At 38.5% G+C, this 1,153,433-nt stretch overlaps 4 protein-coding genes, 1 long non-coding RNA gene and 1 other non-coding gene across 10 annotated transcripts; 5 read left to right on the forward strand and 1 right to left on the reverse strand.

The window, feature by feature from the left end:
• Positions 1-7,198: 7,198 nt before the first annotated feature.
• On the forward strand, positions 7,199-235,347 carry RSPO2 (R-spondin 2). 4 transcript variants are annotated; one of them, XM_061439140.1, is made up of 6 exons: positions 7,199-7,410; positions 7,864-7,990; positions 150,492-150,680; positions 177,041-177,184; positions 179,194-179,382; positions 233,437-235,347. In XM_061439140.1, the coding sequence occupies exons 3-6, from the start codon at positions 150,599-150,601 to the stop codon at positions 233,550-233,552; spliced, it is 531 nt and encodes a 176-aa protein (XP_061295124.1). In that variant the 5' UTR covers positions 7,199-7,410; positions 7,864-7,990; positions 150,492-150,598; the 3' UTR covers positions 233,553-235,347. The 4 variants fall into 4 exon arrangements, 3 of the variants coding, with proteins under 3 accessions (XP_061295124.1, XP_061295123.1, XP_061295122.1); XR_009740899.1 differs by lacking the exons at positions 7,199-7,410; positions 7,864-7,990 and adding exons at positions 61,645-62,793; positions 181,492-181,591 and having other exon boundaries at positions 233,437-233,521; XM_061439139.1 differs by lacking the exons at positions 7,199-7,410; positions 7,864-7,990 and adding exons at positions 61,668-62,326; positions 62,538-62,793.
• On the forward strand, positions 203,635-203,706 carry TRNAC-ACA (transfer RNA cysteine (anticodon ACA)). The gene has a single exon. It is a non-coding gene; the product is annotated as a tRNA-Cys (tRNA).
• A 142,622-nt stretch (positions 235,348-377,969) lies between the features above and the next one.
• Positions 377,970-379,074, forward strand: LOC133260627 (intraflagellar transport protein 27 homolog). The gene has a single exon (XM_061439142.1). The coding sequence runs from the start codon at positions 378,360-378,362 to the stop codon at positions 378,918-378,920; it is 561 nt and encodes a 186-aa protein (XP_061295126.1). The 5' UTR covers positions 377,970-378,359; the 3' UTR covers positions 378,921-379,074.
• Positions 379,075-495,297: 116,223 nt separating this feature from the next.
• ANGPT1 (angiopoietin 1) lies at positions 495,298-964,864 on the forward strand. Of its 2 annotated transcripts, XM_061439144.1 has the most exons (11): positions 495,298-495,753; positions 661,777-662,021; positions 845,900-846,055; positions 864,075-864,196; positions 880,995-881,224; positions 901,423-901,550; positions 905,326-905,403; positions 911,225-911,326; positions 921,666-921,832; positions 949,637-949,767; positions 962,483-964,864. In XM_061439144.1, the coding sequence occupies exons 1-11, from the start codon at positions 495,591-495,593 to the stop codon at positions 962,641-962,643; spliced, it is 1,683 nt and encodes a 560-aa protein (XP_061295128.1). In that variant the 5' UTR covers positions 495,298-495,590; the 3' UTR covers positions 962,644-964,864. The 2 variants fall into 2 exon arrangements, with proteins under 2 accessions (XP_061295128.1, XP_061295129.1); XM_061439145.1 differs by lacking the exon at positions 905,326-905,403.
• LOC133260628 (developmentally-regulated GTP-binding protein 1-like) lies at positions 625,539-626,974 on the forward strand. The gene has a single exon (XM_061439143.1). It carries the CDS (start codon positions 625,660-625,662, stop codon positions 626,758-626,760), a length of 1,101 nt encoding a protein of 366 aa, XP_061295127.1. The 5' UTR covers positions 625,539-625,659; the 3' UTR covers positions 626,761-626,974.
• A 90,600-nt stretch (positions 964,865-1,055,464) lies between the features above and the next one.
• LOC133260231 (uncharacterized) lies at positions 1,055,465-1,127,882 on the reverse strand. The gene is made up of 3 exons (XR_009740695.1): positions 1,127,803-1,127,882; positions 1,108,808-1,109,086; positions 1,055,465-1,055,765 (listed from the first exon to the last, which is right to left on the reverse strand). It is a non-coding gene; the product is annotated as an uncharacterized LOC133260231 (long non-coding RNA).
• Between the last annotated feature and the right edge of the window lie 25,551 nt (positions 1,127,883-1,153,433).

The raw sequence follows: 1,153,433 nt of genomic DNA on the forward strand, positions 1-1,153,433 counted from the left end.
AACAGGCATGCATAGATCAATGGAACAGAGTGGCTTGCTCAGAAATAAACCCACACTTACATGGTCAATTAATCTATGACAAATAAGACAAGAATATACAATGGGGAAAACTGGACTACTCTGCCAGAACATATACAAAAATAAACTCAGAATGGATTAAAGACAAATGTTAAGATTTGAAACTATAAAACTCCTAGAAAAAATGTAGTCAGTACAATAGTTGACATGAGTTTTAGCAGTATTTTTGGGGCTATGTCTCCTCAAATGATAGAAACAAAAGCAAAAATAAACAAATTGGACTACGTCAAACTACAAAGTTGTACACATTGAAAGTAATTGTCAACAAAATGAAATGCACTTAGTGAGAGAAGATATTGGCAAACATTATATCCAATAAGGGGTTAATATCCAGAATATACAAAAATTCATAAAACTTAAAATCCACCAAACAACTGAATTAAAAATTGGGCAGAGGATCTGAATAGACATTTTCCCGAAGACATACCGATGGCCAACAGACCCATGAAAAGATGTTCAACATCACTAACCATCAGGGAAATGCAAATCAAAGCCGCAGTGAGATACCATCTCACACATGACAGAATGGCGTTCACCGAAAGGACAAGAAATAGCAGATGTTAGCAGGATATGACAGAGAAGGCAATGGCACCCCACTCCAGTACTTTTGCCTAGAAAATCCCATGGATGGAGGAGCCTGGTAGGCTGCAGTCCATGGGGTCGCTAGAGTCGGACACGACTTGAGCGACTTCACTTTCACTTTTCACTTTCATGCATTGGAGAAGGAAATGGCAACCCACTCCAGTGTTCTTGCCTGCAGAATCCCAGGGACGGGAAGCCTGGTGGGCTGCAGTATATGGGTCACACAGAGTCCAACACAACTGAAGCGACTTAGCAGCAGTAGCAGCAGGATATGAGGAAAAGGGAAACTTGTACACTGTTCATGGGAATGTAAACTGGTGCAACTACTATGGAAAACAACATGGAGGTTCCTCAAAGAATTAGAACTGCCATATGATCCAACAGTTTCACTTCTGGGTATCTACTTAAAGAAAACAATAGCACCAATTCAATAAGATATATGGAGTCCAAAGTTCATGCAGCATTATTTACAATAGTCAAGATGTGGATGCAATCTAAATGTCTCAGTTCAGTTCAGTCGCTCAGTCATGTCTGACTCCTTGCAACCCCATGGACTGTGGCATGCCAGGCTTCCCCGTCCATCACCAACTCCTGGAGCTTACTCAAACTCATGTCCATTGAGTCGGTGATGCCATCCAGCCATCTCATCCTCTGTCGTCCCCTTCTCCTCCCGCCTTCAATGTTTCCCAGCATTAGGGTCTTTTCAAATGAGTCAGTTCTTTGTATCAGGTGACCAAAGTATTGGAGTGTCAGCTTCAGCGTCAGTCCTATTCAGGACTGATTTCCTTTAGGGTTGACTAGTTGGATCTCCTTGCAGCCAAAGGACTCTCAAGAGTCTTCTCCAACACCACAGTTCAAAAGCATCTAATTGTCTATTGATATACAAATGGATAAAGAATATGTGGCGTATATATACTACATATGTATATGTACATACACACAGGGGAATGTTACTCAGCCATTTTTAAAAATGAAATTTTTTCCACTTGCAACAACATGGGTGGATCTAGAGGGTATGATATTAAGTGAAATAAATCAGATAAAGACAAATATCACATGATCTCACTTATATGTGGAATGTAGAAAACAAAACAAAAACAGACTCATAGATATAGAGAAAAAACTCGTGGTTGCCAGAAGGAAGGGAGGTTGGGGGTCAAAAATAGGTGAAGAGGAGTAAGGGGTACAAACCTGCAGTTATATAGTGAGTCAGAAGGATATTAAGGAGTATGACCAATAATATTGTAATAACTTTGGATGAGGACAGATGGTTACTAGGCTTATCGTGGTGATCATTTCATAATTATGCGAATGTCAATGCATTATGTAGTACACCTGAAACTAGCAATATTTTATATCAATAATATTTCAATTAATAAAAACTTTTGAAGTTTTAAATTAGGTGTTAAAAATTATTCTCTTAATTTACTGAGTGCTACAATACAAGATGCTGTTTGACATAAGTCCAAGTAGTCATCTGTTTCCTTTTTCTATTATAAAACTGAGTATCTTAAAATCAGAAAATTTTAAGAAGTCACGATTTGTGTATAAAAAAGGACTTAAGTTTCAGAGTTGGACCATATTCAGCTGAAAATCTGTGATGGTGACTTATGTATAAAAAAGAAAAAAATAGACTATTTCCAATGTGATTTCATTTATATGATGCTCTCAGGAAGGTAAAACTATAGAGATAGAATACATATCAATGGTAGCCAGGCACTGAGGGTAGGGGGAAAGACTAATTCCCAAAGTGCAAACCAGGAGATCTGGGGGAGGCTGATGGAACTGTTATATATTTTGTTTGTGGTAATGGTTGTACAACTATGTTCATTTGTCAAAACTCATAGAACTGTATACCAAAAAGTTTTACCATTTGTAAACTGATATAAAAACCCATCTACAGCTATGATTTTTTTCACTTTATCATCTCTCAGTCATTTCTCTACATACTAGTTTTTTAAATTCCTCCTCCTCAGTTAATTAAAACAGGAGTTTTGCAAGGCGCATCTCTACACTTAATCAGTTTAAAAATTACTTTGCAGTTATATAAACAAAAAGATAAGCAAATGTCATGTCGGGGCCCAAGATTTAACTACATGTGGTTATTCATATGAAAAGTATAAAGTTTTAGCTATTATTTAAATGACATGATTAACTATAAAGTAATACTTATCTATTGTCATACTGTACTTTTTCCATGATGGTTCTAAAAGCACTGTGTGGTGTTTTCACTGGTTAGAGCAATAGATGCAGCAGAGAATTCAGAGAGGGATCCAACTGGTAACTTCTACTCTGAGGAAACAAGGAAGTGAATAATCTTAGGGACTGATGGGAGAAAAGAAAATGTCTTGATATTCCCCAAAGTCCTACTGAGCAGGGTTGATGGTCGCACTCACTTTTTCTTCCCGTGCAACACCCAATCACTTACGGTGATGTACATAGAGAGCAGTACGATAAGAAATTTCTTTGGAGCATATGCAATACTGTCAGTCCAACCAGTGATGACCTCTGTTAATTCGGTATCATTGCATATTGGAAGGTTGAAGTTGATAGATTTTATTTCTCATTGCATTCTGTTGAAAGGCAGTGAAAAGAAGGAGGAGAAGGAAGACAGGGAGCGGAGTGAGAGAAAAAAAAGTAGAATAAGGAAAAGCATCAATCCCAAAGGGCTGGTGAAATCTACAGGGAGGTAGGAGAGTGTTATGGCAGAACATAAATGTTGGGGTCAGACATATTTAGGTTCAAACCTCAGCCTGTCACTTATAGCTTACTTAGGAAAGTTACTTAATCTCTATGAGCCTCAGTTTCCCTGATTTTAAAGCGGAAATTTAACAAAATATTAAAAATTATTGTGAGAATTAACAAAATCTTGTAAGGGGGCTGAATTTAACGTTTGGTCCAATGAGGATACTTAAGTAATAATTGTTACTATTAATGTTATAATTTACCTTTGTAAATCAGCATGGAATAACTAAATTGACTGTATGCAAGTTGCTATTATTCCTTCTATTCTAACATTCACTTTGGGCACAGTGATATAATTTCTCTGATCTTAGTTTTCCCATCTATAAGATGAGTCTAAGAATAATAGTACTGATTTCATAGTATCGTTGTGAGGACCAAATAAGTTATACTTTTAATGCTCTTAGAACAGTGGTTTGCACATAGTAACTACACAATAAGGGTTAGCTATCACAATAAACTGTGGAAAATTCTTCAAGAGATGGGAATACCAGACCACCTGATCTGCCTCTTGAGAAATCTGTATGCAGGTCAGGAAGCAACAGTTAGAACTGGACATGGAACAACAGACTGGTTCCAAATAGGAAAAGGAGTACGTCAAGGCTGTATATTGTCACCCTGCTTATTTAACTTATATGCAGAGTACATCATGAGAAATGCTGGGCTGGAAGAAGCACAAGCTGGAATCAAGATTGCCAGGAGAAATATCGATAACCTCAGATATGCAGATGACATCACCCTAATGGCAGAAAGTGAAGAGGAACTAAAAAGCCTCTTGATGAAGGTGAAAGTGGAGAGTGAAAAAGTTGGCCTAAAGCTCAACATTCAGAAAATGAAGATCATGGCATCCGGTCCCACCACTTCATGGGAAATAGATGGGGAAACAGTGGAAACAGTGTCAGACTTTATTTTTCTGGGCCCTAAAATCACTGCAGATGGTGACTGCAGCCATGAAATTAAAAGACGCTTACTCCTTGGAAGGAAAGTTATGACCAACCTAGATAGCATATTCAAAAGCAGAGACATTACTTTGCCAACAAAGGTCCGTCTAGTCAAGGCTATGGTTTTTCCTGTGGTCATGTATGGATGTGAGAGTTGGACTGTGAAGAAGGCTGAGTGCCGAAGAATTGATGCTTTTGAACTGTGGTGTGGGAGAAGACTCTTGAGAGTCCCTTGGACTGCAAGGAGATCCAACCAGTCCATTCTGAAGGAGATCAGCCCTGGGATTTCTTTGGAAGGAATGATGCTAAAGCTGAAGCTCCAGTACTTTGGCCACCTCATGTGAAGAGTTGACTCATTGGAAAAGACTCTGATAGCTGGGAGGGATTGGGAGCAAGAGGAGAAGGGGACGACAGAGGATGAGATGGCTGGATGGCATCACTGACTCGATGGACATGAGTCTGAGTGGGCTCCGGGTGTTGGTGATGGACAGGGAGGCCTGGCGTGCTGCGATTCATGGAGTCGCAAAGAGTTGGACACAACTGAGCGACTGATCTGATCTGATCACTACTACTATGATTACTATTGTTATTGCTGTTATTATTCTCAACCAAGAATTAACATGTACTAATTGAGCACTGTTATGAGTCCAACTGTGTTGATAAAAGATTTGTGAGATATGCTGAGTATTAAACCGTGAAGTATTGAGTCTAAGTTCTTACCACTAAGAACTAATTAGTATTTGATTAATTAATTAGTATTTGATTAATTAATGAAGGTATGCATTAGTAACCCAGAGAACAGTCAGTGAATTGGTGAGGAAGAATGAGGAAAAACAATATTCATATTCTGAGAGAACTGAATACATGAGAAGGAAAAAAGGAGACTCTATTAGGCTGGGATAAAGGCATTAAAGCATAAGCGGAGCAAAGTATAGATGGAGAAGCAAATGTCAACTGGCATGGATACAGGAAACTGCAATATAGTAAAGTAATGCAATGAATTGCTATACAGCAGGGAAAATTAACTAATTATACCTATATACCAGTGTGGACAAATATAACAAACAGAATATGGAGTAAAACAAGCAGTCACAAAATAAAAGCTATTATTATCTATTTATATAAAATTCTAAGATAGGCAAAACTAAATCACATTGTTACAGGATAACAAACATAAATGATAAACTTATAACAGTGATTATTTCAAAAGTTAAAATAGTGATTACATCTGGGGAAAGGAAGAGAAGGTCTCATGAAAAATTAATGTTCTATCATTTCATAATAAAGGTATGTATGAGAACATGGGTATTTTCTTTACAATTTTTTAAAAAATATACGTGTATGCTTTATATATTCTTTTTTATGGATGACGTATTTCATAATAAAAAGTAAAATAGATTAAAAGTAAGAGTGAGTGGAGTCCAGGAAGTTAGCATGCTCAACTAGAGGATATTGTATGCTGTGGACATTGTATACAGGAATTAAAACAAATAAGGTGATATTCAATCCATTTCTAAGTGCTAAATGGAGTCCAAGTGGTTGCTTTCCTCCCCCTGTAAGCTTAAAAATCTCACCTTCCTCAGTATATAAAAACAAATAATGGACGTCATCAAGCAGAGTCAAGGGGTCATGATGGAGGGTATTGAAACCTCAGAGAGGAATGTTACCTCTGACACCTAGCTAGCTGGGCTAGGGTATCAGACGCAAGGCAAGAGTTAGGCGTTGATAGCCAGCAGTTGTCTGTCAATATTCAGGGCTTCCTCATTACAATTGAGGCCCTTATTCCAGTTGACAAATGACACCCCACCGTAAGAGACGATGAAATTCATTCTGCTATCGAGGGTATGGTTAAAGCAGAATCTGGTCAGTCCTCAGTGGGAAAATGGAAGAGATCAAGCAGGGATAAACCAAAGGAATGTACTTCTACCAGGAAGATCAGAAAGAGATATAGGCTGATACATGTGCAAGTTTAGACACTTGGAGTTTATCTCTTGTGTCCAAAATCTGCCCCAGACATTCCATTACTCATTGCTCTTTTTCTTTTAATTCTGCTGTCGAGGAAATAAGATGCAAGCTGAGCAGGTGGGAACTAAATTCAATAAGTTTCACGTTCTATTTGAATGCTTCTAGAGTTTAGCCAGCAATGAAAAGGTTTAGTCTGAGCTCCTTATTATTATTTTTTTTTAATATCCAGCCAGCTAAGAGATAGATAGCTGGATATTCGAAAGTATTATTTGGGTTGTTTTTTATTATTTGTTATTGGGTTATTTGTTATTATTATCTGTGTTATTTGGGTTCAATTAAAATTGCTGTCTCTATCCCTCACTCTCAGAAAGTCTTCTGGGAACAAGGTAAATGTCCAGGGGTAAATAGAACACTAGAGTACAGAAGAAGCTTGCCTTTTTATGACCTTTATTTTACTGTTGTTATTGTATGTAAAGTAGTAGACACTTTACATAATCCCTCAACAACCTTGCAAAATTGCTCTTTTTCTCAATAAGAAAACGGAGATGCTGAGAGGTTAAATAATTTGACCATAAACGTATAGTGCAGCTCGGGTGCCAACTTGGTTCTGTCTGAAAACAACTCAAAGGCAGTAGTCAGGTAATCTCTAGTCTCTTAAAAAGCAGGCTGCTGCTGCTGCTAAGTCACTTCAGTCATGTCCGACTCTGTGCGACCCCATAGACGGCAGCCCACCAGGCTCCTATGTCCCTGGGATTCTCCAGGCAAGAGTACTGGAGTGTGTTGCCATTTCGTTCTCCAATGCACGCATACATGCTAAATCGCTTCCATTGTGTCCGACTCCTTGTGACCTCATAAACGGCAGCCCATCAGGCTCCTCTGTCCACAGGATTCTCTAGGCAAGAATACTGGAGTGGGTTGCCATTTCCTCCTCCAAAAAGCAAGAATACTGGAGCGGGTTGCCATTTCCTTCTCCAAAAAGCAAAAAGAAGGAGAAGACTTGAAAAGGAATCTTATCAGAGCTGGTCACAGAGGTGGGAAGATCGTTCCCTGAAAGACTGGTGTATCTAGGGGAAGTCTTTCTGAACTAATCAAAGACTGGAAGGTAAGGGGACCATGTGAACTGGAAAAGGTGTAAGTCATCTAAAGTGGGCAGTGGCTCCTCATGCACCATTGTTGTAATGTGGGATTTAGGCCTAATTTTCTTACTTTTCAAGAGGCCAGAAATCCAGACATTAGGTTAAAAAAAAAAAATCTCCTGAGTTTTTACAAAAGACACTATAATGACCAAACAAAGTCTGCCATCAGTCTGAATTTGCCCTGTAGGCAACTAGTTTGCAACCGTGAACTTATTCCAATATTGCCAGCTTGGGCTTGCAGATGGTTTTCTTCTTAGCCTCCAGAGAATTAACTAGCTGTCCCTTTTTCAGGGAAGGCCAGATTTGTTCTTCCAGTTGGACTTTCTCTAGTTCTCTATGGATCCCTATCCTGTCTCTCCCTCCACAGACCTATTTTTTTTTGTTTAATTAACATGTTTAATGTTTTTCTTTCCTGCTAGGCTGTAAGTTCATGAAGGAAGGAGACATTTCTGTGTTGGTCATTGTCACTGGGCTCCCCAGAATCAGATTGGCTGATGGAGAGTTATGTGAAGAACATTTACTGAAGAGCGTGCTCAGGAGCACCAGGTGGGTGAGGGAACAGGACTGGTCTGGGAGATATTAGGGTGAATGACTTAGTAGAGCTCCTACCTGGGAGACAGCCATGTATAGTATATAATTTGTGTGTTATTACTTTAAAATAAAGATATGAAAAAATGGGTTTTATTTGAAATTATATTAAATTCTATATTATTTACTTTTCTGTTATGTAAATGCTATTTTTTTTCCAACCAAAGCAATGAAACTAGTTAACAGTGGCAATTAGTAGTAATTAATAGTAGGACTAATGAATTATATGTGTGAGGAAGATTTAATAATATTTTGATAATATTTCTTTCCTCTGATGTAATGATTTATTTTAACTCTTCTTCTTAATGGGGTACTAAATAATTGCAGGCTATACTTGTATGTATTTTTAAGATTCATATTATTTAAACAGATACTGCCCATATCTGTTTAATCAAAAAAGTAACAATGAGATGTTTCTTATTGTCTTATGATAGCAGTAGAATATTTGTACTCTTTCAGTTTGCTTTTTCTTTTTGTTGAAGATTTATTTACTTCTTTATATTTGGCTGTGCCGAGTCTTCGTTCCTGCACGTGGGCTTTCTCTAGTTGCGGCAAGCGGGGGCCATTCTGTGCAGCGTGCGGGTTTCTCATTGTGGCGGCTTCTTTTGTTGTGGAGCAAGGGCTCAGAACGTGGGCTCAGCAGTTGTGGTGCAGGGGCTTCGTTGCCACATGGCATGTGGAGTCTTATTGGCAGGCAGATTCTTTACCACTGGACCGTGAAGGAAGCCCCTCAGTTTCCTTTTTCAGTGACACCTCTCTGAATGCCGGAAGCCTTTGCCTTAGGACATATTTTTTCCTTTTATGTAGTGGTGGAAGTAAACGTAGTTAGTTGAATGTAAAATTCATTTTGACTTGCAGGTCTGCTCTTTTTTCTTCCAATTTTATTGAGATATAATTGATATACAGCACTGTATAAATTTAAGGTGTACAGCATAGTGGTTCAGCTTACATATGTTGTCAAATGATTACCATGTTTAGTGAGCATCCGTTTTATCATGCAAATACAAAATTAAGGAAATAGAAATTTTTTTCCTTGTGGTGAGAACTCATGAGGATTTACTGTCTTAAAAACTTTCACTTATACAGAAGTGGTAATTATGTTTATCATGTTGTACATTATGTCTTTTGTAAGTAAGTTATAAGTGCTTACTTATAACTGGAAGTTTGACCTTTTGACTGCCTTCATTGAATCTCCCCTTTCACAATCTCAATAAGTACAAATCTGACCTCTTTTTCTATGAGTTTATTTGTTGGTTTGTCTGTTTCTGAAGTATAATTAATCTACAACACTGTGTTAGAGCCTGTTACACACCACAGTGATTTGATATTTCTATATATTTCAAAATGATCCCCATGATAAGTCTAGTTACCAAAGATAGTACATAGGTATAAGCCCACTTATTTCTGATGTCAATCCAATCTGATATTGATCCAGATATCATCTCAACAATTTGGGCATTGAATATTTGGGATTTTACTTGGTAATAACAGCATGTTTTTAGATGTATAAGAATTAATTTCAAGGTCTTCCAAAAGTCCATTCATTTTATATCTACACACCAGCTGTTATCAATCAGATCCTGTGCATGTAGAAGTTAATCAGGTATGTTGCTGCTGCTGCTAAGTCGCTCAGTCGTGTCCGACTCTGTGCAACCCCATAGACGGCAGCCCACCAGGCTCCCCCGTCCCTGGGATTCTCCAGGCAAGAACACTGGAGTGGCTTGCCATTTCCTTCTCCAATGCAGGAAAGTGAAAAGTGAAAGTGAAGTCGCTCAGTCATGTCCGACTTTTAGCGACCCCATGGACTTCAGCCTACCAGGCTCCTCCATCCATGGGATTTTCCAGGCAAGAGTACTGGAGTGGGGTGCCATGGCCTTCTCTGTCAAGTAGGTTATCCGTATCTAAATCATTCATCATTTTTAAACATTCTTAAGCACATAGGACATCACCGTATTAAATACTCTTTCTCAGCGTCGAAGGCAGAGGTAATCTGAACTTGTGAAATTGAAAAGTTGGATTTCAAATAGGGTAATTTAGTAAAGGAATGAGAAAGTCCTGTTTAACTTGGCTGCCATTTTCTGAGTTTTAAATCAGTCTTATTTCTCAAAAAAAAAGAGTCATTTTTTTTTCACTGTATGAATTTTGCTGAAATCTACACATAACATCAAACAATTCACGTGCAGTCAATCCACCCTTTTCCAGGTTCCTTATGGCCTCTTTAAAGATCATTGAAGTTTCAGAGAAACAGCATATACACTTCTGTTTTACTGTAATCTTTTTTCCATTCTCCTTCTGGATGCATTTTCATATTAGAGAAGGACATTATTCTTGTCTCACACTTTAAAAATATGATTTTACAGTAAGCTAATGTTTTAACATCTTTTCTGTGCCAGTAACAATGGCCAGACCAATCCTGTGGTCACACATCTAAGGACACAATCTCCTTCCATTTCTATAAAGCCAATAATCTTATGAAGTGCTTCTGTACATTTTATGGAAACTGAAAAGTGACCAATATTTTTATTATAAAAACCTCAATATTATGGGCAAGCAATTAAGTCTTTTTCCCCCAAAATAACTGTTGTGTACAGGTGTGTAGAACATAGCAGGTAAGACCTTTTTATTTTCTTTAGTAAGAAGTTTCTAGATAAGAATTTTACAAAATTTAACTTTGAATAGTACATCTGTTGAATATAGAGATAGATGAGCAAAATCTACTTCTGTTTGAACAAGATAGTAACCATATTTTATATTTTCTGTAGTTTGATTAAAATCTTTATAGAAATCAACAAGATGATTTAAAACTCCATTTGTTTTTCAAATCAAAATACCTACGAACCAAGGGGAGCCTTTTTTCTTGCCATGATTAAATTTATCACTTATACTATAGAAAGTATGGTCATTGGTAATATCTGACTTAATTCTAAGGGATCAATACATCTGTTATCAAAATTCTCCATTTTTTGGGGGGGGGCACAAATAATTTTTATTGGACCACAATATTTTAGTTGGGACCTCTGAATCAGAAGATACAGGTTTACCCAGCATCATGGAGCAATGAAGGGACTGATAATGTGCTGTATATGGTATACCTAGATTAATTTGTGGCCAGTATTTTCAACTGGTATCTTTTGGATAAGATGGGATAAAAAAACGTTGATTGCTTTAAAGTACTTGTGTGTTTCATTCCTAACTTGAGAGATTTAATCTTCTTAGGTGATTTTACCTCTCTTTCTCCACCATGCCCGACCAGTTCTTTTTTGTATATCACACCCATATGGTACCAACAGTAGTTCCTCTTTTAGTTTGGTCATGTGTTCAGAATTTAATCAAGTGCTTCTAACAGTATGAAAGACCAAGCCTTGAGCTGTATATTTTACGGGGGCACTCTGACTCAACACTTCATCTTCAACTCTTTACTGGAGTTAATCCTAATTTTTAGAAAATTGTTTAATTTTCCTACATGCTACAGGCATAGGAAGCTGTACTAAAAGGAAGAGGCTCTGATAGGAAACTGCAGTGAGTCCTGATGTCACTTAGTTCAGCACAATGGAAATAGAAGCCACCTCCCTTCTGTTGTTCCATTTCCCCTTTTGGATGAGCAAGAGAGAATCATCTTTAGGGCATTATGTATTCATCGAGGGGCAGTGACCTTAATCCATAAAGCCCTATAGAGTTTATGCTTTGATTACCTTAAAGCCCGCCTCCCCTTATACAGTGTACCAGACAATCAAAATTGCCCCACAATGTGCCTGCTAATGTTCCCAATTTCAGTAGACCCAAGACTGAGCCATCTGGTAAATAAGGCTTGGCACAGAGATTCCCCTTAAAGTGATCTGACCATGCCACATAGTTTGCCTAGAAATCTCTTCCTGAATTGCCATGAGGCTAGGCCAGTTTTAGAACTCTCTTTGGATCATTGGAGAATAGAGTAACTAAAATAAACTATAATTGTAGATTTACTACAACAACACTTCTTTTTTCTAAATAATGGTATTTAGAGATTTCTTGTGATTAAAAGGGGATGAATGAAGGATACATTCAATATGGGGAAAAATATTTTTTGGAGGACCTACAGTTTGGCAGGAAATTGGTATGTTTTCTCATTTGACTCTCACAACTCTATGACATAGATGTTATTATTCTTATTTTACAAATGAGGAAACTGGCTTAGAAATGTTAAGTAACATTTCCAAAAGTGATGGGCTTGTCATTCAAATTCAAGTGCGTGGGCTCCAGATTCCGGGTCTTTACACTCTGTTACCCAAACAATAACTCTTTCTGAACTCCTTATTTCTCACTCTGGCTCTAATTAATTTTTTCTTTATCCTCTTTACTTTTATTATATTGTCCACCAGCCTGTATATATTTTCCTCATTTCTCCTTTTGGTAGTCTCTTAATATCTTCTTTTAATGACTCTATTTTTAGTTTCATTTCTCATCTCCTACAGCTTTAGCCATTGTTATCTTTCCTGGACCAATGTATTAATTTACTAACCGATCTCATATTTATTCTCTCTCCTTTGGATCTCTTCTTCATACGTGATTATCTTAAAAGAAATAACTAAATTATGCTACTGCTTTGTTCAAAATCCTGAGATGGGCTCACATCACAGTTTAGAGTAAAATCCTCTCTTCTGATGGCCGAGACAGCTCTGTGGAATCTGGCCTCCACCTTTCTCTCTCATTGTGTCTCCTGCTACTGCTCCCCAGGCTCCCCTAACTCCAGCCACACTGGTTTACCCACAGGAGCTTGCATCCAAGTTCATTCCTGCTTTTGTCCCTGGTGCTCCTTTGCCTTCCTCTGACTTTTCTTGGCTCATTCTCTTCATTTAGGTCTCTGATCAAACTTATATCCTTGAAAACTTGAGAGAGGTCTTCCTTGACAATTCTAAAATAACTACCAACTAGTCCTACTTTGGGGTTTCCCTGGTGGCTCAGATGGTAAAGAATCTGCCTGCAATGCAGGAGACTCAGGTTCAGTCCCTGGGTCTGGAAGATTCTCTGGAGAAGGGAAAGGCAACCCACTTCAATATTCTTGCCTGAAGAGTTCCATGGACAGAGGAGCCTGGTGGGTACAGTCCATAAGGTCACAGAGTTGGACACAACCGAGTGACTAATGCACACAGTCCTACGTTAATGCATTACCCTAGAATTTACCACTCACTACCTGGAATTATATTAGTCATGAACACAAAGTTATTCTCTTTGTCTTTCTCCTGCTGTGAGAATATAGGCTCCATGGTAACAGGAACCTTTTCCGTCTTGTTTATCACTGCATCCCAGAGCCTAGTAGAGTCCCTGCTTATACTCAGGGACTCAAGAAATATTTGTTGAGTGAATAAAGATATACTTATACAAGTGCCTCAGGAATTTTCAGGGTGATCTTAGCAAACTGCTTTTCTGAACTCTAAATTATTTCTTCATTTCCCTTATTTATTTTTAAATCAAGCTCTTACTTTAGCACTTGATCTCATACTGCCTTATGACATATATTATATTATTACTTAAATAATGTCCATACAATATTATTATAGTTTGTTTTTCAATAGTAGCTTAAGGTACTACTCTTAGTATTATCCAGATGCTTTGTTATTTATTGACTGAATTAATGACATGTTATTAAATCCCAAAACAATATTCTAATGCTTTTAAAATATTATTTCTTTTATCCTTATAAAGATTTATAGAAATATATTTCTTTTCTCCTTTATCTCCTTTATTACTAAAAGTAGAAAATTCTTATTCTCTTGCAAATAAAACCATGGTTCAGAAAGGAGAAATGAAATGCTTCATTAAGGTTGTACATCTAAGAAAAGATGAAGTGGGTCTTAAACATAGATACTGACTTGAAAACAAATGATCCTTCCACTAGAGGCTATAGCTTTGCAGTAAATCTCTATGAATGTAATTTCATTCATATGGCATAATGACTCCCAAATCCTACTGAGCTGACTTGTCTATTGTGGGTGAAGAGGAAGAGGAGAATGTGTTGCTCTTGATTACCAACTTTATGCCATGTACTTATGGTGTTGTGTGAAGAAAGACTAGAAAGGCAACTGAGTCTACTCAAAAGAAAGGCGTTTAAAAACATAAAACACATGGGCACAGAGGGTAAAGCACAGTCTTGACCCAGTCCTCCATATTATAATACTGAGCCCCAAGACACACTGTGTTACTTCCCCTTTTCCCTCCCATGACCATTATTCCAAACTGGCCTGAGACACGCAAGATAGTGTAGCTCTACTTAAAACTGGGACACTTAAAGTATCAGTTCAGTTCAGTTCAGTCGCTCAGTCATGTCCAACTCTTTGCGACCCCATGAATCACAGCACGCCAGGCCTCCCTGTCCATCACCATCTCCCGGAGTTCACTCAGACTCACATCCATCGAGTCAGTGATGCCATCCAGCCATGTATAGCCTAAGGGAAAAAGTTTCAGTCACTAGCTGACCATATTTCAGTTCTCCATAGTTGTCCAAAGCTATATCCTTGGCATTTTTGCAAGCATGACATGGTGCAAGATGCCTGGCAAAACCCAAAATTCCTGCCTGAAGAGCACACGAGAGGGAAGCAGCACACCTTAGGGGTTTGGTGATTTGAGAAGTTTGACATTTCATGTCGTGATCTTTACATTTACTGCACTTTCTCATTCAAGCTGAATTTCATGAATATTATCATGAATCAGTGGCAAGGTTTCAAACACAAGAACCACCATGGCATCCTATATGACAAAGCAAATTCCAGGGTCCTTGTTGCTAGAGATTCTCATTTAGTTGACCTTGAGTGAACCTGAGAACCCGTCTAAACAAGTAGTTCCAGGTGATTCTGATAACACATTATCTGCAGAGATATATCCGTGTAGGAAAACCTTTCTCCCCACTCAGATATTTTAACTCTGCAATTGTATTTTATGTCTCTGAATAATTTATTATTCTCCATATGAACATGAAGGACAAGTGAATATTGTTAAGTATATTAATATTAGAGACTGAAATCCAAAATGATAATCAGCCAAGAGATTGTTCTTATAATGATTTATTCAAGTCTTTTTTTTTTTTTTTTGGTCTTGTAGGGCTTTTAATGCACAGTCAATCTTTTAAATTACATATTGGCCAAGTGTTAGCTCACAATCTATATTACTAAGTACTAAAAGCTGGCCCAGAATTCTGGCAAGAAGGATGAACTGTGAACAGTGAGGCCTGACAACCAAAATGGTATGAAGTGCTTAGATCACCTTGTGGGGAAATCTTGGCACTAATACTAATCCGTATTTCCCAGAAGATTCCTCTAAGTGTCACACAGTGAGGAAACCATTAGCAGACACACTGTGAGAGGATTTTGATTGCTTTGATACGTACGTGCTGCATCTTCTGGGTATTTTTTTACTGCTTTCATTACATTAACTTCTCTAAATAGTTATTGAAAACTTAGACTCTATAAAGTTATATAGTCATATTCCTTGCTCTATTTACCCCATAAGATATGGATAGAAGCAGCCCTGGATGTTATTAATTGCGAGAGACTATGAAAAGCACTACACAAAGGGTATGAACAGTGCTCAGAGTTTGGAGGCTGTGAAGAAGGTGGAGAGATGATATTTGAGCTAGACCATCAAGTGTAAGTAGCCTTTCAGTTGGAAGAGAAGGGAACAAAAGCCTTTCCAAAGAGAAGGGCTGCTTTAGGATAGAATAATAGCAACTAATATTTATGGAGAACTTATTATTTGCTAGACACTGTTATGAGCACTTTGTGTTTTATCTCATTTAATTCTCAAAAAACTATGCAATGGGTGCTGTTAGTATCTTCCGTGTGTAAATAAGGAGACCCATCTGTGTGCATAGGTTTGCAATGTTCTTGGGTAGCATGATTGGTTAGGCAGTGGCAAATGGCATGGTGTGACCTGAGCCAACAGAGGACTCAAGGTAGGCCGGGGCCAGGCGATGAAGTGCGTCTGTTAGATTCTTTCATTACACAGAGGATTTTGGTTTTACTTTTTTAAATTAGTGTTTCTAATTACAAAGGTGATGTCTACATATGATTTTAAAATGTACAAGGAGCACACAATAAAAAGAATCTTTGGCACCCTTGATCTTCAGTTCCACTGCCTTCCTCCTGGGAAGCAACCATGATCACCAACGACTTGTGTATCTTTGTGGACACAGTGTGTGTAACGTCTCTTGTCTTTGCCCTTTGTTGCACACTCTAGTACACACTATACAGACCTTGCTTTGTATCTTGAGATTGTTCTGTATCAGCACATTTGGCACATTTGGCTCTATCTCATTCTTTTCCACAGCTTCGTGTTTCCCAATTATGTGGTTGAACCATGGTTTATTTAACCAGTCCACTAATGATAGACGTTAAATATGTTGCTAGTCAATACACAACGCTGATTTGAATATTTTTGTCTTTGAAAACATTCACGTTTTACTTACAGGAGATGCTCCTCAAGGTGAAATTTCTGTGCCCCAGGAATAACTGTAAACAGGGGAGTGGCATGAACAAGTTGGCCTTTTAGAGCAGTCCATCTGGCCCTTGTGTGGTGGATACAGTGGTGGGAGGAGCAACTAGAAGCAAGGAGGTTGCGAGGCTTGCGTTTCTTCAAGAGTGAGACAGTGAGAGTTGTGGAAAGCCCTGGCAAGGAGTCCTGGGAGTGGAGGACAGATTGGAGGAACAGTTTCTGGATACAGTCATTGAGAGAGTTTGCACCGACCATCTGACTTTTCCTCTCCTTTACTCCTTTCTGTTTTCCACTGAGTTCTTTTCAGCAGGTATCCAGAGCCCGTGATCAGAAAGTATTTGTGCCAACATCACCACCTCTATCTTTGGGGGTAAAGTATTTTGAATTTAGTAACCACAGATAATTTAAGGAGCCAACAAGCAGTGGGAGGAAACTGTTCTTAAAAATGAATTCCCAAAGGGACCGTCCAGTTACCTTCCTGGGCAGTGAATGCTCCCAACTCTGCCAAAGGATTGCAGATGGAGCTGTGTATCTGTGTATCTTTTCTTGCCATCTTTCCTTTCAGTGCAGTTCAGTTCAGTCGCTCAGTTATGTCTGACTCTTTGTGACCCCATGGATTGCAGCATGCCAGATTTCCCTGTTCATCTTTCTTTAAAAAATTTTTTTCTCCTACACATAAAAGCAAACTTGTTATCTTTTTCATTTGCGGGTAACTACCATACCCTCATTAAGCCCCATGATTTCTTCATTTGTTGTCTAGTCATAATCTTAATTACCCCCGCTTAAAAAAGCTTAACCTACTTAAAGGAGAAATAACAAACTAATCCTAGTTTGACAACACATGTACCTTGCATCTGGCATTGGAAGCAACAAGGTTTACCCAGCATCTATCACTGTGCAGCTTCCAAGGGGAAAATGCAAAGAAGCGAAGGCTCGCGGTTATCATCATCTTTTCTCTCTGTCTCTTGCATGGAGTCAGCTTTGGAAATGGACTCACTCACTCCAAGCCTGAGCACCAGAGACCTCCACAGCCCTTGTGCCCTAGGGCTATCCAGCTTTTTGTAACAGAGAAATGGAGCAGAACTCCTCCTGGTGTGGTTGCAAATCAATTAGAATTTGAGAAACATGACACTGAAAGCCAGAGAGGACTGGCTGCCAGTCACACAGCATGCCTTTCTGCCAGGGCATTCCTGCGCCCGGTGACTTGGTGTGGCTCACCGTTTTGGCTAGGAAGGAACCCAGCACCCTCACAGGCCCATGCTGCTCATCTGTCAGGCAGGTTTTGATGATGGACATCGTAGGACAGTAGTTGTTGTTCGTGGGGTGGGGGGAAGTGGAATCGGCAGCTTTGTCTTCCAGGCAAAGGGCATTCACAGTGAGCTCGGGGCTTCCTAATGCTTCCGTTTTAATTACTATTGTTCGGTTTCCCTGGAGGAAGAAGAAAGGAAAAGGAAAGTTGTAACTGGGATTTTTCAGGTGGTGGGGCCTATTTATTTGTTTTTAGTGGTGAACCTGACTTTATTCAGCACATTTCTCTCCCTATATATATATTTTTGGCTGTTCGTTGCTGTGTGTGGGCTTTCTCTAGCTGCGGTGCGTGGGCTTCTCATTGCAGTGGCCTCTCGTTGCAGAGCAGGGCTCTAGGGCAGGAGGGCTCGGTAGTTGTGATGCATGGGCTTAGTCGCTCTGAGGTGTGTGGAATCTTCGAGGACCAGAGATCGAACCTGTGTTCCCTATACTGGCAGGTAGATTCTTAACCACTGTACCACCAGGGAAGTCTAGCACATTTCTTTTTATTCCTGAAGACACTGAAGTTCAGAGTAGGTGGAGAAACGGAAACAGTAGAGATGAGGAGGAGGAAACATGGGGTAAGTTTTCAATTCACTTCCTGCTTACGTGCCTGGAACATTTCTCTAAGGCAGAACTTCTCAAATAGAACTTCTCAAACTTCTCACAATTTCAGGATTCCAAAATATTGATCCTTTCAGCTCACAAGTGGCAGAACAAGGCCTTAAAAGGGACTTCAGCAGCCTTCTCTATGTATCTCAAGTCATTTTCAAATATGGTCCTTTTGTGCACATGTGACATATTTAGAGGCACTAAGAAAAGCTGTCTTGGAACCTAACAGTCCTAAATTCTTGGAGAGAAACACAAGATGGCTATTTGACCCCATCAAAGCTCTGGTTTGCTAGGCTGTGTGGGTGTGGATGTGTGTTTACATATGTATGCATTATGTACATATGTGTGTCTGTACATATATCTATATCAATAGAGAGAATTAGAGAGTTAATCAATCAAGTTAATCAAGAATTAGAGAGTTAATCAAGCATACGTTCCAACAGCATATGCTTTGGAGTCTGGAAGATTTGGTTTAAAATTTCACTTCACCATTTTCTCATTGTGTGTGAACTTGAGCAGGTTACTAAACTCTTTTGAACCTTGGTTTCCTGGGAAGTAAATACCTACCTCTCAGGGTCATGATCTTGAGCAAGTCAAATTCTTTGTTCTTCAGTTTCCTCATGTGTAAAATGGGATAATAATAGTATCTATCTCAAACTTCTGTAAGGATTAATATGTTAACTCATGTCTTAGTATATGAGTTAATATGTATATAAATTGGTTAGAACATTGCCTGGTATGTGATTCACTGTGAAGTTGTGAGTCTTCATTATTACCAACCACCATCATCAAGTAAAATGATGGGTCTCATAGACAGGATAGCTATCATCGTCATAACTGTAGTTAGCTTTGGGGAAGAAAATGGTTTTTGTTCCCAACATAGAAAATAAAAATGTGTGGAGCTCTGACAATGTGGAAAAAACTGCTGAGAATATAGGAGATAAGGCTGTTTTCTGAGTGAGTGTAACGTAGACATCATCTTCGCAGCCTAGAAGATGAGCTCAACGCTGGCCTCTTATCTTGTCAAAGGTCTCTTTATTCATTCCTTCCCAGCTTCCCTCTGTCCTATTCCCATCTTTGTTAAAGCACTTATCCATTAATCCTGCCAAAAAGAAAAATGGGAATATTTGTGTTCTTTGGAATCCCTGCCTGTTCTTGCCAAATCAAAAACCCGGCTGCCAAGGAAGCCTTGCCCGGGGGCTCCCTGGCTTCCCTTTGGCGTTCCCATTCTGCTGATCTCCACATTGGCAGCTGAAGGAAACAATGCTCATGGGAAAGAGTGTGAAGAGTCAGCAAAAGCTGAGCTGAGCTAAAGTATTATTAGAAACAGAAGAATAATCAACAAACTGAGCTTTCAGACAGGAAAATGGAGACAACAGAGAACAAGTCCAGTGGGTACCTCACAGGGCCAGGAGTCGTGGGTCACATATATTGCGGAGGCGTGTGGCATGGCAAAGTGAGCCCCGTGTGTGCACTTCTTGTTGCTCCCTGTCATTCCATCTTAATCCACCCCATCTCTAAGAATCTGAGCAGAGAGCAGCCCCTAGGAGAGGGAGAAAGCAGTAGTCGCCTCCCTGATTCATTCTGCCCACCCCTGCCTTTTCCCTGTGCCTGCTGGATTGTCAGGGAGCTGGAAGAAGGAGGGCATGAGTCAGAACTGGAATAGTCCAACTAGAGTTCAGTCCAAAGCTCCCAGGATGGCAGTCCGGCCCAGGGGTTAGGACAGCCACATGGGAGTCACAGGGACCTGAGTTCAAATCATAGCTCTTCTCTGCAACTGAATGAGCATGCTCAGGTTATTCATTTCTCTAAGCCTTGGGACCCGCATCTGAGAGACAGAATTAAAGGCAGTTGCACATATTACATTGTGACTGAACAAGCTAAAGTATGGAGAGAATTGCCACAGTGGGCATCACAGGTGCTTAAGAAATGCTGCTGCTGCCGCTAAGTCACGTCAGTCGTGTCCGACTCTGTGCGACCCCATAGACGGCAGCCCACCAGGCTCCCCCATAAGAAATGCTAGCTATCATTATTATCATTAACATTAAAGTCGCATATTAACTGCTCTTCAATGAGTCTGTCCACTGCCACCCCTGAGACAAAATCTTTTTCCTTTTTTTGCTCACATCTGCTGACAGCTTCCTGTTTCCCTTCTTGACTCCATTTCCTCTTTGAATACTGCCACTGATGTTGCTTTAATCTGGTTTTACTTGCATGTATGCATTCACTCTTTGAGATAGTCCCAGGACTCTGAGCTCTCCTTGAGCCACCCTGATGGGGAGTTAAGGTTGGAGAGGGCTCAAGTCTCAGATCTCATCTCCTGCTCTGATCCCACCGAAATCTTTCCCTGCCACATCCAATCTGACTGAGGAGTCTTACAAACTGCAGATGCATTCATGCGGCACTTGCTAGGGGCAGGAGAAGGGAAACGATCCCTCCCAGTGGAATGATCTTTGGGAGGGAAGGTGGAACGGAGACTGGGTTACACAAAAGGGAAATATCTTGCTGTCAGTAGGTTCTTACTGGCAGTTATTTTGGTTTCTGGGTTTCAAACTGCTGTGCAAAGTCAGCTACTGACAGTTTGGGTCGCTGCTTGTTGATGCAAGAAGATCATAAGCCAATCCAAGGTTCCCCCAAGCCTCCTCCATGGGATTGTTTCAAGGAAAAATAAAGAGAAAAAGTGCCATTGGTATCTTGTCTCTCTGAAGCTTTGATAGTCTCTCCAGTTATCATTCTGAAAAGCACTCTGATCCAGTATTTCACAAGAAAACCTAAAGAAGCATGTAAAAATAATCTTCTGCGGACTCCCAGGGGGGATGGCATTAGATGCTACAGATGGAAATGTTGGCTCAAAGGAACTGAGCTTCAGAACGAACAGGGCCTGTTGGATGGTTGTAGACATGGGGTGTCCCCACATGTCGGAATGGGGGGAAGGTGGTTCATCCCCTTAATTGGCATGCAAAGAGGGCATCAAGATACTTACTTACTTACAAGATACTTACAAGAGTGACTCTTCAGTCCCAGGGTTCTAAGCCTTACAAATCTAACTGATGTCTTTGGTAGAGAATTTGGTCGGCTTTGAAAAGCAGCAGAGGAAGAGTTTTCACTCAGTGTGAGGACTCAGTATTTGAAGGCTTATGAAACGAATACCTGGGTGATACTGGGTGTTTGAGACACTTTCTTTGTTTCTGAATCCATTTTCAAGCAATGCTATCTGAGAACTTATTGAAATGGCTCAGGATATAATTATTTCTGTCTTCTTGGCCTGACCTGAGGGATTTGTTCTTTTCCATCTCCTATGTCTAACGAATTCTTGTCACTAAGTTCAATTTCTGGAATAATCTAGTTGACAATCATCTATAAAGTTTAGTGTGTCCTGGACATATCTAGTTAAAGAATCATACCTGAATTCTTATTTGCTGTGTTGCACAGCAGAGCTGAGATCTGTATGCCCACACTAGAGGGGGTAAAGCAATGCAGTGCAATGAAACAAGGTATTCTATCCTTTTAAAGACAATTTCTTGTCCAACTTAGGCACCTTAACTTTGGTGAGCTAAGGACCATCTACTTTTTTCTTGTCCCTCCCCTAACAAGGAGGACTAATTCATCCATCCAGTCACTCAACAAACATTTATTGAACATCTGCTGTTGATAGGAACTCTTCCGGATACTGGGGATGGAGTAGAGAATAAAACCAAGTTAATGCTCTCATGGAATTATACTTTACTAGAAGATGAAAGACCAATAACCCAATGACTATGTTATTAATGCTGGTGGAGACAAGTGCTACGATGAAAAACAGATCAGGCTATCTAGCAGAAGACGTGTTTGGAAAGCAAACTACTTGACTAGAGAGAAAGTAAAGCTTTAACACTTTAGATATCATTCATTCTGTACAGTTTACCCACTTGAAAGCCTCAGGACTCTCAAATGATGTCCGTGACACTCAGCAAAAAATACACATCTTTGTGCAGACATAGAGATATATGTACTTGCCATAAAGAGGGAACCATGTATCAAGGTCAGGTTTCACTGTCCCATGGACACCAGCACTTACCTCAGAGATGAACTGGGCATAAATAGGCCTGTGGTGCTGAACTTGACACATTCACTTTATTTCCTCTTCTTTTTTTTGGCTTTAATTCTGCATTTTAAAAATCATTAACTATGCATATTATCTACAGCAGCTCTCTAGAATTATTTCATCTTGCATCACTAAAACTCTATATCCATCAACAGCAGTTCCCTGTTTCCCCCTCCCAACAGTCCCTGGCAACCAACCACCATTCTACTTTCTGTTCCTATGAGTTTATGTTGGATACTTCATAGAAGTAGAATTATACAACATTTGTCCTTTTGTGACTGGCTTATTTCACTTAGCATAATGTTCTCAAATTTCACCCATGTTGTAGCATGTGGCAGGATTTCCTTTTCTAAGGCTGAATAACATTCAGCAAATTCACATACACATACAAATATATTTTATTTTCACTGTACATATAATATACATATTTTTACTGTATATATGTCTATATAATATATATACACCACATTTTCTTCCTCCATTCATTCGTCAGTGGACATTTAGGTTATTTCTATATTCTCATGGTGGATCCAAATTTGGATTTGTGGATTGTGCTGCAGTGAGCACGAGTAACCAAATATCTCTTTGGCATCTTTTTGCAACTTTTTGGGGGACCAATTTAGCCATTCTTGAGCCTCTATATGATGTGTTGTCCCTGAATAAAATGCATGGATCACTTTCCTTCAGCCCGCATGCATCAAGCACCAGCTATCTCCCAGGCTCTGGAGTCACAGAGGAGAACAGTAATACAAGATGGCACTTCTGTGATGCTGTGCGCCCTTTTAAGAACCTTGGGAGGCAGGTAATATTATTGTCACTCAGAGAGAATACAGAGGCACACAGTTAACTAGCAGAAAGAGAAATGGGTTTAGTCTCAGGCAGTTTGGCCCCAGAGACTGTGCTTGTAACCCTCACACTGAAAAATCTCCTCTTTGCCTTTCAAGTGTTCAGAGTATGGCAGGACTGGGCTGACAGACAAGGAAATGACTATATTCAACCATGCAGGAACTGCAGTTGTGTAGATGCTCAAACAATTTGCTTTGGAAATAAGGAGCAAAAAGCACTGAACTCTTTGAAGTTAGGCAGGATTTTCTCGGGGCAGAGAGGTTTAGGTTAAATCCTGACAGGTGAGCAGGAGGAACAAATCAACACAGGCACCGTTAAGGCCCCTTCCAGGTAAAATAAAATCTAGGTGTGTTTTTTCACATCTGTTTTGTGCATACACCTGTATTCAATCCGTGCTGTTCAAGTTGTGTGTTAGACTTGACTGTAAGTATTCTATGTATTATCTTATTAATCCCAAACCCTTGTCACTGAAGGGCAAGTATAATAATCATCTTACAGGTGAGGAAACAAGTTCAGAGAGGTGACGTATGGTGCCCAAGAATATCCAGCCAAAGTCAAGTTCCGTGTGTTGGACTCAAGCTGGTTCTCCTGACACTGCAAAATAAAAAGGACAGATGAGGTGGAAGTCAAGCTCTTCACCCTGGGAGACCCCTGAGGGTGCAATTGCCCAAGCAAAGGTATGGTGTGAGCTGACCCAACTTGGTCCACTGACTGATACACCTGCCTGGAGTACACAGCAGAAAAGGAGAGGCTAAGAGCAAGGGCAAGATAGCGAGCTCTTTCTTTAGAGAGAAGAAAGGCCGGCCGGCCCCTCCCCCAGCCTGGCACTTGGGCCGGTGGTTGCAGCGGGTGTTTGGTTGCCTCGCAGCCTCTGTTCTCCCGGGTCTAAGGTTGCAGCGCAAGGCTCCGTTCACCCGACACTATTGAAAAGTGGGGCGAGAGAAACAGTGGCTTATCACGAGGAGCGGAGGCCTCTGTCCTGCTGCGTTCTGCCGTGCACTTGGCATTCTGAAAGCACTTGTAGACGGACTGCCAAAATGCCAGCTTTTTTTTTTTTTTTAATCCAAGGTAGGGTCAGATTTTCTCTCCATCCACCCTCCTCCCCTTCTTCCAAGGTGGTAATCGCATCACAGGGAAACCTGAGCTCGCGGGTTTTTTTTTTTTTTTTTTGCCGCTTGTTCCTATTTGCCTGGAAAATACATTTGCTGGAGAAGAGTACAGGAGGAACTGCCTCCTGATTTATTGCTCTTTCCCTGTGAAGTTTTCTCTTCTGAGAATCCTATTGTGTCAGAACTGGGGTGGGATTGAGTCTTGGTAATGAGATTAATAAAGGGTATATTCTGGTCTTTCAAGCGCTGTGATGTGGCAACTTACTAAGGAGAACAGAGAAGGGATGGTTTGTTAAATTGCTTTGCTGTTCCTGCAGAACTTTAAATACTACCCCGATGGGCAGACCCAGGTTGGAGGCTGTCTCACAGGTCCTCCTCGGAACTCTGTAGCACAGTCTCTTAATTTCCTCATTTCCTCCCACACATCAAGGCAAAATGCCTTTGACAAGGGGATGGGAAGAGGAATGAGTGTGGTTTGCCTTCAGTTCAAAGCATCCTTAGTGATACAGGTTCTCCGTGAATGTGTGTTAAATGAGTGAGTTAGGTTTTAGAAAAGAGTGGGTCATGGTGGAAATGGGGGCAATGGTTGCAGAGAGTGAGGAAGAGAATGGTGGGCCACGGTGGGGAGACAGAGCTGCTGTTCTAACCTCCTATGCTTTCTCTACCATCAGAATGCTTCACAGTCCTGGCATGAGAAATCCAAATATGCTCAATGTGTTCACAAAGAAGAGAACTTATCTCTGTGAAAACAATAGTTGGGGAGTATTTTTAATAGAACTTATATCTGTTTTTACTTTGGGTTCGAAGAGCGACTCACACCCAATGACATTTTCTCTTTTGTGAAACAATCATGTAGTTAAGCACTAGGCACCAATGGCCCCGGGATGGGTTTCTTTTTTGTAATTACCCCAAAGGGTTTGAAGGGAAAAGGTTTTCTTGTTTCTTTTTAAAAATCATTTATCAAGTCCAGAAACCATATTTTGGTAGACATGGAAGAAAGGATATTTTTGATAAATATACAGGAAGATGAAGCAAAGATTACCTTGATTTTAATTCTTAAAATAATGCAATTGCTTTGTGTGTGATTTTTAAAACCACTTTACTGATACATAATTTACAGTCCATAAACTTCAGTATATAAACAATTCAGCGGACTTCAGTTTACCGACAGAGTGGCTACTATCACCATACTCGAAGTTTTTAGCATCTTCATCCCCTAAATAGAAACGCTGTACCCAGAAGCACTCTTCACTCCTTTCAGCCCCCAGCCCTAGGCAACCACTGTCCTATCGATTTGTCTCTCTGGTTTTATCACCTTTGGACTTTTCATAAAAGTGGAATTATCTAATATGTGGTCTTTCATGTGACTTCCTCCACTTTGCATAAGGTTTTCAAGGTTCATCTGAACCATGTTGTGGCTGGTGTCAGTACTTCATTCCTTTCTATGGCTGAATAATGTTATGTTGTGTGGCTATACCACATTAATTAATGTGTTTTTACTTTTAAAAATGATTTATTAAAAATATTTATATTGGAATGTAGTTGATTTACAATATTGTATGAGTTTCAAGTGTATAGTAAAGTGATTTAGTTATACATATACAGGTATCTGGGCTTCCCAGGTAGCTCACTGGTAAAAGAATCTGCCTGCCAATGCAGGAGACACAGGAGACATGCGTTCAATCCCTGGGTCAGAAAGATCCATTGGAGGAGGAAATGGTAACCGAGTCTAGTATTCTTGCCTGGGAAATCTGATAGACAGAGGAGCTTGGCTGGCTACAGTCTATGGGGTAGCAAAAAGTCAGACACGACTAAGCATGCTTGCACATACAGGTATCTCTTCTTTTTCAGATTCTTTCCCCATGTAGGTTATTACAGAGTACTGAGTACAGTTCCCTGTGCTATACGTAGTCCTGTTGATTGTCTGAAAATAATCCAATTTCTTTTAAATGACAAAATACAAAGTTATAAGCAGTTGGGATCATAATTTCTGAATGTGTGAGGTAATTATGTACATTTTAAGTGGAGTTGGACTTAACTCCTGAATTCTAATTTACTTGTGGTAGAGTATTATTTTGCAACCTTTTACTAAGCTGGGGATGAGAATAAGTTGAAACACAGTTGTACCTAAATAGTTCCATGGGGGTGGGGGGGAGAGATTAAAATGCTGCCAATTCACTGTGTGACATCACTTATATATGGAATCTACAAAATACAACAAACTAGTGAATATAACAAAAAGAAACAGATTCACAGGTACAGAGAACAATCTAGTGGTTGCCAGCGGGGAGGCACTATAAGGGCAGGGGATTAAGAGGTACAAACTATTATGCATAAATAAGCTACAAGGATATATTGTACAGCACAGGGAATGTAACCAGTATTTTATAATAACTATAAGAGGAATATGACCTTTTAAAATTGTGAATCACTATATTCTACACTTGTAACTTCTATAATATTGTATATCAACAATAATATCAAAAAAAACAAAGAGAGAGAAGAATCTGAAAAAGACAAAATCAATGATGAGACCTTGCTCCACATTGCTTATAATGACTCTTGAGGCTAAAGAAGATGGGTTCTACTTGAATAGGTTGAGGCCTAGAGGAGCAAAAATTGGATTCAGAATCCTAGTGACTTCACTGGATAGCAATGCATGCTTAGATTTCTTGGTGAGACCCTGGGACCCTAAAAGAGCTCCATTGGTCAAGGGCAATGTCTTTCCTGTTCATAAGTCTATTCAGAACATCTAATAAAGACTTGTTCTCCAAGCCAGGCTTCAGCAATACATGAACTGTGAACTTCCAGATGTTCAAGCTGGTTTTAAAAAAGGCAGAGGAACCAGAAATCAAATTGCCAACATCCTCTGGATCATCGAAAAAGCGACAGTTCCAGAAAAACAGCTATTTTTGCTTTATTGACTATGCCAAAGCCTTTGACTGTGTGGATCACAATAAACTGTGGAAAATTCTGAAAGAGGTGGGCATACCAGACCACCTGACCTGCCTCTTGAGAAACCTGTATGCAGGTCTGGAAGCAATGGTTAGAGCTGGACATGGAACAACAGACTGATTCCAAATAGGAAAAGGAGTATGTTAAGGCTGTATTTTGTCACCCTGTTTATTTAACTTATATGCAGAGTACATCATGAGAAATGCTGGGCTGGAAGAAGCACAAGCTGAAATCAAGATTGCCAGGAGAAATATCAATCACCTCAGATATGCAGATGACACCACCCTTATGGCAGAAAGTAAAGAACTAAAGAGAAGAAGAACTCTTGATGAAAGTGAAAGAGGAGAGTGAAAAAGTTGGCTTAAAGCTCAACATTCATTTTGATATTTGGCAAAACTAATACAATTATGTAAAGTTTAAAAATAAAATAAAATTAAAAAAAAAAAAAAAAAAAAAAGCTCAACATTCAAAAAACTAAGATCATGGCATCCGGTCCCATCACTTCATTGCAAATAGACGGGGAAACAGTGGAAACAGTGGCTGACTTTATTTTTCTGGGCTCCAAAATCACTGCAGATGGTGATTGCAGCCATGAAATTAAAAGACACTTACTCCTTGGAAGGAAAGTTATGACCAACCTAGACAGCATATTAAAAAGCAGAGACATTACTTTGCCAACAAAGGTCCTTTTAGTCAAGGCTATGGTTTTTCCAGTGGTCATGTATGGATGTAAGAGTTGGACTATAAATAAAGCTGAGTGCCAGAGAATTGATGCTTTCGAACTGTGGTGTTGGAGAAGACTCTTTGAGAGTCCCTTGGACTGCAAGGAGATCCAACCAGTCCATCCTAAAGGAGATCAGTCCTGGGTGTTCATTGGAAGGACTGATGCTGAAGCTAGAAACTCCAATACTTTGGCCACCTGATATGAAGAGCTGACTCATTTGAAAAAGACCCTGATGCTGGGAAAGATTAAGGGCAGGAGGAGAGGGGGACAACAGAAGATGAGATGGTTGGATGGCATCACCGAGTTGATGGACATGGGTTTGGGTGGACTCCGGGAGTTGGTGATGGACAGGGAGGCCTGGCGTGCTGTGGTTCATGGGGTTGCAAAGAGTCAGACACGACTGAGTGACTGAACTGAACTGAACTGAAATAATTACCAAGTTGGCTGAATGAAATTAAATGGAAATGAAAATCTGAGACTTTATTGGGTTAAGTGCTGATGATTCAGCAGTGGATAAGACAAAGTTCCTACCCCTATGGTGCTTCTGTTCTCACACAACAGTAATCATTCCACAGGAAATATATATTTTTATTGAGAAACTATTTTTCCAGAGTAACTTGTACCAAGTCAGTTTCATTCCTTGTTGATTCCTATAGCATACAGTTAAACATTTCTAATATTTCCATTTCATTCTTATTTAATTAACTTGTTTTATTATTTTTACAGAGACTTTTTTTTTCCTGTGAGAACTTTGCAGTGAAATTTGATTCCTTGGATAGTTTTTTTGCCCATATAGAGTATACCAATTATGACTTAGTCTATTTGTAATTTTTGGACTTCCTTTTGATTCCTGTTTTTTAGTAAGTCTAACTGTCCCAGGTCAAATTGAAGTCCTCACAATGTGGCTGTTGCCAATCTTACTTTATGTTGATTGGTTCTACCATTTGTTATAAATGAGATAAGAGATCACTAGTTTGTATTTATGTCCCTACTAACTCTTGACATACTGCAGGATGAGTCTACTGTCTGGAATTAGTCTCCCACATTGTAAACACATTTCCTCTGATCACTTTGCATATTCTGTTCTCTCTGTCAGCAGAACAGAGTGTCACCATGTCCTGTTTCATCTCTAACTTTATCTCCTCCAGTGACACTTGAGGCATTGTGAGTTTCAGCCAAATGGACTTCCCACTGAATGTTGCTTTAACTTCTTTGTTCTTTCCAACTTGAGAGGTTTTGCTTATGTCAATTTTACCAAACTCTTTAGGTCTGTGAAGGATGTTTCCGAATCTTCCAATCAAAGGTAAATTTTTTTACTTCTTTGATGGCACAGATATTATGTTCTTAGGCTATGTTACATTATATATTAAGATATGTATAGTACATATACACCATGACAAATAACAACCTTGTCTTATTTTCCATAGTTATCTTGAAATTCCTTGAAGGCAGTGTTTGTGCCTTATTTATAGCTATGTTATCTAGGATTACTTAGAATACCAAACTGAATCCCTCTTTGAACCCCTATCACAGTAGGCTGGAGGGATAATCAGTCTCATTCTTGTTGCTTCCCCTCCCGTTGTAGGTCCACACTGCTACTATTGAGACAGCTTCATCCAAGCTGGGAGGGTCCTTCCATTTTTTGTAGCTGTGTACCTTCTGTACTGTATGTGGGGGTGGGAAACAGGCATGGAGGTTCCTGGGCCTAGGTTCCTTGGTAACTCATACAGACAAATCTCTGAGGCCTTGTCAGCCCCAGGAGTACTCCCCTGAGATGGTCCTGTGTCCTCATCCTTTTTTTTCTGTAGAATACACATTTAGAGAAATGTGTATTCTACCCATTTAATATAAGCTCTTCAGTAAGTTTTTCCCAAAGGGCTTCCCTGGTGGCTCAGTGGTAAAGAATCCGCTTGCCAATTCAGGAGATGCAGGTGCGCTCCCTGGCTGGTAAGATCCCCTGGAGAAAGAAATGCAACCCACTCCAGTATTCTTGCCTGGGAAATCCCATGGACAGAGGAGCCTAGAGGGCTACAGTCCATGGGGTTGCACGAATCAGACATGACCTAGCTAGCAACTAAACAACAACAAGTTTTTTCTAATAGCCAAAAAAAAAAAAAAAAAAGCAAAAAGCCATCTTCTTTAAGTGGCTTCTGCCTTCTTAGCAAAATTCTCTGCATCACAGAATTACTAAGGGCCTGGTTACTTGCTTGGAATGGAAGGGGAAGGGAAAAACATAAAGAATAAAAATGTATTAATATTTTAGGGAAAAATCCTTCCACATTAAAAAGCTGAAAGACTGGCTCAGAGATGTGAACCTGAATAAAAATAAAGGACTAATCTGAATCAGGGTCTTAGTCAGTTGTTCAACAAACTTGACTCAGGAGACCAGTCAAATCTCAGCCATAGGAAACAGGAGAAAATAAGTATTGGCAGGTGAGCTGCTGGGGATTTGGTTATGAGAAAGAGTTAGAAATGTCAACAGGAAGAGAAGAAGCATCAGAAAGGTTTAGCAAAGAGAGAGGAGGGCATTGAGACTCAGGGTTAGGACACTGGCCTTAAGGAGGACCCACGGGAGCCAGGCAGAACCCTAGCTCTGGAGAGGTGGGCATTGGGTCAGGCAGTCACAACAGGGTGTTCAATAAGGAAAAACAAAACTAGAACCCAATCACCAGAAAGGGATTCAAAGGTTAATCAGAAACAAGGCTGACTTCATGCTGGGTTGCTGAGTCATTGAGCTAGGTGATTATGGTTCCAGAATTTACCCTCTAAAAGGAGAGAGGAAGATAGAGGGTGGGCTAAGTTTCAGCCTGCTGTAGAAATATGAGTTGCCCAAGGGATGGAGAATGAGGGATGGGAAAGGAATGGAGAGTGAGTCAGGCAGGCCATTAAACCAGGGTTTCATGCACAGAGTTTGAAAAAGACACTGGCATAAAAATTAGTCTTCACACACTTCTCTACACATGATGCTGTCAACACGTCTAAACATGTTGACCAAAATAAAAATGGCCTTCTTTTAAAAGATTACCACTTGCATTTCCTTCTCAAAAATTTCCCATTGCCACAATTCCAAGGTAGAGAATGTCTCATATGTTGAAAAATATAGTGACAATATTGTTCTGATAGTGACTGGTTAGTGAAGACTCCAGTACAAATAGCACATTTTCTGGGAGGATCAGAGAACATGTCATGGTTGGTTGCCAGTTTGTGAACCATTAGTCAGGAAACACTTGTGTCAAGGTAACTCCAAGACCTTCAGTTGGGCAACCACTATAATTGACGCAGTGAAGGCAGTTGAATGTTATTCAGTGACTTCATAAGCAAATATGTCCAATCTCTTTCCACTTTAATCTGTACCACATTCTGCAACCACAAAAAGTTTTCTCAAACTATTAGTTAAACACATTCTTTCTCTTGCTTCAAAACTTTCCATAGATCCTTAATACATGTGCATACTAAGTTACTTCAGTCATGTCCAACTCTTTGCCACCCCATGGCCTGTAGCCCACCAGGCTCCTCTCTCCATGGGATTCTCCAGACAAGAAAACTGGAGTGGGTTGCTGTGCCCCACTCCAGGGGATCTTCCCAAACCAGAGATCAAACCCATGTCTCCTGCGGCTCCTGCATTGCAGGTAGATTCTTTACCACTGAGTCACCAGGGGATGCCCAGTCCTTAATCTGTTCCATGTCAATTCCAAAGCCTTCACAAAGATCTCCACAACTTGAATGCACTCCATCTATTCAGTGTTCTCTCATTGTTCCCAGGCATAGTCTTTCCTTAGTCTCTTCTCTGAATATGTCAGGCTCATCAGGCAAATCTGCCCTCCACTTCTGGTCATGCTGCTCCTGCCACTGGAGTAAATTTCTGTTTTCTTTGGGATAACCAGATCCTGACATCTTTCAAGATCAAGGAGTTGTTTCACTTCCTCCATGAAGCCATTTCCAAGAATTTTCTCTGTTCTTTCAATTCTCAATATTGCAGAAACAAATAGTCATCTACTTACATCAACCCTACTTTTCCTTTTCTTTTATAGAATCCCAGTTTTGTTCTGTGGAGAAGGGAGTGGCAGCCCACTCCAGTACTCTTGCCTGGAAAATCCCATGGCCAGATAAGCATGGGGGGGGGGCTACAGTCTATAGCGTCACAGTCAGACATGACTGAATGACAGCATGCAAGCAATTTTGTTCTGGACAGCGCTTTTGTGGCAAGGAGTGATAATATTCTGGCTAGTGAGACAGAAATGAATTTCCAGGAATTGCTTTCCCAATTTAGACATGGTATCGCCTTTTCCTCCTGGTGCTTCTTTCATGTTTTTTCCAGCTTTATTGGGAAAAAATTGACATATAACATTTTGTAAGTAAGATATACATATACATATAAGTGATTCTACTATTGAAAGTGAAAGTGAAGTCACTCAGTCATGTCCGACTGTTTGTGACCCCATGGACTATAGCCTACCAGGCTCCTCCCTCTATGGGATTCTCCAAGCAAGAGTACTGGAGTGGGTTGCCATTTCCTTCTCCAGGGGATCTTCCCAACCCAGGGATTGAACCCAGGTCTCCCACATTCCAGGCAAACACTTTAACCTCTGAGCCAGTAGGGAAGCCCTTAATGTTACTTATATCTTTTACCTCATATAGTTACCTTTTGTGTGTCTTTTTGTGTGGTAAGAACAATTAAGATTTACTCTCTTAGCAATTTTCAAGTATACAGTTATATAACATAGTCAACTATAATCATCATTCTGAATATAATTTCCATAACCAATTCATTTTATATTTGGAAATTTATTCCTTTGACCAGCATCTCTTTTCCTCAACCTTCCAGGCCCTGGAACCACCAATCAACTCTCAGTTACTCTAAGTTCAGCATCTTTAGATTCCATATGTGTGATACCGGTATATGTCCTTCTCTGACTTATCTGACTTAGCATAATGCCCTCAAGTTTTATATATGTTGTTGCAAATGGCAAGACTTCCTTCTTTCTCATGGCTGAATAATATTCCATTGTTTATATACATCACATTTTCTTTATGCATTCACATGAAGGTTGTTTTTATCTCTTGGATATTGTGAATAAGACTGCAATGTGCATGGGAGTGCAGTATCTCTTCCAGATGGTGATTTCATCTCCTTTAACTTATACTTATAGCCAATCTTACTTTTATACTTAGGAATAGGATTGCTGTATCAAATGGTAGTTCTAGTTTTAATTGTTTTCCCTAGTGGCCATACCAATTTACGGTTCTATCAATAATGCACCAGACTTCCCTTTTTTCCACACCCTTGCCAGCACTTGTCATTTCTTGTCTTTTGATACTAACCATTCTGAGGTATGAGGTATGAGGTTTATCATTTATCACAAATATCATCATGATTTGCATTATCCTGATGATTAGTGATGTTGAACACCTTTCTATGGCCATTTTTATGTCTTTCTTGGGAAAATGTCTATTCAGGTTCTTTGCCCACTTTTTAATCAAATTATGTTTTTGTCTTTGAGTTGTATGTGTTTCCCTCTCTGTTTTAAATATTAACCACTTAGCTATTTGGTTTGCAATATTTTCTCTCATTCTATAGGTTGCCTTTTCATTTTGCTGATTGTTTCTTTTGCTGTGCAGAAATTTTTTAGTTTAGTATAGTCCTACTTGTTTATTTTTGCTTTTGTTGCTTGTGTTTTTGGTGGCATATAAAAAGAATCATTACCAAGACTGATGTCAAAGAGGTTTTCCCTATGTTTTATTCTAGGAGTTTTGTGGCTTCACATCTTCCATTTAGGCCTTTAATCTATTTTGAGTTAATTTATGTGATTGGTGTTAGATAGGGGTCTATTTTCATTATTTTGTATGGTGACTATCCAGTTTTCCTAGCACCATTTATTGACGAGACTATTCTTCTCTGAAAATATTCTTGGATCCTTGGTCAAATACTAGTTCCCTGTATATGCATAGGTTTATTTGGGGCTCTTCATTCTGTTTCATTGATCTATATTTGTTTTTATGCCAATACCATACTGTTTTGGTTACTATAGCTTTGTAGCACAGTATAGTTTGAAATCAGGAAGTACAATGCTCACAGCTTTGCTCTTTTTTCTCAAGATTGTTTAGACTATTGAGAGTCTTTTGTGGTTACACACAAATTATAGGAAAATGACATTGAATTTTGATAGAGGATACATTGAATCTACAGATGGTTTGGGCTGGCATGGACATTTTAACAATATTAATGCTTTTAATCCATAAGCAAAAAATCTTTGTGTCTTTTTCAACTTCTTTCATCAGTGTTTTATAGTTTTCAGTATATAAATCTTTCACCTCCTTGGTTAAATTTATTCTTAAGTATTTTATTGATTTTGATGCTATTGTAAATGGGGTTTTTAAAAAAAATTTTTTTCAGATAGTTCAATGTCAGTGTATAGAAACATGATTGATTTTTGTATCCAGCAGGTTTACTGAATTTATTTATTAGTTCTAACAGTTTTTCAGCTTTATTGAAATATAATTGACAAATAATAAGATATTTAAAGTGTACCTTGTGGTGATTAGATATGTGTATATATTGTGAAAAGATTCCTCCAATCTAGTTAAACACATCATCACCTCACATGTTATTAAGACCATTTAAATTCTACTCTCTTAACAAATTTCAATTGTATAATACAGTTTTATCAACTAGAGTTGTCATGTTATACAGTATACATGTGTGCATACTTAGTCATTCAGTTGCATCTTACTCTTTGCTACCCCATGGACTGTAGCCTGCCAGGCTCCTCTGTTCATGGGATTCTCCAGCCAAGAACACTGGAATGGGTAGCCATTCCCTATTCCAGGGGATCTTCCGGACCCAGGAATTGAATCTCCTGCATTGCAGGTGGACTCTTTACTGTCTGAACCTTATAAGGGGAAACGCTTATTCTTCTTATAATTGAAACTTTGTAGTCTTTTGCCAATCCCTCCCTATTTTCCTTATGTCCAAGCCCCTGGGACCATTTTTCTACTCTCTCCAACAGTTTTTTTTTTTTGGAGAGGGATAAAGTCTTCAGGATTTTCCCTATCATCTGCAAACAGAGGTGATGTGATCTTATCATCTTATCTTTCTCACTGGTTTGGATGTTTTCTATTTATTTTTCTTACCTACTTGCTCTGGCTGAAACTTCCAGTACCATGTTGAATAGCAATGATGAGAGGGGGCACCCTTGTCTTATTTCTGATCTTAGGGAAAAAGCCTTCAACCTTTCAACTATTGAGTATGGTGTTAGCTGTGCTTGTCATAAATGACCTTTATTACATTCCTTTTATACCTAAATGTTGAGAATTCTTATCATGAAAGAATGTTGAATTTTGTCAAATGCTTTTTCTGTATCTACTGATAAATTGTATGATTTTTTTTTCTCTTTCATCTTCTCTCTAGAACTTGAACTATAAGTTGCAAGTGTAGCAGTCATCTCCTGGTTACAAAATAACCAAATTAATAAAAAAAAAAGCTAAAGATGGCACAGTATAAAGAGGGAAGTAGACTGGGATGTTGGTAATATCATGGAACTATTGCAGTAGCAGCTCTACACTGCCTATCTATAGCCATATTTTTTTCTTGCGTGACAATGTAATCCCCCATTTGGATAATTCAGAATAGGTTAGTGGATGATATGTATAACTTACTAGAACACCTATCTAATATCCTCATGTACTTAGAGTCATTGTCATAACATAAATCAATTATTTATTCCCTTTATCTCTTTATCTTTTCTAATTTTCTCTCTTCAATAATTTTATCTCTTCAATAATTAGAAGAGATAATTATCTCTTAATAATAATTAGAAGAGATAATTTATCTCTTCAATAATTAGATAATTATTTCCTTGTGGATGGGTATGGTTTTATATTATTTATCAGTAGTTTATCACTATTCTTAGATACTATTAGTGGCATCTAGTAAATAAGTGCAAATAACATTCAATGTTGACTGTATAAATCAGCCAATAACTATATAATAATATAAACTATGCATCCAGCATAATAGAGATCATGCAAGCTGGGGGAGTTTGCATTTTGAAGTAGTTTTATTGTGATACTAGAAGTCAGATTTTTGCATATGGGTTTTTAATGTGCCTGCTTAAAAATGGTCATTAAGAGTCTTTCACATATTAGATTATTACATTTAAGTATTTAATTTCATTATATTTCATTATTAAAGGAATGCTTATAATTTCAATAAGCAGTGTTAAAAATAGAATAATTAGATGACAGAGTCAGGCAACCTTATATAACCTAAACTATATCTTAATATAGTACTTATTATGCGATGAATGATATAATACTATGAGAATATTTTTTTGCATTTCCATGCGAATTAGAAATTCTTACATTTCCAATGCTAATAGGATAGAAATATTCTTTCATTAGCTGTGTAAGAAGCCATCCCTGCAATTCAAGAAGTCAAGAAACTGAAAGACCTAGGTGTTGATGAATTATCTATTTAAAGTTAAGTTCACCAAGATGATTAGAAGAAAAGAGTGGGATGGGAGATGGGAGGGAGGTCTAAGAGAGAGGGGATATATGTATCCATATAGCTGACTTACTTTATTGTACAGCAGAAACCAACACAATATTATAAAGCAATTGTGAAAGTTTTGGTCACTCAGTCGTGTATGACTCTGTGACCCCAAGGACTGTAGTCCAACAAGCTCCTCTGTCCATGGAATTCTCCAGGCAAGAATACTGGAGTGGGTTGGCATTTCCTTCTCCAGATGATCTTCCCAACCCAGGGATTGAACCTGGCTCTCCCTCATTGCAGGCAGACTCTTTATCAACTGAGACTCCAAAAATAAAATTTTAAAAAGATGATAGGAATAAGTAAGATGATAAATAAGATGATAGGAGAGAGAAACAGTGAGCCAGGTACTAAAGTGATGATGAATAAAGAAGACTGATCAAGAAGTAAATGACAGCACAAAGGAAAGTCAGTAAGGGATAGTCTCAAATGATTATGTGTTGGTATCAAGTATTATTAAAATAATTGGCCCTGGAATGGTTCAGGGGACTCTTTCATTTAGAGTCTCTGTTACCATACAGATGAACAGAGTTTGGGAGCAGAATGGGTACACTAGGCAGGAAGCTGATTCTCTGTCCCTGTGAGCTCTTACAGGAAGGAGACCAGACAAGGGTTCATCACATGGCTGAACTTGCTTCCAAGTAGTGAAAACCAGTGGACAATATTAGAGGGACAGAGTGATGTAAAACCTCGAATGGAAGGGTTTTGGATCTGAAAAAAGAGCGTGAGTTGAGGATTGGCTCAGAATCATAGGGAAAGAGCCAAGCTCTGCTCTTGCTCTGACTTTTTTTCCTGTTGATTGTATCCACACTAAATATCAAGGCCTAATATTTACTCCTCAACCTCCTCCTGTGCTTGCATTAGAGATGTCCAGCTCCTATCTATTCGATAATTAGAGTTCTAGAATATGAACTTGTGGAATTGGGAAGTATATGGGTGGGAACTTGGTCCACACCAGACCCTCTTCAACCTTCTGGTTCACTCTAGAATCTATGCTTTTCAATCTGAGAACCTGAGAAAGTGGTGTGTGATTGACTTCTTTGCATAATTTGATAGAGTAATGAACCTTACTGGGTGTAAAGCATGCAGCAGACACATAACTACTTCAGTATATGCACTAATTAATGCATATGATATCTATAGTCTGTGGGAGTAGGTAGGCAGCTGAGCCAAGGGAGATTGTGAGGAGGCTGAACAGCATTAGCTCACTGGTAATTGATGTTAATAGCAACCAGTGACAATTTGTCTCTTTGTACTATGAAAAGTATATATGTCAGTTCTTCCATCCTCAGTCTTAGTGATGCCAGTTTACTCCTGCTATAAGTTCCAAGAGAATAACCAATATCACCTTATGAATGTAATTATTACCAAATCCTACTTATTACCAGAGAAAGTGATTCATTGGCATTATACCCCATGTCTTTGCCAGGACCATGGCTGAAAGCAGACTGTAGTCTTATTATTAAGAATTGGTCATATATAACTGTATTTGAAATTTTCAATTGTCCTCTGGCTCTTTTCTTCTTTGGCTAAAAGATCAGGTGTCAGCTAAGTGATATATATTTGTAAACTCTCACCTGACTAGGTAAGAAATGATCTACTCGGTGTCTGCTTTAAAGTAACAGTGGTTTAGTAGGAGGAGCAAAGGTCCAGGGGCAGAAAAACTTCATTTACACTCTGGCTTTGCTACTAACTAGTGGGTAATTTTAGTGGCTCAGACGGTAAAGAATCTGACTGCAATTTGGGAGACCTGGGTTCAGTCCCTGGGTTGGGAAGATCCCCTGGAGGAGGGCATGGCAACCTACTCCAATATTCTTGCCTGGAGAATCACCATGGACAGAGGACCCTGGTGGGCTACAGGCCATGGGGTTGCAAAGAGTCGGACATGACTGAGCGACTAAGCACGTTAAGTTTTCCCAAATCTGTTTCCTCATCTGGAAATGTGGTAACATTAATGAGTAATAGTAAGAATTAAATTATTAAATTAGCAAAAATTCTCTAACATAGTACCTGAAACATAAAAGATGCTCAATAAACACCAGTTATTCCAGGGGATGTCAATAACTTGTCTTGACTTGTTGATTTTCGTCTGTGTAGAGACCCCCAAAATCCAGCTATAAATTATACAGAAAAAAAATAATCCCCAAACATCAGAAAACCCTTCTATTCTAATGCCATTCCTCAATCCTGGGTATTTGGATGTCTATTTACATTTTAGGGTGAGATGTCTCTAAGGGCAAATGATGTACTTTTTAAAGAGAGATTAAGCTTTATTACTTTATTTTCTAGTGGCTGAAACTCTTGCCAGGCATTTTGCTATATTCTATCTTTTTTTATTATATTCTATCTTTATATGCGAAATGGATATTAGAGTAAAGGGATTGGGGGTGTAAAAATAAGAGAGAAGTCAGAAGGAGAAAAGTGAGAGCAACAAGAAATACCCTTTCTCTCTTAAGTTATATTTGTCCATTTGCATATGCAAGGTATCTAAGAGGGTGGTTGGTAACTGATTTCTTGGTATGCACAATTTGGTAGAGTTATGGAGTTTAATGAGTGTGAAGCAGCCAGCAAACACACCCAACTCCTTCAGCATATGCAGTAATTAGTATATATGAGAGAAGAGTGGATGAAGTGGGATAAGCTTGGTGTGGAAGATTGGGGGAAGACAGAGTGGCACTGTATTTTAAGAACTGATTTAAAAAAACACTGTGATAGTTTATCTCTTTGCAGTCAACAAACTCCTATTATAGGATGTTAATAGCCGTATTACTTTAGTTTATATGTCAGACCCCCTAGGTAGTTTGTAAGCTCCTTGAAGGCAGGTACTATGTCTTATTTCTCTATACAGCCACCCCCTAGCATAGGTATTCCATAAATGCTTGATGGGTAAATGAATAAATGAATGAATGATCACAAAGTTAAATAGACTGAAGTTATTGAGGTGAATGTCCTAAGGAGGACACTGTCCTGCTGTCCCGAAAAGCTGAGACTAGAACTTCAGTGAATTATTTTAAGAGGCTAACTCTGTCCATTTACTTGTCTAGAGAAATACTGTCACTCACTATCACAAACTGGAGGCCCACAGACTTAATTTGGTAAGTTATGCATGTATGCATGTATGTATATTTAAAATTGAAGTTTGTTAGCTATAGGTAGAAGTTGGGATATAACATAGCATAAAAATTTGGATTTGTGTGGTTTTCTTCATTGGCTGTACAGAGTCCATCAAGACTTGTATATTGTCACCCTGCTTATTTAACTTATATGCAGAGTATACCATGAGAAATGCTGGGCTGGATGAAGCACTAGCTGGAATCAAGATTGCTGGGAGAATATCAATAATGTTAGATATGCAGATGACACCATCCTTATGGCAGAAAGTGAAGAGGAACTAAAGAACCTCTTAGAAATAAAGAAAGATAGCACTAAGTTGTATCTAACTCTTGTGATCCCATGAACCGTAGCCTGCCAGACTCCTCTGTCCATGGGATTCTCCAGGCAAGAATACTGGAGTGGGTAGCCATTCCTTCTCCAGGGTATCTTCCCAGCCTAGGATGTGAAACCAGGTCTCCTGCATTGCAGGCAGATTCTTTACCAATTGAGCCACAAGGGAAGCCCTTAATGGAAACAATGACAGACTTTATTTTCCTGGGCCCCCAAATCACTGCAAGTGGTGACTGCAACCACAAAATTAAATGATGGTTGCTCCTTGGAAGAAATGCTAAGACAAACCTAGACAGCATATTAAAAAGCAAAGACATTACTTCGCCCATGAAGGTCCTTACAGTCAAAGCTATGGTTTTTCCAGTAGTCATGTATGGATGTGAGAGTTGGACACCATGAAGAAAGCTGAACACTGAAGAACTGATGCTTTTGAACTGTGGTGTTGGAAAAGACTCTTGAGAGTCCCTTGTGCTGAAAGGACTGGGACCTTGTCAATCCTAATTGGGAAATCAATCCTGAATATTCATTGGAAGAACTGATGCTGAAGCACCAATACTTTGTCCACCTGATTCGAAGAGCCAACTCATTAGAAAAGACCCTGATGCTGGGAAAGATTGAAGGCAGGAGGAGAAAGGGACAGCAGAAGATGAGATAGTTGGATGGCATCACCGACTCAATGGACATGAGTTTGAGCAAGCTCTGGGAGTTGATGAAGGACAGGGAAGCCTGGCGTGCTCTAGTCCATGGGGTCCCAAAGAGTTGGACATGACTGAGTGACTGAACAACAACAAAAAATTCGATTTGTGTGGTTTTCTTGATTGGCTGTAGACTGATAAACCATTTCTCTTGGAAAAAGGAAAGACTTGGCTTTGATAAGTCAAATGCTTATGTGAAAAAATTTGGCCAGAACTAAGTAGTGACTCTGGATAGGACATGGAACCTGTAATTCACCATAGTCCCTGTCCACTCACTTTATTCATTTATGTTACCTATTTGATCTAGAATAACTGCTTGAGTTTGTGATTTTGGCAACATGTGATTGCCTGGTTAAAAGGCAGGGGGCATCCAAGGAAGAAGGGGTTACCTCATTGTCTTCCAAAAATACCATGAGAAGTGTGATTGGACCTGATGAGGAGATGCCTGGTTAGGGTTGGAAGGAATGAACACCTGCAGAGCAGTTGCATGTGGGGGCAAAGCTGATACAGCTATTTGTACACTGAGAAATGGAGGGGAAAGAAAAGAAAGATTCCTAATTCCATTTCACTAGGCTGCATAAAGATCTTTCATGATCAACAAGACCAGCCTTTCAGCAGGCAGGGGATTGCAGTTAAAGAATTTGTTTCTGAAGGGGGAGGAGCAGAGGTGGGCTGAGATTGTGCTCAGTCTAAAGCACTACATACAACTCTCTGGTTCTTAGAAGTCAGCCAATTCAATTTACTTACATTTGGCTTCCCCTTTCAAAAACCCATACGTTGGATGACACAATCTGTTATATTAGATTTACTAATATTTTACAGTGATGCAGCAAAGAGCAGGCCAAGTCCCTTAAACACATGAGATTTATGGCCAGTGATTAATCTTGTAAAAATAATGAATTGCCACCAAAAAGGGGGAAAGAACAGATTCTTCCCCAAACAGGAAAGGAAATCTAACCCCTTTGTTTGATGGATGAGTATTTCTTAAAAAAAAAAAAAACAAAAAACAAAAAACTAACAAATAGGAAACGTTAGAATCTAAAAAATCTCTTTCTGAACACCCAACCATCAGCATCTTCCAAAACCGACTTGGTGTACAGTTGGCAGACTGAATTTGCCCTCTCACCTTAAGAATATTAGCAAATTGCAATGGGTCCCCTCCAGAAGAAATATAATATTCTCATGCTAGGACTTTCCAGCAGGAATACAGCTTCTACAGTTGGCAGGCTCTAACTGACACTCACAAATAGGTCCAGTTTGAAAGATGAGGATTCAGATGCAGTGAACAGCATATTTTTCTTATTATTTTTTATGCATATCTAGCTTTTCAGAAAAAAAAAAATTTAAAAAGTCCCTGAAACTGAAACTCAAAAGGCTTATAAAAGCCATTCCTTTAGTTTTTTTCCTCTAATTGTTATTTTCTTTTTTCCTGTGACTTGGAAAGAAACTGGGTGTGTGGGGGGGAGATAAAATGTATTATGTTTTATATTTAAAGGAAAAGGAATTTTGATTTTTTTGAAGAGGAGGACTGTGTAAGCAGGTTGGCTAAATCTATACATACTCACATATATACTGTATTCCTGGTAGTACTCTTGCTCTTTATTATCACATTTTTAAATGAAAAGCTCACCTTTTCTGAAGTGGTATTACACAGTTCATTACCCTTTTTTTGAGCTTTATATAAAAATTCAGGGTAGTCTTGCTTCACTGGTTTTTCACGAAAGAAAACATTTCCTTTGCAGCTTGGAATTTTAAAATGCAACTATTGGAGTTGTTTTCCTTTTCCTTCCTCTAAAACCAAGAAACATATTTTTCTTTCTGCACTGAGACGATTACTGAACTATCAGATGACCAGTGGGTCCTGAAACCAAGATATTTATAGTCTGTAAATATTTTTATGGTGGTAGTGGTGAAGAAAGAGGTGGTCTTCTCTATACACACAGACTGCCTTATAATTTTTTTTTCTAACATTTATAAGTAATCTATTTTTCCTGCAATGAGGAAAGAAACCTAGGAAAATATGTGATTATTCTCTTTTATTCCATTCTCAGACATTGTAGATCTGTGAATTTTACAGATTATGGATTGATTTTTGTGGTTCTCTTTCATGTACAATATAGATATTGAGAAATAAAAAAGGTTTATAAACATATACACATTTATATTTCAAACATTGCCTTTTTTTTCTGAATCAGTTTTGTCTCAGAGCATATGTACTTCTGGAAACAAAGTAACTCAGGCATTTGTTTTTTTAAAAAAAAAAAAAAACTTTAGTTTGCACATCAAAGACAATGATGTATAAGTCAGCTCTGCTTTGGTAACAAACTGTCCCTCAATCCCAGTTAATTAGAACAACAGAGGTATCTGAAGATCAGCTATGGCTCTGCTGCCCCTATCCTCTTATTCTAGGATTCAGGATAAGGGAGCAGCTCTTATTTGAAACATAATTTTCTTTCTTTTCTTTTTAAACTTTTTGCTTTGGATTGTTGTATAGCCGATTAATGATATTGTGATAGTTTCAGGTGGACAGCAAAGGGACTCAGCCATACATTCATGTGTATTCATTCTCCCCCAGGAAATGTCTCCCAGGTGGCGCTAGTGGTTTCAGAACCCGCCTGCTAATTTGGGAGGCAAAAGAGACACAGGTCCGTTCCCTGGGTCGGGAAGATCCCCTGGAGTGGGCATGACAACCCACTCCAGTATTCATCCCTGGAGAATTCCATGGACAGGGGAGCCTGGCAGGCTATAGTCCATGGCTGAAGAGTCAGACACGACCGAAGCAACTCAGCATGCATGAAATGTCATTTTCACATCTAAAGAAAAAGAACAAGACAAACCATGGTTCTTAAAGCTTCTGCTTGGATGTGGCATGGGTCATACATCATGTTGGCAAAATCAAATTCTATGGCCAAGACGAGTATCAGTGGGCCAGGGAGGAGTGTTTCTCCCACGAGAAGTCACTGCAGACTCCATGGCAATGGGTGAGATAATTATCCTAAAGGAAAGGGAAAGCAAATCATTGAAAACCACAGTCTCATCTAACAGGATAATCCAGAGGAACTTACATATACTCATCATCAGTCAGGCCAGGGTGCTTCTACTTTCCATGCTACTTCCACGATTTAAATGAGGGCTCCCCCTGCCATGAAGAATGCATCCACAGTTCCTTCCTTTTGTCATTTAATGTGCACTCAGGATATTAAGAAATAAATTTTATTATTTGTGAAAGCAGAGGAAACTCAGAAGGGTCAAGATTCTAAAAGAAGGCACAATAATGTAGCTAACAACTGGAGATGCCCATAAGTATTGCTTAATGATTCTAATTTCTTGTGTCTTCTCTTATTCTTTTTCTCTTTATTCTGTGTCTTCCAACCTCTCTTCTCCTTTTTCCAAAGTACAGAGGTAGGTTTAGTTGCTAAGTCGTGTCTGACTCTTGTGACCCCATGGACTGTGTAGCCCGCCAGGCTCCTCTGTCTGTGGAATCATTCTCCAGGGGATCTTCCTGATCCAGGGATTGAACATGGATCTTCTTCACTGCAGGCAAACTCTTTACCAACTGAGCCACCAAGGAAGACCTCCAAAGTACATAAATTTCATTCAGTATGTCTCTTTTTTTCCCCTTAATTTCTCTTCTATATTATTGCCTTCCCTTTTTTCATTTCAACTCATTCTTTCAATTATTATTACTTCCTAAATCTATCTAAGATACCGAGATAAAATATAGTTCCTACCTCAAGTTTTATTTATTTTTGGCTGCATGTTACTGCCCACCAGCTTTCTCTAGTTATGGCAGCTGGGGGCTACTCTTTATTACTGTGTGTGAGCTTCTTATTGCAGTGGCTTTGCTTGTTGCTGAACACAAGCTCTAGGTGTGCGGGCTTCAGGAGTTATAGCACTGGGGCTCAGTTGCAGCTCACAGGCTCTAAAGCAGCTGGCTAAGAAGTCATGGCTCATGGACTTAGATGTTCTGCGGCATGTTGAATCTTCCTGGACCAGGGAGGGAACTTGTGTCCCCTGCACTGGCAGGAGGGTTCTTATCCACTGCACCACCTGGGAAGTCCTCCCTACTTCAATTTATGAAATGAGAAGGTTCTTCTAAGGCTGTCCAAGGCACTTTCTTTCTCTGAAATTCTATGTGATTGTTTCCTCCACAGGTATGCAGATTTATAGAAGAGATCAGAACAGTCACTCAGTCGTGTCTGACTCTTTGCGACCCCATGAATCGCAGCATGCCAGGCCTCCCTGTCCATCACCAACTCCTGGAGTTCACTCAGACTCACGTCCAACGAGTCGGTGATGCCATCCAGCCATCTCATCCTCTGTCGTCCCCTTCTCCTCTTGCCCCCAATCCCTCCCAGCATCAGACTCTTTTCCAATGAGTCAACTCTTCGCATGAGGTGGCCAAAGTACTGGAGTTTCAGCTTTAGCATCATTCCTTCCAAAGAAATCCCAGGGCTGATCTCCTTCAGAATGGTTGAATCTCCTTGCAGTCCAAGGGACTCTCAAGAGTCTTCTCCAACACCACAGTTAAAAAGCATCAATTCTTTGGCGCTCAGCCTTCTTCACAGTCCAACTCTCACATCCATACATGACCACAGGAAAAACCATAGCCTTGACTAGATGAAACTTTGTTGGCAAAGTAATGTCTCTGCTTTTGAATAGGCTATCTAGGTTGGTCATAACTTTCCTTCCAAGGAGCAAGCGTCTTTTAATTTCATGGCTGCAGTCACCATCTGCAGTGATTTTGGAGCCCAGAAAAATAAAGTCTGAACTTTATTTTTAAATTTAAACTCTCATATAGAAGAGATAAAGATATACAAATTTTGCTACAATACCAAGTAAAATGTTTTGAGTGCTGGGATCGGGTAATTGATAAAATGCTATGAAAATCAGTAGAAAGAGATTATTTTAGGATGCATTGGCAATAGATAAGTCTCATTACCTGAATTTTTAAACCATATTCTCTTTTAAAAATTTCCGTTCCAAGACCAACTCTCCCTCTTTCAGATATTTCATCCTTGGTGACCAGTCCAAGGCTCTGAATACTGTTCTTATATACCAGGACTCTAATTTGCAAGTTATAGAAGCACAACTCTAACTGACTTAAGCATAAAAAGGGAATGTACTACCTGGTATAAGAAATGGAGATGTTTCTGGCCTATAGGCATAGAATCCATATGTTTAAAGGCTATCATCAGGAATCTATTTCTCTTTCTTCACTTCTCTTTTCTTGGTGTTGGCTCTGTCTACAGGCACACTGTCTCCTCAAGGTCCTAAGACAGCCCTCAGACTTCCAGACTACCAGGTTAGCAACCTCAGCAGTTCCAGCTAACCCAGGAGTTCCAGCAAAAGTCCTATGTTCATTGGTCTTTCTTGGAAAACAGTCCCACTCCTGAATCAGTTACAGTCACCAGGTGAAGGGAGTGGTTCAGTTGGTCAGTCTGCGGTCTCACTGCCACTCTTGGAGCCTGAAAGAAGGCGAGTCTTTCTTGTGGTATGTGTGTTTCCTTATTAAGGAAAATAAGATTGCTACTTGAGAGGAAGGGAGTGGAAAAGACAAGCAAAAACCACAGAGATCGGCTACATCAGTTCAGTTCAGTCCCTCAGTCGTGTCCGACTCTTTCCAACCCCATGAATCACAGCACACCAGGCCTCCCTGTCCATCACCAACTCCCGGAGTTCACTCAGACTCACGTCCAACGAGTCGGTGATGCCATCCAGCCATCTCATCCTCTGTCGTCCCCTTCTCCTCCTGCCCCCAATCCCTCCCAGCATCAGACTCTTTTCCAATGAGTCAACTCTTCGCATGAGGTGGCCAAAGTACTGGAGTTTCAGCTTCAGCATCATTCCTTCCAAAGAAATCCCAGGGCTGATCTCCCTCAGAATGGACTGGTTGGATCTCCTTGCAGTCCAAGGGACTCTCAAGAGTCTTCTCCAACACCACAGTTCAAAAGCATCAATTCTTCAGTGCTCAGCTTTCTTCACAGTCCAACTCTCACATCCATACATGACTACTGGAAAAACCATAGCCTTGACTAGACAGACCTTTGTTGGCAAAGTAATGTCTCTGCTTTTGAATATGCTATCTAGGTTGGTCATAACTTTTCTTCCAAGGAGTAAGCGTCTTTTAATTTCATGGCTGCAGTCACCATCTGCAGTGATTTTGGAGCCCAGAAAAATAAAGTCTGCCACTGTTTCCACTGTTCCTCCATCTATTTCCCATGAAGTGATGGGACCAGATGCCATGATCTTCGTTTTCTGAATGTTGAGCTTTAAGCCAACTTTTTCACTCTCCTCTTTCACTTTCATCAAGAGGCTTTTGAGTTCCTCTTCACGTTCTGCCATTAGGGTGGTTCATCTGCATATCTGAGGTTATTGATATTTTTTCCAATCTTGATTCCAGCTTGTGCTTCTTCCAGCCCAGCATTTCTCATGATGTACTTTGCATAGAAGTTAAATAAGCAGGGTGACAATATACAGCCTTGATGTACTCCTTTTCCTATTTGGAACCAGTCTGTTGTTCCATGTCCAGTTCTAACTGTTGCTTCCTGACCTGCATACAGGTTTCTCAAGAGGCAGGTCAGGTGGTCTGGTATTCCCATCTCTTTCAGAATTTTCCACAGTTTATTGTGATCCACACAGTCAAAGGCTTTGGCATAGTCAATAAAGCAGAAATAGATGTTTTTCTAGAACTCTATCTGCTACATAGTGGGGGCTTAATAGCACTTTGATGAAAGTGATGGTATTGTTATTGATTTTCTTCATTAGATTAGTATGAAACATAATCTTCCACGTTTTCTCCCCAAAGCTTTGTTGTCCTTAGCCTTGTCTCCCTACCTCATTCACAGTCAGTTCTATTCCCTGCAGATACTATCAAGCTTGTTTTTAGTATTTCTTTAAATACACTAAAGCATAATTGCTTTATAGTTTGCTTGATTGATTGTACCAATATTTATAATCTTTGTTGCTCTGTTGTCCATTGTTTCTTGTCCATAGTGACTTTTTTGTGTGTATACACTTGGTTCTCTTGTATTTTGTTTTTCTATTCGAAAAATTATTCATAGAAATAATGTGAATTCAGGATGAATGTATTTTATTTTATTCCCTGGGCAGGTTATTTACTTATTTATGTAGTTTTTCGGTTGTGCTGGGTCTTCACTGTTGTGTGCGAACTTTCTCTAGTTGCGGCAAGCAGAAGCTACTCTTTGTAGAGGATAGGTGTCTTGTTGCAGTGGCTTCTGCTGTTGCAGAGCACAGGCTCTTGGTGCACAAGCTTCAGCAGTTGCAGCACGTGGGCTCAGTAGCTGTGGCTCGTAGGGCTTAGTTGCTCCGTGGCATGTGGGGTCATCCTGGACCAGGGATTGAACTCATGTTCCCTGCATGGCCAGGCAGATTCCTATCCACTACCACCAGGGAGGTCCCCTGGGTAGGTTTAGAATTTGCTTCTGCCAGCAGCCACAGACACTCTCAGTCCAGGGTCATCTTAATGCAAATTAAATTCTGAGGGTCTGTAGACTGCTCAGGTAATGTAAATCTGAGATGCAAGAAGTGGTGGGGGCTGGGTTGCTACTGAGTCACCCTGACTCCAAGGGTGTAGCTAGAGTACCAACTTATTGAGAGGAGGGTCTCCTATTTAATTTCTCAACTAATATGTACCTTGCTTTGAATTTTCTATTTCCCTTCCTACAAGACACACTCTCCATCCTGAGAAAACGAAAACTCACATTTTCATGTTGGGCAAATGTTTTCAGGTTGAAAGTAGCTTTTGTGTTCACTTATCATCCTGGGTTCTTGTTTGGCTTGTTATTTCTTAATATCTTCTTAGTTCTTTGTACCTATTAGAAACATGTTTATTATACCTGGCATTTTTAGTTGGTTTCAGCAGGAGAGTTGTTCAAATAACCCAGCCTGCCATTCCCAGGAAATGGAAGTCTTCTCTCTGAAAACTCTGGTTAATGCTTCAATATTCCTCGTTTTTTCTTTCTGAAGTCTGCTCTCCTGGTTTTTCTGCTCCTGTTCTTTCCTTATAGATAAGCCTTACTGCAATGGGATAGAAAAACCTGTTTCTTGACATGACATCATGGATCAGCTTTTCATTATTTTTGGTTCATATACTTTCTCTGTCGTGACATTGATGGTACAAGTTGTTTCCAATTTTTCCAAAAAACTATCATCTTGGTCCATTTGGACTCTGGTGTATTTGTGGGATATCTACCTTTCTCCAATCTTATATCATTTCTAACATCTGAAAACATGATAAAAATTAGAGTGTGACACAGGCAAGGGGCACCAAATATACAAAGAATGTTGCATATTTAGAATTGTATAACATACATGTTTAGACATGTATTTCCTTTACTTCCTGTTCTGCTTGGGGATCATTTACTAGCCTTTTTAGTTGTTTTTGTTCTTTTAATCCCCTTGGTTTAGTTGCTAAGTCGTGTCTGACTTGTGCGACCCCATGGACTGTAGCCTGCCAGGTTCCTCTGTCCATGGGATTCTCCAGGCAAGAATACTGGAATGGGTTGCTATTTCCTTCTCCAGGGGATTTTCCTGACCCAGGAATCGAACCCAGGTCTCCTGCATTGCAGGCAGATTCTTTACCAACTGAGTTACAAGGAAAACGTATGTAATCCCCTTAGATTTGAGTTTTTCCCCCACAGTCTTCTTGGCTCTTTCATTGGTTCTCTTCCTCTAGACACCTTAATTTTTTAGTACATTTTTCAAGGTTCTATCATGGATTTTTTTGCTTCTTACCTAAGTAATCTCTTGTAGTCCTAACACTTCAATTGTATTCTATGTGTAACCAATAATCAAATTTTATGTCTAGCTATGGCCTCTGGTGCTTCAGTTTCGTATCATCACAATTACTATCTATCTCTGCCAGGATGTTATCCTTGTTCTAAAATTCTATATTTCCAAAATTTTATTATCTTTCTCCTCCAGTCTCTTTTTCAGGATTATATTTTTTTGGTAATAGCATTAATATTTACCCAGTCTTTCAAAATAGAAACTTCAGCATCATCTTTGCCTTCTATCTCTCCCCATACCCACATTTAGTTGATCAAATCCTTCATTTTTGTCTCCACTAACATTGCACTGGTTTACTTTTATACATATGTAGGTATGTTGGAGAAGACTCTTGAGAGTCCCTTGGACTGCAAGGAGATCCAACCAGTGCATTCTAAAGGAGATCAGCCCTGGGTGTTCTTGAAAGGACTGATGCTAAAGCTGAAACTCCAGTACTCTGGCCACCTGATGTGAAGAGTTGACTCATTGGAAAAGACTCTGATGCTGGGAGGGATTGGAGGCAGGAGGAGAAGGGGATGTCAGAGGATGAGATGGCTGGAAAGCAACACCAATTCGATGGACGTGAGTTTGAGTGAACCCCAGGAGTTGGTGATGGACAGGGAGGCCTGGCATGCTGCGATTCATGGGGTTGCAAAGAGTCGGACACGACTGAGTGACTGAACTGAACTGAACTGAGGTATGTAGTCGATACTCATTATCCACAGATTCTGCTTTTGCAAATTTGCCTATTCATTAAAATTTATTTGTAGCCTCAAAATCAATATTCCTGGTGCTTTCATGGTCACTCATGGACATGTACAGAGTGGCAAAAATTTGAGTCACATGACATTTATATTCCCAGCTGAGGTTGAATGAGGTGGCATTCGCCTTCTTTCAGATCTCATACTGTAAACAAATATCATTTTTGTGATCTATTTAGGGCCAGATTTTTCACATTTTGGATTGTTGTTGGTAATTTCAGTTATAAAGGTCCCCAAGTGTAGTGCTGAAATGTTGTCTAGTGTCCCCCAGCTGTGATGTGCCTTTCAGGAAAAAATATGTTAAATCAACTGCATTCAGATGTGAATTTATAGTGCTGTTGCTGTGATTAGGATGTTAGTGAATTAATAATATATATTAAGTAAGGTGTCTTTAAACAGAAACATATATAAAACAAGGTTATGTATTGATGGGTTGATGGAAAGAGACCAGAGGCTTACAGGAATCTTACCCTGTATTTCTCTAAGGAGCAATGGGTCAGTATTTGCTAATTCATTGTTGACTTTGTAGAATACAACTACCATGGAAATGAGAATCAACTGTATGCATGTGTATGTGTGTATATATATATAATTATATATCATATATAATATATAATATAGTCATAGTAATTAACCTCTGAACTGGTTTCCCTTCAATGCATTTTCAGTGCTACCAAAGTAATTATCTTCCTAAGGTAGAACTGCGTGGCTTAGTGGTAAAGACTCTGCCTGCCAATGTAGGAGACACGACAGACGTGGGTTCAATTTTTTGGAGTGCAGAACCCAGCTTAATATTCTCCACAGGCCAAATCTGAGAAAACTGAGATGGAAAATAAGTGTAATAACACAGTATAACACATTGAGCAAAATAAGAATCTATGGGTCCGTATGCTTTCCATCTACTGATCAGGGAAAAGAGAAAACTTTTCCCTACAGTTTTCCCTACAAAATAACAACTAATAAATGTGGAAGAAATAATGTAGTTAGAAAAATCACCATTTCACAACCATCAGAGTTAATTATCTGATAGTTAACTATATCAGAGTTATAATTAATTATCAGTTAATAAACCATTAATATATGACAAAATTAGGGTGAAAGTTTGATGAGAAAGAGGGTATTTTCATAATCTCAAAGTGTTTCCTATAAGTTCAGTTCAGTTTAGTGGCTCAGTCGTGTCCGACTCTTTGCAACCCCATGGACCGCAGCATGCCAGGCCTCCCTGTCCATCACCAACTCCTGGAGTTTACCCAAATTCATGTCCATTGAGTTGGTGATACTATCCAACCATCTCAGACTCTGTCGTCCCCTTCTCCCATCTTCAATCTTTCCGAGCATCAGGGTCTTTTCAAATGAGTTAGTTCTTCACATCAGGTGGCCAAAGTATTGGAGTTCAGCTTCAGCATCAGTCCTTTCAATGAATATTCAGGACTGATCTCCTTCAGAATGGACTGGTTGGATCTCTTTGCAGTCCAAGGGACTCTCAAGAGTCTTCTTCAACACCACAGTTCAAAAGCATCAATTCTTTGGCGCTCAGCTTCCTCTATAGTCCAACTCTCACATCCATACATGACTACTGGAAAAACTATAGCCTTGACTAGATGGACCTTTGTTGGCAAAGTAATGTCTCTGCTTTTCAATATGCTATCTAGGTTGGTCATAACTTTTCTTCCAAGGAGTAAGCGTCTTTTAATTTCATGGCTGCAGTCACCATCTGTAGTGATTATGGAGCCCAAAAGTCTCTCACCATTTCCATTGTTTCCCTATTTTCTATGAAGTGATGGGACCAGATGCCATGACCTCAGTTTTCTGAATGTTGAGCCTCAAGCCAATTTTTTAATTCTCCTCTTTCACCTTCATCAAGAGGCTCTTTATTTCCTTTTCACTTTCTGCCATAAGGGTGATGTCATCTGCTATTGATAGTTCTCCCAGCAATCTCGATTCCAGTTTGTGCTTCATCCAGCCTGGCATTTCGCATGATGTATTCTGCATATAAGTTAAATAAGCAGGGTGACAATATACAGCCTTGACATACTCCTTTCCCGATTTGGAACCAGTATGTTGTTCCATGTCCAGTTCTAACTGTTGCTTCTTAACCTGCAAACAGATTTCTTAGGAGGCAAAATAGAATGTGTTCTTCAAAAATATCAAGGCCATCATTGAGAAAGAAAAACTGAGAAAGAGTTCCAGGCTAAAGGGGACAATGACACATGACAGGTAAATGTAATGTGTGATCCTGGATTCAAGCCCATGCTGGGGAATCAGCAGCTATAAAGGGCACATTGGATAACTGAGAAAATCTGAATACTGAGTATGAATTAAGTAACAATATATTATCAATGTTAAACTTCTTAATTTTGATAATGTTGAGGTTACATAAGTGGATGCTCTTGTTCTCAGGGAGTATACATTGAGGTATTTAGGACTAACAGACCATGTTTAAAACTTACACATCAGTGGTTCAGAAAAATATACATAGCTGTAGAGGTAAAGTGAAAAGTGAATGATAAAGTCAATGCAGCAAAATTTAAATTATTAGTTGTGTTTGGGAAAGGCTATGTGTAAGGTTTTTGAATTTGCATCAAGATAAATGTACAAAAATAAACACTTTTTATTTATTAAGACAATCCCCATGTATTTAGTTTTTATCATTTAACTCTCTTCCCACTTAAGATATAGTCTCTATAAGGATCTCATCTTTCTTTCTCATGGCTGTATTCTCAGCATCCATAACTGTGTCAATATACAGGACTTCAATTATTATTTGTTGAGTGAATAAAGGAAAAACATACAAAGGCAAGTAATAATAGAATGGATTTCCATGCCTTTCATTTTTCTCTCTTCTGAAGTCTTATGAAATCTTAAGTAAAATAACTTTTTCATAAGGGGAGAAAATCACAGAGAAAGGAAGAATTAAAGACAAGACAACAACTGCCTCCCCTCAACCTTCCATCTTTGCAGAATATTGGAAAACTTTTCTCTGAGAAATCTGACCAACCCTAGTGAAAATATTTAAATAAATTGTATTTTGATTCCTTCCAATAAATTCCTCGTTCAGGTTACTTATGTTCTGTTTTTACCACACAGGAAAGTTCAAGTTGGCAAGCATCACCAAAGTGGTAAGAATTTTTTTTAAAAAAGATTGGCTTGTTAATCTCTCACTTTTAAATATAAACAAATAGCCAAGAATTATAAAATATCAAGAAAAGTCTCTAAGATGAAAGATAAAGACCAAAACAAACCACAACTTGAAAATAATAAGACTATGCACAGTAAAGACAACCTTAAAATGAAAGAGAGCTCCTGAAATTAAAAAAAAAAAAATAATAAAGTGAGAAGAGCAATGAAACCTAACCAGAAGACAAGAAGGATGAAGTTGAGGGAATATTCCAGAAGGTAGAGAAAAAATGCAAAGACATGAAAAGTAGGAGAGAAAATATGGGAAAATTAGAGGGCCACTCTAGGATTCTCAAAAAAAAAAAAAAAAAAAAAAGGAGGAAAGAAAAATGTGTGTATGGGCTTGAGAGGAATCATATACCAAGTAATTAAAGAACAGTTATAGAACTAAAAAACATACATTTTCAGGGTTAAAAGGGCCATCAAACTTCTAACAAAATCAATAAAAAAATATCCATGACAAAGTAGTATCAGTGAAATTTCAGCCCTTCAATCTTCTGGGAGTGGGCTACAGAGAGGAACATGAGAAAGAATCAGTGATTAGAAAGGTTTGACCTTCTCAAAGCATTACGGCAAAGTAAAAAGCAATGGAGTCCTGTTTTCAAACTACTAAAGAAAAATGATTTCAACACGAAATTTTATACCTTATCCAAATAGTTGTGAGAGTAAAATGAGGACACTCTGGACATAGAAAAGTCTCGAAAAATGTTCACCCTTATACAAAAATTTTCAGGAAACTCCTGGAGCATATCCTCCACCACAGTGAAAATTAACTTGGAAAAAGGAAGACATGGGTCATAGGAAACAAAAAACCCACTAGAGGTGAAGAGAAAAGAATTCCCAGGCACTTAGTGAAGGGACATAATGGCAATCGTGTATCAGGCACAAAGGGGAACCAGTTGAGCAAAAGTGCTCCAGAGCCTTCAGGAGAAACTTGAAGAAGATGAAGCTGATGGTCTACGTGGGATGAAGGAACATATTAAGAGGTGATTAAGATAAATGTTTGGGTTCAGTTTCTGGTAAGCTACAGAAAACTCTGCAGAGGAGACAAGGTAATGATAGTTTTAGAGAAAACAGAGTTGCCCAGGAAAGCAACAGTAGTCCAGTTTACACATGACTGAGCTCTGGAAAACATAGTCAGACACAGCGACATAGCCATGCGATATTGATCTGGCCGTACTTGAAGGACGAGGCTGAGGCAGGCAGAGGATGGTGTTTAGGGGAGAAGCAGGAAGAAAAGGGAATAAGTTCTCATATTTAACAGTGGAAAAATCAACAGATAATACTTACGTCAGCCATGGTTCAGGCAGGAGAGTAAAGTCACTTGGTGTTACAGATGGAACTATTAGAAGAATTAGACTTTATGTCACTGGGAGAGGACCTGAAGAAGGGAAGTTCTGGAAGGGGGATTGGAGGGCTGGAGGGGCAGAGGAGTCACTAATATGTTTGGGAAGCCAAGTGTACCCCACCACCAGAGTGTGATGGCAAAGGGGGAATTTGTGGGTGGCTTCTGGAAATACACTGCCTCTGCAGCTGGTCATCTAGTAGTAGGACTAGGGGTTCTGGGTAAGCAGGGTCAGAATTCAGAAGAAAAGCAGGACGTAGAGTAGAGTGAGTTTCAAGCTCGTACCCACTGCATACCTTCTGTCCATCACTGGATCTTGCTGATAAAAGACCTCTGGGAAGTCGTGACCACTGTTTAATATCTGTCCTCCAAATCCCATGTAAATTCCTCTTTTGTTGTTGAATCACAAAATCAATTTTTGTGACCCCCTGGACTGCAGCCTGCCAGGCTCCTCTGTCCATGGGATTTCACAGGTAAGAACACTGGAACTGGTTGTCATTTCCTTCTCCAGGGGATCTTCCTGATCCAGGAATTGAACTAGAGTCTCCTGCATTGACTGGCAGATTCTTTATGACTGAGTTACCCTAGAAGCTCAAATTCCTCTTTAAACCAGCTGCAATTCAGTATCATTGCATAGCAGAGGATTTGAGAAATACAGTTCCCAACTTAACGCAAGTGATAGCATAAACTACAACAATCCAGCTGTTGACAATCTGGCACCCACTACACATGTCTTTTGACCACATTTAACTTACAAATAATGATAAACACAAATTTATGTTTCCACAGTACTTGGCACAGCTATCCACACAAAAACATATAGACCTGCTTCCCAAAAGAGGATACTCAAAGTCTCATGTGTCCCTTTATTCATCTTGGGGTGACAGTCATTCTTTTAGCTGAGTCATACTCACAATTCTGTACTCTGTAGCTTAAATACTGAGATATAAGGTTGCTGCTAAGTCGCTTCAGTTGTGTCTGACTGTGTGCAACCCCATAGACAGCAGCCCACCAGGCTTCCCCGTCCCTGGGATTCTCCAGGCAAGAACACTGGAGTGGGTTGCCATTTCCTTCTCCAATGCATGAAAGTGAAAAGTGAAAGTGAAGTCGCTCAGACCTCTCTGACTCTAGCAACCCCATGGACTGCAGCCTACCAGGCTGCTCTGTCCATGGGATTTTCTAGGCAAAGGTACTGGAGTGGGGTGCCATTGCCTTCTCCAGATATAAGGTTAGCTGCAATTTATACATTTTATGTTAAATAGTAGAGGAATGAAATTGAAAGTGAAAGTCACTCAGTCGTGTCTGACTCTTTGCAACCCTATGGACTGTCCATGGAATTCTCCAGGCCAGAATACTGGAGTGGGTAGCCTTTCCCTTCTCCAGGGGATCTTCTCAACCCAGGGATTGAACCCAGGTCTCCGACATTGCAGGCGGATTCTTTACCAGCTGTAAATAGGAATAGGAGATGACAAAATATTGATATTTGACATTTATATCAAATCAAGAAAGAAGTACTTATTGCTGCAGTATGTTTCTGCAGCTAGTTATGTGATTGTAGTTGGTATTTATAACTTACTTTTTTCTAGGACTGAGGTAGACAGGACAGACTACTAAAGTGTTATATACGAGAAAAACCTTAGTTTTGGCTTATAGAAGTATAATCTGAGTCACCACAATAGTCACAGCCTCTTCTTTTATTTAAAATAATTTTTTTATTTTTTTTGGCTTTGCTGGGTCTTCACTGCTGCGAGGACTTCTCTAGTTGCAGTGCACACGGGCCTCTCATTGCGGTGGCTTCTCTTGTTGCAAAGTTCGGGCTCTAGGGCTTCAGTAGTTGCGGCTCTTTGGCTCTAGAGCACAGGATCAGTAGTTGTGGTCCAGGGTTTAGCTGCTCTGAGGCATGTGGATCTTCCTGGATCAGGGATAGAACCCGTGTCTTCTGCATTGGCAGGTGGATTCTTTACCACTGAGCCATCAGGGAAGCCCCAGCCTCTTATCCAACCAAGACTTGAGCCAGTTGAGAACCATAAAATGAAGAGAACTCCTTGAATGAAGAGAAGGTAAGGTCTCTTGAGGAAGGACTCTCACCATAAATCTTTTTCCCGGTCTTCCCCCACAGGACCTGGAGCCATTTACTCAGATGACTATGTTTTGGGGAAGGAGAAGTAAGTAGACTTTGGTTAATTTTTTGACACCCAAAATGTCAAGAGAAGTGTCTTATGAAGACTGGGTAATTAATAGAGTTTGGGTTTGGGTTCACCTCTCAATGGGCCTAGTGGATCCCATGATTCATGCCACGGTTATTTCCTCAGTTCTAGAGTGAACAATTGGAATAGACATAGTCGGCAGCTAGAACCCCTGTGTTGAATTAGAACCCCTATGGTCTTCAACCTACATATATATATTATATATATACAACATAAATATAAAATTATCTGGCGTGCTGCGATTCATGGGGTCGCAAAGAGTCAGACACGACTGAGTGACTGAACTGAACTGAATCATGTGTATAAGGTATGTATTATTAAGTTTTCTGTATTGTTCCAAAGTTAAAGCAGCTTATAAGGATGCAAATAATACTGAAAAATACAACACTAAAAATAGGTGCAAAAAACACAGCAAAGGGAAAATAAGAGTAGAAATATAAAATGGACCAAGAAATGAGACTAGTACATAAAGTGTCTGACCACAAATTTGCTCCTGAGAAGTAACAGAGCTCATTATAACCATAAGTTAAAGACAGGCCAAATGCTTAGGAGAGGCAAGTCTATTTGTGACATGGGTAGTGAAAAAAGTTCTAAGAAGCATATTTCCTGCTCTTAGGGATTACTTGTTCTATTGTTCATCTCAATTAGCATAACTAATTGCATGTCCACAAAGAGCAAAAAGAGACATTTTCTTCTATTAATGAAAACTGTCTCATTCTTAAAATAGCTGAGAATCTTTATCTCTTGTTATTAACCAAGTGTAGTAACACTTCCTTCCAGCAACCACATTCATACAAAAAAGAATGGAAATGACACTATTTTAGTTCAAAAGAGTTCAGAGTGCACAAGATTAAATAAAGGGAATAATTTTAAAACTTCAGGTCAAATCTCATGTTTTTTTCTTTATGAGCTGGTCTGAGTTAGACTTCCTTTGAAGAGAGCCTCCTGGATCTCTTCCATGAGGATGGAGAACAAAATGAGAAATGGGCCTTATCACATCAGTCTACAGAAGAGTTCTCAAGTGGCAGGACATAGTATTAATATTTGGAGGAGTCAAATATTTACACATTTTTCAAATGTTAAATAAGTGATTATGATGTGGCTTTTAAAAACAACAAATTAGCCTGGATAAGAACTGGTCAGTGACCTAGTTGAAGATCTTTTGTATTAATTAATTTAATTATCTCATACAAAATATAATAAATGGACATAGGCTATCACATGTAACTAGCAAAATGGACATTCAGCTTGTATTTAACAGAAAAAAAATATACTATCAATATTAATACAATGGCAAAAATGCCATAATTTGTTCCAAAGTAAATAATGGATAAATTCTAGAGTGGAAGAGTAAGTATGACACCAACTAATTTCAACAATCAATAAGAAGACTGTGGGAAACTTTAACTCTGAGAATATGAATATCTGATAACAGAAAAGATAAGAAGACTCTAAATCAATTAGATGATGAAAATGAGAGTCAGAGCCAAAATCAACCAAATCTGTGAACATAAATACTTAGCAAAAATTTAGAAAATGTAAACTCTATTCTAATGTAGCCACATCATACAGTCGTGAAACCACTAACATCGTACAGTTTTTAACATTGAAAAAAGTGTCTTAGAAAACTCCCAAATAAAAACTAAAAAGAATGGCATGAAGAAGAGCTTTTTACAAGTGTAACACAAAGAAATTATAAAGATAAGACTGACAAATTTTAAATAAAATTATTTTTAAAATTTAAGTAAAGAGACAAATGATAAACCTGGAAAAAGCATTTGCAACCCAAATAGCAAAAGATAATATATTCATATATATATCTATAGTATATTGTACAAAATAAAATTAAGTGAGTAAGAGCAGAAAAAAAGGTAAATGATATCTTTGAAAAGTTGATAAAAAAGGAAATATAAATTGCCTAAGCATATTAAAGGTGCATAATTTCATTTAAAAGAAATAAAAATTAAAACCATTGATATATCATATTTTGCCTAGGAGTGCTAAAGGTCAAAACACATTGGCTGGTTTATAGGGAGATGGGCACTTTCATACACTGTAATTGGATAGAATCTCTGTGGAAGGCATTCCCTCACACTCGGTTAACCTTCTCTATCACCAGTGAGTGGGATGATGTCAACCTCCTCAGTATGGTTCTCTGTAAACATACACCAGACACATGTCTGTTTATAAAGCGAGTTTAATGAAACCACCATCTAAACTCAGTTTAAAGAAAAAGTCCATTGAGTCTCTATGATGGAGAAACTCTGAGCACTGAGCCTCATCAACAACACTTTCACAGTTTAGAAATGAAAGGATGCAGAAATATGGGATTAAAGTTAATGATAGTTTAGGATCTGCTAGGGGTGTATTTTTTAGTAGCAAAAACATTCCTGGGTTCTTGAAATCAGGAAAAATATTCAGTGAATGGCAAAAAAGGAAAAAAAAAAATTCTGCTTTATCAACAAACTAGTCCAAAGAGATTAAGTGTGAGATCCTAAGTACCCTAAGAACAAAGTGTGAAAGATTTTTGAAGTTCCTTGGTGTCCTTTAGAGACAGACCAGGAGAGAGCACAAGGAGAAAGGAATTAGGAATCTTCTTGGCTTCCAGGGTCCGTTCTTATCTTAACAGCATTAACCAATATTCAGCAGAAGTGATACTATTAACATTCTTTTTTATGTGTGAAATGGATTTAGGAGTTCACTAAGCTGAAAAGTATCTCTGGTTTTAAAAATGCCAACAGTGCAATCCAAATGATTACAATTTTGGAAAGTAACCTTTGAAGACAGAAGATTGAAAGTGGTCTGTAAATTTAAGGATGACAGTGGCTAATTCTCATCTTTCTACAATGAAAACTCATCAACGATGAGTTTGTCCTCACACTGTTGGACTCACTTCTTGACAGAAATAGAAAATTGACTGTAAATCAGAACATGGTAGGGGTAAAAGAGTTCGTGTTCTAATGTCCTAAAAGTACCGACAAGGAAAAGATCCAGAGATGTGTCTAAAACAACCCACATGGAGCTAGATCTACTTGGTCTTGTACTTACTTTTGTCTTTAAATATTTTAAAAGACACTGATGATCTCTAATCTTGAATGGATCCCAAGGCTATAAAGGCAGAGGGTTTATTTAGAGAGGAGTTTGTTGTGTCATGGATTGAATTTCTTTGCAAGTGCAATGAATTTGGTGTGTGTATTTGTGAGTCTGTGGAAGAAATGTTATTTATGATGCTTAGGGGGTAGTCACTGTAATATCATGCCAAATATCGGGCCACTCCCTAAACTGAAATGTTTCCAATTACTTCCAAATTCTGTGACAAAAATCAAAGGTTCTGAAAGCTAAGAAACAAATCCACTCTAGCCATTATGTCCTTAACTCTGTTTGTGCCCTATGGGCCAATCTCAGGGGCTGAATTTTCTTATCTGGGAAATGGGACCAGGGACTTCAACTCAGATGACTTGGATGTTCTCAGATATACATAAAATGAATAACACTAAAATTCTTAGTCACGTAAATGCTGCTATATAAATAGTAATGTCTATAAAAAGTTACGGATAGGTATTAATGGGACAGTTAATAATTGTGCTATTTTAATAGCCTTATTGTTTTATATGATTGTTTCAAATCTCCAAACTTCTGAACATCTTAAACTGAAGGCATAGAGAAATTTAAATGGTACAAAATGCTAGCATAATAATATGGTACTTGTGGTCATATTTGCAAACATTCCTAAACCCCTGGTTAGCAGTATAAATTCTTATCTTTTGCCTAGGCAGTAAATTCATTCCTACAGTAATGACTTCAGAACCTAAGATTTCACCAGAATGAAATCTAATAGCATCAAGAGTATGTAGCACTTCGTTAAACAGAGTATTCCCTAAACTCAAGGCACCTAAAAGTTCAATTAAGGAGACTGCGAGGGTGGGGGAGGGAGGAGGATTATGAATAAGAAGTGTTTCAGTAAGAACTGAACTTCTCTTCGAAGAAGCAAGGCCCTAATTTCTAGAATACTGCAAGCAAGGGATCAAAGGTTTTTGGAAGTTTTTCTGGAGGAGACACAAAGTCAAGAAAGACTTCTAAGGATAAGCAAAGGATTGGAACACCCCTTTCCCTCCCTAAACCGAGGACGCGTTTTAGATTCAGCTGTACTAAGACGTCTTCCTATAAAACAAAGCCAAGACGTAAATGTAAGAGTATCAGAGGTGCGGCATCTTTCGGGCTGAGGCTCAGGTTTAAACTCCGCTTTAGAAACAGCAGTCCCGGCTCAGAGCTCGGAAAGGAAGGTCTAGGAGAAGCCATCAGTCAGGTCTTCCCGCAGGAAGGTCGGCGCTGAGGTTGGAACCGGCCCTGGAGCACCAGAGCAGACGCCCTGGGGGTGAGGACAGCTGGGCTGTAGGGCTGGCACAGTCTAGGGGTACGCGTCCATCTCAGCCACTCTTCAGTTTAGCTCCCTACTCCAGGAAAGCGCAGAGGGGTCTCGCCTGGGGGTAGGCTCTCTGGAGGCTGTAAGCGCTCTTTAGGACCTCAGGGAAACCCGAGAGATTCTGGCTTTAGGACCCAGGAACTCCAAGGCAGCCCTGACTTAGTTGCCTTGGACCACAGCACCACCTACTTATAGAAGCATCCCAAGCCTGGGCCCTGCTGCATCTCCATCGGAAAGTGCGCTCGCCATCCCTTCGCCCTCCCAGGAGCGTTCTGTCTCCCACAGCTTGAAAGAGAGAAACCTTAGCTGAAAAGTGGCTGTGGAGAGAGCTCTGGAAACCGCACAATTGGATACGGATCCAGAGAGTGAGAGCGGGCGTGCCCCTCGCCTGAGGATCGCACTCACCGGCCGGGACGCAGCATCCCAGAGGCTGCGGTCCCGCCCGCCCAGCCGCGCTCCTGCTAGGCGCGGTCAGTCCGGAGGAACCTCCGCGCGCTTCGAACCCACCGCGGCCGCCCGTACCCCAGAGCTGCCACGCGCTCCCTGCGGGCCTCGGCAAACTTTTCCCCAGCCCACGTGCTAGCGAGGTGTCTCGCTTAGCGATCCCGGGATGGAGCGCCGCGCCTAGGCACGCCGCGCAGCCTGAGACGTGAGTGCTCACGGTAGGCGACCCGCGCCCGCCACCGTGGCCACAGCGCCTGGGTACCCCACTGCTGGGCCAGAGGACCTAAGAGCGAGCCTTTAACCTGCACCCTCGGGGACCGTGGAGGTCTTTTCTTTTCCCGAAGCGCCCGCGCAACGTCCCTTCCCCGGGGTCGGAGCCTGTAAGTCCGCAGAGGTTGCTAATTCACTGATTGTAATCACCTTGCTCTCCAAGTTGCCTGCAGCTGTGCGCTCCGGGTTAAGCCGCTCCGCGGCTCGCGCAAGGCAGTGAGTTCGCTTTCCCCCTCCCTTCCCTTCTTAAATTGGGACGCGTGAAAAGGCAGCTGCCTCCCTGGGCCTCTCTCCACCCGGCTTTTCCTCCTCGTCTCTCAGGTTCAAGGCGGAGAGATGCCGAACTGACCCGCGCAGCCCCCCTGGCTAGTGGAGGCTCCCCCCTCGGCGTCTTCCCCAGCAGCGCGGTCTGCGCCGGCTCCTCGGATGAGCCCTCCAGTTTCCCTACTTTGAGAGGCGTCTCTCCCCAGCCCGACCGCCCAGATGCAGTTTCGTCTTTTCTCCTTTGCCCTCATCATCCTGAACTGTATGGATTACAGCCACTGCCAAGGCAATCGATGGAGACGCAGCAAGAGAGGTGGGTTCTACTCTGCCGGAGCCGCGTGGGGTCGGGGGCGCCGGCGGCGGCACTCGCCCCCGGGCTCAGGTGGGCAGGGCCGTGCCCTCCACCCGGCCTTTGGGCTCCTCACTTTCCGGGCCCCGGGGCGCTGCCGAGAGCTCGGTCTTTTCTGTCCTCAGGAGGCGCGGCGAGCCGGGTGAGCCCGGCTTCCTGCGGGCGCTCCGGGCTGAGAGGTGCGGTCCGCACCCACGTTAGCTGTCGAGCTTCTACTTCTGAACTCTTCTCTATAGGTCTCTCTCTCTCTTTTTTTTTAAATCTGGCATCCTTTTTTTTCTTGTTATTTTTTGTCTTTTTCTCTTTTTAGTCCTCTCAACTATCTCCCCTGCTCCTCATTTTTCTCTACCTTCGCCACCCACGTGCGCCCCAAACCCTGTCCCCAGATGGTTTTCGACCGGCCTACCTACAACTGTGTGTATGTGTATCTGTGCTGTGTCTGTGTCTGCGCGCGCGCGTGGGCCAGAAAGCACGAGCGAGAGGGCTGGGGAGGGGTACCAAGTCGTTGTGGAGGATCTGCATTTCCAGGAAAAGAGCAATACTGTCTTCCTCTGGACCTTAAGACGAGGTGGAAGGACTCTCTGAACTTGGTACACTGAACAGCAGCTCGTGCGCAGGTTGTTTTGGGGGGAACGCTCGCTGGCAGAATGATACTTTGGGGACAGGCCCGAGTTTGCCCTCTGCGTTTACTTCCCTCACAAGCAGCTATTTCTGAGGTTCCTGGCCTCGGTGACACTCACTTGTGGCTTTTTAGCCGCCCCTCCCTCTCCATCACACATGTGCGCTGCCGGAAGGCCAGTGGAAACCTCCAGAACGGTTTCAGAGAGCTAGCTTCCCGGAAGATTTAGTGCGCCCGTGTTTGAGTCCTGCTGCGGCTGCAGCTAATCTAACTTCATTTTAGGGGAAGGGCCGCTAAACACAATGAAGTCTCCTGAAGGATTTAAATACAAACCACAACACTCCCACCGCCAACACACACGCTCACCTTGCACTACTGCCTCGCGGAAGGTGGACAGCAGCTCCCCAGAGTTTATCCATCTTGGTCCAGCAATTTGGACTTCTGCGCAGTTAGAATTTGTCCTGAGGTTGACAGATTTGGATTTTTCTGGGATGTGAACGTCTCGCTCGACCTGTGATGTGGGTTGTTTCTGACTCGTTTTATGGAATCTCCAGTCCTGCATCCAGATTTTGGAGAGAGCTTTTTGCGCCTTTATTTTTTCAAAGCTTTTTAGGACGTCGTTAAGCTGTTCTCACCTAAATGCGGGGCTGAAGGTTGGCCGGCCTGAGGGCAGAGCCCAGGACAGCTGGTCGTGTGCGATTTCCGCCACCTCCGCTTTGCAATTGACACCATGGAGCTGTGCTTTAAAAGGACACCCCTTTCTCCAACCCCCGGTTCTCTTAACTCTTGGTCTCTCATTTCTGACATTTCGAAAATGCTTATCTTCACAAGTTTTTCTGAATAAATACATTAGGGAGGAATTTCTTCCCAGAGGCTGTGAAAGTTTAATATTGTTATGTCTTGCAAAAGCCCCTTTCCATCTCCTTCACCTCCCTTTTCCTTTCTCCACCCCAGTATTTTCTTACCAGGTATCACTTGGTAGAGCTGGCAGGTTTTGATGACACTGTGGTCAAAGTGTTTGGAGAGGTTCCCCCCCACCCTCCTCCTTATAAACAGAGGTTACAGTCTATTTGATTGAAAAGACTAACATTCAACATACAGAAAGAGCTAAAACCCCTTGCCAAATTCTTGTTTATTAAATGACTTGCTAATTCAGCGATGTCTTTCTGATCCACACTGCTTGTTGCATTGTGGTTGAATGGGGAGGAATCGAGCTTGTTGCTCTAGTAGAATTTAACACATAGATGCTCTTTGGTGGAGCATGGCTTTACAGCACCCCTGCGGCCAGAAGCGATACTGCATGCTTTTATTTGCAGTGCCATCTCCAAAGTTCTGCCTATGCCTCCTTAAGGGTCTGATGCAAAACCTATTTGTTTCAAAGCTGTTTTAGCAAAATCTCAAGGCAATTACTGCTACATCCCCAAGTGCTGACCTTCAGAAACCCGATTCTAAAGTGTGCAGCTTTTGCCACGGTAGTAACTTGTGCCAGACAAACCTTTCAATTTAATAAATTTCAAATGCTTTCAAACTACATATAAACTAGTAAGGTTGTAAAGGAAAAAAAAATCAAAGTGTGTGTGTTTCCCTTAACAGATGTCCCTTCCCAAACCTCAAGCTGCTGGCTAAAATAACTTCGGTCCTTAAAAGTGACCACACTATCTGTGCCAACAAAAGGCATACTGTGTTTTTAATTAAAAGTGGAACTACTTAAAGGGCTGGCTAGTCAGTGTAGGGTGATAGTAGCTTTTCTGCTTTGCAAGAAAGCTTAAGGATTGCATTGTGAGAGTATTGAAATGAATAGAGATCTAACTCAGGTTGTGTGAATTGTCCCTCTTCACAGGCTTAAGCTGGTTTTAATTGATCTCATGTCCGCTGATTGATCATACACCAATTGTTGCGCATACCAAACAATTGGCTTCCCAAAGGAGATTGATTTAAATTAGTTCCTTGGTGAATGCTTGAGTACTAGCCAAATCATGTCAGTAGTGACAGTTGACATGCTAGAGCCTATTGTGGTACCAACATTTCCCCTTTTCCCTTTGTTTTGGATGGTGGCAGCTAAGTATTACTTTCTAGGAAGAAAAGTGATTAGTACTGTAAAAAAAAGGTGCTCTGGCTTAGAAGACCAGTTATTTTCTTGACTTTGTGCTGTGATGTCGGCAGCAGTGATATCAGGATTGGTTAGGCTAATGCCTGGGATCTGATTCTTTTCCTTTTTTTCATATTCCATCTGCAAATAATCAAACCTTCACTGTGGAGCATTCTCAGAACTCCTTTGGCATTATGTTTAGTCTGCTCTATGATCTCAGATGCTCTATAATATCATTTTCTTAATGAAATAAAATTCTTGGCAGAGATCAGATAATTTAGTCAGTTAAAATCAATTGCATCCAGTTTAGAATAGAGAGCAAATATATCATTTAACTCTATGCTTTATTTCAAAATATGGCCAGAGGATTAGAGACTAGAATATCAGATAAAACTTAAGGGGAGACCATCATAAACAACACTAGCCACCTACGAGTCTTTTGTCTGCTTATTTAGAAAACAAAACCAGACAATAGAAATGCATTTGATAGTGACTGCTGGGGCCTAGCAGCAATATATTCGAAAGTAAGGCACAAACACAATAGTGTGGATGGATTTCTTATAGAGGGGAGACACATGCCAATGTTTTGAAAAGCTGATTGACAACTCGTGTTTTGTCTACGTGGTAACAGTCATAACTCATTGGCCCCCTCACTCTCCAGTCCCTTTTGAAAATATAGTCATTATTAGCTACTGTTAACCCCTATAACCTGAATCTGTCTTGGGCCTCTTATGATTTATTTGCATGGTAAACTGGGTTATTCAATTTGTTTTATTTGGGGGGTTGGTTGTAAGTCACATTTCAGGCTGAATTACTGAAAGGTGGATAGATATCATGACTTTATTATGGTATTTCTAGGACTTCTTGAGTTTAGTATGTAGTGATTTCGTTTTATATATCTTTTGTCCCAGTGATTTTTACCGGTCACAGATTTACCAGGGATTTATGAAGACTGCTTCATGAAACTCTTAAAAGCAGCAAGGTTCCCAGACATGTAATTGTGTTTCTGGTGGTCTGATGGTAGGGGGCGCGATATGACAAGTGTTTCCTGCCATAGGCTTTTCCCTACTGAAGCTTCAGCTTCTCCCTCCATAACTGCGCATTTTCCTATGATTAGACTTGGCTTCTTCCATGAAACAAATGTTTATCACAAATAGTGTGGTATGTTTCTGGCAACTTTGGTTAAAAAATAAAAAGACTCATGCTTTCTCTTAAAACTTGTAGCGCTGAATTAATTTGTATTTTTAAAAATTGAATGAAAAGATGTGGAGATATTTGCAAGTTTCACAAGTACTTTTAATGATAGCTTATTTCTCACAGTATTCTTTGAAAATAAAAATGGCACATGGAACATATTAACCTACTCTTAAAAGCTTCAAAATACATTTTGTATGCTTACTTTTCTAAGTTCCAGAGTGTTTCAGAAAAGCTCGGTGTGATGTTTAACTTTGTAGCATAAATACATTCTTTCTTTTCTTCTGTTGTTAATGGGCTTTTCTTTCAACATAATTCTGAGTTTTTCTGGCTAGTATCTTACCAATGCACAGAGGTTAGAAAGTTGCCATGTCCCAACCAACATCTTACTCTGCTCCTGAAATTTGGAAGTGATTAAGAATAGGTGACATTTGGTCAGGCCTCCACTTAATTCTGGCTTTGTTAACTGTTTATAAATTCAGCCTGGGTAGAATCCAATGTTTGCAGAAATCACAAGTTGGAAATGACACTTCTAATTTCTTAATGAACAGCCGCCTCTTGATGTATTCGGAGACTAACTGGCCAGTTTATAGATTGTCCCGGCCACTTTTTATTCCTTTTCTCCCAACTGACTGCCGTTTGAACCTTTTTTTTTTTTTTTTTTTCTGGAAATAAGCACTCTTACACCTCGCAAGTTCAGGAAATAGATGACTGACAAATCATTTGACATAATACTTCAGAACCACCCTGCTAAAAGGAGGTAGTAAGCTCAAAACATTCTTTTTTCAAAATGTTGTGATGTTCGTTCCCCTCCCCCTCCATAATCTGCCACAGTCAAGGGTTGACCATTAGATAAAGAGTGTTGCATGTCATATTGGTAAGTTTTCACATTTTGAGCTGGAATGCATATGGAAGGCACTAATTAATAAAGTACATAAATAATATATAATCATATATGATAGGAAGGCATATCTATTACATGCTTATATGTGTGTGTATATGTAGGTGTGTGTGGAGTGGGGACAGTGTGACCATGGATGGTTGGCTTTTTGCAACTAAAAAGGGCTTTTGCTCATCTTTCCCGTTTTTCATCTTGTTCTCAGGAGCAGGACAGGGGTCCCGAGGAAAGCTGTAGGTGATGGGTTGAGGACTAGGAGAGGGAATGGGTAAGGACACAGTGTTCTTACTCTTTCCAAGGCCCACCCCTCCCTTGTCTTTCTCGCCTCTAGGACCTTTCTGTATGAGTAGCCCTCTTTTCAAGCATGCTGCTATCCCTCTTGCCCTGAAATTTCCTTCTTTCTCATATTTCTTTCCAGTCTTTTGCTTCACTTCAGCCCTTCTCTTGTTTTGCCTTATGATCCTCTTTCATTCACTCACTCTGCAATCTGTCACAACCTGGCTTCTACCTCTGTTTTATGGGAAGGATTTTCTTAGTGGTCATCCATGCTCAATACTCACCTCAATGCCAACCCCGCCTATGTCGTTCTGGTCCTCCCGTCACTAGGATGATCACTCCTTTCCAAGGTTGTTTTTTTCTTAGTGACACGGCACTCAGTTTTGCCTCCCATATTCTGTGCATTTTCCTTCTTTGGTCTCCTTATTCACAGTTGGAATATGCGGGTATTTCCTTACTTTTCTTCTTTCCCTTGGAGGATTTTATCCATCCCTGTATGCTCAACTGCTTTTTCCATGTAAAGTCCTTTAGCTCTATCCCCCATTTTTTTTGAGCTTCAGGTTATATTACTTTCTGATTTCCCAGCTACTGCCGCATGGATAGATACTTCACACACCCTCATATGTGGATAGATTCCATTCCATGCACACTAAACTTGACAACACATTCTATGTGCTCTCCCAAATATGTTCCTCTGCTTGTGTTCCCTTTTCCTGTTCATGGGTTTCTGTGTGTTGAGGCTGGAAGCCTCGCTACAGTCTTTGGCTTGCCTGTTGTCTCTATTATTGGTTTGTTCAGTCTTGGTAGGAGGCATCAGAAATGTTGCTTGTATCTACCCCACACTTTCCATCCCCAAAGGTATTTCCTAGATCAGATTCTCACTCACTCCTCATCTCTCATCATCCACTTCCTCCTCACTCCATCCTTTACAATGCTGCCACACTGAATTCTTCTCAATGTGATCCACAGATCTGAGCATGTTACTTCTTTGCTAATAAACCTCAAACCTCCCAGGTCTCCATATTGACCTAAGAATAAGTCCCAGCTTCTTTCACTTTACATTCAAGGGCGCTCCACCATCTGATCACAGCCTTTTTCTAATCTTCCACCGCCATGAAAGTACTGTACGCTCAAGCTATACTAAATTATTTCATTTTCAACCATACCATTGTGTGTTCATGCTTTTGTGTTGTTGAGCATGCGGTGGTGCCCAGCTAAATAAAATGTCACTGCCTCTGTGAAGCCTTCCTGGAATTTTCCCTAAAAGCTTGCTTAGCTTTTCATGCTACTCCTATGGGACTCTCATTTTACCTTTATTCTGATTATTTTGCCGTATGTGCCATCTTTTCTATATATTGAGCTCCTCTAGGGCAGAACATTCATCTTCAGTTCAGTTCAATCATTCAGTCATGTCCGACTCTTTGCGACCCCATGAATCGCAGCACGCCCAGGCCTCCCTGTCCATCACCAACTCCCGGAGTTCACTCAAACTCACATCCATCGAGTTGGTGATGCCATCCAGTCATCTCATCCTCTGTTGTCCCCTTCTCCTCCTGCCCCCAATCCCTCCCAGCATCAGTCTTTTCCAATGAGTCAGCTCTTCACATGAGGTGATTTTGGAGCCCAAAAAAATAAAGTCTGACACTGTTCCCACTGTTTTCCCATCTATTTGCCATGAAGTGATGGGACCAGATGCCATGATCTTAGTTTTCTGAATGTTGAGCTTTAAGCCAACTTTTTCACTCTCCTCTTTCACTTTCATCAAGAGGCTCTTTAGTTCCTCTTCACTTTCTGCCATAAGGGTGGTGTCATACTTCTCAAACCAGGCCAAATAGAGTGCTTCCTCCACAAGTTGTGCCTGAACAAAAAAGTCATTGAGACTTTGTTGTTTGCTCTTAAAGTAATGCTAAAGACTTAATGAGAAATGTTTTTCTTTTTTGGGGGGTCAGCTTTCACCTTTTTATTTTGTCTTGGGTATAGCTGATTAACAGTGTTGTGATAGTTTCCGGTGAACAGTGAAGGGACTCAGCCGTACATATTCACATGTCCATTCTCCCCCAACTCCCCACCATCCAGGCTGCCACATGACATTGAGCAGAGTTCCCTGTGCTTTACAGTAGGTCCTTGTTGGTTATCCATTGAAAGTATAGCAGTGTGTACGTGTCCATCCCAGACTCCCTAACTGTCCCTTCCCCGAAGAAACTGTACCTTCGTTCTCTAAGTCTGTGAATCTTTTTGTTTTATAAGTTAATTTGTGTCATTTCTTCTTAGATTCCACATATCAGGGGTTTCATGCAATGTATCTCCTTCTCTGTCTGACTTTTTCACTCAGTATGACAATCTCTAGGTCCATCCATGTTGCTGCAAACAGCATTAGAAATGATTTTTCTTTTAAATTCAAAGTTCTTTGCACATAGTTGAAGTTTGAATGAATAATTAGATAATAGATATAATTTCATTATTTACTGTTCTTTAGAGTTTAAAGATAAGCGATGCTGACATATGAAAGCGTCCCCAGTCTAGCCTTATTCTGAAGCCTCTGATGGTCCTCAGCATTTCACAGAATACACGAGTGCCCTTGTGTGTTCTCCTATAACTGTTTATTATGTGGATGATAGAGGATGAGTTGGGGCAGGGGAGGGGAAACTGGGAGTAACCTGTATCTCAAGGTACTTCTAGAAAAACAAACAAAAAATAAAAACAAAAAAATTAGAAATAAATAAAAATACTTCTAAGGAAAGGGCCAAAAGGGATTTTCATTTCCAAACTCTTGGTCTGTATGAATAATTATTTAGACCAAAAAGAAAGTAATTTTTATCTTCTTAAAAGGCAATTATATTAATAGCATAAATTAGTGCAGGCAGACATTCAATCTTATATTTATGACTTTAGAGTAACATAGCTATGTAGACATACCTATGAGAGACAGATGTGTGTGTGTGCATGTGTGTGCGTGTGTGTATTACAACAAGTTTTGGTGTAGCTGTGAACAGACTACACAGTTTTTGTCCAGTGCCTACCAGGAGAACACAGACATTTTGCTGCCGTTTGAAGGAAGTGAGACTGGCTTGACTGATGAAGAAGCTGAGGTGCTTACTGAAATGTGTTATTTAAAAAACCAATAGTTAAGTGGAAGAGAGCTAGAACTAGAACCCAGCCCTCCTGAACTCATTGACTTTTCCTGAACAAAGTACACTTTAAACATAAGCATTCATTTTAAAAAAAGAAATCACCTTTGAAGTCATTCAGATATTCTTTGGACCCAGAGTCTCATTGAGCCTCTAAACTTGCCGCAACTCAATAATGCTAACATAACTGGCATTAAGGAACTTAAGGCTGAGGGGTGAAATAACTGAGGTTTAGGACCGTAACAGACCCTGATGCTGGGAAAGATTGAAAGCAGGAGGAGAAGGGGACAACAGAGGATGAGAGGGTTGGATGGCATCACCTATTCAATGGACATGAGTTTGAGCAAGCTCCAGGAGATAGTGAAGGTCAGGGAGGCCTGGTGTGCTGCAGTCCATGGGGTCAGAAAGAGTCGGAAATGACTGAACTGACTGACTGAAGATTATAGTGTGATCTGGTAAAAGCTTGCATGCTTGTGTTGCTAATTTTTTAAATCCTCATTCTTGAATATGAATTATAGGAACTTTAATTTCGGGTACTCTAGTAGCCAGAACAGGAGAAGGCAATGGCACCTCACTCCAGTACTCTTGCATGGAAAATCCCGTGGGCGGAGGAGCCTGGTAGGCTGCAGTCCATGGGGTCACTAACAGTTGGACACAACTGAGCGACTTCACTTTCACTTTTCACTGTCATGCATTGGAGAAGGAAATGGCAACCCACTCTAGTGTTCTTGCCTGGAGAATCCCAGGGACGGGGGAGCCTGGTGGGCTGCTGTCTATGGGGTTGCACAGAGTCGGACACGACTGAAGCGACTTAGCAGCAGCAGCAGTAGCCAGAACAATTATGTATGTGTCTCTGAGGGTGTGCTTGTGCATTTGTATGTAAATATGTGTGTTGTAGGTGTGTGTGTATGTGTATATATATAATATATACATATACTTTACATATACACATTTATATCATGAAACCATCATATGATCAGAATAGCCAATCAAGGTCAGAGGAAAGCTAGTAAGTATTATTTTTACTCTTAAGAAACTATAATTCTAGGTAGTTCTTCACCTTATCTAGTCATTTTGGGGAAAACCTTTACAATTAAAGCCATTTGATTTTTTCATTACCTGCTGAAAGATACTAAAAGCACTTATAAAACAACTGGCTCTGCACATTTCTTTTGAGCAAAGCTTCTTGGGGTCCAGAGATGGGGCCAGGGATTTTGTGAGTCTCCAAATATTTTCTTTCTTTCTTTTTTTTTTTTTTTGAGTGTAAAGAGAGATTCTAGAGCTTTCACTGCAGCCTTAAAGTGGCCATGGTTATCTTTCCTTAAAGAAGTTAAGAAGCATTGGTTAAAGAGATAGAAGTAGACCGTATTAATGAGCATGATGCCCGTTGGCTGCTTCAGATTCACATAGACATTTGTTTCCTAAAAGTTTATTTTCAGTGTGTGGGTTTCCAGCCATTTGCCATGTGTGTACTTCATAATATGAGGACACATTGGAAACACTACCTCAAGACTTATTGCAGTAAGTAATTACTTGGCTAATAATCCCTTTCTCAAAGGCAATAGTTGTTATATTGTCTCTATTCCCTAAAAAGTTTATAAAAGTACAAAATAAACAAAATAAGGGGGCTCTGTTAAAACTTCTCGTATGGTCTAATTTTTATCTCGTTAACTAAACAGTAATATAAAGTTTTAGAAATCAGTGTTGCAATTTTCCAGCTGACGATGTGCAGTGCTGGCATTGATGGGATTTGTATGTATCACGCTGCCAGTTCACAGACCGGTCAGAACCAGGCAGAGCACTCTTGACTTCTGACCAAGCATGCTTTTACTAGATTTTTGCTGCTGGGTCACCCCACTTAGAATTTTCCTACTCTGATGGCCTTGGTCTCTTAACCTATCTATGGATTCAGCGATCCAACCAGCCACCAGCTTTTAAAATAGACCGATAGAGGGCGCACTTTGCATTCTTTTCCTCGTGCTTTGTTCTAGGTTTTGTGCTTGCCTTGCTCTCTCTGTCCAGTAGGTTCAGGTGGCAAACCTGTTCTACAATTTCCAGTAAGACTGATGCTGTGAATAACTTGACTTCCTCATGGAGAGGAAGGGAAAAAGAATCATAAAGAGAGCTTTCAGTTTTACTGAAATGTCTGGTTTTGGTCCCTAGACTCCTTATGACAAGACCTTCTCACCAAAAGGCAAACTTAACCAACCTCACAATTTTAATGACTGTGAGGCAGATATTAAGCCTAGATAGAGATTGTGTTAACCTGGAAGTGCATTACAGCTTTTGTAACTACTTTGGAAAACATTAGTTTTTATTTTTTTAAAAAGAAGGTTTACCATAATCTACAAGCCTAAAAGTGTAAGCAGCTGGTAAAATTTGGAGTTGACCAAACGACTTCAAATTAATACTTCTCAACTGTTTGTCAAATTCTGTAGTCTTTATGTAGAGACCCATTTCATTCAACAGATCTCTCACGTTGTAACCCTTTGAAAATGGTAAAAATTGTCGGACCTTCTCTTGAAAATCCAAAGTTTAATTTTTTTTCAGTTCTCTTTCTCCTTCATGTAATAAAGTCTGATAGAGAACTTAATTCTGTCCCCTTGTTGCTGATCACCTTCCATTTGTATTTTTTCTTTTTGTAATCTGTTTCATTTTGTAATGCCTTTTTCTTGTAGCCAAAAGCTAGCTTTTGAAATTCCTTGGCAGTCCAGTTGTTAGGGCTAGGAGACTAATTTGAAAAACCAAATGTTGTTTGATAGTGGACAGCGGTGGTTCCCAGAATCGTGATTAGTGGGTTGAGGTTAGTTTGGCTGCGGAGCGTGGGCAGCTATTCACACCACTCCCGGTGGTCAGTAAGTCATGTAGTGACTGATGTGATTCTTGACCGAATCTGTCAGTGATGAAAGATTTCTCTGTCCCCTCTTTAAATAATACTATCCTGAAAATTGATCTAGGGCTGGGCAATTGTCCCTTGAAAATTGATTGTTTAAAGTTATGAATTTTGTGCGATTTAATTGTTCTTATGTAGAAGTGAAAGTAACTAGTTCTTCGCAGCTGCTATGGGTGATCTCAGTGTGATTTTGACTCAAAAGTGACTCAATGTAAATAACTGTTCTAAAGACTTTGGCAAGCTTGGAGTCGTCATCTTTTTTGTTGTTGTTGCTGAATTCTGAGGGAGTTCTGAAGAAATGGGAGAGCCTGGACCTAGAGAGAGGAGGAAAGAGCAGAAATAGGATCAGTTCTTTCCAGGACTTGGGGCGTGTCATGTAGAGGCTATACCAGAGCCTTCCTGCAAAGTGTGTTTCAATCCATTATCACTCTGTCAAATGTAATTTAAATAAAAGGATGTGATTCATTCTTTTGGGACTCAGGCAAAATGAAGGAGGCTCACAGGGAGGAAGAGTATGGGTTATATTTAAGAAACTATCCATTCATGTAAAAGACCCCTTCTTGATGCCCTGAATCATTGGAAATGGCCCTTCTCCAACAGTAGAGCATATCTTTTAAGGGTGTTGTCAAAACAGAGGCTGTACTGAGCATAGAGAAATGTTGGAGGGCCACTCACACTGTAAGAGCCATGATGAGCACACTTGTAATGCATGTGATGTCTAAGAGGTGTGTAAATAGAAATTCGTGCTGGCAATTATTTGGATTCAAATTATTATAAGACCTAACTCTGTCCTTCCCAAATAGAGGACACTAAACAAAATTCTTTAGATTCTGCATCTCATTCCTCTGAGTTATGATTCTAAGTTTCAATGATAAATATCATCCATGTTGAAGTTTAATCTGAATTCTCAAAAAGCAAAAGATATTTCTCAATTGGTACGTGACCATGATGTCAGTTTTGAGAACATTTCATTGTAAGACAGTCAGATTTCAATGCAGCTATAACCAGCATGGGTTTTACCATACCAATACTTTGCTTTCTTTAATGGGGTGACTAGACTGGAAGATAAAGAAGCATTTGACAAAAAATTTATTAATCATACTACTTTGCACTTATGAAAGCATACTAGGCTTAAAAATTATTTTGGAACACAGAAATGCATGCATATTATGCAATATTAAGATTATGTTACTTGAATTACATTTGACAGAGTGGTGAGTAATGGACTGATACACACTCTGTTACAATAAAGGACCTCTCTTCAGTCTTGTTTGGAACAATATTTTCTTAATGATTTGGTTGAATACAGATAACATGTCAACCACAGTTTTGCATAATATGAAGTTGAAGAGGACATTAAATGTTGGTTGGTTACAAAAAGATCCTGATGGCTGGGAATAATAGCAGGAGGAACTTAGGAATAAAATCTTTTTTAAAAAAGTCAGTGAATCTGACTCCATCAGGTCTCAGTTGTGGTACTCGAGATCTTCAGCTTTTAGCTGTGGCATGCAGGATCTCAACTTAGGTTCAGCAGGTGGGATCTAGTTCTCTGAGAAGGGGATCAAATCTGGGCCCCCTGCATTGGGAACGCAGAGTCTTAGCCACTGGACCACCAAGGGAGTCCCTGAATGAAATCTTAACAAGAAAAATACAGAGTTTAGATCTTAAGTTGAAGAAATCGACTATGGAAGAAAAGGATGTGGGAGAGAAGGGGTTATCGTTCATTTTTGACTGATCCTGAGGTGACAGTGGCATATAGTAATGATATAGTTGCAAAAACGAGTTGGTTGCATTAAGAGAAATGTTTACCTACATTAAAGAACGAGGTAGGTGAAGGTCCTCAGCGCACACCAGTGTCCTCTAGATGTCACTACTTTCAGAGTTGGCAGCACACGTTATAATACTGCATTGATTTCCTAGGGCTCCTGTAGCAAAGTACCACAAACTAGGTAACTTAAAAAGCAAAAATTAATTTTCTTACAGTTCTAGAAGCTAGAAGCACGGTATTAAGGTGTCAGCAGGTCTATGCCCACTTTGAGACAACAGAGGAGGACACTTCCTTGCCTCTTCTGGCTTCTAGGAGCCTTAGATATTCCTTAGTTTGCGGCGGCCTAACTCTAATCACTTCCTTCATCTTCACAAGGCTGTCATCCCTCTGTGTTTGGTTTCTCATCTCTTCTTACAACAATACCAGTTATGTTGGAGGATACCCCATATTCTCTTAATTACAGCCGCAAAGATAATATTTCAAAATAAACTCACATTCACGGGTACTGAGGTATATGGCTTCAGCATATATTTTAGCGAGTACCGCACAACCAATAGGTCCTAAACTATGTCAGACCTTTTAGGTTCTTTAAATCCTCATTTTCAAAACTCTGAAATAAGTATTATTAATTATACCATAACAAGAGTATTAAAAGATAAAGTATTGGCAATAGAGGTATAATATTAATAACTAGAGTTGAGACCACTGTATGTAGACTGTGTACTACATGTAAAGCGTGATATTAATGACACCTCTGGACTTGTGCACACAGTGGCCCTGGGCATGGGGATGCTTTACACATGGTTTATAAGTGTATAGGTTTTGAAATGGGACCCGCAAATTCCTTTTTGCCACTAAAATTCCATAAATCCATCTGAGTGTGTTGATTTACATTTTCAAATAAATACATGAATCAAATTGACTTCTTGTTCAGCTAAAACTGAGAAAGAACGTGAAAGGTCGCTCAGTTGTGTCTGAGTCTTTGTGACCCCTTGGACTGTAGCCCACCAGGCTCCTCCATCCATGGGATTCTCCAGGCAAGAATACTAGAGTGGGTTGTCATTTCCTTCTCCAGGGGGTCTTCCTGACCGAAGGATTGAACCCAGGTCTCCTGCATTGCACAGAGATGCTTTTCCCTCTGAGCCACCAGGGAAGCCAAAAAAACCCTGAGAATTCTCTTCAACTGCCTTCTTTTTGAAATTTACAGAACTCCAGGAGCTGTTAGCCTCCTTTATGAAGTAATGTTTTCAATTACTCAAATACCAACATGGTCAACATGCTTCTGGTATTAGAGGTATCTTAAATTAGTTCCCTCTGATTTTGAGTAGTATCTAGGAGTACTGGAGTACTAGGAGTACTTTGAGTAGGAGCTTCCCAGGTGGTGCTAGTGGTAAAGAACCTGCCTGCCAGTGCAGGAGACACAAGACATGAGGGTTCAGTCCCTGGGTCGGGAAGATCCCCTGGAACAGGAAGTGGCAACCACTCCAGTATTCTTGGCTGAGAAGTCCCGTGGATCGAGGAGCCTGGTAGGTTACAGTCCATGGAGCTGCAAAGAGTGGAACATGACTAAGCAACTGAGCACACACACGGGAGCTGGATCTGTTCATACTTGTGTGCTCTAGATAAAGGGCTAGGAGGAACATACTTAAATGTTCTCACATTTTGAATGTGATAAGTTTTAAACATACACAAAAGCAGAGAGGGTGGCATAATGACTGCCTGTCACCCAGGTTGAACAAACATTGAGATTTCATCACACTGGTTTCATCTATTCTTCATATCCTTAAGTTTTTATTGTATGTTATAAAGCAAATCTTAGATATTACACCGTTTTACCTTATTTCTGTATGCATTTCTTACAAATACGAACATTTTCTTAGCAAACCATGATGTTATTAACGTACTTGACTAAATTTCTTATTCCTTGGTAACACCTCATAATCAGAATGTCATCAAGCTTCATCAGTTGCCCTGGCAATGTCTTTATACAGCTGATATGCATGAATCGGCATTGACATAACACCCACTCACTGTACTTGGTATGTTCCTCAAGTTCCTTTGATTCTAGAGCAGTACTTTCTTCCCACTTAGTTTTCCATGTCACTGACTTACCAAAAAGATCAGGTCTGTTTTCTACAGAACATCTGACATTTCAAATTTTTCCTTTCGCTCCCTTGTGGGGGTAATTTGACATCCTCTATCTGCCATGTTTTTGTAATCTAGAAGTTCTCCTTGAAGGTTTAATTACAGTCAGGCTCAACTCTTTTGACTAGAATGCTTACAGCTGCTGCTGTGGACCTCATATTATAATATGTCAGAAGCACACAACATCCCATGCTTAGTGATGCTAAGGTTAACCAGTAGCTTCATGTGGTAACAGCCCGATTCTTCCATAATGAGGTTCCTATTAACTTTTCATGTAATAGTTTCTCCCATTGATCTTTGTGTGAATTATCAATTACTTTAGGGGTTGTAAAATGGCTTTTTTGTTTGTTTTCTACTTTTATTCCTTCCACAATTATTGCGTGAAATTCAATAGAAAGAACTGTTCCTTTTCAACCATAGTTATTTTGTTAACTATGAAACAGTTCTTAGAGCAGGCAGTACTTAATTCTTCCTCTTTAATTGCAGAGTAATGTTCAGAGTAAGGAGTCGATGCCTGTTTGACTGGCCAGTGGGTCAGCTTTGATTTGTGTCGAGCCATGGCCTGTCGGATGGGGGAGGTGAAGTCTTCCAGTAGTTTCTGCTTACTTGAAACATTAGGGCTGGATGACATTAAAAAAAAAAAAAAAAGCACCTCTTTTTTGGCTTCTGCTAACAGAAATGAAATGCAAGCCTTCTGCAAACCTGAATTCTATTAGACATCTCCTGATAATGTTCTCTGTTAACAGCTTTCAGAGAAGGTAGTGAGTGAACATACAGTAGCATCAGCCTAGTGTAATCTGACACTCATTGGGTAGAAAAACAGTACTTTGTGCTACTTAAACATTCGCTGGAAGGCTTAGGGAGGGGAGGAAGGAAAGTATTTGAGGAGATCAACTGGATATTGTAGAATAGAAGTAATGTCACCTGAGAAGGATTAAAGTTTGCTCAAAGGTTGCCCTGAATGGCTGCATGCCGCTTAGAATGGGCGCCCCACGCCCATCGGCGGCTAAGTTTTAGCTGTGCAGTCTTTAACTTGAAGGTATGTGAAGGAAGGATCTAGAGATTGTCTTCAGCACTTAAGTGGCAGTAAAAGTTGTAGGAAAACAATTCCTCCTACTTATTAGCTGCAGCTATTTCTCGATAATTACAGAAGTCTTTCCTTTATCCATTTAAAAACCTACCTCGTTGCTACGAATTAAGTTACCATTGGTATCATTTTTGTATTACCTGTTGAAAAATACTATAGTATCTACATTTCCTAATTTTATTTAGTGAAATTGAAGATTTACTCCCACAAATGTCTATTGGGAAGAGTAGATACAAGCATGCTAAAAAGTTTTTTGAATATAAATATAAACACATTTAGAGCGTGGCTAGCAAGACAACTTGGTAGGTATGTGGTTTTCTTAGAAGTAAAGTGCCTTCACAGTGTTAAGAGAACAGAAAGTGTTATGAGCTGAAGAAACTGGTTATATTGACAGTCAGGGAAACAGAACTGGCAAGGTGCTTCACTTCAATCTGTGTAAAGCAGGAAAAAATGAGCTATATCCACTAATTAGGGCCAGTAGTTCATGTCCCATTTTCTTCACTTGATTTGCAATTTATTTTGGTACGAAATCCCCATCTTGTTGAGATATTTAGGTGTTTTGTCTTGGAAGCAAGTGGTAAAGACTTTATACTATGTTCATGTAAGTCATTCATTTAAAAACCACTAACTGCAGAGTTTATTATGGATATAGTTCCAACATTAATTTTTTGATGGAAATACGGAAAATAGAGAATAAAACAACAAGGAAAACAAAGCTACCAGTCATCTTTCCACTTAGCAGTAATCACTGTTTAACATTTTGATTTTTCTCCTTCAAGATATTTCCTCACCTTGTACATAAATAAAAGGTTTTCAAATTTAATACATCAAGTACACAATTGTAATTATTTTAATGATATGTTTATTTCATAAGTCATTGTTCATCATGACATTTTATTTATTTTTAAATTAATTAACTTTAATTGGAGGGTAATTGCTTTACAATATTATGGTGGTTTTGCCTTGTATTGACATGAATCAGCCACAGGTGTACACGTGTCCCCCATCCTGAACCTCCCTCCTGCCTTCCTCCCCACGCCATCCCTCTGGGTTGTCCCAGAGAACCGGCTTTGGGTGCCCTGCTTCATGCACTGAACTTGCATTGGTCATCTGTTTTACATATGGTAACATACATGTTTCAATGCTATTCCATCATGACATTTTAAAATACATTTCCTTATAATTAGACAGTTAAACAACTTAAGTTTTCTGTGTTAGTAATGCTACTGTGAACATCTTTGTTCGTCTTTTTCCGCATCTTTTTTCCTTGGGAGTCATTCACAGAATAAGATATAACAATTCTTTAACCATGGCATTTATCGAGCACGTACTATGTGCCAGTCACAGATCTTCATGCTGCATGTCATCTTATTTAATCCTCAAATGACCTTGTGAGGTAGGCTCTATTTTTCTCTCCATTTTACAAAGGAAGAGTTGGAGGAACAGGGGAGGAAATAATTTGCCCAAAGTTGCAGCACTCACTAATAGAGCTGGCATCAGTCTAGGGATTTTGACTCAGCCATGCCCTTAACCACAAGATGGAAAGGTGAAGCTTGTGATCTTATTGCCAGTTGTTCTCCAGGATATGATACTGATTCTTATTCTGTAGACGGGAGATGGTGTGCACCCTGCCTTGAGCCTTCTATACTCTATTTTTAAAAAACGTCTTGTTGGCAATACTATAAAGCAATTATCCTTCAATTAAAAAATAATTTTAAAAAATCTTGTTGGATTATTCCTACAACTGAGAATAGAAAGAAACATCTCCCTTACTCTCAAGAAGCTCACTATTTAGAATAGACAAAACATTTTCTTTCATTCCCCCTGGCTTCATATAACATTAATATCCACTTAGTTGCATAAACTTTTATTTTCTTCTCAGCAATGCTTATGATTTCTTTACTCCACTCCAGTATATTTTGAATCCTTCTTCTGTATCTTTTGCCGCTTGTTAGACTGTAATCTTGGTATGCCACTTGCTATCACCATCTCTCTCCCGAACCACACGTGTGTCCTTCCAGTTCCTCTCCCAGTGATCCATTTGCCACAGGCAGTCGGAGCAATTGCTTGTAAAACAAAAGTCGGAGCATCTGATTCTGCCATAGAAATGCTTCAGTGCATTTCCGTTGTATTTGAAATAAAACCCAAATTCGACTTAGCCGGAAAGTCTATGTGTGAGCTGGTCACTTTTTATTTCTCCAGCTCTCTGTTTGTTATCTCAGTCTGGTCGGACTCTTCCTGTTTCTCAGACACCATCAACTGGTTCCTGACTTGGGACCTTGCATTTGCTAGGTCTGACTAACAAGTTCTTTTCTCATCCTCTTCGTGACAAATTCCTTTCTAGTAACTGTTTCTAAAACAGCGTGGTTATCTATTTTCTGCAGTTAAACCATCAGGGCCAGGATACAGTGAGGCAAGAGGGGTGCCCACACATGGATCCAAAGAGTGTACTGAGACTGAGAGAGAGAGACTTTCAGCGTCTCCTGTCAGAGCCTTGCTCACCTCACTTGAGTCCCAGCCCTCTCTGTTATATCAGCTATTTATTTCTTAAACACAGTAGAATTTTCTTTGCTCCTGTGGCAGTGAACACTCCACATTCATAATTTCTGTTTCTTTTGCCTCTTGGGCGTCCGTAGCTAGACTATATTTTCCAGCTTCCTTTGGAGTTGGGTGTGGCCGTGGCCTCAGTTTGTCCTGGAAAGTGCGCAGAAGAGATGTTCTTCCTGCCTCTGGACTTGTTTCCCAAGCCTCCTGCCAGAAGGGTGCTCTTTCTCATCTTGAGTTGGCCAACTTGGTGCAGAGGACCCAGCCCCCTTCTCTGAGCCCGCAGGGGTGGCGGAACTACCAGGTGCATGGAGCTTAGGTCCTTGAGTGACCCCCTGTGAATCTCTCTACTGCACATCTGCACCCGACCCCGTGTCAGCAAGAAACAAACTCCTTTTGTGTTAAAGCCACCAAGACTCTGACATTTGACACAATGTGGATGAATCTGGAGGGTATTATGCTAAGTGAAATAATCAGCCAGAGACAAAGACTGCCTGGTAGCAGTTATATGTGGAATCAAAAGAAAAATTCAGGTTCATAGGAACAGAGTACAAAAGTGGATGCCAGGGGCTGAGGGGTGTGGGAAATAGGGAGAGGTTGGTAAAGGGTTCAAACTTTCGGCTAGAAGATGAATAAGACGCAGAGGGCTGGGATAGGGGAGGGGAGGGAGGCTCACAAGGAAGGGGATATATGCCTAGTTATGGATGATTTGAGTTGTACTGCAGAAACCAACACAGCATTGTAAAAATTTTTTTTAAAGAACTAAATATGAAAAAAAAAAATGAAGATGTTCTAAGGGGATAATGTATAATGTGACTATAGTTGGTAACACTATACTGAGATTTCCTAGAACTTAAATAGTCTCACCAAAAAAAAAAGTAAATGTGAGATGTGTAAATATGTTAATTAACTTGATTGGGGGAATCCTTTCACACTGTATACATATATCAAAACATCACATTGTATACTTTATATTACAAATTTGTCAATTATACTTTAAGCTGGAAAAAACCAAACCAAGAAAAAGGGAGGGGCTAGCTTCTTGCCTTAACTGATACAAGCTCCCTTACTCACACAGGAGCTTTTGAAGCATGCTCCAAATTATGGTGACCTTATTCACATTGTATCAGTAGTACCCAGTACAGTGCTTAGGCTGTGGGTATCAAAGAAATGTTTTTTGAACAAATAAATGCAGACTATCAATAGCAGTATACAAGAAATTCAGGACAGAATGCTGAAAGGAGAATACAGATGGGAAACATCTTCTGGGTTCACAGGGGGAGGAATGGATGATGCTCTAGGAAAAGATCTCATGGAATCTTAAACATAAGAGTCACAATTTATAAAGTGGTCCTTATATTTCTTAGTCATAGGGATTTTGGAAACTTAAATGTACAGCACAGTGCGCTCACATAAAAAGTATAAAATTTAACAACAGCTTACTATATCTAATCATTTTTACATAAACAATTTAATATTACATAATTTATGTAATTTTTATATGTTTCATTTAGTATAACTGGAAAATATTGAAAATTTCTTGTCTTTATTTCTTACTGATTATACCTGATGGCTCAGATGGTAAAGAATCTGCCTGCAATGCAGGAGACCTGGGTTTGATCCCTGGGTCAGGATGATCCCTGGAGAAGGGATTAGCTAGGCACTCCAATATTCATGCCTGGAAAATCCCATGGACAGAGAAGCCTGGTGGGATACAGTCCATGGGGTCGCAAAGAGTTAGGCATGACTGAGGAGCTAACATTTTCACTTTTCGTGCCCAATATATATTTGAACTTTTGGGAATTTAAAATGCAACTGAGAAGGAATGTCTGCTTTTATTATGGATACAGGGAAATTCCTTAATGTTAAAGGTTCAGTAGATTATTTTGCTTGCCTTGTGATAAACATCAGTTTAGGGTTAGGATCTGGTGGCATTCCTTGCAGAAATATCTATAGACTCTGGGGAAGGGCATTGTGTTGCATTGTACTGTTGATAATGGGAAGGATTTTTGGTCAAGATTAAGGGTTTCTTTAAACCCTTTTAAGAAGAGAATGTGTTTTTATTTTCTGGGAAGTCTTGAGATTGTGGATGTGAAGGAGGGCAGGTAAGAGGAGAGTGATGATTGCTGCTAATGAAGTTTCCAGGCAGGCAGTGGGGATGGAAGGAGTTTTGTACCACTTGCTGTGGACACCTTACCACCAAGAAGCCCACCCTGCGAGCCCCTGAGAACAGGATAAACTGATGGCAGTAAACGGCTTAGGATTTATGATCCATTAGAAGATTCTGGTATAAGGCTCTGTACCAGAGTTAAGACCATTGTTTCATTGCTAAGAAGTCATGTCTGACTCTTGTGACCCCATGGACTGTAGCCTGCCAGGCTTCTTTGTCCATGGGATTCTCCAGGCAAGAATACTGAAGTGGGTTACCATTTCCTTCTCCAGGGGATCTTCCCAGCCTAGGGATTGAACCTGTCTGCATTGCAGGCAAATCCTTTACTGCTGAGCCACTAGGGAAGCCCCTAATTAAGACTAGGATATATAAAATCTGAGGCTTTTATTCCTACTTTTATTCTAAAGTCACTGGTAAGTCACACTCTCTGGTGGGAATGGCTGTGAAGGGCTCTCTGCCCTACCTGAATTAGCCCTGGCAAGTAACTCTTCACTGCTGCTGCTGCTGCTGCTAAGTTGCTTCAGTCATGTCCGACTCTGTGCGACCCCATAGACGGCAGCCCACCAGGTTCCCCCGTCCCTGGGATTCTCCAGGCAAGAATACTGGAGTGGGTTGCCATTTCCTTCCCCAATGCATTAAAGTGAAAAGTGAAAGTGAAGTCGCTCAGTCGTGTCCAACTCTTAGGGACCTCATGGACTGCAGCCTACCAGGCTCCTCCGTCCATGGGATTTTCCAGGCAAGAGTACTGGAGTGGGGTGCCATTGCCTTCTCCTAGCTCTGCCACAAACTGTGTGTGTAAGAGACAGACCTTAAATTTACCTTTTGACCAGACATCTTGCCTATTTAAAATATAAGATTTAGACTAAATAGTCCCCAGAATCTTTTCAACAATAAAATTCATTTTTCTTTTCTTCCTTTGGTCCAAATTTTTGCACTTGCAGTTCTTCCATTTCTTAATTACCTTGTAACATCAATCATATTTCATGTGTCTCTACCTCAGTATTGCTGTTTGTAAAGAGGAGGAAATGGGAGTTACCTAGCTGATGATTTTGTTGTAAGAATTAGAGGGTCCCTTTCGACCCCTTGGAGAAGAGCCTGGCAGCAAGCAGTGACCCCTTGCTGCTGCTGGTTATGTTTCCTCCTTGCTTACTCGATGCGTCTTTGCTCATATTTGCTCCCATCCTAGGTCTCTAACAAATTCTCCATTCATGGTTTTGAAAAACTCCCTGAAATGATGTCTTTTAAAAATTCATTCTAGATACTAAGAAAGAATTAATAAAACACCTTTGGCTAGCTATGACCAAAAAATAAAATAATAAAAATTCATTCTAATGAATTTTTAAGGAATACATTCCTGTTGGAAGTTTGTTCAGAATCATAAGTTTAAATTTCTCAAAGGAAGGAGCTTTTTCTTTTAAACTGACAGATTTTGGTGACGAACAGAAAATGTACATGGCTTAGAGATACCAAATGTGAGCTAAAGTACAAAGGTCACCTGTCAAAATGTAACGAGTTCAGAGAAACTCCTTAATCTAGAACCCTAAGTCAGCATGTGGTTTATTTGCTGGCTTTCTGTATGATCTCGATACTGCTTGATCCAGTTTATATAAATAGTTTTTTCAATTTGAAAATGAGTCACATTTGAAATACTTCCCCAGCTGAAAAAGCTAAAAATTTCCTTCTTTATATTAACAGAACTTTTACTTTTTAAAAGGTATACATAAGCATGCACATTTTAACATGTACATTTTTTTAATTTTTTAACATTTTTTTTTAATTTTATGTACATTTCTTTAGTTTGATAAAGGTTACCAAAGAACATGGAAATGCCCAGGAAAATACTTACAGAAAAAAAATTTAATCGACTGACTTAACCTTGGGTGTGTATGTAATTTTTAAAAAAGCTTTTTGTTGAGACGTAATTGACATGTGAGGAGTTGTACTTGGGGAGAAGTATGTTGTGAAACCATCAAGGCCATAAAGATACACATCATCTCCCAAAGTTCCCTCCCATCTGTATCATTATTATTATTTTGTGATAAGAGCACTTAGCATAAGCTCTATCCTCTTAGTGAACTGTTAAGCATAGGATGCAGGGCTGTTAGATATAACTACTGTGCTAACGATAGGTTTCCGGAGCTTGCTGATGTGCCTGTGATTTGAATTCTTTGGAGATAGTTTAGTAGAAAACCACTGGCTTAAGAGTCAGGAGTCCTGGGTTAGAGTTCCAGTGCAGTGTCAGCTCTCACCACGACTATAGTCCTTGAATCTTTTTGGGCCTTGTGTTCAAAGACTGAATTTGAGTTCGTAAATGTTCTTCCACCTTTTGTCTCTAAAGACTTAACTCCCTATTAAGACTTAACTCCCTGTCTGTCTTCATTTACTGGGATAATATTCAAATTTACTTAGTTCATCTGTTCCACTTGTCCTTTCAAAAGTTCTAATAAGGGACTTCCCAAGCACTGGGGCGGGGGGGTTGGGGGGGAGGTTGTGCAGTGGTTAAGACGTTGCTTTTCCAATGCAAGGGGTACAGGTTTGACCCTGGTCAGGGAGCTAAGATCACACGTGCCTCATGGCCCAAAAAACAAAACATAAAACAGAAGCAATACTGTAACAAATTCAATAAAGACTTTAAACATGATCCACATAAAAAAATCTTGGAAATAAAAACAAAATTTAAAAACATATCAGACATATTAAAAACAAGTCCTGATGAGATCAGGACTCTTCTGTACCAGTCTTGAAACATTCATGCGTTTTCTCTGTGCTTTGCCATCTAAATTGACAAGGTGTTCAGGCAACAGCTAGTAAGTATTTAAAATTTTTGTTTTAAATCATTTGACATCTCTTAGTACTCATACTTTCTGTCCAGTGAAAGAAGCCACTTCAAAAGAAAACTTGTTTCTTTGCAGGTTTTTTTTTTTTTTCCTGCTGATGGAGCCCTTCAACCCAAATCTCAACTGGGCAGAATTTGGAGTCCTGATTTTTGCTCCCACACCCAAAAACTGCTTTTGCAGTGCTCACTCTCAACTTGTTGACTGCCAGTGAGACAAGTCACAGCATCTATTTTAGTATTTAGATGAGCTTAAAAAAATCAACTACCAGTTTTGATTCTCTCCTTTCACATTTCAATGAGTTTTCTTTTTCTTCACCAAGCTTATTCTTGGCGGCATAGTGGTGCAGTGGGACTGGTGATGCTTGCTCGTTGCTGAAAGCCCCGAGGCCTTCTTCAGCTCTTGCACACATCCCTCCATGTGGTTTTGATTTTATGGTGTAAGAGGGTACTTCACTTCTGATTCATTTGTGGTATGTTGCTGTAGCTGTTACTGTAATTAATCTCCCAGCAAGAAATCTGAAGGTTCAAGTCAGTAAAAAGGAACACTGGACAAAGCAGCAGAGCATCAGTTTGTTGTTTTTTTTTTTAGGTGATTCTTCCATTCTTGGGGATGTAGATAACGTACTCTCCTCCCTGATCTCATAGACTGTATGTGCTGCTGGCCCCCTCTCCAGCCGCAGAGGGTGATGAGATGGGAGCTGGTGATCAGCCCAGCCAGGTTTCAGGTCCTGTTTAACACAGACCAGGGAGTGGCAGCATTTTCCCCTGGAGCTTGTTTTATTCATGCTTGCAATTTATTTCTTTGTTTTGTTCATTCCAAATGAGATGTTATTAATTCTGCCTTATAGCTTTTGTTACTTGAAAAATATATTTTTCACTTTTAATTTTGATAAACTGGAAATAATCAGAAACATAGGAGTAGTAAAATAAACATCTCCATACCCACAGACGAAAATAAAGTTACCGTTTTGTTATCTCTGCTTCATTATTTCTGTATATACATATTTTTGTTACTAATTTTTAATAGATAAATGGAGCTGTTTAGTTCCATGCTCTGAAAGAAGTGACGAATTACCCAAAAGGATGGATCTTACTCTTGCATAAACTCTTCTTAAATTTAAGCATTTTTCTGATTAACTGATCTATACCTTAAGTCCAAAATCTTAAGAAAGCAAACATTCTAGCACTTAAATATGTATAAGTAAAAGGCAATTTGTTTTCATTGGAAAGCCTTTTTTTCTGGCCTGTGGAAATTGTTTGAAAATGCAATAGATTTAAAACAAATATATCCTGGAAACACAAGTGGTTTGGAGGGTTCTGAAGGTTTCCCAATGCTGACTAACTGTAGTAGAAAAAGAGCAGTGAGTGGTCTAGTGTTTTCTTTTTTATTCTGAGATTATGGAATTATGTACCAGATAGATGTTTAAAAAAACTTTATAATTACCAGCTTGGGGTAAAAAAATGTGAATAGGATGAGTTTTATGGTTCTTTCTAAACATTAGGATTTTAAAGGTACAGCAGAGAATAAGTCAGTCTAGAAAGCCAAGGTTCCAAGTAAATGAAAATGATTAAGTGTTGGAACTTAGAAAAATCGACGTCCTTCTTTCTATTTTCCTGACTCTAGTAGATTTTCTGTAATTTCACGGTTTGTTTGTGGCTGTTATTTCTAAGTTTAACTATTGGGTTATCATGAAGCCTAGTGTGGGATATTAATGTGAATAAATGTTGACGAGTCAATCCCAATCCCTTTCCCAGTGGCCCTGGAATTTACTTTCTTAAAGTTCCTTAGGAATTTGCTTTTTAAAAATTTTCTTTCTCATAATTTGTCATGAGGCATTTAAAGAGAGGCAGGGTACTTAATGGGTAGCACCCTAGGGTCTAAGCTGTGTGTCTTCTTCAAGTTGTTCAACCTCTTGGGCCTCAGTTTTTCTATCTGTTAAATGGACATTAAGAGTACCTGCCTCCTTAGGGTAATTGTAAAGACTGGATAGCGATACTTAAATAGTGCTTAACATAGTATCCAGCACATAGTAAGGACAAAAAAATGTTCTGGCTATCATTAATTTTAAACATAAATATTTAGCAACTACGCAGAAGCAGTTCCCTTGTATATAGAAATTTTCTTTTTACAATAAAGAAATCTTTAGGGTGTCAGTCCCTTATCTATCCCACTACTTTGGGTGAATGGTATAAACACAATGAATTACAGGCTTCCTCTCTAATTGCAGGCACTTTTTTATTTTACCAAGTTATTCACTGAGTTAGAAGAACCTACCTTTGAAGAATTTTCCTGAAGTGTTTTGAAGAGCATGTTGCAGTAAAATGTTCAGATTTTTCATTGGCATTGGAATATAACGCTTCTGCTGACAAGACATGAGGTCATGAATTCCCCAAATTTCCCCTAAATGTGCTTGGCCTGGCCTCTGTCATGCACGGTATTATAGACTACAATTCAGATACTTATAATATGGGAAAGCTTCAGATGATGTTTTCTGGTATATGATTAAATTTCACATTCATTAGTAATATTTCATGTCCTAGATAATGCCTATAGTTTATATTAAGTAGTACTGGAGAACAGGAAGGTGGTTAAAGCTATTCCCAGTTGCTTGCCCTGCTTCTGCGGGTGACCACTGGAAAAGAAATGGCTTTCTGGCTGTGGGTGGAGTCCTGCTGAACACTCAGTCTCTACATCCTACTCTGTGACCCTGACTCATGCAGTTTCCAGTCTCCATCTTTGCTATTTTCCTTTTTTCCTCTCTTTTTTTTTTAACCTTTCTTGATTTTGTTTTTTTTTTGTCCCTTAGTATTTTGTCTGCACACCCAAATGGTTTATCTTATTTTTAGAAAGGTTAATGAGTATTTCCCTTGACAATTGTATTGGGAGAGGGGATTGATAGGATGAATATTAAAGTTTTTGTCCATTTCATGTATAAGTTGGCAGAATTGCATTAACACACTGGGCCAGGCTTGAATTATGGGCTGGAAGAACACAGTGTTTCAGGTCACTGACAAACCATGAAGCTAAAGAGATGTATTTTGCAAATGATGTTTTTGGTCCCTAGGTGCCAATTTTGACCTAAGAGAAAAGTTTGCATGGCTGAATATGACTGTTCCTTCCCTAAAGGTAAAAAAAATGACCAATGATCTTTTTCGCTGCTAGTCTCGGTTCTCTTTGTTTTTCTTCTGTACATCATATTGTATTGCCATCTTACTGGTTTTGACTGCCACTGAATAGACAATTTTCTTTCTAATCTTTTGAGTAGTCTAAAAGAAGTATTTGTTAAATGTTTCATGGTGAATGTGGTGTGAGAAAAATCTATAATGGTTCTTGATTTGGACTTCTCTCAAGGCAGTCAAACCCCAGATAGTTTAATCCAAGATAAATGATAGCACATTTTATCTTTGCATTTGTGAGATCTCATTATGCTGTTCTGCAAATGTATAAACGTTTTCTTTTCATAAGGCCTTAGGCCTAAATTATGGCTTCTCATTAACAAATGGTTTCCATATTCTGTGCAGTGTGTGCAGGGAGGCCTTCTTTAAGCAGCCACTGGCATCATTTACACTGTCTGGAAAAAGCAGGCATTTAGCATTTAACTCTACCTGCACTGGCTTTTTGCTTCTCCAAGATAAGAAGCATTTCATGTTTTATTGAATATTGACTTATGTGAACCTGAGATGCAGGGACTCTTCACTTTAGTGACTAAAGATGGTGAGGTAGGAGGACAGATTAAAAACATAGCTGTGTTTTATATTACACAGCTTAATTCCAACCATATCTATGTATCCTGGAGTGCCGACTCTATGGCGGTCTGAGTGGAGTAAGCAGTTAGCAAATTGTTCACGTTTCCCCCTGAAACTTCACTTAAGTAGATGTAGTTTGAAAAGGTCTTTTACTGTTTAAGATGTATATATCAGTGTAACATACATGGACAAGATGGCTATCTTCTAATCTCTAGAAAAGACGACTGTGATTCAGCAAGCTTGTGTTGTAGCCGCATGTGAAACTGACATTGCTTGCCACTACCCAGTGCCCCCGCCCACCAAAAAATGTTAGTGCTTGGGAGTTTTGGTATTTTTGTGAATAGTGAATGAAAGTTACTTTATAATATTGAATGTGTCATGTTATATAATAAAGGGAGAAGGGAATTAATGTTCTGAGTGTTTGGATTTTGAATCCAGGTGTCTAACACGTAGGCTTTGTGATCAAGAGAAATGTTTGTGTTTAAAATTAACTTTTATTAGCTTTTTGAGGAATTAGAGGTGTAGATACTGGTGATACTTCTTGACCTCTAAAATCAGAGTTTTTCCTTTCTTGAGCACATTGTAAATATCCAGAGTGTTTTTTTCTGGACTGCAGAATTAGTGACATTTGTGACAGTATGTAAGCCCATTTTAGAAGTGCGGTATAATCATTGGATGGATCCACTCTTCCACGGGACGTGGAATCACTGAGAAAAGGTATTTTGAGTTCCTGCTGGGTGGCAGGTGTTGTGCTAGAAATGATTTTTTGTCAGTCAGTAAAAACATGGCTTTTATATTAAAAAATTTTAGTGGAAATCTAAGCATTATTTTCCCTCTAAAAGCTCCTATTGGTAACAATTCAAATATAGTTCTATCCCTGTAACATTCCTTAAAATTCCTGGTTGTCAAAGCAATGATCTGCACAGTGACTCTCATTTCACTTGTCTCTGGAGCATCCGTGCCCATCAGAGACTCCCTTCCTGTCCTTACCTCTGTTGGGATAACCCTGGCTGGCTGCAGAGCTTTCGGATGCCTGTGCTTCTTGATTGGCTTTCACAGTTATAAATTCAGCCACGATGTCATGGGTATATCTGTAATTTTCTTTTGAATTAAATGTGGGATGAGAGAATGTTGGCATGCTTCAGGGTGTGAGGTGCTGACACTATTTTTTTTTTTCCAAGATGCTACTCCCCACCCCCACCAAAGTATCTTGGTAAAAAGTATAACCAAATAAAAATAGCTATTCTCCTATAGTAATTTAGCAAAAAGAGTAGCATAGTGTTTTAGACACAACTTAAATACTTTCTTTCATTCCTTAATAGGAATGAAATATTATTACTTATTTGGCACCATTAGAGACTCAGAGTGGATGAAACATAATCCTTACCTTGCTGAAATGAGAAGAGACATCAGTGGCAGTCTTACCACCCACTGCCTAGATCTCTCTAAGACTTAGACAAGAAGGATTTTAGAGTGCAAAATCTTCAAGTGATGAAGCATTAACATTACCTGTAAACAGAGCAAGGGTTTTCATCAAAACGAACTCCCCTTTGCAAATTGAGTGCACTCACCATTAAGGTTTAAAAGCTCTCCTTATCAAGGCACTTGCTGTCATGCATTCACGCTCATCTTCTTCTGTCCTTCATCCACAGTCTGCCCGAGGCTGTTTTCACTTTTCACAGCCTCTGTATGAGACTCTTCAGTGCCTCTTTCCTTCTCATAACAATAGTTGTCATTTATTTTTACTGCTTTTGTGTACGGAGTTTGTTTCAGCTGTGTACTTAACAAGTTCTCATTATTTCATTTATGGCTTGCAACTGCCACATGAGGTTGGAATGGATTTTGGAAACTCAGAGACTAGGAGTTTAAGGGAGCAAAGAGGTAAGAGAAGTTCTTAAAGCTTACATGTCATGGAACCAGGATCTGAGGCTGGGCCTGACTCCAAAGTGTTTGACCCCCCCACCCCATTTCCAAGTTTGTGCTGCCCCCTGGTCTGCTGCGTTCATACTTCCTTCATCTGTTATCCATCACTGTTGCCCTGGACACGAAGTTTATCTTGCATCCACCGCTGTGCTAGTCATCATCTTCAAGAACCCAGAATCTTCTTCTTCCATGCTCCCCATTTTGTCACTGTGGTTCTCCAGGTGTCAGGAGAAAGCTATGTTAATAGGGAAGTTGCTTCTGTTTCTTTACAATGACTCCTTCCATCTTCTTGCCATTCATGAGCTCAACATTTAATGAGCTGTAAGGAAATCTGGGTAAAGCATACTGCCTCTTTTCTGGAGTCTGCCTCCTGTGAAGGACCCACCCTCCTCCCCCTTTCTAGATTTCCTTGGAAAAGGAAGGCCTGCTTCTCATTTCTGTGCTTCATCTTCACCACTGTTTCTGACCATGGTTGTTTAACAGTCTCCTTCCTTGTAGTCTACTACATTCATTGCTTTCTGCACATTGTCACCATGCCTGTAGCTTCAGGATCTTCCTTCACCATCTTTCATTAGCTGTTTCAAACTGGGATCATATGCTGCTAAGCTGCTAAGTTGCTTCAGTTGTGTCCGACTCTGTGTGACCCCATAGACGGCAGCCCACCAGGCTCCCCCGTACCTGGGATTCTCCAGGCAAGAATACTGGAGTGGGTTGCCATTTCCTTCTCCAATGCAGGAAAGTGAAAAGTGAAACGGAAGTCGCTCAGTCGTGTCCGACTCTTCGAGACCCCATGGACTACAGCCCACCAGGCTCCTCCGTCCATGGGATTTTCCAGGCAAGAGTGCTGGAGTGAGGTGCCATTGCCTTCTCCAGGGATCACATGAGGTTCCTCTAAATTCAGCACCAGTAGGTATCATGTTGGTAACCCATGAGAGCTTGTCCTTGATCTCATTTTCTCCTCAATTACCTGTTGAAGTGACTGCATCTCAAAACCCTTCTAACTCCTAGTTCTCAAATTTGTGTCTTCTCTTGCTTACAACTTATATAGCTTAACCTTTCCTTACCATAAAGTAATTGAGCCTGTTCTTTGACCTTTGGTAACCACAGGTCTAAAAACTGCTAATAGTCCAAAATTTCATTTTTCTTGGACTATCAACATATTGGTAAACTCAGAATTCTGACTGGATTTATGGGCATTGTCTTAGTCCGTTTGGGCTGCCGTAACAGAATACCATAGAGAAGGTGGCTTATAAGCAACTGAAATTTATTTCTCACAGTTCTGGAGGCTGGAGGTCTGAGATCAGGGTGACAGCATGATTGGGTTTGGCAAGGATCTTCTTCCAGTGTTTCTTGTTGTATCCTCACATGATGGAGAGAAGGCTAGCCAAGTCTATGCTTCTTTTAAGGGCACCAGTCCTATTCCTGAGGGCTGCACTCTAATGATCTTATATCCACCACTCCCCACCCCACCCCCGCCCCCACAAAGCTCTACCTTCAAATACAGTCACACTGGGATTACAGTTTCAACAGGAATTTTGAGAGGACATAAACATTCAATCCCTCCAAAATGCTGTCTTTATTGTCTTAATGCTTTTCCCCTTTGCCTTTTTGTGGTGTAAATCTCATGCAGCCACGGGGTATTTGGGATGCTCTTTGCCCACAGGTGTGATTTCCTACTCCATGGAAATGCTCTTCATTACTCCTTTGGGACTCTTCATCGCAGTCCTTTTAATAGTAACTCTTTCAAATGTTTTTCTGCAATCCTGGTCTTTTTGTCCATGCGTTGGAGGAAGGAGGGCCTTTTTCGGGGCCTGAAACTGGGCTCTTGTCTAACACTCAGAAATGAACTGTCCAAGGAGATGCATGTGCTAACAAAGCAGGAGACTTTATTAGGAAGGGGCGCCTGGGCGGAGAGCAGTAGGGTAAGGGAACCCAGGAGAACTGCTCTACCATGTGCTTGCAGTCTTGGATTTTATGGTGATGGGATTAGTTTCTGGGCTGTCTCTGGCCAATCGTTCTGACTCAGGGTCCTTCCTGGGGGTGCGCACATTGCTCAGCCAAGATGGATTCCAGTGAGAAGGATTCTGGGAGGTTGGTAGGATGCATGGAGTCTCTTTTTGACCTTTCTTGAACTCTTCCAGTTGGTGGCAGTTTATTAGTTCCGTGTTCTTTACCAGGACGTCCTGTTGTAAAATAGTTCATGCAAATGGTTCCTATGGTGCCTGGCCAGATCAGTCAGTGTTTCCCCTAACACGTGCAGTCTCTTATCAATCAGATAACAACCTCACCACTTAATTTACTGAGGAAAATCAAAGTTGTCCAATGAGAGCTCACTAATCTTTTCTCTCATTCTCACCATATTGTACCTTTCTGTTACCATACCCTACTGTGCTTAAAACCTTCTTTTAAAAATGTCACACTTTCTTTCATATATATATATTTTCCTCCTATCTCAGATGAGTAGCTTTTGGCACTTCTACTTGTACTTTAGGGCTTCCCTTAAGCTCAGTTGGTAAAGGATCTGCCTGCAATGCAGGAGACGTGAGTTCGATTCCTGGGTCAGGAAGATCCCCTGGAGAAGGAAATGGCAACCCACTCCAGTATTCTTGCATGGAGAATCCATGGACAGAGGAGCCTGGCAGGCTATAGTCCATAGGGTCGCAAGAGCTGGACACGACTGAGTGGCTCTCACTACTTGTACTTTTGGCCCTATGTCCTCTTTTTGGAGCTTTTCTCCGATAGGATCTCTTTCATTTGACCTTCCATCTGTCTCTCACTCCTCCTTGACACTGACTCCTTTTACTTATCAAAAGTCTTTCAATATCCTCCATATTACATATAAAATAAAAATACCTTTGATTCTACAATCCTTAAAGTGGCCCCCTTTGCCACTTCATTTTGCATTCTTTTCATTGTTCAACCTTTGGGGAAAAAAATCTTTTGCAGTCCCTGTCAGATTCTTCTTTCTTGTCACACGTTCAGGGTTTATCTGGTTCTAAAATGTTGCACCTTCCCAGGTGGCTCAAATGGTAAAGAATACTCGTGCAATGTGGGAGACCCAGGTTCAGTCCCTGGGTTGGGAAGATCCCCTGGAGCAGGGAATGGCAACCAACTCCAGTATTCTTGTCTGGAGAATTCTATGGACAGAGGAGCCTGGTGGGCTATAGTTCAGGGGTCACAAAGAATAGGACACGACTGAGTGAAAAAGACCTGAATTTAGTTCATGCTTTGGGGTTCCCCTCCTAAATTGCTCCATAACTTTAAAATCTCTCTGTAGACAAGCCCCGTGTTTTCATTTGCATCCTGGGGAGCGTCATTTTCATGGTCAACTTAACTTCTCCTAAAAGGTGAAGTCTCTGTACCTCCTCCCCTGGTCACAATTAAACCAATGAAATCCACACTGCACTCACCTAGCATGTCACTGACTTTGCTGCTGTTTTTAGTGATACCTCCATTCACTTCCCCAGGTTGACAATTTTGACTACATCTTCAAATATTCTGTCTCCTTCTGTCTCCTTCCACACTCATCTGTTATCTTTGTTAGTTTTAGTTCATAACAAATCAAGTCCAAAATTCAGCTCACCAGTGCTCTGGCCCAAATCAGTGTTTTAGTCGTGATTGTTGCAAAAGTCTCTTAACTGATCCTTGTCTCCATTCATCACCCATGTCTGTCTGTTAAGGTTTAGACATCAAATTGGATTAGTCCTTCTATTACTTCCCTTTGATCATATCATTTTCCTGCTCAGATTTTTAAGGACTTATTAGTGTCTGGACACTAATTTTCTTACCCAGTGTGATATTCCATGTCTGTTTGGTCGGGACTCAACCTACCTTTTCAGCTGTCTTCTGAGACCATTTGTGCTTCCGCTGAATTACAGGATGGATTGTTTCCATGCATTTGCATACATTTTTTTTTTTTCTGTTTAAAATACCTTAATTTCCCTTTACCTTCCTTCTGTTTGAAGTCTAGCCCACCAGACCCAGTTCAGATGCATTCAGTGATCATCCCAGTTGAGGAGTTAGTGGATTAAAGCAAGAAATTTCTGTTACAACACTTACCGCCTGTTAGTACGGTAGACAATCTAATGCCTGTTCATACAGCCCTTTAGACTGGATGCTTTTCAAGGATTTCAGTTATGTCTTCTATTCTCCTATTCCTCAGAGTCTTCTTGCAACAGGTGCTCAGTATTAGTTTCTTGATTAATCCCTTGTTTATACTATTTATTATTTGGCCAGCAGTGAGAAAGGGTAAATGTGCTTGGCAGCTCAGTAGTTACTGGGGCTCTTGAGATTGAGGGAGGTGAGAGGAGCTGGGCTGGCCCAGTGTGGGGCTGCATGGATGATCTCAGACCTCTTCATTACCAGCTCATTCTTTTCTTTTGGAAAGGAACCTTATGAGAAATGCTCATTTTATTCATTTGTTTTTAAATATACAAGAAAACACACTTGAAGCACTGAAGCCAGGCTGCCTGGGTTTGAATCCTGGCTTCATCTCTTAGTGACTGAATGATCTTGGGCAAGATATTGGGCTGGCCAAAAAGTTTGTTTGGATTTTTCTGTCACATCTTGCCAAAAACCTCTAACAAACTTTTTGGCTAACCCAATAGATAACCTTTTCTGTGCTTTACTTTAACTCTGTATAATTGGAATAATAATATATTCATAATGTGCTTAAAAACAGTAATGAGTTAATACATGCAGAGCATATTAAATATGGCAAATAGAATATTCTCAAATGGTGGCAATTAATATTACTACTATTAAGCAATGAGGGAATTGGTACAAGCAATAGATATGTTAGAATTCATTTCTGTGTACTTTCTTTTTGAAAATGAGTGGAATTTTCTCTTTGCTGCCAGTGTTCAGAAAATGCAAGATAATAGACATTGCTGCTGCTAAGTTGCTTCAGTTGTGTCCGACTCTTTGCAACCCCATGGACTTCAGCCTACCAGGCTCCTCTGTCCATGGGATTTTCCAGGCAAGAGTACTGGAGTGGGTTACCTAATAGACATTAGTATGGACCTATTTTTTTCCAGTGTGCTAAGGCATTATACAGTGCTTCCCTGGTGGCTCAGATGGTAAAGAATCTGCCTGCCAATGCAGGAGACAGGGTTTCCATCCCTGGGTCAGGAAGATCCCCTGGAGAAGGAAGTGGCAACCTACTCTAGTATTCTTGCCTGGGAAATCCCATGGACAGAGGAGCCTGACAAGGCTACAGTCTATGAGGTCACAAAAGTGTCAGACATGACTTGGCGACTAAACAGCAACAAGATGATTTTAACATATGAGGATAAGAACCCTTAAGATCTAAAATCTCTTAAGATATAGAGCATAGTGAAGGAGCAGATGAATGGAAATATCAGAGAAAATTAAGGAATCCAGCCTCATATTGGTTTGTCATATATACCAAGGGACTGAGTACAGTGAAAGTTGCTCAGTTGTGTCCAACTCTTTGCAACCCCATGGCCTATACAGTCCACGGACTTCTCCAGGCCACAATACTGGAGTGGATAGCCTATCCCTTCTCCAGGGGATCTTCTCAGCCCAGGGATTGAGTCTAGGTCTCCCGCATTGCAGGCGGATTCTCTACCAGCTGAGCCACCAGGGAGACTGTTATATACACCAAGGGACCAAGCAACTGAGTTAATTACTTAAATCATTCTAGAACATGGATGATTATTTATGTACCACCTAGTAGACACTGAACAAAGCATTGACGCAGTACTTCCTAGATACTGGTAGTGTGAAGATGAGCAACACATTGCTTTTATTTTGTGGATGCTCAGCTTTTTAGGATAAACTGTTAAATAACCACAGTTCAATGTTAAGTGCTGTGGACACAGATATATAGGATGTGCCATAGGCTTCTATGGTGTCGGAGGAGGTGTCAGAGGAGCTGAGTCTTCAAAGTGGTCAGACTTTTATGGGGACAGAGTGCATCTTTTGCTATAGACCTCAGTGATGTCAGGTGGGATTTTTTGTTTTGTTTGCTTTACCAAGATCTGTGAGGACAGCAAAATGCCAGTTGTGCTTGATTTGATATGAAGGGAATGCTAATTGTACCACATATTCTGGGATTTTGTTGTTGTTGTTACATAAAATATCTTTGGTTTTAGTACAAACTTTTAAAAAATTGCTTTTTAATACTTGGAGGACAGTATGCACATATTCACAGGATGCCCTTGTATCTCTGTCTTTTTAATATATTTAACAAAATCAAGAAAAAGTTTTCCATATTAGGCAATCCATGCAAAGATTTTTGTCTGTGGTTCCTAAACTTGATAATGGTGGGAATCATCTGGGGAACATTTAATGATGGGGGAGCCTGGGCCTCCTTCCAGATAAACTGAAGCAGACTCTCTGAGGAAAAACTCGGACTCTGCATCCAGGAATCACAGGTGCTGAAGAATTGTGGGGGAAGCCAGTGGTCGCTGTGAGCTTGTGCTGTTGACATGGAAACTACTCACTGTGTCTGTGATACTAAGGAATACTCAGAAGTGAAATGAAACACAGGAAGAAGACAGAGTTGGAACTCAGTCGGAAGTATCATGAAGTCTTTGACTTGTACTTACCTGGCGTGTGCATGCATGCTAAGTCACTTCAGCCATGTCTGACTCTTTGCAACCCTATGGACCACTCCTCTGTCCATGGGATTCTCCAGGCAAGAATACTGGAGTGGGTTGCCCTGCCCTTCTCCAGGGATCTTTCCAACCCAGGTATTGAATCCCTCATCTCTTATGTCTCCTGCATTGGCAGGTAGATTCTTTACCTCTAGTGCTACCTGGGAAACCCACTTATCTGGTGCCTTTTCCTAGGAAGCAGCTTCAAGAGGCAGTGACTTGCAGATTCATTCCGAAAAGAGACTGAGATTTCTAAAGTTCTCTTGCTAATGCCAGATCCTCAGGTAATCATTTGGTCTTTTGTGTCCACCTTATAATTTTCTCGGAAAAGGATCTAATCTTGTCCCTTCCCATCACCTCCTTTTTTCCCCTCCCTACTGAGCAGTGGTCAAAACTTGGAAGGTGTGTTTACCTGGAGGCACTTTTCAGTAGGTTTCAATTATTTAATGTAAAACACATGCATGATGGTTGGGGGGAAACCAAAGCAAATGCTTGGAGGAAAGTTAGTAATTTCATTCAAAACATGAAAATAGCTCTTCACGTCGGTGTAGGAGTCTGCTTGGTGATGTGAGGCCATCGCAAAATTGTTACGTGTTCTATGTACACGTGCGCATCTCTCCTAGACTTTCTGTTTAGGACACTTCCTGCACTGATCTTCACATGACTTTAGCCACAGCCTGGTAACCCCAAATCTTCTCTGCTTTGATGCTGCTGTGGCCTAACACCTTCTCCACTGGGTCACTGCAGTCATTCCTCTGAGTTCTATACAAAATGGAAAGATGACTTTATAAACTTTTTTATTATGTACATTACAAACATTTTTATTATGAATTTTTCCTACTGCTACTGCTAAGTCGCTTCAGTCGTGTCCAATTCTGTGCGACCCCATAGACGGTAGCCCACCAGGCTCCCCCGTCCCTGGGATTCTCCAGGCAAGAACACTGGAGTGGGTTGCCATTTCCTTCTCCGATGCATGAAAGTGAAAAGTGAAAGGGAAGTCGCTCAGTCGTGTCCGACTCTTACCGACCCCGTGGACTACAGCCTACCAGGCTCCTCCATCCATGGGATTTTCCAGGCAAGAGTACTGGAGTGGGGTGCCATTGCCTTCTCCAGTGAATTTTTCCTATCAAACCGGAAATGGCACTGTGATTATAAAATAACCTCATTCTATTAAATGATGAGGTATGTTAAGGTAACATACATGTGATCAAATTTTATTTAAAATACTTTATCAGATAAAAAAGAAAAAGAATATATATATTAATGTTGAGTCTGAGCAATGACTATAGGGGGTGTTCCCTATTTATGAATTTTTCCTATCAAACCATAAATAGGCAATACCCCCTATAGTCATTGCTCAGACTCAACATTAATTAATATATATATATTCTTTTTCTTTTTTATCTGATAAAGTATTTTAAATAAAATTTGACCACATGTATGTTACCTTAACATACCTCATCATTTAATAAAATGAGGTTATTTTATAATCACAGTGCGATTTCCAGAGTTAGCAAAATTAACAATTCGTCAGCATCATTTATTACTTACTGCAATCAAATTTCTCAGATTATTTCAAAAATGGCTTTTTACAGTTTGCTTATTTGAATTGGGAACCTAGTTTGGGAACAGGACACTTTTAGGAGTAGTACTAAGGACATGCATGAAGAACGTTTTACTCCTGATGTAATTAGAACAAGTCGGGGGAAAATCCAGAACCTCATGGGATTTCTTAAGTATTTTGTGGCAGGAACTAATACTTTCTTTAAATTTTCTGTCCTTAAGGAGCACTATGATCTATCCCCTGAGAATGAGCGACCCAAGGCACTTTTTAAACACTGTAAACCACAGTTTCTGGTTTAATGAGAGATTACTTTTCACATTGCATTCCATGTTGGTGCAGAAACAGTGATTTCATATTCTAAAGTTAGTTCTGCAATTACCATTTTGATTGCTCTTAGAAAAATGCACACACAAAATACTGTGACTCAGCGAAGGGTGTTGCCAGTGGGTTGTCATTTTTAGCTCTCCAGTTATGATGGAATTGCATAAGGAATGTTCAACTTGGTGCTGCATTTCTCTGCTCCCATGCCTTTCTTTCCACACCAGCACCAAGCACATCCAGCCTCCTTTTCTTCATCTTGTTCATTTATTTTTGTGACTTAACAAGAGTCTGAGAAGCACAGTACACAGGTGAGTAGTAACACAGGTGAATATAGATAATCTATAGCAAGAGCTGCTTCCTAATAAGTAAATGATCTCTTCCCTTGCAATTACAAAGATTCATAAGACTCTACATAAAATAATGAGTTCAAAGAAGTTTAATTTTAAATATACATTGATGTTCATGTGGTACCTTGGTCCATGAGGCACTGGAAAGTTTTTATTGCAAACATGTGAAAGGGGCACTAAGTTGGTAAGACACGGCACCTGCCTTCCAGGCATGACTGTCTTCCAGGAGGGATGGAAGTGGGGCATGGGGAAAACTGGTGGTTTGGAGGGGAGGAAGCTGAATCAGGGAGGTTACCTGAAAGTTCTTGCTGTAAGTGCAGCACAAGTTAATTAGCAGCTGGATGAGAGTCCTAGCATTGGGCCATGAGAACAGATGCTAGAAGGATTTAGAAGTATCCTTACACCTTGGTGGGCTTCCTTGGTGGTTCCGATGGTAAAGAATCTGCCTGCTATGTGAGAGACCCAGGTTTGAACCCTGGATTAGGAAGATCCTCTGGAAAAGGGAATGGCTACCCACTCCAGTATTCTTGCCTGGCGAATCCCATGGATAGAGGAGCCTGGCGGGCTACAGTCTGTGGGGTTGCAAAGAGTGGCATACAACTGAGAAACCACCACTTTCACTTTTGCCTTGGTAACTTACTGGATCTGAGGAATGGAAGAACAGGGTGACCAAGAATTTGTGTTGTAGTATATTTACTATATATTTTGAGAAGAAACATGAAACTTGATGCAGGAGCTTGATTTTTTTTTTTTTTTTCTTTAATGTTGACGCCCTCACTTTGAAACCAGAGTCAGCCAAGAAGAAATGTTCTGTATATATCTAGGAAGTGTGACCGGGACACATGATAGATCAACTGATTATCTGATCAACCCTCGTGTAATACAGACTTTATTAAGGTGTCAGTGACACAAATTTAAGAGTGTCTGTCCCCAAGAAGTTCATACTTGATCAGGAATTAAGATGAATGAGTAGGGAGAGGGATAGACTACATGTGAATTATGTAATTGTTAAATGTTTATGATTATAATTAGGCCTAGATATGGTAAAACCAGTTTTGTTCTATAATATCCTGTCTACCTTTCTCTCTTATTTTTGTTTTCCTTTAGAAAACATCTTAACTTTAGAGTTAGAACAGTAGTGTGCAAGATATTCTACTAAAGTTGTTGAAGAGCCAGGATTGGGGTCCGCACTTCTATTTGTACTCTATGCCTGTGGCCTAGTCATAGTTCCTGGGCTGGGGCAGCCTCCTGTACAAGCTGGGTGCTGGTGCTGGGTGACAACTTTCCCTCTGTCCCCTCCCGCTCACTGGTCTCTGCCAGTCTAAGCCACCATCATGGTGGCTGGGCCAACTGGGTTATGAGTGAGGTGTGGGGCACCAATCATTTTTTCATTCTATCACCTCTCTTTTCTTAGTGCCCCAAATTGGAGACACTAGTTGCTGTCTACAAAAGATTGCCAACAACCTTGGCAGCTTAATGGATCTCTTGGTTTAAGGTCAAGGTCACTTTTTTTCCCTTTTCCATTTACAGAGCAAGAGAAAAAATGCAGAAACAAAAGTCTAACCAAAGGTTCAGTCTTTAGCATTCCTAGCATCAGTAAATATGTTTACATTTTCACTCATGGTTGATCTTGAATTTTTCTGTATAAAATTATGGTCTTTTATTCTCCAATTTTAGTTATTTCTTCTTCTCATCCAGGTGACACTTAATACTTGTATTCCATTTATTCTGAAAAGGTGCTTGCAAACATTAAAGATTAGGATTGACTGTCTACTCTCTATTTTTCAAAATGCATGGTGTTTTTAATAATCAGTAATTAACATGACAATTTATTTTTTCAACTTGGTAGCATAATAAGGCCCTTCAGTTACACCACGAGAAAGGAAAGCTTATAATGGACCCCATCTGTTGACACTTACAACTTCCTGAGTCACGTTTTCTGCACCATGTAATGGTGATCCATTAGTGATGCAAGGTCTTTCAGATCTTTTAAGTACCCTCTCTACAGCCATCATTTGAAGAAAGATGAATCTGGTGGTAGGTTTAATCCTATAATACCATGATTTATTAAGAGGCTAGTTCAAGTTATACTTGTTCCAGTTTGAAAATATAACTTAGATGCATATCCTGTGAGACACAAGAATAATTTAACAATGGAATAGGTCGTGTCTGAAAGAACTCAATAAATGGGAAACACTAAGTCTCTCTGAGAGCATTAAGAGTCATCTTGAGCCTCAAAAGTACTAACACAGGTGTATAATCATCAGTGGCGAAATGCTTGCCAATTCTTTAGGGACCTCATGCAAGGATTTCAATGGAAGATACACTTGGTGAAATATATCCCATTGCCACACTGTTCTCTTTGGAAGAAAGGAAACTGAATAGCTGACAGAAGTGTGGAAAGAGAACCATTTCACAGTAAGCAATGGCTCTCCTTATTACATTTTTAAGAACACAACTGATCTTCCTCAGAGTTCTTTTTGACTCACCTCCACTGGTTGAATTTTCAGCCCCTCCTCTGGATTCCCCAGGAGCTTGTGCAGACGTCTATCATAGCACTTAGTGCAATGTGCTAATTTTATTTTCATTTGTATCCTAAATGAGTGGGTACATTTAAGCCAGCAGGGGAGTGACTAAAGGATTGTGGGTTTCACTCCCTATCAATTTGTCCAGTTATTTCTGGGCATCGTTGGTCATCACCATATAGCATCCTATATTAGGGCTTTCTTCCCTTAGAGAGGATTAGTCAATGTCTGTGGTTTATGAAGTCATTTGAAGGAGCCTCACTACGGTCCCTGCTTAGGACAGTACAGGTACCAGGCAGGACCAAAGACTTGCTTCTGAAACATCTCAAGTTGCCAACCTGTGGAGTTCTGGAGCCATGCTGGTTTCCATGCATAGCCAGAGAGACTGGCACTCTCCCAAACCCTAAGTTGCACTTTGATCGTGTAAATGAATACTGTCTCTCCACAGTCTTCTCTGCCAGCCCATCTGGCTAGGATTTCTCTCTCCTACTTCAGGAACTAAAATCCAGTCCAAGGGGCTGGCCAGCATCACAAGCTTAGCTGTCTTGTCTTTTTACCTGTCCTAGGACCCTTCCTTGCAAAACTCTTCCCTTTCATCCCTGATGCCAAACAAAACCAATACAGAGTTGAGAACGTGCTTTCTTAGCTTAGCACTGAACTCCAGCTTGGAGAGTTTAGATAACTTTGTTAAATGCACGTTTGTGTTCCTCACTGGACTTTGAATTCTGCAATGGCCAGGACTATCTATCCATGGCACTTCACACAAAGTTAAAGAAGTCAAAGTTAATTGGACCAAGAATTATTGCAGTGTCTTGGTCAGACTTAATAGCTTTCACAACTTATTCTAAGCTGGAATAACTCTCATCAGTACTCTTTGCTTCTCATCCACTAAAGAATACTAAATATGTAAATATTCTTGTTGCTCAAATTCTATTCCAAGATTCCCTTTTAGTGGAAAAAATGTTTAGTGTATCTTTTATTTCTCTTGAGTCATCATCGTTCTTGGGAACACAGTGATAAATGTTTTAGATGCTTTGCAGTGTAAGAGTTTTGTGGTCAGTAATGCTTCCTGAGCCCCATAATTTGTAGCAAATTAAAAATGATGATTCTTATGGTCTGTTTTCCCCTCTTTTAGGTGTGGACTCTCTGAGTATAGCATGTTTGAGCTGTTAATATTGTATGTCCATAGAAATTTTCTTTTAAAAATATTACTTTAAATATTACCATGGCATTTAAATTGGTAACAGCCAAAAATATGCTAGGCACTACCAGTAAATAACATCTGGTCTGTAATCCTCACATCATTTCTTAGAAGAGGATTGGCTAACTTTATCTGTACACAGCCAAAGAGTAAATATTTTAGGCTTTATGGCTCATAAGTTTCTATAACAACTCCTTAATTGGGGAGAAAATGGGACTCTGATGACGAGATTTACCCAAGACCACCTTGCTAAGAAGAACCAATCCTGTTGATTTTTTTAATTGAAGGATAGTTGCTGTACAATATTATAAAATTTACTAGTACACAATATAGTGGTTCATAATTTTTCAAAGGTCATATTCCATTATAGTTATTTTAAATATTGACCATATTTCTCATGTTTTTACAATGTATCCTTATAGCTCATTGTATATCTAATAGTTTGAAACTTTTAATCCTCTTTCCCTAAACTGACCCTACTTCCCTCTTGGAACTAGTAACTACTACTTTGTTCTCCATATACGTGAGTCTGCTTTTCTGTTGTTGTTTTCACTAGTCCGTTGTACTTTTTGGATTCCACATATAATGATATACAGTATTTGTCTTTCTCTATTTCACTTAGCATAAACTGACTTCACTCTGTCAGTAGTGAAGAACTTCAATAATGAGAGGTTATTATCTACCCATTTGGTTAGGAGTGTCTACTACATGCAAGGCACTGTCCAGCATGCTATGGAGACGATACAGGCCCAGTTACAGGAACCTACAAATTCGAGGAGGTGGAAGTTGATGAATAACATTCCTTTTACCTGCCTAAGTTGTGAATAATAACAAGAGAGACTGGGGTTTTCAGTTGACAAATTAAGTATCATTTTGTTAATGGTAAAGCTTACTGGAGAGCATGGCTTTGATGTTCAGCAAAAATGAACTTCCCAATCCCATACCTTGGATTTGAATGAGTCTGTCTGGCTAGATGCAGGCAGTGTATGCAACCACAGGACTCCACAAAGAGGCCTGCTGCTGGAACACTTTGGCAACGCAAGACAATTCCAAAGAGGAAAGATGGACAGGGGTGCATGGTTTCTTGTCCCAAATTCCCCATCCAGAGGACTTCCTCTTCATTTCTTGGTAAAGAATTAGTGAAAAGGTGGAGAACGTGCACGGTATTATATATAAAGATATTCTGCCCCCTACCCTGTGAAAAAGGGATCACCAGATGTAGGGAGTAAGCGACTCAACTCTTCCTCCCCCAACAGAGTACAAGCTCCACAAGGGTCTAAACAGTTGAGATACTTTGAAATTTATAGTGAAGAGAAATTACCTCCAGGATAGGAGAGAAGGAAACGTTTGACCGACAAGGTGGCATTTAGACAAGTATGTGAATAATTTTCACTTTGATATGTGGAAATGACAGGGAAGGATGAGCCAGAGAAAGGGAATATAAGAAGCGGGGGGCACGTGGGATATATGGAGGTCAGTTGCTAGGTCATAGAGCTAGCATCACCTAACACCTTGATTTGTCTGAGACACCTTGAAGTCTAGAATCCCAGGAAACCCCTCAGTTCTATACAAACAGGATGGCTGTTCTCTTGAGTGTCTGGCTAGGCACTTAAGTTTGTCAGATGGTACGATATATAGGAAATGGCAGCAGTATTCTTGCCTAGAGAATCCCACGGACAGGGAAGCCGGGTGGGCTACAGTCCATAGGGTTGCAAAGAGTCAGACACGACTTAAGCGACTTACCACGCACACATGCACAGTATATGGAATGGCTACGTGTTTGGCAGGTCGTACAGTTGCTTCCTTAAGGGACTCGCTAGGCTGAAAATGAAAGGTGAGAGGCCAAAGGCTATCAGTAGATGTTAGGAACCACTGAAGAATTTTGGAAGGATATGGGGGTTACATTGAATCTTAGAGTATGGCAAATATGTAGAAAGGAGTTTGCAAACTATTGGATATAAACTAGATGAGAATATTTTAGAGAGTAAACTGAAACATCAAGGATTCTGTTTTTGAGAAGGATGAAATTCTAAGAGCTGTATGATCCATTTGTATTGTTCATGTTCAGAGCTACTTAGAATTCACTTCCCAAAACTACATCCATCCTGATCTATCCGTTCTAATGAATAGAGGTTTATGTGATGTCATGGTGGTGTTAGCTAACACAGTGGTGGTAATTACATTGCAATATATAAATGTATAAAATCAATGCATTGGACACCTTAAACTTGCACAATGTTTTATGTCAGTTACATCACAATTAAAAAATCGAATGAATTGTGATTAGGAATGAATTGTATATAATGAATTGTTGTATATAATTGTTGTATATAATGGATGGTTTGTTGTTGTTGTTTTTAAATGCAAGCTCTCTACTGTTGTATTCTCCTGGATAAAAATGCATTGAAAGATGCATTTCTAGTAACTTCCTTGAAATTATTATTCAAGAATAGCTTTATTATCATGACTGTATTGAATGTTCTGCTGGCATGTGGTAGTCCTACCAGATTCACCAGACTGATGATTCATTTGGCAAAGACAGCGGGGTAACACGTGTATGGTTGTTTGTTGTTGGCACAGAACTGGATGAACCAGATGTAGATGTTATCTGCTTAAGCATCTAGAAAGTGTCTCTCATTCAATAACTATTTGTTAATCAGGTACATAACTCCCGCCACTGAAAAATCTAAGATGAAACTGCAATGTTAGAGTATTCTAGTCTTTTTAAGTAATAAGCTTTATTATCTAAGAAATATCAGAGATGGTTTTTATGAGTTACTCAAGAACTCCAGGAAATATAGACGTGAAATAGAGATCTGGTTTCTTGGAAAACTGGAAGTAGTTTCATAAAACTTCTTTGTATTAATTGCTATAGTTTTTTAATAGGTAATTATTATGTTAATTATTTTGAAATGAATTGGTAATTGCTATTTCTGCCTAACTTTGAATCTTTATATTGTTTAACTTATTTTGAAATAATTTCAGTTATAGAAAAGATTAAAAATTGTACAAAGAAATCTTATATACCTTTACCCAGCTTCCTTAAGTGCGATCTTACCACACTTTATAATTGCTATATCATATTATCTATTTTTTCTGAAACTGAGTAAACTAGAGACATGAAGCTCCTTAAAAGACATCCACAAAACCTCGAATAGCCAAAGCAATCTTGAGAAAGAAGAATGGAACTGGAGGAATCAACCTGCCTGACTTCAGGCTCTACTACAAAGCTACAGTCATCAAGAGAATATGGTACTGGCACAAAGACAGAAATATAGATCAATGGAACAAAATAGAAAGCCCAGAGATAAATCCACGCACCTATGGACACTTTATCTTTGACAAAGGAGGCAAGAATATACAATGGATTAAAGACAATCTTTTTAACAAGTGGTGCTGGGAAAACTGGTCAACCACTTGTAAAAGAATGAAACCAGAACACTTTCTAACACCATTCACAAAAATAAACTCAAAATGGATTAAAGATCTAAACCTAAGACCAGAAACTATAAAACTCCTAGAGGAGAACATAGGCAAAACTCTCCGACATACATCACAGCAGGATCCTCTATGACCCACCTCCCAGAATATTGGAAATAAAAGCAAAAATAAACAATGGGACCTAATTAAGCTTAAAAGCTTCTGCACAACAAAGGAAACTATAAGCAAGGTGAAAAGACAGCCTTCAGAATGGGAGAAAATAATAGCAAATGAAGCAACTGACAAACAACTAATCTCAAAGATATACAAGCAACTCCTACAGCTCAACTCCAGAAAAATAAATGACCCAATCAAAAAATGGGCCAAAGAACTAAATAGACATTTCTCCAAAGAAGACATACAGATGGCTAACAAACACATGAAAAGATGCTCAACATCACTCATTGTCAGAGAAATACAAATCAAAACCACTATGAGGTACCATTTCACGCCAGTCAGAATGGCTGCGGTCCAAAAGTCTACAAGCAATAAATGCTGGAGAGGGTGTGGAGAAAAGGGAACCCTCTTACACTGTTGGTGGGAATGCAAACTAGTACAGCCACTATGGAGAACAGTGTGGAGATTCCTTAAAAAACTGGAAATAGAACTGCCTTATGATCCAGCAATCCCACTGCTGGGCATACACACCGAGGAAACCAGAATTGAAAGAGATGTGTACCCCAATGTTCATCGCAGCACTGTTTATAATAGCCAGGACATGGAAGCAACCTAGATGTCCATCAGCAGTTGAATGGATAAGGAAGGTGTGGTACATATACACAATGGAATATTACTCAGCTATTAAAAAGAATACATTTGAATCAGTTCTAATGAGGTGGATGAAACTGGAGCCTATTATACAGAGTGAAGTAAGCCAGAAAGAAAAACACCAATACAGTATACTAACGCATATATATGGAATTTAGAAAGATGGTAGCAATAACCCTGTACATGAGACAGCAAAAGAGACACTGATGTATAGAACAGTCTTTTTTTTTTTTTAAACTTTACAAATTGTATTAGTTTTGCCAAATATCAAAATGAATCCGCCACAGGGGGAGAGGGTGGGATGATTTGGGAGAATGGCATTGAAACATGTATAATATCATGTATGAAACGAGTCGCCAGTCCAGGTTCGATGGATTATACTGGATGCTTGGGGCTGGTGCACTGGGACAACCCAGAGGGATGGTACGAGGAGGGAGGAGGGTTCAGGATGGGGAATATGTGTATACCTGTGGCAGATTCATGTTGATATATGGCAAAACCAATACAATATTGTAAAATTAAAAAATAAATTGCATTAAAAAAAATGGGGGGGGGAAGACATCATTTCATTCTTAAAAATGAAAACCCAATTTATAACAACAGTGCACTTATTAAAATAAAATAGCACTGAAATACACTGTTACCTAGTTTATAGGGCTTATTCAAACTTTCCCAATTGTCCCACTATTGTGTTACGTAGTAAAAGAAGAGAAGTCTGTTTCAGATCCAATCTTCGATCACACATTACTTTATGTTTATTTGCTTTTTAATCTGGACCAACTCTTCAGCCTTTTCACAACATGACCTTGACATTTTTGAAGAGTATTGGTTGGTTATTCTATATAAAACTCCTAATATTGATAGTCTGATGTGGTCTCATGAATACATTGAAGTTCTGTGTTTTTGCCAGGGCTATGACAGAAATGATGTATTTTTTTTTTCAGTGCATCATATCAAGAAGCACTCGGTACTGATTTGTCCCATTATTGGTGATACTAGTTTTGATCACTAAGGTGTCTTGTCTGTAAAGTTACAATATCTCTCTCTGAAATAAGTGTCTTGTTGGAAATGCTTTGATGCTATAAAATCTTTTACTCATCAATTATGTACTTGATATCTTTAGTGCCTGAAAAAACGAAGATCATGGCATCCGGGCCCATCACTTCACGGGAAATAGATGGGGAAACAGTGTCAGACTTTATTTTTCTGGGCTCCAAAATCACTGCAGATGGTGACTGCAGCCATAAAATTAAAAGATTCTTACTCCTTGGAAGAAAAGTTATGACCAACCTAGGCAGCATATTAAAAAGCAGAGACATTACTTTACCAACAAAGGTAAGAGTTGACTCATTGGAAAAGACTGATGCTGGGAGGGATTGGGGGCAGGAGGAGAAGGGGACGACAGAGGATGAGATGGCTGGATGGCATCACTGACTCGATGGACGTGAGTCTGAGTGAACTCCGGGAGTTGGTGATGGACAAGAGGCCTGGCGTACTGTGATTCATGGGGTTGCAAAGAGTTGGACACGACTGAGCAACTGATCTGATCTAAAATGATTATTACTATGGTGATTTCCAAGTAGGGGAAATCTAATTCCTTACGTGTTTTATTTTAGTTAGAATTCTACAAAGAAGAGCTTCTCTTCTCCCTCATTCATTCATTCATTCTTAGCAGTGTAGATTCATGGTTTGTTGTTTTCTTCTATGGATTATAATCCATTAACTACAATTTTGTTGCTCAAATTGTCGTAGATTGGGCCACTGGGAGCTCTTTTAATCTATATTTCTGACATGTTTCCAACATTCCTTGAAGACTTCTCTGCTTTCTGGCACAAGGTGTCTCAGGCTGGTTTTGTACTTTTTTTTTGCCTGACCTCACCTTTGAATCAACCATTTCTCCAGGAGGCTACAGCTTCTTTTAGTTGAGAATGTGCTGTGTGCTTAGTCACTCAGTTGCGTCTAACTCTTTGTGACTCCATGCACTGTAGCTTGCCAGGCTCCTCTCTCCATGGGGATTCTCCAGGCAAGAATACTAGAGTGGGTTGCCATGCCCTCCTCCAGGGGATCTTCCCAACCGAGGGATCGAACCGAGGTCTCCTGCATTGCAGGCAGATTCTTTACCAACTGAGTCACTAGGGAATCCCAATAATACTGGAGTAGGTAGCCTATCCCTTCTCCAGGGGAACTTCCCAGCCCAGGAATTGAACCGGAGTCTCCTGCATTGCAGGCGGATTCTTTACCAGCTGAGCTACCCGGCAAGTTTAATTGAGAATAGAATTTGGAAAACAGAATCTGGACACTTGGTATGTTCATTGCTATTGGGAATGGCATTAACCCTAGAATTTCTCAGTAAACAAAGCTATAAAACACGTGCATGTATTTCTGTGCCTGTGTGTATACCTGTTTATACATATATAATCTATCTCTATGAACATATTAAAAATGACTTTGTAATTTTCTGGTGGAGTCTTTAGGGTTTTCTATGTAGAGGATCATGTCATCTGCAAATAGTGAGAGTTTTACTTCTTCTTTTCCAACTAATCAATGATTATAGTAAAGTTGCAGGATATAAAATCAACACACAGAAATCCCTTGCATTCCTATACACTAATAATGAGAAAACAGAAAGAGAAATTAAGGAAACAATTCCATTCACCATTGCAACAAAAAGAATAAAATACTTAGGAATATATCTACCTAAAGAAACTAAAGACCTATATATAGAAAACTATAAAACACTGGTGAAAGAAATCAAAGAGGACACTAATAGATGGAGAAATATACCATGTTCATGGATTGGAAGAATCAATATAGTGAAAATGAGTATACTACCCAAAGTAATTTATAGATTCAATGCAATCCCTATCAAGCTACCAACAGTATTCTTCACAGAGCTAGAACAAATAATTTCACAATTTGTATGGAAATACAGAAAACCTCGAATAGCCAAAGCGATCTTGAGAAAGAAAAATGGAACTGGAGGAATCAACCTACCTGACTTCAGGCTCTACTACAAAGCCACAGTTATCAAGACAGTATGGTACTGGCACAAAGACAGAAATATAGATCAATGGAACAAAATAGAAAGCCCAGAGATAAATCCACGCACATATGGACACCTTATCTTTGACAAAGGAGGCAAGAATATACAATGGATTAAAGACAATCTCTTTAACAAGTGGTGCTGGGAAATCTGGTCAACCACTTGTAAAAGAATGAAACTAGAACACTTTCTAACACCATATACAAAAATAAACTCAAAATGGATTAAAGATCTCAACATAAGACCAGAAACTATAAAACTCCTAGAGGAGAACATAGGCAAAACACTCTCTGACATACATCACAGCAGGATCCTCTATGACCCACCTCCCAGAATATTGGAAATAAAAGCAAAAATAAACAAATGGGACCTAATTAAACTTAAAAGCTTCTGCACATCAAAGGAAACTATTAGCAAGGTGAAAAGACAGCCTTCAGAATGGGAGAAAATAATAGCAAATGAAGCAACCGACAAACAACTAATCTCAAAAATATACCAGCAACTCCTACAGCTCAACTCCAGAAAAATAAATGACCCAATCAAAAAGTGGGCCAAAGATCTAAATAGACATTTCTCCAAAGAAGACATACAGATGGCTAACAAACACTTGAAAAGATGCTCAACATCACTCTTTATCAGAGAAATGCAAATCAAAACCACTATGAGGTACCATTTTACACCAGTCAGAATGGCTGCGATCCAAAAGTCTACAAATAATAAATGCTGGAGAGGGTGTGGAGAAAAGGGAACCCTCTTACACTGTTGGTGGGAATGCAGACTGGTACAGCCACTATGGAGAACAGTGTGGAGATTCCTTAAAAAACTGGAAATAGAACTGCCTTATGATCCAGCAATCCCACTGCTGGGCATACACACTGAGGAAATCAGAAGGGAAAGAGACACGTGTACCCCAATATTCATCGCAGCACTGTTTATAATAGCCAGGACATGGAAGCAACCTAGATGTCCATCAGCAGATGAATGGATAAAGAAAGCAGTGGTACATATACACAATGGAGTATTACTCAGCCATTAAAAAGAATACATTTGAATCAGTTCTAATGAGGTGGATGAAACTGGAGCCTATTATAGAGAGTGAAGTAAGCCAGAAGGAAAAACATAAATACAGTATACTAACGCATATATATGGAATTTAGAAAGATGGTAACGATAACCCTGTATACGAGACAGCAAAAGTGACACTGATGTATAGAACAGTCTTATGGACTCTGTGGGAGAGGGTGGGAAGATTTGGGAGAATGGCATTGAAACATGTGAAATGTCATGTATGAAACGAGATGCCAGTCCAGGTTCAGTGCACGATGCTGGATGCTTGGGGCTGGTGCGCTGGGAAGGCCCAGGGGGATGGTATGGGGAGGTTGGGAGGGAGGAGGGTTCAGGATGGGGAGCATGTGTATATCTGAAATTATTAAAGATTAAAAAAAAAAAAAAAAGAATATAGGGGAACTTAACAGATATTATGGAAGCATTGCCAATCAGTAGCTAAAGAATAGATTGTTCAGGAAATGGTACTGAGACAACTGGCTCTCCATCTGGACTCATAACATACACAAAAATAAATTCCAGATGGAATGAAACTCTAAACAGAAAAATCAAATCTATACAAGTATTGGAAAGAATTATGAATGAATCTATTTAAAAAATATTCTTAGGTGAGAAGGTCTCTGTAAATAAGATGGGAAATCCAGAGGCTGTTAAGGAAGAGCTAACAGAGTTGATTTTATTTAAAAAAGAATCATAAAGTTAAAAGAGAAATGGCAGAATGGGACAAAATAATTGACTTATACATTACCGAAAAAAGAGTTACTATCCATCAAATTAATAAGAAAAATATAAATAACTCACTTAAAATGGGCTAAAGATATAAAATAATCCTCAGCAGAAAATGCAGATGGCTAAGAAATATTTGGAAAATATGCTCAACCTCATTAGTGGTAAAAAAAAAAACTGTACAATAAGGGAACATGAGTTGCCATTTTCTATGTATCAGATTGGCAAAAAGTAAGGGATTTGATTGGATGTATCAGTTAAAATGAATGAATATCTAGACTGCCAAGGATGGATGTCAGTAATATGCTGTTAGGTGAAAGAAGCAAGTTGCAGAATATACATTGTATTATGTCATTTTGGTAAGCCTTTTAAAAACATGTATATACATGTATTTTAATAATTATTAAAAATGATTTATGCATCACCAAAAAAAAAAAAAAATGACTTTGTGATGCAGTAGCCTCTAGTTCCAACCCAACATTACAGGGTTCATTTTAGTGTGATCTTTTCCCATATTTCGAACTCATTTCTAGCAATGAAAAACCTCTCATCTGCAATATATTTACTCATCTGTTCAATTTGAGAATCCGCATAGAAGGCTTTTAGAGATGCTAACCCGTACGGCTGTGAAACACAACCTGCTCAGAGTCAGTGTTTGTTTACAGTTTTCTTTGTCTTTTGCTTAACGATATGGAGTCAAAATATTATGTTCAAAAGTTACTTAGGTTAGATCTCTCATTTCAGTGTGGTTCTGTTCATCTGAAATTCAGTTAGATTGGGCTTTTTTGATGGGAGGAGTCCCTCTTCCCCCTCCTTACTGTTGGCATTTATTTTTTGAGTATGTCAAATATTAACATGATTATTAAATTCAGAACAGTATAAAAGAGGTGTCTGCCTTTCTCATACCCTACCCCTTCTAACCTACTTACATTCCCCTATCTTTTTAACTCCATTTCACCTGTCTAATTCAGTGACCTGTTCCACTAGCTTCTAGTTTATCTTATGTATATGTTGCACAAGTGAGTGGACATTTAAAAATTTTCTTATCTAGTTCCTTTTCCCTGAAATAAAAGGTAACATGCATTAGTTACCCTGTTGCACTTTGATTTCTTTCTTTCTTCTTCTTCTTTTTTTTTTTTTTTTACTTAACAGTACATTCTGGAAATCATTCCATTTAAGTTTAGAGTTCTTCCTCCCTCTTTTTATGGATGTGCTCTATCCTGTCCTGTGGCTGTGTCCTCATTTATCCACTTACTCTTCTGTGTGTAGACAATTAAGTTGTTTCCAGTATTTTGCAGGGAAAAACAAGGCTACAGAGAATAACCTTGTGCAAATATATTTTCAGATTGATATAATTTTTATTTCATTGAAGCAATTTAATCCAAGTATTGCCAAAGTTTTCTGTGATGAAGAGAATTTTGGAGTTACGTATTTGTTTTTTTTTCCCTTTGGAAGCATCTTCAGTATATAAAATTGTTAAATTCTCCTACTTTTAAACACAGAAACACACCATATTGGGACTACTCACCATGAAATTTCAGTAATTTAATTCATGTTTAATGTGTGGTCAAAAGAGCCCTTATGCTTCCTGGCTTTTTATTATCTTAGGTAATCTGAGTACCTTCTAACGAGAGGTTCTAAAAGAATTTGGGGAGCTGGTTTTATAGCTGTAATTGAGACACAGCTCTGCATAACTCCTTCCATCCACCACTTCCTCCTCCTCGTACAGGATACAGGCCTTAAAGACCACAAGCAGGGCCATGTGCTTTTCCGAATTAATAGTTGTTCTTTTATTATCAGTAGTCTCCCAAAGAGTGTACTTTCTAAACACTTGGTTATCTAATGTCTCTTATCTGTGACCATAATACAGTGTCTTAAGTAGAACTCTCTACACTGTGGATTTACAAGTAAAGGTGTTTTTAGGGCTGCTCTGTAGCACTTTTTACTGTTACCATTTTCCTGTTCAACTGTCACCCTCTAAGAGGAAGCCAGTCTTAATTTTATTTGTGCATCCTTTCTCTTAAGGGTTCACATTCTGCTGATTTCTTAATGTCTAATCTAAAATCAAAGCATAGCATTTTAGCTCAGACGCCATGTGTTGCGTTTTATGTGATCCTCACGCACTTGAACTCGGGTTTCCTTGACAAAGACGCTGTTGTTTCTGAGTTGATTGACTTTAACCAGAAGCTGGTGCTTCCTAAGCTTTGTGTTTGAATGGGCTCTAGAGGTAATGTGGCGTACTCCTCAGGGATGTTCAAATCCTATGAAGTTTTCCTTAATTCTGAATTTGTCGTATTTGATTAAGATGATGTAATTTTATTTGTTTGCAGTAACCACAAAGAAGAATTGTTCTCACTATTTCTGAAGAGTAAATTAATAAATAGCAATGTGAACACAAAAAGAGTTTAACTCAAAAATTTGATCATTGAGTCATTTCATTATAAGGAAGCAATCAATCTATCTCCTTAATTTCCTCTCTTCCTCTTTCTCTCCTTTCATCCTCATTTAGTTACACTTGTATACAGATACATCTTTATTATTAAAGAAAAAAGAAAATGAAGAAAGAAAACAAAGTAAAAAGCTTGTTTCCAGTGTTGTTACCCTTCTGTACATGCAACTATTATTTTATGTCAATTTCTTATATTTTCTATACATTTGTACCCTCACAATATAAACTCTTACAGTTGGCAAGCTTGAGGATGAAGATCCCGTGGAGAAGGGGATGGCAACCCACTCCAGTATCCTTGCCTGGAGAATTCCATGGACAGATAAGCCTGGTGGGCTACAGTCTATGGGGCCTTAAAGAGCTGGACATGGCTGAGTCACTAACGCAGACAACAACATATAAACTCTTAAAGTTTGGGAGCTCGAGGATGAAGGGGCAGTGACTCCCCAAAGATAAGGGTGGGGGCTTTTAGAAAATCGTTCCTAAATTTTGTTGCTACTGTCAGAAAGGGGAGAATGACTTTTCCCTCCTTTGCTGGAAGCTGTTTGGACATTTCACTATTGCTGTCTTTCTGTCTGAAGAAGAGAAAGGAGACTGGGAGATGGGAACACTAAAGATGCAGCCTGCATGTTTAGTTACAGAGTGGATGGGACTAGGATTATGGTCTTGATGGGACCTTTGCAGCGTGGTTGGGAGGGGGCCAGGTAAAGCTTGTATTGAGGGGACACAGTGTGGACAGTGTCAGCCGGAAGGCCCAGTGAAATTTGTAAAGGAACACCTAGGGACATTGCTCTGGGCATGAGGCCCTCCCTGACAAGGTTGCTGTTGATGAAGGTGGTCTCATCACTCTTCCATCAGGAGCCTATCGGCAATGAGACAACTAAGGCCAGCTGATGAGAGGGATGAAACCCTATCCTTTAAGTGAAAGACAGGTCTTTTTCCTCTGTAGCTCAATGGGGAGTTCATGAAACCAGTCCCTGTGTACCCCAAGATGCTGGGGAATTAGACTTTTCCTGCCTGTTTGTGTGGAATGGAGGAAAGGCTTTGGTTTAATATCCAATTTAAACTGATTTTTAAAATAAAAAGGAACACGTCTTAAAAATTCAAGAACTGCCATAATAAATTTATTTTGCTTTCATTTATGGACTCTGTTCAGCATGCCTAGGGAACTGATGGGGCTTCCCTGGTGGCTCAAAAGTTAAAGCGTCTGCCTGCAATGCGTGTGACCTGGGTTCGATCCCTGGGTTGGGAAGATCCCCTGGAGAAGAAAATGGCAACCCACTCCAGTGCTCTTGCCTGGAAAATCCCATGGACGGAGGAGCCTGGTGGGCTGCAGTCCATGGGGTCACTAAGAGTCGGACATGACTGAGTGACTTCACTTTGACTTTTCACTTTCACGCATTGGAGAAGGAAATGGCAACCCACTCCAGTGTTCTTGCCTGGAGAATCTCAGGGACAGGGGAGCCTGGTGGGCTGCCATCTAAGGGGTCGCACAGAGTCGGACACAACTGAGGTGACTTAGCAGCAGACTGTCTTAGGAAGTGGGTTAATATTTTGTTTGGAAAAGAGATACAGCTGATGTGTTTTTCAAATCTGTGATCTATCAAACACTGTTGTAAGATTGTTCAAAATGATTGAGACCAAACCTTAGAGATTTTTCTCTTTATTATTTCAGTTCAGTTGCTCACTTGTGTCCGACTCTTTGTGACCCCAGGAACTGCAGCACGCCAGGCTCCCTGTCACCAACTCCTGGAGTTCACCCAAACTCATGTCCATTGAGTCAGTGATGCCATCTAGCCATCTCATCCTCTGTTGTCCCCTTCTCCTCCTGCCCCCAATCCCTCCCAGCATCAGAGTCTTTTCCAATGAGTCAACTCTTCGCATGAGGTGGCCAAAGTACTGGAGTTTCAGCGTTAGCATCATTCCTTCCAAAGAACACCCAGGACTGATCTCCTTCAGAATGGACTGGTTGGATCTCCTTGCAGTCCAAGGGACTCTCAAGAGTCTTCTCCAATACCACAGTTCAAAAGCATCAATTCTTCAGCACTCAGCCTTTTTTATTGTCCAGCTTTCACGTCTGTACATGACAACTAGAAAAACCATAACTTTGACTATATAGACCTTTGTTGGCAAAGTAATGTCTCTGCTTTCTAATATGCTATCTGCCTTTGTCATTGCTTTTCTTTCAAGGAACAAGTGTCTTTTAATTTCATGGCTGCAGTCACCATCTGCAGTGATTTTGGAGCCCAAGAAAATAGTCTGTCACTGTTTCCATTTTTTCCCGTCTATTTCCCATGAAGTGATGGGACCATATATGCCATGATCTTAGTTTTTTGAATGTTGAGTTTTAAACCAGATTTTTGTCTCTCCTCTTTCACCTTCATCAAGAAGCTCTTTAGTTCCTCTTCACTTTCTGCCATAGCAGTGGTGTCAACTGCATATCTGAGGTTGTTGATATTTCTTCTCGCATCTTGATTCCAGCTTGTGCTTCATCCAGCCTGGCATTTCACATAGTGAACCCTGCATATAAGTTAAATAAGCAGGGTGACAGTATACAGCCTTGTTGTACTCTTCCAATTTTGAACCAGTCGATTGTTCCATGTCCGGTTCTAACTGTTGCTTCTTGACCTGCATGCAGGTTTTCTCAGGAGGCAGGTAAGGTGGTCTGACATTCTCATCCCTTTAAGAATTTTCCATAGTTTGTTGTGATCTATACAGTCAAAGACTGTAGTGTAGTCAATGAAGCAGAAGTAGATGTTTTTCTGGAATTCTCTAACTTTTTCTATTATCCAACAGATGTCAGCAATTTGATCTCTGGTTCTGCTGCCTTTTCTAAATCCAGTTTGTACATCTGGAGGTTTTCAGTTCATGTACTTTTGAAGCCTAGCTTGAAGGGTTTTTTGGGTTTTACTTTGCTAGCATGTGAAATGAGTGCAATTGTGTGGTCGTTGGAACTCTCTTTGGCATTGCCCTTCTTTGGGAATGGCATGAAAACTGACCTTTTCCAGTCCTGTGGCTACTGCTTTGTTTTCCAAATTTGCTGACATATAGAGTACAGCACTTTAACAACATCATCTTTTAGGACTTGAAATAGCTCAGCTGGAATTCCATCACCTCCACTAGCTTTGTTTGTAGTGATGCTTCCTAAGATCCACTTGACTTATCACTCCAGCATGTCTGGCTCTAGGTGAGTGATCACATCATTGAGGTTGTCTGGGTCATTAACATCTAGTTCTTCTGTGTATTCTTGCCACCTCTTCTTAATATCTTCTGCTTCTGTTAGGTCCCTACCGTTTCTGTCCTATATTGTGCTGATCTTTGCATGAAATGTTCCCTTGGCATTTCTGATTTTCTTGAAGAAATCTCTAGTCTTTCCCATTCTATTGTTTTCCTCTCTTTCTTTGCATTGTTCACTTAAAAAGGCTTTCTTATCCCTCCTTGCTATTCTCAGGAATCTGCATTCAGATGGATATATCATTTCTTTTCTCCTTTGCCTTTCACTTCTCTTCTTTTCTTAGCTGTTTTTAAGGCATCCTCAGACAACCATTTTCCCTTTTTGCATTTACTCTTCTGGGGGATGGTTTTGATCACTGCCTCCTGTACAATGTTACCAACCTCTGTCCATAATTCTTCAGGCACTCTATCAGATCTAAACCCTTGAATTATTTGTCACTTCCACTGTATAATTATAAGGGATTTAATTTAGGTCATACCTCAATGGCCTAGTGGTTTTCGCTACATTCTTCAATTTAAATCTGAATTTTGCAATAAGGAATTCATGATCTGAGCCACAGTCAGCTCCCAGTCTTGTTTTTGCTGACAATGTAGAGCTTCTCCATCTTCAGCTACAAAGAATATAATCAATCTGATTTCAATATTGATCATCTGGTGAAGTTCAAGTGTAGAGTCATCTCTTGTGTTATTGGTAGAGGGTTTTTGCTATGCCCAGCGCACTCTCTTGGCAGAACTCTATTAGCCTTTGTCCTGCTTCATTTTGTACTCCAAGGCCAAACTTGCCTGTTACTCCAGGTATCTCTTCAGGCTTCCCAGGTGGCATTAGTGGTAAAGAACCTGCCTGCTAATTTAGGAGACATAAGAGACTTGGGTTCGATCCCTGGGTTGGGAAGATCCCCTGGAGGAGTTCATGGCAACCCACTCCAGTATTCTTGCCTGGAGAATCCTCATGGACAGAGGACCCTGGCAGGCTGCAGTCCATAGTGTTACAAAGAGTTGGACACGACTGAAGCAATTGAGCATGCACATGCATACCAGGTATCTCTCGACTTCCTACTTTTGCATTCTAGTCCCCTATAATGAAAAGGAATTATTTTTTGAGTGTTAGTTCTAGAAGGTCTTGTAGGTCTTCATAGAACCGTTCAACTTCAGCTTCTTCAGCGTTAGTGGTTGGCGCATAGACTTGGATTACTGTGATACTGAATGGTTTACCTTGAAAACAAACCGGGATCTTTGTTATTTTTGAGATCGCACCCAAGTACTTCATTTTGGACTCTTTCATTGACTGTGAGGACTACTCCATTTCTTCCAAGGGATTTTTGCCCGCAGTGGTAGATATAATGGTCATCGGTATTAAATTTGACCATTCCTGTCCATTTTAGTTCACTGATTCCTCAAGCTCTCAATGTTCACTCTTGCTATCTCCTGTCTGATCACTTCCAATATCTTGATTCATGGACCTAACATTCCAGGTTCCTATGCAATAATGTTCTTTACAGCATTGGACTTTACTTTCACCACCAGACACATCCACAACTAGGCATTGTTTCCACTTTGGCTCAGCCTCTTCATTCCTTCTGGAACTATTTCTCCACTCTTTTCCAGTAGTATATTAGACACCTACCAACCTAAGGGTTCATCTGTCACTGTTATATCTTTTTGCCTTTTCATACTGTTCATGATGTTCTCAAGGCAAGAATGCTGATGTGGTCCATTGGAGAAGGGAATGGCAAACCACGTTTTGTCAGAACTCTCCACCATGACTCATCTGTCCTGGGTGGCCCCACACGCCGTGGCTCATAGTTTCATTGAGTTAGGCAAGATTGTGGTCCATGTGTTCACAGCTTGGTTAGTTTTCTGTGACTGTGGTTTCATTCTGTCTGCCCTCTGATGGAAGAGGATAAGAGACTTGTGCAAGATTCCTGATGGAAGGGACTGGCTCTGGGGAAAACTGGGTCTTGTTCTGGTGGGCAAGGGCATGCTCAGTAAGTCTTTAATCCAATTTTCTGCTGATGGGTGGGGCTGTGTTTCCTCCCTGCAGTTTGGCCTGAGGCCAAACCATGGTGGGGGTAATGGTCATCTTCTTCAGAAAAAAGGACTTATGCCAGCATGCTGGGCCTCCCAGGACTGTTGTAGTCAGTGTCCCTGACCCCGTGACAGGCTGCTGTCAACCCATGCCTCCGTCAGAGACTCCCAAGCACACACAGGCAAGCCTGGCTCAGTCTCTTGTGGGCTCACAGCTCCTTTCTCCTGGGTCCTGGTGTGCACATGATTTTGTTTGTGTCCTCCAAGAGTCTCTGTTTCCCCAGTCCTGTGGAGGTTCTGTAGTCAAATCTGCTGACCTTCCGAGTCAGGTTCCCTGGAGATTCTTGGTCCCTTTGGGAAGTCTGTTATGGGGCCTAGAATTTTCACAGCAGTGTGAGAACTTCTTTGGTATAATTGTTTTCCAGTTTGTGACTTGCCTGCCCAGCAGCTCTATAGTGGGGCTAATGGCGACCTCCTTCAAGAGGACTCCTGTCACACACTGTGCCTCCCAGGACTGCTGTTGCCATAGCCTCTGTCCCCGCACCAGACCACCGCTCACTCATGCCTCTGCAGGAGACTCTCAGATGCTCACGGGCAGGTCTGTTCCAGTCTCTTGTGGGGGTCACTGCTCCTTTCTTTTGGTCTTGGTATACACAAGGTTTTGTTTGTGCCCTCCAAGCGTCTCTGGTATGATTGCACCCCTCCCACCATCTTGTTGTGGCTTCTCCTTTGCCCTTGATCATGGGATATCTTTTTTTGGTGGTTCCAACATTCTCCTGTCAATGGTTGTTCAGCAGTTCCTTGCAATTTTGTTGTTCTCGCAGGAGACGGTGACCACATGTCCTTCTACTCCACATCTTATGGGGGGAGTTTATTGTCAATTTTGTTGAATTAATGAAAAAAATAGAACCTGATATAAGACTTGAATAACAAATATAAAGTAACTAGAAAAATAAGGGCAGATGGTGGGGTAAAGGTATTCTGGGGGTGGATGGTGAACAGTGGAAACAGAAACTCAAGAGTTTGGGACTGGAGCTTTGTGGAGGGCTGAGGCATAGCTCAGAGATGCAACTGGACTTGTTCTTTGGGTAGTAGAGACCATAGTGGATTTTTAAACAGGTGGAGTGACAGGATTTTAATTTAATTTTTAAAAGTCCCTCTGAAAGTTTCATGGAGAAGGGATTAGATGGAGGGGGGTGAGAAGTGGAAGCTTGAAAGTTTGTAGGCTGTTGGAATGGCCCAAGTGGTGCAGTTAGAAATATGGTAATAGACATGTTAAAGAGGGATTGGAGTGCAGGATGTACTGGAAAGTAAAGATTGGGCTTCCCAGGTGGTGCTAGTGGTAAAGAACCTGCTTGCCAATGCAGGAGACATAAAAGACGCACATTCAATCCCTGGGTTGGGACGATTCCCCTGGAAGAAGGCATGGCAACCCACTCCGGTATTCTTGCCTGGAGAATCCCATGGACAGAGGAGCTTGGCAGGCTACAGTCCAAAGGGTTACAAAGAGTCAGACCTGACTGAAGTGACTTAGCATGCATGTGTGGTAAGTGAAAATTAGGAATTGGTAACTGACTGTGGTGAGGGGATGGGCGTCTAGGATGGATAAAGGTTTTGGTCTCTGAGATATAAGCAGAAATCTCCTGAATAGGGCTTCTGGGAAAAGCTGTTGTTTTCCTGTTAAAAATAAGAGAGACTCGAATGGCATATACCTTTGTCCCTGCCTAGATGTGGCGCTGGTGATAAAGAACCTGCCTGCCAATGCATGAGACAAAAGAGATGTGGGTTCGATTCCTAGGTGGGGAAGATCCCCTGGAAGAGGGCATGGAAACCCACTCCAGTATTCTTGCCTGGAGAATCCCATGGACAGAGAAGCTTGGCAGGCTACAGTCCATAGGGTTGCAAAGAGTTGGACATGACTGAAGTGACTTAGCATGCACCCATGCATAATGTGCCATGTAACAAATGCCTCCTAACTACCAGAAGGTCTGGGAAGTAATTTTTTTTTTACCAAGTATATTGCCTTCCTAAAGAAAACTGGGATCCTGAAACAAGGGTAGGTAGCTAATTAATAATGTCTGACAGGTGGTGATTGACCTGTTCGTTTTCCTAATGTCAGTATTAAACAAAGAAGCACCAAGTCTATTCTTTTAAAGAACATTTTGAGAAAAACATCCTGTACCAGTGGGGGATTACTATATTAGCAAGAAAAATATGACTGTCATATTTTTAACATGCACTCAATCAACAGAGACTTTCACCCTTCCTAAGACAGAAAAACAAAAAAGAAAGGAGGAGATTATGGTCTTTGTCACCCAGCTTGCTTTGAATGAAAAGTAAAAAACAAAAAACCCCCGAGAAAACAAACTTCCAAATGAATGTTAAAAGTAGCATGTAAATATATGATTATTATGTGGCTCAGACCAAAAGGCTGAGGGAAGCCCACCAAAAGGGAGAGGCTACCGTGGAGCTTGGGTCAGCTTTGTAGAAAATGTAATAAAGATATAAAATGGAAAGGTTTGTATGGGTTATATATATATATTTTTAATAACAAGAGTCAGTGTTGGGTAGTTCACAGTAACATTTTGAATTGAATTCATTTTGTTAGGCTTGAAAATATTAGAGACTATGAGGTCCATAGACTGGGAATAAAATAATAAATCTTCCATCAAGTTTGCTTTTATATACACCTCTCTTGTATTTATAATTTATACTGTATTGGCTACACTTAACTCTACCACCATATGTCAGTTTTCAAAACTATTTCAAACGTATATGCGATAGCATATGTGCACTTCTTGGGCTGGCATAAAGTTTGTTTTCTTAAAGAAGGAATTGTTAATTTGAAAACCAAATTCACTAAAAGATCATAAAGCATGAAATTCAGAGTACTGGCACTTTGAGATTCTTCATGTTTTACAGAAAAGAAACTTCACATTTGGTGATACATGCATTTACTTTTAATGCTTTATCTGGATTTTCTATCACATCTTTACCCCCTTTCCATTTCTATTTAAGACTTTGAGACATCTTGGCAAAGAGGAACAAAGACGCTTAATTCTTACTGAATATGAAACTCCTTAGGCCTGGATAATGTCTGTATTTTTGCTAAGTCTGGAAAGATGTAAGTTTTAGCCAACACTGGAACAGCTTGAGAAACTATTGAAATCATACATGTATTGTTTTGTCTCTTATGTAGGAAAGTACTCCTGTGTGGCCTGGTTTTACTTGATGTGGTCCTAGTTAATCTGGTTGGCTGTTTGAGGTCTCTTGTGTTGACCTAAGGGAGTTTTGGGAAATACTGGTTAATATACCACAGTGTGAGAGGGATTTATTACAAATGCCATGTGTCATTAGTACAGGCATTCTTTCCTTGTAAACACAATATTTTATATAAGAACACACACAATAACTCGGATTCATTCCCTCTGAGTAAAATAGGAGACACCCCCTCTAAAATGGTTCATCACAGAATGAGATGAGCTTTGTATCCATCTTGAGATTTGCTTTCTGCCAAGATTTCTCTTTTAGTAGGGAAATATAAATGTGAATTAAGGGTATAATTTATCCATAATTAAATAAAAACATTATGGCAAATAATACTTTTCTCTACTTCAAATAAGTTGTTCAATTGCTGAATGAAGGAAGACGCTGTACAACGAGACTTGAGATGCTGAAGTCTTTTTGTTACTTGCTAGCAGTTAGAACAAATCTGGGAATTTGAATATTGTGGTATTAACTGCTGACAACCCACAAAATATTACCATTCAGCTATATATTTATTTCTCTTTGACTTTGTAAGTGCTATGTAATTAAATCTTTAGCTTGTAATTTCTTCTAATTTAATTGCATACATTTAAAAAATTCCTAAGTAGAGATAAATTACTCATTACTAATATCACAAGGAAATACCATGTCTTTTATGTTTTACCAAAGTTAAACACACATATGGTTTAGAGTCAGATAGTTCTACCAAGGTTGTCATGAAAAACTACTGTCCTTGTCCCAGTTCCCTCCTCCTAACTCTCTCTTGACTAATTTCAGTGCCTTTAGAATCTCTGGGTGTTTATGGTACTAACTGTCCACCACATGCTCCTATTGCTCCTGCTATACACTTTAGTTTGGGGCACTGTCTGGGGCATAATTCCACTACGGGAGATAAGGATTTACCCGCTTTCCTTACTGCCCTTCCTCACTATGAACAAGCTCGCTTCTCCTCCCTATCCTCCCATATGGTTATAGTATAATTTTAGAAGGATGAGTAACCGGTGTCTATATTATTATAACCATGCAAACACAGCTGACTCACATAATATGTGTGTATATATATATATATATATATATATATATATATATATATTTATTACATCTTGTTTCCTGCAGAACTTGTTTTTTTCTGGAGATGGTTTTTCCTTTATATATGCATCCCTAATTCAACTCTTCTCTTCAGCTTGCCTGAATCTCTTCCTAGGATGTTAGAATATATTAACTATTTTCTTAATTGTATCCTTTGAAGAAACTTCGGAGTCTCTGATATGGTACAGTCTAAACTGATTGCTATATATGCTGCTTCACAGGTAATTGTTCTGGCGATTCCTTCTGCCTCGCGTTAGTGTGATTCCATCTTTTCCTTTCTTTATCCTTTTTTAACTTACTCCCCTGTTTTTGTGGTTTCCCTGGTGGCTCAAACGGTAAAGAATCTGCCTGCAATGCAGGAGACTGGGGTTCTATCTCTGGGTCAGGAAGATCCCCTGAGGGAGGAAATGGCAACCCACTCCAGTATTCTTGCCTGGAAAATTCCATGGACAGAGGAGCCTGGCAGGCTACAGTTCATGGGGTCACAATGAGTCAGACACGACTGAGTGACTAACACTTTCACTTTTTCCCATTTTTGTAGAGCATGTCCTTCAATAACTTACTGAGAAAAGGTACACGCAATATATATTTTGGGGACCTTACATGCCAGAAAATGTTTTTATTCTTCTTCAAAGTTGATTGCTTTGGGTGATTCTGGATACTTTCTGAAGACTTTCTATAGCCATCTCCTCACGCCCATATTTGAACCTCAGGCTAGGCTCTGTGGTAGCACTCACTGTATTTCCTCTTAAGCACTCTCTTAATTTCCTCTCTAGTTCTTCTCTAGCACCCAGGTGGATGGTGGAAGTTACGAGAATGTGCTTCTACCCTTGGAGAAGGGTATCTTTTCTTTATCTGCACCCTCACCTTCAAAAGTTACCATGGTTTAGTTGCTAAGTTATGTCTGACTCTTGCAATCCCATAGACTGTAGCCCGCCAGGCTCCTCTGTCCATGGGATTTTCCAGGCAAGATACTGGGATGAGTTGTCATTTCCTTCTCCAGGGGATCTTTCCAAGCCAGGGATTGAACCTGATCTCCTGCACTGCGGATAGATTATTTATGGACTGAGCCCACCAGAGAAGCCCTTAAAAGTTACCATAGCTGCCTGTTCTTGGCATCTTTATCTTTTCTTTGTGGTTGTCAAAGAAAACTAGAACTGGACAGTAAAGTGGTAAAAGCAGATTTTATTTAGGAACCTTTGCTATGCGACAACAGAGACCTCAGTTTAGAACTAGGCTCAATTTTAAAGTCTGTGCCAAGCTGGGTATCTTAAAAATTGATGGTCAATGTAACTTACTATTTTTAAAGGGTATGTAGGTTGTACTTTTTGCTGCCAGTGCTCATCTCTGCCAGATACTATGAGGTTGAGCCATACAAGAAGAGAAATTTTTGCACATTAACTCATTTCTCAAGAGGTTACCTGAGAAACAGAAACGGGTGGATGAATTTATGTTCACAATGGTGAGCAAATATAAGAGAGAAGCTCCCCAATGCCACCGGGAAAAACCAACAAACAAAAAAATTAACAAAGAAGGAAAATTGTCAGTATGGGAAGTTAAGTTTCTAGTTTGTTTGCTTCTAATTTTCATGACAGGTTACAGCATCTCTAAGAATTTGAGTTTGGTCATAAGTTGTCAGGAAATAAATTTTGAAATCAAGTGGAGAGTACTCTCTTGTCTGTGAAATTAGCAGTATACTGGTTCCTTGTAATAGACTGATACTCTCTTCAAAAGATCTATAATGAAATTGGAGAAGATACAAGGAGTCTAAAATGGTCACAATAGAAAATGCCTGCCCATGGAGAGGAAAGAAAACAATAGGAATCAATGGACACAATTGCTGTGAGGACACGTGGCCATTTTCCATTTACATCATGGAAGATGTGAATAATGTTGATAGTATGGACACTGCCTTATTCTGTTTTGTTGAGCAGTAGGACTAGAAAACACCACCTTACCCATCTAGTTACAAACTTACGGAACTGATTTCTCTAAGAGGAAGTAGGGTTAAAAAATATAAATAACCTCAAAAATGATTTAACTAACTTTGTGGATGACAGCTTCATAATGGGTTATTACAGGGAGTTAGGATGTTTTGGGTACACTCCTAACCTTTGAGGCTGACATCAAAGAACAGCCATTCTTCCCACAGCATGTCCCTTGGTGCCATCACCAGAATCCTGGACAGGAAGAAGCGTGAGTCTGATCCAATGTGGCAAGACCCAGCAGACTCTGTGCCAGGTTTGTGTGGGTTGTAAATTTAGGGTAAATTCCAATATGAGGGTTGTAAATTTCAATGAATGAAAACTTGAAAATCTTAACTTCTATATTTCCTAATCGTTGTTACTTCTTCTTTATATAATGTACTCTTAAACCTCATCTTTCAGCTGTTTGAGAGATCTCTTATTATGTAGCTTTTATTGGACGAGGATGGTACCTGGTAACCAAGTAGTTTCCTATCCTGAGGGTTAAATAGAGTCAACAAATAACCTTGGAAAATAAATCTTACACCCACGTTTCTTTTGAACATTAACCCATTTTTAATTTGCAGTTTAAGACTGAAAAACTACAATGGAAAGATTTTAATTATGATTTTTGATTTTTCTGATAGATAAAATTCCCCTTTGAATTGATTATAATCTATGTATAGGCAAGCACAAAAAGCAGGTTTAGGGTTAGGGTTAATTAATCTCTCTGAGATTAATTTTCCTTATTATAACTTTTATTTTGGAGGGAGGTGCTACATTCAAAACTTGGATCTGAATGCATTAAAGTAATGTGTAGGAGTCAAGGGGGGATCTTGTTTTGAAATGGATTTGCATTCAGTAGGTGTAGGGGGAGGCCTGAGATTCTGCTTCCAGAGGGTGCTGCTGCCTGGAGTCTAGGGACCACATTTTGCAGAGCAGGACTTGAAAGGACTACTTGCTAATATAGCACTGTAGTTTGAAAAACCAATCTTGGTTTCAGCTTTCCCACTAAATGTTTTTGGAAAGTTTAGGGAATAATTAAAACAAATAACTTATATGAGCATGATCCAAATACTACATTTATTTGGATGTTGAACTAATCTAGAAAGTCCTTTTCCACCTCGTCTGAATTCTTCCCATCTCTCTTCCCTTTCCTTCTTGAATATTTCAGTTCAGTATTGAAAAGTGGGGGCTAAATGATACAAATATTTCTTGATTCTATTAAATTAAACACACACAAACACATGCACACACTTCTTAGTTCTGTGTACTTTGCCTAATTACTAGCAATAAAACTCAGTAGAGAGATTTAAGGCTTATGAATGTTCTACTTGGAGGAAATTTTAATTATGGTTATTAAGGCCTTTGGGTTTCTGTGTATTTTAAGCAAATTAAAATTTTTATTTTTTATAAAGAGACAGTAACACTTCCCTGAAAAATTATGACCTTTGCTGGGGTACGCACGTGCGTTCAGTGCCTATGATGCAAACGGCACACGGGCAACTTTGTTCTTGTAGATGAATCACAGGCATTAAGGACTGTTTTTCTCTCCACTCCACATGTGAAAGTAGGATAATGAAAAGTAGAAACTAAGAAGTGGAGAAAAGTAGTCCATTGTATTTTGCTACCAAAATTATTTTTAAAATGGAATTATTACTTTCAATTCTTTAAAACATTTTAAGGCAGAATAATTGTCACTTAACTTTTATTTCCAAAGTAATTTTGTTTTCTCTTAAGGTAACATGGGTTTATTGTAAGACTTGATGAAATGCCAAAGAGTGTACAGAAAAATGATGGATTCATTCTCCTTCCTTGCATTAACCACTGTTAATGTTGTTGCATCTGTATTTCTAAGATATTTTTTGTGTGTATTTAGAATAAAGACATTTCCTAAGACACATGCCCAGGGGTGCAGCAAAGTTGCTTTATTTTCTACACTTGAGTTTAGTGTCTGTCTTGAAGCCTTGTTCTTCTTAGTAGTGGAAAATTAATCCTGGTAAATTCGAGTACTCTGTCAATTAAGTGTTTTTCCATTTTCATCCCCAGATGAGCTCTGCCCTTTCCTCCTCCTCACCACTGGCTCCTCAGCAAGGTTTGCATCAGGCTTGTCTGGGGAGAAGAAGCAGTGGGGGGCCTCCGTCATCCCGGCGCCACTCTGCGCTGTTGTGCATGGTCAGCGCTGGTCTTGACTCGTCCACGGCTAGCCCTGCACACTACTGCCAGGACCTCAGTTCATGCCCTCAAGGCCTCTGCCCTCTGGCCCTAACCTGTGGACTCTATCAGCCCCATCTGAGCTCTTCTTGGCATGTGAAGTAATTTCGGATGGTCTCCTAGACTGCTTTGGGCATGAGAGGCCTTCGTAGGCTCTCCATACCTCACTCCCACGTCTCCATCTCGTGGCTCTTAAGTGTCCAGCTTGGAAGCACACAGCTAGATGTGCCTGTATTCCTGGGTTTCACATATATCTTCTGGTCTGACTCTCTAGCTTATCTGGACAAGATATGAATATTAAGGTTAGGGCATACAACCCTTGGTAGAGACACACTCCGCCTAAACTGAGAGTTCTCTTCTTCCTCCCCCACCTGGCGATTCATCGGGTCTTTATCCTGTCTAAGCAGGTAATTGGCTCTGATAATCTTTCATGCTTATTTAGGAAAGAAACTTTTGTTCTCTGTGAATTTTGCCTCTGTTTTTGAAAGTCAAAACTCAGTGTCTCATAACATGGTGAAATGAAAGGAATGGGAAGGTTTTGTTTCTTTTAAGGGTTTTAAAATCTCATTTGGAAACTTAAAATTTGAGTATTTGTACTTCTTTCTTTGAGAAACTCTTCCCTGAGCCAGTGAATTCCACTTGTTTATTTGAATAAAGAAAAACCTAAGGACTAAGAATGAACTTAAAAGAAAAAAAATCAGTTATACTCCAGAATATAATGCCATTATACACATGTATGTGTTTTTAAATGAATCCTGTATCATTTTTATAATTTGCCTTCTCACATTTTTCTATATCAACAGAGCCTTCTTTGCATGATAACATTGCTATATATAACAAATGATCTTTAAAGTCCGTATTTTAGATCTAATATAAATTATTCAGTATTCTATTGCTGGACATTTTGGCAGTTTACTACTTTTTCACTATAAAAACAAATGCTGTGATGTGAATTTTATACCTTTATGTATTTGTCCATTTCTTTCTGTAGTATTCCTGAAAGTTACATTGCTGGGTCAAAGGAAAACTACAGTATTGCTAAATTATACTCCAGAAGATCTGTACTAATTTATGTTACTACCAGGAGTATATGAGGTCATCATTTTCTAAATGCTTACTGATAGTTTTTAATCAGCCAACTCCTAAACTTTAATATATGATGAGGTTGACTTCTTGTTTTAATTTGCATATTTTTTGTCACTAGTGAGGTTGAACATATTTTCATGTACATTTTTCCATTTCTTTGATCAATGTTTAGCAGTTTAAGTTCCCTGCTTCCTCTTCTAAGAAAACCATTCTCCATGTTAATCTACAAGTATTCAATACACACAAAAAATGTACTCTTTTTGTGTGTTGCTATAATTTTTCCAATTTGTTTCTTTGTTTAATAAGAATTTCTTTGCAATTTCTGACTTTATCACACAGCCTTTCAGGAGATTCTTTTGCTCTGTGAACATAGATTTTAAAATATGTAAGCCATTTTACCTTTCACTTTTCACTTTCATGCATTGGAAAAGGAAATGGCAACCCACTCCAGTGTTCTTGCCTGGAGAATCCCAGGGACAGGGGTCACACAGAGTCGGACACGACTAAAGTGACTTAGCAGCAGCAGCAGCAAGCCATTTTACAAAGTGATTTTTTTTTTTTTATCACATATGTGTGAAATTTAGGTACATTTAAATATTTATAGTAGTTTAATACTTGAATCTAATTTTGTTTTTCACCGATATTTCTTATCTAATAATACTATTTTTCTTTATGCCAACTGTTCTCTACTAGGCTACAGTGAAAAAGTTGTTATTTCATGATTATTAACTCACAGAGAGGAAGTTACAGTGGTTTGTGAGATGCTGTACCTCTCCCAGGCAGTAAGTGAATTGAATGTTACGAAAATGTCGTCAATGAGAGCATGAACTTGAGTGTCTTATCTCTTTTATGGAAGGTGATCCTTGAGGCCAGTTGGCTGCTCTGTGTGTGAAGCTGGTCACATGCTAGACCATGGAGAGTGATGAGCTGAAGTGGACAGGGCATGTCTGTTTGATGGAGGCAACTGCCATATACCTCAGTTGATGGTTATTAAGCAGGAATGATGGTATGATGCCCATACCATCTGATTATTCAAGAAAAAACAAGAAAGCTGAATTTCCAGAAAAAAAAATTTAGGGGGAAAACAAAGTACTTCTATAGTCTGCCTAGGGCTCGTGGCCATCAGGTGGGACTCTCTGCTTCATATTCTTTCGAGGCAGAACTGCTATATGTAAATAGTGTCCCCTAGAGCTTTGTAGTGTACGACTTCATGTGATGGCCTTAGAAATGCTTCTATTCCACAATGATAGACTGATTTTCCCAAAAAGTACCTAATGTCACCCCAGCCCACTTGCTTGGGGTGTATGGGCATGTATATATGTGTCTGTGCTTGCACAAGTGCCTGTGTGTATGGGCCTGATTAATTGCTTCTTTATTTTATTTATTTTTTTACTTTACAATATTGTATTGGTTTTGCCATACATCAACATGCATCCGCCACGGGTGTACACGTGTTTCCCATCCTGAACCCCCCTCCCACATCCCTCCCCATACCATCCCTCTGGGTCATCCCAGTGCACCAGCCCCAAGCTTCCTGTACAATGGAGTATTACTCAGCCATTAAAAAGAATACACTTGAATCAGTTCTAATGAGGTGGATGAAACTGGAGCCTATTATACAGAGTGAAGTAAGCCAGAAAGAAAAACACCAATACCGTATGCTATGCTATGCTATGCTAAGTCACTTCAGTCGTGTCGGACTCTGTGCGACCCCATAGACTGCAGCCCACCAGGCTCCCCTGTCCCTGGGATTCTCCAGGCAAGAACACTGGAGTGGGTTGCCATTTCCTTCTCCAATGCATGAAAGTGAAAAGTGAAAATGAAGTCGCTCAGTTGTGTCCGACTCTTAGCGACCCCATGGATTGCAGCTTAACAGGCTCCTCCGTCCATGGGATTTTATACTAAGGCATGTATATGGAATTTAGAAAGATGGTAATGACAACCCTGTATGCGAGACAGCAAAAGAGACAGATGTATAGAACAGTCTTTTGGACTCTGTGGGAGAGGGAGAGGGGATGATTTGGGAGAATGGCATTAAAACATGTATAATATCATATAAGAAACGAATCACCAGTCCAGGTTCGATGCAGGATACAGGAAGCTTGGGGCTGGTGCACTGATAATTGCTTCTTAATGAGAGCAGACAATCCTTCATCATCTGTCTACTAGCTCCTTATCTTCCTCTTTGGCTCCACTTCTTTTTGAAATATGTTGCTGTCAGAGTACTATGAGTAACAATGAAAAGAATAAAGAGGAAGAAACATGCCTCTGCAATATTAAGTTGAGCATCCCTGAAAATGAAATGGAGACTTAGTGATTACAAAGTGATTAGAAGAAGTATCTGTTGACAAAAATTCTTGACAAATATGACTCCCCATTTCACCACATCAGGAAGCACATAAGGCAACTTGTTCTGTTTTTGGTGGTGATACTCAGTTTGATCCCTTGGTTAATGTGGATTCGACCAAATCTCCTCACTATAAAGGCAACTTCCCCCTTTGGAATTAGTAAGTAATCTCCTGGGGGATATTTTTTTCCCAATAAACTTTTACCTAATGGTATTAGTTGATGATGGTCCCTGCCTGAATTAAATGATTGTATCAATGATGGAAAAATGGCATGTCTAATTGTATAGCCTGCCAGGCTCCTCTGTCCATGGAATTTTCCAGGCAAGAATACTGGAGTGGGTTGCCTCCCGGGGATCGTCCAGGCCCAGAGATTGAACCTACATTTCCTGTGTCTCCTGCACTGCAGGCAGATTCTTTACCCTCTGAGCCATTGAGGAGGAAGCCCAAATTATATGGCCATAGTCATTCAAATGCAGATTAAAGGATATTCCATAAGAAAACTGGCTTTGATTCTAAAAATCTCAATGTCAAGAAAGACAAAAAATAGTGGGGAAGGTGTTCCAAATTAAAAGGACTAAAGAAACAACCAAATGCAACCCACAGTTCTTAATTAGTTTCTGGATAGATGGAAAAACAAAACATTGGGGATGGCTGACATCCCCAGTGGATGGATGGATATAGACAAAGGATGGATATAGATATTGTATTAATAATAATGTTTTGTCCATGCTAAATTTCTGAGGTCTGACAATGATATTGTGAATATGTAAGATAATGTTCTTATTCTCCGAAGGTATACGCAGGATAATTGCATGTGAGGTATTGTGGTGTCTGCAACTTACTTGTAAAATAATTTACCAAATATGATTGTATTATTTCTGTATCTTTCTATCTGTAGATCTCTGTGTATATAGAAAGAGACAATGATGCATAGGTAGGGAGAGAAAGCAAGGGATATTATGATGTTTTTAAATAATTAGGTTAATTTTAAAATAACTTGTTCTTAGTGACTTATAAATACCAAAATAGGTGTTTATATTAATTATTTTAAGAGTGCTTACAATGCTAGTGTCCTAAAGCATTTTCTAGAATCTGGAGTTCTTGAAATTCAGTTTTCCCAACTTATTGAAAATGAGACATTTATTCATGTCCCATCTTTAAAGCCCTCCATTTTTTTCAGGAATCAATTTCTTAATACTAAAAAAAGATATATTTACTAGGATCTTCTTGTCTATCCCATATTCACTATTTTTTATTAATCTGTGATATTTTCTCTTTTCATGTCTTTATTTTTAATAAATATAAAATGGAAGCAGAAAATAAGTTTTCTGTCTCTTTCATCTATTGTTACATTATATTTAAAAGTTGAGCTTAACAATGTCATCTTGTTAATTTTGCTCTTAAAAATATTTCCCATAAACCTTAGGAAACTTTAGCCTTCTTCATATTTCTTTGTGATTTTTCTGTTTTTCTCATGAATATATCCTTTTGTACATGTTGCTTAAATGTTTAAATTCATCAGAGGACTTCCTATGAAACCTTACTGAATTCTATAGAATATCATATCATTCATTTTTTTTCCTCATTGAGATTATGTAAGTAGAGTATTATTTTGAAAATATCCTCTTAATTACTTTTCTAACTTAGAAATGTTGGCTGCAAAGCCAATCCTGTATCCTTCCAAACTTAAAAAGGAAATACATTCTTAAAGTCTTAGATTTTACTTCTACTGTTGCAGTTTCTATATATTCTATACTTATAAACCCCTGAACTGTGAACTTCCAGATGTTCAAGCTGGTTTTAGAAAAGGCAGAGGAACCAGAGATCAAATTGCCAACATCCGCTGGATTGTGGAAAAAACAAAAGAGTTCCAGGAAAACATCTATTTCTGCTTTATTGACTATGCCAAAGCCTTTGACTGTGTGGATCACAATAAACTGTGGAAAATTCTGAAAGAGATGGGAATACCAGACCACCTGACCTGCCTCTTGAGAAACCTATATGCAGGTCAGGAAGCAACAGTTAAAACTGGACATGGAACAACAGACTGGTTCCAAATAGGCAAAGGAGTACGTCAAGGCTGTATATTGTCACCCTGTTTATTCAACTTATATGCAGAGTACATCATGCGAAATGCTGGGCTGGAGGAAGCACAAGCTGGAATCAAGATTTCCAGGAGAAATATCAATAACCTCAGATATGCAGATGACACCACCCTTATGACAAAAAGTGAAGAGGAACTAAAGAGCCTCTTGATGAAAGTGAAAGAGGAGAGTGAAAAAGTTGGCTTAAAGCTCAACATTCAGAAAACTAAGATCATGGCATCTGGTCCCACCACTTCATGGAAAATAGATGGGGAAACAGTATCAGACTTTATTTTTTTGGGCTCCAAAATCACTGCAGATGGTGATTGCAGCCATGAAATTAAAAGACACTTACTCCTTGGAAGGAAAGTTATGACCAACCTAGATAGCATATTCAAAAGCAGAGACATTACTTTGCCAACAAAGTTCCGTCTAGTCAAGGCTATGATTTTTTCAGTGGTCATGTATGGATGTGAGAGTTGGACTGTAAAGAAAGCTGAGCGCTGAAGAATTAATGCTTTTGAACTGTGGTGTTGGAGAAGACTCTTGAGAGTCCCTTGGACTGCAAGGAGATCCAACCAGTCCATTCTAAAGGAGATCAGTCCTGGGTGTTCATTGGAGGGACTGATGCTAAAGCTGAAACTCCAGTACTTTGGCCACCTGATGTGAAGAGTTGACTCATTGGAAAAGGCCCTGATGCTGGGAGGGATTGGAGGCAGGAGGAGAAGGGGATGACAGAGGATGAGATGGCTGAATGGCATCACCGACTCAATGGACATGAGTTTGGGTGAACTCCGGGAGTTGGTGATGGGCAGGGAGGCCTGGCGTGCTGCAGTTCATGGGGTTGCAAAGAGTCGGACATGACTGAACGACTAACTGAACTGAATATTATAATTCTCAGCAAATGCTTCCTTGTATTCCACTTAAGTATTGAGTGTCTCCTTTTGCTGTTTCTGCTGTTGTCTGAAAGGTAGATTGTCAGTAAGATAGGCCAAGGTTTATCTGGCATACAAGGACAAAGAGTTCAGCCTCCTCCAACCGTGTACAGATATCTGCACGTGTCCTGTTTCTCTCCTTCGGATATTCTCCTCCAGCTCACAAACTCCTGGTCTCTCTTCAAGACCCAGGTCATCTTACCACCTGTATCTTAGCTCTCTAGAATGAATCTCTTTCTTCTCTATCCCTAAGCACTTGGCAGTGTGCACAGAAAATACAACTTAAAATCCACAGCACCTTAGTGAATGAACAATAACACCTTTAAAGGCTCTCAGTGAACAAATCTAGGATAAGTTGAGCACAAACATAACATATGATAGTACAATGAACAAAGTCTGTGATTCCCCACGGATATAAACAAGCAAGCAGACCAACAAATGGGGGGGAAGGGAAAGCTCATTCCAACGCCAGAATGCCCCCTGATAAATGGAGAAGAATGACGGAGTTAGAGAATCACCTTTGAGAGTCATCCAAAGAATAGTTGATTCAGGCAAGAATCACTGGGCTACACAGGTGGCTCAGTGGCAAAGAATCCACCTGCAATGCACGAGACACGAGTTCAGTCCCTGGGTCAAGAAGATCCCCTGGAGGAGGAAATGGCAACCCACTCCAGTATTTTTGCTTGGAGAATTCCATGGACAGAGGGGCCTGGTGGGCTACAGTGCATGGGGTCATAAAGAGCTGGACACGACTTAGTGACTGCACAGGCACACACATCAAGCTAGTTCAGTTCAGTCACTCAGTCGTGTCTGACTTTTTGGCACCCCATGGACTTCAGCACACCAGGCCTCCCTGTCCATCACCAACACCCGGAGTTTACTCAAACTCATTTCCATTGAATCGATGATGCCATCCAACCATCTCATCCTCTGTCGTCCCCTTCTCCTCCCACCTTCAGTCTTTCCCAGCATCAGGGTCTTTCCCATCATCAGAGCTGATGAGTCAGCTCTTCTCATCAGGTGGCCACATTGGAGTTTCAGCTTCAACATCAGTCCTTCCAGTGAATATTCAGGACTGAATTCCTTTAGCATGGACTGGTTGGATCTCCTGGCAGTCCAAGGGATTCTCAAGAGTCTTCTCCAACACCACAGTTCAAAAGCATCAATTCTTTGGTGCTCAGCTTTCTTCACAGTCCAACTCTCACATCCATACATGGCTATTGGAAAAACTGGTCTTGACTAAATGGACCTTTGTTGGCAAAGTAATGTCTCTGCTTTTAAATATGCTTCTAGGTTGGTCATAACTTTCCTTCCAAGGAGTAAGCGTCTTTTAATTTCATGGCTCCTCATCAAGGAATACTAAAACCAGTGTGGAAGTTTGAAGAACAGGATGGGTACTTAGTCTTACTATATCTCCTCAAAAAATATGTCTTCTGGAGCATCAGTTCCAAACCTTTTTGGCACCAGGGACCAGTTTCGTGGAAGACAGTTTGTCCAGCGGGGGGAGGTGGGATGGTTCAGGCAGTAATGCCAGCAGTGTGGAGGGGGATGGTGCAGGTAACATGACTGATGTTTCAGGCAATGTGAGCGATAAAGTGAAAGTGAAGCTGTTAGCCTGCTCAGCTGTGTCCTACTGTTTGTAACCCCATAGACTGTAGCCTGCCAGGCTCCTCTACATGGAATTCTCCAGACAAGAATACTGGAACGGGTTGTCATTTCCTTCTCCAGGGGAACTTCCTGATCCAACCCAGGGATCGAACCCGGGTCTCCTTCCTGTATTACAGGTAGATTCTGTACCACCAGGGAGCTGCAGATGAAGCTTTGATCATTTCCTAACAGGTCTGGAGCCAGTATCAGCCCTGGGGTTTGGGGCCCCTGTTACAGAGGGTAAAATAGTGACCTTATAATATAGAAACCTGGCAGGTATAACTTTAGCCAAGGGATCAAAATTAGTGTCACCAGTATTGCAACCAGATTCATCAAGTGCTTCTTGATCTACACAAAAAAGGCCATACCATCAGTTCCTACGTTATTCCCCAAATGTGAGATCAGTCACTCAAATAGATATCCTGTAAATAACTGACCTGTTCTCTTCCAAAATATCAAACTCACAAAAGAGGAACTGTTCCAGAATAAGGGAGACTGATAGGTATGACAGCCTATTGTAATGCATAATCTTGGATGGGATTCTAGTCTAGGAAAAAAGTAGATTAAAAGGAACAGTATTGGGATAACTGAATATGGACTGCAGTTAGAACATAGTATTGGATTATATCAATATGGAAGGTATTGTAAGACAATGTCTTGTTTTAGAAATATATACTGAACATGAAATTTCAGTGTAGAGTGTTATTTCAGTGTAGAATGTAACGTTCACAACTTGTACTCAAATGGTTCAGAAAACAGTATATGAATATATTTATATATACAGGCATAAATGTGGGACTCTATATACAAATCTATATCTGCAAACGGGCTTCCCAGTTGGCGCTAGTAGTAAAGAATCTGCCTGTCGATGCAGGAGATGCCAGAGACACAGGTTCGATCCCTGGGTCAGGAAGATATCCTGGAGAAGGAAAGGGCAGCCCACCCTAGTATTTTTGCCTGGAAAATTCCATGGACAGAGGAGCCTGGTGGGCTACAGTCTATGTGGTCTCAAGGAGTTGGACACGACTGAGCGAGCACATGTCTGTAAACGTGCACACATCCGGTTTCGCCACTTTTTCAGAGTGACCAACTAGTATTGACACTTTTCCAGCACTGCAGGTGCAGTTTGCTTGGAGGAGGAAAGGAGAATTGTGGCTGGGAGCAGAGGCAACCGGCTCTTGAACCCTGTCGGTGTGTCAGTCCGTACCGCTTCACTGCAGTGCATCTTGAAAGTCTAGTTGGACTCATTTGGATGGCGTACAGAGCCTTTCTAATTACATAGGTACACTTGCTGTGTTACATCAAAGGCTCCTTGTCCAGGGCGGGATTTGTCTTCAAAGACAGTGAGGGGAGTGGCCCATTTGCAGGAAATTGCATGGTTTGGGGGTGATGTGTTTTTGAACTTGTCAATTGGAGATTCCAGTTTTTAAAATGCTGGCCTTTTGCTGTATGCCCAAACCGTTAAAAGACTTTCCATTTATAATTTTGAGGATTTCTCTTTAACTTCTGCCAGAAGAAACCTGTAACTCAGTTTCCCCTATTATCCTTCTTGCTATATCAGCAGTTTGACTCTGAAGTGTTCTTGGGGATGACATCCTAATTTTGTTGATTTATGGGACTTAGTATAGTCCTAGTTATGTTAGGAAAGAATTAGCTTAGTACTCTTAGTGACTAATCATCAAAAGGATGCTTGATTATTTCCTTGTAGCTAAAAACAGAGCATGGGGCAGTGAGCAAATTACAAGGGCACAGCCTAATTTGAAAGAAACTTCTCACGGTTTTAATCTTGGTGCAATGCATTTTATCCCTAGGTGCTGTACATATATCTTTTAATGAGGAAATTAAAAGCCTGGCTTTTGAAATCATAGGTCAGAGCTGGATTTAAATTTGTCACTAACAAAGTGTATGACTTTGGAAAGGTTTCTTAAACTCTCTAATCTGTTTATTCACTTCTGATAAACAGAAATTATGAGTAATAAGCACTGCTTTCAAAAATGATGAAAGCATATAGCCTGCAATTTGTCGCATAGTGTGTTCCTCTGTGTTCATTTTCTTCTCCTCCCATATTGATTTTCCTCATTTTCATTTCTTCTTGTTCTGAATACACATAACTTCTTAGAACAAGAACGATTAAGTAGCGCGATTTCAAACTAAGGTATTGATTGCTATAAACTTAGCAAACTGACAAAGCATGTTAAAATGAACTTTGATAAATGTTAAATGCAGGTGATTGGTTTAAAAATTATTGAGAACTAGGAAATGGCAACCCACTCCAGTGTTCTTGCCTGGAGAACCCCAGGGACGGGAGAGCCTGGTGGGCTGCCGTCTATAGGGTCGCACAGAGTCGGACACGACTGATGTGACTTAGCAGCAGCAGCAAACCCTGTGTAGGTCTGAAGATTTAATAGTGAATCTTTCTAATTTTAATTAAGTCTGTGTGGTATTTTACCCACAGTGACCTGCTGCTGCTGCTGCTAAGTCGCTTCAGTCATGTCCGACCCTGTGCGACCCCATAGACGGCAGCCCACCAGGCTCCCCCGTCCCTGGGATTCTGCAGGCAAGAACATTGAAGTGGGTTGCCATTTCCTTCTCCAATGCATGAAAGTGAAAAGTGAAAGTGAAGTCGCTCAGTCGTGTCCGACTCTTCGTGACCCCATGGACTGCAGCCCACCAGGCTCCTCCGTCCATGGGACTCCAGGCAAGAGCACTGGAGTGGGGCGCCATCGCCTTCTCCACACAGTGACCTAGATTGAGTGTAATAAAGCTTTCACTTGTTATTTTTGCATAATTGTGTATTCCTGAATAATTGTTAGACAATAATGCTTGTCAGCCCTAAGGGTTTGCTAGTGTGTTTTTCATTAAGACAATTAAAAAATTTTTTTTATTATCTTAATTTGAAGAGACCTGTCTCTAGGACAGTGTAGCTAACAGTATTCATTCTCTATTTTAAAATACAGTGGTATAACCCACATCTAAAACACATGGATCCTTTAATCTGGTTAGTTATGACACTGGTGGTTCTTGAGGGCTGTGTTTATGACACCAAATAAGCTATCCAGTTGACTTTCCATTTATTGTCTTAAAATTAAAACACTGAAATAAGCAGGAGTCAATTTCTATTCTAAGACCCACGTGGTCCATGAGAGACAGTTGACTAACTTGTACGCAGTGAGAATTCCATCATACCCTGTTTCCCCTTTTAAAAAACCAATTTAATCTTTGGATAGAGGGGGCGTTTTTTCCTATAGGCAGTTGGGTAGGTCAGGCACCGTGGCACTTAGCTTATAGTACTTAGGAAGTATGCAGAACTTATTTTGAAATACTGTTAGTATAAGAAGTATTTAAATACTTTATGGAATAGAAGTCCAGCTCTGTTTATGAGCAGTTTGCTTTTTTCTATTTAAATAATTGGATTATCTCCTTGTGTAAACTTGGACTCGTGTGAAAGTGGTGGTTTCACAATCTTCATAAATGTATATATTTAGATCTGCTCATGTTTGAGTTACCATTAGCACCAACACTCTGTCAACATTTCCACAGGGTCTTTTAAGTATGTTGAGAAAGTCCCAGCCAACCCTTGACGTGAGTAATCTATACTACACAGCAGTTTCTAGGCACGGCTCAGAGGATCCCACACATTCTAACTTTAAACTTACATATCTTCTGGCATTAGAACAGTTTGATGGAGTGATTTTTTTTCCCTCCGTCCCAGATTCAAGCTGGTGGCTCATTTTATACAATGTAAAATATATGTCTTCCTTTGTTTCAGAACATCATATAACTTTGGGCAAATGAGCAATCTCAAAGCATCTTACATTGTTCTCTGACTTCATCACCTAATGAATGTTAATGGCCATAGCTGTTGTAGAAACTGAAGAGCTTATGCCTTTGACCATGTTAATAGTTTAGTTTTGGGATGAGCATGTTAAGATCCTTAATTGTACATTTTCCCCTGTTACCTGTCAGAGTTAACATTTAGCCTGGGAATATGCATTAAGATTTTTGTGTCAGAGTTGGTGGTGGGAGTGAGGGGAAGAGGAATAATTAATTCTTAAAGGGCTTGACTTTGACAGTGAGTGTTCATTCTGAGAAATACTTCACTCTTTGGGGAATTGTATATGCTTACTTGAGGGCTAATGATTTTAATTTTTCGTTAGCATCTATACATAGCTACTTTCATATTTGCTTGGGTCTTTTTACTTGATGTTGGGTGTTAATGACTGTTTTTGGAAAAATGTTTCTCTCAATTAATTCATTCAAGTTCTTACTTTCTACTTGATGGTTAGTTGATGAGTGCATAGAACTGGCACATCAGAGTGCCAACCTTCCTTGAGCTTCTAGAACTCAGTGCTGCCAAACTCTCAGGATCAGGACCTGATGGGTACTGATTAAAAACAAACAAACAAAAACACTTAGGTACCTTGCATTGCAAAGTAACATGTGCATTCAGAAGCTCTTTTGGGAAATCTGTGGCTCACAGCACCAGATGTATAACCTGCATCTGCTTCAGGGGCTTACATGTAGGGTGAACTATGTTGAAAGGATACTGCTTTGTCTCAAAGTAAAATGTGTTCAACCAAAGTAATTTTTCCTGATTATTGCAGTGACTGCTTTGGTGCAACCTTTCAATTTCCTCCAGTTTTGGCAGGCTGCCTTGAATATTAATGAGGATTTGTTAAATTAGAAGGGGAATGTGTTTATTGTTTTCTGAATAGGTCCGTTGTGCCCTCAAACAAACCCATGTAAGATTCCATCCACATTTATTTTGCAACCATATCTTAGTTCATCATCTTTGTTTGACCTGCCTTTTGAGTATTCTGGGCTTCCCTGGGACATCTCAGTTAATTCAGACTTGAAGCACTCATGACACATGCCTCATACACGCTTTCTGCTTCCTTGTAATGTGTTTTAAAAAAAATATCCCATCTGGTTAACCACACAACAGCCATGCCTAATCTTGGTTGTAAATGTATTGCTGAGGTGCCAGTCTATGAGGATTATGACTCGTGTGGTGCGAGCACTCGAGAGGAATTAGCAGCTTACAGTTGTGGTCCTTTTCCTCATTTTTTTGTGATGATATTAGCACTTCATGTGTTAAAATAAACCTGTAACTCTACTTAAATTCCTCCCTCCATATTTTAAAATCTTCTAGTAGAGTTGAGCTTTTGTACAGTAAGATACATACTTTGGTAGGAGCAGAAACATCATCTAATTAAATTCCTTTAATCCTGATGTCATTAAGAATATTACCTGGTATCTCAGTTGGTAAAGAATCTGCCTGCAATGTAGGAGACCTTGATTCAATTCCTGGGTCAGGAAGATTCCCTGAAGAAGGGATAGGCTACCCACTCCAGGATTCTTGGGCTTCTCTGGGTGGCTCAGATGGTAAAGAATCCGCCTGCAATGTGGGAGACCTGGGTTGGGAAGATCCTCTGGAGAAAGGAATGGCTACCCACTCCAGTGTTCTGGCCCAGAGAATTCCATGGACAGAGGAGCCTGGCAGGCTACAGTCCATGAGATCACAAAGAGTCAGACATGACTTTCTTTCAGAAGGTGAAAGTATAAAGTGAAAGTGAAGTTGCTCAGTCATGTCGGACTCTGCAACCCCATGAACTGTAGCCTACCAGCCTTCTCTGTCCATGGGATTTTTCAAGCAAGAATACTGGAATGGGTTGCCATTTCCTTCTCCAGAAGCTCTTCCTGACCCAGGGATTGAACCCGGCTCTCCCGCATTATAGGTAGACACTTTATTGTCTGAGTCACCAGGGAAGTCCTTAGGGAAGTCATCACTTTCAGAGATGATTTCAATATTTTGGGAGGCTTAGAAAATTTTAGAAGTATTGTTTTCCTAAGGAATACTTCTGAAGTTAGGGATATATCCAGTCTTTCATTCTTAAAAGACATGTTTTAGGTGGATAAACAATGATATTATTAATTATCAACTAATAACATTTTCAGACACCCAATGGACATGGGTTTCCCAAAGCTAATACTTCTTGGAGAAGCTAAAAGTTTCATAAGTCTTTTTCCTAAAAATATTGGTATCTATTGAAGCACTCATAACAAAAGATAAAAAATGATTCTGAGAAGGTGTGTTTCAATTCTACAGGTTATGAAACTTTTGAATTCTTGGCACAAGTTTGCCCTTCTCATTTTTTTTTCCCTAGACTAAACTCATGTTATTTTAGCTCCTCTAAAACTTCAGTGGACATTTAGAAACTTACCTGTGTCAGAGCTTTATTAAAATTGTTCATTTTAACATCTGTTTTCTAAGGCATGATTATAATGGTGAATATCTAGCATGTTAAAATCTGTTGTCTTTGCATCAAAGATCAGATTACATATTTCATTTTTATCAATATTTAAAATTTAATGTAAAATAAAGTACTCTTAAAGATAGGTATTTCTCATTTGGGTCAAATTTTGCATGGCTTGATCATTCATAATCTTGATGGCTTAGTCAGGTTTGAGCTTGGTATTATACATGATTACAGGATTTTTTATTCCAGTGATGCCAAGTTCTAGTGGAAGGATCTATGCCCAACTTGATTTGTATAGGATCTGACAGGCAAGTTCTCTATTATTGGTGCCAGAGATAGGGTTTTTGTTTCCAAATATGTATCTTGAATTTGGAATTGGGTGGAGATAAATATTAGCAATTTTGTGATAGGATGGATCAATGAAGTTAATAATAAATGTTCATTTTTTTGAAAAGCTGTTGGACTTGTAACATTATTTAACTTGAAAATATGGAATGAGGCTAAGATGCTATGCTAACAGGATATTATTCAGTCTCATTATTTTCAGAATTAGAAATCTGTACTCTTTGTCAGGAATGGATGCCTTCAGCTAGTAAGAATTTAGATTTCTTCTTGTTTGGCAGGGCTTACAACAGAAACAGGGGAACACTTTTAAGAAGTATTAGGAGTATATTAGAAACAGATGGGCATTCAGCACCTACATAAAATGTTCTATGGGATAAAATGTGCATAACTGGGTTTGATTTAACAAAGCATCAAACTTAAAAATATCAGGATTCGTAAAAAACCAAACTTACTTTGCAATTTAAGAGGAATATAAATTACGTGACTAGAATTAAGAGTAAAGAGTTTTACTTAAGCTGTTTTTTTTCTCCTTGTGTACTTATTAGTGATATAAGGAATTGTTACCTGGTTTCTGCCTCGTGATTTTTTGTTTTCTATACCCGTATATTCCTTTTCCCATCAAGGAGATATGTGTGGATTTGTGTTAATACCACTGTCTAACACCTTTTAGAGGATTTTTAATGTTTTATGTGATATATTTCATCTTTAGAATTTTGGGTGGGTCCAGATTTAGAAAACTGTTTTGGTTGGAATGATGAGGCCCTGGATCTCAGCAGGCTTCAGGGTTGGAAAAGTTGAAGCTTACGGGGGAGAGCAAATAAACACGGTCTTCAAAGCTGGGAATTAAGATCTGTTTATTCACCTGCACACTTGAATTAAATCTCATAGAAATACGCTGAGCCATTTGACTTATTAAGATCCTGACAAAATAAATTACTCTAGTCATGTTTAAAGGTCTAATTTTTGCTTGGCTTTAGATATATAGAGATTGGGGTGTGTGTGTGTTAGTCGCTCAGTCATGTCTGACTTTTTGCGACCCTGTGGACTATAGCCTGCCAGTCTCCTCTGTCCATGGAATTCTCCAGGCAAGAGTACTGGAGTGGCTTGCCATGTCCTCCTCCAGGGGATCTTACCGACCCAGGGATTGAACCCAGGCCTCCTGCATTGCAGGCAGATGCTTTACCATCTGAGCTACTAGGGAAGCCCAGAGATTGGTATGCTGCTGCTGCTGCTGCTAAGTCACTTCAGTCATGTCCGACTCTGTGCAACCCCAGCCCACCAGGCTCCCCCATCCCTGGGATTCTCCAGACAAGAACACTGGAGTGGGTTGCCGTTTCCTACTCCAATGCATGAAAGTGAAAAATGAAAGTGAAGTTGCTCAGTCGTGTCTGACTCTTAGCGACCCCATGGACTGCAGCCTACCAGGCTCCTCTGTCCATGGGATTCTTCAGGCAAGAGTACTGGAGTGGGGTGCCATTGCCTTCTCCAAGAGATTGGTATAGTCACCATATAATGGATGAAGAAGTTCTTGTTGAATTTAGCTTCTGATTTACAACATAGAGGAGACCAGGATAGTTGACACTGGACAGTGGTTAATTAAACTGAAAAATTTGTTTGAGGTTTGGGCCGTGAAGCTTCAAACTGCAAAAATTACACATGTTCTTATCCTTCAGCTTTGAGGAGCACTGCTGAAGGTTGGGGCAAGTGAAGAGACAGCACTCACGGCTGGGTGTGGCTCACATCACTTTTGTTTTAAGAGGATTCCTCTTATGTAGGGTTATAAAGATATCTAAGATATGGACTCAGGTAAGTATTCCTTACTTCATTTTCATTGTCAGTTAAAGTTCAAGTAAATAAAGCAATGCATTTACTGATTTTAAGAAAACCTTTTTAAAAATGTGGAGTACACTTTGTTGACTCTGAAATCTTTGTGGTCAAGATGAAAGTTGACTTCTGATACATAAAAACAAAACAAAACAAAAAGCCTTTAATTTATAATGAGTCTCTTAGCTCTGTAATTCTCTTCTCTCCATCCTCCTTACTGTGCAGTGTGATTTATAGTGATAGCTCTGGGTTTAACTTTTGAACTTTAAGTATAGCTTCACTTAACTTTGTGATGACTGTGGTCCAGAGAACCTTCTCCTTAAACTATTTTGCTACATATGTAAATCTTCCAAGTTCTCTTTTTACTTATGAAGCTAAGTCTGGGATATGGATAACCTTGATATTACGAGTTCATATTTGTAGTTAAGTTGCAGAGCAAAAGGCAGCAGTGAACCACTGCAGAGCGCTCTGCGGTGTGCGGCTGCCTTTTGCTGAGCTCCAGCCAGCAGCTCCTGTCTTTGCCTTAGTCTCCCGGTTGTTCCTACTTAAAGGCTTTCCCCCCCCCCCCCCCCCACAAAAGAGTCATAAGAGTCATAAATTACATCTCCAAATATCATGCCATAAGGGTCTTTCTGCTTAAGGTGGGTTATGTTCTTAGACAGCCCTGAAAATTAAATGAGTTGGGTTCTCCCCAGTCACCACTTCCTCTGCCAAAGCCATTTCATCCATCATAGAGCTGCTGAGTCTTTCTGATTCTGTTCCCTTCACTCACGTTCTACACCCCACCCACCCTACTCTGTCTTTATCTCCTCCTTGCATGGAAGTTAGTCTGTGTCTCAGTTTTTGAAACTTATATACTGATTCCTTACACCCTGCTCTGAACAATAATAACAAAATTTTATAATAAAACCTCTTCAGAGGCATCTGGGAAAATTGTAAATAATCTAGGCTTATTTCCAGGGGCTTCACTGATGGCTCAGATGGTAAAGAATCCATTTGCAATATAGGAGATCTGGGTTTGATCCCTGGATCGGGAAGATTCCCTGGAGAAGGGAAAGGCTACCCACTCCAGTATTCTTGCCTGGAGAATTCCATGGATAGAAGAGCCTGGCGGGCTACAGTCCATGGGGTGTCAAAGAGTCAGACACGACTGAGCAACTAATACATTCACTTTCACTTTGTATTTCCAGTCAGCTATGTGAAAACATTTTATAAATTGTAATTATTTCATGAGAGTAAGGCATAATAGAAATCTTATGATGAGAATAAAAGCAGAAAAACTGACCCTACAGTAGAATGGAGAGAGAAGTAGAGAAAGATAGGTAGGGCAGAGGGTAGGGTGGTTAGGGTGTCTAAGCTAGAGGTAGAAAGGGCCTCTGATAAGATTAGTGGAAATCACAAGAGTAAGGGTTCAGATTACATCTTCAGAAGATATTATCACGGGAGCTACAAGAGGAAGAAAACTTTTAGTAATGGCCTAGACACAGGAGTTGGGAGGACCAGAGACTGAGAATGAGGTCTTGAATCGAGGCTCTAAAAACTGGTTGTGGTCTTCATAAAAACAGTGTTGGGCATAATTGAATGAATGGTGTTGGTGGGTAGAGGCTACAGATAAAACTGACATTTCCAAGAAACATGAGTGATATTGGTCTGGTTCATTGGTAGGAGAGGATGCTCACGACCTGATGAAATTTGAGCAAGTTATCATACTTCATGTAAAGTCTGATCACAGTTATGAAAAATCCCAGTTACATATTTTAACTGTCGTATAAGTGTACATATATGAAGGGGTATCTGGAAAGTTTGTTATGATTTTATTAGGAACTCTATATGAGGAGGTGATTTTCCATTTGATTTGATTCTTTTTTGCTCCACAGTTGCAGGTTAAAGAAAATAAGTGGTAAATAAGAAATTAGTTGGGAAGCATAGATAGGCTTGCAAGCAAGAAAAAGTCCATAAAATAGATTCACTATGTAGATAAAAGCAGTTGAACAGTTGATAGGACGAAGTCCTAGAATAGGTGGGAAGAAGCAGACCTCAATGGCCAATGCAAAGGGTTATCTTGGCCTTGGTTTCTGATCCTGAGTACCTTAGCTCTTTTTTGGCTCCTTCTCTGAAATGTTAGGTTAAGACCTTGTTTTGGGGATCTCTCTGGAGGAGAGACTGTAAGAACAATCAGGGAACCCAGGAGAAGTGGGGGGAGAGTGTTTGTGGAACTGAAACCTAGGAAGAACTGCTCCGAGTAGAGGTACATATATTGGATACTGAAACATTTTAAGTAAAGGACGGGTGTGGTATATAGCATACTTCGGAGTATTGCTGCTAGTCTGAATACTGAATGTTTATTTCTTATGCAATAAAGATTATATGTAGGGCAAATAGGATTGTAGTCTCAAAGTGAAGTTTCAATAATTGAGGAATTTTCTATTCCTTCTTAAGACTTTCGTGGGCTAACTCAGGAAAATGAAGTCAGTGTGGCCTTATATATCTTGTATTTATGACCTTGCTTGGTGTAAGGATAACTAAAAGTTAACATGACTTTTTCATATTTTAGAAATTGTACTGGGATTTCAGGTTGTATCATTTTTAAATTTTATACCAGGACTAGAAACAGAATGTTTTCTTTTAATCATCCTTTTTGTCACTAACTGTAGTGAACTTCATGAGGTTTATATATTTCAGATGCTATTTTTTTTCTTACGTATTTCTTACCTTTTGTGGTACAGCTCTTTAAAACTATTTTCTAGCTAAGTCCCTCTCCCAGTCTACCATTCAACTTGTCCATAAAATTTTTTTCAGCTTTAGAGTTTTAATTTCTTTCTCATTTGCATATTTTATGATACTGTTTCTTCCTGCATGTGATTTCTAGTCATTCCATCCCTTCCAATGTGCTAAAGATACTCACTTTAAGGTTATTTTCATATTGTTCTTTCTTATTCTTTAGGTATGAAATCTCTTACTCAGACTGATTGTTCCTCACGGGGGTTTGCTTGCGCATGTGATTTGTTCATTTTGATGTTAAGGTGGTTTTCCTTAAGTCCCAGGTGTCAGGGTTGTAGAAAATTTCTGTAGGGTCATTTCATACTTTTTTTTTTTTTCTTTGTGGATATTCCTGGATCTAACCTCTTGACTTAGAAACCCCGTACTACATTGATGATTTGAACTTGGATCCCACACTCGGATGTCTCGTAGATTTGGTGTAGTTATTTCTCATGGGTTATATTTTTCTCTCCTCCTGTATGCCCCCTAATCCAGGGTTGGAAATGTTTTCTCTGGCCAGTTGGAGTTGGGGCTTCTAATACTTGTTTCGTGGAAAAACAGCCTTCATGACTCCACTCTCAGTTCAGTTCAGTCGCTCAGTCGTGTCCGACTCTTTGCGACCCCATGAATCGCAGCACGCCAGGCATCCCTGTCTATCACCAACTCCCGGAGTTCACTCAGACTCACGTCCATCAAGTCAGTGATGCCATCCAGCCATCTCATCCTCTGTCGTCCCCTTCTCCTCACAGAGACAAATGTTAACTCTTTATGTGCACACTTCTTTACTCATTTATATTCAAGTGTAGTTACTCGCAGTACTGTGGGCTTCACGTTTACAGTGATGTGGTTTGCCATGCACGTTTCCTTGGTTTGGACTCAGGACCCTGCCATGAGGTCTGCCTCTGTCTGCTTCAACATCTCCAGCCATTTAGTTTGAGCTTTCAGCCTCAAGTCTGCCTCTAGGTTTCTTCTTTGTTGCTAAGTTTAGTTGTGTTTTAACCTTTTTGTTTTTTTTCTAAATGGCAAAGGTTATTTTGTTTAGCATTTCTATATGATTAGAGCAGAAGGAAAAGAGATACTTGTCTTTTTAGCATGTTGTGCTCACCAGAAGTCTGACCATATGCATATTTAAGCATGTATTCTTTTTTCTTTTACAGCTAGTTATGTATCAAATCCCATTTGCAAGGGTTGCTTGTCTTGTTCAAAGGACAATGGGTGCAGCCGATGTCAACAGAAGTTGTTCTTCTTTCTTCGAAGAGAAGGCATGCGCCAGTATGGAGAATGTCTGCATTCCTGCCCATCCGGGTACTATGGACATCGAGCCCCAGATATGAACAGATGTGCAAGTAAGCAGTTGACTTTTGTCCACCCTATTTTACTGCTTATGCAACTTAGGGGGAGTTAAAAGTTTAAAATTTAGATTAAGTATGTTTTCAATGTACTACAGAAATAGTTTAAGCTTAAACTTAAAAAAAAAAATGAGTGGGGTGGGATAAGAACACTTTTACTTTATCTTTTGTATAGAAATGTATTGTTCATGGGGCCTCCCTGGTGGCTCAGTGGTAGAGAATCCACCTGGCAAAGCAGGAGACATGAGTTAGATCCCTGGGTTGGGAAGATTCCCTGGAGAAGGAAATGGCAACCCACTCCAGTATTCTTGCCTGGAAAATTCCATGGACAGAGGAACCTGGCGGGCTATACAGTTCATGGGGTCGCAAAAGACTTGGACACAACTCAGCGACTAAACAACAGCGAATATTGTACCTACACTTTTAAGAGTACGTAAGTACTTTTTCATAACATGTATTTTGGACACAAACATGGTAGGCAGATTTTTGTAAGACATACTTGCTTAGCACTTATAAAAAATAAAGGACTTTAAATACCTTTATACTGGGAATAGCCTCTTGGGTTTTACCACAGTGTCTGAAGTTTCTTTTTCCTCTTATACTTAAGTTTGTAATACCTGAATTAGTCTAATCTTTAATACATTAATTTAAAGCACCATTACTGATAAAAGATATAATGAAAATACTTAGTTTACTTCAAAGTATTCTAAGTTTAGCAACTACAAAAAGGTCATTAGGGAATGTCATTCTATGGAAAGGAATGCAAGTACAATTTTTTAATCCAAAAATCATTTATCATTATAGCATGATTCTCAACTTCTAGTGTAGAAATTGGAGTTAAAAAAATGCAATAACAAAGGAACATCCCCTTTTTTAAAGAGCTCAAATTTTAGAGGATAGAATGGGTAAGGAGAAGGGGCACATGGAGTGAAACGACAGATGGGTAAGAAGTTTAATCATAATTCAATGTACTAAGCACTAGATCAGCAGGCAACTAGTGTGTTACGGGAGTGACTTAATTCCCTCTAACACATTGTGCATGACTATTAAATCAGCTGAGGTCTTTAGGTAGGAAGAGTGTTGGAGTTTTATCATCCAGGGACAATGTTATTTTGGAAGGAGGCACAACTAATAGAGGAAGATTAAATAGAATCTGGGAGGAAGAAACAACACGTTTGAAAAAATAATGTGTTTGGGCAATGAGAAGTCTCATTTATGGTGCTGTTGGCATCTTGACAAGGCACAAGTCCTGCACTGCTGGTCACTGAGCATTCTTAGTCCTTGCTCCTTAAATAATCTTCATTGCCCCAAATCACGATGGCAATAAAAATTATCCCCAGACATTTCCCAACACCTCCTAGGGGAGCACTACCATCCCTGGAGGAGAACCACTGAGTAGTATGTGCTTTGTGTGAGGTATGGTTGGAATTGAGGATGAAAAGGGAGGCTTAAGTGCAAATAATAAAGGTCTTGAGTGCCATGTTAAGAAGTCTGGATGTTTTCTGAGGGTTTTGAGCAGGTTGTAAACTAGAGAAATTGCTTTATTTAATTCTTGCAGAAGTGCAGGAGATGAGTTGGAGAAGCCTACTGTAACAATTGCAGATGTGAAATCTTGTTCTGATGAGAAGTTTGTGGGCAGTGAATTTCAGAGATTTAAAATCAATGAGACTTAGTAACTAACTAATTTCACAGAGTGCAGACAAAATCAAATTTGGTCATAGGGTTTCTGGCTAAGGTGGTTGGGTGAATAGTTTTGCCATTAGCACAGATAGAAATATACAGTCTTACAGGAAATTTGCATGTATTGATACTTCCATTGTATATAATTATTTGGATTAAAAACTAGACAGACACAGCTCCCCCAAAGTATCAATACATTGATCAAATTTTTCAAATATGCACTTTATCCTTAAAGTGTATGATTCGAGGTAGCTAATAATGTGCATTCTCATAGTTTTTGAGCCACCCATAGCAAAATGGGGCCAACTTGAACTGGATTCCTGTTCAGATTGCTTTAGACCGTCTATGTGGTGGCGGTGGGGGCTTGAGCACATGGATGGTCTGTGTGGGTGCTTATTCTAGACTAACAGTACAGGGAAGATGAGACAAGAGTTCAGATGGCTCGGCATTTATTCCACGTGCTATGCTTAGCATTCCTGTGTATGTACAGGAGGCTGGCCATTAATGTTTTGCTCTATCTGGGACATTGGGGACTGAAAGTGGCTGCTCTTAACAACTATGCAGGGACATGGGGCATAAACCAGGACTGTCTTGGGCAAACTGGAATGGGTAGTCATTCAGCAATATCCCAGGCTATCAACAGGGTCTTCCTTAGACACTCTGAGACAGGGCTTAACACTTACATTTTGGCTAAGGTGATCCCTTTTCTCAGAAACGGAGAGGAGAGCAGTGACTGTAAATCAGCCTTAGAAAGAGAATCTCCATGTGAAAATGGGTTTGCCATGGTTATACTTATTGTAAGTGAATGCAATCAATGTTGCAATTTACTGACCTAGAAATCATTACTTATTTGGTACAAGCGGGAAGTGCTTATTAACAAGGCTCCTGTGAAGCAAAGTGAAAGTGGAAGATTATTTCTTAATTCTCAGTATATGACTGAGGATGACCATGGTTCATTCTTAGTAATATTGGCTCTTTTTCATGGGTACTTGGCATATGTTGCATGTTATTTATATTTTATATAGACGATGATACACTCCACTCTTTTTTATTAGATTATTTTGCCATATATAGGCCATTACAGTTTTGAGAAGAGTGTTCTGTGCTATAAATAGGTTCTTATTAAATAGGTTCTTAATAGTTATCTATTTTATATATAGTAGTGTGTATATGTCCATCCTAATCTCCCAATTTATTCCTCCCCCTACCTATCCCCTGGTAACCATAAACTTGTTCTCCACATCTGTGACTCTACTTCTGGTTTACAACTAACTTCATTTGTACCCTTTTCTAAGTTTCCACATATAAGCCATATCATATGATATTTGTCTTTCTGAGTCTGACTTCAGTCAGTATGACAATCTCTAGGTCCATATACTGCAAGTGGCATTATTTTGTTCTTTTCTATGGCTGACTAATATTCTGGCTTCTTTTCTTGACATTTTGTTTCTGTGCATATTTATGTCTTTCTTTCCTTACACATGTTTCATCCTGTCTTGTAATTTGTTTTTACGTGATGTGCTATGAACATTTTTCCTTGTCATTAAATATGAGTGCATGTTTTCTACTGAATAGATAACCGTAATACATCTAGCTAATTATCTATTGAAAATTTGCTTTCAGTTTTTACCATCATAAGCAGTTATATGAAGAATTTCCTTGTATATAAATTATTTTGCTTATATACACATATGTAGTTGTATGCATTTTTCTGATTTATTTTCATAAGATAAACTTTCAAACATAGCACATACTCCCAGCTTTATTGAGATATAATTGAGATACAAGCATAATGCAAATTTCAAAGATTTTTTCGTATATATTGCCAAATGGTCTTCTGGGAATGTTGTGCCTGTTTACATATTTACTGATAGCAGACATTTTCCCTTGCTTCTCACCAACAATGGGTACTAGTGACAAAAAGTATAAAACATCCTTTTTTTAAATATGCTTTTCTATGATACAAATGCTTAGAAAACTAATATCATGGCATCCGGTCCCATCACTTCATGGCAAATAGATGGGGAAACAGTGGAAACAGTGGCAGACTATTTTTCTGGGCTCCAAAATCACTGCAGCTGGTGATTGCAGCCATGAAATTAAAAGACACTTACTCCTTGGAAGGAAAGTTATGACCAACCTAGATAGCATATTAAAAAAGCAGAGACATTACTTTGCCAACAAAGGTCCGTCTAGTTAAGGCTATGGTTTTTCCAGTGGTCATGTATGGATGTGAGAGTTGGACTGTGAAGAAAGCTGAGGACCAAAGAATTGATGCTTTTGAACTGTGGTGTTGGAGAAGACTCTTGAGAGTCTCTTGGACTGCAGGGAGATCCAACCAGTCCATCCTAAAGGAGATCAGTCCTGGGTGTTCATTGGAGGGACTGATGCTAAAGCTGAAACTCCAGTACTTTGGCCACCTCATGCAAAGAGTTGATTCATTGGAAAAGACTCTGATGCTGGGAGGGATTGGGGGCAGGAGGAAAAGGGGACGACAGAGGATGAGATGGCTGGATGGCATCACCGATTCGATGGATATGAGTTTGAGTGAACTCCAGGAGTTGGTGATGGACAGGGAGGCTTGGCGTGCTGCAATTCATGGGGTCACAAAGAGTCGGACACGACTGAGCGACTGAACTGAACTGATGACACAAATGAAGGTAAACATTTATTTTTCACATGAATATTGGCATTGTAGAATATTCGCCAGAATCTTTGGCCTTCTTTTTCCATCTATGTACACAACTGTTTCCTTAGTAATATAAATAAAAACTTCAAATGAAGTGTAAAAGAGAATGATATATTCACCGATCATAAATGGAGCATTCAATGAATTACCACAAAGTGGACACACATATGGTACCACTACTCGAGAATAAATGTTAACAGCACCCCCAGGAATCCTCAGTGTATCCTTACCAATTACTCCCCTTTCTCCTCCTTCAACAAAACTGGTATCCTGACTTGTAACCAAAACCATGCAAAAGGTTATTCATGACAACACTAATTATACTAGCTACAAATTGGAAACAACTCAAGTGTCCAAACGATAGTGTCTAAAAGAGTATATGGAGAACTCGAGATGAACTGCAACATGAAGCATCATGAAGACATCCCATAATCTGACAGTGAATGAAAGAGGCTATAAAATAATATATACATTTACATGCTTTTCAAAAAATAGGTAAAATTAATCTATGGTGCTAGAGATATGCATTTATTGAATACTTACTGTATGCTGACTTCAATCCTAGATACCTAGAGACAAAATAACGAGTAATAATTAGTTTCTGTCCTTCGAGTTGCTTATGGTGTAGTGCAGTGATTCTCTACCAGGGATGATTTTTGCCCACTAGAGAATATTTTAGTAGTGTTTGGAGACATTTTGGCTTTTACAGTACTCCTGGCATCTAGTGGACACAGGCCATGGGTACCACTCAATGCTGTGCAGTGCACAGGGCAGCCTCCTGCAACAAAGAATTACCTGGCCCAAAATGTCAGTACTTGTGAGGTTGAGAAAGCCTAGTCTAGTGGAAAGACAGGTAGTTAATAAAGTGTATTATGTGGTAGAGGCTGCTAACTATTTAGCTTCCATCCTGTGCCAACTATGCTATTAGATGTACTTTTTCTCATTTTATCTTTCAAATAAATGTGGAAAGTAGGCTATGGGGTTTCTATTTTATGGATGAAGTTACCAACTGAGTAAAATACACTTTCTAATGTTTGTGGTGGATTTCAGCAATGAAGGAGATGCCACTTATAAAGACTGTGTGTGTTTTCAGAATTATTAGGATTAAGTATTATAGGAAGAAAAAAAGGGGAAAAAACACATGGAAAGGTATGGAGTTGCACCAAAAAAATCATTCATTTTGAAGTAAGATGCAGGTGGTTGAGTACATTTCTACTGTAAAACCAGAAATGGTGCTAGTTAGGTTGCTGGGGGCTCGGTCAGTGCAGACCTTATGTGCTAAATTTAGGTAATAGAAATATCCTGAAAGCCACAAGCTGTTAATGAAGCATGACAAGTAAGGGAACGATAAGCTTATGATTTGGGGAAATATTTTTCTTTCAGTTGGAAAATGGGCTAGAAGAGAGTCTGCAATGAAGGTAGCAAGATCAAGCATCTGGGTTAAACAAACAAACGAACAAAAAAAATCAGCTGCATCCTTGTTAGACTCTCCCTGGCCAATCTATATAAAATTTAACCTTCCCTATTGCAATATTTCCATTTCTTTATCCCTTCCACTCTTCTTTGCTCCCTCTCTCAGTCATTCTTTCCCTCCCTTCTTTGCTTAGCACTTATGGGTAACTAACACACTGTGTATTTTACTTATCTGTTCTATTCACCTCTCCTGCTAGTATGTAAGTTCCAAGAAGGAAGGGATTTTTAGTCTGTATTGTTCAGGCTCATGTTATGTATAATTGTGTCTGACATATTGTGGGTGTTTAGTAAATAGATTGAATGAATAAATGACCTAAGTTAATTATAGTGGAAGTGGAGGAGTGGAGAGAGATATTGAGGAAGAATCAATAGGACTTCTTAATCAATTGGAGGGTGTTGGCCAAAGGTGAAGGGAGAAATTAAGATTACTCTTATGACTCTGACTTGAGAGCTGGAGAGTAAAATTCATTGAGGTACACAATATAGGAAGAGGAGTATATTTGCTCGAGAGAAGGATGGTGGTAGAGAATGGTTGATTTGAGGCACGTTGAGCTTGGAGAAGGAAATGTTCTTGTCTGGAGAATCCCAGGGACAGGGGAGCCTGGTGGGCTGCCGTCTATGGGGTTGCACAGAGTCAGACATGACTGAAGTGACTTAGCAGCAGCAGGAGCTTGAGAGGACATCCTGGGGAGGATGTCCAATAAGCATTTAGATGTCAGGGGCTGGAGCTGTCAAAGGAGACAGAACTGAATTATTGACAAGAAGAAAAGAATATCAACAGAGGGAAAGAGTTCTGAGGATTGAAGCCTGAAGAATGTGGACCTCTTACAGCAAGCAAAGCAAAGCCTGTAGTAGAGGCTCTGACAGAAATACCAGGAAAATGGGAAATTAGAGAATGATGTCCCAGAAGCAGGTAGGGAGACTTGAAGTATCAAGGGGTCAGTGCCAAAACCGTGCTGTTTAAACAACAGGCGTTGACCCTGGTGGAGGCTGTTTCTGCTGTTGTTGGAGTGCTAGCCTAATTACTGTGGTTTCAGGGAGAACATGGAGCCTTAGGGAGGAGCCACGATTATAGGACACTTTCTCTTTCCCCTCACCGCTAATCTTGTTGAAAAAGACTCTCTGATGATAGGTAGGAGGTTTACAAATTAGGAAATCGTGTGTGTCTGGGAGGGGGAAGGTGGAGGGAGGTTTGAACAGAATATAGCCAGTTGAGATGGAGAAAGGGATGATTAAGGAAAACAAGATCATTTAAGAGACAGAAGAACTTAGGATCTAAAACCTAAGTGAGGAAATTAGCCTTGAACAGAACAGTTGTTTAATAAGCAGTCTATAAAGAATCTATCTACCTCATATCAGTCAAGATTTTATTAATGTGCGAGGAAGGGGATCTAAAATGCACCAAAGTGAAAGAAAATGGACTAGTAATTTTTTTATGTATAAGAAAATAATATACATGCTTGTATTGCCAGGGACTGTATGTTTTAACAAAATCATTTGCAAACAAAAAATTACAGAATTGAGATTTCATACTTTTGTATCCAGTAAACTGGCTACTTTTTTTTCACACTATATTATGATTCCGTCCTTGTCTTGACACTGTGAAAAATGTGTTATGGGCTGGGAGAATGTTATAGTTTGTTTCTAAAATGAAAAGACATAAGTTTAAAAAACAGGTAATTTTGAACGTATAAGCATCCCTTAATTGATTAACCCTAAGGTCAACATTTCAGTTAGTTCAGTTGGGTCCAACTCTCTGAGACCCCTGGACTGCAGCATGCCAGGCTTCCCTGTCCACCACCAACTCCTGGAGCTTGCTCAAACTCATGTCCACCGAGTCAATGATGCCATCCAACCACCTTATCCTCTGTTGTCCCCTTCTCCCCCTGCCTTAAATTTTCCCCAGCATCAGGGTCTTTTCCAAAGACTCAGTTCTTTGCATCAGGTGGCCAAAGTACTGGAGTTTCAGCTTCAGCATCAGTCCTTCCAATGAATATTCAGGGTTGATTTCCTTTAGGATGGACTGGTTGGATCTCCTTGCAGTCCAAGGGACTCTCAAGAGTCTTCTCCAACACTACAGTTCAAAAGCATCAATTCTTTGGTGCTCAGCTTTCTTTATAGTCCAACTCTCACATCCATACATGACCACAGGAAAAACCATAGCTTTGACAGTTTAGACCTTTGTTGGCAAAGTAATGTCTCTGTTTTTTAATATGCTGTCTAGGTTGGTCATAACTTTTCTTCCAAGAAGCAACCATCTTTTAATTTCATGGCTTCAGTCACCATTTACAGTGATTTTGGAGCCCAAGAAAATAAAATCTGTCACTGTTTCCTTATCTGTTTGCTATGAAGTGATAGGACCAGATGCCATGGTGTTAGCTTTCTGAATGTTGAGTTTTAAGCCAACATTTTCACTCTCCTCTTTCACTTTCATCAAGAGGCTCTTTCATTCTTCTTCACTTTCTGCCATAAGGGTGGTATCATCTGCATATCTGAGGTTATTGATAGTTCTTCTGGCAATCTTGATTCCAGCTTGTGCTTTGTCCAGCCCAGCATTTTGCATGATGTACTCTGCATATAAGTTAAATAGGCAGGGTGACAATATACAGCCTTGACGTACACCTTTCCCAATTTGGAACTAGTCTGTTGTTCCATGTCCAGTTCTAACTGTTGCTTCTTGACCTGAATACAGATTTCTCAGGAGACAGGTAAGGTGGTCTCGTATTCCCATCTCTTTAAGCATTTCCCACAGTTTGTTGTGATCTGCACAGTATAAGGCTTTGGAATAATCAATAAAGCAGAAGTAAGTGACTTTTTTGGAATTTTCTTGCTTTTTCGATGAGCCAATGGATGTTGGCAATTTGATCTCTGGTTCCTCTGCCTTTTCTAAATCCAACTTAAACATCTGGAATTTTATGGTTCACGTACTGTTGAAGCATGGCTTGGAGAATTTTGAGCATTACTTTGCTAGTGTGTGAGATGAGTGCAATTGTGCGGTAGTTTGAACATTCTTTGGCATTGCCTTTCTTTGGGACTGGAATGAATGCTGACCTTTTCCAGTCCTGTAGCCACTGCTGAGTTTTCCAAATTTGCTGGCATATTGAGTGCAGCACTTTCACAGCATCATCTTTCAGGATTTGAAATAGCTCCACTGGAATTCCATCACCTCCACTAGCTTTGTTCGTAGTGATGCTTTCTAAGGCCCACTTGACTTCACATTCCAGGATGTCTGGCTCTAGGTGAGTGATCACACCATCATGATTATCTGGGTCATGAAGATCTTTTTTGTATAGTTCTGTGTATTCTTGCCACCTCTTCTTAATATCTTCTGCTTCTGTTAGGTCCATACCATTTCTGTCCTTTATTGTGCCCATCTTGCATGAAATGTTCCCTTGTATCTCTAATTTTCCTGAAGAGATCTCTAGCCTTTCCCATTCTGTTGTTTTCCTCTATTTCTTTGCATTGATCACTGAGGAAGGCTTTCTTATCTCTCCTTGCTATTCTTTGGAACTCTGCATTCAAATGGGTATCTCTTTCCTTTTCTCCTTTGCATTTCCAGTCTTTTCTTTTCTCAGCTATTTTTAAGGCCTACTCAGACAACCGTTTTGCCTTTTTGCATTTCTTTTTCTTGGGGATAGTCTTGATCACTGCTCCTGTACGGTGTCATGAACTTCCGCCCATACTTCTTCAGGTACTCTATCAGATCAATCCCTTGAATCTGTTTGTCACTTCCAGTGTATAATCGTAAGGGATTTGATTGAGGTCATACCTGAATGGTCTAGTGGTTTTCCCTACTTTCTTCAATTTAAGTCTGAATTTGGCAATAAGAAGTTCATGATCTGAGCCACAGGCTACTCAGCATTTAGGTATTTTTAAAAAATTACTACATTGTCAAGTTTCAGTCGTTTTGGAAACTCCTGCCATTCTTGAATCATACAGTGTAATGATGCATTTGAAAAAAAAAGTCAAGGTATTAGAAAAATGGTTAGAATGTTTTTAAAAAAAATCTGGATAACAACTATAAATAAGGGGATATAGATATTACTGAGTACCATAAAGGCTTTATAATTGTTCAATGATCTGTGAAGATGCAGACCTCTAGCAGATGTGTTGGTGTAACCTCAGTGTTTGTGGGATTACAGGAGAAATAAAATAAAGTTAAAGTCTTTATTTGGAAAATACTTACAAATTGACTGAATATACAGTTGGGCTGCACATGTGAAACTGATACAGAATTAGACAGTAGTAATATACAGCAGCATTACCTAAAGTGCTGCTGAAACACACAGACAAGTAGGGTTGGTGTGTCATGTAACAGAGGATAGAGAAAGGAAGTCTTCCCAGGTGAAAAGTGAAAGTGAAGTCTCTCAGTTGTGTTCGACTCTTTGCAACCCCGTGGACTGTGTAGCTCCTCCATCCATGGGATTCTCCAAGCAAGAATCCTGGAGTGGGTTGGCATTTCCTTCTCTAGGGGAATCTTCCTGACCCAGGGATTGAACCCAGGTCTCCCACATTGCAGGCAGACGCTTTAACCTCTGAGCCAGCAGGGAAGCCCCTCCCAGGTGGGACAGTGGTAAAGAATCCACCTGCAATGCAGGCAACCCGAGTTCAATCACTAAATGTGGAAAATCTCCTGGAATAGGTAATGGCAATCCTCTCCAGTATTCTTGCTTGGAAACTCCCAGAGAGCCTGGTGGAATATAGTCCATGGGGTTGCAAACTTAGCAACAGAAAAGGGAGAAGTCAGTGGTTAGGTGAGAACAGTCATGAAAAGCTCTGGAAATTGTGACTTAGGTATATTCTCTCCTTCTGTCACCATCTAGCCTGGGTGGCTAGATCAGTAGTGAAGAGCTAGGAGGAATTCAGAGGACATGCATGAGCATGAAGTATGAAAGGGCCAGTAATGAGACTACTTGATGTGAAATCTGGAGATGATTTTTAGCTCCAACTAAAAATAATATTCAAATTTAGGGACTGAAATTCTGATTATATACTTAAATGAAACCAGAAATGTCCTACAACAACTATTGTATTAGAGTTGTTTTACTTTGGGTTTGATCTTCAGCAAACTAGCAAGTGGATTAGGGATACACTGAAGGAGTCTCTCATAGTCTTTATTTTGGAGTAGAGGCTGTGCTAGAGTCAAGGAAGCGTAATAATAAAGGAAGGACTTGAGTAATTTTCCTAGTACTAATAGTATGTATTTATCTGGTGAGGAAAGAGGGCACACTGTAATTTGGGAGTTGGTTTAGGCTGCGTAAAAAAGTGTGCAAATGTAGCAAACACTTGATGCTTACCTTATATACACTATACAAGGGCAATGTGTGTCTTTAGGAAAAAAGTGCAAGGGAATACGATGTGGTAAGAACCTCGATAGTGATGCCCTGGGTGCTCAGGGAACCCATGGACATCAGCTAACATGCACTTGGATGTGGGTAAGTCTCAAGATTTTGTAGAGAGTGTGTCATCTGAAATGATCCCAAAGGAGGAGTAGGGCGAGTAAGAGCAAGAGGAAAAAGGGCATTCACAGCGGGAGTCCGCTGAGAGTCGGAGAAAGTTTGAGAATGGAATCCTGGAAGATGAGGATGGAGGATCCATAAGTTGGGCAGGCAGTCTACTTGTTTGAATTTTCTCTAGCGACAGCAAGGAGTTAAGTGAGGTGATTCTTAAACTGCAATGTACATCAGAATCATCTATAAAAACAGGGGTTGCAGGGTCCTCCCCTAGAGTTTCTGCTTAGGTAGATTGCACGTGGTGCCCTAGAACTTGCCTTTTCAATGAGGTTCCAGGTCATACTGCCATGGCTGGCTTCGGGAATCACTGCTACATGTAATAATTATGTTGTCTCTGTCGCTGATTATGGAAGAGAAGGCTTTGCATTTAGTAAAAGACATTTTAATATGCATAAACACATAAGGATATTGTGATGAGTATTCTTCCCCACATCCCTCATTAATCATCAGTGTATTAAAATCAATGATCATATATCTGATTGTGGATTCTACTAAGTTGACCGTGGTGGAATACACTGACTTTTGGATAAGGCTTCCAATGCTCCTGACTCTATGCTGGCTCCCTTCTCTGCCTCCTCCACTTTGTCATAATTCCCTCTTCCTAATTCTCTACGATTCCAATAGTGTATGTATTCTGGCACATATGGTATTTGAATTTATAATTGTGTTTTACTATCTAGGAATCTGATTCCCATATGCTTTGATTTTGTGGACAGAGTTTCTGACAAAAGATTCTGATTTAAAGTAGCTTTTCTTTAAAAAAAAAAAAAAGACTGTCTGAGTTCCTAGCTTTTCTAGGGACTCAGACAGTAAAGAATCTGCCTGTAATGCGGGAGACCCAGGTTTGATCCCTGGGTCAGGAAGATCCCCTGGAAAAGGAAATGGTAACCCACTCCAGTACTCTTGCCTGAAGAATTCCATGTATAGAGGAGACCGGCATGGGCTCGCAAAGAGTGGGACATGACAGCAACTAACACCTTGACTTTTACTGCACTAGGAGAAGCATTATAAACTTTTATTTTGACCAGACTTTAAAGGGAAGAGCAGGGGAGTGTTAACTGGCAGAAAAGCAGGATCATGGTGACTACCCATAGGGAGGGGCCTTCTGTGGGCCTTGTCTACAGCTGGCTCAAGAATGGAGATGGATCAGGTATTACAACTTTACTCTTTGACAATGGATGACCCTCATATTGTGAGCTCCAGTGTCCTTATCTATAAAAACCAGGGGAGTCTATGAAAAGTTTACTCTAACATGCTGGGATTCTGAATGCCTTCATAAATCCCTTTTGTTAGTTTATAGACATTCAACAGATTCTGTGTATTCATTTTGTATCCTGTGACTTTACCAAATTCATTGATGAGCTTTAGTAGTTTTCTGGTAGCGTCTTTAGGAATTTTCTATGTATAGTATCATGTCATCTACTCAATAATGACAGTTTTACTTCTTTTCCAATTTAGATTTCTTTTTTTTCTTCTCTGATTGTTGTGGTTAGGGTTTATAAAACTATGTTGAATAAAAATGGCAAGAATAGATACCTTTGTCTTCTTTCTGATCTTGAGAAGAAATTCTTTTATCTTGTCACCACTGAATATGTTGTTAGCTGTGAGTTCTTTTCTATTCATTTAAACTGGGTATACTGTGAAGACATTTCCTATCTTTTCATTCTGTAAACAAAGTTCAGATAAAGATAAGCAATAGCTTATTGTGCTGTGCTGAGGAAAGCAGGTAATAACAGCATATTTCTAATAGTTCTTAAAGGAGAGGATGTTTTATTCAATTAATAAACACTTTCACTGATTAATCTGTGTGTGTTCACAACCCTACAAGGCCTCTGGCAAGCATGTAGAAGTTCCTTTAAACTAATTAAAAACTACACATAGATCTGGAAGAAACCTAATTGATTCTGTTCCCTCTCCCCCTTCTCCCCCTAACCCCAACAAATGTGCATATTGAGGCTTATGAAAGAAGTGTTTCCCTAAAGTCACATGATTTGTCAGTAGCAGAGTGGCCTCAGTGTCTGAGATACAGACTCCAATGGAATATTCTTTCCATTATACTATTCCTTAAAAATAAACCATGTAATATAGATAAAACTATTATGTATAGTTACAAGCCTGAGCATTATAGAAAGATATCAAAGTTTATTTGACTAGTTTTTTAAATGAATGGTTAGTTTAAATGTTTTAAATCCCATTAACAATTGCAAGGCATTTGGTTTTTCTAAAAGAAATTAATTTGTGGAAAATCACTTTAAAAGAACACTGTATTACAAGGAACTCCTGGGCTCTGATTGGGCTTTTGCAGTAAGTTTGTAGCTTTGCAAGCTTAGACAAATTATGTAACACACTCTGAAATAATAACCTTTTAGTTCATAGTAACCTTCTAATTTGTAATTCTAATAACAAACTTCTAATTCATAATAATTCTTATATCTATAAACAACTTGGTAATGGAGTGCTACCTGGTATTGGCCATTCACTTCTCTAATATTGATTTCTCTGTGACCTTATATGTACTTTAAGTCTATTTTCTGCTGTGTTCAGTCTCTCCTTCCAAACCTCATCTTTACTTGGTTTACATGAATATGTATACATTTATTTCTTAAAGACAAAAAATGAAACATAGGCGCTTCAGTGTAGTTTGTAATAAATTGATGCCTAATCTGGAAAAGGAGCTCTTTATTATTTAAGTATTTTTGTTTGTAACAAAATCGTGTTATTGCATTAACATTCATGAGGTGGATTCTGCTTCAGTGTCTATTCTAACCTGAAAGAGATTCAGTTACATTTGTTAGTCATTCAGCAGATACGTCTGTCGTCATCTGTTGTGTCAAGCACCTGTATCCTGTGAATACTGAATAGAATAAGACATGCTCTGTCTTCTTCAGGGCTCTCCATTTAATTGGGTGATTATAGTGAAGAGTCGGACACGATTGAGTGACTTCACTTTCACTTTTCACTTGCATGCATTGGAGAAGGAAATGGCAACCCACTCCAGTGTCCTTGCCTGGAGAATCCCAGGGACGGGGGAGCCTGGTGGGCTGCCGTCTATGGGGTCGCACAGAGTCGGACATGACTGAAGCGACTTAGCAGCAGCAGCAGCATAGTGAACATAGTTATTAACAATTATGAGAAGAATTACCATCATGGGTATCTTGGTGCTGGGAGACTTGAGGGGTTTTGAGGAAACTTCATGGCTTGGGTGAAAGGTACACAGGGTGACGAATGAAAGTAGTATTAATAGATGGGTATGTCTAGCAAGAAGGATCTTGTGTTTGAAAACTGAAGGTTTGAACTGATTCCAGAAGTGAAGGAGAGCCATTGAAAAATTTTAAAGCAAGAAAATGACATGACTAACTCGTGTTTTTGAAAGATCACAGATGTCCTCATGTAGCTGCAGTCAAACAATCTTAGTTTGATCATTGAGATCTGAAACACCAGTATGGTTACACCATCAAGGATTTAAGATGTAGGCCAGACTGGAGACACTATTACCAACTCCAGTTATGGTTATTCAGCTTCACGCTGCAGTTGTTTACTATGCGGACCTAGGGTAGCCATGCTGTGACTACTTGTAGCAAGAAAGAGTCTGCTTTAGTGGTATCAGATAACCTGTAGAGAAAACTCAAAGGGTGCTCTTTCTTGCTATTTGATCTGGAAGACAGATTACATCAAATAGATATTCTAAGAGCTTCCTCTCTGCGGCAAACACGGCTATGTGATTTTCAATACTACTTATAAAATATTAAAAATTTTTAAAGTATGGTAGCAAGGTTTGGAGTCTGTCCTGATATTTAACAGGAGAGCTCTTTTTCAAGCTTACATTTAATTTTCTTGTGGGTTTTGCAGCTGTCTTGAATGAGCCTATTATTTCAGGATACACCCAAGTCCGACAATACCATTCTCTGTTAAAGACAGATGCTACCTTGCACTATTTCCCTTTGTCTATGGCACCTCTTTTGCACTTTCATTTTTAAAGTGCTTTCCAGTACATTCTTTCATTTGTTCTCAACAATCCATGATGGTGGTAGTATTATTCCTACTTACAGAGCAAGGTTAGTCCACTGACAAGCCTAAGGTTGGCTGCCACCGCATGGCACAGCAAAGACCATATCTACTTTTATCATCAAACGAGGAAGCAGACATGACAAAGCTACTTTCACAAACAGAGCTGGGTAAATGTATCAGATCACTATATACAAACACAATGCAGGTTTTAGCCAAAATCTTGTTTCGTAAAAGTATTCTTTTTTTTCCTCTTCAGTCAACCCCTTCACTGACAAGTGAATTCCGCACATAATTGAGAAAGTAAAAGCTTATTAAAATAGGGTGGAATTTTGACCTGCAAACTGATTGCAAACGTTGCAAACTGATAAGTAGTCGTCCTTTTAAATTTATCAATATAGTGTGTTGAACATTGAAGTAATGTTGCCCCATGCCGAAATAACTAAACTGTAGCATCCTTATGTTTGTTTGATACTGTATTTGTGTTACACAGCCAGAGTGTATAAGACATCTCTGTGTCTCTCTAAGCTTAAGTGCTTTCATTTGGTGTTTTAAAAATGAAATTCTTTTATTTTTTTCCCTTTTCTAATGTGCCCATGAATTTCCATCATTTTCTAGCTTTCATAGTCAGCATCATATGACCAGCAGCAAAATCAGGCCTGTCACCTTTTTGGTAGGACCCTTCAGGTGAGAATAATTTTCAGATTTTTTTATTGGTTGGAGAAAGTCAGAAAAATGGTATTTTATGACACATAAAAATGATACTGTAAGGTTTGGGGTTCATGAATAAAGTTTTATTGGAAAACAGTCATGTGTAATCATCTAATCTAATCATGTTTAGACAGAGACTGTAGGGCCCACAACACCTGGAATACCTACTGTCTGGCCTTTCACAGGAAAAGGTGAAAGGCTTTTACCTCTTTGGAGTGTGAAGGAATTGAGAGATTCTTCCTATTTTCCTTGGATGGAGGTTGAGTGGAGTACAAGGCAGATATTAGCTTACATATGCTTTTCCATTTAGTTGGGTGGAGAGATCTGCATTTTCCAACATTTGGAAAAGTTCAACTAAGTCTCAGGTCTGAAATTTATTAAACTGCTTTGGTTCCACCTTAATATAAAAGGGTAACAAGCTACCAAAAAAAGGAAAGCACAAGGAGTAACCTACATGAGAGGTTGGCTACTGGCAGGAATTTAAAATCTGAAAAGAGAGATTCATTTGGTTTATAATTTTTGAAACTTCGTTCACTGTTATCACATTCCTTTTCTAATTTATTTTGAGATAGTGTCCTTTTCTTTCATATTCTTTAAATGGGAAAAAAAGCCCTTTAAACATCTAGCTATGTATTCCCATTTTTTTCCCCATTGTTTTAAGAGTTATTTCAAGTATCCATCACTTGAACATATGAGAAATGAAGCCAACACTTTTATAGTTCCTTATTATTTTACCACATGATTTTACACAAGGCTCAATGTTTCTTCAGATTTCTTTGTGTGGGTGGGCAAGATATAATTTTTAAATAGTCAGATGTTGCAGTGAAGGTACCAGCAACATATTTTACAAATTTGAGAGTTTTTCAAAAGAAGTGTTGTAACACTTTAAATCAGGAGAAAACAATTTTTGACAACATATATATACTCTGAAGTTGAAATAAGGCTTCAATTCTGATATTGGGCTTCACTTGTGGCTCAGCTGGTAAAGAATCTGCCTGCAATGCAGGAGACTTGGGTTGGGAAGATCCCCTGGAGGAGGAAATGGCAACCCACTCCACTATTCTTACCTGGAGAATTCCATGGACAGAGAAGCCTAGCAGGCTACAGTTCATGGGGTTGCAAAGAGTCGGACACAACTGAGTAACTAACAACACACTTTGTTAAAAAGCATATGAAACAGAATTCTGTAGTTATCTGAAAAAACAGTGTATACATTTTTGGACTGAATACATTCATTCTACCAAATTGCAATTTGAGGATTAAAATTGCTGTCAGGGCAAGATTTTTCCCATCCTTGTCACTGCTCCAAAGGCCATGCCATCTTTAATGCACTTCATAAACTGAACATCTTTATAGTGCTTAGAAAGGGATGCTGAGTATTTGAAGCAATCTGCTGAAGGTTAGGTTTATTTGGCTCTAGAATGTAATGCAGATTTCATGTGGCATCTTTTAACCTTTTGTGTTCTGATCTTTAACTTGATACTCTGATATAGGTAAGTCAGATATTTTCTCCTCGTATTTGACAGTGAAGGGACCAGGGCACAAAGAGGATGTAACTTCCCCCACCAAATTCAAAATTACATTTAGATCTCAACTTCCCTAAATCCTGGCTCTGAATGTTTGAAGTAGATGACTTTCCATGTCGATACTCAGCAAATGATCACATTCAGTGTGTTTAGCTGTGTGACCTAAACAAGAGTAAGGATATACTATGTTTATTATAGACAGTGGTCTTTGGATAATGCCTTTCATTTGAGTAGTACATATGTATGGAGAAGGCAATGGCACCCACTCCAGTACTCTTGCTTGGAAAATCCCATGGATGGAGGAGCCTGGTGGGCTGCAGTCCATGGGGTCGCTAAGAGTCGGACACGACTGAGTGACTTCCCTTTCACTTTTCACTTTCATGCATTGGAGAAGGAAATGGCAAGCCACTTCAGTGTTCTTGCCTGGAGAATCCTAGGGACGGCGGAGCCTGGTGGGCTGCCGTCTCTGGGGTCGCACAGAGTCGGACAGGACTGAGCGACTTAGCAGCAGCAGCAGCAGAAGTACATATATATACATATATACTCACAGGTATATAGTTAAAATTTATATGAATGTATAGGATATATAAATATATACACATATACCCATACACACAGTATGCTGATACCTTATTTGAGCTTCCTTCCACATGACATCTTAAACTATCCTTGTTGGCAAGTTTTTACACTTATAATAGTTCGCATTCTTTTCTTAGATATTATGCTGAGATCTTTGCCTCTGTTAAACCTCTGACTCTTCTCAGCTCTGAGATAGGGCCTGATGTTACCTGCTTTTTAAAGGTGAGGATACTGAGGCAAAGAGAGCTTTACTGACTTATTGACAGTCACACAACGGTAAGGGAGCCAAGATTGTAAGCTCAGCTCTGCTAACCACTGTACTATTTGCAAGAACACTATATTCTCAGCATAGTTCTCATTTTCTGCCTTTGGTTCTTGTTCAAAGTGTCCTCTTCTGCACTTGACACAGTTGAATTTCACTCTGTTTTAACTCTCCTAAATAGTAAATACACTCTTGACTTAAATCCATTCTGGTGGGCTTTACACAGACTTCTATCCTGGATCTTCTCTTAATTTAGTGAAATTAATGCTGGGTTTCTGCATCATCATTCAAATAGCACAGTGGTAAGTATGAAACACCGAGTCCTGAAGCCTCTGAATCTGTCCTTTTTTTCCTTTAGGTTGAACTATAATGAAGTTTCTGATGAGCTATGTGTAACTAGACCTTACCAGAAAAAATGTAATTTTAGATTTTAAGTCATAAGTTTTCATCAGCCCTACTCTAATGGGATTACTGCAATAGTACACATTGCAGAGGAATGACTTGGGTAACATAAAGCTGAAGAACTTTATTTAGGGATATTTATAAACCATTGCATGTTTTGAGAAGGAATGTTAAACAGCAGTATTTGAAGTTGTTAGAGAAGCCTAAAAATATTTAAACAATTTTAAGAAACCTCATATGAAGTCGCACAGTCTAGTACTTTCCATGTGAAACAACTGCTTAAAGTCTAATTTCAAATGTCTTTTGGAGCAACCTGTTCCTTTAATTTCTGTTCAAAGTTGAGCGAAAACTGAGCCGAGAAACCTCTAATTTTCCAGGGGTTGACTTGATGTTCTTTGATCCTTGCAACTGCAACCTGAAGACTGAATGCCCTTACCCCCTGCGCCCTGTTTCTGTGTGGGTGTGTCTGCCAGGTTCTGAATCGAGGTGCCAACACTAAAGGATGATTAGAGAACCATACGCGATCAGATATTCACGACGTACTGAGGAGCCTGAGGCCCACAGCCCTGGTGACCAAGAAATAACAGGTTCCTCAATGTGTGTCTAAGGTCCTCTCTACCTCACTGATTCCTTCCTTTCTCCAATAACTGATTGTAACCTATAGAATTACGAATTACATTTTCCACAGTTGAGTTGAGCAAAGGTTGATTTTTTTGTTTTTCATTTAAGGTTTTCATTTTTCTGTTTATATTGTTAGCCACACAGTGATATTCAAATAAGAGATGGTTTTTGTCATCTAGATTTTGCTGGGGAGATAATAAAACCCTCTCGGGGTGTCAAGGCCCTGAGTAGTGGGCACCAAAGGAAGAGGAGAGGGATGGAGGGGAGCACCTTCTCCTCCACCCAGTTGGTTGGTTCTGTTGATTCACTGTAACTCCTTTTCCCGTGCCTGTTAGCTCTTAGAGTATGAACCTCTCAGTGGTTATTCCTTACCTCCACACTCTTCCTGCTTTCAAGAAGCTTGTATGCACGCATGCTAAGTTGCTTCAGTCATGTTTGACTTCTCGCGACCCTATGGACCATAGCCTGCCAGGCTCCTCTGTCCATGGGATTTTCCAGGCAAGAATACTGGAATGGGTTGCCATGCCCTCCTCCAGGGGATCTTTCCGACCCAGGAACCAAACCTGCATCTCTTATGTCTCCTGCATTGGCAGGCAAGTTCTTTAATTCTAGCACCGCCTGGTTAGCTGAAAATAAGCTCTCCCCAGCTCACCCTGTATAAACTTAAGCATAGTTACATTATTTCCTTGTTGCCTGTCTGGGTACCTTTTCTATTAGTAGACAGAAGATCCTGAAGTGCAGGAACTTTGCTTTTTTATCTATGCCTCTAGGTTGCAAAGAGTTGGACACAACTGGAGCAATTTAGCACGCATGCACTAGCTACCATCCTGATGTCTGGCCCTGAGGGGCTCTTATCTGTTGAAGTGAGGGAATAAAACAGCCATGCGCAGTCTATGGGGACCTCTTACATCTAGTTAGATGAAGACCTAATCTTGAACTTCATTTTTCTTCATTTGTTACTCAAATACTTAAAACCACACAAAGTAGAGGTAGTTTACAATTTTACCTCCTTTTCTGAAACTAAACAAAATAAGAGGTGAAATCCCCCACCCACATCCATCTAAACTCAAGTAACCCCCTCCATCTAACCTGCAGTTCATTCTCGCCTCCCTTCAGGGACCATCACACACCATGGGAACCATCTCCAATATGTTTTATAGATGGAGTTGCCCTCTTTGGATTCTTCTCTCCCCTCTATCTCACACCTGCTCAGCAGAGGTTCCAACTTCCATAGCTCCTATGACCTGCCACACTTCCATATTTACGTTCTCATTATAATTGTTTTCAGATGTTGGACTACTTGTTCCTCCAATACGACTTGTAGTCTTTTACTAGCAGCATGGTTTTTATTTTATATTAAAGGTATTTACAGTGCATGTGCAAGCCATCTCATATTAAACATTCAAATGAGTTTTTAATATAAAGGAATTGGGTTTTTAAATGGCATTCTCTTGGCAAGCACTAAAACTCAACCATGTGTCCGGCACTGTATTAGAAACAAGGAATTCAGAGACTGAAAAAAAAAAAAAATCAACTTTGTAATAGCAGAAGAGAAATGGATCTTTCTTCTCTGCCTCTAATGTACCCAGCACATGCTTCTAATATCTCAGGCTATGTTGCAATGCCCTGAAAGTGCCACATGGCCCCTTCTCTTTAGCTTTTGCACCTTCAGGACAGGGAATGAGTATTATAATTTTATGTTCTCATAAAATGGCACAATGCCTGGCACATACTCCCATTTTTTGAGAATGTATGGAATGAACTATTGAACTGAACTAGAGTATAATTTGGGAACTGTTATAATGGAGCCAGGATGGATACTGTGGGGGGACAGAAGGGATGCCCGGGCTATTTTTCTGTTTCTTGGCTGGAGCGAGCCTCCCTTGCCAAATGACAGCCCTATCAGTTAGCATTTGGACACAGTTTTACTTGGACAGTATTTTACTTAAACCGACACTGGCAGTTCTCATTTGGTGGATTACATTTTTGAGGAGGCACTGTAATTTAGAAACGTGTACGTTGGATAAAGCAGGGTCTTGTATTTCTGAACAGGGACTTAAAGCCCAGATTTTTATAGACAAGACCCATGTTTAGTCAAGTTTGATAAACCTATTTTCTTAGGCAGTATGAAGTTTTATAAAGCTTACCAGTGTATTGAATGATCCCATTGGTATTTTGAAACTCACTTGTTTATAAAATGGACATAAAGATTTTCCTGAAGTTTTAATACAGAGGCTATTTCTGGGGAGTAGACATGGTGTGTCATTCAGGTAAGAAAGAATATTTCTGTATTTTCTGTTAAAGCTTCTGTATTGTTTTGAATTTTTATTTGTAATGAGGATGTTTTACTTTTATATAAAAATATACTTTTGCATAAAAGTGAATTAATAGAGTTGATGTGAATATGAGCGGTTTAAAGCTTAAGAATTTTGGGGAGAGGCTTCTGGCTGGAGGGGAAAGGACAGATCTATGAGGTTGCACAAATGGTGGTTTTCTAGAACTCTCTTCAGTTTCAAGACAAGTGGCTGAACTGGGCAAGGGGTTGTGGATGGACCTTAAGCCAGGGAGCAAAGGCTTTCAGGGCTGAAGTGTGTTATGCAGTTGTTAGCCTTAAAAATCTTTTGATTCCAAGGTGTTCATGATTAAATCACTTGTGTCAGTTCAGGTTGCTCAATGTGTAGCTGGCCTGCTTTGGTTTTATGTTATGGCAAAGAGTGACTGAGACCAGGAAGGTATGAAGGTCAGAGGAGCTTTGGATCACATTACAACTTCAGTTCAGTTCAGCTCAGTCATGTCTGACTCTTTGCAATCCCATGGACTGCACTACACCAGGCAGGGGTGATGCATCCAGCCATCTCATCCTCTGTCATCCCCTTCTCCTCCTGACCCCAATCCCTCCAAGCATCAGGGTCTTTTCCAATGAGTTGACTCTTCACATGAGGTGGCCAAAGTATTGGAGTTTCAGCCTCAGCATCAGTCCTTCCAATGAACACTCAGGACTGATTTCCTTTAGAATGGACTGGTTGGATCTCCTTGCAGTCCAAGGGACTCTAAAGAGTCTTCTCCAACACAACAGTTCAAAAGCATCAATTCTTTGGCACTCAGCTTTCCTCACAGTCCAACTCTCACATCCATACATGACCACTGGAAAAACCATAGCCTTGACTAGACGGACCTTTATTGGCAAAGTGATGTCTCTGCTTTTGAATATGCTATCTAGGTTGGTCATAATTTTCCTTCCAAGGCATAAGCGTCTTTTAATTTCATGGCTGCAGTCACCATCTGCAGTGACTTTGGAGCCCCCCAAAAATAAAGTCAGCCACTGTTTCCACTATTTCCCCATCTATTTCCCATGAAGTGATGGGACCAGATGCCATGATCTTCGTTTTCTGAATGTTGAGCTTTAAGCCAACTTTTTCACTCTCCTCTTTTACTTTTTTTTTTACTTTACAATATTGTATTGGTTTTGCCATACATCAACATGAATCCACAATGGAATATTACTCAGCCATTAAAAAGAGTATATTTGAATCAGTTCTAATGAGGTGGATGAAATTGGAGCCAATTATACAGAGTGAAGTAAGCCAGAAAGAAAAACACCAATGCAGTATACTAATGCATATATATGGTATTTAGAAAGATGGTAACGATAACCCTGTATGGGAGACAGCAAAAGAGACATAGATGTATAGAACAGTCCTCTTTCACTTTTATCAAGAGGATTTTTAGTTCCTCTTCACTTTCTGCCATAAGGGTGGATTCTTTACCACCAATCAAAGCTATTATTTAAATGCTTCAATGAATAAACAAATATTTAGCTTTTTTCCTAATGATTTGGAAAGCACTGCTGAACATGTGAAAACAAAGGATACTGGCAGGAGATGGTCAAATGATTATTTGGAAGGCTAAGGCAGGTTTACCATTATCATATACAAGATCCTTTCCTGATGGTTACTGTTACCTGTAGGTCCCTATCATATATAGCTTCCCTTGTGGCTCAGATGGTAAAAGCATCTGTTTGCAATGCGGGAGACCTGAGTTCGATCCCTGGGTGGGGAGGATCCTCTGGAGAAGGAAATGGCAACCCACTCCAGTACTCTTGCCTGGAAAACTCCATGGATGGAGGAGCCTGGTGGGCTACAGTCCATTGGGTCACAAAGAGTCGAACACGACTGAGTGACTTCACTTTCACTTTATAAGGGGTATAATTTCATGCTCCCAAATCTGAAAAAAAAAAATTGGCACTGAATAATTTTTTATTCAGTCTTGCCTGGTAAAAATCAAAAGAATTTCACTTGGAATGTTAATATAGTGGTATTTTCTGTATATTTAAGTAGGTCACAAGTATGTATTGAAATATCATTTTTGTTTTACTTTTAGTACATAAATATATTACAATTAAAAAATTCATAGCTCAGAAATATAACTTTTAACATTTCAAAATTCCACTATTCCCAGTCCCAAATTAACTTCTCTAGCTACTCCATACAGACACACATAGTCTCGTGTCGTGGTTTTATTGCATCGTATTCTATATACCCTGCACTTGCCTTTTTAATTTAATGATGTGGCTTAGAGCTTATTCTCAGTCATTGCTTATGATTCACCTTGTGCTTTTTCATGGTTGAAGTGTTTTACAATTTGAATGCATCAATATTTTATTGTACTTAAATTTGAGAACAAATAATTAAACTTTCTTTTAGCCAGATTTACACCTGAAAAAGGGACTTTAGAGAGAATGTGGAATTTCTGGAACACCTATCATTCTATGGACTGGTATTAGGAGCATGGGATGAAATGAGGAAAGGGACCTACACATAACAGTAATGATTAGGAAAGGATCTTGTAAAATTATTTCCAAATGCATACTGTTATAACTTTTTGGCCAAAAGGCTTGTTGGTGCAGACCACATTAGAATCAGATCTTATAGATAACAGCTGATTTATGAAGTGTACAGTCTTCTCTTTTTTAAAATATAATGCGTTGTTCTCTTCACCCTTTAGTTCTCTTTTATACTTTGGAATGTTTATCATTACTTCTTGGAAAATAATACTGCTAACAAGAAAGGTGGCTTGCTTTAAAAAAAATGTAGCAAGAAAGCCAACAATTTGTGGACAGGATGGTCATGTATTTTGACCATGGTTAAGAAGCTACTGACCAGCAATAGATCACTGTTCTATTAAAATATAGGTTACAGCATTTAAGACTACAAATGAACATTTTATACGGTGATAAACTGTTCTTCTATGCCCACCATCCTCCCCAAAAAGAGCAATAGTATAATTTGACTATGGACTTTCACCCACACATAGTTGGTTTTCCAATTGTAAATTTGTGTAACATTTTAGAAGTTGAATTAGCTGCTTCAGGGTGGTCATTTAATACATAAAGTCCTGTTTAGACTCAAAATTAAAAGGGGATGAGTTGCCACTGTCTTTTTATAAGTCTAGAAACTGTCATTATTTATATTGTAATTGTTTTAACAGAAACTTTTTTTAGTGTTTATAGTCCACATTCTGGCTTTGCCGTCTTAATTTTTAAAATTTTGGAATTCAATGATTTCATGTTTTGGTTACATTTTTTATTCAATTGTATCTTTGGTTGCAGAAACTAGATTTGAAAGCTTTTCTGAATCATTAAATCACCAAATACAGTTACTCAGAGGCTTGTTAAAAGAGTAAAAGGGTTGCCAGGGAGTTTTCATAGAGCTTTATGTGCTGTTAATTGCCAGCAATTAAATCTGTTACAAGTAATAATGTACTGTAATCTGTTGAAAACCTCACCTTTCAATTAACCAATTCTCCAACCTTTCCTTCCTTCTCCTTGAAGAATAGTTTAGAGTCTATTTATTTTCACCTCTACATGCCAATTACCTCTGGCCCAGATGTTACTGGCATACCAGGGAATCTGATCTTGAGTACAAGTCTAAATTATTGCTTCTCTTTATACCTTGTTGTAATGTGATGGTTTGATGGAAAAATACATGTTTCTAATCCACTGGAGCAGACCACCTATTATAAGCTAGTCAATTTACATGTGTTATTTCAAATCCTCACAACAGCCTTACAAAGTTAGTGACACCCCTGTTTTATACAGAGGAAATAGAGACTCAGAGAGGCATGTATAAATAGCTGTTCAAAGTCAAGAACTGGGAAGGTCAGAACTGGGAGTCAAGGTCAAAACCATACCTGGCAGACGTGAAAGCACTTCTCTTTCATCAACTGTTTCCAACGAAATGCAGCTAATGTGTTATAGAGAAGAGATTTAGAAGGCAGTCTGTGTAGGGCTCTCAGCACCGACTCAGCCACTACCAACTTCTTGACTTCGTCTCAGGCTTCTTATTTGCAAAATAGGGGTACTACCGCTCACCCTGACAGACTGTTGTGAAGTGGAAATGTATGGCACATTGTGGGTCTTCCACAAAATGACCTACAGTCCCCCTCCTGGTTGACACCCACTGATGAAAGCAAATTCATTACAGAATTTTAATTAACTGTCTTGGACCAGAAGAGACTGATTAGATTGTTTCCATTGCATTTTTCATAGTACGTCTTTGGAAGAGCAGAACAGACTACAATCCCAGCAGCAGTGTCATTTGTAGTGGGGGTGTTTTTCTTTTTAACCTTTATTTTAATCCCATTTAGAGTTGCAAAAATTTCTGCAGGATCTCATGCTGCCTAGGGCCCTGGGCTGCAATTTTTTCTCAGCCTATTGATGTGGTGAGCTGTTGGAAGAGGTAGGAGTGATGTAGAAGGAGATGGCATCAGGAAACTAATGAGCTAAACACGTATTTCTCTGACCACTAGAATTCCAATGGTGAGTTTATGAAAGTTTTACTTGCAAAACCAGTAAATTGTTTGACTGAAATTTTCTTTCTCTTTAAAATTGTTTTTAGGATGCAGAATAGAAAACTGTGATTCTTGCTTTAGCAAAGACTTTTGTACCAAGTGCAAAGTAGGCTTTTATTTGCATAGAGGCCGTTGCTTTGAGGAATGTCCAGATGGTTTTGCAGCATTAGATGAAACCATGGAATGTGTGGGTGAGTAGTGTTTCATGTAACTTTCAAATTTCCACTTTTATTTTAACACCTGTTTCTTGGGGGAAAAAATGCATGCTGGATGTATCCATCCTAAAAACGAATTGGTTCTCATGTTATTAATTAGAACTGAAAATTATTGAAGTTCTATGCTATTGAGTTCTTTAGTCATTCTGCCATTGGGTAGTATCATAAATTACATTTTGCTACAAAATTTGCGGGTAGAACATTAGGTTAAACTACTGAAATGTTTAGAATAATGTTTTTATGATCTATGTAATATATCCATTTCTTTATCTTTTTAGTAACTGTTAGAGAAGAACATTTTGTTTTGAAGGAACTTTTTAAGCAGGGTCATGTGGTTAGTCTATCATTTTCATTATGTGTATTAATTTTGTATCTTCTTGCTTAGCCACACATTCATATTAAAAAAATCAATTAGGAAGAGATTTTTTTTTGTGCCACATAAACTTTGTTGATGATTAACTGCATCTTGCAAAGTGCATTAAAACAATTTTACTAAATTTAGGTATGTAGAATGCATAATTTAATCTGCACGTATATGCTGTTTGTAAATAACAATTAGGAATACATATTTTTACAAATTTTGGGGGGTTTTTTGTGTTTAAAAAACCTTTTGGCACTTTTTAATGCCACTGATTAAAATGTAAAGCTCTGTCAAATGGCTGAATCTAATCAAGTGTAATGGCATCTTCACCACCCCCACCCCCAACATGCCTGAATTTTATTTGCCATGTTTTATATCTGGTATGGTGTACAACAGAGCAATGTATTATGAATGAGACTTTCCATCTTTTTAAAATGGAGACTTCAGTTGAGAACTTTTTTCCTGCATAAATACCAAAGTAGTCTATAACTATATTTGAAAGCTTGCAGAGAACACATTTAAATGAGAGATTTTTGAAGAAATGTGTGCTTATGTTCTCAAATATGTGTGAATTAATACATGCATATAAGCAACACTCTATTGAAAAATATAGAAAAGTCACCAAAAGAGCACATTCAAAATGTTGGGTTTGTTTTTGAGAGGCAAGACCCATACCAATTATAGAAGTCCAGAGGAAATTCTTATGAAACTTTTAAGCATTAACAAATTAACAGTAGTCCTAACAAATTAACAGCAGTCCTATGCATTCCCCTGGATAAAAATCTTAAATAGCTTTGAAAAACCTAAGAGTCACCATGATGCCTTATGAGATCTGGATGAAGAAATATTCATTGTGTGTGGATTCTGTGCCTGCGTCCTCTTCTGCTATTACACTAGGGGCTTTTAATGGTGAATTTGATGAGGTTTAACTCTGTATATTTTTATTCTTTTATCCCAGGGGAGTTGCAGAGTAGCCTACTTTTTCATTATATGAAGTTAAAAAAGGAGGATGCTAAAAGTTTTTACATACCTGGGAAAAAATACATTTTCAAATATCTGATATTTGTTTACTTTTTAAACTATGGCACCAATTTAGGGAATAAGAAATACGTACTGTGGTTTCCAGACACCTATTAAAGGAAATGAGATAATCAGAAAATGCAAAAACATTCCCTATCCTTTTCATAAAGTATTAATATTTACTTCTAACTAAAACTAACACACTTGTGAATTTCAGTGGGGGCATGGAGAATTTACCTGTAAAATTTTGTCTCCTCTTCATGGTATGAAAACAGTATATTTTACTGTAGGTTTTAGCTGTTGAATCTTTTAAAGATAATATACTCAGTGTCTTTAGAGTGGACCAGTTAGCATCCCATCAAAAAATGAACCAGGACAAAAAGAAAGTAATAGTTTTTAAATTACTTATGTGGCAGTTTTTTACTTCTATCTGTAACTCCATAATGCCAACATTTCCCAAAAGGTATATATAGGTCTTGTGGGCTATACAGCTTAATTTTTGGTATCTGAAAGTGAAGGAGTAGAGAAATACTGCTATATAAACTTTGTAACAATGGAGAAATGTATACCAAATTGTTAGCTGTGTTTGTTTTTTCTCTCTTAGAAGGATGTGAGGTTGGCCACTGGAGTGAATGGGGAACCTGTAGCAGAAATAATCGCACATGTGGATTTAAGTGGGGTCTGGAAACCAGAACACGGCAAATTGTTAAAAAGCCAGCAAAAGACACGATACCCTGTCCAACCATTGCAGAATCCAGGAGATGTAAGATGGCCATGAGGCATTGTCCAGGAGGTGAGTTCAGATAATCCCTATTGTGGACTATGTGCTTTCTGGATTTTCCTCGTCCCTAATCACCCTTGCTCCCAATAAAGAGTATTTATCCAAGAAGGAAACCTGATAATAACATTGGCAAGAGGGTAAAATTCCACATCGAACTTCCTTAGAGACAAATGCTTAAATTGTGAAGAATGTAAAATGACTGTTTAATTTCATGATACCTTGAAAGTAATTTAGAAGACAACTTTACAAATCAACTTTTAAAACGAGATTTCCAAAAGTGTGTGTATGTGTGTGCCAGTGTTTTTCTTTTTCTTTTTTTCACTAATGTACCATAAGAGCCAGTTCTTATGAAATCAGGCCTTTGCAGATGTTGCTCTAAGAGAAGCAGCCAACTTTCAGTTGAGAAGAGTTTAGATTAGAAAAGTTTATGGAATCCGTAAAATCATCTGTATCACTACTAGTTGAAGATGACAACTTAAAATAAACTTGCCCAAACACTGGGAGGAATAAACATTGTCTTAATGTTGCCACAATGAGCCAGTTCTCTGTTTTGGTAATAATTTGTGGAAAACAGCTACTAGTATGTGTGTGTTTATTTGTGTCTTTGTAGTAATTGTGCTGATTTGCAGTAATTATTCTGTAATAACAGGATTAGGCCCACTTACAAATTGGGAGAAGTGTACATAGCTCAGGTGCTGGCTGGAGCCGAGTCAGTATGTTGAAATGCAGTTCTTAGCGCTGATGCTGTGCTTCTGAAAGCATAATCTCGTTACTGTTTATTTTATCACTAGCGGATGCCGCATTGCCAAAAATGAAGTTAGGATTTTTCTAGTGCACAAAATAGAAGAGCAAAAAAAGAAAGCTGCATGTAGAAAATTGCCCTATGAAACAATCAAAACTTTCGTTTGCCTTCATTCTTGCTGTTGGGGCATAGCTTTCAGCTTTGTGGCTGTAGCCCAGAGAAGAATATATATCTGCTTAGAATGGATTTATATCCATATTCTGCTGCCTCCTAGAGAATGTCTGTGATCCATGGAGGAAGACAAAACTTTTAAGACTTGAAGACTCCAGTCGGCCTTTTGAGAACTATTAGATTCAGATTCAGAAGCTACTATTAGGAAGGCAGCTTTTCCTCTTGAATTAGTTTTGCTTTTCTTTGCTGAGTCTTTGAAACAAAGTTTTTTTGGGTCTGCTTTGCACTAACAAGGATGGTTTTGTTCGGTTACACTGGGTATTTTTCAGTCAAAATATAAGAAAATATTTTCTTACAAAACTAATAAGCCACTTCTTGGATAGCTGAGAGCATTTAACCTGCAACCTTGTGCCTAAAAACAAACCCGATGTATTCAGGTATTGGGAATAAAGGCTTTCTTTGTTGTATATTGTTTATATAACTACCCCCCACTCCTCTTCCAGCAACATGGTCCCCCAATTGTGGTTTACGTTAATAGCAAAAATTAACCTGAAAATGCTCCTATAACAAACATGCTTATGTGTAACAAGAACCAGCATGCCCCCCTCCCCTCAGAAACTATTTTGACTTAGCCCTGGTCTTGCTGAGAATTTTGTAGATAACAGCTAGATTTTTAACCTATAATGCTTATTGCATTTTTTTTATGCTTCCGAAAGCAGTGTACTGTCTTAAGAGATATAACCTGACACTGTCAGCAATTAAAATCATGTCAAAACAAAAGTTTATGTATCATCTGTTAATATTTTCTTTGACAAGTGAACCAGTCATGAACTCTTATTTAATTTACATTTAGATTTTGCCAAATATTATTTATTAGGACAGACATTTGCAGAGATAAGCTATTGTCTAATCCCTGTATCAACATATCCAGCTTAATAAATTCAATTTTTAAGTAATCTTTACAGTTAGTAGGTTTAAAAGTTATACTGGAATTTGTTTTCTGTTTTATAAAAAAGAAACTAACATAAAATTGATAGAAATGGAAAATGACTCTGCAATAAAATAACTTCTATTTACAAATGTAGAAAATGAAAACTAGAAAATTAATTTTGGAACTTGAGCACCAATTGATAAAAATTGGCATAACTTTCAGTGGAGTATCCCACCTTGCCTCAGGTGAGAGAGGAAAAGGTTCCTTTCTTCTGTAGGTCACGGTGATTAATGGAAGAATGGAGAAGAAAACCACTTTATCCCGTTTTACATCTTGACTTGATTTCAGTGATCTGCTTTGACAAACCATGCAAAAATGTAAGTCGTAATCAGGTTGGGAATACAGGCATTTTTCAGATCTTTTCAACATATGTATGGATTTTCCTCCTGTTGGAGCCAGTCTTAACCTGATTGCACACAAACGCAGCCTTAACCTCCTTCACACTAGAGCACGGGCACATTAAAATCAGCTGCTTTTCATTACTGGAAGGCATAAGTTAGAGGTCAGCAAAATGGAGTAGTCCTAAGTAAATATATAAGATATTACACTAAAAACTATTACAAATGAAACAATAAATGGCTGTAAGATTTAAAAACAACAATGTAATGCTTTAGCCTATTTTTTCTTAACTATCAGTGCTTATTTGCTTTAAAACAATGAAAGGATATTTGAAAATATCTTAAGTCATGGACTGATATATGACATGAAGTAAGCGTCCATTTCCAAACTTTTCTTGATCAGTTATCTTCTCTTTCATTTCTGATGATGTAATCTGTAGAGTTCCTTGGGCTTTTCTGACACTCATTCTTCAGGATTCTGGTCAGGTGATCAGACGATCTGGGTCTCTGCACCCTGTCAGCTCATTAATTCTATGATCCTTGGCAAGTCACTTGACCTCTCCTGGCTTCTATTTCCTATTTTAAATTGAGGGTATTGGGGTAGGCAATCTTGAAGATCCAGTCCAGTTCTAAAATCCAATGATTCTAAGACTAATTGCCAAAAATGACATGGATATATTTTGTGGTTGTCATGTGAAGGGTGAGGAAGAGAATCGTGAGCCCAGGAATATTGTTTTATGACCGAGAACTGAACACTTTTCCAGTAGCTACAGCTGTGCATTCACGCAGCCTTTTCCATCTGGCAGTTCACACTCTTCCTCTTTCCTCCTTCCTTTTCTAAGACTCTCAAAGACTGAGCAAGATTCTTGTAAAATCTTCAAATGACTTATAGTTTAGTTAGTGGGAGATACGGAGAAAGAGGGCAGGAGGATGGAGAAGGAAAGAGGAGGGGATCATAAAAAGATAATGGGAAAGGGTGACAATGAGTTAGAGGGAAAAAACTGAACAATGAGGGTAGGAAGCAAGGGATAAAAGAACAGACTACTAAAAATGAAGACTTGGCCCCTAGCAGATGTAACTGTCTTCACTTCTCTCCCTCTCACCCTGAGCTCACTAATAGAATTAATCATGTTGGGACCAAGTTATCCTATTCATATATAATCTGCAGCTTAAATGGAATAAATTTAAAGTCTGCACTATGTTGTACATTAGGCAATATATTAATAGAAAAATATGCAATTATCATATTTAAGTGATAAATGGAAGAACAAAATCATGGCTACTCAGCTACAAAGTTGGGAGATGTTCATGTATGGTGGGGGGAAATGTCATTTGGAGGGGACAGTAGTCTTTCACAGGATTGACCAATGCCACCCCAACCTGAAATAGTCTGTCCTATCTGTAAAGTCCCATGACAACTAATTTTAATGTATTCATCAGGTGTTTATTGAGCAGTGCTGTGTACCAATCATGAGTACACAGTCCTAACAGTGTTTTTCCTAGAGGGTATCATGGCCTTAGAGAAGTGGATGAGTGCCTTATTTCATGTGGAGGTGGGAGCCGTGTGAAGAAAAGCAAAGCAGGATAAGGAGCAAGTGAAAGATTGGATTGAGTGTGTATTATGTCGGGTGTTCAGGGAAATTGAGGGAGTAACATTTGATCACAAATCTGAATGCAGGAGATCTTTTGAAGACCTAAGGAAAATTTTCTTCTTCTTTTTTTTTGTTTTTTTAGCTCTTGACTCAATGGCTATGTTTTTTGAACATCATTGATTCTCCCATTACCTATTAGAGAAGAGCAAGGAACTGAGATCTAGGATTCTTTTCCTGGGCCACAGAGATGTAGCAAGTTATTAATGGTAAAGCCAAGAGTGGGAAGCTCATGTTTACTTGTACCTTTCCCTTGTTCCTTATTATAAAATGCAAAGATAAACCCATAGTTGTCTGACATCAAAGTAGCTGACTTTATTTCTCCCTCCACCTCAGTGCATCATTTTATTTTTGTTTTACTAAATGTTTCTTAAAAACATGACACTCTGCCATCACTATCACCTCCCAACATCTTCCCACTTGAGATAGCTAATGAAACATACCTCAAAGGTCATTTTATAAATGCGAAGTGTCGAGTCACTGGCTTTGTTTCGATTCTGCCGTTCCTACTTACAGCCATTCCTACCTTACAGGAGAAGGCCATCTTCTTCCGTAATTTTAGTATCATTGACCCTCAGTTTGTTGGGGGGAAAAGTGCAAGTGCAAGATTGTTCTTTCCATCCTTAGTCTTTCAAGGTCGCCCTCCCATTGAGGCTGTCCCCACAGAACCACACCGAGCACTCTTCTCTGCCCCTTTGCTCCCTGGCCTGCCCAGGAGCCCTGGGATCTGAACCCAACCCCATTTCTAGTAGCTCGGTGCCTGGAATGGCTTCTCTCTTTCTGACACATCTAAGCAATCAGGTGGTTGAAGTAATTTAGGTAATGCTTGGACAGATGCACGGATGGCCTTCTGTCTTTTGCTCACGGCAGCCTCAGCATACCATACTGCAGCTGTTAGTAACAATATGGAGCAATTCTTTAAGCCCTTGGTCATATTTTCTCAGGACTGTGCTAAAATTTAAATATAAAAACTGCTACTACTTAGGATTTCAACTTGAAAATAACTCACTCCTCCTCTTATGTGACATTATTTGACCAGCATCTACTTTGTGTTTTTAAGTGGCTTTTAACTTTGTTGTTCTTTAGTCACTAAGTGGTGTCTGACTCTTTTGCAACCCCATGGACGGTAGCCCACCAGGCTCCTCTGTCCATTGGATTTCCCAGGCAAGAACACTGGACTGAGTTGCCATTTCCTTGTCTAGGGCATCTTCCCACGTCAGGGATCAAACCCACATCTCCTGAATTACAGGCAGATTCTTTACTGCTGAGCCACTGGGGAAGCCCTGGCTTTTAACTTGATAGGGTTTAAAAGAAAATACTATTTAGCAAGCTAGAACTAGAATCTCATGCAAACATCTACTTTTTAAAGGCAATATTAATAAGACCTCTTTAGTTTTTGTTTTCTGTGTGTAAACTGACAGCAACATGTGGATTAGGTATTAGATACTATAACTAAAGATGATTGTAGATTGTGATGGATTAAACCAAGAGCAGGAAATAAGCACATTTTCAGTAGATGGGGTCAAGAAAATATGCTTTAGACATATGTTCTTTATTTCTGTACATTTTGTTTACATTTGAGTTGCAATTTATGTGGTCTGTTTTATACATGCCAACCTCAAAAGTAGTTTGGAGGAGAGAGGATAAGAGAAAAACCTCTTTTCTTTTGAAACTTTCAGAGTTGTCAAGAATGTAGATATTGACATTTTTATATGAAGAAGAGAGCATCTAGAAAAGGAATTCTTTCTGCCTCTTTGTTTGCTATGCTAAATTGTTTCTTTTAAAATCAGTGATTTGCGTTAGTTGCCTTAGGAAAATTGTACTGTTTCCCGGGTACTCTGGACATGTGGCAGCAAATGGTAATGTTTATTTTGATTATAAGTTGGTGGTCACTCATAAGCAGCCACATCTTAAATGTAAATGTATGCTTATCATATAAAATTGACATTTAACAAAGATCCACCTGCTTCCCAAACATTTCTCTCAGTAAAGTATCTGTAAGTCCTGCTTCATTTGTCTTAACAATAAGCCTTCAGGCTGTGTCTTGGGGTGCATCCCCTCTTGCTGCTGTCCCCACGCTCACACACTATTTTTACATTTTTTAACTTATTTCTGGAAAAGTGGGTAGGGGATAACCAATGCACCTGGTGGTGGGTGGTGGTGGTGGTTTTTGTTCTTCCTTGTCTGGGCTTTTTTCTGGGTGTGGGGGGCAATGATTTTTTTTTTTTCTTCAGATTTTTCAGTTCTCACATTTCAGAAGGTAAGGGTCTGAGGAATGAGGGAGCAGAAAAGTGGGGCCTGGTGTGCTGTGCACGGGAGCTCATGCAAAGTCCAGAGAGGGTGAGATGCAGTGCAGCCTTGGACTCAGACACAGAAATTCAGGGGCATGGCCAGTGCCCCTCACATGGAGTGAATGAGGGGATTTAGGACAGCCTCTTCTCCCAGCTGCATTTTGAGCCTGCCCTGGGGCCAGGCTTGCTTGCCCGAGGGGTCAGGGAGCGAGTTTGAGTGAACCCACACCTCTGTGCCATTCTCTGCAGCTTCCCGCCGGGAATCTCTATGAGCCCCATGTAATTAGAGTCTGGAGCAACATGTACTAGTCTCTTTTATGAGTGCTCGTAAAAAGGATTTCTCAACTACGTATGCCACTGAAGGTCTATGTGTCACAAGGCAAGGATAGGAACGTTTTGGAGGAGGCTTTCTTTTATGAATTCTACCCAGCAGTAAGCTACTCTGATCTTAATGTAAAATATATAAAACAATTTTTACAACACTCTAAAATAAAAACAACTTTAATAGGACACACATGGTGTCAGTGGTAGATTTTCTTTTTTTCCCCTTCTTACAGGGGACTTTTTTTTTTTTCCCTTATGAGATAAGGGAGTCTTGAGTATAAATCCTCTAATGGTTTCTTGGAACAACTTATTTTCCTCAGCAGACACCTCTCTGGGCTCTTTAAACGGTGTTGACAAAAAGAGCACAGGCGGGTCGCTCGGTGAGATTTCCTGTAAATGCTCCAGCTACTGGATTGACCTCCAGTTGGACTCATGGATCTCCTCCAGGATTAGGACGCAGAAAGAAAACATTTTCGTGGAAATGATGACAGAGTTCTACTCAAATCCCAGCGTGGTTCATGTTGTCACTGTACAGAAGTGGTTAAGACGACAAAATTACTTTGTGCAGCAGAGAGGGGCAAAGTTCAGGTGGAAAACTTGATTGCAGTTTAAACTCAAAATGTTAAGGGCAGTAGATTCTGCTTTACAGTTGACTTGTTTGTGTAATATTTGGACCTAATATCCTGTGTAGCAGCCTTATTTTCTTGTTTTTAAGGACTTTGGAAATGAGTAAAATTGTTTGAACTGGTGTCGTGCAGAGACGTTAATAACTGGTGTCATACCCTACAGCCTGCCCATTACGCAAAGGATTTAATGATAACTTAATGTAAAAAGTATTGATAACATCCTAAAACAAGACAAATTTTTAAAGATCAGAACTAGGAAAAACTTAGAATAAGAGCTCAGGACTGGCAAGGAGAATGGACCATATGAATGTGTTGGGTGAAATAATTAGGCCAAAAATTTGACCTTGGGTTTCCTACCAGGTAGTGGGAAAATGTGGCTATGATTCTATCTTAATTAAAAATAAATGGTTACTTATAAAATATAGTGTCAATTTAATAGCAGCTTTTGGAGAGAAAATCACATGTACACATATGTATATACATACAGCACATATATACCTATACATATACACAAACACATGAATATATACACATGCCCACATACTGCTGCTCCTAAGTCACTTCAGTTGTGTCAGACTCTGTGCGACCCCAGAGACGGCAGCCCATCAGGCTCCCCCGTCCCTGGGATTCTCCAGGCAAGAACACTGGAGTGGGTTGCCATTTCCTTCTCCAGTGCATGAAAGTGAAAAGTGAAAGTGAAGTCGCTCAGTCATGTCTGACTCTTCACGAGCCCGTGGACTGCAGCCCACCAGGCTCCTCCGTCCATGGGATTTTCCAGGCAAGAGTACTGGAGTGGGTTGCCATTGCCTTCTCCGTTCATGTATATATGAATGTATATGCATATTCACACATTTATGCATGACACACACACATGTATGTATACTCACCTTCAGACACATTAAGGTGTGCACAGGGGGTGAGACTTACATTGTAGAATTAAGGAAACTGATAATTCTCACAGTAAGGGGAATATTCTAGTTCCATGAGAAGGTAAACACTAAACAGATTTGTCAAGTGGGAAATCATACCGAGAGCAAGGAGTAGTACGGCAGACAGTGTCTTCAACAACACACATGTCGAACATATGTATGTTTCTGGAGGTGGAGGGCAACTTGGACGTGTTTATCCCTCAGTGAAGGGAGAAGGTTTAATGGTGAAATATGAGTCTACAGAGAAACAGGCATCATGGAATCAGGACTTTCTGACTTAGCAGTTACATTTGAATACAGTCACCCAGTAGGATCTTTTAGTGAATATTGAATCCACTGAGAACTTCATGGTATCCAGAGAATCTAGAAAGTGTGCATTTCTACTGAGGGCCAACTATGCTTTGAGCTTGTTCAATGAGCCAAGTGTCTTTTCTACCTGGTAAGATGTTCTTAACTAAGTTCAGAAGTCGTGTATTTAGATGCTGAGTTACTTCTGGTGATTACCTCAGGCCCCACACTAACATTTTAAATACCTTTTTTGTGATATTTGTTCTCTAAGCCTGGCCTTCAATTTTTAAACGTGGTTTGACATGAGAGAACCACGTGGATTTTGAGTAAATTCTTACTGAGTTGACTTTATTTTTAAAGATTTTTTAAAATATATTTATTTGACTGTGTTGGGCCCTAATTGTGGCGTGCGGGATCTTCTTCCTTGCATCATGCGATGCATGGACTCTAGTTTGTTTGCTGTTTATCTCTCTATGGAACTATACAATCAATCAAGATTTAGCCGTCCCATGGCATGTGGGATCTGAGTTCCCAACCAGCGATTGAACCCATGTCTCCTGCATTGCAAGGCAGATTCTTAACCACTAGACCACTAGGGAAATTCTGAATTGACTTTATTAAAATATGTTACGAGCTACCTTCTAATGCTTCTTTCAGGTTTACTTCCCTTATATAATTCAGGTATTAAGTGGTGGAGCTGAGTTTCGAACGCTGTGATTTTCCCCTAGCTATGTCTATAGGTTCATCAAATCAATTATTTAAATCTTATGTTTTAAAGAAATGGGCAAATGGGAGTGGGAGGTGATAGAAACAAACGCTTATAGTCTAGTTGCGGATGAAGAAAATGCACATTACAAAGTGATATAAAGAAACATGTAACCAAAGAAATAAAATTGAATTTGTAAATATAAGTATTATTATAGGCCCTGAAATAATAGGAAACATGTCCTGTTTTAGCTGTTGTGCAAGGGAATGCTTCCTGAGGAGCAAAACATATAGGAGAGGTGGGGGAAAATCATGTTTGAATAGGGAGATCGTTTGAGACAGAACATTGTAGGAAAAAGATACAGATGCCAACAAGTACCTCTTGTGTCCAAGGGAGGCTGAGCAGAAGAGCCTGGCTGGAGTTCAGATATTGAGGATGGCAGTCGTAGGCAACTCACAGCAAAAATACAAGTTGTAAACTGAGTCTGTGAGGCACCTCTTTGGAAAGAACAGGATTTTTAATTTTATCTTGAACAAAGGGGAGTCCTAGGGGACTTCTGAGTGTGGGAGTGTTTGGCACGAACGCTGATTGAACGTGGGGGTGGCTGAGGGTGTGTTGGTACAGTGCGGTGGGCTTCCAGGTGGTGCTAGTGGTAAAGAATCTGCCTGCCAATGCAGGAGACCCAAGAGATGCGGGTTTGATTCCTGGGTGGGGAAGATCCCCTGGAGGAGGGCACGGCAACCCAATCCAGTATTCTTGCCTGGAAAATCCCATGGACAGAGAAGCCTGGTGGGCTACAGTCCATGGGGTGCAAAGAGTCAGACACACGGAGCACATACACACAGAAGAAGGTAAACCACATGTCTAGACTTGGGGCGGGGCATCATGCAGAGTCTGAGTTTGGGAGAATTGCCAGAGAATACTTCTGGGTTCTGATGTTTATGCATGTTTCTGTAATGCTTGCTTCTCTAAAGAGCACAGGCTTTTGCCTTGACTCGCCGTCCACTGTGACCCTTAAATCTTTTTCTGCCAACTTTCTAAGCCAAGCCATTCCCCAGTTTGTATTAGTGCGGTTTATTTTTTTAAGATCTAGACACATTTTGCATTCGCCTTAACTGAACTATGGGCTTCCCTGGTGGCTCAGATGGTAAAGATTCCACCTGCAAAGCAAGGAGACCGCAGTTTGATCCCTTAGTTGGGAAAATCCCCTGGAGAAAGGAATGGCTACCCACTCCAATAGTCTTGCCTGGAGAATTCCATGGACAGAGGAACCTGGCAGGCTATAGTCCATGGGAACGCAACTTTAACTGAACTAGATTTGCTTCCTAACTGCCACTTCCATTTGCCACTTACCAAGACCCTTGGATGTATTTTTCCCTATTTTCTAATTTATGATGTTAGTCTTTGAATGGATGTCCCTTACCAGCCATCTTGGAGTATTCTGAGAGTTTAAAGTATGCAAATCAAATATTACTCAGGGCAAGGATGAAATTATTCTGCCGGATCCTATTTCAATTGTATAATCTAAGATGGTTTTATCCAGCATGTTTACTAGCAGCTGCCTGGAATGCTGGGTTGAGAAGGAATCTGAGTTAAATGCTGTTTAGGAGAAAAGTGTATAGTTATCAATTTGCACTGTTTGTGGTGTGGGATGGAAAATAATGTTGTATTTGTTCCCACTAATTCTTTAACCCTCCAAGTCCCCAACACAAACTTGGCTATCTTTGATAAATAGTCATCAACCTTCTATCTTATACCTTTAATGGTAGTGAATGAGTGTATATTGGAAAAAAGCAGTATGAAAAACTAGTGGAAAGAGTTGTAAATTTGGTTTATACTGGTCTTGGTCCCATATTGGTTGAATGCCATTAGTCAAATTACTTAATTTCCTAAAACTTAGTCATTTATAAACTGGGGATATTATGTCAAGGGATTGTTGTAGGAGTAAATGAGCATATATGCAAGTTGATGAATTCTTATTATTCTCTACATTTTGTTGTAATTTCCTTGTTAATTCTGCTGTATTTTCCATTCTTCCCAGGATTTACTCTTACCTAGTCATGCTCTCATTCAACGTGAATCATCCATCTCCTGTTTGAGCCCCAAACCCCCAGATCTGGCCATTGATGCTTCCTTAGATATCCTGCCAGCATGTCAAACTAAGTGCAGCTGAAACCTACCTTACTATCCTTGCAAAACCTTGTTTTTCTGGGAATGGCTAACATTTCTAAAGGCATCACTAGCTTCCCACTTACCTAGGACCTCAGCCCTGCCTTTAAATCTCTTCCTCATATTCACACAAATAAAGCTCAGATCTTTGCTCAGCCACCTAAAAAGTTTGAAAACTTGAAAAGTTTAATCTTTCTACGCTTCAGCATGTATTACATTTGGAACATAATAATAGATGCCTGCTGCATAGGATTTCTAAGAGGATTAAACATCATTTGTACCTGCTTTGCATGGGATCAAGGATCAGAAAATATGGGTTGTTATTATTTCATCTTTTTAAAATAACTGCTTATCCAGTTCTGTTTCTCCACTGTTCCTTTTTATTTCTGTCATCTGTACTCAACTTAAAGCCTTTTTATTCTCTTTACCTAGAAGATTGTAATATCCTTTAGTAGTCTGAGAGAATGTAGGTTAATTTGTATTTCAGTTAACAGTGGTTTCAGCATATTCAACATTAAACTCTCTTAACCTCATTTTGGCAACCCACTCCAGTATTCTTTCCAGGATAATCCCGTGGACAGAGGAGCCTGGTGGGCTACAGTCCACGGCGTCACAAAGAGTCGGACATGACTGAGCAACTGAGCATCCGAGCACACACAGTGTAATCTAGGTGGTGAAACTGAAACAGTTCCAGAAGTGGCTGGGACAGCCACTGAGAGTCCTGATTAGCACAGGCCTAGGACAGAGCAAGCCTCAAATGTTGAAAAGGATTAAGGTTGGAGTATAACTAGGAAAGGTTAACAGTGGCTGAAAGGGTGATACATTCAGAATATAGATCTGGAGTCATGGGGGGATTTGAGTAAGTAAAATTGAGTACAGGGAGAAGATCAAATGAGCAAAAAACATAAAAAATGGATGTGTATAGCTACCATATAAGTAGACATGGGGCATCTACTTGATATAAAGTATGTGTCAGGAAGCAAAAAAGGAAAAATTGGGGCAAAATGAATAGAAAGTGAACTCAGTAAATTCTTCAAAATTAATGTTACCAAATTAAGCCTCATGGATTGACTGGTGCCAGAAAAAAATTGAGACTAACTGAAGAATTAACACAAGGAAGAGAGTTTCTGCTGATTTATGATAATTCATTTGGAAACCTCAAAGCTCATCCTCAGAAAGAAGGATGGGTACAGGATGCGGATATATAACAGACACGGTAATGTGTGTCGCTTCACTGACCTAAAGACATTTTGCTATGGGAATTCAATTTCTTCAACCCATTATGTATCAGTCATTTACTCTTGAGAGAGTAAGATCCATAGGTTGAGGGGAGGATGTGATCCATAGAAGGGAAGAAGTCTCTAGACATAGATCCAGGAGTAGCCAAACTAGATTCTCTGCAGGATTTCACAGGACGTGGGTTGCTTCATGGCTTGTGAGGAGGAGGCCCGGCAAGGAAGTATCTGGTCTCTCACCCTGGCTAAGAGAGAATAGCTTTACTTTTTCCCTTTTTATGTTTTGGTTTTTTTTTTTTTTTTTTAATGAGCTTTCCTTTGGTGGTGGGGTAGTGGGTGGGAACTTGTCTCTCTAAAACAAGTTTAAGTTGCATTCATTCACATCCCTTCCTTTACATGGCAGAAGCTAAGGTGCAGAGAGGATGAGTGAACTCCCCAGGGTAATAGAGGATAAGGGCAAAGCTTGGTTCTGGCTTAGACACCAAACCTAGAGCTCTTGCTTCCATACAGCCTCCTTTTTTTTTAAAAAAAAAAAAAGTAGAGTCGAGTTTCTTTACAATGTTAAGTTTCTGCAGTACAACAGAGTGAATCAGCTGTAAGTACATATATATCCCCTCCCGCTTGAACCTCCCTCCCATCCCACCCCTCTAGGTCATCACAGACCCCCACACAGCCTCTTTTCTGTTCAGCATATAATTATCTCTGGGAATTCCTCAGAGGTGCTGTGACTAGGGTTTTCATGTTCTTGCATACATACATCTCCTGTATTGATTGGCACTTTATTTTTGCAGTGTTTTCTCTCCAAATAGTGGTATAAAACTCAGCTCGGGCTGATTCAATAAAATACGTGCTTTTCATTAAGGTGGACTGTGCAAGATTCTGTGATGGACCAATAAGACAGTCCCAATCCTGCCTTTAGCTAGTTTACAGTTTTTCAATTGGGTATGCAAATTACATAGAGTTAAATATGGTATTAGATGGACAAGCACATGATAGGCTCCAAACACAACTTTATTTCATCTTTAGCTGCCTCTCTAACATTTTTACTCAGTAGGTATTATCTTCCCTTGTTCCTAGGGGAAAATCCTGGTAGGTCTTACATCTTTTCTGCTCACTTTTTGGTGAAAAACTCCTATGATCATTTTGTCATTGATATAGCCTTGATTTAATTATTAGATAATAACCAAAAACTAGAAACTTGAATTCATAATAAGCCTTTGATTATTATCTTGGAGAAAATGTACAACAGACTTTGGCTGATACAAAGAGCCTATTTTAAAAAATATCTACGTATATTAAAAAAATCTACTTTCCAAACTATCCCTTTCTTGAAAACTCTAAAGGAAATAAACCTCTGATGAAAATGAAATGGTAAAAAGTAACTAATGCTAATTCCTGTAAGATGTATACCGTGTAGACTCCTGTTCCTTTCGTCTCTTTTCATTTTACATCAAAACCATAGGAGGAAACCACACGCATGTTTAACATGTGTGCAAAGATTTCTTGTAGTATTCTTGTATTTTCATGTTGAGAGTGGTATTGATGACCTTAGTAATTTAAAGTAATTTCTGCTTCAAATGTCAAGTGTCAGTAGCATTTCAGATCTTCCTCTATTTGGTGTAATTGTCAGCTCTAAGCTCACAGACTGACCTAATACAGTCATCAGATATGCTTTGAATTAAGAGTTATTTGGCTAACTTCTGTAGCCCTGTTTGAAGCTGTGCAGTGTGTTGCCGTTACCAGTTTGCTTCTGCTTTATCAGAAACATAAGACCTGTATATCCCAAGAACCACTATGTGAAATTTTCCACCAGGTGGATGACATGTGAGCATATCTGGTTGCAAAACTATAATATCGGTAGTAGCCTAATTCGAACCATGCCTTTTATAATAGCTTACATTTATTAAGAACTTGCTTAAAGGAGTTCAAACAAGGGTGGTGACCTCTTGGACACCCATATTTTAAAACCCTTTTTTTTCAATCGGACAGTCCTTAAGTTGTTCATCTCTTATGCAACTTTTAGTATTTGGTAACCAATGATTCCACAATCAGTGTTATGCAATGAATGCCCAATGAAAGATAGATTGAAAATTCAAAACTTTTGGTCATTTATTCTTGTACACACACTTACGTGTGTGTGTGTGCGCGTGTGTGTGTGCGTGTGGCGGGGATGAGAGCTAGTGCTTTCTGTGCTGCATTCAGGGAAATGTTCAATGTTGCACTCGGCATTTTGTTTGACAGTTGTCACGTTGTTTTCATTGTCTCTCTATTTTGTTTATTTCCCTGCTTCTTAAGCAGCCTGATGAAATTGCATCAGCTAACTGGGATTGAATTTTGATGAGTGCCAAGTTGCTTTGATGAAATCTAGTGTGCTTATCTTAAACTCGACTTTATTTGGCTTTAATGCTGGTATTTTCCATATTGAGAAGATTAGAGCTTTTGTCTGCTACTGGAGATAGAAGCCCTGTAGGAAACAAAGATAGCTCAAACACAAAAAGGAACGACAGGAGAAGTTCATTTTATACTTTTGCTCCAGAACTACTGTCCACACATTCAGACTTCTTTTAAAAGAAGTGTTAGCATCCATTCCTTTTAATAGTGATAAAATCAGAATTAGCTCTTAGCCAAAACTACCCTCACCCGTGAACTTAGAGAAATAGTTTTCTTGTTGACCAAGAAAAAAGCTTTCGTGTCCCATTATCTGGATTTTCCCGAGGGGGACAAAAATATTTTGTATATTAAATACAAGATGATATTCCCTTTTGTCAACCAAGGAAACAATGGAGCTTTTAAATTGTACCTCCTAGTGATATTTTAGGCTACAAAGCCAGTACTATAAAGGAATTAAAGAATTTTGGAGTCAAAAGACTCCTAAATTTAAATCTTAATTTCTGTCTTATCACATAGAGGAAATTAAACTTGCTGAACTTTTGTGTGATTAAATTAGGTGATACCATTGTTACCAATGTCTCTCTTTGGAGTCTACGGCCATACCACTCTGAATGGTGCCCAACCTCATCTGATCTCAGAAGCTAAGCAGGGTTGGGCCTGGTTAGTACTTGAATGGGAGACCAGTGTATCTCTGGAGATCATTATAATGCCAGAATTTCAAGAGGTTTAGGCCACGATTGTACAATAGGATCTTCAGAATGTTCACAGAGTCTGAAATAGGACATTTAGCTCTTCAGCTAATATATCTTTCCCTTTTACATAGGATGCCAGCAGCTTCTGGTATCCCCAAGGCTTCTAAATCTAATGTGTATTGGTTGTAGAATTGGAAGAGATAGCCTACTTTTATTCCGTAACCATGGACAATGCAGCCACCCTCATCAATTCTTAAAAAGACTGGGGCTGCTCTTTGGACACTTGGAGATACTTATCTCAGTTTTCTGATTTGAGTCGATTTCCTAAAGTGATTTTAGAATTTCGACTTGCAAAATCTGGCACAGAACATGCCCACTCAAAAATGCTTATAGATCGTGGCAGTTTAATGGAAGACAGATAATTGGTGGTAGATAATTCAAGGCAGTTCTATAGCCCTGAAAGAAAGTTACGTATGTTACATTTCTTCAAAATCATCTGTTTCTGTACCTTCGCATAACCTAATTCAAATTATTTCCTTTTTCATGTTTTTTCTCTGGGTCAGTTTTCAGTGGGTATAACCTACCTGATCTATTAAACACTAACTATAAAGAGTTCACTTCTTAGTTTTACTGCATTGTATATAGAGTGTTCAATCAAGGACTACTTCAGAGTTACAGAATTACTGGGTTCTGCCAACTGTGAAACCAGGCTGCTTTTCTATTTAAAAACAGAATGTGTGTGTTAGTTGCTCAGTCACGTCTGACTCTTTGAGACCCCATGGACTGTAGCCCATCAGACTCCTCTGTCCATGGAATTCTCCAGGCAAGAATACTGGAGTGGGTTGCCATTTCCTTCTCCAGGGGATCTTCCCAACCCAGGGATCAAACCCAGGTCTCCTGCATTGCAGGTGGATGCTTGACCATTTGACTACTACTGCTAAGTCGCTTCAGTCGTGTCTGACTCTGTGGTACCCCATAGACAGCAGCTCACCAGGCTCCTCTGTCCCTGGGATTCTCCAGGCAAGAATACTGGAGTGGGTTGCCATTTCCTAGCCACTAAAAACAGGATAGAATCACCTAAATGTCAACTCCTCACTTGTTAAGTTCACTCATGGTCTGACTGATTTCCATTCTGATGGAAATAAGCCTTTATCAGAGTGGTATCTTATGGTGGAGTAAATTTCATTGCATTTAATATTTTAAGTAATTTATGAATTATCTGGCAAGGATTATCTTAGTGGATTTTACAGATGTAGCCCCAAAACACGAAATAAAAATGTTCCATATTTATTTATGTACCACGTACAGAAATTACCTCTGTATAAATGATTTCAATGTACTCTTTATTTATACTGATTTTTTTTTTTTTACTCACTTATTTAGCTGTTGTAGGCTTTCCTGGTGGCTCAGATGATAAAGAATCCTCCTGCAGTACAAGAGATCGGAGTTTGATCCCTGGGTCAGGAAGATCCCCTGGAGAAGGGAATCGCTACCCACTCCAGTGTTCTTGCCTGGAGAATCCCATGGATAGAGGAGCCTGGCAGGCTACAGTCCATGGGATTGCAAAGAGTCGGACATGACCGAGTAACTAACACATTTAGTTGTTGCAGATGTTACTATTATCACCATAATCTAGACCAAAGATCTGGTGGAGCTTCTGTATACCCAAGTCCTAGACTTCCATGCAGTTTGATTTAGAGAAAGCCACCACAGAAGATAATTTCTAGATGAAGAATATAAGAGAGTGAATTGTAGCAGCTCTGTTCTCAGGCTCTTTAATGGGTTTTCTGACTGTGGTCTACGCCACAGCTCCAGATGAGTTGAAAATAGTTACTCTGGAGTCTGAATACAATTGCTGTCTTCTCAGTGTAAGGGTTTGTTGATCAACAGGCTTGAAAGAAATTAACAAAATATGCATTTTTTTGTAAGATGCATGGTTTCTCATTATAATAGATATTCTACAAACCATGAGCCATGTTAACAATGTGATTCAAGATTTGAAAAGTTTGAAAGCTGCTACAGCTGAAATTATAAAGCAAGAACCAAATGCTGAAAGAAGGGAACAGGCACCGTAGAAAAATGTTGATGGCAATTTGCTTGAGGTTCATAAAGGAGGTATATTATACCTTTTTTTTTAATTGAAGGATAATTGCTTTCCAGTGTTGTGTTAGTTTCTGCTGTACAGCAACATGAATCAGCTGTAAGTAAACATATATCCCCTCCCTTTTAAACCTCCCCCCCCCAACAATGGTGCTCTTTCAATTCACTCCCTCTAACCCTAAAAAAAAAAAAAATTATCATAAGGGACATATAATTGGTGTTTTTATCAATAGCTAAAACAGTTCAGTGTATTTGATTCTTTTTCATCTGTTAAAATTTTTCAAGTTGCTTTTTCTATATAATGACTTTCCTTTCAAAACTGTGCTTATGTTCTTCAGATCTCCAAGTTCTTTTAAAATATATTTTTTAAATTATGATAAAACAGTACATATTTCAGGTATACAAATCTTTGTTGATATCCTGACTCTCCATTTGAGAGACCCAACTTCAGGAAGGGGCTTGTTGAGGCAGATCATAAATGGCTTTGGGCCAAGAGGCCATGAGCAAAACACCCACAGGCACATACTGGAAACTGAAGCTTTTCTCAGAGAAACAGACCATCTGACTTTTTAATTAGAAAACCATCTAAGTCTACACCTCAGTGTCATCTCTTGGGACTTCTAAACCAGAAACTAGGGTATCTTTACTAGTGTTTTTCTTTTATAAAACATGCCATAAAAATGTAGAACCATAGCCAGGGGAGAGATCAGGGGTAAGGGGGTGTGTCTCAAGGGATTGATAACAGGATTAAAACTTTACAGAAATCCTTTGCATTTCTGGCTAGCATCTGTTATAAAGCACACATACTTAACTTGGCTGGAGCTGTGAAACCTGGTGTTTCACATTTCAGGTTCCTTTTAGGCAAAATTCAACACTTGACCTTCTAAGCAGAAACGACCACCTCTGTGAAAATTTAAGAACTAGCCCTGAGCTCAGGAAAGGGTAGACCAAAGTGAGGGGAAACCCCCCTGGGACAAAGTGGTTTCTTTAGCCAGGTCAGTGGCAAAAGGCAGGATGCCTTTCAAACTGGTTGAAATCAAATATGATGTTATGATAGCAAAATGAAAAGGGTTTGGGGGTTACAAGCTATGAGGTTGAGGAAGCTGTGTTCTGCTGTGTTGACTTCTGAGAGGTCAGTTTGGATCTGTTGGTATCAGAGATTTCCTTAAAGTTATCTCTAGTTCAAAGATGATATTAAGCGTTGTAGTTTGTTTTGTTTTGTTTTGGGGAGAGATGATGTTTAGAGAAAAACACCCCAAATAGGCACTTTATTTTTAAAACAGCTGCAGAAAAATCAAGGATTTTTTTTTTTTTTTTTTTTTACCAAGGTTGTAGCCCACACTGAAGCAACTTAGCAGCAGCAGCAGCAGATGCTGCTCATCTCCTCATCACCTTTCCACACTGGCCTTTGAGATTCTAGATAGTTTGTTTTTTCTTATTATGTTCATGGGACATAATACTTGGCATTTAACTTACTTGGCATCTTTTACTTCATGTTTCTGTACAGATGAGCAGGTGCTTCATGGAGGTCAGTAACGTGGGGAAGATTACAACAAATTTATTTTACTTCTTTATGTTCAGTGTTCCAGGCTGTGCTCTTGCAAATGTTCTCTGTTTTGTGTGACTGAACAGCAAAACAGAGGCTAAAGCACAACAGAGACAGTTTTAATGCTCATAATTAAACTGCTGTTCCATGTAGCTGTCCCAGAATAACTTTTAAATCATTGTGCCCTTTGGTCTAGTAACTTTCTAGGTACCTTCTCTGCCGCCTCATTCTCCCTACTAAACATTATGTGAGGGATCAGCTGTACTACCAGGCCATCAAATGTATTCAATTTTGGAAGCAAACACTTCATGGTTGTTTAAAAATCCAAAGTATTCACATGGGGGAAAGTGTGGGAGGTTTCAAGTTTCTGAAACATTCTGCAGAAAATGAAGTGATAACAGTTCCTGCCGGTGGCCATATGACTCAATAATAACTGGAAGAAAAAAAAATGTTTGTTTAGGCTTGGCCAGAGTTAATGACAAGAGTTGTAATCTTATTTTTGCTCACAAACATGTTTCCTTTCTCCACAACACCTTTCCCCATCTTCTGTAGACACATCGGTCTTTGCTGAGACCTGGCTTCCCTCTTTGAGAGATGTGTTCAGCATGTATTCTGTGCTGATTCAAAGCTTTGTTTTGATTCCCACCATTCATTAAAAACATAATAACAGCAGAACCTCAAATCTCTTGCCACAGTACAATGTTAGCCTGTGTTATGGCAAAATGCGGGGAGCATTTGTGGCCGGCAGGCAGGGGTAGGTGCTTAGAAGGTTTTCATTTCAAGTCCATGACTTACAGCCTCAGTTCATCAAAATGCTTTACTCACAAAGATTTCAGAATACATTTGGCACCAACATGTGCTAACGTGAGTTTTTGTTGTGTTTAAATTCCTTCTCAGCTTGGTCAGCCAGATCTTTATTTTATTTTGGTGCATAGGCACATCTGTCATGGGTCTCCTCAGAGACTATATGCCTCTTGGGAGGGGCTCCTTTTTCCTGAACCCATGCTTTGTGTTTAGCTTCCAAATACATTTAACATTTCTAGAGCCACAATCAGGTGAGTTCCCCAATTTTTAATCCATTTGGTTGATAGGCTGGGGTGTTATGGTCTGTTTTATTGTATTTATTTATTTTCACTAAGTGGGTGGGATATTACAGCTTTAATAAATGACCTTTTGTGCTGATAGTGTTGTGGGCAAAGAGACTGTATATTTTGAAAAGAAAACCTTTAACTTAAATACATTAAGTAATTCTGCAGGAATTCATAACTGGAAGGTTTAAGATAATGTATTTTAAAGAGGGCTCCAAGAGCATTGCCTCGGAAAATGGTGGGTAGTTGTGAACTGTCACAAGAATGAAATTACTTGGACCTTTCTGGGTTAATCTTAATTTCTTAATATATTCAAGCTCTGAATTCATATACACTTGACAACAGAAGTCAAATATTTGATTCAATAAACATGCCAAGAAATGCAGCAAAGCTAACATTTTTATTTGTAACAATAAAACTGCTGAGTCTATTAAATGTCTTAATCTCTTCTAACTTGACATTTAAACTCTAAAGGACACTAAATTTTTATGTTACGAGAATGTTGCCTGAAAAAGCCCTATTAGGTTGCAATTTCAAGAATCCTATTGTGGACAGGTTCAGGATTTTAAGCAAACATACAAGAAATATCAGTATTTATATACCTCATTCATTCATATTCCCTCTGTATGTATATATGCGACCAAGATGTATATTTTCTTAAGTGGTCTGCTGAAAACATGGAGGGGGAACTCTCCCTGTAATATGGAACAAATCCATTTGGTGAAATACTCAGTTACTAAAAGGCTTGGTGATAAAACTATCCAGAAAAGTCATAATGTAGAATTGCAGGTTACATATCCAGTGGTAAATATTCCACCTCTGAACCATCTTGCTTCTTGATGTCCTGGCATCTCCAGTTGGTGTCAACCTCTTTCAGCCTTGATGCCACCACCACCTGGGCTTCCACTGTGGGGCCACCTGCTATTTCTGTTTCTATGTTTTGCAGCCCTCAAATGATGAGAGGCAGAAAGAGCAAAGGAGTAAAGAGAGCAAAGGCTTTGCAGTTGCACATCCGGAGACTGTCTCACCAGGGCTACCACTCATTAACTATTTGCCCTGGGACCCATGTCTGAAACTCTTGTTCTTTTCCGTGAAGTGGGACCTTTCAGGCTTTAGGGGGAGAGAGCACATAGCGTCTGTGTATAGCTCGTGTTTCCCGATGCTTACTGTTTCTTAGTGTGGGTCTGTCAACTCCTCCAGCTGACCCTGCATGACTTGCTAGGATGCTAGAGAGCTTCAGCTTCTAGAAAGCAGTCATACTATTCCAGATTCCTAGCTCCTTCTCTCAGACACATAAACCTAGGTCATTTATTCATGAGGCTCAGGGCACCTTCTGCCACTAAGTATTCAGTACTATTTTGTGGCCCTGATGCAGCATTCCTACGCCTTTATGTCTTCCTATTCTGCCCACTTAGTCGGGCAATTGTCTTTAATTCAGACCTGGTCACGGTTTCCTCCAATCTTGACTATCTTCCCACAGGTGTAAGGACTTCCCACAAATCCAGGACTCAGCAGGAAGCCATGAGATGGCAAAATTCAAAGATGAATATTAGATTATATCCACTTTGAGCCTTATCTCATGATAGGTATCTTTTGTACTACTACTATGTTTTCTGAAACAAGTTTTAAAATTACTAGCTTATAGATTTGCAGTAGTACATAATTTATGTGTATCTGGACATTTTTATCCATATTAAAGTCTGACTATTGTGTAAAATATATATTAAATTATATATATAATTACTTTATACATATTACATATAAGTATCATAGGAAGATATGATATAATCATAAGAATAAGAAGACACCTTGCAGGTAAAATCCTATTTTTTTTTTACTATATCTAAATATAAATTTGAGCACTTAAGATTTTCCTGCTTTGGGCGAGAGTTCTTTTTTTTTTTGGTCAACAAGGCTCCTAAACAAAAAAAGAGTTGTCATGAAAAAAATCAATAGCATCCCTAGTTACAAGTATTAGTCAATCAACCATAAGCCAACATGGTTTATGCTTCTGATGGAAAGGATTGTCACACCCGCTTCTCAGTCCTCAGTGTTTAGTTAAAGTGAAAGTCACTCAGTCGCATCCAACTCTTTGTGACCCCATGGACCATACAGTCCATGGAATTCTCCAGGTCAGAATACTGGAGTGGGTAGCCTTTCCCTTCTCCAGGGGATCTTCCCAACCCAGGGGTCAAATCCAGGTCTCTCACATTGCAGATGGATTTTTTTTTTTTACCAGCTGAGCCACCAGGGAAGCCCAAGTATACTGGGGTGCATAGCCTATCCCTTCTCCAGTGGATCTTCCTGACCCAGGAATCAACCCAGGGTCTCCTGCATTGCAGGCAGATTCTTTATCAACTGAGCTATCAGGAAAGCCCTATATAAGTAGGAGTCAGTAAATATCTGAATGAATGTAGCTATGTAAAATGTTCCTCCTTTGTACTTTTTTGAAGTTTTTAAATTTTGTATGAATAACATTATCTTAGTATTATAATCAGGAAAAAATACCCTAAAGTTATTTTACAAGAAAATATTTTTGTGATTATTATTATAAATGTACTAATATTTTGAACTATTTTCTTAGTTCGAGTAGTAGAATTACTATATCAAAGAATGTTTTTTTAGCCAAAATTCATATTGCCAAATGTCTTTCCAAAGGACTTATGTGTATTATTGTGCTACTGGCAAAATAGTATTAGCCTTGTGGTACAACTTGCCAGAACTACGTGTTCTATTTTAAAACAATTATGTTTTGAAAAATATTTCATCTGTTTTCAGTTATATTCATTTATTAACGAGGGGGCTCCCTCTTCTACTCCTTTGTTTACCAGCTGCGCTTTGTCTTTTGTGAATTGTCTTTGGAACCTTTGCCCATGATAGGCAACGAGCATGTGTATTTATTAAGAAGCTTAGGAAAAAAGAGATATAAAGAATTATGTGGTCATTTTATTTTTTAAGATGAAGGTCTAAAACCTTCACAATGGAAAAGAGTTTTGAAATGATCACAGCTGGTTATTTATGACTAGATTGTTCAGTCTAAGTATAAAGTTTTTAACTTTTAGATGGATTGAAATGAGTACAAAGTTGCATAAAAATGTTGAATTTCTAATCTTTTGTGTTGTACAATGATAGTTTTAGCTTCTGCTCTTGTCTTCTAAGCTTTCTAAGCCTTGAGTAGTGCCGATTAAAACAAACAGAATTAAGGGGCTAAATTAAGCGGCTAAAACAAAAAGAATTAAGCTTTTCTTTTGAAAAATTGTTCTAAGAAAATGAATTTTAAAATATTCCTTTGAGGTAAAATTTGGCATATGTGTTCCCCCAGAAATCTGTTCACAGGTTTCAACATTTTTTAGAATTGTTCATGTGATGGTACTTACAATTTTTTTTTTAACACCAATTTGTATTATTTATATGGGTGATAAATTGGAGATCAGCATTTCTTTTAGGAGCACTGATGTAAAGGAAAGAGATTGGATCATTTCAATAAATGTATATTTCATATGTATTTGAAATATACATGGCAGAGGATGAGATGGTTAGATAGCATCAATTCAATGGACATGATTTTGAGCAAACTCCGGGAGATAGTGGAGGATAGGGAAGCCTGGAGAGCTGCAGTCCATGGGGTTGCAAAGAGTCAGACATGACTTAGAGACTGAACAACAACAATATTTCATATGAACAAATATGCAGTTTCTTTGGCCAGTTTCTTTTCAAAAGTTGACTGTTTTATGTGAGCTTAAGTTTACTTTTACAGCAGACTTAACATGTATGTGGTTTTGGTTGTAATACTGGAAAAATTATGCCATCTTTTTCATGTTGATAGTAACAATGTTCACTTAAACTCAGCATCAGATCAGAGAGGCGTATGTATATATAAGTGGAAACTCCATGAGGCAGTGTTCTGAGGAGGTTGCATAACGGCTGTTAGTCTTTCTGTGAACGACAGGCTCAGTAGGATAGCTGGAACTTAGCCTCATCTAATGCTTCCCTGGTAGCTCAGCTGGTAAAGCGTCTGCCTACAATGCAGGAGACCTGGGTTCGATCCCTGGGTAGGGAAGATCCCCTGGAGAAGGAAATGGCAACCCACTCCAGGATTCTTGCCTGGAGAACCTCATGGATGGAGGAGCCTGGTGGGCTACAGTCCATGGGGTCGCAAAGAGTTGGACACAACTGAGCGACTTCACTTCACTTCACGTCTAATGCTTCAGAATCCTCCAAACCTGATTCAGTCTAAGGTTGAGGAAGTCACAAGCCATGTGGACAGAAGACCTCACAATCCTAGTGAATTCCTCAGCCCAGCTGGAAGACTCTATTACCTCTTAGTCTCTAAGCTCTTTCTCATTTTTTACAGAAGTTATTCTTAATCTTGACTCTTCAGATGACAATATCTTCCCTTTAGGACAGACAATTAAACTTCCTTACCTTTCTTTCCATGTGTATATTTTCAAATACTGTACCTACTCAACTTGCATTTTCTCATGAAAAAGACAAACCTTTTTCTTTCCAGGCTACCCCAGTATTCCTGAGTCTTGGCCCTTCTCCTCAAGGTGTTATTTGTCTGTTATGACCTTTTCTTTATTATATCTTCCCTCTCAGTGACTTCATTACCCTAACCCCTGACCCAACATTTCTACATGTATTGATATACTTCAAATTTTAAAACATTTAAAATGACTTCTAATTCTTCTTTCAATAAGCTCTGCCACCTACTATGTCCTATTTTAGAGACTGGAATCACCTCTGACTCATTTTGGCCTGGAAATCATCTGACTCCTCTGTTATCCTTATTTTCCATATTCATTTGGTCACTGATTCTACTTGATTTGAGCTTCCTTTGTGGCTCAGTTGGTAAAGAATCTGCCTGCAATGCAGGGGACCTGAGTTCAATTCCTGGGTTGGGAAGATCCCCTGGAGAACGGAACGGCTGGGTACCCACTCCAGTATTCTGGCCTGGAGAATTTCATGGACGGTAGTCCACGGGGTCACAAAGAGTTGGACACGACTGAGTGATTTTCACTTTCTACTTGATTCTAGCACCTCAACAACTTATTGAGCACTCCTTGTCTTTGTTCAGTCCCACTCTTCCTTCGTTTTTCCTACCTTGACTTCTTTAGTAGTTTCTTGACTGGTCTTTCCCCCCTCTAACTTTAGAAGAGTACCTATTTAGTATGTGAAATTAGAATCTAATTTCATCCAGGTATTACCTTGAAACAAATATACAGATTTAAAAATGTTGCTGACATTTTTAGATTATTTAGTGATAGTCTTTTTAAAAAAATACATGTTGCATTTATTCTATTAGTATCACCTCACTTTAAATTTTAGCCAACATCTTGTTTCATATTCATTGTTAGTTCCTAGTTTTATGTAACTGGACTTTTGTAAGGTTTATGTTGCTTTTCTATTTTTGGTATCATATTTGTTTCTGTAACTTGACACCAAAAATGATTCAATTCGTTTTGGGAGCACCAGGCATCCAAACATAAGTAATGTGGAGTGATAACATTCATGTGTTTTGACAGCATTTAAAGGGAAAATAAAGGAGGCTGTGTCAAAAGTGTACTGCAGATCTCAAATTACCAAGGGCATTACAGGACTTTGGCTATCTTGGAGCTACAAGTGTTGCAAAGCTATGATTTGGAGGGTATGTGAAGAATAAAGACCTACTTTATATTAACATTTCTTTTTACTATAAAGGAAGTAGCATTAATTTAAAGAGAGTTAGTTTACACAAAGTAACTCTTGTCTATTGTTAGCTTCAATTTTCAGTGTAAGATTAATAAGAATTATTAAGTAGTTTAAACCTTAAGTTTGCATCTCGTAATTAGCTTAATTTTGTGTCACAGGTTTTAATGGGAGCCGTCTCAGCTTTTTTATCCCCTGGCAAAGTGCTATCATGTTTCTAGCCTGGGTAGAGGAATGCTAGATTTTATGTATGTCCTGAAACAAGTTAGCACAGTTTGGTTAAAACAGCTGCCTGAATGATGAGCAGCAAATTGGATTATAAAATCCTACTTGGTGGTTTAGCATGTCAGTTAGTTAAGTTAGGATTTGAACCATATCGTAGTCACACGGTGGTCAGGACCAGTCTGGTAACAGCTCAACCTCAGTGCATGGCTCCGCTATTGACGTAGGGGATGGTGTTTGGGCCCCTGACAGGAAGCAGTTTCTCCAAGTGCAAGATCAGAGTTGTGTGTTTTCAATAAGGCTTTGTTGAGTGCCTGCCATGAGTTAGATGACTTATTTAGAGATGAAGCAACATTCTTCAAAATCATTACAAAACCAAGACTACATAATTTTTGGTGTTTTTCTTCATCGTGGTTCAGACTGCTTCTGTCATTCACAAGAAATCCTGGTGGCAACACGGTGTCATGAAGGACATTTATTAGGTCAGATGTCTGAGGGACTCACCATGTTCATCAGCTGAGCAGTTGAAAGACTCATGGTCCTTCAGAACTGGAGACAGTGGGACAGTACAGCAATTAGAGTGACAGAGATTGGGCTAGCAGAGCCTGGGAAGTTGAAACCCTCTTCTTTTATCTTTGTTATTCTTTCAAATCTGGTTTCCTATTCTCCACTCCTACTGTATTTCGAACTCTTGAAACTTTCACTTAACCAGGCATGATGACATATTGTTGAAGCTTTGGAATTTAGGTCCTGGTTCCTTTACTAGTAGCTGCTTAACTTCAAGTCCTTCGTTTACTCATTTGTAAAATGATAACACCCACTTCCAAAGTTGTAATGAAAACTAAGTGGATCAATACATGTGAAATGCCTGGCGTAGTATAATACCTCACATGGATGTTAACTAATAAGGATATTGGTAATATCAGTCCAATTAAAGAAGACAGATAAAAACAATTTTAATGGCACTCATCTAGAGAGAGGATCCAGTATAAGGAGAGCACAGCAGAATCAACCAGATGACTTAAAATAGGTAGCAAAATAGACACGTAGATTTTTTTCTATGAATACTCTAGCTGAAAAGAGATCGCATAATCTCCACTGGCAAAATTTTCCTCACTGGTAGATACTCTGCCTTACAGCTTCTTAAAAAAAATCAGAGTTAATAGTATAGACAGAATGGCTTCACATTTCCCTTCATAGTGGGAAAACTATTTGGGTGGGTAGAAAAAAGTAGAAGAAAAAGCAGCTGTTTAAAATACTAAATTTATCTAAATTTCCTACAACCCACCTTAGCTAGTTGTGAGATGGGAGAGACAAAGCAAGAGAAGAGAGTTTTAAGGCATCCTTTAGAGATTTTGAAAACTTAATTGAACGTTTCTACCTTGGCAAAACTGAACCCATTTATCTGTATAATCTCTTCAAGCTTGGAGTTATTGAAAAACTTGTCTTTTCTCTCTATTCTTAGCCGAAAGCAGTTTGCATGTTATTTGCTTCCTTGGGTGCAGTTCTGCAAGTCCGCGTATTTAAAGTTTGTGAGGGAGCCAAGCCGCAGGACCTGGCTGCCTTTCAGCTGCTAGACAGGGGGTGCATAGCTTACCATCGGCCCCAGCTGCGGGAACTGTGCATGTATCTCTGGTCGTCCATCCTGAAGTGAGTTTATCTCCTCTACACTTCTGTTTTCCTTTGGGTGTTTGCCTTTTGTTGCGTGATCCTCACTTTGTTGAACCCAAGTACTTCTGTAGGGTTACTTATCCTCTCAAAACAAGGAAAAATTACTTTTGCAAAGCTGTTTAAGTCAGAGGATGTAATGTAAATCCCATCCAAAGCAGCAGTTCCCATCCATCCAGAGGTGGGAGGAAGAGCAACTTCTAATACAAGTCAGAAAGCTAACAGTCCATCCGAGCTGGAAGAGAAGGGCTCTGACGGGCTTATGGTAGTGTTGGGCATGGGATCAAACCTCCCCTGTGGTTTGGCTGTGAGTCAGCTTGTCTCACGTGGCTGGTTTAAGGGATGCTAAGGAGATTTCTTCCTATCTGTCTCATGAATAGTCTTTTTGTTATTATCATCATCATCACCATCACCACCACCACTACTAACATACATTCAGCGCTTACTATTTGCATGGCAAAGAGTTTGTTCTGGTTCCGCCCCCCGCCTCCCCCCATAATATCTTATGAAAAAACCCGAATAAACTTTCTGGGCAGCCCAGTACTTGCCATGAACTGGGCTAAAACTTTATTTCCTTGTTTAATCATAACCCCAACTTTATCTGGTAGGAACAACTATTTCTTACATTTTAAAAATGAGAAACTGAGGCTTAGAAGACACCAGCTATGAGGCTGTGGATGAATGAATGTGGCAGAGTGAAGATTTACGTTGGGTTTCTCAGTCTCTAAGGAGCATGTTCTTAACCTCCTAGGCAATGTTGCTTTCCTGAACTCAGATGACTGTTGAAAAGTATCCACTTTACGAACTTACCACTTTTAAATGCTGTATACATAAAACTTTGGAATGGCATTTCTCCCAGTTCCCTTACTTTTATATAATGTAAGTACCTCCAGTAAAAGGAATCAAAAGGTGAGGCTAGAAACAGCGTTGGAGAAATCTTTACATAATTTGGCAAGACTAAACTTTTAGTTTTTTGTTACAATAAATAAGAGATTTCCAAAGAAGAATGGGTGGTGTTTACATAAGCCTAATTATTTCTGCAAACGTTCTCAGTTAAGCAGTGCCTCTGTTAACTATCTGGAGAAGGAAATGGCAACCCATTCCAGTATTCTTGCCTGGAAAATCCCTTGGATGGAGGAGCCTGGGTGGCTACTGTCCATGGGGTCGCAAAGAGCTGGACATGACTGAGCGACTTCACTTTAAGTGACTGTTAACTATATACTTGAGAAAAAGGGCAGTAAAGAATGATAAGGTTTAAAGAACATAAAGATTACACAGAACCTGGTGGCCAAGTATTTTTCTTTCTGAAAAACAGTACTTTTATAACCACAGGAGAAGGCTTAGAGTTCACATAATCAAGAGCTCCTTGGTACTTAAGGTTTTTAAGAATACTTAAGTATTCCTTTGGGTCTCCAATATGCTTTTTTCCAGGTTAAATGGATACAGACACATTTTAAGGCAGATTGATGGAGTAGATGCGTTCTCCATGTCCTGGCCAGCACTGTGATATTTTTAGGGTCCACATTTAATAATTCTAAATAGTGAGAGGTGGTTTTTAGAATTTGACATCTGCCATTGGTGTAAACATAAGACAGTTGGACTTGAGAGCTGCCCTTAGTTATGTAAACTTGAGGTTTTAGCATTTGAACATATTTAGGATTAATGATCAATGGCCTCTGGTTTAGAATGGTATCTAGATGGATTTGCCTTTGTGACCCTCCTGACTTCTCCCTAAAACCCTGATAAGGATGAAATGGATGACACTGTAAACTAAAACCAACCACAGCTTGTCATCAGAATCCAGAGGGAAGTTTCAGTAAGAACCGAAAGGATTATATTTAAAAACACAAGCAGAGGGTCATTTACATTATGCTGCTGATGACTGTGTCTCCCTGAAAGCTAGAAATACTTCCTGCACTTGCAACCCACTGGCTCCTGGGTCAGAAATGAAAGTTTTGTATCAGTTAGAAAACTGGAGGGATGTCCTTTTGTTCTGTGGCCTCAGCTTGATAACAACAAAATGATAATTGGAACTAATAGTGATATACCTAATAGTGAATACTTACAATAGTCCATTAAATACATTAGCTTGTTTAATTACTATAATAATTGTGCGAGTTAGATTCTGTTGTTGTTCTTGATTTCCAGATGAGGAAATAGAGGCACAGAGATGATCAGCATTAACTGTGTGGTTTGAGCAAGTTGACTAATGGGGCCACAATTTGAATCTGCACTGTCTGGTTTCAGGGCCTCTGCTCCTAGTGTCAAGGATAAACTGCCTATGAAGCCAGATTCCTCTTCCCTACATCTTTCTCTCTAAAGTCTATAGGTATTGCTCTTCTTACAAATACCAGTTCCCAGAAAATAAGCATTTACATAAGCATGCACATTGTGTCCTGGAAAATGTGGTTCCTTTAACTTCGGTAAGTCAGAGGGTGCCGGGAACCTGATGGGAGTGATTGTTAAAGATCATAATTTAATGTGTTTCTCTTTATTGTGACTGAAATCTAGACAGTCATTTAGAGAAGGTTCCATTTTAGTTCAGCATAGTCATAGCAGAGAACAAATGCCTAAGCATTGGATTAGGTTGTGTGTGTGTGCTCAGTCATGTCTGATGACTCTTCGTGGACCTATGGACTGTAGCCCGCCAGTCTCCTCTGTCCATGGAATTTTCCAGGCAAGAGTACTGGAATGGGTTGCCATTTCCTTTTACAGGGGATCTTCCCAACCTAGGGATCAAACCTGTGTCTTCTGCATCTCCTGCATTGGCAGGCAGATTCTTCACCACTAGCACCACCTGGGAAGCACAGATTAGGTTGTTGTTGTTCAGTCGCTCAGTCGTGTCCAACTCTTTGTGACCCCCTGGACAGCAGCGCACCAGGCTTCCCTGTCCTTCACCATCTCCTTGAGCTTGCTCAAACTCATGTCCATTGAGTCAGTGATGCCATCCAGCCATCTCATCCTCTGTCGTCCCCTTCTCCTCCTGCCCTCAATCTTTACCAGCATCAGGGTCTTTTCCAACGAGTCAGCTCTTTGCAACAGGTGACCAAAGGATTAGGAGCTTCAGCTTCAGCATCAGTCCTTCCAATGAATATTCAAAACTGATCTCTTTTAGGATTGACTGGTTTGATTTCCTTGCTATCCAAGGGACTCTCAGGAGTCTTCTCCAGCAGCACAGTTTGAAGGCATAAATTGTTTGGTGCACAGCCTTTTTAGGTTGATTAGGTTGGGAGCTGGCTAAATCAAGTGCTGTTTAAGAGTTGAGATGAATATGGAATTTAATCAACACCAAGATGGGCAAAGAGAGGCTCTAAAGGCAGTCCGACCAATTCATCCCTTAAATCTGAGTAGACTATACTTTTTTGGAGGAAAATGTGAATTTATGGAATAATTACTGTAAAATAAGAGGGAAATCATTCTAAAACTTAGCAAAGTTCAGATTCCTGATATTGTATTATAAGACAGAGGAAAAAATTAGGGGGAAAGTTTGTCCTCAAAAAGATAAAGGGAAAACATAATATTCATAAAATAGGTTAGAAAGTAATAGCAAATAGACTGAGATAAACAGAGGTCAGGCAAGATAAAAAGTTGAAGCAAACTAAACACAAAATGGTCATATTAACATGTTCATTGGAGAGTGTCAGGTACTGAATCGATCATTTGGGAAATAGAATAATTATATAGGGGAGAAACTTGGGAAGTGAATAGAATTTTAGCAGATAAGGACAAATTGCTAAAAATGGTGATGGAAAAGATGATAGATATTAACAGTAAAAAATCTGAGTTGAAAAGTGGCCTGGTTTTATAGAGACAAATAACTTAGTCTGTTAAAGAGAGATCTACCTATAGTCATAGCCTGGCAAAAACATGACTGATTCATGTTGAGGTTTGACAGAAAACAACAAAATTCTGTAAAGCCATTATCCTTCAATAAAAAATAATTTTAAAAAAAGGATAAAAAGAAAATTCTAAAGAAAGTACTTTACATCCAAAGGACAAAAATCAAAGTCAAGCTGTCCTCAAGCTTCCAGTTTTGGTGTTTTGTTTTGTTTTTTTAAGTAGTAGAAATAGCATTTAAATTTTGAAAGATGAAGAATCTAACCCTATAATCTTGTAACCCAGCTAAGTTATCTTTGCTGACATATTGTGTTAACTTAGTGACAATCATGAATTGTCACTAAGGGGATATTTCTGTAACTTGCAAAAGTTTTACTCCAAATTTATGAGTCAAACTCTGTCATAATGGATTCACATGCACTTGCCAGCCAAAAGGTTTCAATGATGTGACTCCAAGCAAGGAGGAGTGCCTTCCAATCCTACCTCAGTTAGTCTTCTCAATAGGATAGTGCATTGCTGCATGACAAACATTCCAAAATTTAGTAGCTAACAATCAAGAAGTTTATTATAATTTTGCATGGATCTAAGCATAGACAGGTTGCAGCAAGGAGGCTCTCATTTGGGGGGTGCTTATTCTGTTGTATCAAGTCACTCCTGAAGGTGCATCCATCTGAAGGCTTCTTACTCTCATGTTTGAGTCCTAGGCTGGTGTGGTCAGAACAGTTGGTATTAACTGATGTCTCTCTATCCACATAGTCTCTCCACATGATTAGCTTGGGTTTCCTTACAGGATGGCAGACCTAGAATGGAGCTGTAATGATTCTAGTGAAAGAAGTTCCAGAGTACCGTGTCTGTCATGCAAGTCCAGATTCAAAGGGAGTGGAGGATCAGACTCCTGTGGGTGAGAGGATGGCATATGGGTACAAGAAAGGAAGAAAATGCCGGCAGCTATCTTGGGGTCACACCACTATCCTGTTTCTCACTGCTCACTTTATGTCCCAATGTAGAAGGCTTTCAGCACTGCACCTGATAGACATGAGTTTGAGTAAGCTACAGGAGTTGGTGATGCCCAGGGAAGCCTGGTGTGCCACAGTCCATGGGGCCACAAAGAGTTGGACACAACTGAGCAACTGAACTGAACTGAACTCAGCACTATATAGCATCATTGCTTGGGTAACACAAACACATTAAAGAGTTTGTTGAATTTTATTAAACAAGTCGTTAGGTTATTTTTTTTTAATTCAGAAAACCTTGGCTGGATTGTTACATAGATATTTTCAAGGATTTTAGAGATATTCTGGGAAAGTATTTGGGATACTTTCATAAACTGGAAATAAATTACTTTATCCATTTCAAAAATGGAAGACTGGCCTCCACTATCCAAAAATTTGCCATCCAGCCTGTTTTTCAGAAATGAATTTGATTCAGATAGTGAGGATTATTGTAGTGACAGGACAGCGATATACTTAAATGTACGACAATTACAAAGTATAATGCCAGTGTATTCATTTCTTGAAAAAACATTGCAAAACACTGTAAGAAACCAAGTGGTTGATTAGCATTTATGAATGGTAACACTTTTGTTTACAGAATGTGTGTATGTATATATAGATACATACACTTTTGGTTAACGGTTATTTCTGAGGGTTGTTTTTCTATTTTGGGGGCATATTTTATGGTGATTTTGTATTTTTTTAGAGAAATATTATACCTACTGAAAAGTGCACGTAACCTCTATGTACAATTTAAAGAACAATGATAAAGTTATCCTTGAGCTCTAGAATTCTGTTTATAAAGTTGAGAGTTATCAGCGATTTCACTAAGATGGCAGAGTAGGAGATTCCCAGCCTCCATCCCTCCACAAAAATCAATCAAGTAGAGAGCTAGCCACAAACAAAAACAGCACTGGGAGAGCTCTGGAATCAGAGAAACTTCAGCAACTCAGTTGACTAAAACAACTTGAGAACAACCCCACAAAAAGGCAAGGAAGACCGTTTCTTTTCTGCCTTCATCATCCTGGCCCCCAAGGCCACATTCTTGGCACCAAAGGAGACTCCCCAGCTGGAAAGAGTTCCCCCCACAGGGAGAGGAAGAGTGGGCTGAGTGACCAGCTCCCCTGCCCTTCAGAGATACTACTCGAAGGACCCACTTCAGTCACCTCCACCAGAGACCAGCAGAGCTGGGGCATGACCTGTAAAGACGGCTGCCAGTGTTCCAGTGTCAGATCCACAAAGGAAGAAAGCACAGCTCCCAGTGGCCTGTCCTGCAGATGAGAACAGCAGCTTTTGCTACCGAAGAAACCAGGGGCCCGCACAGTCACCACTGATTTCACTGGGCTCTCACCCCCAGGTATTCGTGTTTGCTGACACCAGCCACCTGAGTCCCTCCTCACTCCCCTGGCCCCTCCCACCCCAGCAAAAGCCAGGGACCCTCTGTGGCTGTGTGCCTGGCTGACGCCAGCCTGGAGCCCCCCAGCTGACCTCTCTGCTCTGTGTGCTCTCTGGGCTAGCCCCTCCTGCTGTGCACTTGCACACTGCTTTTCTCACGCCCATCATCAGCCTCCATGGCCATGTGTGCATGTGACGAGGTCTTACAGCCATCACGTGCACGCTGATAGCCAAGACCTCCAGGGCTGCTTGTGGTCCTGGATCTGGCCCGGTCACTGGCCTGAACCACTTGAGTGGGCTCATCTGCAGGTAGCCCCTCCAGCCGCACAGCTGCATACCTCTGGCCCAGCCTCCATCACTGGCCTCTACTGCTGTGTGCACGCCCACGGAGAGACCACGCAGTCAGGGAGGATGAGCTGATAGCACGGCTCCTACAGCTGCTTGTGGATCTGGATCTAGCCCTGTCTGCAATCACTGGGCTGCACCACTGCGCACCTGCAGCTAGTCACTCCAGCTGTACGTCACATGCTGCCAGCCTGACTCCTGACACCAGGCTCCACTGCTGTGCCCTAGAGACCAGAGTCAGTAGCTGGGACGGTCACACTGACAGCCAGAGCCCTCACAGCTGCTGGTGCACCTGCAGCTGCGACCACAGCCCCTCCGCCTGCCCTGGCTCCACCACTGTGTGTGTTTGCAGCTGGCCCCGCCACAGCCGAGTGTGTGTTCACAACAGGCTCCAGCCACTACTGCTGCCTGCCTTGGTCCCTAGCCTCTGAACTGGGGCTCACCTCTGAGAACCCCAACTGCCCTTGTGGCCACTGAAGATATTCTTCCTGAAGCATCACCAAAGACCATGCGGTTGAGAGGGTGCTTCCTTGCCCCACCCCTGTTCAACATATTACTGGAATTCCTAGCCAGAGCAATCCATTAGACAAGGAAAAGAAATAAAAGGCATTCAAATTGGGAACGAAGAAGTAAAATTGGCTGTTTGCTGATTGTATGATCTTGCTCCTAGAAAAAATTTAAAACTCCACCGAAAATTTTTTTATACCTTATAAATGAATTTAGTAAACTTTCAGGCTACAAAATCAACATACAAACATACCCTTCTGTACACTAAGAATTAACTACTGGGAAAAGAAATAAAATAAGTCCCTTTACAATAGCATCAAAAACAGTAAAAGGGAATACCGTTGAAATAAATTTAACCATGGGAGTGAACGATCTACACACCAAAAATTATAGTAGTGAAAGGAAGTGAAGAAGACACAAATGGAAAGATATCCTATTGCTAAAATGTTGATACTACCCAAAGCCATCTGTAGATTCAGAGTAATCTCTTATCAAAATTCCAACACTGTTTTTCACAGAAATAGAAAACACAATCCTAATTTTCATATGGAACCATAGAAAACCCCAAAGAGCCAGAGCAATCTTGAGAAAAGACAAAGCTGGAGGCCTCATACTTCCTGGTACAAAGCAATCCGAACAGTTTAGTACTGGCATGAGAGCAGACACAGAGAAGTAAACCCAAACATATCAGGTCAGCTAATATTTGACAGAGAAGGCAAGAATGCTCAATGGGGAGAGGAGAGTCTCTTCAGCAAATGGCTGGAGGAAATCTAAATATCCATATGCAAAAGAATGAATTTGGGCCCCCATTTTACATCACCAGAAATGAACTCAAAATGGATTAAAGATCAAAATGTAGGACGTGAAGACATAAAATTCCTAGAAGAAAACAGGTGAAAGTCTCTTTTCAGAAGGACTGTATTACTTTACACTTAAGCCAGCATATATGTAAAAACTTCATTATTTTTTAAATCTACTTCATACTTATTGCGCTTACTTTTGAATGTATACATGTTATGCGTGCATACCAGTTGTAGTTGATGGTATATAAAATTCCCATGGAGTAACACTTAGGGAAAAAGCACTTTACCTGCATAACATTATACATTCAGATAACCCTTAATTGGAAGTGGTCTGACTCCTACCTATAAAATAGAACTTTGCTGGCATTAGGGAGTACTTATTACTCAATGGAAAAGCCACAGTCTTTCATCAGTGTACTCAACATGTGTAATGCGCAATTTGTGGAGTTACGTGAAATGAATTTGGAAAAGGATTTAAGCTCAAATATTACTTTTCTTTTTCCTTTATTTATTTACTTTTTATTATCACAGTTTGGCACAGAGAATACATTAATTCAATTTTTTCCTGCTGGAAAGACCATTAATTTTTTGGCTTTCTCTTTTAAAAAGATCTAAGAATGATGGTATGAGGAAGGGATCAGGAACCAAAGAAAGTTATTAAACATGTCCATGGTCTCTGGATTTCCCTGCACTCCAGATACAGAGTGAATTACACAGGAATTAAATAGTTTCCTTTGCTTAAGTCTAATATTACCAGATAAGGTGCTAATGCGGTTTTGCCTGGAGAGAGACTCCCTTCTCTGCTTTTTTTTTTTTATCCCTTTGATCATGTGAATGTGGCCAGACACATCATAGCCATAGAAAGCATCTCCAATCTGCTGTTTGCTTCTCTTCCTCAGGTGTCAGTAACCTCGGATTTCCCCATTCTGAAGAATCCCTTGGTCGCTCCTTCCATCTCTTTCTTGGAACAGCGCTTTCTAGTGGAGCCTTTATGCTCTCTGCTTCACTCCTTCATTTCTGACTTAATACAGCCAGCCTGGTTTCTGCATTCAGCATCTCTGAACTCCTGCTTTAAAGGTCATTGATGGTGTCCCAGGGACCAAATCAAATGGCCATTTTCTCTTCTTTAGTTTTTAAATAAGAATTGTGTATCTTTAGCAGGGGAGCCTGGTGGGCTGCCATCTATGGGGTCGCACAGAGTCGGACACGACTGAAGCAACTTAGCAGCAGCAGCGTGTACATGATAATTTGATTTACATATACAAAATGATTAGTACAGTTTAGCTAATTAACATATCTTCTCACATACCTACTGTTTCGTGTGTTGGATGAGAGCACATGAAATCTACTCTTAGCAAATTTTCCCCAGTGGTTCAGCAGTAAAGAATCCGCCTGCAATGCAGGAGATATGGGAGACATGGGTTTGATCCCTGGATTGGGAAGATCCCCTCGGATGAGGAAATAGCAACCCACTCCAGTGTTCTTGCCAGGAAAATCCCATGGACAGAGGAGCCTGGCAGGCTACAGTCCATAGGGTTGCAAAGAATAAGACATGACTATGCACACACACACATACACACACTATAGTAACTATAGTCATCATACTGCCTTTTTACTTTAATGCTTAGAACAAAATGCATAGGACCCAAATGTTGCCATTTTGTTTCTGTAACATCTTCCTTGCACACTTCCCTAGCAGATCATGTGTTCAGAACCTCCTTATGATCTAGTTTCATTGGTGTTTCTATAATGGAAATCCTTAGGATAGGACCTATGACAAAGCAATCTTTATATAAGCTTATAAGCTCTAACAAGTAGTAGTTTAGTAAGACTTCAAAAATCATATCCTATCATGATGAAAATGTCTCCTTGTCTTTGAGTTACATCAGTGATTGATTTCTAAATGAGGAAATATTTCTAAAATGGTCCCCTAGACCAATTTGCATTTGAGTTGAATGGTAGCCATAATGATCAATCATTTTCCTCTCCCTCCTTTTCTTTACTTCCTCCCTCTCTTCTTCCCTGTCACCACACAACTTCCTCTTGTCCATATTTTTGGTTATTTCCATATTTTATTTATGAGCACAGGAACTGGAAGAGAGATCTGAAGTTGTGCTCTGTCCTAAGTTAATAGGAATCATTTTCCTGTATTTTATGGATGAAAACTGGCCCCTTAAAGAAACTTTGCTGTTCAGTGCAGAATATTCTTTGTCAGAGCCAGAAAATAGCATTGATTATTGATGACTCCAAGTCATAAACTTTTACCATCGGAATTTTGCAAGCCTTCTTCAGTTTACCATTTTTAAATTCCCCAGAATTTTTTAGTCTTATTTTAAAAGAAACTTATAATTTGCTGGTCATAATACAAAAATATATAATTGTATGCTGTAAGACAAACACACATATTTACATGAAAGTAAGCTGGCCTCTTAACTAATATGCCTAGTCTATGGAGGAGGATATATTTTGGATACACATACACTTAGGAATACACACACACCCCTCAGAGAAATTGTCCCTGGTAATTTTGGTTGCATACCTCATTGCTACTGAGACTTTTGGTGAACCAGAATTTAAGATATTTCAATGGCATTATTTGGTAGAATTTTAAATTCTTCTGCAAGAAGACTTGGAAACACATTGTTGTTGTTCAGCTGCTCAGTCGTGTCCTATATTTGCAATCCCATGGATTCCAGCACGCCAGGCTTCCCTGTCCTTCACTGTCTCCCAGAACTTACTCAGACTCATGTCCATTGAGTTGGTGATGCCATCCAACCATCTCATCCTCTGTCATCCCCTTCTGCCCCTGCCTTCAATCTTTCCCAGCATCAGGGTCTTTTCCAGTGAGTCAGCTCTTCTCATCAGTTGACCAAGTGGAAACACATTAGGGTAATTTAATATTACTTCTAAAAAGGATCAAAGTATAAGTAACAATCTTACATTTATCACCCACACATTTATTTCTGTTTTGTATTAGAATCAAACTGACTGGAAGTGATTTCCAGAAGTTTTCTTAATTCATCCCTTGTCTTCCAACTGAGTTCTAATTAAGCTACTGTCAGAAAAATGGTTACCTAATTTTTGAAAAATGGTAACCTAATTTTTGAAAAGTGGTAAAGCAGAAAGCTTTTCACATCTGTTCTCAGTAACTTTTTCTCTAACTTCTCCAAAAGACAAAGAAATTATTTTGGTTGTATTCCCTGATAGCTCAGTTGGTAAAGAATCTGCCTGCAATGCAGGAGACCCTGGTTCGATTCCTGGGTCAGGAAGATACCCTGGAGAGGGGATAGGCTACTCACTCCAGTATTCTTGGGCTTCCCTTGTGACTCAGTTGGTAAAGAATCCGCCTGCAATGAGGGAGACCTGGGTTTGATCCCTGAGTTGGGAAGATCCCCTGGGAGAAGGGAAAGGCTACGCACTCCAGTATTCTGGCCTGGAGAATTCTATGGACTGTATAGAAGGGGTCACAAAGGGTCGGACATGACTGAGCGACTTTCACTTCACATGATTGTAATGATAGCTTTGTATCTATAATTGTATTAATATCTATTTTTGATTAGCAACAAAGTAGAAAGGTTGAGAACAGTTCTATTTTAAAAGATAATTGTTAACATATCCTATGACTATTGACATCTTTTTTGATTCTCTGTATATTTCCCAAAAGTCCTTTTTAAAATAACCATTTTCATATTGAAGCTTTAGGTCAAGTTTCAGCACAGGACCTTGAAATGTAGTTTTTATCAAATTTCAGGTGATGTCTTTACTGAAATTATAGTAGTTTGGAATGCAAGTCTCCTCTTGGATATATCTTGTTCAGTGATGATTTATTTTAAATCATTTACATTAGTTTTTTTCATGTTATATGTAAACTTTTCATTTCTCATGTTTTTCTTTAACACATAAGTCAAAACTGACTAGAACATAGTGATACAAGCATGAACATGAGCAGTGCTTGGGAAATACTACAGATATTTATGTGTATATGTGTGTGTACATATGTGAAGTAGTTTATTTTGATTTTAGCTTATATATTTAACAGTCTAAGTATACTTTCTGGAGAGTGAAATGCCATTTTCAGTTGTGGGGAAGTAAACTCATTTTATTAAACAGTAGGATACTTGTGGAAAATATAATTAGCTATGTTCTGCTCTTTTGATATCTGGTAATCAAATTAGAGATACCAAGGGAACATTTCATGCAAAGATGGGCACAACAAAGGACAGAAATGGTATGTACCTAACAGAAGTAGTAGATATTAAGAAGAGGTGGCAAGAATACACAGAAGAACTGCACAAAAAAGATCTTCACGACCCAGGTAATCACAATCGTGTGATCACTCACCTACAGCCAGACATCTTGGAATGTGAAGTCAAGTGGGCCTTAGAAAGTATCACTATGAACAAAGCTAGTGGAGCTGATGGAATTCCAGTTGAGCTATTTCAAATCCTGAAAGAAGATGCTGTCAAAGTGCTGCACTCAAGATGCCAGCAAATTTGGAAAACTCAGCAGTGGCCACAGGACTGGAAAAGGTCAGTTTGCATTCCAATCCCAAAGAAAGGCAATGCCAAAGAATGCTCAAACTACCACATAATTGCAGTCATCTCACATGCTAGTAAAATAATGCTCAAAATTCTCCAAGCCAGGCTTCAGCAATACATGAACCGTGAACTTCCAGATGTTCAAGCTGGTTTTAGAAAAGGCAAAGGAACCAGAGATCAAATTGCCAACATCTGCTGGATCATTGAAAAAGCAAGAGAGTTCCAGAAAAACATCTATTTCTGCTTTATTGACTATGCCAAAGCCTTTGACTGTGTGGATCACAATAAATGGTGGAAAATTCTGAAAGAGATGGGAATACCAGACCACCTGACCTGCCTCTTGAGAAACCTATATGCAGGTCAGGAAGCAAAAGTTAGAACTGGACATGGACCAACAGACTGGTTCCAAATAGGCAAAGAGTATGTCAAGGCTGTATATTGTCACCCTGCTTATTTAACTTATATGCAGAGTACATCATGAGAAACGCTGAGCTGGAAGAAGCACAAGCGAATCAAGATTGCCGGGAGAAATATCAATAACCTCAGATATGCAGATGACACCACCCTTATGGCAGAAAGTGGAGAGGAACTAAAAAGCCTCTTGATGAAAGTGAAAGAGGAGAGTGGAAAAAGTTGGCTTAAAGCTCAACATTCAGAAAACGAAGATCATGGCATCTGGTCCCATCACCTCATGGGAAATAGATGGGGAAACAGTGGAAACAGTGTCAGACTTTATTTTTCTGGGCTCCAAAATCACTGCAGATGGTGATTGCAGCCATGAAACTAAAAGACACTTACTCCTTGGAAGGAAAGTTATGACCAACCTAGAATAGACATTACTTTGCCAACAAAGGTCCGTCTAGTCAAGGCTATGGTTTTTCCTGTGGTCCTGTATGGATGTGAGAGCTGGACTGTGAAGAAAGCTGAGTGCCGAAGAATTGATGGTTTTGAGCTGTGGTGTTGGAGAAGACTCTTGAGAGTCCCTTGGACTGCAAGGAGATCCAGCCAGTCCATCCTAAAGGAGATCAGCCCTGGGCGTTCATTGGAGGGACTGATGCTAAAGCTGAGACTCCAATACTTTAGCCACCTCATGCGAAGAGTTGACTCATTGGAAAAAACTCTGATGCTGGGATGGATTGGGGGCAGGAGGAGAAGGGGATGGCAGAGGATGAGATGGCTGGATGGCATCACTGACTTGATGGACATGAGTTTGAGTGAACTCTGGGAGCTGGTTATGGACAGGGAGGCCTGGAATGCTGCAATTCATGGGGTCGCAAAGAGTCGGACATGACTGAGCAACTGAACTGAACTGAATCACGAAGATACCAGGGTTCAAGATAACCCAGGAAAAGGTACAGACTTTTTACAACCTTAGAAATGTGATGTCTCTAATCATTAATTGTGTGGAACATGCTATTTAGATTTAATTAATCATCATTAATTGTGTGAAATGTTATTTAGAGTACCTTGAAAAGTATTTTTCTTCTAATTGAAATCCATTGCTGCTACTCTGGTGGTTGACATAGATTCACAGTGACCAAAACATTTGTCTGATCTTTACTTGTAGAGACTATATATTTTGGCAAGTGTTTTTTTACTTTCCTTATCTTGTAAGAATAACAAAGAAAATATGCCCTTGATCATCTTGGTCTTGTAACAAACCAGTGATAGTCCCCGCCCTCATCTTAGGAATTTAATGGTTCAACTGTTTAATCGAATGACCTAATCGTAGGATTTGTGGGAGTTTATGATTAAAGGGAGGAGTGTAATACTGACTCCATCTTATTTGCTTCCCCCTAAGGGGATCACAGTTATTATACCACAAAGGTGATGAGAGAAAGTATAGCATAAGGGATAATAAGAGGGTAAGCTTTGGGACCAGACTGAGTTCAAATCCAAACTCTCCTACTTACTGGCTGTGTCACCTGAGGTCACCTTACCTCTCTGACCCTCTGGATCTCCTTCTGCAAAGTCAGACCAAAGAGAATATCTATTTCATAGGAATATTTTTAGTATGAAATGAGATAACGTATATAAAACACTTTGTCCTGGCACACAGCTAACAGAGCATCGTGGTGATGATTTAATAACATGAAGGAAACTCATAGTATCTTTCTGAAAGAAGGAAAAAGATTTGTAATATGTCTCCTCCTTTCTGTGATACAGGCAGTAACATTTTAAGACCCCTAGTCTTTGCGTCACCAGGTATGAGGGGTACTTCTCTTGTTTTTTCCAATGTTTAAAGTGCCAAATCTGTACCCAAGTAAGGCAGAAGCTCCAAAGTTGATCATAGGTTTAATTTTTTTCAACTATAATTTTTTTCTTTTTTTGGTCCAACTCTAGAATTTTGGCAAAGCAAATAGATTGTCTTTCAAAACAGAATATATTGAGTGAATTGATAGATTCTATAGAGTGAAGCAAGTTTGTGGGATATAATCACAGGAGAAATGAACCTGCTGTAACCCGAGTGACCTACAGCATGAATAACTCAGCTTGAATGAAAAGATACGGTGTGCGCATGCCTTCCAACATGGGTAGCCTGATCTCTGCTGCTTTCTTTGGGCATCACCACAAGCAGAACCTTGGGAGGGGAGTCCAGGCACAAAGAGGTTTGCCTCATTTCATAACTTGGAAGTGACGTCTCAGCTGAGTTGGAAGGAGGATGCCATTTATTTTAAAGGGATGTTTAGCGCTCCTTGGGCCTTTCCTGGTGGCTCAGTGGTAAAGAATTCACCTGCAGAATAGGGGTTTGATTTCTGGGTCAGGAAGATCCCCTGGAGGAGGAAAGGGCAACCCATTCTAGGATTCTTGCCTGGAGAATCCCATGAACAGAGGACCCTGGTGGGCTACAGTACATGGGGTCGCAGAGTCGGACATGACTGATGCAACTGAGCACCCACACACTAGCTCTCCTTTCTCTCTGCTGTTCCAAAGCTCTTTCTCTCTACTGCCCACACCCTTTTCAGCATAGCTTTATGTTCTAGACTTGTATATAATCTTGATTTTGCACTGAATCATGTCTGAAGCTTAGCCAAAAATTCTGGATTTTCCCTCCTGAATGTTTCATTCAGAAGTGAGTGTATGGTTAGGGAACCTACACTAAAAAAAAAAAAAAAACACCTCCCTGGAGGATTCTACTGTCTCTGGCTCATGATCTAGCTTTTGGAACTCTCAGCTGAAAAAGAAACATCCCTGTGTCGTCTTCCCTTGAGTTTTACCACGGGCGCAATGTTGATACTGAGTTCAAAATGCTAAATGTGTTGCTTGACCCCAGGAAACTTTGAAGGCCTTTAACCCCAGAGAATAATTAATATGAGAAATGGAGGTTGTAGGCCAGGTCCACTGGGGAGCTAATACAGCCCACAAGCACCCTGATGTGTGGGGGGACTGGGTGGGGAGGTTGATGCCTTTCTTCAGTCTAGTATTTACTGATTAATTTGTTTGTTCAGCAGCCATTTAAATGATTATGAGATCAAAGACATTTTGCTGGGCACAAGGGATCCAAAGAGTATAATGGAGAGAGTACAGGTTTTAGAATCTGCCAGATGTTGGTTTGACTCACTCCCGAGCTGTGTGATTCTGAGCTATTTACTTAACTTCTCTAAACCTATTTCCTCATCAGTTCAGTTAAGTCGCTCAGTCATGTCTGACTCTGCAATCCCATGAATTGCAGCACGCCAGGCCTCCCTGTCCATCACCAACTCCTGGAGTTCACTCAAAATCACGTCCATCAAGTCGGTGATGCCATCCAGCCATCTCATCCTCTGTCATCCCCTTTTCCTCCTACCCCCAATCCCTCCCAGCATCAGAGTCTTTTCCAATGAGTCAACTCTTCGCATGAGGTGGCCAAAGTACTGGAGTCTCATATCTGAGTGTCATCTGCATATCTGCATATCTGTTATTGACATTCCTCATCTGCAAAGTGAAAATAATGCCTACCTTGCAGGCTGTCATAAGGATTAGAAAATACACGTGAGGCACCTCATCTGGTGCTAGAAGTGATTTATCATGTACTACCAGGTAGAGTATCTGAAACTTGACATTTTCTTTACCCCTACAGCAATGTCAAGGTGGATATGATTGATATTATCAGTTTAGAAAAGAGAAAACTAAGCCTTAGAAAAAGTTGATCAGTTGATCCAAGATCACTAGCTTTGGAGAGGCAGAGCTCTGGTTTGAATCTATGACTACCTGACCCCCAAACCCATGTCCTTAACCATGTGTCCTAGACGCCTGGCCCATCCAGTGTCATGGGACTCCCCTGCCACTCCAGGCTGGACCTGGCAATGACCTATCTGTGGACTGGCCAGGCATCCATGACTGTGTGTTTTAGCTCAGCGGGGAGCAAGGCACACTGAATTCTTCCCTTGGGAGTATGCAATTCAGGCAAAAGAGATTGAGGCTGTTGTAAGGGGGAGGTGAGCTAAAAGGTCATGGGATTTTTTTCAGGGCCAGAGGGCTCTTCATAGTTCATGTGTAAGCTGTAGTTGAGGGCAAAAGCCCCGTGGAGCCCAGGAAAAGCAAGAGAGTTCACTTGATGATGGACGACAGAGACCCTATGGTTTTGGCTCCTGACCATATTCGGTGTTAAAATCTTTGCTCTAACTTACCATATCAGTTGAGATCTCTTTGAGTGAATATCTGTAACTTGATTTTTAGAAAGTCTCTAACCAGTACTCTGTGACACATATTGGCATTAAATTGTGGCTATTTGTACTTATTCACAAACTAGTAGCCATGAAATACAAGCACACATAAAATTGCAACAAAAGGTGGCAAATATTTTAGGGAGGGACATTGAAAGTTCTACAAGGGCACAGGGGAGGGGGCACATTTATGGAGGCTGGAGCGCCCATCCCCTCATGTCACCCCATGTTGACTGTCCTCATGTCGGGCCTGACACCTAGGTGTGCCATAGGCTAGACGGATAACCCACGCTCTGATGTGGCTACCATACAGAAACCATTACTTACGTTCTTTTTACTTGTAGGTATGTCTTCAAGTTCCAAATTGTGTTGAATCCAAATTAAATAAATGCTTGCCATATGATGATAGTCCTAAATATCATTTCTTGGACTTCTTTTTTCATTTACTTAATGGCTATCGATTCAAGATCAAGACAAAGGGATTAAATCATCTTATTCAAATAGAATTATCTTAAAAGGTACCTTCCCTTACAGTATGAAGTCAGCTTTGGAGCAACTTGAAATTCTTCTCTGCTTATCCCATTACTCCTAATCAAGTGAAATCAGTATCATTTTCTCTGCAGAAGTTGATGTTTTTCTGACTTAATTTAAGAGTGGCAAATGAGCATGATGGTTTTCTGCAAATTTTACTTATTTTGAGTAAACTTAGGGTGCGTGGTTGTACATCCTAGCAGAATGGTTTGGTTCTTACATTTTTTGATGATGGTCAATGACATGAGAATGTGCATGAAGTGCTTAAAGTGGTAGTCTAGAGCAGGAATGTTCACCAATCCACTTACCCCCTCAAGAAATTTCATAGGTTGCATCTTGATAAAAGGTATGGAAAAGAATAAGCAATGAATCTATGCAGTGTATATTTACAGAAAGTCTAGGTTACAGATAAGCTATCATGTACGCTGTACTTAACAGTTCATAAAGGGTTTTCAGTTATGATGAGGTCATGGACTTTCCTCCTAGAAGTCTGTCAGAGCAATATTAGTTGTTGTCTAACGCTTTTCTGTCTTTTGAAAAGTAACTATTGCTGTGTCCTTATCCAGGGACTTTTAAAGCTGTAGAATTGAGAGAGAAATACTGAAAGCTGGTTCCAAATCCAGTTCTGCTGCTGATTAGCTGTAGGAACTTGGATAGGTCACTTGAGTTTTTGTGTGCCTGGCCTGCTTCATTTCTAAAGCATTTAGCAGAGCTGGACTAGAGCAGAGGGTAGTGATGTCAGGCATACTTGCTGTCTCTCCACTGTTTTGAACACAGCCCACTGACTGAGGCTGGGAAGCCAACGCCAGCAGAAGCCTTGGTTAGGAATCATCACCTAGTGATCAGCTCTTGTACTTGACATTAAATCTCCGTGCATTTCCTGGACCAGAAGTTAATGAAGATCATTTTTAGATTTACAGTTCCATTCTCATAGATAAAGAGATGTGAGAGGAAAAGACCTGGTGTTTGTAGGTAGTTTATGGTAACTTTCCTCATAAGAAAATGGAAACCTGAGTTTATGAATAATACTTTTTCCTCCTAAATACATGCTTGCATAATTTCAGCAGATTTCATCTTGTTTTCTTATTTCTTCGCCTCCTTACCTTCAAACATCTTTTTAATAGAAATGTAATTACTATATTTTTCCTCACCCTACATTTGGATCTTGCTATGTATTCTTTAGTCCACTACAGAGCTTACCATTGCCAGCCAAAAAAAAAGAAAAGAAAAGAAAAGACCTTCAGTTGCGGTTAAAAGAAAGTATTTAAGAAGTGAGAGCCTAAAAACTCCCCTGTATATATATTTTAAACCAGAGATACTCTTACAGTAAAAGTGAATTATTGCCCCCTTGTGGTAGAGTTATATATTTGTTTTTTCACACAAATGAAATTCTGGACAGGATATTTCAGGCTTCACTACCCCGAAACTCTTTGTCCTTACAGTGAATCTAAAGTAGTTATGAAAACAACTTGAGATATTTTTGAAGCCACCTCTCTGTTTATTCTCACTCATCTTAAACTCTGTGGAACTTGGTCTAAATTGATTTTCCTTTTCTGTTTGAGGTACCAGATATCAAAGAACTTAAATCAACTGGAGTGATCAATATTATATGGAACAAACTCAGATATTATTCAAGTTACTTTTCTGTAATCTTGATTGCTTCACATGAGTTGATAAGGACTCAGGCATAGAAGTTGTGTCCTATACCTGAAGCACAATAATTTTATCCAGAGCTACTCACTGAGGAAATTTTGAAACACCACGTGCAGGACATCGTAGTGGTAATACACTTAATTCATAAAGGTTTAGGTCATCCTCAGGATTACTTTTTCTCTTCTACGCTCATCAGTTTGAACAATGAAATAAGACTTTTAAACTAAATGGGACTTCCCTTTCAGCGAAATAGGCAGCAGACCTCATGCCTACTAAATTGTCTCTGAGAAGAGTAGAGAGGCCTCAAAGAGAAAGGAAGCCATTTTGTAATTGTCTTTTTGCAACAAAGAACAGTAAAATTCTACACATACACAGAATTGGTTTATTGAATTAGTGCTTACAAGTTAGTATAAATCTGCATAGGTAGTACGTATTCTGAATTCTGAATCATTTTCATGTTATATGTTCAGAGAAACCCATTTTCTTGGTTATTCTTTACTTTGGATGGTTGTCACTCTCCACCAATGGCCTTATAATATGAACAAGATAACTAGTAAGTTATCTCCAGATTGTGTGTATATTTTTAAAAGCACATGCTCTTTTTTTTTTTTTTTTTACGTAAAGATGAAAAGACTAACTGACTACTTGGAAGTTTCAAATTATGACTTGAAATTCAAGATGTCTAGTGAAGTTTCCTTAGTAGGTGGCTGGTTATTTTTCAACACCATGACGTTTATTGGATTGTCCCTAAAATTTTCTCAAAATTTGATCACAGTCATCAAACAACTATTGAACAATTTGCCAGTCCTGTAAAAAGACAACAGTCTCTCTGTGAAATGTTTATTTTTTTTTCTTTAGTGAATTCACTGAATTTTATTTATTTTTTAAAATTTTATTTTATTTAACTATATTTTTGAAAAACCAGATAAAGATACAATTAATGAACTTTGTACTACTGTTATCAAGGAGCCAAATAGACTCATCTCCTTTACTCATTCTAGCTCACTCTCTCTGGCTTTCCAGATGATGTAAATACATAACCATCACTATGTTGTTCTGAACCATTGTGAACAGTGGTAAGATTTTTATCTTGGGCTGTGTAGAATATAGAGGGGTAGGTCCCGGTCATGTTCATCATATTTGCCTCTTTGGACTCCTTTCTAGATAAAAGCAGCTTTGTGAGCTTAATGTCTAAAATATTTAGGTAGTAGTTCTTAAGGTTTCACAGCTTAGATACTTTTGTGACTGATGCCCCTACTGAGGAACATGCTTACCACCACAGTATGAATGCTTTTGAATGACAGCTTTTCCTTATACTCATTATGATAAGTTTTAGGGACAAGTTATAGTAGTACTCCTAGGAATAAATTTGTCATGGCCTTAAAATACAAAAAACTTCAATTCATAGCTGAAAACAAACTATTATTTCTGTAATCATAAAAAAGTCATGAAAAATTATAGTAGGACATTTAGGTAATTTGCAATTTTTCTAGAATAATAGTAAACATCTCTTACGTGTAAATATCTGTCCAACTTTAGGTCACTTTCCTAAGATAGATTTCTAGATCTAAGTCAAAAGTTAAGAATATTTTTAATGCTTTTGACACATTGCCAGATGGCTTTTCAAAAAGGCTGTATCAATTTTATATTCTCATAATGCATCCTGATGCCTATCTTATCACAGTCTCACTAGCTTTTACGTATTTTAAGAATTTTTGCAGTGACAACTCATCCTAGTTGGAGGTTTTAATTATGAGATTTGATTCTTGAAATATACTTAATAGCTATTTTACTTCCTTTATGAATTATATTTGTCTTTTGTCTGTTTATTTTTAGCTTTCAAAGTATTTCAGGAAGCAGCTGGCACTTTTCCAGAGAATTATCAATCACTCTTAAATAAATAAATCTCAGTTTCTTTAGTTTGCTATTGGGCAAACTAAAGTTGCTCATACAAAAAAAGAGAAATAACCCAGTTTCTGTTTGTTGTCTATATCTCAGTCCTTGTGGCTTTAGATGTTGAAGCAATCTTATGTTATGCATCCAGCACCCCATCTGAAGTCTAAGATTCATTGAGTCAGTAGTTACAGACTTCTAGTCCTCAGTTTCAGCTGCTTTGAAGGATCACTGGAGGTGACTCCCAAGTCCCCATAGTGAATTTCATAAATACAGTGAAGCCCAGGTTCCAGTCAACATCACAGACTTATCATTAAAATTTAGTAAAAATTGGTACTGGTTTCAGGTGATTAGCCTCTTCATCATAGTTGTGGCTATAACAATGGTAATTATGGTCAATTTCATTTGCATGATGTGGCTTACTTTGCCCTGTTGTGTGTGTACATGTGTGTCTACAGAGAGAAGCTTTTATCTTTTTCCATAGTCACAGCTACTGAATTTATTTTTCAATTTTTTTGTATTGTATTTACCATAAGGAAATCTTTCTCAAAGCACTTAGTAATCAAGATGCAAACCCTAGACAGCCTTTGTATGTTATGATGTATGTACAAGAACCATTGTTCCAATGATGAAAAGACTCTTAACTAAATCTAGTAAGAGGAAAAATCATTTGAAGACCTTCCTTGAATTAGGGAGCTTATGAAAGAATGAAATTCATGTTTGATTGGCAGTGGAGCTGGTATTTTCACAGCTTCATGTAATTTGTGATTCTGACTGATACCTTGGTTCAAAATAATCTATCCTATTTCTGATTCTAATAGCAGCAATCTACAGCTAGATGTTACGAGTATTTCCATAAGGGACTGTTCACTTTTTTCTGTAGAAGAGTTGATAGGTTATCCTGTTGGACCATTTCCACATGTGTGCAAGTCAGTGTCATTATGTTGGTTAGTGTAGCTTTGATAGCATCATTCTAACTTTGTTCATTTTGATGATAATCATGTCTCGCTCGTGATATTTTACACATCTTTTCATCCTAGGAACACCTTTTTACATAATGCCTCATAAGCTTCGAGGGGAAAGATGATTGTAGTATCTTCATTTTATAAATGTAGAAACTGAAAGTCACAGCCATAATGTGTTACTAGACAACTCAGTTACAAGACTGCCTACCTACTGGGTTTCTTTCCTCTCAGAGGGGCCTTTCTCTATGAAATGCAATGTTTTCCTTAAAAATTGTAATATCCGGGCCAGTCATCTTCTTGCATTTATATAACAGGGCTGTTAATATTTGCTCTGTAGATCAAATTCTGCCTGATCTTGAAGAGATTCTTCTAATAGTGACTTAAGGCCAGTCTCAAGTACCCAGGATATGTAGAATTTTTCACTGGAGTTGAACATACCTGAAGGCTCACAATCTCCTCATAAAACTCAAACCTTTTCTGCTCATCTTGGGCAGAACATTTTCTCTTGTGAACTAAGAAAGTTAGGTTCATGAGTTGAGTTACTCTTTGGGTGACTGGCATCATATTTGCCCTTAAATGCTCAGGGTGAAAGCGCTTGGTAATGTGAAATAATCTGAAGGTACAGAAGTCATTCTCTGAGTCTAATTTCATAGTCACAGATGTTGACTGTGAACTTAAGTGGAAATGAATTAACAAGCTCACGTGTCCAATATAACTTACCTTCAAATATATATATTTTATTAGGTCTAATCTTCCCAATTCTTTATATCTGAAAATCTTAGTAGAGTTCAGAAAATGTGTGCAAGACCCCTTTCATACTTTATGGTAGGTTATGTTTTAATAGTTTATTACTCAGAGTTGGCTTAAAGTCAAAACAACCTACTATGGACCACAAAATGTTTTCAGTTCATTTAGTACTGTCCATGGTCAAATCTGGAGAAGGCAATGGCACCCCACTCCAGTACTCTTGCCTGGAAAATCCCATGGATGGAGGAGTCTGGTGGGCTGCAGTCCACGGGGTCACTAAGAGTCGGACATGACTGAGCAACTTCACTTTCACTTTTCACTTTCACTTTCATGCACTGGAGAAGGAAATGGCAACCCACTCCAGTGTTCTTGCCTGGAGAATCCCAGGGACAGGGGAGCCTGGTAGGCTGCTGTCTATGGGGGTCGCACAGAGTCGGACACGACTGAAGCGACTTAACAGCAGCAGCATGGTCAAATCTTGGTAACCAGCTTTAAGCCTTTGGCGTTTGCAATATATCCTACATGAGAAATGATGCTACTGCTAAGTTACTTCATTTGTGTCCGACTCTGTGCAACCCCATAGACGGTAGCCACCAGGCTCTCCCGTCCCTGGGATTCTCCAGGCAAGAACACTGGAGTGGGTTGCCATTTCCTTCTCCAGTGCGTGAAAGTGAAGTTGCTCAGTCATGTCTGACTTTAGCGACCCCATGGACTGCAGCCCACCAGGCTCCTCCATCCATGGGATTTTCCAGGCAAGAGTACTGGAGTTGGGTGCCATTGCCTTCTCTGACATGAGAAATAGGGCTGACCAAAAACAAAACCAAGCAATGAACCAATAGCACAGAGATGTCATTTAAGAGAGAGATCTAAGGCAAATTTTAGGGTTGTAATAAAATCTCCCAAAACATCTCTAGTTGGAACCAGTACCATATAACTTATTACCAGTGGGATAATCATACAATCATAAAAACTAAGTGTTCAGAAGCATTTCTGAATTTTCTGCCACAATATGAACTGCCTTATGCAGATACTGAATAACTTCCCTACCACACAGCGTTCCATCAGCCAGCAAACACAAAAACCACTTGGCACTTACAGTTACATCACAATAATACATTAGGTAAGTGACATGAAACTAACCTTCTCTTTTCAGTCATTAAGCGTGGATTCGCTGTTAGTGAAAGTAGGGAACATTTATCATTCAACTACATAATTTATATGAAGAATTGAAATGGTGATTGTGAAGTTTTCTTTAATGTATATTCAGCATATATCTTAACAAATTTTAAAATCTAGGAATGTTTGCATAAATATTTTTTCATTTAATTTTGTTTTGATTCTAAAAGAAATTCCAGCCTTTAAATAAATGAAACAGAAATGGACTGAATTTTTAAATGGTAGTCAGCAGTGAATTTTTTTTAACAAAATATTTTAGAGAGAGAACATAGAACTAAGAAAACCTTCATAAAACTTTATAAGTGGAGCGTCTTTTAAAATATGCTATTTTATGTTAAGTATTTCTCTGCCCTCATTAGGTGTGTCTCTTCATTAGATACAGTGTTACTAAATAGTTGTAACTTTACAGTTTCTTTGATTAATGAAGCCTTCCACTAAAGTTTCATTGGGTAGGATTAACTACATTTAAAGATGACAAAATGCCATTATAACATTAATGCCAGAATTTAATGAGAACCAGAAGTTAACTTCAAGGACATTTATAATTTAATACGAGGGTACCCGTATACTCTTACTATTTTACCATAGCATCCTATCTTTGTTCTCGTGATAAAAAGTTTAACTCAGCAAAGTTGTACTTATTGAATACCAACTATGTGCCTACCAGGTGCCAGCATCTCATGAGTGAGACTATTTTTCATTCTCAAACAAAACAGACCATTTCTGATCAGAAAGAGGAGAAATGAGAACCACCTTCCTCACTTAAAAGTCCCATGACCTCCTTTAATCTTGGAGGACTCTAGTTTCCTACAGCACGTATCTATCATCCTAACCTCTGGTCTGTTTATTTTCCATGTCATGTCATCAGCCACCTTCTCCACTGTCTGGATTGAAAAGCTGACCAGCTATGTCTATGTAATAAAAGGATCTCAGGAATATTGGATTTCTTAGATGTAGGAAGGATGGAGATCATGGATTAGAATGGAATGTTCTATTTGTGGTACCGAATAGCTATACCTCACAGGAAGAGAAGCTTATGTTTTGTGCAACTACATGATAAAATCGGAAGTAGGGACAGGTAGAAGAGGAAAAAGAGCTGACAGGAGGATTCTTTTCACTCTGTGAGGAAGAACCTTCCTGTACTGAAGGTGTACTGTACCAAACTACAAGTGCAGATGAACTTTCAAGCTCTTTCCTGTTCTAAAAGTCCCATGATTCCTATGTGCTTAGAACCCAAAGAGGGCAAACGACCTAAAGCAAACATCTATGTTCCTTATTCTTTTTTCTCACAGTTCTATGTAGACATACTTGCAAAGAAATGTTGAGACCTTATAAAGACTGGAAATGGTAACCACAAAGTGGAAGAAGTCAAATACAGTAGAGACCAAGGGAAAACTGCATCCTCAAACTCCTGATGGAGGAAAACTTCAACTATTTAGCTGTGGTCTGGGCTTCCTAGTGGCTAAGGTGAAGAGGAGAAACAGGAATAACGGGGTGTGATTGTTTTTTGGTAGTAAGACACACCCCTGCTAGTTCCTCAGAAACAAGCATTTTTCTTGCTCTCAGTAAGAATACCTTGGTTAGGAGGATTTATATAAAAAGCCATAAACCACATAATAAATGATGTCCTCATGAATTTTTATAGAAAATAAAGAGGTATTCCACATATGTCATTTCAAATATTGGCCTTTGGAGAACACTGAGGGAATAATGTTAAAAGCTAGACATTTTTTTCTCCCTTGGGGCAGGGAGAGGGGCGTTTGAAACTTCTGGTATATTTACTGTAGATAAATGCTTATTTTCTTTTGACCCACTGACATGTGGAGCAGTAGAAATATGTAAAGATGTCTAGTACAGGGCAGCATTGTTAAAAGGAGGAGGGGATAAATGGAATTTTTGTGGCAGAATGATATTTGCAAGACTGATCAGGCCGCTGGGAGGTTTTTAAATATGCCAGTTCCCTGTAACAGGAAGATCAGTCTCTGAGACAGCATATCCAATTTAGTAAATTATTATTATTCCGTCAAAATTAATGTGAACAATTTTCTCTTTGAGGCTGCTTTTTCCATAGGTGATGTTTTCCAGATGGGCTTTGTGTAAAACTCTTAATGTTTTGTGTTTTCTTTCCGAGAGCAAGAGCCTTTTCTGACATGTCTTCATTTCTTTCTCTTCCGGTTATTGTAGGGAAGAGAACTCCAAAAGCAAAGGAGAAAAAAAACAAGAAAAAGAAGAGGAAGCTGATAGAAAGAGCCCAGGAGCAACACAGCGTCTTCCTAGCTACAGACAGAGCTAACCAGTAAAATAAAAGACACGGAGGGTGGAGGTTTTGTTTTGTTTTGGGTGGAGGGCAGGGGGTGGTGTTTTTTGCAAAAGTGCACACAGCTACTCTCCACTCCCGGACATGGTGGCGGCATTTGTGCTGCTCTGACCAGTAGCTGTTCCCAGTAACCTTGTGAAAGGAGGAGCCACAAGCGTGGGCTCTGTGTTATTTATGCTTTGATTTGCATCGGGAGACTGTGAAGGTGGGCAATTGCGACCTGCAGCCAAGGCAGCAGGAGTGAGTGCAGAGCATGTGACTGGGTTCACTGGGTGCCCCGAGGCGGAGGGGCTGCCCGCCCGGAGGTGCAAGGCTGCGACCCCCCACCCCCCAACTGGAGAACTGACTTGTGCATATTTATGGAAGGACGACCCTTGGCTGGCAAAGTGCTGTTTCACTTGTGACCTGTGTTTCCCACGCTGTGTATTTTCAAGGATCAGTGTATGTGGATATCTGCCTAGTGTTACCACACGTTGTTCTCGGCATCTGTTACCTTCCAACTGTTGTGTCCAGAGACTGTTCTTAGCGGCAGGAATTCCTGCTCAGTTTCACAGCAGCTCGGATGTGTACATACCCTGCTGGGGCTGCATATAAACCTCTTATTTACTGTATATTTATGCTTTTTTCTGTGTAACAAGTCATACCCAATTAATGTTATGTCTCCCGTTTCTAGTGGTTCCTAACCATTGTCCCGTAAATGACTGTTCTAGTTTTGCGAATTGATGAATGTTTTGCTGCCCCTTGAAACTTCTCTTTGTGGGCTTATTTCTCATTGTAAAGATAGGATAAGCTAGTTTGTACATAGGATCAAATGACCCTTGTCAGAGAATTTGAATATCAATAGACCTTCCCCACTCCTCACCATAGCTAAAGCATGAGGCATCTGGAGGTCAGAAGCCAAAAACTGCCTTTGAGTCTAAGATGTGATGACTTTATGAAACACAACTCCATGAGCAATTACATGCAGTACTTATACTACTACTTATGCAGTTTCACAGGCCAGCTAGAGAATTTTTCAAATTTTTACTTTCAGACTTCAATATGTATAGTTTTTATTTAAAGCAGTTCCTGACTTGCAATGACAGAGCACCTACCAATATTCTTGGGTCCGTGTAGAAGTGACCACCTCATGAGACCATGCATGGAATTGGAGGAGAAAACACGATGAATTCCTACAATTACTGGTCAGATCTTAACAGGGCCCCTTTAAGCCAGAATTTCTGATTCAAGACTGAGAGAGGAACCCTGTGGAGACTTCCCAGGTGACTTTCAGAGTAGTGGTTTCCAAAAACACCATTGTCCACTAGGGGGTATCAGTTCTTAGAGGGTTTTGATAATGATGCTTCGTCCAGAAGCATTATTACCTTCTTGGATGATCCAGAAGAAAATTAGAACCAAAAGGAATGGTGGAAGATTTTTTTGAGGGAAAAAACAAAGCAAGGTAAAAGCCTTTTTTTCTCACCTTGCATTGGCTAAACTACCTCTTTGCATTTTTGTTTAACTTTTGAGTCAAAAGCATCTTACCAATAAGTATAAATGTCATGTACATCATTATGAAAATAATATTGCTATGAGATAAGCCATATATGAATGTTGTATACAACTTTAGGGTTTGCATTTAATCCTAAAGTGTTCACCTCCTTTCACATCTATTTAGACTATATTCCTATTTACTAAGTGGGGAGGGGGCTTCTTTATATAGTGCTTCATTGTTAATAAATCAATACTTGTTCTGTTTCTGGGATGTTCTTTTTGTGCATTAAAAAAATTCAAAATTATTTTTGTGGAGATATTCTTTTCTTTAGAGATACATTTAGGGGGAAAAGCAATATTTTAGCAACTGTAGCCCCAAATAGTGGTCTTTAAAAAGAAGCAACTTTTTAAAACCTGTGTTTGTAAGTATATCAAGGAGATTAGTTTAGCTATAAATTGCATTGCAGCAACGGAGTTGGACATGACTGAAGAGACTTGGCATGCATGCAGAGTGATTAAGAGTGGGCATTTTAAAGCCACACTGCCTGAGGTCTCATTTGGACTCTGAAGTAACCTGGAGCAAACTGTCCTCCTAGGTCTCAGTTTTGTCGTCTGTAAAAAGGAGGTAATGGTATTACCTACTGTGTAAGGTTGTGTCTTAAGGTAAACTGTGTAAGGTAGGGTCAGTACAGCATGGTGCAGACTGAGCAATACACAATTTACCTACTACTCTTATTACCTGTGTCCTTGGCTATTTATTCCCCAAATTATCTTCCTTATCAACAAAATAGAATATATTTATGAAAACATCCATTCCCTTCAAACTATTTTTGATGTCTGGATATTCTTTGCTCAAACTTTTATAGGAATTGATTAAAGCTACTTGATTTTTAAACCTCTAGTTATAAGCAAACTGCGTGCATGCACTCATGAGAGAGAGAGAGAGACTGACTGACTACAGGGTAGTGCACAGCTTCAGGGTAATTATACAAAGAACATCTGGTGGTTTTCCACAAGTGGCTGTACCATTCCTATACTTCATACAGTGTATATAAATAGAACATGTGAAACTGCTTTTCTTAGTATTTTCAGGTATCTTAGCATCTGTAGAAGTAAAATACGGAACTACAACTTTCTCAGTTAAGAAGCTTAAGTGGTATTTTGATAGGGATTGCACTGCATTGTAGGCTGCCTTCAGTAGTATGGCCATTTTTCTTTCAATCCAAGAAAACTACCTTTCCATCGGCTTATGTTGTCTTCAGTGTCTTATAATTTTCTGATTATGGGTCTTTGCCTCCTTGGGTAGGTTTATTCCTTTATATTTTATTCTTTTTGATGTGATGGTAAATGAGATTGTTCACTTAAATTCTGTTTTGTTTTGTGTTTTTTAATTTACTTTAAATTGGAGGTTAACTTCTCTTTCTGGTAGTTCATTGTTAGTGTATAAAATGCAGTATATTTCTGTACATTAATTTTGGATCCTGCAACTTTATTGAATTCTTTGGGCTCTAATAGTTTTTTGGTGGCATCTTTGGGAATTTTCTATGTATACTCTTATGTCATCTGCAAAGAGTAACAGTTTACTTCTTCCTTTCCAATCCCTATCAAAATAGCAATGGTATTTTTTTTACAAAAACTAGGACGATTTTTAAGATTTTTCATGGCACACAAGAGACTGTAAATAGGCAAAAAAATCCTGAGAAAAAAGAACAGAGCTGGAGGAATCCCATTCTGACTTCAGACTATATACGACAAAGCTACTAATTAAATCCAGTACAGTACTGGCACAAAAACAGACACATGGATCATTATAAATATATATGCACCCAACATAGCACCACAATATGTAAGGAAAATGCTAACAAGTATGAAAGGGGAAATTAACAATAATGCAATAACAGTGGGAGACTTTAATACCCCACTCATACCTATGGATAGATCAACTAAACAGAAAATTAACAAGGAAACACAAATTTTAAATGACATAATGGACCAGCTAGACCTAATTGATATCTATAGGACATTTCACCCCAAAACAATGAATTTCACCTTTTCTCAAGTGCACACGGAACCTTCTCCAGGGTAGGTCACATCCTGGGCCATAAATATAGCCTTGGTAAATTCAAAAAAATTGAAATCATTCCAATCATCTTTTCTGACCACAATGCAGTAAGATTAGATCTCAATTACAGGAAAAAAACTTAAAAATTCCAACATATGGAGGCTAAACAACACGCTTCTGAATAACCAAGAAATCATAGAAGAAATCAAAAAAGAAATCGGAATATGCATAGAAACAAATGAAAATGAAAACACAACAACCCAAAACCTACGGGACACTATAAAAGCAGTGCTAAGGGGAAGGTTCATAGCAATACAGGCTTACCTCAAGAAACAAGAAAAAAGTCAAATAAATAACCTAACTCTACACCTAAAGCAACTAGAAAAGGAAGAAATGAAGAACCCCAGGGAAAGTAGAAGGAAAAAAATCTTTAAAATTAGGGCAGAAATAAATGCAAAAGAAACAAAAGAGACCATAGCAAAAATCAACAAAGCTAAAAGCTGGTTCTTTGAGAAAAATAAAATTGACAAAGCATTAGCCAGACTCATTTAAAAAAAAAGGGGGGGGGGAGAAGAATCAAATCAACAAAATTAGAAATGAAAATGGAGAAATCACAACAGACAACACAGAAATACAAAGGATCATAAGAGACTACTATCAGCAACTATATGCCCAAAAAATGGACAACTTGGAAGAAATGAACAAATTCTTAGAAAAGTATAACTTTCCAAAACTGAACCAGGAAGAAATAGAAGATCTTAACAGACCCATCACAAGCACGGACATTGAAATTGTAATCAGAAATCTTTCAGCAAACAAAAGCCCAGGACCAGACGGCTTCACAGCTGAATTCTACCAAAAATTTAGAGAAGAGCTAACACTTATCTTACTCAAACTCTTCCAGAAAATTGCATAAGAAGGTAAACTTCCACACTCATTCTATGAGGCCACCATCACCCTAATACCAAAACCAGACAAAGATGCCACCAAAAAAGAAAACTACAGGCCAATATCACTGATGAACATAGATGCAAAAATCCTTAACAAAATTCTAGTAAACAGAATCCAACAACATATTAAAAAGATTATACATCATGACCAAGTGGGCTTTATCCCAGGAATGCAAGGATTCTTTAATATCCACAAATCAACCAGTGTAATATACCACATTAACAAATTGAAAAATAAAAACCATATGATTATCTCAATAGATGCAGAAAAAGCCTTTGACAAAATTTAACTTCCATTTATGATAAAAACTCTCCAGAAAGCATGAATAGAAGGAACATACCTCAACATAATAAAAGCTATATATGACAAACCCACAGCAAACATTACCCTCAATGGTGAAAAATTGAAAGCATTTAGAAAGATGATAACAATAACCCTGTGATCGAGACAGCAAAAGAGACACTGATGTATAGAACAGTCTTATGGACTCTGTGGGAGAGGGAGAGGGTGGGAAGATTCAATGCCATTGGGAGAATGGCATTGAAACATGTAAAATATCATGTATGAAACGAGATGCCAGTCCAGGTTCGATGCACGATACTGGATGCTTGGGGCTAGTGCACTGGGACGACCCAGAGGGATGGTATGGGGAGGGAGGAGGGAGGAGGGCTCAGGATGGGGAACACATGCATACCTGTGGTGGATTCATTTAGATATTTGGCAAAACTAATACAATTATGTAAAGTTTAAAAATAAAATAAAATAATAATAAAAAAATGAAAGCATTTCTCCAAAAGTCAGGAACAAGACAAGGGTGCCCACTCTCACCACAACTATTCAACATAGTTTTGGAAGTTTTGACCACAGCAATCAGAGCAGAAAAAGAAATAAAAGGAATCCAGATTGGAAAAGAAGAAGTAAAACTCTCACTGTTTGCAGATGACATGATCCTCTACATAGAAAACCCTAAAGACTCTACCAGAAAATTACTAGAGCTAATCAATGAATATAGTAAAGTTGCTGGATATAAAATTAACACACAGAAAACCTGTGCATTCCTATACACTAACAATGAGAAAACAGAGAAATTAAGGAAACAATTCCATTCACCATTGCAATGAAAAGAATAAAATACTTAAGAATATATCGACCTAAAGAAACAAAAGACATATATAGAAAACTATAAAACACTGATGAAAGAAATCAAAGAAGACACAAATAGATGGAGAAATATGCCATGTTCATGGATTGGAAGAATCAATATAGTGAAAATGAGTATACTACCCAAAGCAATCTATAGATTCAATGCAATCCCTATCAAGCTACCAATGGTATTTTTCATAGAACTAGAACAAATAATTTCACAATTTGTATGGAAATACAAAAAATCTCGAATAGCCAAAGCGATCTTGAGAAAGAAGAATGGAACAGGAGGAATCAACCTACCTGACTTCAGGCTCTACTACAAAGCTACAGTCATCATGACAGTATGGTACTGGCACTAAGACAGCAATATAGATCAATGGAACAAAATAGAAAGTCCAGCGATAAATCTATGCACCTATGGACACCTGATCTTTGACAAAGGAGGCAAGAATATATGATGGAGAAAAGACCATCTCTTTAACAAGTGGTGCTGGGAAAACTGGTCAACCACTTGTAAATGAATGAAACTAGAACACTTTCTAACACCATACACCAAAATAAACTCAAAATGGATTAAAGATCTAAACATAAGACCAGAAACTATAAAACTCCTAGAGGAAAACATAGGCAAAACACTCTCAGACATAAATCATAGCAGGATCCTCTATGACCCACCTCCCAGAGTAAAGGAAATAAAAGCAAAAATACACAAATGGGACCTAATTAAACTTAAAAGCTTTTGCACAATGAGGGAAACTATAAGCAAAGTGAAAAGACAGCCTTCAGAATGGGAGAAAACAATAGCAAACAAAGCAACTGACAAAAATTAATCTCAAAAATATACAGTTATTTTTATAATATAAATATACAATATAAAAATATACAATTCCTAAAGCTTGATTCCAGGAAAATAAATGACCCAATCAAAATATGGGCCAAAGAACTAAATAGACATTTCTCCAAAGAAGACATACAGATGGCTAACAAACACATGAGAAGATGCTCAACATCACTCATTATCAGAGAAATGCAAATAAAAACCACAATGAGGTACCACAGGTCAGAATGGCTGCTATCCAAAAATCTATGAACAATAAATGCCAGAGAGCGTGTGGAGAAAAGGGAACCCTCTTACACTGTTGGTGGGAATGCAAACTAGTACAGCCACTATGGAGAACAGTGTGGAGATTCCTTGAAAAACTGGGAATAGAACTGCCATATGACCCAGCAATCCCACTGCTGGGCATACACACCGAGGAAACTGAAATTGAAAGAGACACGTGTACCCCACTGTTCATCACAGCACTGTTTATAATAGCCAGGACATGGAAGCAACCTAGATGCCCATCAGCAGATGAATGGATAAAGAAAGCTGTGGTACATATACACAATGGAGTATTACTCAGCCATTAAAAAGAATACGTTTGAATCAGTTCTAATGCGATGGATGAAACTGGAGCCTATTATACAGAGTGAAGTAAGCCAGAAAGAAAAACACCAATACAGTATACTAACGCATATATATGGAATTTAGAAAGATGGTAACGATAACCCTATGTGTGAGACAGCAAAACAGACACAGATGTATAGAACAGTCTTTTGGATTCTGTGGGAGAAGGTGAGGGTGGGATGATCTGAGAGAATAGCATTGAAACATGTATATTATCATACATGAAACAGATCACCAGTCCAGGTTCGATGCATGAGACAGGGTGCTCAGGCCTGGTGCACTGGGATGACCCAGAGGGATGGGATGGGGAGGGAGGTGGGAGGGGGGTTCAGGATGGAGAACACATGTAAACCCATGGCTAATTCATATCAATGTATGGCAAAAACCACTACAATATTGTAAAGTAATTAGCCTCCAACTAAAATAAATTAAAAAAATAAAAATTTAAAAAAAACGAAAAAAATGGAATAGAATAGAGAGCCTAGAAATAAACCCACAGACTTCTGGCCAATTTGGGACAAGGCAGGCAAGAATATACATGGTGGAAAGACAGTATCTTCAAGTGGTGCTGGGAAAGATGGACAGCTACATGTAGCAGAATGGAATTAGAACATGCTCTAATACCATATACAAAAAATAAGCACAGAATGAATTAAAGACCTAAATTTAAGACCAGAAACCATAAAACCTTTAGAGAAAAACACAGGCAAAACACTATTTGACATAAATCGTAGCAATATGTTTTTGTATCTGATTCCTAAAGCTTCAGGATAATTTCCTAAAGGAAATAAAAGCAAAAATAAACAAATGGGACCTTCAGTTCAGTTCAGTTCAGTCGCTCAGTTATGTCGAACTCTTTGCGACCCCATGAACCACAGCATGCCAGGCCTCCCTATCCAACACCAACTCCTGGAGTTCACTCAAACTCATGTCCATCGAGTCCGTGATGCCATCCAGCCATCTCATCCTCTGTCATCCCCTTCTCCTCCTGCCCCCAATCCCTCCCAGCATCAGGGTCTTTTCCAATGAGTCAACTTTTTGCATGAGGTGGCCAAAGTACTGGAGTTTCAGCTTTAGCATCATTCCTTCCAAAGAACACCCAGGGCTGATCTCCTTTAGAATGGACTGGTTGGATCTCCTTGCAGTCCAAGGCCTAATTAAACTTAAAAACTTTTGTACAGCAAAGGAAATTATTGATAAAATGAAAAGACAACCTACCAAAAGGGAGAAACTATTTGCAAATTAAGTGACCAATAAAGGGTTTATAGCCAAAATATATAAATAGCTCATACAACACATCATAAAAAAATCTCAAGATGTAAAATGCGCAGAAGACCTGAATAGACATTTTTTTTTAAAAGAAGAAATGCAGATAGCTAACAAGCACATGATGATTAACGTCACTAATCATCAAGGAAAAGCAAATCAAAAGCATGAGTTATCACTTCACACCTGTCAAAATGGCTGGCATCTAAAAGAACACAATGGTGGTGAGGATGTGGAGAAAAGGGAACCCTCATGCATTATTGGTGGGAATGTAAATTGGTGCAGCTACTGTGAAAAAGAGTATAGATGTTCCTCAACAAACTAAAAATAGAACTACCATATGACCCACCAGCTCCACTCCTGGGTATATATTTGAAAACTATCATTTGAAAAGATACATCCACCCCAATGTTCATCAGTTCAGTTCAGTTGCTCAGTCGTGTCTGACTCTGTGACCCCATGGACTGCAGCATGCTAGGCCTCCCTGTCTATCACCACCTCCCAGAGTTTACTCAAACTCATGTCCATTGAGTCGGTGAAGCCAGCCAAACATTTCATCCTCTGTCATCCCCTTCTCCTCCTGCCTTCAGTCTTTCCCAGCATCAGGGTCTTTTCAAATGAGTTGGTTCTTTGCATCAGGTGGCCAAAGTATTGGAGTTTCAACTTCAGCATCAGTCATATTCAGCATCAGTGAACATTCAGGACTGATTTCCTTTAGGATGGACTGGCTGGATCTCCCTGCAGTCCATGGGATTCTCAAGAATCTTCTCCTGTTGGGGGCCAGAGTGAGGTACTCCGCCCATGGCAAAGGTCACGAGGAAGGAGGCTCGACATACGCAAAGGCGGGATCGAGCCTCAGGAGTCCCCCTGGAAATCCTCGAGCGTCTACCCCCATAACCAGAGCCTGCCTACTTTACTACTTTGTGCTCTTACCTACACCTCTGACTGTACGGGGGGCTGTCCCCCACCACCTCTTTCGGAGAAGGAGTTAACCTAGAGCTCCAGTCAATAAAAACTCTTGGGTGTGACAAGAGTGTTTTAACCTACAAACTCCTCTGAAGGTTCTCTAGCCTGCCTGACAGGCTCATCGGGCCACATGTGATTGCTCACAGCCTCCCAACCGTGAGAGGCACAAGATGCTTTAAACCCTCTAAAAACAGGTTCTTTAGAGAAGTTAGAAAACTATAAGTATAGTGGGCTAATTAGAAATTGTGTTGGTGAAGGGTTTTTCATTTGTTGAGCCAATGTTTGTTGCTAAGTCTCCATATCCCCTGCCCTTACACACATTAATGAATATATAGAAGGAATAAGTATTAACCTTTGATATTAATCACGTTAGACCTTAGGCTAAGTAAATTCTTTCCTTAACTAAAACCCACTACACCCTCACCCTGTAGGAATGTAACTTTATTTGGGTGGCGTCTGTTTTGAGAATAATCAGCCCTGGAGAAATAAGTGTCCTGATTGACTGACCGCTGTCACAAGGAGAGGGTCGTAAATTGTCAGCAGGCCCCCTGGCCAGAAGATGATGTAACACCCCTAAGACCTCTGTATACATTTGTGTGAAGCACTTGACTTTAATAAAAGTCAGGACTGCTGTCCCCACGTGACTTTTGTATAACATCTCAGTGTATAAAAACAGACTCTGGAAAATAAAGAATTGGGATCAGTTTCTCGAAATACTGGTCTCCCCATGTCGCTCTCTCTCCCACTCTGGCTGAGTCTCCATCTGGAGCGCGGAACCCACCATGCTTACTAATTATGCCTGGGCTTCTAAGATCCGACCGGGGAGGCCTCAGTGTCTCCTCTCCTTCGGGAGAACGGAAGGACGCCTGTGGCCTACGTAAGTGGTGCAAACTTCTTGTCTTGAAGTTTTATTGGTCTCCCGCGTAAACCAAGCCACTCAGCCTCTTTTCTCCACTGAATTTTCCTACTGAGCTATCCTTATTCTATTACTCTTTATATCTTTAATTAATATCTAATTGAAGCTATTGTATCCTGATCCTCGCCTATGCCGTCTCTCCTTCGAATACCCTGGATCAGCTGGGGCTGGTCCCCGGCATTCTCCAACACCACAGTTCAAAAGCATCAATTCTTTGGTGCTCAGCTTTCTTTATAGTCCAACTCTCATGTCTGTATATGACTACTGGAAAAAAACATAGCTTTGACTAGACGGACCTTTGTTGGCAAAGTAATGTCTCTGCTTTTTAATATTTTGTCTAGGTTGGTCATAACTTTTTTTTCCCAAGGAATAAGCATCTTTTAATTTCACGGATGCAGTCACCATCTGCAGTGATTTTGAAGCCCCCCAAAAATAAAGTCTGACACTGTGTTTCCAATGTTTCCCCATCTATTTGCCATGAAGTGATGGGACTGGATGCCATGATCTTAGTTTTCTGAACGTTGAGTTTTAAGCCAACATTTTCACTCTCCTCTTTCACTTTCATCAAGAGGCTCTTTAGTTCTTCTTCACTTTCTGCCATAAGGATGGTGTCATTGCACATCTGAGGTTATTGATGTTTCTCTCAGCAATCTTGATTCCAGCTTGTGCTTCATCCAGTCCAGCATTTTCATGAGGTACTCTGCATGTAAGTTAAATAAGCAGGGTGAGAATATACAGCCTTGACGTACTCCTTTCCGTGTTTGGAACCAGTCTGTTGTTCCATGTCTGGTTCTAACTGTTGCTTCCTGACCTGCATACAGATTTCTCAAGAGGCCGGTCAGGTGGTCTGGTATTCCTATCTCTTGAAGAAGTTTCCAGCTTGTTGTGATCTACACAGTCAAAGGCTTTGGCATAGTCAATAAAGCAGAAGTTTTTCTGGACCTCTCTTGCTTTTTCAATGATCCAGCAGATGTTGGCAATTTGATCTTTGGTTCCTCTGCCTTTGCTAAATCCAGCTTGAACATCTGAAAGTTCACAGTTCACATACTGTTGAAGCCTGGCTTGGACAAGTTAGAGCATTACTTTGCTAGCGTGTGAGAAGAGTGCAATTGTGCAGTAGTTTGAGCATTCTTTGGCATTGCTATTCTTTGGGATTGGAATGAAAACTCACCTTTTGCAGCCCTGAGGCCACTGCTGATTTTCCCTAATTTGCTAAATCTAAAAAATACAACTAGTGAACATAAAGAAGCGACTCACAGATATAGAGAACAAATCATTGGGTACAGTTGGGAGAGTGAAGAGGGGAGAGGCATAATAGGGTAGGAGATTAAGAGGTAAAAACTATTATGTGTAAAATAATCTATAAGAATAGATTGCACAACATAGGACATATAGCCAATATTTGATAAATATAAATGAGTATAAATTTTAAAATGTGAATTACTATATTGTATACCTGTAACTAAAGTGGTTTGCCAACCACTTCAGTATTCTTGCCTTGAGAACCCCATGAACAGTAAGCAACCTAGATATCCATCGGCAGATGAATGGATAATAAAGCTATGGTACATATACACAATGGAGTATTACTCAGCCATTAAAAAGAATACATTTGAATCAGTTCTAATGAGGTGGATGAAACTGGAGCCTATTATACAGAGTGAAGTAGTATACTAACACACATATATGGAATTTAGAAAGATGGTAACAATAACCCTGTGTACGAGACAGCGAAAGAGACACTGATGTATAGAACAGTCTTATGGACTCTGTTGGAGAGGGAGAGGGTGGGAAGATTTGGGAGAATGGCATTGAAACATGTATAATATCATGTATGAAACGAATTGCCAGTCCAGGTTTGATGCACGATACTGGATGCTTGGGGCTAGTGCACTGGGACGAGCCAGAGGGATGGTATGGGGAGGGAGGAGGGAGGAGGGTTCAGGATGGGGAACACAGGTACACCTGTGGCAGATTCATTTAGATATTTGGCAAAACTAATACAATTTTGTAAAGTTTAAAAAAATTAATAAATAAAATTTAAAATGAAAAACTGAAAAAAAAAATAAAGAACAACAACAAAAAATGTTAAACCTAGATATCAGGCTTTTAAAACTTCAGTTATTCAAATTGCAGTTATAATTTACTTTCAGATCTATCAATAAGAATTAGAATATTTAGTACAGCTTGAGTTTGAGGTTCTTTGCTTAGTAATTATATAACACTGTCTTTTTACAGGCCATTTAAAAAGTTCATCTTCATTTCCCAGCCCTCTTATCCTATTAACTGGAAGCAGCCAAGACTAAAGCAGTTCTTTAACTGAATAAACTCTCTTAATCTGTAGTTTGGAAAAAAAAAAAAGGCAAAATAATAGGATACTGAAAGAGAAACTCCCCAGGTCAGTAGGTGCCCAATATGCTACTGGAGATCAGTGGAGAAATAACTCCAGAAAGAATGAAGGGATGGAGCCAAAGCAAAAACAATACCCAGCTGTGGATGTGACTGGTGGTAGAAGCAAGGTCCGATGCTGTAAAGAGCAATATTGCATAGGAACCTGGAATGTCAGGTCCATGAATCAAGGCAAATTGGAAGTGGTCAAACAAGAGATGGCAAGAGTGAATGTTGACATTCTAAGAATCAGCAAACTGAAATGGACTAGAATGTAATTTAACTCAGATGACCATTATATCTACTACTGTGGGCAGGAATCCCTCAGAAGAAATGGAGTAGCCATCATGGTCAACAAAAGAGTCTGAAATGCAGTACTTGGATGCGATCTCAAAAACGACAGAATGATCTCTGTTCGTTTCCAAGGCAAACCATTCAATATCACAGTAATCCAAGTCTATGCCCCAACCAGTAATGCTGAAGAAGCTGAAGTTGAATGGTTCTATGAAGACCTACAAGACCTTTTAGAACTAACACCCAAAAAAAGATGTCCTTTTCATTATAGGAGACTGGAATGCAAAAGTAGGAAGTCAAGAAACACCTGGAGTAACAGGAAAATTTGGCCTTGGAATACAGAATGAAGCAGGGCAAAGACTAATAGAGTTTTGCCAAGAAAATGCACTGGTCATAACAAACACCCTTTTCCAACAACACAAGAGAAGACTCTATACATGGACATCACCAGATGGTCAACACCGAAATCAGATTGATTGTATTCTTTGCAGCCAAAGATGGAGAAGCTCTATACAGTCAGCAAAACCAAGACCAGGAGCTGACTATGGCTCAGACCATGAACTCCTTATTGCCAAATTCAGACTTAAATTGAAGAAAGTAGGGAAAACCACTAGACCATTCAGGTATGACCTAAATCAAATCGCTTATGATTATACAGTGGGAGTGAGAAATAGATTTGAGGGCCTAGATCTGATAGAGTGCCTGATGAACTATGGAATGAGGTTAGTGACATTGTACAGGAGACAGGGATCAAGACCATCCCCATGGAAAAGAAATGTAAAAAAGCAAAACGGCTGTCTGGGGAGGCCTTACAAATAGCTGTGAAAAGAAGAGAAGTGAAAAGCAAAGGAGAAAAGGAAAGATATAAACATCTGAATGCAGAGTTCCAAAGAATAGCAAGAAGAGATAAGAAAGCCTTCTTCAGTGATCAATGCAAAGAAATAGAGGAAAACAACACAATGGGAAAGACTAGAGATCTCTTCAAGAAAATCAGAGATACCAAAGGAATATTTCGTGCAAAGATGGGCTCTATAAAGGACAGAAATGGTATGGACCTAACAGAAGCAGAAGATATTAAGAAGAGATGGCAAGAATACACAGAAGAACTGTACAAAAAAGATCTTCATGACCCAGATAATCACGACGGTGTGATCAATAACCTAGAGCCAGACATCCTGGAATGTGAAGTCAAGTGGGCCTTAGGAAGCATCACTACGAACAAAGCTAGTGGAGGTGATGGAATTCCAGTTGAGCTATTCCAAATCCTGAAAGGTGATGCTGTGAAAGTACTGCACTCAATATGCCAGCAAATTTGGAAAACTCAGCAGTGGCCACAGGACTGGAAAAGGTCAGTTTTCATTCCAATCCCAAAGAAAGGCAATGCCAAAGAATGCTCAAACTACTGCACAATTGCACTCATCTCACACGCTAGTAAAGTAATGCTCAAAATTCTCCAAGCCAGGCTTCAGCAATATGTGAACTGTGAACTTCCTGATGTTCAAGCTGGTTTTAGAAAAGGCAGAGGAACCAGAGATCAAATTGCCAACATCTGCTGGATCATGGAAAAAGCAAGAGAGTTCCAGAAAAGCATCTATTTCTGCTTTATTGGCTATTCCAAAGGCTTTGACTGTGTGGATCACAATAAACTGTGGAAAATTCTGAAAGAGATGGGAATACCAGACCACCTGATCTGCCGCTTGAGAAATTTGTATGCAGGTTAGGAAGCAACAGTTAGAACTGGACATGGAACAACAGACTGGTTCCAAATAGGAAAAGGAGTACGTCAAGGCTGTATATTGTCACCCTGCTTATTTAACTTATATGCAGAGTACATCATGAGAAACACTGGACTGGAAGAAACACAAGCTGGAATCAAGATTGCCGGGAGAAATATCAATAACCTCAGATATGCAGATGACACCACCCTTATGGCAGAAAGTGAAGAGGAACTAAAAAGCCTCTTGATGAAAGTGAAAGAGGAGAGTGAAAAAGTTGGCTTAAAGCTCAACATTCAGAAAACGAAGATCATGGCATCCGGTCCCATCACTTCATGGGAGATAGATGGGGAAACAGTGGAAACAGTGTCAGACTTTATTTTTCTGGGCTCCAAAATCACTGCAGATGGTGACTGTAGCCATGACATTAAAAGACGCTTACTCCTTGAAAGGAAAGTTATGACCAATCTAGATAGCATATTCAAAAGCAGAGACATTACTTTGCCAACAAAGGTTCATCTAGTTAAGGCTATGGTTTTTCCTGTGGTCCTGTATGGATGTGAGAGTTGGACTGTGAAGAAGGCTGAGCACCAAAGAATTGATACTTTTGAACTATGGTGTTGGAGAAGACTCTTGAGAGTCCCTTGGACTGCAAGGAGATCCAACCAGTCCATTCTGAAGGAGATCAGCCCTGGGATCTTTGGAAGGAATGATGCTGAAGCTGAAACTCCAGTACTTTGATCACCTCATGTGAAGAGTTGGAAAAGACTCTGATGCTGGGAGGGATTGGGGGCAAGAGGAGAAGGGGACGACAGAGGATGAGATGGCTGGATGGCATCACTGACTCGATGGATGCGAGTCTCAGTGAACTCCGGGAGTTGGTGATGGACAGGGAGGCCTGGCGTGCTGGGATTTATGGGGTCGCAAAGAGTCGGACACGACTGAGCGACTGTTCTGATCTGATACCTGTAACTTGCATAATTTTACATCAACTATACTTCAATTAAAAAAAAAAACAAATGTGAGTGGGGGGTGGGTGAAATGGTTGAAGGAAGTCAAAAGCAACAGATTTCCATTTATAAAATAAGTCATGGGATGTAATGTATAGCATGGTGATTGTAGTTAATAAATTTGTATCGCAGAAAAATATTGCATATTTGAAAGTTGCTAAGAGAGTAAATCTTAAATGACCTCATCACAAGAGAAAAAAGTTTGACAGATTAGCACTTAGGGAAGCCAATTTTATGAATATATCTTTGTTCTTTCTCATGATGCTCATATCATCCATTTTAAATGTGGAATTTTCATGTCTTGGTGGAAACATTTGGAGAACAGTTAACACTCAGCCTTAAGGGTGTGATTTATATATAAAAATGATCATGATTCTTTCATCGGACATTTTTGTTGTTGATTTAGAGGGGAGCTATGAGTAGGAGAGCAAACGTGAATGGTACTTCTGTTCATTTTAGAGAAATCTGTGCATGATGGATACTGCTTGATAATACCATGTTAGAAAAAGCAGGCTTAGTAGCCTTGAACATGTTGACCACCCATATTATCCTCCTTATTTCAAAAGGATAACCATTCTACTTCTACTCTTGACCCATCTCCTCTTCAGTTAGACCTTCAGTATCCACTCCTTTCATAGCTGCAGGCCTTCCTCTCCCTCCAACTTAAGGTATTCTTTCTTTCAAGGTCTTCATCATTCAGGATCCCGAAAAAGTAGCCTACATTCCTTGACATGTTCAACCTCTTCCTATTTTCATTTGTGTCTTAACTCATAATCTTGTTTCTTTCCGCCACTGTATTATAATTGTTCTGACAGATGTAGCGATACAGGCCCTTTGCTAGCCACAAAGGAAAATATTTGCTTTATTTGCCTCAATCTTTTAATGTGTTCTATCTGCTATTTTCACCAATTTTGACTCAACTGGGCCCTTTCCTTGAGGACTTTTGTTTCTCATTTGGCTTCTGTGACATTCCTAACCTGGGTTTCTACTTCTCTGGTTACTCCTTTTCAGTCTTCAGTTCTTTCCTGATTTAAATGAAAAAATATTGACTTTTCAGGGGTTAGCCCACTGCTTAATCCTTTTGGTTTAATCTTTCCACCTCCTCATTCCACCTGGGAAATCAAACCTTATGGCTTTAACTACCACCTGCAGTTGTTGGCTTGTAGGTCTGTTATCTCTGTCTCCAGGGCTTTGTTAACTATTTCCAAGCCTCCACTAAATATCTTTACCAGGGGGCCCCATACTTATCTGAAGCTCAATATTTCTAGAACTGAATTTATTACTTTATCATTTAGGTTTCAGTTAGGGGAAAAAAAACAGTCTAGGTATTTCAAACAGGAAATTTAATATTGGGAATTGCTTATACCAGTGATGAAGGAGATGAGAAACTAAAATTGGGATGATAAGATAAGCAGATTAGCAACAGCAGAAAGCCACTGTCAAGAGGGGTAACAGGATGAGGTAGAGTTTCCAAAATCCAGAAGGCAAGGCCACCCAGCTAGAGCTAGAGTTGTAGCTCAGGCTAGAGCTATGGCCACTAGGGAAGCTGGAACCAGACAGAGCTTGTCTAATAGGAAGTGAAATCTCGGAAAAGATTCCAGTCACCAAGAGAAATGCTGCCTGAAGCAAAGTGAGAGACTAAGAAATACCCTAGCTTCTCCCTACAGTCACTTCCAGTCTTCCAACAGCACCTGTCTTAACTTGCTTGGACACCAGGGACCCTGGATAATGTAGTTCTTTGTGATGGTATGGCATAATCACTGGTTTACCCACCTCCCCAATCAATTCCTCTTCCTGCTTTCCCCATTTAATAATTAATGTTTTTACATACCTAGTTGGTTAAGCTAAGACTCTTGTATTCACCATTTACTATCATTGTTCTATACATCAAATCTGCTACTAGATTCTAATGAGTCCACATCAGAAACATCTCTTGAATTTCTCCCTACCTCTTCACTTAAGCCTGTTTGATCCTCTTTGTCTCTCTTCTAAACTTTCCCATTTTTATCCTAAATATTCTTGCCCCAACTTCACTCAACTTTTCATTTATTTTTGTATTAATACATTTATTCTGCTAGCCTCTCAAATGCTATCCTATCCTTGTATAATAAAATATTTAAAATTTTCACATGGAATATAGTGTCTTTTTAATTTTCTTATGTATTTTGTGGGGATTAAGAATGGAGTCGGATGATAGTTACTGTAAAATTTTCAAGGGTTCTTTTATGGTAAACTTGGATAAGCTTGTCATGTTTGTTGATACCCCTGAATCATGAAGGCAGAGACATAAGGGCAAATCTGGCTTTGAAAGTAGATGCTTAATGTAGTTCTGATTAAGCAGTAAAACAGTATGAAAAGTGTGTCAAAGATAATAGATTCTCATATTAATCTATGGTGAATCATTGAAGCAAACTGCCATGGATCACCTCCCCCAGCATTGGAACGCATTGCTAATCTAAACACTGCTGAACTAAACACAAGTCTCAGAATCCCTCCCAGCAAACCTCTCCCAAGGAAACACTACCAATAGATTGGAGTTGACAGAGGAGTCATAACCTTTCAGAGGTATATTATTTTTGATTTCCAGGTCAACTTAAAGCCTTAGATGGTGGCACCTGTTGTCTCTCAGAAATACCCTCTGGAGTATTCCATGTCCTGTTTTTCAAACCTTCCCATGAAAGTACCCTTAAAGACAGAGAAAAGTGAATTTACAATTCCAGGATTCTAACATGGAGACGACTTATTTAAAATTTGAAGTGTTTCAGCATCCTGATTTAAATATACAAATTATTTATGCAACATAAAAATTTTAATATAAAACATCATACAAATTTTGCATTCTACTCAGTAAAATGTTTATATATAAAACCACTCCCCCAGCCTTTAGCATCCCCCAACAAACCTGGAGTGAAATCATGTTCCAAAATGTTTTATGCTTATTGGGTCCTATGGCTTCATATACTCCTTGGCACATAGTCACTTATACTTGAAGAAATGCATATCCCCCTTTAAGTAACTCAGCAGTGGCCCCTTTTTGGTGTTCTGAAGTTCTCTAGTGTCTTAACCAGCTCGCTCCTCCATGGGTTTTATAACCTTAGCTTCCATGGCAGCATGCTGTCTGGGTGCACATCCAACTCTAATTCTTTACTATCGGTTCCCTTTCTCCCTCCTACTTTATTTATCAATATAACATTTGACCACAACCCTTCCTCCCTATGTCTGTTTTGGAGAAGAGAGGTTATCAGATTTTTTTCTGTAAAGGGCCAGAGATTTAATATTTTAGATTTTACAAGCCACATGTCTCAGTCACAACTATTCAATCCTATGCTCTTGTAGCACAAATCAAGCCTTAAGACAATATATAAACAAATGGCTATGGCTATAGTGCAATAAAATTTTATGTACAAATACATATGAATTTCAGTTTTCACATGTCCTGATATATTAATCTTCCTCCGATTTTTTTCCACCCATTTAAAAAATGTAAAATTGTTAGCTCACCAGTTATATAAAAATAAGTGGGAGACTGGATTTAGCCGTAGGCTGGGTTTGTTGACCCTTGTTGGTCCAGGACTATCCTGAATCCTTGATACAGAAGATAACTTGTTGGCTCATGGACACCCTTTGCAAACTCTTTGAGAGGCTGCCTCTAACTCTGCCTCAGCTCTTCACACTCTGCCTCTGGAGGCATCCAATAAATGCATTGAATGCATATGCCATTTTAAAACCACCCCGTGTATGGCAATAAGTACAGAATTGATATTTCCACTCTTGATATCTCACTCCAATTCCAGTTTTATTTCTTACTGGCCATAGACTCTTAGTATATTTCTGGCCCAAACCTGAAGTGAAATAGTAAAAACTCAAAAAGCAAAATTATTTGTTCTAAGTTCTCTCCTTTATAACTTCATTGTGGCAACTATTTTGTAGCATAGCGGAGCCCTTGTGTTCTGTTTAGAGAATCATATCTATACTTTATCTTCTGTCCCTTCAACATCAAGACCTCCCCATCTTTTTTCTGTAACAGGTGTCAGTGGTGTACTCTTTGTTCTTATAAAAGTGGACTCATTTTAGACACAGCAAAAGACACTTTTCAAAATGATTATTTGATTACACATGTAATCAAATAATCATTTATACTTATAGGGTCTATATTTATACTTCTAGGGTCTATAATTCCTTAATTGTATTCCCCCATTATCTTAGTGCCTTAGTTTGGCTTCATTTACCGTATTAGCCTGTGAAAACAGAATATGCCATGTCTTTTTAAAACTGAAACTTTATAGACTGGTTGTAGTGCCCCTGTTTTCCGGCTTATTCATTTTGGCTGCTCAGTGTTTTTTGTTTTTTAATTTTATTTTATTTTTAAACTTTACATAATTGTATTAATTTTGCCAAATATCAAAATGAATCCACTACAGGTATACATGTGCTCCCCATCCTGAGCCCTCCTCCCTCCTCCCTCCCCCTACCATCCCTCTGGGTCATCCCAGTGCACTAGCCCCAAGCATCCAGTATCGTGCATCGAACTTGGATTGGCAACTCGTTTCTTACATGATATTTTACATGTTTCAATGCCATTCTCCCAAATCTTTCCACCGTCTCCCTCTCCCACAGAGTCCATAAGACTATTCTATACATCAGTGTCTCTTTTGCTGTCTCGTACACTGGGTTATTGTTACCATCTTTCTAAATTCCATATATATGCATTAGTATACTGTATTGGTGTTTTTCCTTCTGGCTTACTTCACTCTGTATAATAGGCTCCAGTTTCATCCACCTCATTAGAACTGATTCAAATGTATTCACCCTCTTACACTGTTGGTGGGAATGCAAACTAGTACAGCCACTATGGAGAACAGTGTGGAGATTCCTTAAAAAACTGGAAATAGAACTGCCTTATGATCCAGCAATCCCACTGCTGGGCATACACACTGAGGAAACCAGAAGGGAAAGAGACACGTGTACCCCACTGTTCATCACAGCACTGTTTATAATAGCCAGGACATGGAAGCAACCTAGATGCTCAGTGGTTTTTAGACTGTGTCATCCTGTGCTCTTCTACTATGGACAACAGAACAGATTATGTGATAATGGCAGAAGTGTCAAGGAAGATCTCTCTCAAGAGGTGGACTCTGGCATGAAGCCTGGACCCTGGGTGTATGCCCATCTGGGAAAGAAGTAGCCCAGACACTGGAAACAACCAGTGTCTTGAGGTGCAAAGGTCTTGACGTGCGAAAGGGTCAGCATGATCAAAGTATAGAGCAAAGGGAGAAGTTGCTAGAGGGTAGTCAGGAGGAACATGGGATAAAAGAACAGAATATGTCCCCTAGGTTTCTTGCCCTATGCAACAGGATATATAGAGAAGTAAGGAAAACTGGAGCATAAATAAATCCATTTTTCACATAGTGTGAAATGCTTGCTAAATAGCTAAATGGAGATACCACATAGGCAGCTGGATATAAATATGGAGTTTAGGGAAAAGGTCAGGGCTAGAGATATAATTGTGAGCTGTATCAGTGTACAGATGGCACTTGGCACCAAGGAACTTTGTGGGCTGATGCAGAGAATGAATGGACAAAGAGGAGCAAAGAAACATAGACTTACTCAACCTTCAGACACCAACCAAAAAAGGAAGTACCAGTAAAGAGACAGTGAGAAAGTGTCCAGGGAGGAAAACCAGGATCTGTCACTAAGAGAGACCACAAGAGCTGGGATTCAAGGCTTACATTGTTCCTTTCCCCTTCATTTTAGGAAAAGTCACCAGAAGAAGTGAAGGACAATTAGGAAAATTTTGTAATAATCAAGGAGTTTGATCTTTTCCATTTTTTCCCCCTCATTTTACACTCCAGAAGTGAAACTTACCAATAATTTTATTTCTCCTTGAAAACAGTATTGATATAGAATGAACTCAAGTAAATTCTTAAAAACTATAGAAATTCTTTACATAAATGTGATGATACTTAATTTCAGGTTACCATATTTTATGATACCAATTTCATCTACATTTATGATGAAATAATTATTTCAATGACCCAACTAAGAATTTTCTAATTTCTTTAAAATTTAATGAAATATATCAAGTGAATAGCAGGAAACAGACTTCTGAGAATTATAGGTCCTTAGGCTTGTAATTTTCAACAGTGAGGATTTTTTAAACTTGTAATTATTGAGCCACTTTTGTAACAGCTTTCTGACCATACATGTCTGAACAGAGTTAGGTATTGCACACACATACATAATCATGGTACTTGACTGGAAAACAAGACAAGTGTTATAGTACATTTTTCAGTGTTAATTGTATAAAATAGGATGGCTAAAGTTTTAAGTACTTCTATTACATTTGTAAATTAAAGTAAATATGTTTCTAATTTTTTTGTTGTTTTTCTTTTTCTTTTCTAATCTTTTTTTCCATCACGCATGCTTCTCCTAAGTTTAGTCTTTCCTACATATTACTATTATCTGGAAAAACTAAACGTGATAGAGAACCTAGTGCTTACTTATATCCAGTTCTCTCCTTTCTGACCTTCAAGGAATATTCTATTTCTCAATCCTCTTAGTTAGGTGGGGTCTTGTGATTGACTTTAATCAATAAAATTTGGCTGGAAACTATATGTGTCATTTCAGGGCTGGGGCCCTTAAAAGCAGATATATGCTCTTCATGATTTCTTTTCTTCTTTGGCTGTGACTAAAAAGGCAGAATCACAAGATGAAATAAGCCTGGATTTCTGAGTCAGTGCACAGAAAACAGTTGCCTTGGGTAGTTGGTCAACCTAATTCTGCTTTTGCACAAGCAAGGAATAAACCTTTATTGTATTAATCCATTGAGATTCTGAAGTCATCAGTTACCTTGCGTGGTCTGGCATTACTCTGTATAATGCAGTGTTTCAGGGTTCAGTTCATTTCAGTCACTCAGTTGTGTCCGACTCTGCGACCCCATGAACTGCAGCATACCGGGCCTCCTTGTCCATCACCAACTCCTGGGATTTACTCAAACTCATGTCCATTGAGTCGGTGATGCCATCTGACCATCTCATCTTCTGTCATTCCCTTCTCCTCCCACCTTCAATCTTTCCCAGCAACAGGGTCTTTTCCAATGAGTTAGTTCTTTGCATCAGGTGGCCAAAGTATTTGAGTTTCAGCTTCAGCATCAGTCCTTCCAATGAATATTCAGGACTGATTTCCTTTAGGACTGAATGGTTGGATCTTTTCGCAGTCCAAGGGACTCTCAAGGGTCTTCTCCAACACCACAGTTCAAAAGCATCAATTCTTTGGTTTCAGAGTAATGTTTCACTTTTTATTAGGATCAAGAAACTCTTACTTATTAGTTGAAACCTAAACAGTAGATCGGAGAAGGCGATGGCACCCCACTCCAGTACTCTTGCCTGGAAAATCCCATGGACGGAGGAGCCTGGTGGGCTGCAGTCCATGGGGTCACTAGGAGTCGGACACGACTGAGCGACTTTATTTTCACTTTCACTTTCATGCATTGGTGAAGGAAATGGCAACCCACTCCAGTGTTCTTGCCTGGAGAATCCCAGGGATGGGGGAGCCTGGTGGGCTGCCGTCTATGGGGTCGCACAGAGTCGGACACAACTGAAGTGACTTAGCAGCAGCAAACAGTAGATACACCAAAGCACAAAAATCAAAAGGATATTTAACCAAAATAATCAGCTTGTGCACATTTAGAATTAGAACAATAACATCTACTTTTAGTGAATTGTCTCATTTTGATGTAAGAGATTGACATTCTGATAATCATGGTGCAATAATTTGTTGTCATACTTTCTCAAAGGCTCATAAAATATTCTTAGATATTCAAGGCAACACATGATTGCCATAGTTTGTCTCCACACACCTACCCTATGCAACAAGTGTAAGCAGCCTATAAAACACCAATAGTGGGGGTTGATCAAGAGTTTCAGTCCTCCTCCTTCCACAGACACACTGAATGTACAGCTACAGAGTAAAACCTCTAAAAGAGACCCATAAACTAGAGGAATGACTCCTCCACATCGGGCAAATGAGAAAATACCCACTGTGAAATGGATAGGAAAGGCTAAGACATACGTTTACCATAAACCCTACTCCCAGAACAGCACCATACAATTGAGAGGGTGCTTCAAACTCCCAGCTTCTTCCTGAAGATGGAAGAATTTTTGACCCTATAATTTAGTACCTCAGCTTTTAAGACTCCCACCAGAGGGTCAGGCACCCAAAACACCTAGCTCTGAAAGCCAATGAAGCTTGTGTCCATGAGACCCACAAGACTATAGCGAACAAAGAAGAGGTTGTTAACTGGTACAAATGCTCACTATGGCTATCTACCCAAGGCTCAGTGCCGAGGGAGCAGAAGAAGCAAACTGCTCATCTCCCAGTTTTTACCTGAGAGAGGTCCATCTGCATAGTTTGAAAGCTGCTACCTGAGGCCTCCTTGGTGGCTCAGATGGTAAAGAATCTGCCTGCAGTGCAGGAGACCTGGTTAAATCCTGGGGTCGTGAAGACCCCCAGAGAAAGGGATGGCAACCTATCCCATATTCTTGCCTGGGGAATCCCATGGACAGAGGAGACTGGTGGGCTACAGTCCATGGGGTTGCAAAGAGTCAGACTCAACTGAGGGACTAACACACACACCTGAGGGTTACGTTCCTAACTTATCACACATCCAGGGGCTGTCTGTGATCACCCCTGAAGACCACAGACACCAGTGGACACCTCCCTGTCTTCCTGCAGCTGCCTACAAATCACTAGTATCTCCCCGGAAGGAGCTTCTAGACATACCTGCACCCCTGCTGTTGTGCTGCCACTTGAGGAACGGATCCCTGGACTGGCTGGCTCTGACAGCCAATAGAGCTTCCACCCATGAAACCCATGAAAACTGTTATTAAATGGCTATCCCCCAAGGTTCAGTGCAAAGGGAAAAGGCAAAAATGCCCATTTCCTAGTCTCCCAGAAAGGAATAAATCTGCTTACTTTAAAAGCTTCTGCCTGACGGCCAGGCATTTAACTTAACATGCACTTAGGGGCTGACAACTATTGTTCCTGGAGGCCAGGGAAGCTGATGGACACTTCCTCCATTTTCTCCCCATAGGCCACTCCAGGTCACAGGTATCTCCATGAGGGGAGCCATACTCACATCGGACACCCCAGCTTTCATGGCTGCTGCCTGAGGGACAGGCCTCTGATCTCCTGGTTCTGAGAGCCAATGGGGATGGCACTCATGATCCCTCACTAATGCAGCAAAGAAGTGATTCTTAATGGGTATAGAAGCACATCTCCTTCCCCTCCCCATGATGGCTAAAACCCCAAGCCCAGACTGAGGGAACAGGTGAAAATGACTATTCCCCAAGTTCTCCCAGGAAAGGGCTTACCTACATAATTCCCCATATATATATATATATATATATATATATATATATATATATGTGTGTGTGTGTGTGTGTGTATATGTGTATATGTATATATATATACACACACACACACACATATATATATATATATGGCTGATTTATTTTGTTGTACAGTACAAACTAAAACAACATTATAAAGCAACTATACTCCAATAAAAATTAATTTAAAAAAGTTCATGTCAAGGCAAACATCACTATGAACAGAGCTAGTGAAAGTGATGGAATTCCAGCTGAGCTATTTCAAATCCCAAAAGATGATGCTTGAAAGTGCTGCACTCAATGTGCCGGCAAATTTGGAAAGCTCAGCAGTGGCCCCATGACTGGAAAGGGTCAGTTTTCATTCCAATACCAAAGAAGGCCAATGCCAAAGAATGTAAAAAGCACCACACAATTGCACTCAATTCACATGCTAGCAAAATAATGCTCAAAATTCTCCAAGTTAGGCTTCAACAGTATGCGAACTGAGAACTCCCAGATATTCAAGCTGGATTTCGAAAAGGTAAAGGTACCAGAGATGAAACTGCCAACATCTGTTGGATCATACAGAAAGCATGAGAATCCCAGAAAAAATATCTACTTCTGCTTCATTGACTACACTAAAGCCTTTGACTGTGTGGACCACAACAAACCTTGGAAAATTCTTCAAGAGATGGGAGCACAAGGCCACCTTACCTGCCTCCTGAAAAACCTGTATGCAGGTCAAAAAGCAACAGTTAAAACCGGATATGGAACAACTGACAGGTTCAAAATTGGGAAAGGAGTACATCAAAGCTGTATATTGTCACCCTGCTTATTTAACTTATATTCATTCAGTGTATACCATGAGAAATGCTGGGCTGGATGAAGCACAAGCTGGAATCAAGATCACAGGGAGACATATCAATAACCTCAGATATGCAGATGACACTACTCTAAAGTAAAGAGGAACTAAAGAGCCTCTAGATGAAGGTGAAAGAGGAGAGAGAAAAAGCTGGCTTAAAACTCAACATTCAGAAAACTAAGATCATGGCATCTGGTCCCATCACTTCATGGCAAATAGATAAGGAAACAATGGAAACAGTGACAGACTTTATTTTCTTGGGCTCCAAAATCACTGCATATGGTAAGGGCAGCCATGAAATTAAAAGACAATTGCTCCACAGAAGAAAAGCTATGATGTAGAAGAAAACCTATAGAGTGTGTTAAAAACCAGAGACATTACTTTTCCAACAAAAGTCTGAAAAGTCAAAGCTATGGTTTTTTCCAGTAGTCATGTATGGATATGAGTGTTGGACCATAACGAAGGCTGAGTCTAAGGAGTGATGCTTTTGAACTGTGGTGTTGGAGGAGACTCTTGAGAGTCCCTTGGACTGCAAGGAGATCCAACCAGTCAATCCTAAAGAAAATCAGTACTAAATATTCATTGGAAGGATTGATGCCGAAACTGAAGATCCAGTACTTTGGCCACTTGATACAAAGAGCTAACTTATTGGAAAAGACCCTGATGCTGGGAAAGATTGAAGGCAGGAGGAGAAGGGGACGAGAGAGGACGCGTTGGTTAGAGGACATCACCAACTCAATGGACATGAGTTTAAGCAAGGTTCAGGAGATGGTGAAGGACAGGGAAGCCTGGAGCGCTGCAGTACATGGTTCGCAAAAAGTCAGACACAACTGAGTGACTGAATTACAAAAAGACAAGTACACAAAAATTTTCTCATCAAATAATAAACGACCCTGGCATATCAGGAACTTAATTTATTGCGACTATTCTTTAAAATTTAGTGAGTTTTATATTGCACCTGAAATGCAAAAAGGCAAAATGGTTACCTGTGGAGGCCTTGCAAATAGCTGACAAAATAAGAGAAGTGAAAGGCAAAGAAGAAAAGGAAAGATATATACAATCCAAATGCAGAGTTTCAAAGAATAGCAAGGAGAGATAAGAAAGACTTCAGTTATCAGTGCAAAGAAATAGAGGAAAACAATAGAATGGGAAAGACTAGATAATCTCTTAAGAAAATCAGAGATACCAAGGGGATATTTCATGCAAAGATGAGCACAATAAAGGACAGAAATGGTATGAACCTAACAGAAGCAAAGGAGATTAAGAATTGGCAAAAATACACAGAAGAACTATACAAAAAAGGTCTTAAAGATCCGGATAACCACAATGGTGTGATCACTCATCTAGAGCCAGACATCCTGGAGCATGAAGTCAAGTGGGCTTAAGAAAGCATGACTACAAACAAGGCTAGTGGAGGTGATGGAATTCCAGCTGGGCTATTTCAAACCCTAAAAGATGATGCTGTGAAAGTGCTGCACTCAAGATGCCAGCAAATTTGGAAAACTCAGCAGTGGCCACAGGACTGGAAAAGGTGAGTTTTCATTCCAATCCCAAAGAAAGGCAATGCCAAAGAATGTTCAAACTACCACACAATTGTACTCATTTCACGTACTAGCAAGGTAATGCTCAATATCCTACAAGCTAGGCTTCAGTAGTAATGTGAACCAAGAGCTTCCAGATGTACAAGATGGATTTAGAAAAGGGAAAGGAACCAGAGATCAAATTGCCAACATCTGTTTAATCATAGAAAAAGCAAAAGAATTCCAGAAAAACATCTACTTCTGTTTCATTGACTACACTAAAGCCTCTGTGTAGATCACAACAATTTGTGGGAAATTCTTAACAAGATGAAAATACCAGACCATCTTACCTGCCTCTTGAGAAACCTGTATGCAGGTCAAGAAGCAATGGTTAGAACCAGACTTGGAACAACAAAGTGGTTCAAAATTGGGAAGGGAGTACATCAGGCTGTACATTGTCACCCTGCTTATTTAACTTCTTTGCAAAGTTCATTGTGTTAAATGCCAGGCTGGATGAAACACAAGCTGGAATCAAGATTTCTGGGAGAAATATCAATAACTTCAGATATGCAGATGACACCACCCTTATGACAGAAAATGAAGAAATAAAAAGGCTCTTGATGAAAGTGAATGACGAGAGTGAAAAAGCTGGTTTAGAACTCAACATTCAAAAAACTAAGATCATGGCATCTGGTCCCATCACTTCATGGCAAACAGATGGGAAGAAATGGAAACAGTGACAGACTATTTTCTTGGACTCCAAAATCACTGCAGATGGTGAAATTAAAAGACGCTTGCTCCATGGAAGAAAAGCTATGACAAACCCAGCAGGGACATCACTTTGCCAACAAAGGTCCATATAGTCAAAGCTATGCTTTTTTCCAGTAGTCATGTATGGATGTGAGAGTTGGATCATAAAGAAGGCTGAGCACTGTGGGGCTAGAGAAGATTCTTGAAAAAGTTGGCTTAAAACTCAACATTTAGGAGACGAAGATCATGGCATCTGGTCCCATCACTTCATGGCAAATAGATGGGGAAACACTGGAAAAGTGAGAGACTTTATTTTAGGGGCTTTAAAATCACTGCAGATGGTGACTGCAGCCATGAAATTAAAAGATGCTTGCTCCTTGGAAGAAAAGTTATGACAAACCTAGAGAGCATATTAAAAAGCAGAAACATTACTTTGCCAACAAAGGTCCATCTAGTCAAAGCTATGGCTTCTCCAGTAGTCATGTATGGATGTGAAAGTTGAACTATAAAGAAAGCTGAGCACCAAAGAATTGATGCTTTTGAACTGCGGCACTGGAGAAGACTCTTGAGACTCCCTTGGACAGCAAGGAGATCAAACCAGTCAATCCTAAAAGAAATCAACCCTGAATATTCATTGGAAGGACTGATGCTGAAGCTGAAGATCCAATACTGTAGCCACCTGATGGGAAGAGCTGACTCATTGGAAAAGACTCTGATTCTGGGAAAGATTGAAGGCAAGAGGAGAAGGGGGCTACATAGGATAAGATGGTTTGATGGCCTCATCAACTCAATGGACATGAGTTTGAGCAAACTCTGGGAGATAGTGAAGGGCAGGGAAGTTTGGCGTACTGCAGTCCATGGGGTCACAAAGATTTGGACATGACTGAGCAACTGAACAATAGCAACACTCCTAAAGTTTTAAATAAAAACTATGAGATTTCTGCCTGTGTCTATTTTTATCTATGTGTGTGTGTGTGTGTGTGTATATATATAAAATACTGATTTGACAATTAAATATAAATTCTAAAAATATAATAAAGCTAAGCAAAATATTTTTGAATTTCATATCATCTAGGATTGTTTTTGGTAAATAAAAGCTAGTTTAACTCTGTTGGTGAAATTAATATAGACATGTCTTTAAAGGTATCAGTATTATGCATATTATGCATGTGTATTGTACCTGTGTCAAGTAAAATCAAATAGGCTCATTTTTATCTGTTACAAAATTTGTCAGCAAAATGAAAAAAAGATCTTTAAAATAATGACTTATTTAATGTCTCATACAACTTTCATGAATAATCTATGTATGATAGTTAAGAACAAATAAATTATGTGGATGCAAATTATATCAATTTTTAAGGAAATTTTTTAACTATAGTTTTTTTCAAAACCATATTTCTACTCAAATAGCTTCTTACATCTCTTGGTAATGTGCAGCCACATAGTCTTGCCAAGGTAAATTAGGGAGAGTCATAATGTCTTAGTACTCACTTTGTTGTGCTTACCTTGACAATATATTTTGATGAACGTTATGTAAAATATTAGTATATCATTTTGATAAATCTTTTGTCTCAAAAACATATACAACTGGAACTTTGACTTCTAACAGGCAGAACAATTCTCAGAGCTTTCTGAGAGTCTGTCTCCTAGGTTATAAGCCTCAATTTGGCTCAGAATAAAAATCCCTTCATTTTAACTGTTAAAAAAACAAATAAGTAATGATATAAAGATGCTCACTGAGGAGATGAGAGCAATTAACAAACAAAATAAGAATTTTGACAAAGAGAAAATATAGAAACATACGAAAGTCACAGAGCTGAAAAATACAACAACTGAACCTAAAAATATAGAACCTTCTATGGAACAAGTGATTGGTTCAAGATTGATAAAGGAGTAGGACAGGGCTGTCTGCTGTCACCCTGTTTGTTTAACCTGTATGCTGAGCACATCATGAGAAATGCTGGGCTGGATGTGTTATATGCTGGAATCAAGATAGGCGGGAGAAACATCAACCTCAGATATGCGGATGATATCACTCTAAGGGCAAAAAGCAAAGAGGAACTAAAGAACCTCTTGATGAGGGTGAAGGAGGTGAATGAAAGAACTGGCTTAAAACTAAATATTAAAAAAACTAAGATCATGGCATTTAGCCTACTACTAGCCTACTACTTCATGGCAAATAGAGGGGGAAAAGGTGGAAGCAGTGACAGATTTCCTCTTCTTGGGCTCTAAAATCACTGTGGATGGTGACTGCAGCCATGAAATCATAAGACATTTGCTTCTTAGCAGGAAAGCTATGACAAATCTAGACAGTGTGCTGAAAAGCAGAGATATCACTCTGCCAACAAAGGTCTGTATAGTCAAGGCTATGGTTTTCCCAGTGGTCATGTAGAGTTGTGAGAGCTGGACTGTAAAGGTGGCGCACCAAAGAAGTAATGCCTTCGAGTTACGGTGCTGGAGAAGACGCCTGACAGTTACTTGGACAGCAATGAGATCAAAGCAGTCAGCCTTAAGGGAAATCAACTGTGAATCGTTGAAAGGATGGATGCTGAAGTTGAAACTTCAGTATTTTGGTAACCTGATGCAAACAGCTGACTCATTGGGAAAGTTCCTGATGCTGGGAAAGATTGAAGGCAGAAGGAGAAGAGGGCATTAGAGGATGAGATGGCTGGATGGCTTCGCCAATGCAATGGACAAGAACTTGGGCAAACTTTGGCAGATGGTGAGGGACAGAGAGGCCTGGTGTGCTGCATCCTACGGGGTTGCAGAGTCAGACACGACTGCACAACTGAACAACAACAAAAAATCAATAGAGGGGTTCAATAGCAGACTAGGTAAAACAGAATAAAGGATCAGTGCACTCAAAGACAGGGCAGTCATCCAATTAGAGGAGCCAAAAAAAAAGAGAGAGAGAGAATAATGAAGACAGCTTAAGGGACTTATGGAACACTATCAAGTGGACCAATGTATATACATTATAGAGAGTGTCAGAAGGAGAAGTAAGAGAGAGCAAAAAACTTATTCAAAAAATTAATGACTGAAAAATTGCATAACCTGGGGAAAGAAACAGATATCCAGATCTAGAAAGCCCAGAGAGAACCAAATAAGATAAATTTAAATAGACACACACCAAGAAACATAATGATATTGTCAAAAGTTACAGAGAAGAGAATTTTAAAAGCAGTAAGAGAAAAGCAACATGTTATACATAAGGGAACCCCCATAAGACTATGAAAGTTTTCAGCAGAAACTTTGTAGGCCAGAAGGGAGTGGAATGACATAATCAAAATGCTAAAAGAAAAAAAAAAAGCTGTTAACCTATAATTCTCTACCTGGCAAAGTTGTCCTTCAGAATAAAAGGAAAAATAAAGAATTTCCCAGCCAAAGAAAAGCTGAAGGAGTTCATCACAATTACACTGGCCTTACAGGAAATGTTAAAAGGAATTCTTCAAGCTGGGACAAAAGGATGTTGTTTAGTAACAAGAAAATATATGACAGTATAAAACTCACTGGTAAATATATAGTTAAATTCAAAATACTATCATATAATGTGTGTGGGTAAATCACTTATAACTCTTGAATAAAGATTAAAAATAACTATAAAGAGAGGTCCAGGCCAAGATGGCAGAGTGGGAAAACCATGAGTTCACTTCCTGTCATGGGCACACCAAAATTTTAACTATTGATGAGAAAGACCAGAATCTAGCAAAAAAAATCTTCTATAACTAAAGATATAAACAACTTGTGGTATCGTCCAGTATGGTACCCCAGGATGAGTGGCCCACAAATGGGAGGATAATTAAACTTGCAGAGGTTCCTCAAGGAGCAATGGGTCTGAGCCCCACACTGAGCTTCCAAATTCAGGATCCTACACTGCAAAGCTGATTCTCCAAAATGTCTGACTTTGAAAGCCAGTGGAGCTTACTTTGGGGAGACCCAGAGGGCTATGGGAAATAGAGCCTCCACTCTTAAAGAGCACACACAAAATTTCACACATTCCGAGACCCAGGGAAGAAGCAATAATTTGAAAGAAGCAAGGGTCAGATCCATTTGCTGCTCTTGTAAAGTCTCCTGAAGAGAAAGGAAAAACTACAGTTCATGTTGTGGACACAGACCCTGGTGGCAGGCATTATAGAGAGCTCACTCTATCAAATGGACACTGGTGCTGGCAAGCATCATTTTGGAAATCTCCCTCCAGCTTATTAGCACCTGGTCCCAGCCCCACCCACCAGCCTGTTGGCACCAGCACTGGGACACCTCAGGCTAAGCAACTAGCTGGGCAACAGCACAGCCCCACCTACCAGCAGGCAGGCTGCCTTAAGACCTCCTAAGCCCACAGTCACGCTGGGATACAATCCTGATCACTAAAGCACCCAGGACCTGGCCCCACATACCAGTGTGTAGGCAGTGGCCTGGGACACCCAGGATCCTACAGCCAGAGACACTGGGACTCAGGTCTGACTGCCAGTGATCCAGCTCCAGTCTCAGAACCAGTCTCACCTACCAGAGTGTGAATACCAACTTCAGGAAATCCTAGGCCCCAGCCCCACCACCAGGAGGCTGACACAAACTCCAGGACACGCAGGGCCCTGTAGCCAGAGAACTTGAGACCTGGCTGCATCTACCAGTGAGCTAGCATGAGCCCTGCAACCTCTTGGGCCTTGGCCCTACCCACCAAAGCCTCACCCTGGGATCAGCCACACCCACCAGCAGGCAAACAGTAGTTCTGATATACCTTGCACCCCTCAGTCAGGAACCCTGGGTCTATTCCCAGCAACCACCCACTGAGACAAGCTCTTGGACACCCCAGAACCCCCAGAAAGCTGTCAGGAACCAGCAGGCCTATACTAGCTCCTGGCTCTAAGGGCTGTGCAGACAGAAATCCCAGGACTCAGCTTTAACAGTCAGTTTGAACTACACCCAGAAACCCCTGGGCGTTGGACCTACCCACCAATAGTTTTAAGCCAGCTCAGAGACACCTAAGCCCTGCACAAGAGACCCCAGGATTTGGCTCTACTTGCAAGTGGGCCAGCACTAGCTCCAGGACCCAGCTTTTCTCACCAGTGGGTGGACACCAGCCCCATGATCACCTGAGCCTCTGCAGCCTGCCTTACTGGGACACAGTCAACACAGCAGCAGAATGGCATCAGACTTGGGACCCCTCAGATCCCAACCTTGCCTACCAGCAGGCCTACAAGAGCTCTCAGACAACTTGAGTCTCTCAACCAGCAACTCTAGGATCCAGCCCCACACACCAATGGGCTGACACCAGCTCTGAGACCTCCAGGACTCTACAGCCAGAGGCCCTGGGACTTAGATCTATCTACCAACAAACAGCTCTGAGACACCTTGATCTCCTTCAAGGAGACGAGCCACACTAAAATTTAGCCACACTCACTGGTAGACCAGCATCAGCTCTGAGATATCTCAGAACTCAAAGCCAACCATGTCTGCAACTAACCCCACCAACTAGCAGGCTGACACTAGATCTGTGAATCCAGACCCTGAAAACAACCACCCCAGGAGTCAGCTCTACCACCAGTGAACCAACAGTAGCCCTGGGTATCCCTGGGTTTCTGTAGCCAGCTGCCTCATGACCTAGCCCTGCCAACTAGATATGGCAGCCTCTGTACAAGGAAGGGTCTGACAACCAATTGGACTGGGGGCAAGCCATGTCTACCAGATAATCCATAGCAGCCAGTCTACCACAATAGAAGTACCCACACACCCCACAGGGGGCTACCCCTGGAGAACATATCTCTGGTGATCAGAGTAGAATGTGCTACTGGGATACATAGGACAGTTCTACATAAGGCCATTACTCCAAGTCAGAAAACATAACCAACCTACCAGATACATAGGAAAAAAACAGCAAATTAGGCAAAATGAGATGACAGAGGAACATTTTCCAAAGTCCATGACCAGAGAGTAAATTCTATGAAACATTTAGAGAAGAGTTAACACCTGTCCTCACAAACTATTACCAAAAACTTCAGAGGAAGGAACACTTCCAAACTCATTCTACAAGGTCAGCATCACCCTGATATCAACTCCAAAGATATCACAAAAAAGAAAATTACAAGCCAATAAAAAAGAACAAAGATGCAAAAATCATCAGCAAAATATTAGCAAACCAAATTTAACAATACATTAAAAAGATCATGAATCATGAGCAAGTGGGATTTACCCAGGGATGCAAAGTTGGTTCAATATCTGCTAATCAATGAAGAATAGAAATCCTATGATCATCTCAACAGGTGCAGAGAAAGCTTTTGGACAAAATTCAGCATCCATTTATGATAAAAATTCTCTATAAAGTTGGTATAATAGAATTTTTCTCAACATAAAAATGGCTGTACATGATAGGCCCATAGCCAATCTTATGCTAAACAGTAAAAAGTTGCAAGCTTTAGGATCATGAACAAGACAAGAATGCCCATTTTCACCACTTTTATTCAACATAGGGGCAGAAGTCCCAGTTAGACCAATGAGCAAAAAAAGAAAAAGAAAAAAAAAGGATAATAAGATGTCCAAATTGTTTGCAGATGACATGATACTATATACAGAAAATCCCAAAGACATTACCAAAAAATTACTAGAGCTCAATGTATTTGATAAAGTTGCTACCTAAATTTCAGGTATACACGTGCTCCCCATCCTGAACCCTCCTCCCTCCCCCCTCCCCATACCATACCTGAAATTTAAAAAAAAAAAAAAAAGAAAAAATGAAAAAAATTAAAAAAATAAATGAAAAAAAAATAAAGTTGCTACCTAGAAAATTAATATACAGAAATGTTTCATTTCTGTACGCTAACAATGAACTGTCAGAAACAGAAACCAAAAAAAAAAATTCCATTTACCATTGCACCAAAACAGAATAAAATACCTAGGAATAAATCTATCTAAGGAGGTAAAAGGAAATTATAAAACAGTGCTGAAGGAAACTGAAGAGGATCCAAACAGATGGAAAGATATACTTTGTTCATGGACTGGAAGCATTAATATTATTAAAATGATGATATTACTCAAGACAATACACAGATAAGATTTAATGCAATCCTATTAAATGTATTTTTCACAGAACTAAGAATAATTCTAAAATTTTATAGAAATATAAAAGACACTGAGTAGCCAAAGCAATCTTGTGAAAGAAGAACAGAGCTGTATGTATCATTTTCCCTGACTTCAGACTAAACTACAAAGCTACATTAAGTAAAACAAAATGGCACATATACAAAAATAAGCACATAGCTCTCTGCAACAGAATAGAGAACCCAGAAATAAAGGCATGTATGTATGGTCAATTAGTCTATGAGAAAGAAGTCAAGAATATATGACACAAAAGGGTTGTCATTTCAATAAATGTGTCGGAACTTGTCACATGAAAAAGAATGAAACCAGATCCCTAAATTATACCATACATCAAAATAAACCTAAAATAAATTGAAGACTTTAAGATTTGAACTGTAAAATCCCTAGAAGAGAACATATGGGGTAAACTCCTTAACATTGGTTTTGGCAGTGGTTGTTTTTTTTTTTTTCTGATTTAACTGAAAGCAAAGGCAACAAAGGAGAAATAAACAAATGGGATTACATCAAACCAAAGTTTCTGCTCAGTAAAGGAAACCATTAATCAAATGAAAATACAACCTGTGGAATAGGAGAAAATATTTGCAAAACACACACCTAATAAGGCGTTAATATCCAAAATACATAAGAAACACATAAAAACCAATAGCAAAAAAATAACCAAATTAAAAAATGAATAATGGACCCAAATAAACACTTTTCCAAAGAAGACATAGAGATGACCAGGAGATATATGAAAAAATACTCAAGATCACTAATCATTAGGAAAATGCAAATCAAAAGCAAAATGTGATATAATCTTACATCTGTTAAAATGGCAGTCATAAAAAACCAGTAACGGATAACAAATACTAGTGAAGACACAAAAGAGAACCCCTGTTCACTGCTGTACTGAAAACATGTGTGACATCACTTCAAAAAATCAAATAAAGAACTATGTGATCCATCAATGCCACTTCTGGATATTCAACTAAAGGAAAATTACTACTCAAAGAGATATCTCCACATCCATGTGTCTCCATGTTCACTGCAGTATTACTTAAAATAGCTAAGACATGGGAACAACCTAAGTGTTTATCTAGAGATGAATGGATAAAGAAAATGTGATATATGTATACACACAATGAAATAATTTTCAGTTATAAAAAAGATGGAATTCTGTCATTTGTGACTATATTGATGGAAATTGAAAGCATTCTGCTAAGTGAGGTAAATAAGACAGAGAAACACAAATACTGTACGATCTCACTTAATTGTGGAATTTGGTAAAATCTGAACTCATAGAAACAGATAACAGATTAGTGGTTGCCAGAGGCAGGGGGTTTACAGTAGGGGAAATGGATGAAGGTAGTCAAAAGGTATAAACTTCTAGTTATAAAATAAAAAATTAAGGGGATATAGTCTATAGCATAATTACTATAGTTAACAACACTGTACTATAAAGTTACAAGTTGCTCAGTTCAGTTCAGTCAGTTCAGTCGCTCAGTCGTGTCCGACTCTTTGCGACTCCATGAATTGCAGCACGCCAGGCCTCCCTGTCCATCACCAACTCCCTGAGTTCACTCAGACTCACATCCATCGAGTCAGTGATGCCATCCAGCCATCTCATCCTCTGCCATCCCCTTCTCCTCCTGCCCCCAATCCCTCCCTGCATCAGAGTCTTTTCCAATGAGTCAACTCTTCGCATGAGGTGGCCAAAGTACTGGAGATTCAGCTTTAGCATCATTCCTTCCAAAGAAATCCCAGGGCTGATCTCCTTCAGAATGGACTGATTGGATCTCCTTGCAGTCCAAGGGACTCTCAAGAATCTTCTCCAACACCACAGTTCAAAAGCATCAATTCTTTGGCACTCAGCCTTCTTCACAGTCCAACTCTCACATCCATACATAACCACAGGAAAAACCATAGCCTTGACTAGATGGACCTTTGTTGGCAAAGTAATGTGTCTGCTTTTCAATATGCTATCTAGGTTGTCATAACTTTTCTTCCAAGGAGTAAGCATCTTTTAATTTCATGGGTGCAGTCACCATCTGCAGTGATTTTGGAGCACAAGTTGCTAGGAGAGTATAATTGTAACTGTGAGGTGATGAATATTAACTACACTTATTGAGATAATCCTTTCACAATGTAGATATATCTAATCATTATGTTATATATCTTAAACTAATGCAATGTCACATGTCAATTATAATGCAGTAAAACTGGAAAAAATATTGAATAATGAAAATGATAATCCCGAGTGAATTAAAAAGACAACACTTCACACTCACTCTTTACTAATATTAACTTATTCCAGAATCCAATCTCTTCACTGTCTCCATTAAAATGATTCTTGTTACCAAAACTAAACTAAACTAAAAGGCCAACAATAAGATAGCATCTCACACCTATTAGGATGGCTCTTATCAAAAAATCAAGATGATAAGCTGAGAAAGGAATGCTTATATGATGTTGGTGATAAAGTGAACTGGTATAGCCATTATGGAAAACAGCATGGAGACTTCTCAAGAAAATAAAAATAGAACTATCATATAATCCAGCAATCACACTTCTGGTTATACATTCGAAGGAAATGACATCATTATCTTGAAGAAATAATTAAACTCCCATGGTGTTTAGAGGTAAAGAACAGGCTTATAGGTAGAGAACACGCTTAGAGGTAAAGAACCCGCCTGCCAATGCAGGAGAAATAAGTAGACCCGGGATCAAACCCAGAGTTGGGAAGATCCCCTGGAGGAGGACATAGCAACCCATTCCAGTATTCTTGCCTGGAGAATGGACAGAAGAGCCTGGCAGGCTAGAGTCCACAGGGTCAAAAAAAGAGTTAGACATGACTGAAGCAACTTAGCATGCATACACATTGACTGCAGCATTATTCATAACAGCCAAGGTATGAAAGTAACCTAAGGGGCCCTCAACAGATGAATGGATAATGAAAAAATGCATATATATGTGTGTGTATATATATATAATGAAATATTATTCAGCCTTAAAAAAGAAGAAAATTGTGGGGCTTCCCTGGTGGCTCAGTGGTATAGAATTCACCTGCTAATGCAGGAGATACAGGTCCGATCTCTGGTCTGGGAAGATTCCACTTGCTGCAAAGCAACTAAACCCATGCACCACAACTGTTGAGCCTGTGCTCTAGAGCCCAGGAACCACAACTATTGAAGCCCACGTGCCCTAGAGCCCATGCTCAGCAATAAGGGAAGCCACTGTATCGAGAAGCCATTGCAACTGGAGAGTAGCCCCCACTTGCTGCAACTAGAGAAAAGCCAGTGCAGCAATGAAGACCCAGCACAGCCAGAAAAACAAATTTTTTAAAAATATATTTTATTTTTAAACTTTACAATATTGTATTGGTTTTGCCATATATCAAAATGAATCCACCACAGGTATACATGTGTTCCCTATCCTGAACCCTCTTCCCTCCTCCCTCCCCATACCATCCCTCTGGGTCGTCCCAGTGCACCAGCCCCAAGCATCCAGTATCATGCATCGAACCTGCACTGGCGACTCGATTTTTTAAAAAAGAAGAAGAAAATTCTGTAATTTGTAACAACATGGATGCATCTGAAGAGCATTATGCTAAGCAAAATAAGCCAGACAGATGAAGATAAATACTGCATGGCATCATATGTGGAATCAAAAAAATAAAATAAACTCCTAGAAACTGAGAGTAGAAAAGTGGTTGCCAGGGGTGGGGGAAAAGAAATGGTTGGTAAAAAGGTACAAATTTTTAGTTACATGATGCATAATATCCAAATATATTCCTTGACTTACATAGTTAGGTCCCCAAAAACCCATCATGAGTTGAAAATATTGTCAAAATACATTTAATACATTTAACCCACCAAACATAGTTTAACCTGAGAAAGAGTGAAAGTGGTAGTTGCTGAGTAGTGTCTAACTCTTTGCAACCCCACCAGGCTTCTTTGTCCATGGAATTTGCCCGGTAAGGTTACTGGAGTGAGTAGACATTCCCTTCTCCAGGGGATCTTCCAGACCCTGGGACTGAACCTGGGTCTATCTCATTGAAGGCAAATTCTTTACTGTCTGACCTTCAGGGAAGCCTAGTCTAACCTAAATGTGCTCAGAACACTTGTGGTAGCTTATAGTTGGGCAAAATTATCTAACACAAATCCTATTTTATAATAAAGTATTAAATACTTTATTAATATAAAGTTGATGTAATTTACTGAATGCTATACTGAAAGTGAAAAACAGAATGGTTGTTTGGGTGCAGAGTAGTTCTTTACCCTCAAGACTGCATGGTTTACTGAAAGCTGTGGCTAGCTACTGTGGCCCAGCATCATGAGAGAGAAAAACAGAGAGAGAATTGTACTGAATATCAGTAGCTAGGGAAAAAATCAAAATTCAAAACATGGTTTCTACTGAATGCATATAACTTTTATACCACTGTAAAGTTGAAAAATCACAAGGACCATCTGTATTTAATGGTGATTTTCAGTTGATAACACTGTATTGTATAGTTGGATTTTGCTGAGTGTAGAACTTAAATGTTCTTTCACACAAAAAAATGATAAATATGTGAGGTGATGTATGGGGGGAATTCTTTCATAATATATACCATAATATATATCAAATAATGCACAATTATACTTCAATAAAGCCAAAGAGGAAAATGACTGAAACTAATAACCTGCAATTATTCTACGTTAAGAGGCTGATCTTTGACTGCCTTATCATATCATGTATCACATCACTGACCACTCATCCCACAAAATATCCCCATCCAAACCCCACCTATTACACACGGAATTATGCACCATCAAAATCCATACTTTGAAGCTCTAACCCTCAGTGTGACTGTGTTTGGAGATAAGGCCGTCAAGAAGGTGATAAAGTTATAAGAGGGCACACAGTTGGGGTCTAAATCCAGTAAGACTGGTGCTCTTATAAGAGGAGAAACACCAAAGGCATGTACGCACAGAGGAAAAGCCCTATGAGTTCACAATGAGAAGATAGCTACCCGTGGGCCAAGGTGAGAGGGCTAAAGGAAAATCAAACCTTCCAATACCTGATCTTAGGCGTTTGGTCTTTGAACTAAGAGAAATAAATTTCTGTTATTTAACCACCAAGTCTATGGTATTTGGTTACAGTAACTTTAGAAGACTTTTCACCAGCCTTCACAAGATTCTTATCACCTCCTCCATGTAACCTTACTTTCCTGACTTACAATACCTTCCTTCTCTGAATTTCTACTGTAAAAATTATTTGAGATTTAATATAACTTTTTTCAAATGAATAATCTCATCAATCGATTGTAAATCCTTGAGATGAGAGTCCATGCTATATATTCCATCCTTCTATTTCTCAAAATTGCATACATAGTAGGCTTTCACTAAAGGATTTGGTTAATGGTACATCTTTGATTTTTTGATTATTAAAATCTGACTTCTCAGAACCACAAGAAAGACTTTATGAGATTCACAGGTTATAATTTTTATATTAATTGTAAGATTTTTCAATTATATTAAATTTCTATACTATAAATTATTTTCTATCATATTTATAAGACAACCGGGTTTCCGTGATTTTGCTCAATGTTTAAAGGAGGTAGAAAAAAGGAAACAGGGTGATTTATCTGTATTAATTGACTTCATAATTTATCATATTATTTCTCCATTCACTGCAGTTTGCAACATGATATTTGGTCAGTTAAAGCTTTAATTAGGGATGTAAAACATCTGTTTTAAATATAACATCTTTATTTTGTGATGAACTAAGTGATTTGGGATGAATAGCTATGGGTTTCTATTACAACAAAGAAAAAACATGGACTCACCCATTTTCAATCATAAACCATACTCAGAATTATACTGAAATAGTCTGAACTCTTTCATATACATATGCATTAAAATAAAAGGGACAAGGCCCTGTGTATGCTTCTCTGTTCCCGTTTGTGTGTCTTTGTGTGTCTCTCACCGCCTTTCTACTCTCTCTCTCTCTGACTCTACCCCTGCTTGTTTTGTCAATCTGTATTTGTCCCTGAAAACACTAATTATTTTCTCCTAGATGTGTAGGACTCCTGAAAAGCTCTTGGATCTTAGTTTGTTCTGAAATTACACTATTAAGAGCTTACTGAGCAAAACTCAACATTGATCAAATGGAAAAAGGAAGCACCACGAAGCTATAGCTCCAAGCAAAACCACTTTATGAGTGTGTGGCTGGACTGCCCATTAATGACACCAGTGCCCAGGTGGCCAAATTTATGTCCACCCTCTTGATCTGATCACACAGAGCAGGGGATGAATTGGTAATGAACCAGGCAGAAAACAGATGGTGATGCCACGTGTGTTTGCTGCTGAAAAGCCTACAAAGGGGAAACATTAAATATGTGTCTTTAAATTTAAATTAGTGCATTTCAAAAACACAGGCAATTGAGCTTTTGAAAATAGGCTGGCTGAATGTGTTTCATCTTATAGTTTTGAACTCTGATGTGTTTTGCGGAATAGCAACAGGCAAAATGGATGGTATGTCAGTTACCCTTTCTTTAGCTTTTCAATATCAGTGGTGCTCCACTATAATTAGGTGCTTGTGTGCAGTTCTTTGTCATTAAATTTGCTACACCCTAATTAGGAAATTTAGAAAATTCAAAAGACCACCATCTAAAAATTGGCACCAATTATTAAATATATTTTCTCAGATTATATGATTTTTTTTAACTTCACAGTACTGATTAAGTGCTGACATGATTTGTTTTTAAAACTTTTTTTTTTTGATGTACAAACAGTATTTTATAAAAATAAATTAAAATAAATAACATTCTACTGACCGTATGTATACTTCAGCTGTGTTGGAGATATTTGGATCTGGCTCTACCCAGAAATGATTATTTCTTTGATTTACACTCGGAGACAAATAAAACTGGTGCTCAAATGCCAATCCAAACACATTCCAGAATAATTTGGGGGAAAAGCTACCACAAACTCACCCTATGATTCTGTGAGGGCCTTGGATGATTTAATATAAAACTACATAAAAATGAGTATAGTTGAAGGTTGGGTAAAGTTTATAGTGAGTCCAGAAACTGGTCTGGACTCCCTAGACAATGGAGTTACAGGAAATTGGGGCCCAGATAAAAGAAGGATAGGAGTGGTTTTTTCCCCACTACCTCACATCCCACATCTGCTCTGCATAAATCTCTGGGCTATTATTACCTGAGCAATTCCTTCTGTGTTCTTCCAGGTAAAACTCAAACTGTCCCAGTTCAAGGCAGATTCAATTCATATCTTAGACATGCTCAAGTTTACTTAAAGTGACAGAATTTCTTAGTGGTGCCAATTCTATACTACTGTATAGGCTTATTCCTTAAATATAACCTCTCCCTTCCTCTGGTAGCAATGATGATAATGATTTTGAGAAAACTTATTATAACTTAAAAAAATCTTTTATACGAAGATATTAAATATTTACCAAGTGTCCTCATCCAGGAAATATGGTAAATTTTTCACAAGCCTAGGAGATAAGAGGATGAATATAAGATCTAATGCAACCTTCGAAGACGGTCCTGATTCTACTCTATCAGCTTCCCACCCTCCCTTTCTGCCCCTCATATTCCCTTTCTCTCTTTCTTCCTCTCTCTGTTTCTTTCTTTCCCACTCCGCCAGCCCCTCTGTTTTCCCATAATCTGTCTCAATTTGAGAAAAACAATTCAGGAAAAGTTATGGTCCATGATTTTTGTTGGAAATTATATGTTATTCAAAGCAGAAAAAACTCAAAAAGAACAATAAGAATCTTTGCCTGTCATTGTTTCAAATGTGCAAAATTACAAAAATTAAGGTTCCAAACTGTCTGAAAGTCTGAGCAGCTAAAAAGCACAGGTTCACAAAGTCTATAGTAGAAATAGGTGGCTTTGATGGATTGACTTATCATGGAGGTACTTCTGCTCTGTGATCCAAAAAAACAAACAAACTGTCCCCCCATTGTTAACCACTCCCCCACCATTGTTAGACTGAACAATTCAAACTTGTAATTTGATTATAAATTCCCTGAAGATAGGACTTTGGGGTTTAAAGCATTGCTTTCCCAGAGCATTTGACATGGGACTTATGATAAGTAATGTTTCTGCAGAGCTTTGTTATTTTTTAAAGTTGGCCTCTACAAGACTGTGAGGTACAACAAGCAAATAGTGGTATTCCCATTTGACACAACAGGAAACAGACTGAGTGAGTAATTTATCTACATCTATGGTTCTTTTTATACCAGGCTATCAACTAATATTTGTTCAGTAATGAATCTGAAATTGGCAGCCAAATGTTCTGTGAAACTGTAGAGGTGTTTCCTCTAGGACTAAACAGCTATTATAACTAAATTTAAGGCCGATTTCCATCATCTTATTCAAAATTTTGACACCAAAACTTGGTTCTGTTTAATTTAAATGTAAAAAGCACTTATACAGCTTTATTGAACACCAAAGGTCAAGCAATATGACCCACATTAGGATAAATAAGTCTTGCCTTTGCACATTCCTCACTCATTCTCAAAACATACATAGTGTCGTCTTATCTGCCAGTGCCTGTGCTGTGCATTAGGAAGAGTGGTATGTGAAAAATACGTGGTGCATGCCCTCAAGCAGCATGAAGTTTAGCAATGAAAACAGACCTGCAAAGTGATACTTGAACACTTCGAATATGAAGTGTTAAAAGTGAGCTGTGAATAAATTACTCTGTTAAAACAAAGGTTCTGCCACCATTTGCAAAGAGACCAGTTCAATAGACCCAGTCTTACATATTTACTTAGGGATCTGTCATTATAAAGTTCTTTCCCAAGTCCAGGGAATGTCTGTTGCTTTCCTACAGTGTTAAGGTGACTTGCAAAGTTGGACAGTTGGTGTTTGCCCACAATGCTGATTCTCAGGCAATGTTTTCTGAAAGAATGGAATAAGGGAACCCTTTCCAAGTTCAACATCATTGCATTTAAGGATTCATTGGGGTTTACATTCATTCCTGAAAAATTCATATAGAACTTAAGAGTTTTTGTAGTTTAAATACAATCTTTGATACACAGGCATATAATTTTAGATTAACATCTTTAACAAAGAAGGAGGCAACCTCAAATGTGGAAAACTAATTTTTAAAAACAAGTAACAATCATTTTAATATAGAAATTAAAAAGAAAACAAAAATTATCTATAATCCCTTCTTCCAAAAGAGCATTTCTTTTAGTATTTTAGTATGTTTATTTCTACTTCTTAATGTGCTGACTCATTTGAAAAGACCCTGATGCTGGGAAAGATTGAGGGCAGGAGGAGAGGGGGACGGCAGAGGATGAGACGGTTGGATGGCATCACCAACTCAATGGACATGGGTTTGGTGAACTCCGTGAGTTGGTGATGGACAGGGAGGCCTGGAGTGCTGTGGTTCATGGGATCACGAAGAGTCAGACATGACTGAGCAACTGAACTGAACTGAATGCATTTATCCATTGAAAAATAAAATTGGAATCATAAAAATTTAAGCATGGCTTTACAACTTTTATAATTTATATTTATTTATAATTATTCTGTAACTGTCCTCAATCATTAATATAATATATATTATTTTAAAATAAACTATTTATTCCTATATTTTACTGTTATAGATGTAATGCATTTTAGGAGAAAATCCTGGAATTAAAATGTTGGTCAGTTGAGAGTTTGTATATTTTAAGATTTTTATTATTATTGCATATTACATTATAGAAAGTTTATCATAATTTTTATTCCCACCAATAGTGCATGAAAATTCCCTATTTTGAGATCTAATTGAAAGGAAAAAAAGTAACGAATACAAGTATGTTTTATATGCAGAGCACAAAGAAGAGAATGATGATAGCTAATAGCCACTGTTTAAGAGCAGCTATGTTATTAAATCCGCAAGTTTTAATAATGAGATTTTAAAACCCTAATAATAAGATGCTTTCTCCTCTCAGGTAGAAAGCTATGCTATCATATTTAATTCTAAACTTCCTCTTGAGAAAAACTGTCTTTTATCCTTAATTTTTCATGCCTTGGTACCCAAAGCATTTTAGGACCCTAACTGAGATACTTAAAATACACTGATTGCATCATTTAGGTATAAACTTCAACTTGAAAAAAGAAGTTTCTGTTCAAAACTTAAAATAAATAATGTATTATCAGGTTGTACTGAAGTGAAGTGAAGTCGCTCAGTCGTGTCTGACTCTTTATGGCACCATGGACTGTAGCCTACCAGGCTCCTCCACCCATGGGATTTTCCAGGCAAGAGTACTGGAGTGGGTTGCCTTTCCTTCTCCAGGGGATCTTCCTGACCCGGGGATTGAACCCCAGTCTCCTGCATTGTAGGCAGACTCTTTACTGTCTGAGTAATCAAAACTTTCTGCTCTCCATGAAACAATAGATCCATGAAACATGGGTTAGCTGGCCAACCTCTTCCCTCCAATAGCTCAAATCCAGTAAGAAGACAGACATGTAAGCAGGATTAGCTACATAACATGTGGAGATCTGTACAAAACAAAAAATGTTGAATGTCTTCTTCAAAACATATGAATTTCAAGATAGCCATGTGCAGCATTAAATTCACATGCTGCAGTGGAAATGGAGTTCTCATTCTACACAGTTCTAGTAGCCCCACCAGTTAGTATATGGTAATCAACATAAACCTGATTGTTTTCAGGAAAAAAAAAATTGCAGACACTGAATCAAACCTGCAGAAAAAGGCATATTTGGACCTGCTGGATTACCAGCTAGATATTACATAATATGTATTGCTTAAAGACTGAATCCAACATTTGGAGGACAGAAGAAAATCATTTTCATTTATGCAGAATAGTGAGGTGGACATATGAGATGAACACCGAATATGTTTGTGATTTTGTTCTCTCATCTATGGGAACCAAGGAAATTTATATTTTACTCCTTTTTTTCCCTAACCCAGTCAATACAATATAATTCTAAGAAAGCAAATGAAAAATATTTTAGCACAGGACATCGATCGTTTTTTTACAGTAAGAGTGAAGAGACCAACAGACCTTTTGGCTTTTAGTGCTTGGATTAACTTCAATGTCTAAAAGTTGCTAAGTAACACTTTTAATAATAAGAGATTGCAAGGCCAGGCAGGGAATTAATGATCCATGACCCTATTTAAGAGAAATATTAGTGCTTCGTAAAGCGAGATGGCTGAATACAGTAATGGGAATTTTGCGTAATACGCTTAACCACTTTTATGTGCTACTTTTTCATTGCTGCTCAGGGTCAATTTGGCATGACACTTTTTATTAGACAATTTACTGAGATTATTTCATCATTATTTCAAGTTAGGTAAGAATTTCATGGGGAAAGAATGATATATAGAGAATAACCATTGTATAGTCCTTACCATTTGGAAACAAAGTTATTTCGATCTGTTAAACATAAATGTTTAGAACACACTAAGCACACAATTAAACTTTTCAATACATATCTCCTGGGTTCACTCCAGTAAAACCAAACCAGTGCGCACACACACGCACACACACACAAACACCCACACACCCACCCACACCACACACCCACACACACCACACACACCACACCACACACACCACACCACACACACACCACACCACACACACACACACCATACCACACACACCACACACACCACACCACACCCACACACACCACACCACACCCACACACACCACACACACCCCTCACACACACACACCCCTCACACACACACCACACACACCCCTCACACACACACCACACATACACACCATACCACACATACCACACACACATACCACACCACACACATATACCACACCACACATACCACACACACACACATACACCACACCACACCACACACACACACCACACCACACACACACACCACACCACACACACCACACACACACACCCCACACCACACACACCACACCACACACCACCCCACACATACACACACACCACACACACACACCCCACATACCACACACACATACCACACCACACACATACACCACACCACACACACACACCACACCACACACACACACCATACCACACACACCACACACACACACCCCACACCACACACACACCACACCACACACACCACACACACCACACCACACACCACCCCACACCACACCACACACATACACACACACCACACATACCACACACACATACGACACCACACACATATACCACACACACACACCACACACACACACACACATACCACACACACACACCACACCACATACACACACCACACCATACCACACCACACACACACACACACACAAAAACCCTGTCATCTCAGAGTGAAAGGAAACTTCAAAGGAGTAAAACATCTTCTATGGATTAGCGGTCAACTGAGTTTTAAAGATGAACACCCACCGCTACCCCCCACCACCAAATTGGCTTGATTTATTCTGCTGAAAAGCACAAAGGGTTTCAGAGAGAACAAATTACCTTTTAAAACACATGTTTAATATTTTTTTATAAAAGACACTGAATTTTCATCTGAGAAACTTCTTTTAGTAGTAATTAACCTGGCACTGGCAGTTAGGGCTTCCCTGGAGGTTCAGTGGTAAAGAATCCGCTTGCCAATGCAGGAGACGTGGGTTCAGTTACTGAGTCAGGAAGATCCCTTGGAGAAGGAAATGGCAACCCATTCCAGTATTTTTGCCTGGGAAATCCCATGGACAGAGGAGCCTGCCAGGCTCCCACTGGACAAGAGCTATACAGCCCATGGGGTTGCAAAAGAGTTGGACACGACTTAGGGACTAAATAACAACAACTGGCAGTAAGACCCTCAAGTTCACACTCAAGTACTTCTTGGAGAAAGGAGACCTTGGGAGAGTGGGGAATGTTTTAGGGAACCCTGAAAGAAAATCCTGGAGGAGTTCATTTTGGCTAGCATATGCAAGTGTGGGATCTTAGAGCTAGGTTGTTAAAAATTCCTTGCAGAACTGAAAATTGCCAAAATCTGAGGTTTCATCATTTTTATGATAAATCCAGAAAGCTGTGATGTAAGAGTAACTTTTCCCTATACATGATTGAGGATGATAGCACTAAGGAAGAAGTGCTATATGTTTAGAAATGTTCAACTGTTTGGGCTTCCAGTCAGATCTTTCTCAGTGGTGACCTGGCATCCACTTTTCTGAGATTTATATACTCTGTACATATGATACCTTCATTGTAAAGAAATGCTATGAGAGGTGTGGTGTGAAATAACCCAGCCATTTCCCAATAAACTGGTCATTCTCACTTGCAGGTGAATGAGTCAACAACTTTAACTTGAGACTAACTAAACTCTCCTTCCCAGTGAATTTTAAATGAATCTAGACTTCATCACAAGGCAAGCTGTAACATGCCGGTTATGACTACGGGTAAACTATTCCCTAGTATGAACCTCAGGTTTTTCATCTGTGAAATGGTTCAATAATCTGTTAGAAGTATTGATAAATCCAATGAGTTAGTGTCCAAAGTATTTCCTATATAACAAATGATAAATAAAAGCCATATGCATATTATTCATTATAATGTCAGAGAACCTTGAAGCAACATCCATCATGTTGCATGATTCAACAGGCTTTGTAAAGAAATTCTGGATACCAGGTATGGACTCCCTCATCTCTGTACAACCCAGTGTTCTTTACATTGTATACAGACAGACAGGTTCATACCCAAGCTGATGGGTCCTAGGACTGCTGTACTCAAGGACAGTTCCAGCCTAAGCTCTCCAGTGGGATGAGACCTTCCATTCTCAATTTTCTCTGTGACTTTCAACCATCAATGACCATTCTCTCTCCTTTATTTTCACCCTGTCTCTCTGCACAAGGATAATAAATGCCTTTTGACTGACTCTGGTCTCTCTAGTCCTTGAAAAATTGCCACAGCACCCTAAGTTTCACTCTACTTACTATATTCCCCCTCACTGCACAGATGGAAAAATCACCAGGTAAAAACAATAATCCCATGTATTGCTTACAGATTTCAGATTTGAAAACAAGTTAATTACAAAGAGGAAAACTGGGTGGTTGGGGATAAAGGTGGTAGGAAAATCTCATTATGTTTTGTTTTGTTTTGTTTTTTATGGTAGCAAGCAAATAGGATTTATTAGAGAGAAGGAAAGTACAGAATTCTCAGCACAGACACTGACACCGGGTAGAGAGTCCCCCCAAAGGCAGGACTTACAGAATGACAGAGTTGAGAGTGAGTGTCTGTGCTTGAGTTGGCACTGAGGAATCCCAGATGAGCTTCCAAAAGATGAAACAGGAATCTGAGTTCTTATTCACGCAGCCAAAGAACGGAATCCACAAACATGCAAACATTCAAGGTAGCAAGTGAATAGGATTTATTAGAGAGGAGGAAAGTACAAAGCTCTCAGCATAGACACTGAGAGGGCAGAAAGAATCCCCCTCATTTATGTTTTTAAAAATATATATTCCAAAAGATTCAATTGCATCCTATTCTGCTATGAAGACACATGGAAGAAACTGGCAAAAATTATTCATACAAGAAGAAACCCAAATGACAACTAAGCCCATGAAAAGATGCTCAGCTCCACTGGTAGAAAGGAAAATGTCAGTTGAAACCATATTGAATTACCATTTCACACTCTTTCATTTGAAAACGTTTTTTTCCACACTGTACATTTCATAATCCTGACTCATTTATTTTGAAATTGAAAGTTTGTATCTATTAACTTCCCTCATCTATTTCTCTCATCACCCACCCTCCTCCGCTCTGGCAACTACCTGTTTGTTCTCTGTCTGTATCTATGACTCTGTTTCCATTTTGTTGTAAATGTTCATTTGTTTTGATCTTTAGATTCTACGCATAAGTGAAAGCATATGGTATTTGTCTTCTCTGTCTGATTTATCTCACATAGCTTTATACCCTTTAGGTCCATTCATGTTGTTTTCAATGGCAAGATTTCACTCACTTTTTTTTTTAACCACTGAAGTCACCTCATTTAAAATCTGTTTGGAGACACAAAAGACACAAAATAGCCAAAGTAAATGTGAGAAAGAAAAACAGAACTGGAGGAATCAGGCTCCCTGATTTAACACTATACTACAAAGCTCTAGTCATCAAAAATAATATGGTATTGGCACAAAAACAGAAATATAAATCAATGGGACAGGATAGAACATCCCAAAAGAAACCTACACACTTACAGTCAATTATTCTATGACAAAAGGGGCAAGACCATACAATGGAGAAAAAACATTCTATTTATTTTTTTTTAATTTTATTTTTAAACTTTACAAAATTGTATTAGTTTTGCCAAATGTCAAAATGAATCTGCCACAGGTATACGTGTGTTCCCCATCTCTTTAATAAATAGTTCTGGGAAGATTGGACAGCTACATGTAAAAGATATGAAACCAACATTCAATACCATACACAAAAATAAATGAAAATGGATTAAAGCCCTAAATGTAAGGCTGGATACTGTAATACTCTTAGAGGAAAACATAGGCAAAACACTCTGACATAAATCATAGCAGTATCTTTTCAGTCTGTCTACCAGAGTAATAGAAATAAAAAGAAAAATAAACAAATGGGATCTAATTAAACTTAAAAGTTTTTAACAGCAAAGAAAACCACAAACAAAACAAAAAGACAACCCACAGAATGGGGGGAAATATTTGCAAATGATGTGACTGACAAAGTATTAGTCTCCAAAATTTATAAAAATTTTGTGGCTTAATATCCAAAAAGCAAACAATGCAATTAAAAATGGGCAGAAGACTTAGACATCTCACCAAAGAAGACAGAGAGATGGTTAAGAAACACATGAAAAGATGCTCAAAATTGCTAATTATTAGAGGAATGCAAATCAAAACTACAATGAGATATCACCTCACACCAGTCAGAATGGCCACCATCAAAAAATCTACAAACAATAAATGCTGGGAAGCGTGTGGAGAAAAGGAAACCTTCCTACACTGTGGGTGGGATTGGAAAGGGAGAATCCCAGGGACAGAGGAGCCTGGGGGCTGCTGTCTATGGGGTCGCACAGAGTCAGACACGACTGAAGCGACTTGGCAGCAGCAGCAGCCCTATGGAGAACAGTATGGAGCTTCCTCAGAAAATAAAAATAGAGCTACCATATGATACAGCAATTCTACTCCTGGGCATACACCAGAGGAAAACATGGTTTGAAACAGTACATGCATCCTAGTGTTCATTATAGCACTGTTTACAACAGTCAAGACATGGAAGCAACCTAAAGGTCCATTGACAGACAAAAGGATAAAGACGAGTTGGTACATGTATACAATGGAATATTACTCAGCCACTAAAAAGAATGAAATAATGTCATTTGCAGCACGGATGGACCTGGAGATTATAATACTAGTAGAGTAAGTCAGAGAAAGACAAATATTATATGATTTTTCTTATAAGAGGAATCTAAAAATGAACTTACTTACAAGATAGAAACAGACCCACTGACTTTTTTTGCTTTTGTATATTCTATTGTGTATTTGTGTGTGTATCATAACATATCTTCTTTATTCATGTATTGATGGGCCCTTGGGTTGTTGCTTACAACAACATTTTCAGGGCAATTTGGTAACATCTATACAATGGAAGCTGCATATATTCAATAATCCAACAATTTCACTTCCAAGGACAATGCTAAGAAACACATACATTTGCATATGACATCTTATATAGGAACATTTATAGGTAGCAGTGTTGGAGTAGCTTTTGTTAAAAGTCTACCAAGCATAGCAGAAATAAAGAAATCATGGAATGTTCACAAAGAAGAGCTCAGAGAAGTGATTGAACCAGTTCTCTATATATAAACAAGGATGCATCTTACAGACAAGTTTGCAGGAAAATCTTGAATTTCAGAATACCTAAAGTATGAAGCCATTTATGTAGAGTTTTACAAACATACAAAGCAACACTGTACACACATGCAGTATATATGTATACATAAGTAGTAAAAATATAAAGAAATGCATAGGTTGAAGACTGCAAATTTTGGATAGAAATTACTTTTGGAAGGGGTTACTATTAGGAGAGGAGCAACCCCACGTCCAAAGTGCAGTGGCTGCATGGGCGCAGGAGGGCCGAGAGGAGCTACTCCACGTTCAAGGTCAGGAGGGGTGGCGGTGAGGAGATACCCCTCATCCAAGGTAAGGAGAAGCGGCTGCGCTTTGTTGGAACAGCCGTGAAGAGATACTCCACGTCCAAGGTAAGAGAAACCCAAGTAAGATGGTAGGTGTTGCAAGAGGGTATCAGAGGGCAAACACACTGAAACCATAGTCACAGAAAACTAGTCAATCTAGTTACACAAACCACAGCCTTGTCTAACTCAATGAAACTAAGCCATGCCATGTGGGGCCACCCAAGACGGGAGGGTCATGGTGGAAAGGTCTGACAGAATGTGGTCCACTGGAGAAGGGAATGGCAAACCACTTCAGTATTCTTGCCTTGAGAACCCCATGAACAGTATGAAAAAGGCAAAAAGGTAGGACACTGAAAGATGAACTTCCCAGGTCGGTAGGTGCCCAATATGCTACTGCAGATCAGTGGAGAAATAACTCCATAAAGAATGAAGGGATGGAACCAAAGCAAAAACAACACCCAGTTGTGGATGGGACTGGTAATAGAAGCAAGGTTCCATGCTGTAAATAGCAATATTGCATAGGAACCTGGAATGTTAGGTCCATGAATCAAGGCAAATTGGAAGTGGTCAAACAGGAGATGGCAAGAGTGAACGTCGACATTCTAGGAATCAGCAAACTAAAATGGACTGGAATGGGTGAATTTAACTCAGATGACCATTATATCTACTACTGCAGGCAGGAATCCCTTAGAAGAAATGGAGTAGCCATCATGGTCAACAAAAGAGTCTGAAATGCAGTACTTGGATGCAATCTCAAAAATGACAGAATGATCTCTGTTTGTTTCCAAGGCAAACCATTCAATATCACAGTAATCCAAGCCTAGCCCTAACCAGTAACGCTGAAGAAGCTGAAGTTGAACGGTTCTATGAAGACCTACAAGATCTTTTAGAACTAGCACTCAAAAAAGATGTCCTTTTCATCATAGGGGACTGCAATGCAAAAGTAGGAACTCAAGAAACATCTGGAGTAACAGGCAAATTTGGCCTTGGAATATGGAATGAAGCAGGGCAAAGGCTAACAGAATTTTGCCAAGAATGCACTGGTCATAGCCAACACCCTCTTCTAACAACACAAGAGAAGACTCTACACATGGACATCACCAGATGGTCAACACCGAAATCAGATTGATTATATTCTTTGCAACCAAAGATGGAGAAGCTCTATACAGTCAGCAAAACCAAGACCAGGAGCTGACTGTGGCTCAGATCATGAATTCCTTATTGCCAAATTCAGATTTAAATTGAAGAAAGTGGGGAAAACTACTAGATCATTCAGATATGACCTAAATCAAATCCCTTATGATTATACAGTGGAAGTGAGAAATAAATTTAAGGGACTAGATCTGATAGATAGAGTGCCTGATGTCCTAACTGTTGCTTTCTGACCTGAATATAGGTTTCTCAAGAGGCAGGTTTGTGACATTTTACAGGAGACAGGGATCAAGACCATCCCCATGGAAAAGAAATGCAAAAAGCAAAATGGCTGTCTGAGGAAGCCTTACAAATAGCTGTGAAAAGAAGAGAAGTGAAAAGCAAAGGAGAAAAGGAAAGATATCAGCATCTGAATGCAGAGTTCCAAAGAATAGCAAGGAGAGATAAGAAAGTCTTCCTCAGCGATCAATGCAAAGAAATAGAGGAAAACAACAGAATGGGAAAGACTAGATATCTCTTCAAGAAAATTAGAGATACCAAAGGAACATTTCATGCAAAGATGGGCTCAATAAAAGACAGAAATGGTATGGACCTAACAGAAGTAGAAGATATTACGAAAAGGTGGCAAGAATACACAGAAGAACTGTACAAAAAAGAGCTTCACGACCCAGATAATCACGATGGTGTGATCACTGACCTAGAGCCAGACATCCTGGAATGTGAAGTCAAGTGGGCCTTAGAAAGCATCACTACAAACAAAGCTAGTGGAGGTGATGAAATTCCAGTTGAATATTTCAAACCCTGAAAGATGATGCTGTGAAAGTGCTGCACTCAATATGCCAGCAAATTTGGAAAACTCAGCAGTGGCCACAAGACTGGAAAAGGTCAGTTTTCATTCCAATCCCAAAGAAAGGCAATGCCAAAGAATGCTCAAACTACCACACAATTGCGCTCATCTCACTAGAATTTTGAGCTAGTAAAGTAATGCTCAAAATTCTCCAAGCCAGGCTTCAGCAATATGTGAACCGTGAACTTCCTGATGTTCAAGCTGGTTTTAGAAAAGGCAGAGGAACCAGAGATCAAATTGCCAACATCCGCTGGATGATGGAAAAAGGAAGAGAGTTCCAGAAAAACATCTATTTCTGCTTTCTTGACTATGCCAAAGGCTTTGAGTGTGTGGATCACAATAAACTGTGGAAAATTCTTCAAGAGATAGGAATACCAGACCACCTGACCTGCCTCTTGAGACACCTATGTGCAGGTCAGGAAGCAACAGTTAGAACTGGACATGGAACAACAGACTGGTTCCAAATAGGAAAAGGAGTACATCAAGGCTGTATATTGTCACCTTGCTTATTTAACTTATATGCAGAGTACATCATGAGAAACACAGGGCTGGAAGAAGCACGAGCTGGAATCAAGATTGCCTGGAGAAATATCAGTAACCTCAGATATGCAGACACCACCCTTATGGCAGAAAGTGAAGAGGAACTAAAAAGCTTCTTGATGAAAGTAAAAGAGGAGAGTGAAAAAGTTGGCTTAAAGCTCAACATTCAGAAAATGAAGATCATGGCATCTGGTCCCATCACTTCATGGGAAATAGATGGGGAAACAGTGGAAACAGTGTCATACTTCATTTTTTGGGGCTCCAAAATCACTGCATGGTGATTGCAGCCATGAAATTAAAAGACGCTTATTCCTTGGAAGGAAAGTTATGACCAACCTAGATAGCATATTGAAAAGCAGAGACATTACTTTGCCAACAAAGGTGCATCTAGTCAAGGCTATGGTTTTTCCAGTGGTCATGTATGGATGTGAGAGTTGGACTGTGAAGAAAGCTGAGCACTGAAGAATTGATGCTTTTGAACTGTGGTTTTGGAGAAGACTCTTGAGAGTTCCTTGGACTGCAAGGAGATCCAACCAGTCCATCCTAAAGGAGATCAGTCCTGGGTGTTCATTGGAAGGACTGATGCTGAAGCTGAAATTCCAGTACTTTGGCCACCTCATGCGAAAAGTTGACTCATTGGAAAAGACTCTGATGCTGGGAGGGATTGGGGGAAGGAGGAGAAGGGGATGACAGAGGATGAGATGGCTGGATGTCATCACTGACTCGATGGTCGTGAGTCTGAGTGAGCTCCTGGAGTTGATGATGGACAGGGAGGCCTGGTGTGCTGTGATTCATGGGGTCACAAAGAGTCGGACACGACTGAGAGACTGAACTGACTGACTATTAGGAGAAAGATGCAAGAGTCAGATACATAGATGTCAACTATATTGATATTGTTTTGTTTCTGAGGCTAAGTTTACTGATTTATTCCTTAAGCTCTTTTGTATCTGAAACATTTCATAATTTTGTAGACTCTCTGAAATGTAAAATAAGACTTGATTTTTAGGATGAGTAAAACATGGGGGAAAGTAACATCGGTTGTACATTTAATCTGTCAGACATTTTATATTTGTTGTATATTTTAATTCTATTGCTACCTATTTCCAACTTTATAGGTAAACAGCTAGAAGACATTTAAAGATATTTAAAGATATAACAGATTTGTTGGCTCCAAAGAGCTAAAGACATGGTACACAGCGAGGGGGGAAAGAACTCCACTCACAAAAAGGTCACCAAGGACACCCATAATAGTGGGCATGACAAGCCACCTTTCTCCTTCATCTTGTAAGTCAACATCTCCCACAATTTCATGTCTCACTTATTTACAAGTATCTACTAAAAATACATGTAAATGTATTTACATTTACATTTAAATATATGTAGAAGACATATATTTACAGGAGACAATATTAGCCATTCAAGTTCAAGGTCTATGTTTGATTCATTTCCATAGCCTCATGCACAGAGCACAGTAGGGGCTTAGTACATGCTGGCTGGATGGTAAATGGTAGACAATAACCCAGGGGGGCCAATATGCTCAGACAGAAATGATCTCATCATTCACTGATATGAATGTGTTGATTTCATCACATAAAAGTCAGTACAGACAAGAAAAGGTAAATACAAAACAGAATGCTTAGGCTCAGCTGCAAAATGAAAGGGAGCTACATGTTCTATTATGGGGAGCAAGGTAATTCCTTTCCAAGTTGTAATTAAAGAGATGATTCTAATTTGAAACTAGCTCCCTAATTGGTGTCTGGCTTTTAGAATTCTCACAGGCCTTTAATTTATATACATTTTAACTTTTGTTTAACTTTCTGTAGCTCACTCCCCTACCACCAAACCCCCCAAATTCTTACTTAAGATAGAGGAAGTGAGTCACATAAAGGATCAAGGAATTATAAGTTGCTCTCCAGAACATTATTTCCCTATCCAAAATCTCAAAAAATGAAATTATGAAAATTTGTGAATTAAAAGCATTGATGTATGAAAAAGGTTTTATGCTCAAACGTTACCTGTCAGATCTTCCCTGACCATCCAAATTAAAATAGAAACCTCTCCCTGCAACCCTGCATCGTTCCTGTCTATCTGCTTCCCCTGCTGTACTCTTTCTGACAAAAACAGGGAATCAGTTTGTCTATGCAATAAGTATTTCATCTCCTCTATCCCTACAGTTTAATCTCTGAGAAAGTGGGAACTTTGCCTTCATCATTCAAGGATATATTTCTGGTGCCTAGAACAGCACCTAGAAGATAATAAGTCCTAAATAAGTAGATACTAAGTGCATGAATGAATAGGTTCCCTGGTGGCTCAGACAGTAAAGAATCCGCCTGCAATGAAGGAGACCTGAGTATGATCCCCAGGTCAGGAAGATCCCCTAGAGAAGGGAATGGCCCCTCTAGTATTCTTGCCTGGAGAATCCCATGGACAGAGGAGCCTGGCAGGCTACCGTCCATGGAGTCACAAGAGTTGGACATGACTGAGAAACTAAGCACAGCACAAGTGAATGAATGAGTCAATCTTACATTTGCAGCAATAGTCGTTAATCCGATTTTCATTAAAAAAAAATGCAAGTCTCCCTCTGTAACTTATATTTATCCCTATGATTTGTATCTTCAAATACAGTGAAAGTAAGAGTTTTCCTTTTTTTTTCTCTTTTTCTCAGGTTTATGAAGGAATAATTGACATACAAACAACTGCATATATTTAAAGTGTACAACTTGGTAACATTTGACGTATGTAAACATCCATGAAATCATTACTACAATGAAGATAATGAACATATTCATCACCCCTGAAAGCTTACTTATACCCCTTGGCAATACTCTGTCCTCAAGCAACCAATGACCTGATTTTTGCCACTATATATTACTTAAAGTTTCTAGAATTCTATATAACTGGAATAATACAGTATGTATTCTTTTATGCCTGGTTTCTTTCACTCAGCATTATTATTTTAAGATTTAATATATGTTGTTATACTAGTCCATTTTTTTTTTTTGCTGAGTAATATTTCACTGCAAATACAATGGAAACAGTGACAGACTTTATTTTCTTGGGCTCCAAAATCACTGTGGATGGTGACTGCAGCCATGAAATTAAAAGATGCTTGCTCCTTGGAAGAAAAGTTATTAACAAACCTGGACAGCATATTAAAAAGCAGAGATATCACTTTGCTGACAAAGGTCCATATAGTCAAAACTATGGTTTTCCAGCAGCCATGTATGGATGTGAGAGCTGGACCATAAAGAAGACTGAGCACTGAAGAACTGATGCTTTTGAACTGTGGTATTGGAGAAGACTCTTGAGAGTCCCTTGGAAAGCAAGGAGATCAAACTAGTAAATCAAAATCAACCCTGAATATTCATTGGAAGGACTGATGCTGAAAGTGAAGCTCCAATACTTTGGCCACCTGATGTGACAAGCCGATTCACTGGAAAACCTGATGCTGGAAAAGATTGGAAGCAGGAGGAGAAGGGGACGACAGAGGATGAGATGGTTGGATGGCATCACTGACTCAATGGACATGAGTTTGAGAAAATTCTGAGAGATAGTGAAGGACAGGGAAGCCTGGCAAGCTGCAGTCCACAGGGTTGCAAAGAGTTGGACATTACTGAGCAACTGAACAACAAATTTCATTGCAAGAATATACCATAATTTGTCCATTTACCAGCTGATGGATATTTGGGTCCTTTACAGCTTTTGGCTATTCCCAAAAATGTTACCATGAAACATCTGTGTGCAAGTCTTTGTGAGAATATACGCTTTTTTACCCCTTAGTGAAACTTGCTCTGTCGTGTCCAGCTCTTTGCAATCCCATGGACTATACAGTCCATGGAATTCTCCAGGCCAGAATACTGGAGTGGGTACCCTTTCCCTTCTCCAGGGGATCTTCCAGGGATCAAACCCAGGTCTCCCCACACTACAGGTGGATTCTTTGCCAGCTGAGTCACAAGGGAAACCCTCTTCCCCTTAAATAGATTCCTAAGGGTAGAATGGCTGGGTCTTATGGTAGGTTTATGTTTAAGATTTTAAAAACTGACCAGTTATTTTCTAAAGTGATCTTACTATTTTACATTCTCAGTAGTGTATGAGATCCAGTTGGTCTACATCCTTACCAACACTTGATATGGTCAGGTTTTTTTTTTTTTTCATTTTAGAAATTCTAATAGGTGTATAGTAGTATATCATTGGATTTAGTTAGTATGCTGTTGGCATATTTTCCTGTGCTTATTTGTTACCTTTATATCTTCTTCGGTGAAGTGTCTGCTTGACTCTTTTGCACATTTAAAACATTGGATTGTTTGTTTTCTTATTAATGAGTTTTGAGCAGTTCTTTGTATTTTCTGAATGTGTGTCTTGTGTCAGTTGCTCAGTCATGTCCAACTCTTTGCGACCCTATGGACTGTTTCATGAGGTCTGAATACAATTGCTTAACAACTCATTTGCCACTATTTTCCCCAAGTCTGCGGTTTGTCTTAGTCAGGGTTTCTTTATTGGACAAATTTACTACATGCAATGCTCTTTGCTAGGATCTAAGAATCCAGATACTTGAAAACAAGGTCCCACCCTTCGGGGTTCTTATAGGCTAGTCTAATGAAGAGTTATCATCAATCAATGCAAGAAAATGGGATTACTACTAGCCACATGTCAATCTTCTGCTAATCCTGGAGATGGAGATTATACATCCAGGTAAGGTCCAGTCTTTCAGAGTCAGAGTTATAAAGAAAATCCCATGGAGACAATAATGTTGTAAAGAGTGGTCTAATTTAACTTGTATGTATAAAAATAAGCAACAATGAAACAGTTTTTCTGAATTGCAAATGACTTATGTATTTTAGGGGTATACTTCCATTTTTCTATTTTATTAGCTATTTACTGAAATGGAGAGAAATGAATTTCCCTCTCAGTAGCTATAGACAAATATGGTCAAAACTAATTTACATTGTGATAAAGACTATAATTAATAGGCAACAAAACTTTAAAATAAAAAGTGTGGATGTGCTTATATGAAGAAATAGAAAGACAGAGATTGAGGGATACTGTACCCTACTCTTTAACTGTACCCTACTCTTTAGTCCTCAGGAATAGAGTCAACAGCTAGGAAGGGTGGGTAGAACATTTCTTTAAGTGGATCAGAGAACATTAGAAATAATGAACCAACATGATCAATGATTAATAATTTCTCAGGCTTGAGACACAGTACATTAGTGGTGACTACCAGATTTTGTGACAAAATCACTAAAAGAATAAAATGGTGCTATTGATAGGAATATAAAATTCAGAAACAGTAGTTAGTTTTGAGTTAAGGATAAATTTTATTAAATAACTTTGGAAAGACAGCAAGACAACCAACTGGACATGTCCAGCAGGCAGCATGATGAGTGCTTAGAGGGGTAATCAGGACTAGAAGAAACCACTGAAGAGTCATCATCAAACAGGTGACTCTGAGAACAGGTCCATTTTCAAAGCAATGGGAAAATAAAAACAGTGCTGGGTATAAAATGAACACTGGATAAAGGACCTAGAATTGTCATTTCATACAAATATTGAGTTAAAAACAACTCAATTATTTTTATCTCTTACAGTAGGGTGAAAAAAGAAACCCACTAATTTTTACTATATCTGATGTGGTCAGTAGATATCTAGTTGACTAATGGAGTAGTCATAGGTTTTTCAAGAGAGACTAGATGATTGTTAGAGAATTCAAACTGGAAAAAGCCTTTCTTGTGTGGAGCCCCATGGGACCGAACCATTATCTTCAATCTTGGTTACAGTTCCTGGCAGATTAGGAACTCAAGCTATGTTTGTTAGACGACCAGGTGATTCCTCTTGTGTTTCTCAGCCAATTCTGTAAGTCTACTCTCTTCCATGTATAAGCCAGATGGCTGAGCAGTTACATGAACTTTTAGCTATATATAGAAGCAGTCTATCATTGTAATTGTCTATTGTGTACCTTGTGTTCTCACTTTCTGTATTTACAAAGACAGTCCAATCATGGTATGATATCAAGACACATTTCAGAGAAGAGAATTGAGGAAATATGTCATATGGCTTCCTTCTCAATACAAGTAGGTGGAGTTATTTAATCTGAGTGGAAATATCTGGGGGCCTTTAGTATAGTGGCTGTGGAGGAAGGTATTTAAGAGCCAATAAAATAAGTATAAAAATATTATAGAACATCAGCTAAGCTATATGTATCATGGATTTTCAGTGAATCAGAATGGTTCTATAATTTTTTCCAGAAAAAAAAATTATAGGAATTATAGAAAAGGGAGACTTTGAAAATACTGCCTAGTTTAGCAGAGTGAACAAGTTGGGTTTAGAAAAGGCAGAGGAATCAGAGATCAAATTGACAGTGTTCATTGGATCAGAGAGAAAGCAAGGGGACTCCAGAAAAAACCCTCCTCCTGTTTCATGGACTACTCTAAAGCCTTTGAATGTGTGGATCACAACAAACTGTGGAAATTCTTCAAGACATGGGAATACCAGAACATCTTACCTGTCTCCTGAAAATCTGTATACAGGTCAAGAAGCAAGAGTTAGAACCAGATGTGAAACAACGGACTGGTTCAAAATTGGGAAAGGAATACATCAAGACTGCATATTGTTATCCTGTTTATTTAACTTATATGCAGAGTACATCATGTGAAATTCTGGGCTGAATGAGTTACAAGCTGGAATCAAGATTGCTGGGAGAAATATCAACAACCTCAGATATGCAGATGATATCACTGTAATGGCTGAAAGCTAAGAGGAACTAAAGAGACTCTTGATGAAAGTGAAAGAGGAGAGTGAAAAAAGCTGACTTAAAACCCAACGTTCAAAAACTAAGAACGTTTTGGCATCTGGTTCCATCATTTCATGGCAAATAGATGGGGAAACAATGGAAACAGAGACAGACTTTTTTTCTTGGGCTCCAAAATCACTGCAAATGGTAACTGCAGCCATGAAATTAAAATATGTTTGCTCCTTGGAAGAAAAGCTATGACAAACTCAGACAGTGTATTAAAAAGTAAATCACATTGCCGACAAAGGTCCATCTAGTCAAAGCTCTGGTTTTCCCAGTAGTCATGTATGGATATGAGAGTTGGACCATAAAGAAGGCTGAGTGCCGAAGAATCGATGCTTTCAAATATCATGCTGAAGAAGACTCTTGCGAGTCTCTTTGACAGTAAGGAGATCCAACCATTCAAACCTAGAGAAATCAGTTCTGAAGAGTCATTGGAAGGACTGATGCTGAAGTGAAACTCCAGTGCTTTGGCCACTTGATGTGAAGAGCCGACTCAATGGAAAAGGCTCTGATGCTGGGAAGAACTGAAGGCAAAAGAAGAGGGTGGCAGAGGATGCGATGCTTGGATAGCATCACCGACATGATGGACATAAACTTGGGCAAACTCCAGGAAACAGTGAGGGACAGGGAAGACTGCTGTGCTATAATCCATCGGGTCACAAGAAATCAGACACAACTTAGCAACTGAACAACACCAACAACCAAAGCAGAAAGAGTGGAGACAGTATAAAATGTGACACTCATGAGTTGGACCATGAAAGGTCTCCCTCACTGGATTTCTTCATAGCAGAATCCTACGTGTTGTTCTTTTATTCTGTCAGTTTATCAATGGGTTGTGTTCATCCTGTATAAGTCAGGAACTGAAACTCTGCTGAAAAGTCGTGAATTAGGATATGCCCAAGTTCAGATTTCTATAAATAGGAAGATATTTGATTAATGGAACGCTCAACTTCAGTTAGGAATGGCCACAGATGAACTACCAGTCTTTCTTGAGTAGTTTCTGCTACTCAGAATTATCTCTGTTTTGGAAGGGTTGGCGGCCAAATGATCGTGGCTAATTGTTTTAGCTTCCCATCCACTAATCACTGATATGGCACAGTGCTTAAGAGTACACATTTGAGAGTCAAAGAAACCTGTGTTTAAATTCTGGTTGTGTGGCTTACTAGTTTGTATACATGGGGCTTCCCAGGGGGCACAGTGATAAAGAATCTGCCTGCCAATGCAGGAGACACAACAGATGCAGGTCTGATCCCTGGATCAGGAAGATCCCTTGAAGTAGGAAATGGCAACCTATCCCAGTATTCTTACCTGGAAAATCCCAAGGACACAGGAGCCTGGAGGGCTACAGTCCATGGGGTCGCAAAAACTGAGCAGGCACACATGCAGTTTGCATAGGTTATATTAAGTTACTTTACATTTCTGGTTAAGTAGTGAGGTGTTGAAATTCTCATCTGAAGTGAGGATATGCTATTTAGGTTGTTTTAAGTTTTAAATGGTTAAAGAATTAAATGAGGTAATATATCTAAAGTGCCTAAAGCAATAGCTAGAACTTTTTTTTTTTTTTTTTAATAAATTGTTGTTGGGTTCCTGGCCTTCCAAAATCCCTAACCTTCTTTTTACCTGGGGAGTTTATATTCTCCCATCTTCATTCTAAGGGATGCTCATGGGGATCATTATCAATATAAACACTCATGGTTCACAATAGCAAGACACTTTCAGTATTATAGAAACTGTCACTTGAGGAAAAGTCTTAAATTTGTTTTTGGTTACCCTGGAATAGAGGAGAGGTTTAGGGGAGGGGAATCAATGAATAAAACAGTGAGCCTTACACAAGGACTGAGGTAATTAAAGAAGAAGTTAAGTTTATCCACTACTGCTGCTGCTGTTGCTGCTAAGTCACTTCAGTCGTGTCCGACTCTGTGCAACCCCATAGGCTGCAGCCCACCAGGCTCCCCCGTTCCTGGGATTCTCCAGGAAAGAACACTGGAGTGAGCTGCCATTTTTTTCTCCAATGCATGAAAGTGAAGAGTGAAAGTGAAGTTGCTCAGTTGTGTCTGACTCTTTGGGACCCCATGGACTGCAGCCTACCAGGCTCCTCTGTCCATGGGATTTTCCAGGCAAGAGTACTGGAGCGGGGTGCCATTGCCTTCTCCAAGTTTATCTACTAGGTACAGGCAAAAGCAGTTGCAAAACTGCAGAAAACAGACCTACTTTCTCTTGCAGGGTCTGACCTTCGCCCACTAACCTTACTATAGAGAAGCAATCAGAGAAGTAAAGACTATATGTGGAAAAATACATGGATATTTGAAACTTCCCCCAAAAGGCAAAGCCCAGAGGAAGCTGAGCTATACATGTATAATGCTCAGTTACTCCTCAAGTCTTGAGAAAGATATGAATGTAAGATCGATTAAAAATTTCTTTCCAATACTTCTCAGATAGTAGGAATTCCCATTTTACTGGCCCTGTCAGGAACATGGAGAATTTGAAAGGATAATTGATACTTCTGTGTTTCAAATAGGGATGACTTAGGGGAAAGAAGAGACCCTTTCATCTTTTGGTTCTGTGTCTTGTTCGTATTTGGTAAGGATATGGCCATGGCCATTTATTTAAGTACTGACTCATGTATGGATGTGAGAGTTGGACTGTGAAGAAGACTGAGCACCAAAGAATTGATGCTTTTCAACTGTGGTGTTGGAGAAGACTCTTGAGAGTCCCTTGGATTGCAAGGAGATCCAACCAGTCCATTCTGAAGGAGATCAGCCCTGGGATTTCTTTGGAAGGAATGATGCTAAAGCTGAAACTCCAGTATTTTGGCCACTTCATGCGAAGAGTTGACTCACTGGAAAAGACTCTGATGCTGGGAGGGACTGGGGGCAGGAGGAGAAGGGGATAACAGAGGATGAGATGGCTGGATGGCATCACCGACTGGATGGATATGAGTTTGGGTGAACTCCGGGAGTTGGTGATGGACAGGGAGGCCTGGCGTGCTGCGGTTCATGGGGTCACAGAGAGTCAGACACGACTGAGCGCCTGATCTGATCTGATCTGATGACTACTTTCATACCACAGTTGAGTTGAGTAATGTGACAGAGAACGTATGCCCCACAAAACCAGAAAAACTACCTGTTCCTTTATGGAAAAAGTAAAGACCCCTCATCTGAACCAATTACCTAGGCAGAACAGGGGTAGCCTGTTCCTTCCTGTTTGTCAAATACCATGAAAATCCCCAATGGCAATGGTCAGTCACAGTTCCCAGTTCAATGCAGCAGTTGCTATGCCCCACTGTGGAAATATTTCTCTCTTGGGGTGCTAAATTCTCCAAACAGCAAAGCTCAGAGTTTTTTTTTTTTTTTGCAAGTGAGTAATAAGGTATAATAATGGGAGGTATAATGTTCACATCCAACCCTGGGTTTCCAGAGCCAAGTGTTCTAACTCTGAGGGTAACAGCACCTCATGTCAGTCACTGGTTCAGAGTATATGCCATGTCCCAATCTTGCAAGGTGTTGATTGCCAACTGATGCTGTACTGAATCTTTGATAAATTTTATTTCATATGTGTAATGAGATACACAGTAAGACTCATGAGCTCCATGATGATTAGTGACTACAGGCTCACTTCTTTTGCTGAAAAAATGAGTTTCTTGATCAAGATATTTGTGGAGAAGAAAACTCTAACAGAGGAGAAGTTTAGATGTAATTTTTAGCCTAAGTATGGTGGGTAGGGGAGGTGAACCCAAATGTAGAAATATCATAAACACAAAGCACTTTTTCTTCCATGACTGCTGTGGTCTTAATGGAAGTCTTGCCTCAAAATTCATATGGTGAAATCCTGATTCTCAAGGTGATTACATCAGGAGGTGGGGCTCTGGGGAGGTGGTTAGCTCTCTTATAAAAGAGACCTCACGGGGCCCCCTAACCCCTTCCACTATACATGTAAGGACACAGCAAGAAGTCTGTGACCTGGAAGAGGGCCCTCTCTTGAACATAAATTAACCTCAGACCTGCAGCTTCCGGAACTGTGAGAAATAAATTTCTGTTGTTTATATGCTACCTAGTCTGGGGATATATATATATTTTGTTTTGTTTTGTTTTTAGAGCAGTGCAAACAGACTAACACAATGATGACAGGGTTGAAATATCATTTCACTGAATTACTGGCTGGTTCTCCAGGGACTCAGTTTTGGTTGTTTTTAGAATATGGCATACCCAGGAGTGGGGGTAATCTGACTAGGCTTGATGAGAGCAGTCTATGTTGTTGACCTTGCATACAATACATTCCTGCCATCATGGCACTTTTCAGATCAGATCAGTCACTCAGTCGTGTCCAACTCTTTGCGACCCCATGAATCACAGCACACCAGGTCTCCCTGTCCATCACCAACTCCCGGAGTTCACCCAGACTCACGTCCATCAAGTCAGTGATGCCATCCAGCCATCTCACCCTCTGTCGTCCCCTTCTCCTCTTGCCCCCAATTCCTCACAGCATCAGAGTCTTTTCCAATGAGTCAACACTTTGCATGAAGTGGCCAAAGTACTGGAGTTTAAGCTTTAGCATCATTCCTTCCAAAGAAATCCCAGGGCTGATCTCCTTTAGAATGGACCAGTTGGATCTCCTTTCAGTCCAAGGGACTCTCAAGAGTCTTCTCCAACACCACAGTTCAAAAGCATCAATTCTTCAGTACTCAGCCTTCTTCACAGTCCAACTTTCATATCCATACATGGCCACAGGAAAAACCATAGCCTTGACTAGACAGACCTTTGTTGGCAAAGTAATGTCTCTGCTTTTCAATATGCTATCTAGGTTGGTCATAACTTTCCTTCTAAGGAGTAAGCGTGTTTTAATTTCATGGCTGCAGTCACCATCTGCAGTGATTTTGGAGCCCAGAAAAATAAAGTCTGACACTGTTTCCACTGTTTCCCCATCTATCTCCCATGAAGTGATGGGACCGGATGCCATGATCTTCGTTTTCTGAATGTTGAGCTTTAAGCTAACTTTTTCACTCTCCACTTTCACTTTCATCAAGAGGCTTTTGAGTTCCTCTTCACTTTCTGCCATAAGGGTGGTGTCATCTGCATATCTGAGGTTATTGATATTTCTCCCAGCAATCTTGATTCCAGCTTGTGTTTCTTCCAGCCCAGTGTTTCTCATGATGTACTCTGCATACAAGTTAAATAAACAGGGTGACAATATACAGCCTTGACGTACTCCTTTTCCTATTTGGAACCAGTCTGTTGTTCCATGTCCAGTTTTAACTGTTGCTTCCTGACCTGCATACAAATTTCTCAAGAGGCAGATCAGGTGGTCTGGTATTCCCATCTCTTTCAGAATTTTCCACAGTTTATTGTGATCCACACAGTCAAAGGCTTTGGCATAGTCAATAAAGCAGAGGAATCCATTAATCAAACATTAGTGGGATTGGGAGTGGCTGACTTGATGAACATGGGGTATATCATTTTGTTCATGTTATTACCGAAAGCTTCTTTCACAAAGGGGACCTTCAGTGAACACGTATGATGCAATTATTCTCTCATTCTGCGCCCATTCTGAGAGGACCACCATGTGATCCTTTCCAAAACATCTTTGTCACTTCAGTTCAGTTCAGTCACTCAGTCGTGTCCAACTCTTTGCGACCCCATGAATTGCAGCACGCCAGGCCTCCCTGTCCATCACCAACTCCCGGAGTTCATCCAAACTCATGTCCATCAAGTCAGTGATGCCATCCAGCCATCTCATTCTCTGTCGTCCCCTTCTCCTCCTGCCCCCAATCCCTCCCAGCATCAGAGTCTTTTCCAATGAGTCAACTCTTTGCATGAGGTGGCCAAAGCACTGGAGCTTCAGCTTTAGCATCATTCCTTCCAAAGAAATCCCAGGGCTGATCTTCTTCAGAATGGACTGGTTGGATCTCCTTGCAGTCCAAGGGACTCTCAAGAGTCTTCTCAAATACCACAGTTCAAAAGCATCAATTTTCGGTGCTCACTAATCGGCTAAAATTTCTCGCTTTTGACTAAATGGTCAAACCATGCCTAAAGATCAGTATAGGCTCTTACCTTTGACCATGTATCCTTCAAGGCAAACAAAAAAAGTATCAGTGGTCCTCCTGTGGCATATAACTATGCAGACCCTAACTTACATGCACAAATTTCAGTTATCTCAGTTTAACAACAATCCCCCAATAACACAGTTCAAATTTCAGTTACCATGGTCTATTGCCCCTGAGAGACTGCATAAAGTACACACTTCACTGCCAGCTCTTGGTCCACAGATCACTAAGGAAACAACAGACACACCTAATAATCAGTGACTGATCATGTCACTTCTTTCAACGTCTATCAATGGTCATTTCTCATCTGCTATTCAGTTCACACAAACAACACAGCATGTCATTTGTTGCCTCCTCGTCTCCCGGTGATAAACCTGTGTGACTTACAAAATTGGATAATACTAAAAGGAAATTGGCCCACAAAAATGGATGTGCAGCAAAGAAACAAAAACTGATAACTCTGGGAGTGAAATTCAAATAAAATGTAATTGGAGCTATGGGAAAAAATGGCTAACCTTAGGAATTTTGAGATTTTTACCATTTGAGAGACTCTAAATATGTAGTCAGAGGAAGTTATTGAAGGCAAACTAATGGACATAAGTGAGGAAAGTGGTTATGACAAGAGGTAGAGTCCCTTGGACTGCAAGGAGATCCAACCAGTCCATTCTGAAGGAGATCAGCCCTGGGATTTCTTTGGAAGGAATGATGCTAAAGCTGAAACTCCAGTGCTTTGGCCACCTTATGCAAAGAGTTGACTCATTGGAAAAGACTCTGATGCTGGGAGGGATTGGGGGCAGGAGGAAAAGGGGACAACAGAGGATGAGATGGCTGGATGGCATCACTGACTCGATGGGCGTGAGTCTGAGTGAACTCCGGGAGTTGGTGATGGACAGGGAGGCCTGGCGTGCTGCGATTCTTGGGGTTGCAAAGAGTGGGACACGACTGAGCAACTGAACTGAACTGAAAGACAATTTCAGAGGAAGTGGTGCTGACAAAATACACATCACAGAGATAACACTCAGATATATTTCATGACAGTGTAGGTTCAAAGAATAAAATGTTAGAAGGATAAAAAGGAGTTTGGCAATTCACCAAGGCATAGAAAGACACTCTTTCCATATTGCAAGTTATACAAAAAGAAGGAAATCACTGCTCAAATTACTCTCGATAAGCTTTTTTTTTAAACAAAGAATAAAACACTCTAATTCTCAATGTTTCTAATACTTTAAATTACATAATATTACATAAATATTAGTGTCACTTTTTATTGGCCTATGCGTTTATAATTGACAGAGTTTTTAATGTTTGACAAAAAATTTTAAAGGTCACAGAACTTTTTCCCCTTGATCATTAAGATCGCTTTTCACAGTTACAGCTTGCAGAGTCATTTTTTCAGCCCTAAGGTGCTGTACAAAGAGGATATTAGGAAGATTCTGCCCACTAGGAGGGTATCCTTTCCTATATCTCATCCAAAGTATTTCACTTTGGAGAGAAAATCCATTCAGACTCCAGGCCATGGATGCCCAGAAACTTAATCAAGGTAGAAAATTCCTTTATTTGGGGGGGATTTACTTCCTACCTTTTGTCCTACAAAACAACAATAATACTTGCTACTTCCTGTTTTCTAGATCCTATCAAAGTGGTGTTGTAAATGTACAGGATCAATGGGATATCCTGAAGGATTCAATTATGGCTCAGAAATACAGAGGTGACCTAACTCAAGGCCCAGTAGAAATGGTTACTGCCATTCCTCATGAGTGCTCTTTTCTTCCCTGGAGCTCAGTGCAGTTCAGTTCAGTCACTCAGTCATGTCCGACTCTTTGTAACCCCATGGACTGCAGCACGCCAGGCCTCCCTGTCCATCACCAACTCTCGGAGTCTACTTAAACTCATGTCCATTGAGTCGGTGATGCCATCCAATCATCTCATCTTCTGTCGTCCCCTTCTCCTCCCATCTTCAATGTTTCCCAGCATCAGGGTCTTTTCAAATGAGTCAGTTCTTTGCATCAGGTGGCCAAAATGTTGAAGTTTCAGCTTCAACTTTCTTCAATTTAGGTCTGAATTTTTATTTGGCAATAAGGAGTTCATGATCCGAGCCACAGTCAGCTCAGTTACAGTATTTTTCAACTCTAGGAGTTCTGTTTGTTTTAGATGATTGCTATTTCCTTTCCTCTAATTTTGTTTAGTTGTCTGTGTTTTCTTGTAGTTCACTAAGCTTCTTTAAGAAGTTATTCAGAACTCATTGTCTGACAGCTCATAGATCTTTATTTCTTTAGAGTCACTTATTTGATCTTAATTAGTTTCCTTTGGTGGTGTCATATTTACCTTATTTTTCATGATTCCTGCCCACTTGAGTAATGGGGCTTCTCTTCCAGAATGTGTGTATTTGTTTTGGCAGATGCAGTTCTTCACTAGTCACATCAGTTTGAGTTTCTGACTGTGTTTGTTAGGTGGGTGGGACCTGCTATTATGGTCCATTTGGGGGCAAGGCAACTCCTTGAGTTCTGAGGTTAGGGACTGGGGGGTGTGCCACTGGCTGAGAAGAACTGGATAGGACTATTAGACGGTTCTCTACCCAAAAGGCTGTAGAATGGGCTCCACAGTTGCCTGAATTCTCTTGTCAGACTTATTAGATGGTTGGGACTGTGTACTATATTCAGTAGTAGATAGGGCTATGAATTAGTTCCCTATGCCCTGGAAGGGCAGTAGGCCAGGGTCCACAGCCTATACAGCTTATTATTTAGGGGCCCAAATCAGGCCTCAGTGTACACTGAATTACCCGGTCAGGTGACACCACCAGTTTTGCTAGACAGATGGGGAAGCCCTGGGCTATGTTCTTAGTTCAAGAGCCACTGTACAAAGAGCTGTTCATTGGACTAGGCAGCCTCTCATGTGCTCTAGTTAGGTTCTCTGATCAGACAGGCTGAAAGCTATATTCAGTGATGAGCAGGACAATGATTCAATTCCCTGCCCAGGCACAGTTGGAGAAGCAGCTCTGAAACCAGTAAAGCCCTTTCTTTGTTGTCTCAACTCAAGCCAAGAACCCACTCCCCAAGTTCTTTGGCTGAATAGAACCACTGTATTTGCTCTATAAACTATTGGCTCTGTCTGCCCTTCTCTCTGCTTGACTCCCAGTGAATGGTACAGCTCCCAGGAGTTGTCACAATTCAGGTCAATCCTTCAGGTCTGATGGGACTGGAAGACTCCACAGCAGGTGGAACTATCTTAGGTTATTTTTTGCAGGGGAGAGAGGAGGAGCTGCTACTCTAGGCTATGGGTTCACTTTCTTTTTAAAATTGAGTTAGAATTAACTTACAATAATATATTAGTTTCAGGTACACAGCATAGTATGTGATATTTTATACATTATGAAATGATAAGCACAATATGAAATGATCATTGCAATAAAACCAGTTAATTATTGACTATAATCCCTAGACAGACATCATATCCCCATGACTTATTCATTGTATATCTCTTTATCATCTTCATCTATTTCTCTCACCACCTGAAACTACCATCAATCTCTCAAACAGGCTCTCTGGTTGGGAGAGGCCAGGAGGTAAATTATTCCTACCTGTACGTAGCATGAGATGCCTTCAGGCCCAATACTGGCTTTGCTCTGAGGACAACAGCCTTGACCGCCTGCCTCTCTGCTCTGCTCAAGTGCACCTTGTCCACACACCTTCCAGGAGTTGTCACCAGCCCTCCTGGTCAGATCAAGCTTAAAGGCACTCTCCATAGCAGGTAGGGCTGTGACTCAGCACCCCACCCAGGTGTGGGCAAACTGGGCTCTAAGGTCAGCAAAACTCCTTATTTGAGAATTCAAATCAGTAAGAAGTGTATGCCCACCAAGTTTCCTGTTCAGAGTATACCCGACTTGGGTCTGCAGATGAACAAAGCTGTTGGCTTGGGATTATTACTTGGGCATTTGCCAAACCCCATGTGCTGATGGTTGCAAACCCCACCCCTCTTCTCTGTCACGGTCATATTCCCAGTGACTGGGCCTCTTGGATTCCCCTGTAATCTCCATGGTGTGAGATCATAGTAAAAGTTGCTATAAAGAGACTCACAAAGCTAGAGAAGGCTGGTTGGCCCCCCTTGGTCTCTTTCCCCACTGGGGGAGTCAGAGGCTCAGGGGAGACCTTCCTAACATGGTGCTGCATTGTCCTGGGGGAGGCACAATGCAATCAACATGTAGCCACTTCTCTTACCTTCAAATGCAATCTGCCTTGGTCTCTGTGCTGCAGAGCATTGCTTCAGCTGCATCTGTGTTCTAGGATTCTCTCAGTTGTGTCTTGTTCTTGAATAGATGTTATTTGTTCTTCTCCTGAGGGGAATTAAAGTCAGGAATGACCTATCTTGATAATGCCACTGTCATTGATTTATTTATTTTTAATGCGAATCCTACCTAAAGTCCCAGAAATACAATTCCTTTGGTCATGATGTATTATTCTTTTAAATATTGCTGAGTCTGATTTGCTTATATATTCTTTGCGTTTATATTCATGAGGGATATTGGTCTGTAATCCTCATTTCTTGTAATGTCCCTACCTGAGAGCACTCTGCAAATATTTGTTGAATAAATAGATTCAGCAAAAATTGTAGAACACAAAGATACAGTGTATCCCCATAGTTACACGCTAAAACACACACAAGATACATGCACATTTGAGGGGAAGACTCAGAAAGACCTTCCTACTTCCAGACGTGTCCAAATACAGTTCCTATTGCATAATCTAGACAACATCTTTCTACATTTTACTTTGTTAATCTCATCTTAAAAATATATCACTGGCTTCACATCACCCTCAAAGCAATGTTCAAACTCCTCAACTTTTTACCTTCCCGATCTTTTACATCTCCAGAGTAGCAGCAGACAGAATCAGTAATGAGCGCTGTGCTTTGTTGTTCCTTTTGCACTTACTGTTCCCTCTGTTGGGAACTCTCTATCTCCTTTCTCCACTGCCAACATGGATACGTAGACCAGCACCTGTCATGGGCGAACTCCTAGGTACTCTTTTGGTCTCTTCTCAAATATAATTTCCATTCTTCCCACTAGAAAGATCTCCCTAGGCCCCAAGACTAAATATCTCTCATTTTGTGCCCATGGTGGGGTGGGAAAGGGGATAAGGTGTAGCAGGCTTTGCTGGTCGATCTGGATTCAAATCTCAGCCCTGTCACTTATTATCTGAGGACATTATACAAGATCCTTAATCTCTGTGCCTCATATACCTCAAAACGAACCTAAAACAGTTTGTTATGAGGAAAAAATAAAAGAAGGTGTATATTGTATAAATGCACAGCTTGGCACAATGCGTAAACTCTCGATAAATGGCTGCTCTTATTCTTTTGCTATATGAATTTTACTATGTCAGAACTCCCCAGGAGAAGTGGGGGGTGACAGAAGGATGAGATGGCTGGATGGCATCATTGACTCAATGGACAGGAGCCTGAGCAAGTGATGGTGACGGTGAAGGACAGGGAAGCCTGGCATACTGCAGTCGATGGGAATGCAAAGAGTTGGACACGACTGAGCGACTGAACAAATGTCAGAACTTAGCACCATATTTTACAGTTCTTTATATATTTTTCTATTTTTTAATTAGGGAAGGTCTTTTTTATTGGAGGATAATTGCTTTACAATGTTGTGTTGGTTTTTGCCATACATTGTGAATCAGCCATAAGTATATACATATCCCCTCCCACTTGAACCTTCCTCCCACCCCTCCAGGTTGTCACAGAATACCAGGTTGAGCTCCCTGTGTTATACAGTAGCATCCCAACTAGCTATCTATTCTACCCATGGTAATATATATGTTCCAATGCTGAGGAACAGACTTGTGGACAGAGAAGAGGGGAGGAGAGGGTGGGATGAATCAAGAGAGTAGGTAAGTTCTTTAATACCACATAAGCTGTTATAATTTTAGCTTTTACCATAGTTCTGGAAATATAAAAAAGTTCACTAAATGTCAACTATTGCTGATGCTATTATTATAAGATCTTAGAGCTAAATTTTTCTAGATCAGGTGTTCTTGAGGACTGACTAGAAGAATGGAACATTCATTGAAGGGTGAGTGAAATTGCTTGACACTTGGAGCTACGAGACACATGGGACCCTGGAGGTGACAAGAATTCAGATAAGGTGACCATGTGAGTATTAGGGAACTTGTATTAAGAACTATGCGAGAATTAGTATGAGTTCCATGGCTGTGGGAGCCTGGTCAAAGGCCATGGAGGCCAGATTTGCTGTAGGAAAATACTTTCCAGGGAGCCACAAGGGTCTGGTTAATCAGAAATGACAGAACAGAGTCCATAAGCTTGGAGCCTTATCATCAGGAAGTGCCAAGATTCTTATACAACCATAGGAAGATAAGGAGACCTATAAAGGATAAGTGCAACTGGGTTTCCCATGAGTTGTGCAGGGCTGACTTTGATCGAACTGATTTAGAAAAATAAAGAAATTATCAACATAAATAATAAATCATTTATTATAGATTCTAATATCATACACTGTGTGTGTGTATACTCAGTCATGTTTGACTCTCTGCAACCCCATGGACTGTAGTCTGTTAGGCCTCTTTGTCCATGGAATTTTCCAGGCAAAGATACTAGAGTGGGTTGCCTTTTCCTCCTCCAGGGGATCTTCCTGGCCTAAGGATTGAACCTGTGTCTCTCACATAGCCTGCATTGGCAGGTAGATTCTTTACCACTGTGCCACCTGGGAAGCCCAATGTCATACACTAGTAGGCCTGATAATTTGCACAAGAGCATTCTGCAATGGAGGTGGAAGGCAAGAGGTGATCAGTTACTGGTGAGCCACATCACACTGGACAGGAAGGATCTGGGCCAGGCAAAGAACCTGTGGTTCTTCTTTGGCCAGACCACCTTGGACTCCTAATCCTTCCTCCTGCTTTCTCATCTGTGGTCTAGCGGGTTAGGTGGAAGGAGGTAGGAAGCTCTATAGCTGCCATTCCTGTACCTTGAAAGTCATGGAAAAAGCTTGTCCTGATTCAGTAGTGTATTAAATTTTTTCTGGTACTATTTTTATTTACTATTAATAAATAGTAATTACTACTATCAAAGATAATAATTTATTATTACTATCAAAGATCCCCTAGTTATTTTGGGAGAACCTTCAGAGTTCACAAATAAAGTCCTTCAAACTTCTGTTAACCGTCCACACTTCTCGTGGCTACCAGTGATTTATTAACATTTACCCCTACTGCTGTACCCCCGTATCCTGGAAGCTGCTGGCCCACTCATGAAGTTACAGCTTCCTCCATCAGGTTAAGTTGGCACTTGCACTGGCTTTGGCACCTTTGGAATGAGTACTGACACTGCTGAAGACCACAAAGTCAAGAATTATCCACAAAAAACTATGCCGAGGCCATTATGTTAAAGCAAGGAGGATCCTTTCTCTCATTTTTGTGATCCCTTCTTTTTCTTTCATTCCAGAGAAACCCTGTGGTCCCAGTGGGTCCTGGGGCTTTAATATTCCTACACCCACCAGTCATTGGCTAAAAGCCTCTGGGGGAAAACACAGAAAATAGCAGGGTACTTCTGGGGAGCACCAAAACTGTCCACATTATCATCATCTCAGCGCTAACAATTTTTCAGCACCATGTACTAGGTTCAACACTAACTTTGTATGCATTCTTCTATTTAATGTTCAAAGCTACCCCCATTTTACAGATGGGGAAATGAAGACTGCTTTAATTAAACCCTTGTCACTCAGTCAGAGTTTAGCGTATTCTGAGAGTCCAGAGGTCTTCATTGCAACAGCACTGAATGACAGACAGAGTGAGTAGAGGCAAATGAGATGTCCCTAAGGACTGGGTCAGAATTAGCTGTCTGGCTACTTGCAATTAACAATTCCTAGTAAGACTGGAGAAAAACAAACAGATGAAAAGTCTCCCATTTGACCTCTGGGTAGTCCTACATGTCTAGATCCTGTCCGTAGATGTCTAACTGTGAGCAGGGCTGCGAGTGTAATCAGCTATGAGGGTCAGGGAGGAGCTGAACTGTGAGAAACCAGGCAGCACGATGGTTGGCAGCTGCATGTATTTAGCTCAAGTCTAACACAGCCTCTCGTCATTAGAGAAAGGGGCTCTTCCAACTGCAGTTGCGTATCATCAGGGATGGGACAGTTTAAGTATTTTCAGCAATATTTCAACAAAAGAGCTCACTGGGAATGAGGAAACAAATGATTTAATGAGAAAGGAAATACCTCTGTACCTACGATTTTACTCTGAAATGGATAGGAAGGGATTTCATAGCAATTCGCAAACCATGCAGCCCACCCAGGCATGCCACTTAGTCAGAGAGTTAATGGGCAGTTGGGAGCTGAGACCTAGAGGTCATGATAGGATTAATTCCTTTTCCTTGAGAAAGAGCCAAGGGACCTTCCCCCATTCCCCGAGAAGCACAGAGTTGTGCCACAGAGGCCAGTAGACAATTGAGCATCTGTGTGGTGGTCAAGCTGTAATTGGAGCCTTTAAGACCGTGGCTTGTTGACCCTTGAAATTCTACCCATTGACCTGGCATGATGGGCTATTATATTTGTCTCTTGGAGTTTGAGGAGTCTTGTCCATAAGAATAGTGGAATGTCCCCGTGTGCGGGAGGGGCATGTTTGAGGGACACTTTTCCTTTTGATTTCCTCTTACATATTCCACCGGGCCTCACGTTTTCTTCGAGGGGAGTTGGGGGCATGGATACTGGACTAAACTTAAGGTAGTCTGTAGCACGGATCATGGCTACTCGGAGAGTTCTGATATTCCTTAAGTAGGGAAGAAACCCAGGTTGAGCCAAATTGGTTACAGAACTGCCCCAACTCATCATAATTCTCCCAGAAGGATCTTACCTGTGTTTGCCGTGAGGGCTGTCAGGCGGCTCCATCTTGGTGCCCCACTGCTGTCCATGGGAGGTCATCCTTTTTCTCCCTGGAAACTAACAGAATGCTGCTGGCGAGGCTTCTGGTCATGCACGCCAGGACGCTACCTATCACTGAAGGCCGAAGGTTTCTGTAGACCCGTGATTGCACAAAACCCAACCTGCATTGTAATCACCTGGCCTGCGTAGGCCCCACCTCTAAGCTTTTGATACAGTCAGGATGGAATACAGCCTAAGGATCTGCATTTCCAACAAGTTCCCATATAATGCTGATATTGCTAGCTTAAGGACAAAACTTTGGAAACCCCCAAAAAGAGAAAAGTTTAGGCAAATGTACCAGGATAGAAGGCAGCTTGCTGAAATTGCATAACACAGATTGCAGGGGAAGGATAATTAACTGTTAGCTAAGCGCTGGGTATGACCAACCTACATAGCATATTCAAAACAGAGATATTACTTTGCCAACAAAGGTTCGTCTAGTCAAGGCTATGGTTTTTCCAGTGGTCATGTATGGATGTGAGAGTTGGACTGTGAAGAAGGCCGAGTGCCAAAGAATTGATGCTTTTGAACTGTGGTGTTGGAGAAGACTCTTGAGAGTCCCTTGGACTGCAAGGAGATCCAACCAGTCCATTCTGAAGGAGATCAGCCCTGGGATTTCTTTGGAAGGAATGATGCTGAAGCTGAAACTCCAGTACTTTGGCCACCTCATGCTGACTCATTGGAAAAGACTCTGATGCTGGGAGGGATTGGGGGCAGGAGGAGAAGGGGACGACAGAGGATGAGATGGCTGGATGGCATCACTGACTCAATGGATGTGAGTCTGAGTGAACTCTGGGAGTTGGTGACGGACAGGGAGGCCTGGCGTGCTGCGATTCATGGGGTCACAAAGAGTCGGACACAACTGAGCGACTGAACTGAACTGAACTGAAGCGCTGGGTGAATCAGGTGAGGAAAATGAGAATGGGAAAATGATGGTGATTCTATTTTGCTTTTTTCAAAGAACACTTTATTGAGGTACGATTGACATACAAAAAGCTGTATATGTTTAAATGTATACAACTTGAATTTGGAGATAAGTATACAGTCATGAAATCACTGCCACAATTTATGACCCATAACTTGATGAGGGAGTTACAGATAATACACAGGGGGCTGTTAAAGTTATCCAACTTATTCCAGCCTACTGCTGAAGCTTCCCATGTGATATATGCTCAACCAGGTCAACTGATGTGAGTAGTGAGAAGCCTCTAGACTATGCACAGAATTATGACTCTCTGGTGTTCATCACTGGGAGAGGTCAGAGCTTTGATTCAGATGATGCCTGAATGGAGAAATCTGGAGGTAACTCAGGTGTCTCCTGCGGAGATGCCTGCTTCCATGAACTTAAAACATCTTTTGCTTTCTTTTCACATGATGGTAATTCTAGCTCTACCTCTGGCATTCCAGGTTCTGGAGAATGACATCAGTAGTAAACATTCTTAAATTAGAAATGTAAGCATCATCCCAGACTTGCAGCTGAGGCATGACATCCAAATCCAGTCAATTCTACTAAATATCTCACAAATCTATCTAGCTTTCTGTCTTCCACTGCTAACCCCTAGCTCACCCTCTCTCCTCACCTCTCCCTGTAACAGTCTCTTAACCAATCTGCTGCCTCTACTGACGATCAATTCTCCATGCAGCTCTGGAAACCATGATCTCAAATGAAACCTTGGTCACCTGTTTATATCATTTTCCAATCAATACTTTATTATCAAATTTATTATTAAGTTCAAAAGTGTACTTCTCATACTTATCCTGTGCATTCCCATTCTCAGAGGACTGCTTGCATATTAACTAAATGTTAAGCATCTCAAGAGCAGGTGCAATGTCTTTTTCTCTTTGTATTCTCAGCATAAAGAGAGTCAGTCAGTCAGTTCAGTCACTCAGTTGTGTCCGACTCTTTGTGACCCTATGAATCGCAGCACGCCAGGCCTCCCTGTCCATCACCAACTCCCGGAGTTCACTCAGACTCATGTCCATCGAGTCAGTGATGCCACCCAACCATCTCATCCTCTGTCATCCCTTTCTCCTCCTGCCCCCAATCCCTTCCAGCATCAGAGTCTTTTCCAATGAGTCAACTCTTTGCATGAGGTGGCCAAAGCACTAGAGTTTCAGCTTTAGCATCATTCCCTCCAAAGAAATCCCAGGGCTAATCTCCTTCAGAATGGACTGGTTGGATCTCCTTGCAGTCCAAGGGACTCTTAAAAGTCTTCTCCAACACCACAGTCCAAAAGCATCAATTCTTCGACACTCAGCCTTCTTCACAGTCCAACTCTCAGTCCATACATGACCACAGGAAAAACCATAGCCTTGACTACTGCTGCTGCTGCTAAGTCTCTTCAGTCGAGTCCGACTCTGTGCAACCCCATAGATGGCAGCCTTGACTAGACAGACCTTTGTTGGCAAAGTAATGTCTCTGCTTTTGAATATGCTATCTAGGTTGGTCATAACGTTCCTTCCAAGGAGTAAGCGTCTTTTAATTTCATGGCTGCAGTCACCATCTGCAGTGATTTTGGAGCCCAAAAAATAAAGTCTGACACTGTTTCCACTGTTTCTCCATCTATTTCCAATGAAGTGATGGGAACGGATGCCATGATCTTTGTTTTCTGAATGTTGAGTTTTAAGCTAACTTTTTCACTCTCCACTTTCACTTTCATCAAGAGGCTTTTTAGTTCCTCTTTACTTTTTGCCATAAGGGTGATGTCATCTGCATATCTGAGGTTATTGATATTTCTCCCGGCAATCTTGATTCCAGCTTGTGCTTGTTCCAGCCCAGCATTTCTCATGATGTACTCTGCATATAAGTTAAATAAGCAGGGTGACAATATAAAGATAGTAATCATAATCTAATTAATAGCAAAAATACACGTGCCAAACCCTTTTTACGCCTCATTTTTCAACTTTACTTGCAAATTAGACATCATTAACCCTAATTTTCAGACAAGGAAATGGAGGCCTGGCGAGATTAAGCAATTTACTCAGGATCACTCAGCTAAGGAAGGGCAAAGCTGAGATTAAAACCCAGATCTCTCAGATTCAAGATAATATCATCCCAGATATTTCTTCCACATGGTTCCCAGAGGAGATGTTTTCTTGTTGCCTCAATGGACCTGCTGATAATCTACTGTATCTAGCTTGCACATGAGACCTGCTTCCTGCAAGCCCCATAACCCATGTTCTCCCCTATGTCTGTGCCTTTACACAAGTCAGTCCCTCTGCCTGCAACATTCTTCTCATGTGTTTTGTTTGCTCATTTTTCAGCAGTTAGTTCAGGCCTTCCTCTCCTAAGGTGAGAGGAGAGCCTAAACTATTCCTATTCCTCCCCAGTGCTTCCATAGCTTCTTAAATAAATCTGTTTGGAAAGTTATCACAACTTTGCTAGTCTGACACCCTTTCCCACTCTCATGAGTCTCCTGAGCTTTTTGGGGAAACTCACTTTAAACCCATAGTGCCTGAAATAAAGCATGTGAATTAGTTAGGTATTTTGAGCTGCAAGGAGCTAAAACCCTAACTCAACATGGCTTAGGTGAAAATGGAATTAATAGACTCAGGTAACTTGGATTCTAGCTCAAAAAAAGCTACAGGGATTTTGTGAAAAATAGATATCTTATACCCATACACATACATATAATATCTAATATTCATTGCACTGGCATAGAGTATGTGCTCAGTAAATAACTGCCATTACCTTGGATGTTATCTTTCAGTATCCACATCTGGATCACCTATGTAAGGATTATTTGCAAAAACTATAACTCTAGACTGGATTTTTTTTCTTTATTACCTAGGACAGGATTTCTCAAAGAGTATGGATCACATACATGAGAACTGTGTGAGGTACTTGTTAAAATGCAGCTATATTTCAGTATATTTACTAAATTGGCAGGGCTAGGTGGTGACTAGCAGTCTGGAGAGTGTGGTTGAACAGCTTTATTCAAAGATCTGCAAGTAATTCTTATCTCCATGTCCCTCCCCTCCCTTCTAATTCATAATGGAATCATAGATTCTTACTTTACTATATCGGCAGAAATGTTTGGAATTATCCAGTTTACTCAACATCCTTTCTCTTGCAAGTGAAGAAACTAAGGCTTGGGAAAATCTAGTGAATTGTCCAAAGTTAGCAAAGTAGTGGCAGAGCCGAGCTTTAATAATTTATTTTCTCCCTTAATTTGGTTCATTTTTTACCATTGCCACTTCCCCACTGGTGTGTCAGAGCTCATTCTAGGTTCTGCAAATCAGAACAAATTGACATTAACTAACAGAGATTTCAAGAGCTATTTCAAGCACTTTTCAATAATATCACATTTAATACTTGGAAAAACCTTCAAAGGTGGATGCAACTATGATCCTCATTTTACAGACAGAAGCGCAGGAAAGTTAAGCAACTCAACCTAGGTCACACGGCTAGTAGGCGATGCCGGATTCAAGCCAGAGGGCCTACTTGACACTTAATTTCTGCATGATCTGATTCCTCTGAGGAAAGAGCACAGCTGATCTCAGTGATGCTTCCATTTTACTCATTGTTAGGACAGTTTATAGAAAAGCAGTGTTTAAAAGTTTGACTCTACCTCCTATGCTCCCGTCTTCAAGGACGGCGATCAACTGAGATGGAATCAGTTTGAGATGTGACAGCACCATGGAGAGGCAGTTAATTGTTAAATTCCAATTGTAGTCATTACTTCCAATACATCCACATTTTACAATCACGAAGTCTTTGTGCTCGGGAGAAAGAGTAAAGGGTTAAGAATCACAGTGCCTGGCCCTGGATCTGAGCTTTAGAACTTCATCTGCAATTTTGTTAGCTCTATGTCATTGATTAATTTGCTGATGCCCTCTAATTTTCAAGAGCTGCTGGCATGTTCTCTACCACATTTTAGTTTGTTGAAATCCTCACTGGTCCCTTTAAGTCCTTGCTTTTGAAAGTGTGGTCAGAGGGTTGGTAGCATGAGAACTACCTGGAGCTTGTTAGAAATATAGAATCTCAGACCCCACCTGTGACCCACTGAATTAGAATCTAATTTCACCAGATTCCCTGATGAGTCCTGAGCTTTCCAGGTGGCTCAATGGTGAAGAATCTGCCTGCCAATGCTGGAGACATGGGTTCAATCCTTGGGTTAGGAAGATCCCCTGGAGTAGGAAATGGCAACCTACTCCAGTATTCTTGCCTGTAAAGTCCCATGGACAGGATCCTGGCGGGCTATAGTCCATAAGGGTTGCAAAGAGTTGGACATGACTGAGTAATTGAGTGAGCACACACACACACACAGACACACACTGGTGAGTCCTAATGGGCATCAACATCTGAGAAACACCTCTTTAAAGTAACTCTGTCATCCCCAACTCTTCTAGTTGGAGTCTCAAATTTGCAGTTTGCCAACTGTAATCTTTGCCTGTTATTTAAACTCTTGTCTCAGTTGCTTCACTTGCAAAATGAGAATGATTTTTGATTGTAGGATTCTTAGGAGCATGAAATGAGATAGAGTGCAGAAAGTATCTGACACACAGTGATGAGTCAGAAAAAAATTCATTATTCTTCTCAATCCACCGGCAGTGATCACAATTCTGCCTCTTTTGAATATGGCCCTTTGGTTTCCATGTACTTCTCTTCAGCCCAGTGTCTGAAGGCTCAGTATTCTATCCCCATGGTGGCTGGCTCAATGCCCTCTGTTGTTTCATATATATTTATTGAGTTTAATACTTGTCGACTGATTCAGATTATTTTCTATGTGGTCAAAGGCCTCTCACGTCAGAGAGCCAGATTAATTCTTTGTATTTTAATAAAGTCCCTACATTGTGCAGAATCTTCAAAAGAGCACAACATATGGGCAAAAGCCCTAATTAAACACTTGTTGAAAGTAAATTAGTTAATTAGAGTTGACCGCTGCTTCCCACAGAGGGTAATCAACACGAGGTCTGTGGAGAGCACCAACATCCTGTGGGGGCAGAAACAGGGCTGGTTTTTAGGCAAAAATATGTCCTTTAATAAATGCTTTTATGTGCTTCATCCTGTCCATATTAGAAAAAAAAGAAAGGCCACCAAGTCCACAAACTAATAAAAAAGAACCCAGGGAACTTCTGACTCAGTTTCTTCTAACATTAAGGTACAGCTCACAAAAGGTGCTACCACATTTTCCCTAAGAATGAGTGATTTGAGAAGTTAGAGACTCAAGGCTTCCTTTTGTTTTATTTTATAAAGAAAGCTCAATTCCTAATTAGACCCCCTACCAGGAGCAACTGAGGAAATAATTACAATATGTCATCAATCACTGGAATTTGCCTAACATTTAGTGAGGTAGGCTAAATTTCTGAATATTTCTTTTTACCAGTACAATAACAATTTTATTCATATAAAAATCAAGGGTCTTTAAACCCCAACAAAAAATGAAAAGAAATCCTGATCTAACCAGTTTAAAAAAGTCAAGGATCAAGTTCAGATAAAATATGAGCTAACCTAAGTCATCATTCGTTCACTCTTCACACTAAGCTCAGACCACTTCTGAGAGTTTGGTTTTTCGGTTTTTTTTTTTTTTTTTTTGGATTTATGTTTATTTTCATCTGGGTATGTAGTTTGGGTTTTGGCTAGAACCAGCCATGGAAATACCATGAGAAAAAGAAGTTACTCCTAAGGCATTTTGACCAAACCCGTTGTTTCATGAAATTGAAGTTTCAACATTAAATTTTTTGGAGAATAACCACCAAATAATGCTGGTTTCAGTCATAATAGAGCAATAAATAAACACTTTCCTTCTTGTATATGGCCTGGTGGGAGATGGCTGGGAGCAAAAAAGAGCCCTGGAGCTGAGACTTGGAAATCTGAGTTTTAGTTTTGTCTCAGTCACTGAATTAGTCTGCTTTTAATGCAAACAGCCTCCTCTAATACTAGAAGCACTTAAAGGTATTCTACAGGGTAGCCCAATACTTTATCATCCCATTGATGATTCCTCTTTTGTGTGTATCTTTTTCCTTCCTCCTCCCCTTTCTCCTTCCCGACTTCTTTCTCCTCTCTTTTTCTTCCTTTTGCCTTTTTCTTCTTCCTTTTTTAAAAGGACTTTTCAGTGACCTTAAAACAGTACTTCAGAATAGGGGTGGGACTGCTTAATAGTTATTTGTTATTTATTATAGTTTGCATACAATGTCAAATTAAGGTCAGTCCTAAGATGAAAGATGACTAGATTCTGAATTGAAGAAACTGACCAGGCGAGCAAGGAATGAAGAGGGAGACACTTGGTGGCAGAAAAGAAGCATGGCAGTCCTCCCCTTACCTGACAGTCTTTGGTGGTTTTGAAAATGTTAACACATTTCCTGCTTGTCAGAACAGCTACACAAAGTTTGATTTGAGTTGCTGTTCACTTAACCCAGCCACAGAGACTCTGTGTTAGAAACCACAAATGCTGTTTGTACTGAGAAAGCAGCCCCACAGCGGATGAAACTCAGCTATTTCATTGGCGCCTTTTCAGCATCATGTTCTTCCATTAGAAACTGGTTCTTCAATTAGGGGTGAAAAATGCAAATGAAATGTGCCTTCTATTTTTTTCTCAAATATAGAGAAATTTTAGGAGTTGAAGAAAGCTCAAAATGAGCCTTCTGTTTTTATCCACTTGCCACCTGTTCCTCTTAGTATCTAAACAAATCACAAATAAGAATTTGAGAATAACAATTCAAGAATAAACAATTCAAATAAGAATTTGAATTTCTTCTTACATTTCAGTGTAAGAAGAAAATCTCTTTTTTTATGAGGGGTAGAAGAAAAAGTGAAATATCAGAGATTTTTTTTCATTATTAAAGTCAAGCCGTTCAATATTTGTGTTATAAAAACGAATTCTGCTGAGTTTAAATTTTATGATTTCCTAGGACAACGGACGCTAAGAGTCGGACACGACTGAGCGACTTCACTTTCACTTTTCACTTTCATGCATTGGAGTAGGAAATGGCAACCCACTCCAGTGTTCTTGCCTGGAGAATCCCAGGGACGGGAAGTCTGGTGGGCTGCCGTCTCTGGGGTTGCACAGAGTCGGACACGACTGAAGCGACTTAGCAGCAGTAGCAGGACAACCTAGTATGGAGGATTATTGCTTCAAGCTATTGTATCCACCTGACCTTTTAAAATAATTCTTTTAGTTATAGCTTTTTTCCCCCATTTTTTCAGCTCCTTTTATATACAGTGGAGAAGGAAATGGCAACCCACTCCAGTACTGTTGCATGGACAGAGGAGCCTGGAAGGCTACAGTCCATGGGGTGGCAAAGAGTTAAACACGACTGAGGTGACTAACACTAACACATTAACACACTTATATACTGTTCTTGACAAACTTCACATTGACTCCAGGCTTATCTTGAACTTTGGAAGGGTCTGTTGGTGAGGAACTAGGGTGCCTATGACCTCCCATAATATCTCTCAGGTTCCAGAGGAATCTAATGTTTTGAACATGTTAGAGATTTCCATTAGAGCTGAGTTCCCTCCAGCTTAGTGTTCAGTGTTAACTATAATCTTACTACAAGTGGTTGCAGGAAGCCCAACGTTAAGCACCCTGGCTTCACAGCCGTTACCCAGGAACATCCCACACCCCAGGGAAAACTGAGTGTACTTACTAGGATGCAAGGCTTCCTCTAAAACTGTGTTTAGCTTTTTCATGGGTTAGAGTCCTCATATATTTCATGATGGGCTCATATGCTATTGTTAACCTTGCTTCCATGCCAGAGAGATTTTATTTTTCTTCTTAAAATTTGTCAGCATACTTCTGTGTGATCTATCAAGCATATTATATATGTTTGTTGGTTAATTGATGGATTTCTCTTCCTTTGCTTGTGTATTTACAATAGAATAGCTTATTTAACTTTTATGCAGAATACATCATGAGAAATGCTGGGCTGGAAGAAGCACAAGCTGGAATCAAGATTGCCGGGAGAAATATCAATAACCTCAGATATGCAGATGACACCACCCTTATGGCAGAAAGTGAAGAGGAACTCAAAAGCCTCTTGATGAAGGTGAAAGAGGAGAGTAAAAAAGTTGGCTTAAAGCTCAACATTCAGAAAACGAAGATCATGGCATCTGGTCCCATCACTTCATGGCAAATAGATGGGGAAACAGTGGAAACAGTGTCAGACTTTATTTTGGGGGGCTCCAAAATCACTGCAGATGGTGATTGCAGCCATAAAATTAAAAGATGCTTACTCCTTGGAGGGAAAGTTATGACCAACCTAGATAGCATATTCAAAAGCAGAGACATTACTTTGCCAACAAAGGTCCGTCTAGTCAAGGCTATGGTTTTTCCTGTGGTCATGTATGGATGTGAGAGTTGGACTGTGAAGAAAGCTGAACACTGAAGAATTGATTTTTGAACTGTGGTGTTGGAGAAGACTCTTGAGAGTCCCTTGGACTGCAAGGAGATCCAACCAGTCCATTCTGAAGGAGATCAGCCCTGGGATTTCTTTGGAAGGAATGATGCTAAAGCTGAAACTCCAGGGCTTTGGCCACCTCATGCAAAGAGTTGACTCATTGGAAAAGACTTTGATGCTGGGAGGGATTGGGGGCAGGAGGAGAAGGAGATGAGAGAGGATGAGATGGCTGGATGGCATCACCAACTTGATGGACATGAGTTTGGGTGAACTCTGGGAGTTGGTGATGGACAGGGAGGCCTGGTGTGCTGCAATTCATGGGGTCGCAGAGAGTCGGACATGACTGGGCGACTGAACTGAACTGGACTGATAGTCCCTAAATAAAGGAATCATCACATTTGGTCAAGAGCTATTATGGTCTGGATCTTGGTTACATGACACAGACTTTTAAAGAATATTTCAAGAAGTGGTTTCTGAAATTAGACTATAAGGAGTATAAGCATCTCCAGGGACAATGCCAAGCCTTATATATCTTTAAACATTCAGCACTTAGTGCCTGACACATGGAGGTATACAGTAACTGTTGACTGACCTTGGTTTCTATGAACTAGGTAATATTGCATTTTTGTGTGTTCCCTATTACAGGAAGGTATTGACATTTTAGTGAACAAGTCACAGTGATAAAAAAAGTAACAAATTGTTACTCAATCTACTGTAGCTATTTTCAAATTTTAGCATATATAGGGATTTCTTAATGAATTTGTTTAAAATGCATATTCCATGGCTCCATACCCACAGATTCTCATTCAATAGTATTGTGTGCAGCCCAGGCAATCTTTAAAAGCCCCAGAGGTATTCTGATGCAGGTGGTCGGTGCACTACAATTGGAGAAACTCTATTTTACAGAGTACTCAGGAATATTTCCATGCAGTAATGAGATCTTTAAAGGCTCAATATACACTGGTCCTCAACTACATGGAAGTTTAAAAATATTAAATAACATTTAATATGTTTAACATAACATTAAAAATCTGTTTAATATGCAATCTGAGCTTAATGAACTAAAAAATGGTGACATTTTCAGATAGTCACTCTAAGTAGTAATTACTATATATATCTCAAGATGGTTTTTTGTGTGTGTGCATGTGTAGCCTATCCATTCAGTTGTATTAAAGTAGCAAATATTGAATTCTTATGAGGTGCCAGACACTATGAATCTGCTTCACATAAATGGACATATTTAATGTTCAAAACCACCCTAAATGATAAGTACTCATTATTCACATGTAACAATTAAGGAAACTTGGCTAAAGAGGTTCAGTTCAGTTCAGTTCAGTTCAGTCGCTTAGTTGTGTCCGACTTTTTGCAACCCCATGAATTGCAGCACGCCAGGCCTCCCTGTCCATCACCAACTTCTGGAGTTCACTCAAACTCATGTCCATCGAGACGTTGATGCCATCCAGCCATCTCATCCTTTGTCGTCCCCTTCTCCTGTCCCCAATCCCTCCCAGCATCAGAGTCTTTTCCAATGAGTCAACTCTTCGCGTGAGCTGGCGAAGAGTTTCAGCTTTAGCATCAGTCCTTCCAAAGAACACCCAGGCCTGATCTCCTTTAGAATGGACTGGTTGGATCTCCTTGCAGTCCAAGGGACTCTCAAGAGTCTTCTCCAACACCACAGTTCAAAAGCATCAATTCTTTGGCGCTCAGCTTTCTTCACAGTCCAACTCTCACATCCATACATGACCACTGGAAAAACCATAGCCTTGACTAGACGAACCTTTGTTGGCAAAGTAATGCCTCTGATTTTGAATATGCTATCTAGGTTGGTCATAACTTTCCTTCCAAGGAGTAAATGTCTTTTAATTTCATGGCTGAAATCACCATCTGCAGTGATTTTGGAGCCCAAAAAAATAAAGTCTGACACTGTTTCCACTGTTTCCCCATCTATTTGCCATGAAGTGATGCGACCAGCTGCCATGAAAGTATTAATAATTTACTTAAGGTCACAAACTTCAAAAGTTAACAGTTCAAAATGTTACTGATTTTTCAAAAAGCAAGACTTACATAGAGAAAAGTAGGTACAAAAGTACTCTTTGAAATAAATGAAGGAGATCTTTTAAAACTGAGTTTGTGAGCTCCTGTATAACAGGTAAAGGTTTTAGGACTAAGTAGTAGTATACCAATATATTATTTCTACTATAGTTTCTAGAATAATTTTGAGTTTGATTTTTAAAAAATAACGAGGACAAAAAATAGAAGTTTCAGATGACCTGATATTATTATAGAAGGGATATTAATTGAAATTACCCCAAACTCTGATGTGGCTCCAGAAACCACAGGTGAAATAAAGTGCTGCAGGAGCCATAGCCCAGGAGCCCTAGGGAGCAGTCAGGGTGAATGACATCTGAGCCTTACAAATGGATTTTTACCTGGAAAACTTCCTTCCAAAATGGCCATTGTTGTTGTTTTCAAATTCAATAAGCATTAACTGAGGACCTACCCTGTGCCAGAAACTTTTCTAGTTTTTAAATTATATATTATCTTATTCCATCCTTACAGCCATGGTCTGTGGTATGTTATTCATTACTGTTGTTACTGCTTGCCATTTTATGTATGTGAACACTGAGGCTTTGTGAAATTAGGTAAATTGCTAGCAAGTGGCAAGACTCAAGATTTTAGCCCAAGTCAGATTCCAAGTTTTAAGGTTTCAGCCCATCTAACTGTCTTCAAATGTGGTTTCAGATTTTGTAACGATGGCACAAAGTTTGTGTAGTCTGTGGGTTTTATAAAGCAGAACTTAAAGACATCACAAAGGTTTTAATATGAGTATATTCTACTCTTCTGGTAAATACTTAAAATCCCTTCAGCAATGTGCGTGTGTGCACAGAAAGATTGGGAAATGATGGTGGTATGAGGCATATTCACTCATTTAACAAAATGTACTGAACCACACAGTGTCAGGCACTGTGTTGGGAACTGGGGTGCTAGAAATAGAACAAGATAAACATGGAGCTTATAATCTAGCAGGGAAAACACTAGCAAATATAGTTGTGGTAAGTGTCATTTGTTTCTTCAAAATCCTGTATCATAACAGAGATTCAAACTAATTTGTGAAGTAACAGAAGAACTCTCAAAGACAGTGAGATTTCAGGTAGGACTGAATGAGAAATCTGAGGGAGGCAAACCAAGAAGTGGGCAGCAGAATTCTTCCGAGAATTTATTTTCCCTTGCACTATCATCTTCTGCAGCAGTAGATTATGCAAACAACTTGGCTTGTGATGTGATCAAATCTACCCCACTCATTATCGTATCCCCCTAAGACTTTCCTGACTGGCTCAGAGTGAGTTCTACACTACAGAGGAGGTCTAGGAACCAATATTTTGAATACAAACAAAATAAAGGCAGCCTTGGAACGTTTAAATGCTTTTTCCCAAAACTCAACCTTGGCAAGCACTTCAAATGTACTACCTCTACCTTTAAGAAAACTTCAACATTTAGCTTAATTTTTATTATGTTTTTGAAGTCTATAAATCTCCATTGTACATTTTCCTCAGAAGGCAGCTTAATTCCATTGATATTAAAGAAAGTACATGAAGCTCTCTGGCCCACTAAATGGGGAAATCAGAATGTGACGGAGAGTGGCCAAGACTCAAAGTTTCCATTCTCTTCCAAGGGAAACCAAATGAGAAAAATAATACATCATAAAAGCCAAAGTTCTGATTACAATTCTGGAAATAGGGATGAAATAGGATATTTCATTTAAGAAAAAAAAAGTGCCTGAATTTCCAGCTGAATTTAAAAGGTTATGTAGAGTACACCATATTACCCTTCTACTAATAATTGGGCTTATCTGTGTGTCTTCCTGGGACTTCACAAAACACCCAGGTAGGCATTTAGAGACACCAAGTTAGATGCCTTTGTGTTGGTCATGAGTAAGGTTCATTAGTCAGCTGTTTAATATTGACCCCCCTTCTACCCTAAATTTCATTTTCACAGAATGAATTCATCTGAATTGTCTAAAAAGAAATGTTCCCCTACAGGAGGTCTCCAATGTAACAGTGATAGTGTGTGGACAGTAGGTAGAGACACCAGAGTCCTGCCTTGTCCAGGAATGTGTTCTATCAGAAACCCAGCCCTGCACATTAGAATTATACATGGAGCTTTACAAAAGTCTCCATGTCCATGTGCTAACACCAGAGACCCTGATTTAACTTGTCTGGCTGGAATGGTACCTGGGCAGCAGTAATTTTTAAAAGCCCCCCAGGTGATTCTCATGTGTAGTCAGCTCTTAACCAATTCTCTCATTTATAAAATGAGATACAAAGCATTTTTTTTAATTAAAATAAATGGACAGAGGTTAGAGGTGTGGTCATGGTTTGAAAGTTTTCATGTTTACTCCATCTTTAATGAATGTTTCTTATTCATTAACTGATGACATGCTTGATTCTCCATCTGCTCTAACAGATTCAACAAATATAATAGCTCACATTTAATGAGTATTCGTTTGTGCTAGGTATTGTGTAAGGTGTTGTTTCTCAAACTGCAGCCAGCAGACCTCAGCCCATCAACTATTACCTGTGACGATGAGATGTATACAAAAATTAAAGTGGTCAGAAATTTTGTAGTAATTTGAGCTTCTGTCATGTATTTATTCGCCTTTACATATAAATTAAAAAAAAAGCACAAAAACGTTGTGTAAAGTTTAAAAATAAAATAAAATTAAAAAAAATAACATCAGGATAAAGTTAAGAAAAAAAAAACATTGTGTACATATACTGCTTTTATGTGTGTGTGTGTATAATTTCTAATAATACATTTTATTGCAATCTCTTCCACAGCTGTTAAAGAATTTAAAAATCTCCCAAAACTTCACCATAGATGATTTGCGAGGCAGTGGCATCAAAGTCCTTTATGGATGTTATCTTAATTTAATTCTCACCACTAATTCCAATGAAGTAATTGACTACTTTACAACTAAGGAAGCTGAGGACTGAGATAATTTGCTTAAGGTTACCCTGTCAGTAAGCTAAGTCAGAAGGACTGGAACCCAGAAGTCTGAATCCACAGCACAGAGCCCCAGATCCAGGGGAGTGGAAGGTTAAAGAAGAGACTTCATATGACTCGGGACAGGGCAGTGTGGCCCTGTTGGGGAAACCTAGTGCCAGAAAGAGATACTTTCACACAATGCAACCTCAAATGTTCTGGGTTGTTTTTTATCTTTTGTGCATAATTAAAACTGGCCTGAGCCTTGTGAACATTAGTTAAGCTCCTGTAAGGAGTCTGCAATTTAAATTGCCTGGATATTTATAAAACTAAACCAGAGTTCAATGAAAACAGACTATTTTAAACCTGGGAGAGTGGTCTTTCAGTGGCAAGTTTGAGTTTTTTTTCTGTCATCAGTAAAACAAAATTAAAGAAAATAAAGAAGTTATTTTTCACATACTTTGGTCATCTGTATGTTAAATTTTAAGCCTGCTAAAGATGTGCGGTGGGCCTTTTTAATCCTCTCTTTATAATCTATGTAGGAAGAAATAGCTTTTTGGAAAAATTTATAAGACTCTCACCCCAGGAAAAACAGACGTTTTACTGTATAATATTTTCCTATTTCCTCTCCAGAACTTTACATTTTATACAAAAGATATGAGATTAAAAATTACTGAATTTCCTCTTTTAAATATATTTAATGTAATATCCAACATATTTATTTTAATATATTTCATATTTAAATAACATGTTTATTATCATAGGTGGTAGTTCATAAGTAAGAAAAATTAAAACCAACTTTTTTTTTTATCTTACATCTATTGAATCATGTTCTGGTTTACATCCACATTTTCAGAAATGTACCTATTATGCAGAGTGAAACGTACTGGGATGATCAAGAGCATTGGAAGAGGAAAGTCAATAAAGTCTTAAATGCCTTTTGGGCACTCTTATGGAAATATGGAATACGTGTGAAATTTCAGAACCAGAAGAGCTAGACTCTACATTTCTACTAGGTGTGGACAAAGCAAATTGTGAACACCTCATCTTGGTATCTAGGGTCCCAGTGACCCTCTCCAAGTGGTGGTGTCAACACGTCTGAAATCTATATAAGCAACTGTTTTAGCCGTGGGTTATTATCTTTAATCATTACATAGTGGAAAGTAAATTTAATTTTATAGTAGATGCTTGCCAGTTCTTTGTGCTAAGTATGAAGAAATGCATAAGCTGGTGAGGGAAAACAGTGCTTTGATGAGGCACAGAGGAAAGAGCAAGAGCACAGAGCAGGAAGCAGTCAAGTGAGTAGGCTTGACTTAGGGTGTGATGACCCTGCTGGGAATCAGAGGAAAAACATGGGATTTGGAATGGACGGACTTAGTCCTCCCTTCTCAATTAGTCACTAAGCATCTTTTTCTAACTCTGTCATAGAATTCAGTCCTGGTGATAAAAAGGGGTGTAAGAAACTTCTCACCTTTGTGAAGCGGGATCTTTTCCTCAAGAAGAGAGAATTCTAAAGCACCGTGGGAGGCACGAATTATAGTAGAATTTCTCATCAAGGCTGTGGAGAGAGGAAGGAGGTGAAAGTAAATAACTCTACTATGTCTTGGACAAGGTACTTACCTCCTCAGTTTCCTCATTTGTAAGAATGGGGAAAATTTCACTTACTACACCGAGCTGTGACAACAAATCAAATGAGCTAATGTGCAGGAGCCGCTTTTCAAATGTAAATCAGCGTCTTTATTTTTTAATTTAAAATTTTTATTTTATATTGGAGAATAGTTGATTAACAATGTTGTATTAGTTTCCAGTGTACAGCAAAGTGATTCTGTCATATATACACATGTAAAGAATTCTTTTCAAATTCTTTCCCATTTAGATTGTTACAGGATATTGAGCAGAGTTCCCTGTGCTATACCTTAGGTCCTTGTTGGTTATCTAGTTTAGATATCATAGTGTGTATAGGTCAGTTTCAGACTTCTAATCTATCCCTTCTCCCCACACCATCCCCTTGAATCTTCCTCCCTGGTACCCATGTTTATTCTCTGAGTCTTCTCTGTTTTGTAAGTAGGCTCATTTGTATCTCTCTCTCTTTTTTTTTAGATTCAGCATGCAAACAATATGAGACTTGTCTTTCTCTGTCTTACTTCACTTACAATAATCTATTAATTACCTTAAAATATCTGATGGCTACAACAGGTTGTAGCTCACATGGTAAAGAATCTACCTGCAATGCAGGAAACCCTGGGTCAGGAAGATCCCCTGGAGTAGAGAAAGGCAACCCACTCCAGTATTCTTGCCTGGAGAATCCTATGGACAGAGGAGCAGTGGGCTACAGTCCATAGGGTCACAGAGAGTTGGACACGACTGAGTGACTAACACTAATCACCTTAAAATATCTGATGGCTACAACACCACCTTTAGTACCCATTATAAATATGGTGGGGAAGGCAAAAGGTGGTGCTGTCCCTGGAATGATGTGCATTCAATTGTGGGGGTTGGCCCTTGACCTCCCCACACCCACTGTGATGAAGCAGCATAAAGGTTTTCATTTGCTTGGTGTTGTTGCACCATTGCAGATCACTACACATGTCATACTGAACTCTAACCACTGTTGGGAATGCCATTTCCTTTACCTTTTGTCTCAATCAGCTCAGGATGCCATAACAAAATACCACAGATGCAAAGGCTTAAATAACAGAAACTTCTTTATCACAGTCCTGGAGGATGGGAAGTCCAAGATCAAGGTGCCAGGAGATTTTGTTTCAGGTGAAAGCCTACTTCCTGTCTTGCTGCCAGCCACCTTCCTACAGTGTCCTCACATTGCAATGAAAGAGAGAGAGAGAGAGTGAGCTCTTGTCTCTCTTCCTCTTCTCATAAAGACACAAATCTCTTCACAGGAGCCCCACTTTCATGACTTCATTTAAACCTAATTACTTACCAAAGGTCCCAGCTTCAAATATTATCATGTTGTGGTGATGCTAGGGCGTCAACATAAGAATTTTGGGAGAACGCAAACATTCATGAGTCCATAACACTTTTACAGTTGGTCTGTCAAATCACATATCCTTCAAGAAGTACAAGCATCTTTTCTCTGAAAACTTCCTTTACTCATTGAAAAAGAGCTGATTATTCTTTTTTTCCTATTAGTGATATCACTTCATTCCTCTCCCTATAATTATTGACTCAATAAATACTTATTGTGTTTATCTTGCACAAAATGCTCTTGCCTTGTTCATCTTGGTTTTCACTGTTCCAAGCACCTAGATCACACATACATGCAAAGCAGTTAATAGATGTCTATGGAGTGATTGGGCTTCCCAGGTGGTGCTAGTGGTAAAACACCCACCTCCAATGCAGGAGTCATAAGAGACATGAGTTTGATCCCTGGGTCAAGAAGATCCCCTGGAGAAAGGCATGGTAACCCACTCCAGTATTCTTGCCTGGACAGAGGAGCCTGGCAGGCTACAGTCCAGAGGGTCACACGGAGTTGGACACGACTGAAGTGACTTAGCATGCAGCATGCACATGCAGTGAAAATTTAGATAATGAAGAAAATGACTTAGTAGATAATAGCCAATAAAAGTAAAGAGGAAGTTCATTAAGTAGGAAAGGGATCCATCATGTGTTTTTCTCATGAGTAATAACTCATGAGAATAGGGTTAGGAGGAATATCCCAGGAATTTTTTTTGAAGATTCATAGCCCTGCAAACACACCAGGAGAAAGTCCTGGGAGGTAATGTCAGGATAGTACTTGGACCAAGGATACCATAGGAATGACAGTCCTAAATGCATTTAGCCAGATTTTGAACAGGAATGTTTTCGGCCTTTCAGTACTAAGTGTTCTTCAAAATGAGAGTAGTTTTATTTAAAATTCCAATATGGGCTAGATTTGGAGGCATTTTGATTCACTGGGTGTTCAGTTTTCAAAAACCTCAAGAAACAGCTTGCTAAATTTGCCCAAAGCTGCTTTTCGTTTCCCCACCTGCAATTTGTATCCCTGAAATAAATATTACCAACAGTTCGAGCTCCATTTGGTGTGGTCCCAGAATATAACTGCTCTAACAGGGCCCTCTTGGACCGTCTATAGTTCAACACTTTTATTGGCAGCTAAAGGAAAGAATGTAATAGTCTAACTACCTCCTGCCCACACCCCACTCTTTCACCCTTTCCAAAAAGCAGCCTGCTGTAAGAGCTCAGTCCTGGAATAGGAAAATATTGCACCTTATCTAGGCCATCTGACGAAGTGAGTAATGTTGTGTGTTATGTTGTGAGATGTGAAATGGACAGTGCCTTAAAACCTGAGACAAGAAAGATCAGGCCAAGAGGAGACTTTGGCAATGGCGGGAAGTTGCTGTCTTGGAACACATTAGAACCTCCAAGAAACAAATTAAATGTGACTTAAGGAAAATGGGTGTGTTCCTGTAACCCAGACATAAAAAGAAAATTGCAACCAGGGTTAAATGCTGTGGATGGTCCTCATGGTGGGCTCCATACAAGTCATCACTTTTCCCTTCAAAGACGGCAAAATGTCATCCTGCTACTTTTATTTTTTTGTTTGGTTGTATTTTTTATTTGTTTTGCTTCACAGCTTGAGACTTTCAGGACATGCATTCTGATTCCAGGTTCCAATATCCCCTAAATGTGCAGAAGAAAGGCAAAATGAATAGATTTTATCTTTTTCTAAACTTTCAGATTGATGCCAACAGCCGGCTGTTGCTGGCCCCACTTGTGGCTTGTGCTATATGGCCTCCAGCTGGCCCTTATCCCCCACTCTAGTCGATATAATGCATTGACTAACCTGCCTTGCAAATTTCAGCTCTCTCACTGTTTGGCTCACTTGACCCTAAAGACTCTTGTCTCACTGCAGGCAGAGAACTGACATCCTTCCTCGGTTAGAGGGATTAAAAGCTGCCTGAATCTGGTCAGTGAAGCCAGTCAGCATGAGTCAGCCCTATTGCAAGTGCATCTCTGAGCTTGCGCTCCACTTTGTATAACTAATCTTTCACCCCTATCTTTCCTTAATAATCAGCCAATATGGTATCTCCTCTGAGCCCAGGGCTCTATTTTTCTGTCCCATGGCCACAGCACAATATCCTCCTCTAATTGTCCTTGATCCTGACTTTCTGGCACTACTTACTCTGCTTTGTTTTATCACTACCAAACTGTCTGCTGCGGAGAAGGCAATGGCACCCCACTCCTGTACTCTTGCCTGGAAAATCCCATGGGCGGAGGAGCCTGGTAGGCTGCCATCTATGGGGTCGCAGAGTCAGACACGACTGAAGTGACTTAGCAGCAGCAGCAGCAGCAAACTGTCTGCTGTCACCAGAGCTGCGGGGAGCGAGCTCCGCCTCTGGCAAAGGTCATGAGGAAGGAGGCTTGGCATACGCAAAGGCGGGATCAAGCCTCAGGAGTCTCCCTGGAAATTCTCGAGCAATCTACCCCCAAAACCAGAGTCTGCCTACTTTCTGCTTTGTGCTTTCACCTACACCTCTGACTTTACGGGGGCCTGTCCCCCACGACCTCTCTGAAAAAAGAGTTAGCTTACAGCTCCAGTTAATAATTCCTGGGTGTGACAGTGTTTAACCTACAAACTCCTTTGGAAATCTTCTAGCCTGCCTGAATAGGTTTTTCCGGCCACATGTGATTGTTCAGAGCCTCCCAACTGTGAGAGGCAGGAGATGTTCTAAACTGTCTAAACACAGATTCTTTTGAGTAGTTAAAAGATTGATTAGAAATTGTATTGGTGAAGGGATTTTCACTTGTTGGGCCAATGTTTGCTGCTAAGTTTCCATATCCCTTACCTGCTGTGTCCCTGGCAGTGTATTGATTAATATAGTTGGTGTAAGTAGTAGCTTTAATGTTTGTAACCTGGGACCCTTGAGTTAATTCTTTTTCTTGTTATAGCCCACCACACCTTTGCTCTGTAGGAATGCAACTTTATCTAATGCTTTTTGGAGGCTGGCGCCTGACTTGAGAATAATCACCTTTAGAGAAAAAGGCCTCCGGGCCAGAAGATGATGCAAATCACCTAAACTTTTGCATATGATATGTTTGCAGGAAGAAAGCCTGGCTTACTGCATGACTCTACCCCTTCCCCCATTATCCTCTATGCATAACTTAAGGTATAAAAACTACTTTGGAAAATAAAGTGCGGGCCTTGTTCACCGAAACTTGGTCTTACCATGTCGTTCTTTCTCTTACCTTCTGGCTGAATTATTCAGCCTCTTTTCTACACTGAATTTCCTCACTGAGCTATCCTTATTTCAGCCTCTTTTCTCCACTGAATTTTCCTACTGAGCTATCCTCATTCTATTACTCTTTATATCCTTAATTAACGTTTAATTAAGCAATTGTTTCCTGATCTTCGCCGACGCCGTCCCCGCTTCGAATTCCCTGGATCAGCCGGGGCTGGTCCCCGGCACAGAGCCTCTGGATAACCTGCTCTGTTTGCTTACTACAATTAGCATCATGACACTCGTTCCACTGGGATCAGTCCTCAAACTGCAGCTTCTTCCTACAGGCTGAGATTTTGAATCCCTTGGTTTCAGAGGGTTTGTCTCACCAACCCATCAATGATCAGCCTGACACTTTATGAAAGGCAAGAAGAAAAGGCCTTGGTTGTCTTATCCTCAGAGGGGCTCATAGATCAATAGGGGGATGTTGATAAAGACTGACTTGCAAAGTCCATCTTTTCTATAAGAAGGGAGGGAACATGGCATAGACCAGTCAGAGTAAAGGTAGTGTGGCAACATCTTCAGTGCAGAATGGATGCTGTGTTAGAATTTGCAGGAGAAAAGAAGTTCTCTGGTTAATCTAAGTGCACAGTAGATCAAGGAGACAAATAGGACAGCATTTATTCACAAGGGGCTCCTTACAAACACACTTTGAAAGTAGGTACAATAATTGATTCAGGAAAAAACAAAGCTGAAAATTCCTTTAGTCTATATCCAACTTCACTGTGACATCTGACTAGTCCCCCACCAGTTTATTAGGATTATTACTGCTAATTCACTTTTATTTTATTTTTTTAGAATACCAGCTTATGGTACAAATTCAAGGAAACCAAAATTGTGTAAAGTGAAAAGTTAAAATTTTCCTCCTGTCCATGGCCATCTAAGAAATGTGCTTTCATGAATTTTTTTCCCATGAATGTGTACTATTTTTGTAGCTAAAATGTATATTTTTACCACACATGAGATAAACATGTAGGATAAGTCACTTCCTTTTTCTGAAACTTTATTTTTTTTACTTAGTGTATTTCAATGTGTACTACTTGACATTAGTATACATACTGTTGATGGAACATACTCTTTTTACAACTGCATGGATCTGGATGATCTAGTCTACCCACATTAAATACTAAATTCAGAAAACTACAGAATACACTTCCCTGATAGCTCAGTTGGTAAAGAATCTGCCTGTAATGCAGGAGACTCCAGTTCAATTCCTGGGTCGGGAAAATCTGCTAGAGAAGGGATAGGCTATCCACTCCAGTATTCTTGGGCTTCCCTTGTGGCTCAGCTGGTAAAGAATCCACCTGCAATGTGGAGACCTGGGTTTGATCACTGGGTTGGGAAGATCCCCTGGAGAAGGGAAAGGCTACCCATGCCAGTATTCTGGCCTGGAGAATTCCATGGACTGTATAGTCCATGGGGTCGCAAAGAGTTGGACACGACTGAATGACTTTCACTTTCACTTTTCACTTTCACAGAAGAATACACAAACCCTAGTTTGTCTGTTGATGAGCTGTGCCAAACGCCAGAGTGGCTGGATCAACCTGCATCCTTAGTTTGTCCCTGAGAAGAACAAATGTTTAAGAGAATGAGCCAAGAAAGGCTCAATACCTTTTAAGAAAGCCCAGGATAGGAGGGCTCATTTGAATGAAAGATCAGAGGGAAGGGCTGATAGATTCACAGGGGTTGTTTGTTCATAAAGAAAGGATCCACATGCCTTTCTTTTAAAAAAAAATTGTATTTATTTATTTTTGGCTGTGCTGGGTCTTTGTTGCCACGTGTAGGCCTTCTCCAGTTGTGGCGAATCAGGGCTACTCCTCACCGTGGTGCCCGGGGTTCTTATCATTGTGGTGGCTTCTCTTGTGGAGCATGGCCCCTAGAGTGAGAGGGCTTCAGCAGTTGCATCTCAGGGGCTTAGTTGCTCTGCGGCATATGGAATCTTCCTGGACCAGGGACTGAACCCATGTTCCCGCATTAGCAGGCAGATTCCCATCCACTGTACCACCATGGATGTCCTCCAGGTTCTTTTCAATTGATTTAGAGGTCAGGAAACAGCTTCCCAGAGGAGAGTTTTCAGTTCATACCAGAAAAAGATGATAATGAAGGGGTTAAGTACCATGGAATTTTCTTTTGCTTCAGGATCTAAATGATGCCATGCTCTATATAAGAAAAAAATCAAGACTAGATTTTATCGACATACCAGCAAAGCCATATCATTTCTCCAGACACCAAACCCTGAGTTTTTCTATTAGGCAAGATCTTTTAAGACATTTTCTTTCTACCTTTCTTTTTTTTTGGAAACCTCAGAAAGAAGAGTATTGTATTGAAAAGGGCAAAGAGCAGAAGGTACTTTTATGCTTTTATAGCAATCCTGAATCAATAGGAGTGTGATGGGTCCTCCACGGCACCAGACAACCCTGGAGCCTGGCTTTCGGCAGAATGCCCTGTAGACTTCTCTGTTGGCTCTCAGAGCAGATGTGGATTGTACTGAGGGAACAGCTGGTTCTGGCAGGGAGGCAGCCAACAGCGTGGTATTTCATCACTCTCCACGCCTTCACATCTGAGCTTTGTTCGCTGCTCACTGTCATGGGTGATCTGCTGGCCAGAACAGAGTGCTAAATGTGTCTCTAAAGTAAGAGATAGAGGCTGCCAGGAGAGCACTTGCAGGGAAGCACTCTCATTTGGAAATCCAAGGAAGAAGGGAAACCGTTTCAAAAGAGTTTAATTCCAGGGTGAGGAGCTTGCCAAAAGATAGATGTTGTGGATGAAGTAAGAGCTATGCTCCCATGAGGATTGGGGAATGGATGGTTCATCGGGAAATGAGAAGTTGCTGACAGGGAAAGATGTTGTCAACTGCAAGCACCTTTCATATGATCTCATTTCTCATGGTCATGATTCTGAGGAAGGGCATTGAAATAACTTTCACCTTGCCACTGTCTGAAAGTCCTGGTTCCATGGACAGCCTGAACATTGCTAAGGCCAAATTGCCTTCAGTTATCTCTAAATTCAGGGACCTTCATTCAGGATTCTGAGAAACCAGGAAAATGGATGTTTCCTCAAGTAGAATTTTCAATGTTGATTGCAAATTTTGATGGTTCTAGGCTGGTCATTTGACGTTTGTGTGTAGTTCTTTGGTTCACATTCCAGGAAAATATGAGGAGCATCAAACCTAGACTTTAGTTTAAAAGGAACTTGATTGATTTGAGACCACTGAGTTCTAGGCAAAATTGCCACACAGACCAGGCTTGATTTAATTTTATAAGAGAGAAGATGGCTCATGTTTTATATTGCCTCAGGAAAAAATGAATTTCTCAATTGCCTGGGAGATTCAAAATTCCATTCACTGCTGAGCACTGTCCAGCCTTTTTGGCTTGCTTCTGGTGAGGCTGTTTAAGTAATGTGGCTTTATTTAATTTGGCATAACTTTTTGTTATTATTGAACAAGAGTGAAGTCAGGTTTTTTGATAAAAAATATCATATTATATTCTGGAAATATTCAAATGTCAGTGAAAAATAAGAAATGTAGGTGGTGTTAACAGTAAAAATCTTCACATTTTAGTCTTAAATACATAGCTACCACTCATTAAGCCAGTGGTAGTGGGACATTCATGGGACTTGGGTTTTTAAAGAACAGAATTCATATTCTCCTATAACCAAGTTGTGTGTTCCTTAACTCTCTAAATCTCCTTTCTTCATCTGTGCAATGGTGTTTGTCATAAGCAGTGTAGGTGTTACTCGTCATAACACTTACCACATGGCTCTCAAAAGGCAAGGACTGAAAATATCGCAGTTTACTCTTTTCCCTCTTTTTCCTGGCTTCCTTGGCAGGTTCTCCTTAATGAAGCAAAATTCTATGATAATCTTGAATATTTAGGTCCTCTTCTTTTCAGATAAGAATAAGGTAGGAGAGCAAAATATCTTCTTTTTATACAATTTACCCAGCCAGTTATTACTGAAAGTGAGGTATAATTGTTCAGTTTTTATATGTAACAGAGCTATTATAACTTCATACAGGGTAGCCTAGGTGTTAAAGGCATAGGATCTGAACATGAGAAATCCTGAGTTAGGGTAAGTGACTTGTCCAAGATCAAACTCATCATATGAATGACCATGGATAAACTACTTAGCACAAAAATGTCTCCCTAATTTGGGAGAAAATTAATACCACTGCCATCACTAAATGTTCATTTAGTCAAAAATATTTTCTCTTCTAAGGACAGAGGACAGAGCTCTAAAGAAAACATATAAAAATACTGCTTTCACTGGGGCTAACATTTGAGCAAGGATGTACTAGAGATCTCTTCAAGAAAATTAGATACAAAGGGGACATTTCATACAAAGATGGGCACAATATAGTACAGAAACAGTATGGACCTAACAGAAGCAGAAGATATTAAGAAGAGGTGGCAAGAATACACAGAACTGTACAAAACAGATCTTCATGACCAAGATAATTATGAGAGTGTGATCACTGACCTAGAGCCAGACATCCTGGTGTGTGAAGTCAAGTGGGCCTTAGGAGCATCACTACGAACAAAGGTAGTGGAGGTGATGGAATTCCAGCTGAGCTATTTCAAATCCTAAAAGATGGTCTTGTGAAAGTGCTGCACTCAATATGCCAGCAAATTTGGAAAACTTATCAGTGGCCACAGGACTGGAAAAATCAGATTTCATTTCAATCCGAAAGAAAGGCAATGCCAAAGAATGCTCAAACTACCACACAATTGCACTCATCTCACATGCTAGTAAAGTAATGCTCAAAATTCAATACATGAACCATGAACTTCTAGATGTTCAAGCTGGATTTAGAAGAGGCAGAGGAACCAGAGATCAAATTGCCAATATCCGCTGGATCATCAAAAAAGCAAGAGAGTTCCAGAATGACATCTATTTTTGCTTTATTGACCATGCCAAAGCCTTTGACTGTGTGGATCACAATAAACTGTGGAAAATTCTGAAAGAGATGGGAATACCAGACCACCTGACTAGCCTCTTGAGACATCTGTATGCAGGTCAGGAAGCAACAGTTAGAACTGGACATGGACCAACAGACTGGTTCCAAATCAGGAAAGGAGTATGTCAAGTCTATACATTGTCACCCTGATTATTTAACTTATATGCAGAGCACATAATGTGAAATGCCATGCTGGATGAAGCACAAGCTGGAATCAAGATTGTCAGGAGAAATATCAATAACCTCAGATATGCAAATAATGCCACACTTATGGCAGAAAGTGAAGAGAAACTAAAGAACTTCTTGATGAAAGTGAAAGTGGAGAGTGAAAAAGTTGGCTTAAAACTCAACATTCAGAAAACTAAGATCATGGCATCTAGTCCCAACACTTCATGGCAAATAGATGGGGAACAATGGAAACAGTGACAGACTTTATATTCTTGCACTCCAAAATCACTGCAGATGGTGACTGCAACCATGAAATTAAAACACGCTTGCTCCTTGGAAAAAAAGCTATTATAAACCTATACAGCATATTAAAAAGCAGAGGCATTACTTTGCCAATGAAAGTCCGTATAGTCAAAGGTATAGTTTTTCCAATAGTCATGTATGGGTGTGAGAATTGGATCATAAAGAAAGCTGAGGGCCAAAAAATTGATGCTTTCGAACTGTGGTGTTGGAGAAGACTCTTGAGAGTCTCTTGGACTGAAAGGAGATCAAACCAGTCAATCCTAAAGGAAATCAATACTGAATATTCACTGGAAGGACTGATTCTGAAGTTGAAGCTCCAAAACACTGGCCACCTGATGCAAAGAGCTGATTCATTTGAAAATACCCTGATGCTGGGAAAGATTGAAGGCAGGAGGAGAAGTGCATGACAGAGGATGAAATGGTTGGATGGCATCACCAACTCAATGGACATGAGTTTGAGCAAGCTCTGGGAGATGGTGATGGACAGGGAACCCTGGTGTGCTGCAGTCCATGGGGTCACAAAGAGTCAGACACGACTGAGTTACTGAACAACAACAACAACATATCGAGCAAGGATGGACAGAGAGATGTACATAAACAAATGAATACAGCAGATGTATTCAGATAATGCCATGTTCTGTAAAGGATATAAAACAGCTATGGAAGAGAGGAAGAGTGACAAAGGAAGAGGGCATGATACTTTAGTTAGGATGGGCCAAGGTGAACTCTCCAGAGAAAGGGCACTTGAGCTAGAACCCTAAATGATACAAATAAGGAAGCCTTGTGGTAAAGTCCAGGAAGAGGATGATGGAAAGCCAAATGTAAAGGCAGTGAGTCAGGAATGAGGTTGGCTATTGAAGGGAAAGAAAGCTATAAACAAGGAAGAGAATAAGGCTGCGGAGATGGGCAAAGGGGAGATTATGGAGGACTTTGTAGACTATGATAAAACGATTTTACTCTTAAAAAGACTTTAAGCATGTTGATGGATCAGATTTACTCTTCTAAAAGATGACTAGATAGTGAGTGAAGGATAAACTTCGGGAATGGTATATAAATTAAACTGGCTAATGTGTCACAAAGTTCTTAACACAGTGCCCGGTACACAGTGCTCTCAGTAATGTTTGCTGTTACTAATTATGGGTTTTTATTGACTGTATATATGAATGTATCTCTTCTTCCTAGAGTAAACATGAAATGATTAAAAACCAATCATCTAAAAAAGTATTCACATTTTAAACCTGCAGCTAGGGCTGCTTGGGAAGATGTCAGGGATACATTTTAGGGTGCCACAATGGAAATCACTAGGAAGAAACTGAATTAAAAATATTATGTTGAGGGAAAGAGGTGAGAGGAAATTTTGAAGTCAGCAACCACAGTAGAATTCTTCCGGGGGCCTTTGCTGTCTAAGTGCAGAAAGGTGTATAAGCCCTCTCTTGCTAAAGTATAGACGTCTTGTAGCAAGTCAGGTTGGAGAAGTTGGCCAGACACAATGGGTATAATTTGTAGAATGGATAGGGCTTGAATTTCCAGTGCTATTTGTATAGTAGCAATATAGAAACAGAAATACCAAATGCTGAAAAAATAGTTGACATGTATTTTGTTTACTTGAAGAGCTGCAGACAAAGCAACTAAGAATTTCCTCATGTATAAGAAAACATGCCTATGTATCAGAGATCAGATCAGATCAGTCACTCAGTCGTGTCCGACTCTTTGGGACCCCATGAATCGCAGCACGCCAGGCCTCCCTGTCCATCACCAACTCCCAGAGTTCACTCAGACTCACGTCCATCGAGTCAGTGATACCATCCAGCCATCTCATCCGCTGTCGTCCCCTTCTCTTCCTGCCCCCAATCCCTCCCAGCATCAGAGTCTTTTCCAATGAGTCAACTCTTCGCATGAAGTGGCCAAAGTACTGGAGTTTCAGCTTTAGCATCATTCCTTCCAAAGAAATCCCAGGGCTGATCTCCTTCAGAATGGACTGGTTGGATCTCCTTGCAGTCCAAGGGACTCTCAAGAGTCTTCTTCAACACCACAGTTCAAAAGCATCAATTCTTCGGCGCTCAGCCTTCTTCACAGTCCAACTCTCACATCCATACATGACCACAGGAAAAACCATAGCCTTGACTAGACAAACCTTTGTTGGCAAAGTAACGTCTCTGCTTTTGAATATGCTATCTAGGCTGGTCACAACTTTCCTTCCAAGGAGCAAGCGTCCCTTAATTTCATGGCTGCAGTCACCATCCACAGTGATCCTGGAGCCCAGAAAAACAAAGTCTGACACTGTTTCCACTGTTTCCCCATCTATTTCCCATGAAGTGGTGGGACCGGATGCCATGATCTTCGTTTTCTGAATGTTGAGCTTTAAGCCAACTTTTTCACTCTCCACTTTCACTTTCATCAAGAGGCTTTTGAGTTCCTCTTCACTTTCTGCCATAAGGGTGGTGTCATATGCATATAATTCTCATATAAAAAAAAGTGAGAAGTTTTTTATTGACAGAATTAATAAAGATGGATGTCAGTCAGGACAAATGAAGGATGCAGAAATAGACCAATCATATAAATTACTCTGGAGAAGACAAGACTGGTTCTTAAAGCCATTCTTATCCTAATAAAGTGTGATTGGAATTTGTAATGGAAGTGCAATGTGGTCACAACTACTTATTATGATGTGTGTATGTGTGTTTACGTTAACTGTTTAGTTCATACCACAGGGATGTTTAAGCATCCTTACCTACTTTCTTTTGTTATCTTGATGAAGTCTGGACTTAAAAGAGCCTCTTATCTATCATTAAAAATATATACCTGAATTGACTGGACTCAATTAACATTTGAATCTATGCTTTTGATGACTAAAAGGAAAAAAAAAACAACATATGGGCAACATCTCCTATAAAAGGTTGAATTCCTTTAATCATCCAAGTTCACATGGATGTTCCCAGAGCAGTGGGTCAACATTTATTGAATGTCTTGGTTCCTGGGTATCAGAAGATAGGTGTATCTTTGTTTTGTGTCTGTCTTGATTCTTTTAGATGCTTTAGTATAATTTACTTCCTATTTTCTACTGATCCACAGAACAGTGCTGTTGGGAGAAAAAATCCTTACAGATTTAATCATAAACTTTGTATCTCAAATCTTCCAAAGCCAGACAAGCTTGGGTCCAGTGCTTAATTTTTCTATTTTAAGCCCTTTCCCATACTGTTTCCACTTCTTAGTTCTATAGGAAGAGGAGCAAGGGAAAGAGATGGGAAAGGAAAAGAGGAGAAGACAGGAGAGGAGAGGGGAGAAAAGAAGAGAAGGAACAGGAAATGGGCTGCAGGGAGGAGGACAGGGAAGGGGAATAGAGGGAGAGAGTTTTTTCATGGTCAAATAAACCAGGAGCACACCATCTCCTAGAAAACACTGTGTACAATGCCACTCCTTACAACCTGATCCTTGCTTCCTTCCAGCACAAACACTGCTGTGGTGAAGATGCTTATTCCTCAAATAGGTTGTTTTCATTTCTGTAACCTTTCAATCAGTCTGCAGGCAAAAATCCCACTCTTCAAGATTCATCATCATTCTGACAACTTCCATGCAGTGTTTCTCCACTCTCTCAGTTAACAGTGACCTCTTCTTTCTCTGATCCCCTTGCAGCTCTTGTTTTTTCCCCTCACTCATTTAGACGCTTCCCCCAAAAGTAACATTGCTTTTTCCAGACACTATAGCTTATTTCCATAATTAAAACAAACAACTAGATTATAAGCTTCTTCAGGACAGGAACACAATTTCTTACTTCTGTGTATCCCACAGGGCTGGACACATCATGGGCTTTAACAATCTATTTACTGAATTGAGTTAATAATAAAATAATGAGAATAACGATTTTATTGAGTGCCTTCCATATACCCGACTTATTTAAGCACACTGTATATGTTATCATACTTCATTTTTCAAAGCAATCTTGTGAAATATTATTATCTTTATTTCACAAATGAAAAAAAAGTAAAATTCAAGGAAATGCACTAACTTATTAATAAATTGCATAGTTGAAAATAGACCCATATCTGACTCCATAGTCAATATCCTTTAACTACTAGGGCATATTGCCCAATTACACTCATACTGATGTTAACCAAATTTTGGGCCACCACACACAGCCATAGATGTCTGCACTTACCTTAATATAGGTGATGAATGCCTGTACTATTTACTGAGTGATCAAAAGTTCCAGGTTAGAGATTTTGCTTCCTTTCCTTCACCAATAACTATTACAATGTTCTGTCTCATCAGACTGGCATAGAAGCAGGATCACTGTGAGACAACAAGAGAAGCAAAAAAAAAAAAAAAAATACCAGGACAGAATTAGAATAATCATTAAAATCATTAAAAGAAGCATTAAGAGTTTATGATGAGCAATATCCAGGAGATCACAGCCCATAAGCCTAGCTGACTGAGCTATATTTGCCATAATTAGGGATAGTTATGGTTTGCACATTTATTGTATTATATTTTGAGATCCTGTACATCACTTAAGTAAGAAAAGTTTTTTTAGGAATGATATTAGTTTCAGTCTAAATCTAATTTTTTGAAAAGTAAACAATGCACAGTACATCTAAACCACAAAGTGAAAGTCTCTTTTTTTTTAGTATTTCACGGTACTTTTATTTTTTTTAATTTTATTTTATTTTTTAACTTTACAATATTGTATTGGTTTTGCCATATATCAAAATGAATCCGCCACAGGTATACATGTGTTCCCCATCCTGAACCCTAACAACATATCTTCCTTGGAAGCTTAAAAACCCAAGCTCCCACCACCCCCACCTCAAAAACTCATCTTGATTCAACTGTGGCTCTGACACTCTGTTCTTTAATTTGGTCTATGCTGACAGCTGACTTCAATTTTTGCCTGTTTATGGAAGTAAATTAAAAGAACACACTGTCTATGATCCAGTGGCTTTTTGTGGCAGAGTCCTATTCAGTTTCTAAATCAAAACCCAGATAGTTGTCAGGAAAACTAATCCTTGTGTAAACGCATTTGCAGGGCAGAGCACACAGAGGCCCAGCGTGACCAGGAGGAAGGCTGCCTCTTTCCCAGGTACTTCAAGGGTCAAGGTCTCTGTTGTTTCAGTTTTACATAGTGAGTTTAGAACAATTCGCATCAGATTTGGCAGCCTCTGACAGTTGGTGTCTGGGCTGTGGCCTTTGTTTATGCCTACGTAAGAGCTGCTGTTAGTTAGTGATGGCAGGAGCCTCCTTCTGGAGTTAGTACTTACCGAACATGCGAGACAAATACCTAAAAAGAAGTACCCAATGGCCTCTAATTCATATAACTTCCCCCAAATTCAAGAATGCTTTGGTAAAAAGTAACATTCAGTTTCATGAGAGGAGGCTTGATATATACATATATATATATTTTTGGTGTGCACCATTTTTAAAGTCTTAATGAATTTGTTGCAACATTGCTTCTGTTTTGCTTTGGCTTTCTGGCCACGCACTACACTGGATCTTATCTCCCCAACCAGGGATTGAACACACACACACCCCCTGCATTGGAAGGCCAAGTCTTAACCATTGGACCACCAGGGAAGTCCTGATGCTTGATTTTAAGTATAAACTAACTGCTAGTATTGCATGTGCTATTTTTAGGTTTCCTAGGCAAGTGAAACAAACAAACAAACAAACAAAACATGATTTCATTGGCAGTGGAAAATCACTTCCTAAAACTATAGGACTGATTACATGTTCTTGAAATCTTCAAATTTCAAGGCTTCTTCTCCTTAAGACATTATCTTCTTGGAAATATTTGAAATTGTCACTGAGAAATTTCCCCATGAATGTCATACTGTTTTATTAGGTGTGAATTCTCTACCTTTTAGTAATAAGGCAGCATGTTGCTATGTAGTCTGATGATAGAAATATAAGAGGATCTTGTGAGCTGAATACAGGTCAAGAAGGATATTCTATGATTTCTACAAAGAACAGGCTACTTTAAGTGATAACCTTTGGGTATTCTTCATGAGTAATTCTAATTCCAGTGTATAGTATAATAAAATATTCAAGCCCTATGATATCTTACCCCAGAAGAGGTCACATTTCATTAGAAGTGGGTGATAATTTTGCTTTGTGTGTGTGCTAAATTGTTCCAGTTGTATCCAACTCTTTGCAACCCTATGGACTATAGCCCACCAGGCTCCTCTGTCCATGGAATTCTCCAGACAAGAACACTGGAGTGAATTGCCATGCCCTCCTCCAGGGGATCTTCCTGACCCAGGGATCGAACCCCCATCTCTTAGGACTCCTGCATTGGCAGGAGGGTTCTTTACTACTAGCACCATCTGGGAAGCCCAAGTGAAAGTGTTAATCACTCACTCCTGACAGACTCTTGGCGACCCCATGGACTATAGCCCACCAGGCTCTTCTGTCCATGGGATTCTCTAGGCAAGAATACCGGAGTGGGTAGCTATTCCCTTCTCCAGAGCGTCTTCCCAACTCAGGGATCAAATCCAAGTCACCTGCATTGCAGGCAGGTTCTTTACCATCTGAGCTACCAGTTGAAAAAATTTTGAAACTCCATTTAGTTAGCTGTAGACAAACATACTCCTGAACCACATTATTAACTTCTTATCATTTTTAGAAAAGCAACTGTGGAGAGAAGAGCTTAAAAAAAAGGTTAAGGTGCTACTTCTGAAGACAATTTCATACAATAAGATTATATTCAAAGTATATCATATATCTTTTTCGGTGAACTAAGTCCCATGGGTTCCAGGCCGATAGGACAGCATGGTCAGAGCTACTGAGACAGGAACTGAAAAGAGGCTGGTGTGTCTGCAGCAGATGAACAGATGCAGGAGCGGCAGGAGCTGAGATTGTGAAGTAGGCAGTGGGCAGCTGTAAAGCCACAAGAAGGACTTTGGAGCCTTTTACAAATGCAATGGGGAGCTAAGGAAGGTTTTAGGCACATCACTTTGCTCTTTGAGATACAAGGAGGCAAGAGTGCTGATAGCAGACAGCTAAAGAGGCTTTTCAGGGATTCCCTGGTGGCTCAGTGGTAAAGAATCCTCCTGACAATGCAGGAGGCATGGGTTTGATCCCTGGGTCAGGAAGATCCCCTGGAGAAGAAAGGGCCACCCTGCTGCAGTATTCTTGCCTGGGAAACCCCACGGACAGAGGAAACTGGCGGGCTATAGTCCATGGTGTTGCAAAAGAGTTGGACAAGATTTAGTGACTAAACAACAACAAAGAGGCTGTCAGTCATCCTGGGGAAGAACGAGGGCAGCTTAGACTAGGGTAGCCAGTGTGGACGGAGAGATTCAAATGCTTTCAAATCTATTTTGGATGATTTTTATGAAAAGCGCTGATAGAAAGGGGAGGTAAATGATAAAGGTCATAGTCTGTATGTATGAATTTTAATTTTCACAAATCTCAGCATCTACTGCAATGATAGACAACAAAGTTGTACTTGAGAATGATAAATGTTATAATAGAATCAAATGCAGGGTATTTGAAAAGCCCGTGGAACAGGAAACCAACCTATAAGCAAACTACATATAAAAAGTGTTGGTAACTAATGACTTTTTTGTTGAGAAAGCTTTGTATGAATGCAGTTGCAGCACTGTACTAGAGAACCTCAGAGATACTTCTATAGTCCATATATATGAATTTCTTGAGGCAGAAACTGGAGTTTGGAAAGGTTAAGTGTCTTGCCTAAGAGTCATAGATGGGTAATTACAAAATCACTTAAACACTTAATCGACAGTGACTTGTTCGTGGTGGTAAATAAGAAGCACGATTCTTCTGGCTCACCAAGACCTCCTAATTGAGATGGAGAGGTTGAAGGCGACTACAAAGCTTCTTGCTTGAGCACCTGGGAGGATGGCAGTGCCACTGATTGAAATAAGGGACTTCGGGAGGAACAGTGTTCATGATGTCAGGAGTGCACAGGAAGGACTGAAAAGATTTTACTTGGAGATGCATGTGAGATGTTCCTGTGGAAATAGAGGGAAATACAATCATTTTAATAAAAGCCAAGTATCTAACCTGGTAGGTAGGATAAAACTAGCTTTACTGACATCATTTTACTTTAATTCCTAATTCAAATTAAACCAGAGATTATTTGTTTACAAATAAAATAGTTATTTTAAATAAGGGTATCATAATATAAGAACTTCCCTGGTAGCTCAGATGGTAAAGAATCTGCTCGCAAGGCAGGACACCCTGGTTCAATCCCTGGGTCAGGAAGAACCTCCAGAGAAGTGAATGGCTACCCACTCCAGTATTCTCGCCTGAAGAATTCCATGGACAGAGGATCCTGGCAGGCTACGGTCCATGGGGTTGCAAAGAGTTGGACATGACTGGGTGACTAACACACACACACACACACACACACACACACACGCACACCCCTATTTAAAATAACTATTTTATTTGGAACAAATTGCCTCTGGCTCTGAAACACACAAACAGAATCTCTTATATTATAATTTTAATTTTTAGAGAAGTGGGGTAAATCACAAGAAAAATTCATAGCAGAGATTTGTTATGGGAACACATACACACACACTGAAAATCAATATGGCCACCACTATAACCAGAATGGGGCTTCCCAGGTGGTAAATGCTAAAGAAATCACCTGCCAATGTAGGAGACACAGGAGACATGGATTCAGTCCCTGAGTCAGGAAGATCCCCTGGAGTATGAAATGGCAACCCACTCCAGTAATCTTGCATGGAAAATCCCGTGGACAGAGGAGCCTGGCAGGCTGAAGTCCATGGAGTTGCAAAGAGTTGGACGTGGCTGAGCACATACACTCTACACTCATAATGAGAATAACATTCCTGCTGTGTTTTGGAACTGGTAGAATTCAAGTATTCCTTGATTTAAAACATCAGGTTTATAAGCAGCCCTCCTATACAATAAAGGGAGAGGTTCCTTGGAGAGGGTGGAACTTGCATTGGATCATCGTGTTTTATTCTAATTGAAGGAAACCCTTGAGGAGAGGAGAGGGACAAGCTCTACTTACTGGAAAAAGCAACAGGGATCATTAACCCTAACAAAACTTCCAAGTTCTGTTGGCCAAAGGAAGAGATCAAAATCAAGTTCCTTTCTCATTGTAGAGCTTAGATAAAGGGACTATCTTTGAAGGAGGCGTTTACTGTTAGTTTTTTTGAGATCTCCTGGTAGAGAAATACAGATGTCCAAAATAAGGATGACGTGATTGGTCAGTCTCAGGAGGATGCGGGTTGGGTTGCTAGGGGAGGACTGGAAGTTACCCCATTTCATTACTTTCTTTGGCATTTGGAAGATAAAGAACTTATCAATCACATCCCCCAAAGGGGTTAGGTCCAACACTCTGAAATGCATCTGGTTACATTCCCAAGGGAAACTAGCCCATGATGTGTCATCATCCTGTGAGGAAATCAAAGGTCTCTTCCAGCATCAAGACTCTAGTTTGCCTTTGTCCATAATTTTTTTTTTTTTCGGTGACCCTCACATGTGATTGACTTGCAGTTGCCTGAATGTACAACTATCACCACACAGCCCTTCTCTGAAGGTTGGCTGATTATACCCAGTTGTCATTTTTTCAGAGTAGTCCCACTAACGACATTTCAAATGAACTTTGGAATTTAATAACAATTTATAACACATTTATAGGGCAAAATATGTTTCAGTTTCTAAGCAATCAACTTGAAATGGTATTTCTACATCAAATGGAATGGTGACCCTTGTATCTACTTAGCCTAACTTTCTGTATCTTCTTTGACAACAGCATAATTCTCCTGTGAGACAAGCAGTGTAGTTATTAAATAAGATAACATTTGCATAGAGATTTTTTCCTTTGAATCTTATGGTTGGAAGTTATCATTGTCATGTAGTTAAATTTTCTCAAGGGCTACCCTGGTGGCTTAGATGGTAAAGAATCTGCCTGCCAATCCACGAGGCACAGGTTTGATCCCTGGGTCAGGAAGATCCCCTGGAGAAGGGAATGGAAACTCACTCCAGTATTCTTGCCTGGAGAATTCCTGGACAGAGGAGTCTGGATGAGGCTACAGTCCATGAGGTCACAAAGAGTCTTGTTACATTTGATTAAATTGTAGCCCAGGGACTCGTTATTTATCAACATTATGAGTTGATAATTGATCTAATTGATAACAATCTAACTGATTGTTCATTAGGAATACTCTTGGAGTGCTAGAGCTACAGGTGTAAAATGGGACAAAATGAGACACATACCCTCCTCATGACAAAGCTTGCCCAACATTCTGTGTTAATGTTAGTATAATAAGCCTGGGAAGGAACACAGGTCTCCTGCATTGCAGGCAGACGCTTTAACCTCTGAGCCACCAGGGAAGCCCCGAGCTACTACAAGGAAGAAATCAAACTCAGTGCAATGTGAGGTGAAAATCTGGCCAACTAAGTGAATTCTAAAAGAGACTTTGGGGATTAATTTTATAACAACATCCCCAAATAGAGGGAGTCACTGGGAGATCAAAGCACCTGATAGATCCTTCCCTCATAGCTCAGATGGTAAAGAATGGGCCTACAATGCAGGAGACCTGGGTTTGATCCCTGGCTCGGAAAGATCCCCTGGAGAAGGGAATGGCAACCCACTCCAGTATTCTTGCCTGGAGAATTCCATGCACAGAGGAGCCTTGTGGGCTATATAGTCCATGGGGTTGCAAAGAGTTGAACATGACTGAGCTACTAACACTTTCAATTTCAATACAATTAAATTCTGTCTTCACAATAGTCAGGTTGCTAACCAGACCTAGGATGTTTGACAGATAAGAAGGAAGCCACTCACATTTTTACCATCACTGTGTAAATATCAACTTAAAAAAAAAAACACAAAAAAACTTTATAATTCTAAGAAAACAAAAGGACTGCTCACCAAATGAAAAGACAGAACCTTTGTATAAGTATTCCTTCAAACTGAGACATTTGTAAGAGTTATCTGAAGAGTGTGTCAATTTTCTGGACCCTACCTCTAGGGTTTCTAAGTCTGTAGGACTGGACTGGAGTCCAGAATCAGAATTTTTTACAAATACTGTTGAAGTACCCTTCTGCAAAGTGATTTTGATGAAGGTGGTTCATAGACAGCAATTTTATAAATTAATGGAAATAGGAAAGTGCTTAAACTGGAAAATTTATCTGTGTATTCCCAACAATATTTGCCAACAAGTTCTCAGTTTTTATATGTTATAAAGAATTCTTTGCATAGTTCATGAACTCAGGGTAAGAAATATTTTAAAGAAATACCTTAATTTTAATTTCGCATTAAATATTATCATCATTGGAAAGTAAATATTATGTTACTGAAGTGAAAATCACTCATCCATGTCTGACTTTTTGCGACCCCATGAACTATACAGTCCATGGAATTCTCCAGGCCAGAATACTGGAGGGGGTAGCCTTTCCCTTCTCCACGGGATCTTCCCAGCCCAAGGATCGAACCCAGGTCTCCCGCATTGCAGGCAGATTCTCTACCAGCTGAGCCACAAGGGAAGCCCTTTATATTATTATGCTTCACTAATTTTTCATAGCATAGGAACTGTGTGTGGTGTGTATATGTATGTTGTATTGAGGGACTGAGAAATCAAGATGCAATAATCAATTTATTTTTTCTTTTACAAAGAGCAAATTTCTGTTAAAATTAATTTGTTTGTAATCAAAATCAAATACCACATGATATTTCTCCACTGGCATAAAAATATGCTTTCTCCTAAAAACTTACAAAATTTGTTATTCATTTTATACAAATATCTCCTCAAAAGAGGATAACATTCAAAGGATAATGAAAGGCAATGGAATAAAATCTCAAACAACTTAGACTTTGAAGAAAGATATAAAAATTGATATGGATAAGCACAAAGACAATTAATGAAAGTTCTGAGGGAAAGTTTTAGGGGCTGGAATTGTTTAGTCTAGAAAAGAGATGTTTAGGGAATATTTTTTATAATGAGCAAGCCTAAAACACTGTTTTATCCTAAGAGAGCTGACATTTCTTCATCTCAACTAGATGAAGAAAGTATGCTTCTTGATGATTTTACAAGCATTTGTTTAGGTCTTTTCAATAAATGTATTTTTCTTTCATCTCCCTTCATTTTCTTCTCCATTTTTGACTTCCTTTGTCCCTTCTTTGCTTGTGCAAATAGACCATCTGTTATATGCCAGGTGAAAGGGAAATGAGGTTGGGTATTCAGTTCAGTTCAGTTTCAGTCGCTCAGTTGTATTCCACTCTTTGCAACCCCATGGACTACAGCACGCCAGGCTTCCCTGTCCATCACCAGCTCTAGAGCTTGTTCAAACTCATATCCATTGAGTCGATGATGCCAACTCATCCAACCATCTTATGCTCTCTTCCCCTTCTCCTCCTGCCTTCAATCTTTCCCAGCATCAAGGTCTTTTCCAATGAGTCAGTTCTTTGCATCAGGTGGCCAAAGTATTGGAGTTTCAGCTTCAGCATCCAATGAATATTCGGGACTGATTTCCTTTAGGATGGACTGGTTTGACCTCCACACAGTCCAAATGACTCTCAAGAGTCTTCCCTAACACCACAGCTCAAAAGCATCAGTTTCTTTGGTGCTCAGCTTTGCTTATGGTCCAACTCTCACATCCATACATGACTACTGGAAAAACCATAGCTTTGACTAGATGGAACATTGTTGGCAAAATTAGGTTTGCTTTTTAATACGTTGTCTAGGTTTGTCATAGTTTTTCTTCCAAGGAGCAAGTGTCTTTTAATTTCATGGCTGCACTCACCATCTGCAGTGATTTTGGAGCCCCCAAAAATAAACTCTGACACTGTTTCCATTGTTTCCCCATCTATTTACCATAAAGTGATGGGATCAGATGCCATGATCTTAGTTTTTTGAATGTTGAATTTTAAGCCAACTTTTTCACTCTCCTCTTTCACTTTCATCAAGAGGCTCTTTCGTTCCTCTTCACTTTCTGCCACAAGGGTGGTGTCATCTGCATATCTGAGGTTATTGATGTTTCTCCTGGTAATCTTGATTCCAGCTTGTGCTTCATCCAGCCCAGCGTTTCTCATGATGCCCTCTGCATGTAAGTTAAATAATCAGGGTCACAATATACAGCCTTGATGTACTCCTTTCCCAATTTGGAACCAGTCCGTTATTTCAAGTCCAGTTCGAACTGTTGCTTCCTGACCCACATACAGATTTCTCAGGAGGCAGGTAAGGTGGCCTGGTATGTCAATCTCTTGAGAATATTCCACAGTTTGTTGTGATCCACACAGTCAAAAGCTTTTGTGTAGTCAGTGAAACAGAAGTAGATATTTTTCTGGAATTCTCTTGCTTTTTCTATTACCATTGGATGTTGGCAATTTGATCTCTGATTCCTCTGCCTTTTCTAAATCCAGCTTGAACATCTGGAAGTTCTTAGGTCACCTACTGTTGAAGCTTAGCTTGGAGAATTTTCAGGATTACTTTGCTAGTGTGTGAGTTGAGTGCACTTGTGCGGTAGTTTGAGCATTCTTTGGCATTGCCTTTCTTTGGGATTGGAATGAAAATACATTTTCCAGTCCTGTGGCCACTGTTGAACTTTGCAAATTTGCTGGTAAACTGAGTGCAGCACTTTCACAGCATCATCTTTTAGGATTTGAAATAGCTCAGCTGGAATTCCATCACCTCTACTAGCTTTGTTCATGGTGATGCTTTCTAAGGCCCACTTGACTGCGTACTCCAGGATATCTGGCTCTAGGTGAGTGATCACGCTATTGTGCTTATCTGGTTCATTAACAGACTGAGTCAGACCTGCCTTTGAGTATTTGAGTATCTCCTGTGGAGGCACAGGTCAGCAGTGGACTGCTATGTGGACAGGGGCTCTGGCTGCAGCAGACCTGGGAAGCACGGCATGTGGCATAAATAAATCTCAGAGGAGATTTATTTATGGAGACCTCTTGGAGGAGGTCTCCATTAGCCTTACCATACAGCTGCCCAGTCCATGACCCACAAACTGGAGAACAATTATCTCAAAGAAGTTCTCACACTATTGGAAAAGTTCTGGGGCCCACAACAGATTCCCCAACCTGGGGATCTGGCAAAGGGACTGAGAACCCCCAGGGAATTTGACTTTGAAACCCAGTGGGATTTGATTACAGAACTTTCACAGGACTGGGGAAACAGAGACTCTTGGAAGGGCACAAACAAAATCTTGTGCACACTAGGATCCAGGAGAAAGGAGCAGTGACCCCACAAGAGACTGAGCCAGGCTTGCTTGTGAGTCTCCAGGAGTCTCCAACAGAGGTGTAGGTTGACCGTGGCCTGCCCTTTTGGATGTTGGGTATTAGGTGAGCTATATTTCCTCATTAAGGACATTTCTTCATTTTTTCTTCAAAATTCTTCATTTCATGAAGAAATTCCCTTCTCTATTTTATAACTTATCTGTGTATAGAATGACATATACTATGGATTATACAGGAGGTTTCTCCCAAAGACCACTTACTTTGGAAAATTCCAGTCTGAAACTGAAAGTCTCTCAGTCGTGTCCGACTCTTTATGACCCCATGGACTATACAGTCTATGGAATTCTCCAGGCCAGAATACTGAAGTGGGTAGCTGTTCCTTTCTCCAGTGGATCTTCCCAACCCAGAAATCGAAGCCAGGTCTCCCGCATTGCTGGCAGATTCTTTACCAGCTGAGGCACAAGGGAAGCCCAGTCTAACTTTCACTTTATCAGAATCCAACAAGAGACTCTAGTAACATGATTCAATTTCAGAGTGTCGAATATTATAGAAATATTAAGTTTAGAATAGTGGAGAGCCAACAGAAAACTTTTTCTATTTCTAGTTTCACCGATAGCAATTGGAAAAGATTATTAAGTCTACTTGGCAGGCTTTTCCTCCAAATTGCCACTCCGTTCTTTCATTTAATGATCAAAGAAAGATACGATTGACCAAATGGAGTGCCAAATCAGGTGTCAGGAGTATCTGGCTCTATTTTTAGCAATTATCGATAAGAAATTTTGAGTAAGCTGCTTAACTGGTCTGACTTTAATCTCTTCCTCTCCATCAGCCTTCCTGTAACATTTAGATGACCCCTCCTTTTTTCTTTTTTTAAAAGAAAGAAAGTTTCCTCTCATATCTTGGGGCTCATTTTGATTTAGAGTTAGGACCTGGAAATTGAGCATCTTACTAGGTGCTGAGAAATAAGCTCATTAGGTCCCCCAGAGAGTTAAAAAAAAAAAAAAAAAGAGTTGAAAAAGTCAGAAAGAGTGACCATAGCTGGGCTCAGCCCAAGCAAATACGCAAGGGTGAAGTAGTTAAGGCTGCTGAAGAGATGCTAAGAAACATGATCAAGATTGTGACAGAAGAGAATTATAACTAGTGCCCAGGAAAAATGGTGGTTGGTCCTGAGAAATATTGTTAAACCGTTAGTCCCTGGGTTGGGGGAGACTGGCAAAGATAAGAAGTAGAGTTTGGGAACCATCCTTGCAGTCAACTGGGTTTTAGCCTTAGGGCTTCAGACAAGCATTTGAATTAATCAGTAAATGCTTTTAATTAGAAGAAACTTATATCCCTTAAAAATGATTATAGCATACCTCTTTACGAATATAGTACAATTATAGGTTTTCACTAACAAACTTTCTCAACTCCAAGTCACTTTCAACTTCCTCCACAGCCTCAATTTCATGTCACATTTCGCCATCTAGTGGGTAATCATGGTATAAGGTTTCCCGAAAAAAGTGAAAGTGTTAGTCTCTCAGTCATGTCTGATTCTTTGCGACCCCATGGACTGTAGCCCGCCAGGCTCCTATGTCCATGGAATTTTCCAGGCAAGAATACTGGTCTGGGTTGCCATTCCTTTCTCCAGGGAATCTTCCCAACCTAGGGATCAAATCCTGGTTTCCTACATTGCAGGCAGGGATCAAACCCTGGTATCCTACATTGCAGGCAGATTCTTTACCGTCGGAGCCACCAGGGAAGGCCATAAGGCTCCCTATTCAAACCCAAATTATTTCTGTATGTTTTGTTGAAAACCTCAGGCATTCAACTTTGCAAAACATCGGAGATCCTACTTGTTTTCTTTACATGCTGTCTTGCTCCAGAGAGAACACATGGAGTGTATACTTTGGGGTTGAAATTTCAGGTCATGAAAAGGCTGAGAAAGTTTGAGAAGGTAAAATCAAACAAAATTATAAATAAATTTCACTTACTATTTTTCTTAGCATTAAAAAAGTCATTTTTTCTTGGTATTTCTTTCCCATTCAATGTCTATATAAACTGAAATACAATAGGTTTCTCCAATTGAGTAATTCTGGTTGGTTCATTTTATGCTAAAACCAATCTAACAAAAAAAGTGAAAAAGTTGCTTAGTTGTGTTCAACTCTTCACAACCCCAGAACTGTAGCCCACCTGGCTCCTCTGTCCATGGAATTCTCTAGGCAAGAATACTGGAGCGGGTAGCTATTCCTTTCTCTAGGGGATCTTCTTGACCCAGGGATCGAACTCAGGTCTCTGGCATTGCAGGCAGAGTCTCTACCATCTGAGCCACCAGGGAGGCCAATCTAACTTGTATTTAATTATGTCAAACAGTGTACATTATGCTCCCCAGACTTTGTCCAGCATTTCTCTTCCCTTTGTGTCCCTTGCTTGTGAAGGAGGTATCACATGACTACTTTGCATTAATAAAAACAATCTACAGTTCAACTTCTTGTTGCCTCGGGTGAGATATACCACCGATTATTAAATTAGCTTGTAATTTAGATAAAATATTCTGGAAACTTGAATTCTGTGTTTTCTCCAGCATCAAGTTCCTTTAGGACTGCTTAACACAGTGCTTGTAATACAGGAAATGGGTGAACTACACTCTGCATTCACCATCCAGCTTGTGCCAATGGTTGAGCAAAGAGGAAGCCCTTGTGGCAAACAGTTTATGTGATGCTCTGAGAAAAGTACGGCATCCTTCAAAACCCCACTTGGAGAAAATATTGAATACAAAGGGATTTAGTTTAGAGGGTAAGAGCATGTTTTGGAGGGAACTGACAGATTCGTGTTCCAGATCTGATACTTACTAGCTATAGTGCCTTGTTTAAGTTGTACTGTGCTGTGCTAAGTTGCTTCAGTTATGCCTGACTCTTTGCGACTCTACAGGCTGTAGCCTGCCAGGCTTTTCTGTCCATGGGATTCTCCAGGCAAGAATACGGGAGTGGGTTGTTGTGCCCTTCTCTAGGGGATCTTCCAGACCCAGGGAATGAACCAACATTTCTGATGTCTCCTGCATTGGCAGGTAGATTCTTTACCGCTATCGCCACCTGGGAAACCCTAGTTTAAGTTACTTAACCTCTTTAAGCTATAGTTCCATTATCTGTCAAATAAGAAAATTGTAAGGATTAAACAAATATTTTTTCATATACCCTAGTCGTAGCACAGTGTCTCGGCCATAGTAAACAATCAAGAAATTGAAGGTATGATGATGATAAAGCTGGTAATGACTGTCAGACAATCCATGTTTTGCCATAAATTTCCAATTCTCCCTAAATAAACTTTTTTTTTTAACTTCAATTTGTATTGGGGTATAGCTGATTAACACTTGGGATAGTTTCAGGTGAACAGCAAAGGGACTCAGCCATACATTTACTTGTCCATTCTCCCCTAAACTCCCCTCCCATCCAGGCTGCCACATATCATTGAGCAAAGTTCCCTGTGCTATACAGTAGGCCCTTGTTGGTTATCAATTTTAAATATAACAGGCTGTGGAAAATTCTGAAAGAGATGGGAATACCAGACCACCTGACCTGCCTCTTGAGAAATTTGTATGCAGGTCAGGAAGCAACAGTTAAAACTGGACATGGAACAACAGACTGGTTCCAAATAGGAAAAGGAGTACGTCAAGGCTGTATATTGTCACCCTGTTTATTTAACTTATATGCAGAATACATCATGAGAAATGCTGGGCTGGAAGAAACACAAGCTGGAATCAAGATTGCCCGGAGAAATATCAATAACCTCAGATATGCAGATGACACCACCCTTATGGCAGAAAGTGAAGAGGAACTCAAAAGCCTCTTGATGAAAGTGAAAGTAGAGAGTGAAAAAGTTGGCTTAAAGCTCAACATTCAGAAAACGAAGATCATGGCATCCGGTCCCATCACTTAATGGGAAATAGATGGGGAAACAGTGGAAACAGTGTCAGGCTTTATTTCTCTGGGCTCCAAAATCACTGCAGATGGTGACTGCAGCCATGAAATTAAAAGACGCTTACTCCTTGGAAGGAAAGTTATGACCAACCTAGATAGCATATTCAAAAGCAGAGACATTACTTGGCCAACAAAGGTCCGTCTAGTCAAGGCTATGGTTTTTCCTGTGGTCATGTATGGATGTGAGAGTTGGACTGTGAAGAAGGCTGAGTGCCGAAGAATTGATGCTTTTGAACTCTGGTGTTGGAGAAGACTCTTGAGATTCCCTTGGACAGCAAGGAGATCCAACCAGTCCATTCTGAAGGAGATCAGCCCTGGGATTTCTTTGGAAGGAATGATGCTAAAGCTGAACCTCCAGTACTTTGGCCATCTCATGTGAAGAGTTGACTCATTGGAAAAGACTCTGATGCTGGGAGGGATTGGGGGCAGGAGGAGAACGGGACGACAGAGGATGAAATGGCTGGATGACATCACTGACTCGATGGACGTGAGTCTCAGTGAACTCCGGGAGTTGGTGATGGACAGGGAGGCCTGGCGTGCTGCGATTCATGGGGTTGCAAAGAGTCAGACACGACTGAGTGACTGATCTGATCTGATCTGATCTGAATCTCCGTATTCATTTTCATCTGTGTTTCTTTTATTTTCCTCCCTCTTGGAAAAGACTTCTAACTATACTTGGAATCTGTGCAGCTCTTTCCACCTTTTCTAACACACCCCTATTTCAGAACACTGGGTTTGCCTGAATCACTGAAACACTGCTTTCCCTGCCCCCATTCTCTCTCTCCTCTGATTCATTCATCATGAAGGACAAATGTCAGGGAAATGAAAACACTGAAGCACCCATTCAAAGTTGAAGAAAAGAGGCACATGTTATGATGAGCAGAGTGCTGAGACGGAAAAGAAGGGATCTAAGACCTGGTTCTGGCTTTACTGCTGCCTGGATAAGGGAGTTTGGGCATGTATCTGCCTCTTTGGATATTTGCTTTTTTATCTGTAAAATGAAAACCTTGAATCAGATGATTTCTAAAGATCCTCAAACTTTGAAATTCAATGATATTGTTAAAGATGTTTCTAATTCTGGAGCAAATGTCTTTTATAATGCTTTTTAAAACTGATTTAAATAATTAAGATGAGTAAGATATCAAGGTTTGCCTTGGAAACAAACCAAAATCATTCTGTCGTTTTTGAGATTGCACCTAAGTACTGTACTTCAGACTGTTTTGTTGACTGCAAGGGCTACTCAATTTCTCCTAAGGGATTCTTACTCACAGTAGTAGACATAATGAAGTGAGGTGAAGTGAAAGCCGCTGAGTTGTGTCCGACTCTTTGGAACCCCACGGAATAGTCCATGGAATTCTCCAGGCCAGAATACTGGGGTGCATAGCCATTCCCTTCTCCAGGGGATCTTCCTGACTCAGGAATCGAACCCAGGTCTTCCGCGTTGCAGGTGGATTCTTTACCAGCTAACCCGCCAGGGAAGCCCAGTAGATATAATGGTCATTTGAATTAAATTCACCCATTCCCATCCATTTTAGTTCACTGATTCCTAAAATGTCGATGCTCACTCTTACCATCTCCTATTGACTACTTCCAATTTACCTTGATTCATGGACCTAACATTCCAGGTTCCTATGCAGTATTGTTCTTTACAGCATCTGAGTTTACTTCCACCACCAGACATATCCACAACTGGGCATTGGTTCTGTTTTGATTCAGCCTCTTCATTCCTTCTGGAGCTATTTCTCTGCTCTTCTCTAGTAGCATATTGGGCACCTAACAACCTGGGGAGTTCATCTTTCAGTGTCATATCTTTTTGCCTTTTCATACTGTTCTTAGGATTCTCAAGGCAAGAATGTTAAAGTGGTTTGTCAAGCTCTTCTACAGTGGACCACGTTTTGTCAGAACTCTCCACCATGGTATGTCTTGGGTGGCCCTACACAGCATGGCTCACAGTTTCAATGAGTTTGACAAAGCTGTGATCCATGTGATGAATTTGGTTATTTTTCTGTGATTTTCATTCTGTCTGTCCTCTAACGGATGAGAATAAGAGGTTTGTGGAAGCTTCCTGATGGGAGGCATTGGCTATAGGGAAAACTGGGTCTTGTTCTGGTGGGCAAAGCAATGCTCAGTATATCTTTAATTTATTAAGGTGCAATCTCAAAAATGGCAGAATGATCTTGGTTCATTTATAAGGCAAGCCATTTATTATCACAGCAGTCCAAGTCTAGGCCCAACCACTAATGATGAAGAAGCTGAAGATGAATGGTTCTATGAAGACCTACAAGACCTTCTAGAACCAACACCAAAAACAGGTATCCTTTTCATAATAGGGGACTGGAATGCAAAAGTAGGAAGTCAAGAGATACCTGGAGTAACAGGCAAGTTTGGCCTTGGAGTACAAAATGAAGTAGGGCAAAGGCTAACAGAGTTTCGCCAAGAGAATGCACTGGTCATTGCAAACAACCTCTTCCAACAACACAAGAGACAACTCTACATATGGACATCACGAGATGCTCAATACTGAAATCAGATTGATCATATTCTTTGTAGCTGAAGATGGAGAAGCTCGATATAGTCAGCAAAAACAAGACTGGGTAGCTCAGATCATGAAGTCCTTGTTGCAAAATTTAAACTTAAATTGAAGAAAGTAGGGAAAACCACTAGATCATTCAGATATGACCTACATCAGATCCCTTATGATTATAAAGTGGAAGTGACAAATAGATTCAAGGGATTAGATCCAATAGACAGAGTGCCTAAAGAACTCTGGAGGGAGGTTCGTAACATAGTACAGGAGGCAGTGATCAAAATCATCCTCAAGAAAAAGAAATGCAAAAAGGCAAAATGGTTGTCTGAGGAGGCCTTACAAATAGCTGACAAAAGAAGAGAAGTGAAAGGCAAAGGAGAAAAGGAAAGACATACCCATCTGAATGCAGAGTTCCAAACAGTAGCAAGGAGAGATAAGAAAGCCTTCCTAGGTGAACAAAGCAAAGAGATAGAGAAAACAACAGAATGGTAAAGACTAGAGACCTTTTCAAGAGAATTAGAGATACCAAGGGAACATTTCATGCAAAGATGGGTACAATAAAGGGCAGAAACTGAAAAACTGAACAACAACAACAGATATGATTCTTAAAATCTGCAGATTTAACAATGTGAAGTCGATCAGTTGTGTCCAACTTTTGCGACCCCATGAACTGTAACCTACCAGACTCCTCTGTCCATGGGATTTTACAGGCAAGAATACCGCAGTGGGTTGCCATTTCCTTCTCCAGGGGATCTTCCTGATCCAGGGATCAAACCTGGGTCTCCCACATTGCAGGCAGATGCTTTACCTTATGAGCTACCAGGGAAGCCCTACAGATTTAAAACAGTGGTCAAATTTAAAAGGGTGTGATCATGCACCTAGAGCCAGACATCCTGGAGTGTGAAGTCAAATGGGCCTTAGGAGGCATCACTACAAACAAAGCTAGTGGAAGTGATGGAATTCCAGATGAGCTATTTCAAATCCTAAAAAATAATGCTGTGAAAGTGCTGCATTCAAAATGCCAGCAAATTTGGAAAACTCAGCAGTGGTCACAGGACTGGAAAACGTCAGTTTTCATTCCAATCCCAATGAAGGGCAATGCCAAAGAATGTTCAAACTACCATACAATTGTACTCATTTCACATGCTAGCAAAGTAATGTTTAAAGTCCTTCAAGCTAGGCTTCAACAGTATGTGAAATGAGAACTTCTAGATGTACAAGCTGAATTTAAAAAAGGAACCAGAGATCAAATTGCTAACATCCATTGGATCATAGTTAAAGCAAGAAAATTCCAGAAAAACATCTACTTCTTCACTGACTACATGAAAGCCTTTGACTGTGTGGATTACAACAAACTATGGAACATTCTTAAAGAGATGGTAGTTCCAGACCACCTTACCTGCCTCCTGAGAAACCTGTATGCAGGTCAAGAAGCAACAGTTAGAACCAGACATGGAACAACAGACTGGTTCAAAATTAGGAAAGGAGTATGTCAAGGCTGTATATTGTCATCATGCTTATTTAACTTATATGCAGAGTACATCATGTGAAATGCTGGCTGGATGAAGCACAACGTGGAGTCAAGATTGCTGGGAGAAGTATCAATAACCTCAGATATGCAGATGACATCACCCTTATTGCTGAAAGTGAAGAAGAACTAAAGAGCCTCTTGATGAAAGTGGAAGAGGAGAGTGAAAAAGCTGGCTTAAAACTCAACATTCAAAAAACTAAGATCATGGCATCTGGTCCCATCACTTTAATGGCAAATAGATGGGAAAACAATGGAAACAGTGAGACTTTATTTTCTTGCACTCCAAAATCACTGCTGATGGTGAATTGCAGCCACAAAATTAAAAGACACTTGGTCCTTGGAAGAATAGCTAAGATAAACCTAGACAGTGTATTAAATAGCAGAGATATTACTTTGCTGACAAAGGTTCATATAGTCAAAGCTATGACTTTTCCAGTAGTCATGTATAGATGTGAATGTCAGACCATATAGAAGGCTGAACGCTAAAGAATTGATGTTTTTGAACTGTGTGTTGGAGAAGATTCTTGGGAGTCCCTTGGGCTGCAAGGAGATCAAATCAGTCAATCCTGAATATTCATTGGAGTATCAATATTCATTGATTCTATTCCTAAAAATATGAATATCTGATATTCAAAATTGGAATATCAATATTCAGGAAATCAATCCCAGATATTCATTGGAAGGACTGATGCTGAAGCTCCAATATTTTGGCCACCTGATGCAAAGAGCCAGTTCATTTGAAAATACCCTGATGGTGGGAAAGATTAAGGGCAAGATAAGAAGGGGACGACAGAGGATGAGATGGTTGTATGGCATCACCAACTCAATGGACAGGAATTTGAGCAAGCTCTGGGAGATGGTAAAGGACAGGGAGGCCTGGTTTTCTGCAGTCCATGGGGTTGAAAAGCCTCAGACACAACTGAGCAAATGAACAACAACAGATATCATGATTCTTGCAATCTGAAGATTTAAAACAGTGGCCAAAATTAAAAGGTTTAAGGAGTCAGATTGACATAATTGTTGATGCTGTGAAAGAAATTGACCATATATTAAATACTGACTTTTAATATGAATCAACCCTTGGACTGCAAGGAAATCAAACCAGTTAATCAGTCCTGAATATTCATTGGAAGGACTGATGCTGAAGCTGAAACTCCAATACTTTGGCCACCTGACACAAAGAACTGACTCTTTGGAAAAGACTCTGATGCTGGGAAAGGTTGAAGGCAGGAAGAGAAGGGGACGACAGAGGATGGACAACAGAGGTTGGATGGCATCACCGACTCAATGGACATGAGTTTGAGCAAGCTCCAGGAGCTGGTGATGGATAAGGAAGCCTGGCATGTTGCCATTCATGGGGTCACAAAGAGTCAGACATGCTGAGTAACTGAACTAAACTGAACTAAAACCTTATTTCAAATATTAAGAACCTCAAGCTGATAAATTATCTTTTCTAGTCATGAAACTTCTGGCAATTCTTATACCCACAGTTTTTAAAGAGGTCAACAGATTATACATATCCTTTTGAAATCTGAAGTGAAAATATCATATTTGTTTGCATATTACCAAAATGGAGATGGGAGAATGGGAAGATCTTAGACTGTAGCTTCTCTGAAAACAAGGATCATGTCTATTTTTGCTAATCATTGTAATCCCAGAGCACATAGTATTTGTTCCAAAAATATTTGTTGACTCAATTATGGCAAATAAGATGTTAGCCTTATCTGCACCACCCTCACATTCATAGCACTATTATTTACAATAGCCAAGACATGGAAACTACTTGTGTCTAATGATGGATGAATGGATAAAGAAGTTGTGTGAAAACAGACATTTGGATCAATGGAACAAAATAGAGAACCCAGAAATAAACCCACAAACCTACAGACAAGGGCTTCCCTGGTAGCTCAGCTGGTAAAGAATCTACCTGGAATGAGGGAGACTTGGGTTCAATCCCTGGGTTGGGAAGATCCCCTGGAGGAGGGCATGGCAACCCACTCCAGTGTTCTTGCCTGAAGAATTGCCATTAAAGAGGAGCCTGGTGGCCTATAGTCCATGGGGGTCACAAAGAGTCGGACACGACTGAGCGACTAAGCACAGCACAGCACAGTACTTACAGTCAATTAATCTTTGACAAAAGAGGCAAGACTATACAGTAGGGAAAAGACAGTCTCTTGATCAAGTTATTCTGGGAAAGTTGGACAGCCACATGTAAATCAATGAAATTAGAACACACCCTCACACCATCCACAAAAATAAACTCAAAATGTCTTAAAGACTTAAATATAAGACAGGACACAATAAAGTTCCTAGTAGACAACACAGGCAAAACATTCTCTGGCATCAACTGTACCAAGGTTTTTGTCAGTTTAAGTCAGTCTCCCAAGGCAATAGAAATAAAAGCAAAAATGAACAAACGGGATGTAAACAAACTTATAGGCTTCTGCACAGCAAAGAAAACTATAAATAAAATGAAAACACAACATGTAGACCGAGAGAAAATATTTGCAAATGATGCAACAGACAAGGGCTTGATTTCCAAAATATACAAATAATTCACACACGCGTGCATGTTCATGCGTGCTCAGTTGCTCAGTTGTGTCTGATTCTTTGAGGCTCCATGGACTGTGGCCCGCCAGGCTCCCCTGTCCAGAGAATTCTCCAGGCAACAATACTGGAGTAGGTTGCCATTTCGTTCTCCAGGCAACTTTCTGACCCAGGGATCAAACCCGCGTCTCCTGTTTCCTGCATTAGCAAGCGTATTCTTTACCTCTGCACCATCTGAGAAGCAGTTCATACAGCTTAACATAAAAAAAGAAAGAAACAACCCAATCACAAATGGAGAGAAGACCTAAATAAACATTTCTCCATTGAGAACATACAGATGGCCTTGTGAAAAAGGTGCTCAAAAGGCACGTGAAAAGATGCTCAACATTGCTAATTATTAGAGAAATGCAAATCAAAGCTATAATGAGGTACCACTTTACACCTGTCAGAATGGCCATCATTAAAAAGTCTACAAGTAACAAATCCTGGAGAGGGTTTAGAGACAAGGGAATCCTCCTACAGTGTTAGTGGGAATGTAAATTAATGCAGCCACTATAGAGAAAAGTAAGGCAGTTCCTCAGAAAACTAAACACAGAGTTGCCATATGATACAACAGTCCCACTCCTGGACACATATCCAGACAAAACTATAATTTGAAAAGATACATACACTCTTTTGTTTATAGCAGCACTGTTCACAATAGCCAAGACATGGAAACCACCTAAATATCTATTGACAAATGAGTGGATAAAGATGTGGCACATATATACAATGGAGTACTATGCATCCATATAAAAGAATGAAATAATGCATTGGCATCAACACAGATGGACTTGGAGATTATCATTCTAAATGAGGCAAATGAGAAAGAGAAATACCATCTGATATCACTTATATGTAGAATCTAAAACATGATACAAAAGAATCTGTGTATGAAACAAACAGACTCATAGTCCTAGAGAACAGACTTGTGATTGCCAAGGGGAAGGGGGTGGGGGAAAGGGATGGATTGGGAATTTGGGATTAGCAGATGCAAACTATTATATATAGAATGGATAAACAATGAGGTCCTACTGTATAGCACAGATAATTCTATTGATATCTGGTGATAAGTAATAATGGAAAAGAATATAAAAAAGAATGTATACATATGTGGTAAGACTAGAAAGAATGACAGTATTTAGGGTTCTGGTTACTTCTAAGGGCTGGAGAGTTGGAAGAGAATGGAATCATGGGAGACCAGAGATGTTCTGGTTTTTTTAAGCTGGATTAAGGGTTCATGGGTGCTTAAATCATTGTTAGAGTTTTGCTATTACAAATGTTGGAATATTCTAAATGGCTTTATGTTTAATTAAAATAATATAAACTATAATATTTCATTCCATCATCACAGGCTAATCATGTCTGGACCACAGAAGGAGAGGTGTCAAATTTAAAAGAGGCTGTCATCAGGGAATTTTCTTTTCCATTAAAAAAGAAAAGATGGGCATGCAGTATCTTTTTCATACATTGTTCAGTCTTACAAATTGTTGTAGGTGATTCCAAGTCCCACTGCAGACTGACATTCATGATGTTTCAGGAAGAAGAGAAACCATTTTATAAAAAAGTTTATACAATGCTAAGCAGGCATAGATCACTGTCACATATTATTAAGGCAATGAAATTTAAAATATGATGTTCTTTCTTTAAAATAAAAAATACTTTATGGAAATGGGAAATATAATTTTATGGAAACAGAAAAATATGTTACCTTTCAAGGTAAATATTCTATTCAAAGAAATATTTTACCTTTCAAACTTGATCTTCTTTCAGAGGTCTTTTAACTTGACTCTCAGATTTTTATTTAAGCACTTTTAGAACTACTATTTCTTCCCTTCAGAAGTCTCCTGATTTTTTAGATTCCCTGCTTCACTGAGCTTCACCAATAAACTACTGTATATGTTCATTATTCTTTGCTTCTGTTTTGTATTTATTCTCAGTTTTTAATTAGATTGTGTCCGTAAGAGCTTTGTACCAGAGATTGATTCATCAGTTATGAAAATGTTACCCCCCTCAATTTTATTAGATTGTTTTACAAAGTTAAAAAATGTTTTTAAAAAACATATCCATTAAAGTTTTCTAATGCGTTCTTACACTTTTCCTTGAAATCTGAACTCCATTTGTGTTTCTCTTTTGATACTAGCCTTCTGGAATGACTGAGGAAAAGCAATCAGACAAGATGATTATGTTTCTATTCCCTATTCCCCTTATTTTCTACATTTGTATTATGTTCTGTCTCTTTAGCTTTTATTATATAGTATTAATTGATGTTGAAACACTAGGTAGTAATTAAAGTAAAAACTTGCTACTCTTTCCTTTTTCAGTAAAGTGAATATTTTATATAAAAAAGAATGTGTACATAAGATGAATACATATGTATATCTATACTGAATCACTTTGCTGTACAGCAGAAACTAATACAACATTGTAAACCAACTATTCTTCAATTAAAAAAAGAAGTTGTGTGTGTGCCATAGAAAAAAATGAAAAATTGCTATTTGTGACAACAAAGACAGACCTTGAAGACATTATGCTAAGTGAGATAAATCAGTAAAAGACATACTATGTGATCTCACTTATATGTTGAATCTAAAATCAAAACCAAAAAACTCCCCACCAAACTCCTAGTAAGAGAGATCAGACATGTGATTACCAGAGGTTGGGAATGATTGAAGGGGGAATTAGAAAACAGAGGTCAAAAGGTACAAATTTTCAATTGTAAGATAAGTACTAGGGGTGTAACGTACAACATGATGCCAATAGCTAATATCACTGTAGTTATACCAGAAAGTTGTTAAGAGAGTAAATCCTAAGAGTTCTCATCACCAGGAGAATATTTTCTTTTCTCTTCATTGTATGTATATGAGATGACAGATGTTAACTAGACCTATTATGGCAATCACTTCACAATATATGCAAATCAAACCATTGTGCTGTCTACCTTAAACTTATATATGTCAATCCTTTCTCAATAACACTGGGGAAAAAAATCAAAGAGGGAAAGAAAAATGTTGTCTATTACTTATCCAATCGTCTAGCAAAGTCAAGTTTTATGGACTCTAGCCAGTTGTAGCAGACTATTGATGGAATATGTGGTAGATTGATTGCAGGTGTGGCCCTAAATCTCCACCTCACATCCATTTCTCTTGCAATGTGACTCTGAAACTTCTCCCATCAAGAGTCAGAGTCTGTTCTCTCCTCTTGATTTTAGGCTGACTTTGTAGCTTGCTTTAGCTGATAGAATTGGCAGAAGAGATGCTGTGCCATGTTCAAGCATGGATCTCAAGAGGACATGTAGCTTCTGCTCTATTGGACACCTGCCTCCACCGTGAGATCAAGCCTTGGCTGATGTACTGGGGGCTGAGAGACCATATGGGGCAGAAATGAGTTGATCCAGCCAAGATTACACTAGACCAGCCAGCCGTCAGGCAATCTGGTGCTGACTGAAGATAAATTGTAAATCCAGCTGAGATAAAGCAAGACTGGCCATGTCAGCAGAACTGGCCAGGGAACTCTCAGATTCATGAGAAATAATAAATAGCTATTATTGTAATCTACTCAGTTTTGGAGTGGTTTGTTACACAGTTATTTTGGCAATAGTTAACAAAGTAAGGTCTAAAAGAGACTGAAGGTCCTTTTGTTAAGCCAGGAAGCCTAGTGTGGATTTGTGTCTGTCTTTTTTTCTAGTTTACATTTGAGCCACCAGTAGCCCTAACTCTAGCTGCTGGAATAGGCTCCACAATTTCCCTTCAAGTGAAGACCAAATTCTGAAAATTTGGTCAGAATATATTGCTTCTACAAAATCATCCTTTTACTTTCACCAACCAGATGTGGAATTTAATGCTACATTATGAAAGCAGGGTTTGCAAGGTTATTTACGAAAAATCTCCTCACAGGGAACTTTGTCTCCTTCTCACAGGCCACTTTCTATCAGGTGGGCTGTGAGTGGTATGTTGGTCCACTGAGTTGTGAGGCTTTCCATAGGAGAAATCAGCACCCATTTATACTTAACGATAAATCTAAAAACAGTAACACATACTTTACTGGAAGAGTTGAGCGTAAACATTAATAAATGAAGTAGACAGCTTTAGTGATCTCACTGTTAATTGGAAACAAACATCCAGAAACAATTGGGTAACTTTCCAAAGAGTTAACTGCCATTGATCTGCTTAAATTAACCAAGTTTTTTTCTGCCCACCTTTAAGTAGTATGCCACCTAAACCTCATTCTGATCTTTTTAAAATTAGGATTTTTTTTTAATCAAATATTTCCTAGGACTTGTTAAAACTGGCTTTAGAGATGTACTTCTTAAAGGCATTCCTCCATGGAGACCACACATTGACTAATCCCCTACTGGGCTGATGATTCCAAATAAAATCTGGTCATTTGTTTAAGCTAAATCCCTGTTTTTCTTATCTCATTTTGTTTATACAAATGTTGGATGAGATCGATCTTTATGTTCTTATTTGTCTGGCTTGTGAAGACCTTCCAGGATTCTTTAATCCACTCAAAAAAAAAAAAAAAAAAGATGTCTGTTTTTTCTCTCACAAAATAACTTTAACTAGAAATTGACTTAATTAAAAAGAATATATCTTCCTCTGGTATTAATTTAATTAATTAAGAGTAAATTAATTAACTATTAATTAATTAAATCAATCAATATCAGCTTGAAAATTGTCTTTTAGGAGGCCCGTTGATAAAGTAGAATGAGTCATGAAATGATGTCATGTTGTTGTAGAGCTTGAGAACCCTGCCAAATTAAACATAGTTGAATAAGCTGGAGATATCCATGTTAGAAAAGAGAAAAATTATGGGGAACTTAAGTGACTTCAAGTTTCTGAAGTTGGCATAGAAATTTGCCTTTCCCTAGTGTTTCCACAGATAGAATTTGGGATCTTTTAACTATTATAACTCAAATCACATTATTCTCACATATTAAAATAGCTCCTGAGGTCTCTCATTGTTCTCATAGCCTTCAATCCATCTGACACCATAGGCACCACCATGCTGCTCACTCATTAGGGGCCTGACACATTAGGTTTTGCTGTTCTTTCAGTACACAAAGTTCAAACCCACCTCAGGACTCTTCTACTTATTGTTCCCTAATTGAACAAGATACATAATGAATAAATACATGAAACATTAGTAATGGGACTAAGATAAAGATAGCAGATTTTGCTCAGTACAAAGAACTGAGAATCAGAGACTTAAACCCAGAGCCCTGGTGAAAAACGAAGACTGTTCATCTGGAAAGATTAAAGTGAGGGCTAATAGCCTCCTGCCAGTGAAGTTGTAGAAGGTGACTTGGTTGCTTTGGGTTGTATGGGACAGTAATTCATCATAAATTGTCTTAGGCTCTAAGGAGAATACCCTGGTTTATTTAACTGAAAAGTTCCAGTGTGGCTGAATCCAGGTAATTAAACAATGTCCATAGAAATGATATTTTTTCCAACCACAACTCTGCTTCTCTCTGTCTTTGCCCATCCTAAGGCAGGCTGCCTCTATGTGGAAGCAATGTAGACTCCAGAAGTTTCAGGATTATATCCTGCCTGATTAGCAACCCTAGAAGAAAGAGAGTTGCTCCTTCCTAAAGTCCCCAGCAAGGGTCCCCAGATTTGGTGTGTTTGGTTTGACTTGGGCCAAATGTCCACCCTTAGCCAACCCCTGAGCCATGCAGGTGGGATAGTCTCAGTTGCTTCTTCTGGGACTGGTGATAAATCATACCTACCACTGACGGCAGGGGTAGAATCAGTCTCACTAGAATCACATGAAATGAAATTGTGGGGGGGGGGTTGGTTCCCCAAAATAAAATAGGAGAGTAGCTAACAAAAGACAAAAGAACAGGATGCTTAAAAGACAAAATATGAGATTCCTGTTATAAATTATGTTCAGATTGCCTGACTTCTAAGAATGTCTGAGCCTCTGTTCCAGGATAGAGTGAAAGTCATTCATTTGTCTTCACTTGCTCTGGTCCATCTCTCAGGAAGATCTGTCATGTCTAGTGGCTTGACAAGAAGGCAACATAATCTGTTCATGGCAGAGGCAGGACACATATTAGGGAAGGGAAAAGGAAAGCTGGACCTGATCTGAAATAAGAATGGGTAAGAGCTGGGGGACATGACCTAGCTGCAGAGCCTGACTCTGGAGGTACCCCACTGTGTGAACTACTGAGAGAATGCTGTCATCTTCCTCACAGTTCCAGAAATGACTGGAATCAAGCACCCTCGGTCCTCATGCTACTTCTCAGCAGCCCAGCACCTCCACTCTGGGCTCAATCTGTCTATGCCTTTTTGGGGCACTGCTACCTGACTTAGGCTTAAGTAGTCAGATGCCCTACTTCCATAAAGCCTATCTCAAGTCCCAGCGTGAAGGACCTTTCTCTCAACCAGTATTCCCATGTTAAATATACAAAAAGTGTTTTGATATCCTACGCTTCTCAGGGTAGCACATTTGCATAGTGGGGCTCCCAAGTGGCACTAGTGGTAAAGAACCTACCTGCCAATGCAGAAGACATACAAGATGTGGGTTCGATCCCTGAGTCTGGAAGATCCCTTGGAGAAGAGCACGGCAACCCACTCCAGTATTCTTGCCTAAAGAATTCCATGGACAGAGGAGCCTGGTGACTGCATCTCATATGGCTGCACAGAGTTGGACATGACTGAAGTGATTTAGCATACAGACACAGACACACACAAAACCTTTGCATAGTAAGACGTTTCTTTGCCAGAAGGTGTTTCAGTTGAATCTGAACTAGAATTCATAGTTGGAAATGGTAAATGAATGAATGGCTGGCTCTTCCCTCACCCCACCACCAGCAATCTCTGTATGAAGCAATTTAGCTCTCCTCAAACGGGAAGTTTGGGGCTGGTCTCAGGAGATGGGGACAGAGAAAAAAGAAAAAAGGAGGGCTGCATGGTTCCTGGCTCAGCCTGTCTCTAGGGACTAGATCTGACCTGGCAAAAATGCGAGCTGTGGGCAATTTTCATAAACAACTTTGTGGGTTACAGTACAGAGCTGATCTGCGGTGGCAAAGTGGGAAAAGGAGCCGGAGTGAGAAACACTCTTCCTCTCTAAAAGGAATTCACCTTTGCTTTGAGCATTGATGAAGGCGTAAATTAAAGCAGCTGCATTTAGGGTAGAAAGAAGTGACCAAGGAGGGCTGGATAGAGAAGAGTGAGGGATCAGATGGGGGAGTGAGAAAGAGAGAGAACCAAGGTCACTCCCCAGTTTAGGTTGGGGAATATAGGAGGAGTTCAGGTAAAATCCCATTAACTGGACACATTTATTGGTAAGCATTTTTATGAAATTCCAGTTAATTTTGGATGTAACTAATAATTATATCCAAGAACTGAGTCTGAGTATATGTCTCTGTGTGGTTCTGATTGTCTGCATGTCTGTCTGTGTGTCTGTGTGTACAGGTGGTGGTGTCTACAACAAAGGGTGGGGAAGGGTTCAGATCTGAGATGCAAATGACAAAGCAACATTAGTCAAATGTTGCTCCACCCCACTTCCCAGAGGACAGTACATATTCTCATTTGAGTAGTAATATATCTATGAAATTAGGATAAAAAGTAGACTATGAGAGTGATACTGTAATAAAAGTATTCCTTTTTCTTAGATTGTGTTTTAGTTGTTTGAAATTCTGCTACATTGAGAAAAATGTTTAGTGTCAACATAGATGAAGGTTTTTTCAACTTTTTCAAGAATGGTTATGGCCTTGGTTTCCTTTGTGACCACTTTATGTTACATAATTTTCAGAAGTTAAAAATAAAAAGCCTTCTCTTTTGAATATATATTATTACCCAGGAAAGCTATTTTATATCTGATAATTTTTAACTGAAGTGTAGTGGATTTACAAAATTCACTGAATATTTACCATATGCCAGGCATTCATTTAGGTTTTAATTATGTATTAGTCATTTAATCCATGTTGACTCCTTGAGATCAGTAGGTACCATTCATAGCTCCATTCTACAGATGAGGAAACTGAAGATCAAAGTAATTAAGTAACTTATTGAAGATTACATAGCTAGCAAGTAATAAGGCTAAAGGTTTGAATTTAAATAGTCTGCTCAGCCTAGCAATAAATCATATCTACAGGTGTGATAGGCAGTCTGTAAGATACCCACAATGACCCCTTCCCTTCTGGTGTTCACCATTTTGTGTAATTCCCTCCCCTTTGCATGTGGACTGGGCCTAGAGATTTGCTTCTAATGAATGGAATATAGCAAAAATAATAAGACGTTACCTCCAAGATTAGGTTAGGGTATAGTCTAAATGTTTACATCCTCTCCCCAAATTCACATGTTGAAATCCCTGCAGATGATGGTTTTAGTAGGTGGGGCCTCTGGGAGGTGTTTAAGTCATGAACATGGACACCTCTTGAGGGCCTAGTGCCTTCTAAAAGAGGCTCTGGAGAAAACCCTCGCCCCTGCCACCAAGTGAGGATACAATGAGGAGTCTCCAACCCAGAGAGGACCCTCACCCAGCCATGCCAGCACTGTCATCTCACACTTCCAGCCTCCTGACCTGCGAGCTATAATTTAACCATTCATGAGTTGCTCAGTCTCTGGCACTCTGTCATACCAGCTGAATGGATTAAGGCAGGTTACAAGACAACTGCAGCATCCAGCCTGTTTTCTCTCTCATTCTCTCTCTCTCGTTCATTTGGCAGAAGCCAGTTGACTGATTGTGAGCTGTGCTGTGGAGAGGCTTACCAGGAATGACTAGTAATTAAGGCCTTCAGGCCAACAACCCTCAAGGAACTGGATCCAGCCAGCAGGCCTGCGAGGGAACCAGAAGGCCAACCATTCAGCCTCCACTTGAGATGACTGCAGCCTCGGGGGACACACTGAACACGAGGCACTTAATTTTTTTTTTTTAATTAAATAATGATAACCTTCTTACAATTTATCCTCTGAAATACTGACTTCTTTCCTGCTTCTGACAGAAGAGATTTTAGAAGCATGGGCTTTGGATCCAGACACATCTGGGTCCAGATGCCTCCATTACTAGCCGCACCTAGCTGAGTGAACATGTAACCATGTCTGAGTTATTTCTTCATTTGTTAAATGAATAATAACACTAATGTCACCTTTTTTTGTTGTTGTTTAAACTGAAGTATGCATGAGTATGTGAAGGGGGAGAGAGAGAGAAAGAGAAGAGAGAAACAAAGAGAGATCTCTTTCTTTTCTGGGAAAGGTAATAGGAGCAATTGTGTTTCCTATCCTTAAGGAGCCCAAACCAGGAGCTTCTGGAAGGTAATCTCTCTTTCAATATTTCAGTATTTCCTGGAAATCTCAGCTTATTTAGAGTTGACTTTAAATGTCTCTGAGGAGAGAGGGGAGCAGAGACCAAGGGAAGCCCCAGATAGGGAAAGGTATGAGAACTGAATGTGCATACCTGTGAAGGTGCTCTGTGTACCTGGGAAGCTCGTTCACTTGGTCTTACAAAGACTCTGCAGAACATCATGTGCCCAAGGTAGCCCCGGAGTAGCAAAATCAGCTGACTTTCAGGATTCTACTGGGCATCTCAGTTCTAACCAGGGGCCTTCTTTGGATTCTTTGCTCTGCAGAAGAAATTGAGGACTTGCAGGCAGGTAAACTGGTGAGAGAGGAACTACAGATGGAGAATTAATTTCATGCCATTCAGGCTGCATGGAACCCTAGAGCTGGATGTCTGAATATGATTTAAAGGTAGGAAAGTAACGAGATATTCCTTAATGCCCAAGAGGTGGTTAAAAATATATACTCACATGCCTATAGAGAGGCACAGAATGCTTTTTCTGTTGGCACCAAGGGCCTTGGAAGCACCTTCCAAGAGTTCCTGTATCGGTGGAGCACTGTTATTGTTAGGACGCGTGTTTTCATGGATGAACTGCTTTAAGGCGTGCGAAAGGCTGATTACTTTCTCCCTAGAGCCGGAGTATTTTCCAGGCTTTGTTCATTCCTAGCCTGATAGCTAAGCAAGATATGATTGTGCAGATAAGACAAATATAACCTCGTTCCAGGACTCTGATATAAAACTTGTGATTTTCATCACTCTTTGGGTTACCATCCTTCAGGGAGAAATTTTCCAAAAGGCCAAGTTATCATTTTTGGTTTATGATGACTCCCCAGAGAGTGATCACTGATTCCAAATAGAGACACTGATTCTGCTTTGGGAGCTATTTGCGAAGCAGATTTAATTAGGTGCTGAGCTTGTTATCAATCCTCAGCAACCCAAACTAGACATTTATCCCCCTGAGAGTCCCTCAATACCGAGTTCTCAGCCTCTTCCCTCTTCCCACCTCCAGTCAGTAGGAGGCTGTTCTGTGTGAGGACCAATAACACTGCTAAAAGACCTGCCTTTTAGGTCTCATAATTCTAAGTCATATTGCAATCTGAAAGCTGAACTGCCATTAATGTCTTGATTTTTTATAATATTTAACAGGCTTTACGGGAGTTTAACTATTCAGAGTTGACTCTGGAAGCACTTCAACTTGGCTATTTTTCAAAGATGTTTATTTTCTGTATTTCTGGCAGTGCTTTGCTAAGAAATTCTGTGGACATGCTGTCTCAGTAGTGGCATTCCAGACCTCTGCATAAACCCCCAAGATGAGAGAAATAAAGGCCCAGTCGGACAGAGGTCAGACTTACATAGAATGCTGGGAAGTTAAATCAACGTAAGGGCATCTGAGTATAACAGAATGAGTCTCGGGTCTTTGCCTTGCTGGAAAATGCTTTGTAATTCAAGGAATAAATTATCAATGTTTCTTTATGAAAAAAGTCAGGACTTTACTAAAGAAAAGACAGAAGGAGTTCTTATATTAACAATAAAACTTGTGCAGCTTGGGCCACAGGGACTCTTAAGAAAAGCTTTGAGGACTGATAGCTAAAAGGATGATCAGAAGGAAATGGAATGATTTTAAGATCTAACCCTAAAGAACATTAAAAAAAAATGCAGGTGTCAAAGTTAGCTGTCAGTGTTGTGCATTAAATGCTCCCTAACTTGGAATTATTTTCTTAGTTTCCACCTTTTATTTACAAGGAGATGGGCAAGTAAGGGTTTCCTTTGCTGGTATCTGCAAAAATACTGTATATCTTGAGTGAAGGCTTTTTATTTTCTGTCTTATTTGACTGAAATCAATAGCCTTGTGTTCATTCAAATTTTATCACTCATCTGGTCTCTTCCTAACTGTTTGAAATTGACATATTAAAAAAAAAAAATCCATATACTTTCTTGGATAAGCTTGGCCAGAGTTTTTTCTGATTGTATTTCAAATTGTTTTGTCGCCAACTGTTCATTCTCAAGTTTGTTACTGTGATTCCCATTTTTACACATCTTATTTCTCTTGAATTTGTTGATGGACCAATTCCTAAAAATTGGTGGGTGATTTTAAACTGATTTGAAGAATTTTCAGAAACAGGGAATAGAGACCAAAACAATTAAATATTTTTCCTTTCATCATTGCTTATTTACTGGGGTCACATTACATATTATAAACTTTTGGAAAACAATATTTAATGATGCTTTATAATTTAAAATATTTTGAGTTATTTTATATTATTCACACAAGTTCACATGTACAAGAACTAAACACAGAATTAGCTGGCTCTCCCGGGACCCCTCAAATATGTCATAGCAAAGTCAAGGCTTGAGATGAATATCTCACTCTTCAATCCTGATTCTGCTTCTGAACTCACCATACTGGTAAATGGCACTACCATTCTCCTTATAACCCAAATAGAACCCTGGCAGGAACACTGGGCCTCTTTCTCATTATCCTCCCTGTGCAAGACATACTATTTTGTCTGGATCCTTCCCTCCAGCTCAATCACTTCTTTACTCAATTTATCTAGACCACAGCACATGTCCCCTCTATTTTTTATGCCTAGAGAAACTCTCTATAATAGCCAGAGCAACCTTTCAAAATTACAAATCTGATCAAGTCATTTTTCAGTGTGAATCTATCTTTAATAGATTTCCATTACCTAACTCTAATGGCAGAAAGCAAAGGGGAGCTAAAGAGCCTCTTGATGAGGGTGAAAGAGGAGAGTTAAAAAGCTGGCTTAAACCATGGAGAACAGTGCAGACATTCCTTAAATAACTGGAGATAGAACTGCCATATGACCCAGCAATCCCACGGCTGGGCATACACACCAAGGTAACCAAAATTGAAAGAGACACATGTATCCCAATATTCATTGCAGCACTGTTTACAATAGCTAGTTCATGGAAGCAATCTAGATGTCCATAGGCAGGCAAATGGATAAGGAAGTTGTGGTACATATACAGAATGGAGTATTACTCAGCTATAAAAAGGAACACATTTGAGTCAGTTCTAATGTGAAGTGAATTTGCTCAGTCATGTCTGACTCTGCAACCCTGTGGACTGTAGCCTACCAGGCTCCTCAGTCCATGGCATTTTTCAGGCAAGAGTACTAGAATGGTTTGCCATTTCCTTCTCCAGGGAATCTTCCTGACCCAGGGATGGAACCTGGGTCTCCTGCATTGCAGGCAGATGCTTTACCGTCTGAGTGGATGAAACTGGAGCCTATTATATAAAGTGAACTAGGTCAGAAAGAGAAACACCAATACAGTATATTAATGCATATATATAGAATTTAGAAAGATGGCAACAACGACCCTATATACAAGATAGCAAAAGAGACACAGATGTAAAGAACAGATTTTTGATCTCTGTGGGAGAAGGAGAGGGTGGGATGACTAGAGAGAATAGCATTGAAACATGTATATCACCATATGTAAAATAGATGACCAGTGCAAGTTTGATGTATGAAGCAGAACACACAAAGCTGATGCTCTGGGACAACCCAGAGGGATGGGATAGAGAGGGAGATGGGAAGGGGGTTCAGGATTGGTGGGACACGTGTACACCCGTGGCTGATTCTTGTTGATGTATGGCAAAACCACCACAATATTGTAAAGTAATTAGCCTCCAATTAAAATAAATAGATTAAATTTTTTAAAATGCTGGCTTAAAAGTCACCATTAAAAAAACAAAGATCACGGCATCTGGCCTCATCACTTCATGGCAAATAGATGGAGAAAAAGTGGCAACAGCAACAGATTTTCTTGGGCTCCAAAATCACAGTGGACAGTGACTGCAGCCATGAAATTAGAAGACACTCCTTGGAGGAAAAGCTATGACAAACCTAGACAACATATTAAAAAGCAGAGACATCATCTTGCCAACAAATGACCATATGGTAAAAGTTATGGTTTTTCCAAGAGTCATGTATGGATGTAAGAGTTGGACCATAAAGAAGGCTGAGCACCAAAGAATTGATATTTTCAAATTGTGGTTCTGGAGAAGACTCTTGAAATTCCTTTTGACAGCAAGGAGATCAAGCTGGTCAGTCCTGAAGGAAATCAACGCCAAATATTCATTGGAAGGATTGATGCTGAAGCTGAAATTCCAATACTTTGGCCACCCGATGCAAAGAACTGACTCATCATTGGAAAAGACCCTGATGCTGGGAAAGATTGAGGGCAGAAGGAGAATCAAGTGACAGAGGATAAGATGGTTGGATAGCATCATCAGCTCAATGGACATGAGTTTGAGCCAACACTGGGAGATAGTGGAGGACAGGGAAGACTGGTGTGCTGCAGTCCATGTGGTTGCAAAGGATCAGATATGATGTGGAGACTGAAAAGCAACAGTAAACCCTGAAAATCATTGCATGATGTAGGGATATCTTGATATTAACTAATTTTTCCTTTTATAGGCTTCCCTCGTGGCTCAGATGGTAAAGAATCTGCCTGCAATGTGGGAGACCTGGGTTTGATCCCTGGGTTGGGAAGGTTCCCCTGGAGAAGGGAAAGACAACCCACTCCAGTATTCTTGCCTGGAGAATCCCATGGACAGAGGGGCCTGGCAAGCTACAGTCCATGGGGTTGCAAAGGATTGGACATGACCTAGGGACTGAACAATGACAACAAATGCTGAACACCATTGCATAATGGAGGGATATCTTGATATTAACTGATTTTTCATTTTATTTTAAGAACAATTTTATTGCAAACTTTATTTTCAAAAAGTGTTCCAACAATGAACATATAGAGAAAATAGTAGCGTGATGGTGGAAAGAATAGTATGTTGAACCCTTGTGGGCTATCACCTAACTTCAATAACGATCAAGTTATGGCTAATCTTGTTTCACCTATACTTTCTCACTCCTCCCATCTTAATACCCTTTGCTAGACTAATTTAAAGCAAATCTCAGATAACCGCTTGTGCTTTTCTTTATTAGCAATTTCCTTCTTTTCCCTGATTTCAGGCTGAATGGAGGGAGTCCAGACTCACTGTCTCAGGAGATGGAGTGTTCAGAAGACTAGATTTTTAGGTTTCAAACATAGAAACTCTCGCCAGAGATGCTGTCTTTAGATTTTGTTTGTTTGTTCAAAAGACAAAGCTTATGTAAAAGAACAGATCTGGGAAGAACAGACCACAATGTAAAAGTACATTTTCTTATCCCATTTTTCAGGATAGAGAGGCAAGTAGAGAGGAGACAAGCAAGCATAGATGCACATGAAATACCAAGGACGGTGGCTGTGTTCTGACCTTCAGCATGTCCCCTGGTGAGAGATGTTAGAAAAGTCCACATTTGGGGCTGAAGAAGAAAGGATACCCCGACATTGTGAAAATGAATGCGTTAGTCGCTCAGTTGTGGGACCCCATGGACTGTAGCTCTCCAGGTTGCTTCGTCTATGGAATTCTCCAGGCAAGAATACTGGAGTGGGTAGCCATTCCCTTTTCTGAGGATATTCCTGACCCAGGGATTGAACCTGGGTCTTCTGCATTGTAGGCAGATTCTTTACCATCTGAGCCATGAGGGAAGCCCACTGGTGACATTATATCCATCTAAACCCCAGGAGGCACTTTGGGACACTATTGTGTATAACTAGCAGGGTGAGAAAGGTTGTTTGGCATATCTGGTCAGAAATATACAGTTTTTCCAGAGGTCTTCAGGGTTGTCAAGAGGCAGCTGGTCAATCTGGAGGGACTACATGGTCTAGACAAGGTTAAAGAGAGATCTGAGCAGACAGAAAGCAGGATGGAGCCATGGGCTTCTCAGAAGTTGCCAGCCATAGGGAGATTCGGTAACTGATGGAACCACAGATGCTGCTGTCCTCTGAATCAGCCTCAAGGGAAGGGGAGAGGACAGGCTCTGAGTTGACTGATACACTGAGTTGTCTCAGATTCATTGTTTTGCCTCCAAGTGAAATAAAACATTAAGACAGCAACTGCAAACATGTATGGAAAGTAAAGAACATTTCTGCACTCCTGAGTATCCCCTCCATAAAAAGTCATCAGCACTCAGATTTTCTCTCTTTTCTTTATAGTCACGTTCTACCTTGTTGCCTGTTTTCCTCTTGCTTGTCATCAGGTACTCTCTAGGTGGGCTATGGCTGCTGACAGCTTCAAGCATACATGTAACCAATTGACAACTCAAGGGAAAAGAAAGGACCTCCTGGCCAACAGCTCCCTGCAGAGCACAGTACTAACTCTCATGCAAGCATTTTGCATCACGTCCTGGACCAATCACTGGGGCTGTTGACATGGAGAGGCTCATATGGCTGACCTGAGATCATGGCCACATTGTAGTTGGGGATGGAGTCAGGTGATCTCCATTTCCTAACAGAGGATAAAGGTGATATTCCCAGAAAGGCAAAGAGATACAGAAAAGGCTGAAATAGCATAAATATTTAATAAAAATACTGCTTAAATGAGTGGAAGAACAAGGCCTTCAAAATCTAAGACCAGGACTGTTGCAGCTACATTACATTGCCTCTATCTTTATTCCATAGTTTATACCAATCTTTACCGAACAAGAAGTCAGAACTTGGCCACCTTAAAAAGGCCTTAGGTCTGTAAGATGGTAAGTAAGCTAATTATGACACATTTTGCACAAGAATTACGGATTCTAAATTGTCTTTCTATGGTACCTAGCTTTCAAGATTTAAAGTCTTATAAAAATTAAATATGAGCTCTTAAGTGGCAAGAAAGTGGCAGAAATGAGGTGAGAGGCTGAATTTCAAGGTAAGCAATCTGACCAGTTCTAAGTGACATGTGAATTTAGGGAGATTCACACATTCCGAAAAAAAAAAGTTTCATTTATTCTTGAAGTTTCTGAGTTCTCCTCAGATTTACCACTTATGGTCAAGTGCCTGCTGAGTCTGCTGGGCAGTGAGTCACCTCTAGTTATTCTCCAAGATGGACCACAAGCTATGAATGCAGGACCTGTTCTCACCCTGCACGCCCAGTCTAGCACAGGCTGGTCACTTGGCAGAACGTCAGTGAGTACTTACTAAATGAATGAGATATGACCAGTGGTTTAGATGAGCAAAAATAGTGTAGACACACTCAGTTTTGACTACAGAATTTTTTTAAAGTTGAATTTGTCTTTTCATACTTCATGTCAGTTGATGATAGAGTTACATTGCACCTACGTTTCTTCTCTCATGGTAGGGATCACGCCTGTTCATAACAACAGCCGACATATACTGAATCTTACCATATAGCAGGCTCTTTTGTAACTGCAGTTTACTTCATCCCTACAACAATTCTAGAAGCTTCTGTCATTACACATTGTTTCTTACAAAGTTTGTTGTTTATAGACTGCTGGGACTTGACCCTGGCAGTGGCAGTTCTAAGTACATATTCTAGTTGCTAGGCTTACAAGGCCTGTTGTAAATACTTGCTTGTCCCATGTTTCTCTCTTAGAAGGAAAGAGCTATGATGCTGTCTTAATCACCACACCTGCACAGGGCTGGGCTCAAGTTAATTGTGTCAAATCAAACCAGGGATTAATCAGCTCATTTCCTTACATACATTGATAAATAGAAAGAGAAGTTGAGTTAGGCATCAGAGATCTTACAGATTTCTTAGACAATGTAGAGATGATATAATGCATTATGACAAATAAGAGTAGCTAAATAGGCCAGCAAGGAGGAGGCGGGGCGGGGGGGGATGAGGAGGCGGGGCAGGCGGGCGGTGGTTGCTCGGACATCACAGCCACAGTGGGGCTGGGGGCCGGAGGATTTCTGGGTCACTGTTCCCGAACCACACTGCCGGGGGCTGGACTGGGTTCGGGAGCCGCATCGCCTCCCTGGGACCTTCCCGGCTGCCTTCTGAAGAACTTGACCCCTTCTGGCGCTCCTCCGCGCCCCACCGGGACCCTAGCGCCAAATACCGCCCCACGGGCTGCCCGAAGGGTCCAGGCTCCATTGTCCCGGTCCCCACCGTGGCCACTGGCCCCTTGAGCGCCAGTTCTCCCTACTCCCCTTCCCAGGCAGGACCACCAACGCCTCCAGCAGCTGCTCTTCTCTTGTCTGGTCCGTGGAGGTGGTTGGTTACCATGGTGAAGCTCGCAGCCAAATGCATCCTGGCAGGAGACCCCACCGTGGGCAAGACCGCCCTGGCACAGCTCTTCCGCAGCGACGGGGCCCATTTCCAGAAGAACTACACCCTGACAACAGGGGTGGATCTGGTGGTGAAAACAGTGGCAGTCCCTGACACGGGGGACAGTGTGGAACTCTTCATTTTTGACTCGGCCGGCAAAGAGCTGTTTTCTGAAATGCTGGATAAACTGTGGGAGAGTCCCAATGTCTTGTGTCTTGTCTACGACGTGACCAACGAGCAGTCCTTCACCAACTGCAGCAAGTGGCTGGAGAAGGCTCGGTCTCACATTCCAGGGACCACCCTCCCAGGTGTGCTAGTGGGAAACAAGACAGACCTGGCTGGCAGGCGAGTGGTGGATGTGGCCCAGGCCCAGGCGTGGGCACTGGGCCAAGGCCTGGAATGTTTTGAAACATCCGTGAAGGAGATGGAAAACTATGAAGCCCCTTTCCACTACCTGGCCAAGCAGTTTCACCACCTGTACCGGGAGAAGCTGGAGGTTTTCCAGGCGCTGGTGTGAGAGGCTGGCCATACCGTTCCCTGCGGTGGAACCCAACCCTGGGCTCCGTCTCCTCGGAAGATGGGAGAAGATGGAGCTGCCTGGCACTTCCAGTCTATTGTGACAGCTTTAAATAAAAGGAGAAAATGGAAAAGCAAAAAAAAAAAAAAAAAAAGAGTAGCTAAATAATTAATATAGACATACAGATAATAGTACAGGTATTTAGCATGTATAGTCTGCTTTTAGGCTTCCCTCATAGCTCAGTTCATAAAGAATCTGCCTGCAATGCAGGAGACCCCGGTTCCATTCCTGGGTCAGGAAGATCCCCTGGAGAAGGGATAGGCTACCCACTCCAGTATTCTTGGGCTTCCCTGGTGGCTCAGCTGGTAAAGAATCCATCTGCAATGCGGGAGACCTGGGTTTGATCCCTGGGTTGGGAAGATCCCCTGGAGAAAGGAAAGGCCACCCACTCCAGTATTCTGGCCTGGAGAATTCCATGAACTGTACAGTCCATGGGGTTGCAATGAGTCAGACAGGACTGAGTGACTTTCACTTTCACTTTCAGTCTGCTTTTAGTTAGACATGCTTCCCAGGTGGCACTAGTGGTAAAAAATCCAGCCACCAATGCAGGAGATGTAGGAGATGAGAGTTCAATCCCTGGGTTGGGAAGGGAATGGCTACCCACTTCATATTCTTGCCTGGAGAATCCCATGGACAGAGGAGCCTGGTGGGCTACAGTCCATGGGGTCACAAAGAGTCTGACACGACTGAAGTGACTTAGCATGTGAATTAGCACATATGCACCTCAACCCTAGATTTGAATAATAAAATCATCATATCTTAGGTATGGTGGTATACATCTCACAGTCAAAATTTTGACACTTTCCTAGGGAAAAAAAACTACTTTTACTTTAGTGGCTTTTCTGAACCATTTCTTGGAAGTGTACTTGTAGACACAATGGAATGGAAGAAATATTTCCAGATCTGAAATACTTAGGTCTACTGTAATGGACATTTTATTCTGAATCATCAGCAATCTACATGTTAAAAGAATGATGTCATAAGTTATGAGGAATATTGGTATCAAACGTTTTTAAATATTCATGTTTATAAGCCATCAAGCCCAATAGTCTCCAGCATTTCCTTAATTATGCTGAGTATAATGAGGAATACAAAGATAAATCATAGTAAAGATTACCCTAATTGTGTATTTCATAATTACCTTAAGATTTCAGTTGTACTTTAGAGTTTTAGTCTGCCCAACAGGTGTTTTAGCTCTCAGGGGTCCATCTAACTACACATCTGGTTTATTTAAAATATTTTTGTGGGGAATAAAAGTAAATTATCTCTAGAGGTCCAAAACAAACTCTATATTTAATCTGGGTAAGTCATCCAAATTGATGTTGGCTATTCACTTAATTAGGTATTTAGTGTATGGAATACAAAAGAAAGAAACCTGCAATTTCAAGGAATCCCCACTGAGGCTGCAGATGCTAGAATAGAGGTATAATTATATGATTTAATTTTTGAGTAATTGCTCGAATTTTCTTCTTCAAGGTAGCAACCTCTTTTAAATCCATCCAAGTTAAATTCCATAACTTTTCAGTCACTCTGTCTCAGGTTAGATCCATGGATCCAGGGCTGTAAGAGTGAGTATCTGGTCTGTTACCTTCCTTTCTCCATTCTCCTTTCCTCTTGGTGTGCTATCACTCTGGTGCTGCTAAGCTGGAGAGGAAAGTGAAAGTGAAAGTCACTCAGTGGTTTCCGAATCTTTGTGACCTCCGGGACATACCGCCCATGGAATTCTCCAGGCCAGAACACTGGATTGGGTAGCCTTTCCCTTCTCCAGGGGATCTTCCCGACCCAGGGATCAAACCTAGGTCTCCCCCATTGCAGGCAGATTCTTTACCAGCTGAGCCACAAGGGAAGCCACGCTGGGGTGGAGGTAGAGGACAAATGATATTTCCTTAGGTGGAAGAGAAAGGTGGAGACCCTCTTCATTTGTTTTTAAAAGAAAAAAACAATCAAATTAAGGACTGCCCCTACAGTGTGCAGGATCCTGAGAAAACAAAAATATTTTTGTAGGGCCCCTGTTCAACAATTTAGTTAAAAAAAAAAAATACTACAACATTCATATAAGGACCCATATAAAGTAGAATGATTTATCAATGAATATGGATAGAGAGGACATACTTATATATTTGTTTATTTTCCAATCAGGGCAAGGGAAGATTCTTCATAGTGTCCACACCCCACCTCTTTCTCTTAAGGTCCAGGAATCATCTTTTTTGTGTTCTTTCTTCTCAAATGTGCTGTTTCCAAATAATTTCATGTCTCCCCCATGAGACAAAGGCAGCAAGACTGTCATTAGTCACAATACCATAGCTCTTTGGAACGTGTTTGTGTGGACACAATATTGATCAGTTTGCCTTTGCAGTTCCCTCATGCCGTGTGCTTAATGCTGGTTGTGTCATTACTCGTGAGGTTGCATTATCCTGTGGACACTGGCTTCCAGGGAGTCACCCAAACATTACTTTGCTTTCTTGATGATGGTATATACAACTTTATCCAGAGTATGCAGGAAAATGTGAACAATAATTTGTTTTCTGGATATGTTAAATTTATTATCTGAAATTTTAAGTATAAACACAGGATGATTCATCTTCCTTCCATGTCTTTTCTTGAACTTGTCAGGACCACAGAGGCTGCACTCCTAGAATGTGAAGTCCTCACTGGGGAAGTCATCCAGATACTAGATACTACTCTTTCTTTTTCTCAGAAGGTTCTTTTGACAGGCTGTTGTCTGTGTGACTATCACTATTATTCAGGTTTAAATTCAAATGTCACGTCTTCAGAAAGGCCTCCACTGCCCACTCTAACTAAAGCAGCCATAGACATTAGTTTGTTTTATCATCTACATGTACTCATCACTGGCTAACATCAATTCACTATTTCTCTGAGTTTGTCTGACTCCTCTATCTTGACTGTAGGATCCAAGAGCAAGGGGCTCAGTCATATTTTCTCTTCTATCCCTAGTGTATAGACTAGGTCTTGGCATAAAGAAATTACTCAAGAAGGATTTACTGATGACTGCAACATGATTCCTAAATTTTTCATTTGTACGTATAATTATGTCTTCTTTCTTATTCCTAATGTTTTCTGTGGTGAATTCTTTTCTTTCTCTTTTTTTCTTAATTATATTTGCCCATCCATTATATATTTTCTATTTTTCAAGAAACTAATTTTTGGTTTTATGACTCAGGAGTCATGTCTGTATTTTATAATATTTTAAAATTTCTATTTCTTGGTTTATTCTTTTTTTATAAGCATTTAACTCATTCCAGGACTTGTACCCAGCATGGCATATAATTCTGGGTCTCCTGTTTGCTCTCTTTTAACCACTTAGGATAGTCAAAGTATACCTGAATGCAGAGATGAAATGTCAACAGAAGGCAGTTGGTTAGATAATGGTTGGGATGTAGCTCCTGATCTTTCCTCTCAGTGAACTCTTTTGCCAGTGAAGAGTTCATTGCTTTTAGACTGTTCCATTGGATAATGAAGCCAACGACTACAGCAAAGTACTTGACTGTTAGTCTAATGAGAATTTATGAATGTATTCCTCAAATACCGAGAGATTGGGTAACCCCAAATCTACATCATGAACATGAGTGGAGATGCACCCTGGCCTCTACCCTCAAGATTCCTGTTTTGTTATCTCTTTTGTTCAGTCCTGCTAAAAAGGAGTCAGATCAAGCTCCTACCATGTATGAATCTTTGATCTTAAGACTGTCCTTAAGATCTAGACTAGGAGAATGAATTGATTTAGATACCATAAGAGCATGTTGCTAGACATGCTCTCATGGCATTATCCCTATTTTGTTTCCTGATTTTAGGAACTAAATTAAGAAGAATATAGGATAAAGGCAGGCTATGAAATATTTATTTGGGGACAGTCAAGGATGTTTGGTATACAGGAAAACCGCTATGTCATCTCAGTGTAGGGTTGACTGCTTTCCTCACCAACCAAGGCACATAAAGTGCACACTTGTTGAAGACAAATTTGAATGACTTCATTTCAACATTGACTAGGTGGAAAACTTGAAAAATTCACCTTTAAATACATGCTGTTTGTGCTGAAACTAGTTTCTAGCTTAACATCTGGTTTTCTAAACCTTTCTTTATTGGTCACAAAGGTAATTAGAAATCCATTTCCTGGCAGCAGATTCCAAAATAGAAGCTAAGGACAATAAGGACTTAATGAGTAAAGCACACATGTTATGTCCAAATAGCTTACTGAAGAAAGTAAAAGCCAGACTCACTGTTTGTACTTCATCCTGAAACTGTAAAGACACACACATCTGGACTACAGGTCCTTCATCCTAACTTTTGGTTTTCTTCAACTTGTAAAATGATTCACACAAATGGGAGTTATAACTAGTCTTAAATATACAAAAAAATAAATACCTTTATATGTACATACACCCATATATATACTTATACACACACACACACGCATATATATATATACACACCTCATATAGGTAATATTTATCTCAAATGTGTATGGCCAAGTTATGTGAAGCATAATCAAGTCATCAGAACAATAATGTTTTCATTTAAGGCAGACTTCTCTGCATGTTTTGCTTTTTAAAATCAATCCTTGGAATTGAATTTTATCATGCAATTTCTATGTACCTCTAGCCCACAGTTTATTTCATAGATAAAAGGAATAACTCAAAATTGTTATTTTCAACCATGACCTTATCTCGTGGGACATGGAGAAATATTTGATGATGAACTTTCAAAGCCATGGTAAATTTATTGTATCAAATTTGGCCTGGTCACAGCACTTGATGCTGTCTAGTCACTTTGTCATGTAATAATACTCTCTCTACTGTCTCTACCCACACAGACTCCTTCAATTTGGTTTGTCATTGAATTCATCAGAGTAAGGTGCTTTTAATGCAGCTAATTAATATAAAAAGGTTTGGGGTTGATAATATCCCAACATATGCATGTATATTGAGAATAACCTTTCTTTTCTGCCCCTTGCAGTTTCTGAGAACATTCATGCTTCTGGTAAATCTTGACTAAAGTCAATAGAAACAGGGGAGTGAAGAATGCAGGGCTGGCCATGCAGGGTAGGGGGGAATGGTATTTCAGCTTGACAGGGGGTGGACAGCAAGGAGAGGAGCACTGGGGAGAACTGGAATTAAAGCTAGAAAAACAAAACAGAGTCAGCTCATGGAGAGATATGAATTCCAGGTTAAGGATTTTAGACTTTATCATGTTGAATACAGTTAATCCTCATTATTTATGGGTTCTGTATTTGTGAATTTGCCTGCTAACTGAAACCTGTCACCCTCAAAATCAATTTTTATACACACAGTACTTTTTCAGTCATAATGGGATATGCACGGGGTGGGGGGCACAAAAAACTTGGGTTATTTGATGTGTATGTTCCCAGTTGAGGCTGAACCAAACGCCCTGTCTTCTTGCTTCAGCTCTCAGACTGTGATTCTTTTCACAGGACATTTAGTATCATTTTTTCCACATTTTTGTGCTTTTCTGTAGGTGATTTCACTGCTTAAAATGGTTCCAAGAATAGTGCTAAAGTGCTATCTAGTATTCCTATGGGTAAGAAAGCTATGACATGAGTTGCAGAGAAAATACATGTGTCAATGTTAAATGAGCTTTGTTCAGTTACAGTTATAGTGCTGTTCATGGTGAATTTAATGTCAATGAAAATATATGTATATATACACATACATACATATGAAAGAAAAAAAAATTTTAAACAGAATCCCACATACAACAAAGTTAATGTAGTGGCCAGTTAATGAAAATGTGACTACAGGCTTGTAGGAACCAAGCCTGTTTATTGCCTAGGAGGAATGGTTCCATATTCACTAACTCACTGTTCCTGGTGACTCTGTAGAACCTATCCGTGATAACTAATGAGAATTGCCTGTAACTTTTTAAAAATGCAATTGCAAGTCACTGAAAGGTTTGAAACGGAAGACATGCTGTGCGGTGGTCCCCAACCGTTTTGGCACCAAGGACTGGTTTCGTGGAAGGCAATTTTTCCACAGACCGGACAAGGGGGTGGTTTAGGGATGATTCAAGCACATTACATTTATTGAACACTTTATTTCTGTTATTATTACATCAGCTCCAGCCCAAATCATCAGGCATTAGATCCCGGGGGTCGAGGACCCCTGCTGTATAGCATTTATGCACACATTTGTGCCTATTTTGAAAACATGAGGGAAGTGATATTTGCCTGCATATTTTGAATAGCATTTAGATTTGCAGTTGTGTTGTACAGAATATTGCAATCTTTAGCAGGCCTAGTAGTCTTTCTAATTGTAGTGTGTGTGTGTGTGTATATGCATGAGCACACACTTGCATCTGTGCATGCATGCGCACATGCACACACACACACTGGCCTTAATTCAACTAGATGTATCAGTTTCTATAGTTGCTTCATTATTTTATTCAACAAATACTTTTGAGTGTCTTTCGTGTGCCAGGTATGGTTTTTAAGCACTGAAGATTTAATTGTGGATAGAAAGTCCATCCATCTATGGAGCTTATAACGTACTGCAGAAGTACTTGATCCTGGATGCACACAGAATTTTCTGATATTAAAAATCACGATGCTGGGCCATACTCCCAAATCAATTATCTGGGGTTGAGACAAAGTTGTCAAGAATATTTTAAAGTTTCCTAATGATTCTAATGTATGATGAAGATTGAGAATTGCTGTTTTAGAGGGAAAACAATCACTTAAATGGTGCTTATTTTGTGTCAGACATAGTTTTCAACCCTTTATTGCTTTTTAAAATTCCCACAGTAAGGTCCCTTTTAATTATCAGTACAAACTTCTAAATGAGTTATTATTATATCCCCACTTGACAGATGAGAAAACTGACACACAGAGAAGTTGAGTAGATTATCCAAGATTCCAGAGTGCATATCAGAAACACATCTGTGCAATCAGGATTTAACTGTTACTCCATGTTACCTGTGCCCTCAGCTGGTTCATTCATCAATGGGCTCCTGATTCAAGCCAGGGAATAGTCTTTCCTAAGAGTTTTAAGTGGCAGGCATGGTGGTCATGGGAATCTAGGAAGCTGTTAGAGGACATATGCCTTTTGTGGGGAAAGATCTACACTAGAGATGAAGCTGTTATGAATCGGGAAGCGCAGCTGATGAATGCTGAAAGCACCCGGCTGTTGTTGATGTTTAGTTGCTCATCATGTCCAACTCTTTGTGACCCCATGGACTATAGCTGCCAGGCTCCTCTGTCCATGGGCTTTCCCAGGCAGGAATACTGGAGTGGATTTCCATTTTCTTCTCCAAAGGATCTTCCCCACCCAGGGATCAAACCTGCATCTCCTGCATTGCAGGTGGATTCTTTATCAGTGAGCCACCAGGGAAGCCAGAAAGCACCTTGGGAAGACCATTATTTTAGCTGTTGCGAAGTCCCAGCTGGAGAAAGCAATGGCACCCCACTCCAGTACTCTTGCCTGGAAAATCCAATGGATGGAGGAGCCTGGAAGGCTGCAGTCCATGTGGTCACTGAGGGTCAGACATGACTGAGAGACTTCACTTTCACTTTTCACTTTCATGCATTGGAGAAGGAAATGGCAGCCTACTCCACTGTTCTTGCCTGGAGAATCCCAGGGACAGGGGAGCCTGGTGGGCTGCCATCTATGGGGTTGCACAGAGTCGGACATGACTGAAGTGACTTAGCAGCAGCAAGTCCCAGCCAGATCTCTGATCTTCCTGTGATTTATCTACATAAACTTCAGCTGAATTCTGTTAACCAACAAATTCCTATTTTAAGTTAGTCCAAGTTGGGAGTCATTTGTGAGCAAAAACATTGACTAATCCAGAGTTCATTGGCTATATTCTCTAAATACCCCCACTTAACTCACTCAGGTAGCAATGTTGAACGAGTTTATGAAGTTGTGCAACTCTAGATGCACAACTCCATCATGCTCTCAGAAACCTCTCCATTTGTGATGTGGAGACAGTTGGCTAACCTGTTACACAACAGCAGCAGCAGCTGATTCCTTTTGTGGAATTGAAATCTCTCAAAAGCACCACTGATGACACTCATGGGCACTTGGCCTCCCATAATACTGTTCTGTCAGCAGATATTTTAGCCCTTGCTGAATCCAGGATCGTAAGAAATCTTTTTATAGTCTGGGTTTTGACCCATAAATGGTCAAGGACATATACAACATGCTTCTCTGAAGAATTCCTTGTTTCTTTGTTTTGATTTTGTATGAAAACCTTCTAGTATTTTAATTTGAATCTAAACACTGATTGACATCAAGGCGGCCTTGCATATTCAGATTATCACATGTAGCATGGAATTTAATTTTCAGACCACAGAATACATTAACTTGTCCTGGTGGTATATGAGAGATTTTATACCACCTGCTGTTGTCCAGATTTTCTTTAAAAAGATAAAATTTCATCGACTCTAGATGGTAAGCAGGAAAATGGGCAGGAGATGAACAAGCCTTCGGTGGAACATGTATTTTGTGGTTCAGATATATCCTACGATTACTTTATCTTCTGTAACTTCAAGAGTAACTACAGGAGTTCAGAAGACCCTATGAAGCACTTCATCCACAACATTTAATGAAATCTCCCACTGTTAGCAGCATTCTCACTCCAACCTACTGACCCCTGGCATTCTATATATCCACTTCCTCATCTCTTTCCTCTTTCTATAGACCTCTACCCCAGTATGCTAAAATTTGATTCATATTTAAAGCATTGCTAGCATTCTATTGTTAACATCTTATGATTATGATTCCCTGAAGAGTTATATCCTTGAACCTCACCAAACTGCTCAGCCTGCAATAAATTAAAGGATAAGTTTTCTCCCACTGGTTCTGAGCACTATGAATCCTTGTACACCAGCAGATGGCAGCAGAAATAAATAAATAAGCTAAACAATGAATTACAAAGACCCAAAGAAATGATGCCCTTTATCCAAATTTTATTCTAAATCTTAAACCTTGTATCTTTATCATTTTATTCCTTCCTCCCTAATTTTTCAGAATAATTTACTGATGTTGCAATACTACTTTTAACTTGACTTCTGTGGAAGAATCGGAAAGGATCTACTTATTCGCTACATTGTTTTTCCTGCCTCCACTTCTGACTCCAGGGAGGTCTTTTGGGAAGCCTTCCAGCAGAAATTATTGGGAGATAATCCTTTACCCTGGCTGAAATGATAACCTGAACTCATTAAGGAGATTATGATGGGTGACCCAGAAAGGGCAGGAGAGAGGTGACTGGGAAGTGTTGAGAGTAGTGATTCTCCCAGACTAGGGGGCAGGAAGGTTGCCGGTTCTGGGAGCAGTGCAGACCTGCATCTCCTCCCAACAGTGTGGCAGGGTGATGGCAGCACGCATGGACGTGGTTGCTGGCTGAGTCAGGGCAAGCTGAGAGCATGGATTAGCTGAAGGTGCCGTTCGCATTATTTTGCTGTATACAAGATTACTGGGATCTTCACCTGAACCTAGGGTGGGAGAAGCCCCAGAATAATAATGACTAAAACTGCAGTCTGGACATTCAGTGTGATGTGGCTCAGATTTATTTAGATTCAGAGAAAATAAAGTTAACTTACATGATCTTAGACCCTCAAGTTTACAATGCAATTGTAAAGTTTGTACAGTTTGTACAATCTTGGATTTTTATTCTGCAAAAACACCTTGCCCATAATGGGTAGGGTTGCAACTTTGTCCTAGCAACTTCCTCTCTTGGAAGCTAAATCAGCCCTTCTGTTTTAATTCTTGTGACAAGCGAACAAGGGAGACAAATGGGCTTGGCTTATAAAACGTTATCTATACCTAAACTGTTTACCCTCAGGTCACAGGCTAAGAAATTCAGGATACCAGAAATACGGTTTTCCACTTAAGACCTTTAAAAACTAAATCCATATTAACTATTTAAACTTAACCCCCACATCTGCCATCCCCCAAACTTTAAAGAGACATCATCTCACTGCCATTCCTTTAAACTGTAAAAAGCAACTTAGTTTCCAATACATTTTTTCACTAGTCCATATTTAGATGATAAGTGTAAATAAACTGAGGGCTAAAATAATAAAATAATATGCAAAGCATTAGTTACCAAAAATTAGCTCTATAGTCTTGTGACAGCCTCTGCATTCAGAAAATCATGCCATTTCTTAAAGCATAAGAACGACTTTCTCACTGAATTTCTTGTCTGTGAACATCCCTGAGTGCAGTGCTATCATTCAGTTCAGTTTAGTTCAATTGTTCAGTCTTTTGCGACCCTGTGGACTGCAGCACGCCAAGCCTCCCTGTCCATCACTAACTCCCAGAGCTTACTCAAACTCATGTCCATTGAGTCGGTGATGCCATCCAACCATCTCATCCTCTGTCCTCCCCTTCTCCTCCTGCCCTCAATCTCTCCCAGCATCAGGGTCTTTTCAAATGAGTCAGATCTTTGCACCAGGTGGCCAAAGTACTGGAGTTTCAGCTTCAAGATCATTCCTTCCAATGAATATTCAGGACTCATTGCCTTTAGGATGGACTGATTGGATCTCCTTGTAGTCCTAGAGACTCTCAAGAGTCTTCTCCAACACCACAGTTCAAAAGCATCAATTCTTCGGCGCTCAGTTTTCATCATAGTCCAACTCTCACATCCATACATGACCAGTGGAAAAACCATAGCCTTGACTAGACGGACCTTTGTTGGCAAAGTAATGTCTCTGCTTTTTAATATGCTGTTCAGGTTTGTCATAGCTTTTCTTCCAAGGAGCAAGTGTCTTTTAATTTCATGGCTACAGTCACCATCTGCAGTGATTTTGGAGCCCAAGAAAATAAAATCTCTATTTCCACTGTTTCCTCATCTACTTGCCATGAAGTGATGGGACTAGATGCCATAATCTTAGTTTTCTGAATGTTGAGTTTTAAGCCAACCTTTTCACTCTCCTCTTTCACTTTCATCAAGAGGCTCTTTAGTTCTTCACTTTCTGCCATAAGGGTGGTGTCATCTTCTATCTGAGGTCATTGATATTTCTCCTAGCAATCTTGATTCCAGCTTGTGCGTCATCCAGCCTGGCATTTTGCATGATGTACTCTACATACAAGTCAAATAAGCAGGATGACAATATAGAGCCTTGATGTAATCGTTTTCCTATTTGGATCCAGTCTGTTGTTCTATGTCCTGTTCTAACTGTTTCTTCTTGACCTGCTTCTTGACCTGCTATCATTATCATTATTGAACCCCCCTTATCATTATCATTATTGAAAACCCTGTAGACAAGTCGACTAGTACAAATGAAATGTCAAGATATGTATCATCAAGGATTAAATGTTGGCTAAGTAAATCTCTTTTGGTTCTACAGAAATACAGGAAATCCGGATCACACAAGCCTTCTATAAAATCCAAAAACCTATACAAAACTCAGTGCAAATGTTTTCTGTAAAATCTGAAGACTAAATAGTATACTCTCATCAGCACGCTGAAATTTAGCCAGTAGGGGGCAGTCAAGGAGTGGCTCATAGAATTCAATTTATACCGACTCTACACAAAGTTCTTTTAAGAATTCTTTCAAGTGAGCTTCTATAATTCTATAAAATCCTGTTCAGTTATGGTATAACTTCTGGGTTCTGGATTCATGTTGCAATTATAACCATTTTCTCCTGTAAAAGTTCTGGTTTCTTTTATTTAGGATCTGAAATATGTGCAGTATTGTTAGCTAGATCACCTTTAATTTAATATGATCTAAAATTAATTTTTTGTTCAAATTCATTGCAAGACAGAGAATGAACGTTTTCTCTGAATTGTTGAAAAATCTGAATGTAATTTAGAAACGTTAAGTGAAAGATTTATCTATAGCATGAGTGAGCCTACATATTAATAGAAGGAATTGCCTGATAAGAAAAGATAAGTAAGCCTTCTCATGTTTACAGTCATATCAGAAAAGTCAAACTCTTGGTTTTAATTTCCCAGTTACTCAAACTACTAAATCCCCCTGAGACACAGTGGGATGGAAATGCCCTTTTGGGGAGAATTTCTGGTACTTTCAGAAGGAAATTGTACAAAAATAGGCATGTTTGCAGCATCATAGCTTCAAGTCTTTCCTAATTCACATCCAGTCTTCCCTGGAAAATGGTGAATCAGAATTAAGAACTTCAAATGAAGACAATATGAAGTTTAGTTTTAAAAATGAGTGGATCATTATCAGAGAAATGCAAATCAAAACCACTATGAGGTACCATTTCACACCAGTCAGAATGGCTGCGATCCAAAAGTCTACAAATAATAAATGCTGGAGAGGGTGTGGAGAAAAGGGAACACTCTTACACTGTTGGTGGGAATGCAAACTAGTACAGCCACTATGGAGAACAGTGTGGAGATTCCTTAAAAAACTGGAAATAGAACTGCCTTATGATCCAGCTAGGCATACACACTGAGGAAACCAGAAGGGAAAGAGACACGTGTACCCCAATGTTCATCGCAGCACTGTTTATAATAGCCAGGACATGGAAGCAACCTAGATGTCCATCAGCAGATGAATGGATAAAGAAAGCTGTGGTACATATACACAATGGAGTATTACTCAGCCATTAAAAAGAATACATTTGAATCAATTCTAATGAGGTGGATGAAACTGGAGCCTATTATACAGAGTGAAGTAAGCCAGAAGGAAAAACATCAATACAGTATACTAACGCATATATATGGAATTTAGAAAGATGGTAACAATAACCCGGTGTACGAGACAGCAAAAGAGACACTGAAAAAAAAAAAAAGTGTAATGGCTTCTTGTGGTTGCTAATCCCTGAATTCTCAGTTTTTCCATTATTTGTGCAATGGATATACCAAATCCTCTGTTGAAAAAAAAAAAAAGAGTGGAAATTCAACTTACAAAAATTTTTTCAAAAGTTATTTTCACATGTTAGTTGGCATGGAATCAAGCAACATATTAATATTCAATCAACAATATTCAATACAACAAATGTGCCAGCCCCTGTGCCCAACCGTGATTGAATTGGAATGCTGTTTACCACTTTCTGTGCCAGTGGGTCTCAAAGTGCAGGGCAGCCTTCTCCCCTCCCCAACCAACCAGCAGCATCAGCATCACCTGGGCAGTCATCTGAAATGCAAATCAATAATGCTGTGCAAGCGTGCCTGTACTAAATCGCTTCAGTCGTGTCCAACTCTTTGCAACCCCATGGATCATAGCCCATTAGGCTCCTCTGTCCATGGGATTCTCCAGGCAAGAAGACTGGAGTGGGCTACCAAGCCCTCCTCCAGGGGATCTTCCCCACCCAGGGATGGAATCTGTGTCTCTTAGATCTCCTGCATTGGCAGGCAGATTCTTTACCACTAGCAGCCACCTGGAAAGCCCAATGCTGTGCATGGAACCCAACAATCTGTGTTTTAACAAGTGATTCTGATGTGTGCTCAAGTTTGACACTGGAATCACTGCCCATGGGCAGACAGATCAAAATACCTGTTACAGTGGAAGAAAGAACCGGGCAGGCTTCACTCAGCTGCACTCTATTCCTATTGACTGAACTGTAGGCAGAGAGCAGGACTTAGCTTCTTCATATCAGAGAAGTCAAAGTCTTGGTTTTAATTTCCCAGTTACTCAAAATACTAAAGCCTGCTGAGACACAATGGGGTGGAAATGCCCTTTTGGGGAGCACAGGCTCTTCCTGCCCATCTGGGGGTTTTAATTCTAGAGCTCAGTATCACCTTTGCCTGCACATATACACTGTATCTTCCAACCCAGCTCTCAGTAATAAAGGTCATATTATGGTTTTTATCAACCTTATTCCCTGCCTTACTGTCCAGTTGATTCAGAATCTAGGCAGGAAAGAGAGTGTGTTTAGTGGACCCCCTTGAAGACACTAATCTAGCAAAGACAGATTAGCATGAAGTTTAAGTTTAACAAGTGTAAATCTCACAATCTTAACACAATTCAGTTCAGTTCAGTAGCTCAGTCGTGTCTGACTCTGTGACCCCATGAATCGCAGCACGTCAGGCCTCCCTGTCCATCACCAACTCCTGGAGTTCACTCAAACTCATGTCCATCGAGTTGGTGATGCCATCCAGCCATCTCATCCTCTGTCGTCCCCTTTTCCTCCTGCCCCCAATTCCTCCCAGCATCAGAGTCTTTTCCAATGAATCAACTCTTCACACGAGGTGTCCAAAGTACTGGAGTTTCAGCTTTAGCATCATTCCTTCCAAAGAACACCCAGGACTGATCTCCTTTAGAATGGACTGGTTGGATCTCCTTGCAGTCCAAGGGACTCTCAAGAGTCTTCTCCAACACCACAGTTGAAAAGCATCAATTCTTCGGGGCTCAGCTTTCTTCACAGTCCAACTCTCACATCCATACATGACCACTGGAAAAACCATAGCCTTGACTAGACGGACCTTTGTTGGCAAAGTAATGTCTCTGCTTTTGAATATGCTATCTAGGTTGGTCATAACTTTCCTTCCAAGGAGTAAGCGTCTTTTAATTTCATGACTGCAGCCACCATCTGCAGTGATCTTGAAGCCCCAAAAATAAAGTCTGACACTGTTCCTACTGTTTCCCCATCTATTTCCCATGAAGTGATGGGACCAGATGCCATGATCTTCGTTTTCTGAATGTTGAGCTTTAAGCCAACTTTTTCATTCTCCACTTTCACTTTCAAGAGGCTTTTTAGTTCCTCTTCCCTTTCTGCCATAAGGGTGGTGTCATCTGCATATCTGAGGTTATTGATATTTCTCCCGGCAATCTTGATTGCAGCTTGTGCTTCTTCCAGCCCAGCATTTCTCATGATGTACTCTGCATATAACTTACTATTCCTAAAGAACCCAGTTCTCTCTGCAATATTAGAATTGTCTTTTTTGTTTCTTTCTGCAGTTTTTCCATATTTATTTTTCTTGATCTCAGAAATAACAACCTGATTCTTACAGGAAATTAGACATTTTATAATGAGAAAAAAAAAACAAGATGTTCACATATCTTTTACTTTAAAGAATGGATTGCTCAAAATGCATGGAGGGTGGATCCATTTAATACTCATTAAGATATATTTGAAAATGATAACTCAGTGTGTTTGGGGTGACTTCTTTGGGAATTTTTGCATTATAAAGAAAGCCATAGGCTTCACCTGTAGCTGAAAATTTAAATTTCTGTTCCAGTTCTCTTTGTTAATCTCAGTTCTGCCCATGCTATATGGCCTGGTGATTTTTTCTTCCTTGCTTTTCTCAGTCACCAAAGATACCCTCCTCCTCTGATGCCCGTAGAATTCACGACTTGGAGTTCTTGTCTAATACTTCACCCGTGCTCCCTCATTATCCATGTCCTATTTCCTCAAATTAATTGTGAATAGACAGCATGTCACTCTCTTTTATGGTCTCAGCACTATGGAATATGATACATATATATGTGCTGATCACATTTATTTCTTAAACATCTTTGATACTTTCATTTATGAGTATTCAATAAATGATTAAAATCTTACTTATCAAACTTGTATATACTTTAGTTGTGTAATTTAAATCCATTCATTGATTTAACTTTTGAAATAGTTCCATTAAAAAGGTCTGATAGGGATATAAATTAGATTAGTGATTGCCTAGGGCTGAGGGACTTGAAGGAAAATGGAGAGTGACTGCTAATAGGTATGAGACTCTTGGGGGTGATGAAAATATCCTAAAAATGATTGTAGTGGTGGGTGTGTAATAGTGTGACTATATTCAAATGATTGAATTGTACATTTTACACGAGTGAGTTCCAGAATACATGAACTAGATCTCAACAAAGCTGTTCATTTTGACTTAGATAATGGTAGATTTGAAACCATGACCAATGATAACTTATAGAATATAAAAGGAAGTTTGAAATCATGAAAATCTTTATGAAAACTCATAATCTTTTTCTCCTTAATTTCCCTTTTCAATAGATGTATATGAAATGTGCTAAATCTTGCTCTATTCCTGGGAAGATTTTATTTCTAAATTCCAAACTGTTTTTATTTCCAGAAAAAGGAGTTCTTCAAAAATTGATTTCTCACTTAAGATGGACTGGCCTGGTGACATGTTTTAAAATCTGCTAAAGCTCTGGAGGCACGCTTCCAGTGGTCCTGCCCTGTGGATCTGGCTCTTGCCTCAACAGTGTTTGGTTGGAACAGATGGGGTCTTCCCTTCTTCCAGCCTCCCTCTGCCCTCCAATATCCTCTCTGGCCACAAATTCCATATCACCTTGACCATTACCTGCTTTAGGGACCAAGCAACAACGTTGTTTGTGGTTAGCTCTTTTTGCCAACCAACCATAAGCTCCCAGACTTGTCAGAATTATTCCACTGAGGTGCACTGCCTTATCAACCAGCATCTGCAGGCCTCCTGCACCTACCTCTCTCTGGGCATCTACTTTCACTGTAAATATGTGGTTCTGGAGAGTGCAGGCATTTTCTTCCTCGAGCTAATCAAGGAAAAGCCAAGCATCTGTTGAGGATGCAAAGCCAGCGTGGTGGGTGCACCTTCTTCCAGGATGAGCAGAGCTGTCCCAAGATGAATGGGGTAAAGCCCTGGATGCCATGAAAGTGAAAGAGTAGATCTCTCTATGAATGAGTCTTTCCCATTGCCATGAGTAATGTTCCCTCTGCAGATGGAAAAATAACACAGCATTAATATGTCTGTTGGGATGGAAAAGTAGAAACAAGAAAACAAAGCTTTGACAAAATACTGAATTAGAGTAAGTTCAAATCCTAGCTCAATCAGTATGTCTTGCTTCTAATCTCTAAACATAGAAGAATACTGTCTACTACAGGATCTAGTGTTCTTAGTCGCTCAGTCCTGTCCAACTCCTTGTGACCCTGTGGACTGTAGCCCACCAGACTCCTCTGTCCATGGAGATTCTGCAGGCAAGAATACTGGAATGGGTTGCCATGCCCTCCTCCAGGGGATCTTCCCAACCCAGGGATTGAACCCAGGTCTCCCATATTGCAGGCAGATTCTTTATCATATGAGCCACCAGGGAAGCCCAAGAATACTGGAGTGGGTAGCCTATCCCTTCTCCAGGGGATCTTCCCAACCCAGAAATTGAACCTGGTCTCCTGCATGGCAGGAGGATTTTTTATCAGCTGAGCTACCAGGAAAGCCCAGGATCTAATAAGGATTAGATAATTTATGTTAAAGTGTGTATCACCCTGTGGAGACCCAGTAAATTTTGATTTATACATGAATGAACAAAAGGGCATATTCTGTCAATGATATAGGTCCTCTTTCTTTTACATATGAGCTTCCCTCATAGCTCAGTTGGTAAAGAATCTGCCTGCAATGCAGGAGATCCCAGTTCCTAGGTCAGAAAGATCTACTAGAGAAGGGATAGCCTATCCACTCCAGGATTCTTGGGCTTCCCTTGTGGCTCAGTTGGTAAAAAATCTGCCTGCAATGCAGGAGATTCCAGTTTGATTCCTGTGTTGGAAAGATCCCCTGGAGAAGGGAAAGGCTACCCACTCCAGTATTCTGGCCTGGAGAATGCCATGTACTGTATAGTCCATGGGGTCGGATGCTTTATGGCAGAAATTCAAAGTAGTTTATAAATATTTTTCTGTTACCCATAACCCAGCTTAAAATTGGGACAAATGTCTGAAAATTTGTAAAATTTGTGGAAACAGTATTAGGAAGGGAAAAAATAATAAGTACAAACAGGAAATCACTCAGTGTTTTCATGTGGATAGATAGTATTACTTGTGTTAGTACATACTTTTTGCTACTCAGTTAATTCAGCAATATTTATTCTCTCCTAAGTGTCTGATATTATTTGGCCACTTGAGATAAAGAGCCATCAATGAATGAGACAGACCAGGGCCACATGGAATTTACCTTTTAGGAGAGGAAGAGAGACAATAAACAAGAAAAATAAACAAATGAACTAGAGAAAGCCTGAAAGTGATGAGTGTTAATGGGTTAGCTGAAAGGATTTGATCTAGCCTTAGGGTTCTTTTTTCTAACCCTAAGGGACAACTCTGGAGAAGGCAATGGCAACCTACTCCAGTACTCTTGCCTGGAAAATCCCATGGGCGGAGGAGCCTGGTAGGCTGCAGTCCATGGGGTTGTGAAGAGTCGGACATGACTGAGCGACTTCACTTTCACTTTTCACTTTCATGTATTGGAGAAGGAAATAGCAACCCACTCCACTGTTCTTGCCTGGAGAATCCCAGGGACGGGGGAGCCTGGTGGGCTGCCGTCGATGGGGTCGCACAGAGTTGGACACGACTGAAGCGACTTAGCAGCAGCAGCAGCAGCAAGGGACAACTCAGTCAGTTCAGTTTACTCGCTCAGTCGTTTCTGACTCTTTGCGACCCCATGGGACAACTGGACGCTTGCAAACTACTGATCGTGCTACCAAATGTCAGCTGTATTGCAGTAGAAATCTGGAATAAATTTATAATCAGAGAACTATATAACATAGATCATCAATTTTTGCAAAGCACTTTACAGAATGGAAGGGGCTTCCCAGGAGATGTTAGTGGTAAAGAACTCTCCTGCCAATGCAGGTGATGTAAGAGATATGAATTTTATTCCTGGGTCGGGAAGATCTCCTGGAGGAGGACATGACAACCCATTCCAGTATTCTTGCTTGGAAAGTCCCATGGACAGAAATCCTGGCAGGCTACAATCCACAGGGTCACAAAGAGTCGGACAGGACTAAAGTGATACACGCACTTCACAGGGTGGAAAACATCTTTAGGTGTGCACACTAATAGAATAACTTGCTTCTGCTTTTTTTAAAGGCCAAGGTGCTGAACCCAGAAGTCCTCTCAACAGTACTTGTGAACAGCCACGATCACCTCCAAGCAAAACCTAAGCAGTTAGGGAAGCCTGATCAATAATATTTGTATGGTCTTGCCAGAGAAATAATTGCATTTCTGACCTCGTCTCTCCTGGATAGTTTTTATTGTTCTTCTGATTGATGAATCTTCTATTTATCTGTTTATGCTCAAACTACAGGTATGTTCAGGTGAGCCCTTTAGTCAGGTGTATTTGGATACCCAGCTGGAGGATGATGCCTTGTGAACTTAAAAGGGGAATTCACTTTTGCTGCCGTGTGGTGCTGAGGCTTGAAGTGACTTGAAGTCACTAACTTCAAGTGACTATTTTTTGTGTGTGTGTTTTTGTGTAGTTCCTTTTCAGTGGTAATTGAGTTAAGAGGGGATGAAGCTATGGACTTAGTTAAAATTTAGTCCCTAAGAGGGGACAGTTCAGTACACAACACTTTATTTTATTCCCTCCTGCCTGTCATCCCTATACCATTGTGGGGTGGGGGTGGGGGATTCTTTTTGTTTTTTAATGCAAGTATCATCTTGTATTTTAGAAGACAATGCTTTCTTGAATGAATCATATGGGTTTACTTTCACTTCAGAGGAGAGTATAACCTTACTTTTTATGTATTTTCCATCTGTCTCTTGCTGTTTTTTAAAATGAAATATCAATCAATTGCATAAATATTCAAAGCCTATTGAATTAAATATAAAAATTTTCAGGTGACTGATTTTATGAAACTGTATGTTTAAGTCATAAAGCAGAATTTTATAGGTGGAACTACATGAAACTGTCATTTTGTAGGTCAAAAACTAAATACTAACAGTTTTACAAAATTTGACATTAATCAGACAATCTAAGTTCTGTGTTCAATTTTGCTCCATATTTATACAGACAGTCACATTGAAATTGACCAAGAAAAACAAATTGAAATATCTGTAAGTCATATTTAAAGTAAAATAAATGGGTGTCTCCTTCTACTGCAGTTTAGAAAGTGTAACATATTCCTAGGGAAACCCAAGCGTGAAAGTCAGCAAAAAAGGTGGTTAGTGAGTCATTTTGCATATTTTATTTTCCATTTCTGATTACCTGAGTTTTGTTTGTAAGGAGCTAACACTATACAATGAGTGATTCATCTATGTCACTTGGTTGATCTGAAGGAAGTATTCTTCTGTGTTTATGCATTAACAAAGTATTTGTGTTCTCTGCCTTGAGAAAACACTACTGGGTATTGAGTGTCATAGGGATTGTGACAACTGAGGTAAACTCAGTACAGTGGGTTTGAGGTAAACTTTGCTTAGGTCATTTAACTAGGGGTGTTGGTAAGTTGGGAACCGAATTTGATGATGACACTTTGAGAGTCTCTGAAGAAAGCCTGTACCTCTAGTTACTTTCTCCTTGTCTCCCCAGTACCTAATGGGCAGTCAGAGCTCACTGAGTTGAAATAAATATTGGAGATAATTTGCAGAGCACACAAAAGACAAGGCAATTCTCATTAAAAGAGACTGATGAGCATACTGTATACGGAAGCAGTATAGAAACAGAAAACAAACAGCATTGTTTAAAATGTAAAAACTGTCTTCTCTGGCAAATTAGATAGAAATTACTCAATCTGAGTTTTATCAGGTTGTTGTATTCCAAGTGTAGATTGGCATTTTTGATTGTCTGAAGATTTCTGGAACTAACTAATAACTGGATTGAAATCTTGCCAAGGGCATGAAGAGTGTAAAGCTGTGAACAAAGTTGGTATTGTATCGTTCTTAGTGTTGTCACAGTGCACTAAGCAAGCACTTCTAAGTTTGGTTACAGTTGCTTTCTTGTTCTGCCTATTGTTGGCATAATATATGTGAACTTAATCTTTCTTGGCAGTTCTCTTTGCAGTTAAGTAGTCCTGGCTTTTGTTCATTCTCCCTTTTCTCTAACGCAGTTTTAACTATGTGCTGAAATGTCCTAAAATGATATGTAAGCACTGTCTTTAATTAATTGTGCTTACAGCTAGCATCTGGAAAGCATAATAGAGCATCTGCTTTGCATACAGCCACCTAAGGATTATTAAAATCTGGTATTTTGTCTTTTTATATTGTAAGCATCATGTGTTAGCCATACTCAAATACAAATGATTTGAAAAGAAATTAAGCAAAATGGCTGTAGTTCAGCACTTTAAAAGAAACAATCAGAACTTAAGGTTAAATTTTATTTTATTTTTTTCACCTAAGGGAATTTATTCTTTTCTTGGTTTGTCTTGGATGGGGTGGAAAGCGTATAAGTGTGGGGGAGGGGAATTATAGAGTGCTAAATGAATGTGGCTAACCTGCAGAGGAAATACTATATAATCTTTTTGTAGGTACAAAATGAAGATGGAGGGAGCATTGTTATTTAGTTAGAAACAATTTCTAACTCTGGGATCTTCTTTGATCCCAGAGTTGATTTAAGAGTGTACAATTATTAATGTGCTGTATGACAATGTCTGTTTCACAAATGTATATTTCTGCCTTACATCACCTTCTCATTCTTATTTGGTACATGCCTTTAAAAAGTGAAGTTCCAGTGAATTTTAGCATTATGTAATTTTTACATTTTAATTTGGCATTGTAGTTGTCAGTGATACAAAAGATGAATATTCTTGTTTTTCTTCAAAGTCATACTACTTACTAGAAAAACATACACTCACACATCATATATATATATATATATATATGCATATATATGAACATTTACCCTATCATTATTGTGAAAAGCCACAGGGAATTTTAATATTTCCTTGAATTGTCTTCTAGAATTATGCAAAATATAGTAGTAATACAATTTTATTAATAATGTAAGGTATTTTGTTAATGAACAAAATAGATAGTAATCAAGTGAGTACCCAAGTACATTTGGTGTGAATTTCAAGTAGCTAAAATGAAAAAGCTGAGATGTTTACTTCACACTATTAGTTCTTTCTATTTTATAGATGTAAGCTAAATCTAGACCCTGTCCAGTTACCTTGCAAATATATACATTGTTCAGAATAAACTTGTATTAAATAGCTAGAACAGATGGTATCAGAATAAACTTGTATTAAATAGCTAGAACAGATGGTATGCAAAGAATATCATCTTCCTACAAGAAGGAGATCAAATTTTTAGAGCTCCGAAGCTGTAAATGTCTGAAGAAAATAACAATTGCAATAATAATTTAAATAACAACTGATGTTTACGTAGCTCCTATAATGTGCCAGACACTCTGCTAGGTGCTTGATTGGTGTTTCATGTTACAATCCTGAGTCAAGTACACTTACTATCCTCACTTCATAGGTCAAAAAACCAAGCTCTAGTGGGATTAAGTGAATTACTTGTATCAATAGGTTGCAGTACTCCAATACTGTAATAGAAAGACATGACAGGGAGTTATTTTATTGAATTTTTCAATAAAGTAGGAGCCAAAATGCTCAGCAAGTAGGCATATTAGCATGCAGCTGAGTTTTATTTCTACTAAAAGATTTAATATATATGAAGCCTAGACTGAAAGCTAGAGTAGGTTTAAAAGAATATATGAAGACAATCTTACTTGATGTGGGATATTGGATATGCCTAACCCCTGGTTGTTTGGCAAAGTGACAAATTTTTTTTCGACATTGGCCAGCTTAGTTCACAAATCCTAGGTCTTCTATAAATTTAAAATAAGAAAGACAGTGAGAAAGAGAAGGAGAAAGAGAGAAAGTGAAAGAAAGGCAGACAGATGAAGATATGCCATTTGATCTCCCTTTTTTCAAAATGAGTATTGGATGTGATACATATTTTGGCATATTTTGTTTTAGCCACACGGAAAAGAAAGAAAGCCATTTGACTAAAATGACATTCCAGTTTTTGAAGAGAAATGTTTTAGTGAATTTAGGAGTACTTCCAACAGTCATCTTGCCCAGCTAAAGACGTAAACTGATTTTTGATTCACAGTGAATGATTTCATGGCTTCCATCTTATTAGAAGGAAAGAAATCCTGAGACTGGAAGAGAAATGAGCCAGTCAACAAGAACCCTGACACCGTGGGCTCCATGTGCATTAATGAGCATTTGGGTTTGGTGGTATGTACAGGGACCCTGAATAACAGAGGCTTATGCAAGATAGAGGGCTTCCTAGGTGGCACCAGTAGTAAAGAACCTGTCTGCCAAAGCAGGAGACTCAAGAGATGCGGGTTTGATCCCTCAGTCATGAAGATCCCCTGGAGGAGGACATGGCAACCTGCTCCAGTATTCTTGCATGGAGAATCCTATAGCCAGAAGAGCCTGGTGGACTACAGTTCATAGCGACTGAAGCGACTTAGCATGCATGCAAGATAGAAACTTATGTTTCTCTCATCTGGTAGTTTGAAGATAAGTGGTAGTAGACAGGCATGGATGCTTAGCTCCAGAACTGGATCCAGGCTCCTTCTGTCTGGTTGCTTTATCATTTATAGTACAGGTGCTGTATCCTCAGCTTCATGGTCTAAGATGATGTTCCATCATATCTACATTCCAAAAGCAGAATGGAGAAAGTAGGAGAAAGGACATATCCCATCCCTTTAAGGGCTTTATCCTAGAAACTGCACATATCACTTTCTCTTTCATTCTCTTGGCCTGAACTTAATCTTGTGGCTATACTTAGATAAGAGGAAAATAGTGAAATGTAATTGCTATTCCAGGTTGGCTAAAATTAGAAAGTTCTATCATAGTAGAAAAATGAGAAAACGAGTAATGGGGAACAACTAGCAGTTGCTGTCATATCATCTCTGTAAAAATTATTTCTCTCCTTTCATTTTTTGATAATTTGAGAAGTATAGGGCAATTTCCATTATTGATTTGACTTAATTTTTTTCTGGATCATTTTAATTAGCAATAGTTCCTTCTTAAAAAATCTCCAGGACACATGTAGAAATGAATTCCTAATTATGTGTTGAATTCATAAACGATTATGCACTGAACTCTTTTCTAAAAATGAGCTCAGAGTTGCTACATTATGAAATTTTCTTCCATTCTTTTTTCTTCAATATTGATTATACATCTCTTCTGAATCATTTGATCTATTAGGTGCTGGAGGTAAAGGAATAACTAAGACAAGTTCTTTTCCCTGGAAACATGGTGTAGATAGAGAAAGAATGGGATTGAAAGCTAGAGGTGTTTGATTCCAAATCCTAAGCTCTTTTACTCCATACACCTGCTTGCAGAAGGAAGTGCATAGCACAGTCTGAATGTTAGTTTCACCATCAACAACCAGAGATAATTTGTAGGGATGTTGCTAGAGTGAACTGTAAGGCATTAATAGTTTTCAAGTGCTTGACACATAATATTTTCTTTACCTCCTACTCTAGCTCTGTTTACTTGAATCCTGAAGTTATTTTTTAGACATAGGAGTTCAGTTCAGAGAACACCATTGTTGGAATCGTTTCCCAGAAGTGTCATTGGATAATTATATTGAAGTCTAGAACAGAGTCTTAAAGAATTGGTATTAAATCTGAAGATAAGAAATATTTAAGATGTGAATTTATTTGTAAAAATTTTTATTAGAGTACAGTTGATTACAATGTTGTGTTACTTTCAGGTACACAACAAAGTGAATCAGTTATGTTGTTGTTGTTCAGTTGCTCAGTTGTATCCAACTCTTTGTGACCCATAGACTGTAGCATGCCAGGCTTCTTGTCCTTCACCGTCTCCTGGAGTTTGCTCAAACTCATGTCCATTAAGTAGGTGGATGCCATCCAACCATCTTGTCCTCTGTTATCCCCTTTTCCTCCCGCCTTCAATCTTTCCCAGCGTCAGGGTCTTTTCCAATGAGTCAGGTCTTCGTATCAGATGGCCAAAGAATTGGAGCTTCAGATTCAGCATCAGTCCTTCCAATGAATATTCAGAATTGATTTACTTTAGGATTGATTGGTTTGATCTCCTTGCAGTCCAAAGGACTCTCAAAAGTCTTCTCCAGTACCGCAGTTTGAAAGTATCAATTCTTCGCCAGCCTTCTTCATGGTCCAACTCTCACATCCATACATAACTACTGGAAAAATCATATACATATATTCATTCTTTTTTTCTTTTTAGATTCTTTTCTATATAGGCCATTACAGAGTTCCTTGTGCTATACAGCAGGTTCTTATTAGTTATCTATAATAATGTCTCTTGCCCTGTTTTCACTAAACATACAAATAATCAGTACAATGAACACTTGTAAATTTTAAATTACAGAATAAATTAAAATGTTTTCGCTTGGAATTTATTGTTTTGATCTCTCTTATAATAGTGCTTATCTCCATATAGAAAGTTTGAATAATACTAATCTTTGGGAGATGGTTGGTAATGGAAATTATCAAATGAAATGCTATTTATTAAGCTTCGCTTATATTTCAGGCACATTCTGGGTGCTTTTACATATGTTAACGCATCAGGTTCTTTGATGTCACTGTAGAGAGTCTATACTGACTACCTTTCAAAAATTTATAAAATATACTCGATATCAAGACTGCAATATACAAGTTTTTATCTTTACTCATATTTCATTTTGCCATAAATATAATTAGGAATTCACTATTTTATCAATTAACAGAGAATTTTAAATGCTGGCATGTTAGTCTGGTTTATATTTTTTCTAGTTTTCATGTTTCTTTCAGCTTCTAGTTCTCTAAGAGCTTGCTGCTGCTAAGTTGCTTCAGTCGTGTCCGACCCTGTGCGACCCCAGAGACGGCAGCCCACCAGGCTCCCCCGTCCCTGGGATTCTCCAGGCAAGAACACTGGAGTGGGTTGCCATTTCCTTCTCCAATGCAGGAAAGTGAAAAGTGAAAGTGAAGTCGCTCAGTCATATCCGACTCTTAGCTCCTCTGTCCATGGGATTTTCTAGGCAAGAGTAGTGGAGTGGATTGCCATTGCCTTCTCCATCTAAGAGCTTCCTAAAATGCAAATTTGTACTTGAAACTTTTTAATAGTTTTCCATTACCTAAAAGATAGAACTGTGAGTATGATTTATAATTTCCTCTGCAATCTGTTCCTACTTCCCTGTCCATCCCAAGAAGCTCTCTTGCTCCCGAGAGCTTCTCCCTATATCTCACCATGCATATCAGCCACGTCTGAGTTCTTTGCAGTTCTGAGAACAAACCGTGCTGTTTTACTTCTTTATTTTTTACCTACATTGATCCCTCTGTCTGGCAGCTTTTCCTCACTCCAGACAGAATTGAAAACATACAATTTGGTGGGATAAAGCTTGGTTATGCCTTCTTGGTGGAAATGCATTTGAAAATCATCATTTTTTTGCCAGTAGTTTTTCATGTATCAGAAATCTTTGTACCCTGCAAAGCAATTTTGCAAATTACTGTGCTTTTAAGCACTTTTAAAACTGTTTTTTACTTTTTCAACTTTTCTCCCCTTTGCTTTAAAAATTCGATAATCTTTTAATTGAAATATAAAACATAAAAACAAACAACGTGGCTCTTGTAATACAAAGATTGTGGGGAGAAAAATGCTCAACCAAGTAACTTCTTTTTTTTTTTTTTTAACACCAGCACCTTTGGACACACTATTCATTCTGCTGAAATACTACCCCCTCTCCTTGCCCCCTCCCTGTGTCCACAAGTCTGTTCTGTACTATCTGCACTTCCATTCCTGCCCTGCAAATAGGTTCATGAGTACCATTTTTCTAGACTCCATCTACATGCATTGAGGAGGGACGATGAACTGAGAGAGTAGCACTGATGATATATACACTATGCACGCATGCTCAGTGTCTGACTTTTTGCAACCCTATGGGCTGTAGCCTGCTGGGCTCCTCTGTCCATGGAATTCTCCAGGCAAGAATACTGGAGTGGGCTGTCATTTCCTCCTCCTGGGGATCTTCCTGACTCAGGGACTGAACCCACATCTCCTGTGTCTCCTGCATTGGCAGATGGCTTCTTTACCAATAGGGCCGTAAAATAGAAAGCTAGCAGGAAGCTGCTGTATAGTACAGGGGGCTCAGCTTGGTGCTCTGTGATAACCTAGAGGGGTGGGATGGCAGGGTGGGAAGGAAGCTCAAGAGAGAGGGGATACATATAGCTGATTCACGATGTTGTACAAAAGGAACTAAAACAACACTGCAACATAATTATATTCCAATAAAAAAAATCCCAGTACGACCACTCCTCCCACCACTCTCTTCTCCCTATTTTCAGTTCTTCCAAGTCTCAGCTTCAAAATTGATGCTTTTAATTCCCTTGACAGCCCCAAGTTAAATTTGGTTTTGTGTGGCTCAGACGGTAAAGCGTATGTCTACAATTCGGGAGACCTGGGTTCGATCCCTGGGTCAGAAAGATCCCCTGGAGAAGGAAATGGCAATCCACTCCAGTACTATTGCCTGGAAAATCCCATGGACAGAGGAGCCTGGTAGGCTACAGTCCATGGGGTCGCAAAGAGTCAGAGACGACTGAGCAAATTAATTTTCATACATTTTTTTGTAGATTGTGTTTTTCTTTATTTCATCCATCCATCACAATTTTCAGTGCTATAGGTGAAAAATGTGTACAGTGTAGTAGTTGAAAATATAAGCTCTGAAGTCAGAGTGCGTAGGTTCACATCCTAGCTCTGCTAAGGCTATATGACCTTAGGCTATCATTTAACTTTTTAATGCTTCAGTTTCTTCACAAGTAAAATGGGGCTGAGAATAGTAATGACCTCGAAAATCCCCTGGACGGAGGAGCCTGGTGGGCTGCATTCCATGGGGTCGCCGAGAGTCTGACACGACTGAGCGACTTCACTTTCACTTTTCACTTTCATACATTGGAGAAGGAAATGGCAACCCACTCCAGTATTCTTGCCTGGAGAATCCCAGGGATGGGGGAGCCTGGTGGGCTGCTGTCTCTGGGGTCACACAGAGACGGACACGACTGAAGTGACTTAGCAGCAGCAGCAAGGATATTATGGGGATTGAATAAGAGAATATATTTAAGTACTTTGCACATTGCCCTGGCACATCAAACTTATCATTTTATATTTGTGTTTATCTGCATGCCTGTGTGTTAAGTTGCTTCAGTCGTGTCTGACTCTCTGTGACCCCATGGACTGTAGCCCGCCAGGCTTCTCTGTCCATGGGATTTTCCAGGCAAGCATATTGGAATAGGTTGCCATGCCCTCCTCCAGGGGATCGTTCCTACCCAGGGGTCGAACCCTGAGTCTTGCGTCTCTTGCATTAGCAGGTGGGTTCTTTACCACTAGTGACACCTGGGAAGCCCCTATGTTTATCTATTTATTTATTTTTAAAGTTTTTATTGAACATATTACAATATTGCTTCTGGTTTTTTTGTTGTTGTTGTTTTTGTTCTTAGCCAATGAGAATTTGCTGTATGATTTAGGGAGTTCAAGCTTGGTGTTATGTGACAACCTAGAAAGGAGGGTAGAATGGAATGGGAGCTGGGAGGCAGGCTTAAGATGGACGGGACATATGTGTACCTCTGGCTGATTCATGTTGATATATGGCAGAAACTAACACAAAATTGTAAAGCAATTATCCTCCAAATAAAAATAAATTAATAAAATAAAAAATGTTTTTTTTTTTTATCTTGGCCATGAGGCTCCCAGACCAGGGATTGAACCCACATCCTCTTCCCTGGAAGCTCAGCTGGTAAAGAATCTGCCTGCATTGCAGGAGAACCCGATTCGACTCTTGAGTCAGGAAGATCCACTAGAGAAAGGATAGGCTACTCACTCCAGTATTCTTGGACTTCTCTGGTGGCTCAGCTGATAAAGAATCCATCTGCAATGCAGGACACCTGGGTTTGATCCCTGGGTTGGGAAGATCCCCTGGAGAAGAGAATCCCCTGGAGAATACAGCTGCCCACTCCAGTATTTTGGCCTGGAGAATTCCATAGATTGTATAGTCCATGGGGTCGCAAAGAGTTGGACACGACTGAGCAACTTTCACTTTCACTTGCCCCTTCCCTGGAAGGTGAGTCTTAACAACTGGACACCAGGGAAGTCCCTATATTTATGTTTGCTTATGAAATCTTTTATTATATTATAAGCATTATGTGGTTTGTGACCATGCCTGTTTGTGAACTGCTGCACCCATCATGAGTTAGACATGCCAAAATCATCTATTGAATGAACAAATGAATTAATAATATAGCAGTTTGAAAGTTTAATATACTTGACTACATAAACATTTTTATTATTTTAATTAGGCCTCAAAATTATTGAAAAGGAGTAGGTCAAGGCTGCATATTATCACCCTGCTTATTTAACTTATATACAGAGTACATTATGAGAAACTCTGGGCTGGATGAAGCACAAACTGGAATAAAGATTGCCGAGAGAAATATCAATAACCTCAGATACACAGATGACACCACCCTTATGGCAGAAAGGGAAGAGGAACTAAAAAGCCTCTTGATGAAGGTGAAAGAGGAGAGTGAAAAAGTTGGCTTGAAACTCAACATTCAGAAAACGTTCCATGGCATCTGGTCCCATCACTTCATGGCAAATAGATGGGGAAACAGTGAAAACAGTGACAGACTTTATTTTTGGGGGGCTCCAAAATCACTGCAGATGGTGACTGCATCCATGAAATTAAAAGACACTTGCTCCTTGAAAGAAAAGGTATAACCAACCTAGACAGCATATTAAAAAGCAGAGACATTACTTTGACAACAAAGGTCCGTCTAGTCAAGGCTATGGTTTTTCCAGTAGTCATGTATGGATGTGAGAGTTGGACTGTGAAGAAAGCTGAGTGCCGAAGAATTGATGCTTTTGAACTGTGGTGTTGGAGGACTCTTGCGAGTCCCTTGGACTGCAAGGAGATCCAACTAGTCCATCCTAAAGGAAACTAGTCCTGAATATTCATTAGGACTGATGCTGAAGCTGAAACTTCAATACTTTGGCCACCTGATAGAAAGAGCTGACTCATTTGAAAAGATCCTAATGCTAGGAAAGATTGAGGGCGGCAGGAGAAGGGGAGGACAGAGGATGAGATGGTTGGATGGCATCACCGACTCAATGGACATGAGTTTGAGTAAGCTCCAGGAGTTGGTGATGGACAGGGAGGCCTGGCATGCTGCAGTCCATGGGGTCGCAAAGAGTCAGACAAGACACAGTGACTGAACTGAACTGAACTGAATTGATTGTCTTATGTAATGCTTAAAAAATATCATGAAACTTTGAAAATAAATTTACCTGGAAATCATGCATTAACTAAAAATGGTAAAAATGTGAATAGTTATCTTTCTAATGTAATTACAAAATAACTATTTTTGTTGAATTTTAATCCTTATTTTTCTTTACGTGTTTTAGTTTAGGGGTTAAGACCAAAAATATTATTTTCATTCAACTGTTCCTTTATAATACATATCTTAATACTGTCCTATAGAACATTTGGAATTTTGTTTTCTGGTTTTGGCCAAAGGGTACTTTGAAAAGAATCCTAATTCCCTGAAATGGTGGCTTGAACTCCAATATTGAATTTGTCCCAAAATGATATATATATTTTACCAATGTTAAGTTAATGGACTTTATTTTGACACAGTCGTGTTGTGGCAATTATGCCAGGTTTTTTTTTTTTTCCCCATTACAAAAATGCATATACATTTTCTTACTTTAGAGAGCAAAAGGTGAGTAATTCTAAAGTGAAAAAAAAATTTTTTTTTAATTCTCATGTAAAGGAAAAGTAAAGGTAGCATCTTACTCAACCTTCTCTCTTTTTCTGTTTGATCCAAATGGAAACATGAAATCCTGGGTTATTATGCAGAACCATATGCCACTTGTTAATGGATGCTCAGTTTACATTTTACTCTATTGTTCTTCTAAGTAGTTATTTTCACATTAAGTTAAGCTTAATTTTTCTGTATGATATATATCACTTTTAAAAATAAACTGCACAAAATTGAAGGAGTATCACTTTGACAACTTACATTACATCACAAACTGAATTTTATGCCAAATCTGATGCATACAAGCTGAAACTATGCTCAGCCAGTGTTTGGTCTAGTTTGAATTTAATACTCAACTGGCCTAAATCTGACAGACTTAATTTTATTAATTCAAGAAAGTTTAATCTGTTCTGTAATATGTGCCAAAAAAGACTGGTTCATTGAGAAGACTGAAGGGAAGATGGCTGAGTAAACCTTTATTAAATATTGAAATGAAGGGCCACAGTGACAGGAAGTGATATATTCAATTTACAGATTTTGAACTGATAAGGGCATCTAGTAAGAACATTTTTATACTCTTTACAAGTTGCTATTGTTTAAATAGCAGGACATAATTATAAGAAAGTGTGCTATGCTCATTTGTATTTAACAGTGTGAAAAAAACCCCATGGATTGGTTTCAATTATCTGAATATCTTACACATGGCAGTGCTCAAATTAATTACATGATGGCTAAACAATGAAATTGGTTTGCATTTTCTGGATCTTGTCTTGCCCTGCCTTCAGATATATGTTGTCTCAGTCAGCTCAGGCTACCACAACACACTAGCATAGAGTGGCTGGTTAAACAAAAGAAATTGATCTTTTCACGGTTTTGGAGGCTGAAAGTCTAAAATCAAGGTGATGGTAGGACTGATTTCCTTTGAGGCTTCTCTTCTTGACTTGCAGGTCAAGAGCCCTCTTGCTCTCTCTTCACGTGGTTGTCCTTTTGTGCTCAAAATATGTCTCTGTGTGTCCAAATTTCTTCTTCTTATAAGAAGACTGGATTAGGGCCTACTCTAATGATCCTCATTTTAACTTAAAGATCGTTTTGAAGGCCTTATCTTTAGATACAGTCACAGTCTGAGGTACTGGGGTTAGACCTTTAAACCATGAACACAATTTAGCTGATAACACCAGAGATACACTTTCCCAATACTGACATTTTGAATCTCTAGTGATAAAAGCTGGGCTTCCCAGGTGGCGCTACTGGTAAAGAATCCCCTGCTAATGCAGGAGACATAAGAGACACAGGTTCGATCCTGGGTTGGGAAGATCCCCTGAAGGAGGGCATGGCAACCCACTCCAGTATTCTTGCCTGGGGAGTCCCATGGACAGAGGAGCCTGGTGGGCTATAGTCCATAGTGTGGCAAAAAGCCCGAGACAACTGAAGTGACTTAGCATGCACACACACAATTATAAAAGCTACAGTATAAAATAGCTATTTCAGTTATAATCACCAGCATTACCCCAAGCAGCATAAGCTCTAAGAGCACTATTTTACCTTCCAATAGCTGCTTTTTCTGCATTTTATGTTTGAAGTTACATTAAAGATACTGTAAGTAGGCCAGGGTAATAAATGGAGTTAAGGTAAATAAAGCCAAGTGTCTTCATAAAACCTTTTAATGAATGCCCTTTTCTTTTACCCCAGAGAGCCGGTAAGGGTTCAAGGGGTGGAGGGCATGTTTGTTTGTAACCCCAGTTACAATTCTAATACAGTCCCAGACTCAGACTAGGTGATTAATGAATATTTACTTATTGAATATATACTAATGATTTGTTTAGTAATATCTGATTATAAACCATAAAATAAGGATAGAATTTTCTTTAAAGTGACAAACAGGCTGTTAAATTAATAAATATGACCTATTGGAAAAAGTTTTTTTTTAAGCTTGTTTGCATTTTCATGTTTAAATGATATCACCTGATGTGAGGTTTGAATCTACAGAAACTGAAAAGTAATAGTTTTGGGTACATTTATTTCAGTCCTTTAAATTATTCCTCTAACATTCTTCTCACTGATGACTTGGACAATGTTGTGCTTTTTCTGGGTGGAAATCTCCAGCTCATTGTAGGGCTACAGATGGAAATTGGGTGGTCATTTGGGCAACTGCATGGAATTCTGTGATGATACAGTTATCTTGTGACAAGGAAGTGATGAAACAGCAGAGAGACTCATCAGGTGATGAAATAATACATGCTCAGATAAAATAGGAGTCTTTGCCATTTTACAAACACTGCAGTTCAGCAGAAGCATCTTGGGTACCATCTTTAGGAAGATATATAAAAATGTAAATATGGCTAAGAAAGCTAAATTTTAGTTTCTATTCACTGTAGAAATGATAGGGTGGACAGAATGGAGTTAAGAAAAATGAAACACAAGAACAAGAGGTTATCATGAGTTTCAGCATGCCTGAAAAGGGTTGGTTCTCCTGCAAGTATTTCTTTATCATGGAGATGGAGCATAAAGCTAGAGTAATGTCTGTACTAGTTTTCTAGGGCTGTCATAACAAAGCACTACAAACTGAGTGACTTTAGCAACAGAAACTTATTTCTCACACTGCTGGAGACTGAAAGCTCAAGACCCAGATCTTGGCAGGTTTCGTTTCTCCCTAGGCCCCTTTTCTTACTTAGCTTGCAGGGGGCTGCCTTCTCCCTGTGTCCTCCCGTGGTCTTCCTCTGTGCAGACTCATCCTTGATATCTCGCTGTGTGTCCAAAAGTTGTGTGCCTTCTTAGAAGGACACCATTAAGTTAAATTAGGACCCACCCTAATGGCCTTATTTAGATCTGTTTGATTTCCTGCTTACAAATAACTCCTTTTTATAAATTGATTTTACATGTACATTTTCTTATTGGGAAAAACTGGGCTGTTCAAATTTCCTTAAAGTCACATTCCTTAGCATTCAATTTCTCACTGATACTAGGTTATTCCACAGATACTTTCAAGTCAACATGTCCTTGAGTTGAGTTGTTAGTGACTCCCCAGACTTGTACCTCCTCCTGTGTTTTCTATCTTTGTTATTGATGTCACCATCCATCTATTCACTCAAGCCTGGAACTTATCCTGTTGATTCTTTAATCTTCATCACCTCCTTTCCCATCATAGACTTGGTTGATTCTGCTTTCCGAATCTCTTTCTCCTGCCCATTATAATTGCATTGCTCTGGTTAGACTTTAATTTTATTTTGTTTCCACTGCTAAAATAACTCACTTTGTTTCCAAACCATCTATCCTTTGTCAAAAACTTCCTCCTAAAATGTAAGTTTGGCTATTTCATTCTTTTCTTTAACTTTTTCAGTTGCTAAAATTCAGCCATATTAAGAAGGTTCACAGGACCTCTCTGTCTACCCCTTAAAACTCCTCTCTCTTCCTACCTGCAAAAATGTTTACTCCAGCCAGAACATGTTCCCTGAATACATATCACTCATGTTTCCTTCTTTTTAGCTCTGGATGTGCTTTTAGCTCTTTCTAGAATGACCTTCTCTCCCTCCCAAATCTTGCTGGTAAACTCCTATCCATCTGATTTATTCAGATGTTATTTTCCCAGGCACGTGATGCTTTTTCCTGCCTCCCCTAGAGACTGAAACCACCTCTGTTCTACCATTTACAAGGCTGTTGCAATTATTTACTTTTTTGTCTCTCTCTCTTATCCCCCTGGAATCCCTCAGGGAAGAAATAGTTTCTTAGTAATCTGTTAATCTTTATCTCTCTAGGGAATTTAATGAGATTATGAATATTATCTCTGGAATCTGACTGCTTTGGTTTATTTTACTCCAATATTTAATCTTGAGATGTTAGTTCACCTTTTTAAACTTGTCACAAAGTAAATAATAAGTACTAGTTATTTCATTATTTGTACTAATTTTTTTGTTGACTAAAGATGGAATGAATACACTTTTAAGAGAAAGAAATGTATTATACTTTTATTCTGAATGATGTAAATAGATCATCACCAAAAGGTAGCAAAATAGAAAACATTTCAGTTGTTTTTCTTGAAAATTATAGAAAGTTAGGACGGGTGTCTGAGGTTATGTCATTAGGACTATGGATGCTTCATATTTACCTTGTCATCTTACTTTGGCACTAATGTTCCCTTAACTCTCTTTTTAATGGAACCATATTAACATATTGTTTAGGGAAAATAAGCAAAACTTAAGCGTTGCTGCATGCTCAAACATGATTTAGTGAGGATAAAAATGCATACTCTTAGGGAAAAGCCTAATAACACTATCATTTAAGTGCCTCCTATTAATATTTTATAATTTACTCTTGGAATTCTTTCCAAATATAATTATTCCATCATCATAAACATATCAATTAAGAAGATACATAGTCTTTGCTATCAGTTTTTTTGGCATCAGATATTTTAATATTTATTTTAAAGAAAATATTCAGTGTATTTCATCATCTCTTTTTCTTCAGAAATATATTTTTAAAGTCTGTGGATCTTTATTAATTTCTTTATGTTGGAAATACTACTCTTTTATTTTCATAAGCAAAATATGAAGCTAATAATTAAAACATCATGGAAATGGGTCCTAATAGGCATTTGATACATATTTATCAGAAGATATCATGTATTATTTGCCTTTGAAATGTTGATGTCATAATCTATAAATCACACAAACAAGAATAGTTTCAGATTGTTTTTGATGAACAGGAATTTCAAATTACCAAAGGAAATCAACTGAATTCTTGTATTGGTAGTTGAATTTAGATCTCAGAATATTGTTCATTTCTGAACTTTGGGTTCATGTTACAGATCATAAATCAAATTTTCTCTAATCCTTTTAAGTGTCAAACAATTTTATAAAAATAAGCCAAATACTTCCCTCTTTTACATAATGAGATGTGACTTCAGATAAACACCAACGAACATAGATAAGAAGGAATGTTTCATTAAAGGAAATACAAGGGGTTGAACATATAATATTTTCATAAATTTATTTATACTCAGAAAGCATAATACAGCCAATGAGAAAGATATAAAACTCTTCATGAGTAATAACAAACACATTGCAACAACAAAAAAAGAAATCCAAGGCATGCCCTTTTCCTACTAGAATAAAATACAGCATTAAAAATAGGAAAAGAAAAATAATCAGTTATATACACAAATGTGATTTTTTAAAAGTGAAAAACAGCAACAGAATCTTTGTTTACATATGTAGTTCTCACGCATTTTTGTATGAAAAGAAACATCATTGACACACGGATGAGAAAACTGAACTAATTTTATTTTAAAATTTAAAATTATATACCTTAAATAACTTATCCATGCCATGATTTTAGATTACAATCTAGGGTATAACATTATATTAAATTATATACCTAGGCTCGCCTTCAGATAATCTTCATGTTGATTTGCAAATGCAAAATCCTAGATACACACACACACGTCTAACTGTGCTCTCAGATTTGGCATTTTTTTTATAGTTGGATTAACATATTTTGGAAAGAAGATAGTAACTTCAAACAGTTATCAAAATTGCATTACATGCTTCACTGTAAGAAATTGAGATGTTAAAAATGCTTACGCTTTTGATTTTATCTCATTAAAATAATGTAGCATTAAGAAAGATACAAACAGACCGAGAAAAGCCTTAGGACTTTTTTCCCCTCCAATCTAAGAATAGAAAGGAGACAGGCCAGTGATGGAACACACTATGTAATGAGGCAAAATCCTTGCCAATATGTCCCAACCCAAGGTCTTTGAGAGGGTAAGGATGCATTTGGACTACAGAAATCAGTGTGCCTAATTTATTTAGACTTGTACAAAGCTTTTGACAAGGTTCTACGCAAAAGGTTAATAAAAACAGAACAAAATCAAGTTGTCATTGGATTTAAGGAAATATTTGCTTTAAATGTAGAACTGGATTAAAGATACAAATAAAAGTTAGAGATAATGGGGAAATGCCTGGATGTAAACGTGTGCCTCAAATGTCTCTTAAAGGGTATAACTGATTTGCAACATTTTGAAAATTAACTTATTAAATTAAGAGTGGAACCTGGAATTCCAGGCAAATGGAAGTAAACTGGAGGGAATTTACTAAAAGCAAACAAAAACAAAATACTGTGAAAGGGAACATCACAAATAGAGCTGTACTTTAATTTTGACCCATATTCTAAGTACTTATAGCTTATTATTTGGCCTAACAGAAGTCTCTCGTCACCAATCTCTCACTCTGTCACCAGCTACAGAATTATTTTCAGAGTCGTCATGGGGACAATTTAGAAGCACGTGGGTCATTTTACATGAATTTTCCATTTACATTTCTATTGCCCACCTGCAGGTGAGCTTTTAGAGGAAAGGGATAGTGTGTGATTGGCTTTACATCTTCAATACCTTGAACAGTATGCATAACATAATATGAGCACTCATACACAACAAAAGTTCATCAAATGGATTAAAGGGGAACTAAATCTATTCTGTATCTTAACACACAATGCATGATATAGCAAGCAATCTTTCTTTCTGATGAAAAGTGCTTTTCTTAACAGCTCAATTTACTTTCAATTTTTTTTTTTAATTATATTTCAGGAGTAGCCTCTCTTCCATTGATTTCAATAGTTTTTGGAGGTCTAGCCTTTGACAGAGTCCTATTGTGATGAGTTTTGAAGGGGACAGCATGAGAAAGATTCCTCTCCTGTTTATTATATCTGGCAACTGGCCAGAGGTAGGAAGGAAGGCAAATGTGAAGGCAAAAGGGAGGAGCCCTGTGGCCTTCCCTTCTCTGTGGTTCACTGCCACAGGGAAGAGGATGGAATGAAACAGGAAGGTGTCATGAGACCTGTGAGGGCTCAGTTCGAGTCTTTCAGCCGGTCACAAACTTAACATGAATAATAACCTAAAATTAAACTTGAAAATGACAAATACCAATTACAGAACATGATATGAAATGAATACCTTTGTCTGTTTTAAAATCTTTGTTGACTGTAAACTCTTTGATGGAAGAAATTTTTTTGCCTTACTAGGCATTTTGTCTGTGGGTCTTAACATTGTGCTCAGTACATTAGCTGGTACTATATATTCACTGAATGACTGAACAAATAAATAAGCAAAACTTCTTAAAACTGAGCAAAAAAAAAAATAGTACGTAGACAATTCCTATTATGGGAACAAAGTGAACTGCCTAAAAATTTTTAAAGGAATGATTAAAGAATAGCAAAAAAAAAAAAAATAGTAAATAAGGTTAAGGCTTTTTCCCAAGGACAGCTGACCCACAAATTTGAACTGTGTGGATCCGCTTATATGCAGATTTTTTTCCCCATAAATATGTATCAGAGAAGCACAAAATCTGCAGTTGATTGTATCCCCTGATGTAGGAGCACAGATACAAAGACTGACTGTAAAGTTTTACTTTGAGTTTTTATTGCACAGGGGTGTTGGCAGCTCTAACCACTGCACTGTTCAAGAGTCAGCTATATTAATTTGCAAGATGCTGTTTGGAACTCAGAATTTCCCGAAGACATGTGTTACACACAGTGACTGGCAAGCACCCCTAATTCTATTTTACCAATAATGTAACAGTCCAGAATTATGCCTACTAACATTTCCTTAAGACAATGCAAGTTCAATTGAAAGGCATCTGCCATGATGTAAATTCCTCCTATGGGGCATTCTGAGGAGTTTGTCTGTATAAATACATTGTGCTTGTGCTCAATCATGTCTGACTCTTCAAGACCCCATGGGCCCCATAGCCTGCCAGACTTCTCTGTCCATGGGGTTTCCTAGGCAAGAATACTGAAGTGGGTTGCCATTTCCTTCTCCTGGGGATCTTCCTGACCCAGGGATCAAACCTGTGTCTCCTGCATTGGCAGGCGGATTCTTTACATTAGCACCACCTGGGAAGCCCCTACGTAAATACAATAATGCATGAAAAGATGCTTGGCATCATCAGTCATTACAGAAATGCAATTTGATATCAAAACACACCTGTCAGAATGGCTAAAATTTTTAAAAAGTGATAATATCAAATGCCAGTGAAGATGTACAGAAACTGGATCTTCATGCATTAGGAATGTAAAATGGTATAGCTATTCTAGGATAGTATGTGGCTGTTTCTTATGTAGGTGCACTCAGTTAGCTACTGGTTTTGAAACAGAAGCAAAAAAGCCTCTACTGAATCATATGAAGCTATGAAAAAGACCAAGATGTCCCAAAATTACTTAGCATATTACTGTAGCACAGAATTTATACTGCTAATTTGTATTCTAACTCAAGAGATTTTCAACTATTTAACCTAAAAATCAAACTCTTGGGATGAATAAATAATAGAAACTGTTTATAATGAAGAAATTCAAACCAGCAGTAGATGATTGATCTGATGGTACAAGACTATTCATCCACCCAAGAGAACTGAGTATGTGACAGTTGTATTTGGAGTTTTATCCATGAGGTATTTATGGCCTCTGGAGATAGGCAAGATTTTTTTTTTTTCTAACTGAACTGTAGTTGATTTGCCATACTGTGTTACTTTCAGATATATAGATAGTGATTTCAGTATTTTTGCTGGTTATATTCTATTATAAATTATATAAGATAATGGTTTTCATTTCCTGTAGTATATGGTATATTGTTACTTATCTATTTTATATCTAGTAGTTTGTATCTGTTAATCCCATACCCCAGTTGGTCCCTTCTTCCTTCTCTGTCCCTTTTGGTAACCACAAGCTCGTTTTTTATATCTGTAGGTCTGTTTCTGTTTTGTATGTACATTCATTTTTATTTTTCAGATTCTACATGTAAGTGATATCACATAGTGTTTGCCTTTCTCTGACTTATTTCACTTATCATAATATTCTCTACATCTATCCACATGATATATGTATAATGTGGATATACACACATACACACACACACACACACACACCACATTGTCCTAATCCAATCATCTGTTGATGGATACTTGAGTTGCTTCCATGTCTTGACTGTTGTAAATAGTGCTGCTATGAACACTGGGGAGCATGTATCTTTTATTTAGTTTTTTTCTGGATATATACTCACGATCAGGGGCTTCCCTCGTGGCTCAGATGGTAAAAGAATCTGCCTGAAATGCAGGAGACCTGGGTTTGATCCCTGGATTGGGAATATCCCCTGGAGAAGGAAACGGCAACCCCCTCCAGCATTCTTGTCTGGGAAATCCCATGGATAGAGGAGCCTGGTGGGCTTCAGTCCATAGGGTTGCAAAGGATTGGACTCAACTGAGGGACTAACACTTTACCCGTGATTAAAACTGCTGAATCATATGGTAATTCTACTTCTTGTTTTTTAAAGAACTCCCACATTGTTTTCCACAGTGGCTGTGCCAATTTACATTCCCACCAACAGTGTATGAGGGTTTCCTTTTTGGTGATAGGCAAAGGAGCAAAGGAGGAATTCATTTTAAAAAGTTTAGTCATAACTAGCTAGAACTGCTATCTCATATAGATTACAATAGAGAAAGAACATTTCACAAGTATTTTATATCCCTTTGTTCATTGTAACATCTGTATGGTGCTGACAAGATAAAATAGTCTGGACTTAGAGCAGCTATTGAAAACAAATTGTGTATTTACCTTATGGTGAGAGATGGTGTTCTGGTTGAGAAAGAATAATACTTAGGTGTAACAGAGTAGAATATACAGAGAACTGAACTTGTTATTTTAGCATTTGGAATTCCTATGTATTGTTGAGCTTGACATATTTAAACAGTGTGATTATGAGAATTCTGAAGTACAGCTATTAAGGTGATTCTATCTGGAAAAGTTTTGATACTGTTTGGCCAGGCATAACTCTTACATAGTGGCCCATGTCCAGATACTGAGCAGGTCCCTGGAGTTCAGAGAGAAACAACAGAGGCTGATCCAATCATTTGGTCAGAGAAGCAAGAGGTATCCCCATTGTATTTGCATTGTATTTGCAGAAAACGCTCAAATCTTGGACACATTTTAAAATGTTTTTGTCTCAGTTTCCTTATTGTTAAGGTGGGGATCAGCGAATCCACCTCTAGGATTATTATAAGGTTTAAGTGAAGTAAACCTGGAATGTACCCCAAGAAGTGCCTAGTGCTAGTGTCACTCAGTCATGTCTGACTCTTTGCAACCCCATGGACTATAGCCCGCCAGACTCCTCTGTCCATGGAATTCACCAGGCAAGAATATTGGAGTGGGTTGTCATTCTCTTCTCTAGGGGAGCTTCCCAACCCAGGGGTCAAACCTGTGTCTACCACATTTCAGGAAGATTCTTTAGCATTTGAGCCACCAGGGAAGCCTGGCACCACCAGGGAAGTAGTTCCTATGTGTGTGTGTGCTAAGTCACTTTAGTCGTGTCTGACTTTGTGTGACCCTGTGGACTTCAGCCCACCAGGTTTCTCTGTCCATGGGATTCTCCAGGAAAGAATATTGGAGTGGGTAGTTGTACCCTCCTCGAGGAGATCTTCCCCACCCAAGGATGGAACCTGTGTCTCTTATGTCTCCTGCATTAGCAGGCTGGTTCTTTACCACTAGCACCACTGGGAAACCCCAGTAGTGCCTGTGCTGTGCTTAGTTACTCAGTCATGTGCAACTCTTTGTGACCCCATGGACTGTAGCTCACCAGGTTCCTCTGTCCATGGGGATTTTCCAGGGATGAATACTGGAGTGGGTTGCCATGCCCTCCTCCAGGGGATCTTTCTGACCCAGGAATCTAAATGGGGCCTTCTGCACTGTGGGCAGATTCTTTACCAGCTGAGCTACCAGGGAAGCTCTGTTAAAGTTAGTGTTACCATTAAGACACAAAATTGTAGCATATAGTAGTGTAGCGCCTTGCTACGTAATGAATGAATGTGTGGTCCATGGACTAGTAGCACTGATGTCACCTGGAAGCTTGTCAGAGATGCAAAAGCTCTGGCCCCACTCCATGGATCACAATCTGTGTCTTAACAAGATCCCTGAGTATCTTTATAAACAGTAACATTGAGAGTCACAACACAGAAACTGAAAAGGAGATACTGAATTTTGTTAAAGGCAGAGCCCAAGAGGGAAGATCTACAAATTCCAGCAGTTGAAACGACAAGAGTTACCTCAGTTTCTACTCTCATCCTCTGTTGTCCTGCAGTGCTTACTGGTTTATATTTCCACATGGGCTACAGAAAATGTCCTCTCATATATTTAGTTCTTGTTCCCAAATCACCTTAGTGTCCCGGTCCTTAGAAAACACCTGTCCCCAGAGTTTTGGAGAAATATCCTGAAAGGGCACTATAGAGCAAAATAGAACTCTTCACCTTACATATGCATCACTAAGAAGGGTCCACTCAAGGATGTGAAAGAATTAGTTCCAAAGTCCACTGGGCAGTGAACAGTAGACAATGCTGACTTACTGAAAATGTCACTTAGCTTTTTGAGAATTTCAGCTTCCAGGTCTCTCATCTTCCTTGAAAGAGAGTAAATAATGACAATGAATGAACCATACTGGAGAGGAACAAAGACATAACTGGTGCCAATCCACCTTCTCTAGATCCTGGGCATTCATACTGAAAAACCCATTATTTTCTTAGGTTAGAAGGTAGCAGTTTTGCTCTGGAGTTTCTGTTTTGCTCTAGCTAGAGAGGTTCAGTCTATCAGATTGAATCTAAAATAGAACCATTTTTTTCAAGTCAATATAGCTTACTGAATGAAGCTTCTTTCAGGTACAGAACCCTCCTAAGGACAGCATCACTCATATTTTAACTGGGCCTTTTAAAACACAATGTACTTCATCAGCTCAGTAGGTGCTCACGCTGGCGGATTTCTGAGCCCAGGGAACGATGTGCTAGGAAACACTTGGGGCAGACTTCAGTAGGCTAAATTCTGCTTGCTACCTTCAGAGCAGAATCTGTCATATCTTGCTCCTTTTTGAGTGTAATATTTAATCAGCTTTTTTTTTTATAAGGACTGGAATTTCCATAAGTCAGAAATGCAGTCTCCAGCAAGTACATGTCCTGAAATCCTAATCTCTATTCTTACACGTGCTCTCAATCATAATGCACAAACCTTAGGACAAAAAAAAAAAAAAAAAAAATCAAGCTTCACTCTCAAGTATTTCAGTACCATAAATGGCTTGCATAGCCCCATGGGCCATAAAGTCTCTTAATTTACTGAAAGCCTGAGTGCATTTAATAATTGCTGGACATACAAAGCCAAAGCTAGTCATCATCAGTTATTTACTTCTCTTTTCCTCTGCACTAAGGGAGAAAGCCAAATTCCCATAGCTGTCCCAACCTTCCCCCTCCCAAATGGAGAGAGAGAAATCTTCTGCCAGAGCAGACTGTGTGCAGTTCTCCTTGTTTCAGAGCTGCCAGTTTTCCTAAGCACAGAATCAGAACTAATACATCATCCTTGAACTTTAAGCCTCTGATGTACCCTGACATTTGGAATAGCCTAGGATCCAGAGGGATAAAGAGGCAGTAGATTCTCCTTTAATGATTTATGTTGTTTTCAATCTCCTTTCACAGGTTAGAGCAGCTTCCTGCTCTCAGCCTATATGAGGCACAAAAGGGTGGTCTTCCCATGATTTGGAGGAAAGGCAGGCATACATATATTAAGACCATCCTGCAATTAAATACTTTCTCTAGTTGTTAGGAAAAGGAAAATAATGATTAATTTCCAAATGTTTAAAGTGAAAAAAAAAAAAAAAAGGGACTTGGACGAACCTTTGAGTAATCAAAAGGAAAGAAATGCTTAAGGACACGTATATTAGAGCACCTATATTTTCCATTTCTCATTTCCAGTAATCTATCTTTATCCCAATGAGTTTCTGCTTAATTTTTGAGTCGAACTAGCATTTTTAGCCTATGTAGCAAGGACCACAGGTTCTATCTAATCAGAGCACAAGGCATCACTGAGAATTAATATAATTGCAGCTGTGTCTATATGTTGCCAAATATCAATGTGGATCTTAAGGAGAGGAAAAAAAGAATGCAAAGGGCAATAGAAACTTTGCTTTTGGAAATTGTCTCAAATAGCTCCAAGCTGGAGAGATATCCAAGAAGTAAATGTCTTAGTCAAACTAATCAGTTACCTAGAGACTAAGGATGAGCTTCAAAATACTCCCCTTGTGTGTTAAAAATACATTGAATGATCCAGGAACGATTATCTTTCTGTTTTATTAAAGAAGCTGCTATCATTTTGTTAACACCATTCTGGATTGCTTGGGCCACCCAGAAGTAAGAACTTCCAATCACTTGTCTGTGGAGAACTCTCCTGAGATAAGGACCGACCTGTATTATCAGTTATCTTTCTGGGAACTGACAACAACAACAAAAATGTAACTTCCCACATTAAGGTGCTATTGCAGTAGTGGTTTTGTGGTAGTAAACACATAATAAAGTCAAAATTATTAAATTCTAAATTATTAAAATATTTGAATAGCAAATAATTGCAGCACATATATTTCTTTTCCAGTGTTAGAAAATACTTTTGACATAAATTAGCCTGATTGGAGTTGGTTTCTGAATTCTATTCCTACAAGTAATATGGAACAGAAGGCGCTCAAAGGTATGCCCATATTCCTTCACTTTCCTCTTTTACCCTCTGACTCACCTCCACAAAAGAAAACACAATTTTGTATGGATGTATGACCAATCATACTCTGGGCTGGAAGAAGCACAAGCTGGAATCAAGATTGCTGGGAGAAATATCAATAACCTCAGATATGCAGATGACACCACCCTTATGGCAGAAAGGGAAGAGGAACTAAAAAGCCTCTTAATGAAAGTCAAAGAGGAGAGTGAAAAAGTTGGCTTAAAGCTCAACATTCAGAAAACGAAGATCATGGCATCTGGTCCCACCACTTCATGGCAAATAGATGGGGAAACAGTGGCAAACTTTATTTTTTGGGCTCCAGAATCACTGCAGATGGTGATTGGAGCCATGAAATTAAAAGACGCTTACTCCTTGGAAGGAAAGTTATGACCAACCTAGATAGCATATTCAAAAGCAGAGACATTACTTTGCCAACAAAGGTTCGTCTAGTCAAGGCTATGGTTTTTCCAGTGTCATGTATGGATGTGAGAGTTGGACTGTGAAGAAAGCTGAGCGCCAAAGAATTGATCTTTTGAACTGTGGTGTTGGAGAAGACTCTTGGGAGTCCCTTGGACTTCAAGGAGATCCAACTAGTCCATCCTAAAGGAGATCAGTCCTGGGTGTTCATTGGAAGGACTGATACTGAAGCTGAAACTCCAGTACTTTGGCCACTTCATGCAGAGCTGACTCATTGGAAAAGATACTGATGCTGGGAGGGATTGGGGGCAGGAGGAGAAGAGAACAACAGAGGATGAGATGGCTGGATGGCATCACTGACTCGACGCACATGAATTTTGGGTGAACTCCAGGAGTTGGTGATGGACAGGGAGGCCTGGTGTGGTGCGATTCATGGGGTCGCAAAGAGTCGGACACGACTGAGTGGCTGAACTGAACTGATGACCAATCATAATGTTGATCTTGTGATTTTATAGCCAGAGATGACTCTAGCACAAGCTTTGGAGCCAGGTTACTCAACTGGAATCTTGCTCTAGACACTTAAACTGCATGTGCATGCTAAGTTGCTTTAGTCGTGTCCCACTCTTTGCTACCCTCTGGGGTGTAAACTAGATACTACATAATCTTGGGCCAATTATCTAACTTCTTTTGGCTCTATTTCCTCATTTGTAAGATTTGTGGTCTATAAGTTTTCCTCTAGATACTCTGACCCCAATTCCTGCCAATGTTCCCTTGAAGGTTACATTATACTCAGAGCCCTGAAAACAGCATATTGTCATAGTTTTATCTCAAACCTGTGGCAGTTTGCAACTTAGCTAATATGAGATTGAAACAAACCTTGGAAATTTATCATTTAGGGGTGACTAAGGCAATATTTGTGTCTATTTCATAATTATACACAAGGGATGTTGCTTAAAATAGTTTAATTTCTCTCAATTTGTAATACATTTCTCACCTTGTTCTATCCATCAGATCATCATTTTTAGAAAAGTCTAATCCTGTTAAAATGGTTTGGATAGATTCTATGCTACTTTGAAAATCCTCCATTAATAAAATATAGTTTTGATGTCAGTGATGTTATCATTAGTTAAATATAGCATTGATTTTGATTCTTATTCTATGGTTTTTCTCTGAATTATTATCACTCTTTCCTCTAATTAAGTAGGTAAAAAACCTGGGAATATAATGATGTTTTCTCATTCTGCTTCTTTATCTCCCACTTCTCCAAACCACCAACTACATTTTGCAAGTGTAGGTTACTTAAGGAAAGAAAAGTGCTTGTTACAATTCAGTAACTGGAGTGAGCAGTAGGCACTTTAAATCTGAGTACAATAATTTACAACAGAGAGTGCATTTCTGAGAACCCTATGTGAGCTCCCAAGAACCCTGGCTACACTGTCAGACACCTATCTTTAAACTGCCTCCTGCCAAATGATGACTGTGGCCCTGTCACCCTGGTCAGCCCCGTAAGTTTCATTCACACTCCTTCTAATTGGCAGGATCCCACTCTGGGCACCTCCATGGCCCTTGTAACATTTTTTTAGTCAGATAACTTGACACTGTAAATTTGGCTGCGAGCCTGCTACTGTGGGATGTCTTTACATCCGCCCTCAATGGTCACCTCAGTTCATACCCTTGAAATTCCAGCCTCAACAGTCTGCAAATTAAATTACAGGACAGAAAGATGTGATTTCTTCAGCGTGGGTGGCCAGCCCTCTTCACCTGTTCGAAGAAGAAAAATTTGATTACTGGGAAAAGAAGGAGTGAAAAAGTGTTTTTTACAGACAGGAAGAGGAGGGCGAAAACTATCAACCAGAGTATCTCAGGACTTGAGGAAGCCTAGAGTGTGTGGCGTTTGGTTTCCGACATGAATGTGGCAGCAGGCTCAGGAAACCTGATAACAGCTTTTGTGACCTTGAGGTCTGGAAACGGTTTCACTGATTGAAGTTATATAAGTTCAGCTAAATTTGAATGTGTTGTAAATATTTATCTGGCAGCCTGACATACAGTTGTTCTTGAAATTATGGGGTAGAGTCTTATCTTTCCTAGCATATAATTTTTGAAATGTTCTTCTGGATGGTGTTTAAGATTATAAATATAACTGAGTTATTGTTTTGTGCTAAGGTTTTCTCAGACTTTAAGCCTGTTTAAAAGAATAGAGAGTGTTTTCTGGCAGCTTTGTTTTCCTAAATATATTGGAGGCTGCAATAAAAATCTGCCTGGAGACTAAGCCTTGGTGAAACATAAACAGTCTGCTTCAGCTGCAGTTATATATTTTCCTTCACATTTCCAGATATGCTGGTATATAAGGTCTCAGATCCAATGGGTATTTTATGTGAGAAAACTGTTAGTATGCAGCATTCCTTTCCAGTGAATTATTGAGTTGTCCAGCAGCAAAACAGGCAGGAGACAAGCTAGTCTACAATGAAATAGTCCTTCGTTGCTTCAAAAGCTACTCTGAGCCAGCCCTGCCCTGAGACACCTGGGCTCGTGAATGCTGAGACCTTTGAGGAGGAGTACAAACAGACCTGAGCAAGTTCTTAATGGGTGCCCCATACATACACCACTCATCTCCCACTGACGAACAGCATCTCAACCAGCAGGCAGGTGCCTTTTGGGGAAAATGTGGGGAAAGCGAGCAGTAGGCCAGGATGAAAGGAGTGACAAGAATGAAGATGTCCAAGGTTAAGTCTTAGACCAAAGTTGATGATGTACAGCCACTGTAGATGGCCCAAATCTCATCCCCACGGTTGTGGTTCCATCAATTGTAACAGCCTATTTAACTATCTAATGTTACTCTCGCATCTTGAGGCATTTTTACCAGGTGGGACCACTCCTAGATTCATTAGCATTTCCCAGTTTGATTTAGAGGTGCCACTGGAGAACTTTACCACTGTGCTCTAAGAAGCCAGTCAACCCTGTGGCTGGCTAATACAAAATCGCTGCACTGAGAGATCTTACAGCTCTGCTACATAAATAACAAAATCTTTGTCATGCTGTTGATTCCATTTGTAGTGCTTATATTCAACAATCATTTATTAAAGACATATCATACATCAAGGTCTCAGAAGCTCTTGGTGAGTAGTTGATATAAAGGTAAATCTACCATGGACCTTACTTTCAGACACTTTACAATCTTGTAGAGAAAAGAAGATGAGAGGGTCTCCACTCTAATTAATTCAATATAATTTTATAATTAGTATGTTAGTAAAATGTGTTTGTGGCATGACATCTAAGTTGAAGTAGGAGTAAACAGAAATTTTAATCTTATTACATAGTTATTTTTGGCGAGATGGAGAATGTTATGCAACAGACTGCCTAAAATAACACATTTCTATTTAGGGCTCTCTATTCTGTTTGCTTTAAGATCAAATGGAAGCGTTCAGCATTTCAAATGTAGGACAAATTTACATCACACTTATAAGCAGACATTATCACATAGGGCAGGGAGGGTTGATATGAGACATGCATGTTTATAGTCCTTTTGATGTTGATAGATAGGTAAGTTAACTGTGGCTTTCTGAATGAATCTGAATTTAGTTTCAAACTCCTTACTCTGCATAGACTTCAAGCAATTACTACTAATCAAGCTTAGTAGGCATAACACATGAAATTTATTTTATCATCCCAGCTATAAGTACTCTCAGATTCTAAGGTACAGACCATTTTATTTCCTGATTAATGATTTTTGACAATCAATTTATATTTTCTGTCTTTTGTCAACATCATTTTTCAAGTATTTCAATTTTATCATCAGAAAATATCCCAAATAACTGCAAAATAGGTAAGAAGTGTGTATGTTATCATTTAAACAGCTCTATACTGCCACAAAACCTACATGGATTTAATGGTACCTACCTGGATTTAGATCACATCATTAAGAGTTTGAAAAGATTACAGTGACTCCACACTACAGAGTTCATAAGTGTAAATTAAAACAGAAGAAGAAAAGAAGACCTCATGGGATTTAAATGCTTCCAGATACATTATTATTTCAGCTCAGATTGTATGAAGATTCTAATTGTTGGCTTAAGGCATCATTTTATTTATAAATATGTGAGCAAATACAATTCTTTTACAAACCCTAATGTGTCTGGTAGTCAGGATAGCATAAGTTATGCTGCAGTAATGAAAAACCCCAAATTTCAGAGGAGAAGTGGGCTACAGAGGATGAGATGGTTGGATGACATCACTGACTCAATGAATATGAGCTTGAGCAAACTCTGGGAGATAGTGAAGAAGAGGGAGGCCTGGCGTGCTGTGGTGCATGGGGTCACAAAGACTCAGACACGACTTAGCAACTAAACAACAACAAACCAGAGTTCACTTCTTTATCATGAAATTCCTCTGCAGACCCTGGCCATTCTATGGGGCAGCTGACCTCCCTGTGGTGGCTCAACACTGTTCCCTCCATAACAGCACAGGCTTCCATGGCAGCCTCAGCAAGCAAAGAGAGAGAGGTACATAGTAGAGAACTGGGGAATAAACAGCTTCACCTGGGAAGGATGTACACCATGTCTGCTTACTCACTGGCTGAAACAACTTCCAAGTTGTACTTAAGTTCAGAGGGCAGGAAATACAATCTTTCTATTGTGTTCCAGTTGGAGAAGGAAACAATATCAGAGAATGGTAGTAATATCTGCCTCAGTGACTTAAGCTTTTTCTATCACAACTTTTGTCTTAAGGGATATAGTGTATAGGGCGTTATACAGTTTGAGCTTTAAACAATGAAACAAAATCTCAGTACAGTTCAGTTCAGTCACTCAGCCAAGTCTGACTCTTTGTGACCCCATGGACTGCAGCACACATGGCCTCCCTGTCCATCACCAACTCCCGGAGTTCACCCAAACTCACGTCCATCGAGTTGGTGATGCCATTTGACCATCTCACCCTCTGTCGTCCCCTTCTCCCGTCTTCAATGTTTCCCAGCATCAGGGTCTTTTCAAATGAGTCAGCTCTTTGCATCAGGTGGCCAAAGTATTAGTTTCCACTTCAACATCAGTCCATCCAGTGCAAATTCAGGACTGATCTCCTTTAGGATGGACTGGTTGGATCTCCTTGCAGTCCAAGGGACTCTCAAGAGTCTTCTCCAACACCACAGTTCAAAAGCATCAATACTTCGGCACTCAGCTTTCTTCACAGTCCAACTCTCACATCCATACATGGCCACTGGAAAAACCATAGCCTTGACTAGATGGACCTTTGTTGGAAAAGTAACGTCTCTGCTTTTGAATATGCTATCTAGGTTGGTCATAACTTTCCTTCCAAGGAGTAAGCATCTTTTAATTTCATGGCTGCAGTCACCATCTGCAGTGATTTTGGAGCCCCCCAAAATTAAGTCTGACACTGTTTCCACTGTTTCCCCATCTATTTGCCATGAAGTGGTGGGACCAGATGCCATGATCTTCATTTTCTGAATGTTGAGCTTTAAGCCAACTTTTTCACTCTCCTCTTTGACTTTCATTAAGAGGCTTTTTAGTTCCTCTTCACTTTCTGCCATAAGGGTGGTGTCATCCGCATATCTGAGGTGATTGAGATTTCTCCCGGCAATCTTGATTCCAGCTTGTGTTTCTTCCAGCCCAGTGTTTCTCATGATGTATTCTGCATATAAGTTAAATAAGCAGGGTGATAGTATACAGCCTTGACGTACTCCTTTTCCTATTTGGAACCAGTCTGTTGTTCCATGTCCAGTTCTAACTGTTGCTTCCTGACCTGCATATAGGTTTCTCAAGAGGCAGGTCAGGTGGTCTGGTATTGCCTAGCTAATGTTAGAAAGTTCAGTTTTGTTGTGTATTCTGTGGGTTTGGACAATGTATAATGACATGTATCCTTCATTATCGTATCATAGAGAGAATTTTTTACTACCCTGAAAGTCATCTATGTGTTTCATCTATTCATCCTTCTTCCTATTAACCATTGATGTTTTTTATCATCTCCACAGTTTTACCTTTTTCAGAATGTCACATAGTTGGAATCATATGACACACCCTTCTCAAATTTGCTTCTTTTACTTAACAATATGCATTTAATTTTCCTCTTTATGGCTTGATAGCTCATTTCTTTTTAGTATTGATAGTACTCCATTTTCTGTATTCTACCACAGTTTGTTTATCCACTCATCTACTGAGACATTTTAATTGCTTCCCAAGTTTTGGTAACCATGAATAAGGCTGTTATAAACAAGCGTGTGCAGGTTTTGTGTGGTCCACTAGGTTTTTAACGCCTCAAACAGTAATAAAATCTTCCTTTTTAAAAAATTCAGCACAATAACTAGAATTTTATATGGAATACAAAAAATAGACACTCAAAAATACTTGGTGAGTGTATATTTAAAAATAAACTTCAAGGGTAAATAGACCAGTCTCCAAGTTTTATTGTTTCCATTCTAACAATAATAACTGATCCTTATTGAGCATCTATTTTATTCGAGGTACTATACTAAGTGCTTTATTTCCTGTAATTCATACAACAAGCCTATGAACTATATATTTTTAGTATTCTGATATTACAGTGAGAAAACTGAGGCTTAGAGGGGTTAAGCAGCTTGCCTGCTTTTCAATAGTAGCTAAATCAGAATTTAAACTAAGCACAGAGAACCCCAGAATTTAACCACCACTCTATACTGTTTCCATGTCTACTTTAATGATAACTTGAATAGACTGTCGGAAAGAAAGTCTCCAAGATCTAAGAAAAAAGGTTAATGGAAATAATTTGTCTAGAAAAATAAAACTGATTTCTGGATTCATGCAAGTTATATCCATGTTATGTGTCATGTGCTCAGCTGTGTCTGACTCTTTGCCGCCCCAGGGACTGTAGCCTGTCAGGTTCCTCTGCCCATGGAATTTTTCAGGCAAGAATACTGGAGTGGGTTGCCATTTCATACTCTAGAGGATTTTCCCAACCCAAGGATGGAACCCGGCTCTCTTGAATCTCCTGCATTGGCAGGCAGATTCTTTACCACTATCGCCACTGTGATTAACCAGTATAACACATCTCTTCTAAATCAACATCAAAGGATTGCCTGTGACATACTGAAGAAGGGTAGTAGGGTGCAGACCTCTAATTTTAATATCATGTCACATTTAAGGTCAAATTTCCTATAGGGAAAAATCAGAAAAAGGACAAATAAAAATTTTAATTTTTATATTACTATCATTAAAACATAAATTCAATAATGAGATAAAGATTGATTTTATTCTTATTTATAAAAAACACATTAAGCAATGCATTAGTTTTAATCAAACCATTAGAAACATGAAGCAATGTATTATGTAATACTGGGGCAGGGAAAAAATAAACTTGAATTTTGACTTAAGCAGGGATGAAAAAAGCTATACAGAGTGAAGTAAGCCAGAAGGAAAAACATAAATACAGTATACTAACGCATATATATGGAATTTAGAAAGATGGTAACAATAACCCGGTGTACGAGACAGCAAAAGAGACACTGATGTATAGAACAGTCTTATGGACTCTGTGGGAGAGGGAGAGGGTGGGAAGATGTGGGAGAATGGCAATGAAACATGTAAAATATCATGTAGGAAACGAGTTGCCAGTCCAGGTTCGATGCATGATGCTGGATGCTTGGGGCTGGTGCACTGGGACGGCCCAGAGGGATGGTATGGGGAGGGAGGAGGGAGGAGGGTTCGGGATGGGGAACACATGTATACCTGTGGAGGATTCATTTTGATATTTGGCAAAACTAATACAATTATGTAAAGTTTAAAAATAAAATAAAATTGGAAGAATTAAAAAAAAAAAAATAAAATAAAATAAAAAATACACATACACTGTAAATCTAAAAAACTATTTGAAAGAAACATATGCCAGAGATTTAAAGTTTACTGTGTATAGACATTAGACACTAATGATGGCTCTTGTGGGAAGTTGCAATAAAGGTATTATTATTAGAAAGTAAAGAAATAGCCAAAATGGTACCTTATTATAACAGGATCAGGATGCTATTTAAGCCAGTTTTTGGCACTCAATGTGGTGAGTTACTTAACAAGTTATTCTAAGACTACAATTTCAGTTACATCATTTAAAAGTGTCAGATGTTGATTTAAAAGCATTTTAAATGACTTCTTGCAGTGATAGGGTACTAAAAATTTAAGGGAGTTTAGAGGAACTTCAAAAATGTTCATTGAGTTAATCACAATGGAAAATTCATTACCTGATATTTATCATGAAGATATATGGAAAAACATATACAAGCATATAAAAATTGCTGATAATTTTATTGAGTTTTCTACTAAAAGAATCCTATATTCAGCATAATCTTATCTGTTTATAATATACTTTGAATTTGGAACTATTTGATGAGAAATTTAGGTTACTTTTGATGTGGAATTATACCCTCACTTTCAGAAGTTAAACTGAACCTCTAACAGTTATTGAGAATGTTCATAAATGGTGATTGATAAATTAGAGTGAGCTAGAATATTTTTGAAGGGAACTGGAAGATGAGTTGAAGCATTACTTGAGTTGTCAGTCCCTCTGAGTTCAAACACTAATGTGAACACTGTTGAACTGTGAATTCCTGGGCACATCACTTAACCTTTCTGTGTTTCCATTTCCTTATCTACACAATGAGGCTAATAATACTGATTGACCTCATAACATTTAATTAAGCCATTGGGAAGCTCTTTGAAAATGCTAAGTATCATTTGTTGGCACTTAGCTTCATGAAAGGTTTGTGTTTTTAACACACTGTGGTTTGAAGATGTGTTGGTACAGCTCCTGCCAACTTCTTGTTTTTCAACCATATCTTTTCTGAGCTCCCTTTGAAGTCCATGGGAATTATGGTGATTGAAAGCACTTAGGGGAGGCAGCAGTAATGAGAGTGTGTTCTCTGGCACGTTTATAATAGGTTTACTTTACCGTTATGAAGAAAATGCCATACTTCTCAATGGAAAAAGGGCTGATGGCTTCCTAGTGGTTTATGGGTGGGTAAAATCATGATTGCTCATGGATCTTAAGCCCTAGAGGAAAAGATTCTTTGGCAAAGACAATGAGAAAGTTTAAAGTGTTTGAATGTAACTTTCAGGGAATATAAAAAATGACAGGCTCCTGTAGGGGAGGATTTTATCTTTTACTTTCTGTACAGAACACATAGTCACTACTAAATACATGCTTACTAAATAAATGCATGATGAATGGGCAGAAATTACTATAACAGTAGCATATTACATGATAATTATCACATTATATAACATTAATGCAGCATTTAGAATACACATTGGTTACTACTTTTTAATTCTTTTTGTGTGTTTCCCCCTCTATTATAGCATTAACTAGTATGCTTGTAGTACCATTTACAGAAATATATTGCAACATATTTCTACTCAAAGTTTAAAAGAAAGGGGGTGGGAGGAGTCCCATCACACTTGAAATTTGCATCTATTTGGAAGCATCACCATAGTCTCATGATGCCTATTGCAGACTATGTCAATAGCCTTCTAGTTGGAATCTCTGTTTCTAATCTTTTAAAGATCTATTTTATAATTCATTGCCAAATTAATCTTTCTTTAACATCACTTTCATTATGGTACTCATTTCAAAAGTTTCAGTGGCTTTTTATTTCCTATTACGTCATGTCCATTTCCAAAACTGTGATTTTAAAGCCATCTATCATCGGTTGAATTGCATCCCTCCAAGTTTCATTTTGAAGTCCTAACCTCTAGTACCTAATGATGTGATTGGATTTGGAGATAGAGTCTTTAAAGAGCTAATTAAGTTAAAGTGATGTCATTAGGGTGGGTCCAAATCCAAGCTGACTTGTGTGCTTATAAGAAGAGGACATTTGGACACAGACATACACAGAGGGAAGACCATGTAAAGAAAAACAGAAAACAGCTATCTATAAGCCAAGAAGAATGGCTTTGGAAGAAACCAATCCGCCAATACCTTGATCTCAGACTTTCAGTCTCCAGAATTGTGAGAAAACAAATTTGTTGTTCAAACCACTTGCTGTTTATTTTCTAAGTTGTGTCTGTCTCTTCTGTGACCCATGGACTATAGCCCATCAGGCTCCTCTGTCCATGGGATTTCCCAGACAAGAATACTGGAGTGGGTTGCCATCTCCTTCTCTAGGGAATCTTCCTGAATATGGGTCAAACCCATGTCTCCTGAATTAGCAGGCAAATTCTTTACCAGTGAGTCACTGGGGAAACCCCTTAAGCCTCCTAGTCTGTGAAATTTATTAAGGCAGCCTTAGTAAACTAATATAACATTCATAATATAGAAGCCCCCACATGGTTTTATGACCTTATTTCTCTAAGATAATTTAAGTTTTAGTCATCTGGTAAACTTAGTTATTTTTACTGTGATCACAATTCCTCTTTTTTCTGTGTCACAGTCCATTATAGGTGGCCCTAAGATTCCCGACTTTTCAAAGGGAAGAACCCTGAGCAGAAGACAGAACATGCCTTTTACTGACCTCAGGACTTGAGCATGTCATGTCTCCTCTTCAAAACTTAGAAAATAATGCCAGATTTTCCTACTTCAAAGGTCTAGAGGCTTTTGAAGGCTCAAATAAGATGATGCACAAGGAAATATTTGGATGGTCACCAAGTGCTGGGACTCTGCTTGAAACTGGATCATCTAGCCCAAGATCATGACAGCCCCTTGCATGCTTCTGCCTTTTGATGACACTGTTATGGACCGAATGTTTGTGTCCCCATCCTAACTTCATATGTAGAAGCCCTAATGTGATGATATTTGGAGATGGGGCTGGAAAGCATTAAGTTGGATGCCAGGGAATGCCTTAAACCAAGTAAATTATTGTTTAGAGCAGAAAAAGGTTTCTAATAATAACCTTGAATAAAAAAAAAAAAAAAAACAAGAAATAAGTCTGAAGCCAAGCAATAAGGACTGGGTAATTATAAAGAGAAGATGCAGGTTCCACAGGTAGTTTAACCTAAGCCCACTAGACAGAGAGTTTCAGTCGGCAAAGCTAACTCCAGATTCTACCTACTGTTATGGATAGGGTGGCTAAATTATGGGCTCCAGGTTAACGAGGATAGAGCTAAGCATGCCAGTGTAGACTGAAGATCTTTGTTATTGTAGCCAACAGCATTTGGGAGGTAATTAGGTCATGACGGTGGACCTCAATAATGGGATGAGTGTCTTTATACAAAGAGGAAGAGAGCTAGCTCTCTTTTTCTCTGCCAGGTGAAGCCAAGAAAAAGCCTACCACCAACAAATCAGGAGAAGAGCTTTCACAAAGAACCCAACAATGGTGTCACTCTGATCTAAGATTTCTAGACTTCAAAACCGTGAGAAATGAATGTTTATTGTTTAAGCCACCTAGTCTGGTATTCTGGTATTCTGTTATAGCAGCCTGAACTAAGACACTTGTAAAAGCAGATGTTCTGTGTCCAAACATCAGGCTAAATCAAACCCAACTTTGCCATCCCATTTAGACACTGCAATTTAGACTTTGAACCCATCTCTCTAGGGTTAGCCTCATAGCTAACTAGGCCATTTACGTACTGCTCTTCCTCTGCGTATTCTATGACAACAAACTTCAAGACTAAGCTCATATATGATCCATGCAAAGAGACTCCTCTTATTTTATTATGGAATATCAAAGCTAAGTTCAGTTCCTATTTTTCTAATAAGTATTCTCTGATAAATATTTCCTTTCTTTGAACTTTTAAAGTATTTTCAGTCCACATTACAGAATTAAGCCCTTAATTATACAGCTGATCTCTTACCCTCTTTTTGTGATTTTTCTTCACATGAATGAATGACTTTTGATTAACTAGATTATGAAATCTCAATAACATACTTATATTGATTGTATATTCTGAGTATAACAAAATATAAAACTTTAAATAAGCTTCAAAATTAAAAATACTTTTGTTGATGTACTTTTATGCTTTTTTATGAATACAAATTTCAACTTTGGGCTACACAAGTACATTCTGTCTTATCCTTTTCAGAAATTTTTTTAATTTCATGAGTTTAAAATTTAATGAAATTAATTTTGTCAGTGTTTTTCACTTTATATTTTTGCTAAAAACCTTTCCATTTTCATAGTCAGTTTGAATATTTAAATATATTTCCTCTAGTTATTATGTTTTATTACTTTAATTTTAAAATTCACACAGTACATAATTAAATTTGCAAATGCATGCCCACACTGAATAATGCAGAGGAAAAGATTGGCAGGAAATAGCAAAATATTAATATGATTACATGATTATGTCTGAGCAGTAATTATTTTGTTTCCCTCCTATATTTCTATATATCACATAATTTTATTTCTTTAATGTGCAGGTCCTCCTGCTTAATGTTAAAAATATTGACCTAAGAAAAAAATTAAATCATCTATTTCTGTGCTTTCTTGTACTATTACATTTAAAATATTTTTCCTAACCTTTTAGTTCATTGTTATCTCTGAATCTCTATTTTCTTCTTCTATCTTTACAAACTTTCCTTAAAGTGAAACAAGATAAGCATCATGATTAAGTAAGTGTGTGTAGAGGCTACAAAAATGAGACCCTAAATTCAAAGATTCTAAGCAATTTTTTAAGTCAGGATAGATTAAGCTATGGTAAACAAGCAAATTATAAAAAAAAAATCTACCTCCAGAAATCTGTGGTTTAAAACAATAAAGGTTATTTCTGACTCACGTTACATGTTCATTTTGAGTCAGCAAGGGGCTCAATACATCACAGTCATGCAGGGGCTGAAACTGACAGAGAGGCAACCATCTCAAACTTTATGGATCACTTTGCTGAGATAGAAGAGCTCAGGAGGGTATCACATCAGCAGCTAAACACTCAGCATGGAAGCGACATAAGTTATGTGTTCTCACAGCTCAATGGTCAGAACTAACCATACGGCCCCAAAACAAGTGGAAAAGGAAGTTCAATCATACTATAAGACAGAAGTCAGAGAAATAGACATATTTGGTCAATTATTAGCACTAATAAGCATTTGCCTGAAATCACTTTAGCTAAGAATATTTCCAGTGTAAATTTTCAAGTACAATGAATTACACTGTGGCCTAAAGGAAATAATAATTTTCATTTAAAATTTTGCATTTTCCTTTATGTTACAAAAAATAGGGATATATTGAATGTATTCAAATTAAAACAGTCTTAAAATGAAACTACAGATCGATTAGCTATGAAAATAACAGTTTATAAGCCCAAATTGTTAAATATCCTGTTTACTTAAAATGAGATAGTGATCAGAGATACCATTTTGACAATTAATTAAAATTTTTCATTTTGTTAATTAACAAATCATTATATTGGATAAAATGAATTTAAAAGAAAAAGACTGTCTTTTGTACAAGTCGTTTGATAGACAAAAAAAGAATATAATGAAACACAAACTTTCGGATAGAAATTGTGACAGAATATCCCTGCATTTCTCGTAGGAGTACTTAGTAATTTAAAGAATTGTATAACAAGATAAAATTAGAAGAAAATTAAATTGTTTTACCTAATATGAAAAGTATTTAAAATACAAACAAACCCATGCTAAGACTAAGTATAGGACTAGTTTTTAGATTATGTTAATTGTATCCATGGCTTTGAGAGTCAACTTTTGAAGGCTTTGTAAATCCTTTAATAGTGATAGTGAAAGTTGCTTAGTTGTGTCCAACTCATTGTGACCCCATGGACTATACAGTTCATGGAATTCTCCAGGCCAGAATACTGGAGTTGGTAGCCTTTCCCTTCTCCAAAGGATCTTCCCAACCCAGGGATAGAACCCAGGTCTCCCACATTGCAGGTGGATTATTTACCAGCTGAGCCACAAGGGAAGCTCAAATCCTTTAAAAGGCCCTCCAATTTGAATTTTGATATTTTCCCACAACATTAGGGAATATCTTAGATAAAGGTATTTAGAGGAAAGAACCTAACAACTTCTCTCCAATTTTTTCCATTGAAGTATTTTCAGTTACCTTGCCAAAATAGAATAAATTTTGCTCCAGTAGGTTTAATGAAAAATAATAAATTTTCATTTTCTTCTTTTCTACCAAGCAGATGTCTTCATCAAGTCTTTAGTCTCTGAAAGTATTTTTCCAGGGAGGTGAATCATATGAAGTAATTTATAAGGTTTAATATGTCAAAAGTGCTGTCATTAAACTAGTAATGTATGTCTATAGGGGAAACATTCTCTTGAGACCTGCTGCTGTTCATAAACTTGACCCATGATTTCATATTTTATATTTTCAGCAGAACACCTCTTGTATATTACAATTCCTTGTTTGCTTGGAGGTGCTCCATTATTCTCCATGTCAAGTATAGTAAATGCCAAACTCAAGATATATTCATTCCTCTCTCTCTAATAATAGCAAAGATATGCAGGTTTCAGTTTACACTACTATATTACCAGAAGTCATTCAAGAAGAGGTCAATGCTGGACCTATTCCAAGAAAAAAAAAAAACAAAACGAACAATTCACTGAGAATTGTCTGCATTTAGATCTAAGTACTTGTTAGTTGATAAGTTAAACCACTAAACAATTAAAGTTTTGTATTATGCATTATTTTTGGTAGATTTAGATAAGAGAACATTTCAAGTATGAAGGGAGAGAAATTGCAGTCATTTGGCAGGCGAGATTTTTATTATTATTATTGTGATTTTGGGAGATTGATAGAATGTCCAGGAGTTGCAGGAGACTGTTCCAGATGTCAGAAGTTGCAGTGAAGATGACTTTGACAAGGAGAGTAGCAAAAGTATGTGATGGCTTTGGTTCTGTTATTAGACGCTCTGAGAAGGGTGGAAAACACTACGATGTAGTCACAAAAGTATGTGATGGCATTAGGAGTTTAGGCATTAGATGTTCTGAGAAAGGTAGAAAATATTATGGCTTTGATGTATTTACAAATGAGATTAGGCAGTATAGAGAATATTGTAGGTAAGTTATTTAAATTACATCTTAGAATTACTGGGAAATTAGTTCTTCATATATCTAAAGGAACAAGCTGCATTTTTTCATAAGGATTCAGAAGTGTTCTGGATTTGGGGGCCTCTGAAGAGGACAATTGTAGTAATACAGGAAAGTCTTTCAAAAAGTTCAAAAGAAGTGAAGATGATAAAAAAGAGTACAGAGTACATGAGAGTCATATAAAACTGACATGGTAGATAGTTGGGTCTATAGGACATGATGTGGGAGGAAAACATTGAGGGATGTTTCTTCAGGAAAATTGTATACTTTTATACCAGAACCATCAGGTACCATTACAGAGGGTGAAGGAAATGAAAGAAAATTACATTGGTAATTATCCTATCAGGATAAAGGGACAAAACCAAAAAAAAAAAAAAAAAAGTGAATAAAATAGGACTAACCTAGAAATTAAGAAAAGCTATGACCAACCTAGACAGCATATTAAAAAGCAGAGACATTACTTTGCCAACAAAGGTCTGTCTAGTCAAGGCTGTGGTTTTTCCAGTAGTCATGTATGGATGTGAGAGCTGGACTATAAGGAAAGCCGAGTTGATGCTTTTGAACTGTGGTGTTGGAGGAGACTCTTAAGAGTCCCTTGGACTGCAAGGACATTCAACCAGTCCATCCTAAAGGAAATCAGTCCTGAGTGTTCATTGGAAGGACTGATGTTGAAGCTGAAACTCCAATACTTTGGCCACCTGATGCAAAGAACTGACTCACTGGAAAAGACCCTGATGCTGGGAAAGATTGAAGGTGGGAGCAGAAGGGGACAACAGAGGATGAGATGGTTGGATGGCATCACCGACTCAAGGAAGATGAGTTTTGGTAAACTCCGGGAGTTGGTGATGGACATGGAGGCCTGGCATGCTGCAGTCCATGGGGTCACAAACAGTCAGACACAACTGAGTGACTGAACTGACTGACTGAACCTAGAAATTAATATAAAGATTTTAATACATTGCCTAGAGTAAAAACAGAAAATCAAGGACTGGAATCAAGGAGTAGTTGATGTTGTGATGTACTCACTGTATTGGCTTATTCAAAAAATTTTTATGCTTATAATTGTGATGTTGCATCAGTTCTGAGGAAAAAAAATCATTATGGAAAATGAACCATTTCATGTTTCAATTGATGGAGGCTGTTGTATAGTGAAATCAGTGTTGAATTTGGATCAAGAAGAAAGGGATTCATATCCTGGCTCTGACATAAAACAGATGTGTCACCTTTTGAATGTTCATTTCCTCAACTGTAAAAATGAGAATTATAATTGCAGTAGAGACTAGAATGCCATTTTTCATCAATATCCACTCTTTCCTTCCCCCATGGGAATAAAACTTACACTCTTTGGCTGGAAAAATGTCCCTAATAACGTAACATTTTCTATTTTCCCTTGTAGATAGGCTTGACCATATGATTAAATTCCAAATGGAATCAGAAGTGTCATGTAACAGTTTAAGGAACATTCCTTAAGAGATAACTCATATGAGCCTATTGCTTCCTTTATTTTTCAAAATCTTTCCCCATCCAACTGTCTGGAATGCAGGTATAATGGCTGGAGCTCTGGCTGCTCTCTTGGACAAAAAGGACACGGCCACAAATGAAGGATGACAGAACAGTGAGCTGAAGTGAGCCTGGTTTCTTTTCTTTTTTTTTTTCCTTTCAAACTTTTTTGTTATGAAAACTTACATGAAAGTTGATAGAAAAGTACAATGATCACCCATCATATACCATTTAAGTTCAGTGAATGTTAACTTTTTGCCATATTTGTTTACTCATGTGTGTATGTTTGTATTTTTCTGAACTGTCTGAAAATAATTTGATGTTTTACCCCTAAATACCCAGCATGAACCTTATAAGAAATAAAGATATTCTCCTACATGATCAAAAAACCATTATCAGACTGTGGGAAATTACAGTTCCTGAATACTGTCTAGTATCCAGTCCAAATTTAGATTTCTCCATTGCTCCCAAGATTATTTGTGTGTGTGTGTGTGTGTGTGTGTGTGTGTGTGTGTGTGTGTGTTCAGTCGTGTCTGACTCTTTGCAACCCCAAGGACTGTAGCCTGCCAGGCTCCTCTGTCCATGGGATTCCCCAGGCAAGAATACTGGATTGGGTTGCCATTTCCTTCTCCAGGGGATCCTGGTTTCTTTATAAAGCAGAGTCAACATATCACTTTTCAGACTTTTATGTAGGAGAGAAATAGATTATATCTTATTGAAATCTGCTATTTAGAGCTGAATTTAATCTTGATAATATGCCTGTCTGATAGTCTACTAGGAATGATAAATAAAGTATTGGGTACAGAAACTACTATTGGGATTCTGGTACATAATGGGAGAATAATTAATTGAAGCTGATTGAACCAATCCATATTGAACAAAAATATTTTCATATGAATTTAGTTTAGCATCAATATGTAGCTCACTGGCAGTTGAGATCTAAATTTTAAAAAATCTATCTTGAGAGTGCATGAAACGATTTAGAATGTAGAGTAAAATAAGTAGAGAAAAAATAAAATGAAGGCAAGAGGTGAGTTAAATTAAGCTACAATGAGTTCTCACCTCCTTCATGAAGTCTTCATTGTTTCCTTAGATAGAACTACCATTTTTCTTTTTTGTCCCTTCCAAATATTTGAACCCCAAACCACACATTACCTCCCCATTTTATGGCTCTGAGGGATCATCCTTGAGAGCAAGCCTGAATATCAATGCCATGCCAAGTGTCTGTATTTCATCAGCACCACCGGACAGTGAGTTCCCTGAAGAAAGTGCTCGTTCTACAGTTATCTCTGTCTTCCACTTAGGGCTTGGTAGACTGCTCAAAAGTATCAATTAACTCCTATTTACAGATTCCTTTAGTTTTGAAGCTAATCCAACTGCAATATACTGTCAAACACCTGTTTTGCCATGTGATAAGTGCCTAATAAATGTTTATTGACTATTTGAACATACTTTTTTTTCTAGTAAGGAAGTACAGAGTGTGTAATGTTGTAGTTTCTAAATCCTCTTTATTTTACTGCGATTGTAACCTTGTTACCCTCTTGTCTTCTACCTCTCTTTCTCCAACCCCTGCCATCCAATCCATAGCTCACAGCTTTCCATGCTTTTCCATTCCTTTTGGATGCTGTTCTCAGGACCCTGGTCTCAATCTTCTACACCTACCCCTCCTATTTCTGTTTGTCCTAAACATACTGCAGAATGACTTTTCAGGCATGCACATGTAGTAATGTTCTATCTTTCCTGACGTGTATGACTTCCTTTAGCAAACACTATTGGTGACATATTCTACAACCTCTTTCTAAAAGAATCATTCTTTTGTTGAAGTATAAGTCAGCAATATGCTAAGGGAAAGTGGGTCCCACTCCTTGACCACAAGGAGTTTGTCATTAGTTAGTTTTAGCCTTGGCTATAAACCAGAGAGGACAAATATACTAGCAATTTAAATATGACAGAACATTATTTTTCATGGTAATGAATCAAGCTGACAGTTTGGAGCCACCTTGGTAAGTCTTTCTTTATGAAGTGTGCAGAGAATGAAGTTCCTTCTACCTTGCAACCCTACTCTGGGGGATTCCATACCTAAAGTCATTTCATGGTCCCAAATAATGGTTCAGGCTATATCCAGCCATTGGGAAAGAGAAAGGGGTACAACACAGAAGAAAGGGACAAAGGAAGCATTCCCAGTATCCTTTAAGAAGGTTTCTATAAATTTCCACTTAATGTGTCAGTTTACAACCCAGTGGCTAGAACTTGGTCATAGGGTCAAAGTTTGTTTCAAAGAGGGGCTGGGAAGCATATTCTTTGCTCAAGGTCATCATATATATATACTCATCCAGAAACTGAAGATTGCTCACTGGGAAGATTAGCAGAAATGCAAGAAAAGAGACTGAGGAAAGACTAGCACTCTGTTACTTAAGTATGGTGCATGCATACCGAGAACTCAGTAAGGAGTAACTCAAAGGGGTAGTCAGAACTTGGGGCTCATAGCGCATCTGAACAAAGGACAACGCATTTGTTGAGAAGTGACAAGACAAAAAAAGAGGAGTTAGGCTCAACCCACTCCAGTGTTCTTGCCTGGAGAATCCCAGGGACGGGGGAGCCTGGTGGGCTGCCATCGATGGGGTCGCACAGAGTTGGACACGACTGAAGCGACACGGCGGCAGCAGCAGCAGGCTTTTAGGGGCAGCAAATTGTAGAATGGTAAAAATACTGGGGAAACACGGAAATTAAGGGCAATGGCAACCCACTCCAGTACTCTTGCCTTGAAAATCCCATGGACGCAGGAGCCTGGTAGGCTCCAGTCCATGGGGTCATGAAGAGTCGGACATGACTGAGCGACTTCACTTTCACTTTTCACTTTCATGCATTGGAGAAGGAAATGGCAACCCATTCCAGTGTTCTAGCCTGGAGAATCCCAGGGACGGGGGAGCCTGGTGGGTTGCCGTCTATGGGGTGGCACAGAGTCGGACACAACTGAAGTGACTTAGCAGCAGCAGCAGCATTGAGCTCCTTCTTGCAGGTCCATCTAGGTGCCACTCCACTGTTGTTTCTGGTGATAAGGTGTTATCCTCTTCCTGGTATAGGAAGGGCAGACATACCTTCACAAGAGGGATTTCTGTTCTGCTTACAGGCAGACTGGGGGAGGCCAGAGAGCTCATCATATGCCCACTTTTTCTCAATTGCCTTATGCACAAAATAATCCTTATATCAGAGTAGCATATGCCTTATGCCTCAGAACCCCTTCAGTACCATCATTCTCCTTTGCCAAAGGTGAGACTAGGAACGTATAACTCAGTTCTGCCAGTAAGACATATGGGGAAGCCTGATGGAGGCTTTTAGGAAAGATTTTCTCTGATAAAAATTTTTCTTAAAAAATGAGAAGAGCAATGCTTAGTTAGCAGCCCCTTTTTCCTTGTCTTTTGGATGTGATGCCTGGAACATAATTGACAAAATGCTCCCAGTAAGGAGAAGCTGAGAGAATCACAGAGAAACCAACTAAAAAAGAGTCTGAGCAGATGCTGTTATTGAGCCTCTGAATCTATTGTATAACCTTCTACATGTGGACCTCTTGTTAAGTGCATTCAAAAAATTTCTATAATGCTTAAGTCATCTTTACTGGGGTATTCAGTGGTGAAAGCACTGAAATTGATACACTCTTATTGGCAGAATAAAACCTAAACTACTTCAACACAGTAGACAAGATGCTTTATGATCTGGCTGCTAACTTTTTTTCCCTACTCTCCTCCTTCCCTGCACCAAACGTACTACATTTAGGTGCAGAAATTCACAACTTCTTTTTGTTGTACACAACACAGAGTCATGTCTTTACACAGAGTCATTTTCAACTCACTTATATGAGCTGGGGTTTGATTACCTGCATATCTCAGGATTGGACCTATATCAGTAATTTAATGGCAAAAAAAAAAAAAAAAAAAAAAGATTTATTTTCCCCCTAAATAAGAAGTTGAGGTGTAGGCGGTTGAGAGTCAGAATACCAGTTTTGGAAATTACCAAAGATCAATGTTCCTCAGTTCCTATTCCATTACATCTTGTGAAGCACTTTACTTCACATGGTCTCAGGATGGCTACTGTGCTGCCAGATACTGAATGTGTGTTCCAGACAGGAAGGAATTAAAAAAATAAAAATAACGTCTGTGACTAGCTGAATCTGTCAGTTTTTATGAGAAACACAACTTTTTTCTGGCAGCTCCACCTGGGAGACTTCTGTCTACATCTTTATTGGATGAACTAGCAGCCAGGGAACCTGAAAGATTGAGTATTCTTAACTGAATAGGAACTAATCCAACAAGTTTAGGGTTCCATAAGTAAGGAAGAAAAGGAAAATAGATTTTGAGTAGACAACTAGGAACATCCATCTATGATCCATTGTGCTTTGAATTTATCTTGATTATGATAGTAGCTATAAAAGATTATTTACATCTGTATCTGGCTCTCTATGAGATCATTCTAGAGGGCAGTATACATGTCACGGCCTCTGCAGGAAAAGGACTGCAGAATACAAAAGGAATATTTAAAATATTTAATATAGTTTAAAAACAGAACTATTACAAAGGTGTGGATAGGATTATGGGAACAAGAAATGGTGAAACACCCAGAAATTACCAATAAAGGACAGCAATTATTACCCAAGGCCTAAAGGGACAAGAAAGTCAGCTACTACCAGGACAGAGTGAGACCTGAAACAGTTGGAGCTGTGGCTGTGGGTAGAGGGACACAGTCTTAGCCAATTTATATCCTGTGAGCTATGAACAGGGAGAATTAACACTCTGACCCTTCCTCCTCACTTCTGGCAGTATGTCTCACTAGGCACACCTAACAGGAAACCAGAGGGCAGGTGTAGCTCTACTGACTAGAGGTCAGCCTCTCAGGGCTCAAGGCAGGGTGCAGAGGGACAGAGATGGATTTTGATGCATAAACAGAGAATAATCTGAACAGGTGAAAACCATTTCTATAGGGCAGTGTCTAGTACAGTGCCTGGAATATAGTAGGTGTTCCTTAAGTATTTACAAAATAAGTACTGTTAACTAGACAGAGAAAAATACTCTGCCAATATGTAACCTCAGAATTTATACAAGTTTGAACAGGAGTTGAAAGTGCAGTTTGACCCTTGGCAATGAATGGCTTGGGGAGCATTTTCAAATCATCAAGTGTCTTTGAGGGTGTATTTACTCTGGAGGATTCACTACTTAAACAAGGTAGTAAACAGAATCTGGATTGCTTATCTGTCCCCCCAAAACAAGAATACCTTTCTCTAGGAAGCCTCTTTTGAGGAAAATCATGATACATACTTCTGGTACAGGAATTGCCAAACCCATAGGAGTTCATAGTTGGGTGATACTAGTTGTCCTCCTAGTAGATGAAGGGTACTTCATCTAACTTCATCTAACTAGATGAAGGGTACTTCATCTAACTTTACTAAATGCCTTGGGGAGATAATATATTTCAGGTTGGTTGCTTAGTATGAAATCCAGTTAAAAGAGTGTCCATTTAATTTTTGAGGTGTTTGGTAATCTCAACCATCAATAGGGTATTTATAAATTTTTCTATGAGTAGCCATTTGAGTTCTGGGTGAATAGAGATATTAAAAAGTGTTGTTGCTGTTTATTCACTAAGTCATGTCTGACACTTTGAGGTCTCATGGACTGCAGCAAGACAGGTTTCCCCGTCCTTCACTATCTCCCAGAGTTTGCTCAAACTCATGTTCATTGAGTTTTTGACGCTATCCAATCATCTCATCCTCTGTTGCCTCCTCCTCCTCCTGCTCGTAAATCTTTTTCAGTATTAGGGTCTTTTCCAATGAGTCAGCTCTTCACATCAGGTGGACAAATATTGGAGCTTCAGCTTCAGCATCAGTCCTTCCAATGAATATTCAGGGTGGATATCCTTTAGGATTAATTGGTTTGATCTCCTTGCTGTCCAAGGGACTCAAAAATTTTCTCCAGCACCACAATGTGAAAGCATCAATACTTGGGTGCTCAGCCTTTTTTATGGCCCAACTCTCACATGAAACAATGGATTATCTTCAAAAAACCAATGACCCTCATGAATTACTACAGATTTTGCAAAGGACCATTGTTAAGTGCAACAAGTATATAATAAATACATAGCATATAAATATTTTTTAACATTTTTGATGTTGGTAAGAGATTTCCTTTGCAAGGAAAAGCAATTTAGTTGAAACAGAGTTTTGATCAATTTCCTGCATTGTAGTGACAATATTTTGGATGGTAAGAGATGTAATAAGAAAACTGCCTTCTTTCTGCATTGGCAGGTGCTAGAACCATGAGGGGCAAGGAAGAAGATACAAGTTGTAAAAGTATTTATGAAATTATATGCTGCAGGGTATGTGGCAGAAGTTGATAAGAAATCTTCTTTTTTTCCCTCACTACAAAATCTTTATTAAAATCTGCCTCTCAAACATGTTTGGTTCAAGTAGATATTCTCAGTGGAATGTAAGGAGGCCTTGAATACTTGTGATCACTGGACTGAGCCAGTATAGACATGGGATACAAGCATTTTCTTGATCAGGATATGAAAGACTTTGCTCTATATTCATTTTTAAACAAGGAAAGGAGATACACACTAAATAGTTTTGGGGAATTAAGACCATGTACTGTGGCCTGAAGGTGCTTCTGGATAATTAACAAGTATTTTGATGACTTGCCCTTCACTGGAGAAGGCAATGGCAACCCACTCCAATACTCTTGCCTGGAAAATCCCATGGACAGAGCAGCCTGGTAGGCTGCAGTCCATGTTGTCACTGAGTCAGACACGACTGAGCAAATTCACTTCTGATTACAGCTTAACCTGGATGTGGGGGAGCATGAGAAGCACCACTTTCATAGTTAGAAGGGAGCAAGATTAGTTCTCAGCTACATATGTGAAAAAATTCCTGTTTCTCAAAAAGAATCTCATGTTTTCAAGACTTTTCTAGCATGAAAAGTGAAACATAAAACAAACTCTAAAAACATGGTTGTAGGCACCTAACATAGACTTTTATACCTATGATTTGCAAATTCCTCTATAAATATATATCTTTTGTTTATATTGCTAAGTCACTGCTATTAAAAATAGTATGAGAAAAATGTTTATTTTTAAACTGATATGGTATCTTGATATTGTGACTGTGTACTGCTGCTCCTGCTGCTGCTAAGTCGCTTCAGTCGTGTCCGACTCTGTGCGACCCCATAGATGGTAGCCCACCAGGCTCCCCCGTCCCTGGGATTTTCCAGGCAAGAACACTGGAGTGGGTTGCCATTTCCTTCTCCAATGCATGAAAGTGAGAGGTGAAAGTGAAGTCGCTCAGTCGTGTCTGACTCTTAGCGACCCCATGGACTGCAGCCCACCAGGCTCCTTCGTCATGGGATTTTCCAGGCAAGAGTATGGAGTGGGGTTCCATTGACTGTGTACTACTATTTATGAAACAGTAGAATGCTTCTAAACCTTTATAACAATGGTCTTAAATTCCTTGAATTTTAGAATAACAAAATGGCCTAGAAGATTTATTTTTTTAAATGAATAACAAAATATACCCATTAGATTTTATGAATGATCATTAATTGTTTGTCTGCAGTTGATCACAAAACATTAGAGTCCAAGGAATGAGTTCAGGTTTTCAAAGGGATATATTCTACTTACTATCAAATGTTGGGTATGTGATGAATTACCTACTTTTTTTTAGGAAGTTTATTTAGGATTCTTAACAAAAATAAAATGTCTCTGACCAAAGTCTAGGGTAGAGAAAGGTTTTTAACTTGTATGTTACACTTCTGGGTTGTATCTTCTTTTAGAATTTATATGCAGAAAACTGATACACTTGGGTACACAGAAAAATCAGGCAGAAGCAAGATGGAAGAGTCTACATAAGGAACTGCTGTGCTTTCCCCATGAAGACGTGTGTGTGCAATTAGTTTTGTTTAATGTAGATTTAATGTGACTGATGGGAATAGATATGACTGAAACGGTACAAGTTAAAAGACTATCTTAGCCACTTACAATTTAATTTACAACAAAAGGCATTTACTATAATTCCTTTGGGGTAGATATGTTTGGATAAACTTTTTCACCATGATTAACCTGCTATTATTTAAGAAATTGTGTTTTTTCAGCTAGTGTTGTTTAATTTCCTAAAGTTTAACTGTCTCAATGTAGTAAATATATGATACACTCTGACACTTTCTTTTCTTTTAGGAATCTGGTTCTCCTTGGAATGCTTCCCAGGATCTTCTGGAAACCAGATTTTTTATATCTAGGGACTTTGACTCATTAAACAGTTGTAAATACAAAAAATGTACCACAGAATAGCTCATTGTCTTTATTTCACAAAAGCTATCTAACGTAAGAGTTCACTGATAATTCAGTTCATTGCTATATATCAGCATGAGTTCTGAACATCTATTAATGGAAATTAGGTCCAACTGGATACCCTTTCAAAATTTGTAACTCAAATCTGGTCCCATCATTTAATTTTATTTGGTACAAACACCAAAGCCAAAGACACAAACCTGCTAACTTGGAACAGGTCTACCCTTGGCCATATTTCCCTTTCAATTGAGTATGTTGGTTGAGGTCTTCATGCTTTCTATGTGCAATTCAATCAACTAATAATGTCCTTATCTTCTTTGAGTTGGCATTCTTCCTTCAAACTTTTATTTTCCCTAATTAGCAATGGAATTAAAAGTTTTCACATAACTATATGTATCCTCTTGAGGAAAGAGAACTAATGGAGATTAGTTCACCAAATTCCAAAATGAGACCTATTTAGATTAAGATGAGATATTTAGGCCTGGGCTAAGGTTTTCAAATATTGGACTTCAAAATCAGACTATGAGTAGTCAAAGGAAAGAGAAAGTGTCTTATTTGAAGCACTCCCTATAATTAAATCTGGACCTATTATCAATCTTGGCCTTAAAGGGGTCATTCAGAGACAGGTTGCAGGTAATTAGACACACTTTTGCTGAAAGTGGGCCCAGGAATATACAGGAATACTAGCATAACCTGGGAGTGGTTCCTAAATGGCACCTATGTTTTGCCTTCTTCCCCCTCTTTTGGGGAAACTCCCCTCTCCCTGTGGGGTTCTACTGAGAACAAACAATTGAAGGCCTTTCCTCTCTAGGTATAGAAACAGAACTCTACTTATGCCCTTTGAAATCATCCTTCAGACTACTTTTGAACCGGAGTTTAAGAAAATCTTTGTCTAAACATCAGCTAACAACTGAGTTAATCAAGTGGAGACTTCAATGGTACACATGACAAATAATACAGACCATAAAGAAATAGTCCAGGAAATTCACTAAAAAAGCAAACAGCAACAACAACTCTGGGAAGAGGAATCTAATTTCCAGAGTGCCACATGACATTATTTAAAGTAACTTTTTTTTTTTAATATCACAAGTCATGAAAATAAACAAGAAAATATAGCTCATACAAAGGAAAAACAAAAACAGTCAACAGAAACTGTCCTTGGGGAAGTCTAGATATTAAATTTATTAGACAAAGGCTTTAAATAAAACATTGTAACTATGTTCAAAGAACCAAGGAAACCATGTCTAAGTGATTATTTAACCCTGCTGAAAATATCACTGATAAGGCTTCTGCCTCTCTAGATTGGTTTGAAAATTCTAGAATTTCATAAATGAAATCATTCAGTATGTTTTTTTTTTATTCAGCATAATTAAGATTCATCCATACATTAGTTGTGTGCTGCTTTTTATTGTTGTTGAAAAGTAGTTCACTGTGTATAGCTCAGGCTTTTTAACCAATCCAACAGGCCAAATCCAGCTGGCTAGGTGCAGCTTGTTTTTGGCCAGATCTGACTACTCCCATCTGTTTACATATTGTTTATAGTTGCTTTCATGCTAAAACAGCAAAGCTGAGTAGAAATCATACAGCCCACAAAGCTGAACATATATGTTATTTGTTCCTTAAAAGAACAAGTTTGCATACACTTAGTATAAATACATCACCACTTTTAACTTATCTGTTAGTGGAAATTTGAGGCTTCATTTCAGTTTGAGGATTTTAAAAATTAAGTTGCTGTGAACATTCATATACAACTGAAAGTACAGACATATATTTTCATTTCTCTTGGGAAAATACCTTGAAGTAGAAGAGCTGAGTATTATAGTAAATGTACGTTAAACATCTTAAGACACTGCCAGACTGCTTTCCAAAATAATTGTGTTAGTTTACAATCCAATTAGCAATGTATGAGTTTCAGTTACTCCTCATCCCTAGCAACACCTGATGTGGTTTTGTTTTTTTTTTTTAATTTTAGCTATTCTATTGAGTGTGTAGTAAGATATTAGAGTTGTAAATTGAGTTTTCCTAACAACTAAGGATAATTAACATCTTTGTCCTTATTTGACATTTGTATATGGTAAGTTGTGTGTTCAAATATTCCACCTGATTTTTATTGGACTGTTTGTATCATGAGTAGGACGTATAGGCTTATCTTATTTTACTGAGATTTGCAGTATAGCGTTTTATGCAATTGAAGGTTTATGGCAACCCTGTGTTGAGAAAGTCTATCAGTATTATCTTTCCAACAGTATTTGCTCACTTTGTATCTCTTTAAAATATTTTGGTAATTATCACAATATTTGAAACTTCCACTATTATATTTGTTTTGGTTATCTGTGATTAGTGATCTTTGATATTAATACTGCAAAAAAAAAAATAAGATCTGTTGAAGGCTCAGATAACAGCATTTTTAAGCAATAGAGTGTTTCAAAATTTAGATATCTACATTTTTTAGACATAATACTATCACATACTAAAGATATTACAATAGAGTATAAACATAACTTTTATATGGTCTAGGAAACAAAAAATGTGACATTCGCTTTACTGTCATGATCTGGGACCAAACCTCTGATACCTAATTGTGCCTATATATTTCTCTCCATATCCTAGATATAAATCACTTGTCAGATATATATCTTGCAAATGTTTTGTACGAGTCTGAGTCTGCCTTTCTCTTTCATGACTATCTTTTGAAGAACAAAACAGTCCAATTGATCAAGTTCAGTTTATTGATTTTTTTTTTCTTTTATCCTTTGTGCTTTTTGTTTTGTTAAAGTAACACTGGCCAAACTCAAAGGAACTAAGATTTTTTACTCCTATGTTTTTTCCCTAGAAATTTTATAATATTAGTCCTTACATTTAGATCTGTGATTGACATTGTTAATTTTGTATATAGGAAGAGGATATAATCTAGATTTATTTAACATTTTCATATTGATATCAAATATCACACCATCTTGACTGCTATAGCTTTATGAGCCTTGATATCAGGCAGTATTAGTTCTCTAAATTTTTCTTTCCAGTTATTTTAGTTTTCAAGGTCCTCAATTTCTACATAAATTTTAGAACAAATTTGTCAATTTCTATTAAAAAAAAAGGCTCATTTAGATTTTGTTTAATATTGCACTGAAAAATAATTTGGAGAGAGCCAACATGCTAACAATATTGAGTTTTCAAATCCATGAATGTGTTATATCCTTTTACTTATTTAGGTCATCTTTAATTTCTCTGAGAAACATTTTGAACTTTTTGGTGTTTCTGTCTTACACATCTTTCATCAAATTTATCTGTTTCATGTTTTTTTATATTGTAAATTGTCTTTTTAAAAAATTTGTATTTCATATTCCTTCTCATATATAGATTCAATTAAGTTTTGTTATCAACTTTATATCCTACAACCTTGCTAGGATTATTCCAATGGCTTCTTTGGTAGATTTCTTATAGACCTTTATATATAGACAATCAAATCTTCTGTAAACAAAATGGTTTTATTCTTCCTTCAAAAACTGTATCCCTCTTTCTTTTTCTCTTGTTTAATTGCACTAGCAAGACCTGTCAGTACAATGTTAAATAGAAGTGATTAGAGCAAACACACTTGATTTTCTCTCAATCATAAGAGGAAAAATTCAGGCATTCACCATTTGTATGGTATTAAATGTAGGCTTTTTATGGGTGACCCTTATGAGGCTGTGAAAAAGGGAATGGCAACTCGTCTAGTATTTTTGCCTCGAGAATTCCATGGAAGAGGAGCCTGGTGGGCTACAGCCCATGGGTCTCAAAAAGTCAGGCACAACTGAGCAACTAACACTTCACCTCACCTTATGAGACTGAGGACTTTCACTTCTATTCTAGCTGAGAGTTTTAATCATGAGTAGACACTGACTAGTAAAATGTTTTTCCTGCATATATTAAGATGATCATATGGCTTTTTATTAAGCTTTTAGTACATAAATTATAGTATTTTATTTTTTAATATTTGATACTAATATTCATTGATATTTTAAAATGTTAATATTAAATCATTACCTTGAATCTAGAGATAAACCTCACTTGGCCATGATATATTGTTTTTTCATGTATCACTGAATTTGAATTTCTAAAATATTTTTAAGGAGTTTTTTTTTAATCTATATTGATGAAGGATATTGGTCTGTAGTTTTTTCCTACTAACAGCTGGCCTTTACACTATTGTCATACATTTTACTTCTATATGCTAGATAAGTGCCTAAATTCACTGTAATATTTTTGCTTTAAACAGTTTAGTATATTTTAAATGTAATTTAAAAATAAAAGTTAATTATTTGATAATTATAATTTCTGGTGTTTTCCATTACTTTAAAAAATCCAGACTATCATCCAATATCATTTACCTTTATCCTCAATGACTTCCTTTAGTATATGTCTGCTGGTAATAGGTTCCACCAGATTTAGATTCTGGAAAAGATTTCCCTCAAGAGGCAGGTCAGGTGGTCTGGTATTCCCATCTCTTGAAGAATTTTCCACAGTTTATTGTGATCCACACAGTCAAAGGCTTTGGCATAGTCAATAAAGCAGAAATAGATGTTTTTCTGGAACTTTCTTGCTTTTTCCATGATCCAGTGGATGTTGACAATTTGATCTCTGGTTCCTCTGCCTTTTCTAAATCCAGCTTGAACATCTGGAAGTTCACAGTTCACGTGTTGCTGAAGCCTGGCTTGGAGAATTTTGAGCATTACTTTACTAAGCGTGTGAGATGAGTGCAATTGTGTGGTAGTTTGAGCATTCTTTGGCATTGCCTTTCTGTGGGACTGGAATGAAAACTGACCTTTTCCAGTCCTGTGGCCACTGCTGCGTTTTACAAATGTGCCGGCATATTGAGTGCAGCACTTTCACAGTATCATCTTTCAGGATTTGAAATAGCTCAACTGGAATTCCATCACCTCCACTAGCTTTGTTCATAGTGATGTTTTCTAAGGCCCACTTGACTCTACATTCCAGGATGTCTGGCCCTACGTGAGTGATCACACCATCGTGATTATCTGGGTCATGAAGCTCTTTTTTGTACAGTTCTCTGTGTATTCTTGCCACCTCTTCTTAATATCTTCTGCTTCTGTTAAAGTGAAAGTGAAGATGCTCAGTCGTGTCCGACTCTTTGCTACCCCATGGACTATAGCCTACCAGGCTTCTCTGTCCATGGGATTTTCCAGGCAATAGTCCTGGAGTGGATTGCCATTTCCTTCTCGAGGGAATCCTCCCAACCCAGGGATTGAACCTGGGTCTCCTGCATTGTAGACAGACGCTTTACCATCTGAGCCACTGCTTCTGTTAGGTCCATACCATTTCTGTCCTTTATCGAGCCCATCTTTGCATGAAATGTTCCCTGGGTACCTCCAATTTTCTTGAAGAGATCTCTAGTCTTTCCCATTCTGTTGTTTTCCTCTATTTCTTTTCATTGATACCTGAGGAAGGCTTTCTTATCTCTCCTTGCTATTCTTTGGAACTCTGCATTCAGATGCTGATATCTTTCCTTTTCTCCTTTGCTTTTCACTTCTCTTTTCACAGCTATTTGTAAGGCCTCCCCAGACAGCCATTTTGCTTTTTTTGTATTTCTTTTCCATGGGGATGGTCTTGATCCCTGTCTCCTGTTCAATGTCACGAACCTGCCTCTTGAGAAACCTATATTCAGGTCAGAAAGCAACAGTACAGTATACTAACGCATATATATGGAATTTAGAAAGACGGTAACAATAACCCTGTATACGAGACAGCAAAAGAGACACTGATGTATAGAACAGTCTTTTGGACTCTGTGGGAGAGGGAGAGGGTGGGATGATTTGGGAGAATGGCATTGAAATACATATAATATCATATATGGAACGAGTCGCCAGTCCAGGTTTGATGTACCATACTGGATGCTTGGGGCTGGTGCACTGGGACGACCCAGAGGGATGGTATGGGGAGGGAGGAGGGAGGAGGGTTCAGGATGGGGAACACATGTATACCTGTGGCGGATTCATTTAGATATTTGGCAAAACCAATACAATAGTGTAAAGTTTAAAAATAAAATAAAATTAATATCCTAAAAAACAAAACAAAACAAAAAAACAACACACATCTATTATCTTATAGTTCTGAAGGTCAGAAATCCAAAATGGGTTTCACTGATCTAAAATCAAGATGTCAATTGGTTTATGTTCCTTTTGGAGCCTCCAGAAGAAAATCTGTTCTCTTGCCTTTCCTAGCTTCTAGAGGTCCCCTGTGTTCCTCGGCAGTAATAAACCATAGTGGAAAGGAATATGAAAAATAATATAACCGAATCACTTTATTATACACCAGAAAAAGACACATTGTAAATCAACTCTACTTCAATCAAAATAAATTAAAAAAAATTTTTTTAAGAGAAGAAAAAAAAAAAAAAGAACTGGACATGGGACAACAGACTGGTTCAAAATAGGAAAAGGAGTATGTCAAGGCTGTATATTGTCACCCTGCTCATTTAACTTATATGCAGAGTACATCATGAGAAATGCTGGGCTGGAAGAAGCACAAGCTGGAATCAAGATTGCTGGGAGAAATATCAATAACCTCAGATATGCAGATGACATCACCCTTATGGCAGAAAGTGAAGAGGAACTAAAGAGCCTCTTGATGAAGGTGAAAGAGGAGAGTGAAAAAGTTGGCTTAAAGCTAAACATTCAGAAAACTACGATTATGGCATCCGTTCCCATCACCTCATGGCAAATAGTTGGGGAAACAGTGGAAACAGTGTCAGACTTTATTTTTGGGGGCTCCAAAATCACTGCAGATGGTGACTGCAGCCATGAAATTAGACGCTTACTCCTTGGAAGGAAAGTTATGACCAATCTAGATGGTATATTGAAAAGCAGAGATATTACTTTGCCAACAAAGGTCCATCTAGTCAAGGCTATGGTTTTTCCAGTGGTCACGTATAGACGTGAGAGTTGGACTGTGAAGAAAGCTGAGCGCTGAAGAATTGATGCTTTTGAACTGTGGTGTTGGAGAAGACTCTTGAGAGTCCCTTGGACTGCAAGGAGATCCAACCAGTCCATCCTAAAGGAGATCAGCCCTGGGTGTTCATTGGAAGGACTGATGCTGAAGCTGAAACTCCAATACTTTGGCCATCTCATGCGAAGAGTTGACTCATTGGAAAAGACCTTGATACTCAGAGGGATGGGGGCAGGAGGAGAAGGGGATGACAGAGGATAAGATGGCTGGGCATCACAACTTGATGGACATGAGTTTGAGTGAACTCCGGGAGTTGGTGATGGACAGGCAGGCCTGGCGTGCTATGATTCATGGGGTCACAAAGAGTCAGACACAACTGAGTGACTGAACTGAACTGAAAGATTTCCCTAGATTTTAAAAAGGCAATTTGACTGAATTTAGGATTCTAGGTTGACAGTGTTCTCCTTCTAGTACTTTAAAGTTGTTGTTCTACTGTTTTGGGGCTTGTGTTCTGAAGAAAAATCTATTATTTTCATCTTTGTTCTTCTATATGAAGTGTATTTTTTTTCACCTGGAGTCTTTTAAGATTTTTTTCTCTTTACCTCTTGTAAGCAATTTTTGTATGTCACTTAGTGTTGTTTTCTTTAAGCTTCTTTTGCTTGCTATCTTAAGAGCTTCTTGGATCTGTGGGTTTATAGTGCTCATCAAATGTGGAAGGTTTAGGCCATCATTTCCTCAAATATTTTTCTATCCTGTCTCATTCTCCCCTTCTTTGAGACTTCAGTTAAACTTACATACGGCTGCTTAAAGTTATCCCAGAACTCACTGATGTACTTAGTCTTTTTTCATTCTATGTTTCAATTTGAATAGTTTCTATTAGAAGGCCTTAAATTAACTTTATTAGACTTTCAGAAATGTCTAATCTGCTATTAGTCTCATCATGTAAAGTTTTATCTTAGACATTGTACTCTCTATCTCTAAAATTATATTTTGGATCTTCTTTTATACCCACAATGTTCTTAATATATTAATATTCTATGTTCTGAAATATTAGCAAAGTAAATATTTGAAATATTTGCAAAGTAAAACTTTTATTTTATATTTTTGCTTATTAATTCCATCATCTGTCAATTCTAAATTGTTTCAATTGATTGCATTTTTTTTTCTCCTTTTATGAATCTTAAAGCTTGCTTCCCTATATCCCTGATACTTATTTATTGGATGCCAGACATTGTAAATTTTCTTGTTGTCTGTTGACATTCTTCAAAGTGTTCTTAAACTGTGTTCATGGATATAAGTAAACTAGAAACAGTTTTATTCTTTGAGTATTTTACTTTAAAATTTTTTTTTGGCAGGAGCAGAAGAGAAGTTATTTTAGAACTAATTTTTTTTTCTACTACTGAAAAAATTCCTCTTCAGTACCCTACATGGTATCCCATGAATACCAAGATTTTTCTTTTCTAGCTGGTACAGACATGGACTGACTACTCCTGGCCCTGTTTGAACTCCAGGGATTTTCCTTCCTGCTCCATTTGATGTTTTAATAACTTGGTCTTCAGTAGCTTTCCTCACAAACACACTGATTAGTATTGAGCTTTTTTTTCCTTCTTCTGTGATACTTTCTCTTCTCAGGTGGTTGCCCTGCTAACTCTAGCTATTTCAGGAATTGTAGAGATTGTCTTATTTGTTTCCACTCTTTCATGGATCAGTGTCTAACAACTGTTATATGTTTTGTCTACACTTTAAGTGATGTTAGATGGAGGATAAACCCATTTATTATTGCTCCATTATGGCCTCAAAAAATATCTTTAAAGGTGGATAAACTTTGAAGGTGAGAGGTATTACCTGAAATGAAATCCTAAAATCCTAGTCAATTAGTGTAGGGTAGCAGAAACAAGATAAACCAGCTAGTGCCAGGAGTTTCCTGGACTTAGTTTCATTCTGACAGATACAGAGAGTAAGTCTAAGTCAAGACTCACTTGTTGGGAAAAATTAAGGACTAGTTCATATCAAAACATCTGGATTTTGGGAAAAAAAAAAAAACCTCAGCTGTCTAGGAACATAGCCTACACCCATACTAATTTTTTTTCTGTAAATAATTAATCTCAGGAATTAAAACCTACTTTCCTCAAAAGTGAGTGATAAAAATAGAATAGCCTGTATAAAAACTTGCTACACCAGAGAAAAGAGAAGGGAAAAAGATTTTGTTTAGAAAAGTTCTCAAAGACATAATATTATCTCATAATTTTTGTCAACAGAATGGGTATAAAACATGATGTCATTATAGTCTTGATCTTTATTTTCCTGACCAATAATAAATATAAATATCTCTCCAAATATCATATCTCACATGTTTAATTGGCTTTTATAAAGTTGAAAAGAAGACCAAACAATATATATTTTAGAAATATGTGTACTTGTATTATATGTATTTAAACATATATACATGTATCACACATAACATATATGTGACAGAATTATATTTTGGAAAGACAGAGTATGATAAAGCTAAGTTACAGGATAGTGATTACTTTCTATGAGGGTGGGAGACAGAATGAGGAAACTACAAACATGTGTTGATTTATTCAATATTTCAGTTCTAATATATTATTAATATGAATAAAGACAAATAAACAATCAAAAATAAAAGATGTGCATTCATGGATTAGTGATGAAAGCATGTTAATCAGTCCAATTTTGTTTCCCTTATCAAACAGCAACAACAAAAAAATATAAGATGGAGGAGGAGAGCAAGAAAAAGAGAAGGAGGAGAAGGAGGAGAAGGAGGAGTGACAGGAAAAATAAATAGCAGATTTAGGTCTCTCACAGGAAAAAAATTGCAAAGTGAATTAAAAACACATGATGAAGAAATTGCTTCCATGAAACAAGAGCACTGGGCAAAAATGCAAGAGCTCTGGGAGGAGATGATGAGATAATGGAAAGAAATGAAATGTGAGCTGGCAAAGCTCAGGAACTATGAGAAAAAAAAAATCAGAGAAATGATAGCTTCAATAGAAGAAAAACAAGGGAGAACAGACAAGAGAGACTATTAAAAACATCTATGCTAATATTCATATTTGTATTGTTATTTATATTTTATCTGTATTTCTTTTTATCCCCCATATTTGTATCTCCATTTACATCTTCCTGATATCAGGCTTCCCTTGTGGCTCAGCTGGTAAAGAATCTGCCCACAATGCAGGAGACCTGGGTTCAATCCCAGCGTTGGGAAGATACCCTGGAGAAGGGAAAGCTGCCCACTCCAGTATTCTGGCCTGGAGAATTCCATGGACTGTAGTCAGTGGGATTACAAAGAGTCAGACATGACTGAGTGACTTTCACTTCACTTTATATCTTTTGGTTGTTGTTTGTAAGGAAACACTGTTGAAAACAAAGTATAAAATATGTTCTCCTCTAAGAGTTTTATAGTTTCTGGTCTTATGTTTAGATCTTTAATCCATTTTGAGTTTATTTTTGTGTATGGTGTTAGAAAGTGTTCTAGTTTCATTCTTTTACAAGTGGTTACAGGAAGCTTGGGGCTGGTGCACTGGGATGACCCAGAGGGATGGTATGGGGAGGGTGGTGGGGGGGCGTTCAGGATGGGGAACACGTATATACTCGTGGCGGATGCATGTTGATGTATGGCAAAATCAATACAATATTGTAAAGTAAAAAAAAAAAAATATGAAATGGTGATGAAGAAAAAAAACAAAGAAGAGTTAGAGAGAAAAGAGGAGATATAGAGGACAGGGAAAGAATGACTTTGCAATTTCCAATTGAGAAAAACAAAACAAGGGGTCAGTAGCAAATATTTACAATTTACTTTCTTGAAGTTAAAAAAAACTTTGAATCTACACAAATACACATCATGTCCTGGGGAAAGTGAGCTAGGAAAGACAGCATAGAATTATAATGAAGTAAGTAAGCTGAAATTTGAAGACAAAGAAAGAAAACCTCAAGGAGTAAAGCAAAATGTAATCACCTCTAAGGAAGAAAAGCATCAGGCTGTTCTCAGACTTCTTGACAGTGAAAGCCAAACTAAGAGAATGTGAAGGAAATTCAACAAAAAATGTCAAAGAAACGAAGCATGATGAAAGATTTTATACTTCTTAAAACTGATGTTCAGTATAAGGCAACATTTTGACACATTAAACATCAGATATTCTTAGAGAGTGTTGTTCCTATGAGACTTCTTGAGGATTCTCATAAAGAACTGCAATTAGACAAATGGAAAGTATAAAATGAATATAAGAGTGCTGCTGACGAGCACTGAATCTTTAACTTCATCTGTGTAAAATACTGAACAATGAATGGGGATTAGGATGACAGAACAGAGTGTTGTATACTTGGATGATGTAGAAAGTGTTACAACAAAAATTAGAAGTGGAAGGTGGAAAGAAGTTTTAATGAATTATTTCTCCTCATTTTAAATAATGGTGGTGGGAGGTGTCAAAGTGACAAATGAATTAAATATAGTTAGGACCACAAACTTAAATACTAAGATAATATAGTTGGTAAAAATCAGATGGTAGAGGAGAAAGAAAGGAAGAAGAAAGGAAATTGCATGTAGTAAGAAATTAATAGAAACCAGAGAAGTAAATGAATAAAAAGTGACAGACTATAATTATGTCAATAATGACTAAACTCACTTATTAAAAGAAAAAGCTTTCAGATCAGATCACATATTAAAGCCCTATTTTATGTTGTATACAAAAGCCACACCTAAAACAAATGAGTCATAAAGGCTGAAAATAAAACAATTAGTAAACATAGTCCAAGCCAGTGAAAACAAAAGAAAACAGGGGTTATAATTTTACTATCTGGCAAATTGAACTCAGACCTCAAAGCATTAAATAAAGAATGGTATATTTTAATGCTAAAATGTATACTCCATGATAGTTATGAATACCTGTGCATAAAATAACATAGAATCAATATTCAGTGTCAAAAAGACAGCATAGGAAATGTTAGAAAAGTAGAAGAGATTTGCAGTGAGTGATTTTAATGACTATTTCATAATTCATGACAATTGCCTGGATAGAAAGAAGAAAATCTTTAAAAAAAAAAAAGTGAGGGGAGCAGTCAAGAAAGAAAATATTAAAACTTTACCTTCAAACTCTTGGGTCAAGAGAATATCCAAACAGAAATTGTAGAATACACAGAAAAGAATAACAAAAACGTTGTATATTACACCTCAAAACTTATGCATTTTGGGGTTTAATGCTCAGATTGGCTAATGAACACTAATGCATTATTTTATAATTTTTGAACTTTGAATCCACTGAATGGATTATGTAGTCAACAGAAATTTCAAACTTCTGTTTTTAAAAACTATGAATATTTTTCTATATCTGAATAAAAAGTTTTCTATAAATATTTCTGCTGACAATCATTGATGAGGGATTAATCCTTTGTTTGTGGAGCCTTCACCAGAACTCATCAGTGAGTGATCTTGGTTGGTTCAGCTGACTTTAGATACACTTCATTAAAGAGCCTGACTTATTGCCCTTGATTTGCACATGAGACAATGAAGTGGGAAGAAAATGACCAAGCCGACAGTCTTTCTTACAGGCCCTCTATTACTTACAATTTCGACTCTGCCATTTAGTCCGTGAAATCTGGGCAAGTTACTCAGTTGAGGCTGCTGTAACAAAGTACCATTGACTGGGTGGCTTATAAGCAACAGAAACTTCTCAGAGTTCCAGAGGTTGGAAGTCTGAGATCAGAGTGCCAGCCCTGATGAGTTCTGGTGAAGGCTCTCTCTTGAGCTGCAGACTGCTGAGTTCTTGTATCCTTGATTGAGGGCAGTGAGGGGAAGCAAGCTCTCTTGTGATGCTTAAAAGGTACTAATGCCATTCATGAGGGCTCCAGCTTCAGGACCTCATCTAACCCCAATTAATTTTTAAAGGCCCCACCTCCTAATACCATCACATTGGGGAGTTATGAATTTGGGAATGGAGGACACAAACATTCAGTACATAACACTAGCATTCTCTTTTGTAAAAAAAAAAAAAATTATCATTGGTCTTGTTATTTTTAAACTAGGATAATGAAATTTTTTCCTAAGGGTTTTTGAAAGGAAAAATTAGATGATAGATATAAAATGGTTGACGGTATACTATTAAACAGTGGATCTTATCTGCTTGGGTACATAAGGAAAAGTCAGTTTTGCACTGGGGCATCAGGTTTTGGAAAGATTTGAGAAATATTAATTAGATGTTCTATGTAGTAGGCACTATTCTAGACCCAGAGGATACAGCTATGAATAAAACAGATAAAAACTCATGGAATCTAATTCCTCAATGTAAGTGACATCTATCAACCTGCCATTTTAAAAATTTTAAAGTGTTACACGAGGAGCTTCCCTAATATCCCTAGCCATCTCTGCAACCTCAGAGAGAAAGGGTCAAGGGCATTGCTTCAGACCCTGATGGCTCTAATTTAGACACTGGGTATTATTTGTTACAGCACCTTTCTAGAGTGGCTGATAGAGATTCTGCTTGTCCTGAAAGCCAATTCCAGGTAAGAGAACTTAAATTTCCCAAGGATATACTTGAAAAACAAATGTCTTCATCATAGAGTAAATCTCATTTCAACAGTAACAAGTAGAATTAAAGCATAACATTTCTGGCCATTCAGTGGCTATGAAAAGAAGCGTGAAACAAACTAGAAACAAACTAAAATCCAACTAGATGACACGAAGTGTCTTCTGTCCTCCAGAAAAGCATTATGATTCTATACCTTTCTGAGAAAATTACCTTTACAGAACCAAAGACAACAAAATGTGACTTACTATTTCTTTCTTGAGACTCCTTGACATTTTGTTTTCTTTAACTGACAAGGATAAATTGAGTTGGGAAAGAAGTTGTAGTTCCCTATTCAGGAAGCATCTGGATGAGGTCACAAATACAGAAAGCACCCAATTGTGTAACAAATGTGTATTTTTCAACCTGTGCAAAAAAGGAGGAATTTCTGAAATATAGTATTGTAATCAGAAATGTTGTCTCTGATTATTATGCAAAAAATTCAACTTGTGCCCCACTCATATGATTTCAGGCATTGTCAGATAAGGAGTCACTTAGATTTCCAGGGCACATCTGTAGAGCTCATTCAGGAGAACAAAAGACAAATATGATGGAAAAACTTCTCCCCAAACCCTAAATCAAACAATCTAAACTCTACACTTACTGAAAAGTGCTTTTTTTTTTTTAAGGAGTGAGAAATAAAAATTCTGGCATAGTCATGATTAGTCATAGCCATTTCCAATGGTTGTACTGCCAACCCTTTTTCCTTAAGTAAATTACTCTGAGTTCTCTATAAACAATTACAAAGCTGCTTATCTTTGGTGAGAGTTTCCCTTCACTGATTCAAATTTTGTCATTGAAATGACCTCCCAGAAACCAGCAGTCTCCTATCATGAGGGTGGGATGTCTTTTACATAGTTCTTGATCAAATCAAGAGAAAAACTTTCCTAAAGGTTTTGGTTATGTATTAAGATAGTATTTTAAGAAGTAAATCTTTCCTCCTCCCTGTTCACTTCAGGTTTACATATTATAGTTAAATAACAAAATAAGGTTGATTGAACCAAATAAAAACTGTCACTGGTCCACAAAATGATCTAGAAAATTTTACTTTGTACTAAGCAGAAATCTATTCTTAAAATTGAAGGGCATCAGAAGCCAAATGATTTTTCATGTCTGATGGTAAAGCAAGCACATTAAACATATTTTTGAGTAAGCAAGAATACTTGGCAAATAAAGGGTAAATGGAGAATTGGGCAACATTTTGGACAAAACAAGAGGCATTTATTTCAGTAAATATACAATCTTGTTAGTATATTGATTCCTCATTCTAGTGATTGAACTCCTGAGTTGTGTGCCTATAAGTTACATTTAAAAATCTCCAGCAAGTGGGCATAGAGGGAATCTACTCAATATAATAATGGCCATATATGACAAACCCACAGCAAAGATCATTCTAAAAGGTAAAAAACTGAAGCATTTATTCCAAGATCAGGAGCAAGACAAGGATGTACACTCTCACCACTCTTATTCAACATAATTTTGGAAGCCCTAGTCTTGGCTATCAGAGAAGAAAAAGAATAAATAAAAGGAATACAAATTGGAAAAGCAGTAAAATTGTCACTGTTTGCAGATGACATGATACTAAACATAGAAAATCCTAAAGATGCCACCAGAAAACTACTAGAGCTAATCAATGAATTTGGTAAATTGAAGGATATAAAATTAATGCACATAAATCTCTTGCATTCCTATACTCTAACAATGAAAGATCAGAATGAGAAATTAAGGAAACAATCCTATTTACCATCACAACAAAAGGAATAAAATACCTAGGAATAAACCTAAAGAGGCAAAAGAACTGTACTCAGAAACTATAAAAAAAATAATGAAAGAAGATGATACAAACAGACAGAGAGATATACCATGTTCTTGGATTGGAAGAATCAACATTGTGAAACTGATTACACTACCCAACGCAATCTACAGATTCAGTGTAATCCCTCTCAAATTACCAATGGCATTCTTCACAGAATTAGAATAAAAATTTTTACAATGTTTATGGAAACACAAAAGACCCAGCATAGCCAAAGCAATCTTGAAAAAGAAAAAGAGACCTGGAGCAATCAGGCTCCCTGACTTCATACTATACTACAAAGCTACAGTAACCAAGACAGTATGGTACTGGCACAAAAAACAGAAAAGATCAATGATATACGATAAAAATCCCAGAGATAAACCTATGGACCTATGGTCACCTAATCTATGACAAAGAAGGCAAGAATATACAATGGAGAAAAGACAGCCTCTTCAGTAAGTGGTGCAGGGAAAACTGGACAGCTACATGTAAACAAATGAAATTAAAACACTCCCTAACACTATACACAAAAATAAACCCAAAATGGATTAAAGACCTAAATGTAAGACTGGACACTAAAAAACTCTTTGATTTTGTTGTGTAGTTGCTAAGGTGTGTCCAACTCTTTGCGACCCCATGGGCTATAGCACGTCAGGCTTCCCGGTCCTTCACTATCTCTTAGACGCAAAATAGGCAGAACACTATTTCATATAAATTGCAGCAAGATCTTTTTTGACCCATCTCCTATAGTAATGAAAATAAAAACAAACAAATAAGACCTAATTAAACTTAAAAGCTTTTGCACAGCAAAAGAAACATAAACAAGATGAAAAGGCAACCCTCAGAAAGACAGAAATAATTCCAAACGAAGCAGCGGACAAAGGATTAATTTCCAAACTATACAAACAGCTCATGGAGCTTAATATCCAAAAAACAAACAACTCAGTCAAAAAATGGGCAGAACACCTAAAAAGACACTTCTCCAAAGAAGACATAAAGATGGCCAAAGGCATGTGAAAAGATGCTCAACATCATTAATTATCTGAAAAATGCAAATCAAACTACAATGAGGTATTGTCTTACACCAGTCAGAATTATTGCTGTTGTTGTTCAGTTCCTAAGTCATGGCTAACTCTGTGATCCCATGGACGGCAGCATGCCAGGCTCCTCTCTCATCCACTATCTCCCAAAGTTTGCTGAAATTCATTTGCTCATGTTCATTGAATTGGTGATGCTATTTAACCATCTCATACTCTGCCACCCGCTTCTCCTTTTGCCGTCAGTCTTTCCCAGCATCAGGGTCTTTTCCAGTGAGTCAGCTCTTTATATGAGGTGGCCAAAATAATGCAGCTTCAGCTTCTGTAACAGTCCTTCCAATGAATATTCAGGGTTGATTTCTTTTAGGATTGTTAAGAAGAGGTGGAAGAATACACAGAAGAACTATACAAAAAAGATCTTCACGACCCAGATAATTGTGATAGTGTGATCACTCACCAAGAGCCAGACATCCTGGAATGAGAAATCAAGTGGGCCTTAGGAAGCATCACTAATAACAAAGCTAGTGAAGGTGAAGGAATTCCAGTTGAGCTATTTCAAATCCTGGAAGATGACGGTGTGAAAGTGCTGCACTCAATATGCCAGCAAATTTGGAAAACTCAGCAGTGGCCACAGGACTGGAAAAGGTCAGTTTTCATTCCAATCCCAAAGAAAGAATGCTCAAACTACCACACAATTGCACTCATCTCACACACTAGTAAAGTAATGCTCAAAATTCTCCAAGCCAGACTTCAGCAACACGTGAACCGTGAACTTCCAGATGTTCAAGCTGGATTTAGAAAAGGCAGAGGAACCAGAGATCAAATTGCCAACATCCGCTGGATCACTGAAAAAGCAAGAGAGTTCCAGAAAAACATCTATTTCTGATTTATTGACTATGCCAAATCCTTTGATTGTGTGGATCACAATAAACTGTGGAAAATTCTTCAAGAGATGGGAATACCAGACCACCTGACCTGCCTCTTGACAAATCTGTATGCAGATCAGGAAGCAACAGTTAGAACTGGACATGGAACAATAGACTGGTTTCAAATTGGGAAAGTAGTACATCAAGGCTGTATATTGTCACTGTGCTTATTTAAGTTATATGCAGAGTACATCATGAGAAATGCTGGGCTGGATGAAGCACAAGCTGGAGTCAAGATTGCTGGGAGAAATATTAATAACCTCAGATACGCAGATGACACCACCCTTATGGCAAAAAGCGAAGAAGAATTAAAGAGCCTCTTGATGAAAGTGAAAGAGGAGAGTGAAAGAGATGGGTTAAAGCTCAACATTCAGAAACCTAAGATCATGGCATCTGGTCCCATCACTTCATGGCAAGTAAATGGGGAGACAATGAAAACAGTGACACACTTTATTTTTGGGGGGTTCCAAAATCACTGCAGATGGTGGCTGCAACCATGAAATTAAAAGATGCTTGCTCCTGGGAAGAAAAGTTATGACTAACCTAGACAGTATATTAAAAAGCAGAGACATTACTTTGCCAACAAAGGTCCATCTATTCAAAGCTATGGTTTTTCCAGTTGTCATCTATGAATGTGAGAGTTGGACCACAAAGAAAGCTGAATGTTGAAGAATTGGTGCTTTTGAACTGTGGTGTTGGACTGTAAGGAGATCCAACCAGTCCATCCTAAATGAAATCAGTCTTGAATATCTATTGGAAGGACTGATACTTAAGCTGAAACTCCAACACTTTGGCCACTGATGTGAAGAACTGACTCATTTGAAAAGACCCTGACGCTGGGAAAGATTGAAGGCAGGAGGAGAAGGGACGACAGTGGATGAGATGGTTGGATGGCATCACTGACTCAATGGACATGAGTTTGAGTCAACTCTTGGGATTTGGTGATGGACAGGGAGTCCTGGCTTGCTGCAGTCCATGGGGTCGCAAAGAGTCAGACATGACTGCACAACTGAACTGAACTGAATCTCCTTGCAGTCCAAGGGAGTCTGAATAGTCTTTTTGAGTACCAAAATTCAAAAGTATCAATTCTTCAGCACTAAGCCTTCTTTAGGAGAAGGCAATGGCACCCCACTCCAGTACTCTTGCCTAGAAAATCCCATGGATGGAGGAGCCTGGTAGGCTGCAGTCCATGGGGTCGCTAAGAGTCGGACACGACTGAGAGACTTCACTTTCACTTTTCACTTTCATGCATTGGAGAAAGAAATGGCAACCCACTCCAGTGTTCTTGCCTGGAGAATCCCAGGGATGGGGAAGCCTGGTGGGCTGCTGTCTATGGGGTCGCACAGAGTCGGACATGACTGAAGCGACTTAGCAGCAGCAGCAGCACCAAGCCTTCTTTATGGTCCAACTCTCACATCTATAAATGAGTACTGGAAAAACCATATCACTGACTACACAGAACTTTGTTGGCAAAGTGATGTCTTCACTTCTTAATACGCTGTCTAGGTTTGTCATAGGTTTCCTTCCAAGGAGCAAGCATCTTTTTTTTTTTTTTTATCATGACTGTCCACAGTGGTTTTGGAGCTCCCCAAAATAAAACCTTTCACTGCTTCCAATGTTTACCCTTCTATTTGCTATGAAGTGATGGGACCAGATGCCATGATCTTCGTTTTTTGAATGTTGAGTTTTAGGCCAGCTTTTTCACTCTCCTCCTTCACTCTCATCAAAAGCCTCTCTTTCCGCTTCACTTTCACCATTAGAGTGGTATAATCTGCATATCTGATGTTGTTGACATTTCTCCCAGAAATTTTGATTCCAGCTTGATTCACCCAGTCTGGCATTTCACTTGATGTATTCTGCATATAAGTTAAATAAGCAGGGTGACAATACACAGCCTTATGGTGTGTAACAATTTGGAACCAATTTGGGAAACAACTGGGAAACAATTTGGAACCAGTTCGTTGCTCCATGTCTGATTCTAATTGTTGCTTCTTGACCCCATTCAGGTTTCCCAGGAGACAGGCAAGGTGGTCTGGTATTCCTATCTCTTTAAGAATTTTCCATAGTTTGTTGTGATTGATTCACATAGTCAAAGGTTTTAGTCAGTGGAGCAGCAGTAGATGTTTTTTCTTGAACTCATTTGTTTTCTCCATGAAAAATGCAAGTCAAAACTACAATGAGATAACACCTCACACCAGTCAGAACAGGCATCATCAAAAAAAATCTACAAAGAATAAATGCTGGACAAGGTGTGGAGAAAAGGGAACCCTCCTGCACTGGTGCAGGAATATCAGTTGATAGAGCCACTGTGGAGAACAATATGGAGGTTCCTTAAAACACTAAAAACAGAACTACCATATGACCCAGAGACCCCACTACTGGGCATATATTGTGAGAAAACCTTCATTCAAAATGACACATAAACCCCAATATTCATTGCAGCACTATTTACAATAGCAGGAAATGGAAATAACCTAAATGTCCAAAGACAGATGAGTGGATAAAGATGTGGTACATTTATAAAATGGAATACTGAGCCATAATAAGGAATGGAATTGGGTCATTTGTAGAGATGTGGATAGGCCTAGGGTCTGTCATATAGAGTGAAGTAAGTCAGAAACAGAAAAACAAATATATTAATGCATACATGTGGAATCTAAAAAAATGGTACAGATCAACCTATTTCCAGCAGGAATAGAGACACAGACGTAGAGAACAGACTTATGTATATGGGGGAGGGGTGGAGGGAATGGGGCAGGGGGATGAATTGGGAGATAAGGATTGCTATATATATATATACTACCATGTAGAAGACAGATAGCTAGTAAGAACCTGCTATATAGCACAGGTAGCTCAGCTCAGTGCTCTGTGGTGACCTAGACGATTGAGATAGGCATTGGGGGTGGGAGGAAGTATAAGGTGGAGGGGATGTACATATACACACAGGTGATTCACTTCGTTGTACAGCAGAAACTAACACAATGTTGTAAAGCAATTATACTCCAAAAAAAGAAAAAGCCAAGGCCAACTTGCATAGTCAGAATGAGAAGTATTTCCTCTATTAGTGACATAGAAATACCACCAATTAAAAGGATACATACTAACGCATCATCAACTAGAACAAAGTTAGCTCTTTGACTCAGTTTTTAATTCCTGTAGAGACAGTTATAATTCATTTGATCACTATACCCTACAGCATGTCATTTTACTGAACAAGTGAACCAGATCCTTCAGGCTTTGCTTATAATGGAAATTAGATCCCAGAACCGAAACATATTTACATACTTATCACCAGTTTCAAAACATTGTTGTAACAGGAAGATAATATTAAACAGACTTACAGTTGTGTTTCTCAATGTTGATATTGCTTTTTAAAGCTCTCATATGAAAAAATGAGTGCATGAATAATTTCAGATGCTAAATAATAACAGAATTTATTTTAATAAAAAATTAAGAAAATAAGCTAAAAGCTCTGCACATTTACTAGTTAATAAGACCTTATTAGTAAGGTCAGACAATAATTGAATCTAAATAGTTGTTATAATAATCATGAACATTTGTGCTGAGCATAAATAGTTTAAAAATAGGTCATAAAAATTTCTAATCTCTTAAATTTTCTTCACAGCACACAATCACAACATGAAATTGTCTTACAGAGAAATCTTTAAAACTTCTTTTATTATGCATACAGAACAAGTTCTTGGTTGTTAGAGAAAATGTGCAAGGGGCTATTTAAACGGAAAACTTTTTCCATAGACATGATGATAGGATATGCTGACAAGAAAATTTAATATACATCTCTTCTCTATATGACAACTTTTCAAAATCTTTGAGTTGAAGAACAAATAGGTAGACAACAATCTGGAGGCTTTTGATTTATTTAATACATCAGTAAAATGTTTTATTTACGATATGTTTATCAATGCCTTTTCTTAAAATTATCATGATACCAATGCCTTATGTTTTTGCCAAAATGCTCTGAAAATCTTGGCTTGGAGTAGTTTTAGTTTGTATCAAATTTATAGTGACTCAGAGTCTGGGTGCAGATATCTTAGGTGTGGAGAGAGCCAGATTTATCAAGCCAATGATCTTCTGTGATGCACAAGGCCAATCTGTCCTTTTAAGACATATATTTAATTGCTTTGGTGATTTTGATGCTATGCTATCAATGCTTTTTCAGTCATTTAAAATGATCAGCATAAAACATTTCTATTGTACTAACCTCTGCTCTAGGAGATATGTATGAAGGCTTATTCTGTGAAAAGAACCTTCAGAACTATAACCAATATATTCTGTTGAAAACCATATAAAGAATTTTAATATTTTAAAAGAACTGTTAATTAAAAAAAAACATTTATATGATCATTTTTTTATCAGTCAATTAATACTTTCCGGATACTCCAATGTTTTTTGAATATTTTTCTTTCTTAACTAAAACATATGATTTGGAAAATGAAATTACTTAAAACAAGTGCTCGAGTTAATCAGTAAGTTGTGAGGGGTCAGGAATTGTGGTGACTGGAAACGGTTTGGGGAAGGAGAATTATTAAAGCACTGTTCCTCAATAACAATAGCATAAAAATATTTAACAAAATGGGAAATATTTATAACATTAAATAAAAGATAAATACAGAATATGTACAATACAATCTAAAAACTAGACCAAAATAAACTAGAACATTAACAATCATGATCTCTAGGTTATGGGAAGGGTGGTTTTTATTTTCTCTATACTATTCAGTGGACATGAGTTTGAGCAAACTCCAGGAGATAGTGAAGGACAGGGAAGCCTTGGTGTGCTGCAGTCCATGAGGTCACAAAGAGTTGGACAGTGACTGAACAACAAACAATATACTACATCTCATTTCTACTACTGTGTAGCAATTAAAAAAATAGACTTATTTATGTCTTAATTCTACCACTTACTTGGATGAGTCAAATAATCTTTTTAAATCTTCTTTTCTTAACATATGTTAATAAAAAGGAGAGTAATGTCTACCTTATAGGGTTGTTGTGATGCCTCAATGAGACATTCAGAGAAATGCTTAATGCTATGCTTTACCTATAGTAGGTGCACAATAAATTCTAACTAGTATGGTTACATACTTTACTGAAATAGATTAATACATCTACAAAATATTTACCACTTTAAAGTGAAAGTGTTAGTCACTCAGTTGTGTTCGGCTCTTGGCAACCCCATGGAGTGTAGCCTGCCAGGCTCTTCTGTCCATGGAATTCTCCAGGCAAGAAGACTGTAGTTGGTAGCCATTTCCTTCTCAAGGGGATCTTCCTGGTCTAGGGATTGAACCTGGGTCTCCCGCATTGCAGGTAGATTCTTTACCATCTGAGCCACCATGGAATCCCCATTCACCACTTTAAAGCATCCTCAAATATGAAGAATATTTTTAATCTAGGTGATATCTAAATAATAAAAGTGACTACCTTAATTCAGGAAAATTATATGCATTTTTAAATTATTCTAAGCCAATACTGTAGATCTATTATACTATATATATGTATATACAATACACAATTTTTTTATGTTGGTATACCAATATACATGGGGCTTCCCTGGTGACTGGGGCTTCCCTGGTGGTTCAGCTGGTAAAGAACCCATCTGCCAATGCAGGAGACACAAGAGACGCAGGTTTCATCCCTGGGTTGGAAGATCCCCTGGAAAAGGAAGTGGCAACCTGGTTCATTATTCTTGCCTGGAAAACTGCGTGGACAGAGAAGCCTGGCAGGCTACAGTCCATGGGGTTGCAGAGTTGGACACAACTGAGCACACATGCACACTTGTAACAATATACTAATAGTTTATACAATTTCAGAAGCATGCACGTTTGTATGTATGTGTGTTCCTTAATACTAAATATTACATAAAGTTAAAATTACTATCTAAAATTTCTAGTTTTTCATTACAAAGCCAACTCTATAAAATTTAAAAAGTAGTTATAGAAACACATAAGTATATAAATGTTTTAAAATTTCCAAAACTTTAGAAAATCTCTATTTAGACATGAAAATTCTCTCTGTGTTATATTAAATTATAAATAATTCATAAAACTAACCATGAATTATTTATGGTCTTACTGAATATTTTTCAGGATAATAAAATAAGAAGTATGTTCTGGAAATCTAGCTAAGTAGCCAGAATTTTAGTTTCTGTGTGAGCTGAAACTTTGAAAAGAGAAGTTTAAAAGATTGAACTTAGTTTTCAAATTCTGCAACCAGAACACTTAGAAAGTTTATTATTTTTAAAGTAGACTTACCTACTTGGCTATTTAGAGAAGATTGGCCCATATGTGGCTGAGGATAAAATATGAAATTTAAGTTCTCCTCTGCTTTTGATAGCAGAATGGGGCCTCACAGAATTAGAACCAGAAATTATATTACAGTCAGCATCCAACAATCTATCACTCCTGCCACCCATCATCCAGCCATTTATCCATTTATCCATTCCTTCTCTAAATATTATTAATAGTTGAGCTCTTTTAATATGACATGCATTCTGCTAATATGACATGCTTCCTGTTCACAAAGGTGAATAAGAGGGGCAAGGAACCTGATCCCAGGGGACTTACTATCTCTCAGAGGCATCGTTGTTGTTGTTCTTTCCCTAAGTTGTGTCTGACCCTTTGCGACCCCATGGACTACAGTATGCCAGGTTCCTCTGTCTTCCACTATCTCCCAGAGAGTTCAAATTAATGGCCATTTCCAGTGATGCTATTTAACCACCTCATTCTCTGCCACTCCCTTCTCCTTTTGTCTTCAATTTTTCCCAGAATCAGGGCCTTTCTCAATGAGTCACCTCTTTGCATCAGGTGGTCAGAGTTTTGGAGCTTCAGCTTCAGCATCAGCCCTTTGTTGAATCAATATTCAGGTTTGATTTCCTTTAAGATTGACTGGTTTGATCTCCTTGCAATCCAAGGGGATTCTCAAGAGTCTTCTCCAGCACCACAATTTGAAAGTATCGACTCTCGATGCTCAGTCTTCTTTATGGTCCAACTCTCACATTCATACTTGACTATTGGAAAAATCAATAGCATTAACTATATGGACCTTTATCAACAAAATGATGTCTCTGTTTTTTAATATGCTGTCTAGGTTTGTCATAGGTTTCCTTCCAAAAGTAAGTGTCTTTTAATTTCATGGCTACAGTCACCATCCACAGTGACTTTGGAACCCCAAAAAAGTCTGTCACTGTTTCCATTTTTTCCCCATCTGTCTACCATGAAGTGATGGGACCAGATTCCACAATCTTAAGTTTTTGAATGTTGAGTTTTAAGCTAGCTTTTTCACTCTCCTCTTTAACCTTCATCAAGAAGTTCTTTAATTCCTCTTCACTTTCTGCCATTAGGGTGGTATCATTTGCATATCTGACATTGTTAATTTTTCTCCCAGTAATCTTGATTTCAACTTGTGATTGATCCAGCCTAGCTTTTCACATGAGGTATTCTGAATAGAAGTTACATAAACAGGGTTACAATACACAGCCTTGACGTATTCGTTTCCCAACTAGGAACCAGTTAGTTGTTCCATGTCCAGTTCTAATGATTGCTTCTTGACCTGAATACAGCTTTCTCGGAAGGCAGGTATGGTGGTCTGGTATTCCCATCTCTTTAAGAATTTTCCACAGTTTGTCATGATCCACACAGTCAAAGGCTTTCAAATAGTCGATGAAGCAGATATAGGTGTTTTTCTGGAATTCCCTTGTTTTCTCCATGATCCAACAGAGTTGGAAAATTTGATCTCTGGTTCCTCTGCCTTTTCTAAACATCTGGAAGTTCCTGGTTCACATACTGCTTGAAGGATTTTGAGCATGACCTTACTAGCATACAAAATGAACACAATAGTACAGCAGTTTGAGCATTCTTTGGCATTGCCTTTCTTTGGGATTGGAATGAAAACTGACCTCTTACAGTCCTGTGGCCGCTCACTGCTGCATTTTCCAAATTTGCTGGCATATTGACTGCAGCACTTTCACAATATCATCTTTTAGGATTTGAAATAACTCAGCTGGAATTCCATCACCTCCACTAGCTCTGTTCATAGTGATGCTCCTAAGGCTCACTTGACGTCAGACTTCAGGATGTCTAGCTCTAGGTGAGCGACCACACCATCATGGTTATCTGGGTCATTAAGATCTTTTTTTGTATAGTTCTTCTGTGTATTCTTGCCACCTTTTCTTAATCTCTTCTGCTTCTGTTAGGTCCTTACTGCTTCTGTCCTTTATCTTGTCCATCCTTGCATGAAATGTTCCCTTGTTAGCTCAAATTTTCTTGAGCAAACAAATGGATATTAAAGATATTAACAGGGTGACATGAAATATATATATATATATATTTCATATATGTTTGTTTGGGTTGGGGCTAGGATGAAAGATATTTCAGATAGGTTGTCTGAGAAGTTTCTCTGAGCTGTGACCTAAGGGAGAAGACAGAGCCAGCCAGAAAGAGCTGGAGCAAGAACATTCCAGAGAGGGAAAACCATAAGGGTTTGGAGAGTAAACATGATACAATATTAAGTGAAACAGAATGCTAAACAGATTTATTCATACAATGGGCCATAGTTAAAGAAATGTATTGGATTCATGTGCATCAACATGGAGAAATCTCAAAAACACCATGAATGGAGAAAGGAAGATTCAAAATGATATTCCTCAAGATATTTATCTATGAGATTGTTAAAAGCACAAAGGAGATGGTGATGGACAGGGAGGCCTGGCGTGCTGCGATTCATGGGGTCGCAAAGAGTGGGACACAACTGAGCGACTGAACTGAACTGAACTGAACTGAACTGAAAAGCACAAAACATATATGTATTTGTTTATATACATATATATTATAAAGCTTATGTACATAAATGATTGCAGTGTATACCAATTTCAGGATTTTGCTTACTTCCAGGGAAAAAGAGGGAAAAAAATGGAAAGCCGGGCTTTAAAATGCTTGTTTCTTTAAAAGAAATAAATCTGAAGCAAAAAAACTCAAGTCAGAGGATGGTTACAAGTATCAGACTTTTTACTCTTTTCTGTATGTTTAAAAAAATTTGAGGATTAGAAAGTTTAAATAAAGCATACACAAATCGTCTAACAATAAAACTAAAATCAAATATTGACAGTATAATCTTGATATTCAAAAAGTGAAATGACATATTCTCAAATGTCAATAGTCATTATCTCTGTGTGGTGGGGTTGTCAGTAATTTTTGTTTTCGTTTTTCTTTGCTCCAAATAGCAGTATGCTGCATGGATTAAGAATGTAAGAAAAGATACTGACCACGTGAGAAGTGAGTAGTAAAGAGGTACACTGTGGAGGAAGAATGAATAACTTATAGCCATTCTGTCATTTTGGTTGTTGGGACAATGCTGTGTAGCTTTACCCCCTAGTATGTTTCACAGTCTTTTTAAAACATGTTTATTCATTTGTTATTTTTCAAATAACTTTACTGAGGTATAATTGATATAAAATGTGCTGCATATATTTAAATCATACAGTTTGATACATTTTAACATATGTATACCTCCCATGAAATCATCACAATCACCTCCTGAACATATAAATCAGCCCCAAACCTTTCCTTATATCTCTTTACCCTCTCTCCCTTTCATCCTCTTCCCTTTTCTGAAACCACTGATCATTTTATAGATTTATACATAAATGGAATCAGAGACCAAGAACTCTGTTTTGGTCTTGCTTCTTTTACTTAGCATCATTATTTTGAGATTTATACATGTTATCACATGTGTTAATAGCTCATTACTTTTTATTGATTAATTGTATTCCATTGTATGGATATATCACAATTTGTTTATTCATTTAATTGTTGATGGACATTGGATTGTTTTCAGTTTTTGGCTATTACAAATAAAGCTGCTATAAACATTTATGTGCATGTGTTTGTATGGGTATATTCTTTCTTTTCTCTTGAGTAAATACAATCTATTTTTATTTAATATTTAATACATATTTATATTATAAAGCTTACTTCCAAAGTATAAGATCTTCCATCTCACTTGAGATTATTCTTTGTTATTTTGAGTTCCCATGGTGAAAATGCTTTCCATTAAATATCCTCAAGTTGATTTACTTAATTAAATTCATCCTTTCCCCATTCATGCTTATATGTGACAAACATCTCTTAGCTATCATTGTGCCTTTGGTCACTACTCTGTTAAACAAACTTCATAGTCAAGATTCTTGATTGTTTTCTTATATGAGTTAGTCCTTTTGGCTTTTTAATCTCATGGATATTCTGATTGATATTTATCAAAATAAATAATATTTGTCTTGTTACAGTGACAAAGCTGATTCTAGAACACATATTTACATTTGAAGGGGAATGGACTTGTTAATCCTTTATCCTATAATTAAACTTAGCTCCTACCTCTAGTACTGGCAAGCTAGCCAATCCTGGGCTTCCCTCCCTGGAGCAGACTTCCAAGTGCACAGATGGAGCAATGCACAAAACTCTCTCAGCTGCCTGGCAGATCTCAGGAGGAATGGGTCCCATGGAGCATGATGAGATATGTGGTACATTTTTGAAACTCCCCATTCAAATATTTTGTTTCTCTTCCCTTGGGTAAAGAGAAAGAAGTAGTAGAATGTTCATCTAGGTGGAGTCCCTCAACAGAGAAACAGAAGAATATGAAATAAATGTCCCTTCTTCACCCAGTAAGAGTTTCATACAGTTCATGGGGCCCATCACCTTTCAGAGTCAGGTAATGATGAGTTTCCATCTTAAGAAGTGGTTACATGAGTCTATGTTCCTTCATACTATGTCCCTTGAAGTCAGGGTCCTGGTTCTTTCTCTTTTCCTCTCAACTCTAGGTAGAGTACTCAGCACCGCAGAGCATGGAGTGACTTTAAAGTGATTTTATTCTTGAAAAGAGAGGATATGGCAAAGAATAGAGATAGAGGAATGTGTCCTTGGTTGTCCTGCCAGGAGGCAAAGCGCTAATCTTAACAAAACATTCCTCTGCTTTCAAAGCTTTCCCTTGGCACTGGAGGGAACCTTTCACTTACTTTTACATTCATTGAGAACTTCCAAGAAGGAGCGTGTTTCTTTTTCCTTTGCACGTGAAGATAGCATTCCTGTTTCATATGACTCTTTCTAAACAGAGACAAGAAGATATAAAGGTTTAAAATGTGCCAATTTCAATGTGTGAAGCTTTCATGAATTTGTCCTGCTAAAGTAGTTGATATCAATAGATTGCAAGTCCACTCGATTCCAGAGAAAGGATGCTTGTCTGTTAAGAAAGCACTTCTCTGTATTGAGCCATTTTACTTCAGCTTTATTTTAATCATGTTCCAGCACCAAAATTTTATCAATATAAGAAAGTTTTTAATCCTAAAAAATGCTTTAAAAAGAAACAGGAAAAGAATCAGTGTTTTGATTAGAGGTTACTTGGAATTTTCCCTTGTGAAGCTATGATCTTCAAGTTTGGAAATTTTGGTATTATCTATCATGCAAGGATAAGTATGTGGATTATTTCTGTCCCTTGAGGATCAAATGAGAAAAGATAAATATTACTGTGATACATCGATTTGTGTCAATTGAAGAATAGGAGTGTGGAGGAGAAGTTAAATTCGTGTTATAATTACAATCCATTTTACATGTTATGTAGGTAGAGAGAAAACCTGATCATTTTGATTTAAAAAGCACCTTTCCTTCAATTTTTTGCATAATTTTTAAACTGTTTTATCTCTGCTAATATCCTGAATTTTATTCAATAAAGAAATGTGATTTTCATGTTTATGATAACCACTATTAGGGACCAAAATAGTGTTATGGGTTCCTGTGAGTATAAAATGGCTATTACATCCATCTACCAAAGTATTCCACATTTTGTTTCTGAGGTAAATAGTCTCATCTGGGTCATGACATTCATACAAAAATAAAGTTCTGCACTATGTCTCCTAATGTCATATTATGCTTTTTCTAGGGAAGAAAAATCACAACTTGATATATGTTAGTTCAGTCATCAATTAAATGAGCTTCATGTAAAATGCTTCAGTAAGTTCTAATTGCTCATTTATAAAGCAGTCTCTAGCAAAAGTGACATTTCAGATGATAGGCATTAATGACTTACTAGGAATACAAAAAAAGTATTCTGATACAAATCTCAGGTTTTCCCCAGAAAAAGAAATATGATCTGTTATAATGTTTTCCAATACTCATTAATTGTTTTAACTACAGGAAAACATTGATGTGGATAATTCAGCCACTTATGTCATGGGTACTTCCCCAGGCCAATTAAGCCTGGGAATTTAGTTAGGATACAAAGTAATCAGAAGTCTATTTTCCTGTGGTAGTGTCCCATCTTCTTCTCCAGGGTCTTAGTTGCTTCTAGCAACCAGATGATTCAAATTAACCCTGGTTCCCAGCTCATGCCCAGAGAGACCACATGCCACAATCCCAACAACCTCCCAAACCCTGTGGCTATTAAAGAGGTTCCCCTGAAGAGTTGGGATGCTTCTTCCTCTTCATTTCTACCACTGACATTCTTACTCTTCCCTGATGAGTACTCTTTTTTTTTCTTCCCATGGGGGAAATACGCACTTTTGAGCAAGAACAGATCAGATCTCAGGAGTTTTATTTGAAGTTAGATACTGATTTTAAGATCTGACAACTATATTACATGAGGATAGATGAGTCACTTGTTAATGTCTCAGCCCACGCAAGTATATCAAAATTGGTTGCTATTTGCTGTTCTGATAGAGGCAGAGACTGCATGGGAACAAGGTATTTTTGTGAGCCATTGGAACTTCTATATCCCTGAGAAGGTAGAGATATTTTATTTGGTTGTTAACCTGAATCCAGGTCATTAGTTAGGAGACATAGCTATGCGGGCAAACAGGAAACATTACTCTGCTTTACTTTTAAACTGGTGCAACTAATACCTGAAGGTAATAACCTGACAAATAGTTAATATGTATTTATATCGTGAGAGAAACTTCTACTCATGTTATGCAATAAATTTACTGCTAATGCCCTTCATGAGGGAGTAATGACAAAGGGTTAATCCTCCATGACTTGCCACAAATGTAAACTTTTCTAATGAACTCATCTGTCGCTCAGATATGAATCCTTTAAACATTGTTTTTGCTATCTAAACCTTAGACTCAGTGCATAATAGATTTTTGTTATAGCAAACTATTTTCACTCAATTTTTAATCACTTTTTTCTGCTACTAATAATATATAAAACATTAAGCACACCATTGAGGAAAGTCATACTTTTAAATTGTTCTTGAAAGACTGGCATTGTATTGTTTCCCTTTGTCCTCTCCTTCACATTCCTTTGGTTACTCTATCTAAATATGCTCTTTAAAAAAAAACAAAAACAAAAAACTGAAGTATAGTTGATGTGAATTTTTTTAACTTAAAATTTTTCTTATTGAAGTATAGTTGGTAAAATATTCTTTTTTTTTTTTGGTAAAATATTCTTAACTGCACATATAGTTGGCTCTCTGTATTCTCAAATTCAAATCCATGGATTATACCAACTGCAGCTCGAAAACAACAAAAATAAAGTTCCAGAAAGTTCCAAAAACCAAAACTTAAAATTGCCACAGTTATGCAACCAATTACATAGTATTTACAGCTATTTACATAGCATTTTTTACTGTATTAGCTATTATTTAAGTAATCCAGAGGTGATTTAAAGTATGTGGGAGGATGTACATAGGTTATACGCAAATACTATGGCCATTTTATACAAAGGACTTGAGCATCCAGAGAGTGTTGGAGACTTCAGTATTCAAGGAGCTCTGGAACCAACTCCCCCTGCCCCCACCCCAGATACTCAAAGACAACTGCATTTCTTAACATTCATTGAACGTCAACAGTACCCTTAAGTATATCCCCAGCTCTTAGCACTCTCCCTGGCACACCCTATGTGATCCATAAATATTTGCTGCATTTTATTGAAGCATAATCTAAACATGGAATTCTAGCAAATTTGTAAATAGACAAAAGTCAATCTCTTTTTTTAAAAAATCCAAATATTTATTTAAATATGCTTACTTATTTATAGCGCATTTTTGGAAGTAGTCTAAGTAAAGATCTCTAAACAAAAATTTAGAAACATCAACCAATTTTAGTTCTTCTACCACTTAGCCTTCAATCAATGCAAATGCAATATAATTTCATGACAGTCATGCTGAATGAATCTGATTCACTTGTAGGCACACATTTACTTAAATGAAACTTAGGAGAATGTGACTAAAGTTATTTTATTTGAATTTATTTGAAACTAGTGTGAATTCTATTTAGTTTTAAGATCAAACATTTGGATGCTCTGATTTTTCTGTCATGTACACATGCCGCTTTTTATTTGCACATACTATTTTTTTCTCTTAGCTAAAACCAGAAATGGAAAAGGCAAAAATACCGTGAGAACAGTGGTTTTCTTGTGGTATTTCCAGCTCATTGGAAGTGGAGTATACTGGAAATCACGGGAGACAGGCCTTTCCCAGGGGGCTCTAAGTCCAGTGATGCTAATCCAAGATATTTGGTTTATTTAAAGCAGTCCTTTTAGGCTCATCTATCACTAATCTCAAGACCCTGAACAAAACCCTTAGCAGTCCAAGCAATTATACACAAACTCTGGCAGTCTTTTTTCTCTATATGGAGTTATTGTCCAAAAACACACTTTCCTTTCAACAAATGTGTAACAGATTTTCATAACTCTGAAAGATGGATCTCCAAGTATGGGTTTTATTTTCACGTCCTGTGTGGAGGTTTGGACCACTTTTTCTGATAGCAGGATGGAAAACAAACTACCTTTTAAATGATCAATTCTTTACCTTCCGCTTTCAATTTAGGTGGTATGATATGATACCACCACCACTAACTCTAGGCCAGGACATGCAAAATAATTTGAAATACCAGGGTTTCTCAGCCACCAAATTTCAATTTTTTTATAAAAAGTATACTTTTCTTTTGGCCAAAGAGGCAACTGAAGGACAAAAATATGTAGATAATAAGAAGGAAATTGAATTTGTTTCAGTCAACATATCCCAAACACTTGCTCTGTGGCAAGTTCTGAGGATTCTAAAATGAACACACAAAAGTAGGTGACACTTAGGGATGCTGATTGTTTTCCATGTAAGGGAAGACCGTAACAACAACACTATAAAGAAAATACTAGTATTGTCCCTATTTTACAGAGACCACTGGGGTGCAGAGAAGTCAGTTAACCTGCTTAAAGTCACATGGGTAGAAAATGATAGCACTGAGATGAAATCCATGTAGACCATTTTTAGAAACTAAGATTTTAATAATTTAGTCTCAAAATATTAACATTTTAAGGTAAAGGCAGTGCACAATATAACAGGAACAGTAGTTAAAGTACAATAGAGATACAAAGTAACAATCTGAGGGGTGAGGATAGAGGAGAAAGTCAGAGAGGCTTCAAAGAAGAAACCATATTTGGATAGAGATAGAAAGGTGGAAATGGAGTTCACCGCATAGAACAGCTTGGCAGGATGACAGGATGGAGAAACTCAAGAACAGCACATGAAAAACAGATACATGAAATAGTAGGATGACGTTCTAGACTCACAAATGATCTGATATTACTGAAAAATAAGGCATTGATGTGGCAGAAAGTGAGTCTAGAGATACAGTCAAGTGCTAATTCAAAGGAGAGCTCATAGAGATGACAAACCTAGACAGTATATTTAAAGCAGAGACATCACTTTGCTGACAAAGGTCCATATAGTTAAAGCTATAGTTTCTCCAGTAGTCATGTATGGATGTGAGAGTTGGACCATAAAGAAGGTTGGGCACGAAAGAATTGATGCTTTCAAACTGTGGTGCTGGAGAAGATTCTTGAGAGTCCCTTGGACAGCAAGGAGATAAAAGGAGAAAGTGAAGAGGAATTAAAGAGCCTCTTGATGAAGGTGAAAGAGAGTGAAAAAGCTGGCTTAAAACTCAACGTTCAAAAAATGAAGATCATGGCATCTGGTCCCATCATTTCATAGCATATAAACAGGGAAACAGTGACAGACTTTATTTTCTTGGGCTCCAAAGTCATTGTGGATGGTGACTGCAGCCATGAAATTAAAAGATTCTTGCTTCTTGGAAGAAAAGCTATGACAAACCTAGATAGTATAGCAAAAAGCAAAGACATTACTTTGCCTACAAAGGTCCATATAGTCAAAGCTATGGTTTTTCTAATAGTCATGTATGGATATGAGATCTGGACAATAAAAAATGCTGAGCACCAAAAAATTGATGCCTTCGAACTATGGTGCTAGAGAAGACTCTTGAGACTCCCTTGGACAGCAGGAAGATCAAACCAGTTTATCCTAAAGGAAATCGACTCTGAATATTCATTGGAAGGCCTGACGCTGAAGCTGAAGCTCTAATACTTTGGTCACTTGATGCGAACAGCTGACTCACTGGAAAAGACCCTGATGCTGGGAAAGATTGAAGGCAGGAGAAGAGGATGCTGGAGGATGAGACGGTTGGATGCCATCATCGACTCAACGGACATGAGTTTGAGCAAACTCCTGAAGATGGGAAGCCTGATGTTCTACAGTCCATGGGGTTGCACCATCTAGCAACTGAACAATAGATAGATAGAAGCCTCCCTGGTGGCTCAGTGGTAAAGAATTCGCCTGCAATGCAGGAAACTTGGGTTCAATCCTTGAGATGGGAAGATCCCCTGGAGAAGGAGAAGGCCTGGAAAATCTCATGGACAGTGTTCTTGCCTGGAAAATCTCATGGACAGTGTTCTTGCCTGGAAAATCTCATGGACAGAGGAGCCTGGTGGGCTACAGTTCATGGGGTTGCAAAAGAGTCAGACACAAATTAGCAAATAAACAGCAACAATGACATAGATAAAGAAAAATTCTGAGGCTGTGGCACTGTAATCCATGTAATCCAAAGTCCTCATGTCAGAAGCCTAGTTTAAATTTTATGCAAATTTACTTTCTATTATATACTATAATGTGCTTATTTTAATATGTGAATTATTGTTTTAAATTATTTCTCACTGAAGAAAATCAATGTTTTAGAATTATTTACATGCTTTATCTGTGACAAAGTCCTCTGTGGTTGAGAAGTCCAGCTGAAGATGTTGGTGGGGGAGAGGAAAAGCAATGATATAATCATATTTGCCTCTCTGACAATACTAAGGGGACAGAGAAAGAAGAGGAAAATACTTCAGATCAGATTAGAATTGATCTGAATTAGAATTAGATCAGATTAGGCTGGCCACACCAAGGCAACGACAGTGGTGATGAAGAAAGAGGGGTGACTTTAGAAACATTTGTTAGAACATATTAGCTAGTTATCAAATGGATGCAAGGGGTAAAGAAGAAGACCAGAGGCTACCAATCAATTAATGACAGGGCAATCTCATGAACTGAGATGGAGAATTCAGGAAGGTTTTCCAACAATTTTCAAGAATTTCATTACAAGGAAGTCTTAAGACACAGACCCTAAATCCATGACAATTAAGAATACGGTACAGTAAGCATGGAAAATGGTATAGAGGTTCCTCAAAAAACTAAAAATAGAATTACTACATTGTTGAGCTACTCCACTTCTGGGTATATACCCAAAAGAACTGAAGCAGAAACTCAAACAGATATCTGTACACTGATGTTCATAGTAGCATCATTCCCAACAGTCAAAAGTTTGAAACAACCCGAGTGTACACCCACAGATTAATGGATAGACAAAATATGGTACATTCATATGATGAAACATCGTTCAGCTTTAAAAAGGCTTAAGACTTAAAAGGGCTTCCCGGGTATTGCTAGTGGTAAAGAATCTGCCTGCCAATGCAGGAGACTCAAGACACATCACTTTGATCCCTGGGTAGGGAAGATACTCTGGAGTAGGAAATCGCAACTCACTCCAGTATTCTTGCCTGGGAAATTCCACAGACAGAGGAGCCTGGCAGGTTACAGCCCATGGGCTGCAAAGAGCTGGACATGACCAAACACACATAAGACTTCAAAAGCTTTAAAGTTCTCACTTCAGTTCAGTTGCTCAGTCATGCCTGACTCTTTGAGACCCCATGAGGCACAACACACCTTTCACTCTTTAAATGTCTGAGGTATGAGACTGTGATAAAATTTTTGAAAAGTCAGCTTTCCCGAAACTGTTTATTAAATGATTGACTACTTCCCTATGAGTTGATGATGATTCTTTATTGTGACTTAATTTCATATTTATCAGTTCAGTTCAGTTCAGTCTCTCAGTCGTGTCTGACTCTCTGAGACCCCATGAATCGCAGCACACCAGGCCTCCCTGTCCATCACCAACTCCCGGAGTTCACTCAGACTCATGTCCATCAAGTCAGTGATGCCATCCAGCCATCTCATCCTCTGTCGTCCCCTTCTCCTCCTGCCCCCAATCCCTCCCAGCATCAGAGTCTTTTCCAATGAGTCAACTCTTCGCATGAGGCAGCCAAAGTACTGGAGTTTCAGCTGTAGCACCATTCTTTCCAAAGAAATCCCAGGTCTGATCTCCTTCAGAATGGACTGGTTGGATTTCCTTGCAGTCCAAGGGACTCTCAAGAGCCTTCACCAACACCACAGTTCAAAAGCATCAATTCTTCAGCGCTCAGCCTTCTTAACAGTCCAACTCTCACATCCATACATGACCACAGGAAAAACCATAGCCTTGACTAGATGGACCTTTGTTGGCAAAGTAATGTCTCTGCTTTTGAATATGCTATCTAGGTTGGTTCAGGACCATATTTTTTGTCATTCAATCTGTATGGATGAAGAAGCTACGCAGAGGTAAGAATATTGACTTTCAGTGAAGAGGCTTGTGTTGAGGCCCAGAGCTTCACTTTCTAGTTGTGTGAATTTGGGGAAATCATTTAATCTTTATTAGCCTTGGCCTTCTGCATGAAAAATACAAATAACACTATTATCCACCTTATGGAATTGTTGCCAGGTCTGAAAATGGAAGCCTTGAAAACTTTTAAAGTACCTTGCATACAACTAGTGTTTAATCAATGTCAGCTATTATTATTGCATTGCAACTTGGTAGTTTTATACGTATATTACAAATCTGCCTTGACTCAAATACTTACATTTGGGTCCCACAATTTTCAAGTTGTTTATTACAGGGATGTACCAAGGCAGAAACTGCATACCTATAGCTTGCAGACCACTTTTGCATCCATTATTGATCTGCTTTCCATCTACACAAAAATGCTACAAGACATTTTTTCTCTCCCCTATGGAGATGCGGAAACTCTAAAAACTCACAGAAATGTTAAGGCCAAGACTGTGGACTTCAGCTACAAATCATCTGACATCCAAATTCAGTGCTTTTTTTCTGATTTATCATGCTGCTTTGGGGAACAGAATCTCTTGTATTATATAGCTAAGTAAACTGTGAACATAGTCTTTTTATTGATGAAAGTGTTTAAGTATGAAAAGAATCTTTCTGATGCTTCTAGGGTAGTCCATATGTCCATAGCTGAAATAACTCTTAACTCCTAAAGCATGAACAGGAAAGATTAAAAAGACCACTAGAATAATGTATATAACATAGCAGGTGCTTCATTTATCCCTGTATAAAATTTCAGAAGGATTAAGGAGCCTTACTGTGAAAGTGGTGTCAAAACTAATTATAATACCTGACTTAAGACAGACATTCTTCAGACTTCTTTCTATCTGTGGGAGTTTTCTTGGCAGCCTGCTCTCATCACAAAAAGGTGTTGGAAGAGGGAGATTTTTCTCTGAGAAGCCAAGTTCTACTGAAATTTCCAGAAGTGGGGGAAAGTGTGTTTAAAGCTGTTCTTGGTTGTTCAGAAGTAACTGGAACTTCTTGCTGAACGTAAATTGGCCCTTTCTACTTTTCCATTCTGGTTTGTCAAGGTAACTTAATTTTTTTTTTACTATAAATTAAGTCTTTCAACCGAATCACATATGATACATTATTTTGCATGCTTAAATGACTATTAATCATTTAGAATTTCAATTACATGAAAACTGTTATTTCTTGCCTTTATTACCCATAATTAGCCATCCCTCCCCCAATTTTTTTTCATATTTTCAACTTACTGAGGAAATCCAATCAAATTCAAAGTATCATACTGAAAATACAAGTTTAAGTCAACATCTGTATAATCATAAATTCTCTTTGGAAGCTATCGCATGCAGCTTAGAAATATGTTTCCATTTATTATGCAGAATTCTAAAAACCAGAATGAATTTCAATTTAGCTCTCAAAGAAACCTAATTTACAGAGAAAGATTAGCTAAATCATCATACAAAAATAAATTTAAAGTGTCTGCAGCTGGATTAAACTGCAAAGCTGTCATTTCTTATCTTGCCACAGAATATATTGATTTACACAGCCATGTAATTTGTTTACTATAGTGGACAGTTGGTTTTGTTTTGTTTTGGTTTTGCTTCCCAGCTTGCATTAATTTTCTTTTGGTACCTATTGGTACTTTATGATTTTCTGAAGAAGTGCCTCCTCTATTCCATGTGTTTCTCTTAGAATGAACTCTATCTTTGACTCCAGGGATGAGCATGTTATTCAAGCCCAGTTAGTCAGAGCATCTTATTCTCCTTGGCCAGAGTGATCACTTCAAGAATGGTATGTGGCCCAATCAGAGCAGAATGGCACTGAATCAGAACAGTCCCAGTTCTGCTGGGACTTCAGGGAGAGAAAGCTACTTTTTCCCACTGGGCTTGTGGAATATAGACCTTGACCTGTAGTCAGACATGTCTGTCAGCAGGAGCAGCCTGAATGAAACCACCATGTGAGAGAGCAGAGTTGAGGACCAGAAAGTAGCTGGGTTCTGTTGACCTTGCTTTCAGCCTTGGATCAAGCTGGTATGCAAACCAGCCCTACTCCTAGAAATTCACCTTTTTACTTAAATACATTTACTGAGTTATTTCAAAGATCTTACAGTATAAAAGATAGTGTAAAGAAAAAAAGATAGTATGGTATAAATTGGCAAATATAATACGGTGTAATAAAGATTAGATCAAAACAAGGTGCTAAGAGGAAATTAGGATTACTGTGGATGAATCAGACAAGAAATTCAGGAGGAAGAGATCCATTCTAGTTGATCCTAAATAAAGAACAGAAAGTAGTGATTATTTGAGAGGAAGAGGGTGGTGAACAGAGAAAGGGATACAGATGAATGGTCTTGAATAAGAAAATAGTGCAAAATTCTAGAGAACAGAATAATGATTTCAAGTAACATTCAGTATAGTATGATGGATCAAAAATTTAATAAGTGGAGAAAGAGTTTTCAAGTCATGAGACATCTAGCTGGCAGCATAAGCAGGAGCTAGATGAAGGAGATCCTTATACATTATGTTTTTAAACAGAAGTCTTCTGTTTTAGAAATCTCACTCATAGCTGTGTAGAGAAATAGTTTGAGACACAACAAAACCAAAAGTAATAAAACTTAGAAGAGGAGAGATGATGGCGATATGATCTGACATAGTAACTTTATAAATGAAGAAAATTAGATTTCAAAGAGGTTTTGGGTGGATGAAAAGTCAAGTCATCTCATTGACTGGGTGTGGAAGAAACCCAGGATGTATTAGAAGTGATTAAAATAAGAGAAGGAGGTTTGGTAGTTAAATTCTTCTCCCATACTAAGGTTCTGCTCTCTGTAAAAAACTGTTTTCTTCTTTTGTGACTGTTTATAGTAAATGATTGGAGAAGGAAATGGCAACCCACTCCAGTACTCTTGCCTGGAAAATTCCATGGATGGGGGAGCCTGGTAGGCTACAGTCCATGGGGTCGCAAAGAGTCATACACAACTGAGTGACTTCACTTTCTTGCTTTCTATAGTTCCTTTTGGAGAAGGAAATGGCAACCTACTCGAGTGTTCTTGCCTGGAGAATCCCACGGACAGAGGGGCCTGGTGGGCTACAGTCTATGGGGTTGCACAGAGTCAGACACGACTAAGCAACTAACACACATGTAGTAAATGATATTACCAGCCACCCAACTCTTCAAACCTCATCCCATTATTTATCTTTTTGGATTTCTGAGTGCATGTATAACTGTTTCTTGGTAGTCATTGTTGGGGATATAAACAATCCTGACCGTAAAAGTCCTCTTTCTACCAATATATTGAAAGAGAGATAAAGAAAGAAAAGAGAGAAGAAGAGAAAGAGAACACAATTTAATATCAGAAAATTATTAGCAGGTTTATTTGCATTTAGTGAAAGTCACTCAGTTGTGTCCAACTCTTTGCAACCCCATGGCCTATACAACCCATGGAATTCTCTAGACCAGGATACTGGAGTGGGTAGCTCTTCCCTTCTTCAGGGAATGGCTTATTTGCATTTAAGTTCGGATGAAAGTGACCTGCAAGGTACAAAGAGAATTTCACACAAATATACACAATAAAGCAGAAAAAGAACAAGAAACTTCTCTTATTGCCTCAAGGGAAAAATGATGGTACCTGTGATTGCTACCTCCTGAAAGATACCCTGTTCATTTTGGAGATACGTGTTTACAGTTCCAAAGGTCAGAAGGTCTGTGACTTTACACTACAAAATCAAAAGGTTAGGTCTCTTCTTAGGCCTATTATTAGGCCTGTTTTTAAGGAGACACCTTAAAAATGGAAGGGTAGGGAGGCAACCACTTTCATTTTATTAACAAAGAAAACTTCATCATTTAACTCTGTGTCACCAAAATCTCTCTGTTACATCCCAGCTGGTTCAGTCTGCTTCTTTTTTCTTCCCCTGAATTTAGTAACTGTGATTAACTTTCATACTTAATAACCCACATTACAGGGTAAAAGACATATGAGACTGTAAGTCCTTGACAGGTTCAGAGACTAACAAGGTCCCACTCAAGTGGTTGGCTGACTTAGTAATAATTATTGGAGGTTCTACCATATTTGTTAATTGGGTACCTCCATGTGTTCAAATGTGTTTCCAATCATGGGACAACATTCAGGTCACCCAGGTAAAGGATACTTGTTTCCCTATCTTCTCATCTCTTGTCTCCTAGTGTCTTAATAAAGTGCTGTGATGGCCACATCCCAGGAAGATGAAAAATAGGATGAGATTGAGGAAGGCTTATGTTGTTCTCCTCTGGTTTATTTTACAAGTACCTTACAAGAATGTGTATCAGAAAGAAAGGTAGAGAGGAATACATGCTACTCAGGTACATAGAAATTCTTCCTCAAGTCAACAAACTTTCTCAAAGTACAGTGAAATAAGGTGGTGTCAGCAATCTGCCGCCTCCAGCGTAGACTGGCCTCTGGGTTCTACCTGACACGTCCTCTATTAAAAATCCTAAGGGGGATTTTGGCTGTTTTGCAGAAATTTCTCTGCACGGTGCTGTGGTGAGAAGCTGAGTAGCAACAGCTGCTGTCCCTTTGGGATATTATGCTCGGGTGAACAGCCCCTGGTTGGTTCTTGAGAGGGAAAAAATCCTGGCATTTGGGTATTGGCTGAGGTGGTCTGGAGTAATGTGTTTACAGGTAAGGATTTTACTGATGATGTCATAGGGAGAGTAAGGAAAGGATTTTATCTGACATGACATAAATGTCTTCCTAAGCTATCTCTTTAAGCATCTCACTCTTTCTCTAAAGTCCTTTTGGTCATTTCTCTCCTTGCCTCTTCTTCCATTTCTTTTACCTTCTCTTCCCCACCTTTCTCTTGACAATCCACTTCAGCTTTCATTGCTTTTCCTCTGGATCCCTCTATTCCTTTCCTTTTCAATTCTATTCACTCTTCTTTTGTCTTTTTCAGAATATATTCTCAACAGACATGGTGCTGAGTACCATGAAGGATCAGCCTTTCTTAGTGGGCTGAAATGAAAGAATTGCCTAAACCTATGATTTAATATGGCTTCCCTGGTGGCTCAGTGGTAAAGAATCCACCTGCAATGCAGGAGACACAGGTTTGATCCCTGGGTCAGGAAGATTCCCTGAAGAAGGAAACAGCTATCCACTCCAGTATTCTTACCTGGGAAATGCTATGGACAGAGGAGCTTGGTGGCCTAGAGTCCATGGAGTCACAAAAGAGTTGGACACGACTTAGCAACTAAACAAAAATAACAGATGATTTAATACACAGATTTTCCTATTATTTTAAAAATGAGCTGTTCTTGAATCTTAGAGAACCCCAATGAAAGTATTTCTGTCTTGTATTTTAGAATTGACAGGTCCAGTAAAAAACTTTATAATCTCTCACTGGCTTTGTTAGAAGGGGAACTGATCATGAAGTGATATGCTGATCATCTGCAACTAGCAACTTTCTCAGAGAATGCAATTACCATTGTTAAAATTAAAAAACAATATATCCAGAAGGTTAAAAAATTATTATTGTCTTATTTCAGAATATATATATATATATAATATACATATATATGCACAAACTCTACATATAATCATTTAGGCTTTAGCCTTGATGAGGAATGTAGTAATGAAAAGTGAATTGCTTATTTTTTGAACACCAATACTTGTCAATCCAGTAGTCTCCTTTATACAAATACAGCAAAACTTTCTCCTATAAAGATTTTTGCTATTTATCAGGTATTAATCAGGCAGTAGAAGGTATCTATCAATCACAGACTGTCCTGAGTTTGATTCTTAACTTGACCTTTATCTCCAAGGCTCAGTCGTCTTATCTTTAAAGTGGGGGAAATAATCTCCACAGGGCTGCTTACAGGACTGAATTTGTGATATACAATACCTAGTAGACACTCATGAATGTTAATTTCATTTCTTTCTCTTGACCTTGATTTGCATTGTTTGAAAAAAAAGTAGGCATTTGTTGTTCTTTTTTTTCACCAAAATCAATGTAAATGTAATACAAAGGTAAACTTATCTCATTAGTTGTTGAAATATTTATGCTATCTAACTTCTGATATATAGTGTTTCAGTTGTTGGTATTGGAGGAGGTGATATTTTCTTCATAGTTAAACTTTTCTCCATGAAAAGTTGGGATCGTTTTAACTTTATTTCAACCATTCAGCCTAAAATAACACTATTTGTTAATCTTGTTAACCCAAACTTATTTTATAGCTATTTACTTACAGTGGATTTCATTTATAAACTCTCAAGATGCCAAAGAAATAAGGTAACTTTTGCCAATATTCTGGATTCATATTTCAAGTCTCTTTGAAACTAAATAAGTCTGTTTATTTCTTTTCTTTTTGAATACACCTGTAAGCTGAAAGTCTGTGATGATTAGCTATTTATCATTGCAGTTTGGAATGCTGATTGTTTTGTTAATTAAAAGCAGATGGTAGAAGCTGGAGACAGAATGTGTAGCAGCTGATTAATGGAGTAAATGAATTTGAAGATATTTAACTTCCAGATAATAGATGGGTCAAACACAGTTTATACTTCACTGTGTATACTTTTAGAGTAATTCCATGCACGATGTTTGATAATATATCAAGAAGTAGGTGTTTGTTCCTCATCTTCTTTTGCTCTATGTCTCATGACAGAATGCTCAGTTTCCTTGTACAGCATATATACAAACACATTAACTTCAGCTCAACTTGGTTACTTGGGTCACCAGTGGCTTCTTGATAAGGATTTGCTTTGCCGGGGGATAGGTTGAGGCTAAGAATTACGTTGCTCTGATTTTTCTTTATGGAATTTGCTACTGGTTTTCAAAGCCAGCATTCAACAAAGTTCAGTCACCCTACAAAGTTTATCTGTCAGCCTGAAACTTTTCATTTTGCTGCTGAAGAAAAAAAAAGGCCTTCATTAGGTAAAATTAAGTTTCTCAGCAAGTTAGACATGTTTTAAACACGTTCATAGGCTGACCTCCATATTCTCTCTGATTAATGTTAATTAAATTCTAATTTCCACTCCCCTGGAATTGTGAAACCAACTTGAAAGGTGTGGGTAACTTCCCTAATTTCAGCAAACTTGTGTAAGGAATTACTGGCCATAAAGGCTAAAGGATCCAGATATAAATGTAAATTCACTAAAGCACTGAAAATTCATGTTCCATGAAGGAAAGTCACCAACCTGATTTATTTTTCATCATTTTCAGTCATTTTCTGAGAAGTGTCTGCTGAAGTGGAAAAAGTGGGAGAATCAAAAAATATGCTTCTAAGGGTAATAAAATTCTTATCCTTCTCTGGGTAATCTTCTTTATTTCAAGACTTTTATTAACTTTTTGAGAATAGTTCTACTCTTTTCTTTGTCTATTTCTGCCTTGATAGAGAATGTAGTGCATGATATCAATTATATTATTTCTCATTAAAGACCAATCTGTATGGGTTGAATTGTGCTCCCCTTCCCAAAAAAGAGATATGCTGAAGTCCTAACCACCAATACCTCAGAATATGATGTTAATTGGAAACAGGATCTTTGCAGCTTTAACTAACAAAAACGAAGTGATTAAGGTGTGCTCTAATCCAATATAACTTGTGTCTTTACAAAAAGGAAATCTGGATGAATATATACAAAGAAGGAAGCTGATATGAAGGCAACTACATGATGGCGAAGATGGGACAGACGAAACTGCAAGCCAAGTAATGCCAAAGAACTGCCTACCACCAGCAACTAGAAAGAAGCAAGTAAGGATTCTACGCAGAGTCTCAGATGGAGCATAGCTCTGCTGACACATGGATTTTATATTTCCAGCCTGTAGATTTGTAAAATAATACATTTCTGCTTGTTCTAAGCCACCTAGTTTGTGATACTTTGTTACAGTCAGTCAGTGTTAGTCACTCAGCTGTGTCCAACTCTTTGGAACCCCATGGACTGTAGCCTGCCAGGTTCCTCTGTCCATGGATTCTCCAGGCAAGAATATTGGAGTGGGTTGCCATTTCCTTCTTTTGGGGGATATTCTCGACTCATGGATCTGATCAGGTCTCCCACCTTGTGGGCAGAAGCCATACTTTGTTTTAGTAACCCTAGCCAAATAATATAAAATCCACTCACTACCTGTCATGAAAATTTTTCCTTGAGAAAGACATCTGGAAGAATGGGTTAATAATAGAGAATGTAATACTCTGCTTATTAATATATAGCCCTTCAATATATTTTTAGATGCTTTTAAATGTGAATTTCTGTTATTAATACAAAAGCTATGCATGTTCACTAAAGAAAATGTTCAAAATAGTGATAGGTGGTCTGAATGGGTCCTTCCTTGCCCTGTAGTGTTTTCTCCATAGAGCAGCTAGGATGAACTAATTGAAATATTGATCTTGCCTCTTCTCTCATTAAAACCCTTCAATGACTTTTTCATCTCACTCAGAGCAAATCTATAGAATTTAAGTGACTTATAATCCATATAAATCATTACAGTAATTATTCTCAATAAACTGGGAGCATTTGAAAACTGCTATTGTCTGAGTTCCTTCTTAAATTCAAACAGATCTCTGAGGGTGTGGACTGGGCATGGGTATTTTGAAAGTCTCTCTTGGTGATTCTGAAGTAAGATAAAGAACCACTACCTGTCACAGTTTCTCCTACCCACTTCTAAAACCCTTACTTTTTCTCCTGTTACTTCTTCGACCTCATGTCCTACTACCTTCATCCTGGCTGCACTGGCCTCCTTGCTGTACCTTATAATCCTCAAGCATGCTCTCACTTGCTCTTTGTTCTGTCGCTGCACCATCAGGTATTCATTTACATGACTGGCTTCTTCACTTCATTCAGGTCTTTGCTCAAAGGAAACTTTACCAGTGAAGCCTTTTCTGACCCCTTTAAAAAATACTCTCCACATTCCATCCCCTACTCCTGCCCTAGTGTTCCTTTTCCCCTTTCCCTTCTTTACTTTTCTTCGTATTATTTACCAACTTCTGACACATTATGCACTTGCTTATTTTTTGTCACACCCAATTTGAAAAAATGCTCCTTTAGGGCAAGAATTTTGTGTTGTTCATTCTCTACCATGAATGACAAACAGTAGGCACTCAATATATTATGATAGGGTTGGTAAATATACAAAGATGTGAATGAAATCATGTCCTAATGGATTCATGTGAGTTCCTTCTCAGCTCTGGAGTTAACTTAGCCTATCAGGACTGTATTAATCATTTTATTATAATAAAATAACACAAGAGAAATTCATAAATGTTTTAACGATGCTTGGTATCCTGACATTTCTATTGTCTACTTTCCAGTCATTTTTCTTTCTTGATATTTTAAAACTCTGCTTTTTCCTCCTACTTTTAAAACTCTGGATCAGTGTTTTCCAAATCCTTTACTTGTATCTTGAATATTGGTGTTGGCCCTGTTCTCATTACACCCACCACTCCCAGTGGCTTCAGTAGTTCTCACTTTGGGTGCCCTTTAGAATATCTGAAGAGCTTTAAGAAATACCAATGAATAGTTCCCACTGTAAACCAACTGAATAAAAATCTCTGAGTTGAGTCTCAGGCATTGATTTAAAAAATTCCTTGGGTAATTCTAACAGATAACTCAAATTCAGAATCAGAGATAGATACTGAAAACTCAGATCACAGTTTGAACTTTTCCTGATTTGGGGGAATACACACACTATATAAATAAGATGTGAGGAAGCAAGATAGATGATGGATTGTGGAAATGAAAATCAACCAGGGAGAGACTGCTACTGCTAAATCACTTCAGTCATGTCCGACTCTGTGCGACCCCATGGACGGCAGCCAACCAGGCTCCCCCGTCCCTGGGATTCTCCAGGCCAGAACATTGGAGTGGGTTGCCATTTCCTTCTCCAATGCATGAAAGTGAAAAGTGAAAGTGAAGTCGCTCAGTGGAGTCCCACTCTTAGCGACCCCATGGACTGCAGCGTACCAGGCTCCTCTGCCCATGGGATTTTCCAGGCAAGAATACTAGAGGGAAGGGAAAAAATCAGCTATTGTAATACACTAGGCAAGCGATGAGAACCTGAATTTAGGACATTGACAATGGGAGTGTAAAGATAGACACACATTAGGGAGGATGTATCAGTTATCTACTGTTGCATAACAGACTACCTCCAAATTTAATGGGTTAAAAGACAAACAATTACTGATTTTGCTTAAATTATGCAATTTGGCTAGACCTCAGTGGGAATGGCCTGTCTGATCCATGGCTGGCATCAGCCAGATGGCCTCAAAGAGATCTGAAGGATCTACTTTTAAGATGGGTTACTCACATGTCCGTGTCAGATAGGTGTTGACTGTCACTCTGAAGCTTAGCAAGGACTGAGGCTGAGGGCGTTTGTTAAAAAAAAAAAAAAAAGTTTTAGTTTAAGTTTCACAAATCTCATGAGGGCCCGGTGGGGTATACATTTGGGAAGATGCCCCAAAACTGGCTCTGAAGGCTCCTCTCAGGGTAAGCCAGCTCGGAGCTGCCTGCTTCTTCTCGGGTCCAAGCCCTAGGCCCGAGGAGTTCTGCATCCTGACCTTGGGCAGAAGGGTCATCGATCAGTGCGGCGCAGAGTGACAGCGACAGCTAGGCAGACGGGTCTGGCTCTCGTAGCATGGTTTGGGCGCGGCCTGGCCTCGGGTCTCACTTCCAGCAGTGCCGGCTTTGCCTGTCCTTCAGCGCTGGCGCTTGAGGGTATGAAAGGCAGTGGCGGCGTCTTGGTGAAGTCCTGGAACGTTTCCTGTTGACCTGTTTGTGGCTGTGTGTGCAGCGAGGCCGCGGGAGAGATCTGCTGGGAGAGCGAGGGCTTTCTGGGTGAGGGTGAGGCCTGCATCTCCAGGATGACTTCTGGCTTCTCCTCAGACTCATGCCAGGGCCAGTGACTGAGGTTGAGACAGTCTTGCTGCGCTGACTCTGTCTCTGCCATACGAACCAGCGCAGCTCCCTTGCCTCCTCTGTCAGGATCATCAAGTAAAACTGGTGGTGCTCCTTCTGAAGCAGCTTCCGCGCCTCCTTGAGGAACTGCTGGGGTCTCGGTGACTGCCTTCGTCTGCCGCTCTTTCCGCGTGTGGAAGCCCGTCAGGTGTTTTCAGCAGGTGTTCCCGTGGCTTCTCGCGGTAACTAGCCGCGACCTCGTCCCGCGGCCATTTTGCTTCCTGTCCTCGCGACCCCTGGAGGTGAAAGCAGTTTGCATGGCTCCGGCTTGCCTCAGGCACCTGTAGAGTCGAGAGCCAGAGAGCTTTGATTCCCCTTCAAATGAGTCTATCCACGGGTTGCTCGGGCTTGCTTCCAGCACAGAGACTGACTTCCAGTAGCATGCAGAGCAAGAGAACAAAAGGGGACGTGGATTGGCTTTTGTGACTGAGCTTTGTAAGTGACAGGGCGTCACCTGTCGCGAAGGCCAACTTCCATTGAAGAAGGGACTCCAGACTCCAGGTCTTGATGGAGGTCAAGCTAGGTTGTAGAAGAAATACGGGGATAGGAAACAGTGCGATAGCCGTTTTAGGGAACAACAATCCTGCACAATCTTGGGGACTAATTGGAAGGGGACAGTGGAAGAAAGTGAAAAAAGAAGAAAGTCATTTACATAAAAGCAACTTTGAAGGTATGCTTATTTGGATTATTGTGAAAAATAAAATAATATTAGCTAAAGATGTGGGGAAATAGTTTGTGATATACAGCGTGGAGGGTAATTGCTTCCTTTGATTTTTTGAGAAGTTAAACATGGACAGTTCTTTTGAAGGGCAATAGTAGTTTTCTAAAAGCTTTTGGAGACTGATACTTAGGCTGTTTTTACACATACATACTGTTAAAATTGTTTGTAAGCTTAATTTATTTACTTGTGGTTGTGCTGGGTCTTCATTGCTGCTGACTGGGGTGGAGGTTACTCTCTAGCTGTGGTGCTTGAGGTTCTCATTGCAGTGGCTTCTCTCGTTGTGGAGCACTGGCTCAGTGGTTATGGCACACAGGCTTGGTCCCTCCATGGAATATGGGATAGTCTTGGATCAGGGATCCAGCCCATGTTTCCTGCATGACAGGTGGATTTTTTCCCATACTGTTAAATTATTTGAATATACACTTCACCTCAAACAACTGGTACGGTTGGTGCAAAAATAAAACCAAACCAATTACTGTAACTTGTCTTTTCTTTTAAAAATGAAAAGGTCATAACTTTTTCTTTCTTATTTCTTTTCTCTTTTAAAATAAAAATAGGAAGCCACTCCTTCCAACTCACTATTATTATTTTAAGGGATTAACACAGAGAATTTCCTGAGTTAACTGTAATCTGTCTCCAATTATAATGCTTCCCTGGTTGATAATACAAAGTGGGCCCAGTGGAATCACATCTTTGTCTTAGGTAAGTTTGCTGTTGGTTAGAAGTGGCAGCTAGAATCATTTTGAAAAATGACCTTCTCATGGTAGTCCCAGGGTCAACTGCAATAAATATTATGTGATGACAGTAACTGTGATGAGTGGTATCGAAGAGAACACAGAACAGTGTTTTGGGTTCCTTTTGGCTCTTTTATTCCTGTTGGCAAATACTAAAAGAGAGGTTCATGCTCAGCTCTACCTTGTCCATTTGAGTTTTTGGTTCATGTATTAAAGCAGAAGAATGAAGAAAAAGGGGATTGAGAAATCTTTTTTAATGGTTTCATTGAAAAGCAAGTGTACCACACACTTTGGTTTCCTTTTTTTCCCTGGAATGAACTAATCAAACTTCTGCCTAGGTTTGTTGTTTTGCCAGAGTTCAAACTTTGTGAATCATGTGAAAAGAGCATAATGTATCAGATATTTTAATATTAGGAAAACAGGTGTGTGGCAAAGCATATTAATGCACCTAGCAGTGATTTATTAAATGTCTGTTATGTGCAAAACACAGTGCTAAATGAAATTAGAATCTTGTTCTTATTTAGCTTAGCTTTGGATTCAAGAGTTGGTTTTTGTAACTATCTTTTTCATTAGTCCAGTATTTCACTTTTACTCAGCCAAGTTTACAGATCAGCACATTGCTTACAGTTGGATTCATGTAGTGGCAGATTTTTATTGCTGCTTTCTCTTTTCTCAGTCTTTTCATTGACTATATGAATACATATAAAATCAACACCATTGGCTTTGAAGACATTTATTATAACAATGCATTTGTGTGAGGAAATTTTATGGGACCCATGGCTTACAAACTCCTTGATCTATTTACTCCAGATGATTGGATCCTAATCCTTGCAGGGTGGGACATGTCCTAATGCTTACAGGGTGGGATGAGAGAAGATTTTAAACTTAACAGTCACAACTGGAGTGCACTGCTCCCTCTCAGTGATTATGATCCTCATGTTTATTATTTTTGGCCCTTGATCTACCCAGCATAAAGTTAAAGTGTACTTATGTGGTAGGTAGTTCTCTTGAAGGAATGACATTCTAACTACTATAACTTTAAAGGTATATTTTCTAAGTTACTAAATTTTAGTGAGTGTGTATATGTGATCTGTCTGTTTTATTCAAATAAATGTACCAATCAGTATTCAGTACAGAAAAAGTTGAGAATACATTTCTTAAAAAAACAAGTTTTCTTAAGTAGTATTCTTATGTTTTGGAAGAGGGCTCAGAATAGTAACATAAATTTTTGACAGAGGAACGAACCTTCTATCTGCATGCTACACACTGGATAGTTATTTGAGAATTAAAGCTGACCAAGATTTGTCTCATGGGCTTCCCTGGTGGCTCAGAGGTTAAAGCATCTGCCTCCAATGCAGGAGACCTGGGTTCGATCCCTGGGTCGAGAAGATCCCCTGGAGAAGGAAATGGTAACCCACTCCAGTATTCTTGCCTGGAGAATCCCATGGACTGAGGAGTCTGGTAGGCTGCAGTCCATGGGGTCGCAGAGTCCTACAGGACTAAGCGACTTCACTTTCACTTTCAAGATCTGTCTCATACCCTTGGGGAAGTTGCTGTGGAAGTGAAGAACTTGATTCAGATGTAAAGGAGGATAATGCACCACCATATATGCTATGGTATTTGCATCTGGGAAGGGATGCAAGGGGAGGTATCTTGGAGAAGCGGATACTTGAATTGGCTTTTAAAGCGTGACTAGGAGTTTTCCAGGCAGGAAGAGCAGGGCTTTGTGTTCTAGGCAAAGAATCACATGGAAAAGACACCAAGGAATGAAAAGACACAAGTGCAATTGAAAAGCCAAACCCTAAGGACTTTTAAGAGAATGCCGCACAGGACAAATGAAGGCAGGTCACAGAACTTGGATGGTGTGAAACTCAGGGTAGAGAATGGCAAGGCTTGAAAGTTATTAAGAGCTCTTGAAAAATAAAGAGGGACAGGATAACTGGCTCTTCAACAATAACAACAACAGCATTTGTAAGTCAGACTAGGCAAGAGGAACCTAATATAAAATCAGAAGTATTTCCCCTTGCCTAAAAGCCCTTGCTTTGTGGGGTTTCCACCTACTTTTGTAAGCTCATCTCCTGCCACTCTCCTCCTTATTTACTATGAATTTCTTTTGCTTTTCACACATACTAAGCCTAATCTCACCCGAAAAATTTCACTCTAGGTCAGTGGTTCTCAATCAGGGGTGATTTTACCCTCCAGAAGACTGTCTGAAGTATCTTGAGACATTTTGGCAGTAAGGACTTGGGGAGGGCTGTTGGCATCCTATAATACTGCTAAACATCCTACAATGCACAGGATGATCCCCCATAATAAAGAATTATCAGTTCCAAAGTGTTAGTAGTGCCAAAGTTGAGAAACTTCTAGGTGTCCCCTTGGCATCAGGACTCTTCACTTTGTCAATCCCTGTTTTATTTTCTTTAAGTAAATTATCACGACCCAGTGAATTCTTGTTTATTTGTTTCAATTATTGTGTAGATCCTCTATCAGGACAAAAGACAGGGGCCTGTAGTATATCCCTAGCTACCAGAACAGTGCCTGGCATACTGTGGGTGCTCAATGCTTATTTGTTAAACAAATAGATGAGAGGGTTGCGTTCCTGGTTCTAGCCCTTACCAGCTCTGTGACTTTGGCAGGTTAATTAAATTTTGTAATATTCTTATGTGTAAAATGAATTTTTAAAATATTAAGGATTCAAAGTATTTTGAGAAATAGCAAGATAATATAAAATACCTCACATAAAGCAGGTAGATGCTTAATAAGTATTAATACCCTGCAGTATTTGATAATGAAGCAATTATATAATATTGTAACATATTATACAATTATACAATATTGTAGCATCATAACAAATTATAACTAATTAGGCGGAAAATATTTTAAGCTTCATTTCCTATAAAGAAAGAGAAGCTTAAGTATTTAAAGGTATGGACTGGTATCAGATTCCCTGGATTCAAATCCCATCTACAACATTTACTGCCTGTAGGACCTTGAGCATTTGATGTAACCTTTCTGTGCTTTACTTTTTTCATCTGAACGCTAGGCTATTAACAGTGCAGCTATCTCTCACAGGAATTTTAGCTTGGGCTCTCCCAAAATACTGAGTCTGAGAAGAAGGATTATGTGTGGATGGTTTAGTTTGGAAAGTAATTCTCAGACTTCATTAGATCTCTAGAATCGGGAAGTGGAAGGAATAAAACAGGTTGGTCCAAGGGATCATGAGTGAGCATGTAGAAGATGATCTGAGATTCTAATGGGTCCTTCTTGTGAAGCAGTAAAAGATAGTTCAGGGTCATCTCCCTGAGAAAGGGGGTTTATCTATTAGCTCCCTGGTGCCATTAGTCAGCAGTTGTTGCCCTAGAGGGTGTACCTCCTTGAACTTCCAAGTTTGTGCAGGCATCAGTGTGACTAAGAGAGATACCCCTGGCATCCCACTCAGTAGAGGCACCAAGCACTGGTAAAAAGCAAGAGACAAGTAATGTGGCTGAGGGGAGGCCAGAGGGGAAAAGTGGGCTGAGAGGATAAAAGTGAGGAACATAAAAATATCTAGGACATCTGGCTGTTTGAGCATTGAAAGATAAGAATAGCATTTACAATACCGGCCACACAAGGTATTGGTATTTTATAAGTATTATATTAGCATTTTTATGATTATTATTTTATATTAAAGTTCTATTGACCTCCTCTTAAGGGTTGATTATGGTATTACTTAGTAGAAAGAACACCAGATTGAGAATCAGGAAACATTGATCCTGTCAGGTCCACTTGATAAATCAGTTCTTTAATATTTTTCAAATATGCTTTCAGTTCAGTTCAGTTCAGTCGCTCAGTCGTGTCCAACTCTTTGAGACCCTATGAATCGCAGCATGCCAGGCCTCTCTGTCCATCACCACCTCCCGGAGTTCACTCAGACTCACGTCCATCGAGTCAGTGAGGCCATCCAGCCATCTCATCCTCTGTCGTCCCTTTTGGGTTCCTGCAATGTGCAAAGTGCTGAACTTTTGCATTAGAGTATACAAAAGCACAAGCTGGAATCAAGATTGCCAGGAGAAATATCAATAACCTCAAATATGCAGATGACACCACCCTTATGGCAGAAAGTGAAGAGCAACTAAAAAGCCTCTTGATGAAAGTGAAAGAGGAGAGTGAAAAAGTTGGCTTAAAGCTCACATTCAGAAAACTAAGATCATGGCATCTGGTCCCATCACTTCATGGCAAATAGATGGGCAAACAGTGGAAACAGTGTCAGACTTTTATTTTTTTGGGCTCCAAAATCACTGCAGATGGTGACTGAAGCCATGAAATTAAAAGACACTTGCTCCTTGGAAGGAAAGTTATGACCAACCTAGATAGTATATTGAAAAGCAGAGATATTACTTTGCCAACAAAGGTCCATCTAGTCAAGGCTATGGTTTTTCCTGTGGTCATGTATGGATGTGAGAGTTGGACTGTGAAGAAAGCTGAGTGCCGAAGAATTGATGCTTTTGAACTGTGGTATTGGAGAAGACTCTTGAGGGTCCCTTGGACTGCAAGGAGATCCAACCAGTCCATCCTAAAGGAGATTGGTCTTGGGTGTTCATTGGAAGGACTGATGCTGAAGCTGAAACTCCAGTACTTTGGCCACCTCACGTGAAGAGTTGACTCATTGGAAAAGACCCTGATTCTGGAAGGGATTGGGGGCAGGAGGAGAAGGGGACGACAGAGGATGAGATGGCTGGATGGCATCACTGACTTGATGGACATGAGTTTGCATGAACTCCGGGAGTTGTTGATGGACAGGGAGGCCTGGCATGCTGTGATTCATGGGGTCACAAAGAGTTGCACATGACTGAGTGACTGAACTGAACTGATAGAAAATGATTAGCCATGGTCAGCCCTTGAGGAAGCTAAAATCTGTCAGTGGAGATAAGTATGCATACAGCTGAAACACCAAGTCAGAAAATAATACCACATTTTGCTTATTCTAAAATGCATACCCCCCTTCCCACCTTGAATTTCATATTTCTGAAATCAAGAGTTTTAATAGATGATATCTTAATTGGATAAAATAAGGTAGATTTTGCTAGAGATTTACCTACAAAATTCCATGGGAATGAAAAGGAGGAGGTGATTATTTCTAACTGAGGAGCTTAGGAGACTGAGGAAAGATATAGAAAGTGACAAATAGTAGGTATATTGGTCAAGGTTAGAAAGTGCCTTCTTTTTTTTCTAAAATGAAAGGCTTAGGCTAAACTAGGATTTCCTCTGTTATGTAATCTGAAATTTCAATGATAGGTCTGCAAGCTTGTTGAAGCTGCTGTAGTCACTTTCCACATGTTCCTCATGAAGAGGAGGGCTTTCCTGGTGGTTCAGATAGTAAAGAACCTGTCTGCAATGTGGGAGACCTGGGTTTGATTCTAGGGTTGGGAAGATCACCTGGAGAAGGGAATGGTGATCCACTTTAGTACTCTTGCCTGGGAAATCCCATGGACTGAGGAGCCTTGCAGGCTACAGTCTATGAGGCTTCAAAGAGTTGGACAGGACTGAGAACTAACACTTTCACTTTCATGAAGAGGTTTATCTGGACTTCCAATAACAAAGAGAGTCATCTGGGTGTGGGACTCCTATGGGGCTTTTGGGTGCTCCCAGGGACTGTTATTATCAGGCTGTGGCATACCTGCCAGTATCTACCATCTTCATGAGACTCTGAACTCTGTGGGGCAGGGACTTGTGTCTGTTGGGTGCAGAGTTTTGCCTACTCCCCCATAACTTGCTTGGGATATCAGTAGACCCTCACTGGCACTAATTGAATGAATGTCAAAGGTATTAAGTCTCTTACCAGCACCTACTAATACTTGCTTGGATGCCCAGGTAAACATAAGAAAGTGAAGTCGCTCAGTCATGTCTGACTCTTTGCGACCCCATGGACTGCAGCCTACCAGGCTCCTCCGTCCATGGGATTCTCCAGGCAAGAATACTGGAGTGGGTTGCCGTTTCCTTCTCCAGGGGATCTTCCTGACCCAGGGATTGAACCCCGGTCTCCCACATTGTAGGCAGACGCTTTGCCATCTGAGCCACCAGGGAAGTCCCAGGTAAACATAAGCACCAGGTAAACTTAGGAAAATGGAAAGGTAAGTAGATATTTTTGCTACTGCTGTTTGGAGTCTCTAAAACTAGATGATATAATACTTTTTTTTTTCTCCTTTAAGAAACTATTTTTGTTGGTGGTGTTTTACTTGTGACTGACAAGTTCCAAATGGAACCCCCCCCCCTTTTTTTTCCTTAGAAAGAAAGACTGGTTAAGCAGTTTAGAGTAGCTAAACTGTGTTTAGACCAATTCAAGCCAAACTTGAATGCTCAGCAAGGATAGAATTAGTACTGAGTCCAATGTGAGCCACCTTGGTGACAAAATAAGTAATTCACATGGTTGATTCTTAATTAATTTCACAGTTTCCATTTTTGGAAAAAGCCATGGGGATACCTCTGATTCAGAAAAAATTTGATGAGACAGCATTAGAGGAGAAGGAAAATGTCACATTTAGCTTATGAAAAATATTGAGAAACAAACCAGAAAGATTCCCTATTGGTAAAACAAGCAAGAACTGGTAAACTGCCCGCGTGGAAACCTGCCAATATCAAATCGCCTGCAGAGACTTTGCAGACTCGTGTTCATTTCTATTTCATGTAGTTTCCCCTGTCTTTCCAGTACTTCCGTCATCTTTAATCAAGCATAAAATTAAACTGGGAAGCAATCTTCTGGTTTATGTTCCATTGTTTCATCCTCATCAGAGTTTAAAATTACACCTTAGCAAATATTCATGTCTACAAGATAATGTTCTCAACTATTCTAACCATGAGGAGATTGTACATTCTCAGGAAGAATGTTTTGAACAAACAAATATTATTACTAATCTAATTTTAATAAAGTATTATCGTTTGAACAGGGAAAATAGTTTAAAAATGTTTAGAGCACTTTTGAAAATCTCTGTGCACCTGTTATACAAAGCTTGAAAATTAGTTGCCCATGGTACACTTGTGGCACAAAAGTCTTTTGTTTATCTAGCAAGAGTTCTTTTTAGTTCGGAATTTAAAATTCAGTATATAAATTTTTATATAAAAATTTAAACTTTTGTTTTCTTTTAAAAAATCAGGAAGTCTGCTAATCTAGGACCTTTTTATCCTGCATTTTTTCATATAGCCAACAAATATTTCCTACATGCCTACTATTTGGCAGGCACTTAATGGAATCACCTAGGACCTTGTGCAGTTATCCATTTTAATGGGCGGAATGATGGTTGTGTGTATTTTCCAGTGTGCCACAGTCCAAGCCATTTCAGTGAGGCCTACTTTCAGTAGCTATTTATCATTATTGATTGATAATTGACAATTGATTTTCTCATAATGGAGAAAAAAATTTTGTATGGATATCTGGCAAAAACAATAATTTGTAATCTCTCATAGAGTAAAGTTGCCATTGGAAAATGGCTTTTTAAATCAGGTACTACATTTTACGGTCTCCTTTTTATCCAGGTGATAAAAATTCTCATTGATGGAATGAAAGTGAAGTAATGGGTTTCATTCTTGAGTGGCCTTTTTTCCCCCAACAAATTCAAACTCATGCTATTGAAAGTTATTGAGAAGCTATGAGCATTGCTAGTAAGGAGGATAAATAAAACACAGGCTCTTTCCTTTCTTCCTGTGGAAAAGACAGACATGTGAACAACCAGTTTGAAGTGATAACCAGAATGAAGCTCAGGTGAGTAGGATAGGACAACTCCTTCTTCAGACCTCAGTTAGCCTTCCCTCCTTCCCCAGCCACTCTCATTGTCTAATGAGCTCACGAACAAAGGCTTCTTCTTTCTTTCTTTTAATTTGGAGAAGATATTTAAGAAAAAAAAGGAAATAGGCTCTCTTCACTCTTTTTCCCTTTTAAAGGTTGTCTTAGAATATCTGAGGTCTTGAGAACCACAAAATGGAAGAAACTTGGATTCCTCAGTTCCATATGAAGAAAGTCAGCCCCTGAGCACAAACACATGCATGGTCTGATACACTTCGATCATGACACCAGCCAGCAATTACTTTGGTAAGATATCATGTTTGTTACCAAAACTGGGAAAACAAAATATTATTCAAGAGAGTGATATGTTTCAATGGAGAAGGCGATGGCACCCCACTCCAGTACTTTTGCCTGGAAAATCCCATGGACGGAGGAGCCTGGTAGGCTGCAGTCCATGGGGTCGCTAAGAGTCGGACACGACTGAGTGACTTCCCTTTCACTTTTCACTTTCACACATTGGAGAAGGAAATGGCAACCCACTCCAGACTCTTGCCTGGAGAATCCTAGGGATGGGGGAGCCTGGTGGGCTTCCGTCTATGGGGTCGCACAGAGTCGGACACGACTGAAGTGACTTAGCAGCAGCAGCAGATATGTTTCAAAAGTGGAGGAGAAAATTACCTACTCACATCAATAATTTACAATACCTGACTCCTGCAGGCCTTTGAGCTTGAGAATATTTCCCTTAATGAAACTGTTCAAATCATTGGTTTCCCTGTAATTTCATCCTTGGTCACCTTCTCTATAACAAGAGCAGATTTGATCATAATATTCAAAAAGTTGAAAACAAAGTCTTAAAATTTTAGACAAAAATGGCTTGAGAACTCATTTCAAACATTTTTTATTCGTTATTTTATCTATGGAAAGCTATATTGCTTAATGAAATCAAGGATTAATAAAATTGAAGTCAGCCTGCTGCTGCTGCTGCTGCTAAGTTGCTTCAGTCGTGTCCGACTCTGTGCGACCCCATGGATGGCAGCCCACCAGGCTCCCCCGTCCCTGGGATTCTCCAGGCAAGAACACTGGAGTGGGTTGCCATTTCCTTCTCCAATGCATGAAAGTGAAAAGTCAAAGTGAAGTCGTTCAGTCTTGTCCGACTCTTAGCAACCCCATGGACTGCAGCCTACCAGGCCCCTCCATTCATGGGATTGTCCAGACAGGAAGTCAGTCTAGAGCCATCTAACCTTGTCCTCTATATCCAGTGTGTGGATTTTCCTCTCAGTTGTTACCTTTAAGTATGTACTACTACTCCTCTATATCCAGTGTGTGGATTTTCCTCTCAGTTGTTACCTTTGAGTATGTACTACTACTTCTTTTAAGTACTTAGAGTGATGGGAGCTCCGTACCACACAAGACAACTTCAACAGTTTTTGTTGTTAGAATATTTTTATTGTTTTAGATAAAAATCTATCACCAAAACCTACCACTGACTGTAACAAGTTCTATTCTCAAATGCCTATAAGTCAAATAGGATAAGCCTGATTTCTTCTCCGTGTGCCCATGAAATAGCTCTTTGTCTGTTGGAAGATAGATGTTAGATATTATGTCCATTACTAAATCTTTATTTTTCCACACCAAAGAGTCTCAGTTTTTTTCATTGTTACTCATATTTACTATGCCATCACAGTCCTGATTGGCTCTTCTAGAAATACTACATGAACTTGTAGGTGTATTATTAATTATATATTATTTTGCATTTGCTTTGGGTTATCCTCATCAGGCAGTTGAAACATATTTGAACTTTTTGTCAACTACATGTCCTGTATTTTTCTGGTATTATAGCCTACTACTTGCTATTGCTATTTCAGCCTAATTAATTAATTCTTCTTCTGTCATTTTGAAGTATTTCTGAAGTTTTCCTACCCTCAATAGTTAAAAATTTATAGTTTCTGCAGTTTTGATCTGATGGAAAAATTGATTTGATTTCCATGGAAAACTATATGTTTATTTTTTAAGCTTAAACTAAAATTTATAAGAGATTTAGAGGTAACTTCAAATTTAGGATTTTTTCAGCTCCATTATTAAACAGATAATTATTTTATCATTTTTTCTTCACATTTTTAAGATACCATTAGATTCATGCATTTCTAAGTGTAATTTCTTACAGAATTTTAAAGATTTGTTTATTCTTATCTTTGTTCAGTTTGAGGAAAAGCCCATTTTGTTTTCAGAGTATCTGATAGGATGCTTCATGGTTGTGATTAGTTCACAAAAGTTAATGAAATTTTAAAGAAAATGAAGCTCTTATTTTATAACTATACAGACTTCTCTAAAAGAGAAACTCTTGCTTTGTCTCGCTCAGAGGACTTATTTTAGACTAGTAGACATATTGATGTTTCTTTAAACAAATATAGATTTTATTAGTCAAGTTTAAAACTCTACATATCAAGCTTCTTTTCCCTTCAAGTGCTTTCCATTCCTTCCTGATTCTAATTTTTTAAGGTGTTAGAAACTTGTATGGTGTTGGTAGGAAGGGGAATGTGCATATGTGTATATGATTGCCCAGTTGGGTTACTACTGGGAGGTAATCCAAATAGTCCGGGAGAGCTTTATGTTGACTCGTGCTGGTAGTGATCTAAAAATTCAGTGATTAGTGGTTAGTTGTTAATGCCCTCTTAGCACGGTGACCACAGTGCTGGTGCTTTAGTGTGTCAGACTGGGTGCTAGTGTGCTCAGCTGGGTATCCATGGAATTTCATGACCTAAGTGGTCCTTTGACCTTCACCCCAGGGACTTTTCTACAATTCATGCCAAGGTCCCTCTTGGGGACTTGTGGATTGACTAATGTGCCCAGCTAACATTTGTAGCCTCTTATAAGATTACAGGAAACTTAGGATTCTCTTTTGTACCAAAGGTATCCACAGAAAACTGTGGTTGTCCCTTGCTCTTTCTAGCCTAGACATGCCTTTGTCTCATTCTTATGGTCTATCTCAGATGGATTTGCAGGTTCTACTGTTAAGCTACTCTAATCAAGGAGTGGTTGACAGTCTTCTATTACTAGATTCCAAGTCCTTTCTCCAGTTTCATGAGAGGGAATATTTTGTGGTTCTTTCTGTCTCCCAGTAAGCACCCAGGAAACAGCTAAGGGGAATTACACTATCATTTTCCCTCTATTTTCTGTTCATTTTTTATAGCTGGAGAAACACCAACTTTTCAGGTTTGCATATCTTTCTCCAGTCTCAGCCTGATGAGCTGTTTTTCAAGCCAGATAGTTTATACCATCCTTATTTACTGGTGGTACATAGAGGAGATGGAAGAAAGTATGAGGATGTGGTCAATATATGGCACATGTTGAGGCCACATCTGTCACTCAATTTCATGCAGTTATGAGAGACAACATGCTACTGAAAAACAGATGAGTCATAATGAAAATAAAGAGGAAATCAGAAAATGCCTCCATAAAAATGATGAAGAAAAGACAGTCTTACAAAATCTATAGGATGCAGCAAAAGCATTTCTAAGAGGGAGGTTCATAGCAATGCAGGCCTTCCTCAAGAAACAAGAAAAATCTCAAATAAACACCTAACCTACCACCTGAGAGAATTAGAAAAAGAAGCCCGAAGTGACCATAAGGTAGGAAATAATGAAGATCAGAGAGGAAATAAGTGAAATAGAGATTAATAAAAAATATTATCAATAAGACCAAGTGCTGTTTTTTTTTAAGGGTAAACAAAATCAACAAATCTCTAGCTGGGCCCACCAAGAAAAAGAGAGAGAGAATCCAAAGAAACAAGAATAGAAAAGGGAGAAAGAACAGCCAGTATTAGAGATTACAGAAATGTAAAAGTCATAGGAAGTTATTATGAGCAGTTATATACCAGCAAATTGTACAGTCTAGAGGAAATGGCAATGGCACCCCACTCCAGTACTCTTGCCTGGAAAATCCCAAGGATGGAGGAGCCTGGTGGGCTGCAGTCCATGGGGTCGCTAAGAGTCGAACACGACTGAGCGACTTCACTTTCACTTTTCACTTTCCTGCATTGGAGAAGGAAATAGCAACCCACTCCAGTGTTCTTACCTGGAGAATCCCAGGGATGGGGGAGCCTGGTGGGCTGCCGTCTATGGGGTTGCACAGGGTCAGACATGACTGAAGCGACCTAGCAGCAGCAGAGGAAATGGAGAAGTTTCTAGAAACATAAAGCCTACCAAAATTGAGTCAAGAATAAACAGATAATTTGAACAGCTCTATCACTGGATGTAAAATATTATAGAATCTGGAAAAAAAAAAAAAAAAAAAACTTCCAGCAAACAAAAATTCAAGACCACTGGGAAATGGCTTCACTGGGGAATTCTGCCAAACATAAATTGAATGTTTATATTGATATACTCAAACACTTCCAAAAGATTGAAGAGGAGAGAACATTTAAAGAGTCATTCTGTGAAGCCACAATCACCCTGATACCAAAACCAGACAAAGACATTACCAAAAAATAAAACTATAGGCCAATATTTTGAAAATAGATGCAAAATATTCAACAAACCCTGGCAAACCAATTCCAACAAGACATAAAAAGGATCATACACCTTTACCAAACTGGATTCATTCCATGGATGCAAGGATGGTTCAGCATACACAGATGAATCAATGTGATATACCACGTTGAAAAAAGAAAAGACAAAGTTTGCATTATTATCTCAATAGATGCACCAAAAGCATTTGGTAAAAATTCAACATCCATTTGTGATAGAACCTCTCACTAAAGTGGATATAGAGGGAATATAGCTAATAGAATAAAAGCCATTTATGACAAACCCACAGCCAATATAATAGTCAGTGGTGAAAAGCTGAAATCCTTCCTGCTTAACTCTGTAATAAGACAAGGGTGCCCACTCTCACCACTTCTATTCAACATAGTATTGGAAGTCCTAGCCACAGCAATTGGATAAGAAAAAGAAATTAAAGGTATCCAAATCAGAAAGGAAAAAGTAAAATTGTCATTATATGCAGATGTCATGATAGTCTAATAAGAAAACTCTAAAGATTCCACACAAAACTATTAGGAGTAATAAATGAATTCAGCAAGGTAACAGGATACAAGATTAATACACAGAAATTTGTTGCATTTCTTTCACTAACAATAAAATATCAGAAAAAAAAGAAACTGAAAAAATAATCACATTTAAAACTGCAAAAAAAAAAAAAAAAAAAAAACCTCCATATAAAATTAACTGAAGAGGTAAACAACTTACATGCTTAGAACTAAAATAAATTGATAAAGGCAACTGAAAATGCTTCGAAGAAATGGAAAGATGTCCCATGCTCTTGGACTGGAAGAAATATTGTTAAAATGGCCATACTATATAAAGCAATACACAGATTTAAGGCAATCCCTATTATATTACCCATGACATTTTTCACAGAACTGGAATGTATAATCCTAAAATTTATATAGAACCATCAAAAATCCAGAACTGCCAAAGCAACCCTAAGAAAAAAGAACAAAGCTGGAAATATAACCCTCTTGGGCTTCAAACAGTATTACAAAGCTGCAATAATCAAAATAGCATGGTATTGTCACAAAAATAGATTAATAGAACAGAATAGAGAGCCCAGAAATAAATCCACACACCTAAGATTAATGATCAGAGTTAATCTTTAATAAAGGAGGCATGAATATACAATGGAAAGAAACATTTTCTTCAGCAAGTGGTTTTGGGAAAGTTGGACAATCTCATGTAAATCACTTTTTTATCCCATATACAAAAGTAAACTGAAAATGGTTTGAAGACTTAAATTCTTAGATTACTCTCCCAAGGAAAAAGAAGCAAAAGCCAAAATTAGCAAGTGGGACCTAATCAAACTTAAAAAGCTTTTGCACAGATAGCCAACAAGCACATGAAAAGGTGCTGAACATCACTAATTATTAGAGGAATGCAAATCTAAATATAATGCGATATCACCTCACACCAGTCAGCGTAGCTGTTATCAAAAAGTCTACAAATAATAAATGCTTGAGAAAGTGTAGAGAGAAGGAGATTCTCCTAAACTGTTGATGGGAAAGTAAACTGGTGTAACCACCATGGAAAACAGTATGGAGGTTCCTTAAAAATCTATAAATAGAGTTACCATATGATCCAGCAATCCTACTTCTGGGCTGGAAAAGATGAAAACTCTTAATTCAAAAAGATACATGCATCCCAGTGTTCATAGCAGCACTGTTTACAGTGGGAAGCAGTGTGCTGATCACCAGATGAATGAATTCAGAAGATATGGCACATATATATATGTGTGTGTGTATGTGTCTATATATATATATATATATATATAGACACACACACACACACAATGAAGTATTGCTCAGCCATAAAAAGAATGAAAATTGCTATTTGTAGCAACATAGATGGACCTAAAGATTATTATATTGAGTGAGTTAAGTCAGAGACACATATGATATCACTTATATGTGGAATCTAAAAAATGTACAATAATTTATTATAAATTTATTGTAAATAAATTTAGTTAAAAAAAAAAGAGAAAACAGACTCACAGACATAGAAAACAAACTTAAAATTACCAAAGGAGATAGAGGGGAGAGTGGAGGTAAATTAGGAGTATGGGATTAACAGATACACACCACTGTATATGAATTAGATAAACAACAAGGGTTTACTGTATAGCACAGGGAACTATATTCACTTTCTTGTAATAACCTACAATGAAAAATAATCTGATAAAAAAAATGTATAACTGAAAGACTTTGCTGTGTACCTGAAACTGACACAACACTGTAAGTCACTATTCTGCATGAAGAAAGTAGTTTCTATGATTTCTATAATCTGTTCATTTGTCTTTGACCTCTTCTTTTTGCTATACAAATCTAGGCAGCTCTTCTACTCTATTTACATACTCAAATTAGCAATGTAAGAAAGCATTGTGCACTGGCTGCCATAAAATCATCAACTTTATTTCCTACATTTCATTTGGACATTATTTAAACTTTGCCTAACAGCTGCATTTAGGAAACAGTTTTACATTTTTTCAAAAAATCTGCTTATTTGAATAGATTATCATGCCATTTACCTTAAACGGATATCCTGATTCAGTCAGAATGTTCAGTTGTAGCTAGCTAGGTAGATATCTTCCTTTATCCAGGAAAAATGTAGCATATAAAATCATTGCATTGTCTTTCCATTGACTTATACTTCTGTGTTTCAATACTAACACCTTCAATTTAATGTGAAATGTATAGTGAGTTAAAGCCTTTTAATCTAATTGTTTTCTCAGGATATTAAAGAAAAATATTATTTTAAAAATCAAGTGAGTTTTAAACACTTTTATTAAAACCACACTTATATCTGAATTTCCTGAATTTGAGAGGTAATGATGGATTTTTCCTTTTTTAGTGTGAAAGGAATTAGAATCTAGAGGTGGTTTGTTGTGTCCACTATGTGGATGTAATAATTCAAACAGTACCAAAACTGATCTGGCACAACCCATCTGCTTTTGCTCACTTCGTCTTACTACTTGAATTACTCTAATCCCTGTCATTTATCTACTGATTATGTTATTCTTTTATAGTATTTATTTTGCCAAATAGAAACAGGAAAAGAGTAATTAAAACATGTCAGATGATTTCCATGAAAAATATTCTGGTCAACCCCAAAGAGAACTAATACCAACCATATTAGAATTCTCTTAGTTTCACAAACATGCCAAACTCTTTCATTCTTTGGGGACCTCTGCTACCTCTGTCTTGGGCTGGTATTTCACCAACTCTTTGTCCTGTTGATTCTCTCATTTTGTACCAGAAGTATTGGATCAGTCCAAGGCATTTATGATTACTAGGATTCAGTTCAGTTCAGTTCAGTCGCTCAGTCGTGTCCGACTCTTTGCGACCCCATGAATCGAAGCATGCCAGGCCTCCCTGTCCATCACCAACTCCCGGAGTTCACCCAGACTCACGTCCATCGAGTCAGTGATGCCATCCAGCCATCTCATCCTCTGTCGTCCCCTTCTCCTCCTGCCCCCAATCCCTCCCAGCATCAGAGTCTTTTCCAGTGAGTCAACTCTTCGCATGAGGTGGCCAAAGTACTGGAGTTTCAGCTTTAGCATCATTCCTTCCAAAGAAATCCCAGGGCTGATCTCCTTCTGAATGGACTGGTTGGATCTCCTTGCAGTCCAAGGGAATCTCAAGAGTCTTCTCCAACACCACAGTTCAAAAGCATCAATTCTTTGGTGCTCAGCCTTCTACACAGTCCAACTCTCACATCCATACATGACCACAGGAAAAACCATAGCCTTGACTAGACGAACCTTTGTTGGCAAAGTAATGTCTCTGCTTTTGAATAGGCTATCTAGGTTGGTCATAATTTTCCTTCCAAGGAGTAAGCATCTTTTAATTTCATGGCTACAGTCACCTTCTGCAGTGATTTTGGAGCCCAAAAAAATAAAGTCTGACACTGTTTCCACTGTTTCCCCATCTATTTCCCATTAGATTCATCTTATTCAGTATGGAAGATTTCAGAATGCTATAATATGGGTCACTGGTATATCCTTGGTTGCTTTGTGGCACAAATTACTAGGTAAGTTTTAGGCAGAAATTTCTTTCAAATTGTCTGCTGTTTCTTTGTTCCTCAGTCTTTCTGAAGTGGGAAGCAAGTTAAATACTCTTCCAGAAGATGAGGCTAAAGCCCCTAATAATTAGAGGCGAACAAGGTAATAGTCACTTGGTCAGTTTGCCTCCTGTGTAGGGTGATTTCCTTTAGTATATTTTCTAGCGATTCAGGGTATTGAAGTTACATTATTTAAAGGAGATAGTTGCTATTATTCCCAAAATAAAATATTTTCTAATGCAAGATGGAAAGTAGAAAGATCATATAATTTGAATTCAAACTTCTGAATTCCAGTCAGTTCAGTCTCAGTCGTTTCCGACTCTTTGCAACCCCATGGACTACAGCATGCCAGGCCTCCCTGTCCATCACCAACTCCTGAAGCATACTCAAACTCATGTCTATTGAGTAGGTGATGCCATCCAACCATGTTATTCTCTGTCGTCCCCTTCTCCTCCCACCTTCGATGTTTCCCAGCATCAGGGTCCTTTCAAATGAGTCAGTTCTTTGCATCAGGTGGCCAAAGTATTGGAGTTTCAGCTTCAGCATCAGTTCTTCCAGTAAGTATTCAGGACTGATTTCCTTTAGGATGGACTGGTTGGATCTCCTTGCAGCTCAAGCGACTCTCAAGAGTCTTTTCCAACACCGCAGTTCAAAAGCATCAATTCTTCAGTGCTCAGCTTTCTTTATAGTCCAACTCTCACATCCATACATGACTACTGGAAAAACGATGTCTTTGACTATATGGACCTTTGTTGGCAAGGTAATGTCTCTGCTTTTTAATATGCTGTCTAAGTTGGTCATAACTTTTCTTCCAAGGAGCAAGCGTCTTTTAATTTCATGGCTTCAGTCACCGTCTGCAGTGATTTTGGAGCCCTCCCAAAATAGCCCCCCATGAAGTGATGGGACCAGATGCCATGATCTTAGTTTTTTGAATGTTGAGTTTTAAGCCAACTGTTTCACTCTCCTCTTTCACTTTCATCAAGAGGCCCTTTAGTTCTTTGCTTTCAGCCATAAGGTTGGTGTCATCTGCATATCTGAGGTTATTGATATTTCTCCTGGCAATCTTGATTCCAGCTTGTGCTTCATCCAGTCCAGCATTTCTCATGATTCCAGCTTAACTAATCATTAGAAGAGTAATCATTTAATTATCTGTGAAATGAGAATAACAGTATTTCATAAATTTATGAAAGTAAAAGTTGCTCCGTCATGTCCGACTCTTTGTGACCCCATAGACTATACAGTCCGTGGAATTTTCTAGGCCAGAATACTGGAATGGGTGGCCATGCCTTCCTCCAGGGGATCTTCCCAACCCAGGAATAGAACCCAGCTCTCCTGCATTGTGGGCAGATTCTTTACCAGTTGAGCCACGAGGGAAACCTAAGAATACTGGAGTGGGTAACCTGTTCCTTCTCTGGTAGATCTTCCCAACCCAGGAATCAAACCAGGCTCTCCAGCATTGCAGGCAGATTCTTTACCAACTGAGCTATTAGGGAAGTACTCATAAATTTGTAGAAAGGACCAAGTGAAATGCTGAATAAGTATTTGGTAAAGTGCTGGCCATAAATTAATGGCATCAGTTTTTCAACATTTCATTTCTATATCTCATTCTGCTCCCAAGTGGGGGCAAAAAGTGATTCTTGGGAGAGGTAAAAAAAACTTAACTTTTTTTAAATATGTAAAGCACATACAAATGTGGCACATAAATAGATACACAGAATATCTGTGTTTTTAAAATTTTATGAGGGGTAATTAAGGGGGAAAATGTCTAGGAAGGCTCTCTTTAGGGGTGATAATACCAAAAAGAGTGAGAAATATTACTTGATAAATCTCAGTCTAGAAATTTGGTGTGGGATAAATGTAACTTCTTATTTCTTGTTCTCTGTTTTATGCTTGTTCTTTGTTTTATGCTCACCTTCTGCCAGGAGAAATAAGTATAAACTGAGAAATTCAAGGTTTCATTCCCTTCCCTCCTTCCATTCCCAGAATCAAATCTATGCTGAGGAGCTTATGTAATAACAATGTTTGGAGGCTCTGACTCTCCCTTGAATTCTGAGATCTCTGTGAAGTTTATTCTTTCTCTTTCAGCTACTTCTGCCTTTCTAATGCACAAGTCAGGCTGGCTGCTTCCTTGCTACTTTAGAACTGTGGAAATATGGTGGAGTTCTCTGAGGCCTTCTTCCTAGATCTTCCCTCCAGATAGTTCTGCTGTGTTCACCTTTTTAAAAATGAGGAATTCAAAGATTTTGTCTGTGTTTTGAGCTTTATCCAAATACAGGAGCCAAGAATTTCTATCCATTTAGATTCTTCAAAATTGTACTGGTTTTATTGTTACCACTAGCTGGTTACTGCATGTTTCAGCCTAGGGGTAGATGGTTGGGTGGGGTAGGATGTGCAGAATTTACATCCCTTTTGGGAAAGTAGTCTCAAAGCTAATATTGCTTCCAGGTGTTTTAGAAATGTATTTTGAAATTTAAAGGAAAAAAAAAACCAAACGACTTCTTTGTATTAATACTCTTGTTGTTAGTAATAATCCTATCCTGATGAAATAGCTGCCTCATAATATTATTTAATGGAGAATGGCCACAATATAAAATAGAAATATGTAGGTAATGGGTATATGCAAGGAACATGTTAGACTATTAAAAAATTACTTCAGAATGTTTCTCTCACTTTGTTAATCCATCATATAGCAAATTATTCTTTTGTAAACAAGAGTATTGAGATATAATTTACCCATTATATGTACAATTAAACAAATTTAATAAATTATACAGTTGTGCAACCATTCAGTTTTAGAACATTTTCATCACTCTGTAGATATCAAAAGCCTATTTTAAGTCCATCCTGGTTGGATTTTACCATCCTGGTTGGATTTTGTGGATATACCACATTTTGTTTATCTGCTGAATATTGTTAGACATTTGAATTGTTTCTAGCTTTTAGTTATGATCAATGACTCCTGTGACCATTCACATGGAAGTCTTTGTGTGGACATAAATTTTCATTTCTCTTTGGTAGATTTCTAGGAATGGATTGGCTGATTTATATGTTAGGTTTACGGTTTATGATTTATGGTTAACGGTTAGCCAGAAAGTACTAAACTGTTTTCCAAAGAGGTGGTACTGTTTTACATTCTGGCCAGCACACATGAGGGTTCTAGTTTCTTCACATCCTTGTCAATACTTGGTATTGTATGTCTTTTAATTACAGTCATTTTGGTATGTCTACTATCATATGTCATTGTGATTTTAATTTAACAGCTAATGATGTTGCACATCTTTCACATGCTTATTAGCCAATACTGTGTTTTCTTTAGTGAGCTAGCTGTTCAGATCTTTTGCTTCTTTTTCAGTTTTGTTGTCTTTTTTTATTATTGAGTTGTATGATTTGTTTGTATATTCTGGGTCTAAGTCTTTTATCAGATATATAGTTATCAAATACATTCTCCCTCTCTGTGATCTGTCTTTTCAATCTCTTAATATTGTCTTTATAAGAACAAAATTTTTAACTTCAATGCAGTCCAATTTGTCAGCTTTTTTTTTTTAGTGGTTTGTACATCTGTTGTCCTGTCCAAAAACACTTTTCCTAACCCACAGTAACAAAGATTTTCTTGTACATTTTCTCCTACGTGTTTTTAAGTTTTAATTGTTACATTTTGATGTCTATGATCCATTTTGATTTAATTTTTGTATATAATGTGATATAAGGTCTAAATTTAATTTTAATTTTTATTTTATTATTTGCAAATGTATTTCTAATTGTCCCAGTATTATTTTTTTTTTAATTATTTTTCCTCTTAGAATTGACTTTGTGGCACCCTTTTTGAAAATCAGTTGACTGTGAATGTAAGGGTTTCTTTCTGGAATATCAATTTTGTTCCATTGATCTATTCTAACTGCTTATCTAACTGCCAATATTGCATTATCTTATTATGCCTTTTTACTAAGATTTGAAATCAGGTAAATTTAAGTCCTCCAATATGCTTCTTCTTCTTCAAAATTATTTTGCCTCTTCCAGGTTCTTTATATTTCTGTATCAGTTTTAAAACCAGCTTGTCAATTTCTTTTCTTTTTTTTTTTTTGGTATTTAACTTGCTGTCCTTTTTTTTTTTTTATTTTTTATTTTTAAACTTTACATAATTGTATTAGTTTTGCCAAATATCAAAATGAATCCACCACAGGTATACATGTGTTCCCCATCCTGAACCCTCCTCCCTCCTCCCTCCCCATACCATCCCTCTGGTTCGTCCCAGTGCTCTAGCCCCAAGCATCCAGTATCGTGCATCAAACCTGGACTGGCATCTTGTTTCATACATGATATTTTACATGTTTCAATGCCATTCTCCCAAATCTTCCCACCCTCTCCCTCTGCAACAGAGTCCATAAGACTGATCTATACATCGGTGTCTCTTTTGCTGTCTCGTACACAGGGTTATTGTTACCATCTTTCTAAATTCCATATATATGCATTAGTATACTGTATTGGTGTTTTTCCTTCTGGCTTACTTCACTCTGTATAATAGGCTCCAGTTTCATCCACCTCATTAGAACTGATTCAAATCTATTCTTTTTTATGGCCGAGTAATACTCCATTGTGTATATGTACCACAGCTTTCTTATCCATTCATCTGCTGATGGACATCTAGGTTGCTTCCATGTCCTGGCTATTATAAACAGTGCTGCGATGAACATTGGAGTACACATGTCTCTTTCCCTTCTGGTTTCCTCAGTGTGTATGCCCAGCAGTGGGATTGCTGGATCATAAGGCAGTTCTATTTCCAGTTTTTTAAGGAATCTCCACACTGTTCTCCATAGTGGCTGTACTAGTTTGCATTCCCACCAACAGTGTAAGAGGGTTCCCTTTTCTCCACACCCTCTCCAGCATTTATTATTTGTAGACTTTTGGATCGCAGCCATTCTGACCGGCGTGAAATGGTACCTCATAGTGGTTTTGATTTGCATTTCTCTGATAATGAGTGATGTTGAGCATCTTTTCATGTGTTTGTTAGCCATCTGTATGTCTTCTTTGGAGAAATGTCTATTTAGTTCTTTGGCCCATTTTTTGATTGGGTCATTTATTTTTCTGGAGTTGAGCTGTAGGAGTTGCTTGTATATTTTTGAGATTAGTTGTTTGTCAGTTGCTTCATTTGCTATTATTTTCTCCCATTCTGAAGGCTGTCTTTTCACCTTGCTGATAGTTTCCTTTGATGTGCAGAAGCTTTTAAGGTTAATTAGGTCCCATTTGTTTATTTTTGCTTTTATTTCCAGTATTCTGGGAGGTGGGTCATAAAGGATCCTGCTGTGATGTATGTCAGAGAGTGTTTTGCCTATGTTCTCCTCTAGGAGTTTTATAGTTTCTGGTCTTACATTTAGATCTTTAATCCATTTTGAGTTTATTTTTGTGTATGGTATTAGAAGGTGTTCTAGTTTCATTCTTTTACAAGTGGTTGACCACATTTCCCAGCACCACTTGTTAAAGAGATTGTCTTTAATCCATTGTATATTCTTGCCTCCTTTGTCAAAGATAAGGTGTCCATATGTACGTGGATTCATCTCTGGGCTTTCTATTTTGTTCCATTGATCTATATTTCTGTCTTTGTGCCAGTACCATACTGTCTTGATAACTGTGGCTTTGTAGTAGAGCCTGAAGTCAGGTAGGTTGATTCCTCCAGTTCCATTCTTCTTTCTCAGGATCGCTTTGGCTATTCGAGGTTTTTTGTATTTCCATACAAATTGTGAAATTATTTGTTCTAGCTCTGTGAAGAATACTGTTGGTAGCTTGATAGGGATAGCATTGAATCTATAAATTGCTTTGGGTAGTATACTCATTTTCACTATATTGATTCTTCCAATCCATGAACATGGTATATTTCTCCATCTATTAGTGTCCTCTTTGATTTCTTTCACCAGTGTTTTATAGTTTTCTATATATAGGTCTTTAGTTTCTTTAGGTAGATATATTCCTAAGTATTTTATTCTTTCCATTGCAATGGTGAATGGAATTGTTTCCTTAATTTCTCTGTTTTCTCATTATTAGTGTATAGGAATGCGAGGGATTTCTGTGTGTTGATTTTATATCCTGCAACTTTACTATAGTCATTGATTAGTTCTAGTAATTTTCTGGTGGAGTCTTTAGTTTCTACAGGAAAGACTGTTAGAATTTTGTTAATAATTATGATAGATCTACAGACAAATTTGGGGAGATTTGCAGTCTTAATATCGAGTCTTCCAATACATGAACATTGAATTTTTCTCTAATTATTTTGACTTTCTTAATTTCTTTCTCCAATATTTTATAGTTCTCAATTTACAGATCTATAATTTCCTTTATTAAATTTATTCCTAAGTACAATATTTTATTCTTTATTACTTCTATTGTATATATAATTTTTTTCTTTTATTTTCATATTGTTCATTGGTAATGTTAATTTTGATTACTTAAGACTCCTAACTTGCATCCTAAAACTCCTATTAAGTCTCTGGCATTTCATTAGTCCATGTTTACCCCCTATAGGACTGTAAACTCAGACTAGTGTAGCTGCTGTCTGTCATTCTTTGCCCTTACCACTTTAAATGTTAACACTTTGTATCAAAGGAGCTTATTCTGGTGGAATCAGAACTATATAGTTGGTTTTCTGTCGGGCTCAAAGTTGGAAACAACTTTTTTTCTATTATTTTTTCTCTAAATTTATTTTAGTATTTAAAAGGTTAGCTATTTTATACTTAGCAACTCTTTTTTGTTGTTAGAACTTTATGTCACAATCAGTGGTTATACATATTATTTTTACTAAATAAAACCATTTCAAAACTGTTTTTACTTAGATACAATTTTAGATATTTTGTGTTATTTGAAAGGTGAAAGTAACTAATGAATAACCAAAAGTAACCATGCAATAAAGTCACTCATTGTTAATTAGGTGAAGTCATTATTAATATAGCTTTGGTAGTGTGGCATTTTTCAATGCTTTGTTTCTTTTTCCAATGTTTCAAATTTGTCATTCCACTTTAATGTTTAAAAAACTGTCATAATTTCAGTATTATTCTAACAGTGAGGGTTTTCAGGTTCTTAACTGTATAATTGATTCATTAATAACAGTGTTCCAAAATCTACATACTTGGATACAGATACTAAGCCAGAAATATTTATACAAGTTTTATTTTACTTCAGTATTTTCATTCATTGAGATTAACAATTTATAATATTATGTAACCTTTAGGCCAAAGTTTTGAATTATAGGGATCATAATAAATAAAATAACTTACTTTATTCTTGACTACATTTTAAGTACTTTGAATGAAGGTAGATATCACATTCTTTTAGGAATAATACTCTAATAGTATTCTTCATAATACTTTTTATAAGTAAATTCAAGATATGTATTCTCTACCCCACTCACTCCTGCAATGTGAATTATATATCACATTATTAAAAAACTAGAAATGAAAGATAAAGTTGAAAGTACCTAGATATTAATATAAATGTATAAAACTAAATAGTTTTTCCACCATCTAATCAAAAGATGTTTTTCTGTCTCCCTTGTACAACTCACTAAATGAGATGCTGGTGTAATGGTAAACAATAACAAGCATTATTCCTGTGCTCAGGAATTATTTTACAGGGAGATAATCAGGAAATAATAAGCAAACAAATAATTCAAATCATTTGACTGCTACAAAAGGCATTATCTGGATGAAGCAACAAAGAATAATAGGAAAGTCTACTTTGATAGGATGGTTCAGAGAAAAGGCTTTTGACTAATTATCTCCCACTGTTTCACTATTTTACATTTATTTTTTATTAATTTTTTTTATTTGGAATACTTTCAGCCTTACAAAAATTGCAGAAGTAAGTACAAAGAATATTTATATACACTTTCTCATATATGTATAATGCTAATATTTTATATTATTCTCTTTATCATGTTCTCTTAATCTATAAGCTGTGTACCTGTCTCATCTATCTGTCTGTACGTCTTTCTTTCTTCTGCATCATCAAATACACCTGAGTCATTTAACGTCCATTTGTCTTAGACCCTTTACCCTAAATAATTTTGTGTGTGTTTCTCAAGAAGAATAATATTCTCATATATAACCCCAGTGCAGTTATCAATTGAGTAAAATTAACATCAGTCAGTCAGTTCATTCACTCAGTTGTGTCTGACTGTTTGTGACCCCATGGACTGCAGCATGCCAGGCCTCCCTGTCCATCACCAACTCCTAGAGCATACTCAAACTCATGTCCATTGAGTCAGTGATACCATCCAACCATCTCATCCTCTGTTGTCCCCTTCTCCTCCTGCCTTCAATCTTTCCCAGAATCAGGGTCTTTTCAAATGAATCAGCTCTTCGCATCAGGTGGCCAGAGTATTGGAATTTCAGCTTTAGCATCAGTCCTTCCAATGAATAATCAGAACTGATCTCGTTTAGGATGGACTGGTTGGATCTCCTTGCAGTCCAAGGGACTCTCAAGAGTCTTCTCCAACACCACAGTTCAAAAGCATCAATTCTTTGGCGCTCAGCTTCCTTTATAGTCCAACTGTCCAATCCATATGTGACTACTACTGGAAAAACCATGTCTTTGACTGCTAAGTCGCTTCAGTCGTGTCCGATTCTGTGTGACCCCATAGACGACGGCCCACCAGGCTCCCCTGTCCCTAGGATTCTCCAGGCAAGAACACTGGAGTGGGTTACCATTTCCTTCTCCAATTGTTTTTGACTAGATGGACCTTTGTTGACAAAGTAATGTCTCTGCTTTTTAATTTGCTGTCCATATTGGTCATAACTTTTCTTCCAAGGAAAAGCGTCTTTTAATTTCATGGCTTCAGTGACCATCTGCAGTGGTTTTGGAGCCCCCAGAAATAAAGTCTGTCACTATTTCCACTGTTTCCCCATCTATTTGCCATGAAGTGATGGGACCAGATGCCATGATGTTAGTTTTCTTAAAGTGCTGTGCACAGCACAATCAGAAGATGTCATTAGGTGATGTTGTCTTTTACGGGCTATTACATCTGGAAGCACCCTATGTACATCTGCCGCTATTGGTAATACTAATTTTTATCACTTGTGGAGATAATTTCTCTATTTTGAAATAAATATTTACCCCATGATAACAAATAAGCAGGCTACAGGAACACATTTTAAGACCATGTAAATATCTTTCTTCTCAGCAAAATATTCTCCTGGATTTTGCCTTCACTAACTGTTCTTTCCTGGTTCAATCTTTACTGAGATATTTGCAAAATAATTTTTTTTCAACCTTTACTGCCCCCTCCCTAGTCTTCAGTCAGCATTTGTCATTCTTCTATAAGCAGAGCCCATTTTTCTCCTTCATTTAATTATTTATCTGATTATTATTGGTATGGATTTACAGATTCCTATTTTTAAATGGTTTATAATTCATTGCTGAACTTAATATTGATGCTCAGATTGTCTCAGATTTGGCCAGTAGACCCTCTTCAGTCTGATACCTATGTTCTTATAACACATCCATCAATTTTTTTAAGCTATTTTCTTACTTTCTGGCAATACAGATATTCCAGGCTTGTCTAGTTACAAACCTGTGTTGTACTTAAAGTCAATCATTTCTCCAGAAACAATGATCAATAGCTTTTATATGTAAGAAACAACCAATTATAAATATCACTGGCCATTTGATTCTAAGATTAGCATTTAAATAAAAATTACATGTAACCAACATTACCCGCTGAAAATCTTTACAAAGACCAGTGTATCTTCTATTTGCTAATTAAACCCAGGAAAAAGAGCAAAAAAACAGATTTAATTTTATCAATTAAAAATTTGTTAAAACTTGAGACATTTATAATAGCATGTTATGGTTCTAGACTCAACAGGCATAGTACAGCACTAGGAAGGGCTAAAACAGAATAAGCGATGATTTTTTAAAGGGTTTAAGAATTGCTCAGTAATTAATAGATTATTCATTGAGTACTACAGTATTTGGCTGTTTCCTCTTATTGAGCAGGATTCATTTAAATGTATTAAAGAGTTAATGTAAAAAATTCAGTGTTAAAAAGAAGTTATATAAGAATATTTACTTAAACTCAGGATGACCAAGGACTTTGTCCATTGTCATTTTGGCTCATTTTCTCTCCAGTGCCTAGCACAGTGCCCAAAACATCGTAGGGCCTGAGTAAATATTTTCTGAGTGAAATGAATCAACAATGTGAGGGAATTAAAACAAATGATTTGTAAATACCCTTCCAGCTGCTGGATTAAAATGAAGGCTTTTTGACTTCATACCTACTGTGTTTTCCATTATATAATGTCTGTCATCTAAAGGGAACTTCATTTATATGTGTCCGGATATTGGCTGTGATAAGCATCCACAAACGTATTTCATTAATTTGGGCCTTCCTTTCCTTATCCTAGCATTAGCTTATATACACATCTTCTAATGGACAGAATGGTAAAGTGGCCTGAGGACCATTTTAGCGTTTTAAAGAAAATGTGATTTTAAGCCTCTTTCAGATTTCTGAATATCTTTTGCACTCACACCCTTGGGATGACTAAAGTTTGGAGAAAGAAAAAAGATTGGAAATGACTTTGGAACCCAGGGAGCATGAATGTTACCAGTTTCCGTTCTTTAGCAGCTGTTAGGAATGATAATAAAGAAAAAGAATACAGCTGCCAGCTTGGGCCTGAGGAAATGCACTGGGAAGCTCCAGGCCAGCAGTGGCTCCTAAAAAGATGTTAATTTGAAAGAGCTGTGTAAAATATCCATAATGAACATATTTCACAACTCTTTATTTTTGTATTTGAACAATTGAATAATTACAATAATGCTTATATTGACTATTGTTTTTTTTGTTTGTTTTTTTTAATTTTATTTTATTTTTAAACTTTACATAATTGTATTAGTTTTGCCAAATATCAAAATGAATCCATCACAGGTATACATGTGTTCCCGATCCTGAACCCTCCTCCCTCCTCCCTCGCATACCATCCCTCTGGGTCATCCCCGTGCACTAGCCCCAAGCACCCAGTATCGTGCATTGAACCTGGACTGGCATCTCGTTTCATACATGATATTTTACATGTTTCAATGCCATTCTCCCAAATCTTCCCACCGTCTCCCTCTCCCATAGAGTCCATAAGATTGTTCCATACATCAATGTCTCTTTTGCTGTCTCGTACACAGGGTTATGACTATTGTTTTTTAAAAATACTGTTTTGTTATGTTAGACTAAGTGTGAGGAATTATAACTAGTATTTTTTTTTTTTTGCACCCTACAATATCTGGCTTATATTATTCTTGTCTAATTTCTGTATTTGAGAAGGTACCACAGAACATGTGCATAGGTATGTGATACCTTTCCCATTATAAAAGCCTAATGCTGTGAAGGTCAAAATATTACTGCCAATTTTACAGAAGACCTAAATTGACATTTCTCCAAAAAAGAAATGCAGGTGGCTAATAAACACATGAAAAAGTGCTCAACATTGGCTGAAACGCCAGTACTCTGGCTACCTGATGCAAAGAACTGACAAATTTGAAAAGACCCTGATGCTGGGAAAGATCGAAGGCAGGAGGAGAAGGTTGAGGATGAGATGGTTAGATGGCATCACCGACTCAATGGACATGAGTTAGAGTAAACTCTGGGAATTGGTGATGGACAGAGAGGCCTGGCATGCTGCAGTCCATGGGGTCGCAAAGAGTCAGACATGTCTGAGCGACTGAACTGAACTGAAATCAAAACTATAATGAGGTATCACCTCACACCTGTCAGAATGGCCATCATCAAAAAATCTACAAACTATAAATGCTAGAAAGGATGTGGAAATGCACTCTTGGTGGGCCTGTAAACTGATACAGCCACTGTGGACAACAGTATGGAGATTACTTAAAAGACTAGAAATAAAACTAACATATGACTCAGCAATTCCACTACTGGCATATACTATGAGAAAATCATAATTGCAAAAGACACATGTACATTGTCCAAATGTTCATTGCAGCACTATTTACAGTATCCAGGACATGCAAGATACCTAGATGTCCTTCAGTAGATGAATGGATAAAGAAGTTGTGGTATATATACAATGGAATATTACTTGGCCGTAAAACATGATGAGTCAGTTTTAGTGAGGTGAATGAACCTAGAGTCCATTATATGAGTGAAGTAAGTCAGAAAGAGAACATCAAATATGTATTAGCACATACATTTGAAAATGGTATTGATGGACCTATTTGCAGGTCAGGAATAGAGACTTAGACATAGAGAACAGACTTTTGTACACAGTGGGGGAAGGAGAAACTGGGACAAATTGAGAGAGTAGCATTGGAATGTATATATTACCATGTGTAAAATAGATAGCTAATGGGAAGTTGCTATATAGCACAGGTTGCTTGTGATATAGTTGCCTGTGCTATAGCCTGGTGCTCTGTGACAACCTAGAGAGGTGTGGAAGGTGGGAGGGAGGTTTAAGAGGGAAGGGATGTGTACACTTACGGCTGATTCACGTTGATGTATGTCAGAAACCAATACAATATTGCAAAGCAATTATCCTCCACCTAAAAATAAATAAATTAAAAAAAAGAAAAAATATTATTGCCAATTTTATACTACATTTAATCTTTACAACAAAACTACTGGGCAGGTATTGTGCCTATTTAATAGGTGAGGAACCTGTCACAAAAAGCTCGAGCAGCTTGTCCAAGAAACACACATCTATCCAGATCTGCCTATCTTTGCAGCATGGGCTGCCTTTGACTTCTCATGTGCTTATGCATTCAGGCTAAGAATCCAAATGTATTTATTGAACATGAGTGATTTTTTTAGGTATAGGAGCCCTCCTCCCCACATACTCTTTGTGTGCTTATTATTGTCCCTATAATTATACATACACATTCATCGATCAATAGAGAAAAGAAAGGAGAAATACTGGCTGTAAAGCAGATACCTAAAAAAAAAAAAGAGAGATTTTTAACATGATTACCTACTATTACTTAAATACAGAAACTCATGAATTATAACATTGATTCTCAGTTAATTTTATGTTAACTCAGATCTTTCAGTTCCTGTCTTAAAACCTGAAATAGCTTCCGTGGTAGGTAGAATAATTTCTCTCCTCAAATCTCCACATCCTAGTCCCCAGATCCTGTGACTAATGTTACCTTACACATGGCAAAAGGAATTTCACAGATGTGATTAAATTGAGTATCTTGAGATGGGTAAATTATCCTGGTGGGCCCAATGTAATCATTTTATAAATGTGAAAGTGGGAGATATGACATTGTAGTATTGGAATTTTTGTAAGGGATACATGTGCTTAGAAATGTGAATGTGGACACCCTCTGGAACTTGGAAAAGAAAAGATAATGGATTCTCTCCTAGAGTTTCCAGAAGGAAGGCAGCACAGATAACCAGTTTTGGACTTCTGAACTCAAGAACTGTAAGATAATAAATCTGTGGTGTTTTCAGCCACTAAGGTGAAAGTGAAAATTGCTCAGTTGTGTCTGACTCTTTGTGACCCCATGGACTGTACCCCACAAGGCTCCTCTGTCCATGGAATTCTCCAGGCAAGAATACTGGAGTGGGTTGCCATTCCCTTCTCTAGGGGATCTTCTAGACCCAGGGATCGAACCCTGGTCCCCTGCTTTGCAAGCATATACTTTATAGTCTGAGCCACCAGGGAAGCCCTTTAGGGCACTAAGTTATCTTCAATTTAGGCTACTGAGTTTGAGATAATTTGTTAGAGCAGCAATATGAAAATAATATAGCTTCCCACTGCAATTAGGATAAAATCCAAAGTCCTCAACCTTGTCTCTAAGCACCTTTAAAATCAAATCTTGTTCAAATCTCCTTCCTTAAATCTGAACACTGTGTTCTATGCTCTGCTCAGAGCTAATCGCTCGGAGTGAGCTTGTATAATCTTTGCTTTCTCTGTCTTCTGGCCTTGCTTTTCTCTGCCTTAGGTGGTACCTTCTTCCCTGTTCTCTCTCAGTCATCTCTTACCTGCCTTAACCCCAATTCTACACATACAGTAACCATGTTAATCAATACTTACATTCTGCTCAGGTTTCGTTACTGAAGGAAGCTTTCCCGATGTCTTACTATCTCAAAATAAGCACTCTGTTTATGCTTCCTACAATATTGTGGCTTATACAAGATATATGTTTGGTTATTCAGATGACCAAGATGTATTTTTCATATACATTTGGTCTTTGAACTTGGCTTCTGGCTCACAGCTCCTAAAACCCTTGCAATTTCCTGTTCAGTTCAGCTGCTGAGTCATGTCCGACTCTTTGTGACCCCATGGATTGCAGCACACCAGGCTTCCCTGTCGGTCACCAGCTCTTGGAGCTTGCTCAGACTCATGTCATCGAGTTGGTGATGCCATCAAACCATCTCATCCTCTTTTGTCCCCTTCTCCTCCTGCCTTTGATCTTTCCCAGTATCAGGATCTTTTCCAGTGAGTCAGTTCTTCGCATCAGGTGGCCAAAGTATTAGTGTTTCAGCTTCAGCGTGAGTCCCTCCAGTAAGTATTCAGGACTGATTTCCTTTAGGATGGACCAGTTGGATCTCCTTGCATTCCCAGGGACTCTCAAGAGTCTTCTCCAACACCACAGTTGAAAAGTATCAATTCTTTGGCACTCAGCTTTCTTTATAGTCCAACTCTCACATCCATACATGACTACTGGAAAAACCATAGCTTTGACTACTAGAACCTTTGTTGGCAAAGTAATGTCTCTGCTTTTTAATATGCTGTCTAGGTTGGTCATAGACAGAGGAGCCTGGCGGGCTACAGTCTATGGGGTTGCAAAGAGTTGGACACAAGTAAGCGACTAACACACACACAGGTTGGTCATAGCTTTTCTTCCAAGGAACAAGTGTCTTTTAATTTCATGGCTGCAATCACCATCTGCAGTGATTTTGGAGACCAAAAGAAATATCTCTCACTGTTTCCACTGTTTCCCCATCTGCTTGCCATGAAGTAATGGGACCAGATGCTATGATCTTAGTTTTCTGAATGTTAAGTTTTAAGCCAACTTTTTCATTCTCCTCTTTCACTTTCATCAAGAATGACTTTAGTTCTTCTTCTTTTGCCATAAGGATGGTGTCATCTGCATGTCTGAGGTTATTGATATTTCTCCTGGCAATCTTGATTCCAGGTTGTGCTTCATCCATTCCAACATTTTGAATGATGTACTCTGCATAATATAAGTTAAATAAGCTAAGTGACAATATACAGCTTTGGCGTACTCTTTTCCCAATTTGGAACCAGTCTGTTTTCCATGTCCAGTTCTAACTGTTGCTTCCTGACCTGCATACAGATTTCTCAGAAGGCAGGTCAGATGGTCTCGTATTCCCATCTCTTTAAGAATTTTCTGCAGTTTGCTGTGATCTGCACAGTCAAAGGCTTTGGCATAGTCAGTAGAGCAGAAGTAGATGTTTTTCTGGAACTCTCTTGCTTTTTTGATGATCCAACAGATGTTGGTAATTTGTTCTCCGGTTCCTCTGCCTTTTCTAAATCCAGCTTGAACATCTGGAAGTTCACAGTTCACTTATTGCTGAAGCCTGGCTTGGAGAATTTTGAGCATTACTTTACTAGCGTGTGAGATGAGTGCAATTGTGCGGTAGTTTGAGCATTCTTTGGCATTGCGTTTCTTTGGGATTGGAATGAAAACTGACCTTTTCTAGTCCTGTGGCCACTGCTAAGTTTTCCAAATTTGCTGGTATATTGAGTGCAGCACTTTCACAGCATTATCTTTTAGGACTTGAAATAGCTCAACTGGAATTTCCTGTGCCAAGAGCCATAAGATGTTTTTGTTATGTTAATGAGATGACTTAGGAAAGCCTGTAGGCATTGTAAGGAAGGGACACTGGTTGCCAGGAGATCCAAACATGCCAACCATGTATTATATAATGAAAATTCATGATCTAAAATCACAGTTACTTTTTCACCAACCTAATAGAGAGTTGGAACTTTCAATCCCCCTCCCCCATCCCCCACCACCATTCACCGCCTCCTGCTCCCAAAACACAACACTTTCAGTAGGTGAGAGAGATTAGAGATTGAATTCAGTTGTTGGTGGCCAATGATTTAATCAATAATGCTTCCCTAAAAACACAGAAGGACAGGGTTTTTTCCAACTTGGTGCACAGGTGTAGATTTGGGAAGAGTGAGTGGCAAGCTCCAAGAGAGCATGGAAGTTCTGTGTTCTTTCCCCAGGCATAGCCCCATGCCTCTCTCCCATTTGATTGTTTCTGAGTTACAACCTTTCATAATAAACTGGTAATCTAGTGAGTTTCCTGAGTTCTGTGAACTGCTGTAGCAAATTAATCAAACCTGAGAAAAAGGGTCTTTGAACCTCTAATTTATAGCCATTGGTCAGAAGTACAGGTAGCAACCTGGGCTTGCCTCTTGCATCTCAAATTCTGTGTGTGAGAGGGCAGTCTTACAGGATTTGTGGGGGAGGGAAAAACATTGCCTTTAACTTTCTAGATTCTTCTGACTGTTATAAGAATTAACACAAATTAACAAGAGATGATTTAATTTTATGTATACTGGAACCCCACATACAGGAAAGGTTCAAAGACAGAAAGATATAAGTCATTTCGAGCTAAGGAATAGGGTAGGGACCTTGGACATCCAAGGACTGAAGGATAATTCTAGGACTATGGGAGGAAGAGCAAATATTGGGTAATTAGATATTTGCCCTGCCATATAGATGGGCCACTCAGATACAACTTATCTCTGGTAATAACTTTTTCTGGGAAAGATGCTCAGTTAAATTCTTCTAGGTAGTTAAGTGAAGTGAAAGTCGCTCCAACTCTTTGGGACCCCATGGACTATAGTCCATGGTATTCTCCAGGCCAGAATACTGGAGTGGGTAGCCTTTCCCTTCTCCAGGGGATCTTCCCAATCCAAGGATTGAACCCAGGTCTCCCGCATTGCAGGTGGATTCTTTACCAGCTGAGCCACAAGGGAAGCCCAAGAATACTGGAGTGCGTAGCCTATCCCTTCTCCAGAGGATCTTCCCAACCCAGGAATTGAACTGGGGTCTCCTGCATTGCAGGCAGATTCTTTACCAACTGAGCTATAAGGGAAGCCCCAGGTGGTTAAGGGAAGGGCACAATTTTCTCTTGAACTCACAGAGTCTCAGTTACTTTTGATTCAAAATAATCTTTAGGCAAAAGTGGCACATTTGAAGGGGGTGGCTCATTTTGAACCCCATCAGACTCAACCCTTAACCTGTGGAAGCTGAACTATCTTAGGTTGCCTAATGTCAGAATTGAGTTGAATTGCAAGGCATGCAGTTGGTGTTGTGAGAATTGCTTGGTGGTGGTGGGGAAACTAACTTCTCCCATGAGTTGGAACTAGAATCTGGACACTTAATTCCACCTCCACTTTAGTTGATCTTTATGATAGCATCTGTAATACTACATGAAACAATCAATTTATACTTTATCATGGTTTTGTCTCATGGCCCAGCACAGTGCTGCTGGTACATAGCCAATGCTCATAAAACATTTGCTGAATTAATGTGCTCAAGAAATTTGCAAACTAAAAGTAACTGAGTTAGTTGTAAAGGAGGAAAGGACTTCTTGAAACTAGTTCTAAAAAAAAAACTATAAATAAATACTTTTGATTGTAAGCCTATACACCTATCTATGTCCTAGCACAACATTTGTGATATTGATAGATATAACATTAGGTTCTTATAAAAGGGAAGGTACAAGAAACCAGCTTATAAAATGACTCATATTCTACAGCTGTTTATATCTGAAATACAAATATATCACAACTAATGAGCTGTGGTGTTGGAGAAGACTCTTGAGAGTCCCTTGGACTGCAAAGAGAGCCAACCAGTCCATCCTAAAGGAGATCAGTCCTGGGTGTTCATTGGAAGGACTGATGTTGAAGCTGGAACTCCAATACTTTGGCCACCTGATGTGAAGAGCTGACTCATTTGAAAAGACCCTGATGCTGGGAAATATTGAGGGCAGGAGGAGAAGGGGACGACAGAGGATGAGATGGTTGGATGGCATCACTGACTCAATGGACATGGGTTTGGGTAGACTCCGGGAGTTGGTGATGGACAGGGATGCCTGGTGTGCTGCAGTTCATGGGGTTGCAAAGGATCAGACACAACTGAGCGACTGAACTGAACTGAACTGAATGTATCCAAAATTGCAGTGTGTACAAGTAACTGTAGCACATTTCTCACAGAGTTCTAAATTTCTTTTAAAAATTCATTTTCATTTTAGTAATATAAACAGCTTTGAGAGTTCCAGAAAGTATTGAGAGCCCTGTCTCTTTACAGTACTAATATGACTTCTTAATAGCCTGGGAAGTTAAGGGATACTTCAGAAAGGTTGAACGCAGTGAAAGAGGGTTTCACATGAGGGAAGGGTTAGGATCTGCAAGTAAAGACTTGCCATCCTCACACTTGCTACTTCAGAAAAGAATAGAAGAAATCGCATAGAAATTTTTCAAAAATTAGTTTTCTGTTTGGACTGTTTAAGTGATACATAGCCTGTAGTTTCAGCTGGTAAGAACAATTATATTAAACAGATACACCCTGAAATCAGGGACAATTTGTTTATCAGCTTTGCTTATCTGAGTCTGAGTTAGGTCCTCCAGTGTTTGAAAAGCTTTGATGCCTCAACATGATGTTTGCCAAAGTGATGTCTGTAATGAGCAGCCAAATTCTCCGTATTTCAGGCACTTTCTTTTAAACTGTTTTTGAAAGAGACTGTCAAGTGTTGCATGCGATATGTCAGTTAACACTTGGGGAGTGAAATTCACAAAGGGCACTTATTGTACCTTCACAACAGGATATCTTTGCCAACACTTCAGAGCTATTTTAAGTTTTGGAGTTGTAAGTATCTCACTCTTGGAGGTGATAGTGGCTGACCCAGAACGCCTGGGTTTTAAGTGAGTTTGCACTTTCAAGACCTGCTGGCACATGCTGGGATTTCAACTGCATTGCCTGCCCAGGGAATTGTCTTTTACTAATGTGGTTTCCTTCATCTATGAGGTTTAATAATAATGACAATGATAAAAAAATAGGCAACGATAAATGACATTTATTATTTCTTAATTACCCAACACCGTAAGCATTTATCTCTATAATCTCATTGAATATATTACTACATTAGAACCTAGAGGTAGGCATTATTACTCCTATTTACAGATGAGAAAATTGAGGCTCATAAGGTTTGAGTAAAATGCTTAAGGAAATAGAACATAAGTGGTGCAGTTGAATTTGCTCCCCGGATCACATGATTTGAGATCCTATACTTTATATTTCTTTATTCTTAAAATGGAAGAATGTCAAAGGAAGAAAAAAAAGTGTGTATGATTAGCAGGGTATGAAAATGTACATAGGTACCAATTAAGTTCTTTATTTCTCAGTATTCCTCAGTGGAGAATATATTGTGTATGTATATATGCATGTTTATGTATGTGCTTATGTGTGTGATGTATGTGCATACTCTGTGTGTGTGTTTTCCTATTTTCCAGTTTCCTTGTGTCTCAAAAAGCTTCTTGTGAGTACTGATAACGTGTATTTTGTTTTAGTAACTTGAGATAATTATATTTTTCTATCACTCTTGTAATCCATTTTGTTGCTAATATATGAAATCATAATTCCTGCAAGGCTTCTCTGGTGGCTCAGTGGTAAAGAATCCACCTGACAATTCAGGAGCCACAGGTGACCTAGGTTCGATCCCTGGGTCAGGAAGATCCCCTGGAGAAGAAAATGGGAACCCACTCCAGTATTCTTGCCTGGAAAATTCCATGGATGGTGGAGCCTGGTGGGCTACAGTCCATGGAGTCGCAAAGAGTTGGACACGACTGAGGGACTCAGTACCCATGCAACATGATAGTTCCTGCAGATTGGAGCTGCAAATTTAATAGACAACTCTTTACTTCCCTTGTTGCAAGTTGACTACAGACTGCCTTTGTACCCTAGTGCTTCTGAGAATAATGGAAAAGTAAAAGCCGAGGTTAACAGTGGGGGTCTAAAGACTGGGAAAATAAGCATGAAACTCGTTTTGGAAAAATTGTAGATTGGCTTACACATTTTTGTCTTGTTTTTCATTCATGTCATCGTAATTGCTCTCTTTGTAATTGCTAGACAGATGAGTAGCAAGGAAGACAATAGAATTAAACATTGAGATCCCTTTTTCCCAATTCCTTGATGTTCCTTCCTTTCAGAACATGGACATTTAATGATGGGAGGTCCCTTCTGATTAACTGGAATATTTCTACCTCAGTAGTCATTGCTTTCATCAAAACAAGGAAATATTTGTAAAGGGGTAAAGATTGAGTTAATTGACCACTTTGAAGATAATCTGCCTGAAGAAAAGATGAACCCTGCAAATTTAATCTCATCTGTGAAGAACCACATGATGAGGTACTGGCCAGGCATTGCCTTTCGTTTGGAAGATGCAAACTTTCTGTGTCCTTAAGGCTTAATATTACATCTAGAGACTCCTTTTGGAGAAGGCAATGGCACCCCACTCCAGTACTCTTGCCTGGAAAATTCCATGGACGGAGGAGCCTGGTGGGCTGCAGTCCATGGGGTCGCTAAGAGTCGGACACGACTGAGCGACTTCACTTTCACTTTTCAGTTTCATGCACTGGAGAAGGAAATGGCAACCCACTCCAGTGTTCTTGCCTGGAGAATCCCAGGGACGGGGGAGCCTGGTGGGCTGCCACCTCTGGGGTCGCACAGAGTAGGACACGACTGAAGTGACTTAGCATAGCATAGCATAGAGACTCCTTTTATGTCCTCTTCAAGTATCTGACTTCTTTTTCTCTTGGCCTGTTTATCCATATTTTTACTTTACTGAACTGCTCTAATGTCTACCCCTTGTCTTTTCTTGTCTTTCATCTTGCTAGTTGGCTACCTAGTTAATCTTCCTCAAATACAGATCTGATTAGAATATTTTTCTGCACAAAAAACTTTAATGACTTACCTTTGTCTAAACAACAAAAGTCTGATTTTTCTGGTTTGACCATCAGAGAACTGTCAGTGACCTGGCCCTGTTCAGCACCTATCCAAACATTTTTCTGTCTCCCCAACTTTTTTTGTTTTACTGATTAATTGATTGGCTCCTTTGTTTCTATCAAACTGAAAGTTTGCTTACCTGCAATAGACAGACAGTAAGTTCCTCAAGGACAGGATTTTTGCCTCTTTTCTTTACTGCCATATCTCAGGCACCAGCAACAGTAGCTGGCTCCTGGTTGTGTGTATTAGTTGCTCAGTCATGTCTGACTCTTGGTGACCCCATGGACTGGAGCCCACCAGGTTCTTCTGTCCATAGAGTTCTCCAGGCACGAATACTGGAGTGGGTTGCCATTGGCACAGGGTAAATTTATGCTGAATAGGTTGAATGATGAAAAGACCTTTTCCCACGATTCCTTGATGCTGTAACTTAGTTTATCTCTCTCTTCCCCTGAATAAAGTTTCCACCTTTGTTCATAACTTGTTAATAAACTCTCTCATTAAGCAACATCGGATTACTCAGGATAAATCTCTCCACTTTGTAAGTTCCAGCAATTTTTTATGCTCCAACAATTCTTTATCACATCATTTTGTCACTTTAATCTTTTGATTGTGATTATTTAGATGTAATTCTTATGTATTTTATTAAACTTGAAGCTCAATAGAATAGAAAGCTTAGTGAGTAGAATATACATCTAAGTTATTTTTGTTTCCTTGTCTCCTCCCCCATAGCAATGTTTCTAACTCAGAAAAGCACTTGGTTAAGAATTTTATATTATAATATAACTTATTATTTCACTAAAATAGTAAAATCTTTGCAGTGAAAGCTATATATTTTAGTGCTATTTTGTTATATCCCAGTCAACTGAAATAAGATGTGTTTTATTAGTAGTCACTGAATTATTTAAATATACTGGTAAAGGACTGTTCCTCAGCATTTTTGGAAATAATCATTTACATAAACACCCATGGAATGTACAACACCAAAAATGAACCCTGATTGAAACTGTGTCCTTTGGGTGATAAGTGATGTGTCAGTATGGATTCCTGGAGAAGGAAATGGCAATCCACTCCAGTATTCTTGCCTGGAGAATTCCCATAGATAGAGCAGCCTAGCAGGCTACAGTCCATGGGGTCACAAGAGTCGGACATGACTTAGCAACTAAACCACCACCACCAGTATGGATTCACCAATTTTGGCAATTGTACTACTCTGGTAGGGGATGTTGATAATGTGAGAGAGTGTGTGTGTTGCAGGGCGGAATATATGGCAACTTTCTGTACTTTTATCTCAGTTTGCTGTGAGCTTAAAACTGCTCTAAAGAATAAACTGTATTTTAAAAAATTCTCACATATAATACCTTTTCGTTTACTGCCGGAGTGTGAAGAACACAGAGACTGACAACACACATACACACTCATTCACATAGTATCAGTATTTATCATAATAATAGCTAATATTTTTGATATTTAGACACATGGCAATCATCTTAAACACTTAAAATATGTGGCAAGTGGATTTTTATTTTTAGGTAAAGCTTAGAAATGTTAAGTTACCTGGTCACATCATCAAACTATTAATTTATGGGTCTGGAACCCAAATTCTGGTAGTCTGATATAGGAGCTGAGCATCTTAAGCCCTAGTCTACTTTCATCAAGTCATGTAAAGAGTGGTCTGGGATTGTGTGCATCTGCTTTGGCCTCTAAGAACAAAACCTTTCTTCTAACACAAAACCAAGAGGAGTGAAGGATGCTACTCAGTCAGGGTAAACCCCTTCAAGTAGTCTAGCCTCCTCCAAGTTCTGTAATGCCTTGCTTTGTCTCTGCTTTCCCAATTCCAATGTCCTATCTTAGGAGCTGCATTTTCTCCATAAATGACTTTGGGAATAATAATTCATTTTCTGTTCCCTTCCTGTTGGGAGTAGATGCTGACACCTACCCATAGGAATTGTCCCTTTCCATAGATCGCACCTGGGTGCCATAGTGAAAGACAGTCAGTTGTTGTTCAGTCACTCAGTCATGTCTGACTCTGCAGCCCCATGGACTGCAGCATACCAGGCTTTCCTGTCCTTCACTATCTCTCAGTGTTTGCTCAAACTCATGTCCATTGAATCAGTGATTCCATCCAGCCACCTCATCCCCTGTCGTCCCTTTCTCCTCTTGCCTTCAGTCTTTTCCAGAATCAGGGTCTTTTCCATTGAGTCTGCTCTTCACATCACATGGCCAAAGTATTGGAGCTTCAGCTTCAACATCAGTCCTTCCAATGAATATATAGGGTGGATTTCCTTTAGGACTGATTGGTTTGATCTCCTTTCAGTCCAAGGAACTCTCAAGAGTCTTCTCAGTTCAGTTCAGTTCAGTGGTTCAGTCGTGTCTGACTCTTTGCAACCCCATGGACTGCAGCATGCCAGGCCTCCCTGTCCATCACCAACTCCTGGAGCTTACTCAAACTCATGTCCATTGAGTCCATAATGCCATCCAACCATCTCATCCTCTGTCATCCCCTTCTCCCCAACCTTCAATCTTTCCCAGCATCAGGATCTTTTCAAATGAGTCAGCTCTTCACATCAGGTGGCCAAAGTACTGGAGTTTCAGCTCTAGCATCGGTCCTTCCAATGAATATTCAGGACTGCTTTCCTTTAGGATGGACTGGTTGGGTCTCCTTGCAGTCCAAGGGATTCTCTGAAGTCTTTTCCAACACTACAGTTCAAAAGCATCAATTCTTCAGGGCTCAGCTTTCTTTATAGTCCAACTCTCATATCCATACATGACTACTGGAAAAACCATAGCTTTGACTATATGGACCTTTATTGTCAAAGTAATGTTTATGGTTTTTAATATGCTATCTAGGTTGTTAATAACTTTTCTTCCAAGGAGCAAACATCTTTTAATTTCATGGCTGCAGTCACCATCTGTAGTGATTTTGGAGCCCCCCAAAAGAAATTATGTCACTGTTTCCACTGTTTCCCCATCTATGTACCATGAAGTGATGGGACCAGGTGCCATGATCTTAGGTTTCTGAATGTTGAGTTTTAAGCCAACTTTTTCAAGAATCTTCTCGAGCCCCATAATTCAAATGCATCAGTTCTTCAGTGCTCAGTCTTCTTTATGATCCAACTCTCACATCAGTACATGACTGCTGGAAAACCAAAAAACCATAGCCTTGACTATACTGACCTTTTTCGGCAAAGTGATGATATCTCTGGTTTTATTATGCTGTCTAGGTTTGTCATAGCTTTCCTTCCAAGGAGCAAGTGTCTTTAAATTTCATGGCTGCAGTCATCATCCACAGTGATTTTAAAGTCCAAGAAAATAAAATCTACCACTGTTTCCATTTTTTCCCCATCTATCTACCATGAAGTGATGGGACCAGATGCCATGATCTTAGTTTTTTTGAATGTTGAGTTTTAAGCCAGCTTTTTTACTCTCCTCTTTCACCCTTACCAAGAGGCTCTTTGGTTACTCTTCACTTTCTGCCATTAGAGGGCTATCATCTGCATATCTGAGGCTGTTGATATTCTCCCTGCAATCTTGATTCCAGCTTGTGATTCCTCTAGCTCAGTATTTTGCGTGGTATACTCTGCATATAAGTTACATAAGCAGGGTGACAATCTACAGCCTTGTCATACTCCTTTTCCAATTGGAACCAGTCCATTGTTCCATGTCCAGTTCTAACTGTTACTTCTTGACCTGAAAATAGGTTTCTCAGGAGGCAGGTAAGATAGTCAGGTATTCACATCTCTTTAAGAATTTTGCACAGTTTGGTATGATCCACACAGTCAAAGGTTTCAGCATAGTCAATGAAGCAGAAGTAGATGGTATTCTGAAATTCCCTTGCTTATTCTATGATCCAGTGAATGTTGGCAAATATATATTTGCCTTTGATTTAAGCTTCCTATAATTTTAGGTAATAGAACAGAATAACATTAACACTTACTTGACTGAGGTTAATCCCATATTTGGGGCTTTCCTGACAGTTCAGACAGTAAAGAATCTGCCTACAATTCAAGAGTCCTGGGTTTGATCCCTGGGTCAGGAAGATCCCCTGGAGAAAAGAATGGCTACCCACCCCAGTATTCTTGTGTGGAGTATTCCATGGACAGAGGAGCCTGGCAGGCTATAATCCACGGGGTCACAAAGAGCCAGACATGATTGAGTATCTAATACACACACAATCTCATATTTATGTATTTCTGGAGAATTTACAAATAGATGTTATAGCACACACCCAATCTTGATAACTTTTTTTCCTGTTTTGCTGCTTCTCTAATCTACATATTTAAATATTTGTATGGTCTCTTAGGGGAAAAAAGCAAACCCAAGGATAAATGAAGATCAGTTTCTATCAGGTTGTTGTTGAGTTGCCAAGACGTGTCTAACTCTTGTGACCCCATGGACTGCAGCATGCCAGGCCTCCCTGCCCCCCACCATCTCCTGGAGTTTGTCCAAGTTCATGTCCATTATACTGGTGATGCCATCCAACCATCTCATCCTCTGTTGCCATCTTCTTCTGTCTTCAGTTTTTCCCAGCATCAGTGTCTTTTCCAGTGAGTCAGCTGTTTGTATCAGGTAACCAAAGTATTGGAGCTTCAGCTTCAGTCCTAATGAGTATTCAGGGTTGATTTCCTTTAACATTGACTGATTTGACCTCCTTGCTGTCCAATGGACTCTCAAAAGTCTTCTCCAGCATCACGGTTTGAAAGCATCAATTCTGTGATGCTCTGCATTCTTTATGGTCCAGCTCTCAGAACCGTACATGACTCCTGGAAAGACCATAGCCTTGATTGTATGGACCTTTGTCGACAAAGTGATATCTTTGCCTTTTAACACACTGTCTAGGTTTGTCATAGCTTTCCTTCCAAGAAACAATCGTCTTCTAATTGCATGGCTGCATTTGGAGCCCAAGAAAAGGAAATATGTCACGGCTTCCACCTTTTCTCCCTCTATTTGCCATGAAGTAATTGAGCAGGATTCCATGATCTTAGGTTTTTTTTAATATTTAGTGTTAACCTGGCTTTTGCATTCTTCTCTTTCTCCTTCCTCAAGAGGTTCTGTAGTTCCTCTTTGCTTTCTGCCGTTAGAGTACTATCATCTGTGTATCTGAGGTTGTTGATGTTTCTTCCAGAAATCTTGATTCTAGCTTGTAACTCATCCAACCTAGCATTTCTCATGATGTGCTCTGCATATAAGTTAAATAAACAAGGTAATGATAAACATCCTGTCGTACTAGTTTCTCAATCCTGAACCAATCAGTTGTTCCATATAAGGTTCTAAGTGTTGCTTCTTGACCCACATACAGATTTCTCAGAAGACAGATAAGGTGGTCTGGTGTACACATCTCTTTAAGAGTTCACATCTCTTTAAGAGCTTGTTATGATCCACATAGTCAAAGGCTTTAGCATAGTCAGTGAAGCAGAGGGTTTTTCTGGAATTCCCTTGCTTTCCCTGTCATCCAGCAAATGTTGGTGATTTGATCTCTTTTTCCTTTGCCTTTTCTAAAACCAGCTTGTATATTTGAAAGTTCTCGATTCTGGTAATGCTGAAGCGTAACATGCAGGATTTTGAGCGTAATCTTACTAGCACGGGTTATGAGAGAAACTGTCGAGTGTTTTGAAAATTCTTTAGTACTGCCCTTCTTGGAAATGAGGATGAGGATTGACCTTTTACAGTCCTGTGACCACTGCTGGGTTTTCCAAATTTGCTGACATAATGAGCACAGCACTTTGATAGCCATCATCTTTTAGGATTTTAAATAGCTCTTCTGGGATTCCATTCGAGCAGGTACTTTTATCTAATAAAATAGATGTCTTCTAAATTATAAGCTCTAATTCCTAAATTGGTTATTTTTCTCAAAGGCATGCTTCTTTAGGAAGGAAAATATTTTCCTGCAGCTTCTCTCTTATTTGTTTCCACCACAGAAGGTAATAATACATCCAAAGTAATCTTGACTTTGATGAGACTCTTCAAGATGTAATAGGGTTTCAATACAAAACTGCCAAAAAGAAACTGTGAAGTTGCTGATGTCTACATGGTTATCCCGTTTCTCTGTTTTTTTTTTTTTTTTACCTGCTCCGTGTGGGAATATAATTATGTTTATTCCTACTATTGATATCCTATTATTGTTGGGTTTGAAGATTGATGTTCTCCCACAAAATCTCCCTCTTTCAGTAGGGACTAGATGAATTGCCAATAAGAGAGAAAGGGTTCAGCAGAACCTGTGAACTCAGAGACCTTTATGCACAGATACGTGTTTCTCCTGAGACGTTACCAGTATCATTGATGAACAGGAGCATGCTTTTTCCTAAAACACCACAAAAGAGGTTTTACTTAGATTCTCTTCTAGGAAAAGAAGTTAGAGATTACATGTACTGAGATTTCCTCTGATCTGGAAACTATATTTGTGTGTGTGTGTGTGTAATATACATACACACACATATATATGTGTGTGTATATATATATATGTGTGTGTAATATACATACACACACACACATATACCACTGCCTCCTTAAAATATAGTATTGTCTACATTTACATTGAGTCATTGTTTTACTCAAGTGCTATCTACTTTTCAAAAATAAGTGTAGACAGATAGAGCTGACAAATAGATTCAAATATTATCTTAATTTGAGCACAGAGATTGACAACCAAATGGAGAAAAGACTAAATCTATTGTTTGATCCTAAAACTAAATTCTCCCTCTTTTAAATATTTTCTATTTTTACTGGTTCCTATACATTCCAAAAATTAAAAAAGCAAAAGTCCCAAACCAAAATAGGTCTCTATTTGTGGTTGTTCTTACTCCTCCAGAGCCAGAAAAGGCTAAAGGTATTATAAGTCCTACTTCTTTAATATGATGCCCAGAAAATGATATTTAGTTAAGCAAAAAAATATGCTCATTTATATGTTTCAAATATACTGATATTTTGTCAACATAGAAACCAAAAAGTCTAGTTTTGAGTGGTTATACTTTTTTTTAAAATTAAATTTATTTATTTTAATTAGAGGCTAATTACTTTACAATATTGGTTATACTTTTTTAAGTTTTATAGCCACACACCAATAAGCATCCATGTAAGCTGAGTTTTGCCATTCATATATTAATTTCTTTATTTGATAAAATATATAATCACTGCCTTCTGTATGACAGACAAGTGTTGTGCTTGTTACTGAATAGTGAATAAAATAGATGTGATCCCTGTCCTCTGGGACTTATAGCCTATTGGAGAAAACAGTCTTACAACAAAAACAAAGAAATGTAGTTACCGAAGCCTAAAATATAAATGAGCAAGATGTAAGCACCCATCATTGTATACAAGTATACTTAGTAACATTTCCTCCCTACCTCTTTTGTTCAAAACATATTCAACACTAGAGTAAACATTTTGCTATGTGGCCCCACAGTATCATAATTTTTTTCTGTCACCTTCATTCTGTCTGTAAGCCTCCACAGTTGTTTTGTGTGTTGACCTTCCCTACTTTCCCACATGATCAAGGACATTCTCACTCAGACAACAAGACATGAACAGCCAAATAAAAATGTGCTTTTGACTGGTCAAGGCTGATGTCTCTTAAACTGACTGCCCAGTTTTCATGCTGAGTACTGCATGCATCTCTGCAAATTGTCCTCCCCTGTTCACCTCTTTGTGGCCCACTTTGTCACCTGCCATCGTCTGCTTACGTCCCAGAGGTTTTCTTCCCATCAGCTTTCTCTGCTAGTCAGTTTTTTTCCTGTTTCTAAACATATATCCCAATGTCTGGCATGATCTTCACACTTTTCCCAGTCACCTTCCTCAGTTAAACCTGTCTATTTGGCAGACAAGCACTTTGGAACTTCATATCTTCTCTTTCTCATGCCACTGACATATTCTTTTTTTGGCATACAAATGTCAACAGGTAGGATCAAATGGAAAGAGGCATGAAAGGTTAATTCTCCCATATCAGCACCAATTATAGGAAATGTATTTACAGAGTTACAGCTAAGTGGAGTCCATCGAATGAGCTGTGGTCTGTAACAACTAGTAAATGAGAACATTTCTGTCACAATGAAGACAAAGTTAGATTGCTTCAATGTCAGGAGTCACTGGGTGAAGAGCAGAGAAAGTCAGGTCTTCATTCTTACTCAAGAGCTCTTCAAACATGGGAAACTAACATTACAGACTGTAAAGGTTTAACTAAAGCATGAGCAGTTGTTGTCAAAAATCAAAGGATAGTTCTTAAAACACAATTATCTATCTTAATCAAATCCCCATTCAGACATGGCCAATATCAGTCCATCATTATGACATATGAAGAAAAATAAGCATTATAAATGTGTAAATGGACTAGCATTGTTCATTACATTATTTGAGAAATATAATCAATGGCTACTTCTAGAATGGAGGCTATGTAATGAGTTTTACATTAGTGGGTCTTTTTAGAAAAATTATGGAGTGAAAATGTCATTTGTTAATCTAAGTTTAAAACAAACTCTGAGCTGTTTTTTTCAAAATGGCCCCCATCCAAATTTCCTCTCTTTTCAGGCCAAATTTTCAATCAGATTAATTTACAATGCGGGGAGAAGTTCAATTAAGCATGAAGATCTTTTCTAATAATGTATTAATAGGAATTTATTTGTTTAATGATTGATTTATTTAAACTCATCTTTAAAAAATGATCTGAAGTGGCTTATAAAAATACATTTAAGCCAAGAAGATAGAAGATAAATGAGAAAAAGAGTAAAGAGAGCACAAAAATATATAAGTAAAGCTGAATCAGGAATAAAGTTAGTTTTCATAATAATGGATGGAGTTGGAATTTCCTAGCTGTGAAGACTGCATGAAAAGATAATCAGGGACATATAGATTTGAGAATTTAAAGAGAACACAGTTATTTGTGTACTGACACCTGAAAAATACTTCTCTTGAACAACTCTAAAAAAATTAAATATATATATATATATATATATATAATATGATATATAGTAAGCAACATACTTGACAAATTAGTTCAATAAAATATGTAAAATCTTCCATATTATTTTTTAGCCTACTATCTTAGTTTCTTATCGCTGCTATAACAAATTACCATAAACATAGTGGCTGAAAACATGACAATTTACTATTTAAGAGTTGTGGAATCAATAGTCTGATAGTGCCAAAATCAAGGTGTTGGCAGGACTATGCTTTTTCTTGAGGCTTTCGGGGAGAATCTATTCCTTGCATTTTCTGGCTTCCAAAATCTTCCAGCATTCTTTGGGTTCTTGGCCATATCACTCCAACCTCTATTCCTGTCATTAGATTTCCTTCTCTGCCTCTCCTGCCTCCATTTTATAAGGACTATTATGGTTATGTTGGGCTCACTGGGATAATCCAGGATAATTTCCCCATCTCAAGACCTTAAGTTCCTTTTGCCATGTAAGTAACATATTTAAGAATTAAGACATGTTTATCTTTGGGAAATGATTATTGCACACGCCTTATTGTAGGCAGATGATGGGATATGATAAAATGTTCATATATGTAGTTCTCTAATATTTTCATCTGACGTGAAAAAAAAAGATGAATTACATGGGCTCCAGGCAATTCTTTCTTAATGTGATTTATTTTAGTGAAAATTTTGCCTACTGTTGGGTGGCAAAAATGATTTAGGCTTTGTATTCTGGTAATAATCTGTAATTCATATATTCTATGCTGCTGATAAGGGCATATCTAAAATTTTGCCCTTAATTTTATAGGAAACAGGTGATATTTTCAGTTGAAAATCAAGAATTTTAACCAGATCTTCAATAGAAAGCTGTCTTCCTTGGAACAAAAATTCCCTAGTCAGGGCTATTATTTATTCAGCAAACAGTTCTAGGTCTTACTGAACATACAAAGAATTAAGACCCCAAAGTTCTGCATCATAGCATATAGTAGAAATTATTTTAGGTTGTATTTCTTAAACAAATATTTCAAAATATCTACTGCAACCATGAAAATTCTCAGAAAAGCAATTTTATTGATGCAACAACTTAGGTGAGAAGTCCCCAGGGTAACATTTTGCAAAATATTCCCCCTCAGTAATGGCACCCCACTCCAGTACTCTTGCCTGGAAAATCCCATGGATGGAGGAGCCTGGTAGGCTGTAGTCCATGGGGTCACGAAGAGTCACACACGACTGAGCGACTTCATTTTCACTTTTCACTTTCTTGCATTGGAGAAGGAAATGGCAACCCACTCCAGTGTTCTTGCCTGGAGAATCCCAGGGACGGGGGAGCCTGGTGGGCTGCCGTCTATGGGGTCACACAGAGTTGGACATGACTGAAGCAACTTAGCAGCAGTAGCAGCAGCAAGGAGATTAACTCATATAAAGGCTTCTTTTCTATCAGTGTTTGGGAATGGTTCTTTAAAAATGATGGCTGGAATCATTTTACCTAAATACGAGGTTTTCATTTTGACAGTAGTCAGATTAACTAGATTGAAGGAACACCTATCTACTAATTAACCATGAATATTAGACAATAATAAATCCTATTAGTACATAGGAAAATATTAACTTTTCTCTATAGTAAAGTCACTCAGTTGTGTCCGACTCTTTGTGACCCCATGGACTGTGTCCGTGGAATTCTCCAGGCCAAAATACTAGAGTTGGTAGCTGTTCCCTTCTCCAGGGGATCTTCCCAACCCAGGGATCAAACCCAGGTCTCCTGGATTGCAGGCAGATTCATTACCAGCTGAGCCACAAGGTAAGCCCAAAGTGGAAAGTAGACCCACTAAAATGATCTCGAGTCGTCAATATACAAAGAAAATCGTTAAGAGTTCAAAGCACTTTCATATTTTACCTTTAAGATGGGAAAGCATATCTGTTTTGACAGCTCTGGTTTTTGTTTTGATGTTATGCTATAGGTTCTACTCTGAGCTTACATAGCTTATCTTAAGACCTATCTCTGCTTCAGAGTCAAAGGTCAAGAAAACATTAATAAAAACTGTAAGTAAATATTTATAGATTAATCAACATAATGATAAAAAGTGTAACAATAGTCAACAGTAGTAGCTGTGTGTAAACTGCTTGTCTCCATGGAGAATGTTGATCTAAGAAGTTCAGACTTGAAATTTATGGAAGAGGAAATAGGCTTTACATTTTGTGAGGAACTAGATGGATAGTTTTAGAGAAAAATGCCTACTAATCTAAAATATATATATATATATATTTTAGCTAGTTAGCTTGTTTCTGCTGGCTAAGTTGTTGTCCCCTTCTTAAAAGCTCCCTCATCTTTAAAAGTAATTCTTTTGGAGTTTTACATCTTTGGTGTCTCAGAAAGGTAGAATCCACATAAGATTTGAAGTAAGCATAGCCACTCTTGCTGAACATTACATGCCCTGAAAGTTGATGTTCTCTTTACTAATCGCATCCTTAAATTAATTGAAAGTGGAACTAATGGAGAGTTAAGCTTTGGCCAAAATTTTGGAACTGGCATCTCTCAGGAGGGCCAGTAGGGAATTGTAGCCAGTAAAAGATCTATAAAAGAAAATGAGGTGTATTTGGCTTTTGTAGTCTTGTTTGAGTCTTAGCTGAATTTGAGAACAACAGGAAAAATTCCATAGGACATCTATTATCATTGCAGACACATTAATCTTTATATCCAGTAAGTTACCTAGTAAGTTAGCCAGAGGTAATCACAGGAAAGGAAATATTTGGTAGCTGGTAGCTTATGTAGCCATTGGAGAAGGAAATGGCAACCCACTCCAGTGTTCTTGCTTAGAGAATCCCAGGGACGGAGGAGCCTGTTGGGCTGCCATCTATGGGGTCGCACAGAGTGGGACACGACTGATACGACTTAGCAGCAGCAGCAGCAGCAGCAGCAGCAGCAGTTTATGTAGCCACTGCCTTTTGTGCAAGTGTGTTTAGCACTTCTACATCTCTCCTTATAAAATAAGGCATCAGATACCCATCTCCCACCTTTGGTCATAGCCCATCATAGCCAATTGACTTGGTCCAAGGCATAGATCAGTCAATATCTCCTCAGAATTTTCCAACCTGGAACTGGGTAGGGGAAAACACATTTTTACTCTATAATTCATAACCATAAGTAAAGGAAATCCCCCTTGGAGAAAGTAGAAAGAAATGAAGCTAAAATGGGGAAATAGTATAGAGAAGGGATCAAGGGTCCCAAAGATTTTAGCACATGGATTTGTCATCTCTGAGCTGTTGTTATTGTTCAGTTGCTAAGTCATATGTGACTCTTTGCAACTCCATGGACTGTGGCATGCCATGCTTCTCTGTCCTTCACTATCCCCCGAGTTTGTTCAGATTCATGTCCATTGAGTTGGTGATACTGTCTAACCATCTCATCCTCTGCTGTCCCCTTCTCCTTATGCCTTCATTCTTTCCCAGCATCAGGGTCTTTTCCAATGAGTCACCTCTTTGCATCAGGTGGCCTAAGTATTGGAGCTTCAGCTTTAACATCAGTCTTTCCAGTGTATCTTCAGGGTTGATTTCCTTTAGGATGGACTGGTTTGATCTCCTTGCAGTCCACAGGACTCTTAAGAGTCTTCTCCAGCAGCACAATTCAAAAGCCTTGATTCTTTAGCACTCAGCCTTCTTTATGGACCAACTCTCACATTCATATAGGACCACTGGAAAAATCATAGTTTTTTGTCAGCAAAGCTAAGTAAGTGGCGTAACAATATACAGCCTTGATGTACTTGTTTCTAAATTGAAACCAGTCGGTTGCTCCATCTCCTGTTCTCACTGTTGCTTCTTGACCCACATACAGGTTTCTCAGGAGGCAGGTAAGGTAATCTGGTATTCCCATCCCTTTAAGAATTTTCCACTGTTTGTTGTAATCCACACAGTCAAAGGCTTTAGAGTAGTCAACGAAGCAGATGTTTTTCTGGAATTCCCTTCTTTCTCTATGATCTCACGAATGTCGGCAATTTGATCGCTGTTCCTCTGCCTTTTCTAAACCCAGCTTTTACCTCTGAAAGTTCTCGGTTCATGTACTGCTGAAGCCTAACATGCAGGATTTTGAGCGTAACCTTACTAGCATGTGAAACAAGTGCAATTGTATGGTAGTTTGAATATTCTTTGGCATTGCCCTTCTTTGGGATTGGAATGAAAATGGACCTTTTCTAGTCCTGTGGCCTTTGCTGAGTTTTCCAAATTTGCTGACATATTGAGTGCAGCACTTTAACAGCATCATCTTTTAGGATTTTTAAATAGCTCAGCTGGAATCTCTGAGATGGGCTGCACATAATCTTTGAGACCTTTTGTTATGTTTGCCAGTAAATCTCCCTCTTTGACATGCTCTCGCTCAGCTTGAATATTTGTTATTTGCAACCAAGGTGTTCTGACATCTCCCACTGTTGACAGGTGATTGAATGTTTCCCTTCATCCTATCTGAACTTGTGTATACATGTGTGTGTGCATGCTCAGTCACTTCGGTCGTGTCTGACTCTTTGCCACCCCATGGACTTTAACCCTCCAGGCTCCTCTGTCCATGGGATTCTCTAGGCAAGAATACTGGAGTGGGTTGCCATGTCCTCCTCCAAGGGACCCTCCCGATTCAGGAGTCGAATTCATGTCTCCTGTGTCTCCTGTATTGCAGGTGGATTTTTTACCCACTGAGTCACCTGGGAAGCCCTGTACTTGTGTATCACAGTCATCAGATAAATTGCCTCAAAGAAATTAATGAGTATTTTTAGTATTCCCAGAGTGTACTGCTGTTTTCTACTTCACATTTTTTTCTTATGTAAGCCATTGAGGCACCCCTGGTGTTTTTCCAAGACTGAATGCTGGACTTCATTTTCTGTTATGGTGGATTCAATGGTAGCAGAAGTTTCCTGAAAGTCAAAAGCAAGGTTTATCTGGTACCTGTCTGTTCAGTATTTGAAATCAGGTGAGAAGTTAAACTTCATGGAATTGCTATACGTCCCAGGTTGTTGTTATTTTTGCAGCTATTAATTTCTTAGAGTAAAATATGATTTCCATTTCTTAAGGAATATTACAATGATAATATTCTGTGAGTATTAGTGTTCTATACCTTTTGGTAAAAATCAGTGCTTTGGTTTTTCTACTTTTTGTCTGTCTCCTACTCTTCCTTAGGTGTTTATCAGTGCCTGCAACATTTGGATAAATCAGTTAGTTTAATATATGTATACATGTAGACATAAAATATATATGATTAAAAATACATATGAAAGTGATTCATTTATTTACATCCAAGATTACTGCCATCACTTTTGCATTTGGTCCATTAGTATATCAGGGTCAGAATACTTTCTGTAAAGGACCAATTAATAAATAGTTTGGGTTTGTATCCCAGATGATCTTACAGCAACTACTTACCTCTGCTATTTATTTTATTTTTTAGTATGAAGATAGCCATAGACGGTGTGGAAACAAATGGGTTTGTCTGTGTCCAGTGCAATTTCATTTCTGAAAACAAGCAGTCATGGGCTGTATTTGGCCTTAATTCACTGACTCCTCATAGAGATTATAACTTTTGTTGTGATACTTTATATCTATAACTCTGATTCTATGTCCCTTTTGACCAGAGGACTTACTAATATTTACCTAGATACTCCAACACTGGCTAGGATATAACTGGAAGAAGAAACGGTTGGGCATGTTTCAGTGATTCAGACGACAGAAGGTGATGGCGTGGTTTCAGGTGACAGTGAATATGGAAAGGAGTGGGGATGTGTATATATTCATAATGTAAACTTAGCAGGATTTGTAATTAACTAGATGTGGGGCAGTGATGAAGAACAGATGAATCAGGGTTCATTCCCCTTCAGAAAATACAGTATTTCCTTTTGAAAACCTTCTTGTGGATGGTTTGACCCCCATTCCATCACAAATTCAACTTGTACTCATTCTTTGGAAAGCAACTATGCTCACCATTATACCACCAGTGCCAAATCCCACTCATTCTTTAAGTGAAAACTCACATCTTAATTATCCAAGATGCCTTTCCTTGCTGCCCAAGTTCACAGTGACTCCCTGTTTTGAACTCCCATAGTATCTATTGTCTGTTTTTTTCTCTTTCCTTTTGGCATTTACACTAATACTATATTACACTATTGTTAATGCAGATGCCAGATTGTGGTATATTGTAGGATATGTGGGCTACGTTTTGTATTTCTTCTGCTCCCTATTAAATTTCTAGCATAGTTTCATGTACTTAGTAGATATACATTTAATGCTTATACATAAGTGGATCAGTGAGCAATAAGTAAATTGCATTAAGATTTAATAAAGAACACGAGGAAACTTCAGAAGCAGTTTATATCTTCAACAATCTAGTGTTATTTTTCATCTCAATTCTATCAAATTAATAACAGTGCCCAGTCTTAATGGCATTCAGGTTTCTTATTCCTTCATTAGTACTTATCCTTATTACACTGACTACATTTTGCTTTTTCAGATTATTCCATTTATTATCATTCCTTGACTATACTTCTCATGTTTCATTGTAATATTTAATTTCATATCCATTTTCAAGGTCTATTACTTAACATATGTAGCTATCATTTTGACCTTCTCTTCACCCAGACTTTTCTTTAAACTCTGGCAAAGATTTTCTCTGAATTGATGTCTTTTCCCAGTGAGATTTGAGCTCTGGAATATATGTTTGCAGACAAGATTCAGATCTTGTAATAGTTTCACAGGGTTTAGGCAATCCAGACCTGTTCCCATTGCCTCACTAAACAGTGTCAAGGGTTAGAGTTGAAATTTGGGAGCAGATAGTAATGAGGTAATGCTTTGGGGTGTAAGGATAACTATAACTAGAGAATGTCAGGAGGACAAATGATTTCTCGTTCTAGGAGTTGTTTCTCATCTTGGTGTCATAGACTTTCAATGTTTTCAGTCCCATTTCCCAACATAATTGGAAGATTTTAATCACATTTCTTATATGTACTTACGTGCTTTCCAGATTGAGTCAAAAATATTGATTCAGAAAGGGTCATTTAAGAAAGTCACAAATGAGCACTGAAGCTTTAGTTATCAAATTATAATCACTATGATCCTTGGATTAGTGGAGCAAGCATAGACTAGAAGTTAAGTCTGATATGCAACTCTGAAAATATATGCTTGAATTATATATATATATATGTGCTATATATATATATTAGCACATAGTATATTAAAAACATATGAAACCAATATAGATGAAGAGAAAATACATTTAATGATTAATTACTATCTCCTATTAATTTCTTAAAGTACATATGAAAACTAAATTCTAAAAATTATTTCTTTTCCTTTTCCTTTTTCTGGCCACACTGCATAACATGTACAATCTTATTAGTTCCCTGATTAGGAATCAAACCAGTGCTCCCTGCACAGGAAGTACAGAATCCTAACCACTGAACCACCAAGGAATTCCCCTAAAATTATTTCTTAATTTATTAGGTATAAAATTTATAAAATTACAGAGTTGAGAAAAATCCTCTTCTTTTAAATTCCTTTTTCTAGTTGAAGTATAGTTAATTTACAAATTTACAATATTGTGTTGGTTTGAGGTGTACAGCGAAATGATTCAGGTGTGTGTGTGTGTGTGTATAATTTTGTATTCTTTTCCATTGTAGGCTATTACAACATATTTACTAAAGTTTCCTTTACAGTAGTAGGTCCTTGTCACATATGTTTTTTTCATGTTTTTTAATTGTAGTATAATTGTTTTACAATGTTGTATTTGTTTCTGCTGTACAATTAAATGAATCCGGTATATGTATACACATATACACATATCCCCCTCCCTCTGGAATCTCCCTCCCACTCCTTTCCCAATCCCACCTATCTAGGTCATCACAGAGCACCTGAGCTGAGCTTCACGTGCTATATAGCAGGTTCCCACCAACTACCTTTGTTACACATGATAGTGTATATATATCAGAGAAGGCAATGGCACCCCACTCCAGTACTCTTGGCTGGAAAATCCCATGGACAGAGGAGCCTGGTAGGCTTCAGTCCATGGAGTCACTAAGGGTCCAACACGACTGAGTGACTTCACTTTCACTTTTCACTTTCATGCATTGGAGAAGGAAATGGCAACCCACTCCAGTGTTCTTGCCTGGAGAATCCCAGGGACGGGGGAGCCTGGTGGGCTGCCATGTCTGGAGTCGCACAGAGTCAGACACGACTGAAGTGACTTAGCAGCAGTAGCAGTGTATATATTAATATTAGGTTGGTACAGAAGTAATTGTGGTTTTGGACTGTGAATTTTTAATCATTGCAACTAGGCTCACATCTTTATTAATCAAAGTAGGAACCATTACAATCAATACATTTTTGCCAATGAAAAATAAATTTGTTTATTCCTACAACATAAAAACCCATGCTTCAGAATGCAATGAACTCTTGGAAAGCACTTTCTACTGCTGGTTGTGGGAGTATTTTCCCTGCAAAAAGTTGTTGAGATGCTTCAAGAAGTGATAGTCATTGGCAAGAGGTCAGGTGAATATGGTAGATGAGGCAAAACTTTGTAGCCCAATTTGTTCAACTTTTGAAGCATTGATTGTATGACTTGCAGTTGGGCATTGTGAAGAAGAATTGGGCCCTTTCTATTGACCAATACAGGCTGCAGGCATTGCAGTTTTTGGTGCATTGATCTGATGAGCATAATTCTCAGATGTAATGGTTTTGCCGAGATTCAGAAAGTTGTAGTGGATCAGAAGGGCAATAGACCACCAAACAGTGACCATGACCTTTTTCTGGTGCAAGTTTGGCTTTGGGAAGTGCCTCTTCTCAGTCCAACCACTGAGCTGGTCATTGCCGGTTGTCTTATAAAATCCACTTTTTGTTGCAATTCACAATCCAATGAAGAAATAGTTCACTATTGTTTCATAGAATAAGAGATGATGACACTTAAAAACGATTTTTTGGTTTTGGTCAGCTCATTAGGCACCCACTTATCGAGCTTTTTCACTTTTCCAATTTGCTTCAATGCCAAATAACCATAGAATGGTCAACATTGAGTTCTTCACCAACTTCTTGTGTAGTTGTAAGAGCTTCCGTGATTGGTCTAAGTTGGTCATTGTCAACCTCCATGGCTGGGCACTATGCTCCTCATCTTCAAGGCTCTTGTTGCCTTTGCAAAACTTCTTGAACCCCCACTGCACTGTACATTCTTTAGCAGTTCCTGGGCCAAATGCACTGTTGCTGTTGCCAGTTGTCCCTGCTGCTTTACAAGCCATTTTGAACTTGAATAAAAAAAAAAAAAAATTGCTCGAATTTGCTTTTTGTCTAACATTATTTCTGTTTGTTTCCAAGGCAAACCATTCAATATCACAGTAATCCAAGTCTATGCCCCAACCAATAACGCTGAAGAAGCTGAAGTTGAACAGTTCTATGAAGACTTACAAGACCTTTTAGAACTAACACCCAAAAAATATGTCCTTTTCATTATAGGGGACTGGAATGCAAAAGTAGGAAGTCAAGAAACACCTGGAGTAACAGGAAAATTTGGCCTTGGAATACGAATGAAGCAGGGCAAAGACTAATAGAGTTTTGCCAAGAGAATGCACTGGTCATAACAAACACCCTCTTCCAACAACACAAGAGAAGACTCTACACATGGACATCAGCAGATGGTCAACACCGAAATCAGATTGATTATATTCTTTGCAGCCAAAGATGGAGAAGCGCTATACAGTCAACAAAAACAAGACCGGGAGCTAACTGTGGCTCAAGATTATGAACTCCTTATTGCCAAATTCAGACTTAAATTGAAAAAAGTAGGGAAAACCACTAGACCGTTCAGGTATGACCTAAATCAAATCCCTTATGATTATACAGTGGAAGTGAGAAATAGATTTAAGGGCCTAGATCTGATAGATACAGTGCCTGATGAACTATAGAATGAGGTTAGTGATATTGTTAGAGACATTGTCTCCCTGACAGGAGACAGGGATCAAGACCATCCCCATGGAAAAGAAGTGCAAAAAAGCAAAATGGCTGTCAGGGGAGGCCTTACAAATAGCTGTGAAAAGAAGAGAAGCGAAAAGCAAAGGAGAAAAGGAAAGATATAAGCATCTGAATGCAGAGTTCCAAAGAATAGCAAGAAGAGATAAGAAAGCCTTTCTCAGCAATCAATGCAAAGAAACAGAGGAAAACAACAGAATGGGAAAGACTAGAGATCTCTTCAAGAAAATTAGAGATACCAAGGGAACATTTCATGCAAAGATGGGCTCGATAAAGGACAGAAATGGTATGGGCCTAACAGAAGCAGGAGCTATTAAGAAGAGGTGGCAAGATACACAGAAGAACTGTACAAAAAAGATCTTCATGACCCAAATAATCATGATGGTGTGATCACTGACCTAGAGCCAGACATCCTGGAGTGTGAAGTCAAGTAGGCCTTAGAAAGCATCACTACAAACAAAGCTAGTGGAGGTAATGGAATTCCAGTTGAGCTATTCCAAATCCTGAAAGATGATGCTGTGAAAGTGCTACACTCAATATGCCAGCAAATTTGGAAAACTCAGCAGTGGCCACAGGGCTGGAAAAGGTCAGTTTTCATTCCAATCCCAAAGAAAGGCAATGCCAAAGAATGCTAAAACTACCGCACAATTGCACTCATCTCACACGCTAGTAAAGTAATGCTCAAAATTCTCCAAGCCAGGCTTCAGCAATATGTGAACCATGAACTTCCTGATGTTCAAGCTGGTTTTAGAAAAGGCAGAGGAACCAGAGATCAAATTGCCAACATCCGCTGGATCATGGGAAAAGCAAGAGAGTTCCAGAAAAACATCTATTTCTGCTTTATTGACTATGCCAAAGCCTTTGACTGTGTGGATCACAATAAACTGTGGAAAATTCTGAAAGAGATGGGAATACCAGACCACCTGACCTGCCTCTTGAGAAATTTGTATGCAGGTCAGGAAGCAACAGTTAGAACTGGACATGGAACAACAGACTGGTTCCAAATAGGAAAAGGAGTATGTCAAGGCTGTATATTGTCACCCTGCTTATTTAACTTATATGCAGTGTACATCATGAGAAATGCTGGACTGGAAGAAACACAAGCTGGAATCAAGATTGCCAGGAGAAATATCAATAACCTCAGATATGCAGATGAAACCACCCTTATGGCAGAAAGTGAAGAGGAACTAAAAGCCTCTTGATGAAAGTGAAAGTGGAGAGTGAAAAAGTTGACTTAAAGCTCAACATTCAGAAAACGAAGATCATGGCATCCGATCCCACCACTTCATGGGAAATAGATGGGGAAACAGTGGAAACAGTGGCAGACTTAATTTTTTTGGGCTCCAAAATCACTGCAGATGGTGACTGTAGCCATGAAATTAAAAGATGCTTACTCCTTGGAAGGAAAGTTATGATAGATAGCATATTCAAAAGCAGAGACATTACTTTGCCAACAAAGGTCCATCTAGTCAAGGCTATGGTTTTTCCTGTGGTCATGTATGGATGTGAGAGTTGGACTGTGAAGAAAGCTGAATGCCGAAGAATTGATGCTTTTGAACTGTGGTGTTGGAGAAGACTCTTGAGAGTCCCTTGGACTGCAAGGAGATCCAACCAGTCCATTCTGAAGGAGATCAGGCCTGGGATTTCTTTGGAAGGAATGATGCTAAAGCTGAAACTCCAGTACTTTGGCCACCTCAGGCATAGAGTTGACTCATTGAAAAAGACCCTGATGCTGGGAGAGATTGGGGGCAGGAGGAGAAGGGGACGACAGAGGATGAGATGGCTGGATGGCATCACTTACTCGATGGACTTGAGTCTGGGTGAACTCTGGGAGTTGGTTATGGACAGGGAGGCCTGGCGTGCTGTGATTCATGGGGTCACAAAGAGTCGGACACGACTGAGTGACTGAACTGAACTGAACTGATTTCTATAGTCTAAAATAAATATAAAATAAACAGCAAGCAATAAATCATTAGCCAAAAAAAGCAAGGAATGCACATTAAAGAACATAATCACTTATAAGACTTAATCCAATGTCAAACAGCAAAGTTCAAGTGTGTAAAACCACAATTGCTTTTGCACCAACCTAATGTATCAATTCCAATCCCCCAATTTGTTTTGACCTCCCTTCCCCCCTTCCCCCTCCCTCGTGTCCACATGTCTATTCTGTAATTCTGTGTCTCTATTCCTGCCTTTCAAAGAGGTACCATTTTTCTAGATTCCACATATATGCATTAATATATCCTATTTGTTTTTTATATAGTAGGTTATATCTACAAATCCCATTACAAATCTCCTAATTTATCTCTCCTTCCCCCATTCTCCCTTTAGTAACCATAAGGTTATTTTTTAAATTTATTTTTAATTGCAGGATAATTGCTTTACAGTATTGTGTTGGTTTCCTCTGTACAACCTTGTGAATGAGCCTTAAGTATACATATATCCCCTCCCTATGTAGCCTCGCCCCCAGTCCCTCATCCTACCCCTCTAGTTGTCACAGGGTGAGATCCCTGTGTTACACCACAACTTCCTACATACAAACTATCTGTTTTTCATATGGAATGTTTATGTTTCAGTGCTACTGTCTCAATTTGTTTCACCCTCTCCTTCCCCCGCTATGTCCATAAGTCTGTTCTCTATGTCTGCATCTCTATTCCTGCTGTGCAAATAGGTTCATCAGTACCATTTTTCTAGATTCCATATATATGTGTTAATATATGTTTTACTTTCCTTCCTGATTTACTTCACTCTGTATAACAGTCTTTAGCTTCATCCACCTCAGTTCAACTGACTCATATTCATTTTTATGGCTGAGTAATATTTTGGTGTGCATATGTACCACAGCTTCTTTATCCGTTCATCTATCAACGAATGTCTAGGTTGTTTACATGTACTGGCTATTGCAAATAGTGCTGTAATGAATATTGGGGTACATGTGTCTTTTTCAGTTATGATTTTCTCAGGGTATATACCTAGTAGTGGGATTGCTGGGTCATATGGTAGTTTTATTCTTAGTTTATTAAGGAATCTGCATACTGTTCTCCATAGTGGCTGTATCAATTTACATTCCCACCAACAGTTCAAGAGGGTTCCCTTTCTCCACATCTTCTCCAGAATTTATTGTTTGTAGATATTTTGATGATGGCCATTCTGACCCTTGTGAACTGATACCTTATTGTACTTTTTGATTTGCATTTCTCTAACAGTGAGTGATGTTGAGCATCTTTTCATGTGTTTATTGGCCATGAGTATATCTTCTTTGGAGGAATGTCTGTTTAGATCTTCTGTCCAATTTTTGATTGGGTTGTTTGTTTTTCTGATATTTAACTGCATGAGCTTCCTGCATATTTTAGAGATTAATCCTTTGTCCATTGCTCCATTTGCAAATATTCCCTCATTCTGAGGGTTGCCTTTTGGTCTTGTTTATGTTTCCTTTGCTGTGCAAATGCTTTTGAGTTTAATTAGGTCCCATTTGTTTATTTTTGTTTTTATTTTTATTACTCTTAAGAGGTGGGTCAAAAAAAGATCTTGCTGCAATTTATGTGAAAGGGTTATACCTGTTTTCCTTTAAGAGTGTTATAGTGCTTAGTCTTACATTTGGGTTTTTAATCCACTTTGAGTTTTTTTGTGCATAGAGTTAGGGAGTGTTCTAATTTCATTCTTTTACATACAACTGTCCAGTTTTCCCAGCACCACTTACTGAAGAGGTTTTCTCCATTGTATATTCTTGCCTCCTTTGTCATAGATTTGGTGACCATAGGTGCATGGGTTTATCTCTGGACTTTTTATCCTGTTCCATTGATCTAGATTTCTGTTTTTGTGCCAGTACCATACTGTCTTGATTAATTTATAGCATAATATGAAGTCGGGGAGCCTTATTCCTCCAGATCACTTTTTCTTTCTCCAGATTGCTTTGGCTATTCAATGTTTTCTTCTTTCCATACAAATTGTAAAATTTTTTGTTCAAGGTCTGTGAAAAGTGCCATTGATAATTTGATAGAGATTGTATTGAATCTGTAGACTGCTTTGGGTAGTATAATCATTTTCACAATATTGAGTCTTCCAATTCAGGAACATGATATATCTCTCCATCTGTATCATCTTTGATTTCTTTCATCAGTGTACTGTAGATTTCTGCATATAGGACTTTTTCTTCTTACGTGGATTTATTCCTAGGTATTTTATTCTTTTTATTGTAATGGTGAATGGGATTGGTTCTTTAATCTCTCTTTCTGATTTTTCATTGTTAGCTCCTATCATTCTCAAGCTCTTCCAAGAAATTGCAGAGGGAGAAACACTCCCAAAGTCATTCTACAAGGCCACCAGCACCCTGATACCAAAATCAAACAAAGATATCACACAAAAAAAAAATTACAGGCCAGTATCACTGATGAACATAGATGCAAAAATCCTCAACAAATAGAATTCAATGACACATTAAAAGTATCATACACGATGATCAAGTGGGGTTTATCCCAAGGATGCAAGTATTCTTCAATATACACAAATTGATCAGTGTGATACACCATACTAGCAAATTGAAAGATACAAATCATATGATAATCTCAATGATACAGGAAAAACTTTCAAAAAAATTCAACACCCACTTATAAGAAAAACTCTCCGGAAAATGGGCATAGAAGGAACCTGTGTGTGTGTTAAAAAGAACCTACCTTAACATAATAAAGGCCATATATGACAAACCCACAGCAAACATTATTCTCAATGGTGAAAAACTAAAAGAATTTCTTCTAGGATTAGGAATAAGACAAGGATACCCAGTTTCACCATTATTATTCAACATAGTTTTGGAAGTCCTAGCCACAGAAGTCAGAGAGAAAAAGAAATAAAAGAAATCCAGATTGTAAAAGAAGTAAAACTCTGTTTGAAAACTACATGATACTATACATAGAAAACCCTAAAGATATCATCAGAAAATTACTAGAGCTAATAAATGAATTTAGTAAAGTTGTAGGATACAGAATCAATACACATAGGATTGTTTTTTATGTCTATGAGTCTATTTGTTTTGTAAATAAGTTCATTTGTATATTCTTTTTAGATTGCACATACAAGTGATAACATGATATTTGTCTTTCTCTGTGTGACTTCACTCACAATGGTAATCTCTAGGTCCGTCTGTGTTGCTACAAATGGCGTTATTTCATTTTTCTTATGGCTGAGTAATATTCCACTGTGTATATATAGCCATATCTTCTTCATCCATTCGTCTGTTGATGAACATTTAGATTGCTTCCAAGTCTTGGCTAATGTAAATGCTGCTGCTGTGAACATTGGGGTGCATGTATCTTTCTGAATTAGAGTTTTCTCCAGATATATACCCATAAGTGGAATTACAAGGTATGATGATTCTATTTTTAGATTTTTAAGAAACTTCCATACTGGTCTATGGCTGCACCAATTTGCATTCCCACCACAGTGTAGGAGGGTTCCTTTTTCTCTGCATCTGCTCCAATATTTATTGTATAGACATTTTAATGGTGACCTGTCTGTCTGAGGTGATATACCTCATTGTTGCTTTAATTCACATTTCTCTAATAAATTAGTGATATTGAACATCTCTTTATGTGTCTGTTGTTCATCTGTATGTCGTCTTTGGAGAAAAGTCAATTTAGGTCTCCTGCCCATTTTTTATTTGGGTTATTTGGTTTTTTTATGTTGAGCTGCATGAACTGTTTTTATATTTTAGAAATTAATCCCCTCCCAGTAGCATTAGTTACAAGTATTTTCTTCAAATCCATAGATTGCATTTTTGTTTTATATATGGTTTCCTTTGCTGTGCAAAAGCTATTAAGTTTAATTAAGTCCTATTTGTTTATTTTTGTTATTTCCATTACTCTGGGAGATGGATTCATAAAGATATTGCTGCAATTTTTGTCAAAGAGTTTTCTGCCTACGTTTTTCTCTAAGAGTTTTATGGTATCCAGTCTTACTTACACTTAGGGCTTTAATTCATTTTGAATTTATCTTTATATATTAGAGAATGTTTTAATTTCATTCTTTTACATGTAGTTGTCCTTTTTACTAGCACAACTTATTGAAGAGACTGTCTTTTCGGCATTGTGTATTCTAACCTCCTTTATCATAAATTAATTTATCGTAAGCACATGGGTTTATTTCTGAGCTTTCTGTCCAGTTTCATTGATCTCTGTGTCTGGCTTTGTGTCAGTACCATAATGTTTTGATTACTGAAGCTTAGTAAAGTCAGTGCATGTAGCTGTGTAAATGGTAGTACACTTTGAGGGTCTTTTTGATTCCAACATATACCCACCTGCTTCTACTGAATCTTAAGTTCTGAGTGTCTGTACAAATCTAGTTTTAGAGAAGTAAAACAGCTGGGTTGTGGTGTGTGTACGTGTGCATACTTGGGTGTCTTAGCCATTACATTTCAAGGATTTGACCTAATGCAACAGTGGGAGCTCATTAAGCACACACTGTAAAGCTAGTTTTTTTTTTTTTTTTTCACATGATGGTTAAACTTGAAGTCCTAAGGAAAGGTAGTTGGAAAGGAGAGGTGGTATAAAGTGCAGGAGAGCAAAAAAAGCTGGAAACCCAAAATATACAGTGGAAGAGAACAAGAACAAGCCCTTGAATTTGTACTAAGACCCTTGCCAGTTCTTATTGCCTCTGACCGGGAATGGCAACCTACTCCAGTACTCTTGCCTGGAAAATCCCAGGAACGGAGGAGCCTGGTAGGCTACAGTCCAAGGGGTTGCAAAGAGTCGGACACGACTGAGTGACTTCACTTCACTTTAAAAAAATACTAGTACTCTTTTTTTGTCATTATGATTATTCTTTTTATTATTCATCTGTTCTCCCAGCAGACCTTTTGCAAGAAGTATTAATATTACAGCAAGCAGCTTTTAGAGATGTTTTTCTTTAATCCACTGTAGGAAAATTGTCAAGGCAAGCTGCTATTTTGATATTTGAAAGGTATCAGAAAGACCCAGGACCACAGAGATTGCAAAACTGCCAGTTTGCCAGAGTATGTTTGTCAAGCATGGCGCCTCCCCTCTGGTAAATTAAATGAGGGAGGCATCTTGATCTCTGTACATCAGAAGGTCATTGTTGGGGCTCCTCTCATAGCTGTTTGCCTACAGTTTCTCAGACACATAGGTGTAGGCAAAGTCCATATGTTCTTTGTTCAGAACAAGTGATAAAGATTTGGAGAGAAGAGAAATCTCAGCTTAGTGTTTGAATTTGGTATTTGAGAAGAGCAGACAATAAATGCCATAAAATGGTCCAGGAAAGCAGCTTGAACTTTAAGAATGTTGCTTTTCCTCTCTTCTCCAACTTCCCCCTGAGATTTTTCACACTTATATTAATTAGCTCCATGACTCATATTAGGTTATACAGTAGAATCTGGATTTCAAATAAATGTCAAAATCAGAAAATAGACCTTCACAAGCAGCTATGAAGAAAATGGGCTTTTTTGTTTCTAAAGCATTTTGTCATCTGAAGCACAGACCTTATTTTTCAAATACCCTGTCACCAAAATAACAAGGAAATAACATTAAAGATTCTCCAGGGAGCTGGAATTGTTGCATAACATGGTCTTATGGAAGAGTGAGTTGTGGAATGGCCATGCCTGGTCCGCCTCCCCCTGGTTCCAATAGCCTGTCACCTGGACGTCTCTTCCAAGCTTCTCATCTGGAGAGTAGAGATAGTAAACAAGCTGATCTTCAGTGAGCTTTCCAGTATTCATTTCTATCAAAAATATTGTCATCAAAACAGTATGGTACTGGCACAAAAACAAAAGTATAGATCAGTGAAACAGGAAGAAAGCCCAGAAATAAACCCACACACCTATGGTCTATTAACCTATAACAAAGAAGGCAAGACTATATAATGGAAGAAAGACAGTCTGTTCAATGAATGATGCTGGGAAAACTGGACAGCTGCATGTAAAAAAAAAAAAAAAAAAAAGGAAATTAGAACACTTGTTAACACCATACATAAAAATAAACTCAAAATGTATTAAAGACCTAAATGTAAGACTAGATACAGTAAAACTCTTAGAGGAAAACATAGGCAGAGCACTCTATAACTTAAGTCACAGCATTATTTTTTTGATCGGTCTCCCAGAGTAATGGAAATAAAAATAAGTAAATGGGACCTAGTTAAAGTCAAAAGTTCTTGCACAGCAAAGGCAATCATAAACAAAGTTAATAGACATCCCACAGAATGGGAAAAATATTTGAAAACGATGTGACTGACAAGGAATTAGTCTCCACAATGTATAAACAACTCGTGACTTAATATCATAAAAACAAACAACTCAATAAAAAATAGGCAGAAGACTTAAATAGACATTTCTCCAAAGAAGACATACAGATGGCCAAGAGGCACATGAAAAGATGTTCAACACTGCTAATTATTAGAGAAATGAAAATCAAAACTACAATGAGATATCATCTCACACCAGTAAGAATGGCTATCATCAAAAAATCCACAAACAGTGAATGCTAGAGAAGGTTTGGAGAGAAGGGAACCCTCTGACACTATTGATGGGAATGTAAATTGGTATAGTTACTGTGAAGAACAGTATGGAGATTCTTTAAAAAACTAAAAGTAGAGCTACCATATGATCCTTCAATCCTGCTCCTGGGCATATATGTGGAGAATAACGTGATCTGAAATGCTACATGCATTCCAGTGTTCATTGCACACTGTCTACAATAGCCAAGGTGAATAGATGGGGAAACAGTGTCAGACTTTATTTTTTTGGGCTCCAAAATCACTGCAGATGGTGACTGCAGCCATGAAATTAAAAGACGCTTACTCCTTGGAAGAAAAGTTATGACCAACCTAGATAGCATATTGAAAAGCAGAGACATTACTTTGCCAACAAAGGTCCATCTAGTCAAGGCTATGGCTTTTCCAGTGGTCATGTATGGATGTGAGAGTTGGACTGTGAAGAAAGCTGAGTGCTAAAGAATTGATGATTTTGAACTGTGGTGTTGAAGAAGACTCTTGAGAGTCCCTTGGACTTCAAGGAGATCCAACCAGTCCATCCTAAAGATCAGTCCTGAGTATTCATTGGAAGGACTGATGTTGAAGCTGAAACTCCAGTACTTTGGCCACCTGATGTGAAGAGCTGACTCATTTGAAAAGACCCTGATGTTGGGAAAGATTGAGGGCTGGAGGAGAAGGAGACAACAGAGGATGAGGTGGTTTGATAGCATCACTGACTCAATGGACATGAGTTTGGGTAAACTCCAGGAGTTGGTGATGGACAGAAGCCTGGCATGCTGCAGTTCATGGGGTCTCAAAGAGTCGGACACGACTGAGCGACTGAACTGAACTGAAAGAACAACTTAAATGTCCATTGACAAATAAATGGATAAAGAAGATGTGATACATATATGTATTCATACAATGAGATATTACTTAGCCATTTAAAAGAATGAGATAATGCCATTTGCAGCAACGTGGATGGACCTAGGGATTATCATACTTAGTGAAGAATGACTGAGTAAAGTGAAGAATGACTGAGTAAAATATACAGAGTGGTGCCTCCTATGTATAATCGTAGAAAATCTAGTCCTGTTAATCATAGCACTATATGCAAACTCCTTCCTAGGAGTTGGAAATGCTGAAGGACAGTACAAAGAAGGATGGGGAAGTATAGACCTGGCTACTGCCCCATGTCCATGAGGTGAGTCAGAAGATAAGCAATTATGTGGCTGAAGAACAAAATCACCACTGCTTTACTTCTCCCTTCAAAACTTCCCACAAGATTCTCTCTTAAAGATTCTGTTATGAGATATATAGGGAAAGGAATTCTGAGATATATGGATCAATTTAATCAGGTAGCTATGTCAACACATTATAGAGTCACCACAGCATCAGAATCTTTGAAATGGTTTAGCATATTGTAAAGAAGTTTAAAATGTATGTTGTGTGTGTCTCTGTGTGTACGAGAAAGGAAAAGTGGTGGTATGAGTCTAGGATGAGGAGTGTAGAAAGTAGGTGTTTATAAAAGAAAAAGCATCTTAAACAGAGTTATCACTATATTTCGTATTGGAATATCACTTTGCAGAGTGATTTTACATTCATAAATTCCTTGATACTTTGATGAAATTTCTAAAATTGTTATAAATACATTTTTGGAAGAGAGTATAGTTAGCCTTAGGATTTCCTGAAGAAGTGTATTTCTCCTTCTAGTAATTATTGGAGTTTCTCATGATATTCCCTTCTGCATAGTATAAATAGAATTTTATGATTGTGGTGTTTTGTTTAATTCAGGGATGGGTACTTTTGGCCAGTTTGTGTATTTTTTACATCTTAAACCTAGTTTGTTCTAAGTTTGATGAGACACGTAACCTGAAGGGATTTTCCTTTAACTTACAAGCCCTGTGCTTTGAGAAGTAAACTCAATCCATATATTTCTGATTTGTTTATACTGAAGTCATTAACATGTTGTAGTATGTACTCTCTGTCTTTAAAATAAGTGTTTTTTCCTTAAAAGAGAAAGCTTCATTTTTCTAAGATAAGAGTAAATGAACTCAGAGATCAATGATCTAAATCCTGTTTGAAAATTGAACTTCATGAAATTAGGGTATACACTTTCCCAAGTCATATATTTTATTTTTTATGTCAAAGCTTTTGATTTCCCTGCTAATCTCCATGCCAAAATCTCTAATTTTATTAACATCTCATTTTGATGTAGGGTGTCTTAATTCATATACATTTAGGTAAGGACTGTCATTACATTATTTTCCTATCAGAATTCTTTCGTCAGATATACTACTCACTAAAATTGTTATCAAAATTCTTTTATTTTTATTTGCTTTCTAATTGAAGAATACCTCATTTCAGAAAAGGCATTATAAATCTATTGAAAAAATTTTAATTTTGATTCAGTTCAGTTCAGTTCAGTCACTCAGTCATGTCCGACTCTTTGCCACCCCATGAATCACAGCATGCCAGGCCTCCCTGTCCATCACCAACTCCCAGAGTTCACTCAGACTCACGTCCATCGAGTCAGTGATGCCATCCAGCCATCTCATCCTCTGCCGTCCCCTTCTCCTCCTGCCCCCAATCCCTTCCAGCATCAGAGTCTTTTCTAATGAGTCAACTCTTCGCATGAGGTGGCCAAAGTACTGGAGTTTCAGTTTTAGCATCATTCCTTCCAAAGAAATCCTAGGGCTGATCTCTTTCAGAATGGACTGGTTGAGAGTCCAAGGGACTCTCAAGAGTCTTCTCCAACACCACAGTTCAAAAGCATCAATTCTTTGGCACTCAGGTTTCTTCACAGTCCGACTCTCACATCCATACATGACCACTGGAAAAAACCATAGCCTTGACTAGACGGACCTTTGTTGGCAAAGTAATGTCTCTGCTTTTCAGTATGCTATCTAGGTTGGTCATAACTTTCCTTCCAAGGAGTAAGCGTCTTTTAATTTCATGGCTGCAGTCACCATCTGCAGTGATTTTGGAGCCCCAAAAAATAAAGTCTGACACTGTTTCCACTGTTTCCCCAACTATTTCCCATGAAGTGATGGGACCGGATGCCATGATCTTCGTTTTCTGAATGTTGAGCTTTAAGCCAACTTTTTCACTCTCCTCTTTCACTTTCATCAAGAGGCTTTTTAGTTCCTCTTCACTTTCTGCCATAAGAGTGGTGTCATCTGCATATCTGAGGTTACTGATATTTCTCCCGGCAATCTTGATTCCAGCTTGTGCTTCTTCAGGCCAGTATTTCTCATGATGTACTCTGCATATAAGTTAAATAAGCAGGGTGACAATATACAGCCTTGACATACTCCTTTTCCTATTTGGAACCAGTCTGTTGTTCCTTGTCCAGTTCTTTTTTTTTTTTTAATTTTTTTTTAAAATTTTATTTTATTTTTAAACTTAACATAATTGTATTAGTTTTGCCAAATATCAAAATGAATCCATCACAGGTATACATGTGCTCCCCATCCTGAACCCTCCTCCCTCCCCATACCATCCCTCTGGGTCATCCCAGTGCACTAGCCCCAAGCATCCAGTATCGTGCATTGAACCTGGACTGGCATCTCGTTTCCTACATGATATTTTACGTGTTTCAATGCCATTCTCCCAAATCTTCCCACCCTCTCCCTCTCCCACAGATTCCATAAGACTGTTCCATACATCAGCGTCACTTTTGCTGTCTCATACACAGGGTTATTGTTAGCATCTTTCTAAATTCCATATATATGCGTTAGTATACTGTATTGGTGTTTTTCCTTCTGGCTTACTTCACTCTGTATAATAGGCTCCAGTTTCATCCACCTCATTAGAACTGATTCAAATGTATTCTTTTTAATGGCTGAGTAATACTCCATTGTGTATATGTACCACAGCTTTCTTATCCATTCATCTGCTGATGGACATCTAGGTTGCTTCCATGTCCTGGCTATTATAAACAGTGCTGTGATGAACATTGGGGTACACATGTCTCTTTCCCTTCTGGTTTCCTCAGTGTGTATGCCCAGCAGTGGGATTGCTGGATCATAAGGCAGTTCTATTTCCAGTTTTTTAAGGAATCTCCACACTGTTCTCCCTAGTGGCTGTACTAGTTTGCATTCCCACCAACAGTGTAAGAGGGTTCCCTTTTCTCCACACCCTCTCCAGCATTTATTATTTGTAGACTTTTGGATCGCAGCCATTCTGACTGGTGTGAAATGGTACCTCATAGTGGTCTTGATTTGCATTTCTCTGATAATGAGTGATGTTGAGCATCTTTTCATGTGTTTGTTAGCCATCTGTATGTCTTCTTTGGAGAAATGTCTGTTTAGTTCTTTGGCCCATTTTTTGATTGGGTCATTTATTTTTCTGGAGTTGAGCTGTAGGAGTTGCTTGTATATTTTTGAGATTAGTTGTTTGTCAGTTGCTTCATTTGCTGTTATTTTCTCCCATTCTGAAAGCTGTCTTTTCACCTTGCTGATAGTTTCCTTTGATGTGCAGAAGCTTTTAAGGTTAATTAGGTCCCATTTGTTTATTTTTGCTTTTATTTCCGATATTCTGGGAGGTGGGTCATAGAGGATCCTGCTGTGATGTATGTCAGAGAGTGTTTTGCCTATGTTCTCCTCTAGGAGTTTTATAGTTTCTGGTCTTATGTTTAGATCTTTAATCCATTTTGAGTTTATTTTGGTGTATGGTGTTAGAAAGTGTTCTAGTTTCATTCTTTTACAAGTGGTTGACCAGTTTTCCCAGCACCACTTGTTAAAGAGATTGTCTTTAGTTCTAACTGTTGCTTCCTGACCTGCATATAGGTTTCTCGAGAGGAAGGTCAGGTAGTCTGGTATTCCCATCTCTTTCAGAATTTTCCTCAGTTTATTTTGATCCACACAGTCAAAGGCCTTGGCATAGTCAGTAAAGCAGAAATAGATGTTTTCTGGAACTCTCTTCGTTTTTCCATAATCCAGAAGATGTTTTCCTTCAAGATGATTAAATTGATTGATTAAATTAAGTTGATAGTATTTAAATAATACCTAGATTTGTAACTAAATTTAAAATAGAATTTTCTCATTGATTTTTTTTCAGAGACTTTTTTCACACCATTATATTGCTATCATATCAGTGGGAAATTTAAAAGGATCAAATGTTATTCTTCCTATTTAGATCCTGATTTTAAGATTATAAGCATCAATAAAGTATGTTCGTGCATATATATGAAGTTTAGAAAGACAGTATCGATGATCCTATATGCAAAGCAGCAAAAGAGACACAGATGTAAAGAACAGACTTTTGGACTGTATGGGAGAAGGCGAGGATGGGGTGATTTGAGAGACTAGCATTGAAACATGTATATTACCATATATAAAATAGATGACCAGTGCAAGTTTGATGCATGAAGCAGGGCATTCAAAGCCAGTGCTCTGGGACAACCCAGAGGAATGGGGTGGGGAGGGAGTTAGGAGGGGTGTTCAGAATGGAGAGACAAATGTGCACCCGTGGGTGATTCATGTAGATGTATGGCAAAAACCACCACAATATTGTAAGGAATTTATCCTGCAATTAAAATAAATGAGTTTTTAAAAAAGATTATATTATTATAGTACAAAATTGTCTTGAGGCAAATCAAAAGCTCCCAAAACAAACTAGAAATATTACCACAAATGACATATTTAATAAATGTTTAAGCATTTTTATTTAGTCTTCTTTTATACACTAATGTATGTGTATGCATATATATATATTCATATACACATATATATATGTATATATTCTACTTAGTTTTTAAACATGTATATAGTACTATATTACCTATCTTTTATGTGTATATGTCTAAAAGTTACACATATAAATAAATTCTCTAAGAATTATGTTTACTTGCTAGAAAAAAATGCACACACTCAGTTAAACAATTCAAACAATAAGGAAATATGTTAATTCTATCTTTTAACCATCACATGTTGAAGCAATACCTTAGTCTATAACATTTTTCTGTATACTTATAGGTATATTTCTATATTCTTATCTGTTCTACTGATTAGTCTATGTCCAGTACTAAACTATGTTAAATACTACAGCTTTATAATAAATGTTATTATCTGACAGAATGAGTCCCACATCCCATATTACTTTTTCAGAATTCCCCACCTGTTCATGGAGAGCATTATAATTTTTTAATGTACATTTTAAAATAAAACTGTCATAATTTTAAAAGCTACACTTGAGGTTTTATTAATATTATATTGAATTACTGATGAATTTAGAAATAACATTAGAATATATACATATTGAAAAATATTTTTATATATCCCCTGCGTATTTCTTGCTTATTCCTGGTTTTTTTATTTTCTCATTCCTATCTTTAAACCTAGTTTTACTTCCACTTTATTTTCTGATTTTTTTTGCAAAACATACAATTTTTTTTAGGTGAAAGTGTTAGTTGTTCAGTCATGTCCAACTCTATGTGACCATACCCACTGTAGCCTGCCAGGCTCTTCTGTCCATGGAATTCTCCAGGAGATCTTCTTGACCCAGGGATTGAATCCAGGTCTGCTGCATTGCAGGCAGATTCTTTGAGCTACCAGGCAAACCCTATAAGCTGCTGCTGCTGCTGCTGCTGCTGCTGCTAAGTTGCTTCAGTTGTGTCCGACTTTGTGTGACCCCATAGACAGCAGCCCACCAGGCTCCCCCATCCCTGGGATTCTCCAGGCAAGAACACTGGAGTGGGTTGCCATTTCCTTCTCCAATGCATGAAAGTGAAAAGTGAAAGTGAAGTTACTCAGTCATGTCCGACTCTTAGCGACCCCATGGACTGCAGCCCACCAGGCTCCTCCATCCATGGGATTTTCCAGGCAAGAGTACAGGAGTGGGGTGCCATTGCCTTCTCCAATAAGCTACTCATAGTGAATGTAAGAATTTATATGCATGACTATGATGTAAGGAAGTAAATTAATTAAGATTTTGACTTTTAGTTGTTTTTGTATATGTCTTTGTTACTAAAAAAATCTAAAATATATACAGATTGCAAATATTCTAAATGTTAACTATTATGTAGATATTTATCAACTGAATAAATAGCTTCTTTTTTGGGTGTTTGGAGACTCATTGTTAGGGTTAAACATCCTAAGGACTAGAAATTTTGAAAACTAGATTTTTCAATTATCTTCAAACAAATTTTCTTCCAAGAAATATAGGAACCCTTTCAACATCTTTGTTATTTATCTAGATTGGAAAAGAATTACATCATTAAGAATTATACCATGTTATATTGTTGAAGTATTTATAATTAATAGGTCCAATGTATGAACAGGAAAGGACCATTAGCACAAAGAATTTTATTTATATTGTTACTCTGAACCTTATTCTTTTAAAAAAATACGATTTATTTACGTGAACTTCCCTGCTGTCCTTTCTTCCCTGAAAAATGTCTTTTCTTCTCAACTCATGACATATTTTTTGTATTTTTATCTTAAAAATTTTATTTAAGAGTTTTACATATTTCATGGTGAAACCCAAATTTAATTGCATTTTTGTACACTAACAGTTTTATTATAGAAAAGTAATTTTGCATAACTTTCTTCAAAGTGGGTTGCAGTAATATGTTACCCTTTCATATTATAATTTATTCCTGTTTGTAAATATGCATCAAAATGAAAATATAGGAAAACGTATAAACACTTCAAAACCACAAAAATGCCTAGGTAAAAATTAGCCATAAAAGTACATCAAGGCTTGAGAGGGAAAAGAAAGAGGAATAAAGTGTTATGAAATAGGCATAGAACTTTCATTCCTGAGGGTATAAGGCTAATATGACAGCATTGATTTAAAATTTTTAATTTTGCTCTTTAGAAATGTTTTGGGAATCAGCGAATGGAAAATCTTTGATTCTATTCTGATATATTAAAGGAAATAAAGGCATACAAATTTAACATGGTTGAGAAGAAATCAAATAATTTTGGGTTATCATTCTTTCATTTTAATTTCTCTTTTGTCAACCATTAGAATAGTTTTTTATCTTCAATTTTTCTTTTCTTTCAAGAAAGTAGTAATTATTAGGAAGAACAAGAGAGAAGAAATATCATGTTTTATGCAGTCATTGAATAAATTGGGAAATTTACCAATACATAAATCACTTAGATTATATTTGAGAACTTGATAGAATTATTGAAGCAGCTATTATTTTAAAAAGTACAAACACAGGGCTTATCTAATTCAAAGCACATGGCGATAGGAAAATAGCAATAAAAATCCCAAATATCTAAGTCATTTTAAGTTTTGAAATCTATACCTATAAATTAGCACAGGACTACCAAGGAAACCTAAGTTAATAGTAACTAGCAATCAAAGATCATATGCCTTTTGAACCTTTATTGACATTACAAAAACTATGGATTTAATAACTAACAAAGGCAAAATTTAAACAGCAGCTCATATTGCTTTTGCTTATTTCTCTGAAGGCACAATTTAAACATCATGTTTAAATTTTCCATGTTGCTTTTCCTTGTTTCTCTGAATTTTTATTGTAAATTTAGCATTTGTTTCTTTATACAATTATTAATTAAATTATACTGTTATGGAAGATTTAAAGAGGTTGCACATTTTTCTTCTGTGGTGATCTACAGTCATCTTCCAAAGTACAGTGGATGAGTGGATGATCTCAGTTCTCCTTTTAATAGCAATAAATTTTAAATGAAAATTTGTGTGGACTTGAGAACTGGTATAACTGCAAGAGAGGTTCTGCTTGTTTCCCTCTTTAAAAAGTTCTCTTTATTTAGTTATGCCTGCTGCTGCTGCTGCTGCTAAGTCGCTTCAGTCATGTCTGACTCTGTGCGACCCCAGAGATGGCAGCCCACCAGGCTCCCCCGTCCCTGGGATTCTCCAGGCAAGAACACTGGAGTGGGTTGCCATTTCCTTCTCCAATGCATGGAAGTGAAAAGTGAAAGTGAAGTAGCTCCGTCGTGTCTGACTCTTAGCGACCCCATGAACTGCAGCCTACCAGCCTCCTCTGTCCATGGGATTTTCCAGGCAAGAGTACTGGAGTGGGATGCCATGCCTAGTAGATTATCAAAAACTATTTTTTCAAAATTTAAACGCCAAAAAGTTTTAAGAATAAAACTAAGCAAAAATTGTACCCCTAGAGCAGCTGTGGATACATAATTGAGTCTGTCTACAAAGACTAAGTCTTTAAATGGAAATTTGCTTTAAGAGAACTAGAAAGAACAATAGATATGATAACAATTTGAATTAAGGATGCCCATGTGATTCTGTGGCTTCCCTCGTGGCTCAGATGGTAAAGCATCTGCCTGCAATGCCGAAGACCTGGGTTTGATCCCTGGGTCAGAAAGATCTTCCTGGAGAAGGAAATGGCAACCCACTCCAATACTCTTGCCTGGAAAATTCCATGGATGGAGGAGCCTGGTAGGCTACAGTCCATGGAGTTGGAAAGAGTCGGACATGACTGAGCAACTCCATTGGTTCACTGGTGTTATACTGTTAAAGAAAAATGGAAATCTTTCTCATAAACCTAAGTTGAAAGTTTATGAGCTATACTAAGCTGTTACAATATGTAATACAAGCTGAGTGTGTTTATAAGTTAATGATGTGCTAAGTTACCTAGCTGTTCACTACACAGTTTGTACATTTTGATGTTCTGATCTTATAACAAAAGTACTGCAAAAAGCCTTTGAAATTAGTTTGTATGGTAGACAAAACAGGAAGAGGGAAAGTTAGCAGATACAAATTTATAGTCATAATAAAATGTTTTTATTTACAATTTTTCCATTATCATAAGTGTAGCTAAAAATCATGGTGTGGAGATCATAAGTAAATCTTAGCCTATCCCTTCTCCAGCAGATCTTCCCAACCCAGGAATAGAACTTGGGGTCTCTTGCATTTCAGGTGGATTCTGAGCTGTCAGGGAAGCCCCAAGTAAATCTTAGTCTCATGATTTTCATATGCTGTCCATGTACAGTTATGAAATATAGTTGTAGAAGCTTGAATCTGTGAGATAAAATAGTAAAACCCTTTCATTTTACAGAAGAGATTCAGAAACTATCAAGAGTATCATGTTTCCATCTATGACATTAAGTTGAATTCATGGAGTGAAAAGATGAGGAGAGAAAAGTAGGCAGGCGTCCTGTGATAAGGAGCTAAACCAAGGACCTTTCTTTTTATCCTGTGACACTTCAAATGATGGGTGGAGAACTCAGACCACAAGACTAGAGCATTGTGTGTTGTGCTCTCAGATAGAAGGGAATCTTATTCAGGGAAGAGTTTTGTTGTGGTTGAAAGCAGAGATTTATTAGTTGGATGCACTTATTTACTGTATATATGTATCTTTAAAAATATCTGAGAATATTTTAAAATTTCATGTTTTATAAAGAAGGAAATGGTTTTAAGAGTTAAAAACCACATTGTAGGATAAGAACTATATAGATGTATGGAAATAGATTAATGCTATTTAAGTTTCTGTATTGTACTGTATTTATTGTGTTTCCTCTTTTATTTTCAGCAGTAATACCAGTTATTTCTGTCCAACTGATCAGCACTTTCAAAAACTATGTTAAGTTTTAATTGGTAGTCTATATTTGTAAGTTGTTTCATTCAATCTTTCCCAGCATCATGCTCTTCTTTAATGAGTCAGCTCTTTGCTTCACATGGCCAAAGTATTGCAGCTTCAGCTTCAGCATCAGTCCTTCCAATGAATATTTGGACTGATTTCCTTTAGGATAGACTGGTTTGATCTCCTTGTAGTCCAAGAGACTCTCTGGAGTCTTCTCCAGCACCACAGTTCAAAAGCATCAATTCTTTGGTGCTCAGTTTTCTTTATGGTTCAACTCTCACATCCATACATGACTACTGGAAAAACCATAGCTTTGACTAGATGGACCTTTGTCGGTAATATCTCTGCTTTTTAGTAGCTGACTAGGTTGGTCATAGCCTTTCCTCCAAGGAGCAAGCGTCTTTTAATTTCATGGCTGCAGTCACCAACTGCAGTGATTTTGGAGCCCAAGAAAATAAAGTCTGCCACTGTTTCCATTGTTTCCCCAACTATTCGCCATGAAGTGATGGGACCAGATGCCATGATCTTCATTTGTTGAGTGTTGAGTTTTAAGTCAGCTTTTTCACGCTTGTCTTTTACCCTCATCAAGAGGCTCTTTGATTCCTCTTCACTTTCTGCCATTAGAAGGTTATCATCTGCATGTCTGAGGTTACTGATATTTCTCCCAGCAATCTTTATTCCAGCTTGAGCTTCATCCAGTTCAGCATTTTGCATGATGTACTCTGCATATAAGTTAAATAAGCAGGATGATAATATACAGGCTTGACATAATCCTTTCCCAATTTGGAACTAGTCCATTGCTCAATGTCTAATTCTAACTGTTGCTTCTTGACCTGCATACAGATTTCTTAGGAGGCAGGTAAGGTGGTCTGGTGTTCCTATCTCTTTAAGAATTTTCCACAGTTTTTGCAGTCCACAGTCAAAGCCTTTAGTGTAGTCAGTGCAGCAGAAGTAGGTGTTTTTCTGGAATTCTCTTGCTTTTTCTATGATCCAACTGATGTTGGCAATTTGATATCTGATTCCTCTGCCTTTTCTAAATCCAGCTTGACCATCTGAAAGTTCTTGGTTCATGTTCTGTTGAAGCCTAGCATGGAGAATATTGAGCATTACTTTACTAGAGTGTGAAATGAGTGCAGTTGTGCAGTAGTTCGAACATTCTTTGGCATTGCCTTTCTTTGGGATTGAAATGAAAACTGACTTTTCCCAGTCCTGTGGCCACTGCTGAGTGCTGAGTTTTCCAAATTTGCTGGCATGTTTGTGCAGCACTTTAACAGCATCATCTTTTAGGATTTGAAATAGCTCAGCTGGAATTCCATCACCTCCACTGGCTTTGTTTGTAGTGATACTTCCTAAGGTCCACTTGACTTCACCCTCCAGGATGTCTGGCTCTAAGTGAGTGATCACACCATTGTGGTTATCTGGGTCATGAAGATCTTTTTTGTATAGTTCTTATGTGTGTTCTTGCCACCTCTTCTTAATATCTTCTGCTTCTGTTTTATTATATCTTATTATATTATCTCCTGTATTTCTGTCTTATTATATAGTCTCCTATAAGGTATGAAAAACTAGAAGTGAAAACATCAAATGTCAGGTGGTGATAAGTACTACTGAAAAGTAAAGCAGTGGAGGAGAAACAGAATTGTTGGGAATAGCTTGAAATTTAGATTGTGTTGTCAAGAAAGGCCTCATTTTATTCAGGCACCCAGAATTCCTTGTTGAATGATGGGTAGCTGCCATCCATACCCTCTCTACTCAAGCATTTATGATAATGAGAGGAATGACACATAGGCACCAATGAGATAGAATATAGAGGTTTTTACTTATATAGTAAGCAACAAAAGGATTCCCAAAAGAGAATTAACTCAAATTTAATTGGGAGTAAAATAAGAGAGGACGCTGAAAGCTTGGGCTTTTATTGTGGTTAGTAGATGAAGCCAGAGTTGGGGTTTAGGGTTTTGCTACTCAGACAAAAATGGAGTTTTTGTCTTTGTTACAGCCTCACTGGACAGAAGGAGCAGTTGAGGAGAGACCTATCCTTTCAACCTTTTTTATCCTTATTACTTGTTACTGGATTGGTTTTAATTCAATCTAGATATCTGTGTCTTGATCACATAAATTTATTCAACTTCCTATTCTTATTATTTGTATCAGGACTTATTTTCATCTATTTAGTTCTATTATCACATTCTTTTGTTGTACCTTTTTTGTTGTTGTTGTTTTACATTGGATGTACTTTTTTTCTGTTTTATATCTTATGGGCATTATCACTATTGAAATCTTTTATTTGGCTATATTGACCTTTTTGTCTGAAATTTATCAAATTCTATGTACCATTTTGTGTTCCCTGCTCTGAGGGCTTCCCTGGTGGCTCATCAGTAAGGTAAAGAATTTATCTGCAATGCAAAACAAGCTGGTTGGATCCCTGGGTCAGGAAGATAGCTTAGAGAAGGGAATGGCAATCCACTCCAGTATTCTTGCCTGGAAAATCCCAAGGACAGAGGAGCCTGGTGGGCTACAGTCTATGGGGTCACAAGGGTCAGACAAGACTAAATCACCACCACCACCATCTCCTGTCCTGAATGCATAGTAAACCCAAAACTACCTCCTGTGATGATATTTGTTGTATCTTAGGAATTTTAGTGTATTAAGGATATACATTTTTAAAGATCACCATTTAATCAGAAAAAAAGGCCTTATTAAATTCTGCACTTATCTTCCTCTGAGATTAATCTTTCTTACAAATGTAGTAAAATCTTCCAAGAATTATTTCAGATAGTATTCTCATATATTAAACTTGAACAAAGGTGTTTTTAACTATAGATTCCACCACAGTTTTTCCTGGTATGCAGTAAGTGATAAATAAATATTTATTGACAGTTGAGTAAATGAGTATGGAAGTGTGTAAGAAGAATGTTTTCTTACAAAGCCAGAGAAACTAATGCTTAAAATGAACAAGAATCAGACACACAAAAAACAGTGTATCCTAATGTTCTTTTCACAGTAAGATCCTTAAACAGGAAAATAGATTTCTTGTTCTACACCTACCACAAGTTTCACAGAAAAATAAAGTGGTATATTTATTTCTAGAAACCTCTGGGAGATGCTGAGGGACAGGGAGCCCTGGCATGCTGCAGTCACAAAGAGACAGGACTGGGTGACTGAAAGACAACGATAAGGTTGTAAATGATCTTTAATAAGCCTAAATTTTGACTTGTAAAGCTGTGGCATTTGTAAAATATATTTTCTCTTTAAATCACAGGGAAGGGGTGAGTAGAAGGAGAAAGAATGTATAAGTGACCTTTCCTTAAGTGCCTTTTAGGATTTAAATTAGAATATTTTAAAATTGTAAACTCCATTTATACAAAACCAATTTTATGCTGAATTTTACTACAGTCAGAGAGCCTCACAGATTTAGCAGCTCCCTCTCATGACCTCTCATTTGTCTTTTCTTATTGCCTTTTAATCATTTGTTCATGTGTGTGTTTCCCTTATTAGACCACAAACTCTTTGAGGAATGTATTTTTCTCATTTACTTGTTTAACAGTTACTGAATGTTGCCTCTATGCTATACACTGTCTCCCTTATGTTCAGATGTTTCAGCCAGTTGAGACATGCTACTCAATAAGTCTCAAATGTTTTGATGAATCTTCTCTGCTCTTTGTTTAGAACATTTAATAACACTTGGATCATCCACCTTTATTGATTCATAGACCTTTTGTTAGGAAAGTGCTGCAAATTTATCCTAAAAATCCAAATGCTAATTTCCCTATATCATAAAATAGTATCTATAGAAAAGTCTTTTATCAGTATTTTCCTTAATACTTTTGTAAAAGGTTCATACCCAAATTGATGTATAGAGTCAAAGCAATCCCATTGAAAAATCAGGTCAAGTTTTTTTAACAAATTGATAAATTAAAAATTTATATGTACTACAGGACTTCTCTCATGGCTCAGATGGTAAAGTGTCTGCCTACAATGTGGGAGACCCAGATTCAATCTCCAGGTTGGGAAGATCCTCTGGAGAAGGAAATGGCAACCCACTCCAGTACTCTTGCCTGGAAAATCCCACGGACAGAGGAGCGTGGTAGGCTACAGTCCATGGGGTCACAAAGAGTCGGACATGACTGAGCAACCTCAGTATGGACTACAGAGGATCCAGAAAAGTCAAGGTAATATCAAAGAAGAAAAAATTGAGGACTCATGCTCCTTGATTTCAAAGTTATTATGAACTTAACAGTAATCATGTGCAGCATAACCGAAAAATAGATCAATGGTACAGAAATAGACTTATACTAATTGACATTTCACAAAATCTTCAAAATTCAATAGGAAAAAATGTATATCGTGTAGAATAAGACGACACAACTGGTATCTATATGGGAAAAAAATTAACCTCAATTCCTAGTTCAACTCAGAAACAAACAGATTTTGAGATGGATTTAGATACACAAGCTTCTAGAAGAAAACAAAGGATAATATCATTGTAACCTTGAGATAGGCAAAGATTTTTTTTCATAAAATCTATACATAAAGAATTTTAAGTTGGATTTCATCAGTAGCTAAAACTTCTACTCATCAAAAGATGCTATTAAGTGCAGAGATATGCCTCCAGCAGAGAAAAATATAATGCATAATAACATTTATATTTTGAATATATAGGACTTATATTAAGATTATATAAAGAGCTCCTATAAGTCAAAAGTAGAAATAAAAGCAATCCACTAAAACAATGGAAAAATGACATTTCACACAAAAAAATACGTAAGCAGCCAATCATCTTATTAAAAAGTCCTCAAACTCATTAGAAAAGTGAAAATTAGTATCATAATGAGATAGTAATTCATATGCACTGGAATTACTTAAATTAAAAGTCCTAACATTAAATTTTGACAAGAGCGTGGAGGAGTCAGAAATCTCATATATTATTGTTGGAAATGTAAAATGGCCAAGATGGTTTGGAATACCGTCATTTTCTTTTTAAGTCAGACATATGTTGGTGCTCTGATTGAGCAACTGTCCTAATTTTCTCAAGTTAAAATAATTTTTTTTCAAAACAGGCTTTACAGCAATATATACAGTAACCTTATATTTAAGTGGCAAAAGCTAAAAACCAACAGGAAAATAAGTAAAAGAATTGTGATATTTCATACAAGGGGATATTAAGGAACAACAGGAAAGAAATGAGGAATTAGAATTAAGGAAATAAGAAATGAAATATTAAGGAGCAATAAATAGAAGCAAGCTGCTGATACATACAACAGCATGGATACATCTCAAGAACATCCCTAGCAAAAGAAAGAAATCAGACAGAAAAGAATATCTTCTGTGAATGTATATATATATAGTTCTAAGACAAGCTAAGTCTATCTCTGATGAAAGAAATTGGAATGATAGTGTTCTGGACTGTAGCCTGCCAAGCTCTTCTGTCTTTGAAATTTATCAGGCAAGAATACTGGAGTATACTGCTGTTTTCTTCTCCAGGGGATCTTTCCTGGGCAAGAATACTGGAGTGAATTGCCATTTCGTTCTCTAGGGGATCTTCCTGACCTAGGGATCAAACCTGGGTCTCCTGCGTTGCAGGTAGTTTTTTGCATTGCAGGTGGCTTCCCATCTGAGTCACCAGGGAAGTCCTGACAAAAGAAAAAAACCAGACACAACAGAATATCTTCTGCAAATCTATTTATATATAGTTCTAAGACAAGCTAAGTCTATCTCTGGTGAAAGAGTATAGAATAGTAGTGTCCTCTGGAGTTGGTGGTTGGGAGGTGGTTATGTGTCAGGACTGAATAGAAAGGGGTATGAAGAAATATTTTGGTGTAATGAAAATTATCTATATTTGATTTTGATATGGATATGGATTACATGAGTGTATGCATTTGTCAAAATTTATCCAAAATGTACTACCTGTGCATTTCTTGTATGTGGGCTTCCCTGTGGCTCAGCTGGTAAAGAATCTGCTCTCAATATGGGAGACCTGGGTTCGATCCCTGGATTGGAAAGATCCTTGGAGAAGGGAAAGGCTACCCTCTCCAGTATTCTGGCCTAGAGAACTCCATGGATTGTACAGGGTGGAAAAGAGTTGGACAAAACTGAGCAACCTACACTTCACTTCACTTCTTCACTGTATGTGAATTACATTTCAATCTTAAAAATTTAAAAACACATATGGATTTTCTTAAAACCCCTTTGAAAAATATATAAGGTGTTAGAAGATGTTGATTTGTTTTGTTGACTAGACAGGTAAGGTGGTAATAGAGGCATCAACAATTAAATGACTTGTCCAAGATGACATGATCCCTACTAGGCATTTTTATTATTGTTGCCTATTGCCAGACTCCTGGACATATTTCTCCTCTAGGGCTTTTGAGCCTTGCACAGAAGAACTGTGCAAAGAGAGAGAAGGAAAGAGAGGAAAGTTGATTGTTTTATCAGTTTAAAGGGAAATAGTGACCATGTGGATCACAACAAACTATGGAAAATTCTAAAGGGATGGGAGTATCAGACCTCCTGAGACATCTACAGGTCAAGAGGCAACAGTTAGAACTGGACATGGAACAACAGACTGGTCCCAAATTGGGAAAGGAGTGTGTCAAGGCTGTATATTGTCACCCTGCTTATTTTACTTATATGCAGAGTACATCATGCAAAATGCCAGACTGGATGAAGCACAGGCTGGAATCAAGATTGCTGGGAGAAATATTAATAACAGATCTCAGATATGCAGATAACACCACCCTTATGTCAGAAAGCGAACAGGAGCTAAAGAGCCTCTTGATGAAAGTGAAAGAGGAGAATGAAAACACTGGCTTAAAACTCAACACTCAAAAAATGAAGATAATGGTTTCAGGTCCCATCACTTCATAGTAGATGGGGAAACATTGGAAACAGTGACAGACTTTCTTTTCTTGGGTTTCAAAATCACTGGAGATGGTGACTGCAGCCATGAAATTAAAAGACGCTTGCTCCTTGGAGGAAAAGCTATGACCAACCTCAGTTCAGTTCAGTTCAGTTCAGTCACTCAGTCCTAACTCTGTGACCCACTACTGCAGCACACCATGCCTCCCTGTCCATCACGAACTCCCAGAGTTTACTCAAACTCATTTCCATTGAGTCAAAGATGCCATCCAACCATCTCATCCTCTGTATTGCCCTTCTCCTCTCGCCTTCAATCTTTCCCAACATCAGGGTCGTTTCAAATGAGTCAGCTCTTTAATCATGTGGCCAAAGTATTGGAGCTTCAGCATCAGTCCTACCAATGATCATTCAGGACTGATTTCCTTTAGGATGGACTGGTTGGATCTCCTTGAAGTCCAAGGGACTCTCTGGAGTCTTCTCCAACACCACAGTTGAAAACATCAATTCTTTGGTGCTCAGCTTTCTTTATAGTCAAACTCTCACATCCATAGATGACTACTGGAAAAACCATTGCCTTGACTAGATGGACCTTTGTTGGCAAAGTAAAGTCTCTGCTTTTGAATATGCTGTCTATGTTGGTCATACCTTTTCTTCCAAGGAGTAAGCATCTTGTAATTTCATGGATGCGGTCACCATCTGCAGTGATTTTGGAGCCCATAAACATAAAGTCTGACACTGTTTCTACTGTTTCTCCATCTATTTGCCATGAAGTGATGGGACCGGATACCATGATCTTTGTTTTCTGAATGTTGAGCTTTAAGCCAAGTTTTTCACTCTACTCTTTCACTTTCATCAAGAGGCTCTTTAGTTCTTCTTCACTTTCTGCCATAAGGGTGGTGTCATGTGCATATCTGAGGTTATTGATATTTCTCCCAGCAGTCATTCCAGCTTGTGCTTCATCCAGCCTAGCATTTCTTATGATGTACTCTGCATATAAGTTAAATAAGCACAGTGACAATATACAGCCTTGACGAACTCCTTATCCTGTTTGGAACCAGTCTGTTGTTCCATGTCCAGTTCTAACTGTAACCAACCTAGACAGCCTATTAAGAAGCAGAGACATTACCAAAAAAGGTCTGTCTAGTCAACGCTATGGTTTTTCCAGTAGTCATGGATGGATGTGAGAGTTGGACTACAAAGAAAACTGAGTGCTGAAGAAGTGATGCTTTTGAACTGTGATGTTGGAGGACACTCTTGAGAGTCCCTTGGACTGCAAGGAGATCCAAGCAGTCCATCCTAAAGGAAATCAGTTCTGAATATTCACTGGAAGGACTGATGCTGAAGCTGAAGCTCCAATACTTTGGTCACCTGATGCAATGTGTTGACTCATTAGAGAAGACAGTGATGCTGGGAAAGATTGAAGGCAGGAGGAGAAGGGGATGACAGAGGATGAGATGGTTGGATGGTATCACCCACTCAATGGATGTGAGTTTGAGCAAGCTCCAGGAGTTGGTGATGGAAAGGGAAGCCTGGAAAGCTGCAGTCCATAGGGTTGCAAAGAGTCAGACACAACTGAATGGAACTGACCTAAGTAGAAATGTAGATCATATTAAAGGAAAAATAATTGAGGTAACTTAAGAATTCTGTTTGACTCGAGATATCAATAGCATGTATAACATCCTTTGTCTAAACCCTTCAATCAGCAAGCAGATTTGGAGGCAAATTTTTAAGAGGTTCCTCCAAGACAGATGTATTTTTTGAATGCTGTATGTCCTGTACTCACATTTTGAGGTATATTATTTTGGCAAGATTCAGTTCAGTTCAGTCACTCAGTCATGTCCAACTCTTTGTGACCCCATGAACCACAGCACACCAGGCCTCCCTGTCCATCACCAACTCCCGGAGTCCACCCAAACCCATGTCCATTGAGTTGGCGATGCCATCCAACCATCTCATCCTCTGTCGTCCCCTTTTCCTCCTGCCCTCAATCTTTCCCAGCATCAGGGTCTTTTCCAGTGAGTCAGCTCTTCTCATCAGGTGGCCAAAGTACTGGAGTTTCAGCTTTAGCATCAGTCTTTCCAATGAACACCCAGGACTTATCTCCTTTGGGATGGACTAGTTGGATCTCCTTGCAGTCCAAGGGACTCTCAAGAGTCTTCTCCAACACCACAGTTCAAAAGCATCAATTCTTCGGCACTCAGCCTTCTTCACAGTCCAACTCTCACATCCATACATGACCACTGGAAAAACATAGCCTTGAATAGACAGACCTTTGTTGACAAAGTAAAGTCTCTGCTTTTTAATATGCTGTCTAGGTTGGTCATAACTTTCCTTCCAAGGAGTAGGTGTCTTTTAATTTCATGGCTGCAGTCACCATCTGCAGTGATGTTGGAGCCCAGAAAAATAAAGTCAGCCAGTTTCCACTGTTTCCCCAACTATTTGCCATGATGTGATGGGACTGGAGGCCATCATATTAGTTTTCTGAATTTTAGCTTTAAGCCAACTTTTTCACTCTCCTCTTTCACTTTCATCAAGAGGCTCTTTAGTTCTTCATTTTCTGCCATAAGTGTGGTGTCATCTGCATATCTGAAGTTATTGATATTTCTCCTGGCAATCTTGATTCCAGCTTGTGCTTCCTCCAGCCCAGCATTTCTCATGATGTACTCTGCATATAAGTTAAATAAGTAGAGTGACAGTATACAGCCTTGTTGTGCTCCTTTTCCTATTTGGAACCAGTCTGTTGTTCCAAGTCCAGTTCTAACTGTTGCTTCCTGACCTGCATACAGATTTCTCAAGAGACAGGTTAAGTGGTCTGGTATTCCCATATCTTTCAGAATTTTCCACAGTTTGTTGTGATCCACACAGTCAAAGGCTTTGGCATAGTCAATGAAGCAGAAATAGATGTTTTTCTGGAATTCTCTTGCTTTTTCGATGATCCTGCGTATTTTGGCAATTTGATCTCTAGTTCATCTGCCCTTTCTAAAACCAGCTTGAACATCTGGAAGTTCATGGTTCATGTATTGCTGAAACCTGGCTTGGAGAATTTTGAGTATTACTTTACTAGCATGTGAGATGAGTGCAATTGTGTGGTAGTTTGAGCATTCTTTGGCACTGCCTTTCTTTGGGATTGGAATGAAAACTAACTTTTTCCAGTCCTGTGGCCACTGCTGAGTTTTCCAAATTTGCTGGCGTATTGAGTGTAGCACTTTCACAGCATCATCTTTCAGGATTTGAAATAGCACACCTGGAATTCCATCACCTCCACTAGCTTTGTTCATAGTGATTGCTTCCTAAGGCCCACTTGACTTCACATTCCAGAATCGCCCTAGGTGAGTGATCACACCATCGTGATCATCTGGGTAATGGAGTACCTTTTTGTACAGTTCTTCTGTGTATTTGTATTCTTGCCACCTCTTCTTAATATCTTCTGCTTCTGTTAGGTCCCTACCATTTCTGTCCTTTATTGAGCCCATCTTTGCATAAAATATTCCCTTGGTATCTCTGATTTTCTTGGAGAGATCTCTAGTCTTTCCCTTTCTATTTTTTTTTCCCCTATTTCTTTGTACTGATTGCTGAGGAAGGCTTTCTTATCTGTCCTTGCTGTTCTTTGGAACTCTTCATTCAAATGGGTATATCGTTCCTTTTCCCCTTTGCTTTTCACTTCCCTTATTTTCACAGCTATTTGTAAGACCTCTTCAGACACCATTTTGCTCTTTTGCATTTCTTTTTCTTGGGGATGGTCTTGATTCCTGGCTCTTGTACAATGTCACAAACCTCCACCATAGTTCATCAGGCTCTCTGTCTATCAGATCTAGTCCCTTAAATTTATTTCTCACTTCCACTGTATAGTCATAAGGGATTTGATTTAGGTCATACCTGAATGGTCTAGTGGTTTTCTCCACTTTCTTCAATTTCAGTCTGTATTTGGCAATAAAGAGTTCATGATCTGAGCCACAGCCAGTTCCCAGTCTTGTTTTTGCTGACTGTATAGAGCTTCTTCATCTTTGGATGCAAAGAATATAATCAATCTGATTTTGATGCCGACCATCTGGTGATGTCCATGTGTAGAGTCTTCTCTTGTGTTGTTGGGAGAGGGTGTTGGCTATGACCAGTGCATTCTCTTGGCTGAACTCTATTAGCCTTTGCCCTACTTCATTCTGTACTCCAAGGCCAAATTTGCCTGTTGTTCCAGGTGTTTCTTGACTTTCTACTTTTGCATTCTAGTCCCCTATAATGAAAAGGACATCTTTTTTGGGTTTTAGTTCTAGAAGGTCTTGTAGGTCTTCATAGAACTCTTCAACTTCAGCTTTTCAGCGTTACTGGTCAGAGCATAGGCTTGGATTGCCATGATATTGAATGGTTTGCCTTGGAAACAAACAGAGATCATTCGTTGTTTTTGAGATTGCATCCAAGTACTGAATTTTGAACTCTTTTGCTGACTTTAATGGCTACTCCATTTCTTCTAAAGGATTCTTGCCCACAGTAGTGGATATAATGGTCATCTGAGTTAAATTCACCCATTCCAAAAAAGAAAGAAAATATTCCTTTGCTCAGATTCAAAATGGCCTTCTAGTGGTTACAATCAATCTGAATTGCAATGATCTCTTCTATTTAGACAAAATGGAGCTGCCTATATTTGATTGGAAAAGAGCCATAAAGCCTGCCTGCCTCTCCAGTGCCTGGCTTTCCTTGTTGCTGTTATTGTTCAGTCACTAAGTTGTGTCTGACTCTTTGCTATGGACTGCAGCATGCCAGGCTTTCTTGTCTTTCACTGTCTCCTGGAGTTTGCTCAAATTCATGTCCATTGAGTCAGTTTTGCTATCTAACCATATCGTCCTCTAATGCCCTCTTCTCCTTTTGCCTTCAGTCTTTCTCAGCAGCAAGGTCTTATCCAGTGACTTAGCTCTTCCCATCAGGTAGCCAAAGTACTGAAGCTTTAGCTGCAGCATCACTCCTTCCAATGAATATTCAGGATTGATTCCCTTTAGGAGTGACTGGTTTGATGTCCTTGTTGTTCAAGGGACTTTCAAGAGTCTTCTCCAACACCACAATTCAAAAGCATCAATTCTTTGCCCTCAGCCTTCTTTATGGTCCACCTCTCATATCCATACTTGACTACTGGAAAACCCACAGTTTTGACTATATAGACCTTTGTTGGCCAAGTGATATCTCTGCTTTTTAATATGCTGTCAGGGTTTGTTCATAACTTTTCTTCCAAGAAGCAACCATCTTTTAGTTTCATGGCTGTAGTCACCATCTGCAGTCATTTTGGATCCAAAGAAAGAAAAAAGTGTCACTGCTTCCACTTCTTCCCATCTGTTTGCCGTGAAGTGATAGGACCAGATGCTGTGATCTTAGTTTTTTGAATGTTGAGTTTTAAGCCAGCCTTTTCACTCTTCTCTTTCACCCTCATCAAGAGACTTTTTAGTTCCTTTTCACTTTGTGCCATTAAAGTGGTGTCATTTGCATATATGAGGTTGTTTATATTTCTCTTGACTATCTTGATTCCAGCTTGTGATTCATCCAGCCTGGCATTTCCCTTAATGTACTCTGCATTTAAGTTTAATCAGGTGACATATAGAGCCTTGTTGTACTCCTTTCCTAATTTTGAACCAGTCCATTGTTTCATGTAAGGTTCTAACTTCTTGACACAAATACAGGTTTCTCAAGAGACAGGTAAGGTGGTCTGCTATTCCCATTTCTTTAAGAATGCTCCACAGTTTGTTGTGATCCACACAGTCAAAGGGTTTACCATAGTCAATGAAGCAGAAGTAGGTGTTTTTCTTGAATTCCCTTGCTTTCTCCATAATCCAACAAATGCTGGCAATTTGATCTCTTGTTCCTCTGCCCTTTCTTAATCCATCTTGTACATTTGGAAGTTCTTGGTTTACATACTTCTGAAACCTAGCTTGATGGATTTTGGCTATAACATTACTAGCATGAGAAATGAGCATAATTGTGGGGCAGTCTGAACATTTTTTTGGCACTACCCTTCTTTGGCATTGGAATGAAAACTGACTTTTTCCAGTCCTGTAGCGACTGCTGAGTTTACCAAATTCCTATATTAGAGTAATTCTGTGGTATCAAGAGTCATGATATTAAAGGTAAAGACACAATCATCCATACTTTTCTAGCACTTATTTTACCCTAGAGCTTTACCTGAGAGAATGCTGGTTTATTCTTTGTCTCCTCAATAATGAAATCTTCTTTGGTCTCCATTCTTATAATCAGTATCAGGTAACAGGACATCTAGCAGCAGAGGAAAGAAGAAAAGAGAGCTTAAATAATGTCAGAGCTAGGAGATTGTTGTTTTTGTGGAGAAAGATATTAGCAATTTGATTAAGCTAGAAATATAGTCATGTATAAAAATTTTATAAAATTATTCAGTTCCTGTACTCATTTATCCTGATCATCATTCAGTTCAGTTCAGTTCAGTTGCTCAGTCATGTCTGACTCTTTGCAACCCCATGAATCGCAGCATGCCAGGCCTCCCTGTCCATCACCAACTCCCGGAGTTCACCCAGACTCACGTCCATCGAGTCAGTGATGCCATCCAGCCATCTCATCCTCTGTCGTCCCCTTCTCCTCCTGCCCCCAATCCCTCCCAGCATCAGAGTCTTTTCCAGTGAGTCAACTCTTCACATGAGGTGGCCAAAGTACTGGAGTTTCAGTTTTAGCATCATTCCTTCCAAAGAAATCCCAGGGCTGATCTCCTTCAAGGAGAATTGGATCTCCTTGCAGTCCAAGGGACTCTCAAGAGTCTTCTCCAACACCACAGTTCAAAAGCATCAATTCTTTGGTGCTCAGTCTTCTTCACAGTCCAACTCTCACATCCATACATGACCACAGGAAAAGCCATAGCCTTGACTAGACGGACCTTTGTTGGCAAAGTGATGTCTCTGCATTTGAATATGCTATCTAGGTTGGACATAACTTTCCTTCCAAAGAGTAAGCATCTTTTAATTTCATGGCTGCAGTCACCATCTGCAGTGATTTTGGAGCCCCAAAAAATAAAGTCTGCCACTGTTTCCACTGTTTCCCCATCTATTTCCCATGAAGTGATGGGACCGGATGCCATGATCTTCATTTTCTGAATGTTGAGCTTTAAGCCAACTTTTTCACTCTCCACTTTCACTTTCATCAAGAGGCTTTTCAGTTCCTCTTCACTTTCTGCCATAAGGGTTGTGTCATCTGCTTTTCTATTGATATACAAATCAAATAAAATAATTGCTTAGAATTCGGGTAAGCATGTTAGCTAGATACCTAACATAGGTCTGAGTCAGAAGATCTGGAAAATAATAAATGAGCTTTAAAACAAGAAAAGGGCATATTTAGAAGTTATTAATTAACATAAAACATTTGAAAATGAAGTTGTGAAATCCCTAGATTGCTAACATAGGAATACCTGTGTAATTATATAGTTTTTATAGACTGATAACTCTCTTGATGCTAGTTTTTGGGGGGCAAATTATGCTATTTCAACTAAATGAGCAATGGAGGAAAGGGGATGAATTGTGAAATCATAACTAGCAAAGGTCTGTTTTTAAAGATTCAATTTCAGTAAAACTTTGCTGACCTATAGATTATCCTTGAAAACAGTGCCTCTTACCTTTGGTGTGAGTGGCACTGTACTAAATTAACTGACTCATCTTTGATGAAGAGAGGTTAGTTTTTCTATGAATCAGACATACGGAAATTCTTTTTCTGGGCTTGAGAATTGAAGCCTCTTTGTGAGTCTCAGATTCCTTCAGCATAATTGATTCACCCAAGCAGGAAAAAATGATGTATTACGAATGCAGGTCTCTTTTGAATACACCCTGTTGTTAAGGAATTGGTGATAATATTCGATCTCGTCTTTGTTTCCTCAGTGCCGTGTGGACTGGGTGTTTCTTCCTTATGGAAATTCTAAAATAAAAAGCAATATTGTCAACTGCCTCTTAATTAAATAAGAAGTGCTTGACTTCTAAATGAAGGGTGATCATGATAAGAAAAATAGTATAAGGTAAGTTCTCAGCTTCTTTTTAGAGGTTGTCTGGATCTCTCTGTGTCATAGCCAAAAATGAACTAACAGAGGCAATTGATACATATAATTTTGTAGTCTTGATACCACTGACTTCTTTGTGTGGGCCAATTTATGGGCAGGACTGGGCTTGCTTTTATTCACAGTGACTCCTGGTCACTTATCCCTTAGTTGATATGACCATATACACAACTACTTCTCTTCTTAGCAATCAAGAAGGGGATGCAGAGTTCAGCCATTGGTTTAATGGCACTTATCAGGCAAAGTCTTGGTATGATTTCTTCCATTGCAATCTTAGTTGTTATAACAAGCTAGCATGGGAGATACTGCAGTTTGCTCTCTCAAGTTCAGATCACAGGAATTATCCAAGGAATAGGTAGACGGGGCTTCCCTGGTGGCTCAGACAGAAAAGAATCTGCCTTCAATGCAGTTTGATCCCTGGGGTGGGAAGATCCTCTGGAGAAAGGTATGGCAGCTTACTCCAGGATTCTTGCCTGGAGAATCCCCATCGACAGAGGAGTCTGGCGGGCTACAGTTCATGGTTCGCAAAAAGTCAGTCACCACTGAGCAACTAAGCAGATAGAGGAGAATAATATATCTTTATTCTTTATTGTTGTCTGAGATACATGACGTGTTATCTCTGAAGCTGGAAATCAGGATTGTATCCTTCGAAACCAGGACTATTTACTGCACCCAAGCAAAGGCTAAGCATGTCCATCTACATTTTTAAAGTAACAAATGTCAAGCCTTAGTGTGCATGTATGTGATAATCATTGTAAGTGACTTAGAGATCTCTACAGAAACCGCCACATCCAGTTAGAAGGTAGACTGTAGTCTGAACATGAGGTTAGAGATCTTAGTACAGCTGACTTCAGCATTGGTCCCACCTATTCCCTCATGCTTCCTGCTCTATCTCAGCAGTAGGATTGAAGATTTGACTTTAACATCTATTTGTCTTTCGGGTCATTATAGCAATACTCTGTTCCCTGTCAGAAATATATTTTTTAAGGATTTCTAAGTTACTTACTAATAAAATAGGCACTTTCATTTAAAAGGTTTTTTGCAGTTAAGAGATTGAACCGCATTGTCTGAAAGCACCATGTTTTGTGTGTTAAGATGGAGTGTTGATGCCTAAGAGAGTACTCATGCTGGGTAAATTGTTCATTACTGCAGAATGGTCAGGAAGCCAGTCTCCCTCAGAACAAATCAGGATAACTTTGAGAAAGTTAGTTAAATTTTCTGGGTCTGAGTCTTAGTTTTCTTGTTTGCTGTGAGGACTAAACAGGAAATATACATAAAGCACTTAGCACACAAAGTCTATGGAACCTAGTAGTAAATGTTTAAGAGTGATGGGTATTATTTTGTATTTTTACTTAGATGCTAATAAAAAATTGGATAATATAAATAATTGGATAAGAATTTTGAGGAAAGATAGTTAAAATAGCCTCTATCCCTTCCCCATGACACCTCCAAGTCAGTTTCTAGCATCATCTTCATAGTATTTAGACAAATAAGATAGTAATTTTTAGAAGTTAATAATATATATTTTTTGTACTTCAAAATGAGAAAAAATACTGTTTTGGTGAAACCACAATTTATATTGTTGAATGTAATTAGCAATAAGTTGGTTTTCCTTTATAGTTAGTTTGTATCCAGATGAGAGCATTCCATTATCTACAGAGTCAGGAGTCCTAATATTTACCTTTCCTTGTATCTCTATCAAAACAGCAAAAAGGAATTTTATTTACTTTGTTGAATTCTCAACTTTTGAATATTTTAAAATCATATATTAAGCAGAATTGAAAAACATTAGCTCTTCCTTTGAACCAGAATAAATTATATAGATAGCATTATCTTTTCCTTTTTTTGTTTGTAATATTTACAAACTTTATGCTTTCCCCTTGGTATATTACAGATCTCAGTAAGATGAAATGGTAAAAAAAAAAAAAAAAGCTGTTTAAGTGCTAATTGATGCAACAAATATTGGTAACATGGTAGTGAAGAAACCATTGTACTTGCCTTTTTGAGGTAATCTGACATAGAGAGATAAATTAATAAGTATCTTTTACAAATCCAGGTAGTGACATTAGTAATAAGTATGAGAGTAAAAGTGGACTTCCCAGGTAGCGCTAGTGGTAAAGAACCCACATGCTAATGCAGGAGATGTAAGAGACAAGAGTGCGATCCCTGGGTCGGGAAAATCACCTGGAGGAGGGCATGGCAACCCACTCCAGTATTCTTGCCTGGAGAATCCCATGGACAGAGACTCCTGGCAGGCTGTAGTCCACTGGTCACAAAGAGTTGGGCATGACTGAAGTGAATTAGCACAGATGCATACTAAGGTAAAAGTAAAGTAGGGAAACAAGAAAATTAACAAGTGGGAGGAAATGGCTACTTTTTCCAGGGGGTTAAGGGAAGAAGTCTTTTAAGAGGTGATTTTGGTATAGATACATAATTGAAATGAGCTATGTGAATATCTGGGGGGAAGAGCTTCCAGGAGATGGACTAGAAAAAGGTCCTGAAAAAGAATGAATTTGAATTGTCAAGACCTGTATAGTCAGAGCGTTGTGAGTGAGAAGGAGAAAGGGAAGACGGAAGGTAAGAGTGGCATGGAAGGGGCTTCCCTGGTCGTCCAGTATCTAAGACCCCATGCTCCCAGTGCAGGAGGCCCAGGTTCGATCCCTAGTCAGGGAGTTAGACCCCACATGCCGAAATTGAGAGTTTGCATGCTGCAACTAAAGATCTTGCATGCCACAAGTAAAAAAGATCCCATGTGCCACAATTAAGACCCAACACAGTCAAATAAATAATTTTTTTTTTAAGGAGTAGCATGGAAAAGTACTTTAATAAAGACAAAAAGCCCCTGAATTCCAGGTGGAAATTTTAATTTCTTCCTCTAATTCCTCATCTATTTAAGAACTTAACAATTTTAGAATTCCAATTTGATTTGTTTGTAATAGTAGACTCCTTTCTTCTTGAGACTGATGATTTATTTTAAAACGACAAGAGCAGCTTCAGCTCCATGCAACAAATTCTGGTAAATTCTCTTTTCATTTTTATTCTGTTAAAATATTTTCTAATTTCCCTTTTTATGGTTTCTTAGCTATACCCATCAGTTAAAAGTGGACATTTAATTTCCAAATACATGGGGACTTTAAAATATTTTTGATATTAATTTCTCATTTTGATATTAATTTCTTATTTAAATGCTTTATTCTGCAATAACCTTCTGTGTTTTTTGAGTCTTCTAAATTTATTTAGGCTTTCAATGGCTAAATCAAAGATGTCTCTTGGTAAATATCATATTGCACTTGAAAATATATGGGTTATTTACAAATATCTTTTGATATTGATTTCTAACATAATTCCACAGTGGTAAGAGAACAGACTCTCTATGATTTCACTGCCTTTAGACAATGAAATTTTTGCACCTTGTTTTATGTCCCTGCGTATGTTCCAGTGTCTCCTACTTTATAGTATATGGGAACTTGAATAGAATTTGTATCTCACTGTTGTGTGACAATTGTATAAATTTTAGTTGTGTTGAATTGATTATGGTGCTTTTCAGGTCTACTATATCCTTCTACTTCTCTGTGTATTCATTCTATTAATTTTTGAGAGTTTTATATTGAAACTCCAACTAAAAATCTTACCTACTTAAAAAAATTGTTATAGTGGAACGATATGTAACTTTGTTCTGTATTTTCCAAGTCTCCTATAAATGTGTTATTATACTTCCATTATTTAAAAAATAAAAAAGAAAGAGAAAAAAGAGAAAAATTAAACAATAAAGAAAAAGATAAATAAAATGACCAGGAATAGTGAAAATTGGTAAACAGTTCAAAATATTTTTTTATATTAAAAATGACTTAATAGATTATGCATGAACTGCTAAATGGACCTTTACTTAAAAGAGTACTTTTAAACTTCTTATTTCTTGTTTCAAATCTCTTATGTAAAAGCTATATCCTCAAATATAATGACTGAAGTAACTTGAAATCAGTGCATTTTAGTTTGATTGTGACTTGTATTTGTGCAAGATACATAGTATATGATTGACACAACTATCTAAATAATTAAGGGCAGATAATAATTTTGTCTTAAATATACAAACAATTATCCAGTTAGGGAAACAAAAAACTAGACAGCCGAATGGGATTGTTAAGTAATGTTTTGATGATTTAAGTGTAAATGAATCATAAACATTAGGATTAAATTTCCTCTGAAAATATCTTGTGTTTAAAATCTGTGGAGAAGTATACTTGGCAGGGTGTGTATTTTGAGTTTTGTTAAAACCAAAAACTCATGAAAATTGTTTGAGATAGTTTGCTGGAACAAAATCTAGGTTTCCCCATATAACAAGCATGCAACTAAAATAATTAGCTGACAGTTTGAAGATACAAATATATTTGTCAGAAATTCCCTGAACATTACACTCAATCACTTCAGTCATGTTCCCCTCTTTGCAACCCCATGGACTGCAGCCGCCCGCCCCCTGCCCCTAGGTTTCTCTGTCCATGGTATTCTCCAGGTAAGTATACTAGAGTGGGTTGCCATCCATCCCCCAGGGGACCTTTCCGACCCAGGGATTGAACTCACATCTCCTATGACTCCTGCATAGCAGATTCTTTACCCACTGAGCCATGGGGGAAGTCATTTATTCATGCTTTAAATGAATTTTTTTTGAATTACTACTATGTGTTAGTCATTGTGCTGGGTTCTACATTTACAAAGGAGAACAAGAGAGTCTTGCTTTTCACCCATTGGAGCTTATAGGTGCTTAAGGAAATTAATGGGTAATAATGAATGCCACTCCTCAACTCTCTGCAGTGGAGTTGTTGTTGGTGATGTTGTTCAGTCGCTAAATCGTGTCCAACTCTTTGCAACCCCATGGACTGCAACACACCAGACTCCCCTGTCCTTCACTATTGCCCAGAGTTTGCTCAAATTCATGTCCATTGAGTTGGTGATGCTATCTAACCATCTCATCCTATGCCGCCCCCTTCTTCTCCTTTTGCCTTCAATCTTTGGCAGCATCTGTAGTGAAGAGGGGACTTCAACTCCATTCCAAGGATGAAAAGTTTAGAAAGATCATCTGGTCTTTGTATGTATCCTTTCTTTAAAAACCGAGCGACTGTCTCTCTGATGAACTGTATTTTCTCTACTGAGAAAATAGATTAGTAGTTGAGATATAAGGGAGGAATGGCTTGAAGAAGTAATGGTTACTATTGCCAAGTGACACAATTGCTTCTCTCCTATTATTAGTAAGGAAAGGAAAGAGAAAACTCAACTATTGGTTCAATGGCCACTCATGTGACATCCTAGTTGACTTTTCTGGATAGAGACATTTTCAAGTATAGTGTCAAGGAAGGAGAAGTTTAGAAGTGATGAATCAGAGATGTAGAGGATAAAGAAGGAAGCAGTAGCTAATAGGCAAGAAAGTAGAAAGATTTGTGAGTGGAATCTAATGAAATTGAAAAGATCTATGGGAAAGTCAGAAAACTGTGGTCTTATGAGTAGAGAGAAGGCATTTCCAGTTTCAGAAGTGGAACGTTTCTGGGTATGTCCAATGAGAAGGATAATAAGTGGAGTAAAAAAGATAAGTTCAAAGATTATTCTGTTTTGGTTTGGATAAGTCATCCAGTAGACGATGATATTACTCAGAATACCAAGAAAAAAATGATTTCAACAGGTGCCAAATATTTTATTAAATCAAGGGAACTTACCAGGAGAATAATAGAAGATAATATCAGAATTGAGTAAAGACTGTATAGTCAATTGGGGGGAATACTCTGGTGGTTCAGTGGTTAGAACCCTGCACTTCCACTCTAGGGGGCAAGGATTTGATCCCTGGTTGGGGAACTCAGATCCCACATGCTGTGTGGCATGACCAAAAAATAACACCCCCCCACCCCCGCCAAAATATATAGTCAATCAGCAAGAGCTTCAAGAAAACAGATGTATTTATTTACTTGTTTGTTTATATAAACATGAGGGACTCCTTAACTGAAGTTGTTTGGAAACCCTGAAATATGTAGTGTGTTGGAAAAAGAGATTCTATACTTTGGAAAACAGGGAGGAATTATAGAAAGAGTCAGTGTCCAGTTAAGTCAATCTGAAATAGATGATTAACAGAGAACAAGTGTTATAGAGGGATTTGTCTAGCTAATAGACAAAGAAGTCCATATAATGAATGTAAGGAATAGTAAGGTCTTTGTGGTTTGGACCTTGAACTAGACTGTTAAGTTCCAAAGTTACTTTTATTTTAATATCAGGGGGATAAAAGCATTAGAGCTCCTTAGCCTGTAAAAATCAACATATTGCCTGAATTTACTTCATTTCATAGGTATAGATCTTGCATTAATATCCTGTTGTCAGTATATCATCTGATTTTTAAATGTCTTGGATTTAAAGCCTAAGTGTACTTTGCCAAGAAAATATCATCTGGGATTTTAGGCACATTTATTTTAGGAGAAATACAATTCTTGTGTTTATGATTCATTTACACTTAAAATATTGTTAAGAGAAACCTATAATACATCCAAGATAGTTCTTGTCATTCAAGAATCTTTTTAAGAGAAGTTTTATTTCAGTTTTATAACTGTAAAGATTAAACCATATCTAATTTGAAAAGTTAAGAGATATGACTTCTCAATTTAGGGAGAGACATAACCACATTGAACCTACACCACTAGAAAGGACTTTGGGCATCATCTAATAGCCTTATTATAAAAGAAGAACCTGAGAAGCAGAGGAATCACCTGACATACCTATCAGTTCAGTTCAGTCGCTCAGTCATGTCCGACTCTTTGCAACCCCATGAATCGCAGCACGCCAGGCCTCCCTGTCCATCACCAACTCCCAGAGTTCACTCAAACTCACATCCATCGAGTCGGTGATGCCATCCAGCCATCTCATCCTCTGTTGTCCCCTTTTCTTCCTGCCCCCAATCCCTCCCAGCATCAGAGTCTTTTCCAATGAGTCAACTCTTCGCATAAGGTGGCCAAAGTACTGGAGTTTCAGCTTTAGCATCATTCCTTGCAAAGAACACCCAGGACTGATCTCCTTTAGAATGGACTGGTTGGATCTCCTTGCAGTCCAAGGGACTCTCAAGAGTCTTCTTCAACACCAAAGTTCAAAAGCATCAATTCTTCAGTGACATACCTATAATCACACTCAATTTAGGGAAAACCAAACCAAATAATTTAGGTGGTTTTAATTAATGTTTTACTTTAGAGCACATGAGCACTTAACACAGAGTTTTAAACATAATAAATGCCAAATAAATATTTAATGAATAGATCAATATCACTGGGACTCCACCTACCAGATAAATTTATTCTAGTTTGCCATTTGGCATATTTATTGTGTGTGTGTGTGTATGTGCACTCAGTTTCTCAGTCATGTCTGACTCTTTGAGACCCCATGGACTGTAGTCTGCCAGGCTCCTCTGTCCATGGAATTTTCCATGCAAGAGTGCTAGAGTGGGTTGCCATTTCCTCCTTCAGGGGATCTTCTGGACTGATGGATAAACTGTGTCTCCTGCATTGGCCCCCTGGGAGGGGGCCCCCTACTATTGAGCCCCCTAGGAAGCCATGCCTGTAATCACACTCAACTTAGGGAAGAACCAAACCAAATAAGTTAGGTGGTTTTAATTAATGTTTTACTTTAGAGCACATGAACACTTAGCACAGGATTTAAAACATAATAGGGGCCAAATAAATGCTTAATGAATAGATCATTGTCACTGGGACTCCACCTATCAGATAAATGTGTTTTAGTTTGCCATTTGACATATTTATTATCATCCTCAAATGAGGAGCCTAATGGGCTTTGTACCAGATTTCGTTATCAGACATAATTACTGGCCTCTAGAAACTGTGGCCTCAAAAATAACAAAGTGAATGCAGTGTTCACATGTTAAAGAGATTTATTACATTAACATATAAGGATATAAGTGTCATTTTGTCTCTATTAATATGAGAATGTCTGTGAATCAAAATGTACACGTTACAATAAGTGAAATACCAGTGTTTATTGCAAGTTGATGGAAAATGCTTATGGAAGAGAAGGATTTGAAGAGCTTTTTAATTAGGCAGTACTGCTCAAGGAATCATTCTGTGGAATCATTGAACAGACTGAGAGATATAAGAGCAGGAGGGAGAATTTAAGGAAGTGGAGTTGATGAGAAGGTTTGCTACCATGAAGCAAAGTACAGTGCAGGACCGTAGGGTGACAATGTGAAAATGATCTAATGGAAAGAAATGTTTTGGAAACTCCAGAAAAATATTAGAAGTTGAAGGGGAAGATTTTTATGGTTTGATAGCGGTTTAGCTGTGTGACCGTGGAAAAGTGACTTAATTTTCAGTTCAGTTCAATTCAGTTCAGCTGCTCAGTCGTGTCCAACTCTTTGCAACCCCATGAATCGCAGCACGCCAGGCCTCCCTGTCCATCACCAACTCCCAGACTTTACCCAAACTCATGTCCATCGAATGGGTGATGCCATCCAGCCATCTCATCCTCTGTCGTCCTCTTCTCCTCCTGCCCCCAATCCCTCCCAGCATCAGGATCTTTTCCAGTGAGTCAACTCTTCACATGAGGTGGCCAAAGTATTGGAGTTTCAGCTTCAGCATCAGTCCTTCCAATGAATACCCAGGACTGATCTCCTTTAGAATGGACTGGTTGGATCTCCTTGCAGTCCAAAGGACTCTCAAGAGTCTTCTCCAACACCACAGTTCAAAAGCATCAATTCTTAGGCACTCAGCTTTCTTCACAGTCCAACTCTCACATCCATTCATGACCACTGGAAAAACCATAGCCTTGACTAGACGGACCTTTGTTGGCAAAGTAATGTCTCTGCTTTTTAATATGTTATCTAGGTTGGTCATAACTTTCCTTCCAAGGAGCAAGCGTCTTTTAATTTTAAATATGGCTTTTTTTATGATAATCTTAAAAACACAGATAATCATAGTACCTCTTTCAGAAGGATTAAATTAAATAATGACTCTGAATATAGATCAAGTTGAACCTTGAGATGAGAATTTCAATAAGATCCTGAATGCAATAAGACCCAGAATTCTCCCAGAATTCATCAAGAGACTCTACTACTACATTTCCTTTTTAATTGTAGATCTCAATCAGAGAATTTTCATACATAATCATTTCCCATAGGCCTTCTCTTTTCTGGGAGAAGTTTTCCTATATGAACTTCTATATTCTACCTGGAATGCTTTTAAAGATCACAGCCTTATCTTGGTGAAGGGGCTTACGTAACTCAATGAAGCTATGAGTCCATACTTTGCAGGTGGTCATCCAAGACAGATGGGTCATAATGAAGAGTTCTCACAAAACATGGTTCACTGGAGGAAGGAATGGCAAACCACTCAAGTATTCTTGCTGAGAAAACTTCATGAACAGTATGAAAAGGCAAAAAGGATATGACACTGGAAGCCCCCCAGGTCAGAAGGTATCCAGTATGCTAATGGGAAAGAGTAGAGGGCAATTACTAATAACTCCAGAAAGAATGAAGCATCTGGGCCAAAGCAGAAACAACACTCAGTTGTGGATGTGCCTGGTGGTGAAAGTAAATTTCGATGTGGTAAAGAACAATATTGCACAGGAACCTGGAACCTTACATCCATGCATCAAAGTGAATTGGAAGTGGTCAAGTGGGAGATGGCAGTAGTGAACATTAACATCTTAGGAATCAGTGAATGAAAATGGATGGGAAGGGGTGAATTTAATTTAGATGGCCATTATATCTACTACAGTGAACAAGAATCTCTTAGAAGAAGTGGAGTAGCTCTCATAGTGAACAAGAGTCCAAAATGCAGTTCAGTTCAGTTCAGTCGCTCAGTTGTGTCCGACTCTTTGTGACCCCATGAACCGCAGCACACCAGGCCTCCCTGTCCATCACCAACTCCCAGAGTTCACCCAAACCCATGTCCATTGAATCGGTGATACCATCCAACCATCTCATCCTCTGTCGTCCCCTTCTCCTCCTGCCTTCAATCTTTCCCAGCATCAGGGTCTTTTAAAATGAGTCAGCTCTCCACATCAGGTGGCCAAAGTATTGGAGTTTCAGCTTCAACATCAGTCCTTCCAATGAACACCCAGGACTGATCTCCCTCAGGATGGACTGGTTGGATCTCTTTGCAGTCCAAGGGACTCTCAAGAGTCTTCTCCAACACCACAGTTAAAAAGCATCAATTCTTCAGCACTCAGCTTTCTTTATAGTCCAACTCTCACATCCATACATGACCACTGGAAAAACCATAGCCTTGACTAGATGGACCTTTGTGGACAAAGTAGTGTCTCTGCTTTTTAATATGCTGTCTAGGTTGGTCATAACTTTCCTTCCAAGGAGTAAGCGTCTTTTAATTTCATGGCTGCAAGCACCATCTGCAGTAATTTTGGAGCCCAGAAAAATAAAGTCTGACACTGTTTCCACTGTTTCCCCATCTATTTCCCATGAAGTGATGGGACCAGATGCCATGATCTTCGTTTTCTGAATGTTGAGCTTTAAGCCAACTTTTTCACTCTCCTCTTTCACTTTCATCAAGAGCCTCTTTAGTTCTTCACTTTCTGCCATAAGAGTGGTGTCATCTGCATATGTGAGGCTATTGATGTTTCTCCCAGCAATCTTGATTCCAGCTTGTGCTTCCTCCAGCCCAGCATTTCTCATGATGTACTCTGCATATAAGTTAAATAAGCAAGGTGACATTATACAGCCTTTACATACTCCTTTATCTATTTGGAACCAGTTTGTTGTTCCATGTCCAGTTCTAATTGTTGCTTCTTGACCTGCATACAGGTTTCTCAAGAGGCAGGTCAGGTGGTCTGGTATTCCTTTCTCTTTCAGAATTTTCCACAGTTTATTGTGATCCACACAGTCAAAGGCTTTGGCATAGTTAATAAAGTAGAAATAGATGTTTTTCTGGAACTCTCTGGCTTTTTCAATGATCCAATGATCATTGGATTTTTCAGTGATCCAAAATGCAGTACTTGGGTGCAATCTCAAAAATGACAGAATGATCTCAGTTCATTTCCAGTGCAAACCATTCAACACTGCGATAATCCAAGTCTATTCCCCAACCACTAATACTGAAGAAGCTGAATTTGACTGGTTCTATGAAGACCTATAAGGCATTCTAGAACTAACACCCAAAAAAAAGATGTGCTTTTCATCATAGGGGATTGGAATGCAAAGTAAAAAGTCAGTAGATACCTGGAGTAACAGACAAGTTTGGCCTTGGAGTATATAATGAGACAAGGCAAAAGCTAACAGAGTGTTGTCAAGAGAACACACTGGTTGTAGCAAACATGCTGTTCCATCAGCAGAAGCTCAATACTGAAATCAGATTGATTATATTCTTTGCAGATGGAGACAGAGAAGTTCTATACAGTCAGCAAAAATAAGACCTGGAGCTGACTGTGGCTCAGATGATGAGCTCTTTGTTGAAAAATTGAATTCTGTTAAATTGAAGAAAGTAGGGAAAATCACTAGGCCTTTCATGTATGACCTAAATCAAATCCCTTATGATTATGCAATGGAGTTGATGAACAGATTCAAGGAATTAGATCTGGTAGACAATGTGCCTGAAGAACTGTGGATGGAGGTCCATAGCATTGTTAAGTAGGCAGTGACCAAAACCATCCCCCCAAAAATGATGCAGTTAGGCAGAGTGGTTGTCTAGGAGGCTTTGAAAATAGGTGAGTAAAGAAGAGAAGCAAAAGGCAAGAAAGAAAGGGAAAGATATACCCAATTAATATAGTTCCAGAGAAGAGCAAGGAGAGAAAATAAGACCTTCTTCAATGACCAATGCAGGGATATAGAGGAAAACAATAGAATGGGAAAGACCAGAGATCTTTTCGAGAAAATTGAAGATACCAAAGGATTATTTCTTGGGAGGATGGGCATGATTCAGGACAGAAGGGTTATGGACCTAACAGAAGTAGAAGTGATTTTAAAAAGGTGGCAAGTATATACAGAAGAGCTATACAAAAAAGGTCTTAATGACCATGATAACCACAATGATGTAGTCACTTACCTGAGTCAGACATCCTGGAGTGTGAAGTCAAGAGGTTCTTAGGAAGCATTGCTATGAACAAAGCTAGTGAAAGTGACTTAATTCTAGCTGAACTATTTAAAACCGTAAAAGATAATATTGTTAAAGTGTTGCACTCAATATTTCAGCATATTTGGAAAGCTCAGCAGTGGCTTCAGTACTGGAAAAGGTCAGTTTTCATTCTAATCCCAAAGTAGATCAATGCCAAAGAATGTTCAAACTACCATATAGGTGTGCTCATTTCACATGGTAGCAAGACAATGCTCAAAATCCTTCAAGCTAGGCTTCCACAGTATGTGAACTGAGAAATTCCAGATGTACAAGCTGGGTTTAGAAAAGGCAGAGGACCCAGAGATCAAATCGCCAACATCTGTTGGATCATAGAGAAAGCAAGGGGATTCCAGAAAAACATCTATTTCTGCTTTATTGACTACACTAAAGACTTTAACTGTGTGGATCACAACAAACTATGGAACATTCTTAAAGAGATGGGAATTTCAGACCAACTTACCTGCCTCCTGAGAAATCTGTATGCAGATCAAGAAGCAATGGTTAGAATTGGACGTGGAACAACTAACTGGTTCAAATTTGGGAAAGGAGTATAAGAAGGCTGTATATTGTCATGTTGCTTATTTAACTTATATGTAGAACTATTGTTGTTGTCATTCAGTCACTCAGTCATGTTTGACTCTTCGTGATCTCATGGACTGCAGCACACCAGGCCTCCCTGTCCCTCACCATCTCCCAGAGTTTGCTCAAGTTCGTGTTCATTGCATGAGTGATGCTGTCCAGCCCTCTTATCCTCTGACACCCTCTTTTCCCTCTGCCCTCAATCTTTCCCAGCATCAGGGACTTTTCCAGTGAGTTGTCTGTTTGCATCAGATGACCGAAATACTGGAGCTTCAGCTTCAGCATCAGTCCTTCTGGTGACTATTCAGGGTTGATCTCCCTTAAGATTGACTGGTTTTATCTCCTTGCAGTCCAAGGGACTTTCAGGAGTCTTCTCCAGCACCACAGTTCAAAGGCATCAGTCCTTTGGTGTTCTACCTTATTTATGGTGCAATTCTCACAACCATACCCCTGGGAAGACCATACCCTTGACTATACAGACCTTTGTCAGTAGAGTAATGTCTTTGCTTTTCAACACACTGTCTAAGTTGTCATCGCTTTCCTGCCAAGAAGCAATTGTCTTCTGATTTCCTGGCTGCAGTCACCATCATCAGTGATTTTGTAGCTTAGGAAGAGGAAAACTGTCACTACTTTCTGTGTCCACCTTTCTCCCTTCTATTTGCCATGCAGTAATGGGGCTGGATGTCACGATCTTAGTTTTTTAATATTTAGTCTTAAGCCGACTCTTTCACTCTCTTCCTTAACCCTCATCAAGAGGCTCTTTAGTTCCTCCTTGCTTTCTGCCATTAGCGTGGTATATCATCTGCATATATGAGGTTGTTGATGTTTCCCCCACCTAACTTGATTCCAGCTTGCAGCTCATCCAGCCTGGCATTTCTCATGATGTGCTCAGCATATAGGTTAAACAGAGTGACAGCAGACAGCCCTGTTGTACTCCTTTCTTGATTCTGGACCAATCAGTTGTTCCCATACAGGGTTCTGAGTTTTGCCTCTTGACTTACATACAGGTTTCTGCCTATCTGCTCTGGTTGTGGAAGCAGATATGCAGAATACATCATGCAGAATGCTGCAGGGCTAGATGAATCACAGGCTGGAATCAAATTGCTGGAAGAAATATCAATAACCTCAGATATGCAGATGATACCACCCTTATGGCAGAAAGTGAAGAGGAACTAAAGAGCCTCTTGATGAAAGTGAAAGAGGAGAGTGAAAAAGCTGACTAAAACTCAGCATTCAAAAAACTAAGATCATGGCATCTGGTTCCATCACTTCATGGCACATAGAAGGGGAAAAAGTGGAAGTAGTGAGAGATTTTCTTTTCTTGGGTTCCAAATCACTGCAGCCGTGAAATTAAAAGATGCTTGTTCCTTGGAAAGAAAGCTATGACAAATCTAGACTGCATATGAAAAAGCAGAGACATCATTTTAAAAAAAGACATCGCATGTTAAAAAGGTCAACAGTGGTCTGTATAATCAAACCTATGTTTTTTTCCAGTATTCATGTACAAATGTGACAGTTGGGCTGTACAGAAGGCTGAGCACTAGCCATGATGCTTTTGAATTGTGGTGCTGGAGAAGACTCTTGAGAATCCCTGGACTGCAAGGAGATCAAATCAGTCAATCCTAAAAGAAGTCAACCCTGAATATGAATTGGAAGGACTGATGCTGAAGCTCCTATACTTTGACCACCTGATGCAAAGAGCTGGCTTATTGAAAAAGTCCCTGATGCTGGGAAAGACTGTAGATAAAAAGAGAAGGGGCAGCAGAGTATGAGATGATTGGATGGCATCACTGACTCAATGAATATGAGTTTTAGCAAATTCCAAGAGATAGCAAAGAACAGGGGAGCCTTGAATGCTGCAGTCCATGGGGTCAGATATGACTTAGTGACTGAACAACAACAACAATAAATGAGAATTATGCATGATGACCATATTAGAGTGGTTCTGACCATTCCCTTGGTGATATGTTCTAGATTATCAGTGTATAGGTCAGAATGAGGTATCCTGATGACCTGTTTCTATGTGGGGGTTGTCACTGGAAAAGCACTAGACATAGAGTTGGAAGACTGATCTAGGTTTAACGGAAAAGCCTGCTTATGCCACTTGCTAGCTGCATGACTTTGAATCTAACTTTTCTGAGGCCTCTATAAAATAGAGATAATAATACAAATCACAGGCGTTTTAGACATTAGATGACATGTGCCTGTGTGCTGTGCTCAATTGCTCTGTCATGTCTGACTCTTTGCAACTTCATAGCTGTAGTTCGCCAGACTCCTCTGTCCATGGAATTATCCCAGCAAGAATATTGGAGTGGGTTGCCATTTTTCTTTTTTTTTTTTTTTTCCATTTTTCTACTCCAGGTGATCTTCCTGAACCAGGGATTGAACCAGCATCTCCTGCGCTGGCAAATGGATTCTTTACCACTGAGCCACCTGGGAAGCATAGATGACATAGTATATTACAAAAAGCCTAGCACTGTGCCTGACACTCAGTCAGATCTTGATACAAACCCCTGTACTCCTCCTTCATCCTATCATTTAATTAAAGTGATTTTCAGATTCTTTAAAGAACCCAAAAAGCACCCCCAGAAAAGAGTGGAGAAGGAGGTATACTTTTATCTTAATCATGTAAGGGAACAAGAAATGAAAGCTATGACTGATTTGTGTTTTTGTACGGCAGAAACCAACATGAAATTGTAAAGCAACTTTCCACCAATTAAGTAAAAAGCAATTCACGTGGGCTATCTGTTATTATCAGTACATGTCAAAAAATTGCAAACCTTGTGAATTTTTAAGTATTAAATATTAATATCTAATGCTGTCTGATGATGGGTGTAACACTTTGAAATGGTTCTTAAAAATCACATCATAATTGGGTAACAGAGTCGAGTTGAATGGTAGAAAATCAGCATCTCTTCCAACCCTTTAACTTTGTGAAATGATCACAAAAGAGAGATGAGAAAAAATATGAACTTTATTTGTGACATGGGCATGGTAATACAGCATAGTGAGTAATCAAGTTTCATAACATTATAGGGTATTAGAAAGACATTACTGGAATCTTCTAGATTTCTGCTGTGCTTTCTTACCACAGAGCTGAAAGTATCTGTCCTGTTGTCTACATGGCTTTCATCAAATGTGGAACTGTTTGGAGAGCTAACCTTAGGAGTGTAATCTTTCAGGTGGCTTTACCATCATCACCTACTCACCATGTCATTTCCACTAGGTAGGGAGTCACCTGTGCAAATAAGCCTGAAACTAATTATTGGGTGTGACAGGTACCAGGGGATATTTGTTTTTAGCTTTAAAACAAATTAAACATCATTTAGCTTCTTAGCTGGAGAAGGCGAATGGCACCCCACTCCAGTACTCTTGCCTGGAAAATCCTATGGATGGAGGAGCCTGGTAGGCTGCAGTCCATGGGGTCGCTAAGAGTCCTCGGACACAACTGAGCGACTTCACTTTCACTTTCCACTTTCATGCATTGGAGAAGGAAATGGCAGCCCACTCCAGTGTTCTTGCCTGGAGAATCCCAGGGACGGGGGAGCCTGGTGGGCTGCCAGCTATGGGGTAGCACAGAGTTGGACACGACTGAAGTGACTTAGCAGCAGCAGCAGCAGCAGTTTCTTAGCCATATGTATAACAGAATCAAAAACTTTATTTCGAACACTTGAAAAGGTGTAATTTATGTGTTATCTGGATAATTACAGAAGAATGGCTTTTGAAAAATTATATTATTTTGGACAATTCAATTCACAAGTCAGATTTCTAAGAGTATGTAATATGTAACTGTGAGGTAATGAGCTTTTCCTTTATACCCCAGAAATTCCATTGATTTATTTTGGTGGTAACTGATATGACTCTATTGAAAAGGTAAAATTCAGACAGGATATATACTATCTTACATTCAAATAAAAGTGTTTCTAAACTTAAATTAGCAAATCCATAGAGAATGAGAACACGTCCAGCATTGTGTGTCTATCACTTAATTACAAAAAAGCACCTAAGAAATACCCACTAGCTAGACTTGGCATTCCTCATAAACATTGGCCTATAAAATCCTTGGGGAAAGGATATCTGATCTACTTTTCTTTGCATCCATTATGTACAGTGCAAAAATTTTTATTCTAGTGTCAGAGTCTGCAACACCACAGTGAAAATTATTCTTAAGTTTTCTGGCAAATGTTAAGGGCATCTTCTCATTTCCTTCTGATCTAACTCTAAAATGTTTATATGTGGTAGGCATAGTATTTTTTTTCATTGGCATTTGAGATCTAAACTTTTACAGTCTTGTACAACATTCACCTTTGTTTTCTATGTCCCCATTTGAAGATCATACAAAAAGGGCCTTCGGTGTGGGAAGTTGAACAGTGAGACTGTTACATCCTGCACAGAATAAAGGCCAGCTCCCTTCAGGGTGGAAATCAGCAGCATGCTTTGTAATGGGAGTTGCTTATCCATTCACTCCTTCTTTCAACAAGCATGTGTGGGCCAGGCCTTATGCGATGTTGGGTGTAGAGAAATAAATAAATTACAAAGAGCCTCTGATATTAAGGAAATTCAGCAGTAGTTTTTGTTTTTGTTTTCAAAAAGTTTTACATTGTTTTAAACACATTAGTCATTGGTTAAAAACTGAAAATTTTACATTACAGCATGTAACTTTAACCCAAGTTTCCTCAATCTCAGCACTAATGACATTTGGACCAGTTAATTCTTTGTTGTGGGGGGAAGGCTGTCCTGTCCATTATAACATTTTTAGCATCATTTGTCACCTCTACCAGTTAGATATCAGTACTGCCACGCCCTCCAGCTATGACAACCAAAAGTCTCTCCAGGTATTACTCTTCCTTGAGAACAACTGCTTTAATCTGAAAATAGTTATAAGATACTGGAGCCCCCCAAAATGACAATTACAATATACCTATCTAAGGAACTAAAACATTTACTGTTTATACTAATTTTAGATTGATCATTTTAAACATTAGCAAGTGCTTAAGCCAAATATAGAAGCCAGAGTCTTTATTCAGGGTAAAATTTTCTCCTGGGAATATCATTCCTTTCTCACCAACCATGGTTATTATGTAGATCTGAAAATTCTTAATCCCAACTGCTAACATCCTGAATTATTCTTCTAGTCACTCAATTCAGATAAAGGAGCTCATCCAAGATCTGATTAGATTTAGCTTGAGATCACCCATTTAACCACATGTTTCTGTTTCCCATAGCTGTAAAACATGTGTCCGAAGGACTAATAAGACAGCATCCCACTTGTAAACTCTTTGTAAATGTAGTAAATACTCAATGAATAATTATTTGATATTAATTTTTATTTAATCATTTACTCCTTACCTTTTATCAGTAAAAAAGGTTTCAGGCAGATTTCAAAGAATAAGCAATATGAACAGCTTAAGAAAAGAAATGCATTGTTTAAAAAAAGCAGTTTTATTAAAAATGAGTTAAACTGTGGCATGAAGTCAACCCTCAAGTCATGTTCTCCCAGTTGCCAACATTAGGCAACAAATTTGACTTTTAGCAGACATAGCAAAGAGGAAACCAGAACCAGTTATGTGATTCAGGGTGTCAAAGACAGTTGCTCCACAGAAGTTCAACTATTTCTGTTAGTGAGAAATTTTGCATGCGTAGTCTCCTAAAGGGGGCAAGAGTGGTGTTCTGAACCATAGCTTCAACTACATTCAAATAATAATCAGTTCAGTTCAGTCACTCAGTTGTGTCCGACTCTTTGTAAACCCATGAATCGCAGCACGCCAGGTCTCCCTGTCCATCACCAACTCCCGGAGTTCACTCAGACTCACGTCCATCGAGTTGGTGATGCCATCCAGCCATCTCATCCTCTGTTGTCCCCTTCTCCTCCTGCCCCCAATCCCTCCCAGCATCAGGGTCTTTTCCAATGAGTCAACTCTTCGCATGAGGTGGCCAAAGTATTGGAGTTTTAGCTTTAGCATCAGTCCTTCCAGTGAACACCCAGGGCTGATCTCCTTCAGAATGGACTGGTTGGATCTCCTTGCAGTCCAAGGGACTCTCAAGAGTCTTCTCCAACACCACAGTTCAAAAGCTTTGGCGCTCAGCCTTCTTCACAGTCCAACTCTCACATCCATACATGACCACTGGAAAAACCATAGCCTTGACTAGATGGACCTTTGTTGGCAAAGTAATGCCTCTGTTTTTGAATATGCTGTCTAGGTCGGTCATAACTTTTCTTCCAAGGAGTAAGCGTCTTTTAATTTCATGGCTGCAGTCACCATCTGCAGTGATTTTCACATAATAATGGGTATCATAATAAGTTTTATAGGTATAATAATAAGCTTAATAAAAAGCTTTAAAAGGCAGTGTCTTATTAATGCTGTCAATGTGAGGTGATGGTGTAATGTCAAAGTTCAATTTAGTAAAGATTACTAATAGGACATTAGAACTGTGCTGTGCTTATTTGCTCAGTTGTGTCCAACTCTTTGCGACCCCATGTACTGTAAGCCCACCAGGCTACTCTGTCCATGGTGATTCTCTAGGCAAGAATATGAGTGGCTATGCCCTTCTCCAGGGGATCTTCCCAACTCAGAGGTCAAACCTAGTTCTCCCGCATGGCAGTCAGATTCTTTACTGTCTAAACCACCATTGAAGCCCAGATGAATCCAAGTACAAACGAGGTTCTGTTGTTCAGTCTCCCAGTCATGTCTGACTCTTTGTGACCCCATGGACTGCAAATGGCTTCCCTGTCCATCACCAATTCCTGAAGCTTGCTCAAACTCATGTCCATTGAGTCAGTAATGCCACCCAACCATCTCATCCTCTGTCACCCCCTTGTCCTCGTGCCTTCAATCTTTCCCAGCATCACGGTTTTCTAAGGAGTCAGCTCTTTGCATCAGGTGGCTAAAGTATTTGAGCTTCAGCTTCAGCATCAGTCCTTCCAATGAATATTCAGGATTGATTTCCTTTAGGATTGACTTGTTAATCTCCTTGCTGTACAATAGACTCTCAAGAGTCTTCTCCAACACCACAGTTTAAAAGCATCAATTCTAATACAATTATGTAAAGTTTAAAAATAAAATTAAAAAATAAATAAATAAAAGGATCAGTGATTGCTAGGGAGAGGGAGAACTAAATAGGCTGAGCACAGAGGATTTTTAGGGAAGTGAAACTACTCTATGATACTGTGATCATGAGTATATGTCACTATTTTTCCAAACCTGTAGAATGTACAGTGTTGAGTGATGCTGAATGCAAACTGTGGATTTGGGGTGATTATGATATGTCAATGTAGGTTCAACAGTTATAACAAATGTACCACCCTCGTGGGCATTTGATAATTCTGGAAGCTATGCATGTTTTGGGGCCAGTAATGTATGAGAAATCTCTGTACTTTCAGCTTAATAATGCTGGGAATGTAAACTACTCTAAAGTCTATTAAAAACTGAAAAAAAAAAAAACCCCAAAAAACAAAACAAACAAAAAAACAAACAAACAAAAAAAAAGCATCAATTCTTCAGTGCTCAGCCTTCTTTATAGTCCAACTCTCACATCCGTACATGACTACTGGAAAAACCATAGCTTTGACTAGATGGACCTTTGTTAGCAAAGTATTATCTCTGCTTTTTAATATGCTGTCTAGGTTTGTCATAGCTTTTCTTCCAATGACCAAGCATCTTTTAATTTCATGGCTTCAGTCACCATCTAAAGTGATTTTGGAGCCCAAGAAAATAAAGTCTGTCACTGGTTCCCCATCTCTGCCATGAAGTGATGGGACTGGATTCCATGATCCTAGTTTTTTGAATTTTGAGTTTTAGGTCAGCTTTTCACCCTTCTCTTTCACTTTCATCAAGAAGCTCCTTAGTTCTTCTTCACTTTCTGCCATAAGGGTTGTGTCATCTGCATATCTGAGGCTATTGATGTTTCTCCCTGCAATCTTGATTCCAGCTTGTACTTCATCCAGCCCAGCATTTTGCATGATGTGCTCTGCATATAAATTAAATAAGCAAGGTGACAATATACAGCCTTGATGTACTCCTTTCCCAATTTGGAACCAGTCTGTTCCATAGCTGGTTCTAACTGTTGCTTCTTGACCTGCATACAGATTTGCAGGAGACAGGTAAGGCAGCCTGGTATTCCCATCTCTTTAAGAATTTTCCAGTTTGTTGTGATCCCCACAAAGGCTTTAGCATAGTCAATGAAACAGATGTTTTTCTGGAATTCTCTTGCTTTTTCTGTGATCCAACAGATGTTGGCAATTTGATCACTGGTTCCTCTGCCTTTTCTAAACCCAGCTTGTACATCTGGAAGTTCTCGGTTCACATACTGTTGAAGCCTTGCTTGAAGGATTTTGAGCATTACTTTGCTAGCGTGTGAGATGAGTGCAGTTGTGTCATAGTTTGAGCATTCTTTGGCATTGCCTTTCTTTGGGATTGGAATGAAAACTGATCTTTTCCAGTCCTGTGGCCACTGCTGCGTTTTCCAAATTTGCTGGCATATTGAATGTATTACTTTAACAGTATCATCTTTTAGGATTTGAAATAGCTCAACTGGAATTCCATCACCTCTGCTAGCTTTGTTTGTAGTGATGCTCTCTAAGGCTCAGTTGACTTCATATTCCAGGATGTCTGGCTCTAGGTGAGTGCTCACACCACTGTGTTTATCTGGGTCATTAAGATCTTTTTTGTATAGTTCTTCTGTGTATTCTTTCCATCTCTTCTTAGTATCTTCTGCTTCTGTTAGGTCCATACCATTTCTGTTCTTTATTGTGTCCATCTTTGCATGAAATATTCTCTTGGTATCTTTTATTTTCTTGCAGAGATCTCTAGTTTTGCCTATTCTGCTGTTTTGTTCTGTTTCTTTGCATTGTTCACTTAGGAAGGCATTTTTTAATCTCTCCTTGCTATTCTTTGGAACTCTCCATTGAGTATATCTTTCCTTTTCTCCCTTTCCTTTTGCTTCTCCTTTTCTCAGCTATTTGTAAAGCCTCCTTAGCCAACCATTTTGCCTTTTTGCATTTCTTTTTCTTGGGGATGGTTTTGATCATTGCCTCCTATACAATGTAATGAATCTCTGTCTATGGTTCTTCAAACAGTCTATCAGATCTAATCTCTTGAATCTATTTGTCACTTCCAGTGTATAATTATAAGGGATTTGATTTAGGTCATACCTAAATTGAGCTTCCCTTGTGGCTCAGCTGGTAAAGAATCTGCTTGCAATGCAGAAGACCTGGGTTCTATCCCTGGGTTGGGAAGATCCCCTGAAAAAAGGGAAAGGCTGCTCACTCCAATATTCTGGCCTGGAGAAGTCCATGGACTGTAGAGTCCATGGGTTTGCAAAGAGTTGGGCATGACTGAATGACTTTAACTTTCACTTTCTGAATACCCTAGTGGTTTTCCCTACTTTCTTCAATTTAAGTCTGAATTTTGCAATAAGGTATTCATGATCTGAGCCACAGTCAGCTCCCGGTCTTATTTTTGCTGACTATATAGAGCTTCTCCATCTTCAGCTGCAAAGATTATAATCACTCTGATTTTGTAATTGGCAACTGGTGATGCCCATGTGTATAGATTTTCCAACATGGGGATCTGTCTAAAGGATTGAGAATCCCCTAGGAAACAGAGTCTTGCAGGACACAAACAAAACCTTGTGTGTACCAGAATCCAGGAGAAAGGAACAGTGAGCCTACAAATGAGGTTTGGGGGGCTGCAGTACCAGCCCTTCTCAGGAATTCATTATTTCTAATACTTGTTCCAACCGATATTGCCAAGTTGTCAATGGCTATTAGGTAGAAGTTATACTACGAAAAATACTTGTAATGTGGGTACTTTATCTTACAAGTTATTTTCACAGTCATATTCTTAACACTTGGCCACATTGAGAGGATTAATATTCTCCAGAATTTGAGTAGCCTATCAAGGCAATGTAGCTGCAAAGAAAGTTATTTATGTCAAAGACATTAATATCAAAGGCAAGAATAATTTAACTTGTCTGTCACAACTATGCTTTCTGTCTGTGTTTATCCCACATATTAATTAGGAACTACCTTTCTGTGCTTTAAACTCATCGAATTATTGGAGATAGATATATATATATATATATCACATTATAATTATATACAGTTTTTTTCCTGCTAACATATAAACTCTGTGAGGGCAGAAATAGTCTATCTTTGTCACTTCTGTATATTACTTCATGTAAAGTAAATTTTTGTTGACTGATGATTTGTTCCTGATAATATTAATCATTTATCTCTATCCCTAGTGTGTAGTACATTGGCTAATACATGGTAGACGTTCAACCGAAGTTTGAAAAATGTTGTTATTGAGATAGTTCAGGAGAATTTTATTCAGTGAAAAAGAATTTCACTGTTAGTTTAACATTCAGAGGAACTCCCTAAAATATCAGTAACCAGGATTACAAATATCCACGTGTAAAGAAATTTCACAAACAACATTAGAATTGCATGGGAAGAAAGGGATATTCAAAAGAGCACAAGCTGTTCTGTGAATACCAAGTCTCCTCTGATGTAGCTGAAGATGATCTGTATGGTGGTGAGGAATTCATACTCCTGAAACCACATGCCTAATTTCTCATTGTATGCCAAGGTTCAGCAGCCTTGCCTTGTCAAGGGAACATAAAAACTGTTTTTGCTTTCTGTTCTCCACGTCTTCCCATTTACCTAGCAGATTGCCTGGCTACAGCTGGAGTGCCCTTATTTCTGAGTGGTTATGTTCCCTTATTCCTATGAACTGAAGAATATGCTTCCTAATAGAAATAATGGTATACATTTTGACTGGCTTCCTGGGTCAGCCTATAATATAAGTCTAACTCATTAAATGGCTGAAATACTAATTTTTTTTTGCATTCAAAGTTCTAGAATGCAATATGTGGCCTGTTTATTTATACCACTGTATTCTAACTATAGTACGGATTAAATAGATTTCTGTAGACTAGCCTGAGGGCCTGAGCAGTAAATAATTGTAAACCTTCATCTGAAATATGGTTCTCTGTGATTTTAATTAATTTATTTATTAATAAATTTCTGAAGACTTTTCTATGTACAGCCAGAATATTACCAGTATGTGGCTGTCATAGCCTTAAGCAGATGACAGTGCAGCAGTGAGAAGCATCTGTGTAAAATGATAATTGTTGTTTAATGCAGAACCTGTGTTAGAGAGGAAGTTAGCATGCAGCGCTCTGGAACACCAAAGAAGGAGACTGCCTAATGGAGAACTTGAACCTGTCTTGAAGAATTAGAAATAACTTATCATAAGTAGAAGGGTATAGAGGACATTCTAAGCCAGAGGATTATCGCATGCAGAAGCCACAGAGTTCTGAAAGGCATGTTGTTTAGGAATGACTGGAAGAAATCCAGTAGTGATAAATAATGAGAAATGATGAGAGATGTAGAAAATGTGTGTCAGAGCCTTGATTGAAAAGTTACTATGATAGAGACTGAAATGTTTCTAGAAGGAATTCAGCAACATTTATGCAGAAGAGTGACTGGATATGATTTATTTTGTAGGAACTCTGGGAGCAGAAATATCCATTAGAAAGCTCATGAAAATGTGTAATTGAGAAACAGTGGTAGTCTTATTTATGACAGTGACAGCAGCAGAGTTTCAAAGGAGAAACTTCATGCAACAGATAGTCTGGAAGCAGACTTAGCAAAATTTGTTGGCCAGCTGGGGAGGCAGTGGCAGGGGACAGGATGCCTAATGATGCTGGAATAATGGGGGGAAAAAAGAGTAGGGAATACTAAAGAGATTTGTATTTGAGGATTTTAGGAAATTATTGCTCATGAAATATGGGAGAATGAGTGGATTTGAAATGATGGATCACGAGTAAGTGATGTTTGAAGTGGAATTACAGTTCTGAAACTTAGGTGCCTACATCATTTTCTAAAAATCTCTTCCAAGCATCAGCCTTTCCTTTTGCTTATTTAATATCTTGGGGTCCAAGGAAGTGATTGGTTTTCTCAAATGTACCTTCTAAACAATAGACAACAATCTCAATGAAGCTTTCCTTTGAAATCCAAACCAGGCAGAATGACCATCCCTGCCTTGAGTCCCCACTCTGCACCATTCAGACAGTTATATTCACTTACTGTTTTAATGAAAAGTTGTCAAGACCATTTTCTTATTTGAAATATGATGTTGGCACTTGGAATAAATGGAGAAATGAATAAATAATAAATTGGGTTTTGGTCCAAGGTGGCAGTGTAGGAAGGTGTTGAACTCATCTCCTCCCAGAGATACACCAAATCTACATCTATGTAAAGAGCAGTTGCTCCTGAAAAATAGCTGAGGGCTTATTGAACAACTTTTGCACAAGGCAAGATAGAGGAAACACATAGAGATGGGTAGGAGACTCAGAGATATAATATCAATGGGAACCCTATCCCTCAGCCTTCAGCCTGCAGGAGGAAGGGATATAGCTGAGGGACTTGTGTGCAGACTCAGCCACCCTGGGAACAGTGAAAAACAGTGGTTTGAAGGCTTCTGAACTGCATGTGCACTAAGTCCATTTATTAACCGTAGTAAATGGATGCCAAGTGGGCAGGGAACTGCTGGAATTCTCTCCAGAGTTGGAGATGCCGAGGAATACTATGTTTTGCAGTCCTCCTCTGCCTTGATAGTGCCAGTGGGAACACAGTCCAGGCAGGGTAGCCAACTTGTCAGGCTGCCCCAGAGTGCCACATTGCCCTGGCCCACACCAGCTATAACCATCCCCCCATGGCAGCCCTGGCACTGCATGCCCTGGGCTCCCCTGCCCCATTCTAGACCAATTTCTCACACCATATACAAAAATAAATTCAATATAAATCATAGACTTAAATGTAAGACTTGAAATCTTAAATTTCTAGAAGGAAACAGGTAGTGTGCTCTCTTGACATTGGTCTTAGTAATAAGTTTTTGGATGTGTCTCCCTAGGCAAGGGCAACAAAAGCAAAAATTAAAAAATGAAACTACATCAAACTAAACACTTTTACTGAGCAAATTAAATCATCAACAAAATGAAAGGGCAACCTACTGAATTGGAGAAGATATTTACAAATGATAAGAGGTTAATATCCAAAATATATAAAGAATTCATATAACTCAATATCAGACAACAAATAGACTGATTTAAAAACTGGGCAGAAGACCTGGATAGACATTTTCCAAAGAAGACATACTGATGGACAGTAGGCACATGAAAAGATGTTCAGTATCACTAATTATCAGAGAAATGCAAATCAAAATAACAGTGAGATACCACCTTATACTTACCAGAATGGCTATAGTAAAAAAGACGAAAAATAGCAGGTGTTGGTGAGGATGTGGAGAAAAGGGAACCCTTTGCCCTGTTGGTGGGAAAATAAATTAGTATAGACCTTATGTAAAGTAGTATGGAGGTTCCTCAAAAAGTAAAAATCAAACCACCATACAGTTCAGCAATTCCACTTCTGGATATTCATCAGGAAGAATGGAAACACTAACTTGAGAAGATATGTCCACTTAATTGTTCATTGCAGCATTATTTATAAGAGCGAACATATGGAAGCAATCTCAATCCTCATCCATAGATAAGTGAAAAAGATGTAGTATATAAATATACAATGGAGTATTACTCGGCTATCAAAAGAATGAAATCTTTCCATTTGCAATAAAATGAAAGGGTATTATACTAAGTGAAATAAGTCAGAGAAAGACGAATACCTATGATTTCACTCATGTGAAATCTAAAAATAAACGAACAGACATAGCAAAACAAACAATAATAGAGAATAATAGATAGTAGAGAAAATAGATAATATTTTTTCTCATCGATAATAGAGAAAAAAACTGGTGTTTTCTTGAGGATATGTGCTGGGTGAGTGAAATAGGTGAAGGGGATTAAACGGTACACATTTCCAGTTATAAAATAAGTCAACAGGATGTAACGTTACAGGATGGGGAGTATAGTCAGTAATATTGTGGTAAATTTGTGTGGTGACAGATAGGAGCTAGACTTACTGTGGTGATCATTCCATGATGTGTAAAAATATCAAATAACTATTTGAACACTCAAGCTTATATAGTATTATTAAGTCATTTATACTTCAGTTTAAAATAATGAACAAATAAACTGCAGGGTTTGCCATCATTTCTAGACATTTAATTCTGGTTTGGTCAGAATTCAACCAGAGAAGAAATAGTAGGAATATAGTTTATATATTCATATTACAAATCAGAGGATTAATTACAGGTAATTAGCTTGTGGAACTAGGTAAACAGGAGGCTGTCTTTGTGTCTGTTGCTGGCCTAAAGTTCATAGGATAGGCAGCAGGCTGGAATCCCATAAAGATGAGCAAGAGCCTCATAACAATGGAGTAAAATCCATATTTGTTCTTGCTTCTTCTGACTTGGTGATATGGGTAATCTCCAGTAGCTGAGACCCTGTCTTACAGAGTCATTCTTTGGCAATGCCAAGAATACTCAAACTACTGCACAATTGCACTCATCTCACACGCTAGTAAAGTAATGCTCAAAATTCTCCAAGCCAGGCTTCAATAGTATGTGAACCATGAACTTCCAGATGTTCAAGCTGGTTTTAGAAAAGGCAGAGGAAACAGAGTTCAAATTGCCAACATCTGTTGGATCATCGAAAAAGCAAGAGTTCCAGAAAAACATCTACTTCTGCTTTATTGACCATGCCAAAGCCTGTGACTATGTGGACCACAACAAACTCTGGAAAACGTTTAAAGAGATGGGATACCGTACCACCTGAGCCTGCCTCTTGAGAAATCTGTATGCTGGTCAGGAAGCAGCAGTTAGAACTGGACATAGAACAACAGACTTTCCAAATAGGGAAAGGAGTATGTCAAGGCTGTATACTGTCACCCTGCTTATTTAACTTATATGCAAAGTACATCATGAGAAATGCTGGGTTGGATGAAGCACAAGCTGGAATCAAGATTGCCAGGAGAAATATCAATAACCTCAGATGTGCAGATGACACCACCCTTATGGCAGAAAGCGAAGAAGAACTAAAGAGCCTCTTGATGAAAATGAAACAGGAGAGTGAAAAAGTGGGCTTAAAACTCAACATTCAGATACCTAAGATCATGGCATCTGGTCCTATTGCTTCATGGCAAATATATGGGGAAATCGTGGAAACAGTGACAGACTTTATTTTGGGGGGCTCCAAAATCACTGCAGATGGTGACTGCAGCCATGAAATTAAAAGATGCTTGCTCCTTGGGAGAAAAGTCATGACAAACCTAGACAGCATATTAAAAGCAGAGATATTACTTTGCCAACAAAAGTCTGTCTAGTCAAGGCTATGGTTTTTCCAGTGGTCATATATGGATGTGTGAGTTGGACTATAAAGAAAGCTGAGCACTGAAGAATTGGATGATTTTGCACTGTGGTGTTGGAGAAGACTCTTGAGAGTCCCTTGGACTACAAGGAGATCCAACCAGTCCATCCTAAAGGAAATCAGTCCTGAATATTCATTGAAGGACTGATCTGAAGTTAAAACTCCAATACCCTGGTCACCTGATGCAAAGAGCTGACTCATTGGAAAAGACCCTGATGCTGGGGAAGATTGAAGGCAGGAGGAAAAGGAGATAACAGAGGATGAGATGGTTGGATGCCATCACCGACTCAATGGACATGAGTTTGAGTAAACTCTGGCAGTTGGTGATGGACCGGGTGGCCTGGTGTGCTGCAGTCCATGGGGTCACAAAGAGTCAGACATGACTGAGTGACTGAACTGAACTGTACTGACCCTGGCCCTGCTTCATACCAATGAGATTAGTCCCCAGACTGGCAAAGTGTGTATGGTGCACAATAGCTACTGCTTCCCTTCCTCCTCCTAAATTTTCCCTCTTCGTTTTGAAAGCTTTATCCAACCAGGGCATCCTGTTCTTAAGTTTCATTATTTTCACACAAGAAAGAGAAGAGGCCCCTTATCCTTCAGTCACACTTACTTGGTCAATTTTGAATCTTGTGTTAGCCTACGAAAACTTAGCTCTGTTGGCAGAAACAATATCATTGTGTCAGCCATGCCGCTGAATATTTATGCTATCCAAACTCCACTGGCTCTTCACTGTTCATTTTCTGAGCTTTTATTATTCCACAGTGAAGACATACTACTGTGTCTTTTCCAGGCCTTTCTCAAGCTCTCAAATTCACCCTCAATCTTCTAACTCTCAGACTATAGCCTCATCTTGTTCATTTCAGAGAATATAGGAAATAAAATCATGTGAAATCTCTGAATTTCCTTTCCTTCCCTGTGGCATCAGAGAAAAAGTATCCTGAATTCTTTCCTTTGCAAGTTGGTTTTATAAAACAGATGTGTGTGTGCTAAGTTGTTTCAGTCATGTTCTACTGTTTGCAGCTTTGTGGACTAGCCCACCATGCTCCTCTGTCCATGGGATTCTCCAGGCCAGAATATTGGAGTGGGTTGCCATGCCCTCCTCCAGGGAATCATTCTTACCCATCTTTTATGTCTCCTGCATTGGCAGGCAGGTTCTTTACCACTGGTGCCACCTGGGAAACCCTTACTATGTCAACAATCTCCTCTTCCTTTTGAATTTTTAATCTTTTGTGCATGTGTGCTAAGTCTCTCTCAGTCATATCCGACTCTTTGCAACCCTATGGACTGTAGTCCACCAGGCTCCTCTGTCCATGGGATTCTCCAGGCAAGAATACTTGAGTGGGTTGCCATGCCCTCCTCCAGGGAATCTTCCTGACCCATCTCTTACATCTCCTGCATTGACAGGCAGGTGCTTTACCACTAGTGCTACCTGGGAAGCCCCTTTATAATCTCTTCCCCTCCTCTAAAATTATAAACATGTTCACATCATCTTTATCCTTAAAAATGTATCTTGAGTCCCACCCAATTCCCTTTTTCAATCTAGCTTCTACCAGAAATACTCTATGAAAAGTCTTAAAAGCAAATTACCTCCTAATTGGCACATCTATCAGGCTCTTTCTGTTGTCATCATCCCTGGCCTTTCTGCAATCTATGACCAAGTTCCCATCTTGATATTGTAATCCTGGATCACTCTCTAGTCTCCTTTGCCATCTCCTCTTTCTTTACCTGGCACCTAAATGTAGGCTTCTCTCAATATTCACAAGATTCTTCCCTTGACTGATTTCTCTAGGCTGTGCCTTCTGTGACCCTTTACAGATTTCATGGGGCTCCTTTATGAGAAAACAAGAATAGCAATGTCCAAGAGAGTTAAAATGCATGTCACATATGTATTTTTAGTTTTCCTAGTAGCCAGTACACAAAAAGTAAAAGGAACATTAGTTCAGTTCAGTTCAGTTCAGTCACTCAGTCATGTCCGACTCTTTGCAACCTCATGAATCGCAGCACGCCAGGCCTCCCTGTCCATCACCAACTCCTAGAGATCTTTCCCAGCATAAGGGTCTTTTCAAATTAGTCAGCTCTTCGCATCAGGTGGTCAAGTATTGGAGTTTCAGCATCAGCATCAGTCCTTCCAGTGAATATTCAGAACTGATTTCCTTTAGGATGGACTGGTTGGATCTCCTTGCAGTCCAAGGGACTCTCAAGAGTCTTCTCCAGCACCACGGCTCAAAAGCATCAATTCTTCGGTGCTCAGCTTTCTTCACAGTCCAACTCTCACGTCCATACAGTCCAACTCTCACGTTTTTTCCACACGACTGGAAAAACCATAGCCTTGACTAGATGAACCTTTGTTGGCAGAGTAACGTCTCTGCTTTTGAGTATGCTATCTAGGTTGGTCATAACTTTCCTTCCAAGGAGTAAGCATCTTTTAATTTCATGGCTGCAGTCACCATCTGCAGTGATTTTGGAGCCCCCAAAAATAAAGTCTGACACTGTTTCCCCTGTTTCACTATCTATTTCCCATGAAGTGATGGGACCAGATGCCATGATCTTCATTTTCTGAATGTTGAGCTTTAAGCCAGGTTTTTCACTCTCCACTTTCACTTTCATCAACAGGCTTTTTAGTTCCTCTTCACTTTCTGCCATAAGGGTGATGTCATCTGCATATCTGAGGTTATTGATATTTCTCCCGGCAATCTTGATTCCAGCTTGTGCTTCTTCCAGCCCAGCATTTCTCATGATGTACTCTGCATATTTAAGTTAAATAAGCAGGGTGACAATATACAGTCTTGACGTACTCCTTTTCTTATTTGGAACCAGTCTGTTGTTCCATGTCCAGTTCTAACCGTTGCTTCCTGACCTGCATATAGGTTTCTCAAGAGGCAGGTCAGGTGGTCTGGTATTCCCATCTCTTTCAGAATTTTCCAGTTTATTGTGATCCACACAGTCAAAGGCTTTGGCATAGTTAATAAAGCAGAAATAGATGTTCTTCTGGAACTCTCTTACTTTTTCGATGATCCAACGGATGTTGGCAATTTGGTCTCTGGTTCCTCTGCCTTTTCTAAAACCAGCTTGAACATCTGGAAGTTCATGATTCACGTATTGCTGAAGCCTGGCTTGGAGAATTTTGAGCATTATTTTACTAGCATGTGAGATGAGTACAATTGTGCAGTTGTTTGAGCATTCTTTGGCATTTCCTTTCTTTGGGATTGGAATGAAAACTGACCTTTTCCAGTCCTGTGGCCACTGCTGAGTTGTCCAAATTTGCTAGCATATTGAGTGCAGCACTTTCACAGCATCGTCTTTCAGGATTTGAAATAGCTCAACTGGAATTCCATCACTTCCACTAGCTTTGTTCGTAGTGATGCTTTCTAAGGCCCACTTGGCTTCACATGTTCCTGGCTGGTCTTGGGCTGCTGGTTGTCATTGGCCTTCATCAGCTCCTGGAATCTAGAAAGTGCAAGAGGCCCATTCAGAAGGTAGAGATGGGAACCTCGAGTCAAAACGACGTTGACATGAGCTGGATTCCTCAGGAAACTCTGAACCAAATCAATAAAGCTTCACCAAGAAGGTTGCCCAGGAAACGGGCACAGAAGAGATCAGTGGGATCTGATGAGTAAATGTTCCTTTGTGCAACAATTCGGTCTTTACTTAACCCATGCTAATGTTTTTCAGCCTGATGGGAATTAGTGCAGAGAAGCCATATCACCATAGAAGGCAGCTACTACTTATGTGTGGACTGAGCAATCACAGTCTGTGGCGATCATATTGCTAAAAATACAGTGCATTTATTTTTCTAAAGTAGCAAATTTTTTTTAAAAACCATTAAAATCTATGTGTGTGGAAAAAAAAGGAACATTAACATACTTTAATTCAGAATAGCCATAATGAACATTTTAACATGTAATTAATTAGTTATTATTGAAATAGTTTGCATCCTTTATATGTACCATGTCTTTCAGTATCCAATGTGTACTTTACACTTGGACCACATTTTAGTTTGGACTAGTCCCATTTTCAGTTCAGTTCAGTCACTTAGTCCTATCTGACTCTTTGTAACCCCATGGACTGCAGCGCACCAGGCCTCCCTATCCATCACCAGCTCCCAGAGTTTACTCAAACTCATATCCATTGAGTTGGTGATGCCATCAACTATCTTATCCTCTGTCATCCCCTTCTCCTCCTGCCTTCGATCTTTCCCAGTATCAGGGGCTTTTCAAACTAGTCAGCTCTTCGCATCAGGTGGCCAAGTATTGGAGTTTCAGCATCAGCATTAGTCCTTCCAATGAATATTCAGGACTGATTTCCTTTAGGATGGACTGGTTGGATCTCCTTGCAGTCCAAGGGACTCTCAAGAGTCTTCTCCAACACCACAGTTCAAAAGCATCAATTCTTCGGTGCTCAGCTTTCTCTATAGTCCAACTCTCACATCCGTACATGACTACTGGAAAAACCACAGCCTTGACTAGATGAACCTTTGTTGGCAAAGTAATGTCTCTGCTTTTGAATATGCTATCTAGGTTTGTCATAACTTTTCTCCCAAGGAGCAAACGTCTTTTAATTTCATGGCTGCAGTCATCATCTGCAGTGATTTTGGAGCCCCCCAAAATAAAGTCTGTCACTGTTTACACTATTTCCCCATCTATTTGCCTTGAAGTGATAGGACCAGATGCCGTGATCTTAGGTTTCTGAATGTTGAGTTTTAAGCCCACTTTTTCACTCTCCTCTTTCATTTTCATCAAGAGGCTCTTTAGTTCTTCTTCACTTTCTGCCATAAGGGTGGTGTCATCTGCATATCTGAAGTTATTGATATTTTTCCCTGTAATTTTGATTCCAGTCCCATTTTAAGCACTCAATAGTCTCATGAGGCTAATAGCCACTGTCTTGGACATTCCAGCTCTGGAATCTACAGTGGGTAGCCATTCCCTTTTCCAGGCAGTCTTCCTGACCCAGAGATGGAACCCAGGTCTCCTGCATCCCAAGGAAATTCTTCATGATCTGAATCACCAGGGAAACCCAAGAAATCTACAAACCTGTCCTGAGTTCCAGATCTGGAATCCAGCTGCTGCTAAGATCTGACATTCATCCTGTTGTGTAATCTGTCACTCATAATGGTGAGTGAAATGGTGTGTGAAAACACAAGGCAAAGATTTTACTCCACTCCTCATATCTCCTTATGGCTTTCTATTTGCCTGATGAAAGGCAGCATGATAAGCACACATTTTGAAGTCACAGAAAATTAGATTTGAATCCAGGCTTCATGGCTAACTTGTGTGTAATTTGGGACAAGTTACTTAAACTTCATGAAAGCCTGTTTTCCCATCTAACATGGGGAAAATAATACTTCCTTCCGGGTTGGTTATAGGAAGATGTTGTTATTCCTCACACAGTGTATGATCCATGTGTGCATGCCTGCTTGCTTAGTTGCTTCAGTCATGTCTGACTCTTCGTGACTCTATGAACGGTAGCCCACCAGGCTCCTCTGTCCATGGCGATACTCCAGACAAGAATACTGGAGTGGGTTACCATGCCCTCCTCCAGGGAATCTTCCCAACCCAGGGATCAAACCTATGACTCCTGCATCTCCTGCATTGGCAGGCTGGTTCTTTACCACTAGTGCCACTTGGGAAGCCCATATGATCCTTAGTAATAGCCTAATAAATGGTAACTAGGCCATTAACATGGAGAAGGAAATGGCAACCGACTCCAGTGTTCTTGCCTGGAGAATCCCAGGGGCGGGGGAGCCTGGTGGGCTTCCGTCTATGGGGTCGCACAGAGTCAGACACGACTAAAGCGACTTAGCAGCAGCAGCAGCAGCAGGCCGTTAACATGACATTTAAGTTTTTCCGTGAACTGTCCCTAAATACCTTTCCAGTCTTGTGTCCTGCTCTGAGATCCAGGCACATACCTGCACTCTCATAAATCTGTGGCTTCATTCCTTCGTTCTTCAAAGAGCGTAGCCACTGTGAGCCAGGTCCCATAACTAAAACTTTCTTTAAGGAGTTCGTTTATTTGTTCATTCAAGACAAATTGATTAAACATAAACTCTGTGGTTACTTGTTTTTAGATGCTTGAATGAATTACTGAATAAAACAAAGTGAAATTACTGAATAAAACAGACAAAATATTTTCACTTAAATAATTTACTTGGAAAGACAAAATATAGAGTAAACATAATTAATTAGAAAATTATGGGAATTTAGAATTAATTAGAATGGATGGGGAAATGAGATCTGTTTTCCAGCTAAACAGTTTAGATCTGTGCTTTATGAGCACTTTTTATTTTAAATTGGAGCCCCTTTGATATTCTCTAGCAGAGTTATTGGACCTGGCATTTTAACGCGTACCTTTGTTTCCTCACAATTTTAGTCCTTCAGGTGCGTGCATGCATGCTCATTCAGTCTTGTCCAACTCTTTGTGACCCTGTGGACTGCAGCCCACCAGGCTCCTCTGTCCATGGAATTTTCCAGGCAAGAGTAGTAGTGTCGGTTTCCATTTCCTGCTCCAGGGGATCCTCCCAACCCATGGACTGAACCAATGTCTCCTGTGTCTCCTGCATTGGCAGGCAGATTCTTTACCACTGAGCCACCTGGGAAGCCCCTCCTTTAGGTGGGATATAGCTAAAGAAGTGTATAAGTGAAGTTATGGATCCAGTGATAATTGGAAGTGAGCACTCATGTAACTGTGGATAGTTTTACCTCCGTGTTGCATTATTATTATTTTTTGCATACTTACGTATTATGCAAAAAAAAAAAAATGGTGGGCTGGTAATTAGTCCAAAATTATTGGCGTTTTAGGAGCACGCAAAGTTGAGCAGCCTTAAATATGTGAATGTAACTCTCCAAGAAGGTTGCTGCATATTAACCATAGATATCTTGAAATATGGAGGAATTAGAATTCAGGTAAATGCACATTTGGAAATGATGTTCTAAAAAACAAATGTTAATGTTGTCAGAAGTGTTTAGACTATAAATAGGATGGTCTTATAATTTATCTTTTAAAACAGACATGTTTGAGGATAAAATGTCATGGTTAATAATAATGCCAGGAAAAGAGGCATTAACCAAGATTGTCCCCAGTAAATTGGAACATGTGGTCTCTGTATTTATAGTTCATTTTACATTGATATCTTTCCCCAAATACATTTTCCTCTTAGTTTCTCCAGTTCCCTTGGGAGGTAAATCCAAGGGGAAACCCTGTATGAAAAGAAGTAATAATAGCTATGCATTCCTTTTAGAGGAATATCCTTTGAAATTCCTCTAAATTTCATAATGTACTTTAAAAGAGGAAATTAAAAATGAAAACGCTGAAGAAATATGTGTTAGCTTTTTCAAGCAAAGTAAGGAACTATCTCATCCCTGAAGATACTAATTTAGTGAAACTTTTCAACTTAGGTAATTGTTTTGGTTACTTTTCCAGAGATATTATAGAAGCGTTAATTTTAAATATATTGATGTATTTGTGGCTGTATTTGATACAGAGGCCACTATCAATACCTATAATCTATAGTTTAAAAAATTTAATGAATTCAGAATTTTATAATAAAGTATAAATAATAAGAATGTAAAGTTCATGAAACAGTAAAACAAATTTTTCTTTTTAATGGATACATGAGCACTCACTTTTATATTTATATTTTGTGCATCTCACTGTAAAAATCTACACTGAACTAAGGAACAAATCAAAATCCAGTCTTCTGCAAGAAATTCTATTTCTGTTCTTAATATTAACACAGAAAGCCAGCCCATAACTTGCCATTCTCAAAGCGGAATTCAGTATTCCTTGTATTAATTATAGTCTTCCTTCAGCAAGTAATTTTTAAACACAGCATCTAAATTCAGGGTCATTGAGCATTAAAAAAGAAAAGAACCTTATTCAGAACTGGTCCGTAGCTAAGTCGGGTAATATTTTTATAGAGTTCTGGATAAATGTTTTATAACTCCTGGAAGAGAAAAGTTCTAATTTTATTAAAGAACATTTCGTCCTCACATCTCCTTTCCAAGTTCAATAAATATAGAAAGCCCCCAATGCAAAGACATGATGTGCCTACGTATTCACTGGAACATAATTGTTTTAAAAAGACAGTAGTATTTGTAACATTTAAAGAAATACATTATTAAAATGAAAACTTTTCTGAGTTGAGTTGCAGGATAAACCACATTGTAGTTTATCTGAAACAGCCTGAATGTCATAATTTGCATTTTCTGTTTCCTTTGACCTGATAGTCTGATTGTCTCTAAATGAGGCAACTGGCCTTGACATGTATAGACAGAGGACATGGTTACCCTGACAACAGGTACCATGTACCACATGCAACCCCTCTCCAAAGAAAATCAATGCCTCTTTTTTAAAAACATGAAACAAGTCTGCTGCCTCCTACTTAAGACCAAATAAAATCCCTTTAAAAAAAACTAATAGAAAAAGGTATCCCCAACAAATTTCAGTTTATTTGGTAAATTGTTTTATTGTGAATTTTGAAATGGATCATCATCACTTCTTTGTGTTAATCTCATCACAATGAGTAATCCAATTGATTAGGTAAATATAAAGTACTGAAACCTCTTTCTGGCTTTCACAGTCTCAAGATCCAGCAGAGGGAGCTCACACATTATTGTTGTTTTTTAAATGTTAGTCTAAAATTATGATACAATTTTAAATGTTCCAGTAGTAGAGCTCTTGGTACTTTTGAATTCTAGGATATCTACCCTGCAAAGTATAAATACTCTAGTGTTATTTTGTTACTGTTGCTTTTTAAATCTAATTAACTGCCAGTGTTTCTTAACTTTCAATATATTTATGTAAGCAAACAATTTTTAGATCCGTTTTATGCAACCAATTCATGATTACCCTGTGGGACAGATCTAACCTTTATTTCAGATTTCCCAACGTTTTAGCCATACCCACCACTCCATTCACACACACACCCCGAAAATACTTGACTGCAGACAACAAGGGTACATCCATGAAAAATGTCATGGAACAGTTTTTTTAACTGAGAACAAAAGACTTAAAAAATCCCTAGCTGGTTCCATAAAAAGAACACAAGTGGTTTACACGGCATTGTTTTCATGTCAAGAAAGACGTCTTTGAAAATGACATGCCTTCCATAGGAAGCTGTGGGATTCCAGGGCCTGCCTTGCTCCCAGAAGACACACAGAGATTCTGGGTGTTGTTCATCAACCAAGGAACAATTATTTGCCCAATTATTCCTTCAAAATATTAATTGATTTTCTTCTTTATTCTAATTACTGTTTCAAGTTCAGAGGACATGAGCCTAATAAAGATAGCCATCATTTATTGTGTTGTTATGATGATACGGATACTTCACTGCATTCTCTCTTCTAAGTCTTACAATAACTAATTTACAGATGAAAAACTGCACCTCAGGGAACTTAAATAAATTGCCTATGGTCCTAAAGGTTATAAATGACAAAGCTTGAGTTTGAATGCAAGTCTATAATACCCTAAAGTACACACTGGTAACCACTATAAAATACTGCCTTCCTAGACTGAAGAGATTCACAGTCTATCAAATTAACTCATGTTATTTTGAAACAAGAATTTCTTGTCCTTAGTGCAAAGAGTTTTAGACAGAGAAATAGATAGTGGATAATATTTGAGTGTTTATCATGAACCAGTTGTCCTTCTAGATGCCTTATATGTCTTATTTAATCTTTACAGCAGCCTTATATAGTTCAGTCGCTCAGTCGTGTCCGACTCTTTGCAACCCCATGAACTGCAGCATGCCAGGCCTCCCTGTCTATCACCAACTCCCGGAGTTCACTCAGACTCACGTCCATCAAGTCAGTGATGCCATCCAGCCATCTCATCCTCTGTCGTCCCCTTCTCCCCCTGCCCCCAATCCCTCCCAGCATCAGAGTCTTTTCCAATGAGTCAACTCTTATCCCCAACCTTACAGGTGAAAAAATGGAGGCCCAGGAGATTATATTATATACCCAGGATGATACCACAAACCTTGAATTTGAATCTAGATTTTTCTGATTTTAAAATTTCCTTTGTCATCCTGCCTCTACTTACACAATTATTTCTTCCAACTAGTTCCTTAAGAAAAGATTTCTCATGTAGCTATTTGGAGTTAGTTCGTAGTCCGTGAGTTAGTGATGGACAGGGAGGCCTGGCGTGCTGCAGTTCATGGGGTCTCAAAGAGTTGGACACAACTTAATGACTGACCTGAAACATATTGCTGCTACTGCTAAGTCGCTTCAGTCGTGTCCGACTCTGTGCGACCCCATAGACGGCCTCCTACTAGGCTCCCCCGTCCCTGGGATTCTCCAGGCAAGAACACTGGAGTGGGTTGCCATTTCCTTCTCCAATGCATGAAAGGGAAAAGTGAAAGTGAAGTAGCTCAGTCGTGTCTGACTCCTAGCAACCCCATGGACTGCAGCCTACCAGGCTCCTCCGTTCATGGGATTTTCCAGGCCAGAGTGCTAGAGTGGGGTGCCATTGCCTTCTCCGGAACTGAAACATAGAAGTATTTTTAAGGAAAATTTCTAACCCTCAATTCAAATTTACATTCACACAAGTTTAAAAAAAAAAAAAATATATATATATATATATATACTTATGTGTGTGTGCTTATCAGTTGCTCAGTCATGTCTGACTCTTCCCAACCCCATGGGGGTTGCCATTCACTTCTCCAGGGGATCTTCCTGACCCAGGGATTGAACCCAGGTCTCCTGCATTACAGGTGGATTCTTTACCATCTGAGCCACCAGTGAAGCCCTGTAACTGCTTATATTAAGTTTTAAATAAAAACATAGTTTGTTTTGCATTCATCAAATAATCTAAACATTAACTGTAAAGTGAGCCAAAGAATCAAGGAGTTTAAAAACTACAATGAAACAGGAAATACCGCGCTTGCGCACTGCTGTAGCGCCTGGTGGTTGTGGCCGGTCTGCCGGCGACTGTGAGGCGGGGAACTGCTCCTGTGGAGGCCGTTGAGTCCCCCGCAACTCGCCACCATGAGCGACACCCTAGCTAAGATCGCGGAGATCGAAGCCGAGATGGCTCGGACTCAGAAGAACAAGGCCACAGCACACCACCTAGGGTTGCTTAAGGCTCATCTTGCTAAGCTTCGCAGGGAGCTCATTACTCCAAAAGGTGGTGGTGGTGGAGGACCAGGAGAAGGATTTGATGTTGCCAAGACGGGTGATGCTCGAATTGGGTTTGTGGGTTTTCCGTCTGTGGGGAAGTCAACGCTGCTCAGTAACCTGGCAGGGGTATATTCCGAGGTGGCAACCTACGAGTTCACCACCATGACCACTGTGCCTGGCGTCATCAGATACAAAGGTGCTAAGATCCAGCTTCTGGATCTCCCACGTATCATTGAGGGTGCCAAGGATGGGAAAGGTAGAGGCCGTCAAGTCATTGCAGTGGCCAGAACATGTAACTTGATCTTGATTGTTCTGGATGTCCTGAAACCCTTGGGACATAAGAAGATAATTGAAAATGAGCTGGAAGGCTTTGGCATTCGCTTGAACAGCAAACCCCCCAACATTGGCTTTAAGAAGGATAAAGGAGGCATTAATCTCACAGCCACTTGCCCTCAGAGTGAGCTGGATGCTGAAACTGTGAAGAGCATTCTGTCTGAGTACAAAATCCATAATGCTGATGTGACTCTGCGTAGTGACGCCACAACAGATGACCTCATTGACGTGGTGGAAGGAAACAGAGTCTATATCCCCTGTATCTATGTGTTAAATAAGATTGATCAGATTTCCATTGAGGAGTTGGATATTATCTATAAGGTGCCACACTGTGTACCCATCTCTGCCCATCACCGCTGGAATTTTGATGACCTGTTGGAAAAGATCTGGGACTATCTGAAACTAGTGAGGATTTACACCAAATCCAAGGGCCAGTTGCCCGATTACATGTCCCCAGTGGTGCTGCCCTACTCCAGGACCACGGTGGAGGATTTCTGCATGAAGATTCACAAAAATCTTATCAAAGAATTTAAATATGCTCTGGTGTGGGGTCTGTCTGTGAAACACAATCCTCAAAAAGTGGGTAAAGACCATACGTTGGAGGATGAGGATGTCATTCAGATTGTGAAGAAGTGATGCCATCCCCTTCCTCATCTGCTGGGCCAACCCTAGCAGCTTTCTCTACGATCAAACACCTGACTCCAAGCCCCTCCTGGGTTTGACAGGCACTGGATCAGGATACAGGGAGGGAGATGGAAGCACCCAAATTGGAACTTCACTTGTCTTAACTTGGTGTCACCTTATATGTTGAGCTGCATAAAGGACCTGGTAGGCCAGCTGACTATGTACAGTTCATGTGTCATTGTCAGAATTTGTTTTGAGATGGATTGAATGAGGATGGTTATGTACAGTGAGGCAGCTGCAGAAGAGGTCCTTGGGAGCTTGGTCTTGAATGTGAAATGGGTAAAAATATGACTGCAGCATTTCAAAAAAAAAATAATAAAAACTACAATGGGCCTCAGTACTCATGTAGTATGATTCTCTTAGTTTATTAGTGAGAAAGCTGAGACCCAGAGAAATTATGACTTAATTGGTTTCCTGTCATTAGTCAGGGGCAATGTAGGACTACCATTCCAGCCTAGGAAAGTAACATTTCCCTACTCTGTTTCAAAAAAGAATTTAAGATGAATTGTATTAGAAACAGATCTAATCCTCAGGTCTTACCCTGGTTCATAACCTGATGTTGAGTTTAGAAAGTTAAAGTCATTTTTACAAAGGCAGTACTGGATTGTAGTCATGGTGTGAAAATAAAAATTAAGGTAAGTTTTATCCAGGGTTAAAAATGAAAATTGATTCAGAGCTTAAAATTTAATAAAATTAGTGTCAAAATTCTTTTAAGACCAAAGTAATGACCAAAGACACTAAAATTTACAGAGCTTTTTATTTGGATAAGACATATATATATGAATATTAAAGTATCAAGTTCAGAAGACAATGCAATTGCATCATTGGTTTATTATATTAAACCACTGCTACTGCTGTTGCTAAGTCGCTTCAGTTGTGTCAGACTCTGTGCGACCCCATGGACGGCAGCCCACCAGGCTCCCTTGTCCCTGGGATTCTCCAGGCAACAACACTGGAGTGGGTTGCCATTTCCTTCTCCAGCGCATGAAAGTGAAAAGTGAAAGTGAAGTCGTTCAGTCGTGTCCGACCCTCAGGGACCCCATGGACTGCAGCCCACCAGGCTCCTCCATCCATGGGATTTTCAGGCAAGAGTACTGGAGTGGGGTGCCATTGCCTTCTCCATTAAACCACTAATTTGAGCTATATATGTATATTGTACATTTTAATTCAGCATTACATACAATTTTTTGTGGCCTTCTTCTGTCATTTGCAGATAGACTATTTCCACAGGTAAGTGTTAAAGCACATAGCACACATGCACGAGTGCACAAGTGCACACATACAAACACACATTTTTTTAAAGCAGTACATGACACTTTGGCATGTGCTTATAGTCACAGTGGCAAATTTGGTAAGTGAAGACTGGACAGCAGCTAAATCCTGAGGAGATCCTGACCCCTGATGTCTTGAACGGTTCTGAAAAAGACACGTCTCTTCTGGGGTGAAGGCACCTCATTGGGAAGACAAGTTAGTTTTCAGAGATTTTGCTTTCATTAAGGTCCTCAAATCCTGTCAATATGTACAGATGTCCATGATACGATCTCAGCAGTGATCCAAAGTGTAAGGAAGTCTGACTGAGCCTTAACTATGTTATTGGTTGAGTATATACCTCATAAACTTTCAGAACTTGCCTGTGGCAGAGAAAAATTAGTCAACCAGAAAGTAACTATTGTATGCCAGAGCTAATCAAAAGAAATTGCAGGTATGGCATATAGAGTAGTGTACAAGCCATTGGAGGAGATAAGGCCAATGGAAAAATACCCAAGATCACAAACATTTAAAAAAAAATAAAACTTAAAACCACTGTTTTGGTTAAGTTCTTTTTTTATTTGTTCCCGTTAGCTTAGTCCTTGATAATTGTAGGCTTTCCATACTTGTTGGTTGAATGGGTAGACTAGAAGCCAATATTTACTGAGTCCTTTCTGTGAGCCAAAACAGTATAGTGAGAACTTCTAACTACATTATCACATTTAAACCATGTGATAATTCTATGGGGCATAGTTGCAGAAACTGAGACTTCTGTTACATATTCAAGGTCACCCAGTGAGGGAGGAAGGCAGGATTTGAAGCAAGATCTGTTATCCAAGGTGGTGCTTTTAGTAACTAGAATTTGAGTTCTTAAGGCAGATTAAAGTTTTAACATTTTCATCAGGAGCTAAATTGTTGGTGTACTCTCTAGTTCTGTTCACAGAAACTTTATTTTTTTTTCAATGGCAGTGATTATAGTATGATCATATTGTTGCTACAGTTTTTACTGGCTTATGTAAGACATTTTATTTGGTTTTCTATAAATGCCTCTTTAAGGAACATAGGGACACTGGACTTAAATGTAATTTCAGGTCACTGGTTGACCCAGCTCCAAAAATTCCTGTGAAAATGTTGCTTCCCACGGGTAAAAGATACATTCAGTATATAGGAATTGGTGTACGACATTTTAATTCTTGACACAAAGCCCAGAACTTCTGTGTATAAATGGACTTTGGATCATGTTATGTTATAGCAACCTATCACCTTGGCACCTGGTTATTACCTTACTGACATTTAAATTCCAGGAGAGGTAGAAAAATTGAGTTTTTTTTTCCCCCACTAAATAGTATTTTAAACAAAACTTAACTCCACAGTGGGATTTGGAGTTCACCTCTGAGCTTGTGGAAACGTGAAGAAGGTCTAAGACTAAGGTCAAAATGGTCAAATAGCTTGAAATTTAGTCTGATATTTTTTCCTTGTTAATTGAAAAAGGGATTATTTTCCCTTGCCAGTGAGTGGCTCTTGGGCTGGGAATATTGTATAACCCCCAAAACCATCATAATAAATTAGTCAGGAAATACATAGTTCTAACAATCTTATTTTTTGGCCTGTGGGGACGATATATATGGCTAAGTGAGCCAAGGGGTAGGGTAGGGCAGGATATTTACAAGATGAATGTTGGAGAATTGCATTCTTTGCGCATTCAAGATCTACCATAACTTACTGCACTGATCAAATTCCTATAAAACAAATTCTAGTATGTTGGATCTATAGAAGACATCACCATTTTAGAATAGCTTACTACCTAGAAAAGTCATTTGTTATGCAACTGGATGAATTGGTATGTCTTCCTGACCACCCTTCCATGATGCCATACAATAGATTAGCTCTGTTTTTTATCTTGAGCTATTTTCTCACAGAATACAAGCTGAGACAAACTATGTCCTAACTGGCCATTCCTTTGCAGATGACCTCTTTAGTTTGTTATAAATATGACTGAGTGTATTGCTTAGTCCAAGTTATTTCTTTGAAAATAGCCTGAGTTAAATGTGATTTCCAAGAGACAGTCTTAAGATGCAATCTAGAAACAACTAGATTAAGCCACCTCTTTAATCATAGAATCTCCTGTTTGGAAGGTACCTCAAAGGTCACACGGTACAACCACATTAACTACAGTTTATCATTAACCACAATCAGTTAATATTCATCAAATACTTTCCAGTACCTATGCTTCAAAGTTGTTTAATTAAAAAATAGACATTTTAATTTTATTTCCTCTGCTTTTGTTGTCACTTCAAAACCTCTGACATAGTTCCTGGTCAGTTCTACTTGATGCAGCACATTAATGGTCAGGCAAGGAACATGTCTGTGAAAAGTTTGATGGTAGAGTGATACTATGTGACCACTGATAGGTTGTTTTGCCTGATAACCAAGCAAAGGGACTCCTCAGCAGACAGGCTGTCTGGATTTAATGTGGCTCTGATGTTTGCCAGTTCTGTGATTTCCAATGCTGTACCACTGTCTCAAAATCTCAGTGTCCTAATATATCAAAGGGATGGCAATGCACTAACCTCACAATTTTGTTTTAAAGGTCAAATGCAATAATAAACATACATAAGTTAGCCTAGCACTTTACTCACTGTATGTACTTAATTCATGCAGCTATTATTTATAGCATTATGACTGTTATTATCAGGCTTCTCTGGTGGCTCAGACAGTGAAGAATCAGCCTGCAATGCAGGAAGACCTGGGTTTGATCCCTGGGTTGGAAAGATACCCTGGAGGAGGGCATGGCAACCCACTCCAGTATTCTTGCCTGAAGAATCCCCATGGACAGAGGAGCCTGGCAGGCTAATGCCCATGGGGTCACAGAGACATTACTATCACACTGTACTCTCCATGGGGTCACAAAGACTGTTACTATCATACTATGTTCTTTGTGACAGCATAGCACCTGCCATATAATTGTACTTAGCATATATTTATCAGGTGAGTGAATGAAATAAATGAAAGAGATATCTTCTTTTCTATGAGGTAGGTCAGTTAGCATTAGTGAATAGCCCAAACGTTTGTTATATGTTACACTTGTGGGCACCACATGTATTCATAAGTAAGTTATAATAAGATTGTCAAAGTTGGTCAATAATCCCTGCTCACTCTTGGAAATCTAGATCTTGAATACAAGGAAGTTGAAGTTTAGGGAGAAACATGGCATGAGGTCAATGCACCCAGAAGAAAAGCTTGTCATCTTTTATGTACAGCTAAATATAGGAGGCTTGGCTCAGACCTGCTTCATGGCCCAAACAGGTTTGGTAGGTTTGAAGCAAATAAAATCAAGAACAGCTGTTGTTCAAATAAGGTCACGCAAAGACATGGATTCAGTGTCTTTACACTGATTTTAGTTAGTGTTTATATTTCAAATCCAAAGTGGTGTTGGCTAATTTCCATAGTAGAATCTTGCCATGGTGAATGTTTTCAAGCAGTTCCTTTTTCTTCCTCATTCTTAACAAAGAAAAAAAAAGTAAATATCTCTCATTTATTATTGAAAAAAGCAAATGTAGATGAGAAGGAAAATTTTATTGCAGATCATCAATAACATTACTAAACAAAGACATTATTTAAAGAAATAAGATGTATACTATAAACATTTTTAAAAGAAAATGGTTTTTCAAATATATTTTTGAAATATTGAGGGACTGTGATATTTTACAAATTCTTAACAACTTTATATTATCATCTATTACTTTCATTATGGGTTGGTTTATTTCAGTTCAGTGACTGTTTTTTGATTACTTACTCTGTACTAATGATTTGGTCCCTGAGGAGATTGCACAAATAGGGAAAAAGCTAGTTTTAGTTAAAAGTTGGTAAGTGCTCTGATGAGTAGGGGGACACTGTGAGAAAAACCAAACATAGGTTCAGTCAGTTCAGTTCAGTTCAGTCGCTCAGTCATGTCTGACTCTTTGCGACCCCATGAATCGCAGCACGCCAGGCCTCCCTGTCCATCACCAACTCCTGGAGTTCACTCAGACTCACGTCCATCGAGTCAGTGATGCCATCCAGCCATCTCATTCTCTGTCGTCCCCTTCTCCTCCTGCCCCCAATCCCTCCCAGCATCAGAGTCTTTTCCAATGAGTCAACTCTTCGCATGAGGTGGCCAAAGTACTGGAGTTTCAGCTTTAGCATCATTCCTTCCAAAGAAATCCCAGGGCTGATCTCCTTCAGAATGGACTGGTTGGATCTCCTTGCAGTCCAAGGGACTCTCAAGAGTCTTCTCCAACACCACAGTTCAAAAGCATCAATTCTTCGGCGCTCAGCTTTTCCTAAAGAAGATGAAACTTGAGATGTGTTTTAAAGATGAGTAGGAATTAGTCAGAAGGTGGAGGTGGTTGATAGGTTTAGAATATGGCATTTTAGGTAATATCAGCCAGAGACACGTGGGAAGGAACATGGTGCTCATGAGGAGTGCAAGCCACACAGGACTCTTAGGGTGTGAACTGTAGGGTGAAGAGAGCAAAACATAAGACTGGAGTCATGGACAGAGTCAATCCATCTACTTTATTTAATGAAGTAGCTGTTACTTCGGGGAAAAAAAGAGCTCACGAGTCAAAGGCTTGTGGGATATACTGGGTTATAAAATGCTATGTGTTTCTTTACTTCACGTCTTTTCAGGACCTTTATTATGTCAGTGGCCTTTATGATGTTGGAAATGAGGATATACTATGCAGCATTTTCTAAACTTACTTGAACACAGATCATCTTGCAGTTTTGTGTTTCATCTTGCAAGATTTGTGTTTCATGGGATGTACTTTTGGCACCATTGCTATAGACAATAGGGAGTCTGAAAATAATTTAAAATATTGGAGTATAGTTCATTCTGGTAGCAAAGTAGAGGAAGGATGTAAAGGGAAATCTAATTTTAATCTCTAGGCATCTAAATATGATCTGTCATTGTCCTGGAGTGGCCTAGAGAGAGACACGAGAGGCCGAACCTTCATCAGTAGACAACAATAATGAAGAGAAGGTGATTGGCTGAGAGGTACTTAGGCATCTATGGGGAACAGAGATCTGATGATTGCCTTCTCCTATTTAATTAGCGGGTTAAAATCAGCAGGATTAGGCAATTAATTGCATGTGAAGGGTGAGGAGTGGATGAATGACTCTATAATGACTCAGGTTCCTGATTTGGAAAAGTTGGTGACAAGTGGTACTTTTGCTGAGATCTGAAAAACTAGAAGGACAACTTAGAACTAGGAATAATGGGAAGGAGACCTTTAGACATATAAATTTTAATGTGTCTAGGGAACAAGTTGAATATTTAAGTGCATGTGGGAGACATGAGTATAGAGTTGTAGTTCAGTCCTTGTGAGTGGATAAGGTTACTCATCCAGGGAGGACCATGAACTATTTTACCAAAAAGCAATTTGCAAAAAGCTATCTTTTTAGGGAATTGCTTTCATAGAATTAGACATTTATAAAATTGCATTTTCCCTAATTGTACAATGGTAAATTGTCATATGCAAATTGACCTAGAGCCACCAGGAAAACGAGGGCATGAGAAGACTAGGACAAAAATGAACCTTTGAATTAAGAGACAGCAGGGAAAAAAGAAGCCCATAAAAGAGAAATGATGGAATGCCACCATATTTTTCACCACGATGATAATTTGTACTGCCAAGCAAATATTTATTTACATAAAAATGATTGCCTCAACAGAAGAATTAATACCAAACTGTTTAAGTTGCAAAATAGCTGGGGAGTTGTTCTTATTCTGTAGTGTGCTTTAAAAAAGGATCCAAGGTCAGGATAATTGAACTTCTTTGTTTCTATCAGGAGTCCACTGTTAACCCAGCTCACCCATTTATATCATGTATTTGGTCCCTTTAACATAGCTCAAACTATACCTAAATCTAACTGCCTTTAATAGTAGGTGTATATAGCTAGACACACTACATGCATATAACAGTGGCCAACATGTTTCAAGGTGGAATATAACTATTTTATTTTTGAGACTTCTTGCTTAAATAAGAAATGATGATGATTCTTAGATTCTAGTTTTGTACTCTTTCAAAGCTATGAAAGTTTTGAGTAACTTTCAATAACTATGAAAGTTGTATGAGTAAACTCATAGGTTTCTTTTTCAATAATCAGTTATCTTCAAAATTAACTCTCTTATATAGCTTCTGTGGGGCTAAAACCTGTGCCTAGGATCTTGGGTTATCACCAAAGAATAAGTGTGTGGCCTTGTGTGTGGGGACTTTGTGACCTGTAGAACAAACAGAAGACAGGGTTTCTAGTCGCAAGGTTTGTTTATTAAATTATCTTTCTTTTTATTTAATGTTATTTTATTGTGGTAAGAACAAAGATCATAACATGAAATCTACCTTTGTAAGAAAATTTTAAGTGTACAATGTTGTTAATTATAGGGCCAGTGTTGTCTAGCAAATCCCTAGAACTTATTTATCTTCAGAATTGAGACTTTTTGCCTTTTGATTAGAAACTTCTCACTTTCTCTTCCTTTCAGTCCCTGGCAACCAGCATTTTAGTCTCATTCTATGAGACTGTTTTACATTTCATGTAAAACTGAACTCATGCAGCTTTTGTCCTTCCATTACCAGTTTATTTTATTTAGCAACATGTCTTCACAGGTTGATCATGTTGTCACATACAACCATACATTAGATAGGTTTCAGTGAAAAGGAGGGAAAGGAGTATGTATTATGTTACATTACAAGAGGCTATAAAGCAAGGAGGACAAATAGATCCAAAAGGAAATCAGAGACTAGCTAGGCATCAGTAGTAGCTACTCATTCTCTGAATTCCCTAAAGTTTGAGTTTCAATTATTTGGATAAATGATGAGGATTCATTCCTTAAATGAAGATCCTGGGTTGCAAGCTTCTAAAAAGATAGGATGCATACTTAAACCATATTTGAATGATATTAACATCTGTGAATTAAAGAAATAGTTCTAATACTTTACCTAAATCCAGGCAGCCAGACATTGGCGTCCTGTACATTCACACTGTGAGGTTGGGAATATTTCTTCCACACTGTCTATGCTGTGCTATTCCAGCCCTGGCGTATAAGGGTGGCATGCTGTGTCCATCCTCTTATCCATCCAAATTGTATCTGTATGTTTAGCTGGAGATGTCTTTTCTCCATGAAGGTGTCCTTTCTCTATTAAGATTTTCTTATCTTCTCTTGTGAATATCTTATTAGTTCTGTATCACTAGTTCATTATTTATTTAGTGTCAGTTATGTGTCAGGGCTCCATTCTTGGACCAGAGTTAATAGCAGTAAACTAAACCAAGCTCTCTTTCTCAAGGAATTTACGTGAACTTACTTGACGAAGAAAATAATCTCTTAATAGGTAGATAAAAGGAGAGAAAGGGAGAGAGCTATAAATGGATGGATGGATGAAAGGACAGATGGAAGGACAGATGGATAGAGATATAGTTGATAAAGACTATAAGGGGAAAAAAAAGGAGACAAAATGATAAGAGAATGATCAACGTGTGTGTGGTGGCATGCTGATAGCCAGGATGTTATTATTATTATTACTACCATAGCTGTAAGTTCCTTAAAGAGAAGCACTCTATTCTACTTCTCTTATCCTCTCATCAGTGCCCAAGCACAGGGCTTGTTTTGTGTAATAGGCTCAACAGATATTTCTTTATTGACATAGTTTTTCACTTTTAATCCTGATATTTTGGCATCACAAAGGCATAGCTTTAGTTTCCATTGAAATATCAAATTGGTCTAAATAGACTGGCTTAGAGATTTGTTTGGTTTCATATTTATATGCAGAGCAGTATGCTCTAAATAAATCCAAAAGGATTCAATAACAATTTTTGGCAGCAGTTTCTCCTCCATGCTTCTATTTTTTCTTTCTTGGTTTTTTCCCTGATGTCCTTGCATTACTGGGAGATTTCCTAGTGCAGTTAGCGTGGCTCTGCCCAGTGACCTTTCACCCTTGCCCCAACAGATGAAAAAGCTGAATTAGAAAGGAAAGGAGAATCACGACAGAGGTTACTGAAGAGCACTCTTTGGGGCTGAGAGGAGTGGGGGTGTGTAGATGACCTTCTCTCATCCATTTATGCCTCATCCCCTTTAGTTCTTACCAGACCTGTTGAAGAAGGGCACAAACTATTACAAAGGAAAAAAAATTCCTTTTGCCCAAGAAGTTATTAGGGGCAGTGCCAGGAAGAAGAAAAACAGAATGAGAGAGAAGGGAGGAGGAGGGGAAAAGAATAAATCTCAGGGGGTCAAAAATGAACCAGGCCAAAAATTTTGCCCAGCACTTCTATCAGATATGGCATCCCCAGATAGAGTTTCTTAAACCCAGTGAACTTTCAAATGGCATTAGGAAGAATTCCACTTGGAGTTTGGGGAGAATTTATAGTATTCTTGGAAAGGGTTTTTAAACATCACTGGTCTGCAAAGAAACAAAAACAACAATCTGATTTGCTCTGTACTGTTTGCATTTTCCCTCCTATTTATTAATGTAGTCTTACTTTATAAAAACAAATGAAAATTACACTAATTGGGCCTCTGTGAATACAGACCCTTTGCCTGTGCTATGTAATTTCAACCTTACCATGATCCCTGAGAGGGAGACATGATTACTTCCCTGTCACAAAGGAAGAAACCCAAGTTAGAAGGAATTAAGAGCCTTCCCCAAAGCACACAGAAGCGAAGTGTCAGAACAAGGATTTGAGCCCAGGTCTTTGGGACCACAGTCTGAGTTTAGGAATTCTTTATCTCTTTTAACAAGTGTCAGATTGTTCAGTTGAGAAATTACAGATATAATATTGATGGCTGAAAAGAGTTATTCTCACCATATCACTCACACATACACAGCCACACACAGATACACAGACATTGGCTATAGAGGGACGTAACTAGAGTAACAAGTCATGTTACCTTCCTTGCTTGCCTAGCATCATATGGGTCTTCTGCCTAATTTCTTTTTCCTGGTCTGATTCTTCTTAGGCCGTGGACAAGTAGTCTGGTTTTTATAGCCATGGTTATTTATAGTCATGTTTTATATGGTTTGGCATGTAGGAACTTATCCTGAAGGTCTCCAAATCCCTTAAGGTGTCAAATAACCCCACCATTGGATAGGAAGGTACTTTTCTAAAAAAAAAATTTTTTATTTTATTTTATTTTTTTTAATTGGAGAGGAAGATACTTTTTATGAAAATCAGGTAAGACTGTGAAGATACGAAAGAGAGGAAGGTTGCTATTAAGTGGACATCAGAAATAAAGATTAAAAGCAAAGAATAAAATTTGCTTTTAGTACTTAGATACTGAAATCCTAATTTGGAGCCTCTCTTTCAAGATACGTGTTATAAAAGTATGGGGAAGTATGGCTTCTAGTTGAAAGCCATGGTGACCTGGGGAAAATCCTTGAGTTATAGTTTCCTTATCTGCAAAATAAAGTTTATTTTAAATCATTCAATGCCAGAATTTTATGATGTTTTAAAATTTCCCTTGTTTAAAGCTATGTGTTTTTTGAGCCTCTAAAAATGACTCGAATAGTATTCTAAGAATACTTTATTTTCTTAGTTAGTAACTATCTGAATCTTAGACTAATTGTCAAGGGGTCCCTAACCTGTACTTTGTGTTCATAATTCACCTAGAGTTGCATGGATATAATTATTCTCACTATTCTCACTCTAGCTATTTGTAGATCCACTTGGGGTTCATAAGCATGAACTTTCAAGGTTCAGGGCAACAATGTCTGCTCTCATGCTAAGGAGATGTTGGTCACATCGTGCAGTCCATCTGTGTGGAAAAGCCTCCCTTAGGACCTTTACCTGGGAAGCTTGACAGAGCAACCTGTCAGGAGACTGACAGCCAGGGGTAGCAGGCATACAGTAAGTGCACGGAGCCAACATTCTGCTTCTTTGGGTGAGTAAATGCAACAGCCTCAGCCAAGACCATTGGAACAGCTGTCATGCTGAGGTCACGGCACAAGGTTGCAGGACATGGCATCCAGGAGCCATTACAAGGACAGATAGGTAGCACTTCAGCAATGACTGAAGATCAGAAAGAAAAGAGATTCTTTTCAGCTGAGTGGAAGACAGAGGCATAAGGAAATATTTATAACAATTTCCAGTGTAATCTAGAAATGTTTCTATGAAACCCATTGAAACTTTGTAGTAAAACCACAGTAATTCTCTGGTCTCAGTTCTTAGTGGGGACTTTGGGTATGCATAAGAAACAGACATTTTTACCAAATTGAACTCCAGATAAGTAATTCAGCAGATGGCTATGCATTTTTGAATTCCCAAGTATTACCGAACATGTCAGCCTTGTATTTATATATAGTGTGTTCCACCGGTATTAGAGATGCATGCTCTTTCTTTCCATAGTGTATAACAATCTGGTAAGATATATATCTATGCTTTCCTTCCTTTTCATACAAGATTCACCAAAATAATATATATGTATATATATTAATTCTGCCATTTAGAAATATGTTTATCCTATGATTTTATGATCTGTCCTTTTAAAAGTTAGCTTGAATAATTTTGATTTTAAAAACTTTATTTTCTTGATTTTTAAAAAATTGTATTAACATTCTTTCTCCTTTCTGACTAACCCCATAACTGGAAAAGATACTTAATAGTGTATGTGTGAGATTTGAGGGACTTTGCCCTTTGCTTATGGTAGGGCTTAGAGTGTCACATGACAGTCATACATAAAATGATTTAACTTTAAAAAATATTTTTAGAGGGAATTTTGGTAAATTTGGGGTTGTTGTCTTTTGGAGAATCTGATACTCATCAACCAAGGCTGGGGAATTACTGTTCTGAAATTATAAGTTTTCTTAGCAATGATCTCAGAAAAGATTTACAGTGTTTGTAGCTGCCCCCAAAATCATTCTTTTTAAATGAAGAATTGGTCAGAATCAAGAGATATGGCTGTAGAGAAAACCCCCATAGACTGGTGATACGTGGGAGAGGAAAACCTGGAAGCATGTGTCCATCCACTTGGGAAATTAGACTGTCCACAAGTGGAGGGGCAGAGAGGGAGTGAGACTGGGGGGACGGGGGCAGAGATGATAAGGGGACACCAAGCCCCCTCACTGCTAACCAAAGATAAGGGATGGGAATGTTGGAAATTGCTTCCTTATGTGAAGCGCAGCTCCCTTGTGGGGAACAGGTGCCCAAGACCTAAAGAAAAAAAAAAAAAAATCACACTTCAGGTTATGGCAAGATTATCACAGGGTGCCTGGGCCCTGCAAGTTTCAGCCTCACCCTGGCTTCTTAGGAGGAGTTTTACCCACTCTGTACAAGGCAGACCAGTGGAACCAGGAGAAGCCATGGCATTTGGGAGGCCTGTCTGAGGAGCTGTTCCCATGACTCATTCCTGGCCCCTGAACTTGGCTCCTTCCTCAGAGGTGTGGGAGCCCGGAAGTAGCAAACTTGGTGGAGGAGGGGACAGCAGAGATGGCAAAATTAGTAGACAAGGATGAGAATGTGAAGCTATCGTGGATAGCAATGGATTCTCTGGATAGCAGCTGGACAGGAGGCCAGAGGGGTCCTTGCAACCAGCTAGCCACCAAGAGAGGAGAAGCAGCTGAGTGACACCCCAGAGGGAAGAATTTGGAGGGACTGTTGTTCCAGTGACTCAGCTCGTTTGTCCCTACTTTTTGTTCTGTAACTGTATCTAGGCCTGAAGAAAAGATTTTATGAGTAAAATAAAATTTTAGAAAAATGAAAAGAATTAATAGAGAATGAGAAGAATGAATAAAGCACATATACTGAGTATTAGAGGTTTCTGTGTCCATAAACTGGCTTGATTAGATTGTGCTTTGTTTTGTATGTAGGCCTGCAACTTGTTTTAAGAAAACTGAAAAGATAATAGGTCTTCCTTTCTTATCACTTCGTGGTTCAAAGTGTTTTCATATGTTTTCCATCATCTATTAAAAATAAAAATAAATAAACAAGGCATGTTTTTCCAATTTTATGGACTAAGAAACCAAGCTCAGGATCATAGTTAAGTTACTATACAAGGTTACATAGTCTATGAGTGAATCAGGATTTGACTCCAGTTCTGCTTTGTTTTTATTTTATTTCTTTTTTGTTTGGATTGTTTGTGTATTTATATGATTAAAAAATCCAACTATAACATCATTAAGAAGTTTCTCTCCAACCCCAGTCCATGTCCACTGTAGTCTCCCCACTTTTATAAACAAAAGATACCATACTGTATGCCCTGTTATATGACTTTTTTAAAAATGCAGTTGGTAATATATCCTGGAGCTCTTTTCTTGTCCATACAGAGAGAGCTTCATTCTTGATTTTTACAACTGTATAGTATTCCCTTGGGTGAATGTTTTACAGTATGTAAGTTTTTGAGTTTGATTGCATTTATCTTTTTTTCTATTACAAACAAGGTTTTAGGGAACAGTTGAACATACATCATCTCATACTCGTGTTTTTATAATTCCACAAAGCAAACTCTTGGGTGAAAGAATAAATGCATTTATAATTAAATAAAAACTGCCATATTTCTCCTCAGAGTAATTGTATTATTTTTCACTTTCATTTGTAATGTATAAGATTGTCAGTTTCCTTATAAACTTGCCCACAAATTGGTATTGTCTAACTTTTGAATTTATGCCATTATGATTGTTTAGACTGATTGCTTTATGTAGCCTTAGTTTGCATTTTTCTTTTTTTGGGAAATTCCTTTATTTTAATTTTTTATTGAAGTGTAGTTGATTTATAATATTATGTTAGTTTCAGGTATACAACATAGTGCTTCAAAAATTTTATAGTTTCTATTTCATCTAAAGTTATTGTAAGGTATTGGCTATATTTCCTGTGCTATACAATATATCTTCGTATCATATTTTATACATAGTAATTTGTACCTCTTCAGTCAGTTCAGTTCAGTTCAGTCACTCAGTCATGTCCGACTCTTCACGACCCCATGAATTGCAGCACGCCAGGCCTCCCTTTCCATCACCAACTCCCGGAGTTCACTCAGACTCACGTCCATCGAGTCAGTGATGCCATCCAGCCATCTCATCCTCTGTCGTCCCTTCTCCTCTTGCCCCTAATCCCTCCCAGCATCAGAGTCTTTTCCAATGAGTCAGCTCTTCGCATGAGGTGGCCAAAGTACTGAAGTTTCAGCTTTAGCATCATTCCTTCCAAAGAAATCCCAGGGCTGATCTCCTTCAGAATGGACTGGTTGTACCTCTTAATTTCCTTAATTCTTTGTTTAGCTTTGACATTTATGATAAGGTACAATATTTGTCCTTCTTGGTCTGACTTATTTCACTAAGCATAATACCTTCCAGGTCCATCCATGTTGTTGCAAATGGCAAAATTTATTTTTTATGACTGAGGAGTATTTCAGTGTGTGTGTGTGTGTGTGAGTGTTTATCTGTTCAATCTATTGATCGACATTTAGTTGCTTTCATGTCCTGGCTATTGTAAATAATGTTGCTATGGACATTGGTGTGGATATATCTTTTCAAATGAGTGTTTTTCTTTTCTTTACATATATACCTAGAAGTAGAATTTCTGGATCAGATGATAGTTCTATTTTTAATTTTTTGAGGAAATCTCATATTTTCCATAGTAGCTGCATGAATTTGCTTTACTATGAATAGTATACAAGTGTTCCTTTTTGTCCGCATTCTCACCAACATCAGTTATTTGTTGTCTTTTTGATGATAGCAGTTCTGACAGGTGTAAGGTGATACCATTGTTTTGATTTTGCATTTCTCTGATGATTAATGAAGTTGAACATAATTTCATGGGCCTGTTGGCCAGCTGTGTGTCTTCTTTGGAAATAATGTCTGTTCAAGTTTTCTGCCCATGTTTTAATTGGATTGTTTTTGGCATTGGGTTATTTGAGCTGTTTATATATTTTGGATATTAATCCCTTATCTGTCATATCATTTGAAAATATTTTTCTCTCATTCAGTAGGTTGTCTTATTTTATCGATGGTTTTCTGTGTTCTACAGAAGTTTTTAATTTTATCAGGTCCCATTTGTTTATTTTTGCTTTTATTTCCTTTGCCTGAGGAGACAGATCCAAAAAGAAAAATATTGCTATGATTTATGCAAAGTGTTCTGCCTATGTTTTCTTCTAGAAGTTTTATGGTTAATGGTCTTTAGTTCATTTTGAGTTTATTTTTCTTCATGGTGTGAGAAAATGTTCTAATTTCATTCTTTTACATGGAGCTGTCCAGTTTACCAAGCACCTCCTATTGAAGAGACTGTCTCTTCCCATTGTATATTTTTGCCTCCTTTGTTATAGATTAAATAACCATAGGTGTGTGAGTTAATTTGTAGGCTGTCTATTCTGCTCCACTGATTTTTGTGTCTGGTTTTGTGCCTGAACTACACTGTTTTAATTACAGTAGCTTTGTAGTATAGTCTGAAATCTAGGAGCATGATACTCTCAGCTCTGTTCTTCTTTCTCAAGATTGTTTTGGCATTTGTCTTTTAAGTTATAAATTACAAATAACTTTTTCTCTGTCATTTGCCTTTTGATTTTGTGCCCTTTTTTTTTCAATTTGGTATTCAGACTTTTTTATATTTTTGGTAGTCAAAATGATTAATTTTAGCAATTTTTTAAATGATTCAAGATTGTAAATTAGAAAGGCCTTTTTTAACCTAAGGATATATTTTCTCTTAATAATTTATTTATTTTTAATGTAAACTTAAATTGATATGGAATTTACCTTTGTGTATAGTAAGAAGTATAAAACCAACTTATCTTTTTCTGGATGGACACACAATTGTTCTAACACAATTTACTTTAAAAAATTCTTTACCTACTGACATGAGATGTCACCTTGCTCATATACTAAATTTGTGTAACTATTTGAGAATGTTTTTTGAAACCATACTTTCTAAAGTGCCAAATTCAATTGTTTCCCTTTCATCATACTTCTTCAGATAAAATAAACTTTTAGTTACTCATCAGTAACATTTTCTGCCATATTTGATGAAATGAGGAAAGCCATGTATAAGCCCAGAAGAAAAACAATTCTCCAGATAATATTGCTAGAAAATCCTCAAACAACAGGATTTTGCTTTTTATTTCTAAAGATGTTGCCAAGTCATTCTGTACTACTCAGGAGGTCGTCTTCTACAAGTGGTCAAAGAGGGAAAAACCCACAATACTTAAGGAGAAAAAATGAAACAAAAAACATATCCCTCTCCAAGCATACATTTCCTGCCGCCCCTTTTAATAGGAAACTACAAAGTTTTTACCATAAAAGAGAAAAGTAATTCACTTAAAAAAACCTTATCAAGCCAAGTAAGGGGGTTATATTGCATTCATATGTATATAGTTAGACTTAGTTTTCTGGCAGCAGTACTTTTTAGAGTAAATCTTGCTTATTTGTGCAAAGATAGTTTAGGATAGTTTATTGGCAAGTACAAAGATATTGTTTCAGTAACTCTACTGGCATAACAAGATATAAAAATAAGACCAAAGCCAATATCTGTAAGTTCAGTGTGTCCAGGTTAGCATACTTCACACTAGCACTGGGGGAGGTCTAAATCTGTGTCCTCATTTTCCCATAACATTAGCAGAAAATGCAATGCACAACATTTTTAAATGCTTTTTACAGGTTCTTCCTTCTCCAAGACTGATTTAGCTATTAGCCACATTTCCACATTCCCACTATTTTGAAACTACCTTTTTTTTTTTTTTTTTAAGAGTATCTGTTACTTTCATGTTGCTTAAAACACTGGTCAATTCTTAGTCCTCATATTACTTGATTTAAAAAATACATTTGTCATTGATCACCCATCTTCTTGGCTTCCCAGGTGGTGGCTCAATGGTAAAGAATCCATCAGCCAATGCAGGATACACAGGAGATGCGGGTTCAGTTCCTGGATTGGGAAGATCCCCTGGAGTAGGAAATGGCAACCCACTGCAGTATTCTTGCCTGAAAAAAATCCCATGGAAAGAGTAGGCTGGCGAGCTAAAGTCCATGGGGTCTCAAAGAGTCAGACACAACTGAGCTCACACACACGCACCCACATTCTTGAAACATACTTCACTTGGTTTCCAAGATACATACTTTCCTGTTTTGTTTTGTTTTCCTACTTCACTGGCTACCTCTCTTCAGGATTTTTTGCTCATTCCTAATCTCTTGACTTTAGGGCTTTTCAGGGTCCAGTCTTAGATCTTTTCTCTCTCTGCCCACCCTCGTTCCCTTGGTGATTGCCTCTGCTCTCACATCTTCCAATACCACCTAACTCCCCCTGATGATATTGATTTATATTTCCATTGTGGACCACGTCCCTAACTCTAGAAGTCATATATCCAACTACATACCAGCCGTCTCTTCAATAAGTATCTCAAATTTAGCATGTCTGAAGCTAAGCTTCTATTCTCTCTTTCCTAAGTCTGCACATAGTCTTCTCCATCTCAGTTAACAAAACTTAGTTGTGCATTTCCTTAGGTCAGAACCTCGAGACATCTCTCACACACATCATTCAAGACACCAGGAAATCTTTTGGCCTCAGCTTCAAAATATTTACCTGAGCACTTATCTCCATAACTGTTGCCCTTATTGAAGCCACCATCATCTGGCTCATTCAAAGAGCCTCCCCAGTGAGCTCTAGGTTTTTGTCCTTGCCCTTCCACAGAGTAACTATCCCTTTAAGATTGTAAGATAGATCATACTCCTCTGTTTTAAGAATTCAAAGTGGCTTCTCATCTCAGAATAAAAACCAGTGTTGTTAAACTGGCCACCAAGGCCCTTTCTAATCTTTATCTCCTCTGCTCTGCTCCGACATCATCTCCTAATTCTGTACTTCTCCAGACTCACTGACCTTTCCACTGCTCCTTGATTCATAAGCTCACTCTATTAGTTTTCTATGGGAGAAGGCAATGGCACCCCACTCCAGTACTCTTGCTTGGAAAATCCCATGGACGGAGGAGCCTGGTGGGCTGCAGTCCATGGGGTCGCTAAGAGTCAGACACAACTGAGCGACTTCACTTTCACTTTTCACTTTCATGCATTGGAGAAGGAAGTGGCAACTCACTCCAGTGTTCTTGCCTGGAGAATCCCAGGGACGGAGAAGCCTGGTGGGCTGCCGTCCATGGGGTCACACAGAGTCGGACACGACTGAAGTGACTTAGAATATATTGCTACTGTAATAGGTTACCACAAACTTAATAGTTTAAAGTAACACAGATTTACTATGTTACAGTTTTGTAGGTCACAAGTTAGACACAGGTCTCACTTGCCTAAAATCCAGATGTTAGGAGGTCTGTGTTCTCTTCTGGAGGCTGTAGAAGTAAATTAATTTCCTTTCCTTTTCCGCCTTCTAGAGGTCACCCACATTCGTTGGCTTGTGGTACTTTTTCTTCATCTTCAAAGCAAAAAAGATTGTATCTCTCTGATCCTTCTCCCATTGTCGTATATCCGTATGACCCAGGCCAGGAAAGGTGCTTTGATTTTTAAGGACTCAATGTAATTAGATTGGGCCCACTTGGATAATCTCTTCATCTCAGGGTTGGTAACCTTATTAATATCTGAGAAGTCCCTTTTGCCATGTAAGATAACACATTTAAAATTCCAGGGATTAGGATATCTTTGGGGAGAGGCATTATTTTGCCTAGCATACTTGTCTCCTTAAATACTAGCTCATATTTTACCTTTCCAGTGAGTTTGTCCTGACTATCCTATTTAAATCCACCTTCATCACAGTTTTCCCTCTCTTATTTTCCTATTTAGTTTGTAATAACACTGGTCCCCAAGTAATATACTATGTGGTATATGTTAATAATTTAGCTTGATTTTTCTCTATCCTGTCATCAGAATATAAGCAGTGTGGTATGAAAGTTATGAAAGTTGATCTGTTTATTTCATTCTCTACCTACAATATCTAGAGCAGTGCCTATCATATAGTAATGCCTTCAATAGATATTGAATGAATGAATTAAAGAAAGTGGGGATTAAAACACAAGAATCTCACCTCGTTTCTAAGACAGACTTTCCAAATCAAGGGATGAAATATATTTTGAACCAGTATCCTCATGGACTCATCATTATATAACATTTCCTTTTTGTCTGATGGACTTTGCTGCTGCTGCTGCTAAATCGCGTCAGTCGTGTCCGACTCTGTGCGACCCCATAGACGGAAGCCCACCAGGCTCCTCTGTCCCTGAGATTCTCTAGGCAAGAACACTGGAGTGGGTTGCCATTTCCTTCTCCAATGCATGAAAGTGAAAAGTGAAAGTGAAGTCGCTCAGTTGTGTCCAACTCTTAGCGACCCCATGGACTGTAGCCTACCAGGCCCCTCTGTCCATGGGATTTCCCAGGCAAGAGTACTGGAGTGGGGTGCCATTGCCTTCTCCGCTGATGGACTTTATCCACTATGTATTAAGTAATTGAATTTACTGTATTTTAGCATATGTATAGTGACATAGTGTATCTTCAGCCCTTTAACAGGGCCTTATTCATAAAGGAAATAGATAACACACATCATTTGGTCTAATTTGATCTATAATGTGTTGATTTCATAACTAACAAATGAAGGATGATTCCCTCTCTTCCTCGTTTTCTAAGTGTTTTGTTTTTCTTTTTTTTTTAACCCATAAATGGGTGTCACATTTTGTCAAGTGCTTTTTTGGTATCAGTTATCGGGATAGGGTGATTTTTCATTACCCTGTTATTATGGTGGGTCATATTGATTGATTTTCAGATGTTGAACCAGTCTTGTATCTTTGAAATAAACTCTATTTGTTCATAGTGTAATTCTTTTTATATGTTCCTAGGTTTTATTTTCTAATGTTTTGTTAAGAATTTTTTGCTCATATGTTCATGAGGGAAATTGCCTGTAGTTTTCATTTTTGTACTGTCTTTGTCTTATTTCAGTATCAGGGTAATAGGGGTTTCATGGAATAAGTTGAGAAGTGTCCCTCCTCTTCTATTTTCCAGAAGAGATTGTGAAAAAGTTCTGGCCAGAGAAATAAGGTAAAAAAGGGAAATAAAAGACATATAAACTAGGAAGAAATAAACTGCCCCTATTTGCAGATGACATGATGGTCTATGTTTAAAAAAAAAAAAAAAAACTCTAAGAAATCTACCAAAAACTTCTAGAAGTAATAAGTGAGTTCAGGAAGTTAACAGGATATAAAATAAACATTCAAAAATCAGACTTCCCTGGTGGTCCAGTGGTTAAAAGTCAGCACTTCCACTACAGGGGGCGTGGGTTAGATCCCTGGTCAGGGAAGTTCTGCATGCTGCATGGTGCAGCCAAAAAAAAGAAAAAAAAATTTCTATATTCTAACAATGAAAATATAGAAACCCAAATTAAATAAAAATGCCATTTATAGCCACTCAAAAACTTAAATAGATATAAATTTAATAAAATATGCAGTACTTGTATGCTGGAAACTATAAAACACTGATGAAAGAAATAAAAGATCTAAAATGGAAAGACAAACCATGTCCATGGATTTAAAGTCTCAATATAGTAAAGCATTGTAAACATGTCAGTTCTCCCCGGATTAACATGCAGAACCTCTAAATATCTCAGCAAGATTTTTTATAGATGTAGCTAGGCAGTGTTATTCTAAAATTATATGGAAAAGCAAAGGAACTAGACTAGCTTAAACAATTTTAAAAAAGAATAATAAATTGGTAAGAATCACTCCACCTGACTTCAAGGATGATATACTATAGAAACTAAGACTGTAGTGGAACTGGTTAAAGGAGAGGCACAGAGATCAGTGGGATAGAAGAAAGGACTTAGAAATAAACCCAGACATATATAGCCAGTTGATTTTTTTTCTAAAGGTAATTCAGTGAAAGATAAATAATCTTCTCAATAAATGGTGCTGGAGCAGTTGGCTATCCACAAACAAACACTGTTTCAACTTAAACCTCACATGTTATATAAAAATTAACACAAAATATTAGTACATTTAAATGTAAAATGTAAAAATATAAAAGTTCTAGGGGATCTTCCCAACCCAGGGATCGAACCCCTGTCTCCTGCATTGCTGGCAGATTCTTTACCATCTGAGCCACCAGGGAAGCCCTATATGAGTCTATACACATAAAACAGAAAAAGCCCAGCAAAGATTTGCTTTCAGATAAGTTTAGCTCTTACACCATCTGAGGTGATGGTGTAAATTGAACCATAAAATTTGTCCCATCTGGAGAAAAGAAATACAAGTATAATTTGGTTATATTGCAGTTTTGATCCCAGACTACTACAATAAAGTGAATATCCCAATTAAAAAAAAAATGATATCGAACTAGCACTGCCTTCTAGTAAACTGTGTCCCCAAATTTTGAAGAGCACATGTGTATGCACCCTTGTTCCTTTTGCTCTTTGCAGCCAAGAGAGCAACATGGGTCACCAGAAGCTCTACTGGAGACATCTGAGAAAATTTGTCCAGGGTTCTCATTCTTGCCAGGTCTACTCAAACCGGCAGAGTCTAATTTGGAAATATGGCCTCAATATGTGTCATCAGTGCTTCTTCCAGTACACAAAACATGGACTTCATTAAATGAAGTTGTTACTAAGTGAATAAATGGATCATCCAGCACATCTACGTTATGCAGAAACAATACTAGATCTTTGTATATAAAATAAAAGTTGAAAAACTTAAAAAAAGAACTATACATGCTCATTGTAATAATGTCCAATTCAGAATAATTACATAAGATATGACCAGTAGGGAAACTGAGTGAAGAGTACGTGGGTCCTCCTTATACTATCTTTGCAGTTTCCTGTTTATAATTATTTCAAAATAAAAGTGAAAAAATACATATTTTATTCTGATGCATTTCATAGTAATCTAAAGAAGACACAGATGCCAAGTGTAGAGTAGTGCCAATTATTTTCAAAATTACCTTTTATTGAGGTGAAATCACATAACATTAAAATTAACCATTTGAAGCGTACAACTCTGGCTTTTAGTACTTTCAAAATGCCATGCAGTCATTACCATGCAATCTATCTAGGTCGAAAACACTTTATCAACCTGAAAGGAGACCTTGTACTCATTAAGCAGTCACTCCCTACTCCCCCTTGCCATCAGTCCCTGGAAAACCATTATCTACTTACTTTGTCTACTAAGGATTTACTTATTCTGGATATTTCATATAAGTGAAAGCATACAATACGTGACCTTTTGTGTCTGGCTTCCTAGCATAATGTTTTCAAGGTTCATCCCTGTTGTATGTGTCAATACTTCATTCCTTTTTGTAGCTGAGTAATACTCTATTGTAAGGATGTACCATAGTTTATCTGTTAATGGCAGTTAGCTTGTTTCCACATTTTGGCATAGTGTTGTTATAGACATGTGGCAGTTTGATGCAAGGAAACAGTTATTTCCAAAGTTCGTTGTTTCCTTGTGGAAGGTGTAGAATCCCTGCAGGCTATGTATCATTGGTTGCAGCCATTAACTCTAAAGCTTTTGTAATTTATTTGAGGAAGATGACGTGTCACTGCAGTTTTCCCAGTTGTTCATTCATCCCAGGTGAATCAGATATTGGAGCAGTTAGAGACGATTAACACAGGCACTGACTGCTTATTTTGGGAGGAACAAACAAGAACGCTTTGTGAAATTGGAGATAAAATGTCATCATAAGAGCAATTGTAAATTATTAAATGAGAGTCGACATACTGCTTATGAGTGATCAAGATATAAACATTTTATTCTTTAAAAGCTTTGAAAACATAAATTTAGGAGATAAAGTACTTTAACAACAACAAAATAATATGAACCATGGAGGTGCTTAGTCTCTTGGGCCCGGTTTATTTAATATGTGGTCATCCTTGTGTCCTTAAATGCTTCAGAAATGAAATATCTAACACTTTAAAGGCAGTAAGGTCATTGTTTTATAATCCTATAATTAAAGAGCTCTCCAGAAATGTTTTTAGGCATATCCAAGCAAGTTTACTCTTTGTACAGAACAAATCCAGCTCTTTCATGGCCTTTCTTCTTTGTTAGTTCTTTCAGTTTTAAACCATTGGTTCTCAACCATCCTGCACATTAGAACTACCTGATACATTTTCTAAAATACCATTGTCTATGCTGCCACCCAGATCAACTGAATCAGAATTTCTAGGAACAAGCCCAAGCATCTTATTTATGTAAAGTTCTCAAATGATCCTAAGGTGTTACCAGGGTAAGGGAGAAATAATTCAAACTACAGTTGATGAGTATTAGAGTTACCTACCAGAGAAGGCAATGGCACCCCACTCCAGTACTCTTGCTTGGAAAATCCCATGGATGGAGGAGCCTGGTGGGCTGCAGTCCATGGGGTCGCTAAGAGTTGGACACGACTGAGTGACTTCACTTTCCCTTTTCACTTTCCATGCATTGGAGAAGGAAATGGCAACCCACTCCAGTGTTGTTGCCTGGAGAACCCCAGGGACGGGGAGCCTGGTGGGCTGCCGTCTATGGGGTCGCACAGAGTCGGAGACGACTGAGGCGACTTAGCAGCAGCAGCAGCAGCAGAGTTACCTACAAGGCTTGATAAAAAGAAGCTGGGTGCCACACTCAGGTTTCTGATTCAATAGTTCTAGGTAGGGCCTGACATTTTACATTATGAATAAGATTGCAGATGGTGCTGATGCTGCCAGCTCAGGATTCAATTTTGAGGATGATGGGTTAATCTTGTCCTTTTTACTTGGTGAAGATGAGGACTGGTTGAATTACTCCATATAAATACCCTAAAAATGATTGTTTTCACTTATATTAGAGAAAGTCCTTCAGCATGTTAAGATGATGGACTGTAGAGTCAGAATGCCTGGTTAAAATACTGCTTCTATATAACTTTGGTCAAATTCCTTATTTTTTAAATCTCCGGTTTCTTTATCTGTGAAATGGATATTATATATTTATTTTGAGGGTTAAATTTGATAACATATGTGAAGTGATTGACATACAATAAATATACTTTTTAAGTTTTCTTGATAACTTTCATTTTCCACTATTATAGCTGTCCTTTGGTCTAACTGGCTATCAAGTTCTGTGCTTCTTAGTGGTTTAACAAATAAAGAAATATATGTTAAAAATCAAGAAGATAATTAATTGGGGATTCAACTGAGGCTTTCCAAGAACTGAATGAGGGTTTATACATATGTAATGGTTAAAAAGCTTCATTTCTGGAGTCAGAGAACCCTGGGTTTGAGTCCTGTCAGAAACCTCTCTGTTTGTTTTCCTTTGAAAAATGATGGTAATAAAAGTTCCCTACATATTGGGTTGTTGTGATTGTAATAGAACAGATAATTCAAGTACAATGATTAGCACAGTCCTGGACATATCATAGGTACTCAATAAATGTTAACTATTATTAAACTGAGGGTAATTGATTGCTAGGTGCTCCTTTAAATATTAACTCTCCTTTTCGTCTTTTGAACTGACGTGTTTTTATAGCTCTTTGCGGTATGTCAGGAAGGAATGTAAATTCTCCAAGGGGAATGCAACTATTGAGAAGAAATTTGTTTACTATTTCCTCAACACTCTTCTGAATACAAGACTGAAAAAGAGTGAAGATTTACTCTTCAAACACTGGATAACTTCTCTTTTATTTCCATTGCCAGAATCAAGAGAAGAGCTGTTGAAACTCCTGGTCAATCATTAGTTTCTATTTCAAACCTTCAGTTGGGCGTTTCTGTCAGTGGACAGCCTTACAAATAGGGCTGTTGCCAGTCCCCTGCCGTGACTTCCTGACTGGAAGTCCTTTACCTGCTCTCGGGCCATGTACGTGCAGAAACCTCTATTTCCAAAAAAAAAAAGAGAAGCTTTTCTTTTTGTATTTTTTATTGGACAGCAAAATGGAAACAATCCCCCAAATACTCTGGACATGATGCAAACTGATCTTGACGGACTGCAGCATAGATAGTTGCAGATAGATATTGTAAGGTAAACTGCTACAATAGCCTTTTGCATAGATACAGTGACAGGAGGTATCGTTTCATTCATTTTGTAGGGGATGACTCTGCTGTTTTAACACTTAGTCTTTTTTCCCAAAGTGTGTGATACAAATTCGACTGGGGATATGAATTATTTGATGGGTTTGAATGGACAGATGCTTATTTTAATATTCAGCGTTTCTTTTAATATTCAGTGTTTCTTTTAATATACATTAGGAAAAAGCACACATGCTTATTTTCTCAGATACTCTTGTTTAAGGTAAATCTAAAATGCATAGAAAGCTTAAAATATGAAGTAAAGGGAACTATTAGGTAAACAATAGTAGAAGGAAAATGTAAGCAGTTTTGATAAATACAATGAAGGTGAATATGATAGGTTTGGGAAATTTTTTGCAAAATATGCAGGCTGTTTGGTGCCTCAGGAGCTAATAGTGATCCATCTGTATATTGTTTCTGTATATCCATCTATACATTTAGCAATAGAGAGTGAAATGGCTATGGCAGTCCTTTCCAGTCTTTCATTCATGTATTGTTGTTTAGTCACTAAGTTGTATCTGACTCTTATGTGACCCCATGGACTGTAGCCTTCCAGGCTCCTCTGTCCGTGAGATTTCCCAGGCAAAAATCCTGGAATGGGTTGTCGTTTCCTTCTCCAGGGTTTATTGTATGATTGTCTTCTACTGTAGCCTTTCTTTGCCACAATTCTCCCTTTTAAATATTTTTGCTAATTATAAGAGAAAGATAAAGAAGGAAGAACCAACACACATATTCAGTGAAAAATAAAGTGTAAATTTTTCAGATTTGATGGGTGCTTCATTTAAAATTACCATTAAAATGACCAGTCTTTGCTTATCAACTTATGGTTAAAGCCATTATATTTTCACAGGTTTTATATACCACTGGAATTTATTTTCTAATTTAATTGCCAAATTCCTTATCTGATTAGATCCTGAGGAGAAGCAAATTAGTGCTGGAGGAAAAAATAGACAAGATAAGATTTTCTTTACTGTTGTGCAAGTCATGTATATTTCATGTAAGATTAATAGTGGAATGTTTCAGTTCTTTTTCATTTTATCAGAAGCAAACACTTGCTACTTTATCTCCCCATCCCAGGAAACAGAATGGGGTGATATATGCCACAAGTCTAGTAATAAAAGAAGCTCTTGAAAATGAAGTCATTTAGTTGAATTGGCCAAAAATGACTTGGATAACAAGTCATGGTGATGAAGCCATAAATGGCATCCTCAGTGCTACCATGGTTCCCAAGGAATAAGATTCTTATCCTACTACTAAATGTGACTGGTTTATAATTCTGCCTTACTAGTGTCTCTGTGAAGTATTATATTCTTACTAAGTTGTTTCCAACTTGTTTCATTCATTCAAAAAATATTTATTGAGCACCTGTTTTGTGTCCATTGGTTAACTGCTTCAGGTGCACGTCATGTGGCAGTGAGGAAGAACACTGAAGTCGCTGCCCTCAAGGAAACCAGAACTGTTTATATGAACTATCATTGTAAACATGATCACCGACCTGTATTAAAGTATACCTCTTAAATATTCTGATTTTTAAGACGTTCAGAAGTGATTTTAAACAATTAAGTTGAAATGATAAGGGATGAAGTTAATTGGGCTTCCCTTGTAGATCAGTTGGTAAAGAATCAGCCTGTAATGCAGGAGACACGGGTTCAGTTCCTGGGTCGGGAAGATCGCCTGGAGAAGGAAATGGCAACCCACTCCAGTATTCTTGCCTGGAGAATCCCATGGACAGAGGAGCCTGGCAGGCTACAGTCCATGGGTTACAAGAGTCGAATATGACTTAGTGACTAAACCAACACAGAAGTGATTTTTAAAGAACTAAGATGAAATGATAGGGGGTGAAGTTAGGTTGTAGGATTTAATTAAGCAAGTTTAAAAACAGAAACATTTTTGAACGCAAGAAAGAGAATTCACACTTAGAAACAACAAGAACTAATATTTAGAGCGCTAGATAGGCTCCAGACACTTTGCTCAGTACTTTGTATGCATTATCTTATTTAATTTTCCACATGCATACATGTGCTCACTCATGTCTGACTCTTTGTAATCTTGTGGGCTATAGCCTGTCAGGCTTCTCTGTCCATGGGATTTCCCAGGCAAGAATACTGAAGTGGGTTGCTCTTTCCTCTTCCAGTATATCTTTTCAACAGGGATCGAACCCTGTCTCTTGGGTCTCCTGTATTGGCAGGTGGGTTCTTTACCACTAGCGCCACCTAGGAAGATTTCAAGTCTACCTTATACAAGTCGTACTATATTATCATCCTTATTTTATGGATGAGGACATTGAGCTTAGGCTAATTAAACATCTTGTCCAATGCAATCCAATCTTGTTTAACAGCATAAAAAAAGAAATATACAAAAACAAAAATAAAGCAATCTGTCTCCTACCTTAACTTCTATGGAACAATTCATCCAATTTGGCAGGAGAAAAAAGAAATGATTAGATTAACACAAAGTAAGAATGAAAGACTAAAAATCAAAGAATGATAGATTACAGAAAAGTTCAGGGATCTTATTTACCTGAAATAAGTGACTGAACCTTTTTTATTTTTTTCTCTACCTGTGATGAGTAGAGGTTGTCAAAACTCTCTAATGGCAAACACAAAATCACAAAAAGTCCTGTATCTTCAAGTCACTGCTCGGTGGATGGAATTTATCAGCCTTGGCTGCATGGATTAGCCAGCCACAGTCTAACAGCCCTTGGATGTAGGAGTCTTCAAATGGTGATTTCAGCCATTCATTTCAAATACACGCTATTTCTTAGTTTCTGAGAACATATAAAATACATATTTGTTCCTGAGTTTGGAAAAGATTAAGGCAGAAAGACCTTTGTGTTTTTCTCTCATGTAGGAATCAAGACTTCTATAGGGTAAAAAAAAGAAAGAAGGAGACAGTAAAGGAAAGTGGTTTATATGCTTTTTCCTGTAATAAAATCTCATTTCACTGGGTCTTCAATGGAAATCTTTCTCCATTCTGGTATGAGGGGAATGTTGGCATCTGTATTTTTACTTGGTACAGTCTCCAGCTGTTTGTTTACTTTTCTGACTTGGGTCCAACAGAGAAGTTATCTCTGTTGTAGAGTTAACAAGTAACCTCACACTGGAAACTATTTCTGCAGTGTTTCTTGAATGGTTCCTCCACCACGGCAATGCCCATGAGTGGCCAGGATTGTTAGATACTATTCCACTGCCACTTCTGGGATTTGCTTTGAAATCTACAGACTCTGAGTCTCTTATGTGGCTCTCCAGAAAGTGAAGTTTGGGTGGGGTGGGGGGTGGAGGGGGGGCGGCGGTGCTAGGCAAGATCAGTGCATGAAAACCTCCAGGGAAGGGCCATTCTTCTATGTATTCATATCTCATCATCATGAATGAAAGTGAATGAGTCAGTGAGACAGTCAGCTGTATCACAGATATTTGTCAGTTGCTTTCTGTGTGCCAGGAAAAAGGTATAGAGTGATCAAAAAGACAGATATAGACCTAGGGAGGCTCTAATCTAATGTTAAAGACCAACAGGAAATAAGTCCTTGGGTCAGCATTAACAATCTAAGAAACCCAGAGGTTAGTTATTTCTATATATGCAGCAAGGACCAGTGATTCTTCTCACGCACCCTAAAGAAGTCACTTGCCCCAAAGCATGTATTTTACTGAAAATGATAAGAGATTTTTTTTTTTTTTCCCTCACAGGAAAACACTGTTCCCCTCCAAATCTCCCTACTTGTTATCTCTCTCCAAGATTCTGATAGCCACATAGCCACAAGTATCCTCTTTCTTTTGACTCTTCTCTAAACCTCTTTAGCTCCAGTCCTCCATTTCCAAATCTTTCCTTGAGTCCTCTCTCTCCTTTCCTTGGTAGAAAAAATTAATTCTGTCTCATAGCTGATTTAGCAAGAAGCGCACCCACTAGTTATCAGGAACTTTTCTCATTAGAAGGCAGGGGATATTGTTGTCTTTATTTTTTTTAATTGAAGGATAATTACAATATTGTCTTGGTTTCAGTCATACATCAACATGGATCAGTTATAGGTATACATATATCCACTCCCTCTTGAACCTCCCTGCCCCATCCCACCCCATCCCACACCCCTCTAGGTAGTCACAGAGCCCAGGTTTGAGTTGCCCGAGTCATACAGCAAATTCCCACTAGCTATCTATTTTACATATGTTAGTATATATGTTTCCATGCTACTCTTTCTGTTAGTCCTACCCTTTCCTTCCTACCCACCCTGCCATGTCCGTAAGTCTGTTCTCTATGTCTGCATCTCCATTGCTGCCCTGCAAATAAGTTCATCAGTACTATCTTTCTAGATTCCATATATACACATTAATATATGGTATTTGGTTTTCTCTTTCTGACTTACTTCACTCTGTATGATGCATTCTAGGTTGATTCACATCATTTGCTCTGACTCAAACGCATTCCTTTTTATGGCTGAATAATATTCTATTATATATATGTACCGCAACTTCTTTATCTATTCATCTGTTGATGGACATCTAGGTTGCTTCCATGTCCTAGCTATTATAAATGGTGCTGCAGTGAACATTGGGATGCATGTATCTTTTCAGTTTTGGTTTTCTCAGAGTGTATGCCAAGTAGTAGGATGGTTGGGTCATATAGTAGATTTAGTCATAGTTTTTTAAGGAATCTCCATAGCATTTTCCATAGTAGAAGGCAAGGAATACGTAGGTAATAATTTTTATTTCTTCATCTATCTATAGGTCTCCACCACTGCAGTGTCTTCCTCACCCCTACCCACTGCAGTGTTCTCACCTCTTTGCAAAGACTTTTCTATTGGTTTGAAAGTTCCCAAATGATATTTCACATGTTCTTACAAAGTGCTGTCAATCCTCAGGTGATATTCTCCATCTTTTTTTTTTTTTTTTCTGTTCAGCCCCTTGTGGTTTTTCCATCTGTTGTGAACAGGCCTGATGCTGACACAGTCACCTGAAGTGATCTTGGCTCTTGACTCCAAGATTTTCAGCCAAGTGCTCTCCTTGTAAGCATAGCTGCCAGTATCATAGCCCTGCTGATATTCTTGAGCCCTAAAAGTGCAAGATCAGAGCCACAGAGCTTCCCAGGGGGCTCAGTGGTAAAGAATCCACCTGCCAATGCAGGAGATGCTGGTTCTATCCCTGGCTTGGAAAGATCCCCTGGAGGAGGAAATGGCAACCCACTCTAGTATTCTTGCCTAGAAAATCCCATGGAATCTGGTGGGATACAGTCCACGGGTTTGCAAAGTGTTGGACATGACTTTAGCAACTGAGCACACAGAATATAGAATATAGTCCTAGAACATGTGCTGAATGACAGTGTGCTTAGTATGCAAGGAGGAATAATGCTTTCCCATTTTTTTGCTGTCACAGGAGTCCTATGAATACTAAAAGAGTTTTTAATGGTGTTTTTGAGAAATAATTTTGTTTTAGAGCATGATAATCATGGTATATAACAGAACTGGTCATTAAGAATGGACTCAAGATACAGCCAGAACAATCAGACTGGGTATTTGTTAGCAGATGACACAACTGTATTGGTGCACCCTAGGTTAAAATTAGCTCTGTTTTGGAAAACCATAACATGAATTCACGAAGGCTGTGGCTAGGAAGAGGAAGAGTCCTCTCTTAACTATAGAAGCCATGCTACTTCTGTCCCCTAAATTTAAGAAATGTTTTCTCTCCATTTCGTAGTACTCAGATATTGTTGGAGACATTATAGTTCAGAGGAATGTGAGTATGGGTTCTGGCGTTAGATGGACTGAGGATCAAATTCCTGTTCTGCTGCAAAGGAGATCATAGATACTGGGCAGTTAACCTCTATATACTGTAGTTTTCTTATCTGCAAAATGGGAATAAAATGTGTAATTATGGGAGTGTGTAGATATTAAAAGATGAAATTAATTTTTAAGGATTACACATGTTATGCATTATTATTTTATCATGTTCTTATGCCTAACTCATTTTTTTTAGATAACTTTGGTTTCATCCTGACTGTAGGCAAACTCATGCAGTAAATACAGCAGATGTGGTCAGCCATGTAGTAGATACTAAGTAATTAATCAGTCCATTCACTCATTTCTTTAATTTTTTCATTCCTTCAACTAAAGGGGATGGTAAGCACTGGAGAATCAATGATGGCAATGAGGAGATGACTTTATGACCTCACAGCTAGAGGTGATACAGACCAAAAAAAGAAATAATTAGAAAGCAGTGTGGGAAGTGCCATGGAAACAAGAAGAGAAGGTTATTGAAATACATTGGAGAAAGCCAATTATTATGCCTGGAGAAATTAAAGTGTAGTAAAGAAGTAGTAAAGACTTGTCCTTAGGACAGATTTAGGGCCATCAATTCCCCATGTAAGTGATATTCCCTGTCCCACTGGAAAGTTCCGGATGAGCCTAACATTTCCTGGGACTATTGTAAATATGAGATTGAACCTTAGAGCATATACCTCCCTATTCCAGAATTCCAGTCATGCAAATAAAAGATACAGGACTTTTAAGATTAAGCTCCTTCAGTATTCAAAACTTTTTTGAGTGGAAGTGAAAAAATGGGGCTGGGTTTCATGTTACCTCTTAAATTCTAAAGTCTTGTAAATTGTATCATTTCTGAATATGTTCAGCAACAAAAAATAATATTGCTACCAGTTAGATTAAGTCCCCCAAAACTATGGTCTTTATGGCATGCCATTAGGATCTTCTAATGCACCCAGGGTCTGCTCAGCTGAAGTCCCAAAATGCAAGTCCAATTTTGCATGTTCCTGTGTTTTCAAGTTGCTTGAAATTGATTCTAAACTTTTTTTTCTGGATTGGCATCAGTGCTTCCAGTGTTATGGGTTTTTTGTTTGTTTGCTTATTTTTCTGGAAAATAAATCACTCTCTTACTATTTCTCTGTCTCTTCCTTTTAAAATTTTTTGTTTTTTATGTTTCTTAGTTGTCTACTTTTCCCTCAGAAAGTTGTACATTGCTTCTTTTCATTTGTTCAGATTGTAAAAGTTTAAGTGAACAGACACATGTAGATACACTCAGACAGACAGACAGACACCCACACGGAAGAGCAAAATTTTAACAATTCTTGCTGATACAAAACATAGAAACACTTTAATAGACACCTCACTACTCTTTTGTGTATCTTCTGAGGATATTCGACTGTATTTAGTTCTTAATGAAGCACTTAGAGGTGTTGGTTTTGGACTCTTTTCCTTCCAGGGATAATTTTTTTTTTTTTTTTTTTTGGCGGGCGTCGCAGACGCTCGCAGGTGACCCTCCCGCCCCTCCAGTCGAAGCCCACAACGGCCGGCGGGGCTGGCCTCTCCCCTGCGCGCGCGCGCACAAGCGCGCCTCCACCCACACGCCGGGCGCGGGCGCGGGCACGATCACCTCCAGGGATAATTTTGAAGCCCGTAATGTTGGAAAATGTTCTCAGACAATTTGTGCTCTGCTGGTGCACTTTGTCCCTGTGGGCCCTTAAAAACTCAATTTCATGGGTTACCTGTCACTTTGTATGTTTGTTTTTTGGGGGCACAGAAAAGGATTAAACCACCTTAGTAGTATAAAATGGCTTTTAATCAGTTTTTTTCCTTCTAAGTATGATCACTTAACCTGCTTTATAACTGTGAATCAGTGCAGCTGGAGCCCTTTTGGAAATCCTTTGCCTGGTGTGGGGTTAGAAGCATAGGGTTGGAATCAGTTGGCTAGAGTTCACTATTGGCACCATTGTTTGCTGGCTGTATGACTTGTGGCTGACTAGCCTTTCTTTGATTCAGTTTTCCTATTGATAAAAATAGAGTCAAAGGTAATATTCATGTCTTCGGTTTGTTGGGATAGTTGAATAAGATTGTGTGTAAGGAGTGCTTAGCCTGGCCTGGAATATAGTAAGTTCTCAGCAAGTGTCATTCTTATTATGGCATATGAGTAGCGTAGCCAACAAGGAGACAGGGCAATATCAGGAAGAGGCCACAAAGGCGCTTCACAGACTATTGCTATGTTTGGTATTACTTGCTCCTGTATCTGTCAGTTCAGAAATTTGTTATTTTGTGTGGAAAGGACTGATAAATCTTGGCACCGTTTCCCCCCAAGTAAATCACATTATTTCTGAAATTTGTTTTGCACTCGCCTTTAACTTCTTTCCACACATCAGTCTCTAACCCTTACCGCTCTTCATCTACTGCCTTCTGCCTCCATTCCAGGACATGAGAGTCAACATCTGTGGCTTCTGTTTTCACACCATGATTGCAGTTGGGAAACTCCATTCCCCAAAATCCCTCCCAGTTCTTGGTGAAAGCCTTTGCTTATAATTCATGTTTTCCACACAGAGCTAGTAAAGATCTCAGTGCTGTAAAATTAATTCTATAATTATCACCTGTTCTTTATGTTCAAATGTTTGTTCAAATGCTTACACCCTACATTTAAGAAATCATCTTCTGATACTTTTTATTTCGTACTTAATAGAAGCAGAGATTTCTCCCATACAGCCCTATGCTGTCTCGTTAACACACCTGATCTGTTTGTTCTCAGACAGTTTTCCTGTGCAGCCATGGGAGAATTTATGTAGAACTTCCATACCAGCATTAAAGATAGTCATTGCAGTACCAAAGAGGCCCTTGTGAAATATATGATTGGGATGTACCACAGGAATTAATAATTCTCAGGCCACTGTCTTAAATGGTAACCACAGTGTTTTTGTAAGGAAGTTGCTCAATTTATGTACACAGAACACACAGGGCTGCATTCTGACTGGGGAGCCAGTTTTATTTAAAATTTATATCTCAGAAAATACTAAAATTATTCTACTTAATATGCACATGCTATATTCCTTTGAGTGACATTATGAAATATTTTGCTAATTTGACCCTTCCTGATAATTTCCTGAAATTCTAAGTGAATAAATGCCATCTCTAAAAATGGTTTTAATGTCTTTTTCCCCAGAGTAAAGAATTATTTTTAAAAAAAAAAATTAATAATTGTACAGATTCATCATCCACTGTAAAAAATAATTTTCTTGGAAACTATGCCAGTTTTCTTCTTCAGGTTCCCCAATCAAGTAAAACTTTAAAGACATACTTCTAGTTTGCTAGATTTTAGTAGGTCAGCATACACACCAAAAGTGTATTAAGGTGGACTGCTCTATTTATTGATTTGCAGTGAATCTGCTAAAGGCTCAAGGCAATTGTCTGCGGAAGGGGCGGGAGGGCCATACACGATCGAGGTCATGCGCATCTAGCCAATTTGTAAGACGATCCAGCCGCTTCAAGCCATCAGCAATCCTTAGCATAGGGGCACACTCATGCATTCTTGTCAAGTCATCTTGTGAAAGGCTGCCTGCTTCCAGCTTGGCTTGGATGTGCAACCTTAATAAAACTCACTGAGGTCTGGGAGAAAATAGCAGATCTGCAGCAGATAGGGTAGAGGAAAGGGTCTAGAATATGTACACGCAGCTGACTCAGGCAGGCTCCACGCTGAACGGTTACACCGAGAGGAAACAATAAATCTCAGCTACTATGCAATAAATATCTCAAGTTTTTAACTAAGGAAACTATCATTACGGTGAAATTAAAAAAAAAAAATACCATTTTAGAACAAAGCTAAAAATGGCTAGTTTTCTGTGATTCTTCTACAAAACTTTCTTTGAAAGGGAAAAGTCAAACAAACAAGCAGTTTTACCTGAAATAAAGAACTAGTTTAAAGGTCAGAAGAAAGGAGCGAGTTTTGCGAGAGGCACGGAAAGAGAGTGCCGGCAGTACAATGACAGTTTTCCTTTCCTTTGCTTTCCTCGCTGCTATTCTGACTCACATAGGGTGCAGCAACCAGCGCCGAAGTCCAGAAAACGGTGGGAGAAGATATAACCGGATTCAACATGGGCAATGTGCCTACACTTTCATTCTTCCAGAACACGACGGTAACTGTCGTGAGAGTACGACAGACCAGTACAACACAAACGCTCTGCAGAGAGATGCTCCACACGTGGAACAGGATTTCTCTTCCCAGAAACTTCAACATCTGGAGCATGTGATGGAAAATTATACTCAGTGGCTGCAAAAAGTAAGTGAACGCTTTCAGTTTCTAATTCCACGGAGCCTTTTCTGTTCTCCCGCTGCAACTAACTTAGAGTTCCTTAGGGGGCCATTTGTGTGTTTACCTTTTGCTCCAGGGGGGCAGTGTTTGCAAATGCAAGACGGCTCTCTCCCTGTGACTTAAGGGGGTGAGCCAACGTTTTGTAGGCTTGTGCTTCTGAGGTATGGTGGCACCCCATTTGTGTGCCTAACACTGGCACATTTTGTGACATTTTTGGTTTTCTCTTATTTAAAATTTAGCTTGAGTTTTTCTGACTGTCAAAGCCCAACTTAAAAAAAAACAAAGCATGTATGTTTTGAGTAAGTTGGTGAAAAAATTAAATAACAACAGTACTATCAGGATCAAATCAATTTTACACCCTGAAATTTTGTGCAGCTAGGACAGAAAGTCATCACCAGATACTTATTTTTCAACCTCTAGTAAAGTTAATATAAAATGTGGATAAATACAAAGTATGATATTTGATTGAAGAAATTGAATAAGTATGTAAAGGAAACAGTTTCAGCAACTAGTAGAATAGTAAAGGACTGATTTCTGTCATATATTTCTTCTGTCCTTGAGAAAAAAATCAGGAAAATATATTTGAATGTGAATTCATTAGGAAGAGGTTGTTTGCCCGCTGTGAAAAGACATGCACCTGCAGCTTTGGGCTGAACATGACATGTAAATTTTGCTATGTCCCTAAAGTGCCTCTTTCCTCAAGACATTATCGTCACACACAGTGCAATATGGGGATCCAGATAAGTGTTAATGTTGAGTATGCATTGAATCCTAATTTGCAAAAATCAAGCATCATATTTAGTTATTTCTCTATAAACCATTTAAAAGTTTTTGTTGAAAATATGCCAATGAAAAATAACACACTTTCTGAAATTCCTTCCCTCTTTGCTCTCTGTTTAATTGTGTAACAAGTAAGCAGCAGATAACAAGTGTGTTCAAATGTGTCACTGGAAGGGTGACAATGTCAGTGTCCCATTTGTGGAAAGCTTCTCCCCCAGGGATCTTTGCTAAAAATTCACTTGATGTGCATGGTTAGGAACACAAGCAGTCTAGTCGTCTTTATGTTAGTCTGTTAACAGAACAAACCCTTTAAGAAGATAAAAGATAGGGAAAGGACAAACGCTCTTTTTTGTTCCTGTGTGGTCACACTCACTTAGATCACCTCCTGCTGAATCATGCCAAGTAATAGTTATTTTACTTTTGTCCACTAGGGACTGAACTAAGATCACTGTTATTTTATTTGACAAGTTAACTAAAACTTCATAGTTTTAGAGTTTCCAGCCTTGGAATTTTAGTTAATCTTCCTATTGTAGATTACAGATGAAAAAAATACATCGATAGGCAAAATAATAGAAAACAAACAATTCTGAAGTCTTTTGATAACATGGCTTAAATTTCAGGCACTAATTAAATGTAGCTTAAATTTCAGACACTAATTACAACAGCAGTTTATAATAGGATTTTTTTTTTCCTTTCACAAAACTTATTTCCATCATGAATAAATGAATTTGGTTGAATAGCTTATTACTATTCTCAGTATACTGTTCATACAGTTTTGAATGAGAATTTAATCATTATAAATTAGTTTGGATTCATTGAGGAAGGTGGAGAGGGAAATTTAGTCCCAAATTGTCTTCAATGAGTTGTTCTACCAAAAATGTAATATTTTGTTTGCTTAAAATATACAATCCAAATGATGATTTAAGCATGAAAATGCATATTTTTGTTGTTGTTATGCAGTTATTCAACAGTAACAGGATACAGACATGATTCTACTGGATTTAAATCATGCACATGCTTCATATATTAATGTTTGAAATACATTTGATTTTTGTTTGTATTATTTTTGGTCAAGATTATGGCGTAGTTTTCAGATTATAGCCAAGCATAACTATGAACATGTCTTTTGGTTAAACTGACCCTTGCTAGCATGAATCAAGCAGAATATATGCTGACAGTGTCTCTGTTGGTTTGAGTCAGAGCAGTTTGGCTTGACAATTGTCCGTTTGAATTTGCATATCTTTTGTCATTGTTAATGCGATTGGTTGGAGGATCAAGAAACCAAATAAATGCATTCAGCAAAGAACTTGCTAAAGGCTCTCATAAGTTTCCCTTAATTAGAAGTTTTCTATACTTCAAGCTCTAAGTTTCATGCAGTGTATTTATTTTGATAATTCAAATGGAAATCTTTTTTATTGTAACCATTTGGTGTACTTAATACTGTAATTTGTATTACTTCTATTTTGATTCCCAGTAGTTGTATTAGGATCAGAAGTAATGCACTGCAGAACCTGAGGCTATCAGTGTAAGTGTAAGTAATTCATCCATTTATTCAACAGAATAATTCATCAAACATGTGATTATTATGCAGCTCACGTCATCACTATTCGGAATTTTTTTTAATGCAAAATGTATGTTATCAATGCTAGCAGCAACTTGATGATAATTTATGTTAATCTATTACCTTGCTTGATGTTTGGTAAACTGGATTCTTTTAAATATTCTTCACAAGAGACTAGCTGTCACTATAAGTCAATATATGAGACTTAGACTTCCCAATCTCATTCCTCAACTTTTCTGGTCTTGTAACTGAATAAGATGAGAGGCAAGGTGGGCAGTGGGGCATAGAATGTATTGGTCATCATAAGTGCTGGAACTGTTACATTACTGGTCTCTTGATGTGACAGATTTAGTTCTTGGAGATCAGCTTTCCATGATAGCTTGTTGATTAATACCAACATGAGATAGGTTTGTAGCATCATCCTTACTTTTAAATCAGGAAAAGCAATATACATAAATGTTCAAAAGTCACATTTTTATTGGATGAAACACCTGGGTTGTCCGTCTAGGTTTGACTTTCTTCTGCCATATAGCTCTTTTCAGAATTATTAACAAACCATACTAATACCTGAGAGTGACCAGATCTTAGGATAGTAAAGATAAGTACAAAAGGCCTTTGTGTCTTTGCCGCTTTTTTTGTGATTCCTTTTTACTTTCCTATGACACAGAAATCTCTATTGTTGAATGTCTATTCCACATCCTGTGCTTCTTGAACTGTTGTTTTCTTTCTCTCATATACCCCAAGTTCACAAATACGTGTATTTAAAATGTATTGGGAGAATGCTTAGAAAGTCTGTTTACCTTTGCCAAATGGTGTCTTTTCTTTTTTTTTGATTGAAAGTATAAGTAAATTGAGTTAAAAACATGCCTTGTAACAGAGAGCAAAGATCTATCTACTATACTATTTCACACTAACTAAAATTAATGAATTGATTGTTAGTATAAAATTCAGTTATGAATTGTCATCAGAATATTAATAAATGAAACACTTTTAATAAAGTGCTTGGATAAGTTATTTTTTGACTGCACTTTTTGACTAACAACATTCTCTACTTGAATACTGTATTCTTTGCTTCAGAGAATTAGGATTTAGCATACAGTTATCTGAAACATATTAATGATAGCAAGGGCTTCCCTGGTGGCTCAGATGGTAAAAAATCTATCTGCAATGCAGGAGACCTGAGTTCAACCCCTGGGTTGGAAAGATCTCCTGGAGGAGGGCAACCTATTTCAGTATTCTTGCCTGGAGAATCCCCGTGGACAGAGGAGCCTGGCAGGCTATAGTCCATGGGGTTGCAAAGAGTTGGACATGACTGAGTGACTAAGCACAGCACAGCAGTGATAGTGATAAGCTTTTTTAAAAAAAAAAACCCTTGTATCACACCTATCAACTCATATTAATATCTACTAGAGTGTGACTTCCCTGTGTGTTTGTACAGTGTCATTTCCCCAGGGCTTAGAGTAGTATATCATCCATGTGTGTGTGTGCTTAGTCACTCAGTCGTGTCTGACTCTCTGTGACCCTATGGACTGTAGCCCACCGGGCTCTTCTGTCTATGGGGGTTCTCCTGGCAAGAATACTGGAGTGGTCGCCATGTCCTCCTCCAGGGGATCCTCCACAGAATATGGATAATAAATGTCTGTTGATTGAATAAATGAATGCATTATCTTTGTATTGCAGTCTGCGCTTACTATGTGCTATTAATGTTTTGGGTATATACTTTACCTTCCCAACTATATTTTAAGTTATCTCTTAAGCAAGGACCATGTGGAGGAAGAAAAAGAATACTTTCTCTACGATTCCAGGTTCATGACTGAGACCTCTCTATAATAAAAAACATGTTAACAAGAGAAAAACAAACAAAAGTTTAATAATATGTATACCTGCACCCAGGAAAACTGAGTAACCAGCGCCCCCCCAAAATGACCTCAAATACTGTTTCCAGCTAAACACAAAAGATGTCTCAGGTAAGCCAGGTTTTCAGGGCAAGCACAGTACACAAGAGTATGGTTGTTATGAAGATTTAAATCCGTACCTCCTCTGTTGATAGAGTTGCTAGAGGTTCAGTCATCTTCCTCTTGCGATACAGAGAGTGAGTATGTGTGCATGTGTGCTAAGTTGCTTCAGTTATGTCTGATTCGTTGCGACCCGTGCACTGTAGCCTGCCAGGCTCCTCTGTCCATGGGACTCTCCAGGCAAGAATACTGGAGTGAGTAGTCATTCCCTTCTCCAGGGGAATCTTCCCAACCCAGGGATTAAACCCAGGTCTCTTACATCTCCTGCACTGGCAGCATGGGCTATTTACTAGGATACCTGGGAAACCCACATCCTTAAAATGGAGATCTCTCTTGTAAATGTAAATTCCTCTGTAAATGTAAGTTAGAAGGCTAATTCCTACTTGGTTTTTGGAGCTTTTCCTATGTCTGCTGTTTCTTAAAAATAATCAGCCTTCATCAAAAAAAAAAAAAAAAAAAAAGAGAAAAAGAAAAAAAAATCAGCCTGAAATAATCCTTATGCCAAAAGGCATATTTTGGCGTGACAAATTCTGCTCCCTTTCAACTACATCATGCAACATTTTTGTCCTAATATTACATTAAAAGATATTGAGTCTAGGCTATATGGTATTAATTATCCAAATTGTATTTAGCCAAATGGTCTAGGATCTTAAAAACTTCTATGACTCCATTTGTCTTCTTAATTATTCTCTAAGAGTCAGCTTCATTGCCAGTTTCTCCATGAAATTTACCCACACTCTACTTACCCTCAGAGGCCGAGTTCTCCAGTATTATCACATTGTACATATCATGTTAGTACTGCATTTCCATGTTGTGTAGCTGTTGTCATTTTCATTATGTGTCTTGATGGCTGTTTGCCTACTTAGACTATGAGTCCCCAGAGTGTAGTGAATGTCTCCTTATCCACCTTTATATTTTCCAAGGTGTCTATTAAATGTCTGAACAATAGTACTGTTATCATCATAATGTAGAAATAAAAAATAGCAAGTGCTAAAGTGTGTGGGTGTGCTAGGTATAAAATAAAGCGAGTTAAGGGACCTTGCAACTGCTTTCAGATGCCAAAATTGGCTTCTAAGTTACTTGAGGGTCAGCTAGATCTTCCTATGGGATGAAAAATAACTTTATACTTCTAGACTAATAGGTAAATATTTATTGCATACAGGGTAATATGTGCACATGTGAATCTAAGTAACTAGAACTGACTTCTCATCTGTGGATTGTTTTAGGGACTGGTGACTGTGTAATACTAAACCAGAGAGGGTGCTTTCTTATTTGCATGTGAGGGGATTTCTAGAATGGGTAAAATGAGCAGACAGTCAACAAGTATGTTTTTAAAAATTCGTTGTTAAATTTGAATAAAATATGCATATATGATTTATGCATGTGCTTAGTCACTCGGTTGTGTCCAACTCTTTGTGGCCCTTTGGCTGTAGCCCACCAGGCTCCTCTATCCATGAGATTTTTCAGGCAAGAATGCTGGATGGGTTGCCATTTCCCTTTCCAGGGGATCTTCCTGACCCAGGGATCGAACCTGTGTCTCCTGTGTCTCTTGTATTGCAGGCAGATTCTTTACCTGTTGAGCCACCTCGAAAGCCATTATTTATACCTAGAGATAGAAAAAATGTCAATTGCTGAGAAATGTTAATAGGAATAACAATTGTCTTTTAAACTCACTTGTAGAAATTTCTCCACTAACTTCATTTGAGAATAACCCCTGATTTTCAAGCTAAATAGACCTCTGTATTAACTTTTCAATGAATACTTCGATTTTGATTGTTATATTTAAAACTGAAAGATCCAAGAAGGCATGCAGACTTCCCGGGCCCCAGAAGTTGGGCATTTGGAGCTATAATACAGTCTTTTGAGTGTCTCTGCAAGAAGGAGCAAGCCTTCCCCCAAACTGTCTCCACTGATGGATCTCAGGTTTTGGGATCAGGGCAAACAGGTTTTTTCCTATGGGTAACTGCAGCCCTTCCTTACTCCTGACTTCCATTTCACATTGAGCTTTTAGTAGCACTCACCTCATATGTAATTCTTGATTCAGTGTGAAGTGTATAAGAATATATTGTTCTTTTCCTTAGTATCCTCGTACAGTTTTCCATTATGTGAGAAAAGAATCCAGATTCTTTACCATGAGGTCCTATATGATCGGCCCCACACTCCTCTCTGGATATCTCAGTTATTAAACCTTTCCCTCATTCCGGACACTCAGATGGCTTTAGTCTTCTTGTTATAACTCCCTCAGACCAGCTCATTCCTGTCTCAGGGACTTTACATGCTGTTTACCTAGCTAGAAAAATTCTTGCCCCACATCTTGGTATAAATGGCTCTTTCTCTTCATTCAGCCCTTTGCTCAGAAATATTCTCTGAAAGTCTTCTTTGAGCACCATTACCTACCACTTTTCCTCACTCTGCTAAGTGATTTTCTATCATTATATATATAATTTCTTCATGGCATTTACCACTGTGATCTTTTGTTGTTTATTGTTTGTCACAAAAGTGATTCTATCTGCCTCTGCTAAGAATGTAAACACCACCAGAGGCCCTAGTCTGTTTTGTTCCGTACAGTGTACCTTTACTGGTAGAAGAGTGCATGATACGCAGTAGACCTCAGTAAATATTTGCATATATATCCTCTCAGACCCGCTATGCTGTGAGGTAGGGACTGTGCCTGTTTTGTTCACTAGTTCTTTTTTTTTATTATTTTATATATTATTTTGATAGCAGATCTACTTGTCTTACACAATGACTTGAACATAGTTGGAAAGAATAATTTCTTTTTAATGACTAGAGAAATGAATGAATTCCATGGGCAAACTTCAACTCAAACGTATGTATGAAAATAAGACTTAACTATGTTCTATACATTTCCCTACTAACTATGTTAATGGGAGAAATTTTAATTAGTCCTGAATTTCTGTAATCTATTACATGAGTCAACAAACTTTGGCCCTTGGCCTAAATTCTGCCTGCTACCTATGTTTGTAAATAAACTTTATTCGAATACATGTGTGCTCATTCCTTAACTGTCCATCTATTTTTAAATAAAGTTTTATTGAAACAGAGCCATACCCATTTGCTTATGTATTGTCTATGGCTGCTTTCTTTGTGTAAAGGCAGAGTTGAGTGGTTGCAATAGAGTCCAGAAGGCCCACAGAGCTTTAAATCTGATATCCAGGGCTTTACAAAAAAAAAACAAAAGTTTGCTGAGCCCTGTTCTATATCTCAAAAGGAATGTAGTATTAACATTGAGACCATTGGAAAGTAAATTGTGAGGTTTGCTGTGTGAGAAAAGGATGGCACTGCAGGAAGCCAAGTAATCTTCAAGTCCTTGCCAGTTGGCAGGGATCCTGTCTAAGCCATTTCTTGGCTTGGTATTGGAACATGCTGTGAGATGACATTTTAGAGTACAGGTAGATAAATTTCATGTCTTTTTTTGCCCCTGCCCTTCTTCATGTGAACAGAGAAATGTTTCAAAAACAAATACATGTTAAAAAATAAAAAGCACCTGAATAACAAATCAGCAGCCTCTGGTTAAACAATGAACGGGTCTGGGTGCCAAGGTGCTCTGTGCCTGTTTCATCTTGTTGTGACATTAACAAGAATGTTGACAAAATATCAGAGGCATTCTATTTTCATAGAAATGGGACTCCAGCTCTGTCTTTTACATTCAGTCTGTTTAGAAATCTTCTCTCCTCTGTCATTTGTTTTAGATATAAATGTTGCAAGCGTTCCCTCTCTGTAAATGATGAGATGGGGAGGAGCAACAAGTGGGACGCTCAGCTACAAAATTCAGAGGTTTATCATCCCCTTTGCTGTATTTTATTAATTAAGGAGTGTTTTGTTTTTTGTTTTTGTTTTTTTTTCCTTCTCATTCTGTATGCCTTGTCTCTGTGTGGAAACATCAGCTGCCTTTTCCTGGGCCTTGTCTTCTTTTTAAATACCACAAGTTATATTGTGTCATTTGCTTACATGCCCAACCCTAATTACATTCTGAGTCATCCTTGCCTTTTGTTTCAATACAAGATTATCCTTTGCTGTGAAGTTGGGAAGTTCCCCACCCCCTTTGGTTCTAGCCCCATGGTCTGAGAGAAGGAGGGCCTCTTAGCGTTTAAATCTCTTTACAAAATGTACAAAAGATATGCCCCCTCCCTTATCACAGAGGTTTCTAAAGAATGAAGCACTCCATGGATTATCTTTTCTTTATATTTGGAGGCTCTATACCTAAATGCTTTTCTCTAATTCTTACATAGAAATATTGTAAGTGGGAGGTTTTCAGGTTTGTTTAATCTTTTTTTGCCTATCCAAATGATCTGATTTCTTCCTTCAAACAAATAAAAAGGTAATACTTAACCAAGAAAGTGAAGAAAACATATAAAGCCAGACACGACACTACTGGTAGCTAATAATTTCATCAATAATGTATTTGGACATACACAGATCTTTTGGCAGTAAGTATTGGAGAATATAGAGAAAAAATAATGTAATAAATTATATATACTATATGACTTATCAGCTCACTTACTACAGGTCCACATTCTCATGTACTGAAGTTTGTGTTGACCTACTGAAAGTGCATGAAAATTAGCATCAAGCTGTGTCTAAAGTAAATAAGTAGCTGAAATATTAATAAAATACAAATGAAATGTGAATGTCTTGAATTGTTAATAACATATACATGTAAGCCATCAAACTCAGTGGCATCAAATAGGTAAACTTACTATATATTTCTACAAAATGGCTGAATAATTTTGGAAGATGGTGTATTTAATGTTTCATTTTATGTTTAGTTTAATTCATTAAGAAGTTATACACTGTATAGATAGTCACTGTTCTGTTTGTGAAAGCTAAATGAGTTGAATTATAAGACTAGACCCTAAAGATTATTGGAGGATTTCTCTTCTACACTGTTGGTGGGAATGTGAGTTGGTGCAGCAACTATGGAAAACAGTATGGAGGTTCCTCAGAAAACTAAAAATAGAACCGTCATATGATCCCGCAATCCTACTCCTGGGCATATGCCTGGACAGAATTATAATTAAAAAGATACATGCACCCCTGTGTTCATAGCAGCACTATTCACAATAGTCAAGACATGGAAACAACCTAAATGTCCATTGACAGATGAATGGATAAAGAAAATGTGCTACATGTATACAATGGAGTACTACTCAGCCATAAAAAAGAACAATGTAATGCCATTTGTAGCAGCATGGATGCAACTAGAAATGATCATGCCAAGTGAAATAAGTCAAAATGAGAAAGACAAATACCATATGATGTCACTTACATGTAGAATCTAAAATATGGCTCAAATGAACCTACATATAGAACAGAAACAGACACACAGACGTAGAGAACAGACCCGTGATTGCCAAGGTTTGGGGAGAGGGGTGGGCTGGGAGTTTGAGGTTAGTAGGTGGAAACTATTACATTTGGAATAGATAAACAGCAGGGCCCTACTGTATAGCACAGGGGACTATATCCAATTTCTTGGGGTAAAAGAATATAAAAAGAATGTGCATATATATACAACTGAGTCACTTGCTATACAGCAGAAATTAGCACAACATTCTAAATCATTTCTTTTCTTCAATAAAAAGGAAAGATTACTGGAGAATTTCCATTCCCAGAAAACAAAATCCCAAATTTTATTTCTAAACCTTTAAAGATAATTCCAAGATTTTATAAAACATTTTAACCCTATTCTTGTCTTCACTATTAATATATAGTTGACTAGATTATAATCCAGTGGGAATTTATTGTGGCTAAAGGTTTGATTTGGTGTATGTACCCAGCAGCCCTTCTATCTAGCTTATCTCAATTGCACAGACATGAGGCAAGATTTGTATCTTTATTACTAATAACACCAGTATTTACTGTCCAGTTTTACTCAGTTTTTGAATGTCAAGAACAGAGTTATAATAAGCAGTAAGTTTAATATTTATAGAATTAATGAAAAATTTATTGAATAAATTGAGTATTTAATGACTTTTAAATGTTAATAATATAGTGAAGTTTGATATTTTTAACAAATGAGTTAATGAATTGTACATATTTCTTAGCAATGGAGCCTTGCTGCTGCTGCTGCTGCTAAGTCGCTTCAGTCGTGTCCGACTCTGTGCGACCCCATAGACGGCAGCCCACCAGGCTCCCCATCCCTGGGATTCTCCAGGCAAGAACACTGGAGTGGGTTGCCATTTCCTTCTCCAATGCATGAAAGTGAAAAGTGAAAGAGAAGTCGCTCAGTCGTGTCCAACTCCTAGTGACCCCATGGACTGTAGCCTACCAGTCTCCTCCGTCCATGGGATTTACCAGGCAAGAGTACTGGAGTGGGGTGCCATTGCCTTCTCCAAGTGGAGCCTTATTTCCAAGCAAATTATTAGGCAGAAACTTAAAACGTAATCTAGATGCAAAGCAAGGGGCTAAAGGAGAAATGGAGTGAGGCCCCACCATGATCCTCTTCCTCAGCCCCTCTCCCAGAGGCATCCTTGAAGAGACTCTATCTGTACAAAAGGATACAGATTCAAAATAACTGCAACAAAAGTTTCAAATAATCAAATATTAGCCAGATAAAGTTGCCAAAACCAATCTACTGGCAGGAAGGAAGAAACATAACACTTTAAATTTGAATATTTTTGGCAAACTGATGTAAGGATATCCAAATTTGCCATATGCAAAGTTTAAGAATATTAATGTGTAAGTTACCAAAATATGTAGACTCAAAAGTGTTGAGGCCCGCACATATTTAACATGACTTAAATATGTTTACAGTAGGCAATTCTTGGATAACTAGTGACAACTTATATAACTTATCTATTTTCATGATAGTTTATGCTTTTTTAAATTTAAGAATATTAATTACATTGATGACTTAATATCTCAAGCTACACTATTTACTTAGAATTCATTGTTAAGGGTAGTGAAAAGGAATATGAATTTTAAGTAGGCATTTTGGTATTTTCAAAATGTGCAAAGATTCTTATTAAATATACTAAGCTAATCTTTATTTAGTTTATTTAGTAATAAAATATTTAGTAATAAATATATTTATTTATTTATTTAGTACATGATAGCAGAATTGCCATTTTCTTGTTCACATGTGCTGGCTCTTTAGGATTTTTAAAGACATTGCCTGGGTTCTGAAGATTAATTCAGTTAAGAATAGGTAAAAATCATTCTTGAATCCACTTTCCCAAATACACCTGAACTACCACGTATCACAGTACACTGGAAGAGGACGATCATATGAAGGCAGTGACTTCAATTCCATTAACTCTGTGGAGCTTTTTCTCTTTCTTTAGAAGATGAATAATGCAGAGCTGTTTGGTATACTATTGGGATGAAGGCTCCAAAATTAGACCTTATACAAATTTATTATTAACTTGCTTATTATATCAGAAGTGAAAGTTCTAATTTCCTTTCTGGCTTCGCAGTGGCCTGCTTCTTCTTAAACACTAGTTGGCCCATTCTTCATTTTGGAGACTTATGAGGCTTGAAAACCAGAAAAGAGAGGTGATGAATCCACTGTAGCCCCTTTTTGCTGAGAAGTCTAAACCTACTGAAACAGATAATGAAACCAAATGCATTGTTTGTGTCCACTGTTCCCTGTGTCAAGTCTAGAGACAGTACCACACAGGATGACATGTGTTGTACCTAGAGCCGGACCACCCGGGTGAATCTTGACAGTACCGCTTCTTGCTGTGTGACCTTGGGCAAGCTTCTCTATGCCTCATTTTCATTACTAGTAAAATAAGGCAATAGCACCTACATTATAGGATGATTGTTAATAGTAAACATAAGTCACATAAATTACTTTTCATAAGTCCTATTACATAGTAGTAAATATTGAGCAAACAGTAATTCCTTGGGGGCAGTTCTGGGTTATAGTAATAGTTCAGTGTTGAGAGCTTTTACCAACTATAAGTCCCTTTGGAAGAACTTTACATGTATTAATTCATTGAATATTTTCAGTAGATAATATTATAATTTTTGGACATAGCAAATGAGGAAGCTGAGGCACAGAGAGGGGAGAAACTTGCCCAACATTGCCCAATGGCTCAGTGACAGGACACGTACCCAATTCCAAGCAGCCTGGCTCTATGACCCATGCTCTTAACCAACTATGCAATTAGATACAGCAACTTTATGATATCTCTTCTTGTCAATCTTCAAACCTTAAGTCTATTTAAACTGTTTTTCTGTGATAGTCTTTGCGTCTAAACCTGTAATTCTCTCACACCAAATGAGTGGCCCTTTTTCAAGTTTTGCTTCAGACAGCCATTTGTCCTCACCCACCTCTAAAGCTTCGTGGTTAAATTGACTGTGACATGTAGGTTGTGCTGCTGATTGAAGCACAATAGTCCAATTCTCTCTAACCTCCCACAGATCTGTTAACAGACTAAGGAATCCCATGTCTGCAGTCCCTCCAGTCATATCCTTAGAAGCACCATCTCTTGAAGTTACAAAGCTTAAATGAATCTGACTATTTATCTAAAAACTTCTAAAACACAGAAAGGCTTACAGTTGCTTTATATGGGGTGAGGCTGCCTATTCTAAATATCTTCTGTTTAATTTAATGACCTCGCTTGTGAATTTTTCTGTGGAGAATCCTTGGAAAAGCAAAAGCACATCCTGGAACTTAAAATATTATTTGCATGCAGCTTCCCTTTGTGGGTCATTCAAAGAGTTGTAAAAATGAGAAGAAAAGCCTTGTTTTCTCAGTCAATGACCTCTTATCTCACTTCCTATTTTATTTATCATTGTCCCTATTAATTAAAATATTTCTGGTATTTTGGTTCAAGAACAAAACACTGTTCAGTTCAGTTCAGTTCAGTCGCTCAGTCATACCCGACTCATTTCTACCCCTTGAATCACAGCATGCCAGGCCTCCCTGTCCATCACCAATTCCCATTTACCCAAACTCATGTCCATTGAGTTGGTGATGCCATCCAGCCATCTCATCCTCTGTCTTCCCCTTCTCCTCCTGCCCCCAATCCCTCCCAGCATCAGGGTCTTTTCCAGTGAATCAACTCTTCACATGAGGTGGTCAAAGTATTGGAGTTTCAGCTTCAGCATCAGTCCTTCCAATGAACACCCAGGACTGATTTCCTTTAGGATGGACTGGTTGGATCTCTTTGCAGTCTAAGGTACTCTTCAAGAGTCTTCTCCAACACCGCAGTTTAAAAGCATCAATTCTTCAGCGCTCAGCTAACACTGCTACTTGCAGGCAATTGTAATGACTCTTCTTCCTGGTCTCAGAGGCCTGATTACTCAGATGCCTGGGCCTTGAGATTAGCTGCCTTCATGGCTGATAAAACCAATTGCATGAGGTGGAAAGGCTCCAAGTTACCCTAACTTCCCTCTGTCCATTGTTCTTCATAGAGTGCAAAAGAGAAGAGAGGACAGAATGGGGTGGGGCAAAATAGAACTCAGCTGTACCTTTTCATCCTCCACCCTTGCATAGTGGGACATATTAAAAAACATTAAGAAAAGAAAACAAAACTCACTGCATATCCCCTTGGTTGACCCAAGTTCTCCAAGGAGTGCTAAGAATCAGATTGTAGGGACCCCAAAGATAGTGATAGGATATATATTGAAACATGAATAAATTTTCTGTGGTGATCAAACTATTTAGGGGTGACTCTTTGGTCAGTGAAGTGGTCTAAAGAATTCTGGTGCTAGCAATGACTATTATAACTTTCTCAAGTTTAAGATTATCTTTCTTTATCCTCTCCATATTTTTCAACTTACATCGATTGTGTCTGACACTGTTCATCTCCTCTCAAGTGTCGTGTGCATGTGCTTAGTCGCTCAGTCATGTCCAAGTCTTTGCGACCCCATGGACTATAGCCCTCCAGGCTCCTTTGTCCATGGGATTTCCTAGGCAAGAATACTGGAATGGGTTGCCATTTCCTCCTCCAGGAGATCTTCCTGACTCTGGGATCGAACCCACATCTCCTGCATTTCCTGAATTAGTAGGTGGATTCTTTAGCACTGCACCACCTGGGAAACCTTCAAGAGTTCACTGACAAAATAGCAAATACAAATTAATAGAAGTTGGGATGTGACCTCCCATATTTAGTTATATGAAAGTGAAAAAGTGAAGTTGCTCAGTCGTGTCCGACTCTCTGCGACCCCATGGACTATAGCCTACCAGGTTCCTCCATCCATGGGACTTCCCAGGCAAGAATACTGGAGTGGGTTGCCATTTCCTTCTCCAGGAGATCTTGGCAACCTAGGAATTGAACCCGGCTCTCCCACATTGCAGGCAGAAGCTTTACCATCTGAGCCACCAGGGAAGTCTATATTGTTTGCTCTTTATCTTGGCACATGATTATGGTGTGCTTTATCTCATCCATATAGCAACCACATTTCCTGCCATTGAAATTGATATTGCTTTGTGTATGGAATAAACCAAGCTATCTGAAAAGAGGACAATGGATATCGGATGTTCTGTTGCAAAAGGAAGTACGAAAATGACATTCTATTAAGAAAGGTGTTTAGTAGCAAATAGGATGTTAATGTCTACTTTTGTTAAGCAGTATCAACATCCAAACAGATAAACACATATATTTTTATAAATAGCTGCTGCTGCTAAGTCACTTCAGTCGTGTCTGACTCTGTGCGACCCCATAGACAGCAGCCCACCAAGCTTCCCAGTCCCTGGGATTCTCCAGGAAGAACACTGGAGTGGGTTGCCATTTCCTTCTCCAGTGCATGAAAGTGAAAAGTGAAAGTGAAGTCACTCAGTCATGTCCGACTCTTCGCGATCCCATGGACTGCAGCCTACCAGGCCCCTCCATCCATTGGGTTTTCCAGGCAAGAGTACTGGAGTGGGGTGCCATTGCCGTCTCCGTTATAAATAGCAGGTATTACCATATCTAGTTTACAGATAAGCAGACTGAGGACCAATGAAATCAAGTAATTTTTAAAAGGTTACATATTTACTTTGATAGATACAGAATTTGAATCGAGATATTCTGAGTGGTTAACTCTAAAGTTCTTCATTGTTCATGTCTTTTGCATTTCTCCTTCACAAATTAAAACCAATTTTGCATGATGGAGCATGGGAAAGAGATTTAATGAATGATACTTTCCTCTAAGTTTTTATAGAGTATATCTAGAATAAATAACCTTCTTTGGAGAGTAGAATAATTAACCATGTATATATATAAATTATTATAAGAAAGCTACTGTTCTTAAAAGAACTATTTTCTGGAACTACTCTTGACTGGATAAAAGTTTTTATTTAAAAATATGTCAGAGCCAAAAATCTGATTCCTGTTTTTACATTTTTACAAACAAGTGAATTGCTTACACAAACTGCTTAGTTGAGGTTACTGTGATATGACTGTACAAATAAAGATAATATTTTAAGCTAGTTATTTTATCTACATTTTTGCTTATAAACACACTCTTGAAGTGTTAGATTGTATTTATTTCAGGTAAAGACCAAATAAGGATAAAATATAGTCAGTAGAGGATATTGCTTAATATTTCAGCAGTAATGAATTAGGATCTATTTGTAATATTTTTGGGAAAATGAAATTATATATGTATTTTTAATTTTACTTTATTTTAGTTCTTAAGTATATAAAACTAAAAATTGATCTCAGATTTATTTATGCTTAGAAAAAAAGAGCAAAAAATTAATAGACACTGGTGAAGGCGAAACTGTCATCTGTAAACTAATGGACTGAAGAGACTTTGGTTCAAATAGATGATTAAAGTTGATAATAGAAATGAAAATCCTACAATTATTCCTCAGCAAAGCTCTTAATTTAGAATTGAGTACATATTGGAGCTAAGAAGTCTCCATGCCAGAGAGAAAGGGAAATTATTTTGTGTCCTTTATGTTTCATGAGGGACTAAAGCTTATATACCTTGAGTTCACAAATCAAATATGGGCAGTTTTGAGGGAAAAGGTCACTATGGAAATTAATTATACTGAGCATAAAATATTCCTATATATTATTCTAGTTTTTAAAAATGTCTTCCACTGTATCTAGTTTTGGCAAGTCCTAACCTAAAAAGGTATCAAGGTAACTAAAAACTTGAAATAAACTCTGTAAGCATATTTTAAAATTGTTTATCTTTCAAATAAGTTACCACGTATTTTGAAGATTCCCCTTCTGTTCAAATACAAAATATCTCCTGTAGAAAATGAGATTAACATGTGCTTAGTCTTTCTCTGATTACTAGGCAATTGAGAAATCAATGGCAAAGAGGTGATTTTCTACTGGAAAGATATACCAGTCCTACCTGTTCATTTGATGGACACTCAGAATCTTTGAGAAAGGTGTAGTTTAAAATTTTTTATGTAGCTTTAAAATTTAGAACCAAAAAACTATACAAAGAAAATGCAACTTTTTAATTTAACAAGGTGGGAAAAGTGTAAGTTGAATAGCTAGAAAACAGTGCCAGAGGGTAATTATTAGTTATATAGTCCAAAGATGGTTATAATACAGTACTACTGTATGAATGTATATGAGTGTATGTTTGTAGTATTATGTCGTAAATAGTTTTATGTCTTACATGACATCATCCCATAAAGAATTCTCTTTCCTTTGAATCTGAGTCATAAAAGGCAATTTAGTTTCCAATCTGTTCACTACAATATTCATACTTGAAACCTTGAGATGTTAGAACTCCGACTTCTTAAAGCCACCACATTGTAAGGAGATCAAACCACATGGAAAGGCAGTGTGTAGGTTCTCTGGTTAGCAAGTTCCCATTTTTCAGTTATTCCAACCCAAGCTCTAGCCATGTGAGTGAATGAGCCTTCAGATGATTCCAGCCCCTAAATCACTCTATTACTTCCATATGTGGAGTCAAGTCCTAGCATTATGGAATAGGAACAACTTATCCCCACTGTACCTTGTCTGAAATCCTGACCCACTAGAGTCTTTAAGCCTAATGAGCATAACCGAATGGTTGTTCTATGCCACTAAATTTGTGAGTTATATATTAGAGAAGCTTAAATACATGTGCAGGGCTTACTATGGTACCCACGATTATGATAATCATTGGAGAGCTATACATTAGATATGAGCTTTGCCTTCCCGAAGCTCGTCTTCCAGTAAGGCTCATGATATGGGTAGAACATCATAAGTGTTGGTTTTTAAGCCATTATTTTTACTATATTTCTCTACTCTTGAGGATAAATATTTCACTTTTACATAAATTAAGATTCAATAAACACAACTTGAAGACTGCGTGTATCTTTTGTACTCCTTTGAGTAAAATATTTATTAGTAGGGATTTTTCTAACTTCAAGGTAGTATTTGTGAAAATCCTCTGAGCCTTCCTAAACTATTAATTCAAGTCAGCAAGAAGTCCATAATACCAAAATAATGTATTGTATAGTTTATGTGACTCATAATGTCTACATTGTTTGAAAATTTTCTGATCATTTAAAAATTGTAAATATCTCAGTGAATTCAGATTTTTCAGAATCAAGGCATGAAGCTATTTTATAGCTATATGCTACTTAACCTGTCATGTTTAGGCTGTAAGTTTAAATCCAGATGTTTCTGAAAGCTGTTATTAAGCATGGCTGACTGGTGGTCTCCCAAATGTAAAATGAGTGAGCAGCATCTGTTCAATTCCCAGCAGTTTGGAATTTCTGCAATAAATCCATCCCAGATTCTCCCCTTCTTAACTGATGATCCTAGGATCTGGACTTGAATGAAACAAGTATAGGAACATTCTTTATATGAGGTGCTTTGCTTGTTAGATTATATAATGGTTCAAACTTAGTGGAAAACAGCATAACAGTAAATACAAAGAACATAACTATTTTTTTAAACCCTTTGACTCAGTAATACTTTTGGGGATTGTTTTCAAGGAAATAATTGAAAAGAAGGAAAAAGCAATGTATATGAACATGTTCATTGATGGTACTCTAACAGGAGTTTGGAAACAATAGATATTATTATTTATTTGATATTTACTATGATACCTTACACACATTATCTCTAATATTTTTTTAAAAGTCTGAAAGGTAAACAGTGTTATCCACAACTTTGAATGAGGAAACCACACACAAGCTCCTACCAGCAGTCAATGGCAGAAAAAGTAGATACTCCAGCACCAGATCGTATGATAAAAGAGCATGTCATCAGTGACATCACGATTGAAGCTGTTAAAAATCATATTTTTACAAGAGAAAATTCCTTTAAAATGTTGAGTGAACAAGTTTATATACTTGAATAATTGTAGTAATAGAAAATAATATCTGATACTTTTGAGCATTTAATATGTACTAAGCCTAAAACAGAAACTGTAAAAGATGTTATTTTATTTTATCCTCTGAACTCTGTACATAGATACTGTCATTGTCTTCACTTTAGGGAAGTGGATGGTAGAGGATTGTTTGTGTATTTGTAAGTATATGCATAAAACCACTGACAGGAGCACATCTGAAACATTCACATTGATTCGTTTTTAATAAATTGAAGGTTGAAACTGATGATTTTTCATTTTCTCTTATGCCTATCATGTTGTTGTTCAGTTGCCAAGTTGTGTAAGACTCTTTGTGACCCCATGGACTACAGCACACCTATCATATTTATTGTGTAATGTGTGTGCCATTTTTATAGTCAAAGTAATGTAAGCTTTTTTTTTTTTTCCCCTAAGAAAAATAGGTATATCTATACTAAGGTGGTAAGGGTCTGCCTGCAATGCGGGAGACCCAGGTTCGATTCCTGGGTCAGGAAGATCCCCTGGAGAAGGAAATGGCAATCCACTCCAGCATTCTTGCCTGGAAAATCCCACAAACAGAGGAGCATGGTAGGCTACAGTCCATGGAGTCTCAAAGAGTCGGACACAGCTGAGCGACTTCACTTCACTCACATACTAAGGCCAAACACAAATAAGCAGGAGTGAAATGGACATGAAGGGGACTTGAGCATGTTAACATTTCCATCACTTTTTAAAGAAAAGTTTCTCAGGGCAAGATAAATACGGAAGAAATAATAATGGACTTACAATAGTAATAGTAATGGAATTAATGTTTAGAAATAGTGGTGGAACATGTCAGTAAAGGAAACCTAGAAGAAATAATTTGGACTAGAGTTTTTTCCTTCTGTAGTCAGATTTTACCTCCCAAACAGTACCTTGACCAATTCTGAAACCATTTTATCATGTGGTGGTCATTTATTTGTTTCACACCAATTTTTATTTCTAACTTCCTTCTCTATTTTTGTGGATAAATTTATGTTAAAAGTCCTGATTGGTGGATTACAGACAGAAATTAGGTTGAGGTAGTCCATGATCCTCAGTTGATTTTATTCTTTTTATTGAAAGGAAGAAATACACTAGACATTTTTACTTAATAAATATAGAAAGATAAGTTATAAAACAGAAGGTGAATGGGTGACCTTGGTTTTTAACATATAAAACTAGGATTAAATGCTTCAGGATTTGATATAACAAAAAGAGCAGGAAGACATATGGTGGAGAGATTAAGGAAGTTATGATTATATCACAATACATATGAAGTTTGAAACATCTTAATATCTATCCCAGTGCACTTACATCAGGCAACCAGAACTTTTCGAAAGTCAAAACCTGATCATGCCATTCTTCTGGTTAAAAGGCATCAGTGGACCTAAAGTACCCTCAGAGTGAAGTTCAGATGCTATATTTTACTTAAGGTAGATGTTGCACATTGCTGTAGTTTGATCTCTCACAATTTTCTCCATGGTTCTCTATTTTCTAGCCATACCTAAAATCCTAATCAGTTCAGTTCAGTTCAGTTCAGTTGCTCAGTTGTGTCTGACTCTTTGCGACCCCATGAACGACAGCATGCTAAGCCTCTCAGTCCATCACCAACACCTGGAGTTCACCCAAACCCATGTCCATCGAGTCAGTGATGCCGTCCACCCATCTCATCCTTTGTCATCCCCTTCTCCTCCTGCCCTCAATCTTTCCCAGCATCAGGGTCTTTTCAAATGAGTCACTTCTTTGCATCAGGTGGCCAAAGTATTGGAGTTTCGGCTCAACATCAGTCCTTCCAATGAACACCCAGGACTGATATCCTTTAGGATGGACTGGTTGGATCTCCTTGCAGTCCAAGGGACTCGCAAGAGTTTTCTCCAACATCACAGTTCAAAAGCATCAATTCTTCAGTGCTCAGCCTTCTTCACAGTCCAACTCTCACATCCATGCATGACCACTAGAAAAACCATAGCCTTGACTAGACGGACCTTTGTTGGCCAAGTAATGTCTCTGCTTTTTAATATGCTGTCCAGTTTGGTCATAACTTTCCTTCCAAGGAGTAAGCATCTTAATTTCATGGCTACAATCACCATCTGCAGTGGTTTTGGAGCCCAGAAAAATAAAGTCAGCCACGATTTCCACTGTTTCCCCATCTATTTGCCATGAAGTGATGGGACCGGATGCCATGATCTTAGTTTTCTGAATGTTGAACTTTAAGCCAACTTTTTCACTCTCCTCTTTCACTTTCATCAAGAGGCTCTTTAGTTCTTCTTCACTTTCTGCCATAAGGGTGGTGTCATCTGCATATCTGAGGTTATTGATATTTCTCCCGGCAATCTTTATTCCAGCTTGTGCTTCCCTCCAGCCCAGCGTTTCTCATGATGTACTCTGCATAGAAGTTAAATAAGCAGGGTGACAATATACCGCCTTGATGTACTCCTTTTCCTATTTGGAACCAGTCTGTTGTTCCATGTCCAGTTCTAACTGTTGCTTCCTGACCTGCATACAGGTTTCTCAAGATGTACTTGATGTAAAATCCTAATATTTCTATCATAATATCATGATTTACTCTTCTTCCTGAACTTTGTTCATTCTATGCTGCAGCAGGTTCCTTGCATCTCTCTTGAATAAATGGATGGAGAGATGGATGGCTTATAAATATGTGTGATACAGGTTCTGCTACTCACTAGGCAATGGAATTTGATAGGAAAGGTGACCGACAAAATGACAGAAATGGACTTCCAATTTTGAAGGACACAGACAAAATAGTAGTACTGATGAGAAAATGGTTTTGTATTCTGTAGTTAGTTTCATTATAAAAAGGTCAATAACCAAAACCTGGGGTGGTGGAGAGAGTGGCCCTCATGACTCTGACAATTGCCTAAAGTTAGAAGGTTAATAAGGTAAACAGATTAAAGGATGAGGAAAGCAGCTAGAGAATTAGGTAACAGAAGAAATCCTAAGGGGAAAATCCTGATAGCACTCAGGCAAATAAAAATAAAGCAGAAATATTTATTAATATCAAGGACAAAATTGATATTTTAGAATGGGGGACATTAGAAGGGTGCTTTATTCAGGTAATATGTATTTGTTTAAAAAACATAAAATTATAGCTGAAAATATTTCTGTATTTGTGACATATGAGCTGTTAACTTCAGTTGACTTTTAGAGTAATTCTCAATGTTACAAATGAGAGGAGGAAAGGACCTCCTAAGCTGTTTTAAAATGTCTTAATTCAGTTAGAGGTAAAGAGCCCCATTCTGTCTTCCAGTCATTGGTATACACCACACATTTACAGTATAAAATGTGTTAGAGAATTGCGTCAAATTACTTACCAAGTCTAAGGTTAATAAACCTTAGCTTCTATCCACTTAAAAATATACACTTGTACTCGCAGGCAAGTTGTATACTGTGCTATTCTACTTGTATGATGTATATATACTGCCTAAAGTAATGATTTCATTTTTTAAGTATGTTTGATTATTTCAAATTGATGGCTTAGATGGTAAAGCGTCTGTCTACAATATGGGAGACCCAGGTTCAGTCCCTGGGTCGGGAAGATCCCCAGGAGAAGGAAATGGCAATCCACTCCAGTACTATTGCCTGGAAAATCCCATGGACAGAGGAGCCTGGTAGGATACAGTCCATAGGGTTGCAAAAAGTCGGACACAACTGAGCGACTTCACTTTCACTGAAAAAAATTAAGCTCCATGGTTCCATTTTGAAAATAAAGACACTAATCATTTCCTTGAGGAATCAGTTAGGTACAGAGATATCTCTGTTCAGACTGGCATTAAGTATATTAAATGTTTTTGACATATATACTCATGTGTCATGCTTTTTTTCTTTTAAACAACCTGAGTCTGGCCTTTTGTTTTCAATTGGCTCGTTATACGTTCCAAATATGTTCATTTTGTGATAAGAAATGTGAAATACTCTTCAGCACTTACGAAGTAGGTCCTGCCTTACAGCTCAACTTTGTGATTTTGTACAGCACAGAGAGATTCCTGGTTAACAGTAGAAATATGTATATCCTGATAGTCATGCAAGTTTTAGATAAAATGTTTAAGTGGAAATCTGGTTCTGTAAAAACAGAGACACTCTATGTTTGCTGAGCAAGAATAATGGTCTTGTAACATGGAACATATGGATATTTAAACACACACATTTTTATGCTTAGAAATAAAATATGCTCACTAGGAAATTCACATCTTAAAATGCACTCTCCTCTTATAGTCTCAAAACTTTATATCAAGGAGTCTTATTCATGCAAATGACTACAACTCCTAGAGAACTGGACACTTCAAACCAGTGTCAACCAGATCTACTGGTTGTGATGACAGGGAAGCTATTCATGTTCTTTATAATGGTAAATGAATGGGACAAAATTAGAAATCTACGATTAGCCAGGTCTTCTCTTTTTTAAAAAAAAGGAAAAGCAGAGTCTTTGATGTGTTTTCTGCTGTTTCATAATATACAATATAATAACCACATATATGTTTGTGCACATGCGTGCATGTGTATGTGTGTATATATATATATATATATAGAGAGAGAGAGAGAGAGAGAGTTTACTTTTCAGCATATGATGGATTGCATGTGTGAATTTGGCAGGCTACTTTAGCCCTCTTGAGCTTCAAATTTCCACATCTATGAAATAAGAATAATAATGCCTTCCTCATAACATTGTTATGGTGATTATGAGACAAGATTTACCAACACCTAATAACAAAACATGGCACATAGCATTATGTTTGACAGACTACAACTTAAGAAAATTTTTTTAAAAAACATTTTCTTTACAAACTGTACCCTGCTAAGTCACTTCAGTCGTGTCCGACTCTGTGCGACCCCATAGACAGCAGCCCACCAGGCTCCCACATCCCTGGGATTCTCCAGGCAAGAACACTGGAGTGGGTTGCCATTGCCTTCTCCAATGCATGAAAGTGAAAAGTGAAAGTGAAGTTGCTCAAGTCGTGTCCGACCCTCAGCTACCCCATGGACTGCAGCCTACCAGGCTCCTCCGTCCATGGGATTTTCCAGGCAAGAGTACTGGAGTGGGGTGCCACTGCCTTCTCCCAAACTGTACCCAGCCAAAGCTAAATTAATTTCTTAGGGATACATGGCTTAATAATAATCAGATGACTACTACTTTAAGATTGCCATGTTCAGATCCCAATGACTAATTCTCTTATGAAGAAGAATTTAAAATCATTTATAGATGCTTCTCCCTTAAGGAGGTAGGACATAACTCTCTGCTTCTCAAGTGTGGGCTGTACACAGTGTCTTTTTTCTAAAGAGTACGGTATGCAATGGGGAAAAGAGAGTAACTTTACAGTGTAGAAACCCGACAAGTGCTATCTCAGCCAGGTGATGAAAATCAGTATCAACAGAAGTAAGTCATGTTGACAGTGTGTCTGCTTATCAGTGTTATGGAAATAACACAGAATGGCACTGCCCTCTGTGGTCTCCTCCTCAAACCCTACAACCTCAGTCTAATCATGACAGAAGTACCAGAAACTCTCACTTTAGGGATGGTCAACAAAATATATGACAGGCACTCTTCAAGAATGTCAAAGTTATCAAAGTACCAGGAGCCCAGGGAGACATGATGAATAAATGTCATGTAAAATCCTGAATCATTGGAGAAGGAAATGGCAGCCCACTCCAGTGTTCTTGCCTGGAGAATTCCAGGGACGGGGAGCCTGGTGGGCTGCCGTCTATGGGGTCACACAGAGTCGGAAACGACTGAAGTGACTTAGCAATATCCTGAATGGGATTCTGGACCAAATTAAGGAAATCTGAACGAAATGTGGAGTTTAGTTTAACAAAAAAAAAAAAGAAAGAGAGACAAGCAAAAACAGATCCTAGTAAAAATGTGTACTGTTTTGGATTTGATAGACTTTTGTGATTATACCATGGGATGGATTTCTCTAGACTTTAAGAAGACATATTAGATAATTCTGTAGTACTATGAATAATTCTCTCAGCAAGAATCTGAGAACAGTTTTGGTCACAGTGACTCCTCTTTACAGTTACTTGAAAAGCAAAAACCTGCAAAATAATATATTTCAACTTCTCAGTGCACTCTGATGTATTTTATTACCCTCCTACAATAATGCAAATGAAAAAATTAGTAATTTTGCTAATAAGCACATACTTGACAAAACATTACAGTCTCTATGAATGTCTTTCTTCCATGCCCTTGAGGATATACCTTTAGAACGAAAAACTAGGATATAATTTTTCTTCCAAAAGTGTTATTAATTTCCTTTTTTCTATCATTAGAAAGGCTACAAGTTGAACAGAACAAGAAATCAGAGCTATATAATTTTATTGAAATACTTCCTGTAAAAATACCCAGAAAATTTTATTATATTAATTCAAATCTGAAAGTATTCTGGTTTGTAAATATGGATATGGTTTTAACTTCTCTATTTTGTAACATTTGTAATGAGCATCACAGATGCTTATAATTATAGATTGCATACAGATGAATGATGAAATATTCCCTGCTTACTTTAGCTTACAGAAAATGGTTAAGGGCACCACTCAAGCAAGCCAACAAAATCTGCATCCTGTTATTGTTTTGTATGCCTCATGAAAAGGTATTTTTAAGATGTGGTATGGTGTTATCTATATTGCCTGATGTCAGATCTCATTGCTTGGTCACTCAAGACAAATCTGTTGTGTGTTAGCTAGGAGCTTATGAAATATAATTTGAAAAGTCAGAAATCTAACTTGGTTTTCCAAAAAAAAAAAGATTGCCGTGATAAAATCTCATAAATTAGGGATGGAAAAACATTCTAGAGCTTGGCCAATTTAAGGCTGATTTGTGGACTGTGTTTATTGCCCTTTTTATTCTTTAGAGATGACACAATTAATGGTAGTGTTCAACAGTGTAAAAATGGCTTTTGTCTTAAACTTTTTTGCAGATGCATTCTTTGTATGTAATAAAGTCTGTCCTGGAATCTGTGCAGATGGTTTATAGAGCCTGAGATTAATCAAAATTTGTTCTCCACAGTTGCATTTGTTAACTTGTTCATTCACTAAATATTTATTGACTGGTAGGAAGGAAAGTTATGACCAACCTAGATAGCATATTCAAAAGCAGACATACTTTGCGAACAAAGGTCCGTCTAGTCAAGGCTATGGTTTTTCCAGTGGTCATGTATGGATGTGAGAGTTGGACTGTGAAGAAGGCTGAGCGCCAAAGAATTGATGCTTTTGAACTGTGGTGTTGGAGAAGACTCTTGAGAGTCCCTTGGACTGCAAGGAGATCCAACCAGTCCATCCTGAAGGAGATCAGCCCTGGGATTTCTTTGGAAGGAATGATGCTAAAGCTGAAACTCCAGTACTTTGGCCACCTCATGTGAAGAGTTGACTCATTGGAAAAGACTCTGATGCTGGGAGGGATTGGGGGCAGGAGGAGAAGGGGACGACAGAGGATGAGATGGCTGGATGGCATCACTGACTCGATGGACGTGAGTCTGAGTGAACTCCAGGAGTTGGTGATGGACAGGGAGGCCTGGCGTGCTGGGATTCATGGGGTCACAAAGAGTCGGACACGACTGAGCGACTGAACTGAACTGATCAGTTGTGCCAACTTTGTCCTGAAACTCTGGGGACAAAAGTGAGCAAAAATAGACATCATATCTAACTTCATAGGATGTACAGTCTAGGAAGACATGGATATTAATCAAATTAATAAAATAATTTTAAGCTAACACAATAAAGAAGAGATACAGAAGAGACAAAGACAGTGAGAATATATAATAAAGAATTGGACTTGGTCAGGATTTGACCTGTTCAGCTACTGATGCACTATAGACATTATAAACATTTACCTTAAAAAAGGGGGGGGGATGATTTCCCTTGTGGTCCAGTGGTTAAGATATCATACTCCCCAGTGCATGGTGCACAGGTTTGATATCTGGTTGGGGAACTAAGATCTCACATACCAAATGGTGTGCCCTAAAAAAATTGAAAAAAGAAAAGAACTAAATGAATGAACCCAGTTTGTCTATATTCTCTGACTATCTCTGTATTTATATCAGGGAAACCCTAGAGTTTTGTGGTTCTACTTCTTTAAGTAGCAAGTATTTGCTCTTGGTTCTCCTAATCTCTCTATTGTTGCTCCATGCATACAACCCATGATTACTTTTTTTTTTTCTTTTTGACCACCTGAATTTGAAACAACTGACAAAAGCAGAGGGGAGAAGAAGGAAGGAAGGAAACTAGCTGTGTATGCAGAGCCACATGGGCTAATTTAATATGTAACATTCTCTCCTGAAGACCTTGTAATTTGATCTCAGTTGGAAGGTTTCCCTCCACTTACCAGGGCACTCTGGTAGGATCTGAGGAGTTTACATTCATGGAGGGTGCAGGCTCGAGAAATGGAATAAGACTTATTTTCCAGTGTCTAACTTGGGCTGAGAATTTCTCTGTTATGACACCAATACATATTCAGAAGTAGCTTTGTTAGATGCTCATTCCATCCAGCATCATCAATCTTCTGCATATATCTAGAGGGGACTGAGAGATTTTGAAGTAACTATATTCTATAACCTTGTGAATAAGGACCTTGTTACTAGTCTTGATATTAATATGATGTATAGGTGATATTTGTAAGCTTGCTTTTAAAAATAGAAAACCCAAGTGAAATGTGACCAATTAAACAGATTAACGGGTATGTCTACATAGATAAACTGGAAGAGCTATTTGATTGAAGAAACCTGTCAGTTCACCATAAAACTGGTTTGAATGATTTTTTCTATTTAATTTGGTTTGACCTACATAGTATATAATACCAAGACAACAGAAGTACCCCATTTCACGAAACCTGAGGAGGAAAACCTGAAGGTTACCTAACCCCACCTTCCAACCTCAGCTTGATCACATGTAGCAAAGGAGAACTTGCTAGTAGGTAAGCAGATAATTCCATTCTAATGTAGTTATAACTACCTGGACTTTTTGTTTTGTATCAGGTTGTAGCTTCCATTCATTTCCCTTTGGAAAAAGCAAGTGTTTCTCACTTCTGCACAAATGCCTTCAAATAGTTAACATGAAAGTAATCTTAGACATCTTACTTTTTCTGAACATCACATTCCTCACCTGAAAAAGGAAGCTAATAACATTACCTATTAGGATTTATGCAGGAGTCAAAGCAGACTTGTTTTAAGTGGACTCCAGCACATTGAAAGCACTTCTTGATCAGTGTTGCAGTTGTTATAGTATTGTTGCTGTTAGACTGTTATTTTGCCTCCCTAAATTTTTGCGAAGCTCTGCATTCTTTCCCTCCTTTGTTCATAATAGTCTTCTTTTTACCTTCAAATATAGGCTAAATACAGTGCCACACATGGTCCTGGCATACAGAAAACCGTGTGCTGTGTGTGCTTAGTCACTCAGTCGTGTCCAACTTTTGCAACCTCATAGATTGTAGCCTGTCAGGTTCCTCTGTCCATGGGATTTTCCAGGCAAGAATACTGGAGTGGGTTGCCATTTCCTTCTCCATGGGATCTTCCTGACCTAGGAATCGAACCCAGTCTCTTGCATTGCAGGCAGACTTTTTTCCAACTGAGCTACAAGGGAAGCCCACCATTGCTACCATAAATAGGACTTCATTTCCTCTGCAGGATTATAAATACAATGTTGAAATACTAATCCTCGTCATGTCTTAGTTAACAACCATGGCTTGTCTGAAGATTTAGAACACAGACTTGTCAGATGTGCAGATGACCAAAAGTTATGAAAACCTTAGGACTGTTTTGTTCATTTTTCTGGACATTCTCTTTTTTTCAACCCAAAGATTACTCATTCTTAGTATCTTTATTACACCATTGGTCGCACTATCAAATAATCTTCAGATTTTTGTTATGCAAACAGTTTTGTATCCATCCTTCCTCATATTTTTTTGTTTGTTTGTTTGTTTCATCTTAACCCAAACATAGAACTTTCCATTTATCTACATTAAACTGTATTTTTTTCTGGGTGGGCTTTTTGGTTTAGCCCGTTAAGAACTTAAAGAATCTTTAACCTCTTATCCAACAAATTATGCTTTAATCATAACTTTGGTCTTCTGCACATCTGACAAATCTGTGTTCTAAATCTTAAGACAAGCCATGATTGTTAACTAAGACATGATGAGGATTAGTACTTCAACATTGTATTTATAATCCTGCAGAGGAAATGAAGTCCTGTTTATGGTGGTAAATGGGTGTTCTTTGGAAGGAACGATGCTAAAACTGAAACTCCAGTACTCTGGCCACCTCATGCGAAGTTGACTCACTGGAAAAGACTCTGATGCTGGGAGGGATTGGGGGCAGGAGGAGAAGGAGACAACAGAGGATGAGATGGCTGAATGGCATCACCGACTCGATGGACGTGAGTTTGAGTGAACTCCAGGAGCTGGTGATGGACAGGGAGGCCTGGCGTGCTGCGAATCATGGGGTTGCAAAGAGTTGGTCATGACTGACCAACTGAACTGAACTGAACTAAATGGTGGGGCTGGAAAATAAGGGATTGAATCTGGGTATGATTCCTCAATTTTAATTTTTAACATCCAGTGTTCAGGTAAATGCTTAAGTCCTTTGGTCTTCCTTGATTTGAGGCATGATTTTCTTAATTTTTTTTTCTCACTCTCACCTACATAGAATGTATATGACACATCAGGCCTGATAGGCTTAGGGTTGTAGCTGAGAGGAACAATAGACAACACTAGCATTTAGTGTAGTAAAACTCTACTTTAGTAAGAAAAAGAGATTATTCTTTTCAGACATAGAATCCAGCTTGTCAGTCTCCATGGGACTGGTTGACAGATTCTTGGAGGCATATCACTTTAAAAAGGACTTAATAGTCTCTCGTGATACTGGACATTCTTGAAAATCAAGGGTGGTCTATTGATAATTTCACCAAGTCAATACACATAAACAGGACTATAAAGGAAATCCTCATTTTCCCAACTCACATTTTTCCCCAATAAAATGGATATTCAAGTAATTAAATTGCACTTTAGGATTGAGTGGAAATTTAGAAGTCATTTTGTTTATCCTCTCTCTCCATACAAAACCTCTCTCAGGCTGACCTCTCAAATATGTGTTATTACACCCCTGAACTGATGATTTTTTTCTTTTCCTGAAATGAATGTTCCTGGAGCCTGGAATGACACTAAGGAACTAGAAGGGTAGTATAAAAGCTCCCACAGGGTCAGCAGTTCTAAGCATTAGATAGTTCTCCTAGGTAGAAGCCCTTCCCGGGACTTGTTCTTAGTAATTCACCTCCTAGCAATATGTAAGTTAAATTGATGTGCACTTTGTAGCTGAAGTCTCACCCATGGAGTGGACATGCTTCCTGGGACCCTTTCCTTATTGGGACTCCAGATGTGCTATGACACAGGACTTCCCTACCCTGTTTTAAGTCTGGATGTTTGTCAAAACCCAATTTGGTGATGTACTCTCTGCACTTTCTATTTCTCTTTTCTTTTAATGTTAGTATATTGAAAGTAAGCTAGATAATTCTCTAATAAAATCTGTACTATTTGATATAATGAGTGGCTTATTTTGTTAACAAATCCTTCGAACCTGAGATGAAAGTGAGAACTTTCGGCAAAACATTAATTGGCTCTGTGAGCAGGATTTGTGAGACAAAATGCCACTCTTAAAGAAAAAAGAGATTAAGGTTGATGAAGTTTTTATTCCCAGATGGGAAGATTCACCTTATTGCTCATTAGCTAGTGAATGGGACATATTCACTGAATTATGTCAGAATTGGAACCTTAAATTAAAGCGGGCCAAACCTTTAGAAGGCTTCCCTGGTAGCTCAGCTGGTAAAGCATCCACCTGCAATGCAAGAGACCCCGGTTTGATTCCTGGATTGGGAAGATCCGCTGGGGAAGGGATAGGCTACCCATTCCAGTATTGTTAGGTTTCCCTTGTGGCTCAGCTAGTAAAGAATCTGCCTTCAATGCGAGAGACCTGGGTTTTATCCCTGGGTTGGAAAGATCCCCTGGAGAAGGGAAAGGCTACCCACTCCAGTGTTCTGGCCTGGAGAATTCCTTGGGCTGTATAGTCCATGGGGTCACAGAGAGTCGGACGCTACTGAGCGACTTTCACTTTCACTTTTCACTTGTAGCTTCCCAGCTATTTGAAGACAGTTATCATGTGGGAAAAGTTAGATGAGTGATGTGATGGCATGAATACCACAGCGGACCCTTGCCCCAAATTCCTTTTAAAATGCTACCAGTTGGAGAGGCATTTGTATTTAGGATCATGTTCCCCTAGAGGACTAATATTGGTATCTGGATTGTTTTTCCTGGCATATGACATCTATTGGCGACCTCAGTGAATGCTATATTGCATTTATTTAGAAAGGAATATGTATGTGAGTGGACAGAGTGTGAACCAAGACCCCTCAGTCAATGTGTATTGAAGTGGAGTAAATCTTATTTACTTGCTTATTTTTTGATGAAATTTTGTTATACTTAAAAAATATTTCACATTGAAATACTAAACTGTGCTATACTTTCTTTAACCACTTCTCTCAGTTCTTTAATGAGATCAAATATTGACTCCTCTGGAAAACTTTCTTGAGGTCTCTATACTGTTTTGCATCCTTGTTTATTTAGCTTCACTGATAGCTCAGTTGGTAAAGAATCCCCCAGCAATGTGGGAGACCCCAGTTAGATTCCTGGGTCAGGGAAGATCCCCTGGAGAAGGGATAAGCTACCCCCTCCAGTGTTCTTGGGCTTCCATTGTGGCTCAGCTGGTAAAGAACCTGCCTGCAATGCGGGAGACCTGGGTTTGATCCCTGGATTGGGAAGATCCCCTGGAGAAGGGAAAGGCAACCCACTCTAGTATTCTGGCCTGGAGAATTCCAGGGGATCGCAAAGAGTCGGACACAACTGAACGACTTTCGCTTCGCTTATTTACTGTTCTAGCTCACTGTGCATTGTGTTTTGCCACCCCCATTGTCATACCTATCACACTGTGTTTGTTTTCCTGTTCTCTCCTCCTGATAATACTGGCATTTATTGAATACTTATAATGTTCTGAGTTCTGTCTACAAGGTTTACCTGTATTAGCTATGTTGATCCTCAAAACAAACTTATGAGTGTGAAACTGTTATCATTCCTATTTCAAAGGAGAGGAAATTAGTGCACGGAGAGTTAAGAAAATTGTCCAAAATCATAAAGGCTTAAGTCCCAGAAAGTCGGATTCCAGAGCTTGGGCTCCTAACTGTTACCCTGTACTGCTTCTCTAGATCAGCTCCTAGAAGTCAGGAGCAGGCTTTTATCTTAGTATTGTTAACATCTGGTACACTGTCTAGAACATAGTAGGGACTTGATAAATAGTATTAATTGAATGAATAAATGAATGTTCTACTTAAGTATTTTTAGTGATAGAAGACAAAAATCATCAAAGGACTATAAAAGCTTGTCTTATTCAATCTCTTATTTTGTACCTGGAAAAGCCATGATTCATAGGGGTAAGTTCCATCTATAAGATCACTTACATAGTTTAGCTGACATTTTTTTAACCTTTTATCATATCCCAGAAACTATTTCAGATTCCTTACATGTATAATCCTTATCTAATCCTCATCTGAGTAAATATTCTTATTATCTCCATTTTAGAGATGAGGAAACAGGCATAAAGAGGTTGTCCAGTGTCTCGTACTTGTTAAGTGGCAAATCTATGAATTCAGTTAACTGGCTTCAGAATTCATGTTCTTGCCTACAATACTAAATTGACTCTCAGATATCTAATCATTGCCAGATCTAATCCCAAGTGAATGCTAATTTCCAAAGTACACTGTATCCATATCCTGTACATATAGTTCAAAAAATACACTTATTTTAACTTATTCTCAATCTTTGTCTAAATTTTTATAATGCACTTAGTATGTTTTATTTTATTTGAGCATCTTGATCTTTAGAATATATTTTATGTGTCCAAAATGTTATTGAGACAAATACTTATGTAGCTTTTAAAGTAATCCTTTAATTTATCCTAGAGAACTTTCAACCTTTTAAAAAAGGTCATTTATGAGTACCCTGAAATTGTCAGTGACTGTACATAGAATTTGAAATGTGTGCGTGTGAGTATGCACATAGGTATTACGATTTTAGAATGGAGGGAAGATTGGGAGCCATCTTAGAGGACTGCTAAGGAATGGAGAGATAAGTGTAGCTTATTTTTAATGTTTGTTTTTCTGTACTCAGGATATGGCTTTCTTACTCTTTAGTTTTTATTTTAAGGGGAGCATTAGTTGTTTGATTAGTTGCTTGTGTTATGCTTGCAATTAGTTTACAGATTGTAAAAAATAAAAATTCCTTTAGAAGTTTTGTACTTTTTACTGAGGTTATATTAAATGTATAGTTGAACAGCTATACATTTTTGTTGGTCTTGGCTTGTGATTCATAAGCTTTTACTACTAAATGAAGCTCCAAACCCAGGAGTCACATTTTATTCCTTTATCTGTGGATCCTCAGTTGTAATGGTCTGATGATCACCTGTGAGATGGGCCATGTGAGCCAGCAACTTTAGGTGTAAAAATCTTATGCATTTAACCCCTCAATTTCTAAAGTCCTATATCTGCTATCTGCTCCAAAGACTGTCATCTCTGAATGTTTATTTTAGATACTAATAGTATGACCCAGTGGAGAAGCAATGGCACCGCACTCCAGTCCTCTTGCCTGGAAAATCCCCTGGGTGGAGGAGCCTGGTAGGCTGCAGTCCATGGGGTCGCTAAGAGTCGGACATGACTGAGTGACTTCACTTTCACTTTTCACTTTCATGCATTGGAGAAGGAAATGGCAACCCACTCCAGTGTTCTTGCCTGGAGAATCCCAGGGACGGGGGAGCTTGATGGGCTGCCGTCTCTGGGGTCGCACAGAGTCGGACACGACTGAAGCGACTTAGCAGCAGCAGGAGCAGTATGACCCAGTGTTTTTTTGTGTAGATGAAACAAATTATCTAGTCAATAATGCTTTTATTTACACATTTTTAAATAAAATTCATTTTCAAACAGAGGTTCCATATTCTTCCTGATGCTTTGTGTGTTCTAGACTTGCTCCAAGATGCCTCTCAAGTCCAAAATACCCTGGGAGACTCAGGCAACCTGAGGCAACATGTAAACCTAGCAAAAGATTTTCATCATTTTTGATTATTCTCCCCTCCCCCAATCTGACAGAAGACCAAACATAAATTACTGAATCTTATTATAGAGTATTAGCATAACTTTCCTGCATTAGACCCAATCCAGGCAATGCCTTCCTGTGAAGAGTTACTGCCTGTTAGGATTTAACTGAAAATTATATCTAAATGAGAGATAACTAGAATTGTTTTGCTCGATCATAAAATTTATACTTGAGTTGAATGTTCGTTTTCCACCCTACCCCCATGTGCATTAATCTTGCAGCAAGTTGACTAGCACATAGTGTTCTCTGTTTATCTTCTGTATATGTATTGCAGAAATACTTCTTTAGAAAGGCTTTCATTTTCTAGCAAGGATTTAAACTGACACTAGGCAAAAACAGTGGCATAGTTACATCAAGATCTGCAGTTGTTCATGTGTCCCAACAGCAGAGAAGTGTTCACTCATCATGCACAAATGTTTGAGTCATAATTTCCTTGTTCAATCTGTTTTGCTAAATTTAATCCTGTTTCATTTTTAGTTTTATTCACAACATCCAAGTAGGCAAGCACTAGTCCTTTTATATGCATCCAAAGGCATGTTCTGTACATACATGTCCTACTTCAATTTTTTCAACTCTGATCCCACCCCCAACCTGATTCCTGCTCCTCAACCTTCACAGCCGCAAAAAAAAAAAAAAAGTTTGGGAATCTCTACAAACTGTAGAATATGCTTCTAGATACACAGAATTTAAAATAACCCCGTTACACTCCACCACATGTTGGAATTGTTGAACAAGTCTACTTAGAGGATCCCTGGTGTGTTTTATCAGACTCATACTGTGAAAGACTCACATGTGTTCTTATCCCTTGAATGGAAGCCTAACACGGAGACTTGAATGTCCAAAATGAAGCAGTGAAATTATGATGATTCATTCTGCGTGTTTTCATAGGGCAGGTTGAATCTACTGAAAATTACTTGGATTCCATGAAATTTATGATAGGCATTTTTAGCCTTTACCCAACAAACAGTCCTTTGTTCTTAGTTCATCTGTTTCTAAAGCAAAGGACAGAAAGTTGAAACTGAGTTTTAGAGTAAATTTGCACTTTGATTCAGTTGTACAGTTTATTCGGTGTTTTATTTTTCCTAATACAGTGGCATTCTGGAAAGGCAGTTGAGCATGTTTTAAAAGGTCTAAGACTATGTAAGACTATATACTAGAAATAACATGTTATGTGAACTGGTCTGATCATGCATCCAAATAGCATAAAGCTTGTGTTAGCAAAAGTAACAGTGATCGTTCCTGAGTTTTGACTACTGAAGCTATTGTAATCGTTGGTAGTAGGGCACAGTGGATATTCTTATTCATGCCCAGTTCCCACATACTATGAGTTGAATCCTAATCAACTTTTCATTTTGTTCTACTGGCTTAAAATGTTTTACTTAATTAAGATGTTTTATTGTTTTTCCCATGTAGTTGCTGGACATGTGGACAGGTTTGCTCTTTGAATATGAAATGAAGCCAAAGTTTACTTCATGTGAGATGGAAAAAAAAAAAAAGAGTTTGAAAAACCAGAACACAAAAGTTTACATATCTAGAGCTCTTAGAATTAATACTAATAATAAATGCTGAGAATGAATGCTCTGAGCATTCAAAAAAAATAGAAACTTTTTTCCTGACTAGAGGGCAGATTTTCGTGGAGTTATGAGAAATAACTTTAACGTTTGACTATCCCGGGTTTGAACTGCTAACTATGTGACTTTCTGCTACTTACTTAACCTTTGGGGCCTTAATTTTGTCATGTGTCACACATAAAGAGAGGATAATAGAATTTATTTGATAGGATTATGCTGCTGCTACTGCTACTGCTGCTGCTAAGTCACTTCAGTCGTGTCCGACTCTGTGCGACCCCACAGATGGCAGCCCACCAGCCTCTCCCGTCCCTGGGATTCTCCAGGCAAGAACACTGGAGTGGGTTGCCATTTCCTTCTCCAATGCATGAAAGTGAAAAGTGAAAGTAAAGTCCCTCAGTCGTGTCTGACTCTTAGCGACCCCATGGACTGCAGCCCACCAGGCTCCTCCGTCCATGGAATTTTCTAGGCAAAAGTACTGAAGTGGGGTGCCATTGCCTTCTCTGGATAGGATTATTAGGAAGATTAAATGAGATAATACATGTGAGGCATTAGCATAATATTTGACCTCTTGGACCCATGTGCAATGTGTTCAATATTTAATTAGTGAGAAAAGAGAGAAATTGAAATTTTTTAAAAAAAATTCACCTTTTTTTTTATATTTGAAATAAAGAATATATTGCTGCATGAAACATAACATTTTGATTTTTATTTTAATACTTTCTCACTCCGTAGATACAATTATTCATTTTCACTTTCACTCACCAGATTACCTGCTAGATATAGTTGCAAAGACTTATTCAAAATATTTTAAAATTAGTTTTTTCATTGTTTTACTTTAGAAAATTTATACTTTATGACACTTCTACTATTTGATTAGAGGCATTTCCAACCTATAACTAGATCAGAAAACTCAGACTTTCTTTTAATATGGACAGTTCTAAGAGCATTTGATGAATTTATTAAAGTTATAATGCAAATTCACAAGTCAGTTTTTTTATTAGCGGTTTTTCTGTAATACATTGAAACAGACAATGGAAGTTAATGGAATCTCAAAGATAAACTCATTGTTTATTCTTATTTACATCCTGCATGTTAGAATTCAACATAAAATACTCCAGTCACAAAGACCAGTTAACAGACCACTGTAATTAATGTCAGACATCAGTCAATTCTTGTTTATCAGTGCATACTAGAATTTCAGCTATAGATGAACAAGAACTGTCTTAATCCCAACTTGGCCTTCAGTTGCAGAAACTTGCAAGTAATTATTGGATACAACAGAATGTTGTATTGATTCTCTATTTTATTTTTGTTTTCATGTTCAGTATGAACATAACTTTCTGTTAAAAAATAGCTTTTATAGGTAGAGAAAGAGCTGAAATAGTTTTAATAACTAGTTCACTTGCACCTACAGCTATTGTCCTAAAAAAATTCCCTTAGGTATATTTTCACCTCTTTGGGGGGGGGGTGTGTGTGTGTATGTGTGTGTATGTAATTTCCTAAATCAAACTTCTTGGGAGGCATACTGAATGGTTTAAACTTCAGACAATGACATAAGTAACTTTCTTCTGGTAAAGAGACTTATCCACATATTAATAGTTTCAGTTGAATAAGACTGTGAGATATAAACAACTCAGCTGGCTGCTTTTAGATTTAGTGGTAGTTCTGGCAGTTATACATGGCAACTTAACTCTTGGAAAAGAGAGATTGGGGTTAGCAAAAATATATTTATTATTTTAAATTTTGTTTACTGGAACTAATTTGAAGTAGGCTCAATTTTCACCTTAGCAACCACAAAACAGTCTCATGAGGAAATCTGAGTTAATTGATAATCATATTACAGTGTATTCCAGGGATGTTTAATTCCCCGTAAAGTGTCCATTTGATTAGTTGGTTAACTACTTCACCCATTAGCATAAATTTGCTATTACTATTATAGTTGTTATTGTTGTTGTTCAGTCTCTCAGTTGTGTCCGACTCTTTGTGATCTCATGGACTGCAGCATGCCAGGCTTCCTTGTCCTTCACTATCTTCCAGAGGTTGCTCAAACTCACGTCCATTGAGCCGATGATGCCATCCAACCATCTCATCCTCTGTCGTCCCCTTCTCCTCCCATCTTCAATCTTTCCCAGCATCAGGGTCTTTTCCAGTGAGTCAGCTCTTTGTATCAGGTGGCTAAACTATCAGAGCTTCAGCTTCAGCATCACTCTTTGCAATAAATATTTAGGATTAATGTCCTTTAGGATTGATTGGTTTGATCTCCTTGCAGTCCAAGGGACTCTCAAGAGTCTTCTCTAGCTCTACAGTTTGAAAGCATCATTTCTTCGGTGCTCAGCCTTTTATTACTGTTTATTACTTCTTTATTACTATATTATTATTATTATTATTATTATTATTACAGTCATCATCATTATATCCAAGTGAGAATAAGACACATCATGCATGTGACAGTTACTCTTCTGCCATCTCTACATTAGACTTTTGGGAGCATCTTACTCAGGGATTTCAGACTTGTGAAAGCAACTTTATGGACTGGTGTTGTGAAATTGAAAAAAAAAAAGTAATACCTAAAAGTTGAGAGCTAGGTTTATTTGGTGGGAATTATGAGGACTTCAAGTCTGGGAAACAGCATCCTAGGTAACCCTGAGAGTGGGAGGAGCCAGGCTGTAAGTTTTCTACAAGGGACAGGTAATCTGAATATTAAAAGATAATTGTTAATTTAGGAAAACCAGATATCTCACATAAGGGGTTTAGCACTCTTCTGTGTATGGGAAGATGCAAGTGTCTGGCATCATTGAATTTGTTACATTCATATGCATCTCAGCTGTCTGGCACCAGCATCCTGCTTCTTGATTGTTCACATCCTTAAGTCTTCCTTCACCATACATGGTGGAGGATGTGGTAGATGGCTGACTCTTGCACTTTCTTTTCTCACTTACCGGGGTAAGTGGCTAAAGGCTGTTGTATAGCCAGTATTATTCTTCCTGGGCTCAGAAATTTACATTTGGAAGGCTGGAATGCCTGATGACTGTGACATTCTTATTTACTGAAACAGCAGTAAATATTTCATTTCACACTATGTATGTATGTATTACTGTATAATAATTTAGTAAATGTACAACCTAATACCTAATATAGAATAGATGTGATATTATTGAGTAGACTCTGTTATTTGTCACAGGAATAAAGTTGTGATACCAGCCACATAGTTGGATTCATAAAAATCAAGTATCATATGATACAACTCAATTATATTGAAGAAAAATTATAATTTGAGGCATGCTTCCCATTGACTACAAACCAAAATAATTTTTAACAGAAAAATATTGCTCTATTAAATTCTGTCTTGACTGTATTTCTGAGAAAGTAAGATGTTCGAAATAAGTATAATTCAGAGATTTGCTTTTTATTTTTTACATTTGGGTCTCTAGGTTTTATATTTCCATTAAAAAAAATTAAATGTTGTATCATAATACACTGAGATTTATAGTTTGGAAAAATGCCATGAAAATGGTTCAGTTCAGTTCAGTCGCTCAGTCGTGTCCAACTCTGCGACTCCATGAACTGCAGCACGCCAGGCCACCCTGTCCATCACCACCTCCCGGAGCTTACCCAAACTCATGTTCATTGAGTCGGCGATGCCATCCAACCATCTCATCCTCTGTCGTCCCCTTCTCCTCCTGCTCTCAATCTTTCCCAGCATCAAGGTCTTTTCAAATGAGTCAGCTCTTTGCATCAGGTGGCCAAAGTATTGGAGTTTCAGCTTCGACATCAGTCCTTCCAATGAATATTCAGGACTGATTTCCTTTAGGATGGACTGGTTGGATCTCCTTGCAGTCCAAGGGACTCTCAAGAGTCTTCTCCAACACCACAGTTCAAAAGCATCAATTCTTCGGCGCTCAGCTTTCTTTATAGTCCAACTCTCACATCCATACATGACCACTGGAAAAACCATAGCCTTGACTAGACGAACCTTTGTTGGCAAAGTAATGTCTCTGCTTTTTAATATGCTGTCTAGGTTGGTCAAACTTTCTTTCCAAGGAATAAGCGTCTTTTAATTTCATGGCTGCAAGCACCATCTGCAGTGATTTTGGAGCCCAAAATAAAGTCTGACACTGTTTCCACTGTTTCCCCATCTATTTCCCACGAAGTGATGGGACCAGATGCCATGATCTTCATTTTCTGAATGTTGAGCTTTAAGCCAACTTTTTCACTCTCCACTTTCACTTTCAAGAGGCTCGTTAGTTCTTCTTCACTTTCTGCCATAAGGGTGGTGTCATCTGCACATCTGAGGTTATTGATATTTCTCCTGGCAATCTTAATTCCAGCTTGTGCTTCATCCAGCCCAGTGTTTCTCATGATGTACTCTGCATACAAGTTAAATAAGCAGGGTGACATGAAAATGGTAGGCCACATTTAACATTTTTTTTTACTCCCAGGGTTTGAAAAAACTTTTTATTTCCGGGCCTTAAGAAAACTTCTACAAACAGGTTTGCTGTGCATTTCACTTTCTTCTCTGCTCAGTATTGTGTATGTTGATTTATCTTGTTTATAGACATTGTAAACATTTGGGAAGGTTTTGGGGAAGATATTGGGCTAAATAGCTAAAAGTTCAAGTTCACAGATTTAAGTAAATTCATATTTTGAGTCAATATATGACTTTAAGTCATCCATAAATGATTTAAAAGAGAAGTCAAAACACTTGTGACCTTCTCTACAGCTCAATTTTTAGATCAGGCCATTTGACTTGAGAAGCTTTTTATTCAAGCCTTGAACCCAGAATACCACTGAGCATGGAGTTTCTTTTTAAAGAGAAATATGCATGTGGAATGTTGTTGCTACAGAGAAGATTATGCAAACATCCTCACTTTGCTCAAGACATCCAAGTTCACAGAAAACTATTTGTAACTTCAACTGCTACCCAGCTTTCAGTTTTAATGTTGATCAAATGATGTTTGATGACCTACTTATAATAGCACAAAGAACATTTCTGAACCTAAGATTTTTTGCTTTTGTCCTTTTGAAGGAAAAGCATAATGAACTTCATTTTGATATAATGACAGTGCTCTCCCATCAGTTGATGTGCTGAGGCCTCAGGTCTCAGGAATACTTTCCACATGGTAGAAAACCACTGAAGATCAACTTTCTAACTTCTTGCTCTTATAAAAAAATGCTTTTTATGGCTTCATTCCAATCTCAAAGTCCTATACTTTGGATGTTTCCAAGACTATTTCTATGTTTGAAAATGTTGACTAAAGAAACTAACGAGGAGGGATGTTCTTCAAACAGGTTCTTTCTTAAAAGCCTTGATTGAGAGTTTAGTCAGGACCCACTGCCCGTCTTATTGGAGATATTTTATTGCAGTTTTGGCCACAGGTAAGGAATATTTAACAACAACCATACCAAATAGGAAAGTTTACCTACAATGATTCATGAAGACAGGTCAGGAATTGCCATAAATATCAATTTTATTATTAATGAACTCTCCTTTTGAAATATTGTGCCCCATTCAAAACATAAAATGGTTCACCAAGGTGCATGATGCAAACACTTTTATATTAATTTGACTTTCATTCCTAGAATGGAAGACCAGAGTTAAACCACTTACCTACCTTGGGAATTTGGTAATAGTTATTAATCATAGGATGTGGGAAAACAGGAGATACTTCTTGGAAATGTGAGCAGAGAATTCAATTTGGACCTTTAGCAAGTGACTCAGTATGTTAGAGTTTGTCACGTATTAGTTGGATATATGGGACAGCTCCTTGTAAAATTATAAATATATATATATATAAATATAAACCAAGGAAGTATGCTAAAACTTCAAATTTTTGTTTATTTACACTTAAAGTTATAGAAAACAGTTTTCTATATTTCTGAACTGTTCATATAGAGACAAAGGATGGACCTGCTATGCAATGAACTTATTTTGAACCAAATATAAGTCCTTTGTTAAACCCATTCTGCTATCTTTCCTAACCATATAACCTTATAAAGGGAAGAGGGGCTACACAGTGAGGTCGCAAGACATCTGGAAGCTATTTTGAGGTTGAGTAAAAGCTTCGGAGAGAGGATTTTGAGAAGGTGGGTAGAGAGGACGACGTATGGGAGCCAAAGGTCAGTAGAGGCCAGCAGAACCTGTTTACAGACCACTTCATTTTACAAGCACAGACAATGTTTTGCGAAAGGACACTTAGACATTTACACCTCTTAGATAGGGCTCCTATTGTATGTTCTTTGCCTTCTCAACAAAAACACACAAATGTATTTTACAGGCCACCTTAACAGTAGCATAGATGTATTTGTTTGTTTTAAAGGCAGAAAAATAAATGTTACATTGAATTAAAGAGCCAGGAACAATGTTAGGTACATGAGATTTGTCAGATAAACCTGAAATTTCCATCCTGAATTCAAGCCTCTCCAGAATATTAAATTAGATACTTAGGATTGTACACTATATCTCAATTCATTAGCATGTCACTTAGATTTGTTAACAATATATGTAGTACTTTTGAGTAGAAAATGCACTAATTTCTACTTGGTGTGTACTTCTCTAGTATATTCCTATACATGTAGAAAGAGATGCATAGATATCAGTTTACTCTAATGACTAAAAAGTAGTTGAAACATTATATCAAAGTATCTATAATACTAACAGATACTCAAAAGTGAGGTAAAACTGGCCCCAAACTTGCTCTAACTGATTTGTCTTGAAATTGAATTCTATTGTAACAAGTAAACAGAATATTCAGTCCTGCCCACTACAAAAGAGACATGTCTTGAGCTAGAAAAGAGAATCTAAATGGTGCTGATAACATCCCACAAGCCTAGTCACTCTCCCTACAAAACTCATTCTCAACTATTTTATTATTTAGGCTATTCAAGGTCACATCTATTTTTTTTTAAATGTAAAGGACGGGATTAAGACCACACTGTATAAGTAACGTGTTATGCCCGGTTCTTTGAAATAGACCACCAGTGAAGCAAAGAGCAGAAGGGAAATGAAGAGGAGCTGAACTTTAGGCAGTTGTTTTTATTTTCCAGTTAATGACTCGGAGTTCCTCACTGGAAAATTAGCAAATATACACACAGACTAAGGTAAATGCAAATCACCTGCCTTGCTGTAGAGTCAACCATAGTCATTCTTCACATTGTTTGCTTACACTCCCTCAGATTTTTTGTCTTTAGAAAAATATGAATTTATTCAAAAAGTAGGATGATTCTATATATGGCATTTCAAGATGCTTTTTGTCACAACAGTATATAATATGTACATATTTTCATATCAACAGATGTACTTTGCCATCTCATCATAATAGTAAGAATTTAGTTATTTAAATGTATTCCACTTGGCCTAATCATTTACTACTGAACATATAGATTTCTAACCATGTTTATATAATAATTAGATTTGCAGTGAACATCTTTGTAAATACATTTCTGTGCTTATTCCTATTTTTTTTGGTCAAAATTTTTGGAGGTTCAATTTCCAGATCAAAGGTAACATACAGAGATCCAGTGACAATCTCTAGCAAATTAATGTATATTCAAGTTAGCATTCTGAGAGAATAACCATTTCTCAACAAGTAGAAACATACAATTTACAGTTTTTCAAGCATTGGGCACCATTATTTAAAAAATGCATCAAGCATTTGTCCTTCTGGGAGGTAAAGCTATAGTCAATTTCTCCCTAGGCAGCCAATTCCAGTAATGAAAAATAGGCTGATAATTCCTTAACATAGTTCACTTATTAAACATTTTCAGAATGTCATGTGTTTAGGGAAGATTTTGGTGAGTGAAGATTTCTTCAAAAAAGGCTAAGAACAGGACCAGTATTTACTGAGTCTGAGTCTGTATTATGTGCCAATTTCACTTAATCTCATTTAATTCTAACAAACATATGACAAAAAATATTCTCTCCATTTTTGAGATAGAAAGCTAAAACTCTTAGAGGTTGGAAAGTTTGTGTAAGTTCACAGTGTTAGCTGCAGATGGTGACTGCAGCCAAGAAATTAAAAGACGCTTGCTCCTTGGAAGAAAAGTTATGACCAACCTGGACAGCATATTAAAAAGCAGAGACATTACTTTGCCAACAAAGATCCGTCTAGTCAAGGCTATGGTTTTTCCTGTGGTCATGTATGGATGTGAGAGTTGGACTGTGAAGAAGGCTGAGGGCCGAAGAATTGATGCTTTTGAACTGTGGTGTTGGAGAAGACTCTTGAGAGTCCCTTGGACTGCAAGGAGATCCAACCAGTCCATTCTGAAGGAGATCAGCCCTGGGATTTCTTTGGAAGGAATGATGGTAAAGCTGAAACTCCAGTACTTTGGCCACCTCATGCGAAGAGTTGACTCATTGGAAAAGCTGGGAGGGATTGGGGGCAGGAGGAGAAGGAGACAACAGATGAGATGGCTGGATGGCATCACTGACTCTATGGACGTGAGTCTGAGTGAACTCCGGGAGTTGGTAATGGACAGGGAGGCCTGGCATGCTGCGATTCATAGGGTCGCAAAGAGTCGGACACGACTGAGTTACTGAACTGAACTGAACTGAACCGAACTGAAGAAAGAATAAGAATCAAAATCTCTTTAGCTTGATTGTCCATGGTTTATCCACAATACCTTAATTGTTAAGGATAGGAGCAAATTTTATTGCTTATTGCATACATGTGTGCTAAGTTGCTTCAGTCTTTCCCAGCATCAGGGTGTTTTCCAATGAGTTGGCCCTTCATACCAGGTGGGGCTTCTGCTTCAGCAACAGTCCTTTCAATAAATATTCAAGGTTGATTTCCTTTAGGATTGACTGGTTTGATCTCCTTTCTGTCCAGGGGACTCTTAAAGATCCTCTCCAGCAACACAGTTCGAAAGCATCTATTCTTCAGCCCTCAGCTTTCTTTATGATCCAACTTTCACATCTGTACAGGACTACTGGAAAAACCATAGCTTTGATTGTATGGACCTTTGTCGGCAAAGTTATATCTTTGCTTTTTGATACACTGTCTAGGTTTGTCATCGCTTTCCTTCCAAGGAGCAAACATCTTTTAATAGCATGACTGCAATCACCTCCCACAGGGATTTTGTCACTGCTTCCTCTTTTTCCCCTTCTATTTGCCATGAAGTGATGGGACTGAATGCCATGATCTTAGTTTTTTAATGCTGAGTTTTAAACCAGCTATTTCACTCTCCTCTTTCAGTCTCATCAAGAGGCTCTTTAGTTCCTCTTCACTTTCTGCTATTAGGGTGGTATCATCTGTGTATCTGAGGTTGTTGATATTTCTCCTGACAATCTTGATTTCAGTTTGTGATTCATGCAGCCCAGCATTTCACACAATGTACTCTGCGTATAAGTTAAATAAGCAGGGTGACAATAGATAGCCTGGTCATACTCCTTTCCCAATTTGGAACCAGTCAATTGTTCCCTGTAAGGTTCTAACTATTGCTTCTTGACCCACATACAGACTTCTCAGGAGACAGGTAAGGTGATCTGGTATTCCCATCTCTAAGAATTTTTCTGTTTGTTGTGATCCACACAGTCTAAGGCTTTCATGTAGTCAATGAAGCAGAAGAAGTTTTTCTGGAATTCCCTTGCTTTCTCTATGATCCAGTGAATGTTCACAATTTGATCTCTTGGTCCTCTGCCTTTTGTTAACTCAACTTGTATATCTGGAAGGTCTCAGTTCACATACTGCTGAAGAGTAACTTGAAGGATTTTGAGCATAACCTTACTAGCATGGAAAATGAGTGCAATTGCACTGACCTTCTTTTGGAATGAAAACTGACCTTTTCCAATCCTGGGGCCACTGCTGAGTCTTCCAAATTTGCTGCCATATTGAGCGCAACACTTTAACAGCATCATCTTTTAGGATTTTAAATAGTTCAATTGGAATTCCATCTGCTCCACTGGCTTTGTGATAATGCTTCCTAAGGCCCACTTGACCTCACACTCCAGGATGTCTGGCTCTAGGTGACTGACCACACCCTCGTGATTATCCCTGTCATTAAGACTTTTTTAGTATAGTTCTTCTGTGTATTCTTCTTAATCTCCTCTTCTTAATCTCTTCTGCCTCTGTAGGTCCTTACTGTTTTTGTTCTTTACTGTTTTTGTTCCCATCCTTGTGTGACATGTTTCCTTGATATATCTAGCTTTCTTGACGAGATCTCTAGTCTTTCTCATTCTATTGTTATCCTGTACTTCTTTGCATTGTTCATTGAAGAAGGCTTTCTTATTGATATCTTCTTGCTACTCTCTGGAACTCTGCATTCAGATGGGTATATCTTTCCCTTTCTCCTTTGCTTTTTGCTTCTCTTCTTTCCTCAACTATGTGTAAACCCACCGCAGGCAACCACTTTGCCTTCTTGCATTTCTTTTTCTTTGGGATGGTTTTGGTCACTGAGTCCTATACAGTGTTACCAACCTCTGTCCATAGTTCTTCAGTCACAGTGTCTACTGGATTTAATCTTCTGATTCTGTTTATTACCTTCACTTTATTTGATTTAGGTCATACCTGAATGGCCTACTGGACTTTCTTCAAATTAAGCTTGATTTTCACAGTGGGGAGCTAATGATCTGAGCCACATTCAGCTCCTGGTCTTGTTTTTGCTGACTGTATAGGGCTCCTCTACCTTTGGCTGAAAAGAATATAATCAGTCTGATTTCAGTATTGACCATCTGGTGATGTCCATGTGTAGAGTCATCTCTCGTGTTGTTGGAAAAGGGTGTTTGCTATGACCAGTGTGTTCTCTTGACAAAACTCTGTTAGCCTTTGCCCTGGTTCATTTTGTACTCTAAGGCCAAACTTGCCTGTTACTCCAGGTATCTCTTTACTTCCTATATTTTCATTCCAGTCCCCTATGATGAAAAGCACACCTTTCTTTGGTTTAGTTCTAAAACGTCTTATAGGTGTTCATAGAACCAGTCAGATTCAGCATCAGTGGTTGAGGCATAGACTTGAGTTACTGTGATGTTGAATGGTTTGCCTTGGAAATGAACCAAGATCATTCTGTCATTTTTAAGATTGCACCTAAGTACTCTATTTCAAGCTCTTTTGTTGACCATGGGGCCTAATTAGTTTCTTCAAAGGGATTCTTTGCCCACAGTAGTAGATATAATGGTCTTCTGAATTATATCCACCCATTCCCGTCCGTTTTAGTTCACTGATTCCTAAGATGTTGATGTTTACTCTTGTTAGTTCCTGCTTGACCACATCTGATTTACCTTGATTCATGGACCTAACATTCCAGGTTCCTATGCAATATTGTTCTTTACAGCATCAGACTTAACTTTCACCACCAGACACATGCATAGCTGAGTGTCATTTCCGTTTTGGCCCAGCCACTTCATTTTTCTGAAGCTATTAGTAATTGCCCTCTACTCTTCCCCAGTAGCATACTGGACATTTTCCCACCTGGGAGGTTCGTCTTCCAGTATCATATCTTTTTGCCTTTTCATATTGTACATGTTCGTGTTCATGGGTTCTCACGGCTAGAATACTGGCATAGTTTGCCTTTCACTCCTCCAACGGACCACATTTTGTCCGAATTCTTCACCATGACCCATCTGTCATTTGTGGCCCTTCACAGCATGGCTCATAGCTTCATTGAATTATGCAAGCCCCTTTGCTATGACAAGGCTGTGATCCATGAAAGGGACTTCCTGGTTAGAATACCCTAATCAGAAGCTCTCACAAATCATTGTTCAAATGACTGATAAAATAGCAAGTTCCATGTTTAAAGGAATCACCCATTTTAGTCACTTTGAGAAAATGTGAAAAGAATAAATGTTACCATATATAGATCTGCTTCTGTAGGTGTTTACAGTGTTGTTAACAATGAACCAGAATTTTCTATTCATAAAAGCTCTCTTCTCATTATAAATAAAGTTCATTATGTGTTAAAACTCAATTCTTATAAGGCTACTGTATTCTTTGAAAGATATTATGTCTAGTATCATAAAGTTAAAAAAGTGTATGTGTATTTTCAACTGTTAAGTGTTGGGAGAGCACTTTCTCATTTTTAATGGCTTTAATACATCTGTACTTTGTGTACAGTCAGTACTCAATTGATATCTACTGTTGGCAATTATTATTTTGGAAAGAGATGATAGGAAAGAGTTAATGCAAACCCTAGAGTTTTATTTTTTCTTTTCTTTTCTTTTTTTAAAAAATATACATATGAGGACACCTTCATTTGTCCTAACTAGAGATAAAACCATAAGAAGTGAGGACAGCAATTATATCTTGTCAAATATTTTTTACCTAAAAGAGGTATTGTTTGAAATAAAATATCATAGTGCATTTCCACAATATTCTAGCAAATACATAAAAGACGTCATTAATTTACTCGTCTGTAACATGATGCTAACTGCATACTGTGATTGTGGTGGTTTAAACAAAGTAAATGAAGGAAAAGCAATTAACGGAGTATCACAAATATGATTTGTGTTGCTATTACTGGTATTACTATAGCTGTAATATATTTCTATAATTTTCTGATTTTAAATAGGAGCACATATATAACCTATTCTTAAATTCATATTCTTGGCAACATTCTTGGAAATACTTCATTGTGTCGAGCAATTTTTCAAGATTTTTTCTTAAAATAATATTAGACTTCGTTTTGTTTGTTTTGGGTGCTTTCACTTTCTTTTTGGATGTTCTTGGCAATTTCATGTGTGCTTATTATTCTGATCCAAACCTGTGAGGAAAATATCCCACAACACTGCCCAATTTACAAGACCACACAGTGATTTATAAGGGTTCCTCCCCCACAGAGCCTTTAATGGGGAAAAACTCATCTATATTGCTGTGTCAAGAAATCACCACCTTTATCACATACCACAGACATAAATGAACCATATAAAAGCAAATAATCCTTAACTCCTCTACAGGAAGTGAGAGCAGAATTTGAACTTTAGCAGATGCTTAGAATGTGTAACTAGTTGTAGAGACCATGTAACATGGATATTAACAAGTAGTTACAGATAGTTTATCTAGTGCAATGGATTTTAAATCACTTTTGAAAAACTGAAATCTTTTAAACATATACAATATGGCATAATATACTATATAATTCTTCTAAGAACTCAAGTAATTTTTATTTCTACATCAATTTTACATGGATTTCGATAGGGTACTTTTACCAAACTCTGTTGGGCTTTTAACCAAAATACTAATACATTTTCATATTTTAAACATTCTAACAATGATTGATCATTGAATTTACTCTTAAAACCTGGATTTTAAAATCAGATATATTTAGCTACTTCTAAGCTTTGTTATGGGAAATAGATGGGGAAACAGTGGAAACAGTGTCAGAATTTATTTTGGGGGCTCCAAAATCACTGCAGATGGTGACTGCAGCCATGAAATTAAAAGACGCTTAGTCCTTGGAAGGAAAGTTAAGACCAACCTAGATAGCATATTCAAAAGCAGAGACATTACTTTGCCAACAAAGGTCCGTCTAGTCAAGGCTATGGTTTTTCCAGTGGTCACGTATGGATGTGAGAGTTGGACTGTGAAGAAAGCTGAGGGCCGAAGAATTGATGCTTTTGAACTGTGGTGTTGGAGAAGACTCTTGAGAGTCCCTTGGACTGCAAGGAGATCCAACCAGTCCATTCTGAAGGAGATCAGTCCTGGGTGTTCATTGGAAGGACTGATGCTAAAGCTGAAACTCCAATACTTTGGCCACCTCATGCGAAGAGTTGACTCATTGGAAAAGACCCTGATGCTGGGAGGGATTGGGGGCAGGAGGAGAAGGGGACGACAGAGGATGAAATGGCTGGATGGCATCACCAACTCGATGCACGTGAGTTTGGGTAAGCTCTGGGAGTTGGTAATGGACAGGGAGGCCTGGCGTGCTGTGACTCATTGGGTCACAAAGAGTCACACACGACTGAGCGACTGAACTGAACTGAATGCTAGAGACCAAACAGTGAGTGATATAGAAATTGACCATGGTTTGTACTGTTCTCTAGCTTATTCAATAATATCACCACCTAGTAAGCCAACCTGAAAAAACAACAACCACAGCAATAAATAGTCACTCACTTGAAGGAGAGTAAGTCTAATAATGATTAAGTATGATTTTTCCAGGCACTTTCAGGTACTTTTTCTCATTTATCTCATTTAAGCCTCATATTTCTATATAGTAGATTTCATGTTCATCTTTTGAAATTAGAAAACTTGGTAACATAATAACTAAATTACTTTCTCAAAATTACCTTTACGGCAGAAAGTGAAGAAGACCTAAAGAGCCTCTTGATGAAAGTGAAAGCAGAGAGTGAAAAAGTTGGCTTAAAACTCAACATTTAGAAAACTAAGATCATGGCATCTGGTTCCATCACTTCATGACAAATAGATGGGGAAACAATGGAAACAGTGTCAAACTTTATTTTCTTGGGCTCCAAAATCACTGCAGATGGTGACTGCAGACATGAAATTAAAACACGCTTACTCCTTGGAAGGAGAGTTATGACCAACCTAGATAGCATATTAAAAAGCTGAGACATTACTTTGCCAACAAAGGTCCATCTAGTCAAAGCTATGGTTTTTCCAGTAGTCATGTATGGATGTGAGAGCTGGACTATAAAAAAAGCTGAGTGCTGAAGAATTGATGCTTTTGAACTGTGGTGTTGGAAAAGACTCTTGAGAGTCCTCTGGACTGCAAGGAGATCCAACCAGTCCATCCTAAAGGAGGTCAGTCCTGAGTGTTCATTGGAAGGACTGATGCTGAAGCTGAAGCTCCAATACTTTGGCCACCTGATGCTAAGAGCCGACTCATTTGAAAAAGACCCTGATGCTGGGAAATACTGAAGGTGGGAGGATAAGGGGACAAAAGAGGATGAGATGGCTGGATGGCATCACCAACGCGATGGACATGAGTTTGAGTAGGCTCTGGGAGTTGGTGCTGGACAGGGAAGCCTGGCATGCTGCAGTCATGGGGTCACAAGGAGTTGGACATGACTGAGTGACTGAACTGAACTGAATATGTGATAGATTCAGGTCCCTCATCCAAGTGCATCTGATCCTGAATGGTTTGCCTTTGTGTTGCCCTACCTTGCCTGTTTCTTTGTCTGAAAAGACCAAAGCCAGAATATCTGGGTTTCTCTGTCTGTCCCCACTACTTACTAGCTGGATGACTTTGGCAAAGCTACTTAACCTCTTTATGCTTCAGGTTTCTCATTTATAAAGTGAAGACAGTGATACCTGTCTCAGAAATTTTGGTTGAAAAAATAAGTGTGTAAAGTAAAGCACTTGGAATTACTTTGGGTACATATTAAGTATTCGATTGTGTGCTCATCCATTGTGCTCAGTTGGAGCATGTTTCATTGATTCAGTAACCTCCTATTGTATCACCACTTCCTAGTTCACTTTTTCTTTTATCATCTCTCTCTCTTGCTTCAAAGAATTATTGAGCATCTGCTTTGTGCCAAGCACTTTTTAGGACCTAACTTCTTTGCAACCCCATGGACTGTAGCCCATCAGGCTCCTCTGTCCGTGGATTCTCCAGGAGTGGAGTAGCATTTCCTTCTCCAGGGGATCTTCCTGATCCAGGGATTGAACCCAGGTCTTCTGCATTGCAGGCATATTTTTTAACATCTGATCTGCCAGGGAAGCTCAGGAGCTGGCTTAGACTATATCAAGGAACCAAAAGAGGCATAGAGGGTGCCCTTATAGATTTGCATTTTAGATGTTCTAGGTAGATCAAATAGACAATAGATGATAAACTATATGGGCTTCCTATGTGGCGCTAGTGGTAAAGAACCCTCCTGTAGCATGTTAAAAGGTAGTAAGTGCTATGAAAAAAAGAACAACACAGAATAATTTGAGTAGATAGTGACCAGCAGAAGTCATTTAAAGAACTGATATTATTTCAGACTTGCAGAAGAGTTGCAAGAATAGTACAAACCAATACCACAGACCTTGCTCCATTTGCTTTGTTAATAAGTCTGTCTATAAAAATATGTGCATATACAGAATTTTGTTCCTCAACTTTTGGGAAGAAGTTGAAGACGGTGTGTCCCTTAACTTCTAAAATATTTCAATGTGTATTTCCAAAGAATAAAGACATTTAAAAGATAATTACATTGCAATTATCAAAATCAGAATATAAAATATTGATATACTTCTGTTATATAACCCAGAATCCTTATTCACATTTAATCAGTTTTCCCAGTAATGTCATTTACAGCTTTTCCTGGCCCAAAATTCAATACAGGATCGTGTATTGAATTTTATTGTCACATTTTTCTTGTTTTACGTAATCTCTTAATCTTGACATTTTTGAAGAATTCAGGCCAGTGACATTTGGTTTGCTGCTGCTGCTAAGTCACTTCAGTCATGTCTGACTCTATGTGACCCCATAGACGGCAGCCCACCAGGCTCCCCCGTCCCTGGGATTCTCCAGGCAAGAACACTGGAGTGAGTTTATTTCCTCTGGAATTGATAAGGTAACAGATTTTTTAGAAGAAAATCACTAAAATTATATTCAGTTTTTCTCAATACTTTATGTCAGGTGTCACAAGACACTGAGTTATTCTAGTGTTGGTGATGTTAGCTTTGATCTCCTGGTGGGTGATCAATAAGGATTCTCCATTGTAAAGTCAACATTTTCACTTTATAATTAGTAAGTAACTTGTAGGAAGATACTTTAAGAATATTTAAATATCTGTTTCTCAGCACACTCTACCACCACTTTTATCTCTATTGATAATTTTCTATCTATTATTATTTCTGGCTCAGACGGTAAAGCGTCTGCCTGCAATGCAGGAGACCCAGGTTCGATCCCTGGGTTGGGAAGATCCCCTGGAGAAGGAAATGGCAACCCACTCCAGTACTCTTGCCTGGAAAATCCCATGGATGGAGGAGCCTGGTAGGCTATAGTCCATGGGGTCACAAAGAGTCAGACATGACTGAGTGACTTCACTTTCACTTCACTTTATTTTACAAGGAAGGCATTTCCCTTCTTCAATTTCTTTATTTTTTTCATTTGTTAATTCAGACTAGATGGACTCATGGCTTTTTACTGAACTCAATAGATTATGATCCATTTTTTTATAATATTTGGATTCACACATGGTCCCAGGTTTGATCAGTAGGATTTCCTTCAAGCTGGCTACTGTGACCTTTTGAGACATCTCCATGATTCCTTGAGTGCTTCCTTACCTTCTGACAATACCAAAATATTCCAGTTGATCTTATATTTTCCTGCCCCTACCGGAGAGTTAGCCATTTATCCAAAGAACTGTGTTTTCTTTTAGTAGAGAATGGTATGTGGAAATCAAGACCTGGGCACTGGATGTACTTATTCTTACTGATGTAACATTACTTCTAGGCCCTCTTAGAGAACAGTTAAGATAGATATCTATTTCTGTCTCATATCTTTATTTGTACATGTTCATCTGAATCTATGAAGCATGATGAATGCATGCATGTTTGTATGTAAGCCATTAGTTCACATTTCTGTCTCAAGTTCCTTTATAATATTAGACTGTATTTTCTGTATAATCGTCCTTCTCCCATACATGTAAGTATGTTCTCCAAAGGAAGAAATTTTATTTTAATTATCCATAATATATTTACTTAATTGTATGACTCATGAAAAAAGTTTCAGAATTGAATACTGATACCCCTGTAAAATGTAAACACACTAAGAGTTCAATATTTGTTTAAAGTTTTTCTTTTTGCAATAAATATATGTAGTGATAGTCACATATCTTAAATGTGCAAATTGATAATTTTGTCACATATGCACACTCATATAACATATAACCCTGTATGGTACATTTGTATAACCTCAGAAAGTTCCCTCATGCCCCTTCATCATCCTTGGACTAGAGGATCAACATGCAATTTATTTATTTATTTATATTTTTAAATTTTAGGTTTATTGAGGCATAATTCACATGCAGTCCTGTCATCTACCAGGCTCCTCTGTCCATCCTCTGGGATTATCCAGGCAAGGATACTGGAGTGGGTTGCCATTTCCTACTTCAGGGGACTTTCCTGACCCAGGGATCGAACCTGCATCTCCTGTGTCTCCTGCATTGCAGACAGATTCTTTACCCTCTGAGTCATCAGAGAAGCCCCATAAAATAAAGTTAATAATAAAACTTGTTTTTTTATTGTGCAGTTTTATTTTTTCCTCTTTTTAAATGTGTGTGTGTATATATATGTGTGTGTATATATATATATATATATATATATGTATATTCTTTTTCAGATTCTTTTCCTTATAGGCTATTACAAGATACTGAGTAGAGTTCCTTGTGCTATGTACTATACAGTAAGTCCTTGTTGGTTATCTGTTTTATACATAATAGTGTGTATATGCTAATCCCAAATTCCTAATTTGTACCTCCCTGCCTTTCCCCTTTGGTAGCTGTAAGTTTGTTTTATATATGTGTGAGTCTATATCTGTTTTGTAAATAAGTTCATTTGTATCATGTTTTAGATTCCACAAATAAGTGATATCATATAATATTTGTCTGCATCTGCCTGGCTTACTTCACTTAGTATGATGATATCTAGGTCCATCCATGTTGCTGCAATGGCATTATTTTATTTTTTTATCAGTTCAGTTCAGTTCAGTTGCTCAGTCATGTCCGACTCTTTGCGACCCCGTGAATCGCAGCACGCCAGGCCTCACTGTCCATCACCAACTCCTGGAGTTCACTCAGACTCACATCCATCGAGTCAGTGATGCCATCCAGCCATCTCATCCTCTGTCATCCCCTTTTCCTCCTGCCCCCAATCTCAACCTCTCTTTCCTTTCCTTATAGGTTATTATAAGACCTATTTTTTATGGCTGAATAATATTCCATTATGTATATATACTACATCTTCTTTATCCATTCATCTGGTGATGGACATTTAGGTTGCTTCCATATCTTGGCTATTGTAAATAGTGCTTCAGTGAGAATTGGGATGCATCTATCTTTCTGAATTAGAATTTTCTCCAAATATATGCCCAAAGTGGGATCACTGGATCATATGGTAACTTTCAGTTTTCTGGGAAACCTCCATACAGTTCTCCGTAGTGGCTGATCTATTTATATTCCCACCAACAGTCAACAGTGCAGGAGGGTTTCTTTTTCTCCACATCCCCTCCAGTGTTTTTCATTTGTAGACTTTTTGATGATGGCCATTCTGATCAGTGTGAGGTGATACCTCATGGTAGTTTTGATGCACATTTTTCTAATAATTAATGATGTTGACTACCTTTTCATGTGCCTGTTAGCCATCTATATGGACATGCAATTTAAATAGGCTGACAAGGTAGGTCTGGTTGAGAAGTTGACAGTTAACTTGGAGGAAATAAGGGTGTGAGTCATATAGGTATCTAGAAGAGAAATAATTTAGGCAGAGGGATCAGTCAGTGCAAAGACCCTTAAGAAGGAACATGCTTGGTATATTTGAGGAATAATAAAGAGTCTGTAGCAGTGGAAGTGGAGTAAATGAAACAGAGAAAAGTAGGTAGAAAGGAAAGAGAGATGGAAGGAAGGAATGTATACAGAGCATAAGGGGTCTGATTGACCACTGTAGGGTATATTAAGCAGCTATTGCTATAATAGTGATATGTAACAAGCAACCTCATCTCCAGGAACAAGTGTTTATTTCTCATTCAGGAGTCAGCCGGGAAGTTGTGACTCTATTAAACTTGGCTTGGATTGGCTGGGCTTGGGTCCAGGTTGCAAATTGGGATCATGTCTGCCCCATATGTCTTCTCATTCTGGATCTAGTAGCTGTCTGGGCTCTATCATTCTCAGAGAGGATGGCATAGTGCAAAAGGAATGAATGAAAACATAAGATGTCTCTTGAAGCTGTGACTCAGAAATGAAGTCACATTTCTTCATTTCTCCAAAAGAAATGAATTCTTTTCTACCTATTTCATTGGCCAAAGAAAGACATTTACCAAGCCCAAAGTCAATGCAACAAAGATGTGTATTCTGTCTACTCTTGGGAGAAATATTAAAAAGTCACATTTTAATACTAAAAGCTAAGGACATGAGTGCATAATTCTCTTACAGAGAGAAAATGATGAGTTGGGAATAGTTTGATCTGCCACATAATTACTTTGCCTGTGAATGAAATGGGGATTTCAGAAGATAAGCCGGTTTAAACTTCAAAAGTGCCAGTCTGATTTCTGTACTGAAAATATGCCCTAGAGGACAAGGAAAGAGCAAGGAAAATATGTAGGAATTATCACAGCAATTCAGTGAGGGACACTGGTTATTCAGAGCAGGATGGTAGCTATAGAAATACAGAGAAGAGGTCAGATTATGGATATCTGTCAAAGGAACAATCAACAGGATTTCCTATGGGGATGGTAATGGGACATGGAAAGAAAATGAGGAATGAACAATAATTTTAATATTGCAAGCTAAACAGCTAGATTATAAGAATAAAGGGGCCTCAACTGAGATGGGGAAGCCTGTGTATAGTGAAAGATTAGGAGCTGAGTTTTTATTATTTTATGTCAGAGCTGCATACTGAGTATCCAAGTGGACTGGTTAGGTATGAAATTGTCAGGTCTGAAGTTTAGGAGAGAGATCTGGTTGAAGAGCTGTATTTGGGAACCTTCAACATATTGATGATATTTAAATCCATGTCCCATATTCTTTGCAATAGCCATATAACTAACTAGTCTACTTGGTTCTACTCTTCCAATTTTCCAATTCATCTTCCATTCTATCAGCATTTATGTTTTGAAAGAAAAACGCTGATCCTATTACTCCTTGCCTTAAAAACCTAGTCATAGCTTAAAAGACAAATCCAAACTTTAATATAAAGCTTCACTATCTGGCCACAATCTGCTTTTATTTTACCTATAAACTCCTGTTTATCTTTACAGGTCAGATTCAAAAGTCAACCCTTTTGTTGCATTTTCCTGATGGTCCAGGGAGCATCAATCTTTTTTTCCTTTGCATTCCCTCAGAACTCTCTGTATACGTCTCTCTGCATCATTCAGTATGATAGCCACCAGTTGCATGTAACTATTGTACACTTGAAATATGTCTAGTACAAATTGAGATGTGCTGCAAATGTGAAATTCACATCTCATTCAAAGACTTAGTACAACGATATATAAACTATACTGTCTATAATTTATATGCTTGTGACATGGTAATATTCAGGATGTTAGTTTAAATTATGTATTAAAATTAATTTCACTTGTTTAATTTTTGCTTTTTAAATATGAGCTGCTAAAATCTTTAAAATTGCGTATGTGGCGTCTCATTTATGACTTGCAATTGATTTCTATTGGACAATTCTACCTTAGAGCATTACATTTCTGTGATTACATCTCTGTTAATCACATTTTTTTTGTTCTTCTGAAATCTGAGTTTATGAAGAGAAGTTATATTTGATTTCTAAGACCCAGTAGGATTATGCTGCTGCTGCTGCTGCTAAGTCGCTTCAGTCGTGTGCAACTCTGTGCGACCCCATAAACAGCAGCCCACTAGGCTCCCCCGTCCCTGGGATTCTCCAGGCAAGAGTACTGGAGTGGGTTGCCATTGCCTTTTCCGGTAGGATTATGACTAGATGCTTAAAAGTTAGCTGAAAGTTTCTGATTGTTGCTTGTCCTCAGACACTGATTTATAGACAGATTGCCTGTAGCATAAACATAAACAGAATTTGAAAATGAATCAGCATAGGAGGTCCACAGTATACATTTAGGGAACTGAAGTACTTTGGCAAGGTCACTCACAAATTTAGCTAATCACATATTTGTGTTACTAGTTCAACCTGTTTCCTAAAAGTAGTGCACTTAGGATGAAGTTACAAATTAAAATAATGTATTGTTTTGGTAAAGATGAATAGTTTTACATACATTTATAGTGAAATTCTTTGATTTTTTCCAAAGACAAGTTTCTGACTTCTACTTTGTAAGTAAAATCTTATTATAATGAATTTTATTTTAAAACATGTTTTAACAGAGTATTAATCATACTCTATTATTCCTTTTACTCTACTGTGAAATAAATAGAATATAATAATATATGTGCATGCATGCATGCTTAGTCACTTTAGTCATGTCCGACTCTTTGTGACACCATGGACTGTAGCCCACCAGACTTGCTCTGTCTGTGAGATTCTCCAGGCAAGAATACTGGAGTGGGTACCCATTCCCTTCTCCAGGGGATCTTCCTGATCCAGGGATTAAACCCAGATCTTCTTCATTGCAGGTGAATTCTTTACTGCTGAGCCACCGGGAGAGCCCATAATAATATATAACTTTATGTAAACTGAAAATTGTAAATTTTTAATGAATTCTCAGGACCCAAGAACATTTCCAAGGGATAAAAGTAAGGGTAAATAAGTTTCTTCTCTTTGCTTTTATTCTTTCTCTCTCCCCACTGTATACAAATATATCATTCTGATTTTGAAAATAATATTAAAATGAATAATGCACTGAGCAATGAGATTCTGATGAGATCAGGATACACCTAAATGAATAATCCAGTGAATAAAACAGTAAAATGCTCTGATATGCTAGGGAATGTAATGTAATGTAATGTAATGTAACTCACATAGAGAGAACACTGTTGTAGAAAAAGCAGAGTTAGAGGGTGCAAATTAGGGTGTAGATGTTTGCTCAGGGTCCTGTTCAGGATGAAGTGTATTGATTTTAATGACCGGTTCTAGATGTCTAGACAGAAATACCCCTGCAGGGAAGAAGAATAATATCTCAAGATATGTTAATTTGATGTAAATCTCTCTTTGTCATGCTGAATGTACCCTTTATAGTTTACTCAACAGGGTTTTGGTTTGTTATTTGGTCACAGGAGCGCTCTGCCCTTCAGAAAAGGAGTGGAAGCATAATTTATCTTCCAAGATAAATTAATAACCATTCTCTGAACTACAAATCATTATCTTATGTGTTTTGACAGTATAAATAATTTTTCTCTCTCATAATTGTTGTAAAGTGATAAAACTGATGCCTGAGTCTGAGACTCAAGAGAGTCTCTGCTAAAACTCAAATATTTAGGAAACTCTATGTAAGCATAGTCTTTGGTCTATATGTTTCTCTCTGTTCCCTATCAGGTTGACTTAACCAAATTTGAAGGAGTCTTCTAAGCATTATTGATGATAGTGTCATAAAATTTTACCTATATATGCAAAATCTTCATATATGTGTATGTGAGTGTGTGTGTGTAAACACACACATACAGAGCTATTTCATTTCACTGAGGAAAAACACCTTATGCTAGAGTGTTGACCTCACTTGGGTGCTCAGTAATATTGTTTAACACTTGAACTAAGTGACAGAAACAGAAGAAGGTTGGCCTGTTACCTTGACATATAAATGTATGCTTGAAAAGTGAGTAATTTGCTGTGTCCTCATTAACTGTGTGAAATTATGAAAGATAAAGATACCTAAGGTCCAGTTTGATCTAAAAATCTGCCCTTATTCCATAGGTGGTTGTTGTTCAGTCACTCAGTTGTGTCCGACTCTTTGTGACCCCGTGGACTGCAGCACACCAGGCTTCCCTGTCCATCAACAACTCCTGGAGCTTGCTCAAACTCAGGTCCATTGAATCAGTGATGCCATCCAACCATCTCATCCTCTGTTGTCCCCTTCTCCTCCTGGCCTTCAATCTTTCCCAGCATCAGGGTCTTTTCTAATGAGTCGGCTCTTTGCATCATGTGGCCAAAGTATTAGAGCTTCAACTTCATTTTCCATAGGTATCCTAAGCCAAAGTAAGATGTACTTTCAGTGTTGCTAAATATCTTGCTCAATACTTCATAGTTTGAGGTTTGGGAGTTTTATGTTTGGCATTAGGCACCAGTGCCAATGATTCACACATGATAAACCCCTGCATAACCTACAGACATGTTGAGCCAGATTCTCTCTTTTTTCTGAGAGCAATTTAGAAAATTTTGGAAACACGTTGACTCTCCATGGGAACTATTAATGCATTTGCCATTGTGGGAACTATTAATTCACTTGCCATCAAGTGTACTAAATCATGCCCAAATAGTCTGAATCTGTACTTAAAATTTTGAAGACTTTAACCACAGATTATTTTATATTCATCTTCATGGTAACTTGCATTTTTAATAATAATATCGATGACCCAGTCTCATTTTGTCTTTTTGATTAGAATAGTGTGCTAATCTAATTTCAAAAATCCAGCCTTTTCAATAAATGGTGCTGGGAAAACTGAATAGCTACATGTAAAAGAATGAAATTAGAACACTTCCTAATACCATGCACAAAGATAAACTCAAAAAGGATTCAAGACCTAACCGTAAGACCAGAAACTATAAAACTCTTGGAGGAAAACAGGCAGAACACTTGATGACATAAATCAAAGCAAGATTCTCTCAATGACCCACCTCCTACAGTAATGGAAATAAAAACAAAAGTGAACAAGTGGGACCTGATTAAACTTAAAAGCTTTTACACAGCAAAGGAAACTATAAGCTAGGTGAAAAGACAATCCTCAGAATGGGAGAAAATAATAGCAAATAAAGCAATTGACAAAGGATTAACTTCCAAAATACACAAGGAGCTCATACAACTCAATGGTAGAAAAACAAGCAATGCAATCAAAAAGTGGGGAAAAGACCTAAACAGACATTTCTCCAAAGAAGACACACAGATGGCTAACAAACACATGAAAAGATGCTCAACATCACTCATTATTAGAGAAATGCAAATCAAAACCACAATGAGATATCACCTCACACTGGTCAGAATGGCCATCCTCAAAAAGTCTACAAACAATAAATGATGGAGAGGGTGTGGATGAAGGGGAACGCTCTTGCAGTGTTGGTTGGAATGTAAATTGATACAACAACTATGGAAGACGTTATGGAGATTCCTTAAAAAACTAGGAATAAAACTACCATATGACCCAGCAATCCCACTCCTAGGCATATACCCTGAGGAAACAAAAATTGAAAGAGATACATGTATCCCATTGTCTATTGCAGCACTATTTACAATAGCTAGAACATGGAAGCAACCTAGACGCCCATCGACAGATGAATGAATAAAGAAGTTGTGGTACATATACCCAATGGAATATTACTCAGCCATAAAAAGGAATGCATTTGAGTCTGTTCTGATGAGGTGGATGAACCTAGAACCTTTTATACAGAGTGAAGTGAGTCAGAAGGAGAAAGATAAATATCGTATTCTAATGTATATATATGTAATCTAGAAAAATGGTACTGAAGAATTTTTTTACAGGGCAGCAGTGGAGAAACAGACATAGAGAATAGACTTACGGACATGGGGACAGGGGAGGAGAAGGTGATATGTATGGAAAGAGTAACATGGAAACTTACACTACCATATTTAAAATAGATAGCCAACAGGAATTTGCTGTATGGCTCAGAAAACTCAAACAGGGGCTCTGTAACAACCTAGAGGGGTGAGATGGGGAGGGAGATGGGAAGGAGGTTCAAAAAGAGGTGATCTATATATACCTATGACTGACTCATGTTGAGGTTTGATAGGAAGCAACAAAATTCTGTAAAGCAATTATCCTTTGATTAAAAAAAATGAAAAAATATCTCACTGCTCCTACTACATTATAAAGTATATGATGGGTGCTTAAGTACTGAGAATTTTCAGTTTCAAGGAAATTTTAATCCAAGAATCAGAATTTATAATCCAAGGAAAATGTTAAAGATAGTTTAGTTCAACCATTATTTTAGGTGCCCCTAGAAGTTAATTAACTTCCTCAAAGATTGATCAATAAACAGAGCTAGAACCAGGACTGAAACCCAGGTCTCCTAAATGATAGTCCCTGTCTTTTCCTCTACGTAATTTTGTCTTAAAAATTTGAACCAAAGAGATTCATTGGAATGGGGAAAATATGTTGAGCTAAGTACTGTTCCAGACCTTCAGGATGGCCAGCACATTTCCTCTGCCCTCAGAAAGCTTGTGGTCTAAAGAGGGAGAAAGCTCAGTAAATAAGTTAGAGCAATTACCATATTTCATATTCTGATAGAAGTATATAAAGTAGAAAAAAAGGATAAAAAAAATAGTCTGTTATGCTGGTAGGTGATTGGAACATGCTTAATAGAGAATGATTCGAGGATTTTGCAAGAAAGACTGGGCTAGGCATTTCACAGTAGGGGAAGAATATTTAATTCTAATTTCTGACATGTAGACATTGTGCAGATGTTACCAGAAATATGAGTGTAGCTGAAAGAATGTTTGCTTATTTGCCCTATACGGAAAAAATGTGGCACCTTCTTACAGATGCTTAACAGGCTCGATTACTAATACTCATGAGACATTGGGGTGTTTAGGCAAAGTTTCAGCAGTACTTCTATACTGCATGTGTGTATGTTGAAATGCAATTATTGCCAGCTTTCAAAGCAATAGGCTGAAACAGTTATATTTGGGGATAGATAACTAAATAAACTAGATAAGGAGCGAGGGTAATCATTTAAAATATGTAAAGTTTTCCCAAGAGTTACCGTTTTCTAACAGAAGGATATTTTTTCAGAAGAGAAGCAGCTCACATTATTTGACAATATTTTAAAGGGTTCACTTTGCTGGTTCTTATACTTTCTTGACAAATATGTTACCCGGTAATGAAGGAGATCAGCCCTGGGATTTCTTTGGAAGGAATGATGCTAAAGCTGAAACTCCAGTACTTTGGCTGCCTCATGCAAAGAGTTGACTCATTGGAAAAGACTCTGATGCTGGGAGGGATTGAGGACAGGAGGAGAAGGGGACGACAGAGGATGAGATGACTGGATGGCATCACCGACTCGATGGATGTGAGTTTGAGTGAACTCCGGGAGATGGTGATGGACAGGGAGGCCTGGTGTGCTGCGATTCTTGGAGTCGCAAAGAGTCGGACATGACTGAGCGACTGAACTGAATGAAATATAGTGGCAGGTATGGTATCCATAACGCCTTAAAAATAAACATAAATTAGAATAAGAAGAAAAATACAACCTGAAAGTGGGTTAGATGGTAACATTAAAAAAAAAAAAAAAAGAGTGCACTACCAGTTGGTTTTTATTGGCCTATACTATCTTTGCCAAAATGTTTTCCTTTTTCCTTTCCTATTACATTTTGGCTCATTTATATTGCCAAAGATACTAAGCATGTGATTACATTTTGTGGAGTTGCACTAGGGTCTCTCTTGAAGATGTGTGTATGTCTGTGTGTACACACGTGAAACATATTGAAGTATATTTTTAATTCTCCTTGGTTTCTAGGTAGTACATGATACCTAATTCTAAAAAGCGATCGAAGTCCTCTTTTAACAGGAGCAAAGATCTGACTTTCGTTAGGGTTGTGGATTTGGTGAGAGCTGAACCAAGCACTGGACCATGTAAGATTTCATTTTGTCATCACTACTTGACTCTGAGGTCATGGCTCTTATTTCAGATTTGACAGATAAGAAAACCAATGCTCAGGAAGGTTTAAACTGTACACAATTTAGTGACCAAGCAGAGATTCAAATAAGATCTGTCCAGTTCTTGAGTTACCTGTCCATTCTACTATGCTCTATCACGTTACAGAAGGTCTGAAGTGAATGGGAAAAACTTCTGTGGAGGAAAAACCAAACCAAGAGAGCAAGTTGCTTATGCCAATTCATAGGAGGAATGATCAGGGTACAAAGAAACACAGAGGGAACCTGGTAGCTTTCTTTAAACAATGGAAGGATAATCAGGCCAAAGGACCTATTATGATTGATTTATATAATCCCTAAGGGTAGACTGTGAACCCATATATATGTGTAAGTTGCAGGGAAACGTCATTGTGTGAAAGAATTTTCCAAATAGATAATGATAGACTGCAGTTGCTTCGAAGCTAATCAGTTTTCTGTCAGTGGACACATTCAGTCATATGGCGTGTAACTATTTCATAGTCTATTACCAAAAACAATCAGATGTAAAATTTTCTGTTTAATGAAGTTGCCTTTTAAAAAATTGTGACTGCTGTCAGTTGAGTAAACTATGCAGTTAGGTTAAATACCAAAGAAAGTGATTGAGTGTTTTTCCAAATAAACAACTGAAAGCTGATAGCCTAGATTATAGCCATGCTGGGCTTTCTGGTAGATATTTTTTTTTTTCCCCTCTTTGGTTTTACTTGAGTGTATAAAAGGTGACTTGGAAAGCATACCTCTTTTTTCTAGTTTTGAGTATTCATATTTTACATGACAAGTTAAGCATATAATATGGCTGAAATCAACTTAAGGAAACTCATATGTCAAATTAAAGTTTATAAAACATCCAACATATATAGGTAGGACTTCCCTGGTGGCTCAGATGGTAAAGCGTCTGTCTACAATGCGTGAGACCTGGGTTCGATCCCTGGGTCGGGAAGGTTCCCTGGAGAAGGAAATGGCAACCCACTCCAGTACTCTTGCCTGGAAAATTCCATGGACGGAGGAGCTTGGTGCAGGCTACTGTCCATGGGGTTGCAGAGAGTCAGGCACAACAGAGCAACTTCACTTTTACTTTCACTTTCACATATATAGGTATATAGATTATTCTGACTTCAACTAAAATGAGGAAGTGTTTCTGAATGTGAATGTTTTGGTACCATCAGCTTTGGTTTTAAAACCATTACCATTGGTTTTAAAGGACATATTAAGTTTTGTATAAAACCTTTGATTTCCTAGTTATTGTATTGTATATAGCTTTGGGTGAGTCATTTAAGTATATATACCTTCAGTTCAGTCGCTCAGTCGTGTCTGACTCTTTGTGACCCAATGAATCACAGCATGCCAGGCCGCCCGGTCCATCACCAACTCCCGAAGTTTACTCTAACTCATGTCCAACAAGTCGGTGATGCCATCTAGCCATCTCATCCTCTGTCATCCCCTTCTCCTCCTGCCCCCAACCCCTCCCAGCATCAGAGTCTTTTCCAGTGAGTCAACTCTTCCCATGAGGTGGCCAAAGTATTGGAGTTTCAGCTTTAGCATCAGTCCTTCTAATGAACACCTAGGACTGATCTCCTTTAGGATGGACTGGTTGGATCTCCTTGCAGTCCAAGGGACTCTCAAGAGCCTTCTCCAACACCACAGTTCAAAAGCATCAATTCTTTGGTGCTTAGCTTTCTTCACAGTCCAACTCTCACATCCATACATGACTACTGGAAAAACCATAGTCTTGACTAGACGAACCTTTGTTGGCAAAGTAATGTCTCTGCTTTTCAATATGCTATCTAGGTTGGTCATAACTTTCCTTCCAAGGAGTAAGCATCTTTTAATTTCATGGCTGCAGTCACCATCTGCAGTGATTTTGGACCCCCCGAAAATAAAGTCTGACACTGTTTCTACTGTTTCCCCATCTATTTCCCACGAAGTGATGGGACCAGATGCCATGATCTTCGTTTTCTGAATGTTGAGCTTTAAGCCAACTTTTTCACTCTCCTCTTTTACTTTCATCAAGAGGCTCTTTAGTTCCTCTTCACTTTCTGCCATAAGGGTGGTATCATCTGCATATCTGAGGTTACTGATATTTCTCCCCGCAATCTTGATTCCAGCTTGTGCTTCTTCCAGCTCAGCATTTCTCATGGTGTACTCTACATAGAAGTTAAATAAGCAGAGTGACAATATGCAGCTTTGACGTACTCCTTTTCCTATCTGGAACCAGTCTGTTGTTCCATGTCCAGTTCTGACTGTTGCTTCCTGACCTGAATATAGGTTTTTCAAGAGGCAGATCAGGTTGTCTGGTATTCCCACCTCTTAAAGAATTTTCCAGAGATTGTTGTGGTCCACACAGTCAAAGGCTTTGACATACAATAAAGCAGAAGTCAATGTTTTTCTGGAACTCTCTTGCTTTTTCGATGATCCAGTGGCTGTTGGCAATTTGATCTCTGTTTCCTCTGCCTTTTCTAAAACCAGCTTGAACATCGGGAAGTTCATGGTTCATGTATTGCTGAAGCCTGGCTTTGAGAATTGTGAGCATTACTTTACTAGCGTGTGAGATAAGTGCAATTGTGTAGTAGTTAGAGCATTCTTTGGCATTACCTTTCTTTGGGATTGGAATGAAAACTGACCTTTTCCAGGTGGCCATGCTGAGTTTTCCAAATTTGCTGGCATATTGAGTGCAGCACTTTCACAGCATCATCTTTCAGGATTTGGAATAGCTCAACTGGATTTCCATCACCTCCACTAGCTTTGTTCATAGTGATGCTTCTAAGGCCCACTTGACTTCACATTCCAGGAATGTGAGTCTGGCTCTAGGTGAGTGATCACACCATCGTGATTATCTGGGTCATGAAGCTCTTTTTTGTACAGTTCTTCTGTGTATTCTTGCCACCTCTTCTTAATATCTTCTGCTTCTGTTAGGTCCATACTATTTCTGTCCTTTATCGAGTCCATCTTTGCATGAAATGTTCCCTTGGTATCTCTAATTTTCTTGAAGAGATCTCTAGCCTTTCCCATTCTGTTGTTTTCCTCTATTTCTTTGCACTGATCACTGAGGAAGGCTCTCTTATCTCTCCTTGATATTCTTTGGAACTCTGCATTCAGATGCTTATATCTTTCCTTTTCTCCTTTGCTTTTCGCTTCTCTTCTTTTCACAGCTATTGAATATGTTTGAGGCCTCTTCAGACAGCCATTTTGCTCTTTGCATTTCTTTTCCATGGGGATGATCTTGATCCCTGTCTCCTGTACAATGTCATGAACCTCCGTCCATAGTTCATCAGGCACTCTGTCTATCAGATCTAGACCCTTAAATCTATTTCTCACTTCCACTGTATAATCATAAGGGATTTGATTTAAGTCATACCTGAATGGTCTAGTGGTTTTCCCTACTTTCTTCAACTTAAGTCTGAATTTGGCAATATATACCTTGGCTTAGCACAAATATGACTAAATTACAGTCATAAAAAGATTGAGAATTTATAAATAGAAATGCATGTCAATATAGAATTTTAAAGTATCCCATATTTGCATTCATCTGTATCTGCATATTTGAACCTATTCAATGAATGAACAAATGGAAACTTACTTCCCAATAACCTTGAGCATTTCACTTGACACCTCTGAGCTTCTTCTTGTCTACAAAAGAAAGGAATCTGAAATATTTCAAGTGTTTTTCTAGTGTAAATGGGTAAATTTGTAAATTTGGTAATGTATCAACTCCCAGAGAGAATCCAGAAATACTTAAAAATCAAGTGTGATTAAAATAGGAAATGTTTTCCATAATCTTCTGTGGTTTGCAGCTCACGTCCTCTCTGCAAATCGGGATGCTTGAGCCCCAATTTTCATTAACCACCCACCTCTATGCAGACAGTTTCCAGATCTTCCTCTTCTGCCCTGACCTTTATATTCTCTCCAGTCACAGATTTCATCCTGTTTATGAAACATCTTTACTTAGATGTTCTGCCATCACCTAAATCTAAACATGAAAAAAAAAAAAAAGAAAGAAATTCATGGTGTCCCTTTAGCCTATCTATTCTGCTTTTCCTGTTTTTCATTTTCAGGCAGAGACCCTGGGTTTCCCCGGCGCAGTCCCAGTCATTCACATCTGGAGGCTAGCCTCAAGTTCTTCTGATTCTTACTCAATGTTTTTTCATTTCTGTTTTTCGCATTTTCACAGTCTCATCCTTGTCCATGCGTCATACTTCCAGACTTATTTTAGGGGATTCCAAGCGAACCTACCTGTCTGTATTCTTTTTGTATTTTCATGGACTCTATGAAAGTTGTAAAATTCTTTCATTCAAATGCCTTTTGAGCAGCAAGACAAACTTAATTCCTGACTCTAATAATTTAGCAGCTGGTATGTGGCTTTAGGGTGGTACTTATTTTTATATATAAATTCCAAGCATAAATGTTTACTTATGTAAGTTCTATCTTTCATACTAAATTAGGAGTTTGTTTAAGATTAGAACTGAGTCCTTCCCTCTCTTCTTCCTTTTTTTCCTATAGATTTTATCGAATAGCCACTTGTGTAAGACATTCTACCAAGCACTTTGGCAGATACAAATATGGATGGAACATGACTTTTATCCTTAGGAAGACAACTCCCACTTCATAAAGTAAAGGAAACTAAAATTTATTGAGTATATTTATGTTGCTGGGTTTAGGTCAAGGAGTCTTCTTGATAACTTTCTTCCAGCTTTATTGATATATATTTAATATGTAACATTGTGTAAGTTTAAGATGTATAACATAATGGTTTGATATATTGCAAAATGACTATCTCAATAAGGTTAGTTAACATATCCATCACCTCACATAGTTTTGTGTGTGTGTGTGGTGAGAATTTTTAAGATCTACTCTTGTAACAACTTTCAAATACATAGTATATGGCATTGTTAACTATACTTTTCTTAAAACTTTGTACAGTTAAATTATTATTCCTACTTTACAGATGAAGACAAGATTAGAAGAGGTTAAATCACCTCTAAGTTTGTTGCGGCTTCCCCGGTGGCTCATAGGTAAAGAATCTGCCTGCCAAGGCAGGAGACTTGGGCTAGATTCCTGGATCTGGAAGATCCCCTGGAGAAGGAAATGGCAAACCATTCCAGTAATTTTGCCTGGAAAATCCCATGGACAGAAGAGCCTGGTGGGCTACAGTCCATGGGATCACAAAGAGTTGGACACAATTTAGCAACTAAACAACAAAAAAGCTTTATGTGAAAACCCATTTCTTCCACTGGCCTGTAACTGGAATCTATATTTAATAGTTCCTAAATTAATGGCATTAATTCTAGTATTATAACAGCCTAACTGTTTTCCAAATGGTTGCTTGCAAGTTTAAGTAATTAAAATGAATCTAGACTTTCGGTTTCTTTTCTCATAAATAAGTGGTGCTGTGGTTACTGACATAAACAAGTTTATTATTTAGATCATAAACACTATTGTAAACAGTATTCCATGGAACACAGAAGACCTATGTATCTGAGAAACTATACAATAATATGGTATTATATTTAGATCTCAAAAAATTATATTTAATTTTTAAAATTCATTTAAAAATGTACATTTGTTACTTAATTATGTATCATATGCTACTTTTTAAGAAAAAGATGTAGCATATAGCTATTCTCTCAGATGAATTATTTTGTTAATCCTGTCCTTCTATAAACCTTGGTAGGGCTTTTTTTAGGATGCCCATTATTAAACCAAATAAGGCTATTTTTTCCCTCCAAGACCACACACCACATAAAATAGATTTGTATCTGGAGTGATTTTGTCAACAGTTGTCAAAAGAACATCAGATAATTTCTGTGATAGCCATGGCTCAAAATGTCTATCAGGTTGAGAGGTAAATAGTATAGATAAACATGTGTTTTTTTCCTGCCTGCCAATTCACTGCCTTTCAAGATTACTTTAATAGATAATTACAGTGTATGATAAAAGTTCTTCAGTTCCTTTGTTTACAGTAAAACTACTGCCTCTCTACTGCAAACCTATTTTGTGAGAACATGATATTTAAAAAGTTTGCATAGAAATTATCAAATTATTTCTGATAAGTATTTTAAATGTTTGTATAAAGCTAAACAATCTTTATCAGGAAAAACCTCTGTAATTATTTAAAATGAGATTAAGACAAACTCCCTCCAAAGATGAATAAAGGTAGAGATAATAAAGATTAAGATAGTGACAAAGAAGAAATGAATAAGGAGGAAGGTGGAGGGAAAGGAAGGGAAAGGGAAAATAATAATGAAGCTAAAATATGAGTTTCCACATGGATCATTATTGACACAAGTTTGTGTGATTCCCTGTCTGTCCCTGCATTGTGAAACACACATGAGTTTCCTTCTTTCCTAGGCTTAGATAGCATTATGGATGGTTAAGATTTTCTGTACCTATCAAGTTCTTAAGAGTAACTGAGTTAGGTAAGGTTTGCAGACTAAACTCCATACAGTAGTTACCAGCACAGGATTTTCCTGACACCAGAGACAAATAATCATCTAGTTCCAGCAGGTCAAAGCAGGCTGGAGAGAAATGCCCTCCAACAATTCCCCCCCATCCCCCCAATAGACCCTGATGTCTGGTAAGTAAACTTCAGTTCCAGTACTATCAGTCCTTTGCTTTTCAGAAACACTTAATTCAACTATTTTTTTTTTTTTTTTTAGTCCTAGATAAAAGGATACCTGCCTGTCCTCTTAGTGTCTGCTCTAGTCCATCTGCCATCATCTACTATGCTTGGTGATTTATCACTTCCATAGCTTGTCAATTAAAAGTGCTTACAAAGACAAAATCTGCAATAATGTCTCTAGCATGTTTAATAGAGTTTGGTTAAGTAAACATCCTCAACCAAAGCAGCAAGAGATCTTAAAATAAACAGAGCTACTGTGCCAAGTTCACAATTACTTACATATTTAGTGCTCTGCCCATCTTCTAAGCACAGTCATTAAAACCAGATTTGTGTACTTAATGTAATTGTCTTGAAACCATAGCTGTTTAAATACTATAGGCCATTTACATACTTGAACCTTTTTTATTCTCTTTACTCCTTCAGTTTTAAAATAAAAACTGGAATTTGTTTCACAGCACTTATTTCAAAGTAGCTAGTAACAACTCTCTAGAACAAGCCAGACCAAATTACTGATCCTAGTAGAGTCAACTATTTCGTTGGGGGAGACACACTGTTGTTCAGATTCTCCAAACCAAGTGTTCTTTGGGAGAGTACTGAGAAGTTTCAAATCCCAAATTAGAAGGGTAACATGTTAGTTTCTTAAAAGCCCAGTTAAAATGACAACCAAAAAATATCAGTATAAAATGTAGTAATATAAGCAGTATTCTGAAGGAGATCAGCCCTGGGATTTCTTTGGAAGGAATGATGCTAAAGCTGAAACTCCAGTACTTTGGCCACCTCATGCGAAGAGTTGACTCATTGGAAAAGACTCTGATGCTGGGAGGGATTGGGGGCAGGAGGAGAAGGGGACGACAGAGGATCAGATGGCTGGATGGCATCACTGACTCGATGGACGTGAGTCTGGGTGAACTCCGGGAGTTGGTGATGGACAGGGAGGCCTGGCGTGCTGCGATTCATGGGGTCTCAAAGAGTCGGACACGACTGAGCGACTGATCTGATCTGATAAGCAGTATTAGATAAATATATAAATTTTGAAGAAAGTCTGCCCTGGAGATATAATCTTACCTCACTGGCTCTCAGTTTCTGGCCTGGGAAATAGTGGCAATGGTGAGAAATGTAGCTATATTGGAAGGTGATTTTTTAAATTAAAGATAATAGTATAATGAAGTTATTCACATATTAATGTTCAATAAGTGTTAGCTATTATAGCGTTCAAATATATTAGAATATATTTCCAATTTTATATTTCCATCATTGTTCACATTCATGCAAGTAAGTTGTTGATTTTCAAATATTTCTGCCATATATTTATCTAGGAATTTATATTCATCTGTTAACTATAGTGGCTTGTTACTTGCTCCAGTACGAACACTTCAAGCTAAGACATTCCATTGAAGGAGTGGATGATGGACATAAAATGAACACAGAATCTGAGGAGCTGTCCTCATGGGTCAGTGTTGAGTTCTATTTTGTTTAACTATATCATTAGTGAACTGAGAAAAGGAAGTAAGTAGCATGAGAAACATATCTGCAGATGATAAATGAAGATGAACTTCAAATTCCCAGGAGAGGAGAATATAAATAGATTCTCAGAAAGTTCTGAAATTGGTAGCAAAGAAAGAAATGTAGACCTAAATAACAATCTTCCATATAAGCACATGAGCATTTTAATAATGTGAGGCTCAGAAAGAGGAAAGAGCTAAGCTGATAGATAGTACAAATAGTTCAACTTGCCAATGGCGTGGAAGCCCAAAAGAACATAGTATGCGTTCTCTAATGTTAAATGCAATCTACCTTTCTCATTTCTTAAATGTATCAATATTTCCCTTGTAGCTCAATTGGTAAAGAATCTGCCTACAGTTCAAGGACTCAGGTTCAATTCCTGATTGGGAAATTTCCCTGGAGAAGAAAATGGCAACCCACTCCAGTATTCTTGCCTGGAGAATTCCATGAACAGAGAAGCCTAGCAGGCTATAGTCCATGGAGTTGCAAAAGAGTCGGACACGAATGAGCGACTAGCACACAAATATAATTATGAAATTGAGGAGATTACAGTCTAGCATAGTGCTGAGAAGGTCTTAGGTTTAAGACACAGCACTGGTATGAGTTGTGTGGCCTTCTGCTTCTGTAAAATAAAGAGAATTATATTACATACTTCGTAGGGTTGTTTTGATGGTAAAATGAGTGTAGCATGAGACTGTGAATTTCATGAGATCAGTAGTGGTGGTGGTTTGCTCACAGTTGTGTCTCCATCATCTGTTGTGATGCCTGACATGTGATGGGCAATGAACACAAGTATTTTGAGATATAATATTGAATCACAGTGTTGTTTTGAAGGTTAGGTAATATATATGAGAAACTATCTTGAGCTTTTATTTATTTACTTGATTACTTAACTGCCTCCTTTCCTAGGATGCCGGCTCCATGCGAGCAAGAAAATTGCTTTCTTATTCCTTGCTATATTTCCAGTGTCTAGAACTTTGGCATTCAAATGTGGTTATCCAGCCAGTGCATGGATCACCTGGGAGTTTGTTGAAATGGTAGGATTATGGACCTAGATCCAGACCTGCTGAATTAGAATCTGCATTTACTATCCACTGATAATTCTTAAACACATTAAATTCAAGAAGCACTGGTTTATCCTGTCCCTAGTATTTTCTCTATAGACGGTTATTGGATAAATGACTGCAAATTATATATTAGATTTAGCAGATTTAGCATGTATAAAATTTATATTTAGCAGATTTAAAATTCTTACTACATGTACACATCATGTTCTTAATAGCTTCAATGAGGTATAATTTACATACCATAAAATTCACCCATTTAAAATATAAATCCAATGACTTTTAGTAAATTTACAGAGTAGTGCAACCAGTCCTACAATCTAATTTCAGGAAATTTCCATGATTCTAAAAAAAAAGTTCCCATCTGCAGTCATTGCCCATTTCCAACCTCAATCCCAAAACCAACTACTCTAATAATATTGTTTTAATATCCACCCACCCATTTTCTATTTTAGATAGAGAATAACTAAAGGGAGAACAAATAAATCTCTTCCATTCATACTTCAGTAAATAAGAATGATTCTTGAATGAGTTTCACTAAATAAGAATGATTCTTGAATGAGTTTCACTGTGATTTAACTTGCCATTAACCACATCTAAATGGAATTGATAAACAACTAAGAATTCAAATGTGGTTCAAGACAGATGTTTACCACTTTCAGGGAACAAAACATTTTCAAATAGTTTTTTTTTCCCTAAACTTATTGAGCACACATTTACAGGCAAACATTATCAGTCTAACAAAAACAGAAGCCAAAAGATTTTAGTCTTCTTTAATACGCTAATTACAAATCATTGCTTATCCAATCAGGGTCAGTCCCTAGGCCAGTTTACAAGTTTTAACTTAAGTTGCTATTTGATGTTTTGCATTTCTTTAGAAATTTGCGTTAGCTGAGACTGACCTTCTCTGGAAAAGTCTCTTTACTCATTCATGCCCTCTACTGAATTCAGGTCCTTAAGTTCTTTCCCATGGACTTTTGAGCAGGCCAGTAAATGATCTCATTGGCCCCAATACTCTGTACTTATTTATCTCTTGTATTCTGTCCTCCCAACTCCAAGAGGAGGTATTTCAAGTCCTTCTGCTTCAAAAACTTACATGATTCAAAACTACCCACAAAATGAAGTCCAAACTCTCTCTCACACATTTAGTCCAGCCTGTTTTTCCTGTCTCATTACTTGCCACACTCACATTCCCATAGGCCTATTAAGCATGCTACACTTTTCTCTGTTCTCAAAACTTGCCAAGCACATCACACATCCTCTTTATCTTTGCTAAGGCTGTTCTCTCCCTGTTGAATGTTATCCCTTTTTCTCCATTCTTAGGCATTGGAATCATATTATTTTGTTGTTACTTAGTCACTAAGTCGTATCTGACCCTGCAACGCCATATTTAGACAACAGCAAATACTTCTGTAACCCATTTTTAAATATTCAGTCCTTTATTCAATCAGAATTTCCTCTTTCCCTTGTATTAACTTATTATTGTATTTTAACTCAAATTTATTATATAGAATTGTGAACAGTATGCCATAGTTAATTATGTATTCCACCACATTTCATAGTATCTGGAATATAGTAGGAGCTTAATAAAGAATATATGAATTTATGAATGGTTGAGGAATCTTTGAAATCTTGCCTTTGAAGATTGTTGGACCTGGACTAGTCATGACCTCTGAATGAGACATATACTTCCAACTTCTCAATTGAGAGTACTTTGTGCCTTTTTGTGTATGTCCCTTTGGTACAAAAGTATTTTTTGAAACTTTTAAATTTCCTGTTTAAGATAAGGGAAAGCATTAACAAGATGGGATTTTTGTAGAATTGGTCCTAGATCCCTGGTTTATGATGGAAGTTAATATCCTGTTTCATCCATTTAAAATCACAGACTCGAAAGGAATTGAAAGATCATTTTTTTCAAGCCATTAATTTTCCAGATAAGGGAAATATTGTTCAGTGTCTTTATTTGTACAGTTTTCTTTTTCATCTCACATGGTTGAGATTTGGGTTTTGTTTTCAGTCCTTTATTCAATATTTCTCTGTTTAAATTTATTTTTAATTGAAGGATAATTGCCTCACAATATTATGTTGGTTTCTGCCATAACACAATGTTTATCAGCTAGAAGCATATATATCTCTTTATTAATGACTTAATTACATGTTCTGCCTTGTCCTTTCTCTGCACAGGATTTTGAAAGCAACAAAACTATTTCATAAAGAAGGATTGGTTTTCTGGGGCAGAACTCAGCACTCTAATCCACTTGCAATAGAATGTTCCTTTCTGGACATTATTTGCCACTCAGTAGCCATTAGGTACTGTGTGAATGCTGCAGTGGGTAGCCTTTCCTTCTCCAGGAATGAAAATGAATTATGTGGTACCAAATTAAAAGTTTGAAATTCACTTGTGTCTATTTCCCCCCTCTATTTATCAATTTAGTATTTGGGAAATCATTAAAAAAAACATGCAGTTTCACTTATACCCCTCCCAATTGAGCAGTCATCTCAACCACTATTGAAGAAAGTACAATGCTTAAAAAGTACATTAAGAAAAAAAAGGAAGAAAAAACTTTTCATATCAATGTAAAATATGAATGATTACTGAGATGTTTTTGAAGAAATAGAATCTATTATTTTCCTTTCTTTATAAGGCAATAATTATAAATTACAAATTGGAAGGAATGCATCCAGTAATAAATACCTAAGAAAAAAGTACAGCTAAAGCTGGAGATTCTATAAAGAACATGGACAGTGAGATTAGTAGTTCTCTTGTATTGTCATGATGACCTCAATTGTTCGAATAGACCAAGGCATAAACTGTATATATCTCCCTTGAAATAAATACCACTACAGTATTATGAAATATCTAATACATATTTATTAGATATAATTTTGTTTTTATTTTACACTTTATTTAAAATCTGACAGGTGAGTTGAACACTCCTGCAGATTTCTCTTGCCTTCCTTAGAAAGCTGTATTTCAGAAAATTTAGTGGGAAAGTAAATCTGCTTGTCTCACCTGACTTCCATTATAGCATCATTTTAGAATGGGCATACTCTCTAAATAATGTATTTAATATATGTGTGTGTGTGTGCTATGTGTTAAGTGACCAGTCGTGTCTGACTCTTTGCAGCCTTATAGACTGTGGCCCACCAGGCTCCTCCGTCTATGGGATTCTCCAGGCCAGAATACTGGAGTGGGTTGCCATGCCCCCTTTTAGGGGATCTTCCTAATCTAGGGATCCAACCTGCATCTCTTATGTCTCCTGCATTATTAGCAGATGGGTTCTTTACCACTAGAGCCACCTGAGAAGCCCTTATTGGAAATTAAACAGCATTGAAGAGTTTGTAACTGGGAGCTTAAGAAGGCAGCAAAGACTTCATAGAGACTACAGATTCTTGCTAAGGAGAAAGGGGTTGGTAGTTGTGGGATGGAGGATGACATTCTTGAAGGGGCAAGGTTCAGAGGCCTGGGAGAACATTCATTGTGTTCTACATGTACTCTAACATGGCCAGACTAAAGCTGATTCATCTTGACCTAATTCCTGGTTTTTCCTCAATCTGTCCTCAGTTACCAAATGTGTCAGAAATTGAATACCTGGAAAATTCTTCCCCGTAAATGCTGTGTGACAACCTGAGTGTGAAACATATGTAATGGGCAAAGCAACTTGTTACTTCTAACCAGAATCTATGCTTATCTAAGGTGATTTATTTATACACAATGAATAATAAAATATTTAGATGCAACAAATAAAGTCAATAGTCTTATACTTATATTTTCTATTAAGAAACAAAATCACTAATTACCACAGAGATGGGAATACCAGACCACCTGATCTGCCTCTTGAGAAATTTGTATGCAGGTCAGGAAGCAACAGTTAGAACTGGACATGGAACAACAGACTGGTTCCAAATAGGAAAAGGAGTTCGTCAAGGCTGTATATTGTCACCCTGCTTATTTAACTTATATGCAGAGTACATCATGAGAAACGCTGGACTGCAAGAAACACAAGCTGGAATCAAGATTGCCGGGAGAAATATCAATAACCTCAGATATGCAGATGATACCACCCTTATGGCAGAAAGTGAAGAGGAACTAAAAAGCCTCTTGATGAAGGTGAAAGAGGAGAGTGAAAAAGTTGGCTTAAAGCTCAACATTCAGAAAACGAAGATCATGGCATCTGGTCCCATCACTTCATGGGAAATAGATGGAGAAACAGTGGAAACAGTGGCAGACTTTATTTTTCTGGGCTCCAAAATCACTGCAGATGGTGACTGCAGCCATGAAATTAAAAGACGCTTGCTCCTTGGAAGGAAAGTTATGGCCAACCTAGATAGCATATTGAAAAGCAGAGACATTACTTTGCCAACAAAGGTTCGTCTAGTCAAGGCTATGATTTTTCCTGTGGTCATGTATGGATGTGAGAGTTGGACTGTGAAGAAGCCTGAGCACCGAAGAGTTGATGCTTTTGAACTGTGGTGGTGGAGAAGACTCTTGAGAGTCCCTTGGACTGCAAGGAGATCCAACCAGTCCGTCCTGAAGGAGATCAGCCCTGGGATTTCTTTGGAAGGACTGATTCTAAAGCTGAAACTCCAGTACTTTAGCCACCTCATGTGAAGAGTTGACTCATTGGAAAAGACTCTGATGCTGGGAGGGATTGGGGGCAAGAGGAGAAGGGGACGACAGAGAATGAGATGACTGGATGGCATCACTGACTCGATGGACGTGAGTCTCAGTGAACTCTGGGCGTTGGTGATAGACAGGGAGGCCTGGCGTGCTGCGATTCATGGGGTCACAAAGAGTCAGACATGACTGAGTGACTGAACTGAACTGAACTGAATGTACTAATAAGCAGGCCTCCCTGGCAGCTCAGGTGTGTGACTCTGCCTGCGATGTAAATACACACACACACACACTTTACCTCATTTCTCAGAGGAAAAAAAAGGCCTGTGATATATGAACTATTATCTCCATTTTACCAACATGGAAACTAAGGTTGTGAGAGATTAAACAACACTGAGGTCAGACAGATAATTAGTACAGAGCTAGGATTTGAACTCAGGAAATTTGACTTAAAAGCCTGGGTTTTCACCTTTCACATACTCCCTCATCTAAGAAGACATGACATCATGAGATTTATCAGAGGGAAACTCAAGGAGAATAAGTGATTGTAATACCCCATATAATAACAAACTGTATTAGTTTCGTGTTGCTGCTGTAGCAAGTTATGTCAAACATAGTCAGGATATTGGCAGTCTGATTCCTTTCGGGAGGCCCTAGGGGAGAATCCATCTTTTGCCTTTTTCAGCTTCTAGAGGCCATCTGTGATCCTTGGCTTACTGATCACTTCTCTTATAAACTCTAACCTCTTGCTTCCATGGTAGCATCTTTTCCTACTGATGTAGAAGCTCCTGCCTCTTCTTCTAAGTCTCCTTTGATTATGTCGGACCTATTCTTATAATACAGGATAACGACTCCATCCCAAGGTCCTTAATTGAATCATATTTGCAAAGTTCGCTTTGCTCTGTAAGTTAAAATATTCGTAGATTCTGAGGTTTAGAATGTGGGCACCTTTGGGGAAGCCAAGTCACAAAGACTGATACAATCTAGGAAAAATTATTTAAGTTCTCGGTAAGGAAACCAGATTCGATCCCTGGGTCAAGATTCCCCTGGAGAAGGGAATGACAGTTCACCCTACTATTGTTGCCTGGAAAATTCCATGGATAGAGGAGCCTGGCAGGCTGCAATCCATGGTTTAGCAGAGAGTCAGACATGACTGGAGCAACTAACACTTTATGTAAGGAAGAGTAGTCAGGAACTCTGGCCTTAAGGGGCTCCAAATCAAAAATGAATAAAAGCGGACAAAGTACTACAGGGTACAGAATAAGTATTTAGTGGTTAGCCTGATCTAATGATGATACAGAGAAATCACATAGTGTTCTCCTGTGTTTGAAATGTTATCAACACTTTATAAAGACTCTTGTCTGAAATTAATTTTCCATTGAGAAAAACAGTAAACTTAAGTTTAACTTATTATTATTTTTATGACTTTTGTGAAATACCTAAAACATTAAGTATTACCTTAGAACTTAAAATTTCTTTCAAGGATTTTTTTTTTCCCTGTATATCCTGAAGTTAAAAGTTTTAATTATATTGAAAGTGACACATGTACCCCAGTATTCATTGGAGCACTGTTTACAATAGCTAGATGGAAGCAACCTAGATGCTCATTGTCGGATGAATGGATAAGAAAGTTATGGTACATATATGCAATGAAATATTACTCAGCTATAAAAAGGAACACATTTGATTTGGTTCTAATGAGGTGGATGAACTTAGAGCCTATTATACAGAGTGAAATAAGTCAGAAAGAGAAAGACAACTACTGTATATTAATATATATATATATATATATATATATATATGGAATTTAGAAAGATGGTGCTGACAATCCTTAATGCAGGGTAGTAAAGAAGAAACAGATGTAAAGTACAGACTTTTGGACTCAGTGGGAGAAGGAGAGGGTAGGATGATTTGAGAGAATAGCATTGAAACCTATACATTACTATGTGTAAAATAGGTGACTAGAGCTAGTTTGATGCATGAAGCAGGGCACCCAAAGCTGGTGCTCTGGGACAACCTAGCAGGATAGAGTGGGGAGGGTGGTGGGAGGGAGATTCAGGATAGGGGGGACACATGTATACCTATGGCTGATTCATGTTGATGTATGGCAGAAACCATCACAATATTGTAAAGTAATATCCTCCAATTAAAATAATTAAAAAAATTTAATTCTAAAAAAAAAGGAACAGAAATCCTTTCAGCATTTTCTAGACACATTCTAGAAGATACTAAGACACTATTACTCTAAATGAAAAATAACCTACATGACAAATGGATTTTTTTCCCCATAAATGAAATATATCCCAGTTATTGACCCACTTTTTAAAGTTCCCTCTATATTGCATTGGCTTTCATGTAAATCATATCAAGCCACCACAATGTCAGAGTGCCCTAAAAGAAAAGATTTGTGAAGGCCTGCATTTAAAAAATAATATTAGTCTATAAAATACTTCTTTATACCATGAAACAAGGACTATCCTTGGACCAAGCTCCTGGAAATTCTCCCTCAACAAGATAAAAGCAATCCCAAAACTAACCAACAGAGTTTATTCTTTTTGCCCTTCTGGAATTTGGCAATAGGCTTTCACAGTTTTTTCAAGCTCCCATTGGCTTTGGGGAGAAAAGACAATTAACCCCAAAGTAAGAAGCATTTCACTGTGGCCTCTTCCTGCTGGCTTAACAAACAGCTAAGAAAGAGAGCTTCTTGGGAGTGTCTCACTCAGTGTCATTATCAATTAGTGACACCCATTCTCTTAGCAAAGCTTTGAGGAACTTAAGATTCAAGGGGATTTGATAATTAGAGATGAAGTTTTCAGTTGCTTTTTTGTACACATTTGTTAACCAAGCTGTGAAGTGATGAGATGCTGACTAGAAAGCCTCCCTGGGAAGTCCTGGTTTCACTCAGCATGGTAACTAGTCATGCCTTACGTGCACTGCACATCCTCCTTGCATTAAGTGATTCCTCCCGCACTTCTCTCATGGTCCTGCAAGCAGTGCCGTATCATCTCAAGCTTGAAGTTGTAACATATAAGCATCTTTTAATTAAAGGATTATGTACCCATTTATCCCTGACTAACCTGCTTATTCATTCTCTTAAACACCTTTGTTTTGTTTTTTTAATAACTCTCAGACCATGTAATAAGACATGAAGCTTATGATTTAAAATTTCAAAATTCTATGGTATCAGAATTTTTTTAACATATTCAGAAATGAATGCAAATTTTCAAAGTGCATGAAAGGCAGTTATTCAATGAATAGCTTTTCCTTCACTTTACCTGAGGGTTTAGGGGAAGACAGTAATAAGAAGAGTGCTTTTAAAAAATATCTTTCTGTAGGCTGGGAATTTTACCAACTTGATTAGAGGGTGAGCTGCTGCTGCTAAGTTGCTTCAGTCATGTCCGACTCTGTGCGACCCCATAGACGGTGGCCCACCAGGCTCCCCCGTCCCTAAGATTCTCCAGGCAAGAACACTGGAGTGGGTTGCCATTTCTTTCTCCAGTGCATGAAAGGGAAAAGTGAAAGTGAAGTCGCTCAGTTGTGTCCGACTCTTCGCGACCCCATGGTCACCAGCTTACCAGGCTCCTCTGTCCATGGGATTTTCCAGGCAAGAGTATTGGAGTGGGGTGCCATTGCCTTCTCCAAGAGGGTGAGCTAAGAGGTCAAAATAACCAGTGTAAATCTTATAAAGCTTAGTTACTGCTTGTTCCATGGCTATCACCAGTCACTGACAAAATGTGTGTCCTTGCTCATAAAAGTACCTGCCTGGCAGATGTCTATGATTATTCTTGTTTAATCTCAGCACAAGGAAAGGAAAACAAACACTACCAATCATCACCACAACAAAAAGAGAGATCTGAACTAGAAACTGGGACATTCACAAGTGTATGGGGTGACCAGAAAAGAGGGACTGAAATGGAACCTTGGGAAAACATGGATTTTCTCTGAAACACATGATAATAATGCTCTGTCTGTTTTTGTTTGGGTTGATCTTTTAATATAGTATATTTTACTTTGCATATCCTAGTGTACATTAAAAAGTCTCTTGGGATTTAATCCTATTCCTCATATGGCAGACCTCAGACCACCTTTATAATCTCTCAAAGTGCTCTAGCATGGGTTAGACACACACTAATTGAGTTTATGTATACTGAGTTACAGTTAGTAGATGGCCACATAAAAGATTATGGTAATAAGTGGAGAGGGCTTCCTTGGTGGCTTAGCTGGTAAAGAATCCATCTGCAATGTGGGAGACCTGGGTTCGATTCCTGAGTTGGGAAGATCCCCTGGATAAGGGAAAGGCTACCTACTTTCCACCATAGTTTGGCCCCAGGGAAATACCAAGGAGGGAACACAGCCCCACCCATTTCTTTAATCCACAGAAAATTGGATTAAAGATTTATAGAGCATGGCCCTGCCCATCAGAACAAGACCCAATTTCCCCTCAGTCAGTCTCTCCCATCAGGAAGCTTCCATAAGCCACTAATCCTTCTCCATCAGAGGACAGACTGAAAACCATAGTCAGAGAAAGCTAACCAATCTAATCACATGGACCACAGCCTGTCTAACTCAATGAAACTATGAGCCATGCCATATAGGGCCACACAAGACGGACAGGTCATGGTGGAGGGTTCTGACAAAACGTGGTCCACTGGAGAAGGGAATGGCAAACCACTTCAGTATTCTTGTCCTGAGAACCCCATGAACAGCATGAAAAGGCAAAAAGATAGGACACTGAAAGATGAACTCCCCAGGTCGGTAGGTGCCCAATACGATACTGGAGATCAGTGGAGAAATAACTCCAGAAAGAATGAAGAGATGGAGCCAGAGTGAAAACAACACCCAGTTGTGGATCTGATTAGTGATGGAAGTAAAGTCTGATGCTGTAAAGAGCAATTTTGCATAGGAATTTGGAATGTTAGGTCCATGAATTAAGGCAAATTGGAAGTGGTCAAACAGGAGACAGCAAAAGTGAACATCGACATTTTAGGAATGGACTGGAATGGCTGCATTTGACTCATATGACCATTATATCTACTACTGTGGGCAAGAATTCCTTAGAAGAAATGGAGTAGTCATCATAGTCAACAAAAGAATCCAAAATGCAGTACTTGGATGCAATCTCAAAAACAACAGAATGATCTCTGTTTGTTTCCAAGGCAAACCATTCACTATCACAGTAATCCAAGTCTATGCTCTGACTAGTAATGCTGAAGAAGTTGAAGCTGAATGGTACTGTGAAGACCTACAATACCTTCTAGAACTATACTCAAAAAAGATGTCCTTTTCATCATAGGGAACTGGAATGCAAAAGTAGGAAGTCAAGAGATACCTGGAGTAATGGGGAAATTGGCTTAGGAATACAAAATGAAGCAGGGCAAAGGCTAATAGAAGTTTGCCAAGAGAATGCACTGGTCAGAGCAAACACCCTCTTCCAACAATACAAGAGAAGACTTTACACATGAACATCACCAGATGGTCAATACTGAAATCAGATTGATTATATTTTTTGCAGCCAAAGATGGAGAAGCTCTATAGAGTTGGCAAAAAAAAAGACTGGGAGCTGACTGAAGCTCAGACCATGAAATCCTTATTCCCAAATTCAGACTAAATTGAAGAAAGTAGGGCAAACCACTAGACCATTCAAGTATGACCTAAATCAAGTCCCTTACAATTATACACTGAAAGTGACAAATAGATTCAAGGGCTTAGATCTGATAGACAGAGTGCCTAAAGAACTATGGACAGTGGTTTGTGACATTGTACAGGAGGCAGTGATCAAGACCATCCCCAAGGAAAAGAAATGCAAAAGGCAAAATGGTAACTGAGGAGGCCTTACAAATAGCTGAGAAAGAAGGGAAGTGAAAGGCAAAAGAGAAAAGGAAAGATATACCCATTTGAATGCAGAGTCGAAAGAATAGCAAGGAGAGATAAGAAAGCCTTCCTCAGTGATCAATGCAAAGAAATAGAGGATAACAATAGAATGGGAGAGTCTAGAGACCTCTTCAAGAAAATTAGAGATACCAAGGGAACATTTCATGCAAAGATGGGCTCGATAAAGGACAGAAATGATATGGACATAACAGAAGTAGAAGATATTAAGAAGAGGTGGCAAGAATACACAGAAGAACTGTACAAAAAAGATCTTCACGACCAAGATAATCACGATGGTGTGATCACTCACCTAGAGCCAGACATCCTGGAATGTGAAGTCAAGTGGGCCTTAGGAAGCATTACTATGAACAAAGCTAGTGGAATTCCACTAGGTAATGGAATTCCAGTTGAACTAATTCAAATCCTGAAAGATGATGCTGTGAAAGTGCTGCACTCAATATGCCAGCAAATATGGAAAACTCAGCAGTGGCCACAGGACTGGAAAAGGTCAGTTTTCATTCCAATCCCAAAGAAAGGCAATGCCAAAGAATGCTCAAACTACCACACAATTGCACTCATCTCACACGCTAGTAAAGTAATGCTCAAAATTCTCCAAGCTAGGCTTCAACAGTATGTGAACCGTGAACTTCCAGATGTTTCAGCTGGTTGTAGAAAAGGCAGAGGAACCAGAGATCAAATTGCCAACATCCCCTGGATCATGGAAAAAGCAAGAGAGTTCCAGAAAAACATCTATTTCTGCTTTATTGACTATGCCAAAGCCTTTGACTGTGTGGATCACAGTAAACTGTGGAAAATTCTGAAAGAGATGGGAATACCAGACCACCTGACCTGCCTCTTGAAAAACCTATATGCAGGTCAGGAAGCAACAGTTAGAACTGGACATGGAACAACAGACTGGTTCCAAGTAGGAAAAGGAGTACGTCAAGGTGGTATATTGTCACCCTGCTTATTTAACTTATATGCAGAGTACATCATGAGAAATGCTGGGCTGGAAGAAGCACAAGCTGGAATCAAGATTGCCGGGAGAAATATCAATAACCTCAGATATGCAGATGACACCACCCTTATGGCAGAAAGCAAAGAAGAACTGAAGAGCCTCTTGATGAAAGTGAAAGAGGAGTCTGAAAAAGTTGGCTTAAAACCCAATATTCAGAAAACTAAGATCATGGTATCTGGTCCCATCACTTAATGGCAAATAGATGAGAAAACAATGGAAACAGTGAGAGAATTTATTTTGGGGGGCTCCAGAATCACTGCAGATGGTAACTGCAGCCATGAAATTAAAAGACGCTTACTCCTTGGAAGAAAAGTTATGACCAACCTAGACAGCATATTATAAAGCTTTACATTTGCCAACACATTACTTTGCCAACAAAGGTCTGTCTAGTGAAAGATTTGTTTTTTTCAGTAGTCATGTATGGATGTGAGAGTTGGACTATAAAGAAAGCTGAGCACTGAAGAATTGATGCTTTTGAACTGTGGTGTTGGAGAAGACTCTTCAGAGTCCCTTGAACTGCAAGGAGATCCAATCAGTCCGTCCTAAAGGGAATCAGCCCTGAATATTCATTGGAAGGACTGATGTTGAAGCTGAAACTCCAATACTTTGGCCACATGATTGGAAGAAATGACTCATTTGAAAAGACCCTGATGCTGGGAAATATTGAGGGTGGGAGGAGAAGGGGATGACAGAGGATGAGATGGTTGGATGGCATCACCAACTCAATGGACTTGAGTTTGAGTAAACTCCAGGAGATTGTGATAGACAGGGAAGCCTGGTGTGCTGCAGCCCATGAAATCACAAAGAGTCGATATGACTGGCTATTGAACTGAACTGAATAAGTGGAGGAAAGCCACGTGAAGGGGCAAATGTAATGTGTAGTCCTGCCTGACCCCTGAAAATTCACCTACTTAACAAATTGGCTTTCAAAATATAGATTCTTCAATCTGAAATGTTTGGATCCCTTTTCTTTTATTTACTTGGTGGTTGTACCCCTTCAAGCAGCCTAGTATCCTCCAAGTTCTGTTATGCCTTGCTTGGTCTCTGTTTTCCAAATTCCAGTGTCCTTATCTTAGGAGCTGCATCTTCTCTATAAATGATCTTGGGGATAATAATTCATTTCCTTTTCCCTACTTGTTGGGAGTAGATACTAACACCTACCCATAGGAATGGGCTTACCAGGTGGCACTAGTGGTAAAGAACCTGCCTGCCATTGTAGGAGACTTAAGAGACACAGGTTTGATCCCTGGTTCAAGAAGATCCCCTAGAGGAGAGCATGGCAACCCACTCCAGTATCCTTTCCTTGAGAAACCCCATGGACAGAGGAGCCTGGCGAACTGCAGTCCATAGGCTCACAAAGATTCAGACATGCGTGTGCACCCATAGGAATTTTCCCTTTCCATAGTCCACACCTGGATGCCATACTGAAATACAGTCTACAATAAGTAGACTTTCATATAGTTTCAAACATACAATAGCAGAGAGATCTTTCCTTAGTGATTACAGTTGTTTTAGAAAATCTTACCTGGGCAAAGGAAGAATGAAATAGACAAACTTAATGGACCAGAGGATCCAAAAAGATACAGAACACTGGATATTGACTTGAAGGACAGGCCTGGTGTGACCACATGTTCTGCATAGATAGGAACATCTTTAGGATGATGTGTGCAACTGAAGGGAGAACAACTGGCAACACATAGCCAGTACAGATGAGGAGGTTCTGCAGACATTAGGATCTGCTTCACAAATGGCTCACAGCTGGTTCTCTGGTACTCAAGTTTAGATTATAGTCCGACTGGGCGGAATGTCTGATAGGGTATTTAGAGTCTAACAATGGCATGGTACTGGAATTCTTACAGGATCATACATTCTGCTGTAGAAAGTTCAAAACAAAGTTCAGCCCTTGGCCTTAGACAAACTGCTTCTCAAATCCCCATTCCTCCAGAACACACACAGAAGTACCGTTCACAATTCTAGGAACCAGAGACCAATCTGTTCTCTTTGGTTTTAACTGTGTTATCGACTAAAGCAGAACTCACTCCATTAAAGAACTCACAAAGTTCGCTCTGTGAAGTGAAGTGAAAGTTGCTCAGTTATATCCAACTCTTTGCTACCCCATAGACTATACAGTCCATAGAATTCTCCAGGTCAGAATACTGGAGTGGGTATCCTTTCCCTTCTCTAGTGCATCTTCCTGACCCAGGAATCGAACTGGGGTCTCCTGCAGTACAGTCGGATTCTTTATCAACTGAGCCATCAGGGAAACCCATATTCAGGGTTTTTATCTAGATTAGGAAAAAGGGAGTGTATGGATAGCAGAGTTGGACCCACACTCTTTTTCCATATTTGAATTCTTGTGTTAGTTCTGTGAGAAGTTGAACTTACTTGATTTTAATTTTTAAATTTTCTTAAATATGGGGTGTCATTTTTCTCTACTTGTTTCCACCCACTCCATGAACTTTCATTGACACAGTTCCTATATGGAAAGGGTAGTGTTTGTTTTTCTTGTTAAGCCTCTTAATGCTATAAGGGTCTTGGTATAAAAGAGAAAAGCCTTGTCATTTATTATTTTCTACTCTTTTTCCCCTCTCCTTTTTGAGTGCTTTGTTTATTTTAAGGACAAGGACAAAAATCCCCAAAATGGAAAGCATATGCATAGAAGGAGGCCTTTGAAGTATCTTTCTTCCTAGAAGCCCAAAGTCCAAGAAAGTGAAAAGAAGGAGGAGTAGCGCATAAGGGGAGGAAAACCACAGACTTAACAGGCATATTGTAGGATTATATGGAGAGGGATTCTCAGACCTGCCACCTCAAGTCACCTTTTCTTTACATTTGAATAAGTTTTCTCTAACATGCAGCTATTTCTTGAAACTGCAACATAGTGCTGATAACTCACACAGTCTTGGGCCCCATCCACTTCCATTATTTAAGAACACTTGTTAATCATCTAGGGAGTGCTCATCCTCTGAAAGCTTTTCCAGGACTCGGTTGTCCCACACTGCCCACTGTACTTTGGACAGATTTGTCAGTGAAGGCAGATTTACCTCAAAGCTAATGGGAGTCTGAGCTTCAGGCCCTCTCATCTGTACATGCCTCTTAGTGTCCTCAGAATTGTTGTAGAGAGTTCAGTGTGGGAAGGGAGGCCAGTTGCATTTCAGAAGCAGCCTTATGTAAGCAAAGTATTGTAAATTACCAAAGCTACAATCCTGCAAGGGTCCCATAACTTGTATTTTTCCTTCTTGTTCAAAATAATCACATTTGTACCTGGTTGTGCATTCATAATCTTTAATTCTTTTCTTAGGGGATTCCCAAATAGTATAAGCTTCAGCCATCAGAAAATCTGGAGCTCTCCTGATTGTTCTATTGGAAACTGAAGAAACTTGGCCTAAGCTTGTTTGGAAGGGATACCCAGATTGCTTCCAGGAACAACAATGGACACCAGCTCTTGGTGTGCTCTGGATGACAGCTTGGGACCCATTTCAACTCCTTTTGCCTTGGCTTTATTATTCATATAATGGGAAAATGATTGTAGTCTCCCATTCACAAACTTCCAGATCCAAAAGGGAGGAAACCTTGGTTGGGACAATCCCATGATAGGCCTCTGATGGACTCATCTTGAGACTGATGTGTCCAGGGATTTAATTTCTGTGACAGGAAGCCTTCAGAAGAGCCAATGGAAAGGGTAACGGAGATAATGGATGTGGAGAGGCAGTGTGATGTCATCTATGGAAGCAAGTAAAACATGTTGGGAAGATATTTACTAAATTATCTCTACTTTAATTAAGTTTCTTTATATGTACGTCTTGTCCATAAAAATACAGATTTTGTAAAAGGGATAACGTTTTTCATTTATCTCATTAGCCTCAGTATCTTCTATAATGTCTTGACCAGAGTGGTCTGGCTAAATTAATAAATCAGGAAATGAAGAGGAAAAAAAATCAATATAGCATCCTCCTGTGATAGAATATAGCCATTATATTGTTAACAGAGCCTGAATTTTATACTAGAAATCAGATACCAAACAATATTCATATTCCCTTAATGTGATTTTTCTAATACATGGAAAATACGTAAATGGTTTTTCTAATGTGTCAGAAATATTTTATTTCAATATATGACCAATATGCAAATTGTTTTAATTTTGTTAATTTCCTCACAGGGTCTAAGAAACACTATGATTCCAAATAAAATGCCTAAATCCTTAGTAATCATCATTATGTTCATACATAATCAAGAATGCACACAGAATATTATTTTACTCAATAGCTGTGATGGCTGCCCAGTGTTTTCCAGTTATGTTTAGCATCAAATCCTCCCTAGGGATACATTATGCTCAGGTCCTGTGCAGTCTTAGGTGGGGAATAATGTGGCCATTACATTCATTTTTTTTTTTTTCTGCAATTGCCCAAAGACAGTTTTTATTAGTTAATCATATTACTGATGAACTAACCTCTTCATTAGCCTTCTTGGAACTGTAATGTTTTCAAATATTTATTAATATTACAATTAAAGACTCCTGAATGTGTGTGTGTGTTAGTCACTTAGTTGTGTCCGCCTCTTTGCAACCCTATGGACTGGAGCCCACCAAGCTCTTCTGTCCATGGGATTCTCCAGGCAAGAATACAGGAGTGCGTCACCATACACCTCTCCAGGGGATCTTGAACCCGGGTCTTCCATGTTGCGGGCAGATTCTTTACCATCTGAGCCACCAAGGAAGCCCAGGGAAAGACTCCTGAATGTAGTGTCTTGGAAATTACACATGCCTAAGATTCAGCAATAATAATTTGACAAATTCTTAACAGTATTAATCAAGTTTTACCATTGTTTCCTGACTCTTAAGGGATTTTTATCATATAAAATCCCCAAGAAATCCACTCAAGTTACAGGTGTTCTCTTGGCCCAAATATGTACTTCATCCAGTTCCAACATTTCAAAGAGTTAACCATGTTTATGCTGCTAAGCTGCTGCTAAGTCGCTTCAGTTGAGTCTGACTCTGTGCGACCCCATAGACGGCAGCCCACCAGGCCCCGCTGTCCGTGGGATTCTCCAGGCAAGAACACTGGAGTGGGTTGCCATTTCCTCCTCCAATGCATGAAAGTGAAAAGTGAAAGTGAAGTCGCTCAGTCGTGTCCGACTCTTAGCGACCCCATGGACTGTAGCCTACCAGGCTCCTCTGTGGGATTTTCCAGGCAAGAGTACTGGAGTAGGTTGCCATTATGTTTATAGACAATCATTATTTCATTATTGTTATATGTTCCATAGTAGAATCTAATTATTTTTAACATGAGAAGAGGAAAAGGTACTTAAAACCATTTTTATTCTCTATTTTAACAACTGCGTTAAGAGTAGTAATGTACAGTGAAAGAATGATTACAAATATATTGTTAACAACAAACATTTATTAAGCAATGTTTCATGTATGTTTTGGCTTAGTCTTCCTAGGAAACAAACTCTGAGAGATTCTGTGTAATTTGTGGGGAAGGGGAGCACTGCTCTCAGGAACAATGCCTGTAAAGGAGAGAAGGAAGCTGAACTGAGCAAGGGGAGAAGTTAAACTATGATGTGGTTGAAACTGAGATTTCATCTGATCCCACAAGAAGCTCTGGAGCTGGAATTTCTTTCTTGAGGGCCCTGGTCATTGTATTTCAGCCAGATGATCCAAAGAGCAAGGGGCATAATCCTGGGCAGGACAGCACCCTTCAGCTGACAGTTTACAGAAGGGTGAAGCTGAGGGTCATCAGCAGCCAACACTGCCTGCACCTGGAGGTGTGGAGGCACCCTTCTTATCCACTATAATGACATATTATCTTACATATTGTCTTACATCATCAGTGTTATGTGAAAACTGTTTCCCAGTAGGCTCAGAATAGGGAGCAGATAAAGGCAGCCTTGATTCGTTGTCTTTGTCAATTTCCATGGTGTCAATACTCTCACCCTTGGCCAATTTCAAGTTAACAACTTGATAATGAACAGAGTTAAGAAGTGGGCACAATCAGTCCACAATCACCTCCTAGAAATATGAACAGGCTCCAGAACATCTCTTAATCATTAACTCTTTGATAAAAAATAGTATTAATTCCATTTGTGAAATGGGAGAGCATATAAGAAACACATTACTCAATAGGTTAATAGTAGTGATTCTGAAGGATATGGCATTATAGGGTTACTTTCACTTCCTCTCTACCATCTGAATTTTAGAAAGACAATATGTTATCCAAAAAAATATAATATATTATGAAAGGAAAAAAAATAAACACATTGCTTAATTCTTCTATGTATTCAACTTGCAGATTTCCTTGCAAAATAAACACTTAACTGTAGCATTTTCCACAGTTGCATTTAAATATGCCTATTTATACATATTCAATTTCTTATGTATAGTAAAACTATGTTTTAAAAATTTTTCCAAAAAATAATATCTAAATACTGATTTGGTGAGCTACTATAGTGATTTCTTTTAGGTTAAGTAAAAAGTTTAAATTAGACTGAGTGCTAAGGAAACTCTAAATGTAAAATTTATATCATAAAGTCTAAGCCTTTTTGTATTCCAAGTGTGATATGTAGAGATTTCTGAATATTTGAGACTAATGGCAAAGTAACAAATGCAGGTGACTGTGTATTAAATCTTTTGTAAGAAGCTACTGGAGACATCTGGAAAAGTGAATCAAGATTTTCAGTCTGGCTAAGAAAACAAGATTAGTATCAGCTGTGTTTGGAATTTAACTATAACAAGTTTAATGGATCATAGAAACCTGTTCATTCTTTTGTATGGCATTATTTTTAAGAAGCTAAAATGAGTTTTTAGGGCAATGAAAATACTCTTATGATACTATAATGATAGATGTAGTTATACATTTGTCTAAGCTAACAAAATGTACAACTGGAAGAGTGAACCTAAACATAAAACTATGGACTTTGGGTGATAATGATGTGCTAATGCAGGTTCATCAATTGTAGTAAATTTACTTCTCTGGTCATGGATATTGATGATGGAGGAGTCATGCATGTGGGGGGTGGATAGGGAACATGTGGGAAATCTTTTTACCTTCCTTTCATTTTGTCTGTGAATCTAAAAGTGTTCTATCCTAAATAAAATCTTTAAAGAAATCAAAGCTAAGGTTATGTTTTATGAACATTGTGGAGCAACTACAATGTAGTGTAAAGAGCCTGCATTGTATAGAAGGAGAGATTTGGGTTGGAGTTTTAACTGCATGTCCTTGGGCAAACGTTCAATTTCTCTGATCCCCAGTTTTCTCATCTGTATAAGAGAACATATCAATAATACCTCTCTTGCAGGTTGTTGACAAGTTTAAATGGGACATCTGATTGCTCACAGTACAAGGGCATAATAAATTATAGCTGATGTAATTAATGTTAGAAGCTGAGTATTTGGAACTGAGTTATCAGCAGACAAAAACAATTGTTTGATGTTTCTTGGCATTTTCCTTAAAAGTTAGAATAAATTATTTTCATTTGTGAGTAGAAGATATCAATAAACTCAAGGAGTATGTATGTACTTGCTCCCTATAGATAACTCTGAAAGAATGAATTCTAATAGGTATTTAACGTGAAACTCATTAAAATTCTAATCAGCGGCCCACAAATGGAACACAAACAATGAATGGAAGCCAGTACAAATAAGAAATGTCCCAGAAAAAAAATAAGATAACTGAGATAAAATATATGAATTATCATGCTTATGAACAGCATGTTAGAAAGCTATTTTAATTGGTATCACAGCAAACGCTCAAATTATAATGAAATGACAAGCTTAACCATTTCTCACTTGCTTTCCTGAAACTAACCTCCTTCCTATCTAAAGTAATCCACACGCAATATTGTGTTTCTTGTGAAACCCTGAGCTGCAGATAGACCCCATTCACTGGGAGAACTCATTAAGCAAACAATTCAAAGAGCGGCTTTGCTTTTGTACCAGGCCTTATACTGACAGATGCTAACCTTACCAGCAAGACTCCTCTTTTGTAATCTTGGGATAGGGAAGGAGGTTTTTTTTCCTTTTGTAGCTTAGGGGAGGACTGAGAGAGACCCTGAAGTCTCATTTCTCTTACTCTTTAGCATGGCTTTTGGATACTTGTACGTGGTACAGAAAAAGTAGACTTTACTATCTTTTCTTTTCTTTCCAGTTTTACTTTGTTTTGACTTGTGTCTTAGTCATATTTCATGTCCTCATAAAGGCTGTGGGCCATTTTTAATAGGCTTGGAGAGAAATGTTGCTTAACTTTTTTATATTGGCATGTTTTCATGCAAAGTGTGAGTAATACTGTTTCCATTGTTATTTGACAAAAGAATAAAAGAGAATTTTTCACTCACAATGAAAAAATGCTGACAGGTACTAGATAAGTAAAGGATATACCCTTTACTTTCTTGCTTTCTGAGATTCTTTATATGTAATAGAAAATTTTTAAAAATTATATCCATAATATCTAGTACCATGTTGTCCCTGTCAAAGTAAAATATTGTCTTGCTATTTTTATAAGAATCAATAATATAAAAGTGTCAGAATTTATGACTATCTTTAGAAAAATTCCAACTGGAAGACATATTCTGATGGAATTTAAAGAATTAAACATCCAAGGATTATTTTTTCACACATGTTCTAATTTATGTATTAATCAACAAATACAAGTGTTAGAAGAAATAGTTATGAATAAATGTAATTTCCATATGAGATCAGTTCTTTTAATGATTGGTGCTATGGGGACTTGGTACACATCTATTTGTTTTTACATTGATGGGCATGTTTTCAGAACTAAAAAGTATTTGGACAATAAAAACTTTTATTTTTAATTTTTTGAACTATTTGTGTGTTCTTATGTAGTGAAAGGAAATTTCTAAACCAAATATCTAGAGATTCTTTCTCCACAGACCATATATAAGTGATGATCTAAGTGACAGATTGATAACAAAAGTTTGGGGGCAATTCCCAATTCCTCCAGGGTTGACAAGAAGAGTATTAGATAACTGAAAGGGTGTGAAACCTGAGGCTGTTCTTCTCCACCTGGTTGGGAATTATATACATCTTTAACAATGTAGTTGACCAAGTTTAGGAATGAAAAAGTCAGTTAAATAAAGGAGACAGTAAAGACTCACAGCAAATCTGTGATGTTTGCTTGGATACTAGCAATCATGGTTTTAAATCCTGGTGATTCCTTCTCAGAATAAAATCATGGCATCTTTTGTTAAAGAACTCATGGGCTATTTCATTTATAGTTCATGATTAATACAGTCAGGTATTAAAACCTTTTTTTTTTTTTTTTTTACATTTGAACTGCAGCTGAGCCCAAGTGTGTTTCCTTGTTGAACAGAGGTATCATGTCTAATGTTAGCAGCCATACTAGCAAATCCTTCTTTTTTTTACCTGTAAATAATTATATATAGACACAGACAGTCTCAGAGAGCAAGTTAGATGAATAATTAAGTAATTGCTTGTCAAATAAACTACTAGGGGCTATGAACAGTGATCAGTGCAATTGATCCACTTGTGATATGCTGATAGGCATTCTGTGAAAGCTTCATGGTTAATGGCTCTTGGATTCTGAGTCAGATAAACCCAAATTAAAATCTTGGCTCCTGTCCTTATCTTCTTTAAGTTTAAAATTCTTCTTTGTCTATAAAATGGGTATATATTAACTCCTGGGGTTATTGTGGAGAATAAATGAAGTCATGAATATAAAGTGCTTAATAGTGGTTGACATAGAATAGGGGTGCAATACATATTTATAATGGCTACTAAGAAACATTATCTTGTGAGACCCTTTGAAATTAGTTAAACTAGATACCTGATCTTTACCACTCAAAAGCTTTGAAATAGCTCAAAGCTTTGACCTGATCGAAGTTTATCCTCCTTGGTCGATGTTCATGTCTTTCTCTCTCTCTCTCTACTCGTGTACATGATAGGATGAAGAGGGGTCATGATTGATTTTAGACCTAGAAAATATATTATTGATAAATTTATGAATTAATTCTTGGCTTAGGATACTTATTAACTTTCTATGTCAGAAGAGAAGTAAAAGATAGGTATTTGTGTTTTATACAAATAACTGACTCCATCAAGTAATTCCAGAGGCAAGATCTTCCCTTCATTTGAAAGGATGGTTATCTTCAGGCAGTTTTACAACTTTGCCTGAATAGAAAAAAAAAATCTCTATTAATTCAGGAACTCTAAAGTAAAAGCTAGAACTCTGAAGGAAGGGCTTTATGGCTAATGACAGTCCAGTATTTTATCCTTGTCTGGTTTCAGCTGGCTCTCATTATGTGAACAAAGTACAAGCTTTCAGATTGGATCCAAAATTCCTAATTTGTGTGACCCAGATGTTGTTTCACCTTTTTCTCCTTTGTTATTTACATATGAATGGCTACTTTACTTACACCTTCAAAAGTCATTAGCCCTTTTAATTTCACCGTCTTTCTTACTGGATTTTTCAAGTAGTATTGCATACATCAACAAATATGGCATTACATTCTTACAGTTTTCTTCAAATAGCTAAATAGGGAAGCATGAAAATTGTCAATCCAGATTAGCAAGTGTCCCATCAAATCTGTTGGTTCATCCCAAGCCAATACTAAATTCAACTGAATGTCATATAATTACTAAGCAACTTGGTATAATCACAAACAAAAGAGCAGAAATACCCATGTACATGCCCACTTTTTCTAAACTTTTCTCATCAATATTTTTTGATGTTGTCTAAAGAAAAGCAGTTTACAGCTTTTGGCTTGAAAAGATTATATTATGCTCAGCTAAATAAATTGTCATGGAAAGTGATAAAATTGCAGGAGGGGCATTGTCTAGAGAAGATAAAGTAAATCACTATCTTACATCAGATTTGATTTAATAATCTTCAATGCATAGTTTGTCTGAAGTTCTCTAGCTTAAAAAAAAAAGTCTAAACCTTCTTTCTTACATGAAAAGCAAATATCTGCTTCATACACATCTCACATAAAGAGGAAAAAATGTATTATAGTACTTCAGTCCCTTGAAGACACTGCATAGCTGTAATTTTTAGTAAATGATCTGAGGCCATAGCATGTTACCGAAGGTAAATATCTACGTGCCAGTTTATAGAGACCGAACAATTCTTTGTTTAATGTATTCATTATTTTTACAGGACTCTAGAGAAAATCCTGTCCTCAGAGGCACTCCTTTCCCACTGTAAAATTACATAATTTAAAATTGCTGCTGCTGTTTAAATAGCTTGTTTTTAAGTAGTTTGGGATTGAAACCAACTGATAAATTCATAGTCACAAAATATTTCTGCCCCGTCTTGTAACTTTCTTCTTTCTGTTGAAGAGAGAAAATAGCATACCTTTAAGATATGTCCTCGTCAGATTTGATTCCTCCAGATGAATTTGCAGCTTTATTTAATAAGCTAAGATTTACTCTTGCTGCCAGCAGCCTTCTGTTATCTTAGCTGCTTCTAGGATGTTCATGATCTAGTTGAGGGAAATGCAACATTTAAATGTGGACAGTTACCAAGTTCTCTTCCCAGGAATGAAAATAACGAGGGATGGAGACTGATCTAGAGAGATTTCTTGATTGAAGAAACTTGAATTAGAGTGCTGTGCTTGGACGCTGCCCTTCCAAAAAGAAGAGAGTTGGCAAATGCTAATACTGCTCTTTCTAGAGGTCTTCATGAATATATGATATTTCTGGTGTTGTATCATGTAACGACAGTGGTGTTGGCCTTTAACTAGCCTTTCCACCCATTCTACCTGGCATCCTAATGTTGTGTATTATTCTACTAAAAGTACAACTCTTTTATGACTTTCTGTCCAAAAACATCTATAATGATTATGGCATGATTATAAATTAAGCAATATTCCTCACTCCTTCAGTAGTGCCCCTTGTAATATGGTTACCACTCACCTGTCCATTCTTTCTGTACTTTGTTTCTGTTCTTACTGTGTGTACCAGGAAATTGAGTACTTACTATGTCTTAAGCATAGTCCTCATTTCCCCTCTCACAGTACATTGAAAGTCCTCTTTTCTGTGTCTATGTACTGTTCAAGATGTTTTTCAGATGCCATCTTCACCTTATATATTTTCTGACCCCCTCAGACCAAGGAGATCTTTCTTTTATTTAGCTTTTTATTTCTTTCATGACATTGGTCATAGGAATCTTGAGTCAGATTTTCATATTTTCTAGTCACATTCCTTTTCCTCCTGAAATATTTAGCTCTTTAAAAAGTGAGATTATATCTCATTTATTTATTTATTTATCTCATTGGTTAGTACACAGTTACACACAGTTGTTCAATAGCTCTATTACAATTCCATTATAAGGGGAAGGCTGCCATGGCCATCTAGTACTGTGTTTATAGAAGGGTTGGCTTTAAAGCATGCAGAGGATTTTTGATGTGTTAAAATCGGCTGAATTATTGATGCAACATAACATGGGAGCAGACGAGTTTCTTTCTATTGTTTGTCCAAAAAGCACTAAGTCGTGACCTGGTACTGGATCACCTTCACCTTATCAGTGGCATATACTATTGCTTCCACTGAGCAAGATTTTAACTTTCCGTTAAAGCAAAGCATGGACATTTTCAGACTTAAATTACATCATGTAACAGGACACAAGAGATACTTGATATCCATTTGAGTGAGGTTTTAATGGGTAAAGTAAACCTTTTCTTGCAATGGGGAATACCTTAATAAACTCACACTCTTGGTTCGATGTGCAGAGCTCTATGATGGGAAACTTGAGTATGGTCTTTGAAAGGTTTCAGGTCCATTTTGTAAAATTATCAATGGTTTTCACTTAGACTGGAATGTCACTAAAAGAAATCTTAGTTAACTCTAAACAAAAACCTAGATAATGTTAGAAGTTATTGGGCTCTTTCATTCTATACCGTTCGAAATGAATAGTCTTGCACTAAAGTTTTACTCTGAGAAAGCTCTTCCACTTGGACATGACCTTTTCTGTAGAACATGTCCACACATATTTTACCATATAATCATGGAGAACAGAATCATGGATGAGCAACAAATTTTAGCACTACTGTTTCTGTACAAGATTTTTTTTTTAAATTATGCTGATTTAGAATGATGCAACAACCCATAGTCCTTATCAGGGCAGTGAAAACTGGATCTGACAACCACCTAGTTCAACAGACACTCTGTTACAGTTACAGCAAGCAGTATATTTTAGTCCTACACCCTGGTATATACTATGATTATCTGCTTAGTATGTTCAGAGCTGTTTATAATACTAATATTATAATCAATTTGACAAAATTTAAAGAGAGGCAGCTCTGTGCAAGATGCCCATCGTACTCTTCTTTCTTTACGCCTCCTCTCATATCCAGTGGCCATTCATAGGTTTTTCTTCCGTTAGTAGGCAAGTGGGATATCCAAAAAATTTAAAGACTTAAGTTCATATTTGTAGTTGAATTATGCTTCACTTGGAATTTAGTGCTTAGACAGACGGTTGAAGGTAAGAAGCAGTATATTAGATCTCAGAAGTTGATGTTAAAATAATATTATGGTTGTCAGGTTTGGATGAAACTACTAGTTTTCTACCCTAATACCTGCTTTATGTAAGTTAGAACTCTCACTTTTTGTGGAGAGTAGGGGCTGGGTCTATGAAAGTGCAAGTGTTACTCCCCTCAGTGGTGTCCAACTCTTTGAGACCCCATGGACTGTAGCCAGCCAGGCTTCTCTGTCCATGGAATTCTCTAGGCAAGAATACTGGAGTGGGTGGCAATTCCCTTTTTCAGGGGATCTTCCCAAACCAGGGACCTAACCCAGGGTCTCATGCATTGCAGGTGGATTCTTTACCATCTGAGCCACCTATAGCTGCCTCATAAGAAAATATACAAAACAAAACAAAAAATACATTTTCCAGTCTCTTTTCCAGACAAGTGAAGCCAACAGAATTCTGTTGAAAGGGATGCTGGCAGAAACATAAAGTAGCAGCTTCTAGGAATTTCCTTTAAAGACATGTGCTTTCTATTTCTTCTTGTCTTCTTGCTCCATCTTATTCTTGGAATTTTTATGTGGTAGCCAGAATTCTAGTTAGGACCTTGAAAAAGAATTTATTTCCTGGTGTGACCAGGAAGAAAACTGGAAACAATCTGGATTCTTAGGACTTTGATGAGCAGAGCTTTCTTTACAGATCTAAGCAGCTGTATCTAGACTTTATTTGCAAGAGAAATAAATTTCTGTGTTGATTATGTCCCTGTTATTTTTGGTCTCTATTACCATTAGTCATATTGAGGTCCCACAGAACAGTATGGCACTTAGAGAATTACTAGTGAATCATAGAATAATGATACTTAAAAGGATCTTAGACTTTGTCTGTCTGGTTTGTCATTGTATTTCCAGCATCTAGAAACAGTGTCTGGAGCAATCAGGTATAAAGATATTGAATGAATACATTTCTGAATAGTCTGCAAACAAGATTTTTTGTTTCTCCCCCTCATTCGAGAGTTCTGTTTCTTATTTCTATTTCACGTCTTACGTCACTGGCCAGAGTATCTAAGACAGTGTGGATTTTTGTTTTCACTTTTCTGTTTACAAAATGCATTTCTAGTATAGTCGCCTTTTGAGGAGAGTGTTGGTACTTGAGCTGAATGTTTCCTCAATGCTGTTTTTCTGTAATTTTACAAGATTGTATCAGATCTTTTAAGTTCAAAGGCTTCCTAAAATCCTATGATGATCAATTCTTCATCTTAGTTATATCTATTTCTAATTGAAAATTTTCTATTCTTACAGATCACCCCCCTGCCCATGTACACATGCATGTGTACTAAGTTGCTTCAGTTGTGTCTGACTTTTTGAGACCCTTTGGACTGTAGTCCACAAGGCTCCTCTGTCCATGGGATCCTCTAGGCAAGAATACTGGGGTCGGTGCCATTTCCTTCCCTAGGGGATCTTCCCAACTCAGGGATCAAACCCACATCTCTTATGTTTCCTGCAGTGGCAGGCAGGTTCTTTACCACACACCACCTGGGAAGCACCAACCCCTCCCCGCCCCAAATATACTTTATATATTTAGAGAAGCAAATTGTTCTTTAGTCAGTAAAAATCAGTTCTGACTCACATTTATGATTCATAGCCTGAAAAATCTTCAAATAGAAAAGACAATTTAAAAAACATTTTAACACAGAGATTAACAAATAAAATTGTTTACAGAACATGATATTTCTTTTGGAAGATTGCCTTTGATGCAAATACAAGAAGTCCAAGCAAAGTAGAAACTTTCCAAAGAAATAATTTTTCAGTAAAATCATCTCTATGGTATGTTTATTAATGTATCAGTTCAGTTCAGTTCAGTCGCTCAGTTGTGTCCGACTCTTTGCGACCCCGTGAATCGCAGCATGGCAGGCCTCCCTGTCCATCACCAACTCCCAGAGTTCACTCAGACTCACGTCCATCGAGTCAGTGATGCCATCCAGCCATCTCATCCTCTGTCGTCCCCTTCTCCTCCTGCCCCCAATCCCTCCCAGCATCAGAGTCTTTTCCAATGAGTCAACTCTTCACATGAGGTGGCCAAAGTACTGGAGTTTCAGCTTTAGCATCATTCCTTCCAAAGAAATCCCAGGGCTGATCTCCTTCAGAATGGACTGGTTGGATCTCCTCGCAGTCCAAGGGACTCCCAAGAGTCTTCTCCAACACCACAGTTCAAAAGCATCAATTCTTTGGCTCTCAGTCTTCTTCACAGTCCAACTCTCACATCCATACATGACCACAGGAAAAACCATAGCCTTGACTAGACGGACCTTTTTTGGCAAAGTAATGTCTCTGTTTTTGACTATGCTATCTAGGTTGGACATAACTTTCCTTCCAAGGACTAAGCGTCTTTTAATTTCATGGCTGCAGTCACCATCTGCAGGGATTTTGGAGCCCAGAAAAATAAAGTCTGACACTGTTGCCACTGTTTCCCCATCTATTTCCCATGAAGTGATGGGACCAGATGCCATGATCTTCGTTTTCTGAATGTTGAGCTTTAAGCCAACTTTTTCACTCTCCACTTTCACTTTCATCAGGAGGCTTTTTAGTTCCTTTTCACTTTCTGCCATAAGGTGATGTCATCTGCATATCTCAGGTTATTGATATTTCCCCCGGCAATCTTGATTCCAGCTTGTGTTTCTTCCAGTCATTTCATATAATTAATGCAGTGGTTTGTTACAAGATGTTAATAAGACCAATTGAAATATTTAAAAAGGATTTGTTTGCTTATTCTAATCATATTGCTAGTTAATGTCTCTAGAGGTGTAGAGCAGAGATCTGAGTTGTTAGTCACAGCTTCCTTTCCAATTTTGAGAATTTAAAGAAACCATGATCAAGATTATCTATTAATATAGTTACCAATTATTTAAATATTTTTGGCACATTATACCTCAAATTAATGTTGTTGCCATTTATAGATTAATTTATGTAATCTATAAAAAAGACAAAGTAGAAAATAAAGTCACAAATAATTTCTAAAACTGACTCCTAAGGTTTTAAAATGTTTATTTTATCACATTTTAGGATTTGTATCCCTTCCTCTGTATACCCTAATACATGATTTTTTCATTAATTTATAAAGTTGGTTTATTAGTAGTGGTGGCAGTGAGAATTTCTGTTATGTTGCAGTTGTCAGATAGAATGGTTTAAGACCAATTTCTCCAAAAGAGGTTCTGTTCATTATTCCATAAATTTAATGCATTATCTCTCTTGTTCATATATTAGGTAGGTTTATTTAGTACCTCACCACATACTGCAGCATTAACTCTCCTGAAGGTTGTGCTTCCATCACTATTGTTTATAATCAGGTATTTTGTTGCCAGAGTATTGAGGGATTTCTGTAGTCATGAGAGAGAAATCATGTTTTAAAAACTTACAGTAAACTGTGTCACAGCCCTGGCCTTCTTACTATCATAGGCAGAAAAAGTTTAGTTAAATTTCTATAATATTAAAGAAGTGTTGTCTAGTCAGTTGGTTTTTCTCTGCTGTTAATCTGCAATACAAATGACTGAACTCATAGTCCATTCCAAAGGTAATAACTTCAACTTGTCTACTCTTTGATTTTTGTCAAAAAGTGGATTGAATGAAACAGTGTGAATAGGAAATAATTGTTGGGACACATAATTCATTTATTCCTTTAGCCAGTCTCCTTTTTAACCTGAATTTTAATCTGCATTTTAGTCTGAATCAAAATGGATTTCTAGAAGCTGTTTACTTAGATTCCATTGTTTTGGGGACCTCACTTATATCTTTCCACCAGATCCCAAAGAACTGTCTCCATTGAGCATTCTCCCTTCAAGGTCTGTTGAGGGTTCTTTGATGTCACAATTAATGCTGTTAAAGGTGTTCTTATAAATCTTACACAGATGTATCAAGAGCCTTTTGGACATCATGATCAGATGAAAGAGTTTCAGGTGCCATAATCTCAACACAATCACGTTATTCCTGAATTTACTTTAACTACTAAACCTACTTGTCTTCCCGTGTTCCCTTTCCCAATAATTAGAGTAACTATACAATTTGCCACATCAGTCAATTACTAATCTTTATCATTCCATCTATGAGATATCTCTGAAATCCATCCACCTTTGAGAAGCCTCACTGCCCTAACTTAGTATTACTGATAATTTTCTTTTTGCCCCAAGCTCCGGTATGGCTCACCAAGGCACTGTCACTGACGCTGTTTATTTAACACTTGAATTTTGTGCATAATGGATTTTTAAAAATTATTTTTGGTTTAAAAATATTTTGTTAAAATATTTTAGCATTAATATTGACACTAATATTTTAATATCAATTTTATAGAAACTTAAATATTATGTGTTATTTATTTTTGTTTTGGAGTTTGGGGTTAAATTTTGTGCCTGAGGCAAGTACCTCACTCACTTTGGTCCCAACAGTGTTTCCCAGATACCCATTTCTTGGCTTCCCTAGTTTTCTTTTTCACCTGTATGTATGTGAAGTCACTCAGTCGTGTCCAACTCTTTGTGACCCCATGAACTGTAGCCTACGACACTCCTTCATCCATGGGATTTTCCAGGCAAGAGTACTGGAGTAGGTTGCCATTTCCTTCTCCAGAGGATCTTCCTGACCCAGGGATCGAATCCGGGTCTCCTGCACTGTAGGCAGACGCTTTACCTTCTGAGCTACCAGGGGAACAAAATATGTTCAAGGGATTAGAGGATGGGAGGCAGAGGGATCAGGACTTTGCCTTCCAGTCTAAAGCTGTTACAAGGGAGGTGGAGAGGAAGACTTAATACCAAGTAATATTTAAATTGTTAGTAATTACCTTGGACTAATCACTCAATTTCTGATTAAGATCATATTTGCAATTTAAAGTAACTGCAGGCTGAATTACCTGAGAGGTGATGAAATAGTGGGCTTCCCTGGTAGCTCAGATGGTAAAGAATCTGCTTGCAATGCAGGACACTCCAGTTTGATTCCTAGGTCAGGAAGATCCCCTGGAGAAGGGATAGGCTATCCACTCCAGTATTCTTGCCTGGAGAATTCTCATGGACAGAGGAACCTGGCAGGCTATTGTCCATAAGGTTGCAAAGAGTCAGACATGACTGAGCACAGCACAATGGAACGGTATTAGGCCCACTACTGTTTCATCTAGGGCTGGAGTGAACTTTCCTCCTTCAACTAAATAAGGAGAAAGATCAAAACAGAAAAATTCTGATGTTCCTAGTAATGTCACAAGCCAGGCTTGTTTTACATATTGACCACGTCAATTTATTGATTGCTATATCTCCTCTTTAAGAAGGGTTACTTTCAAAATCTAGAATGGTACCCAGTGCATGGTGCATGCGTGCTAACTTGGTTCAGCTGTGTCCGACTCTGTGTGATGCTATGGATTGTAGCCTGCCAGGTTCTTCTGTCTGTGGGATTCTCCAGGCAAGAATATGGGAGTGGGTTGCCGTGTACACCTCCGGGAGATCTTCCCAACCCAGGGATTGAACCCACATCTCTTAAGTCTCCTGCATTGGCAGGCAGGTTCTTTACCACTAGCGCCACATGGGAAGCCTGCCCAATGCATGGTAGGAGCTTGATATTTGGCATTTGCTTATTCATTTATTCAATAAATATTTATAAAAATCTATGAGCTATCTACTTTTCCATCTGCTAGGAACAGAGAGTGATCAAAGTAGGCAAACCACAGAGAAGCATTCCTGTGTGTGCAATAAAGATTTAAATAAACGAGTCAACCACAATTCTCTGGGTTTCTCTATGAAGATTTACTTGAGTAATTTCTTTATAAATGCACATCAGAGTCTATCTTGTTTGTTCTGAGGAACAGTTTTGTGAATTTCATTCTGAATCCAGTAACATCTTTGTTTCTTTTTAATACATTTCTGATTTTGTTCAGGAATCCACCTTCCCTTATGAAGGGAAACTCCTATTACCAGGAATTTGACCTGATTAGTTCTAATGAAAGAATATATCCCTCACCCCCCAACCCCAATTTGATTGGGATATAATGCTAATGAAAGTATTTCTAATCTTGTTGGCTATGGTTGATTTCAGTATGGCCATGCAATTTAGGTTGATTTTATCTGAGATGTTTTCCAAGGGCTTTTGGAAAAATTTTCCTGTATTGAAAACCTTATCAGTGATTCTCAACTGTTGGCAGTTGACCTCCCAGGGAACATTTGGCAATGTCTGGAGACATTTTTGATTGTCACAACTTGGGGAATGCTATTGGCATCTAGTGGGTAGAGGTCAAGGATGAAGGTCAGCATCTTACAAGGCTCAGTACAGCATAATAAAGAAAGATGTGGTCCAAATGTCATTGGAGTTAATTGTGTCGAGGTGGAGAAATCCTGATCCAAAACACACAGGGAAGCATGTAGCCTGATGATTTCCTACTACCAGACAGCCATGGGAAGACTAGCTTTAGGATGAAGCCCAATACCATAGATGTTAGAAAGAAGAGAAGGATAATGGGTTCTTGATTACATCTCCAAGTAGTTGTATCAACTGATATTAAAGCTGATCTTGGCTTTGAACTGTCTGAGCCAACATATTCCCTAATTGCTTCTGCCAGTTTGAGCTAGTTCATTTTTTCATAGCCATTAAAAAACATTCTAGCCTATTTAAGCTCGTACATTCTTTTTTATTAGGCAGTGGTAATTCAGTTGCTGATTTCATTTTGTTTTGGTTTTAAATCAAAAGATTGTTTTAAGTTTAATAACCATAGGATTTTCTTTTACCTGAATTTTCTGTATAGTCTTTTATTTTAGTTTGATTCATATATTTTATACTGAATATGTGTAGTACACATTTTAAAAGTGTTGATTTTATTGAAGTGTATAGGTTAGATAATACATTGTTGTTGCTGTTTGGTCACTATGTCATGTCCAACTCTTTGCAACCCCATGGACTGTAGCATGCCAGGCTTCCCTGTCCCTCACTATCTCCCAGAGTTTGCTTAAACTCATGTCCATTGAGTTGGCGACGCTAATCATCTAACCATCTCATCCTCTGCCACCCCCTTTTCTTCCTGCCCTCAATCTTTCCCAGAATCATGATCTATTCCAGTGAATCAGCTCTTTACATCAGGTGGCCAAAGTATTAGAGTTTCAGCTTCAGCATCAGTCCTACTGATGAATATTCAGGGTTGATTTCCTTTAGGATTGCCTGGTTTGATTTCTTTGCTATCCAAGGGACTCTCAAGAGTATTGTCCAGCACCACAATTCAAAAGCATCAATTCTTTGGCATTCAGCCTTCTTTATGGTTCAGCTCTCATATCCATACATGACTACTGGAATAACCATAGCTTTGACTATATAGACCTTTGTCAGCAAAGTGATGTCTCTGCTTTTTAGTACACTCTCTTGGTTTGTCATAGCTTTTCTATGGTGACCCACAAACTGATGAACAATAATACCAAATAAGTTCTCACACTGTTGCAAAGATTCTAGGCCCTACATCAGTCATCCCAACCTGGGGATCCAGCAAAGGGACTGGGAATTCCCAGGGAATCTGACTTTGAAGAACAGCGGGATTTTATTACAGAACTCCCACAGGACTGGGGGAAACAGAGACTCTTGGAGGGCACAAACAACATCTTGAGATAATACATAATAAGGACTAAAGAGATACATGTTGAATTTTGAATAATTGTATACCAATTTTTTCTCAATTTTTATGATATATTTAATTGGCTTTTATGATCTTTGAAAATTGTCTAGCGTACTTGAAATAACTTGGAGACAACATGGGAGTCAAAACTCCATCTGTAAGCACTGGTGTAAGAGATTGAAGGGCTTCCCAAGTGGTGCTAGTGGTAAAGAACCAGCCTGCCAATGTAGGAGGCATAAGAGATGCGGGTTCAGTCCCTTGGTCGAGAAGATCCCCTGGAGAAGGGATAGACTACCCACTCTAGTATTCTTGCCTGGAGAATCCCACGGACAGGGGAGCCTGGCAGGCTACAGTCCATAGTATCGCAGAGTCAAACATGACTGAAGCGACTTAAAACAGCAAGAGATTGAAATCTATCGATTAACCTCCTTTTTTTTTTTTTCCTGCAAATGGTATGTCTAAACATTCTCTTCTTAGGCAAAAACAAATGTGGAGAATTACATCAGTTCTCTTATATCATGAATGTTGTAAAATAGATCTTTAAATATTTACAGAATAGTTGAACCAGCCCTTAAGGATTTTTGAGCTCTTAACCTTCATTTACCAATTTTATATTCACTAATTTCCTTCAGATTCTTTGAAACAGATTTGTTTCTCCCACTATATCTCTAAAATAAGAATAATTATGAAGTGATAGTGTTAGTCACTCAGTCGTGTCCAACTCTTTGTGACCCCATGGACTGTAGCCTGCCGGGTTCCTCTGTCTATGGGATTTTCCAGCCAAGAATACTTGACTGGGTTGCCATTTGCTTCTCCAAGGGATCTTCCTGACCCTGGACTCAAACCTAGGTCTCCCACATTGCAGGAAGATTCTTTAACATAGAGACCTACAAAAATGTAATATGAAAATTAGTAGGCACAAACAACTATATAATATTTTATAAAGCTGAAAAGCTTAATAATAGATATAAGAGATAAACAATAACTGGGCAAAGAAACATAACCATAGTTTAGTAAAGTCTCAGAGGGGGGAAAAAAAAGATATCATCTTGACTAATATATAATTAGCCAACTTATAGTTAAATTATACCAGTGGTCTTGTATGGATGTGAGAGTTGAACTGTGAAGAAAGCTGAGAGCCGAAGAATTGATGCTTTTGAACTGTGGTGTTGGAGAAGCCTCTTGAGAGTCCCTTGGACTGTAAGGAGATCCAACCAGTCCGTTCTAAAAGAGATCAGTCCTGGGTATTCTTTGGAAGGAATGATGCTAAAGCTGAAACTCCAGTACTTTGGCCACTTCATACGAAGAGTTGACTCACTGGAAAAGACTCTGATACTGAGAGGGATTGGGGGCAGGAGGAGAAGGGGATGACAGAGGATGAAATGGCTGGATGGCATCACTGACTCAATGGACGTGAGTCTGAGTGAACTCCAGGAGTTGGTGATAGGCAGGGAGGCCTGGTGTGCTGCGATTCATGGGGTTGCAAAGAGTCAGATACGACTAAGTGACTGAACTGAACTGAACCGAACTGATAGTTAAATTTATTTTGTACTGCCAGTGTATTTGTACTGGGGCTCCCCTGGTGGCTCAGGGGTTAAAAAAAAAAAAATGTGCTTTGCAGTGCAGGAGACACAGGTTCAATCCCTGGGTCAGGAAGATGCCCTGGAGAAGAAAATGGCAACCCGCTCCAGTATTCTTGCCTGGAAAATCTCATGGACAGAGGAGCCTGACAGACTACAGTCCGTGGGGTCGCAAAGAGTCAGACAACTTAGCAACTAAACAACAGAAATATATTTGTACTATCAGGAGAAACTACCACATTTCTTCTTTTTTCTTTTTGTCAAATCTCTTGCTAGTCTCATACATAGTCTGAAAGTTACTGGGATGTATAATTAACATAGCATTAGAAGATTTTAGTTAATTTAATCTCTTTTTTTACAGTTTCCTTTTTTCTATATAATTCTCAGATTCAAATATGCACCTAACTTTTTTAGATAAGACAGATTCAAAACAATTAAGGCCCTGTTGCTAAATGAGAGAAAGAAAGGTTCAGAAGTTTTGGATATTTATATGTCACTTGCAGACTCTAGGGATAAAAAGGGTTCTTTTGGCACGATGCCTTGTGTAGAAGAAAGCAGAACATGGGAGGGAGGGAATTCCAGAGCCTTAGGACCCTGACCTAGGGACTTTCTCTTCAATTTCTAGACCATCAATCCTGAGATCTGCCAATTGCCATGAGTCAGTGGTGGGGGAGGAAGGTATGGGGTTAGAATGTCAAAAGACTTCCTGGCAGGGTGAGTCCTGGAGCCTTGAAGTTGAAGGTAACATTTCCAAATACTTTCAGAGTTGTTGGAAGTGTCAAGAACCAATGATTTGTGAGCTCTATCCTTACTCATGCTTCACCCCTCTAACCTTTGTCCAGGGCTGGCCTGCACAAATGCTGTAAGCAGCTGCCAGCAAAGTGTGATTTGAAGGGCATCAAAAGGCCCTCTTGGCCCTAATTCTTTTCCCCTGGGTCTGTCATAATGTCCCCATTTCCTAGCAGAGCATCTGGCTCAAAAGATTTTGGATGGATGTATGGATAAATGGATGGATGGATGAATAGATGGATGAATGAGTGAATTTATTCAGCACATATATATTAGTAATTACTGTATGCCAGGTATTATACAAAACCCAGAATATCTAACAATAAGTAGGATCAGTATGTTTCTACTTTTCACAAGACTCAAAGTCTAGTTAGACGAAAAGAACATAAAATAAGTACAATTTTAAGTGAGGGTTCAGAAAATTTAGAAGGAAATAAACAGGGTGCTAAGGGAAAAGGACATGAGAAGGCATTTCAGATATGAAAAATAACCCTGTTTGAAATGTGAAGATATTGGCAGGAAGGAATGCTGTAAGTCATTGCCCCTGGTTATGTGCTTGGGGAGCTTTGCCCATGAGAGTAAAAGCAGAGCACTAAGAGCACAGGAACTCTTGATAATGAGGAAGCCATTTTGAGGAAGGGGAAACCGAGTCCCCAGATTGAGCTCAGTGGAGCCTGGAACAGAGAGGGCCTTAGCAGACCAGAACAGAGCCTCTAGAAACCTGGAGGAAGGTGTCTAGAACCACTGGCCAGAGTCCCACTGAGATGATGCATCCTGAGATTCCAAGCTGAGAGATGAGCCGCACTAACGGTGTCTGAATGTGAAAAGTGGTGCATAAGAAGGTGCTTTTTTTGATGGAGAGGTGACACAGTATATCAGTTAGAGATCAAAGAATTGATTTGGGGGCCACTAGTTTAGTTAAGAGTTAAGAGAAAAACCTGAGCCTATTGAAAGAAACTTCTTTTGCTCCAGGTTAGAATCTCATTTACCATTTCTGAAGCCATTTAATCTTCTTTTTATCAGCTGCCTTTGGATTAATTAGAGAGAGGAGGTACATGAATTATTTGAAAATGAGCTTTATCTCTGATCATAATTACTTTATCTTTCCCAATTTGATGAGCAACTACTGGTAGTAAAATAATAGGTGAACAAATGAATAAATGAATGAATGTTGAATAAGATGAAGGAATGAATAATGGAGTAAGATTTATTATTCTGCTGTCTGTGACACACTTTTGTGCCATTGTTACATCTTTCCCTCATCCATTTGACACTGTGCTCATGAGAAAAGTACAAAAAAATAATCTTACCCCAAATTTCTGGGTTTTATGTAAATTGCTGTTTGTTTTCTTTTAATGTGATTAGCCAGGCTTCTAAAGCTACTTTATGTAGTCCCAAAGCACATAAGCACAGACTGACATATAAAAGATGAAAGTTCAGCTTTAGGGGTAAGCCTTAAACTAAATTTGGACTGCTTCCTGGTGTCTACTTCAAAATTCCAAAGATAAGAGTCCCTTTATTTGCAATCCATTATCACTATTTAAACATCTTTCATTGCAGTAGCTGTACTTTCCCGGGGTTGGGTGGGTTGATTTTGAACAGTAGCAGTTCATAAAGACAGCAGAGCCCTCACCTCCCAACCTTGTCTGCTGCTCTGTTTTTATATTTTCAGCATGAAGGCTCTTTTTAGTATCTGATGGAGGAATACATTTTTCTTTCTAAAAGACATCAAAGGAAATGAAGTGAAGCAAAACCTCAAAAGCAATCTTTTCAAACTTGTAAATTTTCCCTCTACAAATCATAATTTCTGCTTTCTAATAATAACCAAAAAAGTCTTATTGAACATGAAATACATGTTGCAAAATGGTGTTTTAAAAATATTCAATGTATACAACTAGAAACATATGGACAAAACAGCAAACATTTAGGAGTTAGGGAATTAAATGGAAAAACACCTCTGAAAGTACAATTTTATATTGTTACTGAAAAACCACAATGTTACTAATATTGGATAAATACTAAAAACAGCTGGATTTTGGCTTCCTCTAATTTTGTCTGACCTAAATTGCTCTTTTTCTTTTCTTCTTTCTTTCTTTTTTTTTAAGAAGACAATAGCATTTCTATACATTACTCTTAACAGTCAGAGCTGTGACTACTGGACTCTAAGGAAATGCTTACTGAATTCATTTTCTCCATGTGCATGAGTAAGAAGGAATGAACCTGCAGCCCACTGCTGAGTATTCATAATATTAAAGGAACAAAGGTCTTTGAAAGTCACAAATAACCCTTAATCCTCATTGTCGTCTTCTGCTTCAACTCAACCATTGTCTAGAACCACCAACAAGATGCAAAATTGACTGATGATCTTTTCCTTTCCCTGTCTGACCCTACACACATTCCCCCTCTCCTAGATGTACCAAGAAGTAGTGAAGTGACCAACAGGCAGGCAGTAGGAGGGGGAGGAAAGAAAAACAGAGTTATCAACCCCAAGAGGCCAAGTGTTGGCTGTTTTCTATTATTCACTCTTTTGAGCTTTCTCAGATGTGTTTTTTTGAGAAGACTTTCATGTTATGTTTTCTTTCCTCTCTTAGAGTTAACCACCTATTTCCACGCAAGGGACTGGGGGAGCAGAGCACTTGAATAAGGTCCAGGTAGGCTGGCAGGTTCTTGGGATGCTCAAACACAGTGTTTCCATCTATCCTCTTTTTCTCTAAAAACAGGCTTTTAAATTGTGTGTGAAACCTTGTCAGTAATGAGCAGAAATGAAAGTTACAAGGCAGTGATAGAAATTTAGAGGCAGTCCATCACTCTTTGGTATTTGCATACGTTCTAAATATAAGAATGTTTACTGAATTATGCATTTTCATATTTTGTATGTCTACTTTATAGGGAGCAGCCTGCAGTTTATAAAACTAAGATCCCCAATGAGTTGCATTTTGATCTACCCTCTCTATAAGTGTGCATTTAGATTCTTGTGTCATGAATTAAACATTGGACAGTCTCATTCATTTAAATAAAATCCGCCTACTGGGAGCCATATGCATGGTCTGGGTCAAATCTGTGGAAGCGACATTGTGGAAAAGAATGTCCTTAGGCCATGTCTTTTCTGTTTCAATTGTTCAAGGGAAAAGAATGAACACCAAAGAGGAAGGAACACATCAATCTGAGTCACCAGTACTTCAAAGATGCTCATGCTTTCTCCAAAGACCAATATATTGCAGGCTTTCATCAGACATAAACTGACCAAAAGAGATAGACTTTATATAAAATTACTTTTTGTTTGCTGTCAGTTTAATGGTACAGGATTTTCTTTGTTAAGCAATAAAAATAATTCTAGAGTAATTATTATTATGATGTATAGAATAACAATTTTGTTCCAACTTAGCATAATTCTGAGTGTTTTACACAATTAAATTATGCAGTTCAATTATTTTTTAAAAACCCTGTAAGATAGCTAGTTTTATTATCCATATGTATTATTATAAGTGACGAAAAGGAAACACAGAGAAGTATCTTACTAAAGTTCACAAAGCATAATTTGAATTTCCTTTATCTTACTTCAAAACTTAAGCATTAGTGTTGAAAATAATGCATATTTCATTAAGATACTGAACACTTTCTTGAAGAGGCTACTAACTTAGTTTGATTCTAGAACACTCAAAAAGGAATTTCACATAATTTTGGCTATTGATGGTTATTTGAAAATATCACAATAAGAATGCACAATAAGCATGAACATTGCCCATGTATATTTCAAGATTTCTAAACTTAGAACAATTGTTTTCAATATTTGTTTTCCATTTATATTGTCACATAGTTTTGCTTAAATAGAATCTGTACCTTATTTATATGGCAGATGTATTAAAGAAGTAAATGACAAAAAAAGAATCCAGAAATGAATGCTAATATCTTTAATAAGAGTTTTTATGATTCAATATGAAAAAGTAAACAACTGAACTGGAAAACAGAAAATATATCTAGGAAATTCAATGAAGAATGAATATAAATAGTTAAACTCAAACATATATGATAAAATGCTCAATATAAGTTGTGATTATAGGAATTCTAATTAAGCAATGTAATATTTTAATCTATTAAAGTATGAAAGATTAAAAACTATTTCATACCTATTGTTGGAAGCTTGTAGAAATATGATCAACCTCAAAGATCACTAGTGGGAGTATAAAATATTAACTTACACACACATGTGTATAGTTTAAAATATAAGTAGAAATCCCAAGATTTAAATATATTTATATTCTTTCAGCCAATAATTTTACTTATAATAATTTATATGAAGGAAAGAGAGAGGTATATAAAATTTTACTTGCAAGAATCTTTAGCAGATCTCATTTTAAATTAAAAAAAATTGAATAGCTTATAAGTTCAGTGCAAAATAAAGCCCTGGCTAATAAGTTTGTGACATAGCAATATGGCAGCCATAATTTGAAGATCAATTAATGTAAAAGCATAATATAGTATTTATAAAATACTGTTATGAGACCAAAGATATGAAATAATATGTACAGTATGATCTCAGTTTTAAAAACAAATGTCTTGAGACTTTTCTGGCAGTCCAGTTGTTAAAATCTCATGCTTGCACTGCAGAGATTGTGAATTCAATCCCTAGTAGGGGACCTAAGATCCCATATATCCCATGACACAGCCAAAATAAAAAAAAAAAAAAGAAACAAACACACATAAAAAGAAATATCTTCCAATAGATATATGTATAATGAAGCTATATTATATATTACATGTGCATACCATATGGACTTCTCTAGTGGTTCAGATGATAAAGAATCTGCCTGCAATGCAGGAAACCCCAATTCGATCCCTGGGTCAGGATGATCCCCTGGAGAAGGGAATGGTTACCCACTCTAGTATTCTTGCCTGGAGAATTCCATGGACAGAAGAGCCTGGCAGGTTACAGTCCATGGGGTCGCCAAGAGTTAGACTCCACTGAGCAACTAACACACATACATCCTATATACATATATAATTGTATATAGTAGAATATGAAAAGGTTACTGAGTAAAGGTGTAAAATTATAGATTATGTATGCTTCATTCTTTGTATGTTTCTGCATGTAAAAATCTACTACAATTAATGTGTGTGTGTATATATACATATATATAGTTTAATTGCTAAGTCATGTCTGATTCATATATATACATATACATATATATGCAACTTTTTATATATTGTATATATAACTTTTATAATTATAAGAATATGAAGTACTTGAGAGTACGTATAGAGTACATATCTCTATAAAGATGATTATGGCTAATATATCATGGGATCAACCCATCATGTTCTCATGAAATAATTGCCCAATTTAAATCTAGGCCACTGCTATTAGTATAAATGTTTATTTGTGTAAACACATGATAGAAAGTTAAACCTAACTGTTAGTACTCACTGGAGAAGGAAATGGCAACCCACTCCAGTACTCTTGCCTGGAAAATCAGAGCCTGGTAGGCTACAGTCCGTGGCGTCACAAAGAGTCGGACACGACTGAGCGACTTCACTTTCACTTTCCACTTTCATGTATTGGAGAAGAAAATGGCAACCTACTCTAGTATTCTTGTCTGGAGAATCCCAGGGACAGAGGAGCCTGGTGGGCTGCTGTCTATGGAGTCGCACAGAGTCGGACACGACTGAAGCGACTTAGCAGCAGCAGCATTAGTACTCACAATATGAATTAAATACAATGATATTACCATATCTGTTGATGTTCAGTGCTGCTAAAGATGGAAACAACAAGCATATTCAAACTCTGGTAAATGGAGTGTGAAATTGGTACAACAGTTTTGGAAGGCATTGTGTCACTTCTATCAAAATGTTAAATGTATATTTAAAGTTAGTAATTTCACTTCTAAAACCTTGCACTACTAAACTATCCTTTGATGTGAACAAAACTTGATATGTAAAATGTTAATTGCAGCATTTTTTATACAAGCAAAGTACTGAAGATAATCTAAATATCCATCAAAGGAAGAATGTTTAAACAGATTTGATAACTCCTGAAAAATGTGAGAGAGATCTCTATATAATGACATATAGGGATATATGAGACATACTTGTATGTTGTAAAAAGCACATGGTATAACTGTGTACAGTATGATTTAATTAAGATTTAAAAAACCTGAATATATAGAAAATATATGAAGAGAGAAATCCTAAATTTAAGAGTGGTTGTTTCTTTGGAGGGAGACAAGCCAAGTATTGTTGGGACAATGAAATATGAATTTTATTATCTACTTTTATTCTTCAGTGGTATTTGAAATTTGTGCAGTGGGAAGTATTTATGCATAACTTATGTAATTAAAATGATTTAAAATGTTCAATGAAAAACCAAGAAAAGTGTTAGCCATTTGTTTTAACTAAACACTAAAATATTGGCCTATATCATCATGCTGTTAAAACTGTGAATTACTTTCCCCCAAATAAGAGTATTTTCCTTCTTCTCTTAAACTATTTTAATTTTTGCATAAAAGCTGATCTTGGCAAGAGTAAAAGGCATTCTCATGAGAGATGAAATCCATAGAGCAATGCTTCTAATATATTGAGTTGCAACAGTTCTTTCTCTAAATCTTTTAGTTGTATCATCATCTCTTAGCAAAACATTTTTATTTTTCCACATTTAAAATTCTCCAGTGACCATTTGCTTGATTTCTCTTTTGTCTTTCTTTCATTTCTTCATGACAGTAATGCAAAACAAAATTTGATTCAAATGTCTTGTTCATTTTTCGACTGTTCAACTCTGTACTTCCAAGCTGAGCCAAAGAACATTCATATTATGATAGGAAATATTTTTTCTCCTTGAATTATATTGTTTTTCAAAACTGGAATTTTTTACTATGAAAGCAATTTATGTTACTATTTTATAAGAATACAAAAAACTAAAAATCCTCTCTTATCACAAAGAAATAACCATTGCTAGGATTTTGGTGTATATCTTTTGTACATCAGATTTCTTAAATCTTAATTTTTTTCCTCATGTAATTGACTCTTTATCTATATTGTCATTTATAGTAGCAGCACAAGATCATACTATATGGATGTTCTGTTTTTAGACATTGAAGCTTCTGCTGGCCCAGTTGATTGCCAATACAACAGCTTCCCCTTTTCTTCCTTCCTGCTTCCCTTAATAGGGGCTGCAATGCCAGTTACTCACTTTTTCGGTCTTCTTTACAGCTAAAGCATAGGGCGTGAAACCCAAACCTGGTTTTCCTACTAGGTAAGAAATTGACATGCTTGGAGAAACTGTCCTCTTCCTGACTTCGGATGTGATTTTGTGAGGTGTGATGCCTGAAGTTGCAGAAGTTTTCTTGTGACCATGAGGAATGAAGCCTAAGAACAAAATTATGCCAAGAATAATAGTGTATGAAGATTAAGATCTTTGACATTCCTGAGCTTCTGAACTAACTGTAGAACCTTTTTTTTTCCCAGTAATTCTTATAAGCTGAGAAAACTCCTATTGTTTAAGTCACGTTAGTCAATAATTCTATTACTTGCAGCTAAAAGCAAATCAACAGATAGAGGATTATTTCCAGTTCTTCATTATCTCAGACAAAGATGAAATGTTCATTGTTAAATACATAATTTTGTAAATCTGTCCAAGTGTTTTCTTGAGATAAATTCTTCATAGTGGAATTCCTAGCTCAATGGCTAAGCTCACTTTAAATATAAATACATAATAATTTTAAGGTCATTTACTCCATAATTTATTACTCTATCCTGTATCCCTTTATATCCTAATTGTAGTAAGATCGGGGACTGAGGAGATACATGACACTGATGGGGTTCCTGGCTGCATTGCTTACTACAGGTTGACTTTGGGGCGTATTTCTTAATTTGTTTCTCCCTTAGTTTGCTCATCTGTAAAATGAGGATTAAAAAGTACCCACTTTATTATTTTTGTGTGTGTGAGGAATAGGTAGGTAATACCTGTTAGACTATTAAAACTGTCTGTTCAGTGTAAATGTTGTTTGTTCCTCTGTGTGGCCTCACTTCCTAATCCAGTAATTGATATATATTAGTTGCTTAATAGGAGAAGGCAATGACACCCCACTACAGTACTCTTGCCTGGACAATCCCATGGATGGAGAAGCCTGGTGGGCTGCAGTCCATGGGGTCGCTAAGAGTCAGACACGACTGAGCGACTTCACTTTCACTTTTCACTTTCACGCATTGGAGAAGGAAATGGCAACCCACTCCAGTGTTCTTGCCTGGAGAATCCCAGGGATAGGGGAGCCTGGTGGGCTTCCATCTATGGGGTTGCACAGAGTCGGACATGACTGAAGCGACTTAGCAGCAGCAGCAGCAGTTGCTTAATGAGAAGGCAATGGCACCCCACTCCAGTACTCTTGCCTGGAAAATCCCATGGATGGAGGAGCCTGGTAGGCTGTAGTAAATATTTATCAAATTAGTGAAGGTAAAAATAATAAGTTTGCAACTATTACCTGGACTACTATTTTCTCGTATCTATGGGTGTCTAGAATCCACTCTGTTTGCTTTTGCCTCCGTTATTTGCCTTTTTTTCTGGCTAATACATTGAGCTGGCTGATAGTATTATAGTTAGATGAAACATTCTTAGGATGGGCACACTGGATTATGAAAAATGAATTTGTTTCACCCAAATACCACTTGCTCTTTGAAAGTCAACATTTTGAAGTATCTTCAAAAGATAAAAGGATTTTTATAGTCAGCGTAGTCCCATCTATTGGCAGTGAAGCAGTTTCCTCCTTTGCATCACAGATAGATAACCATCCAAATCCTGACTGAATCTTTCCTCTTTTCATTATTTTAAAGTACTGGAGAAGAAGCAAAATTAGAACATCACTGATAGAATGTAGTTTTACCCAATATAGGCATTAAAACAAAACAAGGACATTACATTTCTAGATATTATAACTTTAAACATCTATCATAGATTCCTTTTTTTTCCAGATTTTTCAACATTGATTTTCCAAAGTAAAAGAATCTATAAAATGAACAGTGAGAGCATATAAAACATGACATATTTTATACACATATAAACATATATGTTTGTTACAGTGAATGTGTACAGACAAATCTGAATTCTACAGTGAATTTCACTGTATTACTAAGTGCAAATAGAATAATCCTGCATCAAAGGAGTGTTGAACTTAATGGAAGTTTTATGTGAAGTTCAACTATCTTACCCTTTGGCTAATGACTATCAATCAACCCACTCATTGCCCTCAGTTATGTATTATCCTTTTGAGGATTTAAAAGCAGGTCATTTCAGATCTTTAGTGCATTATCTCATCTCTCTAATCTACTCAGCAGTGTATGAGGCTACTGAAATGAAGTGACTATTCCAACCTATAGAAATAGTCAAGAATATTATAGTGGTTCTTTGAGAACTCTTGTATTTTAGTGGTTCTGTGAGAGTAGCTTTATTTGGAAAAAGAAAAAAAGGGAAGAGAAAAGTTTCATCTGAATATTAAGCTTTAAAAAATATAATTAATGACAGAAAAAGGAAAGAAATGCATGCTGCACATTTACACTAATAACAGATGGTTGGTTAATGTTAATGAATAACCCAGAATGGAGAATAGGAAAAAATATTGCACAGAAACCACAAGGGCTTAAAATAGAGACTGTTCTGGGTATGCTACCTAGGTCTTGGTGCCATCTCAACAAAGTTTATGAACTCAAATGCTAGTGAGCAAACTACAGAGCAGTTTTCTGGAGTACCAGAAACATTTCAAAGGGTAACAGCAGAATCAAAATTTAGAATTTGGCATTTATGTTAAAATCAATCATTGGTGTGTTTGGGGGTAAGGAGTGTGCTTTCATGTTTCTGAAAAAAAGATCAAGCATTTGCTAGCAGCATCTCATGTAAATTTGTACACTTTCAAGTTACTTTAAAAAGAATTTTCAAGTGAGGAGGGAATATTATTAATACTGTCCCCAGCTTAAAAAGCTCTGATGCAACTCTTTCTCTTCCTGTCTTTTATCAGGCAGTTCAGTAGCTCAGTTGTGTTCCACTCTTTGCGATCCCATGGACTGCAGCACGCCAACACCTGTCCATCGCCAACACCAAGTTTACTCAAACTCATGTCCGTTGTGTCAGCGATGACATCATCCAACCATCTCATCCTCTGTCGTCCCCTTCTCCTCCTGTCTTCAATCTTTCCCAGCATCAGGGTCTTCTCAAATGAGTCAGCTCGTCCAATCAGGTGGCCAAAGTATGGAGTTTCAGCTTCAGCATCAATCCTTCCAATGAATATTCAGGACTGATTTCCTTTTAGATGGACTGATTGGATCTCCTTGCAGTCCAAGGGACTCTCAAGAATCTTCTCTAACATCACGGTTCAAAAGCATCAATTCTTTGGTGCTCAGCTTTCTTTATAGTCCAGCTCTCACATCCATACATGACTACTGGAAAAACCATAGCTTTGACTGATAGACCTTTGTTAACAAAGTAATGTCTCTGCTTTTTAATATGCTGTCTAGGTTGGTCATAACTTTTCTTCCAAGGTGCAAACGTCTTTTAATTCAATGGCTTCAGTCACCATCTGCAGTGATTTTGGAGCCGCCCAAAAATAAAGTCTGTCACTGTTTCCATTGTTTCCCCATCTATTTGCCATGAAGTGATGGGACTGGATGCCATGATCTTAATTTTCTGAATATTGAGTTTTGAGCCAACTTTTTCACTCTCCTCTTTCACTTTCATCAAGAGGCTCTTTAGTTCTTCTTCACTTTCTGCCATAAGGGTGGTGTCATCTGCATATCTGAGGTTATTGATATTTGTCCTGGAAATCTTGATTCCAGCTTGTGCTTCATCCACCTGACATTTTGCATGATGTACTCTGCATATAAGTTAAATAGGCAGGGTGACAACATACAGCCTTGACATATTCCTTTCCCTACTTGGAACCAGTTTGTCGTTCCATGTCCAGTTCTATCTGTTGCTTTCTAATCTGCATACAGAGTTCTCAAGAGGCAGGTCAGATGGTCTGGTATTCCCATTGCTTGAAGAATTTTCCACAGTTTGTTGTGGTCCACATAGTCAAAAACTTTGGCATAGTCAAAAAAGGAGAAGTATATGTTTTTTCTGGAACTCTCTTGCTTTTTCGATGATCCAATGGATATTGGCAGTTTGATATCTGATTCTTCTGCCTTTCTAAATCCAGCTTGAACATCTGGAAGTTCACAGTTCACATACTGTTGAAGCCTGTCTTGGAGAATTTTGAGCATTACTTTACTAGTGTGTGAGATGAGTGCAACTGTGTGGTAGTTTGAGCATTCTTTGGCATTGCCAAAGAATTTGGGTTTGGAATGAAAACTGAACTTTTCCAGTCCTGTGGCCACTGCTGAGTTTTCCAAATTTGCTGACATATTGAGTGCAGCACCTTCATGGCATCATATTTTAGGATTTGAAATAGCTCAATTGGCTTTCTATAACCTCCACTAGCTTTGTTCATAGTGATGCTTCCTAAGGCCCACTTGACTTCTCATTTCAGGATATCTGACTCTAGTTGAGTGGTCACACCATCTTGATTATCTGGGTAATGAAGATCTTTTTTGTACAGTTCTTCTGTGTATTCTTGCCACCTCTTATTAATATCTTCTTCTTCTTCTAGGTCCATACCATTTCTGTCCTTTATTGTGCCCATTTTTGCATAAAATGTTCCCTTGGTATCTCTAATTTTCTTGAAGAGCTCTCTAGACTCTCCCATTCTATTGTTATCCTCTATTTCTTGGCACTGATCACTGAGGAAGGCTTTCTTATCTCTCCTTGCTATTCTTTGGAACTCTGCATTCAAATGGATATATCTTTCCTTTTCTCTTTTGCCTTTCACTTCTCTTCTTTTCTCAGCTATTTGTAACGCCTCCTCAGACAACCATTTTGCCTTTTTGAATTTCTTTTCCTTGGGGGTGGTCTTGATCCCTGCCTCCTGTACAATGTCAGGAACTTTTGTCCATAGTTCTTCAGGCACTCTGTCTATCAGATCTAATCCCTTGAATCTATTTGTCACTTACACTGTATAATCATAAGGGATTTGATTTAGGTCATACCTGAATGGTCTAGTGGTTTTCCTTACTTTCTTCAATTTAAGTCTGAATTTGGCAATAAGGAGTTCATGGTCTGTGCCACAGTCAGCTCCCGGTCTTATTTTTGCTGAGTTTTGTAGTAGTTGATAATGTTTTCTAGACAGGCATAGTCCCTGATGTCTACTACTGTTAAAAAAAATTGTATTCTTTTATTCATTAACTGTTTGTTGAGGACACACTATATACTAAGTACTGTTGTGAGTGAGTGAGTGATAGTCACTCAGTCATGTCTGACTCTTTGCAACCCCGTGGACTGTAGTTTGCCAGGCTCCTCTATTCATTGGATTCTCCAGGCAAGAGTACTGCAGTGGGTTGCCATTGCCTTCTCCAAGGCATTGTTGTAGGCATTTAAAATATAGCAGGGAGCAAACTAGACAAAACATCATGCTGTCATGGAACATTACCAAAAAAGTACTGTTGAATTCATCCATTTGGCTGAGGGATCAGGATGTGTTCAGTAATAGTCATGCAGCATCCCTTTGGGATGAAGACTTAAAGTATGTGATATATTTGAAATATATTAGAAATAATTTGAAAGGAACAAATTCCCCTCTTTCCTGATTTGATATCCCACAAACAGAGGTTAGAAAATGAATGTGCCACCTTAGAAAAGGGCCTAAATAAAGTAGATAAACTATGAGCAGTAGACGAATAATACAAGTATGTGTTTAATAAATATTTACATGTTTTAGAAAAAAGTTTCCATCCTTCTAATGGTGTGTAGGTGGCTCTACTTGTTTCTGTCAGAGTTGGAGTCTGGAAGGAGAAGGAAAACCTTCTTGAATTTCTGATGCTGGACTCTCCTGTGATGAGGGCCAGTATTGTTGTGGCAGCATTTCAGCTATCCTAACATTTTCTAAGCCCTGTCTGTCCACACAAGTATGGCATCTGGCTTCTTAAGTTATCAATGAGATTGCCTCTCAAAGCAATGGTGGTGTTTTTACTGGTATGTCTGACCACCGAGTCACCTCTTTCAAATCATGCCCCTTTGCACATGGGTTGTCAGGATTGACATTTTTATGACAGTGCAATGGAAACGGTCTGATATCGGAACTCTGAGGAGAGAAACCCTGTGAAGTTGGAGTCTGGGTCAACCATCAACCTGAAAGAGACCTGTGGGCCAGCCATAGCCTTCTTGTCTAAAAGGATCTTGAAGGGCCTTTACTGTTTCATTGCTGTGAATTCATAAATTGCCTATATTTGTAATGGTGAAGTTTTTAATGGGAAAAAATTAACAGCATGAGACACAAAAAATTTTGGGATGTTAGTACATACTTCTCCATTTGAATTAATATCCAAAGCAGCACATAAGTTTTGATAGTACAGTAAAAATTGCAGTCATTTGTTTTGATAGCATCTTTGCTTAACATGTTATAAAACCATTGTAATCAATCCTGTTTTCAGGGGAAGAAAAATAATGCCAGCTATTATCCTTTTTTGGGGCTTCCCTGATCACTCAGATGGCACAGTGGAGAAAGGAGAGGGTAGGATGGTATGAGAGAGTAGCATTGAAACATACACACTACCATATGTAAAACAGCCAGTGGGAGTTCCATTATGACACAGGGAACCTATGGCAGTGCTCTGTGACACCCTAGAGGGGTGGAATGGGGAGGGACGCAGGAGGGGGGGGTTCCAGAGGGAGGGGACACACGTTCCCTAATGCCGATTCATGGTGGTGTATGGCAGAAACCATCACAATATCGTGAAGCAACTATCCTCTAATTTAAAAAGTAAAATAAAATATAAAAATAAAAACATTGAAAAACAAAGAATCCTCCTTCTATGTAGGAGACCTGGGTTTGATCCCTGAGTCAGGAAGATCCCTGAAGAAGGGAATGGCTACCCCCTTCAGTATTCTTTCCTGGAGAATTCCTTGGACAGAGGAGCCTGGTGGGCTACCGCCCATGGGGTTACAAAAAGTTGGAGATGACTGACTGAGCACACACGCAGTATCCTCTTTTTAACTCTTTCCCTCAAGCCTATCGTAGTCCTTGAGTTATCCTCACCAACCACCTAAAAGGCTGATATTGGTGATAAAGAATATATAGTTCAGAAAGTTGGAGAACATGAAGAAAGCCCCTTCTGGAATAGAAGATGGAATAAGAGCTTCACCCATGAAGGTTTTCTACTTCCTCTCTCTCCTGTTATTACTGTTCTCTGCAAATGTTGGTCCTTATTTACAGCCACTGAATGTAATATTTACATATTGTTATATATTTGTCTAAATAGTTAAATTAATCCAAACTGAAATTGACCTGGATATTTTGGAACAACAACGGAGGCTTTGAGAAGTGCATGTTTTTAATTAATTTGTGTTTTAAATACATATTTTAATTTCCTTTACATTTTATCTGATCTTGTAGCTTCCGAATTTGGTTAAATGCTACAGCTACAGAAATAACTCTGAAAGGATCATTCTCCTGACTTTTCCAGAACAGCTAGAATTATGGAAATAATGAAAACGGCCCAGTCAGTGTGTTCTCAGGTTATTTCCTAGTGAAGTAAAGATTACTCTTCCTCCTAATGGTAATCTCGAAGCAGATTTGCACAAACAGAATAAGAAACATTTGTATTTATAATAATACACAAGTTATATTTAGTTTTCTGTGAAAAGTAAAATAAAATAAAATAAATCTAGGTACTAGTCTGTCCAGACCAGTTTTAAGTCTGCTATGAACCCAGAAAATGAAGTATATGAACCATCGGTTAACCTTTCATGCTTGTGCATACTGCAAAAAATACAAAATTGTTGACTCTTTGAGTCACAGGGCATTTTCACACTTGGTAGGAAATTTGAAACTCGTAAAGATTTTTAAAACATATGGACAATTTGTCTTTGCAACCAAGGAAATCTTTGAGTAAAGTCCTAATATTCCCCTTGAAATAATTGGGCTTAAAAGTAACTTTGAATAATTTAAGTTTGCATTATATTATTAAGGTTTACTTGCTGGAAATTCTGAAGCATATACAAAATTTGAACACATGGCTTAATGACTCTTCATATATTAGTTGCCCAACTTTTAAAATGAATTAAACTACATTTTAGCTCATAAACTAAATTACAACTAAATAGGAACCCTTTGTGTCACTACAAGTAGGCAATGAAATTATTTACTTAGGTAAAATAAGAATATTCCATTACTATCTTAAATTCAGAAAGTTCACAAGAAAATAAAATGGATTGTTAAAACTGTCACATTTACTACTATGCGAGGTGGTCTACATATCACATGTCTACATGTCTTATGGTCAGTTAACTTAAGATCTTCAGTGGAATAAAAGCCATGACATAAAATAAGAATTAAATATGGGAAAACTATTTCTATTCTTTGGGGCAAATTGATAGACTATAAATATTCAGGTAGCTGCATGCTTACAAAACATACAAATTCTTCTTCAGAGATACTTAACACTTCAATCCCTCCCATAATACCCTCAAAGACAGTGTCAGCACTTGGGAGCAAGCCAGTTCAGAAGAATTCATCTGCCACATGTTAAAGGGCAGGGAGTCAGCCAAATCCTGATAATCTGATAATAATTTTGAGTTAGTTTCATTCCAGCTTTGGTATTTGAATCATAGAAAACCAAAGCCCTTCCATGCATGGACAAGTTCATCTTTGGGGGAGTTTGGTGGGTTTGTTGAACAGAATGAAATTGTTTTCACTGTGTAAATATAACTCTGCTAACTGTATTTCCATGTGGCCCTTGAGGACTGAACTCAACAGAACCCAAAGCAAGATAATGGGACTTACAGGGGTAGGGGAAAATGGAGACGATGAGAAAACGCTTCCAATGTGAGTGGTTGGTACTGAGACCTGACTAGTTCTTTTGATCACCTTTCTCAGTATTCCTGGACCCAACTTTAGGTTAGAAGAAAGTGATACTGCCTGACTCTGTAGCATAGCATCCATGATCTGGAAGCTGTAAAAGAAGTGGTCTTTGGAAACCATTTCAATGACAAAGTTATGTTCATGAAACACCTGGTATTCTGTGAGTTATCACAGACCTCTGATGTGTATAAAGAGGAAAATAAAGAAACTATTTTTAAAAGGAGAGGAGAGCCCTCAAGTTACCATAAGAAAAAGGAAATATTAATATTTGTATGGGTCAAAAGCATCTGGCTTTATTTCATTTGAGCCTAAAATTTTCCCATTGGCATTCTTTTCATATTGCTTGCCATGGGCCTTGCAGATGTCCCTGGCCCACTGCCATAATGGGCATTTTCAGAAAGAGGAGGAGGTGAGAACCAAATATATATGCGTTTGTATCTAGTATTTAGGAAAGATTCTTTTGTAGTAGTCTTCTGCTAAATAAAACAAGTAAAACAAAAACCACACATTCCTTCTACAAGTAAATAATGCCTTTTTTAAAGAGGTTGAAAGCAAGAGATGAAAATTATATAACCCAGCTTTTAAGTATCCCTTATAAGAAAAAGCGACATTGTCGTTCCAAAGGACAGGTCTGCAGTTCCCTACCCAGTGTCCCTTACTTCTTTCCATTATTAACATTTGCCCACTTCCCTTAAAGACAGCCCTCAGTCAGTCAGTTCAGTTGCTCAGTCATGTCCAACTCTTTGTGACCCCATGAATTGCAGCACGCTAGGCCTCCCTGTCTATCACCAACTCCCAGAGTTCACTCAAACTCATGTCCATCGAGTCGGTGATGCCATCCAGCCATCTCATCCTCTGTCGTCCCCTTCTCCTCCTGCCCCCAATCCCTCCCAGCATCAGAGTCTTTTCCAATGAGTCAACTCTTCACATGAGGTGGCCAAAGTACTGGAGTTTCAGCTTTAGCATCATTCCTTCCAAAGAACACCCGGGACTGATCTCCTTCAGAATGGACTGGTTGGATCTCCTTGCAGTCCAGGGACTCTCAAGAGTCTTCTCCAATACCACAGTTCAAAAGCATCAATTCTTCGGCGCTCAGCTTTCTTTGCAGTCCAACTCTCACATCCATACATGACTGCTGGAAAAATCATAGCCTTGACTAGACGGACCTTTGTTGGCAAAGTAATGTCTCTGCTTTTGAATATGCTGTCTAGGTTGGTCATAACTTTCCTTCTAAGGAGTAAGCGTCTTTTAATTTCATGGCTGCAGTCACCATCTGCAGTGATTTTGGAGCCCAAACAAATAAAGTCTGACACTGTTGCCACTGTTTCCCCATCTATTTCCCATGAAGTGATGGGACCAGATGCCTACAGCCCTCACTACAGAATAAAAGGGGCATTTGCTGAATTGCCAGTCACCCACTTCTGCCTCCTTTAAGTTCATCTCAAAATACTTAGAAGGAATTAAAACTATGAGAACAGTTTTTAGTCAGTTTGAAAAAATCAAAAAGGGCTATTTTTAGTTATGTTTAAATTTAATTTTCTTTCATATCTCCATTATCTCCCATTTCTAAAGATAATAGTGGCTTGCATAGTATAATAATTGTATTAGTATTCTGTGGTTGAAAACCTATACTTCAGTGTCTATTAGGATTTAATTTTAAGAGCAAAATGCAGAGATGAATGAAAAATAATTCAGCTAACTGGATAGGATAAACAAACATAGAGAAGGTAAACAAATTCCTGTTGTGAATTTCCCAGCATGGTGTTTGGTCAATCTCTGGTCCTCTTGCAATTTGCTAAAGTGTAAAAGAGCCTTAGCTATTAACTGATGTTGTCATCAACTTACCATTATATGTTCATTCTATCACTACCTCAGGTATAAATAGATCACTGTCTTTCTTCCCAAAAGTAACTTCAGAGACAAGCTTTACTCCTTATTATTCAGATTCTGAAGTGCTGCCTATCCCAATAACCAAATACTTTTCTTAATAGCATAACATACTATGCATAAATTTATGTTGTATTACTGGAGAATGAGGTTGTTCACTAAAGAATGAAGAGGAAAAATGCCATAATATCCTCCTTGAGATCAATTATTTCATCACCACTTTCTAACCATGTATACACAGTGATTAAGGAACATACCTGTTGTTGTTTTTTTTTCTTGCAACTTTAACAGTTTTCCTGCTAAGTGTTCATTCCAAATGCCTTTAAATGGTAGACACTGACTCACAGTTAGTCAGTGCGTGTGTGCTCAATTGCTCAGTCACGTTCGACTCTTTGTGACCCCGTGAACTGTAGCCTGCCAGGCTCCTCTGTCCATGGGATTTTCCAGTCAAGAATACTAATGTAGGTTGCCTTTCTTACTCTAGGGGGTCTTCCCAACCCAGGGATCAAACCCAAAACTCTTGCATTGGCAGGCAGATTCTTTACCGCTGAACCATCAGAGAAACCCAGTTCAGTTCAGTTCAGTCACTCAGAGAAGCACAATACGTACATAATTATCCATACATATTTTTTAAACCTATTTCCTAATGTATAGAAATGACAGTATATTTTTGGTGTAGGTATTATGAAATATCCTGATTTATCATTCAGGCCAAAGTAAAATGTTATGAGAGGTATTTGCCATTTTTGTTATGATTTTCTAAATCAATATAAACTTTTAAAGGTGTTTATTGTCATCTTTACATGGCAAAGATATGGTGGGAAATTATTCAGCCGTAGAAGATGAAATCATGAAACCAGTGAACTACACACATGGCCTGTTGTCTTCCGTTGAAAACTCTGAATAAAAATGTGGAAACATAGAGTCAAGAAGTGTAGAAATGTAAGAAACTTTAAAGGACATTGAGTCCAGAGTCATGCCCCAGCATGAAATCCTTTAGCCATATGGCTGGGAAGAATCTTCAGGTGACCAATAAAGGAACAGTGAATGAACAAACAAAGAAGGCACTGGGTTCATCTTGAACATCCCTAGAAATTCCTTTCTGAAGGCAGCCCTGTCTATTTTGAACAGTTTCAACATTTTAGAGTGTTCTTTTCTAAACTACTTGATGGCATTTATTACTTTATTATTTATTAGTAGTAGTCATAATAATAAATTGATAGTCTTCAATCTATAGAAAGAGATAGCCCCTTGAAAGAAATATGAGGGCCACTATGAGAAATTTTATCATGCTTGAGATTTTTCAAGGGAAAAGTTATCCATAAAGAAGCTCTGGGAAAAGCCATTTTATTTGAAATGGATTATTAATATGCCATGTTGTTTTACTATGCTATTATCTTGTCCAAATAATAAATATAAAATTAATGTAACATAATATAAGTATAGGGAAAGCTTTACATCATCAGAAGAATAGAATGACCTTGGAAATAAAAGTCTATAAATTTATTCTGCAGTTCAAGGTAAGTGGCTAAAAGGTATTAGTGATAATCTGTTAATTCAGCATGGCTCCTATCAGTTTACTTTCAGATAGTCTACATTTTCACAAGTGAGAAAGAGCAGACACGTTGTCATGATATCTCTTAAACCTAGTCTTACGCTCTCCCCTCCTTGTTCTGACTCTGGAAACTAACTCTTCTAAGATAAACCCTGATAGCATTAAATCTGGAGCTGCCATCAGGGCTGTTTCAGTAGATTACCAGGATGAACCTTCTGTCCCTGTGTCTGGGACTGAGACTGGGGCTGGCTCTCTGCAGAAGTGCTCATCAATCTTCCCTGGCTTTTTGGCTCTGGTTTTTGAGAGATAGTATAGTTTCTTGCTTGTGTATTCTAGTAAGAGTCAACAAGGAGAACAGTTTTACCCTAAATGCACTGACAAAAATAGAGAAAGTGCAAACAAGAACACTATAGGCCCACAGCTCTGTCAATTTTAAACCTCATTCAGCCTCAGTTTCCTTAAGTGGAAAATTAGTGCTTAGATGCTGCTGAGGACCAGACCTCCAGCTCTAACCCTTAGCTTTAGGAAAATGTCAGTATCTTTAACAGTTTGTAGAATGCTTGTTGGGAATTGTAATAAAATCTGTGTAAGAAAGTGAATTGCTTCCTAGCATGATATCTCTGTATGACAGAAAGTCAAAATGCAACAGTGACAGGAGTGCCCACATTGCCCCCTGAAATTCTGATTTTGTTTTGTTGCTGCTGCTTTTAAGTCACTTCAGTCGTGTCCGACTCTGTGCGACCCCATAGACGGCAGCCAGGGATTAAACAAAGGTAAGCTTGGATTCCAGCTCTGTGTATTGCAGGAAATAGATCAGGTTTTATCCCCAAAATACAGAAAATGACATATTCAACACATATACTTTAAGTCAAATTTATTGGGATATATCGGGCATATAATGAATTTCACACTTTCTAAGTGTACTGTTTGATAAGCTCCAACAAATGTGTATTTGGTGGTCATTAAACCACCACCACAGTCAAGATATAGAACATTCTCAAGCCTGAAGAACTACCCATTTTCAGTCACCCTTTTCAGTCAATTGCCTCTCCCCATCCCAAACCCTGGGACTTTCTGATCTATTTCTTAGCTAATCCCTATAGTTTTGCCTCTTGGACTTCCCTGGTGGCTCAATGTTAAAGAATCCGCCTGCCAATTCAGGAGACACAGGTTCAATCCCTGCTCCGGGAAGATCCCCTGGAGAAGGAAATGCCAACTTACTCCAGTATTCTTGCCTGGAGAAGCCCATGGACAGAGGAGCCTGCCAGGCTACAGCCCATGGGGTTACAGAGAGTCTGACATGACTTAACGGCTGAACAACAACCACATAGCTGTGCCTTTTACAGAATGCTGATACTCAGACTAAGAAAAGAAAATAATACAAGTAATAAATACTTAGGGGCAAAAAGACATCAGACAGTACTGATGGAAGAAATAATTAAAAAGTAACTTGACAGGTGTGAAATTTTCAGTTCATAGTTTCTGATTTGAACGCAAACTTTTTTTTCCTTTACACCATGCTCATCTTGTTCAAACATTCACTGCTTCTTAGTGCTAGGTCCTATGTGATGAACAGTAAGACTTAAGCTGCCTCATAATCAAAACAGTACAGTTGGGTTGCTGCTGCTGCTGCTAAGTCGCTTCAGTCGTGTCCGACTCTGTGTGAGCCCATAGACGGCAGCCCATGAGGCTGCCCCGTCCCTGGGATTCTCCAGGCAAGAACACTGGAGTGGGTTGCCATTTCTTTCTCCAATGCATGTTGGGTTAGGAACAGACAAAGACCTCAGTGGAATGGAATAAAGAGACTAGAACTAGATCCACATATATATGGGCATGTAATATAAGACAAAGGTAGTATTTAGTTTCTGTGAGAAAAGTATCAGTTACTTAAGTGGTCGGTTTGGCAAAACCAGCTTTTCTTCTGGAAGGGAATACAAAATTACCTCATATCACACATGAAGATAATTCCAAATAGATTGAAAATTTTTAATGTAAACAATGCTATTAAAATATTAGAAAATAATTTAGGAGAAGAATTGGAGTAGAGGAGATATTCCTGGGAACAGTAGACTCTTGAAAACCACACACATCAAACAGGCATAGTTGCATGGCAAAAGATGATTTAAACTAGGTAAAAAAATAAAGATTGGTTTATGACGATGAGTTATTATCTTTCATATATAAAAATTGTCTGAAAATTGACAAGAAAAAATAATCAACAGGTAAGAATAGCAGTATTTCAGTTAATTTATAATTCGATAAATAAGATGTTCATTGTCCTTACTAGTCAAAATCAAAATTAAAATGACAAAATATAATTGACAAAATTTTAAGGCAGAAGAGAGTGACTCATTTGAAAAGACCCTGATGCTGAGAAAAATTGAGGGCAGAGGAGAAGGGGACAGCAGAGGATGAGATGGTTGGATGTTATCACTGACACAATGGACATGGGTTTGGGTGGGCTCCGGGAGGTGGTGGTGGACAGGGAGGCCTGGCATGCTGCGATTCATGGGATCACAAAGAGTCGGACATGACTGAGCGACTGATCTGAACTGAACTGAATAACCAATACTTTTGAGCATTTAGGGAAGTAGATATTCAAAATATTGGGGTGGAGACAAAATATTTCTATCATTCTGAAAAGAAATGGCAAGATAGAAATTTTGACATTCTGTCCTATTGGTTTAAAAGTACTAGTACTCAAAAAAGCATATACAAAACTATTTTCTTTAAAAATTTTATTAAAATAATAGTTGGCATACAATATTATGTTACTTTTGGGTATACCACATAGTGATTTGGCATTTGGGTACATTATGAAATAATCATGATGATAGTTCTACTAATCATCTATCCCTATAGCAAGTTATTATAATATTGTTAGCCATATTACTAATGCTGTATATTACATCCCCATGTCTTATTTATTTTAAAACTGAAGGTTTTACCTCTTAATTCCCATCCCTTATTTTGTGGCCCCTAACACTCCCAGCAATTACTCAAATGTTCTTTATCTGTGAGTCTGTTTTCAGTTTGGTTTGTTTGTTTTTTTTTAGATTCCACAAATAAGTAAAATCATACAGTATTTGTCTCTTTCTATCTGATTTATTTCACTTAGCATAAGACCTAAATTCATCCATGTTGTTCAAATTGTAAGATTTTTTAAATGGCTGAATAATATTCCACTGTGTATATATATACATATATATGCACACATATATGTATATACACACCACATCTTCGTCTGTTTTTCTGTTGATGGACGCAGGTTGCTTTAATATCTTGGCTGTTATAAATAATGCTGCAGTGAACACTGTTGTGCATATATCTTTTATATTATTCTTTTTATTTTTTTTCAGGTAAAAACCCCATAGTGAAATTTACTGAATCATATGGAAGTTCTATATTTAGCTTTTTGAAGAACCTCCATATGTTTTCCATATTGTCTGCACCAGTTTACAGTCTCTCTCACAGTGCACCAGAGTTCCCTTTTCTCCACACCCTTGCCAACACTTTTTATTCATTGTCTTTTCTGATGATAGCCATCCTGTCAAGTGTGAAGTAATAGCTCACTGTGGTTTTGATTTGCATTTCCCTGATAACTGGTGACACTGAGCATCTTTTCACCTACCTAATGGTAATCTTCTGCTTCTGTTAGGTCCATACCATTTCTGTCTTTTATCGAGCCCATCTTTGCATGAAATGTTCCCTTGGTATCTCTAATTTTCTTGAAGAGATCTCTAGTCTTTCCCATCCTGTTGTTTTCCTCTATTTCTTTGCATTGATCACTGAGAAAGGCTTTCTTATCTCTCCTTGCTATTCTTTGGAACTCTGCATTCGGATGCTTATATCTTTCCTTTTCTCCTTTGCTTTTCACTTCTCTTCTTTTTTTTTTTAAACTTTATTTTATTTTTAAACTTTACATAATTGTATTAGTTTTGCCAAATATCAAAATGAATCCACCACAGGTATACATGTGTTCCCCATCCTGAACCCTCCTCCCTCCTCCCTCCCCATACCATCCCTCTGGGTCGTCCCAGTGCACTAGCCCCAAGCATCCAGTATCGTGCATCGAACCTGGACTGGCATCTCGTTTCATACATGATATTTTACATGTTTCAAAGCCATTCTCCCAAATCTTCCCACCCTCTCCCTCTCCCACAGAGTCCATAAGACTGTTCTATACATCACTGTCTCTTTTGCTGTCTCGTACACGGGGTTATTGTTACCATCTTTCTAAATTCCATATATATGTGTTAGTATACTGTATTGGTGTTTTTCCTTCTGGCTTACTTCACTCTGTATAATAGGCTCCAGTTTAATCCACCTCATTAGAACTGAGATGAATGGATAAGAAAGCTATGGTACATATACACAATGGAGTATTACTCAGCCATTAAAAAGAATACATTTGAATCAGTTCTAATGAGGTGGATGAAACTTCTCTTCTTTTCACAGCTATTTGTAAGGCCTCCTCAAGCAGCCATTTTGTTTTTTTGCATTTCTTTTCCATGGGGATGGTCTTGATCCCTGTCTCCTGTACAGTGTCATGAATCTCCATCCATAGTTCATCAGGCACTCTGTCTATCAGATCTAGTCCCTTAAATCTATTTCTCACTTCCACTGTATAATGATAAGGAATTTGATTTAGGTCATACCTGAATGGTCTAGTGGTTTTCCCTACTTTCTTCAATTTAAGTCTAAATTTGGCAGTAAGGAGTTCATGATCTGAGTCACAGTCAGCTCCCGGTCTTGTTTTTGCTGACTGTATAGAGCTTCTCCATCTTTGGCTGCAAAGAATATAATCAATCTGATTTTGGTGTTGACCCTCTGGTGATGTCCATGTGTGGAGTCTTCTCTTGTGTTATTAGAAGAGGGTGTTTGCTATTACCAGTGAGTTCTCTTGGCCAAAGCCTTTGACTGTGTGGATCACAATAAACTGTGGAAAATTCTGAAAGAGATGGGAATACCAGATCACCTGACCTGCCTCTTGAGAAACCTATATGCGGGTCAGGAAGCAACAGTTAGAACTGGACATGGAACAACAGACTGGTTCCAAATAGGAAAAAGAGTACATCAAGGCTGTATATTGTCACCCTGCTTATTTAACTTCTATGCAGAGTATATCATGAGAAACGCTGTGCTGGAAGAAACACAAGCTGGAATCAAGATTGCCGGGAGAAATATCAATAACCTCAGATATGCAGATAACACCACCCTTATGGCAGAAAGTGAAGAGGACCTAAAGAGCCTCTTGATGAAAGTGAAAGAGGAGAGTGAAAACGTAGGCCTAAAGTTCAACTTTCAGAAAACGAAGATCATGGCATCTGGTCCCATCACTTCATGGGAAATAGATGGGGAAACAGTGGAAACAGTGTCAGACTTTATTTTTTTGGGCTCCAAAATCACTGCAGATGGTGACTGCAGCCATGAAATTAAAAGACACTTACTCCTTGGAAGAAAAGTTATGACCAACCTAGATAGCATATTCAAAAGCACAGATATTACTTTGCCAACAAAGGTCCATCTAGTCAAGGCTATGGTTTTTCCAGTGATCAGGTATGGATGTGAGAGTTGGACTGTGAAAAAAGCTGAGCGCTGAAGAATTGATGCTTTTGAACTGTGGTGTTGGAGAAGACTCTTGAGAGTCCCTTGGACTGCAAGGAGATCCAACCAGTCCATTCTGAAGGAGATCAGTCCTAGGTGTTCATTGGATGCTAAACCTGAAACTCCAGTACTTTGGCCACCTCCTGTGAAGGGTTGACTCATTGGAAAAGACTCTGATGCTGGGAGGGATTGGGGGCAGGAGGAGAAGGGGACGACAGAGGATGAGATGGCTGGATGGCATCACCGACTTGATGGACATGAGTTTGAGTGAACTCTGGGAGTTGGTGATGGACAGGGAGGCCTGGCGTGCTGCAGTTCATGGGGTCACAAAGAGTCGGACACAACTGAGCGACTGAACTGAACTGAACTGAATGGTAATCTGCATGTCTTCTTTGGAAAAATGTTATTCAGTTCTCTCTCCATTTTTTTTTAATGGAGCTCATTGGGTGTTTTTTTTGTGTATAGTTTGAATTCTTTGTATATGTTAGATATTAACCCCTCATCATATGCCATTTGCAAATATCTTCTCCCATTTATTTTGGTGCCTTTTCATTTTGTTGGTAGTTTCTTTTACTGTGAAAAAGCTTTTTATCTTGATGTAATGCCATTTGTTTATTTTTACTTTGTTGCCCTTGCCTAAGGCAAGTCAGTCAGTCATATCCAACTCTTTGCAACCTCATGGACTATACAGTCCATGGAATTCTGTAGGCCAAAATACTGGAGTGGGTAGGCTTTCCCTTCTCCAGGGGATTGTCCCAATGCAGGGATCAAACCCAGGTGTCCCTCATTGCAGGCAGATTGTTTACCAGCTAAGCCACAAGGAAAGCCCAAGAATACTGGAGTGGGTAGTCTCTCCCTTCTCCTGAGGATCTTCCCAACCCAGGAATTGAACTGGAGTCTCCTACATTGCATTTGGATTTCTTTACCAACTGAGATATCAGGGAAGCCCTTTCCTGAGGAGACAAGTCCAAAAAATATTACTAAGACTAATGTCAAAAGTTTATTGCCTGAGTTGTATGGTGTCAGGTCTTAAATTTAAGTATTTAATCCATTTTGAGTTTATTTTTGTATATGATGTGAAAAAGTAGTCTGTGTGATTCTTTTGCATGGAACCATCGTTTTCACAACACTTTATTGAAGGGGCTGTCTTTTCCCCATTGTATATTGTTGCCTGCTTTTTCATAGATACATTGATTATTTCATAGATACAATTAATTAAATGTGGGTTTATTTATGGGGTCTCTATTCTGTTTGTTGATCTGTGTATCTGTTTTGTACAAGTACTATACTGTTTTGGTTACTGTAGCTTTGTAGGGTGGTTTGAAATCAGGGTATGTGATATCTCCTCCTTTGTTCTCTTTTCTCAAGATTTCTTTGGCCAGACAGTGTCTTTTGTGTTTCCATACAAATATTAGAATTATTTATTCTACTTTGATATTTTGATAGAGATTCAGTTCAGTTCAGTTCAGTTGCTCAGTCGTGTCTGATTCTTTGCGACCCCATGAATCGCAGCACGCCAAGTCTCCTTGTCCATCACCAACTCCTGGAGTTTACTCAGACTCATGGCCATCAAGTCAGTGATGCCATCCAGCCATCTCATCCTCTGTTGTCTCCTTCTTCTCCTGCCCCCGGTCCCTCCTACATTGAATCTATACATTGCCTTGGGTAATATGGTCATTTTAATGTTAATTCTTCAAGTCCATGAGCACAGTATACCTTTCCATTTGTGTAATCTTACTTTCATCAGTGTCTTACAGTTTTTAGAGTACAATTTTTTTTACCACTTTGGTTTGATTTTTGCTTAGGTATTTTATTCTTTTTGATGAAATTGTAAATGGGATTGTTTTCTTAATTTCTCTTTATGATTGTTATTAATGTATAGAAATGCAATAGATTTCTGTATATTAATGTTCTAACATTAGTGAATTCAGTTATTAGTTCTAATAATCTTGTTATAGTATCTTTAGAATTTTCTATATAAAGTTTTTTTTTTATCTGCAAACAGTAATAGTTTTAATTCTCCCTATCCAATTAGGATTCCTCTAATTTCTTGTTCTTGTCTGATTGCTGTGACTAAGATTTCCAAAACTATGTTGGCTATAAGTGATGAGAGTGGACATCCTTGTCTTGTTTTTGATCTTGGAGGAAATGCTTTCAGCTTTTCACCATTGAACATGATATTGGCTGTGGGTTTGTCATATATGACCTTTATTATGTTGAGATATATTCCTTCTATACTCACTTTGTTCAGAGTTTTTATCATATATGGATATTGTATTTTGTCAAAGGTTTTTTAGCATCTATTGAGATGATCATATGATTCTTATTCTTCAGTTTGTTAATGTGTTTTATCATGTTGATTGATTTGCAGGTAAATCCCACTTGATCATGATGTATAATCCTTTTAACATAATGTTGATTAACTCTTCCTTAAATGTTTGATAGAATTCACCTGTGAAGCAGTCTGATTCTGGACTCTTGTTTGTTAGATGACCTTTTGTTACCATTTCAGTGTTATTATTCATTATTGATTTGTTTATTTTTCTATTTCTTGCTGAGTTAGTGTTCGGAGATTGCACAATTCTAGAAATTTATCCATATATTCTAAGTTGTCCATTTACTGGTATATAATTGTTCATGATAATCTTATGATCCTTTATATTTCTGTGGTGTCAGTTGTAACTTCTCTTTCACTTCTGAATTTATTTGCAGTCTCTCTTTTTTTCTTGATGATTCTGGCCAAAGGTTTATTAATTTTGTTTATCTTTTCAAAGAACCAGTTCTTTATATATAATCTTATATGTGATTATTTTAAGTTGAGATCTCTTTTTTTGTTTGTTTTAATGTGAATTTTATTTTTTTTAATTTAAATTTATTTTAATTGGAGGCTAATTACTTTACAATATTGTATTGGTTCTGCCACACATCAACATGAATCCGCCACAGGTGTACACGTTTTCCCCATCCTGAACCCCCTTCCACATCCCTCCCTGTACCATCCCTCTGGGTCATCCCAGTACACCAGCCCCGAGGATCCTGTATCGAACCTGGACTGATGATTCGTTTCTTATATGATATTATACATGTTTCCATGCCATTCCCCCAAATCATCCCACCCTCTCCTTCTCCCACAGAGTCCAAAGACTGTTCTATACATCTGTGTCTCTTTTGCTGTCTCACATACAGGGTTATTGTTACCATCTTTCTAAATTCCATATATATGCGTTAGTATACTGTATTGGGGAGAAGGCAATGGCAACCCACTCCAGTACTCTTGCCTGGAGAATCCCAGGGACGGGGGAGCCTGGTGGGCTGCCGTCTATGGGGTCGCACAGAGTCGGACACGACTGAAGCGACTTAGCAGCAGCAGCAGCAGCAGCAGCGTACTGTATTGGTGTTTTTATTTCTGGCTTACTTCACTCTGTATAATAGGCTCCAGTTTCATCCACCTCATTAGAACTGATTCAAATGTATTCTTTTTAATGGCTGAGTAATACTCCATTGTGTATATGTACCACAGCTTTCTTTATCCATTCGTCTGCTGATGGACATCTAGGTCGCTTCCATGTCCTGGTTATTATAAACAGTGCTGCGATGAACATTGGGGTACATGTGTCTCTTTCAATTCTGGTTTCCTCGGTGTATATGCCCAGCAGTGGGATTGCTGGGTCATAAGGCAGTTCTATTTCCAGTTTTTTAAGGAATCTCCACACTGTTCTCCATAGTGGCTGTACTAGTTTGCATTCCCACCAACAGTGTAAGAGGGTTCCCTTTTCTCCACACCCTCTCTAGCATTTATTGCTTGTAGACTTTTGGATAGCAGCCGTTCTGACTGGCATGAAATGGTACCTCATAGTGGTTTTGATTTGCATTTCTCTGATAATGAGTGATGTTGAGCATCTTTTCATGTATGTTAGCCATCTGTATGTCTTCTTTGGAGAAATGTCTGTTTAGTTCTTTGGACCACTTTTTGATTGGGTCGTTTTTTTTTCTGGAATTGAGCTGCAGGAGTTGCTTGTATATTTTTGAGATTAGTTCTTTGTCTGTTGCTTTATTTGCTATTATTTTCTCCCATTCTGAAGGCTGTCTTTTCACCTTGCTTATAGTTTCCTTTGTTGTGCAGAAGCTTTTAATCTTAATTAGGTCCCATTTGTTTATTTTTGGTTTTATTTCCAATATTCTGGGAGGTGGGTCATAGAGGATCCTGCTGTGATTTATGTCGAAGAGTGTTTTGCCTATGTTCTCCTCTAAGAGTTTTATAGTTTCTGGTCTTATGTTTAGATCTTTAATCCATTTTGAGTTTATTTTTAATGAACACATTCTAACCGCTCTATATTTTTACTCCTCCATCCTGGGAAGTTAAATTTTTTTGATGTCATATTTTATACAGATCTTTGATTTGTGTATCCATTAACTCTTATTATAGCTATGAATGATTTTACTATTTTGTCTCTTAAACTAGCTTTGTAAATGAACCTTTACTGTATGTTTTCCTTTACCAGTGAGATTTTTTTATTTCACAGTTGTCACATTTCTAGTTATCCCTTTTTCCTTTCCACTTAGAGAAGTCTTTGATATTTCTTATAAGCCAGTTGAGGGTTCTGAACTCTTATTTTTTGCTTGTCTGTGAAACTGTTTACCACTCCTTTGAATCTGAATGATGACCTTGCTCAGTGAAGTATTCTTGGTTTAAGTTTTTCCCTTTCATCACTTTTATTATACTGTGCCACTCTCTTCTGGCCTGTTGAGTTTCAGCTGAAAAGTCAGCTTATTGTTTTATAGAAGTTTCCTTCCCTTGTATATAACTAGTTGCTTTTCTCTTGCACTTTTAAGATTCTTCCTTTGTCTGTAAATTTTGCCGTTTTAATTGTAATGAGTTTTTATATGGACCTCTTTGAGTTCATCTTGTTTGGGACTTTGTGCTTCCTAAACTTGGATGTCTGTTTCCATTTCCAAGTTAGGGAAATCTTTAGCTATTACTTCTTCAAATAAGTTCTCTGCTCCTTTCTCTTTTTTCCTTCTGCTGTCCCTAAAGTGTGATTGTTGGTGTGCTCGCTACTGTCCCAGAGATCTCAAACTATCTTCACTTCTTAAAATTCTTCTTTTCTTTATTCTGTTCAGCTTGGGTGATTTCCACTACTATATCTTCCTGTTCACTGATCCATTACTCTGAACTACCTGATCTAATCTACTGTTGATTATTTTGGGTGTACTTTTTATTTTGATTATTGTATTCTTCAGTTCTATTTATTTTTTCTTTATATTTTCTAACTCTTTGTTGAATTTCTCTCTGTGTTCATTCATTCCTCTTCCAAGTTTGCTGAGCATGTTTATAATTATACCTTGAACTCTTTATTGGGCAGATTTCTTATCTCTACTTCATTTAGTTCTTTTTCTGAAGTTTTGTTCTCTCATTGAGAACATATTCTTCAGTCTCATCATTTTACCCAATTTTTTAAATTTCTGTGTGTTAGGTAGGTCAGTTATGTTTCTCAGGCTTTGAGAAGCAGCCTTATATGGGAGATGTCCTGTGGAGCCCAGAAGCACATTCCCCCCCACTTTGCTAGAGTTGTGTATTCTAGGGGGGCCCCCATGTGGGCTACATATGTTCCTCTATTGTGGTAGGGCTGATTACTGTGGGCATGCTGATAGGTAGGGTTGGCCCCTGACCTGGTTGATGGTGAAGCTGTGCCTTGTGCAGAACTGTGGGCCTGCTGGAGAGGCTAGATGTCTCATGTGATTGGTTACATGACCTAGAGGGCTGGGCCTGGGAATGAACACAGAGTTGGTGTTGGCCTGTTGGAGGGCAGGGCTAGGTCCTCACTTGGTTGTACAGCCTGGGGAAGCAGCTCTGGGTGGATACTGGCCCATTGGTGGGCTTACCTGAGTCCCAGAAGCTAATAGGCTAAAAAGAGGATTCCAAAATAGCATTTACTAGTGCTGTTATGGAGAAGGAAATGGCAACCCACTCCAGTATTCTTGCCTGGAGAATACCATGGACAGGGGAGCCTGGTGGGCTACAGTCCATGGGATCGCAAAGAGTCAGACACGACTGGGCACACAGCACACACAGTGCTGTTATGGTCAAGGAGAATAAGCTCTTACAAATGGCTGCTGCCAGCATCGCTGCCCTCAGGGGGAGTCCCAGTTGCCTTCCTTCTCACAAGAAGTTCTCTAAGATCAGCAGGTGTGTCTGACCAAGGCTGCTTTCAAAAGAGCCTTGTCTCTGCACTGGAACTCAGAAAGAAAGAAAGTGAAGTCGCTCAGTGGAAAGAAGTGAGTTCAGCGACCCCATGGACTGTAGCCTACTATCCATCCATGGGATTTTCCAGGCAAGAGTACTGGAGTGGGTTGCCATTTCCTTCTCCAGGTGATCTTCCCAGCCCAAGAATCGCACCCAGGTCTCCCGCATTGCAGGCAGATGCTTTACCATCTGAGCCACCAGAGAAGAACTCAGAACACATGTGATTTTGCTTGTGGCCCTTTAAGAACAGAATGTCTGTTTCCTATAGCCCTCTGGCTGTCTCAAGCCCCTCTAGTTCTCAAACCAGATATTCTGAGGGCTTTTCCTGGTTCAGGACTCCTGGGCTGAGGAACCCACTGTGGAACTTGGACCCTTGACTCCTTGCGGAGCACCTCTACAATGATATTTCTCCCTTTTGTAGCTTGCTCATCTGGGGAGTGGGTATTAGTCTTAACTATGCTTTTTCTCCTACTCTTCTACTTATCTCATTGTGGTTCCTTCTTTACATCTTTGGTTGTAGAAAACCTTTCCGTCTAGTCTTCAGGTTGTTCTCTTAGTTGCTCTGAGGGAGTTGTAATTTTTGTGTGTCCATGGAAAGAAGTGAGTTCAGGGTCTTCTTACTTCACCACCACCCCCAAAAAACTATATTCATAGATATTTATTGAATTATTGTTTAAGGAGCAAGAAAAAAACTGAAGTTCTTTCAAGAGTAAAATAGTTGAATAAATTATGGCACATCTGCATTTCGAAATATCATGTAGTTATTAAAACGATTTATATTTATTGTTTGACTCAGGTGAGTATCTCTTTTTTTTTTTTTTTGAGAAAGCACATTGAACACTAATGTATATACTGTGATCCCAGTTTTGTAAAATAGTGTCATGTTTTAGAACAAATACATATTCATATATTTATATGTATGAACATAGAGAAAATGTTATACACATCAGAATGTGAGGCTATTAACCCAAGAATGTCAGAGTTGGAGGAGATTATTATTTTTAGAAAATATGTTTTTAGATTATTGCATTATTATAATGAACATACATATATTTTGCAATTGATAAAGAAATAAATGGGAAAATAAAAAGATTGAGCCGGGCTTCCAGGTGAACTAGGGCCAGATACAATAAATAGACTGTCACATATACTGAGAAACTTACTACTCTATTCTCAGGAGACCAAGCCTTGCTTATAATGGGAGCCAGAGATGTGGAGACACATATAATCTGAAGCCACAGTTGCAGACAGAATTTAGGCTGGAGCTTGGGCATCTGTATTTGAGAGTTAAGTTTATTCTCGATTAGTAGTTACTTTAATTAAAAAAAATCCATTGCCATGGTACCTGGTAACTGATATTACCAGGTAATATTAAATTTTAAAATGCAACCTTTATAATGAAAATCTTGAGACTAACAAATATTAAACATTGGGGCTCTGGGATTTTTGTTATGCCCATCTGTTTTAACAGCTGAGGGAATAAATAGCAGAGACGTCAGAGAATCGTTTCAGGAGCCAGCTTCCTGGATTCAGAACCAAACTTAGTCTCTTCTAGATCTGTGATCTTGGGCAAGTTGCTGAACTTCTCTGTGCTTCAGCACCTCTATCTGCAAAATAGTATAATAATCGTGCCTATCTCAGTGAGTCGTTTCAAGAATTATATGAGTTATTATCTGTAAAAGCACTTAAAAGTAACAGAAAATGCTGTACATGTGTTTATTAATTGAATAAATGAATAATAAAGACATTATTTTATTTTTCTGACCATAGTGTACCATTTTCTAAACATTCTTTTAGGAATTTATTCTGTATTCTCTTCAGGATCTTCAAACTACAGATTCCCTGATGATACAATTTCACATCATGATTCCATATAGACCCTTTAGACAATAAACAATATAAACCATTTTGTGAGCTTGCTTGGGGTAAGGAAATGTTATCACTAATCTAAGTATATCTTATTCTTAGATGTTATACTAATACTAATGCTTGGGGTAAGGAAATGTTATACTAATCTAAGTATATCTGGACTAAGGATAGGACAACTGCAGAGCATTCAGTTCAGTGTTACAAACCAAACTGAACTACATAGTCAAACTCTCCTGGTCACAGTGAATTAACTCCTACTTTTTAATCATATGCAAGTGTACATTCCTGTTTAACTCTGGGGTCAGCTTTAGGTTCCAGTGCACTCAGTTTCATAAAATTTAAGTCTGTACTTGCAGGCTTCTCTCCAATAGCCATATACATATTATATGGGTGGGTTGATAAGGAAAATATTTTCTGAGCATACAATTTAAGGAACTCTTAAAAATACTGAAGAGTAGATGATGTGGTAAAAATTATTATGGGTAGTTCACCTTATGGTGTGTTTGGCCTGTTGGCCTTAAAGAGAATACAGTTATTGAGTTAAGGTTTAAAGCCTTTGAAGTTTATAATTTATAACACATTTTGGAAACAAAGTAGGAACCATGAGATGCTAATTTTGTACTCTCAAAGTGCTTGCTGCAACTTGATTTTTTAAGGGAAAAACCCTATATTTCAGTATTTCTGGCATGTAAGAATGTGCAGAAGATATTATAGCACCCTTACCACATTGCCTGGGTTGAAATTATTTTTAGATGGAAGGAGTAGCCACAGCCATTTTCTACAGTTCTGTTGTTTGAATTTACTCTGTGTATTATATATATTCCTAATTATATTTCAAATGTTTCTGAAGAACTACAAAATCCCTGTTTTGCACAGAAGTTTACTTTGGCAGTATGTAATTGTTTTTATTATATGTTATCCTCTGTTTGGCCTTACTATAAGCTAAAACAGACAGAAGATGTCCAGGAAAATTAAGCCAGTTTTCAAATCTGGATGTGGAAGAGTCCCCAGGAGAGGATTTGCAATGGAACTAACAGAGACTGAGGATCATCTTTAATTTGCTGTCCTGTCAAGTTTCTGCCACATCCATTACCATGAAGTGTAAATGCTTTACATATCAAATTTACCTCTCTCAGACCCCTGCAGAATTATCCTTTTCTTCACTTCCCAGGCTAATATGACTTTGGATAACTAAACTCCAACATGTTATGCAATGTTGATTTAGATATTCCCAAAGAATCAAAGGAGTGGATGCTGGGCATTCAGACACAGCATATATAGCCCTTGCCTTGTTCAGACAAACCTGTGAGATAAGTAGAAGACACATTTTCCCCATTTTATACATGAGAAAACTAAAGATTCCAAAGTCACAGTACTAGATAGTGGCAAAGTCATGATTTGAACCCAGATTCCCAGGCTCAGTAATTCTCCATTTTGTATCACCACAGTTTTGTTCTAGAAAATCATATTAATACTGGGTCATCATAACTATAAACTATATGAAATTTAAATATTAGGTCCATTTGGCCTATTTGAATCCCAAAGACTACTTTAATTGTGTAAGTGAATATATTCCCACTGTGTATACAGTTGTCTGGTCATTTATCTGCAAATTAAACAACAGAATTTTACAGCCTCCTCTGAACCAAAGTCTGTGCTGAACTTTGAAAATGCTCTACCTGGTAGTACTTCACTGTTTCACATCACAGAAATTCAAGGAGATTTTTTTTTTTACTTGAAATTTGTACCATGTATACCACAATTTAGTTCATTATTTTCGATTCTTTCTCTATAAAATAGAAATAATAATAGTACCTACCTTGTAAAAAAGCTATGCTTATAAACAGAATAATTGTAAGTGCTAAAAACTGTCTAGACAATGGAAGAGCTCAATGAATATCCTCTTCCTCTTTGTTCTTGTGTATCCTACTTTTTAGGATACATAGAATACACATCAAAATCTTCACCTTTTCATTTTTCTCTCCTCCTCTTTCTCATAAAAATGCTCTCATTTTGTATATCACTTTAAGGATTTACTGGGCTCCAGTGACTTAAGGAAGAACTATTTATCACTTTTCACATTATTTCTTTATTAAATCGTGTAGGAACTCTGTATTTCCTTTCTAGTACTCTTAAGTAGTACTTTCTAGTATGAATATAATCCTGATCCATACAATGCAGAGAGGTTGTTTAGAGATTCTCAACCACAGATGCACATTAGAATCATGTGTCTTTCTTCAAACAAACAAAAAAAACCATGCTGACACCTGAACTCCACTCATGACTAATTAATTAGAATCTCTGGACTGGACCATGACAACAACATTGTGTAAGCACTCGTCAGATGATTCTAATGTGCAATCAGACTGAGAACCATTAGGTTAAATGAGTCATCTGATTCACAAGCTGAACCTTAAATCCTGGACTTCTGACTGTGCAGGCTGTGGTAGGTCATGTTCACCTCATCAAACACACACGGCTTTGGGTTTCTTTTCCTAGGGATTACTGACATGGCCGCATGTGCAGTAGAATATTTCTGTTTTCATCCACAACTGTAGGTTTGGATGAATGATACCAAATACTGATGGCCTCAAGTTCTTCTGAAAATCTCATTTCAATTGTAGAAAGATGAGGTGTCATAGAGACCTCATCACCACCATCAAACCTCAATTAGCCCCCAGAACTTCCCAAGAAAATAGTCTAGAGTAAAACAGTATGCTTATTGGGTAAATGTCCCTTAAAGAGAGTTCTAGTCCTTCTTTCCAAAAGTTTATAGACCAACAACCCCTCACATATAAAATTATGGAGTTTCGTCTCATAGTCTAACACTTTCTCCTGAGGTTTTGATGTTAGAATGTCTATTTTAGCCATCTTTTCAGGCTGAATAATTCTAAATGTGACAGGTGTTGTAATAGCACCTTCAAACACTTCAAACACTCAGTAGCCAATGGGACTTGAAGTATGACTTGCTGCTGCTAGTATTAGACTGTGATAAATCTAGAATTGGGTGTGGCAAGAGTGAATCCTGGATATGGATAAGCTCAGTTTAAATTATCCTCTGCTATAGCTGTGTTTGCTCAGTTCCTAAAGCTAGATTTTAGCTTTGGCTGTGACTAGTATGCCAGTTCTCCCCTTATCTTGCAGTGTCAGCTGTACACCCACCCCTTTCCTGGCACTCTTGCTTAGGATAACTCTTTCCTTTCTGAACTTTCACAACCAGTCTAATACTTACTGTGTACCTCTCAAACTGGCCTACTTCCTCCCTAAGTAGGTTCCCTCAGGTTCTGGTTAGGATCTTAAACGTAAACTAGATTACCACATAATTACCCGAAATATAACCCACCCCAGTGTTCTTGCCTGGAGAATCCTAGGGACAGGGGAGCCTGGTGGGCTGCTGTCTATGGGGTCTCACAGAGTCGGACACGACTGAAGCGACTTAGCAGCAGCAGCAGCAGCCACTTTTATAGCCAAACTCTACAGCTGATAGTCTTATAGTTTTCCTCCTGGTTCTGGTTATCTACTGGTGCATAATAAACTACCCTTAAACTTTGTGCTTAAAATATCTTATTGTCCTAGGAGATAAACTGGGCTCAGCTTAGAGGTTCTTACTTCTGCTTCTCATATGCATAATACAATCAGATGAAACATGAGACTGGAGTCATCAGATGGGCCAGACATCCAAGAGAGCCTCCTCAAATGACTGGCAGATGATGCTAGTCTTTGACCTGGCACTTACATGGACTAATGACCAAAGAAACTACACATGACCTCTCCATGTGACTAGCTCCCCCATGTCCCAAGGGGGAAAGTTCCAAGATACCCAGGTAGAAGCTGCAAGACTTCTCAAAGTCTGATTTGGAAATCCCAAAATGTCATTTCTGCTGCATTGTACCAGTAATGCCAGGTCAAAAGGGCATCTAGATTAAAGAATGAAGGGAACAGACTTCACCTCTTGATGTTAGGAGTGGCATTCACTTAAAGGGATTAATGGAAACTATCAATAAATGTATGTCACCCACTCACTGTATACCTTTTTAAATTACTACGTCATTTCTCTTTAGAATGGTATTCTAAGCCAGTGGTGCTGGAACTTTTTAATATCAGAGGCCCTTCATCACAGTCTTAAAATTATTGAGGCCCTTTTATCTGTATGAGTTCAGTCTATTGATTTTATTATGTTAGAAAGTAAAATGGAGATATTTAAGGCACTTATTTATTTAAAAATAGCAATGATAAACCTATTACTTGCTAACATAAATAACATATTCCAATGAAATATATATCTTGTAAAACAAAAACTTTTAGTGAGAGGAGTGGCATTGTTTTAAATTTTTGCAAGTCTTTTTAATTAAAGACACCCGACTTCCTGTATTTCCTTCTGTAATATGTTGTTTTGGTTTAAATTTGAAGAAAATATCACCTTAGAGAGGTTTGTTGAAAAAGGGAGGTGTGTTTAAATAACCTCTTCAGATAATTATGAATATTCTTCTTTAATAACTTTTTGATAGACCAGACCTGTGGAAATTTCTTTAGTTTTCATTCAAATGTGGAAACTGAATCTATGTCAACACATTTTTTATAGTGTTATATTAAAATTCACTGGTGTATTTTGCACTGTGAATAGATCTTTCATCAGTCTGTGATTTTGTAACATTAAACATTGGTTGTTTTAAAGATACTGGTTTACTGAATTAAACAGATCATTCAAATATAAAAATCACCTTTATAAATGTCAACAACTATTGAATTAGAAAAGTCTTTAAATATTAGAAAGTTATCTGGCTTAAATGGGTGGACACAGGGTTTTCAGTTTTCTAATTTCCTCTTGAAATCCTGAATTTCACAACAAATATTGTCAAGTTTCTTTCCTTTCACTGATAGAGTTCATTCATTTTGGGAAAATGGCTGTCAGATATCCACATCTGAATATCTTGTCCTGTCATTCACTTAGTTCTTGATGATTAGAAAGTCAGATTGAGCCTGAAAATCACACAATTCACAATTTATGAGTACTTTTTCTGCATATAACCAATGAACTCGAGTATGCAGCATAAATACTTTATACAAAATCCTCTGTATTCTCACAGAATATTTAAAAATGTGTACTCAAGAGGTAAGGCTTAATAAAATTAATAATCTTTACTGCTTCACTCAATGCACTGTTAAGGGAAACTGGCTCTTTAAATCCAAGAATGCCATGACGACTGATTTTGATGGTTAACGTTGCCTTGATTTGCAGTGAGACACAAACTGCTGTTTCATTCTAATTGCATTTGCACAAAGGCAAACATCAATGCAATGAGAAGACTAGTAATATTTTGAGATTATTATAAAAACAATTTGACCTTGTAGACCCCCTGAAAGTGTCTCAAGGAATCCTTAGGAACCAGAAGACTGTGTTTTGAGAACTACTGATCTAGTTCATATCTGAAGAAGCCAAATCTCTATTGTCACTAAAATAGAGTTTCCATATACTGATATGCAGGAGCTACATCAAAAAGTGTTAACAGCGCTCTGTTGTTAGACAGAGAGGGTGGAACTGTTCCTTCATGGTATGGATTTGAAACCAAGAACTTCCAAAAGAGCTGGACGGGAGATGGGAGGGAGACATACAATGAGAAGTAAGAATAGCCTTTCAGTAGGTACCACTGCCTCCCTCAATATATTCACCTCTATTATTTATCTGTATTTTGAAAAATGAGGAAAAAAAATCTTTTTTTTTTCTTTTATCATTCTTCAGTTTGAAATAGGGAAGTGCACAGGCAAATTCATTCATTATATTTTAGTGTAGTAGAAAGGGCCCTGAACTAGGAATAATGTACAGTATTGATTTCCAACTTAGCCACTCTTGCTTGGCTTGCTATGAATCATACCACTTCCAAGTCTAATTTCCTACTTTAAACAATTAGGAGTTTGAGATAGAGGATTTCTTAACTGCATCCTAGCTCCAAGTATATCTATATGTAATGTGCTGGCTAGAACAGACTCCTGAGGGTCAGTTATACACATCTTCTCCCAACTCTGTGTTTAGTGACATTAGCTTGAAATCTGCTATTATGGGAACATTTGCACCATAGAAAATGGAAAATGCTATAAATAGAAGCTTAAAAAAAATCCAATTTATCAGTACAGCACAGTCTATCTATTTAATTCTCTTGTGCTATGGAACACATATGTAATAACTGGAAACTTGCTATGGTGCTCAACTCATAGAAAATCTCAACAGATCTTGGGACGGCATGGGATTCACACACTGTTCAGTTTGACTTGGAAGTTCTTTCTTAATTATCATATGCAATTTAGCTAAACTAGTCTGTGTTCTTATACTTTGTCGAAAGAAAAAATAAAAAGTAATAGGGACGTGAAAGTTTTCTAAACATATGTCAAAATTCCTTTAAATTTTTTCTTTTTTATTTCTTCAGATTTATGACCTATTGATACATTTCTTCCATTTAATAAAACTTAAAAGTTAAGTTCCTCTGGTCTGTCTGAAATAGTAACTAACCTACTGTTTCAATTCAGAATCTAGATGCATAAATAAATAATGGAGTCAATAACTTAAAGTAACAATCCTTAACATAAATGGTCTGTGCCTCTTACCAAGACTCCTAAATGACAATCTATCCTCTGTGTCTTAAAAAAAATTTTTTGACCACCCAGAGTAGAGGAATACTAGAGAAAGAATAGGAAAAAAATGATGGAACAGGCAGAGAAGAAGCATTTCCCAGTCAAATAAGAAACTTTAGCTACTTTTAAAGCTCAATGCCCTGTAGAACTATTTTCTCATTTGGAAAAATACTGTCTCATATCCCATTCCTGTCATGCTCACCGTCTCCATACCCAGTTGTCATAACGTCCCAGTCTGACATGGAAAAAATGTTCCAGTTTGCCTTTGGAAATGTGATTCAGTCTTGCTGGCAGGGATTCCTTTGAAAGATCCTTGACCCATTCTCAGGATGCTCTCAGTTTGCCAGAAGCAAGCAATAGAAAGGATGGGGTTTCACAAAGAGAGAATTCAGGGGGCTTCATGAGTATAATTCCTCTTCAGGGCTGCCCTCACACGTCTGCCAAGACCCAGCACAGTGCTTTCATGAGGGCACCTAGTCTTCTCTTTCAAAGATATCCAGTTACTCAGGCTCCAAGCTATGAAGTAGGGCTTCAGTAAGCATGGTCGTTCTTGGGAACCTTTAGAGAAGCAGACATTGACAGGTAATGTCACAACTGCCTATCACTATTCAACAGGGTTGATCTCTGGACATGCACAGTGTTGCTTTTAAGTCCTGCTGATTTGGATTCAGTTTTTCCCTTTTAGCATTTTGCCTGAAATTTCTGTTTGACTTGGAACTCCCCAACCACCAAATTAAGTGAAATGAGCTTGATAAAAAAAAAAAAAAAAAAGTTCATTGAAATTTACCACAGCCATTTGAAGAAACTTCCAATAAAACCAGAAAGAAAGCCAATGGCCATTTGCCCAGTGACATAAAACAAAAAGCAACCCACTAGGAGATGAAATTAAAACACTAAGGAAATCAGGGATAGGAATAATCCAACTTTCTACAGTTTCCACTTATCTAAAATTCAGGCCTTCCCAAGAGTTAGCAAAATCCATCTGGAAGAGTACTCACTACACTTCCCATCAGAGGGGAACTTGCTTGTATTTTGCCAATAATGGAGTATTAAACAAATACATATACAACCAAACCAAACCCCATAAAAAACACAAAGGAGTAAATAATTGGGTCCTGTAAGCCACTCTGTCTCACACAGTGATCACCAAAGTGAGTAAAACTCCATTTTTGTTCTCTGTGGCTCTGTTCCACATTTGTAGAAGAGATACACAGATAAGATGGGTGTAATATGGGGTAGAAGGATTTATTCTGTCAGAATAATGATATACCCATTTTTGAAATACATTTCATTTTTCATAAAATGAGAAAGGTTCAGCATGGCACCAGATGAGTGATTAAAAAATACAGGCTTAATAAAGAAAGCTACAGTAGTAGAGAATGAACTCACACTGGTTTTATCTCTACAACCTATTTTAAAAACCCACACTAGAAAAATATTCCATGCAAACAGAGACCAAAAGAAAGCAGGAGTAGCAATACTCATATTAGATAAAATAGACTTTAAAACAAAGGCTGTGAAAAGAGACAGAGATGGATACTACATAATGATCAAAGGATCAATCCAAGAAGAAGATAGAACAATTATAAATATATATGCACCCAACATAGGAGCACTGCAATATGTAAGACAAATGCTAACAAGTATGAACGGGGAAATTAACAATAACACAATAATAGTGGGAGACATTAATACCCCACTCACACCTATGGATAGATCAACTAAACAGAAAATTAACAAGGAAACACAAACTTTAAATGAAACAATAAATCAGTTAGACCTAATTGATATCTATAGGTCATTTCACCCCAAAACAAATGAATTTCACCTTTTTCTCAAGTACAGTCTTAATAAATCCTGGAACCTTCTCCAGGATAGATCACATCCTGGACCATAAATCTAGCCTTGGTAAATTCAAAAAATTGAAATCATTGCAATCATCTTTTCTGACCACAATGCAGTAAGATTAGATCTCAATTACAGGAGAAAAACTATTAAAAATTCCAACATATGGAGGCTGAACAACACGCTGCTGAATAACCAACAAATCACAGAAGAAATCAAAATATGCATAGAAATGAATGAAAATGAAAACACAACAACCCAAAACCTATGGCATGCTGTAAAAGCAGTGCTAAGGGGAAGGTTCATAGCAATAAAGGCTTACCTTAAGAAACAGGAAAAAAAAATAACCTAACTCTACACCTAAAGGAACTAGAAAAGGAAGAAATGAAGAACCCCAGGGTTAGTAGAAGGAAGAAATCTTAAAAATTAGGGCAGAAATAAATGCAAAAGAAACAAAAGAAACCATAGCAAAAATCAACAAAGCCAAAAGCTGGTTCTTTGAGAAGATAAATAAAATTGACAAACCATTAGCCAGACTCATCAAGAAAAAAAAGGAGAATAATCAGATGAACAAAATTAGAAATGAAAATGGAGAAATCACAACAGAAAACACAGAAATACAAAGGATCGTAAGAGACTACTATCAGCAACTATATGCAAATAAAATGGACAACTTGAAGAAGTGGACAAATTCTTAGAAAAGTACAACTTTCCAAAACTGAACCAGAAAGAAGTAGAAGATCTTAACAGACCCATCACAAGCACGGAAATTGAAACTGTAATCAGAAATCTTCCAACAAACAAAAAGCCCAGGACCAGACGGCTTCACAGCTGAGTTCTACCAAAAATTTAGAGAAGAGCTAACACCTATCCTACTCAAACTCTTCCAGAAAAATTGCAGAGGAAGGTAAACTTCCAAACTCATTCTATGAGGCCACCATCACCCTAATACCAAAACCTGACAAAGATACCACCAAAAAAGAAAACTACAGGTCAATATCACTGATGAACGTAGATGCAAAAATCCTTAACAAAATTCTAGCAAACAGAATCCAACAATATATTAAAAAGATCATACATCATGACCAAGTGGGCTTTATCCTAGGGATGCAAGGATTCTTCAATATCTGCAAATCAATCAGTGTAATACACCACAGTAACAAATTGAAAAATAAAAACCATATGATTATCTCAATAGATGCAGAGAAATCCTTAAAAAAAAATTCAACATCCATTTATGATAAAAAACCTCCAGAAAGCAGGAATAGAAGGAACATACCTCAAAATAATAAAAGCTATATATGACAAGCCCACAGAAAATATTATCCTCAATGGTGAAAAATTGAAAGCATTTCCCCTAAAGTCAGTAGCAAGACAAGGGTGCCCACTCTCACCACTACTATTCAACATAGTTTTGGAAGTTTTGGACATAGCAATCAGAGCAGAAAAAGAAATAAAAGGAATCCAGATTGGAAAAGAAGAAGTAAAACTCTCACTGTTTGCAGATGACATGATCCTCTACATAGAAAACCCTAAAGACTCTACCAGAAAATTACTAGAGCTAATCAATGAATATAGTGAAGTTGCAGGATATAAAATCAACACACAGAAATCCCTTGCATTCCTATACACGAACGATGAAAAAACAGAAAGAGAAATTAAGGAAACAATTCCATTCACCATTGCAACTAAAAGAATAAAATACTTAGGAATATATCTACCTAAAGAAACACAAAACCTGTATAGAAAACTATAAAACACTGGTGAAAGAAATCAAAGAGGACACTTATAGATGGAGAAATATACCGTGTTCTTGGATCGGAAGAATCAATATAGTAAAAATGAGTATAATACCCAAAGCAGTCTATAGATTCAATGCAATCCCTATCAAGCTACCAATGGTATTTTTCAAGGAACTAGAACAAATAATTTCACAATTTGTATGGAAATTAAAAAAACCCCAAATAGCCAAAACAATCTTGAGAAAGAAGAATAGAACAGGAGGAATCAACCTGCCTGACTTCAGGCTCTACTACAAAGCCACAGTCATCAAGACAGTATGGTACTGGCACAAAGACAGAAATATAGATCAGTGGAACAAAATAGAAAGCCCAGAGATAAATCTACATACCTATGGACACCTTATCTTTGACAGAGGAGGCAAGAATATACAATGGAGAAAAGACAATCTCTTTAACAAGTAGTTCTGGGAAAACTGGTCAACCACTTGTAAAGAATGAAACTAGACCACTTTCTAACACCATACACAAAAACAAACTCAAAATGGATTAAAGATCTAAACATAAGACCAGAAACTATAAAACTCCTAGAGGAAAACATAGGCAAAACACTCTCTGACATAAACCACAGCAGGATCCTCTATGACCCACCTCCCAGAATATTGGAAATAAAAGCAAAAATAAACAAATGGGACCTAATTAAGATTAAAAGCTTATACACAGTAATACAGGAAACTACAAGCAAGGTGAGAAGACAGCCTTCAGAATGGGAGAAAATAATAGCAAATGAAGCAATGGACAAAGAATTAATCTCAAAAATATACAAGCAACTCCTGCAACTCAATTCCAGAAAAAAAAAAAAACAAAAAAACAACCCAATCAAAAAGTGGTCCAAAGAACTAAACAGACATTTCTCCAAAGAAGACATACAGATGGCTAACAAACATGAAAAGATGCTCAACATCACTCATTATCAGAGAAATGCAAATCAAAACCACAATGAGGTACCATTTCACACCAGTCAGAATGGCTGCTATCCAAAAGTCTACAAGCAATAAATGCTGGAGAGGGTGTAGGGAAAAGAGAACCCTTTTACACTGTTGGTGGGAATGCAAACTAGTACAGCCACTATGGAGAACAGTGTGGAGATTCCTTAAAAAACTGGATATAGAACTGCCATATTACCCAGCAATCCCACTGCTGGGCATACACACTGAGGAAACCAGAGTTGAAAGAGACACATGTACCCCAATGTTCATTGCAGCACTGTTTATAATAGCCAGGACATGGAAGCGACCTAGATGTCCATCAGCAGATGAATGGATAAGAAAGCTGTGGTACGTATACACAATGGAGTATTACTCAGCCATTAAAAAGAATACATTTGAATCAGTTCTAATGAGGTGGATGAAACTGGAGCCTATTATACAGAGTGAAGTAAGCCAGAAATAAAAACACCAATACAGTATACTAACACATATTTATGGAATTTGGAAAGATGTTAATGATAACCCCCTATGCAAGACAGCAAAAGAGACACAGATGTATAGAACAGCCTTTTGGACTCTGTGGGAGAGGGCAAGGGTGGGATGATATGGGAGAAAGGCATTGAAACATGTAAATTATCATATGTGAAACGAATCGCCAGTCCAGGTTTGATGCATGATACAGGATCCTCGGGGCTGGTGCACTGGGATGACCTAGAGGGATGGGATGGGGAGGAAGGTGGGAAGGGGGTTCAGGATGGGGAACACATATACACCCATGGCAGGCTCATATCAATGTATGGCAAAACCAATACAATATTGTAAAGTAAAAAAATACATAAATGAATAAAACTTAAAAAAAAAAAAAAAGGCACACACACTGAATGAGTTCTGGAGATCTACTGTGCTGCAAGCAAAACAAATTTTAAAAATCACCTTAAGAAATAAAATAAGAAAAAGGTAAAGAGTGAAAATATAATTAAAACAGTTAAAAATCACATCTCATTTTCAGTGTGTATGTATGTATGTGTAGTCTCTATATACGTTTATATGGCTTCCCTGGAGACTCAGACTGTAAAGAATCTGCCTGCAATGCAAGAGACACAGATTCAATCCCTGGGTTGGTGAGATCCCCTGGAAGAGGGCACAGCAACCCACTCCAGTATTTTTGCCTGGAGAATTCCATGGGCAGAGGAGCTTGGCAGGCTACAGTCCATGAGGTCGCAAAGAGTCAGACATGACTGAGCAACTAACCCTTTCATATGTATGTATAAGTAATATAAATAAAGTGCTCTCTGTGTAATAAACTCTCAGTAGAAATTTGATGATAAATAATTTGCTGAGGAATATATCATGTAGCCTTTAAATGCTGCCTTTGTGAGTATAATCAAAGGCTGAGCAGTTCATTTTCACACATCAAATTTTAGTCTGTGATACGTGCAATAAACTTTATAGATATTTGGCATTCCCTCTCTCTATTCCATTTAATCATTGTATTAACATTTTCCTAGTAATTTTTCTTAGCTCTTTGTGTTTTCCTTCTCTCTTAAACCACATTCAAAAGTAGGATATCCCAGGGCTCTGGTATCTGATGATAAAGCACATTCACTAAATTTTTCACAAACAATACTCACAGTTATAAAATGTGTGCACATTTTTTTAGATATTTTTGTGTGGAAGAAGTTCTTTCATCATTTGTATCCCTTTGGGATATCTCAAGACCCCAACATCTGGTTAGTGGTTTCTTGAAAAGACACACTTTTTCAATACAAAATGTTCTTTTGCTTAAAATAACAATAACAACTTAATTTTCATGTTTAGTGACTTAAAGGATTGTATAAAATTCACTTTTCCTTAATGAACGTCAGGTTTTACTCTATCACACATCAGTGCACCTGTTCTGAAATAGCATGAAATTTTAGCTTAAAAATATGTATGCAAGTGAAAATTTGGCAAGTTAATAACAAAATGTGAAAATGTTGAAATACTCAATGAAAGCTGAAGAAATGATTTGGTAGTAGAAGCATGGATAGCATAAAACATTTATTGTGTATGGAAGAGGTACAGTTTTAATATTGATAAACTTGAATTTAAGCCTTGATTTTATCACTTTCACATTGGATACCTTTTTTTTTTTTTTTAATCCATCTGATACTCAATTTTCTAATCTGTAAAACTGGTAGGCTCATACCTTGGACTTTTCATACATACTATTTTTTAAATAAACAATGCTTTAATGCTTACTCTTTGCCCGGCACTCTTCTGAGAACTTTTCAAATGTGATCTATTTAATTTTCATGGCAGACATTTGGAGTAAGCACTTTTAGTTTCTCTTTAATGAAAAAGAGACAGAGACATTTAAGCATGGTTATTTTTCACCTAGAAACCCTCAGTCAGTGACATACCAAGGTAGGTCAGTTGAGGTAGGGCATTCCAGGTTCCTATTAGGAGATAATTTAAAATTAATAATGTTGTTATTCAGTTGCTCAGTCATTGTTCGACTCTGTGCAGCCCCATGGATGGCAGCGTGCCAGGGTTCTCTGTGCTTCACCATCTCCCAGAGCTTGCTCAAATTCATGTTCATTGAGTCGATGATGCCATCCAGCCCTCTGTTGTCCCCTTCTCCTCCTGCCTTCAATCTTTCCCAGCATCAGGGTCTTTTCTAATGAGTTGGCTCTTTACATCAGGTGGCCAAAGTACTGGAGCTTCAGCTTCAGGATCAGCCCTTCAACAAATAATCAGGGGTGATTTCCTTTAGGATTGACTTAATTAAATTAAATTAATAATGAAAGTGAAAGTGAAGTTGCTTAGTCGTGTCTGACTGTAGCCTACCAGGCTCCTCCATCCATGAGATTTTCCAGGCAAGAGGACTGGAATGGACTGCCGTTTCCTTATCCAGGGGATCTTCCCAACCCAGGAATTGATCCTAGGTCTCGTGCATTGCAGACAGACGCTTTAGCATCTGAGCCACCAGGGAAGCCCCAAATTAAATTAATATTAATAATTTATTATTGGATAAATTAATAAATTTATTATTAAATTTAAATTAATAATAAAACCAACTAAAAGTTGGTCTACATTTTATTATATCAGGCAATAGCAGTTCTAAACAACCTATGAGATATTATTCCCCTCAGGATGGATCACTTTCATCCTCCATTCCTAAATACTCATTTCCCTCTATATTTATAACAGTAGATTTTTTTTTTGAATGTAATTTATTTATTTTTTTTTTATTTTTTTTTTAAATTTTATTTTATTTTTAAACTTTACATAATTGTATTAGTTTTGCCAAATATCAAAATGAATCCGCCACAGGCATACATGTGTTCCCCATCCTGAACCCTCCTCCCTCCTCCCTCCCCACACCATCCCTCTGGGTCGTCCCAGTGCACCAGCCCCAAGCATCCAGTATCGCGCATCGAACCTGGACTGGCAACTCGTTTCTTACATGATATTCTACATGTTTCAATGTCACTCTCCCAAATCTTCCCACCCTCTCCCTCTCCCACAGAGTCCATAAGACTGTTCTATACATCAGTGTCTCTTTTGCTGTCTCGTACAACAGTAGATTTTTAATTAAAGTAAGAAAAATAAAATTATAGGTGCTTATAAAATGTTTGGAAATTTAGCAAAAATCTAAATAGATTCTAGGATTACAGATAGTCTTGAATGAGTTTGTATATGTAATATGTATGTAATAGTATTAATAATATACAATATAGTTAATGTGTACATAGTATATATATATATATACACACACATACACATGCACATACATGCATGCATAGATACACATCTTTCTCTCTTATGATAATTAATGTATTCGTGACATCTGCGTTTTGCCTTTATACTATACACATGATATTCACTGTAGATTAGACCATTTAGTAAAATTTTCATCTGTACTTTCCTCACCACATACTTCCTTTTCAGAACATGTGAATAGAAATTTTCAGATGAAGTTGCGGTTTAAAATATATGGCTTTTAATATAATCATAATAAAAACAACAACAAAAACAGACAAATCTCACCTCCACTATTACTTGTTATATAGCATTGGCTTTCACTACATATGAGCATCAGTTCTTTTTTTTAAACTGTGGAAACAGGTGGAACAACACTTACAATGCAGGGTATGTCCTTGCTTGTATCAACAGTGCTCAAAAATGTTGCTCTGTTCGAATCTTCCTATTTTATTCCACTTCTCCAAAGATGAAAATACCTTAAAATAGTCCCATAGAGTAGCAATCTTTAAATTTCTTCTCCAGTGGGTTGCTGTCTTTAGAAAGACCCTAAATAAGATTTGGAGTTGGATTCATTTTCAATATCTGCAGGTGAAGTCTGGCCTAACTAGCACACATAGTAGATTCATCCAGATGAGATTATAACTGGAAGTCTGTAAATTTCTGGCTATGCTTATGTCAGTGTCATGAGGCATCTGGGAAGGAAGCCTGTTCATTTTTGAAAAAGGCAACAAAAAATTTCCAGTATGTTTTTATTATATAGTTATTTTGGAATAAAGGATAAACAAAAGCTATATTTCAACATTAAAAAGATGTTGATGTATACTCAGAATTTTTTGAGTATGCCAAAAGAAATAGAACATTCCCTTGCAAGAGTGTGTACTGAAATGAAATAAAACAAATGGTTCTTTATTTATTTATGTAAGGCTAGACATTGGGTATATTGCATCATTTAAGCTTTATCCTTACACTTCATTACCTACTAAAAATGAGCCCTGTTTGTAAGTATTTGTATAATCAGTGATGAGCTGTGCTTTGAAATGGAGTGCTGCAGATTAAGCAGTAGAAGAAAAAAAAATGGAAAATTGTACTTGATCTTTTGAAATATCAGAGAATAATTACTTCAAAATAGGGAATTTCCTCAGCTCCAAGTTCAAAAATCTTAGGAATACTCTATTTCCCCAGTGTACTGACCCACAGATCACATGTTGATAGCTTGGAAATAGCATTTCCAGTTGTTAAAACAGATTTTTTAAAAATTTTGGAATTTAGGAAGAGCTGGAAGTCAAATTTGAAGGCCTTTGTTCTTGAATTTTCTCCTTTTTCAGTGGGGTAAAATTCAAATTCCCTTTAGCTTAACACTAAATACCCACCACAACTTGTCTGGGCCTAAGCCTGGAGGGCTACAGTCCATGGGGTCACAAAGAGTTGGACACAACTGAATAAGTAACATGCCACACACACACACACACACACATGCATGCGTGCGTGTGCGCACACACACCCAGACAAACACACACACACCCCTTCCTTCATACTGCTTTCCTTTCTCAAACCCCCACTCTGGCTGGGGTGGGATCTGTACTGCTCCCTCCCACCTCTACCAAAATGAAGAATGTGTTTTTATGTCTTCTATGCCTTTGTCAAGGCTGTTCTTCCTACTAACAATCCCCCTCTGTTTCTCCCTAGATGTTCATTAAGTGTGAGTTTAACTTTTACCTTTCCCATGGAAAATTTTATCTCCCCTCTAAATCGCAGCATTCTTTCCTGCAAAATAAACCTGGAGAGTTCACATAATGTATATTGAAATTATTCCTTAAAACTTTGCTAAACTTTTCCACATACATAAATTCTATCATTCCAACCACATGGCATGCAGCTTAGGATAAATAGTATGGATTTGACTTTTTTCAGGATGCTCACCACGGTGGTATGAGAAATGTAGGCACGGAATATTAGGTGTGGAAGGAGGGGGGCATTACAGTGCTGTGCTATACCTCTTCAGACTATTTGGCATATACAAGTTGAGTTTTAGTTTCAGTGGAGACTTCCTGCACTTCAATGCTAGACTTTGTGTTTCAGTACAGTTTATCTGAGAGCTCTGTATTGGAATTTGTCACAAAGTACAAATATTTAAAATGTGAAATGGGTTTCTTTTTTACACTGTTTCTTGGGTTATATTTTCCTAAGGTAACTCAAGGGGACAGGGTTATGACTGGACAAGATAAAGATTTAAGCATTTCTATTCCCCTAGCTGACTACATCTGACACTTCCCCCAATTTCCAGGACATGTAACAATGAAGAATAGGTATCCCTAGACACTTTTGGGGAATGAATGTGGGAACATGTCAGGTTGGGAAATGTAAGTCAACTATCTGGCCTTTAGCCACATGCTCCCCTTTCCTCTGATAGAGCATTGTTAAAGAGAGGATTGCCTCTGGACTATTAGATGAAAGGCAATTTGGGACCTCAGATTGTCCAGAAGTGACCACCACTAATCCATATCAGAGTTTTGAGAGAATTAGAACCCCCCTGATCTTGCCCAAAGCACTAAGGTTTAGGGAGCTGAAAGTGGGCTGATTTCAGTGTCCACTTATCCCCATGGTGGGGTGCTCTTGGGCAGGATAGAACCTACATAAATACTGAGGTATTCAAGGTAGACCTTGAATGAGAATATACAGAGAATGTGAATATGTTGGTTTAATTTTTTTGTCTTTTTTTAAAAGTATTTTTCCTCATGAGAACTGCCATTGTGTAAAGTATAATTAAATATAAACATTATACTTTCTAATCTTATAATAATTTCCTGATAAATATACTTGATAAAATAGTCTGTAGATTATATTACAGTCTATTGCAGTTGGCTCTCCTGGCCTCCTATTTATTTACCACAACTCTATTTGATCATTTTTAGGATGGAAATAACCTGATCTTAATTCTTTGAATAAAAAGAGGTTGGCAAACTTCTTTTATGAGTAAATGGAAAGGGTTTCGCAAGGCAGCATATGTAAAAAAGAAACATAAATCCTAACCCTTCACTCTCTTAAAAGGGAATTAAGGTCAGCATTCTTAGAGCAGCCAACTGAAGTGGTGCTGAGTTCAGACACTCTTTGGAAATGGAACCAAACAGCTGACTTTCACTAGAGAAAAAGCCATTTCAAGAGTTGGGTGTTAAGCACTGGTGATATCCTTCCAAGTCTTTAAATAGGTCACCTGTCTCTTAAAAGAATAATGAGACACCCAAAAAAAAAAAAAAGAAAAGAAAGAATTATCACAACCCTCATTTATTTAATTATTTATTTATACTCTATTGTAAGATAAAGTAAGTCAGATTTTTCCCCAAAGCCTAAGTTATCCCTTAGGGGAAAGTGAGGCATTTAGAAAAATCTAGTAAGTCTTCAGGGTTCCCTGGTAGTTCAGCTGGTAAAGAATCCATTTGTAATGTGGGAGACCTCGATTCGATCCCTGGGTTGGGAAGATCCCCTGGAGGAGGGCATGGCAACCCACTCCCGTATTATTGCCTGCAGAATCCCCATAGACAGAGGAGCCTGGTGGGCTGAAGTCCAAGGGGTTGCAAAGAGTCGGACACAACTGAGTAACTAAGCACAGTAAGTCTTCAGTTCATCAGAAATTAATGATGCACTAAAGAAGATATTCAAGAGAGCCTCAGAAAGAAAATCAGGGTAGACCATATCAAACTTGTGTTTATCCAGGCTCAAATGGCAAGTAGTGTCTTTTTAGAGAAGAAATGCTTCTAGGAATGCTCTCATGGACATCATTTCACTCCTTAAATCTACATTTCATCTTTCAACATGACAAACATGATTGTACTCAGATGCCCCATCGATGCATTTGTGATCCAATTCCCTCTGTGGTCAACTGTCTGTTTTTCACATTTGAGCGTATTTCAGAATTCAACTTCTCTATCTTAAATATGATGTTATGACTTACATATACAATGGCAGAAAGATAGTGTTCCTTTAAAACTTTATGTATTTTCTTCTGATTGCGTAAAATGAATTCTTCTTTCCACAAAGCTCAATCTATTTTGTACTTGACTAAAAATAGCCTTAAAGTTAATTCCCACTTAAGAGAGTAGGGAATTGAGATACTGAAAAGAACAGTTAGGAAATGGAAAAGGATTTACACTTTGTCAAAGAGGCCATTTTTAGCACCTTATCACAGCAATAACATAAACTCTTTGTAAAGTTAGTTTTGACAGCATTGGGATTATCACATTTTTCTATCTGAGATAAACTTTTGTCTGTATTCATCATTTATATAACTGTCTTGAACAATTTAGCTTGACAATAAACTAATTCACATTGTAATTGCATATGATAGTTTACAAAGCTTTCACGGTGATACCTGGCTGTGTCTGGTGATCAGGCTCATGTCTTCTGCTTGGTGCTTCTAGGTGCATGTACAGCAAATAAAACACACAGATCCAGGGGAAACATACATCACAGGTAGTGCCGGTGAGCTAGTAACCAAGAGGAAAGTACGTGTTGTTGCTTCTACCTTACAGGGAAGCAAATGAGTGTCAGAGAATTGGATCCTAGTCTTTAATAGGTGATTGAATCTCTATGAGACCTTCTTTTCTCTGGACCATGGTCTTTAAAGAAAAGGAATTTCAGGAAAGTGGTAGCCATGGTCCTTTCCAGGGTGTACTTTATGAGAATGTCTGTTTGTGCTTTGTAAATATAGCCAAATTTAAGTTACCTGGTAAATAGTAGAGTTAAAATAAAATTAGCAATTTCAGCCTCTGCCTCTTAATAGAATTCTGGATAAAAGTTAGATAAATCAATTTGGCTTTATACTATGATTGTAATTTTAGGAGCACCAAAGAAGTCACATCTTGAATAACCGCACAGCATTTCCTAAAGTCATTTTCTTACATCCTTTTACTAACTACACACACACACTTGTTCAAAAACTGTAACAATTATTTATATCAGTGGTTCTTAACTAGGCATGATCTTGACTTCCAGTAAACATTTGGCAATGTCTGGAAACATTTTTGATTGTCACAGTGGGGTTGCCATTGGTGTCTAGTGGTTGGAGGCCAGTAACGCTGCTGAACATTCTAATGCATAAGATACAGTGTATTCACACACACACACACAAAACACTGTTCTGACTGTTAGTATGCTGAAGCTGAGAAGCACTATTTAAATTTATAGATACTTGAACAATGATCTTAACATCATAAAACAAGTTACTTTTTTTTCTAGAAGTTTCAGTTTGAGTTCATATGACATAAGTAAGATACATGTATTTTCAATTATAAAACTTTTATTTCAGCTTATAATGCTGCACAAGATCCCAAAAGTCAGTATTTAATTGAGTAAACAAGTGTCTTTTAGAAATTAAAATAGCCAGAAGAGTAGTAAATTAGAAACCACTCATTCATGCCTTTGTGTGAATTAATGCAATGAGAAGTTATTGCAAGGAAAGACAGACTTGGGTAGATGTCGTGGTAGAAGGGTTTAGGCAGCTGGATGACAGTATGAGAGTCTTAAGCCCTCCTTAGGAGAAGTGCTTAGGAAGCACTCAGGAAGGACGATGGTGCCCAGTTTGACTACTTTTCAAATTTCAAAGACTAGCCCCACCATAAGCTACAAAAAATAGCAGAACTCACATATGTGAGTTTCAGTTCTTTTCTCTTTTCTAATTCAACTTCAAGTGGGATGTCTGATTTTTAAAATAGCCAATAATTAATTGAGGAGAATAAGAGTAAAGGCGATGCTGATGAATTATAGATTGGTTGACAAGTTGTTATATTAACTGCTTGAGTTTAGGAAGCTTCTTATCTACACTATATAGTTTGACTTCAAAATCTAATTTAAAACTATTAGATTTCCTATGCCATTCATGGTTTAGTTTGCTTCTCTTCTTTCTTTAGTGTTTTCCAATCTGAGTTTTCTGTTACCTTTCCGTTATTGCTATTAAAGGTTCTGTGTAACACATACAGACAAAAACCTATTGAGCTAACATCCTACAGAGTTTATGATCTACTTATATTGTCTCTTGTTGTCTAACAAATTGTGCCAAAATTTAGTAGTTTAAAACAGCAAACATTTATCATCTCACATAGCTTCTGAGAATCATGGATCTGGATCTGGGGGCAATTTAACTGAGTGTTTCTGGCTCCAGGTCCTTTGTGAGGTTACAGTTAAGCCTCTTAACTGGGCTGCAGTCTCTGAAGACCTGACTGAGATGGAGGGCCCATTCTGAGCTCATTCACCTGGCTGCTGGTCAGAGGCTTCAGTTTCTCACTGTGTGGACCTCTCTGTGGGGCTGCTTATGACAGGACTTACCCCAGAGTGAATAGTGGTGGGAGAGCAAAGAAGCCGTAGTGTCTTCTGGAGCGACTCATCATCTCTGCTGCCCTGTTCTCTTTGTCACACAGACAACTCTAGTAGAATGCAGGAGAAGACTAAACATGAATACAAAGAACAGGAAGAGGGGATCACTGGATCATCTTATAGGCTGATTACCATGCTGATGTTGTCTTTCAATATAATAACCATCCAGAACCCTTCCTATTGCAATGTCCGTATGTAACAACATACAAATAAGCTCTGTAACTGGTCGCTTAAAATAATGATAGCAAGTTTTATTGGGGGAAAAAAGTGTTCTAAAAAGAACTTCATTGAATTTGTAGAAAATATGTACAATGATCATTTAAAAAAAATATGTTTGATTCTGCTAGTTTCTTTATTGTACAGAAACAGGTTTTGTGCTCCTTAAGTCAGAAGCCTGTCTAGTCTGCCCTGAATATCAACTTTAGGCTTTTTGGTGGTATATGAAGTGTGATTTTGAGTGAGAGAAAAGATTGACTTTTAAACCCTGATTTTTCCATTTCCTGGCTTCACAGTCAGAGCCAAGTTTCAAATGCTTCATCTATAAAATAGATGTATATAGCACTCATCTCTAATGGTTGTTTTGAGGTCTAAAGGCTATGATGTGAATGAACTATTCAGCACATTTCCTCACGCATAGTGAGGGCATAATAAATAGTAGCCATGAACATCAGCTTCCAGTCCAGTGTATTTTTGAACATCATGACCATTAATAGGTTGTGAAACTAAAATAATTGGTTCAGTAAAATTTTTTTGGAAAAATGAAATAAAATTGAACAGTACAGAAAATATAAAAATCTCAGAGGATCAGAGACCTGAGTTATAATCCTTAGCTGTGTCACTGAAGTAAACATTGTTCCATTAAACTTGTTTCTTATTTGTGTCTACATGCAAGCTTGTGTGTGTCTGTATGTTTGTGTGTGTGTGTGTGTGTGTGTGTGTGATATTTGTTCCTTATCCTGATTAAAACTATACCTTTTACTGTGGGTCCTTGGAAGAAGAACTATGACAAACCTTCAGAGAAGGTTTGAAATGGAAAAATCAGGGTTTAAGGTTTGTCATAGACAAACAAAGCAGAGAAATCACTTTGCCGACAAAGATCCGTACAGTCAAAACAGTGGTTTTTCCAGTAGTCATGAATGGATGTGAGGGTTGAGACCATAAGGAAGGCTGCACACCAAAGAATTGATGCTTTTGAATTGTGGTGCTAGAGAAGACTCTTGAGACAGAAAGAAGTTCAAACCAGTCAATCCTAAAGGAAATCAACCCTGAATATTCATTGGAAGGACTGATGCTGCAGCTGAGGCTCCCATACTCTGGCCATCTGTTAAGAAATGCAAACTCATTGGGAAAGACCCTGATGCTGGGAAAGAACAAGGGCAGGAGGAGAAGAGGGCAGCAGAGGATGAGGTGGTTGGATGGTGTCACTGACTTAAAGGACATGAATTTCAGCAAACTCCAGAAGATAGTGAAGGACAGGGAAGCCTGGCGTGCTGCAGTCTATGGTGTTGCAAAGAGTCGGACATAACTTTGTGACTGAACGACAACACTCAAAAAATGAGAAAGCCACTACTTTAGCCTTACTTTGTTACAATTGTGTTTTCTTTTAAGAATCAGATCAGATCAGATCAGATCAGTCACTCAGTCATGTCCAACTCTTTGCGACCCCATGAATCGCAGCACACCAGGCCTCCCTGTCCATCACCAACTTCCAGAGTTCACTGAGACTCACATCCATCGAGTCAGTGATGCCATCCAGCCATCTCATCCTCTGTCGTCCCCTTCTCCTCCTGCCCCCAATCCCTCCCAGCATCAGAGTCTTTTCCAATGAGTCAACACTTTGCATGAGGTGGCCAAAGTACTGGAGTTTCAGCTTTAGCATCATTCCTTCCAAAGAAATCCCAGGGCCAATCTCCTTCAGAATGGACTGGTTGGATCTCCTTGCAGTCCAAGGGACTCTCAAGAGTCTTCTCCAACACCACAGTTCAAAAGCATCAATTCTTCGGTGCTCAGCCTTCTTCACAGTCCAACTCTCACATCCATACATGACCACAGGAAAAACCATAGCCTTGACTAGATGGACCTTTGTTGGCAAAGTAATGTCGCTGCTTTTGAATATGCTATCTAGGTTGGTCATAACTTTCCATCCAAGGAGTAAGCATCTTTTAATTTCATGGCTGCAATCACCATCTGCAGTGATTTTGGAGCCCAGAAAAATAAAGTCTGACACTGTTTCCACTGTTTCCCCATCTATTTCCCATAAACTGGTGGGACCGGATGCCATGACCTTTGTTTTCTGAATGTTGAGCTTTAAGCCAACTTTTTCACTCTCCTCTTTCACTTTCATCAAGAGGCTTTTGAGTTCCTCTTCAGTTTCTGCCATAAGGGTGGTGTCATCTGCATATCTGAGGTTATTGATATTTCTCCCGGCAATCTTGATTCCAGTTTGTGTTTCTTCCAGTCCAGCATTTCTCATGATGTAGTCTGCATATAAGTTAAATAAACAGGGTGACAATATACAGCCTTGACGAACTCCTTTTCCTATTTGGAACCAGTCTGTTGTTCCATGTCCAGTTCTAACTGTTGCTTCCTGACCTGCATACAGATTTCTCAAGAGGCAGATCAGGTGGTCTGGTATTCCCATGTCTTTCAGAATTTTCCACAGTTTATTGTGATCCACACAGTCAAAGGCTTTGGCATAGTCAATAAAGCAGAAATAGATGTTTTTCTGGAACTCTCTTGCTTTTTCTATAATCCAGTGGATGTTGGCAATTTGATCTCTGGTTCCTCTGCCTTTTCTAAAACCAGCTTGAACATCAGGAAGTTCATGGTTCACATATTGCTGAAGCCTGGCTTGGAGAATTTTGAGCATTACTTTACTAGCGTGTGAGATGAGTGCAATTGTGCGGTAGTTTGAGCATTCTTTGGCATTTCCTTTCTTTGGGATTGGAATGAAAACTGACCTTTTCCAGTCCTGTGGCCGCTGCTGTTTTCCAAATTTGCTGGCATCTTGAGTGCAGCACTTTCACAGCATCATCTTTCAGGATTTGGAATAGCTCAACTGGAATTCCATCACCTCCACTAGCTTTGTTCGTAGTGATGCTTTCTAAGGCCCACTTGACTTCACATTCCAGGATGTCTGGCTCTAGGTCAGTGATCACACCATCATGATTATCTGGGTCGTGAAGATCTTTTTGTACAGTTCTTCTGTGTAATCAACCTTATTCTGTTCTAGTGAGTTTATCCCTCTGAATATTTTGGAAATTGGACTATTTAATACCTCTTTGCTGGAGAGCCTCTTCTTTAGAATTGCATCTAAAAATGAAGTTCCAGTACACACAGAGCCATGATCTTCCTGTATTATACCATTAGATGTGCCCCAGACCAGTGTGTGACTCATTTCTTTGTACCCAATAGCATGGTCATTGTAGATGCATTAATGGTAGGTGTCACAGCAGGAAGCTCAGAAATCTCAAAAGACTTACTTGTTTAGAATCTTTTGTGTAGCAAGTTTCCACAGCGACTTTTTTAGTCATATGGTTAAATAAAGACGTGCTAAGTCCCCAAGGTTTATGAAATTGTAAACGTCAATCTGTCTCAAAGGAAGCATGCTTTTCATGGGAGAAACTACACTTGAGGCCTTACATTCTCAAGTTCGCCAAATGTCTAGTAGTGAACCATGCAAGTAAATGCTGTTTATATTGTTTTAATATATTTTCTTTGTCTTAAATTTTTATTGATAGTTATCATTGGTGGTTTGTAATGCTTCATCTTCAATTTATCAATCAATTTATCTGAAAACAAAACAAAACCTAAACACTTGCAATACTGTTGCTTTCAGATCCCTGTCATCATAAGTAAAGTGATGAACACTTTTATAAGGTGAATAATTTTATACTTTATCTGCTTTTAAGTCAGATGTTCAGCTGGTTGAACTAGCTATAATGTTTAAAATTTTAAAGAGAAGACTTTTTTAAAGAGAAAGACTTTTCTTTCTCTTTTGTAACCTTCCCCTAATTCCACCCTCTCCTCCTGGCCCCAGTATTTTTATGAAAGACATCTGGGAACTTTATTCACTGCAGTCTTACACTTTATTCCTTGCTGGCCTAGCAATTCAGAGTCTAATCATCATCAAAATCATAATTGTAGATATTTTTGGGTTAAAATTGCTCATGGAGAAAGTGTCCTCTGAAGGTTTGAAACAACTAGCACATGTTGTACAAGAGGTTTCTTTACACCCTGTGGCCATAATGTCTGGAAGAATTACTGAATATATGTAATAAATGGCTTTCTGACATTACATTAAAATACAATAAAACATTATTATCTGTTCCCAGACATTTTGGCCACCCTACAGCACATGGATTTCTGAGACAGTGTAAATAGGAAAGATACAGTTCTCTAAGAATGAAGATTTGCAAAACCCTTTAGCATTAGGCAAGCAGTAGTATCAGAGATTGACAACATGCTGTAATGAATCTTTTATCTTTGTATGCCTGTGGTTTACAAAATATTTTTACTTTAGCTTTATAAAACTGTTTTGATGTACATCTAGTGTACAGATGAGGAAATCAAGGCTCAGAATAGTGAAGCAGCTTCTTCATAGTCACAATGCTCAGTGATAGGAAGCTATGTCTCTAAGAACAAATTCCTCATCAATTTTTCCTTTTTACTCTACCATACCATCACTTAGTCAGGTTTCCCTGGTGGCTCAGATGGTAAAGACTCTGCCTGCAATGCAGAAGATCCAGGTTCGATCCCTGGGTCGGGAAGATTACCTGGACTAGGGAATGGCTACCCATTCCAGTATTCTTGTTTGGGAAATCCTATGGACAGAGAAGCCTGCAGGCTATAGTTCATGTGGTCGCAAAGAGTTGGACACAACTGAACAACTAACATTTTCATTTTCACTTTTCACCATCTCTTACGTCCATATCTGCTGAGAAAGTTTAAACCCATTCCTTTCCATTAGAAACTTATTATTTTATTTTTCAATGTAGGTATTTTCATAATATTCCCTTTGTAATCCTTGAACAATACTATGTTGTAGGTGCATTATTATTCCCGTTTTCTAGATGCAGAAGCTGAGGCACAGAGAGGGAAGGCAATTTGCTTAACCTTACACAGTTAATCAATTGCTAGTATAAAGCTATCAGAATCCAAAACTTGCTCTTTTATCTTATACACTGCTTCTTCTCACATACTGCAGCTGCTGCTAAGTCGCTTCAGTCGTGTCCGACTCTGTGCGACCCCATAGATGGCAGCCCATCAGGCTCCACCGTCCCTGGGATTCTCCAGGCAAGAATACTGGAGCGGGTTGCCATTTCCTTCTCCAGTGCATGAAAGTGAAAAGTGAAAGTGAAGTCACTCATCGTGCCCGACTTTTAGCGACCCCATGGACTGCAGCCTACCAGGCTCCTCCGTCCATGGGATTTTCCAGGCAAGAGTACTGGAGTGGAGTGCCATTGCCTTCTCCGTCTCACATACTGGTGGCTATAAATCTGAATTCAGTAAGGGAAGTAAGGTAATGGCTAGTTTGAACCATTAATTATCTTCTCATTGAGATATATATATTTACACTGGAGAATTTTCACTTCTAATAGATTTTCAGACTGCTTCTCCTAACTTGACTCTCAACCAAAGTATAAGTATCTGTCATTTGTATAGCATCTTAGAGCTGACCACGTGTTTTCACATACTTATTTCATTGATCATGACAACAAACTTATGAGATACTTAGGACAGGTATAATTAACAGGATGATTTTCCTGATGAGAAATATTTATCTCAGAGGAGAAAAAGACTATACAGTTCGTATGGCTGATAAGTGAAAAAAAAATCACCCAGATCTCCTGATGATACATCCTGGGAACTCTCTGTGAAAACAAAAGTGAAGTTGCTCAGTTGTCTCCGATTCTTTGCGACCCTACCAGGCTTCTCCGTCCATGGGATTTTCCAGACAAGAGTACCAGACTGGGTTGCCATTTCCTTCTCCAGGAGATCTTCCCAACCCAGGGATCAAACCCAGGTCGCCCGCATTGTAGGCAGACGTTTTGCCCTCTGAGCCACGAGGGAAGCCCGTAACACTATGCTAAAGATTACCCAGCACCCTGTAAGGTTCCACCTGCTTATGTAGGTTTACCAAGAGCTTTCTTCCTCTTTGGAAGAAGTCAGATAGGCCATAATGAATCTTAACTGTTGATAGGAGAAACCCTTAAATCTGGGCTAATAGACATCATGTGTAGATGTGTATTAGTACAGACTTTGGACTCTGGATTTAGAAAAGGCACAGCAAGAATTCTGGTTCTGCTGTGAGCTCTAATTCACTGTTTCTTTGGTGGAAGTTAGCCTATTTTTTTATTCTCCATTTCTACAGATGAAAATGTTGTAAGAAAACAAATGTATGATATCCTGCTATGATGATGATTTTCTGGCAAACTCCTTAAATTTTTAATGTAACATATCTCATGCTGTGGCATGAAAATGCTTGGCTTTAAGAAGTCAAGAATGTAAAAGACCTCTGACATCCTAGGATATGTAATTTTGGAGTTTCATGGTTTCCTGGAAATAATGATGCTGATATAATTTTAATATAAAAAGCCATGATAAAACTGTGAATGCTGACAGAAATCAGTCCTGGGTGGGAATTCACATCAGAACAGAAGAGAGGCTGATTAAACATGTGCATTTTGCAAATTATATTTGTGCTCAGTCACATTGTGCTAACTGAGAAAACTACCAAACTATTTCTTCTGTATGAGTATGTGGAATAAAACTGTAATGGATTTCATAAACTTGGGGTATATATTTCACAATCCTGTATAGGCAATTTATATTCTAATCATTACCACATTAAATAATGTCTGCTTATATACTGTCTTTCTCACTAGACAAGGACTAGTCAAGAACTATATATTTTGCATCTTATATTCATGATACAAGACTTCTTAACATACAAAACAAATAAAAGTGCCTCAAGAGATGTTTACCTAACTGGGTTTTTCTCACATAATAAAGTATATACATACATATATATATATTTATATTATGTAAACATACGTAATTACACACCCACATCTGTGCATGTCCTTTATGTCTTTGTTGGTATATAATCTATTATCTATAATCTTACACCTACTTGATAAGATGTGACATTTTTAAAAGGAAACAATTAGTCTACTACTGTATCATATATATATATATTCTGATTCATTATTTTACAGATATATATATCTGCAAGATACAGTAAGTGTATTTAGTTGTAAATATACCTTTAGTTTTAACAACTGAAAATTTTTGAGCAAAGATTTAGTTCAGAAATTTTAATTTATATATAGTGCAACCAGTTTTAATAACTTCAAAAGCAACCTAAACAGAGGCTTGTTTGAAGAGTTTGGTTGAAAATTTATTGGTAAGCTTATTTTAAATCACAATATTATAGTATATAATACGCTTTCAATGATTATATGAACATTAGACTAAGCATTTCACTTGGCATTTGTGTTGCTTTGAAGAGGTAATAGAATAATGAACCGGAGAATGACATGATGCTAATCCATATGCTATAGGAAGTTGATATCTCTTTTGGTTGAGTAAATGAAAGAAAATACTAATACTTTTCAGTAAGGATAATTAATGAGGCAATAAAAAGCATATCGTCATGGAGCTGAGGAAAGAGTCACCTTGTCATATAAAATTACTACTTCATGTTCAGTTTAGAAAGGCTTCAGAGTTTAGGTGGGTTTAGGGAGGCCTACTGCATGTCGGCCCAATCATTCTTTCAGTATTCCTCAGCATGATAGTGGTGAAGGGGATTTTTCATTTTATTTAAAAATGGAGAACAGTGAATGAAGAGTTGTTGCTGTGTTTTACCATTGGAAGGTGATGATTGTTAAGTGCTCTTATTTTCCCCATTCCCGCACACTAGTGGCAACTCTAATGGCTTTAGGATCAGGACAGCTTCCCTTAGTAACTTAAAGTAAAAGAGAGATAGGTTAATTGGAGATTATGAGTTCTGGGTAAAGGTCTTGAAACTATACTTAAAGAATAAAGTGAAGTGAAGTTGCTCAGTCATGTCTGACTCTTTGCCACCCCACGGATTGTAGCCTACCATGCTCCTCCATCCATGGGATTTTCCAGGCAAGAGTACTGGAGTGGGTTGTCATTTCCTTCTCCAGGAGATCTTCCCAACCCAGGGACTGAATCCGGGTCTCCATTGTAGGCAGACACTTTACCATCTGAGCCACCAGAGAAGTCACATACTTAAAGAATAAAGTGCTAGCCAAAGTGCTAGCTTCAGCTGGATGAATTTGGGCAGCAAATGGCATGTTTGTAATCCTTGCACTAACCACGAACCAGAAGCCAACTGAAGTGGAAAGAAAACGGACAGGTATCAAGACAGACTACCACTTCTAGCATTTGGGCTCTTTGACCCTGATCACATCCCTTAATTTCTCAGTTTTACCATTTTACCAATATAAGATGGTAACAATACCTATTCAAAATGACTGCTGTGAGGAATAATTAAAGCTCATTGACACACAGTGAAGTGAAAGTCATTCAGTCGTATCTGACTCTTTGCGGCCCCATGGACTATACAGTCCATGGAATTCTCCAGGCCAGAATACTGGAGTGGGTGGCCTTTCCCTTCTGCAGGGGATCTTCCCAACCCAGGAATCGCACCCAAGTCTCCCGCATAGCAGATGGATTCTTTACCAGCTGAGCCACCAGGGAAGCCCTATTGACATAGGAAGGGCTCAATAAAGGACAGCTGCTATTCTAAGCTTTCCACAAAACCCTTCCCCTTCAAAGAAACTACCTGTGACTGTTTCTGCTCTTTTGTTTTCTTCTGTTTATTTGTTTTCTTTAGTTCTTTTGAAGCCATGGAATTGGGGATGGGTGGATAAAGAACAGCCCTAAAGGAAAAAGATAAAAGAAAAAAAGCAATGGAACCAGTGGCATATCTGTGGATACAGGTTTGATCTAACTCAGCCTCCCCTAAGTTGCCACATGTTTATAAGTTTCCCGCTGAATGAATGCATTCTAATATCTTAGTGTCCTTCTCTCGTTCTTTACGTCTTTTTCTGAATATAAAATAAAATTGTTACTTTCTTAAAGAAAGTAGAAAATATCAAAGCATTTTAAGAAGAAAATAAAATTCACCTGTATTCCCATCAGCCAGAGACATACATTGTTCACAATTCAGTGTTTCTTTTCTTTTTCCAATGCATACAAATGTGTACCTGAATACACTTACCATAATTGAGAACATACTACATATAGCATTTGTATACTACTTGTTATGTTAAATAGAAGGGTCTTTTTAAGCCTTGGAGAGCTGGTACTTTTTCATCACTTTATACCTTAAAATCTAGACTACACAGTCCATTCAGTGAAAAACTCCCTAGGAAGTTGGGAGAACTGTCATTATAATTTATGTCATGGTTATTTTAATATCTTAATGTAGTAATTTATGCTTGAGTAGGACTATAGAGTGAATTTTAATTTTGGTAACTTGTTTCCTTTTTCCTCTTTTTCTCAATACTGTAATTGCTCTCTCTGGGAAATAACTATTTGCCAAAGATAAAAATTATTGGTATGGATCCTTGAGATACAGTCTATAAATGTGAGAAGATTCATCATGCAGCTTTCTTTCTTCTCCTTAAAGAAGAAATCCTAGGGGCTTTGTGAGATGCTAAGAAACACTTTGTTCTTGTGACAGAGCTAGAACTCAGGGTAATGGATCTGATTAGAGTTTGAACTCCTTTCTTCTGGGTAAGATAAGCCTTGAGATATAAGACTGTTTTATTAGCAGTTGAAATTACTAAATCTGACTCAGTCTTACGATGCATAATAAAAAGTACACTGCTAATATGGCTAAGTCTCAAAAACATAATGTTGATTAAAAAGTCTACTAATATGGCTAAGTCTCAAAAACATAATGTTGATTAAAAAGTAAGAGTTTAAGAAGACATACAATAAGGGACTTCCCTGATGCCTCAGATGGTAAAGCTTCTGCCTACAATGCTGGAGACCCGGGTTCAATCCCTGGGTCAGGAAGATCTCCTGGAGAAGGAAATGGCAACCCACTCCAGTATTCTTGCCTGAAAAATCCCATGGATAGAGAAGCCTGGTAGGCTGCAGCCTGGGATCACAAAGAGTCAGACACGACTTCACTTTCACAATAAGGTAATATTTTTGTAAGTCTAGAAATTATACTTGACAGTATAACATTATTTTGGTATATATCTATGTAATATAAATGCACATCAACTTCAGGATAATGGTTAATTTTGGTGCGAGTTTGGAGGGGGTGTTTTTAGATAACATTTTATTTCATAATAAAAAAAACAAATTCAAAGCAAATATGTCAAAATATGACATCTGCTAAGTTTTAATGGTATCTTTATTGTGTTTATTAATAATGTGTCATGATTTTAAAAATATTTTTAAGTTTGTTTCCAAGATTTAGTCTTTCTAGTGAGTTAGAGCAGCCTTGTTTCAGCTAATGAAAAGTAGTTTGGGGTGGTCATTGCTTGTTGGGGATGGAATGAAATCAAAAGGAACACTTTGAGGTGATCTGCAGCTTGCAAAACTAGATGAGTGAGTCTTTAAAACAAACTTTCACAGAATTCTTCTGGCAATGCATGCAGTAATGGGAGCAGCTTTTTTAAACAGTTACTCATGCTCAGTGTCATTCTCTCTTGTGGTATGAGGTTAATTCTAAGAGAGACTAGTTCATTGTAATGGTAATTTGGGCTCTCTTCCAAAAACACTTGAGATGTAACAAGCATCACTAGGGTACCAGAAGGGTCTTTGTGAAAGAAGAAACAATGTCCAGTGTCTGCTGTTCTTTGATCAAAGTGACGAAAAATGGGGATTTTATTTCATTTATAAGATGTCAGCAATCATTATCCCTTTCTTATGCTTTGAATGACTATTTCTAGCCTACTAATCTTTCTAGTACATGGACCAAAAGGAATTTAAATAAAAACTACTCAACAAATATTATTCATGAAAAATTAGGTAGACCTCACATGGAATGCTTTGGAATGTGTATTATACAATGACTTTGACAGTTTTATGCCTGTGCAAGCTTATTGTACATTCCATTGAGGAATTCCATATATAGGAGAAATACACACATACATACATACATACACACATGCTCTTACCATTAATTTTGCCACAATTAAGCAGATAAAAGTTAATTTTAAAAAGCAATTATAAACTTGAGAGATTTATAGAAATTAAGAAAAGCAGATAGAGCAACTGTATTTTGAAAAAAGAAACAGCACATATGGGAAAGTAATAGCCTAAAACATCAGAATGTTGAACAGAGGGATTTTATTGTGAGGGGTTTTATTGGAATAAGGTTAGATTTTATGTGCTAATACCTTGCAATTTTGTATGAAACATCAGAGTAAAATTATGGTATTTTTCTACCTACTAGATGAAATTAAAAGACGCTTACTCCTTGGAAGGAAAGTTATGACCAATCTAGACAGCATATTAAAAAGCAGAGACATTATTTTGTCCAAAAGGTCCATCTAGTCAAGGCTATGGTTTTTCCGGTGGTCATGTATGGATGTGAGAGTTGGACTATAAAGAAAAGTGAGTGCCGAAGAACTGATGCTTTCGAATTGTGGTGTTGAAGAAGACTCTTGAGAGTCCCTTGGACTGCAAGGAGATCCAACTAGTCCATTCTAAAGGAGATCAGTCCTGGGTGTTCGTTGGTAGGATGTTAAAGCTGAAACTCCAATACTTTGGCCACCTGATGCAAAGAGCTGACTCATTGGAAAAGACCCTGATGCTGGGAAAGATTGAGGGCAGGAGGAAAAGGGGGTGACAGAGGATAAGATGGTTGGATGGCATCACTGACTCAATGGACATGGGTTTGGGTGGACTCTGGGAGTTGGTGATGGACAGGGAGGCCTGGTGTGCTGCAATTCATGGGGTTGCAAAGAGTTGGACACGACTGAGTGACTGAACTGAACTGAACTGAAACGGTATTTCTTAAAATCTATAAATTCTTTAATCATTAAGGCTTTTCCATTTTTGTTACTGTGTATCTTTTATCATCTGCTAAGGATTTGGATTGCATGATCTCTCTTGCCATGTTTTCATTTAACGCAGAAGGTTTCCTTTAAAAAATGAACATCATAAGCTACTTGTTTGCATCACAGCCATTTGTCATAGGAGGAAAAATGTAGTTTGCAGAAGACGTTTCTTAGAATTATTCCATGGAGAGTCTCTTTTACCCTATCAGCTCCCCACAACCTACCATCTGTTGGGGTGGTCTCTAGTCCAGATGTCAAAGCTTTCTTTTTGTAAGTGAACCAGATGTGTTGATGTAGCTTGTTGAAAATGTTAGTCACTCAGTCATGCCCAACTCTTTGCATCCCATGGAGCTCTGCCCACCAGGCTCCTCTGTGCATGTGATTTTCCTAGGCAAGGATACTGGAGTGGTTTGCTATTTCCATCCCAGGGGATCTTCCTGATCCAGGGATTGAACCTGGGTCTGCAGCACTGCAGGTAGATTCTTTACCAACTGAGCTTGCAGGAGGGTAAATTTCATTCCAGATAAGAAACTAAAAAGCATTAACTTAAAGGAAGTTGTTTGCAGTTTTCTGTTTGAAACAATATGTTCTTTAGTTAAAAACTATACTTTTACTGATATAAAACCATGTATACAAAGTTGCTTTGTGGTTCTTCTCTTTTTTCTGTCATCTAAGCGTATATTTGAATTTGGGAGAAAGGTTTCTCGATTGTTGGGCAGAATGCTGAAGTTGTCCTTGACAGTTTAACAGGCATTATCTATACTGATTAGATCTGACATGAAACATACCTCATCCAAAGGAAAGTGATCCATTAGTTATTTTAAATGGATTTTTAATGAAACAAACTACAGTGAAATGAATGGAACCAGAGTATGAATGTAAACCTGACAACATGTAGGTTGAGAGTATAAGAATAAATGTGTGTGAGAGCATATATGTGCAAGCAAATACACACACATACACATATACATAAGATGCACTTTTATGTTTTATTATAAAGAGTGAATTTTATGCTTAGTATGTTTGGAAATTTAGTTAAGGGCAAAGATATTATCTCCCTGAGCCTTCCAATGAATCTCATATTAAAAATCTGATAGCATGCCCTTGCCTTGTGTGTGTGGCCTTGGTGGCATGTCCATGCTTCTGACTGATTTATCTCTTAATTTCCTGAACAGCACATTCCAAGAGATGGTCAGGAAAGTCACCTTACCCAAACAAGCAGTTTTCATACTGTCACAGTCCTCCTGGCTTCCTTCTTTATCCTCCCATCCTCCAGGTTTTCCAAGTCATATTTTTGTGAATTAAGGCAAACATAAGAAATGTGTGCCCTCCCTGCCATATTCATATGGGATTGCCTCTGGGAGGATGTTCTTGATTCCCTTTTAGAAAAGGCATTCCTTCCTTCATCCTACCCCAGCAGGCAGGCAGGACATTTGTACCATCATGCCAGCACTTGTAACACACTTGCATTATAAACAGCCTTGGTCATGAGAATCAGGGTTTACTGGTTCTTTTGCTTTCATTGTATAGCCCAGTGATTAACACATGGTTCATTTTCAATGTGTTTACTGTATTTAACCTAATTTAAATAATTATCCATAATAGATGATTGAGAAAAGTAGAGAAGATAACAAGAAAATAAAGTAGGATTATATGATTCAGTGAGTGAGAATATTGTCTTCAGACCTTTTTACTTCTGCATCATTTACATTGGTCCCATTGATATACAAAAAGACATTACTAAGAATTGGTACTGTGATATTTCATACTGTCAGGAAGAAGTAACTAAACCAAGTTCACGATTGGAAGCTGTTAGTATTTTCATTTGAAGTTCATTCATTCATTCATTCATTTATCTATATATTATTGAGGACTCACTTTGTGCCAGGTAGTAAGGGATACCAAGCTCAACAAGATAGTGCTTCCATCAAGGAACTAATGGTGTCCTGGGGTGTGGGCAATGCTGTTTTGGAAAAAGGAATCTCAGGATACTCTCTAAGTACCCATGAGAGGAGATTCATGAAAAGTTTCCTTGAGGAGAAAATATTTGAACCAATATTGAAAATCAGGACTTCACCCAGGAAAAGGGAGAAAGAGATAGAAAAGAAACATTCTAGTTACTGCAAACTATATGCCAAGGCATGGAAGCAAAATAAAATAATGTTTAGAAAAAGACAAATAATTTGGTATATCTGGAGCATAAGGTACATGTAGGGCGAGGGAAGCCAAGTCCAGATCATAAGTATTCTTCAGTGCTGATTAAGGAGTTGTGACTTTATGTGCAGATGGTGGAAGCTATGAAAGAGTTTAAGAAGTGGCGTGGCAAAGCCAATTTTGTGTTTTAGATTAGTCTATCCCTTTTAGTCCCTTGGACTACAAAGAGATCCAACCAGTCCATTCTGAAGGAGATCAGTCCTGGGATTTCTTTGGAAGGAATGATGCTAAAGCTGAAACTCCAGTACTTTGGCCACCTCATGCGAAGAGTTGACTCATTGGAAAAGACTCTGATGCTGGGAGGGATTGGGGGCAGGAGGAGAAGGGGATGACAGAGGATGAGATGGCTGGATGGCATCACTGACTCGATGGATGTGAGTCTGAGTGAACTCCAGGAGTTGGTGATAGACAGGGAGGCCTGGCGTGCTGTGATTCATGGGGTCGCAAAGAGTCAGACACGACTGAGCAAACTGAACTGAGCGAACTGAACTGAACTGATCCCTTTTATTAAGCCTGGATGATGGATTGAAGGAAGCAAGCCTGTAGTCAGAAAATCAGTTATGGGGCCATTAACAAATCTGGAAGAAAAATGGCAAGAATCTGACCTAAGTCAGTACTAATGAGGATAAAGAGATATAGTAGGGAGAAAGGGAATGAGGGAGAGGAATGGACCTAAGCAGCCCTCAGGAATCAGAAGCAAAGCAATCTAATGCTGAGTGAATGTAGAAAATGAAGATAAGGAATAGTAAAAGATAACTTCCATGGCTTGAATGAATGGGAAGGTAGTGGTGATGTCATTCAGTGACATAAGAAACATAGGAAGATAGCCTGGCTGTATTGGGAGGAAAACAGGGAATATATTTCAGACAGAATGGTGCCTGGAGATTAAGGGAATAAGAGATTCTGCCTCTTTATCTCAAAACAGAGATTTGAATCAGGGCTTTTCTGTTGTGTTCCTGTATCATTGTTTCAAAACTGCCATTAAGGATGTATATTATATATTTTATAGACATAGGTATATAATCTACATTTTTACTTTCCTGTAATAAATAAAAATTAAAATATTGCAAACTCTTATACTTTGTAAAGGATGTTTTTAATCAAGTAATTGGAGAGCTTCACACAATATTAAAAATAATCTAAACCAGCCCTTCCTTTCTAGGTGAATCTCTGAAACCCAGTTTGCTTAAGTGACTTGTCCAAGGTCACTGAGTAAATCAACAATAGTACCTTGAATTAAAACCCAGATAACCCAACTCCTAGTTGAGTGTATTTTTCACATTTCATCTCCCTTTAAAAAATGTAAAGAGAAAAGTTAAGCAGCTGTTTATAAACATTTTTAAAGTTTCATGACTGACTTTTTCTACATATGAAAAGGTGGGATGCAAAAGAGATGTTCCAGGCTAGTGAAATGAGTTTTGGTACAGGAAACATCTCATTTGTTTATGTGAAGAGAGAATGATTTTCCTGGGTACTGACTCAATTATGTGAAATGACAACTTTCAGAATCTATAAAATTGTGGTCTTGAAAGAGTCATAACTAAGAAAAATAATTTAAAAATGTATTCTTATGGGATTTTTCTGGGGTACCCTTGAAGCTTAGCTTCTCCATATGTCTCAACAGGGGTCTTGCCATTACTCTGTTGGAGGGATGTAACAAACGTCCCCTCAACATTATTAATTACAGTAGCTGAGAGATTCTTCTTACAAAAAAAAATATTTACAAGAAGAAATACAGTCAGAAGTAAACGCCATCAGAATATTCACCTAATCTATTGAAATGACCAATCTATAAGCATCATTTCTGGGAAGATTCAACTCTTTGTACTGGTAATATCTGGCACCAGGCTTAGTGCATAGGATGCATTCAACACATATTGCTAGGACTAACGTGAACTGGTGCAGGATTAATAAGCCTGAACTAATAAAGGGTTGGATCTCAGTGTTTTTCCATTTGAAGGGTGATGCATAGGGAGAATAAAAGGCAGGGAGATGCTGAGACTCCTGGGCTAAGGAGCAGCTAGTGGGTATTAGTGCTGGAAAGCGAGGGTAGAATCCAAAAAGCAAAGTTAAACCCCCCCAAACTGATAAGCATGAAATAGTGTTGTGACAGGGTAGCCTCAAATTAGGAGCCATCAGAAGTAAAGCAAGTAGGAAGAAGCAAGAGGCTGGAAAAGAAATGTGGGATGAGCCAACAGCACCAGCAGCCATTGCTGTTGGCTCAGCCTGCTGATACAAGTGAGTTTCCCACACACCAAGTGGCCACAGCCCGACATCTGACATCAATTAGTTGTTTCACCTTGCTCTCTATAACTTCTCTGAACCTCAGTCACCACATCTATAAAATGAGATTCTTGGAGCTCATAATATTTAATGTCTCTTCCAGCTCACTTATTCTAATGGTTTTCTGTCTTCTGTGAATACTATTTTTTCAGATACCAAAATAAGAAATGAGATTCATGTCACGCATATCACTACAGAAACTATTTCAAATGTCAGTTTGATGGATCTATTGTCTATAAAGACAATAATGCTTCTCCATTTCATAAAAGAAGCAGTATACGGGAAATTCTAATAATAGAAATTCTTGAAAATAATATATTTGGTCTCAGCCATCTTTTTTTTATAAAACCATAAACCAAGATTTGGGTGCATGTTCAGTATTGCCACTGATTTATGAAACAACAATATTAGATAAAAGCATCAACATTTAAGGCATTTTTTTGCATTGATTTACCTTTTTATTACTTTCCCATATTTACCCTTTTACTTTATTTCATGGTTGTTTTGCCATAACTGAGTAATACCATATGCACCAACATTCAATGAGAGTCCATTTAATCTACAACATATTTTAAGTGTACAATGCCTTTGTCAATTTTTATAGGGCTTAAAATGTTATTTTCCTAAGAATTACATGGGGAAATTCTATTCTTTGTGCTTTAAGATATGCTCTTGTTTAAGAGGTTCCTTGAAGTGATCTCTTGAAGTGAAATGATAGAGAATGCATTTCATATGCAAGACATGTCATAATCTCACACAGATTGTCATTCTTATGAACATGAAGTGGCAAGAGTTTTGAGGGCCCAGTAAAAAATCTCTCCCCAAACTGTCTTTTGTAGTAGAAAATTATAGCATTAATTCTCTGCTAGTCCCTGGGCAAAAGACTTGGGCATGCAATTTATGAATGAACAACAAATGTCTGATAATCTTCACTTCTTAAAAATTGTTTTTCTCTACTTAAGAATGCTACTTGTCAAACACTGGACTCTATATTTGCTTTCCCACCACCTATAACATTTCCCAGGATATTACAGGCATCAACCACTGTGAAAATGATTAAATAAAAAAATGAAAAATTATCTATCCTTGAACACTTGCACCTCGTTCATTCTGTAGCCTTCATTTTTGTATTCCCTCCATGAATATTGTGTGTTACCAGAATTTGTCTGTGACATTCATGAGAGTGTGCTTGTGCTTGATGGGTGATCATTCTTTAGAAGGAGCACATCCTGAGGGGGCCCATCTAGCTTCTTTCAAAGCAACATCTCGGCTCTACGCCAACTTGCTGTGTGATTATAGACAATTTGCCTAACTTCCAGAGTCTGTTTCCTTATAAGTGAAATGAGAAAAATAATAGAATGGATTGTTATAAGTAGTCGATGAGCTATGTATTTGTAAAACCTTATACATACCTAGCTTTAGTAGAGGCTTAGTGTGTTGTCATTGTTGTTATTACTTTTTGTTATATTAAACAGTAGTTTGTAAGAAATAAAATCAGTGGAAGAAAACATTATTGTAAACTGTATACTAAGACAAAAAAGGTAGGTGCTGATGAGAGTATTTTTAATGACCCATTGTATTGAAAGTGCTGGCAAAGTAAACTTGCCAACTACCTGGCCTGAGATCTGTCACTTCATCTCAAATTACCTTGCCCTCTAATATAGTAAATTGGAGTGAAGTAATCACTCTCTAATGGTGCTTGTTTTTATCAAAGAAAAAAGTAAGTGAATTCTCAATGAACTGCCTAAAAATGTAATCAGTCAATCAGTCAACCAGCCAACCAGTCCACAGGAGAACAGTTCCCACAACTCTGATGTTAGTGAAACAGCAGAAGGTAGATTTGAGTCCTTTCTTTCCTTTCTAATAAGACACCTAAGCCCTCTGAGCCTCAGATTTTTAAATCATAAAATGGAGTCAATACTTTGCTTTTAAGGTTGGTGTAAGAATCAGGTCAGACAGAGTATGAAAGTTCTTTGTAAACACAAAATCACTTTACAAATGTAACATTAATTCCTTGCTTAAAATCATCACTGATTGTTTATTGTGTCATTTTGAATCGCATCCTATATCCTCTTATTAGCTTTTTGGCCTATACTTTATAAAAGCTCTGGAGTCAGACACTGAGAGTGGCACTGTAGTCAAATAATTTTATGAGTCAGATTGGGAGTCTCCTACTTTATAACCTATTAGCTCTTGTGGCCACCAAATTCTACGCTTAAGATTCACATCTTAGATGTTTATAAAACATGGAACCTTGAAGTAGCCATCATATTCTGTAAACATGTTTTGAAACCAGTACAGAATATATGAAGACAATCAAATTTGTTGCATATATTTTCAGAACCTGGCTAATGTAGCACTTGAAGATGGATTTCACAAATATACATCTACAGAGGAATATTTAGAGATAAGATGACAGTTGTCCTCCTTATTAATTACACATTGTATATTTGACTTCTGCCTCTCTCCTCAGCATTTAAATCAACTACATCTGGTTTTTGCTACTTAAGTGTGCCATTACCTTTTACATTAAAAAACAATTAGAGAGAGAAACCCCATTTGATTAAAAAATAATTAGCTAGCATTAGATTCATGTTACTCATCATGGCAGCCCGAAGAAGAATTTTAGGATAGGTTGGAGACCTGCTTTATTTCTACAACAGGATCAGCAATAGAATTGGGGTGCTCTTTGTGATGAATACTGGCATAAGGCAGATACTTGATTTGCTGGTGTTGATTTTTACAGTTAAAGGCACAGTAATGCAGAATAGACGAATGGATAGTATCTAACATTGATAAACCACAAAGCAGCTAAGCCTTGAGGTAGTCACTCTATGTCAGAGGGAGTCCTCCTCTATGGAGACTGGGACACATGATTATTACTACACCCAGAATAAGTCAGACTCTGGGAACTGACTCCCACTATCCAACCACATAAGAAGTTGATGTAATTGTATCAGCAGATCTATACTAGAACTCACTGGTTAGTGAATATTCACTCAGGAAAGAAATCTACATAGGGAAAATAAGTTGTTAGTTGAAATTTCTTGGTAAGCATGGAATCTGGCATAAAATAATTTTGATGGTCTAAATCACTTTTACTCAAGAAAATTGCCATTTTGTGAACAAGGTAAGAGGCTAACTGTTCTTTAGTCCCTAGGTCGAGTCTATCTCTTTGCAACCCCATGGACCGTAGGCTGCCAGGCCCCTCTGTCCGTGGGATTTCCCAGGCAATTATACTGGACTGCACTGCCATTTCCTCCTCCAGGGGATCTTCCTGACCAAGGGATGGAACCCAGGTCTCCTGTGTCTCCTGCATTGCAGGAGGATTCTTGGAGCCACCTGGGAAACTCATAGAGTAATTAAGTAGCGCTTAAGATGACTAGATTAAAGGTTAAAAACATGGATTTTAGCACTGGGGGTTGAATTCTTATTTGTTCTTGAGCAAGCTGTGGATTTTCTAAGCCTTAGTAGTCTCACCTATAAAATGGCTATAACAATACCTACCATATATAATTGTTATAGGGTTTAAGTGCTATCATAAAAGGAAAAGCACTTAGCTCAGTGCCTGCAGCATAGTAGACAATGGCTAAATGTCAGCTATAAATGCCAGATATCATCTCTATGATGGAGATTTATCTGCTGTTTTTGAGAATATGCACATTTATATACTGCCCCAGATTTCTGGATAAGCATGAAGCATACTGCTAATACGTGCTTGAGGCTTCCTTTGCTAAGCATTCATTGTTAGAAACTTAAATCAATGTGATTGAAGCAAAAGAAAAAAAAAAAAAAGTGGGCTGCTCCCTGGGTCAGGAAGATCCCCTGGAGAAGGAAATGGCAACCCACTCCAGTACTTTTGCCTGGAAAATCCCATGGATGGAGAAGCCTGGTGGGCTACAGTCCATGAGGTCGCAAAGAGTCGGACACGACTGAGCGACTTCACTCAAGGAACATCACACAGTTTACAACTGCACGTCCAAGGATGAATCTGGCTAAAAACATGACAAGATTGAGGTACTCTGAAAGTACCCTTCTGTTTGTATTACCTGGCTATCTGTCTACCTACCTACCTGTCTTTCTGACTTAGCCTCATTCTTAGGCTGGCACTGGTTTTGTGATGGCAAAATGGGACATCAAGTGTCAAGAATATATGTTACCAACTTACCACGGAGGAAAAAGAAGTTCTTTTGTAAACGTTGGACAGAATTGCATAACTGAGACTTAATGGCTTTGCTTATGGTATCTTTTCATTCTTGAACAATTCATTTTCTCCAAGCAAGAGCAGAACATTGTGGTTTGTCAGGCTCAAACATGTACCTATTCCTGAAGCTAGGGTAGGACAATTCTACTCAAAGAATTTGCTGTGAAGGAGGAAAGACACTATTCCAAAAGAAAGTTAAGGGATGTTATTAGAAAAAAAAAAAGGAACATATGAGCAGAATCCAAAACAATAGATGTCTGATACTCCAATCTACCCTCTGTTCTCCTACACTTCTATTGTTGTTTAAATATGTTAGTTCAATTGGAATAAAGCCAAGATTGAATTTAGCCTAGAGACATAAATATTGTTAAGATAATTTCTAGATATGTATCCTAATCTATTTTGTAATTGTTTTATATATAAAAAAAATTTGTTTCCCCCTACTTCTAATTTGGGAATAAAGGATGAAGGGGAGTTACCTTATATTGACCACAAACAAGGTCAGAACTTATTAGTTATAACATGAGTTTAATTCTTACCTTTCATTTTCTTTAGCTTGGAGCAGACTCACATTTGAGGAATAGAAATAAGAGATGTTGTTAGAAAGTGAACTGCCAAAGTTTACAGAGAAGAATTTAGTTTTAGGCTATATTTATTACATGACAATAGTGTTATTATAGATTATAAAATAGGGGATGTATTTTGGTTCACCAAATCAGTAAAAATCACGTAGCTGTTAATGATTTGGAACCCAGCTTGTGAAGCACGACTTGGCAGAACTCTCCAGTGGTTAACAGTGTTGGTATGAGAGTTAAGGACTTCAGTACTCAATTCCAAGTCTGACTGTTTTGTGGTGTGTGGCCTTGGACCTGACTTCTCTCGGATGCAGTTTTCCCCATATGTGTAATTGGGTAATAAAATGTAGTCACCACACAGTGCTGGGGGAGAATTTAGTGCACTGAGAGGGAAGTGCAGGCTTCTTTCTGTATTTTTCAATCAGTGCACGTGCTCAGCCGTATTCTCCCAGGTGCCTAATGGGCTCCCTTATATGAAGTCACTTAGTAATTCTTCTTGGCCTCTATGGTACTATTTATTTTGCAACTGTAGTATTTTCTAAGATGGCACCATAAAGGACTAAATGTTGCCCAAAGCAAAAAAGGCAGATGCTGCTTATGGACCAGAGTTTCAGTGAGGGTTTTTTTTTTTTTTTTTTTCCCTGTGTGAAGGAGCACTGAGAAGCTCTGAGGCTCTGCCGCTCATTTCATATGCTTTTGCCCATACTTTAATATTCCTTTAAAAGGCTTGTGTTTTGGATAACTGTCCCCCTCCCACTACTTGTCCCATTTCTCTAACCCAGCATAATCTTTTATTTTTCATTACAGAGGAGGTGGAATTATTCTCAAAGTTGAGTGGTCATTATGATAATAATGAAAAGACCAGAGAACCAAGATTTAGATTTAAATTATTCTGGTTACTTTGTTGAGTTTTTGCTGGATGACCTTAGGCTCATTATTGACCTTCTCTAATTCTGTTTCCTCACCTATAAAATGAAAAGAACAGTGAGTTCATCCATGCGTGACTCTCATACCTTTGCTGTAAGGGTTAAATGAGAAACCACTAGCCAAGTGGGAATTTCCATGCTGATTGTGTTGATTAGATATGTGCATCAGTATATCAGGAGTTTGTTAGCAACTGTGTTCCTGTGTGCTCTGTCCCATTTCCCCAGCTCCCAGAGTTGCAGAGGATTTCTGCCAGATGGCTGATTTGCCAGCTGTGTCTTGTTTTGTCATTGTAAATATTACATGCTCCAACCGAAAGGCTTTGCTTATAATGTAGTATGCCTTGCCCTTCATCTCTTGCAGATTGAGAATTACATTGTGGAAAATATGAAGTCGGAGATGGCTCAGATACAGCAGAATGCAGTTCAGAACCACACGGCCACCATGCTCGAGATAGGGACCAGCCTCCTCTCTCAGACCGCAGAGCAGACCAGAAAGCTGACAGATGTTGAGACCCAGGTACGTCGCAGACCCAGAGTTGACAAACTCTTAACTGGAAAGATTTCTTTTTTTTCCTTTAGCTTACTTCATAAACACAGAGCACATTTCAGCACTGAGATTGGGGAAACATACACATTTTTGTTTATTGGTAATAACAACAATGACTGCCTGACATGCTAGGCATGCTTCTCTTGATTTCATGAGAGCTGATATATTTAGCTTTGTATGTTTGCAGAAACAGGACTGGCAAAGCACTTAATCAGCATTTAAATTTCAAATAAACACTGCAACTACCAACTGTGATACGACCTATGTCAAACAGAATAAGTGTTTGTGTCAAATCAGTGCCTGTGATGTATATTTTGACCTATACTCTTTTATCTCAGGTAGTACTCTACCATAATGGCACCTGCAGAGGTTTTGTGCAGTCAGTGGATAGGAAGGATAACCCCAAATGAACTGACCTGGAATGTGTAGATTTTCTTTTTGTCAGCATGATTTTATAATGAAAAGTAAATTAAAACTCTGTCTTCATATGTATGTTCAGATATGTGTGTGTGCTCAGTTGTTCAGTAGTGTCTGACTCTTTGGACTGTGGCCTGCCAGGCTCCTCTGCCCATGGAATATTTCAGGCAGGTTGCCATTTCCTCCTCCAGGAGATCTTCCTGACCCAGGGAACGAACATGTCTCTTGAATCTCCTGCATTGGCAGGTGGATTCTTTTACCACTGTGCCACCTGGGAAGCCCCATATGTACACATATGTATATGTATTATATATTATATATCACCCTACTATGGACAATGACATACTTATGTTCAAGTCAGTAAAATGTCTTTTAACTATCACTGTCACAAGTCTCAGAGAAGGCACTGGCACCCCACTCCAGTACTCTTGCCTGGAAAATCCCATGGGCGGAGGAGCCTGGTAGGCTGCAGTCCATGGGGTCGCTAAGAGTCGGACACGACTGAGCGACTTCACTTTCACTTTTCACTTTCATGCAATGGAGAAGGAAATGGCAACCCGCTCCAGTGTTCTTGCCTGGAGAACCCCAGGGATGGGGGAGCCTGGTGGGCTGCCGTCTATGGGGTCACACAGAGTCAGACATGACTGAAGCGACTTAGCAGTCACAAGTCTACCAAGTCTACTGTCACAGTTTAATGAAAATATTATTTTTGATGACTGGAAGATAATCTCTTGGTCCCCTTTTAGACATGGAAATGGTTAGTCCATTTACCATCTTGAAATCCAGAGAATGATTCTGTCTCAATGAAGTTGATAACTGGAATTGAAGGTGAACTATATTGTGAAAAGATAAACCGAGGCACATTAAACTTTTCAAGAGTTTACTTAAGCAAACATTGATTTAAATTGTGCAGCCCAAAAGTAGCTCTACTACAGGCACAAAGGGAAAGGTTTTAATATGGAAGATTTAGAAGCAAAGCAAGGAAATTATTTGGCCATAGCTTAAGCATTTGCGTTATTTAGGAAAGCCTAGTTGGCTGTTTGTGATTGGTTGTTCTTAAGTTTCATTTTCATGGATTTAAGCCCATTGACTCTGGCTTAGATTTAGGTTTGCTTATGTAGGTTACCAAGGCATTAGAGTCATCGCAGTCTGATGGCCTCTAATGTTTAACTTTTAACAATATAAATTCAAAAATAATATGCAATCTTTGTTATTATTCAGTTGCTAAGTGGTGTCCAACTCTTTGCAACCCCATGGACTGCAGCATGACAGGCTTCCCTGTCCTCCAACATATAACCTTGTTTCTGTTTTATGTCATTTATGTTAATGGCGTCAAATGTTGATAATTAAAGACAAATAGCAATAATAATTTATATGGACAGGGCATTTTATATTATGCAAACCACTTTCTCATGGACAAATGATACTCATGAAGACTATTTAGAACAGAAAGCTTGAGTGGGTTTCTCATATTGATACAGCTTGTTGTTGTTCAGTAGCTACTGCTGCTGCTGCTAAGTCACTTCAGTCGTGTCCGACTCTGTGCAACCCCATAGATGGCAGGCCACCAGGCTCCCCGTCCTTGGGATTCTCCAGGCAAGAACACTGGAGCGGGTTGCCATTTCCTTCTCCAATGCATGAAAGTAAAAAGTGAAAGTGAAGTCGCTCAGTCGTGTCCGACTCTTAGCGACCCCATGGACTGCAGCCTACCAGGCTCCTCCATCCACGGGATTTTCCAGGCAAGAGTACTGGAGTGCGTGCCATTCCCTTCTCCATAGCTAAGTTGTGTCCAATTCTGACCCCATGGACTGCAGAAAACCTGGCTTTCCTGTCCTTCACTATCTCCTGGAGTTTGCTCAAACTCAAGTCCATTGTGTTAATTATGCCACCCAACCATCTCATCCTCTGTTGATACAGCTAGTGAATTGAGTTTGGTACTCAAACTGAAACATACACATTTCTTTCCTTTTCTGGCCTCCTTGATTAGTAACAATACCTGCATTGGCAGGAGGGTTCTTTACCACTAGCGCCATCTGAGAAGCACCATACATATTCTACTTAAATCTAATTGAAAGTAAAATTTGCTCAGTTGTGCCTGACTCTATGCAACCCCATGGACTAAAAGTCCATGGAATTCTGTAGGCCAGAATACTGGAGTGGGTAGCCTTTCCCTTCTCCAGGGGATCTTCCCAACCAAGGGATTGAACACAGGTCTCCCACACTGCAGGTGATTCTTTACCAACTGAGCCACAAGGGAAGCCCAAGAATACTGGAGTGGGTAGCCTATCCCTTCTCCAGCAGATCTTCCCAAACCAGGGCTTAAACTGGGGTCTCCTGCATTGCAGGTGGATTCTTTACCAACTGAGCTATCAGAGAAGTCCTAAAACCTAATTATTCAAGTTCTAATGCAAGGCCAGGTTTACAAAGTGAGTCCTAGATTATTCCTTAATCTCAGTACACTCTATTCTTTTGTCATAAGCATTTATAAACCTTTAGTGCTATCCAGGTATGCTCCCAGGTTTTTCTTCCCTTATTCAGTCTACTTTATTTCACTTTGGTAAGTCTTACTATTCCTAAACTCATTTCAGGTCTCAGTTATTTTAGGAACTCATGCCAATAGTTTTGCAGTGTATTTTAATGCCCTAGCTTTTACATGATGTTGTTATAAAGATAAGTAACTTACTGCTTTTTAGTCTTCTGCTGACCTTCTAGACTTGAACTTAATTAAAGTAGGTAGAACCTTGGAATTATTGCAGTGGTGTTTAAAAGTATTCTTGTGCTCAGTAAGCATCATAATGAGAAAAGACAGAGAATGAGTACAATTAAATAACCCTGCTGGTCATGGTGGTGAGACCAGGAACCAGTGCTGGGCCTGTTCCTTCCTCCTTAGTTTAGCTTGCAATGTTTTCTTTACTCTGTTACCAGTTCATATCAATATCTCCTCTCTTTCTAGTTCCTCTTCCAAGCACACAGTGTGAAGGGATTCATTTCAAATATTATTCATGCCTCTTCCTGTAGTGTGAATCTATTTCTGACTTCTTCCTCAGGCCAATTTTGAGTCAATGTACACTAGTAGACAAAAAAAAATGTATATTAAAATTCACCTCTAATAATCTGCGCTTACCTCTCTTTAAAGCAATTTTACATATATTCAATTCAGTTCAGTTCAGTCACTCAGTCATGTCTGACTCCTTGGGAACCCATGGACTGCAGCATGCCAGGCCTCCCTGTCCATCACCAACTCACAGAGTTTACTTATGTCCACTGTGTCGGTGATGCCATCCAACCAACTCATCCTCTGTTGGCCCCTTCTCCTCCTGCTTCCAATCTTCCCCAGTATCAGGGTCTTTTCAAATGAGTCAGTTCTTCACATCAGGTGGCCAAAGTATTGGAGTTTCAGTTTCAGCATCAGTCCTTCCAATGAATATTCAGGACTGATCTCCTTTAAGATGAACTGGTTGGATCTCCTTGTATTCCAAGGGACTCTCAGGAGTCTTGTCCAACACCACAGTTCAAAAGCATCAATTCTTCAGTGCTCAGCTTTCTTTTAGTCCAACTCTCACATCCATACATGACTACTGGAAAAACCATAGCTTTGACTAGACAAGCCTTTGTTGGCAAAGTAATGTCTCTACTTTTTAATATGCTGTCTAGGTTGGTCATAACTTTTCTTCCAAGGAGCAGAACAAACATCTTTTAATTTCATGGCTTCAGTCACCATCTGCAGTGATTTTGGAGCCCCCAAAAATAAAGTCTCTTACTGTTTCCCCATCTATTTGCCATGAAGTGATGGGACCAGATGCCATGATCTTAGTTTTCTGAATATTGAGTTTTAAGCCAGCTTTTTCACTGCTGAGTTTTCCAAATTTGCTGGCATATTGAGTGCAGCACTTTCACAGCATCATCTTTTAGGATTTGAAATAGCTCAACTGGAATTCCATCACCTCCACTAGCTTTGTTCGTAGTGATGCTTCTTCAGGCCCACTTGACTTCGCATTCCAGGATGTCTGGCTCTAGGTAAGTGATCACACCATTGTGATTATCTGGATAATCAAGATCTTTTTTTGTACAGTTCTTCTGTGTATTCTTGCCACCTCTTAATATCTTCTGCTTCTGTTAGGTCTGTACCATTTTTGTCCTTTATTGTGCCCATCTTTGCATGAAATGTTCCCATGGTATCTCTCATTTTCTTGAAGAGGTCTCTAGTCTTTCCTATTATATTGTTTTCCTCTATTTCTTTGCACTGATCACTGAGGAAGGCTTTCTTATCTCTCCTTGCTAGTCTTTGGAACTCTGTATTTAAATGAGTGTATCTTTCCTTTTCTCCTTTGCCTTTCACTTCTCTTCTATGCATAGCTATTTGCAAGGCCTCCTCAGATAACCATTTTGCCTTTTTGCATTTCTTTTCCTTGGGGGTGGTCTTGATCCCTGTCTCCTGTACAATGTCAGGAACTTTTGTCCATAGATCTTCAGGCGCTCTGCCTATCAGATCTAATCCCTTGAATCTATTTGTTACTTCCATCGTATAATTGTAAGGGATTTGATTTAGGTCATACCTGAATGGTCTAGTGGTTTTCCCTACCTTCTTCAATTTAAGTCTGAATTTGGCAATAAGGAGTTCATGGTCTGTGCCACAGTCAGCTCCCAGTCTTGTTTTTGCTGACTGTGTAGAACTTTTCCATCTTTGGCTGCAAAGAGTATAATCAATCTGTATTAGTTTTTAATTATTTTTAAACAAATATTTAGTGGGGTCGATATTATTACCATCCCTTGTTAAAGATGTGGAAGCTGAAACTCAAGAGAGGTAAAGAAATTGACCCCAGGTGAAAAAACTTGTGAATATTAGAGGGAAGATTTGAACCCAGATTGTCTGGCATCAGAGTCTACATGCTTTACAAGCTTTCTGTCTGTACTCTCTCTCTCTTGTGATTCCTTTCTCTCTCAGAGGCTACAGATGCAACTGGGGTTCTAGCAGAAGATAAAATGAATTTCAGATAAAGCAAATTAATGTGGATCTAATAGTGGCAACAGAACATTTTCTATAAATGATGAAGCTGCTGCTTTTGCTACTGCTGCTGAGGGAACCACCATCTATTGGTGGTTTTTACCCTGTGCCTGCACATCATCTCATGTAACCACTGCTGTCCTTGTCACTTTCTGGCTGTGTAACTATTAATATAAAGAAGTTCTATAGAAACAGTACAATTCTCCTCCAACTTCCAATCATTTATATAGAGCCATAGTTTTAGAAATGTAATTTAATACAAATTTTAAAGATATATTTTGAATACCTCCTTGATGCAAAATATTTTAATAAGTACCAAATAGAATACAGCGATAAGTAAAGCAGTCTTTATACTCAGTGAGCTTGAGTTAATGTGACAAAAATTTGCTAAACCATTTCTTTCTTGACTTTCCCTAAATTAGCTATGGAGCCTCCCTCACAGTCATAAAATGCATCTTTCCGATCTCTTGCTGGTGAAGAGGTGTAATAGATCAATGGCCCCAGCTGCTGGGCTCTGAAATCCATCACTGTGTTAGTACAGAGACCACAATTCTCAGTGGCCCCTTCCAGCCAAGGACGTATTGTGGCAGTGATATTTAGACCCACCCCTGGTAGCTGTAAGATGCCACTGACACATGACTTGGCTCTCCATCATCAGCCTTGCCAAACTTTAGCACAACTCCCTGCATACCAAGACATCCAGTTAGCCTTACTCCTTTCCCTCTCTTCTTCATTGTGGTTAGATCTACATCCCAGTCGGAAGGTGACCCTAGTCAACTCTGGCTTTTCCCCAATTTTTCTCACAGGCATTTCCCCTAATTAATTTCCTGCAGTCTGGTATCTGCTTCTTAGAGGTCACAAACAATCACACCTGTTGTTTGGACTTGACTCATACAACTGTAAACTTAAAGTAGTTCAGGAACATTTAAACAATGAGCTTGTATGTGTAAGCAAAAATAGGTTTGAAAGAACAGAAAGGTCAGCACTCAAAGTTGAACCACTATCTCTTTAACTTGATGAGAGGATAGCTGAGTAAATATTTAACTTTTTGACTGAATTGAAATGGCAGTAAAATAAATTTGCTAATGAGTCATCCAAGGAAAATACCCTGATAATTAATTTTTTCACAAGGTCTGGAAAAGGGTTTGATAACCCATTAGAAGAGGGCTCAGTCAAATTTGAAATGCCATTTTCAATGGCATTTTATTTTTGCAAAATAAAGTTTTATATGTTGCATATGGGTGGTTTCTCAATGTTGTTGTCCAGTCATTCAATCGTGTCCGATTCTGTGACCCCATGGACTGCACCACACCAGGCTACCCTAATCATCACCATCTCCCAGAGCTTGGTCAAACTCATGACCATGGAGTCAATGATGCCATCCAACTATCTCATCCTCTGTCGTCCCCTTCTCCTCCTGCCTTAAACCTTTCCCAACAGCAGGGTCTTTTCTAATGAGTTAGCTCTTTGCATCAGGTGGCTAAACTATTGGAGCTTCAGCTTCAGCATCAGTCCTTTCAATTAATATTTAGGACTGATTTACTTTAGGATGGACTGGTTGGATCTCCTTGCAGTCCAAGGGACTCTCAAGAGTCTTCTCCAACACCAGTTCAAAAGCATCAATTCTTCAGCACTCAGCTGTCTTTACAGTTCAACATTCACATCCATACTTGACTACTGGAAAAACCATAGCTTAGACTAGACAGACCTTTGTTGGCAAAGTAATGTCTCTGCTTTTTAATATGCTGTCTACTGCAAGGAGATCCAACCAGTCCATTCTGAAGGAGATCAGCCCTGGGATTTCTTTGGAAGGACTGATGCTAAAGCTGAAACTCCAATACTTTGGCTACCTCATGCGAAGAGTTGACTCATTGAAAAAGACATGCTGGGAGGGATTGGGGGCAGGAGGAGAAGGGGATGGCAGAGGATAAGATGGCTGGATGGCATCACTGACTTGATGGACATGAGTTTGAGTGAACTCTGGGAGTTGGTGATGGACAGGAAGGCCTGGCATGCTGTGATTCATGGGGTCGCAAAGAGTTGGACACGACTGAGCGACTGAACTGACTGAATGAACTAGGTTTGTCATAGCTTCTTTTCCTTAATAAGAGAGCAGAATAGTTGCACCAGGGCCTGCTAAGACTAAGATATTTACTATCTGGCTTTCTACAGCAATAGCTGATTAACTCCTGCACCAAGATTCCAACTCATAGAGAGCAAGGATTTTGTCTATCTTGGTCACTACTCTATCCTTAGGATTTAAAATAGTACTCACACAACAGGCTATCAATAAATACATGTTGAATGATTAAATTCACTAATAATAGTCATGTTGTTATTGTTCAGTCTCTCAGTCATGTCTGACTCTGTGACCCCATGAACTGCAGCACACCAGGCTTTGCTGTGCATCACCAACTCCCAGAACTTGCTCAAACTCACGTCCATTGAGTCGGTGATGCCATTCAAACATCTTGTCCTCTGTTGTCCCCTTTTCCTCTGGCCTTCTATCTTTCACAGCATCAGGGACTTTTCCAATGAATCAGCTCTTTGTATCAGGTGGCCAAAGTAGTGGAGTTTCAGCTGTACCATCAGTCCTTCAAATGCATATTCAGCATTGATTTTCTTTATGATTGACTGGTTTGATCTCCTTGCAGTCCAAGGGACTCTCCAAGAGTCTTCTCCAACACCACAGTTCAAAAGCATCAATTCTTCACTACTCAACCTTCTTTCTTGTCCAACTCTCATATCCATTCATGACTACTGAAAAAACCATTGCTTTGACTATACGGATCTTTTTTGGCAAAATAATGTCTCTGCTGTTTAATGTGCTGTCTAGGATGGTCTAGCTTTTCATCCAAGGAGCAAGCGAACTTTAATTTCATGGCTGTAGTCACATCCTCAGTGATTTTGGAGCCCAAGAAAAAGTCTGTCACTTTTTCCATTGTTGCCTCATCTATTTGCCATGAAGTGATGGGACCGGATGCCATGATCTTAGTTTTTTGAATGTTCAATTTTAAGCCAGCTTTTTCACTCTCCTTTTTTACCTTCAAGAGTCTCTTTAGTTCCTCTTTGATTTCTGCCATTAGGGTGGTGTCATCTACATATAGATTATTGATATATTATTAATAATAATTCTCTAAGATTATCTAATTTTCACAGATTTCCTCAACTTTTTACCAAAAATTTTATTGGCATTTTATTTTTTTATTTTTTTTAATTTAAATTTATTTATTTTAAGTGGAGGCTAATTATTTTACAATATTATATTGGTTTTGCCATACATCAACATGAAGCCACCACGGGTGTACACGTGCTCCCCATCCTGAACCCCCCTCACCTCCCTCCCTGTACCATCCCTCTGGGTCATCCTAGTGCACTAGCCCCAAGCATCCTGTATCCTGCATCGAACCTGGACTGGCGATTCATTTCTTATATGATATTATACATGTTTCAATGCCATTCTCCCAAATCATCCCACCCTCTCCCTCTCCCACAGAGTCCAAAAGACTGTTCTATACATCAGTGTCTCTTGCTGTCTCGCATACAGGGTTATCGTTACCATCTTTCTGAATTCCATATATATGCATTAGTATACTATATTGGTGTTTTTCTTTCTGGCTTACTTCACTCTGTATAATCGGCTCCAGTTTCATCCACCTCATTAGAACTGATTCAAATGTATTCTTTTTAATGGCTGAGTAATACTCCATTGTGTATATGTACCACAGCTTTCTTATCCATTCATCTGCTGATGGACATCTAAGTTACTTCCATGTCCTGGCTATTATAAACAGTGCTGTGATGAACTTTATTTTTTACCACTTAATAGTCTCTTTTAATTTGGAGCAATGTTACATTTTTTTTAAATTGAAGTATAGTTGATTCACAATAGTATATAAGTTTCAGGTGTACAGCATAAAGTGAAGTCGCTCAGTCGTGGCTGACTCTTTGCGACCCCATGGGCTGTAACCTACCAGGCTCCTCTGTCCATGGGATTTTCCAGGCAAGGAAGTCAACATACAGCATAATGATTCACAATTTTTAAAGACTATACTTCATTTGAAGTTATAAATTATCACCTCTATTCCCTGTGTTGTACAGTGTATCATTGTAACAGTTATTTTATGTGTGCGTGCACGCTCAGTCGCTTCAGTCATTGTCTGACTCTTTGTGACCCTATGGACTGTGTAGTCCACCAGGCTCTATCCATGGGATTCTCCACCAAGAATACTGGAGTGGGTTGTCCTGCCCTTCTCCAGGGGATCTTCCTGACCCAGGGATTGAACCTGGGTTATCTCCTGCGTTGCAGGCACTCTTTACTGCTGAACTACCAGGGAAGATCCATTTGTTTTATATATAATAGTTTGTACTCCTTAGTCCCCTACCCCTATCTTGACCCTTCCTCACTTCCTTCTCCCCACTGGTAACCACTAAATTGTTCTCTATAACTGTGAGTCTGTTTCTTTTTTGTTATATTCACTAGTTTTTTTAGATTCTTCATATAAGTTATAACATATACTATTTGTCTTTCTGTTTAAATTTTTGTTTTTCTTGAGATTTTAAAGATACTTGGTCAGTTGTTCTGTATAGTGTCTCATATTCTTAATTTGTCTGAATATTTCTTTATGATATGTTTTTAATTTACTTTTCCATCCTCTGTATTTTTTTTAACTGAAAGTTAAGTCTACAGGCTTAATTGGGTTAAGTTGGACATGGTGGTGGGTGTGCTTTGTAGAATTACTAGTCACTTCTTATTTCATCTCATCAGGAGACATAAATGCCAGCTTGCCACCATCTCGGTAACACTAATTTTAAGTTGGTTAGGGTAAAAAGACCCTATAGTTCTCCATTCCAATTGTCCACTTTCCCCTTGGAAATTAGCAAAAGCCCTGTAGACTGATACATTGTCACACTACCCATCACTGACCAAATAAATTATTTCCTTGATTTTGTAAAATGGTGATCATATAACTAACTTCTAACTCTCCTTCCATGTACGTATATTAGCCTTCATTCTTCTGTAAAAGTCTAATTGCTGAGTCATCATACCTTGTGTTCTTTTTTTTTTTTTTAATTTGAAAAACATAGTTAAAGTAAAGAAAAGAGAATCGTACAGCAAGGCAGATTTTAAAGTTCATATGCCAGTCAAAGGAATTTTTTTATGTGGAATATTTTCCTTTTAAGGAAAGTTAGAGGAACTTAAGTATTAAAGGGAAGCTGGATGAAATTATCTAGCTCACTTTCTTTAAGAAAATCCTAATTTTTATTTTTAAAATTTTGCTTATTTTTTAAAGAAAGAACTGAAATTTTATAGTCTATAAATCCTCAGTTCCAAGTCTTAGATCATTTTTTCTTGTTTCTTTAGTTGCTAAGTCATATCCAACTCTTTGTGACTCCATGGACTGTAGCCCACCAGGCGTCTCTGTTCATGGGATTTACTAGGCAGAAATACTGGAGTGGGTTACCATTTCCTTCTCCAAGGGATCTTCCTGACCCAAGAATTGAACTCATTTCTCCTGCACTGCAGGTGGATTCTTTACCACTGAGCCACCTGGGAAGCCCATATCTTCCTTACTGTATGGTGTATTGTGAAAAATTTATGCTTTGAAATTGTTTCTTGAGGGCTTGTGTTACATACTCTTCACTTTCCCCTTTCCTTTCCGCTTCTGTCCTCTCCTTTCCTCTCGTTCCCCTTTTATGTTTTCCCCTTCTTTCTCTCTTTCTTTCTGATATGTGCTTTTGGAACATGTTTAGGCTGAAGAAGGAAATGTCTTTTGTCATTTTAATGGAACACTCAGATTATTGCTAAGCAGCAAGTTCCATAGACACATAGAAAGAAAGTGGTCAATTTATCATAGTTTCCTGTACAATTCTCTTCAGTTGCCTGCTTTTGAACTTCAGGCCTATTTTAATACATCAAGGGAGAGAGTTGAAATAAAGCAGCTCTTTGATTAAAGTGATGGAGAGAGAAGAAAAGGGATTGCCTTTTGTTTTCAAAATTGGCCTGAGATGACCTAAAGCTTAGCCTGGACATTTGAGATTTGTTCCCCTGTTTCTCCTACATTCAGACACTGCTTTAGATTGGGACTGTTAAAACGGAAGTCCAGCTTGATGCTCACCTGGCCTGTTACTCTGTCTCTGAGCATTACCCAACTTTAAAACTGACTCACTAGCCTTTGGTTAGCATCTAACGAGTAGCTCTGAATGTCCAGGATTCCAGGCCTCATGCTGGGCTCCAGAGGTTTCAAGGGCCTCCCTTTGTGCAGCTGACATCTTCACGGGGCAGAAATGATAGTATATGAGTGAACTGACAGGATGATTTCATTTAAAAAGTAAAACAGGGCCACCTGATCAATGATGTGGGAGCTCCTTTACCGAGACTAGCCAGAACGGGCCTCCTTAGACACGACTTGAATTATAAGAATAAATCACCCATGCATCTGGGAATGGATGGACATTCTAGGCAGGGGAAACTGCAAAGACCCTGAGGTGGAGATTAATTTGGCATGTTGGGGTAGCAGTAAGAAGGCCAGTGTGATTGGGGCATAATGATCAGGGAAGAGAGTGGAAAAGAAGTGAGATCTGAGAAGCAGTCAGGGTCCTGATCACATAGGACCTTGAAAGTTAGGTTGAGAACTCTGGAATTTGCTCTGATTTTAAAGGGAAGTCACAAGCATATTTAACAGAGGACATGACATCTGATTTGTGTTTTTTAGAAGAGCACTCTGGTTGCTATGTAGCACAGGGACTGGAAGTAGGACAACATAGAGAAAAATTAGGGGCTGTAGTGTCTCCAGACTTAGATATAGGCAACTTAATTTTCAATTTTTGATGGTTCCATTTTGTTCTCAATGTTTTCTCATGTTCTTCTCAGACATGAAGACCAAATTCTGTCCTCTGTAAAATGAAAATTTTGGTATTTGAGAATATTAGGAAGTATGATCAGAGAGTACAGAGAATAAAGGAGAAAACAGATTTTAATGGCATATGATATGCTTGACTTAATGAGACAATGAATGCATTCATTTAATAAATATTGAGGGTCCTGTCTATGCCAAGCACTGTCCTAAATCTCACCAAAAAATATAGCTGTTTCATCCCCTAGTTAATTATTTCCTAAATTTTCATTCTTGTTAATAAACAAACAGAAAACTCACCCAAAGATATGTTTCAGTTCAGTTCAGTTCAGTTCAGTTGCTCGTCCTGTCTGACTCTTTGCGACCCCATGAATTGCAGCACGCCAGGCCTCCCTGTCCATCACCAGCTCCCAGAGTTCACTCAAATTCACGTCCATGGAGTCGGTGATGCATCCAGCCATCTCATCCTCTGTCATCCCCTTCTCCTCCTGCCCCCAATCCCTCCCAGCATCAGAGTCTTTTCCAATGAGTCAACTCTTCGCATGAGGTGGCCAAAGTACTGGAGTTTCAGCTTTAGCATCATTCCTTCCAAAGAACACCCGGACTGATCTCCTTTAGAATGAACTGGTTGGATCTCCTTGCAGTTCAAGGGACTCTCAAGAGTCTTCTCCAACACCACAGTTCAAAAGCATCAATTCTTCAGCGCTTAGCTGTCTTCACAGTCCAACTCTCACATCCGTACATGACTACTGAAAAAACCATAGCCTTGACTAGACAGACCTTTGTTGGCAAACTAATGTCTCTGCTTTTCAAAATGCTATCTAGGTTGGTCATAACCTTCCTTCCAAGGAGTAAGCATCTTTCAATTTAATGGCTGCAGTCACCATCTGCAGTGATTTTGGAACCCCTCAAAATAAAGTCCGACACTGTTTCCACTGTTTCCCCATCTATTTGCCGTGAAGTGATGGGACCAGATGCCATGACCTTAGTTTTCTGAATGTTGAGCTTTAAGCCAACTTTTCCACTCTCCACTTTCACCTTCATCAAGAGGCTTTTTAGTTCCTCTTCACTTTCTGCCATAAGGGTGGTGTCATCTGCATATCTGAGGTGATTGGTATTTCTCCCGGCAATCTTGATTCCAGCTTGTGCTTCTTCCAGCCCAGCGTTTCTCATGATGTACTCTGCATATAAGTTAAATGCAATCTGAAAAACAACAGAATGATCTCTGTTCGTTTCCAAGGCAAACCATTCAATATCACAGTAATCCAAGTCTATGCCCCAACCAGTAACGCTGAAGAAGCTGAAGTTGAATGGTTCTATGAAGACCTACAAGACCTTTTAGAACTAACACCCAAAAAAGATGTCCTTTTCATTATAGGGGACTGGAATGCAAAAGTAGGAAGTCAAGAAACACCTGGAGTAACAGGCAAATTTGGCCTTGGAATATGGAATGAAGCAAGGCAAAGGCTAATAGAGTTTTGCCAAGAGAATGCACTGGTCATAGCAAACACCCTCTTCGAACAACAGAAGAGAAGACTCTACACATGGACCAGATGGTCAACACCAAAATCAGATTGATTATATTCTTTGCAGCCAAAGATGGAGAAGCTCTACACAGTCAGCAAAAACAAGACTGGGGGTATGACCTAAATCAAATTCCTTATGATTATACAGTGGAAGTGAGAAATAGATTTAAGGGACTAGATCTGATAGAGTGCCTGATGAACCATGGACAGAGGTTCATGACATTGTACAGGAGACAGGGATCAAGACCATCCCCATGGAAAAGAAATGCAAAAAAGCAAAATGGCTGTTGGAGGAGGCCTTACAAATAGCTGTGAAAAGAAGAGACGCAAAAAGCAAAGGAGAAAAGGAAAGATATAAGCATCTGAATGCAGAGTTCCAGAGAATAGCAAGAAGAGATAAGAAAGCTTTCCTCAGCGATCAATGCAAAGAAATAGAGGAAAACAACAGGATTGGAAAGACTAGAGATCTCTTCAAGATATGTTTAATAGTTTAAAATTATATCTTGTGTGTCCCTAATCTTTATATTCTCTACAGTTTTTTCCTCTGGGCTGCTTTTAGCTCTGTCTTCAAAGCATAGGTTCTCCTGCTCCTGTTTTCTCTCAGATGAAACAATTTAGGATGGGAAATACTTTTTTAAACACAAATATGAATTTCAATTAGTAGTAGTAACTTTTAGACTAGCTTTCAGATCTGTAATCAATATGATAATTGTATAGATGAATTATAGTCGCTTAAAACTTTTTTAAAGCCCAAATGCCCCACCTTAGTGTTCTCTTCTCTAACCCCTTCAGCAGGGCTGGGACTGGGGTGAAAGCAATGAGATCAAGTTATGCAAGACTGAATCATACATTTGTAGGGGCATATCCTATCTTTAGTTTAAAATGATATTCTGTTTCATGTGGATATTTTTTACATTAATTTTTATCTTTCAAAGTATTGCATTCAAATATTACTTGATTATTGAGTTTTTGGCTTAAATCTTACACCTCAAATCTTAACACCTGAGGCAGTTGCCTCTCTCATCTCACCTAGTCCCTATTCTGCTTCCCTGCCAATATGTCCTCTTCACCTACAATCTCTCCATTAGTCCAAGCCCCAGCCCTGATCATGTCAGGATATTTTGAAAAGGCTTTTTCTGTGTGATTCTTATATAATTACAGGTTTAAACCTGCTACAGAAAAAGAAGAAAATTTTACTGGTGTCATTTTTAGAGGAGGACCCTTTAGATTGATATTGACCCTCCAGAAGGTTTCCCAGGTCCTTTTCAACAAGTGTTCTAAAAAAGGTACCATGGTTATAAAAGTTCTCAAACAACTTAAGGAGTTTTAAAATTAATAGTACTTTCTTCCTTGTCTTTTTTAACCTCTGTTAAAGAAGGATGAGAAAGGGTCAGGACCAGGGCATTAGCACAGCTTGAAGTCATCATCTAGAACAGGAATGTATGTTGTTTGTTCAGAGGATGGGTAGGTTTGCATTCATGGCTCAGAGTCATGTTATATTAAAGCCTGACTAGCAGCATGCGTCTTTGTGATTCAAGATGAGGTGAACATTTAGAGTTTCTGGAGGACCCCATGTATACAGTTGAAAAATAACTAACAGTCAGTCTTCAGTACAATCTGGGTTCCTGGTTACTTCATCTCCTCAGATAAGATCCAGGATAGTTTGAGTCCCCCTCTTCTTGGTACAGTATCTGGGTTCAAAACCCAGTTCTTCCCTTGGTTCCTGTGTGGATTCTGGCTTCTCTCTGAACCTCAGTTTCTTCATTTATAAATTGATAATAATAATTCCTCTTACTAATTCACTGGGTACCCATGTCTATGAAATGATGATACTAGAAGGACTGGCATAAACTAACATAAGCAGTTCAGTTCAGTTGCTCAGTCGTGTCCAACTCTTTGTGACCCCATGAATCGCAGCACGCCAGGCCTCCCTGTCCATCACCATCTCCTGGAGTTCACTCAAACTCATGTCCATCAAGTCAGTGAAGCCATCCAGCCATCTCATCCTCTGTTGTCCACTTCTCCTCCTGCCCCCAATCCCTCCCAGCAGCAGAGTCTTTTCCAATGAGTCAACTCTTTGCATGAGGTAGCCAAAGTACTGGAGTTTCAGCTTTAGCATCATTCCTTCCAAAGAACACCCAGGACTGATCTCCTTTGGGATGGACTGGTTGGATCTCCTTGCAGTTCAAGGGACTCTCAAGAGTCTTCTCCAACATCACAATTCAAAAGCATCAATTCTTCGGCCCTCAGCCTTCTTCACAGTCCAACTCTCGCATCCATACATGACCACAGGAAAAATCATAGCCTTGACCAGACGGACCTTTGTTGGCAAAGTAATGTCTCTGCTTTTCAATATGCTATCTAGGTTGGTCATACCTTTTCTTCCAAGGAGTACTGCTAAGTCACTTCAGTTGTGTCCGACTCTGGGCGACCCCAGAGACGCCAGCCCACCAGGCTCCCCCGTCCCTGGGATTCTCCAGGCAAGAACACTGGAGTGGGTTGCCATTTCCTTCTCCAATGCATGAAAGTGAAAAGTGAAAGTGAAGTCGCTCAATCATGTTTGACTCTTAGCGACCCCATGGACTGCAGCCTACCAGGCTCCTCCATCCATGGGATTTTCCAGTCAAGAGTACTGGCATGGGGTGCCATTGCTTTCTCCGTCCAAGGAGTAAGCATCTTTTTTTTTTTTTTTAAACTTTACAATATTGTATTAGTTTTGACAAATATCGAAATGAATCCGCCACAGGTATACCTGTGTTCCCCATCCTGAACTCTCCTCCCTCCTCCCTCCTTATACCCTCCCTCTGGGTCATCCCAGTGCACCAGCCCCAAGCATCCAGTATCGTGCATCGAACCTGGACTGGCGACTCGTTTCATACATGATATTATACATGTTTCAATGTCATTCTCCCAAATTTCCCCACCCTCTCCCTCTCCCACAGAGTCCATAAGACTGATCTATACATCAGTGTCTCTTTTGCTGTCTCGTACACAGGGTTATTGTTACCATCTTTCTAAATTCCATATATATGCGTTAGTATACTGTATTGGTGTTTTTCTTTCTGGCTTACTTCACTCTGTAAGCGTCTTTTAATTTCATGGCTGCAATCACCATATGCAGTGATTTTGGAACCCCCAAAATTAAAGTCTGACACTGTTTCCCCATCTATTTGCCATGAAGTGATGGGACCAGATGCCATGACCTTAGTTTTCTGAATGTTGAGCTTTAAGCCAACTTTTTCACTCTCCTCTTTCACTTTCATCAAGAGGCTTTTTAGTTCCTCTTCACTTTCTGCCATAAGGGTGGTGTCATCTGCATATCTGAGGTGATTGGTATTTCTCCTGGCAATCTTGATTCCAGCTTGTGCTTCTTCCAGCCCAGCATTTCTCATGATGTACTCTGCATATAAGTTAAATAAGCAGGGTGACAATATACAGCCTTGACGTACTGCTTTTGCTATTTGGAACCAGTCTGTTGTTCCATGTCCAGTTCTAACTGTTGCTTCCTGACCTGCATATAGGTTTCTCAGGAGCAGGTCAGGTGGTCTGGTATTCCCATCTCTTTCAGAATTTCCACAGTTTATTGTGATCCACATAGTCAAAGGCTTTTGCCTAGTCAATAAAGCAGAAATAGATGTTTTTCTGGAACTCTCTAATGTGATAAGTGTTCAGTAAATTGTGCTCATGAATCTGTCTAAACTGTATCATGAGATGTTTGTACATTTGTAATCAATTTTTGCTAGGTGATGGGACAAGTAAGATATGTTTTACATGCCTATTAGTTATTCTTAGTTATATACAGTACCTAAGACCTTGTAGTAACAATTATCTTGTACTTGTAAATATTGGAGATATATATACACACACATATAAGGCAGCTAGCACAGTGGGCTATCCTAGGGATTGTGGTGGTGGTATTTTAGTTGCTAAGTCATGTAGGGATTGAGGACATGAAAATTTAAATATGAAAATGGTTTTAACAACTCAGTTTTCTCATTCAGTTGCAGTTCAGTCTTGAACAAATATAATGTTTGAGATATGTAAAGCATTTTTTAGTAGAATATAGACCATTTTATTATCCTAGAGAAATATTATTTGAAAAGAAAACACAGCTAAATAAAAAACCCAAAATAATAATTTTGACTCTTTGTGAAGATTTAAAAGTTTTTATCTTTTATCTTAAGGTACTAAATCAAACATCTCGACTTGAAATACAACTGCTGGAGAATTCATTATCAACCTACAAGCTAGAGAAACAACTTCTTCAACAGACAAATGAAATCTTAAAGATTCATGAGAAAAACAGGTGAGGGTTGTTGTATTGCAAAAATATGAACATATGTACTTATATCCTCCACCTTCTGCCACCTCTTAAGATGGATGTAATTTGAAAAAAATACAGAGGCAAATTAATTTTTAATATAAAAAGAAATGAGAGTCTAAGGTGACTATAGCAAGTATGGCAAAAATAAGATTAATACTATAGCTTTCACTCTTGAAATATTTGCTTTTTATAACTTTTAACACTAATTTATCTAATATTCTGTTGTTCAAATCTTACTATATCCACAAAAAATAATTCTATGACCAAATTTGGTAACAGAAAATATTAAGTTTCAGTAGAACCAAAATCTATAGTGATAGTGAAAAAAATAGAGCCTCTGAAACTCTAAATTGAATTATCACTTTATCTGCCCTCAACCATTTACAGACCTACAAGATGGTTGAATTCAGAGTTCTTGCACTAGAGAGAAGCACATTTTCTTTTCAGAAAATTACTTCCCTATCAAACTGGTTCAAGAGCTGTCTCCCCTCACCCCCCATTTAAGGTCATTAACTCTGAACATAATACATTTCTTTGGTTAGCTCTATAGACAAATTGATAAAAAGGGATTAGATCTGATAGACAGAGTAACTGAAGATCTATGGACAGAGGTTCCTGACATCCTACAGGAGGAAGTGATCAAGACCATCCCCAAGGAAAAGAAATGCAAAAAGGCAAAACGGTTGTGTGAAGAGGCCTTACAAATAGCTGAGAAAAGAAGAGAAGCTAAAGGGAAAGGACAAAAGGAAAGATATACCCATTTGAATGCAGAGTTCCAAAGAATAGCAAGGAGAGATAAAGCCTTCCTCAGTGATCAATGCAAAGAAACAGAGGAAACAATAGAATGGGAAAGACTAGAGATCTCTTCAAGAATATTAGAGATACCAAGGGAACATGTCATGCAAAGATGGGCACAATAAAGGACAGAAATGGTATAGACCTAACACAAGCAGAAGATATTAAGAAGAGGTGGCAAGAATACACAGAAGAACTGTACAAAAAAGATCTTGATTACCCAGATAATCATGATGTTGTGATCACTCACCTAGAGCCAGACATCCTGGAATGTGAAGTCAAGTGGGCCTCAGGAAGCATCACTATGAACAAAGCTAGTGGAGGTGATGGAATTCCAGTTGAGCTATTTCAAATCCTAAAAGATGATGCTGTGAAAGTGCTGCACTCAATATGCCAGCAAATTTGGAAAACTCAGCAGTGGCCACAGGACTGGAAAAGGTCAGTTTTCATTCCAATCCCAAAGAAAGGCAATGCCAAAGAATGTTCAAACTATTGCAAAATTACACTTATGTCACACGATAGCAAAATACTGCTCAAAATTCTCCAAGCCAGGCTTCAACAGTACATGAACTATGAACTTCCAGGTGTTGAAGCTGGATTTAGAAAAGGCAAAGAAACCAGAGATCAAATTGCCAACATCTGTTGGATCATTGGAAAAATAAGAGAGTTCCAGAAAAATATCTACTTCTGCTTTAGAGACTATGCCAAAGCCTTTGACTGTGTGGATCACAACAAACTCTGGAAAATTCTTCAAGAGATGGGAATACCAGACCACCTGACCTGCCTCCTGAGATATCTATATGCAGATCAAGAAGCAACAGTTATAACTGGACATGGAAAAAGAGACTGAGTCCAAATAGGGAAAGGAATATGTCAAGGCTGTATATTGTCCCCCTGCTTATTTAACTTATATGCAGAGTGCATCATGTGAAATGCCAGGCTGGATGAAGCACAAACTGGAATCAAGATTGCTAGAGAAATATCAATAACTTCAGATATGCAAATGATACCACCCTTATGGCAGAAGCAAAGAAGAACTAAAGAGCCTCTTGATGAAAGTGAAAGAGGAAAGTGAAAAAGTTGGCTTAAAACTCAACATTCAGAAAACTAAGATCATGGCATCCGGTCCCATCACTTCATGGCAAATAGATGGGGAAACAATGAAAACAGTGACAGACTTTATTTTGGGGGGCTTCGAAATCACTGCAGATGGTGATTGCAGCCATGAAATTAAAAGACTCTTGCTCCTTGGAAGAAAACTTATGACCAACGTAGACAACATATTGGAGAAGGCAATTGCATCCCACTCCAGTACTCTTGCCTGGAAAATCCCATAGATGGAGGAGCCTGGTGGGCTGCAGTCCATGGGGTCACGAAGAGTCGGACATGACTGAGCGACTTCACTTTCACTTTTCACTTTAATGCATTAGAGAAGGAAATGGCAACCCACTCTAGTGTTCTTGCCTGGAGAGTCCCAGGGATGGAGGAGCCTGGTAGGCTGCCGTCTATGGGGTCGCACAGAGTTGAACACGACTGAAGTGACTTAGCAGCAGCAGCAGACAGTATATTAAAAAGCAGAGACAGTACTTTGCCAACAGAGGTCCATCTAGTCAAAGCTCTGATTTTTCCAGTAGTCTTGTATGGATGTGAGAGTTGGACTGTAAAGAAAGCTGAGTGCCAAAGAACTGATGCTTTTGAAGTCTGGTTAGAGAAGACTTGAGATTTCCTTGGAGTACAAGGAAATCCAGCCAGTCCATCCTAAAGGAAATCAGTCCTGAATATTCATTGGAATAACTGATGCTGAAACTGAAACTTCAATACTTTGGCCACCTGATGCTAAGAACTGACTCATTAGAAAAGACCCTGAGGCTGGGAAAGATTGAAGGCAGGAGAAGGGGATGACAGAGGATGAGATGGTTGAATGGCATCACCGACGTGATGGACATGAATTTGAGTAGGCTCCGGGAGTTGTTGATGGACAGAGAAGCCTGGCATGCTGCAGTTGGGATTGCAAAGAATCAAACACAACTGAGTGACTGAATTGACTGAACTGATAGATATATTTTATAAACAATTAATCATCTCAGGTAAGTGAAATGGGTCTTACAGATCTTGCAACCAGGATGATTTATAAACTCATTATTTTGAAATTCCTAACATTCATGATGGACAATTCAGTCAAAATGCTGACCTCTGTAAGACAAATATATTTTATATTAACTGTATTTTCTTCTGGATATTTGGACAGCTTGAAGAAGTTTCAGTTCTTATGTATTATTTGATTTAAAGATCATTGTGTTTCTACAAACTAGTTCAATACCATTGTCTTGGTGGAACAGGAGTTTCCACCATATTCCAAACCAAAAAAACACCTACAATGAACTTCTAGTTCTCCTCTTCACCTTATAGATGAGGAAACAGACTCAGTGGAAGTGAGTGATCTATCCAAGGTCACACAGCTTCCGGTGGCACAACTGGGAACGTAATCCATGTTCTTTGTTCCTAGTCCTATCTTTTCCACTGTGGCACATTCTCACAATACCATCTGCAACCTAGAAGGAATTCCCAACTTTATGCTAAGTGTAGACTTTAATGACAATGATTATAATTAAACTTTTACATGAAGAAGATAAACATGACTTTGGTATAGAGTCCAAATGGGGTCACTCCGTGCTCTATGACTTGTATTTCTAAGTTCTACGTTCATTTATCTTTGTACTGTGTCATAGGGTAAACTGTGTAACTATAAATAAACTCAATAGGACTTGACCCTGAACTAGTTGCATGATGAAATGTTCTGGAATTGAAAATCCTGTTTAAAAGTACCAAAACCTCACTGCAGATTCACAGTAACCAGAGACATACATGTGACAGGTATACTTTACTGCACCTATCCCTTGATTTAGGGTCCTACCATGCTTTAACTTTGTTACTAAAAGCACACCTCATTTATAATCATGTTTCAAGATGCTATTGTGAAAGATTTGTCTTTGAATGAAGAAGTAAAATAATGACAGTTTTGCCTTATTTTTAGGTTGTTTTTAGAATTCTATAAATAACACACATTTACTGTAGAAAATGAGAAATTTCAGAAGAAAATTAAAAACCATGACCCCATCACATTGAGAGAGCTTCATATGTTGCTGTAAAAAAAACATAAATATATTTTCTTAAAAAGTTGTATCATGCTGTACACACTGTTTTGCAGCCTTCTTCGGAGATTCCTCTAGTATAATTCTTAAAAACTACATATTATTTCATTTTATAGATGTATCCTAGGGTGGTTTTGATTTATCTCGTATTAAGTGTGTTACCACACGTGGTTTCTTTGTTTAGAAAGAAAGTCATCAACATGAATTTAAGCTATTCAGTCCTCCACCTGCTGACATGCATGTCATCTCTTTGTCCGTATCTAACACTGTAGCTGTCAGGATACTTTAAAGAAACTGGGAAGCCTGAAAGGGCTCACCCTTTCCTACAAAATGAAATGACTTTCCTAAGTGTCACTTGTACTCAGCTCTTTCCATCTCTCCTTGTCTCTCTCTTCTGTTTCCCTCCCTCCTGCTCAGAGTCATCCTTTCTCTTTTTTCCTTCTTTTTTCAAGATTATAGCAGTTCCATTTTCTAGCAGTACAAGCATTTCAAAATGTATTCAAGGATTTAGGTTTTAGCTTGAAATTCATTTCTGTGCACATGCTGTAAAAAAATTACATGCATTGACCCTCAAGTGTGATGTTGCTGCACATGTGGCTCCTGGGGGTATTTTTCTATCAAAGTGCTGAATCTTATAGCATTTCTATATCTCTATAATTAGCTGTGTCTTCTGTTGATGGATCCATGTGTGCAATGGAGTGTTGGTGGGACATCTATTCTTAAACCAAGTATATTCTTCCACAAACCACTTCGAAAAAAAGTGTTTTTCTTTATACAAGCCAGAAATACGTATTTGTGATACACAGCATACTTTCCCTGTTATGTTTATTGTTATTATTTATTTTCGTATGTGAAATGGAATTGGAGAAACTCTGCCAAGGTCTTTCCAGAACAACGAAGAAATGTGCCCCCCCCCAACACCATTTAAGTGGATCAAAGGTCAAGGTCAAGCACAAAGCTGTTTATATATTTTAAAATAGTTTATTGATCATTCCTCCTATTCCTTAAATGAATCTTAATACTCAAATGCAACAAGAAGCTATTTCTACATCGAAGCATCTCTGAAATGTAAGAACAACATGCCATTAGTTGGCCAGGTCTGGTTTGGATCAGCTAATACACTTTGCAAAGGGGATTATCTAAATTAAGCTTTGCTTCCTCCCCAAGGAATGTCAGAAGTTGTGTCTGGGTATGTGACTTACTAGTTTTGAGTATGATGGAGCTTCAGCTGCTAAGTCAGTGAGCCCTTCAAAGAGCCCACCACTTCTTTGGCAGAACATGGAGGAATATATTATAGACAGGATTATACTACACAGTCATGCTGAGAGGTCCTGCTGATCTGCATCCAGACAAACTGACTGCATCACTTGTGGGATTGAAAATAGAAGGCTGGCCGCATTCGACTCACTTCTTTCTCCCCCGAATGGTGAAAGGCACAAAGCAGGAGCAGGATTAACGGCACTTGCTCTGGTGTTTGTTTACCTAACAGTCTAGAGGGGGGCGACTCCAGGAAGCTTCCAGTTTGCAACTTTTAGAATTTTTTTTTTTTGATTGGATGCTGTCCTAATCTCAATACTTGGTTTTGTTCCTTACCTCAAGGAGATAGCACTTAGAAGTAAGAGATCAGTAGCTGCTCATATAATTGAAATTATGCAACCAAAAACTCAAGAAATGGGAAGCATTAATATTTACCACAAACACAAGGTTGGTATTGACAAACTGAGAGATGTAATTGTCAACTTATTTTTTATTGGATTCCTCCAGTATGTTTCCTGCCACTTCTGCTCAAAAAAATAAAGAGTTAAGACTGGGAAAGATGTCATAATGCAAATTCCTTCAGCTGAATCAAATATGTAACTGCATCTTTTGGTGTAAAGATACGGTCAGCTGACCAGATTTTAAGACACTTGATCTCTGACTTAATCCCAGTTGTTTCCAAGGTTGGAACATAGCCAAGCAAAAAGAAAAATAAAAAAAATCTAGAAGAAATTCTTTGGCCTCATCAGGGTACACGGAAAGATAAATCAGCTGTGTACTCCATGTGTAGGAAGATGGAACCCTTGAGCTTTCTTGTTCAAACTTGTATCAAATATGCAGAATGAAGGAAACTCTTCCATAAGACTGTTTAAAGTGAAACTACACAAGTGGTGGTCATTCTGACAGTTTCAGAAAAATTCTTTACTGCCTACCTATCTAATATCAGGCAGGTGAACATATGAGCTAGGTGCTTTACCTAACTACTGCTAATACTCCAACTAATCCTCCAAAGTGTTTATCATCATTTTTATTTTATAAGTGAGTTGGACTATAAAGAAAGCTGAATGCTGAAGAATTGATGCTTTTGAATTGTGGTGCTGGAGAAGACTCTTGAGAGTCCCTTGGACTGCAAGGAGATCCAACCAGTCCATCCTAAAGGAGATCAGTCCTGGGTTTCATTGGAAGGACTGATGTTGAAGCTGAAACTACAATATTTTGGCCACCTGAGGCTAAGAGCTGACTCATTTGAAAAGACCCTGATGCTGGGGAAAATTGAGGGCAGAAGGAGAAGGGGACGACAGAGGATGAGATGGTTGGATGGCATCACCGACTCAATGGACATGGGTTTGGGTGAACCCCGGGAGTTGGTGATGGACAGGGAGGCCTGGCGTGCTGCAGTCCATGGGGTCACAGAGAGTCGGACACAACTGAGTGACTGAACTGAACTGCACTGAAAGTTTCAAGAGGTCAGGTAACTTGCTCGGGACCAAACAGCTGATATGTTGCAAAATTAGGGTTCAAGTCCATGATGATTCTCTGTCTTAATTATTATAAAAATGTGTTCGCAATGTGATGCAGCCTGAAGATTAATTGATGTGGTTGTCAAGTTATCCTCTTAGCATAATAAAATACAAATTTGAAGAAAGGAATAGGAATTGGTTTTGGCCTATATATAGATCATTATTTATTCCTTCTAATATTAGAGTAGGCAGTATAACTATTTTACCTTGGGAATTCACTGAACCTATTTGACAAGCTTCATCTGTCTTTTAGATAGAGTTTATGGAAAGTTATTGAGTTAATTTTAAGTGATTGAAATATGCCTAATTTCATGATACTAAATTGTAACTTTCTAACAAATTACTGTAATTGAATAGTGAAGTATTGATTTTTAAATCAGTTAAATCAGTCTTTCTAATTAAAGTTATCCTCCATCTGATAAGTTCTTTATAAAATACTGAAGTAAAATCGCAACTCATCAGTCACTGTTGATACTGCCAATTCCATCTCCTAAATATTTTTCCAATTGGTCTTGTTTTTTCTATTTACTCTTACTCTGTTTCTTAGGCCAAAATCCCATTAATTTTTGTCTCAGCCATTGCAGTGACCTCTTTGCATGGCTTAATGCCTTAAACTTTTCAAATCTATCATCCAAAAGTCTGCCAAAGTCTTCTGTCTAAAATTCAAGTCACATTATTTTCCCCATTTTTTTCTTTAGATTTCCACATGTACTAGTTCAGCTCAACCTCTAAATCTCTAGATAGCATATGCCCAACCCTCGTCTGATTCTCTGTAATGGACTGAGGAAAGTTGTCAAGTACTTTAGCATGAAACATGGTCCATGATCATTAGTATCCTAATTTTATAGCCTTACTTTTGAAGTCTTTTTATATTTTAGAAGCATGGTCTAATAACTAAGAGCAGGAGCTCTGAGGTCAGACTGCCTGGATTGGCCTTGATTCTGCTGTAACCTGCTCTGCCACTTATAATTTGTGTGATTTTGAGCAAGTTATATGAACTTTCTGTGCTTTGGTTGTTCTCATTTGTAACATAGGGGTGATGATAATAGTGCATGGAGTTGATATGAGGATTAATTGAGTTATTGCTTAAAAAACACTGAATACAGTGCTTGAAACACACAGTAAGTGTTTAATCACGCTAATTATTAGTATCACATTGAAGACTTGATGTTTGTTCAGACATGATTGATGCTTGCCTTGTTGGGCTTCCCTGGTGGCTCAGCTGGTAAAGAATCTTCCTGCAGTGAGGGAGACCTGGGTTCAATCCCTGGCTTGGGAAGATCCCCTGGAGAAGGGAAAGGCTACCCACTCCAGTATTCTGGCCTGGAGAGTTCCATAGCCTGTATACTGCGTGGGGTCGCTAAAAGTCGGACACGACTGTGTGACTTTAACTTTCTCTTTCTTTTGTCCGAAATGCCCTGTAGAGCTCACACACGTCTGTCCCTTCAAAACTCAATGTAGATATTACCCCTTCCAAGAAGCTTTTTTCTGATTCTGCCAAATATATTTGCTTATTACAACTTATGGGATTACAATCTACCTTGTTTTTTCCTCCTGTCACTTCACTTATCCCATTACATGGGGGTGTGTGTGTGTATCTATCTATGAACCACTGGACTGTGACCTTCTGGAACATAGAAACTGTGCTTTATTTATTTCTGTGCTCATGCTCCCAAGCACAGTTCTCTACATATAGTATATATAATTTTAAATGCTTTTTGAATGTTGACTGATGAACTGGCAAGTGAATTGGCAAATATCCCAACAAATGTCATTTATCTATGTGCACACAAACGCACACACAACTTAAAAATATTTTAATGGAAAACACAGATCACATAGTTTACATTAAATATTGTAAACATTTTCATTGTTCTTAACATAAATAAAATACAGATGGCTTTTATACCACTGTTCTGCATCCCTAAAAGCCCACTGCATGGCAACCAAGGTTATCAGTCCACATTCTGAGGTTCACTAATTCAGCCCTAGATAGTATCTCCTCAGACCATTCTAGACTCATGACTGTTTGCATTTTCCTGATTAATAAAAAAAATCAACACAAGCCTAACTCATCTAAGTGTTAAATTGTACAGAAGTGTATGAATTGAAATTCAAAGTCCCTAATTCCATATTCCCCCACCCCCCACAGAGAATCATCATTAACAGATTTGCAGTTTGGTACCTATTCTTCCAGACTTTTTAATGAATATATTAAAATATACACATGTAGATAGAGAGTACATATTTATCTGTGTGGTTACAGAGATACATACCCATATGCAATTACATATATGCACAAGTACATATTTATATCATGTATGCATATGTGTATACATTGTAACTATTTTTAAAATGCTGGGTTTATTTCTACTTTATAACAATTTATCATGGATATATTATATATTTAACTATATGCTATACCTCATTCATTGTTAGAAATGCACTAAAATTTACAGCTCAGTAGAACTTTCTGTATTATTTTATATATTCAAAGATATTGATAATTATCAGCAAATTTTACATTCTCCCCAAGTGTTCATGGGCTTTCTAATTTCCTCAAACTTTGCTATCCATTTTATTAACCTTGTTTACCTAAGAGGTTATATTGTACATCTTTCCTGGTTATTGACTATTTGAATTCTTCTTCTGGGACTAGCCTATTCATGTATGTTTCTCATTTTTTATTGGATTGTTTCTCTAATATCATTAACTCCTTATATAAGTTATTTAATCGATATTAAAATTTTGTAGTATATATCACAAATATTTTCTCTAGTTTGTTGTTTATCTTTTAGCGTGTTTTTTAGGAAGATTTTTTAGTGTTATGAGGTTGTATACATATTTTTTTCTTCTCAGCTTCTGGCTTCCACAGAATATTTAGCTTATTCTTATCTGCCTCAAACTTTAAAAAGTTTATTTGCTGATTGTTTACCTGTAGTGATCTATGTTTCTGTTCCACATTTGAATTACAGAAATATTTAACTTTGTATTTTAAGAAACAATTTACTACATTCAAGTTAGAAAATTCAATATAAATTTAACCTGAACTTAGTATATGCCCTTGTTTGAGTACGGGGATGGAAAGATAATTCTTTGAAAACCATATTTGCAACGAATGTAAGTACCATACAGATCAAAAATTATTTAAAAATTGAAAGAGCTCTGAGGAGATTCAGGCAGATGACAATGAGAAGGTTTCCATAATACTGACACCTACCTCCTTGTTTGAGGGCCACATTTACACACAGAGGACTTAAGGAACTGTCACTACTGTGAATCCAGTTGCTGCTATGGCACGAACTCTACTGTAGGAGACAATCTGAAAGGGAGAACTTTTTCTGTGAAAGTTTCAAGATCTATTCAGTGATTTGAAATGCCAGTGTTTTCCATGAGATAAGCTGGAGGAGGCAGACTGTGAAAATTAGGAGGAAAAGTCAACCAAAAACGTCAAGAAGGGCTTTGTATATACTCAATTAGAACCTTTTACTGAAGTTAAAGGTCTGGAGTATTTAGCTTATTTTATTCTTCATTGAAGTGTACCTCTGCCTCAAACTAGAAGTTGAATGCCAAAATTCTATGTATATCTCTTCTCAAAGTGTTTCCAGAAAGAAGAGAAACAGGAAGTACTAAAAGTCCTATGAGGAAACTCTTTGGATTTCAAGTTCAATTTGAATAGATATAAGCACACAGTTTTACTTGTGGCTCAACTGGTAAAGACTCTACCTGCAATGCGGGAGTCCTGGGCTCAATCCCTGGGTTGGGAGGATCCCCTAGAGAAGGGAAAGGCTACCCACTCCAGTATTCTGGCCTGGAGAATTCTATGGACTGTATAGTCCATGGGGTCACAAAGAGTCAGACACGACTAAACAACTCGCACTTTCCATAAATTACAGTTCCATGGAACACCAATTCTAAGGAATGCATCATAATAAAACTATTTATTTAATTTAGACTTCCCCAAAACTTGACATAGAACTCTTAACTATAGAATGTCTAATAAAAGTAAAAATATTATCAGCAGTGGCCACAGGACTGGAAAAGGTCAGTTTTCATTCCAATCCCAAAGAAAGGCAATGCCAAAAAATGTTCAAACTACCACATAAATGCACTCATCTCACATGCTAGCAAAGTAACACCCAAAGTTCTTTAAGCCAGGCTTCAGCAGTACATGAGCCATGAACTTCCAGATATTCAAGCTGGATTTAGAAAAGGCAGAGGAACCAGAGATCAAATTGCCAACAGCTGCTGGACCATTGAAAAAGCAAGAGAGTTCCAGAAAAACATCTGCTTTATTGAGTACACCAAAGCCTTTGACTCTGTGAATCACAACAAACTCTGAAAAATTCTTAAAGAGATGGGAATACCAGACCACCTTACCTGCCTCTTGAGAAATATGTATGCAGGTCAAGAAGCAACAGTTACAACTAGACATGGAACAACAGACTGGTTCCAAATAGGGAAAGGAGTATGTAAAGGCTGTATATTGTCACCCTCCTTATTTAACTTCTATGCATAGTACATCATGCAAAATGCCGGGCTGGATGAAGCACAAGCTGGAATCAAGATTGCCGGGAGAAATATCAATAACCTCAGATATGCAGATGACACTACCCTTATGGCAGAAGCAAAGAAGAACTAAAGAGCCTCTTGATGAAAGTGAACGAGGAGAGTAAAAAAGTGGGCTTAAAACTCAACATTCAGAAAACTAAGATCATGGCATTTGGTCCCATTACTTCATGGCAAATAGATGGGAAAACAATGGAAACAGTGACAGACTTGTTTTTTGGGGCTCCAAAAACACTGCAGATGGTAACTGCAGCCATGAAATTAAAACACACTTGCTCCTTAGAAGAAAAGTTATGACCAACTTAGCATATTAAAAAGAAGAGACATAACTTTGCCAACAAAGGTCCCTCTAGTCAAAGCTTTGGTTTTTCCGGTAGTCATGTGTGGATGTGAGAGTTGAAGTATGAAGAAAGCTGAGTGTGAAAGAATTGATCCTTTTGAACTGTGGTTTTAGAGAAGACTCTTGAGAGTCCCTTGGACTGCAAGGAGATCCAACCAGTCTGAAGCTGAAATGCTAATGCTTTGGCAACCTGATATGAAGAACTGACTCATTGGAAAAGACCTTGATGCTGGGAAAGATTGAAGGCAAGAGGAGAAGGGGACGACAGAGGATGGCATCACCAACTTAATGGACATGAGTTTGAGCAAGCTCCGGGAGTCAGTGATGGACAGGAAAGACTGCCTTGCTGCTTGCTGCAGTCCATGGGGTCGCAAAAAGTTGGACACAACTGAGCAACTGAACTGAGCTGAATAAAAATATACTGCATGTACTCTAGAAAACAGTGCATTGGACTTTGGAATTAGCATCCAGGTTTCAGATTATGCATTTAAACCTAAACTAAATTTGTTGCTAAAGGCCATCCATCATCAGGGAAAATATGACTGCTTTGCCTATTGAATTTAGGACAGTGGAGCTGTCTTATTCTTCAGATCAACTTTTTTTTTTTAATATAAATTTATTTATTTTAATTGGAACTTAATTACTTTACAATATTGTATTGGTTTTGCCATATATTGACATGAATCTGCCATGGGTGTACATGTGTTCCTCAGATCAACTTTTATAAATAAAAGACTCCGTGCGCAGCTGAGATGGCCTCTGCCTACTTAACTGGATAGGGATAATGTAAGAGGACCAATAAAAGACCTCACGACACAATGGGATATAATCAATATATTGAGTAAGAAAATTAAATTTAATGGCAGAGGGTTTAAGGCAGAAAGAAAATCTCAGTTAAGATTTTTTTTAATGGCTTGGCAAAAAAAAATTTGTTTTTATACATGGAAAAGATGAATAGGTTGAAATATTGTGAAAGACAAGCTCCCAAAAATAACCAGATGGAGAGCAGCAAATAGTAAAGGGATATTAAGTTGACGCCTTGATTCTTGGCTGTTATAATGTAAGTATGTGGAAGTAGATAGAGATTGCTTCTGCTGCTGCTGCTAAGTCACTTCAGTCATGTCCGACTCTGTATGACCCCATGGATGGCAGCCTACCAGGCTCCCCTGTCCCTGGGATTCTCCAGGCAAGAGCACTAGAGTGGGTTGCCATTTCCTTCTCCAATGCATGAAAGTGAAAAGTCAAAGTGAAGTCGTTCAGTCATGTCTGACTTTCAGCGACCCCATGGACTGCAGCCTACCAGGCTCCTCCATCCATGAGATTTTCCAGGCAAGAGTATTGGAGTGGAGTGCCATTGCCTTCTCTGAGATAGAGATTATGTTATAGTAAATCAGAGAAATGAGACTCTAAAGCTAGTTTTCATAACACTGGGTTGTCATGGACAGTTTTCTAGTCTGAGAAGTTAGAACAGTTGGCTTTTTATTTTGGTTCTGATACAGTGTTTGCACAATTTTATACATGGTATTTATAGATTTTTACCTAAATCTAGGCCTTGTAACATCTTCTCATTCTGTATCACTATTTTACTTTAACAATAAAAAGACATGGGATTTTTTAATGCTCTACAGCAAAAATGGTGTATTACAACAATATAATTAGTAAGTACAGATAGTATATGAATATTTTCTGGCAGAAGAGTTTTGAATTCAAGCCAGTTTGGAAATAGTAAGGAAGGCCTAACTTCCCAAGTAGATAATAACTAATGGATGAGAATTGTTAAAGAAAAGAGGATGGTATTTTGGAAGCCAAATATGAAGAGGTGGAAGGGAGGGGATGAATAGTATCAAAAAGATAACAATTTTGCCTGAAAAAGTCTAAAAATTGTCATTAATGTAAAGGGTATCTGTAGTAAATAAAGTTAATAGAGAAATACTATGGAATAAAAGCAATTAAAGAGAATCCAAGTGAAGAAATGAGACAAGAAAATGACTTGAAGAGATTAATTAGGTGCTAAGACATGCCATTTGTGAAACAGTGCGGCATGTTCCCAATTTGCTTATAGTTTTTATGCATTTGATTTTTAAGACATATATTTCATTCTCAATCCTGTGAGATGTCTGTGATGCAAAGCAAATTTCTTCCCTGGGTATCCCTTCTTTACTTTACATGAATTTGTATTTTAAAATGACAGGCTATGTTGATGTCTTTTAATACCTAGTAGCCATGGTCGGAGAAGGCAATGGCACCCCACTCCAGTACTCTTGCCTGGAAAATCCCATGGACGGAGGAGCCTGGTGGGCCACAGTCCATGAGGTCGCTAAGAGTTGGACACGACTGAGCGACTTCACTTTGACTTTTCACTTTCATGCATTGGAGAAGGAAATGGCAACCCACTCCAGTGTTCTTGCCTGGAGAGTCCCAGGGACGGGGAGCCTGGTGGGCTGCCATCTATGGGGTCACACAGAGTTGGACATGACTGAAGCAACTTAGCAGCAGCAGGAGCAGCCATGGTCCATTAAGATTGTTTGGTGATTTATGAAAATTAACATTTTTTTCCCAACATGCTAAGTGTATACTCCTTCTACTTGGGAAGCACAGACTTTTTGTTACACAAGCCAGAGTTCAGAATTTTTTCCTTTGGCACGGGGATTTCTTTGATCAACTTTCATTCTCAGCTCTTTCCAAAATTCTGAAAATCAAAATAGAACAAAAACTCCTTTATTGACATCTCAGATAGTAGCCATCTTTTAGTATATGTCTTCTTGAGAAAAAAATGCTTCAAAAGTAGAAAGTGGGAAAACATGAATGCCAAAAAGTATTATGTCTGAAACAGAAGTTTCTTGTAGCTGCTTTTTTCTTTTATTTGAATTTTTTTTCCCATTTCTCTCTGAAAATAAATGGTTAGAGTGGGAATAGTGTCATTTTATATTTTACATTGGCACTCAGCAACTAATAAATGCAAACAAAAGCATGGTATTTTCCAAATCAGAATGTTACCTACTAATTAAGAAAACTTAAAAGCCAGTGCTCATCTTATTTCAGGAACAAAATGATAATTCAGAATTTTTATCTAGTATTTTATGACTATACATCCAAATGTTGCTCTTTTCATTATTACAGTTAAGGTTTCTTGGTAGTATACTGTAACTCTTGTGAATTTGAAAGAAAATTTTCCATAAGTTCACGGACTCGATTTTATAGGCATTTAACATCTGATCATTACCCTAGGAAGAGAAACAAAAATAATTAAAAGTAAACTGAGAATGAGCTAAGGCATCCAACTGTGCTTAATTCTCAGATCAGAAGGCCAAAAATTAACAGTCACAGAGAAAACCTCCTCTGACATGCATAGCAAGCATACTAATCACTTAACGATGGGTGGGATAAAGATTTTAACCAATAAAAAAGGTATTTGGCATTATTTGGTTTTGTTTGCTTTTTAGCTACTAACTTTTCCAGCAGCAAGTTACTGACACAGAAGGAAACACTAAAATGCAACGAATCATACCTACTCCTTCAGAAATGCCGTGTGTGTCTCATCTTTCTCCAGCTTCCTTGCCTGAAGTTTTCATTCCAAAAAATGCTTTAATAAATAAAAATGACCTTCACATTTTCCCAAATCATTATACCCAAGATCTATTCAACTGAGTTTGCTTAATGACAGAGATCCTTTCACAGTGCTGTAGAATATAAAGCAACTCAAAATAGAGAAGCGGGTCTTCTTAGATTGCAAAAGTCACAGAGCTGTGTCAATGGGTCTCAATGTGAAGTTTTCTGGGCATGCTACCAAAGGTGTTGTAAATTAGTAAGTTCTTATACATAGAAGCATCACAGTGTTTTTCAGGCTTAGTTCAATGAGCAGATTTTCTTTGATGTTCCACATTTTTTTGGAGGATAAGTTTATCAGCAAAGATCTGGAATTACCACTTGCAGGTCTCGCCACACTTCTTAATCTGTGTTATGGGCAGTCAGATATTCCAGCTCATCCCCTACTACAGGGAGTTGGAAAACTTGGCTCTTCAAACAATCTCTATTTTATGACTTAAGTATTAAGTTTAGAACACTCCCTAGTGTCCCCTTTTGGAAAACGTATAGTAATGATTCAGTGCTACATTTCTCCAAGGTAAATTAAATACCCAGTCTGGTATGTTACATTTGAATAACACCTTGTAAACTAAGGACTGGTTGAACCTTCTGTAAATGAAACTGAGAAAACTGAATAAGGCTCTTCTCTGAGGAATACTAGTATATTATACACTCTATAAAATGTAAGTGCTTCTTATTTCCAGTCAGTTGCTAGCATCCAACAGTGCTTCTGCATTTTCTATCATTTTTAATGTGCAATATGCAAAGGGAGTATCCTGTGAAGAGTTCTGAAAGAAGGAAGGTTCTTGGCTGAGGACTGTATCACTCCAAGCAAAGCTTCCCAAGTCCTTTTGTAAGACCATCCCATCAGCAACATAATCTTCCTTTTTGGAACCAATTATTCAGTAATTTGGAAATTTGTTATGCCTTTAGCCCTTATCTTGAAGCTCTGATTGAGAGATAAAGTAAGCTAGTGGTTACAATACAGGGCCAGGTATCAATAATCCCAAGGAACGTAATTCACTGTGACTTTACATAGCTTAGTTTCTGGTCCTCTGGTTTCTGCATCAATATGCTATTCCTCGTGAAATGTAATCCCTGTTAATGTTTTGAAAATCCCAAATGAATGAAACAAAGTAAATAAAAAATAGTTTCTATAGTTTGTTCAAACTTTTTTCTGAACTACTGCTTCTATTTCTTATTGGATCCATTTCTTTAATGAAAATTATGCTATAATTTCTCCAGACAGAGTCCAAGTTAACTACCCTGGATGTAAGATACATCCCAAGAAATAAATTACATTTAGGAAACAAACATCACTCTAACAATAACTGATCTAATAACTCTTCATTTCAAATGCTGTATAATGTCATTCCTATTAAATATATATTTATGTATAAATGCATTTATATGTATATACTTTTTCTGAGTCACTTGCTTAATAAATATTTCCCTGGTGAAATACCTAACTAAAATTTCTTACAGTAAATAAACTCAGGAACTAGTTGAATCATGCTTCTTACAGCATTTTAAAACTAAATCTTATCTTCACTTCCTTGTAGTTTATTAGAACACAAAATCTTTGAAATGGAGGGAAAGCACAAGGAAGAATTGGACACCTTAAAGGAAGAGAAAGAGAATCTTCAAGGCTTGGTTACTCGTCAGACATACATAATCCAGGAACTGGAGAAACAGTTGAACAGAGCCACCACCAATAACAGTGTCCTTCAGAAGCAGCAGCTGGAGCTCATGGACACAGTGCACAACCTCGTCAACCTCTGCACTAAAGAAGGTAGTAAGAATTTCTTCCTTACTTTGGTTATACTAAATATTTTATTCAATACAGAGCAAGTAAATATCCAATATAACTTTCTAAGTTGCATTGATTGCTAGTATAGAAGCAGCAAAAGAACTTTGTTCTTAGAAGCATTTAATGAAGTTTGCACTGACAATTTTCTCATGTTTTTAACTTCAGAGAAATTATTCATAAGCTTGGGTTCATGAATTCACCATATCTTTCTAATTTCTCCTTTTTTATTGGCCTTTTGGCCTTAAATAAAATCTATTAGGTTCTCATAGATAAATATTTAGTACTGTAATGTTAGACACTTAACTATACAGGACAGAATTTAGACTCTATTAAAGATTAGTTCAGAGTGCTGAGAAGAATTTCAGGAGCGTTCCCATTTTAAAACTATTTCTTTTGCAGTGGAGGAGAGGGAAGAGTTACCTGCAGAGACAAAGAGGCAGAGAAGTTCCTAATAACTGTTATGAAAGAGGAGGAATATTTGTTATTAAAAGCCTGTTTTAGGATTATTCATGTGGCCCTGTATGGAGAAGACCTAACAAGGGCATATGAGCAAACTTATTCTGGGCTATCTTCATGATAGTGAAAGTATAAACTTTTAATACCCACCAGAATATCTGGAGCCATTTAGCCATTGGAAATATTGTAGGCCTGTGTCTCTTTAGAAGACATCCATCCATCTGTCCACCTGCCCACCCATCAGTTATTGAAAAAATGTCTCTGTGTACACCTGTTCACTTCAAGCAGAACCTCACTTGAGCCACAGGAGAACGCTTCAGAGTTTGGAGTTTCTATAGTTCTGCTCACTAATCAGTCTTTCTATGAGTGAACATGGACAAGAAAACACCACTTATATCTGAAGGTCATGGTTATCATTAAGCTGTCGCTTATGTGATCATTCATGTAACGGTTCAGTGTTCATATGTAATGTACATAATTGGAGGCTCCTTTAATTTAACAGTGGACTTGAGCTATATTAAAAATAGCTCAGTTCCATAGTCTCATGTATACATATGAATACAGAGGATAACTCCATTTTAAGTGATCTTGTTTTAAAGACATTTAGCATTTCTCTATTACACTCCATTACCTTCGGTTCTATCTCCTTTAGATAGTCTAAACAAGTCCTTAATATACTTTTTGAAGAATATTTTTTAAACAGTGAGTTCCCAGGGCTCCGTTTGTGTGTGCTCAGAAATGTGATTGAGAAGGAAAAAACCTGCTAATCAGTCAGAGCCTGCCAAAACCTTGAGTTAGAGTCCACTGGAAGGAAAACATGATAGAATTTTGCCAGAGAATTTTAATAGAGCTCATGAGTATTTAGAAATTAAGTATTAATATGAGACATATCTATTCTCATATTGAACTGAATACATTAGGGGAAAAATTGGAAACATATTTTTCTTATCATCCTGAGACGTAATGCACATGGAGTTGAGTAGTTCTTTTTTTTTTATTAATGATGTTAGAAATATCAAGCCTTGGTGATTCTCACAAAGCTCATATGTCTGCCTACTTATCATAATTTCACTTCTTTTCTGAGTACTTGTCCAATAAATATGTCTTTAAACTTTTTCAGGCAGGAGGGTGACTTCAAAATTAAAATTCCTGGCTAGTTTTGGTCTTTGGGTGCAACATCAGGAATCAAACATCTGTTCAAGAAATGTAATTTATTGAACAATAACAATGGCACTCCTGATGGATGCTACCCACAACATCACTCAGTGTATGAGAAAAGTAACTATGCCTATTCTATTATAACTATGCCTATTCTATTATAGAGCACATCCAAAAAGTAATTGGAAAAGGAAGTGGCAACCCACACCAATGTTCTTGCCTGGGAAATCCCATGGACGGAGGAATCTGGCGGGTTACAGATCATGAGACAGAGTCGGATAGAACTGAGTGACTAACACTACAGAGGGAGATGGAAATTGTCTAATACTTCATACCTCTAGACATTTATTTTCTTTTTAATGATAAAATTATAAAACAAATCCTATTTAACTATATTTTATAATCCAACTTTCTCACACACACAATGTAAGCATATTAAGCTATTGTCCAATGGATTCTATGCTCTCATAGTGTGTGAAAGTCACTCAGTCATGTCTGACTCTTTGCGACCCCATGGACTGTCCATGGAATTCTCTAGGCCAGAATACTGGAGTGGGTAGACTTTCCATTCTCCAGGGGATCTTCCCAACCCAGGAATCAAACCCAGGTCTCCCTCATTGCAGGCAGATTCTTTACCAGCTAGCCACAAGGGAAGCCCAAATAGTGAAAGTGAAAGTTGCTCAGTCGTGTTTGACTCTTTGTGATCCCATGGACTACACAGTCCATGTAATTCTCTAGGCCAGAATACTGGAGTGGGTAGTCTTTCCCTTCTCCAGAGGCTCTTCCCAACCCAGGTATCGAACCCAGGTCTCCTGCATTGCAGGTGGATTCTTTACCAGCTGAGCCATAAGGGAAGCACAAGAACACTGGAGTGGGTAGCCTATCCCTTCTCCAGGGGATCTTCCCAACCCAGAAATTGAACCAGCGTTTCCTGCATTGCAGGTGGATTCTTTACCAACTGAGCTATCAGGGAAGCCCATGCTCTCATAACCATAGATTTTATTTGTTTCTTATTATACTTTTTTTTTTCTCTCTAATCCCACAGTTAAGTATTCTACTAAGTATTTGGTGATTTAAGAATTCATGAGACACAAAAATGGAATGTGTTTCTCACTAAGTTTTCTACAAAGATTTTACTTCATTTTCACTGGCACCATAGCATTTGGTTACAGTGAATTTAAAACTTTAAATGACTAATTGCATAATACTAGATTAAATGCATGTTGCTAAATTGCTTCAATCGTGTCCGACTCTTTGCAACCCTGTGGGCTCCTCTGTCCATGGGATTCTCTGGACATTGGAGGGGTTGCCATACCCTCCTCCAGGGAATCTTCCTAACCCAGGGATCGAACCAATGTATCCTGCATTACAGGCAGATACTTTACCATCTGAACCACCAGGGAAGTCCACTAGATTAAATATCAGTTACTGAAACAAACTTATTTCATTCTAATTTCAAAATACATGAGTAAAATCTTTTCCTTCTTAAGACCAAAAATTCATTTATCAAGTAAATTTGTTACTTATCAAAGATTACACATAAATGTTCTCTCATTAAAAATAAATATATGTAAATAAGCCTAAATCAATACATTACAATAAATGTACCACTTTTCTAAAATGTATATTTCAAAAAAAAAAATGCAAAGAGTAGTCTGAGTTTCAAAAAATCTGTGTCATAATCCAAAAAGGCAAAAATTTTAATTGACCTAAGGTTCTTCTCACTCTAACTTGACTAAGTCAGTCATATGGATACAGCCTGAATAGAATACTACAAAACAGAAGAAAAAATTTCTACTGAGTTTTTTTCTGTCATTGGCAACTAATTTAATCTTTATGAAGCGTTTAATCATTTATAGGGGTTTCCCCAGTGGCACAGTGGTAAAGAATTCACCTGCAATGCAGGAGAAGCAGGAGACACAGGTTCAATCCCCACGTAGGGAATATCCCCTGGAGGAGGAAATGGCAGCCCACCTCAGTATTCTTGCGGGGAAAATCCCATAACAGATGAGTCAAGCGGGCTACAATCATGGGGAGGCAAAGAGTCGGATAGGACTGAGCTTGCTAATCATTTCTTATGTAGGATAATTATATCTACTTCACAATGATAGTGAGAACATTAGATACTTCATATTAAAACAAAAGTATGGGACATATTTGATTCATTAAACTTTAGTTCCTTCCTTTTCCTCCAAGTGACAAAATTCAGCTAAATGCAAATTTATTAAGTGCTAGTTATAAGTAAAATTTCTTTCACAGAAAATGTCTGAATACAGTGTTCTAGAGTGTCTGACTGTTGACAGTCATCCAAGTCCCTTCTTTTTAACTTGTTTCCAAATCACTAAAATGGAATCATGATATTCAATTCCTGGTGAGTAAGAATTAACAGAGATTTGTATAAAACTCATAGCATCAAGTGTTATGTAGTATTTTTTTTTTTTCACTTTCACTTTTCATACTAAACCACTTAAGGTCATTTTCTAAAATAGTTTAGCAAACTTTCCTCTTGTCTTAACAGGCAATAGCAGTATCTTAGGCAAATAGTCATTGCAAACTGAATTGTGTCTGTTTTTTAAGACTTCTGGGTAACACACTTATTTTTGTCTAATCTTTGTCTGCAAACACTTGGTTGCATTTATTCTTAGAATTACCACTGAAGAAATAGTACTCTCAATGTTATCATAGTGTCAAACCTTAGCTGACTGCTTCAGGTTTTTGGCAATTCAAGTTATTCTGGGAATTAAATAGTTCACATTGATAACAGCATGGAAGCAAGGTTTAGAATTCTTTGGGGGAGGATAATCAGGTACTGTGACTGTCAACATCCACCAGTCATCTCTGTTGAGAGGTGATTGAAGCATCATCACGTACCTTGGACACACACAAGACAAACATGATATTATGTGACCAAGAATTTAATTACTAACAAACCATAAAATATAGGAAAGAGAAATACAGAAAATAGTATTTAGGCTCCATTGTAAAATTACACTGACTGATTTTCTTACTGTCGAAATCAGTTTAGAACATACTCCTGTGATACCAAGATATGATTTATAAACTTGTCATTCATTCATTAAATAGTTATACAGCAACTATTTTGCTTCAGATTCTCTTCTGAGAATAAAGATATCCATCTATTTTTATTTAACAAATATTTGCTGAGTTCCTATAATATGCCAGGTACTATTCAGACCACTAGGGAGAGAGAAAAGTATACTGTCTGTGGCTTCAAGAAAACTAGAATTTGGTAGGGAAAGAGAGGTAAACAGACAATTGTATTTCATAAATATTTGCTAGACGTGAGGCCAGGGTGCCAGGGGACTAGTGAAACACACAGGAAGAATACTAGAATCATGACAGAGACAGAGGAATGAGGGCAGAATCCAGCATCTGCAGAGTCTTCTTAAGTAAGGCTTTTGTTGAATCCTTATTATGATTCAGGCATTGATTAAGCTTTATGTGTTTTAACTTAGTCCTCACAGTAACAGTATAAGGGAACTAATGTGGTTAGCCCCATTTTATAAATTCCACAAGCTATCAGTAATTTGCCTAAGGCTGCATAGCTGGAAAAGGTCAATCCAGGAATAAAACATAGGCAGGATGGTTCTGATGAGGAGACAGTGACTAAGTCTTCAAAATGAAGAAGACCGAGGGTACTCCAGAGAGCATAAACAACATGTATATTTGCCAGGAGTCATCAAAATGGGTGGGGGGTGTACACCTAAATGTACAACCTATTTCTCAGAATTGAAGGCAGGAGAACAATGAAAGATGAAGTTAGAAAGGTAAACAGAAGGAGATCAAAATAGCTGTGTGTGTTTTTTTTTTCCTTGAAAGCAATAAGAAGTCATTGTCAGTATATAAGGACAATAATGACATTATCATTTTAGAAAAATTACCCCAAGTCACAGTATAGGAACAACACATTGTTAAGTTGACAAGTCTGGAAGCAGAGGGGCCAGATGGATGCTTTGCCATTTATTAAAATATTAACAAATACTTAAGAGAGTATGAGCCAGTCTTCTTAGCCCCTTGCATATATTAACTCATTTAATTCTGACAACAACTCTGTAAACGAAGTGCTCTTATTAACCTTATCTGACGGACAAAGAAATTAAGCATATAAAGGTAAATAATTTTTAAATATTACACTGCTAGCAAGTGAGAAGGCTGAGATTTGAACCCACAGTCTAGATCTTGATTCTGTACGTTATCCACTATACTATGATTGAGAGAAAAGGTATATTGATGGTTTTCATCAGGTTCTCAAAAGGATCTTCTGGGAGAGAAATAATGAGGTCAGGATCAAACCAGGGCAAATGGAAAGGCAACTAGAGGGAAATTTTGTGAACAAAGAGTTAGAATCAACAAGAGATAACCACTTATTTAGAAGTAAACTCAAATATATTAGAAATTCTGGGTTGACTAATTTTGATATTTCTTAAAATCTGCAACATGAGAAAAGAAACAGGCTTAGGAGGCAAGATTTAGTTTGAGCATATGGACAGAGGTGACTACGGAAGGCAGGGGAATGAGTCTGGAGTTCAGTAGTGAAATCCTGAGGACCATATAGATTGATGTGTCCTCAGAGGAGACAGTTGGTAAAGCCATGCTGTTCAGTGGACTCACTGAACGTGTGTATAAAGCAATGACAAAACCATTTGGGGGTTATAAATCCATTCAAGAATCTGATAAAAACTAGTCTACCATTACTTAGTGCAACTACTTGGCACAAATCTGTGTACGATTTCAGGGGATAAACAGAGTGAATTACAGAAATCCATAAAATACAGAAATTACATAATATGAACTCCTTTTAAAATATTAAGAATGTGAATCAAATACAGAAAGTTGGGAGTTCTTTGAGGGACAGATAAAGGAGACCAAAATAGCAGTTATAAGCAGAGAGAAAAGACTGTTATGTAGGGTCTATTTTAGTGGCAGAAAAGCAGAAAGTTCAAACAAACAAACAGACTGAACTTTGGAACTGGGATGTCACCTTCCATAGGGAGAGTCTGAATGAACTGTAGAGCTCAACTGCATAGACTGCAGGCTAAAATGATAAGATGAATTAAAAGCAGAAACTGTTGTCTCGTGCTCATGCTCAGTTGCTTCAGTCAGGTCCCACTCTTAGTGACCCTGTGGGCTTAGCTCACCAGGTTCCTCTGTCCATGGGATTCTCCAGGCAAGAATACTGGAGTGGTTTGCCATTTCCTCCTCCAGGGGATCTTCCCAACCTAGGGATAGAACCCACATCTCCTGCGGCTCCTGCATTGCAGGCAGATTCTTTACCACTGAGCCATGAGGGAAGCCCCAAATAGTACTGGAGTGGATTGCCATTTCCTTCTCTAAAATGTTGTCCACCCCCATCCAAATGTTGAATGTGAAAGGGTGGATAGCAGTTTCAGGTAGAGAAGCACTCAGGGTAGAGAGGAATAAAAAGAAACTTAAAAATAAATACCAAGAGACAAGAGCATATTTATATGCTTAGCTCCTTAATATGAAGTATAAAAATTTCAAATCATAAGAAGCTTCTCCTGAAGTTTATTTTAAAAGTTTCTTTCATATAATCTGAAAGAGATAATGACTGATACTACAAATTTTTAAGCGATCTCAATTATTTGGTTTAATGTGTCTTTCCCAGGGGCTGATTGCAATGGTACAGAACGTTTGATCATTATTTTCAGGCTTCTGGCCTTCTGAAAAGGGGAAATGAGGCATTTGCTTCCTTTGCAGTGCTGAGGGGACATTTGGCTCTGTTCTCAGAATAATTCTACCATCTGAAAAGAATTTACCTCCCGTGCAGTGTCTATTGAGTTTGTGAAGTAAATCATTCAGTCAAGGGATGAGACAGCTTGAACTCCTGCAAGTCCCTTGAGTTAAGAACAACTCTTAAAAACATCACAAGCGATGGGAGGAAATTAAAACTTTTTGAATGTCACTCATATAAACATTTATAAAAAATAGAAAATATCATTTTTATTGACTTAGTAAAATATTTGGTTTCTCGTTGACTACTTGTAATGCACAATTTAACATTAGGTAGAAAGAGAAAGAAAAATACAGGAAGTCATCTGCTGAACACTACAGTGAGCGCTTGTTTCCATTTAATGAGGGGAATGCTTTATCTTGACAGAAAATTACATGTCAAACATTTACAATTTCCTTAAAATGAACCACACTTCTAGCACTTCCTTTCACAAAACCTAATGGCTTAAGGGGAAAGTGACTATTTATTTTTGGAAATGGTATGTTTCTCCTTTTTGGTGGAGCATGTTATCAGCCTTCTGAAAAGTCATAATTTCTGTTAAAAAAAAAATTGTGTGAATAGAAGATAGCCAAAATAATGATAACAGAATAAGAAATAATACAGTCCTTGACCTCTCCCATGAACTATTACTAAATCACATCTTTTGGGGGAAATTTGAAATTTTGTGGTTAATTCTCTTTTGGAATTACAGTTTCAGTTTCAGAAAACAAACTCTCTAAAATGCAGAGGGGTATCCCTCAACTCCAGCTGGGCCTGGAAGTTACCAGGGTGAAAGGCCATGAAAAAAGTGTTGCCTTGATGTTCTAACATTGCTATGAACAAACTCCATTCCGTCTTCTCTTGTACTTTAATGACCTGGTTGGCTAAAACAAAGAAGCACAAAATATTTTTAATAGAATTTTAACTAAATCATTTCCCTGGGTTCATCCATACTGAAGTCAAATTCAAGTTTTTTCCCTAAAGTCCAGGGACAAAATGGGTCAGTGGATACCAGTTGCAAATAAGCTATGGTACTTTATACTAAGCCAAATAACACCTATAATAACTCAGAAAGTAAGGAAAAATATTCTGTTAACATCATTCAGTATGCATGCATCACAGCAACCATAGAATGAAACCTTTATCAAAAAATCTCATATGCTTTGCATAGGTGCTAAGTCGCTTCAGTCGTGTCTGACTCTTTTCAAACCTTGGACTATAGTCTGTCAGTCTCCTCTGTCCATGGGATGGTCCAGGCAAGAATACTGGAGTGGGTTCCCATTCCCTACTCCTGGGGATCTTTGTTCCAAACCCTCAGCGGTTCTTACATCTCCTGAATTGGCAGGCAGGTTCTTTACCACTAACACCACTGGGGAAGCCACTTATGCTTTAAGAAGGGAGACAAAATAAACCTTGAAAAATGTTGCAACTAAACAGTTAGGTTTCAGTTCAGTTCAGTTCAGTCGCTCAGTTGTGTCTGACTCTTTGCGACCCCATGAATCACAGCACTCCAGGCCTCCCTGTCCATCACAAACTCCCGGAGTTCACTCAGACTCACGTCCACCGAGTCAGTGATGCCATCCAGCCATCTCAGCCTCTGTCGTCCCCTTCTCCTCCTGCCCCCAATCCCTCCCAGCATCAGAGTCTTTTCCAATGAGTCAACTCTTCGCATGAGGTGGCCAAAGTACTGGAGTTTCAGCTTCAGCATCATTCCCGCCAAAGAAATCCCAGGGCTGATCTCCTTCAGAATGGACTGGCTAGATCTCCTTGCAGTCCAAGGGACTCTCAAGAGTCTTCTCCAACACCACAGTTCAAAAGCATCAATTCTTTGGTGCTCAGCCTTCTTCACAGTCCAACTCTCACATCCATACATGACCACAGGAAAAACCATAGCCTTGACTAGACGAACCTTTGTTGGCAAAGTAATGTCTCTGCTTTTGAATATGCTATCTAGGTTGGTCATAACTTTCCATCCAAGGAGTAAGCGTCTTTTAATTTCATGGCTGCAGTCACCATCTGCAGTGATTTTGGAGCCCAGAAAAATAAAGTCTGACACTGTTGCGACTGTTTCCCCATCTATTTCCCATGAAGTGATGGGACCAGGTGCCATGATCTTCGTTTTCTGAATGTTGAGGTTTAAGCCAACTTTTTCACTCTCCACTTTCACTTTCATCAAGAGGCTTTTGAGTTCCTCTTCACTTTCTGCCATAAGGGTGGTGTCATCTGCATATCTGAGGTTATTGATATTTCAGTTTGGTTTATCTATAAACAAAATATTGATTTTTTTTTTTTGTTAGCAGAAGATTTTTCTAAAAGTCAAGTGCAAAGAAACTTTAATTTGTTGTTGTTGTTCAGTCGCTCAGTCGTGTCTGACTCTTTGTGACCCCACGGACTGCGGCTTGCCCGGCTTCCCGTCCTTCACCATCTCGCAGAGCCTGCTCAAACCCATATCCATTGAGTCGGTAATGCAATCCAACTGTCTCATCCTCTGTCATCCCATGTATATCATGGCTTGTAAAGTAGTACTCAAGTGTATCTCACAACAAGACTCAAAGTGACACAACTCTGGTGTCAGCCTTTGTTTATTTAAAACTTCAAAGTGACAGGCTTTGGGGTTTTTGTTGTTGTCAATTTTCATAAGCATGTGGCAACTGCTCTCTATGTTTACAGCATTGCCCAAGCACTTTCATTCCATTTCTAATGGCTTTTGCTGAAATTATTTGTCTACTCAAAGCACAAAAGATGCCCTTTAAGTCTTCCCACATGCGTGAGGAATGTTTTGTTGAAAATCAATATATTCCAGCCAGACTGAAAACATTACATGGGAAATTAACACACATGAAACACCTGAGATATATTTGTTAATGAAATGACCTTCTGAACAAATAACAAGGATCCTGTAGCACTCGTAACTGCCCATCAGGGTGCCTAAAGGGAAAACACAGGAATGAATTTTATAAAAAATGAATGCTCATTTGATTAAACAAAGATTGTGTGTAAATCCATTTTCAACTTTTAGTAATTTTTTTATTCTTAGTTGCTCTAAGTGTAATATGCATTGGATATACATTGAGTCACTTCACATTAGCAGTGTTCAAAAATTTATTTAAATACACTAATCAAATTAAAATAATATTATATAGAATTACTTCACATTTCGTTATTCCATACTGAAAAAAGCACCATAAAATTAGCAATCCATCCGTGACATAAGGTACTATGCATGTCCACATGGATTTAATCTTTTCTGTACATTATGCATGTCTCAATATTATTAAAATGTATATATTTACCTACAGTTATATATAATGAGTAATATATTGTTAAATGGAGAAGGAAGTGGCAACCCACTCCAGTATTCCTGCCTAGAGAATCCCGTGGACAGAGGAGCCTGGTGGGCTGCTGTCCATGGGGTTGCACAGAGTTGGATGTGACTGAAGTGACTTAGCATGCATGCATGTATTGGAGAAGAACCTGGCAACCCACTCCAGTATTCTTGCCTAGAGAATCCCAGGGACGGAGGAGCTTGGTGGGCTGCCATCTCTGGTGTCACACAGAGTTGGACACGACTGAATCAACTTAGCATCAGCAGCAGCAGCAATATATTCTTAAATAATGTGTCTCTTTAAGTAATAAAATTTTAAGAAAATTTTAAAATATTATGATGGCAAATTTTGTGCAATATTTTCATCCTCTTTTCTGTTTTTCCTGTAATAATACTAAATAAAATGAAGGCTTTTTAAAATAATTTAATTATCATCAGCATATAATTTGTACCATATTACTATGATGCCTTTTTAAATGTATATAATTTATCCCTTATATTATATACTGCCTAAACTATAATCATTTCTTATTTTTGCCTACTTTAGAAAATTGATATTGTTTCCTCATAAGAACAAAAAGAACTTTGAATTATCAATTTTATCATTGTTCCTTGGCCTAATTCTAGAAGATGAGCACAAACACACACACATGCCCATTCTCAACTTCCCAACCAGCCTTCCTCTAAACTTGTAGCTTCTAGCAAATGGTCCATAGACTGGAGGATCAAGTAATTAGGCTTTATAATGTGTAAGACTAATGGGGAAAAATCCTGATCAGCATGACTTGTAGGGTACGGACATTATTACATTCAGTATGGCTGCTCAGGGACCTCTTACTTCCTAATCCTCTGCTTTTGAAGTTGAGGGCCATCACTGCTTCACATTTCTGCTGAGAGCTCCCCTCTCACAGAAAGTTCTGCTACCTATACCTCTCTTCTATCTTTATCTCAACATATCTTCATCTTCTTTCTTGTCATTTCTGCATCCTGTCATTCTTTCCGTATTTCCTGCTTCCATGAGATGAGCTTGTACCCATTCATAATTAAGGCATGTGCTTATTCATGAACCACCTAAGACCTAGGTGGGACCTTTGCAGTTAAGATACGTATTGCTGGGTAAGCACCCTGTGACAAATGATGTATTAGAGTTCTATCTGAGTCTGAGATTACTTTAGAAGTCAGTAAGAAGTAGTTAAGATTTTTGGCTTTACAGTTAAAGACTTACACTACTTACAAGTTTTGGCGAGGTTAGCATCTCAAAACCTCAGTTTTCTCATATATAAAATGACATGTTAATAAATCCATCTCATAAGATGTTTATGAGTATGAAAAGAAACATATAAAGCATACTTAGTGCAAGAAATTCAGAGTTAAGCACATAGTATCAAAGCTGATTGATTTGATCACAATTATTAAAGTTCCACCAAGATGATAGTTAAGATTTTATACGTTATCTACAAAATGTATACATGTAAAGAAGTGAGAGTAAAAACAGTTTTTTTAAATAAAAATTTAATTAAAATTATCATGCAGCAAGTAAAAAATATTCAATTGTTCCCTTATACCACAGTTAACAGACCGTGAGTAAAAGGAGTAGTAGATTCTCCAAAAGGAAGCCTTTATCTACTTAACTGAAGACTTCAAAGTATTTATAAATGTATGCTTGTTATTTTGTGACATAGCAATTTATATTACATATGTATTAGACTGCTGCTACTGCTACTGCTAAGTTGCTTCAGTTGTGTCAGACTCTGTGCGACCCCATAGACGGCAGCCCACCAGGCTCCCCCGTCCCTGGGATTCTCCAGGCAAGAACACTGGAGTGGGTTGCCATTTCCTTCTCCAATGTATTAGACTAACCATAGGTAATTGCATTTTTGTAGGTTGAAAACAATCATGTAGATATCAACCCACAAATATTAGGTTCATATGCATATATATTTTATGAAATAAGACCAATTTTGAAGCTTTTAATTTATAAGCTTAACAATCTTATGTGTTTATATAGCTATACACATGTGATGTATATTTATGAAATCATTGGGAAGTCATCCTCACCCACCCACAAAATATTGAAATATTGAATATTGCCTACAAACCTTTAAAAAATGTCTACACCCTTGAATTTTAAAATATTGCCTTCTCCCACTTCTCAAAGTCCTTTCAAATTAATTAGGATATCAGGGAATTTCTTCAGATGGCTTTTCCACAAAATGCCCCCACACCTGAAGAGTAAAGAATCTAATCAGTCTTGCTTGTTTGCACCTTGCCAAACTGCCAAAGAAGCAGTTTTACTCATTGTATGTTCAGTTACCTTCAATGACCTGTTGTGTTGAAAATCACAGGCTAAAGGTCAGTTCCTAGTACTACCATCTCTTTAATGCTAATAGCCAAAAATGTACCACAAGGAATATCCTTAAACCAATAATGTGATCTACATACATTCTGATGTTTTCTAAATATTAGAGAGATATGAATAACTAGCCACATGTAAGATTTTAAAAGAATAGTTGAAGAATTGATCCCTTTATAGCAACTTAGAAAATAAGTAGGATCAAGGACTCCTGTTTTTGATATTGTCTCTGGTAGCAAGGCTAATTAATTGTCTTCTGTGTTCTCTGCTAGGTTTTTTGAGACTCAGAATTACCAGTTCCACATTCCAGGAAGTTTTCTCTTGAGGGTTCATCTGAATTGAAGTGACCCTCTGCCTTAGCTTTCACACTTCTTCCTTGAAATTGGCCTGGTGGCAGACATGCCATCTGATTGAAATTGGTTGAGCAAATGAAAGGGAAGGACCAGATAAAGTTAACAGCTGCTAGAGTCAGTGTCTCATATTGCTTATTGACTCAGTGTTGGCTGGTGAAAGACAGACATGCACCTGCTTGTGTCTCTGTTAGATCACAGAGATTTGGTTGTATAGATAAGGAATGAATAATGATTCCTTTGTCAGGCTTTTCTAGATTTATTTACTGATATTGGTATGGGTAAAGCTCTTAAATTTTAGTTCAGAGAGCTTTTTTACATGTTTTAGTCATTCAGATGTTATCTCTTCTGAACAGCCTTCCCCAAGTCTACTTGTCAGAAATAGCCTGTAGTCTCTGTGCCTACTGTCAATGCACTTGATGCTTACCTGCAAAACAGTAATTGTGTGCATTATCTGTGTTTGGTATTATATTTGAACTGGTAACATTAGACTGAGAAGCTGTTTCTAGCCATCTTGTAACCAGGTAGAGAGCCAACAACAAATCAAGAAAAAGATAAGGAAACCAGTTCTTGATCACACTGAAACCTGATCATGCTTTCCCTAAAGCTCTGCCCTAGATTGTTCAGTTACATGATTCAGTAAATTATCTTTTTATTTAATCAAGCTTGAGTTGGGTTTTCCGTATCGTGGAGGATACTACCCATGGTTATAGCTATTTTGAGATATCATGGAAGACCTACAAATGGGTCTTCCTCTCATCAGACAGTGATCACATTAAGGGCAGGTTGTGGTTTTCTTATGTCTATATCGCCATTGTCTAGAAAAAGTCATGCAAATAGCAGATGTTTAATCAGTATTTACTGAAACTGTCAATATAGGATGGGTTAAACTAAGAAGGAATAACAGGCAGTCTTTTTATTTGAGAAACCAATTTAAAAACCTCAGTCTACTTGTCTTGTATTTGTTGTTGTTTAGTTGCTAAGTCATGTCCTAGTCTTTTGCAATCCCATTAACTGTAGCCTGCCAGGCCTGGGATTTCCCGGGCAAGAATACCCAGGGATTGAACATGTGTCTCCTGAATTGGCAGGCAGATTCTTTACCACTGAGCCACTTGGGAAGCCCATTTTATGTTTAGGCTTTTAGTAATTTTTAATGATGACAACAGAGGGAAGATAGTGGGATCAATAAGAGAAGAAGAGAACATCGGTTTTGGAGAAAATATTAGGTGACATTAAACAAATGAAGTTGGAGTAGCATTAGGAACTGCTCAGTGTAGAAATGTGAATCTGGAAGTCATGAGGGCCGCAAACACAGTGTCAGAAATGCTTGTATCTTACAAATCTGTGTAAAAGTCTGAAGCCATGGAAGATGGTTTGCAAAACGAGCAAATTAAAAAGGAACAGAGATCCAAGAATAGAATGTTGGGGAACATCTATTGGTAGGTGAAGAGAGGAACAGAACCCAATGAAGAGGAAAGAGGAAGGACAACTAGAGAAATAGAAAAGGGGACTAAGAGAGTCAACAAAAAAGGCAAGGGGGAAAGATAGGCAAAGGAGACTTATTTCAAATGTCTTAGATCTTCATGGCAAAGCATTAAAAAAGTCACATATAAATAGTGAGAGAAGACAGGAGTAAGATTCAGTCTTGAAAAAAGTACAAAGATTTGAAATTCACTTTTCAAGAAATGTAATAGAAAAAATGTCTGTTAGAAATGACCAAGGTTTTGGCTGAGCAGCATAGAGAACACAACTGAGGTTAGAAAGCATGCATTTGAATGGCATTAAACAGCTTCACTTTAGTGTTTGCAGTCTAGAAGTGGGGGTGAGAACTTGAATAAACATCCTCCCTTGGGTCAGGATTTACCCATACAAGGGGCTACTGGCTGAAAGGACGGTGGAAGGAAGGCACTAGCAGTTCCACCTGAACCGTTCCCTCATGTCTCACTCTCAGCCTGAAGATAGGAAGAAAGAAAAAGGAGGTTAGGAGGAGGCAGATAGTAACAGTGGGGATCTAGGCCCTAAAAAGAAAGACAAACTCATTAAGAATTAAAGACTGGGAGAAGAAATACAAGAGTATGTGGTCAAAGAAGGAACTTTCAGAGGTAAAAATCATTTTTAAAAAAATGTATGCTTTAAACCAGTGTATTATTATAACAAGTTAAACTACGTTTTCAGAAACTAAAACACCATATGATATGTCCAGATCGCCCCTCCCTGCTCTGTCCAGCTGATGCTTCTTTTATCTTCTTCCATCAGGTTTTTCATGTTTGTCTCTTGCCATTTATCTTATATTCCTCCAGGCGTTATCTTCCATCTTATTGAATCTCAAGACCTGCTACAAAAATTTATCCTTGTTTCTGATCATTTATCCTGTTCAGTTAATTCATCTTTGTTATGGTCTTTCTATGTTTTAAAATGTTTACTATCTCTAGTTTTACAATATCTGATAATAACACTAAATTTTGTATTCTCTAATATTTTACAAAGAAAATAGTCATGAAAATTGGAGTTATAAGATTAAAATCTCTACAAGCAGCATTAGATCAGATCAGATCACTCAGTCGTGTCCGACTCTTTGCGACCCCATGAATCGCAGCACGCCAGGCCTCCCTGTCCATCACCAACTCCAGGAGTTCACTGAGACTCACATCCATCGAGTCAGTGATGCCATCCAGCCATCTCAGCCTCTGTCGTCCCCTTCTCCTCCTGCCCTAAATCCCTCCCAGCATCAGAGTCTTTTCCAATGAGTCAACTCTTCGCATGAGGTGGCCAAAGTACTGGAGTTTCAGCTTCAGCATCATTCCTTCCAAAGAAATCCCAGGGCTGATCTCCTTCAGAATGGACTGGTTGGATCTCCTTGCAGTCCAAGGGACTCTCAAGAGTCTTCTCCAACACCACAGTTCAAAAGCATCAATTCTTCGATGCTCAGCCTTCTTCACAGTCCAACTCTCACATCCATACATACCACAGGGAAAACCATAGCCTTGACTAGACGAACCTTTGTTGGCAAAGTAATGTCTCTGCTTTTGAATATGCTATCTAGGTTGGTCATAACTTTCCTTCCAAGGAGTAAGCGTCTTTTAATTTCATGGCTGCAGTCACCATCTGTAGTGATTTTGGAGCCCAGAAAAATAAGCAGCATATTGATATACATATCATATATCATTTCATCTGAAATAATTTTTAATTCTTAATAGATAAAGCTCATATTATATAGCAAGATTGAGCTTTCCTGGTGGCTCAGACAGTAAAGGATCTGCCTGCAATGCAGGAGACCTGGGTTCAGTCCTTGGGTTGGGAAGATCCCCTGGAGAAGGGCATAGCAGTCACTCCAGGATTCTTGCCTGGAGAATCCCCATGGACAGAAGAGCCTAGTGGGCTACAGTCCATGTGGTTGCAAAGAGTCAGACATGACTGAGTGACTATGCACATATAGAAAGATTAGATTACTGGGTTTCTTTGACTTAGTAGTGATATAACCTGGTGTAGTCAATGAATGAAATAATGCAGTTACCCAACTCTGACAGGGAGGGGCCAACTTGATATAGTCCTAAATGTAATCAAATATAACTTCCCTCCATTTAGTCAGCTGCAGTATTTGGATTTGAGGATGAAAGACAGTAGCATCCACCACTCCACTGAACATCCATCCTACCCAACTTTTCCTTTTTTTCCTATGTTGTTGAAAATATGTGTGAAACAGCTTCCCTCTTCCCACACAATAGCCTTCACCCACATGTGTGGTAGATTGGCTAGCCTTCCACAGCTTAAATGTCTTTTCCATAAGAAAGAAAAAATAGTGTTGCCATCAATGATATTATTACCATAACACTAACTACCATTTCTTGGTACTTACTATAATTCAGTCACTCTGTTATGTAATTCACATACTTGCCTCATAAGTACCCCACTTTATACACTAAAAGGGAAGCAAAAGGAACTGAAAATCAATCTACTCCTATAGAAGGGGTCATCAGACTATAGACTATTATACAGATGTAAAGGTAAGCTCTGAATGAAACTTTTAAATTGCTTTTAAATGCTGTAGTATTCTAAGTGTAGTCTGGATCAAAATTTCAAGGATTCTGTTACTAATAAGTGAGTAAGTAAAAACAAGCAGTCTAATCTTTCTGGAAATAATGTGTTTCGATTTTTCAAAAACACCAGACTGTATTTCAAGAAAATGAAATATCTATATTAGATATGGTGCCATAAGTACAACATGTCCATAGTATTGTACCCCACCGTTAATCTGCCTCCTCCTAACCTCCTTTTTCTTTCTTCCTATCTTCAGGCTGAGAGTGAGACATGAGGGAATGGTTCAGGTGGAACTGCTAGTGCCTTCCTTCCACCGTCCTTTCAGCCAGTAGCCCCTTGTATGGGTAAATCCTGACCCAAGGGAGGATGTTTATTCAAGTTCTCACCCCCACTTCTAGACTGCAAACACTAAAGTGAAGCTGTTTAATGCCATTCAAATGCATGCTTTCTAACCTCAGTTGTGTTCTCTATGCTGCTCAGTCAAAACCTTGGTCATTTCAAATAGGCTTTTCTTTTCTATTACATTTCTTGAAAAGTATATTTCAATTCTTCGTACTTTTTTCATGATACTACTTGTACCTTTTATGGTAGACTCCTCAAACCATCTTTCTAGTTATGAAACTTACATTCAGAGCTTGAACATCATTTTATAAATTAGTTTCCAGAAAATAAGACAATATCTAACTTTTTATTTTTTCTGTGTTATTGAAAATGTGTGTGAAATAACTTCCCTCTTCCCATACAACCTTCACCCGCATCATCCTGAAGAGGAAAAGAAAAGGGGAAGGGAAGTGGCAGAGAAGTGGGAAAGGAATGTATTCGCCTTGCATAACTAAATAAGGGAGGGCAGGAAGTGGTACATTTAACAAGGAAGAATTTTCTCTTTCTTTAAAGAAACGATTTTCTCCATCTCTAACCCAAAAAAGAAAAATGGGTTTACCGTTAAATTCCTCTTGACCACATCTTCCTGTGCTGTGGATGCTCTCACGGGATTATAAATTTTAGTTAATATTTCTTTACATCCCTTTTTTATTGTATCTGTTTTGGTTATTTTTAATTTTTCAACAGAAGAACAAGCATTTACAATTTAGGAAAGTTTACTTTAGAAAAATAATAGTCCAGTTAGCTTAAAGTAAGTAAAGCACAAATAAAATGCACTGATGTTTTTAAAAAAAAGGCCTTTGTATAATCCATTGACACGCCCAATGCCATTAAAGATGGCTTTTGAGTACATAAATGCTCATTTTTAATTGCTATCTGCGTGCATTCTGTGCAATACTTCTTTACTAGCATATGAACTGTTAGTCCTCTGATTACTTATTTTGTGTTGATATTGCAGTTGTGATGATGATATTTAGAGGTACTTTTTAGTATAAGTAAGCAAAATCATTAGTGTAAATGTGAGCTATGTAGAGAACTATAATGCTATTAAATGTTATAATTCTGTATTTTTGTTATGGCAACATATCTGACATGGATATTTCATTTACTTGAATCATAGTTATTTTTGAAAATTTGAAAAATTTATATTGAGATAGTCATTCTTTATATAAAGATTAGACTGTTCATTTTTAATTACATATAAAGTAGTAACATTGTGTGTCAAATTGAAATCAGGTTAAGTATTTTAGATTGTTAGAATGTTTAAAATCAATTTAAAAGCATTAATTCATAGTTTACCTTTGATGTTATTATTTTAAAATATCATTGTGATGCAGAGTGATTTAAAGCAGATAATGATTAAACAACTAGAGACTTTAAGGGCAAAATTATAAAACATTCTGAATCTTAACTTCAAGAAAAGGGTAATGAAGCAAATTGCTAGAATAATGTATATTTATTAGAAAATACTAAATCATAAATAATTTTTATATATGCTGCATATATTTTTAGCTAAAAACTATTAAATGAATCATCTTTGTATTTTGATCTCATAATAAGAACTTAATAATGGATGAAGATCAGTGAATGAAATAAAGTTCCTCCCAGTAGAGACTATCTCTAATTAAATTTATTTTTCTATTAGACTTCCAGCCCCTATTTAGCTCTTCCATTTATATAACTTAATTTCAAATCTTACTGATTTTTGTTCTTCTATTTTTATGTCATCTACCTGATAGCTTAACTTCAGGCCATTAAATAAAAATCAAAATTCACTTCCCTTTCACTCTAGATACTTAAATTGGATCAGAGACGTCTATTTTTTATTTTGAGAGTTTTCTAAAACTAAAAAATTCTAGAACTTCGATATAAAGCCCCAGAAAAATAGTAAATCCTTCTTTTAGCATATTAAACCTTTATATTGTATTTTTATATCTGAATTTATCTTCAACTCTTCTTGCTCCAAAAACGGTAGCATTTTTCAAACTCTCCTATAAAATGTAGCTAAGAAGGTTTTAAAAATATTGCAGAAACATTGACATAATTGTTACCAATTGTCAGTATTTCAGGATCAGATTATCTATCTATTGAGTTGATGTTCTGAAAATGATAGAGAAAAACAAGATTTAAGAAATTAAGCCAAACATGAAAAAATACTCAGTTATGAATTAATCATGTTTTTCTTATAGTTTTATAATTCTGTCACTTCAAAATCTAGCATTGTTCCTATGATTGATTTTTCAATAAATGCAACATTGACATTTGTTTGGAGGAAATGAAGACTCACTTGGCTATACTTGAAGTCCATTTGGGAACTAATGGTACTGATATTCACATATTGCGATCTTTTTTTTTTTTTTTTTGCAGTTTTACTAAAGGGAGGAAAAAAAGAGGAAGAAAAGCCATTTAGAGACTGTGCAGATGTATATCAAGCTGGTTTTAATAAAAGTGGAATCTACACTATTTATATTAATAATATGCCAGAACCCAAAAAGGTAAAACCAGAAGTGTTTGTTTATGAGATGTAAAGCAGATCCTAGTTGAATTGCTGAATAATCAGATTGATTTGTGAGCTTGTTAAACCAAAAATATATATGCCTAAGCTCTTTTCTCCCGAAGATACTCTGTTTCCCAGGTCCATAAAAGATGAAAACCCAGTTGTACAGACCACTTCCAACCCCCACATGTCCTATCCCTGTTTCACATGCAGTTTTCCATTTACCCTCTGCTCATTCCTAGGATATCCCATTTGTTCATAAATTCTTGCCTTATACAGATTACATGTTGAAGGCACATACTTCAAGCTCATGGGAATAACTTAGGAACCATCTTCCAAAGTCCCAAGGACACAGATGGTACACATCATCTATGTTCAGATACTGTGGAGACAGAACTAGGGACATATTTCCAAAACCTCTGCTCTTACTAGGGTAGAGAAAGATACTCTATCTTAATTCATAATCTTGAAAGGATTTGCTTTGCATATTTACCTAAAGGACTTTGTTGGAGGATATTTTTCATCAGTATATTGAACAGGATCCAAAGTATACTTTGAAGTAAGAAAAACACTGTCTTCTTGCTGTTATATCTCTTCTATATATACTCTTTCTTCCTATTTGTTCATTAAATCATCCATCCATTCCTTCATTCAATACATAGTAAGTGTACGTCATTTATTTGTCAGTAAATGACTAGAGACATAATATAAAATCGTTCCCAATGTAGTGGTGAAGACAGACAAATACACAGAAATTGTAATATACTATAGAAGTGCAATGATAGAGACCGCAACAGGGTTTATGGAGAGCCTGGAGGAGAACTCTGTTCTTCAACATGTAAAAAGCTTCAACCAGATGCTCAAGACCCTGAGAGGACCACCTGTCCTTGCAGTGCTTTATCCTCAAAGGATGGAACAGTCTTTTTCCTCTCATTGCCCCACCTAAATTACCAGCTCTGTGTTCCCATTTTTTCTAGGTTCTATGCATACACTCTCAGAGGTTTTCCCTGATTCCCTCAAACAACTTTGCATGACTTGCTCACTATCAGAGTTCTACAAGGGAAGGATTTTACTTTTATTTTTGACTTCCTAGGATCCAGAATAGTTTCTGGAGCATAGTAGTCCCTCAGTAAATATGTGCTGAAATGCATGAATGAATAGATGACCTGCTGATGATAATGTCAACACTTCTGTGTAGTATATAGTAAATAAGCCTACCTTAGTCATTCCAACTGTTCATTCCCTTTGATAGGTGAGGGAAATACATCTTGGAGACCAGCTTGCCAGTTGTCACACAGTTGTCAAGAGGCAAAGTCTGGACTCTACCAGCCCTGCTGATTCCAGTGAGGATTAGTGGGTTAAGTTAGCTCAATAGTTTTTCCCTTTGCTGGGACAAAATTTTTCTTCTGAAAAGAGACCTATACTGTGCTGTCAAGGTGGGGAGAAATAAAGATGGTACAGCGGGTAAAAGAGGTGGCAGGCAGTTATGTACATTGCTACCTGGGTTACCTACAAGAGAAGTTTGATTTCACTGCATTTCTTTTTGAGCTTCTGTGAAAATTTTCAATGAATCAGGTGTACCATGTCTTTAAAAAAAAAAACAAAAACTGTGAAGGTATTATAGCAAATTTAGGAGTAAAGTGAAAGGGTTAGTTGCTCAGTTGTGTCCACCTCTGCGATCCCATGGACTGTAGCCTGCCAGGTTCCTCTGTCCATGGAATTCTCCAGGCAAGAATGCTGGAGTGGGTTGCCATTTCCTTTTCTGGGGGATCTTCCTGACCCAGGGATTGAACCCGAGTCTCCTGCATTTCAGGCGGATTCTTTACCAACTGAACCACCAGGGAAGCGAGGAAAGGGTTCAGTTCAGTTCAGTCAGTCAGTCATGTCCGACTCTTTGCGACCCCATGAACCAAAGCACGCCAGGCCTCCCAGTCCATCACCAACACCTGGAGTCCATCCAAACCCACATCCATCGAGTCGGTGATGCCATCCAACCATCTCATCCTCTGTCGTCCCCTTCTCCTCCTGCCCTCAATCTTTCCCAGCATCAGGGTCTTTTCAAATGAGTCAGCTCTTCACATCAGGTGGCCAAGGTATCGGAGTTTCAGCTTCAACATCAGTCCTTCCAATGAACACCCAGGACTGATCTCCTTTAGGATGGACTGGTTGGATCTCCTTGCAGTCCAAGGGGCTCTCAAGAGTCTTCTCCAACACCACAGTTCAAAAGCATCAATTCTTCAGCGCTCAACTTTTTTTATAGTCCAACTCTCACCTCCATACATGACCACTGGAAAAACCATAGCCTTGACTAGATGGACTTTTATTGGGAAAGTAATGTCTCTGATTTTTAATATACTGTCTAGGTTGGTCATAACTTTCCTGCCAAGGAGTAAGCGTCTTTTAATTTCATGGTTGCAATCACCAAAGCAGCTTTTTGAACCCTTTGGATCATATGACATAAAGCCTTCCTATTCTGCTTGCTGATATCTTAAAATCAGACTTAAATTCAGTTCATACATATGCACAGGCATGTTATACATGCCCACACTGATACATCATACAGAGAGCGTGTAAAGTGTCAGAAACTTCCCTGGAGGAGAGAACCCGAGGTAATGTAAATACTTCATGCAATTTACCTGTAGTTCTTCCCAAGACCTGATAGAAACCCCAAAATGATTATCACTTCCCCTCTTACATAGTGACTATAAAGTTAACTAAAAATATTAAGTGACCCTCCTTTTAGACTCTAATAATTATGTATGAATATAAAAATACAATGTTTTTTAAAGTTTTTAGACTAACTTTCATACTTTAAGAATCTTTTTTCAGTCCATCAACATTATCACATGGCCCTTAGTGAGGGCGTTACAAGTAAAGTTTGATCATTCCATTAAATTTAAGTTATGCAATAATCATAACTCTTCTAGTTCAGAAAGTTTTGAGAAACAAATAATTCTCAGACTATCTGCAGAACCGCTGCTACTGTTAGGGTGGAAGAAAAGTACCTTAACTCATGAACTTTAATGAAAGTGAAAGTTAGTTGCTCAGTCATGTCTAGCTCTTTGCGATCCCTTGGACTGTAGCCCACCAGGCTCTTCTGTCTGTGGAATTCTCCAGGCAAGAATACTGAAGTGGGTTGCCGTTTCTTTTTCCAGAGGATCTTCCCTACCCAGGGATTGATCCTGGGTCTCCTGTATTGTAGCCAGATTCTTTACCAACTGAGCCACTGGGGAAGTCATAAACTTGAATAACAACTTATAAACTTAAAAGAATTTGCTTTTTTTAAATATTTACATAAAAGAGTGGGTTAGAGGATCCAGTTCATTAGTTCAGTGACTTCTATGTTGGGTTTCAGAAACAGCATGATTTAAATTTATGTCTCTGCAGCATGATGAATTTTTCATGTTAGAGAACTTCAATATTGTTCTTAAATTTAAAAAAATCTAAAATACTGAAGCCACAAATGCTAAATATATGCTGGATTAGACTTGTTACATTTGGGCCTAGAGAAAATTAGTACACCAGACAGATTAGCAATAATATCAATACGGGCCTATAAAAGGCAAATTTTATCACTATAGAAATGGCACTTATATTTCTTCAGAGGAAGAAGGAGAAATTCACATGTTATTTTTAATGTCGTTAGGTTTAATTTAGTTGGAAATAACAGCAGAGCATGGTGAGAGGGAGAGATAACTGACCATAAGGAAGGAAAGACTTTGGGCTTCTTTATTTAAGTGTTCATTCCCTTGTTATATTCTTTCCCCTTTGAGATTATGGTACTTTCGCAAGTAGTAATAATGTTCTGTTATGGAGATGGACATTTTAGGACGATATACCTGCACTTACCAGTAAGTAGCAAATTTTGTTTTATATCCCTTGTTATAGTCACATATCTTAGAATTAGTAAGAACAAACATTGTGTGAACTTCCCAATGTTATTGAGAAACTGATTAATATAATAGTTCAAATGTACTGTGCACTTACAGTTTGCCAGTTTCTATTTTGAGCACTTTAGATACATATACTTACTTGTTTATCCCTTTCAATAACTCTGTGATATATATCAGAGAAGGCAATGGCACCCCACTCCAGTACTCTTGCCTGGAAAATCCCATGGATGGAGGAGCCTGGTGGGCTGCAGTCCATGGGGTCGCTAAGAGTCGGGCACGACTGAGCGACTTCATTTTCACTTCTCACTTTCATGCATTGGAGAAGGAAATGGCAACCCACTCCAGTGTTCTTGCCTGGAGAATCCCAGGGACGGGGGAGCCTGGTGGGCTACTGTCTATGGGGTCGCACAGAGTCGGACACGACTAAAGCGACTCAGCAGCAGCATGATATATATAGTTGCTCTCATTATCCCTATTTTAGAAAAATAACTTGCCCAAATCACAAATTTGGGCAGCAAATACTGAATACAGGCTTCATAACAAAGAAATCAACTCTAGACTATACCATCCTAACAGGAAGCTAAGTGAGATAATTACTTATATTAGTGATGACTGAAGCTACACCTTTCATAATTTTTTATAGGAACCTATGTGAGTGACACAGCTAAGAGTTCATTGTCAGGTATGATTGTAAGCCACCCTGCTTCCTCCCACCCTGTAATCTCATTGCCTTCTCTTATTTTTATATAGATCATTGGTATCCTCTCAGTTCTGTAAAAAAAAGTTCTATAAAAAGTGCTTGGAAAAGTCATCCTTAGGATCATCACCCTTCCACATATATTTTGCTTTGTGGCTATAAAGTTTGGTGCTAATCATGATATGCTTAGCAAAAATTTTGCTCATTTTAATACTTCCAGAAATTCTAGCAAGGATAAGAAACTCAAGGCAAGTTTATGTAAAAACAAAACAAAATGTCTAGCTATGTATGATACATGGATTAATCAATTAAATTGACCTATTTAGGCAATTAACAAAAACTATTAGTACAAATTATTAATTTTAGGCAGAGTGAAATTTGCAAGTATACACAGTTGCTATATAGTTGTTTTGACTGACATCATTCCCTGCCAAGAAAGAATGTCTGCAAAAGTTAGAAAAGTATTATCTTTTCAAATGTGACGTGGAAGCCAAAGGCAGTTTTCTAGGACTATTAAAATTTTCAAGCAGATAGAAAATGAGAATTAGATCATTTATATATTTTTTACTTTTTTTCATTATTAATGGCTTGTGGATATTTTCCACTCTGAATTTCCTTCAGTACATGGTAGTAGGAAGCAGGATTTTTCCTTTGATTTCATAAGTTTCTAACACCAAATACACTGTAATCTGCTTAGTTTCATACAGTAAAACAAACCATTAAATAATAGCTCTGATTACTATAAAATATTTAAAAATTTGTTTCTGAATTTATAATTTCCCTAATTCTTGGAAAAGGACTATAACAAATGTGTTGAGGAGCCTTTTTTATTTAAGGTTATGGAAAAATAATTAACACTCACAAGGTTAATCATTCCAACTTGTATGTAGCATAAAAGCATAAAACTATGTGAATCAAATTTCCCCTTTTTGTTTGGGTTTAAATCATTATTATGTTAAAAGATTTTTAATGCTTGAAAGCTTTGACCTTGCCTGGGATAGAAGCCAGTTCAATCTGTTCTTGGATAGAGTTAAGCCCAAGTCATATGATCAATAAATGCAACAGTCATAGTAAATGTAGCAGGGTGCCTGTGTCTACAGGAAGGATGCCGCCAGATAGCACAGACCACACTACATTGGCAAAGGAACTTCTCAGGTCCTTTCATGTCTCAAATCTTTCAAAACCAACCACCTATCTTTCTGAACTCCTTTCATCTATTAAGCATAGGCTTTTTGTTTTTCTTCTGACTAAAAATCATGGTCTTTTGTGTGTGGCAGGTTGCTAGCACTAATCCAACTTCATATGAGCTTGGTAGCTCAGTCGTGTCTGACTCTTTGTGACCCCATGGACTGTAACCCACCGGGCTCCTCTGTCCATGGGATTATCTAGGCAAGAATACTGGAGTGGGTTGCCATTTCCTCCTCCAGGGGATTTTTCCAACCCAGGGATCAAACCCACGTCTCCTGCAGCTCCTGCATTGGCATTCTTTACCACTGAACCACCTGGGAAGCCCAACTTCATATGTATATATGGACATATACATATATGTATATATATTACATAAATATCTATATATACAATAGCAAGCGTGCTTAGAAATTGATGATGCCAGTATTATTAACAAGAATCTGGGAATTGTAATCATAAGGACAGTTTATTGAATTTCTATGTATTTTGGCTTTATATGTTTTATATTATCCATAATAAATAATAAATTATATGAAATGTATAATAGTAATCTATTATGATATATGAGATATTATATACATAAAGTATATATGTGCAATATAAATACACATCACATATGTAAAATACATCTAAGAGATTAATGACAAAGCTTGTTATATGCCAAACACTGTTCTGAAAACTATATGCATTAATTAATTTAATCCTTGCAAAAGATCTACAGCATAGTTAGGGCTGAAATGGGACTTGAACACAGGTAATGTAGCACCCAAGTCCACGCCCCTAACCAATATATCATTCCCTTCTATTGTGTCCATATTCACCAAAAAGAAGCTGTTACCTTTGCTGTTATTACTGAGTCCCAGTAGGAATTGTGGAGTGTAAATCTAACTTCTTAATTTCCCTGCACTTTAGCTTCCAAGGCAGTAATCTGCCTGGGTAACCTTTCTCCTCTGGGTTAACTTTCTTTGGGTCTTTACCTAAGAAATGCTCCCAGCAAAGGAAAGTTGTCTTTTCTAAAATTAGCGAGTGATTTTTTAAAAAATCACTTTTTCAAAACTTTTTAAGTGCATAGAATTTTAATAACATAGGTAATAGTGACAAAAAAAAAAAAAAACACTGTAAAGAACAGTTTTCTCTACACACTATATATTTATAGTTGTGGTTATTCCTTTCCCTGAGTGTGTAAATGGACTTCATAGGTTTGCAAGCACATTTTGACAAACTCTCAGGCAATCAGTGTCCATTAGGAAGTCAAAATCTGGGGAAAAAAATCTAAATTAACCAGTCAAGGCAGGGTAAAATTTAATTAAAATACAAGTGACATTAGTTTCCTCTAAGAAAATATTTCCTTGACATTTTTACTTACTCTTATCTGTTTTACCAGTAGAGTTCCACTTGGTCTGCTATGTTGAATCACCAACAATGTCCTCTGTAAAATGAGCCATCTGGATTTTATTCTTATAGGAATCCTGCAGTTTCTCTCTTCAAGATCACTAATGGCTCCTTCATTTTAAATTTAAGTGTGTATTTTCTTAATCTTTATCTTGACTTCTCTGGAATACTTGACTAAGTTGATCACTCCCCAAACTTGAAATCCATCCCCAACTTTCATTGCATTCCATTAATCAAGTTTTCCTGTTTTATCTTCCCTTATTGCATCTCTAGTTAGTTATTCAACAAATATTCATTTAGTGCCTACTATAGCTAGGCACTGCTCTAGACACTAGGGACAGTAGCAAATAAAATGAATTTCCTACCTACCTAAAGATTTTGATGTCTGTTTTTTTCTCCATCAGTTGTTCACCAAAGCCCATTCTTCGGCCATCACCCCTCCCCATATCTGTTTCCACTATTTTTTTTTTTACTTCTTTAGAAATCTGTCTTTATGCTATCAACTGCTGCTTTCAAGATTACCCTCAGTATGGTTTAGAACAAGGGATTCAAATCCTAAATTCAGTACTTGTTTTATTAATAATAATCATTGATAAGTTCTTGAAATAACTTGAAGTCTGAGATTTTTCATTTGCAAAATGGACATAATAATCATACCTACATTGTAGGGCTGTTGTGAGATAAATTGGAAAATGCAGTAAAGTGTTTGAATTATTTAGCACTTAAAAGGCATTCTATTGTTATGACTATTCCTTTCTTAGTTCCTCATTCTCTTATCCTTATTCTTATTCATTCTTGATCTGCCTATAATTATATCATCTCTAATCAATAAACTCCCCCTTTTGGATGACTGTGCTCTCCTAAACATTAGGTTTCCAAAACCATGATCATTTCTTTTTTCACGTTAGCTCTATTCCTTAAATTTCTCATTTAGATTGCTGACTCTCTTATTCTTCAGGTCACTGGAGTTGAAAATTGTGAATTCTCACATCTTCTTATTTCTATGGGAACAATCACTATTTAAACTTTTAGGTGTTTTGATGATATGATCCATATTTTGTTCATCAAAATATCACCAGTTGTATCATAGACTCAGTGCCCCAAAATGCTTGTGGGGTGAAAAAATTGAATTAGTATTAAGAAAGACAAAAGACTAGATAGAGGTTATGTTGAGGACAAAGAGCAGGTGCATAGAAGCTAAGGGATTAGTAGAACTTTAAGATAGGGAGGGGGATTTCAAATTTGTAATCTTGGAGGGAGTCAGTTCCTCGTGATGCCGAATGCATACTGATGGGCGGCTGTTGTCAAGTTAGAGGAAGAGTCCACAGGAGAGCATTCTGCCTATTTTCATATGCTTACAGTTAAGTGTGTATTTCATAGTTCCCTTTACTCCGAGGAAATACATGGACAATTTGTCCTTTGAATGACAGTTCTTGCCAATGTTTTCATACCCTTTCGCCATTTGTGCTCAAAATTTAATGCCTCAGGGAAAACACTTGAGGTTTTTTCCTTTAATCAGGCTCTATGCCCACACAGCCTGCCTGCTGCTGTTGCCTCATGTCTACACCTTTAGCCAGCTTCCAAATTGCATTAGTAGGAATGATTGCCAGGGGAATGATGCTCCTCATTGCTGAGCCCTTGAATAATCAAGCTGCCACATTCATGCTTCATCAATTACAGTGATTGCTCTCTAAAGATAATCCTATTACAGATATGTTTCTCTCCTTGGTGGGCTCTGGGGGGAATGAATCCATTTCTAAATAAATACCATTATATTTAGAATAATTGAAATAAGCATAAGTCTTTGAAAGATTTGGATAACTTTTCCACATGCAAAAGAAAAGCTTCTCACAGTCAGAAGGAATATAGTATGTCATGTTCTCCTTGTATTGTTCATGATGAAAATTCAAGCAAATAATGTGTTCTCCATATGCTGGGGACCAAATTTTGCCTCTAATGTTATACTGAACTGTCAAGAATAATTATTGTAGTATATGAGTATATAGGAGTAAATATGCAATGAAATGTGTAATACTAAATATATGTGATTTTTAAAACACCATTTTTCCAAAACCTTTATTATTGGTATATTGTAATTTAATAAATTAAAGATAAAAATTCCAAATCTTATGTTTTAGCAGTAAAATGGTATGTAATTTTGGAAACCTTAGTAACATTTTAAAAAATTGATTATACACAGTGCCTATTGCCATTTAAGACAAATTTTTAAAAATAATTTTTATAGTCTGTGACTGAGAGAGACAGTTTTCAGCTGACTGATTCAAAACTTTACAAGTAATTTATGCACATTTGATGGAATTTAATCAGAAACAACTTGGATATAGGAAGAAATAGCCAATAAAATATCTAAATTAATATTTTCAACTTGGCAATTTTTCATCTCTATAAGGCTATCCATCCTATTTCTGTTTTGAAACATATATGATACCTGTTTCTTTAAATTAGACATAATTTTCACTTGGCTTTATGTTTCTTTGTCAGGTATTTTGCAATATGGATCTCAACGGGGGAGGTTGGACTGTAATACAGCATCGTGAAGACGGAAGTCTAGATTTCCAAAGAGGTTGGAAAGAATATAAAATGGTAAGTTGGAAGAATTTACATAGTTTTTGACATTTTATAGTGAGATTTTCTTCACTACACTATGTGATAAGCCCTTGTATTTTTAGATGTCTTTTAAAAAATAAAATGATACATTCCTGACATTATTCTCATTAAACACAAAGCATTCATAAATCTTTTTCAATAAATGATTTCCATGTGTACATCAGAAAGAAAAATATATTACTGAAATTATTTAGCAAACTATTATATATTGTCTGAATTTGTTCCTGATTGAATGAGGGTGGAGGAAGCTGGAATTGGACCCAGTCTGGGATACATGAGCCAGGACAAGAGAAGTGTATAGGGCTGTGGGCTGTGGAGCAGAACTGGTGGGCACCATCAATGACTTCACTCGAGTGGCTGGCAAGTTGCTGCTGGCTATGGACTGAAAACTCCTCCAATGTGGCTAGGGTGGGCTTCCCCCAGTATAGTGATCCAGGGTCATCAGATTTATTATGTGGCAGTTGACATCCTTTGAGCACAAAAATAGAAGCTTCCAGGTCTTCTAAGATTTATTAAGCCCAGAAATGGCATGTCACTTCTACTGTATTCTTTTAGTTAAAGTTGATGACAGGACCAGTCCAGATTCAAAGTCAGACAAGTACACAAGGGTTTGAACTGTGAGATGTGATTGAGGTCTCCAGAATAACAGTAAATAACATCAGTACCATCATCACCATCATCATAGCTACCCTTTCAGTATTTTTATGTACAAGTCTCATACATAAATTCTTATCTAATTTTTATATCAAATGTATCAGTTAATACTGTCCCCATTTTAAGAGGAAACTGAGCAAGTTGGGAGATCAATCTTTCCAAGATAATATGGTTGAAATAATCCATAATCCAATAATCACATAATCACATAGTGCCTACAATATTAACTGTTAAAATCTGCTGACGAATTATCAAGAAACAGTAATGGAAGAGGATTTCCTTTTGCAAACCAATCTCATCTTTTACATCTAAATGTTCTGGGTAGTTCTTGTCTTGACAAATTTTTGACAAATTTTCCTCTCAGAAAGTAAAGAAAGAGATAAAGAGAAATACTGTACTAACCTAAGTTCTGCCTTGATATTCATGTTGAAAATGTGTAAAAACAGTGGTTTGCTTGTCAACATTGCAGTTTACCCATTAGTAGGTTAGTAACTGACCAAACATCAGTAAACGAAGGGTTTTAAGAGATGAAGGAAAGTGTCTACTGGTGTCTCTTTATCTACAGTATTTTTTATCAGATTTAATGCTGAAAGTAAGTTAATAAAGTTTGGAGTTACACAAAGTTGGAATCTTGATATCTTCAATAATCCATAAACTCAAAATAGAAATGTAGGCTAAAGCCAACAAGATAGAGTTCTACAAAGATAAATGTGAAGTCTTTCAACCTAGACCAAAAACATACAAGATTAACTGTGAGAACTTAGAAAAAGATGATGTTACTGAGCAAGGGCTAAAGAAGCCAATACTATGGCACAGGCTTTTGAAAAAAGAAAGAGCTTTCATTTTGAGGTAAACTGGAAAGGAGCCAGGAGGCAAGGCTCTCAAATCTGACTCCACAATCCAGAGACCACGGTGAAATTTAAATGACTAGGGGAATGTCATACTTACGGACGAATTGGCTAGTCTTGAATCAGTCCATACAAGCTGCAGAACCCAGGTTTTATTTATTAAAAGATTTCTTGTTTTGTAAAGTCCTCCAGAGGCAACATTTCAATTCTTTGGTTCTGTAGATTGAGTGTTCTTGGTTCTGGAGTCACCCTGGAGACATGGCCTCCTGTCTGCACATGCACAGTTTTAGTCATCACTCTGCCACTTGAAAGTGGAGTGGTTTTTAGCAAATCATTTAACCCACACCTTAACTTTCTCACTTGTTGGGAGGGGATATTGCTAATAGTACCTCACTTGCCTTGCCAGGGGTATTGTGAGAATTAGCTGTAAGTAAAGCGCTTGGCACATTGAATTGTCAGTAAACTGTAGGTATTATTATTATCCAAGATTAAAACATCAAAAACTGCAAATGTTTTCTTAACTCTGGCAAAAATATTATTTGGCAGATGATCTTAAGTCATGATTATTTTCACTACTAAAGTGAGTTTTGAAGATGTTATCTGAGAATTAGACTATAGCTAAAGACTCTGGCAAGTCTGAAATACATTATTATTAATACTAATAATAAAAGAAAATTTAATATAAAGTTGTCATCACGGTGACTTTCCAAAATGGTGATGTACTAGCTGTAATCATCTGCTGCCTTGGCAAACTAGGTATATTAAGTAAGAAAGATTGACATATGAAGGATGTCATTGATTCATGTCTTATAAGCATTTGTCAAATGTGTATATTTAAGCAAGTTTTTTTATTGTTGGAATGGGGCTGAATTATTCTTTAATCATAGCTTTTGTGAAGTTTTCTCCTCTCCCTTTTTCAGGGGAGTTAGAACCAGGGATGGGGGAGCCTGGTGGGCTGCCGTCTATGGGGTCACACAGAGTTGGACACGACTGAAGTGACGTAGCAGCAGCAGCAGCAGCAGCAGAAAGACTATCTTTTATTCAAACTAGAACAATTTATCAGCTTAGTGTCAATTCTACACAGTCAGAAATGAGATAAACTCTAAAGTTTTGAAACATTTTGGCAAAAATGAGTCTGATGACTTCTTTTGTTTTAATTAAAAAAAAAAGCTGTGATACACATATACAATGGAATATTACTCAGCCATTAAAAAGAATACATTTAAATCAGTTCTAATGAGGTGGATGAAACAGGAGCCTATTATACAGAGTGAAGTAAGTCAGAAAGAAAAACACCAATACAGTATACTAACGCATATATATGGAATTTAGAAAGATGGTAACTATAACCCTATATGCGAGATAGCAAAAGAGACACAAATGTATAGAACAGTCTTTTGGACTCTGTGGGAGACAGCGCCGGTGGGATGATTTGAGAGAAGAGCATTGAAACATGTATATTATCACATGTGAAACAGAATATCAGTCCAGGTTTGATGCATAATACAGGGTGCTCAGGGCTGGTGCACTGGGATGACCCAGAGGGATGGGATAGGGAGGGAGGTAGGAGGGGGGCTCAGGATGGGGAACACGTGTACACCCATGGCTGATTTATGTCAATGTGTGGCAAAAACATTACAATATTGTAAAGTAATTAGCCTCCAATTAGAATAAATTAATTAAATAAAAAATAAATAAATGAAAATTTTAAAAAACACAATTTATCATATATTATAATTTGGTTTACTGTCACCAAAACACATGGTATAAAATGTTTCAGTTGTTTCCTCCAGAGCTTTTCTTTCACCTGCAGACAAAGCAACATGACTCCACAAAGAATGAGCATAGACTCCTTATGCCAGCTCTTATCAGTCACACCCACTTCTGCTCCCTGAATCAGAACCGGCTGCTACATCCTTTGGGAAAGAGAACTTGACATGTACCAGTTACTCCTTAATCTTCACTGTTCTATTATATACAATAAGATGCTTCACTTCTTTCTCAAGCACTGACTGTAGAACTAAAGTTTCATCCCTCCTTCCTTTCTGCCTTTCCTCTTTCCTTCCCTTTAAACTGGTTGATATCTGTGGGCTGACTCTTGCTTCATAAGGTCTCCAGAACATATGTTAAAATTGTCAACACATGAAGTTACAAATATATAATTATTATTTTTAAACCTCTCTCACCATGGAAGACTTGCAGTTTAATTGATTCTTAATGTTGGCTTTAAGACTACAAAATCTTTTACCTAAGCTTTGTTTTCACTTAAAACTTCCTTATGAGGAGATTCAGCAAAATCTGGTTTATGGATTTGTAAAGATGTTTGCCAAGGGGGAAGTCTGGAGTGGGCTCTTTTAATGAGGCACTTAGGGAACAACATTAACTCCTTCAAGCCATGAGAATACCATTTAGTGGCCTACAGCAATAACACTTATCAGCAGTACTTTTGCATATACAGCCCAATCAAGCTAGGCGTTCCAAACCATACCCCAGTGGCCTAACTTTATAGAAGGTAGTGACTAATGCCCTGGAGACAACCTGTCTTTGTATTGAAAACATTTAGCTCCATAAACAGAGCTTCCTATTTACACAAATATTTCATTCTGAGCACCATACCTTTTGGGAGTTCTTTGTTTCTGGAAAGAAATTAAGAGCACATTTTCAACTTCATTTTATCGTATTCACATTAAAAGGAGAAAAATATATATCAGAAATTTAAAATGCTGAAATATTCATCTTCTGATCTTTCTTGGGCTATCTCAGTAGTTAGAGGAGATGCACAATTGAATTGTATATTAAGCACCTTTGGAAAGCCACAGCTCAGTAACCCTGACTTCTTATTTGTTTTCTTTGATCATTTTATGAAAAGAGATGAAACCTACAGGGTACATAGACTGTGTCTGGTTTCAATTGTGTTTCAGTCATAAAAAGTCAACACTTCCTATGAATATTATCAGACAAAACAAAGTATCAGAGACAATTATTTTATCAACTTGGAAAAATACAAATCAAAACTGAACATTTTTGCAAATTTTGGCAAAAGCTAATGAATATTAATCTATTCTCTGTGTGCTTTTTTTTTAAAGCAAAATGTGGTTTATAAGGCCAATTTAAAGTTAGCATTAATTTAAGCTAAATTCCAGGGTCTTTTGCCTTTTATTAAAGAGCTAAAGGAGAAATAAAATTGATAAACAATCTATCTGAATTATGATATCAGAATCATAATATGTGATTTTTTAATTATGTTATTATGATTGGCAGGGTATGGTATAGCATCCTTGGATTTTATTTATAAAAAAAGAACAAGTTCTGTTTTTATTACTATTGTTTATTCAAAGGACTTACTGCTTTTTCAGTGTCAGCACTGAATTTTGTATAAGACTTTACTTTCATTCTTATGACTGTTGCAAGCTATTTGGAATAAAATATAAAACCTGTGGTAAACTGTTAGGTATTCAATAATATGTAAATCTTTTCTTTTTTTTTGCTTGTTTGTGCATTGTCCATTTCTGTATTTCCAAAAAAATATGAATTTTTTTCAAAGACACTCCCATAATATACAATCAACACTTAACTCCTAATATCTTCAATATGAAGATGAACTTTAGTTTTATGCCTGCTTTTTTTTTCCCCCCTATGTACCTCTTAGAGAATTTGATCGGTTAATTTATTATTTCTCATTTGCATTCAGAATAGGTATTCTGCATTATAATCCTATGGTTCTCCACCTTTAGTACACAGCATACTCACCTGAGGAACTTTTAAATGCATAGATCTCTAAGACTGCCCCAGACATACTAAGTCGGAACCTCCATATGGGAACCAACCAAGTCATCTATATTTTGAAAAAGCTCCACAGCTGTTTCTGATATGCAGTGCCAGTTGAAAGCAAATGTCAGAACTATCAAGTTATTAGCATGGGTTTAAGATCTCAAAAATTTCTTTTGTAGATCCTAAAACTTTTGAGATGTAGTGAGAAAGGAATTTAAAAAATAGAACCAAGGTAGAGTTAAAGAGGACAACTTCTCTTTATCAGTAGGAAAGCAGAAACAAGAGTAAGAAGATAATCAGTAGACACAGACTATTGTTTGTGCCATAGCTTAGCCCCTGTTGCCACCAGTTGGTTTAAACTTCTTATTTAATAATTAACTTCTTGGATTAAAACAACAGTACTCATTTGTGTAAACCAATACTCAACTTATCATAAGAATACATTAGTTCCTAGCATCTGAAAACCATTTAAAGCATTGATTCAATATCTCCTTATTAAATTTCAGTCTAAGACAAGACCTAGGATTTCTCATATAGGGTGGAAGAGAACCTGCCTAATGCCAAGTAGCTTATAGTCTCTTGGAACAGAGGCAGATAATCAGAAAATTACTATATACTGTGATATATCCTCTAATTGTAATAGAAACTAGATTTTTGTTAAGTACTTCTCATGCATCAACACTGAGATAAATGCTTCGAGTATATTATCTCACTTCTTTCTCACAACATTATATGTGGAAATATTTTAAATCCTTATTTTGCATATAAGGAAACTAAGACTCAAAAATAAGAGCAAGTATGTGGCTGAGCAAGACTTCCAATTGGAGCCAGAGGTAGGGAGTAGAATTTGTTTAATCGAAGCTGTCTTTGTGACTAGGTGTCAGATTCATGGTTGCCTAATAAACTATCCAAATAGACAGTTTACTAAATTAGGAACCCATTTTCCCTTCTTGCTTGAATTTTTTCATCTTTTGTTTCTGCATCATTGCACTTAGCTATTAGAAGGTTTCCTCCTACACTCTCTCTCTAACAGGGAGATTGATTGTGTTAGAATCTCTCTAACACATTGATTCCTTGCAGCCAGTAGAGCATATATTTAGAAAGTTTTCCGGAAAGGTGCATGAAATAAAATTTTGTTTTATCAAAGCAAATTTCTTTGCTTTCTCTTCAGTTGTTTCTTCCTCTATCTTCAGTCACAAAAAGCAAACTGTTTAGGAATGGTTATTAGCCTCCACTTAAAGAGGTACAAGCTTGCATGCCAAGCTGGGAACGAAGACATGTGGAGGAATTCACAAATGTTCTTCCTTTTCGGAGGCTTGCTGGAGATCACTGTGCTTTTCCCTAGGAAGGCTGGAGAGCTTTTATATCCTTGCAACTGCATGGAAGTGTTTGACCTAAAACTTCACACTTCATCATCCCCACCTTCCTTATTCACATTTAGTGTAATTCCTGAATCTCTTCTAACTGACCACACAAAAGAGGGAATCCTCAAGTGGCTATAGAGTTTTTTCATGTCTGAGCTGAAAAGAAATGCAAGGAGAATTCCAGCAGTCTTCTTTTCCTTCCCAGTGGCTTCTGCAACTGAGAATGTGCTAATTTTCAGTCCCCTGTAACTTTCTGCTTTGCTTACTCATTGAAGAAGGTAAATTTCACTCTTCTCCATGGTATATAGCACCAGTTGCCCTAGGAATGTGTAAAATTCTTAGCACATTTTAAATTAAGATTTCTTGCCACTGTGGAACTCTTGCAACCTGTGATTTGAGCATCTTAAGAACAGAGAAGAAAGGAGACCCTAGAGTATGGACTTCAATAGATCCTACATCTGTACAGGGAGATGATCTTAGGGGATGCATGTACCCACTGCAATCTGGACAAAAGGTGTTTAGTTAATCAAAAACTAACTTAAATTGAGATACATATATGCAACTAAGTTAAAAGTGTACATTTATATATATATATATATGTATGCTAATACATTTCATTGAAAATACTTTCATTTGCCCACATTTTTAAAATGGAGGCTCAAAGCTTACAATTCTGAATTAGAGATTCTTTCATAAAACTTTCCCATAATCAAATGCATCAAATATTTAGCTTCTGTTTTTGTTTTTTTAAAAACTAGAGCAAGTAAGGCATATAAAAAGCAATGTATGTTAAAAGTCCTCTAAAGTTTTATTATTTTCCTCAGTCTTTTAGGATTGTTGCAACAACTTATAGTTCAAAAGAATTTTTAGTGATTTGCTTTCATAGAGCAAATCTAAACATCTAAATTAGTTTTTACCAAAAACAAAACAAAATTCCTCTTTCCTGACTAATATTTAACTTATTTACATAACGTTATAAATCTTATCATTGCCATAAGAGAACTGGCATAAATGAGTTTGAGACCAAACACAATTGGTCTTTTTGGTAAGTAACTCAGTTGGCAGATGGGAGTGCACAACTGTATTTAATACTTTTAGTGTACTCTGAGTATTAATATACTTTAAAGAGGAAATGAAAAATACTGCTTCATGTAAGTTGGTTAAAGGAGAATTCATTAAAGAACATTTCTACTATAGTTGTAATTCTGTAAAGTTGATATACATTAAATTTTTAAATAAATAAATATTTTTCAAATTCTATCCTCTGTATTGAGGAAATAAGAATTGCTGCATGAAACAGGGCACCCAAAGTTGATGCTCTGGGACAACTCAGAGGGATGGTGTGGGAAGCGAGGTGGGAGGAGGGTTCAGGGTGGTGGGACACATGTATACCCTTGGCTGATTCATATTGATGTATGGCAAAAACCACTACAATATTGTAAAGTAATTAGCCTCAATTAAAATAAATAAATTAATTTTTTAAAAAAAGAATTGCTGTGATTTTTCAGTACTTTCCTCATTCTTATTCATACAGATAGAATAAGACCCTTTATTAGTGAATACCTAGGTGAACCGGGGGGAGAAGGCAATGGCACCCCACCCCAGTACTCTTGCCTGGAAAATCCCATGGATGGAGGAGCCTGGTAGGCTGCAGTCCAGGGGGTCGCTAAGAGTCAGACACGACTAGCGACTTCACTTTCACTTTTCACTTGCATGCATTGGAGAAGGAAATGGCAACCCACTCCAGTGTTCTTGCCTGGAGAATCCCAGGGACGGGAGAGCCTGGCGGGCTGCCGTCTATGGGGTCGCACAGAGTCGGACAAGACTGAAGCGACTTAGCAGCAGCAGCAGGTGAACCAGAATGTTTCTTTCTGCAACATCAAAGTATATCATGTGATTACTAGACAACCCCAAGTTTTCCAAGTATCAAAGTGCTCAAGATAAATGGAAAGTTTCTTCATATTCAGATTTATGGACTGGTCTCAGACACTTTGATTCAGGTTGGAGCCTGCCAGGAATATTTGTTTTCAACTAGTGCTCCAGTGATTATGATTCAGTTGGGCACTTTAAGAAACACCCTTGAGATTCAACCAAATTACCTACAAGAACTAAGTTTAAAGGTTATTTTTCTGAATTCAATTGCAGAATACTATAGTCTTTTGTTTTCTTCCTTCCTGCCTTTCTTCCATTTTCTTTGAACTTCAGTAAAGCATATGGAGTGCCCAGTGTATACCAGCATTCTACTAGTCTTTGAGGATTCACAAATACAACACAACTTCTGTCCTCAAGGAGTTCACAGTCTGGCTGGTAAAACATGTAGATCAGGAATTACACTGAACTTCAAGTTTTACCAAGGGATACTTTCTGAGGCAGTTGTGAATATCCAAAATCTAGAGCACTGGTAATCTCCTGCTGCTGCTGCTGCTGTCACTTCAGTCATGTCTGACTCTGTGCGACCCCAGAGACGGCAGCCCGCCAGGCTCTCCCGTCCCTGGGATTCTCCAGGCAAGAACACTGGAGTGGGTTGCCATTTCCTTCTCCAATGCATGCAAGTGAAAAGTGAAAGTGAAAGTGAAGTCGTGTCCAACCCTCAGCGATCCCATGGACTACAGCCTTCCAGGCTCCTCCGTCCATGGGATTTTTCCAGGCAAAGAGTACTAGAGTGGGTTGCCATTGCCTTCTCCGTGTAATCTCCTAGGGTTTTTAATTTTCCTATCGCTAACATAACCAGCATTAAAAGTTAGCTTTCTTTTATGTACTACTGCTTTTATCCCACAAACAAAACTGTTTTGAACACTTAGTCCATGGGGTCGCGAGGAGTCAGACACGACTGAGCGACTTCACTCTCACTTTTCACTTGCATGCATTGGAGAAGGAAATGGCAACCCACTCCAGTGTTCTTGCCTGGAGAATCCCAGGGACGGGGGAGCCTGGTGGGCTGCAGTCTATGGGGTCGCACAGAGTCGGACACGACTGAAGCGACTTACTTAGCAGAAGCAACAGCAAGCAGTAGCAATGACTGGGATTGCCTTAAGAGAGCAGAGGAAAACTTGTTGAGATTCAGGGTTGGAGCCTCCAGCTAGATTCCCTCACTAGCCTGTGTCAGCCTTCTACCTCTAAATCCTGATCTATGGGTGTGACATATTTAAGTAACTGAAGTCCTGGATTTACCGATTTGCTTATTATTACTTGAAAATGTTAAAAGCTATAGAAGTTAAGGGACTAGTAATCTGTTTGTTACTATCTAACATAATTTGACTGTGAATAATATCATAAACAATAATAGTATTGTTAAATAACTTCTGATGATACTCATTGAAAAATGTTTAAACTATGTTGAAAATATTCCATTAACTAGTATTTGTAAGAACCATTTTCAAAAGCAAGTTGTGATTGAGAAGCATTTACTGGTTAAACCTATTAACCAGATTCATTTAATTCAAAAAAATCTCATCTACACAGATTTGAATATCATATTTTTACTGTATTAAGAATTACTGTAATGAGCCTTGGAGAGGAACATAGCAGAAAAATACTGAGTGAGTAGCTGAAGAAAGTGTATAAAAATATGAAAGAACCATCTTTTAAAGAATATTTTATTATTGTTTAGAACATAATATTAAACTTGAAAAGATCTTCTCTGTGAATTAACAACTGCATCTCTGTCTTCTTTGGCAGGGTTTTGGAAATCCCTCTGGTGAATATTGGTTGGGGAACGAGTTTATTTTTGCCATAACCAGTCAGAGGCAGTACACTCTAAGAATTGAGTTATTGGACTGGGAAGGAAACCGAGCCTATTCACAGTACGACAGATTCCACATAGGAAATGAAAAGCAGAACTACAGGTAAATCCTTCTTGGATGTGGTGTTCAACTGCCTCATGCCTAGTCATTTAAGAGTTTTAATGGAAAAGTGTGGAAAATAAAGAAATGATCCTTCAAAATGAAAATCAGTCTGTTTTGGCCTATGACAGAGAGATACCAAAAGCCCTGTAAAGTCGTGTTCAAAGCTTTAAATTTCAGTTTTCACAGACTGATTATTTTGATGTTGGCTCAAATTCTAGAGATAGGGAATTAATTCAAGTGTGATATTATTGTTTGTATTTTCATTATTGCTATCATTGTTATGAAGGTGCAGTGAATTCATACATATAAAACTGATGACAGAGAATTGACTCAAACTCGGGGGCTTGAAATAAATACTATTTTCCACCAGATTTTTTACTTGCACTTTCCTCATTTACCTTTCTTAAATTATTTTTTATATTATCTTGAAGGTGACAAAAGAGGGATAAAATTTTATGTTTGAGTGATTTACAAGAAAAATAAGGTGAGGCATAATTTAGAATTTTTTGGTCAAAATGTGAAAGACAGAAGTAACTCCAAGTAATAACATCAATATACACAACATGTTGTGTTTTTTATATCATTACAGATATAAGGATAGACTATATCCTTAATTGTTAATATCTCAGATATTCTTTTTTTTTCAATGAGCAGCTTGTACACTAGGAAAAAATCGCTAAGTAAGTAACACAGGGCAGTAAATTTATTTCACAAACACTGCATTGCTTCTATCTTCTAGGAACTCTACTAGGCACTGGCAAATTTGCGGTCAGTGATGAGATCACTAGTCTCCCAGACCTCACAGTTTATCTTTGTTACAAATTAGGTCACTAAATAACTGGTTGGCCTTCCTTGAGAACAGGAAGTATATTTCAGTTGCTTTTATATCACTACCCATAAAGGCAATACTTGGCACATAGCAGGTCCTTAATGATTACATGTGACTCAGTTCTGTAAATTAGATAAACAGTAAATTAGAGTTGCAGTGATTTTAAACTCTTGATATTGTGGCTACTCTACCCTGGTCTTGGAAACACAAGTGTATACATTAAAGGGTTGGCACACTGCTTCAAGCAAAATGCAGTGACAGCTACCAAGACCTGATACTTATATTCCAACCTGTGTGGCCACCTCCTCATAATTCAACTGTTTCTGCTGTTTGTTTATATTTCCGAGACATACCATCCTTCAGGAGTTTAAATCTATAACTTTTATGAATGCATCTCATTTTATTTTAATGGATTATGTATGGGATTGAATCCTTGGAGACATAATAATCATATTCTTAACAAACAGTGATGATATCACTACAACAGAAGATGTGAAATTGATCCAAGGAGTTGATAGTCTCATGGTGGGGACTGAGGGTGTGCATATGGCAACTCAAGAAACAAAAGAAAAGACATTTATAAAATCCAATGGAGTGTGAGAAGAAATGTTTCCAAGGAGGTCAATATTTTGAGAGTTTTAAAACAAGAAAAACCACTGTAAAACATCAGGGATACTCTTGTGTAAATGTTTTGAGTTGAAACTTGAAACTATATGAAACTTGGCTAATGTCAGACAGACTGACAATAGGACTAGCAAATAATTAGTCTAGTCTTTTTCTAGGCTCCTGAAGAATTTGCTTTGGTTCTTTTCCAAAACATCTCCAGTTTGTGTGTGTGTGTGTGTGTGTGTGTGTGTGTGTGTATGTATGTGAGCATGCTTATGAGGATGGGGTGGTATTAAGGGTACAGGTTTAGGGGTGTTAGAGGCCTCTGAAGTAGGCTTCAGGATGCGTAGTATGATTGTCATTCTGGCATCTGCTTGAGGAATACACTCTTGTCTCCTCTTCCAGGCCCTCTGCCCTCACTGAGCATTTCCTAGTCCTTGAGCATCTTTGTAATTTTGACCCAAATGATGCAGATCTGTGATCAGAAAGCTAAAGTAAGCTGTGCACTCTGAGATCTTCATTTTGTCCCTTGAGAGAATTGTGAACCTTGAGAATCAGAATTACAAATCCAGAAGGAACTTCATCATTTAATTCCAAACCTTTGGTTTTAAAGAAAACAAAGCTGAGGTTCAGAAATCTACAGTATTTTTGCCCAAGGAAGGAGAAAGACTTAAACATAGGATGTTTGAATCCTGCTGGTTCTGTGTAATTTTCAGTCTGTAATGCTACTGTAATAAAGCTCGTGGCTCCGGCCCTCTTTCCTGCCAAGACTGAGCAGAAAACAGATCTGTAATCATCACCTTCTTATGCAGTTAAATATTAAGATTCACACTGGCATCAATTGAGAAATTAAAGCTCATTAAAATATAATGCCTGTTCTGGTGAAAGCTTAGTTGAAATAAGCACACTATAAACTGGCGTTATTATTCACTCTTTTAAAGAAAATCAAACAGAAGCTTGAAAAGAGAACCTCTCCACCTGTCTCCTCACTCATGCCCCGCACTGATTCTCCAAGTCCAGTAACACCACGGGTGGCCTCGAGTCGGGGCTCCAGATGTCCAGCTTTGCTTCTGTGCTTGTTTCTCTTCTCTCTCAATTAGAATGCCTCGCTGTGATAAATTCTTAAAGGAATTAATGCACTTATATATACGTATTTTATAATTTATTAAATTATTTTCAGTACTATAATCATTTAATCCTTACAATGAATTTTGAGCCAGGTACTATTAGATACATATAAAGATGAAGAAACTTGGGTGAGGCTTTGGAAGATTGACCTGCTCAAATTCAACTAAATTTCAACTAAAATCAAAACTATGAAATTCATGATAGGTTTTTGTTTTCTATTTTTACATTTTCTATATTTGTTCCTCTTTGAAATTAAATTCAGAAATTTTTGAGTTTTCTTTTTTAAAGTATTTTATCTTAATAGTAATTGTTATTTGGAAAATTCTTATAATAGTTGTGGTCATACTGTATAAACCAAAAAAAATGGTTTAAATATCTTTTTCATACTCTAGACATTTACTCTAGATTAAAAGTAAATGTGAATAGATTGATGAGCTTACAAATGTACATGTAATACACATATTTTTCTTTTATCCTCCAAGGAAAATTCAATCTCAGATAGAAAATAAAATCTATAGAACCCAGGAGAATATAAATAAGAAAAAACAATAATGTGAGAGTGTTGTGATAGATACATCATGTGAAATAACACACAATCAACATGAAATTATTAAATACTTCCTCTGGAGAGGTAGTATTATGTAGATCTTGTCATCCAACACCCAGACTATTATAAAGCCTTCCTGCCTCCAGTCTTGATTCTCTCAAATATACTTTCCAAGCTATTATTAAGATTTTTTCTGAAAGATAATCTGACTTGGTCTCTGCCATCCTGCACATATTTCAACAATGCTCAGATATCTACAAGTAAAGTCTGCCATCTAAAACTCATCATGACTTGATCCTAGCTACTTATTCAACTATTACTGCCATGCTGCCCTGCACAGATAACCCCTCATTGTGAATATGGTCCAGAAACTACTTGCAATTTCTCTTAACCATCCACACCTCTTCTTAAGTTTTCTTTTTAAAAATATTTTATCTTAATAAAAATTTAATTTTGAAAGTTCTTGTAATAGTTGTGGCCACACTGTATAAACCAAAAAAGAATTTTAAATAGATCTTCCTCATGCTCTAGATACATACTGATTAAAAGGAATTCTATATCCTTACTCTATACACATGAACCCAACTTTGGATGCATCTTCTAAACCTTTAAGACTTTCCTTTATTCCAGGAAGTCTTCTGTGACAACTGTTATAGTGTAATCTGTGATGTGCTCACCTATGGCTCTCCTTGGAAGCACTCCTTCTCCCACCTGCTGGGATGTGCGCCCTAACAGCTTGTAGCCAGGGTCCCCTGAGTATGCCTGTGTATGGCTGAAGAAAGTCATATCATTCAAGGTCACTGCTCCTTCCTACAGACAGATTGCATCCAGGGAGTCAGTACAGGAATATATTAAAGACTACTTGCCCTAATTCAGGACAGTTCTGAGGGACTATCCAGGGCTTTCACTTGAAATTAGCTGATATGGTCACTGTGACTGCATGTGAACCCAGCTTCTCCTTCTGCTTAGTACAGCTTTCTTCAGTCTGCCACAGGAATCAGTCCTAAAATCATTCCTATGAATCTCCCTACACTGATTTCCCAGAGAAGTGCAATGTCACCCTCATTCTCAGGTCAGTTTGGATGCTTTGTGGTCCCAAACAAAGATTCATAACAATCTGTAAATATCCACAAATCTGACTGCCAACCTGCCAATGCAGGAGATGTGGGTTCGATCCTTGGGTTTGGAAGATCCCTGGAGAATGAAATGGCTACCCACTCTAGTATTCTTGCCTGAAAAATTCCATGAACAGAGGAGCCTAGAGGGCTCTGGTTCATGGCATCGCGAAAGAGTTGGACACAAATTAGCGACTAAATAACAAACAATCCACATTTTTTAAAAAATGGTTTTTACAGTCTAGAAACTTAGAAATTAGTGGGAAAGATCATACACATGACTTAGAAATTAGTGGGAAAGATCATACAAATTGTAAGATAACTACATAACAATGTTTATGATCTTTCCCACTAATTTCTAAGTTTCTAGCCTATAGAAACCATTTAGGTATACATTTGAAGATGTATACCTAAGCCAGCCATATTATTACTAACAATTAATAGTTGTTATTTGCTGAATATACAGTATACACCAGGCACCTTGTTTTACATAAGAAAATTGAAGTACAATACTTCACACAAGGTCACAGGTACTAATAATGTCACAATTTGAGCTTTAATCTTATAACTACCCACCATATGGCCATGCCTTTATAAAGGGAAATGTATCAGTTAATTTCTGGAATTAAATACACTCAAATAACATATTCTAAGAGAAAAAATATGTTTCTTCTAACCCCATTTCTGTCTTCAATAATCTTAATGTTGTGGACCCATTATCTCATTGCTCAATTTTCCATCCTATAAATTATTTATAAAGCTCCTTGCAACTCAGAATTTATTCACTAGAATAAAATCACCTTTATGTATACATTTATTTTTTACTTTTCTCCCCTTTAATTCTCTGATAAATGATAACATTTTGATCTCACTAAAAAAAAAAAATACTTCAGTAAGATGTTTTATCAGCTTAGGGCTTACAGTAACCTTTTTCTTCTCATTAAAACTTTGCTGGTTTTTGCTGGTACGAATAGTCAATGGAGGAATACATGCTGAGGCTGAAGCTCCAGTATTTTGGCCACCTGATGCAAAGAGTTGACTCATTGGAAAAGACCCTGATACTGGGAAAGATTGAAGGCTAGGAGGAGAAACGACAGAGGACAAGATGGTTGGATGGCATCACCGACTCAACGGACATGAGTTTGAGCAAGCTCTGGGAGGTAGTGAAGGACAAGGGAACTGGTGTGCTGCGGTCCACGGGGTCACAAACAGTCAGACGTGCCTGAGGGACTGAACAACAGCAAGTATTTGGAGTTAAAAAAAAATACATAGCCACCACCACATCGGATGCTGAAAAGAAATAAAAGTTTAATTGTGGGTTTAGGAATATACTATGATCTACCAGAAAGAACTCTGGAGTTGTGTCTGACTCTTTGTGACCCCATGGACTATAAAGTCCATGGAATTCTCCAGGCCAGAATACTGGAGTGGGTAGACTTTCCCTTCTCCAAGGGATCTTCCCAACCCAGGGATCAAACCCAGGTAACAGCTGAGCCGCAAGGGAAGACTGGAATCAGAAGATGTGAAAACTTAAATAGTGAAATCTGGCTTCATATCCATAAAGCCAACTTGGTTCCATCAGTCAGTGTTCAGTCAGGGAAACAAAAGCTTGATGAGTATTATGGAAATAGGGATTTATTTATACATATTACACCTTACACAAATATAAAATGAGTTTGGGAAGTGAAGTTCTAGAAGATGAAGGTGAATAATCAGAGGAAGGGTCAGTAACACATATACTTGAACCCCAGTGTAGTGGTGGAGAAGCTGGAGCCAGCAGGGAAATTTGAGAAATCAGGTAGATCCAAAGTGGACCACAGCAGAAGAGATCTCAGACAGCTGTAACGATGTCACCTGGGGCTGTGAGTCAAGCATCCAGTGGTGAGTCTGGACACATTCCTAGCATGGGGGGAGGGAGGCTGGATTCAGAGTAGAAAGAGGACGAGCTGAGAGCTGCTGGACACCTCTGACCCCGAGCATTACCATGTCTAATGCTAATCTGAGAGCTGGGCCACGCTATACTTCCTGCTAATCTGCAAGCGGGACCACGCTTTACTTCCTGCTAATCTGAAAGCTACACCACACTTTACTTCCACCAGGTCTCATGCAAAGTCCTCTCTGGGCCAACTCTAACCTGAAACAGTACAAAGAAGAAGATTCTAAGAAATGTAGTTCTCAGATTAACCAAGTTGACATAGCATAATCTAGCTAAAACTTGGGAAAGTCACATAATACATTTATACCTCAGTTTTTTCATCTTTAGTTGGGAATAATGTCCTTTCTTCTGTATATCTCACCATTTTGTTATATGAATCCAATTAGAAAGAGTTTGTAAACATATTTTTGTATTGGGCAAGCTTAAGTGCGATACAACTATTAAAGATATGTTTTATTGTTTAATTCAATTTTTATCATACTCAAGATGTTTATTATTTATTCAATAAAAAATTTAGTATATTCCTCTATTAAAATTCAACTCTCCACCACCCCTGTCCCCAAAATGTCTTTTACTGATTGGTAGTTATCTGTTTACTTCTTTGGATGCAGGACCTAGTTCAGATTCCCTCAAAGCATCTGAGGTCTCTTTAGTCATCTTTTACTGAGAGCAGTCTATCACACACTCATCATTAGTATTAAAAAAAAAAAAAAAAAAAAACCTGGTCAGTTTTCCTCAGAAATGTCTCTTTATTAATTTATCTGATTATTTCTTTCTGATGAGATTCAAATTACATCTTTTAGACAAGAATGCTAGAAAAATGATACTATGTACTTCCCATTTTATCATATTAAAAGACACAAAAGGTCATTTTGTCCCATTACTGGTTGGGCTGAGTTTAATAACTTTAAGTTTTGTGAGATTTCTTGGCAACAGAATATGTAGTTATAAAGAAAATTCTTACAAGATATGTCACATAAAGCTGATTTGTGTTGGTTGAAGTGGTCGTGGGGACTTTATTACTACAATATCCCTTTGGTCTTCCCCTTCTAGTGCCTCAGACATTTGTACTACACTGTACTATTTTAGTATACCTGGAAAAATAATGATTTACCAACTGGAGATAAATTTTGTGTATGATTTTATCAAGTAACTTTGCAAGTTAATTTTTTCCATTCTTGGTTGTAGTTTGCTCTCTGAAGTTTATTCCTTTGATATTTTTATATTAACTAAATTAATAAATTCTCGATCACAGATAGTATAATGACAGGCTTAAAGATAGCTCTTCTTTAAGCCAATAGAAAGTTTGTATTCATGAAATCTGAATGATAATGTTTAACTATTTAATTTACATTTTAGATTATAATTGTAATCTTGCCATTATATTTATAAATATACTTTATATTTATAGTTTGGGAATATTCTTCTCATTTTGTCATTCCCCTATTATTTGTTGGAGATGAATGATGCTTTCAGGGCTATAGTAAAGCCTTGCTCTGAAAGAGATTCCACATGGAAGAGATGAATAAGATGTTTAAACAAAATTACCCAAAAAAAGCAACTTAAAAATAATTTGGCCATGAAGCATCTTTTGGCACAAAGTTTATTTTGGTAAATATCTTTATTGGGAAGCAGTTTTATGTACCGGGTAAAATATTGCATTGGGAATCAAAAGACATGAACTCTAGACTTGGATCTAGTAGTTACTTTTCTGAGTGACCTTGGACAAGTGGCCTTACTTTCCCAGTTTTCAGGTACTCAGAAGTAAAATGAGGAGCAAAAGGAGTAAAAAGGAGGGATAAGAAGGATGAAGTCTTTCCAATTCCAAAATCCTTTTTTCCAGTCATTAAAGCATTCCCAAACCATGTATGTATTTTAAAGGAAAAACAAATTAGTGTGGATTGAAAAGAATTTTCTTGAGTCTCCCACGTGAATTTAAGTCCTGCATTTTTTATAGGTATTTCAAAAGTTTTTTCAATTCTTAGTGAAATGTTTTTAATTTCTCTGATCCTCTGGTCCCAGATAGAACAGTAGCATACGTGTTGAAATACTAAGGGGAAATTTATTTCTTACAGCGGTTCTGGATTGATCAAGGTAGAAAATAAACACATAGGAAATCTCTTGGCAGATTCTAGCCTCTTAAATTTTTAACCTAGATATCAAACCTATGGCTTTAAGTAGTTTTATTTGTATTTTCAAATAATTTCTCCAACTTGGGAGTTGTATTACTTTTATTTAGACTATGATGTTTGTTGTGGTTATGCTTTCTAAAACAGAGAAGGAATTGTTTTATTTAACAAAATTTGTATTTTATAATCCTTAAACTGAGATGAAGTATTTCAAGAAGAAAAAGACATGATCTTACAAAGTCACTCTGTGTCTTCTTCAGGTCTTATAAGGGTCAAGAAATCTCTTGACTTTAATGCAGATTAATGTCAGTCTCCAGAGTCAGATTTTTCCAAGATGAGAGACACCTTGGTGTTGCTAGGTCTAAGAATTCCCAGGATTCCTGCTCCAGAGTGAGTAGTGCTGGGGCTCAGAGAACTACTGTCCTGGAAATGTATAGATTGGCAAAGATTGTTAGAACCAGCTAGCGCTGCCTCCAGGAAGTAATCTGTGGAAATGTCCTACGATCCCACTGCTGGAGGTCCTCCTAATATTGGCCACCACTGAAATGATGAAGGTTCTGTCTTCAATGAAGAAAATATTTGTTATTTTCTATTATGTGCTGTCCTAGGGTAATATTTCCAGAGATGTTTCAGTACAGTCATGTGTGTGTGTGTTCACACATGTCTATACTCGTGTGCAGTGAGGCTAGGGGTAGATAGCAGACAAACAGGCAATTACAGTGCCATGAACATAGTGAGTTCAGGGACAAAGAGAAATATGGCATTAATAGGGGGACCTAACCAATTTTAGGGGACTGGGGAGGCCTCCAAGTGGTGACCTAAGTTGACATTAAAATGGCAAATTAGATTTAGCTGGAGAAATAAGTCAAGTTGGAGGCAGAAGAGTGAATAGCATATGTGAAAGCTTGTAAGTGAGACCCAGTATGTCTCATTAGGTGAACTGCAAGTAGTAAGGTATTGTATTTTATAGAGTATAAAAATATAATGATGGAGTACGATGCTAACAGCAAAGAGGAGAGCCAGACAGCTAGTAATATGTCAGAGACTTAGGACTTAGCCTCCAAGCACAGCCTGTCTTCATGATCTTTTCTCACATTCAATCAATTTTCTTGTCACTCAATGTTTTTATTACCCTGTTCAATAAATATGAGCAACAGCAGTGTGCAGAACATGGTGGGTGAGGCAAATACACACAACTTAATGTTTGTCCTTCAAGAGCTTAACCTCTTTCCTGACTTGATTGTCTTAGCTCAGACTGTAGAGCTCTGTTTTTTAGGTTGGGTAATGAGCCCCTTCTTTATGCTCTCCCTGTGCTCTGTGCATACCTTTATCAGACTTCTTATCACAGCGGGTTGTAATGGACTATTCCCTCTTATTAGACTGCCATTTCTAGGAGGGCAGGGACCTCTCTACAATGCTTGGCATATGTCTGGAAAGGAAGCACTTTCTAATAAGTATATGAAAGACACATCAACAAAGATGTCTTTTGTGAATTCAGCAAACACAGTTGATTACTATATGGCCATTATTGATCCAGATGCTAGAAATTCAGAGACCAAGTCAATATCCAGAGGTTTATGGTAAAGAATGGCAACATATGACAGTTTCCATGTAAGGCTTTTAATAAAGTAGTATTTTTTAATTTCTTGGATTGTTTCTTGGATGAGATTCATTTCTTTGATCTATTCAACTGCAGACTTTTCTGTTTATTTTTTTTAACCTCCAAAAGTTATGCAAGAATTTCTATTTTGCATGATGCCAAGCAAATGAAATAAAATATTAATAAAATAAATGTAAGGCATATCTTATTCCCTCGGCCAATTAATTCTGGAAAAGGATGCTTTATTGCTGTCATAAATAAGTAGTTTGTGGGTTACAAGGACTAAGTACTCTGCCTACAATTTTGATAGTTGCCACTAGGTGTGTAAACTGATTTTTTGTTTGTTTGTTTGTTTGTTTTAGAAATCACAGGTAAATAACTGTGAACTTATCAGAAAGTATGAGACTTAGTTATATTTTTAGTAAAAAGCTTTTAACTGATGAAAATGACAATATAAAATATTGACTACCCTGTAACTAATACAGTGCTTTTTCTTTGTAGATGATTTATTTATTTTTAAGAACCTTTACTCATTTCAACCATAAGTAGTTACCCATGAAGCTTCCCTGATGGTTCAGTGGCAAATAATCTACCTGCCAGTGCAGGAGACGTGGGTTTGATCCCTGGTGGGAAGATACCCTGGAGAAGGAAATAGCAACTTAACTCCAGTATCCTTTTTTTGAAATTCCCATGGACAGAGAAGCCTGGGGGGATACAGTCCATGGGGTCTCAAAAGAGTCGAACAGAGCTTAGCAACTAAACAAGTATATATGAACATTAAAAGCTCAACTATAAATTCTGTGCTGATAATATAATCATAACAATTAACTCTGCTGTTGCCGCCGCTGCTGCTAAGTCTCTTCAGTCATGTCCAACTCTGTGCAACCCCATAGATGGCAGCCAACCAGGCTTCCCCGTCCCTGGGATTCTCCAAGCAAGAACATGGAGTGGGTTGCCATTTCGTTCTCCAATGCATGAAAGTGAAAGTGAAGTCACTCAGTAGTGTCCAACTCTTAGCGACCCCATGGACTGCAGCCTACCAGCAAGAGTACTGGAGTGGGTTGCCATTGCCTTCTCGATGTTAATTGAACATTTGTGTGTGTTTAGTTTTTAAGTCGTGTCCAACTATGCAACCCTATAGAACGAGCTCCCCAGGCTTCTCTGTCCATGGGATTTTCCAGGCAAGAATACTGGAATGTTAGTGGAGTGGTTAGCCATTCCCTTCTCCAGGGGATCTTCCCAGCCTAGGGATTGAACTCACGGCTTGTGCTGTGTCTTCTTCATTGCAGGCAGATTCTATTACCACTGAGCCACAGGGGAAGCCCAAAGTGAAAGCGTTAGTGGCTCAGTTGTGTCCGACTCCTTGCTACCCTATGGACTGTAGCCCACCAGGCTCTTCTGTCCATGGAATTCTCCAGGCAAGAATACTGTAGTGGATAGCCATTCCCTTCTCCAAGGGATATTCCCAACCCAGGTCTCCTGCAGATTCTTTACCGTCTGAGCCAGCAGGAAAGCCCTTTACTTGAGCATTTACTTCATGCCAAATATTTGCAGAATGCTTAGATATGTCTCTTTTGATACTAACATACAAGTGCTTAAACTGTTCTGCTCATTCTCTATTGAAAGAATCAAAAGAAAGAAAGAAAAAGAAAGTGAAGGTGCTCAGTCATGTCTGACTCCTTGCAACCCCATGGACTGTAGCCTACCAGGCTCCTCCATCCATGGGATTCTCCAGGCAAGAATACTTGAGTGGGTTGCCATTTCCTTCTCCAGGGGATCTTCCCAACCCAGGGATAGAACCAAGGTTTCCCGCATTGCGGGCAGACGCTTTATCCTCTGAGCCACCAAGGAAGCTCTAAAGAATCAAAAGTACTGTTTTATTACTTGCCCCAGAAACTCAACTAAACACCTGGAGAAAGAATAATTTTAGTCTTATTCATTTTTAGACTGCAAATGAAAAATACTTCATTCTCCTCACATGTGCTTATGATCATTTATAGAGAGAATTTTCCAGATCTGAAGATCAGAAGTCATTATATAAACAATTGGTGTGACAACATTGTTATAAAATAATTATTTTAATTAACTGTGCCTTAAAAATAATGGATGTGTTAAAGAGCAAATGAATAGTTTGTACCTATTTATAATCTGATTTTTAAAATATACCTAGTATTCTTTCTTAGGAGAAGAATTACTTTTGAATATGATATGCTTCTTTAATGTCTCCTAACCTAGAGCATATGCTGACAGTTAGAGATGTTAAGTCAATATTTTCTTGGCTTGTTAATAAATAATAATTATGATATACTTGCTGCTGCTGCTAAGTCGCTTCAGTCACGTCTGACTCTGTGCGACCCCGTAGACGGCAGCCCACCAGGCTCCCCCGTCCCGGGATTCTCCAGGCAAGAACACTGGAGTGGGCTGCCATTTCCTTCTCCAATACTTAGTGGTCCAATATTCATAATTATTTTCTTTTTTCTCTTATGTGAATATGGTTTTGCTTTAATTTACATAACTTCACTAAAATTACTCTCTTAATAGTTGTTACAATTCTTTTGAAATCAGAATCTGCATTCATTCATTCAGTCAGCTGGTCACCCACCAAACATTTACCATGTTGCTATTATTTCCTTGGTACTGGTACTACTCTGTTATTTGCAAAATTTGAGTATGCATATAGTCAACTAAGATGTTTATCTAAAGTGTAGATTTCTGAATCTCATATCCAGAGATTCTGATCCTGGGATAGAACCTACGTATCTCAAGCCTACCAAGTATACCCAGATGATGCTGGCAGAATCAATACTTTAATGACACTGAAAGGAAACATCATCCCTGTTGGTCTTGTGGAATAAATAGATTAAGAGATGGAAGAAAATATGGGTTAGTTGACTTAAAAGTTTCAGCTGCAGTATATTTTAACATGCCCTTTTGATTTATTTGTTTTGTACTGTTTTGGCTTTTGATCAAGGAATTATAGATCTTTTAAAAGTTTTGCTGAAGCTATGCATCTTCTCCCAGAATAAATGAACAAGCACAGATTTTGCTTGCATTTATGTGTGATTCAGCTTCATAATAAGAACCCTTAGAATTAAGCTAAGTTGGGCAATGAAGAAAAGAGGTCAACTTGGCTGAGTTTGAGGATGGATGGGGTACATTGGAGGAGATTGAAGGGGACCAGGAAAAGCTTCCTAGAGGAAATTTTTGGTTATTTGTGAATAATAAGTGTCCACAAAGCTTGTATGGAGGATGGTGGCAGGAGGAGGAAAGTCTTGATATTGTAGCCAGAAGGAGCAATGTGGGCAAAGACCCAGAGGTGGGAGAGAGCCTGCCTTAGTTAGACAAAAGCAAGTATCTTATATGTTGAGGTTTGCTGCACTACAGAAAATGAAGGCCATATTACATGATAAAGAAATGGACTCTATATTACATTAACTGTGGAGAGAAATAAATATACTGATGATTTTGGGTCAACAGAACAATCTGAAGCCTTATTTGCAGAACTTATAACAACACATTGTCCAAGGACAAGAGAACATATTTTCTCTTTGCAAAAATCCTCAGACAGTGTCTCTCAATGGTTTTCAGCATTCTACTCACGCTTTCCTTCTCCTCTGTATTCCCCTACGGAATGCTGGAAAGAAAGTTTCTTGCTGCTCTTTAGACAGAAATAAAAATGAGAACAAAACTACCTCCCTTGAACTTGTTTATACTAAAAGAAAAAAAAAAAAAATGACCAGTTTCAATCATAAGTTTTACAAGATCCTGGCTTAATTTTTGTTAAAAAAGAAAACCCATAAACTCTCTGAGATGGCTGTTGGCCTGGTCTGCTAGGCACCAGAAGAGTTCTGGTCAGTGAGCCACTCACTCAGAACTAACTCTGTCAGCCACACATGATGCCAAATTGAAATAAGTTTAAGGGACTGTTTATGTTCTTTACAGAGGTCTCAGTGCCATGTAATTCACTTGGCACTCATTTTTTTAATGTATCCTTAGAAAAGGGAGGAATACTAGAAGAACATTATTTTTCTTTAGAACTAAAAACAGAGAATCGCTGTAGTATGTATTTCTGAACTTTGAGAAATGGGATTTCATTGTTACAGCTTTCAGGAAAATACATTTTTGTACATGTACAGAATAGAGTGTGCTCTGTCAGCACTGTGCAAAAGCACTCAGAGATAACAGAGTGCGAGTTTACCATTTTGTTTTTAATGGAGAAAGAATTTATCATAAATTTTCAACAAATACAGTCATCTAACTGAGACAAACTGATCAACTCATTTTATTATATTAACATTTGTAAGTCAAGAATTCTCCAAGTGAGGCTTCAACAATACATGAACCAAGAACTTCCAAATGTTCAAGCTGGATTTAGAAAAGGCAGAGGAACAAGATATCAAATTGTCAATATCCGTTGCATTATAGAAAAAGCAAGAGAATTCCAGAAGAACATCTAATTCTGCTTCACTGACTATGCTAAATCCTTTGATCTTGTGGATCACAACAAACTGTGGAACATTCTTAAAATGATGGGAATTCCAGACCACCTTACCTGCTTCCTGAGAAATCTGTATGCAGGTCAAGAAGCACCAGTTAGAACTAGACATAGAACAATGGACTGGTTCCAAATTGGGAAAGGAGTATGACAAGGCTGTATATTGTCACCCTGCTTATTTAACTTATATGCAGAGTACATCACGAGAGATATGGGGCTGGATGAAGCACAAGCTGGAATCAAGATTGCCAGGAGAAATATCAATAATCTCAGATATGCAGATGACACCACCTTTATGGCAGAAAGTGAAGAGGAACTAAAGAGCCTCTTGATGAAAGTGAAAGAGGAGAGTCAAAAAGTTGGCTTAAAACTCAACATTCAGAAAACTAAGATCATGGCATCCAGTCCCATCACTTCATGGCAAATAGATGTGGAAACGTGGAAACATTGACAGACTTTATCTTCTTGGGCTCCAAAATTACTGCAGATGGCAACTGCAGTCATGAAATTAAAAGATGCTTGCTCCTTGGAAGAAAAGTTATGACCAACCTAAATATCATATTAAAAAGTAGAGACATTACTTTGCCAACAAAGGCCCATCTAGTCAAAGCTATGGTTTTTCCAGTAGCCATGTATGGATATGAGAGTTGGACCATAAAGAAAGCTGAGCGCCAAAGAATTGATGCTTTTGAACTGTGGTGTTGGAGAAGACTCTTGAGAGTCCCTGGGACTGCAAGGAGGTCCAACCAGTCCATCCTAAAGGAGATCAGTCCTGGGTGTTCATTGGAAGGCCTGATATTGAAGCTGAAACTCCAATACATTGGCCACCTGATGCGAAGAATTGACTCATTGGAAATGACCCTGATGCTGGAAAGTTAGAAGACAGGAGGAGAAGGGGACGACAGAGGATGAGATGGTTGGATGGCATCACCAACTCGATAGACATGAGTTTGAGCAAGCTCTGGATTTGGTGATGGACAGGGAAGCCCTGTGTGCTGCAGTCCATGAGGTCGCAAAGAGTCAGAGACGACTGAACGACTGAACTGAACTGAAGTCAAGAAAGGGACATTAAAAATCTGTGTTGTCAAAACTTAGATGAAAAATGAGTGTACAATTTAAATATGTACAATGAAAACTAATACTATATTGCTGCTGCTGCTGCTGCTAAGTCGCTTCAGTCATGCCCGACTCTGTGCAACCCTGGAGATGGAAGCCCACCAGGCTCCCCCATCCTTGGGATTCTCCAGGCAAGAACACTGGAGTGGGTTGCCATTTCCTTCTCCAAAGAATAAAAGTGAAAAGTGAAAGGGAAGTCACTCAGTCGTGTTCGACTCTTAGCGACCCCATGGACTGCAGCCTACCAGGCTCCTCCAATCATAATAGAACCAGGGAATAAATGAAACTGGCTTCTCTGAAGTTTCTCATTATTTGGGGCTGAAATTTTCTGTAATTCTGGAAATGCTTCTTTCTTAATCACAGCACAGATTTCCATGACCCTTGCTATCTCAGGCATTTTTCACACTTGCACATCTTCCACTGATCATGTTAAAGAAATACATCGAATTACATATCTGCATCAGGACATCTGAGGCTTACGAAGCAAATAAGATAAGATACTCCTTCTTAAATGATGGTTAGAGTAATACACTAACGCCATTACAATACACCATGGGGTTGCAAATAGACAAGACTGAACGACTAAACTGAACTGAACTAATACACTACACAAATTCTGGTGATTTACCAGTGATACAGTTCCATTTGCGAACAGATAATGCCAACTTAAAAAGACAGTGTCATGAAGGAAGATTTCAGAAAGTAGAAATGATAAAGTATAGGTTGAAATGGGTGATATTTTCAGGGATTTTTCCAAGTATCAATTATAAGTAAAGAAAGGAAAAAATGTATATATTGGATTCAGCCAATAAAGCACACTTGCAAGAAAAACATAGGATTCTCAAAAGATTATAATATTAATTTATTAAAGAATAAATGTTTGAATTCAGTTCAGTTCAGTCGCTCAGTTGTGTCCAACTGTTTGCACCTCCATGAACCGCAGCACGCCAGGCCTCCCTGTCTGTCATCAACTCCCAGAGTTCACCCAAACTCATGTCCGTTGAGTTGGTGATAACATCCAACCATCTCATCCTCTGTTGTCCCCTTCTCCTTCTGCCTCAATCTTTCCCAGCATCAATGAACACCCAGGAGTGATCTCCTTTAGGATGGACTAGCTGGATCTCCTTGCAGTCCAAGGGACTCTCAAGAGTCTTCTCCAACACCACAGTTCAAAACCATCAATCCTTCGGCACTTAGCTTTCTTTATAGTCCAACTCTCACATCCATACATGACTACTGGAAAAACCATAGCCTTGACTGGGACGGACCTTTGAATTAAAGGATTATTATTCAGGCCTCTGGGTTCAAAATAATGTAGACCTTAACTTAAGTGGTCATCAAAGCAACTCTGTTTTCTTATTTTTTTTGTGCTTAGTATTCTGCTTGCTCTGTATAAAAATGAGAAAAACTTTCAAAGGAAATGGGGCCTATTAATTTGAGAAAACTGGCCTTTTCTCATCTATTATTTCTCCAGCTTATTGCCTACATATGTGTCTTATTTAGCCGCACGTCTATCGCACTATTTTTGTCACTTTCAGTATGCTTATGCATATGTATCAATGTCATATACATTTTGCTTGTTTAATTTAGACTTTTTTTGTTTAGCTAATGTTTACTGTGCTTCTCTGTTGTTTATAGTTATTGGTTAGGGAAGTTTGATTTCTTTGTTTAATTTTTTGTTAAAATTGATAAGTACTCTACATGCAACAATCTTTTCAAGACTTTTATATATATTGAGTTATATATTTTGAGCTCAGTTTCTCAGTTGCATCCAACTCTTCACAACGCCATGGACTATAGCCTTCCAGGCTCCTCTGTCCATGGAATTTTGCAGGCAAGAATACCAGAGTGGGTTGCCATTTCTTTCTCCAGGGAATCTTCCCAACCCAAGGATCAAACCTGCATCTCTTGCACATCCTGCATTGGCAGGCAGATTCTTTTCCACTTCGCCACTGGGGAAGCCCCTTTATATGTATTACTTCATTTATTTGTCACAACAGTAGTAGAAGGACACTACTATTATTAGATTCATTTTGTAGAGGAACAACCGAGGATCAGAAAGGATAAGAGCTACAGTGCATACCCAGACGATTAAGCTCCCAACTCTGTTCTGTTATCTCTTGTGGTCTATAGACACTCATATGCAAATGTACATAACACAGTCCTACTCATCAGAAGCTAATGTTTTATGTGTTTATTTTTTGTGAGCAGTGGGTAGATGAAAGAAGGAAAAATTTTAGTTAACGACTTTATTGCCAATTATTTTCTTCATTCATACTTACTCTGTACCAAAACACCTATATCTTGTTGATATTTATATCTTTAAGTATCTCTCAATCTCTATCTTATCCTTAATTTGAAAGATGGTTGATTTTAGACTTGGGAGCAAAGGATCGGTTCAGTAAAGTTTTGGTCATTTATAAGTCCAATATGTGCTTGCACAATCCTGCACAATCTCTTTATTTAAAGGGAATAAAATGTTCATCTTGATGCTATTTTGAAAAGAAATAGAAAACATTGTTTAACTAGAGATAAGTTTACTATATTAGGAATGGCTAATATAGAACTCAAGTCTTTTTTGTGCTAAGATAAAATTTATATTCTTGTCTTTATCTCAAGACTTCCAGCCTTAGTAATTCCCATTGTAGAACTCTATACTTAACAAAAAGACCAATATATAAAAACAAAATAAGTAATTTTCAGCTTCAAATACTAATAGAAATGAAAAAAGGAATAAAAATCTATCTTAAGTGCTTAGTATCTAAATAAGTTCTTTGCCTGCCTTTTCACTCGACATTCCCAACACATTCAAAGGATGAGTCCCATTTATATCTTACTTTTTTTTATCTTAAGTTACTTAACTTTAATTATGCTATGAATTTCACACCCCTTTTATTGAAAATACCCTCCTCATCCCTCTCGCAAAGTCCACGTCCTCCATAGATTGCAAAGCTAATTTTTTCCACCAAACTTTTTGAACACTTTGGCATCTTTTGATTTTTTTTCCCTTACCTTCTTTCATACATACTAATCATTGTATACCTCTCTACGACCTCTTCATGACACCAAATAAACACCTCATCTTGCTGGAAGTCTACGCAAAGGCAAACACTGGTTTCTCTCTGTATAGACTGACAAGAGAAATATTGTCTTTACTTTCAGCAAAAGATGTTACCTATATCATTTAAACTCAGTGCTAAAAGACATGTTCTGGTATCACTCTTTGCTGGTGCCCAGCCCTTTCAGTAGGGTGGGGGCAGGGCAGGGAGGGTGGTTAAAGCAGAGACAGCCCTGGAGCAGCAACCAGAAGACATAACAGTGTTGGGAAACTCTGTCAAATTGAGTCATTGCTACCAGGCTCTGAAAGAGAACTGTGGGGGTTATTTTGCATTTTCTTCAAGTGATTATGAAAAAGACAAACTAGTTCCATATGGTGGCAGGGAGAGAACTCAGAGCCAAAATAAAAATCTGCTCAGCTTGTCAGTACGTAAGACCTTAAAGTTCAGATATCTAAGAGCCTGTCTACTGTTTAAAGGCGCTGAGGCCAAACTTCAATTTGTCATACATACAACTCCCACTGCCTTGGATAATGAAAGAGACCCTCCCCTTGTCCCCGCCCCACCCCCCCGCCCCCCCACCCCCACCCCGCCGACAGTACAGTGAAGATGTAAAAACGTGAGAGGTATGACAGTCCCTTAGGTCGACAAAGTCAGTGAGAAACTGGACGCATGGTATTGGGCTGCTTATTTTAAAGAAAAGAACATTATAGAATCACTTACATGATACAGCTGTATATTTTGAAGCCTACTTCTCCATAATAGAAAGCACTATTGTCCTACATTCATTAGGAAATATGATTTAGTCTTTCTAGTTATTGAAACTTCTGTAAGCGAAAGAAAAAGTATATTTTCAACAAGAATGACTAGAAAATCATGACTAATTTCAGTATGAATGTTTCATTTTCCCTTCAGATGCTAACTGAAAAAATAAAAATACTGACATTCTTTACAGTCACTAACCAAGTGGTACTCATATTTTTTTCCCTTAATTAGGGAAAATAGGTTTAAAAGGATAAATGCCATGATTTTATTTTGTGGCTGCCTTTTTGGTCACAACTAATGGTGTTCTTTGGGGGTTTTGTGCTATTGTTATTTTTTGTTGGTTGTTGTTGTTTTAGCATCCTTCATATTTCAGTTCCTAAGCCAAATTCTTTGCTCTGAAATAACATTTGTTTTTTATCTCCTAACACATCATCCTTCATGTAAGCCCCATCTACACTGGCTGAACACAAGAAATAAATGTCCAAGATTCTATAGTGTTATTTTGGGGGAAGCATTCTCTCCAGTGACTCACACTTTAAGTCCTTTTCAGCAGAGTCAGACGCAAGGCTGACTTTGGCCCTTCTGTATATTGACTTTTCTTTTGTAAAGTGACATTCCATTAGCAGAATAGAGAAAGTCATGGATAGTTAATTATACATAAAGCTTTTAGAAATTAACCAGAACCTCTAATAAAAAGAACCACATAAATATTCTGGTTGAGGCTCAATTCAAATAAGTATTCTTATCTAACTAGAAAAAAATACTTGGCATTAGTGAATGGCCAGCACTTAGTCTGGCCCTATCAAATAACCAACTATGATTGTTAGCTTTGGGTTAATAATTGCTATTCTGTGCTAGCTAAATAGCTGCTAAGAACAAATGAGCCCCTTAACTGTGAAGAGACCTATCCTTAATTATGCCATTACTCCCAGAATCCTTGTGGGATTCTGCAGAAGCACACTTGTCCTCATTTGTAAATATCTTAAAAGAGTGTTGAAAAATTTATATTTAAGAAATACCATCTCTATTTCCCAGTGCAAGAGAACAACTCTTGCTTAGAAGCATATAAGCAGTCCCCTGCAACATGTTAAGGATATAAACATAGAGGGGATGAATACTCCTGTATATAAATTACAAGTTCTGCTCAGACTTGTATGGTGAAAAATCCACTGTTCCTAAAAATATTGCTCTCTTCTATTATGTTTTACTGAGATATAATTGGCATATAACATTATATTAGTTTCAGGTGTAAGCAAAATGATTTAATATATGCCTATATGTATATATTGCAAAATAATCACCACAATAAGCCCAGTTAACACCCATCACCATACATAGTTAAATTTTGTTTTCTTGAGATGAAAACTTTTAAGATATATTCTCCTGGGAACTTGCTAGTATAAAATACAGTATTATTAACTATAATCACCATACCATACATTGCATCCCAAAGATTTGTTTATTTTGTAACTGGAAGTTCCTACTTTTTTGACTCCCTGCCCCTCTTTTGCCAACCCCTCACTTCTCCTTTTAAATCATTGCAGCCACGTATGTCCCAGTATTTGCAGTATACTATCTTGGGACTTCCCTGTGCTTCTGCTTCTTGTTTTTAAGATCCCTGGACTGGGCAGGCCCTTAAGAAAATATTTTACACCTTATTTTGCTTTTTGTTTTTGAAATAATTTTAGCTAAAGAATTTACCATAAACATTTTTATATTTTGAATGTTCTCTGATATCAGTTGGCTATGCACACAATACAAATGAGTCATTCAATAACACAGAAGAACTAATGAGAACTGAGACCTAAGTTCTCTTCCTTTATTCTACCTGCACAATATATCAGACATGTTTTCATATCCTGGAGTCTCTGAGAATATGAGAACAAAAACAGAATAGGAAAGATCAAAAGAAGCATACATGTGTGTGTATTTTTAAATTATTCAGTTGGTTGACAAGGAAGTAGGATTTTGAGTACCTGGCTAAATAAGATGCAAAAGCTGTCTTTCTGAAAATATGGGCCAGGCATATTTTAGTTATTAGAGCTATTTTTATTTGGATTTGATTTTACTTGCTACCTTCAGCCAATTGAAAATTAATTATATAAATCATTAGTTCACATTCATAATTTATTTATTCAGTAAATATTGAGCTTTTCTTCAGTATCAGATGCTGTTTATTCTAGATTCTGGTGATTCAGTTGTGTAAGATACATCAGACACATCTTATGCCTCAAGGAGCTTACAATTTATTATGAGAGAAGACAAGTTAAGAAAAGGCAACTAAAATATAGCACAGTTAAGTTTCATCATAGAGGTATCCATCTGATGTTCTTTGAGATTATACTAGAAATAAATCTTCAAAGATGAGTAGGGGTTCAGCAGATAGAAATTCTAGGCCTTCCAGGAAGAGAGGACAGAGAAATGAGAATATGATGCTTTGAGGGAGCAAGTGTTTGGTAAGCCTGGAGCATTATGTATGTGTGCATGAAATAAGAGATGGGAGGTGTGGGGTTGGTGTGGGAGAAAGTGGAGGAGGGCTAGATCTTCAAAGTCCTTATAAACCACAATAAGAAACTTGGACTGTACCTTTCATGTGTTGAGAGAACAACTGAGGGCTTTTAACCAGAGCAGAGGAATTACAATGAGAGGCATGTTTTGCATGAGCCACCTGGAGAATGATTTTCAGGAGAAGGAGAAGGATCAGGGCTCAAGACATTGAGACCAGTTGTAAGATTTTTATCAGTAATACAAAGAAGAGCTAACAGGACTGTAAGACTGACCTTCAGGTCTTGATTAAGTGGATCTAGAAAAATGTCTCCTTTTACCCACAGATCCTAACATCCATTGTTGATGAGCTGCATGCTGGTGCAGGTCATAATAAAACAACATTATAGATATTTATTCTACAGTTTATTCTAACCCTAACATATATACTTGCATGTATGTTTAGAGATATATAAAGACACTCTTAAACTTGTGACAATTGATGATATACTCATAGGATAGCTTCCAAATGATGTTGAAGAAGAATATGTAGTGGTATGGAAACATAGTCATAAAATCATATATGAAAAATGTGTTGTTCAAAAACATTATTTTATTTTCATTTGTGTTTATATGAGAAGAAACTTTAAAGGGTACAAAACTGACATAAGTGATTACTTCTGGAGTGTAGTTGAGATGAGCCTGTGGGCAGAAACTTTACTCCCATTGTTCAAAATTGCTTATAGAATATAATCAGGTATTAATGTATGCATGCATGCTCATTCACTTCAGTCCTGTCCAACACTTTGCAACTCTATGGACTGTAGCCCACCAGGCACCTCTGAGAATGGGATTCTCCAGACAAGAATACTTGAATGAGCTGCCATACCCTCCTCTGAGAAATCTTCCCAACCTGGAGATGGAACCTGTGTCTCCTTCATTAGATATAAATAATATTTTCTATTTGGAGAGGAAAAAAAACAAGGAAAAGACTAAGTGTATGTAAACCATAATGTCAAGAGTAATTCTTTTTGCTTTTCTCTATTTCCCAGTTTCTAATTGTGCATTCCCATTGCCTTGGTAACACAAAGAAACCCTTGCAAATGATGAGGCTTAAATTACAACCCTCATATAAAAGTATTAGGGCTTCCCAAGTGGTGCTAGCGGTAAAGAATCCACCTGCCAATGCAGGAGACATAAGAGACACAGGTTTGATCCCTTGGTCTGGAAGACCCCCTGGAGGAGGGCATGGCAACCCACTCTCGTATTCTTGCCTGGAGAATCTCATGGAGAGAGGAGCCTTGTGGGCTATAGTCCATGTGGTCACAAAGAGTTCGACACTACTGAGGCAACTTAAAAGCAATATTAAAAAGTAAGAGACATTACTTTGCCAACAAAGGTCCATCTAGTCAAGGCTATGGTTTTTCCAGTGGTCATGTATGGATGTGAGAGTTGGACTATAAAGAAAGCTGAGTGCCGAAGAATTGATGCTTTTGAACTGTGGTGTTGGAGAAGACTCTTGAGAGTCCCTTGGACTGCAAGGAGATCCAACCAGTCCATCCTAAAGGAGATCAGTCCTGAATATTCATTAGAGGACTGATTCTGAATCTGAAACTCCAATACTTTGGCCACTTGATATAAAGAGCTGACTCACTGGAAAAGACCCTGATGCTGGGAAAGACTGAGAGCAGGAGGAGAAGGGGACAACAGAGGATGAGATGGTTGGATGGCATCACCGACTCAATGGACATGGGTTTGGGTGAACTCCAGGAGTTGGTGATGGACAGGGAGGCATGCTGTGCTGTGGTTCATGGGGTCACAAAGAGTTGGACACGACTGAGCCACTGAACTGAACTGAACTCTAGCAACTTAGTACAGGCACACATAAAAGTATAAACTATGTTCAGCACATCTAGTCACTCAGTTACTATCAATTTAACATCTGTGCTCACTTATCCACAGAATACAATGTAGAAAATCATTGTGTCCTAGAAAGTCTATCCCCATTAGTGAGCTTAAAGCTACTGCAGGGAAAATGGTTTTGACTTACCTTAAACCAATAAGAAGGAAAGTCATCACAAATTATAGAGAATCCAAGAATCAGAGTGGGAATTAGCATCACTCATCCAAGAGCGCCTGTGGGCTAAATTTACCCACTCCCAGTGGAAAGGGAGATTTCAGGCCAGCAGAGTCATAGCTACTTAATTTTGAAGTCATTCATCCTTGTCCCCAGACTCCGATTCTGTGTTCACCAACCAAGCAACTTTCTGATTATAATTTGGCTTTCTGTGTGAAACTCCCTCTAAGGAGAACATGAGACTGGGCCCCCTATTTTGACTGGAAATGGAGACTGGACATAAGTCTCCCTCCGTTTTTCAAGTTGTGTGTCTGCCTCTGAGAGGCTGAGAAAGTGATCAGTTTAAAACTTCAGACCGTATCTTGAAGGTCTTGTGAAGTCACTCAGGTAACGTGTTCCTAGGACTCCCCTTGGTAACCTCTCACCTTGCTTTCCCCTGGTGAGATGCATCTCTACATGGGCTGCCTACAATGTAAAATGCAAATTCCCAGTTGGAAATTCTACAGTTTTGTGTTATGAGTGGCTTTTAGCTTGACATCTCCAGAGTTTTAAAATGTAAGCTTTTATGTGATAATTCAGCATTAGAAGCTTCCTTTAGTGTTCTGTTAGCTACAAGTTCTGTTAATTATTGAAACAACTGAAACTTGAGGAGGGTTTAGTTGCATGTTTCGCTCTTGCTGAAAAGTCTCTGCAGAATGTATTTGTAAACTATTTTGGCACAGTCACACAACTGTTATTTGCTAAAAATATATCACTCTTACAAAATAATAATGGGACAGTACATGTCCTTAGGTGCAAACACATCATATTTATATGGAAAATATATTTACATATGTATCTTCAAAATATTAACTGATATTTATTATCTGTTTAAGAATCATGTAAAATTTTGGTCAGAGCTGGTCTCAGTCCTAGTAGCATCTCATTCACACAGAGCTTTAATCACCCATTATCTGTACTGTGGGTGGAGAAGGTTCATAAATGAGACTCAGGTGCAAAAGTGGTAACACGCATGGATTTGAAGGGAGTATTGCTAGATGACTTTGATGAGTGAGAACAGAGGGATATTAGGCAGAGTTAGAGAGAGGGGAAGGTCTCAGTCAGAGAAGACTTTGAGTATCAAACACAGGCTACTGACAACCTTAACTGTGTTGAGCCCTGAGGAGCCAGTGAAGGAGCTGAGCAAGTTTGCATTTGTTCAAAGTACCCAGATGGATATGAAGGCAGCGTGTCAGGTCCATAGGAAATGAGCAGATGTGAGGGGACTACATTAGGCAACTACTGTGTTTTGTTCACTAGTTTTTGAATTCTAGACAAATACTTTTCAAAATGTTCTTGGACAGTGTGCAAGAGTAATCTGAGGTGTGATTTGAAACCATACATTCCTCAGTCCAGTGAGTAGGTCTTTTTCACAGATAACCAGATGATTTGATGTACGGGCAACTGTTGGAGAGCCCATGACCTAGGTTAATGTAAATTTTATATGAGAAATGTTCCTAGAGAGTAAAGCAGGGTTTTGAAGAATGCCATATTTGACATTAAACAGTTGGGGCTTTGAAATTAATTTTAGGTACACCACCAGAATATAGGTCCCTCAGGGCATGGTGACGTTCCATTTGTTTTATTTAATGATATATCTTAAATGCTGAGAACAATTATTGATACATAGTATGTGCTTAACAAATATTTGTTTAGTGGATACATAATGATTAATGACCCACTCCAGTGTTCTTGCCTGGAGAATCCCAGGGACGGCAGAGCCTGGTGGGCTGCAGTCTATGGGGTTGCACAGAGTCGGACACAACTGAAGCGACTTAGCAGCAGCAGCAATGATTAATAAGAACTTGGATTTTATAGTCAACAATTGTCATAAGCCTCTTTGAGCTTAGAATGAAAAATTGGAATGTTGATACCTGAATCACAGATTTACTATAAAAATTAACCAGGAAAGCATTTAACAAAGTGCTTGTCACAGAGTAAATACCCTTTAGCACATCACCAATATTAATATTAACAAAATGATATAAGCTATAGCAACACTCTATGTACTTTGTTTAGAGATTAATACTTACAGTAATAAAAATAAACCCATTTTCCTTTGGTAGATCTTGCATTATCAGAATGATATAAGTTTGAGTATACATGGTAAAACAAACATCAAGCACACAAGCTGTAGAGAATTTTAAGTTCAGTTCAGTTGCTCCGTCATGTCCGACTCTTTGAGACCCCATGGACTGCAACAAGCCAGGCTTCCCTGTCCATCACCAATTCCTGGAGCTTGCTCAAACTCATGTCCATCAAGTTGGTGATGCCATCCAACCATCTCATCCTCTGTCATCCCCTTCTCCTCCTGCCTTCAACCATTCCCAGCATCAGGGTCTTTTCCAGTGAGTCAGTTCTTCACCTCAGGTGGCCAAAGTATTGGAGCTTCAGCTTCAGCATCAGTCCTTCCAATGAATATTCAGGACTGATTTCCTTTAGGATGGACTGGTTGGATCTCCTTGCTATCTAAGGGACTCTCAAGAGTCTTCTCCAACACCATAGTTCAAAAGCATCAATTCTTCAGCAATCAGCTTTCTTTATAATCCAACTCTCACATCCATACATGACTACTGGAAAAGCCATAGCTTTGACTAGATGGACCTTTGTTGGCAAAGTATTGTCTCTGCTTTTTAATATGCTGCCTAGGTTGGTCATAGCTTTTCTTCCAAAGAGCAAGTGTCTTTTAATTTCATGGCTGGAGTCACCATCTTATTTTGGAGCCCAAAACAATAAAGTCTGTCACTGTTTCCATTTTTTCCCCATCTATTTTCCATGAAGTGATGGGACCGTATGCCATGATCTTAGTTTTCTGAATATTGAACTTGAAGCCAACTTTTTCACTCTGCTCTTTCACTTTCAACAAGAGGCTCTTTAGTTCTTTGCTTCTGCCATAAGGGTGGTGTTATCTGCATATCTGAGTTTATTCATCTTTCTCCCAGCAGTCTTGTTTCCAGCTTGTTTTTCATCCAGCCTGGCATTTCACATAGTGTACTCTGCATATAAGTTAAATAAGCAGGATGACAACATACAGCCTTGACGTACTCCTTTCCCAATTTGGAACCAGTCTGTTGTTCCATGTCTAGTTCTAACTGTTGCTTCTTGACCTGCATACAGATTTCTCAGGAGGCAGGTAAGAGAGTCTGGGATTCCCATCTCTTTTAGAATTTTCCACAGTTTGTGGTGACCCACACAATCAAAGGCTTTCGTGTAGTTAAAAAGGCAGAAGTAAATGTTTCTCTGGAACTCTTGCTTTTTTGAAGATCCAACAGATGATGGCAATTTGATCTCTGGTTCCTCTGCCTTTTCTAAGTCCAAGTTGAACATCCGGGAGTTCACAGTTCACATACATTGAAGCCTGGCTTGGAGAATTTTGAGTATTACTTTGCTAGCGTGTGAGATAAGTACAATTGTGTGGTAGTTTGAACATTCTTTGGCATTGCCTTTCTTTGGGATTGGAATGAAAACTGACCTTTTCCAGTCCTTCGGCCACTGCTGATTTTTCCATATTTGCTACATGTTGAGTACAGCACTTTAACAGCACCATCTTTCAGGGTTTGAAATAGCTCGACTGGAATTCCATCGCCTCCTCTAGTTATGTTCATAGTGATGCTTCCTAAGGTCCACTTGACTTCTCTACCCACAGGTAGAGAATTTTACTTGTCTGTAAAGTGGAATTTTGCCTCCCTCCCTTCCTTCTTTTTTCCTCCTACCCCGTTCTCTGTCTTTCTTTTGTTCAGAGAGCTTTGATCTTATAAAACAGTCGTTGAAGGGCTGAGTTCAGAGAAGGGAGAAAATGATGAAAAAGCCAAACATTCAGCAAAACCAGTCTTCTGGGTTCTATTATTCTATTGAACGACTTTTCTTTTTTTTTAACTTCAGGTTGTATTTGAAGGGTCACACTGGGACAGCAGGAAAACAGAGCAGCCTGATCTTGCATGGTGCTGATTTCAGCACTAAAGATGCTGATAATGACAACTGCATGTGCAAATGTGCCCTCATGCTAACAGGAGGTAAGTCCTACGGGGCCATTCTCTAAGTTATGTTTCATTGGTTTGAGGCTTGAGGTTTTTTATCTGTGAGAAAAGACTATGATCTTCTGGTCAGGAAACTGAATAGCAAGTCCCTAGAGATCATTTTGTTCTGCCCACTAATTTACCACATGTTCTTGTGCAAGACATTGTTAGCATATTTAGAAGTTTGCCTCCTCCCCCAGCATGTATGGTGGGGGTGTGCTAAGCTTGGTTCTGAATAAATTCTTAAACCTCTTAAAGTCCCCCTTATCCTACTTTCTAAATACTCATAATGATCCCTGTGGTGGAATGAACAACAATTTGAATATTCAGTATACAGAAAAAGCAAAAACCCAAACTTTCTTACAAAATGCTTTACAACTGTGTAATTGATCATTCTATTGAAATGGAGTCAAGAGGGAAGAGAGATGGAGCTAGGTCTAAAGTTTTGCAATTCAAACTAGCTATACCAGTGCTTTTACATTATAAGGTATTGACCTCTGCAAGACATTTAGCTGGTATCAGTTCAGTTCAGTTGCTCGATTCAGTTGCTCTTTGCAACCCCATGGACTGTAGCACACCAGGCCTCCCTGACTATCACTAACTCCTGAAGCTTGCTCAAACTCATGTCCATCGAGTCAGTGACGCCATCCAGCCATCTCATCCTCTGTCATCCCCTTCGCCTCCTGCCTTCAATCTTTCCCAGCATCAGGGTTTTTTCCAATGATTCAGTTCTTTGCATCAGGTGGCCAAAGTACTGGAGTTTCAGCTTCAGCATCAGTCCTTCCAATGAATATTCAGGACTGATTTCCTTTAGGATGGACTGGTTGGATCTCCTTGCAGTCTAAGGGATTCTCAAGAGTCTTCTCCAACACCACAATTCAAAAGCATCAGTTCTTCAGCACTCAGCTTTCTTTATAATCCAACTCTCACATCCATTCATGACTACTGGAAAAACCACAGCCTTGAGTAGATGGACCTTTGTTGGCAAAGTAATGTCTTTGGTTTTTAATGTGGTGTCTAGGTTAGTCATAAGTTTTCTTCCAAGGAGCAAGCGTCTTTTAATTTCATGACTGCGGTCACCATCTGCAGTGATTTTGGAGCCCAATTTAGCTGGTACAGAAGATACCATTAAAAATATATATCACTGATAAGAGAGTTTATCCTCTTTCACTTTTTAAATATTTTTTCTCGCCTTGTGTGTCAAAGAGAAATTCTCAGTTTAGTACTAGCTTATCTATACTTTTTCAGCACTTAATAATTACTCTTCTTAGCAAAGAAGGAGCAAACTCTTCAGCCTCAGTCTCAAGACCCTGGTAAGGCAATAGCATCTACCTCAAATTAATTAAAATGTTTGTTTTTTTTTTTGCTGAGTTTTATATCTCCCTTTTATTATAGAAAGTGGTGCTGATTTCCTCTTTAAAGGAATGATGTAAACTTTGCATTTTAAAAAGGATTCACAATATTTGATATTTAACAAATCATTGATTTCAAGAAAAATATTCATTAAATATTAATAAAAGTTATAAATGGGCCTGGCAAAAACTGCTCGTGAAGTTGATAAATGACTGAGTGAAGTCTAAGAAACAACTGAATTAAAACCTTACGGCAAATGATGTCGGTCAAAATTGTTCCAGGCTCTGGCATAAAAGAGTTGGCACCAAGCAAAACTGTAAAGGAAGCTTTGTCCCAGTGTCTCTCTTCTCACAGTTTAGTGTTGTTTCCCTCTCTTAATGGAAGAGTAATCACTCCCACCTTTAACTATTCTTATCCTCTGTTTGTTATCCTATAACAAACTCATGCTAGTAGAGAAAAAACTCTCTAAATCTAACATTTTACTTCTCCAAATATAGTATTACTATCATTATAAGTATATATTATTACCTGTTACATATGTGTTGTACTATCTTCCTTGAATCTCAAACCAACTCTATGAAAGACACAGGGAGAGAAACTCGATTGTACGTTTTGTACATAAGGAAAATGAAAGTAATTAAATATTCATCATTTTATCCTTAACATCTAGCTTGGTAGATTGTGGCACATAGGAACTCAATAAAATATGTGTTGCATGAATGAATGAATAACCATCTTGGAACCCTTGAAGTCACTTTCAGATTTTGAAACCAATGAAATGAATTTTTTCTCATTAGTTAACAAAGCATGAAAGAGTATAGAGGCAACATTTTGGAAAAATCTTTCCAACTTCATCACCATACCCAGGCCCTTCATTACTACCACTACCAAATCACATCCCATTTGGATTCCCATCCACTCCACTTATAGTAACATCTTTTCAACATCAGACTGGCCTTATCATTACCAAAGCCAGCTTGTTATGATTCTGCCTCTGTCATATCCTCCTCCTTAAGCTTTAAAAATGCCATTTTGACATCACATTCAAAAGTCTTTTATATGCAATTTTAGCTGTTACAAATTTAGAATATTTTGAAAATGTTACCCACAGGTTAGGTTTTGAACTTTTTTTTTCCTAAAAGAAAATACCGCTTTTTATTACCTCCTTGATCCTTTAAGTGAAATTATCAGCAACTTTATACAAGAACAAACGGACTTTGATTGTACTTTTTTTGCCCACTTTAATATAGATGTACACTTCATTTTCTCCATGTCTGTTTTTACAGATATTTTTTTCTTATCAAATAAATACAACACATGAAAGACCAACAGTAAAATTGTTCAAATGTTTACTTAGAATAGTGTTCCAATATGTTCATATTACTGTCATAATAATGAAAATATTGAGCAAAGCAAAGAGGAGAATGCATCTCTTGGTTAATGATGAGAAAACTACATCGCTCAGTATTGTGATTTTATTTCTGCTTCAGACGATTGAACTTTGTTATGTTCTTTCATCCATAATCATTCTTGGACCTACTTCTTACCCATCAATAAACACATATATTGAAGAGAAGAAATTTCCACTTATTGCTTGGGCTGGAATAGTCTAAGTAAATATGTTTCTGTAATAAACACCACTACCCTATCAAATATCCTTTTAAAAGAATCCAGGTCTTGCAAAGTGATGCACTCTGCAAAACTAATATGTGGAATTTAGATAGCTAAGAACTGGGGTACACAAGGGTGAATGTCAATGACAGTCCAGGTAACTTGAGTATTATCTGAAACTTATGTTCTACTTAACTACCCCCACACCACCACCGCTCTATATTCTCTGCCATGGTTCACCTTAGAAACACTTTTTCCATCTAATGATTTTTCTTCTCCTTTTAAAAGGTGTGTATTTTGACTTATTACATATTTTAAATCATGTCTTAAGCAGATAGATTTCATGCTTTTTGAAACTAATAATTCTTAGTTCTCTGTCATCATCAGTTAAAGCTTTGTTTTATCTTGTTTATTTATATATTTTCCATTGTTTCCTCTAAAAGAAATTAAGGATAAAGTCAGATTTATTGCCTGCTTAATCATCCTAAATAGTTTTCTTCAAGTACATGGAGGGATTTTTGTTGGAGAAGGTGGTATTGTTGTTACCCTATCTATCAACGACTGAAAAACAAGAGATAGGCTTAATTAAAAATAGAAGGTATTTCGTCTAGACAGAAAGTAGAACATTTTGTTCTTCCATCTTCCTAACATCTTAACTTCCTTCTATTTACTTAACATAATTTTAAGGAGTAACTGTTAAGAGTCAACACAATTAGAAAAATAAGCAAGACAGAATAGAGCTTGTATTTTTTGAAGAAGACCATCAACAAAAAGTAAACAATAAACACACGACTTCACATTATAGCAAGTTCTGGGGACAAAATATAGCACGTGATCGTTATTGGAGAAGGGAAAAGTGACTTTTGATGGAGTGTCCAGGAATCAAAGACTGGAATGAGTTTCCAGAAAAGATTGTGGATGTCTAGTTATGGACACCTTCAAGAAAATATAAAGGTAGTTACATGAGAGGGTTTACGTATGCACATTCCTCTAGTTGCCAGTCTACATAAGATCGTCTCCTACGTTTTCTTCCGGTTCTGTGAGTTTGTTATTCTGTGTACTCTTAGTGGCTGCAGTAGAGAAAAACAAGTAATATTATTTTTCAGTTTGGTTGTAGTTCATTGTTAGTGGAAAAGAAGTATAGCTGGCTAAAAAAGCATATTTGCAGCAGTAGAAATAGATACCACAGTGTTTGATACGTCCTTTTCCAGACATATATGTACTTATTTCTACCTTACCAGAAATTCTTCTGTCCAATTTAAAAACTGAATAATTTTTATGTTTTATTACACTGTTGTTATGGGACCATACAATCTATTTCAAAATCAAAATTGCCACATACATTTTCTATGAAACTGACCTCTTAATTAATCATTAGAGATGATTTGTTAGTGTGCATTTATTACAAACCAGAAATATCTATGTTCTGTGATTCACTGAACTTAAGAAAATGTGTAAGTTTTCTCCTTAGGTTCCCCCTTTATATAGTATATTACAACAAATGTATATATTTCAGTAGTGGGAGGGATAAATTTAAGAGGTGATTATAGGAAATATTTTCTTAGTCTCACAGGAGAGCCCTTCTTGTACCCTCATGAATCCAAGGAAAGAATCAGTTTCATTATAAACTTAATGTTTTCCCTATTATTTAATATTTACAAAATGAAAATGTAATATCAGTCAACACATGCTTTTGTTTATATGAATTTATTGTATTAAATATGCAAAAAACTATGACTCAAATTATGAAAATGAAAACCTTTTCTCATTAGATTTTTACATGCAAAGAAAACATGGGCTCTGATACCAAATTAGTATTCTTCAAAATATATTTTTCTAAAATTCTGCTAGAAACTATAATTACTAAAGGTTGCTGACCAAAAGAAAAGAAAATGACCCCTAACAAAATATGGTATTGTTTTACATTATTTTTCTTACCTTTTCTTTCAACACAATTTTCTTATTTGGTATCTAATATAAAAGCTATGTAAAAATGTGACCTAAGCCTCTGCAGAAAGAATCTGTTGTGGTAGAAACTCCAATCTGTTTTCCCACGCATAAACTATGTCAGTCGACAGACAAGACTTTGCTAAAGCTAACAAAGGATATTCTCAGTTCAATTCTAAAAGATGGGATAAAGTCATACACATAAATTCTTAGTACACCCTCGAACTTACCAGATGCTAGCAGTAGAGAGTTGATAAATGCTTGCCTTGCCTGCTATATAACCTTGAAGAAGACAAAATGGAAGAAATTAACAGGCTCCCTAACTGGTTAAAGTGACAGATCTTTGGGAAAATGTAATAATCTTAGAGTTTTTGATAACACAGGAAGGATGTGCTAAGCATCGTCAGATAACTGGCATTCCCTAGGTTTTAAGGCAAACATGTTGAGAGAAAAGATCCATATGGATAATTTAAGATTGACCACAGATATCTACATTGCATTACTGTATTTCAAAGCAATTTCTTATTTAGTGCATAAGCCTGTTCCACAAAAAAGGTACATTTCTTGAAATCAGGGACATCATGCTCTCCACCATTGTGTCTTCAGGGCCTAGTGTAGTGCTTGTCTCACAGGATGTGCTTAATAAATTTTGGTTAAATGCATGAGTAGGCTATCAGACTCTGAAAGGACATTGTGAAATCACAAATTATCTTGGTGAAAAGACATAAAAATAAATCAATGTGAATATGAATGTAACTTTTTCATGAACTTAGATTTAAAATGCCAAAGTATGTATATGTCTTCCCTGGTGGCTCAGATGGTAAAGATCTGCCTACAATGCAGGAAACCCAGGTTCAATCCCTGGGTCAGGAAGATCTTTTGGAGAAGAGAATGGCTACTTACTGCCATCAGGGAAGAATACTTACTCCAGTATTCTTGCCTGGAGAATTCCATGGACAGAGGAGCCTGGCGGGCTACAGTCCATGGGGTTGCAAAGAGTCAGACACAGTCTACTGAGCAACCAACACTTTCACTTTCACATGTGTATATTAATTTGCATGCACACACATGGAACAAAGGGATGAATATTAAAGACTAGAGCCACATTTTAAGAATAACCTAACCCCAGAAGACTAAATTCCATATTGGAAAACTTTTGAGTGTTAGGTTTATAACTTTTGAATAAATTTGAACATTCTAAGTGCAGAATTTAGGACTATATTCCTGTTCTCTGGGAGGAAGTTTATATTTATTGGAAAAAGGAAAAAATAATATCAGAAAATGTCTCTTAAAAGTTCAATTTGGAAAAAAGTGAATAAGAACTGATAGGCCTATAACACAAGGCTGCCACCAAAGCTTAATAGTTGATGAGAATAGCCAAACAATTTTGTTTATATTTTACTCTAATAATAAGTAATATAGTGAATATACATTGCACTCTTAGTGTATAACAGTCATTTCTGCATTATCATAAATGACACACTTAATAGTTTAAAGGACACTTCCACAAACCATTCGATAGAGATCTTTGGTGAGAACTAAGATATGGAAGACTTAGCTAAGTTGCTTAAGGTCGCAGAATTAATTTCAGAGGATTTGAATATGACCTCCAGATAAGCCATTACCTTATCCACTCCTTCTACTGCCATTCTTAAAAGAAACAGCACTCAAAGACAAGAATTTAGCTCTGTTTTACTGTTTAATGCCCATTTTCATGAGGATTTCCTCACTTAACTGTAGTTAAAAGTAAAATGAAGTCCAAGGGAGGAAAGAGGCAGTAAGAGAATACCTAAAGGATTAAAATGAATTCAAGATTACCAGCCAGGATAAACAACTTTCTATCTATGGAACAAAAAGAAGAGAAAGGGGAAAAAAGCCAAGTCCTTGACTTGAAGGGGGTATGGGATGAAATGACAGAAGGAATGCAGAGTTCTGGAAGGATCCTTCGGCTCCGCACACAAGAGCTTGCAGCTGCTCCTTGAGGCTAGTTCTGGGTAGGAGCTGGATTTGTACCCGTGAAATCAGTGAGTGATTTTAATGATGGTCCTGATGATCACTAGGCATCAGTCAGTTTTTTTTTCAGCCTCATCCTTCCTTAAAAGAGGAAGATTCTTATTCTCTGTGCCAGTTCTTTGCATGTTGCTGATTAGAAAGAAATCCATAACCACAGGTAGATCTTTTTATTTTGCTGTACTTTTTACCTTAGAAAAGAAGTGTTGAGAGACATTTTGTTTAGGATCAGAAGAATTTGAGAGTTAGGTTTCCTGACTTTCAAATAAATTTGAACTTCCTGAGTACAAAGTTTAGAATCAAGTTCCTGTTTTCTGGGCAAAGTTTCATGTATTGGTGATAAAATGTGAATTTTCTGCTTCAGAGATAAAAGACTCAAATGATTTTTCAAGGCCTGGGAAGCCCAAGATAGTTATTCCAAAACTAAATTTTAATGAGTTAAGTGTAAATGAATTAGAAACATGCTTCTCGGATTTCTTATTAAAATATACATAAGGTTACAGGTTATGAAGAAAAATGCTTGGCAAAGTTCATCTCAGCAATTGCCAATCTTAAAACATTTAAGACATTTTATCAGTTGTCCCAACAGCAGATGGAAGCTGCCGCTCCCTTCCATCCTTTGCGTTCATTGCTAAGTTCTTTAAAGCTTAAAGTGCCTCTTCTAATTAACTTCTTTAACATATTGCTCATCTATACCCAGGCACTTATAGAACAAAGTACAAAGTTGATATCACCCCAGAATTTTAGAAGGTATTTAATTCAGCTATTTGATATCTAATCGGAGAGGAAATGCAAACCCAGGCATACTCCTTTATATGTTCACAAGGATACCTTCAATCTACGCAAACTTACCTTGTTCTGAGGACCCATGAGTACATATGGTTATCTGTGAATGCAAAAGGAGATTAACCAGTAGTAACCAGGAGCCTGCTGTACTTTTTGCCTGCTTTCTATGAATATGCTTTAAAGCCACTTCTTTTCAGGATTTGTGTTAAATGACCGCTTAATTTTTTCAAAGAGAGGTAGAAAGTGGGCAAACTTAAATATTTGATACAAAGAAATTCCTTGTTGTTCCTTGTCAGAAAAAACAGGAAATACTTACTTGCATACAAATAACTAGTTTTGCGAACTGAAAGTTCAGAGTATTTTATAAAGGACTGCTGCTGCTGCTAAGTCGCTTCAGTCATGTCCGACTCTGTGCGACCCCATAGACGGCAGCCCACCAGGCTCCCCCGTCCCCGGGAAGAACACTGACACTACAACTGAAATTGTCATGAGTAATAATTGCCCTTTCATTTTATTTTCTGCAGTCTGATTTTTTTTATTGGAGGATAATTGCTTTACAGTATTGTGTTGGTTTCTGCCATACATCAACGTGAATCAGCCATAGGTATACAAATGTCCCCTCCCTCCTGAACCCCGCTTCTATCTCCCGCTCCATCCCACCCCACCCCACCCCTCTAGGTTGTCCCAGAGCACTGGGTTGAGCTCCCTTTGTCACAGAGCAAATTCCCATTTGCTATCTATTTTACATATGGTAATGTATATGTTTCCAAGCTATTCTCTCAATTCGTCCCACGTTCTCCTTCCCCCACTGTGTCCACAAGTCTATCCTGTATATCTGCCTCTCCATTACATGCAGATTCTTTACCTCCTAAACCCTACGTAAGCCCATAAAACCCATATTAGGTAGTTAAATGCCATGTCTTTACAACACGAACACTGAACAACTGTACTCATTTGAATCCAAATTATTTTCATATTTCTCTAATTAACCCTAGCAAGCAAATAAGTAAATATGTTGGCACTGATGACTTGGTCTTCATTATGAAATGATTGTGATGATCCCATAAGATCTGATTCTTTTTATTCCTGCTCTAAAGTTTATGCCTGCTTCCTAAATAACTTACAAAAGAACCTTTAGATAGGCTTTTAGAGGCTTTAATAGTGTGCCATCTTATATGATCTCTGCACCTGTGCTGTGAAAATGGTTGATTAGATATTTATGATCCACATCTTAGGAATGAGGAGGTAAGTGACTATGTGACATTGGAAAAGTTCCTTAAATTGTCTGAGCATCAGGGTCTTCATTTTAGTACTTGCCACACCACATAGGGTTGTGTGGAATAAACTGAGAAAATGCGTATAAATATTTTAGCAGAGTCCCGATACATAGTAACTGTTCAGATATCAAATGTTACATTTACTATTGCCTAAGATCCCTTAGCTATTAACTGGTGAAGTCAGCATCAAAGTCAGGGTCTTCTAATTTCTGGTCTGGTGCTTAGGCTCCCCATTGCCCACAAGAGCATTTTTAAGCATACAATAAAACCCTCCATGTTCTTGTTCCTGTTTATTTTGCCAGCCCTGTGTTCTCCAACCCCTTACCCACTGGCATTGCAGCCAAGCCATGCTGCTGGCAGGCACTCTCTCCTGCTCTGCCAGAGTACGTACTGTCTTTAGATAATCTCTTTCTACCCTGTGAACTCCCACCCATCCTTCAGGATCCAGATCAAGTGATGAGTGAACCTTACAGACCCACAAACAGGACATTCTGCCTCTGTTCCCAAGATTTTCCTTATCTCTGTTAAATAGCTATCTTCTCATTTAACAGTTTGTTTCTCTCTTACACAAAATTGTGTACTCCTTGAAGTCAGGAATTTTGTTTTACTCAACTCTGACCCCTATATCTGTCCATTGGTTAGTATTCGTTGAACTGATTCCCCTTCATCAACACGTGCTCAGAGTGGCTTTGGTAGACCACAGTTAGAGATCAAGGGCTCTAAATAATATTTAATTAAACATTTAACCTGGCAGATGTGGTTCCCCTGGTAAAATATTGGTTCCCATTCCTAGAGAATGTTCCACTTGTTCACCTGATGATAGACAAGTAGATTGGATAAACTATAAGATTTTCCACATTGTTTTAATTTCCACCAAGATTGCCATTTTTCCACCTTAATTTCCTGCAAGTCTTTCCCTTGGCCACTGGATACCACCAACTACACTGAAGTTCTTTTAGTCCCTAAACACCAAACTGTCTTTCAGCTTCATGGCATTGGCATGTGCTATGCTTTGCTTAGTAAAGTCTTTCCCCATCTTCACTTTGCAGTCTTCTCATCTGTCAAGTTTCAGGAAATATCAACTTCTTCCATGAACCTGAAAAGTCAAATAGGTCTCCTGTTATTCTCCTTCATAGCTCCCTGATTCTAACTCCCCTCTCCTCTTCTCTGTTTCTTCCTCCCCTCATCCTCTTCTTCTTCCTTTTTCCATCATCATTTCCTAATGATTTGTACGTATTTTATTTATTTGCTACATTTTTTTTGCCTGATTGTCACATTAGGAGTAAGCTCCATAAGAGTAAGGACCACATCTGTCCTGTTGAGTGTTGTATGACAGCACTTCATGAGGATTATAAATTGAATGAATAAAGAAATAAAAAATGAATACAATAAACTCGGATGTTATATATACAGGTATCTATCAAATATAGCTTTAAAAAAAATAAACTGGACTAATTCAGACCATAGAGGCTTTAAAAGAAGAAACAGTCTGTCAATAAGTCTGTAGGCCCTTGCCAGTCATCTGCTAAGCACACTCTGTTAGGTGTGGCACTAAGAATATGGAATATAAACCATGCCTTTACATTTGTTGTTGCTGTTGTCTAATTGCTAAGTCATGTCTGACTCTTTTGCAACCCCGTGGACTGTAGCCTGCCAGACTCCTCTGTCCAGGGGATTTTCTAGGCAAGAATACTAGAGTAGGTTGCCATTTGCTTCTCCAGAGGATCTTCCCTAACCAGGCATCAAACCCATGTCTCCTGCATTGCAGGCTGATTCATTACCACTGAGCAACCAGGGATAATGAATAAAAGACTATGTGATTCGATCTTCAGACCCTCACAGCTTCAGGCTACTGTTGCTCTTGTTAACTTTGACCTATCCATACTGGTCTCCTCCAAAATGCCTTTCTTCTTACCTGGAACATTTTCCCACTTTACTCGTTAGGAAAGATACATAAAATCAGTTTATCCTATTCCCTCATGTGTCCCTACTTTTTCTTGTCTGTTTCGGAAGTTCATTGTAGTTTCCCAATGAATGCATTCTTCCGTCTGTGCCCTTCATTGCCAGGCTATGTTCCAACAGACGTCTGCCTTCCCACACTCTTCCAGAACTCTTATGACTTTCTATAAACCAAACAAATCCGCACACTTCTGCCCTGAGTATCTTAATGTAACTTGGAGGATCCTTTTATGATTTGTAGTGGTCCTCAACAATCAAGTAACTGTGCTTGCTTTAGAGACCATGGTGGATATTTGAAAGACTATGAAAGGCTCGTTAACATGATGGAAGAGTGCCTCAAGAAGGTCATAGAAAAGGAGGAGAAAGTTAAAATACTGAAGCAATCAAGTAGAGTTTCATTTTGTCCTTTAAGAGTCTTACGGGTAAATAAATTCCCTACTATTAGAATGCCTTTTTTTAATATAAATAGCATAGTTTTACTGGTTGTACTTACCAAAAAATTTTAAAGGAATTAATCCTAAGAAGAAAAAGGTGGAATTTTACAGTTTCCTCCTTCCTTGCCAAATAAGAACTTCTTGTCCCCCGTGTTTTGACTACATTAACATCTATGTTGTTTGCATACAGTTGCTAAAACATTAAATACAGTGTCTTTCCAAATTCGTTGACATACCTTACTTTTTCCTAGTATGAGTTAGTGATTAATATAGCTTGTTAGGCCTCTAGTATGACTTTATAAACACAACCCAGCTGTATTCACCCTCCAAAATTGAAAAATGAGAACTAGTTTTTCTCCATTTAACTTTTTCTAAAGTTTCTGCAAGATGATGCTCATGTTACAGTTAAACATCAGCTGTACAGCTTTCTCTTTCTTTAGCTATTAGTCCCTTAGGTATAACTCTGTAATCAAAGGGAGGTCAACTGTATCCAAATACAAACATGCCAGAATGTCTCTGGCATAAATCTCTCCCTGAAGATTTTAGTAGTATTGCTTCAGGAGAGAGGGGGGAAAGTACTATGTTTTATCTAAAAGCTAAGAACTTAATTCATTTAAAAAATAAAGTACTGAGTTATCCTTGCAGAGAGCTATGTGAGCACAGGATCTATATGTTACTCATCAGTTTTCTTTTTACTAAGTTTAGAAAGAACTTTGACAATCACAGGAAAACATGCTGCTCTATAGGAACTATGTGGTTACTCTGAATGAATGCTTCCCATATTGCTATAAACTGCAGAGAGGGTATAGCCATCCAAATTCATAGTTATTTTCTGCTATCCAGTTAATTTCAGAAGCAGCTAAGGGCCAGTAGGCAAAATTATGAGCTACATGGAGGACATTTCTTTCTGTTTAGATGTTAGCTGTCCAAGCTTCTGAACTTCATTGCTAATAATTAATTGCTCTATTTCCAATAACAGGCTTCAGGTGGAATGCCTCTGAAGGGTTTCATTTTACTTACCCTTTGTACAAATCCAGGCCTGACTAGATCGTATCTTGAAACCCAAATGCTTCCCATCATTACATTGGGAAATGAGTCCCAATGGAGTGACACTGAAAGCTGATTTTCATGAGAGCATTCCTCTTTCTGATTACACTGTTGGATGCTATTTAAAACAATTTCACTACCAGGAAGATATTTTTTGAATACCTCTGATTTGCAAATAATCATAAGTATGAATGTTTCCCCTCAGTAAGTGGCATGAATTTCCAAATGTTCAATTTACTTATGTAATTGTTTCTTCTCCTTCTCTTTCATTATTAACTAATTTTTCAGGCTGGTGGTTTGATGCCTGTGGCCCATCCAATCTAAATGGAATGTTTTATACAGCGGGACAGAACCATGGAAAACTGAATGGAATAAAATGGCATTATTTCAAAGGGCCCAGTTACTCCTTACGTTCCACAACTATGATGATTCGACCTTTGGACTTTTGAAGGCATAATGTCAGTCAAGAGCAATTATAAAAGCCACCAAGAAATCTGGAGAAGCCACCAGATGAGAAACTGCTTGAAAATTTCTGAAGCAAACATATGGTCTCCCTTCTAGCAACAAGTAGCAGTTATGTGAAGTCACCAAGGTCCTTGACTGTGAATTTGGAACCTTTTGAGTTCACAGAGTCTCTACTTGGGATGATTGTGTTCATACGGCTTGACTATAGACTGCCATTCACTGTCATGCTTTTAAAAGGGAAGAAACTGTTAAGGTCACTGTGCTTCAAACTACTACTGGATCTTATTTTGGAACTATGGTAGCCAGATGATAAATATGGTTTATTTCATGTAAAACCAAAAGAAGAAAAAGAAAAAAGAGAGAGAGAGAAGAAGAAGAAAATGAACAACAACAAAAAGAGTATACATGAATAATAAAATCTGGCTTGCCATAATCCTTCGGAAAAGATATATTACACCAGTGAAATGGTGTTATTTCTATGCAAACCTAATAAGTTTGTACTGTTGCACAATTTTAATAAAAGTTCAGGAAGAACAGCATTGCCCTCTGAGTTAGTGAAATGGATTTCAGAAGTCTAATTCCTAAATCATACTTGCTAGTTGATATCAGTTAACCCATCTTCAAATGTAAATTCCATTTTGGTAAACTATAAAGAATTGTAGTGCATGAAGAATAGCAGTGTGAAGTAGAAACACACTCCGTTATTCTTTGATTTTTTGATACAGTTTTCAGAAAAGATGGACATAATCAACTATTGGACATATGAGATGAAAATTTATCCTTCCCCCCATGCTACAGTTTTCATTTATTTTAAAAACTGACTGATATATAAATATATTTATAGCCTGAGTAAAGTTTAAAGAATGTGAAATATATCATCAAGCCCTTAAAATAATATACATGCATTTAATATTTCTTTTGATATTATACATGAAAGCAGTATTTTAGAGTGTAATAAGTTGAAATAAAACCAAGTAAACTGGAACAGGTCATTTTACAGTATCTTCTTGCATGTGTCCACTTAAGTGTAACTTTATTATTTTTAAAATAATCATCTTCAATCCTTCACCCTGTTATTTCATGCTAATTTAATTTTTACTAATTAACTGAAACTTGCTTTCCAGATTCACTCTGTTCCAGTTTCTATAAAAGATACACTTTGAAGTCTATGAAAAGTGAAAGAAGAATTATAAATATCATTGTACATAGCATGTTTATATCTACAGTAAACCTAATAGCTGTTTATTCTGGAATATGCAACATTGCCCTCAATTGATGCAAATAAGCACATTTTCAAAAAACTACTATACAACTTTATGAAATATACTGTTTCTTCATATTTTTCTACCTTGGGCTCTGTTTTGTTAGGCAATTTCTGATTTTAAGACATTACCATTACAGGAAAAAAATTGGCAAACTTTGTATTATATGTTAAAACACATGAACAAAAGAGAAAATTAATCATAGTCACTTGACTAAGAAAATTCTAATTACTGGTTACTATAAATCACAATGAAAATATTTCTATGGCTTAACTGATTTTAAGTCAATTTTGGACACAGATATTTATGGCAATTTGAAGTTACTACAGTATTTTGTCAAGAAGTGCTTTCTGCCTCTAAGTGCTCAAGGCTACAAGCGTGAACAGTTTTTATCAAAACATAGGGTATACTCTGATATAAGAAAATTGAAATCCACTCTGAGTTTCCTTTCTTAAAAAAAGTAAAAGTTTTTATCGGGCACTAAGACCAGTTTTAGGCCTGGTGACTTGATCTCTTGTGCCTTTGTGGGTTTCCTCCATTTGAGAGAATAAAGCTACTCACATTTTTCAGAAGTTATTTTTTCAAAGTTTACCATCAAACGTTTATACTTTTACATGTGTATACAAACCTGTTCTGCTTAAAATTGATGTTTGCAGGTATTCCGCAGCTTTTCTGTTCTTGTCGACTCTTTCATAGCACTGTTTAGCTGCTTCCTCTGAAAACCTCCTTGATGTTTTCATTTAAGTGAATGAAAGTGAGTGTTTTGTTTTTGTGTTCCTAGAGATTTTTTACTTACCATTCTTTTGAAAAGTAATACATTTTCCAATTCATAATACAAAAATAAAAGGAAATAATGGGAAAAAGCATGATATTTACTGTTTTGTTATCTGGGTTTAAAAAATGAAATAGTTCCAATTATTTATAATAAAGCAGTATAAAATGTTTTATGACTCCATTATGTGCACTGTGGCCATTTAACATGTATATCCTTTGCATTTAATTATTCAGGATAAGACAATTAGGTAATAGGATTTTGTCTTTCAATTTTTATATGAATTAAACTCATGTAGTTTCTATGCCAATTTCTGCACATCAATGGCAGCTTTATTTGATTTAAATAAAATTGAAAGTAACATATTTGTGCAACTACTCATTTTAAATATTTTACAAGTTTTAAAATTAGAGATATATGGAAGTATGGGTTCTATGAAAAAAATTACCAAATGTGCTAAAGTCTCAATCTTTGAAAATCTTTCAGTCTTGGATATGATAAGAAAGCTTAGCTGCATTAGAACATTAGATCAAAGCAACGGGTCTGAGTCCCACGTCTCTACTATAATTGTTATGTCCTGTCAATAATCATCTTTTTTTATTTCTTGTGTTCTTTTTTTATTGAAAAATTCTTCAAATTCGATAGTGTTCTATATTTGCAAAAGTTTCACACATATGATTTAATACAATCCCATAACAGCCTTTTTTTTAACCCTACTTCTCTATTGCCCCTCCCCCCTTTCCTCTCCACAGTGGTAACCAGTAGTTTTTTCTCTATATCTGTGAGTCTGCTTCTTTTTTATTTGATTCACTAGTTTGCTGTGCTTTTTAGATTCTACATGTAAGTGATAGTATACAGTATTTGTCTTTCTCTGGCTTACTCTGCTTAGCATATTGCCCTATGTCTATCCATGTTGCTGCAAATGGCAAAATTTCCTTCTTTTTTTATAACTGAGTAGTATTCCATTGTATGGGCTTCCCGGGTGGCTAAGTGGTAAAGAATCTACCTGCCAATGCAGGAGATGTGGGTTCAATCCCTGGCTTTGGGAAGATGCCCTGGAGCAGGAAATGGCAACTCACTCCAGTATTCTTGCCTGGGAAATCCCATGGACAGAGGAGCCTGGTGGCCTACAATCCATGAGGTCAGATGTGTCAGATATGACTTAGCAACTAAACAACAACAACATTCCATTGTGTGTGTGTGTGTGTGTGTGTGTATGTGTGTATAGCCCATCTTCTTTATCCATTCATCTGTTGATGGACACTTAGGTTGTTTCCATGCCTTAAGAATTATAAATAATGCTTTGAACATTGGGTTGCATGTATCTTTTCAAATTAGCGGGTTTTTTTCTTTGGGGGATATATACCCAGGGGCAGAATTGCTAGGCCAGATGTTAGTTGTAATTTTAGTTTTCTGAGAAGGCTCCACTGTACCAAAGGGTAGAAGGGTTCTCTTTTTTCCACATCCTGGCCAACACTTATTATGTGTGTTCTTTTTGATGATAGCCATTCTGATAGGTGTGAGGTGATACCTCATTGTGGTTTTGGTTTGCATTTCCCTGATGGTTAGCAGTGTTGACGATGTTTTAATGTGCCTGTTGGTCATTTGCCTTTGCTGTTTGGAAGAATGTCTATTCAGTTCTGCCTTTTTTAATTGGGATGCTCATTTGTTTTTTGATGTTGAGTCGTACAAGCCGTTTATATATGTTGGATATTAACCCCTCATGGGTCAAATCATTTGCAAATATTTTCTCCCATTCAGTAGGTTGTCTTTTTGCTTTGTTGATGGTTTGCTTTGCTGTGCAAGCAAGTTTAATTAACTTAAATGTTTAAGTTTAATTAGGTCCCATTTGTTTGGTTTTGCCTTTATTTTCTCTGCTTTAGGATGTCCTGTCAATTGTTAAATGCTGAATTATTATATGACAATTGACAATAAATTCTCGGAACTTGGTGTGGAATAATAGGATGCATTTTGAATATCTGAGTTTCGTATAAAGGGAAAAGGGCATAAAGGTGGGTACCATTTTCAGCTATTTTTGCCACAAAACCAGGACTACCTTACCTAAGTTCCTCTTATATAAGCTAATTTGAAAATAAATGTATACTTCCTACGTATGTTATAAAGAATCAGAATTGACAATAAAAAGGTGCTAAAACATTGTAAGCTTAAAATGGACTTAAAAGAAAATAAGAATACGTGTGCACTTTAATACAGTGTCTAAACATCAAAACAGTAATATAAAAGTTTACAGAAGAAAATTATTAAGGCTCTAAATTAACTTGAATGTTTCCATTGGGGAAAGGTATAACAAAAATATTCATAATGAGTTTTTGGATTGTAATTATATAGCACTCCCTTTAGGAAATCATTTTATAGGCTTAATGAGCAGAATGTGAAATATTTTTAACAAAAACAGTGAGCAGCTACTTAGCATCCAAATGAAGCATTAAGAAGGTATTAAGGATAAAGGTGATTAAAGCATAAGGAAATTTACAATCAGAAAAATAAGCAAGTTACATTAATGAGAAGTACAAGGAAGTTTATATTAATAAAATTATTGTTTTTTTAAACTGCAAGAAGAATGCTGGGATAATGTGCTGAAGGTTATGTTCTGTGTAGAGTATAATAATAATAATGTATAAGGAAAAAAGTGAGTAACTACTACTCAATAGTAAATATATATGTACGTGTTTTTAAAATTTAAGGAAACACACAGGCATCCCTCAATTTACACAATACGTTTTATAGAAGATTGTGTCTGAGCTTTGTTCTTTGTACACTTTAGAAGGACTGTACTTCCTGCAATTAGTGAATGCGTTGGAAGGAGGTAAAACTGGAAAAGTTTGGATCATTGAGGACAAATGATACAATCTGTTAGAATGAGGACCTGATATACACAGCAGCATAACATGAATGGACTGGATAAGCTAAATTTTGAGAGGATTTAAGGGGAAAAATTCAAATAATTCCATGATTAGATGGAAGGTGGGAAGGATCAAGGTCATTCCAGATTTTTGTCTTGGCTAATTAGAGAGAAGATGGTGCAAATATCCAAAATAAGGAACACAGGTTTCAGGGAGTGGATAATGAGTTCAGTTTTACATGTTGAATTAGAGATGCTAGTGATTCAAGCTTGCCAATGGAATATAATGAGTCTGAGCTCAAGCAGGACCAACGTGGATGATATTGGACTCTAGATTATTTAGGCAGAAATTAAAATTATTAGACAAGATTATTTCAAAAGCATATGTAGTGAAATAGATCTCACTTAAATATTTGATCAAGCATAATTTTAAGGAGCAGATAAATGACACTAATTCAAAAAGGAGATGTGAAATTACAGCTGGATAAACTAGAGAAAAATCATCGTGAGGGAATGGAGTTATAGAAGTCAGGTGAGTAGATTGCATCAATAACTGAAGATGCCTGTCCATGGGATTTCTCAAGCAAGAATACTAGAGTGGGTTGCCATTTCCTTCTCCAGGCGATCTTCTCAACCCAGGGATTGAACCCAGGTCTCCTGCTTGGCAGACTGATTCTTTACCACTGAGCCACCTGGAAAACCCATTGGTTTAGATTAGACTTTCAAAAAGAAGGCTGAGAATGAAAGGAGTTAGGGAGGGAACTAAAGGGACAGGAGTGGCTTTTAGGATTCTTTTTTAGGATGACAGGTGTGTGAGTGTACACGCAGACTAAGGAAGATGAGCCTTTCAAGGAACCGAGGCTGAAAGGAGGAACAGAAAGGTCCTTAGATGGAACAAGTGTTCTGAGGTGGCTGAGCATGACTGAGGGAGGGAGAGGAGGTTTACTTTTAACAGGAGGAGAAATGTCTCTCTGAAGAGACTAGGAGAGAATGAAATGCTATAGGAGTCACAGCCAATTAATGGTCTCTGTTTCCTAGAGGAAGTGGAAGAAAGGGAGCATATTTGTAAGAGTGTGGGCAGTTCAATCAAACAGTGTTTGAAAATAGGTTTGACATGACCACTTAACATAATGGGTGAAGTAAATATCTAAAGGAGTCACAACTTTATCAAGTACTTCTGGTGGCTCAAAGGGCAGCTCCTGCAATGCAGGAGAGCTGGGTTTGATCCCTGGGTTGGGAAGATCCCTGGAGAAGGGAATGGCAACCCACTCCAGTATTCTTGCCTGGAGAATCCCATGGACAGAGGAGCCTGGCGGACCACATACATGGTGTTACAAAAGTCTGACACGACTGAACAACTAACACTTTCTAACGATTTAATTAAGATTGGAAATCATGAGTGTGAACAGACTAATCTACTTTTCCCAGTGATTTCATATGTGTGAAGATAGTGAAATAAAAAGCCTCTCCTAAAGCTCACTGTCTCCTCTTTAAAGCCCACCCACACTCCCCCAGACTAAATTTCTCACCCTTCTTCTGTGTTCCCATGGCATTTTATTTCTACTTACGTTAATGAATTTTCAGTTTGACTTGTGCTCCAGTCAGCTATGAATATACTTGTTCTGTGTCCAGATAATGAGCATTTGGGGTCAGGGATGGAATTTAATTAGTTTTTGTTGTTGTTGTTACCAGAACCTAACATTGTGTCTAGAACATTCTTGAATCTCCATTAAGTGTCAGATGATTTACACTTTTTCTGTTCCAGATTATAACCAGAGTTCTTATTCCGTGTCTCATTTTACATTGTGTTTCCAGGAACCAGTATAATGCAAAGACAGCTTAGATGGTAAGTAAATTGGGTTAATTGGGGCTGAGTAGGTGGAGGAATGGATAGACCCATGACACGTGAATGAAAACTGCAGGAATTCAAAATGATCTGTAATTTTTTTTTCTTGAGAGGTTATACTGTAAGAAAAATGCCTTTCTGCTTTCAACAAAAAGATTATAAAGACAATTTCTCCAAACATCAAAGAACATCAGATTATTTATATACTAATGAGAATCATGTGGGTTGCATTTCTCTCTGAATTAGACATGTTTTGTTTAGAGTGTAAGGAACAACAAGAAACAAACCATGGATCCTAGCATAACAAAAACATCTGATAATACTTGAGCTGCCTATGTCCAAACTAGTAAGACGCACAACGAGTCTAGTACTCAGAGAGCGACAACACTGATCTGAACCTCAGCCAAGGAGGGGACAGCCAAAGCACAGATGACAGCATTCCTAGGGGCAGTGGAACGAGGAAAAGGAGATGTGGGAATTTCCATTATTGTACCAAAAACCCACAAAAGCCTCTGCTGTAGTGGCTCAGCAGTAAAGAATCCTCCTGACAATGTAGGAGAGGCAGGCTTGAACCTGGGTTGGAAAAATCCCCTGGAGAAGGAAATGGCAACCCTCTCTAGTATTGTAGGTATCCCTGGTGGTTCAGACAATAAAGAATCTGGCTTCAGTGCAGGAGACCTAGGTTCAATTCCTGGGTCAGGAAGACACCTGGAGAAAGGAATGACTACCCACTCCAGTATTCTTTCCTGGTAAATTCCATGGACAGAGGAGCTTGGTAGGCTAGTCCATGGGTTCAAAAAGAGTCAGATACGACTGAGCAACTAACACTTTCACATTAGTATTCTTGCCTGGGAAATTCCGTGGACAGAGGATACAGTCCATGGGGTTGCAAAAGAGCCAGACACAACTTAGTGACTCAACAACAATTGTATCTTCTGGAATATATTATTGCTTTTGTGAGTTTGTAGATTAAGAGTGAGGTTGAGCCACTTGGAAAAGGTGCCTGGTATGCAGACTGAGATCAGTAAAAGTGTATTCACTGACAGTCTCTGGACCTCAAAACTGAGAATTCTAACATTATTGGTGCCCTGTGGCACTTTGTCCCCATAGGAAAGGCTGTTAACTGAGAAATCTTGCAACCTGTGATTCTCTATCAAGAGTCACAGGGTGTTTTAGGTTGCCATTGGGCTTTTGTTTGTTCACTTGTTTTGGTTTGGGTTTGGTTTTTCTGACCAGGAGGCTGTGCCCAGCTCCCACACAAGGTGACCTAGAAGTGCTGAATGGTGAATGTCTCAATAAACAATTTTTAGCAGATGACAAACGTCTGTAGCCCTTCTTTTCCCCTTGATCAAGGCAACTCTGGGATGAATTCTACACTGTATCCCAAATCTCTCAGCAGAAATGAGTTCCCGTTGCTCACACTGGCAACTAACTCGATAGCACACTATTTTGTTGTGTTATTTTCCTACCTGTCTTATCTCCAATCCTTTACCCATGTCCCTGCAATCACCTCTCAGATGAGTTACTTGCCCTCAAATCTTTTTCTCATGCTCTACTTCAGGCAGAACCCACATCAGGAGAAGTCTATGTGCATCAGGTGCATGGTTAATTAATGAGAAACAGAGATGCCTTCAATAATGTAAAGACCAGTTGAGAATGAGAACAGTCACAGAGGAGCCTTTATAAGGACAGATGGAGCTGGTGGTCTCTGAAAGCATCCATCTAAATAACCAGTTGTAAGTTTTATTTTATATGTTGCCACTGTACTTCCCTTTATAAAGTTTTGCTAAATATGCCAGACTAGAGTAAAACATACCATGGATAGTTGAGAGAAGGATTTGTGCCCACTCTGTGCTAGAGTAGAAAAGTTAAAAGTGACCATCCCCAAGGCAATTTCAGGGGTGGCCCTGGAGACTGGGACGTCTCCAAGGGGGAGGTGAACCTAGACTGATACGGTTTTGAGCAGTTAAGTCCTACGGGTTTCCTCATGAGAACATGTTGCTGCCACGGTAACCGTGGACTGTTCCAGATTAAGGGAATCATCAGACTTCTTTAGGGTGGCCCCTGAGTTAAATGCATCCTGTATGTACTGGTTACATTCACTGAGAGCCAAGCCAATGGCCTGCTTCTCAGTTTTATACTATTCTTCACCTCTTCTCTATTGGCACACCTCTCACTGCCCCAGCGTCATTTCCCGGCTACATGTCTACTGCTCCAACTTCATTCCTCCCTGATTATATAGACCCAGAGCATTGTTAGTGCTATCAACCTTATAACACAGTCTGCCATGTTTATAAAAGTGATTAAATACAATCTGATTTCCCATATTATTATTTCAGTGAGAAATGTATTTGGCTTAAAACATTTCAGTGTGTTTCATTGTTTTCCAACATGCAAACCTTATTTATTTTCTACAAGAAACATTTTACCAAAATATTTATTTCAAACTGTCAGGTCCTTTTGTATTATTGCACTGAGCTTTCTGCTCAGTGTCTCACAAGGTCAAAATCAAGGCCTCAGCAAGCTGCACACTCATCTGGAGCTTAGGATCCATCTAAGCACTCTGTTGACAGAATGAAGCTCTTGAGGTTGTAGAACTGGAGTCTCCTTCCTGCTGGAGGTGAGCCGGTGGCCATACTTGGCTCTCGGCCACTCTCAGGGAAGACTGTATATCGTTGTTGTTGTTCAGTCACTCAGTCGTGTCCAACTCTTTGCAACTCTATGGACTGCAGCACGCCAGGCTTCTCTGTCCTTCACTATCTCCCAGAGTTTGCTCAAACTCATGTCCATTGAGTCAATGATGCCATGCAATCATCTCATCCCCTGTTGCCCCCTTCTCCTCCTGCCCTCAATCTTTCCCAGTGTAAGGGTCTTTTCCAATGAGTTGGCTCTTCACATCAGGTGGCCAAAGTATTGGAGCGTCAGCATCAGTTCTTCCAATGAATATTCAGGGTTGATTTCCTTTAGGATTGACTGGTTTGATCTCCTTGCAGTCCAAGTGACTCTCAAGAGTCCTCTCTAACGCCACAGTTTGATTATATGGGCTTAACCTAATCATATGAACCCTGTAAATTGGGGTCTAGACATTAGAGACAGGAGTGAAATCCATTACCTTCACAGTCCTGGGCATTATACTGGGCAAGTGCAATATGAGGTAAAGAATTTTGGGGACCAGCAAAGAATTCTGCCTCCCATAGATGAGAAGGGGCTTACTGGGTGGTACAATGGTAAATAAATCTGCCCACCAATGTAGGAGATGCCGGTTCCATCCCTGAGATGGGAGGAACCCCTGGAGAGGAAAAGGAAATGGCAACCCACTCCAACATTCTTGTGCAGATTCCTGTGGACAGAGGAGCCTAGTGGGCTACAATCCATGGGGCCACAGAGTAAGATACATCTTAGCAACTAAACAACAACAACAACATAGATGAGAAACAAAGTATATAATAATGCTGTGTTTATCAGGAAATAGATCTAGTGTTTTAGAAATGGTGCATATTCAAGAAAACATTGTCACGTATTACATATGTAGTTAATGTCTCAAGAAACAATCTTCAACAGAGAATGTATCTCTGCGGATGAACATCTCATACATGAATGCTAAGTCCCTTCGATCGTGTCTGACTCTTTGTGACCCTATGGGCTGTAGCCAGCCAGGCCTCTGTCCGTGGGATTCTCCAGGCGAGAATTCTGAAGTGGTTGCTGTGCCCTTCTCTAGGGGATCTTCCTGACTCAGGGGTCCAGCCCGCTTCCCTTATGCTTCCTGCATTGGCAGGCGGGGTCTTTACCACCAGCACCACCTGGGAAGCCCACAGATCTATGTCTCAGGTCAATGTGTGTCAGAAGACCTAGGCCACCAGCCTAGCACGGATATTTACCCCAGAAAATTCTCTTACCCTCTCTGATATTACTTCCTCAGATTTTAAACATGGATAATAATAACAGTCTTTGCTTGCTTTTTTTCCTTTCCTGTGCAGTATCATTGTCAGAATCAATGAGATATTTAAGTACTGTTGTGAGTATAAATCTCAATTTCACAAGCTCAGACAAGCAAGAAAGACCACAATAATTTACACTGTGATAATATAATTATATAATACATTATATGGTTTAATCAGCTTAATTTTAACTCCCCCTCAAATCAGCAAGGAAATCACTTCAGTTACTTGCGACTTCCCTATCCCAGCACAGTGTGGAGGTTCTAGAGTGTAATGGAGAGGCAAGGTCATGGAGACCACACCTCCAGTCATACTCCACATCAGTGACCCCCGAGCCACCCATTGTCCCGAGGGCAATCTTTTCCATCAGCTCTGGGATGCTAAAGGGTTGGGAGCTGGACCCACAATATATTGTAGCCTGACTGTTAATAAATCACAATCCTCAAACACGAAAGTCTTCCCCACCCAAGTTCTCTATCTTTGTGCATTTGGGTCCCACTGTCAGAAATGCCTTCAGTTTTCTACCCTGTATCCAGGGCTATTGAATATCTCTGAAACATTCTTAAAATTTTGCTCAAACATTACTATATCTTCCTTGATCACATCACCACATCCCCATGACTGTGAGTCCATACCATCTTAAAATGTATAGGAGCACCTGATACAAAGTATTAGAGTTCCTTGTTAGTGATGGCCTTTCTTTCTTACTAGATCATGAGTTCCCCAAGAGAAAGACTCTGTTAATTTGACTCTGGTAATTAACTGTTGTATGCTTTAAATTTAGCACAAAATTCAACCATGTAGAATGTGGTACATCAAAATAAATATTTAATGAAAGAATTTCACCATTTTCTCTCCCTTTTTTACACTCTATATTCCAGTTTTATTGAACTTTAAGTGTATTCTGTTGATCTGGTCCTTTCCTTCCCATGCCTTTGTATATTATGTCTCATATTATGCATCTGATATATCATATACATTATACATATACATTATGTATATGAGATTGCAGGCAATACTAGGAAGTGAAATCCTCATGTTGAAAAGGGATAAATGAAGGGAAAGAATTGTGATTTTTTTTTTTGCCTTTTCTGGACAAATAATACCTCAGAGTTGATGGGAATATTTCTCTTCCTAGAATGATAGAATTACAATGCCATCATTTTATGTTCCCTGATGAGCTAGTGGATCTAAGCAATGGTTGCTGCTGCTGCTAAGTCACTTCAGTCGTGTCCGACTCTGTGCAACCCCATAGATGGCAGCCCACCAGGCTTCACCATCCCTGGGATTCTCCAGGCAAGAACACTGGAGTGGGTTGCCATTTCCTTCTCTAATGCATGAAGTGAAAAGTTAAAGGGAAGTTGCTCAGTTGTGTCCGACTCTTAGTGACCCCATGGACTGCAGCCCACCAGGCTCCTCCATCCATGGGATTTTCCAGGCAAGAGTGCTGGAGTGGGGTGCCATCACCTTCTCCAAAGAAATGGTTATTGACATTAATAAAAATAATGAACTAAACACCATATAACTCCTATTTGAATCACACATTGTTTATGAAGCATTCTTGCCAAAAACCAAACCTGAATCCTATAAAACTCTACATGTAACTATCAATTTACAGAAATTTAAAAAATGGGCAGAGGATACGAACAAACATTTTTCCACAGAAGACGTACAGATGGCCAAGAGACACATAAAAAGATGCTCAACATCGCTAATCATCAGAGAAATGCAAATAAAAACCTCAGTGAGATAGCATATCACACCTGTCGGAATGGCTATCATCAAAAATACTGCAAATAATAAATATGGTTGAGGGGATGGAGAAAACGAAACCCTAGTCCACTGTTGGTGGGAATGTATTGAATTGACCAAAAATTTCCATCAGTGTTTAAACAAAAATAAAAGACACATTCTTCATTTTCACCAAGAACTTTATTGAATAATGTATTCACAGTCTTGTTTCACTACCTTCTGCCATTTTTCAGGCAACTTCTTAATTCCGTCTTCCCAAAACCTGTTGTATTTTTGAGCAAAGAACTGTTCCAGGTATCTTTTACAGTCTTCTATGGAAATGAAATTTTTTTCCATTATGAGAATTTTGTAAAGACCAAAATAAATGAAAATCTGAAGATACAGTGTCTGATGAATGTGGCGGATGAATCAGAACTTCCTAGTCAATCTGTAATAGTTTTTGCCCAGTCATAAAAGAAACATTCAGTCTTGTATTATCCTGATTGAAGACTATGCATTTTCTGTTGACTGCTTCTGGACACTTTTTGTGGAGTGCTGCTTTCAGTTGGTCTAATTGGAAGCAGTATTTGTTGAAATCAATCATTTGGTTTTCTGGAAGGAGTTCACAATGGAGGACTCCCTTCCAATCCCACTGTATACACAGTATCACCATCTTTGGATGAAGACTGGCCTCTGGTGTGGTTGGTGGTGGCTCATTTCACTTGCCCCACAATCTCTTCTTTCCACATTATTGTACAATATCCATTTTTCATCACCTGTCACAATTTGTTTTAAAAAATGGAATGTTTTCATTATGTTTAAGTAGAAAATCACATGTGGAAACACAGTCAAGAAAGTTTTCTTCACTTAACTTATGTGGAACCCAAACATCAAAGTGACTAACATAACCAAGCTGGCGCAAATGATTTTCAGTGCTTGATTTGGATATTTTGAGTATGTGTGCTATCTCCCACATGGTATTACATTGATTGTTCTCAATTAATGTCTGGGTTTGATCACTATCAATTTCAACTGATCATCTCGACTCTGTAGCATTGTCCAGAGAGAAATCATCAGCATGAAACTTCAAAAACCACTTTTGACACATTCAGTCAGTTACAGGACCATCTCCAAACACTGAACAAAATTTTTTGTGCCTTTCCATTGTATTTTTAGCTTTCTTGAAATAATAAAGCATATTATGCTGAAGAGTTTTTTCTTTCATCTTCAATATGAAAATGGCTACACAAAAATTCACCAACTCTGATAAGTTTTTTTAAATGCACACTGATATGATAACTCTCACAATACAGTCTAAGAAAATCACTTTAAATGAAGTTAAAGACAAATATGCACTACTAGAACCATCTTACCGTAAAAAAAAACTGAATGAGCTTCTTTTGGCCAACCCAATAAATTGATGCAGCCACTATGGGAAACATTATGGAGATTCCTTAGGAAATTAAAAGTAAAACTACTGTAGGATCCAGCAGTTCCTCTCCTGGGCATATATCTAGAATAAAGTGAAACACATTTGAAAAGATACATACAGTCCATGTTCATAACAGCATTTATCTACAATAGCCAAGATATGAAAGCAACTTAAGTGTTATCAATGGCCAAATGGAGATATATATATATATATATATATATATATATATATATAAAATATACATGCATACAATATTAATTTACATATAATGGAACATTAGATATATTATATATAATGAAATATTACTCAGCCATAAAAAAGAATGAAGTTTTGCCATTTGTAATAAGATGGATGGACCTGGAGAGTATTAGGCTTAGAGAAATAAAGTCAGACATAGAAAGACAAATACAGTATGTTATCATTTATATGCGGAATCTAAAAAAGAAAACAGAAGAATGAATATAACAAAACAGAAACAGACTCACTGATGTGAAGAGCAAACTAGCGGTTACCCATGGGGAGAGGGCATGGGAGTGGGATGAGACAGAGTAAAGGATTAAAAGGTACAGGCTACCATGTGGAAAATAAACTACAGTGATACAGTTTATAGTGCAGGGAATACAGCCGATAATTTATAATAACCTTAAATTGAGTACAATCTATAAAAATATTGAATCCCTATGTTGTACACTTGAAAGTAATGTAATATTATAAATCAACTATACTTCAATAAAATGAAGTGTGTACATTAAAGCCAGCATTTACAACTTCCTTTAAAGTATTTTGCATTTCTAGTTGTAACATACTTACACAGAAGATTTTTATGACTACTGCCTATCTCGATACAAAGTATTTTAAAGAGCCTGCTGCATCTTAGATGCATTGTGTTTATATAGAAGATACTCTTTAAGAGTTTGTGCACTCCCTGCATTTCTACATTTATGTACTCTTTTGTCTAAATAGCTTACCTATGAAGAAATCAGGAAATGATGTTCTCTCCAATGTATCCCTGGAATCCCTTTGCAGAATTTCAGTGAAAACCAGCTGCTTCCTCAGTGGTTACAATTCACAGTTATTTCCACAAAACATTGTTTTTATTAAGAAAATGATTTTCTGCTGAGAATGCGTCATCTCTGCTACATCTTTCCTTTGGTGGTTTATAAAAAAAATAAACAGTTCTTTATGCAATTCATATTGAAATCAAAGTGAGAAAATGCCATCAGCTGAGACATGCTAATAACATTTGGGCCTTCCTCCATCAGCACTGCCAAATACCTAGGTGGGTGGCTTCTTCCTAATTCTCGTGTCCATTCATCTGTATCAACTTGGGCATTTTTCAGTGATTTTACACCAAAGGCATGCATTTAAATAGATAATTATATTTTATATTATTTTCTGTATATTCCTTTAGTCTTTTGTTATGATGAGAAGAATAAACATGTCCCCAAAAGTATCTGGCTTTCTGTTTTTCATCATCAAGTAACAAACCTCAAAACATCTTTTAAACATTGAATTTTTTAATTACTAAAATTGTGTAAAGTCTCGTGTTTCTTACTATTGTCTATATTGTACAAAGGTTTATTGTTGTTGTTCGGTCACTGAGACATGTCCGAATCTTTTGCAAGATTATGGACTGCCCTTGGACTTTGTATCCTATCAGGGCCCTCTGTCCGTGGGATTCTCCAGGCAAAAATATTGGACTGGGTTGTCATTTCCTTTTCCAGGGAATCTTCCCAACCTAGGGATCAAACCTGCATTAGCAGGCAGGTTCTTTACCATTGAGCCACCTGGGAAGCCCATGCAAATGTATAGATATTTATTTTTATGTTCTGACGATTTTCCTCCAAATTCCTCATATAAATATGAGAGTCACCAGGGGCCATGTGGGTGATGAGTAAGTCTTAATTCTTTCCATTGAAAATCTTTAGACTTAATAGTTTACTGATTTATTTTTTATGATTAAAACAATTTTTAAAATTAAAACAGAAGCAGACATTCTAGTATTTCTCCCTGTGATCAAAGTTCTGTTCTACAAGCCTCTGGTATAGGGAACCCACTTTGAAATCCCTCTTCTCTCTTGTAAACTTCCTATGCATGTGTGCATGCTCAGTCACTTCAGTCGTGTCTGACTCTGTGACATTATGGCAGGCTCCTCTGTCCTTGGAATTCTTTAGGCAAGAATACTGGAGTGGGTTGCCATGCCCTCCTCCAGGGGGTCTTCCCCACCCAGTGATTGAACCGGTGTCTCTTGCATTGCAAGTGGATTCTTTACCTGCTGAGCCACCTGGGAAACCCCAAACTCTTCATTTAGAGACTAAAGTTGTAATCGTATTTGTAAAGCTGGATCCAAGTTCAGCATATGGCACATGCTAAATAGCTGCTTATGGAGCTAAAAAGAACTGAAATATTAGATATTGATTAAGTTATATATAGTCTTACTCTCTCAGAAGAGAAAATTCTGCCTGATTCGCTTAGCTTACTGTCTAAGGTTTATTTCACTCACTCTTAAATGACACCGATTATACATGTATCAGTGTTTAACAGTAACACTCATTTCATTTTATTACAGTTCTTAAAACTGTGTCCCTAAATACCTGAAATCGATTTAGAATGTTACAAATATCTGCTTAACTTAAAAGGGAGACTCTGACCATTAAATATATATATATAGTACTGTCCTCAGTGTCATTTCCTGTATTTAAGGAAGCAAGAGGCAAACCACAAAACCATTACTGAGGCATGATATGTGTGCTTCTCTTAGATATTTAAAGACTACCACCAAACAACATTCCTTTGCTTCCACTTAATAATATTATTAGATTTAATCTCTAAAAACATACCTGAAATTTAAGACTTCTCCATTTATTAACCACTGTTTATTGGCCTTAAATAAAAAGATGATTTCTGCCTTAAGGATTTGCTGTGTGACTTAAACTAGAGGCTGAATGGAATTAATTCAATGTAGAGATCCAGTTTTAGCTGCTTTTGTAGTTCATAGTTACAATCATAAGGAGACCAACCAGCCCATATTTATGGAGCACCCACTGTGTGGAAAAAGCTGCAGTGGCACCATGGATAGCAAAAAAGAAAATAACCACTTTATCACAAGGAATGAACACGTAAGGAATGGACATCACAGTCAGACGCCTAGTATCATGCAGGTCACTCTGATAGATAATTGAATGGAACATTAATAACTGAACTAATTCAAGTATTTTTATTTTTTAAAACTTTAAGGTCGCATTCCTGAATGCTGATTGCAACATCTTGCAGATCCTAACAAAGGTTGTTCATCATTTCTATCCCAGGTCTTTGGCATGCTAAGGCAAGTTTCCCAGATCTTATTTGCTTGAAAGCTCTTAGTTCCCTTCCCTAAAACAGTGACTAGGAATTAGGGTTTGGTTCCCAGAAAGCAAAACTGAAACTCTCAAACAAGCAAGAAGAAAGGAAAGCTCAAGGATAATGAAAGGGCCATCTTCAACTGGAGGGTAATAGGCACCACTGAGCAGGATATATAACTAACAAACATGTCAGGAGCATTGAAGACCAGGTCTAGAAAGACAAGATTGTCAGGAAACCAGCACCAATTAGATGTACATTCCAAAACAGAATTAGTTACACAAGTGTTACAAGAAGGCTGAGTATATATTTGGGTAGGTGTGTGGAGACTGTTTGAGGGAATTTTGATCTGTGGCTTAACAAAAGGAGGCATCATCTTAACATTTTGGTGGAGCTGGGACAAAGAGCAGATTGCCCAAAATTGTATTTGGAAATCTCACCATAATCAAGGCAGAACAACTGCAAAGACCAGTCCAGGGTGTAGTAGGGGAGGTGAGGCTGGGAGATCCCAGTAACAAGATAGGAAAATAGTTTTAGGAAGTTGTCATGGAAGATAAACAATGACTATCAGGGGCCAGTGTTTCCCCTGGAGGTGGAGGACATTCTCATGTCCAAAACTCAGAGAGGAAGTAGTGACTTAGAAGACAAACATTCGGTTGATAAGAGGCAAAGCTTTCTCTTTGTCTTTTGCCTTAATTTTAAAACAAGGAGACATTCGAGCACTACTGTGAGAGAGCAAGGGGAGTTAGAAGTCACCTCCTGCAGAATTTGCTTTGTGTTTGTATGTTTATTAATAGACATTATGTACATACAGCTGGAGACTGGGAACACAATTAACATATTCTCTGCATCACTGAGGTTATATTTTTTCTCAGGGAGACTTAAGTGACACAAAAATGATTCACTGATATAGTCTCGGATAATGACAGATGCTATTAAGAAAATAAAGCAGGATAGGATGTGAGCATGAACGGGCAGGGGATGGTGGGGCCTTTTCAGGGAAAGTGGTCAGGTGATAGTGAGAAGAAGACTTGAAGGGGACTTTAATGTGAAGAACCGAATTAGGCAAAACCTCTGGGTACAGAGTGTTCTAGATGAGCAAACAGCAAATGAAACGCTGCAGAGGCAGGCATGTGCTTGGTGTGCTTGGGAGAGAGAAGGTCAGTATGGAGGGAATAGGTCTGGGAGTGGTCGATGGGATTGCAGAGGTTGGCAGCAGCTGCGTCCTGTCATCTTCACAGTGTATTTTGAGGAATCGGGTTTTGTTCCAGGTGCTATAGGAAGCAGTGGAGGGTTTTGAGTAGCAAGCATTGTGATCTGAATGCATGCTTAAAAATTATCTCAGTTTTTTCTTTTTTTTTTTTTTTAGATTTTAGTCTTTTCTTTTTCTTTTTTTTTAATTTTATTTTATTTTTAAACTTTACAATATTGTATTAGTTTTGCCAAATATCGAAATGAATCCGCCACAGGTATACATGTGTTCCCCATCCTGAACTCCCCTCCCTCCTCCCTCCCCATACCATCCATCTGGGTCGTCCCAGCGCACCAGCCCCAAGCATCCAGTATCGTGCATCGAACCTGGACTGGCAACTCGTTTCATACATGATATTATACATGTTTCTTTTGCTTTGTAATAATGAGAGCTATAGCTGTATCTCTAATGCCCTACATCCCTTTCTTATCACTGATGTCACCATGGCACGGAGCATATGCCAAATATTATCCTAAGTATTATTCCAGAAATAATTTTTTTCATAGACTTTACTGTGGAAAATTTTAGGAAGACAATAAAAACAATCAGGAAAGGTGAATTCTATGAAGGAAAACTTTCAATGTATAAAATGTTCCCAAAGATAGTAAATTTCTTCTGATAGTAGAAGATCTAGTAACAATGGTGTATACTTTTCTCTTGGAAAAAAAAAAAAAAAAAGGTACTAAAATTTCCTAAAAGATTATCACCATCAAAATAACACACTAGGACAGAATTCTGGCAAGAGATGAGTGTTTCCTGATTCTGGTTCTGCTCCTCAGTGCTCTCTCAGTCACTGCTGCCTTCTTTTTGGCACATTTCTTGCTCTGCATTTCCTATTGCACACTCCCTACTGCATATATCCTGCTGTACATTTCCTATTGCAGTCAGGTACACTACTTATTTGCCACCAAGATGGATACAATTATTTGTTTAAAAGGTCCCATCCTACATGCTTCTTTCCTTTTCACTCAGGTCATCATTTGGTCATGTCTCTATTTGTCCAAGTGAAAGTGTTAGTCACTCAGTCATGTCTGATGCTCTGAAACCCCATGGACTGAATACTGAAGGGAGTAGCCATTCCTTTACGGATCTCCTGCATCGCAGGCGGGCTCTTTACCATCTGAGCCACCTAATCAATTCTCATTACCAATAAATATAATCTTGTGATCATTTATGTGCTTATACGATGAATAAAAACTATATTCAGGATAAGCAAACTCTGGAAGATAACATTTTCACATACAGAGAATAGGTTGAATCCCTCCCACTTAAAGTTGTGTGTTGCTGAGCAAATTATCTAACCTGTCTGAACCTCAGTTTCCACAAGGGAATGAGACTGTGATGGGCTTCCCAAGTGGCTCAGTGGTAAAGAATTCGCCTGACAATGCAGGAGCCACAGGAGACACAGGTTCAATCCCTGGGTCAGAGAGATGCCTGAAGGAGGAGATGGCAACCCACTCCAGTATTCTTGCCAGGACAATCCCATGGACAGGGGAGCCTGGCACACTACAGTCCATGGGGTCACAAAGAGTCAGACATGACTAAGCACGCATGCATTCCTAAGACTATAATAAGGGTTAAGAGGGAAATTATAGAAACCTCACATTCTTGTACCCTAAACATGGTAAATATGCTTAAATGGTAGCTTTTATTATTTAAGTGGTTAAAATAACAATTACCAATGTAGCCTCATATTTTGATTAAAAGAAAGAAGATAGCGAACCTATAACCATTTCTGGTCCCTGAACCACCTAAAAAAATGCAGAGACCCACCCACAAGGGCTTATAAGAAAGGTCAAAAGGTTATATGAACATGTGAACATTTTTAACCACAATTTAGATAAATTCACCACAAAATGGACTTCCCTCGTGGCTCAGTCGGTAAAGCGTCTGTCTACAATGCCAGACACCTGGATTCGATCCCTGGGTCGGGAAGATTCCCTGGAGAAGGAAATGGCAACCCACTCCAGTACTCTTGGCTAGAAAATCCCATGGACGGAGGAGCCTGGTGTCCATGGGGTCGCAAAGAGTCGGACACAACTGAACGACTTCATTTTCACCACAAAATAGCTCAACTTTCAAATATGTGTTTTAAGAGTTAAAGAACATGAATAAGAAATAATAAGATTGAATATTTATGAAAGAGAACAATCTCTCAGGATGATTTCTTTATGATGGTCAGTTTTACTTAACATTCCTCTGTGGACACACTTAAGTAAAATCTTATGAAACTCAAGAAATTATTTTTCTGAAGGTTAGCACCTAGATTATTTTAAAATGACATTTATTTTTTGAAACAGATCACTTTTTTTTTCCAAAGGAGTAAAACAATTCCTTGGCCTTCACCTCTGAACTCTCACCTTCCCAAAAGACATCTCCAGCAATCTACAAACTCTCCCATATGGAATGATTTAATTTGACAAAGGACAAAAATACCAATTAACTTTATTTTAATTGACTCAACTGTGTGATGTCTGGAAAAGTTGATGACTCAAAAGAAAATCTGACAAGACTGTTTTCAGATCAGAGGGAAATTGCAAAACTTTTGGCTGTGCACCAAATAGGCAAACTTTGGCAACATCCTGTAATAAAGACCAGGAGAAAATTGTTAGGTATGCAACAGTTTATTCAGGACAATCTTTAAAAGGTTTCCATTGGATAAAAAAGCCTTGTCTTCTTTTCATTTAATCTTGAATGTCCGTCTGTGTTTAGTATTCTTCACAATGAACTACTAATTAGAACCAGACCTCGTGCAAGCATCTCTGAAATTCTCCTCAGTAACTGTTGACCTGTAACACCCTCATGATTTCTACTGTGGGCCACTATTTTCCAAGCACTTGCCTTTTAAAAAAATTGTCCTGTATCAGTAGATTAGGATTGAATTGCACACTTGACTTTTTCCTTAGTATGTGTGTGTCCTTAGTTTCTCAGTCATGTCTGACTCTTTGCAACCCCATGGACTCTAGCCTGCCAGGCTCCTCTGTCCATGGGGATTCTCCAGGCAAGAATCCTGGAGTGGGTAGCCATTCCCTTCTCAGGAGAATCTTCCCAACCCAGGGATCGAACCCAGGTCTCCGGCATTGCAGGTGGCTTCTTTACTGTCTGAGCAACCAGGGAAATCCATACATACACATACATAAGTTTATATATGAGAGAAAGAAAAAGAAGGAAGGAAGAAAGGAGAAAGGAAAGAAAGAAAAAGGAAAAAAAAAGGATTCAGATCATTTTCCTTTGTGCCAGATTACCAGTTGATAAGATCTCCCTGGAAGGAGGTTTCTGAAAGGCATTCCAAACTCTTAGCAAAGACTGATGATGTTATAGAATTCACGTTTAACCAATTTTCAGATGACACAAAGGAAAGGAGGCTACCTAACCTACTGACCATCTGTCAAGTCTCTGCCTCACCGCCACCAAAAAAAAGATACATGGGGTGAGGAGATGAATTTAATAGAAGGTTTTAAAATTACATCTTAAATATAGAAGGGCATGTGCACGTGTGCTCAGTCGTTTCAGTCATGTCCAACTCTTTGTGACCCCGTGGACTGTAGTCTGCCAGGCTCCTCTGTCCATGGGATTCTCCAGGCAAGAATATTGGAGTGGGTCGCCAGGCCCTTCTCCAGGGGATCTTCCTGACCCAGGAATCGAACCCAAGTGTCCTGCGTCTCCTGCACTTCAGACTGATTCTTTATTACTGAGCCACGGGGGAAGCCCATAGAAGGACATAGTCACTGTAAAAGACATTCAGTTCAGTTCAGTCGCTCAGTCGTGTCCGACTCTTTGCGACCCCATGAACTGCAGCACATATCAAACAGGACATAAGGCTTTAAAGTAAAACTTACAGGATTCTTTCCCATCCTTCTGGACCCCTACTCACTCCCCAAATATAATCACTCTTCAGTGCTTCTTGCCCAATCCTTTTGGACACTTATTGTGTGAATGTAAGTATAATATGTACATATACACATATATATGTATATAGATAGATTCACACACTAATTCTTGTTAACAATTGCATAACAGTCTACTAAGTAGTGCCTCTTTAATTTCCTGTAAATTGAAAGTCAGTTTATTTATATGTAATGCTCAAACATCCTGATACACCAATCTTTGTACATTGACATAAACTTTCAAAAGTGGACTTATTAGATCAAAGGGTAGAAAATATAGGTGATCTACTAAAAAATCCCAATAAATATCTAAATTTAAATTTCACTAAAAAATCTGCAAACAACAAATAAAGATATAAAATAGTCAAAATACAACACAAAAATAAAACAGAAGAAATGAGACATAGGGGATACAGTGAAATAATAAAAAAAAAATCCTATTCAAGAATCAGAAAAAGAAAATTCAGAGAATATAGGAGAGACAAATTGAAAATAAAGTGGCTGAGAAGTTATAGAACCAGCACAAGGTATAAATGGTTAGATTCAGGAAAGAGAACAAATCTACAACTAGGGCTCATCCAATAAAACTATAGGACACCAAATAAAGAAAATTTAAAAGCAAGTAGGGAGAAAAAATGGCTAGTATAGTATGGAAATAAAGTTTGACTGACAATAAACATCCAGATAACAACACTGAAAATAATGCTGAAACACAGCATAGATTTAAAAGCACAGGATTTTAAGTTGAGAGTAAACTCACTTTTAGTCAAAATTAAGAAGTGACTTCCAAAATAAACTAATATGAACTTAGACCTTATTGATAAAAAAAGATAGAACCTGTATTAGAATAAAGGAAAAGGGTTTAGAATGTGCACTATTTACATAAAATCACATTGGGAATGTCGAGCTTAGCTCTGGTACTATCGTTGTTTCAAGGGAAGAAACTCAAGTTTCTGTTATTCCAGGAGCCGTTGAAGAAATTGTGAATATTTAACAGAAGAAACAGATGGAGATCATGATAATTATTTTTAAGTAGTGTCAGTTTGAGTGGCAGCCACACAGAAGACTGTATGGGATAGATCTGAATGGCTGTACATGGGAACTACATGTGGATTGTCATATTTTGAGGAAAAAAGGCCTAATTATTAGAACTAAACAGAGATGTTCTAATGAACTCTTCCAAAAAGTAGTGAGATTCCTATCTGTACAGATGTTCAGAAGAAAAGCCAGAACACTCTTGGCAAGTAGGCTATAGAGAGAATTCAGGAAGTATGTGGGAAAAAAATAAACTTTAAGTTTTACATTAGTTAACCTGGAAGGATTTGAGTATCCACTGAGGGTGAAAAATAGAAATGAATTGGAAACCAACTTTCATAAAATCCCATCTTAGCCAACAAAGACTTCTTCCTAACTATTCCACCAAATAACCCAAACTATCAACATTTAATTGTTAAAATATTGACCTCTTTTCTAAGCTTAAAAGAAAAAAAAAGTCCCTCTTATTTATATGGGCTTCCCTAAGTGGTTCAGATGGTAAAGAATCTGCCTGCAATGTGGGAGACCTGGGTTGGATCCTTTTGGGAATATCCCTGGAGGAGGGAATAGCCCGCTACCCACTCCAGTATGGCTTCTTTTTTTTAGTTTTAAATGACATTAGGTACATTTACTAAGTTTCTTCAGTCCTATGACCAGTCAAAGAAAATAACTATCAAAGCTCTAATGGCCAGTGCCAGTTTTGGGAGTGTGGATTTCCATATTTTCATTCAGGTATTTTGTGTTCTACGTTACATTATTTCTTCAGATCCTTTACTGGAGCTGAGGGAAGGGCACTTTGAACTGCTGAATCAAAATTCTATAAAGCAGAGACGGCACTAAACCTAGGAGAGCCGCCGTTCTGTGGAATAAGCCCTGGGTCCAAGCGCTCACTCTGCTGTATACTAATTCACTAGCTGTGGCTGTGTGACCTTAAGCAAGTTACCTCACCTCCTTCGAGCATCAGTTTTCCTGTCTCTAAAATGAAGATCACTGTAACTCTCTTTCAGGGCTATTGGGAAGTTTAAATAAGGGGGCAAATCCTCTTATTAGCTCAGTTCCAGTACATAGTTAGTTCTTGTTATATGTCACTTTTCTTCTCAACTAATTATCTAAGTTTGTTTTTAAGCAATGAACAAAACAGTTTCACAAGACTAAGCTGCACGAGTAAGTACAAATCTGGTAGTTTACTATCACATACTCAGGGCTTAGCACAATGTAGGCCCACAAAAATAAAATATTGTAATTTATAACATATAGACCATATCACTAATTTGAAAAAAAAAAAAAAGTTAAGATTAAAATTTCCCTGCCACTTTCTGACTTGAACTAGTACATTAAAACAATGACACTGCCTCAAAATTTGAGAAAAACCGGCTTTTGGATTGTAAATACTAGATCTCAACAGAAGCTCTATTTTCTTATCTCCAAATACACAGAGGCTGAATTCTCTATAGGGCAGCTTCTTAGGACAGGCCAAAACCCCGAGGGCCCTAACATCTAACCAGCAAGAGCTGCCTTTTAAGTGTGTATTTGTAGATGTCATTTGCGAAAGTCAACTTCCCATTTCAGCGTGAGTCTAGGACCACAGAATCCATCTGGTTTGCATTTCACTTCAAAATGTAGAACCAGGTGTCTTTCATGTGTGCTTAATTTTCGAGGGAGGGTGTACCACAAGACTCGGAATGATTTGAAGTGGTTTAATAACACAGATAAAGGATACTGTATTGCCGAAATACAATCACTTCTTGTTGTTGCTCTTATTGTTGTTGGTATGGACTGAATTTAAATTTTCTTTCAACTTGTAAGCTTGGAATGACAGACAGTAAGCCTGATTTTAGGTACACATTGAGCTCACATACATTTGCAGAGGATTCATAGAGGATTGTTTGCACTCAATGAGAATTTCAGAAACTAGACCAGAAAAAAAAAAAAGAGAGAGAGAGAGAGGGAAGGAGGGAGGGAAAGTGGAGTTGGAGAGAAAGAGCCTTCACTAACATCTTTATCAAACAATTAGTCATCCTTGAGGAATGTGGTTCAGTTTCTTTGATAGCATGAAATTTAAGCAAAAGAATAAGTATTACGCTCTATACAGAAATTAAGCTGTCTTGGGGGAAAACTTTTTGATAAATGAAAAGCAATTTCATCTCCTTTTATACAGAGTGCTATAAAATGATTTCCATTGGGAGAATGAGTCCACTTTTAATTAAATAGAGACCATGCTATGAGTCCATGTAGAGTGTTTCCATTCTGCTCCCCAAACCCATCATCAAAAAATCACTAATCACATATAACTTCCCTAGTGTTAACACAATATATGACATTTTACATGCTGCTGCTGCTGCTAAGTTGCTTCAGTCGTGTCCGACTCTGTGCAACCCCGTAGACGGCAGCCCACCAGGCTCCCCCGTCCCTGGGATTCTCCAGGCAAGAACACTGGAGTGGGGTGCCATTGCCTTCTCCGCTTACATGCTAAAGGAAGTAAATACCACCAAATAAGTGACCACCAAAGAGAGATTCCTTATTTTGCAGAATCACTAGCACTCAGAAACAAACTTGTCTTAAAAATACAAATCAATAATGATATTTCTTGAATACCCTAAAATAGAAACTGACATAAACATGGCAGAATAGGCATATGTGATCTATGTGGAATTAAGACAATACCAATTGAGCCTATTTTAACTAATTGCTAGTTAACTAACATTTCTAAAAAATGAAAAATGTGATTTATTATAGAGCAACCAGCTCTGAGTCTAAAATTTCCTTTCAAAGATGTCTCAAAAATGTGTGTCCTGTTTTTAAGGGACCAACTTTCAAGAAATACAGTCCTTGGTTGGCAATCACAAACCCTTGATCTGTGTTTCTTAGCTGAAAGATAACCCTTCCCAGAATGCAGAGACACACATGTCAAGTTTACCAGGTACAGTGATTCCTATCATGTTTTAAACAATCTCTCCTTCTTGTTGTATTATATGCTTTGTAAATAATCAATACAAAAACACAAGAAAATATCTTGGTTCAAGAGATTTGTACAGAGAAAGCTCAGACACCTTCTTGCATTGGGTGACGGGGTTACTGCATGGGACGGGGGAGGGGCATGAGGCTTCTCAGGAGCCACCTCTGGGGTGTATCCAGCATTTATACTCCTAGGTGTCAGAGGTGCTGGACTGTGCTTCTAGGCATTCATCATAGATCTGGCAGGCTTTCAGGGGATTCAGCTTTGTGTTCAGCTCAATAAAGTAATGCCAGCTCCATGGCTTAGAAGGGATGTGACACTGAGAACTAACTTCACTACCTTGAACTTCAGTAATAAGCATTAAATAAGATAATGCACTAGATGCACTTAGCTCACTGTCTGGTCCAGGTAGACAATCACTGTATTACTAGTAGTACTATTAGTATTGTTTTTATTAAACCCCAACCCCAGAGGAAGATTGCAGCCTACCAGGGCCTTATCAGAATGCACAGGGTCAAATATAAGTGTTGTCAGCCAACAAACATTTTCGGTCATGTTGACATTATAGAATAAAGAAACACACTCCTGCAAGCTAATTAAGATTAAGGATCACAATTTTCCTTTAAGAAAAGCAGAAATAAATTGGATTTCTCTGCCTATCCCAGTTTAAAGACTATAAAGCTTATTAAAAACAGAGTAAATAATGGCTTTTCATTAATTTGATTTATTTAGATGTAAAAGAAACTGGAGGAATGCACATCCTGAACTTGTTATATATCACAAACTCCTGAACTGCAGAAAGAATGGAGGAAGTATACTGTCCATACTCCAGAAGCAGGGATCAATGTTTTCAAGGTTGAAACTATTTCACTTAAACCCTAACACATGGAAAGGATTTTTTCCAGATACACAGAATAAAGATTGATAATAAAAATGCAATACAACCCTAAGGTGAACTTGATAGGTAAGCCAAGACTCAAGAGGGCAGAGAGTCATTTGCTTATGACTGAATCCTCACCTACCTAAGTCCCTTTGAGAGCTTCAGAGCTTGTAGAAGTCAACTGGGAGCAGCTGGGTTGATTAACAAAGATATTCATTGGATAAACATATATTGAATCGCTATTATATAGTCAGATGCTATGCCAGACTGCAAAGAAACAAAGATGGCTAAGATGCTTCTGCTGCAGCCAGCCTTAGAATTCTATCGCATCCAGAGATGCTAGAAGCATAAATGATGAGTATAGCGCGGCAACAAAAGTTACCAAAGAGCTGCCAAAATGCAAGATGCCATATACACCTGAGGAAGGGGCACTCCACTTTACCCAAGGGACAGAAAAGATTTTGGTGAGGTTGAAGCACTTTGAACCAGTGGATTTGGAAAAACTGCCTGGGGGCATAACTTGGAATATTTGGAATAACTGCTCCCTTAGGGGCAGTAGTCTGTCACAAGTGGCTGGCATGAACTTGTATTTGCATAGCACTTTATAGATTGATAAAATGCCAGATGTATGTCAGGTATTCCTAAGAGAAAATGTGGAAGGGACATGACTGATGTGCTGGAGGGGATGCCAAATTTGCTCCAACTCTCTCTCCCCTCAAGTAACTTCGACTGAGTACTTAAAAGATGAATACTGCTAAGTCACTTCAGTCGAGTCCGACTCTATGCGACCCCATAGACGGCAGCCCACCAGGCTCCCCTGTCCCTGGGATTCTCCAGGCAAGAACACTGGAGTGGGTTGCCATTTCCTCCTCCAATGCATGAAAGTGAAAAGTGAAAGTGAAGTCGCTCAGTCGTGTCCGACTCTTCACAACCCCATGGACTGCAGCCTACCAGGCTCCTCCGTCCATGGGATTTTCCAGGCAAGAGTACTGGAGTAGGGTGCCATTGCCTTCTCCGAAAAGATGAATAGAGGTTTGCAAAATTAAAATGATGAACATGGTCACCCCTGGCAGAAAGGTAAGACAGGAACAAGAAAATTGAGGGAATTCCAGTAGTTTAATTTGGTGAGCAATGGATATCATTCTGGCAGTACATTAGAATCTCTTGATGGGTTATTTTCTTTTTTAAACAGTTTCTAGGCTTCACTCACACTCTTAGGTTGGGCATGGGGTCTTGGCATGGTCTTTGTTAAAAGCTCCTAAGGTGATTCTAATGCGCAGTCAGACTTCAGAACTGTTGCTCCAGCAAAGTGCATATGGGGGCAGGGAGAAGCGGTACAAAGAGAAGAAACAATGCTGGAGGTGGGCACTCCATCAGATTTCCAGATAAAAATTAGGTCTTGTCATATAAGAAAAGTAGAGAATTTTTCAATGGGAAGTTGTTAATGGGAGTATGGTGTGATAGGAGAGTCATCCTCTTCCATTTGGGAGGTGGTGTGAAAGTTGAATTAAAAGGGGAACTGGATAGGAGGAAGGGAGGCCAGAGTTTATTGATTCTAGAGGAGGGGTTAAGCATGCGGAGTGAAGGGGAGAAGAAGTGGATTTTAGAGATATTAGGGGCTCAGGACTCACGTGCCTTGGAGTGTGAGGGAAAGAGAAAAACCAAGAAAAAAAAAACTCATTTCAAATTTGGGTAATCTGCTAGATTTTTTTTTTTTTTTTTTTTAAATCATCCAGTCACCACATACAGAGCAAAATAAGAGGAACTAGTCTGGAGGTAAAGAAGATGAATGAGGCATTGGACGATGTGAATTCAAAGTATACAAGGAATAACTAGATGGTACTTTTCAGAGGGTGTGTGGATGTCTGGAGTAGCACTTAGAAGAAAGATCTGGGTTGGAAAATTAGAGATACGGACCTTTGGTTATGGGCAGGATGGTGATAAAAAATGAGTCTCAGGTAAGGATGCTATCCCCAGGAGTGAATGTGCAGTGAGGAGAAAAGATGACAGAGGATAAAGCTATGCAGAAACTTTAAATTTCTGTTTCAATTAACGAATGGCTTGGGGCCATATAATACATCAATTTAAGCACCTGATTATATAAAATATATTATTAAATAAAATGGTATTTGTTAAAGAATGAACATGGAAGCACTGCAAATTAAAATGTCTTTTTTTTAAATCTATGTGATTAACCACCACCAACTCTCATTTTAAATCTTAATAGCAAATATCTTTCTCTGGTAGCACATCCTTATTTACAACTGGTTGGTTTGGTAAAACAATCTTAGCATCTTAGGAGTAGGAGTCAAAAAACTAAAAATGCAATAGGCTTTTTTTTTCTCTCTCTCTCTCTTCCAATTTTGTTAATAGATCTTTGACATACACACTGTATAATTTTAAAGGGTACAACATAATGATTTGACTTACATGCATAGTAAAATGATTACCACAATTAGTTTAGTGAGCGTTCATCATCTCACAGATAAAAAAATAAAAGAAAAAGAAAAAACTATTTCATTGTAATGAGAACACTTGAGATTTACTCTCTTAATTTTTGCATATAACATACAGCCTAGACAGTAAAGAATCCATCTGCAATGCGAGATCTGGGTTCGCTCCCCAGGTTGGGAAGATCTCCTGGAGAAGGGAATGGCTACCCACTCCAGTGTTCTGGCCTGGAGAATTCCATGGACTGTATAAGTCCATTGAGCCACAAAGACTCAGACACAAGTGAGTGACTTTCACTTTCTTTTCAACATACAGCAGTGTTAATTACACTTATCATACTGTATGTTATATCCCTCAGTTCAGTTGCTCAGTCATGTCCAACTCTTTGTGATCCCACGGACTGCAGCACACCAAGCTTCCCTGTCCATCACCAACTCCTGGCGCTTGCTCAAACTCATGTCCATTGAGTCAGTGATGCCATCCAACCATCTCATTCTCTGTCTTCCCCTTCTCCTCCTGCCTTCAGTCTTTCACAGCATCAGGATCTTTTCCAGTGAGTCAGTTCTTCACATCAGGTGGCCAAAGTATTGGAGCTTCAGCATCAGTCTTTCCAATGAATATTCAGGACTGATTTTCTTTAGGATGGACTGGTTGGATCTCCTTGCAGTCCAAGGGACTCTCAAGAGCCTTCTCCAACACCACATTCAAAGGCATCAATTATTTGGTGCTCAACTTTTTTTATGGTCCTACTCTCACATCCATATGTGACAACTGGAAAAACCATAGCTTTGACTAGAAGGACCTTTGACAGTAATGTCTCTGCTTTGTAATATGCTGTCTAGGTTGGTCATAGCTTTTCTTCCAAGGAGAAAGCGCCTTTTAATTTCATAGCTGAAGTTACCATCTGCAGTGATTTTGGAGCCCAAGAAAATAAAGTCTCTCACTATTTCTGTTGTTTCCCCATCTATTTGCCATGAAATAGATGCCCCGATCTTCGCTTTTTGAATGTTGAGTTTTAAGCCAGCCTTTTCACTCTCCTCTTTCATTTTCACCAAGAGGCTCTTTAGTTCTTCGCTTTCTGCCATAAGGGTGGTGTCATCTGCATATCTGAGGATATTGATATTTCCCCTGGCATTCTTGATTCCAGCTTGTGCTTCATCCAGCCTGGCATTTCACATGAGTACTCTGCATAGAAGTTATATAAGCAGGGAGACAATATACAGCCTTGATGTATTCCTTTCTTAATTTGGAGCCAGTCCATTGTTCCATTTCCAGTTCTAACTGTTGCTTTATATCCCTAGTGCTCATTTATTATATCCCTCAGTTCAGTTCAGTCGCTCAGTTGTGTCCTACTCTTTGTGACCCCATGAATTGCAGCATGCCAGGCCTCCCTGTCCATCACCAACTCCCGGAGTTCAGTCAGACTCACGTCCATTGAGTCAGTGATGCCATCCAGCCATCTCATCCTCTGTCGTCCCCTTCTCCTCCTGCCCCCAATCCCTCCCAGCATCAGAGTCTTTTCCAATGGGTCAACTCTTCGCATGAGGTGGCCAAAGTATTGAAGTTTCAGCTTCAGCATGAGTCCTTCCAATGAACACCCAAGACTGATCTCCTTTAGGATGGACTGGTTGGATCTCCTTGCAGTCCAAGGGACTCTCAAGAGTCTTCTCCAACACCACAGTTCAAAAGCATCAATTCTTAGGCACTCAGCCTTCTTCACAGTCCAACTCTCACATCCATACATGTGATAAAAACCATAGCCTCGACTAGACAGACATGTGATAAAAACCATAGCCTTGACTAGACAGACCTTTGTTGGCAAAGTAATGTCTCTGCTTTTCAATATGCTATCTAGGTTGGTCATAACTTGCCTTCCAAGGAGTAAGCGTCTTTTAATTTCATGGCTGCAGTCACCATCTGCAGTGATTTTGGAGCCCCCCAAAATAAAGTCTAACACTGTTTCCACTGTTTCCCCATCTATTTCCCATGAAGTGATGGGACCAGATGCCATGATCTTCGTTTTCTGAATGTTGAGTTTTAAGCCAACTTTTTCACTCTCCTCTTTCACTTTCATCAAGAGGCTCTTTAGTTCTTCTTCACTATCTGCCATAAGGGTGGTGTCATCTGCATATCTGAGGTTATTGATATTTCTCCCGGCAATCTTGATTCCAGCTTGTGCTTCTTCCAGCCCAGCATTTCTCATTTCTCATGATTATTTAAGTTAAATAAGCAGAGTGACAATATACAGCCTTGACACACTCCTTTTCCTATTTGGAACCAGTCTGTTGTTCCATGTCCAGTTCTAACTGTTGCTTCCTGACCTGCATATAGGTTTCTCAAGAGGCAGGTCAGGTGGTCTGGTATTCCCATCTCTTTCAGAATTTTCCACAGTTTATTGTGATCCACACAGTCTCTAGTGCTCATTTATTTTATAACTGGAAGTTTGTACCTTTTGCCCACCTTCTTCTATTTCCCCTTCTTCCCACTCTTCCTCTTCTTGTAACCACAAATGTGATCTCTTTTTCTACAAGTTTGTTATTGAAGTACAATTGACCTATATAGCAGTATGTTAGCTCCAGGTGTACAACATAGTGATTCAATATTGCTATAATTTCAGAATGATCACCATGATAACAAGACATTTGTTTTGTAACTGGAAGTTTGTATTTCTTAATCTCCATCACCTGTTTCTCTCCCCTCACTCCTCTCCCTTAATTACAGGTAACTAGCCTAAGAAATGGAGAGGGCAATGGCACCCCACTCCAGTACTTTTGCGTGGGAAATCCCATGGATGGAGAAGCCTGGTAGGCTGCCGTCCATGGGGTTGCACAGAGTCAGACACGACTGAAGCGACTTAGCAGCAGCAGCAGCCTAAGGAATAATTATAAAAACACACAAAAAATTTATAAATGATATTTAATTCACAGTAACATTCACTTCATGGAAGATATTGTTTCTAAGAGTGAAGAAAATCAGAAACAGAAATATCTGTCATTTGTTTGTTGCACAAAATGTTGCAAAAAAATTACGTATTTTTATATTACAGTAATTAAGAGAACAAGTTCTAGAATAAGCCTTGGCTGCCTGTTGGCTGTGTGACTGTGGGAAATCATTAACTTCCCTAATCCTTCTTTACATTATCTGTAAAAGAAGGCTAGTGATACCCGTTGCATAGGCTTGACATGAGAATTAACTGGGGAAAAAAATAAAAAGTAAAATTGCTAACATTTATTAAGTGTTTACAATAATCCAGGCATTCTTCCAAGTGTTAATATTTTATACATACTTTAAAATTTATTCAATCTTATGAAGCCATAGTAAAACCCTTGTTTTAAAGACGAGGACTCTGATGCACAGAGGGTTGAATAAGGTCACATAGCTGATAACAGGAGGCATATGGATACTTATCAGGCAGACTCCGAAATTCTTGCCTTTCACTGCTGTGTATCTGCATCTGGAAGGACTCCATAAATACAAACGATTATTGCCATTATTATTAATTCAAAAGATCATAAACACATGAGAAGATAAAGAGCGCTTGTCTTTGGGTGGCGAGCCTGTTTTTGTTCTTCTCTTGTTCTGTATTATTTTTTTTCATTAAAAAAAAAAATTACTAACTCCTGACTTTGCAAAAGGAGATAAAATAATATATAACACAACAAGAATTTGAGTTCTATTTCTGTTTCCACTGCTGCCAAAAAGTTTACTGAGTTGGAATAAAAAAAGAAAAGAAATATTTAACAACGACTTCCAATCATTTTAGCGATGGAATTATTTGAGAAAATCTATTTTAGAAGTCCAAACTGGTAAACAAATGAATTACAGTGTCTCTGATTGTAGTGGGGAAGGTAGGAGGTTTGAAGAGGAGAAACCCTGAGTATGGAGGCCAGGGCTAGCATCCGCCCACAGCAGCTATGGACTCACACACACACGCACACACACACACACACACGCTCAGAGGAGGCTTCGGTATGCTGCAGTAACAAGTCATCTCTAATCCTCAGTCACTTTGGTCACAAGAGTTTCTTGCTTGTTCTGTATGTCTGAGATAGGTAAGTGGGAGTGGTGGGATGGGGGAAACAAGGGTGGTAGATGCAGCTCCCCACAGTCACTTAAGGATACCATTTAAAGGAGACTCCCCCATCTCATTCTTTACTTTCAGAAGCTCATGGACTTAGTAACGAGGACAGAGTAATTTCATAGGGTCTTCATTCTATTCTCCCTTTCCAGGAACTAAAATGTGTCACTTCTGCCCACATTTCACTGGCCAGTACTCATCACGTTGCCCAGCCAAAAAGTAAAAGGACTGAGAAGTCCAGTCTCCCATGTGCCTGGCAGAAGAGGAGAAACAGTTATTAAAGAAAGCCAGCAATGCCCACCACGCTCATCAGAGAGGCTGGCACGGATCCTCAAAGCAGTTTTAACACATCACTCAATGAGGTATGTAATCATATTTTTTCCACTCAAGACTTACAAAGGCTTTCAAGATCTGCCCCTTCTTAACCCTGATACTAAACAAGGGGTGTGAATCTATATTATACTGCCTCACTGACCCTTCCCATCCTTGGATATAAGCCAATGTCCGCTTTCTTTCTTCATGTGAGCACAACCAATAATGTGGTTCTGCAGCATTTTGCTTTTCATTCGTATCATCTTCCATATGAAAAAATGATTTGATGACAACAAAGAAAATTCTGTGTTCCAATAAAATCCAGAAATTCTGGATTAAAAAACTAAAAGTTTCTTTATTGCAAAAATTACTTGCTTTTAATATGTTTTGTTGTTGTTCCATCACTCAGTTGTGTCTGACTCTTTGCCACTGCATGGTCTGCAGCACCCCAGGCTTGCCTTTAATATGCTAGTAGAATTGTAATTTTCCCTGAGGTGGTTATCATATGCAACATTTCCCAGTATCAAAATGCTTTTCTCATTGAACCATTTTCCAAAAGTCTCAAAATTCATGCTCCCTAGAGTGCACTTAAGAAAACAGCATGTTATAGAAAATATTATGTATAGAACAACCAGTATGCTCATAGATATACTGTGAACCATACCTTTCCTTATGCTATTATTTCTAATGCCTTCAACAATCACAGTAGTGAGGTATAGATAACCCCCAAAGCCCAAAGCCCAAATCCCACATGATACTAGGTATGAAGTTGCTTAGCAGAAGTGCCCCTGACCTGACTGTAATGGTTCCACACCAAAATCTATGCATGGTGCTAAACAACATGGGGTCTAGTTTTCAACAATAACCCTAGTAAAGAAATGAGAACCCCTTCCCATCTAAGGAGAAGAATATAACCATGTCCCACGTCATGGAGCATATCCAGCAAAGAGAAGACAAAAAGAATAGGGCATCAAAGCCACAGTGGGCTGCAGATCCAAGGAAACAAACACAACACATATCTGAGGTTAACTGGCACAATACAACATTTTGCAGAAATTTTCAAGGTGGCAGTTTAAATGAACAAGTGGATAAAGACTGAAGAACGTTTTGCAAATATGTAAATGAGGCCCCAAAATGAAGGGTTCCAAAGAGAAAAGCTACAGTGTTAATCTATATGGTGATATTTTAGAAGTTGAGAATGTTGTGCATTACCAAAAAAAAAGGTTTATCAGAATTCTATAAATTAATGCAATTTTGGCTATAGCCTCTTTCCTTAGACACACTGAGCCAGGGCTTCTGTTAGTTTCTTTGTGAGAAGAAGGCAGCAGTTTTCTCAAAACCATCTCTGAGACAAAGAAGGAAATGCGGCTGGACTAGCGAAATGCCCCATCCGCAACCAGATGCCTTTTCCATCACAGGTCCTAAGAGGGATACCACTTGACACTCCAGGCAAACAATACTCTGTGTTACTTGAGAAGCCTTAGCCCTGAGTCTTTCTTTGGTCTTCTATGCCATGTACTAGGCTGGCTGTTGTGAGAAACATATGGTTTCCGCTGGACACTCTTGTTTGAGGCTTGCCCAAGCAGACCTGGTAGAACCTTTGTCTCAGATCCAAACTTAGTCCTTGTAATCTCATCACTGTAAATGGTAAAAGTCATGGAAAGATGAACCCAAAAGAAAATGCGCATATTTCCCCAAAGCCTAGAAGAGAGCTCTCCAAGTTTCTCTGCATGCCTTCTTACTTGCCATGGGCATTATGAGGGTTAGACAGAGGAATAGGCAGCCCCTGGTGTGAACATGGTAATGCCACTGTCGCCCCGCAGCACTGCAGTCCAATAGGACCCCTGGGGTAGGAGTGTGTGCCGTCAGACAGTGGATGTGTCACAGACTGGGCCGCCTCTGCCTCCCATGAGAAACGCTGGAACAAATGACTTAGATAAGACACATCTCCCACTTCTCAATATGTCTGCACATCCCATGACCTGCTAGTAAGAGAGTAGACTGCACTTTCACCTGAGTTCCAGGACACCCTGACATTAAGATACCCAAGCCAGGAGGGGTCAACTTCCCAGCGTTGGACCTCAGAACTACAGAACTAGACAGATTACCCCCTAGTCATAGGCATTGCTGGACACCCTCAGAATTCCCCTACAACAGAGGCAGAATCCTTTCCTCTAGCCTCATTCCATTCCTGAGTACAAGCTCTCAATAACCAAGATATTCACAGAGAGAAAAGAGAGCAGAAAGGACAACATTACAGGGAAGCAGTCCTTTTGGAAAATTCTACATGTAAGCCATCCTATCTGGCAAGAGGAAGAGTCAGTCAGGGAGCACAGGGAGGGTTCAATGCTACACAAATGGAAAGAGAAAGCAGAGGGAAAGGAGGTTGCTTCATCTAACCATACACTCAGAATTAAGCCTTAATGCTGTCTTATGCATTTAAGGGCTAATCGAGCACAAGTATTCATTCCCCTCCCCCACAGTTTGCTACTCACGCCTCCTTTTGTCACTTCTAATTGCAATTACCTCTGTGTGGAATCTCATTTTATTGCTCTCCTACCTTGTTTGAATCTCTTTTCTTCTTATCTCAATCTCTTTTCTTCTTGTCTCATTCATCTCTTGTCACTTCTCTCGCAAACCTTCCAATTAATGCATGAAACAATGACATTTATTGACACTCTCAGCCAGCAAAAAGATCCTTTCTGCATGACAACCTGACTAATGACAGGCCCTAAAGATTTTCATTGCCTTTTAAGGCATCTTCTTCATAAGCACAGAAAGGCTCATTTTAGAAGGCTACTTAAAGACTGCTGCTGCTGCTGCTAAGTCGCTTCAGTTGCTTCTTCTCCAGGCAAGAACACTGGAGTGAGCTGCCATTTCCTTCTCCAATGCGTTAAAGTGAAAAGTGAAAGGGAAGTCGCTGAGTCGTGTCTGACTCTTCTCGACCCCATGGACTGCAGTCTACCAGGCTCCCCCGTCCCTGGGATTCTCCAGGCAAGAACACTGGAGTGGGTTGCCATTTCCTTCTCCAATGCATGAAAGTGAAAAGTGAAAGTGAAGTTGCTCAGTCGTGTCCGACTGTTAGCGACCCCATGGACTGCAGCCCACCAGTGCCCTCCGTCCATGGGATTTTCCAGGCAAGAGTACTGGAGTGGGGTGCCATTGCCTTCTCTGACTTAAAGACTAGAACTTGTTACAGAAGCTTGAGCTGCCTGGAAAGACAGTTCTTGGATAACAGAAGTTCCACACTAGACCCAAGGTTAATATTGATTCTAGTTTCTAGTCAATTACATGTTATCAAGAATCTTCAGAGTGATCACTAAACGGTTCTCTAAAACATGTAACTATCTAAAGGGTTTTTACTATTGCAGCTTATTCATGATAATATATGGCCAGCCACATATTTGACCTGTCTATTCACTTCCAAAGTAGAAAATGACCTATATAAATGTCTTCCCAAATCATATGGATCATAATTTTCATGTGAAATGATTACATTTAAAAAAATTCAAATCTATTTTAAATATTTAAAAAACTATAAAGTTTTTATTATGTCCTAGATTTGCACTAAATGTCTATAATTTTCAAGTCACTAATATATTTTGAATGCAATGAAATATAGCTACATAGAGGGAGAGAGTGAGAATGATAGATATAGCTTCAAACAGGAGCACAATTCTCATTTCACAAATGCAAATATAACAAAATATATGCTGGTTCCATGAAGCAGGAATCATGTGTGTCTTGCTTATCTAGGACAGACCCGCTAGTAGATACTCAATAATTTTTTTGTGAATTGTTTAAGCAATTGCCTTGGAAAATAGAGACCTGGAAAGCAGTTTTGTTTTCCTTCAGTTCATCTCTACAATATCTCTGCCATCAAAGACAAGCAATGATTAAGAACTTGGAGTAAATCAAACTGCTTTGATTCAAATTCTGATTTTACCATTTAAACAGCTATAACTTCAAACCTTAAACTTACATTCTCTCTGCTTCAATTTTACTTGCCTTTAAATAGGGGAAATGATAACACTAACTTATTGGGCTAGAATGAGGATTAGGTGACTTGACATGTTAAACTATTTCCTGAGTAAGCCCTGGGTAAATGTTTACTACTACTACTCCTATGATCAGGATAACTACTACTGTCTATGAATTGTAATTTCCTTATTTATGAAACAATATATATGGATGATGAATAACTTTCAAATACTTTTTAGTATACCTGTTACGATTCCATTAGAGAGGTATACTTCTTGAAGTGATGTGGAATAAGGGACTTGCCTGAGTGCATGCTAAGTCACCTTAAGTCCTATCTGACCCTTTGTAATCCCGTGGACTGTGGCCCACCAGGCTCCTCTGTCCATGGGATTCTCCAGGCAAGTATACTGGAGTGGGTTGCCATTGCCCTCTTCCAGGGGATGGTCCCAACCCAGAAATCAAACTTTCATCTCTTATATCTTCTGCATTGGCAATAAGGAACTTATTTTTGATATCACACTGTATACAAAGGTGTGATCTGTAAAGACATGTATGTGATCTGTAAAAACATCTGTGTCTGGGAGTGGGTCTGAAATTGCTATAGGTCAGCAGAATCAGCCTTTCAGGGAAGAAATCCTGAACATGAAGCAGAGAGAGCATGCACACACTGAAACTCTCAACGACAACAGGAAGCCATGAGGTCAAACTGGAATTTACCTCTGCACCATCCAAGAGTTGCATTGTGACAGGCTGAGGGCATGGAGACGCTAAAGGAGCCAAGGGACCATGTGCTATCTCATGCAAACTAAGGGATCTGGCAGATCATTGACAGTGGTTATGAGCTGGCCCTACACTGAGCTTCAGAGCATAGTGACACCTCTCCACTTGACCACCAACTGTAATGCAAGCTTCCCTTGTGACCAATGCTAACTTGAAATCATGTAGGGAAGGGATTTCTGGAAATGTAGCTCTAGTTAGCCTAAATCAACACGGTGTAAAACCACTGCATTTAGCAAAAGTAGAATATTAAAAATCTTCATGAAGGATCTGCAATCAGAAGACAGATCTGCTTAGCTGGAAGGGGCAAAGGTCAAGGAGCCTAAACCCTTTGGCCTCTTCCATGTATCTTTCCTACACAGCATCCCCTCCCCAGAACTCTGGACAATTTGAAAGCTATTTTCAGTTGAGCCCTTTCTTTGGACAATACAGATCAGCGTGTAAATTGTTAGATGTTTCTTATCAAATCATAGAAATATGATGTCAATTAAGCATCCTACTATCCAGTAACATATAATTGGATTTCTAGTCAAGATAATACAAATTATTAAAATTAAAATTAAGATAATACAAATTATTAAAATAATTAAAATTAAATTTACTCTGGATTCCATAATTTTTCAGTAATGGTCCAACATACCACTCTGAACAATAGTGTTAACCATGTAACAACAAATGTCTTAATAATGATTATACTAATGTTTCAGTCCAGTGGTGGGGAATAAGGAAGTAGAATATGGATGCTTCACTTATCAATACAATCAGTTTGTGACCCCAGGATTTAAGTACACTTAACCCATGACATTTGTATTTGCACAATAGGTGGTCTTTAGTTTTTTTGTTTGTTTCTTTCTTTCTTTTTGCTGTCATAGTCTTGATGGTAATTATAGGAAATTGTTTTCCTAATAAGTTTTAAGCTTGAAAAGATATATTCAAAATGTAAAATGATAGCTCCTGTGAATCAAAATATTTGGAATAGAAACATTTTCACAGGACACACACACAAGATACACTGACTGTGTATGTGGCGGGGGGTGTCTGTGTGTGCATTTTAGTGGCTATCTGGGATTTAGAAGTAACTGACATTTTAGAGGTAAGAAACGTTTTCTGTAAGGGGCCAGATAATGAATACTTTCAGCTCTGTGGGTCACAAGATCAGTGTCTCAACTACTCTATCTGCTATTATAGTGCAAAACCAGCCATAGACTATACATAAATGAATGATCATGGCTATGTTCCAATAAAACTTTATTAATAAACACTTTAAATTTTAAATTTCAGATAATTTTCATATGTTATGAACTGTTATTTCAATGTTATTCTTTAAAAAATGTTTTCAACCATATATATATATATATATATATATAATTCTTAGATCATAAGTTGTACAAACGTATCACTGGGCTAGATTTGGCTCATAGTCTATGGTTTACTAACCCCTGAACTATCTCAATAGAAATAATCAATTAAGAAAACTAAAAAGTTTTGATAAAAACTGTGAATATTTATTTAAATTTTCTCATGTAGAAATACATTTAAGAAACTTGAGATTTTAAAAAATCTAATCAACTTTGTGTCATTAAAACACAGTGACTCAAAACTAAAATTCAGTGGGAATACTCAAAATTGCAAGGTTTCATTTCTGTTACAAAAATGGCACATATGCTACAGTGCATGTTGTTGTACTAAAAAATCTATTATTTCATTAAAATAAAAAAATAAATTTTTGTATTTGAGTTTGTTTTTAAATCCATGCCAGCCTTTAACGAAGTTAAGATTACTTCTTGGCTACATAGGAGCATGTCAAGAATAATTAAATAATCTCTCGTCACATCATCACAGCTAGTTGTCGAATATCTTGCGGAAAAATGAAACTAAGCATCCTGCCAATATGTTTCTTTCCCTAGTGCTTCGAAAGTCTACAAAGCCATCAGTTGCCATAGAAGCAAAAGAATATAAGTTGTAATATATAAAATATGTCCAAACATGGTATGGATTATCAGATCAATCTAGTGTGTAAGAAAGACCTTCACAACCCTGCCAGTTGATTATGGGTTTCCTGTCCCAGGAGGGATAAGCTTAGTATTCCAGGAGGAAATATCACATTACTGTGTTGATTCCACTGTGTTTATCTTCAGCAAGTGTTCTGGGTAATGTTATCAGAGATAACAATTTTTTAAAAAGAAGTTCCAAACTTGTAGTGAAAATCAGACTAAAAATAAATCAAGGTTTAATTTTCTGTAAAGTGATCCTAGAATAAAATTTAATATATATTTCCAGGAAGGAGTAAAACTCTCTTAAATTCATGTTAAATTTTATTTGTCTTTGCCCAAGAATTCTAAAATCTTGTTGTTTATATTAATTAAATAATGACGTTAATAATAATAACATACAAGGTGAATAAAATAATTTGTTCAAATAATTCAGTATTAGTATAAAAGACCATAGGACAAAAATATTCACATTATTTCATTTTATTTCTCCTAAACTCAGATTTGCTTAAGTTACTTTAATTTTTTTTCTTAAACTTAATTATTTTGGTTCATTAGTATTTTTATTGAAATATTTTCATATTTATAGGAGTAAATTGGTTACTATAAATATTTACTATTACATGACCCTTATTTTAGGGTTTCCCTGGTAGCTAAATGGTAAAGAATCCACCTTGCCAATGTGGGAGACTCAGGTTTGATCCTTGGTCCAGGAAGATCCCCTGGAGAAGGAAGTGGAAACCCACTCCAGTATTCTTGCCTGGAAAATCCCCATGGACAGAGGAGCCTGGTAGGCTACAGCCCATGAGGTCTCAAAGAGTTGGACCTAAGTGACCGAATAACAATTACTCTTATTTTAATTGGAAGCAAACCACATAAATATTATTCCCATAAAATAATAGAGAAAGAAATGAAAGTATTTAGGATTTAAAAATAATGCATCAGGAAGTCAGAAACATTCAGAGTTTTAAAGTTAAAAGAAAGTGAGTAAAAATATACTGGCAAATAATAATGCCATTCAACACATTGATTATACTCTTCAACCCACTTATTACAAGTGAACAAAAAGTAAGGAAATGGTCAATAAACACAATTCTTTTATACTGTTCAAAATTCATTGTTATCCAATAAGAGATTTTTGCTGGAGGAACATATAAGTGAAAGTTTCTATGCTTTTACTCTGAAATGTCACACGCATTCATCAGAAATTCTATAGGAACAAGAAAAAGGATGAAAATTCTTTCAAAAAGTTTCTGATACCAGAAATGAGAAGTTGCATAATGGCAAGTACAGTCCTAAAATAAATGTTGTTCTTCACCCCTAAGCAAAATACGACAGTTCATTCCTAATCTAAAGTTACCTGTCTGTTGGCATCTTTCTTTCTCTGGTTGTTGTTTAGTCACTAAGTTGTGTCAGACTCTTGCAACCCCGTGGACCGTAGCCTTCCAGGTTTCTCTGACCATGGTATTTCCCAGGTAACAATACTGGAGTGGGTTGTCATTTCCTTCTCCAGGGGATCTTCCCACCCAGGAACTGAACCTGTGTCTCCTGCATTGCATGTGGATTCTTTACCACTAAGCCAACAGGGAAGCCATACTTTCTTTCTTCGAGGTAACACGACCACTTCTTTTCTCTCCATAGAAAACACGGTCACCCATATTAATGTTTCTGTTCTAATATGTTTGGGGTGCCGCCAATCCTCTTAATTTCAGTCTCTCAGTAAAAGGAAGATAAGCCCGTCTACATCATCATGCTTGGGGTGAGTCAAGTGTGATTATGTACATGAAAATGCCTTTCAAACCAGTAAGCACACAGAGTAAATCGTCTATTATTTGTGTGGTATCCTAGGCAAATTACATTTCCCCAGTATCCTTCTCTTTCCACCCACTCTGCACCACCACTATAAAGGCTCAGTTAAGGTAAGTGAATGATGGGGAAATTCAGGCCCCCTTAATGTATTGCCTCATCAACACTCTTTTGTATATATGTTTATCCTCTTTGATAAAGCCAGTCAGGGGATCTGGGACCGTGTCTAGAGTGTGGCAGTGATGGAAAGCAAGGTAGGCAAGTAGAACGTAATGAGCAGATGTCATATGCCAAGCATTTTCCTAGACATGGCCACCTATTTTTTTAATCTTCATGGTGACACATAAATAGAAATAAAATGCCCATTTTAAAGATTGGCAAAATGATGCTCAGGGTTCAGGGTTTGGGGTACTGGATACATAGTGTTGTTGTATTGGGTCTTCCTCTTCAAGAGTCTGGATACAGAGTTACTTTTTATCTCTTAACCCAACACCTACTAAAAAGCCCTTCTCTTGATAATTAGGTGTCTAAGTCAAGGAATCAAATACTATGCCAGCCTGGTTGTGAACAAAATCTACTGAATATCAATTAAACAGGGATTTTCTGAGGCTAAAGTAACCCTGGATGAATGCGTACACAGGTGACTAAGTGACTAAAAGAAAGGAGTGCGATATAATTTCTAAATTATATCCATCCCCTCACCCAGAAGTTAATTCCTTCCCAAATCCTTTTCTTCAGTCAACTCTCACCCGCCTTTGTATAGCGTTGCTCATACATACAACAAAGTTCCCCTTTTTGCTCCACGTACTGTAGTCACTTATCTTTCATCTCCAGTGGAATGAGTTATTTTTCAAAACAACACAGTTACTGTAATAGAACAACCATGTGGTTAGGTTAGCACAGAGCATTTTTGTGAGGAATAGACTGACTTTGTTATTATCTATTATATAACCAACATTCATTACCAAAGCCTTGAGTTTACATTTTAGATAATCTGAGCAAAAAATTCAGAAAGGAATTTCTTTATCTATTTTGTCCTTATTTTTAATTGCCCTTATCCCTTTCTAATTGAAACGTGAGCAAGCCTCAGTAGGAGAAAGCATTTACTTTTCTTGATCCCTTTCACTCTAGAAAGAGTTTGTTTTTTAACAGAACACAGGCTCTGAATTCAGATCTGCAATGGCTACTCAGTATCCTTATGATCTGAGGCAGCAATCTTAAATTTAAAAGCCCCAGTGTCCTCATGGGAGTAACAAAGACAACCTCGCCCAAAATTGTTGCTGGGACAAGCAACTGGGAAGCATGCGTGAGAAAGTCCTCTGTAAATGGTAAAGACCTTCCTTTTGACGTGCTGCTCTGATTTATTCTCATTCAACCATTTGTTCACAAAGCAAGAAATATTTCAAGAGTGTCTGCTGTGTGCCGGGCATTGTGCTAATTGCAGTGAACGACAACATCTATTAATACTTGTACAAAATTAGAAAAAGAGAATGTGATTTATGTCTTTAGATACTAACAGTTTACAGAGAGAGACAACTGCGAGTTGGAAAATTAGCCAGAGACACAAAAAGGGCTATTTATATTGGTGTAATGAAGGATATAAATATGTGCTATGATATGAAAGGAAATGAAAATTTTGACAGAGTGAACAACACAAGATATGTTCAAGGAACATCAGACTTGCTCTGTCACACTTACAGTGATAAAATATGGAGATAAATTATACAGAACACTGAAAATCAAGCCAAGGAACATAGATTTTCTTTTAGTAGGAAATAGTGAGTCTTTGACAATTTTGAGCATAATAATGATATAATCAGAAGTAGAACTTCCAGAATAGTGGTGTGAGGAGCTCAGGGAGCTCTTTGCCCAGTAAAGAAACTGATTGACTGATGACAATTATAAATGATAATTTTAAAAAACAACCACTCATCTCTGGAAATTTTAAATAGGGAAATAGTCATTCAAGGAAATCTACTACTAACTCTTTGTAAGAACAGTGAGCACCTATGACATCTTAGTCACAATCTACTCCCACCCTTTCCCTTGATCAGTGTAAGAGAAGCTCTGCTCTAGGCAAGGGTGGCCAAGAGATGGGGCTCCCTCTTTCCCCGGCTCCTAGTTTAGGACGACAGTTTCACCCCAGAAGGGGCTGCTGCCCTGTCTCATTCCCACATCCTGTGTTGCAAAGGTCCTTCCAAACTAAAAGGACTGGTGCTTGCCTCTCCTTCCCAACCCCCACTCGTAGGGCAGGGTCCCTAACCCCAGATATGTCGGGCCAAGAAGACAAGGCCTTAATTGACTCTAATCAGTTCACTCACAGGGAGGAGGATCCATGCCAGAAGGGGCAACCTGCAAGAACAGGGCCACCTCCCCACCTAGCTCTCCCTGCTGAAGAGTAGAACATCTTTGTGGAAGAAGCAGGCCTGGCTCCCTGGCCCCAGCTTCACTGTCATATGATCTAAGTTCTGCCCTCGAGTTGTGGGGCGGTCAGTCGGGCCATAAGATCAGAGAGCTCTGAAGTTCTCTGTTTCTCTAAGGAACCAGATTTCATTTGGAACAGAGCATGGGGAAGTTTGGGCTCGGGTGATGCAGAGGTACAGAACCCGCCTGCCAATGCAGGAGACGCAAGGGACGTGGGTTCCATCCCTGGTTTTGGAATATCCCCTGAAGAAGGAAATGGCAATCCACTCCAGGATTCTTGATTGAAAAATCCCAAAGACAGAGGAGCCTGGCGGGCTACAGTGCGTGGGGCTGCAAAGAGTCAGATATGACTGAGTGCACGCACGCACGGGGGAAGTTTATGCCTGAAGGTGTCGTAAACACTGGTGACCTTGGTCCTGAGAAGCTGAGAAAAAACTGACAGCTCCATGATACTGGTAGCAATAAGCAATTCTGAGAGAGAAACAGAAACAGGGAAAGAGACAGCTAAAAGGAGCCCTGCTAGGGTGAAGCTAGTCTCCATGTCAGGCAACCCTCCTACACCTACAAAGGGTTGGATATTAATTGGCTTAAACAGTGAAGCAATCTGTGCCACAGGGCATTGTCAAAAACAGCAGAGCAATCAGCTGGGGATTCGTGGAAGCTAGGAGTTGGAGGTTATATTGAGGATCCCCAAGTCTACCTTCAGCCTAGCAATTCACTAGGGCAAATCGGAGGACTCAGCATACAGTTATACTCAGGGCTGTCATTTATTGCACTGAAAGGTGACAAAATCAACAAGTAGCAGAGGTGAATGAGGTGCGGTGCAGAAGAGCCCAGGTGCAAGCTTCCAAGGGTCTTTCCTGGTGGGTCACACAGGAAGCCTCAGTCCTCCAGTCCCACGTTGTGACAACATATGTGAAAGTTATCTAGCAGGGCAGTTCATTAGAGACTGGTTTTTATTGGAGGCCAGGCACTTTGCCTAGCTTGTGTAAAAAGCCCCAATTCCCCAAAGGAAAGCAGGAGTTCAGCACAAAACACAGCCTTTGCACAGAGTTTAGGCACAGTGAGCCATTCTTATCATTTAGTAATGATGGAAACCCTCCCTCAATGCCAAGCTTCCCAAGGTGAATTCCATCACCATTAAAGCTGCTAAAAATAATGTAATCAAAACTGAACTTCAGAAAGGTTAATGCAAACTGGTAGTGCAGTGTAAGAGCACTAGAACAGAGAAAAACTTAACAGAAGAGAGGGGGCTTCTGCATTAGTCCATTCAGGAAGAACTAAGGAGCCGAAGGACAGAGGAAGATAATCCTCGTTTACTGAGCATTAATTGTCCATATGGCATGCTTGATAATGACACAAACCTCCATTCTCAATCTTCTTCTCCATTACTCCACTTCATGTACCCTATACTACAGCTAAACTCAATTTGCCCCAAACTCACATGGTAATAATAGGAACAGTAAAGAAGACCACTATGAAAATGCAGTTAGTTTTACTTTTTTCCAATTTCTATACACATATTTTACTTAATTATTAAACAATTTTATTTTATTTTTAATTTAAATTTATTTATTTTAATTGGGGGCTAATTACTTAACAATATTGTATTGGTTTTGCCATACATCAACATGAATCTGCCATGGGTGTACATGTGCTCCCCATCCTGAACCCCCTTCCCACCTCCCTCCCCGTACCACCCCCTGGGTCATCCCAGTGCACCAGCCCCAAGCATCCTGTATCCTGCATTGAACCTGGACTTCATTTCTTCATTTATTTCTTATATGATATTATACATGTTTCAATGCCATTCTACCAAATCATCCCCCCCTCCCTCTCCCACAGAGTCCAAAAGACAGTTCTATTTAAAAAACAAAACATTACCAAGTATTAGGATAGGCTAAATCTTCTGCAGTAGTGTTTAAACTTTCAGTCAGTTTCAGTTCAGTGGCTCAGTGGTGTCCGACTTTTTGCAAACTTTAACTTGCATAAGTTTTTAACATATAGAGTTCTGGGCCCCAGCCTCAGATTCTGATTCAGTGTTCTGCGGTAGGGCCTTAGACTTTGCATTTCTAATAAGTGTTTTGCTGAAGCTATGCTCTTGGTCCAGGCATCACATCTTGAGAACACGTGCTATTTTAACACTACGCTCCACATCCCTGTGGTTTGCTACGGCATAGGGTCATTTGTCACACATGCAACTAGTCCTTCACAGGGAGAAGTGAAGGTGCAGTAGGGTGAGCTGTATGCTCCATAGCCACTCAGGGACACAGGCTGGACTCCATCTGCGTGGCTCTACCATTAGAACCCACCACATCCTTGGTTTTCAGAGCAGGGGGAGAGCCGTGGAGATCTCTCAGCCAAGCTACTCTGTCCTGTTTGACCTAGAAGTGACACATGTCATGTCTGTTCAGGGCCTATTGGCCAGAATTAGGCACATGACCCCTGAAATCTCCAGTCCTCCCAGGATGAGAAGACTATCAGTGAGCTACAATTCTCTAAGAAAGGAGTGATATGCTTAGAGTAATTACATTTAGCTAACTGAATTAGATTTGAGCAAACTCTGGGAGATGGTGAAGGACAGCAAAGTCTGGCAAGCTCCAGTCCATGGGGTCCCAAAGAGCTGGACATGACTGAGTGACTGAACAACAGCTGAATTCAGTGTTTTATGGGACACAAATAATCTCCCTACATACAAAACTGCTGACCTTCTGATCTTACAGTAGCTGATTGGAATATAGTTATATAAATATTCGCTCTTAACAGTAATTTTAAAAAAAGTGTGAAACTGGCATAAGGATAAACATATAAACCAAGGGAATATTATAGAGGGCCCAGGAAACAAACTCTTGCACATTTGGTCAAATGATTTTCCCCAAAACTTGTCAAAACCATTCAAGGGGGGAAGGAATAGTCTCTTCAACAAGTAGTGCTGGGGAAACTGGAAATCCACAATTAAGAAAAATGAAGTTAGATCCTTACTTTACATCAGATACAAAAACTACATCAAAATGGATTAAAACCTAATTTAAGAGTTAAAACTGTTAAACTCTTAGGTGAAAACATGGCAAGTCTTCACAAGCTTTAATTTGGCAGTTGTTCCTTAAAAATAATGTTAAAAGCACAGGCAACAGCAACAACAACAAAAACTAGATAAATTTGACTCCATTAAAATTTAAAAAAGACTTTTGTACATCATATCAAGAGAGTAAAAAGACAACCCACACAATGGAAAAAATAATTGAAAATCTTAAGTCTAACAAAGGTTTAATACGCAGAATATGTATTAAAGAAAAAAACTCATACATCTCAACAATAGAGAAATAAACATCCCAACTAAAAAAACATGGAGAGACTTGAATAGACATTTCTTGAAAGAAGATATACAAATGACTAAAAGATCTGAACATTATTCATTAGTGCAGTGCAAATCAAAACCACGGTGAAGTATCACTTCATACCCATTAGGATGACTATTATCAAACAAACGAAATCCAGAAAGTAACAAGTGTTCCTGAAATATGGAGAAATTAGAACCCATGTACATTATTGTTGGAGATGTAAAATAGTACAGTTGCTATTGAAAACCATTGGCCATCCCTCAAAAGCTCAAACTAGAGAAGTACCATTCCAACTAGCAATTACAAAAGATTAAAAACCAGGGACTCCAGCAGAAGCATGTATGTCAATATTTATTCAGGCATTATTCGCAACAGTTGAAAAGAGGAAATAGCCTCAGGCTCTATCAGCAGATAAATGGAGAGACACAATGTGGTATATACATACAGTGGAATATTATTCAGTCAAAAAAGGAATAAAGTTCTCAAACCTACTACAATATGGATGAACTCTGAAAATATGCTAAGAGAAATAAGCCAAACACAAAAGGATAAACACTATATAATTTTACTTATAAGAAATATTTAGAATAGGCACATTCATAGAGACAGGAAGGAGATTAGTGGTTGCAGCAAGGAATAATAGGGAATTATTGCTTAATGGGTAAAGAGTATCTTCTTAAGGTAATGAATAATTCTGAAGATCTTGTTGATGGTTTCACACACTGTGAAAATAAGGCCACTGAATTGTACACTTAAAATGGTTAAAATGGCAAACTTTATTATATATATAAATATATATATCTCACAATAAAAAAGAAACAAACACTAATGTTATAGTACCTGTGTATCATAGTAAAAAAATATAATCTCATTTTTAAAAGAATATCTGAACTGTGTATGGCATAATATATATCAGAACATAGATCATACTGTCGAATAATAGGAGAAATTATCTTCCATTTATCTTATTATCTATTATTATTAATAAAATCAGTTATTCTATTCCTTGCCTTTTTGATATTTAATGACATCGTTAAATTATCATTTACTTTTAGCTTAAGGTTTTTTTGAGAAATACCAGATGGAGTCAAGTGAAGTGGTTATGAGCACAGACCTTGTAGCTGGAATTCTCTGGATTTGAATCTGAACTCTACCATTTGTTACTAAAGTGATCTTGGGTAAGTTGCTTAATTCTCTGTGTCTCACTTTCCTCATTTTGAGCTAATAATAGTATCTACCTCGTACATTTTGGAAAGTAGATTAATTTTAACTTATAAAGCACAAAAAGCAGTGCTATCTTATGGTAAGTTCTATGTGCGCACTAAGTTGCTTCAGTCGTGTCCTACTCTTCTCGACCCTATAGACTGTAGCCCACCAGGCTCCCCTGTCCATGGGATCCTCCAGGCAATACTGGAGTAGGTTACTATGCCCTCCTCCGGGGGATCTCCCCACCACAGGGATCTAAACCCAAGTCTCTTACGTCTCCTGCATTGGCAGGCAGGTTCTTTACCATGAGTGCAACTCCGGAAGCTCAAGTGCCATATGTGTTTGTTAAATAAAATGTCTCCATACAGTGATTGGCTAATTTAATGTGAAATAGCCTCCAGATTCCCAAAGTAAAGCTGATGTCGTGGCCTTAGTGGTTGCGTCACATCCCTTTATTTGAAACAAATTTTGTGGAGGTTACTACAGTTTGACAAGCTTTAGAATGGCAGTGATAACAATGTCATTACATTTGGTGAAGAGAATAAAATGATTACATTATGTCAAACCATCCCTGCATCTGAGACCCAGAGAAAATACAACTGATTCTAGTCCTTCACACTCAGACAGATGAAAAATGATGTCCAAATCTCTCCTCTCAGGGGGCAGGGAAGGCAAACTGCAGTCCTCCTGAGGGGTTTCTCAGGATAGAGACTGAAGGAGGAGGCTTGACGTAGAAATCCCTGTTTCACCAGCTACAGCTGAGAGAGATGCTGACCTCCAATTAGCCAAATCTACCAGGTGGGAGTCGAGAAGGGTGGCCATGGATTTCAAGAGCCAGAAAAGTGAACCTGAGAATAACAAGGCAATAGTTAACAGGAACGGAGAAGGCAATGGCACCCCACTCCAGTGTTCTTGCCTGGAGAATCCCAGGGACGGGGGAGCCTGGTGGGCTGCCGTCTATGGGGTCGCACAGAGTCAGACACGACTGAAGCGACTTAGCAACAGCAGCAGCAGCAGCAGCAGTTAACAGGAAGAGGTCAGGTAAACTGCCTGTAATATTACTGTTGTCTAAAACTTGCTTTAATGTGCAAACCACAGTCCTGGAACTAGAAGGCAGATTGGGTCATTTGTTCATTCTACAAGCTGTTTAGACATATACTGAACCCTGCTCTGAACGTCACACTACGTGTGAAATGAGATGTGGAACCTTCAGGCACAGCGATCCACTGTGGCTAAAAAGGAAAAAAGTCTTTGAGACTTAGGAGGGACCCCAGGGAACTCGAACATTATTGCTGTTGTTTTTAAAAGGAAGTGAAAAAGGATACCAAATATTTCTTGCATGATGTCCCAGCAAGGAAATTCTTACACCTAGTTTAAAAGAAAGAAAGAAAAGAGAGAAGATTAAATCAATTTGGGAATAAAGCTCTTTTGACCTGGTGACTTATTGAAGCCAAAAGTCACTTCCCTTGATGGTCGTTGAGACGCCTTGTTTGTGCTCACTTGATCCCTGGTCTCTTTTACTCTGCCCCCGACTCCCATTTGCCTGAAAACAGTTAAAAGGCGAAGCAGTAAATCAGGAAGTCTCCAAACCCAGCAGGGTTCAGTTTACAGTACTACAGGGTTAGGGCTGCAAACTGGAGTCGTCTAATTCCATTTTCAAAGCTGAACATCTAATGGTGGATTATCATTAATGACAGACAGCATTGTGTCAAAAGGTTGTGTTGGGTTCCAGACCTTTTCATGCTTTAAATTCCTATGTTTAATCAAAGGTTAACCAAATCATTGCTGGTAGCAAACTGTGGCTTAGAGGTACTGTGGGTGGCCTGTGTTTGCCCCTGAATCAGCCATTGCTGATAAGAAAAAAAATATTCAGATAGGCACATTCCTGGAATCTTACCACTTCATAAAAACTACAACAACCAGCTCCTGAGAAATTGGGACAGGAGAGGCTATGACATTTTATCTTTAATTGGGAACGGATTTGATTATTTGAATATGTGATTACTGAATTGTTAATTTTTTTTGTTTGTTTGGTCAAACAGAAATGTGTCCAACATGCGTGCCTGCTAATTTACTTCAGTTGTGTCAGATTCTTTGCTGTTCTAATGGACTGTAGCATATATTAATATATTTTTTTAAATTTCCCACTTCCTTCCCAGACCTTACTTCAGCTTCTTCTTCAAGTCACTGGTAACTCTTTGCTGGGCCTCCACAGACTTGTGAAATTAGGAGAAAGTTCCTTAAGTTAGTACAGCTGATGGTAGATACAAAACTCCTTATTATGCTTGTGCGGTTAGTTACTCAGTCATGTCTGACTCTTTGTGACCACATGGACTGCAGGTCACCAGGCTCCTCTTCCTTGGGATTGCCATTCCCTTCTCCAGAGGATCTTCCTGACCTAGGGATCAAACTCAGGCCTCTGGCATTGCAGACCTATTCTTTACTGTCTGAGCCACCAGGGAAACCCCTTATTATGCTTGTTCTTAGCCAAAAGTCCAAGAAGCAATTTGGCTTCCTTATTATAGTTTGCTTAGTAGGCAGCGATATAGGAGTCTGAATTATTTGAAGTAGCAAGAACTAAAGATGACATTTTCCTAAATACGACGTAGCTGGAGGTATTTTAATTTTATATGGGTAAGGAGGCTATAAACAGTGGTTCTCAAACTTCAGACTGCCTAAGAATCACCAGGCTGCATCTTAGAAATGGGGAGTCCTAGTTTGAAGCCCCAGAGCTATTTAATCTGCCCCTTTGTTTTACAGATGCAGAAATAGGGATGCAGGAGTCTGAGCGAAGCCCTGTGCCCCAGGGCACCAGTCAGTCAGCTGAACTGGGATAGGAGTCCAGCTTCTGATGACTGTCTGAGGTGGGTAAGTATTCAGCACTGACTGGAACAAGATTTCTGTCCTGAGCCTAGACAGACACAGAAACAGCCTTTAGTTCATTGTGATAATGTTATATTAGCAGGAGAAACAAAGGGCTTTGGGACCAAGGAGGGAGTAAGTGCTGGGCTCCGCTGAGGAATGTTGAGGGTGGACTTGAAAGAAAAGGTGGAGTTTGCCAGAATGAGTGCAGTGCCATCACACAAGATCCTAGGAATGACCATTCAAAAGCATGGGTGCATTATAGGGCTCGGTGCGGTCGGGCGGCTCTGAAAATTGTACATTGTCTATAATCCTCAGTGTGGGGCTTGGGCTGTGGGCCAGAGCAAAGGCTGACCACGGCCGGGGAAGTGCGTTAGGGACAGACTGTAAAGAACCTTGTAAGATATTCTAAGGAGCTGTAGTAGCTGCATACTGCAGGGGAGTCATTCTCCCTTTTAGCACGCTGGAGAATCACCTGGATGGCTCTTTAAACCACAGCACTCAGGGCCCTCCCCCCGCTCCCTCACAGGGTTTCTGGTTAAGCAGGGCTGCATGAGGGGGTGGGGGAGCACCAGGAAACCTGTGTGTTTAACAGGCTCCCAGGTGAGGCCAGTGCTACGGCTCAGACCCAGAGACCATCTGCTGTGGGTGTTCAAAAACCAGAAGCAGTTTAGAAAAATAAAGCGCATGATAGCATTTAAATTGTAGAAAGAAAATGCAAGTTGGGATAGAGAAACTAGGGTGTGCTGGTTGCTGTGAAAAAAGAGGCCATACCATCTATTTATTGCCACTTATCATGTGCTGCGTTCTGAGGTAAGAGCTGTTTCTAGCTTTCATTTAACATGTACTTAAACAAGACAACTGCTGAGTCTTAAGCATACCGCTTAAGTTAGATCAGGCTGAGTGTTAGAATCACGGCTAATAGCCTTGCAAGGAGAGGAAGAGCTATAGGTTGGTGTTCAGTGCTGGGACAGGCTGTTGGCTGCTGGTGTGGTGGAATATTTCCACTGGAGTGGATGGAGTTTGGGCACAGCTGGCCCTTCACCAGCTGTTGTGTGAGAAGGGACACTGGTCCCCCTCCACCTCTTCTGGGCTCTGGTGGTCCTCTAAGTCAGGAAGGTTAGCTGCCTCTCTTAGACCTCACCCTTCAAACTGTAGAGGCAAGTCACCAGGACCCAGCTTAAAATATGAGCTCCTCAACCCATGTTTCCAAGTTTTCCTTGATCTAGAGTGTTAGCTCCCACAACTGTGGAATGTACACCATTTATTTGTGAGAGCCTGGTTATCTTACCAGACCTCACAGATGCCATTTTTAGTCTAATCTTCATGTCATTTCTCATACGAGTAAAGCTTTTCTTCTTCCCTTTCAAGACAAATCCTACCCATCCTTCAAAGCCCAGTTCAGAGGATTCCTCCTTGAGCCCTCCCTGTATTTTCCATTATGAAATCCTGTAGCCTCAATTGACGTGTAATTCACCATTTAGTCCTTTATTATCCCTATTTCTGCTCCCTGCTTAATGTTGCTTCATCAGTTTTAGTTTCTCAGCCAGACTGCCGACTCTTCAGTCATTTCCTGTGCTAACCAGGAAACTAGTTGAGGTGTTCTGCCCAGGATAGGGAAATCCCATTCTGAAGTGCTGATCCATAATATCAATCTATGATGTCAGGGAAAGCAAATACACTTAAAACTTGAATCAAACATAAGTTATAAGTGGCACAGTAGATATTGTATCAAATTATCTAAGATAAAAAAATAGAGCAGCTTGTTCACTGGGCTTCAGCTACACCAACTTTATCTCAGTATTTCTTATGCTCTAAGCTCCTCCTTCCCAACAAGACATCTGATGTCCCCTCTGCCCAGTATTTATTCCTTCCCCACCCACACCTTCTCCTGGACTATGCTCCCCCACAAACTGGATCTGTTCGGTGTTCTCATAGCATCCTCCATCTTTCCTTATTTTTTGCATCTGTTACAGTCTGAAGTTACACATGTGTCGGTGTGATTTTTCAATTAACCCCACTAGTCTGGCAGCACCTTGAAGGCAGGAAGAAGGTTTCGACCCCTTTATATCTTCAGCTTATAGCACAAAGCCTAGGCATATAAGGTATTATGTATTTCTTTAATTAAAAATCATGTGAGCAAAAACTTTTTATAAAATTAAAGTAACTAAATGTGTCTGGTGTACTTGCCATTCACACCGGTCTGTGGTCGCATTTTCATTTTCTGTGGGCATCTCTCTATTCTCACAAGCATCTGTCTTCTCTTTGTTTTTGGTTTCGCTGCTGTTGCTGTTTACTTGCTAGTTTCTAAAATGCAAGTGTCTAGCCATAAGAAGGGGCAGGATTAGTACAGACACTGAATCTTGAAGCTCCAGAAATGTGTCCTCTGCAGTCTCGCCCCAGCCTTCCTATCCCCGTGTCTTGGACCACCTCCAACTTGGCTTGACTCCTGGGTGACATGGCTCCCAGAACCCCCTCTCCTTGGCAGACTCCTGTGGGCTTCCAGATACAACAGCAGCATCTTGCAGATCATCCCCAGATCTACCTTTCTAAGCCAATCTTCCTACTCCTCCTGTCCAGACCTATACTTACAAGCTTTCAGATGTTTTTGCCCACATATTTCACAGCCTTCAAACCTATCATCATAGAGACAAACGTAATACTTGCTTTAGCCCCCTAGGCTGTGCTATCTTATTTGTCTTCATTGGCAGTAAGACAGTCACACTTTTGCAATTCTCACAGGCAGCCAAAGTAAGGATCATCGTAAATATTTCTCTTGGTTCATTTTCATCTTCTGTATTTTGTCCATAGTATTTACAACATGTCCACACTTACTAGAAAAGAAGAAATCCATGCTTTGCTAATCATATAGAGGAATTACAATAATACCTCCCCTTTCTTATGTCCATTTAATTTATACTGATTTTTATGTTCACACTAATGTGGTTGTCAAAGATTCTAACATGATTAACATGTAGAGACACACACCGTTTCTCTGCAGAATATTACAAGCTCTTAAAAAATGAATGTCTTCAAAGATGCCACATGTGTCTCCTTATTTGCACTCTGTCTTCCTCCGCCTAACTCCTGCAATCAAGATAGAAACTGGCTTCCCTTCAGCCCTTTTATTCTCTTTCATTACCTCTATACTTTCTATAATGACACCCTGAAATCTGGTGCAATCATTTCTTCAAAGAAGATCAAGAATTGAATATAGTGGCCTACTTGCTCCAAACTATGCTATGACACTTATGGCAGAAAGTGAAGAAGAACTAAAGAGCCTCTTGATGAAAGTGAAACAGGAGAGTAAAAAATTTGGCTTAAAACTCAACATTCAGAAAACTAATCACGGCACCTTGTCCCATCACTTCATGGCAGATAGATGGGGAAACAATGGAAACAGAGACTTTATTTGGGGGGCTCCAAAATCACTGCAGATGGTGACTGCAGCCATGAAATTAAAAGATGCTTGCTCCTTGGAAGAAAAGTTATGACCAACCTAGACAGCATATTAAAAAGCAGAGACTACTTTGCCAAAAAAGGTCCAGCTAGTCAAAGCTATGATTTTTCTCGTAGTCATGTATGGATGTGAGAGTTGGACTATAAAGAAATCTGAGCACTGAAGAATTGATGCTTTCGAACTGTGGTGTTGGAGAAGACTCTTGAGAGTCTTTGGACTGCAAGGAGATCCAACCAGTCCATCCTAAAGGAAATCGGTCCTGAATATTCATTGGAAGGACTGATGCTGAAGCTGAAACTCCAATACTTTGTCCACCTGTTGAGAACTGACTCATTAGAAAAGACCCTGATGCTGGGAAAGATTGAAGGCAGGAGGAGGAGGAGATGACAGAAGAAAAGATGGTTGAATGACATCACTGACTCCATAGACATAAGTTTGAATAAGCTCTGGGGGATGGTAAAGGATAGGGAGGCCTGGCATGCCGCCATCCATGGAGTTGCAAAAAGTGGGACTGAGTGACTAAACAATACTTGAAAAACCAATCTTAAAATGGTTGGGAAGCATGTTAATAATTTCCAACCTGTTATTAATAATCAACCTAGATTAACCATCCCTATATTTAGCTGAAGTCTTTATTTAGATTCTCACTGAAACAGTCTTTAAATTCTGTGGGGATAAAAAAGAATCATGGACTGAACAGTCTAAAATGTTAGAATATCTTGAGATAATGAGAAAATGAATTGTGACAAAAATAGTTTTCCTTCCCATTTCCTTTTGTGTCCTGGCATCTCTCATGATCTTTGATGCATAATAAGTGCTAAATAAATATTTGTAGAATGAATAAATTAACGTAAACACAATACATAAAAAGCTGTAGCATGTGTTCCTATCAATTCCAAAGTATGCAGTGTTCTCAATAAAATATGCTATAGTTTAATTTCTGAGTTTTGGAAACAACCCTGAAGATGCAGCCAGAATACATCATTTAAACTATGTTTTGAAAATATCATTAATTTATGTTTCATTTTAGAAGAATGGAATTTCTAACTTATTTCCCAGAGTCTTGTAAAAGGGTGGTATTGATTATGATGCTCTATTTATACTTTGGAATCTCTCTGAGGTTTAAATTCAGCTTGAAAGCAGGGTCATGAATCTGTTCCTGAGTAAGTGTGAGGCAAAGTCGCTATAATCAGATAACTTTAGTATTCACAGTAAAAAATAAAAATAACACTGAAGTCATTTTAGGTAGACAGTTTGGGATGGCTCCCCTGAGTCCCCTTAAGTAATTTTACATTCTGAGATCCCCGAAACCTTGATTGATGCATTGATAAATGCTTTCTTCTGTTTTAGATAACAAAGCACCAATGACTAAAACTAAAGCCAAGTTTTGCCTTTAAAAAATATTCTCCAGTGAATGTCAAGCTATATCAAAACTTGAGTCACACTGCAGTGCATATCATGAATGTTGTGCTGATCATAAATTTCAACTTTAAGTCCAGATCTTATAATGACAAGTCTGCTATCAAACAGTTATATTGTGGGTGAGAACTCTCTGAAGACTGACGGCAGGGATTACAAGGTCAGCCTTGGCTCCAGTGAATTCCATAAACTTGTGAATAAGAAGTCCTTATTTCTTCAGGATTTTAAGTGTCATGATAAGGAATGGAATATGTCAATAGCCTTGAATCTGTAGGTTTCCTGTCTTAGGTGTCTGGATTTGATCACATCTCAGGTAATAGTTTTGCCTTATAATTATTTAAGGTGAATCATTTGGAGACGTGGATGGCTCCAGTGACTCAGTAACATTTGAAGTTAGTTGGAGCTCAAGTGAATTCATTCGTTTTAATCTACTATTTTGATTAATATGGTGGTGCCAGTGGTAAAGAATCCGCCTGCCAATGCAGGAGACATAAGAGATGTGGGTTCAATCCCTGGGTCAGGAAGATCCCCTGGAGAAGGTAATGGCAAAAGGACACTCCAGGATCCTTGCCTGAAAAATCCCATGGACAGAGAAACCTGGTGGGCTACAATCCATGGGGTCGCAAAGAGTCAGACATGACAGAAGCGACTTAGCACCAGTGAATTCATTAGATTCAATCTACTATTTTGATCAATATCAGTCCTAAAGTAACTAGAAAGACTCCTGGAGTAGGAAACCCACTACAGTATTCTTGCCTGGAAAATTCCAAGGACAGAGGAACCTGGTGGGCTACTGTCCATGGGGTTGCAAAGAGTTGGACACTGACTGAGCAAGTACATACTGCAGAATAACCAACCACAAGTTAGTCGATTTGGAGCACTTCCTTGATTGTTCATATTACTATCAATGATTGTTTGCTTCCAACTGTTCTTTTAAAAGTGAGCTTTAGCTGATCCTGAACATCCAGTCTAATCCAGATTGCAATAAGGAAATACACAAAAGCTTTCTCTGCCTCAGTTCTCTCGTTAAGAAACTAGAGTTTCTCTCACTACAAATGCCATTATCTGGAACCTAAATGTAGCGGGATCCACAGCCACTTGAGTGGCATCCTCCTTGGCCTGTGCAGCTGACTCAGCCTCACCCATTGGCCCACATACTCGATCCTTCTTGTCTCTGTGCCCTCTGCCTTCAGTGCCGTAACTTTTCTGACAGTCTCCGCTCCAGGGGGCCAATCCCTTTATTTTCGGTTTCCTGACCCTGCTAGCTATTTGTATTACTCTTTATTTCATGTGTCACTGGCCTGTCTCTCATTCTCAAACAGGCAGAAACAATGTGGTTTTTTTTCCTGGCATTTCACCCAGAGCCAGCTGCAATACTCAGTGTACAGTAGATACTCCAGATGAGTGAAGGGACATCAGTGCAATTTGGGAAAACATTTCAATAGCTTATCATTCCTCTTCAAAACTCTTTTTTTTTTTTTTTGGTTAACCCTTCAAACCAACTTTGAGGCTACTTGAAAACAAACAGTAACATGAATTATTATGTTTACATCCTCCCGCTCTCCTTTCTGATCATCATTTGCAAGAGGAAACTTTCTGGAAGTATATTGCCCAAGTGTAGGCACGTGGAGAAAAAAGGAAGAAATTCAGGAGGAAAGACTCATCCTCATGCTAATGATTCAGGATTGGTCTTATTGATTAATGGTCATAATTTGTTACGTAGTGCTGATGTTAAAAGAGATTGTTTAGTTAAGACACCTAGTGTAAAATAAGTTATTTTATTGATATGGTTGTGAAAGTAAGAAGCTGGGAAATTGTGCCTATTTAGTGCTATGGGTTAGACTTTTCTACCTAAATCATTTCTGAAATAATCTTAATGTGTGGAAGGCTAGTTGCTCTTCTGTAAGTCTGATATTATTGTTTCTTAGAGCTGGTAGCAAAGCAGAAGCAGGCTATTGAAGTAAGTGAAGCTGAAACCAAAGGCTTCGGCACCACACCTGTTAATCACTGAAATGAAAGGCCAATTCAAACACTGCTGGTCATCAAAAACTGCTTGTGTTACCACAAATTCACTTATGACTCTCTTGGGAGCATCACTGCTGTGAAACCTATAGAATTAGAAACCACCCCCAAATTCTGCTCAGCAGAGAATGCAAACATTTCACTCAAATGGCACTCTTTTGTCAAATGAGCAGCGGCAGGGAAATTGATGAGGGTGCTAATTATTCTTGAAAGAGTCAGAGAGGAGTGGAGAACACTCAAAGACTTCACAGTGAAGCTGGGAGTAAGGGGATGAATTTCTCCCAACTCTAAAAAGCATCAAATCCGCAGACAGGGATGTGAATTAGAAACAGGTCTCCTCCTGTATTGCAACCCTGACATTTCCTTTGTGGATTAAGGCAGTTGGAGTATAAATTTTTGAAAATTGTGAAATTTCCCCTTCTTTCTAACACTGAATTCCTGTGCATAATAGGAGGATATAGACCATCACTGCTTTGATCTTTTGTCTTTTGGGGTTTTATAAAAATTAATGTTCTTTCCCCTACATACCAAAAAGGAACACCATGGTAGTTCAAATGGTGAAGGCTTTCAGAGAAAGGCTCAGCTACTCACTATTTAAGCTAATTATGCAAATATGAAATTATCCTGGACTTTCAAAAAGCCAAGTAGAATTTGGTTTTTAACACAGAGATGCGTCAAAGTTGCAAATCAAAAATTTCAAGAAGAGCTAGAGCAAATTCTTTGACTTAATACACTAAAACAAATTAGCAGCTATTTTAATCTCCATGCAAGGGAAAACAAAATATCCTAATTATCTTCTGCATGCCTCTTCAGATAATAAAGAAGATACTAGGAAGCAAGGACCTGAAGAAGAGAAATACTTTGGGAGAGCAGGAACACATTGCTGGAAGAGGAGACCTTGGGTTCACTCCCCTTATATGTATTTGCATTTTCAATTAGACATGGTTAAATATTGAGAATCTTCCAAGCCTAGAGAAATGTGAAATTTTATTCTTGGGAAATCAAGTGGCATGACTGGTGTTAAGGATAGAAAAGATCTAAATGTATACCAGAGAAGGATGAGTCACTTGATATCCCAAAAACATATCAGTGAGATAGCAACAGATTTTCAGTGCAAGTTTACCATTTACTGAGCACTGTTGTAGATCTGATGACAACTTGTACTCATCTTTAAGTTGCTTATTACTCTTTAGTAGCATAAGAAACTTGTGGCAATCTTATGAGAACCTGTTTAGTTTAAGATACGGCATAGAGAGAGATGTCATGTGAAAGTATGAAGTTCAGAAAACCAATTCTCCATGCTGACAGGGGGAAGAAAACTTATGGTAATTAAATATGCACAGTTACTTGCTTTGCCTAATTGTAGAGACATTCCTACTGGCTAAAGTATGCTTTCCTGCTTTTGAATTGACCCTGAAGTCTTTCAGTATTAATTTAATGGGGAGCATAAGCAATCCTGAGAAGTCCTCCCATTTCTCACCTTCTGTGTCACCTCTTGACAATCACAAAGGTTGGTTGGTAGCATCAGACTCAGTTGAGCACAGTGACTGTAATTTTCTTTCTTTTATCCACTTTAAAGTGTTTAATCTACCCTAGGAACTCAGACAGAGCCAGGTATACCCAGACAAAGGTATTGGTTATTAAAGGAAGCTATTACAAGGAATTGTGGTTGCATGACCCCATTCGAAGCGAGGAAATGTATCCACTCAACTAGGACAGAAAAGACATGTTCTTCCCAGAGGTTTGCCAAAGCTTGTTTTAGGCCAATACATTTGATCTCCATGATTTCCCACAACTGGGGCTGTGGTTCAATAAAGTGGAGTAACACTGTCCTTGGTTTCTGAAAATAAATACGAACTATGGGCACCACCTGGCCATGCAGGTGCAACTGAGACTCTTGCTCACCCTGTGCCCATTAAGCCAGGACAGCATGTTCTGTCCAAGGATGCCCAGATCGTGGCTTCAGAGATGCTGCCAAAGGAAGGGAACCTTTTTCCAGGCAGGATGGGTCATTCAAGGGGCTTGTAAATGTTCTGTGGTTATTCAGTTTTACAACCACTATGTCTGGATTACAGGAAATTATTCTAAACTAGGGCAGAAAGCCTATATTAGAAGCAATCCAAATAGCTTCAGAAGAAGGATAGGGACTCAAATATTTAAAGAGTTTGTCTTTTTGTTTCGTTTTGTTTTTTTACTAGAAAGTTGCTAGATTGGCCAAGCCAAAGCCCATGAAACAGTAGGGTGTGACCACTGTCTCAGGCAGATTATTGATTGCTAACATTTAAAAAAAACTTACATTATATTTATTCTGTTGAAAAGTATGTGCTTAGTCATGTCTGACGCTTTGTGACCCTATGGATTGTAGCCAGCCAGGCTCCTCTGTCCATGGGATTTTCCAGGCAGAATACTAGAGTGGGTTGCCATTTCCTTCTCCAGGGGATCTTCCCAGCCAAGGGGCTGAACTTGCATCTCCTGCACTGGCAGGCAAATTCTTTACCCCTATGTCCTTGAAAAGTATACTTGAAAGCTAGTACATGTGTTGGGCTTCTTTTTTTCCCCCAGCTGTGTCTAAAGCAGGAAATGATAGATTGTTCTCTATTTCCTCGCATGTGAGAAAAGAATTGTCAAGCAAATAATTGGCTCAGAAAATTTCTGCCCAGTTTTGTGGGTTCAGGGGACCTTAGATACAGTGTAAGAAAGACTCAAAATGAGAGTAAAGAGAGGGTGGAGGGGCATGTCCTTCAAAGCCTTCCTGTGTGACATACTGGTTATACATTATCTCTCTTCTGTCATTTAGATCCTCCCCTCTTGTGTTTTCTTTCCCCTTCTTTGAACTTTGGGCAATAATCAAGCCTCCAGGCTGTGCTGCTTCTTAGAGGTCCCCAGAGGCTTTGGGGGAGCTGGTAGGTTGAGACTGCCTGCCAGCCACCTCATACATTTGCTACGCTAGTCCACTCATCTCAAAACAGCCATGTTCTCAAGACTTTATAGAAGGACAGTCCCCTCTGGTAGAAGAAGATTTTTCTTAAACAAGAATTTTGGAAATTTACAAAGCATTTCCTCTTACAAACCACTTCAGAAGGATCCAGATTATTCACAGCTTGTATATGATTACAAATGAAGTCTCCTCTCAGTAGGCAGTATCCCAGCTCCAGACCCGCACAAACAAAGCAAAAATAGAACATGCTGTATGATTCCTCTTTTCTGAAAATGACTTCGCACCTTCACTGTAATAATATCCTCAAAAAATTCCAATTAGCCAAAATAACGAGAGCAAGGGGCTCCATTCCCTCTAACCATGGGCTTGCTAAGTAGAGCTCTATTGGACTCCTTAAAAGGCTTGTGCAGTTTCTCTCCCAATAAGGTTCAAATAGACTGATGTGTAATTCCGAGTAATTTGCCAGCCCTTCTCCCTTTTTATCATAATATGGTTATGTTAATTATTGTCTTTATCTTCAGGGATCTCATTTTGAGCTCATCTAAGTTGTGAAATTATCTATTGACACTTCTCCAATTTCTACTCTAACTTCCTTTATCAGTCTTGGATGTATAATGTTTGGCTTGATGCCCTGTTAATTATAACATCTAATACTTGCAGAGTCCCAGCCAAAGTGTTTACACAATCTGTTTGATATCCAGAGCAACTTAATCCCCACTTTAGGCAAATCTCTCCCCTCGCTGTCCACCGATGATTTGGGGATGGGGAAAGAATGACTGTTCTGCAATTTTTCCTACTTCTTTGGCTTTCATTACTCTCCTTTCAAAATTATGCTTCTTTCTCCCCCTTTTGTGAAATCAGTGTTTTCTATCACTATTTATTTATTGCATATAAAAGAATTCTGTAAACTAAAAGTTTGAGGAAGAAATGCATCCTTCTGCCTATCAAACCACAGAAATTTGTATTGTCTTTGGAACTGTAGGTTACAGGAAATACAAGTTAAAACAATAATTATATAATTGGGCTTAACAACTTGGCAAAATAAAAAGGATAAATTATTGATGAAGATATAATTGGTATACCCTTTCTAAGAAAAAGCTGGAAATATGTATGAAACATTTTTAAATGCACATATGTTTTAAGTGGCTTTGCCTTAAAATTTTTATCCTAAGGTTATTATTAAAATCATGGTCAAAAAGATTGATGAGCAGATACATTACTGAACCATATCTTGTTTTATCTTTTTTATTAAAAAAATTTTTTTTAAGTATAGCTGATTTACAATTTTGTATTAGTCTCTGCTGTATAGCAAACTGATTCAGTTATACATATATCCACTCTTTTTTAGGTTCTTTTCTCATACACGTCACCACAGAGTATTATAGAGTTCCCTGTGCTATACAGTAGGTCCTTATTAGTTATCTATTTTATGTATAGTAGTGTGTATGTCCGGAGAAGGCAATGGCACCCCACTCCAGTACTCTTGCCTGGAAAATCCCATGGATGGAGGAGCTTGGTAGGCTGCAGTCCATGGCGTCGTGAAGAGTCAGATAGACTGAGCGACTTCACTTTCACTTTTCACTTTCATGCACTGGAAAAGGAAATGGCAACCCACTCCAGTGTTCTTGCCTGGAGAATCCCAGGGACGGGGAGCCTGGTGGGCTGCCGTCTATGGGGTTGCACAGAGTCAGACACGACTGAAGCGACTTAGCGGCAGCAGCAGCAGCAGCAGCAGCAGTAGTGTGTATGCCCAGAGAAGGCAATGGCACCCCACTCCAGTACTGTTGCCTGGAAAATCCCATGGACCGAGGAGCCTGGTGGGCTGCAGTCCATGGGGTTACTAGGAGTTGGACACGACTGAGTGACTTCACTTTCACTTTTCACTTTCATGCATTGGAGAAGGAAATGGCAACCCACTCCAGTGTTCTTGCCTGGAGAATCCCAGGGATGGGGGAGCCTGGTGGGCTGCGGTCTATGGGGTCGCACAGAGTCAGACACGACTGAAGTGACTTAGCAGTAGCAGCAGCAGCAATGTGTATGTCGACCCCAATCTCCCAATTTATTCCTCCCCCCTCCTTCCCCTTGCTTGTTTTCTACAACTGTGACTCAATTTATGTTTCACAAATAAGTTCACTTTACCATTTTTTTAGATTCCACATATAAACAATATCATATGATATTTGTCTTTCTCTGACTTACTTCACTCAATATAACAATCTCTATGTCCATGCGTGTTGTTTCGATGGCATTATTTCATTCATTTTTTATGGCTGAGTAATATCCCATTGTGTATATATAAATACCATATCTTCTTTCTCCATTCCTCTGTCAATGGCTATTTAAGATGTGTCCATGTCCTGGCTATTGTAAATAGCGCAGCAATGAATATTGAGGTGCATGTATATTTTTGAATTATGATTTTCTCCAGATATATGCGTAGGAGTATGATTGCTGGATCATATCATAGCTCTATATTTTTAGTTTTCTAAGTAACCTCCATACTGTTCTCTACAGTGGCTATACCAATTTACATTCCCATGAACAGTGTAGGAGTAAACCATTAATTGTAATCAAATGTTGTACAGTGGGAGATTGATTAAGTAAACTGGCTACATTTATGGAATAAAATGTTATGTGGGCGTTAAAAATTAGGCTTTATTGCAAAATTCTTATTCTTTTAAGTAAAAATTGAGCAGACTATAAAATTTTACATATGGAATAAAGATCTAAATGTACATAATTTTTATTGAATTGAAAAATTTTGTATCTCTAAAGTTTTGATTTTCAAGTGTCAAGTGTGAGTTTCGCATACTCCTTACTTGCAGCTGCAGCTTTTAAAAACAAGTCAATCACTTCAGACTTCAAAATGAGGCTAAATGAAATATGTCATATAACATAGTATCATAATATGCTTTTTTGAAAACAGATTATTAATGTTGCTCTAAAAATAAAAAGCTAAAATAAATTGTTCAAAGAAAAATATTTTCTATTATTGAGTGGTTAGGTATAAATTATTTTTTCCTTTTCAAAATTCTAAGGCTAAAACATTTTACATATTTGTTATCTTTCTACAACTAATTCACAAATTTATTAGCCAGGTCTGTAGGTGTTAATGTGTCCTAAAGGCAGGCAGACAGAAGTTGCTCTGGGTTAATACTGTGGCTCTCTTTAAAGCTGGCAAACTGCCAGCCCCATTCTAACATAACAGGTATAGTAATAAATAAATAATGGACCTTCAATAAAAATCTATTCGTTTCAACAGTTATTCAGTGAGCCTCTATTACATTCCTAACTTTGTCTCATATAGATAGGAAGAGATATAAGAATTATTGCATTCTAAATTCAAGAATTAAGATTTTTAACAAAGAATAGGAAGTGGCACAAATGAGAACAGTAGTAATATCACAGACATATGTGAAGAGATGGCATAAAGTTCAGAGGCATGACCAAAATCAGAGAAATAGTTAAAAGGGGTATCAGAAAAAGGTGATTGGAAAAGCTGATTATTGTTGGTTGGATTTGAGTGGACAGCGGGGAAGGTAAACGTACAGGACAGGGCACTGTACACCGGTAATGGGCAGGGACAGAGACAATGGAAAACGGAGGGAGAGTCACTGCTCTGACTTAGCAGGTTGCTGTCAAAAGCTCAGTGAAGATCCGGCGTTGTCAGATCTTGGATTTCCCTGCCAGTAGACAAACACTCCAGTGTTCTTGCCTGGTGAATTCCAGGGACGGGGGAGCCTGGTGGGCTGCCGTCTATGGGGTGGCATAGAGTCGGACACGACTGAAGCGACTTAGCAGCAGCAGCAGCAGACAAAGGGAAGTCGTGGCCAAGATAGCAAAGCCTGTTGATTCTATTCACCCAGCCCTAGCCCACAAATGGGTCAGGTTCCAATCAGAAAAGCTGAGCTCTAGGAATATAGATATAGATATAGATATATATATATATCTATATATAGATATAATTTATTATAAGAATTTGACCTTATGCAATTGTCAGAGCTGGTTACATAGTCTATTTGAAGCTGTTGTTTATTAACTTGTGTCTTTTGCTGGAAGCCAAAGTCTAGAAAACAAGTGGTTAAGAAGGGAGAATGGACATGAATGGGGAACAAGGAAAAACTAGAACCTGTAACATGAAAGCAGGAGGCAGTGGTACTCATCACCGCTCACAAGGAATCCCCCCAGGAGCTTTAAAAACATTGATGTGCAGGTCCCATCCCTGGAGATCCTGATTTAATTGGTCTGTGACATGACCTGGACTTCAGGATTTTTTAAAGCTCCCCAGATTCTAATACACAGCTAAGGTTGAGAATTCCTTGTGAGAATTTGCTTTGGTAATGGCAGTGTGATTTAAAGGCTGGGGGAAATCTCTCCCTCCTAACACATACATATGTGTCCATCACAAACCTGTCAGACTGCACAATAGTTTATCCTTAGTGGCTCATCCCATCGAAGCCTCTTCATTCCTTTTTAAAATTCATATCCTTCTGCTAAATGTGACATCTTGAACTTACAATGAGTTTATCTTACCTAGAATCATAAAAATAATTTGGAAAGAATCTCAGAGGCCTCAAGTTCAAACTAGCAAGTATTTTTACTGTGATTTTTATAGATAAGGAAGCTGAAACCCAGGGATGTCTTTCTCCAGCATTATTCTTCTCTGTAGCATTTATTTTGGTATGGGTGTGGGGAGAGCTTTTAATTAATGTCCTCCTTACATAATATTTTTTTTTAAATAAGAGGTTTCAGACTGTACTTGTGTGACTATGTATTTTTTAAAAACCTTGTACTTTTATGTCAATCTATTTTAGGGCTTAAGATAAATTCCTCTGGAGTAAGGATCCTCATAAATGACATTTTAACCTTTAATATGCCTCATTTATCTAAATCAGCATTTCCTACTCTGTCTTCTCATCACCCTGTGATTGCTTCCTATGATCTACCTTTCTCTCTTTGTACTTTGCATCTTAATCCATAGTATCTCTACTCTGCTGGCCAAAGAGAATATATCATTGCCAAATTGGAAAGCAAAAAGATCCCCCCCTTCTATTAAAAGACGTAAACAGCTGTCATATCATGTATATGTCTATTCTCAAAGACGTGTTGGACGTTTTGCTTATCTGGGAATTGTCTGAGGTTCCTCTGGGGTGAATGAATCAAACGCTATAAATTTGCAGCATATTAAATCAATCAATCCCTAAAGGTAAAGTACTGGTCTAAGCTTTGACTACTCTGATTGGAGCCCACCCTTTTTCTCCCCTCTAATCAGCATAGTCCGGTCTGAATCAGCCTATCTGAACCAAACCGAGGTATTCTAGGACCAGATGCGTGTGTAATGAAAGGTATGATCTCATCAGAGACTCCATGTTCTAAGAGGCTCACACAAACAGGAGATTATAACCAATATGTTTATTACTCTTCATGACCTAAGTCCTAATTGGAATCATGCAAATCTTCTTGTCAAAATCCTATTGCTGGTTTACCTCTCCATCAGGGAGAAACAGTCATTTTTCTGTATAATAACATGAACAGATAACAAATAACTGCAAACCTTTAGATAATTTAAAAATCCTCTTAAGCCTAGTCTTTTTCTTTCTTTAATATCTAATCTGAAGCATAAGGGTGAATGCAGTGTTTGAGTATATATTGTTTAAGACATTATTTACATGAGGGATATTGATGCAGTATATTGAGCTGAGAAGATACTTATGTACTGTAAATCGCTCTAGTCATATCTGACTATTTGCAACCCCATGGACTATAGCTCTCAGCCTCCTCTGTCCATGGAATTCTCCAGGCAGAAATACTGGAGTGGATTGCCATTTCCTTCTCCAGAGGATCTTTCTTACCCAGGGATCAAACCCAGGTCTACTCCACAGTAGGCAGATTCTTTACCATCCGAGCCACCAGGGAATGATACATTTTGAAACCAGAGAGAGAAAAAAATCTCTTAAGATTTTTCATAAATGTGACCAAGAGTCTCCATTGACTGACCTCATCCAATCAATTTTAAAGAATTAAATGAAAAATAAGTCTTTAATGATACCTATCCAAAAAGGACTGAAAAAAAAAAATTACTTTCACTTGGGAAACTTGCTACTGTGATCTGAGGTGCTTTTTTTTTAAGGTTTAATATTTAAGAGGGCTTTGCTGATAGCTCAATTAGTAAAGAATCTGCCTGCAATGCAGGAGACCCTGGTTCAATTCCTGGGTTGGGAAAATATGCTGGCGAAGGGATAGGCTACCCACTCCAGTATTCTTGGGCTTCCCTTGTGGCTCAGCTGGTAAAGAATTCACCTGCAATGCGGGAGACCTGGGTTCAATCCCTAGGTTGGGAAGATCCCCTGGAGAAGGGAAAGGCTACCCACTCCAGTATTCTGGCCTAGAGAATTCCATGGACTGTATAGTTCATGGGGTTGCAAAGAGTTGAACACGACTCAGCAACTTTCACCTTCAATATTTAAGAAGTCTCAGGAATTTTCCTTCAGAACTTTGGAATCTATTCACAGATTAATGATTTTGACCACACATTTCAATTCTTTCCTCTTCATTTTGAATCAAATAATATGAAAAAGATGTTTTAATAAAATGTGTTTTGTGGTTCACACATTTTTATAATAATCAACATAGAACCGTGTGGTAAGCATTCCTGAATTTTAGTCTTTAACTCCACCATATACTTGTTATGTGAAAATTACCTTTTTGAAGAGCTCTCATTTGTAACAACCTATTGTGTGAGAACTAAAGATAATGTATGTAAAACTCCTTGAAAACTGCCTGACAAAATAGAAGCTACTTAAGAGAAAAGAGCCCTTTTAAAACAAAACATGTTTATTCACGAGAGAGCTGCTATTTAACCAATTACCTCTTCCATCAAGTTTTATCTTCTCCGAAAGGATCAGATCAGATCAGTCGCTCAGTCGTGTCCGACTCTTTGCGACCCCATGAATCGCAGCACACCAGGCCTCCCTGTCCATCACCAACTCCCGGAGTTCACTCAGACTCACGTCCATCGAGTCAGTGATGCCGTAAGGATAGTCCTCCAAATTTTGCCACTTCTTCCTCATCCTTACAGTCTCTTCATACATTGCTATCTGATTAATGTCTTTTATCATTATAAAGATCTTTATTTTTCTCTATTTAATATTCTTACAGGATCATGATATTTAACATTAAAGGAATGTTATAGACTAGACTGGGCTTCCCTAGTAGCTTAGATGATAAAGCATCTGCCTGCAATGTAGGAGACCAGGGTTCAATCCCTGGGTTGGAAAGATCTCCTGGAGAAGGAAATGGCAACCCACTCCAGTATTCTTGCCTGGAGAATTCCATGGATAGAGGACCCTGGCAGGCTACAGTCCATGGGGTCGCAAAGAGTCAGACACAACTGAGTGACTAACACACAACACACACAATAAACTAGCCTATTGCTGTAGATAAAGTTAATATTGTATGCTTGTGAATTTGTGCACATTTTGTTATAAATCGTATTTATCAGTCACTCTCCATTTTACCCCAACTTTACCACCCCAAGTGGTTAATCTAATTTCTGTCTCAATAGATTTGCCTGTTTTAGACATTTCATGTAAATGGAATCATATATCATATTAGACATACATAGACACACATCATAAGGGCTTCTCAGATGGCGCTAGTGGTAAAGAACCTGCTTGCCAATGCAGGAGACATAAGAGACGGCAGGATCGATCCCTGGGTCAGGAAGATGCCCTGGAGAAGGGCATGGCAACCCATGACAATATTCTTGCCTAGAAAATCCCATGGACAGGGAGGCCTGACAGGCTATGGTCCATAGGGCGGCAAAGAGTCAGACACAACTAAAGTGACTTAGCATAGCACACAGATCACATTTTGTTTATCATTTATTAGATGAGTCATTTGAGCTGTTTCTACTTTGGGGGCTGTTATGAATATTGCTACTATGGATATTTATGTAGAAGTTTTTGTGAGGACTTTTGAACTGTGGTCTTGCTTTTGAACTGTGGTGTTGGAGAAGACTCTTGAGAGTCCCTTGGACTGCAAGGACATCCAACCAGTCCATCCTAAAGGAAATCAGTCCTGAATATTCATTGGAAGGACTGATGCTGAAGCTGAAACTCCAATAATTTGGCTACCTGATGCAAAGAACTGACTCATTTGAAAAATGCTGGGAAAGACTGAAGGCAGGAAGAGAAGGGGAAGACAGATGATGAGACAGTTGGATGGCATCGTCAACTCAATGGACATGAGTTTGAGTAAACTCTGCAAGTTGGCAATGGACAGGGAGGGCTGTTGTGCTGCAGTCCATGGGGTTGCAAAGAGTTGGACATGACTGAGCGACTGAACTGACCTGTGGGGACATATGTTTTCGTTTCTCTTAAATTTTCCTCCAGAAGTGGAATTGCTGGGTAGTGGTGCTAGTGGTAAAGAACCTGCCTGCCAATGTAGGAGACAGAAGAGACATGGGTTCAATCTCTGGGTTGGGAAGATCCCCTGGAGGAGGGCATGGAAACCCACTCCTGTATTCTTGCCTGGAGAATCCCATGGAAGGGTAGCCTAGCAGGCTACAGTCTATAGGGTCTCACAGAGTCAGACACGACTGAAGCAACTTAGCATGCACATGGTAACTCTATGTTTAATCTGTTGAAGAACCACCAGATGATTTTCCATCATCTTACATGCCCACTGGCAATGGATGAGTGTTCTCATTTCTCCACATCCTCTTAATCATATGTTATTTTGTGACTTTTTAATTAAATCTATAGGGCTTCCCTTTTGGCTCAGCTGGTAAAGAATCCACCTGCAATACAGGAGACCTGGATTCGATCCCTGGGTTGGGAAGATTCCCTGGAGAAAGGAAAGGTTACCCACTCCATTATTCTAGCCTGGAGAATTCCATGGATTCTCCATAGGGTCGCAAAGAGTTGGACAGGACTGAGTGACTTTCACTTAATTAAATCTATCCTAGTGGGTATGAACTACTGTCTCATTGAGATTTTGACTGTACTGTATCCTACATTTTCCTGATGATGAATGATGTTGAACATCCTTTTATGTGCTTATTGGCTATTTGCATTTCTTCTTTGGGGGAAATGTCTGTTGAATTTCTTTGCCCATTTTTGATTGGGTTGTCATTTATTATTTAGTTGAGAGAGTTCTTTATGTATTCTAAATACAAATTATCTCCCAGTGCAATATTTTTTTGCACCATATGGGTTGTCTTTTCATATAATGATTATACTCAAAACACAAAACATTTAACTTTTGATGGAGTCCAACTTATTTAATTTTTGCTTGTGTTGCATGCAGTTCTGTTGTTATATCTAAGATGGCTTTGCCTAACCCAAATACCAAAAATTTATTCATATTTAGTTCCTTTACTGATATTTTCAGTATTTTTTAGTTATTTCTCAGTGGTTTTTTTAGTACTTATCATATACACCTAAACTTACCAGGATCTACTTCAGATTTATATTAACTTTATTTAAATTAGATACAGAATTTATAACTCTTATATAAGGCTTCTCCCCTTCCCCTTTTTGTGCCATAATTCCCATATATCTTACATCTATGTATGTTGCAATTCAGCAATACATTTTTATATTTATTACCTAATGTTATTTTCTGTACTCTAAGGAAGGAAGCTGAGAGAAGAGTTAGTATGTATTCATATAGTTTGCTACAGTAATTTTCTTAATATTTCTTTATTTCTTTCTATGGATTCCAGTTACACTCTGTTGTTTTTTTATTACAGTTGTTTCCTTACTATAATATAGCTTTGTTCCTACCCAATTTCTGTATGCTCTTATCATCAAATATATTACATCTCCATAATTATAGGATGACATAATTATATACATTTTGTTTTATGTGATTGCTTTTAGATTAGTTAAAAGAAGGAGAGACAATACATAAGTTTTACTGTATTTTATAACTATCTACATAATCAACATTATTGGAACTGTTTTTCTTTTTTCAGGTGAATTAAATTACTTGCTGTCTGGCATCACTTACTTTTAGCTTGAAGTACTTCCTTTAGTATTTCTTGCAAGACAGATCTGTTAGCAATAACTTTTCTAGGTTTTGTTTGTCTTGAAATGTCTTTACTTTGCCCTCATATTTTATAGATAGTTTTTCTGGATGTAAGATTCTTACAGGCTTTTTATTTTTTTAGCAATTTTAATATCATCCTACTTCTTCTGGCCTCCATTATTTTTAATGAGAAGTCATTTGTTAGTATTATTGTTCTCTTGTTTGTGATGAGTTCTTTTTATCTTAGCTTTCAAGATTTTCTCTTCATATTTGGCTTTTATTGTTTTCTATATGATACGTCTCTGGGTGGATCTTTTTCTGTTTACCTTATTGAGAATTCTTAAATGTCTAGATACAGTTTTTTTCCATCAAATTTGGGTAATTTTATTAAAAAAAAAAAAACTTTCCTTTTTCCTCTCCTTTTGATGCACCTGCTACATGCATGATGGCAAGTTTAGTGATGTCCTACATTTCTCTGAGGCTCTGTTGATTTTTCCTTCATCACTTTTTCTCTGTTCTTCAGATCACATAACCTCTATCTATTTATCATCAAGTTTACTAGTTCTTCTTTTGCCAGTTCAGATTTACTATGAGCCCCTCATGAGTTTTTCACTCCAGCTATTATAAATAGTATACCTTTCAGCTCTAAAATTTCCACTGATTCTTCAAAGAAATTTTAATCTCTTTATTGATATTTTCTATCTTATAAGATACTGTCATATTGTTTTCTTTACTTCTCTAATCATGATTCCCCTTAGTTCTTGAACATGTTTATAGTAGCTGTTTTGTACTTTTTTTCTGTTAAGTCTGGCACGCAGGTCTTCTCACATTGCCTTCTAATATTTTTCCCTCTATATGAGAAATGCTTTCCTCTTTCTTTGCATGTTTCATAGTTTTTGCTGAAAACTGACCGTTTTAGAGTCTATATTTTAATGGTTCTGGATATGGTCACCCCAACGTGTCCACCTCTGCCCCTGGGCTTGTTGTTATGGGAAGAAGGGAAGCAGGAATCTTGTGTTCTGGGTTATATTGACTCAGAGTAGAGCTTCTATCACATTGAGCTGGGGAAGAGGAGGGAGGGTGCAGGTCATGCTCTCATTGTTATTTAAGAGATATTCTTGAATAAATGATTGTGTGCATGTGATTGGGGGTAAGGAGGGGGGCTTCCCTGATGGCTCAGATGGTAAAGAATCTGCCCACGGTGTGGGAGATGTGAGTTCAATCCCTGGGTCAGGAAGATCCCCTGGAGAAGGGAATGGCAACCCGCTCCAGTATTCTAGCCTGGAGAATCCCATGAACAGAGGAGCCTGGCAGCCTACAGTTCATGGGGTGTGTTTTTGATTAGCTGTATGCCCCTAGGAAAATTTACAGAGATTTTGAATGACTGCTTTTTTAAAAATAATTTTTATCAGTTATGGTTGTTTTGCTGGCAAGCAGGTCTACAGAGCTCTACTCCAAGTATGGAGTTGGGGCCTTAATCCAACTCAGCATAGCTCACTTTTGTTGGCACTTTGCACTCAGAGAGTTGACTCTCTGGGAAGTTTTATATGTTTTATTAACTTAATATTCTAAGATAATTCTATATATTACTTAATATTTTAATATTCTAAAGATGTATTAGTAATATATTTCTTTCATTTACTGAACACATACTGCTAAGCATTTCATATATACCATCTTGACACTCATACTTGTATGAGATAGAGGCTCTTAACACCATCCCCTGTTTTACAAATAATAAGAATGAGATTCACTCAGAAAGAAATAATCCTCAATGCCATAAAACTAGTTAGGAATGGAGCCAAGATGATCACAAATCTGTCAGGTTTTAATGAATGTGGTCGTGCAGAATTTTTTCTGCTTTTATTGCTGTTTCTTTTTTAAGATATATCTCTAGAAGTAAAATTACTAAACCAAAGGAGGTGAATATTTAAATTTTCTTGGTAAGAATTAGCAAACTGATTTCTAGAAAATCATCTTTTATTATTTTTTTTTTTTCTGTGCTGGGGGCTAGAATATCCCTTTCATTTTTTCACCAGAAATAGAATTATATGATCATTTTCACTTGTATTATGTTGTTACTGATGTTGAAAGTGTTTCCATTCTCTCAATATAAATTACTTATTCATAAGTTGAGACTCTTGAAGCTTTTCTTACTATTTTTATGAGCCTTTTACATAAACTAATATAGATAAGTGTTCGATATTTGCTACAAATACTTTTGCTTAACTTGTTTTTCACTGTTTTGTTTTGATTGAATACATTTTTTATTATCTTAACAATTTGTGTGTAGTCCAGGTTGTTAAGGAAATCATCTACTTAATTTCTTGAGGTGAGAAAAAAGAGGCTCAGAAGCAGTTATCCTAGAGATCAAAATTCTGAAAACTACTGTCAGTCACCTTTGGTTCACAGGGGACTTCCTGGGAGAGACTCTCCTCACAGTGGTTGCAAGAACATTGCCTCCTCTGTGAGGCATGCCTTCTAAAGGGTCTGGCATGCTGGAACACCTCACCAAACTACTTTTTTCTGGTAAACTCCCTATCAAGGAGCTATGCTCAAGATTCCCATTCCAGTGGACTGGGCAGAAGGTCAACTCTCTCCGCATTTGTTTTAATTCAGACACTTTAGGAGCTATGATATTCTATATTATAGACTTTAACCTTCCTTCATCTAGGAGGCACATCTTTCAACTTAGTTGACAGGTTAGCTGGGAGCCACAAGCAAAGTAAGGTGAGCAGAAGCATATTTCTCAATTTTAATTCTCTCTCATTTACTTGTTTGAATGACAACACCTCAGTTCATATTGAGTAAGTTTATAATAACGAATCTGAAATTCTCTAATTTCAAAATTCTCCAAGCAAGGCTTTAATAGTATGTAAACTGAGAACTTCCAAATGTTCAAGCTGGAATTAGAAAAGGCATACGAACCAGACGGCAAACTGCCAACATCTGTTGTATCATAGAAAAAGCAAGAGAGTTCCAGAAAAACATCTACTTCTGTTTCATTGCCTGTGCTAAAACCCTTGACTATGTGGATCACAACAAACTATGGAAAATTCTTCAAGAGATGGAAATACCACACTACTTACCTGCCTCCTGAGAAATCTATGTGCAGGTCAAGAAGCAATAGTTAGAACTGGACATGAAACAACAGACTGTTTCCAAATAGGGAAAGGAGTACGTCAAGGCTGTATATTGTCACCCTGCTTATTTAAATTATAAATAAGCACATCATATGAAATGCCAGGCTGGATGAAGTAAAAGCTGGAATTTAGACTGCTGGGAGAAATATCAATAACCTCAGATATGCAGATGATACCACCTTATGGCAGAAAGTGAAGAATTAAAGAGCCTCTTGATGAAAGTGAAAGAGGAGAGTGAAAAAGTTGGCTTAAAACTCAATATTCAAAAAATGAAGATCATGCATCCGGTCCCATCACTTCATGGCAAATAGATGGAGAAACAATGGAAACAGTGACAGACATTATTTTCTTAGGCTCCAAAATCACTGCAGATGCTGACTACATCATGAAATTAAAAGACTTGCTCCTTGGAAGAAAAGCTGTGACCAACCTAGAAAGCATATTAAAAAGCAGAAACATTACTTTGCCAACAAAGGTCCATCTAGTCAAAGCTATGGTTTTTCTAGCAGTCATGTATGGATGTGAGAGTTAGACGATAAAGAAAGCTAAGCACTCAAGAATTGATGCTTTTGAACTGGAGAAGGCTCTTAAGAGTCCCTTGGACTGCAAGGAGATCAAACCAGTCCATCCTAAAGGAAATCAGTCCTGAATATTCATTGGAAGGACTGAAGCTGAAGCTTAAGCTCCAATAGTTTGGCCACTTGATGAAAAGAACTGACTCATTGGAAAAGACCCTGATGCTGGGCAAGATTGAAGGCAGGAGGAGAAGGGCATGACAGAGGATGAGATGGTTGCATGGCATCACTGACTCGATGGACATGAGTTTGAGCAGGCTCTGGGAGATGGTGATGGACAGAGAAGCCTGGCGTGCTGCAGTCCATGGGGTGGCAAAGAGTTGGATATGACTGAGCAACTGAACTGAATCTCCTGAATATTCCTTAGTAAGAGGATACCTGCACAGGGCTTCTACAACACATATTTCATTACCAGTTAAGGATCTTAATTCTTAAGTCTTTATTAGATGACATCTTCATCTAGACATATGCCTGCCATATGTGTCTCCATTTCTTTCCTTCAAGAGGGCAGCCATATTTAGTTAGTCTCTCAAGTGGTCATCTGTCTGTACATAATGACTATGTTCTAGGACAGCAATATAGACGGATAACCACCAATGATCACTACCATCCCCTCCCCAAATTCAAACTAGTAGGCACATACTCTGCAAGCTACCTGTTTCTTATCATTACTAGTGACAACCATGATTTTATTCTTTCCTAAAACAATCTGGCTAGTTGTGGTATTAATAGAAAATATTGATCCAAATAACTAGCAGTCCAGTTCATTTGGGAGAAGAATCAACTTCTATGAGAGAATAGTTTTACTCCTGTGGTATGAAATAATATATAATCATATTAATTTAGTCCAGAAATAAGTTGAAATTATGTGTTCCCCCCCAATTCTCCCTAAATATACATCATGGACTATAATAACTTGCAGTTTTCCTCTGCCATGAAAGCAAAACTTTCCAACTGAAAACTTTAGAATCATATAACCTATATTTTATTGGCAGGGGCAGGGGATGTCTTAAATATGAAAATTCCAAACTGGCATTTTCTCTAGAATGAAGAGAGGGCTCCCTTTTCAGATGTGACCTTATCCTGAACTTCTTTGAAATAGCACAGTCAATTGTACTGTGAATGTATTTGACCTCATCAGTTTACTGAAATTTGAAGCCATATCTATATGGAGATATGGAGAGATATGTATCTATTATATACATTCAGATATATATCAGTAATTATTGGGGAAATGATAGTCCAAAGCTTCAGATATTCAAAACCTCTTCCTACAAAAACATGAATAATTGTTATTACTGATTGAAAATGCTCTACCTGTTATTATCAAGTCATGTGTGGGTCTTCTGTTCATAAGCAAAAACATTGGAAGATTAAAAATAAAGGCCATAATAACTAATGTTAAAGTCCCTAGAAGCGCACTGTTAGCCTTTATCCATTTTGGATACAGAAAAGAAAGTCAATTAACAATTTTATTTTAGGTAATTGCTATGGCCACAGTTACCAGGAGAAACAGAAATTCTTCAAAAGCAAACTCACAATAAAGACAGTGTTTTTTCCTTCAGTGAATTCCACACATATGTTTTTGTCAATGGTCTCAACCAGCAGCTGTGCAATTTGCCATAGTCTGCCAACACATCCTTGCCAGAGCCAGTCTCAATTGCTCAAAGAGGAAAAAAAAAATAGAAATTTCTTCTGAACAAGAATATGAACCAGCAGGTCCCAACCTAGTGGAGAATGTTTGATGATCTCAACCTTTAAAGGGTCTAATTTTTTTTACGAAAGTGGTTTCATAAACTTTTAATATACATTTATCATTCATTTTGCTAGTGATATTTTAAAATAACTATTATACCAGTTTAGTCTATAAATCCAACTTTTGACAAGACAGAGAAGAAACAAGACCCTCTAACGGGAAAACATGTCCATCTTTGGTTGTGAATGCTCATACGCATCATCCTATAGAGAATACCTTTTAGCAAGCACACTTGGCCCAAACATCTGTGCTCGATTTTGTTTTCCTGAACAAATCAATCCATTCAGGGACTATAAAACAAGAATTCATTTAAAAATGTATGTAAGAAAGACACATTTCTCTTTTTCAAAGCTCATTCATCCATGATGAAGCTATTAAAAGAAGGTTCAAGTTAGCAATAAAGAACAAGGGGTAATTGTGTGAATATCTGTGGTGGGAAGTTCCAGACGAGGGATGGTGGGGTTAGAATGATGGAGAGCCGGTGACCAGACAGACCACAAAGATGTCCTCTGGGGGGCTTATATTAAAATAAACAAAGAGAAGGCGATCTACACAGATGTGCCAAAGATTCATGGTAAACAGCTGGCAAACATTCCAGTTAGTGAGAAAAGCATGGTGCTGGGGTTAAGAGACCTGGCTGAACACAGGTTGGCAGTGAACACAAGCAAGCAGCAAGCAACACACAGAAGCTGAGGAAGAAAAACAAAGTCAGAATCTGGGAAGTGGTGTGTACCAGGGGAAATGTGTTCAGGAGTAAATCTCTGACACCTGAAAGGGCCCTGCCTCTAGAGAAACTGCATGCACGCATGCTAAGTCACTTCAGTCGTGTCCGACTCTTTGCAACCCTATGGACTGTGGCTGGCCAGGCTCCTCTGTCCATAGGATTCTCCAGGCAAAAATATTGGAGTGGGTTGCCATACCCTTCTCCAGGGAATCTTCCCAGCCCAAGGATTAAACTCACATCTCTTTATGTCGCTGCATTGACAAGTGGGTTCTTTACCACTAGTGCCACCTGGGAAGCCCAGAGAGCTTACGGCAACCGGAAGACTCACAAACCAAGAGTAAAGCACATGTGACTCTGCTTCTGAAGTTAAAGGGCTTTAAAAGGATTCTCAGAAATAGAAGGGGCATGTCTCCCTTGGCAATCCGTGGCAGAACTTGCGTAGGGTAAGGACTGCTGTTGCTAAGTCACTTCAATCGTGTCCAACTCTGTGCGACCCCATAGATGGCAGCCCACCATTCCTTCCCCAATGCATTAAAGTGAAAAGTGAAAATGAAGTCGCTCAGTCGTATCCAACTCGTAGCAACCCCATGGACTGCAGCCTACCAGGCTCCTCCGTCCATCCTCCGTCCATGGGATTTTCCAGGATTTTCCAGTGGGGTGCCATTGCCTTCTCCCGGGTAAGGACTAGCTAGCCATTATCAAATTACACAGTTGTATACACCCCTTCTGGAGAAGGCAATAGCACCCCACTCCAGTACTCTTGCCTGGAAAATCCCATGGATGGAAGAGCCTGGTAGGCTGCAGTCCATGGGGTCGCTAAGAGTTGGACACGAGTGAGCAACTTCCCTTTCACTTTTCACTTTCATGCATTGGAGAAGGAAATGGCAACCCGCTCCAGTGTTCTTGCCTGGAGAATCCCAGGGACAGCAGAGTCTGGTGGGCTGCCGTCTATGGGGTCACACAGAGTCGAACACAACTGAAGTGACTTAGCAGCAGCAGCAGCAGCAGACATTAAATGTCTAAAGAGTAGGAGGAAAGGGATTTCTTGGCTGAGGGAAAGATACTCTATTTTACCATCATTGGGATAGTACCTCTGAAGGAGCAGCATCCATTTCCGTCTGAAACTGGATGGGCTTTAGAACCAACTGACCTGTGAATGATTTGATGCTTACAAATTAAAAAATAATAATAGAACCACCACATTTAAATTCTTAAAGAATGAGACTAAATCAGCAACATAAAATGAGAAATTAAAGCAGAGACATTACTTTGCCAACAAAGGTCCATCTAGTCAAGGCTATGGTTTTTCCAGTGGTCATGTATGGATGTGAGAGTTGGACTGTGAAGAAAGCTGAGCACCGAAGAATTGATGCTTTTAAACTGTGGTGTTGGAGAAGACTCTTGAGAGTCCCTTGGACTGCAAGGAGATCCAACCAGTCCATTCTGAAGGAGATCGGCCCTGGGATTTCTTTGGAAGGAATGATGCTAAGGCTGAAACTCCAGTACTTTGGCCACCTCATGCGAAGAGTTGACTCATTGGAAAAGACTCTGATGCTGGGAGGGATTGGGGGCAGGAGGAGAAGGGGACCACAGAGGATGAGATAGCTGGATGGCATCACTGACTCGATGGACGTGAGTCCGAGTGAACTCCAGGAGTTGGTGATGGACAGGGAGGCCTGGCGTGCTGCGATTCATGGGGTCGCAAGGAGTCAGACACGACTGAGCAACTGAACTGAACTGAACTGAAATAGCAATTCCATGGATATAGTCATTTCCATGTGACCTAACATGTTTCTCTTACTTTTCCCAGGTACCAACAGAAAGAAATGGGAGGAACAAAGGTAAGATGTTCCAAATGGTCTTCCCTCAAGTTCTCCAACCTATCACTGGTGTTTAAGGGATGTAGGGTCCTCTCAATTCCTCCAGAAGAGTGTCATCACCCCTGTGCAGACCATCTTACATGTGGTCCATGGGTGAGGACTCTCAGCCTCTTCTAATTTCTTCTTGTTTGTTTCCTTCTTCTGGCTGATGAGCCCTGAAGCAGCAGCTCTCTTGTGTGCTCACTCCTGCTCAGGGTTGCCAGAGGCCAATGGGTACCAGGGGAAGGCTGTGCCAGCCTATAGTATTGGTCTTCAGGTCATTAATTTCTTAAGCTTGAGGGCTCTACTAACTGCTCCCTAAGAGTGGCTTCTGTCAGTCTAGAACCTTCTGGCACTATTTCTCATCATTGCAAGAAGTTGTTGAAAGTTACTGGTCTCATTGTTTCAAGGAGATTACTCTGACAAATAAACTGGGTTTTATTCACTCATTTCTGTAAGGCTTCTCACATGAGGATTAGGGCACAAGTCCTTTGGCATGCTGGTGGTAAGACGAGCCCACATGATATGCATTAAATATCATCAATGTGCTCTTTCTTCTGCCTTTCTGAGTACAAGATATTCACCCCTGTTTCCCCAAAGCATCCATTAGCCTCATGGGACATTTGGATGCTTTAAAGAAAAAGAGCAAGTTAATACTTGGCCTCAGAAATCAAAACAGACAGACTATTGTTCTGAGACTAGAATTTTCAGGTTCCACTGAGCCTTTGTTGTCCTTTGAGGTTATGAAAATACACTCAAGGGACTCGCTGTGCTGTGGAGGTGTGCTCCATCTGTGTCAAGTGAATGTGAAGAGGAGACATGATTTGGGGGAAACAAAAGCAATGCCCAACTTCTTCAGGCCTAGGAAATGTCTGGGAAGGAGAAGAGAACAGTGAGAGAGGGCGACAGAAGGCGTCTTCTGAGGCCCCCTCCACAGTGAAGAGGAGAGAACTTTTCAGAGAGGTGAGGGCAATGGGGAAGGCAGGGAAGGGCTCTGCCCATCCCACACTGAGAGCTCCAGAAAGATGTCACCTTGGAAACATCACCACACTGGCAGGTGGCTGCAGCAATTTGGCAAGGTTACATGGTCAGGCAGAGGGAGGCCTGGAAGGTGAACTCTGTGGGGTCACTCGGGGTTGTGAAGCAACTGAGACTGTAGCAGGGGAGCTTGTCACACTGATTTGATTGCACGGGTTACTGAGCAGCCTGCAAGGCTCAAGGTTGACTGCGTTAGACCCTGCAACGTCTCTACCCAAGCAGGAGCCAACATCAGGCTCATTTGCCAGGGAGGCCTGCTGAGCCCTGACCATGCTGGCAAAGACCCGCTCGTGAATCTGGCCTGCTGCACACTTCAGCTGCAGATGACAAGAGGAGCAGCAGACCAGCTGGGTGAGAGGCATTGTCCAAGAGCCTGCAAGTCAGACAGCGTGGAGCCTGAGGGCCCAGCCCTTCCCATTGACTTGAGGCTATGTGCTTGGCATCCCTTTCTCCATATGCTCAGATACTAATTTAGGGAGAGAAAGAGTAACTATTGATACCATGTGGCTTATTCTTACTGGTTTTGGAAGTTTTATTGTGTTTTTTTTTTTTTTTTGAAAGATGGTAAATAGAATGAGCACCTTAATGTCAAAGATCATGTTTTTTTTTCACCTTTACATCTCTCCTAGTACCTGACCATGACTCTGCAGGTCAAAGAAGCCCAACAAACAAACAAACAAAAAAAACTTATAAATTAGAGATTAGTAAATAGGTGTTTTTAGATTTCAGTGGTTCACAATATCCTAGAAAGTAGCTCAGAGTATCTTCAAGCATAACCCTGTTTCCGCACTTCCCTAACTCAGTGCTCCAGAGACATAAATCACCTTGAGTAAGAAGAAACCACGTTTGTAAGACTGGGCTTCCAAACTTTAAGAATTTTTCTGTTTTCCAGTCGTTTTTATGTTAGAAGGAGGCAGTCACATCTAGTTTGTGAAACCCTGGCTACAAGAGGTTTTCAGTCAACACACAAAGGTTCACAGAGGCTGTCCCTTCCAAGAATAATCTCCCAGGGCCCCACTCAACAATAAATATTGCCCAACTTCCTTGTGCAGAAGTCAGCTTAAGGCCGCAGACACTAAGGAAATTGCCTCTACGTCCAGCCGGCTGACTTGGCAGGCCGAGAGCCCACGTGCAGAGAGGGCCTGTTTCTTCTTGCTTTCCTCGTGCTTTTCCTGCTCTCCCAGCAGTAAGCCATGTCGAGTTACGGAAAAGCCTGGGAAGACTCTCTTTTTCCGCAGACCCACTAATTATGAAGAACCAAAGTCTTTGCTTGAACTGTCAGGGCAGTCATGATACTGACCTCTGCACACACTGCAAACATGGAACTTCTGTAAACCTCACTCTAAAAACAGTCTGGGGAGAGAGGCCTGGGTCTCCACTCACTCTGTTTCAGTTTGGCGCTCCTTCTCCAAGGAACAATAAAATAGCAGCCATTTTATCATCATTGCCCTTGTCACCCAGTAGAATCCGAAGGAATGTTCTCCTTATAGTGTCGTAGAAAGAGCAACAAAATAACCCATTTGTTATCGTAAAAGGACAGACTTCACTTGTGATTCCAGTATGAATAAAGTCACTGGGTTTCCTGCATGCTATGCTATGCTATGCTATGCTAAGTCACTTCAGTCGTGTCTGACTCTGTGTGACCCCATAGATGGCAGCCCACCAGGCTCCGCCGTCCCTGGGATTCTCCAGGCAAGAACACAGGAGTGGGTTGCCATTTCCTTCTCCAATGCATGAAAGGGAAAAGAGAAAGTGAAGTCGCTCAGTCATGTCTGACTCTTAGCGACCCCATGGACTGCAGCCTACCAGGCTACTCCATCCATGGGATTTTCCAGGCAAGAGTACTGGAGTGGGGTGCCATTGCCCTCTCCGGGTTTCCTACATAACCTGGACCAAATCCCTTTAATTTTCTGGGTAAAATTTCTATTCTGAAAAAAAAAAAAAAGGGGGAGGGGGGCTGGGCCAGGGGAGACTTTGTTATGTTTGAAATTCTGTCATACAGCATAGTTTTAAAAGTCTTAATGGGATATAAATCTTGACACTTTGGCCTGAGTTATACTTTTTTTCCCAGAATATCTTAGGTGATATTCTAAATTCTGTTTCTTGATTAGCTTAAATTATTCTATATACAAAGAACTTTCCTTCACAAGCTATTTGGATACCTTAAGATAAAATTAACACAGGAAGCATAGGATAAATATTTCTTTCCCATTATAATACATTGCCTTATCAAAGCCAGAAGAGCTATGATTTATGCCTGGAGTTATTCATTTGTGATTTTCTCTTTGGAAGTCTGAGTAGCTATCTCTCCTAGGTAACTGTGTTTTTATGCTAAAGGAAACAGCTGGTAGTATCAGCTGAAATCAAGTATTTGCTGGAACATGCCTTGGTCCATTTACTAATTTCTGAATTTTTTTTTTAAAGATGCTAAGAGTCAGACACGACTGAGCGACTTCACTTTCACTTTCACTTTATTAATCAAAAGGCTCTCATACTATATAATCTTCATTCCTAGCCATAAAAGTATATATAAATAACCTAGGTAATTTCAATAAGAGAAATGACATATTTGTTAATGAAGAAATAGCAATGTCAGTGAGATATTGAGATGCCACCTCAAAAACTGACTGGTGTTAAGAAATGCCGTGAAAAAGAGCTTTGCCATACACATTCAGAAGTATATGCACAAAGTGATCAAACACAGTTGTTCCACAATTTGCACTGAGTGTACAAAATGTATATTGATGTTTTCTGAAACTGTATCATAGAGGTAGGACATATTTTTAGATATTTTAACAAAAGCATGCTATTTACATTTTTGGAAATATTAGCTTCTTATGTACTCTAGATTCTGCTCTACTAACAATAATTACTTGAATTTACTGAGTTCTCAAGAATATCGATTGGCAATATTCTACACCTACACTTGGGTTAAACAAGTGCAAATATCTAACAGATCAACAAAGAATATGACATGTGGAACTATTATTTTTCCAGTTACAGGTGATTATGTTTAGAAAAGAATGCAATAATTCCTTTAATGTTCACTCTACTTAAATGTCCATTTTTTCACCTTTGTCTCTTGCCAGAAGCACAATAATTATTCCAGACCTGGGCTATGTAATAAACGTCTGGGAATAGTTTACTTGCTTGAGCTGTTTCTCATACTAAGACATAGACCATGTGATATTCTGCCATCTGGGGCCTATATATGTAACTTCTAGTTCTCCATCAGAGTTACTCACATGTTCTGAAATACAGTAATGCAAATAATAAGATGTCATTTCACCTTTGGCTCAACCTGTAATTCAAAAAGCCTAAGGAGGCCAATTAAACTGCTCATTTAAAGTAGAATTGAAAAAAATGTTATGTTGGAAAATAATGCAGAGAGTCCATTTGTATTTTAAGTTTCTAAAACTATTACCAAAATATTAGGAGTTTACAGCTTGATGGTAATCCTATGACAAAAATGAAATACAAGAAGGGGATTTAGGAATCAAATGATCACATTTTAACATGTAACCAGGGAGGGTGATGAAAGCATATTAAGAATTAAAAAAAAAAAAAAAGTCAAATGCTAACAGATGTGGAATATTACACAAAGCACTAACCCAGTAGGTATCCATGTAGAAAAGAATCATGGGAATGAAAAACTAAAAGGCGTTAGCATTCAGAGGTTGCTTTATGTCTGTTTCCAAGTATACTGAGCTTTGCTGAATTTGCTGAGAAATTTGCATTGTCCTGCCTGACCTAATGCATGGTAAATAAGTCTTGATGTAGAGATAAGTGCTCGGCCCTGTGGGTGGAAGTATGGACTGGAAATAACAGGGGAGACATTCCAAGTGCTGGAGCATGCATCACTGTATACATTATATTACACAGTGGACGCTTGAAAATAAGAAGGTTGATTCTTCCAGATGCTTCTCTGTGGGTAGCAGTCCTCAGAATGGACTTCCTAGAGTTTCTCCCCTGACGCTCACCCCAGGTCCAGGCTGAACATGCCTGTACAGAATCTAACAAGCAGGTGATTTCCTTGGACTTTGTACCTGGTTTTTCCAGTTAGTCAGCAGAGCTCTCACAATTTCGTCCTCACAGAGTCTGCCTCTGTTCTTCCAGAAGTTGCTGTGACCCACAGGGATGTCAGGTGATCTGCCCCAGCCTCACTCGCCAGCTCAGTCACGGGCACGCTATTATCCTCCAGCTACTGTGAATTTCTGCCAGTCTCTTCCCTGCTCCCTGCCTTTGCCTCTGCCTGAAATGTTTCTTCCCTGGGTTCTTTGTGGGTTTGAGTTGATTTCGTTCTTCAGATCTCAGCTTAAATACAAGTCTTCAGAGAAAGTTCTCCTGAACCCTCAGTAGAAAGGACCCATCTCTGTTATTAATAGTGTTACTTCCCTGATGGTGGCTTGGTTTACTTGTTGGCTGTTGGGTTTCCTCACTGAAATGCAAAGTGGGCAGGGAAATGTTCTGTCTTACTTATTATAGCATCCTTAATGCCTAGTCCTGCACTAACCCAAAGTAATGTTAAATAAGTGAATGAAGAGAGGAATAAAAGGTTTTGTAGTGAAATGGAAAGATGAAAGGAGTTGAGAAACATGTGGACCCAGTGAAGGAGAGGAGAGAGTTAGGAGGAGAGCTTGTATATTTCCTGTGGGTCATTTTAAAAATTCTTCATTTTCCCCCAAGCCTAAATGGCAAGGTAAAGGTGTCTACTGGCATATCCTGGGATTCTTTGGGAATGTAATTATGGAATTTGACCTTAGGAAGAAAGCAAAACTCAGAGGGGCACATTCAAAAGAACACAAAAGCAAGAGTCTTCAAATATTCAGTAGGAGCCTCTCTATTCACTCATAGACTGGTTACCTTAACCACCTACCCTGTTTCCAAAGTAGGAAATTCAGCTCAAAGATTAAAGCTTAAACATCTTAAGGATGCTAAATGATTAATGAAAATGGCAAATGAACATGTGTACACCCATGGCGGATTCATGTTGATGTATGGCAAAACCAATACAATATTGTAAAGTAAAAAAAAAAAAAAAATTAGAACGAGGTTAGAAGGAAGCAAAAATTAAAAAAGAAAAAGAATGCTTATTGTATCCATATTATTAAGCCTTTGGGAACAGGGTAAGATTAGAGATGTCTATGTGAGAAAGTGAGTAAGAGTGAGCCAGGGCCAAAATGTAGCTGAGGATACCCCCGTGGCGTTGTGTACTCAGATCCCCTCTGTTGCAGAACACCCCCCACCACCCTGTCGGTTGATTCAGGAGTTCAGTGACCTTCAGCTGAGCTGAAGTCGGCTTCTTTTTAACACAAAGTACCAGGAGAAAGGATGTTTCCACTGCCAGTGCAGACAGAGCAGCTTTTTCCTGATGTCTATTAAGTGGAACTTGAACTGTAAAACAACAGCCGCAAGAAGAGAGTAGGCAACTTAAGCGTTTTCCCATAAGTACAGGGCTCTCGCTTGTGTGGGCCAAGGGCTCCATGTCAGTCTGCATCGAGCAGCTTGCTGAAACCCGCCGAGCTGACAGCTGCGGCTGGCCTGGAGCCCACCATGGACCTGAGGAGAATCATACTCCCCTGCTTCATGTGGGGCTTTAAATAACGCTGAATCATCACTTTGGAGTTACAGAATGTGTCAGCCCAGGGAGGGCTGAGGTCATTGCTTGAGATCTTCTTGGGCTGGACGGGAATAGAGGCCTTCAGAAGATATGTGAAGCAAGCCACACACTGTATGACTTCAGTTCACCAACTTGAATTATCTTCCTATTTTCTATGCAGAAGATGGATAGTGGGATTTTCCAAAATTATTTTTGCTTTTTCTGATGATTTCAGAAAGTTTAACTTTCTGAAATAACTTTCCAGACCTTGTAAAATATGTCTAAAATAATGCTTTCTGAAGAGATCCTAGAGGTCTCCTAGAACCAGCGTTTCTGTGGTCCTGAATATCTCAGGGCATACAGGGCTCAAGGGTAATTAGCAAGAACCTTCTATTCTCTTCCCCTGTGCTCCAAGGTGGGGGCAGAATTTCAAGAAATAGATTCAACATGTATTTTCACAAATGAGATTTGGCAACCAGAAAAAGATGAGGCCGTAGCTTTTTAGAATACCCAAATAGTGTAATTACAAAGATTTTCTGGGATGTAACTCCCAGAGATGCATCTTCCCCTTTGACAAAGGGTGAAACACATATGGGCTTCTCTGGTGGCTCAGAATGTAAAGAATATGCCTGCAATACAGGAGACTTGGGGTTGATCCTTGGCTCAGGAAGATCTCCTGGAGAAGGGAATGGCAACTCACTCCAATGTTCTTGCCTGTAGAATTCCATGGACAGGAGCCTGGTGGGCTACAGTCCATGGGGTCAGAAAGACTCAGACGTGACTGAGTCAGTAACATTTTCACTTAAGCATATATAATAATTCGCTATACATAAAGACTCTGTGTCATCAGAAACGACTTAGGAAGCGGTGGGAGGTTGTATGTGGCAGTATATTAAACACTTCTCAAATACATAAACAGCTGGGTCTTTTTTCATATGCAAGTAATTTAAGTTTTCTGTTAGTCATCTCATGAAATGCAGAAGAAAATGGAAATTACAGAAGTGACACGAAACGCTTTATGGATACATCTAAGAGACTGGATTGCATTCTAATGATGTGTATTTTGTTATAGACTGGTTCTTTGAAAACTGGCAAACTATATCTGTTTTTAACAGAGATACAAATGGACCAGAATGATACAGTCTCTTTCTATTTCTTTTTATCATTCATTTATTAAGTATCTGTTGGCCTCTGCTTTATGCCAGGATGTCTGCTAAGGAGTAGATGTATAAAAGTCAAGAGAAGACAAACAAAATCCGTGCCTTCCTGCAGTTCATTATTAGAGGAAGCAGGCTAATTTGCATATTTAATTATGTAACTATGCCTATGAAAGTGCCCCCTAAAAGAAATGAATGGCACTAAAGGAACTTGTTACACGATGTCATGACTTCATCCAGGAGGTCAAATGAGGGTTCTCTAATGTAATATTAGTCTGAGTTTGAAGGATACATAGTATTAGATAAAGAAGAAGAGAATTTCAGGCAAAGCAAAAGCATGTGCCAAAGACTTAGGATGGGAAGAAGCTTAGCAAATTTAATAACTGAAAGAGAGGCAAATGGGCTGGAGCATCAATAATCAGGAGAGTGACAGGAGGTGAAGGTACTAATGTAAGCAGGATCTTGCTGATTGTGAAAAATTTGGGACTTTTATCTTAGTTAATGAAAAGCTTTTGATGTATTTGATACATTGGAATGCTATGATCAGAAATGCATTTTTAAAAATCCATGTATTTTCTATTAAAAAAAAAATTGAAGAAGGGATCAAGGATGTATGTAGAGCAATGCATTCAGCATTCTCTCTCAGAAGAGAGAATAGTCGCATGAACTTGGGTGGTAGTAGCAATGGAAATGAGGTGGCTCTGTATTAAAATGAAGAATAGTTGATACCTGGCACATTGTGGACCTCAGTAATATTTGTTGAAAAACTGATTAGTTTTACATTTAGGAAGAGAAAAGAATCAAGTGTACCACTTATATTGCTTCAGTTGAGAATGTATTATATGTAAAGCTGATTTCTAAAGTGTTGTTCACTGCTATGTCCTGAGTCGCTCAATCGTGTCCAACTCTTTGCATCCCCATGGACCGTAGCCCTCCAGGCTCCTTTGTCCTTCTCTAGGCAAGAATACTGGAGTGGGTTGTCATGCCTTCCTCCAAATTGTTCACAGAGCCAGGAGCATTAGCAACACTGGAGAGCTTGCTACAACTAGGCTCTCCAGCCCACCCAGATCTACTACTGGGGCTGCTAATGAGATCCCCAGGAGATCTGTATGCACCTTGAATTTTGAACTTTGAGAAGAAATGTTCCAATGTATGTGACACTGGAGCTGAAACATACATAATCTTAAAAGAGCAGGTTACAATCAAAACCAAAAGAAAAAGTACAGGAACATATTTAAATTATGCATGAATAAAATAGTAAGCACCTATTCAAGATGGGCTTGAGTACATAATTAGGTGAGACTTGTTATGGAAACTCTTCATTTTAGTAAACAAAATTTCAAATTCCCAAGCATTATGATAAGACAGTGCTGGCAATGACTATTTCTCTGCCTATATAACAATAACAAATAATAACTAGGGACTTCCCTGGTGGTCCGGTGGTTAGGGCTTCACCTTCCAGTGCAGGGGCGTGTAGGTTAGATCCTTGGTTGGGGACCTAAGATCCCACATGCCTCTTGGCCAAAAGAACAAAACATAAAATAGAAACAATGTTGTATGTAACAAATTCAGCAAAGACTTAAAAAAAAAAAAGTATACATCAGAAAAATCTTAAAAAAATAATAGCCATAATAGAAATAGTAGTTATGACAATAATTAAGACTTGCATTGTATAGTTACTCAGTTCTTGCTTTTATATGCTTTTGCTGTTAGAGAAATTTAAGTTAAAGGGAGAACCCTTAACAGTATGGGGAGAAATGGCCTCGTATGTTATGGTGTGCACAGGAAAATACTGAAATTCTTCTCTACTACCATGTATTTTGACAGGGGTTCATTTTTCTGAAAAGCGAAGGAAATGGCAGCCCACTCCAGTATTCTTGTCTGGAGAATCCCATGGACAGAGGAGCCAGGTGGGCTATAGTCCATGGGGTCGCAAAGAGTCGGACACAACTGAAATAACTTAGCAATAGCAGCAAGATCTGTACTACAGCTCTACATAATAATTTCATAAAATCTGTATGCCCTGTGTACACAAAAAAGTCATATTAGTTATTTCTATAGAGTAAACACAGAAATACCAAAATACAGAGAAGAACTGGGTTTGATGTACCATTAAGAATCCTAATAAAAAGAAAATGCCAAAAATTGTTCTAAGCCACATTCTAATTGGAAGTACGATGCAACCAAGTTTACAAGGCTGCTTACCATTAAGTACTAGAGCGGTCCCATATACCCCAAAAGCACAGAGGGCAGGGGCGGGAAACCACAGTATCTCATGTAGCCTTCATATATTGCCAAAAACAGACAAGGTTCAGTTGTGCTCAGTGGCTCCTGAGGTTACAGAACATCATTCTTTTCTCAAGTTCCAGCTGGCAGTGACTTTCCCATCCTCTCATCTACTCCCTTGTGTTTATTTTATATTCATGAGCAGGACAGCAGAGTTACCGAATCGGCCTGTGCAATCTTGCAATTATTGTTTTGAGAAGAATGCACATGACAATTAGAGCAACAATTGAATAATTCAAAGCAGTCATTTAGTATTAATATCATGTGTGCATAACTTGATGAGGGGACAGAGAGGAGGCACAAGAATGTTACAAGGCTGAAAAATCTGACCTTCAGGAAAGAAGGAAAAAAAGTGGCTTGTTTGACCTTGGAAACAGGAAACTAGGGAGAAATTAGAAGCCTAAGAATATATGAGACAGGCTGTAAAGGGAGAGGTTCTGTGACCTGTCAAGAGGGCAACAAAGGAACACGGTGGAAATGAGCTCTAACGATCGTAAAGGAAGCTGAGGATAAACCTTCAAGGGATTAGAGGGCCCTAGGGTTGCGGTGGATAGCACATGGCTTTGGACTCTGATATTCCTGGATTTAAATCCTGGCTCTGCCAGGTTAGAAAAAAAAATCTGACCAGAAAACTCTATTTGGATGGAAACTGTGTACTGCTGTTTTTATAATGGTTTAGAGAGGGTTAGCACATGAAAGATGGGAATTAGATTATCTGACTCCTCTTGTAGTGGAAGGTTGGAACACATAATTTTAATCTGTTCTTTGTTTCACATTGATTCTGAAAATTTCTTGGTACATTCATTTCTTTCTAATTTATTGTCTTTTTTTTTTTTTCCTAAGAACACGATCTCTGAAGTCACACAGTCTGAGTCTGAAGCCTGTGTTTGAACATTTACTTATTATTCATTCTCTTGAAGTCTCTAGTCTCACACTTATAAAAATAGAAACAATAAAAGTACATACCTTGCATGATTTTTTGAAGAATTAAACAACACCTTTCAGACTGATTGGCATATAGTAAACTCTCAATAAAGGTAAGCTCTCTTTACAATTATGCCTGGCTGGTGTCCAGCACTACTTAAGCTCCATGAAGGAATTGAAGATGAACCAGATATGTGTATGAACTGATGTGTATGAACTTTTGGAATCAAGTAGGGGAAATAAGACAGGGATTAAAATGAACATAAATAAAAAGGAACAAATCTGCCTCAAAAAAAGACATAGATAGGGCATTTAAATAAGAGAACTGACTTTAAAGGAGTGAAGGGGAAGTTTCTGGAGAAGGCGGTATTTGAACTGAATTTAGAAACACATAAAGAGTATGACCATCTGGAGATGGGGGAGCCTGGTGTGATGGGAGAAGAGTGATGTATCTCATTCCTAGCTAAGAGGACAGAGCAGGCTTTTTTGCAAGGTTTTCAGATTCTAGTGCTGACTTTAGAGATTTATTTCAACAGATTTTCCCTCCTAAGATATTCTAAAACATTAGTCACTCTTAGTCCCTCAGCTGTGTCCGGCTCGGCGACCCCATGGACTGTAGCCTGCCAGGCTCCTCTGTCCATGGGATTCTCCAGGCGAGAATACTGGAGTGGGTTGCCATTCCCTTCTCCAGGGATTGAACCCACTACTCCTGCATTGCAGGAAGATTCTTTACTCTCTGAGCCTCAGGATAATCTGCTAAATTTTCAGCAGTCAATCACACACCAGCCTCAAAAGCAGTGAGACACCGTTTGTTCAGAAGTAACAATCATTTCAATGGAATACCTCAAAGAGAGCACTACAGCCCTCATGAGTTTTTATTGTTATTCCATTATTGAATTTACTTCCAAGTTTTATCATTTAATCATCTGCATTGTGCAAGAACAGTAGTTTATTCATGATTGTTAAAAGAAGAAAAACCTCAAATATTCAAAAAAAGCCTTTTTAGCTTCTAACCAGATACAAAATTCAAAGTGTCTTTTTTTTTTTGGAACTGATGTCCCATTTCACACTTTGACTCCATTAAAATTATAGATGATCATGAACACCAGCAAATTAAAGATGTTAGAGAAGAATAGATTCATTTTCTGAGACACACAGAATTTTGGGGGATTTTAAAATATTTAATACTAGAGGGAAACATTCTTGGCAAAATGTATTCTTGATTTTCCTTCAGGCAGTTAGTTTGGGAACTTTTACATAATTGTAAGGGACTAACTCCCAGACATAATTTTTTTTTTCTCTTCTTCTTCTACATACAACTTTTAAAAATACACATTTATATAAATATAAACCTGTTACACTTGTGCATTCCAGAAAAAATCCTATTTGTGTAGCATGGGCATTTAAGTCCTTAACCAAGGGCACTGTATTTTCTGAAATGTTGCTGATTTTTAGCTTGTCAGAAAATTAGGTACAAGGAGGGAAGGATGGCATCACTTCACCAGTGGGACCCAATCGATTCAGATAGGCTGAGAGAGAAACAGAGCAGGTACAGATGAAGTAGCCCACTTGGGGAACACTCACATGCTCGGCCCAGGTGTCCTCACGAGTCACAGGTGCTTTCCCAATCCACGTGTGATCAGCAAACGAACTAAGGTTCTCAGTGAAGCTTTAACTTTGGCAGTAAGCAATGGCATTCCCTTGTCTCTGGAATGAAGTTTCTTCTGAGTTATGGTATCACAATCACATTTGCTATGACAAAAATCAGATGTACAATTTCATCAGAACCAACAGGAACTGAATCTAATTTGATGCAGAATCCCCTAATTGAGTTCTATTGCAATTGATGATTTTATAACACCCTTTCTTCTTACTACTTTTGAGACAAAATCTCATTTTCTTTTCTTTTTAGTAAAGGAAGAGGTTCAGAGAATTTCTTAAATTTTCTTTCTTAAAAAGATAATGTGCATAAGAGAACGGAGTTGTGGACACCTCGGGGAAGGGAGAGTGGGGTAAATTGAGAAAGCAGCATTGATGTATATGCGCTACCGTGTATAAAACAGATAGCTAGTGGGAAGTTGCCATATAACACAGGGAGCCCAGCCTGGTGATCTGTGAGGGCCTAGACTGGGGGGACGGGAGGGAGGCTCAGGAAGGAAGGGATATGTGTATTCTTATGGCTGATTCAGCAGCCGAAAGAATACAGCAGACACCAATACATTGTAAAGCAATCACCCTCTAATTAAAATAAGTAAAGGAAAATATTTTTTTAAAAAGATAACGTGCAGATTTTTGAGGAATATCATTTCTTGGGAAACACATTTTATTGTAAACATGAAAAAAATACTTGTATGAGGCCGGACTGTGTACTGTGGGAAATGGAGGGTCCTGCCCCATGTGTCTACCATATGAGGTGAGAGTGAGGGCTGTGGTCTCCATACACACTTATCCACACATTAAAAGTGATAGCTACATCTGCACTCACATTTTCTAAAGAAAACCACATTGAGACTCATCAGACTGTAGCAGCATTCCGAGGTTTATCTATCTTGGGTGAGGACAAAACTCTTCACTGGGGACTTCATTTTATGAAAATATCAATGAATTCTAATTTCTAGGTCATGAGAAATGCCAAGTACTCAGAAAGGAATGCTTTGCTTGTGTGTGTCAAAGAAAAGACACAACAGTGTGTTTTTTCTTTTTTCATCGTTACAGGGAGACATTGTAGGCAGTGGAGAGAATGTGAACCTTGGAGGCAGAAATCGCTAGGTTTGAACCCCCAGGCTGCTATTTACAAGAGTCCTGGTCTTGAGGAAGTTATTTGTTTATCTGAGTTTCAGTTTTTTAAAAACATAAAGTATAAATAACAACGCATATCTTGAATGCTAATTGTGATAATAGATAAGATTATCTGTGCATTTAAAGTGGTTCTAGATGTCACAAAACCATAAGCACTGTGGTGTCTCATTAATCATAACAATGTAGATTTCAGTGTCTCCCACCCAGTCCCTTATAATGGGAGGATTTAGTTTATCCCAGTCTCACCTGGTTACTTCTTGACATTTCCACGGATATCTCCCCGACAATATCTGACACCCCAATGCTCTCCTCATCAGTATCCTCTGAACCAGTATCCTTTCCCATGTCTGTGCTGTTTATGCCCTCATAGGAAGGCCAGTAATTGTGCTGAGAATGTTGGTTTTCAGTGCTGCCCAAACAGAATCCTCCAAGGTATCTGGGCCACTGTTTTCCCCTGAGTCCTCACCGCACCGAAACCAGGATGCAATTCACTCAGAAGTGAGAAGAGCATCTTGCTCTTACTCTGTGTCATTTCACCCGCGTCCTCAAAACTGCTTTGCCATCCTGGTCTTCAGAGTCACAAAACCAGTTTCTTCACTTTTTGCCTGCAGGATCTTTCCCCATAAGACTCAGAGGGATGGACTCAGGCCACAGAGGCCAGCTGTGTGATCTTGAGCAAGTTTCTTAACCTTTCTCTGCCTCAGTATCCTGCTGTATTAAATAGGTATTGTCATAAGGTCTGTTTATACGGTTGTTGTCATAACCAAGTGCATTGATGTACACAAAATGCACATTGTAAAGTACTGCATAAGTGCCAACAGTTATTAGAACTTTTATTGTTCTCAGAATCGTTCTACAGTGTAGACCCTGGGAATATGAAGAAATTACTGGAAGAGGTTAAATGATGACTCAAGCTATTTAATTGGAATAGTAAAAGGAGATGTGATTTATATTGTACCTCAAACTGGTACAGTTATCTCCAATTAATTAGAAGATACAGTTTCAAGAATTGAAGTATTATAGGAATATAGGAGGAAAATTAATTTGTTCTGGAGATGCTTAAAGAAGGGAGAGGACTCAAGTTGGAGTTAGTGTTTCCAAAGACTTAAAAAAAGTAGAATGATTAAAAAGGAGGGATGAGAAGGTAAAGCTTGACTGACAGCAAGTCATAGAAACAGGCTTGCAAACCAAGCACACTTGAGAACGGTGAGTGGCACACAGGGAGATGGGAGTGAGACAAGAGTGAGATCTCTAGCTTGAAAAGCTAGCAGGGATTGCAGATGATACTGAGTGATGTGCTCAAAAGTTTAGATTTAATTTTAGGGAAAAGAGGAAACAAAGTTTTTTGGAAAAGAGGCCTTGACCATTTTAATATTTTCAAACAATGCCCACTTTCAGCCATGGAAAACCCTAAAATTGCCTTTTAGGATCTAAATATACATGGTTTATTTTATTTATACATCCTATTAGATTATAGGATCTAAATATGCATTCTTTAAATTACCTTTCTGGTGGTAGGACTTACTTTACAATTTCTTAACATAGAAATTTTTTCAAATAGTATGTTTCATTGCATTTTACTCTTATTATTTTGCAAACATAATTACCACTCTGCCAAAGTGCTGATGTTAGTGATAACAAGCAAAGAACCCATGAACTTAATAAATTTGAGATAAAGATGGGAATCATTAGGCTAACTCATTAGACCTAAACTTGCTGACTACATGAATAATTAGGAGAGAAGAGAATAAAGTCAAAAAACATGTATGACATATTAGTTCTACATTTTTAAAGTCTGTGTCTAAAATGTGAATTGCAATTAGGAGTTTGGAATCAATTTTTAGTCTTCCAGAAAGAGAGTTTTTCTTATAATGCATAATTCCTTTCATGGCATGCATATATTTGTCTTTGATAAGTTTTCAAGAATATTATTCTGCAAGAAAACAGGGCACTATTTGAGACTGATAACTTGGCTAGCTAAATGGGTAAGGGAGGAAGCAATTTGGATAAGGGAGGAAGCCTTTGTTAATATCCAAATTAAAGACGATGGAGATCTAAGTCAAAGACAAAGAGAATGAAAAGAGGTTCTATAGTAGCTGCTCAAAGACAAAAAAAAGAAGGCCAGAAAGAAAAGGAGTTGAGACGATAGCTGTGGTTTCTTTCTGAGATGTTTCATAAGGTTTGCATAAAGTTGAAACTAATACCAGATAAGGACAAACAAGAAAGGAGAATTGTAACTTAAGCTTCTGTGTATTATGCATACACAGAGAAGTCCTAAGAAAATACTGGAAAATCAGAGATAATAGGGCATTAGAAATCATTACCATATTGGATTTATCCCAGGAGTGAAAGGATGGTTTTGTGTTTTTGAAAAATTAATATATATCATGACATTAACAAATTTTAAAAAAGAGAGACATTATCTCAATTAGTGCAGAAAAAGGCCTTAAATTACACTCATTACCCATTCAGAATGTTTATAATAAAAAATTTGAGTAAAATAAGTATAGAAGAAAACATACTTAACCTGGCAAATCAGTCAGGGTCCAATCAGGAGACAGAAACAACACAGCAATGTGAACGGGAAAAGCTTAAAGAATTTTAAAAAACTGATTGGAATAAGTGAGGGATTGGTTAGTGAAAAGTAAAGAGAATGCTAAAGAATATGGCGAAAATAAAGAGGCAGCACTACCCCTAGAACTGAGATACAATGCCCAAGAAGGACCCTTCCTCTTCTCCTCCTAGCCACCCTGATTTCCTTTAGGGAGAAGGAGGGCAGAGAAGTTCCTCTAGTGGCATACTAGTAGAATTTGCTAGAAAATCTACCCTCTGGAAATTGCCCAAAAATCTACTCTAGGATTTTGGGGAAAGTCATTCATGGCAAAGTATCTTGTTGGAGGAACTATGCAATGAAACAGTGCAAGGGGATGCCGGGGGAAGCTGCTAGCCTCCAGTTGCCACGAATCTCCATTCACTGCAGAAGCCTAGTGCTGCAGGAGCTGGACATCAGGGAAGCTATGTGTACCACAGGAGCCTGATGTGGGAGAAGCTGCCTATTCTGTAGGAGCCTGGCCTTGGAGAAGCTGTGGTGCTTCCAGAGCCAGGTGCTGGAAGAGCTGCCTATAGCCTAGGAGATAGGCATTGGAATGCCTGTGAGCTGCAGGAACGTGCCCAGGGAGCACACCACAACCAGGAAGGAGAACCCTTTCCTTCTGCAATGTCTCCCCACTGCTACTACCCAAGTGTAATTGTCATGTGCGCATGCTCAGTTGTTTCTGACTCTTTGCGACCCCATGGACTGTAGCCTATCAGGCTCTTCTGCCTGTGGGGTTTTCCAGGCAAAAATACTGGAGTAGGTTGCCATTTCATACTCCAGGGGATCTTCCAGGGGATTGAACCCACAATTTCTTGCATCTCCTGCATTGGCAGGCAGATTCTTTACCACTGAGCCACCTGGGAAGCCCAAGTTTAATGTCATGCCGACTGTCAAAGGAAAAATATTTAAAGGGCCCATCTGCATTTTCAAAGAGCAGGCAATAAAGTATATACTTGGAGCCAAGAGGAAATAAGTTGATAACTGGCACAATTACTAATGGAAATCTAACAAGAATATACAACTGTTGTAATTTATTTTGAAGCATTCACTTTACAATCAGGAACAGAAGGAGGATTCTATTACTACTTCTATTTAACATTCAAATGGAAGATCTAGCCAGGAAAATATGATAGAAAATGAAACAAAATATCTTAACATTGTAATCAAGGGAAAGAAAATGCTAATATTTGCATGAGAAATGTAAAGGGAATATAGTAAGTAATTTAGAGTTTATAGGGATCGTAATCTAACTTCAGCTGCCAGACTAAGCTCGTATTTTTAATCACTTTCATATGTTGTCCTTTCAAATAATTTTCAAAGGCAATTGGGGCTTTAAATGTTTGTCTATGGCACATTTTCAGACTCCATGCTACTAAGGCTGGAGAAAATACTCTGAATGTTCCCCCATACAAAAACATGCACACAGACACATATATACAAATGCCCACACGCATACAGATGAATGTGTAAAGGAAAGAACTGGGAAAACAGATTACATTATCCATGGGACCATGGCCTGATTTTCCCTTTCATATGGGCATCTGATGCAGAGTTTATTTTTATGACTGAAATTCAATATGCAACTGCAACATTCAAAGAATATTCATTGAGCATGTTCCATGGGTCAGTCTTTTAAGATGCTCTTGAAACAGCCGTTTAAAAAAAAATGGGCAAAATCCTTTCTCCCTTCAACTCACATTGAAGCTGGAGAAGTGCTGTGAAGAAAGTAAAACAGAATGATACACTTAGTGTCTTGGTGAGCTTAGCAAAAGCCCTTCTTCCAGCAAATCCACTCAAGGCATATTGGAGTGCTATCATCAGTCTCATAAGTTTAAGTTACAAAGCCAAATTTGATAAAGCAACCCTTGCCCAAGTGCTCCAGCCCATAACTTTCAGGATGTAATGCCTCATGGGCTCTTGAATAAGCATATCTTGATTTAAAGCTTGGCTCACTATGTATCAGCTGTTCATAAGACCTGTATAAAGAGCTTCCTGATGACTCAGTGGTAGAGAATGCGCCTGCCAATGCGGGAGACACATATTTGATCCCTGGGTCAAGAATATCCTCTGGAGAAGGAAATAGCAACTCCCTCCAGTATTCTTGCCTGGGCAATCCCATGGACAGAGGAGCCTAGCAGGCTACAGAGTTGCAAATGATTTAATGACTAAACAACTATAAGACCTGTAAAATGCGGATGGTAATAACTATCAAAATACATATCTCAATACACGGCAGTGTATAGCCTCATACAGAGGTTATTAGGATTGGCTGAAACACTACATTTAAAGTGCTGAGCATGGTTCCTGAAAGATAGACTGTGTTCAGTAATTATTGAAGGTAATAGTGGTGATTATTTTTATTCTCATGAAAAGCCACACAACTTGAATCACAAAAAGCCATACAACTTGAATGCTTAAGAAATCTTGCAGCCAGTCCAATGACACACCTATCTGATGGTTCCATCCAAGTGAGTAAATGATTTTGTTGATCTGGGTGAATGAATTTTTTGGTCTACATCCAACTAAGATCTAAAGGACTCTTCCGTTGAAGAAATCGTTAAAGCCCGGGAAATGGAGTTCTATGTGTTTCTCACCATTGGGTGTAGGCTGTCCTGATTTAGTGGAAACACATTTGTGGGCAAGCTTACATGGAACTGTAGTTTAGATTGAGACAAAACTATACATTTTCAAATCATGTTATGATTATTTACCACTTTACCATGACAAAAAGCCAAAGTTTTAAGTCAGCTTTGTATGGGAAATAGTTACATTCTGGCTGTAATGAACATATTAAAGGTGATTCTAGAAGTTTTAAGGAAAAGAGAAAAAAAAATCCTAGAAATCTCTGTGTTGTATTTTAGGTTTCTGTTGAATTGTCATTTTGTGGTGATTGTTTGGGTGAGGAGTAGAGTTAATATTGCAGAAGTGCAGATACCAGGAAATAGATATTGTGTCAAAATAAAATTAAAGAGAAAGGAGGAGAGAGGGAGACAGAGAAGAGGAGGGAAGGAGGCATGAAAGAAGGATGGGAGAGAGATTCTTTCAGTTCATGATACTGATTCATTTGTTGTCTTCCATTTAAAACTGTTCCTGAAGTATCATTATAATGATACTTTTCTTTTCCTGCTTTTTCTTTCCTGCTCCCTCTCCCAGCTTCTTCTCATTCCCCTTCTTTTACCTATTATATTCCCTGACTCTTTTCCAAACTGGGTTCCATATGTTGGCTCTAACATTTCATTATTTTCTATTTCTTAATAGAAAAGAATGATCTGTCTAGGTCAGCAGAGGAACTGAATATTCATGGTGTGCTGTCTTTCCCCATGTATATGATATCACACAACTAAAGCCTTGCAGAGGAGGAGGAATTGTCTAAACTGTCTAAAAAGTTCTTTCTAGGTAAAGGATTTTTTCAATTGTTACTCTTTAGAAAGAAATCACAGTAATACTCCCCAACAGCACATTAGTGATATCTCTAGGCCTTCTGAATACTTTATTTAAAACACAGAATCATAGAATGGTGGCAGTAGACCTAGTCATTTTGTCTGTCCAGGAGTTCTTCACCTTCTTAATCCCATCTTGATTTCTGTTCAGGGAGTTGTCCTTTCGCCACTGTGTGATGTCTTGGTGGGAAGTAGCTTCTGTTTCCTATTATAGAGTGATTGGGCCTGGATAACCCTTCTCCATGGCCCATTGCATGCAGTGGGTAGAATGTAATCTTGGCCAGGGAGACACTCTCTACCTCGACCTGAGTAAATGATGCAGGGTCTGAGTCATGGTCAGAGGTTTTTCTCTACCACTGTAGAGGTGACAGTCAATTCAATCACTCATTTGTGTCTGACTCTTTGTGACCCCTTGGACTGCAGCATGCCAAGCTTCCCTGTCCATCACTAACTCCCAGAGCTTGCTGAAACTCATGTCCATCGAATCAGTGATACCATCCAACCATCTCATCCTCTGTTGTCCCCTTTTCCTCCTGCCTTCAATCTTTCCCAGCATCAGGGTCTTTTCCAATGGGTCAGTTTTTTTGTATCAGGTGGCCAAAATATTGGAGCTTCAGCTTCAGCATCAGTTCTTTCCAATGAATATTCAGGACTGATTTCCTTTAGGATTGACAAGGTTTGTTGTATTGATTGTAGAGGTGACAAGCCTCCTAAATTCCTGCTGTATGCCATTCCATCTGTGAAATCTGATGTGAACCAAGTAGATCCCTTTTGATTAAAAAATAGAGTAGACTTTTGTTGCTTACAATAAAAAACTGAATTTTACCACTACGCTTTGGAAGAGCTCTTGGAAGTTCTGTCTTAGGAAAAGATACCCACAAGTGAGAATGGTCACCTGGAAAACAAGATTTAGAAAAACTAACCATGTTCATATATATACATCCCTCACTTTCCCACAAAGACTGACAATGGACCTGGAGCACATAGAAATTTTATCAAAAGAGGAGAGTTCAGACAGCAGCTAGTATGGATGGGACTCACTGTATTGGAAAAATACAGTGTATTGGAAAAATACTGAATGGGGAAAGGAAAAGTCAATTCGCAAAAAAAAAGAGAGAGAGAGAGAGACTTTTGAAATGCCAAGCAAAAGTATAGGGTATAATAAAGGATTTTTGAGTTCCAAAAGCCTGGCTTTTGATTACCAAAATTAAAATTGTTGTATGTAACCAATAGAGTTGAAAAGAACGCATACAACAGATGATCCAGTTTTTCTACCCTAAAATTGTTTTCCAGAACTCAGACTGAGGCAGGACAAGCAGAGCCTGAGAAGAGGGCAGTAGGAACTGGGGTTGGATAGTTTCTGAAGGATTGCCTCAAGTCATCTTCTCTAGATGGTCCCCATTCCAAAAGAGGTGTAGTAGGGTCAGAAAGCAAATTTTAGGCGCCCAGCTCTGAGTGAGCCTAAGGAGGCAAGAAACCTTCTTGTGACCCCACACACAAGGTGATTCACAGAGGAAAAGAAGATACAGGACAGAGGGGCTGGTGTGCCCTCCCACCTCAAGGTTTGATGATTTGGAGAGCATCAGAAAGTTTCTCTGGTCCTCAGAAGGATGCAGAAGTTCCGCAGAGAGGATCAATTTCAGTATCATCCAAGAGGATACAGTGTGTGGACCAGTGCCTGCTTGTCAGATGGAAATGTGACTCCTCCACAGATACCAGTGGAGACAGATCCCAAGACACAAAGAGGGATGGAAATGAAATGCATTTCAGTGGATGTCAGCATGGAGACACGAGGACCTTGGACCACAATTCTGATGGTTCTCTTAATACAACCTCATAAAGACATGATGTTAGATAAACCCGCTGGCATGCAGGTCATTTCAGCCAGAGAGAGAGGAGGGAGGTGAATAGGAAAATTGCTAATTTGATTGAATTTACTAGCATTGAGATTACATTTTTTGACATCAAGGAGAATGGCTTCTTACAGAGAATCTATTTTAAATTACAGAAAAATAAGAAAAAATTGTATTTTTCAGTTCAGTTCAGTCACTCAGTTGTGTCCAACTCTTTGCAACTCCACGGACCACAGCACACCAGGCCTCCCTGTCCATCACCAACTCCCAGAGTCCACCCAAACCCATGTCCATTGAGTTGGTGATGCAATCCAACCATCTCATCCTCTGTCGTCTCCTTTTCCTCCTGCCCTCAATCTCTCCCAGCATCAGGGTCCTTTCAAATGAGTCAGGTCCTTGTATCAGGAGGCCAAAGTATTGGAGTTTCAGCTTCAACATCAGTCCTTCCAATGAACACCCAGGACTGATCTCCTTTAGGATAAACTGGTTGGATCTCCTTGTAGTCCAAGGGACTCGCAAGAGTCTTCTCCAACACCACATTTCAAAAGCATCAGTTCTTTGGCACTCAGCATTCTTTATAGTCCAACTCTCACATCCATACATGACTACTGGAAAAACCATAGCCTTGACTAGACGGACCTTTGTTGGCAAAGTACTGTCTCTGCTTTTTAATAGGCTGTCTAAGTTGGTCATAACTTTCCTTCCAAGGAGTGAGCAAGAGTCTTTTAATTTCATGGCTGCAGTCACCATCTGTAGTGATTTTGGAGCCCCAGAAAAACAAAGTCAGCCACTGTTTCCACTGTTTCCCCATCTATTTCCCATGAAGTAATGGGACTGGATGCCATGATCTTAGTTTTCTGAATGTTGAGCTTTAAACCAACTTTTCACTCTCCTCTTTGATGGTCAAATAGTGGATCAAAAATATTGTACCTAATATATGTAACCAAGAGTATATCATTTACTCGGTTAAAACCCTTCAAATATCTGATAGAAATCTTTTGGGCTTACCTGCCCAGAATCCATCAGTTTGTGTTCAGCTGCTGCTGCTGCTGCTAAGTCGCTTCAGTCGTGTCTGACTCTGTGCAACCCCATACACGGCAGCCCACCAGGCTCCCCCGTTCCTGGGATTCTCCAGGCAAGAACACTGGAGTGGGTTGCCATTTCCTTCTCCAGTGCATTAAAGTGAAAAGTGAAACTGAAGTCGCTCGGTCGTGTCCAACTCTTAGCGACCCCATGGACTGCAGCCTTCCAGGCTCCTCCATCCATGGAATTTTCCAGGCAAGAGTACTGGAGTGGGGTGCCATTGCCTGCTCCACATGTTCAGCTAGGAGGACTTAAATTTTCCTTTGGAAAAGCCCTCCGTCTCCATTCTCACCATATTGCTCCTATGAGACTGACCCCACACTCTGACACAGATTATCCCCCCACATCCTCTAGCTCTTCTCTCTGGGCCTTACATGACGAACCTTCTCATAAATATTAAATATTAAAGAGAGCTTTTCTGATCAGTGCCTGCTCCTCATATCCCCACCTCAAATCTCATTTCATCATTTATTTAAACGTTTATTTTCTTCACAGAAATTTTTAGTATCTGCTGTGTGTGAGTCACTCAGTCATGTCCAGCTCTGCAACCCCATGTACTATAGCCCACCAGGTTCCTCTGTCCATGGAATTTTCCAGGCAGGAATACTGGAGTGGGTTTCTATTCCCTTCTCCAGGGAATCTTCCTGACCCAGGGATTGACCTGCATCTCTTATGTCTCCTGCATTGACAGGCGGATTCTTGACCTCTGGCACCACCTGGGAAGCCATGCTGCTGCTGCTGCTAAGTCGGTTCAGTTGTGTCCGACTCTGTGCGACCCCATGGATGGCAGCTCACAGGCTCCCCCATCCCTGGGACTCTCCAGGCAAGAACACTGGAGTGGGTTGCCATTTCCTTCTCCAGTGCATGAAAGTGAAAAGTGAAAGTGAAGTCGCTCAGTCGTGTCCAACTCTTAGCAACCCCATGGATTTCAGCCCACCAGGCTCCTCCATCCATGGGATTTTCCAGGCAAGAGTACTGGAGTGGGGTGCCATTGCCTTCTCCCTGGGAAGCCATACTCTTGTCTATTTGTTACTTTTTCATTGTCTCCCTTATCCAACCAGGGTATAAGTTCCACGAGGGTAGGTACTTTGTCAGTCTTAAGCAACTCATGTTGTCCAAGCTTTGGAAGGCACATAATAAGTAATGCTGGGACAAGCCAATGACACTCATTTTTGTATTCTGCCATTACATAGTGCTTACTCCAGTGTCAAGTGCTGTCCTAAAGGTTTTCTAATGACTAACATTTTTAATTCTCATAACAATCCTGTTAGAATTAATATTATCTTCATTTGACTAGTTATAACTGCGTTACACAGTGGTTAAGCCATACGGCCAAGTGGGAGAGTTGGTAAGGTTCACACCTGACCGCTGGCTCCTGACTCTTCTCTCTCATCCTCTGTGCCATGCTTATTGAATGATGTGATGAACAAGTATGTTCCTAAGAAACTGATTATCTCTGGCAGGCTGAGAACACCCAGTTCTGATTTTAAAGACAAGGATTGACCATAAAATCTGTGGTTCAGCCAAGATATCAGCACTAAGAGATCCAGCTAGTGGCTCCCCTCTCACTGCTACTGCATCATGCATGCTTGGATGAGTTGTTAACTGGCAGTGGTGGGTTACGAGTGCTCATAAAATATTTAATATCTATTTAATGTTGTTATGTAACTTTGGTCAGTTGAAAATATACCAACTCGTTCACTCATGGGGAAAGATTACTAGGGCTGTCAATGAGGAAGAACTTCAAAGGCATATTTTTGCCATTCTTTTTAAAGCAGCTATGTCATTTTATAGAGTTTGATCAACTGTTTTGTAGTTACTGGTGTTGAATTTTTATAGTGTAGTCTAAATCCTACTCTCCCCTTTTCTTTCGTCATTGTATAATCATTGTAGCCCAGCACTACTAATCATCTGGAAATAAGATGAATCATAATAGGGTGTTACTTATTTAATCCTCAAAGCCATTTTTATGTTAAGCAACATTAAAAAGCTGTGGGTATATTCATTTCTTTCCATTGCGAACATTAGTGTTCCCTTGTTACTTTTTGTTTTGTCCTTCTTTGGGTAAAACAATCCTACTGAACAAGCTGCAGCTGTTGTATAAATCCATATTTTTTTAATACTGATAGGAAGCAGTCAGACATTTCAACTATTCTGTTTTGTTTAAAAGTAAGTTAACAGTTCAGCTCACTCTTAAGAAGGCACCCATGAAGGAATTGTACAGGAATGTGTTTGTGGCCAACTGAATGTTTGTGATTAAAACTATTTGTGAAAGCAACCCTGCTAGACTTAAGAAGAGTTATACAGCCCTGCAGCTTGGGGGAAATTCACTGAGGGAGAATCCACTAATGCTTGAAGTGGAAGCTTTTGACCCCTGGCACTGGCAAATACCAGCCAAATGATGCACAGACTTCGCTTCTTAATGACTAGCCCTTACATAATTTCCTTTCCTTTGCCACTCCATGAGTCTTCAATGTTTGGAATTACAGAGATCTGACATAAGAAAATGCATTTTGATAAACGCTCCCCTAAATACTCTCCTCTTATCTCCATTCTTAACCCCAAATTCGGAGAAGGCAATGGCACCCCACTCCAGTACTCTTGCCTGGAAAATCCCATGGACTGAGGAGCCTGGTAGGCTGCAGTCCATGGGGTCGCTAAGAGTCGGACACGACTGAGCGACTTCAGTTTCACTTTTCACTTTAATGCATTGGAGAAGGCAATGGCAACCCACTCCAGTGTTCTTGCCTGGAGAATCCCAGGGATGGGGGAGCGTGGTGGGCTGCCGTCTCTGGGGTCCCACAGAGTCGGACACGACTGAAGCGACTTAGCAGCAGCAGCAGCAGCAACCCCAAATTAAACTGATTTTCTAGAAAATTGAAAAGTATTAGGAAAACCAGTATTTTTTTATACTTTCTCTATCCCAGACTTACCTCTGGTAAATCATCTTACCGAATCTTATGAATTAGTGATTAAAAGCATGGGCCTGAGATTAAACAGAGTAGAGTTAGAATCGAGCTAAGAGAAGTCTATTAGAAAGTAGCCTCACCACTAAATAGCTGTCTGAATTCAGGATGAGTGACAAAAGCAAGCATCAGTCTCTATGTCTGTGTCTCTGTTTCTGCTTTTGTAAGTAGGTTCATCTGTACTATTTTTCTAGATTCCACATATATGTGTTAGTACACAACATTTGTTTTTCTCTTTATGACCTACTTCACTCTGTATGACAGTCTCTAGGTCCATCCATATCTCTGCAAATGGCACAATTTCATTCCTCCTTATAGGTGAGTAATATTCCATTGTATATATGTACCACATCTTCTTTGTGGGATGGGATAAACTGGGAGATTGGGGTTATATATATTAACATATACTACTATTTATGAAATAGGTAACTAATGAAAACCTACTGTTACAGCATGATGGGGCAGAAAGAAGGTACAATCTGTAGGATATATATTAAGTTAACTTTAAAAATGCATTACAATATACATTAGGTGCAAATACCATTTAATTTCACTTATACAAGATACCTAGAATAGTCAAATTCAAAGACTCAGAAAGTACATTTGCAGATGCCAGGGGCTGGGGGATAGGTGTGTGGGGAGGGGAGATGGGGGTTACTGTTTAACAGGGACTGAGTTTCAGTGCAGGAAGGTGAAAAATTCAGGAGATGGATTAATGCTGAGAGTTGCCAACAATGTGAATATACTTAGTGCCACTGAACTGTACAGTTAAATACGGTTAAATAGTATGTTGTATATTATAGGATTTTTACCACAATAAAAAAATCATTAAACAAAAAACAAACAAATCAGTCAGTTTATTCACCTGTAGAAAGGGGATAAGATTTCCCACTTCATAAAATCTGGGGGCCCTAAAGGAAATAATCTATGTTTAATACTGAATATCTAATAATTCATCAACAAAAACTCCAGTAGTTATAATAAATATTAAAGCTTAGCTTATGATCAAATACACATTTGACTCCAGTTACCACCAGCTGATAAGAGTTAGAGTGAATTCAAATTAACTTTAGGAAATAAATCATGAATTAATAACTATTTAAGATAATACTGGGGAGTCTCATAGAACCCCAGGGCAAGAATGTTGCTAGGGATCTCAGGAAGAATAGGAGAGGAATTTCACAACCAGGAGGAATTTCTCTGCCTCACGACTATTCACATTTCTGAATATTCACTTGATCCTTCTTTCTCATTTCTTCTGTTATCTCAACCATGTGGTAGAAGCCATGACCGTTACACACTTCACAGGTTATAAGGCCAGCCATTCAAGAGGGGAATGTTGCTTAAGCCATATTCAAATCTCTGAAGAACAGGTTCACTGGTCAACTTTGGCTTGTGAGCCCATTACTGATCTAGCAGCTCAGACCAAGTTGCTCCTTGGTACAGTCATGCTGCTGGCTGGGGTTAGTTCTAGGAAGAAATGCTTTAGGTTCTAGGAAGCAGGTTTCACAGGTGGCCATGTCGATCTCCAATCTTGACCAATTGTCCAGCTCTCTTCTCATGCTGGGCCACATGTACTTGAGCAGGAGAGCTACCTCCTCCCTGAGTCATTTCTTTTTTTTTTCTTCCAGTTTTATTAAAATATAATTGACGTACAGCACCATTTGAGTTTAAGGAATACAGGATAATGGTCTGACCTACATATATCATGAAATGATTATCACAATAAGTTTAATGAATATCCATCATCTCATATAGATACAAAATTAAAGAAAAACATTTTTTTCCTTGTGATGAAAACTCTTGGGATTTACTCTCTTAACAATTTTAATATATGTCATAAAGCAGGGTTAATTACATTTATCATGTTGTAGCTTTCACCCCTAGTACTTATTTATCTTATAACTAGAAGTTTGTACCTTTTGACTGCCTTCATCCAATTCTTACACCCTCCCATCCTTGCCTCTGGTAACCACAAATCTAATCTTTTTCTAGTTGTTTCTGATTTTGAAGTATAACTGACCTGCAACCTATCTTAGTTCCTGTCATACAACATAGGGATCTGACATTTCTATATGTTTCAAAATGATCACCGTAAGTCTAGTTACTAGCTGTCACTTTGTCATACAAAGATATTACATAATTATTGACTACATTCCTCACACTATATTTCATATCCATGTTTCATATATTTGGTGATTGTAAGTTTATATCTTTTAATCTTTGTCACTTATGTTTTATACGCACATCCCCCACTCCTCTGGCAAACACTTGTTTGATTTTTATATCTAAAGCTTATTTCTGTTTTGTTATGTTTGTTCATTTGTTTCATTTTTTAGATTCCAAGTATAAATGTCCTCATATAGTATTTGACTTTCTCTGCCTGACTTTTTTCACTTAGCCTAATACCCTGTAGATCCATCCATGTTGCAAATAGCAAGATTCCTTTTTCTTTTTTTGTGTGGCTATATCCCATTGTTTGTATATGCGTGTGTGCTAAGCCACTTCAGTCGTGTCCAGCTCTTCGCAACCCTATGAACTGTAGCCTGCCAGGCTCCTCTGTCCTTGGGATTTCCCAGGCAAGAACACTGGACTGGGTTGCCATTCCCTTTTCCAGATGATCTTCCCTACCCAGGGATCGAACCCATGTCTCTTATGTCCCCTGCATTGGCAAGTGGGTTCTTTACCCCTAGTGCCACCTGGGAAGCCCAGAATCTTCCCAACTCAGGGGTCAAACCCACGTCTCCCGATTGCAGGCAGATTCTTTACTGTCTGAGCCACCAGGGAAGCCCCATATATCACATCTTATTTTTCCATGCATCTATTGATGGACACTTAGATTGTTTCTGTATCTTAACTATTGTAAATAATGGTGCCATGAACATAGGGGTGCATAAACCTTTTCTAATTACTGTTTCAGTTTTCTTTGTTTAAATGCCCAGAGTGGAATTGCTGGATCATATGGTAGTTTTATTTTTAATTTTTGAAAAATATCCAAATTGCTTTCCATAGCAGCTACACCAGTTTACATTCCCAATAACACTGCACTTTGGTCCCCTTTATCCCACCTCCTTTCCAACACTTGTTATTTCTTATCTTTTTGATATGGTGGATTCTGATATGTGAGGTTTCTCATAATGGCTTTAAATTTGCATTTCCCTGATGATTAGTGTCATTGAGCATCTTTTCATGCTTCTGTTGGCTATCTGTATGTCTTCTATAAGAAAATGTCTATTTAGATCCTCTCCTTATTTTTAATCAAGTTATTTGGTTTTTTTGAGTTTGAGTTTTACAAGTTCTTTGTATATTTTTTATACTAACACTTTATCAGATATATCACTTGCAAATAACTTCTTCCAATCAGTAGGTGACTTTTTCTCATGTTGATAGCTTAATTCACACTGCAAAAGCTTTTTAGTTTTTTGTAGTCCCATTTATTTATTTTTGCTTTTGTTTCCTTTGCCTGAGAAGATATATTGCAAAAAATAATTTATTAAGACCAGGGCTAAAGAGCTTACTGCCTATATTTCCTTCTAGAAGTTTTATGATTTCAAGTCTTACATTTAAATCTTTATTTTTAATTAATTTTTTGCATGGTGTGAGAGAGTAATCCAGTTCAATTCTTTTGCATATAGCTGTCCAGTTTTCCCAGCACCATTTATTGAAGAGGGTGTCTTTTTCCCATTGTATACTCTTGCCTCCTTGTTGTAGATTAATTGCCCATATAAGTGTAGGTTCATTTCTGGGCTCAGTATTTTGTTCCATTGATCTGTGTTTTTGTACTGGTACCGTACTGTTTCCCCTAATGTAGCTTTGCAGGATAGTTTGAAATCCGAGAGTGTGATCCTTTCAGCTTTGATCTTATTTCTCAAGATCATTTTGGCAATTCGGGGTCTTCTGTGTTTCCATACAAAATTTATAATTATTTGTTCTAGTTCTATAAAAAATAGAATTGGCATTTTGATAGAAATTGCTTTGAATTAGTAGATTACCTTGAGCAGTTTTTTATTTAAACAATATCAATTCTTTCAACCCATTAACATGGTGTACTTTTCAATCTATTTGTGTCATCCTCAGTTTCTTTCATTAGTGTCTTACATTTCTCCAAGTACAGATGTTTTACCTCCTTAGTTACATTAACTCCTAGATATTTTTAAATTTCCGATGCATTTATAAATAGGATTGTTTTCTTAGTTTCTCTTTCTGATTGTTTTTAGGATAAAAGAATGAAATAGATCTATATATTAATTTTGTATCCTGCAATTTTGCCAATTCATTGTTCAATTCAGAGAGCTCACAGGGTCTTAAGGCAGCTGAACTGCTTGTGGGATGAGCCTGGTTCATTGGACCAATAAGCTAGAAGGAGGATTCAAAGTGGCACTCACCAGCACCAGTGTGCTCATGGTAGAATGAGCTGACCAGGATGGCTGCTGCCAGTGTCTATTAATGTGTTCCCAGGATGAGCTCCAGTTGTCTCCGGCCTCTCTAGGAGGTTCTCCAAAATCAGCAGATGGCTTTGACCTAGGCTTTTTTCAAATCATTGCTTCTTCCCTGGATTCACTAGAAGGAAATATCTATTCCCTAGATATTTGTTCCCTAGAATGTGTGAAATTTTGTGTGCACCCTATAAGAGTGGAGACTTTATTTCCTGAAGCCCTCTAGCTCCCCTGATATTGAGTCCTACTGGTCTTCAAAGCCAAACATTTTTGGGGTGAGTCTTGCTGGTACAAGTGTCCTGCACTGGGGACCCCAGTGTGCAGCTTAGATCCCTCGCTCCTTGAGGAGAAACTCTGCAGTTGTAATTATCCTCCCATTTGTAGGTCATACCTAGGGATATGGGTCTTGACTATACCATGTCTCCTTCCCCTCAGAACCATCTTGTTGTGCCTCCTTGTCTATACCTTAAGATGTAGAAGATGTTTTCTGCTAGTCTTCTGGTCTTTAATCATCAATATTTGCTGTATTAGTTCAGTTCAGTCACTCAGTCGTGTCTGACTCTTTGCAACCCCATGAATCGCAGCACACCAGGCCTCCTTGTCCATCACTAACTCCCAGACTTCACTCAGACTCATGTCCATCGAGTCAGTAATGCCATCCAGCCATCTCATCCTCTGTCGTCCCCTTCTCCTCCTGCCCCCAATTCCTCCCAGCATCAGAGTCTTTTCCAATGAATCAGCACTTCACATGAGGTGGCCAAAGTACTGGAGTTTCAGCTTTAGCATCATTCCTTCCAAAGAAATCCCAGGGCTGATCTCCTTCAGAATGGACTGGTTGGATCTCCTTGCAGTCCAAGGGACTCTCAAGAGTCTTCTCCAACACCACAGTTCAAAAGCATCAATTCTTCGGCACTCAGCTTTCTTCACAGTCTAACTCTCACATCCATACATGACCACTGGAAATACCATAGCCTTGACTAGATGGACCTTTGTTGGCAAAGTAATGTCTCTGCTTTTCAACATGCTATCTAGGTTGGTCATAACTTTCCTTCCAAGGAGTAAGCGTTTTTTAATTTCATGGCTACAATCACCACCTGCAGTGATTTTGGAGCCCCCAAAAATAAAGTCTGACGCTGTTTCCACTGTTTCTCCATCTATTTCCCCTGAAGTGATGGGACCAGATGCCATGATCTTAGTTTTCTGAATGTTGAGCTTTAAGCCAACTTTTTCACTCTCCTCTTTCACTTTCATCAAGAGGCTTTTGAGTTCCTCTTCACTTTCTGCCGTAAGGGTGATGTCATCTGCATATCTGAAGTTATTGATATTTCTCCCAGCAATCTTGATTCCAGCTTGTGCTTCTTCCAGCCCAGTGTTTCTCATGATGTACTCTGTGTATAAGTTAAATAAGCAGAGTGACAATATACAGCCTTGATGTACCCCTTTTCCTATTTGGAACCAGTCTGTTGTTCCATGTCCAGTTCTAACTGTTGCTTCCTGACCTGCATAGAGGTTTCTCAAGAGGCAGATCAGATGGTCTGGTATTCCCATCTCTTTCAGAATTTTCCACAGTTTATTGTGATCCACACAGTCAAAGGTTTTGGCATAGTCAATAAAGCAGAAATAGATGTTTTTCTATTTGTTGTATAAATAGTTGTAATTTTGATGTGGCTGTGGAAGGAGGTGAGCTCAGGGCACTGTCCCCTCCATTAGTCATGTCTTGATGATCCTGGCTGCCAGTATTTTGATGTCCTTCTACACCCATGCCTAGAACCCTTCTTCAGTATTTATTTTAGCAGCACAGCAATTGCTGTGTTTCAATTGTACAGGCTCTCAACAGTGCTTCTCTGATCCATATGTCTTTACATCTCCTCATCCCACTGGATTATAGAAGCTTAGTACTTGGAAGTGAACTTAGAAAACAGAAATCATATGTACACATGCACACACATTTTAAGGATGGGAAAACTGAAGCCCAGAATGGTGAAGTCTTTAGCCAATGTTTAGTTTCCATCTTGTCTGAGTCTTTCCGACCCCATGGACTGTAGCACACCAGGCTCCTCTATCCATGGGATACTCCAGGCAAGAATACTGGAGTGGGTTGCCATTTCCTCCTCCAGGAGACCTTCCCAATCCAGGGATCAAACCCATGTGTCCTGCATTGTCAATATTTACCACTGAACCACCAGGGACACCCAATATCACACAGAAAATTAACAAATCAGAGCCAGAATCCAGACCTCTGATTTGTATACTAGTCTTTTTCCTAAATTGTGTTGGGTATTTCTTGGTCACCAGTCATTATTCACAATTCAATTATTTCTCCACAAGATGAGATTGTTTCTGGGTCTGGAGCACTGTTCTCAACCTACTCTGATTACAACTTTGCAGATTACACTCAACTTCAGAAAAAGCAGCTTCTGCACAGGATTGTGAATTTTACTTGCTTTTGCTGCAGGGGCAACAAAGTACACCTGAAAGGGATTTAAGTTAAAGACTGTAATACTCATCTTTGTTATCCATTTTCCGTTCATATGTCCCTTGTTATTAGTACATATGTAAAGAAGCTAAGTATTCCATAAATGACACTTTTAAAAGATATTTACAAGTAAGTACAGAAAAAATGTATAATAATGAAGCTTTTGGACCTCATCCTGACACGTATTATGAATATGCCTATGCCTTTGAGGTAATCTACCTCTTTTCCCCAGTATCTAGAGGGGAAAAGATCACTGGTTCTTGAAAAAAAATTGAACCCTTATTAGAGAGGGCCTGTTGGAAAATTCTTTCATCTACTTTTTGGTGACTCTCCAAATAAGCTTAAATATTATGTCTTTCACAAAAAAAAAAATAAGGATTATTCTATAATTACTGCCATGTCAAATATTTCCAAGACTATATCATTATGTACTAAGCTTCATAATTATTTGTTTATATTTTCATATATACTCTCTATTGATATAATATCTATGTGATTTTCTTCCTCTCATTTTAAGTTTACATATACTGGTTTTATGTTCTCCAAATAGTACTCTCATCTTTTAAAAGTCACCCCTTCTCCACTCTAGTCCATGTGGTTCTATAAGACGATGTTTCTACCCTTAGATATAAGAGGTGGCATGTAACCAAGATATGTCCAATTAGGTCACTGAAGTCACCTGGTTATGGGATAAATTCAGGAAAAAGCATGTGTCCCAATCAGAGGCTATTAGACTCCATTTTAAGACATTTATTGGAATTATTGGATAGAATATTGAGAAGATAAATTTTAAAGTGAAGTTAGTGCAACCACCAAGAAAAGAAAGTATTTGAGACTTAACCCAACACAGAAAAAAGCAAAACTTAAAGATGGATGGAGTAAGTGGGAGTTCAACTGATGTTGGTTAAGGTTTCGAATAACCATGCATAAAGTTTTATTCATTTTTTAGCTTAAGACAGTTTCAATTATTTTTATCTGTCACTTGCAGTGGGAAGATCCTGAACAATTCTGTGTAAAAACTTGTTTTATAAATCTATCTCATATCATCATTCTCTGCTGTATCCATCCTACTTTTAGAAAAATGGAACTCATTGAAAAGTGTAACTGGAAATAGTGCAAGACCCCAAAGTGGAGAATTGAATATTTTCTAAAATGCAGAGAAAACACTGATAATAAATGATAATGGGTTGGTACCAAAATTTGAATTTTTTAAAAAGTAAACTACAGTAATCAATATGGTATTTAGCACAACTTAATTAATGAAGGTGGAGGGGAAGGAATGAATGCACAGATGTTGGAGAATAAAAACATCAGCACTTAGAAATAATAATGACATTTACTGATTTTTGTGCTTTTGGTGATAGGTGATTCAGTGCATTTGGAGACTGGGCAGCAGGGACAATTATGAAACAAGAGCTTATTGTTATATCTTTGCTGAGTTTCCTTGATTTGGCACCAAGACAGCTAGCTATAGAACTCTGGGAACTGTATCATAGGTAGATAAGTCCATGTCCTGTGTGTAATGAATATGGTTTAATGAGTGAAGGAGAAATTAGTATCATGGCCTCTAGAGATAGAACACAAAGCTGAGGCTGGGACAGTGGGAGCTCACAGAAATTGTGAGAACTGGATAGAACCTGGCATGGAAAATCTTAAACGGTAGGGGAAGTAAACTGAAAAAGGACGTATCTTTTCTGTTTTACCCATATGATAAGGCTAAGGAAGATTAGTTAAAAGTAATGTTCTAGCAAATGAGAAAAGGAAAGATATACCCATTTGAATGGAGAGTTCCAAAGAATAGCAAGGAGAGAGAAGAAAGCAAGAAAGCCTTCCTCAGTGATCAATGCAAAGAAATAGAGGATAACAATACAATGGGAAAGACTAGAGACCTCTTCAAGAAAATTAGAGATACCAAGGGAATATTTCATGCAAAGATGGGCACAGTAAAGGACAGAAACGGTATGGACCTAACAGAAGAAGAAGATATTAAGAGGTGGCAAGAATACACAGAAGAACTATACAAAAAAGATCTTCACGACCCAGATAATCACAATGGTGTGATCACTAACCTAGAGCCAGACAACCTGGAATGTGAAGTCAAATGGGTCTTAGAAAGCAACACTGTGAACAAAGCTAGTGGAGGTGATGGAATTCCAGTTGAGCTATTTCAAATCCTAAAAGATGATGCTGTGAAAGTGCTGGACTCGATATGCCAGCAAATTTGGAAAACTCAGCAGTGGCCACAGGACTGGAAAATGTCAGTTTTCATTCCAATCCCGAAGAAAGGCAATGCCAAAGAATGCTCAAACTACTGCACAATTGCACTCATCTCACATGCTAGTAAAGTAATGCTCAAAATTCTCCAGGCCAGGCTTCAACAGTAAATGAACTTCCAGATGTTCAAGCTGGTTTTAGAAAAGGCAGAGGAACCAGAGATCAAATTGCCAACACCCTCTGGATCATTGAAAAAGCAAGAGAATTCCAGAAAAATAGATATCTGCTTTATTGACTATGCCAAAGCCTTTGACTGTGTGCATCACAACACAGTGCGGAAAATTCTTCAAGAGATGGGAATACCAGACCACCATACCTGCCTCCTGAGGAATCTGTAATGAGTTCAGGAAGCAACAGTTAGAACTGGACACAGAACAATAGATTGGTTCCAAATAGGGAAAGGAGTATGTCAAGGCTGTATATTTTCACCCCGCTTATTTAACTTATATGCAGAGTACATTAGGAGAAACACTGGGCTGGATGAAGCACAAGCTGGAATCAAGATTGCTGGGAGAAATATGAATAACCTCAGATATGCAGATGACACTCCCCTTATGGCAGAAAGTGAAGAACTAAACAGCCTCTTCATGAAAGTGAAAGAGGAGAGTGAAAAAGTTGGCTTAAAACTCAACATTCAGAAAACTAAGATCATGGCATCTGGTCCCATCACTTCATGGCAAATAGATGGGGAAACAATGGAAACAGTGAGAGACTTTATTTTTTTTTTGGCTCCAGAATCACTACAGGTGGTGATTGTAGCCATGATATTAAAAGACACTTGCTCCTTGAAAGAAAAGTTATGACCAACCTAGACAGCATATTAAAAAGCAGAGACATTGCTTTGCCAACAAAGGTTCGTCTAGTCAAGGCGATGGTTTTTCCAGTAGTCACGTATGGATGTGAAAGTTGGACTATAAAGAAAGCTGAGTGCCGAAGAATTGATGCTTATGAAGTGTGGTGTTGGCGAAGACTCTTGAGAGTCGCTTGGACTGCAAGGAGATCCAACCAGCCCATCCTAAAGCAGATCAGTCCTGGGTGTTCATTGGAAGGACTGATGCTGAAGCTGAAACTCCAATACTTTGGCCACCCGATGCGAAGAACTGACTCATTAGAAAAGACCCTGATGCTGGGAAAGATTGAAGGAGGAGAAGAAGGGGACAACAGAGGATAAGATGTTTGGATGGCATCACCAACTCAACGGACATGAATTTGAGTAAATTCTGGGAGTTGGCAATGGACAGGGAAGCCTGGTGTGCTGCAGTCCATGGGGTCGCAAAGAATCGGACATGACTGAGCAACTGAACTGAACTGAACTGAATGTTCTAGGTCACAGCCTGTGTTTTTGAGGCTCCTCAGATTATTATATAAATTTGAGAAAAAGAAAATAGGAATTCTTGAGTTTTACTTTAATGTAGTTTAGCCATCATATCAGTCAAATTTTTTTCATAATCACCTCCTTGTTTACTGTGTTTGTTTTAAAAAATAACATGGTACATGCAATGACAGAGGCGGACCTTGGGGCCATTATGATAAGTGAAATAAATCAGATAGAGAAGGAAAAGCACTATTTGGTCTCACTTATGTGTGGGGTCTTATAAAAGAAAATAAAAAATATAATGTGGTAGATTAAAATTCTCAGATAAGTGTTCACTGCAAAATGTGATACTAAATAAAACATGGCTTTTTAAAAAATATAAGATACCACATAGTGACTCTAGTTAACAATACTGTACTGTAAACTTGGTGCTTTCTAAGAGGGTAGATCTTACATGTGAAAGAAAGAGGAGGAGAGAGAAATGGAAGGAAGGAGGGAGGGAGGAAGGGAGGAGGTAGAGAAAGAAAGAAAATGGTAACTTGCTGAGGTGAAGCCTATATTAACTAGCTTGATTGTGTTGATAATTTCACAAAGCATACATATATAGAAACATCCATATATCAAAACATCCAGTTGTAACCTTAACACAATTCTTATTTGTTCAGTATACCTCAATAAAGCTTAAATAAATGTCGTGTGTCTAAACAACTAGATTCATGATGAAAAAAAAAAACCCTCCTTAACAAAATGTTATTGTTAGTTTAATAATATCTTATGTATTATAATATATGGCATCACTAAAACTTTGACATGCTGGTGTCTATTTTAAGGTATGTTTAGTGAAAGCAAAAGTCGCTCAGTCATTTCCGACTCTTTGCGACCCTGTCCATGGAATTCTCCAGGCCAGAATACTGGAATGGGTAGCCTTTCTCTTCTCCAGGGGATCTTCCCAAGCCAGTAATTGAACCAGGGTCTCCTGCGTTGCAGATGGATTCTTTACCAAATGAGCTATCAGGGAAGCCCATTGCTCTATAATAACTCTTTAAAAAATTAAAGTGCACACTTTAAAAATTTGACAAAATACCTATAACACACACACTCACACAAAATAAATAGAAATTCCTGTCTTTTCCAATCCAAAAACCATTCCCCAGAGGCTCAATTTTTAATTTTTCAAGTTATTTCCTTAAGTATTTACCCCAATTTTTAAAAATAAAATACTATGCTACTTTTTCATAATTTATTGATTTTATAAATTATCGTTAATATTGTATGATGCTAGATGAGCATCTAGCCTTAGAGTTATCATCCTCTCTTTACTCAGATTGATAAATAGTATTTAAATTATCATGATGATTATGTAAATATTGTTCAGTGCCTCGTAGTGGTCTGCAATTACTCTTTTACATTTTCTTACATTTTCTTATTTTCCTTCATTTTGTGTGTGTGTATTTTACATGTAAGGCTGATGGTTACAGTGATAGTCCCAACGAAGTATGTTTCTCTTTTCCTTGACCTTTACAATGTGGTTACCTCTCCTATTAAAAAGCAAAGGCTGTTTCCCTGCCTCTTGAATCTGGGCTAGACTTTGTGTTGTTTTGATCAAAGGAATATAAAAGAAATGATATTGTTCTATTTCCTAAATGAAGTCTTAAAAGAATTGTTGAAACTTCTGCTTTTACTCCCTGGGAACCATGAGAAAACACGATGTAAAAAAGCCCAGATAAAAGACCACAAAGAGGGAGAGTCCAGACTATTCCAGTTGCCCGAATCACAGCTGACTGTAGAGACATAAATAAGACCATGTACAACCAACAGCACTGCCCTTGAATCATGAGAAATAACTATCCATTGTTGCTTCATGTACATTGTTTATTCCACAGAAATTGACACAGAACAAAATAGAATGACCTTGTAACATGGAATCCCAAGGAGAAAAAATAGGAGTGGAGATATATGACTCATGGCTTTTCCACAATTCAACAGATGTAAACCATTTTATATGGTTATACAGATACACACAAATGTATGTATACATACAGATATGTATACATACATACAGATACAGACACTGTATAAGAAATCAAAATGGTTTCCTATGGTGGGAGAAGAAATGAAGTGTGGCATAGGGATCAAAGAAACTCAAAGAATTAGGAATTTGGTCAGGCAAAGGCCAAGGACAATAATGGTCATGAAATGAGTATGATGAACTCAGTCCTCTCCCCTTCAAACCTCCACTTACCACACTCAGACTCATGAAATCCAAAACTCTTTAGTGATGCCCCAGCCACTGATATAATTTTACAGCTCCATAGACTATGCTAAAATGATAGACAATCATGGTTGATCACCATTAATCTGGTATAGTAAGGTTATTTTCTAAATTATTTTTTATTTATTAACTTACTCTGTTTTTCTGGACTGCTCCTGGAATCTTCTACCTCCAATCTGTTCCTATCTGTAGATGTATACTCTTACTGGGATTACATGTTGCTACTTTCCTCTGTCATTTACACTGTTTCTTATAGTCAGCATTTTACCTTAATTAGCTTACTAACTTTTGAAGTACATTATTCAGTAATTTTATAATAACACATGCCTAAGAGATTTTTTAATGTGTTTATTCTAACGCATCACCTTAGCAAAATTTAATTAACTAAACATATACAAATATTAGTATTCTTATATAGAGTACAAGAATCTATATTTTAAACTAAAGAATAAACATGTATAATACTTAAAAGCATCTAGAACATTATGCATGGGATTTTGTATGATTCAGGAAATAATTTTAGTAGTTGTATTAATAATTCTAAAAACATTTCCAATGACGCCCTCTTTACATCACAGAGACACGTGACAGTTCATTGTTTACTAATCCCTTTTCTTATAAAACCTAAAGATACAGCTATTTAAGAATAAACATTTGTAAATTTTATGTTATAGGAATAAGCTTGTGTAAATTTGGATTTTCATAAGGAAACATCAACCAGTAAGATGACACAGGGCAACTGTGGATATAAGTTATAAACTAAGTGTTCTAACACTTAATGATTGCTAAGCAAAACAGTACATTTATATAATATTTATGCTTAAACCCACTGCCTTTAAAACTTCTGCACCTATGTACCTAATTCAGAAGAACCCAAAGAGAGAAAAGAAGAGAAAATGTATACTTGGCTTTTCTCTTCACTTCTAAAAGCAAATCTAATTCTGTTATTTCTCTAGGGTGAGAGAGGAATTTAGAGGGACACAAATATCCAGAATGAAATTAGAAAATATAATCTAGCCTTGATGGTCTATAAATCTGGAAATCCTTAAGAAATTTGCTATAGGACCATTCTTGGGATTTGAGGCAAATAGACCTGTTTTTGAGCTGGAAATGGTAAAATAACATTTGCCAAACTATTTCCCTATTTGACATCCTATTAGAACTCTCTGCAATGGACTTCCAACAACCTCCTTGAAAAGAATTCCCCAAAGTCTCATTTAATCCACAAATTCCTCCCTAACAATTCCTGCCTTGGTATGGCCCCAACTATTTTTAGATGACAGTCATAAAATGAGGAACAAAGTATAAATGACCAGAAGTGTTAAACACCCTCTTTAAGACTAAAAATATGTTGCTAGTTGATTCTGTAAGGGTCATAGCTTTTCTTTGACCTGTGGTTTTTATGCAGGCTCTGTAGTTTATCTAAGTCTATTTTGATCACTCAGAACATATAAGCTTCTCATAGAAGAGCATCTATTTTTCACTCTTATACTTCTAAACTTGATTTTACATGCTCAGGAGTTTGACTTACTGCCTCTTATAAATTCTAATATCTATTACTATCTTAAAAGAACTCTAGAGAACATTTTGATTAAAGACTCTAATGGTAAAATCATCCTTTTATAATCCTGAAATTTTATGTTTTTATAAAGGCATGTACATTTTATATACACACATACATGCACGTGCATACATATTTGTGTGTGTGTGTGTTTCTGTGTATTGGAAGGGCTGATGACAATTTCAGTGAAGCACATGACATCATTATTTAGTGATTCACTCACTGCTGCTGCTGCTAAGTCACTTCAGTCGTGTCCGACTCTGTGCGACCCCATAGATGGCAGCCCAGCAGGCTCCCCTGTCCCTGGGATTCTCCAGGCAAGAACCCTGGAGTGGGCTGTCATTTCCTTCTCCAATGCATGAAAGTGAAAAGTGAAAGTGAAGTCATTCAGTAAGTGTCCAACTCTTCTCGACCCCGTGGACTGCAGCCTATCAGGCTCCTCTGTCCATGGGATTTTCCAGGCAAGAGTACTGGAGTGGGGGTGCCATCACCTTCTCTAGATTCACTCACTAGGTAGGCTAATTTCCATGCAGATGGAAAAGACAAAGAAAAGTCAAGACAAAGAAAAGACAAAAAAAGAAAAGTCAAAAATGGAGGTGACTTATCAGTGGTAGTAACAACGTAAGTGTCCTACTTCATCCTTCCCTAATTTTTCTACTTTCTATAACCACCCAGAAGCAACAAAAGCACATTGTATTTGTTTTAGAAACATTATTGCATTTCCCTCTTATATACTTTTCACAAGGTATACAACATGATTACTTCAAACTTAATTCATATAATTTAAAACACTAAAATTAAAAAAAAAAAATCACACTGTAGTTTTGCTCTCTGCCTCTCCAGCCTTGTGTCTTTCTTGTCCTATTCACCCTAGATTTATGTTTGTGAATCCAAATAATCAAGGCTACAGGTAACCTAGGCCTAAACCCATCAACATAGCCTGTGGTTACTTCGGTGATTGGATTCCAGACGGGCACTTCAATGAGAGGTACACGAGGCAATGTAATTTTCCTGCAAATGCTGTGAAAGAGGCTTCTCTTTCCTACTGACATGCAGTCTGGGAGCATGTGAGGAGATGATTCATTCACCTTGTCCCTGCGGTAGGAAAATTCCAGAGCTTCTGGGGACATACTAATGAGCCTCAGAATAAAACTAAAACAGGGACAGGAAAGACTGATAGATGAAGAGAAACTTGAGCCTAATAACATTTGCACCCCTCCTCCATGTTGGCCGCCATCCTTCTGAATGTTTCTGATACTGATAAATGAATTTGAACTGCCGAAGTCTCCTTTGCTTTTCTGTCACTTACAATCTGAGGACACAATCCTTGGTTAGAACAGATAGTATGTTTTTTAAAGATACTGCTCCCAGGAAATTTCTCAGCAAAATGTTTCCATGGTCAAATACAGTTGGGGAATGCTGAATGTAATACTTTATTTTACTTCATGGAAATGATATTTTAACACCAGTCCTCTTGCTAAAACCCATTGCACTTAAAAATATTTTATATAGCTTCTAAGATTCTGCATGAATTTACATTTTACTATTTATTCTCCTTCTTCGTGGCCTTTTGTCTACTGTACCCTAGCTCCACTGCTCTTTTCTTCCTCCAATTTAGCAAACTCTCTCCTACCTCAAGGCTTTGTCTTTGCTGTTCACTCTACATGGAATTGGGGCTTCCCTGGTGGCTCAAACGGTGAAGAATCTGCCTGCAATGCAGGAGACGGGGTTCCATCCCTGGGTTAGGGAAATCCCATGGAGAAGAGAATGGCTACCCACTCCGGTATTCTTACCTGGAGAATCCCATGGGCAGAGGAGTCTGGCAGGCTGCAGTTCATGGGGTTGCAAAGAGTCAGACACGACTGAGCAACTAAATGCCCCTCTTTATCTGGCTAATTCCTACTTCTTTTAGCTTCAGCTTACATCTTACTTCTTACCAGAGTTCTTCCCTAAATCCATCCTCTAGTTAAATTGGTACCTCTTGTTCATTCTTATAGCATTTTATTCTTTCCCTTTATAGCACCATACAATTTAAAAGTTTATGCAATCTAAATATTTACATCATTGTTTAATCTCTCCCTTCCTATTATTTCGAAAACCCTGTGAGGACAGAAACCATATCTGATTTGTTGACGTTTGTTTGAGCAAAATATGGTGCTGTTCCTGGCACACAGTAGGGACTAGATAAATATTTATTGCCTGATTTCTATCTAGAGGCATGTGACATCATAACATACTATACAGAATTTCAATAATGAATCCTGTTTAAATTTGTTTAATCCAGAATTTCCCAAATTTATTTAAGAACTGAACTTTTCTTGAGGGATTAACATGAATGAAATTCCTGGATACTCTTATTCTATAGCTCACATTTTAAGAAAACACTTTTTACATTGTTTAGGTCATTTATCCTTTAAATATTCAAGACTAAAAGCCTAAACATATAATTTTATGAGCACTGGACAGTTCTAAGCTTCAGAAGTTCAAATGAGGTCGAGCAACAAGGATATTTGAGGACATTAACCCTGATCATTTTCGGGAGCAGTGTATAGCACGCATATGTTACATTTTCTGTGTTGTTTTTCATGGTGGAAGATGGGCTTCCACCAATTTCTAGGAAATTGAAACACACTCCAGTTTTCTTGCCTGAAAAATTCTATGGACAGAAGAGCCTAAAGGGCTATGGTCTATGGGGTCGCAAAGAGTTGGACATGACTGAGCAACTGAGCGTGAGTGCACACACACACACATCTTAAAAATCATCAGTTGAGGATCTGTATGATACTAGACTGTAAAGAATTTGTGTGTACTCCCTTAAAGACAATAGTTAATCATTGTGCATTGAATTGTATTGTTCTAGTTTTTATTTTAGGCATCCTTTAAGTTAGATAAGGACAGTCAAATACACAGTTAGGAGGATTAAATACTACCCCAGGGCATGTTCTAAAATTCACATGAAAATAATTTTAAATCCCAGTAAATGGTAATGACTTTAGCAATGTCCTTATTTACATTTGTAATGTATATTTTACCCGTACAGAAAATTCCATATAAATGTCTTTTTGAAAAAAATCTCCAAAGAACATTGAAAGCTGGCACATGCATTGCTTTCCCTAGAGAATTTTTAGCTTGACTTTATAACTGCATTCTGCCAAAACCAGATGAGACAAGTCCAGGAATAATTCAAATGACCGCACACGTCAACAATCCAATCTTCAAGCCCAGGTTCCTAACTCCAGGGCAGGGGTGCAGAAAGCATTGAAAATGTCCATTACACTAAGCAGGTGTGAAGTGAACTATTATTTGCTCAACCAGCTGGAATCTTGCCCCTAGTGTAGATTTCTTTCGAAAGCCACAAGCTCCTCACTAACCACCCACATGCATAACTTGCTTTAAGAAGGGTTGGGAAAATGTCATGGGCTGAACCCAACACTCCTCTCTGACCATCTAGATCTACTTCACTGTAAGCCAGTGGATTTCAAACCAAGATTTACCAAGAAATGTTACAGTTTTCTAATTATGTTTTGCCCAGAACCATCTGTGATGGCTTTTTCAATATGTTCAAGTCCATTTCAACACCTACAAGATGTATGAGGTTTTCTCTCCTTCCCACCCTGACACTGGAACACAAAACACACCCATCACCCTTCTGGAACATGCACTTAGAAGGCTTGGATGACAAAAGAGAGCCCCTTTTTACTGCACCTGAGGGCAAGATAGGAGACAGAGGGTCTCTTTGATGAAATAGTGCACAGGTATCCTGCAAGAGACAGTCCTTGGCTAGGCTGAGATTTGTTTGCCTTGTAGAGATAAGGACATTGAGATCACACCAGTACACGTTTTTCTAACTGGCTTCTCTCAATTTCCCCAAACCTCCCTGGATTTGAAACTTTTCTTGTTTTATCCAGAAGAAAAGAAAAACAATTGAGGCTGCATGACAGGTATCACCAGTCAAAAGAGAAAGAGGAGTGGGCTGTAGGAAGAGGGAGGAGCTGGTCTGTGAAGGTGGACCTAAAAGGCCAGTGGTGAGCAGTGGAGAGAGAAGAACCCTCAGGAGTAACAGCCTCCATTTTTTAGTTTTTTAAGGAACCTCCATACTGTTCTCCATAGTGACTGTACCAATTTACATTTCTACCAGCCGTGCAAGAAGATTCCCTTTTCTCCACATCCTCTCCAGAGTTTGTTATTTGTAGACTTTTTCATGATGGCCATTCTAACTTCTGTGAGGTGATACCTCATTGTAGTTTTGATCTGCATTTCTCTAATAATTAATGATGTTGAACATCTTTTCACATGTTAGTTGGCCATCTGTATGTCTGTTTAGTTCTTCCTCCCATTTTTTGATTGGGTTGTTTGGGTTTCTGTGATACTGAGCTGCATGAGCTGCTTGTATAATTTGGAGATTAATCATTTGTCCATTGCTTCTTTTGCAAATATTTTCTCCCATCCTGAGGGTTGTCTTTTCATCTTTTTTATGGTTTTATTTGCTGTGCAAAAGCTTTTAAGTTTAATTAGTTCCCATTTGTTTACTTTTGTTTTAATAGAACTACCATATGATTAAGCAATCCCACTCCTGGGCATGCACCCTGAGAAAACCATAATTCAAAAAGACACATATACTCCAATGTTCATTGCAGCACTATTTACAATAGCCAGGACATGGAAGCAACCTAAATGTCCATCAACAGATGAGTAAAGAAGATGTGATACGTAAGTACAGTGGAACATTACTCAGCCATAAAAAGGAGTGAAATTGGGTATTTACAGCGATGTGGATGGACTTGGAGTCTGTCATACAGAGTGAAGTAAGTCAGAAAGAGAACAGACACAGTATATTAATGCATATATATGGGTCTAGAAAAAGGGTACAGATGGACCTATTTATAGTGCAGGAATAGAGACACAGATGTAGGGAACACGTGTGGACACAGAGGCGGGGGTAGGATGAACTGAGAGAGGAGCACTGACATATATCCACTACCGTGTGTAAAGCAGATAGCCAGCAGGAAGCTGCTTTGTAGCACAGGAAGCTCAACTCTGTGCTCTGTGATGACTTGGCATGCAGAGGGGGAAGGGAGGCTCATGAGGGAGGGGATATATGTATACATATAACTTTCACTTTCTTGTATAGCAGAAACTGACATAACATTGTAAAGCAATTATCCTCCAATTAAAAAATTAAATAAAAGCTATGGCAAAGTGGTAACAATTTTAAGTTCGGGATATGCAAAAAAAAAAGTAACAGGCTCCATAGAAGCTGGAGAGGGAAAGACTGCACTGGAAAGCACAGTTGGCAGAAATGGGTGGAAAAAGTCTTCCAGATTGGCTGCCAGGTGAGACACTGCTGGGAACACACTGTTCTGCGACAGGGATTGTACAGTACATTCCTGTAGATGACTTGCTTCTTATTGACAAGCCAGCAGTAATGCATTTTCAGTGATGATTTTACTGTCCCTCTTGTCCAGTGGTAAAGGCAGAGTAAGGAGGTTTTTACAAAAGTTAAAAACAAACACCTCATGCAACCTGGCACATTCAGGAATAAATATATTAAATTGTTGCTTGTAGAATATGCATATGTTTAAGACAAATTCTAAATCACTTTACACAATATCAAACATACATATAGAAAGGTATACACAGAATTCCAGGTACATATAAGAACATCAATGCATGGCAGAATTAAAACAAAAAGGGATTCTATACACACGCACACACATACACATCATTGCCTTTAAGAATGCTGATTCCACGGATAGAGTTTTTTCATATTTGTTCTGATAGTGCTTTGAATTCCTATGGAAAATGTGATCATTTAAAACAGGGACTCTGATATTAAAGTGAGAACAAAGAATAAAACATTTATATTTCTCCAAGTTCAAGCCAAGTTTATATATATATATGTATACACATATGTATATATATGTGTGTGTGTGTATATATATATATATATATATTAGAAATTCCACTTCTTTGCTTTTCTCTAGGGTCAGTGATGTTTTCACTGGTGGTAGCCAACATGTCTTGAGATAAGTTGAATATCATTTTTGGAGGCTTTAGTTGCAATACAATGAACATGGTCCTTGTGTTCATTTGAGAATGCAGAACAGTAAATAATATTTATAAAGCTTCACATTGTGCTGTGTTCTCAGTCGTGTCTGAAGCTTTGCGACCCCATGGACTGTAGCCCACTAGGCTTCTCTGTCCATGAGATTCTCCAGGTAAGAATATTGGAGTGGGTTGCCATTTCCTTCTCCAGGGAAAGCTTCACATTATGCTTAAGTAAAAAGTGAAATTAAAATGTATCTAAATTAAGACAGATTAAATTTCTTCTGCAAAATCTTTATTCAGTTAATTTTAAAACATATCAAAAAGGCCAGGGAGTAAATCACCACATAAAGTCTTAACATCATTTGGAAAAAGGATAAGAAATATAAATAAGCAGAAAACATTCTCAAATGAAGAAAGCAAATTTAAAAAAAAGAAAAAACAGACATCAAGAAATTCAACTTTCAAGACCTGAAGCACAATCAACTAAAAAATACAAATAGAAAACAGGAAGTTAAAATGAGAAAAATAATTCTTTAAAATATAGAAGAAACTTCCAACAAGTGGAAGAAAGATGCACTTAATTATATTTAAAGTATAGGAATGAAAGTTAAAACCAGCTAAATATATGGCAAATGCTTCAATAGAGAAATTTTAGAAGAATAAAATTTCTAAAAATAAAAATCTTTGTATTTAAATGTAAAGCAAATTAAGAGAGATGCAGTAAAGAATGGATACAATGTTATGGTAAAAATTAGGGTATAAATCTGCTTATAAAACATCCAGTTTATGCTGTTTAGAGGGCTCCAGGTTTCATTTATACCCAGATCTTCAGTCTGGCATTCAGGTATACTTGGGTACCTAGGGAAACTTATGGGATGGGTCCACCAGGAGGATATTTGCCTGATGGAAGAAAGAGGTACATAGGAAAGAGCTCATTCTAAAGAAGGGAAAGACAGGAGATTATCTCGTTAACAACACATCAGTCACTGGAGAGGCAGGTCTCTCTGCAGAGCGCAGTGTCTCTTATTCTGCATCTGCTGTATATGGAGTTCTCCCATAAACCCCCTACAGGTGAAACCCATCCTCCATTCACCTCCCTGCCTTCTGCCCCTTCCTCTCCATGTGACTCAGCCTGTCACTGGCACAAGAATAACACCATCAGGACCCTAGAGATGATGGAACCCTGACATGGCATAAATATCAGAACCATGAGGGGGGACGCCCAGCAAAAGTACATCCTCTCATGAAGGTTTATAGGCATGTGAGGCCTGGAGGAAGCAGAGAACCTGGCAAAGACTGGAACCTGCTGTACGATATGCAGATGGACACCACCGTAATGGCAGAAAGCAAAGAAGAACTAAAGAGCCTCTTGATGAGGGTGATAGAGGATAGTGGAAAAAGCTGACTTAAAACTCAACATTCAAAAAACTAAGATCATGGCATCTGGTCCCATCACTTCATGGCAAATAGATGGGGAAAAATGGAAACAGTGGCAAATCTTATTTCCTTGGACTCCAAAATCACTGTGGATGGTGGGATGGTGACTGCAGCCATTAAGTTGTAGGACCCTAGCTCCTTGGAAGGAAAGCTCTGACAAACCTAGACAGAGTATTAAAAATCACTTTGCTGGCAAAGGTCTGAATAGTCAAAGCTATGGTTTTTCCAGTAGTCATGTACAGATGTGAGAGTTGAACCATAAAGAACTCTGAGCACTGAAGAATTGATGCTTTCACATTGTGAGGCTGGAGAAGACTCTTGAGAGTCCCTTGAACAGCCAGGAGATCAAAGCAGTGACTCCTAAAGGAAACCAACCCTGAAAATTCCTTTGAAGGAATGATGCTGAAGCTAAAGTTCCAATACCCTGGCCACCTGATGCAAAGAGCCAACTTATTGGAAAAGACCCTGATGCTGGGAAAGATTGAGGGCAGGAGGAAAAGGGGGCAACAGTGGATGAGATGGTTGGATGGAATCACATACTCAATGGACATGAATTTGAGTAAACTCTGGGAGATAGTGAATGCGGGGAAATTAGCAAGATGGCACCAGTCAGGCTCTCTCACACCACATCCTCACACCCTCTCCCCATGTTCGGTAAACAGTGACTTTGGATGGTTATGTAACAGCTGAGATCATTCATAGCACTGTGCATGCACATCATGGGGTACTTGTTTGGCTAGGGGGCCACATTTGGTCTGTAAGTATATTTATAAGCTTCAGCTGGAAAAGCCCTGAAGCGTTGTGTGTGGTTATGTTGTTTATGCCTGTTGCTACTGGCTGCTGTTGCAGCCAGTAGAGAATAAATGCATCTGCACTTCCTACCGCTCCTTGCACTTTCTTCCAGCCTCTTGGCTCCTGGCTTGCCTACCATAAGTTCAGAGAACAGCGCACACAGTGAGATACAGCGAGACAATTAGCACTGTGAGCAGGATCGGCAAGACAGTGAAGGACAGGGAAGTCTGGTGTGCTGCATTCCATGGGGTCTCTAAGTGTCGCACGACTTAAGACTGAAGAACAAGATGATCAGAAAAGTGACTTGCTTGTGGGCCCACATGAGACATCCCCAGGGAGTTCCCAGGAACAGCATGGAGACTTTGAAGGAGAAGCTAGATTTCCATGAAGTTTGTTGGTGGGACTAGAGGAAAGGAAAAAATGTATGTCACAAAAATATATGTCATCAAATTGTAATTCTACCTTGGTCTGAGATCAAAATGGTCTATAGAACTGGGGCCATGATTCAAATTATAAAAGTTATAGAAAGTGCAGTTATACAGTCAAAGTGCTGGGAAAAAGAAGTAATGGCATTTAGAATATAAACCATTTACTATAGCCAATAAAACCATCTTTTAAGAAAAAGGTCAAAGGCAACTTCAGATAAATGAAAACAGAGATTATTATGCAAATAATGATTTTAACTTCTAAAAGATGTCCTTAAAGACAAAGATCTGAGATATGAGATGAATAGTGAGCTATGAAAATGTAAGTATATGAAAAAATATAATTTAATAGACATGTATGAAACTTTAACAATGAATCATTGTGGGAATAAAAATTCAAGATTGAATTGAATGAAGCATTATCACTATCTTGAATGGATGACTGGAGTTAAGCCACTTTAAGATACTTACAGTATTCAGAAGAATAAAGATATTTAGCTTTACAATTTAATAGGTTACTCTAGTATTTTTAAATGCAGTGTTAAAACTTTTAAAATAATTTGTATTAAAACTATAATCTTTAGAAAACTATAGAAAAATAGTTTATGTCTCCCAAACTATCAGATGCTCAGTTGCTTTAGTTGTGTCCAACTCTTTCCGACCCTATGAACTGTAGCCCACCAAGCTCTTCTGTCCATGGAATTCTCCAGACAAGAATACTAGAGTGGGTTCCCATTTCCTTCTCCACCAAAATATCAGAGAAAATATTAAATGGTAGAAGAAGAAAATATCAATCAATTAAAATGGCAAGAGAGAAAAAAATTAGAGTCAGCAAATAGAAAGTAGAAAATAAGATGGTAGCAGTTAATCCAAATATACACTCCAGTATTCTTCAGACTTCTCTGATGGCTCAGATGATAAAGAATCTGCCTGCAATGTGGGAGACTTGGATTTGATCTATATGTAAACAAAATGATTTCTTCTTGAAAATCAAAGATTGTTAGACTGACTAATAAAATCTAACTTTATATTATTTATAGGAAACAAAAGTTTAAATTTAAAAATGATGAAACATATGCGACTGCTGCTGCTAAGTCGCTTCAGTCCTGTCTGACTCTGTGCGACCCCATACACGGCAGCCCACTAGGCTTCCCGTCCCTGGGATTCTCCAGGCAAGAACACTGGAGTGGGTTGCCATTTCCTTCTCTAATGCATGAAATTGAAAAGTGAAAGGGAAGTCGATCAGTCGTGTCTGACTCTAGCGACCCCATGGACTGCAGCCTACCAGGCTCCTCCGTCCATGGGATTTTCTAGGCAAAAGTACTGGAGTGTGGTGCCATTGCCTTCTCCGGAAACAGATGCTATGTAGATATAAATCAAAGCAAGTCTAATTTAGTTATATTAGTAACACAGAACCCCTTCGTGGATCATAACCTTGTTGTGATGAAGGGGTTAGTGTCACTCAATGAAGCTATAAGCCATGCCATGCAGGGCCACCCAAGATGCATGGGTCATAGTGAAGAGTCCTGACAACACGTAGTCCACCAGGGGAGCAAATGGCAAACCTCTCCAGTATTATTGCTGCGAGAACCCCATGAATAGTATGAGAAGGCAAAAAGATATGACACCAGAAAATGAGCCCTCTAGATTGGAAGGTATTCAATACAGCTACTGGGAAACAGCAGAGAGCAATTACTAGTAGCTTCAGAAAGAATGAAGCACCCTGCCAAAGCAGAAATGATGCTCAGTTGTGAATGTGTCTGGTGGTAAAAGTAAAGTCCAGTGCTGTAAAAAACAATATTGCATAAGACCTGGACTTTTAGGTCTGTGAATCAAGATAAATTGCCTGTGGTCAAGCAGGAGATGGCAAGATTGAACATCGACATCTTAGGAATCAGGGAACTAAAATGGATAGGAATGGGTGAATTTAATTCAGGTGACCATTATAACTACCACTCTGGATAAGAATCCCTTAGAAGAAATGGAGTAGTTTGAAACTCAACATTCAAAAAACGAAGATCATGGCATCTGGTCCCATCACTTCATGACAAATAGAAGAGGAAAAAGTGGAAGTAGTGACAGATTTTATTTTCTGGAGTTACAAAATCACTGTGGATGGTGACTGCAGCCATGAAATTAAATGGTTCTTGCTCTTTGGAAGGAAAACTATGGCAAACCTAGACAGCATATTAAAAAGCAGAGACATCATTTTGCCGATAAAGGTCCATATAGCCTAAGCTATGGTTCTTCCAGAAGTCATGTACAGATGTGAGAGCTGGACCATAAAGAAGGCTGAGTGCCAAAGAATTGATGCTTTTGAATTGTGGTGCTGGAGAGGACTCTTGAGAGTCCATTGGACTGCAAAGAGATCAAACCAGTCAATCCTAAAGGAAATCAACCCTGAATACTCATTGGAAGGACTGATGTTGAAGCTCCAATACTTTGGCCACCTGATGCAAAAAGCAAACTCACTGGAAAAGACCCTGATGCTGGGAAAACTTGAAGGCAATAGGAGAATGGGGAGGCAGAGGATGAAATGGTTAGATCATCACTGACTCAATAGACATGAATTTGAGCAAACTCAGGGAGATAGTGAAGGACAGGGGAGCCTGACATGCTGCAGTTAATGGAGTCACAGAGTTAGACATGATCTAGCGACTGAATAACAACAAAATAATACAGAAAATGTATTTTAGAGCAAAAAGCAATGTTAGTGATAAAGAGGGTCATCACATAATTATAAATCTTTAATTCCTGAGGATTATATAGTGATTTTAAACTTAAATGGATTTATGATGACTTTCAAAATATAAAGAGAAAATATTGATATATCTACATAAGAAATTGACAAATAAACTGTGAATATTGAACATTTTAATGCTTCTATAAATATTGATATACAAGCAGATAATCAATATCAATAAGACTATACAAATAACCCCTGGAGAAGGGAACGTCAACCCACTCCAGTATTCTTGCTGGAGAATACCATGGACAGAGGAGCCTGGTGGGCTACAGTCCATGGGGTCACAAAGAGTTGGACACAACTGAGTGACTAACACTTTATACAAATAACACAATTAACAAGATTGATCTAATGGACATATGTAGAACATTATACCCCATCATTGCAAATATATATTCTTTGCCACAATGAAATATGTGCATGTATATATGTATATATACACCCACATACACACACATATATATAAATTCATCATACATAAGCCTATATAGCATCTCAAAAAGTTTCAAACATCTTTATATTCAGACATTTATTTATCTAGTTTTAGAAATTTAAAACAAGAAAAAAAAAACTTTTAAAAAATCTGTATTTATTTGTTAAATAATATTACTATATATTTTTAAATACTCAAAACTGCTTATTACTTCATAATAAAGGTATTACAATTAGAGACAACACAAAGACATAAAAGATAAAATTACAAACAACTTTGAGTAAAAATATTGAAAATTTATCTGAAATAAATTCCTAGATTTTAAAAGTACCAAATTGTCATAAATAATAAATAGAACCTGAGGAGTCCTACAACAGCACCATATTTTTTTCAGTAGTTTAAACTTTTTTCCCAAATACCATTTCATAGTCTTAATATTTTGGTTCACATTATCACCAAACAAACCTCAAAAGCATGTCTTTATATTGACAGAGAGAGATGATCTCTTGGACTACACAAAAATATAAAAAGCAAATGTATAATTTCAAAAAGGAATAAATAATATTTTTACAGGTTCTGTGATTATACACAAAAAAACCCCAAAATTATAAGTGGACAAACTATTATTAGAATTCACTGGAGATTTTAACAAGGTTGATATAGAATTGATACACACATGAGTCCATTGTGTTTCTATATTTTGGAAAGAAAATGTTAGGCAAGAAATTTAAAAAATAATTTCTAATAGCAGCTGAAAATATAAAGCACCTAAGATTAAAGCTAGTAAACTATGTATAAGACTATTTTGGAGAAATTTATCAAACCATTATAGCATTTCAAGGAAGGTCTATATAATGGAAAGATTTAGCATGATCATAGAATATGAGCTTAAAGACATCTATTTCAATTCTATTTAAGTTAATCTATAAATTAATATAAGACCAAATTAAAATTCAATAGGATTTTTTAAATAAATGTTTAATTTATATGAAAGGTAAAGGACCAAGAAGAGCTAAACCATTCCTGAGGAGTTAGTTAGCCAGAGGAAAATGACTTACTAGATATAAAAAAAATTCGAGTTATATTAAATAAGACTGTGATAGCAGATGCTCTTTGCTCATGGACAAATTTTCTAATGGAATCAAATACAGGGCTTGGGAATAACACAAAATTCATGGAAATAGAAGCAGGGCAGAGGTGTATTGCACACAAATGGGGAAAGAAAGGACTCCCACTCAGTAAAGGTACTGAAAACAAAATATCCATGTGGGGAGAAAGGGAAATGGATCTCTACCTCAAAATATACATGAAAACAATTCCAAGTGGATTCAGGACTTAAATGTCAAAGACAAAACTTTTAGAAAAATATATAGGAGAAATTTTATGAGGCTACAGTTGGGAAGAATTTCTTAAGTAAAACTCAAAGCATGTAAATTGTAAACCACTTCTTCAGGTTTATAAGAAAAAGACAAAACAAAGGCAAAGGACATGAAGAGACATTTCACTGGAAACATAAATGACCAATAAAAATGTGAAAAATACTCAACTTTGCTAATAATGATATAACATTAAACTAACTTGGAAAAATGATAAATGTCAGACTAAGGGTTGATATGGAGAAGGCAATGGCACCCCACTCCAGTACTCTTGCCTGGAAAATCCCATGGACGGAGGAGCCTGGTAGGCTGCAGTCCATGGGGTCACGAAGAGTCGGACACGACTGCACGACTTCACTTTCACTTTTCACTTTCATGCATTGGAGAAGGAAATGGCAACCCACTCCAGTGTTCTTGCCTGGAGAATCCCAGGGATGGGGGAGCCTGGTGGGCTGCCGTGTATGGGGTCGCACAGAGTCGGACATGACTGAAGCGACTTAGCGGCAGGGTTGATAAGACTAACCAAAAGGAATTCTCCTCCATTATAGGTGAATGTATATAGGATCAACTTTGGAAGACAACTGAGCCTCACCTAGTAATATTGAACTGACTCTGCAACAGCTATTTCACTCCTAACACATATACCCTAGAGAAACACTTGCACTTCTGTACAGAGAACTGCACAGAACATGAATGTTCACAAGAGAACCATCAGAGTATTAAACACATTATTGACAACCCAAAAACCTATCAAGAGATGAAACAATGTTTAAAGTGGCAATCCAACAATAAATTATTACACAGACAAGGGAAAAAAATAAACCTCACATCAATGAGAATGAATCATAAATATAAATTAACACCTATTAGAATGACCAAAATCCAGAACACTGACAACACCAATTCCTAGCAAGGATATGGAGTGACAGGAGTTCTTATCCACTGCTGGGGAATGCAAAATGGTGTATCCACACTGGAAGAGAGTTTGGCAGTTTCTTTACAAAACTAAACATATACTTATCATACAATCCAGTAATCACCGTCCTTGGTATTAACCCCAAAGGAGTTGAAAACTTATGTACATACAAAAGTGCCCCCCACCCCCGCCCCACCCCACCTCACCACCCAGATGAGCCCACACACAGATGTTTATGTCCTTTAGGAGGTAAATGGATAAACTATGGCATATCCTGAAAATAGAAAATTCTTCAGCATTAAAAAGAAATGAATTATCAAGCCATGAAAAGACATGGAAGAACCTTAAACCCATATTACTAAGTGGAAGAAGTCAATCTGAAAAGCCTCCATATTTTATGATATCAAATACATGACATTCTGGGAAAGGCAAAACTAGGGAGATGGAGAAAACTTCAGTGGTTGCCAGAGATTGGAAGTGCTGGGAGGGAATCTAATCCCTGAACATTTAGAACCAACAAGGCTGATTACCACAAAACTGAAAAAGACGAACCCCTTAGCTACTCCTGCATACATGGGAAAAAGCAAACACTGCTTAAACTGGAATAAAATATTTTAGACTACTCAGGTTTCATTGATACTGCTGGAAAGGGGCTATCTTTGAAAACTATTACTTTGTTTACGATTTGCAGTGCACTATAAGCTGCAGTGGCCTAAGGAAAAGTAAGATAAATGTGTAAGTGTAATTCAGTGAAGTATAAATATTTTCCACATAACTATTCCAAGTTTTCTTAATCACTAGGTCCTTCATCTTTTTAAGCAAACCTCACAAGACAACCTGTATTTGCAAACATAAAAGTCTATCTTGGTCAGTTTGAATTCTGCTGTTCTTGTACAGGGCTAAAATTAACCATGATCTTAAATTATTAACACATTCTCCAAGAAGCTAACCTTCTTCCAGGAAGGCTGTTAATCTCAGAAGAGTAAATCCTTCCTGTTTCTGTTATAATAGCTATAAAATGTGGCTAGTATTTCCTGCCTTCCTCAAGAAATGGTAGTAATTAATTGCCGAGATACTTAAAAAATAACTATGTGGTTCTATGGATTAAAGGACAAACAAAGTATTGTTATATTTGGGCAGTTTTTCCTCTAATGAACTCTCAGAATTTGGGGGTTGGTATCTTTCCAAAAATTATAAATGAGAAAGAAATGTGCTTTCTTTCTCAAAGGGCAGTTGAACTTTGTTCAAAATGCTTAAGAAAACATCCGGTGGGATGTTTGCTGATGGAGCTATGTCAACTCATCTTCAAGATTCCCCTTCTAGAATAGTACAACCATTATGAGTCCAAATGCCATGAATATTTTAGCATCACTGAAATCTCGTCTCCTAGTAGCCACAGTGCCGTCCTAAACAGCTACTGCTGGAGGTCTGGGCCTGTTTATTCAAGAGGAAACTGAAAGTTCAAGGATAATGTAAAATTGTGAAAGTTATGGTTAGGCACAGGAGCTAAACATGAGAGACATCTTTAGCAAATGGGAAATGTGTGTGGTGTGTGTGTGTGTTTGTGTGTGTGCTCAATTTTCTTCCATGAAGAATCATTTAAACACTGAACAGTTAGTAAATAAAAATGTCTGAGAAGATTTTTCCAGGCAAGAGCTGAGCCATAGCATATTACGGTATTTGCTGAAAGAGAGGTTATTACTTGGCTCAGAGGTTCTGTCCCTTCTTCCCCATGCCTCATCCCCCTTCAGGGTTGAAACAGCAGGCATTTTTCTGACAGAGGGATTCAGAGACAGGAACAAAGGTCATGAACGTGTGACTTTACAAAGAGCGGAATTCAAAAGGAGATTACTCGGATATTTCTTCTGTACTTTTGATCTCTTAATCAAATTATATGTAAAAAGTTACATGGTTCAGGCATTCTAAAAACAGCCTTGATTTATTTTTCTTTATTTAGTGCCTTTCAGCAAATACTGTTGAGAGCCCATTTTGAGAAAGTCTTCAACTGCAAACCAAGCACAATCACAAAACGTCACCAGATTTAAATGTAAATATGAAAAAATAAATATACCCCAGAAAAGTTAAGATTATTCACTTATTAACAGATAGTTATTGATCACCTACTATGTGTTCAGCACTGGGGGTATATAGTCATTGCACACATAAAGTTTACAAGCTCGTGTGATAAGTTTTTATTATAATCTCATCTGGAGAATCCCAGGGATGGCGGAGTCTGGTAAACTGCTGTCTACGGAATTGCACAGAGTTGGACACGACTGAAGTGACTTAGCAGCAGCAGCAGCGTTACACAAGTACGTGTTTAGTAACTCTAAGTGCTCTGCAAGAGAACTATGGTAAAGAGTATGTGGCAGATGGATCTTGATCCAGACAAGATATCAGGGAAGGCTTTCAAAAGAAGTGATGGTTGAGCTTATATCCAAGGATGAACAGATGTTATCTTGGCAGAAGATAGAAGATAAAGTGGTGCAATAAAGATAGTTCAGGGCATTTTCATTTTTTTCAAAATTGAAAAGCAGTGCACACTTTGCTTCAGATTAAAATATACCAACCCGAGTCACACGTCCTTACAAACTGAACTGAATGTGCTGAGAAAGACTGAGGACAGAACCCCTACCTAAGCAACAACTGCTTCCCTGCCAGATGCCAGCTACATAGACTGATTTGCAGAACGCTGAAGACCCAGGGGCCCTTAAATAACCTGACATCTTGTTGTCTTCCCATTCCACATTTCTAATGGCCAGAAATTCCTGCCGTTAATTTCATTCCTTTGGATTACACAACCTCAATACTAGTAGGGCACTGTCTCTATAAAGCCACAGAGGCTCATCCTGACTTCTCAAGATCCTGCGTGATCTGGCCCCTGATGTTCTCCTGCCAACCCCCGGCTCATGCTCTTGTCTCCATTCTTCCATGCTCAGAACAACACAGGCCTCTTGCATGATGTAAATCACCATGGTCCTGCCCACCTCAGAGTCTTCACAGACTCCCTTCCCTTGTGCTGCTGCTGCTGCTAAGTCACTTCAGTCGTGTCCGAATCTGTACGACCCCATAGACAGCAGCCCACCAGGCTCCTCCATCCCTAGGATTCTCCAGGCAAGAGTACTGGAGTGGGTTGCCATTTCCTTTTCCCCCATTCCCTTGTAATATAATACAATACAAATATGTTATATTTAGACATAACATATATACATATAATTATTTTATATAATATAGTTATATATTATATGTAATATTATATTAATGATATCTATTATAACTGTATGATTATAATAGTAACATATTATGTAATATATAATAGTAATATATTATGCTACTTAATGCAAATAGAGTCAGGAAGGAAATATATATAACTTTGCATCTCTGAAGCTTTTGTTGTTGTTGTTCAGTCACCAATTCATGTACTACTCTTTGTGACCCCATGGACTGCAGCATGCCAGGCTTACCTGCCCCTCACCATCTCTTGGAGTTTGCCCAAGTTCATGTCCATTGAATTGGTGATACCATCCAACCGTCTCATCCTCTGTCACCCTCTTCTCCTTCTGCCCTCAATCTTTCTCAGCATCAGGGTCTTTTCCAATGAGTCAGCTCTTCGCATCAGGTGGCCAAAGTGTTGGAGCTTCAGCTTCAGCATCAGTCTGTCCAATGAGTATTCAGGGTTTCTTTCCTTTAGGATGGACTGGTTTGATCTCCTTGCTGTCCAAGGGACTCCCGAGAGTCTTCTCCAACACCATAGTTCAAAAGCATCAATTCTTTGGTGCTCTGTCTTCTTTATCATCCAACTCTCACATCCATACATGATTACTGGAAAGACTATAGCTTTGACTATATGGATCTTTGTCAGCAAAGTGATGCCTTTCTTTTTAATACACTGTCTAGATTTGTCATAGCTTTCCTTCCAAGAAGCAACCGTCTTCTAATTTCAAGCCTGCAGACACCATCCACAGTGATTTTAGAGCCCAAGAAGAGGAAATCTATCATTGCTTCCACTTTTTTCCCTTCTATTTACCATGAAGTGATGGGGCTGGATGCCACGATCTTACTTTTTAAAATAATTTTGAGTTTTAAGCTGGCTTTTTCATTTTCCTCTTTTACCCTAATCAAGAGGCTCTTTAGTTTATCTTCACTTTCTTCCACTAGAGGTATCATCTACATATCTGAGGTTGTTGATATTTCTCCCAGCAATCTTGATTCCAGCTTGTAACTCATCTAGCCTGGTATTTTTCATAGTGTGCTCTGCCTATAAGTTAAGTAAACAGGGTGAGAATATACAGTCTTGTCATATTCCTTTTTCTGAAGCTTAATCTTAGTTATATATTAAATATAGTTTATATATGTTATATAATATATATTAATAGATAATAGTATTATAATTATATTATTATGATAGATAACAATGACTGTTAAAGGAAGGAAAGAAGAGAGGGATGGAGGGAGGCAGAGACATAAGAATACACATGTGGTTCGAGACGCTTGCCTGCCCATCATCTCACCTTTACCATTCCAAGTGGCTTAGGCAGGCATGGTTCTACTCCAGGGCCTGTGGCCCAGGACTCTCCAAACCCCTGGTTACCATGATTCATTCAGCACTGGGCACATGGCTCAAAGAGATGGGTCAACTAATGTTCTTTCCAAGATTTCTTCTCCAAGAACATTTAGAAGAGATGCTCTTGCTCCTTTTAAAATCACAAGATGAAAGGGAGAGGCACGTAAGATCTGCAGTCACTTTCATTTGCTAAGTAGAAGAAGTCAGCAGCAGGAAAAAATCAGGCCAGAACTCAAAATGTAGCAAATTGAGACTTGGAGACAGAGAATGTGTGGAAACAGATTTTAAGAGCAAGGGAGGTAGACTTTGTAACATCCTTTAGGCTTCTGATCCAGCCATGCGTGAATGTTTGGCTTCCTACTCACAGAGTTTTCAGTTATACAGATAAATCCATTTGTTCTCAATTTTATTTAAGTAGGATTCCTGTTACTTTGGGGGGAAAAAAAACCCTGTCAAGTACAGTAGTGATGGCTCTGTTTAAAAACAGCCTAACCCTTCTCTCAATATAAATTAATACTTTGGTCTCACAACATTGGAAGTGCCAAAAGCAGTGCCCAGTGTTTGACAGCAGCCCAGTAAATGTTGTGACTGGCTGATGAAATAATGAATGACCTAATAGTAACTGTGAATATTTTCAAAGGCACAGCCAGAAGAAAGAAGTTGGGGAATATAATTTCAACATGAGGTGCAGAACTATTGCACAGCAGGTTCCAAGTTCAGCCTGAACAGCACAACAGGTGGACTATGAACCAATTCTGGGCAAGTTTCTGGATTGAAATCCTGATTCTGGGAAATACTGACAGCAAAAGGAGAAGAAGGCAGCAGAGGATAAGATGATCAGATAGCATCACTGACTCAGTGGACATGAATCTGAGCAAACTCCGGGAGACAGTGAAGGACAGGGAAGCCTGTTGTGCTGCAGTCCAGGGGCTGGCAGAGTCGACTTAGCACTCGACACAACCTAGCAACTGAACAACAGCAACAACAAGTGGATTGGGACGTAGAAGACCTGGGCTTAGAACCTCGGCTCTACTGTTTATCCCCTGCTGGACCCTGGGCAAATTAATTAATTCTCTGCTCCTCAGCTTCCTTATTTGCAAACTGCTGATGAGGAGGAGGACTGTAGAGTTGTTACTGAAAGGAAACACATGAAAATCAATGAAATCAATGAGATGGTTTAAAAAAAAAAAGCATGTACACCCGTGGCGGATTCATGTTGATGTTAGGCAAAACCAATACAATATTGTAAAGTAATTAGCGTCTAATTAAAATAAATAAATTTAAATTTAAAAAAAGCATGTAAATCCAACCAAGCATTCCTTAGACTCTCTCTCTTTCTCTCTCTCTCACACACACACATACTCACACACCAGTAGAGTAGGTTATAATTTCAGAAGTAGGTTGCAATTTCAGTTGAACACAATGCTCCGTGGGCAGTACTAAAATAAATGACCTGACATTCTCACTGTGATGCTTGGAGGGTCATCTGGAAGCTTTTTGCTCCCTGGCCCCATGTTCTCATTCTGGTTTCTGGTTGAGAAGTAACTGTATTGTGATCCTGAATTTGTGAATTGACTGAGATGGAAATCTCTTCTTCATTTAGGTCTTGTAAACTCTACAAACACTTAGAAATAAATATCAAACTTAGAATTAAAAGATGATTTTAAGTTCCAAATAATCTGTTTGTTGTTTAAGGTATTTGTATGTTGGAGAGAATCAGTCAGTTTTGTCATTTTTAAGTGAAAGTTTCTAGAGAATTTAAGTTAGGAGTATCAGCATGACTAAAATAATTTGATTTATTTTACTGTTAAGTTTATTATATTAAACTAATGAGCACTTTGTCACTTATTATCAGTGTGACTTCCAGCAAGTTATTCAAGATTTCAGTACTTCAGTTTCCTCAACCTGTAAAACATAAATTAGAACAGTTTTTAATTAGACAGAATTAAAAATTAGGATAGCTACCTCATGGGACTGATTTGAGGATTAAATAAATGAAAAACTTAGAACATTATCTGGCATAAAGTAAGCATTATATAAATATTGGCTGTAAGGGTTTAGAAAGTTTTTGAAAGTTAAGCTCATACGTGTACACTGTCATATAGTTGAGTCACTTAAGACAATAATTAAATTTATAAAAACAAAAAAGACATTTAGAGGAGTTTAACTAAATTTTAAATATAGTTGATGGTTTAAGGTGATTTTAGTCTGTTCAAATTGAATTAATTTATTGGTATTTTTATGCAGGTGAAATTGATCTTATTCTCATAGTATTAATCATAGATATACAGAGAGATGATCAAGAACTATAGGTTGAATTGAAAAACTAAAAGAAAGCCAAGTTTTTCAAATTTGTCAGACTTAATAAACTGAATATTCATATAGAGCCCAAGTGACTACAGAGGGCGTTTTGTTGTTGTTTTGGGTTTTTTTGTTTGTTTTGGTGTTGATTTTTTTGCTTACCAAAGTTATTTATACCCCTAACTTTAAATGAGTATTAACAAATAACAGCCTCCATTAGTCAGTGTAAAGGTAAAATACAATGGTGCATTTTAGCATTTCTCAAATTATCTCCCAATGTTAGGAAACTATACCATATGCTTCTCTTGAAGAATCCAGTTCTTGATAGCATATTGATAAAGATGTTTAAGGGCTTCCCTAGTGGCTCAGCAGTAAAGAATTCACCTGCCAATGCAGGAGATACAGGTTTGATCCCTGGATCAGGAAGATCCCCTGGAGAAGGAAATGGCAACTCACTCCAGACTTCTTGCCTGGGAAATCCCATGGACAGAAGAGCCTGGGAGGCTACAGTCCGTGGATCTCAAGAGTCAGACACAACTGAGCAACTAAACAACAATAGCAACTATGTATAAATGTATTCATCCTAGTTTCTCATCATTATTTTCCCATGGAGCCTTTTATTTGTGCACATCCACCATCCATTTAGGACAGCACTTTGCAAACCTTAAGTCCTAGACCAATGGAAAGTTTATAGATCAGTCATGTCAGTGGGTCTCAGATGGTAGCTTTCTTTCATCCAGGAGTCAAGAGGGCAGGTGCCTGAGGGCTGAAGGATAGATCTAGTGGGGATGGCAGAGAGATCTGGTGATGACAGAGGAAGCCAAGGGGAGGGGAGACCACTGAGGCACAGTTTGCTTGTGGCCCCCTTCTCTAGACATTGCAACCTGATTTTTTTTCTGGTAAACACTCTCACGGACAAGGTGACAGATCCGTCCCTCCTCAGCCCTTCATCCTAATTTCTGTTACTCCTGGGCAACACATCTAAATTATTTTATTCATAGTTTTTTTTTAATTAATCATTTTAATGATGTGTCATTTCAGTGATTGGTGTACAAAACTGGCAAAATCTTCTGCCTGCAGCTGTAAAATTCTGGTGCATGTGAGTCAAGCTATGATGGTGAAATTTGAGGATGTCTTTGTCGAGTGTCCTCCATGCTTTGCTGATGTTCTTGCTTTAGTTCCCAGGACATTCATCTCTGGGGGTTCTTGAGCTCCATCTGCATTTTGTTGAAGCCCCTCGTGTGCATGCTGGTTTTATCCTGGGAAGGGATCTAAAGCCCTTTGCTCCTCAGATCCTAAATATGTCCAGGGAAGAGGGGTTAGCTTCCCATGTATTTGAAGTCCTCAGCGCATCTCCTTTCCAAATGACTTCCAATTTAACTTTGCCAAACCTGGAAGCCGTCCCTTTTATCTTCTTGTAGAGGCTCTCCCCTCCCCCAGCCAATCTCTATTTTCTTTCATAAGAGCTCCCATGATGCATAGTTGTGGGTATACTATTTTTTGAAGCATTATACTTTACAGAACAATTTTGGCCACAGTCTGTGTTTGCCAAACAAAATTATGCCTCTTTTTTAGTTCTTGAGTATGTGTGTGTTCTTTGAAATTGCTCTAATTGCCTAATGCTGTGATTTTGTATAGTTGAGGTTAGCCAGGGCAAATTATGGCCAAAAAAAGGAGGACTGTCCACTTGAAGGATTTTTGATCTATGTCTGTTCTTTAAAATTATTACTCATGATACTTGTGACAACAAAAATGAGGTATTGCTAGAAAATCTGAGAAATGAGAGGCAGTCACAGTCTTCATTGGAAAACTACATTTTAGAAATTGAGAGTGGTTTCATAAAGAATCTGAACAAGATTTCTTGCTTTGAATGGCTATTTGGGGTCACATTAAAGGACTTTATTGTAGTCAATGTGTGAGTTTCGATTTATATGCTTGAGGCATGTAAACAACAAAACAAAATACAGACCCCTTTTTAAAAGAATTTGGTTTGAGGACTTCCCTGGTAGTCCAGTGACTGGGACTTTGTCTTCCAGTGTGGGGTGGGGTGTTGGTTCGATACTTAGTAGGGGAGCTGAGATCCCACATGCCTTGCAGCCAGAGAACCAAAACATAAAACAGAAACAATGTTGTAACACATTCAGTAAAGACTTAAAAAATGGTACATAAAAAAAAAAATCTTAAAAAAGTAATTTGGGCTACAAGCAATCTAGGAGACAAAATTTGAGACTAGCATCTTCATTTAAAACCACACACAGTAAAGGGGAGCAATATGAACCCCAAGGGGGCAAAAGCTGACTCCTGCAAGGTGAAATAATCTCAGGTGTTAAAATGATCTGCAGTTGTGTACAAACAAATAGAAATTTTGTGAGGAGAAGAAGAAGGAATTAGGGGGGAAAGTCTGAGGCTTTTTGCCAAGGGAGTGATGGAGAAAATAAGTTTGAGAAACACTAAACTGAGCCTTGTGATAAATTGGTGAAATTACTGAAAGTTCATTTCTACAACATTTATCAGTTCTTGTTCTGAAGTTTATGCTTCGCAATCAGAATCTGCTGCCTGTGTGGGTCTTGTGTCTTTGATGTTAAAGACTTGCCTCATTTCTCACAGCTATGAAATTTTTGGTATTTCTTAGATGGCATGTGGGGCGAGGGCTATATTTGTAAAATTCAAAATGACATTTTCCAGTGGTTCAGTTGACTGAACCAAATGTGACCTTTGTGTTGGCCTAAGAAAACCCTAAATGATGGGACTACATTGCCACATGTCACCACTCATAATTTGTAGTACTCAAACTTTGTAAGAACTCATAATTTTCATGCCTACTCAATCTTTAAGATCCAAATCAAGCATCACCCTGGTTTTGAAACCTAAACAGAACTTCAAGGTCCATGGAGTAATTATTCCTTCTTCTGAGCTGGCAGTATGGAGTACATATGTCAATTATTATGCTAACTACATTGCATTATAATATTTGTTCTTACTTTCTACATCAAGAGCTGTCACAGGTGAACAGCAGTGCCTGATCTATCTCTCTATTCCTAGACCCTTGCTGTGGTGATGGGCTGTGGTATCGCAGCTCAGTAGGACTTGTAGTGTGCGAAGATACCTGCAGTCCAATGGAAGTGGCGAGAAGCCATGATCCAGGATTCCCTTTGGGGTTTTCTGCAAAACTTTTACAGGCAAGCCCTCTCAATTAAACTGTTTCAGTGTCCAAACTACAGCAATTACAACCCTGCAACATTTATTGCCAAGTGGCATTGCTAATTTTTTCATGCTGTGTTTAGATTCCAGTGTATTTTTTCCCTTATCCATCTCTGTTCCTATAACCAGGTCAAACCAGAAACCTGAAAGTCAAACCAGTCTCCACACACAGCAGTCTCTTTTCAACCAATTTAATATTTCTTTGATCCTTCCTCAACTTCCAGTGTGACAGAAGCAGCTTCATAAAAGGATACTCCTTCACTGATTGAAGCGTTAACTACGCTATACATACAAGGACGATGTTTATTTCTAGCTCTGCAGCGGGAAGGAGAGGTGGGCATTGTGTGTTGCCATTCGGTAATGTTTGGAAAGGAATGGACAATGATTTCAGAATGAAACTGTAGCCATTTTCGTTGCACCCAGGAAGACCAAATACAGGATATGAGCACATATTAACTAGACAGCTTGCGCATATTAACTAGACAGCTTTTGTGTAATAAAGGGGTTTTTTTTAATTGAAGACCCACTCATTGTTTCTAAGATTCTTCCATAAAACACTGCTGCCCTTGGTAATTCTCTATGAGGGCATGAAAATAGAAGAGCTATTATTTACTTAATTATAATACTATTCATGCCTACCTAAGTCACCTCAGTCATGTCAGACTCTGCAACCCTGTGGACTATAGCCCACCAGGCTCCTCTGTCCGTGGGATTCTCCAGGCAGGAATTCTGGAGTGGGTTGCTATGCCCTCTTCCAGGGGATCTTCCTGACCCAGGGATTGAGCCTGCATCTTCTGCGGCTCCTGCATTGACAGGTGGATTCTTTATCACTCGTGCCACTTGGGAATACTATTATTACATGGTGATTATTTTTTTGAAAATACCAAAGATTGCAAAAAATAAAATACAAAACACCTAGAGTTAATGATGATAATGTATGATGATAATAACCTATAACATCATACACACACACACACACATTTTGTAATATGACAGTGCTCATTATTATACAGTTACCTCCTTTATTTTTTACAAAAAGTAGTTTCAAAGTGGTCATACTTTCCAAAACTATTCTTTCCATTTTTAAACAATTATAAACATCTCCTGATATCCATTTCCAAGTCATACTAGTTTTTAATGGCCATATACCATTCTCCTCTATGAAATATATTTTATTTTTGCTTATTTATTTTTATTAAGATATAGTTGATTTATAATTATTCTGTGGGATTTATATGAACAGTCTTTCACTTTGTATAATTTTTAAATTATAGCTAACACTTTGAAGAACTATAGCATAAATCTTAACACACTGTTTTTTTTTTCTTCTGATAAATTCCAGGAAGCTAAACTGCTGAGTCATGAAGTGTAGACATTTTTAAGTCCTCTAGTGGATAATGCTGAATTTCCCTTCAGGAGAGTTGCATCAATTCACAGGCAAAATATATTAAAAAGTAGTCTTTTAAAACCACAGTGTGACCTACCTTCACAACATGGCACAGATGTGGGCTTCCCGGCCAAACCACAGCAGATTGAATGGCTTGGTATGTGGCAACGGAGAAGGTTCTCTCGGTGGAATGTCTGAGGCAAAGTTACAGAGTAGCTCCTAGCAACAGCCTGGATTTAGAGTGCAAACCACAAGTATTCACTGCCTACCTTGCATGCTGGTCACAGTCACATGCTGGGTTTTTATTTTTGTTGGTATTTTTAAAATATTTTCCCAGCCAGGTTAGCACTGTTATTTTCAGGATCACATGTTGATTCTGCAGGACAAAATCAGAACAGAGAAGGAAATAAGTAAAAACACACATAGAAAATCTCCAGTGAATCTCTGAACCTAGATTCTGAAAGATAACTTTGCAAAATATGCCTGCCTATGTAGATGCTCTCAGCAACTACACGTCAAGTAAATTTTTATCTGGGACCATGGAAAGATCTGGCAACCTAATATTAATCTTGGCTGTCACTTTCTCCCTCAGAAATGATATACAGAGAAAGTATATGCCTTAGACGTGATAATGCCATTTCTTCCCCAGTGCTCAAAACTGAAATGTAACAAACAATCATTCATTAGCGTTAAGCAGTGCTAGTGGTAAAGAACCCACCTGCCAACACAGGTAGATGTAAGGGATGTGGGTTCAATCCCTGGGTTGGGAAGATGCCCTGGAGGAGGGCATGGCAGCCCACTCCAGTATTCTTGCCTGGAGAATCCCATGGACAGAGGAGCCTGACGGGCTATAGTCCATGGGGTCACAGGTCACGACTGAAGCGACTTAGCACACAGCACGCAGTGTTAAGTAGTGCCTTCACCTCCATATGTTTTATCCTGATAGAAACATGTTTTCCAATTGGAACAATGAGGAACGGTCCAAATGGGGAGAACGTCCAGTAGCAGAGACCTGACTTGCTTGAGAGTTAAGGTCACTATCAACCTACAGCCCATGGGTCTTTGTGCCAAAGAGGGTATTCTGGTAGAAAATGGTAATGTGACACCACTAGACCTCAGTCTATAGAATCCATCAGCCCAGTCATCCTGCACAACTCAATTTATAGACAGAACCCATAAAATTTTGCAGTCAGGAAAGAAACCTTCAAAGAGTTTCATGTCTTCAAAGGATCAATTTTCACAATTAAGCCCCCAATTTAAGGCAGCAGAATATATTTAGTGGGAATGCGGCCTGGTAATTATCTGTACAAAATAAGCAGCTCTCAACCCAAAAAGGAATTTGCACGTGCACACTACTGTTTGTATAAGCAGCCTTCTGTTTTGCACTTGAGGCCATATACTGTGCAGACACGGCTCCTTAAAACATTGTGGAGCCACTGTGATTTAGCTGGTTGGTATTCACCTAATGTCAGCAATTAGAGTCCAACTGCTGACCTAGGGGCAAATTCAAGTTCTTTACTGTCTTAGAGGTAAAAATGTGTATCTTAAAAAACAGAGTAATTTAAAAATGGATAGGCTTACAGTTAACGTGTTTGGGGAGAAACATCCAGAGTTAATGATGAAATATCATGAGATGAGTATTTCTTGAGAAATCCTCAAAAAATCCAGCCTCTGGAATAATACATTTTCCTGATTTGATTCAAGTTCACAGCTTACATCCAACTCTCAAATCACCTAAATCTAAAAACAGTTGTTCCTTTACACTCTGCTTCTGAAGGAAATGGCAACCCCCTTCAGTACTCTTGCCTGGAAAATTCCACGGGCTGAGGAGCCTGGTAGGCTACAGTCCATGGGGTTGCAAAGAGTCGGACACGACTGAGCAACTTCACATTCTTTTTCTTTCTGAAATACTGAGCTAAGAGTCCTGCTGTGAACACCTAGACAACGCTTAACGAAAATTTGTTGGTTCAGAACTGGAGTAAGAGAATAAACTGTGAAGAGCAGAAATCACCGAGAGTGGCTAATGTCAAAGGCAGCCACAGAGCACGTGGCCTCCCTTTGTGCGTGTTGAAGAGAGCCGTCCCAAGGCAGTCCTGACCACTGCACTGGGAGTCCTCCCTTCATTGTGTCACATCGGTTTGCCTTTCAAAAATCAAGAATCGATTCTAGAAAAGATCTTCATAGTGTAGATGGCACTCTGAGTTTTCTTTCTTTAAAAACCTTCAGTTTTTTTAAACCACATGAGATAAAATCCACAAAAATACGTCTTAGCCCTTGAGGCCCTTTATAAAGGAGTTCTACTATTGCCTAGCAAACCTAAGTTCTTTATTAGCTTCCTTCTCATCATGTGAGAAGTTTGTGGTTTACACACACCACTTTTTTTTTTTTCAGTTATCCAGATTTAAGCAGCTTTATTTCCCTGCTGGAAACTTGGCAACATAAATGCCAAGTTTGCACATTTAGGATGTACTTTAAAAAAAAAAATTCTATGGAAATAATGACTGATTTAAAAGAATTAATATATCCACTGAAGCTTAGCTTAATAACACCGAAGCAGCAGTGGATTAGGGACAGGAAGATGGTGCAGGAATATTGTAAATCTTTTTTAAGCAAAATGACTCTATAATAACGGAGACAGTATATTTTCTTAGAAAACAGTTTTATTTAATAGTTTCTTGAAATTCTAGTGACAGATCTGACTGTTCACAAAGTAGATTAAAAAGTGATAAATGGGAAAAAGCAAAGATAATAGCTAACAGAACAGGGCACTAAAATTTATCATCAGTAATAAGTTCAGCTCATGAATCAGGACGTTAATCCTCTATATCATAGAGAAAGCAAATAGTGTGACTTATCTGTTAATTCTGACACAAAGCAAGAGAATTTCATGTGTCTTCCCAAGATATTTCTAATATACTTTTCTTCTAAGTAGCTAGAACAAATCATATGATAAATGGTGGGAGCAATGGGGTTTTTTCCCCCCTGGAGTAAAACAAGGAATCAAGGGGTAAAATGAGAGTACCAAGAAATGAAAGAAACATGTTCTTTATTAATTCAGAAGACAGAAAAGGACAGTAAGTATAGAAAGACAAGTTTCAGATCAACATCATCTAAGAAAGAATACCAAACACCTAGAGTTGTCTAACAATGAAATTGACTCCTTATGAAGTTTGTTTTCTGTCCCAGGTGGTGTGCTGTAGAGCTCTAGCAGAATCTAGATGACCATTTGTCAAGGAGTTTTATGACAGCATCTTGTATTTCATTTTCTGCATATTTATTGATTGTTTTCATATACCAAGTAGGCTGGTTTATTAGTACCATGTACCTAGAAAGGCAAGTCCATTTTGCCTCACCACTTGTCATTGCCGAATACCACATCCCACAGTACTGGGGAAGGTAGTCAAGCTCAGGTGTGACCTCTGTTAACCCTGAAACCTTTGCCAATGCTAGCAGCGTTGGGCTACCTATTCAATACAGAGCAGTCAAGACCTGCCTTTGGAGCCACAACATGATATAAGTCAAGGAATTGACAACGTAATAGGCTAACACTCTCCATAATCCTCTCAAGACCATGCCTCGTGTCTGCACAGAGCTCTTGGTACCACTGGTGTCTACCACTTCTTTCCTATTCATCCGTGGTCTCACCTGGTTAGAAACCTAGGCTCACAGTGACCATATATGCTTGGAACAGTGCTAAATTATGCCTGTTGTCCCAACGTGATAATTAATAGAGCCCACTTTCACTTTCAAACCCATCCCAGTTTGAATAACAAATTATATTGTCACCGACCTATGACTAAGTCCTGGAGTAACTACCGTAGTTACCACTTTGCCTGATATTATGTTAATGGAAACTCATACATGTGAATACTGCTTGCTACCTTTGCACAGTGAAACCATATAGAACAAGGAGACTGTTTTGGAATTCACATAGGTCACCATGCAAAGCGAGGGCTACCAGTACTCACTGTGCTTTCTGACAGAATATTTCTGAAGCAGTCATTTCTGACCAGCTGAGATTACAAATCTCCTCTATCCCGTGCTTTAGATGTTTCCCAAATATGTGACATATGAAGGAGGCTTTTCCAATTAGGAAGTTAAATATTAGGTCTCACAGTACAACTGTTATTTTGCAATTGGCCTGTTGTCAGCAACAACAAGAAACCCAGGCATCTCTGGGACAATAGGTCTTCTTTGGATGTACTGTAGTTAAAAATACAGTTTGGTTTCCCTGTATTACAGATTCATGTGTCTACAAAAAGCTAGCTTTCTAGGGTACCTACAAACTCCTCTGGGTAAACATCTAAGCCAAGTAAAACTCTCTGATGCCTGTATGCCATTGTAATTTTGTGTCCCATTAACCAATGAAGAGTTTACTCCATTAATTCTTGCCTTGGGAAAGATCAAAGTTACTATGTAGTATATTTGGATGATATTCTAATATACTGTTCAGACTTTTTTGCAGAAATCCTCAATTTACATACAGCTCAGTTATCATCATTTTTAAGCTAATCCTAAGCAAGTTTCCATCCAGGCAGTAGAGTTCCAGAACATAGCTTGTCCTGGTCATTCATTAACACCTGTGTCTACCCTCTTGGAACATCAGACTCCCTGTGCTCAGTCGCTCAGTCATGTCCACCTCTTTGCAGCCCCATGGACTGTAGCCAGGCTCCTCTATCCATGGAATTTTCTAGGCAAGAATACTGGAGTGGTTTGCCATTTCCTAGTCCAGGAGATCTTCCCAACGAGGGATCGAACCCACATCTCTTGCATCTCCTACAGGCAGATTCTTTTACCCCTAGCTCCACCTAGGAAGCCGTCAGACTGTCTAGACTAATACATTTGAAATTTCTGTGGTTTCAGCAAAACGCCATATGTTTCAAGTTCCATTTCTCCAGCATTTATGTTATGGGGTCGCACAGAGTCAGACACAATTGAAGCAACTTAGCAGCAATGAACATAAATGATAAATCCCAGTAGAAACTTGGATCTTTTAAAAAGACCCAAGTACCAACTACCTTACAAGAAGCTCGTCCCAAATACGGTAATGAGTCTTCTTGGAGGATCATTACTTTTACTTCATCATGCTACATTCACAATTCAGTCATTCAGTGATTGAAGTTTGAAGCAGATCTGACAAATCCAGAAAATCTCTTATGGTGTGAAATGACAACTCTTTTTTTGGATCAAGTAGATCTAGATTTATTTACTTCAATCTACTTTATCTAAAGCCCCTTTGCCTAGAAGCAGTTTAATGCAAAATGTGGTCAATGACCAAATCTCCTAAAAACCATTGCCCTTCTGAGATTTTCACCATCTTCTTGAATGTTTTAATTTCTTCTGTCATTCTCACACAGGCTTTTCAATATTTTTAAAAACTAATTTTGTTTATATCTAACTTGTCATAAATATACTATTTACAGGATTTCAAAAACAAAAGCATTATTTTGTTTCCTTGTAGGCATCTTTTCCTTTTTGTAACCTTTGAGAATTTAATAATACACTACCTAAGAAAGAGGATTTGCCCAATTTTTAATTATTTTATTGTACTTATTCTTATTGCTTCAATAAATCCTTAAATAATCACAAGAGACTTGTAGAAGATTCACCATCCACAGAACTCTTCCCTCTGAAAGTTCCTCACAACTTATCAGCTGAACTTGGAATCACATAGACAAGGCTAATGCTGTCTTGGAACATCTATATCTATTATTTCCAAATTGAGTCAGTATCTGGTCCAAGTAGTTAATATGTTATATTAAACTTCACTACACTTCTCCACTGAGAGTTTATCATTCTTAAAAATCTTAGCTTCCATGGCCACTAATGCATCCTTAACATTAACATCCTCATTTGCTGTTCAGTCACTAAGTTGTTTCTGACTCTACAACTCCATGAACTGCAGCACTTCAGGCTTCCCTGTCCTTTGCAATCTCCTGGAGTTTGTCAAACTCATATCCATTGAGTCAGTGAAGTCAGTGATTCTGTCTAACCATCTCATCTTCTGTCATCCCTCTCTCCTCCTAACCTCAATCCTTCCCAGCATCAGAGTCTTTTCTAATGAGTTGGCTCTTCACATCAGGAGGCTAAAGACTGGAGCTTCATCATCAGTCCTTCCAGTGAATATTCAGGGTTTATTTCCTTTAGAATTGACTGGTTTGATCTCCTTGCTGTCCCAGGGACTCTCAAGAGTCTTTTCCAGCACCACAATTCAAAAGCATCAGTTCTTTGGCTCTCAGCCTTCTTTACAGTCCAGCTCTCTCACTTGTACATGACTACTGGAGAAACAATAGCTTTGACTATATGGACCTTTGTTGGCAAAGTGATGTCTCTGCTGTTTAATATGATGTCTAAGTCTAAAACTCAGCATTCAAAAACCAAAGATCATGGCATCTGGTCTGATCATTTCATGGCAAATATATGGGGAAACAGTGACAGACTTTATTTTCTTAGGCTCCAAAATCACTGCAGATGGTGACTGCAGCCATAAAATTAAAAAATGCTTGATCCTTAGAAGAAAAGTTATGACAAACCTAGACAGCATATTAAAAAGCAGAGACATTCATTTGCCAACAAAGGTCCATCTAGTCAAAGCTATGGTTTTTCCAATAGTTATCTATGGATGTGAGAGTTGGAGTATAAAGAAAGCTGAATGCCTAAGAATTAATGCATTTGAAGTGTGGTGTTGGAGAAGACTCTTGAGAGTCCCTTAGACTGCAAGGAGATCCAACCAGTACATCCTAAAGGAAATCAGCCCTGAATATTCATTGGAAGGACTGATGCTGAGGCTGAAACTCCAATAGTTTGGCCATGTGATGCAAAGAGCCGACTCATTGGAAAAGACCCTGATGCTGGGAAAGATTGAAGGCAGGAGGAGAAGGGGACAACAGAGCTTGAGATGGTTGGATAACATCACTGACTCAGTGGACATGAGTTTGAACAAGCCCAGGAAATGGTGAAGGACAGGGAAGCCTAGTGTGCTGCAGTCCATAGGGTCACAAAGAGTTGGACATGATTGACAACTGAATAACAAGTTTGTCATAGCTTTCCTTCCAAGAAGCAAGCATCTTTTAATTTCATGGCTGTGGTCACTGTCCACAGTGATTTTGGAGTCCAAGAAAATTAAGTCTGTCACTGTACATAACACACAATCCAATGTATCAATAAGGTAATACAGTCAACATAAACCATAGGTAGGTGGATAGGCATGGAATATCAGGAGAGATGCTGATTTTTGCAAACTTTATGTTATAGAGCTAACAGGAAGAATTCAGTTTACTCAACAGTTTTCATTTGTTATGTGAATATCTTTTGATGTAATAATCCTGTGATGTAGATATTTTTATTATCTCAATCACTAATTTTCCTAGTACTAATGAAGAAATTGGGACTCAGAGAAGTTAGGGCATTTGCCTATAGATCTGTTCATTGATGTTACTTTTCTTAGCTTTATTCAACCTACATCAGTTCAGTTCAGTTCAGTCACTCAGTAGTGTCCGACTCTTTGCAACCCCATGAATTGCAGCATGCCAGGCCTCCCTGTCCATCACCATCTCCCGGAGTTCACTCAAACTCATCACATAACTTCTACTAATCACCACTGCATCATCCGCAATCCACTGATGCTGCCACCCAACACACACTGCTGGAACAGCTGCTTTCTTTTGCTTTTTGAAATGTTTTTTCTAAACATCTTTGACTTAGCACCAGTGAGGTTTGGCTCTGACCACATGCTGATCCTTTCTTCTGGATAGGATGCTAAGCTCTTAGCACATCTTATATCTTTCACTCAGCTCTTAAGAATTTCTCTAACTCTTCACTAAAGTCTTTGGCTTCTTCAATCCTGATTCCTGGATTTTCTGAAGGGTTTAAAGATACAGGAACCAGGATCCAACCCAAGAACAGAAGGGTTGAGTAATTAAGGTTTAATTTTAATGAAATGAACAGAGTGTATTTAAATATCTTAAGGGTACAGACAAAAACTGACCTCTAATGTTCTCTAATGAAGTGTATTGGTATATATGTGTATAAATATACACTTATACTCTATGTGTAGCTATATAAATATACATGTATCTATTTTAGGATAAGAAAACATTTTCAGAAAAATAAAATATAAGGACCCATTGCTTTCCCATGTGTGGCTTGAGCCTCTGGGGAGACTTATCATCTCTTTCATTGTTAACCGGGGTATAGACCCCCATAGTTAAAGACATTTCTTTATTTTGGAATTTATTAGTTCATGTATGTAATCAAAGGTCTCAGGGCTCATTATAGAGTACTATTTTTTTCTTAAGACAAAATGAGAAGCTACTTTAGCACTGTGCTAAAGTAGCACAGTGATGACAATAAACCTCAATCTAGAGTGATCCCCAGTTAATTTAAATAGAGCTTCCTGTCCCAAATTTCTTTAGGCCAAGTCTTGTCTAAATAGAAGGTTTGACCTTTCCTTCTTCCTGTCCACTTTGCACTCACTATGATACAGTTTAAGACAATTGGATAGACATTGCAAATTATGTCCTCGAAGTTGTAGTTACAGATAAAAGTTGTAGTTACAGATAAAACAAAAAGCAAAACACACATACTCGTGTGAGTTCTTCCTGAGAACTGATGGATCATCTCTCTACCCTAGTCCAGTGATAACAGTAGATAGGGTCAGAGTAAGGAGTATATAAAATGTGCAAACGTTATTGCCTCTGCTTTATGGGTCAGTGTGACTGAGCCTAAGCCTCTCCCCTGCAGTGCCACGGCAATAGCAAATGGTGAGAAGTCAAGAAGAGGCTCCCAGGGTCTTCTCTAAGCCTGCATCTCGGGTGAGGTCCAGACAGCCAGTTGAAAATAAGAACCACTCACTTTTCAATCAGTTGTGTTTTCAGCACTACATAAAACTGATTTAACTGATTCTTGCTCAGGGAGTTGGCCAAGCCATTTAGCTGATTTACCACTGGCTTTTGATTCTAAAGTGAAGTCTGAAAATCATTATTTAAACTTATTAAAGAAAAAGAGAAACAAATGTTTATATAGATTATCCTTGCTTGGGTTGTAGAGCAGGAATCACTGTCTGATCCTGTGCACCCTGCTGAATGTTCTTAGGTACCAAAAAAGAAAAGTGGGCTTCAAAAAATGACAAAAAATGTACTCAGAATTTTGAACACTATGCATTTCACGTCATCAAAATCTCTGAAAGCAAAAAGGTATTCTTGCTTTTTCAATCCTTTAAAAGAATTACAGATTTATATAAATGAGATACATTATTTAGCAATAATAATGTAAAGACTTCTATCAACAGTAATGATTAATGCCTTCTGAAGTATTTCCCAAGCATTCTGAAAAGTAGTCACTCCTGGTACATAAATATTTTGAAAACATATTGGGAACAATTTAACATTTTTTAAAGTAAAGAGAAATGACACTTTGACAGAAGCACCCTGGAAATTCACATCCTTCTTTTTTTTCAAGTAGTGGATTATATTCTCTGATATGAAAGCCTGTGGCCAGACCAGATTTTTCAGTGTTATTTATGTGTGTATCCATACTGTGCTCTCATGTCCTTTTAATCTTTGCTGGACAAATTAAGTTCAAATATATTTACATGAGCATTATTACAAATGAATAATTTAAATGTTCTTTAGATTATACACCCTTACCACAGACACTTTCCTGAATATGATGCATTTATTACAGTACTTTTACATATATAAGTGTGATTTTAAAGATCAATGCAAGTCCTCCAGTTTTCTATATAACTTTCTATATTAACAATTATTATTATCACGCTCAGCTTTTGTTGTTGTTCACAATCTAATGTGATTTGGGCTCCTTCCCATTGCTTAGGACTAGCTAAGTCTAAGTAGTTAAATATGAATTCTTCCATCTTCATTGCTCATACCTTCCAAATCTCTCTTTTACTGTGCTCTGTTTGAAGTTTTTTCCCTGTATGATAATATGACATTGCCCTGACTTTGCTGCCTAGTCAACCTCGTGTACAATTAGAAGAGCTCCTGGGCCACATTCACACTGTCATCTGTCTCCTGCATGTGACTACCTCAATGGAGCTGATTTTGAGGCAGCTTTGTTAGCATTCTAATGACTGGCTTGTTCCAAGATCTTCTTTTTGGTAACCTAATCCTATTGACATGAAACTGAGCCTAGAATGTAGCTGATGCTGGTAAAATGCTTCAGGGATACCATCCACAAAGAATTTTCCACAGAGAGCCATGTAGCTCTCAAACCTCTTCCTGTACTTGGATTTTGATACAGCCTTAAATTACTAATTAAAGGGAGGGTCAAACAGACATGTGAATGCCTCTTCCATGCTTTTGATAAATAATTACTGAGCAATGCTATCGTACATGGTACAAGGTGGGGGAAGAACATTTATTGAGTACTAAGTGCCTTACCTGAGTATGACTATCATTGCTACAATCCTATAAAGGAGTTGTCTCATTCATGCTTAGAGATGGGCGAACTGAGACTGAAAGAAGTTATAAATACCCCTGGCACAGCTAGTAACAGTGGTGTTAAGAGTCACATCTTAGGATCACCTATTCTAAAATCAGCACCTTTTTTATGCATACTATTCCAAAGGTTAAAATACACATCCTCCATCCTACTGGACTCTGAAAAATTTGTTAAATGACAGCCCAAGAGCTAAACTATAGCACATTAAAAAGACATATTATATGCCAAAAAGTAATCATGAAATTAAGAGATGGATATAATATAAGTGCTTGAGGGGAGAGGTTAGTGGAGTTTGAAATGATCAGAAACAAGGTGGGTGTTGAATGGGATCCAGAAACAAAGGTTATTGGAAAGGTAACTGTACTTAAAGGTAATGCAAACTGAGAAGAGGGACATAAATTCTAATAAAAGCGAGGCTGAGAAAAAAGTTATAGGATCAGCAATAAGTATTTCTCCTTCACGAGACAGCAAACAAGACACACTAGCTGAAGAAAAATGTAAAAGAGTAATGCAAGGTTTAATTTCAAAAATCATGTTGCATTTGGATATGTAAAGCTTTTAAGAGCTAATAATAGTTTGTACTATTCATTAAGAAAAATAGAGGAGGAGGGACCACTGAAGATCTGTGAGTAAGACAATGACATGATGAGAATAAAATTGAAATTAGTCTGGACTAACTGTGCAAGATACCACAGAAGTAAAAGAAAACTGGAGGAAGGTGAGAGAAATTAGAAAGCTGGTGATCATATATATACACACACACACACACACACACATAAATATATATATATATACACACACAAGTTGTAGTGGTAATAGCAGGAAGTTAACAAAAGGCTTAATGCTATGCTTGCTATGCTATGCTAAGTCACTTCAGTCATGTCCGACTCTGTGCGACCCCATAGACGGCAGCCCACCAGGCTCCCCCGTCCCTGAGATTCTCGAGGCAAGAACACTGGAGTGGGCTACCATTTCCTTCTCCAATGCATGAAAGTGAAAAGTGAAAGTGAAGTCGCTCAGTCATGTCCGACTCTTAGCGACCCTATGGATTGCAGCCTAACAGGCTCCTCCGTCCATGGGATTTTCCAAGCAAGAGTACTGGAGTGGGGTGCCATTGCCTTCTCCTAACAAAAGGCTTAAAGAACCCATGAAATGTTTCAGAGAAGCATTTGCTCCGGTAAAGATACATGGTCCATTCTTAAGGGTATGAAGTTAACATAAGCAGTTTTAGTCTATGTTTTATTTTTAATTAATTTTCACATATGTTAATTGAATATTTCATTAACGCACAATGAAATAATACATTATGCTAGTGATGAACTAATTACAAACTGAAACCTATTTTTAAGCCTTTCCTTGAAAGAGGTACTTTTTCTTAATTGATTTTTTTTGGAGGGAGGACACTAGAATTAAATGTCATGTAGCAATATTAAATTTGATGAAAAATATAGTATCATTAGTCTTTAAAAGTAAAACTTAATGAACATGTTATTCTTATTTTTCCATTGTCACAGATACTTAATTATATAAAATATGATCCTATTTTTAAACTTCTAAAATGCCAACTAAATAATTTTGCAGCAGAATTTGGGGGATGGAATAATAAGTGGGTTGTTTGACTTGCAATGTTAAATTGTGGGTTCCCATTTATTTCACTACAAGAGAAATAATATTGATTTTCAAATATAGTAATAATTCTTAAAGAGAACCTTCCCATATGTAACTCACACTATAAAGATATGTTCCTGAATCTACTTTGTAAGGCTTGTAATCTTTAAATGTATTTCGTGCTCTTATTTATGAGCTTCTTATCAGAGTGGTGCTCACATTCTAAATAAGATTTGTAATTTAAACTTCTCTAAATGTGACTACACAGAGTTGAGGCTACATGATCAGAAACAGGCGAATGTCTGCTTCCTTAAAATTTCATCTAAGAGTAATAAGATGTGTGTCAGTGATGAATCTTAGCCAAATTTCTGGGTAATGTTAAGTCTCAATTTATGTAGAGCTACTTCATTAGATAAGCAGACTTCTTAGAAGCCAGACCTCCCAAACCAGCATTTGCAATAAAGAAAAAAGAGCTGTTAATAGTAATTCTCTCATTGTTGATGGTGGTAGAATTATCTGTTTATATTTGTTTTGATTTTTCTATTTTGAGAGGATCTTTTTATGACCACCAAAGCCAGAAGATATTTCTTATTTTAAAATGGAGTTTAAAAGGATTTTAAAAGTTAATAAGTAAGTAACATTTTCTAATTTCCCTTCTCTAAAAGGTCTGTCATCTAATATATAAGGCTAGGAGTTTTAAAAAAAAAATCCTTTTGTTTATTTTCTCACCCATTACTGTTCTGGATAAGAATAGCCAGAAATAATAACATGATGATGATGATTATAATGATAGTCTAATAACTAAACTTAAGAATTTATATAAATATATGTGTGTTTATGGGACTTCTCCAGTGGCTCAGTAGTAAAGAATCTGCCTGCAATGCAGGAGATGTGAGTTTGATCCCTGGGTCAGGAAGATTGCCTGGAGAAGGCAATGGCAACCCACTCCAGTATTCTTGCCTGGAGAATACCATGGACAGGGGAGCCTGGTGGGCTACAGTCCATGGGGTTGAAAAATGGTTGGACATGACTTAGCAACTAAACAACAATTGTGTTTATATATATATATATATATATATATATATATATATATATGTATGTATGTACACATGGACATCACCAGATGGTCAACACCGAAATCAGATTGATTATATTCTTTGCAGCCAAAGATGGAGAAGCTCTATACAGTCAGCAAAAATAAGACCAGGAGCTAACTGTGGCTCAGACCATGAATTCCTTATTGCCAAATTCAGACTTAAATTGAAGAAAGTAGGGTAAACCACTAGACCATTCAGGTATGACCTAAATCAAATCCCTTATGATTATACAGTGGAAGTGAGAAATAGATTTAAGGGCCTAGATCTGATAGATAGAGTGCCTGATGAGCTATGGAATGAAGTTCGTGACATTGTACAGGAGACAGGGATCAAGACCATCCCCAGGGAAAAGAAATGCAAAAAAGCAAAATGGCTGTCTGGGGAGGCCTTACAAATAGCTGTGAAAAGAAGAGAAGTGAAAAGCAAAGGAGAAAAGGAAAGATATAAACATCTGAATGCAGAGTTCCAAAGAAGCAAGAAGAGATAAGAAAGTCTTCTTCAGCGATCAATGCAAAGAAATAGAGGAAAACAACAGAATGGGAAAGACTAGGGATCTCTTCAAGAAAATCAGAGATACCAAAGGAACATTTCATGTAAAGATGGGCTTGATAAAGGACAGAAATGGTATGGACCTAACAGAAGCAGAAGATATTAAGAAGAGATGGCAAGAATACACAGAAGAACTGTACAAAAAAGATCTTCACGACCCAGATAATCACATGGTAGGATCACTGACCTAGAGCCAGACATCCTGGAATGTGAAGTCAAGTGGGCCTTAGAAAGCATCACTATGAACAAAGCTAGTGGAGGTGATAGAATTCCAGTTGAACTATTCCAAATCCTGAAAGATGATGCTGTGAAAGTGCTTCACTCAATATGCCAGCAAATCTGGAAAACTCAGCAGTGGCCACAGGACTGGAAAAGATCCGTTTTCATTCCAATCCCAAAGAAAGGCAATGCCAAAGAATGCTCAAACTACCGCACAATTGCATTCATCTCACACGCTAGTAAAGCAATGCTCAAAATTCTCCAAGCCAGGCTTCAGCAATATGTGAACTGTGAACTTCCTGATGTTCAAGCTGGTTTTAGAAAAGGCAGAGAAACCAGAGATCAAATGGCCAACATCTGCTGGATCATCGAAAAAGCAAGAGAGTTCCAGAAAAACATCTATTTCTGCTTTATTGCCTATGCCAAAGCCTTTGACTGTGTGGATCACAATCAGCTGTGGAAAATTCTGAAAGAGATGGGAATACCAGACCACCTGATCTGCCTCTTGAGAAATTTGTATGCAGGTCAGGAAGCAACAGTTAGAACTGGACATGGAACAACAGACTGGTTCCAAATAGGAAGAGGAGTACGTCAAGGCTGTATATTGTCACCCTGTTTATTTAACTTATATGCAGAGTACATCATGAGAAACGCTGGGCTGGAAGAAGCACAAACTGGAATCAAGATTGCCAGGAGAAATATCAATCACCTCAGATATGCAGATGACACCACCCTTATGGCAGAAAGTGAAGAGGAACTCAAAAGCCTCTTGATGAAGGTGAAAGTGGAGAGTGAAAAAGTTGGCTTAAAGCTCAACATTCAGAAAACGAAGATCATGGCATCCAATCCCATCACTTCATGAGAAATAGATGGGGAAACAGTGGAAACAGTGTCAGACTTTATTTTTCTAGGCTCCAAAATCACTACAGATGGTGACTGCAGCCATGAAATTAAAAGACACTTACTCCTTGGAAGGAAAGTTATGACCAACCTAGATAGCATATTCAAAAGCAGAGACATTACTTTGCCAACAAAGGTTCGTCTAGTCAAGGCTATGGTTTTTCCTGTGGTCATGTATGGATGTGAGAGTTGGACTGTGAAGAAGGCTGAGCGCCGAAGAATTGATGCTTTTGAACTGTGGTGTTGGAGAAGACTCTTGAGAGTCCCTTGGACTGCAAGGAGATCCAACCAGTCCATTCTGAAGGAGATCAGCCCTGGGATTTCTTTGGAAGGAATGATGCTAAAGCTGAAACTCCAGTACTTTGGCCACCTCATGTGAAGAGTTGACTCATTGGAAAAGACTCTGATGCTGGGAGGGATTGGGGACAAGAGGAGAAGGGGACGACAGAGGATGAGATGGCTGATGGCATCACTGACTCGATGGACATGAATCTGAGTGAACTCCGGGAGTTGGTGATGGACAGGGAGGCCTGGTGTGCTGCGATTCATGGGGTTGCAAAGAGTCCGACACGACTGAGTGACTAATCTGATCTGACCTGATGTATATATGGGGGGCGGTGTGTGTGTGTACAAATGCAAATAAAAAGTAGTATTGTCAGGTGAGGAGATAAGGAACAGTGAAATAATCCACCAACCCACTTGAAGTGTTACATTTGACTAAGGAGTATGAGGGAGATTAAATCTGTATATAACAACAAGAGGAAAACCACTCACCTGTAATGATAAAACCAAGATATAATTTTATGTGATTTCTAGTCCCTCCCAATAATGACTCCTAGAAATCGGTTTCCTCCTGTCATGTTTTTCTAATCCTACCTACAGTTTCTACAATCCTGATGCTTATCTTTATGATGCTCTATTCTAAAATACAATAATTATTGGCCCAGACATTACAGTTGATAAAATTAAATTTATTATACCACATTATATTACACTGTAATATATACTGCTAGATGTGTGGGAAGTACATTCTCAAAGGCCCTAGTAGGGAAACTCCCATACATTCTTCCTTCTTCTCCACAAGCTTGATTCCATCAAACATACCCATGGATGTAGAGACAGCTGCCTGAACCTTTGTTTTTAAAAGCTGATTCTGCTGAAGTCCTACATCTCAACAGACATCTTACTCTAATACTGAAGAAGGGCTTGTAATCCTCCATTCAAGCTCAAATGCTCCTAAAGGTACAGAATCCTGACCACTGGATATCAGGATACCAAAACATAAAGACCAAAAAAGACTGGCAATCTGATAAGAAAATTAAATTTTATGTTGAAAAATATTCTAAATATTGCCTGAAGGAACACTACATACTTGGAATTCTCCAATTTAAATTTGTCATGTTAAGTATTCCTAAGTGACCCCACAGGTACATGGTGTCTATGTCTGTGTATCTTAGCTGCCCCTGAACCTATTATTACAAAGGGTGTATGCTGGCTCTGCAGAATGGATGAGTGAGTTATGAGTAAGCCCAGCACCTATTAGCACACACATCTTCATGAAGCTTTGTATTTGTATACTCAAGTGAATTTGGACACTGGAGAAGGTCCCTATGGAACAATAGTCCATTCTACACTGTGATGGATAAGATCATTTTAGAGTAAGGAAATACACTGAAGAATCTTAACAATTTTCCTTTGAAACACTTTGATCTTGACTGAGTATTTACCAACAATATTCTCAAATTACAAAGTCATTCAGAGATCCCTTAAATGTAATAGATTAGATTAGATTGAAGCTAGGAATCTAATTCACAGCAATTTTAAATTAGGGTGCCAATTAACAAGAAAAAATGATTATGACATTGAACATATTGTCTGCCTTCTTATAATAATCAGCCTAAACTCATAGCCATTTCAGTTTTTAATGCAGACCACATTTAAACCTCTAAAGCTTAACAACAAAAAGCAAAGTCTCTAATTAGAAGCATCCCTTACTATCTATTCCATAAAATGTAAATTTATGTATAAGTAATTTGTGTCTGCATTCTCAGTCGCTCAGTTGTGTCTGACTCTTTGGAACCCCATAGACTGTAGCCTGCCAGGCTCCTCTATCCATGGGATTTTCCAGGTAAGAATCCTGGGGTGAGTTGCCATTTCCTCCTCCAGGGGATCCTCCCCATCAAGGGACTGAACCCATGTCTCCTGAATCTGTTGCATTTGTCTGGCAGATTCTTTCCTACTGAGCCACCTGTGAAGCCCATATGTAATGTTTTGCTCTGATTTAATTGCCTCAGAGTTTTTCATCTTTTTTCACTGATGAACATTCCAATTCTTCAGTGGAGGAATTATGTCTTTATTTATTCAACAAATGTGCATTTCTAATTTTCCCCATACCAAAATGGACTTCAGGTGAGATGACATTCAATAAGTAATGATTAGCTAGGTTTTCTTGTGTGACAGTTTAGCAGGCTCAGAGAAAGCTTTCAAGGATTGACACTTGTCTTCATGGTATGGTATTTTACCTAAAGAAATGCATGGTTATTCTTACTAGTACATTAACAACCCCACAATAATGTATGTTTTCACTATTTTTCCATGCTAAGGTTATTGCTTCCCCTCACCAAAATGCAGTTGATTTTTGTAAATATACATGTGAATCATTCTCACAGTCAGTGAGAATAATTTCTTAGCTTCAGTTTTCTTTCTAAAGCTCACATATTTCATACAGAGTTGCCTCTCACAGAAGGAAATTCCACTGTGTCGTACAGAGAAAAAAAATAACCATGCCAACACTCAGATGCAAACATTGGAATGTTCAACCAAAAATGAACTAGCCAAGGCTTACACAATTTGAACAATGAAATAAATAATAGTAAGATTGTTTTCTAACCCAAAGAATAAAGGACATATTCATGAATCCACACTGATACAAATAAATGACCAAACAAAAACACAAATGAACTGAAGAGCTGAAGAACTCTAGTTAATAAATGTTGAATGAATGAGAGAAGCAGATCACTCCTAGATCACAGTAAGAAGACTACAGTAATAACTTTTGCAGGCAAGATTCAGGGATCAAGGCTAAATTAAAGAGAAACAGGAAATCTGCATAGCCTCAAATTACCTCCTTCAACATAGTTGTTCCATAGTTTTAACAAATTCTTTGTTTTTTTTTTTTTTTATTCTTTGAATTTTAACAAATTCTTTCCACAAATTCTTTGATATTCCTCTCTAGGAGGTGGAAATTAATCCCCAGTTCCCTTAAGTGTGGTTTGGACTTAGTGTTGAATTCTTAAGAATAGTTGGGAAAGGAAAATTTAGTAACTTTACAGTAGCAAATCCTTGTAGGCTATCACTCATAATAAAACACTGAAAACATGTACCTTCTCAGATCATGAGAACACATCTCTGTGTTTTCTTCTCCAAAATCCACAAGCATAGTCTAGTCATGAGAAAACACAGACAAACCCAAACTTAGGGATATATTAGAAGACTTGTGACCAAAATGGTTCACAAGTGTTGAAAGGTCAGGAAAGGTCAGAAGGTCATGAAACAGAAGGCCAGACAGAGGGACTGTCACAGATGGGAGGAGACTGAGGAGATGTGACGACTGACTGTAACATGATATCCAGGCTTAGACACAGAACAGCAAAAAGACCCTAGGGGAAAATGGGGACATGCAAGTAAAATCTATGGATTGGTAACTAGTACTGTGCCAATGTTAATATCCTAGTTTTGGTCATCTTACCAGGCAAAATGTAAGATGTTAACCTTAAAGGAATAAGGAACTCTCTGAACCATCTTTGCAACTCTTACTAAGACCAAAATTAACTTAAAATAGTATTTAAAAGCTAGAAGGAATCTTCCGTAAAAAAATTGATTCAACCTCCTGTCTTCTGTCATGTATTAATTCAATCAATCAATTATTCCTAGAATGTAAGAAATTTATCTGTTGTTTTCATCACTGCAGCCCCAGTAGCCACATGTAATGTGCAATGAGGGGATTTTTTTAACTGAACTAAAAATAATATCTAATGATTTGGACTTATATCTTAAAAGTAAAAATTTTAAGAAAAAAGTAGTATTTTTATATCTTAAAAATAATGACCATAACTACAGTAACAACACACCCTGGATATCAAGAGTGTTCTCATACTCGATTTTTTTAAAAAAATCTATTGCATTTTCATAAGCTACTTCATATCTTCCTCGTCTGGGGGAGTTGAGGTGAATTTGCTGACAAGGACTCACACTGTACCTTGTTTCAAGATTCTTTAATCAGGAAGCTAGATATCGCCTTCTGAAGATTTCAGGAGAAGTTGCAATAGCCTCGGCGATAGATGATCAGTCCTAAGGAAAGTGATCTGGAACTCATTCCTGAGCACCAGGAACTTGTTACATGATGTACTCTGTGACCTGGAGGTTTCTGAGTTAACACTCGGCAGGAAGTTGACAGGGCACAGGTTACACTCCGCTTTATCTTCAAACAGATTTTAGGAGGAAGGGAAAATCACAGGGAGATTGCAAACACTTCTGGTGAGAGAATTCTTTCAATGTGAGAGAGTTTCACCCTGCTGTCAGAAAGCTTCATTCCTGACACTTTTCTCTATTTAAACAGAGTCATCTTTGGAGCGTCAAACTGACAAGATATGGCTTTTCAGTAACAGAAATGGTAACTTTTGGTGAAGTGATTCAACCTTGTAATCTGACACAAGGAAAAAAAAAAAAGTATTCTGATCTGCATTTAAAATGTGCTACTTTTGAGCCAGGACATAAATAATGAGTCTGCTTAGCAACTGAATTGGCCAAAATAAATAATAATCTCTCTTCTGCTTTTTACCTCTCCATAATATGTGTAATTCTTGCTGAAAACCCAAAGAAGATACCATATGGATTTTTTTTTGGTGGGCTAATCTCATAAAATTACAAATAAAGCTTTCACAGAATTGTAACATCTGCTTCACCATTACACTGGAGAAAAGTCATCTTTGCAGCATCACATGAGGACATAGAGTTTCATGTCCAAGTTGCCTTCCATTTTGGCATTCCCGTTGTCTTTGAGAGGGCTTGGAGAACATCAGCAATAAATGCCAGATGAGCGAAACAAGCCTCTGGAGAGAAAGAGGGTTTTGCTTTATTTTACAGATAGTATGATCAAAATTGAAGTACAGTGTTATTAATTAGTTCAGAATAACCTATGTAAGATTTTTAAATACACGTTTTCTCAAGAAACAAATGTCATGACTGGATGTAGAATGGAATGTCCAAAGAGTTTGACCTTTGCTTTCACACTGGGGCTACTTAAAGGATGTCAATTTAGAGGTCCACTGACACATTGGAAATGACCCTGGTGCCTGCTATGCCTTTCTTTTATCTTTGTATGTACTTCGACAAGGACAGGCTATGCCTAAATATTTCTCCGAGCTAACTGTGTATTTCCACTCCTGTTGCTGCCACCCTGGTCCAGGCCATCATGCTTCCCCTTGTCTCGGTCTCGCTTACGTCTATCCAGTGGAGTGCTGGTAAACCAGCTTTCCAAAACAACAGCAAAACTCAAAACCCTCACTTGAGGTGTTTGCCAATTTCCAACATGTAAATTTTTCCACCATGTTCTATGTCAAACCACCCACAGTTTAACAACCAGTTAACAAAATTCCTGAACATTTAACAACTGGCATTCTTGGGTCAGTGTGAGCTGGCTCAAGCCCACCACTGCCTCCATGTGATGTCTTACACAGCCAATCATCTGTAGTCTCCTTGCTTAAAAACTTCAGTAGCTCCCATTTCCCTGCACTCTAAGTGGCAAACCCCTCACCAAACTGATAAAACCCTCCACAGTCTGGCCCATGCTTATCTCTCCAGTCTCACTGGATGACCCTCTTTTATTCATACCCCAGCCATATTAATTTTTTTTAGTTCCTTTAATTTATTTACCATGATATCTCTGGTTATTGGATGATCAAATATAGGTTCCTTGTTCTCTTCATCTTGATAATTCCTACTTATTCAGGTATCAGTAGAAAGATTCATTGTGCAGGAAAACTAACCAGGTAGGCATTCCTAACATATTCTCCTACAGTTCTTCTCACATCAGAAAACTCCTACAAGTCCAACAAGATTAGTTATTTAATTACTTTTCTACCTTCAAAACTAGAAACTTTCTGAAGGCAGGAGCCGTAGCTCTGAGACAATCACTTTATTTCCAGGGCCTAAGAAAAGCATCTAGTACCTAATAGATCCTCACTTTATTTGCAGGTGAAATAATATTTGTTAAATAATAAGCAAATGGGGATTTACATTCAAATACCCTGATCTTAGGCATAGGTGCACATTTATAAATAAAAGAGATTCATAGCTGTAGTCAGAATTATAACTATTGCCATTTAGGGTCAAGTAATTAAAAAAAAGTCTCTGAATTCTTAAAAGAAAAATATGATTTAAAATGTAATGCATTCTGAAAGCTGAGGTCTTCTGAAATCAAAAGGCATGTAGCTTCTAGTGGTGACTGAGAAATGCCACCCTTGAAGAAGCGTTCTGAGTATAAAACAGAAACACATTCTTTCCTACTCCAGGGCGCACACTTTCGCATCTTGATTCGGAGCCTGGAACTCAAAGACAAATTTTTATAAACTTGTCAGGGGTGATATACACTGAATTCTTGTATTAAGAAAGAATCAGGCTAGATGATCTTCAAATCTGCTCCCAATTCAAGGGCTCTAAAATTCCATAAAATAAATATAAGGGGGTGGGCATGGTAGAATGATAGAGGCCTCTTCTATGTCAACTTAGCTTTTGCATACCGGTGCCCTGGCAATGACCTTGAAAGTTAGGAGAAAATATTGCTACAGATGGGGGACACACGTGCACTGAGCAGTGTCCAGAAAAAGGCACAGGGTAGCCCTGGGGGAGCAATTTCACTCTGTAGCCATCGATCTTTTGTCTAATATTGATGTTGGAAAAAGCTATATTCAGAGATTCGAGGGATTAAAGGTGTATGTACAGACAAGGCATAAAATGCTGAAGATACTGTGTCCGTGTATTCTTAAACCATTTAGGTTCCTAAATGTGGTTTCCCACATAAATCAACCAAAAGTTTTGGAGCAGTCTATGAAAAATGCCTTGTAAATATTAAAATGCATTTTTGAAAGCTCAATTAAAATTGTAACCCCAGGAATAAGAAATAATCCTGCATTCTTTCAGGATATAAGTGCTGAATACCTTCTCTTAGTTGCCCAAAACCATCCCTGCAGGTGGTGATGGGGTGTCCATCTGCATATGACACAGTCTGTGTCCTCAGAGTACGCGCAGTAGAGCAGCAAAAGCACATACGGTATAAATACTTGTAGTTCTGAATAATAAGTATTGTCATCACACTATGTATAAACTACTCCTCAGGAGCATGGGGTAGCTGCCATGTGTTCTCTTTTAATTAGTTCTTTCAAAGGCCACCAAATGTTTGCAAATAGTTAGCCGGTTGTATTTTACACATTCTCCCACCCTCACATTTTAACATACCTGAAACACTGTTACAGGTGCATATTGATTTTAAGTTGTATCACATTTTCAAAAATGTTGAAAAGAGTAAAAATATGTTTGCACAGAAGTAATGAGGTTCCAAAACCACTGCAGATGGTGATTGCAGCCATGAAATTAAATGACGCTTACTCCTTGGAAGGAAAGTTATGACCAACCTAGACAGCATATTCAAGAGCAGAGACATTACTTTGCCAACAAAGGTCTGTCTAGTCAAGGCTATGGTTTTTCCTGTGGTCATGTATGGATGTGACAGTTGGACTGTGAAGAAAGCTGAGTGCTGAAGAATTGATGCTTTTGAACTGTGGTGTTGGAGAAGACTCTTGAGAGTCCCTTGGACTGCAAGGAGATCCAACCAGTCCATTCTGAAGAAGATCAGTCCTGGGTGTTCATTGGAAGGACTGATGCTAAAACTGAAACTCCAATACTTTGGCCACCTCATGTGAAGAGTTGACTCATTGGAAAAGGCCCTGATGCTGGGAGGGATTGGGGGCAGGAGAAGAAGGGGACGACAGAGGATGAGATGGCTGGATGGCGTCACCGACTCAATGGACATGGGTTTGGGTGGACTCCGGGAGTTGGTGATGGACAGGGAGGCCTGGTGTGCTGCGGTTCGTGGGGTCGCAAAGTCAGACACGACTGAGCGACTGAACTGAACTGAATGAGGTAATAGGCTGAAGAAAACTTGACAAATGACAGCAAATTCTTTTAGGTAGTTAATTAAGTTAACGGGAAAACCAAATGGCAGAGACATTTGATGAGTGATATGGATACAAGGGTCTACTCTCCACTGGTGCTCGGGTTCTGGTGGGGTTGGATGTGGGAATGAGGATAGAACTCTACAATTTAAGGAAAGACTGAAAAGATTTGAAAGTTTCCAAGGCAAAACCAAGAATGAGGCAAGCAAAAATGAAAGAGGAAGAGAAAATAGTCAAGTAGCGGAATACTGTTTGGGAAATACTGTGAGTCTCCTTCTCTATGTAAGAATCCTAGCAGTTTGATCTTGAATTTTGAAAGAAAGAGAGAGCCTTAATGAAATGTAAGATATAGATAGGACTAGGCTTATGGGAATCCCAGGGACGGAGAAGCCTGGTAGGCTGCAGTCCATGGGGTCGCACAGATTTGGACACGACTGAAGCGACTTGGCGGCAGCAGCAGGCTTATGGGTGTGCAACCTGTGAGGTCATCCCATGCTTCATTTCATGCTCTGCTGTTACTGCCTTGAAATTCTCACTCTTTGAAAGTATGTTTTTTAAGCTAATTCTAACAGGACAATGGAGCATGTGTGAACAGAGGAGATATGTGCATGTGGAAATTTCTTGCCACCTCTTTTGCGTATAGGGAGGAATCTCCATGACCTGTGAGCATAGACATACAGTGGGTCTACCACCTGTGGGAGTTGAACATATTCTGTCTACTGCTGAGTAAGTGGGGAGACTGAGAGCCCTGGAAGATTCACTATCAATTAAAACACAATTTGCAGAAGAAGTGGGTGGCACTCTAAGAAACAAAAATACCTCAGAAAATTTATCACATACCTTATTTGCATTGCTTCTCTGTACTAGCTGATTACTGTTTTTTTCTTTTCCATTATAGTTTATTCCAGGATATTGGATATAGTTCCCCGTGCTATACAGTTGGAACTTCTATATTTTGAGAGTTTGCATATGCTAATCCCAACTCCCAATCTGTCCCACCCTGATCCCTCCTCTCTCCCTTGGCAACCACAGATTTGTTATCAATGTCTTTGTTTTTGTCTCATAGATAAGTTCATTTTGGGTCATATTTTAGATTCTACTTAAAAGAGATATTATATGGTATTTGTCTTTATCTTTCTGATTTACTTCACTTACTATCAAAACCTCTAGGTCCATTCACATCGCTGCAAATGACATTATTTCATTCTTTTTTATGGTGGAGTAGTATTCCATTGTGTATCTGTACAGCATCTTCTTTATCTGTCCATCAGTGATGAATATTTAGGTTGTTGCCATGTCTTGGCTATTGTGAGTAGTGCTGCTATGAACATAGGGGTGCATATATCTTTTTAAATTACAACTTTGTCCCAATATATGCCCAGGACTGGAATTGCTGGATTATATGACAACTCTATTTTTAGTTTTTTAAGGAACCTCCATACTGTTCTCCATAAAGGTGGGACCAATTTACATTCCCACCAACAATGTAGGAGGGTTCCACACCCTCTCCAGCATTTATTTGTAGACCTTTTTAATGATGGTGATTCTGACTGGTGTGAGGTGATGTCTCATTGTAGTTTTTATCTGCATTTGTACAGTGGTGTATCCCCACTGATTGATTCTATGAGTAACATAGAAGCTTGATTCTATGAGTAGCAAGCTTTTAAAGGGAACTTGTTATCTGTTGAAGAGAGGAATAAATGAACACTGAATGGTTTACTGACATGCTGTAGGTGCTGGTTAGTTTCCAAAGAAGATTGAGTTCCTGTGTTTTATGACTTTTAGTCACGAACAAATTTTTAGTCTTCTATATCATTGTAAGCAGTCATTTTCCTTTATTACTTTTTTGTTGTTAAATTTACTTTTTCTCTCATCTCAATTGTACTAAATCCCTTGTCACCAGAGAGTGGTGAGGTGTAGAGAACCACACTGCAGATACTGTAGAGATTCTAGGGACGCTGTCAGGGGCTTGTATCCAGCAGCTTAGTCAAGCACTTGCCCTGATTAACACCTTTGGATATTCTCAGCATGTCTATGGTTTTGATTTTGGTGATAGTGTTGACTTTCTTGGGATTCTTAACCCAAGTGGCCTCTTCTGCTTCTGAGGTGTATTTGAATGTGCTGCTGCTGCTGCTAAGTTGCTTTAGTCATGTCCGACTCTGTGCGACCCCATAGACGGCAGCCCTCCAGGCTCCCCCGTCCCTGGGATTCTCCATGCAAGAACACTGGAGTGGGTTGCCATTTCCTTCTCCAATGCATGAAAGTGAAAAGTGAAAATGAAAAGTGTATTCTAACTTCAATATTAGTACGCTGACCTGAATGCAACAAAGTCTGATCCCACTCTACAAATTTTAGTCCAGCCATTAATACTAAGGATCTAAAAATGGGGAAATATTCAGTATTAATATACATATATCTTTTTCCAACATAAAATTGTCTTTAGAAAATTATAAATGTGTAAAATGGCTGATTGATATTTTTGATATATCAAAGTAACTTCCTCTAGAATCCAAACTGTATATTTTCAGAATTCTTTGTATGGCAAATAACAGAAACCCATCTCAAAGAGTGTAAGAATATAGTGAAGAAATCGAGAGAGAAAAATGGCTTCTAGAATATTTGTATTCAGGAATTCAGCTGATACTATAAGATTCTCTCTCTCTTTTTTTCCTTCTTCAGGCAGTTCTTCTTATGGTACTTGAGTTAGCTGAAGACAACCCCTGACTCATATCCTGTCAACTTATTGAGTCCAGTGGAAAGAAATAGTTTCACTATTATTTATGGTGAAAAGTTAGGGAAGAATCGTAACTGAGATCCCATGCCCATTTCTTAACCAATCTCTTTGGCTAAAGCAAGAAATATTTTGATTGGGGTTTATGACCACCAGGACCACCCCTTTCATAGATGAATGGAGTGACTAGGGTTATCTCAACCACACAGCTATGGGAAAGAGTACTTCTTATACTGGAAAGGTCTCCCATACCACTCAATGTAAGCAATCATAAAGAATTCATTGCACTCTTATTTTCAGTAACTATTTTAGGAAAGTTTCATGGTTTAGATTTCTAGAAAGACAGTGGCTTCCAGAAGCCATGAGTCATAATTTGGCAGCAGCATGGATACCCAGGGGGTGTATTGGATGACTTCTATTTACAACAGATGATGCTCACTATGCTATGTGTGCCTGCTTTCTCTTTAATCTTCAAAACAACTATGATGTATGTGTTATTATTCCTCACTTTGTTATTGAAGAAGTAAATTGAAGCTGCTGTATAGCACAGGGAACCTAGCCTGGCACTCTGTGATGACCTGGAGGAGTGGAAAAGGAGTGGAGAGGCAGGCTCAAGAGGAAGGGTAGAGGAGATATATATATATATATATATATATATATATATATATATATATATATATATATATTTGCATTATTGTATGGCAGAAACCAATACAAAATTGTAAAGCAATTAACCTTCAATAAATAATTAAAAATAGTAAAAAGTAAATTAACCTAGGTCACAAGCCTGGTCACACAAGTATCAGAGCCCAGTTTTGAACCCAGATGCAGTTCTGAAAACCATGTGCTTTTCAACATATGGTAATATTCTTATTTGGAAAATGTTGGTGCTTTCACAGAGCAAGCAGAAGTTTTCATTTGCTTTGCTTTCCCTCTTCCTCTCCTCCAAGAAAAAAGACATGTCACCTGTTAGAGGTCAATTTTGAGAAAGTGATCCATTATTAAAATCTAGGAATTGGGAGGCCATTAGCATTGAAAGCAGGAAGAAGGAAGGGGAAGGCATTTGCTGGTGAGCTTAAGATGGAAAATTTTATTTTTCACTTATAGAAATTAAAGGATGGAGATTTGCTGAGACTTTCCACTTCTATTTGAATTCAGAAAATTTTATTTGTCATGAACTTTATATTTTTTAGTTGGTATTATTCAATTACATCACAATTATCTATTGAATTTTTGCTCTAAGGTAAATGTTAAAAAAAAACCTAAGTGCATAAAATATCTAATAAAATAATTAAAATATAAGTCAGTTTTAAAGATAAACAAAGTACAAAAGGATAGACTGAAATTCAGCTAAATCAACAAATCTCACAGGCCACCCCATGTACTTTGATGGTTCTCATTCTCCTAAATGTAGAGAAAGAATGTGTTACAGCCAAGTTTAGCTCTTGTTCTTCTTTCTGCAAAATTACAGTAGACTATGAACTTGTGGTTTCTGTCCAAGTGAAAACTTCCCACGATTATGTTCCTGACATTTTACTATATATATATTTATAAAAAACATCTAATTTCTCTTCAGAAAAACTGGATTTCAAAATTAAACCTGGAAGAGTGAATAATCAAAATACACAGTCTCTCAACTATTTGTAGTAACCTTTAATGACACTTAGTTGGAGCCACCAAAAAGCAAAGGTCTTCGTTTTTACTTTTCACTTAGTAAAAGATCTATGTATAAAAATCCAAAAGCCCCAAAGGGAGCTTGATGAAGTTGTTCAATCCAGAATAGAAATCATCAGGATCCACAAGGATTTATGCAGAGAAGCCTGCATAGTTCCTCAATTCCTACAGGAGTTAGTCCTAAATCTTAGGATGGTACACTGCATTTCTATGTTCAAGGTCCCTACTTACCTTGACATCTATGCAAGTAATACTCTGTCACCCTTTCAGAACCTAAAGAACGTGCTATTTCTCAATACCACGCTGCTTTTTGCACCTGTGCCCTTACTTTCATTCATGCTATTGGGCAGAAGTCTTTACACTTTTAGGCCTAGCAAATTCTAATGCATTCTTCAAAATTCAACTCAAAATTCAGGGTACTGTTACCAATGAGAAAAATTTAAACAAAGTACCTGTTTTCCCAAAGCATTTGTAAAAATTTGTTTCCATACCTCTACTAGAGCTCTTTTTTATACATTGTGTTTTGTGGTTTAGTTGCTAAGTCATGTCCGACTCTTGCGACCCCATGGACTATAGCCTGCCAGGCTCCTCTGTCCATGGGATTCTCCAGGCAAGAATACTGGAGTGGGTTGCTGTCTCCTTCTCCAGGCGATCTTCCCAACCCAGGAATCAAACCCAGGTCTCCTGCACTGCAGGCAGACCCTTTACTGATTGAGCCACCACAGAAGCCCTTTTTTATACATTAATTTACATCAAATTAAATTACATTAAATTAATTAACTGTATTTTACTTAGGGTCATTAGAGTGTAAGTTTCTCAGGAGCCGTTTTTTACTCATATTTATGCCCTCACCCTAAGAATGCCTTTGTATCATAGGTGCCCAGTTAATAGGTGGTTAATTAATTAATTACTTTTTTCAATATCTATTATATACAAAACATTAGTCACTCAGACATAAAAGTGCCTCTGACTCCAGGAAGTTTGCAACCTGTTTGCCAATGCAAGGTACAGAAAATAGTAATAATGATAAAAATAGTAGAAAATATATAACATATATTATATGCCAGAGAGTATTCTAAGTGTTTTATATGTATTAATTCATTTAATTCTCATTATAGAACCTATGAAATGCATACAATTTTTCAATGAGTAACTGAGGCACAGTAAGAATAAGGAATTCATATCAGGCATGTGGTGAAACTGGAACAGAATCCCAGGAAGTCTGGCTTTAGAGTTACTCTAACCTATATATTGTGCTATAAGTGACCTAATGATAACAACAATTAAATTTAATGGATTAAATTCCATTTGGAATACTAAATATTAAAATAACTATACATTATATTAATGTGCAAAGTTGCTTCTGTTGTGTCTGACTCTGTGTGACCCTATGGACTATAGCCCACCAGGCTCCTCTTGTCCATGGGATTCTGTCCTTGGGCTTTCCCAGGCAAGAATACTGGAGTAGGTTGCCATTTCCTACTCCAGGGGATTTTCCTGACTCAGAGATCGAACCTGTGTCTGTTATGTCTAACCTGCATTGGCAGATGGGTTCTTTACCCCTAGCACTATCTGTGAAGCCCCATTATATTAATAGTACATGTAAAATATCTATAAAAACATTCTATAATTCTTTAATCTGATTTCTCCTCTTAAATACTATTTAACCTGTAGAAACTGCTAAAAGCTTCCCCTCAGGGGACCCTCAGGAGAAAAGGAAGTCTTGGTTCCAATTACCACCCCCTTTCAACCATTATAGCTCTGCCTTTATTTCTTTTCTATGTTGGGGCTCCATGTAGAATTGTGTCTACTAGTCAAGTGAAGGAGAAGGCAATGGCACCCCACTCCAGTACTCTTGCCTGGAAGATCCATGGATGGAGGAGCCTGGTAGGCTGCAGTCCTTGGGGTCACTAAGAGTTGGGGGCAGGAGGAGAAGGGGACGACAGAGGATGAGATGACTGGATGGCATCACTGACTCGATGGATATGAGTCTCAGTGAACTCCAGGAGTTGGTGATGGACAGAGAGGCCTGGCTTGCTGTGATTCATGGGGTCACAGAGTCGGACACGACTGAGCGACTGATCTGATCTGATCTGAGAGACTTCACTTTCACTTTTCACTTTCATGCGTTTGAGAAGGCCATGGCAACCCACTCCAGTGTTCTTGCCTGGAGAATCCCAGGGACGGGGAGGCTGGTGGGCTGCCATCTATGGGGTCACACAGAGTTGGACATGACTGAAGTGACTTAGCAGCAGTCAAGTGAAGGTACATTGAAAAATATATATGTGAGTAGATCAGATAAAAACAGAAAATAAAGTAGAATGTGCCTTCTCAGATCATCCACCTCCCTCTTTCTCCTGCTCCCCATGTTAAGACAACCACCCCCACAGCCACTATCAAAACTCAAGCTACGCTAAAGTGAAAAGTGAAAGTGTTAGTCAGTCATGTCTGATTCTTTGTGACCCGATACTGTGGTCCACCAGACTCCTTTGTCCATGGAATTCTCCAGGCAAGAATACTAGAGTGGGTAGCCATTCCCTTCTTCAGGGGATCGTCCCATCCCAGGGATGCTGCATTGCAGGCAGATTCTTTATCATCTGAGCCATCAGGGAAGGAGTTAACCTAACCCTTCCCTGAACTAGTTAAGAGGTGTTTCCAAACTGTGCCTTTATTAAGTTTTGTTGTCTGAACCTCTATCCTGCTTCCCTGTTCTGTCAGCAGGATGTTCAGATATGTACTTGATCACCTCTATTTCTTGTTTACTATCCCTTATTTAACCTTGGATTTGATACTAAGCCCATGCTTCTTCCAGTTCTCGCTGCTCTGGTCTTACTTTCTGTATCATTGCAGGTAAAACTTCTGCTCTGGCCTTGGACATCACACTGGGGTCAATTCTGCTCACCAGTACTCAACAGAAAATCAAACATCTGCAGGGCCTAGATTGGACCTGGGGTGTAGGCTTTTCATAGAGGTGACAGCTTCTTTTTTTATTAAGATTCTTATATTTTTAAAAAATGAACTTCTGGTGGAAGTTTAAAACACTGCTGGATGTTTGAGCTCCAGAGACTTACTACTGCCAGCACCATTGCAACTGATTTTCTGACATGTCATCTCTTCCAAACTCATGTAGGAAACAAATACATGGTCACTAACCTCTTCTGTTACTCTTTTCCATGATACGATCTTAGATATGAGGCTCTTTTTGTACATGGTGTTGTCCTCAACTCCAGAAACTATAACACACTGGCTTTAGAGACACATAAGTTAAAATACAGCCAGAAAGTAGAAAAAGCTAATCGACAAGATCTTGAAACCCTTATATAAGGTTACCAGACAAAGTGTCATAATAGTATCAGTTATCATAAGTAGCATCACATGGTAGTCTTTTAATAATCTTTAACAACATTATATGCTTAGGCTAGACTGGATGACCAAGAATACAACTCTCCAATATTACTGAGAGTGATATTGTGTCGTGTGAACACATTTCCATGAAGCTTTCTAACTGAGGAAGAGACACAAGTACCCCCTGGATTGTAGATGAGTTGGACTGAATAGAAAATGTATAGAAAGGGAGAGAGCTGGGAAAGAGACACAGAGCTGAAAATCAAAACAGCATGAACATCAGATTCTGAGAAGTGAAATCCAGTAGGCAGTCTGAACATCTTTCCAAGACAAGAATCATGAGGTCCCTAAGGTCACAGGAAAGGTGTAAAGACATCTGTAAGTAATCCCAACACAGAGTATCTCTGATATGCCCTGGAGAAATCATATGTACAGCTTTAAAAATGGTGAATTAGAGGAAGTACTCTCAGAAGAAGTGTCTTCCCATACAGAGAACACAAAGAACAACATGCCTAATACTCATTCAATTCTTTTTAGGAAAATTTGGGAGATTCTTAACAGCACTTGGGATTCAGTTATCTAATCATATCCATTATGATTCAGTTATCTAATCATATCCATTTAACAGTTCTTTAAATACACTTGTCTACTTTCTCTTTTCTTTCCTTCATCCCTCTCTTCCACCCTCCCTCCTTTCCTACCTTGTTCAACAAATATTTATTCAATTCACATTCTACATTTGGAACTTTGATAGGTCGTTCATGTCTTTATGCACTATTTTCCCAACATAACAGCCCAGCCCACACTCTTTGGTGTATATGATTATACTCAATGGATCTTAAAGTCATACAGCCTTGAATTGAATTGTATTGAATCAAATTGAATTGAGGAATTGAATTCAACTGTGAATCCAACTTGGGAACATTACTTAATCATTCATCTGCTATACTTTTTGATAGTTACATATCCATCTCCCAGGTGTGGGATAAATTTTAAATGAGACAATCCATGTATAAAATTTAATATTATACCTGACATACAGTAATTGCTCAATAAATCTTAGTTGTTATTATCATTATTGTTTTTAAGATTCATCATGGCCTCATTTTAAACCTCTATGAACTAGCCCCTAACATTCAACTAATCTTCCTCCAAGGTCCCAGAGCATCCCATGTGTGGTCAATACAGGGATGTATCACTTATATTTCCCTGAAGAAAGAACTTCCTTCCCAGCTTACAGATGATGGCCATCAGAAAGTCTTTAGCTGATAGAGAAGAACTTCTCCAAGCCCATGACCTTCCCAGGGTACCCCTATATCCAGCCACTGAGCAGAGTAAGAGATTTAAAGACCCAGCCTAGCATGGAACAGCTCTGATGGGCGATTAATACTTGCTCCAGAATGTTCTGCCATGTTGGTCAACACTTTGGCAGATGGGCATCAGTTTGACTTTTTCCCCTGCCCAAGCCTGTTTCCACCCCCCATTCTTGCACAGGTGTTCATCACAAATAATAAATATCTTGCACCCACAACTCCCATATCAGCACCTGCTTTTAGAGAGCCGAACCTGAGACCCCACAGTAGCTGTGTTCCATTCATTTGCCTCCTGATGGACTGTCTGATCCTTGAGGACAAAGGAAGTCCTATTTAGTTCTGTATACCCAGCACTTAGCTAGTGATGATTATATATTAATGCTGAGATATGTGCTGAACTTAGTTGCTCAGTCATATCTGACTCTTTGCAATCCCATGGACTGTAGCCTGCCAGACACCTCTGTCCATGGGGATTCCCCAGGCAAGAATACTGGAGTGGATTGCCATGCACTACTCCAGGGGATCTTCCCAACCCAGGGCTCAAGCCCAGGTCTTCTGCATGGCAGGCAGATTCTTTACCGTCTGAGCTACCAGGGAAGCCCTGACAATAATTATATAGGAAACACTCAGTGAGGAGTTGTATGTTGAATGAATGAAAAATAAGTAAGGAGTTAGCTTGAGGGCTTCCCTGGTGGCTCAGATGGTAAGGAATCTGCCTGCCATGCAGGAGACCTGGGTTTAATACCTGGGTTGGGAAGATTCCCTGAAGAAGGAACTGGCAAACCACTCCAGTACTCTTGCCTGGAGATCCCATGGACAGAGGAGCCTGGCAGGCTACAGACCATGGGATGGCCAAAGAGTGGGACACAACTGAGTGGCTAACCCTTTCCTTAGCTTAAAAGAAAAGCTATTTTAAATGTGTCAGGAAAATTGAATCACCATAAAAATGATTATTCTGTTTCATGTTAACTTAAAATGCTTCCCATGAATGAAGCAGAAGTTTTTGAAATAAACTGTATGTACAGAGGTAGAGGAAGCAAATTTTATCAGTGCATTCAACACTGCTCTGGATAGAATCCTCTTAACCTTTTAACAACTGCAGAAACTTTCTTTCTGATGCTTACTATATGTAGTTGGAGGAATCAAATAAGAACAATGTATGTACGACATCTGGTGGCTCCCAGATAATGTTACATCGACCTTGTCTGGAGTCTGAGCTGCACAGCTTGGTGATCATATTAGTCTGAACCTTTTCTTACATTGAAACCCTCTCCAAGATTAACATGGTCTGCCAGTGCTGGTAGAATGGGAATTATTAAATTTACCAAAGATGCCAGTCGTGATGAACATTAACAGCCCTATTCTTTAAATCCTTTGATTTATATTGTCTTCAGAATCAATAATCATTCATCCAATTAAACGTTCTTGGTCTGGGCCTCTGGCCAATTCTGTGTCATAGGAGGTGATAAGACCCATTAGCTCTAAGCCTTAAATTAACCAGCATCAGACCCAAGGGAAGAATGTTGCACAAATGACCCACCTCCCTTCTAATTCCAAACTTTCATGACTGATGCTAGAAAATATCTTCGTTAAACTGCTGCTTTTCTGGTCAGCAGGACAGACTTGGCTGTTAAAAGGAATAAAACTTAAGATCTCATGATACTTCTTCAACTTTTGTAAATGGAAGTTAGATTTTAAAAAGGTACATTTAAAAAATCAAATGTTATGTGACCTAATATAAACTTATGCAGACATAAAGCATCTAGAGGTAGGAAGAGTAGAATAAAAATCATAGAATCATTTATATGCTTTGGATGATATTGTTACAGTAACACAGTCTGGTGACCAACACATTGACTTGATTTTTAAAATATTCTGAAAAAAGGGAGAGCAAACTTTTGATTTATTAACAGGGAGTAGGACTAAAGGTGAGATTATGTTTATTTGTGTAATTGTCTCTTTCTACCCTTGATTTTGTATGTATTCTTACAGCTTTTGTTGAAAAGATTTAAGTAGTTAATAGATATGTAGATGATACATCCGGGAAACTGGGAGAAGAATCAAATCAGACTTTAGGAAACATTTGCTAAGTAGCTGCAGATTCTTTAGGAAACAAAAGAGATCCAGTAAAGCTAGGTTAATGTTTGGTGCAGTTCACACAGATTTGAGCATATGCTACTTTGTAACGGGCTAAACTGTAGACTTTTCTTTGAACCACAAATCCTCAAAAATAAGAACTGATGAAAAGGGTCAGCAAAGTTAAATCACCATGGAAATCCAGGCAGTTTTACACTCTTCACTTTCAAAGTTGACAAGTGTCATTGGGTTAAGGTCAACACTGGTATTCAAATAAGAATGTAATCTACTTTCCTTATAACTAAAGCCTAACAAACATTTTTAGAATATTTCATTAATGAAAATTTCAGCATAACCTCAGTCTTTTGAATTTTGTTCTACTATCAATAAACATGAAGACTTTTTCTCCAAAATGATACTGGAAGAGATCTCTTTATTGGTTTTCATCTTGGCACATGAATTGGCTAAATTAAAATTACCAGAATTTATTGAACATGGATTTAGAGAAAAGTCAGGAAATTTTCTGGGTCAGGTTACCTCAAAGCCTATTTTATTCTACTCATTTCACGATGACTTGTGTACAATCTCATGAATACAGAGGTGACTATTAACAGTTTGTTTAGTCAAGAGATGATGGAACAGTTTTTGTGATCATTGCCTCCTTGAACCCATGCTAGAAGTTCATGGATTAGTAACCTTGTCCAGATATGGACATTTGTGTGTTGGTTTTTATCATGTTTTTATTTATCACACCATTAGTAATGTTGAACTTTGAATTTAAAATCTTTTTCAAAAATTACCCTCATTTCTTCCTGTTGTAAGCATCTGTAGAACTGGACTGGTATGAGATTGTATCTCATTCTCACATGCCTGAATTTATCTTATTTAGAAAAATTTCAGCATAAAAATGCGGTGTTTTAAATGTAGCTAATTGATGACCTCATGAAAATCAAACCCTAATTCTTTTCCTAATTAATTTTCTATTGGAGTACAGTTGCTTTACAATGTGTTAGTTTCTACCATACAGCAAAATGAATCAGCCATACGTATACTTATATCCTCTCCCTTTTGGACTTTCTTCCCGTTCAGGTCACCACAGAGCATTAAGTAGAGTTCCCTGTGCTATAAGTACATTCTCATTAGTTATCTATTTTACACATAATATCAATAGCCTATAAATGTCAGTCCCGATTTCCCAATTCATCCCACCTTCCCTTTCCCCCCTGGTATCCATACAATTGTTCTCTGTATCTGTGTCTTTATTTCTGCTTTGCAAATAGGACCATCTATATGGCACCCTCTCGCCTGGAAAATCCCACGGACAGAGGAGCCTGGTAGGCTGCAGTCCGTGGGGTCGCTAAGAGTCGGACACGACTTCACTTTCACTTTCACTTTTCACTTGCATGCATTGGAGAAGGAAATGGCAACCCACTCCAGTGTTCTTGCCTGGAGAATCCCAGGGACGGGGGAGCCTGGTGGGCTGCCGTCTATGGGGTCGCACAGAGTCAGACACAACTGAAGCGACTTAGCAGCAGCATACCATTTCTCTAGATTGCACATAAACTTGATTCTAATTTTACCATCAAAATTCCATAAATGCAGATCCAAAAAAAGAAAATATGTGGACATGATTATTTTAAAAAGAATACGTACAAAAATCCCCACCTTGTTTCTATTTTTAATGTATTAGCGTTTTATAAAGTAGATAAAAGAGATCCAGCACAAAAATGAGCTAGGGACAGGATGCATGCTATAAAGAAGAGGATCAAGGATCTAGGCAGAGCAGTCAGCACACGGGAGAGTCGAGTGCAGAGCAGTCAGCACACGGGAGAGTCGAGTGCAGAGCAGTCAGCACACGGGAGAGTCGAGTGCCAAATGATAAAGGGACCATCAACTGGAAAACTGTAACAACAACACAGGGGCTGGAATTCACCTGTCAGCTGGGTCTCTGTTATGGATCTTTCCCTTCCACTTGTGAAACTACATGCCCTAAGACAACTTCTTAAATATTTCTGTGCCTCTTTTCTGCTCTGTAAAATGCAGGTAAAAAGTACCAACATCTTGGAGTATTACATATGACAGTTCTCATAAGGCACTTAAAATGTGGCCCATAATTGGCATGTGAGACATGGTAGTCATTATCATTATGAAAAAGGATTGTGACAGATCAAATATTAAACAAAATTCTAAAAAATAATAATTAGCAAAGGCCTTCAGATAATAATTGTGAGGTTGAACAGAATGAAATTCGATGTGTTAAAGGAAGAGAGCTTTTTCTTCAAAATTAAGGGGAGAAGAAATTGTTCTTTTGCAGATTAAATGAATGTATGTAAATCTTTATTCTAATCGTTGGAAAGTATATAAACAAATACTATTTGTCTTTCAGTGTTATTAATGGTAGTGGTAAACATTAAATTCTATATGGCCAAAGCTTGGAATAAAATACCAAGGATTGAGCTTGAAAAAACAAGCAGAATTCTTGTTAAAAAATGCCAACTTCCTCTTCCAGCATTTTTATGTGAACTAAGGGAAATGTTTATTGTCCACGAGAGAGGTTCACAGAGAAATGTCCATATTTAAGTTCTTTTATCAAAAAAAGAGAGGAAATTATTTGAGGGAATAAAAAGTGTGAGGGTGGGGGTAATCCATGTTCACAATGGAACATGGATTCCAAAGGTTGTGTAGGAAATGACAGAATATTGTCACAGTTGGGGGAAGAGTGAAAAAATAGTAAGTAGTAAGGAAGACCATAATACTACTAAAGATAAATGGAAAATAGGAGAAGGAAAAGTTTGGGGAGAGAAAAATAAGTACAGAATTAAATCATCTCACATGCCCTATATTTGGTGCAAATTATATTGGTTTTGAAATTGGCTGAAGTTTCCAGACACTATCTGAGTTGGTCTCAGGGAAATAATGAAGGCCACTGGAGTGGGTAGCCGTTCCACTCTCCAGGGGATCTTCCCAGCCCAGGGTCAAAGCCAGGTCTCCCACATTGCAGGTGGATTCTTCACCAGCTGAGCCACAAGGGAAGCCCAATAATACTGGAGTGGGAGCCTATCCCTTCTCCAGAGGATCTTCCAGACTCAGGAATCAAACCAGGGTCTCCTGTACTGAAGGCAGATTGTCTACCAACTGAGCTATCAGGGAAGCCCAGTGAAGGCTCAGGAAGGCTGGTACCAATCGCACCAAATGCACAGGACAGGTGAGCATCAGACACAATGCCATGTGTTCCCTAATCCCCATCTGTCTTTCCTCCTGACCTCACAGCTAGATCCAGTTTCCACCATGTCTGGCAGTGAGATGGTGCAAGGAAACTGAATTATGCCAAACAGGGTGTGGAAGTTTTATGCACATCATGAACATCATGTACACTGTTCTTGCACTAGCTCCTTTGAAAAAAACAAACTATGCACCCTTTTCTTACCTCTTCCCTCATCTGCCAGCTGTATACAGAGGACTCGGGAAGACTCTGGGGCTCTGGGGGAGGATGCAATTATTATTTGGAAAGGGTTTGAGTCATATAATGACAGTGTGGATCCCAGTTGTCCCATATTAAAACCTTCATTTCACTGTGTTAGGAGCAAAAAAGACAAGCTTTCATTGTGCCGAGACATGGAGACTTTATGAATGTCAGTAAGCATCCCCTGATGAGAACAATGAATAAACCCCTGGGTTTGGCAGAGTGTAAGTAATTGATAACCTTGAATAAATTTCTAAAGAATAGCGAAATTGAAACCATAGTTGCAATACATTCAAGAGAAAATACAGACACACAATTGCTTGGGGAGTTTTGCTGTGAAAGCAGAAAATTATATATAATACACACACATACAAACATACATATGTGTATAAAAACAGTAGCCAATTGATATGTATATGAAGGGTACAGTAGGTACAATAATAATCCCCCAAAGAGATCTACATTCCAGTCTTCAGAACCTATGAATATGCTAAGTTACCTGGCAAGGGAAAATTAAGGTTGCAGAAAGAATTAGGCTGCTAATCAGCTGACCTTAAAGTTAGGAAATTTCCAGGTGGGCCCAATTAAACACATGAACCTTTAAATAGGGGAGAAGGCAGCAGAAGACTCAGAAGCGGAGGGAAGATGCCCTGAGAAGGACTCGATGGCTATTCCTGGCTTTGGATATGGAAGGGGGCTGCTGCTGCTGCTACTAAGTCACTTCAGTCAACAAATAGCTCAAACTGAGAGAGATGGAATGACAAGAGGCCTCTGGAGGGAACACATTCCCACTGACACCCGGTTTCAACCCATTGAGACGCCTTTTGGACTCTGACCTCCAAAACAGTAAGATGATAAATTTGTATTAAGTTTGTGGTAATTAGTTAACAGCAACTCTAGAAATTTATACAGGAGAGAAGCTCATTATAACAAAGGCGACCCAAAATAACATGTTTAAGAATATACTTTATAAGGAATTATTGCTTCTAAATGAAGAAAATTACAAAATTTTACTGCAAATTGTAAAAGAAAATCTGAATAATTGGAGAAACATCAAATGCTTCCAAATAGGAAGGCTAGATACTATAAAGTTGGTCAGTGTTCTCAGACTTAGGAATAGCTTTAATGCAATTGTACTCATACCCTTCAAGGCCCTATGTATCACTCAGGACTAATATATCTAGCTTGAACTAGACTTTTTAAGTGATTTTTGTTTTGGAATAGTAAGTAAATTAGAAAACATTGAGAATTTGGATGCTCTCGGACTCTCATCTCTGCTCTCTACAAATTAATGTCATTGCTTTCTGTAGCTGACTTGGTTTATTTCTACTCTTGAGAGGGGGAGGGGAATGGCTTCCCTGCAAAATAGTCATTAAGCTCATTGGTCCAGCCTGTCACATATCTGAATGGCCTGTGTGGTTAGAGGTATGGGGCATCATAATTAGCCTAATCAAGGACACTTGACAATCTGGTGGCCAGAGAAGGTGGGCCTGTTACCAGAAGAAGGAGAGATACAAAGAATAGGTACTCAGCATAGAACTCTACTTCTAAAAATCTACCATAGGAAGTAAAAGTGCAGAAAAAATACTTATGGAAAATGTTTTTCATCATTGTATTATTTATAAAAGTTATTGAAATGATCTAAATCTCCAACAGTAATAAGTAGTAAATTAAATTATGGTCTACTCACACGATGAAATACTTTGGAGTCATTAAAAATATTTTCCATGAGTTTTTAGGACTGATAGAATTCAAAATCCATGGAGAAATACTCATAAAATATTAAGTTAACAAAAATGGAATACAAAAAAAGTACATTATGATCCAATGTTTCAAAAAAAACTCTATTTAATTCACCAAATACTAACAATATGTATGTATAGATAATGAGATTACATTTTTCTTTAGCTTTTTCTGTATTTCCTGATAAATAGCCTAAAGTAACTTATACAGCTTATAAATTGACCTATAAAACTGCCTTTGTAAACTGTGCAAATATGCAGCAAGGGTAGGCAAACACATCTCTTGCTACTAGAACCCAAGGCTCTAATCCAGTGGCTCTCAAGTCTAATCAGGCATCACAACCACCTTATTAGAACACAAATTGCTGTGCTCCGTCCCAAGAATCATCTTCTGATTCAACAGGTCTGTGGTATGAACTGAGATTTGCATCCATAGCAAGTTTCTGTGTGATGTTGATGTTAAAGGTCTGGGCATCACTGTTTGAGAACCACTGTTCATCGTGTCTGACTACATGCAGTTCCTTGAACAGACTGCTTATATGCACTTCTGAGCATTCGTCTAGCTTCTCCTCCTTCAAACCTCAGCTCTACCACAGTACCTTCTTGCTTGCCTAAATCCTCCATGTTCAAGAATCAGCCAAGGTACAACCTTTCCTTAGAGGTTCATTCCTTAAATTTTTCATCAGGATCAAGTGCTTTTCCCATCTGCTCTCAAAGCTCTCAGAGCTAACTTCTATCAGCCTCCCCCAGGGTCTGCAAGTCCCTAGTTATAACCCCTAACGTAGTGATTAGTGAACGAATGAAACTATTTTTTTGATCTACAGTTATGTAAGGTCCTTCTCATTGCTATGCAATTAAATTGTAAAAATCAGTAAAACTGAGGCTAACAGTGTTTAGCTTACCTTTTCAAGGTCAACCAGATAGTTAATGGCAAGGTCAAGTCTTGACTGCAGGTTACCGTGTTGCAAGTCCTATATTTTCTGTTTTATTTTTTGCTGTTCCCCAATCATAGATGCTGTATGCTACACATCTAAACTTTTATGTTTCCAAGATCCATTGCAGTGAGATCAACTTGGTTTAAAAAAATGGATCTGAAGCCTGCATCCTCACAAAGAGCCACCAGTATAACAGGAAAGAAGACAAAAGGGAAATGATTCTTGTTTTTATTTTATTTTGCCTCTGTTAGCGAAATTAGGTGGTTTTTTTTCCTGGTAACAGTTTTATTAAGAGATAAATTACCTATTACACAACTCACTCATTTAAAATGTACAACTCAATGATTTTTCAGTAATTCTGAGTTGGTACAAACTTCATCACAATTAATTTTAGAACATTTTTATTATGCCCCCCAAAAACCCATTCCCATTAGCTGTCACCCTCCAGCCCTATCCCTCTAGTTCTAGACGACCTCTGGTATCTCTCTAGAGATTTGCCTCTCCTGGGCATTTCATGTAAATGGAGTCATGAAATATGTGGTATTTTGTGACAAGCTTCTTTCACTTGGCATAATGGTTTCAAGGTTCATCCATGTTGTAGCGTGTATCAATAATTGGTTCCTTTTAATTTCACTGTATAATATACACCATATTGTATCTGTTCACCAGATGCACATTTGGGTTGTTTCCACATTTTGACTATAAAGAAAAATGCTGCTACAAATGTCTGTGTACCAATTTTTGGTGGGCATATATTTTCATTTCTCTTAGGTATACAACTAAAAAAATTAAAGTTGCTGAATTACATAGTGACTCTATTTAATCTTTTAAGGACCCTCAGGCTGTTTTCCAAGATGATTGCCTCACTTAAATTAGTTTTTTTTTAAGTGTATTTGTTCAAACATTTAGTAAGTTTTATTTGAACTGTGAGAAACCTAATTAAACCAAATACTCACTCTTGGGTCAGTTATGCATTGTCAAATCGATACAACTGTAATCTCCTGGGTCTCTGTAGGGTAGGGCTTCTAAATCATCACTCTCCCACCCTGCCCCGCCCCACCATTTCTTCAACAAGGTCCATCCATCAGCTATGGCTGATTTATCATTTCACTCAGTGCTTTGTTGTTGTTTAGTTGCTAAGTCATGTCTGACACCTTGTGACCCCACGGACTGTAACCCATCAGGCTCTTCCATTGATTGGATTTTCTAGGTAAGAATACTGTAATGGGTTGACATTTCCTTCTCCAGGGGATCTTCCCAGATCAGGGCTTAAACACGTGTCTGCTGCATTGCAGGCAGATTCTCTACCACTCAATGCCTATCACTATTTCTGAAAGCCTGAAATAAGGCCTAATTGAGCAGGAATAGAAGTTATATGAGAAATTGAAACTACTCTTATATGAGTATTTTCATACAAGAAATTGCAGAAGCCTTCATACAAGAAATTGAAAAAGCCTATTTTCATACAAGAAATTGAAACATGTGTGTTTGTTCAACCAGCAGACCATGTTTGACCCTGATTTTTCACTGGTAATTATTTGTTGCCTCTTGATGTATTTCTGCTGAATTTATGGAAAGTATCACTCCATTAGAATCTGTTTCCCATTGAAAAAATATTTACCTATGATCACATAAAGATTGTTCTTTTATTCATGTTTCAATTAGGCTTTTCTGTAATCAGTTAGGTCTCTTCTAAAAGAACAGAACTCTGAGATCTTGTATCCTCAGGAAGTAACTCATCATTCCTTACCAGAACTGCTGGCCTTGGGCATCATCTCCTGGGTTTATTTGGTTTGGGCAAGAATTGTGCCAAGGTTTTAGTTTAGGCCTCTTTTTTATGTGAATTCTTGGGAATACTCATATTCAGTAGGAAGAATGAATTCTCAAGTGGTGTTTTTTTTTTTTTTTAAAGACATGGTATGATGCTTTCACAACAAGGGCTTCATTTTTAAAGATGTGTTTCTTTGAAAGAATCCTTGATAAACAAGAGTGGGAGTGAGGAGGAGGCCAGTTGGACTTTGGAATTGGTGACTCTTTGTTTTCTGGAGTAGGAGAAGGAAGGAGAAATAGGGAAGTTTTCCAGACTATTCCAAGATGTGGCATTTGCCAGGATCTGTAGATTCCCTCGTTCTCTCCTCCCTCAAGACGTGGCACCAACATGTCTTATTAGTTGCAATCAGTCACATAGAGGCAAACCAATTCCCCAAATAAATGGGTATGAATGAATAGAAAATCTATTTTGCAAAATGTTTCAAGTTAGGAAAGAAGTGGGGAGGGCAACTTATAAACCTATTACATTGAGATTTAAGGTCTATTTGTTGTTGTTCAGTCACTAAGTCGTGTCTGACTCTTTGTGACCCCATGAACTGCAGCAGGCCAGGCTTCCCTGTCCTTCACTATCTCCCAGAGGTTGCTAAAACTCTTGTGCATTGAATTGGTGATGCCACCCAACCATCTCATCCTCTGTTGCCCCCTTATCCTCTTGCCCTCAATCTTCCCCAGCATCAGGGTCTTTTCCAGTGGGTTAGGTCTACGCATCAGGTGGCCAAAGTATTGGAGCTCCAGCATCAGTCTTTCCAATGAATATACAGGGTTGGTTTCCATTAAGATTGACTGGTTTAATCTTGCTTTCCAAGGGACTCTCAGGAGTCTTCTCCAGCACCACATGTTGAAAGCATCAATACTTTGGCACTCAGCCTTTTTTATGGTACAACTCTCACTTCCATGCGTGACTACTGGAAAAATCATAGCTTTGACTCTACTGGCCTCTGTTGGCAAAGTGATCTCTGCTTTTTAATACACTGTCTAGGTTTGTCATAGCTTTTCTTCCATGGAGCAAATGTCTTAATTTCATGGGTGCAGTCACCATCTGTAGTGATTTTGGAGCCCAAGAAAATAAAATCTGTCATTGTTTCTACTTTTTCCCATCTATTTGCCATGAAGTGATGGGCCCAGATGCCGTGATCTTAGTTTTTTGAATGTTGAGTTTTAAGCCAGTTTTTCACTCTCCTCTTTCACCCTCAGGAGGCTTTTTTGTTCTTCACTTTCTGCCATTAGAGGGGTATCTTCTGCATATATGAGATTGTTGATATCTCTCCTGGCTATCTTGATTCCAGCTTGTGCTTCATCCAACTGGGCTTTTTGCATAATGTACTCTGCATAGAAGTTAAACAAGCAGGGTGACGATATACAGCCTCGATGAACTCCTTTCCCAATCTTGCACCAGTATGTTGTTCCATGTCCTGTTCTAACTGTTGCTTCATGTCTTGAATACAGGTTTCTCTGGAGACAGGTAAGGTGGTCTGGTATTCCCAACTCTTGAAGAATTTCCCACAGTTTGTTGTGATTCACACAATCAAAGGCTTTAGTGGAGTCAATGAAGCAGAAGTAGACATTTTTGAATTCCCTTGCCTTTTCTATAATCCAGCAGATGCTGGCAATTTGATCTCTGGTTTCTCTGCCTTTTCTAAATCCAGCTTGAACATCTGGACATTATCAGTTCATGTATTCTTAAAGTCTAACTTGAAGGATTTTGAGCATTACCTTGCTAACATGTAAAATGAGTGCAGTTTTAAGGTAGTATAAACATTCTTTGGCATTGACTATCTTTAGGATTGGAATGAAAACTGACCTTTTCCAGTCCTGTGGTCCCTGATGAATTTTGTAAATTTGCTGGCATATTGAATGCAGCACTTTCGTAACATCATCTTTTAGGTTTTGAAATAGCTCAGCTGGAATTCCGTCATCTCCACTAGCTTTGTTTATAGTAAAGCTTCCTAAAGCCTACTTGACTTTACACTCCAGGATGTCTGGCTCTAGGTGAGTGACCACACCATCATGGTTTTCCTGGTCATTAAGACCTTTTTGTACAGTTCTTCTGTATATTCTTGCCACTTCTTCTTAATCTTTTACTTCTGTTAGGTCCTTGCTGTTTTTGTCCTTTATTGTGTTCATCTTTGCATGAAATATTCCCTTGGTATCTGTAATTTTCTTGAAGGTATCTCTAGTCTTTCCCATTGTACTGTTTTCCTCTATTTCACTTTCATTTAGGAAGGCTTTGTTATCTCTCCTAGCTATTCTCTGGAACTCTGCATTCAGTTGGGTATATCTTTCCCTTTCTCCTTTGCTTTTCACTTCTCTCTTAGCTATTTGTAAGACCTCCACAGACAACCACTTTGACTTCTTGCATTTCTTTTTCTTGGGAATGGTTTTGGTCACCACCTCCTGTACAGTGTTACACGCCTCCATCCATAGTTTTTCAAGCACTCTGTCTATGAGACCCAGTCCCTCGAATCTATTTGTCAGCTCCACTGTGTAATCATAAGGTATTTGATTTTGATCATACCTGAACAGTCTAATGTATTTCTTTACAGGGGTTC

This window comes from Bos javanicus, chromosome 14 (genome assembly GCF_032452875.1).
Source record: "Bos javanicus breed banteng chromosome 14, ARS-OSU_banteng_1.0, whole genome shotgun sequence".
NCBI lineage: Eukaryota > Metazoa > Chordata > Mammalia > Artiodactyla > Bovidae > Bos > Bos javanicus.

Bases quoted from the DNA above. Each gene is read 5' to 3' on its own strand.
- ANGPT1 (XM_061439144.1), top strand. From the start codon at position 495,591: ATGGAGGTCAAGCTAGGTTGTAGAAGAAATACGGGGATAGGAAACAGT. The intron at 901,551-905,325 runs GTAAAACCAGAA...TTCCCCTTTGAG, and splicing joins ATATGCCAGAACCCAAAAAG to ATTATGGTACTTTCGCAAGT. The intron at 949,768-962,482 runs GTAAGTCCTACG...CTAATTTTTCAG, and splicing joins TGCCCTCATGCTAACAGGAG to GCTGGTGGTTTGATGCCTGT.
- LOC133260627 (XM_061439142.1), top strand. From the start codon at position 378,360: ATGGTGAAGCTCGCAGCCAAATGCATCCTGGCAGGAGACCCCACCGTG.
- RSPO2 (XM_061439138.1), top strand. From the start codon at position 62,700: ATGCAGTTTCGTCTTTTCTCCTTTGCCCTCATCATCCTGAACTGTATG. The intron at 150,681-177,040 runs GTAAGCAGTTGA...AATTGTTTTTAG, and splicing joins AGATATGAACAGATGTGCAA to GATGCAGAATAGAAAACTGT. The intron at 177,185-179,193 runs GTGAGTAGTGTT...TTTCTCTCTTAG, and splicing joins TGAAACCATGGAATGTGTGG to AAGGATGTGAGGTTGGCCAC.
- LOC133260628 (XM_061439143.1), top strand. From the start codon at position 625,660: ATGAGCGACACCCTAGCTAAGATCGCGGAGATCGAAGCCGAGATGGCT.